The sequence below is a fragment of the Furipterus horrens genome, unplaced genomic scaffold (assembly GCF_987537825.1).
Source record: "Furipterus horrens unplaced genomic scaffold, mFurHor1.1.pri manual_scaffold_6, whole genome shotgun sequence".
In the NCBI taxonomy this organism is placed as follows: Eukaryota; Metazoa; Chordata; class Mammalia; order Chiroptera; family Furipteridae; genus Furipterus; species Furipterus horrens.
The window spans coordinates 151,119,092-152,272,524 of NW_028327176.1; the positions used below are offsets into that span (position 1 = coordinate 151,119,092).

Consider the following 1,153,433-nt stretch of genomic DNA (forward strand, 5'->3'; position numbering starts at 1 on the left):
GAGTAGGAAGGAGGAAGAGGACCCAGAGTCCACATGATCTCCACAGAGACTTGGGACAGGAGATGACTTGGCTGCAGGATTGTTGCTAAAATAGGCTTTGTGTTTTGCTGTCTTTCGTAGCTACACAAACGCTTTCTGGCAAGCAAAAAAACATGTTAGGCTCACATTTTGAATCCCTGCCCTTTTCATGTGATTTTAATTATGGGGAAGTTGTACAAAAGATTGAGTACTGATCTCTGGCTCATCAGCATGGGTGAAAGATCTAAACTTCCTTTGTGCAGGTTTACCTGCAATAAGGCAATATCCTGGTTTGATGTGTCTATGTCTCTAAAACAGAAGAGGAAAAAGGAAGAAAGGACAAACTCTGTGGGTTAGGTTTTCTATAATAAGAGAGATTTTATACAGAAATTTACTATTTTTGTTGAAAAGTAGATACTTATAATTCTGATAATGGCAAACATACACATTGTGTTTACACATCAGGCTCTGTTCCAAGCACCTTACATGTACTGACCCATTTAATCCTCACAACAATCTAATGAAATAATTATACCATTTTGTAGATGAGGAAATTGAGGCACAGGAGGTCAAATAGCATGCCCAGAACATACATTTAGAAAGTTATAGAGTTTGATGAGCCCAGGCAGTCTGACTCCAAGGTCCATGCTGGATCTGCTCCCTTTATGAGCCTTATTTGTTAGTCTGACCTTGAACTTAGGGCAGTGGTGCTCTAACTCATAGGAGCATCAGTATCATCTGAGGCACTTGTTAAAAGTGCCTATTTTTGGCCCTTACACCTATCCACCCAATCTCATCCCCACAGAATTCTGATTCCAGTAGGTCTGTGATGTGGCTGAAGAATCTGTATTTTTTATTTTTATTTATTTTTTTAAAGATTTTATTTATTTATTTTTAGAGAGAGGAGAAGGGAGGGAGAAAGAGCGGGAGAAAAACATCAATGTGTGGTTGCCTTTCATGCACCCCCAACTGGGGACCTGGCCTGCAACCCAGGGATGTGCGCTGATTGGAAATTGATCCAGCGAACCTTTGGTTCTCAGGCCAGTGCTCAATCTACTGAACTACACCAGCCAGGGCAAGGATCTATATTTTTTAACAAACATCCCAAATGATTCCAATATAGGGGATCCCATACCATGCTGAGAGATACTGACTCCTGAGAAGGTCTCTTTTTTCTGAGGAAAAAGCATTTTATTCATCTACTCAAGAAGCATTTATTAAATATGGACTGTGATCTTAGAAGTGTATTAATTCTAAAGTCTGTTTAGGTGGGACTACTTCAATTATTGAGTCCTTGACATGAAATAACATCTACTCTTATTGCAAAGGTTAAACATAATACACATTAATTCATTTTAATAATTCCACAAGCATTTTTTGAACACTTAACATATATCAGTCATTGGGTCAGCTCACTTCTATGGATAAGAAATAATGTTAACAGTGAAAAAGTAAGGGTCAAATATGAGTGATCCTGGGCCTGGCTGTTTAACTCAGTGTTAGAGCGTCATCCTGATATGCCAAGGTTGTGGGCACATACAAGAAACAGCCAATGAATGCATAAATAAGCGAACAATAAATCGATGTTTCTCTCTCTCATCTGTTTATTTCTTCTCTCTCTAAAAAAAATTCAATAAATTAAAAAAAAAAAAAAGAGTGGTTCCAATCAAAACACTTAGGGAGGAGTACACAGTGCAGACAGAAGCCTCTCAATGGAATCAGTTACAATATAACCCTCAAAGCTGTTTGAGCTTAGAATGACTTTTAAATTCTAATTAATTTTTTCCCTCAAATTCCCCTGAGTTAAATTAAACTAGTTTCACATTACTTAATTCATTTATCCATCCATTCATTCAATAACTTTAATGAACCCACAATACTGTACAAAGAAGCCCGAATATTAACTCAAGGCACATGAAATCAAGGTGAGAAAAAAAAAAAATATATATATATATATGCAAACTAACAAACACAAGGCAGAATATGCACAACAGAATTTAAAGTTGCATACAGAAATTCATATAAAAAGTGGACAGGGGCTTGGCAAATGTTAAATACTCAGTAAATGTGAGTTTGATGAATGAATGTAAGATTAGAGTAACTTAGGACAAGGTTCCTGGAGTAACAGAAGTAAAGGGCATGGACTGAGAAGGAGCAAAAGTCAGCCTGATGGAGCAAATGACATCAGCAAAGACCCAGTGGCAAAAAAAAAAAAAAAAAAAAAAAAAGGCAGGATGTAGAGTTTCAACAGATTGGCTTCGTTAGAACAAGAGGGTTAGTTGGTGGGTGAAAAGGAAGAGTGTGAGGTTTGATAAGGTATGACATGCTCTGATACAAGCCAAACTGTCATAACCAATTAAAACATTTGTAACACCCTAAATATAAGTTTTATTCTTAGAACTTTGACTTATTATTAATTATTTATTTATTTTAGAAAAAGAGAAACATCAGTTTGTTGTTCCACTTAGTTATGCATCCATTGGTTGATTCTTGTATGTGTCCTGACCAGGGATCCTGCCCACAACCTTGGCATATCTGGACAATGCTCTAACCAACTGAGCTACCTGGCCAGGGTGACTTCTTCTTTTTTTTTTTTTTTTGTAAATTATTGGTAATAAAATGTTAATTCTACAAGACCTCAAGCTGGTTTAGTAATATTTTGTAAGTAGAATAAAGGGAAATGCCATCAAGATGATAAAGCAAAATATAGTAGTATAGGCAATGTCAGGAATGGAAACAAATTGGGAAATTATCTCATCTAATTTAACCCCTCTTTACCAGATGTGAGGTCCAGGATCCAGGCAAGGTTGGGTGCTAAGGCAGTGGTCCCCAACATTTTTGGCACCAGACACCGGTTTCGTGGAAGACAATTTTTCCACAGCCTGGGGTGGGTGGGGTGGGGGAAGAGATAGTTTCAGGATGATTCAAGTGCATTACATTCAAGCTCACCTCCTGCTGTACAGCCCAGTTCTTAGCAAGCCCAGACCCATACGGGTCTGTAGCCCGGAGGTTGGGAAACCCTGGACTAAGATATGGAGGAAGCCAGGTGAGGCTACTGCCTCACTTACCAACAGTTGATGGAATCTTTTATGTTTACAACTCTACTTGAATTGCATGACTGTAATTGTTTGATGATCAATATAAAAAATGGGGAACATATAAACAAAAATTAGAAAAAGAAAAGATAAAGGCACCACACAAAGAAGATGCAAAATCTAAGGGTGAGACATTTAGGCCTGGATTAGAGGGCATTAGCTGAAGGAAATGAGACAAGAAGTCAAGATACATTCCAGTTGAAAAAGTTATAGTACTTTTTCAGAGTGACTGTCTGCATAAGGAAGCCAACAAGTAATCAAAATAAAACAAAAAACCAAAAAACACAAACTCACAAAAATACAAACTCCAAGTATGAACCTGAGCATCAGACCTGATGGTTAAGTTTGGAAGTTGTTCAGTTGTACAAGGGGAAAGGTGGCAGAATTAAAATACATTTTATCAAAAAGTAATTTCTAAAAAAGTAATTCTTTGAAAGATGAAAAAGTTCTGGCAATTGGTTTCACAACAATGTGAATATACTTAACTACTGAACTGTACACTTTAAAAGAATTAAGATGGTAAATTTTATTTTTCAAAAAATTTAAAGTGTTCATAATTTTTTTCTTAAAGCTATTCTTTTTATTAAGTTAAACCTTTCCTCCATCTACTTTGGAGCTTTATCAGCTTTTTATGTTTTAAGAACACAGATTCATTCAGGTCACCTCAGTTAATGGGAAGTCTATTTTAAGGATGCACGTGACAATAAAAGAGATAAGAATATCATAGGAACCTAAGAATAGCAATATGATCGGGCTTCAAGTGGTAACTAAAATGAACATGGAACTGGACAAATTCCATGCCCACCTAAAGACTGGGTTAACTCGTCACTCTTGGCTGCCACAGAAATGCAGTGCTCCCAGCCATAGGGTGTCACTGTTCTCCTCCGCCTTTACAACTACCAGCCAATGGCTACATTTAGTTACAGTTTCTGCTTAGTCATAATTCCAGTTTACTCACAGTCCCTCTATAACCAGCTTCTAGCTTCTCTCCCCACAATTAACAGGCTGATTCTTGCTGTATATCCCACTTCAAATTCTTGAAAGGAAAAAAAGAAATCAAACTGTCCTAGCTCAATTTTTAACTTCATAGTGTGTCAGAAGCACCTGGAGAGTTTGTTGAAGCACAAATTGTTGGGCCCCATTCCCAGTATTTCTGATTTAGTAGTCTGGGTAGGGCCTGAGAATTGGCATTATAACAAATCCTAGGCAATGCTGGCTACACAGGTCTTGGAATCACATTTGAGAACCACTGGCCTGTTCGATGACTCTTTTATCTGTTTGGACAGAGCAGCTGAGGCTCTACCTCACATCGCCCATAGCATACTTCCGAACTGACTCATATGCTCATAACTGACTTTTTAAAAACTTCTTTCTCTTTTTGGCCTTCTCATTTATGCAGTCACCAAGTCCTATTGCTTTTTCTTTTTTTTAAATTATTTTTTATTTTCTAATAATAGTTGACAAACAATATTATATTAGTTTCAAGTGTACACCCCAGTGATTAGACATTATATAACTTACTAAGTGATCATCCCAATAAATCTTATACCTGACACCATATATAGTTATTAGAATATTATTGACTATATTCCTATGCTGTGCTTTACATCTCCATGACTATTCTGTTATGACCAATTTGTATTTCTTAATCCCTTCACCTTTTTCACCCAATCCCTCAACCCCCAAACCCTGGTCACATCTGGCAACCATCAAAATGTTCTCTGTATCTATGTCGGTTTCTATTCTGCTTGTTTTTAGATTCAATTGTTGATATATATGTATTCATTGCCATTTTATTGTTCATATTTTTTCCTTCTTCCTAAAGAAGAGCCTTTAAACACTTAATTTAATACTAGTTTGGTGATGATGAACTCCTTTATCTTTTTCTTGTCTGGGAAGCTCTTTATCTGCCCTTCAGTTATAAATGAAAGCTTTGCTGGGTAGAATAATCTTGGTTGTAGTTATTTGCTTTTCATCAATTTGAATATTTTATGCCAGTTCCTTCTGGTCTACAAAGTCTCTCTCGAGATACTAGCTGACAGTCTTATGGGAGTCATCTAGGCTCTTAACTGTAATAACTTGGATTTTTCTCTTATCTGCTCCTCTTCTCTCTCTTCTCCTCATGCTACATCATCTAGTTAGAAGCCATTCTAATTACAAATCATAGGAGCACTTCTCTAACTAAAAATGTCATCATGATGTTCCAAGCTGTCATTTACTTTTGAGCTATACCAGCATGTCTCAGATTTTTTCATGAAAAGACCTCTAACTGTAGAGAAAATGTAGACTCTGTGGAGAAAGGTACCCTTAGGGAATGTAGCCTTAAGGAGCTTTTAAATTTTTCTCTAACCATTTTTGAGAAATATCTTGGTAGACTTCTATCAATTTTATTTTTCAAAGTTTTGACTTCCAGTCAAGATCAAGGTGTAGAAAAACACAGCTCACCCCCTTGTACAACCACAGCAAAAATTAAAACTAAATTACAAAACAACTATTACCCAGAATTGTCAAAAAATTGAGCTGTATGGAAGTCCAATAACCAAAAAATTAAAGAAGTCACATTCATTCAGATGGGTAGGAGGGGCAGAGATGTAGAGAAATGGAACAGGTGGTCCCACACCCATATCTGATGGATAAATATTGGGAGGGATATGTCAGGAGTGAGGAATCCCAGCCCCAGACCAGGCCCACCAGACCAGGAGTCCAGTGCCAGGAAGATAGGTTCCCCTAACTTCTGGCTATAAAAACCAGTGGGGGTTGGGGTGGCAGAAGAAACTACTGGATTCTCAGGTGTCTCATCTTAAAAGCTCTGCAAGAGACTCAGGACTTGCATAGACTCACTCCCTATAGGCTCCAGCACCGTGGCAGCAGCTTGGAGGGCACCAGTGGCATACAGAGAAAAACTGAAGTGTTTTGCCTCAGGGTGAGTGCTGGGGAACAGCTTCCTCCCAGCCAAAACTCCAGAAGCCAGGCAGCAGTCATCATCCCCTTTCTGAGACCTCCCCCACACAAAGCCACAGAGTGCTGACACCATATCTAAGACTCCATCAACCTGGTTCACATGGGTTGTCCCACCCAGGCAATTACCCAAGGTTCTACCACATCCAACCTATGGCTGGCGCTTTTCTACATTAGGCCATGCTACTAAGACAGGGAGTCAAAGCAGCTCTACCTAATACATAGAAGCAAACACAGGGGTGCTGCCTAAATGAGAAGATAAAGAAATATGGTCCAAATGAAAGAAAAGAACAAAACTCCAGAAAAAGAGCTAAACAAAATGGAGATACTCAACCTATTGGAAGTAGAGGCAAAACACTGGCTGTTAGGATGCTCAAGGAACTCATTGAGTACTTTAGCAGCATAAAAAAGAGCCAGGAAGAAATAAAGATTACACTAAGTGAAATAAAGAAAAATTTACAGGGAATCAACAGTGGAGTAGATGAAGCCAAGAATCAAATAAATGATTTGGAACATAAGGAAGAAAAAAAATCAATCAGAAGAGCAAAAAGAAAAAAGAATCCCCCCAAAACAAGGATAGGATAAGGAGCCTATCATACAACTTCAAACATACCAACATCTGAATCATAAGGGTAGTGGAAGGAGAAGAGAAAGAGCAAGAAATTGAAAACTTATTTGAAAAACTAATGAAAGAAAACTTCCCTACTTTGGTAAAGGAAATAGACATACAAGTCCAAGAAGCACAGAATCCCAAACAAGATGGATGCAAAGAGGACCACACCAAGATACATCTAATTAAAATGCCAAAGGTTAAAGATAAAGAACCTTAAAAGAAGCAAGCGAGTTCCCATAAGACTGTTAGCTGAATTCTCAAAAGAAACTGCAGGCAAAAAGGGACTGGCAAGAAGTATTCAATGTGAAGAAAAGCAAGGACCTACAACCAAGATTACTCTATCCAGCAAAACTATCATTAGAATTGAAGGGCAAATAAAGTGCTTCCCAGGCAAGGTAAAGCTAAAGGGGTTCATCATCACCAAGCCATTATTCTATGAAGTGCTAAATGGACTTAGTTAAGAAATAGAAGATCAAAACTATGAACATTAAAATGGCAATAAATTCACAACTATCAACAATTGAATCTAAAAAGCAAACTGAGCCAATAAGCAGAACAGAAACAGAATCACAGATATGGAGATCATCTGAATGGTTACCAGGTGAAAGGTGGAAAGGGGCAAATCAGAGAAAAAATGCAGGAATTAAGAAGCACAAATTGGTAGGTACAGAATAGGCTGGGGGATATTAAGAACAGCATAGGAAATGGAGAAGCCAAAGAACTTATATGCATGACCCATGGACATAAACTAAGTAGGGGGACTGCTGGAGGTAATTGAGGGTACTGGGTGGAGGGAGGTAAAGAGGGAAAATTGGGACAACTGTAATGGTATAATCAATAAAATATATATTTTAAAAGTTTTTAAATTGACTTTTAGAGAGAGGAAGAGAAACATGAATTTGTTGTTCCACTATTTATTCATTCATTGGTTGATTCTTGTATGTGTCTTGAATGGGATCAAACCCTCAGCCATGATGTATGAGGAGGACACTCCAACCACCTAGGCTACCTGGCCAGGGCCACAATTGCATAACCTTTAAAATTGATAGGAAAGGCCCTGGTTGGGTAGTTCAATTGGTAGGATCATCATCCCCATATACCAAGGTTGCAAGGTCGAACACAGTCAGGGCACATACAAGAATCAACCAATGAATGCATAAATAAGTGGAACAACAAATCCATGTTTCTCTCTCTTTCTCTCCCTCTCTCAAAGTCAATAAATAAATAAATTTTAAGTTATGCAATTGTTTCTCAGCCCCTTGGCTAAGATCAAGTATAGGTATCTGTTTTTATTAATTTAACATCTGATACATCCTCTACCCGAGGACAACATATTAAATGGATGTTTGGAGCAGGGAGATGGAATAGGAGTTGCTCCGTCCACACGCTGCATTGACCCAGTATTGCACTACCTTCAGGAATGCAGCGCCCCCTAGGGGACAATTTCTTTAAAAAAAAAAAGTTATGCAGACTTTGCCCTCTTCCTGTTTTTGTCTTGACGTTAAAGAGTGCTTTTAGTTACTGGTCAGTGAGCGAAAATGATGCTCTGCGAACATTTTTTCTGTTCATCTGGGCTTCATGTAGGGCAGTGGTTCCCAGCCTTTTTGGCACCAGGGACTGGTTTCGTGAAAGACAATTTTTCCACCACCAGGGCACGCGGGGGGGCTCCATCTGGATTCTCTGCCCTCAGTCTCTCCCCATGCCATTTAATTTTACCACTGCCTATACACACGCTGCAACAGTTTCCAGTGGTACTGTGCTGCTATTGGATTGCTTTCTTTTGGATTCAAAGCCCTCCAAAAATAATCATTTCAATCTTACTTCCAATGCTAATTTACATCTTAACATACTGAAATATTTTCGTTATTATGTTTTCAATTTTGAATTAAATCTGGTTGTTGGCAAATGGTTTATTTCTATAGCCGTCTAGCACAATGGTTCTTAAACTGTGTTTTTCAGACCAGAAGCATGAGCATCACCTGGGACTTGCTAGAAATGGAGATTTTTCTATCCTGTTCTATACTAGACCTGGTGAATCAGAAACTGGGTTTGGGGCTGAGCATTCTGCCTTCCAGGTGATTCTGAGGTAGTTGAAGTTTGAGAGCCACTGGTCTAGCATTTAGCTTTCAGATCTAAAACAGAATAAGATATGGATTAGAAAAAGAAAAGACCTTAATGAGTATAAACTTTATTTAAAGTTAAAATGTTCCTTTTTAAAACAAAATGTTAATATTCACTAAAGGCTCTTTTACTATAATTCTACTAAATATATTTTTCATGAGGTACTTCTTAATTTAGGAAATGTGTTCTAAAGAGCAGATTAAATAATTTTTAATTCATTTGTCTCCTCCTAGTGGCAAGCTTTTAAATATTGAACACAACACCATTTATATTTCTCAGAAATTATATTTCCGAATTTTTTCACAGGATTCCTCTTATTAACCACAATTAAAATCAATTGCCACTCCCCACCAAATTAAATAGATTTTTCTCAATTAGATCCAACCATGGCTACATAAAACTATGTAATTTGTCTCTTACATGGCTTTTTAAAATTGGGCTTGTAAATTTTCCCTCCTTTTGTTACCTATAACTTTTCTTTCTTTCTTTCTTTTACCCATAATGTGTAGCAGTAGAACTTCATTACTTAGCACACTTTGAAAAGAGTTTTCTTCCTCTGTAGGATTGCAACAACATCACTGTTTACGCTTTACTCCTCGCCCCACCACCTCTTTTCTTGCAATGCCCCAGGAGCCACACAAGATCTCCAGGGTACTAGGATAGCCCCTGCCATAGAGTCTCTTTTCAATGAACACTGGGGGCCCTCAGGCTCCCAGACTATATTGACCTAGGGTGTGAACAAATTCCTTTGACTCTTTTAAAACTGAGAAGGTGTGCTTTTTTTTCTGAAAGAATTTATTGATATGACAGGTTACTTTATGGAGATACTAAAGCGCTACATATTTTGCTTTATTCCTTTAAAGCAGGTAGCCAGGACATTTGTGTTCCTATGTCTTGAATGTCTAAAGAATGGAAAGCTTGAAGAGCATGCCTCTTCCTGTCTATTGTTACGAGTCTGAGCTCACTGAAGATATTATGCTAGATATTTGAGAGGGAAAAGAAGAAGGTTGTCTTTGTTTAAAATAGAAGGATAAAAATGGAGATTTCCTTAGGTTGGGGGGGAATGTAAATTGGTGTGCCCTCATGCCCCAGCAGCACCCTGAAGAGGTGCGGGGATCTATGCTCTGCTTAGAAAGACAGGACCTTAAGGTTCTCAAACAAAGCAAAGATCCCATGCTCTGCAGAAACAGAGCTCCTGCCCTTTTAGGATCTGTGCTTTCAACCACAGGAATCTCAGCACTAAACAATGTGGGCTGAAGACTAGAGAGGTCTCTCCAAATACTAGGTATGATTTGGAAGTATTAAGGTTAATAAACTGAAAGATTAAATTTTCATGCCATTCTGATGTGACAAGGGCTCAGTCAAGTTTAATTTCATTTAAGAAAATAAAGAAACATGGTTTTTCTTATACACCCAAGTTTGTGGTTGCAATTCACATACTAGGAAATACAACAAAGAACAAAGCAAAAAGAAATGTAGAATATAGCTGTTACTAGACTGAAGGGGTCCATTTGCCTGTAAGCATCAAAGCTTAATAAGACACAAGCAGGAGTTTGCAGCCAAGAAAGTAAGGATTTATTAAGGATATGGAGCCATGCCAGAAGTCACAGGTAGTTCATGTTCAAAGATCTGACTCTCCAAATGGTTTCCAGGGGATGGATTATATAAAGGAAAAAAATCATTAATCATGGTGACTAACAGAATCAGGGTCATGGTCTCTACTGATTGGTTGGTGCTAGGGTATGGAGTAATTGATCATTGCATTTGGTCCGAACATCAGCCATGGAGTTGTTCGGTCCAATTTCACAAGGATTTGTTCTGTAGGATTGTTCCATTTTCCTGGGTCCAGAGCTAAAACACAAATGAGGCCAAGATGTTATGCTTAGTTCAATGGAAAACCCTGCCTCAAAAGCCAACAGATCCAGGACCTTGTTTCTATGATTATTGGATGCTGACCAGAACCTCATTGTCCCGAGGGCTTAATGATTAAACAAAAGACAGGAGGTGGGTGAGTCAGAGTGCTGGGTGAGTTCAGTTTGAGTCAAATGGGAAACAAAACAAAACAAAATAAAAGGCCAGATTAAAGAAAATAAGGTTCATGCCCTGGCCAGGTAGCTCAGTTGATTAAAGCATCATTCTGATTCACCCAAGTTGTAAGTTAGACCCCAGGTCTGGGCACATACAAGAATTGACCAATGAATGCCTAAATAAGGGAACAACAAATCCATGTTTCTCTCTCTCTTCCTTCCTTCCTCTCTCACTAAAAATCAATAAATGAAAAATAAATAAATAACAATAAGGAAATAAAGCAAATAAGGTTTCCACTTTCTGCATGGTTACACGTTGATAGGCAAGTTCACAGAAAAAGTGACACTGCTCTTAATGTCAGCCCAGTTTTATTAGGTGTGCAGCTCCCTAGTTCTTTGCCTTCCTTTTCAACTCTGTCAAAATTGGATGTTCTATCTCATTCCTCTGACTCCAGCTAGCCTGACCAAGGGTTGGCATCTCTACTCAGTTTTTTAAGGTTCCCCTGCTTTCCCAGAAAAGATAACAGTATAGAGGAATAAGGCAGACAAGCAAGTCTTCTAATTTTCTGTCTCAGTTTTCTAACATGTAAAATGACATTAAACTAATGAGGGCTGATAGTCAACGTGTATGTAGTGGTAAGACCATACCAGCTGTTAAATCATTGACATTGCCCTATAATTCAGTAAAAAGAAACTGCTTCAAGCCTCTAGCTGGCTCTAGACATTATCCAGCTTTCCTATGTCCTTACTCCAGCACGGCAGAGTGCTTGCCCTACTAGTTATTACATATTTTCAATATCACTCTTCATAATGTTAGAAACAAGGACATAGTGACTCCCAACCCAGTGGAAGGTCATTGGTAACAAAGGGCAAATGTAATTAAAGGGTCTTAAGGGCAAATGTAATTAGAGGGTCTCTGGGAGGGGAGCTGACAGCACTGGCATATCTACAAACCACAGAAGGGGCATTTAGATAACCGTGTTAGATTGTAACTCCGGAGTAACCAGTAATGGAGAAATGGGGAGGAAGGAGAGGGGAGGGGGAGCTAATTGCTCTCACTTTAGGGTGGGGAAGCTAATCACGTTAGGGTGGCAATTTCAGGGTGGGGAAGCCAAGACTATAAAACCAGCCATCTTTGCCTACTTGGTGCGCACATTCTCCTGGCTGTGAGGGTGCGCCCGGCTCTGCAGACTCGTGAATAAAGGCCTCGTTTTACTGCTCAAGTCCTGTGTCCCAGTTTTTATTGTGAGCGTTTCTCACAATAATTATGACTTCTAGAGATTGTCATGAGGTTTAAAGAGGGTCCAGTTAAAAGAAGTTAATTACGCTCGATCCTTACCAACTCCTTCTGACCCCCAGACATGGGTCCTTAAGCATTTTTTTTTTTTTAAGTCCAGGACCAAATTAAACTTCTGCTATGCGGCTTCAATGGTATCTGGCTTGAATCCAGCTTTCAAAGATTTTTTTTCTTGATTTTTTACATGGCCAGGTGAAGATCAAAAGACTTTGAGCGGCTGGCCAAGATGGAGGCTTAGACAGACAGGCTGCATCTCCCTCCATAACTAAGAAGGAATGAAACTACCTCAGAACTAGAAACAACCAGAAGTTCCAGAGGATCAAACTGCATGGAGGTCTGGCAAACAAAGATATAAAGAAGAAATGCACATCCAGACAGGTAGGAGGGGCGAAGTTGGGGTAGAGAGGATGCAGTGTGGTGGTGACAGCAGCAGGCCAGCAAAAAGCGCAGTCACACATTTTAAAAAGTCAGGAGGAACACCTGAGGAGCATTCCCAGCTCCTCACCAGACCTTAAAACCCACGGTCCCAGCACCAGGGAAAATCAAGCCTCATTGCTTCTGACTGTGCAGACCAGTGGGGGTTGGGGTGGAGGCAGAAACTGCAGGTCTCCGTGGAGTCCACTTGTTTAGAGGGCCCCCCGAGTCCTAGAACGTCTGCAGACCCACCCACTCTGGGAACGACGTCCAGGACAGCAGCTAGAGGGGCGCCAGTCAAGTGCGGAAGTGGGAAAGGTGCCTGGAAAAGGGGTGAGTGCTGGGCAGGGGGCATTGTTTCCTCTCGGACCCCTCCGCTACACACAGTGCCACAACGTGGTGAAACAGGTTGCCCTATACTGATGAATCCCTAAGGTTCTGCCCCTTATAATGTAACAGGAGTGACAGCTCTACCTCAGACATGGAGGCAAACAAACACAGGAACCTGTTAGAATGAGGAGACAGAGAAGTATGGCCCAAAAGAGGGAACGGATCAAGGTTCCAGTGGGAGAACTAGGCGACGAGGAGATAGCCAACCGCACAGATGCAGAATTCAAAACACTGGTGATAAAGATGCTCACAGGCTTGACAGATATGCTTGAGTATGGCAAATGCATAAGAGAAGAAGTGAAGGCTATGCTAAGTGAAATGAAGGAAAATCCACACAAAACCAATGGTGAAGGAAAGGAAACCAGGGTTCAAATCCATGATTTGGAACATAAGGAATAAAAATACAGTCAACAGTGCAGAATGAGGAAGCAAGAATTTAAAAAAATGAGGAAAGCTTCCCAAATTTTGTGAAGGAGATAGACATACAGGTCCAGGAAGCACAGAGGGTCCTGGGCAAGCTGGACCCAGAGGGGATCACACTGGGATGTATCATGATTGAGATGTTAAAGGTGAAAGATAAAGAGAGAGTCCTGGGGGCAGCAAGAGAGAGGTGGAGAGTTGTCTACAGGGGGTTGCCTATAGGACTATCAGCTCATTTCTCAGAGGACACTTTGCAGGCAAGAAGGGACTGGCAAGCAGTATTCAATGTGAGGAAGAGCAACTTACAACCAAGATTACTCTATTCAGCAAAGCTATCATTTGGAATGGAAGGGCAGATGAAGTGCTTCCCAGACAAGGGGAAGCTTCCCAAGCCATTATTATAGGAAATGTCAAGGGACTTACTTAAGAAAAAGAAGGTCAAAACTATGAATACTAAAATGACAACAAACTCACAACTATCAACAACTGAATCTAAAAATTAAAAACAAAATCCAACTAAGCAAACCAGAACAGGAATAGAATCATAGGTGTGGGGATCATTTGGTTATCAGCTGAGAGGCGGAGAAGGAGAGAAATGGGGAAATGATTCAGGGACTAAGAAGCATAATCGGTTGGTACAAAATAGACAGGGGGATGTTAAGAATAATATAGGAAAGGGTGAAGCCAAAAAACATATATGCACGACCCATGGACATGAACTAAGGGGGGTGGGATTGCTGGAGGGAAGGGGGGTACTGGGCAGAGGGGAGCAAAGGGGGAAAAATTGGAACTACTGTAATAACATAATCAATAAAATATACTTTAAAAAAATAGACAGTAAATAATTTTTATTCTCAATAAATTAGAACACTGAGGTTGAGAAAGTATAGCAGGTTGTCCCAGATAACAATTATTATGCTTCAGATTTAGAATTCAAATCTATAACTTCTAATGGGTTGAGGGCTCTTTCACTTTTTTTTAAAGCTATGAAATCCTGTTCATTTAATGGGGCAGTTGTGTTAAACTGTACAAAGATGTTAACTAAAGTACTGTGTAATATCAATATTATACAATAAATATGTATGCAGTTACTAAATCTTATGACATAGGTCCATATTTATCATAGAAAATATGGAAGAAACTGCCTGATCTTGTATATTGTGAGAAAAGCAAACTGATAAAATAAACAAATGTACAATTTGAACATTCTTATTTTTAAAAAGTGTGTAAATAGAAAGAACCTGAAAAATACATATGAAAAATTTTGTCATAATACTCTCAAATTTTGTATATTACTAATAATATATTAAAGGCATAATAAATGCTTAATATGTGCCCAATACTCGTCTAAATCTATTTCATATGCAGTGTCTCATTTAATCCTCACAATAACCAACTTGTATAAAGCCTTGCTGCTACCAATGCGGCAGAACTGGACAAGTAGTAGACCCAAAGCTCATACTCTTTGGAGCTAGATCATCCTGTCCCATGTACAAAAATCCTTTATCATTAGGACAATCCATGAGGTTACTTTAAGAAAATTCCACCCAGGAGCACATCTTTTGGGAGCTCATTCCAAACCCCCCACACTAGTTAATCTGAAATGTGTTCTTTAAAAAAATTTTTTTTAAAATTATTTTTAGAGAGGGAATGGAGGGAGACAAAGAGGGAGAGAAATACCAATGTGTGGTTGCCTCTTGCACACCTCCAACTGGGGACCTGGCCTGCAACCCAGGCATGTGCCTGACTGGGAATCAAACCAGCGACCCCTTGGCTCACAGACCAGTGCTAAATTCACTGAGCAACACCAGCCAGGGCTGAAATGTGTTCTTAATGTCAATGTAAGAAGTGTCCAAACCTGTAAAAATTTTTATAAGTTTATCTGAGCCAAATTTATGACAATTGCTGCAACACAAAACCCCAATGGATTGAGAAAATGCTCTTGAAAATGGCAGTTTTGCACCTTATTTTATATAGTACAATCGAAAGAGGAGGCTTACAGGGATTACATGAAATCCATTGGTGATAGATTACAGAGGCAGGAGAAAGCGAAGTTCTGGGGTGACCTCTGGGATTGGATAAAAAGTAAAACAATAGACACACTTCTTTTACTCATAGTTAACAGTCAATAATTAACAGTGAGGGGATTTGTGGTCTCCACTCTGGTCGGTGCTTGTGCTTTGAGGTGGGTCCGGAAAAAGGCAAGTCGACCTTCCGAAGGTATGTTATTGTAGATGCAAGAAGACAATAGACAGGCTCAATTAAGGTCAAGATTGACTTGTCATGGAAGATTCTAGCCTAGCACAGGACTGCAGCCATGACCTGCTCTTAGTTAGAAAGTTTTAATTTCAGACCATCCTATGTGATTACTTTAGGTGTCTGAGTTTGTAAGGCCATCACGCCATCGCACAGGCCTCCCCTGAGCGTGTCGTGTCAGGTTTAGCACGTGGCCCCTTTTCATTCACGTTAATTTGGCTCAGGGAAAACTCGAAATGAGGCTTAGTGCTCACATGATATTGTCATGTAAGAGCGTCCATACCTTTGGAGAACTTTTATGAGAGTTTGAGCCACACTGACAACATGTGCCAGGGAGCACGATCTGAAGTGCTCTGGAGAGTAAGTTTCTTTACTGCATCTGATTAAGGAGGGAACTAAGGACATTTACATTCATGTGGGAGAAAGCAATGAAGGGTCTGGATTACGTGCGTGCTATAAGGCGGCTACTGCTAACTTCAAAAGTGCGTTGACGCAGATGCACAGAAACAACGGGGAGGGCTTGCTTTATACCTGGATATAAGCCTTTTACTAAAAAGTTTATGCCTCTGGTGTGATCACCCACCATGACCAGCCCAGTTAGGAATTTATGATCGGATCACCCTGTGGAGTTACTTGCCCCTTTTTCCCTCCACAATGCTAAGGATTTCCTCCCTAGAACAGCTCGGCTAACAGAAGGACAGCTAACACAAGGCCTCTCCACCGGCGCGCACGCTGGTGGTTTCCTTGCTTGCACTGTACTCTATCCCCTCCCCACCACTCCTCTCCTCCCACTTGGGACGGAATCCTAAGGGATCCCGAGGTCGCCACACCTCGGACCTCGTAGACGGCCAGGGACCCAGCTCCTGCTCTCAAGAAAGAAACAACGAGAAAAGAAAAGCAAAGAAAAAAACAAAGGAACAAGGACCAGGCCTGGACCGAACCTCCACGTGGGCACAGGAACGGCCCTCTCGCCCCCTAACAGGAGAAATTTGCGACGCCGGAGCAGCTCGAAGCAGCGCGGCGGGGGCGCTGCCCGCACTCAAGATGGCAGCCGTGGTGGGTGCGGCGGGGCGGGGGCGCTGCCCTTACTCAAGATGGTGGCCGCAGTGGGCGTGGCTGGTCACGCAGTGGCCCAGAGGAGGAGTGGGATCATGGCGGCCGCCGAGGAGCGGAGTTCGGGAGATGAGGACGAGGAGGTAGAGAGGCAGTGAGTGCGACGGCGGAAGCCTGCGCGAGGGGCGGTGGCGGTGAGAGCCGTGCTGGCTATGAGAGGGGGAGGGAGCCCGGATGCTGCAGTCTTACCTGCTTCTAGCGAGCCGGGGGCAGCGAGGGAGCGTCCCTCAGCCCTAATTGCCACAATGTCATCAAAGTGGGGAAGTAGAGAAGTTGCCTTAGGGTAACGTTGCTTGCTTCCTCTCCTTGAAAGCAGGACCTGGTTTTCACAGTGGTGAGATGGTTGCAATGGGGATTCGAGGTTGCTCTTGTTCACTGCCTCTTCCTGCACACCACTCGCGGGCTAGCATGTAACTAACCCCTGTTTCTTCCACCAGGAGCAGTTAGTTCTGGTGGAATTGTCGGGAATTATTGATTCAGACTTTCTCGCAAAATGTGAAAATAAATGCAAGATTTTGGTGAGTCTCTTGGAATTGGAGAATGGTTGTAGATTTTCTTAGGTTTAGAACAAGAAGTGGTGAACTACCTATCTCCAAAGATGGCTGTATTAATTCGCCGTTACAAAGCGGTGAACTCGAAAGACGATCCTAGATGTACAGGCGGACGGATGGGAGAAAATGCCTGACTCTGCTCGAGTGTCTGAATCTATGGCTGCAAAGAATTCAAGATTTGGGGGAGTTGGCATTTTGATATGGAACGATATAATTTTTTTAAAAAGGACACTGTTTTAGGTAGTAAGGTGGGACGCAGGTTAAATTCGCAGAAGGGAGGGAAGGTACCTGCTAAGAGAAGACTTCAAAGAACTCACACTCTGCTGTCTTGAGCTATGTATGGAATTCTAAGTTACCATCTGTTTTATCATTTTGATTTAAAAACTTTGATCTTCTGTTGACACCACTCACCCTGTGCTTAGCTTACCTTGAAGAGCATGTTGGCGGAAATAGACCTGTCTACTTGGGTGTGAATTAAGTAGCTTTCAGGTTGTAGCTGCTGCGATCAGAGCAATTTTAACTTATCTTGTACTAGTCAGGACAAGAAGCTTAGAGGTTCCCCTTGGTAGCAAGGTTACCTCTGGAAGCCTTTTCCTTTCTTTACTTTTTTTAAAAGTTGAGATATAATTGCCATAATGATTGAAGATTTGTACGTATTGTGAAATGATCACCCCAATAAGTCAGAAGTGACATCTGTCACTTCACGTCGTTATCAATTTCACTTTTTTTTTGTGATGAGAACATTTAAGATTTATTCTCTTAGCAAGTTTCAAATATACAATAGAGTGTTAACTGTAGTCACCATGCTGCACATTACATACCCAGAACTTACTTATTTTATAATTGGAAGTGTGTTTCTTTTTATCCATTTTACCCAACCCCCAAGGCTTTTTCTAATGAGGTTTTTTATGATCCTGTATTCTGGTGTAGGGAATTGACACTGAGAGGCCCATTCTGCAGGTGGATGGCTATGTCTTTGCTGGAGAATATGAAGGTAGGAGGACGTCATATAAATGAAGCTCCTTTTTTAAAATGCTTTTCTGAAAAATAACTTGTCAACAAGCTGTCTTTAAATTTTCCCACAGACACTCCTGGGACCTGTGTTATATTTGAAGAAAATGTTGAACATGGTAAGTGCTTGCTATGATAACTTTACTATGAAATATTTCAAACATACTTATGTACAGTGAATATTAAAATTAAACATTTAATGCACCCATTGTCTAGCTGTATCAAATCCTGCCATTTTGCCACATAGTTAAAAAGCATGCCAGATACATTTGAAGCCCATGTATATCCTTCTCCAAATTTATTCTCTTCCTTTGGTCTTCAGACATAATCATTTACTTGAAGTTGGTGTTTTTCTTTCCTATACCTGATTTTATATTACATATGTATGTATGTACAAAAAATTAGGGGAAAAGGGGACAACTGTAATTGAAAAACCAAAATAAAAAAATTAAAAAAAAAATAGTATTTTTGTATATTTTCAAACTAAATTATAGCATATTGTGCATATTATCCTACAATCTTTTTTCAGTTAGGGATATGTTTTGATATTTATACATGCTAATTTATATAACTTTTTCCTGTTTCTTAGTATTCCATTTGTGACTATACTAGAATTTATTCTTCACTTAATGGACATGTTGGTTGCTTCTATTTTTACCAGTAATTATTAATAACTACTAAAACTTAATTAGTGCCATCTATATGTCAGACACTATTCTCAATGCTACATGTTTTAACTCAATCCTCACAAGTCTACACGGTAGACTCCATTGTTACCTTCATTTTACATTGGAAAAAAATGGAAGCACAGAGAGGTAAATAAAATTCCCAAGGTCATACTCAAAAGAGTCAGGATTTGAACGTAGGTGGTCAGCTCTAGAGCCAGTGTTCTTAATTGTGCTTATTAACTCACTACAAAAATGCTTCCATGAATATTTTATGTCTCCCTGTGCATATATGTAAAAATGTTGAAGGTATATATTTAGAAATGGAATTGCTAGGTTGATAACTATGTGTGGGTTCAACAATATGAAATAACTGATTTGGGCTGAGTATTGACAATTTCATGTAGTTTGACTGACTTCGTTGCTTTCTAACATACATCAGTTACCCTCACAGTAGCAGTGTGTGGAAGTTTGCAGTGTGTGGAAGTTTGCAGTGTGTTTCACATCCTTAGCTCAGCACCTCGTCTTCCCTCATGCCTATGCCCGCAGTTTCCTGTAAAGTTGTAATCCCAGGCAGTTGGCTTGCAGCGTGTTTTTTTTTTCTCAGCCTTCTCTCATGATTGACAACGTCCTAACTCCAGTCTCTGGCTTTAAGTAGAAGTCTGACTTTGGTCCTTCATTTTGTGTGGAAGAATTTTAGACCTCATTACCCTGTAAAGCCAGATTTCTGGCTTCACTTTCCTGCCCCAGGGCTGGAGCCTAGCAGGCCCATGGCTTTAATCCCACTCATAGCTTTGTGTGGCTGTTCCCTGGGGTTGTTTGATGTTTTGAGTTCAGTTGTGCCTTCAGTTGTTAATGTGCTTTATCTGTCATTTCTGTGTGCTTGGAACAGGAGGAATGAGTTAAATCTTAAACTTACTCAGTTGTCTAGACAGGAAGTGTTTTAGTCTAACTCCCTAAATTGGAATTATTGAGGCCTAACATGATTATTTTATTGGCATTTATTTTATCATACTGTATTAAATAGTACAATAATTGACTTCATTTTATGTTCTAGTGGATGCAGAAGGTAACAGTAAAACAATGCTAAAATATAAATGCCATACATTGAAGAAACTCAGCATGACAAGAACTCTTCTGACAGAAAAGAAGGAAGGAGAAGAAAACATAGGTTAGTTCACTTAGTTCTCTGAAAATAGGTGACTTAATATTGGCTTTGACAGTGACACGTTACTATCAGGATATTTTTGTCCTTTGTAGTAAAAATTATATGTAATATCTTAAATATATTATTGAGGGTGCTCTATGAAAAGTACCAAACATAGATTTAAAATTCAGTTGAAGTCCTAGCCAGTGCGGCTTGGTTGTGTTGTGGGTTTGGTTCCTGGTCAGGGCACAGGCTGGTAACATATAAGAAACCTCTATGTGCTTTGCATTAGAAATATCTGTGAGGTTTTTGTCCAGAATCTTGACATGATTTCCACCCCCGAGGGAAATTAGCAGTCTCCTCTTTTTTTTTTTTTTTTTTTTTTAATTAAAATTCTTTGTAAGTGGAGAAGATACGATAGTAGCAGTTCTGCGTTCTCAAGGTATATCCTCAGAGGATCTCCTGGAAACTCTTGGCAGCTGCAGCAACCTTCCCCAAGAAATTTACAGCTGGGAGATGCTGGCTTTGTATGTGGGGGAGGGACTCGAGGACCACAGTTGTTATTCCTGACTCTGATTCTTAATTAGCATTCATTGAACCTTCTCTAGTTGCTGATTGTCCCAGATTAGACTTTAGACCAGTGCTGCTTGCACCCATAGCAGGTGCATATTTCTAGAGATGAACAAATAATCACCTGATGGTTTGAAAGCTCATTGCTCACCTGGCCCTGGTGGCACAGTTGGTTGCAGCATCGGCCCATGCACCAAAAGGCCATGGGTTGATTCCTGGTCAGGGCACACGCCTGGGTTGCAGGCCAGGTCCCTGGTTCGGAGCATGTGAGAGACAACTGATCAATGTTTCTCTCATACATAGATGTTGCTCACCCTCCCTCCCTCCCTTCCCCTCTCTCTAAAAATAAATAAAGTCTTTAAAAAGAAAAGAAAAAAAAAGCTTGGAATAGTAACTGAAGTAGATTACTTTTAGTGATTTTGATGATATATAATATATATATATGTATATACACTCTGTAAGCATAACAAGGTCTCCATATAAGATGGAAATTGTGTGATTATTCATCAGTAGTTACAGGCATCATGATTCTTGGTTTATGTTGAGGTTTTACTTTGACATGTATTGATATGATGGAAATTTTTTAAAAATATGTACTTAACTAAAATTTCCTTTTTCATGTTTATTTCTTGGTTTGTCTTCCCACTCTTTAACACACACCCCCACCCCCAATTAGATGGTGTGGAATGGCTGCAAATCAAGGATAATGATTTCTCCTATAGACCCAACATGATGTGTAGCTTTTTACATGAAAATGAAGATGAAGAAGTAGCTTCAGCCCCAGATAAACCTTTGGAGTTGGAAGAGCAAGAGAGTCAAATGAAAGATAATTCAAACATGAATTGTCAACAGGAGAAACCAGCGCACTTGGAAGTAGAGGATTCTGGTCCTCTTACTGATGTTTCTTCTGAAATACAAAGTTCAGTTTTTATGGAGACTCAAGATGCTGCCTTAGAAATCACTCCTAGATGAAATGTTTTTTTGTAATAAATAGTCATGAACTTTTAAATGTTTTTATATAAAATAATTGCCTGTGTAGCTTTCAGTTCACTATTTTATTATGTTTATTGATAATACATATTTTCAATTATTGCTACAACTTAATATACCTGAATCATTAAGGACCACATAAAAATGGAATTTTTAAAAGTATGGTTAAAATGACTATAGGGGAACTTTTCTGATGAGTCCTTTAAATTGGGGGTTTTACTAAGGTAAGTGTATTAAGTTTTCTATTGCAGCCATCACAAATTACCACAAAATTAGATTAAAACAACATAAATATATTTATTTTCTTATAGTTTTGTAGGTCAGCGTTCTGACATGGGTCTGACCTGGGCTAAAATCAAGGTGTTGGCAGGGCTTCATTCTTTTCTGGAGTGGGAGGTAGGGGTGGAGATGATGTTTCCTTGCTCATTCAGTTATTGGCAGAATTCAGTTCCTTGCAATTGAAGGATCAAGGTCCCATTTCCTTAACTGTTAGCTAAGGGCCATTCTCAGCTTCTAGAGGCTACCTACATTCCTTGGCTTATGGTGCCCTCCTCTTCAAAGCCAGCAGGTCAAGTTTCTCTCCTGCTTAACCCTTTGAGTGTCAACGTCACTGTGAGTGACACTGACAAATTTTCCCTAAAGTGCCAGCGTCGCTCCCAGTGACTCTTTTTGATGACTATAAATGTAAATAACAATGGAATATTTTCTATTTTATGTTTTGTTCTCTTTTTGTACCTCAGGTTATATAGTGATATAATTTTTTCCCATGTTGATCCAAATTTGAAATTATGCATGGCACTCAAAGGGTTAAAATCTATTCTGCTTCTATTATCCTATTTCTGACCTACTTTTCTTGCCTTCCACCTTTAATGGTCCATTTGAATACATTGGGTCCATCTGAATGACCTCACTATTTTAAGGTCTATAACCTTAATTGATCTGCAATGCTCCTATTGCCATATAACAACAGAAGCAGGTATAGAACTGAGCAGTAAGGCATGAGAATCTTTGGGGTGGGGGGTGGGGTGGTTGCATTATCCAATCTACCATACCAGAGTAAGTAGTATATATCTAGGGACAGAAAAATAATTCAGAGGTGCTTAAGGATAAAGGTCATGTTTTTGTTATTGCAGTTGTAATTCCATTCCTTTCTCACTTGAGAAAGATTTTTGGAATTCAGCTGTAACAGCTATTCTATTATGATGATGACCTAGGTCTGCACTAATTAACTTGTATTTTTTTACATAAGGTATTCACAAACTTTGATATCTTGTTATAGATCAAACTATGAAATTGCCAATATTTGATTGTTTCTGACTATAAAAAGCAGGCAACTTCATGTGGTTTAACCTGGTTCTAATAAGTTAAAACATATCTCACATTAGTTATATAAGTGTTGGAGATGTAACTGTACATGTGATAAGTTAGAGAACGAATGTTATAGGATGAGAAATTTTTTTCTCCAATAAGTTTTGTAACTTTTTATGAAAAAACAGTCTTCCGCCCTGGCTGGTGTGGCTCAGTGGATTGAGCACAGGCCTGCTAATCAAAGGGTCGCTGATTCCATACCCAGTCCAGGCACATGCTTGGGTTGTGGGCCAGGTCCCCTGTTGGGGGCATTTGAGTGGCAACTGTACATTGATGTTTCTCTCCCTCTCTTTAAAATAAATAAAAAGAAAAAATTTACCTTGATTAAAAACATTTCCAAATTATAAGTGTGTGTATCTTCCCAATTTTTATATGACTTCTTTAGATCCAGCTTTTGTCTAATAAAATGCTTATTTTTCCTACCATATGTATGTGTAGGGGAGTCAGCTAATTACATGACCTGGTATCTTCTTTCTTTTTTCTTTGTAATAGAAACCCAGAATTTACTCAGGTTATCAGTGTGCCTAGCTTTCCTCGTTATATGATGTATATATGGTCATATGACTAAGTTCTGGCCAATGACATGGAATCGGAAGTGTTGAGTGATGGATGATTCTGGGAAGTTTATCCTTAAACTTTAAGGTGTAAAAGAGAGCTCATACTCTCTTCCTGCTGGAACATGGATGTGATTGCTAGAGCTCCAGCAGGTTTCTTGGAGTATAAAGGAACCTTAGAAATAGAAGTCATGAGTTGCAGAGCAAGATAGAAGATTGAGTCCTAATTTTATGATGCTGCCCTGGACTGCTATGAATAGAGTTAATAAAACTCGCCTAGTAAAAAGACCTCAGCTTTACCTTTCAGCACTGTTTTCTCTGGAAACGTATTAGAATATTTTAAAAACATCAGCTGTGATGCCAGACAATATTGCTTATGATTAAAAATGACCATTTACTGGTAAATTATATCTGGACCAAGAAGACTGTGACAAGAACTATAAATAGCCATTGGAAAACATGGGCTTTTAGAAAATTGTTTTTAATTACTGATTTTTAGAGAGAGAGAGGAAGAGAGAGAGGAACATTGATTTTCTGTTCCTTATTTACATATTTATTGGTTGATTCTTTATGTGCTCTGACCAGGGATCAAACCCACAACCTTGGTGTATTGGGATGACACTAACCAACTGAGCTGCCTAGGCAGGGTGGACTTTGGACTTTAAGTGTTGTTTCTTATTACTAAGCTCCCTGGAAGCTACACTCATGGACTATTTCAAGAAATAATGGTTCTTAGGGAGCATGAAGCTACTAAGCCCACCTGGCTTCTGCACCACCCAAATGATCTTGTTCCCTTACATTTGAGTTGCCATTTGGGCAGCTGGACTAGACCCCTGCTGAAACAAGGCTCATGCTATTGTGCCATCTCCTATAAAGTTAAGTGAGTCTACCGTCAGGCTGGGACCTGTGAGTGTGAATGTCACTCCAGACCCGTGACTATTGCTGCTGTTCATTGCAACTGCCCACATCTGGCCTTTACCTGAGAGAAATAACTTGTTTAAGTCACTGTAATAGACACACAATCTTAATTGATACATTATGCATTTCAGCAAACTTGAAATATTTAGAAAAGTATAAAGAAGTTGAGTGGAAGATTCTTGAGATTTGTAATCTTGCAAAAGAAACATCTAGACTATGAGGTAAGTTGTACCTTAAATTGAAGAGGAAAATAAAGTAATAAATTCTGAAGAGAACATGATATGTTTTAGCTCCTTACCTGGTAATAAGATTAAATGTTTGGAATTTAGTAAATCATATTTTTCAACTATGAAATACTTTGTAAAACTAAAACTCCTATACAATTGCTCTCTCTTACTAGGATTACTTATATACTAATCTTGGAACTAGTGTCTATGTAGCATCACATTAAATACTACTCCTGACACTGAATGCAATGGGTGGCTTTTGCTTGCAAATAATTGATATTCTAAGCAAAAGGGCCATATTGTTAAGCTTCCTCAATGGAAATTATTCCTTTGGGCCATTACTAAAATGTTTGGAAATCCACTCGTTTGTTCATTATGTAATATATGGCTGATCATAGCAAATTTATTGACAAATACGGCCAGTTTAGTGAAACTATTGATATATATATGCTTTTCAATTCATTTAGAAGCAGTTAAAAATTTTTAGAATCTACTGTTTTCCTTTTGTTCCAACAGCTTATGTTTTCCTTTTGTTCCAACAAGCTTCTTAAATATTGTCAGGCTTGCAGAGAGTTATCTTCCATAAATGTTTTTATTGATTTTTGGAAATGGATTTTATGACTGTTTTATGACTTCCACCATTATTTTCTTGCAGAATAACAAAATCTGTTTATAAAATTGTCTAGAAGTACACTTTATATTATTAATTCAATGCAGAGTGAATATACATTTTTAATGACAATTTGTATTTTCTCGTACTGTTTTTTCTTTAAAATTTTTTTTCTGGTATGCTCCTCTTCTGGGGAGCACACCCACATCTTTCCCTTCTCCCTGTTCTTCCCTCTCAGGTGTGCATCTGCCCAAAACACACCTTTTTTATAAGTTTCCCTTGATAAACTACTAATTACCCTACTGGAGTGGTCAGCCTTTTTCTTCAACCTTTAACTGCTCTCTGCTTAGGTAGGTAGATTTTCAACCTCGGGGCCTTTCCCTGGGCCTGCATGCTGTAAAAGGCAACCTCTAAAAAATGTTTTAAAAGTTAACCAAATATGCTAAAATAGAAGAGAAAATGGCATCACATAATATGTTCAATTAAACCACAAAAGGCAGAAAAAGCTTGGAAGAGAAAATATGAACAAAGAGCATGGGCAACATATAGCAGGTATTAATTCATTTGGTAGATATTAAGTCAACTCTATAAAAAATCACTTTGAATGTCAGTGGTTTAATTGTACTAATTAAAACACAGAGATTGTCAGACTGAACCAAGAAACAAGACCCAACTCCATGTTGTCTATAAGAAACCCACTTGAAAGACACATGAATTAAAAGTAAATGGGTGGAGAAAGATGTAACATGTAACACTAATCAAAAGAAAGTAGAAGTAGCTATATTAATTTCAGGTAGAGAAGACTTCAGACCAAGGAAAGTTATCAGGGATAAAGAGGGGCATTACATAATGATAAATTATCAATTTACCAAGTAGATATAACAATCCTTAACATGTATGTGCCTAAAAACTGTCAAAATACATAAGCAAAATCTGATAGAATTGCAAGGAGAAATACATGAATGTAACATTATAGTTGGAGACTTTAACATCTCTCTATCAGAAACAGACGGATCCAACAGGCAGAAAATCAGGACATTTTTGAACTCAATAACATCATCAATCAATTGGATATAATGGACAGCTATAAACAACTGTACACAGCAGTAGCAAAATATACATTCTTCGCAAGTTCACATGGAATATTCACCAACACAGCTCACTTTGGGAGCCACAGAACACACCTTAACAAATTTAAAAGAATAGATATCACATAATGTCTGCGGTTAAACAACAATGGAATTAAACTAGAAATTAAGAACAGAAAGAGAGCTAGAAAATCCCTAATTGCTAAAGCGATTAAACAACACATTCCTAAATAACATAGGACAACACATCGTCAAAAAGTAAACCTCAAGAAAAATTTTAAAATATTTTAAACTAAATTAAAATGAAAATACAACTTATCAAACCTGTGGGTTGCTGTGAAAGCGGTGCTTAAAGGGAATTTATAGCACTGAATGCATATGTTAGAAAAGGAGAATGTTCTAAAATCAATCATCCAAGCTTCTACATCAGAAAACTGAAAAAAGTTAATTAAATTAAAAATAAGCAGAAGGAAGACATAATAATAAATTATAAATATCAGAGAAATCAATGAAATTGAAAACAGGAAATCAATACAAAAAATCAACAAAACCAAAAGCTGGTTCTTTGAAAAGATCAGCAAAATCAATAAGCCTAAAGCCAGGCTATCTAAGAAAAAAGAAAGGACACAGATTACTAATATCAGAAAAACGGGACATTACTATAGATCTCATGGACATAAAAGGACAATCAAGAAATACGATAAACAATTCTACGTCCACAAATTTTATAACTAGATGAAATGGACCAATTCATTAAAAGATGCAATTTGCCAAAACTCACCAAAGACAATCTGAATAGGTTTATATCAATTAAAGAAATTGAATCAATAATTAATAACCTTCCAAAACAGAAAGCACCATACCCAGATGACTGCTACTTGGTTGCAAAGAGGGTATTTCCTTTTGGGGAGATAAAATGTTCTGGAAATCTGTAGTGGTAATGGTTGCACAGCCTTGTGAATATACCAAAATACGACTGAATTTTAGCTTTTACAGGAGTAAATTTAAAGGTATGTTAAGTATATAGCAATTAAAACATTGGAACAAAAATCACAACCGGCAGTGTAATTTTATGCACACGTTTTCACACTGCTCTATTTTTAGTGACCTTATGAGTATCTATCAACCTTTTTACCATCCTGGGGGATTCCCAGGAGAATAACACCTGGTCCCTGAACACGTGACTCAGGATATACACACAAGTCTGTATGAGAAGCTGCTAGAGGCGGTGTTCCTTAGAACATTGATTTCCCCGGGCAGAGGCATCGCATAAACCCGTAACCAAGGGAACAGAACGCGATTAGATCCAAAATACCCGCTGGCGCCTCTAGGGGTCCAAGGCGCTCCGGCCCCAGGAAGTGGCGTCACACGTAAGCTTCGGTTCCGCCTGTTCCGAGTCACAGTGTCCTCTCGCGTAATCTCGTGGTGCACGTGTGTTCCCTCAGTTCGTGTTGCGGTAGCGATGGATGCCTTGGATCGGGTTGTGTAAGTTCGCTGACTCCGTTCGGCGGGGAAGTTGGGAGAGGGGCTCCCGTGGAGGAAAGGAGTGATGTAACGTCAGCATCCCCGCTTCTGGTTACCACTCTTCATCCTCGCACCCTCCGCCGGACCGGGTGGAGGCCCGTCATTCCACTAGTCTCGGTCTTTCTGGGTTGGTCCGCCTGCCGGGAGACGGAGACCAGGGAAACCCACCGTGGTGGCCGCCTGCGGCGGGCGGGGCGTGGGGGTGGGGTTGCCCAGAGGTACTGGCTGCTTTTTGTCCCAGCCGTACAGAGATGTGATTTCCGAAGTGTGAGGGAGGTGGGAGAGTGGGGGTTACGAGCCCGGGCCTGGGAGCCTGCCTGACAGATCTAGATGACAGCCCGGCTCGTCCACTTAAGCTTTGTGGCATTGGACCATCTAATTTCCCTAAGTCTCACTTTGTAAATAGCATTCATAATCGTACCTCATAGAACTGTGAGGATTATTGGGAGAATGTATGCAAAGCCTTTGCAACAGCACATGCAAATACTCCTTAGCCTTTTCTTTTCCTCACAACCTTGTCCGCTTCCTTGAGTTATCCTTAAATTGATTCGAAAAATATTCGTTGGTCTTCTAAATAGTCCTGCTGTTGTTTTCTTCCAATTTACCTGGGTTAACATGTAAACAAAATAGTATTCTTTTAGTCATTAATTTAGAGGTTTTTAAAATGCATTTGCTATATATCCCTCTAGATATGGGGACTACGAAGATGAGTAAGACTAGTTTACAATCTAATTGGGAGACGGATAACAAATAAAACATGAAGTGTTACTTGCATTTATTGCTGGTTAGTGAGAAGTGACAGTCTACATTGAATGTAGAGCATATAGCATTTATGTTGCTATGTAGACAAGTGTAAAACACATTCTACCTCTGCTTTCACATCATAAAATCAGAATAATGAGTTTGTTTTCTCTTCATATTTTGCAGGGTGATTGGTCTCGATGAATTTTAAAATCTAGCTCATTGTGAAGATCTGGCTACTTAAAAGCTGTGTAACCTTGGGCAAACTACCCCTCTGGCCTCAGGTGCCTTATCTACAAAAGGAAAATGATAACTGAACTTGTCTCATAGGGTCTTGGTGAAGGTTTAGGCTTGACAGAGAAATCATTCCCCTTTGGTGACTTTCTCAGCAGTCATGTTGGAGTGGGATAGTGTATTCTTCCTGGCAGGCATTGTGATCTTGAACCTGAAGAAAAGACAGGCAATAATGAGCCTTCTTATGTTTAGTAATTGCCCACAGGTTGATCAGCAGTTGGTGTGCAGTTCTTTGTGTTAGGTTACAGAGTATAGTTTGCTTTAAAATTGAAGAAAAAAACAAGGAAGTAAAAATAGCAACAGTATTCACCTGAGTTCTTTTTTCCCTTTAATAAAAAAAGGGTTATAAAGAAGCAGTAATAAAAAAAAAGTTGGGTATATTAAAATGAGAGCCGTTTTTTAAAAAACTCAAAATCTAATAAAATTAACTTACTTAATAGTAATAATTGAATATTTTTTACTAATTATCTCCCTAAAATTGAGATTTTGTTCAGTGGTGAAATTCTAACTGATAAATGTTATGTAATGTGTCTGTTGATTTTTAAGAATTTGCACATTAGTCAAGTTATCATTTTATAATATGAGGAAAATGTTTTAAGTTGTTATAAATTGTGATTTTTCTGAACAGAAAACCCAAAACGAAAAGGGCCAAGAGATTCCTTGAGAAGAGAGAACCGAAACTCAGTGAAAATATTAAAAATGCCATGCTCATTAAAGGTGGAAATGCAAACTCAACAGTGACACAAGTACTTAGAGATGTGGTACGTATATATACTTATTTTTAAAATTGTTTTGAAATCATTTTAGGAAATTTTCAGCGTACAAGTTGGGCTGCTGGAGAAACGTACACATAGATGAGTTATCCTAGCCTTAAGAATGGCTAGCCTTGGAGAAAAGCTCAACTTGGAGGTTATTTGCCTTGCCGAGGCACTGACTCCCGGTTTTCCTTAAAGCAGCTGATTTCAAAATTTGGTTTACTCACATTTAAGGAAGATACCTAATTTGTAAATTGAAACAACTGCATGTTACTGTATATTCCTTTGCCAGCACCAGTTACTGTGCTAGGTGCTGAGGATTAACAGGTAGGTGAAACACAGTCTCTTCCTTCAGTGAGCTTAGGAAGGAAAACAAAAAACTATAGCATTGTGAATTGAATGCTGTGCTGGAGGCATGCACAGGGTGGGATGGGAGGCAGAGCTGGAGCAAGGTCAGGGTTAGGAAGAGTGGTTTCCAAGGCTGAGGAAAAAGCTTGTTCAAAGGAAGTGTGGCCCTGGCTGCTGTGGCTTGGTTGGTTGGGCATCGGCCCAAGAACCCCAGAGATGCAGGTTCGATTCCCAGTCAGAGCCCATGCCTGGGTTGTGGGTCTGGCACCGGTCAGAGTGCATACAAAAGGCAACCATTCAGTGTTTCTCATCAGTGTTCCTCTCCCTCTCTTTCTCCCTTCCTTCCTCCCTCTCTAAAATCAATGAGCATGTCCTCATCTGAGGATTAAGAAAAAAAAATAAGGAAGGTGTGAAGGAGCATGATGCATTTGGAGAACTGAACTGAAAATTATTGGGATGGTGAAAGAAGAGTGGGCTAGATGAAAACTTGAAGACTAGGCAGGAATAAGATAATACGGAGTTTGAGCTTTATTCTGAAAGCTTAGTGGAACCATTGAAAGATTTTAAGTGAGAGATCTGATCCTTTTAATCAGCTTGACTTAAGAGGGTTGAAACAAATGTAGGAAAGTTTTTAAGCCTTTGCTGTCAGCTAGGTAAAGAGCATCTGGAGCCCAGTGGTGATGAAGAAAATGAGAGATGATCAGAGAGAATAGATGTTAAGGGTAGAAGAGTTTGTGCATGAGTAAGAAGTATGACTTACTAGGTTTCTGGCTTGGATGCTTGCTGAGTGATAATGCTAGTTAAAGAATATATCATGTGGAGCAGGTTTTGGGGGAAAGTGATATATCCAGTTCAGGACATGTAATTTAAGTGGTGAAGATAAAAGTTTTACGTACCTGTATAGCCTGGTGTCCAGGCAAGTGTCTGGCATATAGTCGTCGGCAGCCGTCCGTCTCGAGAGACGATGGTGTAGCTTCTTAAGAGTCTATCTGCGCCGCCGAGAATGGTTGTGCAGTCCGACTCGGGAGTCGTCGGCAGCCGTCCGTCTCGAGAGACGATGGTGTAGCTTCTTAAGAGTCTATCTGCACTGCCGAGAATGGCTGTGCAGTCCGACTCGGGAGTGACACGGTATCTGTCTCCTCCCATGTTGAATCGACATCTTGCGATGACGCTGGAATGTCCTCTCCAGTGAAGCTGAAGCTACAGAGCCTGGGCAGGGTAATATGGAGGGTCTGCTGTTGCCCATGCAGCAGACCCCCCCTCTCTTCGCAGCTGAAGGATCCAAGGGAAAGACGGAGTCAATACAGCTTGGCTTCAGGTGCGCCGCAGGAGTTGCCGGTGTTGACTACAACGTCAAACCGCCTTAGGGACTCCGGCTCCGGATTTTCTGTCGGGGTTTACTCCCTTAGCCTTTCCCTTGAAGAGGTATGCCGCAAGGCAGCGGAGGTTTTTTGGAGTCAGAGTTTTCCTTCTCTGATGTACCCTGACTGGAAGATCGAACCAGCGACACTTAGCTCGCAGGCCGACGCTCAATCCACTGAGCTAAACCAGCCAGGGCATATAGTAATAGCTCAGTAAATGCTTAATCAGTAAAAGGCATAGTCTGTAGTTGATGCTTGAGTATAGCAGATAGATTCTTGGAGTTAAATCAGCTGAAGAACTGAATAGATTTTAAAACTTAACTAAATTCCCTGTGGTTTTTAAACACAGTAGTCAATTCAGATATCTAATGTATGTTCATTCTTTGAATGTCATCGTGTTGATGGGATACTGCTCTTGTCCTCTCAATATCCTTTCAACACAATAACCCTACATATTTAAGTAATCTCTGAGAACAGCACAACATTACAGATATGAGCTGACACTCATATTGATGACTCTTGAGTTGTCAAAAATAGGTGGTAATGGCCCTGGACATAGCTCAGTTGGTTAGAGTGATGTCTCCACACCTGAGCGTTGCATCTTAGATCCCTGGTCAGGGCACATACAGTAATCAACCAGTGAGCCCTGGGTGGTGTAGCTTAGGAGATTGAGTGTTGGCCTGCAAACCAAAGGGTTGCTGGTTCAATTCCCGTCAGGGCACATGCCTGGGTTTTGGGCTAGGTCCCCAGTTGGGGGCATTTGAGAGGCAACCACACATTGACGTTTCTCTTCCTCTGTATCTCTCTATCTCCCTCCCTTCCCCTCTCGTTTAAAATAAATAAATAAAATCTTTTTAAAAAGTTAAAAAATAAAAAAACCAGTAAATGAATGAATGGGTGGAACAGGAGATCTATGTTGCTTGCATTTCCTTCCTTCCTTCCTTCCTTCCTTCCTTCCTCTCTCCCTCCTTCCTTCTGCTCTCCCTCCCTCCCTCCCTCCCTCCTTCCCTCCCTCCCTCCTTCCCTCTCTCTCAAATCAATTAAAAAAAAAAATAAAAAGAATAGGTGGTAATGTCCATTCCACTGAGGTAGCGAAACATGTAGTTAAGAATCTTCATAAGTCTTAGTACTTAAAAATATAGATTTTACTGGTGAATTTCTTTTCTCTTTTTTTTTTTTTTTTTTTGTCCTCAAACAAGGATATTTTTTCATTGCTTTGAGAGAGAGAGGAAGGGGTGGGGGAAGGAAACATTGATGCAAGAGAGAAGCATTGGCTGGTTGCCTTCCTACACATCCGAACTGAGGATTGTATGCTCCCGGACTGGAGATCAAACCCAGATATGTATCCTGACCTGGAACGGAACCTGCAACCTTTTAGTCATGGGACAGTTCTCCAACCAACTGAGCCCACCAGCCAGGGCTGGTGAATTTCCTCTGTTCACCAGCACTAATAGTTAATAAATGATTATTTCACCATATTTTTCATTTTTTCTTTCATTTACCCCTTTCTCTAATGTGTGGTAATACCTTAGGTTTTTGTTATTCTCTGTGGTAGAGAAGTACTGACCATATAGGTAATAAGTTGATTATTAGTGTATGGGTGAAAATAAATAGGAAAAAAATGAAAAGAGGGTTGAATAGCAGGAACTTTTTAAAGATTTTATTTATTTATTTTTAGAAAGAGGATAAGGGAGTGAGAAAGAGAGGGAGAGAAACATCAATGTGTGGTTGCCTCATGCATACCCCAGCTAGGGATCTGGACTGTAACCAAGGCATGTGCCCTGACTGGGAATAGAACCAGTGACAGTTTGGTTCGCAGGCCGGTGCTCAATCCACTGAACCACACCAGCCAGGGCAGAGGAAGTTTTTAAAGGGCCATATTTAAACTGGCTGATAATCCATTCTGATTGTCATCATTACGCACTCTCAGTTTTCTTCAGACATTATTTCAGTTCTATCCATTTTTCCTCATAGGATTTATTTTTTCTGTTTTTTCTTTTTTCTATTCTTTCTACTTTCAAATTGTTTGCCTGGAAAGAATGGAATAGGTAAAATTTAAAGAATTGAAGGGAAACATTTAAGTTGGATAGACTATTGAAAGGACATAGAAAATTATAATTAGGACAGTCCAAGCTAAATTGGAATATTAAGCTTATGTTGCAAGTTTTTGTAAGTGATCAAAAGGGAGCCAAGCAGAGGACATCAGAATAGGATTTAGGGACCAGAGTAGTCTTGTATCATAACTGCTGTAATGATTTATTTTTACCTCTGCTTTACTGAATGTGTTTTGTTTTCAAAATTCTAAATTATGTTTTACAGTATGCACTGAAAAAACCATATGGAGTTCTGTATAAAAAGTAAGTAAGGTGTTTTGTTTTTTAATTATATTAATTAATTATAAAAGGAACAATCACAATGAAAGACTTATGAACATATTTTTTAGAAAAACAGTATAGTTTCTTACATACAGCTATTTGTATTTTTAAATTTATTTCTTTCCAGTCTGTTTTCATATGTATTGAGTATTCTTACATAGTTGTAATAGTAGCATATTATTTTGAAATAATTATAGATTTAAGAAAAGTTGCAAAAATAGTGAAGTTCCCATATGTCTTTCAACCAGCTTGTTTTCATGTTTATCTTGCATAATCATAGTGCCATGATCAAAAGTAAGAAATTAACATTGGTATAATAATGTTAATCATAGTGCCATGATCAAAAGTAAGAAATTAACATTGGTATAATAATGTTAAACCAAATTGCAGACTTGATTTAGTTTGGACCACTTTTTCCACTAATTTTCTTTTTCTCCAACAGGATCCCATGTGGCATTTAGTTATCATATCTCCTTAGTTTCCTCCAACTGTGACAGTTCCCCAATCTTTCCTTGTCTTTCATGACCTTGATACTCATCAGTTATTTGTAAAATATCTCTCATTTTGGATTTGCCTTAAGTTTCTGATGAAGATTAAGGTTATGCATTTTTGGCAAGAATACCACTAAAGTAATGTGCTTTTTGTCAGAAAATCATGCCACAGAGTACATGATGATGTCTTATACTGGAAGCATTGACCTTGGTTAAAGTGGTGTCTGCTGGGTTTCTCCACTATAAAGTTACTGTTTTTCTCTTTGTAGTTAGTAAATTAAAGTTTGGAGGAGATACTTTGAGAGTATGCAAAAACTGCAAAAAATCCTTTTTCTCCTTAAACTTTTGCTTATTAATTTTAGCATCCATTTGTAGATGTGGTCTACAACAGTGATTACTATGGTGGTTTTCTATTTTCTCATTCCTTTTATATTTATTAATTGGAATTCTGTAAAGAAAATCTCCTGTTTTTTATTTATATCAATATGGACTTTTGGATATTATATTCTTTTGGGTTAAAATCCAAAGCTATTATTATTTATTTTGTTGTTTAAATTATCCTACATTTGGCCGTCGAGATCTCTTAGGTTGGCTCCTATGCCTTTTGACCGTGCACCCTCTTTGAGGACTTACTTTCTGGGACCCCAAGATACTCCAGGCTTATCTTGTATTTTTCCTTGCCACAACCCTGGAATCAGCCCCTTCTCCATGGAGCTGTGGAGAAACAAAGATCTTTGTGCCCAGTTGCTACTGAAATGTCACTGTCTCCAGATCCTCTCAGCAGGCAGATCTTAAAAATACATATTATAGTCCTGGCTAGTATGGTTCAGGGATTGAATGCTGGCCTGCAAACCGAAAGGTCACTGGTTCGATCCCCTGCCGGGGCACATGCCTGGGTTGCTGGCCAGGTCCTTCGAAAGGCAACCAGTTTCTGTTGCTCACTGATGTTTTTTCCCCTCTCTTTCTCCCTCCTTTCCTCTCTAAAAATAAAAAATAAATAAAAGCTTTTTTAAAAAGTACATATTATATATATTAATCTATGCATACAAGCACATTTCCATTTGAGGCCTTCCCAGTCAGCAGCGGAGTCAAGCAGGGCTGCGTCCTCGCGCCTACGCTGTTCGGAATCTTCTTCTCCAGGCTCCTCCAATACGCCTTTAAGGACTGCAGCGAGGGTGTCTTCATTCACACCAGATCCGATGGCAAGCTCTACAACCTGGCCCGTCTACGAGCCAAGACCAAAGTCAAAGAGGTGCTCATCCGTGAGATGCTCTTCGCCGACGACGCAGCTTTGACATCACACTCCGAAGAGGGACTCCAGCAGCTAGTCACTTGCCTTTCCCACGCATGCAAGGAGTTCGGACTAGCCATCAGCCTGACGAAGATGAATGTTATGGCTCAAGGCACGGGGACTCCCCCATGCATCACCATCGACGGATACACCCTGGAAGTTGTCAACGACTTCACTTACCTCGGGTCCACCATCTCGAGCTCTCTGTCAGTCGACTTGGAGGTCAACCGGAGAATCGCCAGGGCAGCCACAGTTATGGCCAGACTGAACCGGCGAGCGTGGAACAATTCCAGCCTCACTGAGAAAACCAGACTGCGCATCTACCAAGCCTGCGTACTCAGCACTCTCCTCTATGGCAGCGAGACGTGGACCATCTACGCAAGGCACGAAAGGAAACTCAACAGCTTCCACATGAGGTGCCTGCGACGCGTCCTGCATGTCGCCTGGCAGGATAAGGTCCCCAACACCGAGGTGCTGAAGCGAGCCAATAGGAGCAGTTTGCATGCAGTTCTTAGCGAGAGACGCCTCAGGTGGCTCGGCCATGTCAAAAGAATGGATGCAGGCCGTATCCCCAAAGACCTCCTCTACGGCGAGCTAGCAGAAGGCAAGAGGATGACAGGGCGCCCAAAACTGCGGTTCAAAGACATCTGCAAAAAGGACATGACACAATGCTCCATCAATCTCAACACATGGGAAGTTCAAGCAGACGACCGCCTAGCCTGGAGGCTCGCGGTCAGGCAAGGTACGTCACGCGCGGAGGCTGCGCCAACGAGGAGGCGGTCCAGAAAAGATCGAGGCGGAAGCAGCGTCAACAGCAGCAACAACAGCCATCTGCCTTCACCTGTAACAAGTGCGGCAGGGATTGTCACTCCCGAATCGGACTGCACAGCCATTCTCGGCGGTGCAGATAGACTCTCAAGAAGCTACGCCATCGTCTCTCGAGACGGACGGCTGCCGACGACGACGACGATATTTATCTACACAGGGTGGGGCAAAAATAGGTTTACAGTTGTGAGAACATGAAACAGTTTATTCTTGTATTACTATTTATTATTATTTTCTCTACTGACAACTGTAAACCTACTTTGCACCACCCTGTATGAATAAAAACCCTGAGTTCATAATGACACATTCGATTTCAATCCAATACCACAGACTTCATTTCAGCCTTTCTCTTTTTCTTGTTTCTTTTTCTTGTTTGCAACTTCTGACAGTAAGAAACCTGGCTTCCATTATTTATAGTATATTTACTTATTTGTATAATTTTAGTATATACATAGTTTCAGGATTTCTAACCCTATAAGAAACAATGTACGAACAAGACTAACAGTAATTTTTTTTTTTTAACCTTACAGTTTCCAACCAAAATACTGTTTTCCAATGTAACTTAGGTTAGGTGTGTTTTTTTCCTTCTTCAATGTGATTGTTATTTATTTATACTACAGTTAGGGTCCTTTTTTACAGTTTGTATTCTATTTTGAGTTTTCCAGCGCCTCCTGGTGGTGGTTTTAATTTATGTATGTAAAAGTTACCTCTGTGGTGTATAATTTTGTAGGTTTCACCAGATGCATTGAGCTGCGTCTGCAACGACAGTGATGCAGGAGCAGTTCCATTATCCTCAAGATTCCTTCATGCAGTGCTTCTTCAGCTCTCCCCCTTCCTTTCTCGTGGAACCGATGATTTGTTTTCTATCCTTACAGTCTTTCCTTTGTCAGAGTGTCACATAAAAGGAATCATACCACATGTCTATATTCTGGTGTCTCTATTCTTTCATTAGCAAAATGAATTTAAAGTTTGGGTTATTCCATACATGCAATTTTATACCAAGCTTTTTGCATATATATTATAAATGGTAGTCCTTTCAGTATTATTTTTAATGCCAGTATAATGCCTATTAAATGGTTATACTAAAATTTTCTATTCCTTAATTTTGGGGGGGGTATTAGGTTTTTCACTTTTTTGCTCTTAGAAATAATGCTAAAGTGGCCATTTTTATACAAATCAATTATTTTTTGAATTAGTTCCTACATGACATTTCTAGATGTGATTACAGGTTATAGCTTCATGCCCAATATAGCATATTAACATTACTGATTTTTGAAAAGTTTGTTCTTTTGACAGAGTGCAATATAAGTTTCATGGGCCTTTACCTACTTTTATTCTCTTCTATTCTATGCTTTTATTTATTCTTCTTCTTTTTTTTTAGAGTGAAAGGGAGGGAGAAAGAGAGGGAGAGAAACATAGATTGGTTACCTCTCGCATGCCCCCAACTGGGGACCTGGCCTGCAACCCAGGCTTGTGCCCTGACAGGGAACCGAACCCACAACTTTTAATCCAATGAGCCACACCAGCCAGGGCTGTTTTATTTTATTTTTTAATTAAGAAATGAAAATGATACATTGTTTAACTTATCATCCCATGTTTCCAACAGGTCATATTTACTTATTTGTGAATTGCTGTTAGCAATTAATCAAAATACTATTTTTTACTGATTATAAAAGTAATAATGTATCAGATAATTAGGATAATGAGTAAATAATCACGCATAGATGAACACTGTACATTTTGACATAATTTCTCATTTATTTTTATATCTGTACGATTATTTTATTCTTTAAACAAAATTGAGATCTTGTATATATGGTTTTTGCTTGAAATTCATAATTATAACCTGTTTTATAGTTTATGATTAAAAATCATAAATTATACACTGAAAATATAAACACACATTTTTCCAGAACAACCACTATCATTAGTTTCTTTTATGTATCTTACCAGAATTTCCTTATGCATATTTAAGCAAACAAAAGTATATATTCTAAAAAAAAAAAAAGTTTATATTCTTATTTCTCTTTTGCATGAAAGATAGCATGTTCCACATTTCTCTACCTGCTGCTTCTCCGTCTCCTCTACTGCTATTGTGGTCCATCCGCCATTTTTTTTCCTCCTTCATGGATTACTTCTATAGCTCCTTACTGACTCCATTCACTCTTACCTTACTACATTCCATTCTCATATAGAAGACAGCAGTCCTTTAAAAGGAAAATGTGAATTCATGCACATTACTCTTCTGCCTAAAATTCTGTAGTGCTTCCCATTCCTCTTTTAAGGTGTACATTCCCTAATCTTGCCAAAAGAAGGTATTACGTACCTGGCCTGCATCTACATCTTTAACTGCCATTATCCCTGCACTCACTAAGCTCCAGTGACACTTACCTTCTTTCTGTTTCTTGAATAGTGTACGCTTGTTGTCATCTCAGAATCTTTGCTTATTCTAGTCCCTCTTCCTATTCTTAACTTCAAAATTTTTCTTTGGCTAACTCCTCATTTTTCATGTCTCAGCTCAAGTTGTCATTTTCCACTTTTCACACTGACACAATACCCTATTCTCTTTTTGTCACAAGAACTTTTTTTAATTGTTTAATTTTTCCACTAGAATGTAATATCCAAGAAAGCAAGGCTCTTGTTTGACATGGTATCATGGTATCTCTAGTTTTTAGAACAGAGCATGGCACATAATAGGCACTAAATATTTGAATGAGTAACATCTTTCTAGCTTCTTTTTTTATTATCTGAATATAAAATTTACTTATAGGTGAATTACTTACTAAGATTATTAAAACTTGGCTTACCTTTTTAAAATGTTTGTAGGAAAAATATAACAAGACCATTTGAGGATCAGACATCATTGGTAAGTATGAAAATCTTTCTGATTTAAGGCAGCATGTAAGTGATTATTCAGACTGATTTATTTAGTACTACTAATAGATGATATTTTTAAAATTAAAACCATCCTATGTGAGAAATTTTTGATGTAAAATGGAGGGGAAATAAGACTTGTACTGCTAAAATACAACTATATATCTTAGGTTTCACTGATTAGTATGTATTATCCATTGCTTGCAAGTCTGTTGGTAGAATTTTTAAAAATTTAATTGCATTTTAAGTGCATAGTTAATGGATTATCAAAAGGAAGCTTGTTATGAGTGTTCTTATAAAGCAAGTTCGATTTTTAAAAATATGACTTTGGATATTTTTATTTTTTAAATTTTAGTTAAAGTATATTTTATTGATTATACTGTTACAGTTGTCCCAATTTTTCCCCCTTTGTTCCCCTCTGCCTGGTACCTGCCCTTCCCTCCAATAACCCCCCCCCCCTTAGTTCCTTAGTTCATGTCCATGGGTCGCACATGTAAGTTCTTTGGCTTCTCACTTTCCTTTACTATTTTTAACATCCCCCTGTCTATTTTGTACCTACCAGTTATGTGTATTGATCCCTGTACCATTCCCCCCATTCTCCCCCTTACCCTCTCCTAGCTGATAACCGCCCATATGATCTACATTCCTATGATTCTGTTCCTGTTCTTGTGGTTTGCTTAGTTTATTTTTTGTTGATAGGTGTGAGTTTGTTGTCATTTTAATGTTCATAGTTTTGATCTTTTTCTTAAAATAAGTCCCTTTAACATTTCATATAATAAAGACTTGGTGATGATGAAGTCCTTTAGCTTTACCTTGTCTGGGAAGCACTTCATCTGCCCTTCCATTCTAAATGATAGCTTTGCTGGATAGAGTAATCTTGGTTGTAGGTCCTTGCTTTTCATCACTTAGAATACTTCTTGCCAGTCCCTCACTGCCTGCAAAGTTTCTTTTGAGAAATCAGTTGACAGTCTTATGGGAACTCCTTTGTAAGTAACCCTCTGCTTTTCTCTAAGATTCTCTCTTTATCTCTACCTTTGGTGTTTCAATTATGATGTGTCTTGGTGTTGTCTGCTTTGGGTCTAGCTTGTTTGGGACTCTCTGTGCTTTGTGGACCTGTATGTCTATTTCCTTTGCCAATTTGGGAAGTTTTCCTTCATTATTTTTTGGGGGAAAACACTTTGTAAAGTATGTGGTTGTCTAACCGTTATTCTGTACACCTAAAACTAATACTGAATAATGTTGAAGTGTAAACTGTAATTGAAAAATAAAATTTTAAAAAAGAAGAAAAATGGCAAAATAAATATACAGTGTTTACCAGATTACTTTCATTGCAAGCCTTGGGTTTATAACAGTTATTTATTGAAGGAATCATGAAAGTAAAAATACAGGGTCTAACCCAGAATTATCTCTCCCATACATCACTTATCAAGGGCTAGTATTGTTTTGTGGTACCATGATGCTTTTGGTGAGTGACCATTTTGCAGCAGTGCTATTATGTTGTGGAATCTGTAGCATTCTTTTATTTTTTCAATCTAACGTTGATGTAACACTTTTTTTATCCCTTGATATTGTGACATTTCCTCTTCTACCACCTCTGGGAATGGGAGATATTTCATTGGCTGTAATAAATCTCTGACCTCTAAGCACAAAATGGCTATGGAAACAGTGGTCATGTTGCAAATGTGCTTGAATTTTTCTTCCTGATCTCCCTACCTCCATTTGTTAACATTATAGTCTTGGAACTGTGCTTTAGAATAAGAGTTGTCAGCCTGGCCAGTGTGGCTTAGGTGGTTGGAGCATCATCTCATAGGCCGAAAGATTGTGGGTTCGATTCCTTGTCAGGGTACATACCTAGATTGCGCCCCAAGTGTGCGAGAAGCAACTGATCAATGTTTCTCTCTCATATCAATGTTTCTCCCTCCCTACCCCTTCCTAAAAAAATCAACAAGCATGTTCTCAGGTGAGGATTTAAAAAAAAAGGGGCGGGGGTGGTAAAGAGTCTAAAATATACCTCCTGTGGGCCAAATCCTTGTTGAGCTAAGAATGGTTTTTATAATTTTAAAGTTTATTTTTAAGCATATAAAAATCCTAAAATATTCACTATCTGGCATTTTGCAGATAATTTGACAACCCTTGCTCTAGAATTTTAACAGAAAGTGGGCTTTATAGAGAAGAACAATAGGGAAAGGTATTTTATTGGGTGGGCTAAAAAGTTCATATGTTTTTTTTTTTCTGTAAAATAAAAGACATTTTTATTTTTACCAGTAACTGTTGATTTGGTTATTTTGAGTATATCATTCTCAATTAATGTCTCGATTTGATTGCTATCAACTTCAACTTCTGTACCCAACCATGGAGCATCATCCAGCGAGAAATCTTCAGCATGAAACTTCACAAACCACTTTTGACAGATTTGATCAGTCACAGCACCTTCTCCATACACTGCACAAATCTTTTTTTTACATTCATTTCAGTTGCATTTTTACTTTTCTTGAAGTAATAAAGCATAATATGCTGAAAATGTTGCATATTTTCTTCTGTCTTCAGTACTAAAATGACTACACAAAAATTCACCAATTTTGATAAGTTTTAAATGCATGCTGATAAGACAGCTGTCAGGATATAATCTAACAAAATTGTTTCAAATGAAGTTAAAGACAACTAAGCACTACTAAAGTCATCTTATGGAAAAAAAAAAAAACATTTTGGCCAACCCAATATATATGTGAAAGGTAGTTTATGGAAAGCTTGGGGTAATAACATAATGATGTGAAAAGAATATGTTTTAACAAAGCATTTTTGTTGGTTTGGCCATTTAAAAACATTTTTGAATACCTACTGTGTGCCAGAGACAGTATAAGGTACTTTTACATATGACAAATCATGTAGCCCTTGCAGATTAATTAATTCTCAGAAAGGTTGACCAAATTCTATCGTAAGTGACAGCTAGAATTCTTGGACTTTCTGGCTTTCTATCCTCCACATGGGGAGTGAACAGGCAAGTGGGTATTTGTTTGCCCCACTTGCTTCTGCTTAAAACACTGGAATGAGTGAGAACCACACTAGGTGCCAACACGTCAGGGAGTCTTAAAACCAATAAGGAAAAGTTGAGGATTATGATCGTTTTATCTGTTCTTTAATGTTTTGTCATCAATTAAAAAAATATTTATTCTTGGGGGGAAGGGAGGGCAGGAGAGAAGCATTGATTTGTGAGTGATTGGTTGCCCCTTGCACATCCCCAGCTGGGGTTCTGGCTGCAACCCAAGTATGTGCCCTGACCAGGACTCAAACTGTCAACCTTTAGGTGCGCAGGCTGACATTCAATCTGCTGAGCCACACCAGCCAGGGCTGTGTTGTCATTAATTTAAGAACCTTTTCCAACTACACTAAAACACATTGAATCTGGTTCTTGTGCTGAGATTATCTTAGTAAACTGAATCAAACTATGCAAGATGTAGTGAGCATGTATATCACTATAAAAGGAGCTGTCTAGGGTAAGTGTTTCCACTCCTATCAAATCTGTTATGGAAATCAATACTTTGGAGAGCCAAATGGAAGAGATATTTCTTACTGGTAGGAACAGCATAGTTCGACCAGTCAGCCCTTGCTGGGTAAAATGGAACTGGTCACTGCTGGGGTGGCATGGAGATTCTAGGGCAAGATCCTTGTGTGAATGAAGTTTGTAATGAAAAGTAGATATGTGCATTGTAAACTTCTTGGGTCCAATTGTAAAAATCCAGGAGCACCATGTAGATTAATGATAGCAGTAATGTCCCATGAGTAAAAGCATTTGTTCAGCAAATTAAATACTTGGTGTGCTATTTCAAAATAACTGCATAGCTGAAAATATTAATGGTCTCTATTAACCTAGTAGTTTTCACATATTTTTATTTTTGAACTTATATCTTTTCAAAAATTTGAAGTAAAAGGTAGAAATAAAGTCCTTTTCATCTGTTTATTCCCATATAGTTCATTAAGTCTTCATTAACTTACACTGGAAAAAAACTGATACACATACACCCACAACCACATATAGAGTTCAGAGGTACAGTTCTTAAGTTTCTTATATTTATTGATTGAATGGGATTTCTTTGTTTTTTTAGGAATTCTTTTCAAAGAAGTCAGATTGTTCTTTATTTATGTTTGGCTCCCATAATAAGAAGCGGCCAAATAATCTGGTAATAGGTAAGTATCATTTACTTGGTAATATTTTTACTTACAAAGTCACTTCATGACAAATAATTGATGATGTTGAGGATTCTGTTGTGACTAGTAAGGTCTAAACTAGTATTTTTTCCATGTGAGTTTGAATACAAATTTTTGTCTGCTGGTCTTCAGGTAAAGAAAGAATGGGCATGTAAAATATTAACCCTACCTCAAGTTGCAAATTTTTTTCTAATATAAAATATATATGTATATCCTAAATCAGTATTAGAGTTAGAAAAAAACAAAGTACCATTCCTACCTACATAGATTAACTCTTTCCTAATAAATACCTGTTTAATGGATACATTTGAAAAGAGGAAAAAAAAAACCTTGCCTGGATGTTTTGAGACCTGGTCTGCCATGCTCAGTGGCTTAGGCAAGCAAACCCTTTACCCTCTGTGGGCCTTTATTTACTCTTCTGTAGAATAAGGGAGTTTGGCTGAATGATCTCTCAAGTCCTTTCCAGGACCAAGATTGCAACAATCTATCCTAGGTAATGTTGAAAATTTAAAGAGGAGATGTGTTTGAGGGTTATAAGGTGAAAGAAAAGAGGAAGATATCAGGATGTTTTGAACATTGCTGATAAGTGGGAGCATTGCATATAAGCTGTTTGGAAAAAATAAATGCTTAAAAGAAAATGAATTTCTTTCTAGGTCGTATGTATGACTACCATGTGCTGGATATGATTGAATTAGGTATTGAGAAGTTTGTCTCTCTAAATGATATTAAGGTAAGATGCTGATAATAAACATTTTGTAATGTTGCTCTTGGGCAATAGTGACATCTTGTGGTAGAGTGTTGATACAGTTAGTTTTGTACCTTAAATAAGGAAGAACTTTATATTAGTGTGCTCTAAGATAAAAGCACAGTTTCATTTCACCTTTACTTTAAAAAGAATATATTTATAGCAGATAGCACAGGAGGGCCTTCTGGTAGGTAGACTTCAGAGTGTTTACTAACTCTTGTCTAGGCCTGTGGTTTAAATGCTATCCTTTCTCTCTGAGTTATCACAACACCTATTTTATGGAACTCCAGAAATGCTAGAATTTTCAAAGTGAGCCCCATTCTAAACCTAGGAAGCTTGAACTGATCCTACAGTATTTTGGCTACTAGCCACCAATTGTTAGCTCAGTCCTCCCCTTAAGGACTTGCATCTTTGTGTCTCCTTTGTTTGAATGGGATTATGAAATAAAAGTAGTAAATAGCAAGAAATTAAGCTCCTAGGTCCAAATTGGGCTTCTGCTCCCTCAGACCTCTGCTTCTTGATTTAATCTATTCCATCAAATACATTATTTCACTAGACCTCATAGCTATCCTATGAAAGGTGGAAATTATTTTCCCTATTGTATAGATTTAGAGATTGAAGCCCAGAGGAATTCCATTAGTGACTTGGAGTCATACATATAGTAGACAGAAAAGATATTGAAGTTCGTAATGGAAAGTTATGTAATTGTTCCAGTTTATGGGTCTTTTAAGGTCATGGTATAGTTGAAAGAATTATGGCAAATATTATAATAACTCCTTTTCCCAGTGTCTTCTAAAACAAGACATGACTTCCAGGTTTCCTGTGAGTTTGAAAAAAAGGCTCCTATCAGATCCCTACTTAGCTACACCAGCGTCCTCAGGTACAGTGTAGAACAGTAGCCCAAGGTTGGATTCAGAGGCTGAGCACTTGAGTTTGAGGCCTGTCTTGGCCATTTAGATGACATTTGTGATCTGATAAAGTCAGTTGCTTTCCTCAGTTTCAATCAAGTATTAAGTAGGTATAACAACATCAAATGAGATATGAGAAAATGCTTATCAATAAAAATGTATTGGAAGGCATTTTTTAAAGTGTGTAAGCTGCGGTACTTTATTATGGTGGAAGCCATCACTTTACGGTTTCTCTTTGTGGCTGTGCACAAATTCCTGGAGATTAGCAGGGTGTTACCTTTACCACTTCTGCCAGCCTGGTCACCAGTTAGTGGGCTTGAGCAATGCATGCATACCAACACCTCTGTTCTTTCCACTATCACTGCAGCTTGTAAACTGGAACATGAGTTGTTTTTCAGATCTCATTCTTAACAAGAACCATTTAAACTGAATGCTAAATTTTCACTCATGGAGCATATCCATAACTACAAAATTCATTAATTGCTGAGTATATGCTCACATTGGCAATCCTGCATAGACTGTTAGCCCTTCACTTTTTACCCCTTTATTTGGTTACAAGCTTATAATTTTAGTCTGTTTTGGATTGCATGTTTTGTTCTACATTTTCTTCATATTTATTTACTCTTTACTCTGCTCATTTTTAAGACATCTTCACCAGGTATTTCTTTTCTCACTTGCTTTTATTGCCAAGTCTCATCCCTTTGTTAACTCTTAAACAACATTAGATTAGTCTCTACCAGGAACTTGAGTGATTATTCTAGGAACCTGTTTTCTAAGATGGCCAAACTTCTAGGGGTAGTTTTTCTGCATAAGATAAACCTTAATGAGTGAGATGATTAAAATTTGAAGGCTAGTTGATTTTATTTTAGGTAGTATAAAATATATAATAATTCCTATATTTTATTTGAAAAGTTTGTATATAATTTATAAGAATTATTTTTCTTTGTTTAAAAACAGTTCAAAAGGTTAGTTCTAGAACTTCATGATTAAAGTATTTTTAGTATACTATATCATAGTATTTGTATAGTTAAAAAATTTTAATACCTTCAGATATTGGAGTAAAGCTCTTCCGTTGTAGCTTCTAGTTCAGGGTGTGTGATCTGCATGATAAGTACTGTTTCATGTAACTTGTTTAGTTACATTTCTATGATGCATATACTGGGTCATGACTTGAAGTAATGTTTTTTATTATTATGCATTGTGATCAGGATGGTTTAAAAGCCAAAGTTGTAGTTGGTGCTGCTTTACTTTCTCTTACTACTTAAATAACCCCCATAGGCCTAGGGGCAGTAGTAGTAGCGTCAGGTAGAACAGGTGAAGCACAGAGGGAGTCATTGGGTCTGGAAAGTCCACATAGGCCCTTCATCAGAGAGACAGGTCTTAGGCACATCTCCAAATTATAGACAGTTAAGTTTCAGGATTTGGAAGCAAAGAATGCCAACAAAAGTGATTATGGCAAAAAGGGAAGCAACTGGTGACTTCTGGTCCTACTCCAGAGGACTTTTTATAAAAAATTCTTTTTCTTTTTAATTTTTTTTTTTTTAAGATTTTTATTTATTTATTTTAGAGAAGGGGAAGGGAGGGAGAAACAGAGGGAGAAGAACATTGACCTGCAAGGGAAACATCGATCGGTTGCCTCTTGTATGCCCCAACCGAGGACCTGGCCCACAACCCAGGCATGTGCCCTGACTGGGAATCAAACCCGTGACCTTTTTGTTAACAGGCTGGCACTTAATCTACTGAGCCACACCAACCAGGGCCATTTGTTTTTTTTGTTCCCTCCCTCCCTCCCTTCTTTCTTTCCTTCCTTCCTTTTCCTTTTGCTAGATTTGAATAATACTTGATTGGTGTCAGAGCACAGGTACTAGAATCAGTGGGAAGCTCAGACTAACAACCATTTGCCTTCCTCTGTAAATTAATCCTTCAGTTAAAGACTTTTTTTCTATTTGATTTTCATTCCCTTTGATGTTTTTTAAATTTAAATCCTCTTATTACTTATATCACATTCTTCTTGGCATAGGAAACCCAGAACTGGACAAAATACTTTTTCTTGTAAGAGCTTCAACCCTGCTGAACAAGGATTAGCTCATACATCTTATATAAAATTATATTGGTTCCCATGTGGCTGTTTAGTTGGTAGTTTAATGTAGCTTTCATTTAAAAATACTGTTTATGTAATACATTAGGAAAGGCACAGTAGTACAAATAATTCAAAGAAATTACATTTATTTTGACTTTGGCTATTAGAGGGCTATGCTTGTTTGATAGCAAGTTTAGCTTTTAATTCTTTGCATAGAATAATGTTAATAGGTAGCTTATATCATTCTTTGACTACTTATTTGGCAACATGAGGGAGGGAATGAAAATTATTTTCAGTCTAAAAATCTGTGAGTTTAGAAGTCCAAACTGGTTTCAGGTCTAAAATCAATATTCATAGACATAGTTTTAGGACAGTTAGGAAAATCTGAAAATGAGTCATTACATATAAGTATCAACAACTTTAAAATCAGTATATAAACAATTTAGACTTGATAATTATATAATTACTTGTTTTCTTTCATTTCATAGAATAGTAAATGCCCTGAAGGAACAAAACCCATGTTAATATTTGCTGGTAATGATTTTGATGTAACAGAAGACTACAGAAGGCTAAAAAGTCTTCTTATTGGTAAGTGTTTTAATACTTATTATCTACAGGGTATCTCAGGTAGGCCAGTCGAAGACTCATTGTTGGCTCCTTGCCACTTCACTCCAGATATACAGTCTTTTCTTTTTGATCATTTTTCTTTTTTTCCTTTTCATTATTTTCTTATTCCCCACTGGTAGGAGACAGTTAAAAGGATGCTATACTCTATAGATTTTTATTTTTTATTTTTTGGCTATAATACCTTTGGCCTTAACCTATTTATATAGCATTTTACACTTTATAAAATGCTTACACCCATCTCCTGTCATTATGGACATTGTGAAATTAAATTTAGAAACTTGAAAAGTTAAGTTTTCAAGATGGTTATACATCATTCACTTTCCATTCAAAACCTCTACTAGTTTTTCTTAATCTGATATACAAGGCTTTTCACACTATAACTTGCTTTCTTGATCTCCCCTGATTTTCTTCCTTCTTTTTCATTAAAGGTGGTTTATTGAAATTATGTTATGCATATTCCTATTGCTTTTTGTGATTTCATTCTTATCTGGTTTTTTCTATTCTTGCAAATTTTATTTCTTTTCCAGGAAATCCTGAGTGACCTCCCCAGTTCCTTTTATGTCATTATTGGTATCCTAAGTGTCAAGTATATACTAGGTACTTTATATATATTGCTTCATTCCCACAGGAACCTTGTAAGATTGTTTTATAGATGACTTATTCATAGTGAACTATGCTAGTTCCTAATTTATGTTATGACTACATTCTTTCCTATGTGTTGATAAGTCACCTTCTTAAAATCCAAATACAATTGTTGTCATCATCTGGGACTGACATAAATTTTACCAGTTTTAAACCACTTTTTATCCTTCTTTGAAAAGTTGGCGTAATCGTTCTCCATGATTTCTTAAATGTTACTAGTACTCATTATGCAGTTACATCTGCCAGCTCTTTTCTAACTCTGGAAAGAAATTTAGTTAGTATCTATAGATATAGACACTTCTGATACTCAGCAGCATTATCTCAAATTTAATTTATTTCATTTGAGCTTTTCTTGCATCATTCTTACAAGCTTTATAAAGCTAGGCCATATACTTTTTTGGTTGCTCTTCTTTTGGATTTTTATATACTTTGCCCCAGATCATTTCTGAAAAGTTGGTTGGTTATATAAGTAAATTGTATACATGCTCTTTACAGGTCTGAATTGACTAAAAAAGGCTTGTGGACAGATTCATTGCTTTCATTTTGCTTATTGGGATTATTTATGGTCTTATTGCCAGGTTTAACAATTTAGAACTTTTCATTTCTTTATTAATAAATGGCTACTTTTAGAAAACTTGAGTACCACTATAACCTATTTAATCCTTTGTAAAGCGCTTGAGTTTGGTGACATGCCATTTTACAGGTGGGAAAGTGGAGGCTCAGAGAGGCAGGTACTAAGTAGGTGAGCCAGAATCAAAACCCAAAGCCTGAGTTTTTTTGCCTATACTGTCCATCAAGCAGTGGTAAACAATTCCCTTGTAGAGTCTTTGCTACTGGTGCTAACCTGTATTTTTAATGAAAATTTGAAAGTCATACATGAAAGACAATGACCAAAATAAAGAAAAAAAACACGATATTATTTTGTGCTTTCACTGAATTTTAGCAATAACCACATATTGCAAAGATGGGGGGAAAGGTCTGAAAACCATAAAGGAGTCTGGGGAAAGAAGATAGACAGGTAGAGAAATGGAGTGAGATTGTTGGGTACCAAGGGAAATTGAGCTTTTAGTACAAATATGAAGTAGGGCAGCTACAGACTTCTAGTTTGTTTTGTCTTCAAATGAAATAAAGTAGAGCAGAGGGAAAGAGAATTTTATCAAGGGCTTTCTTCCTTCTAGGAAGTTTTGTGTGTGTGCAATTGGCCAGAAAGAAAAGTTAATTCCTTAACTTAAGTATTTTCATGGCAGGTACCCATTTTGTTCGTCCTGAATTTTGCTTCTGCTTTGCTTTCTTAAATATATAGATTGGTGGTTAATCTTAGTGGGTCCTACTTTATGGAAAACCAGTAAATACCTACTTTTAGATTCAATTCATCCTAATTATTTTAACAATAAGCACCTTTATTACATGACTGAGAGAGAGGGAGGAGGATTTATTTGCCTTTCTGGGCCTTGATTCTCCTCAGACAGAACTCCAGCTCTTCGCAGCAGAGCACACAGCCATCTGCACAGCGCATTGGCCTGGTCTGAGCAGTGCATGCAAGAAGCTTGCCCTGCTGGAACTGTTCCTTGAGAAGACTGCTGATTTTGGCATTCTTTTTCTTTTTATCATACTTCTTCTGAATTTTCTTTGATCGTTTTTTGTTTAAGATCTTTCCCTCCTCAGGAGCCAGCTTGTCCCCCTTCTTACAACCTAGCGGGACTTGTACCGCTGTTGGTAAGATGTGCTGTCAGTAAGGATGATGCAGTTCTTTATTGGGGCCTTGGGGTGGACCAGTTTGTTATTAATGCATTGTAGACAACCTCAGTAACCCTTATTTGGCACATGTAACAGAACAAATACTATAGACTGGGAGGCTTAAATAATAGAAATTTTTTCTCACCATTGTGGTGGCGAGAAGTCCAAAATCAAGTTTCCAGTATGAACTGTTGCTGGTTGGCTTCTTGCTATGTGCTCACATAGCTTTTCCTCCATCTGTGTGCAGGGAAAGAAGGGAGGAAAGAGGGAGGGAGTCAGAGGAAAGGTGCCAGCTTTCTGGTATCTCTTCTTCTGGGACATGAATCCTATGGGATCAGGGCCCCACCTTTATGACATAAGTCATTTAACCTAAATTCCTTAAAGACCCCATTCCAAATACAGACACACTAGGGGCTAGAGTTTTAATCTATGAATTTTGGGAAACAAACATTCAGTTTATTATGGTAATATTATTCCCATATGGTGGATGAAGAGCTAGTAAGTGATAGAATCGGGATCTGATTTACTCTCTGATTCCCTGGTCCTTTTCCAGTGTCTTTACTTATGCACATAGTAACATTTCAGATAATATTTTTGCTTAGAATTGATCCATTGAAAAAATGTCCAAGCTGAGGTCTTCCTTCTGACTATAACCAATTTATCTTCTACCTCTTCCACCTCCTTAGTTCTACTTAACTGGGTTTTTATCCTTATTCCTATACTCACCTTCAATTTTACGTAAACCATCATGTCTGCTGATTTTAGGATGAGCCTTTTCAGCAGTCTCTGAGGTTCAATACACTGTCATCTGCTGTCACATCACCCCTTTGATGCTTCAAACTCCTCTTGTACTTTTATTGCCACAATCCTGCGATCAGCTCTTTCTCTTAAGGAGCCCTGTTTTTTGTTTGTTTAAGATTTTATTTATTTTTAGAGAGAGGGGAAGGGGGGAGGGAGAAAGGGAGAGAAACATCAACGTGTGAGAGAAACATCTATTGTTTGCTTCTCACATCCCTTCCCCAACCCCCACCAGCCAAGGACCTGGCCCACAACCCAGGCATGTGCCCTGACTGGAAATCAAACTGGTGACCTTTTGGTTTGTAGGATGACGCCCAACCCACTGAGCCACACCAGTCAGGATGCCCTCGGTTGGTTTGTTTGTTTAAGTGAGAACTTACCTTAGAACTCAGTCTGGGTGCTATAGATTGTTTGTGGGCTAATCATTGTTTCCAGGCTTTTTTAGTGGACAGAACTATGAAATATGTTTGTTAAGATAAAATATATCCTGAGTTCATATTGAAATTTCTAAAGCAAAATTAGGACAAAACTATCTTAACTTGGTTGACCCCACATAAGTAGCTTCTTTCATCCATGACAAAAATTTAGGTTCTCAGTGACTTCAACATAATTATGCGATTACTTTATACTGTACTACACACACAACAGTCTCAGCATAAGATACCAGTATTACCACTGGTTATATGACTGTTGAGTGCAGGTGAAGGTTTTTGGTTTTGTTTGTTTTGCAGTTGTGCTTTTCTATAACATATGCTTTTGGGAAGATAATTACTGTTAAGTTACTGTGTTTTGAGGTCACTTGAAAGCTCTTCTGCATGATTATACTTATACCTGCACTTCAGTACACAGGTTCATTTAATTTTGTTTTCAATTTGTAAAGATTACTTTAAATTTTTTCCTTATTATTTTTAAACAACTTTTGAGGTGTAATTTACAGTCAGGTACACATTTAAATGTTAAAAATTTGATGGATTTTGACATGTATACACATGTGCAAACACCATTGCAGTCAAGATACAGACCCCTTCCTTCACCTCCCAAAATTTCCCTGCGCCCCTTTGCAATCCTTCCTTTTCTCTGTACTAAGCAAACAGTGATATGCTTTCTATCATTATAGATTAGTTTGCATTTTCTAGAATTTTAGGTTAATGTGTGCACTTTTCTTGACCTGGCTTTACCCAATTTTTTTTTTTTTTAGATTCATCTGTGTTGCTATATGTATCAGTAGTCATTTCTTTTTATTGCCAAGCAATATTCCATTTATAGCTATTCCATAATTTATTTCTCCATATGTTAATAGACATTTGGGTTGATTCCAGCTTTTGACTATTATCGATAGACCTGCTATAAACATTTATATACAAATTTTTGTTGGCATATGTTTCATTTCTAGGAATAGAATGGTAGAGTCATTTGACTAGTATATGTTCAGCATTTTAAGAAACTGATTTCCATTGAGATTGTCCAATTGTACATTTCCACGAGCAGTGTGTGAGAGCTCTATTTGGATAAACTTATGTACGAGTTTTTCTTATTAAATGTTATTTGTGTATGTATTTCCATTTATCCTCCTCCTCCTTGGGGTTCAGTCCTCTTAGCAGTAAAATGAAGGGATCCAGACTTGAGTGCTGTTCTCCAGACTTCTCTCATTCGTGCGCTGCCTTCATAGCTTCAGCCAAGTCCATGTAGTTAGTATCCATAGTCTTGTTCACTGGGGATTTTTCTTTGAAATAACTCCCCTTTTAATTATTTTTTTTAATTTTAATTTTTTAAAATTTATTTATTGTATTTTTTTTCTATTACAGTTGTCCCACTTTTTCCCCATTGTACCCCCCCCTGAAATTAACTCCCCTTTTTTAAAGGATTATTTATGTCCCTACCATTATGAAAAATGATATATAATAAAATAAATAACACATAGTAAATTATATCTGCCTGTATATAATTTAAGATAATCTCATGTGCCACTAGTGGTATGATTATCAATCTGTGGAAAAAACAGCCTAATCACTGATCTTGGTTTTTTCTTGCCTTTAACAGTTGAGATTTCTTGTTAGAATTTTCTTGTTTGTTGGCCTCCAGCATAAAACAAAGTCTTCTTTGATTTAATAGTCAATGTTTCAACATCCACTTTTATAGAAATTTGCCATCTTAATCTACCTGTTTTATAGATTAAAATTTTATGTCTTGATACTTAATATCTGTACTAAATATGACTTCTATGCTAAGCATTGGCTTAGATGGAGAACTTCAAAACTGAAAAATTAAAATCGCTTAGTAGCCCTGGCTGGGTAGCTCAGTTTGTTAGAGCATTGTCCCATGCACCAAAAGGTTGCAAGTTCAATCCCTGGTCAGGGCATATTCCTCGGGGTGCATATGGGAGGCAACAGATTGATGTTTCTCTCCCCTCTCCCCCTTCTCCTTCTCTAAAAATCAATAAAATGTATCCTTGGTAAGGATTAAAAAAATAATAATAAAATGGCTTTAGTAAACTAAACAGAGAAATGCAGTCATGAGATTAGCAGAGGGGTGGGATGGAACAGTCAGGCATTTTTCAGGGAATAGTTGTAACAATCTAATATATGTGCTTTTAGATTTTTTCAGAGGCCCCACAGTATCAAATATCCGCCTGGCTGGTTTAGACTATGTCCTGCACTTCACTGCACTGAATGGGAAGATTTACTTTCGAAGCTATAAGTAAGTGCATTTTTTAGCATGTTTTTTATTAATCCCCATGGTCAGTATTTTAGTGTGACTGTTTATAGAGTACAAACTTGGAATTGATGTTGGGCCAAAAGTTTGGAGGGTTTGCAGAACAACAGTGGCACAGCCCTCTGTGCTGATCCTCAAGTGTGTTTCCTGCTGACTTCTGTCTGTAACCCTGCTTTTCCAGGGCCCTGGAGCATCTAACGCTGCACTCCCTCTGAGCTTAGAACACTAATATGGTCTTGACCCCACTTGATGCAGTACTGTATCTCCTTATTTTTCTTGACTAGACTCAGAGCATGAAGCCACAAGACTGAGGCCAGCCAAAGCAAATCTCAAAACCTGAGTGTAAAAAGTGGAGTCTGAAATAAATAAGAAGATTTCAGTGCCTAGAATGATTTTACCCTCTTTCTTCTGCCTAGGCCTATTATGCCTTCTCCCACCACAATATAAATCCTAACAAGCTGATTTTGTTTTTCTTAAATAGCTTAATGACATGCTACAGTTGTGCCTTTTGAGTCGACAGCTCATGCTTTCCTAGAGAGTGCATTGACTCAGACAGTCCGTCTTCCTTTGAACATGGAATTCAGCCTGTTTGCTTGGAGCTGTGGCATGGCAGGGCAGCCTGAAAGCCAGCAGCTCAGTGTGGCAAAAGCGTCTTCTGTGCAGCAGCGTTGTTTGTGCAGCCATCTGTGCACTTCAACATTTCAGTCCTGTTTTTAATTTTGTTGCTTCTTCAAAATGCAGTATGTGGTTGACCAGCTTATGTCCAATGAGCATCCAAATGAAACTAAATAGTCATCTCTTTTGTCAGTAATTTTCATCTTTGTCTCAGCCGTATTGAGTCAGATAATTCAGTTCTTCCTACCATATAATTAATACCCCTACTTGTGTTTTTCTATTTTCCTTTGCTTTAAGTAATAATATAAGGAAATGCAATAAAGTACCCACATGACTACAGTATATAATTAGGGATTTTATAATCAATTTTGACTTGTTGAGCTTGAAAGCCCCTTAAGTCTGTTGTTTGAATTGCCCAACTTGATTTGGGGGCTTTTAAAACTATATTAATAATTATAAAGTTGGTGTCTCCTGTTTAGAGAGCAAGAAATAAAAGATGCATAATCACTGACAAAACTTTTTGCAAGTAGACCCTGAGAATACGAGTGAAATTATTAAAAATACATAATAATAACCTAAAAACTTTCATAGCGTACAATTTCAAAGAAGGTATCAGAACTTGTATTTAGTGAAAAGAAAGATTAATTTGTAAAGAAAGAAAGAAGCACAGAAAATTTAAAAATGGACAGAAAATTAGCAAGTCAGACTTCTGAACAAGTATAAATTAGCAGTGTAACTATACACATCCATGTGTCCATTTACTTTCAGAAAAATATAATTTGTGGACTCACCATTAGGTTAGCATGGCAACTCCTATAATGGAAAAAGAAAGTTTGAATTTTTAAAATCAGAGTCTCTAGTGTAAAATTTGAATTCCAGGGTTTCATATATGCCCTGTAATGCCTATTAGCTATTGATTTTGAAATAGAAAATGAACATTGTGATTGAGAGCTGACTGCTACTGGGAAAATAGTTAACTATGTGAATTAGCGTAGCATCTGGGGGCTGTACCATGCCTGGGAAGGGAAGAAGAGATGTTCCCAGGAATGATCATCAGCATCACCTCTGAGTCTAGTGACCTGTCTCTCTGGGCTGGGGTTCAGCCACAGGATACAGGCAGGCCACTTCTCAGGGCTTCTGTTTTTCATTTGCAAAGTTTAACAATACCATTTAGGCAATTCTGTGGTCCCTCTGAGATTGATCCTTTATAAGAGGGAAAGAGGGTGCAGATAGAGGTGGAAAATGACAAACTTAGAATTGGGTTTTGTTTTTTTTTGTCTTGTTCAGTTGGGTATCAATTATAGCATCTGACTTAGTGCAGCTCCTGGGACTTCTGTGCAGGCTGTATGGGGTCCTGCCCTCTTTCTTTTACCATGCGCCAGCCCGTAAGCATTTGTAAAAGGTGATAGGTAATGTTCACCCACATTATTTGTGAAAGTTAATAAGGCTTGTAAAAGGGTTTTGAGCTTGAATGAAAGGAATTCTGGACATGAAATTATATTAATATAACCTCTGACCTGACCTACTGGTGGAATAAGTCAGTATTACTGACCTCTGTATATCCTTATAATAATTTTTTCCTTATATATGAGTGACAGTCTGTATCCTTGGAGAACTTTATTCACTATAGGTTCAGAACCATTAATGTGAAACAGCCTTGAATTAAACTTCATGTAGCCTTTGCAGTGGCATTGGGTAGGATTTATGGGGAGAAATAAGCAAAACAGGAAATGTTAGCATACCTTTAAAAGCAGACACAACCTACTAGGTAAGGGGTTTAAGTAATAACAGAATCTCAGCAGAAGAGAGGGAACATGCAAGGGGAAAAAATAAGGAAATTACAATTTGAACAAGAGTGGTACTGCCAGTCTTTATCAAGAAATATGCAAATAATATTTAAAAATATATAGAAATTACCAATTAACATGTCTAGTACCTGGAGCCCATTTGAGAGGGAAGGAACTGAATTCTGTTTCCTTGTGTCCCTGTATCTTATACCATATGGTCTTGCAGAATTGATCGTCACTTTTGATTTAGAGCTTATAGAGAAGACAAAACAAATCTTGAGGTTGGGATTTGAGATGGAGATTAGGCATATGATGTAAAAGTTCTGGGCAATAGATATTTGGTAGGAGATAGGAAAGCCTGAAATTGAAATATCTGTAACAGTTCCCCCCTTATCCGCTGGGCATATGTTCTAAGACCCCCCCAGTAAGTGCCTGAAACCAAGGATAGTACTGAACCCTAATCAACTTCTTTAACTTGTCATTTTCATTTTCTTCAGCAGCAGACGCAGCCTTTTCAGTAGTTTTTATATTTTCAGTCCAAACCTATTTTTGAATCTGTGTAACTATCCCTTACTTGCAGTAAATGACTTGGTGTCACTTGTTTCAGGGAGATCCCTTGCTGAAGTCTTCATATGGGCTCAGTGCTTTCTGGTGCAACACTTTGCTGTCGATCAGAACACATTTTCTATTCATATATATCACCCATGAATTTCATGTCTCTTCTGTCTTAACTAAGCACTTACCATGCAGTGTGGCCTTAACTTTAACAGGTTGAGGTAACACAGCAAAACTAGCACAGACTTTTTTTCCTTCTTCATAATTTTATGGGTAGAAGATTTATCCTTACTAAGATCTTAGAAGCCTCAGGATATGATATTTTTCTTCTCTTATTAAATTGAGAACTTCCACCTTTTCACTTAAAGGAAGCACTTTATGGCATATCTGAGCTGTCAGCATCACTACTCTTGCACTTTGGGGCAGTTATTAAGTAAAATAAGGGTAACTTGAACACAAGCACTGCAATAACTTGACAGTTGATCTGATAACCGAGATGGCTGCTCCGTGATGGTCAGAGAGCCTGCACAGCATGGCGACGCTGGGCAAAGGGATGATTCACATCCTGGGCCTGACGGCAGGGCCATGTGAACTTTCTTCATGATACTCAGAATAGTGCACAGTTTAAAACTTCTGAATAGTTTATTTCTGGAATTTCTCATTTAATATTTTTGGACCACTGTTAACCACAGGTAACTGAAACTGGGAAATGAAACCACAGATTAGGGGGCACTACTGTATCTTCTAAAAACGTTGCAGTGTGTACAACGGGATGAAGGTGAAAGAAGTGGATTTAATGAGTTAACAATAGTCTTTTTGTTTTTCTTAGCATGATCACAAGAATAATTTATAAATTCTCTATTAATATATTTCCTTGGAGAAGGAGTGAACAGGTTTTTTAAAGGATTAACAAGTGATGATTTTAGATTCTACACATCATTATTGAAAGTAAAAGAGAAAGGATGATAGGCCTATCACCAGAAACCATGTGCAGGGAACTGAAAACTAGACAAATTTTCTTCTATTTGTATCAATTTGATATCAGTAAACATGCTCCATGGAACATTTAAGATTAGGCCATTTAATCCTGGCTGGGGTGGCTCAGTGGGTTGAGTTTCGGCCTGTGAACCAAAGGGTCGCCGGTTTGATTCCTAGTCAAGCCACATGCTTGGGTTGCAGGCCAGGTCCCCAGTGGGGGGAACGCAAGAGACAACCACACATTGATGTTTCTCCCCCTGTCTTTCTCCCTTCCTTCCTCTCTCTCTAAAGAATAAATAAAATCTTTAAAAAAGCAAAAGAAGATTAGGCCATTTACATAGGATGGCACTCTAACTTAATTCTTTGATAAATAGCAACATACATAGTTACTCAGAAGAAATCTTAATTCTATATACCATTAAAAATTACTTTGTTAGGAGGACACTTCTATAAATAAAAAGGTGTTTTAGAGCAGTTTTGCCACATCTATCTAGTGGTAGTACGGTGATCCTAATCCATTAAGCATGCCGTGAACTGTCCCGGATCGACAAGTCTTCCACTTAGTTGAAGGTGAGCATTTTAAGCAGTAGAAAACATTTTCATTGAAATTTTATATGTAACTTCCCTGATTTCTTAAGTAGCCAACAGGACACATTTTTTTCTTGATGTGTTCATCAAGATACTAATCTTTATATGATTCAGCATTGTAACTGGTTTATTTGGAGGCACCGAAAATGTGGATGCAGATGCAGAAGTATGTGTGATATGACTCTCTGATGATCACTGCCTGTGTATGCTTTGAATTGGTTCTTTGCGAAGCTGCTGTGAGCCAGCCAACTTCAGCTTTTAACAGTATTTTCCTCGCAGTGAGCCTGAGACAGGCGCTCTCTCTCCTGGAACCATGTAAAGAGAGTGGTTGCCTAAGGACCCTCTTTTAGGGCTTTACCCTGTGCTTGCTCCCTTCGAGTTCCATACTAATATTCATTTATCTTTTAATGTTAGTACAGTTTTTTTTTTTTTCTCTTGTTTTCACACTATATATCCTAGGCTGGTGGGGTTTTTTTTCTTCTTTTTTCTTTCTTGTTCAACTGGATATAAATTACTATGTCTGATACAGCATATGTATCACTGTGACTTCCTGCAGCCCGTAAATGCATCTCCTGTGGGCAGACTGTATTGGTTGACCATCTGTGTGTGACGCACTCAAGGCCCAAAGGGCTGCTAATTAGCTTTTGCAAATGCACTTCTTCCCAGTGTTTGCTGCTCTCTTGGATATTCCTTACTGCTCTTTCCTCTTCTTTTTCTTTTCTCATGTCACCTGTTGCCTCTCTCACACTCTGGCTTTTGTGTAAAAAGGCTGACCTTGTATAAACATTGTTATTCAGTCAGTTCTTTTTTTTTTTCCATGTGGAGATCTGGCCACTGTAACAAATTGAGTCAGCTTAGAAAACCTTAAAGTCTTTCAGCTGTTTTTGCGGTATCACTCATAAAAAGAATTTGTTGGTCTTGCTGTCTCCCCACTGTATCCCATATGTTTCCAGATCCAGAGCTATTGGGACATATGGTATCCAGCAAGTTATGGTTAAAGTAAGATTTTAAAGTTCATTATAATCTATAGAAATCAGTAAATGTATGTGCTGTGGAGAAAAGTTGATTCTAAATAGGTCTTAGAGAAATAAGAATCTGTTAATCGTTTAAACATAATGTTTTAACACCCAATTAAAATTATTTTATCTTATGTAAATCTTATGTAAAATGAAGTCAGATCAAAAGAGTCCATTTCTTAGAAGAATTGTGTATCTCACTTGCTGTTTCTCAACAATATTATATACTTTTATTTTTTTATTTTTAAAAATACACAAATCAAAGAATACACTTGGCCTAAATATATGAAGTCGTTAAGATGCTTAGCTTTTCTAAAGATTTTGTCATTTTATGGAACTGTGATTTCTTGGACAAAAATATTTGGTGGGAATAGGATGTTTTATCAAAGTCAGAGCAATATTTCTTTCTTTCCATTTCACGAAGGCTGCTGTTGAAAAAATCTGGCTGCAGAACACCACGGATTGAATTAGAGGACATGGGACCCTCATTGGATCTGGTTCTAAGGAGGACGCATCTGGCGTCAGATGACCTTTATAAGTTATCCATGAAAATGCCAAAAGCCCTCAAGGTACTTGACTTGTAGATTGTATATTCCACTCTTTTTAAAAGGCATACATTTAAAGAATATACCTAAAGAGATAAATATAATAGATAAAATTAGACTCTCAAGAAAAGGAGAAGGAAGCAAGTAAGCCAACCACAACGGATACATAAAAGACTTGCAGAAACCAGGCATCAGCTGTGGCTGAGAACTTTCTTGTTAGCCAGGAATGCCAATTTTCAGGAAAAAGCATCATTGTTCTGGGCATTGTGAAGACTGGGAATTTAGAGCACAGGATGTGTAACTCATACTTCCATAAAATGTGTTTTGACTTTTGAATGGCTTCAAAGCACACGTAGAGATGACATCTTTGGAATGCCAATAAAGACATGATAGTCACAATCCTTTAAGCTAAACACAGGAAATTCTCTCAATGCATGTTAAAGGTTAGTGTAATCTATTGTGCTGCATATCGAAGTGGGGTCTGACAGTTTATTTGGGAATTGTTAGAAATCCTGAATCTCAGGTCCCACCTTAGACCTAGTGGATTAGAATCTGCATTTTAACAAATGATTTGTATGTACATTTGAATTTGAGAAGAAAGGTCAATAGGATTATAGACTATAATATTGAAGGGGAGTCATCACTAATGGAAATTGTTAGTGAGTTAATTGTTGTACATTAGATTTTTATCAGCTTATAATAGTAGACACTATTAAATATATACATATTTTTTTTTTATAGCCAAAGAAGAAGAAAAATATCTCCCATGATACTTTCGGTACAACTTATGGAAGGATTCATATGCAGAAGCAAGACTTGAGCAAACTACAAACCAGGAAAATGAAGGGGTTGAAGAAGCGACCTGCAGAAAGGATAACAGAAGACCAGGAGAAAAAATCAAAGAGAATTAAAAAAAATTGATGGAACTTACCCAGTAACTAGTTTTATTGTAGTCTGTTTACTTAAAGAGAATTATCAATCATCAGTTATTTCAAGTTTCTTACAAGATTGTATTGTATATTTTTATACAGTAATAATTTACATAAACTATAAATTACATATATTATGAACAGTAATGTACTATTATTAGGTTGAAAGTAAGCCTCTTACTAAAGACATTTTTTTCTCCATGATATACCTCTGTGTCTCCACCCACCCTGCAAAATCCCCTATCTCATTGGTTGGGTGAGTGAGGAGGATCTCCAGAACAGCCATTGGTATCTCAGAGAATTTCTGAGTTAAGCTTTAGAGAAAAGGAGGAAGCCGTGAAAAGTAGAAATGGCCTGAAGAAAGTGTGTACACATGCAGCATGACCTACATGGAAAGTTGTCACCATCTCCCAACATACCTATTATCTGGCTTTTATATTTTACCTTTCAGTTATTTTGCCTGAAATTCTACTAGTTAGACATTAATTTGAAATTTTAATATTTGTGTCATAAAACATAGGTCTCTAAGAAAGATATTTACTACCTGATCATTGACATATTACCTAACTATTGATTATTTCAAGAGATTCTGCTACTAATTGGAGTCTTAACCCACTTCTCTGAGAGAAAGGAAGTTTAATAGGGGTAGAGTGAGAAAGGAAAGAATGGGTAGGATTTAAGACACAGGGCACTTCAGGGTGCTAGGCAGCTAAAGGCCATGCAAAGGCCCCGGGTGTTTGCACACTGAGCTTTTAAAGATGTTTTATTGTTTATGCTATTACAGTTGTCCCAGTTTTTCCCCCTTTGCCCAGCTCACTCCCCATTTCCATAGTCCCCACACTGTTGTCCATGTCCATGGGTCCATCATACATGTTCTTTGATCCCTTCACCTTCTTTCAAACAGTCCCCACTTCCCTCCTCCCTCTTACAACTGTCAATCTGTTCCATGATACAATGCCTGTAGTTCTATTTTGCTCATTAGTTTATTTTGTTCATGAAATTTTCTTTTTTTAAAATTTTTTTATTGAATTTATTATGGTGACATTGATTAGTAAAATTATATAGGTTTCAGGTGTACAGTTCTATGATGCATCATCTGTATATTGTATTATGTATTCACCACCCCCAGTCAAGTCTATCACCATTTATTCCCCCTTTACCCTCTTCTGCTCCCTCACTTCTTTCCCTCTTGTAATCACCATACTGTTTTCTGTGTCTGAGTTTTTTAAAATTATTTTGCTCAATCCCTTTATCTTGTCCACTCAGCACCCCCAGTTCCCCTCCCCTCTGACACCTATGAGTCTTTCTGTTTTCTTTGTTAGTTTATTTCGTTCATTAGATTCTGCATATAAGTGAAGTTATATGGTGCTTGTCTTTATAAAGAGACTGGCTTATTTTCCTTAGCATTATATTCTCCAGGTCAATGCTTACTGTCGTAAAAGGTAAGCTTTCTTTTCTTACAGTGAGTAGTATTCCATTGTGCAAATGTACCACTGTTTTTTTGTTTTTTTTTTATCCACTCATCTACTGATGGGCACTTGGGCTGCTTCCAAATCTTGGCTGTTGTAAATAATGCTACAGTGAACATAGGAGTGCATATATTCTTTCGAATTAGTGTTTTGGGTTTCTTTGGATATAGTCCTGGAAGTGGAATCACTAAGTCATAAGGCAGTTCCATTTTTAATTTTTTGAGGTAACTATACTGTTTTCCACAGTGGCTGCAGTGATCTCCATTCCCACCAATAGTATATGAGGGTTCCCTTTTCTCCACATCCTCACCAGCACTTGTTGTTTGTTGATATATTGATGACAGCCATTCTGACAGGTGTAAGGTGATATCTCATTGTGGTTCTAATTTGCATTTTTCTGATTAGTGACATTGAGCATCTTTACATATGTCAGTTGGCCATCTGATGGCCACTTCTTTGGAGAAGTGTCTATTCAGGTCCTTTGCCCATTTTTTCATTGAATTGGGTTTTTTTTTTTGTTTTTTTTGGTGGTGTTTTTATAAGCTTTTTATAAATTTTGGCTGTTACCCCATATCACATGTATCACTGACAAATATGTTCTCCTAAAGTAGGTTGTGCTGATGATTTCCTTTGTTGTACAAACCCTTTTTAGTTTGACGTAGTTCTATTTGTTTATTTTTTCTTTTGTGTCTGTTGCATGAGGAAATATATTAGAAAAAATATTGCTATAAGAAATATCTGAGATTTTACTGCCTGTGTTTTCTTCTAGGATTTTTATGGTTTTCAAGTCCAACATTCAAGTCTTTAATCCATTTTGCATTCATTCTTGTATATGTTGTAAGAAGGTGGTCTAGTTTCATTTTTTGCACATATCTGTCCAATTTTCCCATCCCCATTTATTGACTAGACTGTCTACCCCATCGTATGTTCTTTCCTCCTTCATCAAATACTAATTGGCCATAAAGGCATGGCTTATATCTGGACTGTCTATTCTGTTTCATTAATCTATATGTCTACGTATTTTTTATGCTGTTTCTATTACTCTGGCCTTATAGTATAGTATTTTCAGTTTGTTTCTTCAGTGTCTTATAATTTTCCAAGTACAGGTCTTTTACATCCTTGGTTAAATTTATTCCTAGGTATTTTATTTTAGATGCATTCGTAAACAGGATTGTATTCATAGTTTCCCTTTCTAATGATTTATTATTGGTGTATATAAATGCAATTGATTTTTGGATATTTATTTTATATCCTGCTACTTTACTGATTTCATTTTTCAGTTTGTTTTTTCTTTTAATTGGATCTTTAGGATTCTCTATATACATATTGTATCATCTGGAAATAATGGAGTTGTTTCTTTTTCTTTTTATTCCTTGAATTTCGTTAGTTGTAATCTGTGTATTCAGGATTTTTTATTCTTCCTGATTCAGTTTTGGAAAATTCCATGTTTCTAGGAGTTTATCCATTTTGTCCAGACTATTCAATTTATTCACATATCCTTCTTCATAAGATTTTCTTAAAATCCTTTGAATTTCTTTAGTGTTAGTTGTTACTTCTCTTTCATTTCTGATTTTATTTCTTTGGGTCCTCTCTTTTTCTTGATGAGTTTGGGTAAAGGTTTGTCAATCTTGTTTATGTACTCAAAGAACCAGATCTTGGTTTCATTGACCTTCCATATTGTTTTTGGTTTTTTTTTTTTAGACTCTACTTTATTTCTGCTTTGATCTTTATTATTTCCTTTCTTCTACTCACTTTTGGCTTTTTTATTTTCTAGTTCCCTTACATGTAAAGTTAGATCGTTTATTTGAGATTTTCTTATTTCTTGAGGTAGGCCTGTAATGCTATAAATTTCCCTTGTAAGACTGTTTTCACTGTATCCCATAGATTTTGGATTGTTGTGTTCTCATTTTCTTTAGTTTCAAGGTATCTTTTGATTTCTTCCTTGATCTCGCTGTTAAACCATTCATTGTTTATTTAATAACATGTTATTTAGCTGCCATGTCTTTGTGTGTTCTTTAAGGTTTGTGTGTGTGTGTGATTTTCTAGTTTCATACAGTTAGGTTCAGAGAAGATGCTTGATATGATTTCAGTCTTAAATTTATTGAGACTTGTTTTATGTACTAACATGTAGTCTATCCTAGAAGATGTTCCACGTGCACTTGAAAAGAATATATATTCTGCTGCTTTGGGATATAATTGTCTGAAGATACCAATTAAATCCATTTGATTTAGTGTGTCATTTAAGGCCACCGTTTCCTTGTTAATTTTCTTGCTGGAAAATCTATCCATTGATATCAACGGGGTGTTAAAATCCCCTACTATGACTGTATTACTGTCGCTCTCTTCCTTTATGTCCGTCAAGACTTGCTTTATTTGTATATTTAGCTGCTACTCTGTTGGGTGCATAAATGTTTACAAGGGTTATATCCTCTTGTTGGATTGTTCCCTTTATCATTATGTAGTGACTTTCTTTGTCTCTTACTATAGTCTTTGTTTTAAAGTCTATTTTGTCAGACATAAGTATTTGCTACCCCAGTTTTTTTTCTATTTTAATTTACATGAAATATTTTTTCATACCTTTAATTTTAGTCTATATGTGTCTTTCATTTTGAGGTGGGTCACTTGTAGATAGCATATATATGGGCCGTGTTTTCCTTTTTCTGTTTTTAGAGATTTTTTTATTTTGTAGAGAAAGGGGAGAAGGGAGGGAGAAAGAAAGGGAGAGAAACTGAGGACCTGGGCATGTGCTCTGACTGGGAATTAAACCAATGACCTTTCAATTCACAGTCCAGTGCTTACTCCACTGAGCCACACCAGCTAGGGCCTCCATCAGTTTTAAATGATAGCTTTGCTGGGTAAACTATTGGTTTTATGTCCTTGATTTTCATCACTTTGAATATTTCATACCAGTTCCTTCTGACCTAAAATGTTGCCGTTGAGGAATCAGCTGACAGTCTTACGGGAGCTCCCTTACAGTTAACTAACTTTCTCTTGTTGCTTTTCATTTTTCTTTTTATTGATTCTAGGGAGGGAGAGAAACATCAGTTGGTTGCCTCTTGCACACAACGCAACTGGGGATAGAACCTGCAACCCAGGCATGTGCCCTAAGAATTGAACCTGTGATCTTTTGTTTTGCAGGGCAATGCCCAACCCACTGAGCCACACCAGCCAGGGCTCTTTGTTTCTGACTGGTTCTTTTCATGGTTGCTGTGTCCTTTTTCATGCTTTGTAGTTCTAAGTTCCTTGAACATCCTTATAATCATTTTTTTTAAAGACTGTATCTGATAAATTGCTAGTCTTTGTTTCATTCAACTCCCTTTTTCTGGAGATTTTTTTCTCTTCTTTCATTTCAGGTTTGTTTCTTTGTCTCATCATTTTGGCTCCCTCTTTGTGTTCACTTCTATGTATTAGGTAGATTTGCTATGACTCCCAGTCTTGATAGGGTGACCTAATGTAGTAGGGGTCCTGTGAGACACAGTGGTGCAGCCTCTCTGATCACCTGATCTGGGTACTCTAGGAATGTCCCTTGTGTGGGTTATGTAGGTCCTCCTGTTATAATTGAGTCTTGATTGCCATTTGCCCATTCATGCATGGGATCGATCCTCAGGCTGTCTTGACTGTAAGGCTCAACCGCCAACACAGCATGCAAGCTGCTGTGCAGGTGCTTATCACTCAAAGCAGAATTCGCCTCAGCAGGGTTTGGTGCCTGCAGAGTTCTCTGTGGCCATGCTGCTTGTGAAGCTTATCAGATCTGGTTCTGTTGTCTGAAGCTGACCACTAGGTGTGTGGGTTCTGGGACTTTCTGAGGGATTCTGGTGCAGGCCTATTTGGGGCTATTGGAGATCAACAGCTTGTGGCATCCTCTGTGGAGCCTAGGTGCATGCAAAAGGACCAAGCTGTGCACCAAGGCAGGCTTTACCAGCATCGGGCTTGGGGATGGGTTGGAAAAATTCTCAAAGCACTCCGAGATCCACCTCCGCCTGCAGGTTACTTGTTAGTCTTGGTTACCGAAAGAGCCTTTGGTGGTACTCAAGTTGCACATGGTAGGTTCTCAGTGAGTCACCAGGTAGGTGCAAGTGGTGTTCACCAGACTAATACAGGTTAAGAATCAGTGCCAGTGCTTGGTTGAGGCCACTAAGCAAATGTCCCAGGGTATACCAAGTCTAGCTGCCATACCCTGGATGTTTAAACATCTCTGTGGGAAAACAGGTCTCGGAGTTGTCAGGGTGAGGCCAGCAAAGCGTATCAGGCTCAAACAGACAAAGATTTGGACATGTGAAAGCAGGGCTCTACACCAGTTGAGCATGCGAGGGAAAAGGGGTCCCTCTTTTAGAGCCACAACCCAGCCTTGGTCCCAGACTCTCCAAGGAACCTGTTCTCAGCAGGGAATGGCTGTCTGATGGGGCTAGTGGATATTCTGAGTGGAAGGTGATGGTGAGGCCTAGGGAAAGGCTGGGGGAGGGGACCTTGCTTCAGGGCCACACAACTCTTTCCTAGATTCTGCCTTGATCTCAGGAGGGTGGGGCCACTATGAGCCCAGAGAGTGGGGCTAGCTGATCTCCCTTGAGGGGGAGACACCAATTAGGTTTATAAGAGAGTGAGGGAAATGACCCACTCATCCCAAAGCCATAAGACTCAGTCACTGACACTCCCTGAATCTGCCCAAATATTACACCCCAGCCTAGGCCCATGACTTCTCAACGGGGTACAAGATCCATAGGGTGGGCTTACTGCTTTCCCCATGGCTGATGCCCTATGCAGGGAGTGCACCATCCAAGGAAGATGGCGTCTGCGGTGTGGGAGAATTAGCACAAGGATCCTGGCAGCTGTCCCTTCAGCTCTCTCCAGAGGCACAAACCCCAATCTCCTCACAGGACTCGTTCACTCTGCTCTCCTCTGACAGAGCTCGGGGTGAGTGTCTGCGAATAAGATTTTGTGCATTGGCACTTTAAGAGGGTGCCTGTGTCTCTCGCATACTCCTGTGTCTCCCTGTCGGAAAGAATCTCCACTGATTTTCATAGCTAGATGTTACGTAGGCGCCTGTCCCTGCGCTGGGGAATGCGACTTGGGGTTGAGACCCCACGCCTCTCAGGGGGATCCCCTGTAGCTGAGTTATTCCTCTGGAATCTCAGCCATCAGCCATGGGGGTGGTCACAACCCTTTTCATGTCTCCACCCTTCCTACTAGTCTCGATATAGCTCCTGTAAACCCTTGGTTATAAGACTTCTCTTCAGGTGGTTTTCAGTTGGTTATTTAGGTTGCTTGCTCTATTTTTTTGTTGTAATTCTGTTAGTGTAGCCAGCTAATTTGTTGTTGGCAAAGAGAAAAGAACACAACTAGCTAAGCCTAAGCCTGATTAAATCTGATAGAGTTCCAGACACCCCAGGCAATAGCCACATCCTCTGACAAAGGGACTTAGTCCCTGAGCAGTGGGCTTTCCAGTCTGCCCAGGGAAGAGCCTATTGTTTCCTGCAGATTACCAGGGGAGGAAGAATCACTAAGGGAAAAATTCCTTCACTGGGCACGCACGCAATAGAAGGCAAGATGGCACAGAGAGGTCCTTCTATTGAGGCATGTACAGTACAAGCTAAAATGGCGACATAAAGGGACAAAGAAGTCTAACCCCAGATGATTCAGGAAAGGGATTGGATAGGGTGAGGGCACAGCACAAGACTGCAAAGAGCCAGGAAATAGATCGGTTAGTTTAAAAGAACCTGCTCTTTCCTAAGCGCAAGATAATATAATCAAAGCTTAACCAACACCTGTGGCACGTTCATTCACTCACTCTCGTCCACGCAAGTGCAGTGCTGGGCACAGGCCAAGCACAACTTTGGTGGCGGGTGTACAGATGGGGAAGTAAGATAGAATCCTGTGTGTTTGGGTCCTGGCCCCTCTGGGCTTGATAGGCATGGTGTGTGCCTATGGCTTCAGAGGCTGGATTTCTTCTGCAGCAAGATAGAGCTAAGCCACCTGGTGGTGGATGAGACACTGGGCTCCTGGAGACAGTCCTTCATTTTCACTCCAATAAAACTTGCCCCTATGCCTCAAGCCCTCCTGTGCGTGGGTCTGCAAAATGCTTTTCTCACTACCTGGCACGAACCTATGAGTCTATGGAAGAATCCTATTTCCATAAGCAATAATTCCAGTTTGGTCTTGGGAGGAAGTGAGTATAATATCTATCTATTCCATTGCCATCTTGGATCTCCTGAAAATTTCTTGAAGACTGGCCCTATTCCTAGGAAAATGGGAAGAAGCTTTCTACTTCCTCCTCCTAGTATTATATACTTGTCCCTAATTGCAGAATTTAGGTTCCTTGATTGAGTCCTTGGCAAAGAAGCTCCTTTATTCATGTGCAAGCCAATTATGTTGTAAGACATACATAAACCATACATAAGCCATAATTTGTTACATGAAGTAGAAATGCTTTTGTTTTCAATTCCATGTCTAGGAGCTCTTCTATGCCTAGATGTGCATGAATTTGTATGAGTTTATTGACACTAAAGCAAAGCTAGAGCCTCAATTTTACCTTCTGTATACTTTCCTTTCTCTTGTAAACCCGTTTCTTAGTCTCCCCCCTCCCCTTTCTAGATGGCTAATATTCTCTTCTCCATAAAAATGAAGGAATTGGTATCAATCATTTACCCTTGTTGCTTGGTTATACATTTAACCAAAAACCACAATTTTAGATATGAGGCAGACATTTGCATTTTATGTCTAAATAGGGAGAAAGCACTAAAATCATTCATACCATGCCATTCTGCAAGTAGATAGATCATAGTTGGGGAGAGGGGGAGGCATAAAGGGGCATCAGAAATGATGGATACATAATTCTTCCCCAGTGCCTGACCCCTGAGTGGTCCAGCTAATGCTAATGGAGATAGTGATTCAGGAAGCAAAGCAATGGGTCTCACCAGCCACTTACAGGGAAGTCACTGACCCCTTGACCCCTCTCCACCAGGAATACCTACCCCAACAATTTTCAATCTTTATGTAAAGATAGCCACACTTTCTGTATGTGGGACATTGTCTTAAAGGTGTTTGTTTGTTTTGTTTTGTTTTTTATCCATAACCCTCTTGTCTGAGATTCGTTACTAGAGCCTTCTGTGTGTGTGTGTGTGTGTGTAATTTTAGTATTTGATAGTGTTTAGTAAGTATTTGAATGCATCCTCTTCACTAAGAGCAGTATTATGCAGTGATAATGAAATCTAATTCAAAGACTTTGTTGAGAAGTCTTTGCTGTAGCTGTAGAACCATCTAGAACCCTTGATCCACCTTCTATATCACTTTTTGTGGGACGTGCATTTTGTCGTTTGTTTTTGAACTTTGGAACACAACATATATAAAATTGGAGAATATATGTTTATTTCAATAGAGGTTGGTAAATTGCCTGCCTTAAGTTTTACTTAACTTTGGGTTTTGGTAGAGGAAAGCAGGTTAGGGTTTTTGTTTGTTTGTTTAATATCAAACTACTTGTATTTTTTACAGGATGTTAATACTAATACCAAACTATATATGATTTCATGAAATCTGGTTCCTTTTTATTACATAAATGCTGATTTCTCTTTCTTGGTATTGAACACAATCTAAAGTACAGATGTTATTACCCAAGTCAAGGAAGGAAGGCGGGGAAAGTACTAATACCAAGTCAGTTGTCAGTTGCCTGATTATCTAGTTTCCTCTGAGCTCTTTTTCCTTTCATTTATATTTATAGCCATTTTGCCTCCCTATCTCCCCTCCCTAGAGGAGTGGAGCCCAGAAAAGATTCAAAGAAGTTTTAAAATGTAAAACCCACTGCTAAAATATGACTAAGAAGGGAAGGCTGGTTTGTTTGTTAATAAAATTCCAGCCTCTGGTAAAGATGGAGGCATAGGTAGACACACTTCACCTCCTCCTGCAACCACAGACAGAATTACAAACTAAACCTCAAAACAAATAACACCCAGAACTGTCAGAAAATTGAACTGTATAGAAGTCTGACAACCAAGGATTTAAAGAAGCCATGTTCGTCCAGATGGGTAGGAGGGGCAGAGACGCGGAGATGCGGTGTGGCACAGAGGCGGTGGTGGCAGAACAGGTGGTGCCACATTCATGTGGAGGGATATCTTGGGAGCAGGTGATCCCAGCCCCAGGCTAGACCACACAGCCTACGGTTCCAGTACCAGGAAGATAAATCCCCGTACATTGGGCTGTAAAAACCAGTGGGGCTTGGGGCAGGAGGTGAAACTGCCAGATTTTCAGGAGACTTTGCTTAAAGGGCCCACACGGTTTTAGAACATACGCAAACCCATCCACTCTGGGATTAAGCACCAGGGCAACAACTGGAAGGGTGCCAGTCACATGCGGAGAGTGGGTGAAGTGACTGGAAATGAGGTGAGTGCCAAGCAAATTTCAAGAAGCCAGGGAGTGGTACTGTCCCCTACCCTAGTCCCCCACCCCCACCCTTACACAGAGCCACAAAGTGGTGAAGCGGGTTACCCAGCACTGGTGATTACCTAAGGCTCCACCCAACACAATTTACAGGTGCCTTTTCTACAATAGACCATGCTACTAAGACGGGGTCAAAGTAGCTCTACCTAATACACAGAAACAAACACAGGGAGGCTGCCAAGTTGAGGAGACAAAGAAATATGGCCCAAATGAAAGAACAGAACAAAACCTCAGAAAAGAACTAAATGAAATGGAGATAACCAACCTATTAGATTAAGAGTTCAAAACACTGGTTATCAGGATGCTCAAAGAACTCATTGAGTACGGCAACAACATAAAGAAATGAACGTCACACTAAGTGAAATAATGAAAAACCCACAGGAAACCATCAGTGAAGGGTAAGAAGCCAGGATTCACATCAATGATTTGGAACATAAGGAAGAAATAAGCATTCAACCAGAACAGCAAGAAGAAACAAGAATTCAAAAAATGAGGATAGTATAAGAAGCCTCTGAGACATCTCCAGAAGTGCCAATATCTGAATTGTAGGGATGCTAGGAGGAGAAGAGGAAGAGCAAGAAATTGAAAACTTATTTGAAAAAATAATGAAAGAAAATCCCCCTAATTTGGTGAAGGAAATAGACATACAAGTCCGGAAAGCACAGAAAGTCCCAAACAAGTTGGATCCAAAGAGGACCACATCAATACACATCATAATTAAAATGCCAAAGTTTCAAGATACAGAAAGAATCTTAAAGGCAGCAAGAGAAAGGCAGAGAATTACCTACAAAGGAGTTCCCATAAGACTGTCAGCTGATTTCTCAAAAGAAACTTTGCAGGCAAGAAGGGACTGGCAAGAAGTATTCCAAGTGATGGAAAGCGAGGACCTACAACCTAGATTACTCTTTCCAGCAAAGCTATCATTTAGAATGGAAGAGCAGATAAAGTGCTTTCCAGACAAGGTAATGCTAAAGGAGTTCATCATCACCAAGCCATTACTACAAGAAATGTTAAAGGGACTTATTTAAGAAAAAGAAGAAGGTCAAAACTATGAACACTAAAATGGTAACAAATTCACAACTATCAACAACTGAATCTAAGAAAACAAACTAAGCAAACAACCAGAACAGGAACAGAATCAGATATGGAGATCATTTGGAGGGTTATCAGCTGGGAGGAGGGTAGTATGGAGGAAAGGTGCAGGGACTAAGAAGCATAATTGATTGGTACAAAATAGACAGGGAGAAGTTGAGAATAATATAGGAAAGGGTGAAGCCAAAGAACTTATATGCATGACCCACGGACATGAACTAAGGGGAGGACTGCTGGAAGGAAGCAGGTACTGGGGTGAGGAAGGCAAAGGGGAAAATATTGGAATAACTAACAGCATAATCAATAAGATATATTTTTTAAAAAAGAAAGAAAAAATAAACTTTAGTTATTAGTGTTTTGTCCATTGTAAAATTAAGAAGCTGCAAAAATACAGGGTCTTCATTTATCTTTAACACACTTTTAAAAATTTAATTTTTTTAAATTTTATTTATGTGTTTTTAGAGAGAGGGGAAAGGAGAAAGAGAGGGAGAGAAACATCACTGTGCGGTTGCCTCTCACGCGCCCCCAAATGGGGACCTGGCGTGCAACCTAGTCATGTGGCCTGACTGGGAATTGAACCAGTGACACTTGGTTTGCAGGCCGACGCTCAATCTACTGAGCAACAGCAGCCAGGAGCACACACTTAATAGATCACAGAAATGATGGAAACAATCTATCAATATAACTGCATGAAAGTTAAATATATCTTAGCATATATACATTATAAACTTGTATAGAATGTTATTCATATCCCTTGAAATAAGCTACTGTTAACAATATAAAATGGGATTGCTGGTTTGAGATTTATGTTAGCTGTGAGAAAAAAGTCGCTTGTAAATGTACGTTGTTTTCCTCTCACACCAACAATTTGAGTTGTTCAAATTTAAAAATAGCAAAGATATCACTGTGTTTCCTGTACCACCCAGAGTGGGCCATGTTAGGATTTTTAATTGCTATGGTTGAATTGGAGCCAGTCAGCACTTTTCCCATTTTAAGTCCCTTTGGGAAGATTTTTAAATATGGCATAATGTAAGATAGGCCTGTCTTTGTAGATAGCCATGCATTTTAATTCTGTTCTTGTTCTGCTTCTTCTTTTAAAGAACTTTCTCTTCCCTCCCCCACCCCTTCTCATCCCCCACCCCACCCTCGCCCACACTCTGGGTGTATTCCAAACACAGAGAAAGGTCTGGTGTCCTGTAGAACCCCTGCTACTAAGCAGGGATGGAGCCACTATGAAAGAAGGCAGATAAAGAGGAAATGGCAAAGCTCCTAGTATTTAGTAGTAGGGCTTTTGCCAAGCAAAGGTCGAAGCCCCTGGGTTTTTAAGTGCACTCACTGGATTGAGATTGATTCCTCAAGCTCAAAGCTAGAAGCAGAGTAGCAGATATTGGCTCTGCGCAACATGCTCTGCCACTCAGTTGGAACGCAGGGCTGCAGAGGCACTACCTCAGGACACCAGATCAGGGGAAGGGAAGGGACCTGCAGCCAGAGTTAAGAGTTGAGACTGTGTCCAGGTAACCCCTGGGTCCCTCTCAAACACTGCAAGTGAGCTCAGAAGGAGATGCCTGGAGGGTAGAGCACAAGCTATATAATGGGTGCATTTCAAATGGACTTGGAAAGGTTTATTTTCCAATCCCTTAGCTAGTTCCCCAGAGTCATGTGACAAAAGCAGATGGGAAGATGACATGACTGAGACATTACTTTATTATTATTTTTTAATTAATTTATTTTTTATTTTTGGTTTTTCAATTACAGTTGTCCCCTTTTCTCCCAATTTCTCTCCCCCACCCAACCCACCCCCTCTCCCGCAATCATATCCCTCCCCGTTGTCCATGTCCATGAGTCATTTATACAGGTTCTTTGACTAAACCCTTCCCTTACTTATCCCCCTTCTCTCCCTCCCCCCTCCCCCCTATTGACTGCTATTCTGCTCTTTGTTCTATTTAGTTCCTTTGTTTGTGTTGTTCTTTAGTTTCCTGTATTAGGTGATATCATATGGTATTTTTCTTTCTTTGCCTGGCTTATTTCACTAAGCAAAATTCTTTCTAGTTCCATCCATGTTATTGCAAATGGCAGGAGTTCCTTCTTTCTTTCTGCTACATAGTATTCCATTGTGTAAATGTACCACAGTTTTTTGATCCACTCATCTACAGATGGGCACTTAGGCTGTTTCCAGCACTTAGCTATTGTAAACAGAGCTGCTATGAACATAGGGGTGCATAAGTTCTTTTGAATTGGTGTTTCAAGATTCTTTGGGTATAATCCTAGTAGTGGAGTCGCTGGTTCAAAAGGCAGTTCCATTTTTAATCTTTTGAGGTAATTCCATACTGTTCTCCATAGTGGCTGCACCAGTCTGCACTCCCACCAACAGTGCACTAGGGTTCCCGTTTCTCCACATCCTCGCCAGCACTTGTTGTTTGTTGATTTGTTGATGATGGCCATTCTGACTGGTGTAAAGTGGTATCTCATTGTGGTTTTTATTTGCATCTCCCTGATGGCTAATGATGTTGAGCATTTTTTCATGTGTCTATGGACCTTCTGTATGTCCTCTTCGGAGAAGTGTTTGTTTGAGACATTACTTTAAATGACAATCTGCAACAGCACCTCTGGCTCAGCCTCTCAGCCTCTCAGAGGCTGCTTGGGGTTTATGACACCAAGGGAAAGAGCCAGCGAATTCATTACTGTCCCCATTAGACCCCATTTCCATCCATTGGGCTCATCACTTAAAGCTAGCCCACGTCAAAAATGTGTCTGGGTTTTATCCCCAGCACCTTCCATCATACAGGGAGGCCTTGGAGAAAGATTAGACAGAATCTTGAGAAGTCAGTAAACAAATAAAGCTCAAGCGACATGCAAGCTCCTCAAAAGTGGAATGTGTGGGAAGTAGGGGCAACAGGCAGTGCAGTGGTGGGGGTGAAAGTTGTGGCATTAAAAGAAACTGACATCTTTGATACTCTGAGAACTTAGCTAAGATTTAAAAGGACAAGGACCCAGTTAAAGACGACACAAAACCATGGGCAAGACCAGTTAGTGGTATGGTTCTCTAAGAGGAGTATTATAAATGGTCGTTCCCAGCATTTTTCCAGAAATGCAAAGGAAATATATGAGGCTTGGTTTTGTTTTGTGGTGGTAGTGGTAGTAGTAGTAGACATAGGACAAAGATTTTTTTAAGAGTCCTGATAAGACAGGTGGTGTAACACTAGCTGGCAGAATTCTTATGTGATTTCCATGCTTAGAAAGGGAGCAGAGCCATCATGGTTGAAGCGGGGCTCCAGAGAGAAATCCTATCCTAACCCCAAGGTGGATATCGAAAGCACCTGGCAGATTGAAGTGACTCGAAGCCTCAATCCCAGGTAAGGACAATCAGTTAATCTTGAAGAACTTGTGGGGAAATTGAGTAAGGCAGAGGTAGTTATCTTCTAAATCTGGCCCTGGCAACACTTTGGGAAGAATCCTTAGGCAGGTGGCTTGGGAGGTCTTAGAAGTGGAGGTAGTCGTGGCCAGGAACCAGCTCGAGTTTTCTGTGAGTTAAAGAATGTCAGTTGATTCCCTTCCTTTTTTGAAAGGAGTGCTTGCCTAGTACGTAGAGGAGTAATCATTCAGTCCACATTTTTCAAGCATTATGTGGTAGGCATTGTGCTAGAATAATGCCTTCCATTGTATATGCTTAAAATTTAGAAAACAAGTTTGATTTTTAACTTGATTATTAAGAAATCAAATCATTTTTCTGATTATTGAAGAGGAAGTTGCACAGAAGAAAATACGTCACCTGTAAACACACCACTTAACATTTTTTTGTATTACTTGCCATTTCTTAAAAATACAGGTTTTAAAATAAGAATATCTTGCTGTATTATTTGGAGTTCTACTTTTTAAAAAATGCAAAATTTTTCTTAAGTGAATTTCCATATACAGGGAAGTGCTTAGGTGAGTATATGTGATTCGTTTTTACAGAGTGAGCACACTGTCTACTATCAAGATCAAGAAATAGTCCTAGTGGGCGTGGCTCAGTTGGTTGGGCGTCATCCTACAAACTGAAAGGTTGCCGGTTCAATTTCCAGTCAGGGCACATGCCTGGGTCACGGGATCCATCCCCAGTCGGGGTGCTTGCAGAAGGCAGCCAGGTGATGTTTATCTCTCACATTGATGTTTCTCTCCCTTTCTTTCTCCCTCCTTTCCCCTTATCTAAAATAAAATAAAATAAAATCTAAAAGTTCAAGAAATAGAAATATTGTCAACAGCCTTTTACTCTTTCAGTCATTCGCATATTAGTAGTAGGGTTAATTACTAGGTGTCCTGCTCTTTAAACCCAATGTTATACTATAAGTATTTTTCTGTTAGTTATTTTTTGAAAATACTGTTTTTGATAGCTACACAATATTTAATTACATCCGTTAAGTTTTATTTAGTCATTCTATTATTGGACATTAATGTCATTTTCTTTTGGCATTTTTATAAATACTGTGATCTATAGCTTTACACAGAACTATTTCTAGAAAGCATTTTCACATGCTTATTTAATATTTAAAATATTCTGTAAGAGTTATAGTACAGATGATACTATACAATTTCCAGTTGATGAAACAGAGGCTTCTAGAGATTAAGTAACTTGTCTGTAGTTATACAGCAAAAGAAGTAAAGCTGGGCTTGGAACCCCTGTCTTCTAATTCTTAGTCTAGTAGATTCTCAAGACATCTAAGTTTCCCAAAGTATTCTCATGAATCAAAAGTGCTGTAACTAAAAAAAAGCACTTAGGCCAATTTAAAGCTAATTTGGAGGACTACTGTACCCAAAGGGTTTTGATGAATGATGAATGAATCTGTGACATCTGCAAAGGTAATCTTTATTGGCCAGCCTGAGGATTCTGTCCTTGACCTTTGCCTCCTTAAACAATGTCTTCCTTCACCTGAATAAAGGAAAAGAAGACACTACATTTGTTTATTACACAAAGCAGTAAAAATATTAAGTATCATAAATGTAAAATACCTTGTTATATAAAATACCTTTGTACTCTGGGAAGTTGAGCTGAAACCAAAAGGAGAAATTTAATAAGTTCAGGACCTAAGAAAGAGAATGTGAACCCTGGTGGTGTTGCTCAGTGGGTTAAGCACTGGCCTGAGAACCAGAGGGTCACTAGTTCAATTCCCAGTCAGGGCACATGCCTGGGTTGCAGGCCAGGTCCCTAATTTGGGGTACGTGAGAGGCAACCACACACTGATGTTTCTCTTTCTCTCTTTCTCCCTCCCTTCCCTTTTCTCTAAAAATAAATACATAAAATCTTTGAAAAAAAAGAGAGATAAATAACAAGAATGTGAACATAGGAAGGACAAGGAGGCGTGGTTCTACCATTGGGAAACAAACACAATGTCAGTGATCAGTGTGAACAGACTTCCAGAAAAGTTCACTGACAGAAGGAGAATATTCAGGTTGACCGAAATAGTATACATGAGATTGACAAGAAAGTTTGAAAACAGCAAAAGCTGATATGAACATACAGCAAAAAAAAAAAAAAAAGTGGAGGTAACTGAATTCCAGTGTACTCAGATCTGCTCAAATCACATCTACACAGTATCTGTGCCAGTTCTGGGAACCACCCTTAGAGGAACTTGGGTTAGTTGGAGGGTATTCAGAAGATGGTGATGAAGGTATGAAAGTCTCCAAACCTTGCAATACGAAGCTATGGTGGAGAAAGAAACTTTCCTCTATCTACCATTCTGGTTCTTCTGGCTTAATCAGATCAATATGAGACATATTTACAAGAGAAAATGACCAAGTTTAATAAAATATGTACATATGGGAACCACACACGGCTGAAAGGTTGTGAGGCAGAAAAGAAAGATGGGATAATAATAATATTCTGAGCTAAAGATAAGGTAAGTTGCCTTGGGGCTTCAGAGGGGAGGAAGGTCATTTGCAGGATGATAAGAGCAGATTTAAATTTATATGATAACTTGCCGTGACCAATGTGGCTCAGTTGGTTGAGTGTAGTCTCGCAAAGTGAAAGGTTGCCAGTTTGATTCCCTGTCAGGGTACAAGCCTGGGTTGCAGGTTTGGTCCTAGGTTGCAGCACTAATTAGAGGCAACTGATTGATGTTTCTCTCTCACATCAATGTTTCTGTCCCTCTCTTCCTCCTTTTTCATCTCTCGCTAAAATAATAATAATAATAATAATAAATAAAAATTAAAAAATTTATGTGGTAACTTATGTCTAACTTTTTGAGGAATCTCCAAACTATTTCCTATAGCAGCTGTACTATTTTACATTCCCATCAGCAATATATGAGGGTTCTAATTTCTCCACATTCTTACCAACAATTTTTATTTACCATTTTTATTATAGCCATCATATTGGGTGTGCAATAATACCTCATTGTGGGTTTTTTGGATGCTATTTATAAATAAGAGTGTGTCATAAGCTGTTTTCAGACAAATTTGTTTCTCATTTTGACTTGCATTTCTCTGATAGCCAGTTATATTAAGTATCTTTTAATGTGTTTATTAACTATTTGTATATCTTCCTTGGAAGAATATCTATTCAGATTCCCCCTTTATTTTTTAATCAGGTTGTCTTTTTATTTTTGAGTTGTAAGGGTTTTTTATATACTCTAAACACATTTCTTATTAGCTATATGACTAGCAAATATTTTCTACAATTCTGAGGGCTGTCTTTTCATTTTCTTGATGTGCTTTGAAGCACTAAAATTTCAAATTTTGATGGTGTCCAATTTATCTATTTTTTTGTTGTTGTTGTTGATTGGGCATCTAAAAAAACCCTATTCTAATATTACTATGACTTACTCCTATGTTTTCTTTGAAGATTTTTAGTTTTAGCTCTTACATTTAGGTCTTTGATCTATGTTGAGTTAATTTTTTGTGTATGGTGTGAGATAGTGGGCCTAACTTTGTTATTTTGCATATGGGTATTTGATGTCCCAGCACCACTTGTTGAAAAGACTATATATATATGTATTTTTACAATTGAATGGTCTTACACCCTAGTGAAAAATAAACTCACAGTAAATACGAGGGTTTATTTCTGGACTCTCAGTTATATTCCATTGATCTGTATTTCTGTCTTTATGCCAGTACCACACTGTCTTGGTTACTGTTGAGTCATAGTGAGTTCTGAAATGGAGAAATGAGAGTGTCCAACTTTGTTCTTTTTCAAAATTGTTTTGTCTGTTTTAGGACTCTTGAATTTCCACATCAGTTTTAGGAAAAACTTGCCGGTTGCTGCAAAGACTTCAGCTGTAATTTTCGTAGAGATTGTATTGAACTTATAGATCAATTGGAGAAGTATTTCCATACTAATAATTTTGAGTTTTGCACTCTCTGAACATGAGATGTCTTTCCATTTTTGTAGGTCTTTCTTAATTTCTTTCAATGATATTTTGTAATTTTTAGTTCACAAGTTTTGCACTTTCGTTGTTAGTCCTAAGTATTTTCTTCTTTTTGATGCTGTTATAAGTAGTATTCTTTTATTTCATTTTTGGTTGTAACTCTTGTGTAAAAATACAATTTATATTTGTATACTGCTCTTGTATTCTGCAAACTTGCTGAACTTTTTTATTAGTTCTCTTTTTTTGTTTTTAGTGGATTCTTTGAATTTTCTGTATGTAAGTTCACATTATCAGGTAATAGGATAGTTTTACTTTTTCTTTTACAATCTAGATGCCTTCTATTTCTTATTCTTGCCTAATGGCTCTGGCTAGAATGTCCTGCACAATCTTGAATAGAAATGGGAGAAGGGCCATCCTGATCTTGGTCCTCATCTTAGTAAGGGGTATCCAGTCTTTCACAATTAAGTATAATGTTTACTATGAGGTTGAGGAAATTCCTTTCTATTCCTAGTTAAGTGTTTTTTATCATAGAGGGATCTTGAAGCTTGCCAAATGAATTTTCTTCATCTACTGAGATGATCCTGTGGCGTTTAGCCTTTATTCTATTGGTTGATGTATTACATTAATTGACTTTTGGATGTTAAGCCAATCTTGCATTCCTGAGGTAAATCCTACTTGGTCATGGTGCGTAATCCTTTTTACACTCTAAGACAAACTAATCTCAGCTTCAAAAATCTACTTTATAAATATGAGTTAGAAAGTGAGTATTTTCATTAAAAGATATTTATTAATATTGCAAACAAAATTCAGTATAAGGATCCTTAAAATAGTGGGCATCTTTATTTTTTTATTTTTTAATCCTCATCTGAGGACATAGTTGATGTCGTTAGCTATTAGATGATTCCATTTCCAACAATGTTGTTTGCCCACAATTTTTCAGAAGTACAATTTTTTGTTTGTTATTTTAAGATTTTTAAAATTTACTTTAGAGAGAAGGGAAGGGAGGGAGAGAAACATCAACATGTGAGAGAAACATCTATCAGTTACCTCTCGCAGGCTCTCAAGCAGGGACCTGGCCCACAACCCAGGCATGTGCCCTGACCAGGAATCAAACTGGCAGCCTTTTGGTTTGCAGGCTGATGCTCAATACACTGATCCTCACCAGTCAGGGCTACAGTGGTCTTTAGAAATAAGGACACCTATGGTAATAATATTAGAAAAATGGAAATATTTGGATTTCTTTTAGAGGTAAAGCCCTGAGCTGATTATTTAGGTGATTAGCCAACTCTGTTCATATTAGATTCACTTAATAGAAACATGAAACAATATTTTTGTTTCTCTTTAACACGTTCAGAAGCTCAGAAACCTTTGGGACAGACAGTACAAATACCTTTTGAAGTAGAGTTTATTAATGGAACTTCGGTAACTTATTATATCTTCGTTTTCGATTAATTGGGCTCACTGTTTTTGCATAAACTTAGTTGTTTTGAAATAACATTGCATTTTTCCAGCAGTTGGCAGGCATGGGATTTTCAGACTAGGAGATATTTAGGGCCAGCTGAGGCAGGGCAATCACTTCTCTGAATCTCAGTTTCATGTTAGATGTGGAGATTATAACAGACTCCTTTTGCTGCTGGCTCAGTGCTAGAGACTTGGAGCAGATTCCAATTTCCATTTGTTAGTTCTTTGTTGAGTATTTCAGCCTTTGTGATATGCGGTGGTTGGAATAATCTTCCTGTCTACAAAACATAGAAGAGCTTGAGTTTTATGTTGTTGGATGTTACAAAGAAAATATATAGGGTTTGAATACATTTGGATGTCTTTATTTAACAAACTAGGTGGAGTTTGAAGCAGAGTTAGAAGAAAATACACTACATTTAATGAAATTCTGACCAATTTTAAGTCACAGGATTACTTCCAAACTCTTCCCTCACTGAGATAGCTGTTACTAGAACCACTAACAAGCAAACTGCTTGGAAGATCACCTTTACTCCATGCCAGTGAGGTCAGTAAAAGTCATTGAGTGGCTTAAAGGTAGCAGGAGAGTCACCCCCCCCCCCCCAAATCCCAGAGGCATATTTTAAGTTAGCGGTGATGGTACCTGACTGCTACCTATCTTCCATCCAGAAAGGCCAGGTTTGCTCTTCCTCTTCTCATTCAACATGTAGTTAAAAATAAATTTAACCAACAGAAAATTCCATTCACTCTTTCAGACAACATATGTTCCATTCTCTTTCAGAAATTACTTATTGAAAGTATAGGATGTCCTAGACATAGAGACACAACCATGAACTAGATATGTTCCCACACTCACGGAGCTTGAGGTCTTCTACTGGAAAAGACCAACACCATGGTGACAAAAGTAAACAAAATTATTTCACATCATAACCCTTCATAGGATCTATAAGAGATACACACAAAGGCCTGGGTTAGAGAGCCACTGTCCTATGGAGTGGTCAGGGAGGCATCTCTGAGCAAGCAATATGTGAGCTATGGGACAAGGAGTTGGATATTTCAAAAGCAAAGTGGGAACAGAGCTCTGGAGAGAAGGAATAATGCATGCAAAGGCCTGAAACTGGGCTCACCTATTCTAGTAACTGAAGAAAGCCAGCCTGTCTAGATGGCAGTGAGCAAGAGAGAATGGCATCGGAGGGAGCCCAGGATTAGCAGGGATCCAGATCACGGGGAGGTGTTTTAAGCGACTGAATTAGTTTACCAGGGCTTTAGGAGATGAGGTTTTTCCCCTGACACTGCCAAATAAGGAATTCAGTTCTGTCACTAGGGTTACCTAGAGATAGCGTCAGATTCCACAGGTCAAGGACTCAGCTCTATAAGACTGTTGCCCCCACCTTCAGATGCCAATTGCAAGTCCACATTGTCACCTGTGCTTCTGACCAACCCAGCTACAGCCTAGAGGTTCTAATGACCTCTTCCTTGGGTGTGATTAATTTGCTAGGGTGGCTCACAGAACTCAGAGAAATATTTTACTTACTAGATCACTGGTTTATTATAAAGGATATAAATTAGAAGTACTAGCCAGGCTATTACCAAGTGAAAGGGGGTTCTTTCACATGGTACCCTGGTGTAAAACCCAACAATTAGTGTTGAAGAAAACAAGTCTTCATTTACAATATCCCAACCAGGGGAAGGCTGGGAGCACTCCTGCTCGGGACCCTGTTCTCCCATGGGACCCAGCACTTCCCTTGCTCTCTAAAAGGCTATAAGCCAAAAAACAGGCCCAGAAGTTCCCCATCCCTTATCTGTCAGCTCTGTCCTTCAGGATCTGGGGTATGATGTCATTAGCCTCCATATAATTATCCAGAAAATCATCAGCCTTCATATAATAGTTTAGGAAAGCATGTGCCATGTTGCACTGGATCATGGTGAAGTCCAGGTTTTAACAGAGTCCTTTCTGCCTATGGCGGGTTCCAGAAGTCCAGAAATCAGGCTTTGGAGTCCACTAAAGTTGGCATGATCAAAGCAGCAGCATGCCGGCTTGCTTACTAGCCCAGGCTGCCTGGCCGAATTATCCCTACAAACTGCATAGCTGCTCCTTCCTCCTTTCAGACCACATGGCCTTTCCCCTGCCTCCTTGCAAACTGCATGGCTTTCTCCCTCTTTACAAACTACATGGCATTCTCCTCTCCAAATCACTTGCTTCTCTCTTGCTTAATGGCTGCTGCCTTATTTTTAAATCCCTGACCATGGCTTGTGACACAGTGGGCAGGGCGACCAGTCGAGGCCACCAGTGGAATCTTGTGTAAGTCCCTCCCATCACTTTGATGCCTTGGAAGAACCAAACTATTTGCATAACTAAGACACTAGCTAAGAGATGCAAAGGCATCTCTTAGGAAAAATAGCTGTGCTCCACTGAGTCCCATCCCCCACTCCGTAAACCACAGGCTGTGGGGAATTTGGGGGACCCTTTTCTTTACCCTGTAACAAGATGGAAGAGATGCTTATGGCAGTGTGGGAAGGGCATCAAGCTTCCATGCTCTCTAAGCTCACCACTCTCGCACCAATCTGGAAGCTCTCTGAATCTGTCCCTTTGGGTTTTTATGGAGACTTCATTTCATAGGCATGCTTGATTAAATCATGGGTCATCAGTGAATGAACTCAATCTGCATCCCCTCTCCCCTCCCCAGAAATGAAGCTTATTGGGGAGAGATATCCAACCTTCTAATCACGTGGTTGGCTCCCTTGACAACCAGTCCCCACCCATAGGTTACTTAGGGGCTTTCCAAAAGTCTCCTTAACATAAAAAAAAGACACGTTACTCTGCTCTCGGCACTTTGAAAATCCCAAGGGTTTTAGGAGCTTTGTACCAGGAATGGGATGAAGACAATATCACAGGCTACCATAACAAAATAGCACAGCTTAAATGACAGTTTATTTTTCCACAGTGGAGAAATGGAGGCTGAAAGACCAAGATGGAGATGCAGGTTTGGTTTTTCCTGGGGCCTCTCTCCTCGGCTTGCAGATGGCTTCCTTTTTGCTAACGGGCATTTCCTCTGCGCCCATGCATCTCTGATTCCTCTCTTAGGTCCTAATCTACTTTTCTTATGAGTCAGATTTAAATTAGGGCCCATCCTAAAGGTATCCTTTTAACTTAATTACTTTTTTAAAAAAAGGCCCTATCTCCAAATACAGTTACATTCTGAAGTACTCGGATGTTGAAAAACAAGACAACAGGCTGAAAATGGGCTCCTTTATGCTAAGTCCCAGGTCACCAAACCAACATTTAGTTTCACCTCTCTCAGAAAACGAATCTTAAACCAGTCAATTAGAAATTACTTGATAAGCACCGGTTAGGTAATTTGCCAGATGAACTCCTGCTATCACCTAAAGGAAAGTGACCTTCCAATAACCAACCATCTTTTTTGCCTAGAATAATTTCCTTCTTCCTCCCTTCTGCCTATGAGAAGTCTTTGATTCTGCATAGCATCTCAGAGCTTCTTTCTAACTGCTTGATTGGATACTGCTCAGTTCAAATCAATTTTCGCCTCAGTTTATCTTCTAACAGGGGGTTAGGGCTTCGACAATGAATTGGGTGGACTAGAGATGGGGTACAATTCAGTCCCTAATAGCAACTTTAAGGATTTTAGATTTTCTCTTTGAACAGTAGAAAACCATTGAAGGGGGGTTTTGTTGAAGGAGATGTAGCAGATGCTTCTAGATGTCAATTCTTTACTAAGAAAACTGTTTTTTTGTTCAAGACATTGATGTGTTCAGCCAAAAATGCAAATTGACTGTTCCCCTTGGCACAAGGGGTAGTCATGTGACAATATAACTGGCCAACAAGATATAATTTGGAAGTCTACTGAGTGGGCTTCTAATAGCATCAGGGAAAACTATTATTTAGCTGATTACAATGTATGTCACTTTGCCTTACACTCTTTCTTCTTTTTGCTGTCTGGGAAAAGGATACAATACCTGGCGATACAGCAGCCACCTTGCAACCATGAGGAGGAAGGTTTCATGTCAAGGATATAGAATGGGCAGATAGAAGGAGCTTGGTTTTCAGATGACACCCTTGAGCAGCTATATAAACTCTGAGCAGTCCACCCCCAGATATTTTGTTACATGAAAGTATTAAATCCCTACTTGTTTAAACTACTGAGGTAGGGATTTCTGTTACAGCTAAACACACTCCTGATCAATACAGAGGCCTGGAGCAGAAGAAAGAATACCAATTTGAAAGCCTTTGTCAGAGTCCAGATCAGAGATGACAAGAACCTGTATTAGAATGGCAGCAACTGGACTGGGAGCAAAGACACAAGATACATTAGGGGTACCAAGAATATCCCATCACTTATTCAGGGCCATTGACCCATCTGCATTTGAGATATTGGAGAGACTGAAGGCTGGAGAGGTTTGGGGAGGTTTCCTGGAGTCTGTGGATTTCCACAAGTCATTGAATGAGATATAGAAATTTACCTTAATTCTGGAGCAAAATTCACTCTTCCAGTCTTGTTTTCCCTGTACTTGCTGCCTCCATTTATTAACAAGAGACATTCCTGCCTCCTGGGCCTCTGAGTGTACCTATCCTGTGGGCTGGAAATGTCAGACTTCACATTCTTGGCTCACATGGGCAGACCTGGCAGGCAGGCCACTTACTTCTTGTCACCTTGGCTCAAGGGAGGACCCAGCTGCTCCTGGGAGAGCCACCTAAGAAATTGCTTTTCCAATAAATAAAACAAGGCAGATTTAATTTGGCAAACTGGGACAGGCTCCAAGATACACTAGTAAGTGAGAAAAAGAAAAGTACAGACACTGTGTATAATATGCTACCATTGCGGGGGGAGAAGGAAGAACATTTATTTGCAAATACATATTTGCATATGTGTAGAATATCTCTGGAAGAACACACACCAGACTGGAACTGGTTTTATGTTTGAAGTGAAGGGGGTGCCTGGGAGGTAAGGATGGGAGAAGCTTATCATTCATGTATACCCTTTAAGCATTTGGAATTTTTTTACCAGAACATGTTATAACCTATTGAAATAAATTATGATCAGTAAAAAAGAAACATAGGTTATAATATACTTAAAAAAAACAGATCTTATTTACTCATTTCTAGAGAGAAGGGAAGGGAGGGAGAGGGATGGAGAGAAACATCTATCAGTTGCCTCTCATACGTCCCCAACCAGAGACCTGGCCCACAACTCAGGCATGTGCCCTGAAGGGGAATCAAACCAGCAACCTTTTGGTTTGCAAGCTGGCACTCAACCCTTTGAACCACACCGGCCAGGGCTTATAATATCATTTTAAACGAACCATTATGTGTGTTTATAAAACAAAAGTAATAGTAAGCAAAATCCCAATGTATACAGAAGAAGACTGGACACAAGGTTATTGATGATTTCTGAAACTATAGGTAGTCTCTCCTTTTTAAATTATTTTCAAATTTTATTTTATTTTATCTTTCATTTCATAATGGTGAAAAATAAATCTTACAACAAAGAAAAGAAATTGCTTTTCCTTCCCAGATCGCAGCAGCTGAGTTGTCCAGAAGAGAACTAACCCGTCCACGTGGGGTTGATTCCCCTGTGGCTTGAAGGGTTAGGTTTGGGGTAGAGATGGGACTGAGAGTCAGTGAACAGAGTCAGACAAAGAAAAAAACAGGCATTTCAACTGCCTTCCACCTGAGAGATTTTCTTCACCTTCACCGCAGACGTATGTCCAGTGTGAAAGAGTCATGTGTTCTCGGACAGATATACCTGCTTCTTCAAGCTTTCTCTATTATGTTCCCACCTCTTAGGGCACTGACTCTTCTATGTACTTTCAATTTCAGACTTAACTCCGGTGCTGTCTGGTAGCACCCATTTGGTTCTCCACCCGTGGGTGCATCTCCATAGGTAGGTTTGTCCCTGACACTGCTAACAGTCCCTGCCTCCTGCTCATGGTATTGTAGAGTCAACTGCTTCCTGGGTGTCTTCCGGGAGAGCACCTATGTGCATCGGACAGGTTTGAAATGAAGATGTGAGTCCCTCGCCACACCTGCTGCCTGTTGTACTCTTCATCTGTGTTAAGAGCACTAACCACTAACCCTGCAGTTGCCGAGCCAGGTATCTCCAAGTTCACCTTGATTTTCTCCTCTCCTTTTTTTCTGCCAGTTCTCTTTTCTCCATATCCTAGCCTGTCATTGTCATCCTTAATCTCCCAGCCATTAGCCCAATCTATCATCTTTAAATTAAAATCTCAGCAAGCAGCTCTCTTACTTAAAGATTTCCAGCAGAGCTCCATCACATCATAAAATCCAAATGCCTACTGTGGTAGAAAATGTTCTTCATAGTATATTCCCAGCCTGCATTCCCTGCCATTGCCTACATTACACAAACCTTCCATTCCTTAATGCTCCTTGAACAAAATATGTTCCTTAAAACCCTGTACCTTAGTACATGCTGTTTCTAATAGCTATCTCCTACTCTCATTGCAGAATTATCTGAATTATCACCTCCTCCCTGAAGCCTTCCCAACTTCCCCAGATAATAGCTGCAGTTCCCTCTTTTGTGTGCATGGTACCAGGCCATAATACCCTATCCTTGCCAAAACATCAGAACAGGGAGTGTATATTATTCTTCTATAGTTTCCCAGAGCCTTCCCTACACAATGTCCAGCACACAGCAGGTGCTCAACACACTGAATGAGCTAATGAAAGGTTTGCCTTTCTCCTGTACTCCTACAATGCTATAGTGGCCCTGACATGTGGTCAAATCACTGGGTGACAAAGAGCTGTGGACCAGAAGAGTCTTTAGTAAAGAAAACTTTTCTTTCACCTGTTTCTCTGGTTCTTCCCTCCAGCCCTTTCCTCCTTATCTCTCAATCAGCAGACCTGGGCTATGTGGGTGGTAGTATGCATAATAAAACAACTAAGCCTTTGATTTGATTCTATTCTTAATTTTCATCCTACTCAACTCGATTCTTTCCAAAGGTTTAATAAGTAAGCATGAATTCTCCCTAGGCATCAGGCTGCAAATGGAGCAAGAGGATTCTATTACAGCTAAGAACCATCTGAGCAAACAGAGGAAAGGGGAGTCAAAATTGTGCTGGAAGGAAAAGGGCTTCCAGGCTTCTGGAAGACAGCTGCCCACCCGGATCCTCTGCCTTTGATCTCCAGGGCTCCATTAGAACAAGGTATTATCTTTAACCAGCTCTTTGTTTCTATGCCAGGAATGTAGACCAAGGGGTTATACCATTAAACAAAAAAGAAAAACAACAACAAATTGTTGTCAGAATCAGATGTGATACAACATTAGGAGATGGGTCCTTTCAGATACAACTCAAAAGAGTCAGGAGGCTTTGGCTGGAAACAAATATTAAAGGGTCTTAGGGTCCTGCATTCTTAGCCTGTCAATTGGTCCAAGATGCTAATCTTCAGATGTCTGGTGGTGTAAACAATGGAACAATTTCTTCCTGAGGTCATTCAGATGGTCATCTGAGGATCTGATGTATATCCAGGCATTGACTTGGACTGGAAAGTTCAGAAGTTTAAGTTCTCAGGCTAGTTAATGCAAGAATAGAATCGTTTCTTCATGCCTCAGTCTACTTCATTTTAATCATTTAGCAGCTTGACCATAGTGACTCCATTTTATTTCTTCACTTTATTCCTTGCGACAAGAAGCAGGAATACCTTTGGCTGTGATTTAGAAATGGGAGGAGGCCATCTCAGACTGCAGGTAAGCAGCTTCCCCGGAGCCACAGCCCCTGCTGACCAGAGGAGGCCCAGGCCCAGGACTTCCTGAAGACAGCTGCTACTGCCATATATCCAGAGGGAGGTCAGCACGTGGATGAAGTGGAGACAGGGAAGACACCAAGACTGCTGAATCTCCTCAGACGGTATCCTCTTCTTCTCTGGTAGAATGGTAGTGCCATTACAGAATAAGGAGATTGGGGGTAAGTGGTCTTTCATTTACTGGCTGTGAAACCTCAGAGTCATTTTTGCCCTTTTTGTGCACTTTCCCTTCCCTCACCAGCCTATCATTTAATAAGTTGCCAAGTCAGGTTCAGTCCCCAGTTGGGGTGCACGTGAGAGGCAACCAATCTATGTTTCTCTCGCACACAGATGTTTCTCTCCCTCGCTTTTTCCCTCCCTTCCCCTCTAAAAATACATAAGTACAATTTTTAAAAACAAACAAACAAGAACACATCAGAACCTGCCATTCCACTTCTCTTAGGAGTCTCCACTGGACTTAGAATAAAACCCAACCACCTCCTCTAACGTCAGGCATTCTTCATCTGGCTCCTGTTCCATTTCAAATCTCATCTTAATGCTCCCTCTCTCTGTTCTCTGGGCTGAGGGAGCAGCCCAGAACTTTTTGCTTTAGTAGCTCTGCACATGCTGTTCCCTCTCGTTCTCAGAGCTGAGTTGAAGTGTCATCTCCTCCTCTGACCACCACGCAGGTGGGTCCATTTGTTGTTTGTTTTGGTTGTTAAATGATCTTTAGTTGAAATATTTTCCTTTGTAGTTCTTTTTTTAAACGACTTTATTTATTTATTTTTAGAGAGAGGGTAAGGAAAGGAGAGAGAAACATCGATCAATTGCCTCCTGCATGCTCCCAACTGGGGACGTGGCCCACAACCCAGGCATGTGCCCTCACAGGGAACTAAACAGGTGTTTTGGTTCAGAGTCTGATGCGCAATGCACTGAGCCACACCAGCCAGGGCTCCTTTGTAGTTCTTAACTAGCTGAGCATTCCACTGCATATTACTATATATTTATTTCTTCACCAACACCCATTACTGCGCTAGGTGCTGGGGATTAGTAGATAATGCAGCCTCTCCCTTTAGTGAGCTTAGTGAAGGAGACAGACAAGTAAAAAAAAAAAAGGTAGCATTATGAATCAACTAGCTGTGCATCAGTATTGCAGCCCATGTGCTGGGCAGTCCCCAGGACCTTTTTAATAGTTTCAAAGAGTTCTTTAGCTAAAGATCAGTGACGCTGTTGGGCAAAGTTGACAATCTCATCAAAAGTGGTATTTCCACTATGCTTAATGTTTTTTGCTCCTTTCTGTCTCTTGATGGAACTTTGAGGGCTTTGTTGATCAACGCAGAGACAGAAGGTACTACCTCACTCTGGACGTTTTTGTTCTGAATGGTCAGTTTCACCAAAATCCTCAGACCCTTCCAATCACCAGTTGCTTTGGTGATGTTAATACCAACCTTTTTTGGAATCAAACCCAGCGGCCACTTTTGGGAACCAGGGCAGATGTGGCACTGACTTCCCCACTGGGGTACCTCAGTTATATGACTTTGATTTGTTGGGGTTGAACTTAGGTGGCATGATGCAGGCAGCTAGTGTCAGTAGAACCCAGATTCTGGGGAGAAAGTTGCACCTAGGTCTCCTCTGAGCCAAAAGCTGAAACCTTGTCTGTCTTTTTTTTTTTTTTTTTTTTTTACACCACTATATCCCCAAGAATGCCTGACAAATAAATGTTCAATAAATAGTTGTTGACTGCACAAAAGAACAGGACCATTGCCACTTTAGTGGGAAAGGTGGGCTTATTTATTTATTTATTTTTTTGAATCTTATCTGTCCTTGGGGCTATTTTCAAGGTGATGCTCTGAAAGTTTTAAATTTTTTGGTTGAGGACTTCTGGCCAAGATGGAGACCTAGACAGACATGCTGTGTTGCCCTCCACAACTAAGAAGGAATACGACTACCTCAAAAATAGAGACAACCAGAAGTTCCAGAAAATCAAGCTGCATAGAAGTTCAACAAACAAAGATATAAAGAAGAAATATTCATCCAGACAGGTGCGACAGCTCTACCTACGACATAGAAGCAAACAGTTACAGGGGCCTGTGAAGATGAGGAGACAGAGAAGTATGGCCCAAAAGGGAACGCATCAAGGTTCCAGTGGGAGAACTAAGCAATAAGGAGATAGCCAACCTAACAGATGCAGAGTTTAAAACACTGGTGAGAAAGATGCTCACAGACTTGACACATATGCTGAAGTATGGCAAAGCTAAAGGAGTTCATCATCACCAAACCATTATTATATGAAATGTTAAAGGGACTTATTTAAGAAAAAGAAGATCAAAACTATGAACATTAAAATGACAACAAATTCACAATTATCAACAACTGAATCTAAAAAATAAAAACAAATTCCAACTAAGCAAACCAGAATAGGAACAGAATCATAGGTATGGGGATCATTTGGAGGGTTATCAGCTTGGAGGGGTAGGGGAGAGAAATGGGGAAATGGTTTAGGGATTAAGAAGCATAATTGGTTGGTACAAAATAGACAGGGGGGAAGTCAAAAATAATATAGGAAAAGGTGAAGCCAAAGAACTTGGGGAGCAAACAAAAGAAATTGGGACAACTGTAGCAACATAATCAATAAAATATACTTACTTACACTTTTTTTTGCTAATATGGAAGGTATTTTTAAAAAACAAAAAAATATTTAGTTTGTGAGGCTAGTAGAAAATTTTTTGAAATATTTGTAGCAATTTCTGGACACATTTGTTTCCTGGTTCTGCCTGTTGCTCTCCCCAGAGCACTAAATGCACATCAGCATTAGCTTATGTTTTCCACTGCTGTTTTCTAATTTCTTTTTTAATTTTTACTTTTTTTATTTGAGAGAGAGCAACATCAATTTGTGGCTCCACTTATTTATGCATTCTTTTGTTGATTCTTATATATGCCCTGACTGAGGATCAAACACCCAACCTTAGTGTATTGGGACGACACTCTAACTAACTGAGCTAGCAGGCTAGGGCCATGTTTTCTACATCTCTTGCCATGTTGCCTTCCTGATTTCTAATCTAACAAGGACAACCTAATTTCACAGCTTTTTATTCCAATTAAAATTATTCTACAACAATAGTAAGAAGAGCGACAAAATGTGTTTGATATCACTTGCCAAACTCTTCATAAAGAGTAGGTCAGTTTCAGGAAGGGGCCAGAGCAGGACTGACTCACAGTCTCCCCTCCCCTAGAGATTGCTAGCAGCCAATGGCAAGGGTCCCAGTCAAAAGGAAAAGGCAGTTCATTTAGGACTACTGAGAAGCCAAGGTCTTGCTTCTGAGCATCATTAGGAGGTGCTCTACAGGGTACAAAGAAATAAGTAGATGACTTCCGGCCAAGATGGAGGCCTAGACAGACACGCTGGGTCTCTCTCTACAACTAAGAAGGAATACAGCTATCTCAAAACTAGAGATAATCAGAAGTTCCAAAAAACTGAGCTGCATGGAAGTCCAATAAACAAAGATATAAAGAAGAAATACTCATCCAGACAGGTAGGAGGCGTGGAGCTGGGGTGGAGAGGATGCGGTGTGGTGGCGGCAGCAGCGGCGGCAGTGGCAAGCTGGTGGAAAGTGCAGTTACATATTTTAAAAAGTTGGGAGGGAAACCTGAGGAGCATTCCCAGCTCCTGACCAGACCCTGCAGATCATGGTCCCAGTGCCAGGGAAAATCAAGCCTCTTTCCTTCTGACTGTGCAAACCAGTGGGAGTTGGGGCTGAGTAAAAAACTGTTGGTCTCTCAGCAGAGTCCACTTATTTAAAGGGCCCCCATGATCCTGGAAAGTCCGCAGACCCACCCACTCTGGGAACAACGGCCAGGGCAACAGCTAGAGAAGCGCCAATCCCATATGAAAGCGGGAGAAGTGCCTGGAAAAGGGGCAAGTGCTGAGCAAGCAGCATTGTTCCCTCTCTGACCGCCGGCCCCCCAACACACAGCGCCACAATGTGGTGAAATACGTTTTACTGTACTGATGAATATCTAAGGCTCTGCCCCCTCTAATGTAAGAGGTGTGACAACCCTTGCCCAAATCACAGAGGCAAACACAGAAAGATAAGGAGACAGAAAAGTATGACCTAGAAGCGGGGGCAGATCAAGGTCCCAGTAGCACAACTAAGCAATGAGCAGATAGCAAACCTAAAGGATGAGGAGATAGACAACTTAACAGCACAGTTTAAGGCATTGGTGATTAGGGTGCTCACAACTCTGACAACAAAGATTTAACTGAACAGGGAAAGAATGAAAGCTATCCTGGCTGAAATGAAGGAAAATCCATATGAAACAAGTGGTGAAGGAAAGGAAACCAGGGTTCAAATCAACAAATTGGAACATAATGAAGAAACAAACAGTTAACCAGTACAGAAGGAGGAAATGAAATTTTTTAAAATGAGGAGAGGCTTAGGAACCTCTGGGACAGCTATAAACATGCCAACATCCGAATCATAAGGTCGCCAGAAGGTGAAGAGGGAGAGCAAGAAATTGAAAAATTATTTGAAAAATAATGAAGGAAAACTTCCCTAATTTGGGGAAGGAAATGGACATACGGGTCCAGGAAGCACAGAGAGTCCCAAACAAACTAGACCCAGGGAGGACCACAGCAAGACACATCATCATCAAAATGCCAAAGGTTAAAGATAAAGAGAGAATCTTAAAAGTTGTAAGAGAGAAGAGGAGAATTACTTACAGAGGAGTACCTATAAGACTGTCAGCTGATTTCTGAAAAGGAACTTTGCAGGCAAGAAGGGACCGGCAGGAAATATTCAAAGTGATAAAAAGCAAGGCCCTACAACCAAGACTACTCTGTCCAGTGAAGATGTCATTCAGAAATGAAGGGCAGATAAAGTGCTTTCCAGACAAAGTAAAGCTGAAGGAGTTCATCATCACCAAACCATTATTATATGAAATGTTAAAGGGACTTATTTAAGAAAAAGGATATCGAAACTATGAACATTAGAATGAAAACAGTATCACAACTATCAACAGCAGAAGCTAGGGAATGGAACAAAGGTAAACTAAGCAGACAACTAGAGTGGGAACAGAATCATAGGTATGGGGAGCATGTGGGGGGAGGGCAGCTGGGAGGGGGAAGGAGAAGAGGGAGGAAAATGGAGCAGGAATTAAGAAGCAAGGTAGGAGGGTGGGGAATAGACGGGCATGTTGAGAAGAGCTTTATGTACAACCCATGGACATGGACTAAGGGTGGGGGACTGCTGGAGGGAGGGGCGTTGCTGGCTGGAGGGGAACAAAGGGAAAAGAAATTGGGACAACTGTAACAGCATAATCAATAAAACATACAAAAAGAAAAAAGAAAAGAAAAGAAAGAAGTAGGTACCAGAAATCTTTTCCAAGGGGAAAAAGAGTTAAGGAGAAAAGTGAATGTTTGACAATCCTATGAAAATAAAAAATGGTGTAGGGCTATGAGTTATCTATTCACTCACTTCTTCATTCTCTCCTGCATGTATGCATCTATTCAACAAACATTTGGCGCATTGAGCAAGGCCCAAACTAAGTCCCAGATGACAGACGCAAGAATAAAAGAGTCTTGGTTCTTGACTGTAAATAGTTTACATTACATGGCCAAATGATATGGTATTTGTGAAAGTGGCTTGTGAATGGCAAACAGTACAATGTGTTGGTTATTTTTCCAACAGTTAATACAGTGGCTGGCATGGAGTAGGTGTTAAAAAATGGCTGTTGGATGAATGAATAAGTAGCGGGACCGAAACAACAAGCCAAAATATGTGAGAACTGGAGACAGTCGGGGCCAAAAACTACAAAAGAGATCTGTGTGATTCAGGAAAACATCATACCATGATTGTTTCAGAGGAACTCAGTGTTCTAAACCCTGCTCTTTTTGTAACTATGTGACCTGGGTGACTTAATCTCTTTGGAGTTGAGTAGAGTACCACCATGCTAGGAGACTACCCCACCTTTTGATGTGCTGTGTTTGTGAATTGGGCTCCATCCTGGAATTTGTTAAAGTAGCTGAAGTTAGAATAGTACATTATTGTAGCTTCTCAATTGTAAATCCCTTCAAATCCCATGGAAGAAAACAGATAAAACTATTAACAAACATTTCCTTTTCTGTGTAATGTGTTAATCTCAAACAGGAACACCTGGTTAAATTATAACTTTACGTTGCTGTTTACATGAGCTTGTTGTCTTTCTCCTGTTGATCTTCAGGAAGCCACAGTAAGAATTTAGTGTCTAGCCCTGACTGGTGTGGTTCAGTAGATTGAGCGCCAGCCTGCGAACCAAAGGGTCGCCAATTCGATTCCCAGTCAGGGCACATGCCTTGTTTGCAGACCAGGTCCTCAGTTGGGGCCACATGAGAAGCAACCACGCATTGATGTTTCTCTCCCTCTCTCTCTCCCTCCCATCCCCTCTCTCTAAAAGTAAATAAATAAAATGTTTTTTCAAGAAGAATTTAGTATCTAACCTGGAAATTAATTAGCTTGTCAAATTTTGAGACTTACTAGTTTTAAGAGGTTTACAGTAATTGTGCCAAATTAACCCTAATTTCTTATATCATAAAGTGACCATTAGTAGATGTAAAGATAACAAATAAAAAGCCCTTATCACTCTTCATTTGTGCCAGATCAGGGAAGAACTATGGCCATAAACCACAATATAGAGAAGTTTAACCGTTCCCCAAGTTCCTGAATGAGTTGGAGAGAAGTCAAAACTTAATCCTAGAAACTCTAAAAGCTTTATGACTATAATTATTACTTGAAAGCTATCAAGTGGTGTAGATATACACTACTACTGTAGAACTTGAGTAGTACATCTGCATTTTTCAACAGAGATTACTTTGAGGGTAAGTTCATTATAAGCATTAAGAATCTATTTTCTATTAAAACATTTTTATATATTTCATTATATAATAAATAAATATTCATTATTAAAAAGTTAGGAAATGCAGAAACATGAAAAAAAGAGAAAGAACACTCAAAACCCCATCTTGTAGGGAAAAACCACACATACTTTTTAAAATTAAAAAATGGGATTATATTATTTGTAACAACAACAACAAAATACTCAGAACCTAAGATCAAAATGTCTGTTTTCATATTCTGGTACTAAAAGAAGCAGCACCTAGAAAGTGGTAGAGGTAAAGGCTGACACTTGTCTTATAAGTATAAATACAAAGGAAAGTGAAAAAATATCTTGATATTGAGGCAATTTTCATATGTGCATGGTATTACCTGAGGTTAGAGAACTTGAGTTCCTTATTTCCTCTGCTTAGTTTTCATAAATGTTTATTGAATTGTTTGCTGGCTGGTAATGCTCTAGTGTTCCACTTAATTTAATAAGTATTGTATTCAGTGTTTCTTATGCTCAAGTACCCAGCTCACCAGGAATCAGCCTGGCACAGTGCTTTGAACCTGGTAGACACTCAATGAGGTTTTGTTGAGTAAGTGAATCTATGTACAGTATTTAAACGATAATTTCAAATATTTGAGCGAACAAGCCTAGGATATTGTATTCACATAGAGTGCGTACGTCTTAGCAATCTTCAGACATCCTTTTCTTAAGAGACTTGAATGACATGCATAAAGTGCCGACTGACACCATTATGGTAAGGCTATAAATGGTATGCTTCATAAAGTGCCCCAGAGTTGTCTGACTACTAAGAGAAAAATTTGGTTCATAGCAACAGTGAAGAAACTGCTCACTTTTGGGCAAGTTTATCACATGGAAGAAAGAATAGGCCAAGAGTGCTGCTTTAACAATTCCCCATCAAAAAATGATAGAGTTTATTTCAGAGGCCAAGAAAATTCCAGAAAAGAGGGAATGACCTGCTCAAGGTCATAGAACTAGCTAACGGCAACAATAAGAGGAGAAGCCAGGTCCCCTGAATCCTGATTCGTTGCTTTTCTACCACCATGCTCTGTAACAGCATGTGTCCTACAAATACTGGGTCAGTGGCCTCCATTTTGAATACTTTCACATCATATTTCTAGTGATGAAAAGCAAATGCTTACTATCCTTACTGTAAACAGAATAGCCTCCTAAAGAAGTCTGCGTCCTAATAATCCTCAGAACCTGTGTATAAGTCACCTTCATAATAAAAGGTGATTAAACTGAGCATTCTGAGATAAAAGAATTATCCTGGATTACCTGGATGGGTCCCAAGTAGTCACAAGGGTCCTTATGAGAGGAGTCAGGAGTGTCAGTCAGAAAAATGAGCCAAAGATTGGAGTGATGTAGCCAGCACACAAAGAACGCTGGCAGCCTTGGAAGTTGGAAGAAACACAGAACAGATTTTCCCTTGGAGCCTCCAGAAAGAACCAGCCCTGATTACACCTTGATTTTAGCTCAGTAACTCATTTCAGATTCCTGACCTCCAAAATAGTAAAGGAATCAATCTCTGTGTATAGTTTCTTTCTTTTTTTTTTTTTTTTAATGATTTTACTGTTTTTCGTTTACAGTTGTCCCAATTACCCCCCTCACCCCTGTTGTTCTCCACTGCGCCCCACCCCCACAGTCAATCCCCACCCTATTGTCCAAGTCCATGGGTCTTATATATACGTTCCTTGACTAGACTTTTCCCCTTCTTTCCCCTTTTCTCCCCCTCTCCCCTTCCCTCTGGTCACTGTCAGTCTGTTTATTGTTTCCATGGCAGTGGTTCTATTTTTCCTGTTTGTTATGTTCATTAGGTTCCTGTTATAGGTGAGATCATATGGTATTTGCCTTTCACCGACTGGCTTATTTCACTTAGCATAATACTCTCCAGTCCCATCCATGCTGCCACAAAAGGTAGGAGATACTTCTTTCTTTCTGCTGCATAGTACTCCATTGTGTAAATGTACCACAGTTTTTTGATCCACTCATCTACAGAGGGGCACTTAGGCTGTTTCCAGCACTTAGCTATTGTAAACAGTGCTGCAATGAACATAGGAGTGCATAAGTTCTTTTGAATCGGTGTTTCAGAATTCTTAGGGTATAATCCCAGCAATGGAATTACTGGATCAAAAGGCAGTTCCATTTTTAGTTTTTTGAGGTAATTCCATGTTATTTTCCATAGTGGCTGCACCAGTCTGCATTCCCACCAGCAGTGCACCAGGGTTCCCTTTTCTCCGCATTCTCACTAGCTCTTGTTGTTTGTTGATTTGTTAATGATGGGTTGTTTTAAGTCACTAAATTTGTGGTAATTTGTTACAGCAGTAATAGGAATTAATACAGTCTTTATTTTAAAGTAGTCTAATCTCTTAATTTTATTAGATTATTGAAGATCTGGAGGATGGATTGGTGGTAGAAGAAATCCTTTTTGCTTTGTGTGGGTGGTCAAATATTTTCCATTTTGTATTTCAAAAGCTATGTTTTGTGTTTATCATATTCATCTGTTTTTATCTCTTCTCTTATCAAGGCCCCTGTGTTTGTATATCCCATTCATATTTTTCTACTCCTATTTAAGCAAACTGTTTTATAAAAAGCTTGTAAGCTTGTTTACTTTGAGAATCAAAGTTGAAGCTTCTATTTGTGCCTTTTATCACAGACCTCCCACACATGTCTCATTTTTCTCCCCATTCCAATTCTTTTTTCTGTTTGTCTTTCTTTTTCTCAAGGTCCTCCTTTCCTTCTGCATCTTTTTTTTGTTTCTCTGCTCCATTTAATTCCATTTAAATTGCTTAATCATCCACTGTCTTCTCTTTTTCTTTGTTGTGCTCTCTGACCCTGTCATATTCTTGAGTTTCCATCTGATCTTGCTCAAAATAGTCCAGACCCTTTCCTTACTTCATCCACACTTTTGAGAATTTCTCACCCAGTGGGTGAAAACCAATTAGAGGAGTCAGAGATCCTCAATTTGAAGGGTTGTCAAAGATAATCTAGTCCAACCATCCACCCATTCATGTTTGAATTCATACGTTTTCCCTGATATATTTGACAAATAATTTCCTTCCACAAGTTTCTTAGTTGTTTCCTTTTGTTGTTAAGTCTGTGTGTCAGGTATATGCTCAGCCTTTGCTGGGACATCCCCAGGATGGAGAGCTAATTCATCAGGAAGTGCTAAACTGATTGCTTTAAAATTTCACCCTGGGAGAGGTTGAAACTACAGTTAGGTTTGTTATTAAGTTTTGGTTTGGTGACTTGGCTTAGCAAAAGTGACTCCATTTTGGGTCTTTGGTTTCTTTTTTACCTTATTATTATTATTATTATTATTATTATTATTACAGTTCTTTATTATGTGTATTAGTTTACTAAGGCTGCTATTACAAAATATCACAGACTTGGAGGCTCAAACAACAGCAATTTGTTTTCACATAGTTCTGGAGGCTAGAAATCCAATATCAAGGTGTAAGCAAGTTTGATTTCTTCTGAGGCTTCTCTACTTGGTTTACAGATGGCCACCTTCTCTCTGTGTCCTCACGTGGCATTATTTCCCAGGTGTGTGTGTCTCTCTCTCTTTGTATATCTTCATCACCTCTTATAAGGACACCAGTCAGATTGCATTAGGGGCCACTCTAATGGTCTCCTTCTAACTTAACTACCTTTTTATAGACCCTCTCTCCAAATACCATCTCATTGTAAGGTGCTTGTGATTAAGGCTTTAATGTGTGATTGGGGGGGGGGCAGGGGGAGGACACAATTTAGTCCACAACACTATGGTTCTAATTTTATTTTAAAGTGCACATTTAAATAAAAGACTGAAAGGAAATATAGTAGATTTGTGACTTTGTGAGCAATCTTGAAGATTCATAAAAACTTTGCTGATGTACACATCTGAATCAAATGGATTGCTAAAGACACCCTGTGGCAATAACCACTGGACATCCTCATCTCATCAAGTTTCTTTATATTTCACTCATCAGCTTGGGTGCAGCAATTTTCATTAAGAGTCACATAATATTTTTGGTGATACCATACTATATTCTATAGGGGAAATATGCTATAAAAGTATTTACAAATAATGATGCTCTCCCATAAACACATAAAATATAAAGTACTAAAGGTTAAGAGAGGTTATTTGAGTAATACGATAATGTTATTTTAATTTTGTTTTTAAATCATAGTTGCAATTTGAACATGTATTGCTCTTATAACTGGGAAACAAATTTCTGTTCTTTAAAAAATATTAAAAATTTTCCACCAAAAAATATGGGACCAAAATTGATGTGTTCAATTTCATGGTTTGTGCTCCTTTACATTTAAAAAATATTCTATTTCATTTGGTTTAACAAATATTTGTTGTACACCTACACTGTGCTTGATATTATAGTTCAAAGCATTTTGAGACATCATTTGACCTGTTTGAAAATTCTTACTCTAGTTAAGGAGACTGGAAACCACTCTGCTAATTATGAGAACTGCTTTAAATAAAATATGGAAGCCTAGAGGAAGAATCAATAAAAGCTTCATAGAGTGACTTCCATTTTAGAGTTAAACCTTAAAGATAGAGTAGGATTTCACTATTCGAAAAAGGGGAAAGACATCATTTTAAAAGCAGAGTCTGCAGGGAGGCAGCATGGAGTGTTTATACCTGTTCCTGAAATGAGGAGCAGGCCTTAAGCCTGGAGAATTGTGTTTAGGCAAGGATACGGCAAACAAAGAAATGGTGGAGGCAGAGTTTTTGGCATTGAGACTAGTGAAGAAGTCATCATGAAGGTCCAGGAGAAATGATAAGGAATCATTAAGGAACTAGCAGCTAAATGGAGAGTAGGGGGCCAGTCAGAAGACCATCTGGAGCTACAGTTGGCACCACTGTATTTGGGGGAACTAGCAAAGAGGTATTGTGTTGGGAAAAAAGTTTGTTTGGTGTTTTTCATAAGATGGTTCTAGTAGCACTTAGTTACCTTTACCTTCACTCAAAACAATTTTGTTATATTGTATTGTGACAACTGTCATATCAGCGTGCATTAAAAAAACTTATAAAAACTGGTGAATTTTTGTGTAGCCATTTTAATATTGAAGATGGAAGAAAATATGCAACTTTTTTTGGCATATTATGCTTTATTATTTCAAGAAAGATAAAAACACAACTGAAACGAAAAACACATTTGTGCAGTGTATGGAGAAGGTACTATGACTGACTGAATGTGTTAAAAGTGGTTCATGAAGTTTCATGCCAGAGATTTCTAGCTGCATGATGCTTCATGGTCAGGTAGACAAGTTGAAGTTGATAGTGATCAAGTCAAGACACTAATTGAGAACAATTGAAGTTATACCATGTGGGAGATATCCGACATACTCAAAATATCTAAATCTATAAAGTTATTGGTGAAAATGAAAAATGTGTCTTTTATTTTATGGAAGAAATCATATGGACTTTTTGACCAACCCAATACAATGAGATACCACCCCATATCTGTCAGAATGGCTAGTATCAAAAAGTCAACAAATAACAAGTGATGGTGAGGATATGGAGAAAAGGAATCCCTTTTGCCCCATTGGTGGGATTTTAAATTGGAACATCCACTGTGGAAAACAGTATGGAGAGTCATCAGAAAAATAAAAACAGAACTACCACTACCACATGATCTAGTGGTTTCACTTCTGAGTATTTAACTGAAGAAAATGAAAACACTAACTTGAAAAGATATGTGCACTCCTACTATACTTATTGCAATATTATTTACACTAGCCAAAATATAGAATCAACCTAGGTGTCCAAAAATAGATTAATGGAGCCCTGGCTGGTGTGGTTCAGTGGACTGAGCACTGGCCTGAGAATCTAAGGGTTGCTGGTTCAATTCCCATTCTGGGCACATGCCTGGGTTGTGGGCCAGGCCTCCAGTTGTGGGCGCGCAAGAGGCAACCACACATTGATGTTTCTCTGCCTCTCTTTCTCCTTAGGCCCTTTCTCTCTCTCTAAAAATAAATAAAATAAAATAAAGGCTTTCTCTCTAAAAAAATACAGATGAATGGATAAAGATGTGGCACATTATACAATGGAATATTAGCCATAAAAAATGAAATCTTGCCATTTGTGACAACATGAATGGACCTAGAGGGTATTATGCTAAGTGAAATGTCAGACAGAGAAAGAGAAATACAGTATGGTTTTCTTGTATGTGAAATCCAAAAAAACACGAACCAACAAACAAAACAAAAACAGATTCACAGAAGAAGAACAAACCGATGATTGCCGGAGGGGTGGGGATGGAAGAATGGATATAAAGGTTAAGGGGAATAAGAGGTACAAACTTCCAGTTATGAAATAAATAAGCCACAGAAATGTCGTGTAAGCATGGGGAATACAGTCAATAACATTGTAATAACTTTGCATACTGATGATGGTTACTAAGCTTAGTGTGGTGATCACATCGTGAGGTATATAAATGTAAAATCACTATGTTGTACTCCTGAAACAACTGCAATGTGTGCCCACTTTCTGAAATAAAAAATTTTTGAGAGCTAAACACCAACTTGCCTGAGTCAATAAGAATTCAGCCCAGAATCCCATCTGAGATCCAGGATATTTTTTTCTTGGAGCATAGAAACTTAAAGTAACGTTTTAATTTTATTGTTTAAGGCACTTTATAGTTTTCAAGGTGCTTTTGTTTTGTTATCTCATTTCACATCATGAAATCTTTTCTTTCACTAACTTAGCAATTTGAAAAAAAACAAAGGAAAGCAGTGTAGATGAAACCACAGCCAATCCCTAGCGTAACTGAACTGGAACTTAGTTTTTTTTGCTAAACTTCGCATACATCCTTCACTCAGTCCATAGCCTGGAAGAATACTCTGCCCTGGCGCAACTGAGCCAAACAGATCAAGTTATTATAGTAAGAGAGATGCTGTATCAGATTTTGTTAAGTGGTGCCTTTTGTGAGTTGGGGAAAGAGTAACTGGTAGAAAAGGAAAACTTTCACTTTAAGGAATAGGTAATATAATAGTTGAGGACAAGCACGTGTAAAATCCTAACTTTAAATCTTCCTATTTAAAAAATTTCCTGAACTGATATAGTTGTGATTAAATAAAAGGTGTCTTTATAAAGATCTAAACATCCTTTTGAATTACTTTGATCCCAATAAAACAGTGGTTCTGAGAGGTCATTAGAAAGAAACATGGACATCATCAAAGGTAACGATAATAATCACTGGTCATGTTTCCTGAGAGCTTGCCATGTGCTAAGTGCTTTGTGGATGTTAACTCTTCAATCCTTTAAGTCAGAGCTGCTCCTACATCAGCCTTCTCTGAAAAGTGTCAAACTTTAATCTGAAATTAGGGTACACTATATAATGTTTAGAAATAATATTGACACACAAATAGAAAAAAACTGAGAATGAGTTATATATTTAAAAATAACATTTCATAGCCTATGTACAAATATATGTAGCACATATATTTGCCCTGGCTGGTTTAGCTCAGTGGATTGAGCGTCGGCCTGCGAGCTAAGTGTCGCTGGTTCGATCTTCCAGTCAGGGTACATCAGAGAAGGAAAACTCTGACTCCAAAAAACCTCCGCTGCCTTGCGGCATACCTCTTCAGGGGAAAGGCTAAGGGAGTAAACCCCGACAGAAAATCCGGAGCCGGAGTCCCTAAGGCGGTTTGACGTTGTAGTCAACACCGGCAACTCCTGCGGCGCACCTGAACCCAAGCTGTATCGACTCCGTCTTTCCCTTGGACCCTTCAGCTGCGAAGAGAGGGGGGGTCTGCTGCATGGGCAACAGCAGACCCTCCATATTACCCTGCCCAGGCTCTGTAGCTTCAGCGTCATCACAAGATGTCGATTCAACACCGGAGGAGACAGATACCATGTCACTCCCGAGTCGGACTGCACAGCCATTCTCGGCGGTGCAGATAGACTCTTAAGAAGCTACACCATCGTCTCTCGAGACGGACGGCTGCCGACGATATATAAAAGGAAAGTTTAAAAATACACTATCAATAAAATAACAAAGAAAGAAAAAGATACACTATTGTGTTTAATACATTGATACACACACACACACATACACATTTTTACAAGATGAAATAAACTTTATTTTAAAAACAGTTTTAAATTTGTAGAAAAATTGCAAGGGTAGTACAGAGTTCCCATACCCCGGCATCCAGTTTCTCCAATTATTAACATCTTAATTAGTATGCCAAATTTGTTACAATTAATGAGCCAGTATAATAATGAACTAGCTTCCATATTTTACTCAGATTTCCTTAGTTTTTGTTTAATTGATTGATCTTTAAGAAAGAGAGGGAGGGAGAAAGAGATTGATTGATTGTTCCATTTATTTATGCATTCATCGGTTGCTTCTTGTATGTGCCCTGACTGGAGATAGAACCCACAACCTTGGGGTATCAGGATGATGCTCCAACCAACTGTGCTACCTGGTCAGAGCCCCTGGGTTTTTATATACTGTTCTTATTCTGTTTCAGGATCCCATCCCAACATTATATTTAGTCATCATGTCTCCTGTTCCTCTTGGTTGTGACAGTTTCTCCGACTTTGCTTGTTTTGGATGTTCCTTGATAGTTTTGAGGAGTACTAGTCAATTATTTTGTGGGATGTCCTCAATTGGGATGTCTTATTTTTTTCCCCCATGATTAGACTGGGGTTATGGGTTTTGGGAAGAAAGATCACAGAGATAAAGTGCCATTTTCAGCACATTTTATCAGGGATATATACTTGATTACTGGGCTGAAATGATGTTTGTCAGTTTTGTACTCCCTGCATTTCTCCCTTTTTCATATTTTCTTTTTGAAGGAACTCACTATGCACAGCCCACACTTAAGGAGTGAGGTATTGTACTTCACCTCCTTGAGGTTGGCATATTATTGGGAATTTTCTGCAGGGGAGATCTGACGATTCCCACTCCCTGCCCCCTCCATTTATGTACTTAATCATTTACTTACATCAGTATTGACTCCTGCATATTTATTTTGTGTTTTAATCCATACTTTATTTTGTGTATTTTCTTTGCTCGATAAAATGTGGACAACTTTTGTCCTGACTGGTGTGGCTCAGTGGATTGAGCCCTGGCCAGTGAACCAAAGGGTTGCTGGTTCAATTCTGGTCAGAGTACATGCCTGGGTTGTGGGCCAGGATCCCAGCTGGGGACAGGTGATCCATGTATCGCTCACACAGTGATGTTTCTCTCCCTCTCTTTCTCCCTCCCTTCCCCTCTCTCTAAAAGTAAATAAAAATATTTTTAAAATGTGGACAACTTTCAAAGTCAATAGAGGTAAACGTGGTAACTTTAAGAAGTTATAGATTAATAGTATGCATTTAATCAATTCTCTCCTGATGCACATTTTTGCTTCCCCCTTTTCCTTACTTCCAACAACGATGAAATAACATCCTTGTACATTCACTTTGGGGGGGCATTTGTGTGACTATTCTTAGTTTATTATTTTAACCCCATCCCTAGGGCACATTATACTTGCTTTCCTCAGCTTACACTGTTTTCTCTACCTAGAATGCTCTGCCCCTATCTCTGCCTGCTGAAATTTCCTGTTTGACTCAGGGCTCAACTCAAAAGGCTGCTTGCTGTGGAGCCTTCTCTAGTGTTTCAAATATACTTTAATGGTTGCATTTCACTTCTCTTTTTTGAACATGTATTAAAACACATCATCTGAGCCTCCTATTCTATCCCAGGACTTTTTCCTACCAGTTCTTGAGGGAGCAGAGAGGCAGGAACGTGATCAATCATACTCATCTGTATACTCTACCATCACCGCAGCGGGCACATAAAGTGACTATAGAACATTTTGACTTTGAAATGACGAATCTGAGTAACCGAGAAATTTAGAAATGTGCTCAATATTGCATAGCTAGTTACTCTTTCTTTTCTTACATTGTTCCATGCTTCAGGGAGACAGAGGAGTTGCATATCGGTGTTAGTTTTTAAGTGCAAACAACTGTGCTGTAGTTTAAACGTAATGTTTTCTAGCTGTCTGTCAAAAATGTTTATGTGAAAACTTTGTTATAGTCTGTCTTCCAAAATGAACATCTTCAATTCATAGGAACTTGTATATGAATGCAGGAGAAATGAAGTAATTAAAGAAGGCCTCTGATCCTTCTGACTCCATTTTTAAGTAAGCAGGTGGCATAATGTTTCTTACATGTTATAATTAGTAATTAAAGGTGAATGCCAAAAACCAAAACAAAGAGACAATGTTTGGTTGTGAGGCTGTCAGTGAGCTGAGACTGAAGATCCCATCCTGCCCCCCTGTGGACCCACCGGCTTGCACCTAGGAGACGCGCCCCTTCTGTTAACACTTTGAGACGGAGTGACCTACACTTCTGTGACCCCGCACCTGGATCCGCTGGGGGGTGGTGAGGAGGCGCGCCCCGCCTCCTCTCTCCCGAAGCCCAATCATTTGGATACCCTGAGCACGTCCCGCTGCAGGCCACGCCCCCAGCCGGCGGGGCGGGGGGTGTCTTTAAGAGCCGGTCGCTGGGCCCCGTAGGGGTGCGGGGCTGTGGAGTGGGATCTCGAGTCCCGGACCCTGAGGCTTCTCCGCGCAGCAGCTTTCTCGAGGCAGCCTCCGCGCCTGCGGCTCCCCCAACCCAGGGCTGCACAGCTCTCGCTTCGGCCTCACTAGCCCGCCCTCCGGGCTCTGGGCACCTCCTCCGGGAGCCCGCCGGGAACTCGCACCCCTCGCGCTCCCGCGGCGACCAACGTGGTCGGCTGGGGACATGGTACCCTCCCCCGCGAAGCCCGGCTCCGCGCAGGAGGCAAGCGATACAGGGTCGCTCAGCTCCGCGCCCATGGGGGCTGCTTCGCTGCCCGGCCTGGGACCCTCAGACGGTCTGGAGGCGGCCCCCGAGAATGCAGAGGTAGAGTTGGCGGGGCCGGCGGGCTCCGAGCCCCCTCAGCCTCCCGAGGGCGGCTGGGGCTGGCTGGTGATGCTGGCGGCTATGTGGTGCAACGGGTCGGTGTTTGGCATCCAGAACGCCTGTGGGGTGCTTTTCGTGTCCATGCTGAAAACCTTCGAGTCCAAGGACGATGATCAGATGGTCTTCAAGACAGGTGAGGCACAACGCCCGCACCGGCCAGCCCCGGGGGACAGTCATCCCCCCAACCCCCAAATGCATTCCGCGTGGCAAGTGTGGGTCCGCGCCCGCGTGTGCGCGTCGGAGGGTCCCTGTGTGCCTAGGTTTATGGGGGGTGGGCTCCGTGCTACATACAGAAAGCATAGGAAGCAGCCAGGTTAGGGATTGGGAAGAGTTGAAAGTGAGGGTCTGTATTTCCCGTTTTGTTCTTTGTCATGCTTAACGATTTGCCAAACTAGATAAAAAGGTGAGACTCAACATCTACAGGGCGGGAGGGTCTGTAGAGCATTATTACTTGATCTCTTGACTTGACTAGGCAAAAAACAAGTCCGAGATCCTCTGTATAACTCTTTTACCTACATTATTAACTTTATCCTGCAAGCCGGCGTTGTCAGCCCCATTTAGGTAAGCATACTGAAGCTTGGTGAAATAAGGTGTCTTGGTGAGTAGCAGAATGGAGATAGAACACATATCTTATGACTTAAAGGGCTAAGTGATTTCCATTGCTAAATCAGACTCCCTCCTTGTCACTTGGGGAAGTTTATATGATTAGTAGTCTTTTTTTAACTTTGATTTTAAAATTTCTTTTAGAGTGACTATTCCTTATGTCTTTAGTGTGCATATAATGAATACATAAGACTGCTATAACATATTCTAAGGCAGAGGTAATGTTGAGAGTTTTAAAACTTTATATAAATATCAGTAGTGTTACCTTATATGTATTATTCTGCAATTTTCTTTCTTTTACTGTGTTATGTCTGGGATTTATCCATATAATACCCCAATTTGAGCTGGTAGCTTAAATATTTTTTTAACTCATGGTTTTCCATTGTATGACTATATTATACTTTATGTGTTGTCCCTTTAATAAACATTTAGATATTTTCCAACTTATTATAAACAATGCTGCAATGAATATTCTTGTATGTACACTGTCCCATTGGGCATGTGTTAAATAAGGTACCATATTTACCCTGGAATTTCTGTTCCATAAATAGCTCTTGAAGTTGCTGTGTTATGCAGGTCACAGGGCTAGGTACAAAAGTGTTAAAAATGTAATATCATATACTTACTTTGTATAGAAGGCTACCGTTAAAAAGTTTAGCAGGATATATGTGCACATGTAATAGTAAACAAATACTTTTGTGTCTCTTTTATATGAGTATCAGGTATCTGGGAGGGAAAAGCTCAAGGAGGCTGAATTGACAGTTACCATTTTAAGACTAGTTCCTTCAGTATTTACCATATTCTTGCCCAGGATTACATATTTTTAATGCAGTCAAAACAACAAGACAACAGCCTTTCATATACTACTGCTTTTGCAAACTCAGGTAAGTTAATTCATTGGTATCTGCGATTTTTTGCCCCTTCCTTCCTTCCTTTTGAGATAGTGAGCAACTGCTGGAGGGTTTTGCAGTGTCGAAGCCTCTACCTACCAACTTCCTATTGGCTACAATATCCTGATATTGGTTAGCTGAAGATGAAGGAGGGGATAGGGCCTGCTCTCTTGAACTTTTTGAAACTCCGTATTTTCAGTTTTCATGAATATCTTTCTCCATTTACTCAGTTAATTCCTTGACAACTTTCAGGCAGTCTAAGGATGTGTGTGTGTGTGTCGTAGAAACAGTTACACCAGTCTGCCAGTTAAATACTGAAGATCTTTGTGCTTATCTGCATGACTGCCATATTGGGTTGTGCCCTTGCACAGAGGTGCCCAACTCAGGATAAGTGGAGACAGAAAACCAGCCTGTGCTCTGGGCGCCCTTTATCTCATCTCTATAAAGGGGCCTTATGCATTGGTAATGGTGCTGTGTAACAGCAGCTTGACTGAATGTTGGCCTTTATTTGGATGCTTTGTGACACATGGACAACAGATGCATTTTAAGATAGGAGGAGGAAAATAGATTTAACCTTATCTGTGATAAAAGGGTGACAAGACAGTTATTGGGCCAGTTCATGTTGAGGTGCCTCCTCCCTCCTCCCCAACAGGTGTTTCATAGAGTCTGTCATCTACAAAAGGCACTGAAGTATTTGAGAGTGACTGCTTTGAAGTTTGGCTTTTCCACTAATGCTGAGTCATCTGTGATCAAACGTATGCAAACTTACGTACAACACAAAAAATATCTTAGACCTGTTTTGTTTAAAGCTATTATTTGTTAAAGTTTTGGTTCATGTTATTATCCTATTCATGATTGATAATCCCAGCATTCAAGGACAGTTAGTTGTCTCCATGTTTTCTTTACCTTCTTCATAGTGATTAGTCCAAGGATACACGAGGACGTTGCGGTAAAATGGGAACTCAGGCTTTCAAATGATGGTTCACATTTCTTGAGAGCTTCCTATTTGCCAGCCAGTGCTAAGCACTTCATGTGCATTCCTATTTAAACCTTACTGCAACCCCATGGGATAGGTTTTGATACCTTTCTTTTCAGATGTGGAAACTCAGGTTTGCAGACTTTAAGTAAGCAGTGGGGCCGGGATTCAAACTCAGATTTATCTGATTCCAGAAGCTGGGTTTTTAACAATTGATCATATTGCATTGACTAGATAATATTCTGCTAGTCCAATGTTCTTTATGTTTTTTATTAATTTAAGCACTAACAATTGATTGAGTACTACACCAGGAATTCTGGGATTAGAAAAGAAATCTGAAAGGTCAGGGTCCCTGTCCCCCACCCCCCCACCCCAAAAGAAAAACTTTATTTAAATCCAGTGGGAAAATAAACTATAAAAATAGCCATGTTTGCAAAGCCACAGCCTTGATAAAATGCTGGCCATAGCCACAGCACCGACTTTATCAGCCCCAAATCCCCTCATCTGTGCTGGAGCATCTGGTTCTGCAGAGGTTCAGTTGGGTCAGACTTGGTTTCCTGATTCTTAAGATCTGGTCAGATAACTCAGTCCCAAGCCAACACAGAATGACCCTTCTCATACCAAGAACGGTTCTGTGTTTTGTTTAGTTTTGTGCTCCTGACCCTAATCTATCCCTGAAGTATTCTGGGTTCTGGAATTTGTAAGGTTCTTCTAGTTCTGGCTGCTGAAAAGAAATATGAAGGATTAGGGTCCCTGTTTCTTGATCTAACTTGGCTGTCAACAGACAATTGCCAGTTGTTAATGTCTCGTGGAGACAGATTTTTGAAGTGTGGAGAAACAAGATCCCATGCTCCTTTAATCTGATCCATAGCGGAACTGTGTTCCCAGGAAGAACTGAAGAGCAGCCTTTCTTAGGCTCACTTCTCCTTTTCATGGTCCTCTTTAACTATTAGGTAATTGGTGATCCACCCAAAATTTCTTAGGAAAAGGCCTGAAGAAATTCATTCATGCTAACACATCCTACTGTTACTCATCATTCATTCTGCAAGTATCATTCATTACCAAGTAACTGACACCCTGTGCAGGTCACTGGAGATGGGAACTGAGAGAGACAGCTGTTCCCAGGGAGCTTTAGACCTGCTTTGGGACACAAACTAGTAATAAGACAGATAAAATACTTTTCTGAGGCATTTGCTCTATATCAGGACCCAATCTTATTTTAAAAGGCTGAAATTCTAAGGAAATTCCAGGGAATGGTGGGGGCTGGCAAAGGCATTTAATGGCCTCTTTCTATATGGTAATAAATCTCACTTTGTGAAATTAAGACTTTGGAAAGGGAATCAAACTGAACTACGAGTGAGCCAGTAGAACCAAAGAAAAATGTTGAGGGTGTCACAGCTCCATCGATGGTAATGCCAATGATGTAGTGCTCAGAGATACACCTTGCACATACTGCCACGTCAAGTATGTCTGTAGATGGAGCAAGCTGAGTTGAGTTGTTTCATTTCAGTGAATTTTTTACTTGTTCATATGTGCTTGCTTCTTGCCTGTGTGGTGGGGAAGCAGACACTTTTGGGAAAATTAAAACAGGTACCACAATTAACTGGAATGTTGTTTTCCCTTAGAAATTGCAACTTTGCTTCAACTTTGTTAGATATTAGAAAACTAATTTTTAGTTCCTTCATGGGACTGATAAAAAGTATAGGGTTCTTTCATTTTCCTGATAACAGGGCCCTGAACACTCTCCGGGATTTTTACTAGGGTCTTAATCTGGTTTACCTGCCTGCTTTTTTTTCCTGCAAAAAGAGAAATATTTTAATAGTCTATGGACTTTAAAAACATACCTATTTAAAACAGGTATGTTTTCAGAATCGGTATTTAGGGTAGTTAATGATATCCTTTTGAAGAAATTACGTCTTTATGGTCCAAAGTCTTGGTCAAAAAGACCTCTACTTCTACGTAATTCCCCAAAGGTGTTCTTTAATAGCCTTTCTTTAAATTAGAGGTCTGTGGTTAAATACATTTGGGAAACACAGCACATTATTCTCCTCTCTTGGATATTTCTAGTTAAAAACAAGGCTGGTGTGGCTCAGTGATTGAGCGCTGGTCTGTGAACCAAAAGGTCGTCAGTTTGATTCCCAGTCAGGGCATATGCCTGGGTTGCAGGCCAGGTCCCCAGCCGGGGGTGCATGAGAAGCAACCGAACAGTGATGTTTCTCTCCATCTCTTTCTCCCTCCCTTCCCCTCTCTCTAAAAATATATAAAATATTTTTTAAAAATTAAGTAGTTTTAAAGAGAAGTGGACTATCAAAAAGGTTTCAAAAGGGAAACTTTGGCAACAATCTTTAATGGAACTACTATCCCTGTATGGAGGTAGATTGCTCTTTAAGATGGTTATAATCACAAAGTAGGATTTTCAGTTCCTCTTAGGGATGAATGCATTTGGCACACCTCTCAATATATTCTTACTAGTACCTTTGAAATTTCAAGTCAGTTATTGCTTCCTGAAGGTTAAAAAAAGTTTCCACATTTACAGTTACGCTGATATCTACATATGGCAGCTATGTACTACACCTAAACTTATAGGAGGTTTTGGCTATAGTTCAGGCCTGATCTGCTCTGTCTGGCCTTTATACTAAGGTTTTTTTTTTTTGTAGGGTTAAGGGAGCTGCTTGTAACTAATCATTTCTGCATTTGAGGAAAGAATTTTAGTAATGGTGCTTTCTACAGTTGGATGAATGATCTGGTTCTTGGTTCTATACACCTTTCACTATAAATACCTGACTGCTATTTGCACTGAAAGAGAGGCTGAAAAACTAGGAGAACTCACTTATGGCAACTGTTTTTACTTGAATTTCCTTTATTCTCCCCCATCTTAAAACATCCAACCTTTTATGCCATATAAGTTCATCTCAAATGCCTACTAAAATTAGTCATTAGGCCACAAAAATGGTTCCAGGATTTTGCAATAATATAGAAACGAGTATGGTGTGAGCATTTCATATTCTAATTCTAGAGTGTTTCTGATTTCAGAGCAAGATTGAACAGTGTGAGTAAACTATAGTGAGTTCTAATTAAATACAACTATATGGGTATTCCTGGGATGTTTTTATCCTGGGATTTTTATCAGTAAAATTAACCATCAAAAAAATCAAATCAAGCAAAAATAGAAGTATAACATGATAATTTCTGGGGAGCTTTTGAGGTGTCATTTTATATATTTAGTTTACTTTTTCAATTGTATTTTTTCCCATTACCACCTATCCCCCTTATGCCCTCTTCCACCTTCTGAGCTGTCTTCTAGAATAAATCATACTCTGTGCTCTTGATGTGATATGCTGTCTCTTTTTATATGGGTTCTTGTTGAGCCCATGTTGGATTTCCTTGAGGCTTAGTCCCAGGCCATGTACTGCCATTTTCTCTGCTTTCCTTGGTGTCTCATGTGTCCCATGTCTCTAGCCACAGTCTTAGGTTACTTCCAAATCTCTTCTCTGTGTTCAAAACCCATATCTACTATTTCTGGACAGTTTCATTTGGATGTACAGGTACATCATACTCAACTAAAATGAACACATTTTTAGCTGTTCCATATAATGTTCACCTACCACCAAAACAACAGTCTGCCTGCAAATATACAACAATTCTCAATTGTCTCAGTGTATGACACCTGTGGATGCTTAAGTCAGGAACCTGGAATTCATTTTAATTTCTTATTTCTCTCCTTTCCTTTCTTTATATATTTTATTAAATCAGACCAAGTACTTTTAAAGTGTTTACCTCCATAATACCTCCTAAATCAAACCCTTCTTTTCCTCTAGTGCTGTGTCTTAATTCATTCCTTTATTACTTTTGACTTCATTTATTGTCATAACCCTTTAACTGGTCTACCTGTCCATAGTTATAGTTGTTTACCTGAGTGATTATTCTAAAACACTGGACCAGATAATTTTTCTGTTAAAAAGCCATCAGTTCTAGGACAACGTCAAACTCCACCAAAGGCCTTCAGGCTCTGTCCTTGCCAGACCCTCTAGCCTTGCCTCTCCCCTCTTTCCCTGCTCGTTACACTCCAGCCACGCTGCAGGTCTTGCATTTTCCCAAGTTTGCCCTACTGTCCTTTGCCTCAATGCCTTTATCTGTGTTACTCCCATCTTAAGTGAGTTTTTAGTCCTTGTATGATTCTGTTAAGACTGTTGGCCATTTCACTCCTTTTGTGACAACTCTGTGATATAACAATGATTTTATGCAACTTGAGATGTTTTGTTACATTTTTGATGCACTTGGAATGTTTTGGGGGTAGTATGAATTCAAATGGGTTGTGAATGAAGCTTAAAGTAGAAGATAGAGAATCAAATTTCAGCCTATTCCAATCTAGCATTTTGTGAAAGGAATTTTTAAGATAATACATATTTGTTTAAATGATAATTTGCATAGCCTTTACCATAAAGAAAGAGCTTTTGTGTACATTCATTTTCTTTTTTAGAGTAGCCTCGTATGTCATTACCTCCATTTATAGATAAGAAAGTTATGACTTGGACATTTTAGGGTTGGGCCACATATCATTGTTTATGTACATTAAATTGAATTTAAGAACATCTTTTTAGCTGGGTAAAAAAATGCACTTATGTTAAAGTTGTCTTGAAATGTAGAACTGTGCCTCCCCCCCAAAAACTATTTTTTGCATATTTACCTATGAATTCTCTAGAACCTTATCAGAAATCCTGTGAAGTTGTTTTTGCAATGGAGTTATCACAACCCAAGTAAAGATCTGATCTCATATTCAAATTAAACAAACCTCAACAGAAACAAACTGAACCCCAACCAGTACTGAGCAGTCAGCTCACAACAGCTGTGAGCACACAGGAACTGTGGGTGTTTTTAATGGCAGTGATTCAGAAGGAGCAACTACAGCATTGGAGTGATGGAGGAAAATGGCGCTTTCAAATGCACATGCACCAAAATGTGCATCCACCATCGCTTCTTTGCTAAAGTATCTTCATTAACAGCAAAAGTAACTCCCCACTTTGCCTATACCTACCTAGATCCTAGAACTTAAGAGCTGAGGGAATGACTTACCTTACTCTCAAGTTGGAAGTCTTTTCTTCCTTTCACCAGTTTTTAATTGTGGGGCTACATATGAAATACAGGTTTGAAATAATGCATATGGACCAGTGCAGTGTTTCTAATCTCCTTTGTTTCCTCTTGATAAACATAAAAATCTCATGGCCCCTGAAATGGAGACACACCTCCAAGGGTAGTTTACCTTTTGAGGATCCCTAGTATTCAGGAGATAAAGTCAAGTATTTATCCACCAGCCAAGATTTTCTCACTTAATTTTCGATATACTTTGCAGATAATTAGGATTCATTTTTGTTTTTTAGATACAAAATTATATTGAATGTTTAAAAACTAAATGGGCCTCTCTGGAACTTCTGGTATGCCCCTCTTAGTTAGGGGGGAAAGTGTTGCCTCCTTCCTCCAGGCCCCCCACTTGAGAATCACTGACTAGAGTTTTAGGTTGAGCTCAAGGCATGTTTTTCTGTAATTAGATAGTTAAAACTCAATGAAAGGTCAGTCAGTGGTTAAATTACTGGATAAAAGTCATGGAAAGGTGCATTGCTCTGCAGTTCAGCTATTACCCTTTTTTTTCCCCCTAAAAAGTACCTTGTATCAGCAGTGTTGTGCCGTGTGTTCAGAAAGTCAAAATTTATTTTTGTGACAAACTTAGACTGGATTCGAAAACAAATTCTGAGGTTTTATAAAAATGGAAAACTACTATTCATTAAATGGAGATACTTATTGACTTTTCTGGGTAGATAAGTACTGATGCCAAATTGAATGGGTTTGTCTTGTGACTGTTTCTAGTAATAAAAACCTTTTCATCTTGCTTAATTATCCTTTGTATTAGTTTTGACTTCATGTTCCAATTTCAAATGACAGTATCTGAAAGGATTCCTGCTTGTCGATGGTTGTCTAAACGACAACATTTCACAGAGTTAGTTGATGTTTTAGTGCAAATGGGGGCAGAAAGTTGCCCCTGCTGCCCTATAGTAACGTAGCACCCAACTTTGGCTGCAACACCCCTCATCTTGTAGTTATCTCTGAGTGCCAGGTTTTTGGGTTTCTTACTTTTTGTATACCTGTAGCTTCTAATTTTTCTTTGTTGAATAAGGATTGCTTTTATAATAGTGAAATTTTTAATATTTAAAAATTATTAGAAACATTAACTTTCATGACTATAATAGTAAACTTGCCCTAAGAATAAGCCGTTTTGTAAGAATAAATGATAGATGTGTGAGTTTTAGTTGTAGGTAGATATATGTTTTGTTTCCTACTTAGAGAAAAAGCTTAGTCATGGAATAGGCTGGAACTGGCAAAGGGACCAGATTTTAAAGAAGATCATATTATTTGGCCATATTTTGTTTTTGGATCAAATGGAGATATTTAATATCAGATGGACAATCATTAAAAGATAAATTGTGGACACAGGAGATTTCCGGCCAAGATGGAGGCATAGATTGACATGCTCTGTCTCCCTCCACAACTAAGAAGGAATACAACTACTGCAAAGCCATAAATAACCAAAAGTTCCAGAAAATAAATGGAAGTCCAACGTATGAAGTTATAAAGAAGTGGTGCTCATCTGAACATGTAGGAGGGGCAAAGCCGTGGTAGAGAGGTCAGGTTGTGCTGGTGGCGGTGGCAGCAATGGCAGTGGGATGGCGGTAAGCACAGACACCCGTATTTAAGGGGAGGCGAGAAACAACTGGGGAGCACCCCTGGCTGCAGACCAGACCTGTCAGCTTGCGATTCCAATGCCAGTGAAGGCAGACCCCCATTGCCTTGGACTGTGAGGCCCGGAGGAGGTTGGGACAGAGGAGGAGGCTCCTGGTCTCTCAGCGGAGAGTGAACAGCAAGAATCCATCTTGGACCCCCACCCCCACAGAAAACTTCACAGTGTGGTGAGAAGGGTCGCCCAGTTGTGACAAGTGCACAGGGCTCTGCCCCCTATAATGTAGGAGGTGTGACAGCCCCGCCCAGGAAGCAAAGGTAAACACAAAACTGTCAGGATGGCACAGATCATGATAGAGATCCTGGTGACGCAGCTGACCAGACAGCAAATATCTAATCTAACGAAGCAGCAGATAGGAAATCTTTCTGAGGCACAATTCAGAGCTTTGGTTATACGAATGCTTACAGACCTAACAGCAGATCTTAAACAAGATGGGGAAGGAAAGAAGGCTAGTCCTGCTGAAATGAATGAAAACACATACGAAACTAGTGGTGAGGGAAAGTAAACCAAGGATCAAATCAACAAATTGGAACAGAGGGAAGGAACAAACAGTCAACCAGTGCAGAAAGAGGAAATGAAAAGTGAGGAAAATGAGGAGAGGCTCAGAAACCTATGGGACAGCTATAAGCGGGCCAACATCCGAATCATAGGGTTGCCAGAAGATGAAGAAGAAGAACTAGAAATTGAAAAATTATGGGAAAAAATAATGAAGCAGAACTTCCCTGACTTGGGGAAGGAAGTAGACTTACAGGTCCAGGAAGCACAGAGAGTTCCAAAAAAACTGGACCCAGTGAGAACCACACCAAGACACATTATAATCAAAATGTCAAAAGTTAAGGATAAAGAGAGAATCTTAAAAGCAGCAAGAGAGAAGAAGAGAATTACATACAAATGGGTCCCAATAAGACTATCAGCTGATTTCTCAAAAGAAACTGCAGGCAAGAAGGGACTGGCAAGAAATATTCAAAGTAATAAAAAGCGAAAACCTACAACCACGATTACTCTATCCAGTGAAGCTGTCATTCAGAATAGAAGGGCAGAGAAACTGCTTCCAGGACAAAGTAAAACTGAAGGAGTTCATCAGATCCAAACCACTGTTAATATGAAATATTAAAGGGACTTGTTTAGGAGAAAGAGGATCAAAACTATGAACATTAAAATGAGAACTGTTTCACAACAACCAACAACAGAAACTAGGGAATCGAAACAAAGGCAAACTAAGTAGGCAACGAGAGTTGGAAAAGAATTATAGGTGTGAAGAATCTTATGGAGGGAGGTCAGCAGGGAGGGGGAAGGGGGGAAGAGGGGGAAGGGAGGGAGATGGTATAGGAATTAAGAAGCATAGTAGGAGGGAGTGGAGTAGATAGGAAGATGTTGAGAAGAACTATATGCACAACTAATGGGCATGGAATAAGGGGTGGGGGACAACTGGAGGAGGGTGGTCACTGAGTGGAGGGGAACAAAGGGAAAAGGAATTGGGACAATTTTAACAGCATAATCAATAAAGCATATTTTTTAAAAAAAGATAAATTGTGGTACTAATCACACCTGAGACCCAGTCAGATGCTGCACATTAAATTCTCTTTGATTTTGTGGGGGTGGGGGGTGGGGCGGTGAGGGTAGAGGAGGTAGAGAATAGAGAAGGGTCAGAAGAGATAATAGACTATTATTTGTGTTTGGCTGTATAATTTTATAGAAAACATTAAATCCAGAGTTCATAAAAACTTTCTAATCGAAAATCTCATTTTGGTGGTTCTTTTATGTTTCTGACACACACGCTACTCATATGGGGGCAAAGGCACATATACCATCTTCCCCACATTTTGTTGCTGGCTAGCAGAAAAAAGTTTCAGAGTCTTTGTCTGAATAAAATATGGTTGTTTTAAATGTTCCTTTAAATTAAAAAATTTAAAGTAATGCTATTAAATGGTTTAAATTTTTGATCATTGATTTCAGGGCCACCTGGAAGATTTTTTATAAAACCTGAGGGTTTATAATTTCTTTCAATAAACTTGTATCTGTAAATGATGATCATTTACAGATGACTGACCCATTTTCAGTAATGCTGTGAAATCCTCTATAGAAATCTACTTGACTCTAAATAGGAAGAAATTGTGACAAATTCAGTTTTATTGGTTTGGAATTTGTAAGGATTTGGAGAGGGATTTGGTTTATCTGCATTTATTTGTCTTTTCACACACTCCTGCAGATGTAGTCATTATTAAGAACCTTTCTGAAAGAATACACTCCTTTCAAGTACTTTTTCCAACAAAACTCAGAAATACCAAACTTTAACTCTTTTACTTTAAAATTACAACAGATGCATATATATATGTTGTTACAGATGTATAGATGTCATCAGTACAGAGCCACAGTCCCTTATCTGAAACCATTGGGACTATATATGTTTTGAGGTTCAGATTATTTTTGGATTTTGAAATAGTAATCAGGCATATCTATCTATCTGTATATATATATGTATATATTTTTATACCTATATTTTTAACAGTCCCCAAAGGAGTCTGAGGCAGCACTCTATAATTGAATATATTGATACTTATGCAACAAAATGTATGGGTATTCAGAGTAAGTGGAACAGAGATTATAAGTAGCCTCTTGTGAGTTCTGATCATGTTTTGCTTCCAAGTGAGCGTTGATACCATCTTACAATAAACTTTGGGTTTGGGGTTTCATTTAAGAATTGCAAATAAGGAATCATGGATTTAAATATAATTATTTAATTTGTCTTCTGTTTCTCAGTGAACATTCTTTTTAAGGTACATTTTTCTATATCATATATAGTGTACCTACTTTATGTTTTCCTTAAGTGTGATATTCTACATTACTGGTTGGTTACCGTGGGTTATTCAGCCAGGCCTCCATTTCTGGGTGTGTTAATCGCGAGTAGTGTTAGACTGTGTAAGTAGCATATGTGTATACATCTTTAAACGAATCGTTTTTTTTTTCACCCTTTTGGATTGCTTCCTTCAGGTATACATCCAGAAGTGAGATTACAGGTTCAAAGGGTGTGAAAACTTTGTAACACTTGTTACACATTACCAGCTTGTTCTTCTTTTTTAAAAGATTTTATTTATTTATTTTTAGAGAGAGGGGAAGAGAGGGAGGAAGAGAAGGGGAGAAACTTCAATGTGTGGTTGCCTCTTGGGAGCCAACTCGGGACCTGGCCCACAACCCAGGAATTGAACCGGTGACCTTCTGGTACACAGGCCAGCGCTCAATCCATTGAGCCACACCAGCCAGGGCTGCCAGCTTGTTCTTTAGAGAACTTGAATCAGTTTTCTGTGCCCCATCAATGTGCTGCCTTCCTGAAAACCCTACCAATGTTAGTTTTATTTTATCAATGTGATCAGTGACTGGTATTTTTAAAAATTAGTTTTAAATCAAATTTCATTGCTTTTAGGGCTGTGCATTTTCCCAGTTTTTGAAGTCTTTAAAAGCAAATGCCTTGGCAATGATATATAATATCTGGAAATACAAGAGGACACATACCAGTGAATATATTATAGTAAAACTTTGTTACCACAAGTGAATTCTAGCAAGGCCCAAGATTATCTTAGTCCTTAGATTCTCTCTTTTGACACACCTTGGCAGATGAGGCATGCCATTGTTCCCCTTCCTCTTGGGATTGGGAGTGGAATTAGAAATTAACGTTCTGGAGACTTAGCCATGAGTTCTTTGTCACTCTTCCAGGTGACAGCTCATCCTCCAGAGGCCCAATCTGCAAGAGCATTCCTGTCTCATTCTCTCTCTGTGCTATTAACCTTGCCTCATCCTCCTTGGACCTGGCTAATTCTGTTGAAAATAGCTTTAATTAATCCAGGTGCATGCTCATTTAAAATTATTTCTTTTTGTTTTATTGATTTTTAAAAGATAAATCATTTAATTTACTGAACACAAATTACGTATTACGGCCATTGCAAGAAACAAATGAATTTGACTTATTCCATATTCTTGAGAGGTTATGTGGGAAGACAAAATGCTATGTACATAAACAACTCTAAAGCAATATGCTACCTGTGTTAAATGCAGTGTAAATAAGAGATAAGATTTTAGAGGAAGGCCAAGTGTCTTCTGACTGAGCCGACCAGGGAAGGCTTCGTGGAAGTTGCTTTTGAGTTAGGCTTTAAAGGATTGGTAGACTCTTCTCAGCAGATTTAGCAGAAAAAGGGATTCCATGTGATGGTGTAGGGCCTGGCCAAGGACTAGTAAAGTCCTATAGTGAATGTTTTACTGTGCTTTACTGTGTAGTTTATGTTATCTTGTCTTATCTATTCAACTATCCTATGATACAACTGCTATTAGAATCCTCGTGTTTTAAATGGGCAACTGAGACAAGTAAGTAGCAGGGCTGGATTTGAACTTAAGTCTCTGGCATCAGGAGCCAGGTTCTTTATACTTGACTACACGCTGGGCTTATTAAGTGAATGACAAGGAGCTTGGTTTGGCCAGAGCCCAAAATATGTAGAGGAAAGTTACAGAAGGTACGTCTGGATGAGGATGGTAGAGCTGGGGAATGGAAGGTTTGAATGCTGAGTTAAGCAGTTTGGACATAGTTAACAGACAGGCAATGCGGAGATAATGAGGGTTCCTGAAGTGTGCCTTAAAAAAGATACAAGTGGGTTGCAAAAGGAAAGAAATAAGAGGAGATTTGAGGTGCAGCAGTAGAAGTAGGAAGGAAGGGATGGATGTGAGACGTTTCAAAGGATGGACTGAAGGAATCCTGGCAGGCGATGGTTGGGGACAGTGACAGGGAAACAGGTGATGCCTGTGCCTGGAGACTGCGTCTACATAAATTTTGAACTGGGAGGCCCCACATTTTCACTTTGTACTGTGCCCTGCGGATTGTGTAGACAGTGCTGGGTGGTGCCGTTGATAGGGCCCAGGGCCACGAAGAGGAGGAGCTGACAGGGAAAGGCTGACGCAGATATTAGACATGCGATTGTTCAATGCCAAAAGAACATCAAGGGATGTTGTCAAGCAGATAACTGGAAATGTAAACGTGGAGCCTCAGAGCGAAGCTGAGACCAGAGGTGGAGCTCTGGAGAGACCATATGTCTCTTAAGAAGAACGTGATGTAACAGTAGAAACCAGAAATTCTGTCTTAAGCGGACTTAGGGGCTGTTTCTAGGTAGTTTAGTTAGTTTACAGTGAAATCATCTTATTTAAAAGTAACAAAACTTCATTCTTTTAAGAAGTCTTTCCAGCATTTAGATTTCTCTAATTCAGATTTGCAGCTTTCCAAAGGAGGGACTGTATTTTTACTACCCTTGTCTTTAAGTATTTCTAAAACTTAATCCTAGACTTAGTCATTTTTTCACCTTAATTTAACAGGACCTCTGAGACTATTGGCATTTACAGTGTCTTTCATTCATGATGTAATTGAGCCAGTCTCTAAGTCTTATTTTCAAGATGTTGTAGGCCAAGAGGCTGTAAAAATAGCTTATAATTGTTTTAATTAATTTATGTATTTCTAATTTAAATGAATTGACAGTGGTGGAAAACTCGTTCAACAGGCAGGTGATGCTACCTTGTAGATCAGCCTTCACAGCAATTAGTAACTGAGTCAGCTACTTCATTCAAAATGCATAATGAAAACAGATAACAAGTATAAGCCCACTCTTTTAAAAAAGTGTCTAGAAAAACTATTAGGAAACGAAAACAAAGGAAATTAAGTTTCTTTTTTGACTTGGATGAGGTGGAATATTGTACATGTTAAGAAGCATGGCTTGCTGTCGTACACTCACATTAATCATCTGGGGTTCAGCAGGCGGAGGAGGAGGTGTCTGTCTTCTTGTGGGGCTTGCTTGCCAGGAATGGAATCAGTTCCAGTTCAGATAATAACTAGTTACCTGGTTACACACAGTTGTATTTTGCCTTAATTTCCTGTTACCCAGTGAGCAGTGCGACTTAAGATAATAGAACAGCTAAGTGCTTTAGTTGTGTAAAGCACAGCAGATGTGTCAGACACTGCTGTTACTGAGCAGGCTGCCCTGTGTCTCCATGTGGGCGTGTGTATTGACTCACGTGCTGAACCGTTATCTCTCAGAACTCCGGTCCTGAATTGCTGTCTTTGATAGAAGCCCAGCTAAAGGTGCTGGAAGTGCAGTGACCCGGGAGGAAGAACCAGTAAACACAGGGGGTGGGTGAAAAGGGAACTGGTAGTTGTGCAAGAGGGTGTCTGCCTTATTTTGTAAGCCAAGGCACCCTTGTCCTTCCAGTTAATTGTTTCATCTTTTAATATCATCTAGCTTCATTTACAAGGTCTGTATTAAAACAGATGTCAAGGTTTAAAGCAGTATTTTGACAATGCTGTCTGCTGTTGTGCTGGGTGGGATGCACTGAAGTACTGGTTGCTGACAAGTAAATTGGATATCTAATAATTATGGGGAGAGGAGGAAAAGGGGAATTTAACTAAAATATTTCTTTCCTCAGGGTTTGAGTAACAGAAGCCATATACTCTTAAATCCCATGCCAACACACCAGACAAAAAGAGACTTGCTAATATCAAAGTCGGGAATCACAAAAGAGCTATGCATGTTTTTTTGCTATTCACTCCAAAACACACTGTTTTCCATAGAGTTCATTTGTTACATGTATGTTATCATTAATTTTGTGTATGTGGTAGTTGTTTTTTATAACTTTGATTAGGAAACAAATATTAAGCCACTTAAATTAAAAAGCAGACTATTATCTTTTTTTGGAAAATAATTAGATAAAAGTGATGCGTAATCCAATTAATCTGTCTTTTTCCCCTAATACATCACGATGACTTCTGTTGTCTGGTGGCTGAGAATGGGCTATGGAAAAATGTCAAGGCAATGTTATCCCTATTATTTATGGTCATTTAAGAGGATAAGTTAATCATTGGTCACTAATCTTTGGGTAATTACTCTATTTAGTTGGAAATAATCCTGAGTTGTTTGGAAAGCAAGTCAGTGAGTTAGTAAACCTGTCAAAATTGATCAGCTTTTTAAAGTATAATAGTAAGTAATGGAAACTAGTTGCTTTCCGCTTTATCTCCCCTGTATTGTAGCATGATCATTCTAAAACTCTGGAACCTGTATATGAACAACAGGCAAAATACATTAATACACTGTCTTGTGGTTTTCAGGTAGGCATTCATAGCCTTATCTCAGCTGAGGAGTAACAAAACTGCATTAACAGGTAAAGGCTTGTGACCTGAGTATGTGTTTTGGTTACTAAAATTAGGCAATTTAATAACGTTATAAAATTTGTGTGAATATAGATTGTTTAGGAAATGAGTCTTTTGGTAACACAGTTTCATTTATTTATGCATTAAATAAATATTTTGAAGGAGTCAACATTATTTAAGTCCTATATTTATTAGGTGCTAGGTGTGGAAGTGGTAATAAAGAAAAAAAAATTTCAATCCCAAAGAAATAAAAAAAATGACAAAATCCTTGCTGTGTTTTCCTCATGGGTATAGTATCTCAAAGGCAGACCAATGTTCACCTTTTGGAGTTTGGGTCTTCATTTAGGAGGCTCCCAAAGCTTCTTTTATTTGAGAGCAAGTGAGAGTGCCATGCATTTGGGATCAGAGACATGGAACTTATTTATTACAGAGTATTGACATTTTGATAATAACAGGATTCACATGCTTATGTAGGAAGTACAACAGAATTCTGCTATGTAATGTTTTCAATCAGTTGAGAAGGATTTGTGTCATTACGAGAAACAATACCATAAATGAGATTGAATTAACATAGTACTAAAATATAAATTAGGACATTTAGAAAATATGTAGATTTACAAATCTTAACTAGGACCCATTTTTATTTTAGGACCCGCTTTAAAAGGCTCACTTTAGTTAATTTTTAAAAGTCAATTTTATTGAGGGATAATTACATAGATAAAATTCACCAATTTTAAGTCTACAATTTGATGAGTTCTGACAAATGTATACAGTTCATGTAGCCAACATCACAGCAGCGATACAGCCTTTTTGTCATCCCAATATGTTCCCTTGTGGCTCTTTGCAGTCAGTCTTCTGCTGTACCTCAGCCACTGGCAACCATTGACCTTTTTGTCACTAATTTTGCTTTTTCTAAAATTTTCTGTAAATGAAATAATATAGTATATCTTCTTTTGTGTCTGGCTTTCACTCAGCATGATGCTTTTGCGATCCACCCCAGTTTTTGCATGAATTGGTAGTTTATCCCTTTTTATTGCTGAGTAGTACAGTAGTCCCTCTCTATATTGCGGTTCACTTATCATGGCCTCACTGTATCGCGGGATTTAAAACTATATTATATTTAATTATTTATCATGGATTTTTCGCTATATCGCAGGATCTTGTGGTACTGTATACGTATGTTGTTAAAGTTATGTAGGTTTAAGAGTGTAGAATATGTTTAAGAACATAAGTAGTGTTTATAATAGTGTGGAAAAGGTTAATAAGGAAGTGGGAAAGGTTAATAAGGGACTGGGAACTATTTATAAGTGTGTGGGAAGGTTTTATAAAGCCTTAACATATATATATAAATACTAAAACCCTGGCTGGTTTGGCTCAGTGGATTGAGCGTCGGCCTGCGAGCTAAGTGTCGCTGGTTCGATCTTCCAGTCAGGGCACATCAGAGAAGGAAAACTCTGACTCCAAAAAACCTCCGCTGCCTTGCGGCATACCTCTTCAGGGGAAAGGCTAAGGGAGTAAACCCCGACAGAAAATCCGGAGCCGGAGTCCCTAAGGCGGTTTGACGTTGTAGTCAACACCGGCAACTCCTGCGGCGCACCTGAAGCCAAGCTGTATTGACTCCGTCTTTCCCTTGGACCCTTCAGCTGCGAAGAGAGGGGGGGTCTGCTGCATGGGCAACAGCAGACCCTCCATATCACCCTGCCCAGGCTCTGTAGCTTCAGCTTCACTGGAGAGGACACTCCAGCGTCATCGCAAGATGTCGATTCAACACGGGAGGAGACAGATACTGTGTCACTCCCGAGTCGGACTGCACAGCCATTCTCGGCGGTGCAGATAGACTCTTAAGAAGCTACACCATCGGCTCTCGAGATGGGCGGCTGCCGACGACGACGATAAATACTAAAATAAATGTAAGATTCCTACTTCGCAGATTTTCACCTATCATGGGGTGGGGGAGGAGTCTAGAACATAATACCCGCAATAAGTGAGGGGATACTGTACTCTTTGGCCTTGGTGTCCAAGGTGCAGAACCTGATTATAGTCTGGAGCAGTGAAAGGGTGGTAGAGGTGCCGGTGCAGGCTAAGGAGTGAGGTAGCGCCATCAAGGGGCGTAAAGAGGTGGTAGCTAGAGGAAGACTGGGGTCAAGGGAGGGTAATAATTTAATTTGTTAAAGGTGGGAGTTGTTTCAGGAGAAGGAGACTCTAGAGAGGGAGAAGGTGAAGTTACCAAGTGGCTAATTGATGGAATGAGTTTCAGGAGCAGGTTGCAGATGAGGGAATCCCAAGCACAGCAGGCGGAGGTGGGGTTCTCCAGTGGTGCCACCTGTTGAGGGCCTGGAGGGAAGTGAAAACCAGAGCAAATGGAGGTAGGGTTGGTGAGGATCGGGAGGCAGAGGGGCCTTTGCTTTCTCTTTGTTCGGTGTGTTGTGTGGAGTTGAGGAGCTGGTTTGAAGAGAGTGGCAAAGGTTTGGGAGCTGATTAGTGATAAGGAAAAGGATGATAACAGTTCTAGGAACTCAAACAAGATTGGAAACTATGAATTTGTAGTAAAACCAGTTTTTCAGATTGTGACTACCCCCGCACCCCCAACTGTTCTGCAGCCTGATATGTGAGCAGGGAAGGTGAACTGAAAGCTAGAAGAGAATCAAAGGGAAGTTGTTTTATGCTTTCTTTCCTTTTACAGTTGTTTTTTTCTGACTGCGTCTTCTCTCCACCGTTTAGTACACCATCCGAGACCTGGAAGTACTCATGTGTTTTAAGCCTTTGGTGAAGTTGATGAAACACTTAGCAACCAACTGCAGTTATATGTGTTATTTTACATTGTGTAACATAAACATATATTTAACATAAAATATACCATTTTAACTGTTTTTAAGTGTACATTTCAGTGTCATTAGTACATTCACAATGTTGAGCGTCCATCAGCACTACAATACAATTTTAGTTTGAAGCATGACTTTGTCAGCTCTTTTCCTCTCTTTGTATCACTCCTGATCTATAAATTCCACAAAGTCCTTTACTGAATTCAGTATTTATATTTTTGAAGTTGAGGTATTGATAACAGTATGTACTGAGCTTAACTTTGGCAGGTGCTGTACATAGCAGCATGGCATTAGCTTTCTCACTATTTAGTTGTAATTATTTGTTAGTGTCCCTTTTCCTTACCAGACATGTAAGGTCCATGAGTGCAGGGGCTAACTATGTCTGTCATGTTTATAATTATACCTGTACCGTCCAGTCCAGTGCTTGGCACATAGTAGGCATTCATAAATTTTTTGAACAAATGAAAATCCTTCATTGAAAAAATTTATTTAATAAGTTCTTTCTGTATGCTTAACATGAAGTAGGCAAAACTTGTATTTATACATTAATACAGATTATAGCGCATGCACATTCCAATGTCTAGTTAATTAGTAGAAATCAAAAAAGGGTTTATATTTGCAATTTCATCTTGGAGGGCATTAGAGCAGATTGTGCATTAAACAAATGATTGTACCGAATTGGCAGCAGTAATCCTGAGCTTGAAGACTGCAGGTTAATTAGGATAACTTGACAGAAAGTGAGTTAATCAAATTTGAGAGTTGAAAGAATGTCCCAATAATTTATATTCAAACGTACTTCAAATATATCAGCAGGTAACAGAAACTTTAGTTGCAGAATGCTCCAAACACGAGCACACCAGTGGATTTTATGGTTTACAGTAATGCTTTGGAGAAAGAAAACCAATACAGTGGCTTGGAGCTTTTGGTTCTATTACCCTATATTAAATATAGTACACAAGGTTATAATATTACCTTTGTTAAAGATAAAAAGATATAATTTATTAATAAATTAAATTAGGAATCCTGTTTTTCTTTTACAGTCACATTTATAAGTGAATTCAGTAATACTTTTATTTATTTAAAAATATGCTTTGCCCTGTCTAGTGTGGCTCAGTGGATTGAGTGCTGGCCTGCGAACCAAAAGGTCGTTGGTTTGATTCCCAGTCAGGGCGCATGTTTGGGTTGCAGGCCAGGCCCCCAGCTGGAGGTGCATGAGAGGCAAGCAGTCGTTTCTCTTGCGCATGGAAGTTTCTCTCCCTCTATTTCTCTCTCCCTTCCCCTCTTTCTAAAAATAAATACATAAAATCTTTTAAAAAATGCTTAATATGGGAATTTCTCTGTTGACTGGTATTAGGTAAATAAAACTGTAGCATTTTTCCTAACTGGCTTATGGTTAAATGGAAGTAAAGGGACAAAATACACATATAAGAATTAGTTAGCAAGTAATGCATTCCTATGATAATAATAATCACAGTATGTCCCCTGATTCTGAAAGGTAAGGGCTCTTGATGTGTATTTGTAGAAAAACCTATTGAGGCCCTTTTAAAAAATATAACATCTGCTTCCAGCCAAGTATTTGCAATCATATGGAAAGAGAAAAGAAAATTTCCTTTTTAACTCTCCATAAGCTAAAACTGGAGTTTGGTTTTCAGAACCAGTAATGGAAGTTTCTTCATGTACCATCAGTAAAAGCTAGTACTGAGGGGTTACTATGGTTTGTGTGTGTCTGAGAGCAGACAGACAGGCAGACAATGGACATAGGTCTTTGAAATGGACTTCCTCAACTAAAGAACAGAAAGAGGAATGTCAATGAGTAGGGAGAGAGGAGCGTGGAGAGAGGAGGTGAGGTGGAGGGAGGAGTGGCAGAATCAGAAAAACAAAGACAGAGGCTGCTGACTTGGTTGTATAAATGCCACTTTGTTTCTCCATCACTGCTGCCTGCCCCGCCTGAGGCTGGTGTGCAGTCCAGAGAGAGAGGAGCTAGCTGTGTAAAGGCAGATCTGCGGTCTTAGTGCCTGCTTGGCTGCATGGAGCAGGTTGCATCTCCGCTGGGCTCTGGAGTAGCAATAGCAACAGATTTCCAGGAAACAATGCCTGTCATCATTTTTATTCCTGAGTTATCATGTTTAGTTATTCAAATGTATGCTGTTCTCAGCTACTTACAGTTCTAGCAAGCAGCTTTTGTTTTTCTTCTTTCCTTCCTTTTTTGGTTCTTATTTCCATCTTGCTTGTTCCTCTGTTTTAGTCAAGTGCACACATTTGAACGTACTGGTTATCATTTCCACTAGTAAACACTGGATTTCCTTCTTACCTAAATGACTCCTACTCTTATTGTGTAGTGGTGACTTAAGACATTTAAAGGTGCTGCATACATGTAACAACGTTGGTAAATCTTAAGAACAAGATTGAGTGAAAATAGGAAGTTGTAAGATGACTAATATGATTCCATTTGCGTTGTATTTTAAAACAGTGTAAAACAGTACTAGCACATTTCATAGAATCTAAAACATGGTCTGAGATACACCATTGTTTTAAGTACCCTAAAAAAAGGGGAAAACCTGCAGATTAAATTGTGACGTAATGCTTTTTTATGGGTTGAAGGATGCATCCCAATTTTAGAGATGTTACATGTGAACAAAATATGATCTTAGAATTGAAGACATAAGGTAATATATTTTACTAGAATATACTTGTGTAATAAAAATGTTTTAAAATGCATAGAAATGATACATAGTCAATTCAAGGTGTGGTTTATCTCTATGAGGGGCAAGAGGGGAATAGAGGATAGGGCCATACAAGAGGTTTCCACTCTATATTTTTAAATATTTAAAGCAAATATTTCAGAAGGTTAAGATTAAGCAAAGGTGGTTGGTGACTTCCTACAATTTTTTGTATGCTGTAAATATTTTATAATGAAAAGCTACATATTTAAAAGCTACATTAAAACGCAAGTTGCAAAAACCTATGTAGAGTGGATCACATTTTATTTTCTATTTGATTTTGTGTTCTTTCAGACTTTTTCTTATGGCCATCATACCATAGCAGTGAGTTGTTGTTGTTGTTGGAAGGTGGGGGGCTTTCTATGTGTCCATTTTTGTGTATGAATTAAAAGATGTATCATGTGTTAATAATGATAAAAAGAGGAGAAAGTATTTAATGATCAAAATGAATAGGATTGGCTGGCATTATTTCTTGCTATTAATAGCAAGAAGTAATTAAATAGTAAGAAAATATTTTTATATGTTCTTTGAAGTTATTTGGTGGCTCCGTTATACATTCTTTATGTCATTCATTCATGTATAACTAAGAATCATGCAGTGTCTAGAAAGGAGCCAGGTCTTGAGAAAAAGAATTATTGTACAAGCCGAACAAAAATAAGTACCATCAAGCCTAGAAAGCTGATAGACACTTTTTTTAATTTCTTTTTTTATTATTGATTATGCTGTTACAGTTGTCCTAATTTCTTTTCCCCCTGCTCCCCACTACCTCCAGTTGCTCCCCCCCCGCTTAGTCCATGCCCATTGGTTGTGCATATAGTTCTTCTCAACATCTTCCTGTCTACTCCACTCCCTCCTACTATGCTTCTTAATTCCTGCATCATCTTCCTCCCTTTTCCCCCTTCCCCCTCCCCACTGACCTCCCCCCAATATGTTTCCGGTACCTATAATTCTTTCTCCCCTCTCGTTGCCTACTTAGTTTGCCTTTGTTTCAAATCCCTAGTTTCTGCAGTTGGTTGTTGTGATAGTTTTCATTTTAATGTTCATAGTTTTGATCCTCCTTCTTCTAAACAAGTCCCTTTAACATCTCACATAACAGTGGTTTGGATCTGATGAACTCCTTCAGTTTTACTTTGTCCTGGAAACACCTTCTCTGCCCTTCTATCCTGAATGACAGCTTTGCTGGATAGAGTAATCATGGTTGTAAATTTTTGATTTTCATTACTTTGAATATTTCTTGCCATTCCCTTCTGGCCTGTAAAGTCTCCTTTGAGAAATCTGCTGATAGTCTAATTGGGACCCCTTTCTACATAATTCTTCTCTTCTCTCTTGCTGCTTTTAAGATTCTCTCTTTATCCTTAATTTTTAATATTTTGATGATAATGTGTCTTGGTGTAGTCCTCCCTGGGTCCAGCCTATCCGAAACTCTCTGTGCTTCCTGGACCTGTAAGTTCATTTCCTTCCCCAAGTTAGGGAAGTTCTGCTTCATTATTTTTTCACATAATTTTTCAATTTCTAGTTCTTCTTCTTCACTCTCTGTCAATCCTATAATTCGAATGTTCATTCGCTTATAGCTGTCCCAGAGGTTTCTGAGCCTCTCTTCATATTCCTCACTTTTTGTTTCCTCTTTCTGCACTGGTTGACTGTTCCCTCCCTCTGTTCCGATTTGTTGATTTGATCCCTGGCTTTCCCTTCCTCACCACTTGTCTTGTATGTATTTTTGTTCATTTCAGCAAGACTAGCCTTCATGCCTTCCCTGTCTTGATTCAGCCCTGCTGTTAGGTCTGTAAGCTGTCTTATGACTATAGCTCTGAACTGAGCCTCACAAAGATTTGCTATTTGTTCATCGGTCAAGGCCTTTATTTGTTTTTTTGTTAGCTGTGTGATTGGTATTTCAATCATTAATTCTGCCATTCTGACCATTTTATTTATCTTGCCTTCTTGGGCGGGGTGCTGTCACTCCTCCTTTGCTATATTGGGCGGAGCCCCGCATGCTCGTCACAACCTGGCGACCTTTCTCACCACACTGTGGCGCTTTGCCTGGGGGCAGGGATCCAAGATGGATTCCTGCTGTTACTTTCTGCTGAGGAACCAGACAATGGGGTCTGCCTTCCCCAGTGTTGGAATCATGAGCCAACGGGTCTGGTCTGCAGCCGGGCCCGCTCCCAGGCGCTTCTCTCCTCCCCCCAAATACCGGTGTCTGCTTACCTGGTCCCGCTGTTCGCCGCTGCGGCTGCCGCCTCCAGCACAGTTCGATCTTTCTCAGTCGCGGGCTCGCACTTCCTACCCGTCCGGACGAGCACCACTTGTTTATGACTGCATACGTTGGACTTCCATGTAGCTTTATTTTCAGGAACGTCTTATTATTTTTGGTTTTGTGGTAGTTGTAGTCCTTCTTAGTTGTGAAGGGAGACAGAGCGTGTCAGTCTGTGCCTCCATCGTGGCCGGAAGTCTCTCGTGAGCTCTGATAGACACTTTTAAAGTAGGGTCATGAGGCTATTGAGCTTACAGAGTTTTTTTTTTTTTTTTGCCATTTTACCAAAACCTAAAAAGTGTTTCAGTTTTGCCTTCCTACCACCAGATAAAAGGACCGCAGTAGAATGTTTGCTTATTATGCCCTAAGTAGTAAGGAATCAAGGGGCAGAAAGAGGTGTTTGAGTTATCACACTACCTTAAAGACATTTCACCTTCTATATCCATGAAAAAGGAATATTTTCATATCCCATATTATTTTAGTTTCACACTTAGGTGTTTAATAGTAGTTACTCTTAAATTAAAAAAAAAAAAGTTGGCAAATCTACTTAAAAATGCCAAATATATATAGTTGCACCTTTTGACCTGGAATCAGAGATTGATGACTCATGAGAAAAAAAAGCTATATGCATGGAGATCGTCACTATACCATTACTGTAAGAAAGCAAAACTTTGGAGGCAACTTAAATGCTACCCTCCAATATGATCAAGTAAATAAGGGTCAGATAAATAATGAATACTTTATGGGTTATGTTGCAACTGTAAATGATAACAGTTGCTTTGAAGCAACATGGAAAATGTTTGATGCCAAAAAGAGCAGGGAATACCACATGCCTCTGACTAAAAATGTGCATGAATGTAAATGAAGATGAAGGGAATATGGAAGAAAAAAAGCTGCATTAAGGGGGTTGAATTTTGAGTTAATTTCTCACCTCACCACTTGTAAAACATTTTATACTTATTTTTTGGGAGGAGGTAGGCCTTTTAGAGAAAAACTTGAGTGTCTTTTTAAGAAAATGGCAGATGGTATGATGGGGCAATAATGGGAAACTAAAAGTAAGTGGCCCCTTTGAAGATAAAACAAACATTTTAAGCCAGATTGTTTAGCAATGCACATATTGATTATTTATTTAATTTAGTCTTTTAGAAGAAACTTGGCCTAGTGTAATGGTGTGGAAATCAGAATATTGAAGAGGATTGGTAAAAAAAAAGTGGGAGGATCAAAGCCAATTTGAATGGCTTATTGTTTTTCACTACCAAATAAACCACTTTTTTGGACTATGTCTACTTCAGTCAATATTTGATTATTTGCTTTGAAGCTATTTGTTTGTAATAACGTCATTAACATCTTCAACAGAGCTGAGGTCTGACCCCGAGATGGTAGAATCTTAACTAATTTTATTATTAACAGAAGTGCCCCCTTATCCTCCGTTCATTTTCCATGGTTTTCTGTGGTCAACCACGGTCCAAAAATATAAATGGAAAATTCCAGAAATAAACAATACACGTGTTTTACATCGCACACTGTTCTGAATAGTGGGATGAAATCGTGTGCTGTCTTGCTTTGTCCTGCCAGCACTTTGAATCATCCCTTTCTTGAGTGTGGCCACAAATCCACACTCGATATGCCACCTGCCTGTTAGGAGCCACCCGCCTGTTAGACACTTAGTAGCCATCTTGGTACCACAATACTTGTGTTCAGGTGACCTTTATAGTAGCCTCATGCGGTGTCACAACGACTGTTATTTACCTCGCTTCATCTTGTCACGTAGGCATTGTGTCATCTCACATCATTACAAGAAGGGGGAATACAGTACAATAAGATACTTTGAGAGAGAGACCATGTCACATAACTTTTATACAGTATATTGTTATAATTGTTCTATTTTATTATCACGTGGTGTTGTTAATTCTTTCCTGTGCTCAATGTATAAATTAGACTTTATCATAGGTATGAATGTATAGGAAAAAACATGGTATATATAGGATTCAGAACTATCTGTGATTTCAGAGTTATCCACTGGGGGTCTTGGAGCATATCCCCTGTGGATAAGGGGGAACTACTGTATATAGAAACTGAATCCTTTTTTTTAAAGGTTTTATTTATTTATTTTTGGAGAGAGTGGAAGGGAGAGAGAAAGAGGAGAGAAACATCAATGTATGGTTGCCTCTCACGCTCCCCACATGGGGACCCGGCCCACAACCTAGGCATGTGCCCTGACTGGGAATCAAACCAGTGACCCTTTGGTTCCCAGGCTGGTGCTCAATCTGCTGAGCCACACCAACCAGGGCAAAACTGAATCTTTTGAGGACATGAAGGATCATTTCTTTTCTCTGTATGTCTTTTTGATTTTAACATCACCACTGATTTATGGCTACCAAATAAAGAATCCCATAATTCACAGTGAAATCATCTTGCCCTCATAGATAGAACAGGGCCACCGATGATTGAGAGAATAGAAAAAGATCAATAGACTGAAAGAACTTTAGCCTTTGAGGGCCTTGCCGACTAATTAATCCAGGCCCTTCATTCTATAGGTAAGTACCCTTCACTTTATAGGTAAATAAATAAATTTCAGAGACTCAGCAATGAACCTGTGTCTTAGGCCTCCAAATCTAATGCCCTTTCTGTTGTACTGCAAGGAGAGAAGGAGGGAAGGGAGAGCTGAGTCAAATTATTGATGTTTTAGGGGCTGCTTTTTCAGGAAGGACAGAATGTTGGACTTGATGTCACTATCATCCTAAGTTATAGTTTTTATAAAGACTACCATCCCAAAACAAAAATGGGTAAAAGACATGAACAGACAATTCACCAAAGAAGAATGATAATGAACATGAAAAATACATAAAGTAATTAAAGAAGTTAAATATTAAAATCAATGCATATTGCTACCTGAAGGTAAAAAGGTAAAACATTTACATACAAACTTTGTTGTTCATGCCATTGGCCTAATAGGGCTTCTTATTGACAATCCGCTCTAATTTTAGGAATGTAATTATAATGGGAAAAAATTAATGCAAATGGTACAAGAAAAATACAACCTGCTCAATAAATTTCATGAATGTTGTGGTAGCTTTAAACCTGTTTTTACTCATTCACTCAGCCCTATATGGCACCCACGGGTAAATGATCTCAGGTGCTGTTTGCTGACAAGGAACCACTAAGAAGGGAGCTGTGAAAGGCTCAAGGCTGTTGAGAATAGGCATCAGCACCTAACTTTACTTACCTCTCCTCACCCACACAACCAGAGAAGCAGCTTGAGAACTGACTAAGGAAACAGGGCCTGGGGAAGACAAAGCCACAAATGAGAATAATCCAAACAGAAATGGGACCAAAGGCAAACAGTTACTGGAGGGTGTCATGCTGAAAAAGACAGGGGTTGGACTTTGCTATGACTCTAATGCCAAGTGCGGTTCAGTGAAGCCAAGATTAAGGGGACTGAGTGGGTAATCTGTCCTTGGCAAACATCTTTTGCTTTAACTAGCAATGTTATAATTAATTTTATACATACAAATTATTAACATATGTTGATAAATTTGTAGATACTCTTCCTAAAGGTGAAAATTCTGAGTCAAAGGGTATGTGGTTTTTTCAAATTTTTTAAAACCTTTTTATTTAGAAATAAAGTTGCGAGAGTGAGAATAGTACAGAGAATACCTGTAAATCCTTCCTTTCCTCTTGTTAACATTTTACTCCATTTGTTTTATCTTTTCTGCTTGCTCTCTTGTGTGTTTGTAGGTATACATTTACACACATATATTTGAGAAAAAATTTTTGAATATTTAAAATAAATAAATTGTTGAATATATTCTGGCCCTTTTCCCCTAAATGCATGTGTGTTTCCTGGAAGTAGTACATTCTTTTTTAGAACACAATAAATTATGAACTCCAATAAATTGGACATGGCTACATTTCTCTAATATATTCAATCCATATTCCAGTTTTCTCATTTGATCTAATAATGTCCTTTTTGGTCTGTATTACCAGATTTTCTCCATAGAGTTGGTACCACTTTACATTTCCATGAGAATGCATAATTTACCTTCAACTTCACCAACACAGTTATGCTAACACTTTTTGACAATTCTTTAAAGAAAGAACCATAACTAGCCTTTCTCTCTTATTATAGGTAAGGTGGAAGATGTTCTCTTGTATAAAGAGTTACTTATGTGTACTTTTTGTAAACTGCCTGTTTTATCCTTTGTCTATTTTTCTGCTGGAATGTTAGTTTTTTACAGATGGATTTGTAATGATTACTAATTTATTGTGAAACTCAGCTATTTTTCAGTAATAGGAGTTGCAAATACTTTTCCCAGTGTGTCATTTGCTTCTTGTCCTTGTTTATGGTGTTTATTGTTGTTGTTGCTGTTCGTTTGCATTTGGGACATTTTAAAATCATAATGTACTGGCAGGCAGGATGACTTGTGAATATTTTGTATTATATTTAGATTTTATAATCAAATCCATAAATATTCTTAGGATATCAGTAGAGCACTATAAGAAAGTAAGAAGCAGGTTTTCACCTCTTGGTATAAAGGGATGAGTAAAACAAATAAAATGTAATGAATTTATTTTGGACTTAAATAATTGCTGCTATCCCCTTTGTGCCAGGGCTCTGTAAGAAAAAAACAGCAGAACAGTTATGATGAATATATATAATGTTGTCTGAAATTCAATCATATCCAGGCCCTACCTAGGACTGGGAGTTTTGAAAACTGAATAACACCACAGTAAAACACTGTAATCTTATTGGTTTGGAAACCATGGTATTGGTAGCATTCCTGGTGTTTACTTTTATTATTTTGGATGTCTTTCCTCAATATACAAACTCATAATTTTTGTGATAAAGAAATTTCTTTTAAAGTTGATTAGGTGTTAGGAAGTTAGTTTAAACCATTAAGTAGTGTTAATTGTAGAAATTAACTTAAAATATTTAGAAGTCCAAAAAAAAATATTGTGCTCATGACTGTAAGGCCTGTATCTATTTTCATAAAAGCTGATTTGCACATATCTTCACATTGCTGAATCCCACTGATATTCAGAGAAAAACACTGATGTTCCAACTTCCCTAATTTGGGTTTCATGAAGTATTTTTTTCTGCTTCTTGTTTTTCTGCATGTAATTCTTTCTCAGATTCTTGGAAAAATAATCAAGACATTTCCTCTGGGTCTACTTACAATTATATCGGCATATACCCAGAGTGAAATGTGCTCATCAACATTGTTTTCAAATTTATATAAAAACACAAAAAATGGGCCTCCAAATCAGAGGTTAAGAGTTGATAAATGGCAGTTTTCCTACATGTTACTGTTTTACATATTTAACTTAGTTTATGGAATAATTTAGAGCTAGGTAATTTTGGTAGCCTTTGCATTTTCAAAATATGCTTTTCTATAGTTAACAGTGTCTACACAATATACGTTTTATACCTTAAATTGAAGTAAAGTAAAATGTCATTTAGAATTTGTTATTATGTACACATCTGAAATGACTGAAAAAGAAAAAAAAGAAGTCAGACATAATGATTTGGGATTTGTATTGTATTGGGTTGGCCAAAAAGTCCATATCGTTTTTTTCTGTAAAATAAAAGAACATATTTTTTATTTTGACCAGTAACTGGATTGATTTGGATATTTTGAGTATGTCGGCTGTCTCCCGCGTGGTATAACGTTGATTGTCCTCAGTCAGTGCTCCGATTTGAGTGCTATCAACCTCAACTGGTCTATGTCCAGCAAGAAAACTCCAGCCCGAAACGTGGCAAACCACTTTTAACGCACTCGATCAGTCACAGCACCTTCTTGATACACTGGACAAATCTTTTTTTTACACTTCAGTTGTGTTTTTACCTTTCTTGAAATAATAAAGCACAAGATGCCAAAAACAGTGCTTGTTTTTTTCCATCTTCAATATTAAAATGGCTACACAAAAATTAGCCAATTTTGGTGTCTTTTTTTTTTTTAATGCACACTGATACATCACAACACAATCTAACTAAACAGTTTCAAATGAAGTTAAAGACAGCTAAGCGCTACTAGAACTATATTATGGAAAAGAACAAATGAACTTTTTGGCCAACCCAATACATTACTAGATGTATCAGACAATAAAATTGCCCTTTCAAATTGCTATAAACACTTTGAAACACTCTTAGTTTCTTTAGTTATCTTGCCATGAACTGGCCATAAATAGATCACATAGGCCATTTAAGCACTGGTCTTGATGAGTTTAATTTGTGGTCAGCCAGTAAGTACTATAGATTATTTGACAGCCTTAAAAAAAAAAAAAAAAAAAAAGATATACATTATGTCATAGTATTGATTATTTGTATTTGAACAAGATATTAGGATTATTTCAATCTCTGTAGAGTGGTCAATGTGAGATTTAAATAAATAATTTATTTGATAGTATTTATCTTAGGGTGTCAGGGTAACTTATTCTTCAGAACTTCTGGTATAAAGTGAACTACTCTGAAAGAAAGCTTATTTTGTGGGGAATTATTTTAAAAATTTGTGTATGTGGAACTGAGGCAAGTAAGAATTTTATTTCTCTTATGGAAAAAATACAGTGTTTTGTCATATTTCTGTTTATTATTTGTTCATTTAAAGTGTTTTTGGAGTGTTTATTGCCACGTGATCTTAAAATGTACCATACAACTAGCTTCTTAAAATTCCAGTTTAAATAAGCCACGTGTCAAATAATGTAACCTGTGAAATACAGTGGCACACATACTTCCCATCCCCCATTGGAGAAGGTGAGGCACCCTGGTTCCCCTGTAGGCCTGGATTAGTTTAGTTCCGTGGCAACCAGCATTATCAAGATTTCACTGTATGTGGACAGAGAAGGAAAACTCTGATTCCAAAAAACCTCCGCTGCCTTGCGGCATACCTCTTCAGGGGAAAGGCTAAGGGAGTAAACCCCGACAGAAAATCCGGAGCCGGAGTCCCTAAGGCGGTTTGACGTTGTAGTCAACACCGGCAACTCCTGCGGCGCACCTGAAGCCAAGCTGTATTGACTCCGTCTTTCCCTTGGACCCTTCAGCTGCGAAGAGAGGGGGGGTCTGCTGCATGGGCAACAGCAGACCCTCCATATCACCCTGCCCAGGCTCTGTAGCTTCAGCTTCACTGGAGAGGACACTCCAGCGTCATCGCAAGATGTCGATTCAACACGGGAGGAGACAGATACCGTGTCACTCCCGAGTCGGACTGCACAGCCATTCTCGGCGGTGCAGATAGACTCTTAAGAAGCTACACCATCGTCTCTCGAGACGGACGGCTGCCGACGACTGTATGTGGAGGAACATAATTTTTAGAGAAACTGCATTATTCTTCTATTTCCATTTATAGCAACTTTGTGGAAAGCTACAGACTAACCCCTTTTCTTTTGATTTATTGTTATAGCAGAGAATCAAGGAGGGCCCACTTCTCATGCAGTCATGCAGGGCTCTGTGCTCAGAAGGGTCTCTGCTGTCAGAATCTTGAAATGTTTAATGATTTAATATTTGATCTTGTTGCGTATATAAAGTCTAATGCAGTGGTTCTCAACCTTCCTAATGCCGCGACCCTTTAATACAGTTCCTCATGTTGTGGTGACCCCCAACCATAACTAAAACATAGTGATTAATCACAAAAACAATATGTAATTATATATGTGTTTTCCGATGGTCTTAGACGACCCTGTGAAAGGGTCGTTCGACCCCCAAAGGGGTCGCCAACCCACAGGTTGAGAACCGCTGGTCTAATGGGACAATGGAGCCTGTGCTCAGGGTTTGGGGTCTTGCCTGTGTGCAGTTCTGCCTCTCCCCTTGCCCAGGCCCTGCCTACATCCCTTCACCAGAGGGGGTGCCTGGGTCCTGTTGAGGAGGAGGATGCCCATGTTGCTGACACCCTTCATCTCCTGCTGGGACCTAGGAGGTTTAGAGAGGGTTGGGGTCAGGTGCCTGTGTCTTGGCAATGGTGTGGGGAGTAGTGGTGGAGGCCAGCTTCATTCCAGTCCCGTAGCTTGCTGGCATGTAGGTCAGCCCCTAGCTCACCCCTAATCTGGGTACCTAGTATGTCCAGGTATGGCATTTTAAAGACCCTTGGGCATCCCTTATATACTATGGATTGCTGTGCCTGGCCAATGCGCAGAAGAGATCCCTGGCTCTACTTCCCTATGGTCTTGATCTAGTGGGTAGTTGCAAGGAAAACCTGGCAGCCTCAGGCCTGAGCATATACTTGCAGCAGAACCCCCCACCCAGCCCCACCCACTGCTCCTGTGAGAATCTGCGTTTTTCCCATGAGTATCCTTGTTGGCGACATGCAGGGGGATACCCTTTGTTCCTCCTAGTCTTCTTAAGTCTGGCCTGGATTTGTCTCCTCTGGCTGGCTTGAGGTGCCTCTGGAATGAGCTATGAAATACAAGTTTCATAACCTAGGCGATTTTGCATATGAGTTAAATCTTCTTATATTTGCATTTAAAACTGGCATTGCATTCCGAAGTGTTGAGTTGAGCAGCTTCCCTGTTCTGTTCATTAAACTTTCGGACATTGAAACACAGACTTAGGAGAGATGATTGGAAAGAAATCATAGCGCTGTTCATTTACCTCCCAGCCTACAAAAATGAAAATAAAGAAAATAAAACAAAACAAAACTGGTACTGCATAGCATAATGGTAATAGTAAAGTTCGTACTAATAATTAAACTTTTTTTTTTTTTACTGTGACTGCACAGTGTTAGTGGCCTCTGTGTTGATTATTTCAAATTGAAAAATGAGCTCTCTTTATAGTTGAATCAAACAAGCATGGAGAAATGGGATGTGTAATAAAGCAGACCTGTGAAGCTTTTTGGTCAGAAGAGTAATCCCACTGAATATGATATTTCCACTTTAAATGGTACATTCTGCTACCACACATCTTTACTCTACTGAGCATGTAATACCAGGAGTAATTTCTTCTCCAAGCTGAGTTTTTACCTGCCCCTCTGTTCGTTAGCTTCCTGGTGTCTGGCTTTTTGACCGTGGCTTGCCCTTATTGTTGCTTGTGAGTCCTCCAGCTTTGATAGCTGTGGCCTTTCATTCATTCCCCTCATTGAGCCTCTGTATCTTACTCTTGGGTGTTCTGAACCTGGACCTGACTCTGCCCCTTGGCTTGAGTCTAGTCCATGTCTCAACATTCCCTAGAAACCCACCTCAGCTGCCTGGACAAAGAAGGCAATGATTTGGGTTGTAAAGGTGGAAGCCAATCTACTGACTCTCAGAAAGGAGCACAGATTCTGGCTGGACTCTGGTCATTGATTTTCCAGGTAAGAGAAACTTGAATGCTTGCTGGACTGCCCACCAGTGAGAACTCCTTTCTCCACAGTGGGTTGGCTGGGGAGGAACCCTGGGCTTTTATCTCTTCAAAGTTCCCAGGGTTCAACTGAGATCCTTCAGCTGCAGCTCTTCATGCAGACTTAGCCCTTGGTTTAGGTAAGGGCCCTCATTACCTGATGCTGATCCAGTCCTCTCACTCAGCACAGCGTCTGTTCCCTGCTTCCCCAGAGAGGACTGGTGGGTTCTGTTGTAGGCTGTTGTGCATGGTTGGAACTCACCCTCAGTTGTTGTCACCCATGTCCTGGGAGAGGAGTGCTGGGCATAATCAGTAGGTACTTATTTTATTTAGTACAAGTTCATCATTACTGAGAATCATTCCATCTGGAAAATAAACATTGCCTCACCAGTTCATGGCATAATAGTTTTACACTTGGCTTTCACTCACATGTTGCATATTAACTTTCCTTCTGAAAAGATCCGCGTGCTTTGGGAGTCCGGTGTGATCTGGATCTTATTACTCCCCACGTATGTTTTTATCATCAGGTGGTTCCGTTGTGCTCAAGACCATTCCTCCCACCTTTCATCATCCTATTGGGCTGATTTCTGCCTGGTTCCACAGTAACTTTGTTTTTGTATTTTTATTTCTTCTCCTTACGTACACTCACTTCCCCTATAAAATATCATTCTCTCCTGAGCAACCGATAATCCCAAGGTAAAGGCCCAGGATGTTTTAATGCTTTCAAGGAAGTCTCTTCAGGTTACAACAGCGTAAAAGAATCCTTTCCCTTTCAGCCTCTTGTTGCTCACTGCATCAATTATTTATTTACTTGTGTAATTCATGTCCATGCTCAGGTATGTGTCAGTGTAGTTTTGAGACTGTGGCCCCCTCTGGAGAAAGAGCTGTGTCTGGTACTTGCCTTCTTCCTCAGGGTCTAATTTAGTGAGGACTAAATCGGGGGGTGGGAGGGGAGGAGACCTCCTGGCTGGAGACCTACTGCTCCCTCAGTTACTTGGTTCACTGTGTGAGCCTCAGAGCCAGGGGGTGACAGTAACTTTGTCTGATTCTGTTGTGTTCCAATAGACTAATAACAGTAAAAGTTCCTAAATATTCTGATGTAGGTCTAAGGGTCAAATAGGAGTCTGAGTCAGGGTCCCTTGTCACAGCTGGTTTCCCTGGGGTGCTTCTTCATACTGACTCTGTGACACTCAGGTGAAGGGGTTCTTCCTCACTAAAGGCCCTCCTGAAGGAGGCACGAAGGCAGAGTAGGCTTTGCATTATGTTAGCATCAGGAAGACCCTGGCTTAAGTCACACCCCTCTCCCCTTTTTTCCTTTTAAAACCTCCAGCAAGTCCCAGAGTTAGGGGTCAGTACTAGATCAGGAGAAGCAGGAAAGTGAGGCAGTCAGGGGTGGGAAAGTTTGAGAGGCCACATTAACAGCCAAACAAGGACTTGAGGTCTTAAAGAAAATTGCTCTTAGGATGCTTTTATCCTAACATATAAGGTGGAGGAGTTCTTGGTTAGCGGTGGGCTGGCTTTTTAGATGCTAATGAAGTAAGTAAACTTTGGGTGATGGAATTGGCCACAGTAATGCAAAGGATCCTATGCTGTCAGCTCTTCTTAAATTATAGCCTTTTATCTGCTTATATGAGCCTAATTATTTGGGGTTGGTTGATGGCTGAGAAATAAGCTTTTGTACTTACAGTTTGAAAAAAACTTTAAAACTTTTTTATTTTCCCCAATAGAGTGCTTTTCCTTCATTGAACCCCTAAAACTTTATTCTAGCTTAGGTTATTGAGTAGTAACAATTTTTAGTGTGATCTTTTGTATGATATAAAAATAAATCTCTGAAAACATGAAGTAGAAAATGTTCTTTATAGGCTTTCTATAGGAAAAACAAACAGTTTATAAACTATCAACTGTTTGTTTTTCCTACCTCTGCTATTTCTTCCATTAATAACTGTCAGAGTTCAAGTTCAGTTTATTGCACAGTATCTGGACATTTTCCTCATTGTTAATTAGTAAGACTTTAAATGATAAGTGCTGGTGGCTAAATGGCACAATTAATTAAAGATAGTCATACTTTAACCTTAGTCCTGCTATACTGGGAGGATGAAATAAAATTAGAAAAATATTTTATTAAAATATCTTAAATTTTATTAATAAAATAGTTTAAACCCTGAATTAGTCTTTATTTTTGTTTCTAAATTCCTCAGTTAGATCTAAATAGATTATGAAATCTGTGGAGACTTATTATAATTCAAAGATGTTCCTGCTTCTATAACTAACCACACTAAAGCTCACATTATCAACCTTAACAACAGTGTTATTAAAATTACAGAGAATTTAATCAGTTCATCTCCAGGGCTAATGGGAGTAGTTTGGGGTCAGTTTTTGTAGAAATGGTAGTATGTTTTTTTAAATGATGTGAAAGACATGGAGTGGTTATCACTTACCTCCCGTGAAATTTCTGGAAAGTCATGTTTTCAAAAAAGGACACATTTACACTAAGATGTTAAGTTTGGACTCATTAAAAAACTACGTGACTTGATGAGTTCACCAAAAAACTACTCTCTCCGGGTCTCATCAAAGTACCCTTGGAATCCCTTTGCCTCTGCTAAGTTTTTCAAGATGGTCTGAAGAAGGGAGTGTAACTTTTTGGATAGTTCTGTGGTTAAATAATTTTTTACAACTCTCTTCAATCCTGAATAGCATTAAAAGTTGGTCTTTATATTGCGTATTTGCTGTTAGAATTGCTTTCAATTGCTATATAAAAAATGTGAAGTCTGTTTACTGCTTTAAACTTTCTGGTGTATTTTTACATAAATGACACCCTTAATCCTAACTTCACCAACATATAGGATGATATTATTATCCTTGTCACTGTACAGATGAGGAAGCTGAGGCTCGAATTGACTATATGTAACAGGAGGTACCTGGAGAACCTAGGACGCAAACCTGTATCTTTGGACTTCAAGCTCCACGTTCCTTCTGCTCTATATTGAATACTCTGGTATACTGTTTTACATTATAAATTGTTTGCAAAGACAGGCATGGCACTTACTAACTTGAATCAGTAGTGGCTTGTAGAGGACCGCCCTATGTGGTTTCAGAAATTGTAGCTCGGCTGCAAGCTAGACACCCCCGGGATGCCTGTGAGTCTTGACTGGAAGACTGGGAAGGCTAGAGATGGGCATGACCCAAAAGCCCATTCAGGGGGTTCCCGTGGGAATTGGATTTAAAGAATGCCCAGTCTGTTTTGAAGCTTGCTCTGTTTTTCTCATCTTTTAAATTACCAATAGACCCTCTCTAACATTAAATACCTAGAATGTGTATAAAGCTTTGCACCTGATGTCCACATAGTGCCAGATTGTCTAACAGACTGTTACCCAGAATGTTCACTGTGTTTCTTGCATTGTTAACAGTAGTCACTGATTGTTAACAGTAATCCAAGCATTTGGAATTGATTGATGATTTGTGTATCCTGACTCTGTATCTCCTGGATACCCTCCTCAATAAAAGGAGCTTGGATGGCATGATCAGGCTCTTCTCCACTAGAGAGATCAACCGCCTTTCCTCCTCCCAGACAAAATACAGTGTTTGGCTTACTTATTGTCTCTCATCCGCGATCCTGAGACCACTGCTGGACAGTGAGTTTCCACCAAGCCAAGGACGTTTGGGGCGACCCACCTCAGTGGCCTTATTCAGTCACAGGCACACGCATATGTTATTGTTTATGTGTTTATATGTATGTAATACTTGTCATAAATGTCAGAATTATAATCAATAGTGCCTTCTTTTTAGAGTTAAGAATTGCTTATTATTTTAGTGGGAATTATCTTAAAGCCCTAGTGTAAGAGATTTTTAAGACTATCCAAAACAGTGTTGCAGATTGGGTATATTCTCCATTCCTCTCTCTTTCTCTCTCTTGCTCTCTCTCTCGCTCTTTTCCATATGATGAATGAGGACCCCAACGTGCTGGTGTTTAGCTATAAAGGTGAATCTGACTTTACTGGGAGTGTTTTCTTGGTATTTATAGGTCCTGTTTTTGACACTAACCCTTTGGTTAGCTTGTTCCTATACTTCATTCATACTTAGGCGGTTGCTGCCGAAGGGTAGGTGGGTAAAACATGCATTGATTTATGTTGAAATATACTCATATGTAGGAGTGTGACAGTCACACTACTGCCGACAGCTGTGCCAGTTATGAAGTCTGAGATTAAAGAATTTTGCTTACTACATTTCTTTTTTTAAAAAAGATTTTATTTATTTATTTGTAGAGAGAGGGGAAGGGAGTAAGAAAGAGAGGGAAAGAAACATTGATCGGTTGTGTCTTGTACACCCCCAACCAGGGACCTGGCCTGCCACCCGGGCATGTGCCCTGACTGGGAATTGAACCAGGTTCACAGGCTCAATCCACTGAACCACACCAGCCTGGGCTACTGCATTTCTTTTTGACCTAGTTAGATTCATGTTAGGCAATTTGTGACTACTTAAGATATTGTAGTACACTGGCATAACCCTTTATACTTTTTAGTGTTTTACATATTTGCTCCTCACCATAAACCTGTTAAGACTAGTGAAAAGACATGGTTATTATCATATTACAAATGAAGAAATCTGAGGTGGAGTTGGTATAGCACTGTGGTTAAGAATATGAGTTTTTATATTCTTATATATTCTTTTATGAATAAGACCAGAATCCTGGCTCTTCCATTACTACCATAGTGACCTTACAGCAAGTTAATCTCTCTACACCTTGGCATCCCAGTTTGTAAAATGGGGGACTTTGTGAGGTTGTTGGAGAGTTTAAATGAGATAATGAATAGAAAGTCTTTAGAAAGAGTGGACAATCAACGTAGTAGGCAATCAATAAATACTGGGTAGCATTATCATCTCCACAGGTTATTACTTATTTAACTCAACAAAAGTTGAGAGCCCTGTCTGTGTGCTAATCACTGAGACATGATGGTGAACTAGACAGTTAGGGTCCTTACTCTAATAGAATTTACATTTTAGTGGTAGAAATGGTAAATGAGTTGATAAGAATTTCATGTAAATTCTTTGAAGAAAGTAAATGGGGACAGTGTTTGAAAAAGGCACTCTTAGTTTGGGAAGTCCTGTTGGAGAAAGTGGCATTTGATCTCAGACCCAAGTGGCCATCGCCATAAGGAGGTCTGGCAGAACAGCCCTCCAAGAGGAGGGAAACAAAGAGCAGAGGCTGAGAGGCACTACAAGGGTGGCATGGGATGAGAAGACATTGTCTTGTGTGGAGAGGTGGCAGGGCCGGATTGCGTAGGGTCTGTAGGCCTGAGTAAAGAGATTGGGTTTCTCCCAAGTGTGGGGTTTGGAGCAGGGGAGGGATATGTCTGACTTCGGGCAAGCAGTGGGCCAGGTGCTATGAAGGAAACAAAAGTGTGGGTGAAACATTTTCTTCCTGTAGTTTCTAGTTTCGGTGTCATAAAACGAATGCCTGGCATGTTAGCAGGCAGAGCCCTGAAGCGCTTCTGCTGGCTGTTCCTAATGTGATAATGGAGGCTCTTGGTCACACATTCTCCCTGCAGTCATCTCTGAAGTTATCTATTGAGAAATCTGCTTTTCTGACATCTGAAGGGTGTGGAGGGTGGAGGCGGACTGGGGGAAAGGATAAAAAAGCTGTTTCTGAATGCTGGATACAAACTAGAGATGAGGAAGTAGGGGCATGGAGGAAAAAGGCAAGATCCTGCTGTGCACAGAGTGGTTTGAACTATGGCTCTTTTAGGTGGCATAGGTGAGCCTCCATGGGCTGGGTCATGTCTCTCCTAGGTTGGTGAATTCAGGCTGTGCAATCCCAGATGCTGCCACCTTGGCTTTGTAGTCTGAGACTATTTATTGGCAGATTTCCTCATCTATAGAAGGATAAAAGGGGCAGTGATATCTTTCTGTTTTATTCTCCAGACAGGGTTCCAGTCCTTTCTAAGTCTGTTTCTCGTTTCTCTGAATCATCCCATCAGTTCAATGTTAATCAATTAACATTATAATAATAATTATTATAGTAGCTAACACTTATTGAATGCTTACTGAGAGATAGTTACAAACTCTTTTACCTACGTTATTCTACTAATCCTTAAATCTTCTGTGGTAGGTACAATACTACTGTCCTTCCCATTTTAGTGATGGGGAAAATGAGGCACTGAGAGGTTAATTGATCTGCTTGTGGTCCCAGAGCAGGTCAGTGAAGCCAGGACTCAAACCCATGCTTAACTCTAAACTAAAGACTGTGTTCATATCTTCATACTCTTATTATACAGTTATTTACTGAAACCAAGCTGTATTGACTCCGTCTTTCCCTTGGACCCTTCAGCTGCGAAGAGAGGGGGGGTCTGCTGCATGGGCAACAGCAGACCCTCCATATCACCCTGCCCAGGCTCTGTAGCTTCAGCTTCACTGGAGAGGACACTCCAGCGTCATCGCAAGATGTCGATTCAACACGGGAGGAGACAGATACCGTGTCACTCCCGAGTCGGACTGCACAACCATTCTCGGCGGTGCAGATGGACTCTTAAGAAGCTACACCATCGTCTCTCGAGATTGACGGCTGCCGCCGCCGACGATTTATGGACTGATAGAAGGAGGGTGGTGGTGCTCTTCTGTTGGGGTATGTAGACTAGCTAATCAGGACAATACCAGCTACTTTTAGAAGAAATACAGAATTCATAGCACCATGCTATAAGCCTTTCTGTTCTGAAGCGTTGTACCTGTATACCATTAAGTGAAATGCAGTAAGGGTATTTCTTGAGGAGAGAACAGAGATGTATTGTCCTTTATAGAAAGGGGTTTACCAGTGACAGATTGTGATTATTACCTCTTTGGTGGTTTTCTATTGTAAAACAATATAGTATTATTATTAATAATAGAAGTTTGCAAGTCAAGAAAGACTTTACCCCCAAATTAACTTTTTATTTTTCACATCACTTGCAGTTCTTATGTTTGTGTATAATTTGTACATACTTATAGTATCTGTTAATTTTTCACTTAACAATAAGCGATAACAGGCTTTAGAGTTAAGCTGTAAATCTATCCAGTGAAAAGGAAAAGACTGGAACGTGAAAGGGCTACAAGGCATTCATAATTGATTGGGGTGATGTCTACTAGTCAGCCACGTCAGTTTTGGAGCTGGCCTTGGAAGGAGCAGCTGTGTTTTTGGACCTTGGAAAGACTTCATCTTTCCATGTAGCCTGTCACGCTTCCAAGGTAGTCAGGGGAAGTGGAAAAATACAGTGATTTGAAACTGATGTGAAACTAACAAGCTGCTTGAGTTCAGTGTTGCAGAAGAGGAAAAACATTCCCTATCTGATATGGTACTTTAATTGAGGGTAAAGCTTTAGTGAATAGGCAGTGCATCATTGTTTGTCAGAATTATCAACGGTTTGCTCTTTTCAGTGGCTTTAATCGTTATCTATTGGTTATAAAAGCACTTTTATCAGACTGGAAGAACAAATGCTATTTTAGTGATAAAGATGTTATTCTGTATTTAAGTTGAGTTCAGTTCAAAGTGGTTTTAAGTTTCAGATTTGTGTACCTACAGACTAGCCACTGTCATTATAAGCCCTCCATGATCTACTCTGAACACACCAGCAACACCGGCAAGGTGGAATTGCATATTCAGGATCTTTGCTGATTGCTCTCCCATCCAAATTGCCCTTTTCTCTTGTGCTTCTGAATGTGACAAGAGGTAATTTGAGTGAAAGGCAATGGCGCAAAGTAGAAATCCTGTTAAACCAGTTCGGGGATGGCCTGAGACAATTGACAGAGACACTTGCTTCTTTTCTACTTTATAAAATACTAAAATCCAATGTAATTTTTTTTTGAGGGGGGGCACACAAATGATCTGATTGAGGTCATCTTACACAGCCAATCCCTGGGAACATAATTTAGACAGATTAGAATTCCAAAATCAGGTTTTATATTAAGTAAGTTTAGGCCATTATGCCTTAAATCAAGGATGCCTACGCTGCAGTTTTGAACTGGGATATTTAATTATGAGACACATCATTATATCAGAATATGTAGTTTGCTTTAAAATACTTGCTGGTGTGTGCTCTAAAACTTTCCCCCCTTACTTTTGTCATAACAGAAATGTGAGACAGATGTTGGTCCTGGACGATATATATAGGCCGAGGGGCGGGTGCGGTGGGTGGCTGGGGGATGTGGGGGAGTCAGCACATTGATATTTCCTGGAGAGCATACCTTCCTGTTAGGCTCACATAAAGGCTTTCTTCTTTGCTATGGAAACTTGTTTTTTTTTGTGTGTGTGACAGTCTTCAGTGAACCATTCACTGACATGTGGCCATTTCTTTTGTGTTTACATGTAAATAGTACCCAGAAAGAAGCATCTTTCCCCAAGCCATTGTTTTGGGGCACTCCAGTTGAATAGCTGCTGGGTTGCTCCGGACATCCTGGTGCGTGTGTAGAGCTGCCTTGCTGCCTGGCAAACATTACATCTGCCCTCAGGGAGGCTGCAGCCTTGCCAGGCAGAAAGGCTGCTCACGTTTGCTGCTGCTGTTTGCCAGGGACCTCCGTTTCTGGGAATGCACCTCCTTCCTGCTTCCCTCTCTGGGCCCCAAACTTGGGTTCCATGCCCACCTGCCCATCTCTGCTCTGATGGGATGCACTAGGATGCTAGAGTAGCTTTCTCTCACAAGGATAACCTGTTTTTTTAATAGGCAGCAATGTATAGTAGTTAGTAACAGCATGATTTAAACTGCCTGTGTTTGAGTCCTTGGCTGGATTACTTATTAGCTGTGTAATCTTGGGCAAGTTACTTAATCTCTTTGCTTCCTCAGGTAAAAAGGGGATACTAATAATTCCCTCCTTATTGGGTTGTTATGAGAATTAAATGAGTTAATGTTTATAAAACACTCAGAACTAAATCTGGCATATGGTAAATATTATGTAAGCATAAAGTAAAACAAAGGCTTTTTCTAGTTATAAAATTAATACACTAGCCCTGGCTGGTGTGTCTCAGTGGACTGAGCACCATCCTGGAACCAAAAGGTCGCTGGTTCGATTCCCGATCAGGGCACATGCCTGGGTTGCGGGCCAGGTCCCTAGTTGAGGGTGCGCGAGAGGCAGCTACATGTTGATGTTTCTCTCCTTTTCTCCCTCCCTTCCTCTCTCTCTAAAAATAAATAAGACCTTTTTTTAAAAAAAGGTAATACACTAACATCGTAGAAAACTTAAGATAATTCAGAAAAGTTATATTACTTAGTGATGGCAGGAGTGTTATTTCAGTCAGGGAGGTATGTGATATCAAGAAGCTGAGATTAGAGTCTGGTCTTTGAACCCCTAGTCTGGTTGTCTTATTCATCAAGATGGTTTGCTAGTCTTTCCAGATCCCAGATCTTCCTTCCACTGTTAATAAATCAGTGAATTTGGTATATTTGATGCGGGAATTCAGTGAGCTGGCCTTCAGCTAGCACTCTACCAACTTGCTCTGTGGCCTTTTGGAGAATTACTTAATCTTTTTGAGCCTCAGGTTTCCTACCATTGAAATGGAGTTAGTATTCCCTGACTGGCAGAGTTGCTACAAGGATTAAGTGATATGTATATGGAAAGCCCTTGGCCCTGTGCCTGGTGGCCGGGTGCTGTTTGGATGTTCTTTTCCCTTGGATCCTTCCCAGCTCTTCTAACAGTGCTGGAGTTGATGTACACAGGTCTCCGGTTGCCTCAGGGAAGAAAGATTCTGGAGAGTTGTATGGCTTGACTCAAATCCTCCAAACGCTGGATTCATATATAAACAAAGTGAGCATATTGACTCCATCTCGTCCATATTTTATACCAAGTTTAGTTGAAAGATTTATAGTTCTCATCACAGTTACATATCGTGGCCCTCTGACATGCTTTTTCCTTTTACTGGGAAATGTAACCTATGTACAGAGAGTGCAAAAACATACCTGTATGGTTTGAAGGATAATTATGAACACCTTTATGAAGAAACAGAACATTGCCATCCCATCCTGCTTTTAAAGCACAAATAGAGTTCTACATATCTTACTTCTAACCAATGTTAAAATATGCTCTTATCTTCCCAAATAAACCTTCATAACAACAAATTAGGAAATAAAGTTATGGTTTTTAAAAAAACTGAAAATTAGCAAAGTATTGAAGGTGATTAAAGTATTTTTTTACATTTCTTAGTATTCTTTTGGTAGGCTATGATGTTTGAATGAGTAATAAAGTAAAATGAAGATATATTCTTAAATTACTTTGAAATTCTATAAAATTATTTACTTTATTTCAGGAAAATCACTAATTATTATAATCCAGATATTTTGGTGTATTAGCAACATGATCTAGTCACAGTAATGATTTAAAGATTAAAAAATAATTTCATGGGTAGCTCAGTTGGTTAGAGTGTTGGCCCCATGCACTAAGGTTGCTGATTTGATCCCTGGCCAGGGCACATACAAGAACCAACCAATAAATATATAAATAAGTGGAAAAACAAATCAATCTCTCTCTAAAAAAAAATCAGTAAAAAATAATGTAATTGTATTTGAACCACAATATTTGAATAATTTCAACAAAGATGTAAAATAAAACAAAATATATATTGTAGGTTCCATTTATATAAGTCTAGAAGATACAAGCCAATCTGTAGTGACAGAAGGAACTACAAAGAGGCGAGAGGAAAACTTGGGAGTGATTGAAATCCTCAGTACCTTTATTGTCGCTGTGGTTGCAGAAATGTATATACATGTCAGGTCATCAGATCTTCTCACTCAGTACTTTATGTGCAATTTTAGCTTAATAATTATGTCTGTAAAATTAAAAAAGAAATGAAAATTTTGTTTTTAAGATGTTATTTTTTTCTGAATACTAAAAATTATTAAGATAGAAAAGCAAGTCAAAACAGTTCAATAGGGGAAAGAATAGTTTTTTTAACAAATGGTGTTGGGCCAACTTTATAACCACATACATGAAGAAGAATTAAGTTGCATGCTTATTTTACACCAAGTACAAAAATTAATTCAAAATGAACCAAAGACCTAACTATAAGAGCTAAAACTATAAAACTTTCAGAATAAAACATAGGTATATATCTTAATGACCTTGGATCAGGCAGTGTCTTTTTAGATATCATATCAAATGCATAAGCAACCAAAAAAAAAAAATAGATAAGTAGAGCTTCATCAAAATTAAAAACTTTGTGCTTCAAAGGACACCATCAAGAAAGTGAAAAGAGAACCTACAGAATGGGAGAAGATTTTATGCAAATCAGATATCTTAAATGACTAATATCCAGAATAGATACAGAACAACTCAACAATAAAAGGGCAAGTAACACAATTCTAAAATGGGCAGAGAATTTTAAAAAATATCTTATTTATTTCCAGAGAGCACAGAAGGGAGAGAGAAAGAGAGGGAGAGAAATATCAATGTGTGGTTGCCTCTCACGCACCCTCAACTGGGGATCTGGCTCACAACCTAGGCATGTGCCCTGACTGGGAATTGAACCAGTAACCCTTTAGTTCTCAGGCCAGCACTCAATCCACTGATCCACACCAGCCACGGCTGGGCAGAGGATTTGAATAGACATTTCTTCCCCCCAAAATAAACAGACGGCCAATGATCATCTGAAGAGGTGCTCAACTATCATTAGTTATTAGGGATATGGAAATAGAAACCACTTACTGCCACTAGGGTGGCTATAATATAAAAGGATGAACAATAACAAATGGTGGCAAGGATGTGGAAAAGTTAGAACCTTCATCCATTACTGGAAGAAATTTAAAATGATACAACCACTTTGGAAAACAATCTGGCAGTTCTCAAAATGTACCATATGACAGTGCTTCTACCCAAGAGAATTGAGAAGATATGTGTACAAAACATTTATAGTAGCATTATTCATACTAACTGAAAAGTGAAAACAACCCTAATGTCCACCAATGAATGAATGGATAAACAACTGGTGGTACTCTGATAAAGTAGAATATTACTCAGCCACAAAAAGGAACAAAGTACTCAAGCTACAACTTGGATGGACTTTGAAAACATTATTCCCTGGACACAAAATGAAGGTATATTATATACTTCCATTTATATAAAATGTCCAATGACAGAAAGTAGAATAGTGGTTGCCAGAGGCTTGGGGGAGGAAGGAACGGGAGTGTTTGCTAATGAGTACAGAGTTCCTTTTTGTTCTGTAATTAGATAATGATGATGGTTGCACAACTTTGTGTATATACTAAAAACCACTGACGTGTGTATTTTGAAAGGCCAAATTTTATAGCGTATGGATTATAGCATTAAAATAGTTAGGTGAGAAAATCAAAAGGTAAAATATAGAATATAAATCAAGAATTTTAATTTTTAAATACAAAATATTTGTAGCTGAATTTGATTTATTTTTGAAATTTAATAGTCTTATTAGTTGTATAAAATCAAAACCATTCTAGCATTCAATGTCTATTAATTTCTTGCATAAACAATTAGTGTCATGTTTCACTTACGTTAGATCCACCAACATATGTATGTGCATTTCAGAGTAATGTGAATTGTTTTAATATTGCCAAATGTTTCTCTCCATGTGCAATGGCTGTGACTCTCATGCTAATTGGCAAGTACCACAGAACCATGAATTAGAACAGGAAGAAGAGCAAGAAAATGAATACTCAGCCCTGCTTAGAAGTGAAACTTCATTATGCAACAATCCACTGCAGTCACGCTGTGTTCGTCTGTTTTCTTTTACCTAAGCGCTTCTGCTGCTCCAGTCCTCTGCACACAGGGGCGTGCTCTGTGGTGCCAGTCTTTGAGTTGTGGCAGTGGCACGGCCACAGCTTCATGGCCTCTAGATGAGACCCCCTTTTGTTTTAGGACATACGACAGCAGATGTGTAAATGGGCTTCTCTGAGCCCTGAACAAGAGCAAGTCTCTCCCTGTGTTCAACTCTGAACCTCCACGTGCTCTTGAATAAGATTTGTTATGAGACGGTGTGTCTGTGATCTGCAGGGGTCCCCCTGAGGGTCTCTAAGGGAGCGTTGCTGGTCACGTCACACCCATTCTTTAGGTCTCAGTTGATCACCTGTCTGCTTTTTCACTGTTACCTTTTCAGTAGATGCCTATTGAATTTGATTTTGAGATTAAATAGAATGGCAGGGATAATTTTGATTTGCCTAAGACAAATCTTTTTATTTTCATGCTATGGCAAGAAGATCAAGATTTCTAGAACATAAAAGAACTGAGTAAAAAGTGACAGGTTTTGGTATCATTTCTTTTAAGCTGTTTTTTTTCTCTCAATCATTCATCAACTCAACTTGTCTTAATAAATACACTTTTTAGTGTAAAATCTGATCTAGGTCCAATATCCTCTGTTGGGGAGGAATGTGAGTGAGAGGCCTGGCTTGCCACCCAGCCTGATTATGCAGTTGATGGCTTATCTTGGCCGTATAAATGATCTCTTAATTTTCTGCTATTCAATAGTAAGTAACTCCCTGGCAGAATTAACTTGCAGCTAGGAATGCTGTTTGAGAGCATCTTTGTTTAGTTCGTACTTAGGACAGGGCAAGGAGGCATTTGATTAACAGAGATAGATAGACATCTACCTGGTAGGTTGAAACTTATCTGTGTGGGTTGATGCTTTCTTAGAATATCAGGACTTGTTTGTACAGAACAGTTTTAGGAGGAGGTGTTCCAGTGTGTCTCCAGAGGTTTGCTGTAATCATTCCCAGACGTTGGCTGCTCTTGGTGGGTAGCGTGTAGTGGTTAAAACATGGCCTCCAGACTGCCTGAGTTCCCTTCCTCTACTTGGTGTCCTTGTGGCCTAGGTAAAGTTGTTTAACCACTCTTTGCCTCGGTTTCCTTCTGTGTACAAGGATAATAAGGGTACTTCAGTCAGGGTTGTTTAAGGATTAAACTAGTAATGCATATAAAGCACTTAAACACTGCCTGGCACATGGTAAGCACTTAATAATGTTACTTAGCACAAAACTATAGGAAATGTGTGCAAAGTTCTGAGCTGGGCTACAGAAAGGGTGACAGTTTGAGATTAACTGGAAGTTTTATCTCGGGGTTTTCCTAGACCTATCTAAATTACTTGTTCTCAGTATACCCCTTTGAATGGAATAGATAGCTTTCCTTTGCTTTTGTTGAGAGTGGGGATATTGTAAGCTGTCTGGAATGACCTTTAGCATTCTGACCTCCGTGAGGTATAATATTCCTTTTTACATTTAAAGACAACACATGCTGCTATTGAGTATTAAATAGCAACATAAAGCTTTACGATTTAAAGAATTTTAAAATTATCCATAATCTCACAAAGGACTTTTTTGAAATACTTGTATATTTCCACTTACACTGGGCCTGTTATTTACCTTCCTTGGCAGAACTGATATGCTTGGGAGAGCTGACTCTTCATAGTTGGGTCCCTTCACTAGTTCCCTCTGTGGCAATTACTTTAATCCTGATTTCCCCTTCACATTGCAGATATTCTCATTGTTAAAGGGAGCATAGTTGTCTTTTGTTTTCAAGGACTGGATGCTCTGGCAAGTTAGTCATTGAATTGGGTTTCTAGCTCAGACAAAACTAGCTACAAGCATTAAGACTGTCTTTTTAGTAGCCCCCTCCCCAAATCAGGAGAGGCTGTGTTCTGAGTGGACTTAGGTGACCTGCCTCTATCATTGATCTCTGACCCACAGGTATTTGGATCAGTTTCTCAGGATGTGGGCCAGGCCATTCCACCACCACAACTCTTCCCGTTCCCAATGGCATTGTTCTCAGCTTAGACTGTTTGCTCCTGAGTTGTTTTTATTAAGTTATTTTATCATATTGGTGTTATATGATGTTTTAGGCTTAAAAAAAAACCCTTACCTGAGGATATGTTTATTGCTGAGAGAGAGAGAGAGAGAGAGAGAGAGAGAGAGAGAGAGAGAGAGAGAGAGATCTGAGAGATGCCTTCCGTACGTGCCCTGACCAGGGACCAGATCCACAACCTATGTATATGCCCTGACCAGGAATCAAACCTGTAGCCTTTTGGTGTACAGGCTGATGCACCAACCAACTGAGCCACTGTCCAGGACATTGGTGTCATATGATTTTTAAACAGGGACCTGGGATATGTCCTGATTAATTCTGACAAAGTTGGTATCAATTTTCTTTCTAAAATTAATTTTTATGATTATCCAAGTTCTGTATGTATATAGTATAAAAGTTCAGATTTCTGTAGGACTTATAACAAAAAAGAGCATTCTCCTGCTCCATGCCCCCCTCACCCTGGATGCCCTGCTCCAAAGGCAATACTTTCAACTCTTTTAGCTGCTTCTTCTGGTTATCTTCATATTTCTAAACAAAATGCTTATATGGCTATATTTTGAATTTTAAAAGTTACCTATAGACTTCCTTCAACGGAAGGTGAAGATTTAACTCTTTTATACTGCCCCTTTTCTCTCACTGTAGTGATTAGAATGCGGTCCCCAGACAGCCTGAGTTCCCGTCCTCCACTTGGTGTCCTTGTGGCTCAGGTAAAATTGTTTAACCACACTTTGCCTCAACTTTTGTTTCAGTAACTTCAAACACAGGACAGCACAGTGGCTAAGAGTGAGAGGGCTCTGGGCTCAAATTCCAGCCTCACCACCTATTAGATTTGTGTGATTTTGAGAATTTTTTTTTAATGTTGGTGTCTCAGTTTCCTTAAGAATAACCTACCTCATAAGATTACTGTGGATATTAAATGACTTAATATATATGAAACATCTAGAGTTTCTGACACATAGTGAGTTTTAAATAAATTTCAGCCATCATCATAATCAATATCATTATGATCCATGGCCACCTAATACCTCCCTCTGCATTGAAAGGATGGGGCTGGTATGGCACTTATAGGTGAGCTGGTCTGCTTAAATCTCTCCTGAGGCTCTGTTCTGTAAGCTTATGTCATGGATGATCAGAGAATTTGGACCTCCCAAGGACAGGCCACTACTAAGGGGGAGAGAAGCTCAACGGGGCTGATTGAGCATGCTCAGTTTCTTCTACCAAAGGCACCAAGCAGATAGTCATCTTCCCCAAGTCATTGAGGGGGTGGAGACAGGCATTGAGTTGATTCCACTGGGAAGTCCCTCAATGGGAAACAAGAGGCTGGGGAATGAGGAAGGCTCCCTGTGACAAGTCTCCACTCGCACAGTATTAGGACAGATGTTTTTGTCTTGTGGGTGCATATTTGTGATCTCCACAACCTACCTGCCTACTCACTATGTTGCTTTTTGAAATTGATAACATCCAAACATGCAACTGTGAGGCATGGTCCAGGAAAATTATCAATCTGTGCTAAGTTTATTTGCTCCTTTTTAACCTATTTTGTCCATCATGTGACCTGTAGCAGCGTCCAAAATCAGTAGCTTCTGGCTTGTGTTCCCAAGAACACTAAGTTCAAAATATAGTAATTGAGGAAGTGCCCCACAATATGGAAACTTTTGGAAAATAATTTAACATAAAGCAACTACTTCTTCCCTGAGGTATAATTTTGAAAAAAGAGACTTGTCTTACATTTAGGCATTTTGAGTAAGTTGCTGGTATTTTCAAACAAACTCATCATCCCCTTTCCTCACCTCCCCAGACTCATTCTTTTCCTTTATTCTTAGAATCTGCCTCTGCCCCTCCCTGGCTTTGTCACCGAGCCAGATCTCTAAGAGTCAGCCTTACTGTCAACCCCCTTTATCTTTTCATATCTAATGAATCATAAGTTGTTGATTCCATCACTCTCGTCTCCCTTATCTGTTTCTCTGGATGCCCCCACCCCTTCTGAGTTCAGACCATTGTCATTTGTCAGTTATAGAAGCCTTCCAATTGCCATCTTCCCAATCTCTCCCATGAATAGTCCAGTCTCTGAACTGTTGATGTAATTCCTAGGTTAAAACCCCTGATGACTTCTTAACACGTAAAGGTTAAAGTCTATTTCTTAGAATGACAGACCAGGCTGTGCTGTGATTCTGGCTGCACCTTTAGACAACCTGTAGATGTTAATTTTGTATATGCTTTGCCTTCTGCGTGGAATGTTCCTGCCTCCTCTTTTCCTGATTAAGGCTTGTTCATCCTTCAAGACAGTTTGAGTGTTACCCTGGGGAAAGAGTGTCCAACAGCTCCTTCCCTCCTGCACCTCGGGTGGATGTCCCTCCTGAGCGGTCTCATAATACGCAGTTCACACCGTGGTCAGTTACGACACTGTACAGTGTTCCGTCATTGTCTGTCTGTCTCTCTTGATTATGAGCTTCTTGAGATTAGGTACTTGAGACTCCTATTGCCCAGAGGAGTCTGTGACTTAATATGTATTTATTGCACAAATAAAGCTGTATATCCCCTTCCCTTTTGTATTTGTTTAATTTCCTGGGCTCCATGTGTAAAATGCTATATTTTTTTCCCATTAAATTTGATTTTGTTACTTTCAGTCTTCCCTTTATATGGATTTTGAGTCCTGATTTTGCCAACTACCATACCAACCATTCTTTTTAGTTTTTTGTTTTTTGTCACCCAGTTGAATGGCAGCTCCACGAAGGCAGAGATTTGTGTTTCTTTTGCTCACTGCTATCTCCTCAGCACCTACAACAATAATGGCATATATGTTATATTGTTGAAGGAATGAATAGCATACAAATTGGATGAACAGAACTTATGTTTCCTTTCGGGTCTTGGTTCTAACCTTAGTCACATTTCGTCCAACATTTTTATTAGAGGACTTTTAGAAGAATCATTCATGGTTACATAGGACTTGGTTCTGTGAATCTTGTGGCAGAACAAGGCTGTACTGAGAAATTCAAGGGAAGTCTCAGTGAATCAGTGCTGTTTCATTGGGGGAGAATAAAATACAGAAATGATACCATGCTTGTGCAAGCTAGACCCAAAGAGGACCACACCAAGACACATTGCAATTAAAATGCCAAAGTTTAAAGATAAAGAGAATCTTAAAAGCAGCATGAGAAAAGAAGAGAGTTACCTACAAAGGAGTTCCCATAGACTGTCAGCTGATTCCTCAAAAGAAGCTTTGCAGGCAAGAAGGGACTGGCAAAAGTATTCAAAGTGATGAAAAGCAAGGACCTATGACCAAGATTACTCTATCCAGTAAAGCTATCATTTAGAATTGAAGGACAGATAAAGTGCTTCCCACACAAGGTAACGCTAAAGGAGTTCATCATCACCAAGCCCTTATTATATGAAATGTTAAAGGGATACATTTAAGAAAAAGATAAAAGCTATGAACATTAAAATGACAACAAATTCACAACTATCAACAACTAAATCTAAGAAACAAAAGCAAACAACTAGAACAGAAGCAGAATCATAGGTATGGAGATCATATGGAGGGTTATAGAGGGGAGGGAGAAGAGAAAGAATAGGGGAAAAGGTGAAGAAATTAAGAAGCATAACTGGTAGGTACAAAATAGACAGGGGGAAGTTAAGAATAGTATAGGAAATGGAGAAGGCAAAGAACTTACATTCATGATCCATGTACATGAACTAAGGGTGGGAGGGACTGCTGGAGGGAGGGAGTGTACTGGGCAGAGGGGGGCAAAGGGAAAAAACTGGGACAACTATAACTGCATAATAAATAAAATACACAAACAAATTGGGACAACTATAATAGCATAATCAATAAAATATACTTTAAAAAATTGGCACCAAAAAAATAAAAATATGTTCCTGGACTAAGGGAAGCACATCTCACTATGGACAGAGGAGGCACTTGTTGGGAAAGGCAGAATAGTCTGATGTTACATATCTAACAGCAGTTTCCCCTTCAAGGATTGAATGTCCCCAATTATTCACTTACTTGATACTTTTTGAGTATTCACTATAACATGAAGATAAAAGGGGAAAGAGCATCCAGGGAGGGATGGCTTTTTATTAACATCAAGCATGGTGCTCACAGTGGATGTTTTTTCATGAAGGACTCTTGGGCATGTCTTTTTATTCCTGTTTACATCTGGAATGTTCAGTTTGAATCCCGCTAAAGTTGCACAACCTCGGCAATTGCTTAACATCTCTTTTTCCTCGTATTTGAGATGAAGATAATATACTTCAGAGAGTTGCCTAAAGATCTAAGACAATTCTGTGCAGATCCTTCCCATGGATTAGGAGGCATTCCAGAAAGCTTAGTTTTCTCCTGCATCTGTTCCCACCCCACCCTCATCAGTGATTAACAATCTCCCTGGCAGAGCAAACAGTTTTCTGCAGTTGTTGGATATAGTGTTCTATATATGTCAGTTAGGTTAAGGTGGTTGATAGTGTCATCCAGACTTGTATATTTTATTGATTTTTTTGGTCTTCAGTTTCTATTAATTACTGAGAGAAATGTGCTAAAATATACAGCTGCAGTTATGAATTTGTCTAGTTCTTTTAGTTCTGTCAGTTTTACCTCTTGTGTTGGCTTTTTTATGACATTATTTTTGTTGCTGTTGAAATCTTCCATATAGGTTCAAAATTATTGAGGTATAATTGGCATGTAATAAACTGTATGTGTAAGGTATGCAATTTGATGGGTTTTGTTATATGTATGTAATCTAATAAAACTACTACTACAGGCAAGATAATGAACATACCATTACCCTCAAAAGTTTCTTTGTGCCTCTTGGTAATCTCTTCCTCCAGCTCCCACCTAGTCCCAACCAGCTAAACACTGATATGCTTTCTGCCACTATAAATTAATTTGTATTTTTAAGAGTTTTGTACAAATGGAATCAGTCTTTATATACTCCTTTGTGGTCTGACTTCTTTCACTGAGCATGATTAGTTTGGTTTTCATCCATGTTATTGTATTTATCAATAGTTCACTCCTATTTATTGCTGAGTAGTATTCTGTTATATGAATACAGCACAATTTGTTTATCCAGTCACTTATTTCTGGACATTTGGATTCTTTTCAGCTTAAATTTTTTTTATTTATTTATGTATTTTTAGAGAGAGTAAGTGGGGGAGAAAGAGAGGCAGAGAAAGATCAATGTGTCAGAGAAACATCATTCTGTTGCCTCTCTCATACCCCCAACCAGGGATCTGGCCCACAACTCAGGCATGTGCCCTCACTGGGAATCAAACCTTTGACTTTTTGGTTTGCAGAACGACACCCAGCCCACTGAGCCATACCAGTCAGGGCTCTTTCCAGTGTTTGATTAGTAGATTGTTATAAATGTCTGTATACAACATTTTGTATGGACATATACTCTTGTTTCTACTAGGTAAATACCTAGGAGTGGAATAGCATGTCATGTGGTAAGGTTATGTTAAACATAAAAAAAAATTCCTAAAATGTTTTCTAAACTGGTTGTACAATTTTATATTCCCAGTAGCAGTATATGAAGTTCAGATGCTTTACATACATCCCCACCAACACCTGGTACAATTAGTCTTTTTCATTTTAGCTATTCTAATAGTTGTGTGTGGCTTTTCTTATTTCATTTACATTTCCCTCATGCCTAATGATGATGGTCATCTGTTCATACACATATTTTCTTTCCATTTGTATATCTTTTGTGAAGTGACTTCTGCCTATTTTTAAATTGAGTTGCTTTTATTAATTGAATTTTGAGCATTCTTTATATAATCTGGATACAACTTCTTTATTAGATATATAATTTGTAAATCTTTCCTCAGTTTGTGGCTTGTCTTTTCATTTCTAACAGTGTCTTTCGAAGAGAAGTTGTTAGTTTTAACGTTTAGTTTATCAGTTGTGTTTTTGATGTTGTTTTAGGAAATCTTTGACTAACCCAAGGTCACAGTGATTTTCTCAATGTTTTCTTATAGAAATATCCTAGTTTTCATTTCCATATTTAATTTTTTGATTTCTTTGAGGTAATTTTTTCATATGATTAGATAGGGATCAAATTTCATTGTATTTCTAAAGTGCTGTTATTAAATGTATATAAACTTATCATTGTTATATTTTCCTGGTGCATTGACACTTTTTATCATTATAAAGAACCCCTCTTTGTTTCTAATAATACTTTTTGTCTTGAAGTCTATTTTGCCTGATATTAGTATAATCACTCAAGCCTTCTTAGGGTTTTTATTTACATGGCAAATCTTTTTTCATTTTTGAAATTTTCAACTTGTGTATTTTTATTTAAAGTGCATCTCTTTAAACAGTATAAAATTGATTCTTGAGTTTTTATCAAGTCATACAATCTCTGCCATTGATTGGAGTCATTAGTCTACTTTTTTAATGTAATTATTGATACAGTCATATTTAGATCTAACATTTTGCTCTCTGTCTTTTATTGGTCTCATTTGCCTTCTTTAAAAACATTTTTAAAATTTATTTTTAGAGAAAGGAGAAGGTTGAGAGAAAGAAAGGGAGAGAAAAATTAATGTGAGAGAAACATTTATTGGTTGCCCCTTGCATGTACCCAGCCTGGGGACTGAACCCACAACCCAGGCATGTGTCCCAACTGGAAATCAAACCATTTTGTAAATAAATTTTGAGGAAAAAGTGTGTGTGTGTGTGTGTGTGTGTGTGTGCGCGCGCACGTGTGTGTGTGTGTATATATTTCAGTCCTTCCTTTGGACCCAGGCTGGTATCATTTCCTGTCAGTCTAAAGTACTTTAATATCTTATAGTGGAAATGTCCTAGGGACAAATTCTCTCCACTTTTATTATCTGACAATATCTTTATTCTGCCTCTATTTTTTGAAGGCTAGTTTAGCTGGATATTGAATTCATGATTGATAGATTTTTTTTAACCCTTTCAGCACTTTGAATAGGACAGTTCCATTATCCTCTATTATTTCTTATGAGAGGCCAACTGATAATGGCATTATTGTTCTCCCTGGATATAATGTTATTTTTCTCTGGATGGCTTTCAAAATTTTCTCTTTATCTTTGGTATTCAGAAGTTTAACTATGATGTGGTTAGGACTAACTTGCTTAGTGTTTATACTGCTTGAGGTTCTTTGTGCTTCTTACGTCTGTAAGTTAATATTTTTCACAAAACTTGTGATGGGGATAGATTTTTTTGCTCCATATATCTTTTTCTACTCCTTTTCTTTCTCCATTATTCTATGACTTCAGCTATACTTATGTTGGATTTCTTGACTTTTGTCCCATAGGTCTCTAAAACTGTTCATTTTTATTTACTGTTATGTTTCTCTTTGTTTTGTGGATTGGGTAATTTATGTTTTCAAATTCCCAGCTTTTTTTCTTATCATTTATCTTTATTCTGCTAGTGAGTCTACTGAATATATTTTTCAATTATTTTACTTAGTCTAGAAAAATCTTCTTAAATATTAACCTAACCACTTCCTTAACTGATTTGCATTCTCCTTTGGCCGTACACTGAGGATTTGTTCTTTGTATGGAGTAGGAGACTAAGAGGATCTGGATGGGGAAACTGGAAGGCTACATGGTATTTTTTGAAAAAAGATTTCCCAGCCTAGCTTTATTGGGTGTCTCTCTATATAATACCAAATACACACATATTCAAATAGGGTATACAAGCACATGCTAAAGCCTTTAGTATACATTAAAAATTTTTTATTTTTCAATTACAGTTTACATTCAATATTATTTTGTATTGGTTTCAGGTATACAGCTATTATACATTTTTTGATATCTATCTCCTAAGGCATTAAGCACATTCTGTGTGGTGTCCTGGTTATAACTTTATTTGCATATATGCTACTAGATTGAAAATTATATGAAGTTAGAAAAATTGTAACAGCCTAGGATAGTGCTTAAACATAATTGGTACTTTTAATATGAAAGGAGAAAATGTTATTCCATAATTTAAATACCACCTCTTCCACTGAAAAATATTTATTTCTCCAGCAATTTCAGGATACCTTGTGTAGATGTTTGGTTGAATTACATAGAGGCATTATGTCTAGTTTATATTTTTTAAATAAAAATTTTATCATGCTGGATACAGTAACTATGTACTTGAATTTCTCAATTATTAAGTGAACTTAATAAAAGTACCTCCTTCATCAGCATATATGAATATATTATTATTTCAACAGCTAACAGTATTGATTTTTTGTTAATATAATCACAGCCAGACTTGGAAGAAATGCAAGAGAATAACAGTATTATTTTAAAAAATTATTTTTATTGATTATGCTATTATAGTTCTAATTTTCCTCCTTTGCCACCCTTTGCTCAGCACCCCCCACTCCCTCAGGCAACCCCCACACCATTGTTCATGTCCATGGGTCATGCATATGAGTTCTTTGGCTACTCCATTTCCTTTACTGTACTTTACATCCCCATGGCTATTCTGTAACTACCTATTTGTACTTCTTAATCCCCTCACCTCCTAACCCATTCCCAAACACCCCCTCCCATCTGGCAACCATCAAAATGCTCTCTATATCCACGATTCTGTCTCTGTTCTTGTTTACTTAGTTTGTTTTTTAGATTAAGTTGTTGATAGATATGTATTGTCATTTTATTGTTCATAGTTTTGATATTCTTCTTTTTCTTAAATAAATCCCTTTAACATTTCATATTATGGTTTGGTGATGATGAACTCCTTTAGTTTTTTCTTGCCTGGGAAGCGCTTTATCTGTCCTTTGATTCCAAATGATGTCTTTGCTTGGTAGAACAATCTTGGCTATAGGACACTGCTTTTCATGACTTTGAATATTTTTTGCCAATTCCTTCAAGCCTGCAAAGTTTTTTTTTTGTTTTGTTTTGTTTTGTTTTAGAAATTGGCTGCAGTCTAATGGTGACATTTCTGTAGGTAACTTAACTGTTTTTCTCTTGATGCATTTAAGATTCTCTCCTTATCTTTAACCTTTGATATTTTAATTATGAAGTGTCTTTCCGTGGGCCTCTTTGCATTCATCTTGTTTGGGACCCTGTGCTTCCTGGACTTGCATGTCTATTTCATTCACCAAATTAGGGAAGTTTTCTTTCATTAGTTTTTCAAATAGATTTCTAATTTCTTGCTCTATTTTCTCCTTCTGGCACCCCTGTAATGCACATGATGGAGCGCTTGAAATTGTCCCACAGGCTGTTTACAATGTTCTTGTTTTTTTCAGATTTTTTTTCTTCTTGTTCTGATTTCTTGCTTTTTCCTTCCTTATGTTCCAAATCGATTTGATTCTCGGCTTTATTCATTCTACTGTAGTTTCCCTGTAAGTTGTTCTTTATTTCAATTAGTGTATCCTTCCTTCCTTTCTTTTTTTTAAATGTGTTTTATTGATTATAGTGTTACATTTGTCCCAATTTCCCTTCCCTCTGCTCCCCTCCACCCAGTGGCCCCCCTCCCTCCAGTTGTACCCCCCTTTTAGTCCATGTTCATTGGTTGTGCATATAGTTCTTCTCAACCTCTCTCTGTCTACTCCATTTCCTCCTACTAAGCTTCTTAATTCCTATACCATCTCCCTCCCTCTCCCCTTCCCCCTCCCTGCTGACCTCCCCCCAATATGCTCCCCATACCTATAGTTCTTTTTCCACTCTCGTTGCCTATTTAGTTTGCCTTTGTTTCAATTCCCTAGCTTCTGTTGTTGTTTCTTGTGATACAGTTTTCATTTTAATGTTCATAGTTTTGATGCTCCTTTTTCTAAACCAGTCCCTTTGACATCTCATATAATAGTGGTTTGGATCTAATGAACTCCTTCAGTTTTATTTTGTCCTGGAAACACTTTCTCTGCCCTTCTATTCTGAATGATAATTTTGCTGGATAGAGTATTTGTGGTTGTAGGTTTTGGATTTTCATTACTTTGAATATTTCTTGCCAGTCCCTTCTTGCCTGCAAGTTCTCTCTTGAGAAGTCAGCTGATAGTCTAATTGGGACCCCTTTGTACATGATTCTTTTCTTCTCTCTTGCTGCTTTTAAGATTCTCTCTTTATCTTTAACTTTTGACATTTTGATTATAATGTGTCTTGGAGTGGTTCTCCCTGGGTCCAGTTTTTCTGGAACTCTCTGTACTTCCTGGACCTGTATGTCTATTTCCTTCTCCAAGTTTGGGAAGTTCTGCTTTATTATATTTTACTTAATTTTTCAATTTCTAGTTCATCTTCTTCGCCCTCTGACAAACCAATTATTTTTATGTTGGGTCTTTTATAGCTGTTCCAGAGGTTTCTGATCCTCTCTTCATTTTCCTTGCTTTCTGTTTCCTCCCTCCGCACTGGTTGACTGTTTGTTCCTTCTCTATGTTCTGGTTTGTTGATTTGAACTCTGGATTTTATTTCCTCACCATCTGTCTCGTATGTGGTTTTGTTCCTTTCAGTATGAGTGTTTTTCAATTCTTTCTCATCTTTTTCCAGATCTTTTGTTAATTCTGTAAGCCACCCGATAACAATGGCCCTGAACTGAGCCTCTGACAGGTTTCTTATTTGTTCATCTGTCAGGTTCTTCATCTGTTGCCTGGTGAGCTGTGCCACCGGGATTTCTATAGTTGTCTGCCTCATTTTGACAGATGCATTTTGCTTTCTTGAGCCGGCTATAGGGGGTAGTGCCTGTGTATTTGTCACGACCCAGCGACCGGTACGATCCGCAACCTTTTTCGCCACGCTGTGGCCCTTTGTCGTCACTGCCCAGCGACAGTTGGCAATCCGCAACCTATTTTGCAGCGCTGTGGCGCTTTGTGTAGGGGCAGGGGTCCAAGATGGATTCCTGCAGTAATTCCGCTAGGAGACCGGGATCCATCCTCCTGCCCTCTGGGCCTCACCGTTCGAGGTGATGTGGTGGCTGCTTTTCCCAGCGTTGGGGTCGCGAGCTGCCAGGGTTCGACTGCAGCCGGGATTGCTCTCCCTGCCGCTGTCCCTGGTGCTACCGCAAACAGCACCGCCCGATTCGCTCTTCTTATCTGCCCAAGGAGCGCCGCTGGTTTATAACTTTGTACGTTGGGCTTCCGTGTAGTTTTATTTTCTGGAATATCTAGTTATCTTTTGTTCTGAAGTAGTTGTATTCCTCTCTAGTTGTAGAGGGAGATGGAGCGTGTCCGTCTAAGCCTCCATCTTGGCTGGAAGTCCTTCCTTTCTGACTGTATCTTTTTTATGCTGTTTAGGTCCTCACCGAATTCCTTGAGCATCCTTATAACCAGTGTTTTGAACTCTGCATCTGATAAATTGCTTATCTCCATGTTGTTTAGTTCTTTTTCTGGAGTTTTGATCTGTTCTTTCATTTGGGGCCATGTTTCTTTGTCTCTTCTTCATTTTGGCGGCCTCCCTGTGTTCGTTTCTATGTATTAGGTAAAGCTGCTATGACACTCTGTCTTGGTAGCATTGCCTAATGTAGTAGATGTTCTGTAAGGTTCAGTGGCACAGCCTCCCCTATCACCCAATTAGGGTACTTGAGGTGCACGCTTCGTGTGGGCTGAGTTCATCCTCCTCTGGTAGTCGAGCCTTCATTGCTGTTGGTAGGTCAGTCAATGGGAGGTATTTACCCCATCTAGTCAACTGTAAGGGCTGGATGTGACCACTGACTACCAACCTCTCTTCTCTGTGGAGGACCAGCTGTGCTGGAACAGGGTGGTGGTGCTCTGATGTGGTCTGTAGTTGTCACCTGGGTGTGCAGGCTCTGAGATTTCTTCGGTGGTACAGGCCAGTGTCAGCCCCCACCTGTGTTCTGCCCTGGGACTCCTTGCTCCCGAGTATCCCTCTTGAATTTTTATCTATCATGTGGATGTGTGGGACCAGCCCATTCCATGTCTTTGCCCCTCCTACAAGTCTGGGTGGGTGTGGCTTCTTTAATTCCGTATTTGTCAGAATTCCATTCAACTTGATTTCTGATGGTTTGAGTGATAGTTTTTCTATTTTAGCTGTAATTTTGATGTGGTTGTGCGAGGAGGCAAGCTGTGTTTACCTATGCTGGCATCTTGAAAGAAAGTCTCCAGTCTATTATATTTTTATGGTGTATGTCACAACCCATAAGACCTTGGATTCTTTGGGATGCCAGATTAAAACTTTTTAACAACTAGAAATTTTAATGAGTTTATAATGGCAAGTACTTACTCAAGAACTAATTTCTTCTTGAATTTGATCAGAAGGTAGACCTAAATTCATATATTACTAATTATTGTAGCAGAATACAGTACTGGGATTTAGCAAAGACACTAAGGTACAATAAAGTAAAATTCAAAAGTGAGGTATTTCATGTTCAAGAACCAAGTAGAAGCTCTAAAACCCATAAGAAGGTTTTTTACGGGTTAATGAAGAATATTTTGTATGGGATCCTTCAGAAAGTTATGCTGTGGGTTCTTCCCACCCCATGGGAAAAGTGGGGCTGTGTGCTTTTTTACTTGCTATCTAGTGAGAGGAGCTTCAAAGGGATCACTTAGAGATTTCAAGCATTCTCTTCATTTGGGGAGCACAGAGGATGATGGTCCTAATCCCTGAGAAATGCAACAAGGAGAGAACTAGCTGGCTAACTGCTCTTACAGTAAGAGCTATCCAGGAGGTGGCTGTGTTGGAATTTGCCTACATTCCAATGTTTGTTAGTGTAAAGGAAATATAAGTGTTGCCTAAAGATCAGAGGCAGGCCCCGTGGAGGAGAGGGGCAGCCTGGAACTGTTTGATTCCTTCCCAAATAAACTGCCTAGAAAGGCAATAAGGCTCCAACAGAGAGTCTTGGAGCTAGAGCTAGAGAGAATTCTGAGGCAAGACTGAAGAACCTACACAAGTGCATCTGAGAAAAAAGTCAGCTTCAAACATGATCAGACAGGCCTTTTGGCAGGACCATTTAAGTTGGAATGTCCTTGCCTTCCTTCTTCCAGCATACCTCTCTCCTATGCTTACTTTGGAGAGTGACGGCTGGGGAGGGGGAGAAGTCACAGAAAAGAGGCAAAGCTGATCTTACTCCCTTCCCAGAAAGGGTTGATAAAAAAGATTTGATTACCAAGTGAAGACTGGTTTGTCAACTAAAGTGGCCCTAGGTCTTCCTGTTATTTAACATTGGCCAGAAGAATCATGTGGGCCTGCTGAAGTGGTCATCCAATGGCAGGGGAACAGTTTCCCTGCACATGTTTTAAGAGGATAATTGAGACAAAAATAAAGTTGTCTTTGATTATTTCCAGCAGTTAGTACTTATTCAGTGGACATAAAAATCTGTAAAAATTTTCATATTTGGTATGGCAGATCAAAATAGACAGTAATGCATGAAGAATTGCTTTTATTCTTGAAAGTGCCTTGACTTGTATGAGCATTACATGCAATAAACGTATATGCTTCTGGATTTCTTAATGTGGTCTCCTATTTACTATTGGCATTTTACTTAATTGTATAAATGCCTTTATCCAAAACTAAATGCTACAACATTATTCTTCTAGTCTGCGTAGATTATTTCATAAACGTGATAGGTGGCTAAACTTTTTTGAATTGATTCAATGATTATAAATTGGGGATATTTTTTATAAGATAGTAAACTAAAAAATACTTTTTAAAAATATTTTTTTATTGATTGAATTTAGAGAGAAGAAGGAGGGAAGAGAGAAAGAAAGAAACATTGATTTATTGTTCTACTTTATTTATGCATTCCTTGGTTGATTCTTGTACGTGTCCTGACTGGGGATTAAACCTGCAACCTTGGCATATTAGTTTGATGTTCTAACTAATTGACCTACCCAACCAAGGCCTAAAAAAAATACTTATTCCTTCTTAAACAGATCCATACTGAACAGCTCTGCACGTTTGAGGCGGGGGATATGCTAACTCATCTGGCCAATTGCCTCTCTCTACTGTCCACTTCTGAGTTCCCAGAACCCCAGACTCAAGGCAGATGTTCATTTCTTAACTACTAGATTCAAATGGTTATAATTATCTTTTCTCCCCCGAGTAGTTAAACACTATCCTTCATTGGTCATAATTTCTTCACAGTTTGACTACTTAAGGCATTTTTTAATGAGTTTGTTTTTTCATAGAGAAGTTGCTTAAAACTATAGAAATCAAGGTAGAGGTTAATAGTGTTTGAGGCCTAGAAGAATGTTTGATTTATTTAAGAATAAAAATTTTCAGGAATTAGATTAAACACAGATAATTGGTATGCTGATTACAATTACTGTTGGCCAATCCTTTGAGCTATGATTCCTATTTGTTATTAGTTTATTCCAATTTTCCCCCATTCACCTGTCTGGGTAATACCTTCTCTGCATTAATATTTTCCTAAATATGTGTTACAGTTTGTGGAATAAGTGCAATTACAATTTACCATGTTATAATATACTTTTTGTTTTCTCTTTACAGCATGGGTAGGTTCTCTTTCCATGGGGATGATTTTCTTTTGCTGCCCAATAGTCAGCGTCTTCACAGACATCTTTGGTTGTCGGAAAACAGCGGTTGTGGGTGCTGCTGTTGGATTCATCGGGCTCATGTCCAGTTCTTTTGTAAGGTAAGGACCTGATTTCTTCATGTTGCTTTTCAAGAAATGTTAGATGCCGTAAAGTTTTCCTTTCTGAAACTTTGCTGTTTACAAGGAAAATCCTTCCTTTTGTTGCTTAAACTATAAACAATATGATTTACACATCATTAATCCATAGCAGAAAATCAGAGCTTGAGAAATTGAAAGTTTTTGCTTGCAGCACTTAAGAGTTAGATGTCAGTCAGGATATATGTGTTCCCTGAAACACGAAAAATGTTTCTCCTTTTGTTTTTTTCTATTTCAATAAAAATCCTAAAGGAACTCAACAGTAAGTTGTCTAAAGCAATAACATTAGTTTAAGGTCAGCTTAGTCTGAGGCCCAATGTGTACAGTAAGTTGTATGTTGAAGCAGTTGTTCACAGGCTTTATATGAAGTATTTTTATTAATGAAATCAAAACTTTGCTGTTTATTTCAACCCAGGTAGGGAATTCCTGTGGTTTTTTTTTTTTTCTTTTTTTTAAAGAACACGCTAAAATTTAAAAAGATTATGGCAAAATGAAGTGGTCAGCTGCAGCTTAAAATAAAAAGTATCAATACACTTTCCCTGTGTCTGTCACAAGGTGTAGTACACTGAACAGGAGCTAACTGCAAAGAGCTGATGTGCAGATTGCTGCATGAAGCACTTCTCCCTCTGGCTACAATTCTACTAGGAAATCCCTTTGCATTGTCAGAATAATCCTTAGTTGGAGAAACACTGGTTTAATATCTTGCGCTGGCTGATAGGAGGTGATTAATAAGAAAACCTCTTAAAATGATTTCCATCTTGTATGTACATTAGTGGTTTATCTTAATTTCCTGCCTCTTTGCCTTCCCTAGCTATCTTTGTGTACTAGTTGAAAGGCATTATTGAGGTTATTAAAAAAAAAAAACCCACACATTTCTTGCCTTGAATATTTTTAAATATTCTGGATTTAATCAACAGAATCCTTGGTTTACTAAGTTTACCCACACCCTACCAACACCCCTTTCTCAACTCTAAAATGAGTCTCTCTTTTTTACCTTAGAAATTTTATTTGGATTCTAAGCAATTATTTTTATGTCTTGATAGAAAATATATATTCTATCTTTAAAGTACCTTTAGGGTTTTTTCCTTCTAAAGTTGCCTTTTAAAACAAAAACTAGTTTTGTTTGAAATAAGGTTCTGTTTGGTTAATTCTGTGAGATCATTTACTTTTAGTTCTTTTTTTAGCAGTAATACAACATTGTGCTATTACCGACTCGTCAGATATCTGTTTGGGTCTGGAAACTTCCAGGTACCCGTTGTCAGTACCTGTGGCCCTAGCACTTACTGAATGTATTAACCACCAGGCTATGGTGGAGAGAGGACCAAGGGTGGAAAACCCATGTAATTTATTACCTTGCTTGGTAGACAAAACACGTATATAAACCTGGAACACAGTAGCTGCTGAATATATGTCTATTGAATAAAGAGTGGAGATTCAGTAATGTGTGATGAGAGTGTGATGCAAGGTTAATTTGGGAGTGAATATTGGAAGATGTGCTAGTTGTGGATTTATAGAAGGGGAAGGGCATCTGAAAGGATTGCAAACATGTATTAATTTTTACCAGATTCTAGAGTTCCTTGTGATTACCTCAGCATATTGCTAGACTAGTATTATTGTCCAAAATTTAATTATTAACCAACTTTATCCTAGTTTCTAATAAATAGTTTGCCTTCACTATATTTGATAAGTAGCCTTTTGAATTGGGCATTTCAAAAAAACCCTTCAGTTTTATTTTACTCCTTATCTTAATTTCAAGGAATGTAGAGGTATGATCCTTTATTTTCAGAAAAGATGTGTAATTAAGTTCCTTGGTTAAACTATAAAATTCTTCATCTTTTATTATTATTATTATTATTTTGAGATGTGCATGGCCTTAAAGCTTACAAACTGGGATCACTAATGAACGTGCTTCATTTAGTCTTTCTGCAATCATAATGCGATTTCTTGTTATCTTGCACAACACTGAGAACAGTGCACAACAGGGCGAAGGTTGGTCTGCAGCCCTTAGGCCAGCAAAAAATAAGACACAGCTGCTCTTCTGTGCAAATGTTCCTCACGTAACCTGGGGGAGGGACTATAAAATGCAGCCTTTTCTTTGACTAGATTGCGTAGTGAGTGCCTGGGAAAACTCCATAAAATAATGAGTTTCAGAGTTAAATTATAATTTTTTAAGCTTTTATTGAGACTCCGTTTTTTGTTTGTTAGTTTAATCACTGTCAGTCTGACTGAGGCCCTTCCTGGCCCTGTCCTCCGTGAGTTCTGGAGAGCACGTCAGCTTTTGCCCCGTGCTGCACGGTTCGCCGGAAACCCGTGGAAAGAGGAGGAACAAGATCACCAATGACCTTAGTGGTCATTTTTCATGTGCTTGAGGCATTTGCATTACCCGTTCAGATTAAATTAAAATATTTTTAGTGCTGCATTCTTGGCTTATTAAGTTTTTCACCTGTATTTAGTTAAATTTTATTTGTAGAAAATACACCAATTAACTAAAACTCACTCTAATTGTAAGGTTTTATTCTACCAAGCACAGGATGAAAATAATGAAAGCTGCTTTCCATCTTTTTCATCTTTACACAGTTCCATCGAACCCCTGTACCTTACCTATGGAATCATATTTGCCTGTGGCTGCTCCTTTGCATACCAGCCTTCATTGGTCATTTTGGGACACTATTTCAAGAAGCGCCTTGGACTGGTGAATGGCATTGTCACTGCTGGCAGCAGTGTCTTCACAATTTTGCTGCCTTTCCTTTTAAGGGTTCTGATCGACAATGTGGGCCTCTTTTACACACTGAGGGTCCTCTGCATCTTCATGTTTGTTCTCTTTCTGGCTGGCTTTACTTACCGACCTCTCGCTTCCAGTGTCAGAGATAAAGAGAGTGGAACCAAAGGAGGCAACAGATTCTCCCCCTTTTCCAGGAGAAAGTTCAGTCCTCCAAAAAAAATTTTCAATTTTGCCATCTTCAAGGTGACAGCGTATGCAGTATGGGCAGTTGGAATACCACTTGCACTTTTTGGATACTTTGTGCCTTATGTTCACTTGGTGAGTATGCTTCCTTGGCTTTGCTGGTAACTGATATTATTATTTTGTACAGGAAAACTTAGAAGAGCAAGATAGACAAGGTTGATATCAACCTTAAACATTATGCTGATTGCAGTTCAAGGACTCCTGAAGTTCAAGGTCTTTTAAGACAAGGTCAAAACATCCATCAGATTATCAAACAGAGGAAATGTTTAATGGTGTGCTTCGGTATTTTAAAAATCACCAAACCTAAACAAAAAAGAACACCTTTTAAAAAATGGAATAAATGGCATCAATATGAAAAACCCGATAGGTCATTGTCGTGTCATGTGGCTTACAAATCATACTCAGGGACAAAGATCATACAACACCAATATATTCTTTTTCAATAAAAGGGTGCAGAAATTAGGCAAATATGGCCTTGACGCAAAGAAAGACTACATTCATTTTGGGGATACTTCTGGGAAAATGGGAATTCTATTCTGGGGATTGATTATTTGAGAAATGTTAAGTTCCCAGTGAGGAGAGGGGGAAGGGTTTCATATGAAATTAGGATTTCAAGTGCTCAAGCAACTTATATTGTTTATCTTTACTTAAAAGGCAAATTTAGCCTCTTTATACTGAACCAAGAATAAGCAGTGTCTAAAATATTTGGCCTTGGCAGACTTCACTCAAAAGAGCTTATTATGTTTTTTCCTTTTTTCTTACTGTTGTGACTGAAAATGTAATTATAGTCCAACATAGTTGATAAACAAAAGTGATATTAGGATAAGTTTTTCTCTTGTATGTATATTATGTGTGTGAACCAGGATCTTTTCTAGTTTTTAGTCTACTTTTGGACGTTCGTGCAATTTTTCTCTAGTTAAATGTTTTGTGATGTTTGTAACACAGTTCCAGAACTTCCTGGGCTCAAGGGCCAGCTGCTAAACTATATCATCAACACTGTGGGTCCCTAGGTCCTGTTCAGAAAGGAATTAGGTTACGGAAACACAAGGAGAGATGGCAGGCATGTCCTGGATCCAAGAATAATTTTGATATCTCAGTTCTCCTTATTCTCTTTTTGCCAGAGGTGTTAGGGAGGCATCTGGGATGACCAATAGGGACACAAACAAGAAGGACTAGTTTTTAGTACTCTGAGCCACTTGGCATTTTGCAGAGACCAAGGTACTAGATAAGATACCTAGTATGTAACCCCCGTCACATATGCAGTATGTGGCTGCAACTTGATCTAATACTTTTTAGGAAGGAATATCTAAACCATTGAAAACTATTTTTGGCTGGACTATAGATTCATTGTAGAAGGGTCAGCATTACCAACTACCTCTTCCATAGCTTCTGTAGTTAAGATAACATTTGCTATGTTCTTTTCAAAGATGAGTAGACTTTTCAAAAAATTCTCGAGTCCTACAAGGTGAACACACCCAGAGACATCAGCCTCTCTGCTTTGCTATCAGCAGCAGCAACAACAGCCATCTGCCTTCACCTGTACCAAGTGCGGCAGGGATTGTCACTCCCGAATCGGACTGCACAGCCATTCTCGGCGGTGCAGATAGACTCTCAAGAAGCTACGCCATCGTCTCTCGAGACGGACGGCTGCCGACGACGACGACGACCAAAGTACAAGTAGTAGGTGATTGTCTAGTTACTTCTGGTAATATATTTATAATTTGTAAATTAACATGTATTATTTCATTTGAACTTCACAATAAATCTGTGAAATAGGCAAAATAAGTACTGTTAGCCTACATATTACAGTCTGGAAAACTGATCCTTCATTACCAAAGATGTTAACTGACTTCCCAAGAATCGTGTAACAGCAGAGCTGGGGTTGGTGCCTTCCCACTGTGCTCACCTGGTAGGAAATCTAGTATAGCCTTACTTCACAGGATGTTGGGCCACTTCCCTGGATATCCCACCAGATATGCCCATCTTATTGGCGGGAAATGAGTTTGCCTAAGAACATGTAATAAATACGGTATGGTTTTTTTCTTAAAGTAAATCACATTTCTGAGTGAGTCATGAGTGAGACAATATTGTAGCTACTACCATCATCATGAGGCTATAAATCAGACAGTACACAGAACAGTAAGGTTTCTGGTAACTCTGATAACAAACCAGGCTTTTTCCTGTCTTTCCTCCTTTAGGCATGTTTTCTTACAAAAGGTGTGGGTATTTGGGATTTTTCTCTTTGTCAAACTGTTATGGCACTGAAATCCATGTTGGAGAGGCAACACCAGACAGTTAAATGCAATGTAGGATGTTTAAATCTCGTTTGATGGGTGCACTGAGTTTGTCACTGTTTTGTAATTGAAGGTTTGAATTAAGGACACTTAATCTAGCCAACATGAAACGGTACACCACTTTCTTCCTCAGAGGAGTAAAAGGTGTCTCAAATCTTTCCGAAGACTAGTAGAGGATGTTCAATTCATATTAAACCTTTTATTGGATGTTGAAGGACGTAGACATGTAAGGTATAAAAACCTGTCCTAAGAAACATAAGATATAGTGACTTAATAAAAAACCATTGTAGTTTATAAAGGATTTTTATATATATTATGTTTTTTAATCTTTAAAACAATGCACTAGCGGTGATGTAGCATTCTCATTTCATGAATGAGAAGACTGAGGCACTGAGAGGTTTAAAAACTTGCCCAGGGTCCACAGAGATAGTGACTGATAAGTAGTACTTTCATGCCAGAGGCAGTATTGTATGGTGGGTGAAGGCAAAGGCTGTGAAGTAAGACATATCTGGGTTCGAATCCTGGTTTTGTCTCTTATTAGTTGCACAACCTTGGATAATCTTTCTAAGCATTAGTTTCTTCATCTATGAAATTAGGATAAACCCAGTTTTGCAATGTTGTGTTAAGGATTAGAGAAAACATATGTAAAGCATCTATCTAGTTCTTCTATAAAAATGAGAGCACAATGCGATTGCCAATTGAGTCATTTTGAAGGAGAGGGGACTATTAGAGTCAAAGGAGAAAGATGATATCCATTTGGAAAAGTGGTTAGTTAAAAACTTCACAGTGTTGGAATTGGGCCTTGAGCATGAGGTTTGGTGTTAAAACCAGATCCTTAATCAACTAGGGTTCTAATTTATATATCTAGGTCTTCTTGAAAGATTCAGAATTAAGTGCTCTCGTGGTTATGTTAAAAATTCTAAGACCTATTTATTAGACTATGCATGATTGTTTGAGAGGGAATATGTATGCTTTATGGCAATCTTGCTCTCAAAGCAGGGTTGGAGGTTTTATCATTCAGTAGTTCACTTTTACAAATGATTCAGCCCTGGCTGCTGTGGCTCAGTGGATTGAGTGCCAGCCTGCGAACCAAAAGGTTGTTAGCTGGATTTCCAGTCAGGGCATGTGCCTGGGTTGTGGGCCAGGTCTCCAGTAGGGGGTGTGCAAGAGGCAACTGATTGATTGATGTAGCTGTCGCACATCAATGTTTCTCTCCCTCTCTTTTTCCCTCCCTTCCCCTCTCTCTAAAAATAAATAAATGAAGTCTTAAATCACCCTGGCTGATGTGGCATCAGCACCGGTTTGATTCCCGGTCAGGATACATGCATGGGTTGCTGGTTCGATCCACAGTCAGGGCATGTACAAGAGGCAACAAGTTGATGTTTCTCTCTCATATTGATGTTTCTCTTCCTCCTCTTTCTCCCTCCCTTCCTATCTTTCTAAAATAAAAGATGAAGAATTATACTGCTCCTTGGAAGCTGTCTAAATTATCTCTTTAGGCCTACCCATTTACAGTCTTCATTGTAAGATCAATTTAGGTGAGACCTAACTTTCTAAATAACCATTTCTAGTAGCAACTGCTTCAGTTTTTATGAGATGCCTTTTTTGCCTGAGAGTTTCGTTTTGTTTTCTGGGTTAAGTTTTTATGGCTCCTCCTCATCCAGTTTTTCATTAGCTTCTCTTAGTTTTTTCTTCCTTTCTCTCCATCATTCCTTCTTACTTTCTTGGCTGGCTCCTTCTTTTTCACCCCGACCCCTGGACATTGTTTGCCCCATGAGCTTTTTATTTCACTGGTGGTTTCGTTTTCTCACCATTTTAATCTTTGAAATTCTTTGCTTTGATACCATAATGCTTTTCACACTTTGTATATAGAGGGCATTTTGGTACTCATAGTCATTAAGCACGTAACAAATACAGTGGTACCTTGGTACTCAGCGTTAATTTGTTCTGGAACTCCTGACAAGTACTGAAACCAACGAGTACCAAATGATGAAGCCTTATAAAAGTTCTAGCAAGTCTGACGAGTTCTGAGAAAGCACCGGTGCTGAAACATTTTTTTCTTGACAAAATGTGACGAGTACAGGGTTTGGCAAATTCTGAGGCCAGCCAGTACCAAGGTTTGACTGAAAGCGCAAACTCAATAAACCTCAGGATAATTGAATAACGCTAATCTACCTGTTGATGGAGAAAGGAGTTTTGGAGAAAGGAACTCCAGGTGGCCATCCTCATTAACACAGAAAGCTAGACAACTGGTGTCTGCCCTACTGTGTAGCAACTGAAAATCTCAAAGAGCCTTGGGTGGTGTGTGTAAGAATGGGATGAGCGTGCAGGAGCCACAGACTGACTACAGGTCTGCGTGGCTTTGGTGGAGCACTGATCACAGGGCAGGCCATGCTGACGGAGCTTTTCTCAGTGGTTTCCCAATGCTCCATCCTCAATGTGAGGACGATGGTTTAGTTTCCATCACTTCACATCTCTCCACCACTACTCACCTTTGAAACAGCTATTTGTTACCGGTATTACTCTTTGACTCTATAACATATGATAGTTGGGTAGCTTTAGTTCTTAAGTTTTAAACCCACATAGTTCCCTATCAAATGGAAAATGACTGACTCATGTGTTGAAATCTGCAGTATGGGTGGATTAACCTGTTTTCAAAAAACTTCTTGATGAGATATGCATCAATTTTATGGCAGATAGCAATTCTGACTGTTCTCAAAAGAAACTTTGATCTAACAGAAGGATCTCATCTGCTGAATGCTGTAATTAAGGACATTGTCATGTGCCTACTGACAAGGCAATTAAGTGGACACCAAGACCAGTTGTAATTGGGACCAAACAAGTTGTGTTTTTAAATTAGAAATGAAATTTTGAGACAAACAAGCCAATAAGTTGGGCATGTAGTGCTTCAAGAGATATTTTATAACTTTGATTAATGCCAAATGCTCTCCTGGGTCAATAATGGAATGTAGCTGTTAGGCCTCACTAGGTAAGGTCCCCTCTGTTCGTGTTGTGGTCCAAGCAGGAATACTGCTCCAAGCCAGAGCTCTGGGCAAACAGGAATAGCATACATTTTTTTGTCTCTTTGCGGCTTCTTCAGAGGGAGATTCGGATAACACTTGTCAAGACTCTGTGATGTGTCAAGCATTTTCACAAACTCTCACATAACCATCGCAAGAATGAGTATAATGAATGTAATAAATAACTACATACTTAGATCTAAGGACATGACTCTGCTAAGCTATGCTTGTTCAAGGTCACTCACTGAGTTATCCTCAGAGCTGGAATTTGAACACAGGTCCTGCCTGGACTCGAAGTCTCATGTTCTTTTTTCTGAAAGAGTCTGCTGTTCCTTCATTGGGTCAGAAATGGAATGCTGCCTGTTATCAACTACTCTGGATCTAAACTAGTTTTCTTTGCCTTGCAAGTTTTCCTGTTGTTCTCTCAGGGGCTCTCTGGGAAATGTCCAAGTTAGTTTGCAGTCCAAAAAGTCTTCTTTTAGAATTTGGTTTTCAGAGGTTTGTCAAAAATATGAAAAGGTTTGGACACTTGACTAAATAAATAAGGATCACAGATCATTATGAAACAATTTTTAATTATATATTTTACCAAAGTGACAATGAAAGATTACAAAGACAAGTACAGCCCTAGCCAGGTACATCCTTTGGTTAGAGTGTTGCCCTGATATGCCAAGGTTATGGGTTCAATTCCCAGTCAGGGCACATACAAGAATCAACCAGTGAATGCATAAATAAGTGGAACAACAAATCAGTATTTCTCTCTCCCTTCCCCTCTCATTCTAAAATCAATAAATAAAAATTACAAAAAAAACAAAAACAAAAACAAAGAATAAACAGAAAGTTAGCTCTTAATGTCAAGAAGATTCAGTTTTCTGAAGTAATCAAAGACTTGATCAAGACAATATAAAACAGAAAATTATTTTGATAAAACACAGAACTTTGCTTTCCCAACAGATTACTGAAAAAGAAAAACCTTTAGCAAATGGAAAAAATGAAGTTTTGGTTTTATATAAATACACCATTGATATTAAAGTTAATTTAAAAAAAACCCAATAATAATAATTCAACTTTTAGCCAGCTTAATTACACAAAGTAAAATTCTTGTTCTTTCTTCAATTTTTTGGTGTACATTTAATTTATCCTTTAGTTAAGACAAAATTATTCTCATTTCCCATAACAAAAATGCACGCCCATTTCTCATACATTTTGTAGCTAAAAACATACTCCCTTTCCTTGCAGTCTGAAAGGGGGTTGGCTCTGGGTGAAACTGTCTGCTAACTCAGTTGGCTTCAGGCAGAATTTTTTAACTCGGTGATCTTCAACCAGTATTCCACAAAAATTTCTAAAACTTGCAATACCTGACTGTTTAGTCAGGGACACTGACCTCCCTCTTTTCCCTTAGATTGTTAAATTTAAAAATGACAACAGCCACATAACAATAGCCTTCTGGTATGAATGCCCTGTCTTGAACCATATATACACAGGTCATATAATAGAGTTGCATCTTATTGTTCATGTTGCATTATAAGATTGCATCTGATTGGTTAATTCTTGGTACCAGAAATCCTTTTCTTAAAAAAAATTTATTGATTGATTTTAGAGAGAGAGAAACATTGATTTGTTGTTTTTATGCATTCATTGGTTGATTCTTGGATGTGCCCTGACTGGGAATCAAACCTGCAAACTTGGTGTACTGGGACAGTGCTCTAACCAACTGAGCCATCTGGCGAGGGCCAAAAATCCTTATGTACAAGTATAGGCACCTAATATTTTTTAAAAAATCACTTTGGAGCAAAAAGTGTAGGTAATTACTATTATTTTTGTAAATCAATATTATACCTTTTCTTGTCAGATCAGCAAAAAAAAAAAAATTTTTTTTGGTGTGCTGCAGAATTTTTGTAATTGCTTTATGTGTGCCATGAGGTGAAAAGCGTTGAAAATTGCTGCTTTAATTAGCTCAAATGAATCTGGGTAAAATTGTCTCCCATCTCAAGCTGACCTGCCCTGTGAAGGAAAGCCATTTAGATGTGGAGCTGAATTCAAAGAGAGCAGAGTGAAAAACTGGGAGGGACTTGCCAACATCCCGAGGAAAGTTCCGTAAGGACAGTGAACTCAAAATGGGGTTTGTGGGTGCTGTGCCTGTGTTTCTCATTGTTCCAGAATGCCATCAGATACACCAAGGTTGCAGCTTTGATCTGTGGTCAGGGCACATACAAGGAGCTATCTTTGAATACATGGGTGGATAGAGCAGCAGATTAATACCCCCCCCCCAACTCAATTAAAAATTTTGTTTTTTAAAGTACACTTGGTTCTGAAGCTGTCACCAGATCCGTTAACAAAATTCAACTGAGTAAATTTGGAGATGTAGTTGGCTTTCTTCAGCGATTCAGACATCATGAGGCACCCACCTAGCAAATAGAAGGGCCCTCTAGTGAGCTGTACAAAATGGAATGTATTTATAGGGCAGAAAGAGAGTGGGACTGAGAAGTTAAAAGTGGATTATTTCAGGCAAGGACACCTTCCCTAGGGGATAGCAGAGGGTCTTATCAGGCAGATTACTTCATACTGTTGACCAGGAAATTCCAGACTGATTGGTTTACAATTTCACTTCCAGAACCTCGCTGGTGTGGCTCCATGGATTGAGCTCCAGCCTGAAAGATTCCAGTTCAATTCCTGGTCCAGGCAAATACCTCGGTTGTGGGCCAGGTCCCCAGTTGGGGGCGTGAGAGAAGGAACTGATCCCTGTTTTACGCCCTCCTTTCCCCTCTCTCTAAAAATAAAAAAAATCTTAAAAAATAAAATAAAATTTCACTTTCAGGAGAGGCTGAAACTGCTATTAATTATTTATTAGGTTTTAGTTTGTTGATGTGGCTTAGCAAAAGTGATTCCATTTCGGCCTTTTTTTTTTTTTTTTTAACAGGGTGGTAAGACTACTTGCTCAGGGTTGCAAGGTTGGTATCAGGTGCAGCCCAGGCTTGAGCCTCAGTCTTCTTAAGAGTGTAGCTTTGAAATAAAATAATTAAATGCCTGGAAAAATGTGTAACAGTAATCTAGGAGTGAAAGGGATTGTACAGGTCACTTAAGTGTCCTTTTTTTACACTGGTAAAGGAAATAAGGCACAGAAAGGTAATACAAGTGTCAGAACCAGGTGCAACATCCAAGAATTTCCATGGAAAATAAATGAAAGCTTATCATAGCCTAAAATGTGAATGTGTAATAGTAGAAATCAGAGAAGGAAAACTCTGACTCCAAAAAACCTCCGCTGCCTTGCGGCATACCTCTTCAGGGGAAAGGCTAAGGGAGTAAACCCCGACAGAAAATCCGGAGCCGGAGTCCCTAAGGCGGTTTGACGTTGTAGTCAACACCGGTAACTCCTGCGACGCACCTGAAGCCAAGCTGTATTGACTCCGTCTTTCCCTTGGACCCTTCAGCTGCGAAGAGAGGGGGGGTCTGCTGCATGGGCAACAGCAGACCCTCCATATCACCCTGCCCAGGCTCTGTGGCTTCAGCTTCACTGGAGAGGACACTCCAGCGTCATCGCAAGATGTCGATTCAACACGGGAGGAGACAGATACCGTGTCACTCCCGAGTTGGACTGCACAGCCATTCTCGGCGGTGCAGATAGACTCTTAAGAAGCTACACCATCGTCTCTCGAGACGGACGGCTGCCGACGACGACGAATAGTAGAAATAGAATTATGTTTTTGAGGAACAAAGTTGTTTTCTCACTTAACAGAACCCTAGTTAACTCATAGGGTTCGTTTTCCCATCAGAAGACTGCTTTGCCATTTTGCCACAGTCTGGTTCTTCAAAGGGACTGTGAGTAACTGAACCTGCAGAAGATGAAACTGCAGATAAAGGGGGACTGCTGCACTTTGAAGAATAAAATAATCACATTGCTTTTTCACCAAGGTTTTCTAATTTTTGTTTTCTATTCAAAAAGAGGCTTATACAGTTTCTCTGACACAAGTATATTTGTTATATAGAGTATTGATTTAAGCATCAGAATTTATCCATTGAGATTTGTTGTGTGCTGGTTACATGCACATGCACAATCCCTGCATACATGTCTTGTGATTTTGTTGTTCTTGTTCTTGTTGTGATGCTGCTGCTGAACAGCAGTTGGGGTCTGCTGCCCGCCGCCACCTTTTAGGCAAAATTTCAGAGGCAAAGGTTTGGTGATAAAGCAGTCACTTAAGCCTATAAAGTCATAGCTTTAATCACTTAAACCTATCAATTAAGGCTAAACTCTAACACTTGGGTTCTCCTAGCATTTCCCCTGACTAGTTTCTAGTTATCTTATTGCTACAGTGTTAGTTTACAAACTAAAACACCATAATACACAAAAGCTACACAATTCCGGAAGAATGGCAGGCTTCTGCCTCAGAGCCTGTTCCCTCTAGAACACCCAAAGAATAACCCTGCCACCCTCTGCCAGGCCAGCCCAATCCTAGACTGTGCCCAGAGTTCCTTCCCATGTGAAACACCACCCGTTGGGAAATGCAGGCAGCTGCAGCACCGTCATCCAGGCATCCCCTAGGAGATGAGAGCCAGAGAGAGAGAGCCCTAGATCCCAACCCCCAGCCCATCCGAGAGCCCTTATTTTATTCCAAATCTTCTGGCCCATAATTCCATGTGTTCTGGAGGCGTTCATCTTCTCAGCCAATTCCATTCTAGATGGCTTCCCATTGCCTCTGGCGACCTCCTCCTATGGCCCCTTCCTACTTCCCCCCAGTGATCTGACCAGATCTCTCTCTGTCAGTGTGGTCTGGAAATACTTTGGTCATTCATTTATTCATTCTCATTCCCTTCTCAATGAACTTCCAAAAAGGATATGCAGGTACTTTCTTATTCAACTCTCACCGCAGCCTTTCATGGGGAAAGCAGCACTGATACTGGTTCACCCACTAATAGATAAGAACCTTGAGAGGGTTTTTTTTTGTTTTTTGTTTTTTTTTGCTCACGGTTCCACAGTAAGTGGCAGGGGTGTTATTAGAACAGAATTAGAATGGATCGTTACATTGTGTGACTTTCATTTTTGCATACATGCGGTGTCCTCTAATTACAATTCAGTTGAACAGTTCAGGCATTCATTTGGTAATAGTCTCTGCTCTCACGGAGCTCAATAAATACACAAACACATAAATAAACAAGGCGATGTTCAAATAATGATTTTTAAAGAAAATAAAATGAGATGAAAGGTAATGTTGGGAGGTAACTTCATTTTGGGAAGTCAGGGACAACCTCTTTGAGGACATAACAGCAAATACATTCGTGGGTGAAGAGCAGTATTAGATATTTAGAATATGCAAAAATAAAACAGCTTCCTATTGCCTTTGAAAAGCCTATGACATAAAATGTCTCTAGTTTCTATATTTAAAAAATATATATTTTATAGAGAGGGGAAGAGAGGAAGAGAAACAACAATGTGTGGTTGCCTCCTGCATGCCCCCAGCTGGGGACCTGGCCTGAAACCTAGGCATATGCCCTGTCTGGGAATTGAACCCATGACCCTTTGGTTCACAGGCTGGCACACAATCCACTGAGCCACACCAGCCAAGGCCTCTAGTTTTTATCTTTAAGGGCGTCCAATAGTTGATGAATTTTTTAATCCAGCTTATTTTTATCTGTTGTATTGTACAGGGTAGGCAAAGGTAGGCAGGTTTACAGTTGTGAATATGTGAAACACAGTTTATTCTTGTATTATTTATTAATTATTGTACTATATTCCATATGAACAACAGTAAACCTACTTTTGCCCCACCCTGTATTAAAACATGCCTGTTAAAAATTAAAAATTGCAGAGGATCCAAGCATTGCTTTTTCTTCAGAGACTTTAGTCACTCCTTATATCTTCCAATACTACACTACTGTCCCTCAATTCTCACATGGTTATTACATGAATAATTAGACATCTTTTCTCCTTTGCTTTATCCCCACTTTTAGATTTTTTCAATGGTGTCTATGCTTTTCTCGCTTTTCTAACCTTGCATTTATTTCCCTGCAGATCTCCACATCTGCTGCAATTTGACTGCCCAGGTTAGTGCAAACTCGCCCATTTGTCAGTGGTGTGCCTTGGGCAGTGTTCATCAGCACTCCTACTTGAGATGAATAAGAAACACCTTTACTTCTTGGGCCACTTGTGACAAATTCATGGTGAAGTGAAACAGCTACAGAACACGCTCATTAAAACAAGCTAGTTGATTTTTTTCTTTTGAGTATTTTTTTTTTTTTTCAAATTGTAATATGTTGTATTAGTATAGGAACTTGATAGGACAGGACATACTACATAAGAAATCTAGAAAATTAATCATTTACCAATAATTAGACTAAAACAGAGCTACTGCTTTTAGTAAGGCAGAATAAGTTTGCCCCATGATCCAAATTATATTGAGTGTTTAGCTAAAAATAAGTATTTATAGATAATACAGCAGTTTTCTAGAAATGATGCATGGTTTATTCAGGCAGGCAGATTAACCCTAGAATGTAGGCCCCAACCCACTAAGGGATTTAAAATTTTCTAGGGGAAAGAAATATCTAATTTTAACTTATATTGAAAAGTAGCAGTAGTATATGTTTGTTAGGCCCTTATAATGGATAATGCATTCAATGAAAGTATGGGAAAGGCTGGTGAAAACTGGATTTATCTACAAAACACAGTGGGTAGTTTTACGTTGGAAGTGTCCTGAGACCTCAGGAAATGATACAGAGGAAACAGGTTAAGACAGATGGGATGCTTCACAACGCGCTATCCCCAACACCTAGTGTGAGCTGGGCACTCAGATGTTTTTTTGACTGTTTTCAGGCTGAGCTTATAGATTGGTTGAATTGCTGAAGTATGTGACTTACTAATTTTCCTGCTGATGACTACTTTTCATTCCAATAACACTGTATGTTCTTCAGGTTCTTTCTTTCTTTGACTTTCAATATATTGGGTTGGCCAAAAAGTTTGTTTTATTCCATAAGATGGCTCTAGTAACGCTTAGTTGGCTTTCACTTCATTCAGAACAATTTTGTTAGATTGTATTGTGATAGCTCTCATATCAGCATGCATTTAAAAAATTGGTGAATTGTGTAGCCATTTTAATATTGAAGATGGAAGAAAATATGCATTTTCGGCATAGTGTGCTTTATTATTTCAAGAAAGGTAAAAATGGACTGAAACACAAAAACAGATTTGTGCAGTGTGTGGAGAAGGTGCTGTGACTTATCAAATATGTCAAAAGTGCTTAGTGAAGCTTCATGCTAGAGATTTCTCGCTGGACAATGCTCCATGGGTCAGGTAGACCAGTGGAAGTTGATAGCAATCAAATCAAGACATTAATTGAGAGAAATCAATGTTATATCACAAGGGGGATAGCCAATATTCTCAAAATATCCAAATGAATGAAGTTATTAATGAAAATGAAAAATGTGTCTTTGTTTTTTAATAAAAAACCATATGGACTTTTTGGCCAACCCATTGTAATCTGTCAAAGTGAGAACAGTTTTATCTCTATTTTACAGGGAAAGGAAAGGTGAATTAATTGGTTTAGAGACTTTCTCTGGGCACAAAAGTAATTAGTTGCAAGGTGTGGTTTAAAGCTTAAGTAATAGGAATAAAAATCTCCTTATCTGTCCTCCTTCCCTCCCTTTTCTCATAGGACACTGTTCCCCAGCCACGCAATCCCCGAGCTCCCCATCAGCAAAAGTGTGGTTTTCAGAACTGCCCCATTCATGAGCCCCACTGCAGCCTGCAGCCTGGGCTCTGCTCACATAAAGTTCTGAGCAATGGCCATGTTGTTGGAGTTGAACCTAGGGGTCATCCAAGGACCAGGCATGTGATGCCCCACAATGAGCGCCTTTTTCTTCTCTCCCTTGATGGCCAGAAGTATCCAGTTGGCCACTTTACCCACCCCATTCTTGTTACAGACACATGCCACGAGTAGGGTGATGGTGTGGGGTGTTCCTCCCCAGGGCACAGTTGTCCACCACACTCACTGCATTATCTTCTGAATTGCACTGAGGGTCCTGGTGGCGTTGAAACAGCGCTGGCTGAGTGCTCTGCTTACATGGGGGCAAAGACCTGGCAAAGAAAGCCGTGGAATCCCAGGAGGGCAAATCCGCTCTTGCTGTCCTGGAATGTCCCACTGCCAGCCCTACTGGCCAAGCGCCATATCCCCCCGCACCTCACTTGGCCTCTCTCTCTGTGCCTGCATGCTGGACCCAGCTGGGAGGGCTTTAATCTCAGAGTCAATGTGGAATAATTTAAAGCTATGGGAATAGGTGGCAAGAGGTACATAGTCAGTCCTGCTGAAGTAAAATAACACCTTCTGTCCTTCTATGCCTTGCACTGTCTTCCAGCTGTTTCCAGAAGAATGGGATGCATGAGGGTGACCACACCTAGCAAGTAGGCTAACACATGCCATGACCCTCTGGATACACATGCACATATACGGGATAGGAAGGGCGAGAGAGAGAAACATTGATTTGTTATTATACTTCTTTATATAGTCATTGGTTGATACTTGTATGTGCCCTGACCTGGGATTAAACCGACAATCTTGGGCTATCTGGACAATGCTCTACCCAACAGAACTACCCAGCCAGGGCCAACCATATATTGATTATTGAATTCGTAAAGCATTATTATAGCTACAATACAAAACAAGTGTCTCTGTCCCTACTTAATTGTATCTCTACTTATGTGACCATGTGGTTTTCTTTAATGAGCCCCCCCAAAAAATTGGAATTATCTTCTGGAGGATGGGCCCCTTGTAGTACAGGCTTCCCCTGCTACGTGAGTGTTCTAGGAACCCACCTGTATGAGTGCACCATCTGGTGTTGTCATGAGAGGCTACATTCAGCTTCAGTGAATTTTTTTTGAAGACTTTTTCAACACATTTGCCCATTTTATGATGGAAGACTTTACGGGCACCACTGCACTGAGTGTTCAGCAGTTTTTGACCAAAAATGGCATGACCCCCATTCCCCACCCTCCGACCTCGCCCTGAGCAACTTGTTTTTTGTTTCTCCGGGTGAAAATGTCCTCAAAAGGAAACATTTTGCCATTGTGGAAGAGGTGAAACAAAAAGTGGCAGAAGCACTAAAAGGCATCAAAATCAATGAGTTCAAAACTGTTTTGAGCAGTGGGAAAAAAGTCTTGATAGGTGTATTGCATCAAATGGAGAGTACTTTGAAGGTGACTGAAGTTTAAACATGTAAGAATAAATAAACAGATTTTTATAAATAAATTCCAAGTTTTTTTGCGTCCCCCCTCGTATATGTTTCTGAGTCTGAGCTGCCTCAGGGACTTTTCATAATTCTCTGCCAGGTGTCTCCTTGCTCCTGCTCCTCAGTTCCCAGGGCTGCTCTGAATTCTGGGGTTGAGTTACTCAGTCCTTGTGTCCTCATCCTCTCTCTTTCTTCTGAGGTGTTTTCTCAGCTCTGCAAGCCGGTCATGTATCTAGAGCAGTGTACGAGATCCAGGGCCTGCTTTTCTCCTGAAATAAAATTCCTAGATCATAAAACCTACCTGTACACATAATTTTTAAAAAGGCAACATCCCACCTGTGACATAAAGGATAAGTAAAAAGTAATTTATGAATAAGACAATATGTATTTCAAAAGGTAGTGCTTGGGACACATGCTACAATGTGGATGGACCTTGAAGACATGCTAAGTGAAATAAGCTAGACAGAAACAGTCAAATTCTTCTATGAGTTACCTAAAGTAGTCAAATTAATAGCAATGGAAGGTAGAATGGGGTTTGCCAGGGGTTTGGGGAAGGGTGCAGATGGGGAATTATTGTTTAATAGTCCAGAGGTTTAATTTGGAAAAGGAAAAGGTCCTGGAGATAGATGGTGGTGATGATTGCACAGAAGTTCAATGTACTGAATTGCCACTGAACTGTTCACTTAAAAATGGTTAAGGTGGTAAATTATATTAAAATGAAAAATTAATTTTAAAAAAAGGCAATTCTTGGGCCCTGCCCGGGTAGCTCACTTGGTTAGAGCATTGTCCCAATACACCGAGGTTGTGGGTTCGATCCCTGGTCAGGGCACATATAAGAATCAACCACTGAATGCATAAATAAGTGAAACAACAAATCCGTGTCTCTCACTCTCTCTCTCTCTCCCTCCCTTCCTCCCTCCCCCCCTTCCTCTCTCTCTCTAAAATCAATTTTTAAAATTTTATTTATAAAAAAGATAATTCTTGGGCAGAAATATATTAGGAAGATACCCCCAGGGCGATGGTACTACCCATATTGTGAACCAGTGTGCAGTACATGAGATCAGGAGACTGATGCCCAGGATATGAGAAGTAGTAAGGAGTAGAGCTCATAATTTGATGCCAAATACGTTTTTTTCCCTACAGTGCCTAGGCCTTCCAACTCTCAGTCTACAAAAGTGTTCTCTTCTATTCCAGTTGCCTTATTTCAGACCACTTAGACCTTCCACTTTTTTATTTAGCCTCCTAAAGGGGTGTGGTCCTTTCTTCCTGAATACTTTAAAATCACAAGAGAGAACTGAACATATTCAAAATAATGTTAATCACATCCCTCCACCTCTGGACTCTAAAATAGTCTTATTCTTAAGAAAGAGTAAAAAAAAAAATTGGGGTAGACAATCTCAGAAGTATGTGGACATGACATACTGACCTAAGGCCTAATCCTAACAATTTTTCATCTTCATCCAGATAAAAATTTGAAGTGATACTGGGGAGAGAGTGAGCAATTAGATAACTCTTAGAATAGAAAAGACTCAACACTGTTTGCCTTACAAAGACTAGAGGAGGATAGGAGGCTTTGGTACAGAAGTTCTCTAGCCACCATCACTGGTCTGATGGCATCTTAGTAAGGTGAGGTTAGAAGATAGAATTTTAATGGAAGGATCAATCTTTGTTCACTTTAGAATTAAGGGTAAAATTAAGAAGCTGAATAAGAACTAGTGCTCCAATTTGCCTCTCAAAAATCAGATCAACCTTAAAGTAAATTAATTAAAATTAAAATAAACCACCAGTCTACACATCTTTCATCATTCAAGAAGAGCTAGAACCAATCTGATCATTTATAAAACATCCGGCTTATTGACATTCTTGCCATTGCTATTAAAGAAGTAAAGTTATTGAATTACCCGAAATCCTAGTGATTTAAATAATGCTTTCTGAAATTTTCCCTTCCTATTTTAACATGAAATTTATTTTAAACTTATAGAATTTAGGCTTAATTGAACTAGCCTTTTGTTGGGTGCATTTGTTCATTTTAGACTACTTTTCCAAATTCATGCAATTTATCTTCTGATAAGTGAGTTTATAACCCACACCTGTCTATTATTTGTATGCACATTTAGCCAATGGGTGACTTTATCACCAGGTAAATTCAGTAGTAAGTTTAAGAGAGCATATCCTTTAAAAAAAAAAATGCAAACATGGAAACACGTGGTACTACATAAGAGCATTAATCACATCTGGGAGAGCCTTTGCAACCGCTACCTTTAAAGTGCCCTCATGAAGTATTAATATGTCAGCCGTGCAGGCAGGCTGTAGGCTGTGGCTGAGCTTTCCAGAACCATCTTGGTGACCTGAGTTGAGGCAGTCTAGCTCCTGCGCAGAAAGACATTGTCTGAACAGTTCACATTCTAGGATGTTCATTCAAACTAGCCAGCCAAGAATCAAGGGTGTCAGGGAGTGATGAATCGGGTGTGCCAAGAACGAGACGCCAAGGAACAAACTGTTCAGAGTCACATCTGGATTTAGGCATAACAAATAAAAATTGAAGTAAACTGACAGTTTAAACAGTTTTCATTGTTCAGGAAGGACTGGTACAATTTTTGATGATTTGTGAAGAATATGGCACAGACATTATCAGGGCCACTAAATAATTCCAATTTGCCTAAAAATCGTAGTGATTTATTTTCTATTTTAAGATGAAGTCCACCTTAACTTCAGAAGTTCAGGATTATCTGACCTGGCATCTAAATCCAAATTGGTTTTGATTGATAATTACTCTAGGACATTTTGTTCAAAATCTCAATCTGATCTAAATAATGCTGTGTTAAGGATGGACTATCCTGTTTAACCTAAGAAAAATTGTTTTCTTTTTTTTTTTTTAAGGGAAAAATAGTAAAGGTTTTAAAGAATCTTTAGTTAGAAAATGCTTTCAAAATTGGACCAACCATTAGTCATCTTTCTTCCTTCTAAATTCTTCTTTTCTACCCGTGGTGGCTGTTAAATACTCTTCACTCTGGAAACTTCCCTCTTTTATCTCTGTCCCAACTATAATGTGTCTTAATGGTGCCATGTGTGATTACCAACACCATGGAAACCCATCTTAATGAAAGGGAAAGACTGGCTGTTTAAAACAAACAGAACCAATTACCCATGTGGTCTGGAGCCCTGTTAGGCCAAAGGTCTGCTCTCCTTTTGGGCAACTGCTGAGGAGGCAGTAGGTACCTGTACTATGAGGTTAGTCTTGACAGTCCCTAAAAATGTTGGCAGGCAAAGAAATTTTGTGTTTTCACTTCAAGCATATCTCAGAGCTGTTTATTCTCAAAGCACAGTTGATCAGATTTAATAAGCTAAAATGACATTTTAAGGCTGACCTAATCAGTACCTATCTTAATGGCCATAAAGCTATATTCAATATTATTGATGTAAAGGGCTTAATTTTATGTATCCAAATCTATGGCGTTAGTTTTCTTTTACCTTTAATTACCTCACTGAGCTTGCTGGTGTACTCTGCTCATGGAAGACTTCCTACAGGAATGTCCCGATTGTTTTAATTTATTCCTTTTTCTTAGCAAACAAAGAGATAGAGAAAAAAAAAAACACAGTTGTTTAAAAAAGAAAGAAACAATAAACAAACCCTCATTCCAGTCAGAAGATTTGTTCATCTTACTTTGAAGTCAAAGGGTAGTGTGAAGTTTTGATTTGCAACAAATTCTGAGATTACCCATTAACCAAACTAGCAGGCTTTCTACTCTCTTTCAAATGTACTTCTAATTTTTAAAGGAACCTGGCTCTTTGCTTTGAGTTTATCTTTTAAAAAATATATTTAAGCAGAATGCTCTTTGAGAGTTACGGAATGGCATTTTAAATATTGAATGGATATACAGTAGTCTTAGAAATTAAAACTACGAAGCACGTGAGAGGCAACAGGCTGAAGCTGCTAATCTCTGGAGTAAATAGCAAGAGTAAAAGTGCTTTGAACTCAGTATACCTGTTGGAAAATAGGAAAATGCAGAAATCACTCTGCATTCCAAACTACTGGAAATTGTGTAGCATTATTGGCCTGTGTTTGGATGTACCGTGTAAAGGTAAAAGACACAGGTCCCCTGCCCCAGCCAAGCGTTTATTCTCCTAGAGACCAAATGAGTGCACCTGCCTACCTGTTGTCTACCCTTCTTTTGAGTTTGATAAGTACCTGGAGGGGAAGAGCAGAGGACCAGGGTATTAAAATCACGGATAAGGCAGATGACAGCTGCATGCCTGGAATCTATTTATCGCCCAAAGGGCATAGTAACTGCAAAAAGAGTGGATGATAAATATTGTTGATTTCCCCCCTCAGTTCTGCAAAGGCTGTATGTAGTCCTATTAGTTCCATAGCCTGTGGTGCTCTGCTGGGCCTGTTTTGCCCAGCTTTCTTAGCCTCCCTCAAGTACTGCCTTTGTAAGCACTTGGTGCTTGAGTCATTCAGCTGGTACTTCAAGTCCACTCGTAGAAATAAAGCTATTTTTATTTTTGTTTTAAATTGATTTTTATTGTTTTTCTATTACAGTTGTCCCACTTCTTCCCCCATTGCTCCCCCACCACCCAGCCCACTCCTCCTACAGTCAGTCCCCACCCGTTGTCCATGTCCATGGGTTGTTTATACTAGTTCCTTTACTAAACCCTTCCCCTACTTCCCCTCCCCCCTGGTAACTGTTACTCTGTTCCTTGTTTACATGCCTCTGGTTCAATTTTGTTCATTTGTGTTGTTCATTAGTCTCCTGTATCAGGTGATATCATATAGTACTTTTCTTTTGTCGCCTGACTTATTTCGTTAAGTATAATTCTCACTAGTTGCACTCATGTTATCCCAAATGGCAGGAGTTCCTTCTTTCTTTCTGCTGCATAGTACTCCATTGTGTAAATGTACCACAGTTTTTTTAATCCGCTCATCTACACATGGGCACTTAGGCTGTTTCCAGCACTTGGCTATTGTGAATAGCACTGCTATGAACATAGGGGTTCATAGGTTCTTTTGAGTTGGGGTTTCAGGATTCTTCGGATAGCTATCTTTGTTTTAAGTCTCCTGTTGTTCCCCTTCTCCTTTAAATACTCTTACGCAAAGATATATACAGGCATACATTGCTTTATTGTGATACTTGCTTTATTGTGCTTCATAGTTGCTGCGTTCTTTTACAAATTGAAGGCATGACTCTCCACCAGCAAAGATTTCTACTCACTCACTTTATTGGGATGCTTGCTTTATTATGGTGATCTGAGAACAAATCTGCAATACCTCAAAGTATGCCTGTAATTTAACTTGTATGCACCAAAGTTTTTATGATATATATTTCTTAAGTACATTTTATTGATTATACTGTTACAGTTGGCCCAGTTTTCTCCCTTTGCTCCCTTCCACCCAGTATCCTCCTTCCCTCCAGCAGTCCCATCCCTTTTAGTTCATGTCCATGGGTTGTCTTGCATGTAAGTTTGTTGGTTTCACTCTTTCCTATACCATTCTTAACATCGCTTTGTCTATTTTGTACCAACCAATTATGCTTCTTAATCCCTGCACTATTTCCCCATTTCTGCGCCTTCCCCCTCCCAGCTGATAATTCTCCAAATGATCCTCATACCTATGATTCTGTTCCTATTCTGCTTGTTTGCTTAGTTTTTTTTTATTTATTTGGTTCTATTGTTGATAGTTGTGAGTTTGTTATTTTTTAAAGTATATTTTATTGATTATGTTGTTACAGTAGTTCCCATTTTTTTCCCCTTTGCTCCACTCTGCCCAGTACTCCCCTTCCCTATAGTAATCCCACCCCACTTAGTTCATGTCCATGGGTCGTGCATATAAGTTCTTTGGCTTCACCCTTTCCTATATTATTCTTAACTTCCCCCTGTCTATTTTGTACCAACCGATTATGCTTCTTAATCCCTGCACCATTTCCCTATTACTCCCCCTCCCCCATGCCAGCTGATAACCCTCCAAAATATCCCCATACCTATGATTCTGTTCCTATTCTGGTTTTCTTAGTTGGATTTTGTTTTTATTTTTTAGATTCAGTTGTTGATAGTTGTGAGTTTGTTATCATTTTAGTGTTCATACTTTTGATCTTCTTTTCCTTAAGTAAGTCCCTTTAACATTTCATATAATAATGGCTTGGTGATGATGAACTCCTTTAGCTCTACCTTGTCTGGGAAGCACTTCATAATGGAAGAGCACTTCCATTATAAATGATAGCTTTGCTGGATAGAGTAGTCTTGGTTGTAGGTTCTTTCTTGCTTTTCATCACTTTGAATACTTTTTGCCGGTCCCTTCTTGCTTGCAAAGTTTCTTTTGAGAATCAGCTAGTAGTCTTATAGGAACCCCTCTGTAGGTAACTCTCTTCTTTTCCTCTTGCTGCTTTTAAGATTCTCTCTTTATCTTTAACCTTTGGCATTTTAATTATGATGTGTGTTGGTGTGGTCCCCTTTGGGTCTAGTTTGTTTGGGACTCTCTGTGCTTCCTAGACTTGTATGTCTATTTCCTTCATCAAATTTGGGAAGTTTTCTTTCATTATTTTTTCACATAAGTTTTTAATTTCTTACACTTCCTCTTCTCCTCCTGGCATCCCTGTGATTCAGATGTTGGCATGCTTAAAGTTGCCCTAGAGGTTTCTAAACCCCCTTTTTTTTTCAATTCTTGTTCCTTTATTCTGTGTTGGTTGACTGTTTATTTCTTCCTTATGTTCCAAATCATTGATTTGAACCCCGGTTTCCTTTCCTTCACCATTGGTTTCATGTGAATTATCTTTTGTTTCACGTAGCATAGCCTTCATTTCTTCCCTTCTGCATTTGCTGTACTCAAGCATATCTGTCAAGTCTGCGAGCATCTTTATCACCAGTGCTTTGAACTCTTTGTCTATTAGGTTGGCTATATTTTTCTCTGTTAGGTTGGCTATCTCCTTGTCATTTAGTTCTCCTACTGGAACCTTGATGCATTCCCCTTTTTGGGTCATACTTCTCTGTCTCCTCAACTTAACAGGCTCCCATGTTTGCCTCTGTGTCTTAGTTAGAGCTGTCGCACATGAAACATTGTTAGAGGCAGAGCCTTAGGTATTTATCAATATGGGGCAACCTGTTTCACCATGCTGTGGCACTATATGTGGGGGCGGAGTCTAAGAAGGAACAATGCTGCTTGCTCAGCACTTGCCCCTTTTTCATGTACTTCTCCCGTGTACTGTATGGGACTGGCACCCCTCTAGCTCTTGCCCTGGCCATTGTCCTAGAGTGAGTGGGTCTGTGGATGTTCTAGGACCATTGGGAGCTCTCTAAACAAACACTCTGCTGAAATACTGGCAGTTTTTTCTTCAACACCCATTGGTGTTCACAGTCAGACGTAATGAGGCTTTATTTTCCCCAGCACTGGAACTGTGAACTATGTAGTCTAGTCTGGGGCTGGGATTGCTCTCCAGGTGTCCCTTTTTACTTTTTAAAATATGTGACTATGTTTTCTGCTGGCCAGCCACAGCTGCTGTCGCTGTTGCCACTGCTGCCTCCACACCACGTCCTCTCTTCCCCTCCTACCTGTGGTTGAATATTTCATCTTTATATCTTTGTTGGGCTTCCGTGCAGCTCAATTTTCTGGAACTTGTGGTTGTCTCCAGTTTTGAGGTACAGTATTCCCTCACTTATCGCGGGTATTATGTTCTAGACCCCCCCCCCCATGATAGGTGAAAATCTGCGAAGTAGGAACCTTACATTTATTTTAGTCTTTATATATATATTAAGGCTTTATAAACCCTTCCCACACACTTATAAACCATTCCCAGTCCTTTATTACCCTTTCCCACTTCCTTATTTACCTTTTCCACACTTTTATAAACATTGCTTATGTTCTTAAACATATTCTACACTCTTAAACCTACGTAACTTTAACAACATACATATACAGTACCACAAAATCCCATGATATTGCAAAAAATCCGAGATAAATAATTAAATATAGTATTTTAAAAAATCCCTCAATACATCGTGATAAATGAAACACGATATAGAGAGGGACTACTGTAATTGTATTCCTTCTTAGTTGTGGAGGGAGATGCAGCGTGTCTACCTATGCTTCCATCTTGGCCGGAAGTCTGTCATATTTTTAGTGTAATAAATTACATAAACATTACATATAAGACATTAAGCAAAAGCCACCTATCCAGTGAAAAATGTGAGGGGAAGGACAGTTGAAGCTAATGACTATCATGCCATGACCAAATAACATAATCTTAGAAAATAATACTGTAGGAAATCATTAGACCTTTTTGACCAGTGGCTGTCCTGTAAGTGTGTGCCACCAAGGGCTTCTGTAAATAAAGTGGGGTTTCCCATTTCTTAGGCATTCTTCTATTATGAATTCTTTTGTTGAAGAGAAGCTTGAGTTTCTGATGTACTTTGGTTAGCTTTATTGGAACTGGTTTTAAACTATGGCCAACTATTTAACGTCCTTCATTGTTGACTCTCTGGGAGCCAGAGGAGTCAGCCTGGATTCTTAGTGAAAGAACACTCTCTCATGTCTCCAAATGTATGGCACTGTAGCTCCCCTGTAGGGGAGAAGCCAGGGCTGAGGCTAATTTAGAAATGATGGCTTTCACTTCCTTATGCTGCTGCCCTTCACCCCTCAGAAAGGGATCTGCCTCTGGGCTCTACTGAGGGGAGAGGAACCTCTCCCTTAATTATGTTGACTGATCAGAAACATGTCATCCATAGAGAAAGGCTGTCTTACCGTTGACCTGAAGTGGTGATGGTTAGGAGAAGGGGAAACTATGAACTAGTCTGTATTTTTTTTCCTTGTTTTTTAATTTTAAATTTAATTTTTAAGTTAAATTTATTTGGGTGACATTGCTTAATAAGATTATGAGGGGAGACCCCCCCAAAATGGAATTATCCTCTGGAGGGTAGGCCCCTTGTAGAACAGGCTTCCCCAGCTAGGTGAGTATTCTAGGAACCCATCTGTATCAGTGTACCAGCTGGCGTTGTTGTGAAGGGATGTGTTTGGCCTCAGTGAATTTTTTTGAAGACTCTTTCAAAGCATCTGCTCATTTCATGATGGGCGATTTATGAGCACACCTGCCCACACCATGCTGAGAGTTCAGCAGTTTTTGACAAAAAAATGGTGTGACCCCCATGCCCCATCCTCCCTGTTCACCTGATCTTGCTCTGAGTGACTGTTTTTCTGTTTCCCTGGATAAAAAAGTCCTCAGAGGGAAGTGTTTTGCTGATGTGGAAGAGGTGAAACAAAAACAGCAGATGTACTAAAAAACATCAAAATCAACAAGTTCAAAAGCTGTTTTGAGCAGTTTTTGGAAAAAAATGTCTCTATAGGTATACTGCATCAAATGGAGAGTAGTTTGAAGGTGACTGATGTTTAAACATGTAAGAATAAATACAACTTTTTATAAATAAATTCCAACTATTTAAAAACCTTTTATTAACTTTTATTGGGGTGAAATTGGTTAATAAAATTATATAGGTTTCAAGTGTACATTTCTATGATACAGAATCTGTATATTACATTATGTGCCTACCATCCAAAGTCACATCATTTTCCTTCACCATATTTTTGGTGCCCAACCCTATATTACCCCCTCACTCCTCTTACCTCTGGTAACCACCATACTGTTGTCTGTGTCTATGAGTTTCAGTTTCATATCCTGCATATGAGTGAAACCATATGGTTCTTAGCATTTTCTGACTATTTTGCTTAGCATAATATTCTCAAGGTCCATTCATGTAGTCACAAATGGCAGTATTTCATTTTTCTTCTGACTGAGTAGTATTCCATTGTGCATATGTAGTACATCTTCTTTATCTCATCTATTGAAGGACATTTTGGTTGTTTCCATGTCTTGGCCACCATGAATAATGCTGCAATGAACATAGTTGTGCACATATCTTTTTAATTTAATTTTATTGATTTTTAGTAAGAGGGAGGGAGGGGAGAGAGAGAGACAGACTGACAGACATCGACCTATTGTTCCACTCATTTATGCATTCACTGGTTGACTTACATATGTGCCTTGACTGGGGATCAAACCTACAACCTTGGTATATGGGGACGACACTCCAGTCAACTGAACTACCCAGCGAGGATAGGGGCGCATATAGCTTTGCAAATAAATGTTTTCAAATTTTTGGGGTAGATACCCAGAAGAGATATTTCTGGGTCATATGGTAACTCTATTCTTAATTTTTTGAGGAACCTGCCTATAGTTTTCCATAGTGGCTGTACCAGTTTACAATCCCACCGTCAGTGATGAGGGTCCTTTTTCTCCACCACCTCGCCAACACTTAGTACCTGTCTTAATGACAGCTGTTCTAACACGTGTGAAGTGGTATCTCATTGCAGTTTTGATTTGCATTTCCCTAATAGCTAGTGAAGTTGAACATGTTTTCATATATCTGTTGGTCATCAGTATGTCTTCTAGGGAGAGATATCTGTTCAGGTCCTCTGCCTGTTTTTTAATTGGATTGTTTGTTTGGTGTTGAGTTGTATGAGTTCTATGTATATTTTGGATATTAACCCCTTGTCAGAGCTCTTGTTTGCAAATATCTTCTCCCACTTGGTCTGTTGCCTTTTTGTTTTGTTGTTGGTTTCTTTTGCTGTGCAGAAGTTTTTAGTTTGATGTAGTCCCATTAAGTTTATTTTTGCCTTCCCTTGCCCTTTGGGCCAAATTAATAAAATCTTCTCTAAGACCAAGGTCCATAAATTTAGTATCTGTGTTTTCTTCTATGTAATTTATTGTGTCAGATCTTATATTTAGATCTTTGATCTGTGTTTTGTTTTGTTTTTCCTTCTTTCACCATGGCTGTAGAATGCACAGATATTTGGGATTATGATTTCTTGTTTATCTTTGGATAATAAAACAATAAATAGGGTTTCACACAATGCAGAGATGGCGTCTGTGGTTAGAGAAGTTGCTTGTTGCTTGAATGAAGAGGCAGTGTTCAAGCTGTCAGTCTGTAAGGCTCCAATAATCCTTGCGAGGTATGCAGCCCTGGAGTAAACAGATGTTTGAAAATATGAATAAAAGACTAATTCCTGCCCTAAAAGCACTTACACATTCAGATCAAGTCAGCTTAAAACAATCGCTCTACAAAATGATGTTTTCTTCTATGTAGATAGTGGCCTCTAGTATAAGCTTTGTATTGGTTTAAATAAGTTACGTTATATATGGAAACATCTGTTCAACACCCTCATGTCCCTACCCATGCAGCTGTTTATTAGAAGCATCAGTTTTGTCCAATATTTGTACTTTCTGCTAGACTAAAGGTCAGCACTCATGGGTGAGCCAGGCTGTAAGCAACACACACCAGATATCTAAGTCGTGCTACCTCAGGGGGCAGGGGCCTCTAGGACCTGGAGAACTGGAGTCCTCAGACTCTGTCCTCTAGACTCCCATATTCCCTGACTTAAGGACTAAAGAGACTTTTAGTTTTAGTTTGCAGATTTTGGCTGAGAATGAATACAAGATATTAGAAGGGGAAGCTCTTGCTTTATTTAAACCATAACAACATTCTATGAAAGAATGTCCTTTATATCTGAAGAACTAAGTTTCCCTTTGATCATAATTTGAATTTACCAAATTTACCTTCTTTCGAAAGACTCAAAACATTTTACCTAATTATGTCTTTTAGGAATTATAGAGTAGAGCGGGTGGAAAAATAAGCCACTAATAACAAATAATAGCAGTTTGACAGGCAGGTATTCTTGGTTTCATCAAAGGAATAACTGGAAAATTTAGTCTTTTTTGAATACTAAATGTTTCTTAAAAAGTTATAATAGTTTCTTTGGGTGCTTTTTGGGGTGGATTAATACAGTAGAGAGTCTGGGTTCAAGTTCCAAATAAAGCCAATGCATATACGTAATTATGTCCTACCTGCTTTAGATCAGGTTATTAAATTTCTTCAGAATTGAGATGGAATCCATCTCTTTCTCCTTTTTTTGTTAATCCTCACCTGAGGCTGTTTATTGATTTTAGAGAGAGAGGAAGGGGGAGAGAGAGAGAGAAGTATTGATATGAGAGAGAAACATGGGTTGGTTGCCTTTCATATGCACCCGACTAGGGATCAAATCCACAGCCTAGGTAGGTGCCTGACTGGAAATCAAACCTGCACCCTTTTTGGTGTATGGGACGATGCTCCAACCATCTGAGTCACCCGTCCAGGGCATTTTTCTGCTTTTTCTGGTCTCACTTATGGGAAGTGATAAGGGCCTGGAGGAATAAACCAGTTTGAGGATACCTTTATCGACAGCTGTCATATCTTGGCAGCCACAAGTGGATTTCTTAGACTAGCACTGTTCAATAGAAATATAATGCAAGCCACATGTGGAATTTAAAAAATTTTAGTAGCCATATTTTTTAAAGTAAAAAATAAACAAAATGAAATTAGTATCATAATATATTTTATTTAACTAATATAGCCAAAATACTATCTCCACATGGAACCAATATTTTAAAATTATTAATGAGATATTTTGTGTTTTTTCCACTAAGTTTTCTATATTGCTGTGTGTTTTACACTTAATAGTACGTCTGAATTCCACTAGCCACATTTAAATGTTCAGTAGCCCATGCCATATTGGACAACACAGTGTTAACATGGTGAATGTAAGGAGGCAGCAGAAAATGAGGCTGCAGTAGCAAAGCAGGAAGGTTTTATCCGTCAAACCAAGAGTTTGAGCTTTACCCTGAAGGCTATGGGAGCTGTAAAAGGATCTTAGGCAAAGCAGTGTTGTTTTTAAAATTAAACTTAATCTGGTGGTCTCAGAGAATACAGATTAGAGATTTAGGAGCAGGGGCTCAAGAAAGAAGCATTGTTAGAAGGCTGTTGTAGTGAGTGGTCCAGGTGAGGAGTGGGGAGAACCTGAACATGAACACTGTGGGGAATGAAAGGGAGTATGTCTCACAGAGGTTAGGAGGTAAAATGATCAGAATTTGGCGGTGGCTGTTGGATTTGAACAGGAGGGCATAATCTAGGATGGTTATCAGGTTTCTAACTTAGATAGCTGGGCCAATAGTAGTAGTGTTCACTGATGGGGGTGGGGCAGGTTGTGAAGGGAGATGAGTTCAGCATGGGGCACGTTGACTCTGAGATGCTTTTGTCACAGGCAGGTAGATATGTCCAGTTTGATGTGCAAGAGTTTACTCAAGAGTATGTGTAGAGTTAGAAGCTATAAGGGCTGGGCAGGAACACAATACTTAAGGTGCCCATGAAACCTTTAGGCAGTAACAAGAAGGGGGTGTAAGGCTGAGATAATCAAGGGCAGCTTTATAGAAAAGGTGAGATTTAAGCAGAATCTTAAAGAATGGATAGAATTTAGAAAGTCACAGAGGTAGAAGAGGCAGCAGAAATGTAGAAAGGTGAGCATGTTTCAGACACGTGAATATACCCATGGGCTGGGCCCGATGGGATTAGGGCTGAGATCAAAGCTGGCCTAACGCCATTTGCAGACAAGTTGTGTTTGGCTTGAATGGGTGGGATTGGATCATGCTGTGTTCTTAATTTAAGTCAGGTGCCAACATTTCCACTCAAAAATCCAGATTTCTGACTCCTTTTTAAAATAAAAGGGGGCTGGGCAACACTGGTGGTCGTATGTGGTAATAATCAGCCGAACGGGCTGCTCCCTCACCAACAGCCTGTTTTATTCTTTTATGCTCTTCGCCCTAGTCCTGTAGACATTTGAGTTTCCTGCCTCTGAATCAAGGATGGGTGGGTAATAAAGGTATAAAGATAGATTGGTGACAGATTAAGGAAGGCTTTTAATGCCAAACTACAGTGTGTAAATGTAAGCAGTGGGATTGATGAGATTAAAGCCATGTTTAGGAGGGTTATCTGGATGACTGTGAAAATACACAAGTTAAGAGAAGTGACCAGTTTTGAAAGGGAAAAGACAGATGGTGTTGGCATAAGTGGGTTTAAAAATGCGAAATGTAAGTCCCTTAAGGAGATGTCTCCCAGAAAGACTGCTAGTACCACACGAGAACCATCTGGGCCTTTGAACTTGCTGGGAAATCTGCTTTGCAGGCTTTCAGAATTCAGGCCTGTGTTTGGTGTAGGGGGACAGTGAGTCTGATTGTTTGAAACAGCTGTTTATGTTTGTTATAACATCTCAGTAGTGGCATAGAGATGCTTTTTCTTCTTGTTGTGAGCACTGATAGGTACTCACTAGGAAAATGGAAGTGCTAGGAAAGGTGTGGGAAACTCAGGGGCTGTGGGAGCAAAGCTTACAACGTTAGATGGCGGATGCTGAGCTGCATGTTGTGTCACCCCATATAACACCTGCCTGGTCACACTGCCTTCTTAAACATTGTCAGGCTGTTGTTTATAGTCATTGTTCTAAGTAGACACTAAATTAAAGGAAAGTTCCCTTTTAAATAATTAGGCTAAAATGAATATCTGATCATTATTAACTGTGTCAGGTATTCTTCTAAGTCCTTCATACAGATGTTTAATCATCACAACTACCTTCTTGAAGTACTGTTGCTATCTCCATTTCCCAACAAGGAAACTGAGGACCTAGAAGTTAAGAACTTACCCAGGGTCACAAGGCTAATAAGGAATGGAACCAGGCCTTGAGCCTAAAGCAGTCTCTCTAGAGGCTTTCCTCTTAACCACTGTGTTAAACTGACTCTGTATCTTTATCTGCTCTCACATCCCATAAAATAGGCAAATTCACAGGTAGAGAGCCTTATGCTTTCGCCCCGGAAGCTCCGGTACAACTTAATTCAGGGCTGTCAGTTTAGTGCAGGCCGTCCTGGAAGAGATGACACTCCAGAGCTGATCCTTGAAAAACTGCCTTTCATGGGAGGAGATAGTGTGCTGGATCCCTGGGTGACCTTGACGGAGCAAGGTCATGCGCTGCGTTCAAAGGGCTGTTCTCTTCCTTTCGCTGAATGGGTCCATGTTAACTTACAAAGTGTGTGTTGGTAACCCTGTATTAAACATTTAAAAAGACATCATAAAAATTCTTATTTCTCTTATGTACACTAAATCATGTTAGCTTTTCTTCTTATGTTCTTATGTGTTCTCAAAGAGCACATTTTATAAATACTTGAATTTGGAATGTCACGACAGTCCATAACATTGTAGGCGTTTGTACAGTGCCGCAAATCTTGTCACATTCTCCCACTGTATTTAGTGTGACTTCCTTCTCTTTGGCCCACAGATGAAACATGTGAATGAAAGGTTTCAAGATGAAAACAATAAAGAGGTGCTTCTCATGTGCATTGGCATCACATCGGGAGTTGGACGGCTGCTCTTCGGCCGCATTGCGGACTATGTGCCTGATGTGAAGAAGGTGTATCTACAGGTACTTTCTTTAGGCCTTGTCCCCAGCAAAATTCTGTTGCCTAATGGCTCATTTTATGTATTTATTTGCTTAAATTCCTCTGTAAAAATTAGGAGCCTAACTTCCATAAGCAGTTTCCAAGGGCAAAATCAGTTAAGAGTTTTGGGTTTTCAGCATGAAAAATTGACGAGCCAACAACAATTGTCTTTGTTTTGTTATGGAACTCCACCAAACCAAAATGTTTTTTGCCCACGGCTTTTTTCCTAAGGACAGTGTTTTTGGCATAATCCTTATAGTCATGTGCCTTTTGCAATGTCTTATGAAATTTAGGGGTGTGTGTGTTTGTCTTTTGATCTTCTTTATTGCAGTTTGCCTTCTGGGTATTGTAGAGTACTGTACACACTAAACTAATGCTAATTCTGAGATCAGATGGACCTCATTTGACAAGTATTTTAATTGACTCCATGCCAGACACTGTGTTAAATGCTGCAGATGAAACGTGGTCTGTGCCCTCAATTAGTAGTTAATGGGGAGACAGATAACAGTGTTACAGCACAGTGGAATAATGGGTGTGTGGGGGGTGCCATAGCAACAGAGGCGCCAAGCATCTGAATGACTAGTGAGGGTCTGAGCAGGCCTCCTGAGCTGGCAGAGTGTTGGGCAGTGAGTCGTAGACAGATAAGGAACACAGAGAAGGGTGGTGCAAGCAGAGGAAGCCATATGGGCAAAAAGGAACAGGTGTGACGGAAATTGAACGTTTGAATGGAATAAAGAGAGAATAGTAAGTTGATTGGTTGGTGGTATAGGAGGGAGCCAGGTTGGGAAGGGCCTTTATGAGCACAAAAGAGGATGAACTGTGTCCTGAAATCTACCAGAACCCATTAAAAGATCTTAAGCAAGGGAATGACATGACATGAATTGTATTTTATAAAGTTTAATGCAGTAACTATAAAGGGTGGAATGAAGTGGGAGAAGGGGTAAGAGTTGAGAAAGCCACAAAAGGCAACATATTGAATGGTACCATTTCTATAAAGTGTCCAGAATAGGGAGCTTTATAGAGACAGAAAGTAGATTAGTGGTTTCCAGGGGTTGGGGGAGGAGGGAATGGGGAGTAACTGCTACTGGGTATGGGGTTTCTTTCAGGGGTGATACATTCTAAAATTAGGCAGTATTGATGGTTGTACAGCCTTTTTAATGAACTAAAACCCATTGAATGTCCACTTTAAATGGTTGAATTTTATGGTATATGAATTTATATTTCAATAGGGCTGTTATCAAAAAAAAAAAGAGCAGAGGCAGAGGGACTAGTCAGAGACTATTGAAGTACTCCAGGCAGGAAGAACTAAGGCAAAGATATTGGAATGAAATAGGGAGTAAAATAAGGGTACAGGAAATGAGGGCTCGATGGAGCCACCTAAGCTGGGTCTGAGATTTATGGCTCAGATAACACAGCAGATGGATTTGCTGTTTTATCAAGTTGAATAATTCAGTAAATTGGAGTAAGTTGATGAATTCATTTTTGCCATGTTAAGTTTGTGGTACTTGTGGGAAAGCCAAGTTTAGTCTGGAGCTCCTGAGAGAGTCCTGTGGGACTTCATGGGGTGAATGGGGTGAATCTAGGAGATGGATGTGCAAGGGAGACCCGAAGGGAGTGACCAGATTGGTAGGGAAAAGCAGGGCACAGAGTGTTGCCAGGGGTGGGAGTGGGCAGCCGCGTCTGTAGCTAGTGATAGGGCAGGCATGTTGAAGACTAAAATAAAATATTTTCACTGGATTTAACAACAGAAGGTTCAGTGGATTGGCAGGTGTAAAAGACTGATCATGATCAGTTGAGTAAATGGAAATGTAGACAACTTTGCCCAAGAGGTTGGCTGTGGGAGTCAGGTACAGGAGAGCCAGAAGGGGCCCTTGGGTTGGGGACGAAACATGTCTGCTCACTACAGAGAGGAGAGGCAGTATTTGAGCAGGGCCTTGAAGGAGAGGTAAAATTTGGGCATAGGAAAATGATTGGGAAAGGCACAGATAAAGTAACTTACTATGGACAGATTCGAAAGTTGAACAGTGAAGAAACTTGACAAGAAAAGAATGGATTCATTTGAAATACAGTGTTGGGGGAGAGCTCTATGGATGCTGTGGACCACCAGAAAGACAAACAAGTTGGTCCTGGAACAAATTAAGCCTGAAACATAGCTGGAGGCAAAAGTGACAAAACTGAAGCCATCCCACTTGGGGCACATCATGAGAAGGCAGGGTTCTTTGGAAAAAATAATGCTGGGGCAAATAGAAGGCTTCAGGAGTGGACTTCTTTTCTAAGAATCATGGGTATGAGTCTACAGGACCTGCGCAGGGCTGTTGAGGAGAGGACATTGTGGACATCACTCAATCACAGGGGCACCAGGAGTCAGAGCTGACTCAGTGGCATGTAACGCTCACAAAAGAACTTCTGTTAATTGATTTAAAGTAATAACCACACATTAAGCACGTCCACATGCATTATCTCCTTTACTTCTCAGCCCGGCCCTTTGAGGGACGTACTGTTATTTCCACTGATGGATGTGAACACCGAGGAACAGAGCGGCTACCTCACTGTGGGTGTCTCTGTGTGTATAGGTCCATACAGACAGCCACAGGAAGGAGTCTGGCCACGCAGCTAGAAGGAAGTGCAGGAGAGTTTTGCTTTTTAAAGTATTTATTCTACTCTTTTCTAAAAAAAGATTTTAATTTATTTTTAGAGAGAGGGGAAGGGAGGGAGAAAGAAAGGGAGGGAAACATCAATGTGTGGTTCCTCTCACACACCCCCAGCTGGGCACCTGGCCTGCAACCCAGGTATGTGCCCTGACTGGGAATCGAACCGGCAATCTTTCAGTTGGCAGGCCAGCACTCAATTCACTGAGCCACACCAGCCAGGGCTACTGTACTCTCGATAGGAGAACTCAAGAGTTAAAGATTTTAGCCTTAGTTGATAGGCTTCAATGACTAATACATGTGGAAAGTTATTTCAAGAACTGAAATTCATGACCATGAGACTCCAGGTCAACAAGCAGTTCAACCTTTGTGCCCCAGGAGTCTGCAAGCCATTGTGTTCCAGAGAGGGAGCACCTGTGATGCAGGTAAAACATTGTCGATCAGCAGATAAAGAAGTACTAGGAAAGTTGCTGCCAGACTGAAAGTCTTATCCAGTTAACCTTCTTTTCAAACCTTCTAGCTGATTAATCATTTTTCAAACCCATTATCCACACTTTCTTCTCCTTATAAAAAGGTTGGCTTGAGATGAGATGTTAAGATGGTTTTCGAGGGTACATAACCTGCCGTCTTCTCATAACCTGCTGTCTTCTCAGATCGCTGGCTGTCTGAATAAAGCTCCCATAAACATCTGATCCTTCCCTCTACTTATTTGTTTTGGTAGTGACAGGCAGCATGAATGCCAACCAACCTTTCCAGTTTCACTGTGATCATTCCCTCTTATATTAATACCTAATTGTGGATATTCTTGTCAAGCATCTAGCAGAACATTTGGTCTTGTTCTCAAGGGTCAAGGGAACCCTCTATTGGACATTTGTTGCATTACAAATTCTCAGCTTTTCATTCATTCAAAAAATTCTGGACACAGCCCACGTGGAGACTTCCCGCCCCACAATGAAAAATGGTGCTTCTGCAGGCCCAGCAGCCATGCCAAAGACAGTCGCTCCACCTGTGGGATCCCCAGTCTGACATATTTGTGTTTTGAAGAGCAGAAGCCGTGGGGAAGGCAGCATAAGAACAAGAAAGAACCCAAATTCTTTCATTTTCAAAAAAGCAAAAAAAATAGTTTCTGAGTACTTACTGTGCCCCAACCACCGGCCTAGACCTTGGTGGCAGGATATAAACAAGACAGATATGGTCCCTGAGTTCCTGGAGCAAGACTGGAGGCAGGAGAAAGCTGGGCCTGTTTGGGACTCAAGAAGACAGAATGGCATGCTAAAAGCTTGGAAAGCCAGGAGGGGCCAGATTATGCAGAGCCCACAAAACCAAGCTGAAGAGATTTTACTTTTAAGTGCAGTGGGTCTTTGCTGGAAAACAATGAGGCCTGATTTTACATTTTAAAGTCACTGTGTTGAGCATTGGCCTGCAAGTCAAGTGTCGCTGGTTCGATTCCCTGTCAGGGCACATTACTAGGTTGCACATCAGGTCGCCAGTTAGGGGCGTGAGTGAGAGACAACTACATAGTGATGTTTCTCTCCCTCTCTTTCTCCTTTCCCCTCTCTCTAAAAAAATAAAATTAAACAAATAAATAAATAAATTATTTTTAAAAAATAAGAAATAAATAAAGTCACTGTGGTTGCTCTGTGTGTGGTGGATGGATTACTGGGAGGGAAGCAAGAGTGCAGGACCAGAGGAAGACCAATGAGGAGGTCAGCACCGTGGTCCAGGTGAGAGAGGGCAGAGAGCCACACTACGGAGCTACAGTGCGTAAGTCAGGGTCTATTTTACACATCAGTGTTTGACTCCAACTTTTGAAAAATTTTCCTACTACTCATAGGGCAGTCAGGTCGTTCACCACATTATGGGGCACATTTTAATACGTATTACATGTAATTTACAAAGGAAAATATAGACTTTCTTAATTTGTTCCATGTTTGCTCTGCAGTAGTAACACAGCAGTGAGTTAAAAGTCAGTAATCTCATTTTGGATGAAAGGTTAGATACCTCCTTTTAGGTCCTCTTTAGGACTTATCTGTGAAGGAGAAAGAAGGACTTCAGTGTGTCCTGTGGCTGCTGGGAGCCACTGATGGGTCCATCCTGTGGACACAGTGGCCAAGGGACCGGCCAGCACAAGCCCACCCACATGGGACTTGATCTTTACCTCATCCCCTGCTCTGTCTCTCCTTTGTCCTGGCTTCCTGCCCCAACTTCCTCAATTCGGTGCGGTGTTTGATTCTTGGCTTCTCTGTGACCAGTTCCAGCTCTGCCTATTTGCTCATTTCTCTTTTTCTCTCCTCTCCCTCACAGGCTGGCTGCCTTCTGGCCCAGCCTGGACCCCCTCTTTCCTTCCTCTTGCTGGTGTTTTCTCAGACATACACGCTCCCTGCTTTCGACCGTTATATCCCAACCTGATGGGGCTCTAACAGTTCTCTCCCCTCCCTGTCCCATGAAGCCACTTCTGAGTGGCAGGCAGGCAGAGAACACACTTTACAGCCTCCCACATGGTCTGATTTCTGGTCAAAGTCATGGTGGGTTTGCGAGGCTGCAGAGCAGGAAAGCACAGGCAGTTCACACAGTCCTGCCATTACTTTGTCTGCAGAAGTGTCAGAGGCTCCAGTGAGGGTTCATGGTGACATCTTCTGTAAGGTGCTGGGCCAGAGTGGATGATTGATTAATCCTTGCTTTTTTTATGTTTTAATATTTTATTAAATACTGCAGCAGACCCTGATTTGGAACATGTTTCAAGAACAGAGACCTTGGTTATCCTGAATGGGAAACTTTGTCATAGGAAGCAAAGAGTTTAGGAGTATATTGTGCTCACACTTTTGCTTTGAGTTCTGAATTCAGATGTCCATTAAGGTCCTGGGTCAGGTATTTTCATCCCAACAATTTTAAATCCTGAATGAAAAGATAACTGGTAAACTGCATTATATAGAATAATAATGGTTAAAGAAAATCTTTATGAAGCTTCCCAGAGTATGTACTTGGATGTACTTGATTGGGAAGAAGAAAGGCTATGTTCTGGTATTTTCTCACCATCTTCCTTAACTTCACAGGCCTGTCTTTCTAGTTGCCATTAAATTACTATAGATTTGAGTCTTGAATATGTAACTGTTTCAGAAATATAAGTGTTTCAAAAATTTGGGAGTTATAACTCCGTCATGAAAGAGTTGAAAACTTTGGATTTAGGTCACTTTGTACTGTGTCATATTTCTATGTGGCATGGGCACACTGAAGCGTGGACATCACATCCATGGATGTAGAGCAGACAGACCCAACATGTGTGGACATGTGCAGGAAAGGTCTCGGAGGGTGCAAACCAAACCGAGTGGTTATTCCTGACCAGGAAAGTGGGTATGGGTTGAGGGTAAGACGGGGTTAAAGGAAGACTTCCATCTATCACTGTATACATTTTTCTAAGATTTGAATTTTGTATAAAGAATGTATTCATGAGTTACTTTTGTAGTTTAGAACTTTGTGTTATTTAGAAAAATGAATCACTCTCATATCCATTATCTTGTATAAGCTTTCTCTTCCGTTTGAAGGGAGGATGAACTGATCTGTGTTGCCCAGTTTTGGTTCCATTTTACATTTTCCTGAAGAGACCTTGGGATAAGGATATATGCTTTACTAACATAAGCTATTTCCAAAATATTCAAATACTTAGCAATTCCCCATCCTGCATAAGGACTAAGTCTATGAGGCCCTCTCTTCTCACCTAGGCTGTCGCACTGGGACCAGCTCCTCCCTCAGGCAGGAATGGTGGGTACCCGTGTGCTGTGGAGAAGGATGGACCGACTCCCGTGAAGCACTTTGAAGGGACTTTGGCTTCTTGTGCTTTAGAAGAAGTCAGCCACTTAGCTGTGGCCTGAACACTTCCCTTTAGTTTGTGATGGACGGACAGATCTCTGCTGCCCATTGCTTTCTGCCCTGAGCTCCTAGCTAGAGGCTCTAGAAGTCTGGAAACTTTATATTGCATCAGTTCATAGGAGAAACACTGGAACCTAACTGTGGCCAATTTCGCATTTGCCTCTGCAGATGCCTTCTGCCTATTTAGACACAGTTCATTTTTCCTCTTGAACTGTTCTTAGGTTCCTGAGCAAAAGTTAAACTGATATTTCTCCAAGAATGCTCTCTTTGTGGTAGAAATGGGAATGGCAATAGCAAAATAAATAAGCAAATAAATAAATAAATAAATAAATAAATATTTTTGGTGGGGCGGTTCTTAGATACATAACCGAAATCAGGCAGGGCACTATTCTTCTAGAGCCTGTAATACTATGACACAAGATATATCCTTGGGTAGTTTTACGAAAACAAAAGCAAGAAAGGTATCTCAGCTGTCAGTGCCAGAACCCAGAAGAGAATTGGAGACCTTTGAATCCCTTATTTAAATCTAACCAGAGCTGCTGTGTTTGAAGAAAATAGACCAAAAAAAGAAAAAGAAAGGAAGGAGGAAAGAAAGGAAGAAAGAAAGAAGAAAAACATTGCATATAATACTAAATATAATCATCTTCCAAATTCTGGGGCCCAGAATCTACAGATCAGTATTTGCTCTATGGATCAATATTTATTTTGGGAAGCGATGAGGAAGTACTGAACCTCCTGTTAGAACAGTTTGCTACACCTTGGCCTGTGCTCCTTGTGGCTCAGCTATCCCTGTGTATGAGGAATAGGTTTGTCCTCACCAGCTTGGGCTGTTTACCCGCTAACTGAGCTGCATTTTGGATATTGCCATCTGCCGGGAAAGAGCATCATTTCTCACTACTGTAGCTACAAAGAAGGAAGAAGCAGCTAGTTAGAGAAATGCTCAAGAGTAAATGTGTAAATCTGTGAACTTAGTTCTTAAAGAAAAACCAAGAATGCTTACTTTGAAATAGCAATGAACAATTTTAATTTGACAATTTTTATTAAAATTTAACAAGTTTAAATAACTTATTGTCAAATAATTGAAAAAGAGAATATAAATTAATATAGTTTGAATTGAGAAAAGGAGAACTTGCAGTCACGTAAAGTATTAAGAAGAAATATGCTCAAAATATGTAGTAATACATTTGAAACTCTTACATGAATGATTTCTTACCGAACTGACCAAAGAACTGGAGCGCCACAAGGATTTTTAAAACATGCAACATCTGACATTTTACTCAGGGGCACTGACTTCTTTTCTCTTAGATTATCAAATTAAAAAAAAAAAAGACAACAGTCAGCACAATAATAGCATTTCAGTATGAATCAAAATTATACCTATTTTTTCATCAGATTGGCAAAAGTATATATATTTTTTGGTGTGCTGCAGAATTTTAGTAATTAGTTTATGGGTGTGATGAGATGAAAGAGTTGAAACTGCTTCCCTCATGGAGATACTGAGAAAGTGCTAGGGGAGCTCAGAGGAGATGATTACGGAAGTTGTTACTCATATAAAATCAAGGTGAACTGGGCCGGGAGGCGACAAACCAATAACTACTTAAAAGTCCTAAGCATGTTGCTCAGTAATTGTAAAAGTCACTTTTCCTGAATGTAGAGTTGACATTGTGGTGTCTGTCCTAGGTAGTCTCCTTTCTCTTCATTGGGCTGATGTCCATGATGATTCCCCTGTGTAGTGTCTTTGGGGCCCTCATCGCTGTGTGCCTCATCATGGGCCTCTTCGATGGATGCTTCATTTCAATTATGGCCCCCATTGCCTTTGAGTTAGTTGGTGCCCAAGATGTTTCCCAAGCAATTGGATTTCTGCTCGGATTCATGTCTATACCCATGACTGTGGGCCCACCCATTGCAGGTAAATGTAATTATTCTCCAGTAATTATATTAATTCATAGCATTATTACTACAGGTCCTAAGTTTCACTTGTATGTAAAATATATAACTTATTCATTACTGGTGTTTTGTTTTTGTGTACTACAAAAAGCCAAATACAAAATGTCACGTGTTGCATGATTCCATTTACGTGAAATATCCAGAATAGGTAAGTCTGCAGAGGCAGAGAGTAGATGTGTGGTTGCCAGAGGCTGGAGGGAAGGGGGATTAAGGAGTAATTGCTTCATGGGAATGGAGTTTCTTTCTGGAGTGGTGAAAACATTTTGGAACTAAACAGAATTTACAACGCTGTGAAGGTACTAAATGCCACTAAAATGGTTAATTTTATGTTATGTGAAATTCACCTTTAGAAATATTCTGGATGATAGTATAAAGGTGTCTCATGTCCACTATTAACTTGGGTGCCAATGTGACTTATTATGATAGGAAGATTTGACAAAATTATGATAAAGTTTAAGTGTGTGTACTATCATCTTTGTCTGGCATGTGAAGGGCTCAGTTAAAGTTCAGCTCAATTCATTCTCATGTACAGAACCACACATATCTAGCAACTTTGCCCATTGGGAACCCAGTCATGAATCAAGCAAATGGAGGCACCCCTGCGCAGACCAACTAGAATTCAAGTTCTCGAGGCCACAGTCTCTCTGAAGGAGAACCCACCAGCCTTCCCCTCTCTCCCACTAGTTGCATCATTTTTATATCTTACGAACTTAGCTTTTTAGGGTTTCCAAGTCCACAGCAGATGACAAGCAGCACTTCAGTAGGAACAGTGTTTGCTACTAGAAGTAACTGATAACAGACCAAGAATAACGGAGCTAACAGAAAACTTCCAAAGCATATGGTGGCAGAAAGCCCCTGGCTCACCAGGAGGTTCTGAGGGATCATAGTATTACAGCCAAACAAAATAATTGGTGTTCATAAATATGAAAGGTTCAGTTATATAGGAAATATTCTGAATCAAAAGAGAGGAAAATCACATATATAGGCATATTGTATATTTTAGGTTCCCATCCAGAATGAGTGTACCCTTTTTTAAATGTGTTGGCACTTCACTGGACAAATCCTCGGCTGAGCCAGGTATTTTGTACATGGTGCTCCCTGGACATTTCAGATAACTGAGGTTGTATCGTGAAAGTTTAAAAAGTTTTAAAATACTAGGATAACTAAAATTTGGGATGTGTTAGAGAGAATTAAATATAAGGAGTATGCTGAAGATCAGTTTTCAGAAGCAGAATTCAAGGCTCTATTACAGTGCCACACACATAGATTCTCATATTCTCTTCTCAAGCGCCAATAAACTGTAGTTATTTTCCCAAAGTGTATTTAACAACCTTTTTCTTCCTAACTTAGATTGATAAAATTTTCATGATTTTTAGTTATAATTTTAAATGGTTGTACGTTATTTCATAAACAAACAGACCCAAGGAAGGTTTGAAATGTAGACACTTTGCAGTGTGTATGAGAATTTTCAGCTTAGTGGTCTGACATCTGTGTCCGAAGGCTCTGAGCGACCTCTGGAGGGTTTTGAGAAAGTCCAAGCTTGATTGCAAGTTTTCCATGTAATACCTTGTGATCTATGACAAGATTAAAGATAGGAGATCTTTTCCTTCCTCATATCAGAAAAGGTTCATATTTCAGACACATTTCCTAAAAACTATTTAGTCACCTGAGATGTTTGAACTAGTTCTACTGAGATGAAGTTAGTAGGTGGGGACTAAGCAGGCCCTCAGTGCAACTGATCTGAGACCCCCTAAGAGCCACACTTGTTCTCTCTTGGTGACAGTTTTTTCCCTTCCCAGGGTTACTTCGTGACAAGCTGGGTTCCTACAATGTGTCCTTCTACCTTGCTGGAATCCCTCCTCTTATTGGAGGTGCTGTCCTTTGTTTTGTCCCATGGATCCATAGTAAGAAGCAAAGAGAGATCGTTAGAGCCACTGGAGGAGAAAAGACGGAGAAAATGCTGGAGAACCAGAACTCCCTGCTCTCAAGTTCATCTGGAGTCTTAAAAAAAGAATCTGACTCTGTTATTTAATGTTTTATATACCTCCGCCAGACTGGACTTGCTTTCAGAAGTTTGAGCAAGTTTTCCTTTTCTATGAATTGCAAATTTCTTATTTTTTTAATCACACCCTACTAAGAATAGCACAATAATGGAAACTAGAACGTTCTTACTATGAGAACCATTTTCTGCCACTGAATAGCTATCTGATATTTCCCTGAGGCTGAAGGCAGAGACTATGGTACATGAAAACATGTCTGAAAGTCAAACGGTATGAGAATTGGAACCTATTTTGGTAAAAAGCAACTTGGGAAACTGTGAAAGCTATTTAGCTTCTACAACTATTTAAAAATACCTCAAGCTATACTGAAAAGGTTGCAATTTGGGTTAGGACTGGAAATATTGTTTGCTGTCTCACATGCTGTTTTTAGTTCTGGGATTCTTATTTTAACTTCTCCTATTTGGAAAGTTTTTAAATAAAATTTAGGCCTGGATTCTAGGTAATGTGAGACCTCCCTAAACCTCGAGCCTGAGTGACAGTTGCTTGCCTCCTCATCGGGCTCTGGAATGAAGTTCTCACTTGCTCTGGCGTCAGGGGTCTCCCTGGCGCAGATGCTGACAGTGCCTTCACCATCAGTACGTGAGATGAAAAGGGTCCTGTTCGTGAGGGCAGAGCAATCCAGAAACCAGGTATTTCTTCCATTTACGTGTATTCCCTTTAGGTTTGCAGTGTGTTCTGCTCAAGTAGCCAGAAATGCCTCAAATTTCTGAATTTGTTTAAATTGTAACAATAAAGTAAGATAGAATGAATGGAAGATACTCTGGCAATTTTAACATAGAATTTTTTCCTGACTTCTGAATTTGTTAGCACTAGAACATGATATTTAAACAAAATCTTATTGAGCATGTTGCCAAGTTACAGTTTCAGGCACAATGGGAAAAGAAGTCTGTGTTTTTTAAAGAGGCTGTTTCTGATAGACACACAGTTGCTTAACTTGTTTTATGGAAACAATGGGTCTTGAAAGGTTAAAAGCATTTGTAAGGAGACACAACTCCTACATTTCCAAAACCTTCTGGCAGAAATTTGCATTCATGTGTATTTTTCCTAGTGTATTCCCCATTATGTTCCCAGTACTTTTTTCTATTTGTACACAGATGATTGTAAGAAAGTTATTAGAATTTTAAGGACTAAAATTAAAACCACAGTCATGTTATGACCCATACTCATCTACAAAAAAATAGGAGCACTTCCCCAGTCCTTGGAATTATACTTTATTGCATTTTTGTTTCTTATTTAGGTCTTTAAAAGTTAATATTATGCAAATATATTTAAGTCCTAAATTTAGATATATATTAGATCTTCTGCAAGTATAGCTTTTACACCTGGAAAGAATGTTGTCCTTATCTAAAGCACCTCCAGGACCACCTGTTTCTAAATTCTCTGTAAGGAGAGAAAGTCCATTATCTCCCTGATTTACTTTTCAGCTACTTTTGTTTCTGAAAGGCAAAGTATTAATACTTGCACTCCTTGTCTCTAGTTAAGGATGGACATACCTGGAAAACACATGGATTTGTAGGTGACGGGGAGTAGACAGGGGCACACAGAGGCTGGAGGGAAGTGAGGCTGTTAATTAAACAGCAGAAAACCCAGGAACTTTTCCTTCTAGTATCAACTTTCTTATCTGCAATCTTGAAAGTTCAAAGTGTATAAACACTAAATGTAGGATGATTTTTAACAGGATTTTAAATAACTTTGATTGTGAAGACACTCAGCAACTTACTACTTCCAGTACGTCCACATTTCATATTTAGGGGGCTTAGGTAATTTGTGTTTTCGAAGATTGTTTCACCAAAACAAAACAAAACAAATTACATTTAACCACACTGCCCTTTTATGTTCTTATTTTAAGCTTTTAGAATATGACTTAGAAATGATAATGTGATACCTTATCAGGTTTTTCATTTACTCATGTCCAGTTATAAAAACATCACTGCCTCATTATCAGTGCTTTTGAGATCAGCAAGAACATTTAACTAAGACCAGTCATTAAACCTGCCTAAGACTCCTGACTCACCCACACCCAATTTTAAAGAAAGAGTAATTCTAAAGTAGAATATTTACCCAGTAAAGTCTTTCAAAGTGCTTGTCCTTTCCAAATTTGGCTGATATTAGAGGAAAAAAAGGTAATAATCTGAAACTCAAAATACTTGATCTTGCTGTTAGTTTTTATAATAAAAGGGCAAAGTGACTTACTTAAATATTTATAATAAAACTTAGATCTCAGACTATTACACAAATAATATCACACATATGTAGTTTTAACTCTAATGGAATGAGTTAAACAGGATCTATAACACCGAAAAAGCTCTACTATAATAGACTCTTATGGAGAGTACTGTGCTGTAATAATACAAAGTTAGAAAGAAAAAGTATAAAAGCTAAGATGGTAAATTCTATAAAATGCATATTTAGTAATATGTTGTTTGGTACAAAAAGTTCTTCAAGTCTAAAGTTCTGAAAGTTCTACAAACTAAGAAAATGAAAAATACTAATATCCATAAAGATTTGTGTTTCAGACCAAGAAATAGTCATCTTTCTGTCAAAGTAAATCATTTCTAATTCTGAATAAATGGGCATAAAACTTTTAAAAGTATATTTTATTGATTAGGTTGTTAAAGTAGTCCCAAATTTTTTTCCCTTTGCTCCCCTCTGCCCAGTACCTCCCTTCCATCCAGCAATCCCACCCCCCTTAGTTTATGTCCATGTGTCATGCATTTAAGTTCTTTGGCTTCACCCTTTCTTATATTATTTTTAACTTCCCCCTGTCTATTTTGTACCAACCAATTATGCTTCTTAATCCCTGCACCTTTTCCCCATTTCTCCCCCCCCCCAACCCCAGCTGATAACTCTCCAAATGATCCCCACACCTATGATTCTCTTCCTGTTCTGGTTTGCTTAGTTGGATTTTGTTTTTATTTTTTAGATTTAGTTGTTGATAGTTGTGAGTTGTTGTCATTTTAATGTTGTTAATTTTGATCTTTTTCTTAAGTAAGTCCGTTTAACATTTCATATAATAATGGCTTGATGATGATGAACTCTTCGAGCTTTACCTTGTTTGGGAAACACTTCATCTGCCCTTCCATTCTAAATAATAGCTGTGCTAGGTAGAATAATCTTGGTTGTAGGTCCTTGCTCTTCATCACATTGAATACTTCTTGCCAGTCCCTTCTAGCCTGAAAAGTTTCTTTTGAGAAGTCAGCTGATGGTCTTATAGGCACCCCTTTGTAGGCAACTCCCTTTTTTTCTCTTGCTGCTTTTAAGATTCTCTCTTTATCTTGAACTTTTGGCATTTTAATGATGATATGTTTTAGTGTGGTCCTCTTTGGGTATGGCTTGTTTAGGACTCTCTGTGCTTCCTGGACTTGTATGTCTATTTCCTTTGCCAAATTAGGGAAGTTTTTCTTCATTATTTTTTCACATAAGCATTCGATTTCTTGTTCTTCCTCTTCTCCTTCTGGCGCTCCTATGATTCACATGTTGGCACATTTAAAGTTGTCCCAGAGGTTCCTAAGCCTCTCCTCATTTTTTTCATTTCTTGTTTCCTCATTCTGTATTGGTTGACTATTTTTTTCTTCCTTCTGTTCCAAATCATTGATTTGAACCCGTTTCCTTCCCTCACCGTTGGTTTTGTGTGGATTTTCCTTTGTTTCATTTAGCATAGCCTCCACTTCTTCCCTTCTGCCTTTGCCATACTTAAGCATATCTATCAAGCCTGTGGGCATCTTTATCACCAGTGTTTTGAACTCTACACCTGTTAGGCTGGCTGTCTCCTCATCGCTTAGTTCGCCCACTGGAACCTTGATCTGTTTCCTCTTTTGGGCCATACTTCTCTGTCTCCTCATCTTGACAGGCTCCTGTGTTTGTTTGCCTCGTTGTCTTAGGTAGAGCTGTCACAACTATTACATTTAAGGAGCGGAGCCTTAGGTATTTGTCATTATGGTGACCTGTTTCACCACGTTGTGGCGCTGTATGTCGGGTGGGGTCTGAGAGGGAACAATGCCACTTGCTCAGCACTCGCTCCTTTTCAAGGCACTTCTCCCACTTCTGTATGGGAGTGGTACCTCTCTAGCTCTTGCCCTGGCCATTGTTCCCAGAGTGGGTGGGTCTGCGGACTTTCTAGGAAGGTGGGACCCTTTAAACAAGCGGACTCTGCTGAGAGACCGGCAGTTTTTTCTTCCGCCCCAACCCCCAGTGGTTTGCAGTCAGAAACAGTGAGGCTTTATTTTCCCCGGTGCTTGGACTGTGAGCTGCGGGGTCTGGTCTGGTGCTGGGAGTGCTTCCCAGGTGTCCCTCCTGACTTTTTAAAATGTGTGTCTATGCTTTCCACCGACCTGCCGCTGCCACCACAGCTGCCGCCACCACACTGCGTCTGTTCCACCCCTCCTTCTCGTCTGGATGAGTATTTCTTCTTTATATCTTTGTTTGTTGGACTTCCAAGCAGCTCAGTTTTCTGGAACTTCTAACCAGAAGTTGAGGTAGTTGTATTCCTTCTTAGTTGTGGAAGGAGATGCAGTGTATCTGTCTAGGCCTCCATCTTGGTCGGAAGTCCTAAATTTGTTTATTTGTTTGTTGAATTCAGGCACTTTTTGAGAGGAAAATAACAGAGTCAGTACTCTACTTTCTAGCTTATCATCCTAACTCTGATAGGACTCAGCAAAATCTCACATTCAAAAGGTTCTTGCATTTGGGGTCAACAATAACATAAGGAGGGGAACAATTAGTGTTCCTTTTTACAGAAACGCTGGATCAGGTACACAGGTAACTGATGCCTAGGGATCTTCCAGAAATATTTTGGTTACATTTTATTGAAGTGGATATTGTTGGCATCCATCCATTTCAGTAATAAACCACCCAGGTTATTGATACTTTATTCAAAATTTATAAATCTCTTTATCACAGTTGCAATGCTTAGTCTATAGCCCCACTACAAGACTTGTAATTTTCACTGAAAACTGCATAGTGATTGCCCTAAGCTTCCAATTCTATTCACAAATAGAAACCTCACTTGCATTTCATGATCCATATATTATCTGTTCATTTATGTTTGCAGATGATCACATGGGTTCTGCTCAAAATGGAGAAATGTTTAATGCTATTAGCTTCAACTTCTCCCACTTTTAAAGTAAATGTACACTTAATTGTAAACATATTTTTACTCTTTTCTTATTATCTTTATCCTTGTCATTTTTTCCCCCTTTTCCCCATCCTTCAAAAATCTGCTAAAGATGAGTCTGTTAACATCCTTGCTTAATTCTACTGGCTGCTCAGTTGCACTACTTACTGGTCCCTATGGTTTCAGAGGCTTGTGTAACCTGGAGAATGGCTTGCTCTCAGCTTTCAGCAGAGAGTTCTAATGGTCTACACTGAAATTATTTTAAATTATGTGATTAAAATTTGGGGGTGTATTAAGTTTCATATAATTGGCATCTTTTGTGCTAACACAGACACCTCTATTTAAATGTGTAAGGTAAATGCTTTGAGGGAAAAGACTGTCAAGTTCTCAGCGTAAGTATTTTCGGAAGGCATAATTTTTTACTTTGATTTTCCTATTTCTTTAAAGTTTTGCTAAATCTTAGTCCTGAGAGCACATCATGGAGGTTGCCTTGGGTGTAGTGAGCCTCTTTGATGCATTTCCCAATGACCCTGCCTTAACTCGCTCACATTTGATGAGTTTAGGAGGTACAAGTGGAAAGTATAAGCTCACTTGCTCCTACTTTTAAATATTTAAGCGACTTAAGTAAGTATTTAAAACTTATTTAAACTCCTTAGGAAATTTCTAACACTGAAAACTTGATTGTTGCTGGCATACACATTAAGGAGCAATTTCTCTATTAGGTTATAGATTGTTGCTTTTTTCCAATATGTGAAAAGTAGGAGGAAGAGAACTTTACTTCTTTTACATCTATATTATTTTTTAATTTGAAAGACAAGTGGTGTCTTGGCTAACAGAAAAGCACACCATCCATATAGTTTAGTTAACTTAAAAAAACTCAAACTTTTAAAATTTGTTTCTAAAACAAAAGAACAATTTGCCATTCCTAGTGGTGATGTGGTAATGTGGAATAAGAACACACCATCGAAGGAAGGCTCGCTGCTTCACTGACAGTCATGAATTATGCTCACAGTATATTCACTGATTTTTTTTTTTGTGTGTGGATGATTTGGTATAAGGAAAATAAGACCATCTAGAGTGGAGTTTGAGACTGGTTTGGGGCCCAGGAATCACAAGGCGTACGGCAACCACAGGCAGCTCCTGGGCTCACTGTTATTTCATAGCCACAGCCATGTTTATCATTTTATTTGTTGGCAGAGACTAATGCTTTGTTTTATAAATACACTAGAGAGTGATTGGTTACAATTCTCAAGAATAAAGGGCTAAATGCCCATAGCTAAAGGTGAAACCTGAATCCAGCTTAGAGCCACAATTATGGAACTATCATAAATCTGGACTTTCTCAGTGGCTCCTTCTAAGACAATAAAGGCCCACAGAGCGATTCATTGCCACATCTTTGAATCACTCAGAGAAACCTTGCAATTTGGGACATAGTAGTTTACTTAGCTAGTCCTTTTTTAAATGACCAGTTTTTAAGTAGTGAACATTAATTACCTTGACCTCTATACATTCACAGAAATCCCCCATGGTATTATTTTCTTGACAGATATAAGACTACCTCGTTTATGACAGAAGATTTTAATTTTTTAGTAGTATGTTGGAAAGATATTGGGAATGAAATGAAACCTTTTTAATTACTTGACCATGACACTCACTTGACCATGGCAGTCCACCTACCTCAGCTTCCAGTGTCCAATGAAAAGTTGTGCTCAGTCAGAAGGAGCACTGGTGATTCTGGGATTAAAAGGCAAGGCAGTGCATATAGTGAAGGGGGTCAAAATAGTAAAATATCTTAAGTGCTTTGTTCTGATAAATGGCTATTGAAGGAACAAAAAAGAGGTATTAATTAATGGGGCCTGTGGATAATCTAACAGAGGAGAAAGCTGTGTAAAATAATGACCACTTACTAAAATGCTTTACCAGTGGCTTTTCACTTTACACTGGCAGCTTGGCAATGAGGTCTTGTTCTCTTTGGCCGGAAGATGGATGATCACTGACAATAAATTGTGTGCTTGTGCCTTAACCTTATAACTTACACATTGAACTTCTATAAAAGGCTCCCTTCTCTTAGTGGCAACGATTTTTAGTCTCACTGCAGTTTTTGAAAATGCTGTTGTTGACTGTATCTGTAGTGTAGAAGTGAATCCACAAGTCCCCAGTTCAATTAAAGATGTTTCTAGTCTTTCAATATTAGTTCTGTAAGAAGAGTATGTTGGAGCTGAATGTCATAAGCATGTAAGTGATAGGAACCATCTATATAAAATAACATTAAGAAATCAGATATGTGATACTATTTTGGAACCGCTAATATACAGAGTGGGGCAAAAGAAGGTTTGTTTACAGTTGTTTCTATAGAAAATAACACAATTATGAATAAATAATACAAGAATAAACTCTGTGTTTTGCATACTCACAATTATAAACTTACATTTGCCCCACCCTGTATGACTTTTATTTTTACCAGATAATACTTTCCAGTATCTGTCAGTTATTTAAAGAATGGATTTTAAAAGTATTTTAAATGTGTGTCAACACAAACCTTTTTTTAAACTAATCTCCCCTCAATGCAGTGTTCTATAATATATTCTAATTGCTAGAAAGGAATGGGTAAATGTATCTTTCATTATTCAGCCTGTGTTGGCATATTATTTCAGGGACTGAGGGCTTGTTGTCAAGAACGCTGTACTTTGACCCCAGGCCTTGAACAGACTGTATTTGGTGCCTGTATTTTTCCCTACCAAAAATGATTCAGTCAAGATCGGTGCTAAATTGCAAGCTTTTTTCAAAATTATTTTTTCTTTTAAAGTATATATAACACAATAGGAAATGTGAGATCCAACAGTATTATGTATGTGGCACTTTGTATATACATCTGAGGAAAAAATTCACCTTTAGAGCAATTATTGAGCTCAAAAATCTACTTAGGGGTATGTAATTTTTGTAAGTCTTTAAAGTGTGGAACTTAAAAGAATATGATCAGCAAATGAAAGCTTAATGATGAACATAGCCCCCAACATCCTGGTCAGTGTTTCGAGCACAAAGTTAGCTATTAAAAGTATTTTGTAACTCTGAGGGTGTGTAAAAAAAATGTATATTTTATTATACAGTTATATACTTACAAAATTACTTTATATTGTGCTTAAGTAGATATTTTAAGATATTTTTCAGACTAAAATCAGAGTTCTGGGAGTCATCATTCTTAAAACTTGGATAATGAGGTACATTTTTAAAAGAAATTCACACTGAAAGTATCATTGTTCATCTTTCAGATTTAACCTAGACTGTATCTATAGTGTAGTAGTTAACCCACAAGTTCCCAGTTTAACCTAGAGATTTGCTGGGTCAGTGTCAGCAAATCCCAGACCTCTGAGTCACGCCAGCCCCGTGGTTGTGGCTGTGTGGCTGTGTGACACTCTTCACAGTTCCATGTGGGTTTCTGAGTCCTAATGTACCTGCGAGGAGGATTCACATGAAGTGGGGACCACAGGTTTTTATTTAATCCTGCTGTCTTTTATAGACTTTGCCTTAACTCTATTTTATGAGGATTTGATTATAAAAATAAATTAGAAAGATGGTGCACACTATCCTTTTCCTAATTAGGAAGATCACACATGTACTTAGAACCTACTAGAGTTTACTGGATTCTCTGTTAATTGAGAGTGCCTTTCTACTGTTAACATGAGTGATATGTGGACGGGAGAAGGGGGGCTTGTTAATCAGAACTGACAGAAGAGTGAAATTAAATAGGCCTTTAATGATAACTTCTGATGTAACTGTTAATATATTGTGGTTTGAGACGTGTAAGATTGGACAAGCACAGTGCTTGGTAAATTTGCATTTTGTCAGTTTGTTCTCCTGCCAGTTTGTTTAGTTTAGCCTGAAAATTATAGCTACCACTGACTGAACTCTGCAGTATTATTGAGAGACCTTAGATATTTTAAGTATTTCCTTGTATAATATGACATTCTCATGTTGACTTATTTAAATATTTATCTAAAAGTAATTTTAAAATTATTTTGCATATTTTCAAAGTTACAAAAACATGTTTCATCTTAGACAACAAAACCAAATTATTCCAAGAGCATGCTGTACACCAGTGTAGTTCTGCTTCTCCCTCTTCCTACATGGGATGCCGTTTTTGGCACAATAGTTGTTTAAATGTAGATCACTGTGTGAAATGATTATGTTGGGTTTGATCAGCATGCAGTATTTTAGTATGTGCCTTTTAAAAGTATTTCTTTTTAAAGAGTATAATTTATAATTGATTTTTTATACTGTATAATTTAATATATAACCAAAAACTTTTTAATGAAAAGAGCTTTGTAATCATTTGGAGTTAAGATCATTTTACTGTGGAACAATGTGATATTCTCAGTAAATATAATAAAAATTTTTAGCAAATTTCTATAAGGCCTTGTGATTATATTTATGGAATCCCTGGGGAATAAGGGAAAGAAAAATCACTAAAAGTGAAGGAAACAGTCTGTGTTGAAAAAAGAAGAATAAACTATATGCCTTTATAGCTGTATCTATATATTTCAAGTATGTTTGGGTATTGCTATATCTTTGAAATAGAAGACAGGGAAAGAAATGATCCATAAGCATTGTACTGTCTAAAATCTTTCTTTTTGACACTTTTTTGTAGTTAACATAAATTACTATTTCTTTTACTTATACTGATTATACTTACTAAATTTAGCCAGTACTAGGTGATCCTCCTACTCATTGATAATTTCAGAGGATAATCAAGAACCGGACTGGAATATTTTTTAAAAACCTGTTATGGATTACCCACATTCAGAGGATGTTTATTATTTGATGAGCCCTAACTACTGAGTGAATCATCATTTTATGTTTAACAGCACTAAAGAGATTTTTACATTAAACTCAAGAACAGGGAATTTGTAATACATCATTTAATCCAATAATTACTTACATGCCTGCATATAAGTGCAGACCCCTGGAGGGCTTTTGAGAAAACTGGGAGAGAATGGACATGACAAATTGTTACTGATTCTGAGTAAGATAAAATTGACCCTCCTGAAAAAATCAGTTTTATGGAATAAATTAGAATTCCAATGTATACAGAAAATCTAATTATCATATTATCAAACTTTTATCATTTCAAGTTCTCTTCTCATAGTCTCCTATATCTATAGGAGACTTTAAACTTTAAATATAAGAATTCTTTTTAAAAAATTCTCAACTTGAGACTTCTGGCCAAGATGGAGGCCTAGACTGACACACTCTGTCTTCCTCCACAAATAAGAAGGAAAGCAACTACCTCAAAACCAGAAATAACCAGAAGTTCCAGAAAATAAAGCTACATGGAAGTCCAACATATGAAGTTATAAAGAAGTGGTGCTCATCCAGACAGGTAGGAGGGGTGAAGCCGGTATGGAGAAGTCAAGCTGTGCTGGCGGCCATAGCTGTGGTGACGGCAGTGGGACAGCAGTGAGCACAGACACCCATATTTAAAAAGAGGCGAGAAACACCTGGGGAGCATCCCCGGCTGCAGACCAAACCTGTCAGCTCGTGATTCTAACGCCGGGGAGGTCAGACCCCCATTACCACGGACTGTGAGGGCTGGAGGGGGTGCGGATGGAGGAGGAGGCTCCTGGTCTCAGCAGAGAGTGAACGGCAAGAATCCATCTTGGAACCCTGCCCCCACACAAAGCCCCACAGTGTGGTGAGAAGGGTCTCCTGGTAGTGACGAGTGCACAGGGCTCCGCCCCTGATAGCATAGGAGGTGTGACAGCCCCGCCCAGGAAGCAAAGGTAAGCACAAAACTGTCAGGATGTCACAGATCATGACAGAGATCCCAGTGATGCAGCTGACCAGCCAGCAAGTATCTGATCTAACGAAGTAGCAAATAGGAAATCTTTCTGAGGCACAATTCAGAGCTTTGGTTATAGGAATGCTTACAGACCTGACAGAAGATCTTAAAGAAGACGGGGAAGGAATGAAGGCTAGTACTGCTGAAATGAATGAAACACATATGAAACAAGTGGTGAGGGAAAGAAAACCAGGGATCACATCAGCAAATCGGGATGTAGGGAAGGAACAAACAGTCAATGAGTGCAGAAAGAGGAAACAAAAAGGAAAATGAGGAGAGGCTCAGAAACCTATGGGACGGCTATAAGTGGGCCAACATCCGAATCATAGGGTTGCCAGAAGGTGAAGAAGAACTAGAAATTGAAAAATTATGTGAAAAAGTAATGAAGCAGACCTTCCCTAACTTGTGGAAGGAAATAGACTTACAGGTCCCGGAAGCACAGAGAGTTCCAAAAAAATGACCCAGGGAGAACTACACTAAGACATTATAATCAAAATGTCAAAAATTAAGATAAAGAGAGAGTCTTAAAAGCAGCAAGAGAGAAGAAGAGAATTACGTTCAAAGGGGTCCCAATAAGCCTATCAACTGATTTCTCAAAAGAAACTCTGCAGGTAAGAAGGGACTGGTAAGAAATATTCAAAGGAATGCAAAGCAAAAACCTACAACCACAAATACTCTATCCAGCGAAGCTGTCATTCAGAATAGAAGGGCAGAGGAAGTGCTTCCAGGACAAAGTAAAACTGAAGGAGTTCATCAGATCCAAACCACTGTTATATGAGATGTTAAAGGGACTTGTTTAGGAGAAAGAGGATGAAAACTATGAACATTAAAATGAAAACTGTATCACAACAACCAACAACAGAAGCTAGGGAATTGAAACAAAGGCAAACTAAGTAGGCAATGAGAGTGGAAAACAATTATAGGTATTGGGAACATATTTGGGGGAGGTCAGCTGGGAGAGGGAAAGGGGGAAAGGGAGGGAGATGGTACAGGAATTAAGCATAGCAGGAGGGAGTGGAGTAGACACGAAGATGTTGAGAAGAACTATATGCAGAACCAATGGGCATGGATGAAGTTGGGGGGGACAACTGGAGGGAGGTGGGTCACTGGGTGGAGGGGAACAAACAAAAAAGAAATTGGGACAACTGTAACAGCATAATCAATAAAGCATATTTAAAAAAAAACCCTCAACTTATGAGTCACCAGGGTTAGGAAGCTCACTACCTCACACCCTGGTCTCCGTAGCTGGGCCCCCTGCCCACCATGCTCACCCCATCTAGCTCTGCCATCTTGAACCTGTCCTTGTCACAGTCATTGCGGACGTCCACGGTCACTCCAGCAACTGGCATTTGCTCCAATGTTCAATAGTCATGTGGAGCAATTTCCACTCACCCTTAACGGAGGCACTTGGAACCTTGTCATCCCTGGAAATGGCTTCATCTTTGAAATATTAGATGCCAATCTCTCCCTCTCTTATCACAGCTTCCCATCACTTGATTGCCTCTCCCATTGGGTTTGCTCTTCAGCTTTGAGATCATCTTCCCATTGAGTCCTCCATTCCCCACCAATCCCCATCCTGTCTCAGTCTACCAGATCACTTCAGTTACTTTGTGTCCTAACTTTTAACCCTGGGATCTGCAAAACTCTAATCAGCTCTCTGAATATTCACCTCACTAGTCATCCCGACATCGCCCCCAGCCACACACCAATTAAACACTTCCAGCTTCCTCTACTGTGTCTTCTTTCTCTTGCATTGTCATTTTCCCCTCTCTATATTGGATCATTTCCACCAGCATCTATACATGCTGTTTCAGACATCCCAGCTTGAGGGGAGGGGAGAGGGAGAATTCTTGTAAACCCCCATGCCCCCCTGCAGCTATTGCCTCATTTCCTTCTATTCATTTACAAAAGACAAAAAAAAAAAAAAAAATTCTTGAAGAAATTTCTACTTCCTCTCTCCAATTTTATCTCTCTGCTCAGTCTCTCTGCACTCCACTCCACTGAAACTGCCCTTCTCGAGGTTACCATAACCTCCACAGCACTCATTCCGAGTTATTTTCCCCTCCTCATTTTATGTGGTATGGCGCATCAATCCTGATCTCTGATTCAGGCGTCTAGTACACACACACACCTGATTTCCCCCCAGTCTTTCTAGCTATCCCTCTCAGTCTTTTTGCATGTCCTGCTCATCTCCCAACCCCCAAATATTGAGGGTTCATTACGACCACGTGTTTGAACTCCTTCTCTAGTCTGTCTATACTCACTCTCCAGGTGATCTCATCCTGAGGTCTCCTGGCAAATTACTACCTAGATGTTGATGGAGCACACACTTCTCCCTTAAACTCCAGGCCCCTCCATCTGCCAACCTAACACCTCTCACTGGATGACAAAAAAGAATGTCTCAGTGTAAAAGAGCTACAACCGAGCTCCCGATATTCCCTCCTCAATGTGCCTCTTTTGCAGCTTTCCTCATTTCAGTTAATGGTGACTTCATTTTTCTGGTGGTCCACACCCAAGAGCTTGGGGGTAACATCCTCAACCCCTCTCCTCTCTAGTCTGTCAGCAAACCCTACTGGCTCTACTTCCAAATTATAGCAGAACCTCTCCCAATTTCTCACTCCCCAACTTGCTACCACTCTGCCTCAAGCCATCCCGATCCCTTGTGTCTTCTTGTTCTCTTCCCTTGCGTCCCCGCTATTCTCTACTGAACAGCCAGCATGGTCCCGCGAAAACGTGCCGGTACTCCTACACTCAGAAGCTTCCTCTGGCTCCCTCTCTCAGAAAAAGTCCTTGCCATGACCAGCAAGCTTCACTCTTTTTGGCCTCTGTTATGTCTGACTGTCTCTCCTCCTCTGTCCTCTTGATCCATGCTACCTCCTCCACGTCCATCCTTGCACAGCTACGCTGCTGCTCTTCCCCCCACTCTGCCTTGGATCGCTGTCAAATTCTTTCCAGCCTTACTCAAAAATCTCTTTCTCTGTGAGGCCTTCCCTAACCTTTTAAAATTTAATCCCCCTGACATTTCATATCTCCCTTCCCAACTTAATTTTTTTCTCTTTAGCTAGCAGTTATTCACTAGCATACTAGATATTGATCTTGTTTATTGTCTGACTTCCTTACTAGACTGTAAGTCCCACAAGTGTAGGGTTTCTTGGTCTATTATTTTATCTCCAACATTTAGAAAAGTGCCTTTCATGGAGGAGATGCTTACTAATTATTTGTTGACTAAATGAATGGTTTCCAAACATGTCAGCATTAGCACATGGACCTTCTCCATCTTGGGAGCATTTCTCTAGAGAACTCAGCCAGGGCAGCTGGAGTGAATTGGCAGGATCAGGATCAGGACCCGGAAGAGCTTGGCTGGTATGGCTGCTCCAGGGACAAAAAAGAGGGCCCACATATTAGGGAGACAACTTCCTAAAGTCAGAAGATAGTCTTCGGTGTGGTTTTCAAAGTCCTTCACAATCTGGCCCCCAAATGCCTTTCTGGACTTATTACTACTCTGGAAGACCTTTCCTCGCACAGTGGTCAACTCATTATTTTTGAACCCACTTTGCAAGGTCCCCACCTTTGGGCCTCTTAATGTTTCTTTGTCCAGTCCTGTCTCGAATCTCACATCTCTCTTGAACCCCATCGGAGGGTCTGGTACACACAATGCTTAGTTTTCTCTCTGCCCATCATTAACTCTACCTAAGCTTCTGTTTGCAAATTCCCAAACCTTCTCTGCCTCAACTCTTCAACAAATTTTGAATAATTTAATTTGTTTACCTTGGATTTTATTAAATTCTTCCTTCACTGACCTACTCTCAGTTCTTCCTAGATGTCTACAATGGAACTTGGCAATGACAATTTTTATATCCTAGGTTTGGATATAACAATTTTGTTAAAGAATTATTAAAACACAGCACTGATGATAACGTTTTTTTTTGAAGATTTTATTTATTTATTTTTAGAGAGAGGGGAAGGGAAAGAGAAAGAGAGGAAGAGAAACATCAATGTGAGAGAGAAGTATCAATTGGTTGCCTCTCATACATGCCCTGACTAGGGATTGAACCGGCAACCCAGGCATGAGCCCTGACTGGGAATCACCCAGTGAGCTTTTGCTTTGCAGGACGATGCCCAACCAACTGAGCCACACAAGTCAGGGCACGAAAACCCTTTTTTAATAATTACCTACAACAAAACCTTGAAGGATAATCCCAATCTGGGGAGAAGGATGTAACAATATTAACTGGTATTATACCAGTTTCAAGTTGTTTTTTAATTTTGGGACAGAAGTGAGAGTGAGGAATGGTTTTAAATGGATTAAGTTGTTTGCTGCTCTTCTCAAAGTCAGAATGGCAAGGAACCTCAGAGATCCTCTAATTTACCCTGTGCATTTGGAAATGAGGCTCAGGAAAGTCACATCATTCAAGAATATGCATGTAAGCATCCAGTGTATTCTCCACAAAAGGTTATAGTCGGTCACCTCTGCCTGCCTGAATTTTTGTTTACTTGGCCTCTAAAACTGCACACTCTCCTGATTTTCCCCTTATCTTCATCTCGCTTGCAGGATATTGGCCTTCTTCCCCATCTTTCCTCGTGGGACGCCCTCAGGACTTAGTCCTTGGCTCTCTTCAGTCTATACTTAAAATTTAGGTGATCTCACCCAGTTACACAATATTAAATATCATCTACATACTGACAACTCGCCGTTTATTTCTACTGTTCTGATCCTCCTACTGAGCTGACTCGCTCACCTCCCACCCGATGCCATCATTTAATCATCTAAAATCACAACCTTAACACATTCGACCTAAATCCTTGATTATTTTCCATTTCCCAGGAATATTCATGCTTCTTCCTTTTCCATCTGAATAAATAGGACCACTATTCACCAGTTGTTCAGGTGATGACGAATCTTTCCTTGACCAAACTTCAGTCAGGTTCTTCTGAATCCTCTTCCCAACAAGGCCTTGACTTTTGGATTTCCACGTCCATGCTTGCATTGCCCAGTTTTAGCCAGAACCCTGCTGAGTTGATTCAGCCAAGAGTTTCCTGCCCTACACACCTGATCACCCTTGGTGCCTGATAGGATTCCTATCCTCCATCATCCCTCTGCTGATGTCTGGTTCCCCTTGCCTGCCTTCAGCAAAAAGTCCTGTTAGGCCCTGGCTGATGTGGCTCAGTGGATTAAGCACTGGCCTGCGAACCAAAGGGTCACAGGTTCAGTTCCCAGTCAGGGCGCATGCCTGGGTTGCAGGCCAGGTCGCCCAAGGGGGCATGTGAGATGCAACCACACATTGATGTCTCTCCTCCTCCCTTTCCCTCTTTCTAAAAATAAATAAATAAAGTCTTTAAATTAAAAAAAGAATTCTGTTAGGCCCGTTTAGCCAGAATCCTCTCCCCCTATCCCTAATATTTCCTCTTAATAGTTTCCTATACATTTGACTGTGTCCTCCTCTTGCCCCCCAACCTCACTCCCCGGCTATAAATTCCCACTCTTCCTTGTGGTATTCAAAATTGAGCCCAAGTCTACACCGAGGTTTCTTTTCCCCTATTGCAATAGTTTCAGAGTAAAATCTGTTAGTACAGCTTTAATTACTGTCCAGCTCTGGTTTTTCTTTGACAGAAGTCAAAACCCTCGAAGTCATTTTAAGAATATTCTTTCTCTTATACACCCAGTCCATTAGCAAATACTGTTGTTTTAATCTTCAGTGTCTTTCTCAAATCTGACCACTCTCACCACCTATACGAATCTGATGTAACCCAATAACTCATTAGTTAATAAGATCTCCATTCTCTCTGCTTTCCATCCGGCCCCTCTCTATTTCCGGCATATCCAGAAAGTCCTTAACCTAAGGCTCCACAGTCAGGAGCCCCACTTGCTCTCTGCCCTTGTTTTCTACTAATTTCCATGTCATACATGCTGCTCCAGCCACCCTGGCCTTACTTCATTTCTCCAACACACCAAGCTCGCTCCTGCTGTGGGATCCTCACACCTGCTCTCTTGGGAATGCTCTTCTTGTATGGCTGGTTCCCCACTTCATTTAGGGTTCTGTTCAAATGTCACTCACAGGAGCCTTCCCCAACACTACTTTAACATAAAGTAGCCCCCTTTTATTACTTTACCCATTTTATTCTGCTATACTTTTCTTTAGGGTACTCATACTACCTGACATCGTATCATCTGACAACAAATGCATTTGTTCCCTGTCTATCTTGCCCATGAGGGAAGACATTTTTGTTCATTTTTTCATTGTTAGAACATTGCCTGGCAATATACTAGGTATTTAATAACTAACAACGAAATCAAGGTGGGCTTTTATATGGTTTGCTTAGAAATTAAAAAGAAATACTGTTGCTGGTGTTTGTTCCTAGTTTAGCAACACAATAGCCCTTGTCACTAGGGGATTTCTGCAAACCTGCTGGACATTTTCCAAGCAGGCAGAAGTATCAAGTGTGGTAATAGATGGCAATGATTAAGCAAGAATGGCTAAGAGCCATCTGTAATTTCCAGCTCTTCCTTTGTTTGAGCGCAAAGCAGTATCTAGCTTTGGCTAAGTGACCTCCTCTTTGTAGAATTGGAGGAAGATCACATCGCTTAGAGAGCACAGTGGTCTCTTTCTTATGCAGATGACTCTCAAGTGCTCCTGAAACACTCAGTACTTGAAGAAATGTTAGTCTATTTTTTGTTCTCTGCAGAGCCTACAGTAGCTATGCTCTCACTTTTGGTTTCTTTGTTTTTATTCTCTTGATAAATTGATTTTGGCTAATAGTAGTACATAGAGCAAAACAAAGATTTTATTGATCAGTACAGCATAGGAAACCATTATGATGGTGGATGGAAAGAGTCCTGTAGTCTTCAATGTTACAATGAATCCAGTTAAAGGAAATTCTAAGTTTATGTGTTTTAAAAGAAAATTTAATTTAAAAATCAGTACGTTTTTATTTTTAATAAGAAAAAAATTAATTACATCTAACAGACTGATGTTAGATCTTTTTAATATTCAAAATTTTCAAAGTACATAGCACAAACATAAAGTCATCTTGCTGAAATTAAATCTTTGTGAGAGTTGGTTTTAACAGACTGGGCTTTTAGTGGTGAGGTTACAGAATGTAGGGGCAAGGAAATTGGTGACTCCCAAACCAATAGAAAATAATTAGCAGCAAAGGGCAAATGTAATTAGAGGGTCTATGAGCCAGAGTTAACAATATTAGCATATTTACAAATCAGAAAAGGGGCATTCCGCAGGTCAGCACAAATGCTTCTGAGGACCAAGGATGTCTGAGATCAAAAGGAGGGAGATAGTCATCCCTAAACTCCGGGAAATGGGAAAATGTAGCTAGACAGCCCAGCAAACGAGATAGAGAAATTTCAAAGAAGAGCTGGAGATAGACCTATAACCAGATTACCCTGAGTTAATTTTCACCCTCAGTTAATTTAGTTAATTGTGTTAGATTGTAACTCCAGAGTATCAAGCATGGAAAAACGGAGAAGAAGGAGGGGGAGAGGGGAAGGGGAGGGGCTTTACTTGCATTAGGATAAAAACAGCCAGCTCCATCTTTTCAACTCACGCCTTGATTTGGCTTTTAGGCTGCACCCAGAGCTGCAGATCTGTGAATAAACAACTGCCTCAGTTACTGCTCAAGTCTTGTGTCCCGGTGTTTTATTGTGAGCATTTCTCACACAGAATGATATGGACATACTGATAGAAATAGTTATGACACCTAGTTTTTCCATGATGAGCTTTAAGTACTGATTAGACATCATTTGATAAGTTAAAAAAATGGTTGCTCCTGAGAATAAAGATGAGCTAGGTCGTAACAGTGAAGTATAGTCCCCAAACATAGATCTATCTAACTTCTCACACTTACCCAAAGTAATATTTCAGGTTGAAATATGAAAAATCTGCCTCCTTGTTGCCATTTCACAAATATGCCAGGATGGTAGTGAATTAGTGACTATGATCCAGATATTTTTCTTTTAGATAAATTGTCACGTAGATTGTAAAATGGTTCCGTTTTCAAGGTAATCAATAAAGCTGTTTATTTTCAATTTAAAAAATGGTCCATCAACATTTTTATTTCTGAATAGTCCCGAGGGAAAAAAAAGAAAAAGGCATTCTCTCTATTGCCCTAAAGAGAAGCCTACATAAATTAATGCCATAGTTTAATACCCCACCCCTTTTTAAAGGTGGTGAGTGACCTCTAGAGGGAATTGGAAAAAGTGTCCTGCTGTTTTCAGGAGTGCAGTGGGGAGAATTAGAAAGTACATATTTCCATTTAGAGTTCTTTTTTTTCTTTTCTCCACCTAATCAGGGTGAATGAAAACATTTAATTTTTAAAAACAGATCTAATTGGCTTTATTCAACAATTCATGACATGAACTGGGCAGCATCCCATTTAGTAAATAGAAAGGTGCTCCTAAAACATTTAATTTTAAAATTAGTTTGCTGAACCTTGATTCAGTTAAGTAATATTTATTAAGCATATAATGCAATACTACAGGGGAGAGAGAAGCACTAAAACTCATTGATTCCATCTCATTGAGCATACAACCTACTAGGGAACTGAACATAAGGGCTAACACAACTATAATACAAGCTAGAATGTATGAGGACGTTTAGGAGTAGCGTAACTACATAGGAGTCCAGATTTTTTGTCTAGGGTGTTCAGAATAAGTCTACTACACTCAACAAACATTTACTGAAGATCCACTGTGTGCCGGGTACTATGTTAAAAGATAAATCAGAGGCAGTACTTTCCCTTTGGCACTCTCAGTATGGTATGGAAGATGGGGCATACGTAGGAAATTTCTATATGAAGTAGTAGGTGGGCTCTTAGAATTGTGTGCAAAGGGGGAAAACTAAAACAGTCTCAAGGCTGAGAAGAGGGTCAGAAAAGACTTCCTAGAGGAAGTAACACCTAAGCTGATTCTTAAGACAGGTGGGAGTGGTTCTGGTTTAGCTTTGGCATCATAAGCCTACTCTAGCCCATCTCTCCTACAGATTGCAACTAAAAACTTAAGACAATATGCAAATAGCAACTGCCTGAGGATGCTGAAAGTAAATAAAGGGGTCAACCCTTAGAAAAGAAAGCTGCAAGGAGATAAGTTTCCTGGCTTTTCTTTTTCTTTTAATCCTCACTCAAGAATATTTTGGGGGAGAGAGCGAGAGGGAGACAGAGGGGGAGAGAGCGAGAGGGAGACAGAGAGAGAGAGAGAGAGAGACAGACAGACAAACAGACAGACAGACAGACATCCATCCATTGGTTGCCTCCCATACATGCTCATACCTGGAATCCAACTGGCAACCTAGGCATGTGCCCTGGCTGGGGATCAAACCCACAACCTTTTGGTGCATGGATGGCACTCCAACCAACTGATCCACCTGGCTACGGCTTTATTTTTTATTCTTATGGCTTTGTCCTATGGAGAGGGCGCATTTGGTATCAAGGGTAGCTAAAACTGACAGACACCTCATATTTCTGGTCCAAGGAACTGAGAAAAGAAGCCACTGTGAGCTGGAAAATGTGTGAGGCCTGGGGGACGGAGAGAGGTAGGTAAGGTGATCCCTAATTTCTCTGTGAACCACACAAGTCTTGGGTTCACTCCTGAGTTGCACTTATGTGCAAGGGACCCAAAGGAGCCTAACAAAGGCTTTGACAACTGATCTAAGAGTCAAATCATGGCCCAAGTCCCAGATTAACCCTGAGTGGTATGTGTGCATTTAGGACAGACTCAGAGCAAGCATACAGAGGCTTCGAAAACTGAACTGAGACTGCAACCTATCACCATGAAGGTGATATGAAACTCACAGTGTGAATTTGACCAAGTTGGCTGCCTGCTTAAACAAACATACATTCTCCAGAGGAGGATTATAAGGGGATTCAGCATCTCTACAATGTAAGAGGTCAGGGCCTCTGACTAAATAGTTAGGTGTTGCATGTTAAAAAATTCTGCAGCACACCAGTGTGAAATCACTGGGTTATAACAATCACTTACTGAGGAAGAAAGGGTAAAGATTTTGTCACAGCAGGTAAAAGAGAAAGAAGGGAATTGAGACAGAAGGGACAATATGATCAAAGGTAAGGAAGTAAGAAATAATGTGTGAAGAACTAATAGCAATTTTGATGTTATTGGAATGTAAATGGAATAGGGATAGTAAGATATGAAGCTAGTGGGGTGGATAGTGGCAGATGAAATTGGATTTTACTCTTAAGGAAGAATTGAAGAGTTTTATGTAGCAGATTTTCATTTCAGTTAGATACTTATGGGTAAAAGTTTTAAAAGTAGGCTGTGATAATAGTGTAGAATAGAAGCTTGATTTTAGAAACATCTATAGCAGCGATTTTCAACTGATGTGCCACAAAAAAATTTTAAAACATGCTGTAATACCTGAATATCTAGTCAGGGGCACTGACGTCTTTTCCCTTAAAATTTCAAAAAGCAAAACAAAACAAAGCAAAAAAACAAACAAACAAACAAACAAAAAAAACAGCGAACACCATAGCTTTCCGGTGTGAATGAATCAAAATTATACCTATTTTTTTGTTAGATAGGCAAAAAATACATATTTTGGTATGCTGCAGAATTTTAGTAATTAGTTTACGTATGCCATGAGTGAAAAAGGTTGAAAATCACTGATCTATAGAAATAAAATAGGCAGGACTAGGTGATAAACCGAGCTGAGAGAAAGTAGGGAGCATCAAGGGAGGACCTCAGATTCCTTGTGGCCAGGTAGATGGTGGTACCAGCATGGGTTATCAGAATAGGAGCAGATTTACTGAAAAGAAAGATTAATTCAGTTTGAGGTGATAGATGAAATAAGGTGAAGCTTGAATTCCTACCAAATATTTTTTATTTTATTAGGTCTCAGTGTGCCAGTAGAAGTGTGTAGACCAAGTCTAAAAACTCCATTCTATGGCATACAGAACCCTTCACAACTTGTACCTAACCTACCTTTCCAATACCATTTTCCATTTGGCTTAATATCTATATACCTTTGGTTTCAACCATATCAAACTTCTATATACCTTTGGTTTCAACCATATCAAACTTTTCTCAAAGAGACCTTTATTGTCTCTGAAATCGAAAACAGGTTCTCTTAAACCATAGCATCTGTGTACTTTCTGAGGTGCATGGTGAAGGGAATGAATGACCAAGTGTATGGGGCTGTGGAGACGGATTTCAAGAGAAATAATAATGAGACTCAAGTTTGTGGTCTGGGAGCCTAAATGGATGAGAGAATCAGGTGGAAAAGAATATTTCAGATAGACGGTAAGGAAAAAGATTTACACTTTTTGAGACTGTGGGCTGGTCAAAGAGGAAAAGGAAACAAAGAGCTGGTGTCTGATAAAGAAGGCCTTTTCTTCTCTGCTGGCATACCTTTACTCAGGGATTCTGCAAATCGATGCTCTGCTCCACTTCCCCTAAACAATGGAATTATTTGCAGGCGAGTGTGCTTGAAACTGCAGCTTTGGTTCCAGATTTCTTCCTTGAGCTACTGTTACAGTGTTCTAGTACAGCCATTGACTTACTTCCTGACTTTGGGCAAGATGCTACTTAATTATCTACGACTTAATCCCCCTATCTGTGAAATGAGGATAATATGGAATTTACAGTGTTATGAGTTATACATGAGATAATACACATCCTTTTCTGAAAAGAGTACAGGAAGGAAGCCAAAATAATATCCTCTAAACAGAAAGCCACAGTGAGCAGCCTTCACTTCAAGCTTGATGAAGAATGTGAGTTGAAAGCCATCAAAAAAGAGAAGGCAGTGGTAGCTCTGCCACCCAAGGAGGCAAGCAAGTGCCACAGAGAGGATCTGGCCAAAGCCTTTTGTGTGGACTTACAGAATGGGCTGTCAGAGTTCTCGGTGACACAGCGCAGGCTGGTCCACGGCTGGAACGAGTTTGTCGCTGACAACACTGAACCCGTGTGGAAGAAATATCTTGATCAGTTTAAGAACCCGCTGATCCTGCTGCTTCTGGCCTCTGCTTTGGTGAGCATCCTCACAAACGAGTATGAGGACGCCATCAGTATCGCCGTGGCCGTGCTCATCGTGGTCACTGTCGCCTTCATCCAGGTCACAGACCTCCTGGTAGATGAGTCCAGTTTCACGGGAGAAGCTGAGCCATGCAGTAAGACAGACACCCCACTGACAGGCGAGGGGGACCTCACCACCCTGAGAAACATAGTCTTCATGGGGACCCTGGTTCAGTCTGGGAAGGGGCAGACGCCTAAAACTCCTCTGCAAAAAAGCATGGACACTCTGGGGAAACAACTGACCCTCTTCTCGTTCTGCATAATCGGCGTGATCATACTCACTGGCTGGCTGCAAGGCAAGCACCTTCTCAGCATGTTCACGATTGGGGTCAGCCTGGCTGTGGCCGCCATTCCAGAGGGTCTGCCCATCGTTGTCATGGTTACTCTGGTCCTGGGAGTGCTGCGGATGGCCAAGAAGCAGGTCATTGTGAAGAAGTTACCAATCGTGGAGACTTTAGGTTGCTGCAACGTCATCTGTTCTGATAAGACAGGGACTCTGACCGCCAATGAAATGACTGTCACCCAACTTGTAACGTCTGATGGGCTCCATGCCGAGGTCAGCGGAGTTGGGTACAATGGCCAAGGGACAGTCTGTCTTTTACCGTCAAAGGAAGTCATTAAGAAGTTTTCCAACATCTCGGTGGGGAGATTAGTGGAGGCAGGCTGTGTCGCCAACAACGCTGTCATCAGAAACAACACCGTGATGGGACAGCTCACGGAAGGTGCCTTGATCGCCCTGGCTATGAAGATGGACTTAAGTGATATTAAAGATTCATACGTGAGAAAAAAAGAGGTCCCGTTCAGCTCCGAGCAGAAGTGGATGGCGGTAAAATGCAGCCCCAAGAATGAGATCTTTCTCCTTTTGTCTTTTTCAAGGAGCAGGAAGACATTTACTTCATGAAGGGGGCCTTTGAAGAAGTGATTTGTTACTGTACCATGTACAACAACGGGGGCATCCCCCTGCCACTGACACCCCAACAGAGATCCTTCTGCCAGCAGGAAGAGAAGAAGATGGGGTCACTTGGCCTGCGGGGTCAGTATCTGTGGTCCCAGCCATGAGCTTTAAGTTTTGCACGTAACTGACTTTTCAAGTACATTAATGCAGGGTCCTTAGTAAGATGATTGGTCAGAATGGCAGTCAGGCAGCAACCAATGAAAGTACAGCAAATGTGGAATTTATATATAGGGAACCCCTCCCCACCAATGACACCCATGAATCTAGATGTGGCTTGTGTGTGAGAAGAGGTGGAACCCTACCTCCTGAGTTTTCCAAGACAGGTGAATGGGATGCCCCAGAAATAATGGATTTCCCTGGTCCTCTTGCTCATCGCTTACTGTCTGGAAAACACAGAGTTCCGTGAAATTAAGGCAGTCATTTCCTTCCCTGGCCATTCTCAATTTTCTGCACCAGAGCCAACGTCTTCCCTGATGGGCTGAACATTAAAAACCATGTTTCCTGTCGCATCATTTGTCAGCTTGACTGTTTTCAGAGAAAGTGATTAAACACACTCTGGAACACTTGTATTCCCTCGGGGGGAAATGAGAAGCACTGGACTTGCCGTATTGGTTTCTGTTGCCTCAGTTTCCCCTGAGGGAGCACAGATGATGCATGGGCAGCAGCTTGCTGACAGGTGCGTGCACAGGAGAGGCCATAGCCGCAGCACGGGCACGTGGCACCTGCCTTGGGGAGGTGAAACTGGGGGCTCCTGGGCCGTGGCCCCCCGCCATTGTCAGTAAGGGGACAAAGTAAGGTCAGCTCTCATGTGGCACTCGTCCCCGGAAGCTGGGCCGGGCCTGGCTTCTGTGCCACTGAAACCGAGCCCAGGACAAGACGAGCCAATAGGGTCCTCTCCCCCGTGTTCCCCACCCACACCTTTTTCTGAACCTTTGGTAGTCGCTGCAGAGAAGGAAAACTCTGACTCCAAAAAACCTCCGCTGCCTTGCGGCATACCTCTTCAGGGGAAAGGCTAAGGGAGTAAACCCCAACAGAAAATCCGGAGCCGGAGTCCCTAAGGCGGTTTGACGTTGTAGTCAACACCGGCAACTCCTGCGGCGCACCTGAAGCCAAGCTGTATTGACTCCGTCTTTCCCTTGGACCCTTCAGCTGCGAAGAGAGGGGGGGTCTGCTGCATGGGCAACAGCAGACCCTCCATATCACCCTGCCCAGGCTCTGTAGCTTCAGCTTCACTGGAGAGGACACTCCAGTGTCATCGCAAGATGTCGATTCAACACGGGAGGAGACAGATACCGTGTCACTCCCGAGTCGGACTGCACAGCCATTTTCGGCGGTGCAGATAGACTTTTAAGAAGCTACACCATCGTCTCTCAAGACGGACGGCTGCCGAATACACATCCTTACATGTGAGTTTCAACAAATGTTAAGTGACCGATAAACGACAGATCTTCAAAGAGCGAGGGCAGGAATTTTAGAAAGTTGTTAAAGGACAGATCTTTGGTCTCCCTTTGCGCTCTGGAGGCCCGGGGAGCGGACGCGAAGGTACACCTTGCAGTTCTTGTTCCTATTTCCGTTTAACGGTTCCTCCTGTCCCAGGCTGCAGATCCAGTTCACTCCGCCAAGGGGCGCCAGCCCTCGAGCCTCTATAAGCTCAGCTCCGGAGGAAGCTAAGGCCGGAGAGCGCCGTCAGGTCTCCTAGGCAACCACATCAACTTCTGGTTTGCGGCGGGGACTTGGTTGGCGAGTGGCCGCGTTTCCGCCACGTGATAACGCGCAGTCGCCATGGGTGCCGGAGGGCGGGCGTCCGCCTGCAGTGAGCAGCGCTTTCCAAAGTTCGATTTCGGTACCTAGACGAGGCGCCGCCCCAGGGAGGTGACGCCAGTCCAGACGGCCGGGTCTGGAGGCGCGCGGCCAGGCCTAGGCTCAGAGTTCCGGAGGCCCCGCTGAAAAGCCGGGAAGTAGCAGGACCGGTTCTCCCGAGCCGCCGAGCTGGAGTTGGAACTGGAACGCCATGGGACCGGGTTCCCCGCTGCCGGGAAGCGGCTCCTCCAGGCTGAGGCTCCGGTGGAGAATGAGCCCCAGGCGGTGGCAGTGTCGCGGCGGAGCGGCGGGGGCGGGAGCGTGCTGCGCTGGTTCATCACCGTGATCCTGTGTGCCGCTTTCCTGGGGCTGGTGAGAACCGGGCTGGAACCCTCCAGGGCCGGGGCATGAGCAGGCGTCCTGTGGAGAATGGTCTCGCACCGCCACTTCCAAACTGTGTGACCGTGGGCGCGTTAATCTGCCCTAGCCTCAGTTTTGTAATCTGGAAAATGGGCACAGTTCTGATCTTGGAGGTTTATTGTCAAGTGCAAAATTGATTGTCCAGCTCCAGCAAACCTTTCTACCCGTCCTCCGTGGGCTGGGAGATGCAAGAGGGGTTGCCACGTCTATAGCCGCTGCCCCCTTCCAACCCCCAAACCAAATTACTACACAAAGCTGCTTTTCTGCGATTTTCACTGACTCTTCTCGCCAAATTCAGCCAGTCCCTTATTTTTCCAGATAGGGAAATAGAACCAGAGAGGAAGAGTGACTCCCCGAGGGCACAGCTGGTTAAGTAGTAGAACCAGGAATAATAGCTCTTATTTTGCTCACAATCCTATGTGAAACAAACCTTCAGATCCTTCAGTGTTTTTCTTGAGAGCAAACTGCAAGGCTAGAAGCTCCTTTTGCCAATCCCCTTGGCCTCCTGCGATTCCCTTGTTTCCGAAAGCCTATTCCTCATCACTTGTCTTGAGTATTGGGACTCTCGGGAGTTGTGAGGGTGAATCCTCCGAGGCTAGTCACGTCTTGAGCCATAAGTCATTCTTAGAATGTTTTGATTTGAAAAAAGAAAAATTGCAGACGCTTGATGAGCCCTGACTGAGTGCCAGATCCTGTTGTAAATGCTTTGAAGGTAGGAACTAATTTGATTACAGCTGGGGCTCAGCTTTCCCTCCAGGGTGCTTCCTGGCACCTGTGCCCAGCCTGCCCTTCCTGAGGGACTGCTCTGGATTGTATAGGGGGCGCACCCAAGCGCCTGCAGCAGAGCAGTGCAATTAGAATCAATTACTCTTGACACGGAGACCAATTAGAAACATTTTTTTAAGTGTCCAGCGAATTTCCTCTGAAAGCCAGCTGTAATCCTTAATTCTTGCTAACACTTCATTGTCTTTGAGTAAAATTTTATTTTATTTTTTATTTTTTAAAAGATTTTATATATTTTGAGAAAGAGGAGAAGGGAGGGAAAAAAGGGAGAGGAACATCAATGTGTGGTTGCCTCTCAGGCGCTCCCACTTTTGGGGACCTGGCAGGCAACACAGGCATGTGCCCTGACTGGGAATCGAACCCCACGACCCTTTGGTTCGCAGGCTGGCGCTCAATCCATTGAGCCACACCAGCCAGGGTTTAAAATCTTATTTTTAGAGTCATTGTATATATGTGTACACAGTATTTCCAAAGAAAGCCTTATAGACTGTACCTCTGATGTCCTGGGTTTTTCTTTGAAGAAAAATGTAGATTTAGGGGAGGAGGTGGGTGGAGGTGGAAGAAGGTATAACGGGGATAAATGATAATGCAGAAAATACAATTAAAACCCCCCAAACACACACAAAACCTGGATTTGGAAACATTTAAATTGTTTATCTCCTGCATGTTTTATATGCCGTAATTCAGAGGAACAGCGCCATGTGCTTCCAGAAATACTGCTGTCTGTTTTAATAACATCAAAAAAATGGGATACTATTTTAATGGTTTGATAATTAAAAATTTTAACACCTGAATTCTTGTGTTAGCGATTGGTGCATGTAGTATATTTCAAAATGTACAAAACTATTTCAAAAATTATTTTAATGTTACATTTTACTAAATATTAATACAAAATAGTCATGATACTGTCCAAAAAGGAAACAAGTGTAGCAAAAGCCAAAGGAATTAAAGAAGTTTTTAAAAATTGAGAGTTGTCACAATTAGAAAAATAGTAGGAGCTGGCACACCAGAAACAGGAGTTTAGCTCTAGTAGTTCTAGCATTGTCATTGGGAGTCTTTCTTGACTGTGGAAGTCCCCTGCATTATGTGAAATCCCCTCCCTTTTTAATAGTGAAAAAAGCTACGAAATAGATAGACATTATTTTAATGATTATAAATAAAACCTTTTGTCTTTCAAAATTTTAGGGATTGAGCATAGCTATCCTGGGACCCACATTTCAAGATTTGGCAACAAACGTAAACCGTAATATCAGTAGTCTTTCTGTGATATTTGTGGGCCGTGCCTTTGGCTATTTGAGTGGCTCTGTGATTGGTGGAGTTCTTTTTGACAATATGAATCATTTTCTACTTTTGGGTAAGTAAACACAAATTTTACCTTCTTTATGACTTTCTAGGAATTTACAATTTGCTTTTAAATATAAAAGCTACTAGCTTGCAAAGTGGTTGATACCTTAAGTGGGTAACATTAGGTGTCCACAGTAGAAGTCAGGTTTCCCTGGTGCCTGCTTTTGCTTTGGCAGTTTCAGGGAATCTGTGCTGGGCTGCTCTGGAAATTTAGATTAGTCCTGAGTGTGAGAATGATCCTTGGACTTCCCAACTGTCACTGGAATTGAGACACCACCCCTGGATCACATACTAGTTATCTGAAGAGCGCTGCTTGTCAGAGTCTGGGGCAGATCTGGGGTAGATCTAGGGTCACCTAGATCAAAATGAATTTCTTGAACCTGTGCAAGCTAAGCCCTGAGAATGGACTGAGAAGGAAGGTAGGGGCAGTAAGGGTGTGAACTGACGCAGGCTGAATTTTTGTCCTTGCAGCCTCATGGCAGTGATGACCCCAGACTTCTCTCCTCACCCTGGAGATAGATGGCAAAGCTTTTAACTTACTCTTTTAAAAAAAATAAGTTGACATGTTTAAAGAAAGTTTGGATTATTGTGATAAAATTGCTTTGGCAGTAAGGAGAATAATTTATTATTGTTGATGAATACATAATCCTCTGATTTCCAAAGTGGGTTGAAAGAATATACTTCTTTGATTTCCCTCCCTATTCCCCAAACTAATTTATTTAATCCATTTCTACTACAAAGTACTATAGTACTTACTGCATTTCATTTGTTGTCTTTTTTGCCTCAGATCTAAACTTCTCTTTAGGTCCTTAAATATGAAACATTTAAGTCAGTAATTTTTGAGTTGTCTGTTTTGCAATGAAACTTTGCTTTGTGGTATAATTTATAATTTGATTATTAGTGCTAGAAATATAGATCAGAATGATTTTTATAGTCCATAAAGATGATAAAAGCTTTTAAATGAAATAACCGCTTGTAGAAGCTGAACCTCTGCGATGCTGACTCGACCCATGCCCCTTGCCGGAACTTTGTCTCTCACAGCTGACTTTTCCTTTCTTCTCAGGCGTGTCCATGTTGGCCACCACAGTTGGTCTTTATCTCATTCCGTTCTGTAAGACAACAGTATTACTGGTGGTCATGATGTGCATCTTCGGTGTTTCAATGGGCATTCTCGATACAGGTTAGTGAGCCTTCCAGTGTCGTCTCTGGGAGTAGGGACTTCCTACTAGAAAAAGTGGAGCAGATGATGTTAAACTGTCACTTGCAGACACTGACCTGCTGAGTTGGTTACAGGGTCACCCAGTCAGAATACCCTTCTGGAAACTACTTTTCTTGTCAAGCAGAGTGAGTTTAAAGAATTTTGTTCTATGAGAGATTGATTTACAGTATCCAAATAAGGAATTGTTAGCTATCCCCGTGCCCCCCCCCCCCCCCATGTGAGTAATTACAATGCAGATGAGCGAGTTTTCATTTTGGGATAGAACTTTATCATTGTAGTATGGGAAGAATTATTTGGCTGAGGAATCATAGAAACAGCTCTTTAATTTAAAACGCACTCTGCCTTTTTGAACTAAGAGAAACTGGTGCCAAATATTATGTTTCTTCTCTTCCTTTTCTCTCAAAAGTTTCTGCCCTTCTGCAGGAGATCCTCTTCTCTCTGTATCATGTATTTTGATATGTTTTATTTTACTACTATTTTTCTTGACCCCACCCCCTTCTCAATTCTGGTCCCCTCGCGCAGCTTGATATGTTTTAAAATCTACTAAATGACATACATGACATTTGTTCACCCCTAAAACCTGCTCCCCCTCCTTCCCCGCTCTACTGTTATTTGATAGGTTCGGGAAATATTTTGTACTTTAGGCTTAGTTTGGTTGTAAAATTACAGGGTGGAATTTATCTGCAAATATATTTAAAAAAACAAAAGAGAAAGACTTGATGCTTCTTGCCTTTCACCTTGCCAGGTGGATAGATCATGTAAATGCAGATGCTAGATGGTATCCTTGTGTCCTGTAATGGGCACAGCAGAATCCTGTGGTGTTCAAATTCCTGAACATGTGTTTTACATCTACTATATACATAAATCATTTTCTTCAAGTAGTGGCTACCAGTTGAAAGTACAGAAAGAGTTGGTAATTTGGCCACTATCTGATGATAATATGTATTTAAAATATTTATACATAAATATATGAATATTCCCTTCCCTGCCCTAGCCTGGTATTAGATCTGTATTATAAAAATCCTTGGCCAAATGTGCATAATGTGCGTGGCTCAAGGAGGTAGTGGTTGACTAGCTTGTAGAATTCCATTTGTGAGCTTTTGATGTTATAGTGCTTAGAGTTCTCTGGTGGCGGTGGGTTAGAGTTCCTTAATCATTGGTTTGACTTAGTTGCAACATTTGATAAATTTAAATGTTATAATCCTTGTGCCATGTAAAATAGATTCATAATCTTTCTGGTAGTAATGAACTTACTAAATGGTATGATTAAATAATTTTCCCCATTTTTCATTGGTAGGTGGTAACGTCTTAATCTTGGAACTTTGGGGAGACAAAGCAGCCCCACATATGCAGGCCTTACACTTCAGCTTTGCCTTGGGTGCCTTTTTGGCTCCAATGCTGGCTAAGTTGGCATTGGGCACAGCAGTGTCTGCTGGGAACCACATGGAGGTTGACTCTAACCATTCTTCTTGCAACCAGTCATCCGAAGCCGACTCAGAAGTTCTGTTCGGAGTACCTGACAACATGAGTTTACTGTGGGCTTATGTTACTATCGGTACTTACATTTTTGTAGTTTCTCTCTCTCTTTTTGCTTTGTTTTTAAAGAAAAGCTCACAGCAGGAAAAAGCAAAAGCATCTGCTCAGAGGTCTCGAAGAGCTAAACATCACAACGCCCTTCTTTGTCTCCTTTTTCTGTTTTTCTTTTTTTATGTTGGCGCTGAGGTAACATATGGCTCTTACGTGTTCTCATTTGCTACCACCCACGCCGGCATGACTGAAAGCGAAGCGGCTGGCTTGAACTCCGTCTTCTGGGGGACCTTTGCAGCCTGCAGGGGCCTGGCCATCTTTTTTGCTACATGTTTACAACCTGGAGCAATGATTGTGTTGAGCAACATTGGCAGCCTGGTGTCATCTTTATTTCTGGTACTTTTTAACAAGAGCACCACTTGTCTGTGGATAGCAACGTCAGTGTATGGGGCCTCGATGGCGACCACGTTCCCCAGTGGTGTCTCTTGGATTGAGCAGTACACGACCATCCATGGGAAAGCTGCGGCATTTTTCGTAGTTGGTGCTGCCCTGGGAGAAATGGCGATTCCTGCAGTAATTGGAATTCTTCAAGGAAAGTTTCCTGATTTACCTGTAGTTTTGTACACCTCTTTGGGGGCAGCAGTAGCTACAGCTGTTTTATTTCCTATGATGTATAAATTAGCCACCTCACCTCTCAATCGCCAGCGGAAAGAACATAGGAAAAGTGAGGACCAGAAAGCTTTGCTCTTTAGCTCTGGGCTCAATGACTATGAGGAAGAGAATGAAGAAGATGATGCAGAAAAATGGAATGAAATGGATTTTGAAGTGATTGAAATGAATGATACAATGAGGAGTTCTGTAATAGACACATCTAGAAATATTTTGATGGAGCCCACAGTAGAAGTTTCCAACCAGTTCCACGCAAATGCATTGGTGTTTGAGTTCTCCCCTATTAATACTGGCAAGTCCCCTATGAATCAGCTTGCAAGGATCCAGGACAAAAGGGACTAATACTTAGAGAAGGTGGATTATTTACTGACTTCCTTGAATAATTGCCAGTTCGGGCAGAGCATTAGCAGATTTTCAGCTTGCTTTGGGGATCAAAATGTCTAGGTCAGAGTATAGAAAATGCTAAAAAGTTGTGACATGTTCTGTAATTCCCAGAGTCTTCCATGAAGAACCGATGGTCTTGTACTGCAGGATATTCTGTGGCATGTGGCTGAATAAGTAATATTTTATTGTCTTCCCCTCTCAGAGCATGCAAAGATGATTGATTAGTCAATTGATCTATTGATTGATGAACAAGTCATCAATCTATCAGTATTCTACCAGGGAAGTTGAGAGTCATTTCATAAAAAAGCCTCTTAAAAATGGACAGACTGTTATTAATTATTTTACCCCACCTGTGGTGTTGGACGACAGAATGCTAATGCCTCATTTGATTTCGATTTCCGTGAGAACACAGAACAGGGCCCTGAAGACATGGCTTCAAGCCTTGACTGCTGCTCACCAGCCTTATGGCTTTGCACGCAGTCACCTAACTTACCTCGGCCTCATTTATCTCATCTTTTGATCTGTGATTCTCTAGGTGAACATGAGATAATTTTCAAACTAGGGCGCCATAGGTTTTAAAGTTTGTGTAAGATGCCTGCTAGAAATTAATACAAGTGCCACCCCGTTCTTCCTTCCAAATGAGAAGTGAAGCAAAATTGATAGCTTCAGGAATGTGCTGCTGATTATGAATACATGTCAATTTAAGAAACTCAATTTTCAAAACTTTATTTGAATAATTATCTTAGGAATATGTTTTTTAAGTACTATATTTCATTGATTCTAAGATGCATCTTTTCCCCCCACTTTTTAACACCTCTGAAATCAGGATATGTCTTAAAATCAATGATCATTTAACATTGTGACAAATTTAATTGAATGTTTTTTCAATATACATATATAATGTTGCATTTTACGATCAGTGTCTTAGATTCTGTGGAATACAGTATTTTATTCAATTGTGGAGGTTATTTTTAGCCATTTTAAGAAGAAAAAGTTATTTTTATTTGCTAATTTTCTCTATGTTCAAATGAGATTAGGAAATGCTATGTTCCGACTTCAAAGCTGTTTTAGAGCTACTACGTTAGTAGTAGGGCTGAACGGGGTCTCTTGAGGTCCTTTGCCTACCTCAGTAACAGTCTGGGTCTGAGCCTGGCTGTTCCAGAATTTGCTCCTCACTGAGTCTGGTTGGGAATCCCAATGTAAGCCCTGTAAACCAGGCTTCTAGTTTCATGTACCATTAGGCACAGTTTCTAGTGGTTGGAATACTTGTGGCACCTGTCCAGGGCTCCTCCTCCCTAAGTTTGAAGTACCTAGGAAACCAAAGTAATGATGAGGAAGTGGCTTGGTGGCCTAGGAGTCAGGGATCATACAGGGTGCCTCATAGGGAGGTGGCAAAGCTGGTGTGGGGCTATCCTTTGGAAAATGACTAGCATTATTGACAGATTTTGTTCATGTCTCTGCCAAGTTTTATGCTGAATCACATGTAATTTCTACCTGATTGCAGTATGTCTGCTTTTTCGTAAATACATAAATTTGCCTTTGTTTTTTTATTAAGTGAATTACAGTGCTTTTCTTGACCACTGCCCAATTCACCTTCTATACTTGCCAGTATATTTGTTCATGTTAATGATCTAACAAGTTTGGAGAGAGCTGGTGGGAAATTCGCAGTGGAAAGCCTATGCTTCTTGCTCTTCTGACACTAGTTTTTTCTTAGCTGGAACTTAGAGATTACCTTTGCTCCATTTATTGCTTTTCACTGATTGTTGGAATTTAGGCAGTAGCAGCTATTGGCAGCTGGGAGGCTTGCTAGAACAGGGATTCTACCTGCAGCATCTATATTTAAGGGTAGAAGATGCAGCTTAGGAGAGAAGGACATTAATAAGAACATGGCAGAAAATTTAGAAACCCACACTGGAAAATATACTAGAGTCCCACAAACCCATGTGAATTGCAATGTGAGATTATAGGTATTGTTAAAGTTTGATAATGTATTTCCATATTGGAAGAATAAGACTTAGTACAATTCCAAGAATTAGCATTCATCCTAATAATAAATTCTTAGGTAAGTAGCTGCTGATACACAAGTAACCAATACCCAAGTTTTCTATTACTGTGTAACAAATTACCACAAATTTAGCATCTTAAAATAACAGACATTTTTTATTTCACAGTTTCCTTGGGTCAGGAATTTCGGCCTGACTTCCAGGTCTCACAGGGCTGCAATCAAGCTATTGGAGACAGCCGTGCTCCCCTCTGGAGCTTGGGGTTCCCTTTCAGACCCATGTGGTTGTTGACAGTGTTCAGTTCCTTGCTGTGATAGACTGAAGTCCCTCCCTGGGTTTTGCTGGTTATCAGCTGGCACCAGCGTCAGTTCTTGGGACCTCCCACAGTTCATTGCCATGTGGTTCTCATAGATCCTCTCACAACCTGGCAGCTTATCTCTTCCAAGCTAGCAGGAGACTCTTGCCTACTAATTGTTTACTAAGATCGAGTCTTATATAACAATGTCATGTAAGACTTTGCCATACCCCATCACCTTTGCCATATCCTGTTATCTAGAAGCAAGTCACGGTTCTGTCCACGTCCAAGGGGAGATTCTAGTACAGAGATGTGACTTGGGGTTATTACACAGGTACCTGCAAAATAAAGGTTCAGGAGAGTTAAAAGGTTTGAGCTGGGGCAAAAAACTTCAGCAGTCACTGAAAGTGATTATAGGTAGAGGCCACTGAGTGTACCTGTGTGAGAATGGAAGGCTCCCATAGGCTAGGCCAGCAAACCGATAGGGGAGAATCTTTTATGTGTTTGTGGGGCACTGGATGGGTTAACTTGGAGTTGTGCTTTTTTTCCTTGACATTTTATTTTATGCCCTTTACCACCGTGCTTTTAACCTGTTCAAATGCAGCTTAACATGAGGGAAATAGGTAAATTTCAGTTTAATTGTATTTTCATAGTAAAGTGCAAGAACGTTTTGAGAGCATTTTTCCATTACTCTTATTTTTTAAAGAAAAATCTTCTATAAAAATCAATTTTCATTACAAAAGTCATGCAGGTATAAAAAAAGGTCATGGTAGAAGATTTGGTAAGAACACAAAAATATAAGGGGCAAGTATAAGTAATTCATAACCCTAAACACCTGGAAAAGTTCTTACATTTCTCATCAACTTAATTTCCTAAGTAAAGGGTAAAGGGGTAAAAAAAATTGACAGTATCAGAAGCAACTTGAATTTTGTGTCCAGGGTATATTGACATTATAGTTGGTGGGTTGGTTATTAGTTTGAAGGATTGTAGTTTATTAAAACAAGAAACAAAAAAACAATTGGGAGTGACCAGCATAGCAACACAGTCCTGAAAAATGTGTGAGAACCAGCTTATATGTAAAATGATTCATTCAATAATTAGAATAGTTTTCTCATAACCAGAATTTTGAGTTTACCATAGTAATGTATCACTTAGTTCTGCTACTTAACAGTTATTAGTAAAATAAGGCTTAAAATTCTTAATGGAAACAGTGTTCTTGGCTGCCCTCTACCTGTGTAAAGTACCACTTATTTTATTCATAGTGTTGTGAGCATGTGTATGTTTGCGTATGTGAACCCACAGATATGTGTGTTTGATAGTTTCTGATACTGTGGGGGTGCACTAGGGTTAGAGTAGTAGGAAAGGGATTTTTAAAAGATTAAGATGTGACTCAAATTCTGTGAGAAATATTCCTTTACTGAGATTATTGTAGATTTACGTGAAGTTGTACGTAGTGTTTTTTTCTTTTAAATTTGCTGTTTGCTCAGTCTGAAAGGGTAGAGAGAGAACTAGACTAGTGCTTCTCATACTTTAATGTTCATTAAATTAAAACTGCTTGTTAAGCCCTGGCTGGGTAGCTCAGTTAATTAGAGTGTTGTCCCGATATGCCAGGGTTGCGGGTTCGATCCCCAGTCAGGGCACATAACAAGAATCAGCCAGTGAATGTAATAAGGGGAGCGACAAATTGATGTTTCTCTCCCCCGCCTAAAATCAATAAATTAAAAAACTGCTTGTTAAAATACAGATTCTCATTCAGTAGGACTGAGGTGGAGGCTGAGATTCTACATTTCTAACAAGCTCATAGGTGATGGGGTGCTCCTGGCCCATGGACTCACCACACTTTGGGTAGCAAGTTCCACTTTTTGGGAGTGTGAATTCTTTACTCCTTTTGGGAATTCAGTTTGTTTTGTTTTAGCTTTCCTAAATGTGACCCTAAAGCTTTGGGAGTCCACAGTGCCGCCTCCTCTCACACACGTGCTCCCGGACGTCATTCTCTTCAGTCTTCTCCATTTGCCACATTGGCTGGTGAACACTTACTGCACATGCTGATCGGTTGCTTCCCATTTGGCAGCCTCTGTGGGAGGTGCTGAGCGTACTCTGGTGAAAAGATCAGAAGGTTCCCGTATTCGTGGAACTTAACGCTCTAATGTGCTCCAGATCTATCCAATAGAATACCCCACACCGATGGAAATGTTCTGTATCTGCATTGCCCGGAAGCTGCTGCCATATCTGGTGAATTGAGCCCTTGAAAGATGGCCAGTATGACACAGAAAATGGATTTTTAATTTAAATACAAATTTAAATACCTACATTGACTAGTGGCTCTCATACTGAATAGCAAAGGTCTAGTGGGAGAAACAAGGCATTAAACAAGTGATCACACAAGATGTTTCCAAAAAGGCTTTATTTCCTGATGTACTAGAAATGAACATATATGTAGGGTCAGAAAGGTTGTGATAGATCCCTTGTCAAATGGCATAATGTAAATTATCATGCACTTAAGAAAGGCCTGGTTTTATGGGTTATGATGGTAGATAGTGATCTGAAAGAGAAGATTCTGACCTCCCTTGTGTATAAAGGAAGCAAATTGAGGCTGATGACTGGTTTCAAAATCCTGGCTCTGTTAGCCTGTGAGCTCTTTCCTCAATGCACTTTGGCTGATTGGCATCTGAGCTAGGTTGAACTGGAGCTGGATTTTTATTTATGGATAAACAGTTTTGTATGTAATGATTTAAAAGTTTACAACACAATTTTTCCAGCCAAGGAGAACTGTTCTGTATTTTCCAACATTTTTCTGTGGTTATCTTAATAATGTCTTCTATTTCTGCACTGTTTGTTTTTTAAATTCTTTCACAGGTAATCCCTTAGCTTTTTGCACTGTGGCTATTAATTCTTATATATTTTTATGTCTTTCTTTTGGCTTAAATTTTTAGTTGCAGAGTGCTATTAGTGTCTGACCTCTAAATTTATTGCAGCTTTGCCTTTGATGCATTTGGTTATATTAGTTAGATGGCCTGGAGGAATGTTTTGAATCTGTTCTGAGTTTAGACTTGTTGCATTAATCAGGTGCCTGCTACCCACTTCCAGAGAGTGGCCCCTCTGCACTCTTTCCCCCACTGCTCTGGGTTGGGCGCTGTTATAAGCAAAAGGGAAGCTCCCCTGTCTGCTCTGTACCTAGAGTAGTGTTGGGCTTAGTGGCTATTTACTAGTGGGTGTCTGAATGGGATGCAAATTGTCAGGCCCTGGCAGTGATGGTCTGGTTTATGTTTTGAATTGGAATTGGAAAAAAATCACACCAAATTGCAGAACTTCTTTGAAGAGCTTATTAGACAATGTTAATACTGCACCGTTTGATTTTTCACCAAGGAAAAAAGCTCTGTCTGAGTAGGGTAGCATGAGTGAGATACAAAAGGATTCCCAGTTTGTAAGAGATACTGTTACAGCTCTAATCTCTGTGGACCGGAAAAGATTTCCTGCTCCACACATTTCAGTCATTTAACAGGTACTGAGCACGTACCATGTTTAGTAATCACCCTGGGAATATGACAGAGGACAAGACTGATGAGATCCTGGCCTTCACCCAGCTTATGTTTTACTATTTCAATAAGATTTGCTATGACAACTTTCTGTTAGCTGAAGAGCCAGCAAATCTTATTGTAATAGGTTTTACGCAGTTCCGGAAAAGTCTGTGAAGTTGCGAGCTCTTGTTTCCATGGTCTGTGTTTGTGTCTGTTCATTTCCAGTATTTTTACATGTGATCTTTGGGGTCATTCTTGATGTAGAGTTTTGTAAAAATTACTTAGCCCAATGCAGTTGAGGTTAATATAGTGAAAACCTGCTCAAGAAGTCCGATAGCAGCCTGAGGATTTGTTCAGTACAAAGGTCTGGGTTATGGTTGAGCTGCCTCTTGGGTTACACCTATGGGCTGAGCAGGTTCTCATTTCTCAGCCCTTTTACTTATCACTTGCTGAGAACTTCCTACTCTTAGGAGGAGATTACCCAGTTCTGAGTCCAAGCACTTTTGGGGCCTTCAACGTTGTTGGAAACAGACTCAGAGACAGGAGCATTTAGGAAAGGAGTTTACCTGCAAAGCACAAGAGAAGAACTGGCTTGCCAAATAAAACATAAGTATTTAAAGGAAAAAAAGCAAGAGCCACCAGGGTTTCCAAGTTTGCATTAGTGTGTTTGCGGTGGGAAAGCAGTAACTTTCCCACATGATTATCCTATTTGCAAAGGTTGTGACAAGTCTTCAGACATCACAGCAAACACCAGGGCAAAAATTGCTTTGCTAGGGAGTCCAGGCTTATGGGAAATGTTTGAGGTTTTATTGTTTTTGAGATCAGAACCCATTAAGATGACCCTGTTACTTTTGCTTTATCTCAGGGTGCAAAGTGTCTCTGACTGTGATATGGGAATTGCTTAGTAATACTGAGCAGGGCAAAGTGACATTTTGCTTCTTCACCCTCCAGGAGGAAAAAGGGCCCAAGGGAGAAATGGGATTGGAACACATCTTGTTCCCTGGTCCAGTGATAAGCCTCTGTTCCCGTGTTTTTCGACTGTGGCTGCTGTTAGAACCATCTGGGAATGTTCAAAAACTGATGCCCAGCATTATTACTAAAATAAGAATTTAATTGGTCTGGAGTGGAGCCTGATTATTGATATTTTTAAAAGTATCCCCATGTAACTGTATTCAAGTAATATGCTTTCAAGGTTGAGAATCACTACTTTTATCAATGCAGAGAACTGGAACCTCTGCTAGTGATTTTTAAAGACTAATTTACAGCTTAGTTAAGTCATGCTGCTTTTGTAGATCCTCAAAATTTTGTGCACTTTCTCTGAAGGAAAGCTGGAGAGGAAGAGCTCTCCTATGTTACCTTTACTGCTGCTGGGTCAGTAAAGGAAGTAATTCATACTGTTTGACCTCCTGCCCCAAATGAAACCAAACCTGGACCTCTTGGAGGTTGCCCTTCTAGACAGGTTTTCACTGATCCATTTTGACTTGGGGGCGCCTAATGGGTGATCTTGTAGATTTATGACGTCTGGATTTAAGACAGCTCATTGTTTACATGGCTTTGTACAGTGTAAAAGCTTGCTTGAATAAAATATTGATACAAATAAACACTGATCTTGGTTTAACATAAAACTCGTCACTCTGTTTTTTATGGATGTTTAAAAATTAATTTGGCCCTGGCTGGTGTGGCTCCGTGGATTCAGTGCTGGCCTGTGAACCAGAAGGTCGCTGGTTTGATTCCCCATCGGCACATGCCTGGGTTGCGGGCCAGGTCCCCACTTGGGGGCATGAGAGAGGCAACCAATGGATGTTTCTCTCACATTGATGTTTCTCTCCCCCTTTCTAAAAAAAAAAATTAATTAAAAAAAATTAGTTTGGCATCTCTCCAGAAACTAGTCAAGAATATTTCCAGATTTGACTTTGTGAATGCTCCAAAATGTATGTGATAGTTGTACAGGGTTCCTAAAATGTGAACAGTATTTTATTTTCACTTCACAGATATTTTAGAAAGGACATCTTAATACCTTTGATGGCATCTAACATTTTTGGCCCTTCAGCTTCTCTTATATTTATTATCTCATTTCTAAGCTTCCTGTACTTTAGTGATAATTCCCCAGTTCAGATGATTACAGACATGTGCTTTGGAATGGAAAGGAGGGTTGCAGGGTTGCAGGAACTGTGAGCAGCCAAAAGCTGGCTCTAGCGCCACAGCGCTGTTTTTTTTTTAAAAAATCTTGTTTAAAACACTTATAGTGATACTCTGGTTAAATATTTAGAACTTGGAACAAGATTCAGGTGTACAGCAACCTCTCTACCCCTCCACGCTTTCCTGGAGTTTTGGGAAGATGTTTTTAGAAGTAGAAAAGTTGAAGCTGAGAGAAACTAAAGGACCACACACTCCCCCTAGTTCCATTCCTGTTATCACAAAAGGTAAGAGTTCCTTCTTCATTTCTGTTGCATAGTACTCCATTGTGTAAATGTACCACAGGTTTTTGACCCACTCATCTACAGATGGGCACTTAGTGTTTCCAGCACTTGGCTATTGTAAACAGTGCTGCAATGAACATAGGGGTGCACAGGTTCTTTTGAATTGGTGTTTCAGGATTCTTCGGGTATAATCCTAGTAGTGGAGTCGCTGGTTCAGAAGGCAGTTCCATATTAGTTTTTTGAGGTAATTCCATACTGCTTTCCACAGTGGCTGCACCAGTCTGCATTCCCACCAACAGTGCAGTAGGGTTCCCGTTTCTCCACATCCTCGCCAGCACTTGTTGCTTGTTGATCGTATCACCGAATACAGGAAACTTAATGAACAACACAAACAGATGAGCAAAATTGAACCAGAGGCATGTAAACAAGGAGCAGACTAACAGTGACCAGGGGGGAGGGGAGGAGGGAGAGGAGGAGGGGAAGTAGGGGAAGGGTTTAGTAAAGGAACTCGTATAAGTGACCCACGGACATGGACAACGGGTGGGGATTGGGAGAAGGGGTGGGCTGGGGGGAGGTGGGGAGCAATGGGGGGAAAAGTGGGACAACTGTAATAGAAAAATAAATGAGATAATGAAGATAATAACAAAAATAAAATAAATTATTAAAAAAAAAGAACCACACTCCCCCTTGTCTTATCTGAGCAGTTATAAATAATGCTCCGAGTGACCTCATTGGACTGCCACCATCTGTGCGTGCAGTAACCTGAGTTCATAGCCATGCACTTTACTCTGGGCAGGGATCCTTTTGTACCTTTGCCTTATGCCAGGGACTCCGGGCTTTTCTGGATCTTATATACAAAACTCGAGAAGCCTTGGCATTGGGCCAGATATGATAGGATTTCAAGTTTAACTGACTGTGGTATCCGAGGGTCCCATGTGCTTTCCATGAGGAAGCTGGGACTTGGTTCACCGTTCCACTCCCACTTCATTTCCCACGGGTTTGGTTAGGCATGAGAGCGGACTGAGTGGCCATACTGCCTGCTCTTACGGGTTGCCTCGGCTAGAAGGGTGCTAGAAGGGTGCGTTAAGAGGCTGTGGTTTACCAGGACAGACTTGAGGACTGGCTGGGCCCCTTTGCTGCCTCCTACTGGAAAAGAGGGTGGTTTGGCAGTGGAATTTTTTTTATTTGCTCACTACAGCTGCATTTAATTCTCCCTTGGGGAACTTCAATGGATCCAGTAGGACACGTGGAAAAAACTCCCATGTGGTGTGGTGGTTAAGAGTGGACTGTGGAGTCTCAGCCTAGATTCAAGTTCTGACTGCTGCCTACTACCTTGACCACATTATTTAATTTCTCTGTCCCTCGGTTTCCTTTCATGGTATAGGGTGTGAGACTAAATGAGATAATGTTTGTAAAGCACTTAGCATATTGCCTCATACATCCTGTTAGAGGCTGAGTTGTGTCCCTATGGCCACCAGTTTATACGTTGAAGTACTAACCCCCAGTATCCCAGACCGTGACTATTTGGAGACAGGGCCTTTAAAGAGGCAGTTAAGCTAAAATGAGTCATTAGGGACCCTAATCCAATATGACTGGTGTCCTTATAAAAGGAAATTTGGACACAGATGGGCACAAAGGGGCAACCATGTGAAGATACAGGGAGAAGATGGTCATCTACACACAAGCCAAGGAAAGAAGCTGCAGAGGAAACCAGCTGTCTGATGTCTTGACCTTCAAAGCTTCAGATTGTGGAAAGGATTTCAGTTGTTCAAGTCACTCAGTCTGTTCTTTTTTTTTTTTTTTTTTTTTTTTTATGCCAGCCCCAGCAAACTAATACACTAAGTATGCAATAAATGTTAGCTACTATTGCTTTTATTATTATTCCAAATCCACTTAGCCAAAGAAAAAGTAAAGCTCCCAAAAATGGGGAATTTTAATCAGAAAATAGAGCTCACTAGTTGAGTAAAAGAGACCATCTATTTTGTAGAAGTAATAGGAGTTTTTATAATTGTTGTGGCTGGGAAGGCCAGGTGGGATACCCTAAGTAAGCCAACAAGGTTATGGGTCGCAAGGACACTGACGAGTCAGTAAGAAAATGTGTGGTGGGGACCTCATGCACCTGGCCTGGGAACTCTCTGCCCAGGCACCCTGCCAAGATGGACTCCCTTGGACCCGACGAAGTAGCTAAGATAACAGAAACCCACTAGCAACAAGAATGAGAATCAGCAAGAGTACACAGTTGTTTTTAATGGATAATATATATGTATAGTACATAATAAAGAGTACAAAGGTAAGTTAAAAAAATAAATCTTATTCACCTTAACCCTTACCCCAACTCCCATTAAGGCAACCGCTCTTGTTATTTTTGTGTATCTTCTAGAGAGAATCTGTGTACATACAAAAATGTGTTTATGTGTGTATAAAAGTGAGTATAAATATCTTCTGCTTTATTTTTATTGAGGTAAAATTGACATAACATTGTATTTTATGTGTACAACATAGCAATATGACATGTATGTATTGTGAAATGATCACAGTAGGTTTATAGAATAAGTCTAACTTAACTGTGTGCGTGAGGTGGAGATAGGGTATAGTTACACATGTGCAGTCAAGCTGGCCTGTGGAGACTAACTGCTCCTTTAAGCAATCAGTTCCCACCTGGGATCTTCTGTGCCTAAGCCTTTCTGGAGTTCTTTAACAATGATTAATATTTGCTTTCTCTTTCTTATTTTTGTGTTCATCCAATGGACAACAAGGTGGCAAAAACATCTTTACATCTTCATCTTGAAACCAATATCAACTTACTTTTATGTCTGTCCCAATAGACTGTGACATACTTGAGGACAAAGGATTATCTTGGTATTTCTAGATAAGCAAAAAAAATGCACGGCACATGCTCAGTAAATATTTTTTAAGTGACTAACATTTTTCATTTGTGTAACTATTTTGTTTTCACCCTCATTCCTATTCATAAAGCCCCTATCGGGTAATCAGGGCAGGTGGTACTATCCTCAGTTTTCAAAGACTATAACTATTATTAAACTTAGTATCTATGACTACATTTGTTGGTTTTCCAGAGTTGTATTCCTATCAGTGATCATGCGGAAGCCCAGGGCACACGGTCTCCTTATTTCCAGCCCATTGTTACTTCCTGGAAACCCCCGTCTTTCCCTCCAACAAAAGGCACCTGTGGTGGCATCAGCAGCAAGTGAAGACTCAGAGGCAATAAGATGGTATTTTGATTTAAAAATGCCTTCATCTGTATTCCTGTCATATTACCTTTTCCCCAAATATATATAGACCTGATTTTATAAATCTGAAATTCCTCTACAAAGCATTTTGCTTTGTAAGCCACTCTTGGGACTTGGCTAAAGAGACAAAACAGAGCTTGGGGTGAGGGTGTGGAAATGAGACAGCAGTGGATTCAATACTGTGATTTATGACTTCCTCCTTAGGTCTCAAACACGAGAAATAATCCATGACTACTTTCCTATATAAAGCTAATCATTAAGCAGAACTCCAGTGGCATTAATGGTATCAGACTTCATTCACTTTTGTAAAACCAAAAATGGTTAAAGGCAGTAAGTCCTATCTCATCAGGGGAAAGTACAGTGCACTTAGCCAACTCCCTTACAAGAGCCGGTCCTGCTAAGAGAGGTTGGGACACATCCAGCCTAAAAATAGCTACTTGTGCACTGCCGCCTTCCTCCGCCCTTCCCTCTGTTCATGGCAGGGCCCCGAAATGTTGTTTACAGCCAGGTTAATTTACTTTATAAAATCAAGTATGCAAATATTTTAAGAAATACTATTTTCAAATTGAGAACTCAATTTAAAAGCTTATTTGACAGGCCCCGAAGAAATGTTGCTGCTTCAGCTATTATGAAAATGAAAACAACCCTGGTCGTTGTGGTTAAGTTGGTTGGGTGTCATCCTGCAAGCACAGAGGTTGTGGGTTCAATTCCTGGTCAGGGCACATGCCTGGCTTGTGGGTTTGGTCCCCAGTTGGGGACACGTGCAAGAGGCAACTGATATTTGTTTTTCTCCCTCCCTTCTTGGCTCTCTAGAATCAAAAACAAAGAGAGAAAACAGAATAGATGGAAAGATAAAGGAAGATTCCACAGCTACAGCAGATTTTAGGTCTCACGGCAACATGCCTGATGGCAGCAAATGTGTCTTCTGAGACCAACGAGGATGTGGCCTATGACCAGCCAGGGCAAAACAGCGTCCACACGCCCTTTGGGTGGCTGGCTCCACCCTCATGGCATTACCTCCTCTAAGAATTCTTTGTAACTGCCCACTGTTCACATTTTTATCTGTTTCCCCTGTATATTGGTCTTCTTCACAGACACTGCTAGAGAAGCAATCACATTGAATTGAATATTGCATGGCTGGCACCTGCCTGTCTCCCGCTGTTTATTGGGACCTTTGGGATGGGGAGAGGAGGTCGAGTTGTAAGTAGCTTTTGTTAATAATTCACGTCTGGGGAAAGGCACTGGTGGGAAGTGGGCAGAATGAGAGTTAATGATGTCTTAAACTTAAGAGAATGTTGAATGAAATTATTTCTTCAGCATTATTCAGGAAATGGAGTTTGTGTGTGTTCTGGGTAAAAAGACAAAACTTTATTAATTGTTGATTGAGAAAGGAAAAATAATTATGAAAGTTACTGAAAGTTTCTTATAAGATATACATATATATATATATATATATATATATTTTGGTAAAATAGGTTCAACTTTCAATACGTTCACAGGTGACAGTACTGAAACAGCACATGAATCTCACTAAAAGGCAGTGAGGCTGCAGACTCTGAGGCCAGAGCTATAAGGGAGGCACTTCCCTGCAGAGAGGGAACCAGACATGCTAGCGCCTAGGACTGAGCTTGTTTTGGGCACTCGTGTTGAATAACTATTTGTTAGTTTAGTTGTGCCCAATTATAAAAAAGAATGCTTATTCTGTTGAGAATATTGTGTCCAGTTACTATGACGAGAAAGATGATGTAAGTGGCAGACCTGATAGCACAGAACTTAGAAAAGGGAAAGTAACAGAGAAAACTTCAATGGCCACCCATGCAAAGGGAAGAAAACCCTAATTCCGAGGACTATTCCCAGGCTCCCAAACAAAAAAGATCCCAGAAGTGGGGATTTATGATATTTCTGTTGGACTTAGGAGAAATATGTTCAGAGACATATTTTCTATATCTTTGATTCCATATTAACCATGTACTTTTCAGAAAACTAATACTACCAGTGTTTGGAAGTATTGAATTGAACAATGGGAGATCTATTTTTGGTGTGCTTTCTATATTAAAGTAAGATATTTTTTCTATTGAAAACACTGGCATTTAAGTTTTAAAAATTAATTTTTGTTTTCCCTCTGGAAAATCCTGGCTTCAAAATTACTTATATCTAAATTAAAACGAGCTCAGAAGATATACTAACAGGTAGAATCTTAGACCTCTAAAAAATGAGAGCTAAATTTTTCCTAGACAACTTCTGCTGCCATTTTTTAAAAATCCTAAAGTTTTAGTAAGAAAATTGTAACACCAATTATGATATAACCAGTTAAATTTACCTCATTAAAATTCAGGAAAGGGTAGGGTAGGAAGTAACCAATGTAGGCTTATAAAACAGATGAAGATAATACCATTTATAGCAGGATAAAAGTCACACTACCATATTTCATATTTTATTCAATTTTATTATGGTTTCCATTATTAACTTTTAAAACAAAATGATTTCCAGTTTAAAAAACAATGCACTGACCACATAATTCCTTCTTCATTTTACAGTTATACAAATATTCTAAATACACATTTTGTGTTCAAGGTGATGGCAAATAAGATTAACTGTACAGTACATAAAGAAAGAAAATATTTTAAGCATATTTAGAAGCAATAGAAATGTCTATACAAAACAAGCAAAAATGGAATAAAATTTTTTATTTTTAAAGTATTGCAACAGGCCCACAGGTTTGTAACAAAAATGTCTTTGCACAGTTCCTCACAATGCCCCATTAATAGCTAAAGCAAGACAGCCATTTTAGAAAATGTTTCAAAATGCTACACATGGTACTACTGTTTGCACAGTCTGATCAGAATAACAACTCTACTCTGAGTCAAGCAAAACCTAGAGGAAATATACCAAACAACTTGAAAATCATTTGTATAAAATTCATTGCACATTTTACTCAGTTGTTTGAAAAGTAAAAAAGTGTATTTACAAAATATTTCGCAGTCAAAATTATAAAGGAATGGATATCTCTAAGTAACACGTCTTGATATAGACAGTTCAAGGAAAACACACGAATGGTTTTTTCAAAAGAGGTTTTCAGTGCTCCTTCCACAGGGAAGTCAGTATGATCTACTCAAATGGATTTACAAGATGTTACACATACTGGAGCAAATTCCACACCTGCATGATAAAACAACGTTAAAAGGTGAAAGGATGAGGAATTTGTACATTGTAAGAAGTGAGCTATTTAGAGATCAACAAATACAATTTTTAATTCAGTTAGCATAAAAGTCTTCATAGTCTTCAGATAATAGACAATACAGTGAACATACTTGACTCGATGAAAGATGAAAAAGCACCATGCACAACAGTTTAGTGGTAAACACTGAAAAAAATAGCACCTGGAATTCTGTGATACTGAGGATTTAAAACTGGTCTAGTAATTGCCGGAGATATGGTGCCTTGGATAATTCCCTATTTACTCGGGAGAGTTTGAAAAGTACTGGGCAGTTCAGAGAAACACACGGGATATGTCGATCAAAGCAACCTGTACAGTTCCTGCATATCTGAAAAGTAGAAGAGGAATACATGAAACAGTAGGAAAATCCCTATGTATATATGTAAACAACAAACTTGTATAATCCCTTTCTGACCCACCACAGATTATTGGCAGACATCTGACACATAATATATTACAGCACATTTAGTTTAATTTTCATCTCTTTGAAGCTTAGGCTATTCTATGTCGAGACATTTCTAAAGGATATTATTTCACAAAACGTAAGAGCGCAATATTCCCTAAGGATTCATTTCATTCCTGAGCTCAACTTTCATTTAGAGTAGAATCCTATTATGTTAAGATCCACATAATAAACTACCAATTACCATTCAAAGACTGTCTCTTAAATGAGCTATAAACACTTCTGGTCAAGTTACTCAGATTTCACTTTTAATATGCCAATCAAAAAAAAAATTATCCATCAGAAGAAAAAAGGTCAGTATGAGAAAAATTAAAGGAGGAGAATTTGAAAGTAGCAGTCTAGACCAGCACTTCTCAACCCTAGCTATACACGAGCTTAAAAATACCTAATGCCCGAGCTCCACCCCAGATCAATGAACAGAGTAGAGCATGAAATGAATGGAGAGCCTCAGAATCTTTACTTCTTAGGGCTCCCAGGTGATTCTGATGTTTAAGAAGATCTGATCTGAAGGAAAATAATGAACCATAAGGCAATTAAAAAAAAGAGAAGTCTTATTTCTTACATAATGATCAGGTTTTAATAAGTAGTCTTGAGTCTCACATAGTTAAAAAGTGATTCTAAAAGTTCAGAAACATCAGAAAATTAAAAAGGATAGCAGTGAGGACTCCAGGGGTCAAGAAAATACGGGTCGATTTTTTATTTGAATAGTGTATCCAAGTGATTAAAAAAATACTAAATAACTACTACTCTAGGCTGTTTTTTAAGAGAGAAATCAAATCTGCTCTAGTAAGTTCTCTGATCTATAGAAAAGAGCTCCTGTTTTTAGAGATGTCTCACAGGGCAATATATTTTTATTCTTTGCCCCAATATCTTCCAGTCAACTGAAGGGCACCGTTTTTCTGAGCACACTGGTTATTGTATCTAATGTGATACTGCCACAAATAAACATGCTGTTCCACTAGGAAGCCTTTTGCTAATTAGATCTCTGACAAAGAGACTCAAATCCATTCCCGAGTGCAGAATTGTTGTGTTACAGTTCTATGTACGGCAGCTCTGCTCAGGTGCCAGGACACGCTGCTAAATATTTACACACTCTCTGTCCTTGGCTGACAGATAAGCCCAGATGGAATTACTTGCCTCACTAAATTTAACTCAATGTTTAGTTCACAGATCCTTTACTGGTGATTCAAACACTGAGCATTATAACTCAATTCAGCTTACGTTTAAAACTTTAAAGACCACAACCTGGTGTTTAAACTTACTTTTAGCTCACAAGGAGGCAGACATTTAAAAATATATATCTGCTTTAATCTTTGTTCTTTCTTTTTGCTATCCTTTGGCTTTCTAATTTTTTCAAAAATTTTCAGTCAGATGCTTAATTCATGTATTTTCATCCTTTCATGTAAACTATTAAAAGTGTTTGAGGTGATGGATTTTTCTGAGATCTGCTATAGCTGTCTACGATCTTATATAATAATCATTTGAATTCTTAAAAGCCTAGTCTCCTCAGAGATGGTTTCTCTCCCTGTTCACCTGGGTGACAGCTAAGTGTTCCTACTAAGAGTCTGTGGATTGATTCTGTCTTGGTTCAAAAGCTTCTTTACTCTGAGGACAAGAGGCAGAGTCTGGCCTCCAAATCCTGGTGGTTGGGTTGAGCAGGTGAGCTGCTAGGGTTGACTGAATAAGAGCCTTTACAATGTTAAGTGGATGGGGTGTATGAAGGATCATGGGGTCAACCTCTGCCTCCTGATAGAACTGAGGCCAGGGGACACGGCTGATATTATGAAGTCTAGATTAGAATACCGACGTCCTTACTATCAGCATGGTTCATTTGCCATTAAATCACACAGCCTCTCACACTGTTCTTCTTGATAGCCTGAAAGCTGAAAAATCTAACTTGAAGCATGGTAAGATATAATCATTCTTTTAAGTAAAATACTATTTTGTTTTTAAAAAAAATCCTGATAATTTTTCTTTAGATATTATTTTCCAACTTATTTCAAGAGATTTCTGTTGTTTATGTCTGCTAGAATTCTTGCTTGAAAAATCTCTGCATTTTATGTCTCTACTCCTGCTCGGCCACTTATTCTCAGTGTAACATTGGACAATTTACTTCCCCTTTGTGTCAGTTTACTTATCTGTGAGAGGGCTAGAACAGTCTCTGGCATAAAGACAGACATAATCATGTTAATATTAATTTTCTATCTGGACTCCTAGAATGGCAAACTTCCAAGTTGACTTGCCATTCTCTAGGACAACCGGATTTTTATAAGAATGGTAAGCAGATATGGTAGATAAAAGCAGTTAGTACTTTTCTTTCTTTAAAAAATACTATTATAAAAAATTGGGTTCTAGGGTTTAAAAATTACCGATTTATTTATTTATTTTTAGAGATGGGAAGGGAGGGAGAGGGGGAGAGAAACATTAATGTGTGGTTGCCTCTCGCTCACCGCCAACCAGGGACCTGGCCTGCAACCCAGGCACGTGCCCTGACTGGATCGAGCTGGCAACCCTGTGGCTCACAGGCTGGCACTCAATCCACTGAGCCATACCAGCCAGGGCTGGGTTCTAGGATTTAATAAACACAATACACTAGTCTATAAAAACAAAATAAATGATACAACAAGCCATTTTAAATAGTTCAATTATACTTTAAGATTTTAAGAAGCTTATTAACTTAGAATCCTTATTCTACTTTTCACACGAGTTTTCTATCTCATGCCTGGAGAGTTGACTACACTTCCCTGAATAATCAGATTGCCTGGGATTCTGGGTCTGTTGAACAAGGCTGTACCTTTAAAAGTTGCTCCTGTCTCCATTCCAGCTCTCGAATTTCCTGGTTGAGGATGACTGCGACGTGCTGGGGCTGGCTCCGACACGTACTGCAGATGCCATGCTGAGTCAGGTCATCACACACAGGACAGTGCAAGGTGGTGAAGTATTGTGAAATAGTGCCTTTCCGCCCTTCTGGTTCACTTCGAGAGGAGCTGGTGGCTTTCTGCATCTATAGAAACATCAATTCAGAAATAACTCTGAGCCAGCTTCATAGCAGAGCTGCTATTCTCATGCTAATTACAGGTTTACTAAGGCATTATCTCATTCAAAAAATACTGAGCAGCTACTGTGTCAGGTGTTGTTCTAGACAGCAGGGCTACAGAAATGAACTAAGTCCTTTCTTTCACAGAGATTACATCTTAATTATCATCAGATACACTTTCTTTTTTTGGGAAACAAAACTGGTCTGACACTCAGTTTTTGGGTTGAGGTACATGGATGTATGAGGTGATACAGGGCAGAGGACGATGGGAGGCTTCCAGGCTGTGAAAGGCTGTACAATTTGGGCCATGGAAACCAGGCAAGTAGAAGGTTAAAGAAATGTTAGGCAGTAGGGTGCAAAACTCAAGCAGAAGTAAACCTGGAGCTTTTCAAATGTAACTGGATATATGTCACCTAAGCACTCTTCATTTGAAGTTAATACTGGTTTCAACAACCTGAATCCTGGCACTCATTTTACATTCAAATAACATTATCATATTATTATAAAACTCTTGGCATATTCTCCTGGTGTCTTACAAATCACTCTGCAGAAAAGTTAGTAGGTCAGCTTCTTATAAATGCTAGCAGTTTAACATTCTTGCTGGGGATGAAATGGAAAGTAGTAATAGCTTTCTGGTGTAGAGCCAGGACTCAGCATTATCAATGCTGACCAGCACAGATTCTCTGAGGCACAACTTCAATCTCATTTTACTAGCTTATTCCTTTTCTTTGGGGCCATAAATGCTTACTAAGAAAGTGAAAATAATCTGAGTGTCAACATTTATCAGTTTGCCTGAATTCCACCAGCGTTTCATAATCTGAGATAACAGCAAGTGACTGAGCAGATCTAGTTCTAAACAGGAGATAAAAACTACTCCTTTCCTGGGTATGTAATGTATCCCAGATTATTACAGAATCCGATCTCTCCTTCAGGCTTCTAATGAGTAAACTAAGATTGCCAAGAGTCCACATTGCATATTTTACTTTAGTAAAATGCTATTTTAACATTATTTCTTTGGTCTGGTTTCTTTAGGACTATGTCTAGATACTATAGTCTATACATTTCTTCAATACCCAATTTGAAGGAAATTTTGCTCTTCGTCATTTATTTTTTATTAGCTGGTTTATTCTGAGTTATTTTGTAGTTGAGTGTTTATCAGCGAAATAGTTGTGGGATTTATTTTAATATTCTATAATCTCGCCAATTGGAAAGAAGCGGGGAAGGTTTCTGTAGAAAACTTAAATTTCTTTTAGAAAGCCAGAACAGTATGGTACCTTTGCTGGTTTAGGATAACAGAACATCTGCTTTGCCTCTCATGGCACATAAATAAAATATTTACTTCAACTGGAAATTTTATGTGAATTCTCTCCATAGTCATAGCACAGGTACTATTTAGTAGACTTACCCTTGGTAATTCATGATACCAGCTGAAGACATCAATACCAATAAGTGAGAAGACTCTTGCCAGGGGTGGAAGGATTTGCTTGGTGATATAGTAAGTGGCATTCAGTCTCAGCGTCGGGTCCTGCAGGACTTCTACAGGGCGCCTTATCAGCTGGATGAGTGGTACGCCAGGGGGCCCATAAATGATCACATATGGCACTCGCTCCCCAACTCGAGGCTCAGAGCGCCGGTCATAAGTAAGCATTTTCCTATTTAAACCCAAATAAAAGATGTACTCAAAGACCGTCATGGAAGGCACCTTTCCAGAAAATTAAAGGAAAATTAAACAATTATGAAACCATGATAAATCTACATGGGGTACCTTTGAGTTAAGAGTTACAACTTTTTTGAGAACTATACACTTCACTTAGTTGGCACTACGTGGATATGCTTTAAGAATTTAAAACTTACTCTGTAAATCATTGCCACTTGGAAAACAATATGAGTTGGTAGATATCAACTATCTAAAAATGTTTTCTATCCCCTAAGAACTAAAAATCATCAGTTTAACAGTGAATGATAAGAGGAAATGGTTAGGAAATCTGATTCCAGAATGATACCATGTTAAGTGCCTTAGTAATCAGTATTAAGGACTACCTAGTGATTCTGACATGAGAAACAATGATTCAAGCTCTGTACCAGTCACTGACTTTAGTTACAGAGAGGGGGCCCAGAAGAGGAGCTCCAAGTTCCTTCTTCCTCTTCAGAGAGCACAGGTATGGGGAACATCCATTCACCTTCAGCGAGGCTTTATGTGGGCAGGGGAGGAACAACCATGTGTCTGTGCCGACGGACCCGGCGTCTTTTCATCTACTGCAAACCATTCAGAATCCCAGGGCTACACTTGCGAAGCATCGACAGTTATACATCATTACCTTGTAAGTTCAAGGGCTGGCACACAAGCTCCAGGTTTATAAGAGGAACTTCCTCTGTATTCCTTGGCAAAGATAAAGTCTTGTATGCTGGCCTTCCCTTCCAGAAGCTTCATACACTGTCGCTGAACATACTGTTTAATTAAACTTATATCTCTTGTTTCAAATAGCAGCTTTAGAGAACGCTCAAGTATCTTTAAAAGAAAAAAAGATATGCTTATAAAAGTAAAATACCCCCTAGCATATAATAATTATTGTTATATTTTCCTTTATGTAACTACTGGGTAACTTGATCTACCTAAATAACCTGCTACTTACAATGACTGGATAATTAAATTAGAAATGAGAAAACATTTTGGATACTTTATATAGCTTGCTATTCTTAAAAATAGAACATCATGTAGTCTGAGGAAATTATATTGAAATGACATGCACATGAAACATTTGGTAAATGATGCGCAACATGAAACATTTAAATTTTCTTAAACAAGTAAAAGCACTCCAGGCACAAGAAGCCAGACATGATTTCATGTATGTTTTTTATTTATCTGTTACTAAAAAAAGCCTGATTCAGGTAAACAAAAAGGAGTTTAAATATCACTAAGCAGTGAAATCAAAATTAGTCTTTTGCCTTTTTATATCATCAATAAATACATACCAACTATAACAGAACTTACTGAACTGGAAATATTTCTACTAGGAAATGACTGGCATAGAGTAGATTTATGTAGTGGACTGAATTTAAATTAATTATACCTATAATCTTATTCTTAAACCTTATCTTATTCTGAGTACTGGAACCCATATATATTTACACAAGAAGTTTGCTAGTTTAGCCTAGGTGCAATTCTCCCCTCAGAGAAAGAATGCACTGGATGCTATTTCCTTCAGAAACTAGTATTAAATAACATCTCAAATTCATATAACATCACATGTATGACACAATATAATGACATATTGACATTAATAGATCAATACTCTATTATGTTTTTAATGTCCATAAAACTCAGTGTGTAGAGTACTTTTATTTTTGGTTATAGAAAGAGTCTAGGACTGAGTAAAGAAAAATTAAATATAAAATACTACAGTCAATATAGTACTACTGTTCAGAAATCTTCCTAACTGGTATTTGATAACTCAGGTAAACAAAATTTCAGTTAATCTAGGATGCATTATATTGCTTATGAAATATCCCTGTTGCTAGTTTCTCTTCTTTATCCTCTTTATCCAAAAACTTCCTAGCTTTAGGGTGTTGTTATGTGATAATATGTATTATCATCTCCAGGTGATAGGAAATTCTTATGAAGTTCATGTGCGTGTGTGTGTATGTGTTTTAAGCAATTGTAATAAAAGGTAAGCTATAGGAAGAAGTTGGAAACTAAGGACTAATTCAAGTAAGTTGTTTCATCAGAAATGAGTTCTCAAAAATCGTTTAGTTCCTGCTACAGTTATAGATAGTCATACAGGCTATAGTTCCTCCACCTAGATGTGTGCCTAAAGATTTTCACCGGATTCTTTAGCCACTTATTTCTTAAAGATAAAAACAAGATAGATAAAACTTACCTTAGGAACAGCAGGGCAGGAATCTCTTCTGACTGTTTCTATTCCTTTTGCATCAAATACTGGGTCCTTTTGGTCCAGTGTTTCATACATGTAACCCACATACCTCTTTTTTGTTTGTAAAACACAGGGCAAATATACCTGTGTTGAAATTAACAGAACATCTCAATAACCATTTTCCTTACCTTGAATATCTTTATTTTTATGTCTTTTTCTCTCTTTAACCAAATGTCAATTATAGAAAAATTCTAAATATGGCTTAGGGCCCAACAAATTCATGATATAATACTTGGAGGTGTTATTGAAGACAGTGAGTTGTCTTTAATTTTTTATCACTTACTCCTTTACTTTTGCTCCTACTTCTACTGAAAGACTGAAAGTCATCATCATATCTTTTTAAACAATTAAAAATTATTGAAGTAAAACCTACGCATGAATTTAAAGTGGATTTCTAGTAGACAGTTTACAATATTAAAAAGCTATAGAGAATATACAATGAAAAGCCCTGGTCCCCAATCGCTCCTTTCCCCTCCCTAGAGGCATCCTCTGGTAACGCTTTCTTGTGTGTCCTTCCAGAGGTGTTCTATGCAAATACATGTACCTATACACATAACGGCAGCTTACTATATACATCGTTTTGCATTTGGCTTATTTCATTTAATAAGTTATCTTGGAGAGAGTAGCAGTCCATTATGTGAGAGTATCTCAATGTGTGTAATCTGTTACCTGCTGTGGGTCATTTAGGATGTTCCCAATGCTTTGGAATTACAAAACAACCACCGTGCATGGATTAATCCATAGAAAATGTGTCAAAGTGGAATTCCTAGATCAATGGGTTTGTGCCCTCTCCCTTTTTCAAAGTTACCAAATTGACCTTTTCCTTTGCCCCCAAACTTTATCGATAATCACATTAAATGTAAATGGTCTAAACAAGCCAATAAAAGGCAGAAATGACCAGACTGGATATGATCAAACAGTGAGGCTCAACTGTAAGCCATCTACTAGAAATCCACTTTAAATACAAGGACACAAAAAGGTTATAAATAAAAAATGAAAAAAGATACACATGAAGAAGGGGAAGGGTCTAGTCCAGGAACTCGTATAAATGACCCATGGACATGGACAATGGGGAGGTGATTGACTGTGGGAGAGGGAGTGGGCAGGGTTGTGGGGGAGCACTGGGGAAAAAGTGGGACAGCTGCAATAGAAAAACAGTAACTAAAAAAATGCTAAAAAAAAAAAAAAGATACACATGCTATCACTAAGCAAAACAAAGCTGGAATGGCTATTTAATATCAGAAAAATAGATTTCAAGACAAGGAATATTAATCAAAGATAATAGTATCAATTCACCAAGAAGATACATATTCCTTAATGTATATGCACCTAATAGTAAAACTTCAAAATGTATGAAATAGAAGCTGACAGAAAAAAGAAAAAGGCAAATCCATGATTATATTTGGCGATTTTAACACATTTCTTTAAAAATTGACAGAAAATCAGTAAGAATATAGAAGACTTCAACAACATTATCAATTAAGTGACATTTACAGGACATTCAGAAGACACATGGCTATTCAAGGTTACATGAGAACATTCACTAAGATCAGTAGCTAGACCAAATAACACATTTCAAATTTAAAAGCACTGAGATAATACAGATTATGTATTATGTCTGGTGTTATTTTCTAAGCACACAATGTTCTTCACACTTTGCCACATGGGCTGGGTGTCCACAGTACCGTACACATACTTCTAGAGTAGCGCTCATTATCATTGTTTTCTAATTTTTCTCTCCTCTCTCCCCCCAATTAGAATGCTCACTCTTCATTCACAGCAGATACTATAGCCAAGTCTTCTTTGAATCTCTTCCATCATAATTCTTGCTTTAGAGTGGGTACACGGTAAACACTGGGAGTCATCTTTGACTCTTCCTCTTTTTTAGAAAAAAAAGATTTTATTTTAGAGAACAGGGAAAGGAGGAAGAAGGAGAGGGAGAGAAACAAGTGTGAGAGAAAGAGCAATCAGGTGCCTCTCTCACACCACCAACTGGGGACCTGGTCTGCAACTCAGGCACGTACCCTGACTGGGAATCGTACCGGCAACCTTTCAGTCTGCAGGCTGGCATGCCTTTCTTCCTCTTTTATCCTTTTTATACCAGCTCTCCTGAATCAACCACTTCTAACTCCTACTCATCTTTCTTTCTCAATATCTCTTCAATTGTCCTTTATTTTCATCAGTTCATCTCACTAGTTCAGGCTATGCAAGCTGCAAGAGGCATCCCGTCTTTTTTTTATTTTTTTTTATTTAAGATTTTATTTATTTTTAGAGAGAGGGGAAGGGAGGGAGAAAGAGAGGGAGAGAAACATCAATGTGTGGCTGCCTCTCGTGCACCCCCAACTGGGGACCTGCCTGCAACCCAGGCATGTGCTCTGACTGGGAATTGAACCTGTGACCCTTTGTGTTGCAGGCTGGTGCTCAATCCACTGAGCCACACCAGCCAGGGTAACAGGCATCCTGTCTTGATTCTCCGCTTCCCAATTCCTCTCCTACAGTCACATGAGGCCAATCCTCCCCAAAAAGCTGTGCCTAAGTCATGCTCTTGTTTGATAAACTTTCCTGAATAAAGTTTAAACACTTTACCATGATATTCAAAATTCTCTACAATCCAGTCTTTATTTTTCCAGACATCTCAGCTGCTACTCTGTATTCCCACATTAGGCTTTTCCAACTCCACATCCTTCTACATGCCCTTTTTTTCCTATGAGAATGACTGCAGCCCATAGCTGCCTATAGAAATTCTCACCGTTTTCCGAGACTCAGTACAGTATTACCTCCTACACGGAGTGTCCTCATCCACCCAGGAGGACAAAACACCTTTCCTTTTGTGCTCTTACAGTGCTTAGGGAGTCTGTTCTCATGAGACTTCTGTAAGTTTCAATAAGAGATCATTTATATACATTTCTAATCTTTCCATTTAGATTACTGGCTCTTAGAAGGCAGGACTGTTTCTTAGGCTTCTTTGCAGTCCACACCTGTCCTAGCTCAGTATCTTTTATATAGAAAGAACTAATTACATCTTTGGTACTTAAAGTAAAGTGGAAATAGTTGAAGGTCCTGTGGCAGTCTGCATTTTTCAAAGAAACAGTATCTCCCATCCCATCTGGTCTTTCTACAATGTGACTCTGACATTCTTCCCATTAAACCTACACAGGCAATGATGCTGTGAGACTCTGCAACTAGGTCACAAAAAGCAAAACCGCTTTCGTCTGTTCCTCTTTGGGATGTTCATTCTTACAACTCAGCCATTATGCTGCAAGGAAGAACAAGTAACCCAGGGGAAAGGCCACTGCAGGTGTTCCAGCTGACAGCTGCAGCTGATGTCCCAAGGAGCAGCCAACATCAATCCCCAGATGAGTGGCAACAAGCTTCAGGTGATTTTGGTCCGTAGCTGTCAGCTGGGTCACCTCCAGCCTTGAAGTTTTCCCTTCTGAGGACTGAGACATCATGGAGCTGAGATTATGCCAGCCCTGTTGCCACCTTTGTGAATTCCTGAGCTGCATAATGGTGGTGGTTTTACACCATTACACTTGGGGTGGCCTGTTACAGAGCAACAGTTAGCTGAAGCAACCTTCTCATTTCCTTATGTAAAGATATTACTTAAAACATCTGAGCCCTGGCTGGTGTGGCTCAGTTGGTTAGTGTCATCCCATAAACTGAAAGGTTGTGGGTTCGGTCTATGGCCATACCACCCTGAATGCTCCCAATCTCATCTGAAAGGTTGTGGGTTAGATTCCAAGTCAGGGCACATGCTTGTGTTGTGGGTTTGGTCCCTGGTTGGAGTGCGTGTGAGAGGAGACTGATCAATGTTTCTCTCTCAAATCGATGTTTCCCTCCCTCTCTCCCTCCCTTCCCCTCTCTCTAAAATCAGTAAGCATGTACTCAGATGAGGATTAAAAAAATAGAATTGGAAAAAGGATTTGAGAAAATTATACAAAACTTAAGAAAAATATTTTAAATATAACACTTTAATAAACCTGTATCTGTTATTGATTCGGAAAACATATTGAGTAAGTCAGAAATGTCTGGAAGCTATGTAAATTTTATATGTGATCATTAGTATTATGTTTCTCTTACCTTTTCAAACTTCAGTTTCACTGGTTTTGGATTGGTAGCAGTTACAGCTTCAGCAATTTCCTGACCAATCTTAAAAGACTGCTCCTTAGTAGCTCCTTTCAGTAGCACAAACATACTAGAGGAATTAAAATAGAGTAGGTTAATGAGGATGTCTTTATAAGAAAAAAGTTTCACCAAGAGTAACTTTCTTGGCTAACACTGTCTAATACTAAAGAAACAACCCCCCTCCCCCATTCTTCCCTATTAAGTTGCTTCCTGCCTAGGTTCTCTCGTTTTATTGCACTTTCCTTGTGTGTGCATGGTGTATCTTGTTACAGCTTTTTAAGAAATCTAATATCGCTAGTTTAGTTACACACAGATCAGCTCAATTATCACAGCTGCTGAGAAGGTCCTGGGTCATTCTTAGACATTTACAGATTTGTATGACACAAAGGTCAATCATAAAATAAGACAAAATGTGAATATAAAGAAATGGAAAATTTACTTGTGATGTGGGAGTAATTTCCTTCTAAAAACACCCAACTTAAAAAAAGACACATTTAGTAATATGTTTACTAAAGAACAGTTAGAAAAGACACAAAAAAGCACAAAAGATAAAAGATACTGCAAACCTTTTGTGTTTTGTGTGTATATGTAAGTCTTTTCTCATTTGGGATCACAGATCATACTATATTTGGTAACTTTTTCTATTCATTTAATATATTGCGAACATTTCCCGTGTCACTTAGTTCTTTTACATTATTTTAACAGCTGTAATGTATTTCGATGTATGCATTTACTATCATTTAACCAAACTCTTATCCCTGAAAATTTAGGTCGTTAAAAATTGTTTGCTAATATTTCATATATAATAATGTGGCACACCTCTGTGACTTCAGAATGAAGTCCTATATGTGAATTAAAAAAAAGTTCTTGGTAAATGGTGTACACTAAAAATATTTTTTAGAAGATACTGTCAAACTGAATTCCAGAAAGATATTTCTGAAGTACAATCATACCAGCAATACATGCAGGTCAAGAGGAAAGAATTTCTAATATGGATAAAAAAAATTCTAATACAAAAATATTCAAAGTAACTTATAAAACAAAAGTATTGGGCATTTTTCCTAAAATAATCCAGTTAACTTTAAAATAGCACTTTACATTTCAGTATATACCACAGCCTGAGGACAACAGAAATAATGGCTAATTTATTTTAGAGATATTATAAAATTGATCTTCACTTATTATTTTATTTTTTTGGAATATTTTATTAATTTTTAGAGAGAGGGAAGGGAGGGAGAAGTAGAAGGAGAGAAACAGTGATGTGTGAGAGAAAGATCACACAGCCCCAACCAGGGACCTGGCTGTGACCCGGTGTGTGCCCTGGTCGGGAATCATACTGGTGCCCCTTCAGTTCTCAAGCCGGCACTCAGTCCACTGAGCCACACCAGCCAGGGCATTCACTTAGAATTTGAGTAGAAAGACATTAAATAGTGGAAACAGACAATATCTTGAAACATGATTTTTAAGATTTGTTTCTAGTCTTGGAGCCACATAAACCAATCTCCTATTTCTTAAAGTGTTTTCATATTGGATTTTAGTCTCATTTGGATGGTTTCTTTAGAAAGCTCTCTCTGCCAATACTGGAGCAGTACTTATCTTAGAGTCTGATATGAAAAGCTTAAGAAAAGCATTTATTCAATATTACTTAAGGTCTTTAGAATAAATTATCTCAATCTGAATTAATTTTAACATTCACTAAGGCAGAATAAACAGGTCTTAGTTATTGATAATATTTTCTGTTTAGGCCCATCTGATACTTATTCCACCAATACACCCTTGTTTTAAAAAATACATTATAAAATTTCCTTTTGAAAAATTATTTTTAACAATAGATTTGGGGGCCTAGTAAAAAGTTAACCACCTACATAACTTGACAACTGTCCTTCAAAAATATTTAAATTCAGAGAGCTGCAGCTATATGAGTATGAGGAATTAGTCACATTAAAAGTTGTTTTTTTAAACACTCCTGTTTATACAGCTTTTTACAGATCACTATCTACTCAGCTACCTAGGGAGACACCATGGGAATCTTCCCAGGCTTTAGCTCAGGACACTTACATTTTCTCTCTCTTAGGATCCTATCTGTGAATCAGGACCTGTCCTAACTCTGATGATAAGATCACAAGAACCAGAAAGGACTTAGGTAGGGCTCTGTTTTAGGAAGGATCATTCTTAAGCCATTCTAAACACTGAAATGAATAGCTGAAGAGATGCACAAAGATGGCTACAGAGCAGGAAGTTCATTACCTGTCAGTATCACCATACACAACCCTAGCACCCCACTTCTTGGTATCATTCACCAGTTTAATAGCTCGTTCCAAGGTCTCTCTGGCTTTGTGAACAATACTATCACCAACCTGTTGGTACAAACACGTTGGAAATAATTTTTCAACATAGCTTAGTAAAGTCAATAGACTTTTAATATATAACAAAATTTCAGTTACTAAACATTTCTAAAAATAAAACAAAGGGAAAATAACATTAAAAAAAAACCACATCATCATCGGTGTCACCATGCTTTCTCCAAGTAGTCAAGAAGAAAATGAGATGAAGAATTTAAAAGAAGAAGCCAAGCAGCATGCAGACTTGCCTGTGAGTACATCAGGACGTATACTGGATTGAATTTATACCGGGTACATTAGCTACATTTGATTTCTGGGAGGATAAATCTTGTTTATTCAAGAACTTTTAAAAAAACTGACTTGAGAGAGAGTGAGGAAAAGAGGGAGACACGCTGACTTGTCGCCCCGCCCGTCTGTGCATTCACTGGTGACTCCTGCATGCGCCCTGACTGGGGATCAAATCCACAGCCTTTTGGTGTACAGGACGGTGCTCCAACCAACAAGCTCCTTGGCCAGGGCTCAGGGACTTTTTAATATGCCTTCATAACCAGTCAGTCAGGAAATGACTCTGTATATGCTTGTGTGTGTATGTGTATCTTCCAAAATTTTGTTGCAATGTTGTATTTCTTTCAGTATCATTAAAGTTAATGCTGAACTGAAATCTCAGTGATTGGTTATACACAATTTTTAGATAACAGTAAAACAAGAATGTATAATTATATGATGGAAAATATAAGCATTCAATTTAAATCAAGTAGGCAGGTATATGCCTACCAAAGGCTGGTTCAGTGGTGAGTGGTGAGTTTTAACAACGACTGGCATGAGGTGACACAGTAATCATTGCTGCTTCCTTTATTAAACTCATTAAAGCTAAGAGTTGGGGGAAATTTCCTCTCAGCACAAATGGAGCATTCTTTTTAGAGTTTTAAAAGAAAAATTATGTATTTTTTCTCTCATGTTAAGAAGCAGACAATAGTTATATGATCCTTCCCCTTTTACTGTAAAATTAGAATTACCTGGACTAAATGTAGGATTAAATAGTATTTGAAAAGCTGTTTAGAGTTGCTTTATAAAGGAAATATTAAGTGGGCCAACAAAGGAATAAATTTTTAAAAACTTGCAGCAGAAACTTAAAGGTCTCTGTTGAGACCTTTAGTGCATTAAGAAAAACTTGAGAATGCCAACTATAACCTAATACATTAAAAAACCATGTTATCTAATTGAGATGCAAGTTTTAATAAAATGTTTAATCTTTCATCTGCTGCCACTTTCAAACAAGATATCCTTTAAAGTGTGTGATGGCAAATAGCTGGAAAGGTGAGCCACCTAGTGTCAGAGTCGAGTATGCTTTTGAGATACCTGCACATACTGATCCTACACGCCCCCTCCTGCTGCCTGCGCTGACCCATTTAAGTTACCCCTGGAGGAGTCAGAACTCTGGCAGATACCCCTGAAGACCACACAGTGTGAAGGACTCAGTGGTGGGACAGGGTGGGGGAGGGAAAGAGGGAAAAGAGAAAGAGTGGTAATTAAGTTAAAACTGAATCTGAATCTTTGTGCCATGGTCTCTAATTTGAAAACTATTACTCCATCCAGTACAGGGCTAAGAGATTGTATATAAAAAGAGGAAAATAATTGGTTTCACAATTTAGGCAATGGTTGGGATGCTGAAAAAGTCATAATAAAAAATATTTAAAGTAAAAATTCTCTGAAAAGAAATGAATGTTGGCAAGGATGTAGAGAAAAGGGAACCCATGTGGCTATTCTGGGTCTTCATGTAAACTTTAGAATCGATTTGTCAATGTCCACAAAACAACTTGCTGAGATTTTGACTGGGTTTGCATTTAATCTATAGATCAATTTGGAATGAACTGCCATCTTGAGAATACTGAGTCTTTTTATCCATGAACATGGAATATCTTTCCATTTACTTAGTTCTTTGATTTCTTTCATTAGTTTTATAGTTTTCCTCATATGGATCTTGTACACACTTTGTTAGAGTAAAAGACAGCTACTAACTGGAGAGTAGAATATACAGGGTGCATACACTGGACAAAGGGATGATTCATGTCTCAGGTTGGGGGGGCTGGGACAGAGTGAGACTTTATCACAGTACTCAGAACAGTGTGCAATTTTGTTTATTTTTGGAATTTTCCATTTAATATTTTGAACTATGTTCAATGCTAGATTACCTGAAACTGCAGAAAGTGAAACTGTGGATGGGGGAGGGATACTTATTAACCTAGTATCCTGCAACCCTGCCATAATTGCTTATTAGTTCCAAGAGTTTTTTTGTCAATTCTTTTGGATTTTCTACACAGAGGATTACATCATCTGTGAACAAAGACACTTTCATCTCTCCACCCCTCAATTTATATACCTTGTTTCCTTTACCTGTCTTACTGCATTAGCTAGGACTTCCAGTGTGATGCTGGAAAGCAGCGGTGGGAGGGGACATCCTTGCCTGGTTCCTGATCTTAGTGGGAAAGCTTCAAGTTTCTCATGAAGTGAGATGTTAGCTGTAGGTTTTTGGGTAAATGTTCTTTATCAAGCTGAGGGAGCTCCCCTCTGCTCCTAGTTTACTCAGAGTTTTTTAAATAATGAATGGATATTGGGTTTTGTCAAATGCCTTTTCTACATCTAACTGATTTTTGAATGTTGAACCGGCCTTGCATACCTGAGATAAATCCCACTTCGGTGTGGTGTACAACCTTTGATACGTTGTTGGGTTCAATTTGCAAATATCTGTTGAGGATTTTTGCATATATGTTCGTAAGAGACATTGGTATAAAGTTCTTTTTCTTCTTGTAATGTCTTTGTCTGGTTTTGGTATTAGGGTAATGCTGGGCTCCTAGAATGGGTTGGGAAGTATTCTCTCTGCATGTGTCTTCTGAAAGAGATTGTATAGAGCTGGTGTCATTTCTCCCTGTCTTCTCTGATGGATCTAAGAAGAGTTTTTACTTGTTGTGAGGATAGAGTGGTGGCTTCAAGCTTCTTACATGCTGGATCTGAAACTGGAAGTCCCTTACACAGGATTTTGGAGTTCACTTTGCCTGCTGTGAAACAGGTGGGGACTTTATTCTTCCACCGCTTTCCCTTATTGAACTATTACAACTATGGTAGATCACAATGCCCTGGCCTTCATATGACATAAAAAGACCATTAACAAAACAAGTTTACACTATCCTTTTCTCAGTCACCAGTAAATTATATCACTCTGTTACACTATATTGTGTTCATGTCAAATTAATATCCTACTTTAGTAAATAATAATAAATTGGTCTTATTCTACAGAAAGTATCTTTCATTCGCAACTACCACTATAAGAGAAAGGTTTTGCTTTATGTCTATTGATACAAGAATAAATATAAAATGATTGCTGTTCACTCTGGCAACCTATTACCATCAGATCTCTATCAATACATTAAAAGGAATCATTTAGTGCCAAAGTTGTAAATATTGCTATAAATGTGGCACTGAAATCTCATGCTAATAGTTGGTTATGATATGGTCATCCAGATAATGTAGAAATATGTATCTGCTAATTTCTAAAATTATCGAAGACACAACAGTTCACATAGAGAAAACCTACAAATCTCTAATAATAGTATACAAATATATAAGCCCTGGTTTGAGAAAAACTGATCCTATGTCATGGACATGAAACCCTTTTCTCTGAAGTTTCAAAACAAAACAAACGTTTTAATGAACAGGTTTTCACTTAATGCTACCTAAGTTTCTTTTGAAAAACCTACAGAATTGTACCACTTACCTCAATGCACGGCATTCTCCCAGAAAAATTGGCAGCTGTGTAGCCATATGTGACGTTCGCAATAAGCTTAAGTCCTAGCTGACGTGCATCGAGCATCCGTGACAGGGCCCTGTCTTTCTTGTAAGCCTTCATCGACTGCTTCACCATGAGTCTAGTCTTCAAAATTTCCTCGAGCATCCTTGGCAGCACACCCTTTCTCACTGAAGGCTATCATAAAGGAAAAAAGAATGTTTAAAATTCCTCAAACATGAGGCTTAGATAATTAAGAGGGAAGCACAAAGTATAACAATGGCCAACTGTCATGAACTGAAACATACTAACAGTAGAGTGGCCACAGGATCAATGGCACTCAATACAAAATCACATTTTCTTTCTTTTGCAGAGGACTTTTTCCCTAAAACGTTCCTGTAATGTTTATAAATCTAGTAAAGTACTATTTTGTGAGTTCAAAGACCTCCAGGGAGGAGGATGTCAACTAGTGCATAAGAAGAGACCATACAAGTTCAGAGGGAAATTTTTTTAGAAATTTTGATCCAAACCCCCACTCTTTCAGAAGGACACAAGGGATTTGTATCAGTTATAACAAACCTCAGTTTTTAAAGATCTCATCCTAATGACCCCAGTAATCTGCATGGAACTCCATTTATCTACCTTGGAAGAATGATGAGCTGGGTTGACTCTGCTGACATTCAAACCTGCAGTTCCAGGGATTCTAGGTATTTCAAATCTGATGCTTAGACCACTAAGCCATCCCCTCCGGCCTATATTTATTAGCAATCTGGAAGAGGGGATGAATAGTGAAGTGATAAAATTTGTTGATGCCAAAAAAAAAAATCATTTGTATTAATCAAGACTAGGGAGAATTTATGAAACCTCCAGTAGGAATGAAAACCACAAGACAGTATTAACTTGGAAGATGATTCACAGACACGTGCAAGGTAATAACACATGTTGGACTGAACAATTAAACTCTCAGGTATAGGGTAATCACACTCCCGAATATTTTTTTAAATCTTATTTTCTTTAAGCTTTACACATCGGGTCAAAATGTAGATGCGGGTTTTAAAAATGTGGTTAAAGGGAGGTAATGTAATAAAAGCTGTTAGATATGTGACAATGAAAACATATTCTAACCTCTAATTCATTCTGTGTACCTTTTAAAGAAGTCATATGTTTATGTTAGGACATAATATACACAATAATGTGAAGATGTAATATTTTCCCAAAGGGAATAAATCTGGTAAAAAATTTTCCTCCTATCTAAGTGGCTAATTTTAGGGTACTCTTCAAACACAGCATCTTCTTACCGATGAATAGTGATGATGCTTTTTGCTTAGTACAGCAGAATGAAGCTGAGGCTAGTGAGGTTCATGCTACCATCAACCACCCTACTGTCCCATGATTCTAGTACAGACCCACTGCTAAGGAAACTGAAAAGAAAGAAGAGGCAATATAATATTCTTCTATGTCTCTCCTATTTGTAATTTATGAGGTTTTCCTCAGTCTCTTTCGAGGGGAGATAAGGCAGAGAGAAAAAAGAGACCCTATTATTATTTCAAATATCTTAGAAATACAATCAATAAACAACCGTACCATTCTTTCCAAGATAGTCTTAATTTAAAATAATTTAGAAGAACAATTAGTTGAGTTTACACATTAAAACAATCTAAATCTTTGTAAGTTAACATCACTGTGATCATCAAATAGCTCTTTAAGTCTGCCAGATTCTAAAAGAGGGCAGAGATATACATGTACATTTCTTTCAATACAGTAGTCCCTCTCTATATCGCGGTTCATTTATTGCGGCCTCATTGTATCGCGGGATTTTTAAAAATATTATATTTAATTATCTATCACGGATTTTTTTGCTATATCGCGGGATTTTGCGGTACTGTATACATATGTTGTTAAAGTTATGTAGGTTTAAGAGCGTAGAATAAATGTAAGGTTCCTACTTTGCAGGGGGATGTCTAGAAAGTAATACCCACGATAAGTGAGGGAATACTGTATTTCATTGAAAACTAAAATTAACAAAAGATTTTAAACCTAAATTCATGAAAGAAAGGATGACTTTTAAAAAAATGATTTCTTAGAAGATTCCTGTATCTTTGACTTTTTGAGATAAGATATTCAAGCAAACTTATTTATTTTTCTGTATTATAGGCCAAGAATATCTAAACCATTAGCTCTACAAAAGTTAAGCCGCAGTAGATACCTTTCATTTACAAGAGACTATTACCTTGACAAAAGCTATTCCATTGGGGGATACTGTGATATCATGCCTAATTTGGTAGAGTAAATCTGGAGGCACTCTTAGAGAGGTACAGCCGAATCTGAACTCATCATACCTGTTAAGAAAGAACACATTAAGCAGATACTATCTCAAATCACAGAATAAAGATGCTAAGCAATTTTAGGAGGCTTTCTAATTCCATTAGAAATTCATTTTCAAACATCTAAACATAAATTCATATACTTAGTAATATGTTTATTTGTCTAATTAATCAAACAGCAGTTCTTCAAATATTCACATTAAAAAAAAAGTCCTAATCTGAGGATATGTTTACTGATTTTAGAAAGAGGAAGGGAGAGGGAGAGAGAGAGAGAAACATGATTGGTTGCCTCCTGTATGCACTCTGACCAGGAATCTTAACTCGCAGCCCTTTGGTGTAAGGGATGATGTTCCAATCAACTGAGCCACTTGGCCAGGGTGAAATACTCAATATTTGTTAAAAGAAATATTTCTTAAATGGCACTATCCTAAATTTATGGGTAAAATTTATACTGAAATACCAAATTTCAACTCAACACATGATTACCTTACACTAACTTTCTTAAAGAAAAATTTAAGCCTTAAATAGAAAGATTGTAAATAACTTTCCAAATTTGTTCTTAATAAAAAGAGAGTATTAACTACAGCTAACCGTCATTAAAGTCTCCTTTCATTTAAAGTTACCTTGCATTTGTAAGTTAAACTAGATCTGTGACATCATGAAAGATGCTTAATTTACAGGCAAGAAGAATGTCAAATGCCTTGCAATTGGATGTCTTCCCATTAAGACTGGCTTACAGAACTAGAGAATGGTTTGTGGGTTATATTACATAAATTAACATGTGTTTTCTGTTTTCAAAGGACATAAGCCTAGGATCTCACTACCTGAGTGACTGTCTGTACGTATAGGTCTCACTTAATCCTGTCTGCATTGCTGCCTCCTGAGACTGAACGGTTTGGCTGTACCAAGTGGCTGGGTTGGTGAAGAATGGGATGGTCTGTGGGCTTCACCTTAAAACAGGTTTCTCTTTTCTATTCCAACGGCTTGGACAGAGAAGACCCAGAGGTCTAAGAGGGGGGAAACCTAAAATATTTCCCTCAGCCCAAGCTAAATATAGTGGACAAAAGGGTTCTGGACGGATATGATGTGCTTGGCACACCTTCCTCCAAAGAAGCCCCTCTTTTTTTTCCCTAATTGGGGACACTGAAAAATTAATACCTGCCCTTTGTCATCTAGTGGTTATGGATTGAATGATGCCTTCTAACCTTGTTCCCAAATCTGTTGCTCCCAGAATACAAGGATGCCAGCCTGTTAAACCAAGCATGCTGTTGTCTGGGGACAGCCAGCTGACCTGGAGTCTGCAAGATCCTTCCCCATGTGGGAAGGCCACCCTCCACACCCCCACTCCTCTCCACACCCCCACTCTTATTAGGGATTTCTGGACCCAAGGGTAGGTAGGACGATGACCATGCCCAGCTTGAAGCAGCTAGAAGAGCAGGAGACTGTTGCCCATTGTCCTCTATAAGATTATAAATGGTCTGGGAGATGGGGGAATGTTACTTTTTTTATTCTTATAAAAAAAATCAATTAATGAAGTAACTCTAAAATAATGGTAACATAGGAAAGGGAGAAACCGGAGAGATTGCATACATGACCCATGGACATGGACTGGGGAAGGGGGGGATTGCTAGGGGAGGGGGATGCTGGGCGGGGGGGAGCAAAGGGGAAAAAATGGAACTATTGTGACAATATAATCTATACAAATGTAATTAAAAAAAAGACAAAAAAAAGAAAAGAAGAGTATTACCAATACAATTTCCACAAATGCTTTCTAAGAAAGAGTGAGGATACTCTAGATAAAACTATAACACTTGGTTTAAAAATCATTAAGGAAGACTTTATTTCTTATGAAAAAAATTACTCCTTTGAGTTAAAATGTTATTCTCACTCAGCTTATAAAATTCATTGACATGCATAGCTAAACCATTTAACAATGTAACTTAAAAAAAAAACTGCTAAAAGAAGTCAAGAGAAGTTGATAGGTAGTGTTGTAAGATCATAATTCTCAAGCTGTTCCACTGAAAGGTGATTTATATCTACAAATTAAACATAACTCATTTAAAGAGACCACAGACATACATGGAGAGTACAATAGGTAACTGCGAGGCTGAGGTATCCACAGTCTACTTCGCGTGTGTCATCCATTCGTGATGCTGTATTAGCATATGGTGATCCATGTCCATTAGTAAGGTAACTAAAAATAGCAAATTAGCTGTGCTACATTCCATTCATTCATCTTGCTCATCAGGACAGACAGTCTCAAGTGCAAAGAGACACTCAAAAAAAGTTAGATTTTAGTAAGAAGTACAAAGCACAACATAATTGTAAGTATGCAAAAAACTTACTTTCCCAAGTTCTCCACATGGCCAAGGCAGGTGGAAAAGCAGTAGTTGTATGCAATCACAATAGAAGGATATAGTGACTGGAAATCCAAAACAAGAACAGAGTTGCTATAGAAGCGAGATTCGGGCTCCATAATGAGGGGGACACACTGTGGGGCTCTCATCTGAGACCTCTGCTGTACACTAGGTGTCACGGGGATATAGTTCATTGGTTTAGCAATACGCAGCATCATCGATTCCACACGGTACTGCGGGTAGAGTGGTGAAGGAGAAAGAGAAGAAGAAAACAGTTTATAAATATACTGGTCTTTTTGTGATAATCACCTGGGGTATGTTTTGCTCTTCAGAATTAGGCTGCACGACTTCCTTACAATACAGTTACGTAGTATTGGTTATTCAGTCAGCTTTTAGGTGCCAGAGGGGACATTTGTGAATCCTTTTTGTATCCCTAAAAATTTTATAAAAACCGTGAAAAGGCTTACATCATAAGGCAACACTGAAAAGACATACCATTAGATTTTTTTTTTATATTTAAATACAGCTCTATCACAATAAATAGATTTAGGAGAGACAGCTCTACAGTTTGTCAGCTTATTAAAAAAGTTGGCCTATCTTTGAGAGAGAGAGGGTGAACTGAGAAAATTTGAGAATGAGACTCAGACTTGAGATGGTAAATTTTATCCCAAATCTTCAAAAAGGAGACATGGATTTCAGAATTAAAAGGTACTCAGCTTAATATTCGCAAAACTGAATCAAGCAATTGATTGTTTATAAATAACCTCTACTAAGCAGATGGTTTGGAATATTAGAGAAAAACAGCACTTGCAAGAATCAGCATGGATTCTGTGAAATTTTCTCATGTGGTCTTAAAGTACCCAACTTTTTAAAAATTACACGCCAGCTCAAATAGCTTTTAAAACATGTGAGGTTTATAAGCAATAAAATTAAGTAAACAAACAGGCAATGCCAAATTAGAGCTCTACTTTTGCTATAATTACTGAATTCATAGGTTGGTGGAATGTTATAGACATAGAGTAATTAAAATAAAAGATTTTATGAGGTTAAGAAACCTGAATGATTTATTGTAGTATCCCTGATGCCTAGCACAATGTTTATTCAACACATTAAAGATATTCAAATAAGTATTTGTTAAATGAATGCATGAAATCATTTTCAGCAAAGCATGTGACAAAAATCTCTCATTATATCCTTGGGAATTTAGTTAGATATGAATTAAATGGCTTATAAGGTCTCATTTTTCTTTAACACTTAAAAAATGATAGAATCCACTTATATTGATTTCCGAATCATTCTATTAAAAAAATATTAAAAGTTATCTGTTGGGAGTGGAAATAAGCCAAAATTAGGAATGCAAAACAGAAGAGACACAGACTTTCTTTGCTGCTTCATCAGTTTTAAGGGGACTTTGAAGGCATCTTCAATCACACTGACAATATGCAGGAACATAGTGTCACCCTCAATGGTATAGCTATTTATCTTCTTGATACCATGAAAAACTTAGCAGTGACTAGAAAGTTGGTATGGAGGAAGAAAAAAAGGAAGTGCAACTGTTAAGTGAAATTAAAGCTTTTCCAGAGAGTAACAAGATTTGGGCAACCAGCTACAGTTGGTACCAGACAGAAATTTCAAAATTATAAAATCACCTCAAATATCTCGAAGTATATCACTCACATAGAACTTTCAAGTGTGCAAAACAAACAAAAACCAAAAAAACCAACCAACCAAAAAAACAGATTTCCTACCTGTGAACCCCTTGTCAGTACATGTAAAAACTGAATGCCAAAGAGTCTAGCCATTTCACTGGTTTTTCCAATCAGGTCCACCTGTTCCAGCATTTGGAGATTTCCACGGACACGGCTGATGTAATGATCAACCATTTTCCATCTGTTAAAAGAGAATCCATGCAGTAAACATTGGGGAAAAATCGGGACACTCAGTACTGTTTTCATTCTGCCAAAACATACATATTAATAGTGAGGTTATTTAAAGAATAATGATGTATGTTAAAGTATGTTAAGGACTTAAACATTAGAAACTTTCAGATATTTTAAAGGCACAAAACAGTGAAAATATGTAAAGTTTGAAGTACCGCTTGTGATAAGGATAATTATTTTCAGTATTTTTCTTGGTGTTAACTCCTTTTGTTATAAAAAAATTAACACCCTCTCCTAGATGCCACTGGTAATGATGCAGCAATAATTATACAATTATAACTTACTGTACCTGTAGGTTTAAGAACATGGAAGCTTTGGATTATCATTGTAAATACTACTCTAAAATATTGGGTTGGCCAAATTGTCCATTTAGTTTTTTCCATAAAATGAAAGACACATTTTTCATTTTCACCAATAACTTTATTGATCTGGATATTTTGAGTATGTTGTCTATCTCCTTTGTGCTATAACAACTGTTCTTAATTAATGTCTCAATTTGATCGCTATCAACTTCAACTGGTCTACCTAACCGTGGAGCATCGTCCAGTGAGAATTCTAAGCACGAAATTTCGCAAACCACTTTTGACACATTCAATCAGTCATAGTACCTTCTCCATACACTGCACATATCATTTTTTTCTTGTGTTTCATTTTCATTTTTACCTTTCTTGAAATAACAAAGCATAATATGCCAAAAATGTTGCTTATTTTCTTCCATTTTCTATATTAAAATGGCTGCACAAAAATTCATCAATTTTGATAAGTTTTTTTTTTAAAATGCATGCTGGTATGACAGCTGTCACAATACAATCTAACAAAATTGTTTCAAATAAAGTTAAAGAAAACTAAGTGCTAGTAGAGCCATCTTATGGAAAAAACCAAATGAACTTTTTGGCCAACCCAATAAAAACAAGTACCATATTTTCATGGGAAGAAACAGAGTAATTTAAAGGAGATTTAGAAAAATCAGGAAAATAATATTAATGAGACCATACATTGGGTAAATGTACGTCAAGTTAGGATTTTCTGTGAAAACATAAATAGTTTTTCTTTATTTTTGTACTTTTTTCTTAAATTGATTTTATTTTATTTTTTCATTAGCATTTAGTCCTCTTATACTCCCCTCCCCCAGCAATCATCTGTTCTCCATCCTGAGTGTGTGCCCACTTTACTTGTTAGTTCAGTTTGTTCATTAGGTTCCACATATGAGTGAAATCATATAGTATCTGTCTTTCTCTGACTGGCTTCCTGGAGAACATTAAACTAAGTGAAGTGTTCTTGTTGATTTAAACTTTAAAAAAAATTTTGATTTCTTTACCCTTTTTGGTAAGAAAACAAGCAAACAACAGCCCTTACCAGAGCCACAAAAGGAAACTTTGATTTAATATTATGTTGTTAAAATGTAAAAATGACCCAAAGGTATATTATAAAGAATAAAATTTATTTGTTTAAAGAACATTAAAGTTCAAATATATTGCAACTTTTTAATTATATGGTTTTTGGAACAATATCATTACAAAACTGCTAAATATAAGTTTAAAAATCTGTTCCTGTGACACATGACAAATGCATATAGAAAACCTACAAAATAAGTATGAAATGACAATGTGGAGAAATTATAACCCTGTCATACAATCTGGTGGGAATGTAAAACAGTGCAGTTGTATTGGGAGGCTGGCAATTCCTCAAATTGTTAAATATATAGTTACTACATAATCCACCAATTCCACTCATAGATATATAGCCAAGAGGAATGAAAACATATGCCTACACAAAATCTTGTACACAAATGTTTTTAACAGCATTATTCATAATAGCTCCAAAGTGAGAATAACCCAAATGTCCACCAACTGATGAATGGATGAACAAAATGTGGTATATACCAATACAATGAAATATTATTTGGCAATAAAAGGAAATGAAGTACTGACACATGAACGCATCTGGAAAGTATATGCTAAAAGAAGCCAGTCACAAAAAGGCAACATATATATTACATTTACATGAAATGTCCAGAATAGGCAAATCTATATATAGAGAAAGATTAGTGGTTGCCTAAGGTGGGGGGGGAGGTGGGTGGAGAAGGGAGGATTGCAGGGTGATGGGTAAGAGATGCAGGGTTTCTTTTTAGGGTAATGAAAATATTCTAAAACTTATCGTGGTGATGGTTGCACAACACTGTGAATATACTAAAACCATTACCTGTACACTTTTAATAGGTAAGTTGTATGGCATATCAATTACATCTGAATAAAACTGTTAAAAAGAATTAGGCAAACATAAAAACACCCTAAACTTCATACTCAGTTTTTAAGCAAAATAGACAAACACTGTTCTATAACTCAGGGGTCCCCGGCCCCGTATCGATCAGTGGCCTGTTAGGAGCCGGGCCACATGGCAGGAGGTGGGCTTGAATGATCCTGAAACCACCCCCCACCCCTTGGTCCGTGGAAAAACTGTCTTCCACAAAATCGGTTCATGGTGTCAAAAAGGTTGGGGACGACTTGCATTTTTAACTTACTGTATTGTGATTATTTATACATCTTTTATTGCTTTTGAGTAGACCATTGTATGATTATAGCATAATTTAATGAATTTTAATATGCTTTATTGATTATGCTATTAAAGTTGTTCCAATTTCTTTTCCCTTTGTTCCCCTCCTCCCAGTGACCCACCTCCCTCCAGTTGTCCACCCCCTCAGTCCATGCCCATTGGTTGTGCATATAGTTCTTCTCAACATCTTCCTGTCTACTCCACTCCCTCCCACTATGCTTCTTAATTCCTGTACCATTTCCCTCCCTTTCCCCTTTTCCCCTCCCTGCTGACCTCCCCCCAGTATGTTCCCTGTACCTATAATTCTTTTCCCACTCTCGTTGCCTACTTAGTTTGCCTTTGTTTTGATTCCCTAGCTTCTGTTGTTGGTTGTTGTGATACAGTTTTCATTTTAATGTTTGTAGTTTTGATCCTCTTTCTCCTAAACCAGTCCCTTTGACATCTCATATAACAGTCGTTTGGATCTGATGAACTCCTTCAGTTTTACTTTGTCCTGGAGGCACTTTCTCTGCCCTTCTATCCTGAATGACAGCTTCGCTGGATAGAGTAATCGTGGTTGTAGGTTTTTGCTTTTCATTACTTTGAATATTTCTTGCCAGTCCCTTCTTGCCTGCAGAGTTTCTTTTGAGAAATCAGCTGATAGTCTTATTGGGACCCCTTTGTACATAATTCTCTTTACTCTTGCTGCTTTTAAGATTCTCTCTTTATCCTTAATTTTTGACATTTTGATTATAATGTGTCTTGATGTGGTTCTCCCAGGGTCCAGTTTTTTTTTTTTTTTTTTTGTAACTCTCTGTGCTTCCTGGACATGTAAGTCTATTTCCTTCCCCAAGTTAGGGAAGTTCTGCTTCATTATTTTTTCACATAATTTTTCAATTTCTAGTTCTTCTTCTTCACCTTCTGGCAATCCTATGATTCGGATGTTGGCCTGCTTATAGCTGTCCCATACGTTTCTGAGCCTCTCCTCATTTTCTTCACTTTTCATTTCCTCTTTCTGCAATGGTTGACTGTTTGTTCCTTCCCTATGTTCCAATTTGTTGATGTGATCCCTGGTTTTCTTTCCCTCACCACTAGTTTCGTATGTGTTTTTGTTCATTTCAGCAGGACTAGCCTTCATTCCTTCCCTGTCTTGTTTAAGATCTGCTGTTAGGTCTGTAAGCATTTTTATAACCAAAGCTCTGAATTGAGCCTCAGAAACATTTCCTATCTGCTGCTTCGTTAGATCAGATATTTGCTGTCTCATCAGCTGGGTCACCAGGATCTCTATCATGATCTGTGCCATACTGACAGTTTTTGTTTAACCTTTGCTTCCTGGGTGGGGCTGTCATACCTCCTACACTATAGGGGGCAGAGCCCTGTGCACTCGTCACAACCAGGCGACCTTCTCACCACACTGTGGCATTTTCTCTGGGGGTGGGGGTCCAAGATGGATTCCTGTTGTTCACTCCCAGCTGAGAGACCAGGAGCCTCCTCCTCTGTTCCCAACCCCTCTCTGGGCCTCACAGTCCAAGGCAATTGGGGTCTGCCTTCCCCGGCGCTGGAATCGCAAGTTGATGGGTCTGTTCTGCAGCCAGGAGTGCTCCCCAGGCGCTTCTCACCTCCCCTTAAATATGGAACTTCTGTCTATTTCTGGTTCTGCGGTAGCTGTATTCCTCCTTAATGTGGAGGAAGATGGAGGGTATCAGTCTAGGCCTCCATCTTGGCCGTAAGTCTCCCTCATTTAATGAATTTGTTATTGAATATCTTTTAGTACAGGCCTAACTGAGGGATACTGCAGGTTCAGTTTCAGACTATCACAATAAAGTGAGTTGTAATCTTTTTGTTATAGATGATTAATGTAATCCTTTAATAATACAGATTTGCCAAATGTAAATATGAGATAATGCATTATGTGTGAATTCCATCAGTCCCTTTAAAATAAAACAAAATGGATATAATGGCTCATCCTTTTGGCAGACCACATGGGTGGTCAATGACCTGTCTAAAAGTTTGCTGACCCTTTCTTCTGCTTGACCTAGTCTACTGTTGAACAATCTAGTGAATTTTTCAGTTCAATTATTGTGTTTTTCAGCATCCATTTTGTTTAGGACTTTTAAATATTTTCTATCTTGAGGCAAACAAACATAGGAGCCTGTCAGAATGAGGAGACGGAGAAGTATGGCCAAAAGGGGGGACGGATCAAGGTTTCAGTGGGAGAACTAAGCAATGAGGAGAGAGCCAACCTAACAGATGAGAAGATAGACAACCTAACAGACACAGAATTCAAAACACTGGTGATAAAGATGCTCACAGGCTTGACAGATATGCCTGAGTATGGCAAATGCATAAGAGAAGAAGTGAAGTCTATGCTAAGTGAAACGAAAGAAAATCCACACAAAACCAATGGTGAAGGGAAGGAAACCGGGGTTCAAATCAATGATTTGGAACATAAGGGAGAAAAAAACAGTCAACCAATGCAGAACGAGAAAGCAAGAATTGAAAAAAATGAGGGAAACTTCCCAAATTTTGCAAAGGAGATGGACATACAGGTCTGGGAAGCACGGAGGGTCCCAGGCAAGCTGGACCCAGAGGGGACCACACCAGGATGCATCATGACTGAGATGCCAAAGGTGAAAAATAAAGAGAGAGAGTCCTGGGGGCAGCAAGAGAGAGGCGGAGAGTTGCCTACTGGGGCATGCCTATAGGACTATCAGCTGTTTTCTCAGAGGAGACTTTGCATGCAGGAAGGGACTGGTAAGCAGTATTCAATGCGATGAAAGGCAACCTGCAACCAGGACTACTCTATCCAGCAAGGCTATCATTTGGAATGAAAGGGCAGATGAAGTGCTTTCCAGACAAGGTAAAGCTAAAGGACTTTATCATCACCAAGCCATTATTATATGAAATGTCAAAGGGACTTACTTAAGAAAAAGGAGATCAAAGCTATGAACACTAAAATGACAACAAACTCACAACTATCAACAACTGAATCTAAAAAATAAAAACAAAATACAACTAAGCAAACCAGAATAAGAACAGAATCATAGTTATGGGGATTATTTGGAGGATTATCAGCTGGGAGTGTGGAGGGGGAGAAATGGGATATGGTGCAGGGATTAAGAAGCATAATCGGTTGGTACAAAATAGACAGGAGGAAGTTAAGAATAATATAGGAAAGAGTAAAGCCAAAGAACTTATATGCGCAACCCAAGGACATGAACTAAGAGGGGTGGGATTGCTGGAGGGAAGGGGGCTACCGGACAGAGGGGAGCAAAGGGGAAAAAATTGGAACTACTGTAACAACATAATCAATAAAATATACTTTAAAAAAAGAAAAATAAATATTTTCTATCTCTGTTGAAATTTTCATTTTGTTCCCTTGACCTTGGTGAGAATCTTTATGACAGTTATTTTGAATTTTCTAACAGGTAAATCATATAACTGCTTCATTATGATCAATTTCTGGAGATTTATCTTGCTCCTTTGTTTAAAATATTTTTGCCTGATTCTTCATTTTTCTTGACTGTGTGGGTGTCCTGTATTAGACAAAGCTGGTACTTCTCTAGTCTTCATGAACTAGCCTTGTATAGAAGACCTCCATCAATCAACCCAGACAGTCTGGGGGCCTCTACCAACTCTTTCCCTTCCCAGGGAGAAGCAGGCAGTTGTGGTTTTTGTACGCTCACTCTCTGCTAAGAAGGAAGGGAGTTGTGGTCTGCTAGTCCAAACCACTGTGTTTGCCCCCAGAACAGCTAGATTGTGCCATACCTGTTGGAGCTCCAAGAATGGAAAGGCAGATGCCAGTTTTTTGGGGTAGCCTAGGAGGATGCATGGATCAACTCTTTCTCTACCCAGGGGTAAACTGAGAGCTGGGACTTTTCATCACTTCCTCTGTGCTGAGGAGCAGGGTAGGATCTATGGCATCTACGAGCCTACACCAACATCTACGTTAGGCTCCACCAGCTAGACTGTGTCAGACCTGTCAGAGCTCCCTCGGGAAAGCTGAGGTGCTAGACACAGGACGCAACCCCTCCCTCCCCTGGAGAAGCTAGGAGCCTTTTTCTGTTCATATGACTCTGGCAAGTGGGTGTCCTGAATCTCCCTATCCGCTTTAGTGAGTCTGGTTCTCTGTTTGCCCAGGATGCAGAAGCTTTCAATTACTTTCTGAATTTTTCACAAAGGGAATTTGTCTGTGAGTTGTTGCTGAATCAGTGCATTTGTGGGGAAGGAGATTCCAGAGCTTCCTACTCCACCATCTTGCTGACATCATTCCGTCTTTCCTAAAATATTTTTCAAAAGTACTTAAAAAGTGGTCTGTTTAAATTAAAAAAGTGATTCTTTTTGAAATAATGTTTTCTAGTCTTATCTGACAAACCACGTGGTATAAAAAAAAGGGTAATTGTGGCCTTTTATAATAATAAACATACCATGGCAAAGTTGAATTTTGTTAGCTAATTTGTTGTTGTTATAATAAGCAAATACGAGTTTTGATTTGAGGTAGAGGAAGGAAGTATAATTACAAAGCATAAGCTACTCAAAATAGGCCTGCGTAGGTGCTGAAATGGCTAGACTTATAGCATCTTGAGTGCATGAGGTATTTGGGGTGATAGGCTATCTGGGAAGAGGTTGACAAAAAAGAAGATATAGGAATTCCAAGTACAAACTCACTTATTCTGAACTTTTTCTAAGGATTGGCTCTACACCCAGGAAATTAAGAAGAAAATTTATAATATAATCTTTTTGAGCTACATAAGCTTTTGCTACCATGACAGAGTATTCAATAACTATATCTTGAATAGTAATATTAGGGATTAGGAAAGTCTTTATAGACTGGTTTAAGAATCTAATCATGGGACAACATTTTATTGAAAAATGTGTTTTAAGTCACAAGCAATAAAACTTTGAGAATATAACTCATTCACAATAATCAAGGGCTACCAGGAGACCCAAATCTAAGTGTACAAAAACAAAATAATAATCAGGGCACCTTTGTGCTTTACACACTGATTTAATACAAGCAAATCATTGACTAGCAAGAGTCCCTCTCATTTCTGAGTCGATTTACAAAATGCACACACACACACACGTTTCCTTACAACATTGTAGGGAGCAAATGCAAATTAAGACGTATGACTTACATTCTTGGTAAGAATTCACTCAAGTTTAAAAATATAATTATCTGACCTTCCAAAATGTCTCCAAAAAGGAATGCCTAGTCTCTTCATGTAACAAAGTCCATTTAACATAAATGGTTTAATGTCTAGTCCAAGTCGCTTATGTAATATGTTAGGTTCAGTTCTCTATTTCACTTGGCAATGATAGATTTACTTATCATTTTAGATGATACCTAATTAAAAAGAGCAAAATCTGCATTTATAGCATTCTAGGGCTTATAAACAAACCACTGAATGTTGTTCCAATGTTAAGTTTTACATCAAGTTTCATTTTATTTATATTACATAACTTCTCCCAAGCAGCAAGGAAAAAAATAATAAGAGTTCAGCTTGGGATATAGAAAGCTCCAAAAGAACATCACTCCAGTGTAACAATGATAAAAAGCTGGATTATCTACAAAATTACAAGCTTTTTTGAAGTCATCATAAAGTTGAAGTTACAAGAGAAATCAGGCAAACTAAATTTCACAGAATGACAAAGCCACCTAAGGACAGGCAGGACACATAACCTATCTCCTGTTTGGTAGAGCACAGGCAGGAGAGGCAGCTGCCATAAAAGCAGGTAAGAATGAAAGTTACATTTTTAATAAATCATATAAAGGTCATATATGAGCTAGCATGAGAGTTTAGAATGACTGGGGGCCCAGACACTAGGGGAATCTTTCTCCATGGGTCTCACCAAGTACTTGTGAGAAAGACTGGTGCCAGGCTGGCAGGGCACACAAGAATGAAACCCTGTGACTTCCTGCAACCTTTGTCTCATATGAGGGAAAAGCCTTGAGTTGCTGTGGGAATGGCAGGAAACTCCCATCCTCAGGGTTTATCTCTGGAGAAAGAACAGATGTAACAGGGCAGCAGTAAAAGGTGTACCTCAGGGATGGGCAGGAAATCTCCCCTGTTCCAGCTGTGAGCCTTGTACTAAGTAACAAGCAAAGGCTGTCTACCACTGAGTGAGGGCAGAACACCCTTCCAGAAACACTGCTGGTGAGGAAGGAAAAGCAAAAGCCATGGTCCTCAGTGGGGGAGTCAGGGAACTTGTGTGGGGCCGGGACCCCCCAGTCTCACAAAGCAGAGGTCCATCGCCACTGTGGGAGGAGCAGGCAGGCTGAGAAAGCTTCATCCCAGCCCTGGGAGAACAGGGACTGCCAACACAGACTCTGGAGGAGAACTGAGTACCTCTCTCTGCCTCCACGATAAGCCTTACACAGAGGTAACAGCAGTAGCAGTAAACCATTCAAGGCGGACTTTGAAACAAACAAATAAAAAACTACAAAACACGCACTGCATACACTGTAAAAATGAAGAGAATGACTTGATTTTCACCACACATAATGGAGGCTGGAAGAAAAAGGAATGAAATCCTTAAAATGGTGAAAGAAAAAGAAAACAAAACTCGACTCTAGAATTACACAATGAAAATATTAAAAAATAGGGGTGAGAGAATGTTATTTTCAGAACAATAAAGACTGTGACAATTTGCTGCCATTAGACCTGCACTAGAAGAATTGCCAACGAAAACAATTTAGAAGTTTCTTAAAAATGTGCAACAAGTTCCCCTGTGACCCAGCGATTCCACTCCCAGAGTGTATGTTTACACAAAGGCTTGCATGCAGTTTTATTCATAACAGCCTCCAACTAGAAACAACCCAACAGCCCATCAACAGATGACTGGATACATAAATTGTGGTAACTGAATATTATTTACTAATAGAAACGAAAACTAGTGGATTATGCAATAGCATGGTTCAATCTCAAAAAACATTATGCTGAATTTCTTGAAAGAAGTCAAAAACAAAGGGTGTAGATTATGAATAGCTCTATATAAAGTACTAGAACTGGCAAAATTACCGTATTTTTCTTTCCAAAGACACACTTCTTCCCCTCCCCCCCGCAAAGTAGGGGAAAATGTCTGTGCATCTTATGGAATGAATACTGTGTCACAGACCGTGATGTGTATTACCTGACCTGTCAACGGTGGCGACAGCTGTTAGAAGAGGGAGCGGAGGGCCCGCGCGAACCCCCTGGGGACGCTTAAATGTCCCACTTTACTGCTGAATCTCAGGGTGTCTGGTCAGTATGAAGACAGCAAAGAAAGTGATATCAGTGATTGTGAGCAACTGAGCTTCATAAATTCTGACACTAGCGATGATGAGTTCTTGGGGTTCCCAGAAACTAGAAGAGTACTTGAACCTTAAAGTCTCTCCTCATTTGTTAATGACAGTGATGACGGTTCTTATTCCGCTGTTGACTGCTGTTCACTTTACATGGCTGAAATATTATTGTTATATTTTATTAAATATTTTAGTACACCATTTGGTTCAGAATATTTTTTTTCTTGTTTTCCTCCTCTAAACCTAGGTGCATCTTATGGTCAGGTGCATCTTATAGTGCGAAAAATACGGCAATCTATAGCAATAGAAATTCAATTAGTACTTACGTGGGTAGTTAAGGAATAAGTAGGTGACTGCAAAGCTGTCTAAGGGAATTTTCTGGGTGTTAGAAATATTTTTTATCTTGATTGGGGTAGTGGTTACAGAGTATACACATTGTTCAAGGTCATCACTTTATATAAATTATATTGCAATAATATTGATTTTAAAAACAAGTATTATCTTCTTTTGAGCTATAAAACATTACCTGTATAGATCTGTCTTGTTATCAAACCAATCTGATAAGACTCGAAAGGTAAAGAGGGGAAAACGCTGATGAAGAACATGGAAGCTCACATTTTCAAAAGTGTAGTTAGTTAGAGCCACCTGAAAAACAGAGACTCCGTTATAATAATGCTTGTATTTACATGCAAATTTGGTTCTAAAAGATCCTAAATGTTCCTTCGGACCTTTATAGTATATATCAAAGCTACTTGCAATAATTTGTGTTACAACTGAATTACAATGTAAAACTATGTATATATATAGCCTACTGGACAAAAATGTTTGTAAAAAATTAATATTTAATTGGAAAAAAATTTGACCTGCTAAGATTCAACTTGGCCATATAATACTTACTTAACAGATCCCAGTTCTTACCACTTCCTTTTCTATTCTATGCCAATACAAATAATGACAGACATAAGCATTGTTAAACAAGTTAATTTTTTGTTCTTTCCATATTTACTGTTTGGTCCTTGATCACATGCTGATTTGAGGATGAGTTATTTAGTTAAAGGCAGGCATTCATCCTGCTCCCAAGAATTACATCAATACTAAGACCCAATAAAAGGACATTATGGAATCAATTTCATTCCAAAACAAAAGATTAAAAAGGATATTGCAGAAATGTTTCCCCATCTTCAAATATATAGGGATAAGCTGTGTTAATGAGAAAAGAATATTAAAAAATAATTCAAATTCATAAAGCATACATCTAGTTAGATGGTCTCTCAGAAATACCCATAAGACACAATTTAGACAATGGCAAGAGGCAACTGATTAATGTTTCTCTCTCACATCGATGTTTCTCTCCCTCTCTTTCTCCCTCCCTTCCCCTCTCTCTACAAATAAATAAATAACATCTTTAAAATCTTTACTTTTCCATGCCTACAGTCCAGCAAGCACAAAACAGGGACTGACTGTTAAGCTCATCTCAATGTACTGACCCAAAGTGGTCTTACTGTATCTTCAATTTCTATTAATCTCTAGAACAAGTGTTGGAATGTAGTATACTTCAGAGTGTACAAACACACACACCAACACAGAGCTGTAAACTTTGGAATGAGACTATTCTAGAGTTGCCATTATAAAGCAGGTGCAAATCCATTATCTTGTAAATAACCCCCCTCCCCCCCTGCCAAATCAGTACTGACCTGAAGTACTTCTCTCAACAATAAATAATTCATTTTATTATCAAATCCCATATTTGAATGACTCTTTTACTTGCTAATATTTTCACTTAGTTTTTAAAAATTTCCATTTAGTTTTATAGAAAATGGAGCCAAACATCTGATCTCAGGTAGTTGCATGATTACCTAATTGATACAGAGTATATTTAGACTAAATCTGAACTTCTCCTGCAGTATACATCTTCATTAAAATAAAAAATAAAACTCATACAGTTCTCTCATTAGGGAAAAATTTAAAGTTTGCCATGTAAGTTGACCTATGAGGATTAACTATAGAGGATTTTATGACCTCAAACTAAACAAATAAAATCTTAGAAATGCATCCCCATTATCTGAGGCAGATGATAAACCTATGTTCTGGGTTGATATAATTTCAAATAGAACAATTTCATAAATTAGATTAAGACTATACACATATTATAACCTTATATAACAGTCGCTCTACTTTAGCTTTTCTTGGGTGCCACAGAAGCATTAAAATGCACAGCTATAATCTCAGTTATCATAAAATTAAAGGAAAGAAACAAGAACTCTAAAATTAAGATAATCCATTTTCAGAATGTTCTAATCTTCAGGGAGTGATTTACTCTAGAAGTTGAAATATGAATCTAAAATCAAATTAGGAGTTTGTTACTTGTCTTAGGCAGAAATCTCAGTAAGTTAATGGACTTTATAGATCAAAGGCAGAATTGATATAAAGGAGGAAAGTGTTCAGTGTTTGTCCATTATTTTATTGATAATTATTTTGAAGTCATTAGGGGTTCTTGTGCTCTGATAATATTTTAAGAAGAAAACAACAGAAAATTATCCTCAAGCAGACACATATAGTGTACATTTTCAAATTAGATGAAATATGAGCATCAAACTTTAGGCTCATGGCGCAAAGAGGAAATAAAAAGAAAAATGGGAATAACTGAATTTAATATAAAGGACATATTTTCTTATCTGAAAGAATTATTGTGTGATAATGCCCAAGGAGTAACAGAGGGCATGCTTAGATAGCCAGGATGGTCACAGTGAATAATGAGTACGTAAGAGAAAGTCTACACACGAAAAGTTTCAAAGAGGAGCAGGACAAAATAGAGCTTTCTTTTAAATATAAACATTTTATCTGATATAATCTAAAGTCCAAAATCTGAGAATAGACAAATTTAAAGTAGGTATTGTTTTTACATTTCAGTAAGAGAAATCGGGGAACTTCAAGGATGTTACATAATTTAGGATTCTCTGACCTTACATTTTTGGTGAAAATTGTTTTTCTGAGTAATTGCAAATTAATGAGATAGTTTGTAAAATTCATACTACCAAAAATCCTTATCTGGGCTCCCAAAGTCTCAGCTGGGTGCTATAACCAACTATTTACAAATACTGTCTTTCCAATTTACCGTATTAGGCTGACCCAGTTTTTAAATATCTTTAGTTTACAAAGTTCCTTCCTATATCTAGACTAAATTTTTCTTACTGTAAGAAATAAAGAAATTCACCTGAATGCAACTGGCCTTAAGTTAAGAAGTGATTTAAGTGCAAAAAATGATAAAATTATAACATTCAATACATACATCACATTATTTTATGATAGCCTTAGATTTTCTAACTGCTGTTACCTTAAACACATAAAAAAATTAAAATTCATCAATAACATTGATGAATAGCTGCGTATTTTAGAAGGTAACTCTACTTAAGTATAATAAAAATAATTCACAAAGACACATAGGTTACATAGTAAGCTATACTAATACTCGCTAATAACTAAAATTGTTATATTGAGCTAACCTCTTATTTCCAAACAGAATTTTAGCTAAAGCACCTTACCTCATTTCTCATGATTCGCCAAAGATTTAGTGTAATTCGGCCAACGATATTTATCTCACTCATTGTATCTGATCCATAGTCATCTCTTTCAGCTGCAAATCTGTTCTCAATTTTGTCATCTGTAGAAATGAAAACAGACTGCATCGGGGCTCACAGAAACCAAATTTCCAAGCAAATTATGCCAAAGAAAGTGAGAAGAAAAATTAAAGATGAAGATTAAAGATGAGATGTAATTCACAGTCTATTTTGTTTAGGCTTTTTGTTGACATCAATTAATGATGTTCATATTGAGGATGAAATTCTCTTAACAGTGTATGGAGATGAAGAGTGCCTCTTACAGCAAATAGAGTTCTGAGCCTAGTTTCTTAAGTGATGAGTTTATTAGAATAGAAATTTAAAGGTTTCTCTTACATAACACTGGGCATATACAAATGTTGACTAGAGGCTCTGGAATAATAAATATATTTACCATCTATTGAATAGCTATTATGCTCTCAGAACTTTACTAACATTACTCATTTTATTTTAATACAATCCCTTTATTGTTAGTTTACTTTTTATTTTGTACTGTAGTAAATTGTACTAAGAAACGTTTTATCTTGCTCCAGGTCATGTAGCAACAGAATCAGTATTCTACACCAGGATTACCTGATTCCAAAGACTATGTATGTACACATATCACCCCACTATTCTTTAATTTAAAAAGATAATATTTGATTTCTTTCATTTAACAAACATTTATATAATGTTTACTATGTTCTCATGTTTTAAGTACTTCACAATTGCACTAAGTTCTATTATCATCCCCATTTTACAGATTAACAATTTGAGGTATGGACAGGAGAAGTAACTTGCTTGACATCACATAGCTAGTTAGCAGCATAGCCATGATTAGAAGGCATGCAGTCTTTCCACAGAATCTGTGCTCTTTACTATGCTGCCTCCTGCACCAGGTCCTTTTCTATTGTACCTTGCTGCCTTATAAAGATGGTTTCAGTGTGATTTTAGAAGAATACAAGCTTTCATTCACTCTTCTGATCTGAAGTCATATCTTACCTGTTACAACTAATTAAACTAATTAATGAGTACACCTGAACACTCATGCTTCCTCTCCTAAAACCTATCCCAAATGAAATGTTGAAAAAATTGAGGCATACCACTCAAGGGATACAGAAGCTACAAAAAATTCATGCAATGAAAAACTAAATGTAAAGTATCTCTACCTTTTTATTCCAAGCCTTTGCAAAGCTCAAAAATATTTACTGTCCTTGAATATTTAAGCTTCAACTTTTCCCTTTACAGTTACTAATAGTTAAGATATTTTATTGAAATCATAACCTCTCCCAGAAGGTCTCTTGGTTAGTTTTTACCAATTCTGTATTTGGTCTTTTAGCCTCCTAAAAGTATATTCTAGTTTGTCCTAGTTCAACTTGTGGGCAGCCTTTAAAATGAAGTTCTTAAAAATTCTGTAGTCATATAAAATTTTTAAAAGTGCTTTGTAAACTATAATTTTGATATGACTCTCATTATTGCACCCCTCTTAAATCAGAATCAGGCTTTTGGGGAATAGCCTAAAGCACAGAACCAGACAAATAAAATTACAGTTATATTCTTCATAATCATTATGAAGACTATCTCATAATATAGAAGAATACTTAAGGTGAGTTGCTGGATGAAGGAAGCATAATAAAAAAGGATCTATGTATGATAAAATCATAAAAAAGAAAAACATATATGTATATAAAAAATGACAAAAGGAAAAATTAAGTATATTAACAGTATGTGTAGTAGTGAGATTGGGGTATTTTTTTCTTTGACTTTTCTTGATTTTTAAATTTTTCTATAATGGAGTTATGATAATCTAGAATTTACAAAATTTAGCGTTAAAAATTAGGAACAATAGTACTTTTAAACATCTTGTCTTTATTTACTTTGTAATTCGCTCTTTAGCTGAACTGTAAAACGTTCACAACGCTACGTACCTGGCACCCGAGAGATCATCTGACATAAGTCAACACTTAAGGCAGCAGCCCTTTGTAGGAGGTAACCCCAGGAATGCATCTGAATCTCATAGCCGAGCAGAATATCAGGATCATACCTAAAGAAATAAAAAAAATTAAACAAGAACCATACGTTTAAACTTTTAACCAGAAGAACTGTTCCTTCATGACATGAAGTATAAAAATAAAAATCTATACTCTATAATTTTTCTCAGATGAGGAAGGCATTATACAGCAGTACTTACAGAATTTCTATACAGGAAGGAATGGGGCAATTAGAACTCTTGATTTGAAGCTACTTTTATAAAGCAAGCACAGTTTTTACTCAGACTGTGTATTTATTTGATGACTTGGGAAGGAGGTTGATAGAAACTGGGGTGGGAGGGAGGAATTACCACTAAAGTATATGAGTGAGGGTGTGATTGATAATATAATGCAGGTAGGGGCAGGATGAATGAAATGTAAGGGCATTTGTGGGCAGTGTATTTTGAAAAGATTCCTCCGGGTCATTCTGTTGCCACTTCTCAACCTCTCTAACCTATACTGTCCTTAAACAGTTTTTATGCTGAGAAAGAAAAGTAAAATGTCTTCCACTTCTCACTCAATTTTAGTAATGACTTGGTCCACACATAAAATAAAGCCTCAGTAATGACAGGTTTGTCCTTTAAATTTGAGAGGAAAGTGACTCAGTTTAATGAAAGACTGAACTATTAATAGGGGTGAGATTATTGTGGGAAAGAGAAACATCAGAAACCAGGAGAAAATGTGCTCATTACGGTCATAGAGTTGCACTGGTAAACTGAACTAAAGATCTGCATCCAACTCAGAAGGAGCCTCATTGAGGCTCTTCTTAGGACTTCCATGGACCGACATGAAAAAACATGTGGGGAAGAGAGGAACTGATTACAGTCATAAATTGAGAGCAAATGCTATAGTAACACTATTAAATTAGGAACTCCACATTAGTCTGATTATTGCACTGTTTACAAAAGCAAACAAAACAAAACAAAACCTCACAGGTGAAACATCACAAAAATTTATAAAGTTGGGTTTTACATAACTGCTTATAAAGTCACTCTAAATTGTAGGATGTGCAGATTACATCACTTAACACCTGAAGTATCATCCAATGCCTGCAGTGCAGAATTACACTAATTTATTAATGAAAGTTATATATGGCTGCTTTGCAAGTCTGCAGTGTAACAATGAACCGTGGTTACCAGATATATTTTTAGAACTGGTTTTCTAATATTGTATACTTCCACAGCTACTTTCTTAAAATGGGTGTTGAGTGGCTTTAGTTCTTACTTATAAGAATGTCACAAGAACGTCACATTTTCAATCCTGGAAGATTTAAGTGGCTGATATTAAAAGAGCTAGGCTCAAACTTCTGCCATGGTATTCTTTTTATTTTTCCTATTCCTTAAAGGCCCTATCAAAATATATCCTATAATGTAAATTTTAATATCTGGTGATGTGCTTGTGATCCACTGTTACACCACAGACTTAAAGAATGAAGTCCTCAACTTGTCATGAGGAAAAGATAACTTTTATGATCTATGTACTTTTCTCTAAGCAAATAGGGTTGAAATTTCTAAGAAAACCACTTAATTTAATAAACAACTATTGATCAATTTAATAAAACAGTCAAATGGACCTTTCACCAACCTATAAAAGTAGGAAGTGCCACGTGGTGGTATTATGGAACCAAGAGCAGGACTGGGGCATGAGATGGAGAAGCAAAAGAAAGCGAGGCAACATGCGATAGTGAGGTCAATGCTTAGTCTCCGAAATCAAAGGCTTAAAAAGTAGGTTTAGCCCTGGCTGCTGTGGCTCAGTGGATTGCGCACCAGCCTGCGAACCAAAGGGTCACTGGTTTAATTCCCAGTCAGGGCACATGCCTGGGTTGTGGGCCAGGTCCCCAGTTGGGGGTACGCGAGAGGCAACCACACACTGATATTTCTCTACTTCTCTTTCTCCCTTTCTTCCCCTCTCTCTAAAAATAAATAAATAAAATCTTTTTTTTTTTTTTTAAGTAGGTTTATTCTTTTTTTCAATTGATTTTTTGGGAACAAGAAGGAGGAGATGGGGGAGAGGGAGAGAAACATCGATCTGTTGTTCCACGTGGGCATTCACTGGTTGATTCTTGTATGTGTCCTGACAGGGACTGAACCTGCAGCCGGGGTGTATCAGGACAAAGCTCTAACCAGGTGGGCTACCTGGCCAGGGTGGTAGATCAGTTTTTAATAAGGAAGTTCAGAAAGATCCTATGGTATTCAAGAAAAGGGAAGTCTCCCAACACCCTTCCTGCTCATTAGCCTTTTAACATAATATATACTAACATAACAGGTTGTTGGTTGTTGATAGTAACTTCACCAACTCTGATTTCCAGTTAAGTTCAACTCTTCTGAGAGGAGTCAAAGTGAACTACCTGTATGAAACTATGTAATATTTAAATTTGAGAAAGCAGGGCAGCAGCGTCAAGTGGCTCTAAGGATCATCAGAAGAGATCTGAAGGATTCCTATGCACACAAAGAAGAACTGGTGCAGCTGACCGCTTTAGTAGTGAGAGTAACTTAGAACAGCTATTACCATGTGGCCACAGTTGATGCTGATCTTAAAAGAAGAATTTGAAAGACTATTGGGAGTTCCTATCAGATCCATTTCTAAAGCACAGGCACAACACAAAGAGGACGTCAGATTACTGAGCACTTCTGTTACAACTCTTGTATAGAGTTTTCCTAATTTCATCTGAATTTCTTGGATTCACAAAACATCTTATTGCAATAATTATTATTCTAGTCAGCCACTTGCTCTGTTGGGGCAAATAATACATAACAGAACTAGTTAAGTACACATACTTTTTGATAATGTTTTGAGAAATGTTTTTTCTCAATTAAAAAGTTCTCTTTTAGCCCTGACTTGGGTGGCTCAGTTGGTTAGAGCACCATTCCATACACCACCAAAAGGTTGTGGGTTTGATTCCCGGTCGGGTTGAGTATGGGAGGCAAGGGATGTCTGTTTGTCTGCCTCTCTCCCTCTCTTTCTCTCTAAAAATCAATATATCCTCAGGTGAACATTAAAAAAAAAGTCTGTTTTATAAACTGTTACTGCTCAGAGGTAACCACTGAAAAAAACAGCAAAAAAGTTATCCTATGCTTCTCTTAATGGATTTATTAAATAGATTTTGTTCTTTTAGAAATATTTGTTTCAATATTTTTCAGGTCTGTTATGTATGTTTATTCTTTAACCTGGAGGCTGTTTAGTTTTGAGACCCTTAATGCAGATAAAACATTTGTTTCAAGTTCAAAAATCCCAAGGATTCTATATTTCTTCTGTGGAAACATCTGGTGACAGTAACAAAATCTTGGTAATTTGTTCTTTAATTTTTGTGAATTTTCTTCAGTCTACCAGGTTTTCTGAAAGTCACAGAAAGAGACAAATGATTGTGACAAGAAGATAATGGATTTAGTTTACTTGTTTAATATTACTTTACACTACCCTTTGTGTTTGCCACCTGAAGAGGTAAATATTGATGGAAAAATAAAGATAACAAAATTCTGAGTATGCATCTACATTTTATTCAGTTTTATATTTAGCATCCAGCACTGTATGTTATACAAAGAGTTAACATTTAAGTACTGACCAGGCTAAGAGTTTTCTGTACATTATCTCACTTAATTCTCATGTCTATTACCCATTTCACAGATGAGGAAACTAAAGCTTAGAGAGATACATAACTTGCTGAAGACAAAACTACAGAGCTGGCTGACCCAAAGCCTGTGCTCTTAACAAAACCTGTGTTGAGCAGGTACTCAGCAAAGGGGGTATAAAAATGAAATAAGCTTTTAGGGGGTTGTTTGGACTAATATATATAGAACATTTCAGAATTAAAATATTATATTTAAAGATTTTCTTCTCTTTATAATAATCATGATTTCTTTTAGAGTAAACACCAAAAGTTGGTTTTATTTTGTTTACTGCATTTTTCTTAATGACTAGTATAATTCATGTTATATATTTAAGAAAGTACTACACTTGCAAATGATCAACAAAAATTTCCAAGTTGGCAGATAATCCTGTTGTTGGGAATATACCTAACAAGAAGAGATAAGCATACAAAGCACAGGGACATTATTGGATTTGTGTTGGCATACAAAGTGATATTGACTGAAACTTTTGTATTTTCCGTTTGCTAAGCTGCTTGAAGAAGTAAAAGTGTGGCAGGAAAGCATCTGACATATTGATGACAACCTCTGGAAAATACAAAAGGTAGGACGGACTATGGCAAGACTCAAATAGATAAGAATCCATCTAGCCACCAGTGCATTAAATACTAAGAATAACTTATTTTTCTCCCTAAAGTAGTGGGTAGAAGTGCATCATTTGTGATGCTCTGAGACATTTAATTTTTTTTGAAAATATTTTCTGGTTTTCTAATTTTCAAAATGGTTTATGTTAACCCATTTTGGATTCAATCAGATGTTGAGTGTGTAGAGTATCATCTTGATGCAGAATACGTGCTGTCTCAGTTTTACAGGCTTTACAAGAGTTCAAGGATTAAGTATAATATCACGCTCAAGGATGGCTTTTATCCACACATCAGGATCCAAAGAGTATTTTCTAAACTGAATTAGGCATTTAAAAACCTAAAGCTAGCAATGAGAAGAAATCTTAAGTTCCTAGAAAAGTGAAGTATTTAATAAGAGAGTCCATGGCTATCCAGAGTAATGCTCTTGAGAAAATCCAAAAGATCCACTTAATTATTTTCTTTTTAAATTAAATTTATGAAGATTGCATTCCAAAGCTTTTTGGAAATATTGGTTTGTTTAAAACTCAGAAAACATTTTCTTAGGAAAATAAAAAGTTTATTGAAATGGTGGCCAACCTCAAAGGTAGAAGCCTATTTAATGAATAAGTATAGTTCCCCATCATTTCACCACCACGCGCGTGCGCACACGCACACACACACACACACACACACACAATGATGCTAAAATCCAACTGGGAAAGCTAGAGGCTAAGCTAATATTTCTCTTTCATTGTAGCCTTGATCTTGAGAATAAAATATTCTTTTTCCTATCCCTAACCTGATAGAGGTAGTGGGAAGTGAGGGCAAAACCTTTCCAGGGATAACTATTTTCCAGAGCAACAGGAAGGGATTCTCTTTCCTTTTTCTATTTCATCTATAATATACTAATCAGCAACAGCACGAAAGGATTCTCTCAACAAAAACTGAAAAAAAATCAGAAAATGCAAAATAGTACCTCTTTATTATATCTGCAATTTCTTGAAAAAGTGCCTTCTCATCAGCAGCATAGGTAACGTCTAGTCTTGTAATTCCAGACCTAATAAGTAATGGGGTCTGATATCTGATATCTAAGATTTAAACAAAATGTTTATTATATAAATTATGTAAGTAATACTATTCCTTTTGAGTAAATTATGCTACTGAAATACTTCATATTAAGAAAGCATTCTCCAAAGTAAATACATAATTATCCCAATTTCTTGAAGCCTTTAAGAAAATTCAAAAATTCAAATTCCATATTTTGTTATTTTCCTGAAAAGTCTACATTCACAAAATTCATCTTATAACCTGTCCCTTGAAACAAAAAATTTCTTACTTAATTTCTGTCTTTAGTCTTTCTACAAGAAGAGCTTTGCTTAGTAGAGAATATTTTAATCAGTGGTATGCTGGAAAATATTTACCCTCACCTCTGACAGGGGGCGCCCTAATTTTTAGTGCTTGCCATGATGTAAAGACTTCCCACCACGGCTGATTTCAAATGACCAATGTGACATCAGTTAGGTCAGAATAATTCATGAAAATGTCATGAAAAAATACGTGAAAAAAAAGCCATGAAATATTCATTGGCTCGTGAGCTGGTACAAGCCAGCTCAAGCACACCATTGATTAAATTGCAAGTTCCTATATAGTTTTGTTCTGTGCTAAGACCTCCTTCCCTGGTATACTATATAAAGAACCTCTGAACCTATGTAGGAAGAGAGATAAACATAATTAGAATATATCGTAAAAGTCTCTTATAAACCATTAACTTATACTGTAATAGTAACTTCTTAAAACAAACAGAAATGCTTATTAGCAGCAGACATACATAATCATTTGATTTCAATATCAATTAGTATTTTATAAAATAGCATTTAGAAGTAATTATATATTCTAATTGGAAATTTTATTAAGATATTTATATTGTATTGCTTCTGACAATTATTCAAGTAAGAATAGTAAATATAGGACAAAGCTGTACACAACACTTCCTACCCCCACATCTCAGCAATTTAGAAAGAAATTCCTTACACTTGCTTGGTTTAGATCTCCAGCGCAGAGATTGCCCCATTGAAAGGTTCATTCTAGGGCATGTACCAGGTTTAAAATTAACACAAATGAACACTACCTTGACTGGAGACTGCCTTGTCTTTATCAATCACTATTACACCCGTGAGTTCTGTTTTGTCTGTATCTGGTAGTGGAGTATCAGAGGAGATGCAGTAGAACAGGGCACAGATTGGGTCAAATTCAGGATCTGGTTCTAAGTCTCGTCTAGTTCGAGCATGTAACTCCACACTGATTAGGGTAAGATTTTGTATCTATAAAAAGAAATTAAAATGTTTTAAAACACTTTTAAGACATGCTGAAAAAAGTATGTTTCACTAAGACTCCAAGGAAATATGTATATAAAATTACAAAAAAAATGGCCACAAAAGACACAGCTACAGTTTAATACGCTACAGATTAAAGATTTTACTAAGATTAAATTAATTCGTATTATTGTAGAAAATCTGCTTATACCATAATTTCTCAATGTCAACATATTTAATATCATTTGTTTAAAATATAGGCCATGCATCTCTATTTTCTCAATTCCTGTTTGAATGACTAGTCCACATGGTTGTATTGGGTTGTCCAAAAAGCCTGTTTAGTTTTTTCCATAAAATAAAAGACAGTTTTTCATTTTCACCAATAACTTTATTGATTTGGATATTTTGAGTATGTCAGCTATCTCCTGCATGGTATAACACTGATGTTCTCAATTAATATCTCAATTTGATTGCTATCAACTACAACTGGTCTACCCACTGGGGAGCATCATCCAGTGAGAAATCTGCAGCACGAAACTTCGCAAATCACTTTTGACATGTTCAATCAGTCACAGCACCTTCTCTGTACACTGCACAAATCATTTGTCTGTGCTTCAGTCGTGTTTTTACCTTTTCTGAAGTAATAAAGCATAATTTGCTGAAAATGTTGCATATTTTCTTCCATCTTCAATATTAAAATGGCTACACAAAAATTCACGAACTTTGATAACTTTCTTTTTAAATGCATGCTGATACGAAAGGTGTCACAATACAATCTAACAAAACTGTTTCAAATCAAGTTTAAGACGACTAAGTGCTAGTAGAGCCATCTTATGGAAAAACCAAATGAACTTTTTGGCCAACCCGATATATTCAAACCAGTTTGTAACCTTTTACTTTCTACCTAGTTAACTATAATTTAAACTAGAAAAGGAGACTTTTAAATTTTGAAGCTCCTAACTACTTGAGAGTACTTTAATTTAGACTTTTGTATGTACTAGGCAGACTGTTACAGTTTTCCCTGGAAAAAAAATATCGTAAGACTTGCATAGTATCAAATACACAATCGCCAGAGTTTTGACCATGCACATTTTCTCTTTGACACATAAGGCAAAAAATGTAATATTTTTCTTTTTAAAGTTATTTTCTTATGCTAATAAAAACTTAACTGTAATCTCCTTAGTTCTCTTCCTAACATCAAGACACAGTAAGTAAAAACTCTGGGTAAGAAAAACAAAATATGATTATAGCTAGAACTATAGCCATCATTGTATCAGCAAAGTACATATATCTGGCAATGGAAAATAGTAGACTACTGTTAAAATATTGGTAATAATTCATATCATATATTTAATAAAGGATTTGTATCTATCTTGTATGTCAATGGTAGAAGAAATATAAATGCAAGGCTCTCACTAGTGATGAACAGAATTTGGTAAATCTCTTTGGAGGATAACTTAGAACTACCTATTAAAATAACAAATGGATATATCCTTTGATGCAGCAATTCTACTACAGATATAACCATACATTTAGCCAAATTATATGAACGAAAATGATCACTAAAGGTTATACTATTTCTAATCTTTTATAAACTATAAAAGACTAAAATCTAAATGTCCATAAGTTGGGGACTAGTTTTATAAATTATGCGGGATCCATAAAGACCCCACACAAAGGAATAATCTGTAGCTTTAACATTTTCAAAAGAATGAGGCAAATCTGGATAAGACATTTGGGCTGGACAAGATGGTGGCATAAGTAAACATGACTTACCTCCTTACACAACCACATCAGAATTACAACTAAGCTAAAGACCAGCCATAATTTAGAACCATCAGAAATCAAGCTGAATGAAAATTCTACAACTATGGAATTAAAGAAGAAACCAACTACACAATTAGGGAGAAACCACATTGAGGTGGTAGGAGGGGCAGAGATGCGGAATGGGATGATCCCACATCCACGTGTGGTGGATAAATATCAGGAGGGATATCTGAGGAGCAAGGAGTCCCAGCTCCACACCAGGCCTCCCAGCCCAGGCTTCCAGTGCTAGGAAAAGAAGTGTCCATAACTTCTGGCTGTAAAAACCAGTGGGGAATCGAGGCTGTGGAAGATGCAAACTTCTGAGGTCTCAGGCAGCTCCTCTTAAAAGGGTCTGCACACAAACTTACTCAGACTCACTCCATCTGAGCTCCAGCACGGGGGCAGTAGATTGAAAGGCATCAGACATACAGGAATGAACTTGTTTGGCATCAGGGCGAGATCTGGGAGCAGCTTTCTTCCAGACAGAAGTACAGGCAGTGGCCATTTTTCCTTTTCCCAGCCCTCCCACCAACAGAGCCATAATGCTGGAGGGTGGGCACCATATCAGAGACTCCATCAACCTCACTCACACTGTTTGCCTCACCCTGGTGATCCTATGAGGGCCTGCTCCATCCAACTTTCAGGCCCACCCAAACTGCTTCCAGTGGCTTTTCCATACAAATGGATGGTCTTAGCTCATGCTTCAAATTTTCCTAAATTCTCTCAAACAAACACCTGACCGCAGCAAGCCCATACCCCTTTCTAAGTTGCCCCAGGACCAGCTCTAGCAGCATCCAGCCTTAGTTCATAGCCTGGACTTGCCTAGGTTTCTCCAAGCCCAGGACAAGTAGCAGCCATCTGCAGATCGCTTTGTAGCTTATGCTGTGTTACTACAGAAATAGCACAGTTGGTGGCTGACCTTGGAAGTGCCAATAGCAATCAAGGCTCAACTACAAAAGGAAGGTGTACTGGCACACACAAAGGGCACACCTATAGTAACTAGCTTGGGTAAAAGGGATGGCTGTGCCACTGGACCCTACAGGACACCTACTCCATTTGGCCACTCTACCAAGCCTGGGAGATGGAGCAGCTCTTCCTAATATGTACACAGGAACAAACATAGGAAGGCTGCCCAAATGAGGAGACAAAGAAACATGGCCTAAATGAAAAAATAGAACACAACTCCAGAAAAAGAACTAATTAAAATGGAGATAAGCAATCTATCAGATACAGAGTTCAAAACATTGGTTATAAGGATTCTCAAGGAACTTAGTGAGGACCTCAGCAGCATGAAAAAAAAAAAACCCAGTCAGAAACAAAGGATTACTAATTGAAATAAAGAACAATTTACAGGAAATCAACAGCAGAGTGGATGAAGCCCAGAATCAAATCAATGATTTGGAACATAAGGAAATAATAAACAACCAATCTGGCCAGCAAGAAAAAAAGAACCCCCCAAAATGAAGATATGAAAGGAGACTCTGGGGCAACTTAAGGGTACCAACATTTGCATCATGAGGGTGCCGGAAGGCAAAGAGAGAGAAAGAAATTGGAAATCTATTTGAAAAAAATGCCAGAAAACTTCCATAACTTGGTGAAGGAAATAGATATACAAGACAAGGAAGCACAGAGTCCCAGACAAGATGAATCAAAGAGGTCCACACCAAGATACATCATAATTAAAATGCTAAAGGTTAAAGATAAAGACAGAATCTCAAGAGAAAAGAAGAGTTACCTACCAAGAAGTTCCCATAAAACTGTCAGCTGATTTCTCAAAAGAAACTTTGCAGGCAAGAAGTATTCAAAGTAATGAAAAGTAAGGACCTACAACCAAGATTACTCAACCCAGCAAAGCTACCATTTAGAATCGAAGGACAGATAAAGAGATTCCCAGACAACAACAAGCTAAAGGAGTTAACAACCACCAAACCAGTATTATATAAAATGTTAAAGGGTCTTCTTTAAGAAGTACATCAAAAATATGAACAATGAAATGGCAATAAATACAGCTATCAATAATTGATTCTAAAAAGCAAACAAAGCAAACAAGCAGAACTGAAACAGAATCATAGATATAGAGATCATTTGCAGGATTATTAGTTGGGAGAGGAAAGGGCGAGAATGGGGGAAAAGGTACAGGAATTAAGAAAACAAACTGGGTTAAGATGGCGATGTAGGTGATTACACCTTACCTCTGCACACTATTATAGCAAAAAATACAGCCACAGTACAAAACAAACATCACCCAGAATAGTCAGAAAATCAAGTTGTGTGGAAGTCTGACAACTGAGGATTTAAAGAGATCACATTATCCAAGATGAGTGGGAGTGGTGGAGTGGCAGAGCGGCATGTGGAGGCATGGAGACGTGGAGAGGCATGGAGATGGGGACCGATGGTCCCACACCCATTCGTGGTGGATAAAAAATGGAAGGGGTACCTCGAGAGTGAAGGACCCTAGTCCCAGTCCAGACCACCCAGAGCAGAGTCCCAGTGCCAGGAAGGTAAGTCCCCATAATTTCTGGCTGTAAAACCAGCGAGGGTTGGGGCAGAGGAAAAAAACTGTGTCCTTTTAAAAAGCCTGCAACTGACTTAGGACTCATGCAGATCCACCCCCTCTGGGATTCAGCAACATGGGGAGAATGGGAAAAAAGATGCAGGGAACAAGAAGTACTAATTGTTAGGTACAGAATATACAGGGGGATGTTAATAACAAAGGAAATACAGAAGCCAAAGAACTTATATATGCATGACCCATGGACATGAACTAAGGAGGGGATTGCTGGAGGGTATGGGGGTACCAGGTGGAGGGAGGCAAGGGGGAAAAATACCATAATCAACAAAATATATTAAAAAAAAGAGCCCTGGCTGGTGTGGCTCAGTGGATTGAGCGCTGGCCTGCAAACTGAAAGGTCGCCGGTTCAGTTCCCAGTCAGGGCACATGCCTTGATCTCAGGCCAGGTCCAATCAATGTTTATCTCGCATGTTGATGTTTCTCTCCCTCTCATTCTCCTTCCCTTTCCCTCTCTATAAAAAAATAAATAAAAATAAAATCTTAAAAAAAATATTACTGTTTCTATTTTTAAAAAACCCCAAGATCAGAAAAAAAATCAAACCATTAGGGGGTAGCCCAGAGAAAGACCTTTAAAATGTATACTCTTTAGCATTGTTTGATTTTTTTAAACAGTAAGCTTGTATTAATTTAGTATATACAGAAATGTAAAACAGAAAAACTCTCGTTAAACAAAACCAAATAAAAAGACACCAGTTTAACTAGAAAAAGATGAACATGTCGAAAGCCTATGAAGGAGACTGAAGAAATTTCAGGTCAAAAGAGTGTTATTTATTTATTTACTTACTAGGCCAAATTTCACACACTCAAGTTTTGCCTTTCTATTCCTTGATATAAGATACGTTATGAACTTAGGGAAACTTTTTTTAAGCAAACACATGGAATAGATGCGACTGAGAGAGATCTACTGAGTGTAACTAGGAGAGAGGTGAGGGAGGAGGACAAGGATCACAACCCCTTTCTTCTGCATTGAGTATTTATTTATTTATTTATTTATTTAAATCCTCATCTGAGGATATGCTTATTGATTTTGGAGAGAGAGAGGAAGGAGTGGGGGAGAGAAGAGAAACATCTATGTGAGAGAGAAATAAGTTATGTGCCTTGATGGGGAATCAAACCTGCAACCTTTTGGTATATGGAGTGATGCTCCAACCAACTGAGCCACCTGGCCAGGGCCTGCATTGAGTAGTTATATGCAGGAGAGAGAGATTATCCCAGGGTAATGGAAAACAGAAGAAAAATGCTATGGGCACAAATTCCTAGAAAAGTAACAGAACATAGTGCAGATTTTTTGGGTTCATTCCTAATATGACCACCAGATGGCTGTCTGGAGTGTGCCTTGAGATTAAGAAAGCCTGTGTTGGGAAGAAGCAATGAGCAGCAACCTTCCAGATAAGTGATTTTAACATCAAGAAGGCTCATGATTCTGAAATGGACTTATGTAGAATAAAGTAACAGTAGAAAAAGAAATACATGTTTTTAAAATAATAAAAGAGTTATCAAATTTAACAAGTCTTTTTGCTAAAGTCTATCAAATTTGCTTTAATAAATAAAATATTTTTAACAAAATATTTTAATTTTCCAATTTTGGGTCTGTACTTGATAAAATATGTATTCCTGAGTTTATTAATCGATTTATCTGAGATTCTGGGGATAATACAAGGCTGGGTATAAAGCAGCAACTAAATGAATGCTGGTGAATGAAAAATGTACAAATAAGTGTTTAGGAAGTTAAGACTATATTACAATCTAATTCTAAAAAAAAGAACAATTCTTAGTTCAAATTTAGGGTAAAATGAGGACAGTATTTAAATTTCTTCTTAGTTTATGCTTATCTAATCTTAGAACAGTTTAAGATAGAATTGACTTCAAAACAAAAAATAAAAAACTGAATTCTCTGCTCTCAGGGCAAAGACATAAAAGAGCTTTATAAACCAGCATTATCCAATAAAAATACAATGGAAGTCATATATGTAATTTAAAACTTTCTAAGAGTAACATTTTTAAAAAGTAGAAATAGGTTAAATTAATTTGAAGTATTTTCATTTAATTCAATATACCTAAAATATTACCCCTTTAAACATGTAATCAATATAAATGGCTATGAATGAGATATTTTACATTCTTTTTTCTATTAAGTCCTTGAAATTAGTGTGATTTTACATTTATAGCATAACTCACTGTGGATGCCAAATTTTTTATGTAAATACTTGATCTACATTTAGGTATCATAAAACTTAACAGTTGAAAAGTAGTTTAACATGCCTAAGGTTTTTAAAATTTAAAATTCAGTTCCTAGACATATAAGTCATATGTTCTCAATAGTCACATTGCTAGTGGTTACCATAGTGAAAGCACAGGTATAAACAATACAAAATACTCTAATTTCCACCTATTGCCAGTCAGGTACGTGCTCTTGAGTTGTGTTTTCTCTAATAGAGATAAATTTATAGTGACTCACACATACTTTCCAGTCCATCCTATAACTGATGTACATTTTAAGGACAATCCCTTGGTCTTTGGCATAGGGTTTATGCAGTGAAGGTAACTGCGTTATATAGCAATTATGTGAACAAATGAACTGTAGCAAGTGCTAATCCACTGAGCCAAACAAATAGAAAATAAAAGTAAATATTTGGAATGGGATAGAACATCCTAATATAACAATCAGAATAAGATATTTTTCTAATAGTTAAAAAATCATTTTTTTTAAAGATTTTATTTCTTTTTAGAGAGAGGGGAGGAGAGGGAGAAAGAGAGGGAGAGAAATATCGATGAATGAGAGAAACATTGATCAGTTGCCTCTTGCACACCCCTAACCGGGGACTTGGACTGCAACCCACGCATGTGCCCTGACTGGGAATCAAACCAGTGACCTTTGGGTTTACAGAATGATGCCCAATTCCCTAAGCCATGCCAGTCAGGGCAAAACTATTTTCTAATTTTAGCTTCTATTGACTGAATTTCAGTTATAAGATTCGTGAAAATTGTGAAACAACAAAGCAGTCTCAATAACTGATGTTTGCTTTAGAAATTTCTCTTAGTTTATATAAATATATAAAATAGCAAAAATTACAAGAACAGAACGATTAACAGGCATAGAATTCAATTTATTACTCCCTCAGTAAAAATTTCCATACCTATTCCATAGCATAAAACATAGGAGTTAAACAGTGTATGTGTCCTTACTGTTGCAATTTTACCTCATGTAAAGCTTTTGCTTCCTGTAAGTTTTGTATGCTGACTTTGAAACCGTAAGTATTGTTTAAAGATGGTCCATCAATCTGAGAAGTTTCTTTCTTTGGGGTATTTACTGCTGCAAAATGATTCTATTAAAAAAGAAAAACAACAACACATAGCCAGAGAAAAAATAAATGAGCAATCATATTCTTTCTTTCAATTACTTATTCCTACTTAAATAATGTTGTTTTGTGTTTAATAATACATGATAAACTAATAATATTTCTTTAAGTCCAAAAAGAAACCATAAGTTTTTAATTAACATTCTTTTCATGCTAGTAATTCAAGATACCAGAACTAGATATACGTAGAAATAGCTGATATAATCTGTAAGTAAACCATGTGTTGATCTTTGAATTCACAGTCCTCAAATACTGAAAATAATAGTCTTGTAGAGACTTGACATTTATACCAGATGGACATTTATCTTGACCTTTACTGAAAATATGACAAGCAAGCAAGGTATTTGCAATGAGTTTGGCTAAAGATTAAAAAAGTTTGAAATTTTTGATTTGTATTTTATCCTAATACAACATATGTCTGAAAGATGAATTAAAACATAAATAATCTTTTAAGGGTTTAGAAAGAATCGAATCTTTCTACTTTTAAAAAAAATATTTTTTCTGATTTCCAAATCCATTAACCACTTATGCTCATAACACACTGGTACTTGTTTTTAATATTAATAGCTTGTGATTGAACAATACTGCTTTAAAGAGAAGTTTTTAAAAAGTATCATCTCAAAATAGAAATACTAAAATATATTTTATGTAGTTCATAATATTTATGAGGAGTGGATAATATGGAAGTGATTTGTATCATATATTTCCAAGGATATAGATCTAATGTATACTTTTTTCACATAACATTTGAAGTTTTACCATATTTTTAGTATTTGAGTAAAGGTATTTATGATTTTTCAGTTTCAATAGTAATGTTGTTTTCCTCTGTTATTTAGTAACATAAACTGAAAAAAAAAATCAATAATGTATTTGAGAAAAAAAGTAATAAACCAAGAAAAAGGATATATTTTTGGTGGGATCAAAAATCACTTACTTGAGCTCTGTTGTCATTGGATTGTTCTGATTTTGCCAGTAACCAGTTAATGTATTTGTATCCTCATAATCCACATTTTGGCTATCATATTCACTTTCTCTGTAATATTTGTATTTACATATAAGAATCTTTTAGATCCCAACAACAACAAAAAAAAAACTAAAAAAAAAAAATTAGGCAATATTTTGTTGTCTCAAAGACATGTAAATAAAATGATGCAAAAATATATTAAAATTTTTAAAAAATTGATACACTAAGTTATCAATTATCTAACTGAAATCTAAGAATCAGAATGGATCTTCCACTGATCTTTAAATATGTTTAGCATAGTTACCTTTGCTTGTGTTAAGAATACTCTTCTACGGGCATCAGTTTTACTTCCTTTCTTATGACTCAATTTCTGGGTTTTTGGTTCTGTAGAAAGAATTTCATATTTAATATATATATCAAAATTACATGCTTCCATTAAAAAAAAATTTTTGTTGTTCTGAATTAGTATTATCCTATAAATTTCCTCCAAAGACTTAATAAGTAAAACTAATTCAATTCAATCTTCTGATTCCCACCAAAATAACTTAATATTTTTATATTTTTAGATAAAAACATTTAGATTTTAATTACTGTTTTATTCCTTAAGTCATTATCTTAGGGAATAATTTATTTATTTACTTATTTATCAGGTATTTATAATGATGAGGAAAAGACAGTCTATATCCTCATGGGGTCGAGAGAATGAGACATTCATTAAATACATATAGAAAGATAAAAATTGTAACTAGGGTAAATACAACAAAATGAAATATGGTTGGAAATTTTATATACACAGGAAGGCTTTTTGAGCGGAAATAGAAAGACAAAACAGTATTAAGTAGGAGATTTTTCCCGATTACTGAGCAAAAGACCTAGAAAATGCTAAGGGTAAGTAACAAGACTAGGGTAGAAGACCAGGTGAGAGATGATGACAGCCTGGCCCAAGGTTATGGTGGTAGTGGTAGAGGAAGAGGGGCTTGTGCAATTTAGAAAACTAAGAGGGTACAGGACTTGGTAATGGACTAGAAACTACAGGATGGACAGTGAGGGAATTGGGAAGGTTACAAACAAATTCTACGTTTCTGACTTGTGTAACTCAGTGACAGAGATGGTGATACTATTCATTGAAATGAGGAAAACTGAAACGACAAGAAGGGTATCTATGTGTGGGCATGTGTGTTAGGTGCTTGGCGGTAAACGTATTCAGTGAGATCATGAACTGACTTTCATAAATACCTTGTGGTGCGTTTGTGCATTCAAGTAAAAATGCCAAATAGGCAGCTGGATAGTGTTCTGAGACTTAAGAGAGTTCTGAATAAAAATTTAAGTTTGTGAGAGTTATCTGTGGTAATCTTGTGGGCAGGGATTAGATCATTTAGGGAGAGAATATAAAGTAAAGAAAGCCTAAGGCTAAGCCTTAATACATCCCAGCATTTAGATAATAACTGAGGATGTGAGATAAACTTCAAAGGAAAGCAAGTAGAAAGAGAGGAGCAGGAGAAAAGCCAAGAAGAGAAAAAGAAGGATGGTGTGGTCAATAGGACAATGGCTGCTTAGTGGGCATGTGACAGGAAGACTGAAAAACATCCACAGGCTTTAGCTATGCGAAGGTTATTGAGAATCTTGGCAAGAGCCATACTGGTGAAGTTATGGGAGCAGAATCAAGCTAGGTTGGATCCAGCAGGTTGAGAAATGAGTATGAGGTAAAGAAATGGAACTGTCAAGTTAAAGAAATCTTCTAAAAGATTTGGCTTTCAAGGAAAGGAAAAAGAATAGAAGCTGGCAGGTCTAAGGTCAAGGCAGTTTGGCTTTGTTTCTATTTTAAAGGGCGGGACAGACTTGGGTATGTATTGATGGGAAAATGGGCAATGGGAAAAATCAAGCTGGGAAGAAGGTAAGGTTTCTTGGAGAGCTCCTATGGTTCACTCAGAAGCTAGAATATAGCAAAGCTTCCATGTGATGATGTCTTTCAAAGACATGATAAAATAACAATACTCTCATTAGGTGAGCTAAAATTTCATTTAAAAAGTCCTTACTTTCATTAACATAGTCTAATATTATTTTCATTTTAAATCTTTGAAGAACAATTATGAAGTCTTTGTTATTTATAAACTTACCTGTTGATAAAGGGCTAAGGCCAGTTGCTTCAGGAAGTCTTTCCAGAAGTTTCCTCTGTATGATTGGTGTACTATGAAGGCAAAGTGACTCACATATCCCAGTTTTTGCCCTAACATTAATTGGAGATATCACTAGAGGCTCCCCAGGCTCACTGCAGGGGCTTTTCTGTATACCATCTTTTACGGGCTTTAAGAAGTTCTCAACAGTCAGAGAATATAGTTCCTCTACTGGTGACAAGGGTCTGTCATCTCCAATCAATATTTTGGAGTCTGGGGATGTGGCTGGTTGCCAAGGCGGAATTGCTGGAGAATCAGGGGAGCTATAACTAGCATAATAGTCATCATCATCCTCATCTTTCTCAGGATCATTTGCAGCAACAACAGGTGGCAGCATCTGACTTTCACTTGCAGTTTGACTGCATCCCGTGGTTGGAACTTGTAAAGCAATCTCAGAATAATCAACATCTTCCTTGGTATGTGCTGTAGCAGGGTGTATATGGGGAGTTGTATCCATTTTTGGAGGCACTGCAGGTTTGTCATCTGGGTTAACTGAAGAGCTGAAGTTCTCAGCAGATTTTACAACTCCAGCTGGCTCAGTTTTAGACAGTTTGTTGGAACGTTCATATTCTTCTTTGGCTTGAAGCCATACTTGAACCAGTTGTCGACTTGGGGCACATTTACAAGGCATAATCACAATTTTTTTATCCTCCACCATTTTATGGCTACTACTTGACCCTTTATTGACAAATGCTTGGCCACTGCGAAGGGGTGACCCTGGTCTTGGGTTTTGAGTCATTGCCGAGAATGCTGTTTTCCACAGACGAAGTCCTTCCAAGGAAAAGTCTCCCTCAAACTCAGCTAGATCATTTGGAAGTCGAGTTTCTACCATGAGAAGCCGTCCGCCGATCTCCCTATAAATAACATATTTTAAAACTGTTTTGTCTCAAAGAGAAATTACTAAAATATTTAGCTCCTTATCCTAGAGATTTTTAAAGTCCTCTTTGGAGTCTTAAAAATGCCCATATCTTTCCTCCCTTTCCACATCTCCCTTCATACTCATATTTTATGCCTGTATATTCTATCTTTAGTTTCAATATGCTTTTCCTTACAGGTATATGACTACTAAATTAATTTCTTTGGGAAAATCATTATTAATACCAGGAAAATAAGTCTACGAAGGCTTCACTTTCTCAAGGAGATGGCACAAAGTCATCGGATGCCTTTCCTCTTACTCATTTTAAATATCTTTTCATTGTTACCACATATAAATAAAAACTATGGAAGATACTATATCCCTGGGTTTTATCTATAGCCTCTTTCTACATTCTCTAGTATCTACAGTAGTTTAGCAAAGCCAGTTGGTTCAAACAAATCTTTCTGCCCCACCCACCTGCCCCCCAACAATTCCCTCAAACTTAAAAAAAAATCACTTACAATTGAGGTAAATTACCATAATTCTTTCTCTTTACATGGCAAGGTTTAACACTAACAAAAAAATGTAGGAGTTGGCAGAGCCAATGGAATGCATAAGCTTAAAAACTACTAATGTATGTGTATGTGGGGAATCACTAATTAAAAGGCAGCCCAATTTAGTTTCCAATAGTTATATTAAGCTAAACCTCTCCCTTTCTCTAACAAATTAATTGGTACTATTCCTGCCTCTGCAGCAGCATAAAGGAAGTCTTTGTTTTCTTCCTGTGGGATGTCTTTCACTGATACAAAGATACTTCTTAGTTTTCTTTCAATTACTTCTCTTTGGGCATGGTTTCCTAAAAGTCCTGATCATTCTCTAGACAAAACTCAATGAACTAGATTCATTTTCTCTGGTTCGGCATTAAAGAAGGAGCATCAGGGTTACTATAGTTCTTTTTCCCCTTTATATGGAAAGATTCTGGCCCTTAACTAGTTAACTCTAGGTGCAACCATTCAGCTAGTCTGTGAATTTTCTTAGTAATTCCACAATTATGAATAGTTCTCACAATGATATACTACTTACATAACCAGGATCTAGCACCTTCCCTGTACCCACCTCTCAGCTAAATGAAAAATTAAAAGCAGAATTATTGCTATTAGAGGAACTGAATACACACGCCATGTGACCATACCCAACTTAATATTTTGGTATAGAAATCATAATGGAACAAAAAATTAAAAAGGTGTGGTAAATTCGGCTTTCTTGAATATTGTCTATAGTGTGATAACTGCTATAACTTATGTCAAAATATATATCAAGAGCCTTAAATTTTGCAGTAATCCTACTTTTAGGGCTATAAGAAAAAACTCCAAAATACAAGAAATGCTTTATGATGAAGATACTAATCACATAATTATCTATAGTGGCAAAACAGAGAACATTATATAAATTAATATACATAAGAATATTATACAGCTATTAAAATGATATTTAAAGAAACTCATACATTTAGAAAATGTTTATAATGTTAAGTAAATGAACCTGGATACAACACTGTGACTATAGTAAGATCACATTTCATAAAAGTAAATAAAACTATATAAATTTAAAAACATCTAACAAAACTATTAAAATATTATTAGCAATGGTCATAGGTATAGAAATAGTTGTGATTTTTGTCTTCTTTTATACTTTCTAATTTTTCTATAATGAATACACAGATTTATATAAAAAATTGCTTTTCAAAAATAATGACTATCATCTTTCTATTTCAGCTGCAAAATAAATGTCAAAATTAAACAACAACTATACAGAGTTAATGATGTGCACATGATAAATTAACTAAGAATTAAAAAGATATGTAAGGCTGAGGTAGAAAAAAATACTTCAATTAAAAAATATACCACTACTACTGATGAAGTCAAAGCCCCCCAAATGATGGAAACAAATGTCTAAGGAACAGACATTTACATATTCTGGCAGTGAAATAAAGAGTTCCATTCATGTTAAAACACCACTTGGGGGCATTAAGCAAAATAAACCAAAAAACTGTGTGTGTGTGTGTGTGTGTGTGTGTGTGTGTGTGTGTGTGTGTGTGTGTGCATGTGTGCGTGTGTTTCTGTCCTTCAAGTCCTTAGAGGAGGGAACTTTTACCCTATATTTATGATCACTTTTTTAAATCCTCACCCGAGGATATATTTATTGATTTTAGAGAGAGAAGAAGTGGGGATGGGGGAGAGAAACGAGAAATGAAGATATAAGAGAGAAACATCAATCAGTTGCCTCCCTTACACGCTCTGACCAGGAATTGAACCTGCAACCTTTTGAACCATCCAGCCGGGGTTGTGATCACTTTTTCTCACCCTTTTCTTAAAGGACTCTTGCAGGAATTATTGCTTATCTGCTGGGTAAAGTTTGCCTGGCATTCATTGTGTCTTTTTTCCTAGGGTCAGGGATATGGTGCTGCCAAAGGTCAGTACATACATGCAGTGTGGTCCTTTGCCTCAGTTGGGTCTTTCCACCTCTTTCCACCATTCACACTAAGCAGGGTCTGCCTCAGCAGTTCTAACTAACCTCCGCTGGGGTGGCTGAAAAGGAACTGCCCCTCTCTCTCTGAAACTGGTTAGGTAAATGGGATCAAAGACCCAGGGGGCAGGACAGAATACCATCACTTAAGCCTGAATGAAGTCATGTTCCCCAACTTAGCTCTTATTAGATATGCTCTGTCTTGGTGACACAGACAGTACAGGATACCTTCTTAACTACTAGTTTATAAATAAACCAGTGTTGTGATTCCTGCCCATTTTGCTATTAGTGGTGTATATATCTCTGTTTATTACTTCTCTGAAGACAGAAGAGATAATGGGAGGTTAATTCCATCTTGCACCCTTAGTAACTGTAAAAACTAACAATAGTAACAATATGACTGAAGATGTTGGCACCAAGAAAGTGGTATATATATAATAGAAACAACTTAATTTTCATGTAGAGATATATATCATAAGAGTACTTAAAATATATCTATGCTCGTTTTAAAATACTTTAAAAAATAAAGTTATTCTTAAAAATTATAGGTTTACCATTTTAGAAATAAATAACATTTTAAAAAATGATAGCTATAATGCTTTTCAAATATTATGACCTCCTTCTTAATGTGGCATCATGTCATAAGAGTCTTTGCATCTCTAATCCTTAATGGAGACACAGTGTTAAATAAGAGTAGATCCAAAACCAACACTCACCAATTTAAAGAAATTTCTCTAGGTGCTACATTTCAGCTGTTCTGTGAATTTTCTTATTAAGTCCATGATTATGAATAGTTTTCACAATGATATACTACTTACAAATACAGTACCAGTCTGAAGACTAGCAGTCAGGCACCAAATGTTACACACATTATAATTATTCCAAGGGGAAAATATAATTCTGATTACCTGGGCTTTTCTGGTACATCAGAAGGATTACTGCAAAATGGTTCCTGGTAAATAGTTTCTGAAAGGTCATGATCCAACAAGGTTGCCATAATTTCTTCCCTGCTTGGTGGGGACATAAGTGGTTTCAGAATGTGAGCAGTTCGAGAGATGAAACTGCCATTTTTAGATTGTGAGGGAGAGCTGGTAGACCTTGGTGAACTGTCAGGAGTTGGTGTCAATATATCATTATTTCTTGAAACATACAATTCTAATTCCTCAGAGGCTGCATCCACAAGTTCACCATCAGGGGAGGACAGTATTGTAGTGAAAGAAGTATTGACTGAGTCAGGAGGCTGTCCCATTTCTTTTCTGGTATGACCTTGAATCCAGTCTGAATTGCCAGGCTGTGAAAGGCTAAAAAACACTTCTTTGCTTACTGAACTCCTATTCAATCTGGATTTTTCACTGAGACAGTCCTCTGCCTGCTGGACACAGAAAGAATCCATTATTGAATTGGACCGAGTTGTTAGAGAATGGAAGCTATTTTTCCACTGGTTGTGGCGATGATTCTCATTGCTCTCTATGGGTGATTTCTCAAATAGTTCAGGACTCAGAGTACCAGATCTAATCCATGAGGTTGAGTCTGTGGCATGATGCTTGTCTTCATCACACGTCTGGTTATCATGACTTAAAAACTCAGTTTTCTCTATAGTTTGTCCTGGGAAAAGATCCTGAACTGCATCACTTAGGAACTTCTGAGGCAAATTCTGATCAGCGGGGACAAACTGACTCCCAGAATAAAAGCTACAAAATCCAGTTTGACCAATTGTATTAATATCAAAATTATAATTATGCTCAGGAGACAAGCTATCTTCAAGTGAATAACAACTTTCAAAACCTGGATCTGAGAAAAAGATGGGACTATCATCCGACAGGGAGTTATCCAACTGGCCAGAGTTTTGTAAATTTAGGGAGTCTACTTTAAGAAGTTTGGGGTTTTTTTCTTTAGGTTTTGTACTTCTGGGAGTTCGAGGTTTTCTTGGAGATGTTACTGATCTTGTTCGCTTAACTGTTTTGTTATGCTCAAGGGGAACAGAAATACTTTTGTTTGGTTGATGTTTATTAGATAATGGGTCTTGCAAAATATTTGCATTTTGTGCTTTCTGTTGTCTTTTCTGCAACAATTCTTTTAGAACTGCCAGTCCGGACTGTCCTTCACCAAATCCTGAAGGTGTTGACACATTTTGACTTTTACACTGAGAAAGTGCTTTGGTTTGTGAAATTGCTTCCGACAATGACCTTTGCTTTACTCTTTCAGGTTTAAAATTTGACATACCTAATATAAAGCCTCTTTGTTTCTGTTCCCATGCTATTTGTTTGATTGGGCTTCTCAGAGAAGTCACAAAGCAATTATCAGGCATCTGGCTTTCCTCTGATGCTGCATTTCCTGGAGAACAAGTTTCACTGTGCTTTGACTGTTCTGCCATGCACACAAGCTGTTGCTGACTGTCTTTGCAATGCAAAAAATTAGGGGCATATACCTGGTCTGGCTTTGATTCTAGGGAATTACGATATTCATTTAACTTTCCCATAGATGACAAATAGTTCTTTTGTGTATTTGTATTCTCTTCTGTCTTTGGAGACATTATACCCGAAGATATCTGTGTGTTCTGTGCAACCTGAGACAAATGGTTGGAAAGATCAAATATATTTTTTTGAATCAAAGTTGATTCTTTTAGAGTAAACATAGCACTTTGATTATGAGATCTTTGAACATTAATCTTTGAGATTCCAGGTCCCAAAGAATTACAAACAACTGGTGGATGTGAATCATCTCGAGAAGTGGGAAATGTTTGCAAATCTACAGGTTTCTTGCTTTCTAAGAAAGAAGAAAAGCAGCCAGATAAATTCTGTTGTGCATGAATTCCAGTGGTTTGTGGAGCAGAAAGGGAGTGATCTATAGCAGAGCCCATAACTGACACATCTTTCTGTTTAAAAAGTAGTTGAGAATCTCCAGAACTATGTGAGGTTTCAGACACATTCTGATGTTTCAGCACAAACTTAACTTCAGCACTACACTGAGATTTTAGTTTTTCATCTTTAAGTGTTACGTGTTTTCTTGGTGTACTTTTCTCACTTGTTTTTTGTTTCTGTTTTGCTCTCAGTTTCTTTTTCCCATCATCTACTACTTTGTTTGTCTGATTTCGTTTGTTCCTTTTCTTAGGAACTACAGAAGGATTAACAAGCTTTGTTTTTGATTTCTTCACCTGCGTTCTTGCTCGACTATTTTTTTCTATGTGGGAATTAACAGTCTTGCTATTATGTACATTAGGACCCTTAAAAAGCATTGCTTCTTTATCTGCAGCAGCCATAATTTCTTCAGCTCTTGGATCTGTGGGAGACCAGCAGCGAGGTGGAGAAGAATTTATAGGACTTGTGCTTCTCTCAGAAAGAAAACCTAGTTTAGACATAACATCACTATAATTCAAGTCACAGTCTTCGGTTTCAGCATTATAAGATGGCGAGGGAGGAGAAAGAATAGCATGTGAACGTTTTTTTCGGAAAGATAAAGTTCTTTTAATATTTTCACTATTTGTCCTTTGTTGCTTACCAGTTTTTTTCTTAGCAGATTTATGTTTTGTTTTTCTTCGGTGGCTTTTCTTTGGTGTCAGAGGATAAATGGGATATTTGGTTGCTGGGGAGTCAGGAACTTTTGGCCAAAAATCCTTCAAAGGTGCAAGCTTTTTATATAGTTCCATTTTTTCTTCTGTTAATATTACTTGTTTTTCTTTAGGGTCTATTTTTCCTAGCTTCACAAGCATATTTTTTCTCCCTCTAAATCTATTAATAATAATATACTTTATGATGACAGGGGGCAGCTTTTTAGACATTTTTCTTCGTTTTCGAGATTTGAGAGCTCCATCTAAACTTTCACCAATTTCCATGGGATGAGGTAGGCTACTTTTTGAGTTGTGTGTTACAAAACTTGACTCACTATCTTCAGTCTCATAATTTACCTTGCGTTTAGCTCTAAGTGTGTATTTATTTCCATACAATCCAAAGGACTGCTCAGTTTCTAAGGTTCCATCTCCAAAGTGACAGTCCATAAAACTGTCTGTCCGTGTTTTATTTTCAAAAGCTCCACGGGTGACTTTAGTAAGATCACTGGACAATACATTGTTCTTCTCGGAATTACCATTACAAGGATTATTTTGTATATAATTATCTTTTGTGCATCCAGTCTCACTAGTTTTGGTAGAAGTCTCTTGGTGACCTAGAAGTTTCTTTTTGTTCATTTTTAACCGGGATTGTTTATTACTGGGTTGTAGTTTATATGTGACAGGAGAGAGTTTCTGTGGTCTACTCAGACAATTAGAAAGAACAACACTGGGAAAAAACATATAATGTGCTGCTTGCTGGCTGAGGTTTGGCTTTTCTGTTTTATGTTCTTGAAATTCTTCATACCTAATTTTAAGTTTATTTAGTCCACTTTCATCAGCAATGCTATCAAGAGAATGTACCATAGTTCTATTCTCCCCTGAGCATGATAGCAATTCACAATTTTCAGTTAATGATGAAGGCAATAAACTGTTCAGAGCTGTGCTGTTTCCTTTTTCATTTCCTTCAGACAATTTATTTTTTGAATCACTTAAGTCACAAAAGTTGAAAGAATTTTTTCCCAATGTACTTTCGCTAGTGTGATGGTTCACATGTATAAAAGGAGCATCCTTATCGAATTTTCTAATGTTTGTATACTTTCTACTTGGTACTTGTCTTGTAACAGTTGGAATATCTTCTTCATAATCAAAAATACTACTTTCACAGGAAGATACTGGGAGGATATCTTTCTTACTACTTTCTTTATGAGAGTTTTCTGAATGGACAGTACTGCTTAAAGATCCAGGATATTTCATAGAGTAAGTGCTTTCATTTGTAAAAGAAGCAACTGAATGATCTACACCTTTTTCTGTATTGTTTGGCTGTGAAAGATCTTCAATTAAATCTTCCTTGTTCAAAACATGGGAAGAAAGGGCACTTGTGTGTTTACACTGAAAGGTAATCTTAGCAGAAGATGGGGGTTCTAATGTAGCAGCATCTTTGTGAAAAATGGAAGGTTTTACTGATAGCTTGCTTGTTGCAGTCACAGAAGAGTGGGTTCTAGAATTTTCGTTGTCCAATGGATTGTCTGAAATGAGGGGAAAAAGAATTTATTTCACTTCAACTTTTAACTTCCCATATTATGTTACTACAGTCATAAAAGAAATTATATGAAATTAAGTTTGTATTTTAATATGGTTAGCCCAACAAAAAAATTACTCATTAGGATAACTCTAGCTAAGTAATCAAGAGGTAGTTACATTTAAGTATTAGTCATTATTTTAAACACATATCGCTTTGATTATAAATAGATTATATTAATATTCAGTGCCTTTGGAGGAATACTGTTGAAAAATACTGTTGAAAAATTTTCATAAAGTAATACACTTCTTCCCATTATCACTTCAAATAAGCTGAGCATATTTCTTACAGTTTCTTATGCTACTTAAATAACATGATAAACTGATTAAAATTTATGAAGCTTCAAATCAGCGATTAACACGTTATCTTTTTAAAAATGAGAAAGAATAATTTATCTACATTCTCTCAAAAGAAAAAATTCTGGAAAACAACAAAACATAACAGTATTGTTATAGCTTTGCTTAGCAACACAGAAAGTTTAACTATAGTTTTAAAATGAAAAATATTTTTAGTCCCTAAAGTAGGAAATTCTTACAGGAGACTTGTTTACTTACCACTATTTTCATCTGCAGTTCCATCTAACTGAGGTATAGAAAGATTGGCTAGAAGCAAACTGTTATCACTCCATTCCATTTCTTCTTCTGAAGACGAATCATCTTCTTCAGTTGAGCTTCTGTGGGTATTTCGGCACAGTGATCTAGAGAATATAAGTTTCACTAGTGAGTATGACCATTAGAAAAAAGGCTGTCAGACTCAAATAATTTGCCTAATTTGATCTATAATAGTAAAACAATTAAAAAATCTGAAAATTACAACTTAAAAGAAAAGCTACTTTGCTTAGTATCATATCCTACAAAAAGTTATTGTAAATAGATTTTATAATCCCTTTCATATGAGCTACAACACACCATCATTCCTGTATTCAAAGCTCTACAATACCCTGGCTTACCATATCTATTCATGTTCTTCCTTATACTCTCCATTGCATCATTAAATATACACACATAAGAGCTTGGGTGAGAGAGAACCAGGTAATTTCTAAAAGGGTGGCACCTGACATATTTTAGGAAGTCTTCATAAATACATGATCACTACATTATGAATTGCAAAAGACAAGCAAAAAGGTGAGCAAAGGGGTATTAAGATTAGGGTTGAAAGACTAAACAAACAAACAAACAAAAAAACCACGCATCAAAGAAGGGCTAAGAAGTAGTAAAGGTATTGTTGACTCAATCTAGAAATAGGTATAAAGTAGCATTATTGAGAAATTCAGATGGATTGGTAAGTTCAGATGCATACTCTCTTTAAGATATGAATTTTTTCACTATATTGTAGCTTGATACTTTTCCCTTCTATCTGGATAGGCAAACTTCCTATGCATATGTAATTTGTTCTTTCTATTGTCTCAAAAATTTGAAAATGTCCCTTTACTATTCATGGAACAGTGTCTCAATTAAGACTTTCCCAATCACAGTTTGTCCTAAAATCATTCCTTCAAGAGGTCATCTGGTCCAACTTTCTATCCCATACAAAAACCTTGTTTTTAACAGACCTAATATAACCTTTATATTTGCATTCTCAGTATTAGAGACTTGCTGTCTCACAGGGTAATCTTTTCCATTGTTAATGGCTCCAATGGTTAGTAATTTTCTTCTTATGTAACACAAGTCTTTATTTGCAATTTCCATACATTCTTTCTGCCATATACAGTGGGTCTATGCCACTTTCCACATGAGAGCCTTTCAAGTATTTGAAAGCATTTATCATTTGTCCTATAATTCATTTCTAATTAGACCAAACATCTATTTTTTTCTATTGTTCTTTAAAAGTGAAAGTATTCACAGATCCTTCTAGTTATCTTCCTTTTCCTTCTCTTTACTTTTTCAGTATTCTTAATGTATGGTACATACTCAAGGAAGAATATAAAATCCAGTATACATGTAGAATTAAATGATCCTTTTCTAGACACTATACTTCCATTATTCCATCTCTCTCTCATATATATTTATTAAACATTTAGGTTTGTTTTCCCCAAGGCTAACCTGTGTAAGGTTTTCACAGAATTGGTCCTGTCAAAGAACACATAAGCATTAATTAATCATAGGATAAACTGTGACTATTATTTTATAAAGGCTGACACTACTGGTAACAAGTAATGACCTTATAAGAATTCTATACTGTATATTTAATGTATATATATCTACTTAATACAGGTATAAAAGTATAAACTAAACAAGGTATAATCTAAGAAACTGTAGGAAAAAAATGCTAATACGCTGAAGGTAAATTCAAAGGGACAGTGAGAGAACAATCAAGAAAGAAAAACAAATGGAAATTAGAAAAGGTAAAATGTCACAAAACCAAAAAGAAATGTCAAATAGTCAAAAAACTGCTAAAATATGAAAAAAGTAATCCAATTTATTACAGCAAGACTTAAAATAAACCAAATAAATACTATAATCATCTATTAATAACATCCCAAATCTGTTACAATAATAGATACAGCAGGTAGCCAATAATTAAATTCATCATTTTGGGCACTTACTGTGCCCTTAGTAAAGTAAAATCCATGGCTTTCCCACAGAAATTGTTAAGCCCAGAATGAATTAAAGTTTAATCTAGTCTATATTTGTGAAGCTAAGTGATTGGCTAAACATATGATTCTACATTTTAGTAAGTACATCACGTATTTAGTTTCAAGATATTTTTGAATCTTTATTCTGTCACGTAATGCATTACTGATCTCCAGTATTTCTGACAATCTTAATCCAATGTAGCATGATATTCTGCAGACACCAAGCATTTAAGTGGTTTTTGAGTGAAGGCAAAATCACGTAAATTCTCTGTTAACCCACCTAATTGGTCACTACTGCCATGTTTTCTCTTTATCCACAAGGATGTAATATAAGACTTTGTTAAATGTCTGTCTGAAATTAAGACTCAATACAATTATTACATTCCATATGTTAAAGACAGTAAACTCATGAAAGGTCCTGATATTCTCTGCTTACCATTCTAAATGCCCACAAAATGTTTATTTAATTATCACAATTATCACTCCATTATTGGAGAATAGAGCTGGAAGCAAGGAGACCAGTTAAAAAGTTTGAATCACAATATTCCAGATAAATAGTAATAAAGGCCTAAACTAGGATATCACCTTGGAAAGGAGGGGGATGGAAGGAGAGAACAGAGGCCATGACAGAATGGACTGATAGGGCTTAACGAAAAACAGACATGGGTGTAAAGGAGGGCAAATCAAACACGAAAGTCACAAACTTGCAGAACTTTGTGGGTAAAGTGATGTGTTTCAGAAATAAGGAACAGAAAAACAAGAACAAAAGCATTTTATCGCACTATTATCATTTAGGAGGGCTTATGCTCCAAAAATGGTGAATGTGATTGAGGCATTTTCCAACAGGATATTTCATGAAAAGATTTATATGTTAAAAAAATTGACAAAATTTGTAGAATTACAATGATTAGATTACAATGATTAGGTAATATCAGCATGAGGCATTTTATGACACTTTTGAGGGTAAAATTGGTCAAGAAATCAAAATACTGAATCTGTCTGGACTAGGTAAAATTAGGTCCTCAAAGGTCAAGGAGCTGTCTTTGAGGGATTTATCACTGTGACAGCAAAGGGAACTGAGTATACTTTGAAAATATGAAAGGGAGGGTTCTAATTTACGCCAAGATAACAACAGAAGGCACCAGAAATTTTTATTTTATGTTTTGTATTAGTTAGGTAATGTTGAGAAACTAGAGAATACACACACACACACACACGTATATGTATATATGTCAAATAATAAATGGATTAACCTCTTTCATCTTTCAATAACGGTTTTGAGGAATGAAAATTTTAATCATAGACTTTGGATGTTTTAGTTTCCCTACAGAAGTTTACAGGAGAGATATAACCAGTGTTTCACGCTGAGAGGCTTAATTTTTTCTACTCACAGAGCATACAGTTCAGGCAAAGACTCAAACCAATGAAGTTCACAAGAGACTGATTTAGATAACCACAGTGCCATTTTATTTATTTACCTTAAGAAATAAACAATATCACTGTCTGCCTCTGAGACTTATTTATTTTAAATATTTAATCCCTTCAGTCTAATCAGACCTAGAAGCCATTCCTTGTCAAGTTGTTCTAATCCATTAACAGTTTACCTCTCAGGAGGCATTCTCTTATTCAAATTCTGGGATAAGGAGGCCCCACTTACTACTCACACATATTAATACTGTATATTTAGATGATTTCTAAAAGTTAGGTTTATAGGGAAGGGAAAATTGGAGGAAAGTGGTCAAAGGTACAAACTTCCATTATAAGATAACAAGTACTAGAACTGATGACGATAGCTACCACCGCTGTATGATATAGTGACGTAATGGAAATAATGAAAAAGTTACCTCTTTTTGGCACAATGTTCCTCAATATTGCTGTCCCATCGCTGAGACATAACCAAGCTAAGCTCCATTTCTTCTTTTTCAATCTGTGGTTCATTCTCTTCATCATCACTATTTTGGTGGTTTTTAGTGTTTCCAAAGGAAAGACATGGTGATGGCATACCATTTCTTTTCCCTTGATATCCATCATTTTCCAAACCAGCAAGAAGATGTACCAGAGCCTCATCAGGACTACTGTCCACTATAAAAGAAGTGAAGCATCACCAACAAATAACTTAAGTTTTCTAAATATTTCAACAATCTAGATCAATTAAAAAACAACAAAACAAAAGATCCTTGGACCATCTGCATTAGAATGACTGTGTCCTTATTAGAAAGATTTCCAGACCCCATCCCATAATTACTAAATCAGAATTTATTTTTAAATATTTTAAAATGTTCTTTCGATTACAATTTACATTCAGTATTATATTGTACTAGTTTCAGATGTATATTAAACAGAATTTCTGAGGCAGAACCCAGGAATTTGCATTTTAACAAGCTGCCCAAGCTCTTACTGCTTAATTAAGCTTAAGGAGCACTAAACCAAAACGGTCACAAGTTTTCAAAATAAATATGAAATATAAAATAAATATGTAAATTAATGCTAAGGAAGTGCCTTAAAAACAATACATGTAAACACCTTATCCCTTACTTAAGCTTTATTTAGCTCATAGGATACTCAAATAAAACCTGGAGTTGAAAAACACAAGAAAGCTTTAAAAGTGATTGATAAGATTTCTTAAACACCTTGAGGTCCACAATGAGATACCACTTAATATGCACTAGGGTAGCTAAAATCAAAGACAGATAATAACAAGTGTTGACAAAGATGTGAACAAATTAGAACCTTCATACATTGCTGGTCAGAATGTAGAATAATACAGCTACTTTGGAAAAAATTTTGACAGTTGCTCAAAATGTTAAACATAAGAGCTACCATATAACCCAGCAATTTCACTCCTAGTTATATACCCAAATGAAAACATATGTCCACACAAAAACCTATACATGAATAATCACAGCATTATTGTTCATAATAGGCAAAAAAGAACCACCCAATATCCATAACTGAATAATGAATAAATGAAATATGGCATATCCATATGATAAAATATTATTCATTGATAAAAAGGAATGAAGTACTGATACATTCTACAACATGGATAAACCTTGAAACCATCATACTAAATGAAAGAAACCAGAAACAAAAGGCTGTATGATTCCATTTATATGACTTACCCAAATAGATTAATCAAGATAAAACAGATTAGTGGTTGCCAGGGTCTGAGAGAAGGGAGGAATCGGGAGTGACTACTAATGGATATGGGATTTCTTTTGGGGGTGATGAAAAATGTCCTGAAATTCGATAGTGGTAGTGGTTGCATAACCCCATGAATATGCTAAAAATCACTGACCTGTACAGGTTAGAAAGTGAATTTTATGGTAAGTGAATTATATATAGCAATAAATGCTATTATTAAGAAAAAAATCAGCCCTGGCTGGTGTAGCTCAGTGGGTTGGAGGTTGTCCCACAAACCAAAAGGTTGCCAGTTCAATTCCCAGTCAGGATACATGCCTGGGTTGCGGGCCAGGTTCCTGGTTGGGGATGAGGCAAACCAATTGATGTTTCTCTCATATACTGATGTTTATCTCTCATACTGATGTTTCTCTCACTTTCTTTCCTCTTTCCCTTCCCCTCACTCTAAAAATAAAGAAAATCTTAAAAAAAAAAGATCATGAAGATAAAGGTTTGCTCTAACCTAGTACACAATCTTTTACTCTATAAAATGAGATAACGCATTCCCCATTTTCAGGTTTTCTTTGTAGACATTAAAGAAACTGGTTCTTATCATGCTATCAGATATAAGGTAAAAATGAAGATATTTGCTCCTAAGAGCCATTTGGAAAAAATCCATTTTTAAACCTAGAATTGCAGTGCTTTATTTTTCCTGTCTCATACTTGAAAAAAAATTAATATTAGCAAATAAATTATGGATATTTGACTCTCAGATCTTTGACTAACACTGAGAATGCATTTTTTGCAAATGTAGGCAAGATGAAATTATATCTGCTAATGATACATTATATTTGTATAACGTGATAAAATAAGTTATAACTCTCTCTCCCTCTCTTTCAATTCCTTAACCTTATCCATGTTTCTGTCTTTTAACTGTTAACTTTTTATAACGAGAATGTAATTTAGGAATACACATACCTAAATATATATATTCAAATGGAAAAATAAAACATTTTAGAGTATAAACATCAAATTAATTTTTAATGTAGTCTTTTGATTTCTTTCTGCATAAGCCATTCATTTAACAAACAGTTCCCTACTCCTGATTAAAATGTTCTTGAAATATGACTTATGTATCATAATTTTGGTATTGTACCTAGTTAGTCAATTCATGTTCCATTCAAATGAAAATGTAGATAACAGAGAAAGGACACTGTAGAGAGTTATGATCACATTTGACGCTGTATCTTATTTGATACAATAAAAATGAAAAAATGAAAGCAAGGAAATAAACATAAAATCACTACAACAAGCAAAACAAGAGGCATGAAGTTCAATGACATCTCACTTTTTGCAATAAAATTTTAAAATAAATTTCTGAATAAGATGTCAGTCATTTAGACTAAAATTATTGAAATGAAATCTAGCAAATGGCATTTAAAGAGATGCAAAGATACCCAGAAATAACTATAATTATGTTCTACACTAGTCAAAAATTAATCACTTAAAAGAAATTATATAGGGAAATTTCTGCTACTCACCAAGAAAGAATTATGATACTTTAATTATATACTTAACTTTGTAGAATTTTAATTCAAAATAAGCCATTTTTCCCCTGAAGTACTATGGTTTTCCTCTAACAAAAGTAAAGTTAAAAAAAAAAATAAGGTTATTATTTTCTTTCACAATTGTTTAGAAAAAGCTGTGTAGAAAACAAAAATGAAAATACTTCATTCAATAAAAAATTTCGTTTTTATACTGAGTAAGGATTTATTGAACGTGCAACATTAACCTCTTCAAATTAAAAAAAAATATAACCCTGGGGTGAGATGGGGAAAGGGGAAGGGAATGGGGACATCTGTAATAATGTAAACAATAAAAATAAAATAAAAATAAAAAACCTTCACATATGCACTTTTGTTGATTTAGAATCCTGAAAATTTATGGTAGATTGTTACTTACAGAAAACAGGTGACTCACTCAGTCTTTGGGTCAAAGGCTGAAAAGTCTGGCTATTTTCCATGAGGTTCAAAATTGCTTCTTCATTAATAAGAGCTTCCTCTACTTTGTGTCTAGTGTGACCTTAAGATGACAAAAATATATAAACATTAAAAAAATGGCCTAAATTTATTACTGTTTAGATCTTATGTAAATTAGGAAGCATTACAACAGAAACCCATTTAAAAATTTGAACTGTTAGTAACATATGTTAAACAAAAACATAATAAAACTTAATAAAAGCCACAAGAATATCTAACCAGTCACATGGAATAATTAAAAAACCCTTGAATCTGTGAATTATTAAATACTTAAAATCTCTTTAGCCTTTTCAATCTGACCTAGTTTGTATATATAGTTATATTACTCTGATAAAAATCAGAGTACATTAAAATATTCAAAGGGAAAAGACAAACTATCTTATTTGAATAATAAACTTCTTTATTCTCTCTGGCTTAAAAATTACAAGTCACTTTATATTAATTTGATATTTTCAAGGAAGTTTTCACTTTAAGATCTAAAAACCTCTTTCAACATATGATTTTTATAGAAAGTCTAACAATGTAAAGAGGGATTAAATAATTTTATAAAGTTAAAATTAATCTTATAATCTAGTTAAAGGGAGAGAGAGAAAATAAAAGCACATAGTAGTAGGAGTAAAAATGATTATATAGCAGAAAAATGTCAGGCAGTTATGAGAGAGCTAACTAAGTGCTTTCAACAGTCTTTTAAAAAAAGTTAAAAGCTTCAGGAAGAAATATTTTTAACGTATTCTAGGACATAGCTAGGCTAATAGTGTGTCATCAAAAGAACAAACAGAAAACTGTGAAAAACAGCTCATGCCAAAATAAGACAATTGAGAGGGTCATAAAAAACAAAAGCTGGTTCTCTGAAACTAAGGATATAGACAAGACTGGCAAGAATAATAAAAATAAAATAGAAGGTATAAATGTTGTTAGATATAAAAGGGAAAGTGTCAAACATCAAAGGGATGTTAAATACTATAAATGACTCTACCAAACACATGGAAAAATCAGATTAAAAGGATAAATTTATAGGAAAAATAGGATATAAAACGACTCAAATAAAAATAGTTTGAAGAGACTTATAGCAATTACAAAAACTGAATTAGTAGTTTAAAATCCATTCCCTTTATCTACCACCCCCCCAACACAAAATCTACCCACAAAAAATATATATAAGGTCTGGATTGTTTTAGAGATGAGATCAAATATCAAAAAAAAAAAAAAAAAAAAAACAGATCATATCAACCTAACAAAAATTCTTGAAAACAGAGTTGGAAAAGAGGGAATATTCCATAACTCATTTAATGGGGCAACTACTTAGTAGATCTTAAAAAGTTAAAATTCTAAATAAAATATTAGCAAATTATATATATTAAGCTTAAAAGAACAACACATTCTAACAAAAAGGGCTTATTTCAGGAGCGCAAGAATGGTTTAACACTAAAAATAAAAATTATTTTAAATGCCACATTAACAGAGTAAAAGAAAAAAATGGTTATTTCTATAAATTCAGAACATTTGATAAAATTTAATATTCATTCATGTTTCATAAAAAACAAGTGTTTTAGCCAACAAGAAATTGAGGAGATAATGTTGATTAAGGTTTACCTACTGATATCTCATAGTATATTTTATACTTAATGATGAGGCATAGAAGCATTCCAGTTAAAACCAGGAAAAAAGATTATTACCATGTCCTCCTAATATTATTCTAGAGTTCTTAAGCAGTGCATTAAAAAGTGTTTTTAAAAGTATGAGGATGAAAAAAGAAGTAATAAGATTGTTATTTGCAGATGATGACTCTATATACAGAAAATTCAATGGAAAAGACAAACTATTAGCACTAATAAAAGTTGCTGGATAGAAGACTAACATACAAAGGTCAGTGAAGCTCCTAAATAGTAGCATTTAGAAGATGCAATTTTTGAAAGATAAAACTTACAATTGAAATAATTATAAGACATCTAGAATATATCTAACAGAAGATATAATTTTACAAAAAAATTTCAAAGCTTTATTGAAAAACATAAAAGATCAAATAAAGTGAGAAGTATAGGATGTCCAAAGAAGAAATGATTTGACATATAGAAAGATTAAAAATGTTCCTAAATCAAGCAATGAAATAGAAGCAGTAATCAAAATACTCGCAACAAACAAAAAGTCCTGGACAGGACAGCTTCACAGGTGAAGTATACCAAACCTTCAAAGAAGAATTAACACCTATCCTCAAACTATTCCAAAAAACTCAAAAGGAAAGAAGACTCCCAAGCTCATTTAACAAGACCATTATCCTGATTCCAAAACCAGATGTACCCACTACAAAGGAAAATATTGTAGGCCAATATCACTATTGAACATATATACAAAAATCCTTAACAAAATATTAGCAAATCAAAATCAGCAACACATTAAAAAGATCATACACCATGATCAAATGAGACTTATTCCTGGGATGCAAGGCTGGTACACTATTCACAAATCAATTAATGTAATACACCACATAAACATCAATAGATGCTAGAAAAAGCATTTGACAAAATCTAGTATGCATTTGTGATAAAAACTATCAGCAAAAGTGGGAATAGAGGCCAAATATGACAAACCACAGACAGCTAAAATCATACCCAAAGAAGGAAAACTAAAAGTGTTTTCCTTAAGATCAGAAACAAAATAGGACATCCACTTTCACCACTCTTATTTAAGAGTATTAGAAGTTCTAGCTACAGCAATAAGGCAAGGAGAAGAAATAAAAGGCACCCATATCAGAAAAGTCAAACTGTTATTATTTGCAGATGATATGATACTATATATACAGGACCCTAAAGATTCCACAAAGAAACTAGTATAAATGATAAATTCAGGAAAGTAAGGATATAAAAAAATATTCAGAAATTGGTTGCATTCTTATACACCAATAATTAACTACCAGAAAGGGAAACTAAGAAAACAATCCCATTTACAATAGCATCAAAAAAATAAAATACATAGGCATAAATTTAACCAAGGAGGTAAAAGACATATACTTGGAAAATTGTAAGACACTGAACTAAGAAAATGAAGAAGACACAAATAAATGAAAGCAGATATCATGCTCCTGGACAGGAAGACTTAACATCATTAAAACGTCCTTACTATACTCAAAGCAATCTATAGATTCAATGCGATCCCTATAAAAATACCAATGGCATTTTTCATTGAACTAGAATAGTCCAAAAATTTACATGGTACCTCAAAAGACCTCAAATAGCCACAACAATCTTGAGAAGGAAGAATAAAGTTGGAGGTATCATACTACCTATTACCAAACTAAACTAAAAGGTTATAGTTATCAAAACAGCATAAAAACAGAGATATAGATCAATGGAACAGAAGAGAGCCTGTATAATCAATTAATAGACAGCAAAGGAGGCAAGTACACACAATGGGGTAAAGATAGTCGATTCAATAAATGGTGTTGGGAAATTGGACAGATACATGGGAAAAAAAAGAAATTAGATCACCTTCTTACATCACGTACCAGGATACACTCAAAATGGATTAAATACCTAAACGTAAGACTGACAACCATAAAACCACTAGAAGAAAAAATAGGCAGTAAACTCTGTGACATTTTTCTTAGCAAAATTTTTTTCTGATATATCTCCTCAGGCAAGGGAAACAAAAGGGATTACATCCAACTAAGTAGTTTTTACAAAGCAAAGAAAAAAAAATCAACAAAATAAAATGACAACCTACTGAATTGGAGAACATATGTGCCAATAATACATCCAATAAGGTGTTAATATCCAAAATTTATAAAGAACTCATACAACTTAACACCAAACACACAAACAAAACCCCACAAACAATCCATTTAAAAAATGAGCAGTGGACCTCAATAAATACTTCTCCAAAAAGGATATATAGATGGCCAATTGACATATGAAAAGATGCTCAATATCACTAATCAGAGAAACATAAATTAAAACCGCAATGAGATATCATCTCACATCTGTCAGAATGACTATCATAAATAGATCAACAAACAACAAGTGTTGGTGAGAATGTGGAGAAAAGAAAACTTTCATACACTATAAAACTGCAATTAAGTGCAGTCACTATGAAAACTGGTATGGAGACACACAAGAGACTTCTGGCCAAGGTGGAGGCCTAGACTGACATACTTTGTCTCCCTCTACAACTAAGAAGAAATACAACTACTGCAAAACCAAAAATAACCAGAAGTTCCAGAAATAAGTGGAAGTCCAATGTATGAAGTTATAAAGAAGTGATGCTCGTCCGGACAGGTAGGAGGGGCAAAGCTGGGGCAGAGAGGTCAACCTGTGCTGGCAACGGCAGCAGTGGCAACAGCGGCAGGATGGCAGTAAGCACAGACGTCTGTATTTAAGTGGGGGTGAGAAGCGCCTGGGGAGCACCCCCGGCTGCAGACCAGACCTGTCAGCTCGCGATTCCAATGCTAGGGAAGGCAGACAGCAGACCCCCATTGCCTTAGACTGTGAGGCCCGGAGGAGGTGGTGACGGAGGAGAAGACTCCCAGTCTCTCAGTGGAGAGTGAACGGCAGGAAGTCATCTTGGACCCCACCCCCACAGAAAACGCCAAAGCGTGGTGAGAAGGGTTGCTTGGTTGTGGCGAGTGCATGGGGCTCTGCCCCCTATATCGTAGGAGGTGTGATAGCCCTGCCCAGGAAGCAAAGGTAAACACAAAACTGTCAGGATGGCACAGATCATGATACAGATCCCAATCACGCAGCTGACCAGACAGCAAATATCTAATATAACGAAGCAGCAGATAGGAAATCTTTCTGAGGCACAGTTCAGAGTTTTGTTATAAAAATGCTTACAGACCTAACAGCAGATCTTAAACAAGATAGGGAAGGAATGAATGCTAGTCCTACTGAAATGAACAAAAACACATACGAAACTAGTGGTGAGGGAAAGAAAACCAGGGATAAAATCAACAAATCGGAACATAGGGAAAGAACAATCAATCAACCAGAGCAGAAAGAGGAAACAAAAAGTGAGGAAAATGAGGAGAGGTTCACAAACCTATGGTACAGCTATAAGCGGGCCAACATCCAAATCATAGGGTTGCCAGAAGGTGAAGAAGAACTAGAAATTGAAAAATTATGTGAAAAAATAATGAAGCAGAACTTCCTTAACTTGGGGAAGGAAATAGACTTACATGTCCAGGAAGCACAGAGAGTTCCAAAAAAACTGGACCCAGGGAGAACCACATCAAGATACATTATAATCAAAATGTCAAAAATTAAGGATAAAGAGAGAATCTTAAAAGCAGCAAGGGAGAAGAAGAGAATCACATACAAAGGGGTCCCAATAAGATTATCAGCTGATTTCTCAAAAGAAACGCTGCAGGAAAGAAGGGACTGGCAAGAAATATTCAAAGTATGAAAAGCAAAAACCTACAACCACAATTACTCTATCCAGAGAAGCTGTCATTCAGAATAGAAGGGCAGAGAAAGTGCTTCCAGGACAAAGTAAAACTGAAGGAGTTCATCAGATCCAAACCACTGTTACATGAAATGTTAAAGGGACTTGTTTAGGAGAAAGAGGATCAAAACTATGAACATTAAAATGAAAACTGTATCACAACAACCAACAGCAGAAACTAGGGAACTGAAACAAAGGCAAACTAAGTAGGCAACGAGAGTGGGAAAAGAATTATAGGTATGGGAAACATTATGGGGGGAGGTCAGCAGGGAGGGAGAAGGGGGGGAAGGGAAGGAGATGGTACAGGAATTAAGAAGCATAGTAGGAGGGAGTGGAGTAGACAAGAAGATGTTGAGAAGAAATATATGCAAACCAATGGGCATGGACTAAGGGGGGGGAACAACTGGAGGGAGGTGGGTCACTGGGTGGAGAGGAACAAAAGGAAAAGAAATTGGGACAACTGTAACAGTACAATCAATAAAGCATATTTTTTTAAAAAAACGATATGGAGGTCTGTGAAAAAATTTAGAAGGAAACTGTCTTATGACCCAGCAATTCTACTTCTGAGTATATATTCAAAGAAACCCAAAACACTAATTCAGAAGAATATACATACCCCTATGTTCATTGCAGCATTATTCACAATAGCCAAAATATGGAATTAGTCCAAGTGCCCATCAATAAACAAGTGGAGAACTTCCGGCCAGAATGGAGGTGAAGACAGACACGCTGTGTCTCCCTCCACAACTAAGAAGAAATACAACTATCTCAAAACTAAAAACAACCAGAAGTTCCAGAAAATCAAACTACATGGGAGTCTAGCAAACAAAGATATAAAGAAGAAATACTCATCCAGACAGGTAGGAGGGGAGGAGATGGGGCAGAGAGGACAAGGTATGGTGGCTGCAGCAGCAGCGCGGTGGCGGAAAGTACAGTCACACATTTTAAAAAGTCAGGAGAACACCTGGAGAGCATTCCCAGCTCCTCACTGGACGTTGCAGCTCGCGGTCCCAGCACTAGGGAAAATCAAGCCTCATTGCTTCTGACCGTGCAGACCAGTGGGGGTTAGGGTGGAGGCAGAAACTGCTGGTCTCTCAGCAGTCTGCTTGTTTAAAGGACCCCCACAGTCCTAGAATATCCGCAGACCCACCCACTCTGGGAACGAAGGTCAGGGCAGCAGCTAGAGGGGCACCAGTCCAGTGTGGAAGTGAAAGAGGTGCCTGAAAAAGGGACAAGTGCTGGGAAGGCGGATTGTTCCCTCTCGGACCCCTCCCCCACATACAGCGCCACAATGTGGTGAAACAGGTTGCCCTGTACGGGCGAATCCCTAAGGCTCCACACCTTACAACATAACAAGAGAGACAGCTCTACCTGGGATGCAGAGGCAAACAAACACAGGAGCCTGTCAGAATGAGGAGACAGAGAAGTATGACCAAAAGGGGAAATGGATCAAGGTTCCAGTGGGAGAACTAAGCGACGAGGAGATAGCCAACCTAACAGATGAGGAGATAGACAACCTAACAGACGAAGAATTCAAAACACTGGTGATAAAGATGCTCACGGGCTTGCCAGATATGCTTGAGTATGGCAAATGCATAAGAGAAGAAGTGAAGTCTATGCTAAGTGAAACGAAGGAAAATCCACAGAAAACCAATGGTGAAAGGAAGGATACCGGGGTTCAAATCAATGATTTGGAACATAAGGAAGAAAAAAACAGTCAACCAGTGCAGAATGAGGAAGCAAGAATTGAAAAAAATGAGGAAAACTTCCCAAATTTTGCGAAGGAAATGGACATACGGGTCCGGGAAGCACGGAGGGTTCCAGGCGAGCTGGACCCAGAGAGAACCACACCAGGATGCATCATGACTGAGATGCCAAAGGTGAAAAATAAAGAGAGAGAGTCCTGGGGGCAGCAAGAGAGAGGCGGAGAGTTGCCTACAGGGGGGTGCATATAGAACTATCAGCTGATTTCTCAGAAGACACTCTGCAGGCAGGAAGGGACTGGTAAGAAGTATTCAATGTGATGAAAAGCAACCTACAACCAAGATTACTCTATCCAGCAAAGCTATCATTTAGAATGGAAGGGCAGATGAAGTGCTTCCCAGACAAGATAGAACTAGAAGAGTTCATCATCACCAAGCCATTATTATATGAAATGTCAAAGGGACTTACTTAAGAAAAAGAAGATCAAAACTATGAACACTAAAATGACAACAGACTCACAACTATCAACAACGGAATCTAAAAAATAAAAACAAAATCCAACTAAGCAAACCAGAATAGGAAGAGAATCATAGGTATGGGGATTATTTGGAGGGTTATCAGTTGGGAGAGGGGAGAGGGAGAAATGAGGAAATGGCACATGGACCAAGAAGCATAATCAATTGGTACAAAATAGACAGGGGGATGTTTAGAATAATATAGGAAAGGGTGAAACCAAAGAACTTATATGCATGACCCATGGACATGAACTAAGGGGGGGGGGATTGCTGGAGGGAAGAGGGGTACTGGACAGAGGGGAGCAAAGGGGAAAAAAACTGAAAACTACTGTAACAACATAATCAATAAAACATACTTTAAAAAATAGGCAAGTGGATTAAAAATGTTACTTGGCCATAAAAAAGAATGAAATCTTACAATTTGTGACAGCATGAATGGATACAGAGGGTATTATGCTAAGTAAAATAACTCAGTCACAGAAGACAAATACCATATTATTTCACTTACATGTGGAATCTAAGGAACACAATAAAGGGAGAAACAAAATTGAAATGGAGTCATAGGTAATGAGAACAGACTGATGGTTGTTGCCAGAGAGGATGGGGCACTGGAGGGCTGGGTAAAAAAGTGAAGTGATTAAGAACAGATTGGTAGTTACAAAATAGTCACAGGGATAAAGTATAGCACGGGGAATATAGTCAATATGTGTGGTGCAAGGTGGGTACTTAAAATATTGGGAGAATCACTTTGTAAATTATATGGTTGTCTAACCATTATGCTCTATACATGAAAGTAATATAAAATAATATTGAAAGTGAACTGTAAAAAAAAGTAAGATTTTTAAAAATATTCCTAAATTGGTCTATAAAAATCAATGAATTCTTAATAAAAATCTCAACAGGGTTCTTCCCAGAAATGAAATAATGTGATCCTAAAATTACCATGGGGGAGCTTTTTTTAAAGATCAAGAGTAGACAAGACAATTTTGAAGATAAATAAGTAAAGATCTGGCTTTGATGTATATCAATACTGAAGCAACTGTAATTACAACAGTATAATATCATTAACAAAGGGCAGTGATTTTCAACCTTTTTCATTTAATGGTGCATATAAACTAATTACTAAAATTCTGTGTCACACTAAAAAATACATTTTTTTCCAATATGACAAAAAAATTGGTATAATTTCTTTTTAAAGATTTTATTTATTTTTAGAGAGAGGGGAAGGGAGGGAGAAAGGGAGAGAAACATCACACGCCCTCAACTGGGGACCTGGCCTGCAACTCAGGGATGTGCTGTGACTGGGAATCGAACTGATGACCCTTTGGTTTGCAGGCCAGCACTCAAACCACTGGGCTACACCAGCCAAGGCAGTATAATTATGATTCATTCATACCACATGGCTGTTGTCATTTTATTATTTGACAATCTAAGGGATAAGAGGTCACTGCCCCTGACTAACTAGTCAGGTATTGCATGTTTTAAAAGTTCATTTGTCACACTGGTTGAACATCACTGACATAAGGGAAACATGACTGAAGTGGGAGAATTGAATAGAAAAAAAAATTTAAGACCTAAATGTGAAAAAACAAATTTTAAGCTCCCATAAGCCTTATGGATAAAAACTTTCATTAAATCTAGGTAGGGAAGGACTCATAAATCAGGTACAACAACCAAACCATAAAAAAAAAAAAATTTTTTTTAAAGTTAAATTTGACATTAAAATTGAAGATATGCAAAACATCTAAAAAGAAAAAAGAAATGGAAAAGAAAGCTAAAATTTTTTTTGAAGACTTCTAAAGTACAAGTCTAATGGGGAAAAAATATCTCTACACTATATATAATTGACAGAGGCTTAATATCTAGAAAATATGAGGAACTCCTACAAATGAGTAAGAAAAAGACTAGTATAACCCAATAAAAATTGAGCGAAGAAAAGCAATAAGCAATTTTCAGATAAAGAAACCCAAGTGCTCAAACTTATTAGTAATCAGGAAATACAAATCAAACTAAGGTGATACCATTTCAAAGAATCAAAATGGCAAAAAATTTTATATGACACTTTCCAACATTGTTGAGGATGCAGGGAAATATAAGTTCTAATACATCGTGAAAATATAATCTTAGGTACAATTATTTTATAGAGCAATTTTGTAATACTGGCATTACTACTATTGTGATACTTATAATATTAACATCTCAAAATCTGAAAAATTGAGCAATACAAATAACAGGGCTTATAGGAAAAAAAAGGTTAAGGCAAAGTTTATGCAACTTTGTGACCAGAGCACTAACAAAATCAATAATTGGTAGGGGAGATAATTCAGATCATATAGAAAGGCAGCTCAGTGTGGCTGGAGGCTGTCATAGTAGATATTAAAAGTGCATAGAAAATAATAGTATGGAAATGCTGGGTACATATTGGTTATCGAATGCAGCTGGCAGATGCTAAAACAAAGCAAATGAAGAGCTCTGAGCCAGAAGACGGCCAGTAAGGTGAGCTCAGGAGATGGAGAAACCTGCCATTAGTTAGATGGCACAGGGCTGGGATTCAACTCTTAAGGATGGGGGGAAGATCTGGGTGTAGATGCTCATTTTCTGTTGTTGCTTAATACAGTCAAAAGGCCCTGCTTCCAATGAGCAGTGAAGAAAGCTCTTCCTTTTATGCTGAAGGCTATAATTCTATTCCGGCTACTCTGGCTCCCCTTTCCTAGAAAAAGTACATATGAAACAATGTGACTTCTAAGTGAAACTTTCATTATTCTCTTATTTCCCAATCATATATAAAGTAATTGCATTACAGAAGTCCTATAAGAACACAATAGTACAATACATACACCTTATGACTTGGCAAATTCCACTTTTTCATATATTTTGTGGAGAAACTCTTGCATATAGCCACGAGATGACAAGATGTTATTAACAGTGCTAAAGTGAAAACCATCTAATAGAGAGAAACAAACTTGTTTAGTCTTACAAAGAAGCACTAACCAGCAGCAAAAATGAAAAAGGTGTGTATGAACAAAGGTAGATTTCAAAGTTATTAAAATACTCAACATCATTAGTAATAAGGGAAATGATAATTAAAACCATAATGAGATGCAATTTCACATCCACTAGGATGACTGTGTAAAAAAGACAGATAACAACAAGTGTTAGTGAAGATGTGGGGTCACTGGAACCCTCACATATTGCTCGTGGGAATGTAAAACAGTGCAGTCATTTTGGAAAACAGTTTTGGCAATTCACTAAAAAAAATTAAACACAAATTTACCAAATGACCCAGCAATTCCACTCTTTGGTATCTACTCAAGAAAAATGAAAACATGTACCACACAAAGACTGACATACAAATGTTCCTAGCAGCATAATTCTTAAGAGCCAAAAAGTGAAAAAACTCAAATATCTATCATTTGGTGAATGAATTAATGCGGTATACCCATACAAGGCAATACTATTCAGCAATAAAAATATTTATAGCTACAATATAGTGAACCTGAAAATGTAACGTCAAGTGAAAGAAGCAAGACACAAAAGATCGGGTATTGTATCTCATTTACTTATGTCCATTCATTTACGTATGTCTAGAAAAGGCAAATCTTAGAGATAAGAAAGTAGATTAGTGGTTAATCAGGGCTGGAGGTGGGAACAGCTGTGTCTGCAAATGGACACGGAATTTTCTGAGGGGAAGAAAATGTTCTAAAACCATATTATGAAGATGTTTGCAGAACTGTAAATTCAGTATAAACCACTAAATTATAACTTTAAAATCAGTGCATTTTTGTTATGTAAATTAAACACCAATTAAGTTCTTAAAAATGTTGAATAAAAAAAGCAAGTTGTTTTGTCTATGACCAGTAGGGTACTATTTATGTAAAAATTTAAATCTAAAACAATAGTATAATGTTATGGGCATACATACAGGGTGGGCCAAAAGTAGGTTTACAGTTATTCATATGGAAAATAATAAAATAATTAATAAATATAGTAATAAAAGAATATACTGTTTCTTGTACTCACAACTGTGAACCTACTTTCGTACCATGCTGTGTATAAGGATATATAAAATCATATATGGTAACAGTTTGCACCAACTGCAGAACAGTTCTTACCTCCAGAGATGAAAAAAAAGTAAAGGAATGGGAGAGAGGTTTTTGCTGTATCAATGGTGTTTATTTCTTGGACAGGAGTGGGGAGAAAAACTTAGTAAACCCAACCAAATACTACTATCTCCTTGCTAGATATACAGATGTGTGTTAGGGTATTTTCTGCACACCTGAAAAGAAAACCTCACCTTTGCTCAATTCTGTGTCTTTGTGGACTTCTACCATATTAGCTGGGGTACACTGAAGAATTTCAGGAGACAGAACCTCAGAGTGCAATGTTAACTCAGCAGAGAACTCCTGGGATCCATCGCTGTAGTCTACAGATCCTGATAACGTTCTGCTTAATTAAAACACATCCTTTATAACAAACTAGATAACAAAGCAATAAAATAGTTCTGAGATCTATAATAAATAACCACTTACACAGAGAAATCATTCTGTTTGAGAATTTCTTGAAGTCTCTTCTGAAATTTTTTTTCACTTTCTGTTGCTGGCGCAAACCTGCGATCTTGAAATTGTAAGAGTGCATTAAGAAAAATGTAGATAGCAAATGAATGAAATATTTTCTTTAATCCTAAAATAGCCTTTAAAATAGCAGTTTCCTATACTTCTCTTGACACATGTAACACCACCTAAAAGTAGTTCTATTTATAAAAACAAACAAAAGAGTAGTGGTTGTAATTGAGGCTATATAATTAAGCACTTAGTCGATTAGTTTAAGATTAATTCTGTAATTATAACTTCAATCTAACACAGGAAAACACTGCTCTCTACATATACATGTATCATACACACTGAATCTAGAAATTTTGCCATATAAAATATATTTCTATTTTAAAAGGCATTCAAATTTATCAAAGTATGCATTCAAAATTTATCAAAATATTTTTAGGGTCCAAAACACTATAATAAAAAATTTGAAATTTTGTTATATCCATGGCATTTATTTAAGCCCCCTCAAATTCTTTTTTAAGTAGCAGGGCTTAATATAAATAAAATTAGTGTTTTCTTCACAGCTGTAGAAGATGATCAAAGTGAGTTTGTATGATATAACAAGATAATAATTTAGGGTCTGTATTTCATGGGTACATTTAAAAGCTTAACAAACTAAACACAATGTTTCTAAGTTGGGATTCGTGATCTTCTATGAGTATTCTATAGCTCATTTAGAAATACAGAAGGTAAGAACACACTAGAGAATGAAAAGGGAACAAAAATGTGGGACAGGAAGACAAGGTATGATGAAAACCAAGGACAATGAAGATGACAATTTCTTATGGAAAAAGAAGCAATGAGTGACTTTGGAGGTAAAGAATTACTGGTTCAGGGCAATGAGAGAAGGAAAAATATCTAGAAAATTTAAAAGTAATTTGAAAAAGAAATTTTACAGTCAAGGTAAAAACTCAGTGGCTTAAACTCTCCTATTATAATATCTTGTTTAAAAAAAATATTAAGAGTACTATTTGGTTTATTATACCTTGTGACTCAGGTTGGCTAATTTGAGAAGTTTCATTTCTGTTTCTTCGCCGCTGCTTTTCATCTTCCCATATAGCCTGTAGACCAGGATTTCCACCAATTTGAGCTGTAATCACAATAATGCTTCACTAACACAATGTCAAAAATTACTTGCTTAAAAAAAGAAATCCAAACTTAAAAAAAATACATATTGTCTCAAGAAGAACAATTACCTACTTAGTGTAATAAAGCAGACAAACTATCTCAGCCTACATTTCTTATGCCATCCTGTTTTTAGTTTTCTTCCCAGTGGTTCCCCAAAACTCAACAAATGAATAAGATTCAAACATGTGATGATAGCCAACAGATCTAAGACCTGGTTATCTATCCTAAAAATTATGTCAGATTATATTAATTTTTTAAATAGTGGCTAATTTATTTGTGTTACATTTACTTTAGGTTCATGACTGTGCAAACATACTCATATTAATGAAAATATAAATGAAGAATAACTATTTCATCAGAGGTACAGAGGCAATCTTCATAAGATCTGGTATCTTCTTATATCTCTAGTAATGTTTTCTTCCTTACTCTACTTTGCTCATTAATTTTTTTAAAATAAAAACATATATTAAGAATTACTGTATACATACCTTCAATGTCCAGCCGATTTAAGATGTCAGCAGCTACAGCATCTACTTCTAATTCACACGTACTCTGTGGTTCAACACCTTCCAGTATTAAGGAGCTGTATTAAAAACATAGCAAAAAACCACAATAATTGTGTAGGAGAAAATATTCTAAAAATTTTCCTTATATAATTTTTCATGTTTAGGAAATAAGCAGAAAAGCCAGTGATACATTAATTCACAAGTATTCATGACATAATTGACACTGTATATATACATATAAAGAAATAAAAACAGGAAGAGCAAAATATAAAAAATACTATTATATTGACAACTCAGAGATCCTTTTGCAGTACATTTTTCACATTTAGGTTCACTGTATTTTATACATAAGGCATGTACAACACTGCAGCATGCAGGTCATATCCAGGGCAGAATGGGATAAGAGGACAACTGATACAGATATGTAATCATTTGCCCAGAGGCATCTTTCTCAGCAATCATAGATTATTTAAAAAATAAGGAGAGAATATGCAACAAGAGACGAGGGGAGGTAAATATACTGAAAAGTGGGCAAATGATATTATTCTCCCTGTCCCCAACTACTGCTGAACTGAATGCTGTAAAATTCTCCATAACTACAGATTTGAGAAACAATGTGTTCAACGGTGGGATCATAGCTAGGAAATGTGGTAACACTACAAAGCCGTTAATTTTTATGACAACTACAGAGGGTTATTCCTGCCAGACTCAGAAGTTTCTGGATTTTTTAAAGTCAAACACACACATACACACACAAACAGGGTTAGGGCACCACATAACTGTCCCTGCTTGACAGAATAAACATACAACTTCTAGGGTGAATCCCAGTTTACTCATTCCAAAATTTAGATATCCTACCAATATGGACATCAAATGAAAACGAGAGACCCATGATTTTAATAGAAAGTGAGTGATGGCAGATTTCATTCACATTTGTATTTGAAAAATATTTTAATGTTTTAGGAGAAATATATTAGCAAAACTTCATTTTCCATGGTCTATCACTAAGGAAATCTTGATGAAACATTAGGAATTAATTTGTTAAACCACAGAATTTTTGCAATTCAAATAAATATACATATATACACAGATGCATACATGCAGATACAAATATACATTTTTTTATCATTGATAGAAAAGAAACATATTAGCCAACCTATCACAATATATCCCTTTCACTTTCAGAAAAAATGATTCCTTAATGCAGTTTTCTTCATTCATATAATTTAACAAAATGAATTTTGCCATGAAATAACATACCAGATGAAATAGTTTATGGTGACCAACTTTCTCCTTATACTAAAAAATTCCACAAGTTTTGGAAGAACTATATTGTAAATTTCAAGGGTGAATTTTCAAGCAGTAACACATTTGTGACAAAGAAGGGAAACAATAACATCAAAAAATACAATCTCATAGTAGAAATTTACAATTTCTTGACCTTACTATAAAACTACTTTAGACATTCAGAACAGGAAGGAAGGAAGTAGTTTTCAGAATTAAAATTTTCCAGTACATAGAAAAACTGTGAGTTAAAAATTTGAGTCAGCAAATACATTCATTTTAGCCATGAAAGATAGATAAAAGATAATGACGGTAGACAACTGTAGCTCTCTGAACATTTCTGTTGAGATTTGCTTTTTTAATAAATTTATATATTAAAAACACCAAATACAAGATTAAAATTAAATGATAACCACTGATTTCTGAACACAGTAGGTTATATGTAAATATGTTCTCCTCTTCATAACAATAACTAACCTTGGTATTTCATTTTCTTCCCACCGAAATAAGGTACCAGTAAGAGAATTTCTTGGTAGCCGATCCTTGTAAGATCCAGCTGCATGCAATGAATCACCTGGGAATAGAAAAGTAAAAGGGAATAAGGTTCTAATTTTAACTTGCATATAATTACTCTTTAAGTAAATAATAAACAACCTCTATGACTAGTTCCTAACAATTCATACACCCCTAGGAATGCATATGCACAGTTGAGAGTAATGGTTCTAAACTAAGAAGTATTTACACTATAGGCTTGTAAGAGAGAAATGTCTATAAGACTTTCATACCAGAATAAAAGAATACATTTAAATGTGCTATTCTGATAGGTATGCTTAAAATCTCATTTTATAAATAAAGATGGATTAAATTTTTTGTAGACTTTAATCCAAATTCCTAAGATATTCTGTATGAGCCTCAATTAAAATTCTAGTGGAAATCAGATTCCAGATAAACTTCAAAACATACTTTAATACTAATCCCTGGGGGAAAAAAGAGAGAAAAAGAAAATACACAACGCATTTCAGAAGTAATGGCAGTAAAACAGTGAGTAGAAACCTGGGGCAAATGCAAATACAGTTTGACCAACAGTTGAAAAGGTGACATATTTGCTTAGTGGTCCCAGTTTCAGAAACTGAGTCCTAACTTAAGGTCATGCTTTAAAAGCGGTCTCTAAATTTTAGTAATTTTTCTGTTATCTCATGGGAATTTAAATCTTCAGATAAGAGAAAGCTTGAATCCTGACATTATATAAGATATTAAATTTGCAATCTTCTCCAGCTATATTTGATACTTTGATTTTCTAATTTGGGTAGCCTGATGACAAAATGGTGTAATTAGACTGAGATCAGGTATTATTACCATCTTTGCTATTTCAACAAAACACATACCTTCAAAACATGTAACTAATTCTTCCCTATAATTTATGTATTATTTTAGCATATTTCCCTGAAGAACATGGAAACTCTCTAATATACACATAATTTCTTTTCAACTGTGTATATCAAAAAATGTAATATAAAATGTCTCTGTGATACTCAAAATACTTACTCTATATAAGTACTTCTATATACTTCACCTTAACAATTATAGCAATTAGTAATTTCCATTTCATTTGAAAACGGGTTATATAACTGAATACTGAGACAAAATTACATATGCATATATAATATTAAAATTTCTAAATCTTTTTCACTTTTGAATTTACCTCATTTTCAAAAGTAAAACTACATTACATACTATATTAATTTGTCTTACAAGGTAAAATGTTAAGTGATGCATATATATGTAATATATATTGATTTACCATTAAGTTTACTGTAAGTTTAAGTATAACATGTCTGAAATAACATGACAAAATACAAAAAATGATTCATCTATTCTTTCTATGATTTCAGTATAACCTATTATCTTACACAAAACAAAACAAACAAAACCTGAGGGCTATTTAGTATAATGAATTAAGGTATAAATTTTATTTCATCATACTTGCAATTTCTCTATCGTTAATTTCTCTCAAATAAATTTCATATATTTCTACCTTTAGATTGTAAAAATTTTCCATAGTTAAAAAAAATCCCTTCTAAACATCATTCTAATACTTATCTAGCTTTTATAACTAAAACTAAAATGGCTTACATATATTTGCTAATTCAAAATTTTCTCATGCTTTTCACCTATTGGAAACCAGCTTTTGTCGGGTTTCTTTTAGAGGTACTGAGAATGTTCTAAATTTGATTGTGGTGATGGCTGCATAACTATCAATATCCTAAAACCACTGATTTTTCCATTTTGAATGAGTAAATTGTTGTGGGAATTATACCTCAATAAAGCTGTTACAAAAAAATTTCATTTGAGAGTCTTTTCCTAATAAACTCTATTACCATTTTGTATATTTCACTCTTTATCTACTCAGCATGTATTATACAATATAAATATATATTATTTTATAAATCGTCAATTACATAACCCTTGTTTCAATGCTTTAATTTGAATTGAGAAATTAACCTTACTTTTCCTTCTTGCTTTTCGGAACTTGACAGCAGCCAGATTTATTAAATTCATTCCATACAGATTGTAGTCAATGAAAAGCTGTAGGAGGTAGGGAATATGCGCTTCATGAGGCTGATAAAATTTATTCATTATGGCTCCACTTTGCAAGAGTTCACATATCCTAAATTAGGAAAAAAATTATATCATCAAATTATGTTTGCTAAAATGTTATGTGAAACAATGATTATACTAATAGAGAATAAAACATATTGTCATTCAAATTTTAACTTCAACTTTACTGGAAATTTGTATTTTGGAAGAAATTAAAAGCTTAAATCAAGTTATAGGGTAAGTCACATGCTCTGAAAATGACAAAAACCCTAGATGAAGAGAATTTTTTTTCAATTTTTAAAAATATTTACTGGTTTTAGAGAGAGAAGAAGGTAGATGGAGGGGGAATGATGGGGGGGGTGGGGAGATCTGCACGCACTCTAACTGGGGACTGAATTCACAACCTAGGTATGTGTCCTGACCGTGAATCACATCCCCAACCCTTCGGTGTATGTACTACAGGACGCCACTCCAACCAACTGAGCCACACCAGCCAAGGCAAGAGTATTTTGACTTTTAAAACTAGTTCAATACTAACTATTTGGTTGGCCAAAAAGGCCATATGGTTTTTTCTGTAAAATAAAAGACACATTTTTCATTTTCACCAATAACTACTGATTTGGATATTTTGAGTATGCTGGCTATTTCCCGTGTGGCATAACGCTGACTATTCTCAATTAATATCTCAATTTGATTGCTATCAACTTCTACTGGTCTATCCGACAGTGGAGCATTGTCCAGTGAGAAATCTCGAGCATGAAACTTCATAAACCACTTTTGACATGTTCAATCAGTCACAGCACCTTCTCCACAAACCGCACAAATCTTTTTTTGCATTTCAGTTGTTTTTACCTTTCTTTAAGTAATAAAACATAATGTGCTGAAAATGTTGCTTTATTTTCTTCCATCTACAATATTAAAATGGCTGCACAAAAATTCACCAATTTTGCAAGTTTTTTTAAAAATGCATGCTGATAAGACAGCTGTCACAATACAATCAAACAAAACTGTTTCCAATGAAGTTGAAGACAACTAAGTGCTACTAGAGCCACTGTACAGAAAAAAGCCATATGAACCTTTTGGCCACCCCAATATATTGAGAAAGACAAAATACCAGAAAGATTTTCAAAATAAAATTTTTCTTTTAAAAATTCAGAAAAAATTTTGAAAAGACTATACAAAAATTCTAAAGAAGGAATTATGACTCAATCCGCTACTTGGAGATGCCACCATTTTAACATTTTTCTTCTCTGACTTGTTTTCCTACAAAAAATAGGTAATTATAAATGGATGGTATAAGTGCTGTGCAAGGAAAGTGTATGAAACATCTAAAAGGGACACTAACCAGAGAGGGGTGCAGAGGCAATTCCTGCAAAGCTTTGACGGGATGTCTCTGAATAGGAGTCTAAACAGTAAACTGGAGATACTTTTTGTTTGAAGACAGGGAAGAGTATTTCATGTAAATAAAACTGAACATGCAAAGCGACATGAAAAAACATGGTTCACTTGGGAATAGAAACCACTAAGTGAGGCCTGGTGACAAAACTGTGGTGAGAAGTGTTGGCTAGAGAGGTAATGAGAAGTCAGATCATGCAGAGCCTATTAAGACATTTGAAGAAGTACAGTAGTGCCATTTGCCTGTGAAAAGCAGGAAAGTGAAATAACCAGGTTATCTAGAGAATGCACAACACTAGGGAGTGAGAAGCTACTGTGGAAAAACCAAGATGATGGTAGCTTTAGCAAGAATGATAACAATGTGTTGACTCAGGAGATATACAAAAAATAAATGGCCAGGCCTTGATGGCTAACTAGGAGTGGATAGGTAGAATATATATTATGGAGTTGACTATAATGCCTAGATTTCTTGCTTAAGCAGCTAGTTGGTGGCACTGCATTTATTGAAATAGGAAGAAATGGAAGAAAACAGGCTTTTAGAAAGATTTTTGGGGGCAAGGGGATGAAGATAAACTAAGTTTTAGACATACTGGGGTTTAGGTATAATGGAATAGGTAGATTTCTGTGAAAATATTGAAAATGAATGATAATGAAGATGAGGATAAGAATAATTTATTACACAGCAAAGGCAGCTAACATTTTAAAGCATGATGTATTAGATACTGTATTAGGTGCTTTTAATGCTTAATCTCAAGTAATCCTCATTACAAACCTATGGTACTATCATCCCAATTTTATAAACAGAGAAACTAAGTCTTAGATTAAAAAGGTGGCCAAAATCACAGAAATAAAAAGTAGAAGAGCTAACATTCAAACCAAATTTTTTCTGACTGGTAAGCCCTCACTCTTAACTACAGTGCTATTTATCCAGTAGGTTAAATATCCAGGAGGGAAATTTAGGCTAGATATACATTTGGAAGTCAAACACATAAAGGTTAACAAAAACAAAACCATGGGAGCAGATAAGGCAGTAGAATGAGAGAAAGTATAGAGAGAAAAGATAAAAGCCTAAAACAGAACCCCTAGGAACAACCACAGATGTTAGAAGAGGAACCAACGAAGTGTCATAGATACAACTGATCAGATAGGTATGAGGAAAACAAGAGGAAGTATATATATATAAAACAACAACACTTGGGATTATTTTAAGGCAGTATAAGAACTGACATGAGGTCAAGGGTAAGGACAAAAAGGTGTTAATTTGATTGAGCAACATCAGTGAAAGCAATTTCAGAAGAATGACTAGGGTGGAAGCCATATTGGAAGTAAGCTGAAGAGTCAATAGGAGGTAAGAAATTGGATATACAAAGTATAGATAAATCCTTCAGGGAGAATAGCTATGAGTATGAATGCATGTGTCATTAGTATGAATGTGTAGGGAAAGGAGATGGGGATGACTGATAGATCAAGAAAAGGTAAAAAAGGGTGGATCTTGAGCTTTGGAGGTGAAGTGGGGGAATCTCTTTCACTGTCATAGGTAGCGAAAAGGAGAGAATGGATGTGAACAGAGTTTGAGGATCTTTGATGGGATATTAACAGAGCTTTATTCCAGTGGTTCTAAAACTTTTTGGTCCCAGGAACTCTTTTCACTCTTAAAAATTATTGACAGCACCAAAGAGCTTTTGTTTATGTGATTTATGTCCACTGATATTTACCATATCATAAAACTGAGAAATTTTAAAGAAAGTTATATACTAATTAAAAAATAACAATAAACCCATTATGTTAACATTATTTGTTATTTTCTAAAAAAAAAAAAAAAACCTTACTGAGGAAAGAATAATTGTCTTACATGTTTGCTAATTTGTTTTAATAGATGGATTTTCACATCTGCTTCCTGCTTCTGCTCAACCTATTGTGATATTTTGTCCAGACTTACACAGATGTGTAGTTGGAAAAAGAATAATTAAATAAGCTTTTTAGATAAATGTTGATTTTCTTTGATATAACATAGAAAAGGAGGAGAGTAGTAGTTTCTCAATGGTTAGCAGCAATGTGAAATTTGAAACCATACCAATAACTTTTTACATTATGTTACATTAAAATCTACTGGTCTATCTTACACTTTAAATACTTTTGCCCATGTAGAATTTTCTAACATCACACACTGGTCATTTGGAAAATACAGATCCACTAAGTTAAACAGATCTTCTAAATGTTGATATATTTCATTAAACAACATGAAAAAAATTATTTGTTAGTATTATCTATCAGGAAAATCTTATTAAGTATGGGAAAGAAAGTTCATAGTACTGGACTTCTGGTCAGGATGGTGGTGTGAAGTAAATGTGGTACTCAAAGTACACAACCACATCCAAAACGCAACGAAATTATAGAACAACCATTATTCAGAGTTCAAAATAGTGGTTAAATGATGCTCGAGGAACTTAGTGAGAACTTCAACAGCATGAAAGAAGATACAAAAACAATAAAAAAGATCCAATCAGAAATGAAGGATAGTCTAACCAAAATAAATAATAATTTACAGGGAATCAACGGGAACGCAGATGACACCGAGAATCAAGTAAGTGATTTGGAATATAAGAAAACAAAAAACACCCAATCAGAATAGTAAAAAGAAAAGCAGATTAAAAAAATATGAAGCCAGTGTAAGGGGAGCCTCTGGGACAACCTCAAGCATACCAATAGTCACATCATAGGGGTGCGAGAAGGAGAAGAGAGAGCATGAAATTGAAAACCTATTTGAAAAAATAATGACAGAAAACTTCTCTTACTTGGTGAAGGAAACAGACATACAAGTCCAGGAAGTGCAGAGTCCCAAATAAGATGAACCCAAAGAGGCCCACACCAAAACACATCATAATTAAAATGCAAAATGTTAAATACAAAGAATCTTAAAAGCAGTAAGAGAAAACCAGTTAGTTATCTACAAAGGAGTTCCCATAAGACGGTCAGCTTATTTCTCAACAGAAACTTTGCATGCCAGAGGGACTGGCAAGAAATATTCAAAGTTATGAAAAGCAAGGACCTACAACCAAGATTACTCTACCCAGCAAAGCTGTCATTTAAGATTGAAGGACATACAAAGAAATTCCCAGACAATGAAAAGTTAAAGGAGTTCATCACCACCAAGCCAGAGACAGAACCATGGGTACAGACTGGAGGGGGGTGTGGGGTATGGGTGAAGAGGTGAGGGGATTAAGAAGTACCCTTGTTAGTTACAGAACAGTCATGTGGATGTAAAGTGCAGCACAGAGAATGTAGCCAATAATGTTCTAATAACTGTGTGGTGTCAGATGGGTGTGAGATTTATTGGGATGACGCCTTAGTAAGTTACATAATGTCTAATCATTAGGGTGTACACCTGAAACTAATATAACATTGTATGCCATCTGTAATTGAAAAATAAAAAATAATAATAAAGTTCACAGTACCAATATAGATTTCAAAAATTCTAATGTTTTGTTGGCTTAAAAGCTCAAATTTTATCATTAGCAACAAATACTATGAGTTTTCTTCAAGTGACAGGCTCACTTTGTTCATGTTTGAGGTGTCTGTCAAATAGGCAAATCACTATAACTTTTTAGTTATCATATGTTCTTTAAAGTACAATAAAACTGCTATCCCATTAATAAAAACAGTGGTTAGCCCAGCTTGCAACTGAAAAAAATCATAAAAGTGCTTTTAACTTGAGACATTCATTCATAGCACTTCAGTACACAGATGTGTTTATTCTTACTTTCATTTTGTCACATAACATATTAACATGTATATTCGAGGGTCAAGACTTAATAAAATTAATTATTTTTACCATATCCTCATAAATGCTCTTAAGTAAAACTGGCTTTTATTTTTTTATCTGTGGGTATTTAATAGTGAAAAATACAACAACTAATACAGTAGTTCCCCCTTATCCACAGTTTCGCTTTCCATGGTTTCAGTGACCCAAGGTCAACCATGGCCTGAAAATATTAAATAAAATATTCCAGAAATAAACAACCCTTAAGTTGTAAATTGCATGCTGTTCTCAGTAGCATGATGAGCATGATGAAACCTCCTGTAGTCCTGCTCCATCCTGTCTAGGATGTATATCATCCCTTTGTCCAGCGTATCCATGCTGTACGTGCCACCAGCCTGTTAAGTCACTCAGCAGCTGCCTCGGTTATCAGATTGACTGTTGTGGTGTTGCAGTGCTTATGTTCAAGTCACCCTTATGCTACTTAATAATGGTCCCAAAGCGTAAGAGTAGTGATGCTGGCAATTCAGCTATACCAAAGAGAAGTTGTAAAGCTTATGTAAGAATAGGAAGACACAGCATACTGCATATAGGGTTTGGAACTATCTGTAGTTGCTAGCATCCTCTGGGGGTCTTGGAACATATCTCCTATGAATAAGGGGGAGGGTACAGTAGTTTGATGCTATTATTCTGATCTGGACCAAGGTGCCAGCAGTTTTAGCCACCACCAGTGAACACAATGGAAAGGACAAATCACATCTTAGTATTATTATGAAAGTAATTTTGACTGTGCAGAGCCCTTCAAAAGGTCTCAGAAATCCCTAGTCCACACTAACAATCAATGCTCTAGTCTAATGTGTTCTATTTTCTCTATGAGGAGGAGGCAAGGCTTCAGGATGTATTTAACATTTGAATATAGACGGCAGAGAATGGTAAGGAGAGGCTTAATTAAAGAGAAACAGAAGTAAGGCAGGCAAGGGAAGGGCTCAGGTGAAGTCAAAGACCGTGAATTTACAGTGGCACCAATCTGTTGTGATTTTTTTTGTTGCTGTTGGTATCCTGCAGTAATCACAAACCAGAGTTTTAACAGAGAGGAAGTACCGTAAATAAAAGGGTTAATCTAGAATTAATGGTTTCACCTGGTGGGAAAAGGAAGTGGAAAGATAAAAGAGTAGAATCTAAGATGGAAGGGGAAAAAATCAGTTGCAGGAGGGGCTACAAACTGGGAAAGTAGTGGGGCCAAGGAGTTTGAAGGCTATAAACTGGTCAAATGGGACAGAGTTAAAATGAATAAAAAAAGGAGACAAAGAATCTTCCTGGGGCCATGAATAGGTTCTAGAACTGATAGGTGCACAACTCAGTACATTTCCTAAAAATTGTAAATTGTGTGTGTGTGTGTGTGTGTGTGTGTAACATGTGAATTTTGTGACATGTAAATTATCTCAAAAACTTGCTAAAAAAGACATGGAAAATTGTAGTCAGAAACCAAAATGTTTGCATTTAAAACCTCAAGAGGTAGGACAAGTTCCAGGGCGTGGCCAAGAGAGTAGGTAGTTCAAGGAGAATGGAAGCAATTCGATGAACAAGTAGAGGAATCAAGAGGCCAGTCCCCAGATGATAAGTATAGTGTTCATTCATCCCACAGTTATTCATTAACTACTATGTGCCAGACACTGTTCTAAAAACTGGGGATTCATCAGGAAATATTAGCAGAAATATCTTTGCCCCTGTAGACTTACATTCTAGTATTATACCAATTTTATATGGAAATTTTAAAAAGAGGATATGTACATATATGTACATATATACTTATGGAAAATAAAAGGACGTATACCAAACTCTTCAAAGTGACTGCTTCTAGGGAAGAGTTATGAGTGAGGGAGAGGTCAAAAAGTTGTACTTCAACATTCTACATATTATACTATAGCCAGTATTTACACAGCACTTATAATATGACAAGCACCGTTCTGAGTGATTTATAGATATCAACATATTTGATTATCAGAACAATGTGTACCAACATCAACACTCTTTATAGATGAAAAGAGATCAAACAACTTGCCCAAAGTCACCCAGCTAGTAAGTAGTAGAGCCAGATTTTGAATGCAGGTAATCTGGTCCTGGCTCTTAACCATTGCATTATGTATTAGTCAAATACCATAACAAATGATTCATGTGTAAAGGTATTATAACAAACAACAAACACAAGAGAAAATGTTTTCTTTTATAGAACTCTGTTCTTTTCCTTCATAGTGTCTATCATGATTTTAGGTTAGATATTTAGATTACTTGTTTATTATCTGTCTCCCCTGCTAGGCTGTAAGATCCCTAAGAGCAGAAATCACACAAACTTTGCTCACCAATGTTTGTAGTACATCAAAAAATGTAGGCATTTTATAAGTATTTATTAAAAATAAATGAATGAATCCATCAATCGGGGAATTTAAGATAAGCACTGTGATAAGCTATGTAATTCAAAGTAAATTTATTGAAAATAGTTTAATAAATATTTGATTGCTCTAGTCACAGAAAGAAAAATAGGTTATATTTATACTTCGAGCAGAACTAAAGTTTACAGGTTATTTATAAAAGGCTTATGCAAATTTTATTCATAGTTCCCCCTGAGCACAACTGGGGATAAAAAAATGAGAAAAAAATTGTTGCGGTTTACCCTTGCTATTGTGTATGCAAAAGAGGCTAAGAATCCACAGGATTGTTCCACGGACACCAGACAGTGTGACTAGCGGGTAAATGGTATGAAAAGTATCACTGCCTATTCCTGAAAATTGTTTTGGTACCCTATGTAACAGAAGCTGGTGAGGGTAAGGTTGGAGTCAGATGATAAAGAAAGTTTTCACTGGTTACCCAGGGAAGGAAATAATCACTGTGATTCAGTGTACTCATGGCCTAATTTAGAGTGAACCTCATTTCCTTGGTGGCTGTGCCTCTCTTGGTACTTAAATTCTCTCCAGGGAAACATCCAATTTATAGCTTACCAAAAGGTTACCTTTGGAACCTAGTACCTACTGGCAGAGAGGCTCTTCTGAGCAAACACCACTGAGCACTTCTCCAAGGCTACTTTTACCCTGGGTAGAATGAAAATACTTGTTTTGAACCCTAGAGGATGACAGAAGTCTTCTCTGCATGTGCCATTCCCACTCTCATTAATGCTGGCTCCAGGATGATTGAGAGAATAAGCTATAGGTCTTAAGGAAGACTTAATGAGAGAAGAAAGAAAATCAAATAGAAACAAAACAACAAACCTAGGCTATAAAGTTTTACTAACTACTAATAAGGAGTCAACAGGACTCTGAGATCTCAGAAGCTCTCCCACTCTGGCCTCACTCTCACACATTTCTCATTCCTTGGAAATTGAAGAGCTAGTTTCTCTTGGTATGAACATCTGGTCTGGCCAACAGGGCACTCAGATCATACATGGCAGCCATCATGTCTCCTTATCTATTTCCACAACTCTAAATCTGAGACAGAAAAGAAGCAGGAGCTATAAATCAAGGTCTCTTCACCCTTAAAATATCCTTCCTATGCAAATATAGATGTATTATGTTCTCTTTCTTTAATAATGCTACAAACTACATAAGATTTTCTTCTATATTTCTTTTTATTATTAAAATACTTAAGTGATAGTTAGTCATATTCCTCTTTCATTTAACTTTGTACCTTTTCACCATTGCAGGATTGTAAAGATAGATCTTCATAAAGTGTCTTTCCTTCTCATGATAACCATAAAAAGGCCTGGAATAAAAGAAAAAGTATTATTTTCAGCATTCAGAGATGAAATAATGTAACTTACTGCTCTAATTCAATTCAGCTGATCCAATTCAGTCTTACTTATCTAAATATTACCCCAAACCCTCCCCCTAATATCAAACAAAACCCTGAAGACCTTTGCAATTAAACCTACCACAGGTTAACATGTGAAGTATTAATATCTGGTTGCTTCTTTGTAAAAAGTTTTAAAATACCACATTTAAAAAACTAGAGACAGAAAAGGAGCAGCAAATCATCATGATTCTTTAAGTGGTACTTTTTACTCTGACCATGTATTCTCAAGAAAAACATCTTTCAGGCACCTTCTCCCATTATCCATTTTTTTTTGTAAAATCTAAAAGTTCTTCATCTACAAAGTCCTTTAATGAACAGCATTTATCATTTTCCTTAATCATCTGTTTATTATTAATTTTGCAAGTTCATTAGGCAGAGACAGTTTATTATATGTTTGTGCATAACTATTATATATACACACACACATACACACTAGCTTAAGTATCAAATGAAGTCTGAGAAAACTGTGTAGATAGAAACTTAGGAGACTGAAAAAACCATGGACTTACATAAGGACCCTAATTATGCTGAGGCTGGGTTTTTCTCGGGGCATCAGATAGAATGGGGAAAGGGAGAAACAAAAATCTACAGGATAGGGAAACAAGTCTTCAATACAAGACTAAATAAGTTGGGCTATAATATTATATCAATTCAGGAAGATCTGAAAACTATACCCGTACATCTGATATACAGACCACCCTTTTCAAAGATGAAGTAATTAGAAATGATATGTGAGCAGGTATGAATTTGTAAACTAAAATGTTTTGTATCTGCTTAGAGTTTGTCTATAAATAAGTGGTTGATTAAATATTTAGGTGGATAAAACCAATCACGTCTTCTTTTTTTAATATTACTTTCATTTTATGTTTTTGAGATATAACCCTAATTTTATTTTTTAAGTTATATTTTATTGATTATGCTATTACAGTTTTCCTGATTTTGCTCTCTTTGCGCCGCCCCCCTCCATGCAGCATCCCCCAACCCCTCAGGCAATCCTCACACCATTGTTCATGTCCATGGGTCATTAGTATAAGTTCTTTGGCTTCTCCATTTACTTGACATCCCCATGGCTATTCTGTAACAACTTGTACTTCTTAATCCCCTTACCTCTTCACCTTTTCCCTGCTGACACCCTTCTCCCAACTGGCAACCACCAAAACACTCTCTGTATCCATGATTCTTTCTATTCTTCTTTGCTTAGTTTGCTTTTTTAGATTCAATTGTTGATAAATATGTTTGTTTTTTGCCATTTTATTGTTCATAGTTTTGATATTCTTCTTTTTCTTAAATAAGTCCCTTTAACATTTCATATAATAATGGTTTGGTGATGATGATGTCTTTTAGTTTTTTTTGTCTGGGAAGCTCTTTACCTGCCCTTCAATTCTAAATGAAAGCTTTGCTGGGTATAGAAATCTTGGCTGTAGGACCCTGCTTTGCATAACTTTGAATATTTCTTTCAAATCCCTTCTAAACTGCAAAGTTTCTTTTGAGAAATCAGTTGATAGTCTTATAGGCACCTCTTTGTAAAAAACTCTCTGCTTTTCTCTTGCTGCTTTTAAGATTCTCTTTATCTTTAACCTTTGGAATTTTAATTATGATATGTCTTGGTGTGCTACTCTTTGCGTTCAACTTGTTTGGGACTCTCTGTGCTTCCTGGACTTGTATGTCTATTTCTACACAAAATTAGGGAAGTTTTCTTTCATTATTTTTTCAAACAGATTTTCATTTTCTTGATCTTTCTCTTCTCCTTCTGGCACCCCTATGATGCGAATGTTGGACTTCTTGAAGTTGTCCCAGGGGACACTTATACTATCCTCATTTTTTGGATTAGTTTTTCTTGTTCTGATTTGTTGTTTTTTCCTTCCTTATATTCCAAATCATTGATTTGATTCTTGGCTTCATCCACTCTACTGTTGTTTCCCTGTAAACTGTTCTTTACTTAAATTAGTGTATCCTTCATTTCTGACTGGATCTTTTTTTATGCTGCTGAAGTCCTAAGTTCCTTAAGCATCCTTACAACCAGTGTTTTGAACTCTGCACCTGATAAGATTGCTTATCTCCATTTCGTTTCACTCTTTTTCTGGAGTTTTAACCTGTTCTTTCATTTGGGCCATGTTTCTTTGTCTTCTCATTTTGGCGGCCTCCCTGTGTTTGTTTCTATGTATTAGGTAGAGCTGCTTTGACTCCACATCTTGGTAGTGTGGCATAATGTAATAGGTGTCCTGTAGGGTCTAGTGGGACAGCCGCCCTTATCACCCAAGCTGGGTCCTCAAGGTGAGTCCTTAATGTGGGCTGAGTACACCCTCCTCTTGTAGTTGAGCCTTGGTTGCTGTTGGCAGATCAATGGGATTTACCCAGGCCAGTCAGCTGTAAGGACTGGCTATGACCACTTATCACCAATCTCCACCTTCTGCGCAGGATCAGCTGTGTAGGGGCAGGTTGGTGGTGCTCTAACATGGTCTGTAGCTGTCCACTAGGTGCACTGGCCCTGGGGTTTCCTGGGTGGTGCAGGCCTGGGGACCATCCTGCCTGAGCTATAAAGCAATCAGATATGGCTGCTACATGTGTTGGGCTTGGAGATTTCCAGGTGAAATCAAGCTGTTAATCTAGGCTGGCTGCTGTTAGTGCCGGGCCTGGGGCACACTAAGGCCAGCTGTTGCTTGTTTGATAGGATTTAGGAAGCTGTGAAGCATGAACCAAGACCAGGCAATCATATGAAAAAGCAGCTTGAGTGGGCCCATAAGTTGGGTGGGGTGGAGTCTCTGGGGATCTCCAAGGCGGGTCCAACAGTGTTAACCAGGTTGACAGAGTCTCAGATATGACACCAGCTGGCTGGCTCTGTGGGAGAGGATTCAGAGAAAGGGCAATGGCCTCTGCTTGCCTTGATGCCAGACACTTCAGTCTCTCCTTGTGTACCACTGGTGCCTTTCAAGCTGCTACCCTGGTGCTGGAGCTCAGAGGGAGTGTGTCTGAGTAGGTGAGTCCATGTGTGGGTTCTTTAAGAGGAACTGCTTAAAGTTCCAGCAGTTTCTTCCACCTACTCAATCCCTGCTGTTTTTTATAGTCTGAAGTTGTGGGGACTCATCTTTCTTGCACTGGAACCCTGGGTTGGTTGGCCTGCTGTAGGACTGGGACTCCTTGCTCCCGAGATACCCCTCCCGAATTTTTATCCACCACATGTGGATGAGGGACCAGCCTGTTCTGAGTCTGCCTCCTCCTAACAGTCTGGATGGGTTTGGTTTCTTTAATTCCGTGGTTGTCAAGACTTCCATTCAACTTGATTTCTGACAGTTCTCAGTGACTGTTTTTCTATATTTTAGTTGTAATTTTGATGTGGTTGTGCGAAGAGGTGAGCCACGTCTGCCTACACTGCCACCTTGACTGGGAGTTCTTCACCTTTCATTTTAAAAATAGTGTCCTCTTACGATAAACAATAGATAGAACTTTAGTCTCATTAGGATACCACCTCTATCATGTCTCACAGTGTAGTTAGTGGACATCAAATACAGGAGAAATTTGGCAGTGGATTCATTATTTAAACTATATTTAAACAACTTTTCTTTAAAAAAGCTGTTTAAAGTTTTAGATCAGAGCCATCTGTATGACTCCTATAAAACAATTTCTATTTTTTAAAAATCCAACTACTTACCAAGGTATGAAATGTTCTTTATGTCATAAACCCTTGCCGTTCACTCCAACCTTACGTCACACTAGCCTTCCTTTTTCCTCCAGTCACTCTAAACATTTCCGCTCCTCTAACTTGGTCCACTCTCAAGTAACTTGCCTCTATATTCCCTCTGCCTGGAAAGCTCTGCCCTATATCTTTGCATGATGTGCTTTCAATCTTTACTCAGGTCTCTTCTTAAACTCACCTCCTTCTCTCACCATCACTGCTTATCCCTTACCTTCACCTTTCTTTGACTTTACTTATTAGATAAAACTGTCTAGTTTGCTGCTGTTACCCCATTTTGTTGCCATGAAGGAGTGAAAGACATATTACATAACTTATCTCCCTCATTGGCAAAATTCAACTATTTATTCTTCCTATGATATTTTTCATATATATAAATATATATCTGTCTGGATATATGACTTATCTTTAGCCAGATAAATGGGGGAAAATTAAATCTGAATTGGTGGTCCATATTATCTTTACTTTGTTTTGGTTTTGTTAATAATCTTTAGTTCTTTATATATAGAATCTTATAATTTCAAAAACTGAATATAAGTTAAGAGTATCAGACCTCTACAATCTTTTGTAAATCTAGGAATCTGTTTCCTTATCAATTGCCCCAAAATATAGCCTGAAAACTCCACAAACTGAGTTTTCTGTTTCTTCCAGCCAAGAAAGTCTCTGTATAATTGACCTTGCCATCCTTACTTCCTATTGTTGGCTGTAGTTGATTTTGCCAAAAATCTCAACAGAGACACTCTGTGGGGGGAAAATAGAATGGAGCAGTTTGAGGGCAGATATTTTTATGCTTAAAAATTTATATCCAGTAATTAGAGTTAGCTCTTTAATAAAACAATGCTAAGAAAAATAAGCACAAATAGGGAAAATCTCAGCTAATTAACTTAGAGGAACTTAGAATCTCTTAATAGGATATTTTCTAGAATCATGATAGCTAAGTATCAAAACTGAAGCTGTCCTACTTCAGGCACACCATAAGAAGGCAGGGTTCTCATGAACCTTACTTGATGGTGGGAAAAACATAGAAATTAAGTATATAAACAAAAAATATAAACTAAACTCTATTATAAAGTGCTAAAGGAGACAAAGAATGGCTTGAGATACAACTAAATTAATAATCTATTTAAAGTAAGGAAGTCAGAGAAAACTTCTCTGGAGAGATGAAGAATTTGAAGGATTGGAGAAGGATGGAGAAGTCAAGGAAAGGCAACGCATGTACCAAGGTGGGAAAGAGCTTGGCACATCAGGGAAACTAAAAGACCAATGTTCCTGGATAGAACATAGTGAACAAAGTTACAGAGGTAGCAGGGGCCTGATCACATCGGCTATGGTTAGAAGTTTAAATTTTAGTCTAAGAACAATATGAAGAAACTCAAGGATTTTAAATAATTTATTTATTTTTTTAATAATTTATTTGTTTTATTTATTTATTTATTTTTAGAGAGAAGGGAAAGGAAATAGAGAGGGAGAGAAACATCACTGTGTGGTTGCCTCTCACTCACGCCCCGAACTGGGGACCTGACGTGCACCCTAGTCATGTGCCCTGACTGGGAATCGAACCAGCGACACTTTGCTCGTAGGCCGATGCTCAATCCACTGAGCCACAGCAGCCAGGCCTTGGATTTTAAATAATTTTAAAAGGATCCAAGATACACTGTAAGAAGAATAATTTTGTGGCTCTGGAGTGAGACAAAAAATAGAAGAAGGGAATTCAACTAAAACAATACTGTGGTGGTCCAGAAGACAGGCTAGAAGCATACAGTTTAAGATCTCCACTTGGATTTCATATAGACATATCAAACTCATTATGTTCTAGTATAAGCTCCAAATTTTCCCTGCCAGCCTGCTCTACCTGCAGCTTCCATCCTTTTAGCAGTACAGACTCAAAACTTTTGTAGCCATCCTTGATTCCTCTCAAAACCCTCATCCAATGAAACAAGCAATCTTGTTGACTCAACTCTCAGAACAGATACAGAAGCTGGCCAGTTCTCACTACTGCCCTGCAATAACCCTCGTGCGGACCCTGTATTTTCTCACCCAGACTATGAAACAGTCTTAACGCTCTCCCTGCTTCCATCCTTATTCCTCTATGATCTATTCTTAATAGTTGCTAAAGTAATTCTTTTAAATTTAAGTTAGTCACAGTTGTTCAAAATCATGCAATAGCTCAGAGTAAAAGCCAAAGTCCTTGGAACAGCCCATGGCAATGGTCTTCAAACTTCAGTATGCAACAGAATCATCCCAAAGATTTATTAAAACACAGATTGCTGGGCTGTGCCACCGAAGTTTCTGATTAAGGGACCCAAGAATGTATTTTGACTAAGTTCCCAGATGTGTTAGCGCAAATCTTCTGCATAGTAGATGACAAAATGTACAAGAAATTTATCAGGGGAAACATCTGTGAGAGAAAATGAAGAGGGACCCAGGAGAGGCTAGGACAGCCATCAGGCTTAAGATTCAGGTTGATCCCAACTAAAGGAGGGAGGGATAGAGGGAAGATTGGTGGAAGTGTCTTTTATTGCAGTGTGACTCTAATGAAAGTTCAGAAAGCCTGTTGGAGTCCTCAAGTGTCTCCCAGGAACAGGACTGCCTTAGAATCCTTGCCATGCTTAGTCGTGGGCTGGGAGTATAGTCTATGGAAAGGAACTTGAGCAGCTATGGGACGACAGATGGATTTCAGTGCAGCAGCTGGGGTGGCTATTAAATTATGTTCCCTGTATTTAGACACCTCAGAGGTACATTCTCATGGCTGTCGAAATGGGTAAAGTTAATGTTGGTGATCCTGGAAACCAAAGTATGGAAACCATATTTTGAGAATCATTGGCCAACATGATCTCCATCCCTTCACCTCATTTTGTCCTACGCTCCTTTCCTCCCTCCATTCCAGCCACCTGTATCTATGCTGTTCCTATTCCCTCACACTTAAGTCTTTGCTCAAATGTCTAACTGCTAGACAATGAGACCTCCCCTTTATTAAGACCTCCCCTTCATTACCTTATATTAAATTGCCACCAGGATGCTTCCCCACCCTACACTGCTGATCCTTCTTACTTGCTCTACACCTTTTGTTCTATAGCACTAATTATTGCGTAATAAATAAATACATTCATTTTGTGTTATACCCATTAGTTATTTTCTGTTTCCCATTACTAGAATGTAACCTTCATGGAGGCAGAAATTGTTGTTTTGTTCACCAGTATATTTCAAATGCCTAGAGCACTGCCTGGCACATAGAGGTGTTCAGTTAATACTTGTTGAATGAATTACTTAAATTTCTAGTATTAGAAAGCAGAGGAACAGAAAAGGTTAAAACAAAAATCACTGTTAACCATCTATATTGTATTGCAATAAAAATTTGTTTTAAAAAATTACAGCAAGAAATTTGCCCCATTTCATCAGATTAGAAGTAAAAGAAAAACAAAGAGCATATTTTAATTGGGCATGTTTTCTTTTACTTAGAATGGCAATAGAAATACAGATAAATAAAAAATTAAAAAGATAATATCATATACTTACATTCCTGATACTAATGACACTTTGAACACGTGCTGAGCAGTGGAAGATGGATTGCCTAAAGCCACATTAAGTGCTCTGTCGATACTGAATGCCATCTGAGACAGATAGCTTTCTGGCTGTTGTCCATAACCATCGTATGGCACATAGAGGTAAGGAAAGATGCCATGTAGATGAAGACATGTCTTCTGACCTAAAATGTAACACATTATAAAGTTTAGTCTTGAGATGCTTTAAAAAATTTTAACAGTACAAAGCTCAAAATCACATCATTTAGATGTTCTAATGACAGCAATTATCTAAGGTAAGTGTTGAAAAACACCCACAATTAAAGCCACTTACTTAACCCACAATTAAAGCCAATTACTTAACATATTTTACAACAGAACACTTACAAGCATTTTATAAATGTAAGCATTATAGTATGATTTAAACAGTAGTTTTGGTGAAAAAATGTTTGACTGTTTCACCCTCACAATCTAACTAGTTTTATGTACTTCAGCGAACAGTCCTATAATACCACTTGGCACAGTGTTATGAATCTCTCAAAAATTCACTGAAAGTTGACTAAGTAGATCAATGAATGTATCTTGGCATAAATGTTCTCAGACAAGAAACTTCCCTAAGACAGCTAACCTTCACCTAAGCTCTAGGTGAAAGGAGAAGGTAAAAACTATTTCAGTGTGTGGGATTTTGTTACTGGGGGAAGGGGAAAGTGGGGAAAAAAAAAAACAAAACAACCCAGACAAAAACAAATCAAAAGAAAATCTCTACAGTTCAATGGTCTCTAATAGACTTCTGGATATCTAAATTGCACATTTGATGGAGTGGACACAAGGAGGCACAATGAGAGCAGGAAAAAACAAGCACTCACACTTCCCAGGAAGCCATTGTATCAGGCGAGGTGCAGAAGGGGTAAACGGTGCAAACTTGCCAACAGACAATCTGCCACAGCCATGATAAAGAAAGTAATACGAGTAAGACCCACAAAAGAGGTGCCACAGAAACAGTAATGTATCCATGACAAGGTTAAGTAACAACAACAACGACAAAAAGCAGGTGCACCATTACTCGCAGGAATCTGGCAGAGCTAGGTGTATGGAAGTGGCTCCTGTGCTCTGAGCATTGTCCCTAGTTCCCCTTCCATCCATGCTATTTGTCTAATTTAAACAGAGAGGACAGCAGCAGTGATGGGCTGTCACTCACTATCACTGTACTCTCCTGCCAACACAATCTCGGGCTTCTTGCCCAACCCTTGTCGTACTGTTTCACTGGGCTTTTTCTTTGGTAGGAAAGGAAATAATTGTTTACTATTTCCTAAATATGATTTAGAATGATTTATATAAAATGTATTAAAAAATTCAATGTTTTGTTGATAACTGCGTTTACACTTTTTATAATGAAAACGTCAGTTTGTCTTACTCTGAAGGTAAGTTATAAAAATATTAATAAATCTGGAAGTTATTATATATGATAGAGCAAAATTGGAAAGATAAGTCACATAATAAAATAAGATCAATACCCTTCTGAGTACAGTATTCTTAAACTATCAATTTTCACATTTGGAAGAATTACAAATTGTCTTGCTGTTAGAGCAATTTCAGTTTCTACTTTTAGCAGCAGTTACACTACTTAGTATCAAAGGAATGAAAAAAGACTTTCAATTAAAAGCAAATTATTTGGCTATTTAGTTCCTAAATACAACATGATACTATTTCCTAAATATTACAGCTTTTGAATTCTTCATATAGAAAAAATTCAAGTTGTAGTGATGAGTGAGTCTTAAGAAAATAAAATTAATCAGTTTACTGATGATCTACTTGGATACTTTTTAAACATCTCATGAAAAAGGTTATAACCATTACTCTTCTGGATATAAACCACAATTTGGTTAAAAGCAACTGGCATGCTAAAGCATGAGGCAAGGGAGGTGGAGAGACAGAGAAGTAAGTATTCCTTTTAGTTGACAAATCTAAGATCAGTGATGACAGAATTACTAGTATAATAGCATATTTATAAGAAATACTATAAGTTCCTAAAAATTAATTTTACAGTCCATATATTTTAATGAAAGTTTGGGTAAATTTTATGAGACCAGAAATGTGATTTTTACTAATGATTTCTTTATAGGAAGGGTGTTCACAAAGCTCATATATTTAAAAAAAAATTTATTTTTCACATCTCCTGTGAAGTAGGGCCAGAAAAATTATCTTTCTATTTACAGGCTTTGGAATTACTATCATTTGTGGCATATTACTTAGGAAAAATGCAGAAATAATTTATTTAGCAGGCACTGGACTAAGTCCTTCACATATACTTATTTCTAAAACTTAGAATAACCTTGCAAGTATTACAGAGTTTAACTTCCCCAAAGTAACAGGGCTATTAAGTAACTGAATTAGAATATGAAAACAGATCAATAAAATCTAAAACTAATGCTCTTTCCATTTAACTTGCTAGTTCAATTTTAAAACGTTAATGTTGGCTTCCTTAGTCCTTCATTTCTCAGTTCTTATGTACTACTGTAAACACTTGCTTCCTTATCTGACTCTCCCATTTGACTGCAGATTCTCTGGGAGCTGGTGCTGTGTTTGAAAGATCCTAATATCCATAGGACTCAGCACAAACACACAGTATACATTAAATAAATTTATATTAAGTGTATGAACAAACCCTCAATCATAACAGAATAACTGCTTAAGAAGAAAGAATGACATGAAAGCCTTTGAAGATCTGAAAAAAAATTATAAGAACAGAGGGAGCCTGATACAACTAATGGAACTGCCATCAGGGTTACTGTAAAGAGTATGGATATTGAAGAGTCCCCAGCCTATTGCACTTTCCTACCCTGAATGACCTGAAGTCCCATGCAAATCTGTGGTCACTGCTTCCACACAGATGTACCTTTCTCTGATTCTCTAGTAGCTCACTATCCTCCCTGAAGAACCTCCTCCTGAAGAACCACAGCACAAAAATTCTTGGCATAGCACTAATGACTCTAATAAGAACAGTATCATAGAAAAGAAGATAATGAGGAGTGAGATAAAATAAGAAATTCAGAAAGATAAGGAAAAAACTGTAAAAATAAATGAGTCGATTTCTTTTTAACAACATTGTTTCTTATTTTTGTAAAATTTGTAGTTCTGTAATAGCACTGCTTTATCTTGACAAAGATATAACTTCTATTTATTTCCCTGTATCAGCTCTATCCCTCAAAAATGTGTGGAGCCACATGCCGTACAGTCCCTCAGAGGTAAACTAGTCAGTTAGGATGAGGTTCAGCTGTGAGAAAATACCCTAAAATCGGTGGCTTAGGCATTAAATTAGTGGCTTCTCTAGCATAAAAGAAGTCCACAGGTAGGTAACTGGTACTAGGAACTCAGGTTTAGTGGCCTAGTTAAGTGGAACTTGTGACTTCAGTCCTAAGGTTTTCCTACACTCTGAGTTCCACACACAGTTTTTACAGAATGTTTTTTACAAAGTTAGAGAAAGTTATGCCATTTTGAAACATTACTAGATGATCTGAGATTCTTAAAGGATTTAGGATATTAGCTATTTCTAGATAACATGTAGATATAAAGAAAGAAAATATCACTACTTTCTGAAAGTCCCCTCTTATTGTCAAGTGAAACGGAATTCAGACAATAAATCCAGCAGGAATAAAGATTATCTTTGGGGGAATAAGCCTATGTACATATAGAGGTTTCAAAAAATTTTTTAGGAGTTTGAATTTTCCTCTTTAACTGATATTGCCTAATTCAGAAACTACAATGAAGCTATTTCATTGAAAGTTCCATGGAAACTTGTCACAGCATAATTGCTAGTTTTTAAAGACACCATGGCAAAACTGTGGATTTGGCTACTTTCCAACTGCATGTAAGCAGGGATTCTATAAATAATGCAGGTACCTTTGTAACAGCCAATGCTTGGGTGTCTGAATCTAATCTTTTCCAGAACTTAGAATTACACTAAACATTAAGTCCTCTGTATTCCCAGATTTCTTATGTTATTTTCCCACATTTTCTTCTATATTTTAAGTGCCTGGATTTGGTCTCTTAATTAAATTGTGCACTTAATATCTTATTAGTTAATTCATAGCAAAATTATCTTTATTTTTGTAGATCCATGTTTGATGAACAGGAAGCCTAACACATACCATTATTGTAATTTCAGGGTCTGCAAATTATTTTGTATAAAGTGGCAGATAGCAAATATTTTAGGCTTTGTGGGCCATCTATCTCTGGTACAACTACTTAACTCTGCTGTAGTAGCCTGAAAACAGCCATAGGCATTATTTAAGTGGCTGTGTTCCAATAAAATTTCATTTACAAAAACAGGCAATGGTAGGGGTTTGGTCCATGGATAGTAGTTTGCCAATTCCTGCTGTAACTGACTAGACTTTTCATCATCCAGAATGAAGTTTATTGTCTTCTTTTTTGTTTTTCTTTGTTTTAAAACACGCTGATTATTATCTTAGGAGATTAAATAAGAAATGCTTATTTTGTAATTTGCAAATCCCACTTCCCAAATATAAAAATCAATGTACATAAAATTTTAAATAAAACTCTGTAATTAAAAAAACTTGGTATATGAGCAGGAAAATTTATATTTATAGAATTTTTCAGATTTTCTTCCTAGAATATCTTTTCTAAAAGTTTTATATCACTATCATTAACTCAAACTGCTTCCCTCCAGTCCGTCTTTGCTTCTTTCTAAATTTTCACCCCATAATTCTTTCTCTACTTTTTTTTTTCAGCACTGTAGGAATTAACTAAAGGCATGTGATAATCTAAGTAGTGTTTACTAAAAACGAAACAGTTGACTCTTAGGAAGAACAGCAAGCTGTGTGGTGTTTTAACCTACCTTAATCCATTCCCCCTGCTCCCCAAGCTCCAAAGTAGCCTTGAAAACCAAACCCTTGTAACTACAGTTGCTGTGAAAACCAATAGACAAACAGGCACTGCAGAGGCCAGAATAGTTTTAGAGTTCGCTGAAGCCCTGCTCTCAGAAAATGGTCACTATTTGACCTGCCTGGCACAGCTTGCTGAAAAGCTCCATTCTCAGGGCTTATCTTTATTTGATTAGACTTAGCTCATTCTATGTGCATAGTCCTAGCCACAGCATTTTTGTTGACAACAATTAGCAGCAATTGTTAAACATTACAGTTGTCTAAGGGAATTTTACCAGTTGCAGCTAACAAGAGGCTGGTCAAAAAACTTGAAATAAAAAACAGAGGAATGAAATGTCCATAAGGAGCTTTAAAAAGCTCTAAATTAGTCCTGGGAATTTAGAAGGCTGCATAATACATGTGTGGAACTGTGTGCACGCTCAGGAAGACCTGAGAAGCCCCTAATGGTTCACTTCTGGCTAACCTTGAGGCTCAGCTCCAACACAAGAGGACGGAGCCTCTAAGCAAAAGCTGGAAGGAGACCTAGTGGTTCATGGCATTTAAAGACATCTCTGACCAGTCATAAAATGACCACTAAGCTAGCTGGGCAGAGACTTCAAAGAATTGAGACTACAGAATTAGCCCAGGAAAGTCACTAAAGAAACAGCAACACTAACAACAGAACACAAACAAACCCTGGGACTAAGGAGAAGTATGATTTCCATACTGCCACATTACTTATCAACAATAACAAAAATCTAAAACACAGAAATAGGGAAGTATAATCCATACATAGAAAAAAGTAGTCAATAGAAATTGTCCCTGAAGAAGTCCAGACATTTGTCATACTAGACAAAGACTTTAAACAAGTATTATAAATATTTCAAATAACTAAAGGAAATCATGTCTAAAGAATTTAAGGAAAGTTTGAGACTCATGTCTTCCCTAATACAGAATATAAATGAAGATATAAATTTGATTTAAAATATCAAATAGAAATTTTGGAATTGAAAAGCACAGTACCTACAATGAAAAATTTATTAGAGGGAATTAGCAGCATATTTGAACTCGCAGAAGAAAACCTAAACTTGAGAACAGGTGAGTGAAAATTCTTCAATCTGAGGAACAATAAGAATGAAGAAGAATTAACATGTGGGACTCCATGAAGCATACCAACATATATATAATGTTAGTCTCAGAAGGAGAGGAGAGAGAAAAAGGTGGAAAGAATATTTTTTTAAATAATGGCCCCAAACTTACCAACTTTGATGGGAAATATTAATCTGTACATGTCAGAAGCTGAACAAACTTCAAGTACATAAAACATGAAGAGAACCACAACTAGACACATCATAATCAAACTATCAAAAGACAATGGAAAAGCAGCAAAAGATATCTGTCATGAACACAGTTTCCTCATAAGATAAACAGCTGACTTCTCATTAGAAACCATGGAGGCCAGAAGACAGTGGGATGATATAGAGTGATGAAAGAAAAAGACTGTCAACCAAGTATTCTATATTTAGCAAATTTATCCTTCAAAAACAACAGAGAGCTGTGTGAGATGAGGGGCTAGGGGAGAAATTAAGGTATTTCCAGATAAATAAAATTGAGAGAATTTGTCACTAGCAGACCTGTCCTATAAGATAAACTAAAGGGTATTCAATTTCAAGCTCAAATGAAAGGACAATAGACAGTAACTCAAAATCCACACTAAGCAATAAAGAAGCACCAGAAAAGGTAAATGCATAGGTAAATATAAAAGATAATAGAAGTGTATTTTTAACTCTTTTCTTCTCCTATCTCACTTAAAGGACAGGTGCATAAAATAATAATTTTATGTTAACAGTCTTATAATGTATAAAGGTGTAATTTATACAAATGAGGTTACATTAAAGCAAAGTTTTATATGCTATTAAAATAAAATTGGGATTAATCCTAACTATACTGTTTAAAAGTAATCTACAGAGCAACCACAAAGCAAATAACTAAAAAAAATTACACAAGACAATAACAGAATTAAAATAATATACTAGATGGCTAGAAGGGACCTTAAGGCACAATGGAAAACCAGGAGGACTTGGAAAAGACAGGTATGTACAGGCAAGGCTGAGTGCCAGGTATGTGGCTCAGCTTCTGTGCCCTAAAGGGCAGACTGAAGGTCACCCTAAATATTCCTTGCGTAAGTTCCAGCAAAGTGGAACTAAAGATCATAAGTGATCATTTGCTGCTCTTGTTGTGTTTATGCAAATGAACAGGATAAATTAAAAATGGATTTAATGCAGTCCCTTTAATGACAAGGAGGGTAATCCTAGGGAGAAAAATCGTTTTTCAAGGAAAGTCACAATGATCAGTGGCAGACTATAGAGTAGTGCAGCTAACTGTCTTTAAATAAAGTTTCTTTTCATTTAAAATATGTTTTCACTTGAAAGTTAAACTATGTCTGTGGTATCATCAAAGATGTTTAATTTACAGGCAAGAGGAATGTCAAATGCCTTGCAACTGGATGTCTTCCCAATAAGACAGTCTTACAGATTTAGAGACTTATATGTGGGTTATGTTACAGAAATGAACATGTGTTTTCTGTTTTCAAAGGGCATAAGCCTAGGATCTCATTACCTGAGTGATTGTACGTATAGGCCTCACTTAATCCTGTCTGCAGCGCTGCCTCCTGAGACTCAACGGTTTGGCTGAACTAAGTGGCTGGGTTGGTGAAGTATGGAGTGGTCTGTGGGCTTCACTTTAAAACTGGTTTCTCTTTTCTATGCTAATGACTTGGACAGAAAGGGCCCAGAGGTCTGAGAGGGGGGAAACCTAAAATATTTCCCTCAGTCCAAACTAAGTATAATGGGCAAAGGGTTTTGGACAGGTGAGATGTGCCTGGCACACCTTCCTCCAAAGAAGCCCTTTTTTTCCCTAATGTGAGACATTGAAAAATTAATCCCTCCCTTCTGTTATCTAGTGGTTATGAACTGAATGATGTCTTTTAACCCTGTTCCCAAATCTGTTGCCCCCAGAATACAACAAGGATGCCAGCCTGTTAAACCAAGCACGTCATTGTCCGGGGACAGCCAACTGACCCAGAGCCTGCACGATCCTTCCCCATGTGGGAAGGCCACCCTCCCCTCCATACCCCCACTCTTATTAGGGATTTCTGGACCAAAGGGTAGGTAGGATGATGATCATGTCTAGTTTGAAGCAGCTAGAGGAGCTCGAGACCTTCGCCCACTGTCCTTTATAAGATTATAAAGGGTCTTAAGTCTGAGAGGGAGGAATTGCTATTTTTTGTTAAAATAATTATTTATTTTTAAAAAGAAGAATATATGAAAGGGTGAAGCGGGAGAGCTTGTATGTATGACCCATGGGCATGGACTTGGCGGGGGGATTGCTGAGGGAGGGGGCGTGTTGAGTGGAGGGGAGCAAAGGGGAAAAAATTGGAACTACTGTAACAATATAATCAATAAAATATACTTAAAAAAAGAAAATATCTACTTAGCATAAAAGAAAGCTATAATAGAAAAATGGAGCAACAGAAAAGCATAAAACATAGAGAAAACAAATAGCAAAATGGGTATGAAACTATACAGAACTGAAGGTGGCTGAAGGATACATTATGTCTTGGCTTATAGCTCTCTTCTCAATGGGGACAATCAGTTTTCACATTTTTACATTTACCAGTACAATCTGGGATACTATGCAAATGAGGGGATTTTACAGAAGCATCACAAACCAAAGAAACTCTATTAGAATCCTTTGCCTCAGCCATGTCTCATATGTGCTAAGTACATTTCCTTGAATTAATATACTCTATAACCAGAAGAATCATCACTGAGAAATAAGAGAAAATTGATGTAAAAGAGTATTTTTTGAAGAAAACAAAGAATATGATTAGTATTTAGATGACAAACACTTCATGACATTGTTGAAGAACCAGTTTACCTGCTAATTCAACTATGTGTACCTTCCTTAACCCTCAAAAGTAAATTTAAAACTTGTTTTCTCATTTATGTCCTCACAGCACTTGTATAAATCTATTATGTCATTTATCACATTATGCTTGTTATATATATGTTCATACAGAGTGGAATCACATCATATGTGTATTTTTTAACTGGGTAGAAAGGGACTGACAGGAATGGGAAAGACAGAGGTAGAGAGACAGAGAAAGAGACCAAATGAATGAATATGAGAACACAATTAAATGGTGCCAGTGTGTTAGTCAACAAATTTATGCTCCAGTGACATAAGGTAGGGTATATAAGCCTATTGTTCTTTAGTTTAGTCTCAGTTACTTTGTGCCTCTAACAGTGGAAACATCTCCTCTTGAGAGAGCCCACTAAGTGTGATTCTGCTCTTTAAAAGACATTTTATAGTTTTCATAAAACATGGCCCTAACTGTGGGCCAACTATTTCAACTAGACTCAACTGAGGAAATAGTGATTAGTGTCTATATCTGAGGTAAACTAAGTTGTTGGACTTGTTGAAAGATAGTATGGTGGATTTCATGCAATTTAGGACATAGGGAAAATTCTGCTGATGAGGCTTTAGTCTCATACCTTTACTCCAGAACCTAATCTCCATGTAATATGCAACTTCACTGTCTCTGTCTCCACACCTACAGTATGAGTTCCTTAAACATATGCATCATGCCTTCTTATTCTTCCTACTCTCAATGCCTAGAAGAGAGCCTGGAATAGAGTGGGTGTTTAATACATGTTGGATAAACATGTGTAGTGTGTGTGCAGAGGGAGTGAGGGAGAGAGGGAGTGAGGGGAGGGAGAAGAAGAGAAACAGAGACACACACACACGCACAACTGACTTTGTACCCAGTTGTTGGCATAGAACTCCTAAAACCCTTGGAATTTCCTTTATGATAGGACTATTTTTTTGTTTTTCAAAACAAATCCCTGTTCATCATACCTGAATTTACGCTGATGAGCTGACTATGGGGCCTTTAGACAGCTTCACAATCAGGGGTGGTTGCCAGAGGAATCAACCACATGATTAGAGGGTTGGAGCTTTCAACTCCAATGCCTCCAACCTCACATCCAGGAAGGGGAGGGTCTTAAGATTTAGTTCAGTCATCAATGGCCAATGATATAATCAATAATGTCTTTGTAATGAAATGTCAATAAAAACTCTGGAATAATGAGGTTTTGGGAAACTTCCTAGTTAGTAAACATACTGAGGGTGGTATACCCCAACTCTGCAAGGACAGAAACATCTCAGCTCAGGACCCTTCTGAACCCAGCCCTATGTAGCTCTTCATCTGAAGGCTCATTTGTATCCTTTATAATAAACTGTATAAGTATAGCATTTTCTTGAGTTCAGTGAGTTGTTTTAGCAATTTATCAAACCTGGGGCAGAAAGAGGGGCCATGGGAACACCTAAATTGGCAATCAGTCAAGTGGAAGTGCAAGTAGCCCAGAGACCTCATTTATAACTAGCATCTATAGTGGAGATAGTCTGGATCCCTTACCTTGTGGGGTCTGCACTAACTTCAGGTAGTTAGTGTCACAACTGAATTAAATTGTAGGATACCCATAAATTGATGTCAGAGAATTGAGAATTTATTGTTGAAAAACTGACACCGTGAATGTCTTTTTCATACTGAATAACCCCTAAGAGGGCTTTGAACTGAATCTAGTAGAAAATTTGACAGCTTTTATTTCCTCCTTATAATTTCTTTACAAATGCTAATGAGATATTTATAATAAATAACCCTCCTATCTCCCCCTATTTGCAAGGGGACTAACTGGACTGAATTTTGATTTAAGGACCAACTGTCCATGTTAAACAACAGCTAAAATAAACAGCAAAACATAACATACAAATTCTTTTATGATTAATGTGTCCAGAATTTGATGAAATGATGTGTCCAAAGTTTATATGTAATTTATTTTGTAATTTTTATTATAGAAAAGAATTCAGTAATTACCTTGACTTTCACAGTTCCTGTGAACTTCAGTATGGGTACTGCCTTAAGACCCATACACCATGGTGTATCATCATATTTTTCTAAAAAGCTCAGTCTTAAAAAATTAAACTGCAAACAGTGGTTTCAAAGCCAGGATATATATATCTTTTCAGACTAAATGTCATAAAAATAACCAGTGTTTACTAGCCTTCACTAAAAAACTAAAATTCAGGTTTGTAAAATAAATATTGTTTTAGTTTCAGATATTTTAGCCAGAATTGGTCATATACACTAATCTTTGTGGCATTTCAATTGAAAGGTAAGTAATCCAAGGTCTCAAAGTAAAATTAATAACCAGATTACAGTATGAAAATTCAATGATTTAAAGCAAAAATATTAACAGCTAAATAGAAATAAATAGACTCTCCAAATTTGTATATAAAAGCCTGAATTTTCTTTCAAAGACACAAATAATGTTATAGGTAATTAGATCATACAAATCTAGTAAATTGATCACTATACTTTCTAGTAACTGAACACTAAAAGATCTTAAAATTTTACCTATCCACAAGAAAGTAAAAAGACAACCCACCAAATAAGAGAAACTATTTGGAAATTATACTTGATAACAAACTTGTATGTAGAATAAACAACTCTTACAACTCAATAATAAAAAGACAAAGAGCCCAATTTTAAAAAAGGAAAGGATTGACGAGACATTTCTCCAAGAAGATACACAAATGGCCAATAAGTATGTGAAAAGATGCTCAACATCAGTAGCTATCAGTGAAATGCAACTCAAAACCACAATGAAACACCACTTCACATCCACTAGGTTGGCAATAATCAAAAAGTCATATATAATAATAGTGTGGAGAAAGTGGAAACCTTGTATACTGCTGGTGGGAATGTTCAATGGTGTAGTTGCTTCCTCAAAAAGATAAACATAGTTATCATAGGATTAATCTACTCCTAGATTTATACACAAAATAAATGAAAATACACTTCCACACAAAAACTTGCACGTGAATGTTCACCGGAGCATTATTCATAATAGACAAAATGTGGTATTAAACCAAATGTCCATCCACTGATGAATGGATAAATATAATGTGGAATATCCATACAATGTGGAATATTTATCCAGTCATAAAAAGGAATGAAGTACTGCTACATGTCACAACATGAATGAACCGTGGAAATATGCTAAGTTAAAGAACCCAGACACAAAAGGTCTAATATTGTATGATTCCATTTATGTGAACTGTCCAGAATAAATAAGTTTACAGGGACAAAAAGGTTATTAGTGGTTGTAAGAGCTGGTGGTATTGGATGGAATGGATAATAACTGCTACTGAATATGGCATTTCTTTCTCTTTAGAATGCTTAAAATGTTCTAAAATTGATTGTGGTGATGGTGGCACAACTATGTGAGTACATTAAAAATTATTGAATTGTATATATATATTTTAAATTTATTTATTTAATTTTCAGAGAGAGGAAGGGAAGGACAAACAAAGGGAGAGAAACATCAATGTGTGGTTGTCTCTCTCACGCCCCCAGCTGGGGACTCGGCCCACAATCCAGGCATGTGCCCAGACTTGGAATTGAACCAGCGACCCTTTGGTTTGCGGGCCAGTGCTCAATCCACTGAGCCACACCAGCCAGGGCTGAACTTTAAACACATAAATTGTACAGTGTGTGAACTGTGTATAAGTAAAGCTGTTCTATAATATTTCTAACATATCCATACTCATTGTTTTCTTTGAAAGTCTATAATGAGATGACCTAATTTTGTATATACCAGTAGAATCAATGTATTAAAATGAATGATTGGATTTGTATCATAAAAATAAATTATGAACAAATTGAGAGATATACAAACATTAGCCACTAAAACCACTACTATATGTCTTTATCTATTTAATGATGCACTAAGTATAGTATTTTTAAACCTTGAATCACATTAAGATGTTTTGTCAAGTTACAGAGAGATGTTTCACTTAAAGTAAAGCGATCATTACCGAAAATAAATAAATGAATAAATAAATAAATGATTATGAAAACTGTCAATGAAAAAAGTTTTTTTAGACAATAAAAACTGAATGAAAATAAACTACTACACTGTACAGGGGTGAGCAAAAGTAGGTTTATAGTTGTTAGCATGGAAAAATATATAATACAAGAAGAAATAATAACACAAGAATAAATTTTGTGTCGTGTAATCAACAATTGTAAACCTACTTAATATTTGCTCTACCAAAAGGTAGAGGCAGCACAGGCTCCTTTTCCCCTTCCCTCCTCCCCCAACATATACTACAACTTTTATATATGAATTAAAGGGAAGTATCCTTTCCACTTTTTTTTTTTAAGATTTCATTTATTTATTTTGAGAGAGAGAGGAAGGGAGGGAGAAAGAGGGGAAAGAAACATCAATGTGTGGTTGCCTCTCGTGCGCCTCCAATTGGGGACCTGGCCCGCAACCCAGGCATGTGCCCTGACTGGGAATCGAACCGGTGACCCTTTGGTTCACTGGCTGGCACTCAATCCACTGAACCACACCAGCCAGGGCTTCGTTGGCACTATGTTTAGTCCCTTAAGAGTACCAGACTGATATGGCCAGTAGTTCTACTAAGCATACAATTGGTCACATGGTGTCCTGAATAGGACAGAGTGACAAATCATGAAAATTAGAAGTGTGACAAAGTTTTGGACAGAAACATATTGCCAGGCTTATCAAAAACAATGCAAATCAGAAGTCAGTGGAGCAACATCTTTAAAGTATTAAAAAAAAAACCTGAATTTTTTTTGTGGTTGCTCTAGAGTTCTCAGTATATATATACATCTAATCTACATTCACTGTCAAATAACACTATGCTGCGCTTCACAGGTAGTATAGCACCTTGTAAGTTTTCCAAATCCCTCCCTACTATCCTGTACAACACTGCTATTGTTCATTTCACTTATATATAAGCTATAATCACCCAATACATGGTTTCTGTAATATCAATTAAGAATAAGAAAACAAAAGATTTTATTTTATCTTCGCTTTTTCTTCTCTAGTGCTTTTACTTTCTTTGTGCAGATCTGAGTTTCTGACATATTCATTCTCCTTTCCTTTGAAGAATTCTTTTAACATTTCTTACAAGGCAAGTATTATTTCTTACTGGTGACAGACTCCCTCAATTTTTGTCTGAGAAAGTTTTTTTTTTTTTTTTTCCTTCACTTTTGAAGAATAATTGTTTTTCCTTTTTCTTTTTGTCAGAGATGAGAACTTTTTTTTTTTTTAAATGCCAAAAATACAGGTTTTATTCCTGGCTCTTTACTGATGGTTCCAATATTTGCGCCATAATTTGCTTTAGCATTTCTCTATTACTGAATACTGAGGTTTTATTGAGCTATTTTTCTTTTCTTTTTTTTTAATCCTTTTTTTTATTGTTATTCCATTACAGTTGTCCCAATTTTCCCCCTGCTGCTCTCCACTGCCCTGCCCACTCCCTCTCCCACAGTCAATCCCCACCCTGTTGTCCATGTCCATGGGTCATTCATACTAGCTTCTTGAGTAGGCCCTTCCCCTTCTTTCCCCGCTTCCCTTCTCCCCGTTCCCTTGGGTCACTGTCAGTCTGTTCCTTGTTTCCATGCTTCTGGTTCTAGTTTGCTCGTTTGTTTTGTTCATTAGTTTCCTGTAATAGGGGAGATCGTATGGTATTTGTCTTTCGCCGCCTGGCTTACTTCACTTAGCATAATACTCTCCAGTTCCATCTATGCTGTAGCAAAAGGTAGGAGTTCTGAAGAATAATTTCAATGTATACAGAATCCTAGCTTGGTGATCTTTTGTATCAACACAAAACAGTTCACTCAACTCTCTTCTTGCTTGTGTGGTTTGTGATGTCCAAAGTAACTGTTACCCTTCTTCCTGCTATGCGTAAGGTGTTCTTTACTCTGGCTTCTTTCAAGGTTTTGTCTTTGGTATCCTGTAGTTTGAATATGATATACCTAGGTGTGGGCTGGTACTTATCTTATCTGGTGTCCTCTGAGTTTCCTGGATCAGTAGTGTGGTGTCTGTCATTAATTTTGGAAATTTTCCAGCATTACTTCAAATATTTCTTTTATTCCTTTCTCTCTTCTCCTTCTAATGAGCCCATTAAAGGCATTCATTTCTGTTACAGTGCTTTTAATTTCTAGTACTTCCTTGTAATTCTTTCTTAGAATTTCAATCTATCTGGCTTACGTTACCCATCTGTTCTTGCCCTCAGTCTTTAATCATAGTTATTTTAAACTTCCAGTCTGACAGTTCAAAAATCTCTGCCATATCTGAGCAGGAGTTAGGCTGTATATAATATAGCTATAGGTATCAGGGGCTAAAATTTCTCCTAGTATCCTTATTTTTGTCCCTCCTATTGTCTCTGGGTTTCCATATAGAGTCCTTAAATAGAGGGCAAGCCTTGCAGTTATTTCATCTGTAATCCTTTACTATTATACAGGAGCCTTGTTGATATGGTGGTAAACTGGGGGAGAGAAGGGAAGGTTATATAATCCTATGATTATGCCTGGGGCTTTTAGTGGGCCTGTGTCCCAGGCTGTGGCCTTCACAAATGCCTCTCAACTTCCCCCTCATTGGCTTATATGAGACCACAAGGCTAGAGGAGGCTGTAGTTGGTGTTTCCATTTCTCTAAAGTGGTTAGGCTCTAGTAGTTTCTGTGGTGGGCAGGTGGAGAACAGAATGCTCTGTGCATATTTCAAAATGGCTATTATTTTTCTCCCTCTATTGGAAGGAACCATGAGATTTTTTTCCCTTTAAAATTTACTGTGAGAACCTGGTAAATCTTACAGAGTAAAAACTTATGAAAATGTGAGAGTCCCCCTATCTCTGGGCCCCCGGCAGTTTTTAACTCTCGGGCTAATCCACAGTCAGCTTCAGGGGTTCCTCAGTTACAGTTTAAGCTTTCCAACCAGTTTCTGGCTCCATCAACTTCTGCTCCCAGTAAATTATGATTCTCTAAATTTACCTCTCTCTCCAGTTTTGTGGGCATTGGTTTAATCTGTGACCTCAATTCTCTGATGGATCCGAAAGAGTTGTTGATTTTTAGTTTGTTCCACTTTGATCTTATTGTCACTTTGATCTTATTGTGAGGACAATGGCGATGACTTCCAACTTCTTTCATGTTGGAGTGGAAACAGGACTCCTGTGTCCTTCTGTTATGTTCCCATCATTATTTGAACACTTTCTTATTTTTGGAACCTGTAAGATGTTCCAGGTTCAGCTTGTACTTTCTCTTCCCCAGCTACAGAATTAGCTATCTCTCAAGAAAGTCTTGGATCCTTTTAGTCAAAAATGTTATTTAGAAATCAGGTTCTGGACACAAAGTATGCTTATTGTTACAAGAGTGTCATTTAGAACCTCTGAGCACACAGAGCTAGGAAATTTATATATGTGCACACACATACCCCTATATTTCTATCCATCCATCCATCCTTCTCTATGTATAATAAAAACTATGAGTTCACTCTGATACCTCCAATTCCAACCCAACACCCCAGAGACATTTTAGTTGTCCCTGTTTCCATGTTTCTCTCTTGTCCAGCAGTGAGGAACCCCTGGATTCCATTACCCTAAATACATTTACTCATTTACACAAGCCTAGCAAACATATAAAGCAATTTTAGAATTACTACCACTGAGAAAGACATATCTACTAACTAGAATTTAGTATTTATTTATTGTTCTTTTCTGAAGGGGGGGAAGAGTGATAAAACATCTGTATTGTGACATGTATAAATACTAACTATACTTTGACTTATTTTGACACATATGTGTATCTTTATTACAGAGCATCTCATTTCCATTCCCCCCCCCCAAAATCCTTGTGCCACTTTTCAGTTGATCCCACCTACTCCAAGGCAATCACTGTTCTGATTTTTCACAATACTTTTGCCTAGCACTTCATAAAAATGAAATCACACTATATATATTTTTTGTGCCTGAATTTTTTTGCCCAGCATAGTGATTTTGATGTTTATCCATGATGTCACCTGCACTGTAATTCACTCCTTTTTACTGTTTCATAGTAACTTCTTGTATTGATATATCACAATTTGTTTACCTATTTACATATGAGAGAAGAGATTCAGAGTACCTAAAGTTCCACCATTAACTGAATGAGAAGAATTCCAAGGACCTTAGAACCAGAAGCACTCTAAGCTCTTGGTTCTTGGTGTTCCTTTTCACTGTACCAAAGCACCACTTCAAAAAAGTTAAAAACCCTCCAGGGATATAGTTTTTATCAAATAAAATTAGTGATTTACAAGAAAGTACCTATCTATAATCATAAAAGTTTTTAAAGATTTTATTTATTTTCAGAGAAAGGGGAAGGGAGGGAGAAAGAGAGAGAGAAACATCAATCAGTTGCCTCTCGCTCACCACTAACTAGGGACCCCGCCCACAATCCAGGCATGTGCCCTGACAGGGAATTGAACCTGCAACCTTTTGGCTCTCAGGCCAGCGCTCAATCCACTGAACCACACCAGCCAGGGCTATAATCATAAATTTTTAAAAATCACCACTATGATACTCTCCAATGAATAAATAGCTAAGATAAAACATCCAAAATTAAAAGATCATCGAATCAAATGCAAACATTTAAAAATCTTTAAGAACGTCTATGTAGTTAATAACATTGACATTTCTTCCATTATCCCTACTCCTTCTTAATTCTTGCTTCTGCCAATGCTGATTCCAAATTTACTTGGTGTTTCTCAAATAGTATCACCTAAACATTTATCCTATATTGTTTTAAATAAAAATAATTTATATATTCACCAATTTGTCCTGTTTAATCTTATAAAATGCCAAGAGGAATACCTAATTCTAACATTTCTAGACAATATTCAGTCTTCTGAGTCTCTTCTCAAGTTTGCCAAATCATCCACTTCTAAATCCCCTACAGTGGTATCTCAGTACTCGTTAATTCATTCCAGAACTCATGACAAGTGCCAAAATGGACGAATATTGAACGATGAAGCATTTTCTATTGCGGGGCAGTATTGTGACTCATACAAGTTCTAGCAAGTGTGATGAGTCCCGAGCAAGTGCCAAGTGCTGAAACATTTTTTTTCTCATCAAAACACGACAAGCACAGGGTTTGATGAGTTCTGAAGCTGACGAACACCAAGGCATGATTGTATTTAGAAAATCTGTCTCCTTAAAAAAACATAAAAGACAGTTCTTCAACCATAACCTTTAAACTTGTTAGACTACAACTAACTTAGTTATTGTGCTCTGGGGCTGAGAATTTTTCTGTATTATCAAATACTACTACTTCCCTCCCATGATGAGAGTCTGTGGCAGCACCATTCAAGTGACCTTAAGTCATCACTATAGATGGAAAAGTCAAAAGCAGGTAAACACCAAGTGTGAGACTGCCGTTTAGTTGGACTGTCCAACCTCCTCTTCCACTGTTCTGAACATATATAGTCTGCCTCTTGGCCAAATCTTGATGAATTTCCTAAAGTTGAATTTGATGTCTTCCTCAGAAGCTATGAATGAATCTATGAATATATTATATTTGATGTAAGCCCCACTGTAAGGTTCCCCTCTAATAGGTTTCCAGAACTCTCAGGTATTCCAAAACAATATCCATCTCAGAAAAACGTAGTGAAATATAAAGTGTACTTGCTGAGCACCTGAAGATGCTACATTAATTTGAAATGCTTTCACAATAAATCAGGGGTAGTAGTAGTATAGCCTTTGTGTTATAATCCTAATTCTCCTAACACGAATGAAATATTTAGGGAGCACAGTAAAAGAAAAATTAATTAGAATTGGGGTGTAGCAAAAAAGGCTTCATGGAAGTGATACTTACACTGGACTTGAAAGGATGGGTAGAAATTTAATAGGCACAGATTGGAAAAAGTAGAGCAGGAAAAAATGGAGGGAACAACATGGAAAAGGTCTAGGTGCTAGAAAAAGTTTAGAATATATTCAGAAAAACCCATGTAAGTGGGGCTGAAACACAGGGCTCATGGGAAAGAGAAAAATGAGAAAACAGAAGCCTAGAAATGAAGACTAGAAAGAGTCCAAGGAAGTTCCTAAATACTACACAAGATAATTTTAGGGATTCAGTGATTTTTGTGCCAAAGAGACACACATAATCTAGGTTTTTTACTATCAAATGAGTCTATGTAAAAGTTAAGTTTCACTTTAACAACTGTGCAGCCATAAATCCACCAATCTCCTGTGAGATTTAGAATCAGAATAAATGCTGAGGCTACTTAAATGCTAAACTTTAAGGCAGATCCAGCTACTCAATGGTCAACATGATTAAAGATAAATAGGGTGACCATATAACATGTCATCCAAGTCAGGATGCACTATTAATAACTATGTAAATTAGGATCATTTTAGGCACACTGGGATGGTTACCTTAGTTATAAAAACTCCCCAAATCACAGGAACTCTTTATTTTTTCTTTCTTAGATGCTCTTCAGTGGGAATCTCCTACTGTGGAAAGTAGGTGAATCTAGCATTTGATATTAAGATTAGTGGCTAATACATTTTAAAGAGACAGGAACATATTAAAAATAAATAACATCTATTCTTGCCATAGTAGTAGAGACTTTAAAGGGTGAGTAACTTCATGCAAATCTGTGTAAAACTTCTTGGCCTTAACTAATAACAACCATGAACACAGAGGAACTATATACTGATTACTAACCTCACATGTACTTTTAGACTCAGATGGTACTTCCTGAGCTTTTGTGTTTTTTATATTTGAAAACAAGCACATTATTTTTCATTTTAACATACTGCAGGGGGAAAAAAACCCATGTTTTTATTGCTAAAATTACAAAAAACACTTGATAGTTTGCAAAGGATTGTTATGTGGGTGGTTGCAACACTTGGCCTTTAGGGTCTTGCCAAATACCACACCACATGTGTTCTGAATCATCAGTAAACCCAGATGCCCAGAATTAATTAAGAAACAAAACAATCCTATGGTCTTAATGAATGAAACAAAGAACTTTTTAAAATGTCAGGACTTTAGGAAAGTAACTTAATCTAAATATTAATATTGGTCAAAGCCTAAGACCTGATTAAAGAAGGTACTGACACTGCAAAAAGAACTCAAACTTTTTATATCAATATATATACATTTCATATATGTAAATAATCACCTTATGCCAGGGGTTGGCAAACTTCTTCCGTAAAAGGACAGCATGTACATTTTTAGGCTTTGTGGGCCATAGAGTCAAACTTTATTGCAACTACTCAAATCTTGTTGAAGCATGAAAACAGCCATAATAATATGTAAATAAATGGGAGGGGCTGTGATCCAATAATACTTACATTACAAAAACAGGTGGTAGCACTAGATTTGGCTCTGAGAGCTGTAGTTTGCCAAACCCTTTTCTAGAATATAAGCTCCTTTGTATTGCTAGTGCTTTGGACAATGTTTGGTACATAATATATGCTCTGTAAATGTTTATCAATGAATCATATTATTTAATATTCAAAAAGCAAAATGTCAGAACTACCTGAATATTATCTGAGACGTGAGTTTCCTACTTAGATATTATAGGTTGGTATTTCTTACATAAAAAACTTATTTAAATTAAAAATTATATTATTAATCAGTCATGTTGCTACTGAACTCAGCTCAACCTAGATTAATATTAATTTTCTGGCTCCTTGGTGCCATTCACATAAATAGGTAATCTGATGACATAGTGTAAGGAGTAGAGCTGAAAGGTAGGGTTAATACTCTGGCAAGTGAGAGTCAAAGACAAGTGGAAAGAATCCTGCAGAGGACACTGGTGTGCAGGGAAGAGAATGGAAGAGAAGCAAGACCTGTTTGTACCACGAGATAAATAAAGATCTGAGAGATTTCTCTGCATTATAATAATAAATCTTCTTTTTATTAGGGTTTCTTTGAAAGGGCTTCTGTTCTTTGCAACTAAATGATTCCTGACTAGAAAATGGATTATGAAACATTTTGGAGAGGAGTTAACTTGAGCTGAATCTTTAAAAAAATGAATAGGCAGTTTCTTCTAGATGGAGTAATAGGGAACAGATTTACCCTCCTGCCTGAAACAACTAAAAACAACAACAACAAAAAAAACCCCAGAAATATATGAAACAATGGTTTTCAGACGTTGGACAATGGCTGGTATAGGAGAATACTCCCTAAGAGAAGGGAAACAAAATGAGCATCCCTCCAACAGCTCTCTGTTTAGTTTCCAGAGAGCAGAGGGAGAAGAAACCCAGGTAGAACCCAGGAATCTCCCCAAGCTGAGGAAACTGGGAGGTCAAACCTGCTAGAATTTGCTTAGTAGAGTACCGAGGTGAGGGGGGTGTGTGCAGAGGATAACCTCAGGTCTTTCCTGAGTAATATCAGTACATGCTTTTGAAGAATCTACCCAAAGTAGGAAAAGAACCAATTAGAAGGAACAGAGGGAACAATCCCAGGGGCTCAGACAGTGACAGGAATAATTTATATTTCATTCAGAAAAAGAAAAAATCTCATACTTCAGAGGACATTAGGTAGAACAGTCATATGGTGATTGCTTCAGCAGTAGAGCAAAAATTAGTCCTAAAGTTTGCTCTGGTCCCACCTAACTAAGCATAAAAGTAAGTATTGAAAGTGTCAAACTGTTTTCCAAAAATAAGCACTATAAAAGCATCAAACTATTTCCAGAATAAAACTCAGGAGTATTTCTAGAAACAATGGAAACAGAATGGATTTGAAAGTCCATAATCTACATGTAAATGTTTTTCATCTGTTTAAACTATATACAAAGAAATAATTCTTTTCCTTAATATTTACCCAAGCCCTACAATATGTCAAAGAGTAATTACTGAGAAAAACATATTAAGATTTAAGAACATGTTCTGGCGAAGTGACTTGGTTGGAGCGTTTTGCTGTACACCAAAAGGCTACAGGTTTGATTCCAGGTCAGGACACATACCTAGGTTGCGGGATCTTTCCCCAGCTGGTGGGTGTATGGGAGGCAATTGATGTTTCTCTCACATAGATGTTTTTCTCTCTCTCTCTCTCTTTCTTTCTCTCAAATCAATAAACATGCCCTCAAGGAAGGATTTTTAAAAAAGATAAAAGAACACTATGCATTTTCAACTTTTTGTGAGTGTGTGTACATGGATGTATACATGGATGTGTACAGTCAAAGTTCCAATTGCACTTAACTAATTTAGAATCTTCCTTTATATCAGAGGAACAATAATGTCCTGTTCTGGTTCTGTAATTGCAAAAGTACAACCAGAAAGAGTCATAGATGTCAACAGAGGCTTGACTCTCTGTTCCTGGGAGAACTGAACTCTAAACAAGAAATGGTCCATGATTGGGTATACTTGAATTAAAAAAAAAAAAAAAAATGCTCTATTGATTATGCTGTTACAGTTGTCCCAATTTCTTTTCCCTTTGTTCCCCTCCACCCAGTGACACCCCTTCCTCCAGCAGTCCCCCTCCTCATTCATGCCCATTGGTTGTGCATATAGTTCTTCTCAACACTTCCTATCTACTTCACTTCCTCCTACTATGCTTCTTAATTCCTGTACTGTCTCCCTCCCTTTCCCCCTCCCCCCAAAATGTTCCCCATACCTATAATTCTTTTCCCACTCTTGTTGCCTACTTAGTTTGCCTTTGTTTTGATTCCCTAGCTTCTGTTGTTGATTGTTGTGATAGAGTTTTCATTTTAATGTTCATAGTTTCGATCCTTCTCCTAAACAAGTCCCTTTAACATTTCACATAACAGTGGTTTGGATCTGATGAACTCCTTCAGTTTTACTTTGTCCTGGAAGCACTTTCTCTGCCCTTCTATTCTGAATGACAGCTTTGCTGGATAGAGTAATCGTGGTTGTAGGTTTTTGCTTTTCATTACTTTGAATATTTCTTGCCAGTCCCTTCTTGCCTGCAGAGTTCCTTTTGAGAAATGAGCTGACAGTCTTATAGGGGCCCCTTTGTATGTAATTCTCTTCTTCTCTCTTGCTGCTTTTAAGATTCTCTCTTTATCCTTAATTTTTGACATTTTGATTATAATATGTCTTGATGTGATTCTCCCTGGGTCCAGTTTTTTTGGAACTCTCTGTGCTTCCTGGACTTGTAAGTCTATTTCCTTCCCCCAGTTAGGGAAGTTCTGCTTCATTATTTTTCACATAATTTTTCAATTTCTAGTTCTTCTTCTTCACCTTCTGGCAACCCTATGATTCGGATGTTGGTCCGCTTATAGCTGTCCCATAGGTTTCTGAGCCTCTCCTCATTTTCCTCACTTCTCGTTTCCTCTTTCTGCACTGGTTGACTGTTTGTTCCTTCCCTATGTTCCGATTTGTTGATTTTATCCCTGGTTTTCTTTCCCTCACCACTAGTTTCGTATGTGTTTTTGTTCATTTCAGTAGGACTAGCATTCATTCCTTCCCTATCTTGTTTAAGATCTGCTGTTAGGTCTGTAAGCATTTTTATAACAAAACTCTGAACTGTGCCTCAGAAAGATTTCCTATCTGCTGCTTCGTTATATTAGATATTTGCTGTCTGGTCAGCTGCGTGATTGGGATCTGTATCATGATCTGTGCCATCCTGACAGTTTTGTGTTTACCTTTGCTTCCTGGGCAGGGCTATCACACCTCCTACGATATAGGGGGCAGAGCCCCATGCACTCGCCACAACCAAGCGACCCTTCTCACCACACTGTGGCGCTTTGTGTTTGGGGGCGGAGGTCCAAGATGGATTCTTGCCATTCACTCTTCACTGAGAGACCAGGAGTTTCCTCCTTCGTCCCCATGCTCTCTGGCCCTCACAGTCCGAGGCCATGGGGGTCTGCCTTCCCTGGCATTGGAATCGCAAGCTGATGGATTTGGTCTGCAGCCAGGGGTGCTCCCCAGGCGCTTCTTGCCTCCCCTTAAATACGGGTGTCTGTGCTTACTGCCATCCCACCACCATCACTGCAACTGCTGCCACCAGCACAGCTTGAACTCTCCACCCCAGCTTTGCCCCTCCTACCCATCTGGACGAGCACAACTTCTTTATAACTTCATACCTTGGACTTCCATGTAGCTTTATTTTCTGGAACTTCTAGAGTTATTTCTGGTTTTGTGGTAGTTGTATTCCTTCTTAGTTGTGGAGGGAGACAGAGCGTGTCAGTCTAGGCCTCCATCTTGGCTGGAAGTCCCTGTTTGTTCAGGTTTACTTGAATTTTTAAAGCAAATCTGGGTTTTCTGCCAAAAAAGCAAATGCTTCATGCATTTGGCTCCTTGTCCTTTTATATGACTATTCTCTAGTATCAACTTGGAGATGTCCCCATTTCAAAATCTGCCAGCTACTGAAATATAGGTCAAACAAAACTTTTCCTCTGTGTGAGTAAATATAGTGTATCATGACAAGGAATCTTACTAGGTAAACCTGAGACCACATAAAAGAGCTTATAATAAACCAGTCCTCCCAAACAACTTTTTAAAAGATACTAATACCCATTCTACAACAGTAAGTTTCAGACTTCAAATGTAAGAATTTCTTATGATTAAACTTTTAGATGCTTGGTCAGACCTACCCAAATATTCTTTCTTTTGTAAACATGACATACCTCAATTGATGTAAATGAAATATAATTAGAAGCATATCTTGCTTTCCTTTTGAGATAATATTCCTTTTTACTCATCCATCATGTAATTTAAAAAACAAACTAGCTAAATCTCATTTACCACTTTTGGTAATACAAGGCATCTGCATATATTCAGAATTGTTTCCATACTGATATTTTCAAATTCTAAGTTTGTTTTATTTATACTAATTGATTTATTAATTTTTCATGGTCTTAAATTTTTCATATGTAGAAAAATCTCCCCTTTAAAAAGCATAAACCACTTTCTCAATTAATAGACTATAAAAACAAAATGTCTGACTTCTTATTTGTATTGTACTTCATGTCTATTTAATTCTACATGGTCCTAAGAGAGTAAAATAACATATCTGGGTCTAGCTATTTGATAACAGTAATATTATTTTTACTCTAAATTAAATATTTATGATTATAATAAGCATAATTCAGAATGACTTTCAAGTGATTAACATATAGAAAAAAACACTTTGACATATAAAACTAAAAAACATAGCTTACTTACTGAATAAGTCTTTAGAATTACTACATTATATTCTATCTTTATAACAGCCACAATCCTGGGCTTTATCTCATGGTTCCAAAATAAAATCAACCCATTTTAGTTGCAACAAAAATTATTATGAACTTCTATTTTACTAATAATCTGAAAGGTTTCTATCTGCCAAAATGTATATGCCTCTATATTGAAGCTTTACCTTCTAAAATATCAATACTGAAGTAATAGCAGTAACAACCATTATCATCAAGAAAATCTCCCTAAAAGATAAATCTCATCATATCATGGAAAAAAGAAAAAAGAGAACAAAAAGAAAAATCCCACAACAAATCATACAAGATCTATGAGACAATGTCTTATGGCCTTACATACATGTAGTTGACCTCACAGAAAGAGAAGAGAAAAAACAGGTGAAAAGAAATACATGGAGAAATAATGGCTAAGAATTTTTCACATTCAATAAAAGATACCAAACCAAGGAACCATGACATCCAGAGATCATCAAATGAAAGAAAAGACACATCATATCCAAAGACAGAAAGAAATCTTAGTGACAGCCAAGAAAACAAGCCACCTTAAATACAGATAAAGATAAGAATAACAGCAAAACTATGCAAACCAGATAACAGAATTACATCTTTTAAGTGCTGAAAGAAAAAAAGGCAATCCACAATTCTATACTCAGCAAAAATATTTCATAAAGAAAAAATAAAGTCTTTAAGAAAAATAAATGTGACATAATTCATTACCACCAGACTTGCCATACAATAAATGTTAAAGGAAGTTCTTCAGATAGGTGGAATATGGTATCAGACAAAAAATTTTATCTACACAAAAAAATCAACAACACTAAATATGACAACAAATGAAAGTAAATGTATAACTTTATTTCTTATTGATAATTGCTCTAAGAATAACTGTTGAGAGCAAAAATAACAATATGGGTGTTGATACTACATATAAATGTAGTATGAATGACACAAAAGCACAAGGACTAAGCAGGAAGAATTGAGAATACACAGTTATAATAAACTACTTATAGCTATATGCTATTATATAATGAAAGATTGTGATTAGTTACAAACATATATTACAAAGCCTAGGGTTGCTACTAAAATAATGTCTTTTTTTTTTAAAGGAAGACAGACTGCCATGTGCAACGCCTCATTTGGCTGTGTCTGGAGTCTTGGAAGCACGACTACCCTACATTCTCCTACAAATGGACCTTGAGGGCTTGTTTGAAGGTTCTAGCAGGGGAGTGCAGCCACTCATATACCCTTGACCGAAGACTGGCCCTCTCCTCTAGTTGGGAAGGTCGTCCTCTTCGACTGAGCGCACAGCTTCACATGGATCAGTGAGAGAGGAAGGGGACACCTGCCTAGCCAGCCAGATCAGCCAAAATCAACCCTGGCAATCAATGGGGTGACAAATGTCGCAGCCAGATTGCCCTCACATCCTAAAATAATTTCAAAAAGAGGTATAAATAAGCAAACAGTGGAGAGGAATGGAATAAAAAATACCCAAGTAATCCAAAAGAAATAAGCAAGCAAATAGTGGAGAAATGGAATAATAAAAAATTACCCAAGTAATCAAAAAGAGGATGAAAGAGCAAAGAACAGATAGAATAATAAAAAACAACTAACACAGTGATGGATTTTAGTCTAATCATATCACTAATTGCATTAAATGTAAACAGTCTAAACATACCAATTAAAAGATAGAGATTGTCAGACTAGATAAACAAATAAGCCCAACTATATTATTCTGTCTACAACAAACCCATTTTACATGTAGAAACATAAATGGGTTGAAAGTAAAAGTATGAAAAGATATGTGGGAGAGAATTCTCCATGGGTCTAGAGGCAGCTATCTTTGACCTGACTTCTCAGTACCTGGCCTGCAACCAACTCTCCAGTTCCTCCTTATTAATAGGTAATAAAGTGGAGACCCAGAAATCTCATGTCTATTGACAGCATCTATTAATTTTTTTAGCAAGTTAACTTGTTAGCTTGTAAGAAGGTAAAAATCTTAGACCTTTCACAATTCTTGACATGATATATACCATGTAAACATGAATCAAAAAAAAGCTGGTGTGGCTATATTAATAACACACAAGGAAAACTTCATAACAAGGAATAAAGAGGCCATTTCATCAAGGAGGCATAATAATCCTAAACAGACATGGACCTAACAAAACTTCAAAATACATGAGTCAAAAAAATAACAGAACTATAAGAGAAATAGACAAATCCACAAGTTGGAGACTTCAACACTTCTCTCTCAATATCTGAGAAAACAAGAAGATGATAAACACATAGAAAAATTTAACCTTACCAGTGATAGAAATTGTACAAACTCACAATGAGATACCATTTATACCTACAAGAATTTAAGACTCAAGAAGCCTGACAATTCTTAACACTGATATAAAATATCAGAAGCCCTCATACACTGCTGCTGGGAGTATAGCTTAGTAGAACCACTTTGGAAAATAATTTGGCATTACCAAATAAAGTAGAGATGTTCTTTGTATTAGTAGTAGACAGATGTTCTTTATATTAGTCTTTAATCAATACATATTCTAGATATCCTCATATTATATATTTATAATTTAAAATTCTTATGAAGAGTAATAATACAGACTCATCAAATATTACAAACAAAATTAAAAAACTAAAAAATTAATAAAAATTCATGAAATACAGGTATAGCCCCTCTGGTTAGGCCCAACTGGACACTGAGACTCATGTGACCCAAACAGGCCACACTAGACATTGGCTATACTTAGCAGGGTATAAAACATGAAACATGCCAGCAGGACACTATTAGGTGGTTACTCTTCAGCAGGAGTCCTCACAGCAATTCAGGGGGTATTTCCTTTGGCATCCCCAAGTGGCAGGTCAAGAGTAAGAGAATGCAATCACAAGGACTGCTACGATGAAATTACCAAAAGTCCTAAGGACCTTGACAACCTGGAGACTTTCATGTAGTGCTCTGGTAAAAAACACATACCCCACATTATCCCAGGTTATGCAGGAGTAAGTTCTCTTCTACAAAACAGAGAGACTGTAGACTGCAGTGAGAATGGGGGAAAAACTCTTATTAAACTTCAGTCCGGTAGAGGCACACTGGTTGACTGTTTTCATCTAAGTGGTTTGTGCACAATTATTAGCTTCGTATATCTTGGAGGGCAAGTCTATCAGTTTATGAGTAGAAAATGAAGATGATTAAACGGTCTTCCATACTTCCTACTGGCAGAACACAAGAACTGAATAAACAGCCTCTTGTTCATAAACAGTTAAGCATGGGATCTACACATTTAGCAGCATAGATAAAACACCTTAAAATGCCAAAGAAAATAATCTGTCACAATTTACATTGGAAAATGGAAGAAATGTAGAAAGTATCTGCTGTGTGTTCTCAGTAAGATATGAGAAAAAAGTTCTGTGAAACATCTTTCTTAAGGATGATGGTCAGTTAAAAAGACCAGGAAAGAATAAAAACACAATAGAAATATGCAGACTAAGATATAAATGGAACTCAAATAGGTAAGAAAAAAGAAAAGAATATAAACAACAAAAACAAAACCCAAAAACAATATTGATTTTGAGAAAAAATAGAATCAATATTGCAGAAAAAAAACCTGGATTTTTCTTTCTTATTTTATTTTTCTAGTAATTACTTTTAATGTTGATTCTTGATGACAAATAGTTTGAAAAGCACTGCTTAAAGACATATGAGTTATGAAGCTTTATGTGCCAAATAATATCAAAATATATGTTAAAACAATTAGACATGCAAAGCAAAAATAAAGAACAAAATGAAAGTGAAAAGAATCTCATTCCATGAGAGACTAAAATTTTTAAAAAAGGTATATCGCAGATGCCAATTACAATCTGTCATGTTTTCTTTAGGAAGTCATCCATTATAAGATGCTCCATCAATTTAATATCAGCTTTCCAAGAGGGAAAATTATTGTATTAAATGTACGCATTGTGAAATGTATTACAGCCTCAGAAATGTTAAAAATATTTTTAAAGGATTAATCATGGAAATAATAGTATGTCAACAATTTGATATCAAATAATGGAAAACTTCTTTTTAATTGTCAAAGAAACATTTATAGAGATATTAACGATATAACAAATCCTAAAGAACATCTCAATCATTCTGGAAAATTAAAAACCATGTAAAGTATGGCAAAAACTGGCTATCAATCATTCCCTACTATAAATCACTTAAGGATTCCTGTTTGTTTTTGTTTTGATGCTGCTGGGTAAAAGTATATATGAAGAAATGGCCTGACAACTTTAAAGACTTGAAAAACAAATTAAATGACTCAAAACATTCTAATCTGTCCAGCCTCCCAATTTTCTGATCTCCTTTTATATAGAAGTCAAAGGAAGAACACAAAATATTTCATAATGTCAGACGCTGCACATATCACAGATGCCTCTACCCTCTTGTCCTAGCTCCTTACAATCTTATTTAAAATGTAGGATATTATTTAGGTAGTAGTTAACATTATTGCTTTCTCAAAAACCTCACAGTCTGTTTCTCTTTCTTCTATGGGGCCCACTGGGTAAAGGCTAGCCTAATCTACCCACCCTAATACAGCTACACTGTAAAGGCTGAATGAATAGGTACAGGATTACATATAAATTAGAGCAATATTTGAACTACTACCACTACACTACATGTGTTGTAAAACTCAAAGCAACATTATTAATAATCTACGCTATGTGACGAAGTATTTTCCACCTATGCTACACAGTCTAATCATCTTAAAAAAGCTCCCTAAAGGATGATTCTACTTCTTGGACTGTGTCAAAAGAAATAGTCTCATGATAGAACCAAACCTAGAAGAGAAAAAAGTAAATCAAAGATAGGACCCTTCTGAAACTGTTCATTTTAAGTCACAGAGTTTTAAAAGGCTAAGTCCCTAAATAATATGAGATAAAGTCAGGAACTGTTTCCTCCATTTCCATGTCTAATATTTAAATCTAACTTCAACTAAATGATCTAAAAGCCTCATTTAAGATATAAAAGCTCTTTATAAAATAAAGTTATTTAAATAAAAGATATTTGCCATAAGAATAAAGAAAATGAGGAAAATACTTGCAACTCAATTCAGAGAGCGACCAATTTTTTTAATATATGAAGAGCTCTATGGAATTAATAAGCAAAAGACCAACTGGCAACAGGAAAATGGGTGAAAGACAAGTAGTCCACTGAAAAGGAAATACAATGGGTCTCAGGAGTATGGAAAAACACTCATTCTCATTCATAATAAAAGAAATGCACATTAAAACAACACTGAGATCCATGTTTTTATCTAATCAATTGGCAAAGGTCAAAATATTGGAGAACAATCTTGGTGAAGACATGAAGAATCTCATATTGCTGGTGGGAGTGCAGATCAAAGCAATCTTGTATTGGAGCCTCTATTTGATGAAGTCCTTACAAGACATTTTAAAAATGCTGCACCCAAGAGTTACTGACCCTAGGCTATTAGTCATTTTTTTAAAAAAAAGGTTGTAATTGTCTGCTTTCACAGAATGGTTTATATAATAAAGCAGATTGGTAGGCAAGTTTAAGAAACTTGGATAATGGACACAGCAGTCCTGTTCCACCTGCTGCTCATCTCACGATGATTTATTTACTTACTGGTTGCTCAGTAGATACTTATTGAGTAAATGGGACCAGGAATGATGCTAAGGGATGATGAGAATGAAATAAAACAAGAACAACAAATCAACTAAATTTATCTGAACTGTTGAATAAATTGCTTACAGGGCATGGTCACAATGGCAAATATTTCCTGAAAAATGAGTCAGCCAGCAACAGTGGTATAGTAGATTGTTGCAGTAATAGCCCCCTAATGAGTCACACACTCTTAGGAAACCTCTCCCACACTGACTCTGGGCTTGGCCACGTGATTTGCTTTGGCCCACGGTACAACAAAAAATATATGGGGCTTGCCTTCACTTGCTGCTCCTGTAAACTCTAGTCCTGCCTCCAGACGAAGGAGAACCTTCTGGAGACAGATGGCCCTCCAACGCCCCAGCCAACAGCCAAGCACCAATATCCAGACCTATGAGAAAAAGCCATCCTAGACCAATTAGCTTCCAGCTGACCTCTCAGCTAATTGCAGCCACATAAGCCAGCCCAGCTAGAAGCAGGAACAGAGCTTAACTGAGAGCCCAGAATCATGGGCTAAAAAATGGTGATGGTCTTACCCCACTAAGTTCTGAGGAGGTTTGTTATTGCAAAAACTGATACAAGTTGGTTGGTGGTCAAAAAAAATTTTTGCTTTACCTGTTTGTTTTTCAGATTTCACAATGAAAATATATTCATAACTACTTGTGTAATAAAACTAAACTTAAAAATATATTTTATTTCAGATTGATATTAAAGTCCTACCATCACTTATAAAGACACATAGATAAAATAAAATAACTCATTCCAAACAGGAACATGAATTTGAGAGGAGACATTAATATTGCTAAGAAAAACAAAAATGGGTCAGTACAAAGTACCACAAAAAACGTAGTACGAATATATTCATGGCCATTGTCATGTCTCAATAATGGTTATTATCAAATTATGGAAGTATCAGAATACATACATCCCATATTTTGCTTCTCCACTTCTTCTGTTGAGGCAGGTAACAACCACTTATTGTAATACATGCTCTTTTATTTTAATCCTCACATGCTATGAAATCTATGAAATAAACATACGCTGAATAACTTCAGGCAAAAATTGATTGACCTATGCATGCCTCATTTCGTCAACTGTAAAACGGGGATAATAGTAGCTATTTTAGAGTTGTTGTGAAAATTAAGTCACTTAAAACAGGGCACACAGGAAGGGCTCAGTATATGATTTATCACTGTTAGTAAAATTATGTAAAATTAATGTCTTTTGACTAACCTAACCTGGCTTCTATTTTAAAATCATTAAGCATCTTCAACCAAGGAGTGATCATCAAAATTAATTTGAAAACCTTTCTAATGACTTCATGAAAAAATGAAAAGACAATGTTACTAAGAAACAAAACAAAATAAAACCTGGAAATACATGTAGAAAAATTATAAAGAAAACTGAAGTTCCAGGCACTAATGAATTTACTCAGTCTGTATTCCACAATCCTAAGTAGGTCTAAAAACCAAAGGCTTCAATTTTTGCGTGTGTTACCAATTCATAAAAGGCAAAAGCAGGAAGAGAGCAATAAATTCTATTGGTCACCTTTACTGTGACCTCTGACACACACACTTTCAACATGTTCCACCATCATGTAAAAAAAAGGCATTACTGATGGCTCTTTCACAAGAGATTACACTTAACCTAATCTGTATCACCGGGAAACTATAGTTACTCCTTGATCAATTACTTAACACTGTCCCTTTCCAGGGCGAGATCGGCCTGGATACTTTTGTGTGTGTATGTGTATCTCAACAATCTTTGACAAAAATCAGGCCTGGGTGGGGTACTTATAAAAAATTGTCAATTTTTTAAAGTGTTTTAAACAGGTAATTAATTACATAGCCTGTAGACATGTGAGTCAGTGACCAACTGTAAAAAGCCTTATGCCACAACATGCAGGTGTTTTAGTCTGTCCTAGTATGAGGAATGGATAAATACTACAAAATTCCATTTTTCATTTCAAGTCAAACATTTTTCAAGTGAGGCAAATATTTTTTCTTTTAAAAAATTTTTATCAAATTTTTTTGGGTGACATTGGTGAATAAAATTTTATAAGTTTCAAGTGTACAATTCTAGATGATAATATATCATCTGTATATTGTAGTGTGTGTTCAAGTCAAACATTTTAAAGAGTGCTTACTACACACAGAAGTAATGTGGCCATTCTGGCATTAGAAGGGCAAAGTAACACTTAAGTTACTATATATATCAGACATTTGCGGGTAATTGTATTTAATCATAATACTCCAAAGAGGCAGAAAGCATTAACTCATTTTACAGAGGAAGAAATTAAGGTTTACAGAAGTAAAATAACTTTCTCTGTGTCTCTTAGCAGTAGGCAGCAGTGTGGAGAGTATGGCGGGGGCGGGGGATGCTTGGAGGCACCAGAGGGTAGGTGCCACGTAACTTATTCCTACAGACAAACGCAACACTCTGTATAAGTCCTTTATTACAACGGGAAAGGGGGCTAGAACTATGGGAAACCAAAGAGATAATATTTTAGGGATGGGCAAAGGAGTCATAGAAGGCTTTCAAGAGGTTGACATTTGAGTTGTCACTTTAAAAATGAGTAGGATTTATCAACTTCAATGCCAAGGCTCACCCCCACCCCCCTCACCCCCAATATATTAACCAAAATAAATTACTTACTTGAAAATGAGAAAAACAATTTTGAGAGAAATCTTCCTCAGATATATTACTCCATAGTTTTAAAACAAATAATATGATGACAGTTTAATTTTTAGGTTGCTTTTATGTGGCTTGTCTTGGTTTTTATTCTGAAATGAAATTTAGATTAGTCATTTTCTTGTTCTGAGAAACTAGGAGTATGTCAACATGTTTTAATTTCACATATTTCCACATATCAACATGTATTCTTACTCACAAAGTCTTTCATTTCATCATCTCAAACAAAATCTAATTTAATATATAAATTACTTTGAAGTGTAAATATATATGCAATATAAGAGACTTCTTTTAATTCTTGTAATACTTCCTTGGTAAATGGAAGAAAAATAGAAAACTGTTGTTATAGTGTTATATATTATACGCAAGCATTTTTGAGGTAACACACTTTCTTTTGTTTTTTGAATAGTTTATATAGTGAATGTTCTCTCAACCCAAAGAAAATTTAAAAACTGCCCCGAAGGAAATTGACCTCAAATTCTCAGTATTTCCCACAACTATCATCTAAAAAGAAAATAGAATTGGACAAAAATAAAACCCTAAATTTTCCAATGACAATTATGATATTTTTTCTTAGAATTTACTTTCCTACACATACATTCAATTTCTGCTGCAGAAAACAGTTCCAGTTTACCAGTACTAATTAAGCAACAAAATATTCTTCATTAAAAAAAAATGAAATATTTAAAAATCTACGGAGGTGGAAGAAACACAGAAGATCATCTGGAAAACTTAAAAGGAATGACTCCCCCCTAAACCAAAACAAAATACTATCCTCACACCAAAAGGTTAAACAGACTGTCACAAGAAGATTTTACTTATGATTTATTTTGTCTCAAAAATGCATCCATTTTAATGTTCAGACAGTGAAGTTTTTTTTTAATTGCCTAAGAAACCTACTCCTGCCTTATCTGTGTCTTACCTAGAAACTATAAATTAACACAATTTTACCCAAAGTTTACTGTACCTCAACTCCCATTGTTTCCTCCCGATTAGTATCATTGTGTTGGTGTTCAAATGGCAGCCAGGTACCAAAGTGACAATATGCCACACCATATTCCATATTTTAATGTTTCTAAGTATTTCTTTAAAATATCTAGGGCTAATAGCAACATTCTTTGAAGCCTATTTAATACCAACCAACCTACTTAAACCTAAATCATTTTCTACTCATATTTTAATTGAACAAATTTTAACCCAACCAAAAGTAAAACGAGAAAATTTAACATTAGCACCAGAGGAACTTGAAAAGTCTCCTGATAGGAATGACCTTTTCTTTGGAAAAAAATTATATATACAATTCTAATATCAATTTTTATGTATCTTTCCTAAATTCCTCTTGCTATAATCTAACCTTTATTATTATTACTTTTTAAAGGCAATAGCTAAAATCACCATAACACAAATACTACTACAACCTATTCTATAGGAAGATTTTTTAGCACTATTGGACACCGTAGGCCCTCAAAGATTTTTAAGCTATGTACATGCAGTTCTTTTAATAGTTCCTCTCAAGTTCTACATGTTCATCTTTCAACTATCAATGCCTTCCTCCAATTACCCTTAAGGTTTTGGGGGGCCAGTGTAAGGCACTGAAAGCTGAGAGTTAAGATCCCCAGTTTTCAGACCCAGCCCCACAGGAACCAACTATATAGGACACTGGACAAATCCCTGAGCTTACCTATCTGGATCTCAGTTTGCTTTATATAAAATGAAAGGATTTGACCAGGATAGTGTTTCCCAACCTACTTCACATTGTAAATATTTGTTCAGCACACTGGCCAACAGGAGGGAGTTTGGAGACACCATATAATGCTTGATTTAAAAAAAAATTGTTACATTAATTTTATAATTATAGAAGAAAAAGTTTAAATAAAGTTTGTAATAACATGAATTAATTTCAAATCCAACCTTCTCCACATTAGGAACAATTTTTCAAAATAACAATGATGCTTCATTTTTGCAGAACACACATGAACTATTAGGCAGTCACCTTACAGCAAACTAAACGGCCCATCAGACACACATCCCTAGGAGGATCCAATAAAGGCAAGTACAGAGATTCAGGCCAAGAGCAGGTCCCCTCTGGGGAACACCCCTGCTATCCTGCCCTCTCATCATAAGTGGGCTGCACCTTGCACTAGGTGACATGCTCCTCAGGCACCCAGAACACAAACTCTGACAGTAGCTCCAGGATCCCTTCTCCACAAGTAGCTACACACTCTGTGGCTGGCTGAAGTAAATTCCAAAAGGTAAAGCACCTCCTTTAATGTACTCAAAACATTAAAAGGAGAAGTAACTGTTAGGTGTCCATCATGCTATCTGCTTACAAGAACCCCACAGCCTTCCTTCAGATCCCACTCCACTAGAGCCACCCTCCAGTGAGCCACACAACACCAACTGGAAGCTCTGAATTAGAAGACCTCTAGCAAAACCTAAAATTACACAGTAGTGCAGTAATCATTTGACAAGTGTTTACAACTATGTAGGGTCTTTTATTTTTGTTCTTCCTTATCAACTCCTGCAAGCACAACATAAATTAACTTCGAACAGGTATTACATGCACATGGTAAAAATTATTCAAAAATTACCAAATAGTATACTAAAAAAACTTAGTCTCCCAACTTTGTCCTGGAGGCCACCAGCTCCCCTCACGACTACCAAACTCTCATGTATCCTTCCAGAAATATATAATTTATCTATATAATGTACAGTGATGTTGACATGTAAGTACATGTTATATTTATATTTTAAAACCACACAAATGGCAAGGATACTATACATGGAGTCTTACATCTTCCTTTTTTTCTCTTAATATATCTTAAACATGGCATCATAACAGTACACATAGTGTTGTCTTATTATTTTTAAGAAATACTTCCTAGTATTCCACTGAATAGATATACCATCATTTACTTACTCACTCCCCTACGAATTTATGTTTAGATTGTTCTCGATCTTTTGCAATGACAAGTAATGCTGCCACAACTATTCTTACGTGTTTATTTAACATGTATATAAAATCTTTTAGACGATAAAATTCTTGAATAAAATTACTAGTTCAAAATATATGTGCATTTTTTTATTTTGAAAAGGATTTCCAAATTGCTTTCCACAGAAAAGGAACAGTTCCTATTCCCACCAGCAATGTACGAGAATGACCATTTCCCCTTCCCCTCTCACCCTCTCCAACTTATACTTGTAACCAATCTTTTCTAATTTGATAGGTAGTAAGAGGCATGCTGTAGCTTTTATTTATGTTTTCATTATAAATAAATTGCACATCTTTTCACATGAATTCTCTTTGCTCATTTTTTTACTGGATTACTTTCTAGGAGTTCTTTGTATATTAAGAAGAAATTAGTCCTTTGTGAAAACTGTACAAATAAGATTTACTACTCTGTTTCTCTTTTCACTTTATGATTTTTTTCTCTATACAAAATTTTATTTTTATGTTGTAAAATTCAGCAATATGGCTTTGGTTCTATTTCGTACTTTGAAAGGCCTTTACCGTTCTCAGATCAAATTAAAAAATCATTACCCTACATTTTTTGCATATTTATTTTCATATTTAAGTTTTTTGACTCATCTGGAAGCCACCTTTTTTTCCCAGATAACTAACTAGCTACCTTAACACTATTTATTAAATAAGTCTTATACATTGGGTTCTTATATATATATATTTCTGGTCTCTATCTGTCCCATTGCTGTCATGTGCCAAACCACATTACTTTTCAGAACATTTAAAAAATCAGTTTACATATAATATACAAGTATAATAAAACCAGAAATTACTGGCTTGCTTTAATATAAGAATCATTTTGCAGTTCCTATGCTGAATTTATATAATCAAGTTCAACACTATCATCATGCAATTATGCATGTTAGTTGATACTTATTTTGGTGTTCAGTATGAACCTCAAATCTTTTTTCAGTACTGTATTTATGAACCATATCTAAAAAGCCAGTTTTTCTAATTTTGTACATGGTCAGTTTTTTTACCAAATTATAAAACCAATACATATTCTCTGTAGAAAATCTGAAAAATACAAAACACACCTTCCAGAGATAAACAACCTTTATATATTGGTGTATTTTTTCCTGTATATTTAATGAATGACTATTTTGTAAACTGATTTTTTTACATAATATATTGACAGCATTTCCCCATATTATTTTACATTTTCTAAAGCATGATTTTAATGACAAATTCTAATATATGAATATGCCCAATCTGTGTAACCATTTCCCAATTGTTGGACATTTGGGGTTGTTCTCTGTGATGACTATCATCTGTTGACTTATTTCTGCACCAAATGCTTGTTTCAAGCACTGTAGTAAGCCTTGACTGTATAATGGCGAGCAAAAATGAACACATAACCAGCATTTAGGGAGGTTATTGGGAAAAAAAGACATTAATCTCCAACATATATAAAATTACAACTATAGCAAGTGTTATGAAGGAGAGTTTACGGAGTTTTGAGAGTCTGTGATAGGGAAGGCTTCCCTGAGGAAAGATAAATCAAAGTTTAGGTGAAGGAAAAGGAAAAACGTTCTAGGCAGAGGGAACATCAGGTACAAAGGTCTCATTGTGGGAGGGAGCATGGCAAGAACTAGGGACTGAAATAAGGCCAATATGGCTGGAACACAATGAGCAAGGCAAGAGGAACATGGCTCAAGCCATGACTGGATAGAAGGTAGGGGCCAGACTATGAAAGACCTTGTAAGAAATGTAGATGCCACCACACAAGACATGTAGCTTTGTCCTTATCCTAAATGCAATAAACAGCTATTGAAGCATATCAGGTGGTAGGGTGATATAATCAGGTTTGTATTTTCAAAAGATCCTTCTCATTACAGTGTAGAAAATAGACTAGAAGGGAACAGAATGGATTGGGGTAGGCCAAGATTAGGAGGCTACTGTTGCAAATGCATCCAAAAACACTAGTTTAGACTAGGGTGGTAATGAATAATGAAAAGAAATAGATGGATTCAAAAGATAATCAAACTTTGCCAAAAGATTGACATTCATAGATTAAAATCCCTGAAACTGGAATTACGGGGTAAAAAAAAAAAAAGAACATTTCAAGGATTCTTAAATACATTGCCAAGCTGCCCTGCCAAGAGCAATTTTTGCTTCATTTGTAATTACCTTGTATCTGTTCCTCTATCAGAATTTTAAAATTCCTTTAAAATGACATAATCCATACTTCCTTCATGAAGCCTTCCCTGACTCCCCCTTTTGCCACCTGGACATGTCACTACACTTGTCATTCTTTGAGGCCTGGCTCTTATACACATTTCTACTATACTCCAAACTATGTTTGACTTATGTTTCCGTATCTATCATCTCTACCATACTGTAAACTTCTGGAGAGTAAAAGATGTTAATAACGACGGCACCTAAAAAAAAATAGGTCAATTTTGCACAGTAGGTTCTCATTAAGTGTTTGCTGAATGAATGGAATCACATATTAGCAGATTCTACTCTGTCCATAGATTTAAGAGGGATCCTGCTGAAGCCTCTGATTTACTGATTACTTAAAAATCAAATATAATATAAAAAGCTAATAAATTTTGCTACTCAGAACTTCAAATACATACTAAGTGGCTAATTATTTTGTGGTAAACCACTAAATCTTAGTAATGCTCATGAATCTTTCTAAGAATTGTAGCAAATAGACATCATGTAGTCTTAAACTATTTTAAAATGGTTTAGCAAAGGCTATGAACAAACAAGACTATTCGAGAAATTATTCGTAATCTGAGTTGTTGATAAATGCCATAATTTTCAAATTTTTAGTTATCTCAAACTTATTTAATAATCCACAAATTCACACAAAAAAGTGAGGTTATTAAGCAACTACAAAAATCTATAGAACACTTCTGAATTATCAATTTTTTATGTTGAAACATTTGATTTCATGTTTTACAGTTAGCATCTAGAACATCTAACATTTTCACTAGCTGGAAAGACTTCAGAGATGGGATTGGCAGAGTTCCTTACAGTAATCTTAAAGACAAGCAGCTCCCTCTATAGTCTGTTTGGCCTACTTTATTTAATTAATTGCTTTGTGAACATCTCACTCACATTTTTCTATTTACTCCTATTCTGCATCTCAGCAGGGAAGCTTTCTCAAAGGGTAATTCTGTTGAACCTGGTGCTGAGAAAACTGAGAGAACCATCTAAGCTGAACACGGAGTTACATCAAGCAACTAAGCAAAGTTGGGATGTGGAAACTGGACAACTTCCCAGGTCCACCTGAGTCAGCTCCTCACAAGGAAGCCTGAAAAAACACAGATCTGTGCTTAGTTATTTATAACCTTGCTTCCCTCCATTAAACAAGTTATCAAAATGTTGTTATATTGTTCAATACACTGTTATGTCAAAACGATGTTCAAGACATTTTAAAAATGACCAAAAGACAAACAGAAGAGGTTTTAAAAATAATAATTCTATCGCTCACAAAAAAACTTAACTGATTCTCTCAGGAATCAAAATCCTCAGTCAACAAGGGTTTAATAAATTAGTCATGATATACCATTCAAATTTGAACATGCAACTTTTTTTTATACCTTTTCAAATTTCACAACCTTAAGATATAAAAGCTTTTAAAACTAAGACACTTATTTCTTAAATTACCCAAGATATGCCCTCAAAGGGCAGGACAACCTGAGGTCAACTGGACTGTTTTCTAAAGCAGAAAAATACTTTTCATGCAATAACAGAAAAACTGAACTAGTAAAAATGTATAAACCAATCAGGTCCGAATTTATAATATAAATCTGAAATCACCACTTTTGGGGGCAAAAATTTCTTCTGCTGCCATTTTTCAGGATCTCAATTGTAAAGCAAACTCAGTTTTAAAACATCTTGTCTCCAAACCAAGACAAAGAATCAAGGACTTCCAATATTAATTACTATATATGAAAGACTTAAGTATGGTATTTTATTAACATAGGTTTATCAAGTGTTACAACTTTTCATTAACTTATTTTACTAATTCATGAATCTATAAATATAGTTTGTACTTTCAAACAGTGTCTTAATTAAAAGTTCTAGCATTTAGACTTTTACTAAGCCAGATTGACCTCCCTTTTATATTAATTATTTTCAGGTTTTATTTTACTGGGTAGACTGGAATAGTTTTCTTTGGGGAAAGAATTCAGAAGCAGATAATTGTACAGGTTTGTTTATGTTTACTTAATACTAATTTTACTGGGAGTTTCTGACGTGCTAAAAATGCTGCCTTGATTTCTGAAAGCTGTCAACTCTAAATGCATTCCAATGACTTCAATCTTTTTCACCTGTTGCAAAAACAAAACAAAAAATTTTATGTGTGAAACTGAACTATACTTACAGCAAACTCAATTTGATAATCCTTAACAAGTTGAAGTTCAGGTTTTTCTGTAGCAAGTTTTATATTCTCAATACATGTACAAACAGTCTTACTTTTATATTTTTACATTACATATTTCAAGATAGAATTTTTTAAAAAACAGTTTGGGTTTTTTTTTGGGGGGGGGCGTGTCTATTATAAGATGTCCAGGGGTGAAGAAATAAATGTTTCTTATTGTAAGGTAGTTCACGTGTATATTTTTTAAATATTGAGAAACACAAAAGTACAACATATTATTTATTTTTAAAGAATACTTTTTCATATAATAGAATTATTGCTAGCTCACAGTGAAATACATTTATTTCCACAAACAACACCTTCCTATAAAACTGAGCCTGAAAAATCACTCAGGGATACATATTTAATGACTTGTGTAGAGAAAAAAATATATATGTAGAAAAGTATTCCAATCTTACAAACTGTAATACACAGAAATGCCACAGTATATCTTATGAACATGCCCATTTATAAATTGGAAATCTGGCTGAACAGAGCTATATCAACATCACTATCTTTTTCTCTGCACCTGAAGTAAGAACAAACAGTATATTACACCGAAATTCCAATTAGACACAAAGACAGCACCACTATATTTAAAAGGGCAGACAATCTACAGTGTCACACTGGGAACAAATTGTTAACAGCATTCAAATCCCCCATCTTACAAGGTCCATATCATCAAAATCTTTTTCACTATTTTAAGAAAGAAATACTCTCCCAAATCTCACTACAAGGCTGACATTTTTAACAAAGAGAATTCACATTAAAAGATAACCGGTTGGAGTGCGTGCTTGCCTTTAGGAAAGCAGCGCTGTTATTGTGGTCGTCCACGGAAACGGTAGTAATAAGATGAATGGTGATTAGGGCAAGCAGCAGCAAGTGGGAAACGCTAACATCTCAAGTCCCACGGGACAATACATAGCTAGAAGTAAGATCATCCCTTTCTGGGGGCAGCTCCATTATTTCCTGTAGGCAGTTCAAAGCATGTAGACAAGCAAAACAACTAAAAATACCCCATACATTTGGCCACTATTCTATTTATATTATCATAAGTCCCCAAAAGCTTTTTTGAGAAAGTAGCTTCAGTCACCGTTGTATCCCCACTTCGTTCATCAAAAATAGTTTTTTTGGTTTAAATATACGTGTACTTAACAACACAACTCTACAACCCAGCACAGGGGCATTTGAAATGTTTGTGTCCCTACGAAACGTCCGCTGTTAAGTGGGAGATTTTATGTTGGGCACCGTAAACACGCATTTCCTACTTCCAAGGACGCAAATTTCCCTGAAAGCACTGCACCTGAAGACGCTGCCCGGTCCCCAGACTCCAAGGCTGTAAACTCTCAAGAGTCACGACCTACACACACAGCAAGCTGAACCGCACGGTCACCTCAATGAGAAAGATTATCTGGCCCCAGGCGCCACTCTTCAGCCTGCTGCGTCTCCGGAAGGGGCAGAGGAGAGCGCCGGTAAGAAGTGGCAACGAAGAGCGATTGACAGACAACAAAGCTGACACTTTCCCACTCTTAAAAACCATTTCCAGAAAGGGGCACTTGGGAGACGTGAGAGAATGGGGTGGCGGGTCCGTGGTACCACTAGCCACCGACCTCAGAAGCCGGGACCTGCGAACCCGGTCAGGACGCGGCGCTGCCACCTGGCCAAGCCTCCGGGGCCAGAGCGTTGATCGCGGGCGCTCACTTCCCCAGCAAGCGACCCAAGGGCGCGCATCCAGCTCTCTGATGCCGCACGCAGTGTCAACACTAGGCGCCCACCGCCTCCCCGCCGGCGGGGGCGGAGGGTGCCAAGCAGCGCTCGCACGGACCCACATTTTTGCGCCTCTTGTCACGCACGGAAGGAAAGACGAGGAGGGCGGAGGGGAAACGCGGGAGAGCTCCACCGAGAGGACCGGCGGCATGCGCGCGTGTGCGCGCGGCGGGGAGGGCAGCTCCAGGCGCCTCGCTCCCGCCCGCGCCCCGCGCCCGCTTACCTGCCGGGGTCGCTCCGAAGACTCGCACCACGGGCACCTTCTTGACAGGGGCTTGGGTGAGGGGGGATTGGCAGATATCCAGTCCCTGCAGCGGGCTGGCCATGTAATAGTCGGCAGTCACTATCCTCACTGAAAACATGTTCGCCGCCGCCGCCACCGCCTCCTTTACACTAGTGACCTGGCAGTGGCAGCAGCAGCGGCGGCAGCTCCTTCCGCAACGGCGTCCCCACAGCAGCGGCGGTGCCCCCACCCCTTACACACAGACTCTGTGAGCGGCGGCGGGCGGGGCGGTGTAGGCACTGTTGTCGCTGCCTTCTCAAGAACACCCGGTGAGGGGCAACAGGAGACAAGCCCTCGCGCTTTCGTCGGTGCTGGTGCTGGTGCTGGTGCTGCCGCCACTGCCGCCGCCGCCGGGAATCACACGGGCTCCTCGGTCCCAGACTGCAGCTCTTGTTGCCATGATGATGATGTCACGGACGCAACCACTGGGGGAGGGGAGAAGAAGGTTGTGTGTGTGGCGGAGGGAGGGCTGAGAGTAGTTGGGGGAGGGGACGCGGCGGGAAAGGGAGGGAGCGGGCGGGCTCCCCAGCGGGACACCCTGGCCAAGAAGGTGTTTTCCTCCCCGCCCCCGGGCACGCTGGGAGGGTGGAGGCTGGCGGAAAGCTGGACCCGCGCCAATCGCAGGGGATCGATGACTCGGCCAGTGGGCACGACCACCTGGGTGAGGGGCCTCGGAGGGGGTGGTGGAGTGCCGATGTCATGGATGGGCGCGGAGGGGCTTGCGGGAGGGTGGCGCCAGTGTCAGGGCCGTTTGGGCGGCTAGGCGGGATTGGCCGGAGCTGCGGCACTCGCCCTGCCGACCGCCATTTCACATCCCGCAGAGAAGGCGGGGGCAGCCGCGCAGACGGCTTTTTACAAGGTAAGGAAACCCGCCCGCGGGAGGAGGGAGTGGAGGCGCAGATCTCGTGCCGCCGCGGCCTCGTGGGAGGGGCGAGGGCGCACGAGCGCGGGCTTCGGCCTATAAAAGGGCCGCCCCAGCGCTCCTTCCCGGACGTGCTGCGCACTCTGCCAAGCTTTCTTTTTTCCTGGTGTGCTGCAGTCTCTGCGCCTGGCCTCTTAATGAGATTTATTCACGCTCGGATCTGCTTAGCTTTGCTCGGAGTTGGCAGAGCCAGTGCACAGGAATGCCCTCCACTGTGTTTTTCTCCCGCCCCTTTCCTTCCCTCGCCCCAATACAGCCTTCCTTGGTCTGCTTCCCGGGTGGGCAGGCTGCGTCCAGGTCGCGCGCGCGTACATGTAAGGACTTGTCCGCTGCTAGTGACTGCCCTCCTCTCCCTCCCCCAGAGGATTAGCCTTTCCGAGAAATTTTCTGCCAAAAAAAAAAAAAAGCTGATGAAAGTCACCGAGTTAGTTGAGGACTCCCAGTGTAACTCATTAACAGGTTTTGCTAGGTTTTATTATCTGAACGCAAAAAAGCGAAAGGGGGTGGGGAGGAACCGTTAGACGAAACAACTTTATTCAAAGAGGGGGAAGGAGAGTAGGGGTGCAGTTGTGAAATCGAGAAAAAAAGGGTAGAAGCATGTTGCTGAGTTGGCAATTATATTGGACCCGATAGGTTTTTTGTTTGTTTTTTGTTTTTTTGGTCTAACTTGGTCACTAATATTGGGTGTGACCTTGAACAAATAATTTGGTTTCTTAGGGCCTCAGTTTCCTCATCTGTGAAACGAGAATTTCATTTTAAAAATTCATAGGGGTTTCTTCCCAACTAAAAGATGAAACCACGGTTTCACATTCGAAATACGCCACTGAATTAGGACTTGACTCATTTTCAATCTACCCAAATTAGAGATCATTCCTTCACACTTGTGTTATACAGGTGTCTTTTAATAGTAAGTTACTATTTGAAGTGCTGTGAGAGATCCTTCTTGGAAACCATCATGGTTCTTCATGTAGAAAAATCAAAAGGCTCAAAGGGATAGATCACTGGTAAGAAGCTGTCTGTAAATTCCATAACATAAAATGCTAATAAGAATTTATGCTCCAAGGGATTTGAGACTGATTATGATAGACAGTAAATTAGCCTGCAGTTTTCAACCTCAGAGCATGATTATAAAATAGGTGGCAAGATTTATACCAATATACAGGAAATCGCCTAATAATATGTTTGAGGCAAAAATATCTTAAATTGATTTAACTCTTAGAAGGCTATGGCAGTGATTTAAAAATAGGATTACCATGTTAAAATGCATTTTCTGGCAAAACAAGTATTTTGTACAAGCTGAATGTCAGATGTGCAATACCAGGATTCTTGTAGCATTCTCTGACCCTAGAGTGTTCTTTTAAGTTGAATATTTTGACCCTTACTAAATAACATTTTGGGGGTGGGGCCTAGAAATCTTTATAGTTAGCAATCTCACCCACCACTGTCATCATTCTTAAATAATATAAAAACTGAGAGTCCCTGTACTGTATTGTAATCAAGCACATAATATTTAAATTACACTATTCGTAACTAGAAAAGGGTAAAAGCATCAAATTCACAGGTTGGCTATTTCTAGGAAAGTGTTTCTTTCCTTGTACTTCTTGAATCAACATCATTTACTTTTAGAAAAGGCAGTTGCAACCACAATACCAATCCTTTTAGACCTCCAAGAAAAGAATGTTCACTCTTGGAGGAAAACATTTGCAGCATGAAATTAGGATAGTGTGTTCATTGCATGTATTTGCGTTTAAGGGGATGTTCAACTGAAAATCTGAATACTCTTCTAATCACTATAAAATGATTTATAAATATGTACTCTTGAAGTATGAAGGAATTCTGAAATTTTGAGTCAGAGAATGATATTTTTAAACCATCATTTACTGGCTAAATGAGTTTGATCAGGTAATTTTTTTTTTTCAGTTTGTTTTCTCATTTATGAAATAATTTGTTTAACTACTTAGAACAGTTATGAGGTTCAAATGAGATAATGTACGTGAATGTATCACAATAAACAGTTGACATTCAGAAGTTTAACTCCTCTAAAAACAGAAAAAGTCATTTGAAATCATCTTATCTAATACAGTATGAGAAATGCCAAAATTGAACTCTGTACTTAATATCCTTAAAGCATCTCCTTTTTGGTTATTGTTGACTGGCTTCTATTTGCCAGGTAGTTTGAGATATAGTGGGAAACAAAACAGACATGGTCCCTGCCATTATAGAGGTTATAGTCTAGCATCTTAGAAATGTATTTTAGTAATATCAATTGACATTTTATTATCTCTTCTAGTTTACTACCCAGTGCTCATCACGTCATGCGTGCCTGTGGTAAAAGCCTGCCCAGCCTTCTGCACCAATACTGTTCAATGTCTGTCAGCATCTGCCTGTTAGCAATTTATAACCTAGAACAGGAGGCCATGGCTACCATAATTTTTTGGCAGATTCTACAAGATGGCTTACTCAACACTCATCCAACCCCTTTAACGTACTTTTTTGTACATTAGAAGCTAGAAAAGTAAAAACTACAGCTTCCAGACTCCCTTGCAGCAAGAGTGGTGGCATGAGATGAGTGATGTGCTGGTGAATGTTTAACAAAGACTGTGAGAGGGGAAAGACCCTGATTTATAGCACTGACCCATTTTCATGGTGTGAATACCACTAGATTACCAAAGTCACTTCACTGTATGTGGAGTTAGTTGGAGAAGATGCTAGTGATAGTAAGTTTACTTCAGCATATCACTACATATGACCTATTTTCCAGCAATCAAATGCACCCATTCAAGATGTGGTTGTGAAAGTGAGCAAAGTGATACCTCAGCTGATGTCTCAGGGAGGTGGGATTTTCTGGCAAACACTATGGTGGAGGTGTCTGGTTCTTCTGGGTAGCTGGGGAGGCATTCTGACATCCTTTTTTAGAATTCTAGGTGCTGACTGGCAGGTGGTGCTGGGATGGATTTTCAATAAAATAGACCTGTTATGTTATATGAGCATTCTTTCTAGTTTGTTTTTCCTGGATGTTATTTCTACCTGTGTATTATCCATGGCCTGGTTCTCTAGTCCTCTCGGAGATCCGTGAGCTAAATACTATCCTTTAATTCCTTTCTCTTAAACTAGTTCAGTCATGGCAAGCTACATAATTTGTGGGGTTCAGAGCAAAATTATGTTCAAAAAGCAGGAAAAAAGTGGCATATGTACTAAAACATAAAGCTTTTTCTGTCTTTTTTCATCTCTCCCTCAACTTGTCATGATTTTTCTATTTGCTTTTTTTTAAATTTATTTTCTAACAAGGTTAATTTATTTTATTTTATTTATCTATTTTTAGAGAGAGGGGAAATGAGAAAGAGAGGGAGAGAAACATCAATGTGCGGTTGCCTCTCACACGTCCCCAACTGGAGACCTGGTGTGCAACCTAGTCATGTGCCCTGACTGGGAATCGAACCAGCAACACTTGGTTCGCAGGCCGATGCTCAATTCACTGAGCCACAGCAGCCAGGGCTTCTATTTGCTTTTTAATGTCATTCTAATGTCAATTTTAAATTATTAGAATGAATTTTACCATTCATTTTTATATTGTGCAATGCTATTTATAAATGCAAATATAAGAGCATTTAACTCATTCATGGAATCACCAGGATTACACATATTTCATAGCTTGTGCATGCATATGTTCTGGTCGGCAGCCGTCCGTCTCGAGAGACGATGGTGTAGCTTCTTAAGAGTGTATCTGCACCAACGAGAATGGCTGTGCAGTCCGACTCGGGAGTGACATGGTATCTGTCTCCTCCCGTGTTGAATCGACATCTTGTGATGACGCTGAAGCTACAGAGCCTGGGCAGGGTGATATGGAGGGTCTGCTGTTGCCCATGCAGCAGACCCCCCCTCTCTTCGCAGCTGAAGGGTCCAAGGGAAAGACGGCGTCGATACAGCTTGGGTTCAGGTGCGCCGCAGGAGTTGCCGGTGTTTACATCAGAGAAGGAAAACTCTGACTCCAAAAAACCTCCGCTGCCTTGCGGCATACCTCTTCAGGGGAAAGGCTAAGGGAGTAAACCCCGACAGAAAATCTGGAGCCGGAGTCCCTAAGGCATGCATATGTATTTCATGCTTATCAGAACAGTATAAAAGTTGCACAAAACTAACTCGACTTTATTTCCCTTCTTGATATGCAAACATCCTACCAACCTGAGTAAGGAAGGACTGAAAGGAAAAGGAACTATTGGTTTCCCTACAATTTCCCTTCTTTCTATGTGATTATTTTCAGTGTTAAAGGTAATATAAGGAAGCAACACACACAAGTAAGAAAGGATATGATAGGGTTCTTCGGTCACTTGTATTTCTTAGGATGCCTTCTTTCTATACCTGAAGCCAGTTTTGGTTCAAATGGAAAACATAGCCTCTTGGAGCTGTCAGTACCTCTATTAAATCAGTCATTAATGTAACATGCTTGCCTTGTACTCATTTTGTAACTCCCAGAATTTCTATATATCGTAGGTCCACCAGAATCCTGTGCTTATGAGGCATCATGAAGACTGTATGCAAATGGGGTGACAAGGAGAAAAGGACACATACATTGCCTCCTCTGTTTGTGTGTATAATCCATTGTACTTCATTTGTGAATGGCCCTTGGCTGGTTTGGCTCAGTGGATTGAGCGTCGGCCTGCGAGCTAAGTGTCGCTGGTTCGATCTTCCAGTCAGGGCACATCAGAGAAGGAAAACTCTGACCCCAAAAAACCTCCGCTGCCTTGCGGCATACCTCTTCAGGGGAAAGGCTAAGGGAGTAAACCCCGACAGAAAATCCGGAGCCGGAGTCCCTAAGGCGGTTTGACGTTGTAGTCAACACCGGCAACTCCTGCGGCGCACCTGAAGCCAAGCTGTATTGACTCCGTCTTTCCCTTGGACCCTTCAGCTGCGAAGAGAGGGGGGGTCTGCTGCATGGGCAACAGCAGACCCTCCATATCACCCTGCCCAGGCTCTGTAGCTTCAGCTTCACTGGAGAGGACACTCCAGCGGCATCGCAAGATGTCGATTCAACACGGGAGGAGACAGATACCGTGTCACTCTCGAGTCGGACTGCACAGCCATTCTCGGCGGTGCAGATAGACTCTTGGGAAGCTACACCATCGTCTCTCGAGATGGACGGCTGCCGACGACGACTTCATTTGTGAAACAGATGCTCAAACTTAAAGATATTGAGATTTTCAAAATGGTGGCTAAAGAGCATTAAACCAAGCACTGGGCCCTTTATGAGCACACAGTTGGCATGCCCATGAAGTTGACCCTGAGTTCTGTGTTTTTCAAGGGGCTTCTCCTGATGTTTTGAATGAAACAGTTCATCGTGCAGGATATTTAACGTCCCTAGCCTCTGTGACAGAAATGCCCCCGAAGAGGCGTTACTGCTCTCCACTGAACTAGAGTAGACTCCACTGTTTGCAGCTAGGAACCATAATTGTTACGGATCCAAGAAAGGTCATGTGCAGTTTTTGATAGTGATTCTCAAGCAGAGAAATACATAGTTAAGTTTAAAAGATTTAAAAACTCGCACACCTCGGAGAGTAGAATTACAGTGACCTTTTCCCCCCATTGTCAGAAAATGGTACCACGTACATTGGTGATGAAACAAATATTTGGATGAAAGTTTGACCATGATCAGTGGGTTTTCTGTGTCACATGCATTATAAATGTTAATTGACTCCAGATAGATGGCAATTTCTGGTAGTTAAGAAAAAGAGCAGAGAACCACAGAAAAGCAGTGGGAACCATCTTGCTTTCATTATCTTGATCAATTAGCTGATGGGGAGAAAAAGCCTTAAAGGTAAAACTAAAAAAATTGTCATAAGAAACTATGGTATTTTAATATATTAGATTTTGAGCCTATTTCACTCTCTTTATTTTTTTAAGTTTTAGTCCTTGATTTAAGAATATTAACATCATGCATATTAGAGCTAAAGCAAGATATCCCAAACCATTTGGTTTCCTTTATCCCTATACTAATAGCCATGTAGAGATTAAAAGCTCTAGCGCTGTAGACCTGACCTTACCTTTGCTAATTCTGAAGGTAAATTTTCTCCTCAATAAAATGGAGATAAATAGTATATTATCTTAGGTTCTAAGTCATTTCACCAAAAGTCAGTTCATTAAAAGGTAATTTTACCAAAAAATACTTTGGTCAAATAAATTCAAGATGAATATTCCCTAAAACAAGTATTTGGTAAAATATAACTGATTCTTTAGTAAATTAGTTTTTAGCAAAAGCAACTGTTTTCCATCGCTCTGAGGCATATTATAAGGACTAAATGAAATATTGCAAACTAAAAAGTGCTTAGCAAAATGTTTAATAAATCTTAGCTATAATCCCTGCAACATCCTGACTTCAAGTCTTACCCATTCTCTCTCCTGAATATTCCCATTCCTGTCCACATAATTATTGTCCTTCTGTAGGCTTAACTGCCTTTATGTGGACATTGAATAGTCATTTATTTGGTCTCTAGGCTCATTCCCCTCCAAACTTCTTTAACTCACTACTGAAAGGGTGATCTGTCTACCACATAAGTTTTAAATTATCATCTACAATATAATATTTTATTTCACCTTCCTTTCCATTTATCCTCTAGGGCCACTGGTATACTTGTAATTCCTTAAATATACCATTCTTTTGGAAAAAGCATCAAATCTCTATGCCTTTGCCTTTCTAACTGGAATATCTTCCCCCTTCACATCTCCTGTCAAAAATTCAATTCTTATTAATTTTTTAAGTGTTAACTGAAGTGCCACTTCCCATGTAAAGGTTTCCCTGATTTCGCCAAGCAGATTTAGGTGTTCTTCCTAGACTTCCACTGCTTTTTGTATATGCTTTTGCTGTAACTCTTAGATTATTGTAGTTTGGTAGTTTATTTACCATTCTAATAGACTCTTACGTCCTTTAAGGAAGGACTGTATCTTTTCATATTTTATGTACTACAAGTATAGTGCCTAGAATATAACTTCAACATTAGCTGAATTAAAAAATTAGAAGTTCTACTTACAACCTGCTCTACCGCCTTCCCACCACACATCCATTTTACAGATCAGGAAGTTGAGGCCCAAAGAAATGAAGCTATTTGGTGAGAACCCATAACTTCTCATTTTAGATCTATTACTTTTATTCCTCTACTGTAGAGAATCTTCTGAGTAGCATCTATATACTAGTCAAATTCTGTTGTAGGAAATTGTCGTGTTAGTGTCTTTCCATTCATCTCTAACCTAGGCCATGGGCAGAAGGGCATAGTAATTTGACAAGATTTTCTTCCTTATTCAATTACTTGGCTGCCTTTATTTTTTAGTAAATTCAGTGAAATTCAAGGTTAATTATTCTTTATGTCATTCCTTTCCTTTACCTTCATAGAACTCAGTTTTCTTAACTACTGTGGTTGAATGTCTGATGCATGTAGTTCAGTGGTTCTCATCCAGGGCAATTTTGGCCCGTAGAAAACATTTGGTGAAATATCTGGAGACATTTTTTATTATCACATCTGAGACAATCCTGCTGGTATCTCATGGGTAAGAGTCCAGGGATGTAGCTAAATAGCCCTCATAACAGAAAGAATTACCTGGTCCAAGGGTGTTAGTAGTGCTGAGGTTAAAAACCCTGATGTATTCCAGATTTTTACTCATTCCTTCTTCTGGTGTCTTGCATATATGAAACCATGATGGAAAACAAATTCATTCCCTTCCAGAAGGGATTGGAAGCCCTACGCAATTGCTATTAACTCCACCCACTCTCAAAAGACTTCATGCAGGTCCCCAATTTACTCATAGTACCTGCCTGGTATAAGAAAGGCCCATAAATATGTATTGCCTGAATGGTTAATAAAATATTTTTTGGCTGAAGAATGGGGTTTTCTTTCTTTTTTAAACTAAAGGGAAGTCAAATTAATCATTGTGATGGGAGATGAATTTCTCTCTCTTCTCATCTTTTTAACCAATTAATTTTCTCAGTTACAAGGAGAAGCAAAACTTATTAAAAACAATTCTCAACTCTCCTACTTTCATAAATTATCGGTAATAGTTTTAAGGGAGAGACCAATGAGCCTATAAATTAAAAATGATGTTTGGGGAACAAAAACTGAAAGAAGTTTTCAAAATAGAGTAATATTAGAACTGATGCCTGAGCTCTCCAGGACCCTCATTTAAATTACCTATCCAGAATTGATACCAAAGTGCTTCCAGTGAATTATGGCTAGGAAGGAAGAGACCAAATACACATAGAGTAAGGTCAGATTAAGTTCCCGATTTAATCAATATACAGAAACAAGGTATCTATATAGAGCAGCATATCTCAGGGTAGCTTTCTTTGGCCCCAAAGGCCCCACTGCACTTTTCACAGCTTAAATCACATTCCAGGAAAATTTTCACTAATAATCTGTGTTATTGACAGTGAACTCTTCTGGGTTTTGATCCTCATTTTACATCCTCATTCCAGGGGCTAGGCAAGACTTTTCTCAGTTGTGTAGATACAGATTAAACACTTAAATTTCCTTCCTTTCTCAGTAAAATACATTTTTTCAACCTTAAGGGTTTTAAATGCATAGCATAGGAAATATGGAAAACCATTAAAAATATATGGAACACTCAATCCCACCCAGAGGCAGTCATTACTAGCATTTTAGTCCTTTTTTTCCTTTAAAAAAAAAAAAAAAAACTTCTAGAAATACATAGTGGAAATAACGTCTTTTTAAAAAATATATATATATAAATATATATATATATTATAGCAAAGGTATTTCCCATGAAAATGAAAATTCTTTGCATACATTATTTTTTTTCTTTTTTAGAGAGAGAGGGGGAGAGAGAGAGAAGAAACAATGATTTGTTATTCCACTTATGCATTCCCTGGATGATTCTTGTATGTGCCTTGAGTGGCAATTGAACCCGCAACCTTGGCAAATCAAGATGATGCTTTAATCAACTGAGCTACCTGGCCAGGGCCATATACATTATTTTAATGAATGCAGACTGTGCTGTGCTATGGACATACGATAGTTTACTATTTTCCTCCTGATGGCCAACAACAGATTGTTTCGTATTACACATTATTATAAATATCCCACTGAGCATTTGCTCCATTTTGGATCCTACCCATACCTTTTCAAGAAACTTACTTTATAGTTCGTTATGTGACAACATCAGTTCCTGGTACATGCCATGTTTCTCCTCTCCAAAAAAGAGAGAATTGTACATGATATTCTTTCTGCCTGATTTGCTCTTCATCTCTCTACCTCTTTTTGCCCAGTTAGTTTATGCTTTAGATTTTAGGTCAAAGGTCACTTCTTCAAAGAAGCCTTCCTAAATTCTATATTTGATTATGGCTCTGTGTTCCATACTCTGATTGTACTGTGTTCCTTTTTTTCCATAACACCTACCTCTGATTATAGTAATCCATTTCTTTGTGTATTATTTGATTAATTTGTCTTTCCCGCCTTGGACTAGAATATTCCATTCATCTGGATAAATAGAGATTATAAGGCTGTTTATAATGCATTCTAAGGTCATTTAATGTGATCTCATTCACATTACTGACAAGGTGGGTTAAAACTTGAGATTGAAATACAATTAGTCCAAAAATACACATGTGGCAGGCCTTAAGCTAGGTGCTGGGAATATACAAGTGAAAACAAAATGTGGTTTCAGCCTTCGTGATACTTATAGTCTAGTTCAACAAGCTTTTTCTGTAAAGGAACAGTTAAATATTTTTGGTTTTTCACGACGCATGGTCTCTCTTCACAACAACTCTGCTGATGAAACTCAATCATCAATTCATAAATGAAAGAGTGTGCCTGGGTTCCAATAAAACTTTATTTAAAAAACAGGCAAGGGAGTTTGATTTGACCCATGGGCTCTTATTTACTGACCCCTGGTCTAGTGGACAAGACAGCCATGTAACAGATCATTTGAGATGATAAATACTTCAAAAGAAAAGGACAGAGTGCAATAAGGTCACATGGCAGAGCTATCTAAGCTAGTCTAGGGGGACGAATAAAGCCTTCCTTAAAGAACATGATTTAAGGAAGCAGGGGATCATCAGGATAAAAATGGGGGCAGCAGGCTCAGTGAAGACCTAAGGCATGGAAAGAACAAGAATAGAAAGAAATTCCTTCTTCAGCTTGGCAGTTGATAGGGAGTAGGACATGAAATTGCATAAAGATACAGAATGAAAAGACAGACTCAGAGTGTTGAGATTTTTTCAGTACCTAATACTTCCCTAGAGAAAGGGATGCCAGCAGGAAAGGCTGAGAAGGAACACTCAATGAGGGATAGTGGTATCAGGAAGTTTAAGACCTTACAGATATTCTAGCCTTCTCTCCCACCTGGAAGTGGTAGGATATGTAGGTTGGGAGATATTGTCCTAAAGACTGTGGTAACCTTAGAGAACTGAGAACTGATAGACTTTCTGATGAATAGAGCTGAGGGCCAAGCACAGAGGGAAGGGGCATTGTAGGGTAGAGACTGAAAAGGTAGTGAAGGAATCAGAAATAATAGAGATAGGAACACATTGCTGTTATATAGTATATATGCTGTGTAGTAAGTGATCAATAATTTTTTGATAAATGAATGGAAGGATAACAGTACGAGAATTCAAGAGGGAAAGGGTTTCAATAACAAATCGGTTAATAGTTTTGCTTGCTTAAAAGGGCTGTTGGTCAAAGCTGGTTTCCTTGGTCATCTGGGAAAGGATGCCACTCCTTATGCCATAACACAGAATAAACCTGACCTCTATTTCCTACTTCTAGGAGAAGCTGACATGGTTCTTTTCTTCCCCAAATATTTCAGTGAGTAGGAATAGAGACCTTCCTGTGTCAGTACATGCTCAAAATAACAATATAAAATTAGAATAGGAGCAAGGTTTTTCATAAATTACAGTGATACCAGCTTAACTGTTATCTCTTCTCTCAGTCACCTATATTAAATGTATATTTTGTTACTTAATTCTAAACTTTTTGTATTGTCGTTTTTACTTTTTATTAACTTCTTGTTGATAATCTAAAAACTCGTATGTTAGATACTGTGGGTGATTTTAAAAAATGTAAAATATGGCTCTGGGCTCAAGCATTATGGAATTGACCAATAGGTTATAAGCTCCTTGACATTTAGAATCATATTTGACATTTTCTTTTTTTTCCTTGCACAGTATCACACGTGTGGTTGCTGCTACAGAAATAGTTTTTCCCTGCCCTCTGCACTGCCCCATTTGGTGACCAAATGGTGTCCATCCAGCCACTTCTGTATGACTTGGACAAAACCTGATGCTTTCAGAGGCAGACGATGGCATTCTGAAGGTATCAGTAACAGTAATTTCAGCTTGTTGAAGGTGGAGGTTCTTTGTGTTAAGTTCAGCCTGTCAGTAAATAGCACGCCACCCCGTTCTTGCAAAATTATAAGAAACCTTTGAATGTGTGTATTTTTATACTTAAAACAAGAGAGGGAGAGTATTGGGGAACTGTACCCAGTGGTCTCACCAGATGTTTTTAAATCAGAACTGGGGTAATGAGTTGTAATTTATTTTAAAAAACATTTCTTTTCACAAATTTATGAGAGCAGGAAACTGAGATTGTTCTTGCCTGAATTAGCAGGTAATTTTACTTTAATCAGCAGAGAGAACCTAGCCTTGGGATGAAAATGTGAAGGAAGGGTTCATGCCAAGTCTGAAAAGTGGAGCAAAGATTACTCTTTAAGAATTAAAGTCAACCTTAGTCATTTTTCTTAAGCTATTGCTTATTTCTGCATTAGTATGAACTGTTTTTAGACTAAAAGCTCATAGGTAAGGTGGAAGAGTGCCCTTTCTGGGCTGTCTAGTTGCCTTTAACTAAGCCATATCCAAAGTCTTTTAAGACTAAATTTATTAAAGACTGTGACACATGGCTTAGAGTCTTCTTCTTACCTTAACTCCTGTCCTCATCCCGAGTGAATTCATCACCCAAGTAGACAGCCCACTGAGCACCATTTCCTTGTCATGCTTGTCTCCAATGATCTTCGGCCCTTTGCTTCTAATTGTCACACCCTGGAACTTGTTATACACACAATCTGTTTCACCTCTAACCTTGTAAATGCAGCCTTCACATTCTCTGGCCAGAATTGCATCCTCACTCTCTCATTCCTTTACTCCCAGGACAATGTCCCCAGTTTCCTGAATCTCATTTCCGGTGGGATTCTTCCCCACTCCATCAGCCTCTCACCCTTCTCAGATTTCTCTGACCTGGGACCTCCAATTTACAGAATTCCGTTTCTTCTCCCTATCAGTCTACTCCTGATTTCACTTCCTTTGATCTCCTGCTGCATTCTATTTTAAATTACCACTCTCTTGCCAGGAACCACATCTCCTTTGTCCTGTTGATTTCCTAACACCTGGCAAAACACCAGCCCTAACTGGGTGCCGGTACCCAGATTTCTGAGTGCACCCAGACAGAAAAAGTAACATTGCTGTGCAGATTGGCATTTAATACTGCACATTCAGGGTCACAGATTTCAGCTGGATCACTCTCCATATTGTTGGGAAGGGAAGGTTAGTCTCTACCATCTACATCTCATATGGAACCTCATATTCCATGTGCCAAGGCAGAGTGTTACAAGTTTTTCTTTGTATACTGAAAATTAGTCATAGGTTTAATCATTTCAGTTATCATCACCCTCTCTCTGACTAACTTTGCTTTTGTGCTACTTAATCTGATCCAATAAGGTAAATTTCTAATGTTTTTTAAGTTAATATTTGATCTCTCAAAAAGAACATGTCTCAAACATAATGGAATGAAATGATAATTGAAGGAAAATCACTCCCAGGGATATTTACCCTTTTCAGAGAGGCTTTTGTGAATCTAAGCAGTCTCTAGTTGTAACTCAGGACCAGGAGCCTTCAGCTCAGCTCCCTTCTTTCTTGCCTTTCCCAGCTTCTACCTTCCCTCATTTCTGACTACACAGATTTTCTTTAAAATGTCCTCCCCGCACCCTCTAAAGCAGCAGGGAAAGCAGTGCTATTTAAGTGGGGAACAGGTATGGGTGCTGTTCGGTGGTGCAGCATACTGGCTAAGAGTTTAGGCTCTGCAGCCAATTTCCCTACTTACCTGTTCTGTGACTTTGGGCGAATCACTTTCTGAGCCTCAGTTTTTCCATCCGTAACATACAGATGATAATACTGGTACCTATCTCACAGTGTTGTTGTGAGGATTGAACTACTTATATTAAATGAGTTAATACCTTAGAACTGGTAAGCACTTAGTAACTGTGAAGTATTAGTCATCATTGAGAAACAGCTTGTCTATTTCCTAAAATATATTTACTCATTAACAAAAAGAGAATAATAATGAAAGGTAGGCATTATTAGAAGTCCATTGATTGGATGTAAAAAGTAGACTTTAAGAATTGTGAAAGACCCAGGACATTATTTAGACCATTGGTTCTTGACCAGTGAAATGCATCAGAATCACTTAGGAAGTGTTGTAAAGCTATAGTTACCCAGGCCCTCCTCTCTCACATCTACCAAATCAAAATGTCTGCAGACTATTCCAATGCAGTCGTCCCCACAGGAATCACTGAAATTTTATGTCTTTAGTTTTTATGATGAGGAAATTGAGACTTAGACTAAAGGGCTTACCTAAGATCCCACAGAGTAAGAGGGATCCTGGTCAACTGTTTCTTGCTAAGTATTCTATTTTTCTATATTGCTTGCCAAATATATTAATTTTAAAAGACAATATGGTAGTTTATCTTTCAGTAATATCAGGAAGAATGATAGAGACTTTAAATGAGTATATTATTCAGCATTTAATTTAATTCAAAATAACAAAATTATTTTACAATTCATGCAGAGGACTATTGTACATTTACAATAAGATTTAAAGTGAATTTTGCAGTGCTTTTCATGTGGACATTAGCCTTTGCCACAATGCTTGCTGCTAATTAGTACAAGGCAGCTCTGTGTGTGGCAGAGAGCTGCTCAACCCAACCTCACAGATTGACAGGCAAACAAATGATTTTTAGGGCAAGGTAGCTATAGGAATTAAACCCTTTAGAGCTCTCAATAATAAAATATGTGCTTCTTATATAGTAAGGGTTTTTTATTTTACATTTTTAAGTTTTTTAAAATGTGTAAAATATTCTTGGATTTTTTTTTTGCAATCTATGAATAGTTAATGCAGAAGAATCAGTGGTTATTAGGTACAGTGTTCTTATTATAGCTTTACTGATTGGTAGATTAAAAGTAAAAATTTAGCAAAAAAAGAATTCTGAGGTTTTGTAGTTGGTATTGGGTACCCTGATATTGTATCTCTTAAAGTATTTTTTCTTTATCTACAATATAGAGGGATTTAAAAGTACATTAGAACTTAATTGTGAACTTGTACAAATTTGTGAAACAAACTAAGGTGATAGGGCAGAAGCAAGAAAATGGAGCTCAGAATTAATCTTACCTCTCAAAGCAGGTCTATTTATATTTCATTGTATTTGCTATTACAAGCTTATTCCCACATATGTGTTTCTTTGCTAGAAATGATAAATGGCTGCCAACCCAACTTCTGATTCGTAGGCAACTGCATTTTACTAACAAACCACTCATTGGGACTTGGTAAATGCTATACATACACAAGCCCCTAAAGACCAGCATCCCAGATTCCCATCAGCCTCTTATTACACTACTGTTGCTTCTACTGTGTCTTTGCCTGATTCCGTACCCTTTGCTGTAACTTCCTCTCAGGTTCAACCTTTCAATACTTTTACTTGATGCTTGTTTTTGACTTCCTAGCATTTGATCCTCTGCTCAACCTGATCACCTTTGATTTAGACTCACTTTCCAGTTCCAAGCTGCCAAAATTTATACTCAATTCCAGCAGTTCAGAAATTCCTGGCATAGTCACTGGCTGCTACCTCAAGGGAACCAGCCCCCAAAACTAGCACCACATTATAAACATCCATTTAATCATCTGTTCAACAGATTTTACTCATCACTACTATGTATAAGGCACTAAACTTCTGGGGAATACAGAAGATTAATTCATGACAAATCTCCTAAAAGCTCTTAAAATCTGGTGGGACAAATAATACAAGTAAACAATGATCATTTAAGAGGTATTTGACTCTTATGAGGTATGTATACAAACAAGACATTAACAAAAGCTTCAAATAGAAAGATCCTTAACCAGGGAATTAAGGGGTATGGGGTACAAGGGAAAATGACCAACAAGAACCTGGGATGGTGGGTCATGGATTTAAAAAGATTGTAAACACTGACAGGTATAACTAGACTTTGAATGTAGGATAGGATATACTCCATGGAAGAAAGACATTCCAAAAAGTGGAACCAAACTAACAAAAGCAGCAAAAGTAAGTTATGCTAAAGAAACCTTCTTCATCTAGATTGGTTGATGGTATAAGAAGTGGAAGAAAACCTAGGAAAATTGTTTGGCACTGGGTTGTGGAAGGCTTTGAATGCTGAGGAGTTGAGAGCTGGCAAGCATGTACTGTAGAATCAGGAAGTTTTGAGCAGAACACATCAATTGGCTTGATTTAGCAGTGGCGTACAGGAAAGATTTGGTAGTGAGCAGCTAAGCAGGCAGAGACTGCAGACCAGAAAATCAGTTAAGAGAAAATACAGTCAATACAAGTATATCTTGCTTCATTGCACTATGCTTCATTGTGCTTCACAGATGTTGCGTTTTTTTTGTTTGTTTGTTTACAAATTGAAGGCTGGACCCTCCGCCAGCACAAAGATTAATACATGCTTTATTGGAATACTCACTTCATTGTGGTGGTCTGTACCCAAACCCTCAGGATCTTGGAGGCATGCCTGTCATCTAAGGTAGGGAGGCCTGTGATGGAGCCCTTTTTCATTTCATTACGTGGCTGTTATGAGCTAGGTGATAAAATGAGGACTGGGTCCTTGTTGTTGAGGGACTTCTTAGTCTAGTGAGGTGTTGATCTCTTAAGGGCTTCTAGAGAGGTTTCTATGCAAAGTTTGGGGACCACTCTGACCCCTGCCCAGTTAGTAAGGTCCTCATATAACAATATGAAGTATTCCTGCCTTCTAAAACTACTTTCCAATTTTATGAGTCTGCTAAGGCACAAGTATCCCAACCACTTGTACATAAAAGCGATTTTTTACTTAAAACAAGATAGGACAGGAACACTACACCAGACAAGGCAAAGAAGATGATGTGTTTTAAAGAGATAACTGAAGATGATGTGGAAAAAGAATTGGAGGTTAGATTAGGGGCAAGGAAACCAGTTAAGAGGTTATTTTAATAATCCATCTGCTTGATTACGAGGGCCTGAACGAGGAGCTCTGGCACAACCATGGGTAGGGGACACTCGTTTAGAATTCTGTCTTGAACAGAGTGACTCAGAAACACAAAAAACTCTGTTTCTTCAGCCTTAGAGGTAATACTCCTACTGTCAAGTAGTCTCTTTTTTGGTTCCTTTGTTATTTGGAGCATAGTTCACCAGCTCTCACCTCGATTCTGTGAGCTCCCTCGTAAGTCCTTGTTTTTGCCTTAGTTAGCCCAAATTGGTTCTTAGGGCTTACAATGAAAAAACCTGACTGACCCTGTGTGTGATGTTTGAGTCATCTGTGGATAACCAGGTGGAAACTGGTAGTTGGAAATATAAAACTAGGATAGTGCTTTTTAAAGTGGTGCATCAGCATCACCTGAGAACTCGTTAGAAATGTAAATTCTCAGGCTTCACCCCAGAGTTACTGAATTTGAAACTTGAGAAGTGGGGCCCTTGCAATCTAAATATTAGTCAGCCCTCTGGGTGATTTTAATGCACACTGTAGTCTGAGAACCAACTGAACTAGGGCTTAGAAGGGAGATTGGAGGTGGAGATAAAGATGTGTGAGTCAAATGTATGATAGCTGGTGTTAGGAGAATGAATAAACTCTCAGAAGGAGGGAAGAGAGAAGGTGAGCCCCTTAAGTAGTTGAAACAAAGAAATTGAGATGGATACAGTATAGTTGAGGAGGGGAAATCTCACTGCATCAGGTGATTCTACAGTATCAAGTGCTGTACAGAGGCCAAAGTGATAGGACTGACCATTAGGAGGTCCGGGGTGTCATTTAAGAGATAAGTGGTACAGATAACAAGAACAGGTGGCAGAGAGCAGGGGCCGAAAAACAAGGGAGAACTTCTGTAGCAGTTTGGGAGTGCAAGAAAGAAAGTTGGGGTAGAAAGGCCAAGGAGAAGTTTTTCAGGGGAGATATTTTATTTAGCTTTTGGTGCATAACAAAAACTCTAAAACACAGTGACTTAAAAGAGTAATTATTATTATTGTTCACATGTCTAAAAGTTGACTCATTTCAGCTGGGCTTGCTTGTGCATCTGCAAGCCTACTAGGCTGGACTCTGTTTGACTTACCTGCCTTCTGGGACTGTATGGCTTGTGTGGGCATACCTTTCTCACGGAGATATAAAAACAGTTTTAAAAGTACAAGCAGAAACTAGACTACAGACTGACACATTGGCACTTCTGCCTCATTCTCGTGGCCAGAGCAGGCTATGTGGCCAGGCCCACATTCAAGGGGTAGGAAAATAGAATTCACCTCCTTAGAGGAATGGCAAAAAGCATGGGTTCATGGAGGGGTGAAGAACTGGGATCATTAATAGCATAGTAGGGATGACCTGGTGGTTGAAAGTAAAAGGGAAGGAATATGTAGAGTGAAGGAGAAAATGAAGTAAAGAGAAAGATCAATACCATAGGTCAGAGAATTAACCTTTGAAAAAAGGAAGAGTACTTCTGAAAATGGAAAGAAGAGAATTTGATTGAATTAGATTTAGCAGTTTAAAATATAAGGTGCCCAGTAAATTGGAATTTGGGGTAAACACTGAATAAGTTTTTAGTATTAAGTATGCTTTATACAATATTTGGTCGGCTCTCAGTACATAGTTTGCTATTTTTTATTATTTTAAATGCCATTTGAATATTTCTATAATGCAGTATTTGGGACATACTTATATTAAAATATGATTCCTTTTTTATTTGAAGTACAAATTTAATTGGGCATCCTGTATGTTTTTTGGCAACCCTACTTTGGATGAATTTTAGATAAATCCACAGTAGGATAATTAACAAAGGGCTAGGTGGGGGCATTTGGGGCTTTAATCCTGGAAGAAGTTTGGAACAGCCACTGTGGATGCGGCAACACGTCGACGAATGGAGTGCTGAGCAGTAGTGAAGGCCCACTTCACAACAGGCAGCGTGAATTTCCCTTGGATGAAGTCGGCAGTAATGTTTTACTGCTGGGAAGCAGCAGTAGTAACAGAGATTGCTGGTGCAGGAGGCCATCTTGTTTGATTTTAGCAGGAGAGGCCTGGGGAGGAGTTTGGGGCATAATTGAAATAACTAGGGGTCCAGTTTGTACTGGGAAGCAGGTAAAACCAGAAGGTGAATTGGGAGGCAGAAGGTGAACAATGAATCAGGGAGGTGGAAGTTCACAGAGAAGAAATAGAATTTACAGTATTGGAAAAACAGTTCAGTGTGATTATGGGATTAAAAATCCAATTTTACATTACAAAACTGGAGCTTAATTAAAAGCAAGAGCTCTGGAGACAAGGTACCTGGTTTTAAGAGAAATAAACCAGATGAAGTACCTAGAACAGTAGGTCTGGTACACAGTAAGCCTTCAGATATTTGCTATGTTTTATTATTTTAAATACCATTTACATGTGTCTGTAATTAATAAATGTGAATGCTTTAGAGAATATTATTTTAAAGACAAATGGCCAGCACACATTTTGTTTCCACCTTAGCTGACAAATGCTACATTTGGTAAATACATGCAGTTAGCTACCTGTTGAAGTCGGAGCTACTGCAACAGTTACCATTTAAGGCTGTTTTCTTTACTGTTATTACAAGAATATAATTATCATGCTCAAGTCATATCTATCTACTGCTTTCCCCTAGGTGACCATGCTTTGAGATTTTCACAGTTTGAGTAATTCCTCTGGGCTCTGCCACCCAGCAAGGTAAAGAGGACAAGATTCCTCCTGGGGTTGTGGTTCTGGGAACGTGAGCAGCTTGTTTTCATGAGATCTGCACCCTGACCTGGCCTACTGTTAGGGGCTATTGTGTTGTTTTTAGTCATTTTTTCCATCTTACACAGTTATTTGTATACAAAGATTTTTGAAAAGTGAAAATTTTATGGGGATGTTTTGCTTATACAAAGAAAAATTAAAATGATTTTAAAGTAATTACTTGTGTCATAGTTTTCTCTTTTGAAATAAATGAAAGTATTCATTGATACCGTCTGGAAAGAAAATGAAGACCAAGGAAATGGCTTTTCTGTTAGGGTTTTAAAATAAGGTAAGATGTCTCTTTGAATGGAGCCTTCTAAGGAATTATTACAGTCTCGTGCAGAATCAACTTAAATGCATTCTTTATCTTTAAAAGGAAGCAGAGTAGGATCATTGAGTAAATCACACGTGTTCACAGTCTTGTCTGATGTAATCATATACTACACAAACACATTATTCTCTAGTCAGGGGGGTAAAGGGACATTTGAAGCAGGGTTTGCCCTTGTGGAGACCTTTTTTTGTTTAAATAATAGTGCAGTAAAAGACCACACAGTGGAAGATAACGGAAAATATCTTCCATGCCTTCCTCCACCCTAAAACTTTCACATTCTCCTTTGTTCTCTCAGGACATCTGTTGTAATGATTATTCTGTAAAACACATAGGTACAGAGCAGAAGGCATATCATGTTTCATTTGTTATTTTGTCCACTCTAATTATTGCTCTTTTATGTCATGCCATTGTAAGTTTTAAAAATATTTTTTTATGAAAGATATGAAGGGATATTGTAGAAAATGTATTAGTTGACTGTAGATATCTAAAGAGCAAATGTTTTAACTCTGAATCCAGTAAAATTACATCTTAGGGATTCTAATAAACTTATTAAGCTACATCTTAATGAGATAAATATATGAAAAATATACTTAAAAGAGGAATTTAATTTTCCTTTTTATATTAATTGCCATGGATTTTTAAAAAATGTCACAGGCATTTAGATGTGAGACTTGTGTGGTTTTAAAATAGGTCCATTATTTCAGATGTTTTCAACATTTTGTTAAGTGGTTTGCTGTCTATATTATAGATGCAATTCAAAATTCAAGTTTTTTTACTTCTTATTAGGGATTCTTATATTGCCTCTCAGTTTTGCTTTAGGTCAATCCTTTGGGGATTTTTAAAAATTATGCTTGAAGTTTTTTTATCTTTTTTATTCTGAAAATTTTCGAACATATATAAAAATAGAGCAAATAGTTGTGTTTGAGCTTTAAGTGGTATGTCAGTGCAGGTACTACATTTGTCCATGCAACAGATGTTCAGGAACACAAGAAACACTTGTGGCTTAATGCACACTTGAAAGAATTTGTGTAAATCAAAATTTTAAAAATAACCTTTTCTCAACCTATGATAGATTGTATTTCAAGTGTTTGTTAGTGGTCAGCCAATTTTGGGGCCTATAAAATAATCTTAAAACGGCCATCAGCTTTTCAGGCCAACTCTCGGTAATTTATCTAATTCGCAGTCAAGGGAAACCACACACCATTTTTAACATAATTTCAATGAGAAAATGCCTCCTTTGTGATTAGAATACAGGGGAACCACCACCAGCGATCTTTGTTTCTATGAAGAATGGGGGATAAGAAAGAGTCAAGCTCTCCTGTAATAGAGATTCATGTTCATGGTGGGCCTTACATCTCTCAACAATACTAGCAAGAACTCAGAGAAGGCAGTAGGATGGAATGCACTCTGTATATATCCTTCTGAAGTTATTTACCATTTCTTCTGCTAGTGGAGTTTGGTTTTGTGGTGGTTTTTATTTGTTTTAAAGCAAGGCCGATTTATTTTTTAAAAAGGAGCCTTCCTTTGTAAAACAAATACTTGATGTTGTATCTAAAATTCACATTTTACAGACTTTTTAAAAAGTAGCCTTCTGATTATTTTTTCTTTGAGTAAGTCTTTGACATAGGGGGAAAATTATTTTTATTGGCTGAGATATGCCTAAAACAACAAGAAAAGATTCCTGACTATTAAAACAAAATTGGAATATGAACATAGGTACCAAAATACCAACCAGCTAAAATCAGGTAGTTGGAATAATGTTTATAGTGAACATTATCAGTAGTAGTAACCATTTAGAGAATCTGAGAATGACATATGAAAGCAAGAAGATGAAAATGGAATGCAGTGCCTTTTCGTGCCAACCTATACTCTTCACAATTGACCTTAAATTCCTACTGATCCAACATCCTTCTCTAAATAAGTACTTGGAGCCACAGAACTGTGCTATTCAATCTCTTCTCATTTTGTACACATAATGTAAGGCATGGGAAATAGAGCAAGTGCTTTATGGATAGAGCAACAGGGGCAAGTTTCCGAAAGGGTGGAATAGCTGAAAATGAGGCCAGCTGAGAGTTAGCCACTCTAAATATTAGTGTGCTCTGACCCTGAGAGAGCCACTTAACCTCCCAGGAAAATTAGTAAAATGAATGATTGAAATGAATTGGTCCTGTTCCTTCTAGTTCTAAAAGTCCCGTCCCTGAATAGTCACCCTAGATCCAGGAAAGTCCTAAATGCTAGTGTGGTGTGGTTCTTATTCTGTCGGCTAATACAGGTTCCAGTCTTACATCTCCCTCAGAGACTGTGTATGCTCCCAAAGCCAGCTAGCCTCATTTTCCTGAGGGAGTGATGCCAGTGCCCTGTGTACAAAAAGAACCAGGCATACTGTGTGATGAGTCACCTGAAGGCCCCACAGCGTGGTGTGCCACACCTCACAGCTGACCCATGCCCCATTAGAGAAAGAGGGGCCTATTGCACTTCACAGTTGCGGAAATTTCGCAAGACTGTTAGTGATGGAGATATGGAATTATAAAACTGGATTCTAACCTGCTATTGAGGGGAATGAACCACAGATCCCTTATTTGAACCTGCCTACCACACTAGCTAAGGGAAGGAAACCAAAAAGCCTTCTCTGGGGTTAGATTTACACCCACCTGCAAATCCATGTCCCCTCCCAGCTCTTCTGAGGTCTCAGGTGCATGGCCTGCAGCCTTCACAAGTCTACAGCTAGAAGCCGAGTCACCTCTAACCCAGATGAGGAAAGTCTTTGAGTTTAATATTAAAATACTGCTCCAGAAGAACCCTTCAAGTGTGAAGTCTTTTCCTGCCCTCTGGTCATGCTGAGAGTGCCAGAGGACAAGTTTCTCTGCCAACCTATGTAACTCAGGAAAGAACCTATGAAAAGATAGTAGCTCAGGAAGAACAAATAGTATCCAAGAAAGTGGAGTTGCCAGGTGATTCTACAAAGGAATTTCCAGGCCCACATACCTTTCTTCTGTATCAATAACTTCAATACCTTCAAAGATAGCTACTTAGATCTCTGAATTCCTAACCACTAATGAAGGAGGGTCCAAATTTAGGAAATTCAGGCTCAGACACTCCCAGAAATAGCTTAGGGGCAGTTCTCCAAGTATGTTCCTGGGACCAGCAGTGTCAGCCTCACCTGGGAGCTTGTTAAAAATGCAAATTATTGGTCCCCGCCCCAGACCTACTGAATCAGAAACAGAGTTCAGGAATCCGTGAAGCCCTCCAGGTGGTCTTGATATACACTAAAGTTTGAAAACCCCTGGCCTAGGAATATAAAGGGTGATCCCAGGTTCTCCACCTGAATCTCAAATTAACCTGCATCAGCTGCCTGGGGCTTGATTCTGTCCTCTCACCCCGCCACCCAACTCTAACTAGGTCTGTGGTTACAGTTAGATGACTCTCAAGTAAGAGTACTGCCTAGTTGCTCATTTTTTTCCCTTGAAAACTCGTCGGAAAATGTGGGGCAGATAGCAGATGATCAGTAATGATTGGATTGACATTTTCAAACTCATTGTTTATGAAAAGGAAATTGGAAATAACAAATATCTATTAACAAAGATTTGATTAAAGACAAATTCTATGAGGATTGGGCCCAATCCTACATCATGATATTCTCATTGTTAGTATTCAATATTGGTTAATTAAATGAATAAATGAATATATATTCATATACATTGAAGTCCTGAAATACAATGCAGCTATTTAAAAAAGATGTTTTCTGATAGAATCCAACTCCTACATGGTTACCCCGAAACCTGAAAGCCAATGTTTATAGCAACTTCATATAATTGCCCCAAACTGGAAACCACCCAGACATCATCCTTCACCTGATAAATGGATCAAGCTAGGACTGCATTTGGGGAAGTAGTAAAGGGGAATATTTTTATGTTACTGTTTGAATTATTTAATTATAATTTATTGTGTAATTATGAAATAAACATTTTAGAGACGGGAAGGATAAACACCCAAACTGTCAATATTAGTCATCTCTGGTTGGTAGGATGACAGTGATTTTTATTTCCTTTGTTCTTATTTGTAGTTTCTAGTTTTTCTATGTAAACAAGTTAGGCTTTTGTAACTAGAAAGCAACAAGTTCTTTTTTAAATGGGAGGGAGGGAAAGCCAGGGAGCATATTGCTCACAAAACATGTATACAGATTAGAAATGTAAAAGTTATAAAAATATTCAAAACACAGTTTCGCTGGCAGAATAATTTGGACACTCTAGAATAGTGCTTCTCAAAGTTAATGTCCACACAGTCACCTAGAGTGCTTGTTGAGATGCAGATTCTGACTCCAAGGGTTTGCATTTCCAAAAGGCCCCTGGTCCTCTGAGCACTTCCATTATCAGGCTCTAAAACTGACAAGAAGAGCAGCCGCCAGTTAGCCACAAACGGCTGTTACGCACTTGAAATGCAGTGAGCCCAAATTGAGATGCACACATGTGAAATACACACTGGAGTCTGATGACAACCCAAAAAACAATGTAAAATATCTTTGCAATGGTTTTATATTAATTCCATGTTGAAATGATATTTTTGGACATATGGTGTTCAATAAAATCTATTATTAAAATTAATTTCACCTGGTTCTTTTTACTGTTTTAATGTGGCTACCAGAAAATTTGAAGTTATATTTGTGGTTTGTATTTTTGGCTTGTGTTATATTTTTATTGAATAGCACTGATCTAGAATAACCATTAACAGGATTTTACTTCACTCTGGGTCTTAAATCACCAACATAATGCAGGAAAATGATTGACATTCCATTAATGATCAACTTTGGTATAAATTACATAAACATTCCTAATTCTTACAATCTATAGGTGGCAACTGAGATAAATAGAAATCATAGAATTTTAGATCAGGAAAGGAACATTGAAGTCATCAGGTTCAGACTGCTTGTCTTATGGAATTATTTATCAATTTGACAAAGGTGTATTCAGTACTTAATATCTGTAAGTACTTACCTGATAAGCACACAAGAAAGGTGAGGAGCCTAACCTGGAGAAGCCCGGAAGGATGCAGTGGTCTTGATAACAGCAGCCCCTGAAGTGTGCTGATAGAGGCAGAGGCCAACAGGCTCCACACAAGAGAAGGTTTATTTGGGCTGGCTCCAAGTTTCCCCAGGTTTTACAGCTTCTGTTTAATATTAATGATGCAAATAAGGCTTTAGGATGAACTGTTCATTTAAATAATCAATGTAAGGCATGCTGTCCTTTCTCACACAAAATAGATGCACTAGTACTATCAGAAAGCAAAGACAGTTAGACTCCAGAAACGAAGTTGGAACGTGGGTGCTGGTAGCAGAATGGAATTTGGAGTGCAGCAGTAGCACAGTCAACCTTCAATTATACATGTAAAGGAGGGGCAAGGATTGCTGAGATGACTAAAAGCTATGAATAAAAGAAAAAGCTCATTTTAGCAATTATTTTTTTAAAACATCAGGAATATCTTATACCAGAGGCATTATGACTGAAATTGCTTTTATTTCAGTTACATTTCCTTTCTATGAGGGAATTAAAAGACAAATTTTGAATAAATAATAAAGCATTTCAGTGAATTATGGTTATTCTTGTTAACTTTAAGAGGTAGTATGAGCTGAAAATATAAATAGCCTTTAAACAATTTTTTAGTTAAACTCTTGAGTCCTTCTCATAATGTTTCAACCATTTCTAAAGTAAGTATTAAAGGAATACAGGTTGCCTTGGTCATCGGCAGCCGTCCGTCTCGAGAGACGATGGTGTAGCTTCTTAAGAGTCTATCTGCACCGCCGAGAATGGCTGTGCAGTCCGACTCGGGAGTGACATGGTATCTGTCTCCTCCCGTGTTGAATCGACATCTTGCGATGAAGCTACAGAACCTGGGCAGGGTGATATGGAGGGTCTGCTGTTGCCCATGCAGCAGACACCCCCTCTCTTCGCAGCTGAAGGATCCAAGGGAAAGACGGAGTCAATACAGCTTGGCTTCAGGTGTGCCGCAGTAGTTGCCGGTGTTGACTACAACGTCAAACCGCCTTAGGGACTCCGGCTCCAGATTTTCTGTCGGGGTTTACTCCCTTAGCCTTTCCCCTGAAGAGGTATGCCGCAAGGCAGCGGAGGTTTTTTGGAATCAGAGTTTTCCTTCTCTGATGTGCCCTGACTGGAAGATCGAACCAGCGACACTTAGCTCGCAGGCCGACGCTCAATCCACTGAGCTAAACCAGCCAGGGTTACAGGTTGCCTTGGTATACCTTCTTAATCTGTAGAGAAACAGCTTCAGAGGATAAGCTTCCCTCATTACCTGCACAGACCCAAAGGCCCTGGTGATCATGGGTTGGATCTAATCTGAACATTTGTATCATTCATTTCCAGTCAATATTTTTTAAATTGCCCATCTCGGAAAAAATCAAACCTACCCAAGAACGACTGGATGGATCTTGCCCAAGAGTGAACAACTAGCTATTCAAAACTAAACTTGAAGTAAGCAGAATGAATAGTTCTCCCTAAAAATTGTAACTGCTTTTCTTTGTCTTTAAGAGTAATTGGGCCCTGACTGGTGTGGCTCAGTAGTTTGGACATTATCCCACAAACCAAAAGGTCACTGGTTGGATTCCTGGTCAGGGCACATGACTGGGTTGCAGGCCAGATCTCTGGCTGGGGGCGTACAAGAGGAAACCAACTGGTGTTTCTCTCCCTGTCTTTATCACTCCCTTCTCCTTTCTCTAAAAATAAATAAATAAAAATCTTTTTTTTTTAAGAGTAATTGGAATAGCATTTTTAGAACCTTAAATGTTTGCTAGGAACCAGTGAATTATCTTGGTTAATTTTTACTTCATTCATACTAAAAAGTACAGTATATTGAGTCTTGGTTGGTTTTGAAATTTTCTAATGATTTTTTTTTTAAACATCTCATTCCCAAACATGAGCAGTATTGTTTATAGGAAGTGGCTTAATTTTCTTAAATAATACTCTGCCACTGCCCACCCTCCCTACATACACACAAAAGGAAGACCCTTTATCTCATTGTTTAAAATGTGGCAGTTGTAAAAAACCTGCCCTTTGGATCAGCATGTTGGGAGGTGCAGTAGATTCCTGTCTTGGAATACCTGTCCTGAAAGTCCCCTTATAGGGGGGATTTGGGCTGATGAGATATTTACAAAAGGCTTAGATTCTGGAGTAAATATATGTATATATGTAAATATAGTCTATAAATATTGTAATTTAGGTATTAATTTTTTCTCAAATTCAAAATTTTATGAGAATAAGATGTTTTAGGAGAATCAACACGCCGCTCTGTCTCCTAAAACCACAAGATTGCTTTTCTATTTTCCTGAGTTGCATCAATAGAAAAAATATAAAATGATAATTAGTCTCCTTGTCACCTCATCGGAGTTTTTATAGATTTATAATTTGATGTACAGCACATTTATGACAAAACTTATAGCCTTATTTATTTGAGATTATTTTATTAGATGATTTCTTCTATGAAAAAACAACCACTTATCTTTTCTAAGCTTTCTATGTCAGGTGGTCATTAGAAAGCTTCATGTTCTTTTCTTACAAATTTTGTAATATTACAGCTTCTTAAGCATTTTTCTCTGAATGATATTAATTTCTTTCTTAAAATGTTTTTCTTCTGTAATTTTAGGGCACAGGGAAATACACATAACCACATTTAAATTTGTAATATGCTCTTTTTTGAAAGTATTGTAATAAAGAAGAAATTAAAAACAGAAAACCTCAATCTAACTTCTTCAAAAATACAAGAAAGCTACAGATCTGCCAACATTCCATTCACATTTAATGATATAGGACAGACATTTCTCTCTTTATTTATTCAAATAAAGAAGGAATTGACATTGATAATCACTTGGCTTCAAAATGATGTTTTCTTCATGTATACAGTATTCCCTCACTTATTGCGGGTACTACATTCTAGACCACCCCCCACCCTGCGACAGGTGAAAATCTGCAAAGTAGAAACTTTACATTTATTTTAGTATTTATATATATTTTAAGGCTTTATAAACCCTTCCCACACACTTAGAAACCATTCCCAGTCCCTTATTAACCTTTCCCACTCCCTTAGTAACCTTTTCCACACTTTCATAAACACTGCTTATGTTCTTAAACATATTCTACACTCTTAAACCTATGTAACATTAACAACATACATGTACAGTACCGCAAAATCCCACGATATAGCGAAAAATCCACGATAAATAATTAAATATAATATTTTTAAAAATCCCGCGATACAGTGAGGCTGCAATAAGTGAACCGCGATACGGGGAGGGACTACTGTATATACTCAGGAGCAAAGTGTTTAGAGAACTCTTTTAAAAGTATCTTGGGTTGAGAACTGGCTGGTGTGACTCAGTGGATTGAGCGCCAGCCTGCAAACCAAAGGGTCGCTGGTTCGATTCCCAGTCGTTGGAGGCCAGATCCCCAGTTGGGGGATGCTTGAGAGGCAATCACACATTGATGTCTCTCTCCCTCTCTTTCTCCCTCCCTTCCCCTCTCTCTAAAAATAAATAAAATCTTAAAAATAAATAAATAAGAGATACCTGGTACACCTAAAATCCGCAAGGAAAAGAAAAAGTATCTTTGATTGAAAAGAACCAACCACGACAAATTCAATCTTTTCATCCTCTACTCTCCTCATCTTTTATTTCATACTTTCTTCTCAAGCCACTAATACCTCCTCCTCCTCCATCTTCCTTTTCAGCCCTTGTTTCCTATTTTCCTAAGAAATGGGAATAATTAGAAAAGAACTTCCATAGACCCCACCACCACCACCGTTGGTATCTGTGCCCATATTCCCTGCCCTTCTTCCTGTAACTTTGAATGAAATGCCCCAGCTCTGAAACCCTGTGGCTTGTGCACTAGATCCCACCCTTCCCCCTACTTAAAGATACTGATCCAGCAACTTTCTGCTCTCTCCGGCATCATCATTCCCACCCTCTCTGTGGGATCATTCCCATTCACACAAACCACTACCACTAGAATGGGAGCAACTATCAGCTCTCTCCTGGATGCTTGCAGTAGCCTCCTAACTGGTGTCCTTTTAGCCCCTGCTCCCCTTCAATCTGTACTCATCACAAACAACAGCTGGAATGATTCTGTGAAAATCCAAGGTCTTGTCACTCCTTTGCCAGAATCCTCCAGAGGCTTCACACCTCACTGAGTATAAAAGCGCAAGTCCCCTAATCTATTTTTTTCCATTACTCTTAGCTTCATGTGGTGAAATACTATACATTTTTACTTGTTAACTGCTGTTTATGGTATGTTTACCCCAGCCCCTACCCAAAGTGAGATCCCTGAGTGGTTGGGGTTTTTTTCCCTGTTTACCTCCCTTCTATTTAATGCAACATAGTAAATGCACAATAAACATGTGTTGAGAGAATGAACCTACCTTTATTGAGAACTACATGGAAGTATTGATCATGCTGACTAATCTATTTCATCAATTCTTTTTTGTAGCCCTAATTTAAATACACTTTCAGCTTTACCTGGGTCTCTATAGGCACTCCTCCTCTTATGGAGCAATTATGGGACTCCCTCCTTGTACTTTTAAAGAGAAATATACTGTGAAACAAAAAGTTTGTATCTGAATTTCTTTTGAATTCTTCTTGCAATGGCTTGATATTAAAATTTTTTACAAATTCAGTTTAGATATTCAGATTTTACACTTACTCTTTTTATGGTCCCTATTCAAAGATAATCTATGAATTTCCCTCTAAGCACTGCCTTAACTGCACTATACAAATTTTTGTATGTTGCATTTTCATTATCATTCAGTTCAAGAAATTTTCTTGTAATTTCTTCTTTGACCTATGGACTATTTAAAAATGTTACTTAATTTCCAAATATTTGGGCATTTTGCCAATATTGATTCTAACTTATTGATTCTAACTTAATTCCATTTTGTGGTCAGAAACTATATTTGTATAATTTAAATCCTTCTAAATAAGTTGAGACTTGCTCTGTAGTACAACAAGTGATCTTTCTTGGTGAACGTTCATTGTGCACTTGAAAGGAAATGCATATCTGTGGTTTTCAGAGTATTCTATTTATGTCAGTTAGACTAAGTTGGTTGATAGTCTTGTAAAAGTCATCTTATACTTTTTGCTGATTTTCTGTCTACTTGTTCTATCAATTACTTTATCAAAGAGTAATTGAAATCTATTATTGTTAACTTCTGTGTATCTCCCTCCAGTTGTATTAGTTTTTACTTGTATTTTGAAACTCTATGTTTAAGTGCATACATATTTAGAATTGTTATATATTTTTTGATGATTGACTTTTATTATTATGAAATGTTCCTGTTTATTTCTGGTAATATTCTTTGACGTGAAGTCTATTTTGTCTAATATTTATACAGTCATTTCAATTTCCTTATGATTATAATTATATTGTATATCTCTCTGAAACCTTTTACTTTTAATCTGTCTATCTTTATGTTTAAAATGTATTTTTCATAGACAGTATACAAGTTAGGTCTTGCTTTACTATCTAGTCAAATGATCCCTGCCTTTAATTGGTGTGTTGTGTTTAGTCCACTTACAGATAATATAATTATTGATATGGTTGGATTTAAATCAATATAGTTATTTGTTTTCTATTTATATCATCTATTCTTAGTTCTTCTTTATTCTTTTCCTGCCATCTTTTGGGATATTTGAGTATTTTTAATCATTTTATATTCTCCATTGTTTATTAGCTGTGCTTCTTTGTTTTAGCTTTTTAATGGTTATGCTAGGGTTTAAAACATGCATATGTAACTTATCGCAGTCTACCTTCAAAAAATGTTATACTATTCACCTTACAATAGTATATTTCCATTTCTCCCCTTCAATTTTTTGTTATTGTTTTCAGACATTTTACTTCAACATATATTATACACACAATACTCTGTAATTATTTTTGTTTTAAGCAGTCAATAATCTTTTAAATTTTATTTTATATTTTATCTACATATATACCATTTCCAATATCCATTCCATTGTGTATATTTAATTTTCCCTCTGGTGTTATTTTCTTCATCCTGAAGAATTTTCTTTACAATTTCTTGCAGCCCAGGTCTGCTGGTGACAAATTCTTTCACTTTTCTTTGTCTGAAGGCGTCTTTCTTTTGCTTTCATTTTTGAAGTTTATGCTTTCTAGACAAATAATTCTAAGTTGAAAATTTTTGTTGTTGTTTTATATCAACATTTGTCTTCTGGTTCTCTCTGTTTCTGATGAAAAATCAGCAGTCATTCTTATCTCCATTCCCCTGTATGTAATGTCTTTCTCTTCCCCCTTGGCTGCTTTCAAGATTTTCTCTTTACCATTGGTTTTAAGCAACTTAATTATGATGTTCCTTGGTGTGGTGGTCCTGTGTTTATCCCTCTTGGGGTTTATTGAGTTTCTTAGACCTGTGAGTTTAGGTCTCATCTAATTTGAGAACATTTCAACCTTTCTCTCTTCTCCTGAATTATACTCCTTGATATTTTCCCACTGGTCACTGGATGTCTGTGCATTTTTTATTTCTCCTCTTGTTTCAGGTTGTATAATTTCCATTGCTTATTTTTCAGGTTCAACTATCTTCTATTGTTTCTAATCTGCTGCTGTTAATCCCATCTGATAAAATTTGTTTGTTTGTTTTTTAAATTCAGGTAATGTATTTTTCCACTCTAGAAGTTACATGATTCTTTCTGAAATTATTTTATTGTCTCTATTGAGATACCTTATTTGTTTCCAAATTATTTCATGTGTTCCGTTACACTCTTGAACATATTTTAATAGCTATTTTATTTTATTTTTATTTTTTTTTATAATAGCTATTTTAAAGTCTTTTCTGTCAATTCTACCATGTATACCAATTCTGAGTCTATTTGTACTGATGGATTTTATCCTAGTTATGATTTACATTTTCTTGCCTCTTTACATGACTAATGATTTTGTACTGGTGCTGGAAATTGTGATTATCATGCTGTTGAGTGTCTAGATTTTCTTGTCTTCCTTTCAGGAGTATTTTGTTCCAGCAGGCAGTTAATTACTTGCAAATAAGCTTGATCCTTTCAAGCCTTGTTTTTAAGCCATGTTAAGATTGTCTAGACCTTCAGAAATTTTTAAAAAAGTTTTTCTTTAAAGGGCTTGGTAGTAAGTATTTCAGGCTCTATAGGTCAATGTGGTCTCTTTGGCATATTCTTTTTTTTTTCCCCCACAACCCTTTAAAAATGTAGTAAACAACAAACAACAACATATAACATTCTTTCCTTAAAAGTCACACAAAACTATACTATTGGTTGGATTTGGCCTGTGGGCCAGATTTGCCAGCCCTGTTCTAAAGAATACTCTGGGCTACTTGAGCCATTAACATTTATAGAATGGCTTTTCTGAGGTCTCTGTTAAGTACCTGCTGTCAAGTCAGGGACTCTTCAGTGCCTGAGATTTTACCCCCACTCACAAACCAGCAAGTGAGCCTACAATGGTTGCCGAGATGCAACTCCTAGGTTAGAGACAGAGGACTTGATTACTCACAGCACAGGACACATCATGAGCTCCATGTTCTTACTGGTTTTCTGTGTCCCCCAAACTGCATGAGGACAATCCAAGTGGATGTTACACATAAAATGAGTCTGCATCACAGATGAACCCTAAGCTTAAGAAACCTTCCATCTTACAAGGTAGCCCCTAGTAAATCTGCCCAAACTTCGCCCTGAAAGGAACTGTTCTCTTTATTATCCTGGTCAGGAAATAAATCTTTCTTTGTCCTAGCAGGCGAAAGTAGACCTTTCAAAGACTGTTGGCTATAAAACATCTTTGGGAAGATAGTCTGGGACAAAAGCGATCACAAGACATGTAGAAATGCTGTGGAAGATCATCTCTTAGCAGCCACATGTATAAGAGGTCTCTCCACTGGTTGGAACGCAAGAGTTTCCTCACCCTGTGAAAGTGTTGCTTGAGTCTTGCATCCCCAGTTCTTTCTCTGAGAGTTGTTCTCTGAGTAATTTTTCTTTTCCTGGCTTTTTGGAGTCCTACCTTATGCACGTGCATCTTAGTATTCAAACAAGCACTCAGGATGACCCTGATGCCTATTTCTGGAGCTCTTCTTGTTGGTACTGTATCTCAAATATTAGTCACCTTTCTGAGTCCCAATGTGTCTTAAGCTCAGCGGAACTACTCTGCCCTGCTTGAGTTCTCTATCTCTTTGTGTCATTTCATAGAGAGCTTTAGGCAAAAGCTGGGGCATTTGTGGAACTCATCTCATTTGTTTTCTTTCTCCTGGGGAACATAGTCCACGCTGCCTGTTGTTCAACTTCTGAGGATGACTGCTTTATATACTTTGCCTATTTAAACAGGTTTTTTAAAATAATAGTAGAGCCAGTCTGGTACCAGTTACTACATCTTTGCCCAACTGTCTCTTTTTAGCATTAAAACTTTATATGTTTTAGAATTTTGATTTGCACAGTCACTTTGAGTGGAAAATATATTTGTTGTCATCCTTTCTTACCCTGTGACCAATTTGATAAATATTTCCATCTTTCTTTTATTCCAATCCATACCCCAGTTCAGAACAAGATCTTAAAATGGCTTTAGTGGGTGCCTGCTCCTTAGTGCTACTGGGAATATGGCCAGTCCTGTAACTGAGCCAGCTGATATCTCAGTTCAGTTGCTGTAAGTGATGGTTTTCTTCTGTTCTTTTGCTTTCCTGGGTCCACTGCTTCCCGTAAATTCACAGCTTTACGTGGCATATTGGCACAGTTTTAGTCAGCCTCTTTTTATGAGGCTGGGGAAAGTCGGTTGACCAATCATTGCTGTTTGTCCCGAACTGAGGAGTTTCTGAGGATTTGGGGCTTTCAGTGCTAAAACAGGGAGAGAGTTTCCTGGGAAAATCAGGTCAGTTGGTCTTCCCCAGATCCTGGCTTTGAGATGCTGGCTTTGGTTTCATACTGAGTAGAGTTATTTAGTCCCAGTATACCACAAGATCTGAATTTCCTGGTGCCATTAGCTGCTTCAAGACCCACACCATGATAGGCTTCAGCTTTAAATCAGCTCACCACTTTGCATTTCTGTTGTGTTTCTGGTCCACAAAGATACTTGTCTTCTTTTCTGAACCCAGAAATGATCTTTAGGTTTTCCTTTTTTCTGTTTTATCTGTCATCACTATGTGTCTAGAGCATATAAGATAACTTGAAGCATGAACTCACTGTACCACCTTGACTGAAAATTCTACTGATTCTTTTTAGATTTGATATTGTCTTGGTTTCTGAAATAATGTCCTTTAACAGATTGCTTTATTTAAAAACCATCTCAGCTCTCCCAGTCATTCTGAGAGACCCCCCAATCACAGAAATTCAAGTGAAATTTAGTCACTGTCCATATTGTGGTGCCATTCTCTGAGGGCGTCATAACTCAGTACTTGAGTTAGAATAGGACAAAGGAGAAACAACACCCTAGCTTTGCTCCAGCCTACATCTTTAATGTTTTTGGAGAACATGTGGACTTTTAGACCCTTTGAAATAACTTTGAAGCTCTCCCAAAGACTTACTACCTCTCAAATTGAGCAAAAGGAGCAGGAAAAATCTTTCTACTTCCTAGTTTTATTATTATTACTATTATTATTTTGCCTTAAACTATGCTCTAATCTATATTATTTTAGATGTGAGGATTAAAAAATAATAATTTCCAGTCTTTGTTCCTCCATTCCGTTGATAGTAACCATCCAATTGTCTTGCAGATTTGCATTATGATTTATATGAAGCATCTTAAATATTTCTACTGAATTAAAGAGCTTTTGAACATAAGATTTTTCACATTTCAAAGCCGAGTATCTAAATATCATGTAAACCAAGCTTCTGTTGTAGGACAAACTACTGAAGTAGCAAAAATATTTCCTTGACCAAAGTAGTTTACACTATCTTAGTTCTACTTAAAAAAATATTCCCATCATTCAGCTCTGGCCTTCTGTTTGTAACTGAAGTGGTACAAACATGTATGCGGCCATTCTCATTCAGACATTTAAAAACACTGTTGCATGGTATCATCTTTTTAGAGCCAGTCTGTTTTTAACAAAAATAAAATAAATATGTGACTTACCTGTTTACATGATGGAATTAATTATTTGGGGGGAGGTAATTTAGTAAAAACAAAATGGTTCAAGAAATGATTATCTTACTATTTTGTTTATTTGTTTGTTTTGTTAAAGAAACTAGTTGGAAAAATGCCTGGTCTGTGACTCTTGACTTGAGGTGTGGAAAAGTTACAAAATGAACTGGAGAGCTATCATTTAGTAATTGAGAACACACTTTGTTTATTTAAGTAGGACTAAATACTGCGGAAGCAAGTTTTGTGCTAAAATTAGACACTGAGATAGGTCCAATAGCAGCGCCAGTTATAATCCTTTAGAAAGCATAGTTTGTTGGTTCACGTCAGGACACTGCAATGTGAAAATATAAGTCACTTAGTTGTGCTGTGTTCTTAAGAAGTCATCATACCTCAGCTGTCTCCATTACAGGACAGTGAAGTTACCAAAGCTGAAGTTACTTCTACCTGAAGTATTTTGTTTTACTTAATTTTTCTTTTTCTGCTTTTCTTTCATATATGGGAAGATTCTTTTAAAATTTTATTTAATTTCCTAGTGCTCTGGCTTCATGACCCCTTATGCATAAAATATGTATATGTATGTATGTATGTGTTTATATGTACACATTGTCTCATTTAGTCTTGACACACCCATGATGTACTGGAGCTTATGCAGTCCTTATATATGTCTTTAGGTTTTGCTTGCCTAAAGGTACATGACTAGAAAGTGGCAGAACCAGGACTAGAGCCAATGCCCTTAACCATTCTGATTTCAGCCTCTTAGAGACATCCTACCAGTTTAGTGTTATCTGAAATGCAATGACAAACTATTAGTTTTTCATCATATTTAATTTTTTATTACAAAAATTTAATTTGATGCATGTACTAGTTTGTTAGGGCTGCCATAACAAAATTCCACATGCTGGGTGGCTTAAAGAACAGGAGATTATCTTCTCACAATTCTGGAGGCTGAAGGCCAAGATCAAAATGTCAGCAGTTTTGGTTTCTTCTGAGGCCTCTCTCCTTGGCTTGAAGTTGGCTGCCTTCTCTCTGTAACCTCACATGATTATCCCTTTTTCTATACTGTTTTCTCATTATCTCCTCTTCTTATAAGGACACTAGTCATTTTGGATTAATGGCCTCATTTTAGTTTTATTACCTCTTTAAAAGCCCTGTCTCCAAATATAGTTATATTCTGAGGTCTTGAAGGTTAGGGCTTCAACATATGAATTTGAGGGGACATAATTCAGCCCATAACAATGCATATGTAGTATAAACTTTGTGATGCCAAATAAAAAATTGATGCTTGCTTAGGAGAAAAACAAAAAGTGAAACATGTGTGTCTTAGGTCTTTAACTCTTCGTTGTGGGTACTATTAAATAACTAACCTCTATAGAATGTTCGCTATGTCTTAACACTGTTCAAAACACTTTACTTATCTTGCGTTAATCCATATGAGCTAGGTACTCTTCTTATCCCCATTTGACACTGAGAAGTTAAGTAGTTTGTTCAGAGTCACATAACTGGTAAGTGGTAGGATAGAGTTTGAGTTCACAGTCTGACACCACAGTCTGTAGCCATTCACTGTATTATATTGCCCTCTCAACAAGAAATATCCCATCTGGGACTTCCGGCCAAGATGGAGGCTTAGACGGACACGCTAGGTCTCCCTCTACAACTATAGAGGAATACAACTACTTCAAAACAAAGGATAACTAGAAATTCCAGAAAATAAAACTACACGGAAGTCCAACATATGAAGTTATAAACCAGCGGTACCATTTGGGCAGGTAAGAGTTAAAGAGGGCAGTGCTGTTTGCGGTCGCACCCGGAGCGGCGGGCGGCGAGGAATCCCGGCTGCGCAAGCCCCTGGCGGTGCGCGACTCCGGCGCTGGGGAGAGCGGCCGCCGCATCGCCTTGAACAGTGAGGCCCAGGGGGGCGGGAGGACGGATCCCGGTCTCCTAGCTGAATAACTGTGTGAATCCATCTTGGACCCCCGCCCCCAAAGAAAGCACCACAGGGCTGCGAAATAGGTCGCGGACAGGCAGGCGCCGGTCGCTAATTTGTGACGCGTACACAGGCACTGCCCCCGACAGCCAGCCCAAGAAAACAAAACGCATCTGTCAAAATGAGGCAGACAACTTTAGAAATACCGGTAACACAACTCACCAGGCAGCAGATAGAGAACCTGACAGATGAACAGATAAGAAACCTGTCAGAGGCTCAGTTCTGGGCCATTGTTATCAGGTGGCTTACAGAATTCACAAAAGAGCAGGAAAAAGATATGAAAGAAGCGAAAAACTTTCATAACGAAAGGAACAAAACCACATATGAGACAGAAGGAAAGGAAATAAAATCCAGAGTTCATTTCAACAAACTGGAATATGGAGAAGGAACAAGCAGTCAACCAATGCAGCGAGAGGAAATGGGAAGCAACAATGAAAGGATCAGAAACCTCTGGGACAGCTATAAAAGGCCCAACATAAGAATCATTGGTTTGCCAGAGAATGAGGAAGATGAACTAGAACTTGAAAAATTGAGTGAAAATATAATAAAGGAGAACTTCCCAGACTTGGGGAAGGGAATAGACCTGCAGGTCCAGGAAGCAAGGAGAGTTCCCAAGAGACTGGACCCAGGGAGAACCACTCCAAGACACATTATATTCAAAATGTCAAAAATTAAAGATAAAGAGAGAATCTTAAAAGCAGCAAGAGAGAAGAAAAGAATTATGTACAAAGGGGTCCCAATTAGACTATCAGCTGACTTCTCAAGGGAAACCCTACAGGCAAGAAGAGACTGGCAAGAAATATTCAAAGTAATGAAAATCCAAAACCTACAACCACGAATACTCTATCCAGCGAAATTGTCATTCAGAATAGAAGGACAGAAAAAGTGTTTCCAGGACAAAATAAAACTGAAAGAGTTCATTAGATCCAAACCACTGTTATATGAGATGTTAAAGGGACTGGTTTAAAAAAAAAACAGAAGCTAGGGAGATGAAACAAAGGCAAACTAAATAGGCAACGAGAGTGGAAGAGGAACTGTGGGTACGGGAAGCATATTGGGGGGAGGTCAACAGGGAGGGGGAGTGGGGAAAGGGAGGGAGATGATATAGGAATTGGGGATCAAGGTAGGAGGGAATGGAATAGATGGAGAGAGGTTGGGAGGAACTGTATGCACAACTAATGGACATAATCTAAAAGGGGGGGACAACTGGAGGGAGGGGGGCCACCGGGTGGAGGGGAGCAGAGGGAAGGGAAATTGGCACAAATGTAATAATTTAATCAATAAAACACATTAAATCTGAAAAAAAAAAAAAGAAATATCCCATCTGGACCAAAGAAACAGGAAACAGTAATATCTATTTGAGGCAAAATTATGATTGCCTTCAAAAGTCTGTGTATGTTTGATTAGCAATTACTAGACTGTTATACATGAAAAATAATAAGGCCACTTTCATTCATTTATTTATTGTGGCACAAGTAAAATAGCAGTCATTTAGAAAATGGCAAAGAAAATTCTAAGTAAATTTCTAGTACTCTATGCAATAAAGACTTAATACAAAGTATTTTTCTTCTAAATCTTCAAAAGCAAATAGTGCCCCCAATGAAGTTAAATAGTTGAAGATATAGGCCACACATGCCTCACTTCTGGTTTTTCTCCTAAGCAGGCATCACTTCTGCTTCAGCCCATGTTACTGATGCAGAAAAGAAGCAAGTCCTGTGTCTGCAGTCGGACTCAGGGATAGCAATATGTTCGTTCCATCCACTGAACTAAGTCTGCGGAAGCCAGAACTTGGAGCCAGAGATGACTAGGAAAATAAATTGTAAATCACCCCATCCCTTTCCAGAATCCCCAGACAGTTAGAACGGAATGTAGGGCTCCTACTTCACAAAAGAATGGGAGTTGAGCCAGTATAGGTGAGTCTCAAAGGGCAGTGTTCCTCTGATCGTATCTTGTTTAACCCAAAGTAAAAAACAAAAACAAACAAAAATAAACAAAGAAGGAAGAAAAGAAAAGGATAGATTTGACGTTAGAGAACACTGCTGTGGTGCTCTCTCTTTGCCAGTCATTTTAGTATGTCAGCAGAGCCTCTGCCTTCAAGGTGCTTATCTGGGAGGTGGGAGAATATACAAAGATGACATAATGAGAGTTTACAGAGCACTCACAGTCAAGTTCCAAGTTGAACATAATCAAATATGAAAGTGAAGCTGGAGACCTTTTTGGCTGTTTAGGATTTTAGAAGCCATTGCTGACTGGAGTTATTAAGGCTCGCTTGGTGGAGAAAAGGTTGGTTTTGAGAAGGGCCTAGGAAGATGGGATGGGATTTGCTGGGTGGAGAGATGTGAAGGCATTTTAGAAGACTCAACAGCAGCTGGGGCATAAAGGGAAGTATGAGGGAAGCACGTGAGAACAGTGAAGAGACATCCTCTCTTAACGGGACAGATTTGGGGAGTAATAGGATATACTAGTATTTTAGGGTTAGACAGAGTGGGATGAGATGATGAATATGGCTTCTTGCATGAGGTCAGCATTATTATTCTGTCAGTTGGATTGCTCATTGCAATTACCTCAATTCTCTAAACATGCTCATAAGAACACATCTCAACAATACTAAGTGCTTTGCATTTAGTAGCATTTGTTAAGGCTGTTCAGTGACAACTTACCTCATGAACCGCTGTCCCTTCCAGAAATGTGTCATGCCTAACTGAGCTGGGAGATCATGCAACTGTTAGCCCTAGGCCTCCACAGACTCAGGCTGGGCTGGAGGCCTTGCAGCAAGCTGAAGTGGTTCTACGTGCCTGACTGGGGTCAGAGGGCGCCACTGGCCTCCGAAGGCGTCTATAGCCTGAGCAATGGCTTTGACTTTCTGAATCAGTGGAACAAGCATTCTTTGTCCTCATTTTATAAACCTTCAGAGGAAAGAGGTCTATAGAATTACGGAGACCTCCATGGCATTTTGTGGTAGTAGAAAGATGTTTTGGAATATCACAGAATTTTATTTGACTTCTGACCCTCCTGTGTGACTTCAGGCAAATGACTTAATCTTTATGAGCCTATTTTACTTTTTAATCTGTACAACAGCCCAGTAACTCTGCAGTTCCTGTTAATTCTCTTCCTCATCTTTTGTGACTTCTCTCAGTCCCTGACATTTTTGAAGAACACATTTTTGTGATCATAAATGCTGCTCTTATCAGGAGGTGAAAACTGCTTCAGTTGCCTGTGGATCCTGAAGAACCGTGGGGGTGGATGGAGCTGGCCTGCCCCTGTCCTCTCCCTCTCCTACCGTGTATTGACTTCCTCAGAATAGGATTTCAGGTCAAAGAGAGCCAGCCCTCAGCATACTACAGAGTTCAATACGATCCAGAGTTCTTGCATATCATTTCGGAGTAGAGAAATAAACTACCCTTATTTGTACTGAGTTTAAAACAAAAAATAATGACTTAAAACCTTATGTGCCTTAAAACATATAAAAATTAAGGTCACATGTGACAAAGCATTTTATGGGTTCAAATATAGATGGGCAATCCTATAAACTATCATACGTATTACTAAATTGGTACCGTTTCTAATGTTCAAGGTTCCAGCTACAAGTTTGTCCATAGAAATTGCAATGTGCTCTCGAGTACCCATTGTACTTGCAGCTAAGAAACACATAGGGTTTGCCAGTTAGTATTTTGCCTATATTGGAATCCTAAAAGTAATGATCTCATGTGAACAGGATGAGCTTTATGAAGATTATATTCCAGTTGGTTAGAAATGGAAGGTACTTTTTTTCCCTATTCTCGCTTTGTCTTTCATTTCTAAACACATTTGTGTCTCCTCTGAAGCAGAGGAGACTATTAGAGCAGCTGCAGGAGCAGCTGTAGAGTCTTCTATGTCATCTGTTCCTCTCCTTTGCAGACTTTTTCTCATCCTTTGCTCCCAGTTGTCCTTGTCTTCCTCTGAGAATGGCCCACTGCGCTCTTCTGCCAGTGCCCCACTTGGGTTCTGGCTTTGTTCCTGCAGTAATTTCAGGGGGGTTTGCCTGGTATCCCCTCATTTTTGTCAATTTGGTAGAAAGATGATTAGCAAAAATGTTTTTATCGTATGAAAAACAACTGGCAGGGGAAAAAAATAGTCTATCAGCCAATCTATAGCTCCTCGCTGCTGCACCCACAAGTTCTGCTGGCCGTTTTTGGTGGTGCCCTTTTCAATATGCTACCATATCAGTACATTATAAAGCTAACATTGTACATTTTCGTGAGAGGCCTTATGATTATGACTCTTTGAGGAGAAGCTCTACACAGGACTACCCTGAGAGAAATGATTTATGCATCCCATGCACAGTGAACAGCTATTCCAGAGGCTGCTCCAGTAACTTTGCACACAGTGCTTTAGGGCTGGCTGAGACACTCGCAGCATTCCTCTCTGTGCACAATGAACTGTTAGAGCCAGCAGCAGGGCCTCTTCTTCTCCTTCTCCTCCTCCATCTCCTTCTTCTTCTTTTTTCTTACAATTTATTTTATTTATTGATTTGATTTGAGAGAAAGAGAGATCAATTTGTTGTTCCACTTATTTATGCATTCATTGGTTATTTCTTGTATGTGCTCTGACTGAGGATTGAACCTGCAACCTTGGAGTATTGAAATGATGCTGCACCAGCTGAGCTACCTGACCTGAATTCCTTCTTCTTTTAATGTGTAGTTGAACATAAGCTTCTCTCCAGGGTGGACTGTGGAAGCTAGTACAGGACAAGTTCCTTTGCATAATACGTTAAAGGAATTTCTGTTCCCTGGCTTTTAGGGAAGAGGTAGCTCATTTGGACTCATCCTTATTTTCTTTTTTTTCTCCTTTTTTTAGGTATATTTTATTGATTATTTTGTTAGAGTAGTCCCAATTTTTTCCCCCTTTACTTCCCTCTGCCTAGTACCCCCTTCTCTCCAGCAATCCCACCCCCCTTAGTTCATGTTTATGGGTCGTTCATATAAGTTCTTTGGCTTCACCCTTTCCTATATTATTCTTAACTTCTCCCTGTCTGGTTTGTACCAACCAGTTATGCTCCTTAATCCCTGCACCATTTCCCCATTTCTCCCCCTCCCCCATGCCAGCTGAGAACCCTCCAAATGATCCCCGTATCTATAATTCTGTTCCTATTCTGGTTTGCTTGGCCCTTGGCTGGTTTGGCTCAGTGGATTGAGCGTCGGCCTGCGAGCTAAGTGTCGCTGGTTCGATCTTCCAGCCAGGGCACATCAGAGAAGGAAAACTCTGACTCCAAAAAACCTCCGCTGCCTTGCGGCATACCTCTTCAGGGGAAAGGCTAAGGAAGTAAACCCCGACAGAAAATCCGGAGCCGGAGTCCCTAAGGCGGTTTGACGTTGTAGTCAACACCGGCAACTCCTGCGGCGCACCTGAAGCCAAGCTGTATTGACTCCGTCTTTCCCTTGGACCCTTCAGCTGCGAAGAGGGGGGGGGTCTGCTGCATGGGCAACAGCAGACCCTCCATATCACCCTGCCCAGGCTCTGTAGCTTCAGCTTCACTGGAGAGGACACTCCAGCGTCATCACAAGATGTCGATTCAACACGGGAGGAGACAGATACCGTGTCACTCCCGAGTCGGACTGCACAGCCATTCTTGGCAGTGCAGATAGACTCTTAAGAAGCTACACCATCGTCTCTCGAGACGGACGGCTGCTGCCGATTCTGGTTTGCTTAATTGTATTTTGTTTTTATTTTTTAGATTCAGTTGTTGATAGCTGTGAGTTTGTTGTCATTTTAATGTTCATAGTTTTGATCTTCTTTTTCTTAAATAAGTCCCTTTAACATTTCATATACTAATGGCTTGGTGATGATGAACTCCTTTAACTTTATCTTGTCTGGGAAGCACTTTGTCTGCCCTTCCATTATAAAAGATAGCTTTGCTGGATAGAGTAATCTTGGTTGTTGGTCCTTGCTTTTCATCCCATTGAATACTTCTTGCCAGTCCCTTCTAGCCTGCAAATTTTCTTTTGAGAAATCAGCTCATAGTCTTATAGGCACCCCTTTGTAGGAAACCCTCTGCTTTTATCTTGCTGCTTTTAAGATTCTTTATCTTGAATCTTTGGCATTTTAATGATGATATGTCTTGGTGTGATCCTCCTTGGGTCTAGCTTGTTTGGGACTCTCTGTGCTTCTTGGACTTGTATGTCTATTTCCTTTCCCAAATTTGGGAAGTTTTTCTTCATTATTTTTTCACACAAGCTTTCAATTTCTTCCTCTTCCTCTTCTCCATCTAGCACTCCTATGTTCCAGATGTTGGTGTGTTTAAAGTTGTCCCAGAAGTTCTTAAGCCTCTCCTCATTTTTTTCAATTCTTGTTTCCTCATTCTGTACTGGTTGACTTTTTTTTCTTCCTTATGTTCCAAATCATTGATTTGAACCCCAATTTCCTTCCCTTCACCATTGGTTTTGTGTGGATTTTCCTTTGTTTCATTTAACATAGTCTTCACTTCTTCCCTTATGCGTTTGCCATACGTAAGCATATTTGTCAAGCCTGTGAGCACCTTTATCACCAGTGTTTTGAACCCTATGCCTGTTAGGTTGGCTATCTCCTCATCTTAATTCTCCCACTGTAACCTTGATCAGTTCCCCCATTTGAGCCATACTTCTCTGTCTCCTCATCTTGACAGGCTCCTATGTTTGTTTGCCTCTGTGTCTTAGATAGAGCTGTTGCTCCTGTTACGTTGTAAGGGGCGGAGCCTTAGGTATTCATCAGTACAGGGCAACCTGTTTCACCGCATTGTGGTGCTGTATGTGGGAAGGGGGGTTCTGAGAGGGAACAATGCCAATTGCTCAGCACCAGCACCTCTTCCAGGCATTTCTCCACCTTCTGTATGGGACTGGTGCCTCTCTAGTTGCTGCCCTGGCTATCATTCCCAGAGTGGGTGGGTCTGAAGATGTTCTAGGACCGTGGAGGCCCTTTTAATAAGCAGACTCTACTGAGAGGCCATCAGTTTCTTCCTCTGCCCCAACACCCACTGGTTTTCACAGTCAGAAGTAATGAGGCTTTTTCTTCCCCAGCTCTGGAACCATGAGCTGTGTGGTCTGGCCTGTACTAGGAGCACTCCCCAGGTGTCCCTTCCTATTTTTTAAAATGTGCGACTGCACTTCCCCCCAGCCTGCTGCTGCCACCACCATATTGCATCCTCTCCGCCCCATCCTTACCCCTCCTACCTGTCTGAATGAGTATTTCTTCTTTATATCTTTGTTTGTTGAACTTCCTTGCAGCTCACATTCCTGGAACTTCTGGTTGTCTCTAGTTTTGAGGTAGTTGTATTCCTTCTTAGTTGTGGAGGGAGATGCAGCATGTCTGTCTAGGCCTCCATCTTGGCTGGAAGTGGACTTGTCCTTTTAATGTTCTTTGATTTTGAACACTTTGAAAATGGGCTTGCATTCTTTTCCCCCTTTTGAAAAAGCTATTATGTTGTTTTAAATATATATATATTTTAGACCTTAGGTAATATATTACCCAAATACGAACTTAAAACAGAATATTATTTAATGTATTTTATATCATGTATTTAATTAATATATATTAATATATTTTATAAATTTATAACACATTATATGCACCAAGCATAGAAAGCAGGTAAAAGCAACTTATATGTTTTATTTTACTATGTTGACAACAGAATGGTCTGCCTTAAAAAAACAATATAACTTATCTCCACCACTGTTCTCTGAGAATAATTTGAGGTTAAAATCTACATTGTACCTTCAGAACTGCCAGTAATATCTTCAGTTTTTACTTACTCTACTCTACCTTCTCTTGTGTAGAGTAATGGAACAGCAGCACAGTTTCCACAAAAAATCAAAAGTCAAAGAAAGGAGATGAAGTTTATAAAATTTCTTTTGGGTCTGTAAGAGGATGAATCCTTGCAAACAGCATTTAAGTACATAGACAAAGTATGCCTAAACAAAGGCAGTACACATACACCAGACTAAACACCTGTGCACATACCAAACTACCCTTTTTATCATATAAATGTGGACGTTTCAGTACCTAGTGGTAAATATATTAATGTTTTATGTGGGAAAAAAACCCTCACTAACTTGTCTTCTTAAATGATATTGTGATATATGTACAATAAGTATATCTTTGCTTAGAAAGTAAAAATGTAAAAATAGTGTATTTGCAAATGCTAACTAACTAGAACTGTAAGTAAATACTATGTGAAGAATAGGTAAGAAATTCTGAAGTTCTGAGCTCAAAAGTTTTATTAGGCCTCTATAATCCAAATCTTATCAGAGGTGTGAATCCCCTTTGTAACATCCCAAAGAAGATGTCATTCTGCTCTGGTTTTAAATACTTTTGTTGTAGTGATACTCACTACCTACCAATGCAACCACCCTCACATCCTTCTTAGTTGGGGAAGATACACTTATCTGTACCTAAACATTCATTTGGTTCTTTTTCTTCCCCTTCAGCCCACACAGAATAAATCTAATTCCTTCTTATAACCCTTCAAATATTTGAAGATAATTATGACTTATAACTGTCCCGTAACTAACCAAGACTTGTCACCTAAACCAGTCCGAGCCAGGTTCTTTATCCATCCACACCACTCAGCAGCTAGAAGATCCTCATCCGTCGATCAGTGGTGGTGCTTCTCAGATGATGGACTAGAGATGTGCTTGTGCTGTGTTGGTGAACCACTGCTGAAGGCACTGGAGCCTGAGAGGGGAAATCCTAAGCCCAGACAGCCCCAGAAAGAACTCTGAGTCTTAAATTGGTGGTAGCAAAGGCAAGAACTGTGATGCTTCACCTGTTTCAAAAAAACAAAACAAAGCTATTAACTCATGTCATTGACATTCAACCAAACCTATAATTTTGGAGCTTCAGTTCCACCACCCCCTCTGCCATTGACTAGTTGCATACCCTTGGGCAATCTTCCCACCATTCCCAAGTTCCCTTTGTAATACGGTAGTCCCTCTCTATATGTACTGTATCTCAGTTCACTTATCGTGGTCTCACTGTACCATGGGATTTTAAAAAATATTATGTTTAATTATTTATCACGGATTTTTCACTATATCGCGGGATTTTGCGGTACTGTATGTGTATGTTGTTAAAGTTACGTAGGTTTTAGAGTGTAGAATAAATGTAAGGTTCCTACTTCGCGGGGGGGGTCTAGAACATAATACCCGCAATAAGTGAGGGAGTCCTGTATTCAAAGACACATGCTGTTTTCTGCCTAGAAAAGTCACCTCCTGTGACTCCCACCCCTACCCACCCTAAGACTGGCCTCTGTCTTCCACTGCACCCTATGATCACCCCTGCTGTAGCACTTACTTCATTGGGTTTTAATCTCCTGTTTGATTGTCTCTCTCTACTGTATTGGAAGTTCTTTAAGGCTAGGACTCAGAGCCTTGATCCCCAGTGCTTAGCTAAGTGCCTGGTACATACCAGAACTCAGAAAATGATGGAAAAGAGGAAGAAAGGAAAGAAAAGGCAAACGTAAGAAGATAAAATGAGGGAATTGGAGTATATTATCAGAATAGTCTCTTATAGCTTAAACTCCACAATTCCTTGTTCTTAAATTTCATCTTAAATGCCAACCTCAGACTTTTAGAAATTCAAATTTTCTATTGTAAAAGGATGTGTTTCAAGTGGTTATAATAAATAAGAAAAACTATAAATATATATTCATACATTGAATATAATTTTAGGACCAAGATTTCAAGTTCACTTAATAAACCCAAACTTTATTTTATATTATGAGTAAACCGAGGCACAATGAGATTAAGTTATAGGCCCAAACCCAACTGGTTAGTGGGAAGACCAGATGTCAAACTCTGATCTCTCTTGCCCCTAAACCAGGATAGCTGGTCTCTATTCTTCTCCCTTTTTGAAAGAGTTGCTACAAACTTGGCTACAAATGAAAGTGACAGACATTTTCCCCTTTTATGTGATGGTTATATCAATTCACAACTTTCTGGCTGTAAATTAAACTTTGAGAAACACCTTTCCCTACTCCTACACAAGCTAATGATAATTAGTACTCTTTTCTCCCAGAAATGTCAGAGCATGCCCCAGTGCCACACGAGGTGACTCCTGTAAGTTGTTTGCATCTTGTGAGTTGCAGTCATGTGCATTGCTGTCAGCCAGGCTGGGTACTGAGGCTTCACGTTCTGGTGTGAAGCCATAGGGCAGTGCTGTCATGAGACCAGCTTCTTGGCGAGCAGCCCTGAGGTGCAGCTGTAAGGTGACCTGGGGCAGGCTTGCGGCCAGGCCCGGTGCTTGGTGCCAGAAGCCTGAGCCAAACATTGGAACTGATTCCCAGGGCACCCAGGGCACTGAATTGGTCTCAATTAAAATTTTAGATAAAACAATTTTTTGTTTGCCCCAAAGAACCACTTCAATTAGGAAAACTGAATGTTTCGCCATTATGCCTAGAATACTTTTCAGAGGCCAATCCCATGAGGAGGAGAATTTAAGAACAAATATTTCTCAAATGCAACAGTTTTCATAAACTACGCTGACTGGAGAAGTCTTCTTTTTCTGTCTTTGAATATGCGGTGTAAGTTGTAAAACGACTTCATATGTAAGATGACAGTAGAGTGGAAATGGTAGAAGTCGTGGTCAAGGGAATGGTGTTGACAGAACCAAACTCTGGACCCATGCAGATAAGAATTCAGAACCTAGCTCCACCTCTTACTAGCAGCTGACCTTGGGCAGTGTGCTTAATCAGAGACTGTGTTATAGATTAGAGTTTTCAACCTGGCTGTGGAAGAACCACCTGGATGCTTTTAAAAAGCATCCCTGCTCGGGCCTCAACCCAGACCAACTAAATCAGATTCTTTTGTGGTGGGGCCCAGGCATGAATATTTTTTGAAGGCTCCCTGGTGATTCTTATGTTAAGGACCAGCAGTGAAGTGATTAAAACTTTGGATCTGGAGCCAGACTGCTTGGGCTTAATCTACAAAGGTACCATTTTGTGGTACCTGACCTTGGACAATTTACTTAATCTGTCTGAGCTTCAGTGTTCTTGTATGTAAAATGGGTTAATAAGAGTAAAGTATAGGGTTATCATAGGATTAAATTAAGTAGATCATGTAAAATATAGTGGAGTGCTTACCGCATAGTGAATAGTTAATAGCTGCTATTAACTATTATGTTTAGCTGCTATTATTATGACTATTACTATTATCCATAATTCTTTTAATTCACATTGAGCTTAAGGCTCAATTTTATCCTGTTCACAGTCCTGCAGAGAAGGCTGACAAATCAGAAGCATCTTCCTAATGAACATGAAAATAAGAGGAAAATCCTATAGGGATAACTATTTGTGTGCAATCTCATTCCCAATTCCCCCAGGGCTCTTGCACATCAAGACAGAACCCAGATCCAGCAAAACAGAATGAGCATCTTTCCACAGAAGCTTCTCACTCTTACCTAGCACAGGTCAAACTAAAAAATCTAGGGTTTTTGGTTATAGTCTCAGCTTCTTTATTTAAAGGATATCAAGGGGCCTAGGCAAATTCAGTCCACCGTTCTCTAAGGTAAACGTTCAGATCAAACTCTGTTACGATCCTGGATCACATATGTTATTAGCAATTTGGATGATAAAGGGCTAATAACTCAATACATCTATACTGAATAAGACCATCTTATTCTTACAACTTCACAATTTCTGTTAATGTCAGAGTTGTTTTTTCTTTTTCTTTTTCTTTTTTTTTTTGTCATAGTTATCCAGACACCAAACTTGGGCATGACGTTCCCTAATATTTGTTGAGTACTAATCCTCACAATAGCTCTATGAATGGATACTATTCTATCCATTTTATGTAAGAGGAAATTGAGACTCAACAAGGTTAAGACATAGCTAGAATGTAAGCTCCAGTATTTTTGTCGATTTTACTCTCTGATATAGCCCAAGTGCCTGGAACAATGCCTGGCCCATACTGGTGTTCAGTCAACATTTATTGAATGAATGGATGGTCGTACAACAAACACATGGGATCTAGGATTTGAAACCAGATTTGGCTTAATAACTATACCACATTTGCTCTTTCTTCAGCTTTGACTTTCCTTTTGTTATCCCATAAACTCATCCTTCTAAATCAGTTATGAGTCCTAGCAAGTCCATTATCATAATGTTTCTTGAATTTGGCCCCTTTCTATTTCTGCTGCCATCAACCTAGTCATAATGATTGCTGTTTATTTCCTGTACTATTGCTATCCTATCCCCACATACAGTCTTTGCAGGCCAATTTGTTGCCTACACAACTTTTACCAGGTGACTTTTTTTAAAAAACACATTCAATATTATATCATACATTGAGTGAAAAACTAAGAAACTAAGAAACCCAGGGTTCTGGTCTTGATTCTGTGGCCTTGGACAAGTCATGTATTCCTCTTAGACTTCAGTTTCCCCATTAATAACATCTTTTCCCACTCTAACATTGTCTCTGGTTAGGTGCAGAGGATGTTAACCCTTTCAGTGGAATCCCACCTGGAATCTGGTAGAAAGGGCAATTGTGCGTTCAAGGGGTTTAGAATAAGATAAATGCATTCATTTTTATCAAACAAAGCAGGGCAGTATAAGTGCCATCAAAGAAGTGAAATGAGGAGCTATAACTGTTAGGGGAGGGAAAGATCACATCTGGTTACTAATGAGGGGGGTTCATGGACAGGGTACAGACATTGCTCTTCCTCTGATGTCAGCCCATCCCTGCTGTACATGTCCTCACCTCATTGATGAGAGGAGGAGAAACTGCTGAGATCCCAATAGTTTTAAGCTGTTGCAGAAATCCATCTTGAACACTAATTGTCTAATTCGGAAGTTGTTGGCTCCAGACACACAAATTGGTCTAATGCTTAGGAAACTGCTTACAGGGGCAAAGAGAAGATGAAAGTGGTTGTCAGGGTCCTGATAAATGCTCTATGTCTTACTCTGCTAGTTACTAGTCAGGTGGCCTTGGGCAGGTCACTCTTCGAGGCTTGGTTTCACCTCAGTTCCTAATGTAGGGATTGCATACAGTAATATCAACAATGTAGGATCATCATGAGAAATGAATGAGATGGAGTATGTGAAGCCCTTAGTCAGTGTGATGCCTGGGATACAGTAGGCATTCAGGAAATTTTACTTTTCATCTTGCCTCCTGCCTCTTTAAACTTGTCCATGTGTAGAAATACCATCCTTCTGGTGGTGAAGGGGGGGTGAGAAAGAGGTGGAGAGAGAGAGATATGGATAGATAAAGAAATTGTTCCCCAGTGATTACATATAGTATTCTATATACTCTGCCTTTGCATACATTCACATTTTGGAAATTATGTGCCATGGTTACATAAGAAGCTTTTCCACTTCTTTGTAGCTATTGAAAGGCCAGGGTGGAAAGGGCAAATCTGAAGCTGTTCCTGGTTTAGTCACAGCTGAAGGAGGAAGTAGGGAGGTCCAGCACGCAGCATGACTTCTTCCTGCAGGTGAACTGATGAAGACTTAGAAGAAGCAGCTGCATGATGGCCACGGTGGCTTGATCTTGTCCTTTCACTTTCATTACAGAATTGTTAGGCTTTTAAGGAGTGCTTGTTGCTATATCTATGGTTCACCGTCAACACGACGACCAAGAAAATTTTATGCGGCAAAATATTGTATTTCATTAAACTTTGGAATGAGAAAATATATGTGTAGAATATAATTATTATTTTTTTATTAAGGAAAATCATCCATTTATTCAGCTTCTACATATTTATTGACAGCTACTATTGTGACAAACAGCCTAGGCACTGGAGATACAATAGTGACTAACAACAAAAATCCCTGCTTTCTTGGAGTTTATATTCTGGTGGCAGATGTAGAAAATAAACAAGATAAATTAATGAGATATGTAGTGTATTAGGAAGTAGTTAGGGCTGAGGAGGAAAATAAGGCAAGAAAGGACTCTGTGAAATGTCAGTAGGGATGAGGTATTGAAATGTTAGGTAATAGCCCAGCATAAGGCTCCCTGATAAGGTGTTTTTGAAGTAAAGACCTGAAGAAAGTGACAGCCAGCTATGAGCATGTCTGAGGAGCAAAGGGGACACTAACTGAAGATCCTGAGAGGGGAAGGTACCTGGTGTGTATGAGGAATAACCTGGAGGCCAGTATGCCAAATTGGGAGGGGGAGAAAAAATTCAGAGACATGGGATCAGAGACAAAACAGGGGGCTGTGTGGGGCCTTATAGGACATGGTGGGGACTTTGGTTTTCACTAAGAGTAAGAAGAGAAGCCACGAGGGAGTTGGGGCAGAGGAATGATAAGATATTATATAACTCATTTTTATTGAGTATTTCCTCTGTTAGATTCTATTTTTAAATGCTTTATTTGTAATTCTTACAGAACCTTATGAGCTAGGACTCACTATCTTTCCCATTTACAGCTGAGGAAACTGAGACCCTCCAAAAGTTAAAGTTAGTAGGGACCTGGCCAAAATTTAGACCCAGGTGAACTCTTAATTACCTTGTTGTCCTGACTTCCCAGTTACTTAAGAGAGTGAGACCAAGTTATTTTTTTTCTTGATTTAATTATGCTTATAGTGAAATTACTTCATATCCACTTATAAATACAGAACTTTTTCACTTAAACTGATAAAAATATTCCCAGTATTTTGTCTTTTTTGCTCATTTTGTTCATGAGATTCCACATAAAACTGAAATCATGTGGTATTTGTCTTTCTCCGACTGGTTTATCTCACTTAACATAATACTCTCCACCCAGTATTTTGCTTTATGATTTCATGTTTTTTTTTCCCCCCAAGACCTCAGAATAGCATATTAACAAACATGTTGACATGTTGACATGTCTCTCTTTAATTATACAGACAGGTATTTTTTGTTTTGTTTTGTTTTTTGCTCCTAATGTAGAAGTTGATTGAGAATTTTTTTATTTTATTGCTTACAAACTTACCTTAATGCTACCTAAATCACTGCTATATGATTTGACATCTATAATTTATCATTTTCCTCTGCTATTTGGTGATATGCCCTTTAAAAGCGTTCCACAGCAAGGTGAACACAAGTCAAGCTTGCAAAGTTCTAGAAAAAAGAATCACAGAATCACTGAAGAATAATGGAAGTTGATTTATATAGCATACAATATCAGGGCTGCCCAGTTTAACAATTATAATTATTCCAAGTCATTTTTAGAAGGCATATATATTTCAGCACCTATTTTCAACGTCTTTTAAGGACTAACAATAATAATACCTTATTTATGTAAAGATTCTAAAAGCAAAATCTGTAATTCAGTTCCTCAATTTCATGAAAGCTGATGCTGAAACAATAGACATTTTAAAATGTAGGAAGCGCAGATTCCTTTTACTGTTGTGTGGCTTTAACATGCTACTGCTGTAGCCAAGAACCCTTGGTTTCTGGGGCCAACTGCCTTTTGCATGCCGATTTTCCAGAGAGAGCTTCTCAGGAGTTATTACTTTTTGAGTAGTATCTACTGTGACTTCAGTCCCTGCAGGAATTAGGGATAGCAGAATTTGGGAATGAAAACATTGAGAGAAAGGGAACTGGTATAAATGACCCATGGACATGGACAACGGAGTAGGCACTGACTGCGGGAGAAGGGGTGGGCTGGGTGGGGGGAGGAGCAATGGAGGAAAAAATGGGACAACTGTAATAGAAAAACAATAAAAATAAATAAATTAAAAAAAAGAAACATTGATGGAAAATATCTTTCCCAGTAGAACCATTAAGGTATTCTAATTTTAGGTTTCAGGCAGACCACTTAGCTATATGTTCAGCTACCTGCGAACACATACCTCTCAGGTGCCCGTCATGAAAGGACTACAACCGGGACTTAAAGAAAAATTATAAAAGTTTTCTATCATAATATTTTCTGTAAAGTAAGTGATGTGTGAGAATGTGTGTGTGTGTGCATGCATACCTTGTGCATATACACCCACATTTAAGTGTTCATGGCATTCAGCATAAGGGAGTTGGTCCAGAAGGGTTTCTTTTTATTTTTCATAAACTCTAATTTTTCCTTCCAACCCTTCATAACCAAGAGGGCTAATAGTTCTGGGCTCAGGACCTTAGAAAGCATATCACTAAGTTTTGTGAAACAGGAATAAGAGGCATTTTGGGTAATAAATTTTATGTGGGAGCTATTTTGATGAAAAAGGCTCTAAGTCAATTCAGTTCACTTCTACCATGAGCATCCAGATGTGGTCAGCATTCTGCTAGGCACTGTGCAGGGAGCTGAAGAGACAGAGCACATGACCCTTGACTTGAAATAACCAGATCAAATTTAACAAAGGTCTTTTGAAAGGAAATGGTTGAAAGGGCATGTCTCATGGCCAGAAAAACCACAGCAAAGTATTCCAATTAGAAATAAACTCAAGAGTGCTACACTTTTCTGGAAGGGTCAGGAAGCCAAACTCTTGGCCTTGAGCTGCCTCTCACCTCCACCCTTGCTGACCCTGAGCACAAGTCACTCTGGTCTCTGTGTGAACACAAGAGTTGCTGCCAAGTCTTGCCATTCTGCTACAGAGAAGAGCCAGGGGTTTTCACCAGAGGCTGCCAGCCAGCATCAGAAACAGAGGAGGTTGCTGGGTGCCATGGGGCTCTCTACCGTGCCCCGATGCCAGCTTTCTGTCTGCAAAGGAAAATTCACTACACTCACTAAAGCCAAATCCAACATATTTTAAGGTCTCCAAAAGAAGTTTCATAAGCTGTTTTGCTACTAGAAGATTGAATTCTTGTTTCCCAGATTATAATTTTTATTTTCTTAGATTTTCAGCAGCACTTTTAATCCATGACACTCATGGGTGTACAAGAAAAACAATTCTTCTGTCTTCATAATCAGTTTAAAGCTTATAGCTGTGACATCTTAATACTTTATGTTGTGATTAATTGCCTTATATTGGGTTGGCCAAAAAGTTTGTTCTGTAAGATAGCTCTAATAGCGCTTAGTTGTCTTTAACTTCATTCAAAACAATTTTGTTAGATTGAATTGCAACAACTGTCATATTAATGTGCATTTAAAAAATATATCAAAGTTGGTGAATTTTTGTGTAGCCATTTTAACATTAAAGATGGAAGATAATAAGATAAAAACACAACTGAAATGAAAAAAAAGATTTGTGCAGTGTATGGCGAGGCACTGTGACTGATCGAATGTGTAAAAAGTGGTTCGTGAAGTTTTGTGCTGGAGATTTCTCGCTGGACAATGCTCCATGGTTGGATAGACCAGTAGAATTTGACAGTGATTAAATTGAGACATCCATTGAGAACAGCTGACATACACAAAATACCCAATTCAAAAAGTTATTGGTGAAAATGAAAAAACGTGTCTTATTTTATGGAACCACATGAACTTTTTGGCCAACCCAGTGCTAACGTATGATTAACTTTTTTATGTTCTTTAGATAACTTGTGTGGCTGACCTCTGGTTATTTGGGAAATTGGGGAATTACCAATAAGTTTAAAGAGAAAAAAATAAGCTAAAGGAACAGAAAAAGAGAAGAATTATTTAAAAGGGTAAAAGGAACAGAGATGGTGAAGAGGCAGAAAACCAAACAAAACAACAGAAAACCCAAACCCAGCAATCCCGCTCTCTGATGTAAGTATATTTCCTTTTTAAAAGACAAAACATAAAGACTCCTTGCAAGTGCATTTAATGAATGATTACTTGCACATCTTAAGAATGTTTGCTCCTTAAGAAATTGTATGCAGAAACAACTGCCTTTCCGGTTTGAATGAAGAATAAACTGGAAAGGCAGTTACTTTGGGGGAAAGTAAAAGCCTAGCAACACTGGCACATTGTATGTGGCAATAAAAAATGACCACTCAGAATGAGGTAGACTCCTCTCTTATGTGATCAGCTTGCTATACCCTCAGTGAGTCCATGAGATTTTGCATTTTATAGGCTGAGCTTCCCACCGGCAGCAACTGAAGCAGTTCATTATGCACATCTGTCACGTGACCCACTTCATCAACCAAATGGAACTGAGAGAATAAGTCACCCTAACAAGATCCTTCAGTACACTCTTAAAAACTACTTACAGATGTACTCTTCCTCCAAAAGGGTACAATGAGTTTCCTTGTCCTGTGCCACATGATACAGGAAATGCATTATCTCCATCCAGATTCAGGACTACCAGGAGGAAGCACATGAAAAGAAAGCAGCTCACAAAAGCACGCACAGCTTTCGCAAAAGTCCTGAGAGAGGCTCATCCACCAATTTATGATAACAACAAATAAAATCCCAGGCCTGTGAAGCTCAGTTCATTACAAATGCTAATGTCCACACAGGGAAAGGAAACCGCATCAGTATTCAGCATCCACACAGACCCTGCTAATGCTTTTTATTTATGTTGTCACTGAGTTCCCTCAGCAGTGTGCCAGATCTCTATTTGTATTGTGACTTCAGCTACTTTATGTGCTTTGGTGACTAGCTATGCTATGTACCCACAGGCAATTTGCGCTTTCCCACTGTCTTCTGAGATAAGCAGCCACACTTCTGATCTTGAATCGGGAACCATTTTGTTCACATTCAGATCAGGTACAATGAATGTTTTTGTAGGTGAATCCAGGATTAGATTCACCTGCCATTGTTAAATCTTTCTAATTCGGTTGGTGTGATCAGCTTATCATTCAGCAGCCAACAAATATTCATTGAATAGCTACCATGTGCCAGGCATTGTTTTAGGCACTAGAGATTAACAGTGAGCAGACAGAACTCTACCATCACAGAAATTATATTCTAGATGGAAACAAGGGAGACAGTAAACAAATAAGTATGTAATGTGTCAGTCAGGATAGGCTAGGTTATTTGTAGCAATAAACAACCCAGTGTCTCAGTGGCTTAAGACAACATAATTTAGTTCTCACTGGACACCACATGCTCATTGCAGGCCAGCTGGGGGCTGTGCTCTGTGCAGCTTCACCCTGGGACCCAGACTGTCTGGAGTATAGCTCATCTCCATGGCAGAGGGAGATGACACAGTGGTGAATTGCACACTGGCTCTTAAAGCTTATGCCCGAAGTGAAACAGGACACTTTTACTCACACGTCACAGGACAAAGCAAGTCACACGGCTGCACCAAACTTCAAAAGGTGAGAGAGTGCACTTATACCTTGTATTTGGGAAAGCTGGACACACTTGGTGGGCACAAATGTCCCAGATGATGATGGTTGCTATGAAGAAAAAAGCCCAAGAAAGGAGATGGTGTCTGGGTAGGTAGCTTCTGCTTGACATTGATGGTAACGGGTAGTCTCTCCGGTAAGGTGATATTTGAGAAGAGATTTCAGGTGTGAGAGAGAGGGCCATTGGATGGGGGCAGGGCAACTTCCTGCAGAGGATAGAGCAAGGGAAAACTGCCTGGCGTGTATGAGGAACAGCAAGGAGTTGAGGTGGCTAAAGTGGAGCAAGCAAGGGGAAAGCTGTAGAAAATTAGATCAGAAAGATAACAGAGTTGTGGGACACAGAGGCAATGGCCATTGTAGATTTTTGTGAAAAGACAGTATCTGAGTTAGATTTTCAAAGACTCCTTGTGGGTGCTGTGTGGGAAATATACCAGGGGGCCAAGGGCTGAAGCAGGGGGGTAGTTAAGAGGCTTCTTCAGTAACCCTAAAGAGGTAAGAGCGGGGCAGTGGTCACATTGTGGGTATAGTTTGAGGAGAACCAACAGAATTTGCCAATGTATGCATGGAAGAGAAAGAGAGGATTCGAGGATAACTTCAATGTTTGTTTCTTCTAGTACTATCCCTGGGTACGCCTAAGGACTACTTCATGTGATGTTTGAGAATCTTCAGATTTGGCATTATCGTTATAGCTCGTAACCTGCCTATAAATGAGTACAAAGTTGGACAGCCAAGTGGAGATGTGGATGCTGGGAAGTCAGCTGGATTCATGCACCAGCTAAGGGACTCTCTTAGAGTTTATGATCCAAGTTAATTTATTACACCAGAGAAATGGGCTTCATTATTACAAGCAACATAGGAGCTATGACCGAGTCATCCCAACCTCATCCCACCCCTCTGTTCATTTGCGAACCTCAGATGTCGCTCCCAAGAAATGCAGCTATTACAGCACGAATTCTCTCCTCCACAGATGCAAGGAGAGTGAGGTCACCTCCAATTCTCCTGGAAATTTGTTGGCTAGGAATCTTGATAAATATAATAAAACAACATAATATTGTGTCCCCTCTTTCTGCTCACCCTGTCTTTCTGTAGCATTGCTCTCCCCATCACCACCACCTGGTAAATGGCAGCCAGAGCTCTGTACTACTCCTGGGCCTTCTCTTAGGTCCTCTCCAGATAACAGAGCAGGTTGAATGAAAAGTTTGCCAACTACCATAAGCTAATAAATAAATAAAGTTCAGTGCTGCTTTTAAAAGCTATGTTTTGAAGGCATTTGTACTCAGCAGCATTTCTTCAACAAATCTTCAACTGCTAGTTTGTGCCAGGTACTCTTTAAGTACTGGAGACCCAACCATGAATAGGCTATATAAATAACATATATTGTTGAAAACTGGGAAAGCGTAGAAAAAGTATTGGAGGAGATAAAATTTCCTCTAATTCACCACTGAAACATAACTGCTGCTAGCAGTCTTTTTCTAAGCATATATATTCTTTCTTTCTGATTTTTGAATATAGTTTACACCTTTGGACTTATACTACACATATTTTTTCTTTAAGAATTTTTTCTTATAAAAATAAACCATAGCAGATGGTCAGTAATATTTGTTGAATGAATGAATGAATTACAGAAACATAATAAATTACAGAGAAGCAAAAACTTTTTAATGAAAAATCAGAAATAATATCACTTCTAAGAAATAGTGTGACTATTAATAGTTTGGGTTCAATATGGTTTTGGATTATCAGCATATTTTTATAACATTGCTTTGCAACAAATGGTTTACTTTTTAAATGACAACTTTTTTTTTTTCATAATTCCAAAAGCAATATGCCATGGCGGATATTTTGGAAAATACTGAAAACTACAAAAGGAAAAGCTAAAAGTCATTCATAGTCCCACTGCCCAGAGACTACTGCTATTAACATTTTGGGCATTTTTTTCATTCCTCTGAGCAGTGCAATAGGTTAGTTAAGTACTTGGGCAAGTTACTTAGCCTCTGTGAGCCTCAGATTCCTCATCTGTGAAATGAAACTAGTAATACCCACTTTGTAAGACTGGTGTGAAGTTTAATAAGATAAAGTATACAAACTATGTACTCCAGTGTCTGACACATAGTAAGTGCTCAATATGGAAACATTTACTGTAGTGCAACTTGTACTGTTGGTCATACTTGATACATGATTTTTAAAATCTCTTTTAAAAACTTAACATTATAATATTATATTTTTAATTATGAGACAATCTCAAATTTTGAGAAAAGTTGTAAGTAAAGTACCAAGACCTTTACCCCCCAAACCATTTGAAAGGAAGTTGCCGATCTCATTTGCTCCATCACTCATAAATATCTTAGTGAGGTGTCTTCAGAGACATTCCCTTACAGCCCAAACAGCAAAATTAGGAAGTTATCATTGATATATTGAAGTTTAATCCCCAGATTTCAGTCAAGTTTCTCCATGGCCCAATAATTACTTAACAGCAAAACGATTCCCTTTCAGAGCCAATGCAGTTATTTCTCGTCTCCTGAGTCTCCTTCAATCTGAGTAGTTCTTCTGTCTTTCTTCGACTTTCAGATCCTGACATTTAAAGAATATAAGGCAGTCATTATACAGAATGCCCCTCCATTTGTGTCTCTCTGATGTTTTCTCATGGTTGAGTTATATAACTTAGTGGGAATATCACATGCGATGTTTATCAGGAATATTAGGTGCTCTGTTATTAGGCAGCACACATATTTTGGCTATAACAACCTGTGCTGGACCACCTTTTTATACAGACACTCCCCTCCCCAGAGGTGGGACTCTGAAATCCCATGCCAGTCTGCTTCTCTACAGGGGTACCCTCTTCAGCCCACCTGGATTCCAACACCTCACACTAGGCTATTCTTTTACAAGACTACTCTCCTTACCCTATGTGAGCTCTGAAACCCCGTGCTAGGCTGCCCCCCTCCCCCATCATCAACCCACTTGGGGCTCAATACTCAGCTCTAAGTCACCTTCTCAGTCCGCTTTGGTTCTGACACTGAGCCAAGCGGATGCTCTGCAGGGATGTCGCTTTCATCCACCTTTTTTGGTCCCAACACCATGTAGGCCTTTCTCATGTACCAGCCCTTCTCATTCCACTTTTCCGTGTTCTAATTCTTTAGAGATTTGTATATATCAAGTTTTCCTTAAACTAGACAAGTCTATACATTTATGTATTATTGATGGCCTGTTAGTAATAATGTGTTTCCATTTCAATGATGATCTAAAAAATGTAATAAAATGCAAGCTTATCTGGCTTATCTGGTTGTTCATATTATAACTACATACTTTTAGTGTTAGTGCTTTGTGTTTAAAATTGAGTTGGCACCAAATGATAGTTAATGTGGCAATGTTTAACTTTTAATGTGTCGGTAGTCTTTCTTCTTTTTAGATTTACTTTCGTAGCAACTTTCTAATATGTAACACCGTATTATTAACTATAGTCACTGTGCTAGGCATTACAGCGTCAGTGGTCTTTAGATTGGCATTTCTGGTATCAGAATAACAAAAACATCTTGCTTCCTGTTTGATAATGATCATATTGAATTACCTTACAAGTTATAAAGCTAAAACTGTTTTTTTTCAGTGATATGGTAAAATGTGATTAAGTGTAATCTCTTAATTTATTTAATAAATTACTTTAGATTTTCTAGCATAAAAATAATCACGCTGCTTAAATTGTTATCGATGACTGAGAAAAGAACCAGACAGACCTAGTACAGAAATGATGCATTCATGCAAAGTGAAGGCCAATGAATCATGGTGCCAACATAAATGAAGTTTTATACTTCGCAGTAGTTGAAACAAAGAAAAATGGTGAGAAAATGGAGTCATTACAGGTCTCATGGTAGCATAGGTTGAACTCAAAAGAAACTAGGCAAAGTAGTCACTTTATTTAGGTTATAAGAAGAGGTATTTGTTTTATTCTGTGTTTATATGAAATATACTTTGCAAATATTCTCCACGAAGAACTTTGTGTTAGAAGTTTTTTAAAAATTATTTATCAATATTATATTTTGTAGAGCACCATTTTTAACTCAGTTGGACCAATTAAAATAATCAACTGATGGTTTCAAATGAGTAACCTGATAGGAGGGAAAATTATAATAATGATAATAATTGTGATTCAAATGAATGTCTATCATGCCCCAAATCAAATATCTAAGTCAACAATTGAAACAGAAAATGCATAAAAACATCTTATTATGCTTTTCTAATTAGGTGTATAAATTTTAATTAAACCGAACATTGGCTTTAGTTTCAGAAAATGTTACCACCTTTACACTAAATTGATGTTTTTTGTTTGAATTTACCTGGTGATTTTGTTTTTATTTGATTTGTAATTTTGATTTGTTCTTATAGTTTTCTAAAATGGTAGTAAAAGACACATGACATAAAACTTACCATCATAACCAGTTTTAAGTGTGACATACTTTCACACTGTTGTGCAGCAAATCTCTAAAATGTTTTCATTTTTGTGTTCTTATAGTTTTTAATGAGCTATAAGCATAAAACTCTTGTGTGTAGTTATATGATTTTGTACATATTTAAGGAATAATACAATGAAAATTATTTAAGTCAACGTGAAGGAAGTGTCAAGAGAACCTTTTTCCTTTTGAAAACAAAAAAGGGGTTTGATAAACACTAATGGGTATGGTAACTCCTTTTCAATTTAAATGTTTGCTTAACCAGCCCTCCCACCCCTTCCTCCATGGCTAGGTGGTGCAGAGTGGGCTGTGTGGGGGTTGATAGTGATGGCTCATTTTTTGGAAAAGCAGAGCTAGGGCAGAGCAGAGCAGTTTCTCCAACCTGAATTCAAATTTTCGTTTTTTAATAATAGGTATAATATGAACACAATATGCTTTTCAGATTACTTTTCAAAATACTTTCACATCCATTATCTTATTTTTGAGGCCCCATTATGAATTGTGCAAGTTAGTTTCCTTTCAAGTCAAACATCATTGCTGAGTTTGGTATGTTCCAGCCAGCGCTGCTCAGTCTCACTGTGTAGCAAGTTGTTAGAGGAAAGAAGGCTGTCCCCAGATGCTTCAACTGTTCCATGAGTAGACTATGGCCTCTCCCAGGCCTTAGTAAGAAAAAAACTATGCTGATCAGCTTCTCTGAAAAACTAGATGGAAGTTTTAAGCTTAAAAGTTTACATGCTGACCTCTCCCAAGGCTTCATTTTTAAAATGAAACTTTTTTTTTTTTTGGTTAGGATTTGTTATTTGCCTTTTTGTAAATAAGAAGATATTTAAAGTCCTCATAAATAATTATTAACTATGAGGTAGAAAGCAAGAAGGGAAAGGCAAACAAGGAAGGAACATTTATTGAGTGTTCACTGCATGCCAGGCATGACCCTGGCTTTCTCTCACACATCTTACCTTATCCTGACAACCTCCCTGGGAGATGGTCTGTCCTCCGTTTCATGGCTGAGACTGAGGTAAAATGACATGGCTAAGGCCACACAACTTGTAACTAACTGAGTGAACTGGGATTCAAACTCGGGTTTGTCTGATAACCAGGTTTCATTGCATGCGTGAGTGAGAAACATGTTAGGACACATCACAGACTCCACTTGGTCAGTGTTTCTGCCACAGATTTTGTTTGGGGAAATTGGACAATGTCCATATTCATTCATGGAGCGTGTTTCTTCGCCTGTTGCAGCAAATGATCACATTTCTGCTTTCTCGCTCAATTATTTGTATATTTAGCTGACAGGCTCAGCTTCACACATTCTCCACACCCTACTTAGTGCAGAAACCCACTTGCTCTCTCCCAGCAGATCCCAGCACTGGCCAGGTTTCTGCTTCTGCAGAGGGGAGGCTGCAGGGTAACAAGCACATCCGCACCTGCCCACTCGCAGCAATGCTCTCTGGCCCTTCTGGAGGCATGGAGCTAGGCTGCTGTTTAGAGAGGGCTGTTATGTGCCCTGCAGGCTGCATTATCACTTACTGTTTTAATATGCGTACTCTGCCTGCTTTTTCATACGTCCCCATTTCTTACAGTCTGTCCCCTAATCTCAGATCTCATTTACATGGCGATTTATCGGTACTCTGAATATTATAATCTGAAAGGTGTATGTGGGAGGGAGAGATGAGTAGGTCTTATGTTCATGAGGAAAAATCTCCAGTCATCTGCTTCCTTGAAGATCTGACCTTGAAACTACATAAATGTGAGTTCAGTCCTGAGTCATCTTCAGGGTCAGGGAAAAGGGACCCGCTGGCCCAGTTGCTGGGCATTTACCGTACGCTGCCTGGGGTTGGGTCTCTGTGCACTCTCTGGCCTATCTCCCCAGCTAGAGTTTAAGTAATTGGAGCGCAACAGCATGTATCACTCCTCTTTGTGCCAAGCATAGTACCTGGCACATAGGAGGCATTAATAAGTAGTTGGAGATTGGTTGCTGATCAATAACTGTTGTTTAACTCACTCTGCAACTGTTCTGACAGTACCTTTTGAATGACAGTTTCATTAGGAATGATGGCATGAGGGGGCTGGGACTTTCATGCTCACCCTGTGTGTCAAGGACTTCTTCATGTGTCTTATATTCACAGACTTAGTTTGAATCTTGGATTTTCAAAACCTGAATGTGGAAAGGCCCTGCCCACTCACTTTGCAATGTCCCCACCTTCAGGTGAGCTCACAGCATGGTTTCATGCTTGAACTTCGTGATACTGCTTTTCCTGGCTGCATGGGGTGCATGAAACCCTTTCCTCCAGTGACACCAGAGATTCAGTTAGTTCTCCAGGCAGCTGTTTTCTTTCTTATTAGGATCAAAGTTAAGGTGATGTGCAGAGGGGCATCCAGGGCGTCGTCTGGTAGGCAAGGGCTCTGCAAGAGGGGCTGGGGATGGTGCTGGGCATCTTGTTGGAGGGAAGAAGCACAGACAGAAGCGGGGGGGGGGGGGGTGTTGTGGAACATGAACTGCTGCTCGCCAGGTCTGTCTTGAGCTGGTTGGCCCCTGCTGCACAAGTTCTCTTCAATTCAGTTGTTTGGCTGCAACGTTGTTCAGAATCGTCTGTGTTCGAGGAGCCCATTGTGAATGAGCCTCTTGTTTTGACAACCAATTTGAAGTCAGAGTGGAAGAAGTTTTCCTGTAGACACAAAGGGAGAAAAATGAAAATACACCTATCCTACTTTATCATTATTTTTGACCTTGCAACCATAAAAAGTAAACTTTTCTTTTTCACTTGGGGGGACTGTATAAACTCTCCACATCTTGTGTACATTTCAGACATGAGATTCTACCAACCCAGGACCCAGTTGAGAGGGATTTAAAGCTCAGGGAAACAGCAGTTCTCTGCAAGTTTCTGAGTAACTGAACTTTGTAGACAACAGCAGATGGAAGATAGAATCAGTTAATCTGTGAACTCAAGGAACCCTTTCCCAGATAACACAGGATGCTGAAAACTGGTCAGGCCCCAGCCTCACCTAAAGACACTTCTCCTCTTGGAAGAATGCAGCACCCATGGGAGAGCCCAGCCTCACCATACACCTGGATGAATGAGTGGCGAGGCTTTCTATGGAGGACATCACCTGGAAAGTGCAAAGGCCAAGACAGGTACCTGCAGCCCAGCTGCTGCTCAGTGACGAGGCTGGCAGCCAAGCCCAGTGCCAGCTTTTCAAAAGCAGCCCTTTTGATAACACTGATTACATTTCCATCGCTAGAGCCTTGGGCTGATTGAGCAACAGCCAACCTCTCTGGGTAACAAAGGGGGGGGGGGGAGTAATCCAAACACAGGTTTTATTATAAAAACCAGGGAGTGAGAGAAGTATGTTTATTCTGTAAGATAACACACCTGCTCGGTGCCCGGGAGGCTCATTTCCATCAGTTGCCATGGCAAACTCGTTATACTTCAAGGCCATGTGGCTTTGTTTCCTTTTGAGATCTGGTCCTTGTCCTACCTTTTCTAACAACTCCAACACAATGACATGGAAGCCTGTGACAGCATAATTGATTTCTCCTTCCCTCTATCAGCAGTTCCCATTTGTTCTGTGCAGGACTGAGGCCGCCTCCGCCTTTGAACTCCTAGCTAACCATGAAGGCATGCTTCAGAGAGCAGTCCTCATTAACATTCCCAGTCCCCCTTCCCTGTCAGCCATAAACAAGCCCTGCATCAATGGGCTCTGTCCTTCCAGACTTACAAATGAGTGGCACAGTTCCATGTTTTGCTGCTGATCCAGGTGCCCAGGCGGACAACAGTGTGGCTAAGAAGCACGCAGAAGAAACTAAAAATAGAACAGCAGTTTTGGATGCATACCAGAGCAGCTACTTCATCTCAGCTTGCTTTGCACACTAAGCCTAATGGGATCCATCAGGCATGAGTCCTCTCTCTTCCTCCCTCCCTCCCTCCCTCCCTCCCTTCTTCTCCTTTGTCTCCCCAGCTGCCATCATCACCTTCCTGGTGAAGGGAGCAAAGGGAGGTCAGGCAAGGGATAAGAAATGTATGTCCTTGAGGTTTTAGTTTGCAAGTCCTGGGAGATCTGGGGACTGCAATTATTCCTTCCATAGCCATGTTTCTAGAAAACAGCAGGCAAGCCCAGAACATGGTCCCTTTTGCCCAGGTACTCTTCAGTCCAAGACTTTCTTCATTGTTTAGCCAAGGCTCAAATATCACTTTCTAAACACTGGGATAGGTATGACCGAGATCCCTCTCATACTCTCCTTGAAAGTTAAATAGGGAACTAAACAGCACTGTGTGTTCTTCGTATAACCTGCTTGGCTTGAGACTAAGAATTTGGGAGCAAGTGCACAGTCCTAGATGGACGGGCTGTGGCACACGTAGGTGAACTGGCAGCAGGTGACTGCCCAGGGTCTGTGAAAGCCTCCCACCCAGTGTCCTGCAATTCTATCTGAAAGCTCTTTCCAATAGAAAATGGAACAAATATGCATGAAGTTAGGAACATGCTATCTTGCCTGGGCACAAGGCCTCCCTGAATGCCAGCTGTATTGACTGAGCTAGGCTCCTTTGTGCTGTTGATGTGCCTCTTGATAAAAGGTGCCCTTCCTGCAGCCTCCCCCCACCCAAAGGAGAGATCACGTGACCCATACATTTCTCATTTCTTCATCTGGAAGGTAGTGCAGGTGTTGCAAACAGCTACGCATTATTCCTACAAGTGCCTCTCTGCAGCATCAGAAATGTGAGGGAAAGATGAATGGAACATGTTTCAAAATAAAAACCATTTTCATTGTTTTTATTTTGGAGATTGGCCAGTTAAAATGAAAAGAAATTGATCTGCGCAGTATCAGGTTTTGACTGTAAGCTTCAGGAAGGTATCAAGATTTTGTATAATATCAGTATAAAATAAACATGCCAAGCTATTTCAGGAAAAGCCACACTCCATATAATCACAGCAATAAAGAATTCTCCAAACAATTTCCCACAGAACAAGTTGCAACATGATCGTTTAATCCTCCAGCCACCAGAGGATGGAGGCACGTCTCCCCTCTGGCCTCCTCAGAGCAGGAGGCTCGGTTTACCTCTGGGAGATAGTGGGTCAGGTGTTGAACAAAATCTGTCATCAAAACCCAGAAAGCTTTCTATGTTCACCAAACACATGTCTGTACACTGGAAACCAAGATGTCTAGGTTCTAGCACAACTTAGACAAGCCACGGTTTCTGAGGGCCCCAGTTTTCTCACTCAGAAAACAAAACGGCAGATGTACGGGACTTCTAGGGTCTTTCCCAGACGGATAATTCTATGACAGAAACAAATGATATGAGAATTAAGCTGATTTGGGTGCTTTTGCTTTTTTTTCCTTGCTAGTTCATTCTTTATTTCTTTCATTGAGTTCATTTTCAGAATGTCTATTTGGTTCTTTTTTAAAGTTTCAATCTCTTTGGTAAGTACTCGTTTTGTTCACTGATTCTTATTTGAGTTCATCACATTGCCTCTCTGTGTTTCTTGTATTGTAACTCGCTGAGTTTTTTCCAAGACTGCAGTCTTGAATTCTGTCTTTCAAATCACCTATTTCTATGTCTTCAAACGTTTATTTTCTGAAGATTTTTCATTTTCTTTCTGAGCTGCCTCATTACCTTGGTTATCTGTGGTATTTGATAGATCCCTTCTCTGTCCATCTGTGTATGAGTGACAAGTGTTTTTAGTTCTTGTGCTGCCCCGGCTTTTCAGATCTCTGTGATTTTGGTGCTTTCTTTCTCCTGCCTGGTTTTTGTTTATTTGGCTGGTGGGCTCATAGAAAGCTATTTTCTTGAAAAATAGTGCATAATCCTTCAAGATGAGTTGCACTTCTACTTTGTGATATTCTCCCACAGACTAACCTTCCTTGTCATTTTAGCTGCCCATAGGAGGTGGGTCTCACTCATTCTTGGTTCATTAAGAAGGAACAGAAAGATCCTGTGTTTTGAGAGACTCTTTCTGGACCATTTCCCAGTGATCATAGGACTTCGTAATCCATTTGGCAAAGGTGATGATGACAATGGGGTGTTCGGCGAAGTGGAGGAGATGGTTGATGAAATGGCTCAGGTTAAGAAGAATGCTTGGCAAGACCATGAAACAAGGTCTGGGATGTTCAAAACAGAGATTTATTAAATAGGAAAAAAAAAGAAAAGCCTTATCAACCACAATAATTTTTCTGAGCACTCAGCTGAAAAATAGCTAGTCTGATACTTTGATTGTAGCCATGAACCAAGATGTCTTTGAACAATATGGAAGTTAAATTAAACTAAAGAGGCAGACATTTTGAAACTAGTCACTGAAATTAAAACTTATATTTTAAATATTAAGTTAGTCACTAAATATTAGACAAGAATCTAACCCTGCATTCTGCACACATCCCCCCTACAATCAGGTTAGGTCTGAATAAAGCCTGAGGCTAAGGGATTATTTTTACAGTTAGCCATACCCCACCTCCACCTCCAAAATATCTACAGATGGATGCATGAGGAGCAGGATAATGAATAAATGAATCAAGTGTTAATCTTAGTGTCAGTGCTCTAAAATTGTTGTTAAAATTCCTTTGATGTTTGTAGTCATCAGGTTTCATAGAAACATCAGGGGTCACACTTTCATCACTTGGACAGGTGTCATACGTACTTTTTTTTTTCTCTACCAGCTGCAACACTTTAATGACTATCTGCGGAACACCAGGGACCTTTGCTTGTTATTTACCTGGGGTAGGAATAGTGGCTGAGCACTCAGCACAGGTCTCTGAGGGAGGGAGGGCTAATAACATCACATTTTTAAACCTTTGCAAACTAGAAACATTTCAGAGTACTAATTGCTGATGTCATCCAATTTATAACTGTGTGTAGACTCCTTAAGGATGCCATCTTTCCTGGGCAAAAAAAAGATAATAAAAAGAAAGAAAGAAGATAAAGGTAATTGTCATTGAGTCTTATAAATGAATATTGAAGGTATACTAACTTTTCTTTTTTAAAAAACAGACATTCATCTTACTCTGTAGACATCTAGGTTATAATATAAATAAAACTAGTGTTCTTTGCATTTCATTAGCAAAGTTCCTTATTTATAGCTGAGCAGTATCTGTCTTCCCTATGGAACTATCTCCTAGCACAAGTGTGCCTTAAGAGGTTAGGTAGACAGACAAGAGAAGCAGTAGCTCTCACCTCCGAAGTCTTCATATTGGCTTAGTCATCTTGTGCCATAATTAAAGTCATCTCACCTTGTCCTATATAGTAGAATATACTATATCTTTAAATATATTTAAATATTTGTTTATATTTTTTGCAGACCAGATGAGCAAAATATGTATTTTTTCCTAAAATTATTAATGTGAGGTTATTACTGAAGATATTTTAAAACAAAGGAAGAAAATGTCCCTGTTAAGAAAATGTAATTTCATCCCCTGTGAAAATAATTATGAAAATGAAAACTCAGTCATTCCTAAACAGAGTATTTAGAATTTAGATCCTATACCTTAAACCTTGTAAGGTCATTAGAGATACTTTTTTGTCTATGTCATTTTATAAATGAGTCCCTAGAGTTTCAGAAAGGTGAAAGGACTTGCTTAAGGTCACACAGCTAGTTAGTAAGAGAAACGAGACTAGAAAACAGGTCTCCCAAACCATAATTGTAGCCTGAATTATACATCCCTTGTCACGTCATATAATACACAAATACTTTTATGTATATACCCAGACCCTAAGAATTATGATTCTATTTAGAATCATGGTTATGTGTTATACAAAGTTGTTTTGTTTAGAAGTTCTATTGAAAGAATAAAGTTTTCCAGACTATGTTAAAGGGATTGTTTATCTGGCTTGAATCTTTTAATACAAAGTAATCTGTTACATTTATCTATTATTATATCTAAGAAGCTTTATTGCTGTCCCCTGAAGCAACTGCCCATATTGTTATAAATTAATTAATATATATCTACCTACTATGAGATAAGTAAAACACAGTGTTACAAAAGAGTAAACATTTTATTATATGTACATGAATCTTTTTGGTCTGAGGCCACACGAGTATTTGGCAAACACATATAAGTAGCCTTAAACAATGGAAGAGTGTTTGTGGTCATGTACATGTACTGCAACATCATTTACATGATCTACTTGCTAAGCAGTGAGAGGCCTGGAATAGACAAGTCAGACTGTTAGGAGGAGCAGGCAGTGAGTACAGGAAGCAGGGAATGCAGAGCAGCTGGGGTCTCCACTTCAAAGACAGTCTGTGGAGGTCTCAGGAGGAAAAATACTCTGCAGAACAGGTTTTCTGGGGTTGGAGGGTCCCTCAGGGAGGGACTGAAAACAAACGGCCATAAATGCTGCCAGCCAGCCTTAGATAGAAGCATCCCTGTGAGAACAGGGCCTCAGACGTGGCACGGCCCCAGTGATCTGTGGATGGAGGGTGTCACAAGGGTACCACCTGAAGGGTGGGTAGAGGCCCCCGGGGAGGAGCCACGTACTCTTCCTCTCGGAGCAGTCGCAGCAGGATGTTTTTTTTATTCTTGGGCCAGCTGTAGACGTGAGTGTTCTGCAGCCAGGTGGGCACATGCTCCTGTGGGAGAGAGAACGACAGGAGCAAAGGCCATTAGGGAAAAACCTGGATTCCAGATCCCAGGCTCAGTTCCCGAACATCTAGGGTTTTCTCTTCAGGGGCGTTTCCTACCTAACGCTCCTGGGAGTTGCGCTGCTGGGTTTTGGAAGGGGTTAGCATGTGACAAGCTCTTGCCTTCGGGCGCAAGCTGTGTATCTTGTTATGGAAACCACATGTGCGCAGCGTTTTCTGTCAGTCTCCCAGGCTACCTGCCCTCTGCATTTCAATGTGCTTTTCACCACCCTCACATAAAAGGGGTAGGACTGAGGTCACGGAGAGTGAGCGAAATCCCCTGTGACTTTGTAAGAAGCATGCCAAGGCTGTGGGCTTAATCTAATTCATTATCCTTTCACTCCGGCCACAGGTCTGGCTTGCAGGAGGGGCCCAGTGGACCTCGGATACCAGGCAGAGGCAGACACCATGAGCCAGGGCCTGAGGGTGCCATTCCAGACTGCCCTCATGGAGTGGACATTCTGTTGGGGAAAGACAGACAATGAACAAGGGAAACGTATAGTGTGTTTGATGGTGAGACATGTTGCAGAGAAAAATAAAACCGAGTAAGGGGATAGGCAGTGCTGGGGCGAGCACAAATGGTTTGCAGCTTTAAACAGGGTGTTTACGAAAAGAGTGAAGGGAATAAGCTTTAAAGAGGTCTAGTCCAGGTGAGTAGAAGAGCCAGAGCAAAGGCACCATGGTAGGAGCAAGCCTGGCCTATTTAAGGAGCCATGACGTGGCCAGAGAAGAGGAAGTGAGGGAGCAGGTGAGGGGGTCTGCAGGTAGAAGGGCTATGTCACACAGGGCCCTGCAGGTTGTCCTGAGTCGGTGGTAGTCCTTCGGGGACTGTGCAATGAGCTTAGAAGTGGCCCCTGCTATGTGTCAGGCGTCAGTCATACAGGGTACTGATGACACCCAAATGGAAAAGGCTCAATTACTGCCTTGAACAGTTAACAGTCTCATGAGGGAGTCAAAATATGCAGAAAAAGGGACCATTTCCTAGGCAATGGTACAGTATTCCCTCACTTATCGTGGGTATTACGTTCTAGACCCCTCCACGATAGGTGAAAATCTGCGAAGTAGGAACCTTACATTTACTTTAGTATTTATATATATTTTAAGGCTTTATAAACCCTTCCCACACACTTAGAAACCATTCCCCATCCCTTATTAACCCTTTCCACACTTTTATAAACACTACTTTGTTCTTAAAACATATTTTACACTCTTAAACCTAAGTAACTTTAACAACATACATGTACAGTACTGCAAAATCCTGCGATATAGCGAAAAACCCACAATAAATAATTAAATATAATATAAAAAAAAATCCCTCGATACAGTAAGGCCACGATAAGTGAACTGCGACATAGAGAGGGACTACTGTACACCCAGAGGGCAGACGGTAGGAGCAGTCTGCTCTGGGCACAGGCAACAAAAGTACTGTCTGAAGAAGTTTAAAAACATTAACAAAACCAACAAAAAATTGGTCAGCTTTTTCTGTCACCATGCTCCAATAATTCTAAACAATTACTCCCAGTGAGATTGGGTAACGTAAGGATAAGCAGGAGTTCACCAGACAGGCAGGTCAGGGAAGGGCATTGCAAGCAGAGAGAAAGAAAGCGTGAAGGCGCAGAAACTTGAAAGAAGGTGGCATGCGTGAGGGCATGCTGACACAGTCCAGTGTGACCAGAGTGGAGAGTTATTGGCACATGGGGACAGGGGAGCAGGCTGAGCACGTGGGCACAGCCCTCTTCTACGGGGCCTCATAAGTCATGCTAAGAGCGGTGGACGTGATCTTGTAGTCATTGGGAAACCATTACAAATTTTCTCAGCTGGAGAGAGATCAGAGCTACATTTTGGATGTTCCTCTTTGACAGCAGAGCAGAGGACAGGTCAAAGGGGAGATGGAGAGACCAGGAAGGAGAACGTGCAGGGAGAGCAATGAGAGCCAGCAGGGCAAGGGATGGCCAGGCATACTGCCGTGCAGGCTGTGAACTCTGCCACCCTCGGTTCCCATTCACATACAGTGGACCCTCCCTCATCCAGGGCACAAATGTCATCCTGACATCTGGGAAGCCTCCAGGGGGAAGCTGCACCTGAGCTCAGGGTGCTGCGGTCTGACCCTCAAGGCTTACCCTACCATTGCCTTCCCTTGGCCACGCCTGGTGCATGGCCTCAGATGGTTCTTTGCCCCTATCCCCCAAACCTGCTTGTATGCTCTTCTGGTGCAAAAACCCTCATATGAACCACAACAGTTTACTTTGGAAATTGCGTAGATTTAATTTCTGTATTCTACAGCTTTGAGAGCTGAACTAAGCGCAACAAAATACTTCCGTGGAACAACCAGGAAAAAAAAAATACACATTTTGACTTTTATGTACAAGAGATAAGAAGTATCAGATGAACAGTCTCTTTTTTGCTCATGAGTTAAAACACAAGTAACTTCTTTGTGTGTAATGGCTGTTTGAATAATTAGGACATAGATGATCTATCAGATAATGCTCAATTCAGGCTGCTGAACTGAGTGGTACAACTTGTTGATCTTTCTGGTAACACTGTTATCTCTAAGGAGTGATAAAGAGTTGACAAGGTTTTCCACTTAAAACCCCAGAGAGCAAACAAAGCAAAGCTTGAATTCTAAGGTTTTTTAAAATTTTGTTTGTTTACCTTCTTAGCATTTGGGAAGAGCACAGGGATGAATCTGAAATTCATGCTTCCTTGTTTTATGAATTCAATCTGCATCTGGAACAGACCAAAATCAAGGTTTAATTTCAGGACCAAGGGTGAGGAGTTAATGGTACCCGCAATCATGCAAGCCCACATCGTATTTTTATTCTGACTTTCTCATTTGAATGCCACACCCTTATCCTTTGATGCTCTCCCCATTACACATCAATGCCATTTACTCATTCCCCGATCATTTACTGAAGGCCTATTCAAAGTCACACTCCGTGCTAGACTTTGGGTTTCCAGGATCAGGATACCTTTTAGGGTCTAGAGAGCCAGTTCATACCAGCCCACAAATGTATGTGTGCTACTTCCCAATTCTGTGTTCAGTGACTTCACACTGGTAGCTTGAAAGTGGCCGTGGTGAGAGTATTTATACCATGGAAATGGGCAAATGTTACGCATCAATTTTTGGGGGGGTGGGGGTGGGAGCCGGAGACTAGTTTACTAGAATGCCACTGATACAAGGCCTAGGCTCACAAAGCCAACAGTTTAGCAAGTAGTCAGAAGGGTAAATTACCAACCACAGTGCAGTGTGAAAAGTATAAGGAAATTGCTGTGGAAGCTCCAAATGGGGGCCATCAATTCTACATCAGTGCTTCGAAGGACAGTTATAAGGGAGGTGTCATTTGGATACTGGAAGAAGAATATGGTCAGGCAGGGAAAACGGGGAAGGAGTTCTCAGCAGAGGAAAGACCTGAGCAAATGTCTGGAGGTGTGAAAGGATGTTTGAGGGTTGGGACCAGGTAATGCCTTGGGGCTAGAGCACAGCATGGGCTTGGGAGGCAGCGGAAGATGAGGGAGGTCTGTTGTGAAGAGCTGTCTTCCAAGCTTTAGGTTTCCCACACCAGTTCCAATTTGCTCTGACACCACAGTGGCCAAAAAAGATTTAAGTGCTAAGAATTCTATCAAAACCAGAATTATGCGTTCCTAACTATTTCACCTTCCAATTGATTTTTAATATGGAATGTCTTCATCATGCATGGAATAAAAACAGAAATGAGAAGAACGTGACAGCGGCAATGAAGTCTCCAAAGAAACCTCTCGAGCCCTGGCTGCTATGGCTCAGTGGATTGAGCGTCGGCCTGCAAACCAAGTGTCGCTGGTTCAATTCCCAGTCAGAGCACATGACTAGGTTGCACGTCAGGTCCCCATTTGGGGACGTGTGAGAGGCAACCGCACATTGATGTTTCTCTCCCTCTCTTTCTCCTTTCCCCTCTCTCTAAAAACAAATTTAAAAAATAAAAGAAATTAACCTTGTTAAAAAATACATAATTTTTTTAAAAAAGAAAAGAAACCTCTCATTAACACATGCCCTTATACACTCGCACTTATCTGCATACATACACATTCACACAACACACACAAATTGTCCACACGCTGTTTTCTCAGAAACACCTCTTTTTGAAAATCAGACATCAAAAACATGTTGTTGTTTTTTCATTGTTGAGAGAGAGAGAGAGAGAGAGAGAGAGAGAGAGAGAGAGAGAGAGATGGGTTGCCTCTTGTACATGCCCTAATGGGGGACTGAACCCACAATCTAGGTATGTGCCCTGACTAGGAATTGACCCTGTGACTTTTCATTTGATGGGACGATGCTCCAGCCACACAAGCCAGCCCAAAAGCATCTTTAAAAGTGACCCAAGTATCGTGCAACTAAAAGCGCCAAGTACATCAATACAAATATGTGAAAGGAAGGGCATAGTTTACAAGCTAAAGTGAAGCACTGGATTTAGTGTCTGACTTCCAGGACACTGTATACTGTAAAATTTTGTTTATTCACTAGGCTATTCAATCTGTGGAGGGGCCAGCTGGCAGCAGTGCATGTTTATTTTCTCCCCTATTTCCAGATATTGGCTTTCTATGAAGTCATTGGCTCTATGATGCAGTTCCTCCTAGGCACATCTTCACTCCCTCTGTCCTAGAGTTTGCTGCTGCCTGGAAGGGATCAGGAAGGCAGCCAGGTGGACACAAGGCCCTTCTGTGTCTGGCCTCTTCAACCCCTTCAGTGATGAGGAAGGGCCCAAGACATCGTTGACCCAAGAAACCGAGTTTGGAGACAATCTGGTTTATAGCTGGGCAGTCAGGCAAGCTTTGGGGCAGAGCTATGTCTTACTGCCTGGCATTGCCACACACCAGCAGAGCTTGACACGTTTCCTCGGGAACTGGTAGGGAGCTGGAGCCCTTCCCACACACCAGCTGCCAGCTCCCAGGATTGGCTGGTTCCTAGAGATGCACACAGGACACCGAGTGGTTGCGGGCATGCAGACGTGCAGCAGCAGACAGCCAAGGGATGGCAGCCCCCAGAGACAGCCCTGACTGTTAGGGCAGAAATGATCCTTTTCCAGGACCTGCCCATGCACTGTGGGACTGGGAGAGAATGGAATAGGAGGGAGATGTGTCTCATGGCTCCTTGGCCGTACTCTGTGATCTTACCATCTTGCCTCAGCTTTTACTTCGGGTTGGTTCTGAGCTCAAATAAGTGGTTGGCACTTGGTAGAGAAAGAGACAGAGACCCTGAAGATCCAGAGGGGGAATACCCACCCACCCTGCCTCTTTCCTGTGCTCCTGATCCACAGGACAGACCTGATTTAAGTTAACTTCCCCTGAGGTGAAGCTGCAAGTCCCTTGGATGTCTGGCTGCCTCCTGCCTTGTGCTGCTCCCTTATTCCTTTTTGGACCACTTCTGCTTCCTGCCCCATCCTCTGGCCTAGTCAGTGATCCTTCAGGCCCATTCCAGATGCCTCCCCAACTTGTGGAATGTTAAGGCTGAAACAGAGCTTACAAGTTCTAGTCCAGTGATTTTCACACCTTTTAAAAACTCAGAATCCTTGGTAAACAAACAAGCTTGAGAAAGGCAGATGAGCTCTAGCTGAGGTGCGGTGGGACGCCTGGAGCACACACACCCCCCAGCGCATAGGAGCACCCATTAGGGACTCCATGGGAGAGTTTGAAAGTCACAAGTCTAGTCTGGCATCCTAGTCAAGCATGACTGTCTCTGCAGTATCTCTACAATCACGGGAAGCAGGAAGACTGCTAGCCCATAGAACAGCCAGGTCTAAATTATTTTCAGTCAGTGTTCCATCAGATACTGAGTAAGTCTAACGCCCCATAAATTTCTCTCTCTGGTTTTAGTTTGACCAGGCTCCATAGTTCATGAGCTATGAACAATAATCGTTTCCCTTGATCAAGCATCCAATATGTGCCATACACTTCAAAAACACGTCACTAATCTTCACAACAGCATGGTGTTAGTGACCCATTCTGAATAGAGACATAGAGGCACCAGGGGTTTAAGCAGTGGGCCCACGGTCACACAGCCTACACGCAAGAAAGCTGAATTTGGACCATGTCTCTCTGACACAACAGCACAAGTCGTTTTCACTCAGCTACTCTGCCTCTGTGACAAGACAGGGGGCCGGAAATGACAGGAAATGACAGCAGTGCAGGAGCCCCACTCCTCACAGCCCTGTCTCTTGCCCCTCCTAGGACTTCACACTTGTTGGTAAATAATTAGGCAGCAGAGCTCTGCTTTCCAAAATCTTGGAACTTAGAGATCACAGGTTACTCTCCCCTTGTTACTACTGATAAGAACATTGAGTCTCAGAGGTGTGGTGAATTGCTCAAGGTCCCAAAAGGTAGAGGGAGCAGAACCCACATCCCCCTCTCCTGCCTGGGGCTCTTCACCCATATCTGTCACCTTCACTTGGTCTCTGGGGAAGAACAGGCCTTCCGGAAGGAAGAGCCCGCCCCCAAGGGCCCGCGAGGTGCTGCGGTTCCACCACTCACCATTCGATGAATGTACTTTGTATGTAAGCCGTGCTCGTCCTCGTCCAGCTGCGTCTCAGCGCCTTCCACATCCTGTTTGTATTTGGGGCTGATTGCTACAATTATCATCACTGTCTTCTGTTAATGAGAGGGAGAAAGCATGTTTATGAAAGTGTAGAGTGTGGTCCATTTGGTGAAGGCAGGCTGGCACCTGGCCAGCAGGGCTGTATGCTTTCTCTGGCACGGTGGAGGGTGGAGGGCTGGGCTCCTCTGTGGGTAGTGAAAGGCGCTGGCCCCCACCCGGGCAGCCTCCTGTCTCCCCTTCTCCCCTCTTCCTCCCTCCCTGGCTCCCTTCAAATGCACAAAGCAAATGGCTGAGAGGAGCTCTTTAACTGGATGCGGTTTTGTGCACCATTTTCCACAACCATCACTAATAAACGGCTAATGAAAGCCTGAATCACTAAGTGATTCAGCACCGTGGCATAACGGCTCCGCAACACCAGCGATGAAATTCTACCCCCCCCCCCCCCCCCCCCCCGTGCTCCCTCCCCGCCCTGCAGCAGATCTGAGCGGCCAGTGACTGCACTCCTGAGCTTCCCTGCTGGAGCAGCCAGGAGGACCAGGCCCTTCCGCACAAAGCAAACGTCAGGCTGCAGACAAAAGGAAAAGCCACAAAGCCCCAGCCTGCTGAGGCTCTGTCCCCACTGCTCTCTCTTCCAAAGATGCAGCCAAAGCGCCGACATGGACACGCTGGCAGCAATCAATTTCTATCTTGTTAAAGCACAAAGTGCCCTGGAAAGCTCTTCAGCCCAGTCCTACAAAACACTTGGGGTGGCCTCAGATTAAATTGAATTCTGCCTCTCCCTCCTCACTCCCGCCTTCATTTCCTCCTTTCCTATTCTGGGCAAAAAATTGTTTGCTCTGATTGTTATCAACCACCTGTGCCTGGTTGGACAGTTATTTCCTGCCTGTGCATGTCCAGGAGGGTGACCCCATCCTTCCTTTCCAAGTCTTTGCGGGGCTGCCAACAAGGGAGGCTTTGTTGATACTGTCTCAGCTTTGGACTCGGGGGGTATGCCAGTGCTTCTTTCATAAAATAGCTTCACAAGCTAATTGTCTTTCTCACCAGAAAACAGACTCAGAATTTCAGAATGTACTTACATCTCTAAGGTAGCGTTCCATCCACTTAATGATATCAATGCCTCGGATTCTATCCTCAAAAATGTCAATCTACAAGAAAAAGATGTGGGAGGTGGCTCTTAATGAGAAGCTTTATCTTGATGCAGAGCAAGAGAAAACAAGAGACTATATACATTTAAAACAGGAAAAATTACTAATGCTTTTTGCGGGAAGGAGCATGTAAGTCTAAAAAAAAGTACAATTTTCTTAAAATGTTCCCTATTTCAACATTAGTAGGCATTGGATGTTTAAAATACATAATTAGGATGTATAGATATGCATCAAAATGTATCTTTGCCTACACAATAATTAAGTTTTAAAAACCTAACAGACATGGACCACAAAGTTGGATGTAAGCCAACAATAGAAAAACCTAATTTTATATATATATGGCAAACATGATTCTGGAACATCTTAATGCATACATGGTATGCAAGGATTGAGATACAACTGTGATGCTTTATTTGCATTAATCAGATCATTACTACAGTATTATGTCCAGTTTCAATCTATACATTTATAAAGGATTACATGAAACTTGGAGCAAATCCAGCAAACAGTCACACAATTACTAAGATGGTGGAGGAAAGGTTTGTGATGAAAATGAAGAAGTAGACATTTTGGGCTTTGAAAAGACAGATTAATAATGAAGTCTTTGAAGGAGTGTTGGACGGGGAGAAAAGCCAGTTATTTTGTTTTACAGAAGACCAGATATAAGTCCTTTCCTGGGCTCAGACTTGCCCTGCAGTCAGAGATTAGTGAGTGTGTGTACAAGGGGCTCTTGACTGGAAGGGGATTATATGCTGGGATGGGTGATTCAGGGAGAGTGTCCTGAGGTGGCGTGAGTGGATTCAGCCCCACTGCTCCCAGATCAGTTGTCCTAAATGGCACTTTGCTATTAAGGACTGGTCAAGTCAAGTTCTAGTCATGCAGCAAGCTTCCATGCCATCTATGATCTAGTCTCACCTCTCTTCTCCCCACATGCCCTGCCTACTTTACTCCTCACTTTGGTGTCCTTGCATTGCACCCTAAAAGCACAGTGTAAGCCCCCCATTCTCTGAATCCTCCCCAAACTATCCTACGGTGACCACGAGTGGTACTGGGCAATTAACACATTATTATAACATTCTCTCACTTCCTAATTGTCTCATTTATATCTGCCTTCTCTCTTCAACCTGTGTCCAGGCTTCCTAGAATGAGATCGTGCTTCACGGGCACCAAACTGGCAGATACATACAGTACATAATAAGAGTTCAGAATATGTTTCTTTATTGATGGGACAGCAAATGTGGAATGGCATTCCTTTTGGTTTGGATGATCATTTGTTGCTTTAAAATGTCTGATATCTGACTTCTGACCAAGATGGAGGCCTAGACAGACACACTGGGTCTCCCTCCCCAACTAAGAAGGAATACAACTACTTCAAAACTAAAGAGAACCAGAAGCTCCAGAAAATCGAGTTGCACAGAAGTCCAACAAACAAAGATATAAAGAAATACTCATCCAGACAGGTAGGAGGGGCGGAGCCCAGGCAGAGAGGACGTGGTGTGGTGGCAGCGGCAGGCTGTTGGAAAGCGCAGTCACACATTTTAAAAAGTGGAGAGGGACACCTGGGGAGCGTTCCCAACTCCAGACCAGACTGTGCAGCTCATGGTCTCAGGACCAGGGAAAATCAAGCCTCATTGCTTCTGACTGTGCAAACCAGTGGGGGTTGGGGCGCAGGAAGAAACTGCCAGTCTTTCAGTGGAGTCCGCTTGTTTAAAGGGCCCACATGGTGCTGAATGTCTGCAGGCCCACCCGCTCTGGGAACAAAGGCCTGGGCAACAGCTAGAGGGGCACCAGTCCCATATAGAGGTGGGAGAGGTGCCTGGAAAAGGGATGAGTGCTGAGCAAGCGGCATTGTTCCCTCTCGGACCCCCCCCCCCACAACACCACAATGTGGTGAAACAAGTCACCCTGTACTGACGAATTCCTAAGGCTCCACCCCTTACAGTGTAACAGGAGAGACAGCTCTACCTGGGACACGGAGGCACACAAACATAGGAGCCTGCCAGAATGAGGAGAAAGAGAAGTATGGCCCAAAAGGGGGAATGGGTCAAGGTTCCAGTGGGAGAAGTAAGCGACAGGGAGATAGCCAACCTAATAGATGAGGAGACAGCCAACCTAACAGATGAAGAATTGAAAACACTGGTGATAAAGATGCCCACAGGCTTGACAGATATGCTTGAGTATGGCAAATGCATACGGGAAGAAGTGAAGGCTATGTTAAATGAAATGAAGGAAAATCCACACAAAACCAATGGTGAAGGGAAGGAAACTGGGATTCAAATCAATGATTTCGAATACAGTATAAGGAAGAAAAAAACAGTCAACCAGTACAGAATGAGGAAACAAGAATTGAAAAATATGAGGAGAGGCTTAAGAACCTCTGGGACAACTTTAAACACGCCAACATCTGAAGCATAGGAGTGCCAGAAGAGGAAGAGGAAGAAATTGAAAGCTTATGTGAAAAAAACATGAAGGAAAACTTCCCAAATTTGGTGAAGGAAATAGACATACAAGTCCAGGAAGCACAGAGAGTCCCAAACAAGCTAGACTCAAGGAGGATCACACCAAGACACATCATCATTAAAATGCCAAAAGTTCAAGATAAAGAGAGAATCTTAAAAGCAGCAAGAGAAAAGCAGAGAGTTACGTACAAAGGGGTGCCTATAATACTATCAGCTGATTTCTCAAAAGAAACTTTGCAGGCAAGAAGGGACTAACAAGAAATATTCAATGGGATGAAAAGCAAGGACCTACAACCAAGATTACTCTGTCCAGCAAAGCTACCATTTAGAATGGAAGGGCAGATAAAGTGCTTCCCAGACAAGGTAAAGCTAAAAGAGTTCATCATCACCAAGCCATTAGTATATGAAATGTTAAAGGGACTTATTTAAGAAAAAGAAGATCGAAACTATGAACACTAAAATGACAACAAACTCACAAATATCAACAACTGAATCGAAAAAATAAAAACAAAATCCAACTAAGCAAACCAGAATAGGCACAGAATCATAGGTATGGGGATCATTTGGAGGGTTCTTGGCTGGGGAGGGAAGGGGGCAAAATGGGGAAATGGTGCAGGGATTAAGAAGCATAATTGGTTGGTACAAACCAGACAGGGGGAAGTTAAGAATAATATAGGAAAGGGCGAAGCTAAAGACATATATGCACAATCCATGGACATGAACTAAGGGGGGTGGGATTGCTGGGGGAAGGAGGGTACTGGGAAGAGGGGAGCAAAGGGGGAAAAACTGGAACTAGTGTAACAACATAATCAATAAAATATACTTTTAAAAAGGGCTGATATCCAATGACTACATTAAGTAATCTTGAGAAAGCTTTAATTAACTGTTAATATGTCAGTAATCCATTTCTGTTGTATACGACAGAAGCACCATAATCTTGGGGCTGAGAAGAGACAGACAACTTGGCTCTACCCTTGGTTCTCCTATTGGCTTCTGCACATTCCACTTGCATGACTTTGGAAACATTACTACAATCTTCTAAGTCTTATTATCTTCATTTGTAATATGTGGTTAATAAACATAACTTTCTATGGTGGCTGTGAGGATTAAAGTGAGTTAACATGGAAAAGGCATCTCATAACGCCAGGAGTGATGTAAGTACTCAATAAATGGTTATTATTGTTATTATCCCAGCACCTCAATTATTCCCTGCTGTGAGCTGGACATTCTGGGAGGCACAATGTACCTTTCATTTGTCTCTCCAGATCTCTGCCAAAGTCCACAGCTTCTGTCAGGCCAATTTCTCCACATGGCTACTGTTATGGACCAAATCGTGTCCCCTCACCCCAAAATCATGTTCAAGTCTTAACCCCCCGCCTCCCGTGCCTTATAATGTGAATATGTTTGTAGATAGGGCTTTTAAAGAGGTAATTAAGGTAAGTGAGGTCATATGGGTGGTCTCTGATCCAATAGGATTGATGTCCTTATAGGACAAGATTAGAACACAGAGGACAGACCATGTGAAGCCAAAAGGAGAACATGGCCATCTACAAGCCAAGGAAGAAGCCTCAGAATGAAATCAGTCCTGCTGGAACCTTGATCTTGAACTTGTAGCCTCCAGAACTGTGAGGAAATAAATTTCTGTTGTGTAAGCCTCCCAGTCTGTGGTACCTGATGGCAGCCGTAGCAAACCAATACAGCCACCCTTTCAGGTTGCAGTAACTGCTGTTTCTTGCCTCTTTAGACATAGGGGTGGTAGCAATTCCCTGCTTTTGCTCTTCCTAGGATATTGCACAATTCTTTGTGGATTTCCCAAAACTAATTTAGAGTTTTGAAAAGAGCCCCCTTTTAAAACTCTCCTTAAATTACCTATTAAGTTTTTTCTCCACTAAGGAGATCCTAATATATCTGCCTAGTAACTTAGCTGTCAGGACTGGGCTTTGTGATTCTACCACAGGGCTTCGTAGTGATGAGGGTTAAGAAGCGATTTAAATTCTGCCTATGCAGCCCCCTGATTGTTAAGGTCACAAAGACCTGTCCTCCTCTCCTGGGGCAATCAATATGCCTACTTGGAAATGACCAAAAGTAAAATCTTTTCTGAAATGTTGGCCTTAATGCACTGTAATTTGACTTCATGGTGTGGCTGCCACAGCACTTTCTTATTCCAGAAATGAGAAATTGAAATCTTGGTTTCTATACAGTCTATGAAGTTAGAGTGTATAAATCGCATGCTTTTTTTAAACTTTCGAACAATTCCACTTAAAAATATATAAAGACTAAAGAAAAATTCAAATAAAAACTCCTGCTAAATAATGTCAAATAATCTTTAAAGTGGACATTTATTTACTAAATATTCCCTCTTTATCCTTCAAAGCCCCTGTCCATAGATATTTCCCTTAATTTTTTGCCACTCTCTAGAATTCACTGTCACTAAATACCCAGAGGGAGTCTCTGGGAAGGAAAAGAAAGTGATCTCAGTGTTCGAGGAAAGCCAGTCTTCCAAATAGGCTCCTGTGATACTTTATTTATTCTAAAGAAAAAGTTACATGGCTTTAAGCTGTTGCAAGGTACTGCAGGGGGACTTGAGGAGTGTGTGCTTCCTGAATTTCCTTGAGCCAAGATCACAGTGAACTGGAGGGCTGGTTGTCTGCCTCACCTAGAACTAGACTAGACCAGCCGAGAACCTGGCCATGTAGGAGAAGCATTGCTGCTGCACCCAGATGCAGAACAGCAGCTGCACACGGTGGGGGCCCAGGCTGCAGGGCTTCCACTTCAAACCTCACAGCCCAGTACCCAACAAAAGACCTTGTAAAGTAAGAGGGTAGCCTGGTAAAACCTGCAGCCTCCTGCATGAGGAAGCACAATCAAAGCGGGCATGAAAAAGGGCAAAGGTACAAAGTGCGGCAAGAGGCTGGCATTTCCTTCAGGTCAGGGGTCAGCTACGTTTGGGCTGTTCAGAAATACTCAGGGTCACTCACTCAAAAAGTATGCAGGAAAAACATGCTGGAGATTAAAATGAAAAAAATAATTACCCAAATTCATAAGTATTTAGTTTATAATCACATAAATCAAATAATATAGTTCAGATCATTAACTGCTATTTTTCATTTGTCTCCTTTTGTTTTTCTTTTCCTGTACTCTAATTTGTTCAGTCTTCTCTTTGAATAAAATACTTACTGCGGTTTGGAAGCCATTCACTAGCAAAAAGTTCACAAATTTCACCACCTCCATGGCTGTGTCCATAGAATAAGTGATAAAGACTTTCCCTAAGAGAGAGTTTTCCACACTTATTAGAAACTAGTCAAATAATAAAACTTACATTTTGAACAACACTTGTAAATTTTATGCAATGTCTTTTGTTCTGGAATAACAAAGGGCAGCCTCTGGATGGGGGCTGGGCTAAGGGCACAGGCCTCCTTGGCTGCAGTGTGGACCCCTGTCCTCAGGGCTTGAATTTGCAGGCCCAGAGGAGCAGGGGTCTGTCCGAGGGCATGCAGACCACCCGGGGGCATGCAAGGAAGAGGCCCAGGGGAGAGCGTGGGCAGGCTGAGACAAGCGAGGAGGTCTTCTGAAAAACCACATGGTGCATTAACAAAAAATCCATCACCCAGAACCTGCATGTCCTTAAGATCAGGCCACACCACCTGGTTTCTTAGAGACACTTGGCACTGAGCCTAAGGAATACTTTCCCAGCAGGCCAAGGAGCTGAACTTGCTAAGGGGCCACCCTGCAGTGTCCTCCTTTGATCTCATCTTGCTCTCTGCTGCCTTGAATTCTTGCTTGACAGGAGCAAGCAAGGGAAAAAAGAAAGTAGTGCCCCACCTCTTTCCCCCTCCCCAACCACTCAGTGGTGGGGGAAAGGCCCAGAAGTTGGAGTAGACTCGAGCACAACTCGGCAATGTCAGTAAAACTTCAGCAGCTTAAGGAGAGACATTGCCTCTGGGCGGTCCAGCAACCCGGGCTCCCTCGCTGCTCCCTAGGACGACCTAGAGCAACAGACGGTATTGTGCCTCCACACTTGACCCAGTCAGCATAGGAAGCAGTGTTTTCTCAGGTTTAAGCCTTGGGGAAATTATCTAGCTAGCACGTTAATGTGATAGATGAAAAACTCTGTGTGTTGGTTTTTAGTCTGGAATGAACCCACTAAATCTCAGGCAGCCCCGGGCGCAGAGAGTGGAGTTGGAGAGAAAATGTGAGTCTGTATATATTAATCTACATTTAGGCTCTTGCTTTTTGAAACACGCCTCTCAAATGCAAGTGTGTACAAAGGTCATATTGGCTCATTTAAGGAGCCAGGTATATTGATGGCACTCAATTTCTTTTCTTCTCAACACCGAATATTCAACCAATTCCTATATAAGAATTTTAGGACTCCCTTAATAGATTACGGTCAGATAAATATGATTTATAGACCAACACCAGGACTATATCCTATGCTGGGTAGCATCCATCCTCTAGAAATGCTCAAAATTAAAATGTGTAATATTTTAAGAAGACTAAAAATCTTTTTGAATGAAAAGCAATAATGGATCATTGTAATAGAAATCTTTCAAGTCCTAAATGACTAAAGAGCACAGATCTCAGCAGGAATTAGCAAATGTAAAGGGTTTAATTTTCAAGCTTGGTTCAAGGAAGTGCCCGGATTTGGACAAGACTTCTTAGAATTACCTGAGCGCCTGGAGCAAGCACAGCAGAATGTAACAATGTCACAAGTAGTGGCTTTTTTCTTAAGAATTCTGGAACTTACTCTCCTGACTGACCTTAATATGAGAACATTTTGGTGATATTTCAGGATTTTTGTTTCTAGCTGCAGAATGTGGAAAAAGAATCATCACCTGACACGTAGTCGAATGTTTCTTTAAATAAAAGTCTGTTTGCACTGGGTTGTACAGCAGTAAGGAGAATGTGAGACTGCTTTTTCCCAACAAGATTGCTCATTCCTACAGGAAATGACCTCGTTCTTGATGGTTGCTGCTAATTTATGGTGAGACGCTAGTTCCCTGGCCAATACCACATGGATATCCAATCAGTTTACCAGGGACAAGTCCACTCAAGAGCATCATTTAGAAGAGGGACAAGCACTGGGGTTATTTCTTGTTAGAGTGTGTGTTTAAGAAAATTTGGTGGTAAGCACTTTGTGAGTATTGCTGGTAGTGTCAAAATCACTAAAAACATTCATATAAAATGTTGGTTACCTTTTTAGCAAAAAATTATATTTTACTTTTACTGTATATATGAGAAATATCCAAGACTATAAATGAATAATCATGAAATACTCTCAAAGTATAAGATCAGACAAGAAAAAGAGTAAAAAAAAAAAAAAAAGACACTCTAAACAACTTACGTAATTCTTCTGGCAAATTGCTTATTTTCAGAGTTCCTCTGGCTGGGGGGTTACTAGGGGGTCTAGGGATAGCAGCTGGGGACGGAGCCTGGGGACCCTGTGGTCTCAGCTCTGCAGGACACTCTAAGGACTCATCAGGAGCTCCAGCTCCATTACGTGGTTGGTTATACAGCTGGTCCCTGGAAAGGAAGACATTCGCAATAAAATTTTCATTTTCAACAAAGGCATACCTGGAGGAACAAGAAGCCTTTAAGAACTATGGGAAGATACCAGTGAGCTATCTTTCTCCTCTGCTTCCATTTATTTTCCGAGCCACAGGGACAAAGGTTGTTCCATGCAGTTTCAATCAGTAAGCAATTGGACAGGTTGCCATACATAAGGGCCTGTGCTAGGGGTCCAAAGAAGAAAGCTGGATTTGATTTCTCAACTCAAGGACTGTCTAATTGGGAAGAAAAGTCTCATGCACAGGGCTGAGAAGGTCACCAATAAAATGTAATATATTGTGATACAAGTTTGGCGTTATAGGCATGCAGATCAAAAGGACTTTTACTTCATGAGAAATAACATTCAATTATTGATCAAAAACCAGAAATGGCGATGTAAATTTAAAAGTATTTATGTTGTTAATATAGGGATGAAAATCTGATATTGCAGATCCTTTCAGAAAGTTTCTACCATCTGGTTATATGGCATCTTTATTATTGTATTCCCATGAACATTCTGCTAGAAGTATCAGACACATTCGTGTGAGATTTGGATGCCAGAAGGAAATGGTAGCCATGCTTCCACTACTTCTGTGGTTTCTGTCGGTAAGTGCCGTCAGGAGGTGCTGAGTTCCTTGAAAAGCACCCCAGTATTCTGTGATCAGCTTCACAGTGTCAAGGTCAGGGAGGGTATGGGCGTCTGCTTTGGGCCAGTGTCAGTCTAGCAGGTACAGAAGGGACCCAATAGCTGCAGTACTGGTGGCTACCTGAGTCCGGGTTGTACCGTGGCAGTGTGGCCAAGAAAGCAGAGGTCCACAGTGACTTTCTGCTCCTCTGCCCCTCTGGCCGGAACAAAGGAAGCAGCCTCTTCGGTGTTCTTTTCTGTGCCGTTGCTCTGGGATCCTTCCTGGAAGCCCAGCCTAAAGTTTCCTCCTCCAACTGCCAATAATTTTGTAAGCACCCAGTTTCCAAATGCAATTCCTTCTGCTTAAAATAGTTAAGAGTTGTTTAACTGAATCCTAATGGATAATGGGACTAGTTTTTTTTCCTTAAAACAAAAAACTCTGATTTAAATGTGGCACTATATGAACATTTTGAATTTCTAGGTAGAAGGAACAAGGATGTTTCTATTTGTTTTGTGCTTGAGATTATTTTAAATTAAAAAAGTCTTGATTACCAAATCTGTGTGTATATTGCTTATGTTTTTATATTTTTATCCCAAAAAGTAATCAGAAATTCTGGGATGTATGCAACGGAATTTTAAATAAAATTACACATAATCCAAACTATATTTCTAAAATGTGAATATTTGAGGAAGTTATTTTTATTTTATATTTTTATTAATATAGAGAAAAATTCTATAAGATATGCCTTTATCTAATGGAAATCCACTTCCATATCCTTCTTGCATTGAATCCCTTTATATCCAAAGTTGTTTGCTTGTTATAAAAGACAATTGCTCATTTGATAAAAAAATATTAAGGCCTTGATAATATTAAAAACCTTCAATATAAAAATAGCATCATGAAGATTAATGACAGAGTAAACTTTCTGTTTTAAGGTTCTCTTTCAAATTATCAGGAAGAGGAGAATTAGTTTCATTACCTGAACTTATTTTCCATTAACCTAAAACAGCAATTTTCAACCTTTTTTTTCTCACGGCACACATAAACTAATCACTAAAATTCTGCAGCACACCAAATAATATATTATATTTTTTGCTGATCTGATAAAAAAAAAAAAATAGGTGCAATTTTGATTCATTCACACCCGACAGCTATTGTTGTGTTGGCTGTTGTCATTTTTTTTTATTTGACAGCCTACGGGAAAAGAAGTCAGTGCCCCTGACTAAGTAGTCACGTATTGCAGATTTTAAAAATTCTTGGAGCATACAAGTTGAAAATCGCTGCCCTAAAATGATAAAATAAATCCAAGGAGACCATAGTAGGCAAAATTGATGTTACAAAAGCAATTGCTCTGTGCTTTATTTGCAATTATTTTTTAAATCTAATACTATTTCAAAATAAATGTTTATTTAAAAAAGTACTATTCCTCCCTTATTCAACACAATGTGTTTTATAAAGAAAGATGCTTAAATTTTGTTTGTTTTCTTAGAATTTTAGATATTTCTCCTACAAGAGTCCTTATTTGGTTGTAAAATCACATTTAATTCTAGTATTTAAACTTCATGTAATTTTGTTTTTAAACATAAGGGATCTATCTGGAAAGAAAATCTGAAGGCTTGTGGGCTTTTCAGTAAAGGAGAAAGCAGGCATGAGGGGAGACCCCCAAAACACCAGCATTTTTTTTAAAAATTGTGTATTTATTCTTACACGTTTAAACTTCAGTTACCCTCAAAGTACTCTCCATTTAATGCAATACACCTATCGAAACTTTTTTCCACGGCTCAAAACTCTTTGATTTTGATGCCTTTCAGTGCTTCTGACATTTTTTGTTTCACTTCTTCCACAGAAGCAAAATGTTTCCCTTTGAGGACTTTTTTTTTATCTTGGAGTCAGGGAGTGTCACTCAGGGTGAGAGATCAGGGGAATAGGGTGGGTGGGATATGGGAGTCATGTTGTTTTTGATCAAAAACTGCTGAACACTCAGCACTGTGTGGGCAGGTGCACTTGTAAATCACCCAAATGCATTGAAAGAGTCTTTAAAAAAATTCACCGAAGCTGGATGCAGCCTCTCACAACAATGCAGCTAGCACACTGATATAGATGAGTTCCTAGAACACTCACCTAGTGGGGAAGCCTCTAGTACAAGGAGCCCGCCCTCTAGAAGATAATTCCAGGGTTTGTTTTTTTTGGTCCCCCCCACCCCCGTATACCTTACCATTATATATAGGGTGGGTTGTTTTCTTTCAATAAACTGTTTTAGCTAATTACTAATTTCTGTATTTCTGAAAAAATGGCTTTACTAGGACCACCATATCCCATTCTGTTTTCAAAACAGAATATAGTTTGGTATATAAAAGTTGTGCTGAGTGGAGCAAACATTTCACCTATTCTCTAATTTTGTCATAAATTGGGGACCTCCATTTACATGAGTTTTTCATGTATATTTTAGATACATTAAGTAAGAGAAAAGTAAAACTTGAAGAAGAGTCAAAAGAGAACAGTGACGAGAAAAATGACTGAAGTGTTAAGACGACTGAGGTCAAGAAAAAACAGAAATGTTTCCCTGGAAGCAGTATGGGAAAGACCTGATAATGGCATTCAACATGTGTGAATGCTTTTGTTACAAAAGAAAATCACATGTTATTTTAAATTTCTACTGGGAACTAATTCAATTTAAAATTCCAAAGTAAGAAATGGGTTTAGACAGGAACACAGACCAGCAATATAAAAAAGAACTTCCTAGAGGTGGAAGTCAGTCATAGTAAAACTAAAAATCTACTTCATGGGCTGAAAGGCCTGGAGATCTGAAGGTAAAAGAAGCAAGTGTGACTTAGCATTTTAGGAGCCTTTCTTTCAAGAGAATTCTGATCAGTCATTAGTGGCTTTTTATGTCTGGTAAAGAGATTCTTGTCAACCAGCTTCCATTTCCTCCTGACCTGAAAAGTCTATGTGGGACATTCCAGTGTGCAGCTTGGCCACCAAACTGGGTAGTAAAGCAACAGTTTTGATACACCTCGACTGCACTGGTATCATGCTTTTTCATAACTGTCTGCAGGTGGGCCCCATAATACTTACTGATACCTCGGGAGCCTTGGGGAGGAATAGTCTCTTTGTGTGGGCCTCTCTTCTTGGTCCCAGGGCCTGGGATAATTCAGAATGACCTTCTGCACAGGGTGCGGGCCTCTTTCACTGGCTCCAGGTGGGGGCTGCCCAGGCAGAGCCGGCTGGATCACTTGCTGGTAGGCTGCTCGAGGGTAGTTGTGGCCATCTGTGGGTGAAGACAGCCAAGAGAACAGGGAAGACTGATTCTAGTCCCTTTATGTGAAAGGAGAGGTAAGCTCAGTGAAAAACTTTGTCTTGATACCAACTGAGGATTCCAGATATCAGTTACCAACTCTGTGATGCTTGCCATATATTTCTGTACTATCATTTACTTGAGTTTTTGTTAAATTGAGTCATTGTGGGTTTTTTTCCTAAAATAAAAACATCTGTGAAATCCTGATTTAGGTGTTCTAATTGGAAAGTGCAAACCTCCACACAAGCCCCTATTTTAATAAGATACTTAGGATAATCCAACCATGAATAGCCTCTCCCACACCACCATTCCTCCCATAATTCCCCCAAGTGTGTAGAACCCAGGGCTAGGAGAAATTGCCCCCATGAGAAATACAGAATTACTACTCTTTCCTTTTCTTCCCCCAAGTGGACACACACACACCACTTCTATTATGAAGAAATAAATGAATAAAAACTTGGCTCGTACCTCTGGGAAGCAGCCAACCCTTTGGCAATACCACCCAACTTGTTTGGTCTTCTCTTGCTAACGCCTAAGTGCACTTGAGGCCAGGGAAGTTAGAATAGGGCATGGCTCAGAGCACAGCCAGGCCTGGCAGTGACTTATGTGACTGTGTAACCTAGGAGAAAGTTGGTCCAAGCCAACCGTAGAAGCAGCGGAGTCTCAAGGGAAGAAGGGCAGCTTACCTGTCCAGGTGAGAGAAGATCACTTAAGGTCAGAGGAGGGATGCAGAGGACCCAGTACAGTTGAGAAAGGAAGGCTCTGAGGGAACTGCCCAGGTCCAAAGGGGCTCAAGTGTGGGAAACCTGAGAGGTGGGGATGCGCCTTGGGGGTGTGCCCAGTCTCTGAGGGAACTGGAGAGAGCAAGTGGGTAACACTGCAAAATGAACCATGAGTGCCTCCTATGAGCCAAGCATTGCCACCTCTGTCCACATAAGAAGTTGGATGATCCAGGAGGCATCGCTAGTTAGGGCAAGAAGGACTCATGGTTTCCCAAAAATATATACAGTAGTCCCTCTTCATAATGTGGTTCACTTATTGCGGCCTCACTGTATCGCGGGATTTTTAAAAATACTATATTTAATTATCACAGATTTTTCACTATATCGTGGGATTTTTAAGGTACTGTATTTGTATGTTGTTAAAGTTACGTAGGTTTAAGAGTGTAGAATAAATGTAAGGTTCCTATTTCGTTGGGTGGTCTAGAACGTAATACCCGCGATAAGTGAGGGAATACTGTATAGTGGTCTTTATCCTTTTTCTGATTATAAAAAGTAACAGTCAAGTTTTCCAGCTCTAGGTGAGATACATGCAGGGATGGAAAGTGAAGTAACACTTATAAGCAAGAAAGAGTTTAACACACAAGGTAGGTTGGAGCCAGAACATAGAGGGTGAGAATGTGGCTAAGAATTGTGTTCTTAGTTTGGTAAATAGTCAGGAGGCATTGGCGTTCTCAGGGGAACAGTCAAGGGAATGATGTCCTCAAATACAGAACAGAAGACAAACAACGTGTGTGTTCACTGGTGTGGCTGCCTCGAGGTCTCTCTACTGTCTGAATGCAGGAAACTTGGCGGGGTGACTCTGGAAATGTGCCCAAGCCAGTCACTCAAGCACAGTCAGACTCCCTAGATTCAATCTATTGTCTGCTTTGATCTGTGACACTAGCCAGGTCCTTCCTGTCATGCTTCCTCTGGCAAAAGTGACCATTCCCCCTCAACCCAGGTTGTCCCCTGGCCCTGACTATAACCCTTGCCCTGATATTGCTTAGGACTGGTCATGACATGAGGGCCTTAAGAAAGGGGGAGGCTAAAAAGATCTGCCTGGGTCTATACCAGTGCTCTGGCTGATAAAGGAGACCATGATTTGGAGGGGATCTCTAAGAATTGGGAGACAGAGCCTCCTGTGCACCATGCAGGTTCTGCTTTTACAGCCTTCCTGGGGCAGGCCAGTTATATTCCTAGGGGTCCAGATGGCCAGTTGGAATTTTGGGCCAACAGGGCAGGTCACTACTGCTGCTCCTTTTTCCCAGTTAAAAATGGGCAAAAAGCACCGCTGCCATTAGATCGCCAGGTGGGGCCGGCCCTGCTTTTAGCTAGGCCTTGCATGAGTGGGCCATTTACAAAACCCGCTGCGGGTACAACCCTCCAGATATCCCATTGCACTTAAAATCCATGCTGCACGATCGGCTCCCATTCTTCTCAGTCTCATCTCTTACAACGCTCTCACACGCTCACCAAGCCCCAGCCACCCTGGCCATCTTTCTTCACCTCAAACACCCCCAGTTTGTCTCCACCTCTGGGACCTGGAGTTGTCATCCTCTCTGCTCAGAATATTTTTGCCTTATATTTTCACAGATCAACTTCTTGTCATTCAGGGCTCAGTTCAGTTATCACCCGTTCACCTAGTTGTCCTATCCCACCCCTCTACCTTTTATTTTCTTTGTAGCAATTATGTGTTTAAGTAAGCGTGACTCTCACTTATCAACTTCTTGTCTGCCTTCCCTTCTAGCATCTAAGTTCTGGGAAAGCATGGACTCTGTCTGTTTGTCATCATGCCTCCAAGCACAGTGCTGGCTCTAGGGGATGTTCGACAAATGAATTAATGAAAACTGAAGAGTTACAAAGCCAGCTACACACACACACACACATACACACACAACACACACACAGCCGCCATTTGGGACTGCACAATCTGCTTGTTAGGTCTTGGGTCTTCTAGATTACTCTCATCTGCAGCCCATTTTGTTTTCACTGCCTCCCTCTGAAAGCAGGAAGAAGAAAGAGCAGGCAAAAGAAGAGAAATTTTGCTAGTGGCCTTGAATGTTTTTAATGTTTGAAGCAATTTTTGCTTCCCATATCCATTAATAAGTGGCTAATAATGTTTTATTTGCTTTAAAAGGACTACCAAGCCCTAATCATAGGGTTTATTTCTTTTCCAGAAGGCGGATGTTAGTGCAGTTAATCAAAAGTCTTTGAATCAAGGTCATATGATTTCTAACAGATTATTTCCCACACAACACGTTTTTGTCTCATAGCAACAAATCTTATCATTAAAATCACCAAGGCATGTGGGCTAAGTGTTTGATTAGCTGTAACTTCCATTTCTGAAATGGCCACCTATGGTAAAAACTTAAACCTAAGGTTTATATGAGCAGATGAAATGATCCACCTCATCCACTTTTTAGATTAAGGAACTGAAAATATAGTCCTCTAAGCTATCCTCTGATTGTTTTTAAAAAAGAAATATTGAATAGCAGAGGATATATCAAACATAAGCTTTCCTTTTTATAAGTGGAATTTGGTTTTGCCTGGAATTTAGCTGGTTGTGTAGAAAAGTTGCTAAATAAAAACTATGTTTAGCAGATAGATGAATACGTTTCATTGCTCAAGTTTTGATCATTTCATTTTACTATTTTGATGGAGGCTTCCTAGTTAATGTATGGGTACTACATACATAATAATGGCTAACACTTATTGGGTACTTGCTATATGCCAAGCACTGTTCTAAGTTCTTTATTCCAGATTATAGAGTTCAGTGTTCTGTTTTTCTAAAGAAGCTGAACTTAGAATCAAATCCAACTTCCTTACCACAGCCCTGGCAACCATCATCTTCAGCACATCAAGTCTCTCCCCGCTCACCCTGCACAGCTCTGCTGGCTCACTTTTGGTACCTTAGTAAACTACTGCTCCCTTGACCCTCTCATCCTTTAGGTTTCAACTCAAATGTGTCCTCCTCAAAAAAGCCTCCGCTGGCCACCCTGTCTATTAATGTCTGTTTTAATACCCTGTTATCACTTATACTTGTTTTGTGTGCTTATTTCTTCTTATCTGCTTCTCTAGTACACTGTAGGAAACAAGACCATGTGTTGTAGTTAGTTACCAGTGTACACCCAGTGCCTAGCAGAGTCCTCGGCCAATATTTGTTGAATAAATTAAGAAATGAATGCACAAGTTCTGTTTCCAAATCCCATTGCCCTCCCTCCATTCTGCCCCTCTCCTGTAAGACAATTAAGATGGCCTTTTCAAGGCTTGATATCACAAAAGCTCTACTCATGATCAGGGATCACTCCTCTCCCTGGGATGTAGGGAACAGGGTTTTTTTTGTTCTTCCTTTAACAAATGTTTATTGACTTTCAATGGCTGGATACTAGGTGAACACGGATAAATAGCATACAGTTCCCTTACGTAGCTCAAAATTGAGAGAAAGAGAAAATCTGTGTGTCTGTGGGTGTCTGTTTTGAAACACAAGCCCACACTCATTACAGTGTGAGAAGGGGAGGCGTGCAAGTCGGCAGCCACCTACGTGGTAGATTTAAGAATCGCTGCCCAGAAATAGCTCCCCCACTGACTTGTCCCCAGTGTCTAAAATTCCGTCAAGAGAGCGTATTCTGTGGGATATGAAGAATTGAAGGTGGTGGGTGGTGTGACAGACGAATGATTTGTTAGCATGGTAACTCCTCGATTCTGAGGCAGTGTTAATCACAAACACAACACACATCTTACAGTCATAAATGGGTGCCCAGAACACTATGTTATTTGTCAGTCTTATGATCCTCTTGGCCTGGGTACACACGGTCTTCATGTTACTGGGTTTTTACCACTTGGAATTTGTAAACCAAATCCTAATGAGGTTTTCCATTAGACAAAACATTCAACATTTTTCTTCCTTATTAAGAATGGTATTAAAAGAGTTTATGAGAGGGAAAATAAAACCTGATTTTCAAGTTGTCAGAAAACATCATGATATAATGCAGTTTAGCTAGGAAACAAAATAGCCAACAGAAACCCTTACAGGCACGCTCACAACGACGAGCAGCTGTGGCTCCTGAAGGGCAGCTCCTTTCTTGATCATTGCTTCCACCTGGTTTGTCTTTTCCTTGCTTTTAACTGTGCGTGCATTCTAGCACACAAATCATCACTTTTTGGAGGGGGGGAGTGGGGGACCACATGAACAATAGTAGGTACGTGTCCACAGTTTTATTTTATTCAGTCTCCCTGGGAGAGAAAGCAAGAATTTTACAGTAAAAATAAGGGCTCTTTAGATTTAATCTGTTCTTTTTTCCCAATTTATTTGTATTATGGGTTTCATTTGATTGCACAGCCATGATCTCTGTTCTGGTGACCTTTCCCGGCAGGATTCTCAGGCCACCTTCTGCAAGGGGTGGGGGGAGGAGGAAACATAGGCTTATTTCCACTTGCTTTGAAACTTTTTTTTTTTAACATGGAAGGGGAGACCAGTAACCATTTTTTGCTTTAACTTGCAAAGGCGAAGATATGCTATTTGCATGGTGATCATTATTTATTTATATTTTCATTAACGGATGAGGAAGTAATGCTCTTCTAAAGCTGAGTAGAACTATGTAGCCATGGTTTCCAACTGCACAAGCATCCCTTAGGTGATCAGCTCCTTTGAAGTGGTTTTGTTGGCAATTAAATGCAGTTATAGCCCCGATATGAAGCTAAGCATTGTACACATGCTTTGAATACTTAAAATCTGTACCAGCAAAAGGGAGCTGGAAGTCGAGGAGCACTCTACAGGGCTGTGCCACAGGATTTTAATTTAAATAATAATAATAACTAAGAGCTGCTAGTTATTGAGGGCTTACTATAAGCCAGCAACATTCCTACTATCTTTAATACATCATCTCGTTTAATCCTCATGGTAACCTTCATGGAAGCCTTTGCTACTGGGGCCTCATGAAATATTCTGGGCTTACATTGCTCTGGAGAAAAATCATAAGCACTGGGCTTCCTTGACTAAAAGGAACCAACCCTGACCCTCTTTCCCATGATTAGATGCGCTCGGGAGCCAGGGCCAAAGCATACTTAAGTTGAACAGGGTGAGCTTGCCTGTATACTCTCATTCCCCTTACTTTTATTTTTCTTTCTAACTTTTACTTATATTTTAATTATAAAAGTAATACCTGTTTGCTATAACAAATTTAACAGAAGGATATAAAGTTGGAAGGAAAATTCCCCCAGCTTTTAACTTGCTGTCCCCCTCTCCCATGATCACTGTTAATGGTTGCAGCCAGATTTTAAAATATATAGTGTTTAAACATCTATAGTTAAAAAAAAATAACACATAGGGGATCAATATTGTATGTTTTTCCACTCAAGTCTTTTTTATTTTTTTGTAACATAACTTTTTTTTAAAGTATATTTTATTGATTATGTTGTTATAATAGTTCCAATTATTTTTCCCCTTTGCTCTCCTTCACCCAGTACCCCCCTTTCCCCAGCAATCCCACGCCCCTTAGTTCATGTCCATGGGTCATGCATATAAGTTCCTTGGCTTCACCCTTTCCTATATTATTATTTTTTAATTAATTAGTTAATTAATTTTTATAACAATAAAAAATAACAATCCCTCCCTCTCAGATACTAAGACCCTTTATAATCTTATAAAGGACAATGGGCAAAGGTCTCGTGCTCCTCTAGCTGCTTTAAGCTGGACATGGTCATCGTCCTACCTACCCTTGGGTCCAGAAATCCCTAATAAGAGTGGGGGTGTGGAGGGGAGGGTGGCCTTCCCACATGGGGAAGGATCGTGCAGACTCCAGGTCAGTTGGCTGTCCCCGGACTTTTTTTTTTTTTTTTTTAATGTCAGAATGTGACATAATAGGGACTTATTCGTCCACTGTGTAAGCCAATCACAGATTACTTATCTGTCCCCTTGGTGATAGGAATTTTAGTTTTTATTTTTATTTTATATTTATTTTTATTCTAGTGCAACAATGCTTTAATAAACATCCTTGACAATGTATTTTCATATGCTTGTTCAATGTTTCTATAGCACAGATGCCTGCAAGTGGGACCGAGGGGCCAAAGAGGAAGCACATTTAAGTTTTGCTAAATGGTGAGACTGTTTTCTGGAAGATTGTACCAATTTACACCCCTAGCAAGAGTAGATGGGAGCGTTCATTTCTCCAAAACCCCACTAACACTGGCTGTTGTTCAAAGTCTTTAATGTTTGTAGACCTAAATTAGGAAAAAGGGTTTTAATTTTTGTAATCTCTAAAATTTTTGCACATACAAACTTTTCTTAAATTTAGAAATGTTAAGCTTGACTTCAAATGTTTATTGGCTGTCTGTCTACTTTCTGTGAATTGTTCCCTTTTCCTGTCCAAGTTCTCTCCTCCCTGCCTTCACCACCTCATCACTCCCAGGATCCTAGGTGCCCCCCTTCCTCCCTCCCCTTCAATAGAAGGAAATAATACAGAAAGCAAAGGGCAGGGACCTGATGACAGAAGCCAGGCCATGAGGTCCCGAAGGCTGAAAGTGTTCCCAGGCAGGGGTGTTTGCGTTTTACAAGAGCCTACCCAGAGTGTGCAATGCCTGCCTCCAAAGACTGGATTGCTAAGAGTGCCATTTTAGGCTTCAACAGGAAAGATATTTTCAGATAGGAAGATCTTCCTGGGACCCTCAAATTATAGTGGGTCAATGCTTTCTTTGTCTATCACCATGAGGCTTTCTCCTATTAGCAGATAAAAGCAACTGCTTGGGACTTAGTATCACAAAGCCCTTGACTGTTCACACATCTACTACACCTTAATCTAAGAAATTAATCAGAAATGCAGATAACAACTTATGTACGTCATGTTTGCCACATCACTGCTTATTGGATAAAAAACTGGAAACTATTTAAAATGTCCAACAGTGGAGAATAAAACAATTTGGTAGTTTCATCTGATGAAATACTATGCAGCGTTTTAAAATGATGCTAGAAGTACACTGAATGTCATGGGACACTACTTTGATTTGACAGTACATGTATAAGCAAAGAAAAAAGAAACAGAAGGAAATATGTCAAAAACCCAATAAGGAATTATATCTGGGTGACAGAAATATGAACTGAACTTTTGGGCATATTTCAATTCTGAACATGAACAAATAATAATGTTGTGATCGGAAAAATTATCTTTAAGTCCAAGATAATAAACCTTTTTTAAAAAAGTACTTTATGGTATTTTTCTCACAAAGTATTTCCTTTTAATCTGGTAATCATTGAGAAATAAATGCAACTCTGGCCCTATCAAGGGTTGTTTCTCTCATGTAAAGCAGCTTCGGCCAACGGGCGCATCCTGTGGCTGGGCCCGCAGGGCAGGCGGTGGCGTCTGTGACTCCCCATCAGCTGACTTCCCAGCCTCCGCCACCCTGGGCCTCAGTTTTAGGCCTCAGAGGCTCTTCCTCCTCAAGCCCTGCTGTTTTCGCATCCCCCGGCCTTCCTTTGAAACTCATGCTCCTTCTTACCTGTCCCTTCTATGTTAAATCCCTCTACTTCCTTTCTTTGAAACAAATTATTAATTATTGTATTGCTCCATTCAGTTCAGGGAGATTTATACTAAGTGTACATGTACAATATGTAAATTGTGATTTGTACAGCACTTGTAATTCTATAATTTATTTTAAAGTTAGGTGTCAGGACTTTGGAAAGACTCTTCTTATACCACTTGAATTGCTTTTTGTACAGTGTTTATTTGCTAAGAAAAGTATCATATCTCAGATGCCTGGGTGTGATCTGTAAAGCCCTGTCATTATTTTTCAGTGCCCTCGGTGGAGATTTAACACCAAGGATTATGATGAATCTTTTCTCTCAGTTTAAGGCTTTATCACTTTCAGAGATGCTTAATGTACTGATACCTATTATTCCTTCATTTACTCCTTCAGAAATAATTTATTGAGTCTAGTATATGCTGGTCACTGTGCTAAATGCTGGGGAATTATGAACTGAAACTACATCTTTACAGAGGTGCAAAAACCTGTGTTCTGGGAAGAGAAGTGGACCTACTGGTTATTAGGTGCCCTGACAGGCAGAAAACAAGGACACACAGAGTCTGAAGGAGGGACTGATCTGGGGAAATTTCCAGAGGGAACACTTGAGCTAAGTCTTAAAAGGTATATATATATAGTGATGGTTGCACAACTCTGTAAATATACTATAATTCATTGACCTGTACACTTAAAATGGGCAAAGGGTGAACTTTACAGTATGTGAATTAGATCTTAATAAAGCTGTTGAAGAAAAAGAAGAGGTAAAGAGCTGGGTCAAAGGCACAATAAGGGGAAGAACATCCTGGATGGCAAATGCTTGGGATGTGAAACAGCCAGAAAAGCTAGAGGGCTGCTGTCCCAAGGGGTGGCTGGAATAGAGGGTAGAGGTGGCTGGCTCAAGTCCCCAGAGGGACTTAAGCAACAGAATCACAGGAGCAATCTGATCTTCAGGTAATGGCATGACTTCAGAGTGTCCGGGCTCCTGATTTTTTTGACTGAAGGCCCCTTTCTCTGTCAAATCTCAAATGGGGAGGACACATGCAGAGAAGACAGAACCCAGATGCCCAAGAATGAAAACAACAAACAAGCTTTCTAGAAGTCCTTTGGGTCATCTCCCTGCCTCCAGGCAGATTCCAGTTAAACTAACCTAGACAGAGGAATATTTTCTGTCCTTAAAGGTTTCTAGAAAAGCAGGTTCCAAGTGGGACAGGTCTGGGGTTAGGTTAAATCATTCTTCCAAAGCCCCTTGCAAATCCAACCACACTCTCAAAGCCCAATGGGAAGCAAAATGCCCTCCCTGCTTTCTAACCTGTTTGTGCCGATCTGCTAATGTGAGGCACTGAGGTGAGGCCCTTGCTTACTGAGTTACCAGCCCAGAATGTCCGGAAGGGGTTAGGCTCACTTACATGGCAGCTGGTGATGGGGTCCTCCAGGACAATGGCGATAGTTCCACTGAGCGTGTGGGGAAGGGTTGAGCGGCAGCATCTGTGCACATGCTGGATTCCTTTGAGGTTCAAACAGAGGGTACTCCCTGGACCTGAGAGGTCTGGGGAGGTCCTGGGGGTAACACACAGAAGTGAGGGGCAGAGGCCTTTCCAGCTGCCGGATGCCCAGGACGTCCTGGGGCTGGGAATCGTACCCCGTGTCTATCGTAGGCAGGTCTGGGGCTGCTCGGTTCCGGTGCGGCCCCCGTGGCGAGGCCTCTGGGCTACGGCCTGCGGAGTCTGCTAAGGCGTTAGGTAAACTCTGCTCGGATTGGTCTGAGTCATGGCCAGTGTCCGGAGAAGCTGCTGAGAGCTGAGACCCCAACCATTGATTTCGTTTTTCCAGAAATAAAAACTGATGCTCTGGGGGTAAGGCTCCAGCCACAGATTCCCGCTTAGGCTCGCTGGCGCCAGAGGAGCCCGAGGGCAGCTCTTTGCCTGGGTCTGGATGTCTCCTCCAGAAGCTGTCTTCATCCTCCTGCAGGACTTTAGTGCGCAGGCAGGTGATCTGCTGGGACACAGGCCGCTGGCGATTCGAAAGTTTCAGCCATGGGTGAGCCTGAGAAAAGTCTCCTGAGGAACAGTCAGGAGTTTGGGGTGCAGACAAGCTGTTGGGTGCCATGTTCCTTATATCTGGAGCAAGTGGCTCTGATTCCTCTTCCAGGGAATATTCTGGAATTGTTTTCAGCAACTCACTAGGGTATGGTTCTGATTCATCAACCTCCATGGGAATGCTTCGGTTCATTCTAGCTTCTGGAACAAGAGAAAACATGCCACAGCGCCTTAGCAGACAGATCATATTTTGGAGTCTCTACTTTATGACCTTAAGGGACCTCATTCAAGATATGGTTTAAATTAACAGTAGTGTGTCACCAACGTGCTTGTAGAGCCCCAGTCATTACACAGAGTTGTTTACTTACCCTCCAGGCAAAGGCACCAGGCTTATTCAGATATTTTTATCTGGATGGCAATTCAGAGAATGTGACTGGACAATCGTGGGTCAGACAGCACAAGGGGAAGACAGATGAAAAGCAAAGGCCAAGGATGGAGGAAAGCGGACTGAATGCTGTTGTGGGCTGCTTCGTGTGTGCTTATAGGTGTGCGTGGAGGAAACACTAGAGGTCTTGGAGGATGGAATTGAGCTGGGGGAGAGATGTGAGAGGGAAAGTCCTCACCTTTTAAACATGTACGATTTTGCTGTGTGACTACTGCTCAATCAAAAAAAAAAAAAAAAAATTAAAAAAGAAAGAAAAAAGCCTGCGTTTAAAAGTGCTGAAGAAAGGTCACAGTGACATTGTCCACTGAACGACTATAGGTTGTTTAGAGGACTTAGTTTCCGCAGGCACTATGCCTGCAATGAAGATAGCCATGAGCATCTGGTTTGTGATGTCCTGGCCGAACTAGCAAGCTTTGCTAAAATGGCCTTTAGCCCACAGCCCATTTAGCCCACAGCCCAGGTAATATACTATTCCCTCACTTATCACAGGTATTACGTTCTAGATGCTCCCCCCTGCGATAGGTGAAAATCCGCGAAGTAGGAACCTTACATTTATTTTAATATTTATGTATATTTTAAGGCTTTATAAACCCTTCCCACACACTTATAAACCGTTCCTAGCCCCTTATTAACCTTTCCCACTCCCTTATTAACCTTTTCCACACTCTTATAAACACTACTTATGTTCTTAAACATATTTTACACTCTTAAACCTACGTAACTTTAACAACATACGTACACAGTACCGCAAAACCCCGCAATATAGTGAAAAATCCGCGATAAATAATTAAATATAATATTTTTTAAAATCCTGCGATACAGTGAAGCCACGGTAAGTGAATCGCGATATAGAGAGGGACTACTGTATTGGGTTTATCTGTAGAAACAGAACTCTTAATCAACATAACAAAATGAGAAAGAAAACTGGCCTCCTTTTGTGGATTGAGATGATTCCCCAGGACGCCTAAGCTCAGGGGAAGGAAGATAGCCAGAAGTGACTGGAGGTCTGGGAGTGACTGGAGGTCTGGGAGTGACTGGAGGTCTGCATTCCTGCTCCTGAGCAGGTGTCGTGGGAAGGGAGGAGGGGGTGAAAAAGAAAAAATCCCGGAGGTTTGTTTGATACAGGCCTTGCACTGAGCGTACTTTAAATACCATACGGAGAAAGGGGTATAGTGCCGGCAGGGTGGATTTTTAAATTCATATCGTGGATCCATGTAGAATTTCAACCCCAAACATTTACTGAGGGCTTGCTGTGCCTAAAATCATGATGTACATCAACTATTGTTCTAAGACAAGTTTTGAAAAATAGGAATTCACCTTCTTCAAAGCCCTGTAGCCAAGCCAATGGCAGCACAACAGCCTGCATTTCAAAATGCTCCCCCTCGGAGCAGAGGTGGGGCCAGCCCTTGCCTACCAATTTTATCGTCACTGCCTATACAAAGTTGCCTCAATTTGCCCCTCCACTGCCTACCAAATGAACGTTAACACTTCCGTTACCCGCACTCGGAAACAAACTTACCCATCTGCTGCAAACGCCCTTTGGCCTGCTTTCTGGCACAAGAGAAAACTTGAGTTTCTCCCTCCTGCCTGGCTGGCGCTCCCTCCCTGCCTCAGTCTCCCTCTCTCTCCTTCCCAGGCTGTGGGTGTCCCTTCCCCTCACTCTGCAGACATCACTTAAATTGATTAGGAACCTACCAAAACCACAAATATTTCAGCTATTTGTGATTTTCAAATGCTCACCATCGTTTTCTTTTCTTTCTTACAATTTTGCTACAGCTATGAAATTGGATACACCAGGCAACATGCTCTTCAGCTGGTCAGGAAACAAAAGCAGTTTCTGAAGGGCTGGCTGGATGTTGTGTAATCTCCTGCTAGCATCTGTGGGCCCACAGCTGAAAGGGAGGGCAGAGAGGGCTATCAGGTGAGCCCACTAGCAAGAGGACTAAATTCTGTCAACTGTTTCTCGTGATGCTATCGGCTTTCATCAGCCCCTGTTTACAGTCTCCCTGGGTTTTCAAATGTGAATACCTTAGAAGTGCTTCCCTCAACAACACAAGTTGCAAATTCTACTCTTCTAGCTGAGGAGCCTCCAGGGATTTGGGAGGGAGCTAATAAAAAAGATGACAAGTGCTGTCATCTTACATAACTGGAAATATGAGGCCCATCCTGTGGTAGGAATTCTACAGTTAAAACTGGTCTGAAAGGAACAAAGGGCCCTGGGATGGTAGTGAATAAACCTGGCATGGTAATGAGCAGTTTCTCAGGAAAACTATGGGATCAGTACTCCTTAAAAAAAAAAAAAAAGCACCCTAATGTTTTAAACATGTTGCTATTAAATAGTCAAACAACAAATCATTATTGAACCCTGCTATGTGTCCAACTCAATGCTGTGTGTTCTCCTTAGGCATAAGATGAATCAAAAATTTATTTACAGTAGGTAATATCTACAAGCAATACAAAATTCAAGAGGACAAATAGGTATACAGCAAAAGGTAATCATAATTATTTCTAAAGTCATAGAAAACATTATCCCTACCTTCAAGTTGCTTGTGATCCAGATCAAGAGAAAAAACTAATAGAGGAAATCAAAGGCCCTACCTCAGGGCCTTTGCACTTGCTGGTCCTTCTCAGAACATTCTTCCCTCATATATTGTATGGCTTGCTTTCTTTCTCCTTCAGGTCTTTACTCAACTGTCACTTTCTCAGTGACGTCTCCCTGATTATCCTTTCTAAATTTTTTGCACACCCCTCTCATTCCCTCTCATCTCTGCTTTACTGTCCTCTCTAGCAGTTATCATCATCTGACATATCACGAAATGTAATTATAAATACAAACATCTAATACATTCTTTGTTTGTTTATTGCCACCCTCCTTCCCCCTTGGCATTTAAAGTTCATGAGGGTGTGATTTTTGGCTACTTTATTCACAGCTATGTTCTCAGCACCTGAACTGTACCTGGCACATAGTAGGTGCTCAATAAATAGTTGTTGAATGAATCAGTGATCGATGCCTGTTTCGGAAAAGTGACAAACCCATGTAGCTGGCAGGATCACTGATAGTGAGGATGTCAGGCCCCATGAGAGCGAGCAGGAAGTATCTGGTGGACCAAGTCCTCAGAGTTCTTCAAATTATACCACATGCATACGCTTCCCTCTTCCTTGCTTTCTTCCCCTCCAATATTTATAAGTGTTCAGTCAGTGCCAGGCTCCCAAGGTGGGGCTGGACCCTGTCTAAGAGGTCCCACCCATGCGTAGGGTGGATCACAGCCCTACTTGCAGAAAAAAGGTGATTCTACCACCCAGTGTGATAGGAACATGTAATGGACGGCAAGGCAGCTGGTCTCGTCATGTGTCCTCAGAGCTGGGCCCAGAATATGGTAGGGGGGGAACACATACTTACCACATGGGCCCCTCCCAGCCCTAGACCCTCCTGAGTGTGTCCCAGAGAACAGTTACACAAAAATGCCACATCAGAGGACAATGGCAGATTCATGGGCTGAGTTGGGGTTCCAGCTCTTGGCAGTTTTATTTTTTGGCCTTTAATATCAATATTGTAAAAATACTACACATTAAAAAAAAATCACTCAGTGCCTCACCACTTCTAACCATTTCCGTTTTCCCTGTTTTAATCCAGGTTTCTCCACATGATGACATAGTTGTAACCCTGGCATGGCCTGTGCTTCAGTCCCTAACAAAGGGAACACTGGATTCACGTGGAAAACCCTGTATTCTAGCTGTGACATAGAGGAGAAGGCTCTGACTCCTGAGAGGGACGAAAGACCTACCAGCCAGGCCCCTGCCAGCCCAGTGCCAGCATCGCCCTGGACAGGCTCTGCAGCATGTGCACCCAGCTCCCCACTCCAGGGGCCTGGGAGAAGCAGAGGCCTGTCAGACCTGGAGGTCACGTTTGCCTCCCTGTTGCAAATCCCTGGGGGAAGGTAGAGGCTGGAGGTAGTAGAGGAAACCCAAGGGAGCTTCTGGCTCAGAATCTCTTTCTGTGGCCCTCAATTCAGATGCCCAGGACTCCTGTACATTTTTGTTTGAGTTCCCCTCACTGATAAACAGATTCTTTCATACTTTGCCAAGGGGAGTGTAATCTGTACAATTTGGCAGTAAGTATTTGAAAAGCTTATGCCCTTTGACCTAGTAATTTTCACTTCTGAGAATTCCCTCTGCAGTGATACGTGCATATCACGTGAAATGAAGAGGCCACAAGATAGGCAATGCGGCAATGTTTATAGTAGCAAAGACTAGAAACAAGCCACATGTCCAAAAACGTTCTGATTGTTTAAAAACTGGTCCGGTTGTACAATGGATACTCTGTGTCTTTTAAAAAAGACTGAGGAAGTGCTATGTGAACTCATGCAACTATCTCCAAGATTTATTGGGAAGTTAGGAAATAATCAAGAGCAGGACATTGCTGAGAACGTCACCCTTCGTACAATCTGAGACTATTTGCCCACACCACCTCCTCAGAGTTCCAGATCAGTGGTTGCCTCTGAAAAGGGCAAGAGAGAGACTTGCTTTTCAGAGCATTTTATACCTTTTAATTTTTGTGCCAAGTGGCTGTGTATCTACTTAAAAGGTTTAAGGGAAAAAAAGGAAAAAAAAAGCTCCACTAGTTACTCTGATGTTCACAAAGATTAAGAACCAAGGGGAATGTGGCACTCCTGAGACCACCCAGGAGAGCAAACATGACCCTTAAAATGTAAACGACCAATCAGCAGAGAGTGAGACCATTTCCCTGGGTAGGAATGGGGTGCACACAAGCTAGGAACACAAGCTAGTCCCAAGTACACACAATGAGGCTGGAACAGTGCAAGTCTGGTTCTGACTCACTCTGACCTGACCCGAGAGTCACTCATTTTCCTTTTCTGGGATCTCGCTGCCCTTTGAGCTGTGAGCTGTGGTTCTTGCTCTTGGATTCTGACCCCACCTTTCTTCAAATCCCTCTGTGGGTTTTCTCTGCCGACGTCTGTCTCTTTGGCTTCCTCTCTGCCTCCTTGGGCACAAGATCTTTCTCTTAACTCCTCTACTCGACCCCAGGTAGCCAGGTAAGATCTTATCCTGGTGGCAGCAGATTTGGCAACCCATGTGACCATGCTCCCTCGTGTCCCACTCACAGAATTTCCCATTCTCTCTCTTTCCCTCCCTCCCTCTCCCTTTCTCTCAGTCCAACCCCCTGAACTGCCTCCAGCTCTTTGCTCATGTCTGTTCCCAGCACCCTTTTTCCCTTCAGCACTGCCTGACTCAAATTATTAGTTTCTTGAAACAGAGTCTATTATTCCTCACAACATTACCTTCCTGATCTCAGCGTTTATTAAAAAGCTTCTCTGCCCATCTCGTCCCCACCTCCCTCTGCATGTCCGTGAGGCCACACTCGGCCTGGGTGGGAAACAAATTATGTACATTCACAGTTAACTGTGGCTGCTGTCTCCCAGATGTCCTTGCCCTGAATCAACACAGATTTCTAGGATGTGGGAAAATATGCAATATTTAAATGCACAGGCTCCAGATTCAAACCTTCTCGGTTTAAATGACTTCTCTGCCAGCTGCGTGATTAAATAAGCGACCTTGCGAAAATTACTTAACTTCTCTGGGCCTCATTTTTTTCATCCCTAAAACAGGAAAAATAACAACACTCCCCTGCACGGCGTTTGTGATGGTAAAAGAAGATGTAAATAAAGTGCTGACTGCAGGGCCTGGACCATATTAAGCTCTTAAAAAGTAAAAGGGCTGCTGTGGGAAGAGGGTAGGGGGATGGAGGGCAGGGGAGAGCAACGGGGGAGAAATTGGGGTAACTGTCACAGACCAACAATAAAAAAATAAATTCTAAAAAAATAAAAACAAAAGGCCTATTTTGTTATTATTTTTACAATAAGGGATTTGGCTTTAGAACTCTTTCTAGACTGTGTTCACTGGTTTTATACCTGGATGCTAACAATAGCATATGAACCTAATGTTTGGAGAGCTTATCTTTTCAAACTAATGTGTACTTCTGGCACATCTGACACACATCATCCCATTTGGTCCTTAAAACGAGTCAGGCCATGCGTGGTGTACTTGGTGTCACTTACCCGTCACAAACCATGGGACGCCTTTGGCTTGAGGGCTGTAGTTTATTTACCAAACTCTGATATAGATTATGCAGTTGAGTCAAAATATAAACCTAACAAAATGGATATACATAAGAAACCTTATACTTAGTTAGTAATGATTATTTATGTTTATTGAATATTTACGATGTGCCAAATATTGTTCCAAGTGTTTTGCATGTCTTAACTTATTTCATCCTCACAGCCACCCTATTTGGTAGCTGCTGTCAGTCCCACTTTACAGATGGGGAAACTGAGGCATGAGGAGACTAAGCAAATTTCCCAAGGTCACATGACTAGCAAGTAGCAAAGATAGGATTCAAATGCAAGCAGTTGAGCACCAGTGCCTGTGCACTTAACCATTTTGTTTTGTTTAGAAGCATTAACTTATATAGCAATTTGGTGGGTAGATAGGGGATGGGGGGAGCCGGGTAACCTGTAGAAACTTCTGGAACAAATGTGTTTTAGAACCATTCACCTTGAAGGTGAGGAGGTGTGAAAACAGGCTGCCTGTGTTACATGAAGAATCACCAGGCTAGAAACCTGTGCGTCTTCCCTTCCTGCGGTGACAACAGAGGATATGGATGAGACGGCAGAAGCATCTTGATTGGAGAAAAGCACTTGATTGGATCTCATTAAATTTTAATCATAAACTGAATTCAAAATAAATTGAAAACTAGTTGACAGAACACAAACAAAGGGTGATGATAAATGGTGATGTGTCTAGAGAGGGGATATCTTCCAGGGAATGCCTCTGAGGCAAGGACGGATGGGATTTAATGAAGGTGTTGTGTCCCTGGAAGAAGACAAATAGCAGAGCAAGAAACAGAGGAAGGGCAGCAGTGAGCAGCCTGAGTAATTAATATACAACATCACCAGCTCCAAGCAATCAAGGCTTGCTGCTGTTTGCCAACTGCTTGGATGATTTTTTTTTTAAGCATTTTTTGGGTCAACAATAGGGTTGAAGAGTCCTAAACACACAGCATGAATATTTCAGGTGGACTTTAAAAATAAATAGATAAAATTTACAGCTAGGAAGATCTTCAGATCCAATTTGGATCAGATACTTTCAATTATAGTTACTCAAGGTCTTCTGTGTCTAAGAGTCATAAATTAAAAAAGTCTGTAAACTCATCAATGTTCTTTGTTTACTGCCCAAACGCATGCAGACTTTCACAACATCCGTCTGCTTCATAGAAGTTGGTTTTGAGTGAACTGTTTGGCTCAGGGTCAAATTCCAGTGAAGAAATACTTCCAAGTTTACTTGCAGAATTTCTCAGAGCAGTTCTTCCACTTGGTTTGCCGGAGGACTGGAAGCAGAGGTGAGCCCCAGGGACCAGGGAACATTTATTGGCCCTTGTTCATACCCTGCACAGTACAACTCATGTCAGGTTAAAGGAAGCACAGTGTGACCTGACCTGATTTGAAGAAGGACGCTCTTAAAGTCCTCTGAGCTGTTAAACAGATAGACTAATGGGAATGAACTGTCTACGCCACGTTGGACATTGATAATAAACATTCAGAGAACAACCTCAGAACAGCTCATGGGTTGTTTGTTTGCTTGCTTGCTTCAGGTAACATTTCTCCACACACACATTAAGTGACTAATGCAGTCCAAGGTCCAGAGAAAAGGAGAAGAAGAATGGACAGAAAGAAAGGAGAATGGAAGAGATGAGAAGCAAGGAAAGTGTAGAAACCTTGAAAGGAATTTTTTTCATTGCTTTTAGAGAGAGAGGAAGGAGTAGGAGAGAAAGAAGGATAGAAACATGGAGGCCGAACCTGCAACTTAGGCATGTGCCCTGACTAGGAATTGAACCTGTGACCCTTCAGTTTATGGGATGATGCTCCAACCAACTGAGCCACACTGGCCACGGCTTGAAGAAAAATTTTTAAAATTTGCCCTTTATTAGTATAGGAGATATACTTTAAACTGTGATTTTTATGTATGTGTGGGTATGAGAAGGGGCAGTTGGAAGAAAGGGAAAGAACGAATCCAGGTAAAAGGCGAGTGTTATAGGTTAGCTGGTTTAGTCAGGAAGAGTCTTAGCAGACATCACAAAGGGAGAAGAGAATTCAGGGAGGGCAGAAGACCTGGTGACCTTGGGAGGGGAAGAAGGAAAAACACCGGGGGCCTGAGCACAGGAAAACAATGAGGCAGAGAAGAGCCAAGTTTCCCTCATCACTGAGGGAGCTGCCAAGACCCCAGCCAGCCTAGGTCTGTGGGGTGGAAGGAAGGGGGACACGTGGGCTGGGGGGGCTCGTCAGTCCAAATAGCTTGATTTCAGCTGCCTTATTAGGGAACCAAGGCAAACTGGCACAGATCTTAGGGTCATAAGAGCGATGAAAGCCCACCCCCTCCTCCCCTAGCCAGTTTCTGGTCTCCAGGAAGGTCTGTGCACACATCTGCGTGCATGCGCTTGCACACACACACACACACACACACACAGGCACAGAGTGAGCTGAGCAGTCAGACATGTCCATGTGGCCAAGGAGGAGGTCTGCTGGACAAGAGGCACAAAGAATGTCAGAGGGAGAAAGGACAGCCTGGGTTTCATGAACTAAAAATATCTTGGTGACAATGGGTGGAGAAGAAATGAGAGAGGCCCAGGGGGAGGGTGTCAGTCTGGATTCTAATCCTCAGATGCTTTCACACCAAAGGACTGCAGGACTGTTTTGATAAGGAAATGTGATCAAACATTAGGGGTCATTTCATGGGATCTGAAAAGAATTTGAAGTGTGAGGTGCCTCCTCTGTGTTCTTTTCTGCATCAGTTGCCTTCAATGGATATGTTTGTAAAGACTAATCTAAAATTGCCCACAGCAGAAAAATGATTTGAATTCAGAGTATTCCAGAGATTATGATTTACAATGTGTAAAAAAACATAGATTTCATTTAGACAAACTACCCACATAATCTCCTTCTGAGTGTCTGTTCAAGAATGCCTGCAAATATGACGGCCTTCTCCTCTTCCTTTTACTTTCGGGGCATTTTGAAGCCCCTACCTCCTTAATCCTGAGAGAAGCGAGCCTAAACATTTTCTGTCTTTGCACCCTCCAGAGCGAGTCTCTCCGACATGTTGGTTCCCTGCCCAGACTTCGCTTCTCATCAGCCCACCCCACGCAACGAGCAGAGCAGTCGCGGCGCTGTCTAGCTCATCATGTTCCATCGTGGAATGACTTGGAGCTGCAGCCGCAGATTAAGAATGACTGTGGGTGGTCTTTCTGGATCAAAACTAGGCTGGCAGCCGAACAACACAGTGAGCCTGATTTCAGATAATGGCGCATCATCATTTGAAAATAAAATCAGTAACTCATCACAAGGAAAACATCTTGAAATTCCTGACCTCTCACCCGAGGGGCAGAGGGAGAGCGATCAAAAAACATAATGAGGACTTATACCAGGGCCTCGATATTCCACAGAAACAGTTCAGCAACATCAAAAGCCCTGAGTCAGCCCATCGCAGTCAGCCAGGGCCTGTCTGAACTGTACTGACAGAGAGTAATTGCCCACAAGAAACAATAATGACAAAAACAAAAGTAGTGGTTTGGAATAACGTAAGGATTCTGTGTGTCTGCCATCCAATAATGCGTCCAGGCCTCGTCATCACCCTTACATGTTATCAGGATGTGCCTCCCAGCCCCCTTTAAGCTCCCACGGAAGGCCCCACACACAGCAGTTGGTTTAGCCCAGAAGTGGTTTCCAGCTCCAGCTAAGTCAGTAACCCAGCCTGCTGGAGCCAGACTTGTCTGCCAGGTCTCTGGCCTGCCTTGACTCTGCGCAAGTGCACGGGACAGTTCTTCCTGCGTAACCCAGGCGGGACATGAACTAATTCAAGAAACCCCCGTTTTCTCCTAGTTAGCAAGAGCCAGGAATCACCTAAATTCCAGGCAGCTCTCCCGTGGAGCCATGTGCCCGCTGGCTTTCCCCAGCCTCCCGCCCAGACCACTAGTTTGCCTTTCGCCTTGAGAGCAGATGAGGGCAACAGAAATCAGAGCAGCTCATCTGAAGAGATCCTGGTGCTTGAGAGTATACTGAGGGCCAGGGGCTAGAAAAGGATTAAGGAACAACGTCCATGTCCTCCAGGGACTAACCATCTAGCAGCAGGAGGTAAAATTAATATATTTGAAAAATCAGGAAACAAAACAAGTCTTCTAAGTCCACCCATTACGGCTCCCCTGTGGGACTGCCATTACCCTAGCCTTTTTTCGTTTAGAAAGGAATTTAGACAAAATCATGTTAGTTCACTACCACCCCCTTCACCCCCACACATTTTATTGATGAAGAAATCCAGGCCGAGGGAAACCAAAGTGAATTGCCCAAGTCTCGAGAGCCAGCAGAAGTGGAGTGGGAACTTGAAACCAAGTTTCTTGTCCTCTTTAAAAAAAATATTTGGTGTCCTTTTTTCTCATTTAAACTGTCCCTCCATTCTAAGAGATCGCCTTGAACTTAAAAGATACTTGGAGCTCGATGACCTTTTAAGATAAAGTAATAGCATCCCCCCCCACCCCCGCCCCTCGTTTTTCCTAAAGGCTGTCCAGTGCCAGCAAACGTCTGGGTCGTTGGAGGGGCGGCGGGCTGCGGGAGAGGGGCTGAGGGGGCCGCCCAGAGCCAGCACAGCGCTGAGCTGAATTTCTGGCCCAAGAATGTAGTGTTAATTTTTTCCCTGCATGAAACAGGGATCAAGAAAACTTGGGAGTTCGCCTTCCACCTCTGCTACTGACGAATTCTGGGGCTGGAAGCCAATGACTCAATCTTTGCCAGCCCCGGCTCCGTGTTTGGGGAAGTGGGGCTCGAACGCTTCATCCAAACTTGTGGGGACGCTAAGCACTCGAACAAATGGTTCCCAGGCAGCGCCGAACCATTCCGTCCCGGCGGGGCTGCCTCTTCTCCCCAAAGAGTTAATCTCCACTCGCCAGTCTGACATACTAAACCCTCAACACTTCTCTCGAGGCAGAAACTTAACTGTCACTTTCGCAGCCCGAGTTGGTCTCTACAGGAACAAGTTAAACGTGGAGAGAGCGAGGTGGAGGAAAGAAAGGCCGATTTTAGCAGAAAACAGCGTGTTCGGAAAATGGGTCAGTGGGTAAGAAGTAAGGCTGGCAGGCAGCGAGTCTGAACAACCTACCTTAGAGCCACGGCGGGCAGACCTCGGCCACAGGGTGGTCCCGCTCTGTCCTTCCCCTGTCACTCTACCTTGGGTCTCTTCCGCCGCCCTCCGCCCTCGCCAGGCCCAGGTAAGCGGTAGAACAGGCTCTGAAGCAGGAAGTGGAAGTTGTATGCAAATTTCTACCGGGGCTAGGAAGCCTCAGCTCTAAAATATCCCTGTGGGCAGTGAATCAACAGCTGAGGAGTCACTTTATTTCTTAAAACAGAAACTTCCTTCATTCAGTAGAAAAGGCCACTGACCAATTAGGCTGCATTTTTGTTTTCATCAGCCAGAGAAGTAATTGCTGGGGAATGTCCGCGGGGCACTGGACCTCAGCGCTATGGCAGCACCCCAGCCTGAGAGGTGCCTGGGGAGAGCATTGAACTTGGGTGTTAAAATCGGTTATTCATTAGCAGCTCCAAGGAGGCTGAGAACATAAAGAGTGGGGAGGAGTATAAAGCAAGAGCTTCTTAATATTCTAACTGCTTAAACGTCATCATTTGCTGCCCTTAGCCTGTATCCCCCTGTGAGCAGGCACATGTACATGTACATATACACACATACACAACACACACTTGCACATACAAACACACCCACACTCTGTCCCATTGACCGGCATGAAAAAAATGACTACTTCTAAGAAAACACAGGTCTGGTGGGTAGCTCAGTTGGTTGGAGCGTAGTCCTGATATGCCAAGGTTGTGAATTTGATCCCTGGTCAGAGCACATACCAAAATCAACCAATGAATGCATAAATAAGTGGAACAACAAATCAATGTTTCTCTCTCTCTCTCTAATCAATCAATTAAAAAAAACAAGAAACAAAACACACACACATGCACGCTTGCATGTTTTTCATGACTTCAGGTTTATTTTCCCCTCCCTTCTCTTTGTTTAATCAGTAGCCTACAGAAGTTATTGCTGAAGGAGATGCTGGACACAGGATGCAGGGGCAGCAGAGGGTGGTGGCCAGAGCTCTGCAGTCAGAGGGATCTGGTGTAAGCTCAGTTGTGCCACTGGGCAGCTGGGCACCACGTCTGGGTCCTGGGCAGGCACAGTGTGCTCCTGGTGCTGGCTGTCTCCCTCTCTTGTGCAGGGTACAGACCCCAGAGCATCCTCAGCCAGACTGTCGGGTTCTGCTCAGTTGGGCCATGTGAAGTGGGATGCTCTGCATTCTATAAGCAAAGGAATGCTGCCTATTTTTAAAACAGCATATTCAGGTTGTCTACATTTTGAGATATCCTTTTAATGGAATACTATGCAGCTGTTAAAAATCACAAATATTTATTTTTATATATTTATTTCTATAAACTAGTATGGAAGAGTGAATACTGTTTAATGGAAAACATGATCTCATTTTTGCCAATATACACGAGGCCTGTCCAGAAAGTATCCAGCCACATAATATGAAAAATAGAGACATTTATTGAACAAAATACAAGACACATGAAGCAGTGTACATAGGACAATGATGCCTCAGTCTCCTTTAAAGAAGGCACCTTGGGACCTCACACAGTTCTCCCAGTTGCCATCAGCTGCTCCATTGTATTTTCCTGAATCTCATTGATGGTCTGAAGGTGATGTTAGTTTTGGGAAAAGCCAGAAGTCACAGGGCACCAAATCTGGGCTGTAGGGAGGCTGAGTCACCTGGGTGATTTGATGTTTTGCCAAAAAACCATGCAGGAGACATGATGCATGAGCAGGTGTGTTATCTTGATAAAGCTGTCAATCAGCAGTTGCCCATAGCTGTGGCCTTCTGAATCATCCCAGGTTCCTACAGAAAAATGTTCAAGCTTAACACAAACTTCGATGCAGATTTGTTGCTCTACATGCTGTCATTTTGAATGCAATGGCCACACAGTACACATGCTCACTCAATGGCATCTATTGCCCCCACCGACTAGTACAGTGAAGTCACCATTGTTCACACATGTGCATTCCAGTCCATTCTCCTTGGCTGTCAGGTTACATCAATGTCACGCAAACCGCTCTTGTTATATTAACACATTGTGTACCGGGGAATTTAAATGTCTTTTAGAAATGACGAGAATTCTCGCCACCCGTACGCAATGTGTTAACAATGGTTGGACTTTTTCCAGACAGACCTCATATATTAGTGAACACACATTCATATATATATGTAGATGATTTGTTTGTTCACCAATGGTCCCAGCACCTACCTAGCACACTGCCCAGAACATAGTAGGCAATCCCTATAAATCTATCAAATGGCAAAAGATGACAGAAATTTCTGGAAGAATGCACGCCCTACTGTTAAAAGCGCTGAATGAAAATGCAGGGCTGTTCTTTCTCCCCACAACAAGCATATAGTACTTTATTCATTTAAAAGAATAAAGATTTATTTTTAATAGTAAAAAAAATTATCTTGGCCTTGAACCTTCAGCCTCAAATTATTATTATTATTTCTATTTATTTATTTATAGACTAGGGTAAAATAGCCTTCTCTGTGGAGTGCTTGGTACCAGAATACTCTGAAAAAGCTGTTGGTGTCAGGAGATTAGAACAAGAATGAGAAGAATGGCAGGGGAAGGAAACAAGAGGAAGAGCGAAGGAAAGGGTGGGCTGAAAATATTTTTCATTTCTCTTGATGCTGTTAGATGGATCTGAAAAAGCCTGGAAGATGCTTTTGTCAAGTACTGCCTTGGAATGCAACCCATCAGGAAGAACGAGGGGAATTTTTTCCATTTCTTCCGCCATTTCCCCAGATGTGTGGGCCTAAGGGTCCTGTAGGAACAATACCAACTCCTGAAGTGTTGCTTTTCATTGCTGTCAGCTGGACCTGCCTCCTGCCTCAACGTATGCTAAGCAGAAAGGCAGCACTTGGGGAAAGAATTAATGGTTCCGACCTAGGAGCTTTTGCTGGGTCCCCTCCTGGAAAGCAGCCTGAGGATGTAAGCTGTTTAGAAATGGTGTCTGGACCAGGGACAGTTCTGTTGGAACACGCCCCAGGCAGTTACAGTGAAATATGATTACAGGAGATGTGTCAGGAGTATGGGGAATGAACCTACTCAGGTCCTCAGCAGTCCCCACTGGGAGCTCATTTCCAGGCTCACACATACATCCTTTTAGTTACCATCACAGGAGGACCTATCAAACACTACCTGGAAGTGCATTTAATCCTTCAAATAGTCCTGTGAACTGCATTGACTGTCATTCCCACTTTATCTTTGAGGAAGCGCAGGCTCAGAGACATTGAGTAACTTCTCCAAGGTCACACAGGCAGTCTGGGGAGAAGGATTCCAGAACTGTCTCTCTGTAGAGGTGGATGTTAGTTCTCCTCCCCTGACTGCCCTGTTGTTGGCTGTCCTTCCTACACGCTTGGGTGGAATACAGGTAACTTGCTTTCTTTGTCCAGCTCTTGACAATGTTCAAGAGGGAGGGAAGAAATGGTGTAGGCAACAATGGGGTGGGGCTGAGACTTGCCAGTTACCAGGGTGCTGTGTTTATACCGGGATGGCTGCAGTAATGAATAATAAACAAGTTGAGGAGTCAAGATGTGGGTCAGCCTTCCCTGTCCAGTTAGAAGTCTAGGCGAGGAGGGTTTGTTTGCCAGCTTCTACAGTTTGCTCAGTATTCTAGATCAAGGTCAGTCCTCCCCACCTCTGTAAACAAAACAAAACCATTTGGATTTAAAGCTCAGAAACTTTCCACTCTCCAGCATTTATCTATGAATAGAAAGGGGGGAAAGGGAAAAGCCTTGGGCAAGGCTTGATTTTCCATTTTTAAATGCTATGATAGCAAGTGTTGAAGGGGCAGAGCAGAACTGGGACACATCATAAGGAAGAGAACACTCCCGACCGGCCCGGCCCTAAGAACAGCTTTGTTCTGAGGGTCGCCAGCCCTCAAACAGCTCTGGCTGACTGCCCACAATGTCTCATCGTGGAGTCACTTCTGGGACATAGCTGGGAAGAGAAGAAATGCTGAGACCTTCATGTTCTGCCCTCCCTGGTCAGTCCAGACAGCGCTAGGTGCTGGACATGCAACCTGGGAGATTCTTAACATGTGCTTGTATCCCTTTCAGAAGCAAAAGTGGTGGTGATGCTGCCTGCAGACCAGCTTGCCATGAGACAGGCTAAGGGTCCACTGTGGCTCCTTTTCCATGGTGCTGGAGGGCAATGTCCAGGGCAGAGGGCTGCCAGACCCGTGCAGAAGCAGAGCGCATCACCACCTCCTGCCCGGGGCCTGGGCCTGCCACCACCAGTCCAGGTGCTTCTTCCTTCTCCACGCATTCCCCTTTGGAACTGTTTCCTGCTCTGCCAGCACATTCAGTCAGGACCTAATGAATCTCGCAAAGCAGTTCTGGTAACACAGACCCTCGCAAGGGAAGGGTTAGCTCTCAGTCTTTCCCCTTCCAAGAGGTTCCTTGATGCCAGTACAGAACTACTCACCTCCTTCCCCTCTCAAGGGGATATTGGGAACAGCAGCTTTCATCAAGCTACATAAGGTCCTGCCATGTCATTTTCCTAGGGCCATGGGTGTCTATTCACCTTACATTTGCGTATTTAAAGAGGAGCACTCTATTGTTCTGAGAAAAGCCAAAGATTACCTGCTCCAAGGTGGCTCCCCTCATGGTCACCTGGACCCAAAGTTGTTGGCAGCTCCTCTTGCTAAAAAATGATGACATCCTAGCTCACAGGCTCCCTGTTTCTCCCACCACAATGACAATAGCTAACCTGCAGATAGTGCTTATTAAGTGTCAGCAGGGTTCTAAGAATTTTGTATGCATTTACTCATTTTTTGAGGAAGGTGTTATAAAATTATCTACCATTTATTATCTACTATGTGCCAAGGGATTTTTATTATCTTTATAATCAAGTGGAGAAATTTATTCACCAGAATTCTAGACAAGAGTTATTCAAGAGGAAAGAAGCTGACCCAAACCCAGATTCTGCTTCTTATGGGGGCTGAACACAGGAGGGAAAGTCAGATGAGAGAGGAATGCCTGGAAAGGGACAATGAGAAGGTAGCACGAGCCCAGCAGAGCAGGTGGAGGAGACACAGCAGTGTGGCAGTGAGGGCCTTTGGGAAGCAGTGTGGCACTGAAAAAGCAGGAGCATCCCTGGTCCCTTCAAGAAAATCTATGATAAATCATCTTTTTAAAAATCTTTTTTATTTATTCATTTTTAGAAAGAGGGGAAGAGAGGGAGAGAGAGAAAAAGAGAAACATTGATGTGAGAGAGAAACATCAACCAGTTGCCTCTCATCCAGGGATTGTGCCCTGGCCAGGAAGTGAACTGGAGACCCTTTGCTTTGTGGGACAACGCCCAACCGAGTCACACCAGTCAGGGCAATAAATAATCTTACATTACTCTCCAAGTCTTCTCTGGTTAAATGTACTCAATTGTTTGACTATGGATATGTATATGGGTAGCTTTATTTGGGTTACATTTAAAAATTAGGATGGTTACTACTAAAAAACAGAAAATAGTAAGTGTCGGCAAGGGTATGGAGAGATTGAAACCCCGTGCACATTGGTGGGAACATAAAATGGTGCAGTTACTATAAAAAACAATGTGATGGGTCCTCAAAAAATAAAAAATAGAATTACCATATTACCCAGCAGTTTCACTTCTGGGTAATATTACTCGCCCAAAAGAATTGAAAGCAGGCAGGGTCTGGAAGAGATGTTTATACACTAGGTGCAAGTAGCAGTATTCACAACAGGCATATGGTAGAAGCAACCAAGTGTGGGGTGAATAAATGGTTAAACAAAAGTGGTATATCTACACAGTGGAATATTATTCAGCCTTGAAAAGGAAGAAAGTTCTGAGATGCGCTACAACATGATGTACCCAGAGAACATTATGGTAAGTCATAAAAAGACAAGTTGGTCATAAAAGGACAAATACTGAATAATTCCACTTACAGGACCTACCTAGAATAATCAACTAAAAAAGCAGGGGCATCCCTGAGACAGAAATTAGAATGATGGTTGCCAGGGGCTGGGGAGAGGGTGGAATGGGGAGTTACTGTTTAATGGGTATAGCGTTCCTATTTTGTGAGACAAAAAGAAATCTGGAGATCGATGGTGGGGATGGTTGTACAACATATGAATACACTTATTGCCACTGAACTGTACGCTGAATAATGGTTAAAATGGTAAATTTTATGCTATGTGTATTTCACTACAATTAAAATACAATACAAAATTTCCAAAGCAGCCCTGCACAACAGGTTTTATTAACATCATTTTATAGGTGAGGAAATTAAGGTGCAGGGAAGTTATGTGCTTGCTAGGGCTACGCAGCTAGATTTTAAACCACACACGACTCCCTAAGAAGGCCACGCCTCTCCCCTACACCATGCTGCCAAGTGGCCACTTGAGGGGGTGGCAAGGGGGGCGGTGCGCTTATACTGAGGCCACACAGAGTCATCTCCTTTCTACTCCCTTTTCTCTCTCTAGACTGTTCTTCCTTCAACATCACATTTTCCAGTGTCCTTTGTCTCTCCTCTCTGCCTTTTCGTCACCAAAAGGTGCTCTCAGGAAAAAAACTGATCACTCATTTACACCGAAGTTACATGGTGTGAATTTAAATCAATGTGCTCCCTCTCTGAGGGGTGCTTGCATGCTAAGCCTCATCTCCCTCTATGAAATAAAAGCCTTTGTTCCATATCAAAGGCATTTCAGGCATCAGGGACAGAGCAGGGAGGAGCTGGAGGGTTCTGGTGGCAGGTAGGGCGAGAATAACCCAGGGAAATGCATTAAACAGTGAAAAATTTAGGCACAAAGTTAGAGGGCAGATATATTTTTTAGACAGACTGATCTTTCATGGTGAGGCAAAGATGTGAGGCATTGCAACAAGAGAGACATGGGAACCCCCTCTTTGAGCAAACTTAACTGACTAAATTCCAGGCTCCCAAGTCTTCTTTGCCATGGGACCTGGGTACATGCTAGAAAAGAGCAACTGGAAGGTTGATTTCCTCAGGGTGTCATTTCTCTGACCATTCTCAATGCCTCTTCTCTTCCCGCCATTGTGAAATTCCATTCTAAAGCAGTGGGTACAGGAGCTGGAGAGCTCTGTCCAAAGAATCTGAGTGAGCATCCCTCAGCGTGCATTGTACAGAACCTGAGGCAAGTCGTGTGGACATGAGGGTCCGTCTTCTGGGCCCTCACACCCTGAGGCAGAGCCTTCCTGGGAGGGGGAAAGGCATTAGTCGCCAACAGTACCCACGTGCAGGTCAGGCTTCTGGTCTGAGCCCCGGCACTACCTCCTGCCAGCTGTGTGACCTTAAGGAAGGATCTTAACTTCTTGATACCCTTGGTTTCATAATCTGGGCAATGAGAATAGTAAGATATCTTTGTCATGGGTGATCAAGGCTCCAAATGCACTGGTTCTGGCTGCTGCCTTAGAGGGAAGAAGGCGTCTTCTTCCCTCCAAGGAGATGAAGTGTCTCCTGCAGCACAGAGAGTGGTGACTGAGGACCAGGGCAGATTTTAGCCCTACTTGCCTCCTCAGCCAGGTATCAACTGCAGTGCTGTACACAGCAGCCCTGTGGGACTGTTATGAAGATTAAATGGCCTATGTGCAGTGTCTGGCATTGTGCTCAGTAAATATTAGCCACTGTTATAATATTAAATATTACATATTAAGTAAATGCATAACTCAATTAGTTATCAGCCAATGCTGTAAGGGAAAAACCTGAATAAAATAGTAGATAATACAAATACGCATATGTAGCAATAAGATGTATTTTTATGCTAACAATTAAATAAGGGTGGATTGTACGTCAGAGAATTTACATTTACTACAAACTGGAGAATCCAATCACATGTGAGGATCTAACTGAGGAAAAACCAAAGGTTGACCCACATACCCCTTGAGGGTTTTTGCCTGCTTTGCTCTGAGCTCTGTTCTGGGGACTGACTGACCACTTCACTCTCAGACCACAGGAAATCTCAAGTAGAAGTGGAGTGGTCTCCTCTCTCTAAGTTTGCTGCCTTGATGCTCACACCTTCCTGGCAGAAGAAAAAATTGTGTATTCTTTTAATTTAAAAGATCTTCACTTGCAGCTTTGTCTGGTTGGCAGAATGTGTGTAGAAGTAAAGAAACAGGGATAGCAATGGTATCTATAAGAAAGATGTTCTTAGAATTGCATCTTAAAAACAATAAGGCCAGGAAATTTTACCCCGTGTGTGTGTGTGTGTGTGTGTGTGTGTGTGTGTGTGTGAGAGAGAGAGAGAGAGAGAGAGAGAGAGAGAGAGAGAGAGAGAGAGAGATTGTACTTTGAGACTATTTCTCCCCCGCAAAAGAAAGAAACCTAGAAAACCTGCAACCCTGTTTTTCTATAACTATTCAGCCTTTGCTTCTGAGCTTCCATTTCACTAACAAGTGGGGAAAAGACTGTAGGCTCACAGGTCAGAGTTCGTTCAGTCTCTTTCAGCTCAGTCCCTCTTTGGTCAGTCTTTTGGTATTTCTCCCCTTCTCTTCAAGACAGGGTCTAGATGTGGAGGAAAGCCTGTGGGTCTCCCTGTTAGTGTTGGGCTTTACTGTTCTCTGTGGAAGTAGTCTTGGTCCCACTGGGAACCTTGATTGTATTTGAAGAGGATGACAATGCAGGACAAGCAAGTTCTTTTCTAAATGCTCACCTCGGCTCTCCTGGAAGGGTAAGCCAACTTGTTCTTCACCTTCCCCAGGAAACTCTCTCAAGAATTGGACTGAGCTTGGTGCAGCTCAATGCTGTTTTGTTGTTGATGTTTGTAGCAGAGTGGACCCCGATATCCATTCTCTATTTCTGCACTAGCAATAAACTCCTTAGTTGTGCAAATGGCTACCCAGAATAAAGACTACATTATCCAGTCTTCCCTGCAGGTAGAGATGGCCATGTAGACTAAGCTCTGATCAATGATATATAAGAAGTCCTACCCTTCAAACAAAGAGGTATGACTTCCTCTTTTTCTTTCTGTGTCTCATTGGCTAGACCACAGATGTAGCAGTGGTGTGAGCTGTTGGGGACCAGCAACACCCCAAGCCTGGTGAAAAAACAAGATGAAGAACTATGGGTTCCTGATAACACCAGAACCTATACCCTAGGTATGTAATATTATACAAGACTTCTTTGACTGGTCTTATTGGGGTTTTCCCACTAAAATCGTATCTCAATAAACCCTGCTCTTCAACAACTTTAGGCAGGAGATATATTTTCCTTGAAGATTGTGGGCATTTTCATTATTAGTAATTTTGAGAATGCTCAACCATAGAAAGGACTTGAGGACTGGTAGGCTTTGGACCAAAGTGGGAGAATCAGTAATCCCTCCCTCAGGGCCTCCTGAACGGGGCCAGGACCCTAGATAGAGGGCGTCCAGAGCAAGTAAGCTCGTCTAAGGGAAGAAGTTGCAGGTTGGGGCTCCCTGAAGATGGACTAGTTCTAAGTTGGAGACAGACTAGGAAAGGGGAACCTGATCCTGACTGGTACCTGGAGCTGATAAGGAAGCTGATGCCATGAGACTCTGACAACCCATGAGACCACCTCTCTCTCATACACACGTGCACACATGTGCACACACACATGCTGTGGAAATGTCAGCATTCTGGGGAGCCCTAAGACCCTTTGAGAGAGCTTAATTTTAGACATTGGTGGGGCTCAAGCTGGCAGACTGAATATTTTAAAGGAAGAATTACCTGGCATTTGATTGAGAAAAGGAAGCCTGGTGCCAACAACCCCTGGGAAGGAGGTGCTGCTTGTCTTCAACTTCTTTTCATTAATCAATGCCCTTCATTGGTTCTGGGTGCCCTTTTAGAATTCCAACTTCCCACGAGACTCCTCTCACAGAGGGGCTGCCATCTGGCATACCTCCTCACTGTCTCCCCTCTCCCAGGCCTCCCGGGGGTGACTGCATTCAGGCCTCTTGCCCTTCTTTACTCTTTCTTGCCCCAGATCCGGTCAACTCTCTGCCTTCTGAGGGCACCCTGGCTCCTCTGGCACACTCCTGGGCTGGTGAGGTAGATGCTGAGTGGACGAAGCTTAAGCCACAGGGCTCATAAGTGGGGGGTGGGGGGCGCTGATATTTTAACCCATGCTGTCTAACTCCAGGCTCTGGGCTCTTTGCCCCCAGTCCTCCAGCCTTTAAAGGTCATCCTTTCCCTTCCAAGTAGAATGACTTCAGGTCCAGCAGCCTCTCCAACTTTTCCAAGGATTCCTGGGTGGGCAGTTGAGTTATATTCTCCTGCTTATTTCCACATATATTCTTTTTTTTTTTTTAATATGCTTTATTGTTTATGCTATTACAGTTGTCCCAGTTTCTTTTCCCTTTGTTCCCCTCCACCCAGTGACCCCCTTCCCTCCAGTCGTCCCCCACCCCTTAGTCCATGCCCATTGGTTGTGCATATAGTTCTTCTCAACATCTTTCTGTCTACTCCACTCCCTCCTGCTGTGCTTCTTAATTCCTGTACCATCTCCCTCCCTTTCCCCACTTCCCCCTCCCAGCTGACCTCCCCCTAAAATGTTCCCCATACCTATAATTTTTTTCCCACTCTTGTTGCCTATTTAGTTTGCCTTTGTTTCGATTCCCTAGCTTCTGTTGTTGGTTCTTGTGATGTAGTTTTCATTTTAATGTTCATAGTTTTGATCCTCCTTCTCCTAAACAAGTCCCTTTAACATTTCATATAACAGTGGTTTGGATCCGATGAACTCCTTCAGTTTTACTTTGTCCTGGAAGCACTTTCTCTGCCCTTCTATTCTGAATGACAGCTTCGCTGGATAAAGTAATTGTGGTTGTAGGTTTTTGCTTTTCATTACTTTGAATATTTCTTGCCAGTCCCTTCTTGCCTGCAATTTCTTTTGATAAATCAGTTGATAGTCTTATTGGGACCCCTTTGTACATAATTCTCTTCTCTCTTGCTGCTTTTAAGATTCTCTCTTTATCCTTAATTTTTGACATTTTGATTATAATGTGTCTTGGTGTGGTTCTCACTGGGTCCAGTTTTTTTGGAACTCTTTGTGCTTCCTGGACGTGTAAGTCTATTTCCTTCCCCAAGTTAGGGAAATTCTGCTTCATTATTTTTTCACCTAATTTTTAAATTTCTAGTTATTCTTCTTCACCTTCTGGCAGCCCTATGAATTGGATGTTGGCCTGCTTATAGCTGTTCAATAAGTTTCTGAGCCTCTCCTCATTTTCCTCACTTCTCGTTTCCTCTTTCTGCATTGGTTGACTGTTCCTTCCCTATGTTCCAATTTGTTGATTTGATTCCTGGTTTTCTCTCCCTCACCACTTGTTTCGTATGTGTTTTTGTTCATTTCAGCAGGACTAGCCTTCATTCCTTCCCTGTCTTTTTAAAGATCTGCTGTCAGGTCTGTAAGCATTTTTATAACCAAAGCTCTGAACTGACCTCAGAAAGATTTCCTATCTGCTGCTTCGATAGATTTTGCTGTCTGGTTAGCTGTGCCACTGGGATCTCTATCATGATCGGTGCCATCCTGACCGTTTTGTGTTTACCTTTGCTTCCTGGGCAGGGCTGTCACACCTCCTATGCTATAGGGTACGTAGCTCCCTGCACTCGTCACAACCAGGCAACCTGTCTCACCACGCTGTGGTATTTTCTGCGGGGGTTGGGGGTCCAAGATGGATTCCTGCCGTTCACTCTCTGCTGAGAGACCAGGAGCCTCCTCCTCTGTCCCCACCCCCTCTGGGCCTCACTGTCCAAGGCAATAGAGGTCTGCCTTCCCCAGCTTTGGAATCACAAGCTGACAGGTCTGGTTTGCGGCTGAGGGTGCTCCCCAGGTGCTCCTTGCCTCCCCTTAAATATGGGTGTCTGTGCTTACCACTGTCCTGCCGCCATCACTGCTGCTGCCACAGACAGCACAGCTTGAACTCTCCTCCCCAGCATCACCCACCTACCTGTCCAGATGAGCACCACTTCTTTATAGCTTCATATGTTGGACTTCCATTTATTTTCTGGAACTTCTGGTTGTTTCTGGTTTTGCGGTAGTTGTATTCCTTCTTAGTTGTGGAGGGAGACAGAGTGTGTCAGTCTAGGCCTCCATCTTGGCCAGAAGTCTCCTGTGTTTGTTTGCTTCTGTGTCCCAGGGAGAGCTGTTGCTCCTACTACATTGTAAGGGGCAGAGCCTTAGGGATTCATCAGTAATGGGTGACCTATTCCACCACGTTGTGGTGCTGTATGCGGGGGAGGGGTCTGAGAAGGAACAATGCCGCTTGCCCAGCAGTCTCTCCTTTCCCAGGCACTTCTCCCACTTCTACACTGGACTGGTGCCCCTCTAGCTGCTGCCCTGGCTGTCGTTCCCAGAGCGGGTGGGTCTGTGGATGTTCTGGATCTGTGGGGCCCTTTTAAACAAGCAGACTCTGCTGAGAGACTGACAGTTTCTGCCTCCGTCCCAACTCCCACTGGTCTGCACAGTCAGAAGCAATGAGGCTTGATTTTCCCTAGTGCTGGGACAGTGAGCTGTGCAGTCCAGTGAGGAGCTGGGAATGCTCCCCAGGTGTCCCTCCTGACTTTTTAAAACATGTGACTGCACTTTCTGCTGGCCTGCTGCTGTCACCACCACAGCGTGTCCTCTCTGCCCTGGCTCCACCCCTCCTACCTGTCTGGATGAGTATTTCTTCTTTATATCTTTGTTTGTTGGACTTCCATGCACTTTGATTTTCTGGAACTTCTGGTTGTTTCTAGTTTTGAGGTAGTTGTATTCCTTCTTAGTTGTGGAGGGAAACGAAGCATGTCTGTCTTCGCCTCCCTCTTGGCCGGAAGTCTCTCTTTTTTTTAAAAAAAAGAAAGTCCTATTCATTGATATTTTTTGAGAAAGAGACACACACATTGATTTATTTTTTCACTTATTGATGCACTCATTGGTTGATTCTAGTATGTGCCCTGGCTGAGCATCGAACCTGTTACCTTGGCATATCAGGACGATGCTCTAGCCAACTGAGCCACCTGGCCTGGGCTCCACATATATTCTTAATCTCTCTTAAGTCCTTTTGCCTCTAGCATCTGTCTTTTCTCCCCTTTCATCACCAATGCAAGAGCACAGTCTCACCCCCTTATTCCCCAAGGTGCACCTAAGCTAAACAGGTATGTTAAGGGATTCTTAAGGACTGGGGATATTTGGTAATACCAGAGGGTTACCACACCATAGCAGAGCTCAGCAAAGAGCTGTAAATTCAGAACGGAGCCATGGCTATTCTCCAGGTCCACCCCTACACTTCCAGGGATGGGACAGAGTACAAACAGAGGTCCCAACACTCACCCTCTCTCCCATGGTCTTCCCAACACCAGTCCACCCTGCACACGAGGGACCTCATGTATGAACACTCACCCGTGTTTAAACTCTGCACCACCCCCTTGGGAAGAGGCCTGCTAGGATCAGGGAAGTCCATGGTCCCAAAGAGTGGGGAGACTCGGTGTGCAAATGCCCCATTGGCCCCAAGCAGGGGTACGCTGGTCAGTATGGTTCTTTGTAGCTGAATGGCTTCTTCCTAACTCCCCCTTCATTCCTCTCCCACTGATAGCTTAAAATCAGTTGTGGTGTGATGGGAATGTGTCCGCACTGGAAAGTGGCAAACATCTCAATCTACAAACAAGTTTTTTTTCCCTGGAGAGCTGGTTTATCAGTACACCACTGGCCATGGACCCTCACTCCATCCACAGGGGCACAGCCGAGAAAAGGCCCGTTTGGGGCCCTCAGAGTTTGCTGTATATTAGAATCACCTGAGAGCTCTGGCAGCAGGCTATCAGTATTTTCAAGTTTCCTAGGTAATTCCAATGTACAGCCGAAGTTGCAGCCTGAAGCTCTAAAACATTAAACTTCAGGGTATATAAAAATGGCCTGGGGATCTTTTAAATGACAGAATCTGAGGCCTGGGATTCTGCATTTAATTAAGCTCTTAGGTACTACTGATGCTGCTGTTCTGTGGACCACACTTTAAGTAGTGAGAGTCTAAAGCACTACCCAATGGCGGTCGCATTATTCTGAGGACCCTTAGTTCTGCCTGTCTTGGAGAATTTCTCACTGAAGTTACCTTTCTCCTGACACCCTGACCTTAGCCTTTTTTTTTTTTTTTGGCAGTCTATTCTGATCCCTTTTTGCTATTCTGGGTGTGGGACACTCGTCTCCTGTGATGCCTTGGGAAATTCACCAATTCCTGCCATCTCATCATGTAGCACAGTTCTTCCAGACTGTGCTGGGAGGCTCATTTTCCTTTGTAACCAAACAAGTGTTTTCTTAAACAATCAGATTGTTTTTTTTCCGCTTTCCCCTGCTCCCCAGCCAACACCTCCAGAATTCCGAATCACAACTACTGCAATTTTTTGTTTCAGTGTTTTCCTTTCCTGTTATATCGGTAAAGACTGAGGCTTAGTGGAAAGGGCCCTGCTGCAGATATGAATGGCCTGCACAGAACAAGACGACATGCCAAAGAGGGGCCCTTAGTTGCACAGGCTATTGTCCCCAGGCCCCTGGCCAAGGGAAACACGTGACTTGTCTCAGAACCAAAATGATAGTGAATCTCTCATAGTTTGGTGTGCAAAAGTGGGACTAGAGAATAATGTAACTATACCCGATTCTATAGATAAATCTCTAGACCCGTGACCCCAGCTGAGTATTAGAATCAAACTTCTGATACCCTTGGTAGCCCTACTGAGGCTGACAGCACTTGACATGGTCCTGTCGCAGTGAGGGGTGGGTCTGCCTGAGCACCTTCACGGTCCAGGGCCAGTCCTGGCCCTTTGTGGCTCAGGGCTGGCCTGCCCTGGAACTCCGTGTTTGGGGATATTTTTCACAGTGACAGGAGGTTAGATCTAACCTAAGCTGCCCATGCCTCCCAGCTCCCTGAAACTCAGAATTCTGTTTCATAGGCTGTGCCCTTTGCCAAGACATGACTCTGAGGGGGCGAGCTCAGTTTCTGGCCTGCGGGAACTGCCGCTAAGCAGAGCTTTCCTGCGCTGCACATGATGTGTGGCTTCGGGTGGCTCTGCTCTTCCTGCTCAGAGGCATGGTATTCTCTAGATAAGCTGCAAGCCAGAGTCCTCTGCTGTCTGCAGTCCCTTTTCCTTTAATATCTAACTCAATAGCTGCAGTCTCCCTCATTTTCTGGAGGATTTCTGAAGCACTTCAGAGCCACCATGCACTCTGAATTCCTGATCTCACGGAAGACAGGTGCAGTACATCTCCCTGTATGTGGGAGAATCCTTTCCCCACCTTTCTGTCCCTCCCGTTCTCCCTACTCGCTGGGAGGGCCACTATCACAACTCTCTAGCACTAACAGACTTTAGCTGAAGGTTTAGGGGTAATGGAGGGGAATTCCAACTCTGGGCAGACCAAGAAAGCAATTTAAAATGAACAATGAGGCCCTGGCCAAGTGGCTCAGTAGGTTGGAGTGCATCCCATACACTGAAAGGTTGCAAGTTTGATCCCTGATTGGGGTGCATATGGGAGGCAACAGATTCATGTTTCTCTCTCACATTGATTGATGGTTTTTTTTTTTCTCTCTCTCCCTTCCTCTTTCTCAATTAACATGTTCTTGGATGAGGCTAAAAAATAAAAAATAAAATGAACTATGAGGCATTCTAACGTCATTGGCCGTCTTTGCCTTGGTGAATGGCTTACTAGTCATCTTTCATCTTAGGATCCCTGGGCCTCAGTGGTGCAAAGCTTCTCCTCCCTCTTCCCAGAGATCTCATCTTTCCTCTTTCCAGGGCCCTAGACCCCTGTCTCAGCACCTCCAGGGAAAATACCATTCTTGAAGCTTTATCAGGCAGTCCCATCTAGTTCCGTCTCTCGGGGATAAGTCTCTCCTTCCTGACCACTAATGGATCTCATCTTCCACAGCCCACTGTGTCCCATCAGGGTCATCCCATAAACAGCCACCTGCCACCAAGATCAGGACTGTTTCCTATATGCCAAAAGGGAGCATCAGCTTATCTTTCATAATGATTTTTTTCTTTCTGTTACATCAGAAATTTTAGGAATATTAACAGCAAATTAGAAAACAGTTTGGTTTTTTTTCTTTTTTTTTTTTTTAAGTCAAACATATGACCCAGCAATTCTTTCCTTCTGGGTATGTACCCAGAAGAATTGAAAGCAGGGGCTTGAACAGATATTTATACACCATGCTTATTGCAGATTTATTCATAGCAGTCAGAAGGTGAAAACAAGCCAAATGTTCATCGATAGATGAGTGAATAAACAAAATGTGGTATAGCCATAAAACGGAATATTATTCAGCCTTAAGAAGAAATAAAGTACTGATACATGATAGACCATAAAGGAACTTGGACAGCATTGTGCTAAGTGAAATTTGGCAGACACAAAAGAACAAATATTATATGATTCCACTTATATGAGGTCAAATTTATGGAGACAGAAAGAAGAAGAGAGGTTTTGGGTGCTGGGAGAAGGGAGAATGGGGAGCCACTGTTTCATGGTGGCAGAGTTTCTGTTTGGGATGATGAAAAGATTCTGGAAATTGGTAGAGGTGATCTCTGCACAGCAATATGAATATACATAATGTGAATGAACTGTATATTTGGAAATGGTTAAAATATATATACTTTACCACAATAAAAAAAAACCCCGGGAGTCTTGGCTCTTTCATCTTCTATACCCTCAGGTAAGACCCTTCTCCATACAAGTCCCTGGAGAGCCCTAGAGGGGACAGGTGATGGCTGAGGGCAGGGTGAGCTGGTTACAATTGCACAGCTGTGCCTGCAAAGGAGGGGCTGTTTTTCACATTCTGCTTCTCTTTGGGACTCAGCATCAACGCTTGGCTCTCAGGTAAGCCTTCCTGCTAAAGGTCCCAAATGTTTTGCTGTTTTCAGTTTTCACCTGTCTTTTGATTGGGTTGAATCCAGCTCCTTCCCTGGGATTAATATTCACAACAAGCAGCGAGCGATTAATTTAACCGGTTGAAATTTATTGTGCACTCGCCTTAACTCAAAGCCGGCTTCTGCTGGGTGTTTATTTTTCACCGATGATGCATTGCACACGACAGCCCCTCAGCATCTGAATGTAAAGCACACTGTTGTAGAGAATTCCTGCTTCCCCCTTCCCCTCCCCCGGCCCCCTGAAATCAACAGAGCTGAGTTCCATACTGCAGCTCAGGGAAGGTAATTCTTGATTGCTGGCCTGTGGGAACAGTTGGGAGCCTTAAGGCAGCTTGAGATTTGGATTTCATGCCCAGCGCATCGAGCTGGTGACTCATTTCATTTCAGGGGGCTACAGTCAATAAATTCTGATTCTAACTTACAAGCACATCCCACCCCACCCCCGCGGCCATTGCAGAAACAGCCGGAGAGTCTGAGCGTGTCTCTCAGACCAAGCATGAAATCCTCTCTGCCTGGTCCATTCTCACTCATGGTGGCACGTGTGCCATCAGGCATTGTGTAGCTCATCCAGCCCCGACCCCTCTCCTCCCACCTCACCTCGCTTCCTCTCACAGCCCTGGCCCTCCCTGCAAAGTGACTGTCTAGAGAGGACTCTAACCGCTGGTGCCTAACAAGGCAGAACAAAGGCCCTCATGCTCGCAGACTTCTATTTGGAGTGCATGACAATTTCAGAGCACAAATGGAAAAAGAAAAAAAAAAGATGGTTTGAAATCTATAGCTAGCTTTTATCAAACCAGAACTGGTAGCTCTTGGCTGACAATCATCCAGCATCTAAACCCCACAAGGGACGGCTCCTACTCGCAGCTTCTGGCTGGCTATTAGCTACCAGCCGCCTTCTGACCCTTTTTGCAGGGAAGTAACAGCTGGCAGCTGACAGAGGCGCTGGCAAAGTGGGCAACTTTCACTTCTCTGGAAACGGATGTAAGATTGGCAGGAAACAGGCATTTAAAATATGACGACTATAAGCATTTTCACTTGCCTTTCTTTATTATGCTTTTGGATTCCGGCTCTGATTGCTAAAATGTATTATGTGCTAAGGAGTTCGGAAGACATTTTTTTGTGCAGTAAATGTCCCAGCTCTTCCCCTGATGCTAACACCCACCCAGATAAAGGCTCGATCTGTAGGTGTTGTCTGCTTAGCAACCTTTGAAACAATTGTTAATAAACAAAGATGATAGACTAGTGGCCATAAGCATATAGGAGCTTGAATGTGGTGCTGACTAATTAAAACACAGCTTCAGCTTCTCAGAGCAGGTCAGGCAGGATCATGCGCGGTGCTACCGCAGGTGGGAAAAGTGCAGTTGGGATTAACTAGCGGTAACTTGGATAAAGATCAATTTAGACTAATTTTTCTGTTTGATGCATCACCCAGCCCTCCATTTTCCCGTCAGAAAGGGCAGAGGGGTTGGGTGTTAGCAGGAGGTGCCAGCTGAGGGGTGAGTGGCTGTGAGAGGGGACAACTGTCCTGGGGAGAGGAGGACATGCTGTGACCATCCACACCACAGCCACTAGGTACTAGCCACTTTACCACTTTGGCTCTCTTCACAGGGCAGAGCACTTTGAGGCCATAGTCAATATACTATGTGAAATATTGCTGTTTTCATTCTGATAATAACATTACAATCTGCTATTGTAATGGTTTACTTATATCAAAAGTTTCGTTAAACTGTAGATGTTCAAGTAATGTTTGTCCAAAGAGTAACACATGGATGAGCACAAAAAGCCTGGGTTCTGAATCCAAGTGGCCAAGAGGATAGAGAAATATCTAGAAGGTCAAAAGGACTAGCCTAGATGAAAGAGGGATGTTTCCATTACGGGCTTAAATGACACACATCTATATAGTATTCCTTCACTTATTGCGGGTATTACGTCTAGATGCCCCCATGATAGGTGAAAATTCGCGAAGTAGGAACCTTGCATTTATTTTAGTGTTTACATAGATTTTAAGCCCTGGCTGGTTTGGCTCAGTGGATTGAGCGTCGGCCTGCGAGCTAAGTGTCGCTGGTTCGATCTTCCAGTCAGGGCACATCAGAGAAGGAAAACTCTGACTCCAAAAAACCTCCGCTGCCTTGCGGCATACCTCTTCAGGGGAAAGGCTAAGGGAGTAAACCCCGACAGAAAATCCGGAGCCGGAGTCCCTAAGGCGGTTTGACGTTGTAGTTAACACCGGCAACTCCTGCGGCGCACCTGAAGCCAAGCTGTATTGACTCCGTCTTTCCCTTGGACCCTTCAGCTGCGAAGAGAGGGGGGGTCTGCTGCATGGGCAACAGCAGACCCTCCATATCACCCTGCCCAGGCTCTGTAGCTTTAGCTCCACTGGAGAGGACACTCCAGCGTCATCGCAAGATGTCGATTCAACACGGGAGGAGACAGATACCGTGTCACTCCCGAGTTGGACTGCACAGCCATTCTCGGCGGTGCAGATAGACTCTTAAGAAGCTACACCATCGTCTCTCGAGACGGACGGCTGCCGACGACATAGATTTTAAGGCTTTATAAACCATTCCCACACACTTAGAAACCGTTCCCAGTCCCTTATTAACCTTTTCCCCACTTTTATAAACACTACTTATGTTCTTAAACATATTCTACACTCTTAAACCTACGTAACTTTAACTACATACATGTACAGTACCACAAATCTCGCAATATAGCGAAAAATCCACGGTAATTAAATATATTTTTAAAAATCCTGTGATACAGTGAGGCCGCGATAAGTAAACCGTGATATACAGAGGGACTACTGTATACGCATTTTCAGAGAATTCTCAGAACACTGGGTTCTGTCTCTTATGCTTTTGCCTAAGGAAAAAAATGAGTCAATGTTCAGAGGAAGGTTTATTTTTCAAGACAATGCATGTAGCACATGGGTTTCTCTCTGCTCCCTCCCAAGGACCTATTAAAATGATAAAGAAAGAATAAGGAAGAGGTTTAACCCCATGAAGAGAGTGGAGGAGCGGGAGTTAGTGGATTTGGGAGAAGGGAGGTAAGAGAGAGGACTGTTGATTTTTCTCACTAGATCCTCTGTGCCATTTTTTTTTAATGGTGCAGATATATTACTCTGATTAAAAAAAGGTTGTTTTTTTTTTTAAGTTGGAAGGGATCTTTGTTGTCTTGGTTCTTACTCAAGTTTTTAATCAAGACCACACTTGTACCTCCTAAAGACTCAACTGCCATCCTATTTTTAACAACCCCCAGAGACAGGCAGCACCAGCCTCCTCAGCTGCGCCGTTTCATTGTCTGACAGTGTCCGTGGCTGTGATTCATGTTTCTCTTGCAGCTATAAGGTGATAATGTCCTGTCTGATGTCTGATGTACACCCAGGGAGTAGCCAGGCTCCGTTCAAAGAAATAAAATGTCCAGAACTCTCCTCTCTTTGTCTTATACAGCAACACAGTTTTATGTGTGATTAAGAAATGAAACAACAAAGGAAAGAATGTACTGAACTTATCAAAGTAGGAGAGTTGCTGCTTCACAAAAACCAACCAACCAAACAAACAGACAAAAACCCCCAACTAGTTCTTTCATTGTATTTCTGGTGCTATTAGGCTGACTCTGGGGAACCAGAGATGTGCTATATTGAAATAAAGAGTATGTAACACTTAACACCTACAGTCAGTCCATTGCAAAACTGAAATAGGCAGTTTGTCATTAGGGTTTTCCCATCATCCCTTGCTGGGTCTTTCTTCTTACTGTCCCCTCTCTCAGCTCCAAGGCACGTACTGCTCTCTAGGTGCCAGAAAAAAAACACTACCAACTATTTTATACTAAAGTGTCATTGATTTCTTGTGAATTCTACCCCAAGGACATTTGCATTCCATATCATTCTGGATCCACTCAAGAGAGAGAATCTACACAGTAACTTGGCCAAGGGAAGTATAATATGAAGAATCATTAACAAGAATAGGAGATTAAATAACAGAGAGCTAGTAAGGAGTAAAAGAGAATTCTAGAGAATACAGGAATGGCAGATAAGGAACAACAGCTGCCCTTAAAGCTGAGGTGGAATGCCCAAGGAAGAGCTCTCCCAGCTTCAGCTTCAGACGTGTTGAAGACGGCACAGCTGTGGCCCGTAGGACGGCAGAGGAGGCTCTTGGATGTTGCACTGGTGGGATTTGCTGGACATCTGCTTTCTAGGGTGTCAGGAAAAGCTGATCACAGGAAGACAGTTCACCAGAGGCACTCTGCTAAAAAACCACCTGAGGTGGGGGAAGTGTCAGGGAAGCTGCTAGCCACTGGGTGCTGGTGGCCGCCATGTATTACAGTGGCCAGGTACTGGAGGGGCCACCGAGGCCGCAAGAGCCTGCTAGGCTGTAGGAGTCTACCAAGCAAGCCTAAGAGAACGAGGACAGAAAACCCCTTCCTCCTACAGTGTCTCTTCAGCATCCTCCATTGACAAACCTTAATGTTGTGCCAGGTGCAAAAGGAAAATATTTAAAGGGTATAGATCTATTTTTGAAGAGCAGGTACTGAAGGATAGAGTTGGAGCTAAGAGGCAGTGGGTTGATAACTGGCACACATTTTAAAAGATCCAGGTAGAGTTCCAGAATAGACAGGCTAGAGTAGGTATGTCAGAGCAGGAGGGCTTTCTAACAGTTCAGAAATCACACCATGTAGGTGACATAAATGTATACCCGGTGAGTGGGATTGTTCGGTGTTGCTTCTAGGTAGGACAGGGGTGCTGTCAGGCCTGGAACTCCTCCGTTCCTAGATGCGGCTGCAAGTGGCTACATTCCCACTAATTCCATTTCTTTTTTCAAGCACACGAGGAGACAACACTCCCCAGGCTTCTTGCTTCTAGGTGGAGCATGCAACAAGTTCTGGTCAATGGAATATGAGAAGAAATAATAAATGCTATTTCTAGATCTGGCCCCTAACATGCATGTACCTTTAGGCCATCAGTTCACTATGCCTTCACTGATATCCAGATGAAGGCAGAGGACCCAGGAGAGGGCTCCAAAGAAGCTTTAGCGGGTGGTGGTATCAGAAGAGGGATAGAGCCTGAGTACAGCTCAGAGGAGATGCTCAGGAGAGCTGTTCAACCCACATTAGACTAGAATGGGACTAAATTGTGTTAAACCTCTAAGCCTTCTGGGAGTTGTGTTACTGCAGCTAGTGTTTATTTCTCTGACTGATACACTGGGCAAACTGCAGCTTGGGGACAACCTCAGTCTGAAAGTTAAATAGCAGAGGGATAATACCCATCATCCTTTTTGTTTTAGCTTATCAGAACAAGGAAGCTGGATATCATATTTCCTTTGGTAATGTGTCTCATAAGTGTGGTATTTCAGAGTCCCAGAGTCATTTCCCATAATCCACTGTGCAGGGCAAAACGTGGCAATGAGGGCTCTCTACTGAACAGAACAAAGACTCCCTGAAGATGAACATCAGGGCACATTTTTCTCACTTCTGAGAGTGAGTTGTTGGTACAAACCACAAAGTCGGTTGTTGACATGGAGACCTGCAGTTGACATCAGTGCGCAGAGAACTTGTCCCAGTGCATCGGGCTCAAGGTCTGGACCTCTTCCAGGGGCCTCTTCTCTCCCTGTTCATCAAAGAGCAGAGGCAGATTTGGTCCCCTCTGCAAATATTTAGGAAATTCATTGTCACACACACACACACACACACACACACACACGCACACATACATTTGTTTCCCTTCATCTTTTCCTTTCAGTATGTTGGAACTCTTTTTGGGTGTGTATTGGTTAAAAAGGAAGAATATTGCACAAGTGTTTTCTACCATCTATAACAACAAGTGAGATCCACTTCTGTGGCCTCTCCTGTTATTAGGCTGTCAGGCTTCAAAGCAATGGGAGACACCTTGGTACCCTCAGCCTGAGGGAAGCATCACCTCAGACCTCTGTGCTTCAAAGTCCTCTGGGAACTGACTGCTCAGACTTGCAGGTAGTGTGTTTATGTGATGCCCATGGGGTTAGCACATGTCGGCCAAAGGTCTGCCTCCTGTGATCGGGCACCTTGTGAGTGAATCACTTTTAACAGTAGCTTGGCACTGTGTAAAGTTCATGTAGTATGGCCATGAATTTGAGTCTGGAAAGAGCATGGTTTCCTGGGTGACAGGCAGTGAGGCTGGTCTGCTTTAAGACCCATTCACCCCACTGTTGAATTGCAAATTATATCAGCTGGAGGCCTTTGTGGCATAACAGGCCACAGAATGAGATTCTGCAGAAGGTCCAAGGTCAGACCCTGGTACAGATGCCCATGCCCATGGATTCTGCTGAAGGCAGCACCCTCTAACCCCAAACAGACGCTTTTCTGGAGGTTGTGATGAACTCCAGAGGGACAGCAGTGGATGAAGTGAGGTGGAGTGGGTTGGGGGCCTGACAATGTTATTCCTCCCCATGTGGTTGTGCGGTTCTATTTTAGAATTCTGGTTTAGGATAAATAATCTCCAAACGAACTCACTGAATCAAAACATTTTAGGGTTTTTTTACATTGAAATTCCCAGATTTGCTACAGAATCCACATTTTCGGCTTTGTTTTTTATTTGATAGGGCTGCACATGTTGACAATTTTGAACGTGAGGGACCTGGAGCCTGCAGAGCTGAGAGCTTTTCACATGCCTAAGCCCCAGACCAAATGAGCCCTGACAGGCTGGCTTGTGGCAACTGCTAGGCTGCCGAAGATGTTTCAAATCATTATGCTCAAAAAACAAAAGGAAAAAGGAAAAAAAGTGGATGCAGGGCTTGGAAAGGTGAAAGGGAGGCCAAGGGAGTAGGGCAGATGTTGGAGGAAGGGAGTGACACCCTAAAAAAATGTGAAGTCTGGGTTAGACCCAGAATGTCCCCAACGCCAGCCATAGAGTCAGCTTTGCAGGTTGGGGGATGGGATGTGGCCACAGAGGACGCTCAGTGCCTCTGGGGCTGCGAACTCTCCTCTGGGGAAGACCTGGGATGCTGCTGCTGCTGTGGATCCTTCCATCCCAAAAAGGAGGTGCAGAAAGAGGAGGCCAAGTGCTGCAAGGAGGGACTTCTGACCCAGAACCGCTCCTGTGCAAACTCAGCCCACACTAGAGGAGGTGTCAGGTGCAGAGATTAGGAGAGTGGATTCTGGCCTGAAGCAGTGAGCACTCAGTTCCTGGCTCCCCCCACTTTATTAGGGTTTGAACAAGTCACTTAGCCACCTTGTTTTCTCAACTATGAAATGCAAATAATAGACTTACTATGTGTAAAGTGTTTAGAACAGAACATGGCATATCAGGGATTGATTTAGGAGGAAGTAGTCATTGTGTAAGAACCTGTAGGGGAAGAAAAAGAGATTAAGTCCTTTTCCTCTCCATGCTTGAGACCGCTGATGCTTCATGAACATAGAAAATCTATTGGCAGACACAGGAGGCCCGGCACACACAAAAAAAATCAGTGCAGCATCAATATGTCCCTAGATTCCTCCCTTTTGTTTAGGCAGCATGGGGTGGAAAGACCTCTGGGCAGGCAGTCAAGGGACCTGTGTTTCTACCTCAGCCCTCTCACAGGAATCATAGGTCACCTGCCCAATCTCCCTGGCTTTCACTTATTTATAGATGCTTACAACAATGGAGTGGCCCCTTGCAGTTAATCTAGTCCATATCCATAATGTTGACAAGAGCATTGAAAACTGCTACTATAAGCATTTATTGAAGGCTTCCTGTCTCAGACACTATTCTTAGTGCTTAACATGAATTATCTTCTGATGTGTGATAGTTAATGCTTTTATACCCATTTTATAGATGGGAACACTGAGGAAGGGAAGTTAAAAAACATATTATTTTCTATATAGTAACTCATTATAAATTAACATGCCTGAGGTAGGTCTTATCTCTATAGGTGAGAAAATGAGGCTCTGAGAAGTTAAACACTCCATCTGCCATGCCCCCCAAAAGAGAGCACACTTACATTTAAGTCAGTATAAAGTTCTTTTAATATGAGCAGTCTTTCCCAACTTTTTAAAATTGAGGAAAAATTACATTCAGCAATGTGCACTAGTCTTAAGCGTACAGCTCAGTGGATTTTTCCTTATGCATATGCCAATGTAACCACCAACCTGATCAAGATTTAGAACATTTCCTTCACTCGGGAAGCTTCCTCCGTGTCCTCTCCTAGTTAATATACCCCAACCCCAAGATAATTGCTAGGCTAACTTTCATCACTACTGATTAGTTCTGCTTGTTTTTGAACTTCATAAAAATGGAATCATACAAAATGTACTCTTGCGTCTGGCTTTTTTTACTTGCATTATAATTTTGAGATTTTACCCATATTATGGTGTATATTAATAGCTTGTTCTTTTTTTATTGCTGTGTAGTATATTCCACTGTATGAATTTATTCACAATTCATTGATCCATTCTGTTGATCAACATTTGGACAGTTTCCAGTTTTTAGCTATTATGAATAAAGTTGCCTGCTATGAATATTCATGTACATATCTTTTTGTGGGCATAGGCACTAATTTCTCTTGGATATATACCTAAGAGCAGAATTGCTGGGACATTGGGTAGCAGGCATATGGTAAACTTTACTGCTGGTTTTCCAAAGTGGTGGAATAAATCTGTCCTCCCACTGTTGCCCCACATCCAGCACTGATATTGTCAGTCCTGCTGCTGTCAGCTGTGCAGTGCTCTCCCACTGTAATTTTAATTTTCCTTTTCTTGATGAGTAATGCTGTTGAGTACCTTTTCCTATGCTTAGTGGCCATCTGGATATCCTCTTTTGTAAAGGGCTTGTTCAAGTCTTTTGCCCATTTTTAAAATAGTTCTCTTTTCTTACAGATTTGTAGTTCCTTATATATTCTGGCTATGAGAACTTGGTAAGACGTATGTATTGTAGATACCTTCTCCAAGTCTGTGACTTGCCTATACACTTGCTTAATGGTGTTTTTGATGAACAGAAATTCTTATTTTTAATACGGTTCAGTTTTTATGCTTTAATAGTTGAAATCTTCTGAAGAAATCTCTGCCTACTTTAAGGTCATGAAGATATTCGGTTTTCCTCTAGAGGCTTGTTCCTATTTAGGAATATGATCCACCTTCAAATTAATGATATGGTGTAAGTGTGAAAGTTCATTTTTTTCCCCACATGGATTTGCAGATGACTTGGCACCATTACATTGAAAAGACGACCCTTTTCGTGTCGAATTGCAGTGGTGCCTTTGCTGCAAATCAAGTGATTATACACGTGGATGGGCAAAAATGGGTTAACAGTTGTGAGTAGATAAAATACAGAGTTTATTTGTGTATTATTTTTAAATTAATTATTATATTATATATTTGTATTACAACTATAAACCTACTCTTGCCCACCCCTGTATGTATGCATCTGTTTCTGAAGTCTATTCTGTTCCATTAGTCTATTATTACCCTTGCCCCAATAACTCTCTGTTTCACAGTTTTATAGTAAGTCTTCAAATCTGGTAGTGTAAATTCTGCAACTTCATTATGCCTAGTCAAACTGGTTTTACCTGGTCTAAGTCCTTTGTATTTCCTTACACATTTAGAAGCTTGTTGTCAGTTTCCATAAAAATTTTTGCTGGGATTTTGATTGGGATGATCTTGACTGATGTAGAGAACTGATATCTTAATATTATTAAGTTTTTAATCCATAAAGATGGAATATCTCTCATTGATTATTTAGTTTGAATAACAGTAATTTAAATAAAACTTTAGTATTTTCAAGTGGTTAAGAACAGAGTTACCATATGACCTACCAATTCTACTCCTAAGTATATACCTAAGAGAATTGAAAACATATGTCCACAGAAAAACTTGTAACAGAATGTTCATAGCGGCATTATTCACAATAGGCAAAAAGCAGAAACAACCGAAATGTTTATCAACAAGTGAATGGATAAATAAAATGTGGTATATCCATTCAAGGATATTATTCGGCAATAAAAAAGTACCCATAAATGTTAGAGCATGGATGAAACTTGAAAGCATTATGCTAAGTGAAAGAAGCCAGTCACAAATGACCACATATTGTATGATTTCATTTAAATGAAATGCCCTGAATAGGCTAATCTGTGGAGATAGAAAATAGATTAGTGGTTGATTAGGGCTAACGGGATGAAAAGAGAATGGGGGAGGGGTCGGCGATGGCTAAGGGGTCTGAAGTTTCTTTTGAGGTAATGAAAATGCTATAAAATTTATTGTGGTGATGATTGTACAACTCTGAATATACAAAAAGCCAATTGAATGGTTCACTTAAATTTTTAAGAGGTTTTATTTGTTTATTTTTAGAGAGAAGGGAAGGAAGGGAGGAAGAGAGGGAGAGAAACTTTGATGTACAAGAGATACAGTGATTGGCTGCCTCTCACACACCCCCAGCTGGGGACTAGGCTGGCAACCCAGGCATGCGCCCTGACTGGGAATGGAACTGGCAACCTTTCAGTTTGCAGGCTGGCACCCAATCAACTGAGCCACATCAGCCAGGGCAAATTGTTCACTTTAAATGACTGAATTGTATGGTTATGTGAATTATGTCTCAATTAGCTGTTTAAATTATTTAAAAATTATTTTGTCCATAACCTATTATTATGGGTTTAGAAACACTCTAATACACATTATGTTTTGACGCATTACAGTTACTTTCTGAGGTACCAGGATTTAGGACTTCAACATATGATTTTGGACATGTGTCCATCAAAAGGAAAAATTTCATGTATTTAAAAACATAGATTTCTGGGTCTCATCCAAGGATCAGAAGAGCCCAGGAATCTGCTGTTAACAAAAATGTCAGACTGTCCTCTCAGTTGCCTGCAGCAGCAGCAGCAGCAGCAGCAGCCAGGGTAAGAGCTGATAACCTGACCAGCCGGGCCCAAGACGAACTACAGGATTTCCCCTGCCAGTGGGCAGGTGGAAGACAGCTTCACTGGAGGGATTTCAGTTTGAGGAAAGCCAAATGGGGCACGGAAGCTCTGGAGTCATTCAGCTTCTGGAGAAAGTCCCTGTTAGTTGCTGGCATCCATCCCTCCGTGGTTCCATCCCACCTCTGGGGAAGCACATTTGAGTTTCTGAAGAGTAAGAGCAGGTACTTGAGATAGTACCTGCCTTTATCAAAAGAGGGCATGAACAGTGAGATGGGCATCCCTTACCTGTGGCCAGCCCAGGAACACTTCACATGGAGACATTGTGAAAAGGCGGAGGTGGGGGCAGGGATGAAGTCAATGGGAGTTTTCAATGTATTTTTTTTTTTTAATTATTTTTTTAAGTATAGTCGGTATTCAATCTTATATTGATTATATTAGTTTCAGATGTACATTCAATGTATTTTTTGACTAGTTTCATCTACAAAACCCGGAGCTGACCCTGAAAAATAGTCCCTTGTGCCTGTAAGTCTGCGATCTTCTGGAACTCTCTGCTGGGGGTCCGGTTCATCCAATCCAACAGGGCGGTGCCTCTTTGAAGTGCTGGGGTTGAGGTCTAGGCTGATGCTTGGCCCTGTAGCCCCCTATCAAGTGGGAGAAGAGCTGCAAAGTTGGCATCTCACCCCAGGAGGGCAGGAGTCAGGTGGTCCTGTTCCCCAAAGCCCAGGCCAACTTCGGGGCTGCTCCCAGGAGACTGACCGCAGGGACTCGTTGCAGGGACTTGCTTTCTCAGGGGTTGAGTCCGGCCAGACCCACCTGGCCTGGCCTGGTTGGCTTCTCTAAAATTGAAGTCCCAGGGCTGAGACTGCTCTGTGTTCTACCTGGAGGGGAGCACCTGCAGGTGTGCCCTGAGGTGCTCTGCTCACCAACCCCGCTGGTGTCCCTCCCTGCCAGCAGGGGCAGACTGACATGGGTGCCAGGCTGCCCAGACCACAGTTGGGAGCGGGAGCCTCCCGTATCTGGGCTGCTGGGGCTGAGGCGAGTGGGACTTAAAAGGAACCCAGAGAACTGTCACTCAGCTTTGCTGCCGCACGTTTCCAGTGGGAGGAAGGTGAGAGGACGAAACGGCATTCGTGCTTGATGACAAGTTCCTGGGCCTCCTGCCCAGGCGAGCCTGATTCATCAAGTCTCAGGAGGGGCCCGGAAACTTGCATTTTGAAAGATCCTCTTAGGTCCTGCACAGGCAGGTTTTGGAACTGTGCGGTTTTAGGTTACTCTGATTGGGGTTTGTTCAGAGAGCGTGGGAAGGGTCAGAGGGCACTGTGAGAAAGTGGACGTTGCTACGGCGGTTGGGAGCCTCCCTTCCTCCTTCTGCTCAGGGGCAAGGGCTTGGCTTACCCCATGACCTATTAGAACCCAAAACCCAGCCCCCTTTTCCAGGGGCAGCCTGGGGCAGTCAGACCCCCAGTGGCTCAAGCTGGGAGAACAGCGGGCGAGAGCGGCCCAGGGGGAGCCTCCAGGCCCGCAGCTGAAGTCAAGATTCTGAAGGGGAAATTCTCAAGCGTTTGCAAAATGCAGCTATTGTTTCAAGCACCATTGACATGAACAGCTGCTTTCAATTCTCGACATGAGTTCACAGGAGCTTGAACCTCAGTGGACATGTGTCCACACGCAATACAGCCACACCCTTTCCTGATACACTTGAAGCTGGGTGTGCCTGTAATGCCAACTGAGCGCCCGGCTCTGCAGGTTCCACATCAACCAGGGAATCTTCTTCCACGTCTGCCTTCCAGGCTTATTAGCCAGTTCCAGCCATGGGCACGGGTGCTTGAGCAATCCTCATACTTCCAGTAAAGGGGCGACAGACTTTTCACCAGGCTAAAAGTTTCAGCAGGGTTTATATTACAGCACCAAATCCAGTGTTATGGTTCCAATCAAGTCAGGAAATAAAATGTCCACCGTTTAGTTGGGTCTCTAAGACTGAGTACTCCTGGCCAAAAAAAATGCCCTTTGATCTTCATCCTTTTCATCTAAATGCATTTCCATTTGAACAAACAATGTCTCATATTGGCAAAATACTCCTTTTAAAGAAACTGAGATCATATTTTAGGATTCTAACAATTGGATTAAAGTCAGTTAATATCTGGGTGTCTAATGTGTGCCAAGTTCCTACCCTCAGTGAGCACAGAGGCAAGGAAGAAAACTTGGGGAGAAGCATGCAGTGAACACTGTGGAGAGACCAGAAGCCGGGCGCAGCCGTTTTTGGGAGGGAGCCACCACATAATTGAGGGATCAGGGAGGGTTTCATGGGAAGGAGATGTTTGAGCTGGGCCTCAAAGAATGGACAGGCTGGTAAGAGGAGGAAAGAGGGCAAAAGAACACTCCCAGCCAGGGGAGGAGACTGGAGCCGCGCTCGCTGGAGGAGCTGTCGACAATTCATGTCAGGACCTGGGATGGGAGTGATGGTAGAGGTGAGGCTGGCCAAACAGGGGAGCTCAACGTCAGAGGCCTAAAACAACCTTGCGTTAGTTAAGTGATGAGACGGTGTACTGCAAGGGTTTGAGGAATCTCGTGGAAATGCTTCTTAGGAGGTCGAGATGGGCCACGAGAGCGTGGGCAGCGGTGGTTTTTAGCTTTCTCTCCCATGGCCCATGACCTCCAGCCATGTTTCCCTCTGCAGACCGTGTCCTCTGCTTCCCCACTGAGCCCACTCGGCCTGGCTCAACCTAACCTGTAGGCCAAGCATCCATCACTGTAGCCTCTTGATTCTTGCTCCAACTCGAGGGAGACAATTCCATTTAGCTAGTGGCCAGTCAATGAATTGGTTCCTCCCGGCCAGGCATCTGCCCCTGGCTGTTCTGCTGGGGAGAAGGCCACATGGTACACACATGGCCTTTAATAGGTACAGTGTGGGGGAAATTTAACTAAAGGGGTGTGGGCTGGGCAGGCCTTCCAATCATGTCTTCTTCCATGAAGAAGTGGGAGCCATCCTGTTTATGGAGGAGGAGAACAACACCATCAAAGCTGTGATTTTAGGTTACTTTCCGCCGTGTGAAAGACAGACTGGAAGTAAAGGGAAGTAGCCCACACAGACTAAATGACTGCCATAGACCAAGCACTACACTAATGCTGTGTGCATCTTACTTTAGTTTTTGGAAGAGCCCATTTTACTTACGAGGGGACTGAGGCAAAGAGGCTTAGAGATGTGAAGTAACTTGTCCAAAGTCATACAGTGATAGAATTGTGGATTGAACCTAAACCGGTCCAGACTTGCAACTCATGCTTTCCCACCACATCAGGCAGGAAGTCAGGCAAGACAGCCTCTCATGGATGTCTGTAGGTGCATCCCATGCCACCAGGCCACACCGGATCTGTTACCTCCTGCTTCTTTGCTAACCCTCCTCCTGGTCTTTCTCTCTGCTAGTGCTGTCACCATCTGCTGGTCACCCAAGCCCACCTAGCATGGTTTGGGCTATCACTGCCCAGCCAGCTGGCCAAATCTTGGGGTGATTAAACAGCACTTTACTCTTATAAGTACTGCTGCCTGGGGGTCTCTGTCTCGTTCAGAAATTGCCCCTCAGCCATTTGTGATCATGGCTGCAAGATTTTGACTTTGAAATTGCCAACTGTTATGAAGAGGCAAGACTGATCTACCTTGGCTCTGATGTTACACAGGCTTCCTGGAGAGCTCAGGGATTTCCAGTGACAGGGAAGTCACACACAGCTGGGCCAGGCTGTGCTACACAATTCTAGGGGCGCCAATCACATCACCTCTTGGCACATTTATTACGATAGTTTTCTGGCAGATAGTATCAAAGTGTCTTGAGGTAGGGTAGCTCTTTCTAATTTGCAAAAAGGCAATTTATAGCTGATGGCGGGAGGCACAGGGACAAAACTCATGTCTAATAAATCTTAGGCCAGTGGGCAGGGGTTGGTGGGGGAGAAAGAAGGAGTGGGGAGGAGTGTTAGGACTGGGGAAGGCTCCTTGGCCCAGTCCAAATGGACACCCAAGATATAAGAAGTGCTGAGATTTGGGGGTTCAAGGTTCAGGCTCTGGGGGCCAGCAGGGGTTATAGAGGAGGAAAGATTAGGCCACCAAGGAGAAGCAGACAGAATCAGCCACAGATTTGCCCTGAAGGATCAAAACCTAAGGGCTGGCACTAATAAGTAAATAATGGCCCCTTGTGGGGAGATAGGAAGAGACTGAGTAAATATCCAAATAAAAATGCTGTGGTTCTAGTGGGTGTGGGGAGCAGGGGAGGAGGATGGGAGAAGAGGAGGAAAATGAACCATGATTGACAGGTGAGGGCATGGTTGAAGTGAAGGGTCTCTGGTTCCCTATGGGACCCCACCCCACCTCTGACCACTCTGGTTCTGAAAGCTTACATTAGTCATGAACAAATATCATAATTCATAGCAATAACTCAGGTGGATTGCATGATGTTTTTTTATTTCAGATATCATAGACTGCAAAATTTTTACAGTTGAAACAATGTTCCCATTTTGGATTTGATTTTAAAACAGAATCTCAGGCGAACACAGTATCTCCCAAGGTCTCCTCTGGCTGCATGCACATTGCTTTTGTTCTCTGCTTGCTGGTTTAAGTATACAGCTTTGCTACATTTCCATTTTCCCTACAATTCAAAATCAAGTACTTATTTGAATTAGAGCAGAAAAATACTGAATAGAATGAAGCATTGCTTTTCTCCTGTCAAATATGGTGAGGTCACAGTTAGTGATAGCAATGACAATGATTAATGCCTCGCACTTTTCACTTAGAGACCCTCAGAAACCTATGAGCAAATATTTTCCGACATTTGCAGGTGAGCAGAGGGGGTGAAGCGGCTCACACAGGCCTGTCTGATTACAGTCTGATTCCTGTTCCCCTTCTCAATTATCTCACCAATTATGCGTTGGTGAACAGTCCTGGAGCTGTTCATATTTTAAATCAAAGTAAAGTCCACTGAAGTAGGAAAATTATGCATTTTACATAAATGATGTGGGCAAATTATTATTCACTTTTTAACAGGGTTTTTCCATCACCTTGCCGTGCACAATGTAATATGGTTAATTTACCAGAAAGCATTGTTATTCATTCCCTAATTCTCCAGGCAACTGCGGCCACTTGCTCACCGCTTCCTTGCTGCTCTCTGGGAACTGATAGACCTTCAGGCTCCAGTTAGGCTGGTTTGGGTTCCCAAGCCATCTCTAGAGGCTCTGCCTCCCTCCTGGTATCTTCCAGGGCTCTCCCCTTGGGAGGAGTCTAAAAAATGAAAGAATTCACATGCCTGGATTTAGTTTATAAGTGCCTTTAAATGGATCCTTTTGTAAACACTCACCAAAGAAAAAAAAAGATAAAATCTCTTGTCATTTAGTAATATTTCCCCACAGTATTACATGTACGCTTTTCATTAAAAACACTATCTGATTATACCCATTTTATTCTCTCTTGCTTCCAGTTAACTACTCACTAATTATTACATAGCAAGCACTTGATAATTAACTAAAGAAAAAAAGAAAATCAAAACTGAACAACCAGAATGCCTTCCAACTGCTAGTAGATACCTTCTTTCATGAGTGTATCTATGGCAGTATGATGGAAGCAAAATAGCCTAGTGAATGGAAGGGAAGAATGACAAGAGATTCATAAATGAGAGAAAACCCCCCAGTAATCATTATTAACAGAGGTAGAGAGGAATTATTACCAGTCTTTTTCTCAGCAATTCTTTTATTCTCATACTCTATAAATATATTTCAAACTACATTCCAGCTGGGACATTGGAGCCAACAAGCTGTCTAAAACATTACATTTTGTCCTTTTATGGTATTATCTACCCTCTAGTTAGCAGCCCATTAATCAGATACAGTGTGTGTTTGTGAAAGAGAGAGAGACAGACAGAGAGAGAGAGAGAGAGAGAGAGAGACAGAGAGAGAGAGAGAAAGAGAGAGAGAGAGAAAGAGAGAGAGAGAGAAAGAGAGAGAGAGATTGATTGATTTACAGAGTTTTCATGATGTGGTTCTGGCTTTTCTTCATTTAGATGCATTTGCCGAGCACTTTCTATATTTAAATTATGAGCTTGCTCCTACTGGGGGTTGGTAGCAGAAGGAAATACATCCAAAGGCCAAAAAACACTGGGCCTACCGTTAAGCATTACACAATCTACTTGACCTTTAAGACTGAGTTCAGGCATCACCTCCTCCAGGAAGCCTCCCCTGCAATCCCCATTTTGAGATGAAGGGCATTCTTTTGCTACCACCTGTGCTTCTACCTAGTAGATAGCTTATTGCAATGATCTCTTAGGGGTTTCCACCATCACTGGACTGGGAATATGAATTGCCTCTTTGATTTTCTAGTGTACAGAGTCTAGCCCATAGTAAGTATTCAACAAATGTTTAAAGACTTGAATGAATGTCCTTACACATATCAACAGTCATATCCACCGTCATCCCATTGCGTTGAACAGCCTTGGCTAGACTCCTCTCACCCCAGCTCTGGTTTCTTCCACCCCGCCTTCTCCTGTTTGCTGCCACCTGGGGCAAGCAGGCTGACCTGAGCAGACCTGCATGTCCTGGCGACTCTGGACAGTTTCCTCTTCCCATCATCAATGGCCCCTGTCTTCTGTCACATTCTCAATTGGGGGCCATTCTTTGCTGGCTGAAAAAAGGGAATCAGATAAGAGGATCCATATTAATGGGAGTTAATGTTACCTGTCCCAACTACAGTTATTTTCATGTTAGCAGCAATATTTCCTGGACACATCTTCACCCTGTGCTTCCTGAGCAGAGCACAGGCACTCCCTGGTCATGCAGAGGTGTGCAGAGACACTATGTGCCCTAGGCTGTTAACAATACACACCCTGCAGGTCTGGGAAAATAAATTTATATGAAGACAAAGGGGGATAGCTTAGGAGCAGAATATCAAGTTTTCATAAAATTACAAAGTTAAGGCAAGACCTTGAAGGCCCCAGGTCCCAGAGGGTACACGTGTATTCCCGTTGGTGTTGGATGAGTTCAGGGGAAGGGTCTGGGAAACACTAATGGTGCTCACTTTGGGCTACAGGCTGGGTCTTCCAATCATGTATTGAAGAATGGTGCCTGCATGTTCAGAACAGGCAGGGCTAGTGCTGCAGGCGGTTTGCAGCAAATCCAGGTGGGCACAGCAGGTGCTTAGGTGAGTGTGCCATTCCAGGTCAGCCGTTCACGCTGCCAGACGGCATCCTCCATCTAGCCATCCAGCCAGTGTCTACCATTGGCTCATCACTGCCCGAAGTGCAGGTAGAGTAAGTGAACAAGTCAGGCAGTTTGTTCTCAAGTGGCTCACGATCTCGCAGGGAAAATGCATGAAAAGGAAAGTTGTATTGTTAAACAGATTATTAGAAGAGTAGTAAGTGTTCTGGAAAAAAGCATAGTGCTCTGGATGCTGGGGGAGCAGTTGTCTGTCCCTGATCACATTCTCCTTAGAAGAGTCCCTGCCACAGTGGAGTTACCATTTATTTTTATTGCTGGTCCTCAAAATTAATCTTCAGAATAAAGGTGTATCCTTCTCCTCACCCAAGGGATTCCGAATATTTTGCATGTTTGGAAAGAATGAGATACAATTCAGGAATTTATTATGAAAAATTTCTGTGATGTAGGTATATAGAAATTATGAAACTTCATTTGATATTTCAAAGATATCAGATACTAATATTTTCTTCTCTGTAGTTGTAATCTATTTTTGAGCATTAAATAAGATAAACCATAATATTGGTACCTGCTTTACTAAATCTAAACTCCACAATATCATAATTGCTTTAGAATAAAAATTTGAGGTTCCTTCCCCCCCAGAAAAAAACTATTATATTTCATCCCTCCTTCCCTTCCCTCCCTCTCTCCCTTCCTACCTTTTAGCAAATATTTTGGAAAGCCTAATTGAACTCCAACAGTATAATATATAATGTAGTGGTAAGACAACAAAAGTCATCTAAACCCAGTAAAATACCTTTCAGGAACAGACTGACCAAACATCATTTCATCCAATACAAGGTCAGGAAATGGCCCTTCTGTTCAGCAAGGTTCTCTCTGAGCCATGGCAACAGAACAGATGTCATCCTTCACACAGTGGCCTTCAGCGTCAGTCTCCTCTCTGCACGCTGCCGGAAATCTTACCTTCTTTCAAGACTCACGAACGAACCCTTCCCATTAATAGAATATACATTCTTAAGGTCCTTCAGGTAATTTCAGATAAAATTCTGTAGCTCCAGTGCGACTAGAAAAATTCTCTGGTGCCAAGATGTAGCTACAGGAGGAGTCCTGTCTTTCTCCAGGCGGGTAAGCACACTCTGGCGCTTGTCAGGAACCCTTCAGTAGTGTGGTTGTATTTGAGGGGTTACGAATAGAACTTTAACTTCTCTCGTGGAACCGCCCGGCGCTCCATACACTTTCCTTCGCCACGACCAGCGCGGAGGAAACGCGCGCTTCGCCAGGGTCTGCACCCGACGCCCCCGCACAGGGAGGCCCGCCGCTGCCCGGCTCTCTGGCCCTGTGGGCCCGCAGGGTGCTCCGGGGGAGCGGGGGAGCGGGGAGCCGCGGTGCGCATGGCTGAACGGGAACCGTTTTGCCGCGTTTACAACGGCTGAACTTTGTCAAGGTGCTTCTCCGGTGGGTTTATTTGATTTTAAGAAAGTAAAAAGAAATAGTTTACTAGAAAGTCTCCCTATACAGCACAGCAGTGCCGGACACCCGCCCTTCTAGGGGAACAGAGCGAGTACTTATGCCAGGTTACCAAAGACAGAACCTATTTCACCATCACTTACCCCAAGGTATCTTTTAAGATACATTCCTTTTCTTTCTTAACAAGAGAACTTTCTGGTCAGGGAACTCAACTTCCTCAACTTGTGCGGGTGGGAGAGGCTTCTTGGGAGGTGTTGGGACCCCGGGGAGGGAATGTCTCATTGCCTGGACTGGTCTACCTTAGGGCTAGCTCTTGACAGCACATTAGTGTCTTGGAAGAAAACACCCGGAATGCTCCGTACTTAAGCTACTCTTACCTTTACTCAGCAGCCCTACTCTGTATTTCAGAACAGCTCCAGCACGCTGCACTATGAGAGTGCCTTCGAGTTCATGCAAGTCCTTAGTGTGCCTCATAGGACAGAAACCACAATGAACTCAATTGATGAATTGAAGGCTATATTTTGTTTTGAAGAGATTATTTTTTCTTAAGGAATCTGTTTAGAACAGGTTGTTATGACTTTTTCAGGTTTCTTTTGAATGACCAAGTCAAAAAAGTGAAAATCCTCTAGAGAATATTTGCAAATTATCCAAACTAGTGGGATGTGAAGATGAAACACAAAATTGTCTTTACAAATATCTAGACTGTGTTAATAAATTGCCCAATCATACTAATTGTATTAATACCAAAAAACAAAACCATAGAGACTTGAGTAACTGGAAAAATCCTGTTTCACTTCAGAAAAAAATGTTGGAAACCTTTTTTAAAGTACAGAGGTTATTTCAGCAAGAAAACTGTCCTCCTTGCATGATTCCACATGACATCGGTGATCTTAGAATCACAGGATCTTACATCTGTAGGAGTCTACAGCAAATCTCATCCAGCTCCCTTATTTCTACAGACAAAGCCCGACAGCGAGAGGTGCCAGGTGGCTGTTCAAGGGCATGCAGCTGAGTGCAAAGCCAGGACTGGACAGTCAGCCCGGTCTACCCACTGACCCTGCTAGCACACCAGGCTGTTTCTCTGCTTGGCAACTGCATTACAGAGGTGGAGGGACACTGGGAAAGATATATACGGACTCCAGGACAAGAAAGATGCTCCTGTAATGTCTCATTCTCCTTGTAATTGTCTCTTTCTCCTACAAGTGGGACATAGAAAATTCCAGTTAGAGTAAATGTCTGATAAATTAAAATGTTAAGGTATGCCTTGTCACACTTGAACATTCCTCTGAGTTAGCTAGACAATAGCCTAGCCTTTCCCAGGAAGAAAAGAAAACACGCTCCAGGTGTCTCAAATGTTTCTGTCATTTGGAAATGGTTGCACAATGGTTCAATTCCCCAGGTGACTCCTTACCACCTGGTGTGGAATAGATATGTCACTATCAGAGTACCTTCCATGTTTAAACAAATGAACAAAAAAATTCAAATGTAAAATGTTCTCTTTTTAATTACTAAATTAAGAAAGTTAAACAATTTAAAAATGTAAACTCACAAATAAATCATAACAAAAAAGTAATTAAGACTTCAGAGTTGCTACTCAGTATTAAAAACTCAGTAGAAATAGGCTTTTTGATTTTGTTGTTAAACATGTAGTTCAAGGTTGGTACAAACAGCAACTAAAAATGTAATACTTTTTTTTGTGTGTGCATCCCCATGAAATGTCAAGTAGTGCATAGTTATTCCACTGGAGAATTCTTGGACATATAGAAAGTCATTTCATTAGCAGTACAGGACATTTAAAACACTTATTTTACAATGGGAAATGTACAACCCCAACCTTCCTCCCCATTAGTTTTAGTTGCATGAGAAAGTTTAGCAGGTTGCCATGACTACAATGCTATGGATTTTAGACCATTTAAATGTGGTTACAAGATTTATTAAATAAAAAAAGTTGGAAACATTTCGGCATTCATATTTTTATACAAGAACTTTGTGTGGTATCCATCTTCCAGTTCCCCTGGTAGTACTGGCTGTTTGCTGGCTTAAATATGCTCACTTTTGAGTTTCGATAACAAATCACAGTAGCTCGAAGCACATACTGGAAACAAAACTTGTGAATTCAGTTCAGGTGCTGCTGAAAAGTCAGAGTAAGCCATCTATAGGTACAGTCATGAACCAAAAAAGTGCAGTCCAAATTAAAAACAATCATGCTTTTCAAAAAGCCAAAAATGAGGCCACTGGTTTTTCAGAATAACACCAGTGCTTTTATGCTGATTTTGCAGTAAAATCCTCACTCTGCGTCCTGAAGCTTTGTGGTCCAGGTTGGCCATGGTCTTCACGTTAGCACCCACATGGTGTATGTACAGGGATGTATATATTATATGTATTCATATTTATAAAAAAGAAAAAAACAAACACCTGTCCTGATTGGTTTTTGTTAAAACATGAAAAAAAATTTTATTGTTTTAGACAAAGAGGCCACTTTTGGAAAATAATACTTTTTTTTTTTAGTTGAATCAGGTGAAGACAGAGTTAAAATCACATAGGATTTGCATTTTTAAAAAAGGAAAGCACTGGGATTGTTGGCACTGGAGTAACTATTTACACTGAACAGAGGTTTGGCCTTTTACATAACATCGATACAATGCATTTTTCAAAGTCTGAGAAATAACAAGGTTCTGTCTCGTATGCTTCACAGAGGAGGTTCGGATTTGGGGACAAGTGAGGGCCATGGAAGTTCGTCAGCTTCAGAGTCACATGCAATCTGATCCTGGACTGTTCTTGCTGCCCCAAGCAGCTGGCTACAGAATTGAAAGCTAATGGGGAGGGGGCGGAGGCCTCTAGGTCAAGGCCTCTCTTTGCTGACCCGTGTCTTACAGGTTTTCACCAGGCTGATACTGGGGTTCTGTGGCTGTGAAGTAGTCTTCCAGGAAGCCCTGTAAGTACTCGAAAGTGGGCCGTTCTTCCGGGTCCTTTTTCCAGCAGTGGATCATGAGCTCATGCAGAGAGATGGGGCAGTCCTGCGGACAGGGCATCCTGTAGCCGCGCTCCACCTGCTCCAGCACCTCCCGGTTGTTCATGCCTGCAAAGACAGGGGTGGTGAGGGTGGGCTGCAACTCCCCTTTCTTCTATTTTGATCCTGCACATTAAACCATGTTGAGGGACCCAGGGTGGAACCCTGCCTTTAACAGGACACCACACCACTCAGAAAGAAAAAAGGAACACACTACTGATACACACAAAAACCCAGATGATGAATCTCAAAAGCGTTATAAGTGAAAGAAGCCAGACACAAAAGGTAGCATACCGTATGATTTCATTTATATGAAATTTTAGAGAAGGCAGTACTACAGTGATAGAAAGCAGATCAGTGGTTGCCAGGGGAGAAGGGGAGGGGAATGCCTGCAGAGGGGCTGCAGGGAGAGCTGAGGGGCAATGGGAATGTTCTCTATCAGGGGTCAGCAAACTAGTCCTGCAAAGGCCAGATAGTAAATATTTTAGTCTTTGTGGGCTGCATGTAATCTCTGTCGCATATTCTTTTTTTTCTACCCCTTTAAAAACATACAACACAAAAATGGGTGGAGCTGGATTTGGTCCACGAGCAGTAGTCTGTCCTATATCCTGTATGTGGTCATGTGACTTCTTATGTTTGTTAAAACTTATTGTATTCTTAAAATTGTTGAATTCTATTGTATGTAAATTATACTTCAATCAAGAGGACAAAGATATATGAATGAAGCAGACAAAAAAAAATCCATGGAATGAAAAACACACTGTTCCTTTTTTATAGCATCTACAAGCTCCATTTATGAACTTCACACATTAGCTTTCCTCCCGCCTGGGCAAGCTCTCGGTGCCCTGCTGTCCAAGATCTGCCAACAGGCCAGCGTCTGGCCCAGTGACCCTGAGGCTTGGTGACTCTGACGGGGAGACAGGGCGTCTCCAGGGCCTGTGTTTACCAATGACCTCAAACAGGCCATCTATCATCTGAGACCTCTGTTACCCTCTGAGGGAGCTGCCTCATATTAAAACGTCAGGCTGTGTGGCACTAACAGGAGGCTTTCTGAGACTGCTTACTCTTTGGAGAATGCAGCCTCCGCACATGGGGGCCTTCTTGACAGAACAGGAAATACACCTGGGGGGAGGCGAATGTCCTGACCCTGTTCTCAGTCACCGCCAGGCACTATTCTCTAGTTTTCCTTCCCTTTTGTGTCATATCACGTTCTGCCATCGCCTACCAAGTCCTTGTATGCTTTGGCTGCTCCTTGGCCCTGAGCCTGTTATCTGGAATCCTCCTCAACTTCTGACCTCCTTAGTTTACAAAAGCAAGAACCTAATTTTAAGCCATATAGAAACCTAGATTTCTTTCCTTGTCTCTCAGGGGTATAACCAGCAGGACACAGTGTACGCATGTAGCAGCTCACTTTAATTTTGGAGGCAGTGGTGACCCTCAGCTGGAACACTGTAAGCCTATTCAGAGGAGCTGGGCCCAGAGCACGACCCTATCTCCCTGGGTAGGGGACACCCAGACTTTGGGATCTGTTGCCAATTCTCTTTGTTTTGTTGTTACTTTTGGAGCTGGGTTTATCTTGGCTCCTGTGGCTGTCAACCACAAGCCTGTCAGTCACATGCTTGTGCAAATCCTTTTAGGATGCTTTCCTATTCTCTGCCACTCTAATTTCTTGAGGTGATTATAAAGCCTGTGTTGAACCTGGCCTTCCCTCTCATTTCGGGATGATTCTTGTCTTAGTGAGAGGTTCAGTGAATGAGTCTGCCCCCACATCATGCATGGCTTTACAGGTGCCTTCTTGAGTTGGGTGTTTGGTCAGCTCTGCAGCTAATGAGCTTAATTAGTTCAAACCTCTGAAAACTCATTTTGAAAACTCAGGATGGGGCAGGAGCTGGGAACAAGGGGAGGAACCTGGCACTGCCAGGAGAACGTCCTGTAGTGCTCCAGACTAACGGGGTAAGAGACGGGGCCAGCACTTCCTTATCCACAGTCCACAAATCCAACAAGCTCTGGAAACCAAAAGTTCTGGTTTCTAACTCACTTGGCAGCAAAACTGATCTGAACTGACCTCATTGAGACATAAAGCCTGACCCAGTGTGAGGCCATTCATTTACTGTTTCTATTTATTCCCACATATTGCTGCAAAAGCAAGAATGTGTTTGAATACAGAGTGCTGCTCCAGACTCTTCTAGGGTGTTATGTAATGTAATGTCTACCCACTGTATGGACTTAAAAAAAAAAAAAGTCTCATTCTGGAAGCACACCCAGTCCCAAGGGTTTTGGCTGGGAGGTGCTGGTAAGACTGACAGCAGCCAGCACACTCCCGCCAGCCCAGAAAGGTTAGGAAGAGAGCATGGTCACACACAGGACTGGCATTCTCCAGAGTGTTTCCTTGGTTTCATAATAACTCAAGAGGCCACATGGCCTGAACCTGCAGAAATCCCCCTTGTTTCTGCCCTTGCCAGGAGCCGGCAAGAACTGGAGGAAAGACAACAGAAGGTTTGAACCTTAGGTCTGTCAGGCCCTTCTGGAGGTAGTACTTCCCCGGCACCTTCTAATGCTTTATTCTGGCATAGAGACTGTCCAAAACGGCCCCACAGAGTTTACTCAATCATTCTATTGCTCTGTGGAGCTTATGTCAGTAACGTTTCATTTCATCAGAAAAAAACTACTCAAATGGAAAGATTTCATGTATTTTTTAAGAACTCTAAACTCAATCTCTAACACAGAAAGTTTAATTGACCAGCTGGGTCAAGCCTATTTTCCCAGTGCTCTCTGCCTAAGCCTAGGACATAGCAGACAGAGCCAGCTGGCCCTCAAACTATAGCATCTCCTGAGGCGGCCTGCTTCCTGGGCAGTTGTAGCCAGGGGACAGAGCTGTAACTTGGCAGGATGCTGGCAGCCCCACTCTGTCAGCTCACGGACTCGCTCCTTCCCGCACTTCACCTCCTCTCCTTTCTCTTCTCGTGCTTTCTCGGCACAGGCCTCTCAAAGCACGGCGATCACATGTAATGAATTCCATGCACGGGGGCCAAATAGAAACATACTAACGACAGCTTTGCCAGGAAAGTGGGGTATAAGACAATGTAGTTGGCTGATAATGACAATCTGAATGGGACTAGCTCGTTTCCAACCATCCATAAGCCAGAACCCACACAGGCTGACCTGAGAGCCTGGCACCTTTACAATAGACCTTTGTAACAATAGCTGCACAGTCAAGAGATGCCCGCTTAGCAAGGCACAGGCTAGGTTTTGCTTCACAAATAGCCAATTTAAATGGAATGTGTTCATATTTAAAAAACAGTATGAGAATACAGCTATAAGAACTTTGAAAAATCATATTTATTTCAAGAATATTTTTTAGTCAAAATGGATTTTACTCTGTATACTACTATAAAGATAAACCTATTTCATTTTTTTTTCATTTTAGACAGTTTCCTATTTTTGTTACAAAAAAGAAAGTTATTTCCCCTCTTTTTTAAAAAAAATCCTTATCTGAGGATGTATTTTTTCATTGAGTTTTAGAGAGGAAGGGAGAGAGAGAAACATTGATGCAAGATAGAAACATTGATCGGTTGCCTCCCATACATGCCCAGACCGGGGATCATATGTGTCTGGACCAGGGATCACACCTACAACTTAGACATGGGCCCCAACCAGGAATCAGTCCCGCAACCTAGACATGAGCGCTGACTGGGAATTGAATCTGCAACCTTTCAGTTATGGGATGACACTCTAACCAACTGAGCCACATTGGCCAGGGCCATTTCCCTCTTTTAGCCACTTTTCCCAAGACATTGGTTTTGCCTATACCTGGGAGGTAAAGGGCAGAGATTGGGAAGGAAATATATAAGAGCTTGTGTGCCAGGGCAGTCAGAAGAGTCTTGAGAGACACAGGAATACTAGAAGAATATTTTTATCGTACTGTTCTAAGTGAAGAAGTGAGCAGTGAGGGAGGAGGGTGCTTGGGAATGTTTTTTTCCCCTCGTTTTCAGTGGGAAGAATGCCAGAGGATAAATAGGAAAGACAAAAACTTTTAAACATGGGGTACAGGCCCCAACTGGTGTGGCGCAGTTAGTTGGGCATCCTCCCACAAAGCAAAAGGTTGTCAGTTCGATTCCTGGTCAGGGCACATGCCTGGGTTGTGGGTTCAGTCCTGGTCACGGTGTATATGGGAGGCAGTGGATCAATGTTTCTCTCTCATGTCAATTTTTCTCTTCCTCGCCTTCTCCCTCCCTCCCCCTCTCTCTAAAAATAAATACATAAAATCTTAGAAAGAAACCACGGTGTATGGGCATGTTTTGGGGAAGCACAGTCACCAATGGTCGGGGCCTCAGGTTTCCTAGTGGGAGCTGCAACAGAGACCATTTCTCAACAGGAGGGTGTTTTCCGCCAGCTCCTCTGTCTGAGCACAGGAAGTGCCACATTCACAGTGTGTCCTGGTGTGTCCCGGGTTCCCACCCTCCACATCAGAGAAGGGGCGAGGGCTTGGCCGCCAGTAAGCACAGACGCCCTGCCCATTCTACTTCAACGCCATCCTCCTCTGCCCCCACCGCAAGGTGTGGGCCTCCTGCTCCCACACTGCAGTCGTCAGGAAAGTGGCCGTTTCCATGGGTCACTCTCACAGGGCACAGCACAGTGGTAGTCAGTTCACAGAAAACCTGTGTCGCCTGCTGTGCCAGGGATTGCTTTCCAACTCCTCTTCCCTAGATCCCCCATGGCGGCTGCCTGTCACCATGGATTTTAGAATTTCAAACATGACCTGATGGCATCATTTCCAGTAGGCCTGCCCAGAAACACTGCTGCTGAGGTTCTCCAGCCAAGTGGACTGTACTCACTTCCTGCCATTATGATTCTATTATCCTTTCTTAAATCATTTTGCTGGCTTCCTCCTGGTTTCCCAATTCAGGTCAAGTTTCCAACTCTCACTTTCCAACCCTGACTACGTCTGGTTGCCAACAGTGTCTATTGTCATGGGTGTGTGTTTTCTTTTTCTTCTCCCCTTTTGGTTTTTCCCCCTCTTTTAAACTTTCCTATTCCTCTTCTTTGAGCTACATGTTAACTCAGTAGAGCCTCCCCTCTTTTTCTTTTAATTCTTTACGGAAGAAAACACCCTCATTTTCATGGACACAGCCACTGCATTACTTCTGACTGCATCTCTCACTGTGTCTCTCAGTAGGTGACATGACATCCCTGGCCTCAGTTTCTCCATCTGTCAACAAAATACCTCAACATTTATAGTGCTTTCAACTATTTGGAAAAAAATGTCTCATATGAAAGATGAGAGTTTTGTATTATAGCTCTGCATTTATGCAGTTTCCTAATATGGACCTTGAGAGGGGCCATCTCTGTCCAGTCAGGGATTTTTAACTGTTACCTATTCAAAGTTGCCTCTGGATTCAACTATGGGTTGCAAGAGTCAGGTTATCAGACACCCAGATTACTTTTGAAAACTGAGCTCTCCATTCAGAGGAAGTGGTACTCCATTGTGCACAGGCCTTCAGCATGAGCCCTGTAGAAGGCCCTTCTGTCCACTGTCTGTTGAGTGGTGCCACGCTAGTGCCAGCAGGAAGGAAGTAGGACTAAGGCGAGGGAGCTTGCTCAGCACGCATGCCTGCTATCAGGTCATCATACGCTCTGGCTGTCCTACTGGGTAACAGGCAGGACACTTCAAGTTAGGTTTTGGTATAGGACCAAAATACCCATTCTGAGCAGACAGATGCTGTTCAGAAAGTGCAGATGAAAATAAAGCAGTGACCTTGAGAAGGCACAATAATGACAAGCTTTGTTTTTCTTCCCCTGTCTTATCAGAAAACCTCAGTTCAACTATTTTTATTAAATCCATTGTATTAATAAGTACAGAAATGCTGGCTACTCAGGTACACAGTACACAAGGGTTGTCTAGGGTAGATAATGCAGTATCATAAAGAACTCCTTTGTCCCAGAAGAGGAGACGTGAAAAGGAACATGAGGTGCCCACAAGGAATGCCATGGAAACACACAGTGGAGAGTCAGGAGCAGAGTGCAGGACAGAGCACAGGACTCAGCAGTGGGGGTCCTTTCCTGGCTGCCGTCCTCCTCACGTGCATTCTGTTCTGTCCTCTTTCCTCCTCTCATCAGCCACACTGGCCAAGAGAAACCTTGTTGGGGGAGGTGACAACATGACTCCTGGGCATTCCAGGCATGATTTCTACTCTGAGGGATCGCAGTGAGCTAAAAGGAAAAGCCTGGAGGGCAGTGGTTGGGAGCAGTGAAGGCAATGGAGAAAACCCTCTTGGCTAAGATCTGAGGTACCATCCTGCTTTCCAATCTCACTGCCGCTGAGTCCTAACCTCCTCCTACCTCAAGAAAAAGCTGCTCCTATAGGCATACTGGGCACAGCAGGAGCAAGGGTGTGGGTGACAAGGATGGGCTGCTGGGCACAGAGGGGCATACGTCTACAGTTCAGGGCTCTAAAGTATCTGAGTAGGGCAGAGGGAGGGCAAGGGTAGGATGACTAATTCTTTAAGGAAGGTACTACGGTTTCGCTAATTTCCCTTACCTCTTCAAGTCATTATGAACTGCCTAAAGGCATTCAAGAAAGTCAGGCAGCTGTCACTTGCTAAAAGATTTGAAACAGCTTCAAATGCATGATAAATGTGATGTATTTAAGAGAATGTTCAAGCTTTGCCAGTTCCTGCCAAACTCACAAAGCAGCTGTTCAGTTGGGAGCCAGGGCACACAATGGCTGGGACATTCTGCCTAGAATGGTGCTGGAACAGAGCATTTGAACCCACTACAGGGTCAACTGCCCCAACAACTTTGAGGATAGAGACTATCTCATGCCTGGGAAAATACATACTGTATTTGTATGTGGAGATGATGGAACAGAATTAAAATAGGTTGAATTAGACAATCTTGTTTCAAAAACGTCATAGGCTTAATCCTTTTGCTCCCTCGCCCCATCCCTCCATTCCTCCATCCCTCCATCTATCTAACCATCCATCCATCCATCCACCCAGTTATACATACTTGGTGAGTTTACTATGGGGCAGACACTGTGCTGGGCATTGGAACCGCATGAAAGGAGCTCCTTTCCCCTCAAATTGTTCAGAGGTACTGGGAAATACAGATACACAGAGGCTTCAGCAGAGTGTACAGGGTATCATGGAAGCAAGCAGAAGGGACAACCCATTCAGTCTGGACATGGAGAAGGCTCCACAAAGGAGGTGATGTTTGTGTTGGGCTTGGAAGGGTTCTGAGGCAGACAGTAAAGCTGAGAAGAGAGACCGGCATATGCAAGAGAGATCTCTTGGTGTGAAGGGTGGAGGTGTAGCAAGAGAAAATCATAAGCCAGACTATGTCACTCTCCTACTGAAAGCCACTCAGTGACTACCATACCACTAGGAGTAGAAGCAGAAGTCCTAACAATGACCCAGAAAGCTCTATCTGATCTGAAGGTAAAGGGAAGCCATGGACATTTTTAACTAGGAGCGTAGGATAGCTGGGTCTAGGATAATAACTGGTGGCAACAATGAAAGAATGGTGGTGGGGGTGGAGGAGGTGGGGGAGACTGAAAGCAGGAAGTCCCATGAAGACGTCACTGCATGAGCGGATGACAGCTTGACGAGGCAGTGGCAGTGGAGGCAAAGAGGAAAAGGAAGATTTTTAGGTGAAATGACAGGTTAAAATGCATAATGCTGACTTTATGTACCAACAGCACAAAAGTGCTTTTTTTTTGGTATATTTCATCTGTCATGTACCACAATCCATCAGTACAAAATCAACTCTAATCTTGGTGCAAAGAATGGCTCTAAACCTTGGCTTACAGAAAAGCAAGCTGGACTGCTCTGCTGGGAATGCAATCAGGCCAGGCTGCTACAGGGAATTTGTAGAACGGAGCTGTTTTTGTCACACATCTCGAAAGCAACCTTCTTGTCTGCTGGGGTGATGTGATTCCTGCCTGTTCATCTCAGTGTCACGTTTCAGTGTTTCTTCTTTGGCTTTAAGGCTCTCATTCAATTTGAACTTGTCCTTCTCCCCTTCCTTCTAATCCGTTCCTTTTACAAAACCTGCTGACTAACCAAGCACCCCAATGTTTTATTGTCCCCTTTTCCCTTTTGCCCTTCATTTGCTCACACCTCACATATTCCATTCTAACTTCCTTCTCTGACTCTTACTTTTGGATCTTCTTTCCTGCTTGGCAAAAATGCCTGGAAAGCTTTATAAAACCCATTTATAAGTCACCGCCTCCTCCCTCGACCTCTATCCTCACCTAACAGTCAAAGTACCTTTTCTCTGTGTGAAGGCAACACAAGGCCATTCTCAGGGATGAAAGAACTCAGAAAAATGTACCATCACACACTGTTCTTGAAGGAAAAAAAAAACAACAACAAAAAACACTAGCCAACTGCGAAGTTACTACGTGGAGATGTTGAAATGAAGTCCTGGTGGACAGGGGCTGGGAGTCTGGCCGGCAACACTCACGGGCAGGAGGACTCCGTGTGGCAGGGAGGCACCCGCCAGCAGCACACACTGGCCAACATGGCCACGTCAATAGCGGCAAGAAGGCGGAGAAGACTGGCCTTCCTTCCACGGTGACATCTGGATGAAGCTTAATGAAATTGTCTGTTCCTTAAGAATCGTTATCCTTCATTAAGGTAATAATCCTGTAATTGGAATCGTTCTGTAAAAGCCTCTCCCTGAAGAAGAGCTAACTGTGAGGTTCAGAAGTCCAATTAAATATGATTATAGCTATGTTAAAAAACAAAAACAAGAAGCACCCATGGCGAGGAACAGGCCCGGCAACAATTTTCTGTGGGGAGGAATAGCTTATGTCACTCTGCCATCGACACAGCTCCCTGGCCACCACTGCCAACCAGCCAGGCCCTGGGTCTCCCCATGGCAGTACACAGGCGCCTGGGGACAGCTCCGGCCAGCCTTCCCAGCTGCACCTCCAGGCTTCAGCTCACCGCCTTCTTCTCAGACTCATTATCCTGCAGCTCCTGAGCTGGCACCGTCCTCCCAGGCCTTGGCGCCTTCCCACGTGCCCAACCTTGTCTGGGACCCTTTTCCTTCTTCTTTGACTTGAGGAGGCAACCCCACTTGCCCTCTATTCCGTGAAGCCTCCCAGGCACAGCCCCCTCTCTCTGCCACCCTCACTGAATTAGGGCGGCTATCACAGCACCCTGCACATCAGCACTGTATGTGACTGTGCACAATCAAGTGGACTTGGTTCTCATTTCAAACTCCTCTGCCATCCTCACAGTACCTGTTGTATGGAGATACCTGAATCAGGTGCCCCTGACTCCATTATCAGAATTAAGATTCAGGGCCCACGGTGGGTAAATTCAGGTGATCCATCCCTTGAGGATGATTTCCTCTAATAACAAACAAGTAACAAAAAAGGCTGATTTTTTCCTGGATTTGATGTATATTTTATCTGTCTGACTATAAGCTCCATGAGTGCAGGGACCACATTTATTTATTGGCTTACTGCTTTACCTGCGGCACCTAAACGCGGCTCAGCTCCAGAAAGGTTTGAATCAGTGTTTGCTGAGAATATGAATGTCTTATTTGCACTTATTTCCTAGTAGAGCAAAATGCTGGGCACAATTTACACGTACTGTCGCTGTGCTGAATTAACGAATCCTAGTCTAAGCAGTAAAGCAAAGCCATTTTCTTTATGCTAAAAGCAAACTTGATCAAGAGCCTCTCCCTCAGAAGAACACACCTGCCTTCCGTCTCTGAGGCACCTGCCCCCCCCACCCCCCCCACCCCCGTCTCTGAGGCACCTGCCCCCACCCCTTTGTCTTGGCTGCTGTGTGCCACCCTGAGAAACAAAAGGCAGCTTGTATCACTGGAAGGAAAGGCTTCACAGAAATGCAAAACCAAATGAACCTTTTCCTCCCAATTGAATGTAACACACTGAGTGATTATAAACCTGGGAGGCTCAGGGAGAAATTAGTGCAAAATTCAGACAATACAAAAAGAGGGGCCTTCACATCTGCAAAATCCCAAGACCTGCACATTTCCCCCTTGAGAAGCGACTCCAAAGCGCCCATGCTGTGCTCCAGGCCCCTCCAGGGCAGCCCTTTCTTCCCAGCTGGTTGGCAACTCCCACTTGAGCGTGCCGGAGGGAGCAGCGGTCGCTGCCGCATCAATAAAGCTGACTTCCACCCTCATCTCTAAACACCCAGTGCTGGCGCCTCAGAGGCAGGGAATTTGTCAATTTTGACTCTGTGCCAACCTGGCTCTCCTAGGAGTCTCAAAGCTACACCAACCCAGAAAGAGAACCTTTCCTTCTCTGCATTTTCTGAAGATGACCAGAAATGATCATAAATGAACAAAGGGATTACAAATTAATCTGCATGCACTGGCTCCTCTGACTGCAAAGATACCATTACAAATCCAGGATTTGCACGAGACCTCAATTCCTCGTTAATCTCCACTATCATTTCTATCGCTGCCTTTTCTTTTTTTTTTTAAAGCTCCTTTCTTAGGCAGAGAATGTGGGGGAGCTGTGTTCTTTCTTCTCTCAGCAGTAACTGAAAAATATGTCCTTAACATTTCAGAAAGCAGATCGTCCCTGCACTATAACCACTAAAGCGTGGAGGTGAAATGGCACGAGTGTCCTTTATGTCACCATCTGTCTAAATTAATGAATTTAAGCACGAATAACCTAAACCTGTGGTTTCTTTGAGAACCATGAATCTGATCCTCAGAAAAATTCTAGGGCCTTAGAATCTCCAACTTCTTTACATTACACTTGCTTTTTTTGTACATAGTGTATTTTGACTGTTCAGAATTGGGCAGTGAGTGGCCTCTGGCCATCTGGAGCGGGGCCTGCAGAGAGAACAGGTCCTGGCATCTTCCTGCAGCTTCATTCCATGGGTCAGTGGTACAGAGTAATCAAAAAGCAGTAGGGGCTTTTCTCCTTCTCTTTCCCAGAAGAGTCTGCAAACTCTATTCAGGCAGACGTGCTGCCTGACATTTCTGCTCTGGGAGCCAGACACACAGTCCTACTGAGAGAGGAGATTCCTTGAACTGAGGTGGACCGAAGCACTTATACCAGCTGCTAATAACATTAATCCTGGCACACAATTCATGTGGCTCTTTGTGTACATACTACAGTGGTTCTCTGTTCTGCGTTTCTCTAGCCAAATACCTCCTTACGTTCTTCAAACTCATGCTGAGCAGAAAGCTGAGAGGCACATGGGGTGAGGTTTCCTCCCACTGTATGAGAGAACATCCAATCAGAGGCCCATTTCTGCTGGGTCCTGTGCTTACCTGGGTAGGGCACTCTTCCTTTGGTGACCAGCTCTGTGAGTAAGATTCCAAAAGACCACACATCAGACTTGATTGTGAACCTCCCGTAGAGGGCTGCTTCGGGGGCTGTCCACTTAATGGGAAACTTTGCACCTGCGGAAAGAACACCTGGTTACTCGTGAAACAGAGAGCATCACACTGAGTATGGGGTTGGGGAGGAAAAGCACTTGGAAACCACTTTCATGGGAGCAGGTTCACAGCGAGGATGGGAAGGAGGTGACATGAGGAATGAACTAGGACTGAGAAGCTGTCGGGTCTAGTCCTGGCTCTGTGACCTTGAGCAAGCAGTTGAATTTTAATTTTCCCATCAAAGAGTTATATTATACTTCAAAGCATCTTTAAACTCTGGTTTCTGGAACTTAAATCTATGGCTACATTGAATGCCATAGATTTCATCTGAAGGTGAATCTAACTTGTGAATTAGGAAACTAATATATATATTAGTTTTGGAACAATGTTATATTTTAATAAATACACACAAGCATTAAATCATAACACTGCTCTCATGAATCCTTTGGTATATAAGACCATAGTTTGTTCTTAGGAGGTGCATAAAAACCAAATCAAACTACCAGCTTCTCCCAGGGTGGAGACAATTCACTGAAGCCCAGGTGTCCTGGCTTTGTTTCCCTAGGCCTCTCTCACCTATAGCAGAGAAATGATTTTGCCTCTGGCTATTTCCCTCCCTCCACTCTCTTTCTTCCCTCTACCCATTCCCCCTGGTTAGCAGCCATCTTTAACCCTGGGATAGTTTTTTCTTCTGTACTGTGTGATCCCTTTCTTACCTACCTACCTTTCTCATGCCAGCCAGAGAGGCTACTACAGAATGTTTGTTTTTTCAAAAAGCAGTCTTGCCTCCATGACTGTCTTATGAGTCTCTGATTTCCCAAGACCAAGGAGCAAATTTCATGCCTAAGTCTGTAGAATCTTTTCTTCTAAATTTCTCCAATTGTGAAAAGAATTCTCTCTTTAATCCAAAAGGAAGGGTGGGGTCCACCCTACTCTTTACGAGGCTAGATGTGTGAGCAGGGAATTAACATGGATTCAGTAGCCTGTGCTCTCACACAATCGGCTCAGCAATTAGAAAGCAGAGCCACAGATTGCATTGAACAAACTAAAAGGAAAACACAAGGAACTTCTATTACTAATGTAAACACAATTATAGGTTTAAAGCATGATAACTTAGGAGCTCATAAGAAAATCATACAAAGGTTAACAAAAATCAGAAGTTTTCCTACTATCTCCTATAAAAAGTCACAATGAGCAAAATGGCAAATGATTAACATCTTTAAATTAGTATGGTTTTAATAACCAGAGGAATGATAAATTACAGCAATTAGATGCTTGTTTTAAATACAGTACATGATAACATCTTTAGCAAATCTAGCTGGAATTTTCTGGCAATATAATTTTCCTTTCCATCTCTTCTATGTTAATGTGAAATGAAATAAAAAAAGAATCCTACTATTTCATTATGTGGCATCTCCCATTAACACTGGAGCAGAGAAGTTATTCTGTAGTTTGCATTTCCTTTCATGCTTTGAGTTATTTGTAATTAGCTGTTTCTCAAGCATAATTATTTATCTCTGTCCTTAAGGGCTGCACAATTCCACACAAGGCCTGGTATTCTTTGAACAGTCATTTGGTTTTAAAAGTTTCTATCACGGTATTCTTCTCACACTTTCTATCCTTGAGCATTCTGTTCACGCAGCTTTGGACTCTGAGCCGCTGAGATTAATGTGATAGATTTTCTTCAGTGTCAAGAGCAGACTTTGCCCTGGACCAAACCTCAGCTGGAGTTCTCTCTCATTTCAGAGAATTAAAGGTATATTACATTTATTCCTATTTAAACCATCTCTTGTGCCAAATGGCTTAGAAATCTATGTCCATCTTTGAAGTAAATAGAACATCTTCTCTACTGTGCAGACACAAATCCTGTAAATAAAATGACAAGTGAAGGAGCCTTTCTTCCCTTCTTGAAATCACTAACATTGATGAAGGTGTGTGTGTTGCTGAAAATAAACTACTTAAAATTTTATAAAGGCATTTTGGATTTTCTGAGAGATTAAAAAAAACACAACCCAGATTTCAATATATCAGCCAGTTGTGCTAGTCTGCTTTATTTCCTCATTATAACATCTACAACAAGAATTATAATATATACAATTTGAAAAAATAAGTTAAAACAAAGGCTGTAATGACTGTAATAGGAAACCATTTGTAGATAGGTGTTTTGATTTAACAGCAAGAGCTCACTTAAATTTATCTTGTACTAGTTTTCTTTCTGCCTAATGTATTTATACCTAATACATTTTGGAGGGGGAAAAATGAGGAATGTCTTTGTCCAATTTCTCCTACTTCTTTTTCAGCCTTAAAATAGTGAGTACTGTCGACAAAAGGAGGTTCTCTAAAGATAGCTCATATTTTCCTTTTCAAGGAAGATAAAGATTAATAAATTAAAGCAGCTATAAGCTGTTCATCATAATGAAGGTTTTAACAAAATAAGGAATCTATGCCCATTCTTCTATTCATCTCATTACCTCAGCTTCCCCTCATCCTGTTTTCCCACCTCCTGAGGGTACAGATGCAGTTCCAAATGTGGGACAGAGCACCTGGAGTTTTGGGCAGGGGCCTTTGTAAATGGCCACGCAGGCTGCACACTGCAAACCCTGGTCTATGAGAAGGACTTCCCTAAGGGAGTCCAGTGTCTCACCTATGCCATCCAGAAGGTGGCCCTGCTGGGAGCTGTGAGGAGCTCCCTCCTTCAGTGAAGTTAGGAAAGCTCAGATACCTGTAAGGAAGGCTCCTGGGTGCAAACATTCATTGCCTTTCCCTTGAAAGTAAAGTTCCGTCCCCTCAGATTTTTTCACAGACATTGTGGCGGGCAAAAAGTCAGGATCAAAGTTGTCTTCTAAGCAGTATGGATTTGTTGAAAAAAGGAGACAACGTCAGGAGACCTACACCACAGTGAACTTGGTATTGGTATGTAATCAGCTGACTCTTCTCGAAATTCTGTTTGGGAGCAGGGTTCAGATGCCAATGCAATTTCCTCTCTTCACTGTACTGGAGGAAACGTAGCGAACTAAGCAGGTGTGATGAACTAAAAAAATAAAGGAATTACCATCACTCCAGTTTTTTTTCTTACTGAATTACTTTAACAGTTCAGGATTCTTTTAAGCCAATAGACAAAGGCCATGCATCATATGCATGATGTATATGTGGTATTTATGTGTGGACTTGAGAGCATCCTTCCCATGGACTGTCTGCCAGGCAGAGTTCACCACCTCCCAAGGTAAACTCATTGCTGAAAGCTTGACTTGGTGTTCTCACTGGGGCCCATGTCCTGGAACCACCAGAAATGTAGGCTGCCTTTGCACTTTAGTCATTTACTTCCCTGGAATTGCATTGAGGACTTGTTAGCCTTACTCTGAATCATTTCCTGTGATGAGAAAACATACCAGCATTTTAAATAATAATCTCTGATACACACCTCAATGTTGTTTCTCAAAATTCTTACTCACTGTCTTGGCTTCAATGGCTCTCTTAATTCCAATGACACTTGTACTTCTATCACCAGATCGGACCTCCCTTCCAAGTTCCTGACTTCCTCAATATCTCCACTGGGAGGTCTCAAAGGGCCTCTCAAATACAACCTCCGAAATTTATCTTACCCACAATTCTGCTTCTCTTTGAGGGTCTGCTGCCTTGTAAACTGCCTGGTTGGTGATGGCAGCGTGCCGCGCCGCCTCCTGATCTGGGCGCTCTGTCAATTTGCTCTTCGCGGTGCGCTCAAGTAGCAGCACAGAGCCACCTGGAGAAGCACTGAGTCGTCTTGGGCCTCGGCTGCTTTATCATTCCCCACACACTGAGGCCAACTCACTGCCCTCACTCCTGTCCTCACTCGTTCACAATCACCTGCCTGGACTTCCTGCAGCAGCCTTCCAACTGGGCCCGCCAGCATAGTCTGGTCCCTCCTCTCTACTTCTCCAGACTCTTCTTGTGATCCTGGGGCTTACGCTCTGCTCTGTCACCCCACCGGCAACCTCTCCACTGACCTCTGACTGTTCTTACCTGCTGCAGGGCCATGGGACAGGCTGTTCCCTCTGTCTAAAGTTCTCACCCCGCTCCCGTTCCACGGTTATGCCTGTTCCTCCTTTGTTCCGGTGTGTTACCGGCGCAGGGAACCTTTGCCTGAGCACCAAGGCTGAGGTAGGCGCCCTCGCTTTGCGCTGCCGGCGTCCAGTTCTTTGTAGCTATTACCATTCAAGGGCAAAGGCTGCATTACAAGTATCTCCCACGTCTGAAACTTTGCAATGATGCCACTCTGCTTTTACAAAAGACCTACATTAGTACCTGCTTCGGCTAACCGAAAGAGGATTTTCACTTTTACAAAAAAAGGCAAAGAGCAAAAATAGCGTTGCTGTTTGTTTCATCGTGAGCATTCCGGAGGCAGCACCCAGAGCAGCGAGCGCGGCCCGCCACGCCCCTGCGTTGGGTCTGTGAGTACCTGTGCTGGATCTCGATTTACTCTGCACGTACGCAGGCCCCTTGTATCTTGCTAAGTGGCCCCAGGCCTGGCACTAGCAGCAGTTGGCCTTGGTTCACAGCCTGGCCTCACTAGGGCACTTCCAAGCTCAGCACAAACGGCAGCCAGACAGATTGCTTTATAGCTTATGCCACGTGGCCCTAGACAGCACACAGGTGGGCACCAGAGCCCTGCTGAAGTAAGTCCTGCTCTGTGGAGTGGGCCCCTGCATCGCTGATCCTCCTCAGAGGGCAGAGGCTGGTGGTCAGTGGTCACAGCCAGTCCTTGCAGCTGACTGGCCTGGGTAAATCCCTCTAGCAATCAAGGCTCAACTACAAGAGGAGGGTGTACTCAGCCCACACTAAAGGCACACCTTGAGGACCCAGCTTGGGTGATAGGGGAGATTGTTCACTGGACCCTACAGGACACCTACTACATTAGGCCACATTACCAAGACACGGAGTCAAAGCAGCTCTACCTAATACACAGAAACAAACACAGGGATGCTGCCAAAATAAGGAGACAAAGGAACATGGCCCAAATGAAAGAACAGATCAAAACTCCAGAAAAAGAACTAAACAGAATGGAGATAAACAATCTTACAGATGCAGAGTTCAAAACACTGGTTATAAGGATGCTCAAGGAACATAGTCAGGACCTCAACAGCATAAAAAGATCCAGTCAGAAATGAAGGTTACACTAATTGAAACACAGAACAATTTACAGGGAATCAACAGTAGAGTGGATGAAGCTGAGAAGTAAATCAATGATTTGGAACATAAGGAAGCAAAAAACAACCAACCAGAACAGCAAGAAGAAAAAAAGAATCCAAAAAAAAACCCTGAAGATAGTATAAGGAGCTCTGGGATAACTTCAAGTGTTCCAACATTCACATCATACGGTGCCAGAAGGAAAAGAGAAGAAGCAAGAAATTGGAAACCTATTTGAAAAAATAATGAAAGAAAACTTCCCTAATTTAGTGAAGGAAATAGACATACAAGTCCAGGAAGCACAGAGAGTCCCAAATAAGATGGACAAAAAGAGGACCACACCAAGACACATCATTATTAAAATTCCAAAGGTTAAAGATAAAGAGAGAATCTTAAAAGCAGTGAGACAAAAGCAGTTAGTTACCTACAGGTGAGTTCCCATAAGACTGTCAGCTGATTTCTCAAAAGAAACTTCGCAGGCTAGAAAGGATTGGCAAGGAATATTCAAAGTAATGAAAAGCAGGGACCTACAGCCAAGATTAATCTATCCAGCAAAGCTATCACTCAGAATCAAAGGGCAGAGGAAGAGTTTCCCAGACAAGAAAAAGCTAAAGGAGTTCATCATTACCAAATCATTATTATATGAAATGTTAAAGGGACTTATTTAAGGAAAAAAGATCAAAACAAACAAGCAGAACAGAAACATAATTACGGATATGGAGAACAGGCTGATGGCAGCCAGATGGGAGGGGGGTTGGGAGGACAGGTGAAAAGGTGAAGGGATTAAAAAGCGCAGAATAGACAGGGGGATGTAAAGTACAGTATAGGAAATGGAGAAGCCAAAGAACTTATATGCATGACCCATGGACAGGAACAAGGTGTGGGGATTGCCTGAAGTGGGGGATACTGGGTTGAGAGGGGCAAAGGAGGGAAATATTGGGACAACTATAATAGCATAATCAATAAAATATAATTTAAAAAACCATTAAAAAAGAACTTTGGATCCCACCCTAAGTGTGATGGGAAGCCGCTGAAGCTTGTGAGCAGAGTGAGATGACATCCCCCCTCATTCTTTCTCCTTGTTTTTGATACATGGAAAATAACATATTATTACCTTGAGAATGATTTGTGATGAGACAGAATGTGAAAAGCATTTTGACTTTTCAAAACTCTCGAAAAGCATCATGACATTTCAAGGCCCATGGGTGTCTGTTAGCAATTAGCAACTGGGTAGATTATGCTTCGATCGTTACTTCTGTCATCATGTTTATTTAAGTCATGATGGCTCTAGGCATATTTGTGCTATTTTTGCCCACTTTTCACATTTGAATAATTCTAATAATCTCAGGGACAAAGTAGTAAAACTTAGCATGCTCTAACACTTTGTAAAACTCAAGTGTTTCTATGAGAAATGTTCTTCCCCGATGTGCTTCCTTTCTTTCCAAACATTTCTTTGTTCTGATGAGGCTCTTCTTCATTCTCCCACTCTAATTACAAGTGTCCGAGGGGCCTCAGTGTTGCAAACTCTTCTCTCCCTGCTGTTCCCTTGGGGAAGAGACCTTCTCTCCCAAGTGTCTCTCATGACTAGCCCTGCCCGTCATGTCTCTGTGTGAATGGGGCTGGATACACCACACAGATTTAGTCTCCCACCTGAAGGCTTCCTTTTTGATTTGCCACTGTCTAAGGGACAAAATCTCAAATGTGTCAACTATGAATCTAAATTGAGTTTTCATCAAATCATCTTACTACATATTAAGACATTTTATTATAAAGGAGATTCTTGAAACTAGGTAAAAATTTACTAAATGACTCACTTATACAGTTTATTCTTGCTTTAATACTTTAGGATGCAAACAGAGTCCCTTTTCACTATCTCTCTTCTGGGGGTCAGATAACTATTCTGCCAGGCTTCAAGGTGAAAAACCTGAAAGTAGGCTGGCACTTCTCCCTTCCCTTAAACATCTGCTCTAATCCAGCACCAAGGTCTATTGTTTCCCTTTGACATGGCTCTCAAACTTGCCCTGTCTTATTTAAGCTCTCTGCCAAAACTGGCTTGGGTCCTCACCTGTCTGTTAAATCCTCCTTCCACTGTGCCCTGCTCATTGTCCATCCAACTACAGTTGATGGCACAGGTCCACCTATACGTGGATTTTTATAACCGATCCATAGTTCAAACCTGAGTACCTCAAGGGTCAACTTCACAGTTGGGAATTCATGTTTTTGGAGGGTTGACTATAATTATATATGGATTTTTGATGGTGTAGGAGGTTAGCGCCCCTAACCCCCACATTGTTCAGGGTCAGTTGTAATCGCTTTAAACCTCTGCTTCATAATGCCCCTACTCCAAGCATGTAGTGGGCTCCCTGCTACATTTAATCAAAATCCCCCACCTGGTTTTCATGAACCCATATATCTATTCAACTTTGGTTCTTGCTACCCCAAACACAGTTATTCTAGTCTAGTTTGCTTTCTCATAACCTGTACCTGCACTTGGCATTATCATTCTTGCTTCTTATACATTAGCTTGTTCTAAATGACATCTCTCCTTCCGCCTGCTTAGCTAAAGCCTATTCAGCTCACGTCTCACTTCCTTCATGAAGTCATCTGTGATTACTCCAGCCCTCACTGGTCTGCAATGCACTTGGGGCCATCTCTATAAGCAATAATTTAATGCTTGACAATAGTTTGCTTCCACAATAGCTAAACATACACTGAGTGCTCATTGTCAGGCACCATGCTAAGTGCTTTACAAATAGGAAGTTGATATCAATAATAGTCCTGTTCTGTAGAAGAGGAAACTGAACGCGGAGAGGTAAAACGATATGCCAAAGGACAGGTAAAAACGGTGGAATGGGGATTTGAACCAAAGGAGTCTGGCTCCAGAGCCCAAGCACTCAAACATGATACATTATGCTGCCATTCCTATGTCTCCAACATGTCTTTGTACTAGTTCTACATGTGTTATTTTTTCATCTTTAAATAGAATGGAAGTCCTCTGAGGTTGGAGGCCATGTTTTACACTTCGGTTCTTCCACACTACTTTGCCTGAGGCTGGTTAAACAGCAACTGCTCAATAAATACTTTTACTGGCTAGAGGGTCAATCCAGTGATGTATCTAACACTCTAATGACCAAAGATATTCTCCTCCTTTACATCGATTTAATCCAACTACACAAAGAAAAGAGTGACACTGCAGCAGTGTGACAAGCTAATAATCACCCTCTAGGACAGTCTGACTGAACGCTCCTGTTCTTTAAGTGAAAACAGGATGACCAGGACAGATTGTCCCAACCCCAGGCGCTCCATTCCAGTTAATGAAGGTCCTCTATCCCTCGTGGCCATGCAATCTAATCTGTTTTCTTCTGCCTCAAACAGAAACGGTTCTTACTTTATTGGTGACTTACTGTGTTTTATTCATCTTTATATGTTAAGATGCTGGCAGAGGCATTTCAAAAGCAAAAAGGAAGATGGCAGAGACCTCTGCTCCCAAGTCCAGCTCTTTCACTCTGTGTGTGTAAACTGACCAGGAAGCAGGGCTCCCTAGCGAATGCTCTTCAGTGCCCATGCGAAGAGGCCCACCTGTGGGCTGAGCTGAGCTTGAAGGGTCATTTGTGGTAGGTCTGGGATAGTCATTTAGGAAAGGAGCTTCGGAGTCAGATCTGGGCTTGTACACTGAATTTTCTGGGTGACCATTTAAAACCTCCCTCAGTTTCAGTCTCTTTATTTGTAAATTAGGGATGATGATAACCTTGTAAGGTTGTGGAGAGAATTATAAATAAATGTGAGGTTCTCAGCACAGCACCTTGTAATAGCTAAATAAATGCCAGATATTATTTTCCTTGGGTAGTAGTGTAAAGGCACTGAGTAGCACGCGTTAGGTTAGCCAAAGCTTTCCAAACTTCAAGAGAGGGAAGAAGCTGAAGAAACCTAATACACTCATCAATCAATCACTGAGAACTTACTGAGTGTCCAGTGAGTCCTCAGCACAGTGGGAGGCACTCCTGAGAGAGCCTAGCATATAGGTCACCTTCTACCCTAGGACTTCCCAGGCAGCAGGGGAGACGAAGCTCACAGCCCAATCCACCAGGGAGCCAACTGTGATGCTGGCTTTAGGAAGAACAGGGCTCAGGAGAGAGGGAAAGAGGAACAGCACAGGGAAGGGGGGCCCTGGGTAGAGGTGACCACACGGCAATGCTGCAGTGTGGCCCACAGCTGTCCCTAGGTGAGGCTCAGGGCAGGGGCCAGCACCAGTCTCGGTGGGGTCCAGCTCAATGACAGGCTCTTGCTGGAGAGCTGGACTGTCAAGGCTTATTTTTTTGTCCCGGTGAGCAGGCCAATTTCATAGCCCTGTCTCAGAAAATATTCCCTCTGGCTAAAAAACTGGGCCAAAGTGGAGAAGGCAAAACCAGTGCAGAATAACAGAACCCAATCATTCTTACAGAGAATACAAGTGGTGCCTCGGCAGCATTTTCAAGGAGGAAAGGCGTCAGTGTCAATAACAAACCCTGGTTTTCTGAACCAAAGATCCACCAGAGCCCTCTTTAATTATGAAGCCACAAACTCTGCAAATTATTCTATTCAATATTAATACTGTGGAGCACTTCAGCTTTCAAGTTACCCTGGGGAATAAAGGAAAAGAAATCACAAACTATGCTAGTAACAGGAAGCTGATTACATGGGGAAGTGGGGGTGACAAGGCAGGGCTAGGCCAGGATATCCTGTGAAAGAGGTAAAATCAAAGCTGACCTGACCTGGAACTTTGTGGTTATTCAAACAAAACAATGATTTCAAACCCAGTAAAACCTGGCAAAGGAAAACTCAGAATTTTTACACTAGGCCAAACGAATGACTTTCACATTTTCCAAACACGTCTGGAATAATACAACTGTGTGTTTTCCAGTTATTCCTGGTGACATATTCTGCTGAAACGTCTACTTTAAGTTCATAATGTTTTAGTATCATGCTTTAAAAATAAAAATAAATGACAAGTAAATGGCACAATGGAGTGAGATGACATTCCATCTGAAATGCATGAGGGTGAGCAGGGTGTTCAAAAGAAAAGAGACAGGGAGCAGGGAGGAGGGCTGTCTCACTGGGGACGCGGGCAGAGGAGGGGCAGGCTTGGCTGAGGAAGACAAGCATCGAGGACCAGAGGCAGGGCCTGAACGCAGTGCAAAGACAAAGCTGACTACCTAGGCACAGGCCCAGACTGGCGTAGCTGAATTCGCAGAAGAAATGTTCAGGCTGAGAGGGGTGAGCAAAGTCCCAACGGGAGCCCCAGGTTGAGGACCAGACAGGAAAGGGATGGATGGAAGGTCCATTCATGGGGGCAGAGGGGAGCAAACCCAGCCACCAGGCAGAATGGGGGATGAGACTGAAGTCAAGGCACCTGTCCTGGCATCTTGTTCAAGTTGGAAAGGATGGGCAGGAAGATGGACTATGGAAGGGTGGGATAGCCTTACATGAGAGAAAACAGAAAGGCTGTGATGTTCCTTCTGTGATGGAGCCAGGAGAGGGCAGGAGGCTCTCGGCTGCTTGCCTGTCCCCATCACCTTCCTCTCATTGGTGACCAATGACAACCCAGGATAACTCTGACAATCCAAAAATAAAAAACAAAATTAATAAGCATCTCCTGAAATCATGGGTATTTGGTCCCTTTACTTTCAGAAAGAAAAGCTAAGAAACACCAAGGGGACTGTCCCTGAAGGCAGACTGTGTTGGGGGCTTGTTTAAGTGGTTGCCTTGGGTGGAATTCAGGAGGAACCTTGCTTGCTATTCTAGAACCAAAGCTGTGATAAATTCCAATTACCCTTCTATCTTTCCAAGGGCCAAAAGGAAAGCAATATTAGGATGAAAATTCTGATTCACAGCCCTAGAGGATAAACACTAACTGTGGACTTTTATCCAGGACAACAGGCAAGAAGCTGTACGCAGAGCCCCATATGGTGTTGTTCAGGATGGTGAGAACTCAGACTAAGTAGTAAATGGAGGTTTGGGATATAGCCCAAAACAGAAATTATTCCAAGAATCCAGCCACCCTGGAAGGGGCCAAGGGTCTGGGTCAATCTGACATCACGCCATGAAGTATGCTAGGCAGCGAGGACAAGCACTGGGGTTTGGGGTGCTGCTTGGGAACAGCTGGTGACCATATTGAGGGTTTGGTCGGGATTAGGAAGAAACGGAAGGAAAAGAAGATATACACATAACAACAGCCACTTTGGGGTTGCTTTTTCAAACTGCCCCCCACCATGCCTGTGCCCTTGGGTGCACCAGTGTGATGCTGCTGTGCACCCGCCTTTGGCTGAAAGAAGCAGAGGCTTCAGAACGTGGGGCAGCTTTCACATGCGCTGCCTGTCCCTGATTACCCAAATAATACAAGGGCAGGGGTTCCTTTTTTAGCAAAGCAAGACAAGGAAGTCAAGTGACACTTGATGTTTGATGGCAGTCTGCAGTTCCTATTTACACACTTTACAATCACAGAGTGGTGACCATCTGCTTCCTTATGGGTGATTACTAAGGAACATGGGATGCAGAGACCAATGACTTGGTCTTGACCATTCAGAAACCACCACCAATCACTCTGCCCAAGACAGTACAAAGGAGAAGATACCTGTGTGGAATACAAGGCGTAATAAAGAGGAAAGGTATTCAGACAAGAGGCTCTCAGGGACAGGGCCTTACAGCAGACCCATCTGTGTCCTCTGGGCAGTCAGGGTGCTGCCTGCCCCACTACGGGAGTGGAAGAAATGAGCCCAGCCCTCCCCCACAACAGTTTTAATCTAAAAGAGACGGGTAGGCTAGGGTGAGCTAAGTCCCTTTATTTTCATTTTACTCCTTGGCTTTCCATATGTCCTTTCTCTGAGGGAAATGGGTGGTCTGTACTGTCCCAACCCCCTCCCTGCAGTCTGACCCCTATTGCTGAGGTTAACCTGGCCTCACAGCTGGGCTGTGGCTCAGCAGATACCCAAAGCGTCCCTCTCTTGGAAATGTGGGACTGTAAAAGGCAGAATACAAATGAAGGCGCTTTTCTCCCTAGCGACAGAAGTGCACCAAATCCAGGATCTGGGAGGATTGATGAGAACCAGGCTCGGTTCAGGCTGCAGCCTGTCTGCTCAGCAGGAATGATGGCTCCAACCCGGCCACCAGCAGGGCCTTCTGCAGGAGCCTCCAGCTCTCACCAGACAGCCCCTGGGGACCCATGTGTGGTCAGTTCAAACAAATGAGTTTCCTGCTCCGGACTTAAAACAATGGCTGCATTGCAAAGGGTTTGCTTTTTGTTAAAGGACGGTTTACTTCTCCAGCATGGGAAGAATTAGATTAAATTCAATAATTAAAAGTGCCCTCCCCCAGTCACTGTTCAGGTCACAGCACATTGTGGGAATTGCAATGCTGTTGCTGACAGAGAACAAGAAACGCATGTGCGGACAGGGGCAGAGGGAGGGCATCTCATGGCGAGATCAGCCTTGATCTGCCACCGGATTACAGGGGCCTCAGAAGAGGCTGATTAATAATTCTGCAGGAGCCCTTGAGCTGGAAAGCTGGTGTTCTGAGTCTGATAATCCCCAGTCCTAGTAATACAAAGGAAGGACAGGAATTGAATTCACAGCTCTGAATTGTGAAATTCGACATATGAATGAAATAGGGATCCACTTCTTCCTGACTGTTTGTCAACCTAGCTGCCTGGTTGTGTTAAATGGCTACTGTGCTTTTTGAATCCAAAATCTGATTATATTTAATTAGTACAGGCATCTGGGATTTCTAATACACAAAGAGTTATTAAAGTAACAAATCTTTCTAAAATATGTTCTCTATGAAAGAATGTGTTAATTTATGCAGTAACAATTTTTTAACATGAAATAATTAACATGAAAACTGCAACAATTATGAATTTTTTGCAGTCTAATTTATACATGAATTTTCCTCCAGATAATAATCTATTCAACTTAAATCCTCAATACTGAGAGCATTTGAACAGAGGCATTTTTCTTTTCCTACTTAATACACAAACCTAAACTTACAGCAGGTCTTATACAAAGTTCTGGATGCCCATTTTTCCCCACATTTCAAAGATCCAGAGATTAAATTGCCTTAACATTTGTTTCCTCAACAATGTTCTTGTCATTAACTTAGACCTTAAAATGAACCCCCAACAAACCCAAAGCACAGAGCAACTCTATGTTCCCGTCTTTGTGATGATTCAAATCAGGAGAGGACAGGGTTAAATAGGCAGGTCCTCTAAGTGAAAGACCCCAAAGGGAGAGTCAGGAAAAACCAGGGAGGTGTATGCATTTGTGTAAGTGTGTGTAAGAGAGAAAGCAAGAGAGTGAGAGGCTGTTATCACTTCATTGATCAATAGTAGTGATATTACTATTACTACTATTACTAACTACAACTATGTAACTATCAGCTCAGCATTTGCTTCGTGTACATTCCCGGGAAGCCGTGCACCAATTCTGTGATGTAGATAACTGTTATTATCCCTGTTTTCAGAGGAAGAAATAAAGGCTGAGAGAGGTTAAGTAACTTGTCCATAGTCTCAAAGCTTATTAGCAGTGAGACTAGGATTCATAACCCAGATAATTTGACTTCAAGGGTCATGCTCTTAACCAATCCAGGCCCTGCCATCTTTGGGAGGGGGAGGGTGCGTGCTTGCGCGGGTGCGCACGAAGAAGGAAAGAGTTCTGGCTATCCAAAAAGACATAAAGCTTAGTGCTGCCAGGAGGAAGGGGAAGGAGTGAATAATACCAGCAGCTTCTGCCAACCGTCTTCTCTAATCCTCACCACCACCTGAAAGGCTACCAACACCAGCCCCATGTCACAGATGAGAAAGTTGAGGCTCAGTGGGGCTACTGCTTATGCAAAATCCATGACTGGAAATGGCAGAGTCAAGATTTGAACACAGGCTTATCTAGCTCCCATGCTCCTGTGCTTCCCTCACCCCAAGGACAATCTTGGGCGTGTAGTGACTGTGTACACAGGAAACACCAGTGTAGCAGACAATCATTCTGGATGCTCCTGCAGTCACAACAGTATCTGACTCTCAGAGAGAGCTGTGCATGCTGTTCACAGAGCAGGAGAACATGCCTGAGGAGTATGGAGAGCTGACAATGATTTTGACTATTTCCCCTGCTGCAAACAGGTATTTATTAAATACCAATTATGTGCTCTGTGCTGATCTTCAGGCCAAATCACCTCTATACAGAAATAGTAAAACTGGGTCTACAGATACTTGGGAGAATTGCTATAACAGGGCTTACTTACGTGTGTGTGTGTGTGTGTGTGTGTGAGAGAGAGAGAGAGAGAGAGAGAGAGAGAGAGAGAATGCACAGCCATCAGTGACACTGCTGAGAATGCCCAGTAGATACTCAGCTTTGATAAGATTATAAACAGCAGAGGCAGTGTTGAGGCAGGGACAATTCTCAGCAGAGAGGGTAACAATGAGGAAAAAGGAGAGGATGGTGAGCATGCTGGGTGCAGGGTGAGGAGCCCTTGGGCCACGGAGGTACTACAAAGTGCTGAGTGCACAGATAAACAGAGTTGGCTGAAAAGTAATAATATACTATTTTTTAAAAAGACTGATACTTCTTTATTGATCACCAATAGTCTTTAAAAAAAATTCTAGTTAAGAAAATAAAGATCCTTTTCAAGGAAAATATACACCAAACACACAAAAAATTCAGGTTACAAGAATGGTTTTTATGTTTCACAACCCTCAAAGAACTTTTATAGGTAGCCCATTTACTTCTCACATTAATTATGTAAGGTAATTATTTTTAATCTCCATTTTACAGATGCTAGAAATGAGGCTCAAAAAAGTTAAGTGATTTGTCTGGGGACAGCACACACTGTAAGTGACAGTGCTAACTTCCAACTGCAGGTTCCTCAGTCTCACCAGCTTAGAGGGCCTAGAGCACAGTACCTGATTATTCTCCCTTCAAAGATACACCCACAAAATCTGCTGGGCAGCAGCTGCAAATGCTGGACTTCCTGATGACCTAACAATTCCACTCCCGCGAATGTGCCCAACAAATAGGAGAACATATATCTACCACCATGGCAGCTTAATTCCTAACAGCCCCAAATTAGAAATGCCAGTAGGATGGAGGAACTGCTACATTAGTACAGTGGAATACCACTCAGCAACGTAAAAGAGAGAACTACCGTTAATGTGCAGCAACATGGATTAATCTCATAGACATAATGATGGATAAGAAGCCAGACACAAAAGATTCATTTATATGAAGTTCAATAACAGGCAAAGTGAATCTACGGTGACAGAGGTGAAACCAGTGGTTACCTCCGGGGGTGGTTACTGGCTGGAAGGTGGATGAGGAGGCCCTCTAGGGTGCTGGCCGCTCTCTGTGTATTTATCTGCGGTGATTTCAGGGACATATACAGAGGTAAAAATTCACTGAGTTGTACACTTCAGATTTATTCATTTTTGTGTTTCTGTATTATGGTTCCAAACAAATGGAAGTGTGCACAAAAGCAAGTCATTCTTATACATAAGCCAGGTCTAACGCAACTTGTTAGGTTTAAATTGGAGTTTGTCAGCAATGTGCTTCCTGAAAGCTTATGAAGAGAAAAACCAGTCTGTCAAGGGTTCTCCCGCTGCATCCTGTCTGTCGGATGGCTGGAGGGGCTGTGAGTCTTGGGAAGTGCAGCTGGGTGACAGCTGCCCGTGCTGGTGGTCTCAGGAGACAGGTGCGGTGTGGGTGTGTGAGGAAAGCAGGACAGACAGATGATCCCTGTGGCGTCCGCGGCACAGGCAGGGCTGGGGTCAGCTGTGAGAGACTCTGGGATGAAGGTGCAGGGCTGGGGTGGGGAGGTGGTTGTGATCAGCCCTCAGAGGAGGGTGGGAGGCCAGGGTCAGCCAGGGCGCAGTGGTGTGGTGGGCAGGGCTGGAAGGCGAGGACCCGTGGCAGTAGGCACCCCAGCTGACCTCTCTGGGCTTCAACGCCTTGCTTGGATGCACTGCCACTGCCGCCTTGAGCTCAACAGATCCCAAACCAAACTCGCCCTCTTTTCTCTGAAAGTAGGACCTTTCCAACTCGCTCATTTCTATTGTTGGCATCTCTGTTCTCATGATTACTTGCATTTGATTATTTGGGAAGTATCTTTGATTCCTCTCTCCCTTTCCTGAATAGTGTTTGAGCCTTTCCATTGTGTCTACAATCCATTCTTGCAATTGTTTATTATCCAAAAACTTAGTCCTATATGGGACATAACAAAAGTATTTTTTTATTTACCACCTGCTATGCACTGGACACTACACTAAATACTTTAAATGTATTTTTTGCTTAATATTTGCAAAAATGAAAACACAAACCAGGTAAGATATATTTCCACAAATAAGCAAACTGAGATGTGGCTAAGTTAAACAACTTGTCTGAGGCCCCAGATGACAGAGCTGGGTTTCAAATCCGGTGCTGCCCAACTTCAGCGATGCACTCGCACGTCTTCTGCTTGCTCGCTGCCCCAGCGCGGTCTTGTGCTTCCTCATATCAGTAGCTCCTAGCAAAGTCCCTTTCACGGGCAAGGCCCTCAAATAATTAATGTTGGCATTACGCAGAGACCATGACTGGTCAGAATTTAGCAAAGACTTTATGACTAAAGAAGATCCATCTGCTGTCACTGAGGGAAACGTACTGGTCATACAGAACAAGCAGCGCCAAACAATGTCCGGTTGCCTCTAGAACACCATCGCCAGAGGATCACCCTCAGAGACTGGGCCTAGTCTTGACCTTCTTCCTGACATGGGGCTGCTGTGTGCTGTCCAGTGGGGTGGGGGTAGTCGGAGGAAAGGAGCACAGGAAGGGCTGTTTACCACAGTTCCATATTCCAATTCTGCTTGTGCCCTGGGAAATGCCATCTCTCATCTGTCCAGGGAGGTGACAGACATTTCAATGTGCCCTTAGATGGGAGGGCCACAACTGTGCTGAAAAACAACTGTCACTCACAGTCCTAAATACCTGTGTTCAGCATGTGCTTCTGAACACTGCCCACGCTACCATAATCAAGATGCTGCCTGGCTGTGGCCTGTGGGGATCATAAAACCTGACTTGCAAATATTACCAGGCACATGGACCAGCTGTGTGGAGGAGCTGCTTAATCCCCAGCAGAAATTTCAGTGTGCAGCACGCATGCCATCTGCAGAGCACACCAGCAGAAACATGCCAGGTCCTTCCTGCCTGGTAAAGCAGCCAGGGCAGGGCAGACCCTTGGGAGGAATTTTATAAACAACTGAGTTGTCCCAGAGCTGGAAAATGAAGGTCTTTCCAACTCCCTCACACAGGCACAGTGTAGGAGGCACCCCTTAAAAACTTTTCCATAGACTAAAGGGGAGAATGGACTTATGACTAATCTCATAATTTTCTGTTCTTTTAATTACTGTCTGGAGGAGAAGCAGTCAATATAGCTTAAGAGGGCAGAGGTAATAGGGCCGGCCATATCCAGATTCAAATCCTGCCTCTGCCCTTTCACTAGCTGTGTGACTTTGTATGAGTTACTTAACACCTCTGAGTCTATTTCTGTTGTTTCCTCCTCACTCCTTACATGTTCCAGCTCAGGCCTGGCACCCTGCAGGTATTCCATAAATGTCCCTGCTCCGTCCTCTCCCTCTGTTGTAGGGCAGCATTTCTTTTGTTTTTCTTGCAAATCCTGGGGTCCCCAGCCTTTGCCCAACCACCCTCCCCCACCCAGTTCAATTCTCCAGTTCATTTACTTCTCACTTATCTCTTTCCAGTGTTTGGCAGATCTGAAAATATTTTGAAAGGGAAGACAGAAGAAAAAAATAATTTTAAGAAGGAAGGGTGGGATATTCTTTTTGGAAACGAAGTGAAGGAAACACAGTACAAAGGGTTTGAGGCTGATCCTTTGAGAGGCATCAGGAGAGCATCTGGGAAAGTGATGGCGGGGGTGAGGAAGCCACCAGAAAGGCAATCAGAACAGCTCAGCGAAGAAGGCAGGACCTGATGGCCAGGGCCAAGGGTGGTCATCCGGCCCTGCTCCACAGCAGCAGTGTGGCGAGAGACACCAGTGAGGGGCTCCTCACAAGCCTTCCCCTGGGTCGCTAAGCACCAGGGCCACAGCCAGAGAGACCTTACTCCATGAATGAAATAGCCAGACCCTGTCAAGAGCACCCCTACCAGGGCTTTGGGCCCTTAACCTTCTCATTTATTGATGGTTCAAGGCTGTTAAACACAAATTCTATAGAGTCCCAAGTCCAGGAGAAGGGGAGAAACAAGTCCTGAAGCAGTCCCTCCAGCACCAGGAAGGATGAAAGAATGCTTACAGGACCAAATGCCAAGATCGACTCTATTCTCACCCCTTCTTAAATCAAGTATTCATGCCTCACACCCTGCACCCACTCCGCTCTGCTCTGCTCCCCTTCCAGGTCTAGGAGCTGAGATCTGACAGGTTTGCCTCAGGGTAAGCGCTTTCATTTAGGGCCAGGTTTCAGACCCAGCGGCACATCACACCTTCTCAGCTCACCTGACTCAAAATCATGTCCACAGCTTTCTCTGGACTGCCAGTGGCAACCAAAGCTGCCCGTGTGCCTTTGATTAGAGATACGCATGCCATCTGGCCCCGCGCTGGTGTGTGTGTAATATGTGGGCATGCTTGCTGTGCGGGCATTTGGCTCCAGGACAAGAACTGCCACGTGTTGGGGGAAATTCAAATAGCCAAGCTGTCGGACAGACCCGTAATTCTGCATTTGGACAGTATCTGTACGAGCCAGGATTTTAGTTTAACATTTTGCCTCATCACTTGAGACTGCTGACAATGATGAAAGCAGGGAAGAACTGGCATGACATGAAAGAATTTAGAAAGAAATAAGAATAAGAATTCCAGAGGTGGGCTTTATGAAATCCAGTAGAAAGCATCGCCCTGTAATATATTCCAGTCCCTGCTCTGCCTTGCTCACAATAACCAGGCTTTGGTTGAAAACAGCAACAGTGAAGTCCTTCCTTCAGACACAAGCATTATATTGTATGTGAGGAGCCTACATTTAATTGTCAGCAGCACATTAGCTCCATACTTTCACCTGTTGACCATGCGGGAAGATCCAGGAGGACAGAAGATAACGCTGGCATTCCTTCCCTGGTGTCTGGTGCTCTAAATGCACCTGAAAGCTGCCCCACTGGAGTGGCTGCTGGTTGGGATCTATTTTTTTTTTCTAGAGGCTAATTCTACAAATCTTTGGAGGGGGTGGGATGAAGTAGATGATGAAAGGAGGTGATTATCAGGTGACTATGTTATCTTCTACTCTCCCTATAAGTCCCCTTTTACTGCTCTCCCTGCTCTGGACCCATCTGAACACATCAATGGACTCCCGTGACGTCTGGCTTCTAGTTCGGTTTGGCAGGAGAACTGGAGGAGGGCCGAAGAGGGAGCATGGGTATGACTCCTCCAGGACCACCCCTGCTGCCACTCTCTGATGAAAGGTGGCCTCTCAGCACAGCTGCATCCTTAGTTCTGGTGCCTGCTACCCCCTAGCCCTGTTGCCTTCAGACCTTGGGTCCATTGCTGTCCCTAGCTCTGGGATACCCATCATGCTCTGATGGTTTCCCTAAACCCTGCCCATGCCTTTACAATAACTCCTTTATTAAATTATCCAGTGAGCATGCCTTCTGTTTTTTGCTGAGATTCTGAGGGAGTGATGAGCTATTACTTGACTGATCTGCTGGCCTTCCACAACCCTCATTCTCCAAAAGCAAAGCATCCCAGGCCCGGACACATGAGGAGGGCTGCATGAACCAGGACCACGCCAGCGAACACTCACGCATCCGAAAGGAATATCTCATCCATCTACTGAAACCCACTACACTCTCCCACCAGCTGAGCTGTCAGATTCCAGCCAGATCAAGAAGAAAAAAACCCGTATGAAGGATGACATTTCTAATATTTTCTGAAGGAAGGGAAGGAAAGGAGGAAGGGTTGTGCAGTCAATAATTGTTTTCAAGGATGTGATCACGAACCACTGTCATTCCAGCGCCTACCTTGTCTGGCTGTGTACTCATTGTCTTCGATCAATCTGGCCAATCCAAAGTCGGCAATCTTGCATATTAGTCCATTCCCCACTAGAATGTTTGCTGATCGCAGATCTCTGTGGATATAATTCATGCGTTCAATGTAAGCCATTCCTGCAGCAACCTGTGGAAATCAAGGGAAGAGAACACGTTACACCTTGGCTCGATGTATTACATGTCATTGTATCTAAGGCAGGAAGGGATCAAGGCACCACGAGGCCTACCTGTGCTGCCATGTCCACAAGATTAGGTAATTTCAGAGCTCTTCCTTCTCCATCTTTTAAGAAATCAAGTAAACTTCCTATGAACAAAACATAGAACCATTTCAATTTACTTTCAAAGATAAAAATTTTCCAACAAAGGGCTATATTTGCTTTTCTTATTAGAAGTAATGAGGTAACTGAATTAAATAATGACATCAATGCAAAAGAAGTGTTTATTATACCAAAAACCCAGAAAAAACCATGTAGTGAAAGGCAGCCAAAACTTTTAAAAATAAATAATGGTGATGTCATTTTCAAGGACAACAAAAACTTGATAAAATGGGAAGAAATAGGACTCAATTCCCTTTTGTCATAAAGAACATGTGAAGAGCACACCACTTCAGTCTCATTCTCCAGTCAGCCCTGCACAAAGGAGCGAGGTGGCCAGGTACCGCCCAGCCTCCTGGTTCCTGAACTGTGGCCCTGGCACCAGCAGGAACAGCATCCCTCAGGAACCCTGACAGAAACGCAAACTCTCTGGTCCCATCCCAGATCTACTGCATCAGAAACTCGGGAGGTTAGGCCCAGAAACCTGTATTGTAAGAAGCTCTGTAGGTGGTTCTGACCCATGGTAAAGTTTGAGAATCACTGGCCTAGCTTATTTATAGATTTTAAATCAAGAAGAGACCGGAAAGAAACGAAAAGAAAAGAGTATCTGGGAAATAGAGGGCGGGGAAAGCAGCTCAAGGCCAGGCAGGCCTGACTGGCCCCTGGATCAACACAGCTGGGGCTTCGGAGCCTCCTTGATAACATGGCCTGAGGAGCTCAGAATTGACACCAGGGCTCAAACCGTCCCGTGCAGAGGCTGGAGGCTCATGATGGTCAAGGTGATTTTCTTCATGCTTTAATCACAGTTATTTACCAAATAACCCTGGATACAAAGGACAATCTTTTAGGAAAAAATTCCAAATATATTTTTAAAGTACACGGAAAGGAAAAATTACACTGTTATCCTCTGATGTACAGTGCATTGCCTTTTAAGGACATTTCTTGTTTGGTTCATCTATTTTTCCAAAGCAAAGTGATCTTTGGCCTTATCCCCAACAATATTGCTTTGATTAGAAGACAGAGAGAGACAGAGCCACACACACAGAGAGAGAAAATGAGAATAAAATGTGCTCTTTAAAAGCTTGTCTTTCTTCATTTGATGTTTAAAAAGAGCTGAAAAATAAATAAGATGTTAAAAAGATGGAGACTAAACTTAGTCCAGCAACCAGTGTTTGATATTAATTGTTCAGCCCTGCAAAAAGGAAATTTAACACAAGCTATGGCATTCAAAATAATAGCAAACATAGCCTTCAGTATCACTGATAATAAAAATGAATGTTTTCATTATGGAGAGGAGCTGGAACTCTTCACATGCAGCATGAAAACGGTACTGGGTATCACAAGGACTTGGGGGGCAAACTTGAGGTCACAGTCTGTTTTAAAATGTTTTCATTAATGAGCACATAATATGTGCTTCCTGACGGGAATGCTTGGCTCATGCAGAAACCAGGAAAAGAAGCTAGCAGGCAACTCCGTTCCTCCCCCCGAAACAACCCCTATAGGTCACTGTGAGATGAAACCCGGAGAGGCCTCGCCCAACCTTTGTTCATATACTCGGTGACAATGTAGATGGGTTCCTCAGACACCACTGCATACAGCTGGACCAGCTTGTCATGCTTCAACTTCTTCATGATCTGTGCTTCTTCAAGGAATGATTCAGGGGACATTGTGCCTGGCTTAAGTGTCTTTATGGCTACTTTTGTGTTTCCATTCCAGGTACCTGCAGATATCCCACAAAAGTAAGTCAAACCAAAGGTCCTCTTTTTAATCAATAGCTATTTGCATTAAGTTAGATTTTAAGTTAAAAACTTAATATAGTTTTCGCTGAACAAAGACAATCAAAGGTAAGGACTCTATCAAGTATTTCAACAGGAAAAATGTTTACATATGGCTATAGTATGGTTTATAATTTAACTTCTTCATTTTGATATACTACCCTGTTTCCCCGAAAATAAGACAGTATCTTATATTAATTTTGGCTCCTAAAGATGCACTAGGTCTTATTTTCAGGGAATGTCTTATTTTTCCATGAACAAGAATTCACATTTATTGTTGAACAAAAACATTTATTAATATACTCTAGTCATGTCATCACAAACATCAGCATAACCAGCCAAACTCTGAATTCTATCAAGAATTTGGGGGGAGCTGTAGCAATGACTGCCGCTAGGTCTTATTTTCAGGGGAGGCCTTATATTTCTAAGCTTAAAAAAAATTGCACTAGGTCTTATTTTCAGGGGATGTCTTATTTTCGGGGAAACACAGTATATCACTTTCTTTTTCTGGTTCAGCCATGTAATTAGAAATTTGTACCAAAAGCTCCGGATACTTCTTTACAAAAATGAAAGTCCAGGGGTTAGAACGAGCCTGGCCATGCAATATCCATCCATTAGGCAGTAGAGAGAGCATGGAAGAATTGAGATTAAGTTCCATTTTATGGGGTATGCCATTTAAAAAATATGGCGACATGCTGAGGATGTCTGGAAATTACCTCTAGACTTTCAATTGTCTGCAACGGATGAGCTATCTCAATACTTGACTGAGTCCTTGAAGAGTTGATCTATAAGTAAGACTGTAATTATGTTGTTAACCACTGGCAAGAGCTCACAGTCTACTTGCCCATACTTCAACCAGGTGAGGGAAATTCCTCAGGATTACTGATGGTCAGCCACAACAAGAGCAATGCCTTTTATCAGCTAGACTAGAAAAATTAGACAACAGCTAAGAGGGAACAGAAATATTTAAATTTAACATGTTAAAATAATCTAAGGTCCAGAGGCAGGCCTAGTTTATGATCATCAGTTACCTCATCTATAAAATATTGAAATGAAACTGGATTATCTTTTGTCTCTTTCAGCTCCCAAATTAAAAAAATAAAAGTAGGTTGTATGTGTATTCATTCCATTATTAGTCCTATGACTTTGAATTAAAACTATTTATAAGGGAAACAAAAAAATCTGCTAAATTAGATTATGTTATTTTCTATTTGGAAAAGGCTCGACTAAGTTAAGATTAATTTTATTTAATATGATTGATTTTATAATTAAAATTCTATAAATTAATCTTTTGTTAACCTGTTACAAATAAAAATAATGGTTCATATCATTACAATATGTAACCAATAAAAATAGGAATTATGAAAGAACAGGTGGCTTAAAGAATTAATCAAATCTTATAAAATATCTGACCACTAACCTTAAAGAAAATTTGACAACTTGTAAGTGATCTTTGCTATTTGAGTGTTGTTAGCACCCTAAAATTTTAAATAGAGATCTTTTTCTCTAATAACAACCTAGTTACTTACACTGGCATTCTACCCTGATCCTACTATACCAAAAATTATGTTTTATGTTCAGTGGGAAATAAAATCTTAATATGTGTAATGATTTAAAGTTGGTAATTAAAAACTTTGCAAATAAAGTTTTGTATAGTGTCCAATTATTCCTGATTGTATTAGTGACTGGATTAAAATCCTTAAGACCCATAATATTGATTAAAAATTGGGCAGAAGGGGAAGAGGAAGGTCATGTAAACATATTTTATAATACTTGGAGTTAAAGTCCAGAGAGAGATGGACATAACAATGTGGACCCTGAAAAACAATAATAATAATACTTATTAAAATAGCTTATACATGTATATATATGTGTATGACTGAGTATCTATCTATGTATGTATCTATCCATCTATTTTTATATTTCTCTATCTCTCTCTCTATCTGTAACTTTGTATCTATGTAGTATCTACTCATTGCCAGGCTCTGTTCCAAGTGCTTTAACTGTTAAATCTTATAGTGCAGACTACACTTAAATACCTAAAGTTACACATAACAATAGGTACTTATCTATATTATTTTTAATTGATTCTAAGAAATGAAGACGGAGGATTCCATAAGTACTAACACTGTCTTACTGACAGATGTTTTTGGGTGGGACCTAAGTCTGTGGATTGTCTTTAAGCAAAGCTGCAACTGCCCCAAAGGGAGTTAAAAAAACAGTGGGAAAAGCCTAGCACAGATGGCCTTATCAATGACAGGACAACAAAATTAAGAGAATTGTGTGTGTCTACTGAGCACTGTGTGCAAGACTCTAAACATACTGTCTTTGTAGTCCTCAAAACAGTCCTATGAAGTATCATTACAGTTTTACAAATGAGGAAATTGAGGCTCAAAGAGGTTAAATAAGCCCTTTGCCCATGGTTAATCAGCTAATAATGATTGAGCAAAACCGCCTAGGCCTGTTGAGCAAAAAAGCTCATGGTTTCCTCCTACAGTAACTAGGCTATAGTATCTTACCTTCCCATGTCTTAGGAAGAAGAAACACCAGGTTCCTTTGGTACTGGTTTCCTGTTCTGTGCATATACCTTAGTTAACCACATAAAGTAGGATAGGAGAGTACAGGAAGGTACTGTCATATTCTGAAAATCTGGATGGCCTGGACTAGCTATCCAGGTTACGTGTCTTGGCCCCAAAGGCTGTTAATGTGCTTTGTTCAAAACCATCCTTTTAATTGGCTTTGAGATACAGCCAAAACAAAATGTGCCCTCTGCCTTACCAAGCCACACTTCAGCGAAACACCCCTGACCCAGCTTCTTCTCCAGAGACAACGAATCACGTGCAACTTCCCAAGCATCTTTAGCCAATCCAGAAGTTTGTGGGGTACAACTTGATGCAATCACAGTTAAGTTAAAACATAAACCATCAGCTTTCTCTATAGGAAAGAGGATTAATAAAGAAAACACAGTCCTTATAATCCATAATTATGCATGCACTAGGGAAGATGGAAGGTGACTTGCCTTTTAGGGCGGTACTACATTCCTTGAACAAGCATTTGCAGTTGGAAATGAAGAGCAAGGCATTTGGTGCAGGCCAGAACACTCCTTGTGCCATTTACTGGTTTATGAATTGAGACACATATAATAGCATCATTTGAGCCAGTTGCCAATCTTGACCACTTAAATCTTTTTTTCTAGAACTTCTAGAATTCCAGAATCAGAATCCTTATTCCTCACTATGAATAATTCAGATGTTCCTTCTGGTCACACAGTCTTTATTTTCACCTTCCATCTTTGATGTTTGGGACTTCCCAAACGAGGAAGCTAGTGATAAGAGTAATTGAGTCTTAGCATACCCATCCATACTTCCCCAAACTGCCCATTTCCCAGTCTCTTGATCAACTGCAGGGATTCTCGAGGGATTTCCCAGACATCTTTGGTTTTGACAGACAGATCGGTAAGCCTTGGCATCCCTTTGTGACAGGGAACTACTAGGCGGCAGCAGAGACCTGCGGCTCTCTCTGATGGAGCAGGGGACAGCGGCAAGAGAGGGAGAGAAAAGCAGAACACATGAAACAACAACACTTACAGGTGCACAAACCTAGCCAGCACACAGCATTACTCCAACAGTACTACAGTGGCAGAGAACTACACACATCTTGGCAGATTAGACGCCATACATTGAAATATGTTTATCAAAGGTAGAATCGAGGACATGTGAAATTTGAGCTATCCCATAACCCCAGGTATAATATAGTCTATTCATATAAACAGATATACTGTTTTGGTTTCTATACTCACTAGGTAAAAAATACATTTTCAGCCCAATATGCTACTAACATGTCTTCTGAAACCCTGAAAATACTTTCACTGATTTCCAAAGGTATATTTGGAATACAGAATGTCAATAGGATTGTCCTTTCTCTGCCTCTAATATCAAGAGTTTGGGAACTATATTTAAAATTGCAACTTCAGAACAGGATCCTTCTATAGAACATTAGATTGTTACAAACTAGTAAAAATGAAGATCATAGCTGGCAGGGGGGAAAAAGAGACCACATTTCTCTAGCGATTTCTCTGGCATTTTAACCAACTATTCAACTAGCCAGGTACCCTTGCTTCATTTGTATTTCCCATTAAAAAATGTTTATAACAATCTCCAGTGTATAATTTAGGAGGTTTGAAAGCAGAAAGAACAGAAACTAAAATCTGTAGAAACTCAAGGATGTAAAAGAACTCTATTTCCCCCCCAAAGAGAAAGGAAAGTAGATATCACTGTGAAATGATCTGGAGGATTCTCTCTCTCTCTCTCCTGCCCCACTGCCCTCTCTAAAGAATATGCCTTCTAGATCCAGCAGTGGTAAGGGGAAACTGCCTAAATGCCAAGTTAATCATCAGTCAGTTGAGAAAAGGTGAAAAAGGACAAGGAATCAGGGCAGTGACAAAAGCTGCAGAAAGCCTGGCTGGGAGGTGGACGGAGCCCCACCCCACCCCACTGGAGGTCCCTTGGACCCAGGGAAATCAAACGTAGTATCGTTGCCTTTTCTCTAAGAACTAGCTGTAAGTTACTTTTTTATTCCTTTATTTTTGATAGAATTAGGCCCTGAGATGTTGAGGCAGGAAATTATTTATGTGCCAATATGTCAAAGGCACTTTATTGTGTGAGAGAAAGAGGGAGGGAAGAGGAAAAGCCAATATAAAAACAAATCTAACGAGATGAATTTTTTTTTGAGATTAAAAATATGTCTGTTACTCTTTATATCCTTTCTCTCCTTCCAGCTTTATGATGTTATTAAGGTGCTCTTTCCAACACAATATTTTCAAATGATCCAAACCCTGGGGATTCTGCTGATGTTTGGCTATAATGTAATATATTTTGGCATTTGAAAAACCCTTACAACATTCAGGCATTTTGAGTATATCATTTAAGCCCAGGAAGAGATTCTGCTCCATTTCTCCCAAGTATTTCATCAGAATCCACATAAATTAAAGTTCTCCAATGCCCTAATTAATAAATACTCCAAGTGTTGCTAATTCTTTCACTTGTTCATTAGTGCCAAGGATCAACAGACAGGTATTTTTATTGCCATTTTCAAAAGACTTTTTTTGGTTGCTAAAATATTACACACACATACTTGTATTTTTAATGCATGTGCATACAGCAAGAATTGAGGCCAAGTCATGTACTATTTTGGGGTACTGCCACTGTCCGGAAGAATGATATAAAATTACATATAGGTCACACAAACAACTACTGGGTTAAAGGTCTAGAACTATACCTGTACATGTATATCTATATCCAACTGTGTTTATGTATTATATAGTGCTAATCTAGGAAAGAAAGCAACAATTTAAGACTTGCACATAAGACCATATTCTTTAATAAAATGTACAAATCGTATACCTAAACATCTAAGTATATATTGTTAGGAACAACAGACTAACGGTGACATCTGGGTGTTAAGACAGAGACTGACTGATCTGCTGTTTAAAAAAGTTTAACACAGTAGCTGTCACAGAGCTGTGAGTCACGTAAGTCTAAGTCTAGCTAGGAAACAGAAGTATTGGTGGGGAAGGAGGGCATGATAAATGGATTGAGAAATTCATCTAGTCACAAGAATGAAATGCATGTGCAGTCATTCCTGCGAGAGTGCTGAGTATAAGGTGATTGTAGAAACACAGCATCCCTGTAGGCGGCCCCATGTAAGTTCCCTCCCAGGCACTGCTCCTTCTCCCTCTCATGGTTTCTGAATTACATTCTGTAGAGGAAAAGGAGAGATAACTTTTAAAGTTAAACCTATTGCTTTCCATCTGGGAAACCACAATGTTATGGAATCTTTGATGGAACTTATAATATTGGTAGGACCTATTTACCCACCTTAATGGCTAGCAAAGAAAACTGCAGTTGACCCTTGAACAACATGGATGTTAGGGGACCTGACTGCCATGCTGTCGAAAATCCATGTATAACTTTTGACTCCCTAAAAGCTTAACTAACCACTAACAGTCTACTGTTGACTAGAAGCCTTATTGAACACATATAGTTAACTAATGCATATTTTTTGTTATATATATTATATACTATAATCTTATAATAAAGTAAGCTAGAGAAAATAAAATGTTATTAAGGAAATCCTAAGGAAGAGAAAACTCATTTACAGTACTATATGTATTTATTGAAAAAAATCCACATAGAAGTGGACCTATGCAGTTCAAACCATGTTAGTCAAGGGTCAGTTGTATTTTACTAGTGACTTTGTGTATATATATATGTTGTACCTCTCTTCTCTCTGCCTTTCCCCTTTGCCTGCTCTGTGCCAACCCAGTCCCTCCAGTGTCCAAATGGTTAGTCGCCAGTTAGAATTAAGGTTACCTGAGTAATGTTGTACAAGCTGCTGAAGTGTTTCAAACTGGGCCCGGGTGGTAATATAGTATCCACCATTGTCAAGTTTGCGAATTTTATAATGTTTGACATGGTCTCCTTTCATATCATCCCAATCACGAATAGAAAGTGAATAGGCACCTGGTAAATATGCAAAGTATTAGCAGCACCAATCATTTGAGTACTCATTTGTTATTTAGGTCTCATTTACTTGACTATTCTGATTAATCATTATCAAGAGGAGACACACACACACACATATGCACACACATGCACACACACACTTCCACTCAGTAACATTGGAAGAAAACACCTCTCCCCTGAAAATGTCAGATGATATTAGCAATAAAATAATTGTACCCTTGAGAATAAAGGCTTCTTGAATTTTTTCCTATAACCCTCCCTTTCCTCACCTTCCCTGATACCCCTGGGAAGACGAAGAGAAGCACAGATATTCCAGGCTGCGCCTGCTTCCCCAGTCTCTACTACCCATGGAGCACCAAGGAGGCAGAGAGCATGTACCAAGGGAACGTAGGGATTGTTCCTCTAGAAGTGAGCTTCCAATTTTTGCTTCACAATACTTTTCACAGGGGCAGATAACTAGTGTCTGGTAGGTCAAGCTAGAAGACCACTGCTCTTTTCCTTGGCACGGCTCCTCCTGTGGGCTCTAATGAGATGTTAAATAATGAAAAGGCCAACAGATGGAGGAAGAGCAGTCCTCAGTAATAAAAAAAACGAAAGAAATGCAAAAACAACCTGTGTGTTTGAGGCCTGAGGAACTGAATTTCAGAATTTCATAATTCTAAACGACTTGCGAAAATTCTGTGATCTTGTGTGCCTGAAGGAGTGAAGCTGCCCCAGCCCCTGTTACAAGAGGAAGGTCTTGATTTTGAGCCTCTGTAGTCTTTTTAGAGCCGGCTGTAGTTCTAGAGCCTGGAGGAAAAGCTGAAAATAGGACTCCCTCAGAAGGCAGGGACATAAACCTTTCATCTCCTCTGACTAATCCATGGATTTGAATGACAAGTGAACTTCTTCAGCTTGTTATCTTACCTTTGGTGGTTTCACTCTCACGAATAAGAAAGGTACCTCTTGGGTTTCCAAAGGACAAAAGCTGGCGCTCAGCATCTTTTCGGCCAAGTTTTCCAAAGTACCACCTATAAATGAGATGAAGAAAAGGAAACATTTCATAACAATCATTTACAAAAATGGAATCATGCAAGCTCTTTTGCCCACGGATCTTCCTAATCTCCAACTGCATCCTTAGACTTTCCCTGTCTATTAATATTTTTTTCCTAGCCTCATCCAGTTCCCTTTCAATCTATTCCTAACTCCACCCTTAATCCATCTCTTTCACTCTTTAAAACAAATTAGATTTGAATTGTAGGTTATTTTCCTGCCCTCCAGGAATGACAAGAACTGGTTTGTGTTAAAACTGTGACCTGCCTGCACAAAGAGAAATCCAAGACCTTGTGTAATGGTAACCACAGGAAACCCTCCACACACACATCTACAACACCATGGATTTCTGAGCGCAATTACAATTCCTGGGAAATAACCAAACATAGTCTTGGTGTAGATAAAGGTCATTAATCAGGCATTTAAAAGCAAAGTCAGTCAGAATGGATAAAGAACAAAGACACAATATTTTCAGTTATTTCCTACCTATAGGAACTCTGATAAAATGGTCAACACTACCCCTAATTGGTGATAAGTGCTGCCCTTGGATGTTGGCTGTATTGTCCTCCTGTCCAGCAGGTGTGAGGATGCTGATGAGTAGAAGGGGCTTGCCAAGCATCTGGACTGGGATCTGCTGCACGTGTACTCTGGCACAGCTGCAGAGCCAGGTGACTGTGCAGTCAATGAGCACGTCCTTGAAAACGACTCCGTGTCATAGACATGTTCATATTCTTTCTGTGATGACACTCCCGTGCTACTTTAGGAGGAATCACATCAAGTCACCTCACAACCTTTGTCATTTGTCTTTTATCTTCCCCTGTACTCTCTAGCTCTACTCATGGCGTGGCAATAGTTAATGCTTCAGCGCTAGGTGCTGAACAAGCAGCGGGTGCTCCAAGAACCCAAGGGAGAATTCGGAAGCATTCCATTGGAATCCACATAAAGGAACAATTTTTAGAATATTTAACTGAGAAGGATCCAGTTTCTAAAATGAAATTTCAGTTCATTATATTTGAACATAGCTATTATATGTTCACTGTCAAATTCTCCTGTGAATGAAAGAGCTTCACTGAAGATAAGAAAAGACACACTGCATGTTAGCTCCTCAGTGACTTTTAAAGGCACCAGACTGTGCGACAATTCTAACCTGGCACTAGATGGTATAAAAAGAATTGTACCAATTATTTGTGAGAAATGACTTTGTGGGTTTGTATCAATTAAAATGCAGCACAAACATGAACATGGTGAAAAGAGAACTGTTAGAACAATGGATTGTACTGAAACAATAGCATTTTAAAATAATGATAATTAATTGCATACGTAATACCACAGGCATTATTTTTAAATGCTATTTTACTCTTTAAAAACAAAATATTAAAAAAATTGACCATTATACAACTTAAATATATAGTAGGTAGGTTCTCAGTTAAATTTAAAAGATGTTCCATTTTGGTGGTACCTTTTATGCTGAAAGAGCAGAAAGACGTCTGCTGATCTGCCCTAAAATAAAAATTCAATACAAATTCCTTTTTTCACTGATGATGAAACACACGCACTAGGAGAAAAAAGGAGCTCAGAACCACTGAGTATTTGAGAGTGGGAAACAAAACAGGTTTCCTTAGAGGAAATACAAAAGAATTAAAGACAAGAGAGTGATCCAGTTGGGGATTTGGCCAAAGTGTGGAGTCTAATCCTCCCTGAAGCTTAAACAAATCCAGCACAAAATTAAATATCAGAGACAAAGGCTGGGCTGACTTTTCTCTTAAGGCAGGCTGGCCTCCACTGAGCAGGGGAGGCAGGTCCCCAAGGTGTCAGGGAGAAGGCTGAATTCTTTCCTTTGGGAGATTAAGACCCAGCTCCCTTCCCCTCAGTTCAGAAATTCGGGTCGCCACACAGGCCACCAAGAGTTCTCCATGTTGGAAGTGCCCACAAATCCCCACACGTCAGGAGAAAGAACAATGGCCAGTCCTTCTAGAATGCTCCCAGCCTATGGGCCACTTCCAAAACTGTTAGCAGTGAAGTCTTTGGGCTAATTAACTATTAGTCAATATTTACTATTAAAGAAACCAACAGAGACCTCAACTCAAAGGAAAGGACCACTTGAAATGCATCATCACAGGATTTGTCAAGTATCAAGATACAACCTACATGAAACAGTTCTACCTGGGGCATGGAAGGTACGTCTTTTTAGTGCTTCTGATTAGACTGATAAGAAAAAAAATCTCAATTTGATCTTTAACAATTATTTGCCAACTCCCTCCCTCCCTTCCCTCTCTCTTCTCCTCCCACTCTTTCTCCTGAATTTCCCTTTTTCTCTTTTTTTCAGTGGACTGTAGGGTTGGCAATAATATATGCTCTCGCTAGGTTTTCATCACATTTTTATGGTTACTTTTTACCTATGGCAAGTATATTGAGTTTTCATTTAGGTTATTGATACAGTTTTCTTTTAAAAACAGATGTGTTTAAAAAAGTGAGCAGGCTTAGATGCTAAAATCCTCAACAAATTTGGCAAACCAGATCCAGCAACACATCAGAAAGATAATATACCGCAGTCAAGTGGGATTCATCCCAGGGATGCAAGGATGGTTTAATATTTGCAAATCAATAAATGTAATACACCACATAAACAAAATGAAAGACTAAAACCACATGATCATATCAATAGATGCAGAAAAAGCATTTGATAAAGTACAACACCCATTTATGATGAAAACACTCAGCAAAATAAGAATAGAGGGAGCATACCTCAACATAATAAAGGCCATATAGGAGAAACCTGAGGCCAACATCATACTCAATGGGCAAAAAACTGAAAGCATTCCCCTTGAGGTCAGGAACAAGACAAAGATGTGCACTCTCCCCACTCCTATTCAACATAGTCTTGGAAGTTCTAGCCACAGTAATCAGATAAGAAAGAGAAATAAAAGGCATCCAAACTGGAAAAGAGGAAGTAAAACTGTCATTATTTGCAGATGACATGATAGTGTACATAGAAAACCCTATAGACGCCACGAAAAAAACCACTTGACCTAATAAGTGAATTTGGCAAAATAGCAGGGTACAAAAGACCTGTACTCAGAAAAGTACATAACACTGAAGAAAGAAATTAAGGAAGATACAAATAAATGAAAGCATATACCATGTTCATGGATGGGAAGAATCAACATCATTAAAATGTCCATACTACCCAAAGTAATTTATAGATTCAATGCAATCCCTATTAAAATACCAATGACATATTTCATAGACCTAGAACAAATACTTCAAAAATTCATATGGAACCAAAATGACTCCGAATAGCCACAGTAATCTTGAGGAAGAAGAACACAGTAGGAGGAATCACAATACTTGATACCAAACTATACTGCAAGGTCACGGTAATCAAAACAGTCTGGTACTGGTGTAATAACAGACATATAGATCAATGGAAGAGAATAGAGTGCCCAGAAATAAACCCAGGTCTATATGGTCAACTAATATTTGAGAAAGGGGGAAGGAACATAAAATGGAGTGAAAAGAGCCTTTTCACAAATGGTGTTGGGCGAACTGGACAGGGATGTGCAAAAAAATGAAACTAGACCACAAACTTACACCATACACCAGAATAAACTCAAGATGGATCAAAGACTTAAATGTAAGCTGTGGCACCATAAAAGTCCTAGAGGAAAACATAGGCAGGAAAATTTGAGATATCCCACGTAGCAACATTTTCACTGATATATCTCCTAAGGCAAGGGAAATAAAGAATAAACAAATGGGACTACATCAAACTAAAGAGTTTCTGCTCAACAAAAGAAAACATCAACAAGATGAAAAGGGAACCAACCATATGGGAAAACATATTTGCCAATGATACCTCAGATAAGGGATTGATCTCCAAAATATATAAAGAACTTATATGACTCAACACTAAGACAGACAACCCAATTAAAAAATGGGCAAAGGACCTGAACAAACACTTCTCCAAAGAGGACATACAGAAGGTTCATAGACATTATGAAAGAATGCTCAACATCACCAGCCACCAGAGAGATGCAAATGATGCAAATAAAAACCACAATGAGATACCACCTCACACCTGTCAGAATGGCCATCATCAACAAATCAACAAACAACAAGTGCTGGAGAGGATGTGCAGAAACGGGAACCCTAGTGCACTGCTGGTGGGAATGCAGACTGGTGCAGCCACTATGGAAAACAGTATGGAATTTCCTCAAAAAAAACTAAAAATGGAACTGCCTTTTGAACCAGCAATTCCATTGCTAGGATTATATCCGATGAATCCTGAAACACCAATTCAAAAGAACCTATGCACCCCTACGTTCATAGCAGCGCTGTTTACAATAGCCAAGTGCTGGAAACAACCTAAGTGCCCCTCTGTAGATGAGTGGATCAAAAAACTGTGGTACATTTACACAATGGAGTACTACGTAGGAGAAAGAAGGAACTTCTACCATTTGCAACAACACGGATGGAACTAGAGAGAATTATGCTGAGCGAAATGAGCCAGGCAATGAAAGAAAAATACCATATGCTATCACCTATTACAGGAGACTAATGAACAACAGAAACAAACAAGCAAAATTGAACCAGAGAATACAACAAGGATGCCAGCCTGTTACACCAAGCATGCTGTGGTCTGAGGACAGCCAGCTGACCTGGAGTCTCCAAGTTCCTTCCCCATGTGGCAAGGCCACCCTCCACACCACACCCCCACTCTTATTAGGGATTTCTGAACCCAAGGGTAGGTAGGATGATGACCATGTCCAGCTTGAAGCAGCTAGACAAGCATGAGACCTTCGACTATTGTCCTTTATAAGATTATAAAGGATCTTAAGTCTGAGAGGGGGGAATTGTTATTTTTTATTGTTATAAAAAAAATAATTTTTTTTTTTTTTAGAAAAAGAATATAGGAAAGGGTGAAGCCAAAGAACTTATATGCATGACCTATGGACATGAACTTAAGGGGGGTGGGATTGCTGGGGGAAGGAGGGTACTGGGCAGCGAGGAGCAAAGGGGGAAAAAATGGAACTATTGTAACAACATAATCAATAAAATATACTTAAAAAAAAGTGAGCAGGCTTAAAGAAAAACAGTTAACAATAGTAGCAGTATGATATAGGTATTGCAAACTACAATGGCATAAGGCCTGGGAAACATGGCATTACCAGTTTCTTAATCCTTAATCACTCTAGTGAAATTCTTCTTCCTTCTGCACAATGTTAATGGCATTCTATTGTGCCAAATAACTTTTAAAAGCAGGTATTTAAGTGAAAACAACAAAATAAAACATACTCTTCTGCCTGGATAGAGTCAACCGGAGCCACGTAATTGCTGGGAATGTAACCTGTCTCTCCAGTTGTCAAGGAGCGGGCTTCCCACCAATCTCCTTCCCTGCAGAGAAAAAAAACAGAAAAAGAAGTGACCATTCCAACATTCTGCAGTTACATTCTCAATGCTGTAAGCTGCATGACTACCCCCTAGCCATTCCACCTCCTGGTTTCTCCGTATTCCAGCATGGCCCTCTGTGAGGGTCGAAGGGTCCACAGTGAGCTGAATCTAGCACTGTTTCATCTCTGGCCTTATTTGTGAGTTAAGAATGTAGACTCCTGGCCAGGAGAAGGCTTTCTGAGCAGGGGGTACACTTTGCTTGGTAAGTATCTCCAACTTGAACAAAGGGGAAGGGAACCCAGCCCCATGCTATTTAAGAAAAAACAGTAACAACAACAACAACAAAAATAATGTTAATTACGTGAGGTGAAGGATGTGTTAATTATTAACTAACCCTGTTACGGTAAACATTTCACAATATATACATGCTAATCCATTACATTGTACATCTTAAACTTACATAATATTAAGTCAATTATATCTCAATAAAGTTGGATAAAAATAAAGCACACACTAATAGTGCTAATTTAACCAACAGTTTCTGTTTCATCCCCCACCCCGAGGCAACCAGCATCCTTTGGCACTGCTGGAGAGATGCAAGCTGTTGGCTTTAGTACCATCCATTAAAAGATTCATTAGAAAAAGAAAAAGAAAAAGAAAAAGAAAAAGAAAAGCATTATAGCTGCAGATCATCTGAGAGAGGAAACCTGTTAGGAAGCCCAGAAGGGATGAAGCATATTCTGAATACTAGCCTTGGCTCTGAAGAAAATGGGTATAGACTAATGATACAATTGGGTAAGCCTTGCTCAGATGTGTTCAACCTGAGGTTATTTCACTGTCTATTTATAGCAACGACCAGAGGCTTGTCGGGGGAGAGGAGGATGGATGTAGCTGTGTGTGTACAAGTGTAGAGGGAGGACCAGCACTCGTAAGATTCTTAGTCACATCACTCCTACATATGTGACAGCCTGGTCTCAATCTGTGGAGCTTCAGAGCTGTGGGCTGAAGGACACGAAATGGGGTGATTATACCGCCACTCTTGGCTTCAAACAGATGAGTAAATTGAATGGGTAGAGTTCATGTGCTCAGACTCACACAGCCGTGTGTGGCAGAGAGCAGGGATGCAGAGTGTGCCTCTCTCCCTGTCAACCATGGTTAGCAGATACACGTGGGGCCGTGGCTCCGCACCAGCACTGTGTCCACAGAACCCTCCCCCAGCCTGTGGTCGGGAGTGGGAGGGGCAGGGAAGGAGGCGAGAGCCATTGAGTAAACTGAGAGGCCAAAGCTGAAACACCAACCCCACCCCGGAGGCCCGGTGCCTTCTCTCCTTCCTTTTTGTCCTTGGAGTCAGCAAGAGAAACCCCAGGCCTTTCTTAAGATCACTTTTTGGCTGGGCTCTGTGTTAAAGCCCTCAGTGAGGGAAGAAAATGTATTGGCTTTTGGCCCTGGTCAAGATCTTCACCAGACTCATTTAATTAGGCAGAGAATAACCAGCCTCCACATTAAACACAAGCTTTACGCAAGAGTCCCATTATCTAAAGATTGACTCTGAGCAAGGTACGGGATGAACAACAACTCCAGGTAGGACTTCTTAAAGCCACAGCACCCGAAGTGTCATAGGTGCAGTTGTGGGAAGTGTTTGCTGGCACAAGTAGCGCAGAATAACCCATAGGAAAACAGGGTGCTCGCAGATGTTTTAAAAAACATTCTTATAATTAGTTTGTTAAATTTTCCCTTTTTCACCCCATCAAACTAATTTAAACAGAAAAAAATCAGATCACTCAAAAGGAGAAACTAATTATTCTCATACCCGGAAACTCCTTTAATAACCTTAAATTTAGTTCATGTTCAAGTTTTTACTATAAAATAATTTATACATACAAATAATAGATGAGGGGGAACCCCCCCACCAATGGAATTATCTGCTGGAGGGCAGGCCCCGTGTAGTACAGGCTTCCCCCGCCAGGTGAGTGTTCTAGGAACCCACCTGTGTCAGTGTATCAGCTGGTGTTGTGAGAGGCTGCACTGAACTCCAGCGAATTTTTTTTTAAGACTTTCAGTGCATTTGCCCACTTCATGATGGGTGATTTACAAATACAACTGCCTACAATAAGCTGAGTATTCAACAGTTTGGGCCCAAAAATGGCATTACCCCTGTGCCCCACCCTTTCTATTCACCTGATGTTGCCCCCCTCACCCAAGCAACATTTTTTTGTTTCCCTGGATGAACACAGTCCTCAAAAGGAAACATTTTGCTGATGTGGAAGAGGTGAAACAAAAAACAACAGACATACTAACAGGCGTCAACATCAACAAGTTCAAAAACTGTTCTAAGCAGTGGAAAAACGTCTGAATGGGTGTATTATCTCAAATGGAGAGTACTTTAAAGGTGACTTAAGTTTAAACATGTCAGAACAAATATAATTTCTAATAAATAAATTCCAGTTTTTTTGCCCCCCCCCATACATATGAACACCTGTGACCCATCACCCAACTTAAGAGCTACCTCAGCATCAACTGTGTGGACTCTATCCTGTACTTCTCCCCTATAGTATCCCTCTGCCTTTCAGGTTCAAATCATGAAATTAAAACTGTCAACACTGTAACAGTTTGTGCTGGTTTCATTTCTATGTCCTTCAAAAGAAGCACATGCAGCTATAAGGATATCATCTTAGAATATATGTGGAAGTTACTTTTTTTTTTTTTAAACATTGCATGTGTTTAAAGAAATAGTTTTGGGGACATTATCTTTAATATGGTGACAATGTTTAGTACTCTGAAATTCCACTAGATGGAGACATTTCATCATGAAAAACAATACCTATCATCTCCCTGCATTCCCTCTTACCCCACACCCACCTGGAAAATGCCCCAAAATGGTGAGGAAAAAATTAAGTGCTTGCAGCACAGGCTTATTTTTTAATGCAAGATAACTTTCATCATGTTAGTTCTAATTTATTTAAATGAAGAAAAATAAAGTATAGTATCAATTTGGGAGTACAGGTAATGTCAGCTGAGGCAGGAAGCCAATATGTTTTACTGCAGGTTGGGACAAGCCCAGGCTTATTCAGGTTATCTGGGATTAATCAAGTACTTTCTATTTCAAATCCAGCATTAACTCTCTCATTTTGGTCTGGGTACCTAAAGAGTTTAGCACAAATTAGAACCCAAGTCTCAGCTCATTTTAAAGTCAGGAATTCATGATTTTTTCTTAAGTGACTCCATTAATCTCATAAGGGTTTTCAGTTATTCATGAGAAAGATAAAAACCTTTTCTTTTTTTCTGGGCCATCTAGGGTCACTTTCTTCATCAAAGGAGATATGAGGCGACAAGGACACAATGTATGAGGTAGGAAACTTCATATGTTGTGCTCAGAGAGGCTGGTGCAGACTTAAAACACCTATGAGAAAAGTCTTTAGAGCAAATGAAAGTTATCTTTTAAAAATATATTAGAACTCTAATTCACCTACAAATTAATAATATATGCTTTACAAATCATTCACCTTGATTTAGGAAAACAGGATCTCTGCTATAACTACCTTTTATTTCTTTATTTGAGTTATTGTGAGTAATTAGCATTGTTAAAGGTACATGTATTTAAAACTGTTCCCACAGTTCAGGTATTTCATTAATTTAAGAGTTGGTGAGATTTTCTTTAACTGTCATCTTGGTTTGATTCAAATATATGATTTAAGCCTTGGCTCTGAATAGCTTTTATCTTTTCATAACAGCTTCCCCTGTCCTTCTAATTTAAAGACTTATTAAAAGAGCCTCGTTGCAATCCCCCAAACTGCTCATAGGGCTTGTGGTCCCAGGAGCTGGGAGCCCTGAAGGACCAGGAAGTGGCATTTGCAAACAAAAGTCAGCTGTGGAGGTTTTATTATAAATGTTGGATTCTTTCTAAATCTGACACTACCTGTCTTACTTACTTTCAGAGAGTGTAAACGTTTAGATGGGGCTCCAAATCAGGATTTCCTCTGAAAAGAACTTGAAAGGAGTCACTACTCTGGGAAATGACCACTATTTCACTCTGTTTTTTATATTTTGAAGAGTTACTGTATTTCTAGGTAGTATATCACTCCTCATGAAATGGGAAAATAGAAAATGAAACAGATGAATATAAATATTTTGCAAAATGGGCCCAAGTTTAATAATGTCCAAATATACTACACGGAAGAATTACAACAGGTCAGTGAAGGACTGCCACCCAGGCTGGGCCGCAGTGCCACTGGCTCTGGGCACAACTGCACATGCACATCCTGTCACATGGTTCACGCTGCACTTTACAACATAAAAGCCAGCCCCCTGGCTTCCCATTTCTGTCTCCTGTCAGGGAAAGGAGTGGGAGGACACACACTGGGAGGTGTAGCAGCTGCCCCAGAGAGATAGAGCCTCATCCCTCCCTCTTTCAGCTGAGAAGAGCCGGGGGGGGGGGGGTACACACGGGACATACGCCATCTGGTTCTGTATGACTGCTTTGTTTTTCCTTCATATTTTGTCTTTCCTGTTATTATCCTTGATTTCAGGATATTGTATTTGTTAAAAAAAAAACAAAACAAAAAACCTTATTTTTTCCCCAAAACCTTGATAAAGGGCATTTACATGGCATATAGGATGAGGAATTCCTCTGGCAAAGAAGAAAGAATATTAAAGAGGGAAAAAATCCTTTGCAATATTTTCTTTTAAGAGAACAGGGTCAGAGGCTCAAAGCCTTCCATAAACATTAAAGGTCATGCATGTAAATAATAAAATATAGATTGAGATAGATCAGATCTTCTTTGAATGTTTCTCTGAAATTTCAATTGGATGCCATTATAGATTCTATCCATATTAACAAAGGAAGAAGTCATCCCTTTGACTTTGGCAAGGGCTGGCTTTGCAAGTGCCCTACAACCGGGTGCAGAGATCCACTTGCAGCGTGGAGAAAACCCACAAAATGGCTGGGTAGGGTACTTCCTACCACTCCTTAGTTCTTAACTTTCAGAAGCTGGTTAAAAGTTTTAACCACCCTTGGCATTGAGAGACTATTACATGACATGGGGAGGGAAAATGCAGTATATTTCAGATTTCAAAGTCAGTAGACTCTGACAAGAAGCATTCATCAGAGAATCAAACTAACAATAAGGTATCGAAAATTAGAAGAGATCAAAGTCAAATTCTCTCCTCCCCTAGCTCCCAGCCAACCTTTCATCTTCATGTAATGTGAACGGTTCAGTTCCCCCCTGATGGGAGTCTGTCGGCCTTTCCAAGACCAAACCTGACACTGTATTTAGGATGCACCGCCACGTCACCCTTGGCTCTGCCACTTGCTGGCTTCTCTGTGCACCTGAGCAGCTCCCAAACCTGAGCCTCTGGCTTCTCATGTGTCACACGAAGACTATGAGACACACTTCAGACAGTTGCTATGAAGAATAAATGAGACATTTGCAACTTAGCACATGGCTGACACATAAGGAGCCTTTAATAAATGGCAGTTTACTATTTTTAAGAAAATTCATGGGGCTTTTTGCCTCTGTGGGATGTGGAGACAGAACCTCAGTTCCCCCTACTTCCCATGAGGACCTCTGTGTGCTGCACCTCTAAGCAGGCCGTGATGGAAAAGGGGGACCTGTGCAGCAGCTTTGTGCAACAGCTTGGGGATGTGCTACCAGAGGAAATTCAGGAGCCTGCGCTGTGAGACGCACAGTGGACTTAGGAATCAGCTGTGCAGCAGAATGTCAGCATTAATGGGCAAGCATGGCAAGAAGCTTCAGATCACTGTTTTATGGATTCTGGTATCAAAGTACTTGAAGACCAGTTAGATGAAATTATAGTTGATTTAGCCAAAAAATCATAAGCTGTATCCTGGAAAGATCCTTGAATATATCATAAAAATCATAAAAGCAAAACAATAAATTCTGGAGCAGTACCACCCTGTTGTATATCCACTGGACCTAAAATATGACCCTGATCCAGCCTCTCATGTGGAAAATTTGAAATGCAGAAGAGAAACAAGAGCTAAGGAGATCAGGAAAGCCATGAAGGCAAATAATCAGGGAGGAAGATTCCTGGCAATGCGTAGAGAATTTACCGAAGCAGGTGGCTGGGAGAGAGCATGGTGTACTGGAGGACCACAAGGTAGGTCTCTACCTATGGGTCTTGTCTAGGAGAGACTTGCTACAGGTGGACCTGAAGAGACAGGCAGGTCAACTCATGAGAGCTTTACACTTAGAAGTGCTGATGAGGAGCTAGAACTTCCACAAAGGAGGGGAAAGGAAGGAGATGCCCACTGACTCCACTTTCATCCTACGGCAACTGAAGACATGTCTACACAACAACTTGTACGTGAATGTTTGTAGCAGCAACCCAAATGTCTGTCAGCTGAGGAATGAATAAATGAAATGGGATATATCCAATTAAGGAAATTCCTGTGGCTACAAGAGGAGGCTGGGGGCGGGTAATGTTCTTCTTGATTTTCTTGGGTGCTGGTTGCAAAGGCATGTTCAGTCCATGAACATTTAGTAAACTGTACACTTTAAAAAGATTGTGGTCCATTATGCATAACATAAAACTTATTTTAACCATTTTCAAGTGTACAGTTAAGTGGCATGAAGCACATTTCACTGTGGTGTAACTGCCACAGTGCACGCTTTTGATCTGTGCATTTTTCTGCATGCATGTAAATAAAAAGTAAGAATATAAAAAACACACAAAAACAAAAGAACAAAAAAACCCACCTACCTACACCCCTCCTAATGATGACAATAATAATAATTAGAAACCTCCAGAACTGCTGCCACCTACTAGCTCCTGACCACAGGTTGGTTACTGCACAGACATGTTTTCTGGTGTTCAGAAGAGTTACTGTGCTCTCATGGGAGGAATTCTGTTCTGGCTGCTGGAAGGTGGCACAGTCTCAGCGTTTAGTTCTGAGATGGTTGCAGTCCAGGGAAGTGGTGGGCTTTCCAAAGAGGCAGTTTTCAGGGTCTGAGGGAGTCCATGTTACAATAACCACACTTCCCTCCTGGGACTTGCTGGTGTGAGCAGGGCCGCTTAGCTCCCTCCCTCATGCATGCTCTTTGGAAAGGCGAAGGGCCAGGCGGTCACATCCTTCTGCCATCATGAAATCCAGGATGCTCAGGAAGCAGAGGACAAAGCAACGAGACCTGGAGGCACAGGAGAATTTCCGAGGTGGGCCCTCAGCTCCCAACTGGCACTCTTTCTCCACCACTGGGGGGCGCTCACGAGAAAAACATGGAAAGAAGGCTCGCACATGTAGGACGCTGCCATTTTCTTTAGTGCCTGGATTTTTCTGGAGGGCCTTAACCGAACAGAAGCAATATTTTTAAATGATAGGGAAACCTGACCTATATTTACTCTACCTAATGGAGGTATTAAATGTAGCATTCGAAGGGTGAGTGATTCTCATCCTTGAAATTTCTCCATTGCCTGCGTGTTGTTCCTACTGGCCACATACAAAATGCATGCACCGTAGTCACTCATGAGTGGGCGAAATCACTTCTCCTTCCATCTTACAAAGATTTCAGTCACTTGCAAGTTTTCGTTATGGGGTAACGCCTCCACAAGCTTCACCAAATTGGAATGTTTAGCAGTTTTGAAAACAGAAGGAACTTGTTGCTAGCCTTAAGCAAGGGCTTCACTAGAGCAACATCTGAAATGTGAAGAAAATTGCCAGGCAAAGAGAAGATAATGTGGATAGCCAGTCCTTGTGCCAATAATCTGAAAACAGACTTGCAGAGAGTGACGGTGGTGCTTTTACAACCTTTAAACCAAAACCAAAACCACAGACTCGGCTACTATGGTACCCTCCAAAAAACTCCTTGTCACAAAATACTGCACGGGATCACCGACTCTTCGATTCTTGGGTTAAATTGGTGTGAATTAATGAGTCGAACAACGGTTCTCTCAGCATTTCAGATATCTGAAAAGGCACAGACTGGCAACAAGAATTTTTTTCCCAATCTGAAAGGCATGAATGCTTCCCTCTCCCTCTCCAAACTTACGAGCTGTTCAATATTTGAAATTTCTCTCCTTTGTGAAAACTCAGGTCATCTTCTGTCCGTGCTTCATAATCATAAAGGGCCACAAACAGGGTCACTCCTGACAAAATGAATCAAAAGGAGAAAGATATCACACAAAAAGAAATTAATTCCAAGAAATTAAATCTTCGCTAAAACCTCATTCTCAAAATCTAAAGCTAATCAGCATAGATAACATGATGCAGCCTGGTAATTGATATATGAAACCAGAGTCACAGGGCTGGATTTATGCCTTCGTCTTTGTTTAATTTGACTAGAATCTGGAGTTGAAGGACTTTTCTCTGTACACTTTTGCATGAATCCTTGGGAAGAGACCGATGTTAATATGTCCACAATGAAGGGGCAGCAGCAGTGCGATGGCTCAGATTTGCAGAGCTCTGCAGCAGCCACAGACTACCCTGTATCTGGCACTCAGGAGCCCATGATAGGTTCTGGGTAAAATGCATCACTCTTTCCCCTGGCATAGCAGTAATGTAGAATGTAGCAGGAAACTTCCGCAGCCTAGGGGCTCAGGAGGGCCTCTTGGTAAATGTTCATGCAGTTAGAGGATGCCTTGCCCTTCGCATCTGCAGTGCTTTTGCAACTCCCTCGCACTCACTCTCTTTCTACCTTGAAGTCACCTATTCGCACACTGACTAGTAGTTCTCGCTTTTCCTCTTACCCACCCTATCTCTTCTCATCTGGGTGGCTCCCCACACAGGCCCTTCCTGCTTTGCAGATGTTTGCTACTAACAGCAAAAAATGTCCAGTGTCCCATTTGGCCTAGAAGTCCCTCCAGATAGTAGGCAGAATTCTGAGACAGCCGCAATGATTCCCACCTCCTGGTATTCATGCCCTTGTGCAATTCCCCTCCCTGAGTGTGGGTGACCCTAGTCACTTGCTTCTAACCAACAGAACATGGCAAAGGTGATGGGATGTCCCTTAAGTGATTAGGCTTCAAATGATTGTGACTTCTGCCTTCCTCGCAGACTCAAATACTTTCATGAAGCAAACTGCCATGTTGGAGAGGCCCACAAGACAAAGAACTGTGGGTGACCTTTGGCCAACAGCCAGCGAGGAACTTAATCCTGCCAACGCCATGAGCTTGGCAGCAGATCTGTCTCAGCTGGATGGTGAGATGACTATACCCAGCCAACACACCTTGGCTGTAGCCTGTGAGAGATTCTGTGTAAGTAGTTCCAAAGGAACAGATGTGCCCCTGGGACTATCCAAGAACCAGAGAGAGAGGAGGGGGGCTTGTCTTTCTATCCTATCCCAAGTGGGACTTCTCTTAGGAGAGCTGGCATTCGGAAGGTCTGACCCTGCAAAGCAGGGCTCATTTGGCAACTGTCCTCCTTTCTTTGGATTTCTTTAAAAGGTTAGAAAAGAGACTGGCTAAAAACAAATAAGTAGGAACCTGTAAAGTCATACCTATTCTTTATCTCATTTAACACTCTATTAACAGATTCCTTTCACTACATAATTTAAAAACAAACCCAAGCTGCATTGTATGGAAGATAAGGCACATGAGGACGGACACTTCTGCTCTCTCCCTCCACCAGCCAGCAAATTCCCACCAGGTGTTTTTATCTTCTAGAGAGGGAAGGGACACATAGTCACAGTTCCTGGCCTTAAAGCACTGAAAGCAGTGGTGGGGAGAAAGACATACTTATAATAAAGCCAAATAACACAAGGCAAAAAGATCTGCCATTGTTAGGGGTACTGTGTTTTATTTTTCAAATTTACAAGGGACCAGATGGCCTCTCATACTAAGATTGTCCCTGACTACCGTATAGACCCACATGTTCAAGGCAAGTAGTTTATGACCCTCCCTAGTGACTTTATGAGTGACACCTGAAGACACAGGGACTGACATCCAGCATTGATGAATGAATGAACAAGGTCAATAACTGTGTCAGCAGAATTCCGTGTCTGCCTGGCAAAGCACTTATTAGGTACAGGGAGTGTGTACTGGGTGCAATGTTGGCTCTTTTTTTCTCCTGCATCCTCAAGAGACATCCCTAGACAGCCTGACAGCCTCTTTCCTTCCTCCCTCCATTCTAGGTGCCTTCCAGGAAGGCAGGAAGGATAAGTAAGTGTACATAGCATTCATTCACCCATTCAAGGCTGGCTTTAAAGGGAAAGCTAGATTCACCAGAACCCAAGGACATAATGCCCAAAGCTCTGGGTCAGGTACCCTGGATTTAAGTACACTGCCCTGGTGTGTGCAGTGGGAAGAAAACCCCTGGTAATGCCTTCGTAGCCCCAATCCCAGGTACAAAGGCACAACGTGTCCTTGTATATGACATCAGCTCCCAGATGAGCTGAGAGCACAATGGCTGATGTATTATTTCCTTAGACTTTTGTAATGAAAACAACAATTTTGGAACAAATAATGCCAAATATCTAGTTAGTATGATTCACATACTGGGAGAAGATTTGGAAGACTCAGGATACATGAGATAACTTGCAAATGTTTCGGAAAACATTATGTCTGAGAATGTATGCCAGATATTTTACCAAGTATTAGCTAAGTCAGCAAACGCACATGGCAGTAAAACATAGCCCATGGTGGGAAAGAGAAGGAAACTTAAAATAAAAAAAAAGTTCCCTTCAGGATACATAAAATTCCATTTTAAAATTCAAAAGATACATGAAAATACTTGAGGGCTGATAAACTCAGTCATATGGAAGATAACGGGAAGGTCAGAGAGAAATCAAAGATGATGAATGGCCAAAAAATAATCCTGCCAAATGACCTCACTAGGCTGGGCAGTGACAGGCTGGCTGAGGATTAGGCAGAGGAGGGAGAAGGGGCTACCCCCTAGCTTTTCTTCAGGGAACAGTAGTGCATTAATGTCTGGAGAACTCAAAATATACACTCTCAGATCCAGTCCCGGGCTTCTGATTCGAAAGCTCCACAATGAGGCTCAGGCACCTGCATTTGGAAAAGCTGCCCTCGTTATTCTGAGCCCGCCAGCTGGTGTTGAGGGCCCCGCCTATAGCGCGTCAGGGCAGTCATAGCCCATGACCCACACGGAACGCTCACAGAGCAGCAATGTGGGGGGTCCCTGCACCACTGTCACTAGCATTTTGATGTGCACATGAAGCTCTGGCTTTTTCTTTCTTTTTACAGCCCTTACCTGGTAGAAGATATTATAGGTGGAAACTGATGAAAAGCTTTAAATATTAAGTCCTTAGTCAAAATGAGCTGGAGCACAAAGGGCAGCTGCTTTCTCCCTACCTTGGCCCCCTGCCAGCGCTGGGGCTTACCTGTTCCTCCTCTCGTACGCAAAGTCCCAGTATGAGACGAAGAGTTCACACCCCCAAAGACGGTGAGTCCTTGGCCTCCGGCTGCGTGGAAGTTGTTGTAGTTCGGTATAGAGGTCACGCCGAAGCTGGGATAGTGCTGAGGAGTGGGGTCTGTGCCATAGCGGTACCCGGAGCTCTGGTTCAGGCTGCCATCCCTCTCCTCTGTCAGTTTTGTTGCTTCTTTATCCTTACATTGCACACAGCCCATTATCTAAATTCCTGCCGAAAACATAAAGGAGGCATGTAAGCTTGGCTGCTCCTTAGTCGCCGGTTGCTTGACTATTTCAGAGGGCTCATTCTTGTGGCTTGCTCTTGGATATTTCAGGCCTGAGAGGGGTGTGAGGAAAAGCAGGGGCTAGCATTGATGGTTAGAAGCAAGCTCAGTGCCCTTAACTTGACAATCATATTTGTTCCCCATATGTGCTGAGCAATGGAACCAACACAGAACTGATGTTCATCACATAGCAATTTTTCTCCAATGAGGTCTGCACACCTTAAAATTCTGTGATATCACAAACCTACCTGAAGAAAACCCAGTTATACTCATTATGTTTTCCTTATCTCAAAAAATAATCTATGTTCTAGAGAACGAGACTATACAATATTAGAATAAAAACCTCCATCATGGCAAAGGAAATTTAAAGAAGAGGGTAGAGGTGTGTTGGAAAAGCAAGAATACAGCCTTTAAGTGACTCACTGTACTTTTTCTTTCACTCATGGTTACCCATTCTTCAGGGATCATTTGGTAAAATTTAAGCAGTAAGATAATGATCAGGCCCCTAGCCAGGTAGCTCAATTGGTTACAGTGCTGAGGGTTCGATCCCCAGTCAGGGCACACATAAGAATCAACCAATGAATGCACCAATAAGTGGAATAACAACAAAAAATTGATGTCTCCCTCTTTCCCTTTCTCTCTCTAAAATTAATAAATAAAAATTTTTAAAAAGATAAGTATCAAAATGAAGAAATAGTTGCTGGATGAAAAATTAAGCTGGCAGAAACTAAGAGGTCGAAGTGTATTTGCAGGATGTCATGACAGAATACTGTAACAAAATCAATGAAAGTTGCTACTCAACTCTTTACATTTCCATTTGCTTTTGACATCTTTCATCGAAAAAAATCATTCCCATGTTCTAGAGATAGTGGTGGATTTAAAAACACTCAAGTCTTCGTCAGCCCACCCTCCTCCAAACCGATTTCTCCTGAGCTCCTTATTTCAGTAAATGGTGCCGCCTATAACCCAGCTGCTCAAGTCAGAATCCTGAGAAGTGTCCTTATTTGTTTTTATCTTGTTTACTTCTCACTCTTCCTGTCTCACACTCTACTATCCAAATATGCTGAACTTCTCGGTTCCTCAGTGGTTCCATTTTTGTCTCTCCCCTTCAGGCCTTGAATACTCTTTCCCTCTCCTCTTTGATATGCAACATATCCTTCATGTCCTGGTTGAGATGCTGTTTCCTCTGCAAAGCCTTCTCTGATTCTCCACCCTCCCCCCTGGCTGGGGTGGTGCTCTTCTTCAGGGCTCCCATGGCGTCATGCTTTCCCTCATATTGACTCCTATTACATCATATTAAAAAAACATGCTTGTCTACTTGTTTCAGTGCCCAACCATGAGTTCCAGGAAAGTAGGGCTTGTCCATTTTTGTCATAGCTATATTGTCAGTGCCTGGCACATAGTAGGTGCTCAATAAAGAGCAATCAAATGAGAGAAGATTCTCTAACCCACTATGTTTCTCTTTGACACTTTCTTTCTCTTTGCATCAAGACCAACCTTTCTTCCAGTGACTTTAATCAACATTTTGCCCTGTACTTTTGAATCTGTTGGTGTGTATGAGAAATGAAGATGATTCAGAAATACAAGGTAAGTTGGTTAAATGATCCCTTTACGGACTGCAATACCCTTGTTGGACTGACAGTGGGGGGGGGGGTAGAACATGCAATAGATATCCCTACCAAAACCCTGAAAAAATGGCCCATTTGGGACCAAAGAACCAAATAAGAAACACATGACATCATGTGTAATTATATGTCGTCGGCAGCCGTCCGTCTCGAGAGACGATGGTGTAGCTTCTTAAGTGTCTATCTGCACCGCCGAGAATGGCTGTGCAGTCCGACTCGGGAGTGACACGGCATCTGTCTCCTCCCGTGTTGAATTGACATCTTGCGATGACGCTGGAGTGTCCTCTCCAGTGGAGCTGAAGCTACAGAGCCTGGGCAGGGTGATATGGAGGGTCTGCTGTTGCCCATGCAGCAGACCCCCCCTCTCTTCGCAGCTGAAGGGTCCAAGGGAAAGACGGAGTCGATACAGCTTGGCTTCAGGTGCGCCGCAGGAGTTGCCGGTGTTGACTACAACGTCAAACCGCCTTAGGGACTCCGGCTCCGGATTTTCTGTCGGGGTTTACTCCCTTAGCCTTTCCCCAGAAGAGGTATGCCGCAAGGCAGCGGAGGTTTTTTGGAGTCAGAGTTTTCCTTCTCTGTGTATGTTTCTATATCTTGCTAAGTTCACACAAATTCTCAAGTGCTTACTCGGCACTCCACTTCCACAAGGACTGGCTTCACATGTGATCCTCATCTCAGTACAGTTTAGGTAAAGATTTGGTGTAATTATATGTACTCACTGGGGAAAGCACAGCTTGTACAGGATGGGAATGAACTTAAGGTGGTGAAGGAGAATGAAGAACCTAGTTTTCATATAGTATCTTGCAACCCAAAGTGGGGAGTGCCACATCAGGCTGGAGACTCTAGGAGGGCACTGTTCTGAGCTGGATTTTCTGCTGGACAGGGTCATGGAAGCAGTATCAGACTGTTCTAAAGTCCTCTCACATTACATGGTTCAATAAATACTTATTGAATTGAATGTCAGTTCCTGAGAATAGAAATATTTGGAAAAGAGCCGCCTACTGCTTGAGCTGAGATCACCAAATCTGGAACACATTTACTTGTAAATCATTTGAGATTAATTTACAGTATACTGTGTCCAACATGTTCTCTAACTTACGGTAAATGAATACAATTTTAACAAGTTTCCAATAGGAAATGCAAACTATTTCCAAAGCATGATTTACTGAAGAAATTTCATCATTTGTTGCTGGTGTTGCTTCCTAAGACTGAAAAATGTCTTGCTTACTTTATATTAACTCTTCATGGTGGAAATTTACTCCAAGCTTCTACAAAGAACAGACAGAAGACACTTTTTGTCTGCGGTGCCTTTTTCAAGGATTTCACCGATGTGCTGTATTTAGGGGATGTGAGACCTGAATCATAGAATAACATCGTTTACACCAGTGGGTCTCAGTCAGGATTGATTTTGCTCCCCTCACCAAGGGATATATTAGGAAATGTCTGGAGACATTTTTAGTTGTCTCAACTTAGGGAAGAGAGGTACTACTGGGATCTAGCGGGTAGAGGCAAGGTTGCTGCTAAACATTCCATAATGAACAGGACAGCCTCCAACAACAAAGGACTATTGGGCTTTAAACGTTAACAGTGTCAAGGTCGAGAAACCTTGATTTATGGAGAGGACAGAATTTATATCAAAACTTTGAAACAGCATAACAGCTGTTTCCTGTGTGTGTGTGTGTATAATCAGATATATGATTAGCATGCAATCTAGACTGCCTTCCTCAGGAAAACAGGCATGCTAGGTAAAAGGGGGCAATTTAAAAAACTGACATGAAATGCTCTGATTTTTCTCTAGAAGCTTATCCCTGTTATAGAGAACTCTTTACTATAAATTACTCTTTCAAATCCAACAAAACAAAACAAACCCTACATAGAACCCCGTGGAAAATAGAATCCTACATCTAACCAAACTAAGAAAAAAACAATCTTTCAAAACCTACTAGAAAAAGTATTACCATTGTAATAAATGAATAACAGCTTACATATAATTCTATGAAATAATGGAGAAAAATAAGTAGTAAGCTGCTTGAAGACAGGGATTGTTTTTTGTTTCATTATTATATCCCTAGTGACCAAAACAGTGCCTGGCACAAAATAGGAGCTCAATCAGTATTTGTTAAATGTTTAAATGCAAAAAACCAAAAAGAGAATTGGAGAAAACAATTCTCTTTTATAAAGGGACAGCTCTGTTACCACTTCATGCATTTGGAATTTTGAGTAAGGAATGTTTCTGCACAGATCTTGCTTATTCTTTTCCCTTCCTTGACAAACATGAAGAAACCAAAATAAATCAGTAAATGTAGGCTCAAGCCATTAAAAGTTAATCACAATGAAAATATTTGTATAAGAACTTGTGGTCTTCTTCCTCCCACTTGGGGTGGTCTGACTAACCATTTCCTGACGTAAGAGTCAGAAGATGCTATATGAGTTGTACTCAAAGTGACTTTGGGCTCCTTGCCACAAGGCAAACTTCGCAGCATTTGAGTTAAAATAAAAACATTCTTTATTATGTGAAGTTTTGTGGTGGGGCTTTTATGGACAATGCTGTAATGCTGTAGGTCCACCATGAACTCACTAATAAACTTGCTCAAGATCTGTGGGGCACTGGGAAACTCTGAATAATGCCATTTTGAAAGTGGGGCCCTGGAGTTACTCTGATCAGTAAATCATACACCATGAACTCATGACGTCTTTCTCTGCACAGTGCTATGCCTAGAAAAACTGATGTGTAAGCACCTTGACCAATAGGATCCTGGGCCTGTGGTCAAGGTGTCTGTGTTACAGCTATGAAGCTCCCTATTTGCCAATCCTGCAAACTGAGGGCCTCTGTTTCTCTAATGCATGTAAAACCTGATTTACTTACTATTTCTTTAGTTCGATGGATCTTCTCATATGTGCCAACAGCATTATGCAACTCCAGGAAGAATTGTCAAGAGACTCCAAGGACTGCCACATCCTGCTCCTGTGAGCATGGCAGATGTCACCAGTTGATTGGAGCACTTTCTGGTGCTATGCCCCATGCAGCCCCATCTTCACACAGCCCTCAAGTGATGAACTAAAGCTGACATAAAGGATCGACTCTCTGCTGCTCTGGGCCTAGGCTGCTGATCCACAGTGAGTGTGGTTGAATGTACATTTCCTCCACTGATGCTAGAGACCATGGTCTGGTCTGCCAGAGGGCCATTAATCACATATATGCTCATGTTTTCTCATCTGCCAATCACTACAGCACTGCCTGTATGCTCCGGTTATAATGTTGCAGGACTTCTGAGAAGATTCCAGGTGTGTGTGAGAGCTAGGTACCCAAAATGGAAAAAGGCCACTGGCAGTCTCCTGCAAAAGCAAATTCCTTTCTCTTGAGACACATAAACTTGCAGGCAAGAGGGGATGGCAGGAGGAGGAAAGGTGAAACTGACAACAAATAACTTTATTTTCAGCAGTGTAAGCACTTTTGTGTGAGAAACCAGCCTAGGTGCGAGTGGAGAAGTGACAGCCCTTAGGCAAAAGTCACCATTCTTGCTCCTGACAGTCCAGACTTTGGAGAGTGACGGGAAAGCCACATTGGTGTGTACTCTGATGTGGCATGTTTCCTGGTGCTATCATTCTCTATTCCTTTAGCTGGTCTCCAGCTAATCTGGGCAGGTATCAAAAAAAAAAAAAAAGTAAAAGGACAAAGAAGGAAACATAGAAACCAAACACAAGTCACTGAGGTGGGGACAACTGGAAAAGAATTCAAAGCTGAACTGTAGATCTACTACACAGTTCCATACAGTTCTCTGGAAGGAAAGCAAAAACTGGCAGCTTAACAAGCAAACACCCCTGTCAACAGTAACTGCATGAGGCAAGAAGATAATAAGATGTGGCAGAAACACATTAGAAATGACTTCCGGATAGAAGCTTCATAGCAGGCGGTCTCTTAATCCTTGCAAAACTGGAAACACCCACAAGAATCAACCTCAGGTGTTGTGCTACATTTCTCAATGGAGAAAAGGGAGCCCTTGAAGCTTAGGGAAGGCTAGCTTGAGTTTCCCCCATGTAACTACAGGAAGCAGGACATTTGTGACAGGCGAGTGCCACATTGGTAGCCATGATAGCTGGGCGACAGAACCTGCCACCCAAATTTCCTAGCACTTCTAATACTTTATGATGATTTTTGGTCCTCTTTGTAGAACACTAGGTCCTGACACTCCAGAGGAACACAGGCAATGCTGTCTTCTGGGGACAGTCAGGACAGAGCCCCAACATGACTGGGGAGGCTAGAAAATAGCAGGGCTCTGCAGTCTCACTAAGTGTTCAGGACGACACTAGGACGGGGGCGTTATTCCCCCACTTTACAATGGAGGAAGAGAGAGGTTTGGGAATTCGTCCACAGCTAAGCCAGGGGTGGAAATGGGATTTGGTGTGAGACAGACTGATTTCATGGTCTGCACATGAAGCCTCTATTACAGACTGGGGTTGCCTCCAGCCCCGTGGAACCCAGGCGAGGCCATGGAAGGGTGTGGGTGCAAGGGCAGGAGGAGTGCAGGGAGAGACCGAGGGGGAAGGTGCCCTTGTTCTGCAGAACCCAGTTCATGTGCGTGACTGATGAATGTCCTGATTTTGGGTACTGGGCTTCACTCTCCCACATTTACACCCTACTCCCTGAGACTGGCTCTGTAGGGGTCCTGGGGCCATGCCAGTGGTGAGCCACCAGCTTCCTTGATGTAGTTTGGCATCTTAATGAACATTTGAGCTGATAACGCCAAAGCAGCCCTTGGTTTCCGGATATTTCCTTGACATGGTGGAATATTATTTATTTGATGAGGAGTCAGCACTGGTCTTCTTGGTATAAAAGTGAGCCTTCCTTCTGCACTTAAAATGTGATTTGCTTTACAGGCAAAACTTTTTCCAACATATTTACTGCGTACACTAAGCTCTACATGTAATGCCGCCTCCAAGCACAAAATAACAGATTTCTACCCTTGATGGAGTCCTGTGAGGGTGAGGCCCCCACCAAACACAAGTGACAAAAGAGTACATCTCTGTGGTGAGAAGACAGATGTAAAAGCAGAAATATATACAATGCTGGCACTGGCCACATGCAACAATGGGAGAACAGAGACTGTTTTAAAAATCAAATCAAAGCTTTGCTTCAGAAATAATAAGAGATGGAGCTGGGCGCACTTGATCATTTATGCACGACTGCAAAGGCCCTCTTGGAGAGGGAGGAGGATGGATTTTGTTCTATACCACACAGCAAGGGAACTAAACTAATATGAACCACTTGTAAAATGTGACATTACTTTAAGTAAAAGCCACATTTCCGGCACCTAGAATATTATTTGCGCCCCCCTCCAGCTTGTCATGCTCAAAGGACCCCTAAACTGAGAAGCAGCTCACGCCACCGTAGCATGCTCTCCTTTCCCTTCTGTATCACCTTCCATTCCTCAAGGCCCAGAGATTCCAAAGCACTTAATGTAAAAGAAATGGAAGCATTAGACTCCAACGGTGAGATTTAAACATCACAGTCAACTAAGTGCTGGAACCATTTCCAACCCAAATGGCTAAATGAGGGTTTAATACCAAACCGTGGAAAGGCTCCAAAAGGAGGGAAGAACATTTTCTTCTTGCATTCACTTCACTTCGAGTGAAATGATGGTAAAAATAGGGATATGTTTTAACTGTCTATGCCAAAGGTTCAGAAAGAGTTAGAGCACAGATTGTAAAGTTTTTCAGGCCTTCCCCCACCCCTTTTTGGATCACACAGAAGTTCCCCTGTGGTTAGGATTTTAAAATTTTATCTTACTTTGTTATTGAGATATAATTCACACAGCATAAGTGTACACTCTCTTAAAGTGTGCAGGTCAGTGGTTTTAAACATACTTACAAAGGAGAACATTACACTATGTAATTTCAGAACATTTTCATTACACCCAAAAGAACCATGTATTCATCAAGCAGTTATTCCCTATTCGCTTCTCACCCCAGCCCCCGACAACCAGTAATCTACTTTCTGTATATGGATTTGCCTGTTCTAGACATTTCATATAAATGAAATCATACAATATGTGGCTTCTGGCAACTGGCTTCTTTTACTTGGCATAATGTTTTCGCGGTTCATTCATTTCGTAGTATGAATTATACTTCTTTCCTTTTTATGGCTGAAAAGTATTCCATTGTATGGACATACCACTTGTTTACCATTCAGCAGTTGATGGACATTAGTGTTGTTTCCACTTTTTGGCTGTTATGAATAGTGCTGCTATGAACATTCATGTGTGTTTGTGTGGACATATGCTTTCAATTTGGTTTAATATTTTAATGTATTAGGAATTTGTATAGAAAAGAAAAACTTTAAGGTTGGGTAAATGGGAAATCATGTGAATTGGCAATTCAAAGATAGGAAAAACAACTTGTGAAACATATAGAAAAATATTACCTTCAGTAGTAATCAAAGACACACATTTTCAATTAGTGAGATACTTTCACCTCTAAATTAACAAAATTTAAAAAAGAAGTCTGTCCAATAGTGATGAAGTTTCCTTTAAATTCACATTCTCATACACTGATGATACAAGATGGGGAATAAGTGTATAACTTCCCGTAAACCAATTTGGCAATATTATTTTTTTAAAAAAAACTTTAAAATGGGCCTGTTCTTTGTCTGAATCTGTGCTAAAGAGATCCTTAAAAAAAAAAAAAGACATATGAAGAGGTTCTATGAAGTGTTATTTATAATTTGGATTGTAATTAGAAAACTTGCTAATTGTTTAACAAGAAGGCAAAGGAAAGTACAATGTAAGGCATGCTCATAATGTAAAATTAAACAGAAATTAAAACTTATGTTTATAGAAAATTGTTAGTGATATGGAAAAATGCTCATGTTATAGTAAGAAGGATCACATAATTGGGACTATATAATTAGGAAATTGTTTGGAAAGAAAGATACCGAGATGCTTGCTGGTAGTGTGTAGGCGATAACACTATGTGTGACTGTTCTTTGTTCTCTTGCTTTCTTTATTTCTCAGATTTTTCTATACTGAGAATGTTCCATTTTCATAATGAGAATAGAGCATCATTTTTAATAAGAAAGGTCCCTTTAATTTTAATTCTATCAATTACTGATTTAATCTGTACGTAAACTGATAACAACCATACATTGATAAAGTGTGCTTTAGAAACTTAAAAATTAAGAGAGGGAGTGATTGATTTTAAAACCTATTAAGAGGCAACCTCTCCTTCTGAAAGGTGTGAAAGGCGACAGTAAAAAAGCAGAGAGACTTCTGAGTGTGTTTTTATAACATCTGTGCTGGGTACTGGGCAGTGAGGGAGCAGTGCTGGGAGTAGGAGGTGGTTGATGCACACAGATGAACAACCATAGACAGCTAATTAAGGGCATAGATTAAGCAAAGCCAGAATATACAATCAATTCCCAAGATCATGTTCGTAGCAAGTGGCAGAATCTGAGATTATAGAACCAGAAGTGGGGTGGCTGGATTAGTGGGTTTTTGAGAACCTTTGGGCCCCAAACTCCTAGGTACCTGGGAAAACCCAGTAAACTCAGAATGATAGTACTCATTCATGTCGCCTGTGGACCCCAACCAAGAAGCTCTGGTTTCTGAGGTATCTGTAGGATGTCTTGGTGGGGCAGGGCCTGAAGACCACACACTGGTATGGCTCTAAGAAGGTGAAGAGGATGAAGCAAAGCACTGTTCTTCTTGTGATGCCTGGTGGTGATGGAGACAAGAATTGCTTAGGGCACCAGGCAGAAAAATTCTGTATTTTCCTCTCACTTTTCCTCTTTTGTTTCCTTTACCTTTTCTTGTTGGGATAGTCAGCCTGGCATTTTGATGTTTTGACTTTTGACTTTGACTAGAATTCCCCATTCCCTAGAATTTGGGGCAATCCAAGCAGGGCACAGAATAATACCAACGCTGGTTTATGCTACCTGAAATTTTTCAGAAACAAAAGACTCAACAGTTTCTTTCTAATGTTGCTATTGAGTCAAGCATCCTTCTAGCCTCCTTGGCCCTGTTCTATAAAAACAACTAGAGGAAAACAGAAACAAAAACAAAAATATGGGCTTTTATTCATGAACTAGCAAAGAGAATCAGGAAACTCAGTGTCACATCTGGGCCACAGTGGCAGAGACTGGCTTTCTGGGCTGAACTGGCCAAGGGCCCAAGGGTCAGGGTGTCGCCTGGCGGAGCCACAAGAAAACACATTAGCACAAAGCGGCTGTTTGAGTAGGAGTCATCAACGCCTCCTCCCCGAAAGCCAAGGAGGTTCACTCTATAGTGCTGAACAAAACCCTTCTCTGACAATCTTTCCAGTCTCCATAGAGTTTCCTCGCAAGATGATTCTGTAAATGTGGCCTCATCCTTTCAAAAAACAGTGAATTCTTTTTCCCTTTAATTCACTAGTTCCAGTCAAGAAGATCCATTCCTTTAAAGAAACAGAATGGACTTCAAGCAAGGAAATTTTATTTTCTTCTTTCTGCTCTTGAGTTCATGCATGTGTTGTGACCTCCATGTCTCCCCTTTCCACTGATTACTTATCTGGTTATGCAGTCAGAGCCCATCAAAATCTACTGCCCTGTGAATTTGGCTGTGAGGCCATTTGCATTCTGCTTTTGGAACTGAGGATGGCGTCTTTTATTTGACGAATGACTTGAAGCCCAATCCCTGCTTCTCTGGATCTTTATGTTGGCACTTTCTCAAGCTGCAAGGAATCAGCAACACCAGGAGCCATGACTTTTGCACCCCTTGCAGTGGTTTAGAATTTCAAAGCTTTTCTTGGCAGCTGTTTTGGTGTGAATGCTGATAAAGTAGGCTGTCAGAAAACATACCCTTCTCTAATTCCATGGCCTCTACTGGGACAAGGAACAACAGTGACAGTGATGATGGGATAAGGGGAGCAGAGAGGCAGACTGACTCTGGACAGCTTCCTAATACCACCTTCCTTGCCTAAAGGAAATGAGGACCATCTCTGCCTTCCCTTGAGTTTACTTTATCCATCACTTCTTGGTCTTTTGGCTAAGATCAGGTGGAGCTTACTTTCCTTACCCCTGGTGAGGACAGGCTGGTTGACCGTGTGGTAGTTGCTTGTGAGGCTTTTACAAGAGATCTACACTCAAGACTGCAAGCTGAGTGCCAGCATAGAGACAAGGAAATTAAAGGAGGGAATAATAAGTAAGAGGAAGAAGACATGGAACCCACTGAAGACAGTGATGCTTTCCCCAGCAGCATATGAAAACAGTATTTGAGATGACAAATTGTGGCCATTTTACATAGGAGGAACATGAGCTACATGGCCTAGACCACTTGTTGATGACCTATTTGGCACCTGATAGAAATCCAGTCAGGTTTCTGTTGACAAATCCAAAAGAGAAAACTAATTTATATACCAATATACATTGTAAACACTTTATACAATTTATAGTAATGCAATTCAATAGTGACTTTTCCTTGGTATATCAATAAGGCAGAGTATGATTTTTTTTTTTTTTTTAGAGTATTGTCTTGCAGAGTAACTGAACTCGAGGTTATCTCCTTAAAGATGACAGGATAGAAGTTTATCTTCCCCGTTCCTGAGAGTCTGTAGGATTCCTGTCCTGGGCATAAAGAAACATAGCCTTGCAGTCTGGAGGCCCAAGTCCACATCATTGAAAATAAGTGAGTAGTGAAGGCAGGTGAAAGGTATGGCACACTGCTCACTGTCTCACCAAATCCACTCCCCTTTTCCCACAGTAACAGAGTTTTAACAAAGCCTATCTATTGCTGTACAGCTGAACATTCCATTTTTTAGACTCTCTTGCAGCTAGGTGTGGCCATGTCACTTAATTTGCTAACTGATTGTAAGTGGGTATGATATATTCATCTGCTGAGTCCTTCAAAAGGGAGGAGGTTACAATCCATTCTTCTTCCCACTTTTTTGTAGACTGAAAAGTGGATGTGGTGCTGGTGAACTGGCTTCAACTAGACAGAGGATGGCAACCTAACAGGCAATGGCAGAGCTGCGGGACAAAAGGAGCCTGGGCCCTGGATGGCCTTGTGAAGCACAGCTGCTTTTTCACCTGATAGCTCTGATCTCAGACCTTAACATGAGAGAGGCATGAACATCTATTTCATGTGAGCCACTATTTTGGGGTAGGGAAGTGATGTGGGATCTTTTGATTATACTAGGTAGCCTGTACCCCAACATAGGAAGGAAGTAAACCTAACACTTGGCCATTAGTTTGTTTTTTTTCCCCCTGTGTCTGACCTCTTTGATACTGACAGTAACCTTGGATTAAGGCAGGTTAGTAGGATAAAAACAATAACAAATTGTAACAATAGCTACCACTTATTAAAAACTTATTTTCTGCTTGGCACTTCACATATGTTATTTCATTTAATCCTCAGAACAACCTTAAAAGGTTATTTCATAGTTAAGAAACCTTGGACTCACAGAATTTAAGTAACTTTCCCAGAGCTACTCAGTCACTAGGACCTGGATCCAAGCCCATGTCTAATGCAATCACATCTTTTGACTATCCCATGTTCCCTTTTGAGAAGCATGCTCTGTTCCCACCCATCTTCTTTGCTCTTTTTGCAAAAGCCTCATCACAATGTAGCTCCAGTTCTCTCTGGCTCTTCCCTAGGCTTGCTATGTACAATAGATCCCCTCCTGAACTTCTGGAAATGAGGAAGTTAAAACAAAAACAATAATAAAAACAAAGAACCTCCCCCCTCAACAAAAGAAACAAATCACTAGTTTTCAACTGTTTTATTTCCCTTGTGTTCTTGTTTCTCTGCACATATCCTTTATTTATATTCAGCCTTTATTCAGGAAACCTATTTTGATCCTCTGTATGTGACAGGCACTGTGCAAAGGGCTGTGGATATAAAGTCAAGTAAACAAGGTCCCTCCCCTTGACCTTATAAATATTTAGGAGGGAGACATACAAGTTAATCAGTGGACTTGGGTTCGGAAGGGAGTGCAGACGAAGCCCAAATTCATCCAGGTGAGCAACTGTGAAGGTGACTGAACACTGGCCCAGGCAAGGAGGGTGTGAGACAGCACCTTTGAGGGCACAGAGGTGTGGTATAGCGTGGCTCCATGCGGCTTATTTGATTTATTCCTATATTTACAGAACACTGAAACACATGCCAGGCATATTGCGAGGCTTTGGGCTTGGAGAGTGGAGACAGCTTCTGCTCCAAAGAAACTTATTGCTTAATGGAATGGATATGTGCAGCTGGGAAGGTAGTTGGAAACAAAGCCAGATCATAAACAAGTATGTGTCGTTCCATTGAGCATTCACTATGGTGCCTGATGCTTTGCTATGTGCAATCAACAAACAGTCTTCTTCGACCCATCAACAGCCTTGTGAACTAGGTATTACTATCACCTTACTATCATCATCGGTACTATTTTATGCACTATTTTATGGATAGGGGATATAAGTGTGGGGAGGTCAAGTTACCTGCTTAAGGCTCATGGCTGGGCTGGCTGGATAAACCAGATCTGGCTGAATCTAAGACATATACACTCTTAACCATGTGCTCACAGGCTAAAGGATTTGTACATTACCCAGATGGCAATTATTCAGTATTAAGTGGGGGAGTGAAACTGGGTCTTGACAGGCACATATTGAAACAAGAAAGAGAAAGGAGAAGCATGGGGGAGCAAGACAGGGAAGCAAAGAATGGGAAGAGACTGCACACCGGTGGACAGAGAGGCATTTGAGTAAGATGTGACTTACGCAGTTGGACAAACAATTCTATCCATTCTAGCCTTGTGTCTATGCATAATTCATACCTCATAAATCATGCCCAACCAAAGCAAAGCTGTAGCTTTTGTTGTCGGGGAGCATAAAGATCTGAAACCATACTGCTGCAGAGGTGGCTTACTACAAAACTATATGATTACAGTTTCTGAGAGTCCTGTCACAAAAAGAAGCCCAACATCTTTTGGGGCTGGTAGGAGTGGCAAATAAAGACTTGTGTGCTACTGTGTAGCTATCTGCCTAAACATGACAAGAACAGACAGCAACAGAGATAAATATTGCAATGCAGGACACCTGAAGAAAGACACTGCACACTATAAAGGGCATGTAACAGCTAATATCTGACAATGAACTGATGTCCTCTGATGTCCACAGAGGAGCTTGAAGAAGGGGCACGAGTTAGAGGGGCAGCAAGTATAAGGTAAACAGAAGCCTACCACCCTCTCCCTCCAACTGTGGGGCAGTTACTCCATCAAGTCAAGCAGGGCTGCCTTTATCATGGTGCAGAAGTAGCAGTTATACCTATTTTGCACAAAGTACGTAGTATTAACAAATTCTTTGGGCTAAAGTCAGAATATGGTTTATATTTTAGCCACAGCAGCTCTGCTCACATCTACAGGCTCACCATCATCAGAGGCTAGAAACTACTGCTCATCCACCAGCAAGAGTCATCAATCAGCAGACCTGAGCAGCAGCAATCTGCCCCAGCACTAAGCAGAACTGGCCTGTCCCCAGCGTTTCTGCTGAGCTCCAGGTAACAACGACCCAAATGTGCCTTCACACTGCCCCAGTTCTGGGTGAATACAACCCAAGCTGACTCAATGAGTAACAATGACACACACTTGGAATGAGCCCAGGCAACAGCTTTGCCATAATTCTTTTTGACAAAGGCTGACCCAACATGCTGATGACCAGCCCAGGTGAAAAAAAATGGTCCTTTGTATAACCAGCCTACAAGCCTTAGTCTCCACCAGGTTTCATTTTTCATCTGGACACACATTCCCTGAATGCACACCTCTCTAAACACCTTCTCCATTTCTTAGCCATTTTGCTTCCCTCTTAATATTTGCATTTTCTATGCAGGTTCCACTGCCAAAATTAAACTGTTGCTAAAAATTAGTGAATCTGTGTATCGCTTATAGAACAAATGGATTATTTATACCAATTCTTGCCTTTCCAAACCTACTAAGCTGTTTACTAGCCTTGGTTTTATTAACCATACCTCCGCTGTTTTAACACACTTGCTGCTTAATTTTATCTCCATTTCTCTCAAACATTTGACCCTTCTTCAACTTAAAATATGGCTTAAATACATTTCTCCTTTTTACTTTTGGTCCTGTTTCCCCATTGTTAAACAAACAGATTTTATCACTTTTGGGGGGTACCAGAGCATTTGATTTTCTCATTTTGGCCAGGTGGAAGACAAGACAGACGAAACAAAAACTACCCCACACCTTCCCTGTATTTCTATATTGTCACTCCAACATAGAGAAGCGATGCTATCGACAGAATTTTCAAACTGCTAATACCAAGTATGGTAAGTCCTCACTTAACATCGTCAATAAGTTCTTAGAACTGTGGAGAAACTAGAACAAAACACATTTTACAATACGCTAATTAATATAAACAAGAGTTAAGTTCCTATGGCATCTCATCAATGATATAACAAAAGGATGTTATTCAAAGACCTGCTATACTGGAGAGAATGTGGAACAAAATTCACATATACTGCTGGTGGGATGTAAATTGGGACAACTGATTTGCATTATTAATGAAGATGAAGAGGCATCAATCCTCTGAGCAGCAATTCCACTCCTTGGCACATACCCTAAGGAAACATGCCTACATGAACTAGTGGATGTGCGCACCCTGCGGGTCCGGGGACAGCTCACTCAACTGCAAGAGTCTGGGGTTGAAGGCTTACAATATCTATTCATATTGTCTTTGGAGCTGGGATCCCCCTAGTCCTGTGGCTGCTGCCAGGGGAAGGCTCGCTGAGGAGGAGTGCTGGGGAAATGCACATGGTTGTGTGACTATTCTTGGGGCTCCGACTCCCGGACAAGGGCAGCTAGTCTGAGGTTCTGGGAAAACTCACTGCTGTTTCCTGCTCTTCTTTTTCTGTCACCCCTGGCTGCTAGAGCGAGGTCTGGCTTGTGTGTTCCTTACTCAAACCCCACCTCATCTTGGAGTCAGCAACATCATCATCCTTTTCATCTTCAACACAAAGCTCACCCTGCCAGGGTGCTGCTCTGGATGTGGTGCTCCCTGCCAAGAACAGGAAACAGCTAGACGAGGCTGAAAGGTGAGCTCTGGTAGGGGCTCAGTCCTTTAACACACAGGCAGTGTGCCTCCTCTCTGCAAGCCTTCACATGGGCATCTGTGTTTGCGAGTCTGGGTGTGCAGAGCCCAGCACAAGCACAATACCTGGCACAACCTGGCCTTTTGTAAATATTTTCAAATGACAATGAACAGGAAGTGAGAAAATGAACCAACCTCCTTTAACGAAGTGAAGGGGACTCTCTGCCCTCTGCCTTCCTTCTGCTCTGTCTGCTCTTGTTTAGGGAGGTTGTGTAAGGGTGGCTCTGTGTCACCCTCACTTCCATTCATTTTTCCTCTTGATGTCAAGAATGGCTTCTGCTGTCCCTCCCTCCCCCATCTCTAGGTGAACAAATGGGGAAAGTGCAGGGATTGGCTAGAAGGCCTCCCTCCACTTGTCCACTCTAATAATCTTCTTATTTTGAAACTTAAACATCTCCAGGGAAAAGCACCAATTATCATGCAGCTACTGTTCTTTTAGGTTTAAAAATATCTTCACAGTGTCAAAAGCTCAACCGATTCCACTGGGCACCTGAAATCTGACCTGTTATTCAGTACCAGTAATGTACTGAGGATGGAAGCAATTTGTTTATTTTAAATTATGACATATGTGTGGGAGACAACGATGTTATGTTGGAAGGAAATCAAGATGATGATATGATGTAAATACAAATGGAGTTCAGACTGGGTTTCAGGAAGGCCACAGAGCCAATTTCAGTCAGTATACCACTTGGGGCTGCTGTGGTCCCCACTGGAGCTGCCTGCTGTCTGCCCAACCGACTGTCTCAAGAAGAATCTCAGACAGGCAGTTCATTACTTGGGCATGTGGGGAGAGACAGGAGTGATTTTTTTCTTTAATGGTTTCAATTTCACTCTTTCAATTCTGAGATGGGTTTCCTTTCATTCTCTGTTCTTCTTATCCTCTCTCATTGACTCGGTGTCAGAAGGCAGAAAGCCATGATCCAGGGTTAACATTTTGTGTATGTGACTAAACGTCTTCTGGTTTCTTTCTTGTAAAATGCAGATTATGACAATTTTTATAAGGACAGCCATGATCTACTATCAATCACTAATAAGAAATTATGGATACCTGATCATCTTTGAGCTAAAAAAGGGATATACCCATTTCATATGATTCAGATTAGTAGACAACATCTAGATCATTATCTGGTCACATAGTAGGTGCTCAATAAACCATAGATTTATAACAGGCGTGTGTGTGTGAGGACAGGAAGCATGCTGGAGCCCAGGGTTCTCTTGGGGTCATGACTGGCTTTCTATCCCAGGCACAAATGATATCCATTGACTTCCTGGCTGCCCAGGAGACAGCCAGTCTGCCATCACTGGCGTCCAGTCATATGCCAAACTAATCACCTTGGATTAAGGATAACATTAAATGAGTTTAACTGAGTAGGCAGTAAAATGAATTATTCAGATAAAAATTAAGAGAAAATAAAAAAGAAAATGAAGAGGAGAGAAAGCTGAATTTCTGCCTAATCTTTATTTGGTTTCAACTCCAGAAAGAATCCACTGCCCAGGATATTCAAAAGGAACTGCAACAGTCATACGATATGCATGTCCTTTAAGGTATTAATTGAAAGGTGGGGGTGGAGGGTTGTTTATCTTTTAGAGAGAAAAGGAGTGTTAGTATAACCCTTGGGTTAAAAAATTGAGTCTGAATCATACCATCAAAGAGTCAGTTCTAGGGGTTACTGAGGCACTCCAATCAGGCAGCATTTTTGCATGTAATAAGCTCATTTTCACCTAACTGGTCATGTTCAAGCACAGACTATTTAGAAGCCCTACTCTGACGACGGATAACAGCCCTGGCATTTTCAACAGAGTCCTCTTGGCCTGGTATCATATGAGATCAGAAAGCTCAAAGGGAATAGAAACAGCCACAGTCTAACCCCTTATGGGTCACTCGTGTGGCTCCACGAGGCATTGTCAGCCTCTCCCATGACATTGTTCCCCAGAGGGCCCAAGTCACCTGAGTGCAGGGCGTACCATGGACACCCTAGGACCTTCAGAGACCAGAGGGGCTGCTGGATTAGACACCAGATCCCAGGGGGAGGCACCATCTCAAAGTCACCTAAGCAAGGTGACCTGGGCCTTCTCCTTTTCCTATGCTAAGAGCAGAGCCCTCTGCCAACAAGATACATTCACCCTTTGACCAGAACTGGATGATCTGGAGAGATGTGGCTTTGAAACATTTTGGGTTAAGTTTTTGGACTTGTGGCTTTTTCTGATGGTAATCATTCTTGCTAACCAACTACTTACTGAACTCTATGATCAGCACTCATTTGTTTGCTGCAAATAGGCTCACTGGATCCAATACAGAAAAGAAAATGACAGAGAAAAAGGACAGTTTGCGTGGTAGTGTCCAGAGAACCTCTGGAGTGTCGATGGTGGCCCTGGCTCTGTAGTGTGATGGGCTGTCCAGCCCAGGAACCACCTGAGGCTGACACCGGCCATGGGTGGAGGACTGTGGCTGAGGTCAACAGTGCCATGGACACACAGCCATGTGGCTGAGAGGTGGGAGGGTAGGAGCTGCTACAGCTTATGGAGATTCCTTCTTTGTCTTCAGGGATTTGCTGAAGGAGCCTAAAATGCTCCTGACATCTGGGTTAGAGACAAAGTGCTGGGAGTGGTGATGCAGAGAAGGAACCCAAAGTACAGAACTGAAAACTCATTTGGTCACTTGAAGAGTTTTCTCTTTTGGATTCTGGTCAATTTCTCTTTTCTGTTAAACAAACAAAAAGCTGTAGCTTTTATTTTTTTGTCCTCCAGCATTAAAGAGTCTAAGCAGAATGGAGAAAATAACTGGCTGCTATGGAACTGCAAGATTAGGCTGGTTTGTCACCCAGCGGGTACCTGTCACTCCCACAGAGGCGCCATGTAGACCTAGTTACAACCCCAGGCTAACCAGCAGCACCAGGAAGCACATCATACATGACTGCAGCTGTTCAGGAGGTCAGGGAAAAGTATGGTGCTTAAGACAGCTGCACCCCACACACCTGTAAGTGCTCAACATGGATCTAAGACCCATTACTGTTACATATCTGGGTTTTCTAATTACTTGAGAATGAAGATGATAAGGGAAACATGCAATGTTAATATGTAAGTAACAACTGAGTTAACAATGTAATAATTCTGTACATGATTAAGGATAAGTAAAAATAAGACTCAAATCCAGAGGCAAACCATTACTTACCTTATGTTTTTCCTATATAGAAGTGCTAGGGCCAGGCCTAGGGGGAAGTGAGTGAGATACGCACCCTAGGAGCAAAATATAATGAGATGCCAGAAAGCTCAATAGTCAGGATAAAAAAGAATGCAAAAGATAGTATTTACCTTGATCACTGAATTCTTGGGGGCGCCTTTAAATTAAGTACTTAAGGAGAGTGCCTCAGGTGCCTCCCTCTGCTCCCAGGCTGGTGAAAGTCTGTCAACTAAAGGTATTAAATGACTGGAGGATGCCCAGTTATAGAACTACAAATGAAATCGACTAGCAGACTCAAGAAACAGTCTTCAAATGTATTCTACTCTTGGCCAAGGATTTCCACTTCTAGGGATTATCCTAAGGAAACAACAAGGATGTGCACAAAGATTTATAACACTCATTTCAGTGTTATTCATGATAATAAAAAGCTGGAAATAATCTAGGTCCTTATGCACTGGGAATTAACAAAATATGGTAGCATACCAGATTCCTATGCAGATTAAAAATGATAATGTGGCAGAATATTAATAATCTTGAAAGATGCTCATGATAAAGTCAAGGGAAATATGCAAGTTATGAAACACTAGGTGGAAATACGATCCAATTTTTCCTGCTTTCATTTCTGCCCCCTATACCCGTTCTCCACGTGGCAATCAAGAGTGACCTTTTTAAACAAGTTATTCCTAGTCTTAAAGTGCTTTCCTACTGTATTTAGAAAAGTTAAAACTATACAGCCACCCTCGCTCAGGCCTCTGCCTATCTGTCCCTCTGGCCTCATCTTCTGCGGCTGTCCCTTTCATGCCTCTTCCTCAGCCACCTGGCTGCCTGGAGGGCCTCTGCACAAGCTTTTCCCTTTGCCTGCATACCCCGGATTCAGGTCTCCGCTCAGATGTCGCCTTCCCAGAAAGGTTGTTCCTGTCATCAGCTCTCAGTTGGCCACTGCCCTGTCACTCTATCATACTGCCCTTTTATTTCCTTCATAGCACTTAACACTCTCAGAAATGAGCTTATTTTCTTTTTTATCATCTACCTCCTCCCACGAGAATGAAAGCTCCATGGGGGCAGGGGCTTTTCATGAGTGTTCACTGTGCACCCACAGTGTCCAGGACTCTGCCTGGCACAGAGCAGATCCTTGGTAGATAGACGCTGAATGACTATATGGAGACGTGTATATACCTATACACAGATTAATGTACACATGTGCCTTCATGTAAAAATAAACAGAAATGAAATAGCACAGTACAAAGGAATATCTCCAGACACTGAGATTATGGATGGTTCTAAGTCTCTTCATTTTGTTTGTTTTCCTTCTCTGCAATAAGGTACTTACTTCTGAAATAATGAAAACAAAGTTGTTCTTCCTTTTTCTACTCTTTAAAGTATGGTCACTAAGGAAAAGCTGCCACAACTGTCAGAACTGGAAAAGATCTTAGCGGATGTTTGGTTTAACCCCACCTCTCCTTTTAGAGAGGCCAAGGCCCAGCATGGAGAAGTGACTGCTGGTTTATACAGAAGAACATGGTAAAAGCTACCCAGTGTTTCTTTCACTGTACCAGTGGTTCTCAAGCTTTACACGTGAGAGTCATGTGGAAGCTTATTCACATGACACACCGGCTGTTGAGTCTCACCTCCAGAGTTTCTGAGTCAGGGGGGCTGGGATGGGGTCTGAGAACCTGCATTTCTGACAGGTTCCCAGATGACTCTGATGTTGCTGGTCTGGGACCACACTATAGAAACCACTAGATGATGCCATGTTGCCTCTCATGGCTCCCTTAGAAAGGTTTTGTTCTTTCTGCAGGAATGGTAGTGATGACAACAACACCTTCAACCAAAGAATTCACAGAAAACCCTACCTTTTAGGCCCCCTCGCAGAAGTCTGTCCAGAAGGGACAGGGTTAAACAATTTTGAGAGCCTATTCTAGCACAGGCATTGTGCTAGGTGACCTACATTTTATTTAATCATTTTACTGTATAAAAACCTAAACTCAGAGAAGGGAATTTGTCTAAGAGCAAACAGCTAGGAAGTGATGGAATCATATTTCAAATCCATGTCTATTTGACTATAAAGTCCATGCTCATTCTTTAATCTTCAGAACAAAAAACTATGGCATTTAGAGGGTCAAATCAACATCTCCACCATAGAAACACCCCCAAGGAATAGTAATATGATGCTATGTTCCCAATGATATTGAAGGTGTATACACCAATATTAACATCCAACCTTTTCTCTGGGTCTGAAGACAGAGTTTATTCATTCACATGATATTCAGCAAGTTCCAAACCCAGAAAGAACCCCAGGGTAAAGATGATTTGAATCAGCACTTGGCTTACTACAAGTCATCTGTGAAATAAGTGGGAGAGGGAGAATTTTCAATCTCAACCTCTGATAGAGAGAAGAATTCAGACATGCTCTATGGAGAAAGAACCTAACAGATTTAGTAGCTGAACAGAACAGTCCCACTATTTGAGGAACTAAATTTCAATTCAAAGACCAAAAGCTAAATATAAATATAGGAATGCATCATTTACCACTTAGGGCAAAAACAACCTCGAAACTACTTATTGCTCCCTTTCTATTTAATTGAGGAGGAAATTAAAAGGGGATAAGGAAGTCTTGATGACAAGGTCACCACACCTACAAACATCCACACAATTAATAAATTACAATTTGTTCTATGTTGTGGTCACATGTGATCTAAGTTTGGGAAAGCTCTGTATATACTGTGATTGAAAACAGGTTTGATGACATTTTTTAACATCATAGTTTTGCCCAGAATTCCAAATTAAGAACAAGATTAAAAATAAGTGGGCTATTTCAGGAGCAACAACAAAAAAATCTAGTTTTCTTTACCTGTCTCTCAATATTTCTTATTTCACATCAGGGTTCCCTCCCCCATGTTTTATTCCAGACCTCTGAAGCAGCTGCTAAATAGGTTTTACATGAAAATAAAAGGAAATACTTCCTGTGTTATTCTGGCTATAGACTAGAACCAAGACAGCACACATGATCAGTCCCTTCCTGTGTCCTCTCCAAGGGCCCTTGGTGTCTCTTCTTTCAGAAGCTCATAGCCTTATTGTGACAAATGAAATGTCTGTACATTTTGGCTAGCAAAACTGACCAGTGGAGACCTCAAAAGGAAGAAAAGTGGTAAAGAGGGAACAGGGCAGAATGAATATAATAAAAGGACGAGAGGATCCCAGAGATGGGTCCCTGAAATGGGTACACCAGGCATTGTGCTAGATGACTTACAGTTTATTTAATCATTTTAGTGTATAAAACCTAAACTCAGAGAAATGAATGTGCCCAAAATTTGACGTCAAAGGTAACCCTGCTCTAAAACACAATTATGAATACATTCAAGGTTTGAAATGATGGTGGTCTTCTTTGTGCAGCACATAGGTAAGGTAAACCAAATTTACAGCCCCTCTTTTGTTAATGTCTGAAAAGATCTGGCTCTTTTCCTCCCAATAGAAATACATGGGATTTTACTTATTATAGGAAAAAAAAAAAAAAAAAAAAAAAAGGTCTGAAAGATTTTGTGGAATGAATCCTGGGTCTTGAAACCAATGAGCTGTCTCTGTAGTCAGCTTCTGAGTTAGGCATCTAATGCAGGACATGAAATTGGACCATGCAGTATTAAATATAAGCAAGTTCTCTTTTTGTTCCCAATGCTTGCCCTTTATGAGGGTTGGAGAATAGCCACTTGCCTTCCCCAGAGAAATGATGCAGCCACAGCTGCAAATGCAGGTTCAGCAGCCGTTATCCGTTACATATTTGCTTTTAAATATTCCACTGGCCTAGCAGAAATAGCTGTCTCATCTCTCTCTCTCTCTCTCTCTCTCTCTCTCTCTCTCTCTCACTCACTCACACGCACGCACGCACACACACACACACACACACACGCAATACACAGCAACAAAGCTTTGTATCTGCATTAGTGCCCCACACCTGTGTCCTGGAAAGGATTTAAGAAAAGATATTACCTAATTTCTATCTAAATGGACAGTTAGTTATTCCATAAGGTTTCAAATATATTCGGCAGTGCGCAGTGCTCTTGATTCTCCCAGATTTTGCAGGGGCCTTCAGCCTGGGTAGTTTATGCAGAAGACAAAAGAGTAGCTGTTTGGCAGATACTACTCTTCGGGCCTTTAGAGAGGGCACTCAGCTGGAAAGATTTGTTTTCCTTGGAGATCGGAAGTGCTTTCCCAGCAATTATTTGATCTTTCCTGGGAACTCGTACTTTTGAACAATCTCCCAGACTGGCGTGAGCACATAGACTTCTATTCTGGCCTCAGCATTATCACTAACCAGACGTGTTACTTTGGGCAAATCATCTGGCCTTTACTTCACCTCAGTTTTCTCATTTGCCTGCTGGGATAATTATCCCTTCCCTGCTTTATTTATAGGATTTTTGTGAAGATAAAACAAAATGGTATATGCGAAGGTATTTAGGAAATGTAGAAAGCTAATATTTTGTTAGATGGTATTTGTATTATATTTTCTACTTTTCTCCTGCCCTGATTTACATTATTCATGCTCTTCTGGTTTTCTTTCTCAGAACTGGGTAGGAATTCTTTCATGCAGAGAAGGAGAGGCAGAAAGTGCAACCGAAGAAGAGAGCATTGTTAGCTTCTTGTTACCACTTGGACAAAGAAAGCAAAGAGAACAGGTCCAGAACACTGTAACATTGTCCCTGAAAGTCTGCTTTTGCTACTGCCACAGCACATTCTGGTTCTTATTTGTATCCTCTTCAGAAGTCCCACAAAGAAGGCTACTTCAGTGTGGAATGAACAAACGAATGAATCCATCCTCCATTTATGGAGCAATATTATGTATCCAGCAGTGTGAACAGAACAAAAGATGCAAAATGTCATCCCCATAGCTGAAGAGTGTCCAGCCAATAGCAGAAGGCAGTCATGAAAAGGCTTTGTTCTGCTTCACTGTGGCAAGTGTGTTCTCCTGAATAAATACACATGCGGTTCTGAGGAGCTCAGGCGTGTGTGGGTCACTTCTACCCTGAGGAAGCTGGGACAGATTCTCAGAGGAGGAGCACCTGATCGGGGGCTGCGGGAAGGACTTGTGAAGGAGTACGGTGGGCTAAGTGCTCCCCAGACTGAGGAACAGCTCTTATGAGGGCATAGATTCAGGAGGGAGCATTCTAGGACGCAGCCTGGTTTGGTGTGACAAATGTCAAGTGCGTAGGTAGACAACCAGAAAGTTAGGCGGGTACCTAAATGTGAAAGGGGGAGTGGGCCATCAAGGCTTCTGGGTAAGAGCTACACAATAGATATGTCTTTTAGAAGATTACTGAACAGCAGGGAGGATGGACTGCAGGGAGAGGGGGAGGGGGTAACAAGTTTAGAATTTAAAGTTAACATCTACATTTCACAACACAGAACACTTTACAAAAAGTCCCAGTTCTTTTTGTAATCTTTGCAAATTCCAAATTAACACAACCAACCATTAATTAGGGAGTGGCTATATGCCTTCCAAAAAATATTCTTCAAGTAATAATACATTTCCATTGTACAACTTACAAAACACTGATTTCCCATCCAATCTATGACAAGCTTTGTGAAAAGGAAGGCACTACTCTATGCCTCTGAAGTGTGGCTGACCATGTGTCTACTGTGGCACCAGGAAGGGTTCAAAAGAAACAGGGAACTGCTGTCCCACTGTGTACCCGGACAAAAAGGGCCGGTATCCAGCTCAGGAAAAAAAAAAAAAAAAAAAAAAAAGATTTTTAAGAATTTGGGGAGGTTTTGCAAGTATTATGAAATTTTCAGTCCTCTCCCTCTTTCTTCATAGTTTCATTTTCTTTTTTTTATAAGTTTAGGTATAATTCACATGCAGTTCAATGTGTAGATGCCAAGTGTACAGTTCAACAAGTCCTAACAAATGTACATACCCATGTAAACTAAGATAGAGAACATTTTCATGTTCACCCTAGGAAGACCCAGCAATGCCCCTTTGCAGTCAATCCCATCCAAGGCAACCACAGTTGTGATTTTTACCACCGTAGATTAGTTTTGCCTGGTCCAGGACCTCATATAAACGTAATCATATTCTTTGAGTCTACTTATTTTTGACATTTATCCATGATAATGTACATGTCAGTAGTTCATTATCGCTGAGTAGTATAGTAGTTTTTATGACTTTACTCATTATAGTAGTGTTATTGCTGAGCGATATTCCATGGCATAAATATGCCAGTATTTGGGTATGTTTTTAATGGCTCTCTCTTTTCCTAAAGTATGCAGCTGCCTACCCAAGGCAAAGAAAAAAGGGGGCATGGTGTGCAAGGTCAGGTGAAGTGGCCGACTGTTCCCTATGCTGTTACGCAGTGACTTTCTAAGTGGGCTTCATCTTCAGAACCTTCTAACAAACAGTAATGAGAGCTAAAACTTCAGGCAAATCAGGAAAACCAAGAGATAGACCATTCCTTGTATTATCTTAGTACTTATGTCTGGATCATAAAAGCAGATGAAAAATAGTTCCCAAAAGAGAGATGCCAACTTACAGAGAATTCGGATATTCAGGCTGAATGGTTAGACAAATAATCTAGATGATCACAATATTCTTTAAGAAATTAAAATGTGTCCACAGAGGCCTGCACATAGCCAAGGATTCTATATTCTTTTCCCACCTAAGTGTCAATATTTTACTCTTTCAAGGAGCACTTTAGTAAGTAGACTGAGGAAGTTCAGCAGAGAAAGAAAGTGATTCAAGAGAATTTTAAGAATTTACCAGTCTTCAGTAAGAGAGCTGTACTTATGTCATGAGTGCCAAGTCACTACTCGGCATGATTTTAGTTGTGTTCAGTCAAAACATGATACTTGGAAGCTTCAAGGGGAGCCCATGGACTCCAGCTACAAGGGTTTATTGGGTAGCAGAGGCAAAAGCAGAAGTCAAGGGAAGAAGGGAGTTATCTTGCAAGTCTTATATTAAAAATTTTTTCCCTTTCTCCATGGAACTGTTTAAAGAAGCAACCCAAATGACACCCAAAACATTATTCTGCCTTCTCTTGTACAGTTAGTTACCACATTCCACTATGGAAATCATACATGAACGTCCTCCAATGACTTGAAACACACTATTTGGGTCAGCTCTGCATGCTGCCATTGTTTTACTCTGCCTTTGAAACGAGCTAGTCATTTTGGATCCAACATTCCTGTTATCACTGGAAGTGAGGCTGGTTCACACAGTCATGCTGAAGACATACTGCAAACAAAAAGCTCTCAGCTCTGGGTGGAGCCTGGTTTGGTTCCAAGAATCATGTGGATAATGTCCTAAAAAAAAAAGAAAGCTGGCAGGCTTTCTTTCCATTTTTCAGAACAGATACACCTACTTGTTCTCTATTTTGTCCATCCCATTTTTCTGAAGCAATTGCAAAGTAAATAATAACAATAGCTATCATTTTTGTTGTGCACTATGTGTCAGATACTATGCTTTATACTTCATTCTCTCAAGTTTCTGGGGGTAGAAACTTCAATGATGAGAAAAAGTCTCAGCTTCTACACTATTCATTACTATTCCATGTGTTGCCTTTGCCTAGATGGTGGGGGGTGGGGGATGGGAGCTGTGAAAGATGATGCATGAACAGAAAGCAAAATGATCCTCTTCTTTGATCTCTCTCCTTACATATTTTAACATTAAATTTTATAATTAGATCAAAGTGAGAGATGAACTGTTGAAAGCTACAACTGAAGTTTAACAATTATATCTTAGAAGACTGTTAAGTATACTGACTTGGGATACAGGTTTTGGAATGCATATTCATTCCAATAACTAAGTTACAGTTCAAGATATCTCATAAATAAAAGCCATTTAGAGCATTATCCACAGGAAACAGCTGCAGCTGCTAAGGGACTTTTGACATTAAGGAAATACGGAACTTTGTGGAATTCGAGGAAGGCAGAAGTAACATAACATAGAGCAACGCTATCTTAGCAAGAGTTGGGCATGTTTTCAATAGATACACTCATTTGATAGCAGTTTATGCTTGCTTACCTCTCTCTGGGTTTTCAGGAAACAAGCATGACCTACCAAGAGCAAAAATTAAAAGAAATGTGAACTAGACATAGAGACATTTACAATTCAAGAGTTAGGGGCATGTGGTTTGTTGAAAAGCTTTTGCCTCTTCAGTTGCATAGACCTCGCTGTCCAATACGGTATGTAGGCACTAACTGCATGCAGCCGGTCCAACCTGAGATGTGATGCAAGTGTAAAATATATGCATATAACCAGATTTCAAAGACGCAGAATGAAGAAAAGAATGTAAAATATCTGATTAATAATTTAAAAAATATTGACTGCATGTTGAAATGATAATGTTTTGGATACACTGCCTTAAAATATATTATTACATCTGTTTCTTTTTTTTAAATTATTTATTTATTTGTTTATTTATTAATTTTTGTTTTTAGAGAGAGGGGAAAGGAGAAAGAGAGAGAAACATCACTGTGTGGTTGCCTCTCACTCGCGCCCCCAACTGGGGACTTGACGTGCAACCTAGTCATGTGCCCTGACTGGGAATCGAACCAGCGATACTTGGTTTGCAGGCCGATGTTCAATCCACTGAGACACAGCAGCCAGGGCTACATCTGTTTCTTTATTTTTTAATATAGCTACTAGTAACCTGTATTACTGAGTGAATGTTAAAAAACAAAACAAAGCAAAAGCCTGTGTTGCCTGCAACTGTGGTTTGTATGATATGTCTCTGGACACCACTCAATAATCGGAAAGACTGACCCAGGTCAAAGACTTGGGGTATTTGATCAGAAGTGCTAAACTATCTGGTGACGTATGTTCCCTGAGAGGTGAATAAAACGATCTAATAGAAAGCAAACATGCCTACAGCTATCCTGCCCTGACCCATTGGGGACCCTGGGTAGGCCACTCACTCTTCCTGAGCCCAGCCTCTATGACTGATACAGTTCATTATCAATATTTCTTCTAGTGTTAACATTTGAGTCCGTGGTAAATTCCTAAGGGCTGGTAACTCATGGGTGAAGGTGAAAATAAAACACCCTGTATTTTCTCAACATTTGCAGCCCCAAATGTTGTCTGCTATCTCTTACGTTATACACTTTTGATTAAAGCTTTCTGGACAAATAGCTGAAATTTAATGGCAGTAATAATTATGTTTATATACAGACTGGACTACCCTGACGGAAGGATGATTCCATTTGCTCTGTGTAACCAAATAAGTCGGTTTTATTATGATAAAATTAAACTTTTAACATGAAAAAACTTTAGGAGTTACTGAAAAACCCAACAAATACTTAATAAAAGGAGAACCCAAAATGTTCTAAAATATCCTGGAGGGTGGGGTGGGTGGCAGAAGAACCAGTTATTCTTTCAGTTCAGGTTCTACCCTGTTTCTATGTGCTTTCAAAACATCTAGTTATCTGCTGGAAGTTATTCCGTAACTCTGAGGCAAATTATATTATACACTTTTTATATGATTTTAAAGTTTTTCCTTAAAGGGTAAAATGTCAATAGCTCAATTATAACTAATAGGGTAAAGCTTCAGTACAACACAAGATAAAGAGCATTCATGACCCCATAAATGTCTTACATAAATGTATGCTCAAAATCTATGGGTGGAAACAAATTTGGAATTAAGAAGGTGTAGGCGTAACGCCTATCCTGTAGGATGGTAATCTTGCTTATGATAAGGCCTCCAGAAATACTGCATGATCTCCTCTGGAAAGAATTCGTATTTTACATCCCCATTTCTGTAGAACTTCCCTGTTACACCCAATTTAAATCTGACATCTTTACCTTCTGACAGTATAGTGACAGTGTGTGCAATTGTTGCTAATGCACTCTCTCGTTTTGAAGCAGTCCTTGCTTTTATTCACATGGCTCTGGATTCCTTCAGTTGTGACTTTCTGTAACACGACCCTATCATTAATACTGATAAGATTGCCTATACTAGAGGTAACCCAAGAAATATTTGGTGAGAAAAGAAATGCTAGACATGCAGGCTTTTCCCTTCTCTTGCTTTCTTCTTCTCTCCTTTCTTTTATAGTCAGTCTATCCACATCATGCCAATATAATTCATGCCATTTTAAAAAAACTAACATTGAAGGAAAGTTGGAAATCCTGCCAAAACATATGACTTGTGCTTCAGCCATTCCATATTTTGGGGCAAGTTTTTTACAAAGTAAAAAAAAGGTTCCAACATCACAGAACAATGAAAGGATAGACTGGCCTCCTTCGCTTTTGAAATTGGTGGTATAGGAGTTGGTCAACTCATGAATGAGAGCAAGTCTCTGCAGGTCTATTGTGCAAGATAACAATTGGACTTGAGAAAGGAAAAAGTGACCCTGCATTCCGTTCCCCTTTTCACTATTTACAGAACCACACTTGAAGAAACACTCAAGAGAAACTGATGAAAAAGAATAGCTTCTAGATGGCTTTTCCTAAGCATTTTATACTTTTATTCCTTTGTTCTTCTCTTGTTCAACCTCATTCCCAGTTATTGCACTGTTGGGGGGGGGGGCACAGGGACAGGACGCCTGGGAAACATAACACATATTAGCCCATCTGTTTTCTCTGTGAATTCTTTTTAGCATCTTTGCATGGCAACAGGAAGGATGTGGGCTCCTTTCAGATTCGAATATGATAAATCAAACCTATCTCAGGTTGACAACATCATGCTTCTGTTAAACTGTAGTCTGAGAAAGCCAGAACCTAATCTCTAGGTGGAGTAACCACTTCATCCTGGGGCTTAATCTTTGTTTTTAACATCAGATCCCTAGTTCATCCTTTATTCAAAATAAGTAGAGCCAAAAAACAAACAATTGGGATTTTTAGATTTGAAGACCAATGTTTCCAAAGTAGGTATTTTAAACTGTGTGGGACAAATGTTCCCAAGTGGCAGTGTCTCCTTTCAAATGATATCTGGAGCTTGAAGACTGTGATTGGAAAAATCCATCACACCCCTTTCCCAAATTTATATTCCTAAGCATGCAAAACTAAGGGCTATTACATTTTTAACATAGCAACTATCAAATATGAGACTTCTGTTCTAATTTTTAAAACTGGATGTTTATTACTAATACTTATATATAAAGATCAAAGCAAAACCATGGAATAGAATATGGTACAGTGCTTGACAAATACCTTATTATTGAATTTTGAAACTGACTCTATTATTAATTTTATTAGTCAAAACTTCATGATCTCGGAAAGTTATTTATCCTCTCTTGAGTTTCAATGCCAGCCAGCCAGACAGCCGTCTATCTGTCTAACTGTTTAGCAGGTGCTTCGCCCTTGGTGAGCTAATAAGGCCAATAAGCTATTGTCCTAGCACCAAACAGCTTTTGATAAAACAAGTACACAAATGATTCTACATCAAGAAAACTGTCACTTGGAAGTTACACAGTGCTCACAGAAGCTTATTGAGGAAGAAATAACTTCCAATGGAGGGATCAGTTAAGCTTCACTGAGGAAAAGCATTTAGTTTATCTCTTGAGAGAGGAGAAGACTTATAAATCTAGAAATGTGTTAGAATATTCCTGTGCTCAGGAACATTCAGGACAAAGATGGGCATCAGGAAGGCCTAGGAGACGCTCAGGGAAGAGTGGCGTAGGACTGGGGGAACGGGGAGGTGGCTGCTTTGAGCAGATTGCCAGCCGAGAGATTTGGAGTGTGGCGGGGAGTCCCTGAAGAGTCCTGAGCAGAAGTGACTTGGTCTGGCATTGACAGCTCTAGGCAGGATGGCTCAGCCAAAGGAGCACCTGAAAGAAGGACAATCATTAGGAAGCAGTCTAAGCCAGTGTTAATGAATCTTGATTTAGGGAGGTGATGGTAAGGGTCAGGTAGACAAGGCTGTTGACTGGTGGACTGTCGGGACTGGGGGATGTAGTTTGTCTCCAACATTCTAGCTGACATAGTCTAGTATTTTCCAGTTTAGCATAAGTGAGGGAAATTGTTAAATTGATTGGCCACAAAACAGGTGTAAAAATAACTTTGGGTGAAATTCCGTCCTATTTCTGTACTTGTAATCTCAATATTAATTGGTCTTATGGATAAATTAATCTCATGGAAAAGTGTCAAGGAGTGCTAGATGAGGGAGAAGCCTAAATCTGGGTAATCCTACTACAATGTTTCAGGATTTGTTCTGACCTGCCATATAGGATGCTTTCAGAGGAGGAGAGTTAGCCCACTTCTTATTGTGACGGGGATTAGAGATGTGGTTCTTCATGAATTTCAGCAAGTCATCACCCCAAAAGCCCTCTCATAATCCTTGGGAATAAGACAGGAAAATGTGGGCTGGATACTGAGGCAATGAAATGAATAATAATATTTAAATGGGGCTGATCAGTGAGTGCAAGTCCACCTAGAAGGTGATCTCTAGGGACAAAAAAAGGGCTCTGAGCTCGTAGAGAAAGATAAGGAAAAAATACTTGATAAAATGTTCAAATGCAACAAATTTTTGGAGGGATATGAAATGTTGTAGGGGACAATTTTAAGACACAAAAATGTGATGATAGGCTATGTCATAGGCCAGAACTGAGATGATAAATTAGTGAAGGGAAATGTGAGGAACTGAACAGAACACTTGCATAAGAGCAGGATGGGGACATGTGGTTTAGCAGCAGCCCGTGTGAAACAGATCTGGGGGTGTTCACTGAAAGGCATTTCAGTTTGAGGCAATTGTTTGACCTGGCAGCTTAAAAGCCGGTGTGACCTAATGTGGTTTTTACTGAGATACATAGCGTTAGGCCTGTCCTTACTTAAGTTGGGACTCCAGAATCACTTAGAGGTGTGAGTGCTTTTGATATAAATGCATTGGGTAAAGATGCTTTACAAATCCAGCTTGGCTTAACCAAGGAGAGAGGCTTTGCTCCTTATCGTGGAGGTCTTCCCTAAGTTAGGCTGAGTTCAGGAGGTTAACAGATCACAGTTAAGAAGGTGCCAAAGCAGAGGCTGCATTTATCCATTCTTGGCAAGTCTGAACTTTGAACGTTTAAATTCCAGTGATAATAAAATTTTAGGCACCAAGAGACAGAGACCAATTCAAAGGGCTGTCCCCTCTATTCCTTACGAAATAACAATGCTAAGCAATATTAAGATATTACCTGCATTGTCTGTCTGAATAGACACTCTGGGTCCCAAGCAGGGGTTTGCTTTCTTGATGGTTGGAGAGGATTATGAGGATAAAGGGTGAAGTGCCTATGCCATACAGCCAATTCCCCGCAAGCACAATACTACCATTCTTCAGTGTATAAACTGTGGACTCCGGAACTTTCAAAACTAACACTTCATGTCAGCAAATAAAGGGCAAGTTTTTCCCTGTTCTCTATTAGAAATATAGAAAGCAAACCATCATAATTTCTAAGCAAATTTGGATTTTATAAAATACAGAAAGTTGTTGCTATGCGTTGTTCTTCCTCGTGCAACGTTTCACTGATTTTCAAGAAAGGATAACATGGGTCTTGGTGCATGTGATTAAGAATAGTAGGCAAGAGTTATGGTCTCTCATTCTTAATTGCTTCCCTTGAGAGAGAAATCATTATATGATAGAGTCAGTGGATTTAGTCTCAATATAGGATATTTTCCTGAGGTGCTTCCTTAATAATTATCCAATAAAACATTCCTTAAAACATTTACATACATACACACATACCTGTGTGTATATAATTTGTGTAACTTGAAAATCTCTATATAACCTAGAACTTGTTCAGAAAACATTAATCAGGATGTTAAGAAGACCTGGAATTATGTGGGGGAACTGAAATTGTTTTGCACAGAGAAGATGATCAGCAGTCTTTAAAAAAAAACTGATAGGTATTATAAGGAAAGAACATTTTCTTTTTCTTTTAAAGATTTTATTTATTTTTTTTAGAGAGAGGGGAAGGGAGGGAGAAAGAAAGGGAGAGAAACATCAATGTGCAAGAGAAGCATCAATGGGTTGTCTCTTGCACACCGCTAACTGGGAACCTGGCCTATAACCCAGGCATGTGCTCTGACCAGGGATCAAACCAGCAACCTTTTAGTTCACAGGACGGCACTTAAGTAATTGAGTCACATCAGCCAGGGCTGGAAGAATATCTTCTTGTGACTCATTGTAATAATAAGAACTTCCCAAAGATGGTAGAGACTATCTTGACACCAGAGATGTTCTGGCAAAATTTAGATAAACAGATATCAGTTGGACTAGATGAACTTTAAGACTCCTTCCAGCACAGTAGCTCTAAGATTTTACGATACTCTTCTTTTCCCCATGTTGAAGCTAGCAAGGTAATCTGAGGCTATATGCCTTGGGGTCAGGGCTTCTGAGAAATTGGATTCCTGGTTGCTTAGAAGCCAAAAGAAGGAATCAACATTCTGTCAGTGAAAAGTTCTTTAACAGTCTTTCTGGGACGTAGATAACCAGGTATAAAGCAAATCATCAGAATTATAAGGACAAAGGACACACTCAGTGAGTGGATTGATAAGTTTATAAAGGATTTGTTTTTTGTTTAAAAAAAAATTTTTTTTTTAAGAGATAGGGGAAGGGAGGGAGAAAGAGAGGAAGAGAAACATCAATGTGTGGTTGCTTCTTGTGCGGCCCCAATTGGGGACCTGGCCTGAACTCAGGCATATGCTCTGACTGGGAATCGAACATAAACAATTTAAATAACACAATCAAGAGGTTTAATCTAATGGGTATATTTAGGACTCTGTCTCCCTAGTCCCTATTAGAAAGTATGCATTTAAAAAAAAACTCACGCACTGTTTTGAAAAGCTGACCACATATTATGCTATGAACCAAGTCTCAATAAATTTTATGATACTGGTATCACATAAGCAACATTCTCTGCAATGATAGATTTTTTAAAGTTAGACTCCAAAGCAAATGGTTACTAAAAAACTCATTTGGGAATTTAAAATCACACTTCTAATAACTAATGATTCAAAGAAGAATTATGATAATTAAAACATTCTTAGAACTGGATGACAATAAAAATATTCCATATTAGAACTTCTCAGATGCTGCTTAAGTTGTACTTAGAGAAAAATACTTAAGCCTTATCCTAGACAGGAAAAAAAAAAGTATCCAACTGAATAAGTGAGAAAGTGAACGAAAGTAAATCCAACGAAATTAGAAGAAAAAAGTAATAAAGAGGAGTAATTCATAAAATCAGGAAACAAACATTCATTGGAGAAGATTAACAAAGGAAAAGCTGTTTATTGCAAAAGATTAATAAAATAGACAGTTCTCCAAAACTGATCAAGTAAAACAGAGAAGTTAGTCATAGTAACATTAGGAATGAAAGAGAGAACATAACTACATTTTTAGCAGAGATTTTAAAATAAGAGCATACTATGAACAACTGTATGCCATGTTTGAAAATCTTGGTGAATTAAAGAACTCACAGAAAAATGCCACTTACTACTGAAACAAGAGACAGAAACCTGAATATTCTTATAACCATTAAAGAAATTGATTAATCTAACTACTCATTCCTCCATTAAAGAAAACAAAACCAATAAACATTTGGATCAGATGGTCTTGGAGGAAAAAAAAGACAAGTTTCATAGATAAAAAGTGGGGAAGCACTAATATAACCTTCGTACCAAAATCAGACAAGGAGAGTAGGAAGAAAATTATAGGCCAATTTCTGATATAAACGCAAACATAAAAATCCTAAAAAGAAAACCAGCAAATTGAATCCAATAGTTCATAAAACATATTTTGGCTAATTTGGATTTTTACAGATAATGCAAAGAATGGTTTAACTTTAGAAAACTGATAGTAGTAATTATCTCATTCTCAGATTAAAAGAAAAAGAACCCCATTATCTTATTAATAGGCCAGAAAAGCATTAAGTAAAATTCAACACTTACTTGTAATTTAAAAAATAGGAACTCATATCAAACTAGGATCAGGAGACTTTTTTAACCTAATGAAAAGTATTGACTAAAACCCAATAGTAGGCAGGCATCACACTCAGTGGTGAAATGTTAGTAGCCTTCTCTTTAATTCAGGAACAAGCTAAGAAGGTATGCTCTTTCTACCTCTTTTTAGCTCTGTACTGCAGGTCCTAGCAGAGTGGTAGGACAAGAAAAATAAATACATAAAAGATTAAAAAGGAAGAACTAAAACATAATTATTTATACATATGATTGGTTATACAGAAAACTAAGAGCGATACAGATAAATTGTATATGAAAAATTGTGTTCCTATGCCCCAGCCACAGTTAGACAAAGTAACTTAAAAAAACAGAACACTGTACTTATTTTTCTTGACCTTCATCTCTCCCTCTTCAACATGTCTCACCCATAAGCACGGATAAAAATTAATTAGGTAATACGATTAACCTAATGGTATTACAAAACTCTGACAGGCGGGGGCATGATTTCATGAACATTTAGAGGATTCCTCTTTAAGTTTTATGGTTCTCACAGAAAAATTCCATTGGAAAAAAACCCACTGAGATATTGTAGATGGGGTTACCTTGAACTGTGGTGAATCAACCATGTTACTGGTAACAAAACACAGGCAGGAAGTTCCAGGCCTCTGCAAATCAAACTCTGCCTCACAGGAAAAATAAGGTTGACACCTTCTCTTCTACTCGGCTTTTAGTAAAGTCAGCAGGAACCAGCCCTCCCAATGTCATCCCACATCACGAATGAGGCAATGTCCCCACATTGACAAAAGGTAGGTAGAGAGGTAGAAAATTTCCTGAAAATTTGCTTTTTCATCTACATGAACATAATATTGAAGGTTACTTAATTTTTTCGTTATTGAAATTTCACAACAATCAAGCTCAGGATAACATTTTTTAAAAAAAGATAAATGTAAATTGTTATTTACAATTTTAAAATTTATTTATTATTTTTTAAATTTCATTTTAAAATTGTTGTTCTATTTCAGTTGTCTCCCATCTTCCTCCTGTTGCTCTCCCCTGACCTGCCCACCCCCACCCCACTCCCACAGTCAATCCCCACCCTGTTGTCCCTGTCCATGGGTCATTTACATTAGTTCTTTGACTATACTCTTCCCCTTCTTCCCCGCTTCTCCCATTCCTCTCTCCCTCTGGTCACTGTCAGTCTGTTAAGCTCGGGATAACATTAAAATTCCACAGACTACCAGATCCGACTGAGACCTTTAATTTCTTATTCTATATTCACATATATCTACCAGCGTGGGGCTTGGACTTGCTGTTTTTAACAGTCTTAGGGAAGCATATTATGGCACATACAATTCTTTTCAATTCAGGGTTGATTATCATTTTTGAGGAAATGACAATAAAAAGAAGATAAAACTTCATGAAGAATGTTCTATATTCATTTGGATCTGACTGGGCAATTCACTCAATAAAAGCAAGATTATCTGAATACACTATATTAAGATGTTTGAAAAAATGTTTAAAACCTAATTCATTTGAAACAACAAAAAAGAGCAAAAATAGGAGAATGGTCTTCTATTTGATTGATTAAGTAAATTACAGTAAATTCCAATAGTGAAATAGGACATAGGGCTAAGATCATATTGCAATACAAATATATTGACACTGAAAAATATTTATGGTATACTGACAGCCAAGTTAAAAAAATAAGATATAACACACTGAATACAATTTAAAATCATTTTAAAATCTCCCAAATTCACATTGGGAAAGGACTTTGAGCAAAATACTAATGTGTGATAATCTCTGACTAAAGAAATAATAGGTGACTTTTGTTTTGTCCTTTGTATTTTTCTGTATTTCCTAAGTACTCTGCATTAGGGGTGTGTGTTGATGCAGATGTTATTTTAAAGAATTCATCATGATGAAAATATCTTGTGTTCAAATAGTATAAATTTCTGGAGCTCTCCAGAACACTAACAAAGTAAATAGTTTCATAGTAGCCAAAACAATCAATAAAAACTGTCCTACTGACAGTCATATGAGAGGCTCTTCTTTTCTTACTCCTGTTTGACCACTGAAGTGCTAATATGTGGCTTGGAGTATTATCAGTGTTCCCAGGAGACACTAGAAGTGCTCAGTGCCCAACCCAAGGAGACATTACTTCCCTTAGCTTATTCTTGCACCATCAGCAAAGGGACAGTGCAGAGCCCCCAGCACAGCGTCTGAGGTAGCAGGAAATTAACGAGAATTCTGTGCATGAACAAAAAATTCTATTTACCATCTTTATAAAGTCACTTCCCTGCTCAGCAACCTTCTTCAGCTCTCCAGCTTGGTTTCCAAGCCTTCCACACCAGGGCCCACAGACCTCTTCCAGCAGTTTCCCACTGCCCCAACACTATCTCCACCCAGGCTGGAATGTACCCTCACACACTTCCCACATCTCACTCATGTGCCACGCCCCAAGCCAGTCTTACCCACCTGAAGCTTCCTCTCAGCTTCGTAGGCTCACATCAGTCTCCCTGTCTTTCGATTCCTTGGCTTTCCCCTGTCATTGATCATGTGAGGGTGAGGCTTCATGTTGTGTCAGTGTTTCCTGTGCAGGGCAGGTCTCGTAAGGGTCAAGCCAAGTTCTGTATCTCTTTGGTTCTCCTTATTGCCTTATCCTAGCTCCCAGTACGGGACTTTAATGTAGTAGGTTCTCAAATCCAGGAGATAGACTTTTAAGGTGGGGTGACTCTGTTGGTACTTTTTCCAACAGTTTTATGAGCAATTTATCCCTTTCAGACTGTCTGTCTGCCCCCTTCCTTCCCACTCTCTGCTCATCCCATCCTTAAGAGAGCGAATATTTTCCATGCTCATTCTTCTCAGCCTATATCGATATGGTTTCCTTGAATATCTTCAGCTCTCATTTAGCTGCACTAACGAATGGCAAATCACGAACACAGACAACCCACAAGGGTGCCTGTTCCTCTCGCCTTCTGGCTCCCAGGCACCCTGACACTCTGAGGGTGCTGCACCCTCTGTGCCTGTTCCCATTAAAGACTTTGTACCTTTCAATTTCTTCCTAATTCTTCTTGCTTTTCAGGACTTTGGGACTTCACATTATCCATTTTTACTCACCCACTCATTCAGCACCTAGTTACTGAGTGCCTTCTGTTTGATCAGCACTGTTACTTAAACTCACAGTTGGAGGTCTTGTGTCCCCAACTAGACTGGAAGTTCCCTGATGGCAAAGGCTGTCTGCTACAATTATTTAAATATCACCAGAGGATCTAGTAGTGTACTCATAAAGTGCTTGGAAAATAAGAACCTGATTGACCGAAACAAGAAAGAAAAAAGGAACAAAGCAGAAGGCTGCAGTTTTCATTCGTGGTTTGACTAGAGATGATATAAAGACAAGGAAAAACTCAAGACTCTAGGAAAGCGAGTAGAGCCTTTATTTCTTTTTCCTGAGCCCCTGCCCAGACCAAACAAGACAGTGAGGTATGTAAAAGCACTCTTCACATTGCAGAATATTTTACAAATATGAGTGCCATCATCATCATCATGACACACACAGCCATACCTCGGTGAAAGCTTTTATTCCAAATAATAATCAACCAAGTCGCCCCATTTTGCACACTCCTGCAACCAGCAGCAAAATACTCCCCAAAAAGAAAAGCTGACATCCTGACAAGACCCAAATGGAAAATAAAATGAGCAAGAACAGCCACACACTGAAAAGGAGCAAACTCGCCCTGCTTGAAGAAAGAAAGACTAATTGCCTCCACACTCCTCTGCTCACTTCCATCTGCTTGCATTAAGGAAGCCCAACTACTGGGCTCCTGGCAGCTGCAGAGAAGAAAGGAAATGCTTCCCAAGTGTGCTGCAGCAGGCAAGGACCGAAGGTCCACAAAAGGCAAGGACAGAAGGTCCACAAACAAAGCTAAACTAAAAATCAAACAACAGATTTAATGTTTGTTATGCAAAACTGAGCAAACAATCTCTCCTGGTTTTGAGACCACATGAAATAACAACGGAAATCATTCTCAGGGAAGGCAGCAGCAGCAGGCGTGGGCAGTAATGCTACAGTGGTCTGCTTGTGGGCTGCGAAGCAGCTAGGAGCCTCCCCCAGGCAGGGCGGCGCACGGGGCCCAGGCTGCAATTAGGTTTCCTGTAGGGAACTGACTGGGAGCACATGCACCCACACTCCTTAGTGTGGTGTAACTCGGCCTTCCTTTGGGCCCGCCCCTGGCTAAATTCCCAAGAGGCAATCTTCGTTTTTAGAAATGCCAACCTTTTGATTCTGGTCGTATTTTGATCATTTCTCCTGGGCCCTCCCTACCTTAACCTCACCACTCCCACAGTCTCCAGTCTGGTCCTATCCTCACCCTTTTCGGGCTGCCCTATTCTTAATCTTAAGACCTTCCGGAGGAAGCACCCTAAGGAGCAATCAGATAGTATAAATTAAAAAAAAAAAAGAAAAGATCACAGCTTCTTGGATAACAGGCAGTCCACTTTTAGATGATGAAACTGTGGTGTACAGATGCCAAGAGACAAATGTGTTCACACCCCCAGCTACAGGCAGGAATATGAGCCCAAATTCCACACCTACAATGTATCACACATACGACAGAAAAGGGAACCCAGAGCTTAGTGGCACTTGCTATAGGCCTAGGATTATGCTGGGTGACTTCACATACTTTATCTGAAATCAAACCTTATAATAATTGTATGAACTGGCCTCACAGAAATTAAGAAACTTCCCCAAGTGTCACAGCCAGTAATGGTGAAGTTGGGGTTCAAGTCCAAAGCCTGCTCTTGTAGCCTGTACTGCCTAGACACTTCAGGATGAAGGAAGTAATTAACTCAAGAGACAGGTACCTCTCGAGGGCTTTAAATTCTGCTCAGGGTATAGGGAAAGGAGAACAGCAAAATAGTATGAACACCAGTGAGTCACATGGGCCCCAAGATTCAATAGGAGTTCTGGAAATCAGTAGGAATAACTGTTACTGGAAACTTTCTGGTGTGGGGATCCTGGAAGATTCTGGAGAGATAAGCTTTCTTCTGCCTAAGCAGCTCCCTCCTCCACAGAAAGCTAGAGCTAGAAAGGCAGGGCTTTTCCCTGGGCCAGGAGCACTTGGCCTCAAGCACTTAAGGGCAGGTTGGATAACACCAAGGGCAGCCAAACTTGGGCTGCAGAGACATACAGGCCTCTCTGCAGGAGTGGGAGAGTGGGGCCTGTGGGTCGCCCAGCCAGGGTCTCCTTGTACCATCAACAACAGAATGCCCTGAGGAATCCCCTGGACAGGGTATCTTTGCCTCCAGCCAGCACCCGAACACAGCAGGCTGCTCAGCTGTTCCTGGCTAGGCCAGTTCCACATCAAAGCAGGGTCTGCATTACATAATGGAGTTGTGTGGGTGGCTCTATGTTTATGATGTAGTGTTTAAAAGAAGGGGAAGGGATTAGTCAAGGAACATGTATGAATGACCCATGGACACAGACAACGATGTGGGGATTGACTGTAGGAGCAGGGGGTGGGCTGGTTGGAGAAGGGCAAAGGGGGAAAAATTGGAACAACTATAATAGAATAAACAAGAATAATAAAACAATTGATTATACCCTTCCACACCCAGAAATGGCTTCAACACCTAGGCTACATGTATGTACAATGTCTGTTGGGTCAATGATGGAATCTCTCCTAAGTGGCTGGAACTGGAAAAGAGAACTGTCCAGTATTACGTCCAGTTCTGGTCTTGCATGAACAGCAACAGCGAGGAGGCGTCCTGAGCTGTCCACGGTTGAGGGGCCACCCTGGGAGAGGCTCTGCTTTTGCAACTGGTTTTCTGAGTTCTCTAAGACTTCACCGATTAATGTTGATTGGGTACATCATGTAATTTCTATCCCTGGCTTGCTACTAAGATTAAAATTCAACCAAGTCTCAAATCTGTCTCTTTGGAGCAGATACCAATGGAATAGGTATCTGAAAACAGCTTGTATGTTTTGTCCACTGCTTGATGGTTAACATAAAGTTTGCTTCTCCTAGGATTGCCCCCACCTCCAACATTCTACGGTGAAAAATTTAAACAAAAATCTTTAATAATTTTACACTGAACATCCATATATTACCACTTAACTTTTAATGTTAACATTATACCATATTTGCTTTATCACATAGCTATCCATCTATCCATACTGTAAAAAGTTTTAACTACACATTTTTTTATGGTACTTATTTTTCTAAAGTGCAGCTTAGGGGGAAAAGCATGCTTTTAAAACAACTCTGGGTGTGAATCCCTGCTTGAGTGCTTATGAGCTGGGAGATTTTAAGGCAGGTATGTCATTTCTTGGAGCTTTAGTTTCTAAAGTCATACAATGTAGGCAACACGCACAGGGGTGCTTTGAAGATTAAATGCAGCAAGGCAGGGGGAGGAACCTGGAAGGGCAGGTAACCAATTTTTAGTTCACAGCTATGCTCTCTTTCTCATCTATGATACAAATTTGAATTAGTCAAAAAATAATCCAGATACAGATGAAATGAGAATGGCAGAATGTTGGTAATTGTTGGAGCTAGGGGAGGAATACATGGGGGTCTATTATGCTATACTGTTCATTTTCTATAAATTTGAAATTCCATAATAAAACAACAAAATGTTAAAATATATGAATTGGTCACTGGCTTTTTCAAGAGAAGAAAAAAAGGGATCCAACATTTAAAAACTGTAACAAGGAACCTCTGAGAAAGTGAGAAATGATGACACTGGGGTCAACAGTGCAAGGTTGGGGAGGCCCCAGGTCCTCCCACTCTCATGGGTGAGGTGGGGAGGAGGACGAACAGGACTTGCGTGGCTTGTAAACGTTCCCCAGGTGGCAGGTTCACTACCAGGCGAGAACTTTTGTACTGGCAGAAAAGTGAGAAACCATACTTTCCATCATATTAATTATGAGAAATATTGTGGACAATGAGTAACATGCTGGGGTGAAGCATTATAGTTATTATTTATTGACTAAAAACTTTAGCTTTAAGAAAAGTAAGAATCAATCATGAGAGACCCAAGTTAATTAGGTCTGACCTGGGTCCAACTCAGCTTCTCTGTGCCTCAGGTTGTTAACCTGTAAAATGGGAGGGCAGGATTAAATTCCTGCATGGTAGGGTTGAAGCAGAGGTCTTTGCCTGCAGTCCTTCTCCATCACTCCAAATCTAAGAATAATCCTGTTAAGAACAATTAGAATTAACCTAATAGGTCTTTATCCTCAGCCAGCACTGTGCCAACTGAGGCACGTCCTGGGAAGTACTACCATTCATCTGTGTCAGTTCTGCTTCCATTCCTCTCATGGGAACAAGCCTGCAGATTCTCCCGTGACTCATTAACACAGTTAAATACACACAAAGAACAAGAAGTGCAAGGTGGTTTAAACAGACAGACTTTATCCCCTTTTTATGGAATCAGAGAACAATTTAAAAAAAAATCCTACAGATGATATTCAGAGGGTAAAGTATTCACTTTCTTTCAAAGCTATAGATGAGCTATCTGCTGTTGTGCTATTAAACTTCTAATTAATAAATACCAGGTTTTATAATAAAATGTCAGTTAAGTACTACTTCCATGAAACCTAACTTTCCCTCTCTTCAAAAATCAAAAACCCGTCAAATCAAATCTCAAGAATATTAATTCGTTTAAAAGAGAAAGTTAAAAACAGACAAGCAATGTATTCCATTTCTAAACAAAGCCTTGGCTGACTCAAAGTGGCCTTCGCCAGCAGCAATGTGGGTACTGAAAAGTGATGATTCGACTGATGAGTGTCAGAATAGTGTGTGTTAGCTGCCAGCATTAAAAAGCTGGAATTGTTAATATGCTGATCAAGATTTCTGATAGTGCTGGGCCCATACCGTTTGAGACCCAGTAGCACCTGCCCCTTTTAGGTGTGTGTGGCTTGTGTTTTTCCAGCTGCAGCCCCCGCCATTTGACCTTCCTTGTTCATGGACCTACCCAGTCATGTAGGCATTTGTCTAAGGTCTAAGAACTGTAGGGTGGGAGACACAACCAGGGTTGGGGATCAGGCAGAACGTGGAAGAGGAGGAAAACCCTGGCTCTCTAAGCCTGACAGATCTGGATTGATCTTAGCTCTACCATAGGAGCTGTGTGACCTCGAACAAGTATTTTGCTCACTAGTCTGAGCTGTTGTGTGGGAAGAAAGTGAAAAAATTTCTATAGGTAAGGATCCTGTGTGGTATCTGGTGTGTAGTTAAGTGCTCTGCTAAAGTTACTCCTTCTTATCGCAAAGGCAAGAAAGAAAAATGTTTGCATAATCTATTATCACAACAAAATTTAGCTGATCACTGGGAATGTAGCTAAAAAAATTACTGTTGTAAAAAGGCCTTGATCATGCACTATAAATAACTGAGGAAGAGAAGCAAAAGGTAAAAAATACCAGACACTATTTCAATGTAATAATGATCAAGACACAGGAGTCATGTCATTTTTAGTCAAAAACTGCTAAACACTCGGCATGGTGTGGGCAGGTGCACTTGTAAATGACCATCAGGAAATGGGCAAACACCCATTGAAAGTCTTCAGAAAAATTCACTGATGCTGAACATAGCCTCTCACAACAACGCCAGCTGGTTCATTGATACAGATGGATTCCTAGAACACTCACTGAGTGGGGAAGGCTGTACTACAAGGGCCTTCCCTCCAGAAGATAATTCTGGTTTTTTTTGGGGGGGGTACACCCTTGTAGAAGGTGAGATAAGTTAACAGCATCCACTTCCTGATGTGATATAATATCAAGCATGCAATGCCACCTATGAAGCATTCTTGTCAAAAGATGTTAACCTGCATCTAACAATTTCGGCAGCCGTCCGTCTCGGGAGACGATGGTGTAGCTTCTTAAGAGTCTATCTGCACCGCCGAGAATGGTTGTGCAGTCCGACTCGGGAGTGACACGGTATCTGTCTCCTCCCGTGTTGAATCGACATCTTGCAATGACGCTGGAGTGTCCTCTCCAGTGAAGCTGAAGCTACAGAGCCTGGGCAGGAGACCCCCCCTCTCTTCGCAGCTGAAGGGTCCAAGGGAAAGACGGAGTCAATACAGCTTGGCTTCAGGTGCGCCGCAGGAGTTGCCGGTGTTGACTACAACGTCAAACCGCCTTAGGGACTCCGGCTCCGGATTTTCTGTCGGGGTTTACTCCCTTAGCCTTTCCCCTGAAGAGGTATGCCGCAAGGCAGCGGAGGTTTTTTGGAGTCAGAGTTTTCCTTCAATAAGCTTCTGGATATAACAATTTTCAGGAAGTGAGGGGCAAGTTAACATCATGAAGAAACAGGCAGTCCCAGAGTGCTAGACATCTATGCCAAAACTAGCTGGAAACAATGAAGAAAGTCTGGATATGGACTTGATAGTAGATTATATTATGAAATAATTGTTAAATTTCTTAGGTACGGTAATAGTATTGTTATATAATAAAATGTCCTTATTCTTAGGAGATACGTGATAAAATATTTAGTTAAAATGTCAAGATGTTTGCAACTTTCAAGTGGTGTAGCAAAAATTTATACAATGTGCAATATGTATTATATATATGTAATTAGAAGAGGAAATTAAGAAAAACAAATGTGGCAAATTTAGAACAGTTGGTGAATCTAGGTGATGGACATATAGGTGTTGGATTTATCATTCTCCCAACTAGCAAAATAAAAAATTGGGAAAGAAACTGGAAGAGAAAGAAGAAGAAAAAAGGGAAAGAAAAAAAAATGGCCAGATCAAATAATACTACATTCCCCTTTTTCATAATCACCTCAACATTTATATTTATATTCAGGTCAGCTTCACTATGTGCCTTTCATCCAATAAGTTTTTATTTTTACCACTTTAAAAAATTTCATGTGTGCTCATTCAAACTGATGTAGCCACTGTTTTGGCTTCTTTGCTGCCTGACATCAAAATCAAACTTTAAACAAAGCTCCAAGAGCAGGCGATAGAAATCGACCAGGTAGGTATGAAGCCAAAGATATCATATCAACACCTCCTGAAACTGACACCTAATTCACTATCTGGATGGTTTTAAGCCGGTAAGACTGGATCAAAGGCTGTGGGTGGGCATTCCCTTGGGCTTCGATCTTTTCCAAAGATGGTACTCTCTCTCCACCTGCATGAGGTGCTGACAGAGGAATGACAGGTATAGGGTGCTGGTCAGCGAGCCACTGAGGTTTTAAAGCTCTTTCCACCTGCAGTGTGCTGAGTCCGAGTTCTGGGGCAGACAGCAGCATGGCATATCCTGCACAACAGCCATTCCGAGTTCAGCTGTAATGCCTGAGAGCATAATGAATTCTGTGATGCCTTTAACATGGAGAGGGCCAGAAAGGGCCTGAATTCAGAGAGCGCAGGTACAAATGTGGCCCTCCTGCACATTAGGCTCTACTGCGTATCAGCTGCACAACCTCAGAGCAGTGTCTCCCAGTGGGGGCACAATGGTCACTGTGCCCTGTGTTGGGGACAACTCTCCACTGGGCAGGACTGACCCAGCACTGCAACACTAATCATCCTTACCCCACTTCCTATTTCACTACATGCCAACCTGCCTCCAGTCTTTGAGAGGAGAACAAACACCCACACTCTCAAACACCCCCTGCCTCAGACACAGGCTGAATTCTCTGAGCCTCAGATTTTATCTGGAAATAATACCTGTTTCACCACCCAAGAAGTAGTTTGGGAGGAGCGAATATGCCACATCTCCTTATAAACTTAAACTAGCTATACAAGTGATATTATAATACACAGTCACACAGGCAGCCTGCCAGCCAGAGGCAGGACTATGGGGTGGTCCAACCACCTGGGTCCCAGGTGGGATCGATTCCAGTGTTAGCTGTCCAGTCATGTACTAGCATACTCGACAGCTACTTATTCTGAAAACATTTCCCCTCCGTAACTGGGAAATTTTGCTTTATAAGTGTTGCTGCAGATAAAAACCACACCACAGTGTGAATTTTAGAGTGAAAGCTGATGGGTACATAAGTGGGCTATTGCAGCTTGCAAGTAGGATGGCAGTCTCAAAGTAGCTTCCAAGAATCTGGTTTAGGATGTCACCTTGAATGGGCAAAGAATTACTTCAGGGAGCAAGAGAACCAGGTAACAGAATACTTTCTCATGCACACCAGAGCAGGGAGAAGCATGCACAGGTCTGACTTACAAAATGACAAACTGATCTGCAATTTTACATCTTCAGCAATGCTTGTAGAAAGGAATCTTAGAGGCTGGGCAGGGCTGTTGCCTACAACCCCATATGGAACTGTAAGCCTTGAACAAAGCTGAGAATGAAAGCTGGAGCAGTGAGTGGCACAAATTAGTGTGCGTAAGAGCCTTAAGCATGAAGACACTCACCCACAACAGGGATTCAACTTCTGTCTTGTCTAGAGAAGGCCCAGGGACCTGCACTTTTAAACAAGCTCTCTGGGTGATTCAGATGCAGAGGGGCTGCAGATTGCCTCTGGGAGAACACAAACACCTCTCCAGAGATTCTCAACTTTCCCTCGTGGAGCATCCTGGCTCTCATTTTGTTGCCTTCATGAATTCATGTAAAAGTGCTTCTGTGCCCTTGGGTCTGGTTGGGCTTTCGGGCTATAAAATTGCTTGTCCTTATTCTTTATGTGTGTTTCTCTCCAGTCCCTGCCCACCCTACCCGACCCCCATATTGTGTAATCGAGAAGCTAATTGTTTTGCTGATCTAATTTCTCCTTTACCATTCACTTTTAAATGAGGACTAGGATGTGCTGACTGGGCAGAAAGTCTGACCCTCTTTAAGGCCAAGGCCTCAGGAATTAACAGGGAAATGAGGGAGGCCACCAGAGGCAGAGTGGGGAAAGGGTGTAAGTCTTGAAAAAGGAAAGTGAAAGCAGACGCCCACTTTAGGTTATCAGCCTTTCTGAAAGAGCAAGGAAATGACCCACAGGAATTACCCAGGGGCTGGAAATGGGGTTCAGCAAACAAACAGCTGTAAATGTATAGTTTTTCTACAGATACATTAAAATATTTAACACCAACATGGTATTTTTATAGTCTCGCTTGACTCTGCTTACTATTCAGCTTGGGTATATTCTCCAAATTCTATTCATCTTAAAAACAGCAGACTGATCATGTTTAAGTCCCTAAATCTCTGGGCTTGGCCATCTGAAATGAGATCTTTTATCCTTCTCCAGCTCTCCAGAATGCATTTTCATAGCATTCTCGCAAGAAGAAAGATTATCAGAAAAAGAAACATGAAGGGGAGTAAAGTTGAAAAAATATCACACCAAAGCTTCTGGTAAGAAAACATTTAGGTCCGCAAGCACACACCACACCCTTTCTGGGAAGCTACTACTGTTCTTGAAGCTGGGTTAGTGGATTCCAAAATATACCTCACAAACAGCACAGTTATCCTCCCAAAATAGTCCCTATAATTAAAGTCTTTTCAAGTGGATTGTCCTATATCACAACTTGACGTATGTTGCTTTCATCTCCCTGCTGAAGCCATACTGGGCTACAAAGCCTCTAAATGACTTGTGGTATCACTAGGAAATTGATGCAAATACACAGCTCTGTGTACCAAAATACTCAATCTTAATCATCTGTAATAAGATCTCTCTCCTCCCTAAGCACATTTTTATCACACTAGACTCTCTACCCTTGATTCAGAAGGAAGTACTAGCCCAGATTGAAATGCCGTTTTTATCTCAGAGGTCATCTAAAGACAAACACATCTGAAGAAGAGGGGGTTAAAATTTAAAATATAAGACAATCTCTTTTGTGTGAATGCCGGAATCATGTTGTACGAGTCTCGCTTTTAGCTTTTGTTGCCAGCTGTCAGTATAAGCCTTCAGACATCCATCTGTCTGAATTTCATTTAGATCATTTTTTGCTTACATAGTTAATGTAAGAGGTAGCTTCTTAGGAGCCCTTTTAGACCTATAATTCTTTGAACAAACTTTTTAATGTTTTCTAGTTAGCTATATACATATAACTAAATGTCAAAATATTTAAAATTTTAAACCTTTAAAATAATGAGTAATTTAGACATTAAATTTTTTTTTTTTACTTCTATATTAGATTTCTCAGCCTCGGAATTATCGTTTTGGGTTGGATCGCTCTGTGTGTTCAGCGCTGTTCTGCACATTGTAGGATATTTAGCAGCATCCCTGGCCCCTACCCACCAGAAGCCGGTGGCACACACCGTTTCTCCCCAAGTGGTGACAATCAAAAATGTCTCCTGACATTCCCATATGTCTTCTGGGAGAACAAAGTTGACCTGGATTGAGAACCACTACTTTCTCTATATTTATGTACTTATGCATGTCCCCAAGCATGGGCAGGAAAAATATATATCTAGATTTTTCAAGGCATCCACAAGTTTAGTTTTAAGAATTTCAAACTTCCTATGACTCATAATGAAGAATCAGGATCTGTGATACACTACTATTCAAGAGATTTATAAACAGCACTGCTGCTGTCTCAAAATAAGGGGGTGTGACCTCACTTCGGTCAAGACATTTAAAAGGATGAATCTGCAACCCGATCTCCTGGATTGCTATCCTCCCTACTTTTGGGAGCTCCATTCTTAGAAGACTACTCTTAAGAAATCCTTCACAATCCATTACCAGGCACTCAGAACTGATTATGAAGGAAGAAAATTATGGTTAGTGTCCATTAATATCATCCATAAAATCAATGGCCCACTGTACTCCTCCAGGGCCAGACCGCCTCAGGGGCAGCATTTTTAAAGCTGGGCCCACCCAGTGTGAAAAGGGACATGAAAAACAGATGCTTCCTCAATGAGAGTTGCAGGGTACGGAGAGGTAGGAAAATAACACCAGAACACAAAGAGTCAATGAATAGGAGATGGTAGGTTCAGCCCAGAGAAGAAAGGGTGAATGAGGAAGGAGATCATCTTTAAATATCTGGTGAGCTGCTGTGTCGGAAAGTGAGTAACTTGTCTCTATTTGCTTAGAAAGTGACTATGAGCAGTAGGCAAGTAGGCAGTTCAATAAATATTTATCTCAGGTCTTCCAGGTGCTAGGCACTGTCCAGGTACTGCAATGACAGGAAGGAAGAAGACTCAGTCTCTGTCCTATGGAGTTCATTACTGTAGTTCCATATAAGGACTGGATTGCTTCTCCTCCCACCCATCTCCCTCCCTATTTCTTTTGAACAATTTGAGCCAAATGCCCAGGTATTTGTCTAAATGCCTTTTTTGTTTCATTAAAAAAATTAAAGTTTAATTAACAAACAGCAAAATTCACCCTTTCTATAAGTTTCACAAACACATACAGTTGTATAAATACCACCACAACCAAGATCTGGAACAATTTCCTCATCCCCTAAAATTTTCCTGTGCCCCCGATTATTTTCTTAATTGGAGCAAGTGCCTTGGGGCAATAGCAGGCTCCTCTCTGAGAGAATGTGAATTTCCCTCTACAGAGATACTGTAGAAGAGACTTGTTTAGCTAGTGGAAGACTGGGCCAGACAAACTTGAGATCAGGCCCATCCCTCTGATTTCATGAAACTAGAGGGCTGTCACATGGACACCTGATCTTATAAACACTGGTATCTACAGTGATTTGGTTCATTTTCCCCAACCACAGGTAAAGGCTCTACCCCAAAGCCAAATTATTTTGGTCAAAGCTCAAAAAGTATAAAATAAAATAAAAATAAGTCCAATCTCTGTGAAAGCTACATAATAAATAATAAACGTGGACAAAAAGAAAAAAGAAAAAAATCAAAAGCCAGGTTTGGAAATGAAAACCTGAATTTGGTAATTGAGGTACAAAGCAAGAGTAGCATCTACTCACAACCCTTCTTTCTCTTCTCGTTTTGTTTAAAATAACATGAACTCTAAAACTAAACAAAGTTCAAACAATGTGACTGCAATTGGCTCTAAAGGTGGCAGGAAGGGAAGTTAAATTAGCCATATTTGCTTAAGAATGGGTTAACAGGGTTAGAGAAGACAAGCTGTTGAGTTCCTACAGCTTGTTATGGAGCGGGCAATGGAGGAGGGACTGTGGTGACCAACTCTGATGTCCCCTATGACAGCAAATGGGGCACAACCAACCCATCCCCAGCAGCCCCTCTGCTGGGAGATATGAACACCTTTTGGTGGCTTAACCACAGTGGCAAATGTCCAGTTTCCAAACAAGCCTGTTCTGTTATCAAGAATAACTGCTTTATTGAGCATCTACTATGCCCCAACATTACCTAGTTCACTTTATTCTCACAATCACCTTATGAGGTAGGTAACATTATAAGTCTCATTTTATAGATGAAGAAACTGAGGTTCTGAGATTATGCAACAACCAGTTAAGTGTAGAACTTGAATTTTAATCCAGCTCTCCCAAACCCAAAGACTATCCTTTTTACTATTGCTAGCAAGATCTTCTGGGTGGTTGTTGAACTGAATGATCTTGGTCTCTTAGGCCACTGTTGTGCTGTTTTGTAGGCTGGCTCCCAGGAATGCTGCGTTCTTAAGTCCCTTTAATTTCCCATTCCCCAAGCAGCTAATTGCTTGTTTCTCTCTCATTTCAACCCAGAGGCCATAAGGATCTCTCTGCTTTAGGCTTCCCATTTTATTTCACTCTTTTGGTCTGCAAGTTTATTACTCATGTTCTATGGCTGATTTAGAACATAAACTCAACTGTCAAGGGTATTCTTTACCCTACATCCAGCAGCTTTTCTCAGTCCAGACTTCTTAAGTGTTAGAAAACTCCATATTGCTTAATAACATCAGCAATAACAGGAAAAAAAAGTCCTACTGTCAGAAAAGTCCAATTGAATGTCATATTTAATTATGAAATTGCATTTTGTCTAAGTTTAGTGCAGATTTAAAGATGCACAGAACAAGACAAAGGTTTCCCTTTGTGAGCACCACTTTACAAAAAAGTATTAGAAAACAGTGCAGTGTCACTTACCAAAATTTCCCCCAACTACACAAACTTTATATACACCACATGTCTTCTAATACAGCTGCTGGAGTGGTCCTGAAAAACAATACCACAACAAAAGGATAGATGTATCATTAAAGAAGTAATTTTATATATATATATATATATATATATATATAGTGTTTCCCTTCTGGATACCACACGTCTTCCCTGTTTTGGGCACCTGTCAATGTACCAAACTTTTACTGCCAGATTTCTTTTTGTTCTTTACAGGAAGATGACACCAATTTACAAATTAACTCAACACTCACTAATACCAAATAAAAAAAAAATCTGGGGAACAAAATAAGCCAGCAACTATTCTTATACTTTATTTGAATTTTTAACCCTTTACAATAATTGAAGACAAGAGAACAATGCAAAAATATCTGAAGTTGAACTCATAATATTTTCTCCCCAAACCAATTCCTCTTTTCTATTTCTTTCAATAATGCACTCCCTTCTCATCTGCTGGCTGTGAAACTCTGATTGTTCTTTTCTAGACTTCATTTTATTGTCTGAAAAATATGAATCATCATAGTGACATCACAGGGTTGTTATGAGGATTAAAGGATCTAAACTTAATGACATGAAATGACATAGAAAGGCTTAAAAGAGCATCTGGCACAAAGTAAGCACTCAGTGAATGCGAAGAGCGATTTTTACTCTCCTAGTCACTCAGATCTGAAACCTACCATGGCCTTCCTCACATTCACTGTAAACCACGGCCCAAGCCTGCCTTTCCAGTCCTGCAGGTGTGCTGAAACTCACGGCCTTCTTCTCTCCATTCCCACCATTACTCTCTCTTTGGCTGGCAAAAGTCCTGGCAGAGACTGGTCTCTGGCTTCCTGTTTCTTCCCTTCCAATCCCACTCTTCTGGCTCTGCAAAGCAGCCTTTCTAAACACAATTTAAAGCCTCAGTGGAAACACTTTCCACTGCTTCCTATTACAGTAATGTAATATGAAACTACCCATAATTTCTATTGGCAATGAACAGCTAATACTATTTCCATAACAGAAGGAAATGTTAGATTTCAGTGAAGAGTTAATGAAAATAAAGAGAGAATTTTTTCCCTATCCAAGTTCACAAACCCCCTGAATTCCATTCATGGACCCCAGGTCATGTCCCTACTTTTAGACCTAGTTTAATGTTCATCTTCTTGAGCTCATTCTATCTTGATTTTCCTAATTTGGGATTACCTTACTCTTCTTTATTATTATTTAAAAATTTTTTATATTAGTTGATATGGATACTTTAAATGTACTATTTCCTACTTTTCAAGTTGTATGTCTTTAAGTTGTAAGAGCAGGTCCTATTGTTTCCCATTTTTTAAATTCCTCCCATGGCTAATAATGCCTTGCCTTCTAGCAGGCACAGTATGAAGGCATTTGGTCAGCACTGTTTGACTTACTCAGTAAATAACAGTGCATTCTTGCTTATCCTACACAAGCTCAGCTAATATTAATATTACCATACATCTCTTTGACAGCCTAGGAGTTCCTAAATATGTATAACGGGCACCTAAACATCCTATATTTAGAGTATAAAGTACTGAAATTAGGCAACAAAATGCTCTCTTCCTCTACTTTTTTCTCTTTAGAGAGTAATTGCTTAGTCAATGCTGTTGACTGACAGATTTCCAGGGAACAGATAATGGAACAGATAATTCTTCAATCATTCTACCAACACAAGGGGTGCCTGTCTGACATAAGCCTGTCTGAGAATCTCTCAACCTTCAGGGCCTTTGCATAGACAAAGAATAGCTGGTGCTTTGCTAAGCACAGGTACCTTTATGCTCCCTTATGACTCATGTAGGCAAGGCCAGTTGAGAGTTACATGGCTTCCTGTTGGTCTCACATATACGGGCCAGTGGTTCCGGGGCAGGTGGTTCTGGTAGACAGAGCAGGAAATTCCATCTCCTCTCCCGAGCAATGTGGTCTTTGCACAAGAGATCAGAGATGGCAACCCCACCAAAGTGACCATCTCAGGAGGGTCTACTAAATACCCAGCTGTGTAGTTCACTCTGAACTCCACTGAGTCTGTAATGGATCAGCCTCATGATGGACATCAGTCCTTCAGTCTTATCAGTCTTTTTCCTGAATAGCTTGCAGCTCAGGATTCCTGTGTATCTTTGCCAAGAAAAACAAAAATATAACAGACTAGTTCTTCCTTTTCAAATGAAGAGAGCACAATGATATTCTCCACTGAAACCATTCATAAGGGCATTGTGACCATTTGTTTTGGCAGAAGTTCACCATTGGCAACATTTTTCAAGCCCTACATAATGTCAAGTGACTCTTATGAGAAGTGGGGTGTATTCTCCCATCCTAGTAACCAAGACTGATGAGATATTCACTCAGAGGACAAAGACTAGACTTGGCACTCTTTTTATTCTTAAGAACATTTAAATCTATTGCATTTAAATTTCCTCTTTTTAAGACACACTCGTCGTCGTCGGCAGCCGTCCGTCTCGAGAGACGATGGTGTAGCTTCTTAAGAGTCTATCTGCACCGCCGAGAATGGCTGTGCAGTCCGACTCGGGAGTGACACGGTATCTGTCTCCTCCCGTGTTGAATCGACATCTTGCGATGTCGCTGGAGTGTCCTCTCCAGTGAAGCTGAAGCTAGATATATGATATTAAATAAAAATCGATGAATGATAATAAAGAGGCAGCATGACTTTTATCTTCTGTTTCAGGAATTATGATATATACATCCTCATAAATAAATAATAAGATGTTTATAAGTGTTCCTACACAACGACATATTGCACTGCATGTACTTTTTGCTTCTAAAACATATCATAGACTATTGTGTGTGGCTTTCGGTTTAAAGGGAATATTCTCATTACACACTGGGAACAAGATATTTCTAATACAATTTCCACCTGCATGGGGCCATTCCCTCTTCCTTCTTACAAACAGATGCCCTATATTCCTTTAATCACAGTGTTTCATGGGCCAGTGACAGCAGCCCCAGCTGGAGGGTGGGGACCTGAGTAGTCTAAGGTTTTACAGTGTGCCAATAGGCAACATCGGCAACACCTGGGAGCTTTTGGGAAGCCTCAGCTCTGAGGCTCCACCGCAAGCCTATTGAATCATAATCTCTTATAACATCCCCAGGTGGTCTGTGTGCACCCTGAAGTTTGAGATGCACTGATCTAAGGGAAACCCCTTTCCAGCGATTGGTTCAAGAATCAGCATATGACCCAATTTAGGAAAATGAGATGTGAAGGTTTTGTGGGGAGCTTCTCCTCATTCTTCTGGGAGGAATTCCTTCCTGAAAGTTGTGTGGGATGACACCTAGAATTTCCATAGCTATCTTGCTCTCACCTTAAGAGGCCCAGAGAGGAGGGCAATGACAGAAAGAACACAGGGAAGCAGAGTGGGGATGACTGCATTAGGTCAACCCTGAAGTCTGTGGAATCATGGCATTGCCAATAAATTTCTTATTATTCAGGCCTCTTGGAGTTGGGTCTTTAATGATCTGCAGCTAGAAGACATCCCTAAATAAAGCATTATAAAAGGAACAGAATGCCCAGGCACCAGGCTCAACCACATGCTGGAGTCCAGACAAGTCAATGCATCAAGAGACCAGAGAGACAGTTCAGAAACTAGTTTTGTTGGGGGAAGTGACCCAGTAGTGTTTCCAGTTCTGACAACCATTTTGTGCTTTGCCCACTTCCAAAAGCTTTCTAAATTAGCCAGTTTAAATTATCAGCCAGAGGAAGTTCTGAACACTTTCCAAATTATTTTAACTAAAGGGATCGACAGTTGTCTTACCCCGAAGTCACATTGCTGTCATTTCCTGCAAAGACAATGGAAGACTAATTGCTTAGCCTCAGACACTAATAGGGAAGACAACCTGTGACATGTAAATACTGAAGGGTAAATAACAAAAAGCTTGAGGCTCTCTGAATCTGCTCCTGGATCCACCCCAAAAACTTGGGGAATAGGAAAAAAAAGAGAGAGGGAGAGTCAGCTGGTGTGGGAAAAGGTTTGAGGGGCTAACAGCTTAGGCAGCCACCCATACCATTTTTACACATGACTGGTATTTATTAAAGACCTTTTTAAGAAAATCAAATAGACCTGCTATAATATAAAACTATATTCGGCTTTTGGTATAATTTTGCCTCATATACAGGAGTGATGTAGTCAAGGAAAACTGGGTGTCTAAATGGAGATTACCTCTTTGGTGTGTCATACCTTCTTAGCTATAAAAGGATATTTTGGGGATGGGTTTGTTGTGTGGGCTTGTTGAAGAACGTGCTATCATGGAGTGAATATTAGTTGGTTTGTCACAGAATATTCCTTAAGTTCTTTCACCTCAGGTCTCTTTTTTCCCCCAAACCTTTTTTCTTTTTCTTCCCTAGTACCTCATACACTTTTACAGCTCTGACTATCATCCCTTGTCATGAGTTTCAAACTATACCCCTAGATATATCACCGATGTCCCCTGTTCCTCTGCTGCCCCTAGACAGAAAGTACCGTGAAGGCAGAGATTTTGTTTTGGTCACTGCTATATTCTCAATGCTTAGCACAGTGGCTGGCGCTGAGTAGTAGAGGTTTGTTGAATGAATAGGTGAAAGGTCTCACTCAGATTCTTAAGATGTTTCACACAGAATCTCCTGTCATCACCACCTAACTGGCCTGATTTTGTTCTCTCCTTTACCCACTCTGTTGACACAAATAAAAGCTCTGGACTACACCACTAATCATGTCAGTTCTAGAATGTCTCAGCTGAGAATGACTTACCAGCCCAGCCCTGCATTTTCCAGGTGAGGAACTAATCCCACCAAGGCCAAAAGACTTCCCTAAGGTCTTATGTTTAGTGGGTGGCAGAGATAGGATTATTACTCAGGCTGCTGCCTCAGTGGCTTTTGCTAACATGACACTGACTATTTCAAAACCTTCCTTGCTCTTTTTCATCAAAACTTAGTACAGGGCTAGGTATGTAGGAGATTCCCAATAATATCTGTTGATTGACTAACTGAATAAATGAATGGCTCTCGTTGGCATATACCAAAGGGTTTTAGTTTTTTAAAAAAAGTGAAACACTCTTTCAAAGAAAGATAGTACCCCAGTATACAAAATGGAGAACAGAGAAGTTGCTCTGGACCTCCACCCCTGCAGTGCCTTTGAGTCACCTTCTAGGAACATCAAGGCTGGTGAGACTGCTAGAAAAACCAATGACTTACACAAAGTCAGACTCTTCAGCTTTGCACTCAGAGACACCCACCATCATTCCTAATTCATCTCAGCCGTATCTTCCATTTCTTCTTTCTTCCTCACAACCAGCCTTACCATAGCTCCTGGTGTTCCCAGCACCTGTCCCTCCCCCAGGCCTTCACCTGCCCTGTTTGTTCCCTCATGTGCCCTTATCTCCACCTGCAAGAATGGAGAACCAAGCTGGTCCTCACACCTTCCCTAAAGTTTTTGCCCAAGTTCCTCCATTGGAGTTAATCTCACTCTATACCTTTACAATAGATCTTGCAACACCACCTGCTTCAAGTGAAAGAGACAGCTCCTTGAAGGCAGGAAACTACATTAATCTTGAAACCATTGGCACCTTGCACAGAGGAGGCACTTCTAGTCATTTTGCTGCATTCAACCAAATTCTGTTAAGTTTTGTAATGGGGACTCCAAGTTTTCCCCTAGCCTGTGCAGACTGAAGATAAAGCCAGTACACTTGCAGGCCCACTTGCTAGGGAACAGCTGTGTGAGAATTTGTTGAGACTTATTTTCAAAAGCAGAGAATGTGGGGGCAGGGGCGGGGTCGGGGGCGGGGAGAACGACATCCCGTCTCCTCCATAGCTTTCCTGTGGCTATGGCTGTTCTGTGTAATGTGAGGTACAAGCTGGGTAGCTTGTGGAAAAAATAACAATAGATTTAAAATACAGTTCTCACTCTTTTTATGCTACAATGTTCTCTGCAGAGCCAAAGTAAATTGTCTGAAAAATTAAAATGTTCCAAGTGGTGGGATAATACGTTCAACAAGCAAGCACATAAACAAAGCCCAATTGCAAGGAAGGAGGATGGGAACCAGAAAACACAGGTTTCCCTAGGAAAACCAAGCCTACTGTGTAACTGACTGTGACCTTTCCTCCTCATGGCGGAGAGTGCGGGAGGCTCTGAGGAGGCATCACTGACCCATCCCCTTCCCCTGCCTGCAGGGACCCTAATCCTTCTGGCTTCATTCCAACAAGTTGGGGAGACTCAAGCAGGTTTGTGGTTGCTGTTTCCTTTATTATTTGCTAGAGGTGGAGTAATGAGCAGAAGAAAAGGGGAGAAAGACAGATGGACAGAAAGAGATGAGCATAGAAAGCCCTCAGCCAGCAGAAGGAATTACTGACCATGGAATACGGACGTAGGAAGGTCATACTGAAAAAAGCTAGCTGCTCCTGCCTCATCAGCTATTGCCAGGATGAGAGAGAATAGAGGCTCATCAAAGAGTAAGGCACCACCAAACCAGCAGATGAGCTTACCTCACCTGCCCAAGAGGCTGGCTCTGAAGACAGGCTAGAGACATACACATTTCGGGCTCACTGGCACAAGTAGCTGGGCTTAGTCACACAAAGCAGTGACTGGAGGGCTTGGGTGAGCTTTTTAAGGCTCTCCTTGCTCTGCATAATATCCATCAACCCCAAAGAGAAGTAATGATATGATTTTTAATAATGATGATGATGATGATGATGTTTGAACTTTTAGGCTGAAGATGCCCAGTTTATTTGTGGAAGAAATAAATGAAGTAAATGCCATTAGAATTAGTTGACTGTCATGAGGAAAAAGAAAAGATTTTGCTTCTATAGATGAGAATGAAGTACATATTTATAATCATGTTTTTCTTTTCTTTCTGGCAGTGAGTTGCTGTCAAGTGATCATGTCACTTATGTAGCAGGTAAAATAAATCAGAAACTCTGCTTTTGTAGTATACTTGAATTATTTCTGACTTGCACTTGTAAATGAAGCTATTTCTAGGGATCTGCAATCCAGAGTCTAACTAGAAATGCTACTTTGTTATGATGCAGGTGCAGCTGCTGGATAAATTACCATTCTTAAGACCCTCCAAATAGACATTCTGCAATGGCTCCTGGGAAGGCCTGTGAAATGCACACAGCATCACAATGCTGCCAAGATCAAGGTTAATAATGATATGTGCATTATTTTGGGCCTGAATGGAAAGTTAAAGAATATGTAGTCTGGTATTTTTTTAACTTTTTTTTTTGGAAAAGAACCTGTGTATGCACATTCACACACACACACACACACAGACACACACATATACATGTGTGCATGCATTTCAAAGGTGTATGCTAAATTCCAATACATTACATGACAACTGTTCTAAGAACACTGAAAATTCCAGATCTAGTCCCCTCCTCCACCCAATAACTGCACCTCATCCTTTACATCTCTTCCAGCCTGTGTGCGTGTTCTCCATGTGGCAATGTGGGTGACCTAACACTTCTACCTTTTTTCCTACCAAGGACATATTTTACTCACCTCTGAGGACCCCACATTTCAAACCACTTCACCTCTCATAAAAACTGCATTTTTGAAGTGATAACTGATTTATTTGCACAGCTCTTATTTGGAGTTAATGAAACCTCGACTTAAATCTTAGCCTTTCTAAGCTTGGTAAACTTGAGACAATTCTTTAATAATGTGAAGTAGTAAACTCAGTACAAGCTTTTCTTCTCTTCCTCTGCCTTTTATTTCAACAAGACAAATTTTCATAAAAGAAATACCAAATATATAGGAGTAAGTCCAACAAAAGATGTGTAAGACCTTTATACTAAAAACTACAAAACATTATTGAGCGAAATTAAAGACCTAAATAATAGAGGGCTATACCATGTACATGGACTGGAAGTCTTAATATTTTAAAGATGGCAGTTCTTTCCAAAAACTGCATCTTCAATGCAATTTCAATCATAAAAACAACAACAGTTTTTCCCCCTTTTGGGAAATCAACAAGCAGATTCTAAAACGTATATGGAAATGCAAAGTGCCAAAAGTCAAAATAATCTTGAAGAATAAGAACAAAACTGGAAGACTTATTCTAGGCAAATATCAAGATTCATTATAAAATGATAGTCCTTAAGACAGTGTACTTGTGCCATGATAGACAAATAGGCCAACAGAGCAAAAGGTCCAAAATTTGACCTACGGATAGTCACATAATTTGTGACAGATGGCATTGAAGTTCACTGGGTAATTGTTGGTTGAATTGTGTCCCCCAAAAACGTATATAGAAGCCTTAACACCCAAGTACCTCAGAATGCAACTTTATTTGGAAATAGGGTCATTGCAGATGTACTTAGTTAAAATGAGGTTATAGTGGATTAAGGGTGGGCCCTAAGACCAAGATGACACCTCCTTATAATAAGAAGCAAATCTAGACACAGAGAGAAATGAGGGGAAAAAGGCCATGTGACAATGGAGGCACAGATCAGGGCAATGCAGCTGCAAGCCCAGGAACACCAAGGATTGCCAGCTACCACCAGAAGCTGAAAGAGGCAAGGAAGGATTCTTCCCTAGAGCCTTTAGAGGGAGCATGGCCCTCCCCACATCTTGATTTTGGACTTTAAGCCTTCAGGACTGTGATGAAATAAATTTCTTTTGTTTTAAGCCACCTGGTTTTAGGTACTTTGTTACAGCAACCCTAAAAAAATTATTCTTAATCTCTATCTTCATCATGCAAAAAATCAGTTCCACCTAAATGTGAAAAGTAAAATAATAATACTTTTAGAAGAAAACATAAGGAATAGCTTCATACCTTGCAAAAATAAAGATTTTTAAAAAACTGAACACAAGAAATGTTAACCATGAAGGAAATTAAGGATATCTTTATCAAATGACATCAACAGTATCAAAAGGTAGGCCACATAGTGCAGAAAATAATTGCAATACACATATCCAGAAAAATCTCCTACAAATTCTTAATGTAAAGACAATCCAGTAAAGAAATGGGCAAATACTTGATAAGAGATTTCTCAAAAAAGGAAATCCAAATGGCCAATAAATATAGAAAAAGACGCTCTAGCTTAGTTATAAAAAGTAAGTTAAAATCACAATGCATTGTCAATACACACCTACCAGATTAGCTAAAATGACAGAGACAAAACCCACAAGTGTTGGTGAGGATATGGGGCAACTGGAAGTCTCATACAGTGCTGGTGAGAGTGTAAATTAATAAAGACCCAGGATTTCACCATCGAGGAATCTATCCTATGGAAATGTTACACATGTTCACCCACTGACATGTACAAGAATGGCCCTACACATAATATCTATAAGAGACCAAACTGGAAACAACTCAAAAGTCTATGTATAATAGAATGGTTATACAAATTTTGGTCTAGTTATACAACATATTACGCAGAAATAAAAACGAGCAAATTGAAGCTCATAAGAACATGGACTGATTTCCCAAATATAATGTAAAGAGAGACAAGAGTACATATACATACTTAAGATTTTATTTATATAAATAAAACCAACCTGTATTAGAAATCATTCTACCTTTGGTGGGAGTGGGGCTGGTTAGGGACTGGACAAGGGTCTGAGGGGTGTCTGGTGTTTGGGTGATGATCTTTTTCCATCTGGCTGCTGGTTACAGGGGAGTACTCACTTTGTAAAAATTCATTATCAGTGCATTTAACAATGTGTTCTTTTCTGTATGACTGTTATACTTCAATTAAAAAAAAAAATCTCAATGGTTAATGCAGTGTAACCAGAGACAAAACAATGCTCTTATAAGAACTGAAAGCAAGAGAGCACAGCAATTTAATCTAAGCAAGATAATTCAAAAATTTGCTTTGCTAAAAGCTTAAAAGTGCCATTTCATTTAATTGTGTTTTTTATTCACTTAAGATGACTGTCATGCCAAAGCTATTTTATTATGAAATGTTAGGACAGCATAAAGCAAACAGTTCCGAAATAAAATAACACAAATCATTTTAATTTTATCTTACTGGCTTTTTTTAAAGTGAAAATGTGGATACTGAAGTCCAATTTTTTGTGTGTCAATTAAAAGTTTCATAGGGCATGCAGCATCCCGAGACAGAAAAGCCCCAGGGATAAAGGTGTTTTCTTTTTGCAGTACACAGTAGGCACTCAGGATTTCCCTTCCAGTCACCACATAAGATCAGCTCATTCCTAGAAGCAATCAACAGTTCAACTTGCCTCTACAGCCTTGCTGTGGAAAAATGTATAGTTTCCACCTGGAAGTCTGAAACACAGAAAGTAACTCCCAGGACACCATGCCTACCTTTGTGGATTTCTGTCCCCTTCAGATCCCCACTGTGGCATACATATGGTCATGAGGTGGAGTTCTGACCTAGCTCAGGGCCCAGCATTATCACAGTGGTAGAGAGAGAAGTCTGTCCCCAGTCCTGAGGCAGCTGGACCTCTGCCTTTATGCAAGGCCCTCTCCCACTTGTGGTCAGAGTCTGTGCAGAGGCAAGTGAGCCCATCATCATTAGACACAACCGCTCCACCTATCATTGAAATTAATCCCTTGGAGTGAAGACACTATATGACCAGACTCTGGCTGTCTCAGATAGCTGTGTTCTCTCGGACCCTCTGGCAGGAAGATTGACCTGGGACCTTACACAGCATCCTGGATGGCAGGCAGCCCCTGAAGGAAGTGAGAGAGGGCCAATCCCACCGTGCCCTACTTCTGAGTTGGTTAAGGAACTGTGTGTAAGGGGACTATGGAGGATGTGGGTTTCCCATGAAGGAATCCTCACTCACCTTCACCCTGAGAGCAAAGCATGGGGGCCATGCTCTGGAGACGAGCTGCTCTTTCTTTGGCCACTCCATTTCTCTGAATATTAAGTTGCCAAAGTAGATCCTTTAGATTCAAACTCTATTGTTTTTGTGCAGACTTTCTGATGCTAATTCTACTCCTAACTTCACCATCTGACAATGATTTTGTGGGCCATTTAAGACGAAAGTTCTCTCTGGTAAGAAAATAATATTTGATTTATAAATAAATTTTTATTATTAGTGGCCACAGAGATTTTCTACCTGAAAATACAGATAAATCACAAGAGTCAAACATGATAATCATCCAGGCCAATTCTTTGAGAGCCTTTTCTCTACCTGGCCAGGACAGGGATTGGCAAGCCACGGCCCCTGGCTCAGAGCTGGCCCACTACCTGTCTTTGCACAGCTCATACACCAAGAATGGTTTTTACATTTTGAAATGGTTGAAAAAAGAATCAAAAGAATATTTCATGACATGTGCAAACTATAAGAAATTCAAATTTCAATGCCTGGAAATGAAGTTATACTGTATTGGAATATAGTCATACATTTAGTTTACATATTACCTCTGGCTGCTTTCATGATACAACAGAGATGCCTCAGGAGAGATCTATGGCCTGCAAAGACATATAAAATGGCCTCACTATCTGGCCATTTAGAGAAAAAGTTTGCTGACCCTGGAATTCAGATAATTGCTATGTGTTTGTACAAGGTTATCCACTCTGATTTTCTTACTCTGCCTTACCTGTTTAAACGTCTGAGACTGCCTCTATATACAATGAATCAAAGGCAAGTCCTAAGGCTGATGCCAATTGACACTGACCTGGTAAACCAACACAACCTACAAGAGCAGTGCCTTTCAATGTATGACCCAGTAATTAATTTAGTGGGTTGCAAAGTTCAACCTTAGTTGGTTGTACCCAGCATTTCCTATAATGAAGTAAAAGAGAAAAATATCGAGGGGATTGTTGTGGACTGAATTGTCCCCTTCTCACCATTTATATGTTGAAGTCCTAACCCACAGTCTTCAGAATGTGACTATATTTGAAGGTAGGGCCGTAAAGATGCAATTAAGGTAAAATGAAGTCCTAGGGTGGACCCTGATCCAATATGACTTCGGTCATAAGAAGAGGAGAATAGGACATGTGCAGGGGAGAGACCATGTGAGAACAAAGGGAAAAGACACCATCTACAAGCCAAGGAGAATGGCCCCAGAAGAAATCAATCCTGCTGACACCTTGATCCTGGACTGCTAGCCTCCAGAATTGTGAGAGAATAAATTTCTGTTGTTTAAGACACTCAATCTGCAGTACTAATACAGGTATCATACGTAGTATTATTTGGTAAAAAAAAATTTTTTTTAATTACAAATGTGTATGATATGGTTGTGATGTAAAAATGTATTAAATTCTGTGTTACATCAAAACAAATTGAAGAACACTGCACTGGAGAGATAGACATACACATTTGGTTATACAATTACAGAGGGGTATTCAAAAATTAAACCAAGACAAAAGAGCACTAGTTAAATATAGATACTATATATACAATATTTTATTTAGTTCTCATAGTAACTCTATGCATGGATAATGTTACATATATTGAACTGATAAAGAAACCAAAGTGCTGAGAAGTAACTTACTCAAATGACAGAACCAGGTCTGACTCCAAAGCCTGTATATTATTCCTCATCATTACTATCCCTGAGAATAGGCTGTAGTTAATAATATGAAGGGATCAAAGGAAAGGGAAAAACATTTATAAATAACAATAGCTAACATTACTGACTACCACTATGTGCCAGGGACTTGCAAGTCAGATGTAATGCCAAGAGTCAGAGAATCCTTGGGAAGTCCCAGTGGAGGAGCACAGGTATTAGTGAATGGTATCAAGGATGTGAGCGAAGAACTAACTGTACATGTAACTGGAAGAATTTTAGCTAAATCAAATGAGAGACAGTACAACAACAGTTTAAAAAATCAAAATCAGTGCTTGGTCATGAGAGTTCAAAAAAAAAAAAAAAAAGGCTCAGTGAAAGGAAACCAGGGCATGGAGTGTTAAGAATTTTAATATATTGTGGCAAAAGTGTTTCTAAGGTTTCTTTGCCTTTACTTTTATTTAAAAGTTTTCATGTATAGAAATTTAGTATTTTTACCTAGTCAAGTCTATTAATTCTTTCATTAAGAAATAACCAAGGAAGGGAGCAAATATCTGATACCAGAATGTTTACTATGTGTTATTTATGATATCAAACAATGAGAACATTTGACTGCATAGTAATAGCATGGTGAGTGATTAAATTAATTATGCCTATTCATACAACAGAAAACTCCAGAGTCACTATTTAATTCATTAAAAATGGTCACAATTTAATATTAAATATAAGAAGAGGGATCAAAACCATACATACAAATATATGATTTGCATCCACTACACAAAAGAGGGAAAATAAATACATCTTAACATTGCTATCTCAATATGGTGTGATTAAGAGATATTATTTTTTCTTCTTTATAGCTCACCAAATATTCTACAATGAATGCATGTTTAAATCAAAGAGTAGTATACATATAGTATATTTCTACTGTGCATCTTTGACTTGCCAGAGGCCTTTGACCACACTAGCGTGAGGGACAAATTCTGATGTTATTAAAATATATATTCTAAAATCACCAGCGACGAGATTTCAAAATAGATGTGGTGGCTAGGGCAGTCACCAGGATGAGATGATGAACTATAATGAGTTCTCTGGCTTTTGACAACACATTTACTGAGTGCCTGTGGTGCTCCAAGCACTCCACTAGGTATTAAAGAACCAAACTGGGTCTCCAGGAACAAATGACCCATTGGCCGACACTGGGCCTATGCACCTTGACTGTAGCAAGATCTAGCAGCCCCACCTTCAATGCTCTACCCTCATCTGGGCTCTGATCCTGCCTGGATCTGTGGCCCAGAGAAAGGCTGGCCTCACCTTTCCAGCTCCAGCTGCCTCATTTGTAAGACAAGGATAATCCTGACCCAGTTTGCAGCGCTGTGGTGGAGTAAGTGAAAAGCGTTCTGGGCCTGTTTTAATCTCTTCAGTGCCAGATGGATTCTACCTGTTAATAACCAGTGTTGCTTCCTTCCTTAGGAAATTGCATATTCTTTAAGAAAAAGTAAAGGGGTGGAGATGAGATTCGGTGATTAAAGGGATATTCTGTACTTTTCTTCCTCAGAATATCCAATTAACAATTACAGAAATGAATACCTGTTTCCAAACCTCAGGCAAGAGCAGAGGGAACTCAAAAGTTCTCACAAGGTTAGGTAATATTCCAAGGACAAAACTGGGTGAAATCCTGCCAGTCTTTAGGGAAATAATTCAATTATAATCAGTACTTCAAAAATCTAATAAAATTAACTTTTCTCACCTCTCTCTTTTAGGAAAAGTGATTTTTAAAAAGCAACATTTAAAAACAAACAAGTGTTAAGCTAAGTGTTATGAAATTTCACATTTCTAAGAATTATGTTCCAATCAGATATAAATATAAAAATCTCTCTTCTCTGCCAAACTGAACTCATTTTCCAAACACCAGGGACATCTGTATAAATCAGTGCCCTCAATTATAGATAGAAGAGGAGGTAGAGAAGGAGCTGGAAGAAGTGAGGGGAAGAACATACAGATCTAAACATTGAACACATTTGGAGAGAAGTCCCCCTTTACCGGCTACAAAGTTGAATAAACAAGCACTTTAGAAATACACACACTGAGAGAGAAGGTGCAGCTCTAACTCCTAGTGTTCGCATTTTACATGAAAGGTCAGGGTATTTTCCAGTTGTTGCTACAACATCTTCAGATTCTTTGTGGTCCTTCTACTATAGTAAGGATTAGTAAATGGAATATTCTGACAGCTTTACCATGATATGGACTAAATTCCTCCTACCCCTCAAAAATCTTCATTTCAGTGGTTACCTGTCAATAACCACACAGGTAGGGCACAAATGGCTCAGGTGAAGCAAACACTTCTATTTACTTTTCTCTGTCTTGTGGGTGTCAAGAAGTATAATCCCCTTCCCATTGCTCCCACACCTGCTGCGTCCCAAATGCTTCAGCCCCCAATGGGCATGTGCGAGAATGGTAGCTGCAGGTGAAATGTCCACCACCAACACTTGCAATTTCCAACCTGAGGTTTTGGGGGGAAGGGGGGGTCCTTGGTCAATACTGTACACATGGCAACCGTGGTTTACTCCGAAGGACATGAGTGTACTATGATATATTCAGTAATTGCTCTACTTTTTAAAAAGGAGTTGTAAAAATTATATTAAAAATGCTTGTTGTTGCTCTGTGGGTATAAGCCACTCTGTAAAGAAGGATCAAAATGGGCCTTCTGTTAGGAGTTCTTGCTGGTTCTTTGATTCTTAATAACTTTATTATTAATGTTAATAGGAGTTATGCACATATCAATGAGAATAAATTCCTTGGGTTTAGTGGCGTTTCAATTAATGATTTGTAAGCAACATAAAATACTTTCTAATTTTGTTCCAAGTAATGACACACTACCCAGAGGAGCTGAAAATTAGGCATAGGTCTTACCTCTGGGTGGGAGAGGCTGGGGGATGGGGGAAAGGAGGCTCTCTAGCTGGCTGGAGGCCTGCCCGGGGCTCTGCAGGAGAGGTCCTCCGCACAGTGCGTGGGAGTGTAGCAGGAGGGACAGACACAGCTCAGTGAGGGGATAATGAATGTGATGAAGGGAGGAAAGGAAAACTCACAAAAGTGAGCCTGATGCGGAAGGAATTTACCATAATCTAAAATGGAAATGACTGACTGCAACCGTGCTTCTTAAATCTGACATAGAACGGCTCCATAAGTTAATACTATTCATTGACTTCCAAAAATATCCACCAAGATAAAATGGGAATTTAAGTTCCAAGAATGATGCAGCAGAATTCATAATGAATAGGTTATTCTGCAATGACACAAAGCTTTGCTTCTGCTTTTTGGAAACCCAGCTTCAGATTTAACCCTCTCTTGCCCAGGCCTGCAGGTCACTCTTTCCTAAACTTCTCATAGGAAACCCAATGCCAGATGATTGATACCCTCTGAGGATGGGGATTTGCCATGGGGGCTACAGCAAAGATGAGTATAAATGGCAAATGCCAAACTTCCATGATTTGGTAAAAAAACAGATGAAAATTTAATCTAAAAATTTCTCCAGTGTTTTCTGTTGTATACTTAATTACCTTATCCTTCCTTACATTTTATTCTAATGCTTTGCAGATAGTGTGAAGAAGAGCTCTGCTAACAAATAACAAGACCCCACAACTTAAAAGACTAGGTACACAGTGACGGCTGTAGGGAGTGGAAGAGAAGAGATTGTTTCCTGTTACCCAGGAGGAAAGTTTAATGTTTTTCTTGCCATGGAGGTCCTCATCATCACCTGTTAAGAAAAAAATCCTTGTTGACTATTGAAGTGTAACTCAAGATATGAGAGTCCAGCTTTATATTCGAGAGATTTTAACACCGTCTGCATCACAATGCTGTAGGTGGCCAAGCTACCCTCTAACCTTTGGTGGCACCTTAACTGTTTGTCTCAGTGGTTACCTCCCACTTGGCAGATTTCAGATCACTTTGGGTTTAAAGGACATTGCATTTAGACATTCCAACGTAAATTGTTTCCTTCCTAACCAAGGCAGGGCTTCATATACTGTGTGCATTTTATTTAGGATTGTGTGGCTTTTCAAGGGAGTTCCCCATTTTTGTGAAACACCTACCTAGTCACCCTGAAGCAGAATACATGGAAACTCTTACGACATGTAGTTTAACTGAACAAATATTTAGAGGGAGAGAAATTTGTTGGTTAGGGAAATGAATACCAAAACTCAACAGAACTTCCATACCAGCCATGAATGAACAGAAAACGGGCCTCTCCAGCAGTCCAGATTATACTAGAAAACTATGAGCCAATTACAAGAACGGCAAGTGCATTCAAGACTGTGACAAGTGAAAATGGTGCCTGGGTCGTGCACTGTTTTTGGATTACAGTACTCCTCTCCTCACTCCCGCTGGTGTTGGAGATACAGGAGTGTTCTACTGGAAGCCTGTATGTGAGCACAGCCTCTGGGGAAAAGGCTTTGCCCCCGATCTCATCTCCCCACAATGACTGGCATGAGCCTGTTGGACACCAGGATGTAATAGGAGACTGAACAGGGTGGAAGATACTAGTTAGGGGCTCATGAAGAGAACAGAAAAGTATCAGACACCATCTCAGCCTTCAAGAAGTTCACAGCCAACTTGGCAGATAAGCTATATACACATGGCAAGTTAACAACACAATACTTAACCACTAAGTACCAAGATGGATGTAGAGTATGTCTTGAAAAAATTGGGTGAAATGCCGAGATTTCCCAACCATACATGTTTTTCTTGGCTAGGAAACTAAAATTTGGGACTAGAAGATGACCAGAAACCAGCTGAAGTTTCTCTGAGAAAAATGGAAACTAAGCAGCCTGTTTACCCATTTTTCTTTTGCTTCAAAACAGCAGCTTCCCACGGACCTTCGAGGCTACTTGGAGTTCCAAGGGCATGCTGCTGCTTCATCCTCTGAGCACTGTTTTGGGCTAAATGATAGTTTTTCAGATTTTCTAAATCAGGTACCTTCCAGTCGTACACATTTATTTGGCTGTTTTAAGGGGATAAGTTCAATCACGTCAAATATTTGGGCTTTATTAAAAAATTATTTCCCCAAATAATGCTGCTTTTATGGCTTGACTCTGGAAGTGAGGTTTCACCCTACAGATCATTTTTTAAAGTGGACGGATAACATTAATAAAGGAACAAGAGGTTTTTCTATTCTCCAGCTACTCTGAATTGAGGACCACAAGTTACAAAGCTGATCATATCCCAGCCAGTTTCATTCATCATATATCCTCAGCTCTTTAGTTTCACATTTTTCAATCTGCAGAGAGTCAAGTATAATTGTTAATATCAGGGAAGGATGCAACCCACTTCATAACGTCTTCAGCCAGTGACTCCTGGGGGGTGGGGGTTAGAGTCTACCCAGGTTATATAAGAGGGTAATATAAGAACCTGAATAACAACTGTCTTTGCCTATGGCTTTGGCTGGCTGATGTTTAACATAATTCATGAGATAACACAGAAACAACGTGCTGAGGACAATTTCATTTCTTTAGCAAACAGTGCAAATGAAGAAGCAGCTGAAGAGCATGTGGAATTTTAGTCTTCACAAAAAAGCCACAATGTTAATGTGGCATATTTTGCTTTCCAAGAAAACATCACAAATATCCATCATGTCAGAAATGGTGCAAATCCCATGAATAGAGAAGGAAACTGTTCTTCTTTCCCATAAGTGACCTCCCCTCTAAAGAGTTTTCCCATGCGCTAATTTACTGAATGGATAAGACAGTGTGGACACAACACTAGTTTCACTGATGTATTCTTATCCTTAAACCCACAGTTTACATCAAAAACTGCTAAAATAAATCAAATAAACTTAAAAAGAACATTTCATTCCCACATGCCTAAAAGCCAGGAAGAAGCATCCTGGAAAAATAGAAAGGCCATGCTTAAGGATTCAGAAAAAATAAGGCAAGGTTAGGCTTTGGGGAACATCCACACTTCCTGTTACCATAAAACTCAGTCCCTGGAGGAATCGCCGGAACTGGTGTCCTTCATTTCAGAAGGGACCCTCCCTCCTTCAGTCTACTCGGAGCAGTCCTTTCTTCCTAGCTGTGCATGAGAACTCTGGGTGCTCATTAGCAGACTACCGTTGACTGTCCCCTACCATGTATTTCTGTCCTAGATAGAAATGGCATACTACATTGCAAAACCACTGATAAATATTTTTAAGACAGGAAGAAGCACAACTTGAGGTTTTTCTTTCTTTCTACTGAGTAGCCAGATTTGGGGGATGTACGTAACTGCCTCAAATAGTATGTAATGCAATGAATGGCAAAACCTGGGTTTTTTTGGCTCCTGGCCTCTGTTAAGTGGGATATAAAACACAGCTCAGCATCTTGGTAAAAAAAAAAGGGGGGGGGGCTACCTAGGTGGTTCTTACACCAACAGAAAAGAAAATGAGGACAGTGAGTGACTCATAATCAGAATGTGGTCCTTCCCACAAGGTTAGCCTAAGTGGATACTCTGTATAGTGTTGTGTGGAAACTTGGAGGCTTGAATAAGAATCTGCTGTGTCAGCACCATGTAGAGGAAAGAACTGACGACTTAAGAAACCTGATTCTCTACAGGCCTCACTGATTTTTTTTTTCCCCTGTGACTTGAGTAGTCACTTTACCTCATTAGCCCTCAGTTTCCTCATAAAGTAAAGAAGGCACACCAGGTGAACGCTAGGTTCCCTCCAGGCCTCTGTGCTAACCCCACTTGGGGTTCACTTCCTTGAGGCTCTACCAGCATGCTTCCCTCCTCTGAGCTCTCCAAATCTTTAGGAAAGACCAGTGTGGAGCCCTCCTCCAATTTCACCTCCTTCTAGGGCCCTTTCCACCACCCACAGTAAATATCAGATGGCTCAAAGTGGGTGTGTTTACAGCCACTGTTTGATCCTGCAGTGCATTCCCATGGATGGTCCTAAAGAATACCAAGTCTTTGGGCTTTTTCACCAACTAAGAGGCAGAAAATCACACCCTTATTAGCCTCGGCTTTCCCAACACTAGAGTGAGGCAAACAATTATCTTCCTCCAGAATTGCTGATGTTGGGAGCTCAGCCATTCTGAAAGCTGCCAGATAAAATTCAGGATGTCCACATATATTTTAATTTTGAATAAACAATTTGGGATGTACTTATATTAAAAATTACTCATTGTTAATCTGAAATTCAAATTATACTGAGTATCCTGTATGTCTTTTTAATTTGCTAAAACTGGCATGTGATAGATGCTGCTGTTGATGGTGGTAGACACCAGGCTGTCACACCAAAACTGCCTTAGGCAAAATAAAACCACTACTCACATGACTTTTGGGCCATAGGAGCAAGAATCCATGTGGTTCAAGTTTTTTTCTCCTTAAATCTCTCTCCCTTCCTACGACTGCCCCCTTTCTAGTCCTTCCTTTGGCTTCATATCACCAAATATCCTGCCTCAGTCCCCTCCCAAAGGTGCACAGATCATCTACTGACCACCTCTCCAATCACAGTCCCATTCCCACTGGCTAACCAATTTGATGGAATTAATTCATATACACATGTCACTGTTCCTTTCATGAGTCATCAACCTCCTTTGAAGCAATTGCTTTTTTTTTAAAGGTCATTTATGAAGTGTGTCTGGAAAAAGTTCAGCCTTTGTTAATATATTGAGAATAGTTTGCACGACATTGATGTAACCAGGCAGCCAAGGAGAGTGGACTGGAATGCGCATGCGTGAACACTGACGACTTCACTGTATTAGTCAGTGGGGGCAGTAGATACCACTGAGTGAGCAGGTGTACTGTGTGGCTATCACATTCAAAATGACTGAGCAAGTGGAGTAACAAATCTGCATCAAATTTTGTGTTAAGCTTGAACATTCCTCTGAGGGAACTATTGGGATGATTCAGAAGGCCGCAGCTATGGGCAACTGCTGATTGGCAGCTTCATCACGACAGTGCACCCACTCATGCATCACAGCTCATGCAGAGTTTTCTGATGAAACATCAAATCACCCAGCTGACTCAGCCCCTCTACAGCCCAGATTTGGCACCCTGTAACTTCTGGCTTGTCCCAAAACTAAAATCACCTTTGAAAGGGAAGAGATTTCAGACCGTTGATTAGATTCAGGAAAATATGATGGGGCAGCTGATGGCAAGTAGGAAAACTGTATGAGCTCCCAAAATGTCTACTTTGAAGGGGACTGAGGTGTCACTGTCCCATGTACAATGTTTCTTGTATCTTCTTCAATAAGTGTCTCTATTTTTCATATTACATGGCTGGATACCTTCTGGATAGACCTCGTTATATGCTCAAATTAAAATGATCAAATTGTAGGCCATCAAAAAATTCAAGTGAAAAAACAGTAGGCTGTGTGGAAGAAAAGCATTGTTGGAGTGGGGTGGGGGTTGGATAGGACTGACAGTACCTAGGAACTGGCTCTCATGACAGTTTCTCTGAAGTGTTTCTGCCTTTTTCATTTTCTTCTGAGCCCACAACAGCTCCCATGGTAGCAGAAGACCTGCTGATAAGGGGCAAGCAGAAGGGGGAAGTAGAATGGGGTAGAGTAGGAGGTGGGTGTCTATTTGTGAACTGTCACTGCACTCTGCACCAGTGCAGTACCTAGGGTTCCCTAGTGCCAGCATCTTAATTTAGACTGGAAAACACAAAGCCTGACTGAATTTTCTCTTTTTTGACCACCCTGTGTTCAGAGATGAAGCACAACTGCATAAGCTTGTACCTCCTTAATCCTGAATGTTGGGCAAAATAACTCCAGGGACCATTAAGAACCACCTCTCTTTTTACAGGTCAGATCAATCTAGATGGTTCTGGAAGCTAAGTGAGAGGAGGAGAGGGGGTGGTTTGAGATGACACACTTCAATCAGAATTACTTAGGCACTTCTAAATGGGTCAGCTGGATTTCTCCTCAGGCCCAGCTCTGCCCTCCTGGGAAGGGCATCTGTTCCTAGATTATTCTATCCAAAATGACCATTTACTTTAACGTCCACAGCCCGTCATCTAAAAGCATTTCACCAAAGCATTAAAAGGAAAAGGCTTAAAATGAATAAAATGGCAAAATATTCACTATCCTTCTCAAGCAATTAGCCCTCATCAGACTGAGCCTTACTCAACCTTTTGGAAAGACAAAGCTGCCACATATTCTGGCTCACTGTTCAAGGTGAGATGAATTACTACTAATCTGGGATTGAGAAATTCTGTTTTATAATTTTGCAACACCCATTGCAGGGTAGCTGGAGGCACCAGGGGTCTACCCTACTGGCTCAGCAGAATACACCTTCCAATTATCTTTATATTTTGTGACTCTGCCATGAGATTAGAGATGTAATTTTTAAAAGATAATAATAGAGTTCTGGTGGGAATTGGCAGGGGGTGGGGAGGGAGTGGGGGCAGGGCAGGAGTTGGGACAGGGACTAACAACCTCTGAGAATCACATGTCTCAAGAGCTTTACATTTTTATTTTTTCTTCTTAACTACCTAACTAGGAGAAGTGGGCCTCTTGGTCCAAGCATGATTTGAACTTGTGTCCTTTGACAACCACTGTCTACCACACCGTTTCATTCAGGGTTTTGAGCATCGATTTCACTTTCCCCTTGGGAGACTGGAATGCTGTAGCTTTTGCAGAGTGCGGTCACTGACAGGGATGGACTAAACATTTCATGGGTTTATAACAAGTGCTCTGCTGAAGACATTTATTTTAACAGAGGACTTATTTATAACTTTTTATTTTTGGCAGGAAAAGTGTCCAGTATTTAGATAATTAAGTTTCATATCTTGAGTTACACTTAGATATTCAACAATTTTTTTCTTAACAGGTGATGATGAGGAACTCCATGGCAAGACAGACATTAAACTTTCCTCCTGGGTAATAGGGAACAATCTTTTCTCTTCCAAATCTTGACATGAGTCAGGAGGAGTCTGGTCATTCCTGCTAATGCATGAGTTAACAAGGATTTGAAAGAGCAGTTATTCCCCTATCTCATATTAGTTTTATTTTTTCTCATTACATTGTAATTTTTAGGAAAATTCTTATGTACAACCATTAGGTGCTTCTCTCGCTCATTCGCTCACTCATCCCCCAGGTAATAATAAATCATGGCACAAAAGGAGGGGTCTAGTGTCCTCTAACCAATGATCTGTTCAGAGGCCATCTGGGTGTGGGGTAGTATAAATTATCATATTCTGTGTTTAATGACCTACAAAAGGTCAGCTCTTGCAAGGGCCTTAGAACTGTCCTTGGCATCCCTAAGTCAGTAGGTAGAAGGGTAGGGACCTGGAACCTACATTTTCACAACTTCCCAGGTAATCCTGAAGCACCCCCAAGTCTGGGAACCAGACTGGTACAGAGCACACTGCTATTAAAGCTGAAGTCAGAAGTCAGTCCCCCTGGAACCAGTCAGCTTTGTTGTGTTGCAAAGAAACCTGCCTATGCACCCTTTATCAGTCAAGGTACCAGTAGGAAACAGGGCACACCCTCCAATTATGATACTTTGAAGGGAATTTAATAAAGGGGCTATTTACAAAGAGGCGGGCAGGACACAAAAAAGCCGTAAGGCTTAGTGCAGTCCCCTGTGCTACTAATGAGGGGGAATTGGGTAGGGGAAGGTTCTTCATACCCCAAGGCCTGACCGAGGAAGGTAAGGAATACACACCTGAATCTGCGACAGAAGTGCTGGTGGGAGCACTGCCCGACAGGAGCTGTGACCATCACTAAGGGCCACTGCCAGTCTGAGAGACCCTGCAAGGCATTTGTATCCTGACCTCACTCTATCTCCCTCCAATCTGTAGGCACTCGTCTTGTTGAGCCCAGCCAGAAACCAGAGGCAAAGGAGCCCATAGAGGCAGTGCACGGAAGTCAATTTTCTGGGGTCATAGTAAAGCAAAGAAGGGTGAAGTGTGTTTGGAGCCACAGGAATGAAGCGAAGATGCCTGGTACAGTATTTCTAAAGAAACCATACCAGGGAGTGGCAAACCTTCACCATCACCACAGACAGCACCCTTCCATGCTAAAGTGCCTGCCATGCCCACTCATGAAAGCACCTGCTGGTACAGGTAACTACAGAAAGGACACAACTTTATCCAAGGAAGTACACTTCAAAAATAAATTCACAAATGTACTTATCAAACATTTACTGAACACCGATTCCATGGAAGTTGCAATATTTTACCTCAGCCTGTAGTAAAGCTGTCTTTTATGTTAAACTCAATAGGGCTACTGCTGAGAGAAGTCATCAGATTTAGTGAAGACCCCATCACTATTTTTTTTTTCAAAAAGAAGTCAAAATAAATATACTACAGAAAAGAAAACTATCTCATATTTTTAAAGTGGGAAAAACATTTAGCTCTAATTTCATGCATTCATAGCCTTACAGCAGAAGTGACCCATTTTTATTTTCTTTTACTATGTCCCATTTTCCAGTTAGGTTTTACCTCCATATTAGCAGACGATGAAATGCACGATGTGCTGTCAGGTGGCCTGAAACAAATGGGTTGAGGGACACACTTAATGCAACTTTCAACTTCCACCAACAGTGTTAGTTCCACTAAGTTTAAGAAGTTACCAGGGAGCATTATGTTTCATTGCCATTCTCTATTCTATGGTCACCTTCAGTGGGTGCCTAGTAACTGACTTTTAAGTCTGCCGTCTTCCTCTGAGTGTACCTGTCTCCCTGGTGTCGGTGAAAGCAGCAGCCTCCTGGGCTCTCTGGGCTGGCCACGAGGGTGCACATGCAGTGTGCTGGTGTGTGCCTACACGGGTGCCCCAGGTGATTTCAGAGGCACACTTAGGATTACAAAATGATCACCTCACTTCTTTTCCTGTACTTTTCAAGCCTTCCCAAACACCAAAGTCTCAGCTGGGTGTTGCATGTGTGTAAAAGCCCCCTGTGCTTGGTCGGAGGTTCGTCCGCCGTAGGCCCAGGGTTCGTCACAGGCAAGGGCATCTATGAGAATGGGGTGACACCGTCCTTTTTAATTACATATCTTAATGATTATCATGTATTTATATCAAATAATACTAGTTTACTACTCGAGGAGGTCACATAAAGTTTCTTTTAAAAACAAATTTGGTTTGGAACAAAAATTAATTTAAGGGAAATAGCATATACAAACAATATAGATGGTATACAGATATGGTGAAAATCATACAGGTGGTATACAAATGATTAAAGTTTGGAAAACACTGATCTAATGTTAAGTATACCTCATGAGTCAGAGAAACATAGGTTTTAGTTCTAACTTACTTCAAATAGGCAATAATGACTCATTTTATTGCCTTGTAAATAAACAGTTTTTCATTGAAGGTAGTAGCTCTTCTGGTCAGAGAGTGGCAGCCCAAAGAGTATAACAATAATTTAGCAAAATTGCTTTGCAATCTAAATCCTCTTATTTGTAGAATAACAGACATGTTTGTGATAAATTATTCAAAATTAAAGTCTATAGATTTACATACAACATAGTACTGAAGAATAAAAATATGGAAGAGCATAAATAATGAAGTGAGAGGAAGATAAGCTAAATGCTGCTCTCCTCAGTCACTGCAATATGAAGAGAAAACCTTCGCATAAGACCTTCACTGAGAGTATTCCATCCAGAGCCATCAGGTGGAATAAATTACAAAAGCAATCTGTCATGGTACATGAATCCTTTTGATTGTTAGTATTGTAAAAATACTGCATATTCTGTGGTACTGATCAGGGAAAACATTGTCAATAGTCACCTCCTTCATGAACTGTAAATCTCTTAAGACATCTTAGCTCAGCTCTGTTTCATCTCAAGTCACCCAAAACCCCAAATTCTAACCTCTTGAAAAATTTACATTCATGTTCATGTTCCATTCAAGTCAAGGCCTCAGGAAACATGAAATCAACCAATGTACGGGGCCTTTTTCTTCTTACAAAAATAAGAGTAAGGAAGCCGAGTGCTTGGGTGCACCTGCAACCACTTCCATTAAGACCTTCATGCCCCTGCTCCCTATGTCCCCACCCCTAAACCCACCTTGTGGGCAGAGCCAGAAACTAATGCTGCCTAGCCCATTCCAGAAAGACATGTTTGAAGCAAAATGTTCTGTGCTTCTGTGCCCTTATTTACACTTGTGCTTTGCTAAATACCCCGGATCAGCAGACCTCTTTCTGGGGCTGGGCCCTTTTCCTATGCACTGTCTGTTGTTTACTTGTTTTAAAAATATTTCTACACTGTTATCTATTGTTCTCTATTCACTATATAATTGCATGACATATTGGAAAGCAACTGCTCCCCAATGAATAAAATGTGTGTTTATCAAAGAATAATCCAAGTTTGTACGGCACAGGGAGCAGACCTTGCCCAGCACCAGCTGATGTATGTTGCAAACATCCAGTCCTCAGCATTCTGCCCCTTGATAGATGCGCAGGCAGTCAGTATTTGCTAATTATCAGTTTTAGCCACATGAAGTAGAGGAATATTATTTTATACTGTATAATTTCATTTGTAAATTTTTTGACTTGGTTGCTAGAATTACAGGAAGTAAACAAGATTTTAATTTTACTGAAGTCCTAAAGTTTAGATTCAAAAGGAATTGTTTTAAACATGCCATAACAGATTGTAGCAAATTTTAGGGTTGGGGGGGATCATATAACATAGGGTTTGGACCTATAAATGTAAGTATAACAAATGTTAGATGATATGGGTCAAGATGCTTCTGTGTTCCCTATTCTAACAGACTCCAGTTTCACAAAGAGACTTATTTGTGGAGAAAGGACAAAATAGATGTTTATGCTTATGATCTTTAAAATGCTATCTATATCATACATGTTTTGGGGTGTCTGCCCATCTTTGTTCCCTTCTCTTGAAAGCTGTCCTGCCAACAGCTCAGCAGCAAGGCATGTGACCAGAACTGGTCCAGCAGCACATGACTGGACAGGCGTGAACAACTGACCCAAAGGAGGACCACCCCTACGTGCTGGCTAGGAACCTACAAATTGTATAGTTTGACTTAAAAAGAAACTTTAAACCAATTAGATAAATTCTACCAGGAATTTGAAATTTAAGAATGAGGAGGCTATTACCAGTTAGCTGTGGGTCACTAAGCTGACAGATTATTCTAGTTTTTTGTTTTTTAATATAGGGGAGTGATAAGCAGAAATAGCTGAAATAAGTATGTGCAAAATCTTTTGCCTCGCAAAAAACATTTTGAGTGGAAAACATTTCTGAATGACTGCTCTTTAAATATATTAATAACTATTCACCTAGGGAGACCATTTGAGAAATAAGAAAAGCATGTACATAATTCCTTGGTGAGTGGTGCAGAAAGCAGAGGCTGGTATTTGGTTTGTGTGATGCACAAAGTCTTGCGACCTGACAGCTGCCGGCTCTCCAGGCCTCCCAGGTGATAGGGAAGCTGTAGTCTTCAAACTGGATCACAAAGGAATAAACATATGTGCCAGTTCCCAGGGATCACATCCTTAGACCTTCTGTACCCCAAGCCCCAGCCTGAGGTGCGAAAAGTGCTCAAACACGTTTGTGGATTGTATGGGACTAAACTTGGCCTAAGGGTAGCCTTGGGTGGAAGCTGGACAGGTTGAGAGTTGAACTGGTTTTAGTGAAAAGCCAAGAGCAGCTGCTGTCGCTACGGCATCTAAGTGAACAGAGGGAACTCTGAAGACCAGGCAGTGACTGACTGCACAGGAGGGGAGGTGCCAGGGCCTCCAAGAGGAGGCAGGACAGATGGTGATGCTTCAGAGAGGCAAAGAGAAATGTCCACAGCAGAACCCCGAGACTCTTTCGCCTAAATGGATGTGTTAATGGTTCCCATGGAGCGGGTATAAGAGGGTTTAGCACATATGCCGCTGTCTACTGTACCGGCTGTAAATAAACCATGTGCTTGTCTGCATCATCTGCTTAGTGTGCACTTTGTGGAACCATGAAAAGGAAAAACCATTTGGGGCCAAATGGCTAGAAATACTTTATAGTTTTCTACTTAGGAACCAAATATGCTTACACAGCTAAATTACTACATTTCTTTAAAGTGGGTAATTAATTTTTTAAAATTGATTTAAGAGAGGTGGGTGAGCACAGGGGACAGGGGAGAGGGAGAGAGAGGTGGAGGGAGAAAGAGAGAGAGAGAGAGAGAGACTTGATGTTCCATTCATTCATGATTTCCCATATGTGCTCTGACTAGGGATCGAACCTGCAACCTTGGTGTATCCAGATGATGCTCCAACTAACCAAGCCACCCAGCCAAGGCAATTAAATTTAAAGTGCTGTTTTTACAGGGGGTAGTGCTGATCAGTCAGGGCCACACAGCTTTCCAAAGGTCAAAGAGCAGGTCACATGCACGGAATGAGGCTGGAGACAAGTCTCCTACCACTGAAGTTAATCAATCTTGAGTTTGTCACACTTAAGCAGTCTCAACCACAAATTCTTCATCTATAAATGAGAAGTGTGCCAGTCATCTTCCTCCGAGTAGTATTTTGAGAATTAACTCAAGTCTACAACATGAAGCTGTTTAAATAAAAGATATTATGAACATACGAAATGTTTTTATAGAAACAGTCATGCCCTCTATAAAGTATTGAGTATACATTATATATGATTGCTGCCCTCATATACACATTGAGATTGCACATTGCTCTTCTTTTTAATTTCTCAAAATTACATAAATAATGTAACTAATTCATTCATGAAACAACTATTTACTGAGCATATAGGATGTTTTAATCCCGGAATAATTTCTTACAAGTACAATTATGTTCTAAAAGCACAGACTTATACTTTTGCAAGCAATTTAATGTTGAAAACACAAATTCTGTTTTTTTTTTTTTAATTACTTGTGTTTTCAACATTAAACAGTTCACAAAATTAAAACTTCTAGATTTGTGATTATCTAAAATTTAGTGATTTAAGAGTTCAAAGAGCCTCCTCACCAACCTGGATGAACTCTTCCCAAGGCCTAACAGCAGCAATTTTACATAGATATTATACACACCCTCAGAGACCCAACACCTTAAAAGAAAACTCCCTAAAACAACATGATCAAATCACCCCGGTTTGTGAAATGCACTGTATTAGTCAAGTCTCATTTACAAACTATATTTCATCTTGACAGAATCCCCAGAGATAATGTAGGTCAAATCATGATAAAATGAATTCCCAGGATTGCTCAAATACTTTTCATGACGCTGATTTTTGACTATCAGAGTTTGCTTGGAAGAAAGAATAGGTAGTGAGTGCAGTGGTTAGAGCTAGCGTCCTGGACTCAGACAAACCCCTACACCATAATGTAACAGCAGTGGTCTTAGATCAGCTACTTTACCTCTCTAGGAGATAATACTACCTATCTCACAGGATTTCCAGAAGTGTCAGTTGAAGCAGTAAAGATCTTAGTAGAGGCCTCAGTGAATGCTAGCTATTTCAGAGATCTTTGTTGGGTGGTAATGGAATTTGCATGGAAGCCAGAGTGTCTTCAAAGAGATGTTACTGAAACTAGGAAGTTAGTTGAAGGTGGGAAGGGAGACCCTGATCCTTCCAAGTTCCCACAGCAACTCTGCCAAGCTTGCCAGGCGAAAAGCACAGAGGTGCCAAGACACTTGAGGGAGATGGATAGTCCTTCCTATCTGAGCTGAAGGAGAGCGTGCAGGCTGCCCTGGAAGCAGCACTAGCAAACCTTAACTTCTTTCACATCATATCCCAACATGAGAGTACCTCACTGCCATCCTGATTTATGTTAACTGTAAAGAGAAAGCATACTTTTGGCTCTGGAGGCATTTAAAAACTAAGGGGGAAATAAGCCACTTCAACAATGTTTTTCAAGCCTATTCTTATTGAAAACTTAAAAAACTGGTCAAAATGTTGGGGAGAAAAACAAATCCTGTTGGGTAAGGTTTCAAAAATGAATTTGGTTTTATGAATTAAATTTGAAGACAAAAGTGGGGAAGAGCATGACGCAGTCACATTCCATTGATGAGATCCCAGACTCGAAGGAAAAACAAAACGAAGTAAAAACCTGCGATGAAAAGATATATTCACTGCAAGCTTTTGGAATTCTTAGGAGAAGAACAAAAATATAACTAAAGCTGTGAACTTAATACAGATACATTTTGATCTTCCTTTTGAACTAAAGGTTGAAAATAATTAAGAACTTGAAATGAAAAAAGTTCATGCAAAAATCTATCTGTACATAGCATATAAAAACTTTATGCAAAATTGAATATACATAGTACATAAATATGTATACTATGTGAAGAAGTAAATTAAGAAAAGATAAACCCAAATCATGAATTTCACCCAGTGACAAAAATATATTCAAGGATTAATGCTAAACAAAGTAAATATCTAAAAAATATCTGCTTGGCTTGACCCTTCAAAATAACTCCATACTTGTTCAATAACAACAACAACAAAAAACAACAACACAAAAAACAAAAATAAAAACAAAAAATGCAATGAAACAGATAATTTTTCAACTAAAATGAATGCACAAGCAAATCCTAGGGGGCAGAAATACAAGCCAGTATTTGACTGAACATAAAAGCATGAGTGCACAGAATATCTGAGTTCCCTACTTTAAAAAAATATATGAAATGTAATTCCTGGACAATCTCCACAAGCACAGTGGGTAAATTGTTGAATGCATAGTTTTGTATGTGTATATGTGTGCGTGTGTGAACTTTAAAAAGATCTACCATGAATATTCTTTGAAGGGTTGGCCTGACATTAAAAAAAAAAAAATTAATAAACAAGTTTAATTTTGCCACTATTCAGTAATCCAACGATGTCATGAATTCTAGTTCAGCTGCATGGCCTGAGACATAGAAGGTTGGGAAAGATTCAGTCCACATTCAATCAGTGCAAGATCACCTTGCTAGTCTCCTGGGAGTTCTACTTGTCCAAAATGTCTTTCAGTTAAAACTAATCTTCATTCTAATAAGAATTTATTATAAATAAGCCTTAACACTAACAAAATTCTTCATTGAACCAGTATAAAAAATAAATCTGGGTGACTACTCCCTGTCATTGTTGAGTAATTAAGTTCACCCATTTGCTGAAATTCAAAATGTTCTACAGTTTTAGTACAGTATAATGTGTATCATCTAGTGGAAAAATATACTAAAATAAAATACCCCCAAACCAGAGACACTACTTGTCTCTTAGTGATGGAATTTCAGCAAAGAAATCATAACCTTTATTGAGTATTTCTAATTTTCCTGAAACTTAACTACAGTAATTAATTTCACATTTATTGAGCACATATTAAGTACCAGACAGTATGCAGGATGCTTTTTTTTTCTCACAGAATTCTCACTGCTCCATGAGGTGGGCAGTATTATTACCCCTGCACATGTGGAAGTGGAAAGGAGGCAACTCACACTCAAGGGGTAGGGACTTGAACTCAGACATGTCTGTTTCATAATCATTTGTTACAACTAAATTTCACTTGTGGCCAGAAAAAAAAAGAACCCACCCTATAAATGAATTTAAATGTTATTGTACATAGTCAGGTGAAAAGCTAAACAAAGACAATATACTTCTAGACATTTATGTTTAAGGTTTTTATTAGGCAGTCCTTACATACCTCCATGATTTTTTAAAAAATATTTTCTAAAGTATGATATTTATTTGAAAATAAAAGGAAATAAATCAAATCTTATATGATGCTAAAACCAATGCACAAGATTTAAATCACTAATAACATTTATACAACATCCTCTCGGTTACCTATAATAGATAACGTCTCATTTATTCTAACCTAACCCCGAAGAAGAACGTGTTAAAAAAAAAAAGAAAAAGCTTTTCCTCTTAAAGGGATAAAATGAGGTCTTAAAGAGAATGGTGGTACTCCACAGATCATATGGAAGTCATGATTTCTTAGTGGTTAATATTCCCATTGCAAGTATAGTACTGATCAAAGAAAACTAAGTTAAAACTGTGGAGCATCATTTTTCCCTTATCACTTGGACAAAGATAATAACCAATGAAAAGTATTGCCAAGAGTATTAAAAAACTGGCCCCACTATAAACTTTTACTAGAGAATGGTAAGGCAATAAATATGGATCAAACTTCAAAATGTGCAAACCTATTGGCCAGCCAATTTGGTCCCAAAATTGGGACCTATTCTAAGGAGAAAATTAAGTATGTAAAGATGTATGTTGCACTGTCAGTTGTTCAATGCAGTATTACTTATAAGGTAGAAAAACCAGTGGTAACCTAAATATCCACTGATAGGTAAGTTTGCTGCTGGATCCCGACAGGTTAGCATAGTGTCTACTACATGTAGGACTAAAATAAATATGTGGTGAATAAATGGCTCAATAAGTAAAATAACAGGTATAGGTATATAACTGAATCTTATGCAGGCATTAACATTTCTGATGTAAAGCTATATTCAACAACATAGAAAAGAGCCCACAGCATTTAAGTGAGCAAAAGAGATCATAGAACAGGCTATATAGTATAATCCTAATTGCATAAAATTGTGTGCATGTCTACCTGTGTATATATGTGTCTCTACCTGTGTATATATGTGTGTAGATGTTTGGAAGAACAGTATAGGTAGGATTTTGAAATTTTCCACTTTTTATTTTTTTGTATTACTTGGATTTAAAAGAAAAACAATTACTACATAGTTTCTATTTGGTTGAGGAAAATCTATTTTTAAAATTTTTATCCCAACCACCCAATCTATGGAGGAGAATAATATTTATGACAATTTCTTTACCCTTGATTTTTCAAAAACTCTTGTGCCAGAAGTTCTTTTTTTCTGCTATTTACTCCTATAACATGTCTAAAACAGACTGGACACAAGGCACATCTGTATTAAAACACTTGCAATCAATGCCCTGGTACCCATTACACTGAAGAGAGAGCCTCAGTACACTATATTTCACTATTCTGATGTTCTCCATCCAGGACCCTTCTGAACCTAGCCTTGTTAACTTTCTGGCCGACCCTCATAGGCCAAGGATACTCTCCTGGGCTGTGTGCATCCAAGTGCATTCACCATCAACAGACTCCATCTGTTAGCTCCACACACACAGAGACTTCAACTTATTTGGCAAAGAAACATTGCTTTTCTTGAATGCTGAACTGAGTTTAAAAGTGGATGGCTTATATTTATAACAAATGGTTTCTGGTAATTTTTCTTTCAATTCAGTGGAAAATATAAGCATCCTTGATAAACAAACAATAAGTGTCTCTCTTTGGATTCAAGCAAGCGCGGCATGATTCCTCCACTGGGGCACTGTCTGGTTACAACAGTGCTGGGCTGTGATTCTGGCCAGCCTCTGCAAGCAGGAGTCAGGGCCAACAAACGTTACATCTATGCACATGTGCCCTGAAGAATCAGCCAACTGTGAGAATGACAGAGAGAACACACATACCAGCTGATGACTGACAAGCTACGTCCTCTGGATGCTCTTTATCTGAATTAAAGAAATTTGCTGAAATTTACCTCATGCCATGCCAATGCATGGGTTCACCAGCTCAAAAATAAGCTACATATTTTGGTCTTGCAGTGTTTTCCCCAAAATAATCATGCAAAGAGTGAGAGCAAGATGGAGGGCTGAGAGAAGAGACAGACCACTGGAAAAAAAACTTACATCTGCTGCTTCTCTCCCTTGCAATTCTTGGGGCAATCGCAATCCAGGGTGGGTGCTGAGGACAGCAACATCATACACCCAACACACAAAGCATTCTAAGTGTCTCAGGCATGAGGGCGGGTGGCTTGATCTGATCAAGCTGGGTATGAATGACCTTAATGTTACCAGTCTTCAAAAAGGAGGGCGCTATTAAACAAGGGTGGGCAAAAGTAGATTTACACTTGTAATACAAATATATAATACAATGGTTAATAAATAATACAAGAACAGACTCTGTTATAAACTTACTTCTGCGCACCCCTGTGTATGAGCTTGGAGTTGTGCTTTCAGTGGTGGTGACAGTTTGTAATCACATTCGTTGGATGCCCGTACCACTCACTTACAAGATGCATGGCCAGCCTAGGGGCCTGTGCTGTTCAATGACCATGGGCCTCCTGAAAAAGGAGCCCAGGCCGTGGCCCATCTCAGGAGCGCGGCTTCATTATGGTACTGAGTACTTGATCGTTCGCCTGGCTGCTGCCACTGCTGACTAGTTTTCTCTGATGTTACTGTCATGTGCCTCGTCTGCCCAGAGCTGTCTGCATCTGAGCCACAGCTATTTCCTGAGGGATATAAAACTCAACAAACTCAAATAAACAATACAAAACATGATCTCATGCTGTCATGCTGCCATTTCTCTAAATTGTAGCATCCTGGCAACTCCGTGATTTACAAATATCATTTGATACTCATTTTTTCCCTTCCAGTTACTTATTTCCCTTGCTTTTACCTTTAGTCAGTCCATCAGCTCCTTCTCTTTCCTAACTCTGCCCCTCTCAGATCGCCCCACAACTCCCTACCAGACCCCTGGCTCTCAAATTCACTAAGCTACAAAACTGTTCTTGTAAAGTTCACCAACAACTGAACTTCCCTTGCTCTCAAGAGTTTAACACTTGTCAGTGTTCTCCCTGCCAGTCTTGGCTATGTTTCATCATCTTCTCCTGCCCAAATTTCCCCTCTCTATTTGCTCATTTTAGTCAGAGGCACAGATATCCTCCCAGGCTCACTCAGAATGAGTCTTGTCTCATGTCTCCTCTCTCAGCCCTCAGTCCAGGCAGGCCGCTACCTTCAACCCTGGAGACTCGGTGTTCACAAAGGCTCTGTAATTCAGGAAGATTTAATACAGATAAAATTAAATATCCTCAACAGGAGGCAGTAAACTATAGTATGATATACAAATATATCAGTATGGGTACAATCATTTTATTTAATTTCTGCTCCCTGTCAAAGTCCTTCAAACTCTTATTTAAATCCTCTGTAATCTGGACTCACTTTCAGTCTCTGACTAGATCTTAGATTATTGTTTTATGACAGCCACCTGAAATTAAATATTCTTTCCTCTTTACACTTCTCTTTAAAAATACAGCACTTGAACCACCTTCCCCAAGACCTTGACCCAGATTAAACAGAGTTTTAGCTACTCTGGTAATCCCTTGGGCAGAATTTTAATTAGTTGAACAGACACCTGTACACTGCAGATTTTCCTACTTCTTTATTTTCTAATTTGTGTTTATTTACTCATTTCTCAAACTATGCAAGTAGGGTTCATGTCATGATATGGACTGTTAGTGACCAACTGATTTCAGCTCATTACTGATGATAGATTAGTCTTACCTTCTCCATCTTTTTATATACAAATACATTTAAAAAAATATTTTTTACACACACTCACCCTTGGTGTCTCCTCCGGAGGGTCTGGTGATGAGAGAATTATTAAGAATTTTTTTAAAGTCTCATTTCAACTCAGGAGCATGGAACTTATCCAGCCCTGACAAAAACAGATTAAGAATAACTTCCAAACACCAAGTGTTATTTTCTTCATCCCACAAACCCAGGAACATTACACGACCATGACACAAGCTTGGATGATATCCCACAGTGATCAGATGATAGATGTTATCATTGGTTTCTCTTTAAATCAGGCCTACAAACAGCAGCACGTTCTGTATGGGAACCCTCAGCAATAGAGCTCAAATTGTATCTGACAAGGCTCACTTCATAAACCTCATCTATTTTCCTACTGAAGAGATGTTGTATTAATTCAATTCTGTTTATACAACCATTATGCATTTATATTTTCTTTAAAGATAAATGATACTTTCATGAAGAATGAATTGCATACTAAATACTATCTGCCTTGGAAAGATGCCAAAACACACATTCATTTAAAACACATAAAACAAAACAACCAGCCATCAATATTTCTCCCAACCAAAACAAGCAGTGTAAAGAATTCTTCTGCATAGTAGGGCAATCTTATTGAAGAAAGCAAAATTAATATTACCATTAGGAAATGACCTGAGAAATAGATTAGCTGTACCTTACAGTAAACTAATACCACATTTACTATACAGTTCAGGATATTTTAGCTTGGATTTAAATTATGATATAGATTAATGTATAATATCAATTAGAATGATATAATTGAATGGGCAAAATACCAACATTCATTCAGTCACTCACTAAATATGTACCGATGGGTGCTTTGTCAGACAGGGGAATATAGAAAGTACTGTCCCTACCAGTTTATAGAGTCTTAGAAAAAACAGACACACAATCATAAAAACAACAATTTGTTAAGTACTGTAATTATTCAATATGCTATGCCAGGAAACACCAACATTTAAGAAGCTGTTGGTCATAAAGAGACAAGGTAAAGATCTACTTATACTGACCAGGATCATCTCCAAGCTAAAGAATAGTATCTATAAAATGATCCTATTTATGTTAAACAACAACAAACAGACTAAATTACATGGAAAAGGGTCAGGAAAAGAAACCCATCTAGAGGTTAACCATGGTTAGTTCCCCCTGAAAAGGGGAGTAGAAAGGACAATGGTAAAATACATAAATACATAAATAAAGAGCATTTTTTTACTTTACATACCTCTGTTATTGTCTTAATTTTAAAAATAATCTGTATGTTCATGTAGTACTTCAATAAAGAAGAAATAATAGTAATTGAAGCAGACAGTGTAGGGGCAGCCAGCCAAGCAGACTGAGAAATGAGCTAGAAGAAGGAAATCCAGAAGAGGGTGGAGTCATGGAAGCCAGGGGAGGGCAGTGTTGCAAGGGAGGGCTAGTCAATCAAGTCATCAGACCTTGTAACGGAGATGGAGGAGGATGAGGACGCAGGAAAGGGCATGTTACAAAGCAGGAAGACTCTAATTTGGCAATGGCTGTTTCAGTGGAACAGCACTGGCGGGATTAAGATTGCAGCAGGGTGAGTGTTGGGTTCAGATTAAATGCTATGAACCAGAAATGTACATGAGCAAAGTGAGCTGGGAGCAAACAAAATTATGTCGCTGTCTCTGTTTTTTCATGTTCCTAGTACAGGAGAACACTGGTCCAATTTGCAAATATCAGTAGTAAAAATGTGATCATGAATAATAACCAACACTTGTGGCCACAGACTGTGGGTGTGGGCCCCCATGGAGAACTGGACAGAGGGCCTGGGAGCCACTGACAGGGGATGGACGCTTTTCAACTACAGACCCAGCAATGGCTATCAAGAGGCAATTGGCCCAATGTTGCCAGATTATCCTATTTTTAAAGAAAAGCCATAAATCTGGATTTTTAAAAAAATGTATGATATCCTGATATTTATTTATTTATTCATTCCTCACTTAAGGATTTCTTTTTTCATTGCTTTTAGAGAGAGAGGAAGGAAGAGAGAGACAGAGAGAGAGAGAAAGAGAAACATCGATGTGAGAAACATCAATTGGTTGCCTTTTCACACACGTTAAACCAGAGATGAAACCCGCAACCTGGGTGTGTGCCCTGACCAGGAATTAAACCCACAACCTTTTGGTGTATAGGATGACGGTCCAACCAACTGAGCCACATTGGCCAGGGCAATCCTGGCTTTAAATGCTGGACGGAATTGTTAAAAAACACTGAGGTAGGGAAAATATGTCTATGGACCACCTCTAGTATTGTGACTCTTTACAAGTTTGGCATTGAGGAGAAAATGTCAAGTAAGAATTTGATTCTTTTCCTCCTTTTTTAAAAAGAATGAGAACTTCTCACATGTTGCTAGGCTAAGAGCAAAGGAATAATGGATAAAGACCATCCTCTCTTATTTTTAAATTTAAAAAAATTACATTTTACATTCAATATTATTTTATATTAGTTTTCAGGTGTACAGCATACTATTTAGACAATCATACACTTTACAAAGTGTTCCCCCTGATATTTCCAGTGCCCACTTGGCACCACAGATAATTATTACAATATTATTGACTATATTTCCTATGCTATATTTTACAGCCTCATGATTATTTTGTAACTACCAATCTGTATTTCTCAATCCTTGAATCTTTTTCACCCAGCCACCCAACGTTCTTCCCTTTGACAACCCTCAGTCTGTTCTCTGTATCTATGAGTCTGTTTCTGTTTTGTTTGTTCATTTATATTATTCTTTAGATTCCACATATAAGTGAAATCACATGGTCTTTCTCTGACTGGCTTATTTCACTTAGCATAATACCCTCTAGAAGAATGGCTATCATCAATAATCTAACAAACAACAAGTGCTGGCGAGGATGTGGAGAATGGGGAACCCTTGTGCACTGTTGGTGAGAATGCAGATTGGTGTATCCACTATGGAAAACAGTATGGAAGTTCCTCAAAAAATTAAAAATGAAACTGCCTTATGACTCAGTGATTTAATTTCTGGGTGTCTATCTGAAGCTGAAAACACTAATTCAAAAGAATGTATGCACTTTTGCGTTCACTGCAGTGTTACTTATTACAATAGCCAAGATATGGAAGCAGCCCCAGTGCCCATCAACAGACAAGTGAATAAAAAAGCTATGGTACATACATACAACAGAATGAATATTACTCAACCATAAAAAAATTAACTTACACAAAAAAGAATTAAATCTTTCTTAGTTTTTAAATATCCAATGTTTGAATTACAAATGGCTTGCTTTTCTTTTCTTTAAGAGTTGATGCACTCACGTACTCTGCTGCTAAACATTTAATCAAAACTCTTTTATCATGCTGACCTAACAACTCAGCTAACTGTTATAAGGGTTAAAATATGTGTGTGGGTGGGAAGCACAAATTAAATGGTAATTTTAAAAAGGGAAACAGGAGGAAGGACCAGAAATTCTCACAGAAAATATATAAACACTTAAGTTAACTTTCAGTTTATCAAATTTCCTCCAGAAAGAATGCCCCATTTGCAGCTGACTTATATTATAACAACACACACAATAATTTCATTAGAAGGCTATTTTTAATCAGTTCATGATATCACTATGTCTCAGGAACTGAAAGCCAGAAGTTCATAAAGTCATCAACTATGGTACAGAACATTCTGAAGTCAAATATCATTTTTAACTGGGAAAATAGTTGAAAGAGCGGAGCATCTCCACAAAGGAAAGGTATCAACACTTGATACTCTTATGTGAGTGCATGGTCTTTAAAAAGATCCTTATTGCAAACTTTTAAAAATTGAAAAACATCTATTACAAGGCGTGAAGAATCTATTTGGTAATGACTCATTTGTGATAACATCTTCGGGCAGGTCATTGCCATAGAATCTACTATAAGTTCATTCATTTTCCACCGGTCCTCAGAGTTTATTAAGGGGCAATTTAGATGATGATATATAATAGTGTTTCTACTTTTAAATGATTTCCCTCCTGACCCAACTAATACAATTTCAGGCATGTGAAAAGTGCACTCATGTGAAAGCCTTCTACACATCAGGCTTAACTTTCTATTGAAATTTGGGGAAAAGCTTCGACCCCGTCATAGACTAGAACAGACCCCTCTATAGCATCTTGCTCACACTGGGAGACGTTCTCGCCTGATTCGGTTCCCTGTGCTGTTGTTTATCTATAAGAACTTTTCTCTGTCTTGTGTCTCGTGTCTTCAGCTCAGATGTAGTTCTGCTCCAGCTTATTTTTCCCTGTCCGTTCTCTGCCTCATCTCTTTTGCCTCACTTGCTCTCATTCTTACTCTGGGTTTCTCTTTGTATTTGCTTGGGCTTAGTTTAATCGCTGGTCTCTCATCCCTTCCCCTTTCCCTCCCTGACCTAAACATTAGGTGGCCACAAATGCATTCTTATTATAGCCTTACTTCTAAGGTTCTTATTTGTATCAAGTTCACAAATTCACACACCGAACAAATGTGTTTGTCATAAAGTATCTGTATTTTATTATTGTGACAAAGGAACTGCTTAAAGTTTCCTGTATGTTTGAAAGCTCCTCCCAGCTTCCACATTTGTGCATTGCAGGCATTTCCTCGCATTACCAGGCCCAACATTAGCACCCTGGTTCATTGAAAAACCTGCTAAAAGACTGAAAGACTCAGGAAGCTACTGCCTCTGATGTGTGGCAAGAGTGGTCCACAGAAACTTGCTGGGATCTCTCTGAGCAGAGACCCAGACTGTCCTTTGTGCTTTCAAACAAGACAAAGATTCCACTCCACAAGTCTTTGGAGAACATCCTCTTTTCCATTTAGCTACCGAGTTTTCAAGATCTTTGCTGAAAACAGACTTAACAGCCTCAAACAAACCCAGAGTTAGTTTACTTATAATTGCGCTTCCCACCCAAACAAATTTGGCAACTGAAATAACATGGAGCTTCTGGGACGTATAATACTTAGAGAGTGCATCACATAGAAGAAAGAGCACAGTTTTTATAAGTAGATAGGCCCAGGCTCAAATCCTAGCATTCTTTCTACGTAGCACGATACCAGGCAAGTTACTTGACTTCTCTGACTTCAGTTTTTTCACCAATAAAATGAAGATACCAATACCTACCACACAGGATTTCTGTGAAGATTAAATTATATGAGGTAATATAGAAGAATGACTAGCACAGTACAGCAGTAAACAGTGGTGTGAGGGAGCAGAAATCAAGAACACATGCTCCTAGGCTCTGTTTCCCAGCTGCTGACGCGGATTCTGGCTTTGCCTTTCCTGATCCTTCCCTTTGCCCATCTTCCTGGGAAAGTCTTGATCCTGGTCTGTCTGGTGGGTATTTGATGATGCAGAATCAGGAGGAAAGGTGGAAGAGCACGTGGGTAACACTTAGGAAACATCTGCAAGATTGCAAATGAGGAAAGCTGGCGGGGGAAAGAGGGATTTGCAGTGCTGCTGTGGAGTCTTTCCTTCCACTGTTGTATTAAGAAATACAAGTAAAGAATTTGCTATTTGGAAATTACTGTCACGAGACAGTATTTGTTTGACTCCAACATCATTCTGAAACTGGACTGTGTGGGTCTGGATGCATATGGGTTAGAGTGATTATTACATCAATTTTATTATTATACACACTTGGGAGTGGAAGTGGTCATTGTGAAAGGAATGCAGGGAGGCACAGGGAGGTGGGTGACTGATGGTCAGAGGACAGGGGGCCAGATCCCACTACCCATCCCTGATCGTCAGCATTTCTGTGTTTCACTTCTCTCCTTGTAAAATGGCAGGATGGGAGGGCTATATTATTATGGCATACCTGTCGGCCTTTTAAAAGCTGGCTGGGAAGTATGCCAGCAGCTGGGTCCATCCAGCTCTAGCTTGTACTGCTCCTTAAGTGCACACACATATCCACGTGTGTGTTTATGTATGAATGCTCACATATGCACAAATTCTGGAGCTACCTCTGCACAAACCACCAAATCATTTAAAAAGAAAGCCTTCAAAAGGATCATCTGATTACTCCCTCCACATTCAAACAAGACTATCCCTGAATCTAAGAAGATAAATACAATTTTCTAAAAATCTCCACAGGAGATGCCTCTTATGTAAAGCCTCCCGATAATTATGTGGCTGATATTCTAACAACTCTCATGATGGAAAAGTTCCTCTTTGCTACATTTTAAAAAGTGCACTCCTGCCTATACTTCCAATTCTTCTTACCACACAGTGTTTTTTGCACAGAACATATTACTTTCTAACACATATTGCTGTTGTCTCTTCTCCTTTTTCCCCAACTAGATTAAGCTGCTTTGTCCACAAATTTATCCCAAGTACCTACCATAGCGCTTGACTCACACTAGACACTCAATAAACATTTACACAATAATTTGAAGCTGAATTTTTTTTAGTTTAATCTTTGATGAAATCACAAATCGGTAAGAGCTGGAAAGAACCTTAGAAAGGGACCTTCAGAGATGAGGAAACTGAGGCCCCTTGAGGGAAAGTGGCTGGCCTGGGGTTATACAGTCTCCCAAGTTCTTGTTAGTGTTCTTTCCACTTCATCTCAGAGCCTCCATACAGAACTGAGATCCTGGGGAAATAGTTTAGGTGGGAGGTGGCCAATCTGAAACCCATTAAAACAAGAGAATAAGAATAAGCTATAGCATTTATTTACAGAAGAGTAAAGCCTCATATAATAATAATAGTTTGTGCATCAGCAGATGCTTTCATCTAAGGGATCTCAGAGAGCTTGTGAAAGTCTCATCCCACAATGTGAGGTATCATTATCTGCTCTCGGTCAAGGAAGCTAAGAAACTGGGTGTTCTATGGCCTATTGCAGGCTGGGTCAAAGCTCTTTGGGACAACATATCCACGCCATAGTTTTACATTCCTCCATGTCCTCATCCTTACCAATATCAGAAACAGCGTGATAAAGCTACAACTGCTATAGTGACCTCCTTAGTTTGTTCTGTTAGGCACTCCTGGAATCACTCGGGCCTATGCCAATTTTTAAGCCAATGTACAGAGAAATGACACTAAGCATTCAAAGTATTCAGTGATGTAGTGCCTCCTCCCAGGTTACTAATGGCTGGGACTCCCTGAACTGGTCCTAGAGAAAGGCAGACTGCCAGGACATCTGATGTTACACAGCAGCTTTGGGGGGTAAGGAATTTTTTCTTTCCTCAGTTTACTGTCATTGCCCCACATACCCTTTCTATATGTGGAAGGTTAATTAACTCTGTTGGAATTTTTACCTACCCACACAATTATAGTGTTTACAATTACCCCTCAATTACTTAGGAACCACATTAAGGGTGAATTAGATTGAGTCAACACAAGCCCTGTGGAGGGCCCCATTTAGATTTTGACCAGTTGGCATTCTTTCCTCTTTCGTGAGATGAAAGAAACAGTGATTTCTGAATTCTAATAATTCTCACCATAAGCTTTCCCCAGTCCCCTTATTGTATAGACGCAGGAGGGCTCACTCTTCTTTACACTTTTATCAAACAAACATGACAATCTAACCAAAGCAGACAATAACATCAGTTCCACAGCAGCCTCTTCACCAGTACCAAGGTAACAGCATCAATCTCAAGTTACTCTTGTTACTATTTGCTGTGTACCCTGGGTGCTTCCGCAGTATTGGGGACAATATTGCCAACATTGCACTTGGGCTAGGAGCTTTGTGACTGAACTGCTAGCCAGCATCCTAAGGCTTGCCTGCCCCTTGGAACAAATGGAAATCCCTACTGAACTAAGGATTTCCCAAAGTATTTTCTGAGCAGCCCATGTGTGCAATACTCAAAGGTACAATATGAAAAAGGAATTCTGTGACCAAATAAGGTTATGAAACTTGGGTACAAAAATACATTAAACAATAGTGGTTCCTCCTAGTATTAAAACTAAAATTACCAAATGATCTAGCAATTCCACTTCTGGGCATATATCCAAAAGAAGTGAAATTGGGTTGAAGAGATATTTGCACACCCATGTTTGTAGCAACATTATCCCAATGGCCAGAAGTTGGAAGTAACTCAACCGTGAACTTGGGTTGAATGGATAAACAAATGTGGTTTATTCATATAATGAAATATTTTCAGCCTTTAAAAAGGAGAAAAATTTCAAGACATGCTACTACTACACAAATGAGTCTTGAGAACATTATGCTAAGAGAAATGAGCCAGTCATAAAAAAGACAAATATTGTTTGATTGCATTTATATGAGGTACCTACAATAGTCACAATCATGAGACAGAAACTAGAATGGTGGTTGCCAGGAGCTGGGAAACAGGAGAACGGGGAGTTGTTTAAGAGGTACAGAGTTTAACTTTTGCAAGTGAAAGAGTCCTGAAGATTGTTTGAACAACGATGTGAATATACTTAGCACTACTGAACTGTAAACCTAAAAATGGTTAAGGTGATAAATTTTAGGTTAAGTTACTTGACACAAAATTAAGAAAATACATTCAACAGTCTTCTCAGTAGGACTTCTCAGAGCCTTTAAATGTTAATGTGCACTGGGAATTCCTAAGAGGGCGATATAGCAAGCAGCTTTCCCAGACGATCTTGCCACACAATCCACCTTTCAAAGAACATCTCATGGGACCAGTGTGCTTCAGAACATGCTTTAGAATGAGCTACCTAAACTGAAAATTGTCAGAAAATAGAAAAGCCTGTTTTTTACATTTACGTTAAGGAAGGCAAGATTCCAGTGCCTAAAGCCAAATTTTCAAAACTTTTAGCTCACTCTCATCCTCTGATAGAAGAGAACTGAATTCTCTCCTCACCATATCACTTATAAATTGCATGGTCTTGAACAAGCCATTATTTCTTCTTCTCTGATTTATGAGAATAATACCTGCTCAACCTATCTGACTGGTTTGTGGTGAAATCTAATGCTAAAACATATGTGAAAGGACCTGAAAAGTACCAAGTACTACGCAAAAAGCTAGATAATTATTAAGTACTTAGGCTTATTAAGGTGCAGCAGACAACCTAAGGCAGTGGTAAGAGCCCCAGATATCTACTGGACACCAAACAGGCACTAATGAGTATAGGGATGGAAGAGAAGGGAAAAAGAAGAACCATAGATTGCACTTGTAGTGTAGCAAAACAAGAGGTTGGGAGACTGGGAGTCAAAATGTAAGTTCAAGAGTTGATCTGATTGCTGTCTGATCTTGCACAAGTCATTTAACCTCCCTGACTCTCAGTTTGCTCAGCTGTCAAATGAGGTAGTTGGAGGAGGTCACCTCAGAGGTCACCTCCAGCTGACTCTATGTATGAGTGCTTGAAATAGACATGCTGCAGTACTTTGCACAACTCCTTCATCATACACTTCAGGGCCTGCCCTGTGCCTCGCTCTGTGCTGAGACACAGAGTGAGCTGATCACTGTGCTCCCTGGGAGTAAATACAGAGTCACTGGCCTCCAGACCAGCATCAGAAGATATAACTGTGCACATGGGGGATGCCAGGGACTTATTTCTTCCATATTATTCTCCTAGTCCTTCACTCCATACTTTTAAAAAAGATGCTTCCAAAGTATCTCTTGAACTACTATTTAACTGAGCCAGGGAGATGGTGGACAAAAGTTGCTAAGTAAATGTAAGTATAGACTTCAACAGAAGTAAGGCTGCCCAGTCCTGGGGACCCATCTTCCTGCAGGTTCAGTGACTTTACGAAGAGAAAATGTAAGAGGCCCAGGCACTGCTAGTCAGCAGACTAACAATCTGTCCTAGACACCCTAGTGGAGGGGCAGAGTGTCAATGGTGCAAAAGATGGGAAGAAGTGGAAAGGGACATTCAAGGAACCTGAGGAAAGAAACGGTCTCTGGGGGAAATGAGAATAGGAGAGCCAGTCCCTATATGAAGCATCAGGCAACTTAGAATTTGCTGTATGCAATGACAGAGGACCACTGAAGGTGGCCAAGGAGGTAAGGGACTAGGTAAAAGTGTGCCCTTGTGAATCAAACCACATACAAGAAGATGAGAGCCCTAGATGGGTGGCAGGATGGTGCTGGGGGAAGGGATTACAGGGGAGAGGAAGTTGGGACAGTTTAAATAAAGGTCAAATGTTTAAAGCCTGCACCATGGACATGTTGATAAGCAGAAGGCATGAAAGAGGTAACTCTTGATAGAACATGTGATAAAAAGTTATCAATCTATTACATGCATGGAATAAGACAGCATGTGTGTTTTTAGCTTCTGAGGAGACAGGGCAGAGGGAGAAGTTGATGACAACTTATAATAGCTAAGAAAATAATGAGAGGAGCTAGAAATCACTGGTGGTAGAAAAGGGATCTCAGTTTCTGTGACTTTCACTTTTTTATAATTATTTTTTTTTACATTACCTTTTAGTCCCCTCCCCACTAGCAATCACCACCCTGTTGTCCATGTCCATGAGTCCTTTTTCCTTTTTGCTCAATCCCTCCATCGCCTCACCCACCCCTGCCACTAGTTGTCATCTTGTTCTCTATGAGTCTATCTCCATTTTCCTTGTTAGTTCGGTTTGTTCATTAGATTCCACATATGAGTGAAATCATATGGTATTTACTATTTCTCTGACAGGCTTATTTCACTTAGCATAATGTTCTCCAGGCCCATCCATACATACTGTGGCAAAGGGTAAAATTTTTTTCTTTTTTACAGCTGAGTAGTATTTCATTGCATAAATTTCCCATAGTTGTTTTATCCACTCATCTATTAATGGACACCTGGACTACTGTGACAGCTTGGTGAATGTAAATAACACTGCAATGAACATAGGGGGGCTTATATTCTTTTGAGTTAGTGCTTTGGGTTCCTTTGGATGTACTGCCAGAAGTGGCATCGCTGGGTCAAAAGGCAGATCCATTTTTAACTTTTTGAGAAATCTCCATACTGCTTTCCATAATGCCTGCACCAGTCTGCATTCCCACCAACAGTGCCAAAGAGTTCTCCTTTGTCCACATTCTCAACAGCACTTATTGTTTGTTGATTTATTGATGATGGCTATTCTGACAGGTGTGAGATGGTATCTCATTGTGGTTTTAATTTGCATTTCCTGATGCTTAGTGACATTGAACATCTTTTCATGTGTCTATTGGCCATCTGTATGTCTTCTTTGGAAAACTGTCTATTCGTGTCCTTTGCCCATTTTTTAATTGGGTTTATATTTTTGGTGTTGAGTCTTGTAAGTATTTTGTCAATTTTGGATATTAACCCTTTATCAGATGTATCGGTGAATATATTCACCCATTCTGTGGGGTGTCTTTTTATTTTGTTGGTGACTTCCTTTGCTGTGCAGACTTTTTAGTTTGCTGTAGTCCCATTTGTTTATTTTTTTCTTTTGTTTCCCTTTCCCAGGGAGATACATCCAATAAAAAATTGCTGTGGGCAATGTCTGAGATTTTGCTGCCTATGTTTTCTTCTAGGATTTTTGTGGTTTGGGGTCTAACATTTAAGCTTTGATCCATTTTGAATTTATTCTTGTGTGGTGTACGCAGGTGGTCTAGTTTCATTTTTCTGCACGTATTTGTCCAATTTTCCAAACACTATTTACTGAATAAACGATCTTTAGCCCATTTTACACACTTGCTTCCTCTGTTGAGGTGCAGGTTTATTTCTGAGCTCTCTGTCCTTTCCCATTGCTCTATATGTCTGTTTTTATGCCAGTACTATGCTGTTTTGATTACTATGGCCTTAGAGTAGTTTGAGATTAGGTAGCCTGATTCCTCCAACTTTGTTCTTCTTTCTCAGGATTGCGTTGCTATGTGGGGCCTTTTGTGGTTCCATATAACTTTTTGAAATATTTGCTCTAGGTCTATGAAATATGTCATTGGAATCTTGATAGGAATTTCACTGAATCTATAGATTGCTTTGGGTAGTATGGACGTTTTAATGATGTTAATTCTTCCTATCCGTGAACATGGTATGTGCTTCTACCTATTTGTATCTTCTTCAATTTCTTTCTTCAGTGTCTTATAGTTTTCCAAGTACAGGTCTTTTAGATCATTGGTTACGTTTATTCCTAGGTATTTTATTCTTTTTGAAGCAATAGTGAATGGAATTGTTTTCTTGATTTCCCTTTCTGTTAGTTCATTCTTGGCGTATAAAAATGCAACTGATTTCTGGATATTAATTTTGTATTTTGCTACTTTGCTGAATTCATTTATCACTTCTAGTAGTTTCTTGGTGGAATCTTTGGAGCTATGTACAGAATCACGTTATCTGTGAATAAAGACAGTTTTACTAGTTCCTTTCCAATTTGGATGCCTTTTATTTCTTCTTTTGTCCAATTGCTATGTCTAGGACTTTCAGTACTATGTTGAATAAGAGGTGGGGGTAAAAGCAGATATTCCTGTCTTATTCCCGATCTTAAAAGGAATGCTTGTTGCTTTTGCCCATTGGGAATGATGCTGGCAGTGGGTTTGTCATATATGGCCTTTACTGTATTTAGATATGATCCTTCTGTTCTCACTTTGCTGAGAGTTTTTATCATAAATGGGTGCTGGATTTTCTCAAATGCTTTTTCTGTATCTGTTGATATAATCATGTGGTTTTTAGCCTTCATTTTGTTTATGTGGTGAATCACATTTACTGATTTGCAACGCTGTACCAACCTTGCATTCCCAGACTAAATCCCACTTGATCATGGTGTATGATCTTTTTGATGCATTGCTGTATTTGGTTTGGTAATATTTTGTTGAGCATTTTAGCATCTATGTTCATCAGAGATACTGGCCTATAATTTTCTTTCTTTGTAGAGTCTTCATCTGGTTTTGGAATTAGGATAATACAGGCCTCATAAAATGAGTTGGGAATCTCCCCTTCTCTTGAATTTTATGAAATAGTTTGAAAAGTAGAGGTGTTAGTTCTCCTCTGAATGCTTGGTAAAATTCCCCTGTGAAGCCATCTAGTCCAGGGACTTTTTTTTTTTTTTTTTTTTTTTTTTGATTACTGCATCAATTTAATCAGGTGTAATCTGTCTATTTAGATTCTCTAATTCTTCCTAATTTAATTTTGAAAGATTGTATGTTTCTAGGAATTTATCCATTTCATCCAGGTTGTCTGTTTGTTGACATATAGTATTCATAATATTTTCTTACAATCCTTTGTATTTCTTTGGTGTCAATTGTGATTTATCCTCTTTCATTTCTGATTTTATTTATTTGAGTCCTTTCTCTTTTTTTCTTGATGAGTCTGGTTAAAGGTTTGTCAATCTTGTTTATCTTTTCAAAGAACCAGCTCTTGGATTCATCGATCTGTTGTATTGGTTTTTTAATTCTATTTCATTTATTTCTACTCTGATCTTTATTATTTCCTTTCTTCCATTTCCTTTGGGTTTTGTTCATTGTTCTTTTTCAAGTTCCTTTAAGTGTGAAGTTAGATTGTTTATTTGAGCTTTTTCTTGTTTTTGAGATAGGTCTGTAATGCTACGAATTTCCCTCTTAGGATTGCTTTCCCAGTGTCCAACACATTTTGGATTGTTGTGTCCTCATTTTCATTTGTTTCAAGGTATCTTTTTACTTCTTCCCTGATCTTGTTGTTGACCCATTCATTGTTTAATAATATGTTATTTAGCTTTCATGTCTTTGTGTCTCTAGTCCACTCTGCCCTCCCTCCGCCGAAGTACAGGGTAAGTGGCTGCAAACGAAAATTTTTGTGTTGGCCCTTTAAGAGGTTCTCTGATTCTCCAGCCATTTCTCCCTCACAAACAGAAATCCAGCTGCTTTTCACAGTTAGACTTTATGTGGGGTTTTTTCCAGCTCTGGTGCTGTAGGCTGGGGAGACCAGCTTGGGGTTTAGACCCCACACTTCTCGGGGGAACCTCCTGGGTTCTGAAATATCCCTCTGGATATTCAGCTGCTGCCAGTGGGAGCCCAGCCAGCTCTCTCATGTCTCCGCACTCCCTACAAGTCATGTTGTGGGGAAGTGGTTTCTTCTGTCTGTCCGTAGTTATAAGTTTCTCTCCAACTAGTATTCAGTTCTTCTGTCACTTTTAGACTGAACTGGTAATGAATATATTAAATAAAAATGCCCAATGGAAAAAAGGTATACATAAATAAAAATAATTTTTAGACATGGGCAAGAAAGAGACTAGGAATGGGGTGGGGGAGAAGCACGAAGGGGGTGGTTGTATAAATTCCATTTATATCAAGGATTCACATCTTTGGGTCCAGGAAGAAGCATATGGGGTTCCAGAGACCTTCTGAAATAGCATACTATATCTGTTTGTGAGGACATGTCTATACACTTTTTTTTCTGCATGAAGGATTCCTAGCCTTCCTCTGGGCCTCAAAATGGCCCCAAAAGAGTGCCTTAGTTGGTATTAAGATCCTCAGCATTTGATGGAAAATTTCTATCTTCTTGAGAAATCTTCTATGTTAGAGCACATTAAGAATAAGGTGTTAAAATTGTATTTTTTAGAAAATTTAGGAACCATGAAACTATTCTCCTTTCATCTTGTCAAAAGTGAGATATGTTATTTATACTCCAAAGGCTACTGACATTGGCCAATATACTTAACACAAACATTTTAAATTTAAAAAGTTAAAAGCATATTTAGAACTTTGCAAATACAGGTAGGTTCCTTGCAAAATGCTTACTGCTTCAATACATGAATACCTGAATCTGTTAATATTCAAGGCTAGATTCAAAGACCTTCCAAAAACAGGAGCTACTTTTAATAGTCATGACATTTTTCCCCCAAAAGGATGTTATCAAGTAGACTGTGCAGTAATGACTATAAATACATGACGTGCCTATATTACTATAAATAAATATTGCACATTCTCCCAACCCATTTAATTACTGTTCACCTAAAGCAGTGCAATTAAGAAACTGACTGTTGAGTTCTGCAAATGGGAAAAGCTCTCCTGTCTCTCTTATGCGGTTTTACAATCCTAACAATAGACTTAATGAAGCCTTTTAAAAGAAGGACAATTACATTAAAATGACCAGGGCATGTAAAAATTCATTACATAGATCCTCCTGCTGTCTGATGTGGTTATGCTTCATCACAACCTAAATAGAAGTAGGAACAAGAATTTTAAAAAATCACAACTCTCTGAGTGAACATTTTATTCCTGAGACTTAGTCTGGCCCCATAAATCAGTTAGGACTTCACCCTACATCCAAAGTAGGAAGAAGATATACTTCGTAACAGATATATTACAAAATGGTCCTAGGAGTGTTGTTGGCTTGTTCAATATAAATTGACACTACAATCCATGTCTCAATCACGCTAAACAACAATTACACAAGTTGATATAGCATTTCCCCTTGAGTAATGATAAGGGCTACAAAAATAGAGTCCACTCTGGGAAACTCTCTGGGACAGTTAGCACCCATTAACTCTCTACTGTCCCCAGAGATAGCACCAATTGATTGGCTTTTGTTAAATTTATTCCTGTTTTACCTTTTCCTATTAATATTACATATAAATTATTTCTTTAGCTTAATTTTCCACCTATTAACAACCTGTTTCACTGGCAAAAAAGTTCTTGCCTCTGCATTCCAATTTGACTCATGCCATTTTTGGCCCTTATAGGGCCGTGAAAATTGGGCCATGAGGAACTGTGACCGTCAGTAGAAAGTTCCTGATCCCACCATGCCCTCTGCAGAAGACCAGGGGACTGATTCAGAACATTGCACTTTTAAGGGAATATCATTTATAGTTGACGTTCTATGGTTTAATTACTTATGCTTCTCAAGATATTGATACTTAAAAAAAAAAAAAAAAAGGAAGAAGAAAGAATGAAATACCAAAGGGAATTACTGAATTTTTGGACTTTTGATCTAAAAGAACTCTTAGAGATTAAACCTCTTATAAAAAAAGTGAGGATCAATATGTCCAATGACTTCAGTAATACCAGTTAGAGGCAGAAGCATCTGCTATTCTGGACAAGACCTGGATTCTAGCCTTGAGTAGGTCAGGAAGGCACTCCTGCCTTAGATCATAAGTCTAAGAGTCTAGGGGAGACCTCAGATAATCTGAGTCCAGTCCAAGTAGATAGAATAACTTGGGTCCATGTGAATATGGGCATCTTTTATTGAACCTTTGCTAAAAGTGTTCCCTAAATGCAGGGCAAGATTACATTTCTAGTGCCTGGCTAATCTGTAGCTGGCTGTTACTTCACAAAATGTATTTTCCTTTCCCTACCCCAAGTGAACTTACCCTGAAATAAGTTAGGATATCATAGAGTATCTCTGTCCCTGTTTACACCAACTGCTAAACATGATGATCTCATACCACCACAAAGTCTTAAAGCTCAATTTAACATCTTTGAGCTCACACACAGCCCCTGGGGATCCTGGCAGAACTCTTACATACTATAGTTGACCTTTGAACAGCATAGGTTTGAACTACACTTATACACAAACTTTTTCAATAAATACTGTAAATGTATTTTTTCTTTATGATTTTCTTAATATTTTCTTTTCTCTAGCTTACTTTATTGTAAGAATATAGTATATAATACATACGAAAAATGTGTTACTCGACTGTTTATGTTACCCGTAAGACTTCCAGTCAAGAGAAGGCTATCAGTAGTTAAGTGTTTGGAGAATCAAAAGTTACTGGCAGATTTTTGACTGCAGGGGCAGAGCAGGGGCAGTCAGTGCACCTAACCCTTCACTGTTCAAGGGTAAACTAAATTTGTACCTGTCTTTTAGAAAGACTTGGCGAAGCCAAGAAAATCACTTGTTTAGAAAGCACATAACATGTTCTCTCTCTCCTCATTAGCCAAGGGATGTTAACAAGGGGTGTTCTCAAATTAGCAAGCATATTTCTGTCAATCAAATACATATGTTTGAACAGCTGAAATTCCAGGACTTTTAGGAAGTCCAGTTCTTCAAATTTCCTTTCTTGTCACATAAGGCCAAGCAGTCTTACTCATCAAACACTTCTCTAAAATAACCATCAGTTGTCACTGCTAAAACAGAAGTTCCAAGAGGTCAAAAGTGTTTACTGAGATTAGGGAGAGGCCCCAACTGGACAAAATAGAAATGTGATATTAAAAGAGCATCACTGATGGCTGTTGGGTATGTGGCTGGGTAAAGCTTGTTTCACCAGAAAAGGGGAAGCTGCGGAGGGTGGGAACCACCATACTACCTACTTGCATGGAAAGCAGGAGGGGACTTAAGAATATTACCTCATTTGACTTGGCAATAGCCCTATGGGGGTAGATATACCTTCTTTAGTTCCCCAGGAAGCCAGTTAAGTAGACTCCCCAAGGTCAATCAGATGGTTATGGTAGAGTAGCAATTTGAATCTAGATTAATCTCTCTTAAGTCCATCCTTTTAATTAATTTTATTATAAAAGTAATATGACTACATTAAAAACATTGAGATGAAAATCCTATAATCTCATAACTCGTAAATACAACTGTTAGCATTTTGGTGTAATTTTTGTAGGTTTTTCCCACACATGCATTTTGCTTTCAAAATTAAGATCATATTCCATAAACATTCTGATATCCTGCTTTTTTCTACTTAACAACCTAAATAAACATTTGTCCAACTTACTTAACAACTTTTAGAATCATCATTTTAACTAATATATAACATTCCATTGAGTAGACATGTAGTAGTCATGCCACAGTTTACATAATGAGATTCCAATTCTGGAACACTGAGTTTTTAAAAAATATTTTGGCAAAGCACAAGTGTTATTTCCAGTATACATACTGCCTTTCCAAATATGTAATGTCACCACTGAAAGTTTCAAATAGACAATACCAATGGACAGATGCTGAAAAACTATGATTAAAATATTTTGAAAATGCCACCACTACTGAGCTCTGTGACCTGGAATCAGGTAAATATGATGAATGCTATTAATGAAGGGTGACCCCAAAATAAAAATTTTTTAAAAGCTGCACTTCTGACATTCCAGAGAACACATGCTTTTAATGGTTTAATACTCTACTTTTACTTTCATAGGAATGCCAACCAAAGAAGTTATCCTCATTAAAATCTAGATTTGGAAGAATGAAAATTCACTGAAAAGAAAACAAATCTTAACAGCTTTACATATCAGAGTGGTCAGGACTCACAAATGAAGCCAAAATTCTCCCTTGGGACTGTGTCGTATTTCATAGTTAATTTGCTATTCTAAATGCCACAGACCCATTTTTCTCAGGTCAAGTGAATGAGCAATTTGCAGAGCAAGCTCTAGCTCTAAGTTCTCATCAAATAACCCTATAAGTAAAAGAAAAAGCAATGACAAACCCTGTATAAGCTTACTGAATTTATGAAACACAAAGCATAGCTGTCAGAAAAATCTGTTTGGAGGAAAGTAATCTCTGAACTATGAGTGTGCCTCTGGGTATATATCTGTTTTGGAAACTTAATTAGAATCCATGCCACAATCAGTTTGATATGGAAACAGCACACTTAAATGCTTGGCAACATCTATCTGCTCCCTAGATAAATAATAAGTTTTAGTTATTATTATATGTATTATAATATTATATATAGTAATAACTAAAGATTATTGCTGATTGGATAAAATGAGTACAAATGAAGAGAACTGGGTATTCATTCCTACTGAGATGGAATCTGCTCCCTAATGACAGTATGACTACAGTTCACACAAGATAACTTTCACCTTTCCCACAATGCAATAGCTACACTTTTCTTCTCATAGCTCTCTACCACACTTCAGTAGGGAGTTGTTGAGACCCTGATGATATCCTCTTCCTCTCCAATATTTAGCTAATCCTGCATTTCATCTTTCCTTTGGACTTCCCCTTATCTTAAAATTTAATCTGTTTACTCATGGGAATGTCAAATGGAATGTTTAAATATATCACTTTGGAAAACTATTTAGTATCATTCTGTCAAGTTGAAGATGCACATACTCTAAGACTCTTATGCACCTATCCTGGAGAAACTCAGCAGCATGATGCATATGCAAGAATGTTCAGAGCAGCAGTGTTTAAATAGCACAAAATTGGAAATGACCCAAACCTCCATCAAGAGGAGACTGGATAAATATATTGTGGTATATTCATGCAATACAAGACCATAGAGCAGTGAAGATAAATGAAATTCATGCACCATGCATGTCACTTCATACATCAGTGGAGATGAATCTTTTTGAAAAATGTTGATTGAAAAAAGCAAATGGTACAAGAATACCATTTATATATAGCCCCAAGGTGAACAGAACTTAATAACAGATTGCGTAGGGAAACATACTTACACAGAAAATCCAGGAAATGACGAACACAAAATTCAGAAAAGTGGTTCCTTTTGAGGGAGGGGGGTATGGCCAGGGAGGAACATATAGGGGCTTCCAGGATACTAGTGATATTCTAGTTCTTAAGCTGCAGAATGGGTGTGGACAGGGGTTATATTTTTCCCTGTGTGTGTGTGTGTGTGTATAGGTAAATATACATATATATCTATTAATATATACATATATGTGTGTTTCTGACACACATACTGCTTTGTATGCATATATATTCTTCTGAGTACATTATCATCATCATAATTTTTCATGTTACCCTGAGCCCTGGGTCCACCTCAGCACTTCCTAGCCAGCACTCTGACCCCCTGCGGAGAGCTCAGCTTGGACTCTTGTTTTAGACTGAGTACTTGCTCCGTCTGACTCCCTGATCCAGTCAAACATGATGACCATGGAAAACTCAACATGACGTCCTTTGTTCTCTACATGGACTCACCTGGAGCATTTATCCAGACCTCCACTGATGAGATGTCCAACTGTGTGTGATGTCTTTCAGAAGGTGGTGCCAACTGCATTGCAAGAGGGCCTGAAATGTCACTCAGAATGTAACAGCTGTTTGCTAAATCATACCACGGAGCTATAGGCAGCAATGCTGGCCTGGATCTCCCACAATGACCCAACTGCAGGGTCTCCAAGTTTACCAAGTCTGCTCCATTGAATCACTGCTATCCAGCCTGACTTTCACAAACCGCCCCTTCCTCATTCCTTTAAAATAAATCTCAGGTGGCCCTGGCCAGTGTGGCTCAGTTGTTTGGAGCGTTGTCCTGTAACCTAAAGGTTACGGGTTTGATTCCTGGTCAGGGCACATATCGAGGTTGCAGGTGCGATTCCCAGTCCTGGCATATACAGGAAGCAACCAATGAATGTTTCTCCTTTACATTGATGTTTCTCTCTCTAAAAAAAGCAATAAGAAATATTGAGTGAGGATAAAATAATAATAAGAATAATAAGAATAATAATAATAATCATCATCATCATCATCTCAGGCCCCCAGGCCCCCAATCTTGGCATAGTTCTTCACCATTCTTTTTCCTTTTTTAAAAATAAGCTCTGAAATTACTATTCTGTTCTAACCTCAGTTAGACTCCCTCAGGCCCTGACTTTGGTACCATAGCCTTAATTTAGACAAAATAGGAGTTCTTATAGATTTATTATATTATATACTCAAAAATTAAAACTGATAAAGACATTATTTCAAAAGCAAATGAATTTGGCAAATAAGTTTTAGTTTAATTTTATTTATTTACTTCTGTTTTTCTCCTACAACTAACCAGTTGTGGAAAAAAATAATAGATTTTAACTACTGTCCTGGAGATGTGAGTCTAGGTAATTAGATTTTCTTTAAGAAATGTTTCTTGGCTGAACTAAATGGCTGAGTTGGTGAAGAATGGGGTGGTCTGTGGGCTTCACTTTAAAACTGAATTCTCTTTTCTATCCTAATGGCTTGGACAGAAAGGGCCCAGAGGTCTGAGAGGGGGGAAACATAAACTATTTCCCTCAGCCCAAACTAAATAAAATGGGCAAAAGGGTTTTGGACAGGAGAGATGTGCCTAGCACACCTTCCTCCAAAGAAGCCCTTTTTTTTCTTTTTTTTTTTTTTTTTCTCCTAATGTGGAACATTGAAAAATTAATCCCTGCCTTTTGCCACCTAGTAGTTATGGATTGAATGATGCTTTTTAACCCTTTTTGCCAAATCTGTTGCCCCCAGAACACAACAAGGATGCCAGCCTGCTAAACCAAGCACGCCGTTGTCCGGAGACAGCCAACTGACCTGGAGTCTGCATGATCCTTCCCCATGTGGGAAGGCCACCCTCCCCTCCACACCCCCACTCTTATTAGGGATTTCTGGACCCAAGGGTAGGTAGGACGACGACCATGTCCAGCTTGAAGCAGCTAGAGGAGCTTGAGACCTTCGCCCATTGTCCTTTACAAGATTACAAAGGGTCTTAATATCTGAGAGGGAGGGATAGTTATTTTTTACGAACCATGGGTATGGACTTGGGGGGGGATGCTGGGGGAGGGAGATACTGGGTGGAGGGGAGTAAAGGGGAAAAAATTGGAACTACTGTAACAGCATAATCAATAAAATATATTTAAAAAAAAAAAAAAGAAATATTATTTAGAAATGCTTATACTGAAAAGAGTTACATCTGCTGATGGGAAACAGAAATACAGATTGTTGCACTATCAAAAAAAAAAAAAAAAAAAGAAATGTTTCATACTATCTGTACTGCAACCTGGAAACAGAAGAGCACATCTACATTTTCACTTTAATGGGCCTATTTTCATTTGAGTATAGAAAGCATACCAAAGAATGCATGCGAAAAAAATCACAAGAATAGTAAGGGAAGTTTATGCAAAGAGGTGACAGGATACTATGGGGCAACTTCACACTCAGCCCCAGGAGGAGCACGGTGCTATGTTACAGTGAGGGGGCCAGCCTAAGTGAATGTCGTCAACCTAGAAGTCTAAATTCAGCAATAAATGAGAGGACTGAAAGACAAGTTTGAAATACAGGACAAGTGAAGATGATGCCAAAGCGAGAGGTGACAAGAACCTGACTCAGGGATTTAGTTGTGGGAAAAGAGTAAAAGTAAAAAGGAGGGCCTTTGGGGAAAAGCAAGTTGGTCCATTCCTTCAATTTGGGTGAAGAGCTCTTGATGGTCAGGGGATCAGTTGTTATAGTGATACAAGAGAAAATGAAAAAAACCTGTCAATCTCTCGACCATCTCAAATTTAAATCAAGATACAGCAATGGATATTCATGGGTTAAAGCTTCAGGTAAAATGATGGCTGCCTAAAATTTACATATAAACAGGCCTATGGCATGCACTGATGGGCTCTATGCCTCTCAAAAGAAAATAAAAAAACAATTTCCAACAAAAAACAAGTGCTTTGAATCGTGCTCCTTGGGATTTACTCAAAGAGTTGAAAACATGTCCACACAAAAATGTGCACGTGGATGTTTTTAGAGACTTTGTTCATAACTGCCAAAATTTGGAAGCAATCAAGTTTTGATGAATAGAGGTAAATGGATAAATAAACTATGGGACATCCAGACAATGGAATATTATTCATCACTAAAAAGAAATGGGCTATCAAGCAACAAAAAGACATGGAGGAATCTTAAATGCATATAACCAAGTGAAAGAAGCCAATTTGAAAAGGCTACATACTATATGATTCTAAATACATTCTGGAAAAGGCAAAACTATAGAAACAGTAAAAAGATCATTGGTTGCCAGAGATTAGGATGAGGAAAGAATGAATGGAGCACAGAGGACTTTTAGGGTAGTGAAAATACTCTGTATGATACTATAATGGTATATACATGTCGTTATATATATATTCAAACCCATAGACTTTGGGTGAGAAAGAGGTGTCAATGTGGGTTCATCAGTTGTAATAAATGTAACACTGATGCTAAAGGTTGCTAGTGGGGGAGAGGCTGTGGATGTGTGGGGGTGGGGGGTATACGGGAAATCTTAGTATCTTCTCAATTTTGCTGTGAACCTAAAACTGCTTTAAAACTTAAGGCCTATTATAAAAAAGATTTGAAAACAACAACAAAAAAGTGCTTTCTCTTGCCTTGACAAATCTTGGTCTATTGGTTCTGAAATGATAACTTCTGAAGCTTTTTACTTCAAAGTACATTTTATCATATGTCATTGTTGTTTCTCTTGTTGTATTGACTACCTAGAAAACACAAAAGCCTGAATACATTTTCCTCTCGGCCACTGTAAAAATTGAATAATGAAAAAGTTATTTGATTGGCTAGTAGCCAATATTTATTAACACAAATACAAGAAAATATAGTAAATACTATGGCAACTGTCAAAGTTTTTTGTTCTACCTGTTTGTGGGTTATATATGAAAAAAAGCTCTGCTGACATTTTGCCAATGAAGCCTCCCCCACACCTGAAACTTCACCATGGATCACTGTGACAATTCTAAACTTCATAAATAGGTTTTATAAGTTATTTCATTTTCAATATCTAAGAGGTATTCAACCTTTTTCCCATTATCATATTTACTTTTTTCTTTTAAGAGAGGAAGTGTGCGGGGAGAGACAGCAAGAGAAAGACACATCTGTGTCAGAGAGAAACACTGATCAATTGCCTCTACTACACACCCTGACCAGGGACCAAACCTGTAACCTAGGCATGTGCCCCGACCAGGAATTGAGCTGAGATCTTTCAGAGCATGGGACTGCTCCGACCACTTAGCTACACCAGCCAAGGCTAAAATTTACTTTTTTTGCAATAAGCGGCACCGTGATGCATGAATCAAAAAACCCCCTTTTTCTCCCTCATTTGATAACAGGATAGTAGGCAAAGTGGCGGTTACTTTGTTTTTTAAATTACTGTTTCCGCCATCCCCAGTCTGGGAGGACTATTTTTCAGAATATTGTTCTAAAGATGGACAAAGATCTCCCCCAAACACAAAGTTTGTGTTTGTTTGTTAAAAATAATATTGTGGAAAGGAACCTTCCCCTCCCTATCCTCCTACCCTAAGTATGAATCTACTATATCTCACACTTGAAAGTTATCCAATCATTGGCCAATACTGACCAGAGAAAGGGGAAACAACAAGTAGAAGTTGGTAAATTATCATTATGTCCTCTCTTCATCAGCACTTATTCATCTACCTCCTATTTGGGATTCTCTCATAGGGGTTTCACAGCACCCTGTACCCCCTTTCACATACTCCCCACAATTGCAAGTTTACAATTGATGACTATCTGCTTCCCCAACAGCCAATGTCACACAGCTCTTTGGCGGCACAGTTAGGACTTACTGAAGCCCCTGAGGTGCACTTACTCTTTCTACTGCATCAAACTGCCTCCTAATTGACCTTGAAACCATCTCACTTTTTCTTGGTAGTTTTGTTTGGAAGGACTATGCAAATGAATAAATTATTGTCTTATCCCTTCTGTTAACGTAAATGATCCACACAGTATGTCACTTCCTTTCCTTCACTTTACACTCTGACAATATTCAGTAGTGACTTTCACAACTTAATGAACTTCCCCCTCCTTTTCTGAGACGCAGTTCATATTCACCCCACAGCTGGAATCATACAGTATGTAGCCTTTTCAGTGCCCTTCATGGACCACACATAAGCCACAAAGGAGGATCAGTCTTTAGTAGAGGTGAACCCATAAAACAAAGATCATGACTCCGTATTTGAATATGAAGTTCTAGTTCCTCCTTAGAAATCACGCAAGGCTAATACCCCATGTGCTATATAGGAAGTGGGGTTCAGGATCAAGACCTATTGACATCAATAAGAACACACGGAAACCTTTGCTCTGGGGCTCCAGCTCAAGGTATTTTGACAGGACTATCAGAGTGAGACATTGTGGACACAGAATGCTTGGATGCCAGCAAAGCATCTGATACACTCAAAGCATGACTGATCAAGACAGGGAATCATGGGGCAAGGGACAATTCAGTTTGGTGAACTCAGAGTTGACTGAATGATCACACCCAAGGGCACCAAGATCACAGAGGAGCAACATCGACCTGGAGGGAGGTCCTTGCAGAGTATGACCGTCTGTCCTTGGCTAATGTTTTCATCAGGATGTGCTTATGGAAATCAGAAATAATTCACAGCTGAAAGGGGACAGTTAATTAACTGGAAGAAAGAATAGAAATTGTAAAAGATTTCAACAGGCTGGAATGACTGCCAGAGCTGACTAAAACAACGAGAGAACCACCCGCCCCCCTCAACTTAATAGAGATAAAATCTTGCTTTTAATTGTAAAACAATCATATATATATATATATATATATATATATATATATATATATATATATATTCATCTTCTTTATACCTTCCAATGTGCCCAGCCCAGACAATTCACCCATGTTCACAAGCTATGCCAGTGACTCTGGCCCCAGGCTCTGAGTGGGTGAGGCTCCAGGCCCAGTGACCCACTGACACTCAGACTCATACTAATGTTACGGCTCTGACTTCAGACCTGGGGCTTTTACTCTTTGGGCCCAAGCTCCTTTCTTGAGCCCCACCCCCATTTCAGCAGTTAACTCCTGTAGCTTGTTTTTCTGGACTCAGCTCTTTTCATCGGCTTCCTGGCTGGAGGCTTGCTCCTGCACACCAGTACTCTGCTCATCTGGCCCCTTGAGCTGCTCACCAGATGCTGCTGCTGCTAAACACCTGTCCTTCTAGACTGCCACCTATGGAAGAACTTCCCCAGTGCTATGCCTTACCCAATCGTCCTAACCGCCTCCTGTTTGCTGCCTGCTGCTGATACTACCCCCATGAGCATGCCCAGTCCATGTTTCTGCCTGTTCTCCAGATCCCTGTCTGGACTCTATTCTGGATCCCAAGCTGCTGCCATCCTGTTACTGACTGAAACTGGCTCTTCTTTGTGGCAGGGGCAAGGGGGAACTATTTAAAGTAATTCATATTTTAAAGTCTTAAGGACTTTTATTGAACACAAGTTCAATGCAAGCTGAAGATGCAGTGGAGTGGCTAAGTGAGAGATGTAATCTTGGTCTGCATTAGTACAGCATATAATGATGCAGAAAATATGTGCATCTCCGAAGACCAAGTAGTCTTAGGTGTAGCAGCCTTACGCTAGCCTGGATAAGCCATATCTGAAAACATGTTCATGTATGACAGCCATGTTTTTATTTTTTATCCCCACCTGAGGACATGCTTATTGATTTTAGAGAGAAGGGAGAGAAACATCGATGTGAGAAAGAAACATCAATCATTTACTTCTTGTATGCGCCCTGACTGGGGTTCACACCTGCAACCCAGGTATGTTCCCTGACCTGGAATCAAATTTATAATCTTTTAGTTTATGGGATGACGCTCCAATCAACTGAGCCACACCAGCCAGGGCAAGAGCCATGTTTTTAAAGAGGCAATGACATAAAAGAAACACACCTAGGAGGCAGTAACCAGAATGACATGTAAGAACTGGCTGTTGCCCTAGAAAAGCAGGATTTGCAGGGATGGGGTTTCAGGTGCTGAAGAGCTCTCACATGAAAGAGGACCCAGAGGCTTACATTATGAAAGACAAGTTGGGGGTCTGCAGGAACACAGCAGAAGGGGTAGGCTGAAGTGGTAAATTCTGGTCCCATCTTTGCTCCTGAGTCTGGTGACCCTGCATTTCCAACCTCAGTTTCCCCCTAAGACTGAGAAGATCTAATTTCAAAGGCCCCTCCCCACTCTCAGAGCCCAGAACTCTTCATCCTTATGTTAATCCTAATTGGGGAAAGAATAGGCATGGCCTTGCCTGTTCTGAGGCCTAGGAGACAAAGTCAGGTCTTCGGTCTTCCAAGTGGCCTCTTGCAGGAAAATCAATTCACTAAAGTAATGTGTGAAACAACTGGTTGCAAGCTTTATGTTTCAAAAATAAAAAATATAGAAATTCCTAAAGAAAAGTTGTAGAGGCAAAAAATATCCACCTCCTCCCTCCAGATATTCATTCCCTAATCTCTGCAATCTGAGACTATCACTTTATATGGCATGTTATGAGATGATAAAGTTAAGGGTTTTAAGAGGAGGAGTTTATCCTGGATTACCTTGTGGGCTGTAAAAGCCATCACAGGTAGCCTGAGAGGAAAGCACAGGGAGATGTGATAGAGACAAAGAGGTGAAGGCCATATGAAGGCAGAGATTGGAGTGAGTGGCCACAAAACAAGGAACACCTGTAGCCACTAGAAGCTGGAAGAGGCAAGTAATAGATTTTCTCCCAAAGTCACTGGAGGGAATTCAGTCCTACTGACATCTTGATATTGAACTCTGGCCTCTAAAACCATAAGACAATAAAATCTGTTGTTTTAAGCCGCCAAGTTTATGTCATTTGTTATGGCAGCACAACAAATTAATCCAGAAGGTTTTTTGCATAAATAAAATTTTGATGTGGGCCAAAAGTGGGCAGTTAACTAACCTTCTTCAAGGAAAAAGCTTGACTTTTAATGTATAACTTATTTTATACCAGTATCAGAAAAGTGTAGTTCTGCTTTTAAAAGTGTTTAGGGGCAGGGACAAAAGCATCTTTAAGCCAATCTTCATATACATTTTACTAATAATTTCTCCTTTACATACAACTTAAGCAGACAATAAGTCTATGCAAGGAAGACAACCAAACGATCCCAACCTCTACCCAGTAGGCCTGGCTGCAGTGAAACAAATTATGCAACACCTCACAGCTACAGGAGAAAGCCCACAGAGTCGTGGAAACCAGTCCTGATTCTCTATTGTAACGTGGGCAGCCTTTCTCCCCAAGCTCTCCTGGCAGCATCCTGCTCTCAATTTGTAGAATGATGAATGCTACTGAGATGAAGAATACAAAAAATGATTCCTGAGCCTAGGGACCAGCTGTGGAAAGACAGTGAGTGTCCCACAGGCTTCCCTGGACTCCAACTGCTGCCAAATGCCACCCTGGACGTCATTCTAACACTGTCACCTAGGGGACAACCTGGTGGAAACCAGGTCAGTTTTAAAGAGATTGTTCCTGTTTTAAGTTTTCTAATTTCTCCTCGATAAAAACATCCTTACTATTTTTAAAAACACAAAGAAGTAAGAAAGTCTTTTCAAATTCAGTGAAGAGAAAATGAAAAAATGCATATAAAATTACCAGTTAAATACATGACGCTGATGATGACTATTTGTCCTCTGCTCTACTGAGCTTCAGAACAAGCGAACATCCATGGTGGAGTGGAAAGAGAAGGGTGTGCCAAGTCCCAGACCTAATTTTGAATCTTGTTGCTTCCTAGATGTAAGTTTTTGGACAAATCATTTCACTTCTGTTGAGCTTTACTTTCCTCACTTGTGAAATAGGGCAACTGAATAAGATAACATGTGGACTAGAGCAGTGGTGAGCCCACAGGTGTTCGTTAATGTTTGAGAAACAAATGAATTAACCGTTCTGCATCCCAGACTAGACAAGTCACCCCAATTTTTCAACTCTTCCCTTGAATTACAATGTAAATACTGTTATCTGTAGCTGTTCCAATAGTTATAAATATCCTGCTGAGTTTATAATGTCTAAGAAGAGATATCATTTATTATCTTGGAAATTTGAATTGGCAGAAGGCATGTTTTTTCTTCTTAGACAGCAGCACTTAGTTTTATACTCTAGAGATTTATGTAAAAGAAAGTTGGTCAGTTATTATGGGTGATGCATAACAACTATTTCTGGTCCAGGACTAAAAATGTTTGCTCTTCAGTCTAAAACAGAATTCTAAGCAAGTTGCTCCTTCTGAAACACCAACACCCTCCCCCTCCCCCACCAACCCAAAGCCATCCCCTTTCCTAATCCCCAGCCACCAAGGAAGCAGGCTGTCTGAAGCCTGGCCTTCACTCAGTGCTTACTCAGTGATCCCCAGAAGAATGGGTCTATCTGTGTGTGGGCAGGGGAATGGAGAATGGAAGCTAACTTGGACTCCTACGCACTCTGGGGATAAACTTAGTGTTCCACAGGCCCTGGGGCTGGCAGTCCTATGCGTGTACATCAGAGAGGGCCTAAGGGCCCTCTGCTCATGGGAGTTGCCCTCTCCAGTCCCCACAAGCACCTGGTAAGCCTTACCCACCCCCCATTCAGGAAACAGGTGGCAGGGAGTTCAGCTTATCCTGCTCTTCACTTCCTCCTCTTTCTCTCCTACCTCCTTACAGCAACCAGCACACACAGTGAGATGGTGCCACACACCCCTCTGATGCATTCCCACCTAGACACAGCCCCATGTCTTCCCAGCAACCAGCACTCTCAAGCCTTTGGACACAGGTAAACACTGCTGACCTTCCGATCCCTGGAAATCTTCCCTCTAAAGAAAAATCTTGTATGAATTAATTTTTCCACTTCTTAACCAGCTGTGTAGGAATCACATACCCTGGCTTTTAAAAGTTGGTTCCAGACGCAGTCTCAGATTGAACCCTGAACTGTTTAAGACCAGATTTTGTCTTTACAAGACAGTAGTTCCACAATAAGAATCCAAGATGTTTTCAACATGTCTCTTGGGACTTATGAAAACAAAAGAAACACTGAAAAATGGAGCAACTTCTAAATACATTCTACATTTACAGACTAACACATTTCAAGGAATTCACTGAAAAAGGAAACAACTCTCAACATGAGGTGACTTTTCTATTTGTTTTGCTTTTTAAATAACAGTTTTTTGGGGGGAGGCCTCTGTGTCCACCAAATAGACAATAGTACCTATGGCCCTATTTGTGGGCTGAAGGTAACTATCTAAATCCTGCAAAGAACAGGAATAGCAACACAGGAATTCTTGATCGCACTAAAACTACAGAAATGAAAGGGGCCTCTCTCAAGGCAGGCACCAAAATACTTTTAATCATGCTAGACAAAGGCCATGCGGAATACATGAAAACTAAACCTCTCTCCTCAGCCCTTTGAGAGTAGTTATAACCAAAGTAAATGTTATTTTAATCAAATCCATTTAAATTATGATTTAAAAATTACTAAATAAGATGACTCAATTTAATCAGTTTTACTTAGAAGATGCATTTTTGTTCCTCTGACATAACCTGGTAACATATTCTTTAAAATTCGGGTGAGTATGAGTTTCACTTTTAGAAGGTACACTTTATATATTTAAACCTGATTTGATAAAATACTATTCTCAGAATTATCCCTCATAATTCTAGAAGTTTATGCAAAAAAAAAAAGTTTTAATATTTCCCTTGTGCTCTTATTAGCCCTCCATCTTTTATCTTCAGATTCTCTTTGCTTGTCCAAATTCCTTCATTTTTAAGAATTATCTATTCATTTGTCTGCTTGAAACTTTGTATTTTTGGAGAGAAAGTCAAGGAATGTTTGTCTTACCTCCACTTAATGCTATTAACAAGACTGGTTTCCACAGATAAAACCCACAGATGGAGGAGGAAAACATGATTTCTGGTGCATACAATATTTTTTACTTTGCCACCGACCAAAGTGGCTTTTATCAGCTCTCATTACCCCTTAATTTGGTCATGTGCTGTTCATTCATGCCCGAAGTCAACTAGGAGGGCATACTAGAAGTCAGGCACTAGGCTTAGCACATATAAGGATTCAGACCTAGCAAAGCTTATATTTCAATAGAGAACACAGATAGTACACAGTCACTGTACAAATAACTGTACAACAATGACAGCTTTGAAGAAGTGCAAGGTGTGTCGCAGGGCAACTCCAGCCAAACTGGGAGGGAGACTGTCAGGAAGACCTCTCTAAAAAGTAACATTGCTTTTTTGTTACTCATAAAACTTTTTTTGAAAGGTTACACCAACATATTGTGTCAAATATTATATCAATTTCAAGGTAAGGTGATATATGGGAAAGAGAAAGTTCTAAACCCAGAGAGGAATGATTAGAATCCTTGCTGTTACTATGGTGCTTCGAGCAACTCATGGTAAGGGACATGGTTGTAACTCAGTATGTAGTGGAAGTCTAATAAACTACAGAGAGTAATTAATAATTACAGAATTTATTATTTATTTTTGAGCTTTGGCATGCCAAAATAAAGCTGATTTTCCATTCATAGTTCTGTCTTTACAAAAATATTCAACTGAAAGGGAAAACTCAAAATTCACTTAAAAAAAAACATACTATGACTTCTGTGACTTTTTTCACTTGGATTGGCCAACTGCTATCATTTAGTGGTACAATGGCAGATAACATACACATAAAAAGAATGCTGATACATTTGTGCTCCACAGTTCTATCAGTATTAGAAAAAGATGACAGAATTTGAGCTTTTGAATTAGAGCTTTTAAAACAGTGAACTCCCATAGGGCAATTAAGTGTTTCTGACCACTCAGCTGAGAGGATGCAGATAGGGCCCTTCAGAAGCAGCACAAATTCACAGCCCAAGAAGCATTTTACACCCCATTTTTAGCTTCTCTTATTCTGAAGTCTCTCAAAACTTACAAATACCCACCCCACATGACAGGGCTGGTCACACTGTTCGTTCCTTCATCAGACACCACTGGACCTCCGAGTACAACACACAAGGCTCTGCCCTGAAGGAGCTCCCAACGTGTGCTGGGCTTGTTAAGCATTGTTCAGATGGGTGGCTAATAGCCCTTTTATCCTTTTTGGTACAAAGTCCAAATCAGAAAGCCAAAAACACATGTGTGGTTTGTGTTTTTAAATTTAAAAAATGAAGAATTTTACTTGGTCCTAAAAAAGAGACTGCTTTACTCACGAGAAAAATGAGGCCCAGAGAGGAGAAAAGATTTGCCTAAGGTCTCAGAGGCACTGGACAGCAGAGCTGAAGCTAGAATTTAATTCATTCCACTCAGGGCTTCCCACCTGCTTAAATGAGCATTCCCGCGTGCCAGGCATTGGGTTGTACTGGGAATACGAGTTAATGGAGCTGCCCCCCCATAACCGGGCCTCCGCCTCTCAGGGTTACAGGATTCACCTCAGCCTGAGCTACACAAGACAGGGCACACCCTGCAACCTGGAGCAAGCATCAGGCATTTCCTGGACTGATGCGCCATAGGTCCCAGCTGTTCTGTGCTACACTACCCCGAAGTGGCTCCTGGCACCCAAAGGCTACAGCCTGCTATGAGGCGATAAACCCATTGCCTAATCCCACAGTGGTCTCCGGGTGATTTCTCAGAGCAAGGCTGCCCTGATTTTTTTTTTTTTATTTTTACATTTCACTTTATAAAATCCTTTATTTAAGACTTCTACTAATTTAAATCCCCTCAGAAGCCTGGGTAAGAAGTACCTTCCTCTGAACTTCCCAGAAACTAGAGTAGATTAATTAAAGAAGAATGAGGAAAGTGGTTTTTACAAGCTTTATGCAACCTATTAAAGGACCTAAATGCTGCTCTTGGACTTCACTGCTTTTCACCCACTTCAGTTCTCCTGAAGTATGAGCAGGCCTGTGACATATAAATAGGCCACAATTGTGGGAAGAGCTGGGGCCATTAGGATGTTGGGAAACCTTTGTAAATAACCACAGGTTGATGAGGAAATCAGTTCCTCCACGATCAGTTGAACTTTCTGTTGTGTGTTCTCAAAGATTAGAATGTCAACTACCTCAAATACCAAGGAGATCCAGCCTCCTATGAGTCTGACCTGGCCCAGAGGGGCCACAGTACTTACTTTTCCTCCCCCAGAGGAAATGCCTTTGCCAACCCTGGCTTCCATAGCCATAAGCTAAGCACCAGGGATTCGTGTTAAAAAAGCTCCCGTCTGCCTGGCTCTGATTAGATCCTTTTTATTTTCCTGAGTCCTTGGTTTTTATGAGCTACATGACTGAAGTAGATCACAGATCATTCTGCAGGAGCTAAGGGGTTGCATGGGTCAAAGGTCAGGGGATGCTCATAACTGTTCTAGAAGGATGTTTCAGATAGTACACTTCCTCAACTGAAAGATACAATGTCTGTATATGGAATGGTGCTGCTAGTTAAGGGAGAAGAACCTCTCTTACACCCAAATTCAGAATGAGGAATAACCCCAAGTCGTTCTCAGATGATGAAGTGGCAGCCCCTCAGTGGCCAGGGAATCAAGGTATGTAATTCAGAACTGCTCACAAATCACACCCATGGCAATGGAACTGGGCAGTGGAGCCAGGGGCAGAAAAAGATCCCAGGGGTGTCTAGTGAGAATTAAGTGCAGCCTTTCATGGGAACCCAAGGCAACTAGAAGATGAGAGAGAAGTACAAGCAGAGAAGACTTGGCAAACGTTTGAGTGTATACATGGTTCTTCCACACATCCCCTGCATCACGAAGTTTTTCTGGATAGCCCAGTCTTCAGTCTGAGCTTTGGGAGCACCTCCTGCATAGCTCTATCACATTATATAATAAGTACCGGTGTACTCATCTGTCACATTTATTCTTGTCTCAAGAGGGCCCAGCATGGTGTCTAACACCAATGGGCACCCAAAATGTTAAGTGAATGAAAGAATGACCTGTTACACAGTGACTGCAACTCAAAGGTGCAACGAGGGCAGAGGTAAGCAGTAGCCATCTGAGGCTGGAGAGAAACAACAGTGAATGGACTAAAGAGGACTTCCCTTAACCAGTTTGAAGCCGGAGGAGTGGTAGCCACCCCTCACCAGTCCCGGGAGGCTCATCCAGCACAGGAAAGCTGTTACACTTTATTTCTGGAGTGGGGAGACATATCTTATAGCTAAAATATACAGTGGTACTTCAGTACTCATCGTTAATTCATTCTGGAACTCGTGATTAGTGCTGAAACCAATGAGTACCAAATAATGAAGCATTTTCTCTTGTGAGCAGCTTTGTAACTCATACAAGTTCTACCAAGTGCGAGTGCCGAAACATTTTTTCCCATCAAAATGCAACAAGTACAGGGTTTGATGAGTTCTGAAACCGAGGAGTACCAAGATATGACTGTAGGTCCTCATACTTATCAAAATTAAGTATCATAATTCAACTTTGAGAAAAGAGAAAACAGCAGGATCACCTAAGAGAGCTAAGACTTTCTTTCATATATCAGCTCCATCTCCAATTCTACCTGTGTCTTAGACACTTATGGACTCAGAGTCACAATCCCAAGTTCAAAGTGGACCAAGTCCTGGGTTCTAACAGGAAATTCTTTTTAATTTATAAGGCATGTGCTCTCAGTGTGAAACTTGTCAACTTACTTTTTCCACGTCTAGATCAGCATCCTGCTTCTTCAAACGACTGTAGAAGAAAAAAAGAGAACTAAGCACTCTGTAAACCACCCACAAAACACCACCATAAAATTTCCATTTGCTACAGACAATCAATTTGCCCACAAATTTTTTTCTTGTTCACACAATTGTTGCAAAGTCACAGTTGCCACAAACACCCACCTAAAACTGCAAAGACCTGGCCCTGTACCACCAAAAGAAGCTAGAATAAGATTTAAACTTTCAGGAACAAGGAAAGATAAGAACAGAAAATAGGGGCGCGCACACACACACACCCCCTTCTTCAGAGTATCTACAAGTCACTCACAGATGGAACACACTAAAAGTGAGTCTTTGAGTTTTCTAAGGTTTTGTTCAACTTAACATCTGGACTTCAATTTCCCCCTAGCCCCAGCACATATCTATTCTACTTCCTATCTGATTGTGCATGGGCTTCACTAAGCAAACAACCTTTTTGAAAGGACCCCCATTTCTCATCAGCTGGGATTCTCCTCTCTGGGAGCCTTGCCAACTTGCCAGCCTGTACCCACTGGTCCACAGGACTATAGCCTCAGAATTACCTTAGAACCTTGTGCCAAGGCCCTGGCAACGCTGAGTGCTAATTCCAATGGCACCCATGCCCACTTCACATTAATCTTTAAAGTGCTAGCAGGGTGATGGCAGATTTCCAGTTTGCTCATACACTGTCTACAACCTGCAATATTATAGCACCTCATCTATTATTTGTAATTTTAGCTGTTTGAACACAACTTCAGTTTTAATAAGGCATCTAATGAGAACAATAAAAATGGTTGAATGGAATTATGTTGACAATACTATGTTTAGGCAGAAAGTAAAAGGTTTGAGGAAGCTGAAAAAAAAAGCAGAAGAAATTTTTCCTGTTTTAGTAAAAGACTCAAACTTTGTTCAATATGAATCTCCGCATCTTTCTTCCTGGTCCATGGTTGAAAACACCATCATAAATGACTGTGCCCATCAAAACCACCCCCCACCCCTCACAGGCACAAAAGAGAATTTTTGTGATGTTTCGAAGGATGCATATTTAACAGTAACATCTTTGTTTTGCTTAATCAAAGATGACTCAGAATAAAGGGAAGAAAAAATGACCGTGGGGAAGAGTTAGAAACTCATATATTGTCTTTTACAGATAAGCATTCAAATCATTAACTCACTGCTGACATGCAAGAGAACCAGCATGGAGGCTGGAGCGAGAGCATGTGCTAACGAGCGAGCCACGACAGCCAGTACCTTAGCAACCTGCGTCACTCCATCTCTTTCTTGCTTCTGACACATGCTGTCCTGTCCTAACCAGGGAGATGCCACCAGGCAATATATACCTTTTCTTCTGGCAAACCCACTGGGATCTAGATGTTGCCAACCTGTAAAAAACGGGAATTCTCTCTGTCCAGAAATTTTAAACAGCCTCCCTATAACTAGAAAAGAGTAATACAGTACTATGAGAACTCTCACCAAAGGGAACATACATACAAAGAAAGTCTGACTTCCATTCTTGTATACTGTCTCAGAGGTTTAGGAAGATTGTCATTTGGATTTGTAGAATAGAACTTTCTATTTGCAGGGTGAAAGATCTCTTCATCTGCCACACAGCAAGGGTAACTGGAGAATCACTACCCTGTCCCAAAGTATTGGGGAAACAACCTCTCTCACACACGCAGCACGACTGCAACCACACAGGAAGCTCAATTCAATAACAGGCTGTAGGAGAATGAGCCTTCTCCACGGCACTTCAGCAACCGTAACAAAAGGAAAACTGAAAAACTGTTCGCAGCTGCTGGCTCACTATTGCACAAGGAATCTTATCCATATATGTATATAAAGCATCATCTGATTTCTGTTTCTGGCTTACTAAGCAGATGGAGCTAATTAACAAAGACAATACATACATGCATCTTCCTACTCCCATAAACTAGCAGGATGCCACAGCTTTAACTTCAAAGACTCCCAGCAAGCACATGAGACCTTAGATATTTTTAGCTATCAGCTCCATTGTTTCAAAGAGGACAGCAATGAATGAAAAAGAAATGCCTAAAAGTGAAATTCACATGGCAACCCCATCTCGAATGAAGAGTAGCATTTGTTTTTAAAACCATGTATATATTTCCTAAATAAAAGCTGTGTTTCTGAAAAGTTGGGAATACATACATTTTGGTCATGAAATGTTTCAAGTGAAAAACAGGTTCGGTTTATTTAAAGGACTCCTACGTTTTCTTTAAAAATCATTTTTAAAAAATTGACTAATTATTTTCCTACTTTATCTTGATTTGAAATCTAGATGTTTAGACTATTCAAGTTTTAAATTTCCAAGGCTTAGGGCAAGATAGGTCCCCTCCATTTCTGTGTGTGTGTGTAGATTATGGGTATGCACATGTAGTTATATATACGTTTTAAATAGTTGACTATGTATTCAACTGTGGGTTTGTGGGCAGTTGGGCATATTCCATGCTTTTACTTTTTCCTGCTGAAGTAGTGTTGATGTCTTCTGTGAGAAACATGACTGAAATGACCCAGATTCCATAGGTTAAAAGCTAATCCATAGGCCCTGGCTGCTGTGGCTCAGTGGATTGAGCGTCGGCCTCCGAGCCAAGTGTCGCTGGTTTGATTCCCAGTCAGGGCACATGACTAGGTTGCATGTCAGGTCCCCAGTTGGGGGTGCAAGTGAGAGGCAACCACACAGTGATGTTTCTCCCCCTCTCTTTCTCCTTTCCCCTCTCTCTAAAAATAAAATAAAATAAAATAAACAAATAAATAAATAATTAAAAAAAAAAAAAAGCTGATCCATAAATGCTGCAAATTTGTAATTCACTGAAGGAACAGAAGCTCAAGAATGAGGTCCTGACCAAAAAGAACTACAGTGTTCCCCCTTACTGATGGTTTCACTTATCTTTAGTCCTAAAATATTAGATGGAAAATTACAGAAAAAAAACAGTACCTAAATTTTATATTGCACACTGTTCTGAGTAGCATACGAAATCTGGCTCTTTCTAGTCTGGTATGTGAATCATCCCTTTGTCCAGTGTATCCATGCTCTATACATTCCCCGCCTGTTAGTCACTTAGTAGCCATCTGGGTTATCAGATCCACAGTGAGTGTGTTCAAGCAACCCTAATTTTACTTAGTAATGACCCCAAAGCTCAAGAGTAGTTTTTAGATATGCTAAATGCATATATGGGAAGAAACACAGTATTTACAGGGTTTAGTTTTAGGCATCCATTTGGGGTCTTAGAATGTATCCCCTTAAGATAAAGGGGGTGTACTGAATTTCCAACTATTTTGATCAGATCAAATCCTCCATCTTTGGGAGACTACAGAAAGGTTTTCATTTTTAGAGAAAAATCTAAAAATAAAACTGAGAAGCCCTCAACTTTGAGCCAGCTTCCACCACTTCCGTATTTCCAAACGCTTAGGGGACATCTCCTATAGTCCCCTACCACAGGCACCTTACACCTGGACTGGGCAGACAGAAGGATAACAAGACACAGCCAAAGGGGCATCGGCCACACGTTCAGAGAATGTCAAGAGGCTTGGCAATGCCACAGGGTAGAGAGGTGGGTAAGAGGATGGTGGTAGGCTGGTGGAGATGGCGTGTCAGCTAAGAGGTCAGCCAGTTAGGGGAACACCTCTGCCTCCTCTGATCACTATGTTTTCAATCTGCCTCTATCCCAGGAAGGGAGAGAAAAACAGATGCAGCCCTCAGCATATTCCTGGGCTTAGCATTATCATTCCAATCTCACTGACCCCAGTGGGTCAGTATAATTTTCTCCTAATTTGTCTTCAGGGCCCAAGACAAAAATCCCCTTTCACTCTTGTTTCCTTTGGTCCCACTTCTATGCAGAACTAGACCTCCTTTCCTCTCTGTTCTAACAGCACTTACTACCTGTTTTGACAGCACTTACTACCTGTTTCAGTCTCCCCTGCTCAAATGCTAGCCTGTCTGTGGGCAGGACACACTGAGCACGGTGCCTGCAGCACAAGGGGGTGCAGTGCCATCTTTGCTGAGGGTGATGAGGAGCCGTGACAGAGTAACTAATGAAGAAATAACTGACAGAAAGGAATGGCATGAAACTGCACTAAATCGAATCCACCCCACTCACTCCCGCAAGTAGCAGTAGGGGAGTGTGTTGGGGAGAAACAGTGTACCCACATAACACACACAGCATATCCATAACCAGAAGATGACCTTTTCTTTCAATTTAGTCCTGTGCCTTTAACTATAAATCAACAACAAAAATCCAATCTGGAGATTTTTAATATTCCCAGTATTTCCTGTTTTATTTCAAAAATGTGACTGAGAAACTGAGATTCCATACATTAGTCATAATCATGTCTCATATACGATGAAGAAGACTGAAGGGGATCACAACAAATCCAAGATTTATAAATCATGGTTTGAATTTTGATTATTTTAAGAAAAGGAAGATTGAGAGAGAAATGAGGTGTACTTTTTTCTTGCTATAGAATCTTCTCTATTTCCTATTCAACCCTTTTTACAACTTGCAAAAGATTTAAAATATTCATTGACCTGCCAAAAAAACATCTGTACATTACTAGACACGTCTTCACATATTCACATCTGAATGGCTTCTTTCTGCTCCAATGATCATAGCTCTATTCAATTGAAACTAAAGTGAGAACCTCAGAACTATACATGGTGTGATGTCAGTGGCGACTGAGGATAAAATAGTCATTTGATAGCAACTTCTATATCAAGTATGTCAAGAAGGGCAGTGTGTCGTCAGTTATTCTTAACTTAGGACCAAAGGCACAACAAAAAAGACCAGGCAGGACCAGACTCTGCCACAACTCCAAAGAAAGCTGAGACATACGGAGTGTACACAGAAGGTCCTCAATGTTCTCTGGCGAAAGGGTGGCCCCTGGCTCCCTGCCTGAAGCCCAGGAACAGGCCCACTCTCACAGTGGCCTCCCAGATGCCTCCACAGCTGCAAAGACATGAAGTGCAGTGTTTGGGACCATCCATGCTTAGGGTCAACTCAATCTTTTGTGTGCCCAACAGCTGGGGCAAACCCTGGAGACAGGACCCAGCTCAGACAAGACCCTTTGTCATGGGATATTTCTCATTGCCCTGTTTCCCCCAGGAAAAATGTATTTTCCTCTAGCCATTCATTGTGGCCCTAGACTAGCTCATCCTGTGTCCACCTGCACACACAATTTTCTAACAGGATTCAAGATGGCAGCACCTGAAACCTCTTCTCCTATCTTACCCACCCCAGTAAAGGTGCAGTGAGTGATAAGTGCACATGCAAAATGGGGCAGAGCCCAGGGCAGTGACAAAGTTGGTAACAAGTCAATGCCACCCAAGGGAATATTCAGCACATTGACATCGTGCTGAAGGAATTTAAAAGAAAGGGTCTGGACTGGGAGGGGATGGCTGGGGAACAACCTCAAGTCTTCCACACTGGGAATACATCACTGGGCTTGGTCAATGTTGTATATACTTTGTCCTACTGCCTTGTTCTTACTTCTTTCATATAAATATTCATTTACTTCACTGAAAAAGTAATAAATGCTCGTTGAAAAATCTGAACTCCCTAGTATGATGCTGGCGCTTTTCCCTTCTGGTCAGTTTTTAAATTTTTTTTAACTTTATTTTTTACTGTTGACACTAATACAGATGTCCTCATTCTCCCCCACTTTGCCCACCTCCACCCCACCCCTGCCCCCGATGCACATATAAGTGGTAACACTCTCCTGTAGCGCCTCCATCTTGCATGTCACAACTGACAGCACATACGACTGACTTCTGATAGAAGCAAAGCAAACAAGAAGGGGAGGCATCCCAGATATAACAATGTACCCAGTACAGTTAACCACAGGGTCTGTTTCAATTAGTCAAGTGCAAAATGTAGGTTCTACCACCTAGGGGTGCGTCTCACCACTGACCTATAAATTCTCACTACTGACCTACAAATTCTGTTTTAGAACACATAATACTGGTCCACAGCCAGGGAGGAAGCAGTTGGCTTGGAAACCAAGGTCCATTCCTAGCTCTCCTATTTATCTGCTCTCTGTGAATGGGTGGAGGGACAGGGGAGGGACAGGGTACAGCAAGAGTCACATATTAAAAAACCCACAGGGCCAGGCCAGCAGGTAGAACAAATGAATAAAGCAGGTACAAAGGAACTGGGGGAGCTGAAGAGCGCTCCCTGTTCCAAGAGGACATCTGCAATGCTGCTTGGGCAGGCTGTTGTCAGGAGAGAATGCAGGCTTAGTTCTGCCAGAACTTCCTTTTTTTTCAAGAGAAGCTAGAAATCTCAGTTTTTATACAAAACTGTGCAATTTTAGAGTGCTAGTTAAAATTTTTTAAATGCACCATGTGGCCCATCCAAACATAAATGAGGGCATTATCCACTCCATAGACTGGTTTGCTATATCTTTATAAGTCATAAGATCTAGTCTGTGGTTTCTCTTTTTTTTAAATAGGAAGTTGACTGCTATCTGCCCTTCACTCAGAGATTATTTAAGAGGACAGAAGGGGTTTCTATTATCATATAACAAAATAACCCAAGTACATTCAGATGCAGAAAGCAGGGTAACGTGATCTACCACACCCCCTTTTTAACCAGGGTTTACATACATGCTCATACATGGGCTTGACGTTTGGTAGAATTCTTTGAAATGTATACTTAGTCACATTAGCTTCTAAATAAACAAAAGAGGAAAATTGTAATAGCCTTAGAGGATTAGGGTGTGACCAACTGGATCAAGTTGTGGGGCAAAAGCGTGCCTGGAATGGCTTTAATTTTTAAACAAATGCAGTGTAGAGGCAAGTAGCATAGACAGTAACTCCGAAGAAGCACTGCTACAGAAGGCAGCAGAGAAGTGGGGTGGTCGCCAGAGGAGAAAAGCAATGAAGGTGAAGATAATGTATTTCAAAAACTGATAAAATTACAAATGTTAAAGCAAACAAACAAACAAATCTGAGCACCAACTGAAGAAATTATGTCAGCGAAATACTAGACAGTATTGGGTGCAGTAAAAATTTTATTAGTAAGAGCTAAGAAGCCAAGATCTAGTAATACAGGTTTTTCCTAAACAAGAAGTCAGCAAAAAAGAAAAAAAAATCTTTACTACAACACACATTGTCCCATATTTTATACCGTGCCATTTCTGTATTTGTCCTTTTTAGCCTACTTCTAGCAGTCTCTCTTTGCTAAAATACATTAGTTGCCATGGAAACAATGTCATAGTGTGTGAAACCATTTACTGTCCTTGGAAAAGAATTCATGGTGAAATTGAACAGTGGCATGTTTTAAAAAGAGATCCAACAGAAAGCAGTTGTGTAAGAACACACGAGCATCTTAAAATCATGGCTTCAAAGTAAGTATTCCTCTACCATCAACATTCTATGTCCCGGTTTCCCCCAAACCAATCATTGAAGCATTTTCGTTCTCATGTACACCAAGCGTACCGAAAAAAAAGTGTCTGACCTGTTATTGAAAACAATAGACTCCTTATAATTCACACTTACTTACGGTTAGGGAGGGGCTGGGAGACTAGAGAAACAATGGTTTGTAGGCATCACAACACCTCTGCTATTGGGGAGGATTTAGTCCTCTGATACATTCTGCTGTCCAACTTTGTTAATAGAGATAGAAATACTACTTAGAACATAGAGGTTTTGACTTGAATTTCCTTACTGTCATAGATTAGCAAGACACTAAATATATTTCCTCATTCCTTTGAGAAAATATATTTATCAGCTCTCATGTGCAATATTGGCAAAGAAAACAGACTGGCAAGGTATGTGTTCCCTAGAAGCTCAAAATCTAGTGGGGCCAGGTGGATGAGGGTGGGAGCATGAAAAGCTGGACTTCACGTAATAGGAAGACAGTGAGGGGTTTTACTCAGCAATGTGATCTCACATAGATTATTAAAAGCTCAATCAGCTGTTGTGGAAGTGGGACTGGAAATCAACAATAATGGAAGGCAGAGCCTTCATGCTAGCAGAATAGTCCAGACAAAAAAGGATGGTGCAAAGCAGACGCAGAAATGTGATCTATAATTAGGGTGACCTTACACCTTGGCTTGTTTGTAAAAATGCTGGAGTATACCTATTGTTCCAGCAGCCAGTTGGGTTAAGCATTTATCTAGATTTTTAAAAACTGAGTGTAGTTATTCATAGTTGCATTAAAATGTACCAAGATTGTGCACATACCCTTCCAGCTTCTGCCACAGTCTTGCCCACCAGGGGGTGAGATGACTGCATGGTAAAGAGAATTTTCACCTTAACATGTGATTAAGTCTGAAAGGTGATCAATGACAATCCATCTTTTTTCCTGTCCTGTCGAATCTTGGCTTAAGTAAACAACCACCTTTCAAGAACAACTTGTGGGATGCTCACCTATAAAACTAAAAGCACTTGGACAGGAGCAGCTAAGGGCAGCCAACTCCTCCCAGTCTCAATTCTACCAGACTCTGGATGCTATTGGCCAGTTGTACTAGGACCCATGCTGCAGCTCGAGATGTACAAAACTCCAGGCAGAGGGATCAACAGAAATCATAGAAAGTTACAGATGAAGTGTACATGAAATATTTTTGGGAAACATGCCTTCTCAAGAATGGTGTGACTGCTCTCATTACAGTGTTTTTGTCATTTATTAATAGTTATGCTACTTTACTTTGCAGTATCCCTTTTAGCAGCAATGAACTAAAAAATGCAAATTTAATAAAAAATTGAGTACCAAATCTCTGTTTTTCAAGAAAGGTGATGATGAACATCAACTAACAAAATATTTATTGATATTTATCATCCACCATGAAAGCAATAGTGATACCATTGAAGACATACACCATAAGTCACAAATCTGCTCAAAAAGCAGCAGCAACTACTTCTAATGTTAATAGTCACTGTAAAGGGACTGTGCTCGAGGATGACAATTCAACACATGCAGCAATGGGAGATTCGCTAACACAGTATTCTAGGAAACATGGCTTTTCTTTTAGATCAAATGGCAGCTTTTCTGTTGATTCTGCTTAATTGTGAGTTCAGGTATTTTGTGCATATATAAAAAGTGAAGTGATAGTTTTAATGTATTGGTTTTATTAGCAGAAGAAAAAAGTCACAAACAGTTAAGTGAGTCCAGCTTTATGCTAGTATTAACAAGTATTTTAAACAGAAAGATTAATCAATTCCAATAATAATTTGATTTCTTAAAAATTTCCTGAGATCAAAACAAAGCTTGTGGAGGTTCATTCTGTCACTGATAAAACATGTCATGTTATTGTGAATGCTACTATAAATTGTGAAAAGTTTAATATAAGAAATGAAATTATTTGTTTTTGCAGTATAACACAAATACAAGTTTCGTGATGCTAAAAGCAACTGTCTTTACAAAATTAAGATACCTATGGTGAAGAAATTACTTAGAATTGGGTATGGCATATGCATAATTCATAACTGCATTCCAGTAAGTGGCTATGTCCTACCAAATGCCAAAGAAACTATATGCGTAGATGAAGAAATTGACAAATAATTAGAAAAAGTGATCTACAAAATTTTTGTAACGGTGTTTTCTAAATACAAATAAATGCTTCAGCATGGTAGTACATGCCTTCTATTTTGCTGCCTGTCATCATAAACCAGATTTTAGAAATGTTTGAGAAATGATTCTCTAAATCAATGTAGGTTTGCTATAATGGCATGATAGATAAATTCTGTAAAGTTTGGGTGCATTCTGTTCTAAAACAGTTAGACATCTTTGATCAAAGCAGTGACATATCAGCTTCAAAAGCCTTTAGCCAATTGCAGTTATTGAAAACAAAGCAAAGAAGGAACTGAACACACTAAATTATGAGAACTCAAGTAGTAATCAAGATTTAATTCTGAAATTGTATTGTTTTGGAGTACCTCAAGCTGTAGTGATCTTTTAATGGTGCTCCTAGTTTTAACTGAATACATTTATATTCTGTACCAGAATGGAGTGAAATTATAAAGATCTATGATTTTGCATCATCTAAATGTGATAAAACATTTGAAAGGACCACGAGAAACTTATTTTCATAAGTTTTGTCTTTTAAAAATACTGAAGGTAAGAATCCTGACTGGGGGGTAAAAGACCTGTGACAGTATTTGGGATAAAAGACAAATTTCAATATTTTTTAAAAAGTCTGAGAGAAGCCTCCATTTATAGCAGAATTTGCTCTCTGCTTAAGTGTATCTGTAGAAAGAGCTATTTTCTCAGTTAAAAATATCATGATATGCACATAAATGCCAATTGAACATAGTAACAATTTCAAATATTAACTATAAAATACAACTTTGAAGGAGATTATAGGCAACTCCACAAAAAATTAAAAACAATTCATTCTTCGTAAATAAAAAGCAGTGACATGATGAGTATTAGAGACATGGATAAAAAGCTGAGTAAGATGAGTGAATATATACCAAGAATAATTAGTCTTATGTTCTTTTTAATGTTTAGATAATCTTTACAAAAAGTTTTGTTTTGCTCTAATGTATATAGATGTGCTTTCAATTTTTAGAAATTTTATTTTTGAGATTCTGAATAAAATTATTTCAAAAGCCCCCCCAAATATTATAAACTGATCTGTCCATTATTATAAATAATTTTTAAAGATTCTATAATTTTAATTACTTTAGTGATTCTGTTAAGTAAATTTATGGTCCCCCATCTCAAGCTCTCTTGGCTCCCATTGACAGATAGGGGAAAATATAAAATATATTTAGTTTTGAGAAAATGTGTTCAAAAATATCACAGTAATTTTCTAATAGGAAAATACGTGAGCGATATCCCAACAGGCAATGTCCCACCTCACTCCACCCTGCCAAATGCATGCTTTTTAAAGCAAGACTAAAGATTTCTCTGCCAAAATTACTAGGTACTTTAAGAAACAACAGGTTTGAAAACATCTTCTTAAATGCAGTATCACCCTTGTACAAATATCAAAGAGAAATGAAATGTAATTAAAAAGAGCTAACTGGTTTTTTCCACTCTCTCTCATTTGAGTGTTCTAGTAACTACTTATGAATTATACTTGGAAATGAATCCTTTCATAAACTCATGCTTTATTTAGTCCATGAGGATGGAACAGAAATGAAGAGCTTCTCCCCTCATAGCCAGAGACTACAATTTCTAGTATTCACCTTTAAAATGTGGAACTTTTAAAATGTGGAAGGATCACACCCAGTGAAAATTCTCTTCTTGCCTCCAGCATCACAAGATGTTCATTAGAGAAAGGTCTAAAATTCTAATACTTCCCTCTGACCCGAGGCTCCATGGCAACTGAGGTCCTTCCTTCCAAGGCTCTCGGAAGAACTGCCTCTTACTGAACAATGGAAAGCCCAATTCTCCACTATACTTTGGAATATCTGGTGGGCAACTCTGTTCCTTGAGAGGACAGATCATTCCACTTCTTCTCCAAGATGAACCTAGCATAGGAATGTTAACCCACGATTTATTCCAAGGTAAAAGCATACGATAAGAATACAAGTAAATCAAGTTGCTGCCAGCAGAAGCAGCAGCATATTAAAACACAGCTCAAATGCAGTGTGGCAGCTTTGAAATTTACACTTACTACTCAGCTGTATACAAAAGATGTTACTTCATTTCTCTATAGTTGAATTCAACTTAATCATAACCACTGCATTTCTACTCATGATAGAAAAAACAATCTCACTATTTCCAAATAACTTAATCTCTTTAGATTTAAATTTTACTTGTTTCAGGACAATTAGTCAAATTAAATGCATCTCAAACTGCCTCTTCATGGCTGTGGTTCTTTCCTTTTCTCTCCTTCCTCCCAGAAGTAGATGATAAGACTACCACAGGATGGGGAGAGCCTGGTCCAAGTGCTGCCTCCAGGCTCTCAACAGCCTCCTTGGGGTGTCCCACTTCTTTGTCTTTGAATGTTGGCCTGGTTCTGCTGCTCTGACTGCTAGATACTCGCAGTCATGACCCCAGCCTGCCTTCAGCAGTGAGACCCGGCACAGTCCATTCTGTACCCTCTTCATTCTGACCCAAGGCCTCTCCCACCCAGCTCCCTTAGCACCTCCACATCTGCCTGAGGGAGCTGTAGGACTATCAGGGTTTTTCCTATGCCACAGACAGGTACTGGAGAACTGTGAGGGCATCATCTCAGAGTTTCTGCCTAAACATGCACCACAGCAGGGCGCATCACAAGATGCTTCCCTTCCAGACTTCCAAACAGGACACAGGGTTCAAGTGCTGTCTGCATGCAGATTATCCTCCATCCTCCTGGAGTCGGGGATCCCAGGGACCCACTCATTTCTTATCTCTAGTCTCATTCCAATCTCTACATGTGCCATTCTCCAACCCAGGAAGGTATTTCCTCCTTCCTGCAGTCTCCCCCATGTATGGCTTAATGTACAATATATGCCAGGCCTTCTGAGATATGGCTCCTTGAAATCCACAAATCATTTTTTTCCTAACAAAGTCTGCCTCTTAAAGGAAGGCCTGGGCTAACTCTGTTCTCTGAAACATGCTTCAAATGCCTATTTTGAAAGTTGAAAGCTGAACAATGTCTTCTTTGTCCTAGACTATAGTCCGTCTTCCCCTTGAAGTAATGGAATCCTTAGCCTCAATGAGGGAGACTCCTGGGGCAACAAGAATTAGGAGGAAGGGAAAGAAAATTGAATACCAGTTCAAAATATTATCCCCACTAAATCAGTTGGTCATAATGCAAGGTCTCAGAGGTCCCAGAACACTCATCCAGGATTTTTAAAAGTGCAACATACAAACAGATCATTCTTCTAGAACTGGGGTCCCCAACCCCTGGGCTGCAGACTGGTACCAGCCCATGGTCTGTTAGGAACCAGGCCACACAGCAGGAGGTAAGCAGCGGAGGAGCAAGTGAAGCTTCTCTTAAATTACTGCCTGAGCTCAGACTCCAAAGGGGCCTATGCCTTTTAGTTTCTTGAATTCTTTGTATCTAATATCCTGAACCTCTTTAGTTAAGTGGAGATCCATTCAACAGGAAGCCACTCTTGTTTAGTAACATTTTGGAATTCTCCATTTCCCTGGGCTTCCTCTTCTTAACGCATTCTCACCTTTGTCTCTCCTCCTCCACACTTGCTGTGTTCACTCATCACATGTCTAAAACCTCAGAGCCTTTCTTACCTGAGCCATCTTCCCAAGTCCAGCATGCTCCCCTCTTCAGCCTGATCCTACTTTCAGCTGATTCAATTGATATTTTCTCTAGCTTCTTAGACCAGCCTCCTCACTTGACTATTTAATCCAACTCTCAACTCTCGGTCAAGGTCATATTTTCCATCACAAAGTGATAAATACTATCAGGCAAAGTCAAAAAACTGGGCTAAAGGAAACCACCAAAAATACCTACAGATTCCACTGGGGCCTCACAATTTCTCCATAATACCTTTTATTCATTTATTAACATATCATCTTATATTTTTGTGGCTTTCTGGACTTTTAAGATTTTCCAAGCCCCGAATCTCATCTCCACATCTTCCACCCTCAAATGATGGCACAAGCCTCCAATTTTACGAAAAGCTTCAAACTTCAAACTTTAAACTTCAGACTTCTTTCTTTTCACATACAAATTCCACTGCATCTTCATCTATCTTAGAGTGAAAGTTAAAAATCACACATGTGAAGTCCTGTGCCTGTCCTTTAGGCATTCATACCTATGAATACCTTTCTCATCTGTTCTTTCTCCCTCTGAGTAACTGGTAATTTTTATCCCTTTGAGGGCTATTATGGGTTGAATGGTGCTCCCTGAAAAAAATATGTCCATCTGGAACCTGTGATTGTGACCTTATTTGGAAAAAGGGTCTTTACAATGTAATAAGAACCTCGAGATGAGATCAAGTTGGATTAGTGTGGGTCCTAAATCAAGTGAGGAGAAGGCATGTAAAAACACCGGAGGAGAGTGCCGTGTGAAGACGGAGACAGAAACTGTAGCAACGGGTCTCTAGCCCAGGGAAGCCCAGGATTGCGGGCAGCCACCAGAAGCTAGGGACGAGGCATGGAACAGGCTACCTCAGAGCCTCTGGAAGGAATAAACCCTGCTAACACCTTAATTTCATGACTTCTGGCCTCGCTGCAAGAGGTTTTAGGCTTTTTTGTTATTTTAAGCCACCCAGTTTGAGAAGATTTGTTATGGCAGCCACAGAAAACTAATACAAGGGCTCTTTCTACACCTACCATCATCTTGCCTCTGCCGACTCTTTGTTGATCCCCTTCTGTCCATTATCCCCTCTCTCTCCAGCTTCACCAACATCACTCTCTTTGGTGGATCATTTCCATATGTTCGAGTTCATTGAGGAGACACAGAGAATACAGCTAAGTGTTCTGCTGGGAGAAACAGAGCATGGCTCTTGCCACAGGGGCAGACTGGGTCTCAGGTGCACAGCAGTGCTGTGGCAGGGATAGAGGCCAGGATGCCCCCTCCACCCTCCAAAAACAGAAACTCAGTCACAGTGAGGAATGTGAGATCAGGGAAGGCAGTGGGGATTGCCTTGGTCCTCCCAGATCAGGGACTCAACACTTTCCCACACCGGACTCTTCCCATATGGCATGGTGGGGCTGAGGTACAATCAGTTTTCCAAGTGCCAATCCTCCTTATTTTCCACTTAGCTATAAACTAACCAGAACTTCCCAGAATTACTGGAGCCCACAGAGGCAATTGGTTCTGCTCCCCGTACCACAGATAGATTCTTTCCAGGCCCACCTCACTGGTGTTCACTAGCGATTCTTGGCCCCTTAGAGAACTACCTACAACTCTGGGAAGTCTGAAATCAAGAATCAATTAAATAATTACTATAAGACAGTGAGCATAATATGGGTAACTATGCTTTTATGAAAAGAATGAAGTATGACACATTATCTGTTTTGACCCTAACCTGCAGACAGGACTAGGATTTGGGATCACTGCATTTTAACCCAAGGACGTGGAATATAATGTGGAACCTAAAACATTATATGCAACCTAAGTCGGGATTCTAAACCATGACTCTGAGGATCTATCAATGCAGAGGACCTAATATATTATCTATGAGAAGAAAATTTATTCAAGATGCATCTCATTTAGAAGTACTGAAAACACCTGGGAGAACTCCCAACTCGCACAGTTCAGTGAGGAGTTACACACTGAACACAAAGCAAAGTGAATGAGGTGTGCTTTCAGTCTTCTAGGAGCTTGCTACTGAAAATAAACAATATTGACACTAACATGTACAAAAGTGACTGAACATGAACACACTGGATAAAGTGGTGACATTATATGCCAGCCAAGGGTGAAGTGAGTGATCTCCCACCGACAAAGGTAATGGTTGTGGCAATGGGGAGGAGGGCGGGAAAAGGACTGAAATACCAGATAATGAATGGTTAAGGAAGGAAAAAAGTTCACTACCACTTTCCTAAGACCATGATGGCATTGCAAATGTGAAGTGCATGGTGAAGCACAGGTACCCCACTTCCCCGTCTTGGTTGCAGTAGTTGGTCTACTTCTACATAGAATGTGTTCCTCTTGGTCTTCCATCCTTCAGAAACATTAACTGTGGCATCTAGGTGAGGGCTGGGCTAGGGAAGCCATTAATGAGGAACAACACAGAGCTCTTCACAGGTAGCTGAGAAGACTCTTAATGAGAGGCTGACAAACATCGCCTGTTGTGCTGCCCTGTCTTTTATTACAGATATTATTTCAGTAGTCCCTCCCCCGCAACCATGGAAAATATGTTATACGGTTTATTTTCAATCATTCTTTTGAAGGATATACAAACAGAGGCTGTGGTATGTATTGGAATATAGTGTAAAATCATTATTTTGTAGGACCTTACATATATGATGGAATGCTCCCCTGCCCTGCTAAGGAGATTCTTCAAATGGTGCTATTCCCAAGTGAATTAATACATGGAGAGGAAGGCACTCCCACAGCCAAAGCTGGGTTTCATATGGCTGAGAGATGCAGTTAAATTCTACTTTGAGAGGTCCAGAAATGGGCAGGTACATAACAGGTGAGCAGCTGCCTTCACTAGCTCCCCCAGAATACACTGGTGGTCCACTCTGCTAGTCTTCCCTCTCCCATCATTCACTACTGTATTCTCCCAGTTTCCTCCAGATTTTGAAATATTCTTCATTTACCCTGGTCTTGGATGTTATTGTGCACTGGTGACTTCCTATTGTTTTTATTAAAATCTTGATGAAAGCCTAATGGCAGAAGGCAAAGAAGTAACTATTTCTTCAACTACCTTAAAGTTTTAACAAAAAAACTCAATGTTATAAACAGCAACAAAAAACAATCTTTAAATGCATACCATTTTCAAAATACAATGATGGTCCTAAAACAGTCTAGGAAAATCACCAAATCTAAATTATGCAGGATCTGGTGCTATCAGAAACCACAGAGGCTCAATATTCAAGAAGATGCCAGCCTAACTTCACAGATGGCCAGAAACCAACCATACATTCCAGTGCCCTACCCCAGGGCCTGTCTGAGTAAACATTTGCTGATTACCTACACTATGAAACATATCCTGCTACATGCAATAGGGAAACAAAAAGAAAAAAAAAGGAAGAAGGGAGCAACAATATTTTTGCACACATGAGGCCAACAGTCTCTTGAGAAAACAGGACCCATAAATATATATTTCTAACAGATGTGGATTCAAGTCTAAGCTAAATTAGTAACTGGGCCCTGGCTGGTGTAGCTCAGTTGGTTGTAGCATCGCCCTGTAGACAGGTTTGATTCCCCGTCAGGGCACAAGCCCCGGTGCAGACTCAATCCCCTGGCAGGGTGCTTATGAGAAGGCAACCAATTGATGTCTCTCTGTCTCTGTCTGTCTGTCTCTCTCTCTCCCCCCCTTTGTCTCTCTCTCTCCCCACTTCTTCTCTCTCTAAAAGCAATGAAAAATTGTCCTTGAGTGAGGATAAAAATAATAGTAATAATAATAATTTAAAAAAACTAAATCAGTAACTTATAACCTTGGGCAAGTCACAAAAATTTTCTATACATTGGATTCCTCATATCAGGAATTAACTAACAACATAAAGAATCATTTATTAGGAGGTAACTGAGAGACATAAATGTTCAATGCAAAAGAATGAAGGGAATCTTCCCAGAGTTGGAATTCCAACTGGGCCTTGAAAAATGGATAGAATTCTGAGGGAAAGGAGGGTTAGGGGATTCCAGAAGGAAAAACAAACAAACAAAGGCTGAAACACATATTCCATATTAATGGTACTCAGATCGACATCTGGCAAATCAAGTGTTAATGCAGTGGTGAGTAAGGTGAGCCAACTATGACTAAGAATGTGGAGACAGTGGAAGGCATTGAATGCCAGGCTAAGAACTTGGCTCTTTCTCCTATTCATTGGGTTGTTAATAAAGGACAAAGCAAAAGAACCAATTTCTATATCAGCAGTACATCCATTTGGACATGGATCAACACTTCCTCACTCAATCTAGAAACTATAGAAGAAATAGTTGTGTTTTTTTATTTTATTTGGGTTTTGTTTTTGTTTTTGTTTTGTTTTGCAACTGGAATTGTTATTTGCAAATCATGGGGGGGGGGGGCGGGTGGCCTGAAGGACATAACATATCAGGAGAATATAAATCAGGCAAAAGTATGTGCAAAGGACAGTCACAGAATTGACATTTTCATATAGGGGACAATGATAAAAGGTATTGAATGACAGAATGCTAGAGTTCATAACTCACAGATTTGGTAACTCAGCTCCCATATCTGAAAACAGTGAGGTGCTCTGTTTGTATTTCAAAGTTAAACAATAAACTACATAACAAAAAGGTGAAACCCTCCAAATTCTGAGAGCAAACAAGAGAAACCACTAACAGAAATCAGCACTTTTTAAATAGCTTGGTGTGCATGTGCCTACCTATAGGCAACACATCATACAATTTGTGGAATGAAGTTAAAATTAAAATCAAATTTCACAAGTGACAATATTTGAAATTGTTACTGCTTTTGAATAGATAATACAATGTGTGGAAATATAGTACCAACTTGTTGGTATTTATTTGCTTTTTCAATAGACTTTAAATTGGGCAGGATTTCACAGAAATACAGATTCGGTAACTTTTTCTGGGGATCAGAGAAGAAAGGATTGAGAAAAGTGCTCTGGGCTTTGTTGTGGGAAAGGCGATCTGGCTCATTTTTAATTTTCCATTAAAACCCTATTTTTCAGTATAAAGCAGATGGAATCCTTATACAACTCCATGAAAAGCCTACTATTTTGGGGTACCTTGAAGATAGAAGCTTTGAAGAAAATGCAAGTGTTTGAATTCATCAGATAAAATCCCACCAGCACATTCAAAAGAAGCAGGTACTTATAAATCTTAAAAATACAAGGTTAGGGGTCTTTCTATGATGGGTTTCTGATTCCCCCAGCCTCCTCTGGGCTGCTGCTCCCTAGGGCTCAAACTGATTGATGATTTTCTACCACTTCGTGGCCTGCTCCAATTACTGTGGCTTAGACTCACTCTGTTTGCTTCATTCCTCATCTCTCAGAAGCCATTCTCATGTACAGAAAAGATTTCAGTGTTCAGTCCTCCTACCCCATACTCACTACATGAGAACAGGGCTTGGGAATATGCATTCTGTAAGATCCTTATAGGATATTCATGCAACCAACCATGGCCCTAAAGCTCTTTCCTTATCATGAGCTAAGACCTGGTTCAGTATAGTCTGTTAGTCATTCTGCCAGGGTGGATGGAAGAACAAAGGCTGATGTTTACTATGTGTGGACTGTGAGGTACTGGGCTAGACAGTTTATAATCTCATTTGAGAGACAGAACAAATTTAGTGTTAAGAGCATAGACTCTGGAGCCAGACTGACTGCCTGCATTTAGATCCTAGCTCTGCTGCTTACTAGCTCTGTGACCCTGAGTAAATCACTAAATCTCCATGCCTCAGTTTCCCCACCTGTTAAATGGGAATAATAACAACAGTATCTCATGAAATAGTGTTGGGAAACCTAACCATGAAAAAGATACAAACCTGACTTACAAACAGCCCACAAGTCAGTAAAAAAAAAAAAACAATATCTGATCACTTTCCCACCCAGCTGACTTTACTTTGCTTTATAAGTCAGTCTGTGATGAAGGTGATAATGAGACAGTAACCAAGTGCCATGGGGACCCAAAACAAGACCAAAGGGGTACTCCCCAGAAGGTAAATCTTGAATGGAGCTATCAGAAGGTGTGAGGTTTCCACAGGGTGGCTTTGTACCATCAACACTTAACACAGAAGTAACTGCAAAGCAAAGGAAAGGAGGCCTGAAAACAGGCAGGGAGAGCCCTGATTGGTTCAGTTGGTTGGGTGTCATCCCACAAAGCAAAAGGTCACTGGTTCAATTCCTGGTCAGGGCACATGCCCGAGTTGCGGGTTCCAGGCATATATAAGAAGCAACTGATGTTTCTCACATCAATGTTGCTCTCCCTCTCTTTCTCCTTTCCTTTCCCTCTTTATAAAATAAATAAGTAAAATCTTTCTTAAAAGAAATGAAAAGAAAAGGAAAGGAAAGGAAAGAAAGGAAAAGAAAAGAAAAGAAGGGAAAAGAAAAGTATAAAGGAAATAGATGGGGATTGAGGAACCACAGTTTTGGAGCAAAAGCAGGCATGAGTTTAGGAGCCAGACAGACCTGGCTTCTCTAGTAATTAGCTGTGTGACAATGGGCAAGTTACTTTTCTGAGCCTTAGTCTTCCCTTCTGACTAATGGGAATAATAATACCTGCCTCACAGAGTTGTTATGACTAAGTAAATTACTGTATATAAAGCGCTTAACAAGGTTTCTGGGGTCTAATAAAAATGGTAGGCATTATTGTTTTTATGGTGTATTTAGAGAGGCATGAGCAGCTGTGGTATGCCATGGATTTTTTACACTATCACAGATAGAGGAATACAAGGCCAGAAATAAGTAGCCCTCAGGAAAAGCCTTTGGAATTGAAATAACTAATGGGTTAAGACTTCCCCATACTGTATTTTTTCTCCCCCAAACTTACAGGTAATAGATACTCAATATACATCTGCCCAAGCCAACCAGGTGTTGCTTGAGGTCACGGTTCCACAAGGATGATCTCTGCTTCCTTAGAACACCCAGCAAGAGGACCCAAGTCGGCATCACGAGTGAGGCACAATACAGGTCATTCTGGAAGCAGGCTGAGATGAATGAAAAAATGTTCTCATCCAAATATTACAGCAACTCAGAGCCTTATAAACATTGTTAAAGTTTCATGAGTCAGTAAGCATGATCTTTTCTTCCCATGTTTTTATTAGACCATAAATCCAGTTCAATTTATATCCTTCTAGGATTACTGTGTTCTAATCAAGTCCAGAGTGCCACTTATTCCTAAATTATCTGTACTGTATGTCACCTAAGTCCATTTGGATATACTGTTCAGGCTAGTTATGTATTTTAGTAGCTAAAAATTATATTTGTTCAACTAGAAACATTAAAAAATTATATTCCTCTAAGTAACCCAAATCACCTCTTTTTCCTAGGAATCAAGTGTATGAAAGTTATAACTTGTGGGGGTTTTCCTACTAGGTAGTTTATTCCACCTTCAGAAAGTCATGATGACATTCTGAAATCCAACTCAAGGGATCTACATTGTAAATAGGTTAAAATTCTGGTTATCTGACTAAAACAAAGAAACCCTTTTAGAGGGCTAACTTCAAAGTGCTTTTGTTTTTCTATTCTCAAGAATAAGAAATGTTCTGCACTTCTTAATAAGACTTGTTAATAATGCTGTTTTCAATAATACTATCTAAACTAATTTTCTACCTTTTACCAATAATTCTTGATTCAGAATTGGCAATCACCCAAACCTCTTCCTAAAATACTCAGTTTCCTTTTATGCACACAATACATTTTCATCCTCCCTTCCCTAAAGGGTATATATGTCGTGTGTGTGTGTTTTGTGTATCTATGTGTCTGTGTATACACACACACACTCACACACACTTTAATAACAGCAGCAAACACACACCTTTTCCTGTTTGTGGAGTACTATTCTGAGTGCCTGACACTTATTAACTCATTGACTCCTACAGCAAAACTTGAGGTAGAAACTATTATCCCCATTTTAAACGTGAGGAAAGGGAGGCACAGAGGTCAGGTAACTTGGTCCAGCTCACACAGCTGGGAAGGGTTGAGCCAGGACCATACCCCAAGGCTGAAAGGCTTGAAATCTGGCTCTCAGTGGTAACTTTGCCACCTTGGTCAAGTCACTTAGCTCTCTGGGGCTCTCTGGACATGTTGGACTACATGATCTCTAAAGTCCCGTAGGGCTGTATGCTCTGCAGGTTTTGATTCCTATTTCTACCTTGGTCTGGGGAAGAGAGAGTTTTAGGATTCTACCCCCTATTCCCCTGATGCTGCTCTGCCTGGATTCAGAGATCTTTGGTGCTAAATCCAATTGTACTTTTCATTCTTAATCTTGCTTAATCTCTAGGGCATAACCTTCTCCCCCTAGGGATCAGGGACATGTCCCTCCCCAGGGCCTGCTCCTCTCCCACTCAGGCTCTCTCTCAGCCCTGTCTGTTCTATCTGCTCTCCCTGAGTGATGCTGCCCACATCCATGGCTTAAAGTGTTTTGTAATTTGCTACTAATAGATTTATATTTGAGTTATACTCCTCACTCCCTGATAGTGCAAAGTGTCCATGATAAAGTCTTCACTTTACACACACTAGCTTTGCTTACTGAATTGCTGATCTCAGTGTCTCCACCTAACTCCCAAGGACCCCTCTTCTGCCCACCCCCATATCTATCTCGTCATCTCTTATTCCGTCTCTTTTGTTCCATCCAAACTTTCATCTATTGCTTATCTGAATTTCCAAAACTACCTTCCCTGCATCTTGACAGCCCCTGGTCAATAGCCAATTGTGGCTTAATGATCTTCATAAATTAAAATCAGATCAAAGCAGTGTCTCCACTTAAAACTCTTGAATACATTCCTGACAAAACACAAAATATTCTCAGTTTTTCCTCCAGACCTATCTTCTCCCTCTGTTCATTTCCCTCACCCTGTACTCCTTTCAGTTCCCCAAAAGGCCCATGCATTGGGGCAACGGCCATCCCACAACAGTCAACTAGCGACTCCTACTCTTCAGACTCCCACTCTTCATCTCAAAGACACCCCCTCCTCATGCAGCCTTCTCTGCCTGGCCACCCCACTTTCTCAACTCTTTGTGGAGGTCATGCTTCCTCCTGTACGCTCCAATGCTCATGTGAGAGTCTCTAGTCATAGCATTTATCATAGTGGTCAGAGACTTCCTCCTGCAGGTTAGTTCTCTGGGGCAGAATCACATCTCTTTGCCCTTGAATCATCTAGTTCAATTTCTGACACATGGTAGATACAATGAATCAATGCTGCTGAATGCATAAATATGTAGGACAATCCATAATCTCATAGAGATCTATCTGTGGATCACTAGAAGAACCCAGCTTAAAATAACGAATCACACTGAGTATAAGTATTTCCATAATCAACATGTTGTATGTTCCCATTTTAAAATTTTATTTATTTTCTATTTTCTAACTGAGCAATAGACAAGGGTCAGTATGAGTGGAATGGAGGTAGGAATGAGCATTTTACTTTTTACCTAAACACACAGTCTTATTTCCTGACAACTAGAGTATCAATTTCAAGGCATTTATGCCACACACACCCTGATGGCATGTAACACATTTAATTAATATCATCATTATCCATATATAGTATTTTGCATATCGCATAGTGGCTAAGAGCAAGCAAGAGCTCTGAAACCAAATTGGGCTTGAATCCTGACTTTACCACTTACTAGCACATGATCTTGAGTTAGTTACTTAACTTCCCTTACTTCAACTTCCCATCTCTAAAATGGGGATTACAAATGAAACCACTTCATGTCATTATTGTTAGGATTAGAGTTTAAACAATGCTTGAAAGATAGCAAATGCTCAATAAAAGTTAGCTATTATTAATCATTTTTATCTCTAGTAGATGGTGCTCAAGTGCAAGGACAGCAGATGTATTCATTTATAGGACCTATCTCCCAGTGCCTTGCACACAATAACATCCTGGGCTCATGTTTTCAGAACAGATGAATATAATGAACTGTTTATAGCAAAAATATGTACATTATTAAGTATGATTACTAGAACAGACAGAATTGCTCCAACAATTTGGAGGCCTGTGGAGAACAGGAACTAAGTAGAAATTGACAGTTCACTCTGTCCACTTAATGTCCTTGGAATACACAAGCTCACAGTCACAAAGGCAGGGCAGCTGTGCGATGGAGGGGATTCGGGATTCAGGAGAGACAGAAGAGATGGGCTGACTGAGGCTCCCTTCCTATTAGCATGACCTGGGGCAAGGCAGTCTCTAACAGAATCTACTTTATTTCCTCTTCCAATTAACAGAAGGTAGGACTGTGATTTCTAAGGAACCCCCTAGCCACTTTAGGAGTCTCTAAAATCAACAGATAAAAACCTAGGACAAGAAAGGTGCTACTGGAATTTAAAAATTAAAAAAAACACTTCAAAGGAAACACAGGAGTTATCACATCACTGTATTACAAGGGATTCCTGAGAGGGAATGGCCACCTGAACTGACAAAAAGTAAGATGTTTGGCAAGTTGTTTAAAATAAAGATTCAAACTTGTAAAATCAGAGGAACAAAAACAATGATGGAAACAGGCTCTATGTTTCTATTTAATTTAATTCTCATCAGCCTAGAAACTCCTTGAGGACAATGAATGACTGTGCCTTGTTGAGTGGCAGCATAGGGCAAAGCTGTTGGCCAAACATACATTTCTTCTTGATCTTTCATCTGCTCATATGGCTAACCTGTATTTCCCAGGCTCTCTTGCAGTTAAAGCCCTCCTGTAAAGGATGTAAGTAGAAGTGATGGGAGTCATTTCCAAACCAATGTATTTAAAAAGCAAGTGCACCCCCTCCACTTCCTCTTTTGTCCTTCTGCCAGCTGAAAGCAGGTTACAATGGAGCACTATGAGATAGATGCTAGAGCGTGGGGCTCAGAATCACTATGTGGCGAAAAGCCACCCACTGACCATAAATACCCATTTTGAACTATTACACAGGGAATAACAGATGTCTGTTGCTTTTGAGCCACTGTATTTTTGCAGGTCTACTAACATTAGCCTAATTAATCCAGATGCCTACCACGTACCAAAGACCTAACTCACATTTGCTGAGGCAAGATAAATAAGACCAGGTTCTTTCTCTCAATGCTGATGAACTAATGATTGAAACAGACACATGCCAAACATAATGCCTGCTGCTGAAGTTTGAAAACAAAATTGGAAGCATGGTGTGTTTGGAGGGGAAAGGATGGAGAAAGCTTTACAGAGGAGGTGACTTTTAAGCTGGGCCCTGAAGGTTACATGGCATCAAAGAAAATCAGATGGGTTTGGAGATTCCAGACCCAAAAGAAAGCACATAGTAAAGGCACAGAAAGCCAAGTGTACATTTGTTCACATTCAACCTTATCATTAAGTCTTTCTAACTTGGTCAACACAGTGCAAATTTACTGTGCACTGACTTTCCTTCCTGGGTCGGGCATCAAACAACCCTTTGTTTTTTCAGTAGACTCATTAACCCTTTTGCTTTTTTAATATAAAAAGTTCCATGCTGAATGTCCTTAGAAAGTGCAGAAATATATGTTTAATAACTCTTAACAATTCTTTTCTAATAAAATTCTTGAAAAACAAATGAGATAGTTCTATTACTTATAATAGTCAAAGACCCGTGCTCTTAGGAATCATCTGTTTCAACCTACGTTTTGACATTATCGATTAAGCATGTAATAGTCACTGGCTTACAAAGCGGAACATTAAGCCTCCAGATTTACATTAACATTTCTTCTTTAAGAGGAACATCAAGCAAATGGTTTAGAGTTCATCAAAAGATTTTCAACATCCTTTGCTTATAGCTAAGTGCCTCCAAAACCTGAGATAGTTAACAAACCACTTCCTCCAAAAATCTGTGAGTCCCTTCCTCACAGTGCCCATGGGGCAGGGACTCAGGAGAAAGAGAGCATAAAGGGTGGAAAGTACTGTAGTCACTTGGGTGGTGAGAGGAAGGATGTGGGCCTCTGAAGGCAACCCTGAAGTAGGGAAGAGACAGTCTCCAGTGGTCTTCCAGATACCAATTTAATGCTGTTATCAATGTCCTAGAAACTTGTTTCAGCCTAAGGACAAGGCAAAATTACTGGGCAGGCAAGATTTCATTTCAGAAGACTTAAGCACTGTGTAGACTTGAGAGAAGGAGCAAGTCAGGCTGCTCCCCTTGTATCAAACACCAATTTAATTCTCTGATTCGGAAACAACATTTTCTGCCTCCACATCCATGTATCCCATCTCTGCTCGTAGGACCTATGCCCCCAAAGAGAGGGGGTTAAAACAGTTGGGGATGGGTGGGGGTACCTTGAAAGTAAAGCAACTCTTAAGATGGCTGAAATCATTGCCCCTTAAATCTAAGAAATACTGCAGCTGCCAGTCAATACTACCGGTCCATGAATACAGCAAAATCCTAGCACCTGCCACCCTGCATCTGGAGCCATTTATTCTTTGATAAATGTGGCAGGAAAGACTCTCAGAGAGAAGATCAACTGCTTTATCTGAGAGAAAGGGAAGCCCAGCGAAGAGAAACAAGAAGCACTGCGCCCATCCTTGGGTACTTTGTGAGTCTCCTCTCTGGGAACTGAAAGAGCTCTTTGTGTCACACACACACACACACACACACACACACACACACACACACACACACACGGAGAGCCTGTGTGATTTATTGGGGGAGGAGGGGCGAGAAGGATGATTTTATTATCCCTCTTCTCACTGAGTCCCAGCAAATCTCCGTCTGGGCCCAATCTAGGTGGCCTCTTTCTGGCCCAGTCCCCTCGCCTGCGGCCGCAGAGATAAGAGAGGGGAGGCGACCAGACAAAAACAGTCATCGATCTAGGGAAGTAGAGAGGAAATCCAGCGAGCAGGGACGGGAGGCGAAAGGAGCCTGGGGGAGAAAGGGTGGGGAGTAGAGGAAGAAGAATGAAGGCTCCTGCACAGGGGACAGGGAAAGGGGGGGATAGCACAGGAAGAGTGAAGGGGAGGATGGGGGAAGTGCAAGGGAGGTGCCAGAAATAGGCAGGAGGATGTGATGGGAAAGGTGACGGCCGGAGGTGGAGGAGTGGGGCAGGGGTGGGGTGGGGTGGGGAGGGAAACAGCAAGGGGCATCAATTATTAAGTGATTACATCATCCCTGACATTAAAACAACACACACAGCCCGGGTCCCCGCGGGGGGCCCCGAAAGGAGGGCGGAGGCGGAGTCTGGGCCAGCCTCTCCTCTAAGCCAGTTCCTATTCTCACCCCGCACCCGCTATGGGCGAGAAAATGGGTCCTATCCCTGTGCTACCTCTGGGCCGCACCTCGCAGGGGTGCCTCCGATTCCGCAGCCCAAAGACTCCGAGCCGGGCCAACTCTCCGGCAGCCCAGCAGGGCACCCAGGAGGCGGCGGCGGCCCAGAGACTGCAGCGCGGGGCCCCACCGCGGACGCAGCGCTGCGCGGGGGCGCCGGCGGCCCGGGTCTCTGCAGCATCCCCACAGCCTCCTGCCGCGCATCCCCGGCCGCTTACCTGTGCGGCGCTCAGGCTCCGGAACCCATTCACATGGTCCTCTCCCCGCCCTCCTCCAGCGCAGCCCAGGCAGCTCCAGGGGCTCCGGCGGGCTCGGGAGCTGGTGGGCCTCCCAAGAGCGCCGAGGGGGCGGCGCCGGGTATCCCCGGCCCGGCGGCCGGATCCCTTTCCGGTGCAGGCGGCAGCCGCCGGGCGCTGAGGTGCAGGCGGTGGCTTTGTGTGCGCCCGGGGAGCCCTCGGTGAGCGGGGAGAAGCGCCGCGAGCTCGGACTGCGGAGGACGCGCGGATCCTAGGGCAGACTCGCCTCTGTTCCCGCGGTCGGCGGGCCGGCGGGTCTCCGCGGCCTTCGGCTCACGACGACCCCTCCTCCTTTCCCGCGGCAGCCCCCTCCCCTCTCGCTCCGCTCTTGACAGATGGCGCAACTGCAACTACGCTCCGCCGCTCCCGCGGCTGCTCGCAGCTACTCCCGCTGATGCTCCTGCCCCTCAAGCCCCAGCCCTGAGTGAGGAGGGGGCGGGACACATCCTGAGAGTGGCGGTCCGCGCTACCCTATCAACGGGTCCCTAGGGAGCTTCGCGCAGCGACCATTGGTGTTAGGTGGGGGGCGGGACTGAATTGGGTGGGGCCACCGAGTGGGTTGAGCGTTACTGTGGCAGCCGGCATCCTGGCGTGTTGAGTGTGTTGAGAAGGGGATGCGAGGTTGGAGGAGTTGTGTGTGTTTTTAAGGATTGTGTGGATTTCTGAGGTAGTGAGTTAGGGCGGGGGAAGGAGGGGAAAGAGTGAATTGCAGATTCTGCTTTGCGGAAGGTTGCGGCTGTCCCTGCAGAAACACATCTGCTATTCCCCCAAACTATGGGAACCTGCCTTGAGAGAAAAGGCTATTTTACCTTTCTGGTGTCTTTTTATTTGAAGGTGGAAGTATAAATTGAGGAAATATTAGGGAGATGAAAGCGTTTTCTCTGATCAAACTGAAAAGTGCAAAACAAGGTAGAATCTCATCACAGAACCCTGGAAAAGCTAAGAGAACCTTGGAAATGCACAATTAATATTATTGTTAATAATGAGGAGGGGGAAATTAAGATTAATTTACTGGTCTCCTATTTTTGTAGGCAGGCTCATATATTTATTTTCAAGCAAAAACCTGGAGGAATTATTACTGAAATGGGAGAGGGCAGAGAGGGCAGGCAGTGATCAAGGAATATGCAATCACGGAGTAGAGATTTGTTTGTATAGTTTTTTTCCAAATCATGTTTAATTGTAGCCATTGGTTGTCTTTGGCTTCACATGACATTCAGCCTTCTTATTTTTTTTCCCTTCACTGAATCTGATCTTTGGCTCAGATTTTCCTTGATGGAATAATAGCCGGTTAAACATACAGTTGGGAGTGCATCAGTCTTTATTTCCTATCCAGCTTTTCCATGGCAGGATGTAACTTCATAAAAAGAAACACTTTGGCTTCCTGATTTTCTTCATAGTAATTCCTGTTTACTGAAAGTTCTGCTCTAAGGCATGCTCAGATTCATGCTCCTTAACGATTTTGGCAAGAACCCTACCCTTCCCCCCAGCTCAGCAAACCTAATGTTCTGAGAAATTAAGTGAATTGGCTTCTGCTTCTATGCTCAAAATCTATAACTTTACCTTCCTGCCCACTATTTTTTTAACTGTAGTTTAAAAATGTCAATCACTCTTGTTGAATTTTTTTCTTTTTTGTACACAGTACTTTTTTTAAAAAGGTTGCTAATATATGCTAAATAATCCCCTTTTAGGGGAAGGGTGAGGAAACTGAGAGCAAGAGAAGTTAGTAGCTAAACTCAAGGTGCTAATATAGGGTTGTTACTGTGTTTTGTTTTCCCCTTAAACAAAATAATAAACGAAGCTATGTTTAAATGATGTGTCTGGTAATTCAGTCCATAGTTCCAAGAAATGGAACAAAAATTGGGACTAGAAGATTTCCACAGAAGAGAATTATCTCCAGAGAAGGAATTCTTCTTCCTCAGTACCAGCCTGCCATGGTTGTACAGGTTTATTTGAATGCAGTTGTCCAGAGCAATGGTTCTCAAACCTTAGAGAATATCAGAATTACCAGAAGGGACTTGTTAAAACACAGCTTCGTGGGTACCACCCCCAGAGTGTCTCATTCAGTAGGTTTGGAATGGGGCCCAAGAATGTGCACTTGTAACAGTTCCCAGGTGTTGGTGATGCCGCTGGTCTGTTTGCCAAACCTTGAGAGCCACTGGTCTAGAACTGGGCTGTCCAATGTGGTAGCCACTAGTCACATGTGGCATATATTTGAATATTTGAAGTGTGACTAGCCTATATTGAGCTGTGCGGTAAATGTATCAGACATGGGATTTCAGAGATTTTGCATGGAAAGAAAACATCTCATTTTTGTATTTGTTACATGCTAAGAAGATAATAGTCTGAATGTATTGCGCTAAATAAAATATATTATTAAAGTTAATTCACCTATTTCTTTTAATTTTTTAAATGAAGCTGCTAAAGAATTTAAACTAGCAATATGTGGCTCATATTGGTCTTGGGTTGTTTTGGATTCCAGCTCTACAGTGCAACTGTTGAGAACAACTCGAGGAGGCAAATCATGTGTTCTCGTAGATAAAATGGGGAGATAGTAAAATGGATTCACAGTACTTTTGTAAAGACTAACTGGACATGGAAGCAGTTTCTGCATACCTTGCTCTTTTTTTAAAGATAAACTGTCACGTATTCTCAGAAAAGCAGCTTCAAAATATATACCTCCTTGGAATTCCATGTGAAAATCAATTTTTCTTACATTAAATCTGGAGTAGGTGGGGTGAGGCATCTCACTGTTAAGGTTTCTTCAAGAGGAGTCACTTTTTAGCTTCTCTAACTTTAATAGCTTCTTAATCTAATTAGTGGACAAAAAAGAAGAGACAATGCAATTACAATGACAGATTAACCTGCTCTCATCGAGTCTTCATCCTGTTTCTGTAATTCTTTCCTTGCCCACACCCATTTATCTGTTGCCCTTTTTAAATGTAGCTTTAAATGGATTGAATCTCCTCAGGAGGATTTGCTAATGGTCTGAATGAGTATGTAGAGTACTGTGAATGATTTGGACTCTCTTCCCCTTTTGATCTACTGTGCATGTTACCACAGAGACCTCGATTAAAGATCCATGACACCATCTCTGGCCTACCTGAGATAAGTCATATTGTCCTCTACACGCTCCGATTTTGTTTTGTTTTCTTATGGACAGCTTATAGTATACAAATTAGAATGTAGACAATGTTCTAGAATTTCTTTTTGATTTGACTGGTACTGGTTATTTTTATTTTTCTATACCTTTCACCTTAAATTTTCTTGTTTCTCTCTGGGCTTACTTCATTTTGTTTTAACTGACTATTTTGTTTTCTTGCTTTTAAAGTAGCATATCCCTCATTTTTAATTTCGTTAGTTAAAATAATTTCTTGCCTTATTATAACATTTTAGTTTTAATCTTCTGTTAAACGTCAACTCAGTAGCAATACATATGGTAAAGGTAAGAATTCTTAATGTAGAGTCCTTACAAATCAGTGAGAAAATAAAGATGAATGCTCCCCCTGAAAAACATGTGCGAAAAAATTGCATCCCAAAATGGCCAGTAAATATGAGAAGAGATTCAACTTCCCTTGTAACCAAAGCAATGCAGAGATATAGTTTATTAACTATGTTGTAACCAAAGCAATGCAGAGATATAGTTTATTAACTACGTTGTTGGCCAAAGACATAAAAGTAGGTAGGGAAATGGATACCTACATCTTACTAGAAGGAGTGTTCATTGGCGTAACACTTTTGGAGGATGATTTAATAACACTAACGAAGTCTTTGACCCAGCAATTTTACTTCTTTGAAAGAATGAAACAAGTTTGCAAAGATGTACCTATATATTAATAATGAAAACACTATTTATAATTGTGAAAAATTGGAAAGAGTTCATTAATAAGGGATTTGGAGTATAAATTATGCTATATCTATAGAATACTATTTAGCCATAAAAATGATGATGATGCTATTTATTTATTTATATGAAAAGATTTTCACAATAAATTGTTAACAGAAAAAAGTGAACAGATTGGTATGTGCATGTGTATGTGTGTATATGTACATGTATGTTTATACATTATATGGATGTGCAAAAGTAGGTTTACAGTTGTTCATATGAAAATAATACAATAATTAATAAATAATATTACAAGAATAAACTGTTTCACATACAACTATAAACCTATTTTTGCCCACTCCTGTATGTTCCATTGTTTTAAAACTTATCTATATATATAAATTCATAGAAAAGTATGCAAATACATACACAAAAATTTTAAGTGATTTTCTCCAAATTATCAGATTATGGGTCATCTTTTAAAAATATCTTTTTCTCAATTTTCTGAACATTTTATACTGGGCACCTAATAGAAGAAACACTAAAACTGTTTTTTAAACTTTCTCCTTTCTTTGCTACTGAATTTTTCTTTTTCTCTTTCTCCTCTAATTCTCTGCTGGTTTTCCTCTCATTCGAAGGAGACTTGTCACAGGGGTGGTATCCAGGAGAGGCTTCCTGCCCACTCCGAGGGTAGGAGGCCTCTGCTCCCATCTGCCAACAGCCACCCTCCTAGCTTCTGGTGGATGTCCTGGAATTTGTAAGAATGGCTCAAAATACTTCACTCACAGGGCAGGGAACTGCTAGGAAACTGGTCCCCGGATTAACATCTCTGTACTTGGCACACCTGGTTTATTGAGAAACTCTTACTTCTGACATCTTACCAAGTCCTTTATAGAAAAAGTTTCATATTTTAAAATCTATCATGTTCAGAACATAGCCAATAAATTTAGAGTATACTGGGTCTATAGTTTGCCTTGAGCCAAGAGGAGATGATCATGAAAAATCTCAGGTCAGAAGGGAAGGACCCTTTATACACACAACCCCAGCCTAAGCTTGGGAGGGGGTAGAGTAGGTGGTGTTAAAACTGTCTTTGGAAGAGGCCCAACAGAGCTTCTGAAGCTGGGATTCTGGTACTGCTATCATACCAGCTTTCTCTAATTATATTTTGTCCAAACTGGATAGTTGCTTCTCCTGGCAGGGCCACAGTGGAGACTTTTTTGTGTATGGCTCTCCAGCTTCCTTTCCTTTTAAAAAGGTGAAGACAGAACTGAATAGACATAATAGAGTTGTTATGAACACAGTTTTAGAGCCCAGGTCCCCTGAACCACTGCTGGTGCTCTCAACATGTCAGCGTCAATATTGGGCAAGCTGGACCTGCCAGGAAGGACTGGTCAGACATACAGAAGAAGAAGCCTGTATCCCAAACAGACCTCAGTGAAAGTAGGAATGGTGGTGGCGATTGACGATGGTCTTCTTTGATTATTTGCCTGACTCCCCAAGGGAGGCTTGGGTTATTACTTGGTATGGTTCAAATGTCAGGAAATGAGACTTAAGTCAATCTTGAGTGTATACATAGAAATACTTATTTCATGTAGTAGTTATCTTCCAACAGATCTCCTACAGGATTCTAACAAAGGAAGCTTTCTTGTCATAAGATGGCCTGTCCCTTTCCTTTACATCCTAACAAGCTGTACCTCCCACTCTGGCCCTTTCTTGACTACCCACTCTTACCTATATCCTGGCTCCACTCTATGCAGCAATGGTGCTTGAGACTCATCCTGTGTGGCTGAGACACAGGAAAGCCCCACATTTGTGCAGACAGTTTGATCAGAAGCCTTTAGATTCCCCTGTTTGGAGGCATAGGTTGGCTAAGTCTGATCTTATTTGAGTGAGGTGAGATTGACTTGCCTCCCCTGGAGAGACACTCAAGAACCACGCAATGAGGCCAACAGGTGGTGTGTGTGTGTGTATGTGTGTGTGTGTGTGTGTGAGAGAGAGAGAGAGAGAGAGAGAGAGAGAGAGAGAGAGAGAGAAGAGAGAGAGAAGAGAGAGAGAAGAGTGAGAGAGAGAAGAGAGAGAGAGAGAGAGAGAGGGAGGGAGAGAGGGAGAGGGGGAGAGGGAGAGAGAGATCTGGTGTAGTTCCTAGAGTGTGCCCTTGATGATTCAGGTATTATTCTGGTCATAGTCTGTTGTAGTCCTAAAGGAAAAAAAAGGTAATGTGTCAGCTTTCTAATTATTTTAGTGATCTACATCTCTATGAGACTTGGATTTTATAACATTTATCTTACCACTTTCAAGATTTCAAATATCCTATCTGTCAGGTTGTCAAGGGAAATAATAAACAGAAGAAAGAGAAAATTATTATATCAGTCGAAGTTTTTGAGAAACTGTCTAATTTAAGCAGGAAAGAAATTTCTTAGAAGGACATTGGGTGGCTCAGAGAATCAATGGTAAAACTTGAGAACCACGCTCAGAAAATAAACAAGACTCAAGAATCACTAGCCAGAGATATATCAGAAGAGTTTTAGGATGTTCTGTTGGAGATCTCACACTGCCAGGGACTTCTGCCACTGCTGGTGGTAAATTCTAAGCTATCTCTTCATCCTCCTCTAATTTGTTGTATCTGTCAGCAGGGGTTGGGGGACAGGAGGCAGAGGAGGGGGAGGGTTATTTGCTTTTCTTCAGCTTCTGCACAACATGGTGTGGCCTTGTCCTCAACCAACTCACGTAACAAGACTCTTACCGAAGTAGGAGGGTAGATGGGATGCTAGGCCAGATTTTTTAAAATGACAAATGCCCTCTGCAATTATTCACCTATAACTCTGTGAACCTCAGTGTTCCATGACTAAGTGTCACTACTCACTTAACAGGAATTTCTTCCTTTCCAGTAATGGTTCTGTTTCCTGGCAAGTAGATCACAAGCTAGGTCCCACAGTTATATTCCCCCAGCAAGGTACACAATAGCTGCTTGAACATAAGGTCTCATATAAATGATCTTTTAACTTCTGTTTATTCTGCATTTCCCATGGGAGAGTTGATTGTATATGAGAATGAAGGATGTTTGATGTTCTTATAGGGATCTAAAGCTCCTGAGAAATCAGGAGATTGATGGAATTTTAACCCTTGTTCCTTCCTATCTTGAGAACCAGCATAAAAGTTTCTGTCAGGCTTGACCTCTTCTTGTTTGTTATCATCCTCCATGTAGATTATCATGGCTTCCCAGCTGTCAGTGATTGCTACTTTTGGAATAGCTCCTAATACCCAGGGGTGGGTGTCTGGAGGCCATGTCTATGTAGAAGGACCCTCTAACATCCCAACTTAACCATAACGGAATGATCAGGGATAGACACTTTTTCCAGAATGAGCCAAGTATTGTTTACTGGGAATTTGAAATTTTGATCAGAGATATATACAGACCTGAGTGTATTAGGAAAAACCAACTGCTATAACAAAGAACCCCAAAATATCTGTGGCTTTACATAAGAGATTTATTTCTCTCTCAAGTCACAGTCCAATTGGTTTTTTGTTGGGCAACTTTTTACAAAATGATTGAGGGACACAGACTCCTTTCACTCAGAATTTTGCTGTATTATTTTCATACCACTTGGGAAGGAGGGAGGGAGAGAAAGCGAGACAGTGGGGATGAAGAAAGATAAAATTGTATGGAAGGTTTTAAGGGTTAGACATAAAACTGAAATATATCATTTCTACTCACATTCTATTGTCCAGAAATAGTCATATGGCCACACTTACATGTAAAGGAGCTGGGAAATGTGTTCTAGCGGTGACTATCTAGCCAGTGTACTATAGTGGGAGATAGTAAAACTGAGCAGCGCTCTGAGGAGACTATCTATAAAGTCCTGCTGTTGAGCCTCCTTCAGTATTTTGGTTTCTTTTCTTCTAACTTGGTTTAGTCGACTCCCCCTTCGACTCACCGAGATATCTCAGTATCTGTCCAATATGTATCTCCTTATGTTCAAAGTAGCCAGATATGTTTACACGTGTATAAAATATGTATAAGCACAACACTTTCAGCAGTTTTGTACTCACAAATGATTGAAGTGTCTTAAACATCCATCAGTAGACCACTAGTTAAAAAAATGAATGTGCTTGCAATTGATCATGCATTCATATAAACTACACTTTTTGCACCTGGTAGAAAGTGTTTATTTCTCCCTGGTCTTTTACTTCAGCATAGCTGAACCAAAACCTGCCTTCACTAACATGGGTAAAATAAGAAGTTGGAGAAGAATAAGGAGGACTGGGAGATTTTCAAAATATATCTATCTATGAGAAATAAAACTTGAAAATATCTGAGGAATAAAAATCTGCAACTAGGTTTCTCAAGCATGAAGTTTTGCCCTTCAAACCCTAACAACAGATATAGATTCTAACTTAACATTGATGTCATCTGACACATACCCTGGCATACCAATCTCTTGCCCTCCTAGTGTCTGGTTCGATAAAGACTGCTGGCTTGTAAAACAAACAAAACAAAATGCAGGCCAAGTTAGTAAAGCAACACTCAAAATGAAATTTAGAGAAGGATAGCTGATATTACTTGCAAATTTTAAAATTATCTCAAATTTTTGTAATTTTGTATTTATGTGATAATGCCAGATTTGTCAGAACCAATAATAACAAAAACAGTAATGTGAATTAAAATTTGATAAGTGTGGGTATAGAAACTCAGATCTCTGTTACAATTAGAGGTTTAATTTTTTTAGCTTATAAATCAAAGTCAACTGCCCCAAACTTTGAAGGCCTCAGAGTAATCCAAAGAAGAAATGCTTCTTCATATAACTCATAGAGTAGAAAGTCCAATGAAATTAATTCAGTCAGAGAAGATCTCAAATAAACTTAAATAATTAATGAGGTTATAAAAATTGTACTCATTTTAACTCAAGAGAAACAAGTTTACTAAGAATAGTTTATCGGAGAATCAGAAAATATTTTATACTGGGGTAAAACTGAAATTTATTCCATCCTGCATTCAATTTAATATTTATTTTATTTTATTGCCTTTGGATAAGCTATATGTATTCCCCAAGCATTCTTTCACATACATGCTCTCTCTCAATAGAAAGAGGAACATTCCATTTCTATTGAAATATAAAATTAGACAAGGATATTCCTTTCACCACTAATACTTAACATTGTTCTGAAAATTCTAGTAACTGCAATAAAACAAGGTGATGAAACCATATGTATAAGTAATGAATAGGAGAGAAAATTTCTTTTATTGATGTGATTGTCTACCTAGGCACACCAAGAAAATAAACTGAAACACTGTTAAAACTAATAAATAAGTTCATTAAGGAAGCCAGTTGCCAAAGATCATGAGGTTAAGTTCTAAAAGTAGTGAGTGAGGTGAAAGTTGTGCATAGCCAAAGTCATTCTTAAAAATTCTCCAAATTGTTCATGAAATACTATGTACATGGGGGTTGTGTATGCAAGTCTATACACTGTATCCATATATACATATAATATATACAGTAATTTGCAACACATTGGAGTATATGTGTAAAATAATTTAACAGTACTATTTTTTCTGACAAAAACTTGTATTTGAATGTGCCAGTATATGAACACATATCTCTACTGTAGACAAAATATCAATAACTTTCCTATATACATGGGTAGAAATTATAATTTTTAAAAGTCCCATTTATAATAGCAACCAAAAATAAGTAGGGTCTATGTCTTGGTTTGGGTTCCCCTGAAGCTGACCCTGAAACAGGAATAGACAGACAAATAAGGGGAACATTCTAAAGATTGCAGAACACACCCAAATATTTATAGGCATTTAATATATATTGAATACTACATGTAACATTTCAAGTCAGCCATAAATAGAAGTAATAATTATAAATATTATTGGGACAACTTAACACATCATATCTTACAACAGAACAGATTCCACATGGACTTAAGATTAAAATATAAATAATTTAGAATATTAAAGTACCAGTTAGAAGAAAATGAAGGGGAAAATTAATTGATAAGTCCATAATAGAATGGGTAAGTCCAGTCCAAGCTTGACACCTGAGGTAGAATCTCAGGTACAAAATAGTAGACTCATGTACATAAAAATGAAAAACATCTGTTGACCAGAACCCCACCCCCAAACACAGAGCAAAACACTAAAGAGAAAACATTAATAATTAATATAGTTAATGTATAGAAAGTGCTTGAAGTTTTTGAAAATCAACAAAAAATATTAAAACACTAAAAATTAACCTAGACAAAGTATTCATCCATCTGTAGTCAATAGACATTCCTTATTTATTTATCCTCACCTGAGGACATTTTTTTTCATTGCTTATTAGAGAGAGAGAGGGAGGGGGAGAGAGTAACATTGATGTGAGAGAGAAACATTGACTGGCTGCCTTCTTGCACACACTTGACTGGAGATAGAACACACAACGTTTTAGTCTACAAGACAACGATGCTCCAACCAACTAAACCACACCCGTCAGGCCTACAGGTATTTCTTGAGAGCCTGTTATTTAGGAGACACTGGGCTACGAAGAGAACAGATGATATGTATTGGAAGTACTGTGATAGAGTGATCAGGAAAGGGTTCTCTGAGAAGTGGTTTATAAACCAAGACCTTTAGAATGAGAAGGAACCTTTTAAGTGAAGAAAAGTGGGAGAAAGTGGGAAGAGCAATCCAGTAGGAGGGAACAGCATGTACAGAGGCCTTGGAATGGCAAAACATTTAGTGAAGTCAATAAACTGACAGGAGGCCACTGTGGTAAGAAAGAAAGCAGAGAAAGTGGTCAGGAAGGAAGCGAAAGAGGTAGACAAGGAGGGAGTCCTGCAGAGCCTTCTACATCATGATAACTAGTTTGGAATTTACTAGAAAAATTATGGGACTCCAATGAAGGGCTTTAAGCAGAACATAGCATGATCACATTTTCTATTTAAGAAATACGCCCTGTGGCTGCTTTGTGGACAACAGACTGGAGGAATGTAAGAGACTAAATGGTGACCAGCTGGGAAGTTTTGTGGTTGCGTAGGCTGGGCTAGGTGATGTTAACATGGATTGAGGCTTATAAAGGAGTTAGAGAGGAGTTAAGATATATTTTGGAGGGAGGAACAATAGGACTTGCTTATAAGTGGGGAAAAAAAAGAGAGCAATGAAAAATGACTGTCAGGTTTCTGACCGAAGTAGCTTTGAAAATGGTGGTGACATTTTCTATTACGGGGAAGACTGGAGGAAAAGTGGGAGAATCAGTATTTCTTTAATAACAGGTGAAATTGGAGATCCCTGTGATAGCTCCAAGTAGAAATGTTACTATTCTGAGTCTGGAGCTGGCGAGTGGGGGAGTTTGGGTTGGCAATATGGATGTGGTAATAAGTATATGTGGTCATTCTAGGGGAAGTGAATGAGATCCCCTAGAGGGAAGGCCCAGGTCAGAAGAGAGAGGTAGAGGAGGAGACTGAGATGGAAGAGACAGAGAGACAGAAAGATGTGGTATCTCAGAAGGCAAGGGAGGAAGTGTCAAATATCACCAAAAGATTTAGAGAATTGAGATCAGAAAAATGATCTCAGAATTTGGTGAAACAAAGGTCATCGGTAATGGGTGGGGAGTGGGCTGAGAGGTCAGTGAACAGCGAGGCCCTGCAGAAGCACTGGAACAGGCAACTCTCAAGGACAAAATTACAAATGTTCATAAACAAACTGAAAAGCATTTTACCTGAGTAGCAAGCCATGAAGAGAAATTAAAACAGAAAAGGCAAATCTTTTTTTAAATGATCAAATTGGCAAAATACTAGACACAATATTTTCTAAGTTTAGTGTGTGTGTATGGGAGGGCAATGTACTCTTCCATACACTATAAAGGGAATTGTAAATTTATATAGCATTTCTGGAAACTTAGCTTTGTATTAACAATTTTGACTCAACAATTTCATTCCTAAGAATATATTGAAAGGAAATAACCAGAAATGTATGCAAAAATTTGGCTCTAAATATTTTTGTCACCATGTAAGGCATGTAAAATTGTGAAATATTGGAAACAATGAAAACGTTTAACAATAAAAAATTGCTTAAATTGTAATAAATCTTTACAATTGCAGCCTCTAATATCTTTGGAGCCACTAAAAATCATGTTGTTAAAGATTGTGAAATAGCATGAAGAGATAATAGTATATGTTACAAACATTATATAATAATACACCAATTTATTCAGTGCTTAGTATGTACAAGGAGCATACTTAGTGCTTTACAGAAATTAACTCATTTAAACCTCATTAAAAAAAAACTTTGAAGTAGTTATTCTTCTTCTCATTTTATAGGTAAGGAAACCAAGGCTGAAATTGGTTAAAGAAACTTGCCCAAAGTTGTGCAGCTGGTAAGTGATGGAACCAGCACCCTGCTGCTGTTTCACTAATATCCCATTGTTACTAATAATAAATATGAATGCGGATAATAAATTCATACAAAAATGTTTCCATCAGTTACTTCATATGGTGGGACTATGAGTGATCTTTTTTACTGTTTGTATTTTATTTTTGCTTGTCTATATTTTATATGCTTGCTACAAAAATGTATATTGCTTTAGTGATTTAAAGAAAAAATACTTTCAGAGAATGAGCAAAGGACATTAATATCATGAATTGTGAAATGCCTTAATAGACAAATGGAACTGTGACCTAATATCTGCCAGGGAAAAAAAGTGACTTTAATCATAATTAATCATAATTCCACATCCTCTTTTGGTCAAAGTCTTCTTCCTTCTCACTGATGTAGTTAATAATCCTGTCAATGGCCTGTTCATTCAGTTATCTAGTGTGGATTATGCAGTTTATTTATCTTAACTGTGTTCCAAGAAAGACCATCAAAGGCAGACATTTTGTGTGTGCATGTTTTCCTGAGAGTCCTTTTTAAGACACAAGTGAGTTTGATTACTCCTGTTTTCAAAGTTCTCCCAAAACAAAATTGTTAAAGACACACTTTATGTCACATAACTTCAGTGCCTCAATTACCTGTTTGTGCATGTATCAGGATAAATGCAAAGTTATTTCCTTGGGATCATCTTGACCTTCCCTGTGAGAAGTTTCAGTTCATCTCTGAAGATGGCAGTGAGATAGGATAATTTACATGGTTTTCTTTATATCATAGATTAAGTCTTGTTTCTTGAAATGTAAAACAACAAACATCCCCAAAGCGTTCGTATATTAAGCCTCAATCAGTGGGCAATAGTGTTAGAATGAATTTACACTGTATTTCTCTTGGTAGTGAACGGCTGCTGATGCAAAAAATTGGCCTGAGTGTGAGTCCTGGCTCTGCCACTCAGTAGTGTGAACTTGGGAAGGTTACTCAGCCTCTCTCAATTGCAGCTTTCTCATTTATAAAATGGGGTTAAGAGCATTCACTTTAAAGAATTATTGGGAAGACTAAATGAGGTACTGTAGAGTAAACCCTTAGCATAGGGCCAAGAAAGGCTTCATAATATGTTAGGTAGGACCTCAAAAAACGTGTTTTTAATTATTTCAGAAATGTAGACTGTTTGTTTATCTTGAAAAGCACAGTGATTTTTATTTGGTTCTTATGTCTCATTTTATAAATAAGGAAACCAAGGACTTGTGAGGTCATTCATTTTATTCTATTTTTTTAAACAAGGTCATTTATTTTTGCACAAGGTCATATGGTGGCTTGGTTTTAGAGCCAAGATTATAATTACTTTAGAAATTAGGAATGCTTTCAGCTGCAAATAGAAAACTTGGTGAAATGTGGCTAAAGCAAATAGATTTATTGTTCTCATTTCAAGAAATCTAGAAATAGGCAGTTGCTGGCATTGGTTCATCTTCTCAAGGAGGCCATTGAGGTAAGAAACTTAGCACCTTTCTATCCTTCTTTTCAACCATCCACAATATCTTGGCTTTTTATCTGAAAACTCACTCCATAGCCATTAGCTTCAAAGCATTCAAAGGTCAGGAATGATGGAATGTGGTGAGGGGATTAGCCTAGGGACAGCCAGGCAGAAAGAAACTTTCTTATGGAGGGATTCCCCCCAAATGGAATTATCTTCTGGAGGGTTGGCCTCTTGTAGTACAGGCTTCCCCTGCTAGGAGAGTGTTCTAGGGACCCATCTGTAACAGTGTACCAGCTGGTGGTGTTGTGAAAGGCTGCTTTCGGCTTCAGTGAATTTTTTTTTTTTTTCTTTGAAGACTTTCAACGCATTTCCCCACTTCGCGATAGATGACTTACTAGCGCACATGCCCACACTGTGCCGAGTGTTCAGCAGTTTTTGATCAAAAATGCCATGATGTCCCCACCCCGTGTGCCACCCTCCCTATTCACCTGATCTCTCCTTCGAAACTCTTTTTTTGTTTCCCCAGATGGAAAAACTCCTCAAAGGGAAACATTTTGCCCATGTGGAAGAAGTGAATCAAAAAACAGCAGAAGCACTAAAAGGCATCAAAATTGATGAGCCAAAAACTGTTTTGAGCAGGGGAAAAACATCTCCAAACGCATATTGCATTAAGTGGAGAGTACTTTGAAGGTGACTGCAGTTTAAGCATGTAAGAATAAATTTTTCATAAATAAATTCTGGGTTTTTTGGGAGGGTCACCCTTTGTACCCTTCTAGTTTTTTACCAGGAGCAGAATCCCCCGGCAAACTTTTCCTTACATATCATTGAAAAAAAATGGGATCACATGTTCATCTCTCCCAAGACCATAGGCCAGTACTATGTTTCTTGATATCAAAGGCTTTCTGGCCAATATCTGAACAAAATGGGGGATCAGTTGGGTAAGCCTCTACAGAGTCTGCCAGAGTCCCCATCTATGATACCTGAGCCACTGCACCTTTTTTTCCCCTCTCCCATGATGCCTCTCTGCTTTGATACCTCTCTGTCCCCCAGTACAACTATTCCACAGCGTTTCTGATAGGGACCCTGCAGACAAGATTGCTGAGCCTCTATTCTAGACAAATCTATTTACCAATTAATTAAAAAAATACTGTTGTGTCTTTTTTTGCCGTCTGAGTTCCAAACACAAAAAAAGCAAGTAAACCCTGAACGTTTGGTGAATGTTTTTGGCTTGCAGCCAAACTATTAAAATTTCAATATAACTTGAAGTTTATTAAAACTTATACATTGGTCACACACATCCTTAAAATGAATCTGTCTTTGCAACCTTTAAAGAAAAAGCAAATAAATCCAGATTATATGTTGAAAGCCCTCATATGCTCCCAGAGCCAACACTAAAATACAGAAAAAATATATACTTATTTTTTGAGACATCATTGTGCTGATTTCTCTTATAGTTCAATTTTTAGTTCTTTCTTTGCTATGAATACATTCCTCATGAGTTCATAAGACAAAGAGTAATTATCAAGGACAGCTGTAGATTTCAATGTTCCTGGGAAAGTGTAGTCAGACCTATAGGAAATATTTGGTTTAAAAAAAAAAAATTGCTGGTAAACTCTTACTTTGCACAAGATTTGGCTATCTGAAAATTCCAGAGTACATGAAGTTATTTCAGAAATAAGATGATACAAATCATTTTAAGAAATACTATGTCATATTTACTCCCCCTAACAAAGTAACAAGGTTTGATCTCACAGTTCCTGGTAGAGCCTTGTTAACAAGAATCCATACATGAACTTAATTATTAATTCACTTGGAATTTTCTTCTCCTTATCATCTGCCTTACAATGCCCAATATTGTAATTTTTTCCATAGTCATGATCTTGGAGTTCTGCCCACCTTTTCTGGTAAATCTTTTAAGACTCAGGATTGCTCTTTTACTCTTTTGAAATCTATTAAGAGGGTTTCCTCTTCGGTAACCCCGTGCTGTAGGTTCTTTTTTTTTTCTCTTTGTGTTCCCATAGCTGTTTCCACTGTGTCTTTCAAGTAGCACAATGCAATGATGAGGAGAGGGAAACTGGCTGAGAATTTTGAAGATTGGAAAATTGGGTCGATGCCAAAAAGTATGAACCAACCGGCCCCCTGCCCCCATCGTTCCCCCCCCCCACACACACACACCTCTTTGCTCATCTGCTTGCTCAGGTTGCTGAAGACTAGAAAGTCTGAGGCCAAAAATAATATGAGGGTTATTTTTGTCAACATAAGCAAACAAATGCACAAGTTTGCATATTTTAAACAGTATTAAAACTATTGAATATGATGAAAGGGAGCATTCTCAGATAGCAGATCCATGAAAAATATGTGTGAAAACAGCAAACCATTCCAAGAATTTTTAAAGAAGTATGATTTTTAATGGAAACTCCAACTCTTCCTTATTTATGTCCTATTTCATGTATGGTTCTTGCCATCTGAGTTCTATCCTCCCCTTTCTTTGAAAAAAGAGAATTTTGGTTTTCTATTTAACCTGAATCTCATTAAAGCTAAGCCAGCAGCAGGATGGTCTCCCCTTATGAGGAAGAGAGGCTCTCTCTGGGAAAGGACAGAGGGAGTTTCTAGAGAGCAGCCCCAGAGGAAATCAGAGACAGACCTCAGGGTGGGCTTAACTCTTCAAAGCTGCTCTTCTCTTTGTAGGAGACAAAGGAGGATCGGAGAGCTAATGTTTCCTTCAGCACTTCTAAAACCCACTCAGGACTTTATCACTAACAAACCAAGACTACAATGTATAGTTGGTATGTACATTTCAGTTAATTCATTTGGAAAGGGAAAAACAGGCTGACTTACTTGCAGATTTAGAAACAGAAGCCCAGGACTGCGGCGACATAGGGTCCAGGTGGTCATCACTAACATCGTCTTCCTCTCAAATGAAATGTAATTGTATTCTTGCTCCCAGTAACTACTGTCAATGGTTACTGTGGGGAGTGGCATAAGGCACCAAAGGACTGGAGAACTTTTGCATAATACAGCCTGTCTGTTGGAACTTGTTATAAAACCCATATGTTATTTTTATTTTAAAAAATTGTGATTCAACTTTTAAGTTATGCAGATTTTTAAAATGAGCTACTTTACTACATAACATAAAGATAAGGAGCGGTAAAGAGAAGGAATTAAGAAAATTCTTTTTCTGGAGTCCTCCCCTCACCCAAGAGTGAATACCAGACATGTCCATTCAGGTAGAAAGATGGACAATAGTAAGGTGGAGACTTAGAAGAAGGGGGATTTGAGCTTTAACACAGTGCTGCAAACATGGATGCACTGTATTGGGTTTCTTCTTTCTTTTTTTGTTCTGAGCTTTCTTCATTTGCTTTTGATTAGTGGTATAGCTATTTTACAGTCGACAGGAACTTGAGCCTTGCTTTCCAGAATCCTATCACTTCACTGGGTTCCCGAAGCTTTCCTCCCACAGGACTGCATGCATGATTGCAATAGGATTTCTTTTTTCCATTTCAGTTTCTGCATGTAAATTAAAAACTAAAATACATGTGAGTCGGGATGCAGAAGGCTGGATGGAAATAGATGCATCTTCTTCCACTTGGCACTCAGAATACAAATCTTGGCTTAGCACTGAGGAGGGAGAGAGGACAAAAGGGAGGGATGGAGGGATAGTCGATGGAATGAATGGGCATAGTCTCATTTTATAATTAAAAATAGGAAATTTTAATAGACATGTGGATATTTCTCATACATAATACAGCAATACTATAAGTAGTTCTTGATTTCTACAACGAAAGTACTTCTTAAAAGAAATGTAAATATATTTCTTTTGCATATCATGTAACAATTCATGGGCCCACAGGAGGCTTCCCAATTAGAAGACTCTAATTAATAATATTTTTGTCAACTTCATTTTACTGGTTATCTCTTCTCTCATATATCTCAGAATTTTTTTTCTATTAATTTTTCCTTCTCATTAAATAGGCTTATTTATGATATTTCATCTTAAAACAAAGATGAACCCTTCTCCCTCCTCCCCTTCATAGCTTACAATCTAGTGATGGTGACTTTTTTTACATATGTGCTAATGACTACTAGGACGAGAAGTCCAGCCCAGATCTTTCTTTTGAGTGTGAGACCCATAGAACCAATACTTGCTAGATGTTTCTACTTGCATGACTCAGTCACCTGAAACTAAACATGTTAAAAACAGAATTGTTCCTCTTTCCATCCTTACCTAATGCTCTCCTTCTTGGAGGCTGGTGACTATCTGCTCAATCACCAAGAGAAACATGGGAGAAAATTTTTTGGCTCCTTCTTTTCCTTCAGTCTGTGCCTCCAATTATGGCTCAAATCTGTCTTCAATGTTCTCTATTCCCAATTTGTTCACTTATACATAAAATTTTATAACTTTTTGTTTCCTAACTGTTCTTCCTGCCTCTAAACCTGTCATCTTATTTCTTTTTTATGTTTCCCAAATATTTCTGAAATGAGTATATAATCTGCCACTTATCCATTTAAAAACCTTTGTTTCCTGTTGCCTCCTGGCATGTCATGCTAAGCAACATACTAGGTACACAGAGCAGATTATGCTGTGTCCTTCACAAACTCCCATACCAGCCATACTGTAGTGTGCATTTGTTAATGTGTCCCCAGAACACTTTGGCTGCTCGCAGGCGTTTGTGACCTTGCATAAAATCCTTCTCATCTTAGAATGTTCTCCTGCCTCTCAACTGTTTAATTCTCATTTTTTTCTTGAAGATTTAGCTCAATGTTATATTGGCCAGGAAGCCTTCGCTAAACCATTAGTCTGGGTAAGGTGCCTTGCTGTGAGGTTGCCTCTCATATAGGACTCACCACATACATTGCATTCCTGTATAGTATAGATATTTAGTATTTGTTTATTTGTTTGTTTACTATTCTAACCTGTCGGCCTGTGAGCTAAGTGTCGCTGGTTCGATCTTCCAGTCAGGGCACATCAGAGAAGGAAAACTCTGACTCCACAAAACCTCCGCTGCCTTGCGGCATACCTCTTCAGGGGAAAGGCTAAGGGAGTAAACCCCGACAGAAAATCCGGAGCCGGAGTCCCTAAGGCGGTTTGACGTTGTAGTCAACACCGGCAACTCCTGTGGCGCACCTGAAGCCAAGCTGTATTGACTCCATCTTTCCCTTGGATCCTTCAGCTGCGAAGAGAGGGGGGGTCTGCTGCATGGGCAACAGCAGACCCTCCATATCACCCTGCCCAGGCTCTGTAGCTTCAGCTTCACTGGAGAGGACACTCCAGCGTCATCGCAAGATGTCGATTCAACACGGGAGGAGACAGATACCGTGTCACTCCCAAGTCGGACTGCACAACCATTCTCGGCGGTGCAGATAGACTCTTAAGAAGCTACACCATCGTCTCTCGAGACGGACGGCTGCCGACGAGGATTCTAACCTGAAGACATTTTTCACTGCCTTTTAGAGAGAAAGAAGAAGGGTGAGGGAGGGAGAGAAAGAGAGAGAGAGAGAGGGAGGAACATCAATTAGTTGCCTTTTTGTACCCACCTAGACCAGGGATTCAACCCAAAAGTTGAATATGTGCTCTGACCAGGAATCGAACCTGTGGCTTTTTGGTCTATGGGACAGTGCTCTACCAACTGAGCCATACTGGCCAAGGCTCAATAAGTATTAATTGAATTAATTAATTAGTTATGGTGAATATAATCTTCTAATATATCTTGGAATCATAGAGTTACAATGCCCAAAAGGATCTTATTGAATATCTAGTTTATAAAGGAAAAAACTAAAACTAGTATGTAGATCTCATGATCTTTTCTCCTTTTCATTACTTCTGAAATTTGTATTTTTATATTTCTCATTTGATTAAAGTTAGATATCTTTGTTATGAAGTTTTGACTAGAAGGTGACCAAAGTTATCTAAAGGTATTAATTTAGTGACTGTTGGAGGAGGTGCAATAGTATCCTTCCTATTCTTCTAGGCTCAGGTCATTAATACATATTTATAAATGCACAAGATGTCCTGCCAGTAGTTAGCATGACACTTTTCTTTGGTGACATTACCTTTTAAAACTATTCTTCCTTAAAAGAAAGCAGATAATAAGCATTTCCCAGATAGAATTTTCCTTTTCCTTTTTCTTTATAATATTTTTCTTCTAATCATCATCATCATCGTCAACATCCAGAGAAGTGAACCAATGAGCAAAGCCGTTGCTAACACATTGGAGACCAGCCAAAAACCTACAGTATCAGTTAAAAGACCTATATTTAAGAAGCAACAAAAATAATTTAACATGCATAACTTAGAAGAATGGCAGGAAAACAAGGATATGATGATTTATAAATAACTGAGAGCCACTAAAAAAAGAGGAATAATATATTACATGTGGTCAAGGAGATAAAGACAAGAGAAGAATGAAGTAAGAAAAAAATACAATGTATAAAAATTATGTTGGTATAAAATACATAGCTATTGAATGCTTACTGAATGCCAGGCACTATTCTAAGAGTGTTACAAAGTATTAACCCATTAAATTCTTGTAACCCAGTGAGGAAGTTATTTTATTATCTCCCAGGAGAATATTGAGACCTAGAAAGGTTTAGAAACTTGCTGAACATCTCACAGATTTTTCAACCAATCAGTCCATTTACTATTTACTATAAAATAATAATTAGCATTTGTAAAATGTTTACACTTCTAAAAAGAATGTCTATGCTTGATTGCATTAATCCTCATGACAGTTCTGTCATTATTCCTATTTTTTGATAAGGAAAGGGAGCCTTAGAGAGGTTAGGATTTTTCCATATTTGCTTTTTCATTAAATGATACAAGTGGGTTTTAAACCAGGTTGGCTCCTTCCACTACCGCAGCAAAACTTTAAAAAGATAAATCAAAACTAGGAATGGATAGCACCCAAAAAGACAAGCTGGGACCCCTATCAGTTTATCTTTTTTCACAGACATGTATTTAACAGGTTTATTGAGATATCATTTATATACCATAACATTTTCCCATTTAAACTACACACTTCAATGGTTTTTAGTCTACACACAGTTGTATAAGCATCACCACAATATAATTTTGGAACACTTTCAGGACCCTGCCAAAGAAACCCCATATCCATTAGCTATTATTTCATATTCTTTCCCATCCTCAATACCTGGCAAATACTAATCTACATTCTGTCCCTATGGATTTGCATTTCATGTAAATGGAATCATTGCCTATGTAACCTTTTATGTCTGGCATCTTTCCACTTACCATGTTTTTGACATGCATTTATCTTGTAGCAACACTTCTTTCCTTTTTATGGCTGAATAATAGTCCATTGCATGGCTGTACCAAATTTTATTTATCCATCCATTAGCTGATGGGTTGTTTCCACTTTTGGACAACTATGAATAAGATACTAATGAATATTCATGCCAAATTTTTTGTGTGAAAGTCATGCATTTTAGAATAAATAACTAGTTTCCTCTAGATGACTGAACCCACAAAGTGCTCTGCAAGATAGACAAACAAGTTGTATGGTCAGATAAATTTTGTTAATGTTTCAAAATATATACTTCTCTGTGCTTTTAGAGTCACATCACACACAAGAGCAACAAGAAAACTACTCTAAGAAAACCTACTTAATTTTTATGCCTAGTATCCCTCCAACTTCTATAATCTGGTACATTCTTTCACAGGACACTATTAACATGCTGAGGAACAGGTGCACTTTGGGACACATTTTGAGAAGTGCTGCCCCAAACATTATCAATAGGGCCTTTCAGGAAGTGAAGCAGAAACTTGGGGTTCATTGTAGGATGTTCTCTTTCCTAAATCTGATCTAACATCCTTGCATATGACATACGTAGTATAGTAGTAGACTAATATTATGGCGCCATTTCTACTTTGAATTGGGGAAAATAGATTTAAAATTTCTCTCAAAATATGGCTTCTTTAAAGTAAAAATTGTCAGTAGGTTTCTCTGGTTGTACTGTCACCTGACTTAGTACAGCTCCTTGTCAGTCAATGACCAGTGAAACCAGGAATGAAGATTCCTTGACCATCATCTCTGTGATTTTTCTAGTACCCTACAGGGGGTTTGGCCTACCGTGGGCACCCAAACTGCTGGTGAATGAGTGGGTGTCCATGAGAGAATGTGCTGGGAGCCCCCAAAGCACTAAGTGAATTGCCAAAGGTAACACAGCTACTAGTTGTAGCTCCAAGACAGGATCCAGCTCCTCTGACTTAATGTACAATGTTGGATTAGAAACTTATTTTATTTAATTTGAATTTAAAATGAAACTTTACAAATGTTTTTACACTTAAAAAAAAAAAAAAAAGCAAGCTGGGCTTGAACAAGGCTAACAGAAATTGTGCCAAGAAATCAGGTTCTGAGTTTTTCCTTCCTTGGAATGGTGGGATCGCGGAGAGGAAGTAAGTGCTGGTCCCAGCTGGAGGCTGAAGCTGCCAGGGCATACATGCGCAATGAGCAGTTAGGAGGAATACTAAGACCAAGCAATGAGAGCGAACTGCAAACATCATGTGGGGTGTTGTGCTGCCGTGTATTTTCAGCCAGGTTTTGGAGTGGCAAAACTATCATTAAAAAATATGTCTAAATACAGTCTGTGCTAAGCAAGCTTTGAGAAGAGGAACAGCCTGCTTTTCCTTCATGATTTTCCTGAGTCACTTAGCCTTTGCTACAGTACATGAATCTGCGGCCACGGAGAAAAATATCATTGATGCATTCTAAGCACTTACATTCAGAATAAATTAGGCACCCAAAGAGTAAAATGTCTGCTTAAATTATTCACTGATATGCATAAGACTATTCTAAAAAATTACTTACTATCAAATTTTATAGGAAGATGCAGTCAACTTGGAAACAATGTAAACTCAGGAATCCCTTTTGTCTCTCAAGAAGATTTATTTTGATACCCTTCACCATATATACATGGAGAATTTCAAGTCAGATGATTTTGTGAAGCACTATTTGAGTCATTTTGCTCATTTTCACTAGAAGTTACAAAGGTGCCAAACAGTTCTGGCCCTTCCTTGGGCCCTCTTGACCTAATTTCCTGAATTGGGATGTAATCCCCTAGTTTGTTTTCTCTTTACTGCCATGTTAGCACAGTGTACTTCCCCCTGATATTTAATTGATGCTAACACACTGTACTTTCATAACATTTCATTTGGATAATAATAATGTAGTTATTCTCCCTAACACTAGCACGTTGCTGACCTCAGTGTTTATATAAAACACCTACTTAATATAACTGAATGCCTAAAATAGAAGTTCCTTTTCTGGGGATGGGACTCAAGTGTGAAAAGTGATCTTTCTATTATTTGTTTTCAGAAGCTGCCAGCATGGAGCTAAGTCCCCAGGGAAACCCTTCCTGACCACCTCATCTCATATAGCACCACCTCAAGTTGCTCTTTCTTACGTCATTCCATCTTCTCCTTTGTGTGTATCACAGTTGGTCATTATCATGCTTATTTATTTGCTTTTATTGGTTCGTTTGTGTTTTGCTGGTCTCCATACTAGAAAAGAAGCACCACCTCCGCTCCAGATGACTGATGTGTCCCAGAGTTGAAGTTTAAAAACTGAGGGCTTCATGACCCTCTGCTGGGGATCATGGGAAGGAGTACAAAGAAAGGGGAGGTACTTGAATCAATATTTTCTCTTCAGTCTACTGAATGGCTCAGGCCTGAGACAGGCACTGCCTCAGGGACCCATAGGTACCTATATGGGCTGCAAAATGCCTCCCACAATCGCTTGCTTTTTTTACTTTGTCATTCACCCGGTTTCCCACCTTGCTGCCCGGAATCCGAGTCCTCCCATTTCTCAGCAGAGAGCTTCTAATAGGAAATATACCTTCCTGACTTGGGCCCCGGCAGACAACTGATTCCCACTTGAGCAGAAACATATGCATCATTATGCCTTCTAATAAATATTTCTTTTTAACCCTTTTACGGTCATTTGAGCGACATGAAGAAAAAAGAAAAGGAACAGAATGGAAACAAAATAATCTGTCATAAAAATGATAGAAACAAATTTAGGATTCAGAAGATAAGAGGAACTGATGCAAACTTACAATGCCAGTTTCTGATTACAGTTAGATTGCAATCATATAAATGGACGTATGACTCAAGGGGAGTAAAAACATAAATAAGTAAACATGGATGATGTTGAGCTTAAATAAAGATAGTCAAATTCAAGTGATGCAATGATATCACTGTATCTCCAGCAAACTGGAAACTACTTAATGTGATAGAAATTTAGATATGCCAGGGCTGCTGACAAAATAGTTTCACTGAATGGTGTAGATATCTTGAAAATTAGAAAACTTTCTGGAGAAAATATGGTTCACATAGGAGCCATCAAATTGGTCATAGTCCTTACCCTGATAATCCTGTGTTCAAAAATATATTCTAAATAAATACTTGAAAGAAATAAATGCTTATCTGCACTAAGATGTTTAGAGCTAGTCTATGTACAGTGACAAAAAAAATGGCACAAAACAAATCAGAAATAATGGAAATTGTATATTGAGTCTATACTTTGGCATCAAAACGGTAGATTTTTGGACTCTACGGACATGTGAGGAAGTTATTTTAAATAACATGAAGTGAAAAATATAACGTAGCATTACACAGTAATTATAATTCTGTCCATGCATCTTAAAAAGTATAATTAGGTAAAAATGAAGCTTGTAAATATTAGATATTTATGGAGAGGAGATGCTTTAGTATATACAATTGTCTTGATCTTCAACTGTAATGTTGGCTAAATATATTCTAGCTTAAAATTCTAGTAAACAGATCTTGAAATAAATTCCATATGTAGGAGAGTAGCAATTTCCCCACTTTCTGTGGTCAGTGATTGAGAGTTCTGGTGTGCACCTCTCTTCAGGGACAATGTGTGGGAGACAGAGCACTCTGGTCAATTTATTGCCCCACTCCTGTAGGCAGTGAGGCACTGGCAGAACAGGAAGCTGTGCCCTGATAACTTTTCTCCATTTCTTCTTTAGTAACAGAACTCCAAATTTTTAATTGAGTAGAGTCACATGCAGTAAAGGCTATGTCTTCAAGCCTCCTTTGCATTTATGTGCAATTAAAGGGAGGGAGTAGGTTTTTTCCTTTTTCTACTTCCAGCTCTCTGGAAAGCAGATGTGATGGCTGGAGTTTCACCAGCTGTACTGTTTGATCATGAGGTGGATGCTAAATGAGGAGATTGGTGGTGTAACAACTTAAAAGGCTGTTTCCTGAAATTCCAAGAATATCACTTCAGTTCTAGCTTGTGAACTTCAAAATTTTACCTGTGGAAATAAAATCTGTTTGTCCAAATTACTGTTGATTGGGATTCTTTTATTTCCAGTCAGACTGAATCTGAAATAACAGTTGCTTTGTCAGTTTACTTTGTGTCTGTGCACTTTGTTTCTTAATTTTAAAAGGAGTGAATTGGACTAGATCATTTGACAATAAAACGTTTTCATCTTTTGCTATTATAGTTAGCACTGTTATGGGTAAATTTCTAACCCAATATTTGTAATTGTATATTTCTAATAATAAAGGTTCTAGGGTTAAGAGGCAGGAAATGTATTGTTATACTGACCTCAAGAAATTTGTCCCAAATTATCCCTCTGCCAATTCTCCCTCACCGAGGTATAAAAGTCTTACCTTCCCTGGTATTATAATTTTTAAAAGTTAGTGCTATTTTATCAATGTAACTTACATTACTTTGATTATTTTTTATTTAATCTTTATTGTAATTTTTTCATTACTATTCAGTCCTCTTAGCCTCCTCTCCCCAGCAATCACCACTGTGACAACATGGATAGTCCTTGAGGGCATTAAGCTAAGTGAAAGAAGCCAGACACAATAAGACAAATATGATCTTAAATGTATGTAGAATCTAAAATAAGTCACTCTCATAGAACCAGAGAGTAGAATGGTGATTGCCAGTGTCTGTGGAGTAAGGGAAATGGGAAGGTGTTGATCAAAAGGCACAGACCTTCAGTTATAAGATGAATAAATACTGGGTATCTAACGTACAGCATGGTGACTATTGTCAATACTATTGCATTGTACACTTAAAATTCAGTTTTTGTACCAGTTCCATAATTTTGGACTTAGTGGCATTTCTTTTGTATAATTTTTTTTTAACCAAATAATCTTCTTTACATAGAATTATCTTTTTTAACTGAAATAATTTAAATTTAAATGAAAGTTTATATAATTTTCATAAATGAAAACTAGTATTATTTGCCACAGATAGCGCATTACTGTAAAAACAAGTTAATGAAAACAAAAGAATGTTGTTAAAACATATAAGTTAACAATGAATTAAAAGTAATAATCAATTTATTTATAAAAATGTATGTTAAATAGTTTCTTCAGTGAAAATAATGAGGCCATTGATGGTTAACTGTTAACTTGACACTACCAAATGTAAGACTAAATGAGTTTCTACATCAATGAAAACATTTAAAAAAGTTATTTAAAAGCAAATAAGTATGAAGGATTTACCATATACCAGGCATAGATGTAAGAGCTCTAATGCATATGGAATCATCACAAGGACATCATGAGGTATCTAGTAGCATTTTCCATGTTTTACAGATGAAAAAACTGAGGCTTAAGGAGATTAAGCAATTTGTCAGAGGTCAAACTAGTCAGTGACAGCAAGGCTTTGAACCCAGGCTTGTCCATCTCTAAGGCTTGGCACTTGCTGCTGCTAACTAGCACCAAGAAATCCAAATCAGGAGTGTATTTCGTTGAAAAGGACAAAGATAAATGACCTACCTTCTCTAATTATAATTATGTTCATTGGTTCAGACTTTTTCCACTAACAGATTGTCAATTTTGAAGGTGGTAGCTTGACATACTGCTGACAGAATACAATGAATTAGAATCGAAGTCATTAATGAACAGCCTGTTTTAACTGTGCTGCTGAGCAATCATGACCATGGATCAACCTCCTGGATCCTGTGCCCTAGCCTACCTTAAACATGTTCAGAACACTTCCATAAGCTTATAGTTGGGTAAAATCATCTAACACAAAGCCTATTTTATAAATGCCCAGCATCACAAGAGAGCACCGTACCACATATCATTAGTCCAGGAAAAGATCAATATGCAAAATTCAAGCCTGGCTCCACTGGCCGTCCTCCTCTCTGGGGGCTGGTGCCATGGCTGGGCTAAGCTCCCTCTGACCACTGAGGGAAGGCCGGAGTGCACAGAGGCTGGCCCAACCCCTTGCAAACCAAGAATTCTTGGTCCCATTTTCTGCTGTGGAGAGGGTCCAGGTGCTGAGCAGAAGCTGGCCTTGAATGTAGAGGAGGCAGTATCATTTTTGTCACGTTCTTCTCCTGTAGTCATTCTTGTCTCCCCTCCCATGCTTAAGTTCCAATGGGCAGAAAACTTTGTCAGAAAAATTCCATGGACTGGTCAACCAGACAGGGCTCAGAGCCTATCTTTCCTTCAGTGCCCCTGCAGGGCTCAGGCTGCTGTCCTATGTGTCCTTTTTCTGGACAATTGAGCCACTCCCTCTGCCCCTGACTTTCACAGTAGAGTTACCTTTAGTCATTTCTGGGAATCCCCTCCCTCTGCTCCCCAGGAGGGAAGCTATTCTTAGTGAGCCCAAGATGATTTTTCTGGTATTTCTTGAAACAGTAGGAAAACCAGATAAATTTGATCTCCGTGGGCACACCATTAAACATTGAAAAAAGAAAAAAAACCCAGCCACACAAATAAACAAACCAACACTTATACACAACTCAGAGCGATTAATCATGACATAGAGGAGAAGGCCTGGAATTTCGGAGTCAGGGATATTGCTGCTTACTGACTGAGTGATCTGGGCTAGACAAGTAACTGAACCTCTCTGGGCCCCAGTCTTCTCTTCTACTAAGTGGTGTGAGTAGGGAAGTGGATAATACCTACCTCACAGCTTGGCTGGTAGAATAAATGGAATTATGGAAGCACAGGATTCCTTTGTAAAGGGTACAGCTCTCTCCAGAAAAAATTGACTTATGATTTATAAAAATAAATTAATCAAAACAGGTGAACATTTCTGCATTATTGACAGCTGGATGCAGTCCCAGAATTCAACCTATATCATGAAAGGGAGGGAATAGGCAGCCCCCAGAGAGAATCTGAAACTGTGTAAAATGACCCCTTCCTCAGATTTAAGCCATAAATTGTAATTTACTATGAACCTGCTGGGTGGTGTCAGCAGAGCAGAGGAAACCCTCTCTTCCCCTTTTCAAGTCTTGTCTCTTATCATGGACCCCTACCTGCATCACTCTGTTCTTTTGTCAGTGGTTACTCCTGCCCCCAGAGTCCAGTGGCTCCATCTGGAGTCTCCTGGATGACCCAGGCCCAGGGCTGTCAGATGCCAGGAGGATGCAGAAGAGTCCTGAACAATGATGTCTCCTCAGAGAGTTGAACCTGCAAGATAATCAGCCTCTCACCAGCCTGGATGAACAATCCTGTAAATTCCTTCCTTAGGCTCTGACGTCAGAACGACTTCCTGACCAAGGTGAACGGGTGGCAGGAGAACAAGGTCATCCTGTGGCATAAACATTTAGTACATGACTGCAGTGAGTGAAGTGGCCTGTGTCACTTAGGGGAGGAGCAGCCAGTTCGGGGGTGTTTAAGGATTAGATTCAGAAAGGGTCACTTCAAAGTTAGTCATTAAGGTCAGACTTGCAAATAAGTGTAGAAATATCCATCACTAAACAAATGGAAACCTCTAAAATCTTTTTACTCTCTGGGTCAGTGACCTCTGAGCCATATCTGATCACTCATTCATTCATTCATTCAGTTTTTAGAAGTGCTTATCAGCACCAGGTTCCTGTCCAGGACTGCATGTTGTGGCTCAGCTTGTAAATACCTGTGAGCTCAGCCAAATGCTGGGTTCCTGTGGCTGCTGGTCACCAACTTATTTAGAAGCCTCATTAAAAGCACCATTTTCAAAGCTTTCCTGCTTTGAGATAATCAACTGTCTATCATCTGATGAGAATCAAAACCTGCTTCATTTTGTGTTGATAAGAACCAACAACTGTTAAGTACTTGTTTTATTGTACAAGTGTTTTAATCTTGCGCTTCCACTCTGAGAGTCCCTTAGATGCTATCATTTGGAAACATGAATCTAAAAATATCAAATTATAAAGAAATTATAGCACAGTAAGTATTTTAATCAAGGTGACATATAAAAAATTGTTTGGGTATTCTTTTTTAAAACTTTCTTTAATTTTCCTTCTTATTTTTCACGTTCTTGGAATAAGATGAGCTTTGCTGTGCATGTTGCTTAACAATCGAGAAGCGTGCGAAGAGTGGTATCTTATAGCCAAACAACCTTTAACTTATTTATTTAAAGCTCCTTGTGATGGACTAGTACTTACTTGAAATAACTTTCAGCAATGTTTCCTTGTGGAACTTACTTCCTTAACAATAATATAATCACAGAAATCCTTAAAGATGCCTCTACAGCTCACCTTGGTTAGCTCTGACTGTCACCGCAAGAAATGCATTGTGGGAGGGCTTGGGCATCTTCCCAGTGGGACTGACCCCAACCCACCCTCCTTTCCCTTAACTCACAGTTATGTTTCTTTCCCGATTAGTTTATCCTCTCTAAGCATTAATAAAACAGATTTATATATTCAGCAAAGATGATTAATATTCTTGGAGGGCATCAAGTCACTATAATTTCCAAGGTTGCAAAAAACACTTTATTTTTAGTTTATTAGGTAAACACAGAGCAGTGAAATTATCTGCCATCAATGACATCAGATATTGGAGATCCATTATCACAGTATAATTTGAAAGTAACAGTTAGGATCTAATGAAATCATAGTGGAATTTTCAAGAGACATCCTTACTGAAACTTGAAGATTATTTTGAAACTGCCTAGTTAGCGTATTCTTTTAAATATTCCTACATACTGCTTATAAATTATAACTAGCATGGATGTTCTCTCATACCATAGTAATGTCAATGGCTTTTGTAAATACACATTTGCTTCATAATTACTCCATGTAACTGAATGCCAGCCACGTACATGGTCACCTGTAATCACTACAGCTCTGCCAAAGACTTAATTACAAAGCAAAAGGTGGGATTCTTTCAAGTAGCTCTGTTATCCTTCACAAGGTACATTGCATTATGGGATATTTAAAATTTCAAGTTCATCTCAATTATTGTTTGCTTCTTTGTATGTTTATTCACCCTCCCTCCTCCTCCCCTTTCTCCTCCTTTTCCTCTCTCTCTCTCTCTCCCTCTCCCTCTCTCTCTCTTCCTAATATCTATATGCCATGCATTGTTCTGGGTTCTAAGAACAGGCAGAAGTGTCAGAAAACAGCTTACCCAAAGTTTTCAATTCAAATCCAATTAACCAACATCCTCAGTTTGGAACAACTCAAGATGGAGGAGGGGTAGGTGGCAATCAATCTTGTGAATAAGTTTATTGCTCAAAAAACTTCTATGCAGCACCATCAACCAGCAACTTCATGTAACTGTGTGTGATCACTATTATAAATTTATTTTAAAAGGACAAAGAAAGCTCTGGCCAATGTGGCTCAGTTGGTTGGAGCATTGTCCCATAAACTGATAGGTCACAGTTTCAATTCCTGGCCAGGGCACATACCCAGGTTGTGGGCTCGATCCCCAGTCAGGGTGCATATGATAAGGCGACCAATCCATGTTTCTTTCTCACACTGATGTTTCTCTCCCTCTTTCTCTTTACCTTCCCCTCTCTCTAAAATCAATAAGCATGTCCTAGGATGAGGATTTAAAAAAAAAAAAAAATAAAGGAAAACACTTCTGGCTTCTTTTATCTGAGGGTATGTTATGAAATGCTGTGCAAATTATGAAACACTACAGGAATGTATAAAGTTTTTTAAAAAAGGTATTAGTTATTTATTTTTAGAGAGAGGGGAAGAGAAGAAGAAAGAGAGGGAGAGAAATATCAATACATGGTTGCCTCTCGCATGCCCCCAACTGGAGAACTGACCCACAACCCAGGCGTGTGCCCTTACTGGGAATTGAACCGGTGACCCTTTGGTTCACAGGTTAGCACTCAATTTACTGAACCACACCAGCCATGGTAAGAAATGTATAAATTTTTTGTTGTTATTCATCAACATTGAGACGTTCCTATTTTTACTGTTTCTTCTGATTCTTGATTGATTTTTTTCAAAGACTAATACAGGGGCCAAGGTGTTGGAAAATAACATATAGATGAAAATAAATTCTTCCGGGACAGAACCTGGACATGGTGAGAACTGAACTTTTCCCTTTTCTTCCTTCCTTGGACAGTTATAGTCTCATCCCCATTTGCTTTCCTCAAAGATGTTATTTAAGGGAAACTGTATCCACTTGACTCAAACCATCCATATGAAATAAACACTGACAATTCTATACTATTTTGTTTCAATAAGACAAAAATAAACACAAATTATATCCATTTAACTTTTATTTTAAATCATCTGCTGAGATTCTAGTCTTCTAGAAACATAATTGTATATCAGGTAACAATCCAAGTTAAGAAGATTATAGGTATAATGTATAGCAGGGCATTAAGATGAATGGGATACATTTTTCTATAATTTTAAATGAAAATGTAATCTTGAGAAACAACTAAATGACTTTTGGCAAATTTAAACCTTGGCTAAACCAATTGGAGTTGATAGGTGATACATGTGTATAATAATCTAGCTTTCCAGGTTGAAGGGATGTTATATATTGGGCTTTGACTATTGAACATTAATCTCCTTCAGTTATCTATCTATCTGTTTAGATGCTCTAGTGATCTACCTATCTAGCTTATTTTCTGGCTTTCTAAGATTGGTTGGTGTGTCTGTATCCGTTAGGATATAGGTTTGGCTGCAAGCAATGGAAACCTAAAATAACAGTGGCTTAAATAAAGATAGGAGTTCATTTTTCTTTCATATAAAAGTCCAAGATGATTAAAGACCCTATTCTACTAAGTCATCAGTGGCCCCTGCTCCTGCTGAGTAGCCCAAGATGCCTTCCCTCCATGCCTGTATTCTAGCCAGAATGAAGGAGAAAGGTGAAGTGTCTACTATATCCCTTCAAGGGCACAACCTGGAAACTGCATATCCCATCAGCTATAACTAGATCACGTGGTCTACAGGTGACCCAGCTGCAAAATACCTAAAAATTATTCTCTTTTGGTCAGCTATGTGCTTTGCTAAATAATCAAGGTTCTACTACTAGACAAGGGGAAAACCAATGTTAGGGAGTGACTAGTATTTTTGACTAAATATTGTATTAAACATTTAGTCCTCTGTCCATCCTTAAGATCAATGCTATACCCCAGTGGTACTTAAAATGTGGTCCCTTGCCCTGTCTGGTGTGGCTCAGTGAATTGAGGGCTGGTCTGTGAACCCAGTCAGGGCACATGCCTGGGTTGCAGGCCAGGTCTCAGTTGGGGGTGGGAGAGAGGCAACCATGCATTGATGTTTCTCTCCTTCTCTTTCTCCCTCCTTTCCCCTCTTTCTAAAAATAAATAAATAAGATCTTAAAAAAAAAAAATAGTGGTCCCCTGACCAGTAGCATCAGCATCACCTGGGAATTTGATAAAAATCCAAATTCTTGCACCCCACCATCCCCAAGGTTCTGAATCAGTTTCTGATTCAGAACCTTGGGGTGGAGCCTAGCACTCTGGATTTTACCAAGCCCTCCAGGCACCTGCTCAAGTTTGAGAACCACTGGTCCAGGGTATTCTTTTCCCAAGGGCCATATGGGAAGCTGGGCATTAGACGAGAACACGAGTCAAGAAGGAGAGGTGCAGAGATAGTCAGCTTCTGATCTTTTTCTGCCTCAGTCCTTATGAAGTCCTTATGAAGTCACCCCTTGAAAATCCATCTTCCTGAGGTTCTGCTCAGTGACCCACAGCAAAGGCTGTGCCTTATGGTAGGAAGATCATGGAATTACCGGAAAACGGAAAATGGACCTTTCCCAGCAGCATACTTCACCTTTTTCATGACCCGTTTTTATCCTATGTAAAGTAAGTTGTGGGTAGAGAAGGAGAGCAAATGACCTGGATGCTATCCTCCAACCTTGCCACGTCATGGTTCCATGCACTGCTCTACGGGCACACTAGGATCACGGTTTTATCCTGTCACCTGAGATGGTGCAGTCTGGGGTTCAAAAACAAGGGACTCAGTCAGAGTCAGGTAGGTTTGGATTTGAACCAAGGCATCCCCACTTGCTCATATAATGGTCCTGTATGTGTTGCTTTACTTCTCTGGGTCTTAATTTCTTTGCCTGTAGAGTGAGGAAAATAAAGTTAACCTACTAAACTGTTTTGGGACTTAAATGAGATGTGTTTCTGCATGTAAAACACGGAGCAAAACATCTGGCATGAAGTAAATGCTAAATAAATGGCAGCCATTGCCTTGCTGTGGATTTTGTACTTAACCAGGGCACATCAATTGAAAAATCGTTTCTTCCCAAGTAGCTCTCCTTATGTGGGAGATCTTTGTCATATAAATATTTTCTCTTTTGTACAATATTACACACTTCAGAAAATAAAGACCAAATTGAAACATAAATTTCAGGGACTGTAATGCCTTCCTCACATTACAGCCCCATTAGTAAGGCTACCTTACCCATGGGACATCTACAAACCTCTCATAGATAAGGTCTCCCTTGAGCCTCCTATAAAGGAGAAAAGCAGCTTTATTCTTGTTTTACAGGTGAGGAAACAAAAGCTCAGGATGATTAGATGCTGAAACAAGGTCACCCAGTAAGTCATTGGGGAGCCTAGATTCAAGTACTCATGTCTGAGTTAGATACCTCCACAAAAACTGGGGGTTAGCTATATAGTACAAATATCTGTTCTTTTCTATTTCTCTCAATAGCCTATAAACTCCATGCATTTCGCAGTCCTCATATTATCTTTGGGTTCCCAGCACATAATGTGGCCCATGGCATGGAGTAGATGCTAAACGAATGTTTGTGGAATAACAAAATGAATGAAAGAAACAAAGTTGTTGGACTCCTACACTCAGGCTCCTTGTACTCCATGGAGAACTAACTCCTCTTTTGCAACTGTTTGGAATCATGGTACAAACCTTATAGATAAAAGGAAAGGCTTCCTCTGCTGCCCCTGGAAACATGGCTTGGCCTGCCCAGCGTCCTCACCACCAACCCATCACTTGCCAGCATGGAGTGGTAGAGGTGGTTGGCAAGTATCTAATTCTTCAGTTCCTTCCTCCTCTTCCCTTTCCCTGGGATTCACCAGCCCCAGCCTTTTATCCTCATGGTCCTAGGGTCCCAGAGTTATTTTTGTAGGTGTTCTGCAGAGCAGATGTCCTTTGGGTGGGCATCCAACTTCTCTTACTATAATGTTTTTTACCCAAACAGCCAATTATGTTGCTGATGTCCCTGGACTCCATAGTTGTGGGAGGGAAAAGATGTATCAATGTAATGGGAGAAATGTGATGCTCAGACATCACACACTCACTGCCCCTCCACCCCCCTTGTACTCTCTCAGGTTCCTCCTCCCCACTATCAACATTGGCATCTGTCAGCTGGTGGCCAGACACTTGAACAGACTTTGCCAATTAGAGAAGTCACACCTCTTGGATGGCAGGCACAGTATTGGGAGCCATATGGTTTTCAGGCAAAGGATTTGCCAGAGAGGAACAAGGGAGTACCCCTGAGGGCAACTTCTGTCACGGAAAACATCTCTCAGGTAAAGATGCAAGATGAGCTGTCTTCTTACGCAGGTTTAATTTGAAGCTCTTGTTGCTCTACTTCTAATCATCTTGTTGCATTCAGGGGACATTACACTGAGTGTGTCTTGGCAGCATTAAAACCCGTCTGTTGTTTTGTTCTTTATTATTACCTCTCCCTCTCTTCTTCAGTGTACTCTAAGTTTTACTATTTCATACTGGGTAAATTTAACAATATTTATTATTTAAAAATAATAGCTTCTTACAGTTGTGATGAGTTTCGCAAAGCCCTCTCACCTGCCCAGGGTAATTCTGAATGAATTAGGAAGAGTAGATAGTGTTGCATTCATTTTAGAGATAAAGACACCAAGTTTCAGGAGAATTAAGTAATTGGTCTGCCACCAGATGGAGAAGGAAGAAAGCTGGATTGAGAATCTGGATTTTATTTGTGGTAGTCCATAGGCTGGCTCTATGTCCTGGATCACTCACCCTTTTGGCATCAACCTTCTCATCTTCAGTTCAAGGGAAAAAAATAGGTCACTTAGTTCATAAGTGACCTAAATGAGAGTAAACCTCATATGGCCATGCCCTGCCACAGAAACTGATTCTTAAGTGAGTTTATTCCACCCCCCCTTAATTTTAATGATGGAAAATTTTCAAAAACACACAGAAAAAGAGAGAATAGTATAACAAAGCTTCATGGCCCAGAAACTGGCTTCAATATCAATCAACATTTCTCCCCATCTAGTTTCCTCTAGCCTTTTTAAAAAGAATCTGCAGTATTTTGTACAACAGGGGAAATATAATCAATAATATTGTAATAACTACATAAGGTGCCAGCTGAATACTGGACATATCAGGGAAACACTTTGATATATAATTGTCTTTTATGCTGTAGACCTGAAACCAATACAAAACAATACTGAATGTAAACTATAATAGAAAGAGATCAATGAATCCAGGAGCTGGTTCTTTGAAAAAATAAACAACAACAACAACAAAAAAAAACCAAGACTGACAAACTTTTAACCAGACTTATCAAGGAAAAAAAGAGAGAGGACCCAAATAAATAAAATCAGAAATGAAAGAGAGGAAATAACAACTGACACCAAGGGAATGCAAAGGATTGTAAGAAAATATTATGAACAACTATAGGCCAACAAATTGGACAACCTGGATGAAATGGATAAATTCCTAGAAACATACAATTTTCCAAACCTAAATCAGGAAGAATCAGAGAATCTGAATAGTAAGATTACACCTAGTGAAACTGAAGCAGTAATAAAAAAAAAAAAAACAACTCCCAACAAACAAAAGCTTTGGATTGCACAGTTTCACAGGTAAATTTTATCAAATATTTGGAGAAGAGCTAACACTTTTCCTTCTAAACTATTTCATAAAATTCGAGAGGAGGGAAGATTCCTAAGCTCACTTTATGAGGCCAGCATTATCCTAATTCCAAAACCAGATAAAAACATTACAGAGAAAGAAAAGTATGAACACACACATTAAAATTCTCAACAAAATTCTAGCAAACCGAATACATCAAAAAGATTATACATCATGATCAAGTGGGATTTATTCTGGGAATACAAGGTTGATACAACATTTGCAAATCAATAAATGTGATTCACAACATAAACAAAATGAAGGAGAAAAAGCAGAAAAGGCATTTGATAAAATCTAGCACCCATTTATGATAAAAACTCTCAGCAAAGTGGGAATAAAAAGAACATACCTAACATAGTAAAAGCCATGTATGACGAACCCACTGCCAGCCTCATACTCAATAGACAAAAACTATAAGTGTTCCACTAAAATCAGGAACAAGACAGGGGTGCCCATTTTCACCTCTCTTACTCAACATAGTACTGGAAGTCCTAGACATAGCAATCAGACACAAAGAAGAAATAACAGGCATCCAAATTGGAAAGAAAGAAGTAAAATTATATTTATGTGCAGATGACATGATACTATACATAGAAAACCCTAAAGATTCCACCAAGAAACTACTAGAACTGATAAGTGAATTCAGCAAAGTAGCAAAATACAAAATTAATATCCAGAAATTAGTTGCATTTTTATATGCCAATAATGAACTATCAGAAAGAGAAATTAAGAAAACAATCCCATTCACAATTGCTTCAAAAAGAATAACATACCTAGGAATAAACCTAACCAAGAATGTAAAAGATCTGTACTTGAAAAATTATAAGACACTGAAGAAAGAACTAGAAGGAGGTACAAATAAGTGGAAGCACATACCATGCTCATGGATAAGAAGACTTAATCTCATTAAAATGTCCATGCTCCCCAAAGCAACCTATAGATTCAATGCATTTCTTATCCAGACTCCAATGACATATTTCACAGAACTAGAAAAAAATATTTCAAAAATTTGTATGGAACCTCAAAAGGCCCCACATAGCAACATTGATCCTGAGAAAGAAGAATAAAGTTGGAAGAATCACGCTACCTAATATGAAACTATACTCTAAAGCCATAGTAATCAAAACAGCATGGTACTGGGATAAAATCAGACACATAGATCGATGGAACAAAATAGAGAGCTCAGAAATAAACCCACATCTTCATAGTAAATTAATATTTGACAGAGAAAGCAAGCACATTCAATGGGCTAAAGATAGTTTATTCAGTAAATGGTATTGGGAAAATTGGACTGATATGTGCAGAAAAATGAAACTAGACCACCTTCTTACACCACACAAAAGAATAAATTTGAAATGGATCAAAACCCAAAGCCATAAAAATCATAGAAGAAAACATAGGCAGTGAAATCTCAGATATTGCTCATAGCAATATTTTATCTGATATATCTCCTCAGGCAAGGGAAACAAACAAACAAAATAACCAAAAGGGACCACATCAAACAGCAAAGGAAACCATCAACAAAATAAAGACAAACCATGAAATAGGAGAACATATTCACTGATACCTGTGATAAGGGATTAATATCGAAAATTTGTAAGGAACTTATAAAACTCAACACCAAAAAATAAATAAAATTAAATTAAATTAAAAAATCGACCTGAGTAGATACTTCTCCAAAGAGGACACACAGATAGCTAATAGACATATGAGAAGATGCTCAATGTCACTAATCATAAGGGAAATGCAAATTCAAATCACCATGAGGTATCACCTTATACCAGTCAGAATGGCCATCATCGATAAATAAACAAGAGCTGGCGAGGTTGTGAAGAAAGGGGAACCCTTTTGTGCTGTTAGTGGGAATGCAGACTGAGACTGGTGCAGTCACTGTGGAAAGCAGTATGGTGATACCTCAAAAAATTAAAAATGGATCTATCTTTTGACCCAGCAATCCCATTTCTGGGAATATATCTGAAGGAACTCAAAAACACTAATTTGAAAAAACTTATGTTTATTGCAGCATTATTTACAGTCACCAAGATATGGAAGCAGCCCAGGTTTCCATCAGTAGATGAGTGGATAAAACAACCATGGGACATGTACACAGTGGAGTACTACTCGCTGTAAAGAAAAAAAAATTTTACCCTTTGCGACAACTTGGATGGACCTGGAGAACATTAGGCTAAGTGAAATAAGCCAGTCAGAGAATATTATTTCCCTCATATATGGAATCTAAAGAACAAACTGAATTAACAAGCAAAATAGAGACAGACTCATAGATAGAGAACAAGATGACAGCTGGGGGTGTCGGTTAGGGGGTGGAGGGATTGAGCAAGAAGGAAAAAGGACTCATGGACATGGACAACAGGTGGTGGTTGTGCAGGGATGAGGGTATAAGGGGGATAAATGGTAATGGAACTAAATATAACAAAAAAGAAAAAATTTTAAAAAACTCTAGTAGTTTAAAAGTAAAGCCCAGTTATCTTATTATTTCACCATGACAAATCTTAGTATGCATCTCTAAATGATAAGGATTTTTCAAAAAACCACCATGCCATTATCTCACCTAACAGAATTCACCACCACTCCTTAATAGTATAAATTCCCCTATCGCATTCAAATTCACTGATTGCCTCAACTATGTCTTCTTTTAGTTCATTCATTCGAATCAGGATGCAAACAAGGTCCACACATTGTATTTGGTTGTTAAGTCTGTATCATCTCACACTTAGCTCTGGTTTTTCTTCCCATGCTATTGATTTGTGGGAGAAAACAAGTCATTTGTCTTGGAGAATGTCCCATATTCTGGATTTAGCTAATTGCTTCATGCTGTGTCATTTTTACTTGTACCTCTGTCCTCTGTATGTCCTGTCTATTGGTAGGTAGAGCTACAGGCTTAATCAGATCCATGCTCAATCTTTTAACTTACAGCTGGTGCTAGGTAAATTCTACCGCACATTTTGAGGCACATAAGTTCCGATTGGCCATTTTTTTCTGTGATTCTAAGACTAGGATTGACTAGAGGGTTCAGGTATTATCAAAAATACCCTCCATTATAATAAAGCCATTTTTTATTTACATTTTTCTGTAGCCTACATATTAATGGAGCAAAATGTATCTGCCTTTATCCTAATCTCTTTTATCTTTTTCAGTCTTTTCCTATTTCCCATGGCAGATACTCATTTACTTCTTCTACCGCTAAAGCATTGAAGAAAAATGAAAAGCAGTAGTTTTAAAGAAAATCAAAAACAACAAAAATCCCTCAAATGTCTGTCCAGACATCTGATTTGGTGAAAGGACAGTCTGCTGCTCATTTTAATAGTTATTGATACAAATGAATTTCACATTGTTGTTTTGTAAGCCTCTTGTGGAAATTCTTAAACATCATTGAGAATTTATATTTAGGTAAATTATGTAAATGAAGGACCTGGAAAAATGTTAAATAGCACTCTCAGAAATGCAGCTAGGAGATTTAAAAAAAAAATCAGTTAAGGGTTTTTAAAAGGTCCTTTTGTTCAGCAGGTCTGCTTCTGCTTTTGTTTCCTCTCCACACCAGTACAGCACACTCCTGGCGGGGTGCGTGAGCAATGTGGAGGAGCGCTGCAGCAGGGGTGGCAGAGGCAAGCTGGCCTCGCCTGCAGTGGACTCACAGCACAAATGGCACAAAATGGCGTCTGAGTGGCACTTATCACTTGTGCATTGTGGTTTTATTAATTAAGATCAGGGACGTTGATAAACATCACATGCTATCATAAAGAAAGCAGCAGGAACCTGTCAGAGCTATTTCTAGTTTTCTTTAATTACTGTGGGTCTAACCTGTATTCCCGTATGTTCACACCCCTATAGAAAGGCAACACACTTTTTAAAGAAATTCTATTACAAAAATATGTGGTTGAAATTGACTTCCAAAATACACTATCTTTTATACTGCGCTGCCAGACTGGTTTCCTACCTGTCCTTTACTTCCCTGTTTCTTCTTTGGTTTTAAGCCCTAGCTCTGCCCCTACGACTAACTAGTGCGGGACTTGGTGTGAGGCACAAAAACTGTTGGAGCCTCACTTTCCTCTTCCTTATGAAGGCATTAAAAATGCCTACCTAGGAATCCATTGTAAGGTCTAAAAAGGTGGAGTGCTGTCTTTGAAGGTCTGGTAAACTGGGTAGTACTATACATTCGAATGGTGCTGCTTTTGCCTCTTAGTCTTTCCAAACTTTGGAATTTAAAACCCTTTAGTGGCTCTCCCTTGCTCTTGATGTACCACAGATTCTTTAAAGGGTTTCCAAGGTCTGCAGGATCCAGCCTCTTTCCTCTTTAAACTTATCTCTCCACACTCTGGACTCTCTCAGTCCAAATCTCCAGACTTCCTGAAATTTGTTTCGAACACTTGAATGTGCTAGGTTTGCTTGTCTTCCTGCCTTTTCACATGCTGTTTCCTTGGCTTAGATCAGTGTCCCTCACCTCCTCCTCTTTACATAGCTAACACAACCCCAAAGGTCATGCTTCTATATAGATAAAGCTTGGTCTAGGAAGGCTTTCCTAATCTGCAAAGATTATCGGGTACTATCAGAGAGCACTTATCACCTGCATTGTAATAGATGAAAATTATTGGCAAAATATTTCTTAACATTTGTAAAAATTTAAATCCCCTTTCAGATTTACTTGGTAACTTGCTTAAACCCAACAGGAATTACCTTTGTCTTTTCCATTTTATTTAGGCACCTGTGCCAACCACCAGAGGTTTAAGTTAGAGGGTTTCTAGGTTCTATTCTTTGCTCTCCCATTGAAATATTTATTTTATTAGACACATATAGTATCTCATATATTAAGTAATATTCTACCTTTATTAACTTTACTGGGTATTTACTAAATACCTTAATTCTCTAACAGTCCTCTAAGAAGACCCTATTTCTCATTTTATTGATGAGAAACTAAGCTGCAGAAAAGTTAAGTAATCTATTAAGGTCACTTGAAGTGAGGGACAGAATAAGGTGGCCTGGCTCCAACGCCCACTGCTTAACCTCCTCACCATGTCACCTTTTCCATCTGTGCAGGTCAAAAAGTCAAAGTGTGTAATTCTACAAGCAACTTGGAATTCGTGGGCAACATGAACGTCTCACTGGTTTTAATGGGGGAAACAACCTTTCTCTCTCTTTACATTGGTCGGTCTTGTCCTTTTTAATTACTATAGGTACCAGTTCCTAGTAAACACTCAGTATTGCTGAATGAACCGTGCTTTGTACTGGACGGCAGCAGGCCCATCAGAGCCATTGGGCTTAACCTGGATGCAAGCTCCCTGATTTAAGCATCAATCCCTTTACTCAGCCCTGCCTGTTGCTGGGCCCGCCAGCGGCCAGCACGTCTTACACTTCTCAGTAGTAATTACTACATTGCATCTGTTGAGCAGCTGGTGGAGGTCACTTTCAATCGTGATAATGATGATCTCCCCTTCCTCTTTCATCTCCTTGATCCTCAATTATTTCGGTTTAAAATAGCATTAACATTTAAAAGGGAAATATGACCTTCTGTGTCTCTCTGTGCTTGCTGGCTGCTACAGCCGTAGGAGGACTGACTCCCCTGAGATGTACACCCAAGTTAACATTCCCAGAGCTCAGTCCACAGACACTTTTGTTATTTAACATAGACTCTTCTGTTCACCAGTCAAGGGGTCCCTATCAGGCAAGTTTAACACTAACTATACCTCAGGTGGTGGAAAATAGTGCCTCTTGGTAGATGATAGGAGGAAATTCCCCCTAATTCTTAATACAAGCCTAGTTCAGATGGATGACTTTTCTTTGTTCACTTAGTGCCGGCCCTGGGAGATGCCTTAGAGATGACCTAAATCAGGCCTTCTGTGAAGGGTAAAGAAACTGATATCAAAAGAGTACAGAAGACTTGGTGAAGGAACACAAGTGGGCAGCATAACCAGAAGTGTCGCATATCTTCTGTTTACCCTCCAGATTCACTGTCCACCCTCCTCCACCCTGCTCTCAGCCTGGGAAGCTGGCCCACCTCATCTATATCAACAGACACCCTCTCTCCTTGGCTTAGGCGCTGAGAGGCCTGACAGGGAATCGGAGGAGGCAGAGAGAGAGAGGTGAGGTTTTTATTTCCTTCTCTCTCCTACAAGTTTGCCTTGAAGTGCCTGTGTCCCTCCACTGAAGGCACAGCTCCTCACAAGGTGGCCTGCAATATCCTCAGGTTATGCTCTCTGCCTGTGAACTCTGCTTCCTCACATCCTCATATTCAACATGTAATTTTCACCTCCTCCCAAGAGTTTCTTTGCACTATGTGTATCGACCTATTTTTGTTTTTGTTTCAGTACTTTCATGCACACTTCCAATTCCTCAAACATAACTGTCACTTCTATTTCTTAAGCTACATTTCTCACTTGCAAATGCTCCCCTGTTTATCCTCTGACTCTAAACTCCTTGAGAACAAGCGAGACCCCAATATTGTGGGGACTGGAACTGTGTCCATTTTGTTCCAGGTGACTGGCACAGCCTCGGCACACAGTATGAGTTTATATGAGAGAATCAGCCTTTGATTCCCTGCACCAAAGCTTGACACACAGTAGGACCACAAAATATGTCTATTAAATAAAAGAATTATTCTCTCAATGCCTTTAGCTCTTAATAAATGGAGAGATGTTTAGATACCATCGAAAGCTCTGCAGATTTTGAGGAAATTACATCTCTACAGCTTCCTCAACTCTACAGAATGATAATATCCAATCCTGTGTTTTCCTCTTATGAATGGTAAAAGAATTTAAACGTAATACTTGATGCAAATGGAATGCCTACAGGCTCTTGGAAGAGAAAGAATTTATTTTTTTCAGAAAATATAGGATCTAGTAAGAATGCTGTATTGGCAAAGGGAAATGCTGCTTTGTTAAGTTGCGTATTTTACATTAAAGTGACACAATGTAAGTTTAGGACTCAGTCTAATCTAGTGTCTGGCATAGAGAAAGCACTGAGAAAATGCTTGCTATTGTCTTTAATGGTTATTTTGCAAAATTCTACTCTAACACTGGGTAATAAGTTCCAGAATCTCTTTGTCATTACATTGTTGAAAGAGAGTATTATGGGCCTATTCGTAGTGTTCTCTGCTCACTGTATCATTGTAATATTAATAAATAATCACATAAAAATAATTTATGCGCTTAAGTAGGTACATGGGTGGGCGTGGGACTCTGGGGATGAGATTTGTTATAGAAGATGCAACAAGGGAATATACAAGAAAACAGGTTGTGAAATAGCCCAGTCAGGGAACTTGGCAAGGTTGCCTGGCTGTTGCAGCAATGCTGCCTACCGTGGGAGAGCCACAGTGCCCAGAGCAAGAAGCAGGCAGAAAGGTGAAGTCAATGAGTGTTCACTATAGTGGGAGTGCAGGTATGGTACCTCTATATATTTTTAATTTTTCTGTAATAGACAAAATGTGAACACATAAGCTATGCTCATGCTTCTCCTAGGCTTTGGCTAAATTTGGCGGGCTTGTCTGCATGCTGCGCTGCACCTGGGTCTCCTTTCTCATCATTTCCCTCATGTCCCTCCTCAAGAAGGATTCCTCTTGTGATCTCTGCCCCATCTCCCAACCATCTTCCCCTCTCTCAGAGCAGCTGCTGGCCCCTCTTCTATCAGAGCCTGTCCCCTGGTCACAGCTGAATGATGAGGGTAGACACACCTGACCCAAATTGGCTTCTCTCCTGAGGACTTGCAGTGTGACACAGATAGATAGGGACCAAGTAACTGGAGCTGAGTCCCAGCGTGGCAGGCAGGATTTCTAATCCCTTTCTCCCAAACTGTAATACATGAGATGATAAGACATTTATGTCTTTTGGTTGTTATGTTACGTGGCAGGGTTGACCTTAAGATAGGGAGATTATCTGGGGAAGCCTCAGCTAATCAGCTGGTCTCTTAAAAGCAGCAGAAGCTAGAGAGATTTGAAACAGGAGAGAGGGCAATGTGACAACCCATTGTTGACTTGAATCCAGAAGGGGCTAGATGTGCAGAAAACACAGTGACTTCTCAGAGCTGACAGCCAGATAGGAGGCGGGGAACTCACTCCTATCATCACAGGTTGTTGGATTCAGCCAACAACCTGGATGAACTTAGAAATGGACTCTCCCCCGGGGTTTCCAAGAGCCCAGCACGGTTCATACCTTGATTTCAGCCTTGAAAGGTCCTGAACAGAGAGCCCAGTTCAGTCATGCCAGACTTCTGACAGGCAAAACTGTGAGCCACGAAATCTATGTTTCTTTAAGCCCCTGCACTTGTGGTAGTTTGTAAATGGCACTATGATGTAAATCTGATACCGGAAATGTGGCTCTGTGAAGACTGATGAGAAATTAAATGAATTTTGGGAAGTCTCAGAACCATAAGTGGATTAAGGTTGTTGAAAAAAAAATCTTTTTTTGTCGAGTGTTTCTAATTGCATTTTAAAACATTATTTAGATGTGATAACAATATCGATTTTGATTAGATATGTCCACCCACACAAAGCCAAACCACATTGTTCATTAATAGGTATACTTTGCAATAGGCCCGTTCATTTGGTTCAGGCACACACTCTGAAGGTCTCTGGTAGCCTGAAGATTTGTTTACGCTGGATGAAAAGCTAGGTGAAGTGGGGGCTTGGTCTGCTGCTTCAGGCAGTGGTGAGGCCAGAGGTTCCTTGAGAGTCCTCCCCACCCCCACCCAGCTCCAGCTGTCTGCCCACAGTGGAGCCCACACCCCCGCAGGGACCATGCCAACCTGGCGTCTGGCCAGGCAGAGTGAAGGAGCAGAATGACAGAGACATCCAGGTGCAGACAGCTGGCTTGGCAGAGGAGAAGGGGCTGATTGACACAGAGGAAGAGGAGGGGCAGGCCCTGGGCACTCTGCAGAGCCTGGGAATCTGCCCGTTCCTGGACTCCCAGTCTGCAGTGAGGTGTCACCCTCATCCTTGAGGGCCAGTCAGGCGGGAGGAAGACACAGCCAGCCAGCTTCCTTTTCACTCTGCTGCCGGAGGGTGGGGCTGGGAGTGAAATAGAAGCAGTAGGGAGGACAAGCTGAGGGAAGATGTATCCTCTTAAAATTTACCCAGTGGAGAAAGTCCCTCTTGGCTCTGTTTGCTTGGAGAGGAGAGCGAGACTGTGGTCCACAAGATTTCTTTACAGCTCTTCCTTTAAATGCTACCAAGTATCATAATCTTTTTTTTTTTCTTTTCTAAAATATTCTTGGTGCAGAAAGCATGGCTGCATTGGTTACAGACAATGAAATATAGTCCTTTCTGGGTGGAGTCAGTGGGAAAAGGAAGAGGATAAGGTCAAGGGCAGGGAGGAGCGACTGTGTTAAGCTGTGCGTAAGCAGGAACAAAGTGTAACTGGGCCTTGGACATTCTTCAGAAAGAGCAATTCTTAAAAGAAACAGTACCCTTAGATTTTTGGAGGGGTCGCCTTTCGGCACAAGGACAGAAAACCTGGGTTGCTTAAAGAAAGTTGACTTGGGGCTCTGCTACCCACCAGTTAGGCTCAGCCTGGGAACCTGGGGACAGCCCAGCTGATGTCAAACTGCCAGCCACGCCTCACGCATAATTAGGTGGATTTGGATAGAAACCCGTAAACTGATCCTACTTGTCTGCCTTCTTACACTTGGGTTTTGATTTTTCTTTTCCTTCTAACCAGTTTCATTAGGGCTTGGTGTATTCATTTATAGTATTTCTTCACAATGGGAAAGAAGTAATAAATTGGCTGGGCTCCTAGCTGAAAGTCAATCTTGGTATTCCATTGATAGGAAAACCTCTTATCTCCCCTACTCATTTCCCAAGAGAGCCTATAGATTAGGCTTTTTGCCATTTTTCAAATCTTTCCCCAAGCTGAAAGTAACTAGATAACCATCGTGTAAGAGAAAGGATACATTCTCTGATGGATAGATCAGGGGAATAAAATATTTGAGAGTTTTTTTTTTTTTTTTCTTCTGTTAATTTATTTAATAGTGTTTCAACAATTGGCTCTTGTAACATCAGTTCTTCTGGCTGTAAAATGAACAGCTTGATTCTAATAATTTTCTTCATAGTTCCAGAGGAGATTCAATAAATGTTCATGAACCATAGAAACTAGTTTTTACTACCTCCCTTCCTTCAACTCCCATATCCACATACACATTTCCAGTAATATTTGATGGAGCCTGAATATACTCATTCTGGCTTTAGCCCTAGCGTGCTTCGCTTCTTAAGGAAGAAAATTTATTATTCACAGCTGATTTGAGTCGTCTCTTGCTCTACGGTGCCTTTGATCTTTCAGCGGCCCTTCACTCTGCTGATCACAGCCTTCCCTCCACCATTGGATAGGTTCAGTGTGTCTTCTGACACCTAGTTCAACTCGGATTTCTCAGTGCGCTCTCAGATGTTATCTCTGGGGATGTGTTCCCCTGACCCACTGAGTCAACCCTTTCGTCAGACCCAGGGCTCTGCCAGGGAGCTCGGCTCCTCTTGCCTGCTCCAGCTCTTACTCACTTAATTGAGAACAATGACAGCATGTATTTAAGGAGGAGAGATCTCTTATGATCTCAAAAAATGGTGATTATAAAATCTGTATATTGTTGCATAGTATTATGGAAAGCTTTTTCAGTTGTGAGGGAAAGTAGTTTTGAGATTGCTTTATTGATGGGGAGGTAGAAAAGTCAGGGATGGATTACTTCTTCTCTTTCTTGCTGAAGGAGGGGGCTAAGGCAGGGAAGTGTGAGCACTTACATCCACTGCTACACACGGAGGGGTTCCCACTTCTCCCTGCCTCCTTCCTCTGCCTGAAATGTACACCAGTCAGTGTGTGCTACCCTGTTCATGTGTGGGGAACCAATGAGAGTGTGGCATCACCACCCCCAGGGCAGTGGACAGATGGTGGAGAAGTGGGGAGGGTGGGATATCACCCCAGCACCCACATCATGCCTGAGCCATTGTAGGAACTCAATATGTATTTATTGAATTAATTTGACTTAGAACCAGCAAACCTGTCCTGATTTACTTACTGAGCCCAAGATCCCTAATCTGTGAAAGGTTTTTTCTTGCCCTAGTCACCACATGGAGTCATTATGAGGATAAATGTGAAAGTTCCTGAGTCATAAATTGTACCACACATTGAAGCCGGTTCTCTCAAATATGGCTCTTGTTGGGAAGACAGTGGACATCATAATTAAAGAGAGCTTGTAATCGCCCCCCACAACTGCCTAAGCACATGGGTATAAATCTTGCCTCCATTTCCCTACACATTCCTGAGGTTGTCTCACAACTGGTTTCCCTGCCAAAGGTGGTACTCCAGCTAATGGAGTGGGATGAGAGTCAAATGCAAATCACAAATGCAAAAGCATTTGTCTCTCTGCTTCGCCTTTTCTCATGGTCAGCTCCTGTCATATTTGCTTTTACTCTAGACATATGTTTGGAGGGCTGTAACATCTTCTATTGAATTAAATGTGTTCTTATTTGGACACTTTCTTATGAAACTTAATTAATAAATTAATATATGTAATCTGACCAAAAGAGTGCCTGGCACATAGCATGTGCTAAATGAGAGTTAGCATCTACTATTATTGATTGCTCACCTGCTTAAATGTCTCCTCCTCAGAAAGGCTTTCTCTGAAGATTATGGCCCACTACTCTCTGTCCTGTGCTTTCTTTTACTTTTCTTAATAGCACTTATCATTATTATATATATATTGTTCTTTTTTATCTGATTCCTCCATTAAAATGTAAGCTCTTTGAGTGCAGAGTTTGGATCTGTTTTGGTCACCTTGATATTTCTAATGCCGGATACATAGTAGACCCTTAATAAACATTTATCACCTGGACAACCATGTAGAACTTAGTTTTTTGAATTGATCAGTGTTGTTTCTGGAGCAAGCTTGTGAGAACCAATTTTGTGCATTTCTTCCCAATGCTACTTTTGGTGATGTCACATTGGTTGCCTGTAAGCAGCCTCATGGGAGTGTTTACACCACAGAAATTGGCAAATAGTATAAATCAACAGCCACGACCCCTTCCGTTCAGTCAGTCGTTAAACATATACCAGTGCACGGCTGTTTGTAAAGATCCAAATAAACCACAAGTCAGTTACACAGTTCAAAGGGCTGGTTAGTGGATTAAAGATGGCCAGAAATGCTTTGTCACTAGTCCTCACTAAATGGGGGAATCTATTCCCCACTCCCTAGAATTTTGGCTGGCCCTGTGACTGTTTGACCACTAGAAGTGACCCTTTGCTATTTTCAGAACTACCTTTTAAAAGGACTAGAAACTTCTGTTTCCTTCTTCTTGTATCTCACCCTGCTGTGAAGAAATCCAAGAAGCTTCAGGGAGAAACCACATAAAGGAAAATAAAGGTCACCAGATGATAATCTCAATTTGCCAGGCCTGTGAGCGAAGCCATGCTGGAGGTAAATCCTCCAGCCCCAGGCAGCTCTGCAGCAGATGCTTGTGGATCAGAGATGAGCCATTTGCATCATGAGCTGCCCAAGCTGCCAAACAGGGAGCAAATAAATCAGAGAGTGAGGAGCAGAGGGTTGTGTTGGTGATTTGAGGAAAGGAGAATATATGAAAGAATTGTCTTAGAAAGTGAGAAAGTCAATTTCCTTGAGACATTTTTTAGACTTGTATCATTAATTTGAATGAGCTAAACAGCCACTTGAAAGTTTTTTGCGTAAATCTAAAGAAAGACCAGTTTGCAAAATGGTGTGTTCTTCTCAGCTACATACAGCAGGAAGTGAAGTGCTTAACTGGGAGTGGAGCTTCATTAGACAATAAGATGAGGTAAGTGAGTAACTAAGGAGTTACGGATATAAATATAGTTATAAATAGAGATATAGATGTGTGTGTGTGTGTGTGTGTGCGTGCGTGCGTGTAAGACTGTGTACCATAGGATTAGGATGTGCTCAAGAATAAGAGCAAAGGTAAATATATGGAATTGAGCAGAAGTGCGGGCCAGGGAGAGAGTATAAAGATGATGGGACCAATAAAATGGAATTGGGATCCTAGAATTGTTGGAGGGAGGATACTGGAGTAAGTGACTTGGAATGACATGATGTGGTAGCCAGAGAATGGAGGCTTGAAACTGAGATATCAGAGGAGTTACTGTTGGTGATGATGAGGACTAGGGGTATAACCATGCTAGTGGGCAGCCATGATGGGCTAGAGAAAGAGGTCTTTGGAAGCGAGGAGATCAAGAAACTGCAAAGCCAGGGTGATGGTAGATTGTTTTCATTGAGATTGGAGTTTTCATTAGTGACAATAGAAGTATCGATATAAGGGCAAAGGGTTGAGCCAGATGGAAAAAATGAGTAAGTGAAGGGAAGCGACCTGGGAGTCAGTGGTAAGAACACCAAAGAGGGGTCATGGGCACTATTGTCTGATGACCTGTTCTTCAGAAAAGAGCTGAGGTTTTAAATAAAAGGAGATAGCAGATGTGGTCTGGAAGCAACTTTGGAAGACCAGCTTGAAGCTCTGTGTGAGAGGGTGAGAAGAAAATCGGTCTCCATTCACAAGAGCTACATGGGAGTTTGGTGCTCATTCCTGTTAAACCCAATGCTCCCCTTTTATAGCAAATCTTTTGTAACTTCCCAGCTGTAATACAATGCAAAGATAAAAAAGTAACTTCCATTATGATGATTTCATTTTGACATGTGAAAATGTTTGGCCAAGACTACTCTAAAAGGCCTAATGAAGTTGTTTGCTATTTGGACCCAGTATGTGACCACTGTGAATACGACAGTGACACAGGCGGACTGTGGGATGTGTGTTGCCTTCTCAGATGCGATTTCCCCAAATGCTGTACAACTCTTAGAAAGTACATAAAACAAAGCGCAATGTTCCCCTCATTTACACGAAAGTTTTAGTTCTGGAAAAGTCAGTGTATTTTAAAACAGTGAGAAATACACTTTGGGTTTGTATATAGACTAGAGTTAAATTCTAGCTTCAGATCATTATAAATAGCTTCCTAAATCCTGTGACTGTCTGTCAGGATACAGAGCAATTGTTCATTGTGAGGGACTGTTAGGCTCATTGCAGCAAATCTCGTTGCCCTGGCAGAAGCAACAGCCAATCATTTTGATGACTAACATTTCAAATTTCCAAAATGCCTCCTAAGCACTGAGTTAGATAAGGTAAGGCTCACAAATCAGGCTGGAGATACAGGGGTTTTGCTGATGACACCTCATGGATTCCAGAGGGCAGACTGCAAGGCTGTGGGGGTTGGGAAGGTGGAAGGCTCAGTGAGATGAGGGGACGTTTGGTGCTCTAGGGGCAAGAGCCCTGGTGGCAAGAAGCTGGGTTCCTCATGGTGATAGACAGGAACAGAGATGTGAGACCTGACAGGAGCTACTCCCAGTGATCTCTCAAGGGAAGCTGGGAAATCAGGTCAAATTACAGCTCCCTTCTTGGATGACCCTGGGGGCAGTGTGCTGTGGAGAGGCAAGGCTGTGCTGAGCCTGGGCATGGCCCCCTCAAGAGACCATTTTTTATTTCCATGTTTCCTCACAGCCTTCATAGTTGTCAGCTTAATGACTGCATAATGTTCTGTGGTGCTGGTATATCATGAATTATGACACCATTATCTTGATGTTGGAAATTTAGGTTGTTTCCAATTTTTTGCTATTCAGAATTTGTTGGAGAGATCATTTTCAAGTGTATATCTTTTGGCTTCAGTTTCAATACCTCCTGAAGCTAAACCTCTGGTAGTCCATGGGTCTAAACACCTTTATGATTTTTTTCATTACGGCCATTAGCTATCCAGAGAGTTTTTAAAAACCAATTTACAATACCATCAGAATCTGTGAACATATTGGTTTCACTGCAATCTCATCAAAATTAAGTGTCATTTAAGCTTTTTCCCCTTACACAGTGGATAGAAAATGCAACCTCAAGATTGCATATAATTTAGGGTATTTTTTAATTATCAGCAAAAAGGATTTTTCCATGTTTGTCTCCTAGTATTTCTCTCTGTGACTTGTTCATGACCTTTGTACATCTCCCTTGGAAGTTCTCAATGTTTTGTTCTAAATTTAAATGAGCTCTTTATAGAGTGCAGGCGCGTTCACACGTTGTCTTCATTACTCGTAAAAGATTATACCTCCCGTACTCCACCGCTGCCCTATCCCCACCAATCTGTTTTCCTTGGATACTTTGCTTTTGATGAAAAGCTAGGCAGTATTCAATTTATTATTAATAAGTTGTGTTCCTAAAGCAGAGTTTCTCAGCGTTGGCTGCACATTGGAATCACCAGGAGAGCTTTAAAATCTAGTGATGCCTGGGTTTCACTTCTGATTTAATTGGCCTGGGCATTGGGGATTTTAAAAGCTCTCCAGGTAATTCTAATATGCTGCCAAGGTTGAGCTCCATGATACTAAAATTTGTAAATTGGTTGTTGGGTTAAAATGAAGTAGAAGGAGCTGGTGGGTGGATTAGGGGTGAGAATGGGCCTGTGGGGGTAGTGGTGGAACAAGATACTGTTGAAGGTGGGAGGTGGGGGTGGGAGCCCAGGCTTCCACTGGTATAAATAAGTATGGGCATATTTCTTGGTGCTAGTCAATGCCTGCTTTTTTTCTCACTTTATCCAGAACCAGTACTGCCTGCTTCTTCTGATTTCCTAACACTGTCTCTTCTAACCAAGTTCTTTCCTCAAAGACCCATGGTGGGACAGAGTGTACCCAATCTTGGCTTTTCAGAAAGAGAATTAGAGAGTAAAAGTCTCTCTCTGAGGACTTTCCATTGTCCTCTCCAATCCTTTTTTTTTTTTTTTTTTTAATTTATTTACATTTTGGATCTAGGAAGGCAACATGTGTTCTGAACATCCCAGTCCTCGCTAACTTTGGATAACAGTGAGATTTCACTAACTTTGAAGCCCACCTTTTGCTACTTTATTGATCCCACTGATTGAAAAGACCTCGGTCTGCCAGCTGAAGCTTCCTCCAGTTATTTTTAGAAATCACCAGGATGTGTCTCCTATGTGCTTATATACACAATCACATTCTTTTACTTTAGCATTTTCATTGATATCAACCCTTGAAACCCATTTGAGGATAAAACTACCTCTGTCAGGAGGAAAGCTCCTAGCACATAGGATCATCCATAGAAGCATCCTTATTTTAGAACAAAGCCTACTTTGGCTGTACTGGGCATTTCATCACAGACTCCAACGTGAGAGCTCTGGGATGAGCCACAGAAAGAGCTTCTAGAGAGGGAGACAATGAAATGGGACCAGGCTAGGTACTTGGTCCACAAAGAAAATGCTGGGTGATGGGGCCTCCTGGTTTCCATTGTATTCCCCCAAATTGTGCCCTGGGTTTGGAGGGATCAGTGGCAATTATACCACGTCACCAGAAGATGGAGGAGAGGAAAAGTGGTGGAGATGGAAAGCTATTATCACCATTGGCTACCTGCAAGGATCTTAGACTGCCTGAGGAGAGAAAGTTCCTTGAGAGCAGAGATTCTGTCTTATTCACAGTGTGTCTCCAATGTCTAGTGTGGTCTCCAGGTAGGTGTGCAGTAAATAATTGTTGAATAATCCATTGAGTTGGAGGATTTTGCAAGTCCTACTGCACTGCTTACATGTTGGATTTTCTTGCCAGTTGAAATACCGCTCAGCGCTTCTTTCAAGGTTTTAAAAATGATTGAATTTTGCTCCAAAGCTGTGTCAGGGGAAGTGAAAGCACAGTTCAATCACCTAAACGTTAAACCGATCATTTACTACTTGAATCAATCAGTAACATTCTGTTTGCCACTCTGTGGAAGAGGAATAATACTGCCCATTTTCACAACACTGTGTAAAACATAAAAATTGTTTGGAAATAAAAACCAGAGTTAACTGAAGCACACTTTATTATCCTGAATTAACAAAACAATATTTGCTCTCTCTCTCTCACCTTTTGAGTGAGACAAGTAACAAATACACACTAGATGTATTTGTGCATTAAATGTATTTAATTTTTTACAACCTGGAATATACTCTAGAGTAAATATAAATTTTAGATACCTTTGGTAATTTTTAATAACAAATATTATAACAATCTAAATCATTAAGCAGTATTTTGCACATTTAACTAATTATATTTGCATAGTAAAGATATTGATAATAAAAATAAAACACATGACAATTTTTTCCTCAACTATTATTATCCCCAAATGTAACTACCCAGAATACTTTATTCTCTGCTTATTCTAGGAAGTTTAGATTTTATTGTAAAAAATAAATGCATATAAACCATCGATGCCTAATGTCTTATCTTCTAGAATTTGCCAGAGTACGCACCTATTATTGAGATTATTGGATGTATTTTAAATAAGAAGTTTTATAATTGATAGTAAAAAACTTGGGATATTATGGACTGAAAGTTTTTAAGCAAAGTATTTTTTTGATTTTTAAAAATAGAATGATCATATAGGATCTGAGAATTTACTGCAGTTACTGTAGATTTTGGGTTCTATTTCTTAGAGTATAGTGGGTTAGGTATTGGCATGCTCTTATTAAAAGCAATTAGAATATATTGATAATATGTATATTAAGATATTTTCAACGGTTAAAACAATTATGAAAAATTATCAGGCAAATCCTAGTGAAAGCAAACATTTGATAAATCGTTTGTTTTAATGGTCCAACTGAGGGAACAGAAAATAAAGCCTAGGGCCTGGACAAGGTAGAGATCTAATAGGAGACCCCCTCATAAAACTGAGGTTAGACTCAGGGTAAGAGCTAGATCCTCAGAGCAAGGGTCAACCAGAAATAAACATAATCATTCCTACCCACCCCTACCTTCAGTTGACTGTAAGGAAATTAGCTTTGGTTCTGAATAGAGCTAGTGGTGGAGAAACTGACCCTAACAAATCTTAGCCACTGCCCTTGTGGATCTTTATTAAAGAACAAATTTTATATCATTTCAATAGTTAAAAAACTTCAATCTTAAATTTAGATTAAAGTGGTCTGGGACTAGCAGAGACCTCACGCAACTTGGGTAGAAGCAACAGCAAATTCTGTCTGGATGAAAGCATCTCCATAATAGGCTATAAAAATATTCCCAAAAAAGTTTCCATGCAAAATGAGTAGTTCACAGTAAAAAAATAACTAAGCACACAAGGAAATTGGAACCATGAAGTAAACCCAATAGGAAAACAGATGAGAGGAAAAGGCCTACTAAGGCTTCATATAATGGATTATTATTCAAGTATTATAAAACCATCATGCTTACTATATTAAAAGAAATAAAAGACAAGCTTGAAAATATCTACATAGAATAAGAAATTTTAAAGAATACATAATTTTTAAAAAAGACCACGTAGAACTTCAAGAAAAAAACATAATTGAAATTAAAGCTCATCATATTGGTTAAAGATAATAGATAAACCGAGAATTAGTAAACAGAAAGAGAGGTCAAAAGAAATTACCCAGGATTTTAAAAAAGTATTTACAGCATCAGATAGTGTTCTAGGTCTGGTATGGAAAGGATAAATGATAGCTGTAGACTTTTCTGCATTAGAAATTAAACGTGGCACTTGTGTGTATAGTATCTCCATGAATATGTGTAATTCTGGTGAATTTGCAGTGCTAGATAAAACATTTTTAACTTCATTTGAGATTAGATAACAGTTTGGTTTTGAACTTTTACCACTTGTCTTCCAAGACACTACATGTCTGGATTTTACTCAGTCTTTAAGTCTTACTTCTTAAGTTTTGCAGTCACATCTTAACTTTCTTCCACCTGGTCTACACTGAATTATAGCTACATATACTATGTATAATACCTGTTTCTTACTAGACTGAGGTCAGAGATTCCATTGGTACACTCTTGGACCTAAGAGGTGCTCCCAGACATATGTCACTTCAAAGAAAGAAAAACAGAAAGAGAGAGAGGGTGGAGAAAGAGAGAGAGGGTGGAGAAAGAGAGAGAGGGTGGAGAAAGAGAGAGAAAGGAAACTTTCTAACTAAATATAGAGTCACTATAAATGAATTTCTTTCACGAGCATGTACATAAAAGAGGATAAGGAGAATATAAAATAAATTCAGGGTTATACATTTTACAAAGAAATGAAAGGAACATAGTTTAAACGAAGTTGCAGATGCTGCAGTTTGGGAGGGGATGCATACACCAAGGAAAGTCAGTTAGATTCCAAAAGATATAAATTTAAAAGCTGAGTAGGAAAAAACAAAATCATTTTTTACTTTGGAGAAACACAAAATTATGCACCTGCAAAGAACTGAAAGCATGAAAAAAATGACATTAATGGTGAAAAATTATAACACTGAAATGTTTTCTATAAACAGTGAAGATTACCATTTTCTTGAACAGAGTAACAGTTGATCCAGTGGAGAATAATCTGACTTTTAGATAGAAGCTCAGTGCAGTCAGATAATTTATTTTTGCTTGCTGAAGAAGCAGGTTAGTCTCAGTGGAGTTTGATTTCAGGCAGGGTAGAAAATGTGAATGTTTACAGTTCATTAACAACTATCACTCAGCATACCAGCTACAAAAAATCTCTACATAAGGGCCTTTTTCACATTTCTTAAAATATATTTAGTATATATTTAAGATATAGTTTAAGTATACTAAATATATTTTAAGATACTATATTAGTATCTTAAATTAAGTAAATATATTAGTATAAAACAAAAAATGCTAATAATAACTACCATCTAGCTGAGCATTTACTATATGCCAAGTACTGAGCTAGTCACTTTGCAGATATTATTCCCTGAATATTCACAACCATCACCAATAAAAGGGCAAATAAGCATCATGAGTCCTGATGTGATGTAATAGGAAGGGCACGATACTCCTTATGTATTAAATTAAACCACAAGAAATTGCTGATTTTGACTGGTTTTTAGTTTATAAAAACGGCAATTTGATATGATTCAACCTTAAAGTATTTCTGCTGTTTAACATGCATTTAATCATGAATAAGCAATAAATTCAAACTGAGGGCCTTTTGCAAAACAACTGGCCTGGATTCTTAAAACAATGTCAATATCACAAAAGATTAAAAAAAAAGCAAAGTTGAGGGACACTTTTAGAGCAGAGGAGTCTAAAGAGACATGACAACCTAATACAATGATTGCTCTTTGTTAAGATCTTGGATGGGGCTGGTCAGCAAGTCCTGCAGAGGTTAATGATACTGCAAGTTCTTAGAGAGAGCCTGCCCTCTGCCTGGTACTTTATATTTATTTATGTATTAAATTAATTTATTTTTGGTTAATAACATTATAGAAAAATTCAATCATAAAGAATATTATTGCAATAAATGGAGAAAGTTGACTACAGACTATTTTAAAAATAGCATTATATATCAGCAGTGAAATTTTATGAGTATGATAATTGTACTGTAGTTACAAAAGAAGGTGATATATAGTGAAGTATTTAGAATGAAGGGCTATAATGTCTGCAAATAACTCCCTAACTGTTCAAGGGTTCTGTGAAAAATGAGTGTGTAATGTGTATATATATATATATCACACACACGGCACAGATGTGGCAAAATATTAACAATTGACCAATTTAAGTGAATGGTAAATGGATACTCATTGTACTTTTCTTGAGACCTTCCTGTGAATTTGACATTTTTCAGAATAAAACATTGGAAGGGAGAAAAAAGAATTGTCATTATTTTCTTTCTGGGTGTGAATGCTGGGCTTCTGGGTGCTTTCCTGAATGGAATCTTTTGATTCTGTGATGACTCTGTAGTGACTGGGATCATTTTAAAAAGACCCAGGTGAAATATTATAGATTGTCACCTACTCACAGGAAAACTGTGAATTTTCACTTTCTTGCTGATGGTACACAAGGTGCCCAGCATTGTGCATTTGTGACTAGCCTTGCTTTACATAGTACAGATGTCCATTGGCTCCCGAGAGTCCATAAATCCATCTTCATCTGCGCATTAGTGCAACGCTCCCTCAGGGATTTAGAGATTAAAAAAATATATTGTTTTACTTGGATAGTAGAACTATTGGGAAGTTAAGATTCTGCACAACAATTGCATCACTGGAGATAAGGGACAAAATCTCATTACTAAAAATAAAAACAAATAGTGGGATCTCCAGTTTTCCAAATGTAAGAGTCAAGTTATGATTGGAGTGTTGAGGGCTTTGGGCAGGTACTGTTCCTCATTGAACTTTGGCCACTCCCTGCTCAGTGTCCAGGACCCTGAGAGCCTCATCCTTTCCTGAGCACCTCGGTGCTGAGCTCTAGTTTGCCACTTTTCATGCCAGGATTCCTGCCAAGATTATCTTTGTTTTTCCCTGGCGCTCAGTTAGGTTTTCCATTCTCTGCAAGCGCCTCTTCTTGTCTGCTCCAGAGAGCCCACTCTTTTCCCTCTGTCTTGTCAGCTTTCCCTTTTTCCTTTTGGCTTCCCTGCTTGCTCTTCCTGCCAGCAAGTCTGTATTATTTCCCTCTATTCCTGATGTCATTTTCAGTGTAATTACATTTCTCTGGGAGATGGAAATAGATGGATGAAGGGGAAACTCATCCTTCATAACACACACACGCATGCAGGCACACACAAGGTGATGGTAAGGCAAGGGATTGTTAGTAGAAGAAGATCTCTCTCTGCTGGAGTTTTGATTTCTCTGAAAGATTGCAATGGTCTGTTTTTAAAGCACCATCTTAGCCTTCAACTATTGGCCGTAGTGTATAGCAAACAGATCTGGGTTAAAAACCAGTCTCTTCACTCACAGTGTAAACCTGGGCCTTTTACTTCACCTCTCTGTATGTCTTCATTTTCTTTTGTTGTTTAATCTGAGAAATGAGTATTATGATAGTAACTTCCTCAAAGGGTTTCAATAAATATTAAATGAGATAATACATTTAAAGTATCTGGCAGAACAAACTCTCAAATGCAGAAAACAGAATGGTGGTTACCAGAGAGAAGGAGTAAAAATAGGGCAAAATGGGTAAAGAGGGTTAAATATAGGGTAGCAAATGGAAATTAGATTTTTGATGGTCAGCATGTAATAGAGAATACAGATAATGAATTATAATGTTGTAACCTGAAATTTACATAATGTTATTAACCAATGCTACCTCGATTAAAAATTAATTAACTTCATCAGTCAATAAAAATAAAGTACCTGGTGGAGGGCCCCAAGAGGGTAGGCTCTCTTTAAGAGCTCACTGTTGGAGAAACAAGATGGCGGAGGAGTAAGTGGAAGCTACACTAACCTCCTCCCAGAACTAGTCTGGATTTACAACTTAATTGTGGAGAAATCATCTGGAATAACCAACCGAACACTAGCTGGAGAGAAGTCTTATAACCACGGAGAGACAGAAAAGGCCGCTACATCACAACGTGACCAGTAGGGAGTGCGGTGACACGAAAGGGCTGGCTGGGCTCCCACGGGTGGCAGCTGAAGGGACTGAGAAACAGCTCAGCAGCCGGGGATTCCCCCTGAGAAGGGCAGGGTCTAAACCCCCAGCTGAAATTCCCAGCCTACAGCAACAGAGTGGAAAGTAAAATAGTATTCAGCTGAGAAAAGCGAAAAGCCACAGGGTTTCTTGCTAGTTGGAGAGAAACAGCTGGAGCAAAAGAGCTCTTAAGCAGATAACATATGAAAATATTTTGCTCCCACTTACCCTGGGCTCAAGCAGAGGGAAGGCAGAGAGGACTGGAGATGCTTGGGGAGAGTTTGGTGTGGTGGCTTTGAGGGGAGAACTGGGGAGGCGGCCAGCTGGGTCCCAGTGCTGACTCATCCCCACTGCAGGCAGACCATTCCCGGCCAAGTGGCGTCAGCCTGAGGGGAAGCAAAGGCCCTGCCTACAGGAATTAAGCTGCCACACCCACGGTCCTTAAGCCTGACGGCTAATCACAGATTGAACAGATTAACAACCAAAGAAGCCAGACAAAGGCAGTAGATCCCTGGAAGTCTCCAACAGGCTGCCTAGGCCCAGACTGATACAGGATCTGATGCCACCAGGGGCAGATCGAGGAAGTGTAGATCATTCTAAGAAGCACCAACAAACAATAGGAGTCACAAAAATGGGGAGACAGAGAAATAACCCCCCATCGAAAGGAAAGGTAGAATCCCCAGAAAGAGTGCTAAATGAAATAGAGCGGAGCCAACTATCAGATATGGAATTGAAAGCATAGATTATGGAGAAGCTCAATGAGCTCAGTAAAAACTACAAAGAACTCCAGAAAAACTACAAGGAACTTACTGAGAATTACACCAGCATGAAAAAGGACATGGAAGCTATCAATAAGAGCCAGGAGGAAATGAAGAATACGATCTCTGAATTGAAGAACACAATAGAAGGAATTAAAAGCAGGCTAGAGGAAGCAGAAGATCGGATCAGTGAGCTGGAGGACAACAACTTAGACCAAAACTTCCAGACAGTGCAACAAAATGAAAAAGACTGAACAAGACTGAAGATGTTCTAAGACAGCTGCAGGACAACATGAAACATAATAATATCCATATCATAGGAACTCCAGAAGGAGAAGAAGAAGAGCAAGGGATAGAAAACCTCTTTGAAAAACTAATGACAGAAAACTTCCCTAACATGAGGAGAGAAAGAGTCACACAAGTCCAGGAAGCACAGAGGGTCCCAATGAAGATGAATCCCAACGGGTCCACTTCAAGACACATCATAATTAAAATGGCAACATTCAAAGACAAAGAGAGAATCCTAAAAGCAGCAAGAGAGAAACAACTAATAACATACAAGGGAGCTCCAATAAGGCTATCATCAGATTTCTCAGCAGAAACACTACAGGCCAGAAGGGAATGGCAAAAAATATTCCAAGCAATGAAAAACAAAGGCCTACAACCAAGAATACCCAGCAAGTCTCTCATTCAAAATGGAAGTTGAAATAAGGAGTTTCCAAGACAAAAGAAGGCTAAAAGAATACATCTCCACCAAACCAGCATTGCAAGAGATGCTTAAGGGTCTATTTTAAGAAGATGAAGAAACAGAGAGAGACAGAGAGAAACACGAGTACAAAGGGGGAAAATGACAATGAATAAGTACTGAAAGAAAGAAGGAAATTCTACCATTTGCAACAACATGGTTGGAACTAAAGAGAATTATGCTTAGTGAAATAAGCCAGGCAACGAAAGAAAAATACCTTATGCTATCACCTATTACCGGAAACTAATGAACAACATAAACAAATGAGCAAAATTGAACCAGAGCTATGTAAACAGGAATAAACTAACAGTAACAAAGGGGGAGATGGGAGGGAGAGAAGGGGGTAAGAAGGGGAAGGGTCTAGTCAAAGAACATGTATAAATGACCCATGGACATGGACAACTGGGTGGGGACTGAATGTGGGAGAAGGGGGGGCAGGGTGACAGGGAATCAAGAGGGGGAAAAAGTGGGACAACTGTAATGGAAAAACAACAAAAAAAATTTTTTAATGGGGGAAAAAATGAAAATACAAAGAATAGAAATGCAAGTTCAGTGAATACTAGAAGGACAAGGATTTTCCTTCACACTGTATATTTTTCTCCCTATTTGATCCATCCAGAGTTTGGCATTCTAAAGAAGTAAGTAATGACATAAGTTTCTTTGCATAAAACTAATAAGACCAGTTGTTAATAGAGATTTTTTTTTGACCAAGACATTGACTGGAATGTCATGCCTAAAGGAGACATGCTTGGGCTTTGGATGTTACCAAAAAGCCCTGAGGAACTGGGATTGACTTTCAAAGGTAATAAAAGTCCACGAGATAAAAGGCCTGGTACTTGGATGGATGCGCAGTCCACGGCAATCTTTCCAGGGAAGGAATGAAGGTTGTTTTCCTGAAAGATGGCTAGATGGAACCTTAAGGCACAATGGAAAACCAGAAGGGCTTGGAAAAGACAGGTGTTTACAGGCAAAGCTGAATGCCAGGTATGTGGTTCTGCTTCTGTGCCTTGAAGGGCAACTGAAGGTCACCCTAAATGTTCCTTGCATAAGTTCCAGCAAAGGAGAACTAAAGATCAGAAGTGATCATTTGCTGCTCTTTTTGTGTTTATGCAAATGAACAGGATAAATTAAAACTGGACTTTATGAAGTCCCTTTAATGACAAGGAGGGTAATCTTAGGGAGAAAAATCGCGATTCAAGGAAAATCACAATGCTCAGTGGTAGACTATAAAGTAGTGCAGCTAACTGTCTTTAAAGTTTCTTTTCATTTAAAATTGTTTTCATTTGAAAGTTAAACTATGTTTGTGGCATTATCGAAGATGTTTAACTTACAGGCAAGAAGAATGTCAAATGCCTTGCAACTGGATGTCTTTCCGATAAGACAGTCCTACAGATTTAGACACTTGTATGTGGGTTATGTTACATAAATTAACATGTGTTTTCTGTTTTCAAAGGGCATAAGCCTATGATCTCATTACCTAAGTGATTGTCTGTACGTATAGGCCTCACTTAATCCTCTCTGCATCACTGCCTCCTGAGACTCAATGGTTTGGCTGAACTAAGTGGCTGGGTTGGTGAAGAATGGGGTGGTATGTGGGCTTCACTTTAAAACTGGTTTCTCTTTTCTGTCCTAAAGGCTTGGACAGAAAGAGCCCAGAGGCCTGAGGGGGGAGGAAACCTAAACTATTTCCCTCAGCCCAAACTAAGTATAATGGGCAAAAGGGTCTTGGACAGGTGAGATGTACCTGGCACACCTTCTTTTTCCCTAATGTGGGACAGTGAAAAATTAATACCTGTCTCTTGTCATCTAGTGGTTATGGATTGGATGATGTCCTTTAACCCTGTTGCCAAATCTGCTGCCTCCAGAATACAACAAGGATGCCAGCCTGTTAAATCAAGCATGCTGTTCTCCAGGGACAGCCAACCAACCTGGAGTCTGCACGATCCTTCCCCATGTGGGAAGGCCACCCTCCCCTCCACACCCCCACTCTTATTAGGGATTTCTGGACCCAGGGGTAGGTAGGACGATGACCATGTCCAGCTTGAAGCAACTAGAGGAGCTCGAGACCTTTGCCCATTGTCCTTTATAAGATTGTAAAGGGTCTTAAGTCTGAGAGGGAGGGATTGTTATTTTTTTTATTGTTAAAATAATTAATTAATTATTTAAAAAAAAGAAGAAGAAGAATATATGAAGGGTGAGGCAGAAGAGCTTGTATGTACGACCCATGGGCATGGACTTGGGTGGGCGATTGTTGGGGGAGAGGGGTGCTGGGCGGAGGGTAGCAAAGGGAAAAAAGTGGAACTATTGTAACAATACAATAAATAAAATATACTAAATAAATAAATAAATAAATAAATAAATAAACAAATAAAAGAGCTCACTGTTATCAGTAGCCTCTGCAGGCCTGTGCTGACCAACCCAATGAGATTCTTCCTCATCAAGATGTCTGTGGCTGCCTTCTTTCCCTCCCACCATTCTCTCTCTCTTCCTCCTTTCATATCTTCTTTATCTTCCCTTTCTCACCATTCTTGTTTACTTTTGCCCCTTTTCACTCCCCCACAAACACTTGAAAAATATAGCCAACATAAAAAGTTAAAAGTAATAGTTGAAAAGAAAAAAACTGAAGGGAAATGCAGAGATAGAGATATTGTAAAGCCAGTTTTAAGAGGAGATGCATAAGTACATGCTGTGGTTAGGCATGAACGGGCCTACCACTTTACGGAACTTCACAGGAGCCACAGGAAATATGGAGACAAATAATTAAGAGGAGCAAGGTCTGTGAGATTACGGAAATACATAAAAAATTGTGGTTCTTTTCCTGAGCACTTTTGTGGATTCCCATAAAAGGAATGCTGAATGCTATAAATAAATGATGTTTATCATTTTAACATGCCTACTTTTAAAATAGATATGATAATAAACTTCAGGAACTGTTTTTTATGATGCATTATAATAAAGTCTGATGATATACAGCTGAAGTTCCATCCAGTAAAAGCACTTCTACAAGGAGCTGAAATAGTGTGCTCTATGTATGCAATCCTCCAAGGCCCAGCATGCTGCAAGGATACATTTTAGAATATAGAGAAATAAATAGACTCATGTTCTTCAGGAAATCCTCTATAGATATTATTTCTGGCAACCCGGCTTTTGAAAAGCATGTGAAAGAGTTCAAGGCAAGTTCCTGAGTATGGATACCCTCTGTTTTTGTTGAAGAACAGAGAGATGTGATTGGATAATCACTCAAGGAGAGAATAAGACCAAAACCTTTTTTAAATGAATATTTACAGCCAAACAAACATACCTGCCTGACCAGAACTATCCCATTTCTGGAAGAGCTGAGAGATTATCTATAGGCAGGGTCAAAACAGTCCTCAATTCTGACACTGGATAGTTGTTTGTGGTACATTATCAAATGACAAGAAAAGTTGTGTAGTAATTTGGGAAAATGAACCAAAGTGTTGGTAGAAGAAATCTCTGGGGAGTGGAATTTTGGATGATGTTCCTCTTTTTTGTGAATTATTCTACAATGAGCAAATGTTTCTTTGGTTGTTAAAAAAAAATAAGGCAATGAAATTTATTTTCAGAGAAAAAGAGCTACCCTGAGCTTCTTTGACACATGGTTGAATAGGTAAATGCAGCCACAAAGTTGCATAGCACTGGTTCTCAGCCCCTGTTGCATTTTAGAATCCCTTAGGGTCTTTAAAAAGCTACTGATGCTCTGCTCCCACCCCAGCTCAATTAAATTAGGATCTTTGTGGGTAGGACCCAGGCAGTTATATTTAAAAAATCTCCTAGGTAGTTATAATGTGCAGCTGAGAGGAGTGCCACCACGCCACACCATAGACACACCTGGGATAATTTAATACTGACAAAGTTTCAAGCAGGCATACTCATTTCAGTGGCCTATATGGTCCTCCATGATCTGGTCCCTGCTTTCTTCTCCAACGTCAGCTCATTCCACAGTCTTATTTATTCAGCTCCCAGAACAGTGCCTGGCACATAGTAGGTTCTGAATTTAGAGACAAGTAGGATTGAATTAATCCATGGATATGATTTGATGACTGTGGCCACAGGAAAAATAAACATCCATGTTTAAGCAACATAGTTTTCTATAAATTATTTACCAGTTGTATTCTAACTGATTGGTTTTGATGACCTATTAGACCCCTTTGGCTATGACTGAAAATAGAAAGGGTTATAATTTTGATTTCGAGTAGCTTATCTTAATCATTTTTTTGTAATTATTGGGTATGAGGGCCATTTATTTTTTAGGTCAATTTTTAAATGCATGACAAAATATATGTTCTGTGAGAATAAAATCTGTCTTTCTTAGCACTCTATCTCCTTGACCTAGGACAGTGCCTGGCTCATTGTAGACAACCAATAAATATTGTTGAATGTATAATCAAGAAGTGAATAGTAATAAAACATAAGATTAATTTAGAGGAAAGTATTTATCTTTTTATTTCCCATATAAAAAATAGGTTAGAGTGTTTGAGGGGCAGGGAAGCTATGCAAATATTCACACAAAGAAGTATCAGATTAGACAGTGGTTGAACAAAGAAGTAACTAAAAAGTTTGAAGTCCTGAGATGTGGTTTGGGAATCCACCTTTGGTCTGTGAAAGGAGTGAATGAAACACAGCTGGTAGCAGTTTGGTCCCCACACAGCAGCTGGAGAGATCTTTTAAAAATGGAAGTCAGATCATAATTCTACTCTATTCAAAATGCTCCAATGACTTTACCTCACACTATATACAAAAATTAACTCAAAATAGATCAAGACCTAAATGTAAGAGCTAAAATTACAAAACACTTAGAAGAAAACATTGGGGAAAAGCTTTATGCCATTGAATTTGGCAATGATATGGTGACTATGATACCAAAATCACATGGAACAAAAGGAAAAATAGATAAATTGGACCTCATCAAAATTAAAGCTTTTGGGCATCAAAATATACTATCAAGATAGTGAAAAGTCAACTTGAGTGGGAGAAAGTATTTTCAAATCATATATCTCATAGGGTATTTATATCCAGAATATATAAAGAACTCTTACAACTTAACAACAAAAAACCAGACAACTCAATTAAAAAAACAGGCAAAAGGACTTCAATAGACATTTCTTCAAAGAAGTTAGACAAATGCAAATAAGCACAGGAAAAGATGTTCAACATCACTCATCATTAGGGGAATGAAACCAACACCACAGTGAGATATTACTTTGCACACATTAATATGGCTGTTATTAAAAAACACACATTTTCGGGGAATGTGAAACTAGGGAGAACCCAGCTGGGTTGAAGACATCAGGTCTCATTGACCTCCCAGCCCTTTGACTCTCCCCTGAAGGCGTTCAATAAAATAATTTGATCACCCTACCAAAGACCCCAGAAAATAACAAGTGTTGGCTAAGATGTGGAGAAATTGAAATAGTTGTGCATTGCTGATGGGAATGTAAAATGGTGGAGCCACTATGGAAAACAATATGGTGATTTTTCAAAAAATTAAACAGAATTTCCATATGATCCAGCAATTCCATTTGGGGGATTTACCCAGAAGTATTGAAAACAGAGACTCAAAGACATATTTGTTCAGCCACAGTCATAACAACATTATTTGCAATAGCCAAAAGGTGGAAGCAACCCAAGTGCCCACTGACAGATGAATGGATAAACAAAATGTGATGTATACAAACAATGGCATATTATTGATCCTTAAGAAGGAAGGAAACTGACACATGCTACAATATGGGTGAACTCTGAGAACATAAGGCAGTCAAAAAAGGACAAATATTGTACGATTCCACCAATATGGAGTACCAGAGTAACCAAATCGTAATGGCAGAAAGCAGAACAATGGTTGCTGGGGCTAGGAGAGTAATTACGAGAGATTGGAGAATTACTGTTCAATGGGTACAGAGTTTCAGTTTGTGATGATAAAACAGTTCCAGAGATGGATAGTGGTGATGGTTGAACAACAGTGTGAAGGCACTTCATGACACTGAATCCAACAATTAAAACTGATAAATTTTACGTATATTTTACAATAGAAAAACCTTTACCATCATGCTTGGAATAGGTGCTATTGTTTTATTACTGTTCTCATTTGATAGAAGAGGAACTTGAGGCTCAGAGTGGTTAATTGATTTGTCCAAGGTTGCCCAGCTAGTGAGTAGCAAACAAAACAAAACAACAAAAAACAAACTCTCCACTCACTCCCCATTTCAAAATAAAGGCCAGAAATCCTTAGCATGACTAGAAATCACCCTTAGTAACCTGGCTTGTGTGCTGCCTGGTCATACCTTTCGATGTCTTCTATTATACTTTCCCTGTGGTTTGCTTTGCCCCAATCACACATGCCAGGGCACTCCTGTCCCAGAACATTTGTACTTGCTAGTCCCTTTGCTAGGAATGCTCTTCCCCTGCCCCATTTTACCCTGGCTCCTTTCTTTGCTGCTTTCAGGTTTTTGCTCAACTGTCACCTCAACAAGGCTTCCAGAACCACCCTATTAAGTTTCAGACCCTTCCTCCACTACACACATATCTGGCACTCTCCATTGCTCTTCCGCTTCATTTTGCTCTATATCATTTATCTCCACCTTACACAATTTATCTATGTATATTATATCTACTTTTTACTGTTTGACTTGCTCCACTAGAGTGTAATAACCATGAAATACAGAGAGTTTTGTGTAATTATTTTTTCTGCTTTATTCCCAGGACCTTGAATAGTGCCTGACATGTAATGGGTTCCAATTTAATATTTGTTGAATGACTGAATAAATTAAAGGTGAAAATATTATATATTTATACCCTGCTAAATTATGACACCTCACTCTGGTTACCTTTGTATTTTCAGTTATTCATTCACATGTATATCAACTCCCATCTCTGTTAACTTATCGACATGAGGAATCTTGTATGTTTTTGTCTCCCCAAAGTGTTTATATGATTCAAAACATTTAACAAAAATTGCACATGTGTGCATGTTAATTGAGTACTTGGGGAAATTGAGACTCGGATGCTAAAGAGAACTGGCAGGTTCCTTACCGTGTCCCCATTAACACGTGCCATCAAAAAGTTTCCCAGATAAACTGATATTCTGCTCTTGGGACAAAATAAGAATATTCATTACCTGTAAGTGTAGTCCTACTTTTGTGGTTTCTCTTCAGCTTTGAAAAGGGAAGTTAATCGAGTGAGAAGTTTGGTTACAAACAACTCTAAATTTCTGCATCTCAAGGCTCAGAACAAGCACAGATCAGAGGAGACACAGCGGCATTTGTAGGGAGCTCAGTCTCAGTTACTGCTTATCTGGGCAATTTCCAGATTCCTCTTCACTTCAGAAATCCTCAGTGGTGCTACAGGAAAAGTCTTGGCATGTTTCCCTACCAGTGATTGATTCCAACACCAAGAAAAAGAAGATACTCGGCAGTGAAGGGCGGGGTCTGGCGAAGATGTGCTTTCTCTGCCCAGGCATTTTCCGAATATGGCTGGGTGGGGTTTTTTCCTGTTCTTTTTAAACACTTGCCCAGCACACTGCATAACAAGTCATTTGTGCCAGTAGAAGATAGTTTTGTTTCAAGGCCACAGACTTAAAATATGAATTACCTGCTAAAAATTGGCTCTAGAATAAATATATATATTTTCTTTCCCTACTCATTCCCAAAGTCACACACACAAACACACACACACACACACACACACACACACACGTACACAGTTATAAATATTGGATTTTCCAAAATTTCTCACTTGCTTAAGAAGAAAAACACGAAGTCATATAAGGAAAAGTGACTCAGCCCTATAGGTTTAGTATTATTGCCAAAGAACAGATTTTTCAGGAAGAAAAATCACGTTTCCCAAACTATCACTAAAGTATTAAAAGGAATCTGGTCCAGTGCCTGACTCAAGATCTCCATGAGGCTGCAGTCTATGAGGGTCGGGACTAGTGGCTGGGCAAGGCCCAGAATGCTTTTCTTCCTCTCGGGGCACAACATTTTTTGACGGTTACTAACAATTTTCATTTCCACGTGACAGACAGAATTCATATCGTCAAAAGAACTCAACCTGAACCATATAAAAGCAATGGTGTGATTTTTTTACTTGAAAGCACATTCTATTTGGGACAACCTGAGCAGAACTGAGAGTTTAGAGGGCTGTGGTAAAAGTAACCACCCATATATTTTAGAAGCAATGCATCCTTCTCTAAAGGACGTCTTGAGTTTGTGGTAAGAGAATCATCTGGGCTCTGTGAAGGCCAGTCTGGACAAGGACTCAGACATGCATTTCAATGACTTTCTTTGGGTCTTGGTTTCTTACCTGTAAAATCAGATGTCAATACTTAGTAAGCTGAACTGCTGAAAGAATTCACATTTTTGAAATGCTGTATGCTGTTTTCTTTAGCCCCAGCAACAACTGTGCTCAGTGACTTTCTGCTGGACTTTGAAGAATGTTGGTATGATAATCGTAGGAAAGAACCTCTGCCTCTGGAAACCACATGTTACAGCACATTTGTGGGGCTTCACTCTGATTCCAAATCTAGAAGGACTACTATGTAACTCAAGGAGACATTTAAAACAGTTCCACCTCTTCACTGATCACATCTGAGGTGAGAATTATGAACCCCTAAATGAATAAAGGCAATGCTTTGTGGAAGCTGGTCTTGAGGTTTGTAAAGTGTGGACTTGTATAACTCCATTTCTCTTAGCAGTGGTAAGCCTGTTAAGTGGAAGTGGAGGGAGAGAGACCATAATTTTAGTTTTGAAGATGTTACACTTTTCATTGTGTTTACAGAGAGGTTTGTTTGTTCTTGGGAGCACCACAGGACAATCTGGTTACGTTATCAAAGGAATAACATTAATAGGGTCATCCTCTGGACTCTCCAAACCATTGTCTGTGTGTTCTAGGGAAGGAATCTCAGCTTATTCACAAGTGGCACTATCTTTCCACAGGATATTCATTGTTTTGAAAATAGGAGAAAACCTCAACAGCTCTGAAGCATATAATTATGCTTTCTTATTACCAACAGGAATGTTCTCTAGAGAGCTGTTGTGATGATATACTTGCAAGTGACTTGGCTGAGGGAGGGTGGCTGCGGAGGAGAGTGGGAGCCAGGGAGCAGAGCTGCTTGCTTTCTTGCTTTCTATTGTACTTATACTGTCTTTGTGGTCTAACAGCTCTCACAGATCTGTGGCTTTTCCTCAAATAAACTAGGCAGATTTTTGCTTGTGGGTCCCCAGGCTCCCTCCAGTTATCAGTGTAATAGCTGATTGGATTTCAGAGTATTAGAGCAGATTCCACTACCACTGAATCATACACAAACTCAAGGCCAGATGATGACATCAGAAACATATGTGTGAGTCTGAAGGCAGAACGTGGCCTAGGAAACTGAGAGCAGATCTCCAGGGGTGTGGGTGGGGAAGATGAGGCTTTCATTGGCATAGAAAGAACCCCAAGAAGTGAGCCTCCTTATCTTTCGCCTCCAGGCAGAAAGTCACTTAAAAACCTCCCTCACATGTTTGATGTGCTGTTCTCAAATAGTTTTAGGAAAGCTCTTTTAGAAGGTTAGGTCTTAAGTACTTTACTAACAAGGCAAAGCTTTGCGTGTGAGGGATAAACTCTGCATGCTCTAACTCATAATTATTGTGATTTTACAAACCTGGAATTTCCCAGCCAGGCTTTATTTTCATTCAGAGCAGCATCAGTGAGACATTTCTTCATTAATAATGTTTGCCCACCCAAATGTCTGCCCATATTTAAAAAAAGGTCTATTTCCAGTTATGTGTTTTATATAGATACATCACTATATGGGGGGGGGGGTGTTAATTCCTCCATATGTTTTTTTATCAAGTCACGGGACAAGTTCCAAATCCCTTTATAAGGTGACATTATATTTGAGCTTTATGCAGAGCCTGTGGTTTCCATAGTAACAAAATCACTTCACGGTATAAGAAACACGTGGAGATTATAAGGGCAAAAAGGAAATCTGAATGGAACAAAAGGCAGGAGCTAACGTCAGAATTTATTGAGACACTGGAAAATTTTTCTTATTGTTTTATTTATTTCAAAAGACTGGTTAAATCCTTTTGATGCTTATAGGTGTAAACTGTGTCCATGTTCTCATAATCTATCAAGATCTGAGATCATCTTACTCCAAGCTATAATTTCAGAGATGTCTACATTCCCCATTGAGGGTGTGTGTATTTATAGGTGGTTTAGTGGACATCTTCCTGGTTTCTCACCTGGACCCCTCTGTGACCAGAGCTCATGTTCCCCAAGCTCCCAGGCTGATGGGCAGCTCAGCCGGCAATTTGGGTCCCTTACCTCATCGGTTGCAGGCTCTTTTGTTAGAGGATTGGGCTGTTGGGTCTTTCACTTAACTTCCATGGTTGGAGAAACTTGTGTGCTTCACTCTGTTTCCCCTACTATTGTGATTAGATGAATACAACATAATCCTAGCACGTTGGCTTCAAAGTGATGAGGAATAAGGCAGGATTAGCTGGGAATTTTAAGTTGGCATCTATGTTTGTGATGCATCATCCAGCAAATCTCAGCTTTCCTGGGTGATGAATTCCTCCTTTTAGTTGTGTTAGAAATTGGAACCAAAGGGAAGCCCTTTCCCCAAATCTCTCAGAGATAGGAGTTGGGACCATAGTTCCAGGGCCAGAACTAATCTCCCCAGAGACTGATAGGTAAAGTGGATTATGACCCCTTCCTTCAGTTCTTACCTAACAACCTGGCTGTTCTTGAGGTCTTTCTACAGAGATGGCTCTTCCTGTGAGGGCAGGTCAGCAAAGGCCGTGGGGAAGCCTCCTTTGTGACACTGCAGCCTGTGAGGTGGGTGTGCCCACAATACATCAAAGGCATTAGAATCCATCTCTGCAAAGCAGTTCTGGTAGTTAAGATCTCTGTCATCTTTCTTTGAGAAGGATTTTTGTCCCATGACAACATAATAGCCCTACCAAATAGGATCTGTATGAGGGCATGGATGGAAATATCCATGATGGTTAGGGACATAAAACTGCCTTCAGTGAGTCACCTCTGTCCCTTCTGTCTGGAGTAATCTTCTCGTATGCACTGAAGTCTCTCCCTCTGCCTCCTCTAGGACCTGGCTCTCTCCATAATTGCTTTTGTCTGTATCTTCAATTTCTTTTCTCTGGCTTTTCCCTTTTATCACAAATATGTAAAGATCACCCCAAATCTTAAAAAACAAAATATACAAGCAATTAAAACCTTGTTGTCAGTCCTTTCTTTTCAACCTCTTGTCGTTGAGCTCTTGCCCCATCCTTCAGCTGAAGTTCCTGCTAAGGTTACAGTCACCTCCCAACTGCCATACTCCTGTCTTCTGTCCTCCTAGTTGTACCCTCTTCAGCGTCCAAGGCTTTTGAACACCCACTCCTTTAAAATAAGTTCTCCTACACTGGTTTCTACACCATTACTCTCTCTTGAATTTCCTCTATATCTCTTATCTGCTCCCAATTCTTTGACATTTTCTTTAAATTTCTCCTTCTCTGCTCACCCTTAGACGTCACTGTTTTCCAGGTAATATCCTGTCCTCAGTACTCATCTCTTTCTCACTCTGCATATTTTCTCATGGGAAAGATTCTCCCAATGAGATTGACATGTTTGGAGGTGAAATGTGATTAAATATTGGCAATTTTACATGGTTCAATCCATAATAATTCCCATATCTCTATCTCCAGTCCTGGTCTTTCTTCTAAGCTTAGACAAATATTTCCAGTGACCAACCAGATATTTTCAACTGGACTATCTTCAGTTGCCTCAAAATTAATACATCTCAAGTGGGACCCTTTTATCCCTAACCTCTCTACCTAAAATATTCTCAATCTTGGTTCACGGTGTCATCACCTCCTCAATTTCCCAGACTAGAAAATTTGGAGTCATTCTTGAACTCTTCTTCTTTTTTCATGGCCATAGCTAATCACTTACAGGGCCATAGAATTTCACCTCATAAATGTCCCCACTGTACTACCTTCGATCAGGCCATCATTCTTGTTGACCTGCAAGATTACAATGGCCCCATCTATGGAGTCTCTGCTTCTACTTGCACTGAATTTCAGCTCACCCTTTGGAATGTCACAAGAAATGTCTTTCTAAAAAGCAAATCTGACCCTGTGACTCCAAGACTCATCATAGTCCAGTTCCAACCTAGCTATTGCTCAGTTCCTGTCACTGACCTTGAACCCTTCACTATAGTCATTCTGATGGAATGGATTGCTGTTTTCTGAAACACCAGACTCTTTTACAATCTTGTGCTTTCTTTTGTCTGAAATGTTTTCTATGTTCTCTAAGAAACCCCTCAGCCTCTGAGAGTCAGCTCAAAAGCCGTCTCTTATATCAAGCCTTCACCAACTCTCCCAGCCAAGCTATTCTGCTCTGATTTTCATAGGCTTTGCCTGTATTTCTGTTCTAGCACATTAAGGGTCATCTGGAAGTTTAACTTATTCATTTATATATTGACCTTCTCTAATGGATTAGAAATTCAGTTCATGTCATGTCTCTCTTATGACCCACACAAGGTACTTACTAAAAAATTACTGAGTAATTGAATAAGATGATTGAACGAGGCTTGGGCCAAGGCACAAATTCTAGGCTGAGATGAATTAAGGAGTTTTTAGGTCTAGGGTTGTGCATTGTACATAAACTCTATATTGCTGCTCTGGAAATTTATCTACTCTGCTTTTCCTTATTGCAAAATGGGAAGATAAATATTCATTAAGTCTATAGCATTTGATTAATAAAATTCTAAATATGAGTTGGATCTCCAAAGCAAAGTTATAATAAAAATGTCCACATTGCCATGAAATGATATGTTTCATTTTCAGTGGAATTGCACCATGTGAGAAATGTACAATGTTATGGCAGTATTATTTCTATATTCAGAGGTATTCATTTCTTTTTTTGTTGAAGTGATTTTAGTAAGGCCCCTCCTGAGACTTCAGAGGAAAATTGTAGGTGAGAGAAGATACAAATAATTCAAGCTTTCATTTAATTTTCCTTGACAAACGTGAGGGACTCCCTCTTGACACAGAGTCCCAGTCTAATCCTAATGGCCAGAAAGAATGGGAGACCAAAGTTGTTAGATCACTGGTCCTCAGGATGTCAGCTATTAGTGACCCTCACCAAAACCCCAGCATAGAACAGTGAAAGAAGAAAAACCATATTCAAGTCAGTAACTCAGTCAAATAGTATAAAGAATTATCTTCTCTTAGACATGGTGGGCTGCTGTTAATATAGTGGACATGCCCCTATACCGCTTAGCCACTGTCTAACACACTGACTACCATTCCTTGCCTTGAGGTAGTAGCAAATTATTTGCATTTCCTTGCATATAATGTGCTCTTTTTTACCTCTTTGCTTGTGTTTGTTCTGTTCTCTCTGCCTAGAATGCCACTTCAGATTCCCCTAACGTTTAAATTAAAAAATTCCTTATCGGGAGAAATTCAGCCATCACTTCTCCAAACCTATCTGTGCCCCTTTCCTTTTCCTTCCAGGTGGGTTAGATGTTGTTCTGTAGTGCCACCATGTACAGTTGTGCAGGATTTTCACTGCACAATGTCACCCAGCTGAGGAAATAAAGTCCTGAATTCCAGCCCGAGTTCCACTGCCTAGCTTGTGCCTTTGGGGCTAGGATTATTTCCTAATTCACATAAAGGCAGACTCATAATGCCCTGCGCATATTCCCCATACTGCCATGACCACAGTGTACTGAATATCTGTTTATCTATTTCCCGTACTAAGCCCCTGCGGCAGGGGCAGCTCCTTGTACCTGGTACAGTATTTGGCACTGAGTAAATGGTTGTTGAAAAAAAGTTAGATTCTAACAATTATTGAGAAATGTATGCTGTTCTAGGAATTTTAGATGCTTAAGCCATTTGTTTATCACGACAATCTTGATGACAAAGTACGATTTTAGCCACTTTCCGGAAGATTGAACTAAAGCACCAAGTGATAAAGAAAGTTGTGTAAGTCACAGAGCTGGTACGTGAGGAGCCAGGATTTGCTCCTGGGCACTTGGGCTTCATAGTCTGTTCATTAGTCACTGCATCACACTGTCTCTTGATGACTGAACTTGTCAGGACTCTACTTCCATATGTTTCTCTTTCTTCAAGAGAAAAAAACACCCTCATATGCCACATCTGGGAACCCCACTTCCAATCAAGACACTTCCCGAGGAAAACATAGGCAAGAAAATATCAGATATCTCACGTAACAATCTCTTCACGGATACATCTCCTAAAGCAAGAGAAATAAAGGAAAAAATAAATAAATGGGATTACATCAAACTGAAGAGTTTCTGCTCAGCAAAAGAAAACATCAGCAAGATGAAAAGGAAACCAACCATATGGGAAAACATATTTGCCAATGACATCACAGACAGGGGACTGATTTCCAAAATATATAAAGAGCTGATAGGACTCAACATCAAGAAAACAAACAACCCAATTAAAAAATGGGCAAAGGACCTGAACAAACACTTCTCCGAAGAGGACATACAGAAGGTCCATAGACACATGAAAAAATGCTCAACATCATTAGCCATCAGGGAGATGCAAATAAAAACCACAATGAGATACCACCTTACACCAGTCAGAATGGCCATCATCAACAAATCAACAAGCAACAAGTGCTGGCGAGAATGTGGAGAAACGGGAACCCTACTGCACTGTTGGTGGGAATGCAGACTGGTGCAGCCACTATGGAGAACAGTATGGAATTACCTCAAAAGATTAAAAATGGAACTGCCTTTTGAACCAGCGACTCCACTACTAGGATTATACCCGAAGAATTTTGAAACACCAATTCAAAAGAACCTATGCACCCCTATGTTCATTGCAGCACTGTTTACAATAGCTAAGTGCTGGAAACAACCTAAGTGCCCATCTGTAGATGAGTGGATCAAAAAACTGTGGTACATTTACACAATGGAATACTATGTAGCAGAAAGAAAGAAGGAACTCCTGCCATTTGCAACAACATGGATGGAACTAGAGAGAATTATGCTTAGTGAAATAAGCCAGGCAAAGAAAGAAAAATACCATATGATATCACCTAATACAGGAAACTAAAGAACAACACAAACAAAGGAACTAAATAGAACAAAGAGCAGAATAGCAGTCAATAGGGGGGAGGGGAGAGGGAGAGAAGGGGGATAAGTAAGGGAAGGGTTTCGTCAAAGAACCTGTATAAATGACTCATGGACATGGACAACGGGGAGGGATATGATTGCGGGAGAGGGGGTGGGTTGGGTGGGGGAGAGAAATTAGGGGAAAAGGGGACAACTGTAATTGAAAAACCAAAAAAAAAAAAAAAAAGACACTTCCTTGGGTATTCATGTTATCTGCCATGCCCCGAAAGCTGGTTTCTATGGAGCTGGTTCCTGGCTTCCTTTTCTAGAGAGTGCCAGAGTGCTTTTATACTCAGAAGTTGAGCTGGGGGGCCAGGTCTTCTAGGCAAGGGTGTGTGGTTTGGGGTTTGCAGGAGGACACAATGCATGTATTGTGTAGAGAAGAAAGAAAAGGGAGGGGGCTGATGGCAAGCAGGTGAAAGGAGGAAAAGGATAAAGGTCAATGCATTCATTTAGTCACTTAGAAAAGTGAAATATAAAAGGATCATCTTGGGGAGGGTTGAAGACAATTTACTAGATAAGGCTAGAGGAGAACAGTCACATTGGTGGGGTACCTTCCTTCAATGAAGTTAGAGTGTGAGAAGTTTTTCTAGAGTTAGGGAGGGACACAGCTCCCAGTTCTGCTCAGAGCAAGGACTGCCAGCAGGAGAGGCTGTGTTGGGGTGGAGTTTCCAGAAGGATGATACAGAAGTGAGATAATGATGTACAAATTGGGGTTCTAGGGAGGCATAGACTAAGTGTTCTCCGAGAATGGCAAGAGGCACCTGGAAGGTTCAGGGAACGACATGGGGCTTTGTGGTGGAACATTCATGAGAGAAAACTCCCAGAGCAGGCCTAGATTCTTGAACATGTCTGACCTCAGACATGCTCTCAGATGTGTTCAACCATTTCTCTCTCCTGTTTGTTGCCTCTCCTGAGCAGGGGCGTCCTTGGTAGCTGAGGAATGAGAATGAGACCTTGGAGGAGGCGTCTGGCTGGCTCTGGGTGGAAGTGAGCACCTCAGGAAGAACTGCCTGGTGGTGCGAGTGAGGCCAGGCCAGTGGCACAGACAGTTGGTAGTCAGGAACTGGGACTGTCCCTCTCACACTGACTCAGCCTGTGGCCTGTGGCTCACAGCCTGTGGGTGACTCGGTTTCTCAAACCTTGACACAGGGATAATGATACTCACTACATGGTAAGGGGGTACTAATTAAAGTTTGCAAACCGCGTGGCAAAGCAGGGATGAAAGGGGTTAAAAACAAAGCGTGGCGGTGATGCATGGTAGGTGGTGTCCCGTGCAGGGAAACGTGCCATCTGTGTTGTGATCAGAATTGAAGTAGACAGAATTTTCCTTGGAACACAGGCTCTGTGGAGAACAGGTCTCCTTTTAAAATGTGTATTACTAACGGCAAGAGGAAAAGGTGGATTTGCATGAGGGATGTATAGTTTTGTAACCAGTGAAAAGAGCTGATTCTCAGATGTCATGTATTTCAAGTTTTCCTTCAGAGACTTCTGCTCCTTTACCATTCAAACCCCGCAGAGATCCTGCTGACAGAAAATACAGCTCAGGTGAGCGCAGCTGAGCAGTGGGTAAGGGATAAGGCTTCCCCGGGGAGGGAAACCCGGCACCTTTCCACTCGCCACACAGCCTTCTTCAGAGGCTGGAGAATGAGAACTCGCTTCCTCCAGTTCTCAGAGGCTTGCTGCCAGCACCGCCTCCTCCATTCCTGACCCCATTTCACTGCCCTAGAGCACCTCGGGACGAGAAGCCACAGCAATGTGCTGTGACAGCGCTGTGATTGCACAGTGCGCTCTCCGCTTTTGTCTCACCTGTGCTGGCTGAGATCCTGGAACAGCTTCTGAATTGGTCAAAGTGATGTCATAAGTAAGGCTGCTTTTCTGGAAATGAGAAGCAAAGTCTCTTGGAGAAACTGGACTGGCCTGCAGTTCACAGAGGAATGCTGCAAACATCATATCGCTGTGTGTGGAGAACTCAGCTGTGGCATGCATAATGGCTATGCTGGCCCCTGTGCCATGCCGTCTAAAGAGAATAAATAATTAAGAAAAAAATGCCAGAACTGTGAAGTCCTGAAAAGCATTAGCTTCTCCCAGGTTTGTCAGGTTAGGCAACACCTGGGTCATTAGGTCAGGGCATTCACATCTTTATTCAAGGGCTGTGTTGATTTACTGAGCCCTTTCTGTGTTCTGGGTGCTGGAATACAGCAGTACACAAACCGGACAAAATGTTCTATTTTTGTGGGTCTTGTTGGATATCAATCTGGTGGAGAGATGTCCAAAGTGAAGGAAAATGTTTATAGCACCCCTGCCTGAATGATTAATTCTGATTTTGGTTGCCCTGCCTCTATATGGGATTGAGACCTTGGTCCAATCCTAACCCCACTGCAACCTTTTCTATAAATTAGCAAGGATGAAACATCTAAAATCAGGGGGATGAAGGTTGTTGTTTTTAATTTAGAAGCAGGGGTAGAGAATAGTCAGAATATTTAACAACTGGTATCGCACAGGTGCTGACCCACTGCAATGGATGCCCGTGGTCCTTGCTGGGCCAGCACGAACCCTTTAGTTTCTGGGTCACGCCAAGGTCCAGAGATCTCAGTGGTGGGGCTGAGGTACCTGAGATGGTGGGGAACTTCAGAGTGGGGCTGCTTGAGGCACTGGCTATTTATCAAACGGTATGAAGTGTTTCAATACTTTAATTGCAAGGTAGCTATATTAGACAGCACCAGATGAATATTAGTCCTTCTCTGGGAAGAATCTAGAAAAAGTACCTGCGCATCTAAGATTTTGATCAATACTCATTGCTAAAATATTCAGTAGCCAACAGAGGACCTAAGGTTAATTTAAAAATTTAAATCTGAATTAGAACTCACAACTACCAAGTCTCTACAGCCTTGTAAGATGATTTTGAAAGGAGGGTGGACTTCTCATAAGAAATAGCCAGGTGGATCAGAGCAGTCAGGGGCACCCAGCCCTTGTGAAAATAAAGTCTTTACTGAAAAGAATGCAACAACCCCCAGGTATGCTTTGATGTTGTGATGTTTCTTCTGGATCTGCTCTTGCCTGCTCAGTACTTGGTTTACACAGGAGTTGGCCAAAGAGGAAGTCATACCCCTTTGGCAGGTAGACTAGAAATACTGTTGGCAAAGAACCTCTGGCAAGCAATCTGAGTTGTGGTTGCCAGTGTTCTAGCATATTACTGGTCCTTCAGGTTCCTAACTTGTCATCATGGCCGGCAACACCCCCTGGCTTTTATTGAAGGCCTAATTGGAAAGCGTGTGATGCCTGAAGGGCTTTGCTCATTCACAACCTTGAAAGTAGTGGAAGAAAGAAATTGAACCAAGGTAAGCTGTGTTTCCTGTGCATTCTTTCCTTCCTCACAGGTGGAAGCTGGCAAAAAAAAAAAAAAAAAAAGAATTCCTCTCCCTATGGGTTGCACAATAACTCCAGATGGCTGGACTGGAGAGTTACCCACCCACTTAAAAAGCAACATAGCCTAATGTCATCAAATTTGCTAACAACTTGCCTGCATGGTAAAAAAGGGATGTCAATCACTCATACTCCTTTCTAAGGGAAATGTCCTTGTTAGATGAACATTTTTGTACCACATCACGCATGATGACCAGAGTACCCCAGGGAAGCTAAACACAGACCTGTCAGAAGACTGTAACATGGCGCACAAATAGACAGCTGGACCCATCTGGTTTTGCCTCTTGGGAATGTGACCCAGGAACTACTGAGAGTCTGGGAAGGGAACAAGTGGGTGCTGTGACTGACAATCACTGGGTGGAGTAAGAGAATGGCTGCTTGGGGCACTTATGGCTATGCAGGTCAGTTGGTGGGGGAGGTTCCAGGGAAGAAAACAGGTAACATTGTGGTGTAACTGCTTCATTGCTTCATTCAGCCATTATTAATGAGCATCTGCTATGCATCAGGCACTCATGTGGTATTGAGGAGACAGCAATGAACAAAGCAGACACAAATCCCTGCCCTCATGGAGTAGCATTCTGGTCGGGGAGACATAAAATAACCGAGAAAAATAAGAAATATATGTTAGGTTGTGATGAGTGTTGTGAAGGTTTAGAAATAATGCAGGAAAGAAAATGGAAGGAAACAGAAGAAAGAAGATCAGTAAAATTTGGATATATGATCAGTGATAGATCAAAGGGAGTTCATTACATTATTTCTGAGTATGTTTAAAGATTTTCATAACAACAACAACAACAAAACCATTAAAATAATGCAGGTAAGTAGGTTAGGAAGTGTTGAGGTGGGGTGGGCTTACAAGTATAAACAGGGATAGGCCTCACTGAGAAGATGACATTTGTCAAAAGACCTAAAAGAAGTGAGAAGCAGATAAACTTACCTGGAGATGAACATTCCAGGCAGAGGGAACAGCAAGTGCAAAATCCCTGTGACAGGAGCATCCCTAGAGTGATAAAGGACCACAGAATGGGTAGCATGGCCCGCAGAGTGACTGAAGAGGGAGGTACTATGAAGGGGATGGGGGAAGAAATCATATGGGGTCTGTGGGTCATGGTAAAGATTTCATCTTTTATTCTGACTGACATGGGGAGGCACTGGAGCATTCTGAGCAGAGGAGTGACATGATCTGACATGAGTTTTAGCAGATCTTGGAACTTTTGGAGTAAAGATCCATTAATTTTTACCTCTGGAGTCTACTGAGTGCCTTGAAGCCAGGACCACCCCTCAGGGCTTCTGAGACTGAGCTGTATTATAGCTCCTGTTGTAGGATGTCCTTGGATTGTCATTTCTTTTTTATTCCCCACAATGAATCTCCTTTATTTGACCTAGCTTCAGTGGGACCCTATTTCCTAAATTGAAACAAACTGCAGGGAGAGTCATTTTTTTTTTACCAGGTGGCTGCGGCTCTTGGAGAGCAGGCAACGTGTGCAGCAGGAGAACCTGGGCTGTTTTTAACCTCAGCTGAGGAAGTGAGAGAACAATACCACAGCTGAGGGGGTGAGGGGACAATACCACAGCTCAGAAGGTGAGAAGTCTATTCAAGGCAATACTCTCCTCTGATTTCATAAGTTTCAGGTGGTCTAAATTTCTATTGCACATATCTTTTTTTTTTGCATTTTTGTTTCATTTTCCATTTGATTAGCGTGACTTGGGGTCATATCTTTTTTTAAAAATTGTTTTTAATATTATTTTGTATTGGTTTCAGGATGGTATTTTTTAAAATTTGGAAACCTTAAAGCAAAAAGTACACTTGAACCAAGAACAAATTTAGATCTATTTATTTATGTTCCTCAAGAACTGAAAATATGAACCACTACCCTAAAGTTACAAGGTATCACTGAGTATAGGTGGCTATTATAAAAAGAGCTTTTAATTATTATTCTCTGCTGCATTTGATGGTTAAATTAGGTGCCTTCCTTTAGGATCTTATTTAGTTGGCATTTATCATGTCAGTGAGGTTGAATAACTACTATCTAAAAATATCCCCTAGTGCTGTGTCTATCGGGCCTCCGGGCTCGCCAGTTCCCAAGCCAATTTCTCTTCTCACTCCATCTAAATCTCAAAAAGCCAACCCTTCCATTGCTTTCATGTGGTTCTAGTCCACAAATAACTCTACCAAAGCCAGGACTCACACATGTAAATGTGCTGAAGGTGCTCGGGTAACTTCCCCAAATAAGAATGTCACCAAACCAGTTTGCTATAGGGCTCTCACCCTCTTACTGATGAATGAACAAGTATGAGCTGGATAGCTTCCTCTAATAACATTATTTGCCTGTGGAATCCTTTTGTACTCAGGATGGATGATACAAGTGTTACATTCTTTTTCTATTGGAAAAATTTTATTAAGAAAGGAAAGTAGGAAAAAAATTTTTAAAAATCCACTGAACTCATTTTACCTTGTAATGTAAAGCAATGTCCCAGCTTTGAGGCTAATTAGCATGTATGTAGTATTTGTATAAAGTGGTCTACATTTCTCTCATATTTACAATTCATAATCATTTAATATCTATATACTGCCCTTCCCTGTGAAATTGGCCAACTTTATCAATCTTATTTCACAGAAAATGGTGGGCAGCCGGAGAAGGTGGTCAGATGCCTTACTGCTGATCACATAGTTGCAGGGATGGAGTCAGGATTAGAATGCATGCTGCACAGATTTGGCACACTGGTTAGCAGTGTTCTTGGGCTGGAGCCCACTCCAAAGCAGGCTAACTAAGCCCTGGTAGAGTGTTGTCCCAGGCAACTGAGCATGGAGTTTGTGCCTCGACCACATTAAATCCTTTCCTATAACATGATAGGAGCATGGGGAGAAGAGAACACTTGCCTATCCTTGGGGACATGTTCTATGTTCTTTTCTTTGACTCAGCTTGAACACTTACACTTAGGAAGGCAAAATTACAAGACAGTCCCTGAAAGTGGAGTCTCCTTTGTTACAAAGCATTAGTTCTTCCAGGCCACGAGAGTATTGAGGAGGACGCTTGGAAAGGTTATTCTCTTGAGTCTGCAGCAACCTCAGCTCAGTGAAGCATGACCTGGAGGCAGTGACACAAATGTGACTTTGTCTTTATCTTTCTTTCTATCCAAAGAACATAAATCAGAATGATTTCAGTATGTTACTATGAGCAGAGAGACAATGAGAACTATGAATCTATTCACAGGTGCCCAAACTTTTCCCAAGAAGCAAACTGGTTTTCCAAAGATGATCAGCTAATGACACCTTCTATAAATATCTGCTTCTTTATTAATATGTCAAAGCCAAGTCAATTTTTCCTGGTTTTTCATCAAGGTCACCCCAAGCTTGAACCTTGTGTTCTTTACTTGGGTGTGGTTTTCACCCTAAAACAATGACAGACATCATTTTCATCTGACACTCTATGGGAGTATTATTATTAGTTTACTTCCTGTGTTAGCTGCTGTAACAAGTAGACCAAACACTTTTTCATGGTTAACATAGTAGGATTTTATTTCTCCCTCAGTTTCTGCATGGCAGCTGGCTTTCCCCCATTTGATGATCCTGAGACCCAGGCTTCTGTTGAATTGCCTGGTACCCTCTGGGCCTTATCGTTATCTGCATCAAGCTGGCAGAAGGGTGAAGAGAACACGAAGAAGGTACAACCACTTCTTAAAAGCTTTGCCCTAGAAGGACAGATGTCAGTTCTGCCTACATCCCCCAGTGAGAATAAGCCACAGGGCCACAGTTAGGGGCGAGCATAGCTGGGAAATGTGGTCCTTGGCTGGGCAGTCAACTTTCAATGATAACTTGGCACTATAATAGGGTGAGTAAAAATGTTGGTGAACATCTAACCATCTCTGCCCCATTTTCTTTAGTAATGAAATTAATTAGTGTGCATTATTTTCTGTTTTAAACCGGGTGTCATTTTAGAACTTGTTCCAATTTCTTCTTACACAAAATCTTGAAGTGTCCATGAGAATGGTGGAGCAGGGTTTGATGCTGCACCACTGCCAGCCTCAGCCCTGCCAGGGCATGTCTGAAAGGTGGGAAGGAATTCTGTTTTCATGAAATCTGGATGAGCTTCCAGGAGAAACAGTGTGTGGCTGAGCTGGGCATGAACATAGAAATCCTTTACCTTGTCAGAGTGACCTGGATGAGAAAGGCACTGCCACAGAGGCAATGGGCTGAACTGTCTAGGTCTGCAGATTCTGCACAGAAAGAGACTGGACTAGCAGGAGATAATTAACAATAGCATTACCACCACTACAGAGTCTTACTGCTATGGAGAATCAAGTATCTTTACACAGCTTACTGTTTTCACATGACTTTATTATTCTGTCTTCATCACATAGAAAACACCTGTTCATGTTGATAAAGTTGTACTTAACTTTATTGATCATTGTAGGAATTTTCTGAGGGACCTATCAATTTTTAATAAAAAAGCATTAAATGACAGTTTAAACCCTAAGACTCTTTGGACCTCTTAAAAAAAAAAAAAGGTTTGATTTATTTATATTTAGAGAGAGGGGAAGGGAGGGAGAAAGAGAGGGAGAGAAACATTGATATGTTAGAGAAACATCAATAGGTGGCCTCTCATTCCAACTGGGGACCGGGCCTGCAACCTAGGCATGTGCCCTGACCAGGAATTGAATGGGAGACCTTTCCCTTTGCGGGATGATGCCCAACCAACTAAGCCATGCTAACCAGGGCTCCTTGACTCTCTTGCCTCAAAATCCTTGCCACGTTTTGCCCATCAATCCAAAATTCTAATATCAGGAACTTTTCTTCGTCCACCCCACATTGAATGCCTGCCTTAAGCCAGACTTCAAAATCTCACTAAATATATCTCCTTAGCCCTCCCCTCTTTGAGATGGTGCTCTCCTTTACTGCTGTAAACAATAAACTTAGCTTTCACTTATCAACAAGTTGTTTAGTTGATATTTTGCATAGATACCATTCTACAATATCTCCTGGTATGGAGGATTTGCACCAACTTTTGAAGGGAGGAAGCTATAATAAAATAAAGATTTTATTTAATGAAAAAGTGCTCCCATTGGCAGCTCCAAGCCATTGGTGAGGCCCATCTCATATTTTGGAACCAAAGGCCTTTTTAACAATGGTGGGAGAAAGACCCCACCTGTACACTGTGATTCAGAGAAAAACTGTGGTTCAGAGAAACACAACAAAATAACTAGAGTTGTTGCAGGGTAGCAGGGAGGCAGATGTCTCTGCAGGGGAAATCTTGAGGGTAGGGAGTGGCAGAAAGTAGGAGAAAAATTGATGGTGCTCATGAACACACACAAGAGCCTTCGAAGACCTTGGACTGGCAGCAACCTTGGCTTCAAAGATAAGACTGCAGTCTTAGCCCACATCCTAGTTATTTTTCTCTACACTGTGCTCCTCAAGTCTGGGGATGCCTGATTATGAAGGGAAGATTGGCATCTGGGAGACTGGTCATAACAGAAGGGTTCCTCTGTGATCTGTCCACAGATATCAGGGAAGTGAGTAATACTGAGCAGAAGAATGCTTGTGAGCTTCCCTGAAAAAGAAGAGAGAGAGAAAGAGTAAATGCCTGTGGGCTCTGGGCTATAGGGGAAGAATAAAAAAGAAGTAAAGTGAAGAATATGTGGTGTCCAAAGTAGGAAGGAGTTGAGATCACAGAAGAGCAGTCTACGAAAAAAGAAGCCACTTTCTTAATGAACTGAGACCTTATCAGCCCTGAAGATCTTTCCCACAATAGGATTGTGGACCAACATGTAATTATAGGCTGGGTTAGGGATGGAAGAAATAAAATATGGAGGACTTATAATCTCAGCAGGGTAAAGAATTGTTTTAAATGCCTCTGTAAACCTTTGCTTTCCTTGAGAATATTACCAGGACATCAACCATTCACACTATAAACTAAACTAAAGTGGATCAACTTACTTTCCTCCTGTTATTTACATGGGAAGGAAGAAAATTTAAGTTTGTATGAAGTTAGGAGAGTGTGAGGGGTATAGTGTTTTGCGGGAAAGAGAAGGAAAGGTTGTTTAGAACTTGACACACTTCAGAAGAAATCAGGACTGGAAGGATGTCATAAAGAGAGCAAGAAGCCAGAGGAAGTAGTTTGACATTTAACATGGGTATGTGTGGGATGTTCACAGGTGAGAAGGGGACCAAACAGTCCTCCTTATAAATTTATTTCCTAGACCAGAAATCCTTTATCTTTGGGCTAGTATTGGCTGGAGAGTTTAATCTGTATAATTGAAAGATTTATTAGTAGTGACTTGTTTGCCTGAAAAATGAGTATTTTATTTTAAAGATAGTTAGGAAAAGAATAAAACAGAGAAATCTCCAAGTTCTGGGCTTTATGCATAAGAACAACAGCTGCTTTTTCTGTGAGTGGAACAGATTATCTGGGGAATAGAGCTTCTTCACTCTCAAACTCAACTGTTAAGAAACCTACATTGAAATTGAGACGTTGGGTTTATATCCTTAGAGAACTCTGGTGATGTTCAGCTGAACATTTGGTTAAATGTTTTGAAACCCAGTGAGAAATGTAAACTCCTTTTTCTCTTAGTTTCTCTGCTGTAAAACAGAGAAAAATAGAAACAAGCGTCAAAGAGTTATTTCACTTGGAGAAGAACCCAGGGAGAATCAAGTAATTCATCAAGTGGAGCAGATGTGGTAGGGCAAGAAAAGACTGGCTGGAGGAAATCCATCTGAAGAGTTTGATCCTTGTTGATAGTGGGCCTGAAAGACATCCTGGGATTCCTACACTCTCTGAAAGTGACCCATCATCACTGACATCATCAGCCTCATCACAGTAAATATTTATGTATTTAATAAATAGGTATAGAATATAGAATGTTTGCATTAAAATAACATTTATATGCCCTGGCTGGATGGCTAAGTTGCTTGGAATGTCATCCTGTACACCAAAAGATTGCAGGTATGATTCCCAGTCAGGGCATATATCTAGGTTCCAGGTTCGATCCCTGGTTAGAGTGTGCATGGGAAGCACCAATCAATGTTTCTCTCGCACATCAGTGTTTCCCTTCTTCTCTCTCTAAAATCAACAAACATATCCTCAGGTGAAGATTAAAAAATTTTATTGAACTTAGCTTTAATATAGAGAAGTATGAAGAAGTAAACCAAAAACAGCCAGGCTATAATCTTACTTTTGATAAAATAGATCAATGAAGCTATCCATGGTCACAAAATACAAATTACAGAGAGGCATAATCCATGATTTATTTATTTAGTTTCTGATTCATGAAGACAGGCTATTTGTCTCCCCTCCCTCTTTTTTTTAATATTAAATTTTTTGTAGCTATAAATATTGTATGAACATCGTGAACTTTCACTCAGATACCCATGGGTTAAATTCCTGCCATTAAGGTGGCTGAGTTAAACGGACATGCCTAAAAATGATGGTAGGTCATAGTTATCTTTATTGAACAGCTCCTTTGGGCTGAGAAAAATTTTATGTATTACTTTTAATTCTCACAACAACCTTGCAAGATTATTAACATTATCAGTGAAATACTAGGGTGGCTGAACTGAAACCCACCCAAGTAACAGACCTTGAGTTCCAGAGCTGGAATTCAGCCCCAAGTCTTTCTGACTTGGAACTGACACAGTCATCTAAAGGTTACAAATAACATTTAAGAGGAGATCATCAGATTGAAAAGGCCTTGGCCATCTGCTAGTCCAAATCTCAATTTTGGACGTGGTAGGGAGACCTTGAGAATCTCAGTATCTTGCCAAAGGCCATGGAGGTAGATTGGGACCTATGGCCTGTCTTACAGAACAGTGACCTTTCAAGTACACTACTTGATTTTTATGTTCAGGACTACAGAAACCCTTCTTCCAAAGGAAAGTTTCAATAAAACGTAAATATAAACTCAGAGCTGCTGTGCTTGAATCAAGGGAGGAGGCTAAAAGCCTGCTTCTCCCTAGTTCTTCACATTTCCTCTCTCTCCCTCTTTCCCTCCCCCTTTCCTTCTCCTTCTCTGCCTCTGCACCTCTGTAAAGCATAGTTTGAAAACAAGCAATGTATACCATAGCTGCTTTCTGTGTATGTTGCTAATTAATCATCCTGTTCAAACAGGCAAACCCAAAAGCTCTAACCTCTTCCTCCAAATGGCCAGGAGGGCCTTGGGGGTCACCTTTCCTGCTGCGGGTTTCCTTGGCCTCATTGTCCTACCAAGGGAACGCCTTGGTGATGGGCTGGTTAGTGCTTACATGCAATTACAGATAATATACCTAGGATCCTGGGGTTATAAAAGCCCACTATTATTGGAACAAGAAGAAAAGGAGGACAGTAGAAGGAAGAAGAAATAAAACATTTGTAAAATGTGAAATTTACTTCTCCTGCCAGGGGTAGTGTTGGTGGAGTACAGCTGCTAAACTTGACGAGCACAGTAAGTGTTCGTGGGCCGGATGCACGAGAAGATGGGTAAGAACATCAGGAACCATACATCTATAAAGGAAGCCAAACAGGAAATTTGATGTGAGTCACTGAAGGCAGACTGTGCAGAGAAGAGCCATGGGCTTAGTCAGAGATGAAGTGTGTGTTGTGTGCATAAGGGGCGGTGGATAGGAGAAATCATATTAGCCAAATCTGAGATACAGATGCAGAGCATCTGGGTTTATGGAAAAACTGATATTAATGGATTCTGCTGCCAGAGGCAGACAGTTCAGGCGAGTGGAAAATGAACTTCAGCTTCAGGCACTATGAGAAGAGGCCACATTGATTCACCAGTGACGTCAGGTGTTCTGTTTCTGAGCTTCTCTATAAAAACCTTCAGCAGGCCATGTTGTCTCAGCTCATGCTCTGTCCATTACCCACCTATTTCTGTGTCACCTGCCACTGTGGGGGATGGGGTTGCACTTAGCATTTTTGTACTCGCTGGCAGGCCCATATAATTGGAGTTGGACAAAGATAAGCAGGGTTCCGTTCAGTCAGACCATCATCTGAAGTGAGCGAGGCTGCCTGCACTCTCAGGCCCTTTCGTGGGGGTTCCAAGAGTTGTCTCTCTAGGAGAGAGGGTCCCATAGTCCCATGTCCTCTCTCTAATCGGTCTCTTCCATGTACATAGGAGGTAAGAGGGAAAGATGGGAGCTGGTCATTAAGAAGGGTGGCGCTGACAGAGCTGGAGCAGCTGGAACACTGAGGAGAGGCTGGGCACCGCCTTGTGCTCACACCAGCTCCCCCTCAGAACTGACCACTTTGGTAGGCCCACTGATACAAGCTTGTGAGGCCCATAAGAGGATGCCAATGTGGTTTTGAAGATATTCAAGTCCTATCCTGTGAGGAAATCAACAAAATGCTGCAGTTCTAAATGTTAGAGAGAACGCGTGCTAGAAAGAAGCCTGGACTTGGACTCTGGAGCTGTGGCTTCAAGAGCTTCTCTTGCCACTGGTTCTTAGAATGGCTATTAGGAAAACAAAACAAAATAGAACAAAAACAAAACAAGTGTTAGTGAAGATGCAAAGAAATTGGAATTCTTGCACATTGCTGGTGGGAATGTAAACTGGTTCAGACCTGTGGAAAACAGTTTGGTAGTTCCCCAAACAGTTAAACAGAGTTGCCATATTGATCTAGAAATTCCACTCCTAGGTACATACTCCCCAAAATTAAAATCAGGGATTCAAAACAGATAGTTGTACAGCAATGATCATAGGAACATTATTCACAACAGCCAAAAGGACAATCCAATTGTCCAGTGACAGATGAGTGCATATGCATACTGTCGTATACACAGACAATGGAATATTACTCAGTCTTAAAAAGTTTTGACACATGCCACAGTATTAAAGACATTATGCTAGGTGAAATAAGCCAGACACAAAAGGATAAACAAATATTGTATGATTCCATTTATAAACAGTACCTAGAATAGGCAAATTCATAGAGACATTTAACATGATCAAAACGGGAAATTTTATATTATGTATATTTTAGCACAATTTTTTAAAGTGTAGAGCCAGACTCCTCACCAACAGCACACACATCATGCATGTCCCTCCTGCCCTAGCACCATTCATTAGTGGTTTCCTTCTTCCTCTCCAGCTCAGCAACAGCCCCTCCGCTGGTGACAGGAGTACCACTTTCAGCTTGGCTGCAGGTGAGCCAGTCTCCTCACAAAAGCCATCTCATGACTACTTCTCTGACCTTGCTCTGTTGCTTCTCAGCCCTGCATGCTCCCAGCCTCTGCTCACTGCCTGAATGCAGAAGGGTCTAAGCCCCCAACTCCTTTCCAAGAGACCTTTGCCATCTGTGGCAGGGCTTTGGGCTCTGTCCTTTAGGAGTTTCCCTAAGGCTTGGAGTCCTAGCCATGATCTTAGTGCTGAATTATACATTGTCTTGCACCAGCATCTGCACATGTAATGACCGTGTGCCACCATCCAGTTTCTACTTTGGATCTAGAGTAAAGGACAGAAGTGGAAATGCAGAAAACGATAAATAAGTGGTTCGTGACTTGCCTTGAAACAATAATGTCACTGACTTTTCTGTCAACTCCGGCCTCTACATAGCCTTTGGAAGTGGTCTGTGTTGAAAGAATTTTGATTTCCAAAGTTAGGATTAAAGAAGGAACAGATGGACATAATTAGGAAAATTAGCAAAGAAATAATAAAGTCTGCCAGGCCAAGCTCTGGTTCATTAATAATGGCTTTGCTTGGAAAACTGCTCTTAAAGTAGCATCTCTAGAAATCTCAGCATTGAGAGAGGCTGTAATTGCTTACAGTTTTATCAGATCTGTTGTCTTGTCATTTTATTTCTTAGCTGTTTTATATTCTGGGCACAGAACCAGCTGGTAAGGATACCAACCCCGGGGTGTCAGTGGTAGTGGCTAGCTGCAAGTACTATCTGTGTTCAAATCTGGGCGTTCATTCAAGTCCTTTTTATTGTACCTTCCTCAGATCAACTGATGAGTCACCTGGGAAGAGGCGATAGGTTGGGTAGCTGGGCCAGGGAAGGCATAGCAATAGGGCAAATGTTTAAATGCCACATGTTATGCAGTATTTTTAAAAAAATTGTAGTTAATCTGAAGCACCATTGATAATTTGCTTTTCCCCCCTTTTACACATCTATTTGTATAATGAGGGACAACGTGGCTGCAGGCCAGTGCATCCTGACCGTACGTGGCCTGAGTGTGAGCAAGCTGATTTTCTGTACGCTAAAGCCTGCAGGTTGTGCCCTCTAAGGTGGAGAGAGGCTTCCGGCCTCCCCCCTCTCTGCGCCCCCCGCCCCTCTCGGGAGGTTAAGGACTGATTGTAATAAACAGTGACCTCTAGCGTATGCTTCAGTATTTACACTTGGCTAAGAGTACAGAATGAAAACAGCAGAGATGGGAGTTCTTATTAAATTTCCCAACAAACAAAGGCGAGATAGACATCTCTTCGTTGTTTTCCACGGTAGAGACATTCAGGACAGAAGCCTGAAGATTTCGCTTAATTTGCACAGTACACCGCTATCAGTGCTGGAGATGCTATTCACAACGTTGCTTCCCCCTCCCCCCCACTCCAGCCTATTTCCTCCAAAAACCTCACTGGGATTTGTTTGCTAAAGATTTCTCAGTTGTCCAGGGCTCAAACCCAGAGCGTTCACCGAGGATAGCATCAACTTCTCTGGCTGTGGGGTGTGAGTGAGCCAGGAGAGAGGATTTAGGATAAGAGGGTGGGAGCGGGCGGACAGGGAGTGCCCCTGCAAGCTGGGGGAAAGGTCAGGGCCCAGGTTGACCCTCCCTCAGTGACAGTGACTTTCAGAGAGTGGCCAGCTAGCTTTTCATTTCTGCTTGAGGCTGTCGGCTTTTAAAAGATTTCCTTCCTTTGACCTGGTATTTCCACGGGAGGGAAAGGGTTCTCCCCCTGCCTCTGTTCCAGCCTGTCCGATGCCCTCCCCGCTCTTCTGAAGCCTGGTTCTGAGTCTCAAGAGTGCTGTTTAGGCCAAGTTCGTTCACAGGCGGATGGGGTTCATTCCTTCTGAAGAACAGGGCCAGCAGATGACCTCCAAGCCAGGAGCAGATTCTTTGGTGAAAGGCTAAAATTACAGTTCCTGGCCCATGACTTTGCTGTTTTGTGATGGGAATAGGGGTTTGGGGTTGGAAAGAGAATACATTTTCCTGTAACTTCAGTCCATTGGAGGTGGGTAGACTCACAGGACACATTTGCTTTAATGACTAGATTTATCCTGCTGCTGCCTGTTAATGAAGCTTCAGAGTAGAACTGCTGCATCTTTTTGCTGTTGTTTTCTACGCGATGAGCACATCATTGTGCTTGGGCTCTCCCAGTCTCATCAGTGCTCCCTCGTTCCTGTTATTAGATCAAGGACCTAAGCAGAAGCCATCCTTTCAGCTGACAAAGCTATAGACTCACATCACACATAGCTATGCGTTTCCCTAACATCACATTTATGCGCCAGGAGTGGGAGTGACTGGTGGTGATGAGCACACAAATGTGGTGACAAGAAGGTGAAGGGAATGGCTGGAATGACATGACTAGATAGAGCCAGGGAGGTCTGTGGTCTGTATGGGATAGATTCAGCAAGTTCTCCCAGATAGCGTCGCTGGGCAGCTGAGCATGTGGCACAGCTTGGAAAGAGGTTTGAGACAAGGGGGCGGGACAAGTTCCGTGGGCCAAGGTGGGACACAGTGAAGAGACTAAGATAGGCGGGGCATCCTGGCTTGCATACAAAGGCTCAACACCTGGGCTCTCTCTTTGGTGATGTAGAAAGCTGTTAGAATCCTAGCCCAAGAAGGATAAGAAAAGTAAAATAAAAATAATACGGATAGAGGAAGATATCATATTTCTGGCTGAGGTGGTGAGGGTCAGTAGAGGAGGGTCATAGATTTAGAGGAAACAGTCCAAGAAGGAAGAAGGTTCTAAAGGGAAATGACAGGTGTGCTCTCAGGCTGTGACAGCAGAAAGTGAGAGACAGGTGGGAGAGGCCAAATATCAAGAAAGAAAAGGAGCAGCAGGTTTTGCTAATGAACTGGATGCATAAAGACAACACAAACCGAAGATTTCTCAGTTCTCTGTCATGGATTTGGCCAGATGGTGGCATTGACAACCCGGGCGCCCAGGAAAGGCCAGGTTTTTCTGGAGGTAGATGGTAAACCAGGTAAGGATTGCACCGTGGAAGCAGGGTCCCTGCTGAGGAAAGACCGGGCTCACTTCTGATTCTCGCTGTCCCCACTACACCTCCGCCTCCGCCCGCCATGGTTTCCGTTCTTCCGCCACGCACTTTCGCCCAGAATGCCAGGGGCTGTTTCAGGCGTTCTCTCCCTCCTCAAATCACCAGACTGCCTCTCCTTGTTTATTTTGTGCTCTCACCACTTACTTCCCTAAGCAGGTTAAGGCATCCAGAAGGAAGCTACCGTGCCCTCCCTGTCTGGGTATTTCCGGACACTTCCCCAGATGTTTTTACATGGCTTGCTTCTTCGCTTCTTTACTTCATCCAGCATTCTGCTCTAGTGTCACCTCCATGGTGAGGCCTTTCCTAGCCATCCTATCTAAAACAACACTCCTGTCTTTGTCTGTCCCCTCACCCCCCTTTATCTTTTCTTTATAGCCCCCCATTGCCACCTGATATATATGTATCTGTGCTTTCTCTTCTTCCCTACTAGGCTGTAATTTTTCAAGGACTCTGTCACATTTAATACTGAATTTCCAGCACATCCAATCGTATTAAGCACATAGTAGATGTTCAGTGAACATTCGTTCATGCACTGAACGAATGTCGCTATATTTAACATTGTTGGCATCTCCTTCCTTCTGGATGTGCTGTTTTCTTTACAGTCTTGGTTCTTGTCTCTTATTCTTTGACTGCATGTCTTTGTTTTCTGTTCTCTTTTTCCAGGCTCATGTTCTTTTCACAGCTGGGTGCTATTTTATTTTCTGCTCTGTTGCTGCAGGCTGGGAAGCCCAGCTGGGGGTTTAGACCCCACCCTTCTCAGGGGGAACCCCTGGCTGCTGAGATGTTTCTCCATTCCTTCAGCTGCCACCCGTGGGAGCCCAGCCAGCCCCTCACGTCTCTACACTTCCTACCAGTCACGTTGTGATGAAGTGGCCTTTTCTGTCTGTCCGTGGTTATAAGGCTTCTCTCCAGCTAGCGTTCAGTTAGTTATTCCAGATGATATCTCCACAATAAAGCTGAAATTCCAGATTGGTACTGGGAGGAGGTTAGTGTAGCTTCCACTTACTCCTCTGCCATCTTGGATCTCTCTCATGGCTCATGTTTTTAACCTGTACTTTTCTCTTTCTCCATTTTACTTCTTGGGGATCGTATATATTCTCAGACCCTTATCTCTCACCTACATTTATGAGGTAGAAGGAAGGATCCAGAGAAGGAGCATAAATACAGGAAGGTGGAGAGGAGAGTGTCAGAAAAAACAAGGATGGCACTTTCAGGAAAGAGTTGCTGACAGTGTAACATGCTACTAAGGCATGGGACTGGGCGAAGGTTGAGAAAAAGCTGTTGGTTTATGATCTCATGCCCCTCTTCATTTTACTCTCACTTGTACTTGCCTAGTGGAGGCCCTCACTTCATACCCCTTGGATCCTCCTCTTCTAACTTCTCCCTGCCTCTGTAGTCCACCAATAAGACAATCTTTCCACAACACCACTTTCATGGTATCCTCTCTCTGTTCTATACAGAAGCAGAGTGATGTAGTGGGAACCAAGTTAGACCGAAGGGTCAAGAAGCCTAGTTCTCTGGTGCTGCCACCAACTACCATGGGTGATTTGGTGAGGTAGTTAAATTGAAGTTAACTTAATGGTTCTCTTTCTCTCTAAATCCTAAGATCTCTTTTTACCACATCAAGGGCTAAACAATCCTCAGAGGGTTTATGAGGGCATCTCCAAAACCTGTTATGGTCTGCCTCTCCAACCTTGCTTTCCAAGTTCTCTAAAGGCTCCCTGCTCTAGTCACACTGGTCTCCTCCTGGTCTACTAACCAGGCCACACTGCCTCTGCGCCTTCGTCTATTAGGCTTTTCATGCCTGGGTGCCTTCTCATCTCTCCTGTGCCTGTGAAAATCTTCAAATCTCCCTCAGGTCAGCTCAACACTCACGTTTTCCATAAAATGTTCCCCTACTCCTCCAGTCCTCCCTGATCTTTCTTTCTGCTGAGCTCCTGGGCATCTACATGGTACAGCTAAATTATATTTTTATTATTTGTAATGATCTGCTGTTATTTCAGGCACAGTTGGTCTTGTTTCCTTGAAAACTCTTCGGGGAAAACAGACTACATTTTATGTGTCCTTTGTATTTTTCTTTTTTTTTTTTTCACTGTGTGGTTGCCTCTCACTCACGCCCCCAACTGGGGACCTGACGTGCAACCTAGTAATGTGCCCTGACTGGGAATCGAACCAGTGACACTTGGCTCGCATGCCGATGCTCAATCCACTGAGCCACAGCAGCCAGGGCTTCCTTTGTATTTTTCACAGTATATTGCTCAACATGTCAATGAACACCTAGTGTGTTCTTTATGTGCATCTGTCAGTCAGGTTTCTTTCAGGAAATGGGATGCATGTACACACACACACACATGCACACACACACCCTGATTTTTTAAAAATTATATTTTATTGATTATGCTATTACAGTTGTCATGATTTTTCCCCCTTTGCTCCCTCCACTCAGCACCCCCACACCCTCAGGCAATTCCTTCACCTTGTTCATGTTCATAGGTCATGCATATAGGTTTTTTGGCTACTCCATTTCCTATACTGTACTTTACATCCCCGTGGCTATTCTGTAGCTACCTACTTGTACTTCCTAATCCCTTTACTTCTTCACCCATTCCCCCACACTCTTCTCCCATCTGGCAGCCATCAAAATGCTCTTTGTATACATGAGTCTCTCTCTGTTCTTCTTGTTTGCTTAGTTTTGTTTTTTAGATTCAGTTGTTGATAGATATGTATTTTTGCCATTTTATTGTTCATAGTTTTTATCTTAAGGACTGGATAATGTGGTCTTGGGATTTTGGAAAGTCCTAAATCTGTAGGGCAGGCAGGAGGTTGGAAATTCAGGCAGAAGTTGATGTTACCGGCCAGAGGCAGAATTTCTTCTTCAAGCAACCTCAGTTTTTGCTCTTACGACCTTCAACTGATTAGATGAAGCCCACGCCTATTATTGTGGCTCATTTCTTCTATTCAAAGTCAACTATTGAAGATGTTAACATCATCTTCCAATGCCTACCTGGAAACACTTAGATTAGTGTTTGGTTAAGTAACTAGATACTATAGTCTACCCAGACTGACATAAAACTGACCATCACAGACCACTTACTGATGGAATCATTTTGAAGAGTAATTCATAGTACAAGATTCAACAAAGTAGAGTCTTCAGAATAAGAATGAAGAAGGATCACTGAGAGACTTTGATGGGAAGCAGTGAATCTCCAGTGTATGCAAAGAGTGGAAACCATGTGGTTCTCCTAGGAGAGCTGGTTAACAAGAAGTTTATGAGTCTGCAGAAACTTCCAGATTCCGGGTATTTGAAGGTTAAAAGAGAGCAGATCACCCTTAGAAGGTACTGCATATCTCTATGCAAAGAAAGGAGTAGGGTGAGATTGGGGGAGAGATGGGTATTTAGAGAGATAGAGAAAGAGTAGAGAGAGAGAGAATAAGGGAAAGGAGAAAGAGGAAAAAGGGTGGGGTTGGGGGGAGAGATCCCAAGTCCTTGTTTGTTGTATGTGGTTAAATGGAACTAAGATGAATTGAAGTGGCTTCAAAAATTAGGAAGAGATTTTGCTTTCTTCTCAGGCAATAGAGAGAAACTAATGATAGGCTCTGGGAATACAAGAATGAAATCAACAGGAACCTAAGAAAGGCAAAGCAGATGCCTCTACTGAGGAGAGTTCTTGATAGATATTCAGATGACAAAAGGCAAATTTTTATCTGGAAATTGGTTTGTTTCAAATAACCTAGTGTAGATAAAACCTTGAGAGAGTAAAAACAAAAACAAAAAATAAACAAATAGGAAAGCCAAACAAAACCACTTACAGCAGGGATTCAGATATTTTCTGGAAAACAATTAGTATTAGCATTGCTGAAACATTCCTGAGATAGATGAGCTTTGCCATTAGCCTTCTGTGAATTCAAGCAAAGAGGCATCATTATACAAATTATAGGCCTGGAGAAGGGGCTTCTGTGTGGGGATGAACTTGTAAAAAGAACACTTAAACCAAAGGCAATTTCGCCTATCTGTAATTTGCTCTATTCTCCTTTCTATCATTGAGGATACTTATGCTTGAGCAAATTTCTCACTCTCAATCTGATTCCTCCTTTTTCTTAATCCAGCCATGAAGTCATAAAATCCCCTGTTTGGAACAATATGATTTGTTGCCATGGAAACAATTACGGTATCATAAATTTATCTTGCCCCATGAGATCAAAGAGAAAAAGCATTAATACCAATATTTTGCAGTTCGGTAGTGCTATTCATCCAGCAGCCACTGACTGGTAAATATCACCCATGTGCAGACGGGGAAACTGAAACAGCAAGTGCTCGTGCCTTGGTCTAAAGCTCTTGAACTTTAGACTGCTGCAAGAATGTCCAAGTATTTGTAATTCCACCCAGAGCAGCAGCTAAGGAGCCAAACTCTTGCTCTCCATTACTCTCTTTTTGGATGAAGAGGGAGAGTGGGCTCCTGTCCCAGCATCTGTACTTCACCAACTGTTCCTAATTATAAGAGTATGTGATGGAACCTTGTTTGATAAAATAAACAAAAAGCCCTTGGCAATTATTACAGTGGTGAAAGCATTTATATACATAATAGAAAAGAGGTCCTGGACTGTGCATTAAAACTTAAGCTCTCATAACCAGCTCCATCCCTGTCTTAACACCCTGTCCTTCTGCCCCATCTAGATGCTCATTCTCTTGGTTCTCAGCCATCAGTGAATTAACCTAGAACTGAATGGTGCTTAAACTCCAGGGCTCTTCACATGTACAGACCCCTTCAAAAGCTCTAGGGGGAGACCCTAGCAATGTGTTCATTTGGATGGACTTTTTTAAAAATCTGCACTTTCACTTTTTCTTGTGTTGGGTGGTGTGGAGCAACCTTTGAGGATCCTGATAAGGGAAAGTGTGTTAGGGATGCATTTGGATTAAGTGGTTTACAGTCATCTCTGTTCATAGTTAAATTATTGCTAGCTATTTCTAAGTAGCAGTGCCTTCCAGAAATACTTTTTTGCCCACTTTTCTCACCCCCGTGCACCATGAGCAGTAGGAATGTGTTTCAGGTACCCATTACTGGAATCAGGCATTTTTGGCCTTTTTTTATTTTCATGGAGGGATGTGCAAGATGCTATAATTTATCCTTTATTTTGGAGGTGATGCTCTGGCATCCCTCAAATCACTGGACACCTAAAATTTTTACTGATGTGGTGGGTTCCTGATTCTTCATAGGGTATATCTCCCACCCTCCAGAGTATATTGGCTTAGCTAGGCCTGCAAGGTGCTAGCTATTTCCTGCTAATCTGATACAATTAACATAATGTAATCAGTATGATGGACCAGTGTGATATTCTGTGGGATGTCTAACTAGTCTCTTTTTGGGGGGGGGGACTATATTATGATAATATATGACAGAAGGTGAGAGAAGTGATACAGTCCTCAGACCAGAGTATAAATATACCGTTATCTATTTCTGGTCCTCTTTTTTGATAGGGATAGAAAATAATGCATTCTCCAGATCAGTGGCAACATTCCATGTATCCAAGGCCATGTGCATCTGCTCTAACAAAGATGCCACATCTGGTAGAGCAGCTGCATTTGGTCTTGGTTGAGCAGCAGTCATGTACTATCACCCTTTAGGATCTCTCTGGTTTTTGCAGGGGTTAGAATAAAATGGAGGTAAGGCTCATCAACCCTGCACTAGGGTTTTTAATCTGTCATTCTCTCAGGAAACTATATTGCTTTTGATTTATTATTTTGAACTGGTTTGAGAGGAGTGCAGTTTCAGAAGTTTCCACCTGGATTTCCCCACAGTCCAAGGAATTAATGTGAGTGTATGTGCCTTTGATGGCACAGCTGGGGGCTGTGGAAGTGGCCATCAATGTGTCCATGGATTCAGTGGACCCAGGGTGAGCCAGACCTGGGCCAGGCTACCTCCATTTATTACCTGGAATCCAAATGTCCTCACTCTAACAGGAGGACCATGTTGCTGCTTTGGGTCTCCAGTTATCAATGTCAAGCCAGACCTTGTGATTAACAGACCTCAAAATGTTTGGGTATTTCCCTTTCCTAGGTATACCCACCACAAATGCCACACATGTCTTTGGGGAAGAACTGGAGGAATCATTGCTCATACAGTTGTCACGAAATTGTAGGGTCCTTCTCAGACACCCGACCTCACATTCCATTGTTAGGTTCCAAGTTCACAAAATTTGCTCTTATCTGGAAACTGGGCAAGAGATCATGGCTTTTTATGTGGTGACAATCCTCAGCCTCCTGATTATTCATCCTTTATTTCTTTTGATTTCATATTGAGTGATATCCTTGCTGGGTATCATTTTGTCTTGGGAATGTTAACCCATAACAGAGAAGAGTGGGATGCTTCCGTGATTTCAGAGTATCACAAATCTTTTCTGAAATACACTCATTTCTTTTCTGTGTTTGTTCATAGGATTATTTTTGGGACAAAGCTAGGTCACATTGGGTCTAGGTGTTTTCCTGAGGATCGCTCAGAACTGGGCTTTCTGACTAGGCTCTCCGGACAGTCCAACTCTTCTGTGTGTTCCTGTGCCCACCACCACCAAAAACCAAATAAACCCTTCCTTCATCCTTTTATCCCTGAGAATAGTAATATTGATATTGATGCAGGCCAGTGACATAATATAGCCCTCGTGCTGGGGGTGGAATTTCTGGTGTGAAAGGTAAAAAGTTCAAACAGTACTCTGACTTCCACATAGTTGTTTATTTACTCTCCCCTTTTCTCTTTGACCCACTTGTCACCTGGTATCATCTCCTGCCCTGCAAAGGCCAAGCAGAATCAGGTTGGGAGCCTTGGGCAGGATGCAAAACCCCAGAGCCTGGGCTTTAGGGAGACATGTACTCTTTTCCTTTCTACTCTTTTCCTCAGCCCTTCTCACCATTGTAGGGCCAAGGTCACTGTGTTGTGGAGAAAAGGGTCCCTGAGGCTGGCCAGCCTGCCTTTGGCAGTGGCTGCTTAGTCTGCCTAATCTCAGGAATGTCAAGTGGTCAACCACAGCTGTGGAGTTCCACAGGAAGCCATAGGCCTAATTGAAAAAGTCACAGACTGGCTTTCCAGGGGCACCCACAGTTTACATGAAATTCCAGATCTCTACTTTCTCCTGAGAAATAAAATGTTCTATCTGTGTTGGACTCACATTGTCACGGCACACACTGGCAGAAGGCAAGTCATGGCTCCTCCTACAGATGGTGTCATGGGCTAAATTGTGTTTCCCCTCACCCCAAAATTCATAAGTTGAAGTCCTTACCATCAGTACCTCAGAATATAGCTGTTTTTGGAGATAAGGTCCTTTAATTAAGTTAAAATGTAGTCGTGGGGTGGGTACTAACCCAATATAAGTAGGCTCCTTCTAGGAAGAGATTAGGATGTGGGCAGACATAAAAGAAAGACTATGTTGAGGACATAACATAATGACAGCTATCTACACAGCAAAGAGAGAGGTGTCAGGAGAAACCGAAAGTGTCAACTCCCTGATCTTGGACTTCTAGCCTCCAGAAGGATAAGAAAATAAATTTCTATTGGTTAAGACACCCAGCCTGGGTTATTTTGTTATGGTAGCTCCAGAAAGTGACTAGGGGTCACTTTGGCCATTTCCATCACCTGTCTAATCCCTGGAGAAATTGTTTGTGACCCATAGGAACAGAGAGAGGGCTTCTTCCTCATTGAGGTGAAGAGAACTCCATCCACTTTCCTCACAGTCTTCTTATAGAGTGGCAGGTTGAGCTGTTCTGAATCTTTACATTTCATCCCAAATAACCCTTCATTTATATTCAAAGTGATCTTGGAGAGCATGGTCAAAATGTATCCTTCCTGGACTTAGGGGTTCAGAGACTTCTAACCAGGTCTGGGGTTTAGGAATCTGAGCTGGCATGGAGGAAAGTAAGGGTGACTCTCAGGTGCTAGAGCGTGGAATTAGGGAGATCAGAATAGCACTGAGGCAAAATCTGAAATGAGGGCTAGGCAGAGACTCCACATGAAGCATTAATGTGAAGAGGCAAGGAAGTGTGCTCCAAAACTAGGTATCAGGCAATGAGACAGAAGTAGAGATCTAGGATGGAACAGATATACCTGTTGTGAGGGAGGAGGGCGGGGTCTGAAGAGCTGGCCTGAGCTGGAGGAAAGACATCAGTCTTTTGTAGAGTGCCTACGGCTTTGTCCATGGGAGGGATGGGAGCTGCTGAATGTCCAGAAGAGAGAAATATTGCCCTGCATTCTATAAAAAAACCCTCTTCTTTGCTTCTTAGTAGAAATAACATTTCCAGCCTATATTTGGGAGACTTAGGCCAATTTAAGTGTACAAAGTTCACAGAGGACAGATATCCTTACTCACTCAAGTATCCTAAGACCTCACTGGTCCACACACACACAGGAATAATAGGAAACTGGCATCAGTGGAACTAGCATACACCCCCTCCATATTGCTTTTTTCTAGAATGCAATAGTTTTATTTTTATATATTTTACATGAAAAGGTACGGAAATTCCTCCTTCTGAGGTTTTTGCAGGGGTAGTTTTGTTAATGCTAGTGGAGGAAAAGCAGGGCTTTTGAGCAATATGTTGTATAAAAGCCAGTGTTTCACCAAGGCAGAGCAAACCAGGTCAATGCTTGTCCTTGTCACCCATTTTATAGATTTATCAGTGCTCATAAAGCAATGCCAGCCCCATGCCTTGGTTATTTTAACTGTCTGCTGTGTATGGAGAGGATAAGTCAATTTTGTCCTCTCTGCAATATAACTTCGTACACTTAAAGGCTCCTGGCTCCCCTTAATCTCTTCCTTACAAAGCAAACATAGGCCATCTCATTTGTATGTCCTCATAAGACATATTTTTCAAAAATTCTATTATTCTCATTTTCCTCTGAAACTTCTTTGATTATTCTACATTGATTTTGAAATTTGGAACTTGAAGAATATATTGTACTTAATATCCCCACTGCATTCATCCTTAGTGAAAGCCAAATCAAGAGTAATAAACACATGCTTATTTGACCTTGGAGTAAAGTCCCTGTATCCAAGCCAGACACGCCACGCTCTGTTGCTGCAGCAGGCCCGCTGCAGCCTTCCAACCATGGATCCCTCATGCTCAGCCAAACCAGCAGTCCCAGGTCTCCGCTTGCTCCGTGTCTGTTCATACGGGAACCACTTTGTTTTTCTTTATTGAGTTTTATTGATCTGAACTCAACCTCTGACCCTGACAATGTGCATGTTTTATCACTCTCTCACACAACAGGCCATCGTTTCCAGTGCCCTGATGCTTCATAAAAAAATGTTGAGGTCTGACAAGAATCACATCTTCCAGAATTCATAAAATAGAATTCCAAAGTACAAGATAAATGTACCAACCATCTTCTAATCAATGCGTTAGACATGTTTATTTTATGAAATAAAGCATGTACTTCACTAAATAAATATTAAAATGTGTTCTAAAAATAAAAAATAAAAAGTAAACAAGAGCACATCTGTTAGGTACATATTAATTTGCCTAAAATGTTTCTCCCCTTCTTGGGCACAACTCCCATTCAGAGTACTAAATAAAGGTTTATTCTGTAACTGAGCATAATGGATTGACTGCTTCTATTAGACAACCCCTGCTCTGTTCTCTCCCCTATAGCCATACCACCACCATGTTTGCCTCCAATCTAATGCACGGGGAATTTTATTTTGTAACTGGGAGCAAGACAAAAAGATGAGGGAGATGGAGAGATAGTACAACATCTACACCCACCCAGCCCAAGGAGCAGGTGGGCACTGAGGTTGGGACATGGGGGCTGCAGGTTAGGAGCTGATCGAACCATGCAGACTGTGGACTTAAGCTCAGGTTACAAAGCATGGCCCAGAGGTAGGGGGGAGGGCCATTCTCCCAGCCACCATTTGTTCTGAAGCTCTGAAGACTGGACACATTGAACCATTATAAAATAACATCCTTCACTTGGGGCTTTAGGTTCTTGTGGTGTGTGGCCATTTGAAGTGAATGGGAAAGGCTGATTATTGCTAATGTTGCTCCCCTCCAGAGAATTCCTAATAAACATAGGAAATGGAGGTGTGACAACTAGCTTGGAGATTAAGTGGACAGTATCTGAGATAAAAATTGAAGACTCCTAGCTAAAGTGGTCTGATTCTCAGGGGGGATATAACTTTAAGTAACAAGGGCCCCAGGGTTTGACCAGCCTGTAAATTTGGAGGTTGAGCTGTGGAAAACTGATATGATGTAATGATGTCTTTTTGGTTTTTGTGTGCATTTTATTTGGAGGGGGAGGCACTATATAAATTTCTTTATTTGGATACTCTTTGGATGAGCTCTTGTCTTTCCTCTGGTTTCCTCATTAATAAGCTGGCTAAAACATTTCTGCCTGCTCAGAAAAAACTTGGAGAACTTTGCTTTTGCGTATATTGAATAGTGATAAGTGTTGTGGGGAGGGAGGAGTTTACAATTTTAAAGAGTGTGTCCAGAGAAGGCTTCATGGAAAAGGTGTCATTTGAACAAAACCCTGCAGGAGGTGAGGGATCTAGCCTGCAGGTATCTGGGGGAAGAATCTTCCAAGAAAGGAAAAGGGAGGTGAAGAGGTCCTGTACCTGGCATTTTCTAAGTACAGCAAGAAGTTCATGGACATGCAGGGAGGCCTGGAAGGCTGGCAGAGTGAGAGAGGAGGGGTAGGAGTAGATGAGATCAGACAGATGAGGGGTGGACTGTATCATGGGGCAGGTAGCAGAGGGTCTTATAGGCCATTATAAGATTTCAGCTTTTACTGGGGAAGATGGAGAGAGCTTTCAAGGTGAGGAATGACACGATATGACTTGTATTTTTTTTACATTTTATTTATTGATTTGAAAGGGGTAGAGAGAGAAATGTCCATTTGTTGTTCCACTTAGTTGTGCACTCATTGGTTGCTTCTTGTATGTGCTCTGACCAAAGATTGAATGCACAACCTTGGTGTAGTGGGACAGCACTCTACTGAGCTACCCAGCCAGGGTGATCTGACTTGTATTTTTAAAGGCTCACTCCATGGTCTATAGCAGGGGCTATAGCAGTGTGAGGGTGAAAGCAAGGAGACCAATCAGGAGACACAATAATCCATCTGAGGGCTGATGGTATCCACCCAAAGGGTGAGAATGAGCTAGAGTCTATATATATTTTGGAGGTAAAGTCAAAAGATTAGGTGGATTGGCTACAGTATAAGGAGTCCAGGATAGCCTGACTTGAGGCTGTGTCTGCAGAGAGAAAGGGGAAGATGGCTCATCCTCTGAGCATGGCTTCTGGACCATCCACATGAGGCTAGAAGCCATTTGTGCCAGCTCTTCCCCACAGACTGGAGTTTTGCCCCTACTCTGTGGGAATTTTCCTGAACTCTGAGAGAGAAGATGGCAAGTTTCTCATGGTTCAAGTTAGTCATGGTTTCTTCTTCTTTATGGACAGTCATCTCTCCTGCTTGGGCAATTTATAAAAACACCTTTCACATTCACCTATTTCCAGCATTGAATATTCTTCTAATGTCATGGTTTGAATTTGATTATCATTTTTGTTTTAATTTGCATTTTCCATATTGTATTATGTGGTACATGGGGTGTGTTCTACAATGTGTATGTTATCTTTTGAGGTGCTTTCCTGGGCATCCTTCTCAGAATTGTTTCCCCCAGTTTCAGGTGATGGCCTTATCTGCTGTGTAATTCTCTATAGACATCCTGTGTAATCCTTAACAAAGAAATAATTACTCCCTAATTTTGTCAGTTCATAAACCTGCATTTTCTTTTCTTTTCTTTTTTCTTTGTTTTGTAGGGACTAGTGTGTCTAGAAAAGAGAGAGCGAGGGGAAGTATAATGCAAGATAAGGTTGCAAAAGGATGCGGGGACCAGACCAAGTTAGATCTTCAGGCCATTAATAGAGCACTGGCTTTATCCTATGAGCCATGGGAAGCCATTGGAGGATTTTATTTATTTATTTATTTATTTAATATGCTTTATTGATTATACTGTTACAGTTGTCCCAATTTCTTTTCCCTTTGTGCCCCTCCACCCAGTGACTCCCCTCCCTCCAGTTGTTCCCCCACCTTAGTCCATGCCCATTGGTTGTGCATATAGTTCTTCTCAACATCTTCCTGTCTACTCCACTCCCTTCTACTATGCTTCTTAATTCCTGCACCATCTCCCTCCCTTTACCCCCTTCCCTCTCCCCACTCATCTCCCCCCCAATGTTCCCCATACCAATAATTCTTTTCCCACTCTCGTTGCCTACTTAGTTTGCCTTTGTTTCAGTTTCCTAGCTTCTGTTGTTGGTTGTTGTGATACAGTTTTCATTTTAATGTTCATAGTTTTTATCCTCCTTCTCCTAAACAAGTCCCTTTAACATCTCATATAACAGTGGTTTGGATCTAATGAACTCCTTCAGTTTTACTTTGTCCTGGAAGCACTTTCTCTGCCCTTCTATTCTGAATGACAGCTTCACTAGATAGAGTAATTGTGGTTGTAGGTCTTTGCTTTTTATTACTCTGAATGTTTCTTGCCACTCCCTTCTTGCCTGCAGTTTCTTTTGAGAAATCAGCTGATAGTCTTATTGGGACCCCTTTGTATGTAATTCTCTTCTTCTCTCTTGCTGCTTTTAAGATTCTCTCTTTATCCTTAATTTTTGACATTTTGATTATAATGTGTCTTGGTGTGGTTCTCCCTGGGTCCGGTTTTTTTGGACCTCTCTGTGCTCCTTGGACCTGTAAGTCTATTTTCTTCCCCAAGTTAAGGAAGTTGTGCTTCATTATTTTTTCACCTAATTTTTTAATTTCTAGTGCTTCTTCTTCACCTTCTGGCAACCCTATGATTTGGATATTGGCCCGCTTGTAGCTGTCCCAGAGGTTTCTGAGCCTCTCCTCATTTTCCTCACTTTTCATTTCCTCTTTCTGCACTGGTTGACTATTCCTTCTCCATGTTCTGATTTGTTGATTTGATCCCTGGTTTTCTTTCTCTCACCACTAGTTTCATATGTGTTTTCATTCATTTCAGCAGGACTAGCCTTCATTCCTTCCCTGTCTTGTTTAAGATCTGCTGTGAGTTCTGTAAGCATTCGTATAACCAAAGCTCTGAGATGTGCCTCAGAAAGATTTCCTATCTGCTGAGCTGTTAGATTAGATATTTGCTATCTGGTCAACTGCATCATGGGGATCTCTATCGATAATGATCTGTGCCATCCTGACAGTTTTATGTTTACCTTTGCTTCCTGGGTGGGGCTGTCACACTTCCTATGCTATAGGTGGTGGAGTGGCCCTTCGCACCACATTGTGGCATTTTGTGTGGGGGTGGGTGTCCAAGATGGATTCCTGCTGTTCACTCTGCTGAGAGACCGGGAGTCTCCTCCTCCGTCCCCATGCCTCCAGCCCTCACAGTCCAAGGCAATGGGGGTCTGCCTTCCCTGGCATTGGAATTGTGAACTGATGGGTTTGGTCTGCAGCCGGGGATGCTCCCCAGGTGTTTCTCACCTCTTTTTAAATACAGGTGTCTGTGCTTACCACTGCCTGCCACCATTGCTGCAGCTGCCACCACCAGCACAGCTTGAATTCTCTACCCTGGCTTCACCCCTCCTACCTGTCTGGACAAGCACCATTTATTTATAACTTCATATGTTGGACTTCCATGTAGCTTTATTTTCTGGAACTTCTGGTTATTTCTGTTTTTGTGGTAGTTGTATTTCTTCTTAGTTGTGGAGGGAGATGGAACATGTCAATCTAGGCCTCCATCTTGGCCGGAAGTAAACCTGCATTTTCTTATGTAGGTTTTGCCTGTCAGTGGGATAAAACTTCTTACTAATAACCACCACAACATTGCCTTCACATTAGTAATTATATATATATATACACATCAGAGAAGGAAAACTCTTGACTCCAAAAAACCTCCGCTGCCTTGCGGCATACCTCTTCAGGGGAAAGGCTAAGGGAGTAAACCCCGACAGAAAATCCGGAGCCGGAGTCCCTAAGGCGGTTTGACGTTGTAGTCAACACCGGCAACTCCTGCGGCGCACCTGAAGCCAAGCTGTATTGACTCCGTCTTTCCCTTGGACCCTTCAGCTGCGAAGAGAGGGGGGGTCTGCTGCATGGGCAACAGCAGACCCTCCATATCACCCTGCCCAGGCTCTGTAGCTTCAGCTTCACTGGAGAGGACACTCCAGCGTCATCGCAAGATGTCGATTCAACACGGGAGGAGACAGATACCGTGTCACTCCGGAGTCGGACTGCACAGCCATTCTCGGCGGTGCAGATAGACTCTTAAGAAGCTACACCATCGTCTCTCCAGGTGGACGGCTGCCGACGACAACATACGTTTATTACACACATTTCTGCACATTTACTTGTTTATGCTGTCAAGATTTAAGATAGGGGTATCACAGATAATTCTTAGGGGTCCCAAACCCTCTCAGTATTTTATAAATTGTTTATGGAATGTATTGGGGTGACATTGGTTAATAAAATTATATAGATTTCAGGTGTACAATTCTAATACATCATCTGTATATTGTATTGTGTGTTTACCACTCAAGTTAAGTCTTCTTCCATCACCATTTATCCTCCTTTACCCTCTTCTACCTTCCCACAAGCTCCTTCTACTCTGGCAATCACCATACTGTTGTCTATGTCTACGAGTTTTTTTTCTTTTCTTTTTTTGCTTAATCCCTTCACCTTTTTCACCCAGCCTCCAAAAACACCTCCCCTCTGACAGCTGTCAGTCTGTTTCCTGAACATATGAATCTGCTTCTGTATTTCTTGTTAGTTTAGTTTGTTCATTAGATTTCACATGTAAGTCAAATTATATGGTACTTGTCTTTCTCTGACAGCTTCTTTCTGTTAGCATAATGCTCTCCAGGTCCATCCATATTGTTGCAAAGGGTAAGATTTCCTTCTTGTTCATAGCCAAATAGTATTCCATAGTGTAAATGTATCAGAGCTTTTTTACCCACTCATCTACTAATGGATGGTTGGGCTGCTACCAAATCTTCGCTATCGTAAATAATACTGCAGTGAACTATAGGGGTGCATATATTTCCTTGAATTAGTTTTTCAGGTTTCTTCAGAGAAATTTCCAGAAGTGGAATCACTAGGTCATAAGGCAATTCCATTTTAAATTTTTTGAGATAACTCAATACTGCTTTCTACAGTGGCTGTACCAATCTGCATTCCCACCAACAGTGAGCGAGTCCAAACCCTCTCAGTTTTAATAAAAGTTTACACTCAAGTCCTTTTGAGTACTTCATTATCACAGGGGAGGCAAGACTCATACCAGAGAAATGAGGAGTTGCCTAACCAGTCTCTGTGATTGTTCAGGCGTAAGGTGATAAACTCCTCATCTCCTTTCTTCTTAAGTTCAAACTCAGGTTTATTTGTACTACACAGTGATGCCTCCTAAGCTATTTGAGTGGGAAGCATTATTTACCTTGCTAAGTGCTTAACTGAAGTGACAGAAATCCAGCTGAAACTGATGTTAGCACCAAAGTGAATCCATTGGCTCTTGTAACAGGTGTCAAGGGCAGCCAAGCTTCGGGAATGGCTGAGCTCAGGCACTCACATTACATGATTAGGAATCTGTAGCTCTCCATTTCTTGGCCTGATTTCCTCTATGTTCTCTGACAAGTTCTCCTGACCTCATGAGTCCCCAGCAGCTCCAAGCTTACATCCCATTGGCTGGAAACTTCAGTTAAATGAGAGCCAAGTCCAGCAACTGGGTCTCACTGGGATGACTTGGTTTGTATTCCCAACCCTGCTCCCAACACAGCAGACAGGGGAACACGATATCCTTTGGCTCCATGGAATGGGAGTGAGATAAGGAATCGTTTTCTGATAGAAAATTACCAGACCACCTCACCAGCAGGTGCCCTGTCCTAGATTTCAGTTTCCTTTCTGCTGCCTTGAGCTCTATCCTTAATGGACACACATCTCATGTTGGGGCCTGAGTTACCAGTGCCCACTGAATTCTCAACTTAGGACAGAAAGTGCCTTTTTGAAAGTGAAACAATGAGGTCGTTTCTTAAGGAACTTTAAAAAGAATACTTCCTCCTCCACTCTTTGCTTGAATTTAATTTTTTATATTTCCATCAGAAATAATTTCTAGTGTTCTTTCATCTGCAAATAAGTGCTGGTGTTGTCTTTGTCGGCATGTATTATTTATCATTCAGTTCAGGACCCGTTTCTGTAGATCAGCCTGTGGGTATATGCGCCTGAATTTAAATGAGAATTTATCTGTGTGGTCAAAGAAGTCCTTTAGAAACCAGCTCCCAGACAGATGCCAGGGAAGGCAGCAGCTTGGCCGAGTGCTGGGCAGAGAGCAGGAAGCCGTGGAGCAGTTGAGTTTACAAGGGGCATGGAGCCCCTGTCAGCTCTAGGATCAACAGGCAAGTGGATCTAGGAGCCTCGAGAGCATTTCACAGGTCTAATGCAGCCTGAATGAAGAGTTTCTAGGTTATATGCAACAGTCATACAGAGTAGATGGTTAGTTTGCATCTCAGAGCTGATGAGAACTCACTGCCTACTCTCCTGCTTTATAACTTATCATTTCCCTCACAAGGGGCAACTACCAAAAAAAGAAAAAAAGAATGAAAGAAAGCTGAAACACAGTTTGTTCATTCCCCTAAACTCTTAAGCAGTTACAGGTTTTCAGAGTTTGTTCGTAGAAATTATAGGTGCTATTTGCAAAAAAAAGATTTCTTACCCACATCTAGCCAGCAGCTGAAAATAATAGTTCTCCCCTGACTGAAGAGCTTGCATCTCCATGGCAACAGGTAACCACTCAGATATGTCAGTCACAGACACTTTGGAGACCTTTTGCTCACTCTGTGGACCCTGGGCTCGGTTTTGTTCATTTGGGAAATGTCAACAGGGTCAGCAGCTCAGGCCCTCGGAGCTGCAGGCTAAATGTAGAGCAGATCAGATTTTATCTTGATAAATTCCTGAGTGCAGATCTCCTCCTCTGATGCACTTTTAGAGAAATTTTATTAAAAAGATTAGATGCTTTTTAAAGGAATTGCAAGTTGGGAAAATTTTTAGAGTTATAAAAAAGGTATTTTTAGGCAAATTTCCACAAAGGGTTTTTCCTTCTTTTCCCTCTTCCTTTCCTTCCCCAAGTATATTAAATGAGTGATTTAAATACGAGGCACAGCAGCAGCCAAACTAGAAAGACGAGACTCAAATGCAAATAAAATACAACACGTGTCATATATACTAAATGCTGCTGCCCTGTGGCCCACATGGTGATTCACACAGGTCACTGTGGCCTAATAAACTTGAAGGAATGTCAAACAACGATAATTCCGCTTGTGAATCTCATTCAAGAAAACATTTCCACATCAAACAAAGCCTTCGAGTATTGGGTGTTGTATATGTTATTAGACAAGCTGTCCCTGTAAACTCTGCCAGAGCCTGTGCTGCATGTGAATTACGACTCCCGGAATATGACTCCCTTCCCTTCTCCCCTTTTGTTTTCTTTTTTCTCCTGTCCCTCCCCTCTTTCATTGGCACTTTTTATAGGGTATCTCTTCAGTCCCTAACTTCTTGGTGACTTTATAGTCATTCCTGATGGGGCATATCCTCCCCTTAAATTCCACAGCATTGTAGAAATGTAGAACTTAACTTGCGGATTTCAAAACCATTCCCTCCCAGCTGGGTACGAAGTTTATATTCTCCTAATGAAAGTCCTCTCTTATTTATGTTATTATTTATTTTATTTTACCTTTGCTTGTGCAGGATAACATTTATTTTACAACTTTGCCTAGATCTGGTCGGAGTTTCCCCATTAGTGTTCCAGAAACCAGCATCTATTGCCCTCATATGCCAAATCTCAGCTTCACATGCACCAGTTATTCTTTGGGAGTATTTAGTACTGGCATTGTGTTTAATTTCACCTTGCTAAAATAACCATCATAATTTTAAAAAATCCTTCTGGGCATATAGCCTGTGGAAAAATTGAAGCTGCCTTTTGTTTCTTTCCTCTTTAACTGCATATTCTATCTGAGTTGATAACCAATCCTCAGCCTCCTCCCATAAACCCAGTGGACCACTCTGTCCAGACAGGTTTGTCTCTGTATTTACGTGGTGTTTTTTATATAAGGAGAAAGCCCCTGCCCTTCACCTTCTATGCCATTTATGGCTCTGTTTTGATTCACAAAGGAAGCATCTCATCTTTTTTCTAATGGAGAATTTTAAAGGATGTCAGCTACTGCCAAAGCATTTTCAGATGCAGGGCAATGAGGCAGACTGGTGTCTGGGCACCAGACATTTCCCCAAGGCCCTGGCTCTATCCTTCTTGGTGAACTGCAGGCACCTCACCTCCATAGGAGAGGTGTCATGCTTCTGCATCCGTCTGTAATTCCCATAAGAATGGCATGAAGCTGTGTAACTTCACCAGGCCTTGTTTTTCCCCACTGTCAAATGAGTCTAACGGACGTCCCCACTTCACAACACTCTTGTGAGGATTAAATAATAACACACACAAAGCATCTGGTGCAGCGCTTGTCACACAGGAGGCATTCAATAAATGACTGCAAGAATTAGCCCTCCAGCCTTGTTGGAGCCTTGTCTTGTGTCCTCTGAAGTGTCACAGTTATAAAAAGGCAAGTATACCACACCGGTATCTTCTAGAAACTCATGAGAGAACTTCATAATTTTCTTGAACTAATTCCTTGGAAGCTGGTGCTAATTTACTTATGCCTTTTCATTAGCATTAAAGTAATGTCTCACACTTTCTCAAACCTGGAATTAAAATCAGAGGCTGCATTCACTGCCCTCAGTTATATGAGGCATAAATAAACTTCTCTGAGAGAACTGGAAACTTGCCTAGTTCACAGGTAATTAGCTCTGTATCTCCAGAGTGTGTGCATAATGATGCACTGCTCCCATCAACTTTGAAACCTTCGTTTAAAGACCTTTGCATTCTTGGGAAGGAGCCACATAGCAGCATATCTTGAAGGGTCAAGGCACCTCTGCCTGTGCTTGGGGCTTTGGGCAGAGTGTGGTTCACCTGACCACAATGATCAAGGGTTTGAACTTCAGGGACAAGCCTTCTGTGGTGAGTTTTCAGTACCAAGGAAGCCTTCACAATAGTAAGAAGGGCTCACAAGACAGACCTTGGGTGAACCAATCAAGTAAAGCCTTTGGCATCCATCCTGTCTTTTATTGGATCTAGAATTCCAGTTAGAGGAGTTCCAATGGGCTTTCTCTCTGCTGTTCTGGAAATCAGGGCAGCTAAAGGATTCTTTTCAGTAGTGCCTCCCCAGACAAAGCACCTCGGAAAATTTTCAGTGAGTGCTGTCTCCAGGTTCTTTCTTCATTCTCTCCTGAGACTTCGCCCATCAGAGTTTTGTCCTCATTCAAACTGCTCTTGTTGAGTTGGAGTGAACTCTGCATTGCTAAACCCAATTCTCCAAAATCTCCTTTTACTGGACATTTCAGTGCATTTGACAAAGTCAATAACTGCTGTTTCAGAAACATTCCCTGTGTCTCAGAAGGCCCCTAGTTTTCCTCTGACCTCTTCAGCTAGCCCTTCTTGGTTTCCTTGCTAATTTCTCCCATTATCCCAGTCCTCTGAATACTGGAGTGTCCCATGTTTTGGACATCTTTTTTCTACGTGCATCCCCTGGGTGGTCTAGTTTCATGAGAGTAAATACCACCTGTATGCTGATGAGTCATTGATCTATACTTCCAGCTTGTTCCTCTTCCCTGAAACCCAGAATTATAGGGAATTGCTTATGCAACATCTTCTCTCAGATATCTGTGGCAGATTGAATAATGGCGGTCCAGAGCACATCCACATTCTAGCCCCTACCACCTATATATGATAGCTTTAAATGGCAAAGGGGGCTTTGCAGATGTAATTATGTTAAGGATCTTGAGATGGAGAGAAGATTTGGGTTATCTGGTTGGGCCCTCAGTGCAATCACATGTAACCTTACAAGAGAGAGGAACAGGGAGATTTGACACTCAGAAGAGGAGAAGACAAGGTGACCTCAGAGGCAGAAATTGAAGTGATGCAGTCACAAGGCAAGGAATGCCAGCAGCCACCAGGAACTGAAAGCCCTGTAGGGGATGTGACCCTTCTGATAACTTGATCTCAGCCCAATGAAACTGATTTGGACTTCTGGCATCTAGAATCACAAGAAAACACATTTTTGTTGTTTTTAGCCATCAAGTCTGTGGTAATTTGTTATGGCAGCCATAGTAAACTAATACCATATCCAACAGGCATCTCAAACCACACATCTGAGCACCCATAACTCCTCCCTTTATTTCATATTTCACCTCCCATTTGGTGAATCCTGCTTGCTCTACCTTTAAAATATATCCAGACTCATCATCATTGCCACCAACATCTTGGCCAAGCCATTGTCACCTCTTGTTTGAATCATTACAAAAGCCTCTAAGTTGTCACCTTGCATTCCCCCTTGCCCCTATGTGTGTGTGTGTGGTGGTGGTGGTGGTGGTGGGGGCAGGTGGTGGAGGCCCAAGATCAAAAATCATGTAAGAAAAGCAGTGGTGAAGAAGCAACTTTTAATGTTGATGAACACCAAGTCAATTCATGAAAAGTCTTGAATTTATTTTGAGGTTATAAAAGAAACAGTACTGTGGATACATGTGTACAGCGTTTAGATTGCTTTCCTATTACTGAGCAATAAAGAGAATTGAAAAGGATGAAGTGAGGTAATATCACAATTAACTAAGTCCCCAGGACCTCAGAATGTGACTTCATTTGGAAACATGGCTGTTGGCAGGTGTTGCTTTTCTGCGCCCCTTCAATTGTGCTTTTATGTGTAAAGCCTCTTCTACTTTCACCCCTACCCAACCTGCATGATGGTTGGAGTCAAAGGTCAAGCTGGAAAGCAAGTCACTGGTCAGTTAACAGTTACACAGGTAGTGTCAGGAGTTTTGGTTCTGTTCTAGGCAGGATCCATGTTTATCTCAACCCCAAACACTGGAAATCACTCCATCACGCTCTTCCCTTCTACCATTTTACCAAAAGGGCACAGTGGCACAGACCATTGGTGCATCCAGGGGACATACCCCGGAGAGTTCTCACAGCAGAGAGAGGATGTGAGAGAAGCCGGTCCTCAAGTGACAGGGATGACCCAGTTGGCCATCAGTGTCATGCAGAGTGTGCAGGAGGCAAGAAGCCCGGTGAGAGGCCCAAACAGGTGCCAACCCACAGTAGGGGCAGCCAAGACAGCGCAACACTAGGAGAGAAAACTGGGCACATCAGAATGCAAACAAGCTGGCAGCAAACTGGTTTTCACTAGTTCCTGAATGATAAAGAGGTGGAATTGTGTCTCATACTCCAATGCATACCATCACATGAACTTGCATGTTTAGAGATTTCTAAGTGAGTTGTATGGCAACATGCATGCAGTTCTCATTCCAATGTATTGGTCCAGTCTTTTCCCAGCAAATACTTTGGGTATGTCCTTGATTAAAGTCCTCAATTAAAGAACCCTCCAAGATGTCACTTTAGACGCTTGCTGGATGGAGTTGTCTCTACCTAATAATTCAAATCTATTCAGTGGCCAGAGCAGGAAAATTGAGAAAGCCACACTCCTTCCAGAATAGAGCTTAAACAAGACTTACTTCGGCCTGAGTGTATTACATGTTATACCCTTATTACACAGCATAGACTACGTTTGAATTTTTAATTCCTATAGCACCAAGCATTAACTAAATACATAAAATCAATGTATTAAAGTATATTGAATTCAACTACATATTCTGACATTATCGGTAAACCCTACATATTTTTTGGCAGGGACTTTCAGGCACCCTATTCCACCTAGGTCCATAGGGCTACCAAGACCTATGAATTTTGACTACCTAACCACATCTTATTGTGCTTTGATACTTCCAGCCATGTGCTTGCAAAAGCAGTTGACTATACTAAAGTCTAAAGTGATATAATATTAGTAGCAGATCTATTGCTATTATTGTTGGTTAAGCAGTGGTGAGCTGAGATTAGCCTTCCTGAATGTAGAAGAGGCCAGATTCCAAAAGCAGCTCTCATAGAAAGAGTCTCATATTCCAGTTGGAGTTACACCAGATCTCTCATCTTAAGAGGCAAGATATTAGATACACAGAGTAAATATCCCTAGTTAAAGAACACAGCTATAGCTCTGGTGGGGTAGCTCAACTGGATTGAGCGTTGTCCCAATATGCCAAGGTTGTAGGTTCCATCCCCTGTCACAGCACATACAAGTATAAACAAATAAAAGTATGAATAAGTGGAACAACAAATCTCTCGCTCTCTCTCAAATTAATTTTATAAAAATTAAAGGATGCAGCTATAAGTCAAGGTGTACATTTTAGTTCTTCATTTTGAAAGGGTCAGAGGACCACCACCTTCCTACTAGGACCTTTTAGCATCAGGTATCTGGGCTGGGAGTTCCCAAGTGGTAGGGTGATTACTGTCCTCCAGAAGGCAAAATCAGGAGAGTTGAGCTTTAGCGTGCCTTTGTTTCTCCTCCCTCTTCTTCCCTATTCCCTCCTCCATTTCACCTAGTGCTCAGAACTTATTTTAAGAAAGTGTGCCTTGTGAGGTCAATAATGTCCGAGAAACCTAACCAGGTACTGAAATCGATAAAACTTGGATAGAGTAATGGGTTTTTGATATGAAGTCAATGTACTCATACGTATCTAGAAGTCTCTACTGGTAACTCCTTCCTTTATATTGGCCAGATGAAGTGCAAACAAACTGATGCTGTGCTAAATGATGATTTAGTCACAAAGAAAGCACCAAAGCATGGAGTCCTCATGGAAAGAGCAATATTCTTACTGTTTGAGCCTCATATTGTGGGAAAAGGAAGGACTGTTGAAGAAATGCCTTGCTCTTCTTAACTGCTCTGAGATTAAGAGCAGTTCAGACAAATTTAAGGGAAAGAAGTTTAAGGGAACTATGGTAAGAATCATGCTACACGTTGTGTGTGGGAGGCCAACTCACCACAGCCCTCTTGGACGACTCCCCTTGCTGGTACTCATTGCAGACAACTTGTTCGTCAAGACGATGACATTGGCCCAGGTAGATTTTCTCTTGTTATTATCTCCAAATTATTAAGGCTGGGTAGTTGCCCTAGGACTGGTCTAAGGGTCAGATAAATGTGCCATGGCTTGTGTGCAGAAGGAAAGCAGGAGTGATATGAGAGAACTCTGAGATACCCACAGTTGTATTCCAGAGGAATTCAGATGAGATTGCCTCCGCTGAAGGTTGTTTGGAAGCATCCTCTGTGATTAGTATACTTCTCATCTGAAAGACTTGACAGTTCAAGATTCAGAAACTATCTCGTTTACCTCTTACTATACAGATTTCTACACATTCTACATCTTCGACACTGTTGAGATGAGTGTGATATATTAGAAAGGACATTAGGATTAGGAGAGCACACGGAATCACGGCATTTAAGACTCACTGTCAGTCTGGACTGTTCTTTAGAGAAGTGGCCAGTTCAGCAGGAATGCAGCAGGTATATTGTTGAATCTGCTTCCCAAGCTCCATGTTCTCTGAGGCTGCTGTCCCTGAGACCATTCTTGGGAGGAGGGGAGAATTTGGCAATCACAGTGGCTTCTTTCCTCTTCCTCTTCTATTCAGCAATTAGTGGGGTGTGTCTACTATCTACCAAACATTGTTCTCTTTCAGCTTTCCTCCTCTGTTTCCAAGTGATCACAGAGATTCAGGGAGTCAAAAGTCAGTGTCCCCAGGAGAAAGGTTACACCTCATGGTCCATAATCTCAAAACAGTTTTACAGAGATCTGAATATCATACTTGTGTTTTGACCCAATTTGACACCCAGGACCCATTGGTTTAGAGAGGATGGCTGTGTCCTTGGTCTGGGATAACATGCTCATTTAAAATCATTCATGCAACCCTGACTGCTGTGGCTCACTTGGTTGAGTGTTATTCCCAGAAGTGAAAGATCACCAGTTCAATTCCTGGTCAGGGCACGTGCCTAGGTTTTGAGTTTTGTACCTGATCGGGGTGCGTGAGAGAGGCACCTGATCGATGTTTCTCTGTCACATTGATGTTTCTCTCCCTGTCTTTCTCCCCCCTCCTCTCTCTAAAAATACATAAAAATAAAATGTTTAAAATCATGCATGCAGGCAGGCATAGAACAGATGTGGACTTCTACTGTACCACCAGATTTTAATTAAATCTTTTGACCTATCTTCCTCTCTCTTTAGGCTTTTTGTGATATAGCCCCACCCCACCTATCTGATCCTACCTCCCATCCAGATAGAAACCCTTTTACTATCTACACACATTGTTCTGCAGCAAATCAGCACGCAGTGTTTGTTGTCCGCCAAGTCTATATCTGTGATACTTACTGTTGATCCTAATCACACCACACCTTACCATGAGAGCACCAAACCTTCAATAAGTATTTGGCTCATTGATTCCTCTGTGAAGTCACAGTATTTAGGCGTTCACCAGATCATCCATTAGGAGTATCTTGAGCTGCCTGGTGCAGCAGAAAAGGGAAATTTTGAGAAACAGGAATCTAGGGCAGTTTCTGCTTTGAATTTGGGACCGAAGCTAATTTAAAAGGCTGCCAGAAATCTGGAACCACTTTGTTGGCTGGAAGTTGTTGCTGAAAGAGCGAAGAAGAGTGTTTCCTTTTTCTTGAAGCCAGCTTATAACATCCTGGAAACAGTCTCTGCGCTCGGTGCTCAAATGCCTTCCTATCGCCCCACGTCCTTTTGCCGGGCTGTCATCTCCCCCACACTAAAGTCAACCTCATTACTTTCCTTTAAGTCTTGCCCATTCTCCCATCCCCATAATTAGGCCAGCATCTTTAATCTTCTCCTTTCTTCTGGCTCCTGTAATTCATTATCATCCTGTCCTCCTTCTCTAGAGACGACCTGAAATCTCACCAAGATCAAAATTGCCCTCCTCCGAAGTACTCATTCAGTGACCCTCTCCATGCAGTGCTGGCAAGGCACGGAGCAAGATCCATGTCCCTTGGGTGTGTCAGCCTTCTAGAAACACCAGCAGCAATGGGATGGTCAGGACTTTCTGTCAATTAGTAAAAAACTGCTATTTTTCTCTTTACCATTTTTTTGCATTATTATTAATTTTGTCTGTAAATGAGAATAAGATGACTTACCTCATAGAGCTGTTTAGAGGAATAAATGAGGTAATTTATCTAAAAGTGCTTTGACAACTTCAAAGTCCCATGTACATGCTTGTTATTATTTCCATCACCTAGCTTAATGCCTGGTACCTTGACTTCTTGGTAATTGTTTGTTGAAAGGTTCAGTGAATGAATGAGTGAAATAAAAAACAAATACAGCATAGGAAATATTGTCAATAAAATTGCACTAGAAATATTAGGGGGAATACTTTGTAAAGTATATGATTGTCTAACTACTATGCTGTACACCTGAAACAATACAAAATAATAATAGAAGCTGTAATTTAAAAAATTTTAAATTAAAAAATATAATTGAAAAAGTAAGTTGCCTCTAATGGAAAAAAAATAGTCTCTACACTTTGTTTAGCATCAGGTTGGGAAGAAGCTACACACACTCATGAAATACCATGAGAACAATGTATAACAGCACCTGAATACTCAAGATGACCTTTTTGGGTAACAGCAATTATCTGTAACATTGCTGAAAACCAGTGTCCTCAGATCAGCCAAAAAAAAAAAAAAAAAAAGTCCCTAACCACATGCACCAAAGTGCATGCACTTTATTCACTGAATTCTTCAAATATAATCTATTTATTCTTATGATTTTGTTCATTCTTCTAACAAACATGCCTCTCTGGGGACCCAAACTCACAGCAACATTTCAGAGTAAATGAAAGGTGGAATTTATCGTGGGCCCTAGAGCTATCCCTGTGATACTGGACAGTGTCATAACTGATGTTTTTACCATTTGTGATCTGGTAAAGTCTACAGTACATTTAGTATCTTCTGAAATCATTTAAGTTAAATAATACATTTTAGAAATGTTAAAAGAAAAGAAGTTGTGTGTTTAAAATTTTAACACCAGTGGTCAAAAAAATGCAGAATACGTGTAGCACGACTGTTACCAGAGGCTAAAGGGTACTGTCTAGGTTTGATGCATAGTGCTGAGAAGACCGTCGGCAGCCGTCCGTCTCGAGAGACGATGGTGTAGCTTCTTAAGAGTCTATCTGCACCGCCGAGAATGGCTGTGCAGTCCGACTCGGGAGTGACACGGTATCTGTCTCCTCCCGTGTTGAATCGACATCTTGCGATGTCGCTGGAGTGTCCTCTCCAGTGAAGCTGAAGCTACAGAGCCTGGGCAGGGTGATATGGAGGGTCTGCTGTTGCCCATGCAGCAGACCCCCCCTCTCTTCGCAGCTGAAGGGTCCAAGGGAAAGACGGAGTCAATACAGCTTGGCTTCAGGTGCGCCGCAGGAGTTGCCAGTGTTGACTGCAACGTCAAACCGCCTTAGGGACTCTGGCTCCGGATTTTCTGTCGGGGTTTACTCCCTTAGCCTTTCCCCTGAAGAGGTATGCCGCAAGGCAGCGGAGGTTTTTTGGAATCAGAGTTTTCCTTCTCTGGCTGAGAAGACCAGACAGAAGATATTCACAGTGGCCACCTCCTCCTAGAGGAGAGGATTTGGGCAATGAACACTGGTTGTGGTAACAGGTCCCTTACTCAGTGCTCGGTAATATTCTAAGTGCTTTATCTGTATTCATGCATTAAATCCTCACAGCAACTCTATGAGGTGGCCTTGCTAGTATCACCCGTTTACAGATGAGGGAACTGAGACAGAGAGAGGTTAAGTAAATTGGCCAAGGTCACACAACAGTCAAGGGAGGTGAGTCTGGCTCCAGAATCTATGCTACTCATTATTGTGCTAATTGCTTCCCTAGCTTTTAAAAGAGGAGAATAAAATTAATTGATAAGGTGAAGAGCAATAGGAGTGATGCATTGAAAAATGATAATAAAGAAAAAATGAATTTTTAAAATGGTACTTTAAAATATTGTGAGATCAGGAAAAAGGCTGCCATTTATTTTTCTTTGTTAAAAATCCCTGAAAAAAGGTGTGGTTTAAGGAATTGTTTGAAAGACACATTTGAACAGTCTATCATTCAAAAACAGGGCACATCCACCCTGGGTGGTATGGCTCAGGGGATTGAGTGCTGGCCTGTGAACTAAAATGTCACCAGTTCAATTCCCAGTCAGGGCACATGCCTGGGTTTTGGGCCAGGTCCCTGGTTGGGAGCATGGGAGAGGCTACCAACTGATGTTTCTCTTGCATATTGAAGCTTCTTTCCCTCTCTCCCTCCCTTCCCCTCTCCCTGAAAATAAATAAATAACATCTTTTAAATAAAAATAAAAAAGGTCACATCCTATATTGTGAGTGTGACTATGAAGTCATAAACCTCTTCAGGTGTGTGTGCATGCGTGTGTGTGTGTCTGTGTGTGTGTGAAAGAGAGGGGGAGAGAGAAAGAGAGGGGGAGAGAGAAAGAGAAAGAGAGAGAGAGTAAGATTGTGATGTAAAATATTTTTCTTACTGAGAGCTGCAGTCAAGACACTTTGCAAACCCTTACCCTGTAGAGTTTGGTGCTCGACCAGGGCAAAGTTGTCTGGAGAGTGGGGCAGCAATCAGGGCCAGATTTGCTGTCTTATTGCCCCTCAGTCTCTTGTGATCTAATAGCTCCCATCAGTTGCCTGCTTATATTTCCAAAGGGAGAGACCATACCTGACTGACTTGCTTGGGGAGCATCCAGAAAGTGGTTATGTTCACATGGGGCTCTTATTGGAGCCTGTTCCCTTAGGTGGATGATAAAGTGTATGAAAGACCACTTGGGCAATAAACTAATGTGGATCTACTATGTGGAGGGCCCTGTGTTAGGCTACTGGGGTTCTGGTAATTTTGATTTAATGAGTATATGTCTGATGCAAATTTTAAAACCAGCAGAGAGAAAATTTTGTTTTGAAATGGGAGAAAGGAAACAAAGTCCTTCCCTGTATATCTCCATAGCTGGACAGCTTCAGCCTAAGGGTTGGCTTTAACTCTGTTTTCATTTCCAGTGGGTATGCTTTGAGTTGGCATACAAATTCAATGTGTGAATGGTGTGGGAGTTGAGAAAGTTGCATTGCTCTTTCTTTTCTTAAAATTAACAGTGGAATCCTTATGAGAGCAGTGTAGGCTCTGGAATGTGCCATACACAGCTCCTTAATAGCATAATTAGGGAGTTCTCCATAATAAAATTGTCCTCATTCTTGCTAAAATTGGTACCCCCTCTTCTGTGGCCTCCTCTGAGAGGCAGCTGACTGACAGTTGCTCTGTAGGTTTCTTCAAGTCCTAGAAGTTTGCTATCAACGTAGTATCCACACCTTGGCCATTAGGGCTTCTTGGGTGAGGATTACAGATGTGTCTCCCTGCTCTGTAGTCCAGTTGCCTTTAGCTTCCTGGCTTTTCTGAATTCACCATGGATACTTCAGTGATTTATATAATATGTGCACACACTCCCAGGCATGGTTAGTTCCCAGTGGCTCACTGCTACCTTGATAGGGAAGAGCCTTTTACACAAATGTAATCATCATGGGAGTTGTTTGTTAGAAATGTAGAATCTCAGGCCCCATTGTCAGTTTTGCTGGAACAGAATCTGCATTTTAACAAGACCATTCAGGTGATGTGGAGAGTAGGACCAATAAAATGGCATTGGTCTTATCAAAATAGTGTAAAGTATATAAAAAAATAGTGGAGTCACTCGTGTCAACCAAGATGGCTCCCAATCAGCCATGACAGTTTGGTTCAAGAGGGAAACTACCTAAGTCACGCTAGACACATCTGGCAAGGAGATGCACCCAAGGTATCTGCACATGTGATCAGAACAGTCAGGTCTGCAGAGTGGGGCCACCCACAGATAGGTTCCTGGGGAAATTCCACACTTGCCATCAGAGGTGTCAAGCAGAATAGCCATGTACCACCCATAGGCTCCTGGAAAAATTTCACACTTGGCATCAAGGGTGCCAAGACACTTATCAAAACACTCAGAAGGGTGGAGTACACCACTTTCAAGGTATAACTGAGGCAGGTTCCAGACCACTGCTGAGACAGCTGAGCTCTACAAACCAGAGCACTGCTCCCTGCCATGCTGATCTCCATTGGCATCGGCCGCTGGAGGCTCTGCCCTGCTGGACTGAGGACTTCGTCTGCTCTGCTGCCCACCTGGCTCCAGAGAACCTTCCTTCCTTCCTTCCTTGCAAGACGGTGACAACTCCCTTGCTCGCTGTGCTATTTCCCAGACCTGCAGACTGAGACTCTGGGACTCAGGTTTGTGATCCCCCATTGATTTATTGATTTGTGTGTGTGTGTTATAATTCTCTTAGAATGTTAGAATGTGAGTAGGATATAAATGTATGCTGATGTTCTACTTCGAGGGAACCTGCATTCAGTAAAAGTTGAGTGAATACCATAGTTACTGTGTGTGAATCTTGTCTATTTCTTGGTGCCAGACTGCTCAGCAGGTAGCTAGCTGAGCAGTTGCCTGGCAGACTTATAAGAAAGACTATATCAGAAACATATGCTCGTGATAGGTGATTCATGTGCACATTAAAGTTTGAGAAGCACCGGAGTGGATGTGTGAGAAGAACAGCTCATAAGGCAGTCTAAATTTCTGTACAGAGTCTTAGCCTACTGACCAACTAACCAGCCAACCAATACCTACATTTCTATGGAACATCTGCCATGTTTACCATGAAAACAAATATGCATGATTACCTGTGGGAGAATCAGAGTAATATAAAAGTGCAATCCTTGGGTTTTCCAAGTAAAAGCTTCTTTCATCATGGTTGCAGGATCAAAGACAAAAACTTGGCCCAGGAAGGCAGTAAAGTGGGAGGCATCTGATAATTCTGTGGTCCTGGCCAATGCAGGGGTTGGAATCAGCTTTGGCTCCTGCCATTACTAATTGTGACTACATGATATTGGGTGGTCAGTGCTGACAGTAGAGGAAGAACTGATTTTGATGATGGTAGGCACTGTGTCCTATTGTGGCTTAAAACGTTTCAAGAAATCCATCAACTAGAAGTTTGTAGTTATGGAATGGTTATAAAACCATCCCTCAGGAATATGCCAATTATAATTAAAGTGTTTAAGTACTCAAAGCCATGTCTGACCCTTCATTTCCCTACTATCCCAATGTCTACCATACCTCCAAGATTATTCAATCTTCTAGAAAAGCTTTTCCATTCACTTCTTCCCCCTCACTTCCTATGCCATCCCTGTAGTCCAGGCTATTATAGCTTCTGGTTATAAATAGCTGTTAGATGACTTTTTGTTTCCAAAATATTTCCCCAAGCACATCTTGAAGATTTCTTTAGCTGCACAGAGTTTCCTGAGATGATGTTTATCAGGCCATTTCCCTACTCCATAACCATGATGCTATTCCACCTCAACTTCTCCCCTTGGACTTGAAAGCTTCTGTGGCCTGGCCTCATGTCACCTGGACAAATTTACCATTTATGTCCCAAATACGAATCAAGCTTTCTCCCCCAATATCATTTCTCTGAAAAAAGAAAAGTCACTTTATATTTAAGTCTTTACAGAGTTTGGTGCCTTTTGTAAAGAATATCTGAAATACGACTATTTTCTCAACTACTTAGATTAGAAACAAAAATCATTGCTTAGAGAGCACATATTAGACTACTGCTGGTTCAGGATGCTTATTAAGATTACCTGTTAGAATTATTTTAGAAACATGTAAGCAAAGAAATTTAACATGGTTTAGTAATTATTTCCGGGAGTATGACCTCACTTCTAAGATTTTTAAAGTGATTTTTAAAAGAGTACTTAGAAAAATACAGTAAGAGTATGTAACTACAAAAAAAAGAAGAAAAAAAAGAAAAAGATTTAAATAATCTGACCTAACCTAATGGGATGGAACTGGTAAATTGGCAGCTTGGATAAAACATTTAGTAACAACTTTGCACATGGATTTAAGTCACGTGGTATGTTCAGTGCCTAAGATGATTATAAAATGGTGTGCTTCATAAAATTGTGATGGATGACTCAAAATACAGCTGTAAGTGATGATGATGATGATGCATATAAAGATATGTAAGAAGTATTTAAAACACTGGGTTATAAGAAGTGAGAATGGAGAAAAGCAGTGCTTGTATGTTGTATGAGATATGATTCTGAAAAGTCACATGCATTAGACACCGGGATGTGCTGCCCAGATCTCTAAGGACGAACCTGCTGTCTAATGTCAGTGTCAGTCTTGCGGGAGCCCCATCCAGTGATCGTTGGAGGTGCAGATACAAAGGCCTGGCCACTTTGGCTTCACTTGGGATCATGCTGGGAGGCTACATTCGTTCCCAGCTCTCTGCAGGGTTGGCAGAAGATTTGTCAGGCCTGTATCACAATTTAACATCTTTCTCTGCCCAGTCTGGTTTCTTCCCCTTTCCTTTCACAAATGTTGATCTCTAGTAATTATTTTGCACCCTGAACTCCCTTCCAACATCTGCTTCCAGAGACAGTAAGGATGCTGCATTAATAAATGTTGCAAAAAGACATTCACCAGTTCATCTACATTCTTACACATGTTTACATTCAGGCCGGTTATGGAAAAAATGATTAAAAAAAACCATCTCATTGGGAAAATTGGATATTACCTTATGAGCAAGAGTTTGTATTTGTATACACTCAGTATTCCCATGACTCTTGTATCCAGGGGGGTCCTCTCACCATCTTTCACACCCCACGCCCTACTTCCTTTCACATCCCACCCCAGTCTTTCCTGCTTTTAGGTTCTCCTTCATGCTGTTCTTTTTTTTCCCCTGCTCTCTTGCATATCTATCTAAATCTTACTCATTCGGCAAGCTCTTTAAGGAAGGTACCACTAAGGTAGTTACCCATAAAACACTAGTCAATGGAGGGAAACACAGGCATGATAGCATCAGTGTTGAAAATATTAGGAAACCTATCCAGTAATGTTTAAAATTTAAATTATATCCTGCAGCAGTACATTTTAAAGCCTGTTTACTGGATTTTTTTTTTTTAAGCTTTTATGGTCAACTTTATGTGGAAAATATTGCCTGCCATATCTTCTTATTGGGGATGAGCACACTGGCCTATTAAATATTAAAAGATCTGAGGAGTCCTAAAGTAAATAAATCTGGTTGACTTTATTTAGCCCACACTACTTTAATAAAAATATATTTATTTTCCTTCTAAAATAGCATCATTTAGCATCCCTGTGGACTTTGTGTTGTGCAGAACAGATTTTGGGAGCCATGCCCGGGCAGACAGCAAGGTCTACATCCACTCTGAGAGCACACGTAGGCCTAGATGCCAGAGAGGTGAGCTCTCCATGGCAGATGAGCTGATGGCTGCTATTTCCAAACTCAGGTGGGGAACCTGGCCCCACAGACAGGGGGAATATAGCACCAGTCCAAGCACAGGAGGCCAGGAAAAGGAGCAGTGAGAGGTCGAGCTGGCGATTAATACCAATGACTCAGTGAAGGCTTGCTTTGGGCAGCCAGTCTCATCTCTGGCCACACATTAGAATCACCTGGGGGAGCTTTAAAACATCCTGACGCCTGGGTCTTACCCCTGGAAATGCTGATGTCATTAGTCTGAGGTGGGTCTTTGGCACTGGAATATTTAAATCTCCCCAAATGATTCTAATTGTAGCCAAAGTTGAGAGCCACTGCTTCAGGGACATGGGAGTGGGAATATTTAAATGGATTTTTTTTCTTCTGTACTGTAGGTTTCCTTGGCTGAGTGTATCTCCTGTACCAGAAATTATTAGCCACTGTTACATACATAACTGTCTGTGTTGCTCCCCTTGCACCTGAGCCTCCTACTTCCAGTGGGTCTGAGGACCACCAGCACTGACAGCACCCCAGAGATGGTTAAAAATGCAGAATTTCAGGCCCTACCCAGATCCTGAATCATAATCCCTGTGGAATTTGTATTTGTTTGAGAAGCCCTGATCTGGATAGAGTTGTGCTGTGCAAAGCAACTCCGCTCCATTTAAAACCTGTGATCTGGCATGTCTACCTGTGTGGCTGTGTCTCAATTCATTTAATGACAAAGGCACATCCCTTCCCATCAGCTGTCACCCTGACCTCCTATACCTTAGTACTGCTACCTGGAGGATAATTGCCTATCTCCTGAAGGAGCCTCCAGCCTCAAATTAAATATTTCAGAGACCAGTTAGTCAATATTTTAAGTGAAGCGAACTCAAATTGGTGAAAATATGTCTAGCTGCATTTCCCTGGTGTAGTCAAAGCAGAAAAAACAGAAATGTATTCTTATTTATATAGATGACAAATGGTGTCAGACATGGTTTTTTTCCTTTTTCCTTTTGGATTAAATTAAGAATGGGGGAAAATCAGAAATTAGGCTCTAAGAGATTAGTCAGATTACCCAAATGAACCTGAGCCAGATATAGAATAGTCTGCTTACCCAGGTGTTCCTGGAGATCTAAGCAGGATGAACAAAGAGAGGAGTTAAGTAGAACTCCTTAAATGCCAGAGGTAAACTCTTCATTGTAAAGGTTTGTGTTAACTCCACCATCATACGTGATCACAACTTGCCCTCAATGACTGTCTTACAGCTTGAGTCTAAGTCTCCCGCTGGGTGTGCGTATTACCTTACCAGAGAATTTAATTGTGAATTTTCCTCACAATGAAAAACAAACAGACCGAAACAGTTTCATACTTTTGTAATGAGTGCATGTCCTGGATCACCAGCCCTGCTTGCTCTCTCCATTACTGAGCTCACGGAAGATCTGTTATTTGGGCGGGGGCGGGGAGCAGGGTGCGGGGAGACACAAGAGGTGGACTCCTCATTCCACTCTGGAAGACTGCTTATGCACTGACTCATTAATTAGCTCCCTTATTTATTTGTTCAACAAACACTTATTATCTACTGTTTTCTAGGGACTGTCCTAGGCACTGGGTACACATGCCCTTGTCCACCTAAAACTCAGAGAAGAAGCCACAGTGAATAAACTGTCAAACTAAAAGTTTCCAGGAAGAACTTTATGGTAGAAGGCAAAAATATAATATAATATTTCATCAATAGAAAGTACTAGTTTATTACTTTGAATGATAGGATCATTATAAGATGTTCTGGCATGTCCATTTTACATAGAAGGTGAAAATTTGACTTGTGTATAAATTCAGTCATTCTGAAGAAAGCTTACTTTCCTCTCTCCAGAGTACATCATCAGCCCCAAATCTGATACTGGTAACTTTGGGAGCGATGCAGCATGTCTTGTACCTGCATGGTCTTTCTGGACTCTTCCATCACAGGCTGTGCCATGGTATAATAATCTTGCCAAATGTGGTCAAGTAGCAGTCCAAGCGCCATAGAATGATTGTGCAAGAATTGATAGAAACGTGTCTGCCTTGGGGACTGGGGCAGCAATGTTAGTTGATTGTAATGTAGCAAGAGCCCAAGGAGCAAGCTGTGTTTGCTTTTGGTTGCTGAATTACTCAACGGGGTGAAAGGGAAAAGCAAGTTTCTTGTTACATCCCAAAGACCTACCTCCTAGCTAGCTTATGCAGAGAAGGAACTCATTGGAAACATACTTAGTAGCTCACAGAGTTGATAGGAAGTTTGCCAAACTAAGCTTGAGAAATGGGGTGCTGCGCACAGGGGAGCCAGTAAAGGTCGTGTTGCAGGAGCCATCTGATCAATACTGGTGCTGCCCGTTTTAGAGCCGTACTCTGGACATCAACACCATTGTCATGATAACATGTTGGTGGTCTCCTTCCATAGGAGCACTCATTTAGCCCAGCCCAGGTCATATATTGACATGGTATCTGCCAAGGAGAGAAATGTCATTTGGCCACCTTCAGCTCCTGTAGTAGGAGGTAGGCCCTGTCTCCCACCAAGAGGCATATTATGGAAGGTTTATTCCCAAATCAGAAGAGGGTGTGAGTGCTGAGCAGCCCAAAACATGGCAAATTTTCACTAAAGATAGTAACTTTAAGGTTGTCTCCATGTGAGTTCCCCTAATCCATGCCCCTTCCCTGTGGTAAGAGATTGTGGAAGGTTAGGTACTCCTGGCCTCCTAAATAGGAAAGAGGACAAGTTAGATTTCCGGACAAAATGGTGAACAAGTGAAAACTCTGCTGGATATGGTTATGAGAAACCCAATCCAAATTAGCTTAAGGGAAACAGAAATATTATTTTAAGAATATGAGGGAGGAGTGTGTGTCATGGAGCCCAAGGGCTGATAATTGCTAAGACTTTGGCAATGACACAAATCCAGTAACTTGAATGCTGCTGGAATTCTGCCCCTAATATTATTAAAATTAATAGTAATATCTTTGGGGCACTTATTACATTCTCGCATTTTAGTCCATGAAATCTGAACTAAAATCACTCCCAATTCACAGAGGAGGAGGTCCGGAGAAGCTGGGTATGTGACCAACATCACACAACTAACTAGTAAGAGAACAGGCATAATCCCAGAGCGCTCTCCTATCTCAGGGCAGACCACCATCCTTAGGTCCACAGTTCCATGGACCTTGAGTTTTCACATCTGCTGATCATCAGCCCAGAGTTCGATCACATCTTTCTATGTCCTGAGTCCAGTCTCTGAAGGAAACGACTGTGATTGGCCAGCCATTGCCACTAGGTTAGGTTGCCAGGAGTAAGGTCACCCCGAGTGACTCTGCCATAACCAAGTAAGTGAGATTTGTGAGGGCTGGGGGCTTCTGGGGAAGGCCAACCATTTCCAGAAAATAAGGGTTGCTCACAGTCCAACAATTGTTAACTACAAATTTCAACATTGCCTCCTGTATGACTTTTCATTTTTGTCTTACTTCCAGCAATTTAGAAATAAATTCAATTTTTAAAGGCAATGACTAACTCATCCATGTGTCTGGGAAAATCTATTTCTCTGCTCTCTTTTACAGAACTGCTTCCTTCATTTATTTTATTTTTTTAATTGGTAAAATTTTTTCAATTTTCTTGTTTCATGTTGTGTTTGATTGTTTGGTAAGCCATCTTAGAGCCTTTATGGAAGGAAGTGAGGTATAAATCATAAGTTAATAGAGAAAATGACTACAGAGGTATGCTGTCCAACATGCTAGCCCTCAGCCACCCATGACTATTTAAATATAAGTTAATTAAAATGGAAAAAATTAAATTCATGTCTTACTTGCACTAGCCATATTTTAAGTGCCCAACAGCAAGTATAATATAGCTCTATATTATGGAATATTTCCATCATTGCAGAACATTCTACTGGACAATGTTGCTGCAGAGGCTCCCAACAATGGCGTGGACTGTCTTCTGAAATCATGAGCTCCCTAAGGCAAGTAGCTTGCTGACCCTGGAATGTCCTCAGACTCCCAGGAGCTATGAGTTCCAGTTATCTTTCTCAGCGCTATGCTTCCTGCTGATTACTTTTTGACTTGCTTCCATATTTGTTTTCTCAAAGCCAACATTTACATCAGAAAAACTCAAGATACTTCTTTTCTATAGTAAAAATGGTGTACAATTGTTTTTTCTTTTTCTCTTTTGGTCTGGAGGGACATTTGCTGCTGATACTGAAAGTTTAATGCATATGCTTGATTGCTAACATTTAGATGCAGAAATGCTGCAACAGCCCAAAAGCGGAAACCCCATGTTCTCCATAGTGGGGACCTTTCTATCCTTCCTCTTTTTATAACTGTCCAGAAAAGACAGATATTCTTGATCAAAGCTGCTTTGAATATCTAACATTATCTTGTCCCCATTAGAACAAAACTTATTTCCATGCAGTGCCAATCCCAAACTGTTTCTACCACTCCTTGGGCTCTGAGGGTGTTGGTGAGCCTGTCTGAAAGGGTTTACAGCCGTCACTGTGCACAGTCAATTGCCCCTTAGAGTGGGAGAGGAAGGAGGCATGTCTTTGGAGGCAGCTAGGTGATGGGGGAGAGATTACCCCTACAACTAACTGGTCATAAATCTTGTATTGGTGGGGGCTTCCTATCATTCCTTCTGTTGCTGTGTGCTGGAGAGATGGCAGGATATCCCTAGAGGTGACCCTAACCAGAGATATTGGACCCCACATGCAGGACCTTCCAACTCACCAATGATTCCCATGCTCCAAGAGTGGTATAGAAAGAGCACAGGCTCCAACCTAAAGGAACCGTGGGATCTGGGACAATGTAGCCTGTGGGCTGTGGACACCTGGAACCGACACAAACCAGAATGGAGCAGGTACACAATAATGATTGATTCAGTTCCCCAAAAGCTTGGTGGAAGAAAGACTTGGAGTCACATTTATCAATAACTTTACTTAAGTAGTTCTACAATATATATATTTCTTGTACACCTGAGTTTTAAAACTAAAATTCTTGTTTGCTGTGATTGGATATAATAAGTTTGGGCATAAAATCTGAGGGCCTGGTGAGGACAGTGTCTGTGTGACTGGCACAAGGCACAGATGACATGCCAACAGCCAGCAGCCAGGACTGAAAAGTTGTCTTCTACACTCTGAAATTTTGACCTGAGATTCACTTTGGGGAATCCTTTGTGGATGGGCCTCATCAACTGACCATCCCACTGGGCATGAGAGTTTTGTTCTGCCAGGTCAAAGTTAGAATGGCATTGGATGTAGCAACTGATTCCATTACATTGCCTGTGGATTTGGTTAAGTGGTAGGCTAGTATATATCTTTATTGTTTTTTTTTTTTTGAAAATGATAATCACTTTTCTGAATTCAAGTAAAAGCTCTCTTAACTGACCTCTATGTAACTGGCTAGATTATCTCTTCTTCTTTTTTTAAAACATACTGATTGTAATAGACAAAATGTTTGTATACCTTTAAAATTTATTTGATGTAATCCTAACCCCCAAAATGATGGTATTAGGGAGCCTAGGGAGCTCTCTTGTTCTCTTTCAATACGTGACAAGGACAGAGAGAAGACTGGCTTTGAATCAGGAGTGGCCGTCACCGGAACTTGACCGTGACCCTGATCTCAGACTTCCCAGTCTCCAGAACTGTGAGAAATAAACTCCTGCTGTGTATAAGCCATGCAGTCCATGGCATTCTCTCATGGCAGCCCTAGCTAACACACTGATGCCTACAGCCCATGAGGGCTGGTGGCAGCTGTGACAGGAGGCTGCTGTTTAGTTGGCCCACAGTGTGCTGTTTGCTTCTTTCCTAACTATTCATTTCACTCGATTGTATTTTGATAATTACACAATTTCACCAAAAAGTATTAAAACCAGTAATACATGAGTACATAAAGAAAGAAGGGTATGTTATCAATGAAAATTAGGTGTAATGCTTGGGAAACTCAATGAAAGGAAGTCACTTTAAAAAGTATTGTTGAATTATATTTGATTGTTCTCAATCAGTACAGCATCTAGAAGGATTCTTGAGCGAAGAAGCTTTCCACTGTCTTTACAGTTTCATTTCAAAATCGAAGGAAACCCAATGAAACAGCATAGAGGATGTGTGGTTTGCAAAGAAAGGGAACAATACAGCACTCTAATTAAAAAATCCATATTCAAAGGAAAGATACTGGTCCAATAAAAAGATTTGTGAGTGAATATACATTTTAAGTTCCCTGTTACAATAACATGCTGTATTATCTGGATCTTTTGTCTGATTCCCTTTCCGTCTGAATGCATTATCGCCCTCTACTGGCCACGAGGGAGGGATGCCATCCATGGATCACGTGGAAGCCCCACCCACAGTTTAGTTTCAGAGCATCTCTTTATTGTGGTAGAATGTGCAGCTTTCCAGTTGCAATGCAGGCTGAAAATGTAGCCATGGTTAAATCAATATAATGAAATTATTTCACATCCAAAGTATTTTCATTTATTTTTGTAAAAATGTTTTATGATTGGGTGATGAATATCCTCACCCCACACCCACACGATTTTACTGCCTTTTAATTACACTCGGTAATATTTTAAAATTGATGTTGATTTGAAACGCAGGGGCCGTCAAAAGTACAGCTGCAATTCTGTGGTGCCGTTATTCATAATGACAATGTGAAATAAAAATGATTCTGACCATTGAAAGGTCTGATTTTTCTATGAATGAAAGAAACAATATGTGTAACAGAGAGCTCTCTCCTCACACATCAGAAGGTTTTGCTGAGGAGGAAAAGCCTCTTGAAGGGACGTTCCCGCTTTTGCAGGAGACTTGGCTAGATGGTGGCAGACTCCTCCCACCTCTGCAGCAGCATCACAATTAATAATACAGGGCTCTGCGGCAGAACCACAGCTCCCTTCTTGCCGTAGTGCCGGCACCCGGGAGCCGGAAGGCTAGTGCGTTAGTCCATTGCGCCATCTAGAGTCTGTCAGTGTTAATTGTAGGTTGGATCTAGAAAGTCAGAAACTGCATCTCGATTGTGCATGAGTTAACACTTAGCCTCCAAAAGCAGATCTAATGTTAAAAGGCAAAGAAAAGGTAAGTGAAACGTTTATTCGTTTTCCTGTAAAATGAATAATTTTTAATATATATTATATTTTATTGTTTAATTACAGTTGTCCCAATTTTTCCCCAGTTTTTCTCCCCTGCACCGCCTATCCCACCCCCCACAGTCAATCTCCACCCTGTGGTCCATGTCCATGGGTCCTTTATACTTGTTCCTTGACTAGACCCTTCCCCATCTTTCCCCTATTATCCCCCTCCTCCCTCTGCTCTGGTAGCTGTCAGTTTGTTCTTTATTTCCATGTCTCTGGTTCTATTTTGCTTGTTTGTTTGTTTTGTTCATTAAATTCTCTTATAGGTGAGATCATATGGTATTTATCTTTTGCTGTCTGGCTTATTTCCATCCATGCAAAAGGTAGGAGTGCCTTCTTTCTTTCTGCTGTGTAGTACTCCACTGTGTAAATGTACCACAGTTTTTTTATCCACTCATTTACTGATGGGCACTTAGGCTGTTTCCAGCACTTCGCTATTGTGAATAATGCTGCTATGAACATATGTTTCAGGATTCTTTTTTAAAAAATATTTGTTTTTAGAGAGGGGGAAGGGAGGGAGACAGGGAGGGAGAGAAACATCAATATGTGGTTGCCTCTTGTGCACCCCTAACTGGGGACCTGGCCTGCAATCCCGGCATGTGCCCTGACTGGGAATCGCAGCAGCAACTATGTGGTTCGCAGGCTGGTGTTCAATTCACTGAGCCACACCAGCCAGGGCTTGTTTTAGGCTCTTAGGGTATAATCCCGACAGTGAGATCACTGGATCAGTTTTTTGAGGAAATTTCATAGTGTTTTCCACAGGGGCTACAATAGTCTGCATTCCCACCAACAGTGCACTAGGGTTCCCTTTTCTCCACATCCTCACCAGCACTTGTTGCTTGTTGATTTGTTAATGATGGCCATTCTGACAGGTGTGAGGTGATATCTCATTGTGGTTTTTATTTGCATCTCTCTGATCATTAGTGATGTTGAGCATCTTTTCATATGCCTACGAGCCCTCTATATGTCCTCTTTGGAGAAGTGTCTGTTCAGGTTCTTTGCCCATTTTTAAATTGGATTGTTTGTCTTCCTGGTGTTGAGTGTAAAATGAATAAATTTAAGGCTAGAATCTCCAAGTGCCGATTATGAAGAGTAAATAAAGATTATCAAGCACCTGCCAGTCATTTTGTGGGCACCAAGGCTACACTGACAGGACAGGTGTCATCAGTCTCCACTTTTGTGTAACTCAGTCCAGGAGGGAAAATCCAGACAAACATATACCCAGTTAAAATTTTTTGTATATTTATGCCTGCTATATATCGATACTAAAAAAATTTAGCTGGGCATTTATAATAGCCATTATCATTATTTTTATTAGCTAAACCAGGCAATCCTCCATGAAAACACGTGATTACAGTATAGGTTTTACTAGGCCCAGTGGTGGTATCCAAAGGGCTTGAGGAACTTTGCTGGGTGCTGGTTAGGAAGGTTTCTCAGCAGACGGTTCACAGAACCACTGAGCAGTGGGCAGGGTTCCGCTGGTAGAATAGCGTCAGCCAAGGCAAGAGGCCAGGGGACTCAGCATGGCAATGGTGCGCTGCTGGAGCGCTGCTGTGAAGAAGGGAGAGGCCCAAAGGGAGGTCGCTGCATGACACAGGGCCTTCCCGTGCACCCAGGCTCTGGATTTTATTTCATATGCAACTGGGAGTGAAAGAAAGGTTCTGAATAGGAGAGTGACATGGTCAGATTAGTGTTTAAGAGTCAAGGATGGATTGGAGAGGTTAAGAAGCTTGGAGGTGGGGAGACCTGGAGGAGACCGTCCAAGGTCAGCGAGCTCGTAAGTAGCAGAGCTTGGGTGTGAACTGGGTTCTTTTGTCTCCCAGTCCAGCATGCTTGTCACCCTGCCAAGGGGCCTGTCCATCTGATTGGATTATGGTTCACTCATATAGTCATTTCTAAGATCAGAAATGACACAGCACACTATGCATAGTTTTTCTTGCCTGAAAGATGAGCTCCACACAAATTTGGAAATATAGACTGTCCAAAGTCAGCGAGCTCATAAGTAGCAGAGCTTGAACGTGAACTGAGTTCTCTTGGCTCCAAGTCCAGTGTGTTTGTCACCCTGCCAAGGGGCCTGTCCATCTGATTGGATTATGATTCACACATATAGTCATTTCTAAGATCAGGAATGACACGCCACAGTATACAAACTTTTCCTTGCCTGAAAGGTGAGCTCCACCCAAATTTGGAAATATGGAAAATGCCTTGTTCTCTTCTCTCCCTTCCTGCTTCTCATGTGGCTGTTCTCAATGCCTGCATCTGATTAAGTCAGCTCTCTTTCCCACACAGGGCTCCCCCTGCAAACCAAACTAACAGGGCCAACTGACAGAGTGAATTAGACCCCTCTGAGGTATTTGGCCTTGTTTTTCTTGGGCCACAGCCTGACTTTTTGATGCCCTGGGAATGAGGGCACCTGTTTCTTTTCAAGGAGACTCTGTTGCGAGGCCCACGCAGATGGCAGGGCCAGGCTTTTGTGGTTTTCAGGGGCTGCTCGTTCTTGGACCTGGTTCACGAAAAGCTGGATGGGAGGACCAAGCAGAGCCTGGCAACTCTTCCAGCCCCTACTCTGAAGTGGGAGCGTTGGCAGAGCCTTAGCGCACAGCGCCGCCCTGCCAAGAACTCACAGGTGCTGATTAACTGGGCTCGTGTAGGTTCTTGGACAAAGAAGAGAGGATACACCTATGTTCTCATGCCTATATCATGAAATTCATGTTGAGTTCTTGAGGCTGGAGTTTTGTTTAAAAAAAATTGGAGATGCATTTAACAGAAGATGTATGTATAGGAAAAAGGTAACTGAGAAGTACAATAATTAATAGAAAATGGACACAAAAAGATGCAGTAGATAAATAAATGTATGCAAAATTATAGACATGCTTAGCTTTGGAAGTTATAGGGTGATTTTAAAGGAGTCATCTCTGAGTTATCAGAGATCTATTGCAGATCCCCCAGTAGCCAACAGAAAGCCAGAGTTGATGAGACAGAGGCCCCCAGCACTGGTTTTGGAGCTGAGGCCTGTGAAAAGGGAGGGTGTACACTCAAGGAGAATGGTGATTTTGTGAAACTTATGGTATTTTGTAGCAAGTAGGACTGTGATTCCACAAATCCAAGAGTGTAGGAAATATCCATTTCTTCTAATTAAAATAAACATTTTAATTAATTAATTAATTTTAATTAAAGTTAAAATAAAATGAAACCTGGCTCTGAACCACCCTCCCCCATCTCCATCTATAGATAAATTTATTCTAAGCTATCATTGGTGCATTACGGCCCTCCCCCCTCCATACCACCACCAGCACCATCAGAGGCTGGTGTTGGCCAGGAGGCCTTACTGGTGCCTAGGAAAGGACCAGGCCTCTCTGGCCTTCCCTTTCTGTGCTTTCTGCCCACACCCTGATGGCCGACATGTGCACAGGCACTAAAATCTTTGCATGCACACAGGGTTCCTTGGGCACTTGCCACTGCAGAACCCTGGCACTTGGGCAAGTCTCCTGGGAGCACTGTGTTGATGCTGGGTCCCTCTGGGCTTTGCCACTGCCATGCGGGCAGCCTGAGTGTCCAGTGCTCACTCATCCATGGCTTCACTCACTTCCTCTGCCTCTTGGCTACCTCAAATTCCCTCCCTCTCTCCTCTCTCAGCATCACCTACCTCTTCATTGTGACCAAGTTCCCCAAAAGCACAAGAGAAAGTATGCCAGCAGTTTTCTTTCTGCTTGGAGGATGGATGGAGGGAAATGTACAAGGCCTCACTAACTTCTTAAAATTGCAGAAGAGAGCAGGAGGAAGCAAAACATTGAGAATACAATTCAAATTAGTAAAATAAATCATCCTGCTACAGATTGTGATGTAAATGATAGGTCATGCAGAGAGGCAGCAGAGCAGGGGGATTAAGTGCTTGGAATGTTGGTTCTACAATACTGCTTGCTATCCATGTGGCCTTGCCTCAGTCCCCTCATTAATAAAACAAAGATGGTAATAACAGTACCTGTCTGGCGGTGTTTCTGTGAGGTTCCAATGAGTCAATACATACACAGTACACAACACAATGATGGGCCACCTTGAGCACTCATTAATTGGTAGCAGCTATTATTATTGGGTTGGCCAAAAAGTTCATTCTGTTTTCTTTTCTTTTTTTCCATATGATGGCTCTAGTAGCGCTTAGTTGACCTTTACCTCATTCGAAATAATTTTGTTAGATTATATTGTGACAGCCATCATATCAGCATGCATTTAAAAAATATCAAAACTGGTGAGTTTTTGTGAGGCCATTTTGAAGATGGAAGAAAATAAGTGACATTTCCAACATATTATGCTTTATTACTTCAAGAAAGGTGAAAACACAACTGAAATGCAAAATAAGATTTGTGCGGTGTTTGGAGAAGGTGCTGTGACCGAACATGTCAAAAATGGTTTGCAAAGTTTCATGCTGGAGATGTCTCACTGGATGATGCTCCATGGGCTGGATAGACCAGTTGAAGTTGATAGTGAGACATTAATTGAAAACAATCAATGTTATACCACACAGGAGATAGCCCACAAACTCAAAATATCCAAATCCATAAAGTTATTCATGAAAATGAAAAATGTGTCTTATTTTATGGGAAATACCACACAAACTTTTTGGCCAACCTGATACTATAGCTGTAGAGGCACTGATGCAAATTCCGACCCTCCCTCATAGGACACCCCCAGTGGATTATGACACCAACAATGTGTGTCTTTTTCCAGGGCTAACAATAGCTCCGTCACCACAACTAATAAGAGAGGAAAAGAAGAAAGAGAGGACAGGAAAGGAAAACTCATCCTGGGCTAAGTGCATTGACAGAGGTGTGGCTTCTGATCTCTGCCTACTTTGAACAGTCAATCCAACCAGGAGAAGGGAATGTTCTAGCTGTGATGATGTTCCTTATAGAGTGATGCTAGAACTCTTATGGGAAGGGCACTGGGATGTGCTCTTTGCGGATGGAGCTCGTCACCATCATAGGTGTGCATTTTGCCAGTGGAAAGAGTGTTGGATCTCTCAACTCTCACAGATGCCCTCTGTGCCCTTAGTATAAATTAAGCTCCTACCTGTCATTCTTTCTTCCAGTTTTTTGTTCTTTAGTATTGGCCTTTGTTCAATTTAATTGTGGCTACTTGGTGTCTTTATTCGTTTAGTGTCTTCTCGCCCAGTAGATTACATAGCTCTAGAGGGCAGGGTTCAAGTGTGTCTTATTGACCAAGCACAATCACTTAACTTCAAGTTTTTAATCTGTTAGGCAAGGATGGCAACACTGCTTTTGTCTACCTCACTGAACTGTGAAATTAAAGAAAAGATAATACCTATGAAACTTCCTTATAAACCATAAAACATGGTGTAAATATTAGTTATGCTCTGTACCATGTCTCCTTGAGAATGTGCATCACAAGATGAATACCTGTGAAATGAGTTCCTAGCCAGATTAGCATTCTGTTAAGCGAGGTAACAGAGGAAAGTGCTTAGAGCAGGATGTACACCATGAGTGTTCTTATTGTCTAAAGTGGAAGGTGGCAGTCCCATCCTCTGAAAATATTATATTCACTTAGTCCATCCATGGTAGGCTTGGAATAGTTTAATAAGAACACGGCTGCAGCTGGAGGTGTCTAAAGGTGTGTGACAGCAAGTAATTCAGAGCCCATCAATTCTGTGCACTGGGGGAGGCTTTACAAGTTAGTTCTCAACTAAGATGTTCCTTTCCTACCACAAGGCATGGATGGTGCATGTGACACCTTCCTCTGCCTGTGGCAGAGATAATGCAGAGTGAGGGAAGCTGTTTCCCACCACCTGTATTTCACAGGGAACAAACAGGAGGAGCATGAATCTCCTGTGTGCAAACGCTGCACAGATGTGTGCAGCAGCACATTGGCGCAGTGAGAGCAGGGACTGGAGGACTGTAGTTGATGGATACACTAGTCCTGGGCTGAGATGCCTCTACTTTGGATGGACCAGCGAAGAAATGAGAAATGATCCATCCTTGTGGACAAATGTGGTACCCGAATCAGAGGCTGGGAACCTAAAGATCAAGTGGAGTTAAATTAGAAAGAAGTTGATCAGATTGGACCAAAACAGACACATTTTGCCTCACTAGGCCTTTCTTGGGCTTTGTCCTATTTACTAGGAAGGCAGGATGAGGAGGTGACACCATAAAACTACGCTGGGTATTCCTTGTTGTTTGGTATGTATAATTATGGTGTAATCAACCACTTAGTAAGCTGCCTAGAGTTTGTTTGCATGTTCTGTGGAGTCCCTGGTTCTCCAAGGACCCCAGGTTCCCTGTTGCTGGCAGAAAGCCCTGCTTTTCCCTAGACCCTGAGCACAGGCCTGAGTGAGCTTTACTCACCGTCTTTGTACAGCTGTGACTGCCTTGGACAGAAACAAGGGTGAGCAGTGAGTCCAGGACAGGTCAGGTAACAGGAAAAGGTAGGGCAGGTAACACGTGAAAGGGAATAGAAATAAGGCCTGGGGGGGTGGGGCAGGAAGGTAGACCAAAAACTTGTCCCACTAGAAGACAAAGCCTCTTCACAGATGTGTATCAAGATACATCAACAAAGACCAAGGCCGACTAAGTGGGAGAAGCGAAGGTCACATGCAACCAGACATGGAAGGAGATGGGGTGGCCACACATGCCAGAGATGTGAGAATTGTGAGGAGAAGGGGTACAAATCTGTGATAAGGTTTTTTAAATCTTAAGTTTGTTAAATGGATGGTTGCCATGAGCACAATTGTTTTATTTTAGCCTCCCCAAAGTGGGGTTAACTTTACTCTGGCCTGTCATGGGACTGTGGCCACAGAAGGGGGTTTCTCTCAGGCCAAGGACTGTAGGCACTCCCACCCTTGCCCCCCATTGTGTACCTGTTGCACCTACATTTTTCCCAATCACAGTCCACCTGGTGTGAGAAATGCTCTCTGGTAAAGGTTAGTTCCAGGGCACTGTCAGGGTGTCTGAGGGAGAATTGGAAGCTGGAGGAGCCAAGGAAGGCCTCTGGCAACCTGGAGCTGATGTGAAAGGAGAAGCGGAGTCACTGTGGGTGGAGTGCTGTGGGCAGAGACCAGGCCAGCACCCTGTGCTTGAGAGCGAGGCGGGGAAATACAGCTGCATGGGGTGGGCCTGGGGCAGAGCACAGCCTGACCCCAGAGGTGGCAGGCAAGGAACGTGGATGCATCTAACCTCACCATCTGCCCAGCGGCAGACTCTGATCTTTAGAAACAGGTAGCATCTGTGCTCAAAAACAAGTCAGCGCTTGATCTACACTTCTTCGTCCCCTGGGGATGTTGCTCACACCCTTGTGACACCCTCCATGATAGGTAAATATGAAGAGTCTGTGAAAGTAAACAGGGTATTAAAGCAGCCTGTGAAAGCCAAAGCTGAGCCTGAGAGTATGATCACAAACTCAGTAGCCTGGGAGGTGGAGGCATGCTGAGTTCTTCTGCTGAGGAGACAGAGGGGAGCTTTGTGTGCCGGCCCAGAGGGCGCCCGGCCTCCTATCTCTGGTTGTGCTGCGTGGTCTTGGGAACATGCCGGGGCTCCTCCTTGCCACCTTTCTCCTTGCTGCTTTGTCACAGGTAAGTTGTCTCTCCTCACTCCTTCCCTTTAAGAGACCTCAGCAGTTCTTGTTTTATTCAGGTCAAAAATAGGAAAGAAGAAGATGGGGGACGAGGAGGGGGTAAATTCCTTGTGGAACTACTTCATGAAATAGGGAGCCATTTTCCTCTCCAAATAAAGTTCTGCTTCAGTTTATGAGCTTCAGGAAAGAAGTGGAAAACATTTTTCCCTTTCAGGTAATGGCACTTAATCCAACTTTTGATATGTTTGAACAGCTCCAAAACTTTAGTAATGTATATATTTTTACTGGAGTATAACACACAGCATAGTTGGGAGGCAATAACCCTGCCTGGTGCAGTGGAGTGAACGGGGCTTCTTCATCTGGGCTCCAGGCTGGGGCTGAACTTTCCATAGTCGTGAACAAAACGTGCAAAGAGCCGCTGGAAAAAATGATTTTGGCCCCTTTCTTCAGTTAAGCCTGTTCTTGTTGGAAAGGAGCACTTTGGAACAAACATTTAGATTTTGAAAACATTCTATGACTTTCTTTTCTCAACCCATGTGTTTCTTACTTTTCATAGAAGGGAATCAGTTCATGGAGACTTTGAAATATTTCAGCAACAGACCCAAGGGAATTTTAATTTAATATGATTGATTCATTGCCTTAGTGTTTTTAATAAGGATATTAAAACAAGGTGAATTACTTGTGGCTTTATTTACATGGTGAAGGTTATTGCTTGCATAGAAGACAAAGCTTTTGAAAGCTGGTGATTTAGCAAACATAGACGTATCTGATTAACACTTGATTGGGATGGTAAGTGGTAGATGTATGTTAGAAAACAAGGGGTTGCAAATTGTTATACAGCAGTCCCTCTCTATCGCGGTTCACTTATCGTGGCCTCACTGTATCGCAGGATTTTAAAAAATATTATATTTAATTATTTATCGCGGATTTTTTGCGATATCGTGGGATTTTGCAGTACTGTATACGTATGTTGTTAAAGTTACGTAGGTTTAAGAGTGTAGAATAAATGTAAGGTTCCTACTTTGCAGGGGTTGGGGGGTCTAGAATGTAATACCCGCAATAAGTGAGGGAATACTGTATTATGTAGGGAGAGATTTAAGATCTTAAAAGCATCATAACAAGAATCCCACTGATACAGTTTATTCAGTGGTTCTGCTGTGCAGAGGGGCACACTCCCCCAGAAGAAGGTGGGGCTGCCTCTCTGTGTCCCACCTTTTTTGAGAAAAGCCCCACCATTACCGTGGGTCGAGAGCTACAACACACAGACCTGTACCAAAAATGAAAAACTAAAACAAAGGTAAAAACATGTTACAGATAGAGCCACAGGAAGTATTATTTTGCTTTATTTTAACATTATAATTTTTTGAAACCTCTGATAATCTTCTTTCACTTAGTAATATGCATATTTTTAATGGCTTAATAGCTCATTTCTTTTTAGCACCGAATAACATTTCATTGTCTGGATGTACCACAGTTTATTCTACTAAAGGTCACCTCTCTTCTTTTGATGAGAAGTCAGATTTCATTCTTATCATTGTTCTCCTATATATAATGCTCTCCTTTTCTCAGGCTGCTTTGAAGATTTTCTCTTTATCCTTGATTTTCACCAGTGTTACCTTATGACCGCAGAGATTATATGGAAATGCTTCAATGCTGGAAAGATAAACAGGTGTCCCCAGGTGGGAAGTTTTAGGAGTGGGCATTTCATTAGAAGAAGCAATATGAAGAAAACCATGCAGGAGAAAACCAGCCTGGTGAGTCTAGTAAACTGCAAGGCATAGGAGGAAAGTGCATTGAAAGCTAAGGCTAGACAGAAAGGCATGAACCAACATGGGCAAGAGCTTTTGATATCATTCTCAGAAGTTTGGACTGCATACTGTAGACAGTGGGGAAAACTGATGGGCTTTAGGGAGAGGAATAGTAAAATCAGATGTTTTTAAAAGAGCTCCCTCTAGCAGCAATGTGGCAGATTTGTTTGAAAAGTCATTCTTGAGGGAGGAAGATCAGTTAGGAACTTATTGTAATAGTAAGTAGTACCAGTAAAAATGGTGGAAGACTGACATATCTAGGGATATAAGGACTGTAAGCAGGATTAGTAATTGCATGGGTGTGGGAGGTGAGGAAGAGGAAGATGATTTGGATGACTTCTAGCTTTCTAACTCTAAACTTGGGAGAAGATGTCTGGGGCTAGGAGAGGGGATCATGAGTTTCAGGCACGAGTTTTCCCTGTAGGGCGTTATGGTGGAGACATCCAATAGGCAGTCAGCTTTATTGGTCCAGACTTCAGTGGAGAAGTTATGGATGGAAATTTAGTTTTGAAGCTTGCATAGGGTGGGAATCGAAGGCAAGGGTGTAGATAATGAAATTGGAAAAGTTGATGTTTGTGTTGCCTGACACTACCAGAACCAGTAAGCAGAGACAAGGTTGGAATCTTAATGAGTGTTTTATTCAGATGCTGGTGATTTAAGATGGCAGGTTTCTATCCTTAGAAAACATCTTAACATCTCATCTCAAGTCGACCATTTTATAAGGGGAAGCAAGGGTAGATAAGGGGTTTGAAAAAAGGTTAATTGGATAAGAGCTGCAGTCCAGTACAATTTTCCTAGTACTTCTTTATCTGTGTCATTGGCTCTTCCCTCCCTGGAACACAATGGTTCAGATACCATCCCCCTGGGGCAAAATGATCAAATGTTGACCTTCTGGAGTTACATGGCCCATACATTCCAGTTCCTGAAATAATAGCTTTCCACATGCATTAATCAGTCAAGCATATCAACTATGACTGAAGCTGAAATCTTTAACTCTTTAGTTCCTCTATCAATAAGATTGCCAAGAGACAGTGTGCAGAGTGAGAAAAGCAATATATTAAGGTCATGAAACACCAATAAGTCTAAATCTAAGTCAATTTCAGGGTAACAGGAGCCTGCAAAGGAGATTACGAATGTACGTTGAGAGATAGAGGTAGAACTGGAAGGGCCTGGTGTCATGAAGGCCGAGAACAGGGAAAAGAAAATACAGTGGAGAAGGGAGTAGAAATAATGAGGCTAGAAATAGTGAGTGCCTACTTCTTTTGCATAGGCTCAGCCATGGTTACCAGGGACGTGTTGCCAGGTTCAGTGGCCTCTCAGCTAGGCTCATGTTCCTTGAGTCTTTAGGTCCTCCCCTTGCTCACCTTTCTAAGGCATTTGAGTCTTTAATTCTCTCCTCTTGGATAAGGACAGAAACATCTTTGAGGGAACCATTATTGTGTTTATCACATGGGGATAATAACTACTCCATACTGTTGCTGTGGAGGTTAAATAATAATACATCTAAGGTAGTTGGCACATAGGCAGTACTGTGTTCTTCCATTCAACAAATATTTATTACAGACAACAAGACAGACATTAGGCAAAAAGCTTGCCCCAAGGAGCTCAAATTCTTGATGTGCAGCTCAGAAAATAAACAAGGAAAATATATAGGTAATGAAGTAGGTAGTAAAAAGGTCCCTGGGGAAAGGGCTGGGGAATGGTACTATTTTATGAAGGGTGGTCAAGAAAAGCCTCACGGATACATTTGAACACAGACCTAAGGAAAGTGACTGAGCCACGAAGATACCTGGGGGAAGAACATAGTTGGAGAATTTTAATAACAAGGAGGCCAGTGTGGCGAGAGTGAAGCAAGCAAGGGGGTGAGTGGTAGTGGGCAAAGTAAGATAGGGAGTGAGGACAAGAGGTTGCAGGGCTTTGGAGGGTAGTTAGGTTTTTATATTGAAATGGGAAGCCATGAGCAAGGAGTGATGTGAATTGAGGTATGATGGACATGTAAAAAAATGTACATATTTAATATATACAATTTGATGATTTCAGGGATAAGTATATACTTGTGAAACCATCACCACCATCAAGGCCATAAATATAGACATCCCCTCCCAAAGTCTCCTCCTGTCCCCTTTACTATTAATTTTTTGTGTGTGGTAAGAACATGTAATGTAAGCTCTCTCTTAGCAACGTTTAAGTATACAATACAGTATCATTAGCTACAAGCACCATGCTGTGTAGATCTCCAGAACTTACTTATCTTGCTTAAGTAAAACTTTCTACCTTCTGAGCATCACCTTCCCATGTCCTCCACTCCCCAGCTGCTGGCAACCAATATTCTACTCTCCTGCTTCTGAGTCTGACTATTTTAGATTCCACATATAGGTGAGATTATGCAGTATTTGTCTTTCTGTGGTGCCTTATTTTACTTTAGATAATGTCCTTCAGGTCCATCCATGATGTTGCAAATGTCAGGATTGCCTTCCTTTTTAAAAAAGAAGGAAAACTACGTTGTATGTATCTACAATATTTTCTTTATTTGTTCATACATGAATAAACATTTAGTTTGTTTTCATGTCTTGGTTATTGTAAATAATGCTGCAATGAATGAACATGGGAATACAGAGTATAAGGGGGGACCCAAATAAACCTGGAATTATCTTCTGGAGAGTGAGCCCCTTGTAGTACAGGCTTCCCCCACTAGGTGAGTGTTCTAGGGACCCATCTGTGTCAGTGTGCCAGCTGGCGTTGTTGTAAGAAGCTGCGTTTGGCTTCAGTGAATTTTTTTTTTTTGACACTTAATGTGTTTGCCCATTTCTTAAAGGGTGCTTTATGTGTGTACCTGCTCACACCGCACTGTGTTCAGCAGTGTTTGAGCAAAAATGGCATGACCCTCATGCCTCACCCTCTCTATTCACCCTCTCTATTCACCCAAACAATTTTTCCCCCCTCTGGGTGAAAAAAGTCCGCAGAGAGAAACATTTTGCTGATGTGAAAGAGATGAAACAAAAAAACAGCAGAAGTACTAAAAGGCATCAATATCGAGGAGTTCAAAAACTGTTTTGAGCAGTGGGGAAAACATCTCAATAGGTGTATTGCATCAAATGGAGAGTACTTTGAAATTGACTAAAGTTTAAACATGTAAAAAGAAACAATTTAAAAAAAGATATTTATTTATTTATATATATTTATTTATTTATAGAAAGAGGGAAAGGAGGGAGAAAGAGAGGGAAACATCAATGTTAGTGGTTGCCTCTCAAGCACCCCCAGCTGTGGACCTGGCCTGCAACCCAGGCATGTGCCCTGACTGGGAATTGAACTGGCGACCCTTTGGTTCGAAGGCCAGCACTCAATCCACTGAGCCACACCAGCCAGGGCAAATACACAATATAAAATGTATTTTATAAATACATATTTTTTTGCCCACCCCGCCCCCCTTGTACAATTATCCCTTGGAGGTCCTGATTTCAATTCCTTTGAAAAAATACCCAGAGTGAAAGTGCTGGATCACATGTAATTTTATCTTTTGTTTTTTTCAGGAACTCCATATTGTTTTCCATAATGGCTGTACCAATTTACATTCCCACCAACAGTGTGCTAGGGTTTTCTTTTCTCCACATACTGACCAACACCATTTTTGTTTAGTAATAGTCATCCCAACAGGTGTGAGGTGATATCTCAGTGTGGTTTTGGTTTGCATTTCCTTGGTGATTAGTGATGTTGAGCACTTTTTCTTGTATTGATGATCATTTGTATGTCTTCTTTGTAGAAATGTCTATTTGGGTCCTTTGTCCATTTTTTAACTGTTTTTTAAAAATTATTATTATTATTTTGTTATTGAGTTGTATGAGTTCCTGAAAGATTTTGGGTATTAACCCCTTATTAGATATATAGTGTGCATACATTTTCCTCCCACTATGTAGGTTGCCTCTTCATTTGTTGATTACTTCCTTTGCTTTGTAGAGCTTTTCAGTTTGATGAAATCCCACTTATTTTTGCCTTTAAAAAAAAATAAAAGAATGATTCTTCTGGGTGAAGAATATAGAGGGCAAAAAGGGAAGCAAGGAGAACCTTTAGGAGACTATTACAATCATTTAAGTGAAAAATAATGGTGAAAAAATAAAAAATAAAAAAATAATTGAAAAACCAAAAAAAAAAAAAAAAATTAAGAGTGGCTATATTTTGGAGATGTAACCAACAGGATATACTGATGGGATTGAAAATAAAATGTGAGAGAAGAGCCAAGAATGACCAGACTCCAAGGTATTTTGGAAAAATGAAACTGGCATTTGCTCAAATAAGGATGTGTATGAAAGAGTAGATTGGAAGGGAAAATTGGGAGCTTGTTTTTGGTTATATTCAATTTGCTATACTTATCAAGTATCTAAGTGGGGATCTGTTAACTAGGCAGTTTGAGTCTGAGTTCAAAAGACACGTCTGGGTGGAAAATATGAGATATCGCGAGGGAAGATATTTTAGAGATTTTAACCATGGGGGCTGCTGTGTTTAGAAATAAAGAGGGTGAGAAGAAACCAGCAAAGGAGACTGAGAAGGAGCAACCAGTGAGAAGGGAGGAGTGAGAAAGTGATGTGTTCGGAGCTGAGGGAAGAAAAATTTAAGGGGAGAGTGACTGTGTCAAATACAGATATGTATTATTGTTATAATTCACTACACTGTATTCTACCAGTTTGAGGGAGATCTTCTATTTCTGTAAAACCTGGGAAATTAGTTTGAGGAATCATTTCTAACATTGCATTTATTATCAAATGAAGTTCCGTTGCAGAGCACAGGGCACTGGGCGATTAGACATGACACCGGAAGGAAGGCCTGGAGAAGTAGCAGAAGTGCATCATCGTAAACAATTTTGTCACTGGCCCTGTAAATGCTCTCAGAAGCCCCGTTGCCCTCCTGGAGTGAGCTTGGTGAGGGATGGCTGTGGATGCTGCAAAATCTGTGCCAAGCAACCAGGGGACATCTGCAATGAAGCTGAGCTCTGCGACCCACACAAAGGGCTGTATTGTGACTACTCAGCAGACAGGCCTAGGTATGAGACCGGAGTGTGTGCATGTAAGTGTCTTCTTCTGGACCTGCTGGAAAACATTGAGTCTAGACAGTATATTTTTTTCCTGCAACCATTCATTTGGAATAATCAGCTTAGTCTGGCTAACTATAAGACGGCTTTAATTTTCACGCACCAACGGGACTGGCTTTGTCATATTAGACACCATGTGAAATTAACAGATGTTTACACATGTTCAGAAACCTGTTATTTTAATTGCATTGAAGTGATCTTGCAGTTCTTCTCACAAAATTGCTTTTAATGATTAAAATGCGAGAAATTATGTAGAGTCTAATTTCTAAAAGTGCCACAAAATGACAGCTTTTGTTGTTAATATTGTCAAAAGCAATCTGAATTCAACCTTTTTTGTAACTGAAAAGTAATCTTGCTTAAAATATAAGGATTTATATTTAGTATTCAGACATATTACTTTAATCTTAGCCTTCCCCACTAACCATCAAGTTACTGTACTTTTTACTGAAGCAGATTTGTAAAACAGAAAGTAGGGACACCCCAAAGCACACCCTGAACCTCAGCTTTATGGGTCTTACTTAGCTCTGGAGTCTGGTTGAGACCATTTAAATTTACAACATCCTGATAATAATTCAGGATGCTGATTTAGAACTAAAAAATAAATTTCTAAGGGAAAAGAAACAGTTATGTTAGCTGGGCAGTTTAATCATTGTAGAAAAATCCAGGGGGAAGGTAAAGTACTCCCAGAAGTCTGGTTGTGAGCATGTAAAGAAAGCACATTTCCGGGTTTAAAGTCTGGGCTCTATCTGCTGCGTGACCTTGATCATGTTATGTTGTTTAACCTGTCTGTGCCTTAGTTACACCATATGTACTTCCTATTTGATAGAGTTTCTAGGAGGATTAAATGAAAAAAATGACATAAAACCCAAGACACCTAGCACAATATCTGGTATGCAGTAGACTCTCAAAAATATTAGTTGTTATTCATTGAAATTCGACAGGAAAACATCACCTATCAGACTCTGGTATTCAAGACACCTTTTTCTTCCAAACAGTGCTGGATGCGTTATTTCATTAACCTAACTAATACTTAGTGATCCACAGCTGAGGATACAATGGAGGTGGAGCGGGTGGGGGATGTGAGAGAGATACAGGCCCTGCTCTCACACAGTCAAAGTTTATTGTTTCAGACAGATCTTTTCTCAAATAATTTCACATACTGTGATGAGTATTTTAACACAATACAGCTATGAGGTTGGGGGTGTGGGTGATTATAACTGGGTTCTCAAACTAGAGCTCTGGGGAAAATCACGGCCCTCACCTGATTTCATACATAACGTTTTATTGGAACACAGCCAACCCATTCAGTTACATATAGTCTATGGCTGCTTTACAATGGCAAATTTAGTAGTGGTGACAGAGGCTGAGTGGTCTGTAAAGACTAAGATATTTACTATTTGGTCCTTTACAGAACATTTGCTGATCACTGATATAGGTAAATGGTTTTAAACTTTTTGGTCTGAGAACTCCTTTAGTCTTAGAAATTAATAAGGACCCGAACAGCTTTGTTTGAGTTATCGCTATTGGTATTTAATAGATTTAAAATTTAGAAAGATTTGCTAATTCACATAAAAATAACAAAAACATTGCAAATTAATAGCAATGATACATAATTAATGAAGAAAATTTATTTTCTAAAATGAAAATTTAGTGAGAAGAGTGGGATTATTTTACATTTTTACAAATTTAATGCCTAGCTTAACAGAACATAGCTAGATTCCCACATCTGCTTCTGCTTTCAATCTATTGCTTGATGATGTTTTGGTTGAACTACATGAAAGGGTATCAAGCTTCACACAGATATATTATTGGAAAAGGAAGGAATATTTTAATAGACTTTTCAGATAATTGCAAATATTCTTTTTTTTCTATATTATATTAAAACTTGAAAAGTGGTAGTTTCTTAAAATTAGCTACATTATGGAACCTAAAACCACATCAATGTCAAACTCTGTGGTCTATCCAAGACCTACTTGGAATGGGTCTTTAACGCATGCATAATTTTGTATCATACATTGGTTATTTGGAAAATATGAGTTTGGAACAATGAGTTATGTAGAAGTTCTGAATGGTATACGTAATAATATAATATTTAAAAAAATCATATTAACTAACATAATCCTAATTTTATCAGAAAAGTCTGTTTATTGAGTAGCTATAAAATTCTCATTAGTAGATACAAATTTTCCAAAATTCAAATTTTTGCTTGAAAGCTTGAATTCTGTCATTGGCAATAAATACTGTTGGTTGCTTTCCTTGAAGTTGCTGCCTCACTTTGTTGATTTTCAGGAAAATGTCTGTCAAATACCCAAGTCTGAATAAAAAAGTGGTTAGTCTGGCTCACAACTCAAAGAACAGCATAGATGCTTTTCCTCAAGGTACTATTGTACTCTGGTACAATGTCTACACAGATGCTGTATGTATACTTTCCATTTGTTACAAAGAATATTTAAAAGACATGCATTTGATGGTTAAGATTTAATAAAATTTTAATTTTTCCTGTGTCATCAAGGACATTGTTAAGTATAGCTAGCTTTTTTTATTTTTTGTTGTTAAAGTACATTTATGTACAAGTGCACAGCAAAGAAAAATACGTGATTAACCCGTACAGTTTGATTCATGTTTAGGTGCCAACAGCACTTTTAGCCACCATTTCATTTGTACCATTAGTGCAAATACCAGTACAGTGAAAAAAGTCAATCACATCTTATTACTCTGAAAAAGAGTTCTGACCTTGCAGATTCTCTGAAAGGACCTCAGTCACTACCAAGGGGTCAGTTGGCCACCCTTTGAAAACTGCCCAGGTCAAGAATGCCCCTCAGAGGAAGAGAAAGTTTCCTCTAATTCTCTTAACAAAAAATCAGTTACCATGCAGTACTGTAGTTACACAAATCATAATTTTTTTCAGCTATTCACGTGTCTTACCTTCCTAATAATATATCTGAGGCTATTGATGGACATCTGGGGAAATCTCAGTCTTACCAGGCAGCAGCACATCTCTGATTTATGATCTTTATCTCACTGCTATGCTCATCATGGCTTTTTATTAACTTTACTCCAGAACAGGGCCTGTACTAGGGTCTTAATTCTGGAAGTGACAATGTGAGGCTGATAGCCTACAATGTAATGATAATGTCTCATTTTCACCTTTTATAGATGTTCTGTGAAGAAGATTGCAGATGGGGTCTAAGAAATTGAGAACTATATTTTGTAAAGGAGATAGCTGTTTCCTCAACGGCTTATAGTGGGAGGTCTAGACTATCAGTTACGCTTTTTTGGTGATTTTTCTTTTTTCTTTTTTCAGACCTTGTGGCTGTGGGATGCGAGTTCAACAGGAAACGTTATCATAATGGGCAAGTGTTTCAGCCCCATCCCCTGTTTAACTGCCTCTGTGTGAGTGGGGCCATTGGATGCACACCTTTGTTCATACCAAAGCTGACTGACAGTTACTGCTCTGGGGCTAAAGGTGGAAAGAAGTCTGATCAGTCAAACTGTGGCCTGGGTCCAATACAACAGCAGCTTTCAACAACCTACAAAACAATGCCAGGTGCTCATAAGTAGAACTGTTTTTCAAGTATGACTTATTGTGGTTTTACTTCATGATCCTTTTATGTACCATAGGTCCTCAGTAAGTACTTACTGATTGGTGGTTGGTGTAAGATTTAGTTTGAGTGTGCCATCTTACTCAGTCTCTGCTTTAGGCAGATATATTCTAAGTATCTGAAAAGAAAACTTTGTAATGTTTTAGTTTTTTTCAGTAAAATATTCCAATTTTTATTTTTTAATTCTATTTTATTGATTATGCTATTACAATTCTCCCAATTTTCCCACTTTGCCCCTCTCCACCCAGAACCCCCCAACTCTCAGGCAATCCCCAAACCATTGTTCATGTCCATGGGTCATGCGCAGGTTCTTTGGCTACTCCATATCCTATACTGTACTTTTTACATCCCCATGGCTATTCTGTAACTATCTTTTTGTATTTTTTAATCCCTTCACCTCTTCACCCACTCCCCCATACCCCGCTCTAATATGACAACCATCAAAATGCTCTGTATCTATGGTTCTTTCTCTGTTCTTCTTGTTTGCTTTGTTGGTTTTTTTTAGATTCAATTGTTGATAGGTATGTATTTATTGCCATTTTATTGTTCATAGTTTTGATCTCCTTTTTCTCAAATAAGTCCCTTCAACATTTCATATAGTAATGGTTTGGAGATGATGAACTCCTTTAGGTTGTTCTTGTCTGGGAAGCCCTTTATCTGCCCTTTGATTCTAAATGATAGCTTTGTTGGGTAGAGCAATCTTGGCTGTAGGTCCCTGCTTTTCATGACTTTGAATATTTCTTGCTAATCCCTTCTAGCCTGCAAAGTTTCTTTTGAGAAATCAGCTGACAGTCTTATGGAACTCCCCTGTAGGTAACTAACTGTTTTTCTCTTGCTGCTTTTAAGATTCTCTCTTTATCTTTCACCTTCGGCATTTTAATGATGATGTATCTTGGAGTGGGCCTCTTTGCATCCATCTTGTTTGGGACTCTCTGTGCTTCCTGGACTTGAATGTCTGTTTCCTTCACCAAATTAGGGAACTTTTCTTTCATTACTTTTTCAAATAGATTTCCAATTTCTGGCTCTTTCTCTTTTTGACATCCCTATGATGTGAATGTTGGACTGCTTGAAGTTGTCCCAGAGGTTGCTTATACTACCCTCATCTTTTTTGGACTCTTTTTCTTGTTGTTGTTCTGATTGATTGTTTTTTGCTTCCTTAGGTCCCAAATCATTGATTTCTCAGCTTCATCCACTCTGCTGTTATTTTCCTGTAAATGGTTCTTTGTTTCAATTAGTGTTTCCTTCATTCCTGACTGGATCTTTTTTTATGCTGTTGAGGTCCTCCCTAAGTTCCTTGAGCATCCTTATAACCAGTGTTTTGAACTCTGCATCTGATAGATTGCTTAACTCCATTTTGTTTAGTTTTTTGTCTGGAGTTTTGATCTGTTCTTTCATTTGGACCATGTTTCTTTTTCTCCTCAGTTTGGCAGCCTCCCTACGTTTGTTTCTATGTATTAGGTAGAGCTGCTATCACTCCCTGTATTGGTAGCATAGCCTAATGTAGTAGGTGTCAGGTAGGGTTCAATGTCACAGCCTCACCTATCACTCAAGCTGGGTACCCAAGGTGCACCCTCCAGGTGGGCTAAGTACACCCTCTTCTTGTAGTTGAGCTTTGATTACTGTTGGCAGGTCAATGGGAGGGACTAAAAGGACTGGCTGTGACCACTGACCACGAACCTCCACCCTCCATGGAGGATCAGCCATGCAGGGGCAGTGTGGTGGTGCTTCAACATAGTCTGTAGCTGTCCACTGGGTGCGCAGGCCCTGGGGTTTCCCAGATGGTTCAGGCCAAGGTCAGCCCTAATCTGTGTTTTGTCTGGGGCCACCCTGAGCAATAAAGCAATCTGAGATGGCTGCTACTTGTGCTAGGCTTGGAGATTCCTAGGCAAAGCCAAGGGGCCACTGGGCAAGATATATGGGGGCTGGGGGCTTATGAGGCCAGCTGTTGCTTGTTTGGGAGGATTTAGGAAGTTGTGAAGCATGAGCCAAGACCAGCTATTCATATGGAAAAGCCACTGTTAACGGTTTGGGTGTACCTGTAAGTTGGGTGGGGCGGAGTCTCAAGGGATTTCCAGGGCAGGGCAGACAGTGTTAGCCAGGTTGATGGAGTCTTAGATATGTCACTCACCTGTTGGCTCTGTGGCTCTATTGGGGGAGGCTTCAGAAAAGGGACAATGGCCTTTGCCGGCTTTTCTGTTTCGGAGAAAGCTGTCCCCAAGCTCTTGCCTTGATGCCAGACACTTCAGTTTCTCCTTGTATGCCACTGGTACCTTTCAAGCTACTACCCTGTTGCTGGAGCTAAGACTGAGTGAGTTTGAGTAAGCCTGTGTGTGGGTTCTTTTCTTTTTTTTAAGGATTTTATTCATTTATTTTTAGAAAGAGGGATAGGGAGGGAGAAAGAGAGGGAGAGAAAGATCAATGTGTGGTTGCCTCTCATGCACCCCCAGCTGGGGACCTGGCCAATAACCCAGGCATGTGCCCTGACTGGGAATTGAACCGGCAACCCTTTGGTTCAGAGGATGGTAGTCAAGTCATTGAGCCACATGAGCCAGGGCATGTTCTTTAAAAGGAACTGATTGGAACTCCAGAAATTTCTTCCACTGCCTCAATCCCTGCTGGTTTTTGAAGCTGGAAGTTATGGGGACTTATTTTATCCAGGCACTGGAATCCTGGGCTGGGTGGTCCGGTGTGGGGCTGGGACTCCTCACTCCTAAGATATCCCTCCCTAATTTTTATCTACCACAAGTGAATGTTGGACTAGCTTGTTCCCCTCCTACCAGTCTGGATGAATGTGGTTTCTTTAATTCCATAGTGTTCAGACTTTCATTCAACTTGATTTTTGATGCTTCTGAGTGACGGTTGTTCTATATTTTAGCTGTAATTGTGATTTGGTTGTGTGAAGAGGTGAGCCGTGTCTACTTGTGTAGCCATCTTGACCAGAAGTCCTAAAATATTATAGTTTTTGGTGAGCAGGAACTGATTGGAACTCCAGAAATTTCTTCCACTGCCTAGCTCTACTAGGTCAGGAAAACTCTTACTTTGCTTAGTCCCACTCAACTGCTTTTTAGGGAAATTGGCCAAATGTTGTACATATACACCCTGGAGTAACTTTCATTTGTGTTGTTATTTTATGGGCAAGAAGTGTGAACCATCCAGTTCTAAAAAGTTTCAAAGGCAATTTTTCCATATGACAAAAGATGAAATGAAGGCTATTGATTAAAAATATTTGAGAACATGTTTTGAATTTATAAATATTATTTCTATAAATAAAAAACTGCTGTTATAAAACTATCCTTTAATGACCATCTTCTTTCTCTCTGAATAAACATATACAAAGGCATTCTTAAGTAGATTACCCAGGTGTGTATGTAGTGGGGAACATGGAATGAGAGTCTTTATTTTTCATTTTGAATGCCTGGCCATTTTAGTATCAGTACAGTCATAAACATTGTCTTCTGGTCTGCTGTGAGTTAGCGTCTTACGTCAGTGCCAAGGTATTTTGGGGACAGGAGTTTCAAAAATGCCAGCATATGAAGCACAGATGAGGAAGGACTTAAAAAGTGCAAAACTGATGCCTGGTTATTATTCACATCTGTGTTTTCATCCAGAAATCAATGCCTTTTTTTTTTTTTTTTTTTTTAATTTAGAGCTTAGTGAATGAAAGATGCCTAGGAAATACAGAATATTTATGCTAAAAACTCCTAAGAGCATTTGTATTATGTAGATAATAAAAGCAACTCTAAGCAGAGAAATGAGTTTTAGAAATCTAAAACCCTATGCAAAGAACATCCTCAGATTTCAATTATGCCAGTTAATTTGAAAAAAAACAATTAATGGGTAGTAGTGAATCTGCATTTAGCATACATAGCTATTCAGCTAACAGCATGGCACTACTCATGCTCTAGCACTTCTGAAAGTACAAGCCAATTTATTCTTTTTTTCAGAGTATACAAGAACAGTTGTTTTTCTGCATTGGATCTGAGTGACTAAATATATGTTCTTAGAACCTCCTTGGTGAGAGAGATAACCTTAGAGCAGCAGTTTGCCACAAGGAAAGGCCTTCGGGTAGAGTTCAAGCGGGTCTGATTTGTAGAGTGGGAGCGGTTTCAGAGGATTTACTTGGAACCTGGTTGGAGGTGTCAAGTGGTCATTCTTAGTGGTTAGTGCTTTGACACAAAAAAGTAAATAAAGCAAAACAAACAAACAAAAAGAAACAAGAAAATCTCTGATAATTGAGAGTTGGGCCTACTAGATAGGTTTCTAAGGAAGTGAATGTTCGGTTTAGTATGTCTCCTCTGCTTAAGTGTGAAACTATATTTATGGGCCCAAACAGGAGTTAGGCTTTTAAAATTAAGCACAGTGACAAATAACACACTTTAAGATATATTTGTGACAGTAATTTATTTATGTAGTTAATTCTAGATGGTTTATGGTTAGAATCTAGCTTTTGCTTGGTGTGAAGCATGCAACGACATGATGTCCCATGCCTTTCTCACTGCTCACCAAATACTAAACTTTTACTTTAAAAATCTCTTCTAGTTTTCTTGCTTTTTAATGAATATTAAGCAAATTCCTGAACTGCAACTCTTGGCTTAACCTTAAGTGGAGTTATTGGTGATACAATAATTGAACTTACCTTTATATATTGCAGATGCACACCAGGCTTTTTATCTGCTTCCTGCATTGAGGTCTTTAAACTGTTGTCTGCCTTCCAGGTACCTTCATGTTTCTGCTGCTTCTCCCTCAGTTCTATGTGCAGTTGCAAGATCCTATTGTAAAAACACCAAAAACGGTATCCATGATCATTTTATTTAAATATAGCACATACTTTGAAGTGACTGATATTTCCTATCATGAAGGCAAGTTTTAAATTGAAATTTTGATGTAATGTAGCCAAAATTTTGCAGTGTTTAATGACAAACTTATCACAGCCTTATTCCCAAAGCATTCATTTTAGGAAATGCTTTGAGAAAATAAACCAATCTAGAGTTTACTTAAAATCAATCAAAGTCCAGATTAATTCATGAGTAGAACAAGAAGCTCCCAATGGATTTACAAGATGGAAGAGTATTATGCCCTCTTTATATTTTCTTGATATTCTCATCATTCACCCCATTCCTCTCCTTTGTTTCTCCTAAAGAGCAGACAGTGGAGGGGGCTCCATCTGTCTACCCACACACCTACCCATCCATAAATCCATCAATCCATTCATTCTCCAAGTATTCCTATAAGTGATTTACAATGGCTAGCCAATGGAGAGAATACCATAAGCCTGATATCACAGGGAATGTTAAGCTGAATGAATAAAATAGATTACATGTTTGCCATGGCTTAGCATATATATGAGTATTTAGATTAAGTGTAATGTATTTCATAAAAGGCCAGATTAAAACAAGTGGAGGAAAAATAACTAGTTTCACTGATAGTTTAATTCTTAAATATAACTTTTGTATTTTAGATTTTAACATATCATGGAATTTCACATTAAAACCACATAATTCTGATATCTCAAATTCCCTAATCCTACTAATGTCCATTGTAAATATTAAGCATGAGGCAAGAACCAGAGAAGAGGCAGATATCAATCAAAACCTAAGATTTAGTACTCAGAGGATGGGCTAAGCAGAAAGAACCAAATGGATGTCTCTGTTCAGTTTTTCAAAAATAAAAAGTTTATTCCTAAGAAACTGGACAGTAACATTTGACTGAAAACTAATTTGGGGCATGGGAGAATGATGAATTAGATCATAAGCTTATTTTATTCTGAGTTACATTATATAAAAATAAAGGTACAGATCTATTAGTTATTAGCTTAAAGTGATTTAAAAATTATCTATCTACATGAGTACATATATATGAATATACATATATTTTCCTGCTTTATTTTAGCTTATAGGAATCTCCCACTTATTTGGAAAAGAAAATGTCTTGTGCAAGCAACAAAGTGGACCCCTTGCTCCAGAACATGTGGGATGGGAATTTCTAATAGAGTAACCAATGAAAATAACAACTGTCAGATGAGAAAAGAGAGAAGACTGTGTTATATTCAGCCTTGTGACAGTAATATATTAAAGACAGTAAAGGTAAAGTTTAATGAAATTCAACTTAATTATAATGCAATATTAAGAGACTCCTGAAAAGTGTGTACGTGTGCGTGTGTTTTTGAGGGATGGATGGTGTTTGGTTTTCATAAAAATAAAATCACCATATTATAACTCTTAAAGTTGAACTATCTCAAAGGAAAGCAGATAGTACCCTGACTGCACTTCAAGGGGAAAATTTTACCAAGCAGAGATGTGACATTAACCTGTTAGATATTTTAACAGCTTAATAGTGTGGATCACAATGAGCCTGAATTGCTACAGTGCCCCATCATGTATGTTGTTTTTTCAGAGTAGATCTTTCTGAGAGTCTTTTTTTTTTTCTATATTAATTTTATGTAGTGAAATCAAAGCAGTGGATAAAAGATTTTGGTTGTTACATAATTATAAAAACAATCATTATAGACATGAGAGAAGTTCTGATCTTACATATCACCAACTTGGGGAGGGAACCATACCATTTCCAAAATGCTCTGTGCTTGGTAAACTGGCCATAAGACCATGATAAAACACTCTTAAGACTTTAGTATAACAAGAATTGGTCCTATTTCTAAAATTATACAAGATGACTGTCTCAAGTATTTTTAGAAATGCTACAGAATCTCTCTCATCCCCAAGTAGGTTATTCCCTATTAGAAGTTAACTCAATTTTAAAGGGATTAAGGTATTTATTCGCCTATTCATCCACTCAGAAGTGTCCGAGGTATGTAAGGGAATTTGCAAATTTGTAGGTAAACACATGGCTCTTGATATTAAGGATAACAGAGAAATTTTCATTTATTATGGAACTGGGTAAAAGGTAGCAAAAATTATTGGGAAGTGGATCCTATAACATGATGGACAGAATAATAGGGAGGAGAGGCAGACCTCCAGCGAGGGGGGATTTTAAAGGTAGAAAAGAAAGTGCTGAAAGTTACTGAACAGCAACTGTTAATGTCGCGGAAATAATTTATATCTGTGTTTGTTATAAAATGTTCTACTTAGTAGTATCACTATTAAAATCAAATTTAAAAAATGCCTTATTCATGTTATATGTCATTTTAGATCCCCAAAGGAAAAACGTGCCAACCTACTTTCCAACTCTTCAAAGCTGAAAAATTAGTCTTTTCTGGATGTTCAAGCACTCAGAGTTATAACCCTATTTTCTGTGGAACATGTCTGGATAAGAGATGCTGTGTTCCTAATAAGTCTAAAATGATTACCATTCAATTTGACTGCCCAAATGAAGGGTCATTTAAATGGAAGATGCTGTGGATCACATCTTGTGTATGTCAAAGAAACTGCAGAGATCCAGGAGATATATTTTCTGAGCTCAAGATTCTACAGTTAGGCACATGGGGGAAGACTCAAGGTTAGTCAATCATGTCATTACATCATAAAGTTAGAATGGTTTTTAAAAAATGATGAAACTATGTTATTGGCTTAAAAATAGTATAAATGCCTAACTATTGTCAGATGACTATGTTTAAGGCATTGGGAGCTTTTAAAAAGCTTCTCCTTAGAAATATATATAACATTTGAAAAAAATAATTGAACTTTTACTTTAACATGTATTTTATATAATACAGATACTTTGTTCCACCGACATTTTCCATATATAATAGAAAAACTACATGTTATAAAAAAAATATTTTATTCTATAAAATAATCTGGAATACTTTGAAGATATATAAAAAGTATATTACAAATTTAATACTTTATCTGTACTTTGACAATGTAGCCTAGGTTCTATTCAGATGATAATCATTATATGGTGAGCAAGATTTTAGATTCTTAAATAGGAATAAGGTTAAACTGTATATATATTTATAATTTCCATTGCCCTACCCTGAATATCAGTTTATTAAGATTTCTTTGGGAAGGAGAAAATGGAATTTCTTTGGCTACTGTTGACAATTATAATTTAAAGTTTTTATACCAATTATTATAAAAAATGAAATCTCCAAGATAAAGATCAAGAACAGTACCCTTATTTTGAAAATAAAAGGAACTTAGAAAACATAACACTAAAGAAAGCACAACACAAATTATTTCGGCTTGGAAATAATTTGTTCTTAAAAATTACTTCCTGAAATAATAAATCCACATATGGATTTGAAATATAAATTGTGATTAAAGATAAATACATGTTTAAGACTAATAATGGAGATTATAGTAACTGGAACACTTTCAGTAGATTATGATAGCCATTTATTGTAAAGTTTGGAAGAAGATATCAAGCTTTGTAATGTTTGTTTGCATAAATGGTGACAGGCAAAACAATGATAACAAGCAGCATTGTTAAAAATTATGGACATTTATTATTAAAAAATAAGCTCGTTTAATAAAAAAGCATTATACTTAAAAATAATTTAATACAAATACGTGTTAAAAATGTAAACTGTGATTCTTTTGAGTGCAATACAAACAATGTTATCCAAAGAAGAAACAAAACCTTAGTAGTTGTAATAAAACCTATCCCTGAAGTTAGTAGATATTACACAGAAATATTGATATGTTGTGGTCTTCAAACCCCTGTACTTATTTTTAAAGTATCAGAAGAACTTAAACAGAATATGAAAACATAAATTATAAATAAATGTAAAAATATATATGTACGAGATTTTTATTGAAGACATGATTTTTATTGTACAAATGCCTAAATATGAGATTATAAATAAAGTAAAATGCTGAAGAACTCTATTCTCTCAATTTTAGAAAAAGGGTATTTTCTGAAGACAGTATTTGAAGTTAAGGTACTAGGACTTTACTAATTTCACACACTGGTATTATCAAAAAGTGGTGATGAAATGAATCCACTCTTTCAGAGGAAAATACCTCCTAATGTGAGAAACACAAACTCGGCTTTCTGAATCACAAAGATTGTGAAACAGAAAGGTAAGATGACAAAAAAAGCAATATGAAATTAAGTAAAAGTGAAAGCATCTGGGTTTACGTTCTACACAGCTACACTGAGTCGCGGTAAGTCTTCCACAGGCATGTTCTTGGTGGCGTCCAGCTGGTCATATTCCTGTATGAGCGCCGAGAGAGATGACACAGCTTCTGAGAAACAGCTCTCCTCCATCCCTTCAACTTGCAGATAGTGATGAAGATGAGCCTATAAATTAAAAAAAAAAAAACAACTGAATTATGTTGACTATTTTTAATATATACAACTACCCTATAACGTAAACATTCTTTATTAAAGTGATAGTTCATTCAGATTTACAAGAGAAATGAGAACTAAAATCCTATTAACTCATGAGATTTCCCATTTAGATAGTCTGAGTAAGCCTCTCCTCTTCAGTTATAATCAGTACAATGAATATAGCAAACAGGAGCATGCTGATCTGTAATAGCACTGTTCTTGGGAATATACTGTGAATAGACAAAATAAACACATATAGTGGAATACATCTTAAATAGCCAAAAAAAAAAAAAAAAAAACACATATAAAATTACCTTTTTCTTGTAGAGCCTCATGAATCTCTCTCTCAGTGCCATGAAGGTAGGCTTCACACATGTGTTATTTGCTAAAGCTAACAATGAGTGGTAATGGCCCACTGGAGGTACTGAACACAGGCTGGTCTTCCAGCCTTCTTGATTCCAGGAGACAAACTGTAGAGAAGGTTTTAATCTGAGATACGAAAATTTAAGGTAAAAATTAAGGTACTGAAAATGTCTGCCATATTGCGGCAGCCCACATTAATTAAACTAGGATGCTACTAATGACACCATTAGTTTATAATGTAAGTTATCTCTATTTTGCTATTAGCAGTACTGTGGTACAGTCTGAAAGTTAAGTAAGGGGCATTTAGTAAGAGGACATTAGATTAGTTGTGATGGTTATTCAAAAAGCTAGAAACATATTCCTTAACATTGGAAATCTGAGGATGAAAAGAAATGAAGGCATTATAATTTACTTTGTAGTTCAAAAGAGCAGTTTTCCTAAAATAGACTATCAGTAAATAGTAAAACATAAACTTGGAAGCAGTGTAGTGGTAGTAATGGTGGTAATAAACATAATAATAATAGTTAAATGTTCTGAACACTTTCAGGAAATAAAACAGCTCATATATGACTTAGTACTTAAAAATAACAACTTTGTACTATTATTATTCTTATTTTATATTTTAACAAAATAAGGCTGAGAGGCTATGTAGCTTGCCCAAAGTCACATTCTACATTAGTGGCAATGCTAGAATTCGAGGAGAGACCATTCTAACTACTATGCTACACTGTCACAAGTAGTACACATAACTTATTATCTTTAAAAAAGTACAAAATCGCCTTGGCTGGCATGGCTCAGTTGCTTGGGCATCATCCTGCAAAGCGAAAGGTCACAGGTTCTATTCCCAGTCAGGACACATGCCTAGGTCGCAGGCCTGGTCCCCAGTTGGGGCGCATGAGAGAGGCAACTGACTGATGTTTCTTTCCCTCTCTTTCTCCCTCCCTTCTCCTCTCTCTAATAAATAAAATCTTTAAAAATACACATATAAAATCAAACCTTTCAATATTTCTGCGAAGATCTGAAATCTGGACATTTCCTCTAACCATGAGGGCACAGGCGAGGTAGAGATTATGTTTGGGGTCGGCCTGAATTAGCTGGTGATCTTTACTAAAGGCATCTGAAAACATTTGGTCCAACCTAGAACAACGAGAGGCACTGTTTATACAAGATATTACATCTTTCTTCTCCGTAAACCATAAACTGGAAAGATAGTAATTTATGCTATAATTTTTATGAATATGAAAAGAGAGGAAATCATAATATCCTTTTTCTTGGAATAAAAAGCTTCTGCAATATATTGGTGATTTCAAGTAGCTACAAAATGTTAACTGTATCATTAGTGAGCTCTATGAAGTACTGATTTTGGTACTTGCGTCATTATTAATTGTTTCAGTATGCTTATCTACTTCTTAGTATCAGAACTATCAAAACTAATTAAAAGCCTATAATATTAAGAGAAGATTACTTTATCACTGTAAAATACATCATAAATTAGTTAGGAGTAATCAAGAGGAAACTATCAAAGGACAATGTTGGGCTCTCTTATAAAAGATGAAACCTTAGTAGTGTTCCTGAAAAGAAAGACTTTTAAGTGAATGAAGTCTTTTAACTTCATTCTTTAATCCTTGAGTTAAGGAGGAGAAGATAAGAGTGACTGACAAAGTTCATATGTAACAATACACAGCCTTACAGGTCCTTAATATGGCCCCGTTTAATTCAATACAAATATGACTAGGTCCTTAGGTAACTCTAGTGAGAGCCCTGTGTGCTAAATTTGCACCAAATCTGAGAAGAGTTACAGAAATCACACTATGCTACCTATTTATTCTACAGATATTTACTAAATGTCTACTATGTGCCAGGCAGAATTCTAAGTACAGAGACCCAGCGGTGAACACAGAGAGAAAATTTCCTACTTCAATGGAGCCTACTTCTATACTGATTATCCTACAGCAAGAAGGACAGAGAACTCCCTTAGGAGATGGTGAGCTCCAGAGGATTCATGAATCCTCTGCTAATGTATTAAAAATTTTGGTGTGTATGTTTTCTGGCATTTTCAATGACTAAAGGAAACCCAGAAAAGGTTAAACAAGTGGTCAAACTCATTCTTGATTTATCTTTTATCACAAAATATAAAAAACTATTAAGCAAGTATTTATGATTATTGGGATACTTACTGTTATTTACATTAGAAATATAATATTTCAAAAAAAACATACACAGTCATGTGCTTATTGTTTTCATTTGCTAAAAGTGAACTAGGTACAGAACTAACATTACTGAATACACCCAAGAGGTGTATGAGGTAGGTACTCCAACTTTCTCATTTTTACAGATGAGAGAAACTAAAAAGCAGTGGCAAACTTGCTATTAGCAAGTGAGAGAATTAGGATTCAGACTTAAGTATGTCGAACTTCAAAGCCCTTAAATCTTTTATCTTCATTAATTCAAAAGCTTAAATATTTAATTATTAGACTTAATTTCAAATAGTTTAATACTGACATTTTAAAAGCAATGACTTCTAAATAAAGAAGCATTCATATAATGGAAATATGACTATCATAAGCTATATTTTATATACTACTCACAAAGAAAATGATACGAATAGTTATTATAAACTTTTCTCTTAAAATTTTTTTTTAAAGGTAACAAGTTCTCAAGTAATTGGAATAAAGTTACTATAGCTTACCTTCGAGGAGGAATGTTAACATCTGCCAGTGTATACAGAGGTGTTAGGCTTGACACAAGATAATGCAGCTGAGGAAAAGGAACTAAATTCATGCTGATTTCATTAAGGTCCATATTAAGGGATCCCTCAAACCTCGCAGAGCTAAAAAATTAACATTAAAGCATGAGAAAAAATTTAATTGTAAATTATACACTTAAAATGTAGCTTGATTTATTCAGCAGGCATTTTCTTAAATACTTTCATACCCTATTCTTCAGTAGAGAACATCTTTTTTTTCCCCTGTATTAGTGAAATTTAGTATCATAAACATGATGTATAAAGATAATTAAAGTACGTATAACACAACATCTATAGCAACTCTTATTTCTGGCTTATCTGAAGTATAACCAACACACTATCACAGCTGCTCATTACATATACAAAAATGTCTTACTAAAAAGACATTAGATTGAGTTAAATACATACAGGTCAATAATTATTTGTTTATTCTGTAATCTTTACTAAATTCCTCAGGTGTCTGCTTAATAAGCTCTATAATTTCGAAGATAATAATGCCAAAGTAATCTTTTAGATCAAAGTCAAGGAAATATTGTGCATCAGCTAATGAGGAGGTATAGATTACCTGGTTTTAAAGATTAAGACATTCCACAGCAGAAAAATATTTGTCTAACCAAGTGTTTCCCAAGTGTATCTTAACCACAAAACTTTTTATTATATTAATACCTATTAACATTCCACGGACTATACCTGAGGAAATGCTCCTTTGGAGTTATAGAAATTCAAATCCTGGTCTATCACTCTTAAGATTTGAAACCATGAGACAAAATAAAAACAAAAGAAGCTCTGACAACTTAGAATAACTAAAAAAGAAAAATGCTATTACAAACATCAAATGCACAGTGAAGTTTTTAAACTGTCCTTACCAATACCATCATTAGGGTTACCTTGTTAGGTTGAGGAGCAAATTTGCCACAATGTTGTTCATTGCATCAAAGGGCTTTTCCTGACGCTTTTTAAAAGTCCCAGCACTTGAAGTAACTAGACTCTTTGGCTTTACAGTTGTACCCAACTTTCCAGAATTCACCATGACGTCAATTTTGCTAATGATGTCAAATAAAGACTTTTAAAAGAAAAATATTGGGAGAGAAGCAATTAAGAGTAGATATAGATGCCATTCTACCAGGAAGGAAAGAGAAAGAAAAGCAATTTAAACTTATTTTTTCTCTTAGATGGGAATGCTGAAAAGTAAAGAATGTTTCATATAAACACATAAGCATTACACAGGAATCATTGTACATGCAATTATGTCCATAAATTACAATGTCATTTCTTACTTGGTTGTCAATGGGCAACACACAGTCTGCATGCTCACTGAGTTCCTTCATTGCCAAGATGCTATTATAAGGTGAAGTTATGACATCATCCTCACCAGAAGGATAAATTGAAGTTACAAATCTGTATACTTCTGGAAATTCATCCTCAAGCACCTTTAACAGAAATGTGCCAAGTCCAGATCCTGTTCCTGAGGGTTAAATTTAAAAAGAAAACAGCATAAATGGTTCATAATATAATTGTGAGGAACTTGGAATTTTATTTTTTTGTAGAAACATATATTAAGAACTTTTAATTTTCAAGTTATTCCTGTGATTATATATGAACTCATCTAATTTCAGATAAGGAATGAAAACAACATGGGTAGTGAGGCTTAAAGTTCTGATTTCAATCTCTGGTTCTTACCGTAAACTTTCTGTATTTTACTCTTTTTCACATTTAAATTATGTCTACATAATGCCAAGAGAACTGACGGAAGGATAAAAAATTCAACTAAAACAGCAATCGCCTAAACTTGATATTAGGCAACTTAAAAAAATGAAAACTATCCTAACATTTTGCTCTGTCTGGAAAAAGTCTAGCCATTGTTAATATAATGAGAACGGTTTGCACAGTGTTGATGTAACCTGGCAGCCAAGGAGAGTGGACTGGAATGTGTGTATGTGAACAGTAACTTCACTGTACTAGCCACTGGGGGCAGTAGATGCCATTGACTGAGCATGTGCAATGTGTGGCTATCGCTTTCAAAATGACTGAGCAGGTAATAAATCTATATCAAATTTTGTGTTAAGCTTGAATATTCCTCCGCAGAAACTATTTGGGTGATTCAGAAGGCCACAGCTATTAGCAACTATTGACTGGCAGCTTCATCACAACACGCTTGCTTGTGCATCATGTCTTGTGCAAAGTGTTTTGGTGGAATGTCAAATCACCCAGGTGACTCAGCCCCCTACAGCCCCGATTTGGTGCCCGGCGACTTCTGGCTTTTCCCAAAACTAAAATTACTTTTGAAAGGGAAGAGATTTCAGATCTTTGATGAGATTCAGGAAAATACAACGGGATAGCTGATGGCAATTGGGAGAACTGTGTGAGGTCCTAAGATGCCTACTTTGAACGGGCTGTGGTGTCACTATCCTATGTACAATGTTTCTTGTATCTTCTTCAATAAATGTCGCTATCTTTTTATATTACATGGCTGGATACTTTCTGGACAGACCTCAATAACCTTACTGACGAAGAACACTATCATGACATAAGCAACTTAAACACTAAGTTAAAATTGTTTAAAATTAAGCATTACTACCTTGAATTTACAATATTTTCAAGTAAGAAACTATTTTAAAAAACATTTATTTAAAAGCAGAAACTCTAGGAATCCCATTCAGATAACTTTCTGACACATAGTTACATTTACATAAATTCAGAAGTTTTTAAGAACTTTAAAGAGATAAAACTGAAATCTTCTAAGGTGATATTTTCAAAGTAGGGGTTGTGAACCAAGAGTGGTTTATGAAACAAATTTATTAGGTTAGACTATTTTGTTTTCTTAAATAAAATAGTAGAAATATCAATGTGTTGTATGTAGTGTGGGTAAATAATGTTTTCTGATTCCTCTGTTTGAGTTTGTGTATATGTTTGGTTATGATGTAAAATATATTTCTTGCTGTTCTAATTAAAAAGAAGTTTAAAAGCAAATGTTCTAACCCATGTAGATAAATAGTAAAGGTCTATGATGTTAAAAATACTAGATGAAAGTGAGGGTGATGTTTTTGGTTAATCTTTAATGAGATGGAATTTCTAAGCATTATACAAAACCAAAGCCATTCTAGAAAAGACAATTTTGATTCCATGAAAAATGAGCAAAATTTCTACACATATATAAAAAAAAAACCCATAAACTAATAAAAAGGCAAATTAAGAAAAAGTCTTCAACACATGACGAAGGACTAAATTTCTGTAATAAAGGGGTCTCACAAATCAACAACCAAAAAAATAAGATGCATTAAAAAAATGGGCTAAACATATAAATATCTAAAGATAAACCAAATGGAAAATCGATGTGAAGATGCTCAACCTATCTTCTAATTAAAGGAATGCAATTTAAAAATATAATTTTGAACACATTAGATTTATGTCTCACAATACTCGGTGATGGTGATAGTGTGGGGAAATAAACTTTTATAAATTGTTGCTAATAATATGGGTTGGTGCAATAATGTAAGAAGATATTTAGTAATCAATCAAAATTTAAAATGTACATATTCTTTGGTCTCACTTTCCTTTCTAGGAATATTGGCGACAGCTATAGTGGCACAAATGAACAGAGATGTATGTACCCAATGTTCACTGGGGATTGTTTGTGATAACTAAACACCATAAACAAATTAACATACATCAATGAGGACTGACTTTAACCATTATTACCTATTTACGCAATTGAATTCTGTGAGCTGATAATGAAAGACATTTGGGAAAAATATGAAGTGAAAAAATTACAAAATAATATATATTGCATAATCTTGTTTATGTAAAAACACAGCATACACACACTTTTAGTAAGCATAGGAAATATCTGGAAGGATGACACTGGCAACTTAATTACTTGTGAGGAGAGACACTAGGGATTGAATGTGGGAAAGGAGACCTTCTTTTAAATTATTTTTGTCATTTCCAGTGGACTATGAATTATAATCTTCTGAGATTTTGAGTAATAGATTAAAAAGGCACCATAATGAACTATAAAACAAACTGTTTTTTAAAAAAACTTACTTAAATTTGCATGTTAATTATACCAGTACAAAGGAAATTTGTTTCTTAATGATTATGATGATCTTTTATAGGCATGGTTACATAGCAATTGTGACTTTAATTTTAAAATGCTATTACAGTAAATAATAGATATGGGTAAAAGGTCAACTGTAAATAACCTGCTGAATATAAAATCTTAATCTCAGCATGAAGAAAAAAACATGGTAAATTTTTCTTTTAACATCACCTAATTCTATTATGAAATTAGCAGATTATGATCTGTTTCTATTTTATGGAACAGGGAAGCAAAATATTTCACTTGCAAGATACAGGATCCCCTGGGAAAGAGGGCAATGTAGATCATTTATTGTAGATCAAGGTGATTAATTACCATGTGATGGATGATTTAAAGTTGACTAAATTGATTTCTTTTACTTATTCCTCTTACTGAACACAACAAAGTTTTGAAGGTAGTTATAGAAAGGATTCTGATATTCTTTTGCAAGCACACTTGTGAACATGCCAGAAATACTTAGCTCTAGTTAGGATAAAGAACTGTACTAGCAAAATCTTAGGAGAAATTCAGCATTCCCAAAAAGCTCATATATACTGAAATGTAGCTGGGAATTTATAAAATAAAGATAGAAAAAAAAATCTCAGATGCCATTCTATTGACTTCTTCTATTGACTCTTAAAAGGATTTTTTAAAATGATACTAGTGACACACTTTGATATTTAAGATAAAAGGCTCTTATGTACATATATTCATAAAGACACACACTCTTAATAGTTCTATCTTTATCAAGCTTAGGACAGAAAACAAGACTTATGTTTGCAAATAAATTCCCAATTGCACTTTCACGTTGTTACAGGCAAATGAATGATTAAGTTTACCTCCTCCCATGGAATGTATTACAAAAAAACACTGCAAACAATCACAGTGCTCTGCCGACTTCCTGAGTTTCTCTAAAATCTGTTCTTGATAAAGACTGCCAAACACTTTATGCCCCACAGCCCTGAAAAAAAAGAATATAGACTTAAAAAATTCCTTGCATGTATTTCAAGATTTTATTTCTGATTCCTGTTTCATATCAATAAATCATATGATATCTCAAAGACATTAGGTAGAGAATTTAGCAAATATATATGTATAATCCCCAGATGTCTTGATAAGATAGATCATTATCAATGGATATTAAACTATGGTTTTCTAAATTTCTCTTATTTTTTTCTTAAGCTATAATTACAACAAAACAAAATTTTAGTTACAGTTTTTCTTTTCCATTTAAAGTAAACTCCAATTGCAGTGAATTTTGTATATTAAAAAGCAGATTGTGGTCAACTAAAAAGACTCTAAACTATTTTTGTTTAAAATGAGAAAAACTGGTCAGATCATATTATTACTAACTGAAATGGCATACAGTAGAAAACTGATGTTTATGAAGATCTGCAAGCCTTTTACCTGCCCAAATTTGCAAGTATCACTATGATGAAGTAAAAAATAAGCATGATTTTCTCACAACCTGCAGTCAGGTGTAACTCAAAAGTTACAGAATAAGTTATTCAACAATGAGAGAAAAGCCAGTTGGGTGGTCAGGTGAACTCAGTTATTTAGTGACTGGTTCTCCCCAAATGACTCTCCCAGAACACAAGACTCAAATTCATGCGTTAGTAAAATTATACATCACTACACATTATGAACCTGAGGAACTGACTGCAAATAGTTATTATAAACTAATAAATATTAGATTTACAAATAGCGAGGAGCTACTTGTAAAGTTTTTAAAAAGTCTCAATGTAAAATTGTAAACGATCATTGTTGGAGCCTTTTTCCCATTAAGGAGGCATGACTTGTAATTTAAGGGCTGAACAGAGCCTCAGGCTGAGCTTGAGTGCTGGGACGCTGGTCTGGCTTGCATCTCTATATCAATTCTATTAAATCTGACCAACTGGAAAACTCGATAGAGTCAAGTAATATAGGTAAGTGAACAGTTTATAAAACTACTTAAAACTTCTGTCACTATTTAGTATTATGCTTGCAAGAATCAACTGACAATGAGTTTAGCAAATCAACTTTTCATGATTCATTTTTTCCTTAAAAAAATGGGAAAGAACTAGGATATAGGTAGCTTCCAAGAATTAGGAACCGCTGTCATTCGTCCAGGAAAAGATGAAGGCTGAAAAGGCCTAGAGTTAGGTACGGCAAGTTGCATTTTGACTTCATCTCAGCAGAACCTACTAGAATGAAGGGAATATTGCTCATTTTTTCAGATGACATTTCCATTTTAATGTTCAGCATATTCTCACCAGTTATTCCCTGAGCCAGAAATATCAGTGATGAGCTGCTTGCTATCAAATACATCTCCCAAAGGTCCCTGCAGAATTTCATTTACTACCCCTTCCTCCATGTCAATCAAGACAGCCTGAGGAATAGAAATAAAATTGAATTAGTATATTTTTCTTTAGTCACCCAGTAAATGAAAATAACTTATGAGCTAAAAGCTGCCTTGTTCTTTTTATAATTTAAGCTCAATCAAATCTTTACTAGAATCTATGTGCACTGATATAAAAATTAAAAAATAATTTCACTCTGCTCAAAAGGTGGAATCCAATAAAAGATGGATTCTAAACTTTCACCCGACTCCAAGTAACCAAATGGGGAAAAAAAGGAACTGAGTAATCCCCTCAACTGATTTTCTAACTATTCTTTTATTCATGTGCCTATGTGACTAAATTTCTTGAGGACAAGGTCTCAGAAATCTATAAGGTAACCTTAAGCAGAGAAAATTCTCAATGTAGGGTGCATTAATGCATTTGTCCACTAGGAGCAGCCATGCTGCTGGAATCACAAAAACTATCCAATTTAAGTCAGTAAATGCGCAAAGCCAAGACACTAGATAGATGTCAAAAATGACTACATGGTCCCTCCCCTAAGTAACTCACAATCTAATTCATTACTACAAACTTTACCGACAGGAGAAGATCTCTATTACTAAGAGGAACACCAGAATATAAAACATAGAATTAACTGTGGAAAGAATCAAGAATATTAGAAGGAAATACAGCAAAATGTAAGCAAGGATAGCTTGGTAGAGGGATTATATACCTCATACCCCCACTATCTTGTGCTTTACTTCCCATATTTTCTACAGCGAGGGAAAGGAGTGAAAGTTAAACAGTTCAGTAAATACAGCAAAGCTGAAAAAAATTCTGAAATAATATTTTTGATTTATGGGTTTTTTTAGCTCTCGTGATCATTAATGTTAAGCACTTACCACATACACCACTATTCTAAGTACTAATATGTACTATCCCATTTAATCCTCACAACTCTAGGTACTACAATTATTCCTCTTTTACACAATGAAGAAACTGAGGCCTAGCAAAGTTAAATAACTTGGCTATGACCACCCAGCTAGTTGAGATTCAAACCTGGCTGGCCTGGCTGTAGAATACCGACTCTTAACCACTGAACTACATGCTCTACCACCTTACTGAAGGGAGACAGTCATGTTTCTAGAGTACTGACTCCAATGGAGTTACAGTTGTGAATTCAATTATTTATGTAGCTAATTATGCCATTGTAAGCTAACAATTAAAATAGTATTCAACATGGTATTAGTGTATTATAGCAGTATATTAGACTCTAAAATTGTTTACAAATGTGCTCCTTTACATACAGCAATAAATATATGTATACTCTACATAAACAAGACTATATAGGGTTATTTACTGGTAATTTTAGGGATTTTTAAGAATATGCAATTTTTACCATATACTGGCCTTGTTCTAAAATAGATTTGTTGAAATCATTTGTGGAAGATTAAACTTTTGTTGTCTGAAGAAAAACCATTTAGTTACTGTCTCTGATATGGTGAATGAGATTAAACATATTTAAGCCATACCCTCCATATTACCTTACAATTTGGCAAAAGAAGCAGCAAACAGAAAACAGACATTCAAGCACCTCCTAAAGTCAGTTTTGAAGGCATTATCACTGTCATAGTCACTTAGCATTAAAACCCTGACATAGTACGTGACTTTTCTAATCTTTCCTTGGAAATTAATTACAATTAGGAGAAATTACTTTGGGTTCCTCACTTAGCCATCCAAGGTCTGGTGTCACAACTGTTCCAAGATTTGATGTTTATTATTTTTCTTCCAGAGCCACCTGGTGATAGCCTTCTGGCGTTTGAGCCTTTCCTTAATCGTAATATAGGATTTACAAAATCCTGAGTATTTGCCTGCTAACTTCTGATACTAGATACAATGGAGGGACCAAACCACTGAGTTCTCTTATGAAGCCTAGGCTCTTCAGTGATTGTAGCCATATAATACCAATACTCCTAAGGAGAAATGGAAGAGCACCTTCTAGGACAAACCAAAGTCTACAGAAACACACTGAGTTATTCTTTTCCAATAGTGTTTCTTCCACCTTGCCTACTGTCATGGAGGTAGGAAGGAGCTCAAACTGGGAGTGGTCTAGGAAATGTCAACATTTCTTTTTCTGTATAAGATTTCGATTGGGATGTTAGCACTGTCTATGGCATGAAGTATACCAGGTGTTAATCATTTATCCTAACAGCCTACAAGCACATAGAATCTGCCCTAAATTTGTTTTCCAGGGATATCAAAGATCACAGATACAAAATGGTTCCCAGTTTCCACAACACTGTTGCTTTCCATTCTTTCATCCAGTCCTCCAGGTCTGATCTTTATTGTCTCAATCACTTCCATAGCATCTAAACTGCCTTCCTTTTATGTTAAAGTCCAAGGTTACTAATCAAGAATTGGAAAAAGCAGTGTGTTATAGACAAAGAAGTGTTGTTGAAATGAAATTAGGACTAATGTGGTCTACTGACTCAAAATATTTTTGTTCAGGAGGTCTTACATGGTTATGGTATTTATTCACTATTATATGGCTAAATCCATGCTTTGTAAAAGGAGAAAATAAATCTTCCATTATCTTCAAATGAGTAATTAACTTGCATTGGTATGTATTTCAGGCTTAAGAGTTAAAGATCTCATCATTTATCTAGACATATATTTCTCCTGAAAGATTTAGGAAAAAATGGTAAATATGTAGTGTTTTTACTTTAAGCATAAAATGTTTCCCTTACAGTTTCGGACAGACACAAATGTCTGCTTAATTACATTTATATTAGATGTGGCTTAGTAAATACTTTTTTTTAATTTAAGAAGTTAAATTTAAATTTTATTGTCATGATAGTTACGTAAGTATAGTTATTTTAAAAACACATGTGATATAAGATTTCAAGTATATATATATATATATATATATATCTTACTCGTGCTTTTAAAGAACAAATTTTCCCCTTGGAAATACTGCCACAGTCACCAACCATTCTGAAAGATAAAAAATAAAAAGAATCATAAGATCTTCCATGGCTATTAGTGCTATCAGGTAATAAAGTTAACTTCCATGTGTATAATAAAGTTCCTTATAGGCCAGGTGAGAGAGACATGAAAGATAACAAAGGGGTCACCATTCCAAACTGTCTCCCTTGCTTACCTCCCACTAGGCTAAAAAAATGAGGTACTTATTTCCCTGGCTTTCTTTGTAGTTAGTGCTGCCCACTGCCCTGGCTGGTTTGGCTCAGTGGATTGAGCGTCGGCCTGCGAGCTAAGTGTCGCTGGTTCGATCTTCCAGTCAGGGCACATCAGAGAAGGAAAACTCTGATTCCAAAAAACCTCCGCTGCCTTGCGGCATACCTCTTCAGGGGAAAGGCTAAGGGAGTAAACCCCGACAGAAAATCCGGAGCCGGAGTCCCTAAGGCGGTTTGACGTTGTAGTCAACACCGGCAACTCCTGCGGCGCACCTGAACCCAAGCTGTATTGACTCCGTCTTTCCCTTGGACCCTTCAGCTGCGAAGAGAGGGGGGGTCTGCTGCATGGGCAACAGCAGACCCTCCATATCACCCTGCCCAGGCTCTGTAGCTTCAGCTTCACTGGAGAGGACACTCCAGCGTCATCGCAAGATGTTGATTCAACACGGGAGGAGACAGATACCGTGTCACTCCCGAGTCAGACTGCACAACCATTCTCGGCGGTGCAGATAGACTCTTAAGAAGCTACACCATCATCTCTCGAGACGGACGGCTGCCGACGACGAGTGCTGCCCATGTAATTCAGTTCTGGCTAATAAGGTGAGAGAGGTATTTTGGGAAGCTTTTCTAATAAAAAGGAGATTCAGTTGGTGCCAATTCTTCCATTTCCCTACCTTGAACGTGAATATGAATGTGATTCCTAGATTGCAGGCTGCCATTTCAGTTATAAGGTAACATGAAGACAAAAAGTCAACACACTAAGAATAATGTAACAATAAGACAGTATCTTGGTCTTTAAGGCACTTCTTCAAACCTAGACATCCGATTTCCTGATTTATTTGTACCTGATAACTGGATACCTTTATCACTTCAACCACCATTAGTGAGGTTTCCTGTTTAGCTAAACATGTATCCATACCTGTACCCAATTGTTTATGTACTACCTGCATTCACCCTATAATGGCAGTGGAGTAGATGTGACACAGACCTATTGTTCTGCAAAACCTAAAATATCTACCGTCTGGTCCTTTGCAAGAAAGGCTTACAAATCCTTGGTATATGTAATTTCCTACCATGCTGTAAAAAAGGTATGATCGTTGCCTCAAATAGAGAAGTGTACACAAAGAAGTCATTTTGTTTGCAAAAGACTTTTTCTGTACTAACTTATGAACAGATGCTACCTGTATTGATAGTACATGGAAAGAACAAGATGCCAAGTCCCTTCTCCCCAAACTTGATATTGGGGAAATAAGAATGTTCTCATACTTAATATCCAGTTTTAATCTAATTTATTAAAAATTCCAGTTCTAATTTGAATTAGTTGGTTGTGTATTTGAGGCAGTTATCTCCTGAGGAATGCTAATTAGTCCTCACGTGGTGAATTTCAGAGTCTGACCGGTAGGCTTGCAAACTCAGAAACCTGTTGACACCTTGAGTATGGGGATCCAGTGCTGTCTAGTACAGGCAGATACACCCAACTAAAAGCAGAAAGTCAATTAGTTAATTATATAGACTATAAATTATAAAACAGAGTAGATAACAGTATAATTATGTGAAGTCACCTTATTAAGAGGCAATAGCTCCCAGGGTGAGTCTCGACTAGGTAATACTCAATGAAAGGATTGGCCATCAAGAATAGATGGGATGGGAGTAGTAATTTAGTGAAAAGCACCTAAAAGGAAGTATTACAAAGGAAAATTTGAGTCTCTTAATAGTGTTTAGGGGACAGAATGTTCTAATTCAAAAACAAGAGGGAATCTAGTTTATATGACAAATATCTCAATAAAAGGAAGAAAAATGACACCAGCTATTAGGTTAATACACTGAAACTCTCTTGGTCTGATTACATGGTCACCAAGCAACCTTCTATTACTTAGCTTTTCAGATTTCCTATAGGTGCTTATGAAGGAAAACGAGTATCTATTCTTCTTGAGTTATAGTTTCGACGTTAACTAACCTGTTGTCCTGCTCTGAAGAATGAAATGAGAATATTAATGAGATGATGAGAAATAAGCTTTTAGTGAGAAAAACGAACAAAAAAGCCAAACAACTTTACAGTTATCAACTTTTTATTGTCCTTTGAAGAATTCTCGTCTAATCTGTTGACCTGAAAAGTAGCATTACCCTATACCAGAGATTTTTAACCTTTTTCATCTCATGGCTCTTAAACTAATTACTAAAATTCTGCGACACACCAAAAATATATTTTTTACTGATCGGGCAAAATACAGGTATAATTTTGATTCATTCACACCAGATGGCTACTGTTGTATTGGCTGTTGTCATTTTTTTCACTTGACAATTTAAGGGAAAAGAAGGTCCCTCACTAAATAGTCAGGTACTGCATGCTTTAAAAATTCTTGCAGCCCACCAGGTGAAAATCACTGCAGTATGTGATAGACTTTAACCCCAACTCACCTGGTATCCACATTTCTGAAGAAGCTGCTTATTGCCTCATCATAAATTCCTTTCTAAAAAGCAAGAAAATATTTACAGCATTTAAGTTTTGCCTCTTTCCCAAATGAAGTCCTTTCCATTTAATAATGCCACAACTCTGTAATGGCTGGTATGTGGCTATGGTAAGAAAAAGCAAATTACATAAAATGCTTAGACTGATTCTTCCAATCCAGAGAAGAGTAAATGCCCTGAGATCTATGACTTAAGATCAAGGAAGGGTGTTCAAGTCCTCACAGGACGCCAGAATCAAATGAGAGCCTTCTCTGAATTCTTGGTGATCCTTTTAAAAGCCGATTGGTTAAATCAAGGAATACCACAAGTTACCTGTTTTACAATCAAGGAGTACCACACAGGTTAACTATTTTACAAAGCACTGTAGTTTCACATATACTATCTCATTGGTCTTCACAAGAATCTTGATAAAGATGAGACCCTGAGAATTAGGGGAAACTTAAGAACAAAGGTCTCTGGCCATTTTAATTTATTATGTGCCTAACGCCAATATATGTTTAAAAACCAGTTTGTTCTTTACTGGTAAGATCCCATACAACGAATATCGGTCAGATAAAAGCTCAATAGAATAAATGCTGCTCTGAAAGGCGAGGGGGACCTCCGGAGGCGAGGCCGGTACCTGGTTGACCGCGGCGTGCTCCCTCAGCGCCAAGTCCCAAAAGCAGCAGCCGATCTGGTTTCCGCACTGGCCGACTGCGATCAGGGAGAGGAAGGAAAGGGACAGACATTAGGCGGCTAACAAGGCCCCCGGGCTCAGCGCCGACTGGGTCCTCACCCTCCTGGCGCAGCTTACCCTGTACGATCACCGACTGGGTCATACTGCGGAACGCTCAGCCCAGGGCCCTGGGAGCCCGCGCCGGCCTTCGTATTCCCCGGCCCGCCCACGGCACTTCCCCAGGAGGCGGGGCAGCCGTAAGTCACTCTGCTGCCGCAAGTCGCTGCAGTCGCTACGCTCTTCTCTAGGTTCTGACTTCCTCGAAGGCCTTTAAGTGCGCCTGCGTCTCGTTGTTACCATAGCGACGGGGCCTCGGACCGCAAATGCTTGCTGCCTTGTCAACAACATCTTTCAGCATCTGCTGCACCGGAGGCCAGGGTAACTGGTGGGGTAACTAGGCTTTGGAGTAGGAATTTAAACATGTGCCTTAAAACTGTTAGGGGGCCCTTCTTAGAGGTTTAGGCTTCGTTTACAGTCTCAACACCCCGGGGCGGTGGCTCAAATTCCGTTCATTCAGGTTCCTCGGGACGCTGCGTTAGTGTCTACCCAAGTCCTTTGTTCAAATAGAAAACGAAAATTGTCGACGAGCACAAAGAAACCTGAAATCAATAGGTGTGGCGAGGTACAACCGACACGAGGTGGTGATGCGCTTTGACAAAACGGCGCCGTAGAGACCCCATCAGTGCTTTTCGAAGCTGTAGGCTTCCAACATTAACTTACAGGCTCTGTGGAGGATTCAAAAGAAATTAAGACAAAGGTTCCCAGCTCCAAGAAACTTGCAATCTAATTGAAGATACACACGAAATGTTCAAGTAATTGTGACTTGAAATACTGTGTGGTGCTGACTCAAGTGCAGCAGGATTCAGTGGATGAGAATGTAAATAAGTAAATAGAAGAATGTTCAAAGAGATGAAATTAAAACTAAGCATTTGATTCATGTACAGTGCTTAGATGGGAGAAAGGAGAAAAAGATCAAAATAAGGCATTCCTTAAAATCGCCAACTCCTTAAAATGGTCAAACATTGAATACTGTAAATCCTTATTGATAAATGTAGGCCAGATTTCAGTTAAGAACTCAAGCACTTTAAAAATAAAATTAACATTTTCCATAGATATTCTGAGGAGCTACAAAATTCTAGGAAGCCTTCCCCATTAAAAAAAAAAAGTTAAAATATATGTGCAGTTAATGTGTGGCAATAGGAACACCCTATCTTTCCACCAGGGCAAATAATAGTTGTTACCACATTTTTCTGATAGCTGATTTGTTTGAAGTTGCAATGGTGGTTCATGGTGTTGAGGCTTTTCCACATTTATATTTGGATGTTTTCCACCTTAGTATGTGTATCTTTTGTGATTAACAGGCAACTTTTAATCAAGTTTTTGCAATTGCTGGATTTTCCTCTTAACTACTTATTAGTGAGAGTGGAGTTAGTGGAGTCAGTGGTGGACATGTAGTCTGGCACCTGCAACACTTCACTTTAGGTCTTGATGTTGAAACCCCAAAGTCTGGGGCTTCCACAGTCTGCAAAGTTTGGTTCAATGGGTAGACAGTGATGTTTGTAGGTGTGAGTCGGTGAACTATGGTCCATCTTCTCTGGTATTCTGGCCTCTGCAGAACTCTACTGCTCATGCAGTGGTTCTCTCCCAGTCATTCCCCAGAGGTCTAACATGGGAATGAAGTTAAATTAAGAAAGTCCTGACAAGTCTCATTAATAACTTTTTCTGGAGAGAATAAGACTGAGAGGCAATTCTGCTTAAGAATCAGAGTAGAACCTTACATTCCAGTGCTTCAGGACCTCAGTACAAGCAGAAAAAGCTTTTAGATAGAGTTTATATTTTCTAGGAGTCCACACTGAAGTCATAAATCTGAGCATATCCTGGAGTTGAACTCATTCCTAATTAAATGAAGTGAGACCTCATTTAAGATATTCAACATACTCTCAGATGGGCAAGCAAAACCCAGGTCATCCTGGAAAGCTACACATAGCTTAAGGGAATTCTTGCTAATATAAGACTTCCTCTGATAAAAACACAATGAAAAGGAAAATAGGACTTATCTGTCACACTCTAACTGTAAGTGGAAAAACAGGTTTCAGGTAAGTGGAAAAGAAGTCAAGGAGAATTAACCCGCACAATAGCGAAGTATAGTAGATTGAATTATTGTTCTAAATTCTTTATCCATCCCTTCTGCACATGACTGCAGAACCTCCTGGTATATTAGAGTAGGTAGAGTACACACCTTTGCCTCATTGACTCTGGGTTTAATTATATGGCTCTCTTTGGTCAATGGAATGACGCCAGGTATGAAACTAGAAGGAGTTTTATTTTTTAATTTTCTTTCTTTTTGAAACTAGAAGGGGTTTTAGATGTGCTTTTGTCTCTTGGACTTCGCTATTTTTCTTAAGAAAACATGCCTCAGCTGTTTGCTCTTTCCAAAATAATGAAGACGTGGATCATATGTAAGTCTGAATCTCAGTTGAGATGCAGAGTCCTGATTGTCACTGGCAAACCCAGCTGAAGCAAGTGGAGAACAGCTGAATAGGAGACTATTCACAGTCTCATGAGCATGAAAAATGTTTTTGGTGAAGCCAAAAAAGTTTTTGGAGTATGGGAGCAATAGCTGACTGACAAACAAACAACCCCCCCAAAACCAGGTTGAGCAGAATTTCATGTTAAATATGAGCAAAGGGAAAAAATAAGAATTATGTAGACTACTACTCTAGAAGGAAGGAAGGAAAGAAGGAAGGAAGGGAGGAAGGCAGGAAAATAGCATTCAAAAGATGGATGAAGTACATGACCTAGATAAAAACTACCTAGAGGGGGAAAAAATTATTCATATATTCTTTGTGCTTTAGAGGAACTTAATAAGAATATGAATTCAATATTAAAGGGACATAAAGATGCTAGCAATGTATTGAGAAGTAAGCTCTGTGAGGGCTGAATCTTGCCTGTTTTGTTCACTACAGTATCCTTATTACCTAGAAGATTGCCTGGTATACTATAGGTAGTTAATAAATATTTGATAAGTAAATGAACTAAAATGGAGATAAAAGAGCAAAGGAAATAAACTGAAGGCCAGACACCTTAAAGGACTAGTAAATAATTAGAAGCATGAAGAAGACTAGAGAGCATAAATTTAAATTACTGATGTAGAGGAAAGCCTTGAGAAAATAAATCAAAGAGAATAGTGAAGCAAAACTCAACTACATTATTTCTAGACTCTCAGTCTGTTTCGTTGATCTATATGTCTATTTTATTTTCATGCTGTTCATTGTGAATGTAGACAAACACAATTGATTTTTGTATGTTGATATTGTATCCCAAAACCTCACTAAACTCTTTTATTACTTCTCATAGTCTTTAGAAGATTCTCTAGGATTTTTTATATAAAAGATTGTATCATCTGTGAATATAGTCTTTTTTCCCAACTTAAATAGTTTTTATTTCTCTTTCTTACCAATTGCCTTGATTAGCCTTTCCTGTATAATGTTGAAGTAAAAGCAATCACCCTGGTCTTATTCATTATTTTAGAGGGAATTATCCAGTGTTTCAGCAATAAGTATGATATTAGCTGTGGGTTTTTATAGATGTTCTTTATCAAGTTGAGAAACTTCCCTTCTATTTCTAGTCTGTTTAGTTTTTATCATTAAAAGGTTTTGAATTGTATTGAATGCTTTATCTTTGTCTATTGAAATAATCATATGATTTTTATTTTCAGTCTATTGATATATCACATTAATTATTAGGTATTACTACAGCATAGGAAATATAGTTAATATTATTGTAATATGTATGGTACTGAAAATACTGGGGGGAACACTTTGTAAAATATATAATTATCTAACCACTATGCTGCACACCTGAAATTATTACAAAATAATATTGACAGTAAACTATAATTGAAAAATAAAAAAAATTAGATGTTAAACAAAAAAGGCCACTTTGACTATAAGGACTAAATAGGTTAGAATTTTAAAACTTGGAAAAGATAAATACATTATGCTAACACTAATAAATAAAGAGTTGCTATGTAAATTTCAGACAAAACATTTTAGAGCAAAGAATATTACTAAGAATAAAGAAGGATATTTTATAATAATAAAGGTTTCAATTCATCAAGAAGGCATACATATTTATGGACCTAATGACAGAGCTTCAAAATATATAAAGCAAAAACTAGCAGAATAGAAGGGAGTAACAGATACATTTATAATTATAACTGGAGATTTAATTATTTCAATATTCATAAATAAGTATACAATAAAACAGTGAGAATGCAGAAGATTTGAACAACTCTATGAAACAACTAATTACATGTATAGAACATTTCACCCAACAACAGCAGAATGCACATTCTCTTCAAGTGTACATGGAATATTTACTAGGAGAGAATGTATTCTGGCCAAAAAAATGGGTCAATAAACTTAAAATAATTAAAACCACACAAAATGTTCTTGAACAAAAATGGAATGTAAGAAGTTGATAACAGAGAAATAGATAGAATATTCCTAATTATTTGAAAACAAAATAATGTAGTTCTAAATAATTCATAGGCTGAAGAAGGAACTGAAAGGGAATTTTTAAAGGAAGGAAATGACAATATAAAATTTCAAAATTTGTGCGATGAAGGTAAAGTAGTGCTTTGATGAAAATTTATAAAATCAAATGCTTATGTTAAGAAGTTAGATCTCAAATCAATGACCTAAGCTTCAATTTTTAAGACATTAGAAAAAGAAAAAAACAAATCAAGGCCAAATTAAACAGAAAAAAGATACTAAGGATTGGAATGGAAATCAAATAAATAGAAAACAGAAAATTAATAGAGAAAAATCAGTGAAACCTAAATGTGTTTCCTGAGAGATTAAAATTCTTTTGTGGGCTTCCTGGATCATAAGATAAAGTCTAAAATATTTAACTTGGATTTATGTTCCAGCATGATTTAGCTTCAACTTATTTTTCTGACCTGATCTCTTTATTAATTTTCTCTGTCGTTAGTTCAGATCTTCTGTTGTCTTCTCTACTGGCAGACCACTTTTGCACATGTTGTTTTCTCTTTTTGTCCCCTCCTCAGCTATCTCAGTGTCTTTTCTTCCCACTCCTTTCCATCTAGTTGATGCCTCCTTGTCCGTTAGATTTAGGGTAGGTCGAGGACTTACCCTTCCCTAACCTGTAAACTCTACTAGGATGGACAATGTGTTTGCTATGTCAGTATTTTATTTGCAGCACTAAACACATGGCTGGTGGATTCTCAGCAATTACTTGTTGTATGAATGAATTCTAATAATGGATCTATTTTCTTAGGAGATGACTAGTTCAAATGCCACTCATTTTTTGCATGTTATAAATCATCCTGAGGACTGAAAGATTATTATTCTTGAGCTTAAGAGAATTAAGGAGAATATTTAGAGATTTAACTACCTTTCCCCCCCATCATTTACATTTCACTTATTCATTCATTCATTCATTCTCTGTGAAGATCTGCTGGAGAGTCAAGTTCATTTTGTTTTCTTATAAATTATTTTTTTGTGCTGGAAAGTTTTATGATTAATATTACTGTTTGTTTTGTTTCATAATATCACCCATACTAAAAAAAGAAACTTGGTACAACTTGTGCCATATAAACTAGTATAAATAAAGGTAATAAGAGGAATTAAAGAATATTCCACATGCAGATATTTACTTTGTAGTTTAAAGATATATTGATCCCTAAAAAGTGGAATCATGCCTAGGCATTCTGATTCCAAGAACTATGCAAAAAGAGAATAAGCTGATTTAATTTTCATATCCCAGACATTGGCTTTATTACATGTCAGATATTTTTATTCCTCAAAACAATTGTACATAAAGGAATTAATACTATATAACAAACTTTTTAGTGAGTTACTCAAAGTCTCATAGTTAACATAGTCATAAAAATTCAAACTTAATTCTGATGCCAAAATCCATTATTTTCCCACTACCATGCCCTCTAAAAAATGTAAACTATTAAAAAATTTGCCATCCTAAGGATCAACTATTTAGGTCCTAATGATAGATACATTAGCTAACAATGGCCAGCAATTATTTCAATATGTCTGACTGTGATACAGTTAGTTAAATGGTTACTGTAAGCTGAAATTGTGATCATTTACTCACTGATAACACTCTAGTAAGAAAAAGAAGGTAGAGGTAAGATTTTTGTCTAACATCAACTTAATTATGTAAAATGCCAATTTCCTCTAACATAAATCATATGAAAATAGAGCAGTGGGAACTTAACATAAAATGTAGGTATTAAAACAGATTTTTGTTAAATGTAAATATGCTCACTAGCATTCAATAGTTAAGTCATTAGCTATGAAAACTGAAAAAAAAGGGTTAATTAGAGAGTAAAGTTCTGTCTTAAGGGTTAAACTTAAGTATTACATTCAATAAGATCACTGTTAAAACAGAAATTGGGAGAGGGAAGGAAGTCCAGAAGATAATTTTCAGCTTGTTGCTGGAGCTATGAATGGAGACATTTTATTCTTTAGCAGGTAGAAAACTATGTGAAAGAATCTCTGATGTCATAATTTGTGGGTGTTACTGGGACAGTTGATCATCATTCCTTTGGCAAATATACTATGAATGGGGAACTTCAGGGACAGTACAAGATGTATTCTTCCTCTCTCAACTGTCATTATTGCAATCATTTGGGAATTTCAAGGCTCCTTTGAGGAAACAGAAAAGAAGAGGTAGTCCAGGTACTAGAGAGCTGTAAAGAATCATACACAGTAAGAGCTATAGAAAAATTTGTAAAGGTGTAGTTTGAGGCGATTGAAGTGGGATGAGGGTAGACGTAGATTGGATTTATAATTTGTTTTATGAGTTAAAAGAAAGTCTAGAAGATAGGAAATGGGATGTAAAGTGAGAAGAAGCTCATGAGATTTATGCAGATTGATTAGAATATAGGTCTAAAATAGGTATAGATAAGTTCATTCACAGATTAAAATATTGTATATTGTTAGAAAATAGACAAGGCAGTGACAATTAGAAAAAAGCTTCAAACTTTGAAGACAATTTTCAGCTACGTTTCAGGTAGTGGCTGGAACTGTGAATTGTGACATTTTATTATTTAGCAGGTAGGAAACTATGTAAAAGAATCTTCTGATGTCATAATTTCTGGGTGTCACTGGAACATTGGATCATCATTCCTTTGGCAATTCAGACTTCTATGGAAGGTCAGTAGAAGAATTGATTTATTCACCTCTACAGGAATCAGACTCAGCCTATTTTGGTAAGTCTATGTATCTTTGACCAAGTTAGCTAAAACTTAATATCTACATAAGAAACCATTACTAACTAGTCATTGAGTATAGCATTTTGCTGATTATTGACACACAGTCTATAAAAGCCGTTATATAATAATCAAAATTTTAAACTTTATTGTTTTAGCTTTATTATCACCACAATACACATTTACTTATTAGGCATAGAATATATGTACTGAACTGGGCACAAGGAACAGTTGTAAGACATTTTTCATTTTTCCTGTCTTTTGTTGAAGATATGCAAATTTATGTAAAATAGAGCTGTTCATTACCCTCTATGTGCCAAGCAGTGTTCTAGGTATTAAGAAGTCAGCCAGTGGTGATGAAGACAGACATGGAATGGTTTGTTCTGGTTCTCAACAGAAGGTGACCCTCCACCTTCCTTCTCTGCTAGATGATATTTGTCAATGCCTGGAAACATTTCTGAACGTCACAAGCTTTGGAGAGGGGTACTATTGGCATGTAGTGGGTAGAGGCCTTGGATGCTGCAAAACATCCTGCAATGCCCAGGACAGTCTCCTCCCTCCCCAACAAAAAGGATCCCACCCCAAAGTCAATAGTGTCACAGTTGAGAAATCCTGAATTAAAATGATGATAACTGTTACAAAACAGAAATAAAGAATGCTCTTATTATTTATATAATGGGAGGAGGTTACGGAAGACTCCTCTGAGAAAGTGAAATATGAATTCAGACTTAATGAATGTTTTGGCTCTAACCAGTAAAGAGTGGGAGCACTGGAGTGGGCAAGAGTTCCAATCAGAGGCAACAGTGGGCAGTAAAGAGATTATTTTATATAGCTCTGTATGTGTGTATGTATTTTTCATATAGATTACATTATATATGTATATATATTTAATAATGCTCAGTGGCATCTGCTGAATAATAATAGTTAACATTTATTGAGCACTAACTATGTGTTAGGTTCTACACTTTACATATATTATCTTATTTAATCCTCACTATTACCCTGAAAGTAGATACTATTATTATTCCCAATTTATCCTTGGTAAGCATACTTGGTTAAGTACCTTCTAAGATCACACAGTCAATTCAACTCTGCCAAGACACTTTCTTATCTAAGACACTGTAAATATAAAGAGGCAGTGGGGAATGAATGATAACCAGGAACATAAGGGTTAGCTGAAGATACCATGGTGATGTGAAACTCAGCTGTACTTCAAAGGAAGATGGGCTTAGATAGGCAGAGAAACAGTAGGAGGTCAGAGTAAGGGCTCCAGCTTGTTAATTGCAATGACCATAAAGGCAAAGAGAATTTGTTTTCACACAGCAACCATGGACTTCAATTATTTTGGCCATAGGACACAATTTACTTTTATCGACTAGTGGCTGTTCTGTATTTGTGGCAAGACTTAACATTGTATGTAAGGAAGAATTGTATAGTATATAGTATTTATACACTTTTACAGATATTTTAATGTCATTTTCCGAATGTTGGGATATGCCTGTAACAAAATAACAATATTAACATTAAAAATTCCAAACAACTCACCCCCACCCCCATCCATTATTATAGCTTTCTAATCTAGGTTTTCAGTGAATTATGCCTTTTCGGGTTGGGACCCAGCCACGGATGTTTCCAGTGGAAGGAGGGGATTCTACAATTGGGCTGGGACCTGGGCTGAGCTCCAGTGCTGCCTGTAATGGGAAAGAGATATCACCAACCAGGTAAAGTCTTATTTTAACAGCGGAGGAAATGTGTAATGGCTGTCATTGATAAGAACTTTAGCTGATGTTCAATATTAGCAAGAAAAAAGCCCAGGAACATTGCTGTTATTAAATTGGTATTCACAGGGTTTCTTGTACACAGAGTGTGTATTTTATATCTCTGTAAGTCTTTTTAAGTCTTAATGAAGGACAATTCTTTTTTTAAATAAATGCTTGTTTTTTTTGTTGATAGTTTCATGTTTAGATAACTTTCAATTAAACAAGCAAACCTTTAGTGCTGTCATGTGGAGAGAGCACTATTCTTGGCATACAGTCACTTTGACTTTGGCAGAGAATGATGTAGAGTATGAAGATTGTATAAAACAAAAACATTTTTGCAAAATTGAAGAAAACTATAATAGAATTTGTTCCACTTTTCTGATGTTTACCATAGTAAAACATCAAATACTACATTGTTAGGTTTCTCATGGCTTGAGAATTTTTAGAACACACATTTAAGCTTAATAAGATAGGTGCTTTAAAAGTCAGAGTTATTCAAGGATGGAATAAGCTACTTTGGGAAATACTGAGCACTTGTCTTTAGAAATGTTTAATATTGGGTAATTATTTTGTGGGAGTGCTGGAAAGGAAGTTCAAGCACTAGATGTATCTTTGGACTAGATGTCATTTAAGGGCTCTTTTAAACCTGAAATTCCATTAACATTTGAACACTGTATGGAATAGTATGTTCAGTTTTTTATTTTCCACAAATATTCTCGTTTTTAAATAGATTCAACTGAAATGATTTTAAGGTGCATATATGTATGAATTGCCTTAGTATTATCATTGATATTTACAAATATGCACCCCCCTCGTTTTTTAAATATTTTTTGGCCATTTAGCAATCATGGTGTACCTTTCAAAATAAACACTTGAAGGGTTATCTGTGTATTCATGAATTTCCTGTGATTAAAAGTGTGGCAACAACTACAACTTCCTTGCAACGTAAGACTAAAATGTCTGCTCATCAATGCCACTGTGTTATAATTACTTTGTGACATTCAAAGATGTCAAAATTATTTATAACAGTTGAACGTTTACTCAAATTTAGGTGCTCTGAAAAAAATTTCCTTTTTAGTATCTTAACTACATGTCATTTGCTCTTTTATTTAGGCAACTCCGAAGATGCCATGGGAGTCATTGCCTGACAGTAACTGATGTTCCCATCACTGTCTATGCAGCAATGCGAAAGTTACCTGCACAAAGCAGCAAGGAAATGCATCCTAAATAGCATCATTAAGTCTTTTGTAGAGGTTGGCCTAGGTCAAGGGTAATGGGTCTGTATCATCTTATGATCTAGTAAACAAATAAAAGCAGTGGCACCTTTGGATGATGACAACAGTTGAAATGTTTATTTTTAGTAGAAAAATAGAGAAATATAGTCTGTAAAACATGTGTAGTAATAAGCCATCAGTTATTTTTGATAGATAAGACAGAATAATATTTCACTATTAAAAAGTACCTTAGAGATCCTCTTGCTCACAGTGCCTCATTAATAATAATTCAGGATGCTTATTCCACCTTGATTAGCAATCAGAAAGGGCCCATTCTAAATGCTTAATGTGTTTTAGGCCTATTTCCTTTGTTTATATTTGAGTTGCTATTTATCTGAATCTTTTTAATACCCTAAGCCAGTTTCTGGAAATAATTATATGGAATGTGAAATGGAGCTTAGTGGATTGTGCATTTTGGAAGAATAGCCAAGACCAAAGAAAGTTCTTGGTCCACGGTTAATCTACAAAGCATATGAAGTGCTTGTTTATGGGAGCTCAGGTTATTGGTTAAGTTTATTATAATAAGGTAAAGGCTATGGTTATTATAATAAGGTAAAGGCTATGGTTATATCTCCCCCTTTTTCTTTTTCAGGAAAAATGATGGCCCATCATCACACTTTACCTCAAATCCCAGCCAGTCATCTTGAAATTATCTACCATTGGTATTAAGAAACTTCACATGGATCTTTGTTTGATTAGACTTAGGATAAGCTTTGAGGTCTAGGCCAGCTCTACCTGTTTTTCTTTTTCTTCTTGCAATAGTCCCAAGAGACTAAGCCTGATTTCTTTTCCTCTTGATGTTTGCCACTATTCATCCCATGAAGTTGTCTTCTACAAAGACTGACTTTAGCATCAGGTATAGTTCCTCTAGTTTCTTGTCTATCTTGCAGCTCCTGAAGTTATACATATAAACCTTTTACAATGAAAAGTTTATTGGTTTATAATTATATGGATGTAGATGCATGTGTACTGCATGAGATGAAAAAGAAAACTGCCAAGGATTTATAAATGGAGAAATTCTAAGAGTTTTATATATCACATATATAACAATAAAATATGTAATAATATATATCATGTATAAACTAGAAAGATTCATACAGTGCTGGAAGGTGTTTGAGTTCCAATCAGCCAGAGTAGAAAGACCTTGGTAGACGTGTGGGGCCTTGAGTAGAGAGACTTCAGAAAAGCCCTGCCTTAGTAGGAGGTCTAAAACAGCATTAGACTAAAAGCTAATTGTACACCAACTTTAACAAAGCTTAAAAATTAAATTTGAGGGAATCAAGGTGATCCCAAAGTAACTTAATTATCTGCCAAATAAAAGTTTAATTCTCTTTAAAGGAGGAGAACCAAATCCAGAAAAGAAATTGCCCAAGGCTGGGGAAAGAATAACAGGATAGGGGAAAGGAGTGATGAAAAATTCTCAGAGCTCATAAAAGGCCGGGAATAATTTATGTTTCAACCATAGTGGAACGGTCTTTTAATACATAAGCATTAATGAGCATACTCAGCAAGGTATTATTTCAGTGGGGATGACTGTGGTGTTGGTGGATGGGAATAACTAGACTGAAGGCAGCTGTGGACCTGTGCTAACAAACCTTAAGAGCAAAACTTGAAAGGATCAAACTGTTTTCAAGTAACTGGACTGCATCCAAGGAGGGAAAACAACTCAAAATGTGAAGAAATACAATAAAATCCTGCACCAAAGATGTAAAATTCACAATGATCAGCATCCAATAAAAAATTACCACATATGGAAAAAAGAAAGAATATACAATCTAAAGTCAAGAAAATCAGTCAACAGAAACAGACTCAGAATGACAGATGATAGAATTAACAGAAAAGCTACCACAGCTAATACAGTAGTGGATAAAAGCACAATTATGATGAGGAGAGAAATGGAAGGTGGAAAATACAATATCTGGAATAAAAATGTAAACTGAATGGGATTAAAGATAGATCATAGAGAAAAAAATATTAATAAACTTGAAGACATAGTTATACAAATTATCCAAAATAAAGTACAACAAAAAAGGGCTTAAAAAAGGCATAAATATTGTACTTCAATATAAAGCAGTCTAACATATACAGGATGAGGGCAAAAGTAGGTTTACCGTTGTGGGTATGTGAAACAGTTTATTCTTATATTATTATTTATCAATTGTATTGTTTTCCACAGAACAACTATAAACCTACTTTTGCCTGTATGTAAGTGGCTTCTCAGAGGAGAAGGGGGAAGATAAAAAAATATTTGAAGAGATAATAGTCAAATTGTTTCCTATTTGATGAAAACTATAAACTCATAGATCCAGGTAGCTTAATCAACCTTAAGGAGAAGAAACATGTAGAAAAACCAAACAAAAATCATACAATTAAATTGTCTGAAAAACAGTGATTAAAAAAAAAATCTTGAAACCTGACAGAAAAATGACCTTCAGAGGAACAAGACTAAAAAATGAGCGCACACTTTTCATCAGAAAACATGCAAGTAAAAGGGCAATGAACAATATCTTTAAAACCATCAAATATTGTGAAGACAAGACTCTTCAGTCAAAAAATGCTGAGTAGCTACATTAATAATAGACAAGAAAGTTTTAAAGCAAGGAATACTACCAAGGATAGAGACATTTCATAATGATAAAGGGGTCATAACATTCTTAAATGTTTATACAGAGCTTCAAAGTACATAAAGAAACCAATGAAATTGAAAATAGAAATAACTCCATATTTACAACTGGAGATCTCGACAACTTTCACCAATTGGTAGAAGAATGATAGTACAACAAAATAATGTACGTTCTATTCAAGCACACATGGAAAATTTACCAAGAGTAGATCCTATGTAGGGGACAAAACAAGTCTCAGTGAACTGAAAAGCAGGAAAAGTATGCAGAGTATGCAAAGTATGTTCCATAACAAATTAGAAATTAGAAGAATATCTGGGAGTCTCCAAATATTGGAATATCAAATGATGCACTTCCAAATAACCCCTGAATAAAAGAGGAAATGGCAAAGAGATTAGAGAATATTTCAAACTGAGTGAAAATACAAACACATGTCAAATGCAAGGAGTGCAGTTTAGTAGGGATTAGAAAGCATTAAATTTGTTTCTTATTCGAAAACATCTCAAGTCAATGATGAAAGCTTTTACCTTAAGAAAGCAGGAATGATGAACAAACTAAACCCAAAATAAGCAGAAAGAGAGAAATAAGGCCAGAAATCAATGAAATAAAAGACAGATAAATAGAAAATCAATGATGCCAAAAGCCAAAGATCAATAACATTTACAAACCTCTAGATGGAATTCTCAGGAAAAAAAGACACAAATTACTGATATCAAGAATGAGACTGGGGGCATCGCTAGAGATCATGACATTATAAAAGATTTTTTGAAACATGGATGAATTTTTTAGTTTTCTAAAGCTTCTGACTTGAACAAATGGTTTCCCACATTCCATATATTCCTAGATATGATCTTTCTATAAAGGACAATTATAAACAGGTCTTAGGGCAACCCTGCGGCATCATTGTTTTATAATATTTCTCCTGGTTGACAACAGCTCATTAATCAGCTGTCTTACGACATAATCATTTGAAAACAGTCTGTTGAGGTGGCTGATTTAGCTCACTGTAAACTCACTATGTCTGGGACCCAAAACTAAGCAGACACCATGACTACGCTTCAGAAGTTTCTCAAGGTAATCAACCATTGCTTCTGACTGGTACTGAAATGCTACATTCCTCTTATGTATGTGCCTCCCTATCCCATGCTTTGGCAGATCATATCAGGCTTTCATTTCTCAATCTCAGCTAGCCTCTGCTCACCCCATCCTGCCCCCTAGCAGTATCATCTGGGAATGGTGTCCTCTGATGTGAAATTTATAAATGAAGTGGCTTTATCCCTGATAGCCAACCTTCTTCCCTACTTTTTGATACTTCTCAGAGCTTAAATGTTACCAGAGACATGAGGGAGTGCTTCTGTATTGCTGAGAGTGTGTGCCATTTTTTTCCCCTCACCTTCCCATACCCTCAGGCAAGTCAGAGATTTCTGAAGCTCAGGGGAATCTACCTGGAGAATTCAATATTCATTTTTCTTTTCCTCAGATTCCCAGGCACTTTCCAAGTGATTGCCTAGGGAGGTGAGGTGAAGGGGTAATGTCCGTGATATAGTCTTTCCTGTTAAGTCAGCCAGGCAACTGCTTGGCTAGCTGCCTACTGAACAACTTGGCACCAAGGAATAGACAAGACTCACACACAGTAACTATGCTATTCACTCAGCTTTTACTGAATGTAGGTTCACTCAAAGTAGAACATCAACATGCATTAATACCCCACTCACACTCTAACAATCTAAGAGAATTATAATACACACACACACACACACACACACACACACACACACATCCATGGGGGATAATGAACCCAAGTCCCAGAGTCTCAGTCTGCAGGTCTGGGAGACAGCATGGTGGACAAGGGAGTTGTCAGTGTCTTGCAAGGAAGAATCTCCAGTCACATGGGCAGCAGGGCAGACAAAGTCCTCAGTCCAGCCAGGAAGAGCCTCTGGTGGCCTATGCCAAGGGAGATCAGCGTGACACGGAACAGCATTCTGCTGTGTGGAGCTCGGTTGTCTTAGCAGTGGTCTGAAGCCTGCCTTAGTTATACCTTGAAAGTGATGTACTCCACCCTACTGAGTCTTTTTGATAAATGCCTTGTCACGATGCCAAGTGTGGAATTTGCCAAGGAGCCTATGGGTGATAGGTACATGGCTGTTCTGCTTGACACCCCTGGTAGCAAGTGCGGAATTTCCCCAGGAACCTATCTGTGGGTGGTCCAGCTCTGCAGACATGACTGTTCTGATCACATTTGCAGATACCTTGGGTGTGTCTCTGTGCCAGATGTGTCTAGCGTGACTTAGGTAGTTTCCCTCTTGAACGAAAATGTCATGCCTGACTAGCAGCCATCTTGGCTGACATGAGTGTCTCCACTTTGTTTTATATACTTTATGCTATCTTGATTGGACCATTGCCATTTTATTGGTCCTGCTTGCCACAGAAACTTCTGTGAAAACTCTGCTTTCTTGAAATTTACTCAACAAATATTTATTAAGTATATATCTTCATGTCAGGCACTGTTCTAGGCTCTTATAACACATCTATGTATGACACAGACAAAAATTTGTGGAGCTTAGATTCTGGAAAGTTTCTCCTTCTGTTGCCTTTCTAGTCTCTAGACTCCGTGTGTGTGTGTGTGTGTGTGTGTGTGTGTGTGTGTCTATGTGTGTGAGATATGTGTTGGAGCATGCAGTGTTACACCGATGGTTGTGCTGACATGACTTCTCTGAGTCAGTCCTAATGGAGAAGGGATTAGCTCCACTCTTCAATTTGGTGAACTTAAAATGTTAGTGTATTTATTGTTTTATGGTCCCAGCTATAGGGTGTAGTCACCAATATATGGAAACAGGAAAGAGTACTTGACACCCTATACAACCATATGGGAGCTCAGAGAACAAATATATCCCAATATCTTCTTCAATATGTTTTCCTCCCACCCCTACAACCTTAGGGCTGACAACTAAGGTGGTTGTACTAGATAAAGGGAAGGTTGATATATTCTCCTAGGTCTACAGAGTGGAAAATGCTTTTTTAAAAGTGTGTGCCTATACATGCATGTAGTAAGCACTTAAAACCGTACTTTCAGAGAGTTTCATTTTGGCTTTAGCTTTTACTGCTAAGCGCTTGTTTCTTTTCATGTTTCCCAATTCAAAATTCCAGGAGAAAATATTCAATTGTTGGAATTCATCTTTTCATATCACCAGATAATGGAGTGTTGCTTCACTGGGAATGTATGGGATGGTCTCCTCATCCAATCATCTGTGGCCATGAGAGGAGGAGGTGGGATGCTGGCCCAAATAGGGCTGCTCTTTCATACTGGGGCTATGGGGGGTGGGGGTGGGGCACTTCCATTTTGAAGAAACTGAACTGGCAGGGACCATGAAGACAACTGGTCAAAATTACTAGGAGCACCCAACCTGTATTTCTCTGTATGAAATTCCCATATCCTATGCTTAACTGAAAGAAAAAAAAAATTCTAGTTTTTTTCTCACTAGACAGAAGCTGGAGAAGTCAGAGATCCCATCTAAGAACTAGACCAAGCTCTTACAAACGGTAAATTCAAAGTTTCAGAAGGTCATTGTATGGGTTGTAAGCGGTAATTGGGCCAGCAGATTCTCATTTGCCAAGCAGAAGAATATGAAATACTAACTCTGCAAATTCCTTCATAAATTTTGGAGAAGGTAGAAGAATTTTTGTGGTTTTAGTCTGCGTATGTGTGAGTTCGTGTGCATGCCTGCTGAAGCTGCTGGGGGTCCAGACAGGGTCTGCAGCTTGATTAGATTAGTTTACTTTGTGCTGCTGCTGAGAATGAGGGATCATGGCCTTCTAGAATGCCTCAGGAAACTCTTGGGAAAGAAAATGGTAGATGGTTTCAGAGCCACATCTTACTGCTTAGGTCTTAACAAGTGAATATTGTGAGGATTTAGTGTACTTTAAGCAGGGATTCCATCTAGACTCTTGGATTCAGAATTTTTAGCCCAAAAGTCTTATATGGCTCTCAGAAGGTTTTGTTTGGTCAGCCTGGCACTTTTCTGTTGTGGTTACTGTTGCTTTAATTTAGTTAACAACTGAAAAATCAGGCCATTTCAACCTCCAACTCTCCCCTACCGCCCAACTCCACCATTTCACATTTCCAGGTTCTTTTGGGTATTCTGGCCCTTCAAGACTTGTGTTCTTTCATGGTGACAGTGGTGCTGAGCACCTGCTGTGCTTCTAGACAGCCATGGCCAGTACCCTATTGATTTGCTCCATCAGACCCCACCAGCTTTGCTGCTTCATGGCACTTGGATGGCTGCATAGACATCTGAGTTCATGATCCCAGCTTTGAAGACTAGCTGAGAATTGGCCTGAAGGCAGATAGTACCCTGGAGGCAGAAAGCAAAGGGATAATCATGCTGCCCCTCATTCAAATTCTGGCTCTTCAGTCTAGATGAATGACAACTGACAAGTTACTTCACTATTCTAAGTCTCAGATTTCTCATCTGCAAATGCCACCTTAGAGAATTAGTGTGATAATCACATGAAATTAACTTTAGCTTATCATGAAGACTGGCACTTAGAAAGTCCTCTGTGAATTAATATTTGCTATTCTTATTTATATCTTCAACATTATTATTAATTTACCTGAGACAGAAGGGTAGCAAGGGAATTTAATTGTATACATATAACATTTTCAAGGTAAGAGATTATTTTATTCCCTTAGTAATTCCTCAAAATATTTCATCCCCTCCTCTTGCCCCAAAGTCATTTTTTTCCATATCATTAATCCTGCTGATATGAGGGCCTATTTACTCTCATTTTGTTTTCAAGTTTGATCATCTTTTCATATATAATAATTTTATTTGTGTCTGCATTTTAATATTCCACCAGTTATTCAAGCCTATTTTTCTTTTTCTAGTCTTTATTAATATATATATCTAAAAAGATTATAAAATATTAGAAATAAGACTGGTTGTGTTACAGATATGTGGGGAAATTTTTAGTAAAAGTACTTATACTTTTAAATCGAATTTATTATTTTGTCTTACTCTCTCTGCTGTAATGTCTTCCAGGATTTCTGTAGGCGCTTCCCCTTATGTACAGTTTTATTTTTATTTTTATTTTAAAGAAATAAGGAAAACAGTAGTATAATTCCTTTTTCCTTATCTAGAAAAATTAAATTATACTTTAATTTTCTAATGATGTTAGAAATTTACTTTATTAAAGCTTGATAACTGCTATAAACCTAAAATCTTCTTATACTGATGGACCAAACAAAAGTGCTAAAAGCAAATATATTCTAATTTTAGATTTTATGTAAATTAGAAAAAATCTTTCTAGGATAAAGAAAAGTATACCAAAAATATTTTGGTATAGATTGAAAGTTATCTTAGAAAGAAAGATGAATAAGAGTCTCTAGCCCCACTTTAAAAACGTGTGCCAGTGTTTATTTAGAATCCCTTCTATTTTATTAGAAACAGGAGAACAGTAATGTCACCAGCAGGAAGTAATACAAGTAAGTTTAACACTCCTTCGATTTTCATACATTGCAGACAGTTTGGGTCCAAGGTAAGAATCCAAATGAGAAATAATAAACATCCAGTCACTGATGATTCATTTAAGTCCCGCTCCACTAGCTGAAAGCTTCCACGGAGGAGGAGTTGTTGTTCCTCCTGGCTGGCTTTGTGTTTCCTTCAGTGCTCTAAAGAACTTTGTACTTGGGCAGCTTTGCTCTGCTGTGTCAGGCTGCTGGACAGGAGTTGATGCTCACAGCACCGCTAACCAGGGCTGCTTTACTGAAGCTCACCGGGCGCCCATCAATCACAAAGTGACGGATACAGCCTGTGAAGGGTCTGCCTGGGGCCAGGTGCGGGGTCAGTAGAGATTCTGAAGAAAGAAATCAAAGACTGCAGTTGAGGCCTTCCAAGCCCAGATATTACTTCATGGTAAAAATATACATAGTAATTGCTCACTTCAAGATCATTTACATGTCAAAAATGGAATATATTATTTACTCATTTTCTTAGGAAAATAATTTGCTTTTCAACATGTGGGAATTACAAAGTTTTGCCATGTTTTCCATGATCAAATTTTTAAGTATGTTTTAGCTGTCTTCCAAGGCTGGAATTTGCCACTTACATGTAAAGCGTCAGGAATGAATTTTCATGATCTACCTATGCTTGTTGGAGTTCACATGAGGCTCGCTTATTTTGTGTGTTTTGCAGAGAAGGGGGAAGATCTTAGCTTCCATGCTATTTTTGGACTTGGTTAATGTTTCTATTTAATTCATATCATTATTGTTCACCCTTAAACCTCCACATTTTTGCCAAGCTCATAAAATATAATGAGAAAATAATGAATTCAAATAAACCAAATTTTAATATTCCTGAGCTCAGGGTTTAAGAACTATAAATAGGATAATGATAACTAGCCTAGTCTCTGTGTGAGTAAAGGTGCCCTGCAGTATACCAGGAGAACTTTCTTCCCTATCTTAATTAGAGATCTGGAAGAAGCCTTATGCTTATTAATTGTACGGTCACAATTAAGTGTGCTGGGATGATAGAAGCAATATAATTTAAAGAAATTTAGAGAGCTTAGAAAGATCATGAAATTAAAATCCATTTAGTCAAAGCTTATTATTATGTACAAATAGCTATGGAGCAGTAGCAGATCAAAGATGCAAAACACTTAGAAATCAGGAAGTCAGGAAGGAACATAAAACAGCACAGCAAATTCAACATCAAGCAGCTGTAATAAGTGCTCTAAGCAATGTAGACTAAGAATATGGAAATAGCATCTCATAATTACAATGATAATTATAAAGTTTTAGATTTGGAAGAGGCCTGAAAGATCAATTCTCTTTTTCTCTAGATTGGTATGATGATACATATTCTTTAAGCCTGCTCAGTGTACATCATCAGAATAAAAATAAGTGAACAGGAAAGACTGATGAGGGCAGAAACATCTATTTCTTCTGCCTATTTTGGAGACTAGTTTTAGAACATGGAGCTTGATTCTGCCCAAGGTTACCACCTTTTAGTTTATGGGGACATCATCTAGAGGAAACAGATCATACAGAAATTATGTTGTGCATATTTTACCACATGATTTACTGTAGGTGTCAGAACATGGAGGCAGCTGGACTGCCCACCTGAACTTTTGATGTATGCAAATGAACCATTTGTAAATTAACCTGGTCCTAGCCCCTCCCATAGGAAATAAAAATGGACTTTGCTTGTTCTCAGAAGAAATGTTGATGGACCTAGTTCAATATGTTGACTGGCCTGGTGGGGGAAAAGCAGGGAGATGTAAATAACCTGTTGAATGTGTTGATGGGTAAACTCACTCTAACCGAAATCTGTGTTTGGCAAAGTGTGGAGACAGCGCCTGCAGAGCCTCAGAGAGGTCATTCTTGCAGGCTCATGAGGGTGACTAGGACTCTCCATTCCCCCTTCTCTCTTCTCCCTTCCCCCTGCACCTAGGGGCTGAGAGGTGGACCAGTAGTCACCTTTCCCCTGCTTCCCTATCTCCTGCAGGCCTGGAAGTTTCCTCTTTCCTCCACCCCACTTCCCCTTTTTTTCCTCAATAAACTTGTTGTCTAATCCTAGAGTAGTCTCTGGGTGAATTCTCAGAGCAAGGCTATCTGACAGTAGGTGACGACAATAAAGTGTTCCAGGACCTTAATGTGATTGATTAATAAAATTGACACATGATTTTGAGAGTGGACATTCCTCAGATTGAAAGCTTGGCTACATACAGAAAAATGCAGGATTTTCAGTAGAGGAACGAAGGGTCAGATCTCTCTCTCTCTGTGGACTATGTTAACTTAAAATTTTTTTTACTTCTAATTTTGATTTTTAAATTATCATACAGTAAGATTGAATTATTTTGGTGTGTAGCTCATTGAATTTTAATACATTAACTTTATTAATAGAAATAATGTTACCAAGATTCCATGTGGTATAAGAGAACTGGTTGGGATTCCAAGAGAATCCAGTTCATATAGGGGTTTTATTTATGCCTAATTTACTTTAGTTATTCTGTTTCATGCTCCAGTTTCTGATGTGATTTTGGTGAAATTAATCTTGAACACTTAAAATAATGCAATTAGTAACATTCAGCTTAAATTATAATTGCTTTTGTTCTAAGTTTGCTGGCATGATTCCTAGAGGGATTAAAGGCTGTGGGCTGGTGGTTAGTCCCCTCTGGCCTGCTGGTTCCTGTGTGCTGGCTCATTAGCTGAAGTTTGCTATTCATCGTATGTCTCAGGGAGACTGAATGTGGCTTCAGGTGCATCTTGCCTACCCAGTCTATGGAGCTTAGCAACTATTGTAGTAAGAGATGATGGCAGTACAGTATGGTATGCTGGGATCAGAGTTTAAAACCTAACAAAAATCAGATCAGAGACAAATATTTATTTGCATGATATAGTACAAAGCAAAAAACAAATGTAACTTCCGTGAGGGAAGGCTATGCTTGTTTTGTTCACCTTCTGGAACCTAGCACAGTGCTTAACAGAGCTCTTGTTGTGTGTTGAATGAAGTCATGTTCCCTGGCAGCAAGGAGTGTACTATTTATTTAGTTTCAACAACATTCTGTTATAAGTGCTGTAACTGTGGTATGCATAGCACATTCTAGGGAGAGATGGGGCATGTGTGTGCAAGTAGAAGTCTGAGCTGAGTCCTAAAGGTCAATAAGGAGTTACTTTTGGGGAGGAATTGGAGAACTTGTTTCTTGAAAGGTATTAGGGGAGGGAAAAAGAGACATTTTCCAGAAACTGAGGCCCTGCGCACTTGTGCAAAGGCCTGGAGCAAAGAGTGTCACTGAACATTCGGGGAGCTGCAAGTCCCAGAGGGAAGACTCCCAAAGGCAGGGGCAAGGAGGGGCCAGATGATTAAGGACTTTGCATATTATGCACAGCTTGATCCTGTAGGCCCTTAGGAAATTTGAAATATTTTAAACTATATTGTGATTTCTAGAAAGAAAAGGTGAGGAAGTGTAAGAAATGATGTGACACATTTTCTACATGGTACCTGTATGAATGCAGCGGTGGCCTTTGCTAAGATTCCCTTTCAGAATGGAAACCAAAAGGTGGAGAGGATTCAGGAATGGAGATGGGAAGGGATTGGGAAAATAAAGGAAAGGAAGGGTTGTTTTCTGGGTGTGCCAAATATTTCTTTCATCAGTGAGTTACTGTCATTGTCAATACTGGTGTTTAAAAAATTTATATTTCACAAAACAGAGGAGAGTTTAGTTATTACTATATTGGGAGTACCCAAAGTCATGTATAATTTTATCTGTGGTTTCTCACCCTCTTGCTTAACGCATTGCCTTTACATGGGTCAGTCTAAAGTAATCTAGTTAGGAGGCAAGGAAAAATCTTGTTTTTCCTTAAATTCCCCACCAAATTCCAGATGTAAAAGCATGGTTATCCTCTTCTTATATCTTTCTCTTCAGCTATATATAGCATTCAATTTTTCCAAATTAGTAAAATGTGTGAAAACAAACTCATTCACTAAAGGGTCATGGTCTCTGCTTCTGAAGTTTAACACGATTGTGGGGCATCCCTAAGTGTCCTCCTCTCACCATCCTGGATTATACACCATTCTTGGCAGATGACTGCAGCCATGTTGCTAATGATGATTACAGAATCGCAGCTGGAACCTCTCTTAGGAAATGTCACTACATAAGAACAACTGTTTGTGAAATTCAGCCTAATTCTGGAAAGGGAGAACTGTGTATTTTCTTCCTTCTTATTAAGTAAGGGGAGCAATTATTGGCAAACTTTTAGTCCTCCAAGGTTCTCAGACCCAAGAGCAGTATTAAAAAATGAGTTTTCTTTGTGTTTGAGATAAAATAGAGTGTGTTTCACTGTGTGTATTTGAGTTGGCTATGTAGAGGGAAATGAAAAAAATAGGCAAATCTGGCAGAGGGAGAGTAATATTTACTGATTAAATTGCTGGGGTCTAGTTCTCAGGTGTTATTTTGTTGTGAGGAGTCACAATTGTCAGTATAATTTTTCTTATGAAAGGACATTTTATATAAAATCTTTAGAGTTATTAGGTAAATTATGATAACATATGGCTCAAGTCTTAATACTGTAACAACAATGATAAGAACTTATTATTTTTTGGATTTGGAACTTGTCCTTTTTAAACAACTCTTACCTGGAACGCCTCCAACAAACACAGGCTCCCTGTGATCAACTGGTTTTGGATTCAAGGGTCCAACCACATGGTTCACTTCAGAGTCTACATCCAACTGAACCACGTTTGAATCTCTAATAACTAGAATACAGGGCAAAGACTGGTCATAGGTGGCACTGGAATGATTCATTCTCACATGAAAGGGACTAATTTATCACAGCAATAACGTTCATTCAGAATAAATCCTACACTTACTTTTATATAATTGAAAACATCAATGTCTAGCCAAGTAATCATTTTGACATTTCCTTTGAAAGGGAGGATATTTAAGATACTCTTTTCATATAAATATTTAAGAATATTTAAGATACTGCTATGTTTTTGTCCCATAAATTATGTATTATTTAAATAACTCCCCAACACTATTTTGGCAGGATTCATATTTTTCCAATATATGTGGATTCAATATGCACATTTTACTACAGTAACATTTGATTCTCTTCTTGGCTAATTCCAGACTCTCACTTATCATCTATTTCATCATGTAAGTTACAGTCTTAGTTCTGCTAAACTTCATCCCACAGGTGGGTGTGTAGACTTGCTTTATCAAGAAAACCCAGACACACAGTTCTTACCTGTAATTCTGTGCCATCTGCCATCACAAAGACTCTGTTTGGGTGTTACTGAAGTGGAAAAGTCTCTAATGCCATTGTTGACTTTCACAATGACCTGCAACAGACCGGGTACATTATATATCTTAATTTAATTTCTCTTCATCATGACAAAACTAAATTTCTTAAATAATTCACAGAGAAGCAATACTTTAATAAACATCCATACATGCTTTGCAATTTGAACACAAGGGGTCACTCTGCAGTAGGGTGTAGAAATAGTTTAAACTGAATGCTCTGAGGGGAGAGAACAAAATGATGATAGGGGAGTTGGGGAAGAGATATAATTAGATAACAGAATTAATTTCTTTAATTTTTAAAGATGTTATACAAAGCAGTTATGGTAATGGTGAGGAGCAGGGACTATGGAGTCAGAATGCCTGGGTTCATATCCCAGCACTCCTAGTTTGTGCTGTTTTTTTCATCTGTAAAACAAGGATGATGATGATAATAATACCTGCCTCATAGAGCTATTGGGGGGATTAAATAAGTTAATCCATATGGAGCATTTAGAATAGTACCACACACATAGCAAGCACCATGTAAGGATTCATTTTATTTTTATATAGTTTAATCGGATGTATCAGAACTCAAATAAAAACCAGTTATATACATCAAGTTAGGGACACCAATAAACATATAATATGTTGCTTTTTCTTATATTTGAATAATCTCACGAATGTTCTATAGTAATATTTTAGAATGAAAGTGGTGTTTAATGATAGCATTTTTAATTTCTAGCTTTAAAGATAATATACATATTATCTAGTACACATAGATTATATAATAGATAAGTGTTTTAGTGTTTGTTGCTTTTGATGGTTGGGTATGCTTGCTGCTTCCATTCATAAAAAAAGTCTAACTTTTGTTAAAACCCTTTAATTATGTGGTTTTAGTTGATGATCTTTTGTTTAAATATATGCAACATTTTCACTGCACTTTGTTCTAAACAAATCAATTCCCAACATATAAATTTGATTGAATTTTATAGTATAGCTTCCATGTTTATTTTTTTCTCCCAGTTAGGAAAAATTAATGAAATCATTCTATAAAATGAATCTACTTTAGACCTAGAACCCAAGGTCATAGGAGAGAGACTATTAAAACAATTTTTAACACACTACCTGCCCATTTTTCATGTGAACGTTTAGGTACTCCCCATTGACACTGTGACCGTGAACAAGGGTTCCAGAACTGCTTCTGGGACGGACTTCGAATGAAATCTCAAACTTCAATCCAATGTTGAAAGACTCATCTGTGGAAAGAAATACTAGTAGGTCTCAAGAACAGCAACACAATTTTTGTAACTATGGTGTGATTTTTATAATAACATTTTTTTGTATCTGTTTTGAAAGTTTGACACATTTTTCAGTAGATAAGCAGAAAGTGGCATTTTCCATGTCAAATAACTGTGGAAAGCTCTGTGGAGCACTGAGATACCAGCACATCACTTTTGTGGGGACAGCATGCTGAGAATATGCTATGGCTGTGGGAGCACACGGGAAGAGGAAAAGATTCCAACTAGCAGAACCATTTAAAACTTCCCAAGTGAGAAAGCAGGAAAGGGTACAACAGATGAGGAGGCTGGAATGTGTGGAGAGCACCACGGAGGCCAGTGTGGCTGGACTGTCCCTGTAAAGGGAGGAGGCGGCATGTGGGTGTGGAGGGGCTCAGTGCGCAAGTACGGAACCTAGACTTTATTTTGAATTCATTGAACAGTAAAGCTGACTTAATCAGATCGGTATTATAAACAATTCTTAAACAAGTAAAAGATAACCGATGTCAGTGCTGCAGAGCATTTTATAAGATAGAGAAAGTGACATCAGCAAAAGCAGTTAGGAACTTCTTTTGCAACGATGAAAGAAAACGAATTCTTCTTAAGCATAGCTGCTCACTCCAAGAGACTCATTGCAAACTGCGGCATCGTAATAATGTTCACTTTACGTGTCTTCTTATAAATCACTTTTTAATTTTTCCTGCTATTAATAGTTAATGTTTATGGAGAACATAAATTGTGCAGGTTGCTATGCATTTTAAGTTGCCCATGTCCCTGGGTTCTTATCACTGAAATTTAATGAAGGGCTGAGAAATGTGAGTGTAGGTGTTTTAGTAGGGAAAAAGGAAAAGAAAGTAAAGTCAGGAGCTAGACAAGAGTGAAAACATTTCCTCTGGTTATTCTGTTGGACATGGTAGTGGTTTAAGAAGGTACACTTGGCTGCTCTGGGATGTCTTTATTGAAGGGAGGTACGAAGCCCCAAAGTGTCTGGAGAGGAGGAAATATGTGGAACATTTTATACCTTTTTTTCTATCCTCTTTCCCAACACCCACCTTGAGGCTCACACCTAATGGTTGTGCTAAAGAATGTTTGTTGCAATGTTTTGGATCGTGATTGTGTATAGTCTGTTAAGATTTTATTTATTTTAGAACTGTTATGTTCCATTACCTGGCAGAGGGACTGTCATACCGAAAGCACACAGTAAAAACTGTTGAATGAATGAGAGAGTAATAGTCAAGGTGAATACAAATGCAGAAATAAAATTTTTGCAGGTTAGTGCTGTCTGCTGGTGTTGACAGGAAGGAAGTGGAACTTCCTTCAGCAGGGACAATGGTCAAGCGTGCTATGAGGGAGCAGAGAAAGACCTAGAGAACAAGGTGGCCGGGAGCTGATATGAATCAGGCTACGAAACGGCACAACAAATTCTAGAGCCCAGATGGTCTACATCCAGAGGTTTGGCAGCTGTGGAGAAGCTCTGTTGGGAAAAACAAACAGGGATGGGCAGGGGTGTCTGGCTGGGAGGGAGAAAGTGGTCCTGGTGGAAAGGAGCTGTTTTCAGAGCTGAGTGAGTTTGGCATTCTGAAGTTTTAACTCTGGGCCCCAATATCCCTGTAAGCCACCTCTAGGAAAGAAGTATTTCATGATTCATGCTTTTAACATTAGTCATTGTTACCTAGAACTGCATATCCTCCTTCAGTTGAAAAGTATGTTCCTGCTTCCATTGGGCCTTCAAAACAAGGAGTCACGCTAAATGTCTGAGCCGCAGAGGTGATGGAGGCCCCGTTGAGCTGGAGGTTGCTGAGACAGCCGCTGAAACTGTAGACTGAGTTTGTCTGAGAGAAGGAGACATTTCTTAAAATCCATTTTCTCAACACTCACAGATGCACCACAGGGAATCAAAATGAAGGGATTTGAGTCTTGCAAGAAATCAAGCAATTGCTCATTTATCTTAGCTATCTGAATGATCAATAGTTTTCAGGTAGTCACTTTTTAACTAGTTCTTTGAAGCTGGAATTTTGTATTTGATTAATGTCAGCCTTGCAGTAGTTAAGCTATGAAAAAATTTACATGTGTTATGACCAAATAAATTGCAGCTGTGGTTTTCAAACTGAATATTAGAAGTATCCTAGTTTTTATTTTTCCTTCAAGAATGATAGCTATGCCCAAGATCATCTAACGCTGATGAGGGCTAGTGAAGTTCATACCTTAAATCTGTACTGTGGTTAAATAAACAGAAAGCTTGCATTTCTGGCTTCATTAGCTGTTTTCGTGGTTGAACATTTATCATAACACAGGACATGAAACTTGGGTCATTTAGATAACTGATTTCACACTGCTTTTGAAATCTTTTAATTTGGTTGTTATAAAATTAGGGCTAGTTACCTAAAATCTAATTAAACACAAAGCCCACCTCACCTTTTTTGCTTTATCCACATTTATTAATGGTCTTAGAAATGTCTAACTGTGTTAAAGTCAAAACTATATTTATGTAAGAAAAATTTATCTTTTAATACATAACTTTTGTTGCTAAACAGTTCTTTAAAAGTATAATATTTTAAACTTTTTAATTATAAAAATAACATGTTTCTTTCTATACCCTCACTTCTCCCCAGTGGTAACCATATTTCTTTGCACATTGCAAATTGTGTGTAAGAAACAAAAATAAGATCATAGTTTACATAATTGCCTGAAAGGTTTTTTTTCACTCAATAATGCATAATGAAATGGCTTTTCTTTTTTTTTTTTTTTTTTTTAACACTGTAAGTATGGGTACTTGCTGAATCAATGTGCATCTTCTTGAGACATAAATTTTCATGACGAGTTATATCTCTGAAACTTTTTTCATCTGACCTCTATCTTAGAATGGAAAGATCACTCCTAACTTTGTAATGCCACAGGATGGAAAGACATCCCATAGAATAACACTCACTTTGATATTCCACCTCCAGCTGAACTGGTTTCACTCTGGCCAGGTTCCTAATGATAAACGTGGTTGTACCTGGTCACAACCTGGCTTACCTGGACATTTTTCACAGCTCTGCCAGGAGCCACACCTCCCAAATAAATAGGTCCTTTGATTTCCCAGGAAGCTCTAGTAGGAGGAAGACTTTCTTCTAGAACCCGAAGACCATCAATGATCAATCGACCACTGCTCTTTTCTCGAATAAATATCACCTGGACAGAGAGAAGGAAAAGAGCATATCTCAAGTATACTCCAGGATTAGGGGAGAGGCTGTGCTGCCTCTTCTCCCTACTTTCTATTGCAATACTGTGGAAAGTCTGTAGCAGATCTTTAGAAAAAGCAGTCCTTCTCTGAAGGTCAGAAGTTTGTCTCTTTCTTCAAAGCTTGATTAAAAGTTAAAGGCTTAATTTCTAAATACAGCTTATATTTAACAAAGCTCTTCCCAGCTGGCCAGCCCACATACTACCACCTACATTTGTTGTAATTTATTTTAAGGCAGCTTATATTGCTTAGTCTTCCATACACGCTGACTTACTTCAATACTTACGAAATTCTCCCTGTTATATCCTGTCTTCCTAACAGGTATACTTCTCACTTTGTATTTTTCCCAGCTTAGTCCATAAGACATTCACCAGTTGTTGTTGAATATTTGGAACATTATAGGCAATAGGAAAAAATCAAGTGAAAAATCCTTAGAAACCAAACTTCAGCTTATGTTGGCCATTGATTCTTTGATCAAAAAAATTGCATTGAAATAAAAAAGTTGATGCCAAAAGTATTACATTCTGTCTGTATCTCTCTTAAAATAGTGCGCTTTAGGATTTCTATAAGAAATTAGTAAAAGTTTTTGAAACTGAACTCTGCGCATATAGAAACAATTTTTAAGTAGATATTTCTAGAGAAACCCATAGTGGGGCATTAGTGACAGTCCCTTTGCCAGTGGTGGGTATTTGCAGGTAATAATATTCTCTGCTTCCAACTTACATCATGCCACAATCCATCATTATATTTCTCTTGGCTTCTAATCTTCAGTTTCTTGTGGCCAACATTAAACATGAAAACCAAGCGGCCATGGGTTAAGAAGAGAGTCATGAAGTCATTTTCTTCTTGATCTGAGACATAGAAAATCATCCCATGGGAAGATCGTGTTTTCAGACGAATGGAAAACTGAGATCTGGTAAATGAAAAGAAAAAGGTTACCACCTGTAAAATGAGACTGAGGGTGATCCTTAACTTCCCAAAGCAGCATTGCGAATCTACCTACTCTAAAGCAAAATTACTTCTCATGATCCCTTAACATTATTAATGAATATTGGGTAAGCATTGCTAGTTCAAAAATGTAATTCCTTCTCCACTTTTTATATATTAGGGATACATTCCATATTTAAGGAAGTGTTTCAGTTAAGGATCATATCATGTCTTGCTTTAAAAATATGGCTGCAATTAGTTTAGCAAAGATCTATATGTTAAGGAAACTTGTTCATGTGGACAAAATACTATCAGTAATTAATATGTATATGGAAATTTGCCTAGAAACAATATGATTTGTATATTATCTAAATTAAAGATTCATTTTTTCCCAGTAAAAATTAATTGATGGATGTCACATGTTAAACACAACCACCAAAATGTGTAGAAATTAAAACTTTCTAGATATTTAGTTCCAGGTCATAGATAAGATACATTTATTAGACTAACTTCTAAATTCTTCTTGAAGAATACAAAATACTGATTTTGCCTATTAGGTAAATAGCAAATTAGAAGGCATTATGTAGGAGTTTCCCATTGAATGCACTGCCTGTATAAGTATTTGAAAGATCTCTATATAAGACCTATATAAAAATATTTGGGTGCCAACACTTTAAAAGAAATTTTAATAATACTAAGTAACCTAGAGATTTGTGAAATACCAGGAAGAGATGAGGGGCTTCAGAGATAGCTTGAGGGCCAATAGAGATAAAAGCATATTTGTATTTTCAGTGTCTTATTAACCTTTCAACAGTTCAGAATCATTCCCATTTATAATCTGAAAGCAAGTTATATGGAAGAGGAAAGGTGATATCAAGGTTAGATGAGTCCTGGAAATTTGCCCCATCTTCCTTTCTTATATACTCTCTCTCTGTCTCTCTCTTTTTTTTTTTTTTGATAAGACACAGCAAACTCTTAGGAGAAATGCTACTTTATGCACCTTACTTTTGGGAAGAAAGTCACAGAGAATATAATTTATTGAAAAATATAAATTGTATACTAGTAAGTATTTATTTTTATGGTAAAAGAACATGATTAAGGCGGCAAAGAGAGGAACTAACATGGGAAAAAGATGACATATGGTAAATAAAGATGAAGCCCAGTCATGGTATTAAGTAAGGTTCTGGAAAAACAGTGTGTTACTTTACTTTTCACCAAAATCCCCTCTTAAGTGTTCAAACTCTTGGCGGCTGTTGGCTGTTCCTCCATACTGATAGGCATGCTCTATTGCTCTAGGGCTGTTGGGAAGGTGGCAGTGAGAGTCTCTCGGAGCATTCCTCTCTAGGAATTTCAGGCCAACAGGATCCCATGAAGGTGCATCTTTATTTTTCTCTCCCTATAAGAACAGGAAATATGGTAAACAATATTAAGGGATAAAAGTGGCATACTAGTAGCAAAAAGTCATTTGTTATTTTCCTAACAACAACAATAATAAGATAATTACTATTTGTGCACTTCCAATTAATGAAATGCTATTTATGCTTACCACCATAAGCAAATGACAATAACAGCAACCAGCAACAACATAATGTTAACAAATCCAAAATTCTAGTCTATGATAGTAAAGCAGAGTTAAACTGAAGCTATAGGGATAATGCTCTATCATTTAAATTGAGTGCACATCTTAACCAATGGTGAAAAAATAATTGGCAATAAAATAGCACTAAAGAATCAGTCAATAAAATCCACATTCTATAGGAAACAATATCACTTGTAACACACACATTGTTTATTTACACATGCTGTGTAAAAAGTTAAAATACTTAAAAACATCTTCAAATATTTAAGAATGCTTTTGGTGGTAAGATATAGAGCAAACTTTTAGGTGAAGGATATGCAATGCTTTAAATCAATTATCTTGTACTCTTAAAAATTGCACTGCTGACTTTAAAATTTAGAGTTATGAAACTATAGGCTACTATTTAATAGTTATTTAGTCTTACTTTCTGAAGCAAAAGTAAATGCAAATAAATCTGATCATTCAGGCATTTATTCATTTATTCAAACAAATGTTTATTGATTACCTAATAGGTAGAAGTGAAGGAGAAAGAAATCAATATTTCTGTAAGCTTCCATGGGCAGTGTGTGGTGGGGAATAGAAAGGTGAGTGAGAAATGGTTCCTGTATTTTAAGAAACTAAAAATCTAAAGGCATAGGTATATAAATAGCAAATTCGAAGACAAGTTGATGCGAGATAGAAAGAACCTTAGATGATTTGCTAGAGAATGGTGTTTTGTTTTTTAAGTGATGAGGAGTCACAAATGTTTTAAAAGCACAGAGTGGTCAGATTTGACCCACTTAGGAAGAAAGCTTGTAACATAGGAAATGTAGAAAGGAAGGAAAATGTTTGGTAGTAGGGAGAACTAGAGCATGCAGCAAGAGCCAGGATGAGTGAGATACAGGATTACACAGGGAAAAATATCCTGGTTCCAGGTTATTAAGTGAACACACATGTTTAGTTTCCACCTCTCCCTAATTACCATTGAAATGTCAGAACTATACACAAAAAAGTAAATCCATCATAGTCCTAGAAAATCTAGGGGGGTTTCTACTAGAAAAACAAAGTAGTATAGAAATTTCCAGCAGATATAATACAATTTGAAACAGATTGACAATAAAACTCTTAATCTTATATGGGCAAAGGACAAGACCTTTCCCCAGAAATCAGCCTTTCAGGCAAAAGCCAGAATTACTCTCAGAATCCAACTGCGGGCGGCGGGTGCCAGTGCTCTCCGCTAAGAACAGCAGCTCCTAGTCTGGTTTTGGCAGTGGAGACTCTCACAGGGGTGGTTGGATTAGAGAAAGTGAGGCGGTGCTCAGAGACCCATCCTAAGGAAAAGCCCACCTGTTCCACCATCCCCGCTCCCCCTCCTCACATGTAATCAGGACTCGGAACCTGATCCGCTGCTTCGGAAGCCAGGTTTCTCTCCTGGATGGAGGAAATGCACACAATTGTCAACGTCTTTTGACCCAGGCCCTCACCTATTAAATGATGGCCTTAGCTTCCAGCCGTGAGCAGGCAGAATAGGATGGAGTGGGGCTTCAGGGCGACTTTTCCTCTAACATAGCTTGGGAAATTTTCTCAAACTCCATACTTTATTCCAACCTTAGTGAAGCAAAATGCCTTATAATGGGAACTATGATCATCTTTGGCTCACTGAAGGGCACAGAACACGCTTTGCATGGGGCCTGGAGGGTGGAGGTGAGAGGGTGGGGGGGGGTGTTGGAGGCTTTCTCTGATTCTGGCTATTCCTCATTCATTCCATTCCTACAGAGATGCTCTGGCTCTTTCTCAGTCAGTCCATGCACTTAACTATGGGAAGAGCAACACTGCATTTAGACTACAGGGGCTCAGCAAATCATGGGGTTATTAGACCATGACCATAATCTCAATTTATCTGCCCTGCCTTTCTCTGCTTCAATGTGGGAATACATGGACTAGGTTCTTTTCCTTGCCTTCTATAAAACTTAATAAACACTGAAATCTTTGTGTATGGCAACCAAGTACTATAAATCCTTTGTGAATATATGCTCTGAATATTAATGATAATAAAAAAGAGAGGTTATAATTTAATCACTTCACTATCATATAATACAGAGACAGTTTATTATCCTAAAATGGCTATGTGTGGGGATTCTCACTGAACCACATTAGACTCTGTCCTTACCCACGTAATTTATTTCTCTGAGGATCTATTAGTTGCAATCCAACTGGGGTACTAATTTCAATTTAGCAAGATTCTTTTGTTTCAGGTAACAGCCAAACTATTTAAGTTCCTCAAGAAAAAGAGGGCAATATATTATAAGGGTATGTGAGTATCTTAAGAACACAATCTAAGAGAAGATAGTATAGTGGGGTCCTACCAAAGGCAAGAATCAGGAATTGAAAAGCTAGGAAGACTCAAGGCACTCCTTTTCTGGGTGTTTCTGGTATCTCAGCTTTGTTTTTGCTCTGAGTGTCTGTTATTCTTTATGTGTGAGACAGCTTTCTGCCTTTTTTTCTTTCTCTTTCAACCACTTTTCTTTCTCTGTGTGTGATTAACACAGAGATCTTAGGTGTACATGTTTTCTATTCAATGACCAGCTTAGACTAGTCTCTCTGGGTTCTGAGTCTCCAAAAGAGAACATGATGGCCCAGTTTAATTGAGATGATCTACCCTGGTCCAATCATCTACATCAATGCAGATGAGGTCACATATCTAAAATACTGGGACTCCCTGGTAAGTAAGGAATGATTTCTCAGAGAACGGAGTAGTTGGCCAGATACCCCAGAATGATGCCTATTACAATGTGTAGAATATTTATTATCACATTGAACACCAAATGTGAAAATAATTTCCCAATTAAATTTGAAAACATAAAAATTACAAAAAGATTTTAGCCTGGAACATAGGTGGCAAGACAGATGTTTTTATATACTAATGAGAAAATATAAAATCACTTTTACTTTCTTGGAAAGTAATTTGCTTTGGCCCAGTAATTCTGACTCAAAGAACACATCTTAGAAATTTATTCAGCAATATGATTAAAGATTAATGTATTATGATCTTCATCCATAAAAGAGAAAAAACTGGAAACAACTGAAAGTCTATTAGTGGTTAAATGTATTATAATAAATGTATAAAATGAAATATTAAAGGTTATTGTGAAAATAAATGATTATAAGCCCAGCCCAAACCTGGCTCAGTTGGTTGGGCATCATTCACAAAGCGAAAGGTCAACGGTTTGATTCCAGATCAGGGCACATGCTTGGGTCATGGGCTTCGTTCCTGGTCAAGGCATGTAGGAGAGGCAACCAATCAATGTTTCTCTCTCACATGAATGTTTCTCTTCCTCCCTTCCCCTCTCTCTAGAAATAAACAAACTCTAAAAATTATTATAAGCTGCCCTGGATGGTGTGGCTCAGTGGATTGAGTGTCAGCCTGCAAACCAAAGGCTATCAGGTTTGAGTCCTAGTCAGGGCACACGCATGGGTTGCAGGCCAGGTTCCCAGTTGGGGGCACATGAGAGGCAACCACACATTGATGTTTCTCTCCCTCCCTTCCCCTCTCTAAAAAGAAATAATTAAAATCTTTAACAAAGTTATTAAAAGCCCAAATTTCTGTCATTCAGGCTTGATAAAAAATTTAAAAAAGGGTCTAGTCAAGGAAAAAGTATAAAGGACCCATGGACATGGACCACAGGATGGTGACTGACTGTGGGAGCAGGGGGTGGGTGGGGAAGGGGAGAGCAGTGGGGGAAAGTTGGGACAACTGTAACTGAACAACAATAATATAAAATATATTAAAGAAAGAATAAAAATCTTAAACCAGATGTCACAAGGTTTTCTTGGTAGTTATTTAAGAAGCTATTGATACAAGGGTAAATATAGGAGAAGATTAGCAAACACTAAATAATATAATACTATTATATTATTTTAATTACTAAATAATATAAGTGAAATCTATACTGATTCTGTATCTTATTACAAAGTTGAGTTTCTAAGAGGTTCTTATAATATTGAAAAATTTGTGTTAATGGTCTCAAGAGCTGTTGATTGTAACCTTGAGGCTATGAATGTTTAGGAAACTACACTTGATGGACAGCCTCATACAGAAAACTATATTCACTTAAAGGGATAAACTCTGTTTGCTTTATTAGGTTAATTTTCCTCATCAGCCTCTGATATTAACCTGCTATCTATGATTCATTGATCAGTGCTCAGCTAAAAAATTCTCAGAATAAACATTTTGGCATCAAAATATAAAGGTGACAATAAGATCTCATTATAATTTAATAGTCTCCTCTGAAAAATCTTTCAAAGTGTCCTTTAGTAAAATCCTTCATAAAAGTCAATGAAATAATTTGTCTGCTTGAATCACTTTATAAAATCTTCCATGTGAAATTAAGGAGAGGTCCTGAAAAACTTGTAAGATTTTATCATACATGAACAAAATTATTAACATTGATAAAGAAATCATGTGTGAAAAAGAGAAGTTTTACAGGGATTCTACAAAGTGTTCTACATAATCTGAAATACATGGTCAGCAAAAATCCAAGATATAATGGTCAGTGAAAAACCAACAGAAGAAAGAAGCTGATGAGCATACTCCCTCTCCTCTGCTGATAGTTCCAAAGCCAGGCTTGGGAAGAAACCAGTTCTTCCTCTAAAAATATGCTCAACCTCACTAGCATTCAAGAACATGCAAATTAAAACTTATATTTGTCCATTAAAATGACAAAATTGTAAAAATTTGACCATATCCAATGTTAGCAATAGTGAGGGACAGTAGGTTCTTTCATATACTATTTGTGATAATGTAATTCCCTTAATCTGAGCAATTCTGATTTTAGGAATTGACCTCCAGAAACATGAGACTTTATAGACATATAATAGCTCATGTTTTTTGAATGTTTACTCTACGCCAGGCAGTGTTAAGAGCATTTCAAGCATTAACTCATTAATCCTTATCACAACTCTATGATAAAGACAGCTAACATTTATTAAACACCTATTATGTGCATTGCTTTAGGCTCTTAGGATACATCAATGAATAAAACAAAGTAGCTTGTATTCTGGCAGAGGAGACAGACAATAAATAATAAATATAATAAAGTACATGATCAATTAGAATGTAACAAGTACCACAGAAAAAAGAACTACTAGAAAAAGACAAAGGAAATCAGTAGTACTATTAGTGTAGGTAGCTAGATATTAATAAAGGAAAAGGCAAAGGTAATCAGACAGTATGAAGCCTAATAATCTGGGAAGCTGAATTCAATATTGGGCTTGCTTCACGAGGAAGCTGCAGTTTCTCACACTACCCAGGGAACCACCAGTCCATTCCCCAAAGATTACTAGAGGGAGGGATAAAACAATAGAGGAGAAATTCCCCATCTGGGTATATGCCCAGTAGAAGCCAAGATGGCACAGGAGGAGATAGTTCCACTTTGAGGCACAAGCAGTAGCAGTTAAGATGATGACCATAAAGTCTGTCTGTCTGGCCTGGGAAAAGGATCATATTGGATAAGGAACACAGAACCCTAGAAGATCTAGGATATGAATTGGTTAGGGGGAGGATCCAATGCAAGCCCACGAGAGCTTGTGATGTTGATTGGTTAAAGAAGTGCCTGACCCTTCCCAAACCCAGGATAATATAATCCCAGCTTAACAAAGAAGCTCTCTCTCTCTCTCTCACTCAGTAACATGTGCTCGCTCTGTTCACTAGCGCACTTTCTCTCCATTGCAGCCATGTGGCCCTAGCAGCCACCCGGGGCCCACAGAAGACTACACCGGCCTGGGCACACAGCCAGCTAGAGCACAACCAGAACACACACTAAGTTAGCCAGATGTTGACAAAGACTGGATTGGATTGAACCAATGGCATAGAACTTTTGGACCTTGGCCTTTGTACTGGACTCGATGACGACAAGGCTAGACTGTTTCTATGGTGGGACAGATGGAGATGAGACACTGGAGCTGAACCCAGGGCAGTCCTTTGTGTTTGTTTCAGCTGCTTTGATAAACCTTACTGCTACATCACAACCTCCCATACATGGGGCCCTGGAATTCTTTCCTCGTGACTCTGTGAAAGGACTTCATTGTCACTGGTGACAGTACTGTGGAAGGCAGGAGGAAGTCTGGGGTAAAAGTAAGCCTCATTAAGATGACAATTGAAACCCTGGCTGGTGTGGCTCAGTGGATTGAGTGTTGCCCTGTGAACCAAGTGTTGCTGGTTCGATTCCCAGTCAGGGCACATGACTAGGTTGCATGTCAGGTCCCCAGTTGGGGGCGCAAGTGAGAGGCAACCACACAGTGATGTTTCCCTCCCTCTCCTTCTCCTTTCCCCTCTCTCTAAAAATAAATAAACAAACAAATAAATTATTTTTAAAAAAAGATGACAATTGAGCAATCCTAGGAGGAGGAGGAAAAGGAGTTGTCTGTGCAGATATCTGGGGAAAGAGTGGTCTAGGCAGAAGGAAAGCTCAAGTAAAGACCTTAAGGCTGGAGTGTGCACGGTCCATTCTAAGAACAGCCAAAAGATCAGTGTGCGGAGAAGAGCATGTGAGGGAATGAAGCCTGGATAATATAAGGCCTTTTATGACATCGTAGGAAGTTGGAATTTTATTCTGACTGAAGTTGAGATCCATTTTGAGCAGAGGAGTGATATAATATGATGTATTTATAAGGATCTGGCTGTTGTGTTAAGAAGAGACTGTTGGGGAACAAGATAGAAGCAGGGAGGTCTATTAATAGGCTATTGCAGTAATTAATATGGGAGGTGATAGTGGCTTAGACCAGTGGGGAGAACATTGGCCCCTGAGGACATTGTTAAAATTGCATAGGAAGGGGTGGGTGGGAAAGGTTAGGCTAAAAGAATGAGAAAGAATGGTAGAGAATATAATTTAAAGAACTTAAGATATTGGACTTCTGGTCAAGATGGAGGTATAGGTAAATGGGGCTCACCACCTTGCACAACCACAGTAAAAAGTACAACTAAACTACAAAACAACTATCACCCAGAATTGTCAGAAAATCGAGCTTTATGGAAGTCCAACAACCAAGGAATTAAAGAAGCCACATTCATCCAGAGAGGTAGGAAGGGTGGAGATGCAGAGATGCAGAATGGGCAGCCCCACACCCACATGTGGTGGATAAAAATTGGGAGGAATACCTTGGGAGTGAGGGATCCCAGCCCCAGACCAGACCACTCAGCCTAGGGTTCCAGTGCCAGGAAGATAAGTCCCCATAACTCCTGGCTGTAAAAACAAGTGGGGGATTGGGTGGCAAAAGAAACTGTGGGATTTTCAGGTGTCTCCTCTTATAGGGCCGGCAATGGACTTAGGACTTACGCAAACTCACTCCCTCTGGGCTCCAGTGCCTGGGCAGCAGCTGGAAGGGCACCAGTGGAATACAGGGAAAAACTGAAGTGTCTGGCATCAGGGTGAGTGCCCGGGGACAGCTTCCTCTTGGATAAAACTCAAGGGTCCAGGTAGCGGCTATTATTCTTTGTCTGAGCCCTTCCCCCCAGAGAGCCACAGAGTGGTGACACCATATCTGAGACTCCGTCAACCTGGTTCACATGAGTTGCCCTGCTCAGGCAAAATTAACCTAAGGCTCTGCCACATCCAACTTATGGGTGTGCTTTTCTACAATAGGCCACGCTACTAAGACAAGGCGTCGAAGGAGCTCTTCTTAATATCTAGAAACAAACACAGGGAGGCTGCCAAAATGAGGAGACAAACAAATATGGCCCAAATGATAGAACAGAACAAAACCCCAGAAAAAGAACTAAACAAAATGGAGATAAGCTAGCTATCAGATGCAGAGTTCAAAACACTGGTTATTAGGATGCTCAAGGAACTCACTGGGCACTTCTACAGCATAAAAAAGACTCAGGTAGAAATGAAATTTACACTAAGGGAAATAAAGAAAAATTTACGGGGGATCAACAGTGGAGTGGATGAAGCTGATAATCAGATCAATGATTTGGAACATAAGGAAGAAAAACACATTTAATCAGAACAGCAAGAAGAAAACAAAATCCAAAAAATGAGGATAGGGTAAGGAGCCTCTGGGACGAGTTCAAATGTACCAACATTTGAATCACAGGGGTGCTGGAAGGAGACAAGAAAGAGCAAGAAATTGAAAATGTATTTGAAAAAATAATAAAAGAAAACTTCCCTAATTTGGTGAAGGATATAGACAAATAAATCCAGGAAGCACTGAATTTCAGACAAGATGGACACAAAGAAGACCACACCAAGACACATCATAAAATGCTAAAGGTTAAAGATAAAGAGAGAATCTTAAAAGCATCAAGAGAAAAGCAGATAATTACCTACAAAGGAGTTCCCATAAGACTATCAGCTGATTTCTTGTAAGGAACTTTGCAGGCAAGAAGGGACTGGCAAGAAGTATTCAAAGTGATGAAAAGCAAGCACCTACAACCTAGATTACTCTATCCAGCAAAGCTATCCATCTAGAATCAAAGGGCAGAGAAAGTGTTTCCCAGACAAAATAAAGCCAAAGAAGTTCAACAGAAACAGAAACATAGATATGGAGATCATTGGGAGGGTTATCAGTTGGGAGGGGAAAGGGGGAGCATGGGGGAAAAGGTTCAAGGATTAAAAAGTACAAATTGGTAGATAAAGAACAGACAGGGAGATGTTAAGAACAGTACGGGAAATAGAGTAGCCAAAAAAATGTATATGCATGACTCATAGTCATGAACTAAAGGGGAGATTGCTGGAGGGAATAGGGGGTACTGGGTATAGGGGATCAAAGGGGGAAAATTGGGAAAACTGTAATAGCATAATCAATAAAATATATTTTAAAATAACTCAATGTTTTGATAATGGGACAGCTCTAGTGATGACAGATCAATTGTACATGTGAGTGGTTGAAGTGGAGGTCAAAGAAAGGGGGAAACAAGGGTAAAACTAGAAGCTTTAATAATTTCCATGATTATGAGAAAAGCCTGAGATTATTACACAAAAGCAAATGATATTAGAGAATAATAGTACTAATAATATGATATATAAAAATTGTTAAGTATGGAGAAATTTTAATCATGCTATTGAAAAGCAGCTGGAAGCTTGAGTAAAAGCTGATTCAAACTGCTTCTTTAGGAATAAGAATTGATGGAATGAAACTGGTAAATGAAATATCTGCTAGTACAAGAATCTTTTCTTTCATAGGTACATTTGCAAACTAGGGTAAATTCTACAAAGCATCAGTGTCTAAAGTTGTGTGCATGGAACATATAAGGGCAATTGGGAACTGGGCACAGTATTATCTTTTACCTTTTTATTCTGACTTGTTTTAGATTTTGAGGAATTTTTTCCTTTTTTGTGAAGGAGCAACAATGGTGAAGATTCGATGGGACATTCATAAAGAGAAATGTGGACTTTTTCAGAATACCGCTGGAAATCTTCGACCTCTACATCTCTGTCCAACCTATGTTTGTAAGAATGGGGTAAAGAAGCCTTAAAAAGATTGTTCAGAATACTTGATGAAAACTATAGAAGTCAGAGAACTTTACAATTAGATTTTTTCTTGTCTGTGTGTGTGATGGGTCTTTATCCATCAACCACTGTCTTAACCGCAGTCCTTTAAATGATCATTTAACCAATGTACTAATCACCACATTCTGACAGATGAACATCATTTCCCTCTCCACACTCTGGAAGATTGGGCTGCCTCTGTATTACTTAATTGATACTAAATTCCTCCCTTGCTTTTTCTTGTACTCAGGGACTCCTCATTGTCTTTGTTAAGGACCTGGATTAATGACTTTGTTTAAAGTCATGCATTAAATTAAGAACACTTTCCTAAGCCTCTAACAAGGGTTTGCATATGTTGCTCTGTACTATATCATTAATAAGAAGTACAGAAATAATCGCATCTAATATTTATAGCTTGTTGTATGCCAGATGTTTTATGTACATTATCTCATTTAATCATCATAACAAGTGTACCTGGCAGACACTATTATTACCTGCATCTTGCAGGTGAAGAAACAAAGGCTTATTTTACCAAGGTCATACAGAAATTAAAGGGCAAGAAAATCTAATTACAAACCCAAGAATGTCAGCTGCTTAAGCACATGCAAGCTTCTAATTACTACCCTAATGCCTCTGATATGGTTCATAGCTCTGTTTTAATGATGTAAATATTTTCATTATTGACTTGATCTTCTTTATCAATCATGCAGATTAATAAAAAATAAAAATATTATACCTGGTAAAGTAGGCATTACTTATACAGCCGGTGAAATTAGCGTGCTGGGGACTGATGGGTGAGCCACCGAAGTAAAACTTCTTTTCACCTGCTTGTGTGTGTTCTGGTTTCCCTTTGGTGGGGTTCTTACTCCCGAGTCTGCTTTTGTCTACTACCAGTTCATATCTACAAAGGAAAACACTTCTTTACACACCACACAAATAACATTCTACCTTGAGTTCAAGGTTTCAGGTTTCTCATGGAACTGAAATAGGACATCTAATGAATAAAAAAAAACCAATTTTCTAGACTCTTTATGAGGCCTAGGATAAAACGATTGGATATTTCCATACACAGTAAAGGCCTTCCAAACCATGATTGGCTCTAAACCCATATAAGTAAGAAGTTAAGATGACTAGTCATCAGCATTATTTTTTTTTCTTTTCTTTTTGATAGATAAAAAAAGAAACAGAACATACCTCACAGTGATCATTTAAACACATTTGTGAGAGAGCATTTTCACTGTAAAGCGCATTCAATGGTTGTGATTCTGACTGGAAATGGAGTCCAGCAAAGGCCTATTGATATTTTCCTTTGATGGGAGGGCTCCATGGAATTGGACATAGAATGGGAGCAGTCTACAACAGAGGTTCATGTCTTATCCCAGAAAGTTTTCTTATTATGGAAACAAAAGTCAGTATTACAGATTTTAAAGATGAAATTAGAGATTTTAAAATGTGGCCATAAATGTAGCATTCTCCATTGCCAAACTAAAAACTAAATGAAACCAGTATTTGCCGAGATCTTTCTACGTGCAAAACACTGCCCTCCACTGAGTAGGTATGATGTTCAGGCACTTTCCTTGAGGAGATTGTAGCCTATAGTTTTACTGGGGGAAAAAAACCTTTAATTTCCTGTTAAGTGATTTTTATAGTGACTTATTTAGCATGTCTTGAAAATTAAGAGCATTTTTTAAAAAAAGGAGGTAAGGAGCTCCTTCTAATATATTTTTAAAAATATATAGAAGAGTAATAGGATAGCCTATTATTTATTCATAGTGACTATTTGACAGAGTCTTGCTATGCATATAACATCATCTGGTGGAAAGAATCTCTAGCGAGACGCTCTACCTTGTGGGTGAGACAGAGGTAACTATGAAGTGGGGCAGCCCGTCGTTGTACTGCTTGTCTGCCGACTGCACCTGGGTTCCCTTCACATTCATGACCACAGTGCCGTTATCCAACACAACGGAGAATATGTCTGACTGAAAGGCAAGCAAGGTTTTTAAGTAGGGATCCATGTATGCAAAAGATAAACATGTTTTCAACATTTACTTAATGCTATAGCTTTAAAGGAACACCCAGTGTGAAGGAAGTTTGCTTATAAAATACTTTCTATGAATAACAACAAAAACAGAATACTTAATTGCTTACTGTTGATGTTGTTTGTAAAATTAGACATGTTTCGATGGAAAAAGAAGTCTCCTAGATTTAGAACTGAAATTTCTGGTGATTTTGTCCTGTTGAGAGTTGTCCTGACATCAGCCACTTTCCTAACTCAGAAATCTCTACTCTATCATGTCTCACTTTTAATTCCTTTTGACAAGGAAATATTTGAACCTCCTTGGGGATGTAGCTAGGTGACCAGGCAAAAGTTAATTTGCTAGTTAGGGCTTTGAAATGTTTCACTTTTCATCTCTAAAGGCAGAAGAGAAATAATTTAAAAAGCAAGTTATCATCTCTTTTTCTGAATTTTCTTATTGTTTGTTTTAAAATATTGGCAACATGATAATCTTTCTTCTCCACTATGGGCACCAAACTCCACAGGTAGCCCAGTACATAACTACTTTGGGGGGGGGGTGTACTAAAAGTGTTATTTAATTAAGCATGGTAACCTGAGGTAGGTTAGGTGACAGAGGTCCTACAAAGAGCTTTGGGTAAATTCTACTGATTTAAATTCAATTCAATATAAATGCAATAGATACAAAGTTATAAGTATGAAAAGTGAAAGCTGCTGTTGTAAATTATATTATGACCTAATCCATCAGTGTATCTACTGGTGATGACCTTTTCAGAGGTAAGTCAGTTGCATTTTAAGATCACTAAATCTCTGAAGATTTTATTTTATTCTTGAAATGATATATCTTTAAGTTGAGCTCAAGTGTTCTGCAGCAAATGCAAGCAGAGAGAAGTACATTCTTTTAACTAATTTAAAAATTAAATCACACATATGTTTGTTCTTAACATAAAGTAGTTAATATTTTTTGTGCCATGGGCTCCTTTGGCAGTTTGGTGATACATATGGACCCCTTCATAAAATAATGCTTTAATATGCACAAAGGCAATGCATAGGAACACAAGGAAACCAATTATGTTGAAATACAGTTTCAAAATATTAAAACAATAAATCTGTGATACAGTAATATATGTACTTTATTAAGGCATTAAATAATAAAATCTAGTATCAGATCTAATAACTACTATAATTTAGAAGTGGCTATGAGCAAAAATAATATTTTGAGATATCTATGATAACTTAAATGTGAAATGAAAAAGTTATAGGTACTGCCAATATTATTGTGATTTGTTGCCAATGTTCACAATTGAAGAAAATGTTAAATTTTAGTTAGAGCAATTAAGTATGTAATTTTACCCCACCCAAGTCTACAGACCTCCTAAATTCTTTTCATGAACCCCTGAGGAGTGGGTCTATGAATCCCAGGTTAAGAACACCTGATATACAATATATATAATATTTTATAAAGTGTCTGTAATGAGGCATTCTGTCTGTGTACATGTGAGTCAAATGAAGCTGAATCAAAAATCACTGTTCATGTGCTTAAAATATTTTTAATAAACAAACAAAAAAAATCACAAAGAAGTTTCCTTAGGGAAAAGCAAATACTTACCCCTGAAGCATAATAGAATAGTAACCCATTTGGTTGTAATGTCTGGAAATTAAATCCTCCTTCAAAGCCATCAAAGAAAGATATTTTCTGAGTTGAAGCAATAAAACTCTGTCCATTGAAGTATGCTCTGCGAGATATCTGTGTGCCAAAAGAGTGAATTTAGTGTTTGTGATAATTATCAAGTGCTTAAAATGCAAATTTCTGACATATCAAAGGTCTTGTCTGCTAGTTTCTGTATTGATAGTCTTTTGTTAAATTTCTGGTTTATAATGGAATTCAAGCATGTAAACCTTTTTTCTGTGTTTCTCTAACAGATGGGGTTTCAACTTCTTTACTTCCTCTGTCTATCCTGAGTGAGTAAGGATGCTCACACAGCCTCTCTGGGCTTTGCAAACCCCACCCATGGAAAACGGAGGCAACTGGACCAGTCACTGGGAAACCCCACAAGTCTTCCTGGCTTAATGGTTCTTTCTGCTGGTGGCAGAAAGGAGCCCGAAGTGTACCGAGAATTACAAAGAAGTTGAAAAGAGCTTTACAGCTTTTGAGAGGGATAAGTTTTGTGTCTCTTTATTATTTATTATTATTAAAAAGATTTTGATTGGTACTTACAAGAGAGTCTTCTGGGCATCCATAGCCAACTCCCAGGGTTTCTGTCTGCTCTAATAAATTAAAATCTTTCTTTTGGAACTGGAAACCCTTCATGCATCCTCTGAAGTTTATATCTAGAAGAAGGTGTGCCCTTAGAGTCCTGAAAAAAATTAATCTTTACTGATATAGCTGTTATGATAATGTTACCCTACGTATATGTAGACTATGCAATTTAATTTTATTTATAATCAATTAAAACTGGCTAATTTAAAAGGCAAAAATGGTCAGATCTTGGCAATTTCACATGGTGTAAGTTGTCAAAGTAAACTAAGAAACATTAATTTCTTATGTCACAACTGGTAAGTGAGGATATCAACACAGTCTTCAGTCTTCTACTAATCCACTGGGGTCATAAACTTATCTTCTTGGCTTAATTCACCACACACTGTAATCAGCTAAGGCTAGTGTGAATGCTGGGCCTTGGGGTTACTAGGAAAGTAAGAAATCCTTTAAGATAAGGGATGGCATTTTTCTCAGTACTGCAATTCTAGTACCTATTATCATGCCTAGGAGTGCCCAAGAACATGTCATTGGATATTGAATGAAGTTAGTTTTTATCAAATTACAATGTCTTCAGTGTATTTTAGATGAACACTAGCCAAACTAAGGGGTAACACGTTCCTATATTGTGCACCGACAAGATCATACTGGGAGGACTGTACTGATGGACAGATTGGAGTGCACATAATGGTAACCATGGTGGGTAAAGGTCTAATGTGGCATAGTTGAAGGACTGAAGAGACTATTTAGTTTGAAGAGGAAGCTTGGTGAGCCTTTTAAACATATGAAGCATTGTGACATAGAAGGGGAATGGCACTAGTTGTGATTCCATATAAGGAAAAGCTTTATAAAAATTGAAGTCATTAAATTAATATATTTATTTTCATCCAGAGGTAGTCATAGATACACCACTACATTTTCCAAAGAGAGGTGTGAGGACTAATGGAGATGGGGATTCTGTACTGGACAAGAGGGTGAACTCTATCAGCATTTCTCACCCCCAGTTGTACAGTAGAATTAGTGATTGGGGAAGGTTTTTTTAAAAAAATATTATATATTTTTAAAAAAGCATTTCAGAATTTTTGGAGAGTGGTCATGGACATTGGTGTTTATAAAAGCCCTCTAGGTTATTCTAAAGAGAACCTGGGTTGAGAACCACTGGACTGGAATGTCTTAAAGATGTCTCTCAGTCTTAAAGGTTTCTGAAGCTACAAATTGATTATAATGAGAGACAGTGAATTTTTGAATATATTAGAATAACATTTCACCATACATAATTCACAACCCCTTGGATAAGCTTAAAATCAATACCCTCAGATGTTATTTGAGAATTCAAATATGTTTAAAATAAGACTAAAACAAAAGTAAAGGGACGAATTAAAGAAACCTATAGATTGTATCTAGAAGATACTAATTTAAGGGGGTCACGAGGACTGGCTGCAGAGGGCCCAAAGGTGCATAAATGTGTGTGTGTGCCTGTGCACATGTGTAGAAGTAGCAAGTGGGGGAGATTAAACCTTTTACTAGATCTATCTTGGCTGTTAAATAGTCAGTACATTGTTAGGAACAAACAGTCACTTAACAAAAAAACTTACCTGGATTGTAAGATTTCTGGGGGAGCCCCTCCAATGTATATGTCTGTAAAAGGTATTTTCATCTTTTCATTGTCCATGCTCTTGACGTGCCGTCTGTCAACTACCAAAATCATTTTCTTATCATTGTGGTAAATGATTGAGATCTGGGAGAAATAACACATAGTAACTCTTGATCACTATTTAACAATCAACTTTTTGAAGACTACTGTATATTTTAATTATTCTGGTTAAAACAGTTGGACTCCCATGTTCTTATGTTTGTTTGTTTACAACATGGAGAATAGATTTTCCTTTCTCACTCACAGACATGGAGAAGTTCACTTTCCTATAGAAGGACTTCCATATGGATAAGGAGCTGGCTCAGGAAAAATTTGTCATGAGACCAATTGATTTCTTTGGCTCCTTTGAGAGGATTTGGGAAAGAACTATAAACAAGTACCTTCTGGACCCTAGGCTGCATGTTACCAGGTGTTATTATTATTATTTTTTTTGTGACACAGTGAGGAGCCTTAACAAATCTGTGAAAATGCAAGTCAGATAAATAGTTAAAATAATCTTTTATTGTAAACCATCCTCATGAAGGCTATAGACTTACTGAGAAGAGAAATGTAGCCTCTTATTTCTCTCCACATTTTGGTTCAACTTCAAAGATATTATGTCTTTTAAACATTTTATTAAGTTGTATATTTAAAGTCATTATTAATAAAAATAGATGAAGTATATTACCAGTATACTGCACATCTGTTTCAAGACTAAAGAGTATTCTTTGTGGGCTGTCTTTATAAGGAAACTGTGTTAGTATTTTCCAGGTTTTTGATAAATGGTTTAAAAGGAGATTTTCTACTTACTTGTATCTACTCTTTTCATATTTAGTGGGGCTCAGAGGATAAGTAAAAAAAAAAGTCTATATAGCTATTCTTTGGCATTTTCAGCAAATGTATAGAAGGATTCTATAGGAGTGTCACTGTAATCAAGATATTGAGCATAACAGGAGCCTTTTGGTTAATAAAACAACTAAAATGAATATTTCAGTGACTTTTTTAGAAAGGTCAATTTGACAAAAACACACATTTTTTTTTAAAGCAAACGTTATCCTGGAGTTAAGTAGATGAGATCCCTTCAGTTAGTCTTTAGATATGAAGGCGTTCAGTTTAATTACTTTTCCACCTATCTCAGTTGAACACATGATTAGATCAATAGATCCAAGTTCAAACAGAATACCCAAATTGCAATGATTTGTACCTCATGGTATTTTGCATCATTTATTTGAGCTTTCTTCAAAGTGTCTTCAAGATGCACAGGGCCATTGCTAAATCCAAAGTCATAGAACACATGCAGGTAACCACTGCGCATTTCCAGGCTGAAAAACCTACTCTGTGGAGAAAAGGAAGTTAAAAGATGTGAGTGTCTGCAGATGTAGCTGAATTTGAGAAAGAATACTATATTCTTTATTACTGAAATTGTTTGAAGGCTAAAGATATCTCATGAAGTTCCTAAAATTACAACTAAATTACAACTACATCCACATCAGCGGTTATGTTTCATGTTACTACACCAAAATGTTAATAGTTATATAAATTTAAAACAACCATCTTCCATTGTTTTTTATTTACTTTATGAATTAATGAAATTATATGTTTACTTTATTGACCTTTTAAATTTTATTTTTTTTAATTTTTTTAATTTATTGAATTTATCGGCATGACATTGATTAATAAAATTATATAGGTTTTAGGTATATAATTCTATAATATGTCCTAGGGTGTTCACCACCCAAGTCAAGTCTCCTTTGCTTTTAAAAAATTTGAAAACAGATTATTATAGGCCATATGTATTCAACTTCCTTTCCTTCAGGCAACTTTTGAAAGTTATAACAAGTTAATAGATGTGATCGCATTTTATTTTAAGAGGAACATTGGTGATATTTAAAACAAATTCCAAGGCGTCCCAAAAAGAACCTTAAAAAGTTATCAGCAAATATGGATATAAATAGACCATTTCTGTGTTATTCTGAAGAACTGAATTTATGTAAATAAATGTGAAATTATTGTACACTTGTACCACACGATGTTCGAGAACCAGAGAAATTCTGTAATACTCAAGTAATGTACTAGTTAGGCTTGCTTGTTTCAGCAGATAATTCATAGATACAAGAATTCAATTGATCTGAAAAATAAGGTATTATGTAAAGTCTCTATTTTACAGAAATTGATCTTCTGAGTGGAGTTTGTATACTCCTAAGAATGTGGAAAGCAATCCATTGGGGAATAGAAAGAAAATCTTTCAACTTCTATTTATACTCATTTAAAAACTCTAAAATAGAAAGAAAAATGAACTTTTCATATTTAATACATAGATTGACCCTGGACCTTCATTTTGTCCTATGGATTCACACCTTATATGAGGCTTTGAGAGTGAAGTTCCACACTTGAAGGCCGGCAGTGGCCCCTCACCCATTTCTTTGCTCTTAGCTTTGCATTTTATCTCAGCGTGCTTGTTACATGGAGTTATAGGGGAGATGACTTGAAGAATAGAACATTTACAACGATTTTCTATTGAGACACCTTGAGTGACAATATTTTGAGACACATAGATGTTTGCAGATTACATGGTGCAAATTATTAAAAATGCTGTTGTTCAAAGAGAGCTACACATTCTTCTTTATAAAATGAGTTATTCTAAATTTATGCACCTTTATTTGTGATGACAAATGTCTTTCAGTCGTACGAAACCTGCTAGTTATTTTTAAAAAATACCTGATCTATAATTTCAATATAGGTGTATTTTAACAATGAATGAGAAAATAAATTGTTTTTTGAAGAAAGTTGTATACTGGAGAGTTGCTTTTTAAAATAAAAGCTTAATTTTGAAATAAATTGGACTTAGGCCAAGACTTTTAAATCATTTTATCACAAAGAGTTTAATGAGATTTTCAAAAACACTTAAATATATTTAATTACATTGTTCGAACACTACTATTAACAATAATTTTGCATCATTAACAAATAAAAATAAGTTTATTTAATTTCATCTTTATTTTAAAATAACAGTTATTTTTATTCAGTATTATCTTTATATAGATTGTCTTTTATTCCTAGTTTTGGATATTATTTATTTAATAAAATGCAGTGCTGGGAAATGCATTTCAGGTCTGTTTTTACTTATCGCTGACATCTACTCCCTGAAGAAAATAATTCAGTTTTGATTTCTAAACTAAAACCTCAGTTGGATGGCCTGACACAACCTTGGAAGGTTTCTAGAAATATGCAGAGCAGAAAGTAAATGAAATAAAGGAGAAGATCTAGGACTTTTTATTTGTACTCACTCCATTGACCATCAGGAGTATAAGTCCATTGTCAGCTGGTGTTCGAACTTCTATGTCAAAACGAGTCACCTGACCGTATTTCCCTCTCCTGGTGATATCTCTCACCACGGCATAACTAAAGCCATCAAAGAAGTAGCTGGCAGCCCGACTCTGAGTGAAGGCTAGTTTATCTCTGAAATAAAAATGCAAGGATCATATAAATATTGCAATGTTATGCTTTCCAAGCGAGGCATTTTTAACCCATCTCATGACATCTTTCTTGGACCTTCCAGCATTTAAATGAAGTCATGATGTCTGACTGCTGACATCAAGAAGTGTTTACAGGTAAGTTAAATGAATTGTTTTTAATGGATTTCTTCTTTACCCTATGTGCTAAGACAACAGAAGTCTCTAGTGAAACCCCAGTCTGTGGAATCCTAAATCAATGATACAAACAAGTCATTTAACACTTTTTATCACTGTACATATTCATTTATGGTAGAGAAAATCTGAAAAGTGCTTTCAGGCATGACTATTATGCAGCTTCAAAACCAGTTTCCCCAAAGAAAATATTGAGAACCTGGATATGGACCCACACTTGTCTCACCTGCACTTACATGGCTCTCAAAGTTTTTAGTACTCAACACTTTCTTACCTGGCACAGGGCACTGATTTGGAGGGATCCATATTGTAGATTTGCTTAAAGTTGTACAAGCTCATCACATCATTATTTAAAGTGGCCAATTCCAGGCAGCCAGTGAAGCCAGGCAGGTTTAAGCTGGCAGGAAGCTGTGCAACAGACAAAGCAATGTCAAATGTCCCATGATCACATTTCACCAGGATGATGTATAACAGGCAATTAAACAAATAGTAGGTCTAGGAGATCTACCCATTGGCACAGATATCTTTCTAGCCCTGAGTTTGTGTCTACTCTGTGCCAAACCATTTGGATAAATCATGATTTTTCAGCTCTACATATCTTAGCAGAGAGGGTGGGATTTACTGAACATACACTATGTGCCAGTCACTCACTGGGCAGTGAATTCATGACCAAAAGCAATCCTTATACGAGCTTTGTGAAGTAGTTATTTCTGTTCTCATATAAAAAGAAAGTAATTCTCAGGCTCAATAATGTGTCTATAATTAGTTACTGAACATATACTATGTGCCAGTCACTCACTGGGCAGTGAATTCATGACCAAAAGCAATCCTTATACGAGCTTTGTGAAGCAGTTATTTCTGTTCTCATATAAAGAGAAAGTAATTCTCAGGCTCAATAATGTGTCTATAATTAGTTAATAATAGTCCTGGAATTGACCCTGGCTGGTTTGGCTCGGTGGATTGAGCGTCGGACTGCGAGCTAAGTGTCGCTGGTTCGATCTTCCAGTCAGGGCACATCAGAGAAGGAAAACTCTGACTCCAAAAAACCTCCGCTGCCTTGCGGCATACCTCTTCAGGGGAAAGGCTAAGGGAGTAAACCCCGACAGAAAATCCGGAGCCGGAGTCCCTAAGGCGGTTTGACGTTGTAGTCAACACCGGCAACTCTTGCGGCGCACCTGAAGCCAAGCTGTACTGACTCTGTCTTTCCCCTTGGATCCTTCAGCTGTGAAGAGAGGGGGGGTCTGCTGCATGGGCAACAGCTGGCCCTCCATATCACCCTGCCCAGGCTTTGTAGCTTCACTGGAGAGGACACTCCAGTCCTGGAATTGAATCCTAGATAGACTCCTTATCTTCTTGGGTCTTTCTTTTATTTGCTTTTCACCAGGTCATACATTCCCTCCTAGATCCCACCCCCTTCTTCATATTTTATTTTATGCTTATATTAGTTGAGATAACTAAGTTTTTGAAACTGTCATCTGTGAACCTGAAGACTAGATGTAAACCCATAAGGTACAGATACTCCTGCAATAGATGGGAGTAGTATTAATTACATATGGATGTATCAGAATGAAATGAATTGATAGTCAAGTGTTAGCTATAGCTTGAATGCATCTGAGACTATGAAAATGTGGTAGCAGAGACCAGGTTTATATATCAGATTTGTAGATCTTGGTTCAGCATTCTACTACCCTCTGAGCTAAATTCTTTCTTAAAATGTCAAGGTTGCCATCCCATCCCCAAGTCATTGTAGGTCTTACAGATTTTTGAAAACAAATATTGTAAATTTGCAGTAAGCCAACATATAGCTGAAGAGCTTACCTTGAAGTTCGAGGGCACGCCACCAACATAAAACACAGTATCCTCAGGGTCCAGATCCAACAAGGAGTCATCCCCCGCAAATTCCCCCTTCTTAATAAACTTCTCCTCTGCAGTGCTACTGAGACTTGGGACTGTTAAAAACACCTTTCCATGTTTTCCTACCCTGTTGAGATAAAGAATTTACACTCTTTATTAGCCTGATAATTTATAGAAAATACACATTTTAATGTCACAATGTTAATGTTCCCTTGTCACAGAACTGGTGATTTGATTTTGTCACACTCATAAGCTTTTGTAGAATGTCAACAGTCAATGGGAAGGGTAAAAAAGACATTCTGTCTCTGAATTAACTCATGGATTGACCTGATAAGATGATCTAATAATTAGATTGGTATCTAAAGATGATGACTATTTTTTCTAACCTTTTGTTTTTCATTAAGATATTGGGGAAGGAGTAATGGAATAATGGAAGAAGGAGGAGGAAAAATAGAGGAAAGAAAATGCAAAATGCTACTTACAACATCCACAAGACTACTGTAAATGGAGTGTGTGTGTGTGTGTGTGTGTGTGTGATATGAAGTGTGCACACAAGCCCTGTGTGATGAATTAACTTTACCTTTCAATCTTGACAATGCTGAAGTAAGCAGGCCATGAACTGACAGGCTTGGAGTCCAGGGGAATCTCTACATCCTTAGTTCCCAAATTATAAACATACACCAGGTTATCATTTTTGATTGCAAGACCCATGTATTCTTTTTTGGCCTGAAATGTCAAGAAGTTGCTTAAATAAAATCCAAATGAATAAATATCGTCTTTTGTTTTCATTTATATAAAGGACAATAAGCAATTGCAATGCTTGGCTATATCAAGGTATGTTTGGATGAATTATTAGCAAAGTTCCTGTTAGACTAGGTAGTGCTTTTTTCTTTCCTGCTTCCCTGTGGCTGTCCCCCTGGACTTGTCCAAGTGCATCTGGACAGGGAGGCAAGCAACTGGAAGCTTGTGGACATTTGACAGCTTCCAGGAGTGTGCTAACCTTGCTTAGTTAACCAGGGGCATATGCAGCCTGCCAATATCTATTGCTACGCAACTTCAAACAGGGTTCAGCATCAAACATAACAGGCTTCTGCATACTGAAGGTCTTTGAAATGCTGCATTCAGACACCTCAAAGTTAGCAGTGTGAGGCTGATCTGAAGCAAGCCTTGAAATGTTCCACACAGAAGGAATTAATTGACTTTAAATCACTACTTAGTCTTGGCACTAAAATGATCTATACTTTTTGAGTTACCAGAATGGGAATTTTGTTGTTGGCATAGGTAGCTTTGTTGTAAGGCAAGGGAAAAGCACCTATTTTTCCTTTTAATACTATTCCCTCTTTTTGAGAAGTACAAATTGGTAGTTACAAAATAGTCACAGGATGTAAAATAAAGCATAGGGAATATAGTCAGTAATACTGTGCTAACTATGCATGGTACCAGGTGGGTACTGAAAATATCAGGGAGAACACTTTGTAAAGTATATGATTGTCTAACCACTATGCTGTACACCTGAAACCAATACAAAAATTATATTGAATGTAAACTTTAATTGAAAAATAAAAATAAAAACTATAAATGAAATCTCATGATCTCACATTTTTACTTCCAAGATATAGGATGAACTGGTCTGCAGTCCCAGCCAGTTCTGGCTGCTTCACAACAGGAGGTTTCAGGTACAGGCTCAGGGATGTGAAGGTCTTTAAGTCATCCATATTGGCTTTAGGGTGCACTTCAACTGCAGACTGGCCATCAAACATCATGGAGACCTGGATCTGAAGTTAGGAAATTATTCCATTAAAAGTATGTTGCAGAAATGGGCACAGTGCTTTCCTGTGGTTCTCAGTGGGCTTCCCTCATTCCTGATGGTGTCTCTGAGCTCTCTTCTCCTCCATGTCTTTGTTTACTTGTGTCTTCAGCTCATTGGAGAAAGAACTTAAGGTGGATTGTAATATAATATTTTAAATTTAAAAGCGGTGACAAAGTAAGTTTAAGAATGAATATAAATATGAATTCCACAATGAACTACATACTGGGTCAGGGTGAACTAAGTCACTTGAAGGGACACTGAATTATACAATTCACAGGGTCTATAAGATTAACAACAATGAATTGGTCAGGAGAAGTATAACTAATCTTGGGTACTCATACAGATAGAATTTTTTCCACAGGGTCTTCAAAATAAGAGCAGGGGGCAAGTCTGGACAGTTAGGAGGGGTCTAGATACAGCTCTAGAGTCTGAGACAGGGTCCTGAAACCTGGCTCTGACACTTACTAGTTATATAATCACAAACAAATCACTTAGCCAGAAGTTTCCTCATCTGTAAAATGAGGACAATGAATTTGTTGTGAGAACAAAATAAGATGATAAGCATAAAATGTTTTCCAGGACCTGGCTCTATCATTATAATAATTCTAAAGATGAGTTTATCAATATATATTTTTAAATGATTCTCAGAAAAGCATCACAACAAAGCAAAATTCAGTAAAAGCATTCCTAAGAGTCCCAATGATATGTTAAATGAGTCTGATTCAAAGTGATTTTGAGAGTATTCAGAAGTGGATAGACTGTGTATATCTATGCCACTTATGCAAATATTTCTGAATGATTGGATGTATCCACATCAGTTAATTAATATGGATATGGTTAATACTGATAATGAGTGAACTCAAGATTATATTCCCAGGTGCCTAAAGTGCAGCTGTCCTGTGTTGTCAATTGAGTAAACATTTATACATCTTAATAAATAATTAAGCAGTGTGTGGAATATTAATGTAAAAATTGAGAGTCAAAGAAGGTGTATTATCTTCACAGAAAGCATCTCATTTTAAGCAGCTTAGTGAGTTCCAAAGTCATTGCCAAGATTCTCTTTCGAAAATAATTTTAGGTGTTTAAGGCCCCCAAATCCTACTCCATATGAATAAAATTATGAGAAAGCACTCACAGAGAACTTAGCTTTGGAAATGCCATTTTTTGACAATAAATCTTTTTTGAAATGTTTTCCAAGGTACCTAAAAAAGGTAATTTGTGGTGTGGAATCAATTACCATATATCATTTAAAAGGCAGGTATATTTACCAATCTTTATCTCCCTCATTACAAAATAGTTGACTTTCAACTCTTATTTCTGTCAGTAATTTGGGCGAATAGTCTGTTCAGGCCAAAACCTCAAGTGAGAAAACAAAATCATATAATTTTGTTGTAAAGAATGCTGTTGGCCTATAAATCAATAAACAAATTACAAAGAAGGCCAACAACAGGTCCTGTTTTGCCACACTGCAGATGTTAATTATTGTGTCAGGATATGTTCCTACCAATGCTGGTGCTAGTTATGGTGTTGCTGTGTTGCTTCTGTATAAGCATCTTAGAGTAGTGTCTTTACTGAGATTATTCAGTTTAGCTAGTATGTGATTCCTCAGTTAAGCCTGTGGAGGAGACAGTAAAAGCTTCACATCCTCTGTATTGTACTACAAAATTCTTTGAAGGGGTAGAGGGGCCAGATTATTCCATATAGCAATTGCACTAAAACAACTGTTAAAATAATGAATAGTGAATAACAATAACAACAACAATAATAATAATAGAGTTTTTTTTTTTTTTATTGTGGTTGGCTTTATTTGATTTCTTTTCCTCTTTGAACTTTGTTGACTAGGTTAAGTCATGGTCCTGAATCTTGGTTACACATTAGAGTCACTGGGAGCTTTAAGAAAATACAGGTGCTGAACCCTTTCTCTTGAGAGCCTGATATATTGCTGTGAGCTTGGGACTAGGAAAGGGTTTAGTTTTCAAAGCTCTTCATATGATTCTGATGAACAGAGGGAGCTGAGAACTAGAGAGATACAATAGACAGGTTCCAGGCTCTGGAAGCTGCTCTTCATGTTCCCATTGTCACCGAGTGCCTGAGGATGACTCTTTTCAGGGGTTACCTTGCTGGCGACACTTCTTGTCTGCGCAATGAGCTCTCGGATTCTCCGGATGCTGGCAGAAACGTTGCTTGCAGGCCGCTTCTGCTCAACTGTACGAAGCTGATCCAGGAGCTGAGGGACAACCTCTGTCAGATTTCTTACTGCAGTTAATAAAAATTAATCACTTGAGTAAATATTTCATTATTAACTAGATTTCAGGAATCAAGAGAAGAGACAAACACGTTACTTCTGGTGGAACTATAAGAAATTATTTTTAATTCTGCAAAATTAATAAATATCACAAAATAAGAATAAATTTATATCTATTACATATTGATTTGTAAATGTATGCAGAACAAGCTGGCTTATAAAATACATATCTAAAAAGCAGGATCCACAACAAATATGCAGATATTCTTTTCACTACACAGCACAGGTTCTGTTTGCATTTCCAATATAACTGATATGACAGTTTAAAAAATGCTGGGAAAAAGGAGGGGAAAGGTTGTTTCCCGGGATGCTCATTTACATCTCACATTGCTGCTGCAAGGGTCCTGGCAGAGGCAGAGGCAGAGGACGGAGACAAGGGAGCACCCAGAACAGTGGCAGTTGTGCAAAGGTGAGGGTCAGCAGTCATGGTCTATGCGCCCATCAAGGGTGATGGTACAAGCAGGTCATACCGACTTTTTAGGTTACACTTTGTTTTTGTTTTTGATGTATAATGTACACATAGAAAAGAGCATAAGTCATAAGGATACAGCTTGACGAGAGAAACTCCAAACACAGAGAATGGCATAACTTTGTCCAACGTCTCGTGAACTGGAGCAGTGGTTCTAGATGTATGGGCCTCAGACCAATGGTGTCAATTTCACCAGGGAACATGCTAGAAATGCAAACTGGCCCCACCCCAAACCTGCTGAATCAGGGACTCTGGGAGTGGGGCACAGATGATTCTCATGCATTCTAGTGTTTGAGAAGCAGTGACTCAAAATAAATAACTTGTGGGTATTCTCCTACGTAAGGGCAGGGTCATTCATGGTCATTGAGTGTTAGCGGCTGGACAAGAGAAAACCTCTTACTGAAACCAAACTAAACTCAGATTGAGGAGACTTTGTCAGTAAGGACCAAGGCAATACCTCTTTTCTGTATTTAGGAAACAAGATGCTTCTCCAGCACAAAGAATAGAATTAAGTAAAATAATAGCAACTATCAGTTTATTGTATTGATTAATACAGAGGTAAATATTTGCTGTTTGGATCACTGACCACAATAGCCATTTTATAATATAATAGTATTTAAAAGTTAGGGGTAATAAATTATATTTAAAGTATTACATTAAATTTTGATTATGGAAATGTATATGAAGAGGTTTCTCAGCCCTTAATTCTCTCAGAGAAGGGAAGCCACCTTAAAAGAGACTCTTCATAAAGTATTATGGTATGCTCTTTCATTTCTTTTGTTTTGAACCACAAAATGCTATTTGAGGAAAATACAGTAATTTGAAACATTTTCAATTAGTGTTAGTTCTGAATGCTTATTAAAACCACAAATAGGGCTGAAAAAGGAGGGGAGAAAATTAACACAGATTTAGTAAATATTCTTGAGGCAATATCTTTATAAATGTTGAATGTCATGTAGGCAACTTTTTTAAAGATCAAGTTTTAAAAGCAATTAAGTCAGTGGTTACATGAAAGCACCCATGACTATATACTTAAAAGGTGGACATTAAAAAGCTAACTTCCTATTATGGGAATGGATAGTTGTCACTTCGGATCAAATTTCTCGTGACATATATGGATTAATAAAGTTGTTTCTTAATTAAGATGGAAGTAAAAGTAATACGGTCTGCAAAACCATGGATGAACTATGTTGCATATCTAAATCAAATATTGTATGCCAATCATAATTTAAAAAATAAAATAAAAATAAAAATACACAAAAAATGAACCCATGTTTGAGAACAGAAAGTTCTAGTCATGATAAAGACATTGATATTCTAGACATTAAAAATATGAGACTGGAAAAAAAATTTCCCAAGTAACATGTGATTTAAACATTTATGTGTAACTAAATATATTAGGTAGACATCAAAATATTTCATTTTCACTGCTACAAGTTGTGTTCAAGTTGGCCAACAAACTGTCCTTGTTGATGAGAAACTTCAGTTATGCTTGGCCATATTCAGTACTTGTTGTTTATAAGCTGCTTTTTTGGACAAGCATAAATATTTAATAAATATTTTTCCTAAAAGCAAGATTATGAAGATTATTTACCCTAACATGTGACTTACCTTCCTGAAAGGATCAGACTCACATCAATAAAAACAAGTGCTACCATATTTCACAAAGAATTATGACTTTTAACCAATCTATTCAGTGCTTACGTGAAATATATATATTTCATGTGTACACACACACACATATTAATAGATGAACTGAACAAAAGCTTATCTCTTGCCCTGGTCAGAGTGGTTCAGTTGGCTGGGCATAGTCCCACAAACCAAAAGATCACAGGTCCGATTCCTGGTCAGGGCACATGCCTACGTTGCGGCTTTGGTCCCTGGTTGGGGCATGTGTGAGAGGAGAGTGGTCAATGTTTCTTCCTCACATCAATGTTTCTCTCCCTCTCTCTCTCCCTCTCTCTCTGCCCCTTAAACAAACAAACGAGCCTCTTAAAAAAAATTTTTTTTTTAAGCTAGCATCTACAGTATTCCATTCTGAAATCCAAATGAAGAAAATTGCTTCTTATCAAAATATATGTAGAGTTCAAAGGTCAATTCCTCAACTGGATGCAATTTGAGAAATTTCTAAGTGATACCTGCATCTCTGGCAGAGTCCACTGCAGTGTTGTAAGCAGCAGAGTCAAAACTTTGAAGATTCTGTGACCAGTTGGTTAGATTGTGCACCATCGGGGCGGTAGCTTGCTCGACTTCCATTATGGTCCTGTTTGCTTCCGCGGTGATCAGCTTGAACTGATCCAGGCGCTGCTGAGTGTCACCTTCACACAGAGCATAAAGACATTCACTTTGCAGAGAAGGGACATTGTTTTGGAACATTAATATCCATTTAATAAATGGGTGAAACAGATCTTAAATTTTGCACTTTTAAGCCAAACTAAGATCTTGAAATACATGTTAATTATGGTGTAAGTTCAGTGCACAAGAATATTATAGGCAGTATTAGTAAGTGAGCTTGAAAGGCTCATTAAAATCATGCAATTTACCTAAAACATCTTCCAATTAGAGGTAAGTTAAAAAAAAGTAATTAGCATTTCTTTAGGTTAGAGACCTGGTGAGAAAGCCACAGAAAATGCATATGATAATTAACTCATAAAATGTTTGTGTCTGAAATTTATTGTAAATGACATTTTCTTCTAAGTGGAACAATTTTTTGCCACAAAAAATTATGCTCTTGTACTGAGAAAATTGGCAAAGAAAGGTATTTTTGAATGAGAAAAGCAAGTTTTAAAAGAGCATATATAGTGAAATTCAACTTTTATTGAAAATCTATATATTTAAAATTAAAATATGTTTACAACAAAAATTCTTTTCTAGGTAATGAAAAAATAAAATATTTTCCTTCTCTTGTTCTTTTTTCTTATCTATATTTTCTAATTTTTCTATAGTGCTCATGCATTATTTCTGTAATAAAAACAATTAAAAATCAGTCAGGTGAGGTTATGGTTGCAATATTTTTAAGTGGGGAAACAGTTACATGCTCTGAACTCTGATGGAAGTAGTGTTGATGCCTGGGTCTGCTTCTTTTTCAGACTGTGCCTTTTGGAGCAAGTTCCCTAACTTTGACAAGCACCAAGGTTCACATCAGCCTAAATGTAATGGTGATACTTCCCCACATGAGATAATGTATATAAAACTCAGCTCAGTGCCTAGCATGTGGTAGCTCTGATGGTGCTAATGACAGGGATTCTCAATGGGTGACACCCTCCTGGCCAGGCCTTTGGTGTACCTGGATTTACTTTGTGTAGTAAAGCATGCGCATCCAGCGGTAGTGTTTTAACATTACTATTCTGGGGAAGGCACATCTGCTTCCCATCATGTCTTTCTGAAATACCACTGTAATCTCAGATTAGGCAAGATGAGTGCTTTTGTCTCTCTATTTGGCTCACTGGTCTCCTTGTTTGTGCTATAAGAATGATGTGGCATGTAACAGAGGGCAGCTGTTTACAACTGAGGCCAGAGAAACCCAATAACCATATAGGGCATATTTATTAATAAAGAAGAATGTTCACAACAAAGTAGGTTACCAAACAGTATGATTCTATAAAAAAACACATACACATGCATACAAAAAATTGGAGGAAAATTCAAATTTAATGGTCACCTCTACATGTTGTGGTTACAACTTTAATAATTAATTTCCAGAATTTAGTGTGTGTGTGTGTGTGTGTGTGTGTGTGTGTGTGTGTGATGAATGTAGTTTCTTTTGTCATCAGAAAACAATATTTATTTATAAAAAGATCGATAGGCCAGGAATCACCTACTTCTTCCTCAAAACTGTATCTTAATACTAGTGAACAAACAGATGAGGCTTAAGTTCTGTCCGTGATCCTTACCTCTTTTTGTGGCTTGTAGTTTCTTAATGGCACCATTTAATTTGTGGTTAAGGGCACTCTTCCTTGCTAGGGCTCCACCCACACGCCTGCTGGTATCAGCTACTGCCTCATCATTGCCTGTGGAGAAGAAGCCGAAAAAAGTACCAGTGGGGCCAGGATGCCAGGGACAAGAAAACCCATTTCAACAAGAAATATTCTGATTTGTACCATGGAGTCATCTGCAATGTTCTGAATATGACTTGAGCATAGAACACCAATTCTGGAGGGTGGCATTTCAATTAAGAGGTACAGGAGTGCAGGAAGCCAATAAGCTGCTCGAGAGTAATTTCAGATGCCACAAAGTGACTCATAAAAGGTGTAGAGATACTGGCTAATTTCGTCAATTGAAAAATATAGCTCTGTTGTGACTAATAATACCTAGCAACACAATTGATAAAGAGCTGAAAAGATCTATGTATATTTATGGTGATGACTGGTTATGTAAGAATAGTTATTTTATTCTGAATTATTTTGATAAAATTTTCATTGATACACAACATACATCTTGAAAAGGGCACACATTATAAATGCACACTTTGATAAATTTTTACAAACCAAACACAAAATAGAACCAATATCCAGGTCAAGAAAATAGATATTATTAGCACCCTGGGACTTCTGTGATTACCCAAAGATGATTCATATTAAGAATTCTATATCCGTTGGTTAGTTGTGTTTGTTTTAAAATTTTATTAAAAAGAAATAATACAGTACTATAATTTTAAATATTTATTGTATCTGTTTTAATTTCTGTAGAATTTTAAGTCTTCATACCTGATAGTTTAAGTCTTCCTCTTTGTTTTTATTCTTCAAGATTGGGCTGGCTATTCTTGCCCTTCCCCTCCATTTTCACAGAAATTCTACAATTATTCTGCATATAGAGCTGGTACTTTAATTGGCATTATATTGAATTTATAGATGAATTTTTCAGAATTGTCATTTTTACAAATTTGAGTCTTCCTTTTAATTAATACAGTTTTAATTCTTCTTCTTTGAGTCTAAATTCTTATTTTGGTCTCCATTTATTTAGAACTTTAAAAATTTCTTTCAGTAGTGTATTAAATTTTTCTGTATAGAGATCTTAGCATCTTTCATTAGATTTATTGATAGTTATTTTATGCTATTACAAACAATGTTATTTTAAAAAGTTAATTTTTAATTGGTATATATAGAACTGAACTGGACTTTTACACATTGAATTGGTAATGTGGGGCTTCCTTATCTTGCTTTTATTCTTCACGGGAAAGCTTTCAATATTTTAGTATTAATTTGTTGAATATTATTTTTATAATTCTTTATTAAATTAGGAAAGCTAAGCCTATATATATTTTGCTATGAGTTTTTTTTTTTGAAAGATGAATGGGTATTGAGTTTTGTTAAATCATTTTCCTACATGTAGTGAGATGATTATATATACATTTTCTTACATATTTTGTAAGATCAATGAATTACTATTGATGTTTTACGTGTTAAACTATCCTTAAGATCTGGAATAAACAAAACTTGATCATGTATTATCATTTTTATGTATGCTAGATTTGATTTGCTAATATCTTGACAAGGATTTTTGTATCTCTTTATGAGAGAATTTGGCTTATAATTTTCCTTTTGTTTATAATATCTTTGTCTGATTTTGGTATCCAAGTTTTATTCACTTCATAGAGCAAGTTAGAAAACATTTCCTCTTCTTCTATTTTCTGGAGGAATTTATACATGAGTGGTGTTATTTATTCTTAGAATGTTTAGAAGATTCATTGATGAAGCTATCAGAGCCTTGGGATTTCTTTGTGGGAAGTGTTTAATTACTGATTAAATTTATTATCCATTATGTATGTACATACAATCTATCAGGTTTTCTATTTGTTCTTGTATCTGTTTTGATAGTCTTTTTCTTACAAAATTATTCATAAAAGTGTGCTTGCAATATAGTCCTTAAACTGTGTTATCTTGGACCAAATCCAAACAAGTTAGGATGGAATAAAACTTGTCATCTGAACTGAAGAATCAGCTTCTCAAAAATGTTAGGTTCATGCTTTGTTTACTTTATAAAGCATCAAGGAATTTATGCTTCTTGATAAACAGAAAATTTTTTCACTGCCCATTATATTCTTTCTTTCCAATGGGCTTATAAACAAATATATGCTCTCCAATGGTGTCCTTACTCTTTTCCATTGTATAGTCTGGTATGCCTGGTGTTTTGTTCAGTTATCTTTTTGCCCCACATGTGTATAAGGGGTATACAATGGGTGGTGCTTAGTAGGTTCTGTCACCAAGTACAATGGAACCAAAGTACCAGCACTTCTTTCTTATTTCCTCTGGGTAGTGCCCGAGAATTTCCCAGAATTCAAGGAGGGTCTTAAACATATTTTGTAGTTGCATTACACTCCTTTCCTCTCTTTTTACACTCTCTCCCTCTTTTAGCTTCACTTTTTGAATATTATGGTACAAAAATCTTTTTAGCTCTTCTTTTTTGGGTCCTGTGACTGCAAAAAACACTGGCTGATATATTGAGAAAGAGTATATTTAACTCTGTATTTGGACCTTTTGATAAAAATAGGAGAATGAAAATCTATTTTGGACTTGGTGTTTATAAGAAGAAATGTTTCTCAAATAGTGTGTCTTATTTGGAACTCATGGCTTACATAAACATTTTTTTTAAATTTCACAAATGTATTCAATAGACTATTCCTTTAAATAGCTGCTTCCTGAGTTTATTATAGACTGCTATTTTCTGTAGACAATGAAGAAAAGAAAACTTGGAAAGTAAAGATGATTGATCATTGAAAGTCATTTGCCTATAAATTAACAGTAATCTGAAATTACAGTGTAACTCAGTAGAAAAATATGGTTCAGTTTGAAAATTTAAATTTACACCACAAATATGTATTGTTTAAAGGGAGGCAAGTTCTTAATCATACAGTTTTAACTGCCCTTCAGTGTTCCTTTTACAAATAAATAAATGAAGGGATTTAACCAAATAAGATCATGAAATATGTGACCAAATTTATAATATATTCAAGGAGACCAATGAAGGGAGATTTAGCTGTATGTGAACTTTGAAGAGATAATCCCAAAGTTGAAAAATTGCTTTCATGAGGTTCAATAATGACAATGTTGAGAAAATGCCTTGCAAAGTCCAAAGGAGAATAAATTATTTAAGTCATTGAATCATGAAGATCTGCATATTATGGTCTTCATATCACATGAAATAAAAGCAATACAAAGATATAGCAACATTAGTTTTAAAATATTTTACTACTAATCAAATTCTTTACTGCTACTACACTGGACTTATATAATTAATTAGCATTCTGAAACTTAATAGCATTTTTATTGCCTTTCTTTTACCCAGAAACATAAAATAATAGTTGCTGTATAGTAATTAAATAGTTAAACATTCTGCATATGAAAAACAAGTCCATTTATTTTCTATGTATTTCTTTGTACAAAAAAACAAAAACAAAGCACAGTTAGAATTGAGATTAATTGCTTTGATAAAATTGCATGAAGTTTTCAGTTTCAAACTTGGCCTTTGTTTTTAGGTGGTAGTTAGAAGTTAGCTAGATAATGAATTCCCAATCTCATTAGTCAATGCTCAAATATCCTTAGAAATGAGTTCATTACCTCAGAGATGAATAATGTTCAGTGAAATTCTTAATCAATTCAATTGTTTTTATAGTAACTTGCATGATTCAAAATTGACTAAAATTATTCACTTTTTTCTCCCTCTCCTCTCACTCTTGGAGGTACCTGCTTTAGCAAATGCAAACACCAGCCTTTGAAAGTGCTTCTTTCTCTCTACGGTCATTAGGCTTGTCCTAATTACAGTAAACTTAAAAAACACAAAGCACAAGAAAGTGCAAATAAGCAGACAGTTTTGTGGTACCCTACCCTCCCAACTCTCACAGTGATGACCCCAATGGGTCATTGTGGGCAAAATTTTAAGGAATCTTCTGAACTGTCCAAGAGAGGGTGAATTATATGTAAAATAGTTTTAGTGGTAAGTGTATTTATGGCATTACCTCTGTAAAAATTCTTATTTATGCTGTTTCTATTAATTAGTCTATTTGATTAGCAAGACTATCTACCACATGGCCCTGGTTGGGTGGCTCAGTTGGTTGGAGTGTCATCTTGTGCACCAAAGGGTTGCAGGTTCGATCTATGGCTGGGGGGGCATATGGGAGGCAACTGATCAATGTTTCCCTTTCACATCAATGTTTCTCTCTCTCTCTCCCTTCCTCTCTCTCAAAATCAGTAAATATATATCCTTGGGTGAAGATTTAAAACCAAGAATATTTACCACATATTTTACTATGTGAAAGGATTTTGAAAAACCCCACAATTAATTTAAAAAGATCTAATCTTTGCTTTGTTACACCCTGACTCTGAGCAGGAACTACTCATGTATTATTTAGTTGAAATATCATTTATTCTTTACCCTAGAATTTTGAAATCTGTCTGCATGCAGGGATATTGTATGAAAGGGGGAAGCTGCTATACACCAGAAGGAAGCTGGGAAAGTGAAGATACTTACTGGAATCAGCCTTAGTTTGCAGTTGTCTGGCTTGATTAAGGAGGTTCTCGCTTTCATCTTTATGGTAAATGATTTGGGTATCAATCCCACTCACAGCCTACAAAGGAATTGAGTGGAGAAAGTAAGAATGATCACAGAAGAGCTATTTGTGATTTTAGGATTTAAATGATGCAATTTATTTGTTAAACACCAAGCAAAATTCATAGAGCTTCATTTTCGTTCAAAATCAAGGTCAAAGGCGAACATGAGACAATAATGTCCTTGGCATTTTCAAGATAAATGTTTTTTGAGGAAAACTCAGTGAACCATAAATAGTGCCTGGCTGGGGCTCCACCAAAGTGCTTGTTATGTAGAAGCCATCAATAAACAAGTTTTGAGTTGAAAAATATCAAAAGGTGAAAGGGATTAAGGAGCACAAGTTGCCAATTATGAAAATAGTCATGGAGATGTAAAGAGAATGTAGGATATAGTCAATAATACTGTAATAACCATGTATGGTGCCAGGTTGGTATTAGACTTACAGGGTTGATTGTTTTGTAAGGTATATAAATGTCTAACCACTATGTGGTACACCAAAACTAATATAATATTGTATGTCAACTGTAATTGGGACATAAATTGAAAAAAAAATCTGAATATATACATAAAGCATATTCTCTATTACTAGGAACTAGTCCTAAATATGTTTTATTCAGACATTTGGCTTAAAAAAATTGTCCAAGAAAGTGGCAGTTGTTGTCTGGAGTAGGGCACATCCTGAAGAACTTGCACTATAGAAACATTCATAACATAAATAAAATGGTCTTTTCTTAGTTCTGCTTTTTCTGCCATTTGTGTTACATTGGAAGCTCAACAGATGACATTAGAAAACAGAAAAGTCATACCTGGGAAAATGCAACACATAAATAAACTTTAAAATAAGGAAACACTCACATCATAAATTTGGTCAGTGATGTTCAAAGCCAATTCTGCTGTATCGTTGGCTTCACTAACATAATTGGCAATATTTTCATAGACATTTGAAGCATCCAAAGCTTTCTGAACCAGCCCGTTCATATCTGAACTGTGTAAATTCCTGTTAATGAACAAATGTCATTATTTTTCCATTTTATCTCCTTGGGAAACAGGGCCATTTTTAGGGCTTGATTGGACACTGCCAGGACCCCAGGTACTTCCCAGTCACCTGGTTTGACAAGGTTTTCCTGAGCTCCTTTCCTAGGCGCACATCTCCTTGGCATTCCTCTGCCTTTGGTGATTCCAAAACCACTCTATTTTTGCTTCATGGCAACTGCCTGCCTGACAGTAGCCACAACAAAAGGAAATGATGATTTAAAAACAGCCCTCTACACCTCTTCAAGTGAGAGTTTACGTGGTGGTGGTCATGCAGAGGAATGAACCTATAATCATCCCTATCTACTACTTACCCAGATCAGCATTGATATTTTCTTCCCCATAGAAGAGACCAAGGCTCTCAGAGAGGGTGCACAACCTCAGCACAGTGTTAGGTATTAGCTGGTTTCACTATTTATTCAACCTTATTTTCCTCTTTTCTTATATGGCCCTATTTTCCTTATATAACAGATCATATTTTTCCTTGGAATAGCATGCATGGAGTACATATGTGCTCTTAACACATCCATGACCTAGACATTGTTATTCCCTTTTCATAGAAACAAGTAGGCTCTGAGAGAGGCTCTGTTGCTACACAGTGATAAGGTTGGTCTCACGCCTGAGGCCCAGCTGCCTCCTTGAGCACACAGCTCCATTCATACCCTCCCCCACCTCTGCCCTATATACCATGCTCTTTGCCTTTGCCCCTTTCTGATCTCTGTAAAGTTCATCTAACATTTATTGAGTACCCATCATGCACGGGGCACTCATATAGGTACTGATAACAGTATATGCCTCAGAGGATTGGTGTGAGGTACAACAGGGATAAAATATGTGAAATGATTAGTATCATGCCTGGCATTTGGTAAACATCAGGATTTATTTTTATAGCTAAGGCGTTTCCCAAATCATAATTTTAAATTAGTCAATAATTCGTTTTATTGTCAAATGCTTCCTTTTCCTCTCCTCTGTATGTCCTTGGCTACTTCCTTCTCTTTTGTCCAGGCCATCATTATTCTGGCTCCTCTGTCACAGGGTTGACTTACCCATGAGGCAGAGTAGGGGCACAGAAAAATGTTTTCATCTTAACTTTAGTCAGAAGAAAAAATGAGAATAATGATTATATTTGTTTTAATATTAATGCAGTCATGACATATAATTTTTAACTTTTTATGAAGGAAGGGGCCCACAGAAGCAAAAGTACTTTGGGCCCGTGAAAGTCACAAGGCAGCCCTTCTCTGTAGAGGTAATTCTGATCTTGCTGCTTCTTCCTCCCCACAACCCCTTGTTCTTAGAAATGGCTTAGAAAGTAAAACCTGAAAAAGTTTTAAAAGAAAGGGATAAAAGGGACAAAATGCTATGAGTATTTATTAATATTTTAAAATTTTGCTACCTAGAGTGGTAAAAAGATGTATCAAAGAGCTGGAAACAAAGCCTTTGTTGCTTGTTTTTATAACTAGGCACAAAGCAGGTACTACATCAATATACAAAATAAAATGTGCTTTTGAAATGGAAGCTTCTTGACGAATTATGTTTATCTAATTTTGAGGCACACTATGCAAATCATCAGGTATGCAAAATTCACATTTTGAAGGAAACATGTCTGTTAATTTGAATGATTCCCTGCATATATTTAGTCAGAAATATCCTGAACGCGAAAGAGACTTCAGGGTGATTGATGTTCTAGATCATGTTTCATGTAAAGCACATGGTAATTTAGAATCATGCTAGAACACTGCTTGATGCAGAGTGTCATTTAGAGGTGTGTGTTGGGATCCCAATTAGTAGGATGGTTATTACGATGACAAAAGAATGTTGAAGACTGTCACAGGATGGATATCAAAAATAATATTCTACCAGTATAGCATATTATTCAAAGCAGTATTTTATCCAAGTTCCATTTTACTGGTTTGATCAAAAGCACATTTCCTGGGAGCATGGCATGACACAGAGCTGGATATAACACCAGCTCTCACACTAAGACTTTAGGTGACTCCCTTTCACTCTCTCTCTCTCTCTCTTTCTCTCTCTCAATTCGGAAAGATACTTGAAATTTTTGATAATCAGGAATAAAAAGGTGATTAAATTTTGAACAGAAGCTAATATTGATTATTATTTTGTTCATGACCTTTACTGATTCATGTCTCTAATTGCCAGATTTGCAGTCTTTTCTCTATAATTATCTCATTATTTTTCTGTTATTTCAGGGTCATGAATTTAATTCCAATCTTTCAGCACATTTCAATTAACATTAATTGAGTGCCCATAGCATGACTCTGTTCTTAATGGTATGAGGAAAATTGTCCATTGATTTTTCTCTTAACAGGTGTCAAGATCAAATAGATCCTGTTGAGAACTGTGGAGTGTTGAGAGTATTTACAGGAAGTCAGTTGTATTTCCAACTTCCAATCAGCTTTAGTTAAGACACTTAAATGTGGAAAGCTAATACTGTCTATAAAATAAATAGGTGATGGTGATAGACTTAAACCTTGCAAAGGGATCTGGTTTATCTGATATTTTTTCCACAGTTATGCTCCTAAGTGAAATGCATTAGGTCATCCTATTAATAATTGTGAAACAGAACCCCCTCACCCCAAACACAGGTCTGTGATCTGACAGAATTTTTAAATTGAAAAATTGCCTTTCTAACGCAATTATAATAAAAAGTGATCAGTTCTCAGACTGACCATCAATAAACAAATAAACAAACAAACCCAATCTTCAAACCAATCTGCTAACACTATATCCCAGTAACTCTGGAATATGGAACTGAATAAAAGTAAGTTAACCAGCCCAAGTAGATAACTGCATTTCTAAAACCAGGACATTACCTGCTCAGTTCATCAGCCTCTTGTTGAAGGTTGCGTGCATGGTCAACAGCCTCTTGGACTAAATCATGACTGAGATTACTTAGGTTGAATAGCTTTCCCTGTAGTTCATTTCTGGCCCCATCTATTTCAGCATAAATGCCTGATGCATTCTAAAGAAAATATTTTTTAAAATAAATTTAATTTAAAAAAACTTAAAATATTTTTCCCAGCGAGCATCAAAAGATAATCTCTATTCTTCCTCATTATAAAGTTCAGTAAATTTCAGGCCAGGTCAACATAAGCCTACAATAGTATAAGTAGATATCAATATTCATCTATTTCTCTTGCATCTTCAACTCCTGTCCTACAGATTGCTTCCCTAGCATTCAGACAGGCTCTGCCACCTCTGATCTGAAAACTAAACTAAACTAAACTGAACAAAGCTAGCTTCTGCTATGCTGCTTTCTCTAGGTTGGTTTCTATTTCTTTGGCCAGGAAGGAGACCTTAAAAGCTGATGTCCTCAGCATTTGACGCAGCCCTTTTCTTTCTGAGAAATCTAACTCTTCTCTCTGAGCCCAGTCTTTTAGTCTTCGAATTCATCTCCTGCCATTCTGCAGGAATGCTGATCTTTCTCTTAAACAAATCTGGTTATGTTATTTCTGTTCTCAAAATCACCATTGTTTTGCAAGTACAAATCTAATTCCTTAGCATATCTTCATCAACTGACCCCCTCTTCTCATACCAATTTTGTTTCTCACCACTCTTTACCACACTACATTGGCCCCTGTGTCCTTGCGCACACTGTTTTTCCTGCCTGGGGAATATTGTCCCCTTCTTTTCTGTCTCCTCCATCTGGAAAAGTTCTATTCACCTTTCCACATTCATCTCAAATATAACTTTCCTTATGAAGGCATCCCTAACTTCTCCAGGGTGAGTTCAGTGTGGTCACATAGTTTTTAATCCACGTACTTCATTATTGTGATTCTTTCACTTGAATATTGCACTCACCGGAATACACAATCCTGGCAGACAGAAACAATGTTTAATTTATTTTTGCATTTGCAGAATATAATACACTTCCTGGCACAGAAAGTTTGTTTATTTATTTATTTATTTTATTTTGACGTTTGTTCAGATTTTTCTTTGTTTTCTTTTTTTTCTGTTGTTCTATTACAGTTGTCCCATTCCCCCCTCACCATTACTCTCCCTTGTCTCACCCACCTACCCCTTTGCCCACCTCTTTCTGCTTGGTTGGTTATCTGGGGAACAATACTTTAAAAATATTTTTAATTGTATGAACAGAAAAAGTGTCATGTACATTCCACCTTTACTCATTACTTCATTCAAAAAGTGTTTATTGTGTGTCTCCTATGTGCCAGGTACTCTTTCAGGAGATTGAATATCTATCTGTGAATACAGTCACTGTTCTTAGAAATTTACAATCTGTTGAAAAGATACAGATAATAAAAAAGTGACAAAATAAGTGAGCAAGTTAGTTTCAGGGAGTAAACATCTGTTGAATAAAATACAACAGGGGAAATTGATTGTAGGGTGTTTAAAAGTGAGAGAGGCCCACTTAGATTGAATGAATGGTCACAAGAATACTAATGATTTAAAAAATTTGGGACAACAGGTAAAAAGGTCCTGAAGTAGGAAAAAAAAAATATGGTGTGTTAGAAAAACAGAGAGGAGCTGGAGTGTAGTAGGTGAGGGAGACAGAGGGTCATGAGGTCAGAAGGGTGGGCCAGAGTCAGGTCACTTAGGGTCTCATCGGCTGTGGTAAAATGAGCTTATTTCTTACATTAAGTGTCACTGGAGGTTTTATGTAGAAGGAATAATGTGATCTGATTATGCTTTTAAAGGATTGTTCTGTTACTGCAGAGGATGAGTCTTGAGGGGCAGGAGTGGAGGCACATGGATCAGAAGGAGTCAGATCACACTGGAGATGAGGAGACTCTGACTAAGAAGTGGCAGCAGGGAAGAGGCTAAGCATTTTTTTCCTGGCAATAGGGCCAACAGGTCTTGCTGAAATGGGAGTGAGAACAAAGGAGAAATCAAGAATGACTCCAGAATTTTGATTTAAGCTATTGAGTTGTGCCATCTACTGAGGTGGGGAGACTAGGGAAAAGGAGCAGATTTTATTCAGAGTATGGCTATTATATATTTAAAGGGTAGATGAAATTGTGGTTTTGCTATAAACCATGCAGAGTTCTTACTTGAAAATGTCAGATAAGCATCTGGATATAAGAGTTTGGAATTTAATGAAGGTATTAGAGTTAGAGATATAAATTGTGGAATAATGCATATAGTTATTTTATAAAGTCACAGGATTCAATGAGATTAACTAGGGAGAGAGGATGACTAGACAGAAGGGCTTAGGATTGGGCAGTGAGTCATTCCTTATCCAGAGCATGGATCAACCTGGCCCAATAGCAAGTATAGCCTGAATTCTGTTTTTATATAGTTCCTGGCCAAGAATAGTTTTTACATTTTTAAAAAGTTGTAAAAAAGTAACAACAAGCAAAGATCAAGAAAATAATAACAGAGAGCAGTTGTATGTGGCCTGCAGAGCCTGAAATATTTAACACAGAGAGGATATGCAGCAGTGAAGCCAGCAAAGGAGGCTGGGAACAAGTGGCTGATGAGGTGGGAGGGAGCCAGGTGAGTGGGATATTGGAGGACCCAGGACAGGATCTTTAAATAAGGAGGAAATGTTAACAGTGCAAAGCTGAGAATGCTGAGGAGAAAGATGCAACCGTGGCTTTGCCTATGTTGAGGTTGCTGGTGACTTGGACAAGCACAGCCTCAGTGGAGGAGCATGGACTCCTGTTTGGAGTGAGCTGAGCACAGTAGACAGTGTGGGGCCAGGGGGTGGAAGCAGCAACTATAAATGACTTGAGATATTTTGCTATGAAGTTGAGAATAATAACGAGGTAGACATTAAAGAGGATGTAAGCCAGGGTTTTTTTTTTTTTTTAATTTTTAAAACATAAGGAATATTAGAGCATGTCTCTATGTTGGCAGTAATGATCCAGTGAAGGGTAAGAATTGGGTGAAACAAATGAGAAAGGGCATGCTTTCGGGAGCCATACTCTGCTACGCTGTTTTCAAGGTGAGGAAGGATAAGATTTAGAAAATAGGTGGAAGGATGAGACTGTGATGGGAGAAGGGGCACTTTGTTATTTGTTAGAGGAAGAAAGGAAAGTAGATATCTGGATACAGATGCAGGTGAGATGGTAGATTTGGGGAGGAACTATGAGGGGGAGTTCTCTTTTTCCTTAAGTTTTTAGTGAAGCATGAAGCAAATTCACCAGCCAGACTGGTAGAACAGGAGGTGAGTTTCTCATCAGTTATGTTGGCTGCACTGGTGTGGCCATGATGCTGGGAATACTTGGGTTTATTGGGGATTGGGGTTAGAATTCTCAGGTGAGTACAGTAGGGGCATGGTATGGAAGTTAAGGGTGTTTGCAGATAATGATTATATTGATAATTTTAGCTGCTCAGAGTGAAGAGGATCAGTGAAATGGAGGACATCTCCATGTGGCCAGAGAATGGTTGGAGTGGACGTTCTGAAGTGAGTGAGATAAGAGATGGTGCTATGGGAAGAAGGTGCTGGAAACTGGGATTTGGGAAGAGGTGCTGTTATTGATGACAAGACCTGGGTATGGCCATAACTGGCAGAACAGGTGGGTTGGAAGAAAAGCTCATTGGACAGGACTTCAAGGAGCTGGAGGTCTGAGAGCTGGTGGGCTCATCCATCTGGATTTTTATCTCTTTAAGGATAGTAATGGGAATAGGGAAAGAGAGGAAGACAAGGAGCTTGGTGCTGAAGTAATAAGATGGAGATCAGATAACTTCTTCACAATCCTTACCCAAGTACATGTTTACTGATTTTAGAGAGAGGGGATGGGAGGGAGAGAGAGAGGGAGAGAAACATTGATGTGAGGGGAAAACATCAGTTGGTTGCTTCTTGTATGCACCCTGACCAGGGACTGAACCTGCAACCTAGGCATAGGCACTCAAACCCATGACCTTTCAGTTTATGGGATGAAGCTCCATCCAACTTAACTGCACTGGCCAGAGCTGATAAGATAATTTTAAAATGATATCCTTTCAAAGGCAATAAAAATAAGCTAAGAGTAATTTGGTGATGACTTGGTTCACTGTATTTTATTAGAAAATTTCTACTTTAAAAAGCATGACCTTTACTGATTTTGACTGCCAGCTTTATTACATACACAACTTATGACTAAAGAGTTAATAGGATGGACCTGGAGCTGTACTTCCAACAGAACTCTCTGTGATGATATTTTTGCTGTCTAATATAGTAGTCACTAGACGCATATGGCACTTCTGAGCACTTGAATGATGGCTAATGTAATTGAGGAATTAAAGTTTTAATTTAATTTAATTTTAGATTATTTAACTTTAAATATAAGTAGCCATATATGTCCAGTGGCCACCATCCAATGAAAGAAACAGAAAAATCCAGTCACCTCAGCTTATTTTTATAATGTCAGCTAACTTGATAGATTTAAATTGGATTCAATTATTCTGTGATACTGAGCTGCTGTTCTAATCTGCTATCAATACAAACCCAAAGAGGTCACATGCATCCTTACCTTTATTATATCATCAAGTTCTGCAAGGGTCAGACGAGGGATCAGCAGAGAGCCTGAAGATGTCCTCAAGGAGGTGTTTACCCCATCCACGTGTTCCCTCACTTTGTCATGTTGTTTCTGTAGGAAGAAAGAGCAAAGAAGAGAGGAAGAGAAGGTGACTTAAGAGACAGATCAGACAGAGTGGTCAATGTCAACTCGATGTCTTTGCATTCAGACAGACTTGGGTTTCAACCTCAGCCACACCACCCACTTATTGCTGTGTGACTTTGGGGGAATTCTACCTTCCGAAGCTCATTTTTCTCATTTATGATATGGAGATAACAAAAGAAAGCACCTTAGGAGCTTTGAAACATGTGGTTGTGATTATTACTTAAAATGTCTTCATCTCAGATTTAACACTTCACTCTTTTGTCCATAAATGTGAAGATGAACTATGACTAAGGACTGAATGTAGGCTCTGTATTTGCAATAACAGAAAAATGAATTAATTCAAAAAGGATCTATCATGTGCTAACTTGGGACACAAATAGTTCATTTGGATACGAATAAAGCATAGACAAAAAAATCTTAATGTCCCTTATAAAATTTAAAGTGGCTTTATTATCAAAGCACAAAATTGTGATCTTGCTTTCTCCCACTCTGAACTCATGTTAAATTCTCAGAATTTTTGAGAAGGGAAATTGCCCAAATTGCTAATATATTTCTTGATGAGTGCTTTAACATCCACCTTCACTCTTTGGCAGGGATGTTGTGATTCTGAAGAAATATTATGGAGCTTCAAATGAGCTCAGAGTTTGAGAGTGACATAGAATGAAACTTTAAGAGGGAAAAGTAAAAGACTCATTTTACAATCTGAGTAAAAAATGACTTGAAGTTACTTTAGAAACAATAATTTAAGTTGGGGTTGAAATATATAAACTATGGTATAATCTAGAATATCCGAAAAATGATTACAGAAGCTCAGATACAGCAGGATATACATTAAAACTTTCTAAGTTCATCTTAATGTTTTTCTTACTTCCTGAGGTCTTTCCTGATTTAATGGAAAGGAAGATGGAATCCATCTTCTCCAAATGTGTTGCTACAGGGGAAGATGAAGGTCTAGGGACAGAAAGAATCCCATTTGAACTTCCTCTTAATGCCAGAACATTAAAAAAATCAATTTCCTCTCAATATCCATCAAGCTTAATACAGTGTGACTATCTGGGGTTAATTCTTCTTATCTCCACAAGGAGAAGTAGTTCTACAGCTCTGTACAAAAGCAGTATTTTAAAGTATATAAGGGAAGGAGGAGAAAAATGGCTGATATTACTTAGCTCTCAGAACAGTTTTCTTTTTACAGCATCTGGAATGTGACCCCATCTGGGTGCCCTTGCATTTGTGTTGCCTTAAGGGAACAACTGTTAACACTCTGAGATCATAGCTAAACTTCAAAGCCACATGCTCACAGCACTGCATGATAGTTGATTTGTAGTAGCCGGAAAATGATAAGCTTTAAGTTAGATGGTTTCCCCAATAACATTAGACAGAATGGATGAAATTAACTTTGAAACAAGTAGACGTTCCCACAGAAAGATGGTCAACTTGAACAAAAGAAAGTTTTAGAAACAGATAATGATGAAAATGACACAACATTATTCTGCATGCTTCATTATCCATTTCATATCTATTAAAAAAAAATCCCAATTCTTGAAAAAAATGATAGAAACAGTCCTGGGAAGGTAAAGTTTAGGGTTATGAGAATCTCTAAACAGTGCTTTGTAAAGCATATTTAACCTACTCTTGAAATATAGGATATTATATTCATCTGATAAAAGATTTTTTATCATTCTGCTACCCTTTGGCATTGGGAGTAGGAAAGTGAAATAAATATACAATTGTTAGTTGTGTAGCTTCTTTTGTCACACATCAAAATTATTATTTTTTGTTTTATATAATGACTGGAATTTGGGGGTTATTATAATCGATGAAGTTAAAACACTTGAGTGAGGGAGACAGATCCATAAGAGATGGTCACTATGCAGAAGGAGATGAGCACAAGGCATACTGTGGGATTGCTGGATTGGAACTCCTGCTAATCCTGGAGGAGGTGATACCTGGGGTTATCCAGGAAAAGGAGAAAATAAGTCTGCTTGTTGGGCATATGGGATTATTGGTAGAGTGATATCGCCTGAACTGAACACGCGAAGTAGGGAAATGTCAAGATGAGGCTGGCAAGGGCCCATCAGAGAGGCTTCCGTATGCCGCGTGAAACAGCATAGAATATCCTGTAGGACAGTGTCTTTCAAATTTTTTAAATCATGGCCCACAGTAAAAAAGAAATGTATTTTAAAATATGTTGCAATCCAGTAATCATGCCTAACTAAAATAGAAATGTGATGGAACCATACATACCTTACTATAAAGTTATGTACTTGGATATTTTTTATTTTACTTCATTTTTTTTTCCCTTAAAATATGCTGGCTACAAGCATCCCAAACTTATTTTATGATTCACTCATCAGCGATTTTCAATCAATGTGCTGTGAGAATTTAAAAAGAAAACATGTAATACCTGACTGTTTAGTCAGGGGCACTGAAGTTTTTCCCCTTAGACTGTCAAATAAAAAAAATGACAACAGCCAATACAACAATAGCTGTTCGGTGTGAATGAATCAAAATTATATCTAGGTGTGCTGCAGAAATTTAATAATTAGTTTGTGTGTGTCATGAGATGCAAAAGGCTGAAAATTATTGTAGAAAACTGTTCATAAGCTGTAGTGTTAAAACACTGTATAGGTTGTGAGGAAAAAAGGAAGAATTTTAGTAAGAGCAGAAGGAAAACAACAGTCAGTGATCTAGGTGAGCCACTCTGGCAGGAGGGGAGGATGGGTTGGGAGGGAGCAAAAATGGAGGAGAGAGAAGAGGAGGCTATTTTGGTTGAGAAATGAAGGCCCACACTAGAGAAATAGAAAATAGAAAAGAGAGCTAAAAATAATCTGAAGTTAAAATTGACAGGATCCCGAGACTGACTAGATGTGGGAGGTGGGAAAGAAGGGAAATTCAACAATAAGGATGAGTCCCAGTAACTCTCTTGAAATCTACTTGAAGAAATTATTATTTTGTGTTGCACTTATAATTTTGTTGCATAAGATAATGGTGCATTTGCTTAACAAAAAATGCTATCCTGACCATCATTATTTTAAAAAATATTGGTTAGGAGATTGCTGCTATTAGAAAATGATGGTGATAAATGTAATTTACTTCTATTTAGGACATTTTACAAGGATGTACGGAGAGGTAGTGGTGACCAGATATCAGGGTAGAGGGCCTAATTTAAGTCGATTTTGCCAACCATAAAAATAAACATAAATGAATTAGTGAATTTTCTTGTAGTTCTTTCCTATTTTTTCATTCTAATATTTATAAGTATGTCAACATATGCACATGACTTTCTATCAGATGATTCTTCTCGAGGAGGTGTGAGTGAATGCATTGCTTGGAGCACACATATGACCACAGCAGTTCTTAGCCTTGGATTTGTGCGCATGCACAAATCCTGGCCCCATGGGGATAACTGTCTTTCCAAGATATGGAGACATCTGGAATTTTCCTCACTTCTTTGTATTTACATGACCTTGGCTTGAATTAAACTCCCTATATCTGCAGCTGCCGATCAGCCAGGCTGTGAGATTTACTTATCATGCCTTTCTGAAAACTACACATATCCTTACAGGAACGTGGTTCTGGGTTGCTTTGGTGTTTGAGTGCTCTCAGTATTAAAAAAAAAAAAGGTCAGGCATAAGAATAGTGTAACACTCACTTGCACGAGCAACACATTCATACACAAGGACCCAAGCACTAAGAATGATTGCATTCTTATCACTGCAAAATCTAAACAATTTTAATGGTTTAAACGTTCACATTTACGTTAACAAGTTACAGTGGCAAAAATGTACAAATATTTAAAAAATATGTATATGTAAATGTGCCAGTATTTAAAAAATTGTATACCAACTGTGTCCTTTTGGCATAGTTTTATGTTGTTTGTGCCTGAAATCCATTGAGAGTTCGAGCGTCCACTGTACCTCGTGGTCCCGCTGCCTGGCTGCTGTGGCTCTGTTCATGTCTTCTGCATCCCTGATATGGTCAAGGGCCTGATCGAGTGATTCCTGGAGGTCTGACAACTTAGCATTGTAGTCGTCCAGCTGCTCCAGGACCACAGGAAACAGAGACCGGGTATCATTGTAGAGCTGCTGCCAACTCTCAGCCTGGCTTAACCCTGGGGAGAAAAATGACATGGAAACTCAGTCTGGGCTTCTCCTGTATCCTCCCCTTCCATCCAGCATTTAGCAGAGATGCAAACTTGTCAGGCTATGTCCTCTTTAGCAGTAGAGATTGACAGTGTTGTTCACAAAATAAGTCCATGTTTTGTATTTGAAGTAAAAAACAAAACAAAACTATTTTGTAGGGTTTGAGAGCCCCTGGAGGGTAGTCAGCCAAAGGTTAGTTTTCCTATTGAGATTATGTTTTATCTGGACACCATGTCATTATACTACGTTGATTATTGCCCAGATTATTTCTAATTTTACCATATAAAGGGGATTTAGGTATATTATACTGTTACTACTAAAATAACCAAAATTACCTTGTCTGTTAACTGACAACTGATGTTTACAACCATTCATTTTATGTATCCTCTTCAGGTAACTGTTTTTAGTTAGCTCCTTTAGGTTAAACCTAAATCATGATTTTGGATGGAAAGAAGATTAAATGGCAGTGATATATTCTTAAACTTTGTATATGTCTTAGTTCTCTCACCAAAGTTACATGCATTGTCTAGGTGCCTTATTTGTTTTTTTCCTCCAGGGAATATCAGTCTGTCTTTCTCGTGTTTTGTATTTTCTTTCATCACTATGACCAGAACACAAGTTCATGGCTGAGTAAAGACAGGTTGAAAGTGTTGTTATTAGGTGGAAGGTGACTAAGTGGGAGATGGGTTTGCTCTCATTTCCCCAGTGCAATCTTGCTAAATTCCAAAAAGGGCAAGGAGCATGGAAGCCTCTGGCTGTGAACTGGAGCTTCAGCCTTCCTGACTGCTGGTTTCAGCCCTACTCAGAATGGGACCTGGGATTCTATGCCGGTTTTACTATGACTTTGTTTGTTTGCTATCGCAATATGCCTTTATGTCAAGAACATTGCTCTTCTATAGTGTTCACATTAATTGTTAGCAGAAATTGACAGTGACATTTGTAGGAAAATGGTCTAGTGTAGGTGTTCCTAATCCTTTCTGTGCATCAGGGCCCTTTGTAATCTAGTAAAATCCATAGACCCCTTTTATATCAGGTTTTTAAAAATGCATTAAATAAAATACATAGATTTAAAAAAGGAGACCAATATATTAAAAAATAACTTGGTAATACAATAATATATGTGCTTCTTTATTAATGCATAAAATAATGAGATTTAAAGGTGGGATTAATACACTCTAATATTGAATTATTGATGAATTTAATGTTTTGAGATAAAAGCAACAGCTGAAATACAATATGCAAACCTGTGACTTCTTTTGTTCATTTGTAGATTAAAATGGACACGAATGCTTTGCAACTGTTCCCATCGAAAGTGGAGTCTATTTCCTCAGCCCTTGAATCTGAGTTGATCATGACCAATAGAATGGATATGGCATTGTTGGGTTCCAATAGGGCCTCAAGAGACCTCACATTTTCCATTCTTGCTCTCTTAGAATGCAGCCACCTAGCTTCCTTGTGGATAAGTCATGGAGGGAGAGGCCCAGCCACCTCAGCTAAGGCCCTAGACATGTGAGTGAGCTCAGTCATGCCACATGGAGCGTAGATGAGCTGTCTAGGTTGAGTCTAGCCCAAACTCCCAACCTATGAAATCATGAGCAAATAAATGGTTATTATTTTAAATGAATATATTTGAGTGGCTTGTTAGACAGTAATTGATCAATTGATCACTGATATAGGGATCAACTCATAAGTTTGCTAATACTATTGTGATATGATGTCTACATGAATCATTAAAGGAAATGTTAAATTCTCATTGAGTCTAAAACTCATTAATAACTCATTCATAGACTTCAGAACATGAACGTTGCTGAACTTGAAGATTTACTGCCTTCTCAACATAATTTTCTTTATTGTAGTTCAGGGAATTGGTTCCCATTAGCCTTCCTTCCCCTGTGTTATACATTTTTACCAACTGTTAAGTCCTGATTTCTTCTCCTCAGGAGTAAAAGTTTGATAGATTCCTTGTGGAACCTCAGCTGGTTCTCAGAAGCTTAATGTTGGGCCTGGATCTGAAAAGTGTGGTCATATAGTCAAGTTGTGCTGAATGATTCCCTGAGGCCAAGGATACGTTCAAAGCAGCTCTGAATATTGGGAATTGGTTGTTTTGAGCAAATGTTGCCGTCTCAGTGTCTTTTCTGAAACCCACAAAGAGAGCACACATATGCCAGACTCTAGGAGTTGAATGCACCTACAATCATAGGCTTCGTCTGCCTCCTCATTCACGATCTCCCTTTGAGTGGCAAATGGTTGACGGCTTCTAATCTCCTCCAGCATCTTCTGGGCCAACACCAGCTTTTCAGAGATTTCCTCAGGGCTAAACTCCTGCTCCTCCCCATAATAGAGCATCTTGTTGTTGATCTCTGAAAGGAAGGACAGGATGAGAGAAGGCAGCCGGGAAAGTTGACTAGGTATTTTTACATTGAAAACATGGGTGAGTGAGGGCAAAGGGCAGAGCTGGTCCTAAAATGGAAAAAGAGACTCATTGAAAGACAGCATACTGATGATCACACTGCAAATACTGATGCCAGCATCTGAGTTCAACATTTATTCCAGGGAGAAGTAAAACCTAAAAAAGTCACTCCTCTGCTTTCTATTTAGTGTCTTTAGAATGGGAATGGGATTAACACAAAGCCTCCCCTGATTTTAGCTGTGCCTGGTTTCTACAGTGATTCAAAAACATTGGAGAAAATGTTCTGAGGTATCTCTTGTCATGAAGAATGCATTAGAGATATTAATTATACTTTAGCCAAGGATTTATCAAGGTTTTAAGCCAAAATGAGAGTATACTATAGTTGTTCAAGTGGGTCTTTTGTTTTACAGACTAGATATAATATAAAGGTTTGTGAACTTTTTCTCATATGCTTTTTTCTTTTAAATCGCTATTTGCCTTCTGTAGTATGACTGTTTGTCAAGATTGTGCCATTTTGACTCTGGATCATTTTTACTCCATGCCCAAAAGTAAGACAGAGAATTTTTAGAACTGGAAGGACTCCTGAGGTTCAGAGGGATTGGATGCGCTGTCTAAATACTAGCAGAGCTGAGTAGTTCTCTGACTCCTAGTTTGTATTACATGTGACCAGATGAAACTTATGTAATTGCCACCTTGTCCTCCCAGGAAGCATTTTATCTCCTTGGCATAAATGAAATTGTGTGTCTGTGACTTATTATGATCTATGTGGTTGGCCAGACAAACACTGCTTTCACATAAATCATACCAAAAAGGGGTTGCATTTTATATGGCTAATAGCTTGAAGGTCACCAGTAGTTATTTTAGAGATGGTCAGGAATAGAAATGACACACTATAGGTGTGCAACATTCCTGAACTGCAAAAGAAGGGAGAGAAATGGGGAAAAAAGGTTTTAATGCTAGAAATATTACTGAGAACATTATAGGGACACCAAGATATGCTAAAAACATTATGAAGGCATTAAACATTCACTTTTCAAGAAAGTGTAAAACACTAATTCCTGAAATAAAATAAACATAGATTGTTTTTTCCCCTTAGAACTAGCACTTGCAAGGCTAACTTTTTTGGTTTTGATAAAAATGTTATATTTACAAATTTGATCTGTTTCATTTTAACTATTTCTGTTAGAAATTAGAAAAAGGAAATGTAGACAACAGTATTTTTGTCTTTGGTCTTTGGAGACTGTTCATATATTATTATAAAAAGGTAAAAACTGATGAAAATTATTGTTTCCCATTTATATTATTTCTTTTTTTTCATTTTTCTTATGCTTAAAACAGTGAATTTCAACCAGTGTGCTGCAAGAATTTTTAAAATATGCAATACCTGACTATTTAGTCAGGGACATTGACCTTTTTCCCCTTAGAGTGTCAAATAAAAAGATGACAACAATCAACACAACAATAGTCATTTGGTGTGAATGAATAAAAATTATACCCATTTTGGGGGGTGTCAGATTGGCAAAAAATACATATTTTTGGAGTACCGCAGAATTTTAATAATTAGTTTATGTGTTCCATGAGATAAAAATTTAAAAAATCATTGGCTTAAAGGGTAAAACAGAGGGCTTAGAAGCTTTCCTAATAAAATAGTTCAGAATAAAAATTTGAGTTACGAAAGCAAAGGTGAATTATTTTCTCTGAATGGCTTACTAGGATGCCGGCTTTATTTGCTGCCTCGAGGGACATTTATTTCTTAATTAGATGAGGTCAGCTAATTTAGGTTCAGTCTTCCTTTTAGAACAAATCAATACTAACTCTAAGATGTTATAGGAAAAGAATATTTTCTTGGTAGATGCAAAAGCATGCAATAATGACGATCGAGTGGAAATGTTTCAACTGTATGCCATTTGTTTTTATTCTGCATTATAGGCACCAAAAGAAATATAGCAGATGATTAATTTTGGCTTGATATATGCATTTTCTTTGAACATGACCCCTATACCTCAGCATGAAACTATGGCTCTCCCACTGTGGGTCCCTTTACTGCCGTTGTGCCCTGAGATGTACTTGGTATTGTCACCTAGATCTTAATATATAGGATAATAAAAACTAGAAAAAGACACACATACTGTTTCCTAGAAGACTGTAACCCAAGGAATTTCTCTTTGTCTTAGAACAAACAAAATTGCCTGTTTTCTATTGGTAAAGGAAACCTGGTTTTCAATGCGCTAGTAAGATAATCTTTAAAATGCAGCCTGTACTTACTAGAGGTTAGAGTACAAATAAGTGAACCTTCAAGAGTGAAAGTAAAATTTACCACAAAGCTTTAGGGCAAAGAAATATCACCCCCCCCCGCCAACTACTGTCTTTTCTTTTATTCTAGATTGGGGATGAGAGCATGTTGCCTGCCTTGTTCTTGGAAAAGAGCATCAGAGACAACTCAGGACTATTTGGGTTAGTATAGTTTACTGACTCTCTAAAGGCAGTGTTTTGCTGCAAGTAATCAAGAAAAACATGAATCCTATTCAACTATTGCATTTTAGAGACACCATGGCATACAATTTTCTCTGCCAAAAAGATATTTTGGCATCTCATTTCTGTAAAAGGCTTGGAACATGAATGATTCTGTACTTTATTCTTGAAAATTTATAGATTGTAAGCAAGGGTGTATAATCCCAGATAAACAAAATTGAAATGCAGACCTCATATAAGTTCAAACTTATAACACTCTAACAACAGTTCTTGGCACAATCGTAAGTACTAACAGTAGATATTATTATTTTTATTGTTGTTAATAACAGGAATGATTCCTTGACATTAAACTGAACCAGAAAAAGATATGTTTACCTTGGATTTTATCCCTCATGTCGCGGGCTTGCTCTACAAGCTGAGTTGCATGGTTAATGGTATCCATACTTTCCTTCTGAACCAGTTGGCTCTTTCTTGAGGCTTGACTTTCCTATAAATAATCCATGTAAACACCAGATTAAATTTACAAGAAGGGAACATTGTATATGTGTACGCGGGGGTGGGTGAGCATGATGTATTTTATAAACACAAATTTCCCTGATGTAAGCAAGTTCTGTAACATAAGATGGTCTGAGAAACCATGCATAAGGGCTGATGTGATGACCAGCTTTAGGGTTATAGAATGCTATAAAATCAGATGCCATTCCTATGCCGTCAGTCACAGTTCAATCCAAACCAACCAGCTTCCATAGGTAATTTACCCTTTGAATTTTTACTGCATCTCAGAATGCCAGACTAGGAAATTGTCCGTGTGTGCTGACCAGTTTGACATTCTGCTGACAAAAGAGCTTAAGCTTCAGAGGGAAAATTGTTGAGAAAGTAGGCAGATCTTGAAATGCTCCGTGCACCTTGTGGCTCCTGGGTGGTCCAGCCACTGGTGCAACTGAATTCCCACAGACATTCAAAGGGTCATGCTCATTGGGCCAAATGCTGTCTTCAGTGCTGCACTCCAGATGCCCATCAACAGTTGATGGCACTTGTGCACAAAAAACTGTTCAAACAGATTTGGCTCAGAATGAATGGAGCTCTTCTCTGAGGAGCTGACTCCATTCTCTCAATTTGGGAGCTCCTGTTTCAGAGTTTCTACATAATATTTGTTAAACTCAACTCAAATGTGGCTTCTGAAGCAAGAATGTGTGGGGGTGCCTGTGTATGTATGTATTTCTCTGTGTGTATAAGGACAGAGGTGACCTAAGAAACAGTTCAAGGCCAGGACACTGGTCCGCATGAAAGGCACGGGGGACGCATACTTCCCTTTGGCATTAGATGGTTGACTCATGGGTTATATTTAAGAGGAGGATACTTCTTCAGTCTGGCACTTGGTAGGTGCCCACTTGCTTCATCTGATGCTTCTTCTTCTTCTTCTTTTTTTGTCTCAGCTTTTTCACAAAGGGCTATGGTACCTGCATGGACTGCAGAGTAATCTGCCACACAGAGCACTGGTAGACACATTGCACAGTTTATCCAGGACAGGGAAATAACTATTTCAGACTTCTCTCCTTTCATGCAGAGTTTTAGCCAGAAAATTATGCCATGACTTTGCCTGGGATGTTTTTAGACTTTCCAGGCATAACCCATGCAAGTGGCCCTTAGCCAGGGAAGAGAATGCAGAAATCATATCATAGCAAACATAAGCCCTAGAGGCTTCTTTATCGGGCAAGTCTGAAACCCCCTCCACTTAAAGCTCCCTGTGCAGCAATAATGCAGCCATGAGCCCCTTCCCTACACAGTGGGCTTTCTGAATGGACACTATTCTGAGTCAATGTGTTCCTTCATCCATCTTCCTCTTGACTTGTTCTAATGCTTTCCAGTGACTTAAATTTTGTGGTCATTTTAAAATTAGATGATAGAGAAAGTAAGATGAATATTATCCTTGATGTCACCCCAGCCCGCTTTTAAAAAATATAAACACAATCACTTAGAACATTAAAAACATTACAAAATTGATTTTTGATCTAGTTTAAATTGAGATACATTTGCAGAGCACACCATTATATTTTTGACTTTGGCTTCATCCTTCACGGGAAGATGCTATTGTTATTAATGTGTTCATTTAACTTATGGAAACTTCGAATTAAAGCAATGAAAGACAGCTGAAGGATGTCATATCTCTAAGAAAACTGCTTCCTGCTGACAAACACCAGAGGGCATTTATTTATATTTAACAAAAGACTAGGTGGCAAAGAGGAGCATCTGTTACTTTAAATTGCAAAATTACTGGTTTAATATATAGTAATGCCTTATGTAAATGTTACATTTTTTCTGTAACTTTGCTTATGTAAGGAAACTAATGATATGGGCACATGGTAAAACAGGTGCCCCTTGATTTAAGAAAAGCTGAAATTAAAAAATTATTTCATAACCATAAATCAATTAATGGTTTACACTGCAAACAGAGTAATCATTTACTCACCTGAACAGTGAATTCTCCTTGTACATATTTGATATAAAAAAACACAAGAAGTTTTTGTCATAAACTGCATAAAGTATAATCTACCTAGAATACTAATAATTTTTAAAGATTTTATTTTTATTTTGTGTTTAGAGAGAGGGGAAAGGAGCAACAAAGACAGGGAGAGAGAAACATCACTGTGCAAGAGATATATTGATTGGTTGCCTCTCACATGTCCGCACCTGGGGACCCAGCTGGCAACCCAGGCATGTGCTCTGACTGGGAATTGAACAGTGACCTTTCAGTTCACAGGCCAGCACTCAATCCACTGAGCCACACCAGCCAGGGCTAGAATACTAATTTAAAAAAAAATCAGGCAGATTAAGTGAGGATGATACTCAAATCAATCTAGAGTGATCCTATACTTTATTGTTTAAATGGGGATACTTTTGAGAAAGGGGAAACTTTTAATAATCTCTCTCTGAGACGAGCATAAACATGAGCAGTCTTGAACAAAACAACAGTAGGAATATTGGTGTGCCATTTCAGAATCTGACCCTGGCTGGTTTGGCTCAGTGGATTGAGCGTCGGCCTGCGAGCTAAGTGTCGCTGGTTCGATCTTCCAGTCAGGGCACATCAGAGAAGGAAAACTTTGACTCCAAAAAACCTCCGCTGCCTTGCGGCATACCTCTTCAGGGGAAAGGCTAAGGGAGTAAACCCCGACAGAAAATCCGGAGCCGGAGTCCCTAAGGCGGTTTGACGTTGTAGTCAACACCGGCAACTCCTGCGGCGCACCTGAAGCCAAGCTGTATTGACTCCGTCTTTCCCTTGGACCCTTCAGCTGCGAAGAGAGGGGGGGTCTGCTGCATGGGCAACAGCAGACCCTCCATATCACCCTGCCCAGGCTCTGTAGCTTCAGCTTTACTGGAGAGGACACTCCAGCGTCATCGCAAGATGTCGATTCAACACGGGAGGAGACAGATACCGTGTCACTCCCGAGTCGGACTGCACAGCCATTCTTGGCGGTGCAGATAGACTCTTAAGAAGCTACACCATCGTCTCTCGAGACGGACGGCTGCCGACGATTTCAGAATCTGTATCTACTTCCGTGGATTTTCCTACCTGCTAAACATTAGGACTTTCAAATACGTTTCCAGCCTCAATCTCTTCCCTGAGCAACAATCTCAAATCTCTGACATCATCCACAGATACCTCATCCTTAAAATGTCCAAGGTAATCCATTCTGTATTTTTAGTCTTAGTCATCCATTTCTCCAAGCCAGAGCACTTCCTCCTTGTTTATCCTCCTATCCAACTGGTCACCAAATTGTTTTTATTCCACTTGCCATTCTGTCCCTCTTCCTGTTCACCACTCCCACAGTCTCAGTTGATCCCTGTTCACTGTAGTTCTTTTCAAATGAAGACAAGGTAGCAATCAACCACTCTTGTTTAGACTACTGTGGCAATCTCTTAATCTCTGTCCCTATCTTCAGAGTCTTTACTAGCTAGTCTAGCATCTTTACCAAGGAGGAAAAATGTTTCTGAAATTCCAAATCTGATCGGCTCATTGTTCTAAGTAAATGCTTCAGTGTCTTCCAAAGTCCAGAAGATGAAACTCATGTGTTCCTATCATGGTGGGCAAGGTTTTTCATGATCTGGCCCCTGAGAAATTTTTAAATCACTATCTCCTGCCCCTTGCCTTACAATTAATCTTCCAGAAGGCCAAGGCCAAGAATACTAAGTGTTGCTTTACATCTCTCTGCTTTGTGGTAATTTTTCCTTGCTTGGAAGTACTTGATAAACTCCTAGTCATTCTTGAATGCACAAGTCAATGCTCATCTTCTCTGAGAAGTCTTCCCTAAAGTACCTCTGCTGAACTAGTTAGTTATTTCTTCCTCAGAGTTATCTTTTTCAGCTGTATCATACCTTGATTATTGAATACTATTATAATTTTTTTTTACATGTCCATTTTTCATACTAGACTGTGAGTTAAGAGCAGGGGTTTTATTATATTAATTTTCAGTATCTCCAGCACTTAGCACAGTAACTATTATATACCAGGTATTAAGTAATTCTTTTGAAATTGAAACATAATTTTATTTTTTGTCCTGCCCTTTTCTCCGAATCAGAAATGAGGCTCAGATGCTTTTGATATGTGGAGGTAACCTACTTTCCTTCCATTTCTAAATCTCTCTCTTTTTTTGCCTCATGAGAGGACATTTTTTAATTGCTTTGACAGAGAGAGAGAGAGAGAGAGAGAGAGAGATGAGAAAGAAACATCTATTAGTTTTCTTATTGTACAAGCCCTGACCAGGGACTGAACCCAAAACCTGGGTACCCTTTGGTCTACAGGACGGCACTCCAACCAGCTGAGCCACATGGGTCAGGGCCTAAAGATCTTTTTCACCAAATGCATGGGCATCCCTTAGGGGTTTCCCAGAAGTAGGGAGTAGAAAAGGGCTATAGAATCTCCCAGAAAGGGGCTAGAGGACTTGGATATGGATATTGGGACAAAATCAATAACTTCAGGTTAATGTAAGTTGTAATATTTGGGTTACATGAGATTTATGTGACAGGTAATTTGCATACAGAGGTATTTTCAAGTTCAAGAGGCAACATTAGTGTGATTTTTATCATTGTGGGAACCTACAGTGAACTATTTCACTCTATTTAAAGCCAAACATTAGTTACTTTCTTGATAGAAAGCTTTCTAAGACAAACCTTTTCTAAGTCCTTAGAATCTATTATGGACTCCTCTAGACTAAGGGCTTGAAGATGCTTGAGAAGTCCTATGACAAACTCTAGGCATTTATTTTGAAATGTTTCAGCAGGTTCCTGTACCATCAGAATTGTTTTAGTCAGAAGAACATATTTTCAGTAAAAATCTAAGGAGACAGTTGGGTGACTGTTCCAGTAGCTTTCTCGCCAGCCTCCTCCATGGTGGTGTATTGTTGTTGTCCAGGAGCCTTTTCTACTGGGATGTCCTTTGAAGCTTGCATTATTTCTCCCTGCCTTTAACTTATATCAGAAAATCTACACAACAAAGTGATCTGTTACGCTGAGTCTGAGCTGTGGGAGTAACTAATCTTGGTGACAACATTGCCTCAAGAATTGAGACCCTTTTGGCAAGTTCCAACCCTGATACCAAAATGAAACCATGATGTGCTTTTTTCTTTTTTCTTTTTTTCTTGGTAACTCCTTTGAAATTTAACACATTGTTGACCGGTCATGAAAATAATCATGTTTTCAAGCCTAAATGTTGCTGACCAATAACAAGTTAACTCATGTTTACATTTGCATTAGCTTATACAATTCTTAAAAGTGAGAGAAGTATAGGATTTTGTAAAAGTTTTCTTAATCATGTTCAATCATATTTACTTTATTATAAAAATTATTTTTCTAGATATTCCAGGTTTTATCACAATTTTAGTATTGCAAAACTTTCAAATATGGTGCATTGTGATGGTGAAGAATTTTTCAATGAATTATATGCAGACACTTGTTCTGATGGTCTGAGTGACTTTGAATTATGTAGCAGTGACATGGAAGATGACAGTCTGTTGGAAGATAGTTATGAATCTGATAATAGACCACCAAAATGACAAAAAAGAAATGTGATAGAATCTGATAGTGAAAGTGATTTTGAAGATATTACAACAACTTGTATAAATATTTCTGGTGTAACTGTTGAACTTAGTGATCCACGGAATATCAGTGAAGTGACAGATTTACTTTTTGATAATAATTTTTAAAAATTTAAATGCTTCTCAAACCAATTTATACCACTGTCAAATGGAAAAACTTTATAAAACATCTGCTATAATTTTACCATGGATGGACGTTACTACTAGTAATACGAAGAAGTTTCATGGTTTATTGGTATTGATGGGACAAACAAAAAAAATCACATTGGAGAGATTATTGGTCAATAGACCCTTTGCTTGAAGCATCCGTATTTCATAAAACCATGACCAGAATGAGGTTCAAGAAATCCTTACTTTTTTTCATCTTAGTGATAATTCATAAGCTATATCTAATAAAGACAGACTTTACAAAATTAGGCCTCTTTTAGATTACTTTATTCCAGAATTTCAGTCTTTGTATAGACCTAAACAGGAGTTATCCCTAGATGAAGCAATGATACCATATAGAGGGCATATCAGCTTCAGAACATATAATCCAGCAAAGATAACAAAATATGAAATTTAGTGAGAATGCTTCGTGAAAGTGAGACTGGCTACATTTGCAATTTTGAAATCTATTCAGGTGAAGGCAAAAAGCTACAAGAAGCTATATTCTCCATCTTAGAGCTGTATCTTTATTCTTGGCATCATGTTTACCAGGATAATTACTATAACAGCATGTCTACTGGTGAAATATTATTGGAAAAGAAAACACTGGTTGTGTGCCATTGCATGTAGGTGAATGATATACCAAAAAAAGTTATTAAAAGTTATATAGAAGATATGTGCAAAGTTTCATTTCAATACATTATGGATAAATAAAGTATATTTATGTTTATTTAGACTGTTTCATTTTTATATTTAATTACGAAAAAATAGCTGGTGATATGGGATAGCTTTTCTATAAAATTGCCGGTCAACATTAAGAGATCTCACTGCCTTTCAAATGCTGATAGTGGAATTAATACATGGCATTGTAGGTGAAGCAAGGACAATTTTCATATGCATTTCAAAGTAGTTGAATCTTCCGAGGGTCCAATTAGAGTAATTAACATTTTTAGAAGTTCAATCTCTTAGAAGTTTAAGGGCTCCAAGGTCAAAAGAGATTTTCAGAGTTAATTTTTGTAGAAAATGAGAATTGTTTTTGAAAACACTAACAGTATGTCCAACACCAATATAGAAAAGCAGAAATTCCAGAGTACTCTGGGCAGCACTGGTGGAGCAGAGCAAGAATTAAAAAAATGTGTTAAACATTTTAATATGTTAAATATGGTGCCTCATGGCTTAATTGTATTTTTTTTATTACTACAGAGGATGGATATTTTTCCATTAGGCCCTTGGGGAGTGTATGTAATAGTCTCTCACATTGACTCTCCTCAAGTTTTAATGCTTTTCTTGTTAATTTCTGAGAGCTTTATTGTACTAGCCATATTTCCCTCAATATTTTTATTAGTCTCATTGACTTTTTCATTTATTTACTTGTTTTACTGGGCATTTGAACTTTTATCTTGTCAAATATATTATATCTTTTTATTGTAATTTCTCATGCTGTATTTACATGTATTGTTATTCCCTTTCAATTTTTAATGAATATTTAGTTCTGTTTTCCTCTGAATTTGAGATTTAAACTCAAGTCTTTAATCTGTCTGGAATTTTATTTTAGGCTATGGTGAGGTGAGAGTCGAAAGTGGTTTTATTTTTTTCCTGTCCAAGTGCATAATTCCTCTTCTTTCCTTTTATTATTTAATGCATCCTTTAGCAAACATTTGAATTTTATATGCTATATAGTAAAGCTTATTTCTGGATGCTCTATAGCTCTTAGTCGTAAAATATTAAGGCAAACAGCTGAACAACTATCTGAATTGAAACATATCAACCATATTAACCAGAAACAAATATTTTTTAAAAAGTTCCCCATAAAACCCAGTTTTTTAAGGAAACCAGTCAAAGTGGGAAGAAACAGTAGAGTCCAAGTATACCCTTGATTTATTTTAAGATACTTGAGTCACTGCATATTTTCTGAGTTGTGCTAAGCCTCAGTTGTTTGTGACCAGCTAGGCTCACACCAGCTAAATCCTTTCTCTGAAGGCAGTGCCAGAAACTGAATACATACCCTTTCAGCTAATTCATCCAGGTCAGACATAAGGCTTTTCATTGTATTCTCAGCATTGTTGATTTGTATCTTTCTTAGGACATACTGGTTTTCTCTTTCTGACAATTTTGTCTGTAGAAAAAATGTTTTGAAAATAATCAGTTGATGTGCACACCAGGTTTGTAAAAATAAACACAAAACTCTTCCAGTACTAGAGGGCTCAGAGTAGAATGTGAACCTCTGTTCCTAAAAATAGTGGGGTCTGCAGGCTGTTGCAGATTGCTCTGAATGTTGGGGGCCTGCTTCAGGGTTCTCAGGACCTGAGGGGCTAACATTTTCTAAGCTCTGCTTATTAGGCAGAGATCCAGGTCTAGGCTGTGCTGGCCATGGGGAAAGGGCATCTTTTTCCAATTTACACAAATGCTCAATATAGCCTGGTGGTGGCCTTGGCTTTAAGATGTCAGTTTTGGAAGGCCTTGGAAGAAATGATCAATCCACCTAGACCAATGTAAATGGAGTTTAGAAACTTACTTTCTTCTTTCTCATCCCCTCTCCCTCCACTTCCTCCTCCTCCTTCTTTTTTTTGTATAAGGAGAGCGATTCTCTTTATTTTGGACCATTTGCCTCTTTCTTTTTCATTTTTGAGGAGTTTGATTCAAATGTGGCTTTACTCAGATTACTTTGGGGTAAACCCATCAATCTTGGCACTGACTTCCTGCCAGCCATAGCTGTGCCTGTCTTGAAGGTATGCTGTTGCGGGAAGAGGATTGAAGTGGCATCAAGAGGTCTGTGTCTGGGTGAGTCCTCTGAGACTAGTGTCTTCATGTGTCCAGACAGATGAGTTTGGACAAGAACAATTTCTAAGTTTGGAATAGGATGCTCACTAAGATTTCATCCAGCTCTACAATTTTGTGATTTTTGTTTTGTTCTGCACTTTGTATATTGGCCCATTGCTGTGCATGCCACTTGCACCTCCAAAATGTAGAGTAATGAGCATTTACCATGCTAAGTACTGTTCTAATTGCTCTACACATATCAACTCACTGAATTCTCTCAATTCATGAGATGGTTCAATAATTTTCCTCATTCTGGATGAGAAAACTGAAGAATAAAGAGGTTAAATAGCTTACCCAAGGTTACATAACTAGTTAGTGTCAGAACTGTTATTTAAAGGTAAACAATCTAAATTTAAAATTTATGCTCTTAACTATTATCCTAAATTGACTAACAAAGTAAAAAAAAAGGTGTGTTGGTATTAATTCTGTTGTCCTCTGTTTTTTTTTTTTTTTTTTAAATATATGTTGGTTGTGAAAGAAGCCCATGATTTAGAGGGAGAAAATAAAACCACTTCTTAAAGCTTAGATACACATGCAGAGTTATCTGTTGCCTGCCATTAACTTGTTTATTAGAGATTAACCACTAGACCTACGAAGAGAAACAGAGCGTGTGAGTATGTTGAGTGCTTGAGTGTGTGTGTAAGTGTGGGAAAATGAGGAAAAATATAGCAGTGAGAAGGAAAGGTAAGGGTAGGGGATAGAGATAGAGGTAGAAAGAACAATTGAGATAGAGATAGAGAAACAGAGACAGAGAAGTGTCTAGAGAAATTCCTCAGACATTGCAAATTGAGGCTAAGGTAATGACCAGACTGGTAATTATCTAAATGACCAATGTACAGCTTCACCAAGGAAAGGAGTGTTTCCCATCCCTCAATCATTTTGTACATAGATACTAGTTTTTTAGTCCTTTCATTTTCTGTAGTAACCTCTTTTATAGATGGCAGCTTTTATTTGGGCTAAAGCTCATGTTTACAATTAACTTTTCATAATTTCCTAGGTCTAATGATCTGTCATACAGCCATGGGACTCAGATACCAAAAGGGACTAGAGTTACTAGGAGTGACTCTGGAAAACCAGAATGAAAACACTCAGAAGGTACAACATTTCTGCGTACTTTGAGGAGGTAGATGGTGGAGTTCATTTCATTCACATGTCTATGGGCAGCGGCGCCAGAGGACACACTCAACAGACCGGACTTGCTTTCCTCGAAGGAGAGTGCCGCTAACCGCAGGTCGTCAGTCAGATCCCAGGTGCACTTATCACAGCCTGCAGGTAGAAGGGGCATGTCATTGCTTCACAATCAAGTCAGCTGGGAAGCATGGTGCGTTAAGTAGATCCCTCTCTGCACTTCCTTAGTTAATACTATTTTCATGTTTATTTCTTGAGGTGCTGTTCTGGGTCACAGAAGCAGTCCTTATACTCAAAGTGGAGAAGAGCCCAAGATGAGCCAAACTGTACATCAAGCACTAGCCCCACTTAAAACATAACAAAAAGCAATCAACACATGCAACAGGGGAAGTAGGTTAACATGAATACTGAGTGCTGAACTGAGACAGAAAGAAAGCACGAAAGGGCAAGCCATCTGAGACAGGCAGGAGAGAAGCCTTGTCCACTTTTCTTTAGTGGTGGACAGCTCTCTGGGATGATTCTCTTCATGTCAGGCTTTGGGCTTTTGCCTGGTGCCTGCTGGTGAAGATGGCTATTTGCTAGGCACTCCTCCTTTCCTATCACCTTTCCTCCTCGTTATTCAGGTGCTAGCACCACTTCTTGGCTTCACCCCAGGGGTGACTCAGCACCTCCCCATGGCCTGACCTCTTGTCTGGTGAGGTCATTGTGATTTCTCACTGCTCCCCACAGAGTTCTTCTAACCACTGTCTTTACCCACCAGGGACCCAGTCCCTCCTGGAGCACATTCACAAAGATACCCTTTGAAACTTTCCTGTTCTCAATCTCTTTCCCCCAGACTTGCTGTTTTCTGAAGAACCGATAAATGGAGACTAAAGTGTTAATAGTTGTTAATATGTTAATTTGTTACATGAAGTTTAACATGGTCTTACTCATATCCACTCTCAGAGGAACATCAGGCTGGAGGGGAATCTGCATAGGGCCAGGCAGGCATCTCGATGTCCTTAAAGTGACATTGCTTAGAGGACCACCTGAGTTATCAGTGTGTAAACTTGGCCCTGCTTGTGCCTAACATTCTGTGCCATCTTCTAAAAATGTGATTCATTTGTAATAATCTCTTGTGTCCAGAAGGACTCAGAGGTTGGGATATTTTTTTGGGGAGAGGATACATAATGTTAAAATAGTCTTTAAACCATCCTAGTTAAAGGTAAATATTAGTTACTTTCTTGATAGAAGGCTTTCTAAGGCAAAGTTTTCCTTAAATCCTTCTAAGAATCAGTAATGGACTATTCTAGACTAAAGGCTTGAAGGATGCTTAAAAAGTCATTAAGACCAGTTCTGGGCATTTGTTTTGAAATATTTCAGCAGATCCTTGCACCATCAAGACTGCTCATGATTTAATTTATAGGAGTGAAGGACAAATCCAGGAAATAATCCTTTTCATAAGTCCTGAATATTTATTTCTGGCACCACTTCAGGTTTGGAGTGATTTGGGAAAATCTCTTGGCATCTCATTTTCTCAGAGTTGTAAAGCATTGTCTGTATATCATATTATCAGTGACCTAAAGAGAAAAAGGAGCTAAAATAAACTCAGGCATTGGGATTGTGTTTCTAAATTTGCCTTTACCCACTAGGCAAGATGCTAAACTTAAAGACTTGAGAAAACAAGTTTTGTAAAATAGAGGTGTTTAAATGCAAATCACTTATTTGCTAATTGGAATCAAGTAGACAACTCAATATTTTTTGTTTAGGGTCCATTTGGTTGAGGCACAGGCAGGGTTAAAGCCGGGGTGGAACTCAGGCAGTTTCTAGAGAGAGGGTATTGCATTGCTCTCCTTAATCCTACACCTGTAGCACATTAGAGAAAGTGGGGTTAGTCAATCATGTACTGTTATTTTTACTTATGGTTGGGCAGTCCATGCCTGTAGGGGGTTCAAAACCTTCTTCCAAGCATTCTCCGGTTACACTGTCACATGGGCCTCCCCCACAACTGCACACTGTGGGAAACAAAAACAAGAGATTAGGGATTCATTTCCTAATGCTTAAAATATGGCAATATTCTTATGGTTTCTAGAAATATTGGCTGTCAGACAGAATTACTCAATGGGGATTAATTATTCCATAATATAGAGATTGTGCCCCTCACCCAAATAAAGCGCAGCCCTGTGAGATTTTAAAAGATGACCCTGGGGCAAAAGCAATTTAAATTTTCTAGGATTCTCCTCCCAATTTTGGGGGGATTCTGATAGGACTATAAACTGCTTCAGTCCAGAAAGAGCTGGGTAAATTTCACAAGGTACATGATAATCATGGAGCCCATTATTCAACTGGAATCTGAAAGCCAGCCTTTCATGGCAGACTGAATCTCCAGTTTAATCCAACTGCAGAGCTGATCATTGCCAGGTGTGAGGGAGGAGCAGCCCAGTGAGGCGAGAGTGAGGAGGCCCAAGAGCGAATCTTGACTTCCACAGTGCTTGACCCTTGGCCAGGCTGAGTCCAAACCTCCTCCGATTAATAGCTATCAATGGGATGACTATGAATAATAACATGGAAAGAACTAGGAACATATTTACATAAATTTAGAAGACCTGAGAACCAGTTTTTCATCTATTGATGTTTTTCAAAAAGCCTTTTGGGGAAAAAGACAAAAATAAAACCCCCATCTCATCAGACTGTTCATTTCAACTGAGTTTCAGAGTAGAAATTAATTTGTGATATTTAAAAAGGAATTCCTAAGCTATCCATGTTCAAATAAGCTGAAATAGAATTTTGAATTTTCCCTACCTTTTAATTGTCCTTACAGAAAAGTTGTAAAAAATTAGCTTAAGGGGAAATGCATTTATTATATTTCAGCTGTTTAATGGTCCACAAAATGTAGATTTATTAAACAGTCCAGCAAGATCATGCTTTATTGCTTCTAACATTACCTTCTTTTCTAAGTGTGATCTGTCTCTATGTAGTTTAAGCATAAGTTTAGTAAATGTTTTGAGAATCAGGACATCAATGCCTAAGGTTTTGATTTTGCCAGCACTCTGTCTGATGCCTGCTTTTCTTCTGTAGTCTGGCTGGACACAGAGCTCCTCTCTTCCCTGCATCATTCCTGGTATTATGCCTCTGTGCACTGTGCATGTAGACACATTTACTTTATTGCAATGTTTGCAGATCACATATGTTTCCTTCTTGGTACTAAACTTCTCATGTCTTAACATCTTTTTAAGTGGGACTCTGTTTTAGTGAGGGGATTTCCAATAAGAGCACGCCACAAGAGTACAATACCTCTTCCTCACCTTTCTTCCCCTCAAAGTCACAAAAGAGTAAGAAATAGTCTCAGCCTTCCTTTGTTTCTTAGAGGAAGGCAATTTAACTTTACCGCTGAAGAGCTTCACTCTATGTGGCAAATAGATTAGGAAAATTATGAATAAAATGTGTACATTTCAGTCTAACTAAAGTCAACTCCTATACTCTACCTGAGATATTTGCTCTGGCAATTTGAGGAAACTGAAGGATGATCAAGCTCTACCTTGGACTTACTTACCCGCACAGTTCTTGGCTACCCTGGCATCCCCATAGTAGCCAGGGGCACAGCGTTCACACTTGAATCCAGTGGTGTTACGTAAGCAATTCCTACACTGGCCAGTGACCTCATCACAGTCTTCAAAAATCAGGTTGGGGTCTGAATTCCCACTGCAGTCACATTTCTTACAGCTGCTTCCAATAAGCAAGGGGTTTCCATAGTAACCAGGAGCACATCTGAAGGGGAATCACATATTAAATATTTAGCAGCCATAGTTTTTCTTCCTTTTTATCTTCTTTCCCACCTAGAAAAATAGCACAGTTAATATTTGTGGTTTGCTTTCCCAGAATTTATTCACATCGCCCATCTTCCTAGTATGATTAGGCTTTGTTTTTAAGGAATCCCCTGCCTCTCCCCCAACTCAGTTACAGCCCACTCAGTTTGGCCAGCCCTCCAGACTCGGGAGTCTCTGGATGCAACTAGTGTGTGAGTGTTTTTGGTCATCCCCACAACTGGAGTGCATGGCTGGCATATGATGAGTGGTGCCAGATATGCTAAATGTACTGCAATAAGATGCATCACTAGTGCACAGCTAATTATCCTGGTCAAAATATTAATGATGCCTTTGTTGAGAAACACTGGTATAAATCACCCTTCACCTTGCTGTAGTGAATTGATCAAATAACCTAAACCTAAAATGGATTGGCTCAAGGGTGATTCAACTGGACTTATATAGCTCAGGGCTCTTGTTTCAGGGTCATGGGAAGGCATTCTTTCCATCTGCAGGTGAATGAGGAGCCAGTTAGTGCTCTTAGCTCTGAGAGTCACATTTCGACTGAGGGAAGGCTATGTGGAGACAAAGCAGAGGGCAGAGCAGAGAGTACCACAGATAAACAGTTGGAGCCTAGGCAGTCACTCTTCTGAACACTTTAGATCTCTGAGCCTACAGAGGCAGCCACCTAACTGCGCTTGTTACGGAGGCTCAGCTGGTGCCTGTGGCCATGCTGGCTGGGCCCTTAATGAGACAGCCTAGCCCTGTTGGAGAGTGGTCACTGAAATCCATCCCACTTTTGCTGGCCTTGTCAAACTGTGCACTCTGGGTGGGACTGCTTCTGCTCAGAGGAAGAAATACCTTTCTCAATTTTTTCCCAAGGTGCTCTGCAGCTCAGCAGAGGCCCTGCTGTGAGGGGTGGGACTGCAGACCCCATCTAAGGGCCAGCTGCTACTTGACTCCTGTCAACTGTTGCCAAATTGTAGCTTTGAGGGAAGGAAGGACCTGTGTTGGTTGCCATATCTTTCTCTTTTTAAAGAAAGAAGTTGAAATTTGGATTTTATGTGAAATCTCAACTTTTAAAGGTTGGCTCAAACTTTGTAAGAATACTATATAAGCCAAACTATACATGTTTTCTGGTTGTCGGTGGCCTCCTTTCTGCTGTGAACCTTAAACTAGTGTTGAAGACTGGGTAACTGGAGCTGAAAGTTCATTGGGTGTGGCTGGAAAGTATATGTAGTCATTTCATCATGGGGCTGAAGTTCAGACACAGGAGTTATTTCTGCCACGAGAGAGAACAAGAAAGAGCCAGTGAAGGTTTTTGAGTGCAATGAAGGTAAGGAAGCCAGTGTTGGCTTCAGTGTGCGAGATGGACTGCAGGCTGGAACGGGGAGACTGGGTGGGCTGTGCAGGGCCTGAGCTAGGGCATTGAGCTTGGAATGGAAAGAAGGGAGAACTTTCCAAGGAGATCAGTAACACCTGGCCAGTAATAACAAGACACTACATTTTTAAAAACTCCCTTTTAAAGTAATAAAATCATAATTAAAAACATTTAAAAAATAGAGAAATAGAAAAAAGCACACCTGTAATCCCAAGACCTGAATAAAATCACTGTTCAGCATTTTGCATATGATCTTCCAGCCTTTATTCCTATGTCTCAGTTTTTTTTTTGGTGAAGTTGTAATGACTGTGTATGTTCAATCTTCACACCCTTGCCTTGCCTTGCCTTATTATCTCATAGCTTCACTTCGTTAAATTTACTTAATTACCACAGACGTACTAGGAGGTAGGCCACACAGGCCTGGCATTCTGAGCTTTAGAGATTACTTTGGTATTCCCAGCTCACATAGCTAGGAAGTCACAGTGCAAGACCCAGACCTTCTGACCCTCATGTTCTTTCCTTCACTCCACCCTGGATCACACTGTTGCTGCTATAAATGAATGAGTGAATTCATCCAACAGAGGGACAATTCATGTCTATTTTATGCAAGGCACAGAGAGACAGGAAGAGGGAAAACCACACAGCCCATACACTGAAAGAACAGGAAACGAATTAAGCATAATTATACATAATATCATGGGCTCTAGAAATCAAGGTCTATGATAAAGATAAGACTGAATTTAAGTGCTGCACAACCTACAAAGAAACATCCCCAAGAGAAAATGTTTAATGAGTTTTGTACTCATACTCCTTCATGTGTTTGCACCTCTAATTTACTGGCCCTCTGGTCCCCAAGCCAGCATAAATCATTCCTCTACGTACCATGTGGCTGGATTGAATTTCTAGCTGCAGCTCACCAGAGATTATTAGACTCTTGGGCTCTTTGAAATGGGACTCAGATCTGTCACCTTATTATGCAGGTGGGAATCCTGAGGCCCCAGGAGCAAAGGGACTTGCTCAAGCTCACAGAAGTGAGATGACAGTTACTTTCTTTTCTCTGTTTAATTCCACTGTATTTGATGTCCATAGATTGAACCCTGTTCTTCCACAAGAGAAAAACCAAATTCTCTATTCTGTAAGTCAGGATCTCAATCACAGTGGAAAACTACTTTAAGTTATTTAGAGTTTCAAGAACATTTTTTTGGTGGTAGGTTCAGAGGCAACTCTGAAGTCATAGTCCAAACTTCAACCCTGCAGATTTCATAGGCCTACATACTAGGTTTATGACTCATAGCCTCCTAGAATCCCCTATTTTTATAGATAAGGAAACAAGAGCATAAATAAGCTAAACAATTTGTTCATTGCTACAGGACTCAAACCTATTATGGGCTCCAAATTTAGTGCTCTTTCTACTCTACAAGCCTGGCATTAATATAAATTAAGAAATTAATCAATTAATGATTATAAAAGTTGAATAATCAGATGATATCAATGCACCCTATTCCTGTCCTCAAAGAGGAAACAAGAAAGGATATAAAAGGATAAGTAGTTGGATTTAGGGTCAGTATTAGAGCTCTGGTACCCAGCAGCTTGGCCCCATTTCTTTTCTTCCATAATCATATTTCTAGCTTTATTAGTGACTTGATTCAGTCAGGGGAAAGAGAGCTGATAAATTTACAGTCTAAATGAAAGAATTATGGCAATGTGAATATTGTCATTTCTATTAGTGATTATATTGTTTGGGCAAAATGGAAAACAAGGGGATGTTTTTTGGAAATCAGACTAAATTTTTACCAATAATTGTTGTTTTGGGCGTTTTTGGAGCTCTTTTTCTCTCTTCTGCCTCTTCTCTGAGGGCAATACAGGTGTCAATGAATGCCTTTATTGAGGATGCCAAAACTCACAGGTGGCACAGAAATTTTTCTCTGTAGTTGTCACTGAGATTTAATTAAGTGATAAAAAGAAAAGTGCCTGTTGCATAGTAGGTGCCATATAAATGCTCTCTACTTCTCTATGAAAGACAGGGAAGTAAGACTAGAAAAATGTAAGTAAACCATCAAGGTCACAAAGCGGGAATCCAGATGTGGAGCAACTCAGAGAGAGTAGGGAAACGTAAGAATAATTCTTTACAGATAACAAGACTGATAGCTTAAGTTAGAAAAACTTAGCACCTGTAGAAAGAATCAAAATAAATCCCTGAGTCATATAAGCCTCAAAAAGTATCATCTTTCTCTTCCTCCTCTACTCCTTTACTCTTCTTTTCTATCATCAAGGCCACCATCAAAGTCATAACGGTTTCATCATAATCTCTTATGATACTATGATTAGCTTTTCTTATTAGGGTTGTAATGTCCCCTGGGATTTGCTTTAATTTGCCCCATTCTTCTCTTCTGATTCTTAGACAACAAGGCCCACATGATAAATCCTCATATGGTCTTAGCATGCCTCTCATTCTACTGCACAATTGAATGGATAAAGGTATACTATTAAAGCTGCCATAAGAGACAATGAGGAATACTGAGGCATTGACATCATGTATGTTTATTAACTGAAAACTTTGGATTAAATATTGAGGGTCCTGAGTTTTGGTTTCAGGTTTATCACCGACCAACTGTATGACCTGAGATTAAGCCCCCCTGTGGCTCTGAACCTCAGGGCCATCATCTTTGAAATGTACTATTTAGGAGCACAGGAAAGATGACGTTAAGCTGAAAACTGAAAAACTCCTATCTATAAGGTTGTGCATTTTATAATTATTTGTATAAGAAGATAAATTCTACTTGGAACCTCTGTTCAGCTAGAGGGCAGTAACTTAGCTCACCTTTTTCCATCTCCTGGCATGAGGTGGGACGTGAGGGGTCAAATGGGGGAAGAAATGACTGACTTTTCACTACATGGTCCCTTGTAATATGACATGGTAGGGGACTGTCTGAGTTCAGCATGCATATCCTGCTATGTGCTATGTGATGACTTTGCTTTGATGTCATGCCTTACGGCCTCCAGTTGTCTGTAATGTGTCATTGACACATCTTTGGCTGTTATTTTCTCCTTGGCTCTTTATTATAAAATGGTACAGAAACTCCAGAATATGTTCAATTAACTTTTTAAATCAAGGTTATCATTGAAATTCAACACAAAATTAATATTCACTGAGAACCCATAAAACATCACAAATGTTTTGAAGGATACCAGGGCCCTTGAGCTGCAGTTTGAGAAACACTGTTTTTTATTATGTGGGTGTGGCATTGAAGGTTGACGTGCAGCAGTAGTTCACAGTGCAGTGAGAAGAGTGGTGAGAGAATCCAATTTGCAGTCAAAATATGGGTCTGCAGGATTCACCTCTAGGGGTCCTTTTACAGTGGGGCACAAAGGGGTTTTGAAGAAGGCTCAGGAATCTAAAGGTTTTCAGGAGATACTTAAACACAGATTTGAAGACCAACCCTTGGTTAAATAAGCTCTAAGGACAGAAACACTCAGTTCTTGGTTTGGACTAAGTTTTACTGTTGTTTGAAATAGATACCCATACAAATCAGTTGCATATTTTGAAAAGATCTTGTGGACAAGTCCAAGTTCACAAATACATTGAGAGCATAGATTAGATGAAGTTTAACTGGGACAATTTCATAACTTGGCTGTTAAACTCAAAATAGAAACCCCCTCTCTGTTCCAGGGTCAAACACAAATCAAAAGCAGTTGAGACCATTTTGTTTAATAATCCAGCCCCTCCATGGGAAAGAAATCACTCTTTCCACTACACTCTTGGAGAGTCTTTGCTTGTTTTATTTTTATTTAGCACTTCCTTTTTTTCCTGCCTTTGTAATGGATGGTTTTCAGATTTGTCTCCTCCTTTAGTCTTAACTTTCATTGAGAATAATAATCATGTCTCAGAAGTTTCTGCATCCCTACCCACTCCAACAATCTGCTATGTGGTCATTTCCATTTTTAGGAAGAATCCTGCAGTTTGTAAAGCCAATTTTTGATGTAAAAGACCCCACTACACTCTCCTTAGAAGTATTGGGTGTGAGCGAGGGTGGACAGAGAAAGAGAGGAGAACAGAAAGTTGCTTGAATTGATCCTGCCTCAGTGCAGGTGAAAGGCCTTAGAATGGACACTTACTTCTAGCACGTTTGCAGGTGTAGCCCCCTGTGGAAGGACATCTAGTAACATTAACAAATCACCTGCATATCAGAGAATGATCTAATTCATTAACTGTCAATGTTTAAAATAGGACGACATTTGGGAAAAACCATATGGGGACAGGAAGAGCCCAGATTTTTAAGCTAAACTATACAAATCCTGGTCCCCTGACATAGCAGAAATGTGACTTTAGACAATTCCCATAATCTCCTTTACCCCCTGTTTTCTCATCTAACAAATGACCAAATATACCCTCCTCTTAGGATCGTTATGAGCCTGAGAGATGAGGAAAATAAAGCAATGGGGACACAAGAGACAATCAGTAAAAGGTACTATTTACTTCAAAGCCATAACTTCTAGCTATGGAAACTGAGATTCAGGGAAATGAGCCAACATGTCCCAGACACACACGATGCCAGTGGCAGGAACTGGACAATGACCACAATGACTCATACCATCATCAGTTAGTTTTTATCGAGCCTTTATTAAGTACCAGGCACCTTACTAGGAACTTGACAATATCACCTCATAAGAGTTTCATAAGGTGGGTATTTTCACTTTCTCCATTCTGGAGATGCAGAAACAACTTAAAGGCAAAAGTAAGATGCCCAGGAGTATCACAAAGGGCTAGAGTTCAGAAACCAACTCAGCCAGGCTCTACTTCCACTTCCCGAACTGGTGCTGTCTCCTCTAGCCTATCAATCAATCCAGGTCCATCATAAGCACCAAATCCCACCCCACCTTACTGGGTAACGGTAACAGCAGCCTCTGACATGGGCTGGGGGATTTATCATCTATAATCGCACCTCTCAGGTGGGCATGCTGTCCTGTGCCAGGTCCCCCACTGTCTCAGACAGATCCTTTATCTGCACCGCTGTGTGATTTTACAGAACTGAGCTTTTGGGGCTAAGATTACTTCACGTGTGGAAGGCCTTGCATGAGGTTAGCAGGGATCTACTTAAGGCCATTAATTCCCCTCACAGGAGCCATTGAACACTCATTATCTGGCAATACAGCTCAATCCTTATCAGACTCAATTGAGTTTAACCTTAGATGTTGGAGAGAAGAAGCTCCATCCCTGGCTGATTAACAATCCTCTCAGACTCTCACTGAGCCAGGAAATGAGTAAATCAAGTACCTCACATTACTGGGTCTCCAAGGACGGAAATACAGAACGAGTGTGTCACAAACAATCAACCAAAGGTAATCTGATTGCCTCTAAAGGATAAAACTCATATGGGTCCTCAGTTTTTACTTTTCCTTCCCCTTTATAGAAAAAAAAAAAAAAAAAAAAAGGGAAAGTCCCACAACCATTTAGGGAAAGAATTATCCACATTTTGCATAGTTAATAATCATTACCTCCAAGTATAGAGATTTTTTTCTGTACCATAGACATTGTGGCAGAACTAATTTTTGAGAGATGGAGGGTGGTTTTATTTTATTTTATTTTAAAGTAATTTAAAGTTTACATTTTGAGCCTGAGGCTGAGTAAGTCACATTCAAGGTGGTCAGGAGTGTGTTGTATGCAGAGAACACACTGCAAATGTTGGACTAGAAGTTTGACTGGTCCCTCATAGCTCTTCCCTCCTTGCCTTTATGGCACCATGTATCATTTTGCTGCCTAAACACAATGATGAGGCCAGTGTTAATGGTATTACCATTAAAAATTAGAAGACCTCTCTGTGAGACATTTTTGAGTGAAAGACATTTTACCATAGAAAACTGTGAGCAGCTGACAGGCGGGGAGAATGGGAAATACATTCAGTGGTAAGCCTCAGCTCCTTAGTCACCAAGGTCTTTCTTGATTGAGCAGAGCCCAGAGCAACCCAGAAAAAAAGAGTTAGGTTAAATACTAAACAGGTAATCAGAAAATATAAAGTCTCATGAAATTCATTTTTCAAGGGAGGAAATGGTGTAAAGAATGGGTTAAATAATAGATTTATGCTTTTCTTCAATGTATTTCAGTGGATTGTTCTGACAGAGGATTTATTTTCAATTTTATTTCAGTGCATTTCAATGTATTTTCAATGTATTGCTCTAACAGAGGATTGGATTCACTTTTTATTTACCGGGGAAACCTCACCCTCTATGAATTATACTACTGATTCTCAGTGATGGAGAGAGAGGGAAGTGTTACCAAAACCATCCAGAAAATCTTTTTTAAATACACATACTCATTTCTTCTTTCCACAGCCATTTATCCTAATTTGGGCCTGGCCTGGATTCCTAGCGAGCATGTTGTTATATCTGTATCTATGGCAGGGGACTAGGAAAGCTCCCCTCTGGGTTTTTGAAGTGCTGTCCCTTACCTACTCCTTCCGTTGGAGCATATGCTTCAGGACCTACTGAAGGGAAGCAAGGCAGAGTTGGTAAGTACAAGAAACAGAAAGCTTCCTTTGACCCATATAGAATATAGTATATTTTATTAGCTTACCTTTCGCAGTTAGGCCCAGCATAGTTTTCTTTACAAATACACCGAACAGCTCCATTTTTCCTATAGCAGGATTCTGCAAAACTAGAATTGTAAGGGAATATTAGAAGTCACTTCCATAAATCATTGAATATACCTTCTTCAAATGGGTGTGGTCTTTTGCTTTATTTAAGTAAATCTCCTGCCTTCTAGGAAAGTTTAGACCAGAAGGCTCAGCCAGAAAATGCCACTCCATTTGTGAAACCACTTTCCAGGGTCACCTTACTTATTTTTCTATAGAGGCATCGCATTATTTTTCCTTGAAGCAGTGAGAATTTCAGAAAACCATATATATTCCAACGACAAATAAAACAATCAAATTTTGTCTACAATTTTAGATTTATATGGAAATTTCCTCTTATTCCCATTATTTTTTGTGTATAAATTTAAAAGTCCTCCCTTTTTATCTTCTTCAAATCTCTTCAACTCTTCAAGGATATGAACCAGTTCTAAACTATACTCTATAATCTTCACATAACTTTAATTTCTTTTATGTGTACCTTGAAGATTGGAAATAAAGAATGGAGGGACTGGCTTAGTTGATCAAAGTCACAAATCAAGTACTCAAGCAATAGAACTCACATTAAAAGGATTCTAGTCTATGGAACCCCTCTTTTAATTCTTAATCTTCATTTTTTTTTGTAGATAATAAAAATTAGGACAGAAAAGTAATAAAAATATTAGTTCAGCAGAATAACCATCTTAAATATTAAGGTGGAGGAAATAAAATATTACTCTCCACATCTTTAGAAAATTCTACAGTGACACATGAATCCACCCATATGAGGTGGGTGTGAAAAGTTTTCAAGACTTTTAAATTAGTTTTGGCCTAGGTACTGTGCAATTGATGGAGTATGATCTGCTGTTCTCACATTTCCATAGGTATCAGCAATTTTATCCTAATGGGCTTTTGAAGGAAAGCAGATGGATGTGTTTGCTTTGTTTGAAGATATTTATACAAGTCAGAAAACAATATGTGCTTCTCAGTGAAAGGTAATACCCACAAATTTATTTTCCCTAACAGTCTGATTAAAAACATTCCCATGAAATTACATTCTTTTGGTCTTTACTCTTCATTTTGCTTAGTCTTATTCCTGAGCCTACTTAAAGAAACACTGTCAGTTAAGAGTCCAGAACATGAACAAACCCTCACACACATTTCTTTGAAGATGTCTCACCTAGCAGCCTGCCTACTGCTTGAAGGACTGAAACATCTGCCAGTGTCTGGAGGTGTCTGCCTTGAGCTAATGTCCTGCTGTTTCAAACAAATGACATTTTCCATAATTGGAGCTATTACCATAGCTACTAGCAGACATGGAGGATGTCTGGTCAACCCCAAAATAAATAAATGAATTCTGTGCAAATGGTCCCTGGGAATAGCTGCGTGACCATTGGTCTCAGCCACTGAGGGTTCCTTTTTGTTTTTCATCAGTATTCATTGTTTGCATTTTTCTCAGAGTAAAGTCTGTCTTGGCTAGGGAAATGAAAACACTGCACCTTCCTCAGCCGCAATAACAACCATGGCGCCCTTTCTAAGAGGAAGGGAGCCTTTTGCTCTTGGAAAACCCTCAGGGAACTTAAAGAAAAATAGATTCAGCACTGTTTGTTTGCTAAACTCCCTCAGACATTATTTCTTTATTTTCCAATGTGGCTATTGTAACTAGAAATCCAAATCCTGGGTTTGTAAGCTCAAATAGCAGATCTTTGAAAGTATAATTTAGACTCCATACTTGGTGCCTTTCTGAGCTTAAATAAAAGTTCTGGCAGTTTCACTTTTATAGAAAGTGGAAATATGAGTTTTAAAAAAGCTGCAAGAGGCAATGGTATATTCTATTTTTGATCATATATTTGATTTGCATTTGAGATCAATTAACTAAGTCAATAAAAAACAAGGCCAGATCAAAGGCTAGAACTTCATAGGATCCAGGCAAATTTGTCCTGCTCTATGGTCACAGACTACCTTCCCATCCCCATTTCTGTAGCCAGTTTTTCCCCACAAGGGATTCGTGAAGTAGAACTGTTGCCACTACAAACAAACAACAACAACAACAAAAACCACAAGCAGGTCCCTCACACACTTCCCAATTCCTCCACAGCCCCACATACGCTCGTGTAGGTGGTGTATTTTTGTTTTTGTGTTAATTTTCAGCAGGTTTTTCAGCCTTAAATCTGTCCTATGGAGACTTCAGTTTTCATGTCTGTGAGTAAGTTCCTAACTGCAGAGCACCTTCCCCAAGACCTTTGATCATTCTTTGACCTGGGATCCACTTACACACACAGAGAGAAAGAACATGGGTGGAAAAGGTGATCTTTGATGCCTATGCAAACTGTTTCCTCTTTCAAGGCAAGAAGGTTATTACCCAATTGGCAAGTTTTTGCTTCAATTATTTAAATGAGTTAACAGCCTTCATTATAGCTTCTTGATCAACTGAAATACTGGATAATCTGGCTCGAAAGGGACAAGGTCACTTGCTTTAGGAGCATCATTATGCTGCTGCATTTTGACCTATCTTAATAAAGGCAGGACTCTTAGATTGGTTTATTTACTGCCATCACCAGTGACTGGTACATGACTGGCACATAAGTGCTCCATAAATATTTGTTGATTGCATGTAGACAAAACTTCTCAGTCCATAGAAATGAGGTTCCAAAAGTGTCTTATCTCAAGACATTAATAACAGAAAATTTAGATAAGAAAATCTTGTCATAGAAATGGGATAAAAAGTGCTAAAGTCAAGCAATACAATTAGCATTTGGGATTGCCTTTATAATTCATCTGTTAGTTTCTAAAGAAACTTCAGCTTTACGCTTATACACCTGTTTTGAATAGTTAATGCTATATAGCATCTTTGTTTTCATGGGCAAATGAGTAAAACCTGTTATTAGGAAGTTGGAGGTAAATATATTTAACAAAATAACTGTATCACGTAAGAGAGCAGCATGCTAAACATGTCATTAAGTATGGTTAAGACTAATGTTTGAGAGCAGAATATCAATGAACAATAAAATAATATACCTAGATGAGGCAAAGGGAGCTCATAAATTGGACACACTTGAGTGGAAATAACAGAACATCTAATACTGGAGTTTTCTACTCTCACTCAGAACCATCAATTTTGCACACATTGTTAATACCGCCAGACATGAAAAATCACAAAGCATGGGCTGAAGCAGGTAAATGACTTTTAAAGAGAGATGGGGCTGTAAAACATCTGACTTCTTCACTGACTGTCAGAGCCATCAGAGGGTTTGAACAAACCACAAGCTATTAGGTAAAATGTTAGTTGATATTGGTATTCAATTAAAGACAAAAAATTAGGGGGATATTTGGTTGCCATCTTCTTTTTTCTCTTTTTAAGAAAGCGTGCGTGTGTGTGTGTGTTAGTTATTCAGGTCATTTTTTTGTTTATCTTACATGCATTGTTTAATTTAATCTTTACAACAGCTATCAAGTAAATATTACATCCATACTCTTAGAATCTTCCAGTCAGGGCACATCAGAGAAGGAAAACTCTGACTCCAAAAAACCTCCGCTGCCTTGCGGCATACCTCTTCAGGGGAAAGGCTAAGGGAGTAAACCCCGACAGAAAATCCGGAGCCGGAGTCCCTAAGGCGGTTTGATGTTGTAGTCAACACCGGCAACTCCTGCGGCGCACCTGAAGCCAAGCTGTATCGACTCCGTCTTTCCCTTGGATCCTTCAGCTGCGAAGAGAGGGGGGGTCTGCTGCATGGGCAACAGCAGACCCTCCATATCACCCTGCCCAGGCTCTGTAGCTTCAGCTTCACTGGAGAGGACACTCCAGCGTCATCGCAAGATGTCGATTCAACACGGGAGGAGACAGATACCGTGTCACTCCTGAGTCGGATTGTACAGCCATTCTTGGCGGTGCAGATAGACTCTTAAGAAGCTATACCATCGTCTCTCGAGACGGAACATGGGAGGAGACAGATACCGTGTCACTCCCGAGTCGGACTGCACAGCCATTCTCGGCGGTGCAGATAGACTCTTAAGAAGCTACACCATCGTCTCTCGAGACGGACGGCTGCCGACGACATGTAAGACACCAACCTAAATGGTCCATACATATTATCTTAATCCAAATCTATGGATTAAGATAAAATCAATGAATGGAATGAAGATCTGAATTTAGTCTTCCTTATCCCAAATCTCATGGAAAGTGAGACCTTGTCTGAGATCATATAATCATATAGTTATTATGTGCCAGAGCACAGATATTAACCTAGTTTCATTACTCTGTCTACTTGAACATATATATATGTCATTTATGACCTGGGTTCCTAGCACAGAATTCCAAAAATCTTTGGAATTTCAAGATGGTCTTTTGTCATTCATAATGAGTTCCCTTCAACCAAACCAGAGTTTATGATAATGAAGTGACTCTTGATGGCTCCTTTATAGATTCTGGATGGAGGCTGGTCTGTCAGAGGAACCAACCACACAACTAGTGGGTTGGAACTTTCAACCACATCCCTCTCCAACCTCAGGGAAGGGGAGAGGGACTGAAGATTGAGTTTAATCATCAATCATTTAATCAATCATGACTATGTCATGGAACTTCAATAAAGCTCTTCAAGCAAGGTTTGGAGAGCTTCTGGGCTGGTGAACACACTGACATGCTGAAAAGGTGGTGCCCCTGGAGAGTAAGCACACAGAAGCTCTGGTCCTTCCCATCTCCTCATCCATATTGCACCCTATGCATCTTTTCCATTGGGCCATTCCTAAGTTATATCCTTTATAGTAAAACTCACTTTCCAGAGTTCTATGAGTTGTTCTAGATAATTACCAAACATAAGAGGGGTTGAGGGATCCCTAAATTTGTAGTTAGCTAGAAAAAATGTAAAAATCCTGGGGACCTCATTTTGGCTGGCTTCTGAAGGGGGACTGAGCCCTTAAATTCTGTATTCTGCACTAACTCTGGGTAGTTAGTGCCAGAATTGAATTGATTGTAGGATACTGAGTTGGTATCAGAGAGCTGAAAAACTGGTTGATATTTGGATAACTAAACACCACTACACCATTTAAATTCTATATTCAGTCATTTTTAAGCCAATACAATGACTAATTATGACTTGACTACTGGATTTATACATATTAGGTACCTGGAAAAAATCCATTATTTCCCTTAAGATGTATGTCTATTCTATTTAATTTCTCACTCAGGTCAAAACATAACCAGAGGTGAAAATTAGTTTTCTTGGAGATCTTCTATGAGGTGATTAGCCAAAAGCATGCATTCTGTTTATCTATGTTATAATTCTTATGGAAAAGCCTATTTTGGCTGCAATACATAGGAAAATGTCTGCTCTGTCAAAGTCAGAAGAAACAGTATCACTGGAATTATTATATTATAATGCATCTGTTGGCATTAACAGTTGTGATCTCTCTAGGTCAAAGGATAGTCAAGAAAAGAAGAGATTAACCCTGCTTATATTTCATTAACTTTATTATGCATCTTAATATTTTAGAAATGGCATTATCATCTATATTGCAAGTGCCTAAGTTTCCCTGAAAGTGTATTTTAGCTAGAGACCTTTCCCATTTCTTTTCCAGTCTCATCTCAACATGCAATACATAGTTTTAACTATGGAAAAAACCTTAGAACTCTGGATAGGGACAAAATGTGAGGGGGATAAGCAGTAGAAAAGATTACCTTCCTTTAGGACTTACTTGGCCAGGTGTGGTAGGGGACAGGGGCATGACTGGCAGAGCCGGGGGGGTCCCCTGATGGAATCTCCAATATAACCATCTAGACATTTCTCACAATGCTCTCCTGTTGTGTTCCGCTGACAGTTCTACAAGATAAAATATAGGAAAATGGGTAAGTTCACAACAGAAATTTTATAGACTGTAAGTCTGGGCACCAAGTGATACTTCTAGTGAAGAGGATGTCAGGCTTGACAGAAGAGATGGTGTGCATCGGTATGGGTCATCACAAAGGAGCCATGTTGCCCCAGTCAGTGCTACAAAGTGCGCACGATGATGCATGACTTCATCCCAGACTTCCGTGTGTGTACTAGCAGTCTGGGACTTTCTTTAGAGTTCATGAGCCAAGAGAATTACTCACTGGTTACTTATTTCAATTCAGAATGATAATCAAAATGATCAAACTCTGGATGTTGTAAAAGTATTAGCTTACTGACTTGCAATGAATATCAAATGAAAAAATAAAATCTCCCTGGTGCTTACCCATGAGGGTGGGAACAATTTAAGGATTATGGACTTGGAAGAACAAAATGTGTCATACTGAAGCATAAATGGAGTAGAAGGTAGATGAATAATATTCTGCTAATCCATTGGTATCTTGGATAATGACATATAAGAAATAGTAAGTTTATTTGTTGTGGGGTTAATTAAAAAAAAAAATCCACAAAACAGGCTGATTCTTCTGCCTAGATGCCTGTTCATTATTCAAGATCTTTACCTGGTCTTAAAATTTCCAGAAATTCCTCCCTGATGCTCCCCACCTGTCACTATCTACATTGTACTGTTATCATCTGCTCCCACCTTGTGTCTTTAACCACTGTACTGTCACCAACTTGAATGGCATAAGTTCTCGTAGTTCTTCATCCAGCTGATGGATTGATTTCTGATTAGTATTCCATAAGAGGCAGTTATGCTAGTTCACTGATAGTTTTCTCTAACTAGACTGGCCTGGATTGCACAAGGCAATGCCATTAGTATTGTGATATTTTCATCTTTACATTCAGCAGATTCGTTAAAGATTGTATAGAATATTCAGTGAAAAATTATACTGTTAGAATCACAATGCCAGTGAAGAGACACCCTCCTGTTTGAGCAATTCCCTTAATAAGACCTATGCACAGAGCTTCAAAAGCAATACTTTTTCCAAACAGTGCTCTGTGGGGGAAGCCTGGGGAAGGCAAGATGAAACACTATTAGGCTGAATTCTGAGCTCTTTTGTCTTTATGTTTTATGTTGAGGTTCAAAATAAAATAGAAGTGAGGACTTGTCATAAGCATTTTACAGAGATTAATTCTCACAATAATTCTAAAGAAAGTTACATTTTCCCACCATTTTGCATATGAAGAGATGGAGGCATAAAAATGTTAAGTACATTGCCCAATGTCATGCAGATGGTAGGTGGCAAATGTGACATTCAACTCAGGCAATCTGGCTCCAGAGGTGAGGCTGTTCATTCCCACATTATACATCTTTTCTAGTGTGTTAGAGAAAAGGATCCTTTTCAAAAGAGTCACAAAATGACTGCATGAGAAGGTGTCACACTATTATATGAACAGCTTGAACTTTAGATGAAGTATAACACACTAATCAAAAAAGAGGAGTCCTACTGTGGGCAAGAAGTTATCCTGGTTGAAAACCCTTTGCACATTTAATTGGTCATCTTTGGCTCCTGAGTAGAATTATGTTAAAATGGAATTTAGGGGAGAGTTCAGATTGCCTGACAGATCAATAAAAAACTCTGAAAAATAAAATATGATGTGCAAACAACAGAATGTTAACATAGTTCCCTCACAGTTCTTAATACTGTGTCTTGTGCTAAGTCAGTTGTCAGTAAATGTTTGTTGGGGGAAAAAAATGAAAGAAAAAGTGGCAAAGAGTAAATTAGCCAATTAGTGTCTGGAGCAAATAAAAGAAATTGACATGCACCCAAAGCCAATTAAAAACTAGTGGCAATCTCTCATCCCAGGGAAAACCAATGAGCCTTGCCCAACTACCAGGAATCTAAGCCATAAGCAATCCAGCAGGGCTACTTGTAGACTGGGGTCAAATTTGTCTGAGTCATTCTTGGACAGATGAAGTCCATCTGTGCAGGCCATTTTTTTCTTGTGCCTGAAATGCCTATTAAGCTGCAAAAATGAGCTAATTCCAACTTCTGTCCCTTATGGCTTAACAGATGCTTTGGATTTCTTGTCAGGGCTCGAATTCTGCCATGGCAGCCATGGGGAGCAATTATCCTCAAGGGAAAGCTACCAAATCTCTTCAAGCTCTAAATGCTCAGAGTGCAAACACTGACTTTCCTCATCTGCCTCCTTTAAAAGGGTTTGTAATGAAATCCCCTAAAAGGCATTGATGTGCAGTCTGGGAGATGGATAGAGAAAGTGCTGGAAGTGAGGACTAGCTAGCTCTTCAATTTTCTAGCTGGTCAAATTTGAACAAGTCACTTGACCTTTCTTAGGTCTCTAATCTCTATCTGTAAAATGAGGATCTAGACTAGATGACCTATAACATTTCCTCTAGCTCTGAACATTTTAAACTCTGTTATTGCAAATACTCCTTTACCTTCAAAGCTCTGCCTTTAAAAAAACAGAAAACAAAATGATACTAAGCAGTAAGTATGTTGTTGGAAAAGAAGAGTTATTTTTAAATAAAACTGACCTCACGTAAACATGAAAAAGGTATTCTAGTCTTTGGCCAGTGGGTAAGAAAGCTACTATCTAAACGATCAATTGCATATTAGTATTCGGGATGACATTTGAATGATCGCTCTGTCTCCTTCACATGGAAAGTGATGTTTCTTAATGACTTGGTCACCATTCCAGCATAATGTAGGAAGAAGGCCTAAAGGATCAGGTTAGCTTTGATGCTTTGTGCAAAACTTCAGTCCATGTAGATCTGTGGTTCTCAAGGTATGTATGCCCAGGGAGGTGAAGACTATTTTTATAATAATACTAAGATTTTATTTTCTTCTGCACTCTAGTTTTCTCGTGTATGTAAGGTGGAGTTTTCCTGAAGCTACAACACAGGAGATATAATCACAGGTTGATGCAGAAGCAGGCATGAGATCCAGCTGCTTTCTGTTAAGCCAGACAGTAAATACATTTTCAATTTGTAAAATATGTTTATTTTTATAAAAACACTAACATGCAACGGATTTATTATTATTATTTTCAAATAAATTAATAGGAAAATAATATTAAAAATTTTTTGTTTTAAATTTCAAATGCAGAAAATATAGGTAGATGTAATTCGCATCAACAAAAGCCATTTGGCAACCTGAATAAATCTTACAAGTGTAAAGGGTTCATGAGTCCAAAATGTTTGAGAAATGTTGCTCTGTCTAGATTAGCGCTTCTTAAACTCGAGTGTGCACATGAATGCCCTCGGCATCTTGTGAAAATGCATGTTCTGATTCAGGATGTCTGAGCTATGGCCTCAGTGTCTGCATTTCTAACAAGCTTCCAAGTACTGTCAATGCTTCTGGCCTAGATTGTATTTTGAGAAGCAAGTGCCTGGCTAGAATCCCCTAGCAGAGGTAACATTGTTTGCTAGTTCTTCGGTATTGAACCTGAGCCTGAGTCTCTAGCATAACACACAGTACCTTTTCCTGAAATAGTGATCCAAATGTCCCATAAATTATAAAATTAAAGGCTTTTGCACTTTAGTTATTTTATCAACCAATCCATTCATTCACTTAACAAATCTGGATTAAACTGATGGATATTCTGACAGATAATGAGCTGTGACTGTAACTAAAACGAAGAAAAGCTGGTTCCTTCCTTTCATCAGCTCACAAACCTGTGAAGGAAACAGAGATAACAAAGAATAATATAGTGTTTGTGCTCTGATTGAGGTACGCATTACGTACATTCTTGCTGTGGGACAAAGAGGAGGGAAAGGTTCTAGCTTTTCCTGAGAAAGTTAGAAAAGCTTAATAAAGGCGGTGACATTTGAATTAGGCCTTGGAGGTTGAGCAAGAACTCCCAGGCGGAGAAGAGGGCAGCACAAGTTTCGACACAGATTGTGAGAGTACAGGGTGAGTTGAGGTGGTAGTGAGACGCTCGGTGGGGCTGAAGAATTTTAGAAAGGTGGGTACCTTGATTATATTGTGTTTCTGAGAGGTGTCTCCATTGCTGGTGAGGAAGACACATCAGGGGAAGGAGAGTCTGGAGCAGGCATTCCTACCACCAGCCATCTATCTGCCTCCTAATCTCTTCATCCTTTTGGAAGCTTTCTTAGGGAGTCTATCATACCCACTAGAGTTGCCTGGCTTCTGGGACCCTGCCTATCAGACTCAGCCCAACGTGTTCCAGTTCCGATGAGATGCAAGGTGGTCTTTTGGAAAGACACCCAATGCAAGTTGGATTTCATTAGTTAAGCCACTTTTGACTTAGCCACCTTTCTGCATTTGAAAAGTTAGCACTCCTCTTGTGGAAAATTCTCTAAGCTTTTTCAATGTGTCCAAAATGGTAACATAGCTTTGCTACAAATTTTATTGTCAAATGGCTTAGTTCCTTAAAATCAGTCTGTAAAATATAAGGTCAAATTGAAATTGGACATTAGAATGGAAGAAGAATTAGAAACATTTGAGGCAGACGCATTGTAAGACTTTAAAATAAAAGCAAAAGAAAATGAAATAAAAGAAGGCTTTTTATTTTTAGTAAGATGGAAGAGTTGAGTTCAGCCAGGTGAACTGCAACAACTGATTGAAATTCTGGTGCCCACAATGAGCTGCAAGGAGTGTTCATGTGGAGCCATTGCTTCTTCTCTGGCTCCCCGAGAACTGAGAATGAGCTGGGGCTACAAAGCAGGAGCTGAGAAATGGGCTCTGCTCAACCAGATGGCTGGAATAAGAACACAAAAGGAAACGGGTATCATAGACGATATATTTGTCAACTAAATGGCAACATATTATTTCTAACCCTGGCTGCTGTGGCTCAGTTGGTTGGTCATCGCCTTGAAAAGTGAAAGGTCACTGGTTCAATTGCCATTGTCACTCAGGGCACATGCCTGGGTTGCAGGCCAGGTCCCGGTAGGGCTGTGTGCAGGAGGCAACCGATTGATATTTGTCTCTTACATTGATGTTTCTCTCCCTCTCTTACTCCCCACCTTCTGCTTCTCTAGAATGTATAAAAGAAAAATAATTTAAAAAACTATATTTTTCTATATTAGCAAGCCTCCTCTGCTCCATCACTTCTGCTTAAACACAAATTACATTTTTAGTCTTTCTAAAGTAAATTTATAAGAATATCTTTTAGCTCTGGGCAATGAAATTTTTCTCTTTGAATTTCATGTACAGTGTATATCTGTATGATTGTTTTGTGTGTGTGTGTGTGTGTGTGTGTGAGTGTGTGTTTTACATGGAGCACATATTATTTTAACTAGGAAGAAAAAGTATTTGCCTCTAGGTAGGGTGGGGTGGAGGAACCACCGTCAGGATGAATAGGATGGTTATTCCTTTTCTGTCTCCCTTTTTCAAATGTTCTGTCTTGGAACAAATTGCAGGAAGATTGGCAACTTCCGTGAGTGTGCACAAAAGTGTTTACACCCTAGACCATCCTCAAATTTTATTAGAACCTCACATGCCCCAGATGTTTTGATGGAATTACGTGATGACTGTCCCCTTCAGAAGGTCATGTTGAGTCATAGAAAAACCATGATAGCTGCTATTTTGATAATATCATTGTCAGTAAGAGTGGCTTTATCATAGCTCTCCATAGGGATTGGCAGCAGGAACTTATTTCCTTTTAATTTATTTGTCTTCCATCTTATTGACTGCCTGACAATGGACTTGCCAGTCCCTATTGACTTATATTTTAATAAACCAGATAACAAAGAGCCTTTAATTAGTAAAACTATCAGAGCTAGCTGTACATTATTAGTTCAAGTGCATTCATGGAATTTTCTTTTCAAATGTCACTGGGATTAAAATAACAGGAAACCGGAGATGGAAGCATTAGAAAGGGGTAGATTTTGGCAGCTGCATGTGCCTACACTGCTACAGAGGACATCCTGGATGTAATGGTTATTTAAGGGGATGGGGGAAGGGGAAAACAGAAGCCCCACGACTATACAAATACCACAAAGAGAGCAACAGATAGTGTTTGCCCCTTAATTCTCTCTGTCCCTAGAAAAATGGCAACGGCTAGGTTTAAAATAAATGAAAACATTTTAATTTGCATCTTAATGTACATCATGAGTAAAATAACACCATGTACACACCTTGGAGACCACTTATAATCAAAGTTATCTGCTTAACAGAGCAATTATGTTAATTTCAAGGTAAGTAGGTATATTTAATTAATTATTCTTATATTTTATGCAAAAACACTCTTGCAGTTTTGGAAAGCCTCTTTTGCCTCATAGGAACTTGAAGAGCCTAATTTTCCTGCAATGTAGCATAGCTCATGAGGAAAAATATGATCTCAGGGCACAAGTCTTTAAAAATGCCTCCTATGACTTCTACAGAAGCTATTTCTGGTAAAAAATTTCAATTTCCATTTTAAATAAGGTATTAGTCCATTTAGTGAAAATGAGAAATATGTAGCAAGTAGTTTTTTGCTAGAAGGCTTCTAAGTCTCCTTCATAAGTCTCTTGATCACAGAATTACAAAGACCACAAGGCCAAAACTTTCATTTTTATTAGCAATTTGGTTCAAACCTAACTTTTTAAAAATTTTGATCTATAGACCTGACTACCTTATAAGTTGTAAAATAGCCTATGAAACAACTGTTTTATTCTCCCAGTTTATGTGGAATGAAGCCAAACATATGGCAAACTATAGTGTTACAGAGGAATTTGGACGGGTGATTTCCTCCTATGTGTGTTATTTTCAACCTCTCATTGGCCGACGGCAGGAAGCCAGCTGCACAGGGCGGTGAGGCAGTTGCCTAGGAGCACAGTGCACATGCAGACACACGTCTTGGTGGCCACTTATAATCATAAGCAGTTTATATGAGGTGTTTTACAGGACAAGGTAAAAGGTAGAAAAAAAAAAGAGCTTGATTAGCAGTTTGTTCCTAGGTAGTGCCAATGTCCAGGAAGAATATCCTATTCCCACCCAACGTGCAGAGGGCCAATGAAATATGTGAGAAGCGAGGAGCCTGGACTTACCACACAGAATCCGGAGCCGTCCACGCACTCGTTCGAATTCCCGTTACAGTCACAAGGCAGACATTCTCCTGAGTGGGCGAGAAAGAATCCAACGCCGCATGTCTGCAACAGACACAATAAAAGCATTTTCAGTAGTGAAAAGATCAATTTTGGTCAATATTTTCTGAGAGGAATAAGAGGAGATGAATATGAAGCTATCCAATCCTTTCTTTACACAACATACTAAGATACATATATATATATACACACAAACGTGTGTGTGTGTGTATACATTAACATTCCATGATAATGTATATTCAGTTTTCTTTGTTACATATTTTTCCTCTCTTCTTCCACTCTGCAGGGAAATAGGAATAACTTCAACAGTATCCCATCATGGTAAGGAAGAATACGAAGACTTCAGGTAACAGTAAAAGAGAAGAAATGTTAGTGCTTTCTTCCAAAATAAAACCAAAAAGGAAACAAAACCATGACTATTAAGGTGAGGAATTGCATCGTGTTCCCTATAAAAATTTGTGGTTTTGAAATTATTGGCTATGGTATAACAACTTAGACCTGTGTCTTTTATAAGCCTGTGCTCTTAAAAATTTTTATCTTTTCAGATCCTAAAATTGTAAAGGGTGGATCCTGTGTGGGTGCTGTTTATATATTTCATTTCTTCTCAGAGCTCCATGAGGAACACCCATGTAAAGTAGCACACTATCTTCCTTCATCCTGGTGCTGACATAATTAGACCCAGAGGTGCGGAGCGGGTTGTGACAATGTTAAACTATCTTCCAGTGCATCACTAGACCAGCAAAACAATGAACTGCCCTCCCCGAACGTCACTTGTGCTCCAGCTGAGAAACTTCATGAGGTTGTTCCTGGTTTATGCAATCGGTGTATAGATATGTATTTTATGTTTCTTTGGAATGCCTTGATAATATAAGGCAGAAATGGCCTTATAGGGTTGGAAGCCTCTTCTCTGCCAACCAGACAGATTTACATCTAAAGAATTCCAGACAGATAAGAATCTGGGTTGTTTCCTCAAACTTACAAAGTAGGAGATTTCACATCACTTCCCACCCCTCAGTTGACCCCTAGTAATTTGTACTGTTTTGGCTACCAGGAAATTTTTCGTTATATCTGGCTGAAGGCCCTCTGACTGCTATGCAAACCCATTTCCTCTAATTTTTTCTCTGGAAAAAACAAAACAAGAACTCACTAGACACCATTCACAGTATAAACACACCACCAGTTTTGATCCTAAAATTAAAATCTAATATATTCCATTTGGAGAAGTTTAAAAGAATATAATGACATTAGCATGTAAAGAAAAAACAAAGAAATGCCATTTTACTAAGTGAAAGACAATAAGGCAGAGTGAGAAAAAATTTATAATTTATAATGGAGAGTTTGTGAAGGATAATAAACCTTTTCCTTAGTTTCCACTAGAGAACAAAAGAGAGGGAAAGGTGCTAAAATTGCAGCTGGAAGCATTTAATTTATATCCTCTAATTTCACGTTTTTGAGTTTTATTTCAAAATATAAAAACAGATTTTCATTGTTATGCAGTATATATACATACATACATATCTTTTCTCTGAATATATATATATACAATTGACTTTTGTTTCAAAATACTGGTTTTCATTATTTTGCAATATATGTATACATACTTTTTTTTCTGAATATATATGTATTTTTCTTTAACTATTTTATTTAAAAATAAATCCTGGTCATAAGATATAAAATTAATTTGATTATATTAACCATGTTTCTTCTTGCAGTATGACATTAGGATAGTTTTAACTATAAAATAAATGAATAAAAGTAGTAAGGAGTTTTGTATTACCCATCTCAGTAGGTGCCAAAGAGTGGTTTTTGAGCTCCCTAACTTTCCAGATTACAGACATCTGGGGAGCCTCTGGTTCAGTAATTCTGATGTTAGAGCCAAAGAATCTGTATTTTTTAATACAATAATTATCATATCAAAATTTAAAATTTTAATTACTTCTTCTCCCCCTGCTTTATTGAGATGTAATTGACATAAAATTCTGTAAATTTAAGGTGTACAATGTGTTAATTTGATACATGTATATATTGCAAAATTATTACCATCACAGCATTGGCTAGCATCTCTATCATGTCACATAAGCTCCATTTCTTTTTGTTTTGAGAACATTTAAAATTTACTCTGTTAGCAACTGTTAAGTAGTTAATACAGTATTATTCACTTTAATCATAGTGCTGTACATTAGATACCCAGAACTTGTTAATCTTATAACTGAAAGCTTGTACACTTTGATCAACCTCTCTCCATTCCCTTCACCCCCCAGCTTCTGTAAGCACAGTTCTGGTCTCTGGACTATGAGTTCCAATGAGTGGGACCGAGACTGGAGGTGTATGTGCAGGAGAAAAGCACCCTGGTGGTGGCAGGGAGTCTGGTAGTGATGCTTGGGATCGGTCCATGAGATCTACTGTACCATCAACTATAGTGAGGACCATCAACTCCTCTGCTGCAAGGAATCAAGTTTCAGTAAAGTTGTTTTAAATTGATATTACTTCCAGTCTGTGAGGCATTCCTGCAGCTCTTTCTTCTGAAGAAGACAAAGAAAAGTAAACCTTGCCCTGAATAGATGCATCATTTTGAATATGACAGTGGCAAATCTCTTACATCCCTGAGGACGTAAGAGTCTGGCTAAAGCAAGACTCTGTTTTTTTTTTTAAATAAAAATTAAATTGTCACAACATTTGAAAAAGATAAATAAAAAATAAACTCCCAAATTGGTAAATTTTGTATTTTGAAATACCCTTAGTTTACAGAAAATTAAAAAGGACCTTTTTGTTTGTTTTTTATAGGCCCTAGGGGACATTCTGGAAGAATGTGGGATGCTTTTGGCTTGTCAGGAGGGCATGCGGGGCATGGTGCAATGTATGAGACTCCCGCACAGTAAAGAATTAGCCTTCATCCTGCAATATTTGGGACTGTCTGACAGAATATTTCTGTAGCTTACAAGCCTGTTTCTCTGAACCCACAATCCAACTTCATTTTTCATATTAAACACAAAAGGTTTTGGCAAGCTTTCGAGATGCAGTGCATTTTCCAAGTACAAACTAGCATGTAAATCAAAGGAAAATTGTTTGGTTTTGCATTTTTTCTCAATATGTACGTGCTAGATAGAGCATGGCTTTAAAAGACAGAGCCCAGCAAATCACTGGAATCCAATAGCTACAAATGTATGCAGAGGCAGGTGTGTTGAATCAGTGACTCCAATACCACCAGTGCTTTCAGTGTGAGAGATGTAAGTTTTCCAACATGTAAACTACTTTGATGAAGCTCTGAATAATACAAAAGGTCTGTATTTTTTAAGATTTTATTTATTTTTGGAGAGAGGGAAAGGGAGGGAGAAAGAGAGGAAGAGAAACATTGATGTGAGAAACATCAATCAGTTGCCTCTTGTAATACCATGACCCAAGACTGAACCCACCCAGGCATGTGTCCAGACCAGGAATCAAACCAATAACCTTTCGCTTTGCAGGACAATGCCCAACCAACTGAGCCATACTGGTCAGGGCCAAAGGATCTGTATTTTTAAAAGACCCTCCAAGATTCCAATGTGTGACCTGATTTGGAAGAACCAATTCAAGCCTCACTCACAGAGCCTTGTTCATGTTAATTGCTCAATGAATGCTTGTGATTTGAATGGTTTGGGTCAGGACAGGAAATCAGAGGCATATGTGCTGTTGGAAACCAATGGTTTATACTGTTTATTCACCCACTGCTCACTGCCTGTGCTGGATTTGGTCTCCAATCTTTCTCAACACAGTCCAGGCAGCCACCGTGTGGACTGGACTGTGTACAAGATGAAATCTTTATGTTATGCCAAGTTTAGGAGGAGACTTCACTCTGAGAATCTGTCATTATCCACTTATCCACTCCCCAGGCTAAGCCTCTGTCCTTGTGTGAAGGATGACATGGCTGTATTACATAGGAAGAAAAGGTGGGGGGGGGCAAGAATAAAGTTGCGTGAAGCACAAAACCCATTCCAAGAGGGTGAGGCAGAGGGGGGAAACCTGGTCAGCTCCTTTCCTTCTGGGTTTTGTATGTCTGACAGCATTATATTTTCTAACTCATCTATCCAGTTAAATCACCATTTTTAACTGAATAAGGCACCACATAGACTAATGGAATCACTAGTCAAGGGGAGCTTCTAATACCATTTCTAGAACCCATCATACACTTGGATACCTTGGACCTTGTGAGGGAAGAAGAACCTTTTCTCTACACACCTAGGTTCTTCTGGCTGGTCTGATAATCAAATTGACATGAGACAGATTAACAAGAGAAAACAACCAAATTTAGTTGCATTCATACATATAGGAACCCCACATACACAAATGAGTTAGAGAGCCCACGTGCATGAGAGGTTCAGAGACAGAGAGAGAACAATGGAATAATAATGATATTCTCAGCTAAGGAATGAGGTAAGAAATTCAGGGCTTAAAAGGAAAGGAAGGTCATGCCCAGGACAAAAAGAAGAGCAGATGTTCAGGAATTAGAAGTTTGCCCTGCCTTACACATATGTCATAAAAGGTTCTTTCTGCTGATAACTCTTATTAGAGGCAAGGTTCTTAATTTAAATTCTTTAAAGAAGAGGTAAAATTTTGTCATGAGCTTGCAGTATCTTGATTGCCGTCAGCTCAAAAGAATTTATATGCCAAAGTGTCCCATTTCGGGAAGGCCTGTCCTGAATCCCCATAACCTTGTGCTATGGAACTTTAGAGTATTCCTTGGAGTGGTATATTGTTAAGTAGTTCGAGAACGTTTGAGTATTCTCAAGGAAGAACTGTTTAAGTTTGTTTCTTTTATGTAGAAATGTGATTATTTTTCCCCCTAGAAAGTTCTTTAATTTTTACTGAATCTCTTCTTGAAATTCTATAGGAACTAGTAAAATTGACCTTTGTTATTTAAAACATAGATGTTTTCAAAAATAAAAGCAGAGACCTTTTTAGTTTTGCTCCTGGTTAACAATGTCTTCACTAAGTAATTCTAAGACCTGTATTTTTAGAGGCCCACAAGAGCTGACTAGTTTTCCCACAAAAACAAAAGTGTCTGCTTTGTTTTGGAATAGTCTCCAGAATTTACTAAACAATGATGGGATATATATATATATATATATATATATATATATATATATATATATATATATATATGTAAGCAAGAGAAAAAGTCTTACAATCTATTGTTAGATGTCACAGTCCAAAGAAGGCTAAAATGGATTAAAAATATAAAATGTTACCTTTATAAACCCCATAAAAAATCTTGCAAAATAGATGCATGCTTAAAAATATATAGTTATTAATCTATGAAAACCACAGAATAGAAATATTTATTTTTTAAACTGTTTTAGAGAAATTGTTATTTTGACCGATTATAAAAGGTCATTTTATAGACATTTTACAGTTCTCCGTTATTAAGCCACTTTGTTGTTACAGCTTGCCTTCTGCTCTAACACTAAAATGGGAAGAATCAATAACATTTACTTCTGCTTTTGAAGAATAAGAGTGAAAATTGCCATTTGATTACTTGGTTATGATTAATATGATGTCTGGCTTGGAGTAAAAATCAATGTGTATGTACTTGACTAATTTTATATTTATAGAAATTGGAACTAGATGGAACTTCAGGAGTAAATTAGTGTGGTATACTCATGTGTTACTTATATTTAAGGAACTGGGAATGACAATACATATGTTGATATCCCTGCAGTGGGCATTATTTCCAGATGTCCATCATGCAATCATATTATTAATTATTTCATAAGATACAATTATATTGAAGTAAGATTGTTATTTTAACAAAGAGAATAACATTTATATAGTTGGTTGATCACTTTTGTCCTCATTTGAAGAAGTCCCCTTGGGAACATCTGACCTAAACCAATAATACTGTCATTGTACTGAACATTTTTGTATTTTTTTTTTCAGATTTTAAAATTTTTATTGTACTTTTCCCATTGCTATTCAAATCCCCATACCCTCTTCTACTTCTGCCTACTCCTGTCCCCACTGCACTCACCATACTGTTGTTCATATCTATGACTTCTCTCTCTCACTCCTTTTTCCTTTCTGCTTGATCCCTCTTAAATTATGCTCTTTTGAAGTATAGTACAGTACGCACCCTTTAGGTGTAGCAAACTCTAAAAGGCAGTTGAGGTAGATAAAGTGAGTACCGAACTATGTAATACGAGTTTAGATGAAAAAAGTTCACAAAAATCTCATTGTGTTTTCCAAACATTGTTACAGAGGAGCTATTGAACTGGCCACAAGCCATTACTTTTGCATAGACACTAAATTTCTGTGAGTTTCAGGATTTCTATTAAAAAGTCTGATTACTAAATAACTTAAATGCCCTAACAGCGTTCTCTAGAAATCTAAGGTCCCCAATCACTTATTAAAACAAACTAGCGAATAACTGACAATGGCAAAACTTAACCAGATTTAGAAGGAGTCTGAAGTTGTCCTCTGAGGCTGTGAGACACATTTTGAGATCTCTGAGTAGGTACTTATATCCCAGAGAATCAGACTCTGATCTCCAGCTTCAACAGACAACAACGAATTAAAATGAAATTCCTTTGCAGAGAGCACACACTACAGTCCTGGCACCTATTTTAATAGGATTTGACCTAGATATTTGCATTGTGTTTTCAGCCAAGGATCTACAAATATTTTATAAATACTGACTCATTTTGTTTTCTGAATTAGACTTCTAGAATTTTTATTCATCAACATTTGCTTTAATTTACTTAGGCTCAATGAGGAAAGCATTTAAAACAAAAACTCTCTGAATTCATTCAACTGTGTCTGAGTTATTGCTACTTTCCAAATTAGTATTTTTTAAATTTAATAACATGTATTCAATTAACTTTCATTTTCAAGCTTAGATTTTTGTTTGTATATGATTAATTTGCTTTCCCTTGTTCTTAGGGAACAATGACTTTAGCTCTAGTGTCAGTGAATTCCATTTATTGTTTTATTAAATGGGTCAGCTTAAAATTTAGTCACCTTAATATTAAATATTATGTTCAGTTAGGAGCTAAAGATTTGTGCCTTTACTCAGAGTCAATGGGTCCTTCATAATGTTGACTTCCATCTGCTTAAAGTTTGGCAGACTTAAGAATTAAGTAGTATTTGGGAATCTTCCAGTAGGGACGAATAGTTCAATTTAATCTCAAAAATATCAATTGAGCCTTTGCTGGAGAAGAGTGACTTCCGAGAACATATGCATTTATTACACGGGGAGGCATCTCACAGACCATTTTTTCTGTGTTTATAAAAATAAAAGATAAAGTGAGATGGAAAGCAGTCCTGAGTTAAGCTATTGACAACTCTGCTTTTATATTTTTTTCAAGTAAGACTTAACAAGCTTTGATTGTTCATATACAAAGCTGTTCTCAAAGTGCCAAAATAAGTTAAATGTATTATGCAACATGCTCTAGTTAGCAAAAAGTTGGCTTCTTGATTGATTTTACTTGAATATTGAGAACATTTCCCATGTAGCCTCCCCTGGGTCTCTTTAATCTCTTGTTTGCGCAACTGAAATTCCGCACATTTCAATAGGTGAAGTCAGATTTTTTGACAGTGATTTCACTATAGTTTGGTTAGGAAAGTGGTTTCAAATATTTCTCAGAGGTTTATCCAGTTCAAGGGTATTTCTTCTTAGGATGGGCATAGTGAAGCTTGGGTGTCAGTGAAACTGTGGTGCCAGTTCTTGGAGCTTCTTTGTGCTAATTGCTTTGGATTTGCGTCTGCCATGCCTTGGGCCAGCTTGCAAAAGCGTTCCAGCTCTCAATTTAATCACCAAATGAAATAAAGAATAATTCAGGTCCTGAGGAATTCTGAAGAGTACAGAGCTGTCCTGACAGTTAATCCAGGTCCCTTAGTTTTGAAAAGCGGAGAGATGTTTATCATTGCATTTATGTTCTATTTATGTGGACATTCTTCAGCACTTTCTATGGGCCTTGTGCATATTCTCTCGAGCATGAAAACCAGTACTCCACCCAAAGATCTCAAGTAACTGTTCTCAAACCCTGCACTTGGTCAAATGTTTATTTGAACTATAGATACCAACAGACTCAGCCTGTGCTGCCGTACTTACCACACTGGCTAATAAATGGCTGTCTTTAGTTGTATGACTGGAAGGATCAAACAAGAAAGTTGAGAGCTGGAAAGCCATAAAGACTTTCCTCATGAAATGCTGAATTTGGGTTGATTACGTTCATGAATTTTGATGAAAAATTAAAAAATGTTCCTCTTGAAAAGTTACTTAAAACACTTAAATTGCTCATTTATAGTAATGATTGCCACTTTTATAACATAATGGAGCTTTAATGGTGCCTTATTTTCATGGGGAAAAACAAAAATCTCCCAGTAACATGTGGCTTTCTGCTCCGGATCCTCCACACACTGGCTCACGTAACTGGCTTGTTCTTTTCACTCCTCGCCTTCCAAGCTATGGTTACACAACATAACCTCTGCCAGATATATTTTTTTTATATCTGAAAAGTGACTCAGTTTAATTTAACTTACTATTGCAAATGCCCTGAACACATTTCCAAGAAAGGAAGAGTTGTGGCTTCAGAGCTCCAGGCATTTAGAGGATTTTGATATGACTCCTTAACTACTTAGAGTAGGAATTAATGTTGTGAGATGACAGACATCTCTTTCATTCTCCTCTGAGTTTTGATAAATAATAACAGCTAATATTTACTGACAGACACCAGACACTGAGTTAAGTGCTTTTTATAAACATTCTCATTTGATCACGACCATTTAATAGCCCATATTCTTGTAAATATCTGCTTAAATTACCTTTCCTTTTTAAAAGAAGGTGGGAGGTTTAATTGTATGTCCATTGACAATGGCTTCTCTTGAGTGTGGCAGGGAAGGCAGCGGTGCTCTCTTGGGCAGGTTCTCTGGCTGGGCTCTTCCATTAGTTTCCATGAGAAGATGCACCTGCTTCTGTCCTGTGGAACCCACATGTACCTCACCCTGGATCACTTGAGATGCAAAGCAGAACGTGAGTGTCAGGATGAATCTGTCTCCTTATGCTCTCTCTCAGGGTTTGTGCATCACTGAAGAGATGTTATTGTGCATTAGTAGAAAAGGAGAGATGTATCACAAACCTCTACTGCACCCACTGATTCTCAGGAGATAATCTTGCTTCTTCTTTTAATGAGAAAATAAAGGCCAGTGTATGTAAAATCTCACACTATCTCTTTTCTTCTCAAAATTCACCTTGACTCATCCTAACGTCCTCTGTCCATCTCAGAGAAGGTACTGCTCCTCAGTTTAGGAAAGATTTACCCTCCCTCTGAGCTCAGGGACCAATGTAAACTCTGTTCCATCACCTAGACTCCCTTCCTCACATTCCATCTATCTCTTTGCATTCACAAGAGTGAGAGGAGGCAGAGGACAATTATATGCTGGATCCTGTGTTGGATGAGTCTTGACTTTGTTCCCTGGGCTCAGATTCTAAGAACACCTTTCCTCAGCTCTGCGTGCCCTTTGTTTTCCTCTTTTCTTGCCCAGCCAAGCCTCTTGAGTGAGAACTCGGCCACACTGGCTGTGCTTGCTTCATGCCAATCGGCACCTGTATCCATGGTCTGGCTTCTGCCTCCATTGTGCCACAGAAACTGCCCTGGCAAACTGTTGGCTGATGTCTTTGTGGATTGGCTTTTCTAATATTACTCATTATCATTCCAGTACTTAACATTATCGAAAGTCCTTCCGTAAGATTGTCGTTTCTCTTGTTTTAGCACAAGTCTCATTTTGGTTTTTTTCTCCTGTTTATCTTTCTCAGTATTTGGGTGAGGGATTGTGGGAGGAGGCAGGGAGGATTGTTCCTCTTCCTCTGTTGTCCCTTTTGGTGTTTTCCAAGACCTCCTTGTCCCTTTTTTCTCCCTATGCATTTTGGGTACACACTTCATGATGTTGATCTCACCCACAGTTTTATCCTCCATCTATACTCTGGGGACTCCCAAATCTCTCCACGTATCCCTCATCTTGCTTCTTTATGCCACACTCTTGTCCAGTGTTTGTTAGTTAGACAAGTTTGTCTCCAGTTCTATAGGCACATGGAATTGAATGTGTCCCACACTGACCTTACTATGTCTTCTTCCCAATCTCTTTTCTCCTTATGTTATATCCCAGTTAGTGATAAAGATTATAGGACATAAAAGGAAAAAGTAATAGATTAATACTTTTAAATTACATTAATGTATTTTTGAAAAATACTTCCAAAAGCGCAAATCCTGCAAGGATCAGAGAATAGTTTGCACACAGAATGACAAAGTTTAAGTACTCACAATACAGTGCTATCATTGTGTATTTCAAATTTATGGTTTCCAAATGGTAGAGTTTTAAGTCAGAAATAACCTTACATAGTTCTGAGCTGTTATAAATTTACTCTCTAAATGAATACCTCTGTCTGTGTTGGGGTGGGCTGTAGGACTAGAAGTTCATTGAAGTAACTTTTGCCTAGAATACAATGTTTATTAAAGGTTAAGTAATCAGAAGTGCTCATTTGAAACTTACATACTTGTTATATTAATAAAACTCAACCGTAACCACAGCAACTGTGTGATTTTTCAGGGAGGAGAATTTTGTCACTGACATTGTGTAGTATTGCCGGCATGGAGTGATAATAAAAAGCAGACTGAGATTTATTAAGTTTTGTTATTGTTTTTAAATTCTTTACACAAAATGCGTTCCTCATTCCCTCTACCTAGGTTAGACTGTGGTCATCCTTTGTAAACCTCATAGAGTTTACACTTTACCTCGGAGATATTTGCCAAGATAATTCTTCCTCCTTGCTCCTAATACACAGTCGAATTCAGGGATTAATGGTGTTTCGCTTCTGGTTTATTATAATTGCCTCCACTCTACTCTCTGGGTCACTAGACTTTCTTTCTTCCTGTCTAATCTTTCTTATAAAAATTTTTTTTAAAAAAACCTTATTATACTACTTTTCTGCTTCAAACTTCCCATTGACTTTCTATTCATTGACTACATAAGTACATAAAATTTCTTTGCATGACATACAAGGCTCCTCTTTTATAATTCAACCCGACCTATCTCTTTAGGATCAACCTCTACTGCCTCTGCTCTAATTAGTCCACCTACCCTCTCCCCACCCCCACCCAAATATGTCATTACCTTGCCCACCCTGACTTTGCACACACTTTCATAGAGGTTTAGGTGTCATTCTCCCCTCCAACACCTATAAATCCTTTCCTTAATCTCAGACTCATTTGCATGTCCTCTGTGCTCACATGGTACTTTGCACATACCTCATTAGAGCACATGGAACATGCTATTACAATGTTTAATTTACAATCCTGACTCTTTGAAATCACTGTGATCAACTTGAGAATAGGGATAATGTCTTACTCATCTTTGTATCTTTATCACCTATCATAGTGATTAGCAAATAGCAAGTAGATGCTGAAAATTCATTGACAAAATGGATTTGAATCTATAAAGAGTGATCCAAGTGAGGGCAAATCGCGTAAAAAAGTTGGAGAGCAATTTGGCAGATCTCACAAATGAAGATCTTCAATTATGAATGAGTCTTTTAAATATAATATTGAGGGGAAAATGCCAGCTGCAGAACAGAAACAATACAATATTTACATTGCATTCAAAAACGTGCAAACTAGTACTGTGTAATACATTGTGTAGGGATACACATATATAAAGAAAAGTATAAAGAAATGAATGGGAATCTGAGATATCAAGCCATTTGAGGGTAAAAGAAGGGAATGAGATTGAAGAAGGGTATATAGGCTTCAATTACGTTGGCAATATTTTATTTCTTAAGTTACATGAAAGAAGGAAAGAGAGAAATAAAGGAAGAGAACAGAAGAGGAAAACAAAGGATCCCACTTAGGTTGGCTGGATATTAGATTTCCAAGTCTAGACCTGGTGAGGTCTTTAAAATACCATGCTTAGGAAGTGACTAATGTGGTCTTGACAATAGATTCAGATGTCGTGTATGATTTCCCCAGCTTCCTTGTTATTCACTTTATGTATCATTATTACTGCACACAGTTAAAAAAATAAGCATGAGCACATTCCTTTCTTAATTTGTTCTTCCTTTGTTTTTCATCTTAACAGCTAGTAGCGACCTCATCCCCTGGGGAAGTCTTTCACATGTCTGTATCTGTTTCAATGAAAGCATGTATCAGGCTACCTGTGCAACCTGGAGAACATCTGCGCTACTTATATATTCTAGTTGGGACTTACTAATTTAAGGCAAAGGTAGAATAGTGCACAATACTCCCATTGTCCAATGCCTGAGAAACTGAAATGTTAAAATCCAAGTAAGAGGTTTCCAGGCTAGATTTCTGTTCTAAGAGGGGAGCTGGGGTCCAAACTCAGAAAGCCCTGTCTCCTCAGGGTTCAAGACAAGTAATAATGGGAGGCCCAACCACCCCTTGTTAACATTGGCAGAACATGGCAGAGTGACTCACAAGTTCTGGTTAAAGGTTGCCTTCTCCAGCCAGTCAGCAGCTGCAATGGGGGAATAGGGAAATATTATGCAATGATTCTAACCAAATGAAGCTGAATTGTGGAATTTAAGATTTTGTTCTTATGGTTTGCTAAATATTTCTGGTATAATATTTTCTCCATTATTCCCTTACATGAAAGTAAAATAGTTTGTGAATTGAAACAGCTGGTTGCAGCAGATGCTTTTGGAAAGCATTTCCCCACCAGAAAGGAAATGGGAAAAGCCATGGATTTCGAAAGAGGAGTTGTCATTGACAGAGTCAGTCAGTCAGGGGGGCCAACGGGAAGGAGAATTCACTTTAGAGGGCTCAAATGAAGAGAATGAGGAAAGAGAACAAATGGATGGCTTGCAGAAGTGTGGGCAGATTAAAGCAGCAAGGAATGGAGAGGCAAAGGGGACAAAGGCCTATCACCCTTGGGGCCCAGGGAGCAAAGAAAGCTTGTTACACTAACCCAGGGAGAGGCCAAACATGTGGAGAAGAGGCTGCCATGAGAGCTACAGTCTTGGGGAGGTTATAGATTTTGCCCAAGAGGCAGAGCTGAGGTGGAGAGGCAACAGGGCAGACTCCTCTCTCTCCTCCTCCTTTCTGACTTAGTAAAGGAGCCTGAGTGGGGCAGTACACAGGGGTCAGCCTCTGGAGACAGAGCAAGGAAGGTAGGCAGAGCTCGAACCTCGTGGGAATGGACTGGGGTAGGTGCAGAATGACCAGGAGTACCCTTATTCCCAGGGGTATGTACTCAAGTAATGGTAGGAAATAATGGACCTGCCAGCTCTTTCTCTGGGGACCATCAGATGGTCTGTTAGATGTGCGAAATGACATCTGACCGACTTTCTTTCTCAGACAGTCCTTGGCTAAGGCCTCCTTCAAATAATCAAGTTACTTTTTCCACATCTTTGGAGGCTCATTATAAAATGTTAATTTACCAGTTAGGATGGTTTTAAACCTTGAAACAGAAGCACAGTCCATTTTTGTTAGAAAATTATTAAAGGCAATACCAAACATTCCTGGGGCCACGTGGATTGAACTAGAACTAGGTCTAAAGTTTAGGATTATTTTACATCCTGCTTCTTTATTGTCACACCTTTCTCGTGGCCTGACTCCTTGCTGTCTTTGTTGGTGGAGAGCAGTGACTCTCCTTTGTGGTTTTTGCCTCCTTACAAAGTCGTTTTCTTCTGCCTTCCTCAGGCACAAACTTCTGAAAATAGGCAAAACCATAACCATACCATTTTCTCCTCTAGCATCTTAAACTGAACTTTACATTTCATATAAATTTAATCAAATCTTGGGAGAGAACTATTCTTTGCTGAAGCAAAAGGATCTTTTTAGCTGTAATTATTCCAAACATTAATTTGGTGGTGACAACAGAGTTTTAAGTGATTTCATTAGGGGCCATAGTCAGCACAAAGCATGAATATATATGCCTCTTATAAGACGTATTTTTGGAATAGCTTGTAAGGGACTGAAAAGAGCTAACAAATTGAATTCTATCCATCTGGAGATTAAAATTGCAGGATATAAAGATGGATTGTACTTCACATATTTGAACTCTTCTATCATAATTTATAACATTAAAAAAAAAGTTGCATATATCCCCTGTTCAGTTGACAGAGTAACCAAAAGTGGGATCCCTTTTAAATCAGTTTGATAAGTTTCTAAATATAATGTGATAAATTCATTGTTAAATCAAGGAAATTAAGAGCATTTCATAAGCAGGAGGAAAATTGCCTTTCAAATGTATTCTTTTTCTTAGTCTTCTAATAATTTACAAATCCTCTCCTCTACGTCTCTGTTTTAGTAACACATACCTATAAGTAATTTTTTAAAGAATTTGTGACCGACTTCCGGCCAAGATGGAGGCTTAGACGGACACGCTAGGTCTCCCTCTACAACTATAGTGGAATACAACTACTTTAAAACAAAGGATAACTAGAAATTCCAGAAAATAAAGCTACACGGAAGCCCAACATATGAAGTTATAAACCAGCGGTGCCATTTGGGCAGGTAAGAGTTAAAGAAGGCAAAGCTGTTTGCGGAGCGGCGGGGAGGGGCGGCGAAAAATCCTGGAGGCAACCAAGCCCCTGGCGTGCGGGACTCCAATCAAGCCCCTGGCTTGCGCGACTCCGGGCGCTGGGGAGCAGCCGCAGCATCGCCTTGAACAGTGAGGCCCAGGGAGGCGGGAGGACGGATCCCGGTCTCCTAGCTGAATAACTGTGTGAATCCATCTTGGACCCCCGCCCCCACAGAAAGCACCACAGGGCGGCGAAATAGGTCGCGGACAGACAGGCACCGTCGGTCGCTGATTTGTGACGCGTACGCAGGCACTGCCCCCTGCCCCCGACAGCCGGCCCAGGAAAACAAAACGCATCTGTCAAAATGAGGCAGGCAACTATAGAGATCCCGGTAACACAGCTCACCAGGCAGCAGATAGAGAACCTGACAGATGAACAGATAAGAAACCTGTCAGAGGCTCAGTTCTGGGCCATTGTTATCAGGTGGCTTACAGAATTCACAAAAGAGCAGGAAAAAGATATGAAAGAAGCGAAAAACTTTCATAACGAAAGGAACAAAACCACATACGAGACAGATGGTGAGGAATTCAGAGTCCATTTCAACAAACTGGAATATGGAGAAGGAACAAGCAGTCAACCAATGCAGCGAGAGGAAATGGCAAGCAACAATGAGAGGATCAGAAACCTCTGGGACAGCTATAAAAGGCCCAACATAAGAATCATTGGTTTGCCAGAGAATGAGGAAGATGAACTAGAACTTGAAAAATTGAGTGAAAATATAATAAAGGAGAACTTCCCAGACTTGGGGAAGGGAATAGACTTGCAGATCCAGGAAGCAAGGAGAGTTCCCAAGAGACTGGACCCAGGGAGAACCACTCCAAGACACATTATAATCAAAATGTCAAAAATTAAAGATAAAGAGAGAATCTTAAAAGCAGCAAGAGAGAAGAAAAGAATTATGTACAAAGGGGTCCCAATTAGACTATCAGCTGACTTCTCAAGGGAAACCCTACAGACAAGAAGGGACTGGCAAGAAATATTCAAAGTAATGAAAATCCAAAACCTACAACCACGAATACTCTATCCAGCGAAATTGTCATTCAGAATAGAAGGACAGAGAAAGTGTTTCCAGGACAAAATAAAACTGAAAGAGTTCATTAGATCCAAACCACTGTTATATGAGAAGTTAAAGGGACTGGTTTAAAAACAGAAGCTAGGGAGATGAAACAAAGGCAAACGAAACAGGCAACGAGAGTGGAAAAGGAACTGTGGGTAAGGGAAACATAGTGGGGGGAGGCCAACAGGGAGGGGGAGTGGGGAGAGGGAGGGAGATGATATAGGAATTGGGGATCATGGTAGGAGGGAATGGAATAGACGGAGAGAGGTTGGGAGGAACTGTAAGCACAACTAATGGACATAATCTAAAAGGGGGGGACAACTGGAGGGAGGGGGCCACCGGGTGGAGGGGAGCAGAGGGAAGGGAAAGGGGCACAAATGTAATATTTTAATCAATAAAACACATTAAATCTGAAAAAAAAAAAAAAAAAAAAGAATTTGTACCCCAAGTTGTCAGAATATAATAAAAGTCTATACTTAGGCATTTTAAGGAAACCACACATGTGTGTTTATGCTCCAGTCCCCATTTGTCAACTATTCATTTGGCCAGTCAATAAATATTTGTTGAATGAATGAATCAACTTCTCCAAATATGCTTGCATTTAGGGTACTCCCAGCTTCTAGACCTCACTGATTTATCTCCCATGTACATCGATGGGATGCACTACAATCTATTCCTTATAGCAGCCATAATTTCCCAGGATTACATCCTTTAGAGACATTTGGAGCAGGGGAAAACATGAGATCATTTAGGTACCAGTTCCAGCTCTTCCACTGGGTGACCTTGCCCAGGTTATTTAACTCTAGGTCTCAGTTTCCCTTCTGAAAAAATAGCAGTTACCACTATATTATCTCCTAGAGTGGTTGTGAGGACCAACTAATGTTGTGCAATTACAGTCCAATAGAAGGGCCTGGAAGGGCTTCAGTAGGTATTAGTTTTTCCCCTTCTTTTTGGATGTGTCTGTGCCAGGGTCATCTGTTTTAACTGGTAGCTCATCAGTGAGCTGTAACTCTTTCTTTCTTTATGGCACACAGCTTCACAATGACCCCTGAGGCTACTGGCTTACTGCCTTTCTTCCTCAGAAGACTTAACTCTGAGAGAAGAAATGAAACTTGTCTTAGTTGTCACTATATCCTCAGTGCCTTGCATAGCAGGTGCTTAGTGAATATGTATGGAATGTATCTTGGCATCACAGGATCACAGCATTCCAGAGCTGGCCAGGATCTTAGTGGTTACCTTATCTAACCCCTCGTTTCAAATTTGGGAACATTGAGACCTAGAGAAGTAAGGGACTTACCAAAAGTCACTTACATAGAGCAGGTTAATGCCACTCTTAGTGCTCCTTCCACTAAACGACACCTTTTGATGATGATGAAGAAGAAAATGATGTTGAGAACTGTCAAGGTTATGCTGTAGCTCACACCCCTTCTGGGGCTGCAGACAAGCACACTGTGTACCTTTGCCTTTCACAGGCACATCAGCTCTGCTCACGGTTATCAGATTTATCAAGAAACATTAAAGTTATTCCATTACTACCAACCCCCCCCTTTTTTTTTACAAATGAGTGCCATCATGATTATCAAAAGGTCTTAATACCACTCCTCAGACACAGAGGTAAGGAAATGGTAGTTGGGTGGGGTGAAGAAGTGGAAGAAGATTGCCCTGGCTGGATGGTTCAGGTGATTGGAGCATTGCCCTGTACATTGAAAGGTTGTGCGTTGGATTACCAGTCAGGACACATACTTAAGTTGCAGGTTCATCCCCTTGTCTTGAGTGTGCAGAAGACAACCAGTCAAGGTTTCTCTCTCACATTGATGTTTCTCTCCTTCTATCTCTCTCTCCCTTCCTCTTTCTCTAAAATCAATAAATATATCCTTGGGTGAGGGTTAAAAAAAACTGGGGGTGGGTGAAGAGAGAGAAAACACTTTTGAGCCTTGCTCAGGTTTGCTCTACATGTGTGGCTCAGTCAAGACAGGAAACATCACCCTTCAGTAATTACTTGGTTTGGCATATGGCAATTTTTCTTAATTTAAATGTAATAATTTATAGCTGATGTTTCAATTTTTAACAGTTTCTATGTAGGGCAGATACAATGGACTGCAAAGCAAGTAACGTCGATTGCTCATTAGAGAAGGCCACCCTTATTAAAGCTGGTTGTATGATATCCAGCTGTGTTCCTGACACCTCCTTTGTTCCACTGAGGGATCTGACAATGAGTCTTGGGAAAGGATGTCCCTTTGTGTAATATACACCAGCAAGTGTGCAGGTGTTTCCCCTTATGAATCAGAAGCAGATGTCTGGTTAGGCAGAATGTATGACAGCTTGACATATATCTGGTCCCACCTACCAGGAAAACTATGACCCCTAATTGCACTAATAAAATGCCATCACTACAATTTTGATCGAGCCATGAAACTAACTCCTTCATCCTTCAGCACTGAGGGAGGCTAGATCTTTCAGAGGGTTGGTGACGGGTTCAAAACAGGATTCTATGTTGATCTTCCACACTGTCAGGAATGTATTTTGTGAGACAAATGACAATGAGACTTTACTCCAAGTGTTCTTATTTGTAAAACATGAGCAGTAGAATTCATTAAACAAATATATTACCTCTTTACTAAGTGTTAAACACCTAAAAGCCTCAGAAGAATGACTCTTCAGACCAAGATCAACATATTTGAGTGGTAGTCTGTCCAGGGACTCTTTTGACAGGGCCATTTTCAAATCACTCATTAGCAAATACGTCAAACACCAACTGCTTACAGAAAGCGAAGCAAATGAGTTACCATCCTGAACATTTAGCTCTTTAATTTGGGTAACTAATTAAATAAAAAAGCTGCTCTAACAAGCAGTAAATCTATACTAACAAAAGTTTAACTACAATATTATGAACTGTTCATAAGCTACTTCAATTCTTTTTAGAATATGAATGATATTCAAAATTGGCACAGAATTTCCATTCTTTTCTTGTTATTTGAAATTATTTCTTGCAATTTTTCTCCTGAACTGCCCTCTGCTAAGATTCCACTTTGTGATTCTGGTAAAATACCATTTAATTCACATCTTTATTTCATTCAGTTTTACATTTATGAATGTCGTAAATAATCTGCAAATTTCTTTTTAGTAAAAATTCTGGAGAATAGTTTCAGAATCACTTTACAATCTGATATTATCTGTTTGTAGCTTTAAAATCGTCTCCCTCCCCCCCACATAACAGTTGTGGTCCAGATAGGTATTGTGTTACAGTGTTCACAAAAGCGAAGCTAAAGTACACACACTAAAGAGAAAAGGAAAGGACTGCAAAAGGAGAGGGCAATGCCTGGAGTGCTACAAATCTATTCTAGGCACTGCTACTTTAATGACAACAAAATAATACACATTTATGAAAGGAAATGGATGGGAAAAGCTGAGCATGTTTGATTTAAAGTAATTCTGTTATCTGTCATTTGAGGGGGGTGGGAAATGTGCTGATTTTAAAACAATACTCTAGTTACAGATGTTTCCAGACCCCTTCCCTGATCCAAGGAAACAAAATACCATTCAGCAACAAGCCCAGATTTAGAGATGGAGCTTGTTCCAATATAAACATTTCTTAGCTAGATCTTCTCCATGAAAGTGCACAGTCAATTTTTCCATATACAGTGGGAAAGACAACACTTTTAGCTTAAAAGGCGTTCTTGCTTGTGGCACAGAGCTCCTGGACTGAATAACTTAGGAACACCATTGAGGTCAAGCCGAAAGCCGATTTGTTCATCAGAATTATATGACAAAATAATGTCTGAATGTATATGTGCTATAAACAGAATACTCAGCACTAGTTTGGCTTTCAGTATTTGGTATGGTCATACATTCATTCTATCATTGTTTCATGTACCACTGTTTACCTAGGGCTCGGTTTAGGGTGTGGCACAAAGCAGGCATTTAACAAGTAACTGAGGAATGCATAAATTATTTTTTTGGAGCACCAATGATACTGAAGGCACTTGGCCAGGCAATCTGAGGAATCAGAAGATGAATTATGGGTACTGTGGGGCTCCAGGAGCTTATAGGGCATTTAAGGTGCGTATGTGATATGAGGTAGGAAGTGCTAAGGATCATAATATAAGAGAGGCACAGAGAAATGCTGAGAGAGTAAGAAGGATACTAGGTTACTTTTAAGATGGGGGTGGCTGGGTGAAGGATGATTCTTTGGAAGAAGTGGCATTTGAACAGGATTTTCTGGAAGGAGGAAATCTGAAGCTGAAAGGCTGGAAAGCATAGGGTAGATTTAATGGTTTAAATTACATTCTTCTCTCCTGATAATTTCCTTCAATAAAGGCACCAGATGGACCTATTTTTTTTCCTACATGCTGGCATATTCTTTGGAAGGATTAGCTTAATATCAGTAATTAAACTTGTTTGACGCCTTCAGCAACCTTCTGACTTAACAGTATGCTCATGAAGAGATACCACTGCACTCTTTCTATGCTTTTGAGATAATGTTGAAGACGTGCCCTAATCCACGAAATAAAAGTTAGGTATGCCTAGAAGCCACATTAGTTCTCTGTGGTCACCAAGATTTATGAGTGACTGTCATATGGCTTAAAAGTTAGGAATTTGTAAATCAACAATAATTTTCAAGTTACAATTTATTCATAGGTACAATATCATTCAACTATAAAAAGAGAATATTTTTATTTTATCCTTTTCTTTATTCTGCTATTTAATTTATGTTGTCCAAAGTGAGATGAGCAAAAGAATGGTAGTGGAAATACTTCATTTTGTGGCTCTCTGAGTAGCTAAAAAATTGAGTTAATTGACTTAGCACTTACCAGGAATTAAAGCAAGAACCTGGTGCTTGGGTTTCAATAATCTATTGTCAATAGCCCAGTTCCTGAACAGCTGAAACAGAGCAAAAAAACTGTCCTCATTTAAAGCTTCAGGTACTATTTCAGTTTTTTTCCTTTTTTTTTTTTTTTTGAAATTTATAAATTTGTAAAATTTACTCATTTATTTATTTGAGAGGGGGGAAGGGAGGGAGAAAGAGTGGGAGAGTAACACTGATGTGATAGAGAAAGATTAATTGGTTGCCTTTCAAAGAGACCCTGACCAGGGACCGAACCCACATCCCAGGCATGTGCCTTAACTGGGAATCAAGCCAGCAACCTTTCAGTTTGCAGGATGATGCTCAACCAACTGAGCCACACCAGCCAAGAAACAATTTGTAAATTTTTAGATGATTTTAACTAAGCTCATAGGAAATCCATACTGACTCATGACTTCAAGGAGAAAGCACATTTTCTAGATAAACATGAGCTTATGTTCGCAGATTAGAAGAAAAGAGATTGTAATCAAAGGAAAATCAAAACAGTTTAAATAATCTGAGATGAAGATACAATGTCTTAAAACTAAGAAAAGGATCCAACACTTGTTAGTTTTCAAAATAACCGAACGGAAGAGCAGATAAAAAATATTCTACAGAAAAAAACCAACAAAATGCTTATTACCACTCAACATTTTGATATATTGCAGGTCTAAAAACACAGGTCAAAGGAAAAATGCATTTCATCTGCCAAAATAATCACAGATACTCTTTGAGAGTAGAAAGAGCCCAGCCCTTTAATAAAACCCAGAGATTTTAAGCACCTTACAAAGAGTATTCTCTTTCCCTCATAGAGATTATTACTCTGACCTTGCAAAGATACTTATATCACCTTATGTACAAGATCACTTTCACCTTACTGAGGATCCTCCTCACATCAGAGACTAGCGGTGAGGACAAGGGATAACAGTGCCTCCATTTGGAATACGAGTCATTGAGTGGGCAGCAGGTTGGAGCTGTCCTGCCTTCCAAAGACCTTCCTCTTTTGCTCACCATATAGGGGCTGCCTTAACCCTCTGAAATCCTTCTTATTTCTTATCCTTATTAGACTCAGGACACATCTATAAGCAGATATTATTCACGGGGCAGTCCCTGGATTTTATGAACTATATGAGTAGTTTTGCTGGGAATTGGCAGATTTTTTTTTAGAAACAGGTGTTGTATATTTTCTTGCTGTTAGAAGAGCTGGTGGACTTGGCTTTGAAATCAGCAGTGGAAAAGCTCTACAAATAAAATGGAGATGCTGAAACTCAGAATTGTTATCAAGCTGGTTGGGAAGGTTTCAGTGGGATACGACTGCCAGAGTAGACCACTTCGGTGCTATCACACATTTCATATTCTTCATTAATTTCTCATGTTTCAATTTCTTTGCTACATGATAGGAGAGTTTCTTGAAGTCATATGGAAACATAAAAGATGACTGTGTGTAGGGGGTATATGACATGAGGTGACTGGGGAATTTTTGAAATCAGTTATTCATACTGTTTTAAAACAAAAACATCATTGTTCATTTTTGAAGTGTTTTTTTTTCCTTCCTTTTAAGATCCAGGATGTGCTGTTTATTTTTACATGACCAAGAGAAAACTCTAGCCAGAAATTCTAAAGTCTTACTGCACTTGAAAGCATCCTTTCTGTCCAAGCATGTGTGCTGAAAGCGTAATTTAAGGGGTCAACAGCCATATGAGGCCAAAGCAAAAATACTTAAAATAAGAGAAAACGTATGAATGATGTGGTTATAAGTTAAATTCCAGATCGGGATAAACATAATGACCAAAAGGCCAAGGGAACTCCTAATAGTTTAGTAGTTAAGTTACTTAGGATCCAGGCACAGATGGTGCCATATGATATAACAAGAAGGTAAACATGGATAATACTATTGTCTGGTCCAATTTGGTCCATGTCCCAACACAGAGATCACCAGGTGTTTCTCACCCCTATTATTTGTTCTGCATCCATGCTATGATGTGGAAAGGCAGGAGGACTGATCTGGTTTGTAAGATGATTGTGAGGAATGAAGGCAGAAATATGTAGAAATATATTTTATAATCCTTGGGAGCTTTATAAGTATTAATGTTATTTTTCAACTGTTAGTAGTTAATGCAAATTCCAATACCTGGGAGTTGTGAGTAACATTTGTCCAATATCAATAGCTTTTTAAATGTTAAATACTTCAGGCTATGGGTTGAGATGTAAAGAAAGCTTTCCTAATCCATCAAAAGATCAGTTCTCCCTTGGTGTTCTGCATATATGTCATAAAGCAAAATAAAACAAGCTGCAGCTTGCCTTCATGACACTGTGAAACACTTCAGGTGTTAATTTTTTTATTCAAATGGAAAATGAAGATATAACACAGTTTTTAATATTTATTTTCTCCCTTTTAATAGACATAGCATTTATAATGGGAACATTTTGACTTTTGAAGGTAAAGGACCACAGGTATAATACTGTGTTGTTGGAGGGGAAAAAGATTAGGACAAATCTTTTATTAGCTCAGGGTGCAGATAAGACACTGTGGTTTAGGTTTTAGGATATGATGATGTTCATGGTTTAGAAAAATAAGAACTAAGAAAATATTTGACCACTCCCTAAGAGGATCAAAAGATACCAGTTGTCTGGCCTACTCACTACCACCCTATCCTTTTTCCAGAATTCCTTTGTTGTTTTGCTCAGCCCTCCCAGGTAATAACCGAGACAAAAATAGAATTTCCTAATTTCCTAAGAAAGACTAAAAATACCCTCAGACAGGGAACAGGAAGCATAAAAATATCTCTCAGGAGAGCAGCAATTGTTTAGAGATTGCTAGCTCATATCTGCAGCCACAACAGAGGAGCTCAGAGCATCGGCAGCTCTGAGTCTATCAGCACTGTGTGCTGGCCCTGAGGCCGTGTGTGTACTATGGGAAATGGCCTTGGAGGCACTGATTTGGACAAGATTTTGAGTAATATTTTGGAGGCCTGTCATGATTTAGAATACCAACTTGAGAGCACCAAGCATAATGGTTCTCAAACATTTTAGAACAGAGAAATCTTCCCCACGGTCCTCCACCTCAGCGAAACCTTATGTGGAGTTCATCTATAAACACAATTTTAAAAGATTCTTTGGTTGAAAGAAGCAGAGTCCCAACTTCCTAGTTCTTGGCCTTCCTCACCCCAAGTTATACCTGAGGCATTTCCATGAAATCTTAGCTTGAAAGCCAGAGATTTAGTAGAGCTTATGTTAAAATTTCTCTGAAGATATTTTTTTCCCCATGATGTAATATATTTCTACAAACACCTTTGTTCTCCAAATATATGGCATGTCATTTTGATAGAATCTCTGCCATGATTCCAGGATCTTTTTTGTTTTTTGTTTTTTCCTTTCCAGAGTACAGCATAGGTTACCCTGATGCAAAGCGCTCTTCTGCTTACTCTCAACCATCCATCAGCCTGTTTCCAGATTAATGGTGGTGAAACACAATTCTCATTGAGTTTCTTTTCTGCTCTGAAATCTTCAATGGCTCCCCATTGTCCAGCCCCACTGAGACTATACACCTTTCTAGAAGAAATCTTGTGTCTTTTGTCTTTATTAATCCAGTCTGCTCAGCTTATATTTTCCTCAGTCTAAAGATTCAACTAAGATACCTCTCCACAAGTCACCTGTGAACTTCCCACTTTCTAAACCCTCTAAAAGTTTTTATAACATATCAATTTAGTTGTATTACACTGTCAATGCACTTCTTTTTTAGTCTCTTTGATCATGTTTACTCACCTTTGTAGAATACATGGAATTTCCTTTAAAAAAGGTAGTGGGTACCTTTTTAAAATAAGAGAATATATTAATGCTGATTAATCAAGTGTTCCTGGACACTTAAGGAATATGAAGTGATAATATAGAGCCCAATGTACTATTTTTCATATTTTAAAATATCTAATGAGAATTAATTGTGACACACTCTTTGAAAATGTACAACTAAATTGAAATGTTAAATTTTGGGCTTGTTTTTGCTTTTTGATCAAAGTTAATACAGAATGATAACACCAATTATCTTATTTTACCAGAAGATTGCTTTTGCAATTATAAATTACTTTGTCTCATTTTTAAAAATGAGTTTTTGATTAACACACTTTACTTGGTAGGCATGGACTCAATTTTGCACCTCCCTCTACCTCCCGTTCTTATGTTGAAGGTCTAATACCCAGTGGATTTGGAGATAGGGCCTATAAGGAGAGAATAAAGGTTAAGTGAGGTCGTAAGGGTAAGACCTTATTCTGATAGAACTGGTATCTTTATAGCAGAGGAAGAGACACCAGAGATCTCTTCCCCTTTCTGTACATGCACAGAAGAAAGGCCATGTGAGGCCTCAGAGAGAAGATAGCTGTCCACAGGTCACGAGGAGAACAATCCCCAGAAACCCACCCTGAAGGCTCTTTGGTCTCAGACTTCTAGCCTCCAGAACTGTGAGAATATACATTTGTTATTTAAACCTCCTCGTCTATGGTACTTTATTATGGCAGCCCTAGCAAACTAATACATTAGGCAAAGTATATCAAAACATAAGGCTAGAGGGATAGAAGAAATAGTAGAGATTCTTGAGCATGAAAATTTGGGGGAACCACTACTGTAATACATTTCCCCCGCCAAGTTAACATTGGCCTTCACTGCTACCTACCACAGCTAGTCCAGGAGGGTTGACTACCTGGGTCTGATTCACATAGAATCGTGGTTGCCTTGCATGGTGCCTCTAGGCACTCATCTCTTAATCATTATGCAATGGATCAATAACTCATTTATTTCAGACATATTGTTTTATGTAGTGCTTAAAAATGTCTCAGGAGTTACAGCCTGTGTTTCTTTTAGGTCTGATAAATCCTTTCTGTTGCTAAACTCTGCCCCCCCTTCCCTTTTAAAAATAATATCATTTATAGAAAAAAACCTTCAAAAATAAATTGTTTCTAAACTTTCATTCATTTTTCCTATTATTGATATATTCTGTCTAATCATGTCCCCTGCTTTTACTACCTCTCAAGTTCTTTTCTTATCCTTCTCTCAAGTTCTTTTAAGTAGTAGGCCCCTAAAGAAAACTCAGGATTCCACTGAAATAACTAATGCTTAGCATTAATTTAAATGTTCTTTCTCGACTCCTTAACTACTAAGATCACTGGCATTCCTGGATGATACCGAGGACTCTTGTTAGCTGAGATAGTCTAAGACACTCTGAGATTTAGAAACTTAGATGTTAGAGGGTCATTACAGGACAAAGCTTAAGAGCATGAAGCCAGATTTCCTAAACTGTGACCTTGGGTAAGTTGCTCAACTTATATATGACTCAGTTTCCTCATCTGTAAAATGTTGATAATAGCAGTTCCTTCCTCATTATGGTGTGATAAATAAGTGAATTAATAACACTCAGAGTGCTTAGAACAAAGCCTTGGGCACAGCAAGTGCTAATAAAGGACTTAGGAATTCAAGTGAAAAGGGTCTTTGAAATCAGCCACCTAGCTGTTCTGAATGGGTCCAAGGATAGTTGCTGTTCTTTAAGGCTGTTATAAAATAGCGAGGGGCCCTCTCAGGGCTCAGGCTGTCTCAAGGAGACCTGGCATCTGCCAGGAGAATGGCAAGGCCTCCTCTGACGCCGGGGGAGGCACAGACCTTGACTTCAGAGCACTTTCCTCTAGAACAGTACCAGTTTGAAGACTAGCCTGGACAATTTTCATTGTAAGAAACTAGCTGTTCTATATCTTCTAACATTATCTTTCTAGTCTAGGATCACAGACGACACTCCTCACTCCCTGAAGACACATGAACCTGAATTAGAAAGCTTCCTTTGTTAACAAGAAAAATATTACAATCCCACTATTTCCTGAAGAGTCTGAGCGACACCCTATTTTCAAGCAGAGTACACAAATAAATTCTTCCCCTGCCTTCCCTCCCCTCTCTTCAAGGACATATAGTCTTTAGAGGTTGTATTTTAGGCTAGGGGTGCTGGGAAGTAGGTAGGAGTAGGAACTCTCCCCTATCATTTCATGTTTTCCTTAAAACCCCTTCTGGGTACCTACTGTGTGCAGGCTAGTAAGAGATATAACCTTTGCAGGTTCCTCAGCTATATTGAAGCAGCAGTTTGTTTTGAAGCTTTTTTTTCTTTTTTTAAATTCTAAGGTGTAACTTTTCTGGCCGGACGCTAGTAACCTAGTACCTGGGTGGGCCCGTGAGTCCCTCACTAGCCTCACACAGCCTTGATTTGGTTTCATATTTTAGGCCTTCCTATAATTACATATATCAAAACAGCTTCCCTTTCCTGCATTCTCCGTTTCCAGTAAGTCTGTTAAAATTCAAGCCCAGCTGCATTTTAGAGGCTAACACTTCTCATACTTCAGTGTGCATATGAACAAGCTGGGGATGTGGTGGAAATGCAGACTCTGATCTGGGAGTGGGAGCTGCAAGTCTGCCTCTCTAGCATGTGCCCTGTGGTGCTGATGCTGCTGTCCTTGGGCCGCACTTTGAGCCACGAAGACTTAGACTCCTCTCCCCTATAACCCACTGCAATCAGGATATTCACACAACAGGGCAGGTTCTTTCACTTGCTGACAATTCTGACACCTGGAAAACTCCTTGAAAATATTTGCTTCCAAATGTAGCTTTCTCTCTAGTCTAGAGCATGAAGACTCAGTTGACAGCTGTATTGTGTATGCTATAATGCAGTGATTTTGGTGGATGTAGATAATGAGTCAATAACCTGTCACCAGCTTTCCCTTCCTTCTGCACTGCATGAATACTGTTAGCCACTTAATTGTCATGGAACACATGATATGAGTCTCCTCTCAGTAGTTCTCCAATGTCCCTTACCTCTTCCATTGTTATTCTTCCTGTTTCTCTTTGTGGCACTTCATGTTCAGAGACATCCTGAATGGTGTGGATAGGGCAGGTGACAGCACCTATGAACCCTGGTGTGAGGGACTATTGACATTCATTGGACACACTTAGGTGTCTGCAGCTAATGCCATCTGGGAAGCCTCTTGGTGCGTCACCTTAGAAAGGTTCATGTGTATGGCTGGACCAGTGTTTTGGCCTGCAAACCATCCTCAGTCCTGCACCTGGGGTTGCAAAGAAGCAGGAAAAAGGGTTCCATTTAAATAACCCCACCCTTTCGCCCCTCCACATCAGCCTGTGTTTCCTTCAGGCTCTGGGCTCCTAAATCTTCAGGTTCTAACCAAAACAGCAGCTCTGTGACTCTGGGTGATTCTGTTCCTTAAGCCAGTTTGCTTTTACCTTGTATAAATTTTGATCTATTTATTAGACAATTATAGAGCTTTGTTGCTAGGAGGAAAATTTGTTTTGTTTTCATTTTAATCTGTAGAAATTGAGGTCCTGGGAGGTGAAGGGACTTGCCAAGGTTTCTTTAACTGATGAGGATGATCTGGTAGCAGCATGGCCAAGAACCAGATTAGTTGGTTCCAGACTCACAGTGCAGAGCTTGTTCCACTTCACTCCATTCTGTGAGCTCCTACCAAAAAATCAACTTGGGGTAAGCGGAAAAACTAAAGTGAATAATAGTATATTAGACGTAAACCATTTTTCTCTTAAAAAATATATGTATTATATTTTCACTTTATTATTTCCAGTTCTCAAGCTCAGGATGATTAAGTTCATGGAGACCATGTGAAAGAACATAAGGCTGGAGGTCAAAAGACATTGTTCCTGGCACTGCTGCTAATGAGCTCTGCGTCCTTGAGTGAAGGACCTCAACCCCCTCCTGAGACTCAGTTTCCTCCCCTACAAAATGAGGGGGTTGAATCTCTAAACTGCAAGGTACAATAGAGTTATACATCCAATAATAACCACCCACTGGCTCTGCATTCAAACAGGTCCCCTTTACGCCGAAGTGGGTGCTGCAGCAGAGGTTTCAGGGGTTGTCTCATGAATAGGATTTCAGGGTTTCCATTGGCATTGATCATGACAGACAACAACTCCAAGGGAGCAAAACAGAAGGAGGAAATTAATCATGCACCACAGGGAAACACTGCTCCATCTCTGGGCATTCAGACTCTGTTCAATCTTCAAATAACAGGCATTTAGCACCTCACCTGTGGCCTGAGGAGTGACAGAATCACAGATGACAGAACCACTTTGATGCTCCCAGGACTTATGGCATATCAGCAGGCAGGAAGGTCACACTTAGGGTGCTCTTAGCTTGTCAAACTGTATTACTGTTGGTCAAGGGGAATCATACACATTGTGGCTGTGAAGCCTGAAAGGCAGTGTGGAATAATTCTGCTTTGGGAGAAGAAGCCAGCCACAGTTTTAAGTGTAAGACTCTGAATATGTGCTCCGGCTCTTGTTGTGATTCTACATAGTTTTACAGTCCTAGCATCCCAGCGTATGAGGCTCACTAGACACTTCTTTTGCCTTCAGCTGGTGTTTATATTATGCACTCCTTTGGGCTGACATTTGGCTTTACAGAGCTGCTTGATTTGGTACGCCACGCTGCAGTTCACTTTGTAAATGGACAACAGTATTGCATGGAACAGTCACGTTTGAGGTGAGTTTTAGTAAGAACATCTTTGATCTCTGGATGCCCCGATTTCTGTTGAAGTAGTTATGCCACTCCATCTAATGGAGGGCATAATTTCAAAATAAATATTAGTACAGAAAATCTGCACTCTGCTCAGGGGCCCTTTTAACTGGTATTCAGCACAGATTCCTGGTCTAGGCTGCAAGAGACGTGGGCTAATGCAGCTGTTATTGTTATGGGATTTCTCCAACTCATCAGTTCTCATGCAATCATAAATGGAGATACTTGACTTGATTTAGGTAAACACTGGCTTATACAGTGTATTGCACAAACTAAGAAAGTCCTGGACATGAAAAAGGGGTCATATTGCATATTACTCAAACTACATCTAACCACTCCTCTCTCCTTCTGTTTTTTAAACAGAATTTGTTTCTTTACGTACTTTGTTCTTTATGCAGGGGGTTTGGGTTTGTATATGAACACTTTCCCAGTATTACTTAGTCTTGGAATGCTGTTTTTCCCAAGTTTCTCATGATAAAAAGACTCCGATTCAGAGCCTAAATGCTGGCAGCTGAATTTCATTAAGACTTTGATGGGAAACTTAAGTTGGAATTACAAACATCTGTGGTTAAACTTCCCTTTAGTAAACCATTTCCCAGAATTTAACTTTACCACACTAGGAGCAAAAAGAGAAACAGTTGGGAAAAAAAAAAATGCTGCTCTTTTGCAAATGCTGGAGTAAGTATTTAAATATTCTTCTATGTGGTCATTATATCATGATGAACTAGCAGATTTACTTGTTTCAGAAAACAAATAAGCAATTGTTTGCAAATGCCAAGTTTTGGAATTCAAAGCATGTATTGGCAGTATAATTTTAATGGTTTCTAATTGATCAAATATATGAAAAGTGTGTCTGGCAATAATTACATTTATATAATTACTTTGAACAAGGAAAAATCCTAAAGGAGAGGAGTATTTTTGGCATTATATACTTTAAGAAACTGGGACAAGTCAGATTTGAGAACTTAATTGTGAAAGAAAAAAAAGTTATAGTTCTTATCATTTCAAATATAGTTTTTGTTTGTTTGTTTGTTTTTAAGATTTTTGAGGATCTGGAAAAATTCATTTCTCTTAACTGCTCAGATCACCCTATTGCTTGGAAAGGCTATGTTCAAAGAACAATTAGAGATACAATGATTATAAAAACTGAACTATGGTCTCTTTTCCAATGTTGGATAATCCACAAATTTGTAAGCAAAAAATTGAAAGTAATCAATTTACAGAGTAAATAAAAATAGAGTGACAGTACAAATCTTAACTTGCAGACTAATAAAAACAGAGTAGAAGAAAGCTAGGTGAGGTGAGAGGAACAGAAGGGAGAAAGAACTGAAAGCAAACTTTGAGTTAGGCAGCTTATATACATATTATTTCACTTAAATTTCACAATAATCTTACAAGACAAATACATTCCTGTTCATTTTGCAATCAAACAAATGGAGCCTCTGAAAGATGAACAAATTTGCCCAAAGTCAAACAGCTAGAAAGCAGTGGAGCTGGGTTCACAGTACGTTTGTCTGGCTAGATGCCCACAGTGTGCCTTTGATGAAAGGTGAGTTTCAAATGTTTTAATTCAAAGACCACAAATAAACAGCCCTTGGGCTGAATTGGGCCATCAAATGTACTTCCCACAGAGCATTTTTAAAATATTGAGTCAACAGTTTCACTTAAGAATCCAGATTCTGTCTTCCCCTGAAAAAAAAAAAAAAAAAAAGGAATACCTGGCAACACAAAGAGATGACTACCCCTCTGGAAGAGGCATCCTTTCCTCCCCTGTTGTGTTGGCTTCATCACCCACAGGATGTGTTTCTTTCACTGCCCAGTTATTTTTTGTTTGGCCTCTATGAGAATCTGAGTTTTTTAACTTTCTCTGTCCCGTATGATCAGCAACTCCACTTCTGAGTGTATACCCAAAAGGATGGAAAGCCGTGACTCAAACTTCTGTGTGCACACTTTTGTTCAGAGCAGCACTACTTGGAGTAGCCAAAAGGTAGAAACAAATCAGACATCTATTGACAGGTAAAGACAATTAAATATTAAATTTAGACACATGCTAAAACATGGATGAGCCTTGAAGACACTATATTAGGTGAAATAAAGTGAGCACAGGACAAATGTTGGCACAAAAGGACAAATATTGTAGGTTTCACTTATATGAGGTACCTAGAGTAGTCAAATTCATAGAGATAAAAAGTGGAATAGGAGTTTCCAGGGCCTGGGGGAAAGAGATAATAAAAAATTATTGTTTAATAGGTACTCCATTTCAGTTTGGAAGGATGAAAAAAGTTTTGAAGATGGATGGTGGCAATGATTGCATAATGATGTGAATGTACCCAATGTCACTTAAAATGATTAAAATGCTAAATTTTATGTTCTGTATACTTATGACAACAACAACAAAATAACTTCTTTTGGTTAAATCAAAGAACTCTGGAACTATAACAAAAGCTATTCCTTATTTTCCAGGAATTTTATAATAAATTCTGTAAGATAGACCATGCATGTATTGCTATAGGTGGCTTTGTTTTTAAGTCTGCACCTATTAATCTAAATCAGGAGCTTCTAATGTAGACTGTAGCATCATGCTGGGAAACATACTAGAACATGCTTATAAAAGGAAAACAAGATATGAAAAAATTCTATAGTTAAAAGAAAAAAAAGAAATCTATCAGGGAGACCCAGTGATGGGCTGGGAAAAGAGAATGGAATTTAGAGACCCCATAACAATAATAACTGCATTAACATAAGTCTCCTGCAGACTAGACCAGTAATCCATGCTAAAGACCATCTCAGTCAAATTGCTCATCTGTGAAATGGGTATAATTTTTGCTATGAGTATTAAATAAGATAATGCATGTAGGTTCATGAGACATAGTAGAAGTCTATAAGTGTTATTTCCTTTTCTATTTGAATAGTAGTTTAAAAAGTAGTTAATAAACAGGGCAGGAAGGGAAGTTATCTCAATTCTTTGGTAATCCTAAGATTTTATGCTACTTACACTATTCATCCAGCAAGAACGATGTAAATGTTCTTTGACTGGCATTTTATATATCTTCCTTTTAAGAAACTTCTAAAACTCTGACTAAAATTATGCCTGAAGAGCATTCTATTTGCCTACCTTTTCCTAGCTACTCCTGTATAGTTGAAATTACTTTCATAAACTCTTTTCCTGCTGTGTTACTTACCAGGTAGGGTGCCAGAGCAAATGTTCTGTGCCTCAGTTTCCATGTTTGCAAAATGAGAAAATAACTTTATCAGTTCCACTAAGTTGTCATGAGGGTCAAAGGAAATAGCTCATGGAAAGTTCTTAGACCAGGGTCTGGCACATGGTAAATACTCAATGAGTGTTACCTAGAAGCCATGGTATTATTATGACCACTACCACAACTATATTCTGGTTCTTCTAAAATAATGTTTTCGGGAATCTTCTCTGGGGTCTGGTGAGTAGATGATCGTACCCTGCTGGTGTAGCTCAGAAGTAGTACTTTTTCCCCTTTACGATCATGGCCCTGAGGTTGTAGCCACTCTCACAGAGTGTTGGCTCATTCTGCTTTATATAGTGGCCATGTATATATTTTTCTTTCTTAGAATGCTTACCCCTTGAGGGTAGGGAAGTAACTTTGCCTTCTTTCTGTCCCTCCTGGCACCTGCTTTATCGCTCTGTATGTGGAAAGGGTCAAAACCTGCTCATTGGATGGCTATTAAGTGAATAAAATAATGACTGCTCGCAGAGGTTCAAATTACCTAATTGCTCTGTTCAATAACAGTATAAAATGATGGCCCAGGCCAGTGACTGGAGATTTTAGTATGATTCTACATGGTCTTTTTCAAAGTAGGAGACCAAGATAAGGAAAAGAAAAGCAGATAGTGAATGAGATCTAAACTGATTTTCAATATACATTCTTCAAGCCTTTAGTGGCCGGCAGCCTATGTGCTGGAGCATGAGACTCACATATCAACAGTGGAGAGAGTCCAGAAGAAGAGTCCCTCAGAACTAGTCTAGTTCATAGTGCTTCTTTTTTAGTAGGTACGCTTGTTCAGTGTGGGGTACATCCGCACATTTGGCTCCCGGGGCAAGAGTTTTTCTTGTATGGAAGCCAACAACAACTGCAACATCCATTAGGTTACCAGGAGATAAATTCCAGTTTTTCCCTCTCCGGGAAGTTTGCTCATATATACCATCAATTTCATCCCTTCTTTTCTCAATTATCTACCAAAGACAGTAACAGCCCCATGGTCTCCCCACTGCCTGCCTCCCACCTTGCCCTTCCAGCAGTCCCCACACTCCCCTTCTGCATCTCTGTGTGGCTTCTTTACAGCCATGCAGTGTTCTTGACCTTGTTCCTAACTCCTGCTCTTTTTGAAACCCTAGAATGTCATTCCTTTTGAGGACATTCTGATACCCTCTCCCTGGGGACTGTTCCCATGTCCATCCCTCCATTTCTTTTGCACATCCATATGGTCAAGAAGACTTTTGCCTAGTTTTACTTGCTGTAGTGATGATGACATAATGAAGTCTTTCTTTCTTGAGTCTGAAATATTAGAATACTGAATATACTTTTGAAACTGCCTAGTTTCTCCTTTGCCCACCTCCACCTACTAAGAATCACTGTTCTCACCATAAACTCAGCAAATAATAGACTCAGTGAATTGCTTGTCCCAATGGCCACAGAGTTACCTGTGGGTACTCTTCTTTTCAAATTCTTTGCATCCTGGGGGTGCAGGGGCGTGTTTTGAAAGAAAAGGAGGGGTCTTTCTCCCTGGACAGCCAGTGCTCTCCAACCTTTCATTCAATGCATATTTCCAGCATTTGTTCCCCTAACTGTCACTGTGCAACACAGTGGGCTGAAGTCCGTGTCACATGCTGAGGACCTGGGAGTGGAGAGGACACAAGCCCTGCTGTTGAGGAGCTTAGGAGCCTCGGGAAGGCCCTCAGCCAGGTGCCTCCCACCGTTGCATGTTTGTGTTAGTACTCTTCTTCCTTCCCAATTCAAATAAAGTGAGTGTAGTTTTAGAATATCCTTCCAGTCACATCTCCAACCTCTCACAGATAACGTATTACATGTGTCTGTGTTCCCTTTCTCTGTAGATGTAAACACAATCTCCTGAACCAGTTCAGTAGGGTGGTTGTACCATGTTGTTAAATCTCTGGAATACATTTGGTTTAAGGTCTCCATTCTGGCTGTAAAGAGCAGGAGAAACCCAATGGCTGGGAACCTGTGGGATGGCAGGCTAACTGGAGGCATTATGTGAAACTATGCAGTGGGGACATAATTGCCCCAATCCTACCCATTCCACATCATATACTTTGACCCTCCTGGAATGATTAATAGTTTCTTTCTGTTTCCCTAAACCAAAGGCCTCAACTGATATTCTGAATCTGTAAGACTCTGACAGTATTACAAATTTAACACACTATAGGGCGTTCTTCCTGACTGAAAGAATATAGGCTGAGATAGAGCAATATTAAGTAAAACAGCACTGTAAAAAAGTTCTCAGAAATATTCCCAGATAAGTTTTTTTTATCCAATCATCCATGTATTTTATAATAATAATAACAACACTTAGTATGTGTAAAGCATTTATACTACGTCAGGCACAGTGTTAAGCATTCTATATATTTTATCTAATTCATGACATAACTGTATGAAATGTGAAGTAGACCTCAATAACTCCTCAGTTTTTTTATCTGCCACTTGTGCATCTATAATTTTTCCAACATAAGGAGCAGATAAGTTGAAATTTGAACTTGGGATTGTTAGACTACAAAGTCTGTAACTGAATACTCTGGTGTGCCACCTTCCTATTATTTCGCTGAAGAGATGAGTATATAAGATATTGTTCAGGGTCTTAACAAATTCAAGGTTCCCTAATAATTATTTTGTTATGTTTTGTTAGAAGAAAGTTATAAAAAGTTATGTATGCCCGTCTCTTTAGAATTAGCAGACAAAAATACAGGATGCTCAGATAAATTTGAATTTCAGATATGCCATGAATAATTTTTTTAGTCTTAACATGTCCCATGCAATATTTGAGACATAACCAAAAATCTATTTGTTGTTTATCTGAAATTCAAATTTAATTGAGCAGCTTGTATTTTTTCCTGGCAACTTCCTACCCTTAAGTCAAGTATTGCATTCAGGGACTTTTTATGCTCAAAGCTACAGGTAGAGACAACGCCTCCCAGGGTGAATTCCAAGGCTGAAGAGAAGTGATGTTTCCCCAGGACCTCCCAGGAGCCTCTGGCTGGGCCCCATGTTTGAGTGCTAAGGTGACCAGAAGCCCTTCCCCCTTTCTCATGGAGGCTGCATTTTTTACTACAGTGGGAAGTTGTTATGTTCTGGACCTAACCATATCTCCTCTTCTTTGGGCATGGGTAGAATTCACTCTTGGAGGATCATCTTCATGTACCTTATTTTATCAGTAATAATTAATAACTACATTTATACTAATAATTAGTAGATTTAATAGCAATAATCCAGACTCCCATGGTGTTAGAAATGGTATCAATCCACATAACAGCTTTGGTTCTGTAGTTGCTGTAACCATAGCTATAGGGTGTGTGTGTGTGTGTGTGTGTGTGTGTTGTTAGGTCAATTGCTCCTTCCTTTCCCATGAACTTAGGTGACTTCATTTTCTTCCTACTGAGCATCTCCCACACCCTGGACATGCTGTTGTCTGTTCCATCTGAGGGACTCTTAAATCACTTACTCTGGGTTCATCCCTTTTTTACCCAATTTCCACACTCTGCGTATGCTTTCAACATAAGAGCTGTTGTAAGGTATTGCAATAAACAGCAACTCTGAACAAACATATCATCAATAGCATAGCTTCTGGATAGGGCTCGATTTGCCTTGTAAGTCTTGTTTCTGGAACATAATGGCTCAGGTCTATTTAAGGTATCTGCTCTGCAGTGTCCTAGCAGCTTCTTTAGTTCCCGTCACCCACAGGCACCCTTTCACTCTTCCCCACTGCAGAGGATCTTTTGTTTAGTTTGTGACAAAAGGAGTGGTCCTGCCTTACTGTTCCCACTATCCTAACATCACAGAGGAGCAGGAAGCCAGTGACAGGGCACAGCATTAAGTTTCGTGGTGTGACAAAAATGACTTCAGAAGCATCCAAGCGGCAGAAACTTGTAGAGGTGCCACTGCAGTCCCAGGTGACAGTCTAGCAGACTGACTCAGAGTAGGCAGGACATGTGCCCTTTCTGCCAGTTTGTATGGTGACATGTTCCAAAGCCTCAGCTCTCAACTCATAATGTCTATATCCAATTTACAAAGTAAAACTCTTTATTTCAAGTTTCTGAACTGACCTGATTCAGGTGAAACTCAAGGCAGATGCCAGAGGCAAGAAGAGGGGGGAGAAAGAGGGACAAGAGTGTGGCACACACAGCCCGCAGGTGCCCCAGAGGGGTGACAATGGCAGGAACACCGTACCTCTGCAGTCGGTGGCAGCCTTCCGGGAGCCACACGGGGCTCGCTGGTCTCAGGCGGGTCTTGTCTGCCAACCGCTGAGCTCCCTTCAATGTCAAAAGGAAAAGCGATGTCGTCCCTGTGCGCCGCGCGGGCGCAGGCAGCGCCCCAGAGGAGCCACAGAGGCAGGACTAAGCACCAGGCTGAGCTCAAAGCCATCTGTCCGCTGACATCCAGCAGGGCTCTCAGGGGCTCCGCAACTGTTTGTCCTCGATGGGACACTCCCTAGTGCGAAGGTGCCTCGCTTGCTTACTTTACTTCCTCTGCGTTTGCAGTATCCAGATGTGGGAGCTCAAGGCAGCCCAAGGACAAACTTAAAAAAAAAAAAAAAAAGCAATAAAGAGAGAGTGAGAGAGTAAGCAGAGCAAGCGTCAGTCTCTCTCTCTCTCTCTCTCTCTCTCTCTCCCCTCCCTCTCTTTCTCCTCCCTCCCTCTCTCTCTTTCTCCCTCCCTTCTCCCTCCCTCCTTCTCTCCCCTCTCGTTCCCCACGGTTTGCCTCTCTCTCTTCCCAGAGGTTCTGGCTGAAGAACATACAGATGAAGCTCAAAGCTGAGCATCAAAAGGCAGACTGAACTGGGCGAGCCCCGCCGGTGCCCGCCACCTCCTGTCCTGGCGGCGGGTCTGGGCTGAGGGCTGTGCAGTCCTGGCTTCCTTCCCACGCCCATTCTCACCACTCCCTTTTTACCTTTTACTCCCAGGCCCTCCCCCTCCAACCCGGCCTTTCACACACTCGGAGGTCGGGCTTTCCCCAGGGCCTTCCCTCCCCTCTCAGTTTGGAGCCCCTCCAAGGAACCCAGATGAATATTCAGCTTTTTGTGATTGCTTCCTCACATCTCTTATTTATTTAGCCAAGATGCTGGAGATGTCTCTATTTAAATAGATCTGTTATGGACAGCACCCCAACCTCCACCCCCATGCCTAGTTTGCAAGAAAGTAGGTGGAAAAGGGATCCCAGGGGGCAGGAGCCAGAGGTTGATGATTTCAGATGGCCAAGGGGAAGGACACTCACTTTTCTGGATAAGGGTTCTCATTTTTGAGTGATGGGCTCTTGTACTCTTTGGGCTAGTATCTTCTGGCTACCCCTCTTTCTCCTGACAGTCATCACCCAGAGGGTTTGGGAGCAGAATATCTGTCACTGCTGCACTGGAAAATGACTTCATTACTCAAATACATGAACTTTTATTTACAAAGAACATCTTGTTTTCATCGTAAAGAGGTGCTTTGTAAGGGGCCCAGAACAAGGCTTGCTTGTATGAGCCTGTCAAATATACAGCCCACAGCCCCGACCTCTTCCTCTTGGCCCGTGTGATCTCATGCCTACTACATCTGTCTGAGTCCTATAACTTTTCCAAGACTTTGGGGAGAAACTGGGTAACAATTATGCTAGGGTACCCCTGTGGATGGGTCAGTGGCCACTACAGCTGATAGGTATCTCAGCTTACATTAACTTTATAATGGAGCTTTAAACATTCCCACAAGACCCAAACATGACAAGAAGGATTAGATGAGATGACCATATAATGATGCCCAAGGAAGTTTCCAGGTGTTTAAAATCACCCACAATTATGCAATAAAGCATTTTAACAAAACCTAATCATTAGCTCTATTTCATAGGACAACAGTCATTTTATCTAAGGATAAAGGAAACAACCATTTATTTTATACCAACTACATGTCAGATACTTTTCATATGTTATTTGCAAAGTAGCTGACAAAATTCCTGCAAAATAGGACTACTATTTCCTTTCACAGAAGAAGAAAGGGAAGTTCTGAGAGACAAGGACATTTGTCTAAGGTCGCATAGCTGGGAAAAAGCTAACCTGAGGTTTAAACTCTGGCCTCACTGATTCTAAACTATCTTTCACACCTTTACTTCTTGAAACTCAAGAAAGGAAGGCCATAAATTCAAATGGAGGAGAGATGGAACTCCCATTTTTGACCACCTCCTATGTGACCCCAAATTTGCATAAATTATCTCATTTAATTTCATCTTCACTATTTCCCATGAGATTGGTATTGTTCATACATTTGGTAAGTGGTATTAGTACTACTAGAACCCAGGTAAATCATTGTAAATGATAAAATGGTGTCATACAAAAGTGCCAAAGCTGGAACAACCCCAAAGTTTCCATATATCCCAAAATATTGGTAATGTTTTTATTTTAAGATATAAAAATAGTATTACAATGAAGCAGTAAGTCAAGTTATCATTTTCTTTCATATAAACTGGTTAAATTTCTAAATTAAGCCAAAGAACTTAAAAATATATGCTTAGTTTGATTTTAAGAAATGTCCAAACCTGTAGAGAATTTTTATGAGTTCATTTGAGCTGAACTGATGACAATTTCTGGAAAGCAAAAATCTGAATGGATTGAGAAAATGCTCTGAAGAATGTCAGTTTTGCCGCTTATTTTGTACATTAGAATCAAAGGAGAGTTAGAGAGTGTTACGTGAAATCTATTGGTGGTTGGTTAAGGGAGCCAGAGAAAGCAAGGTGGGGAAATCTCTGGAATTGAATAATAGAACAGAGAAACACATACTTCTTTTTTACATTAGTGGGTACAGGATAGTTAATAACGAGCATTTACATCACATAGAGATGGCATTCCAGCATAAGATAAAATAAGGGGTTCTGTGGTCTCTGTTCTGATACCTTGGGTAGGTGTCCCTTGAGGGGTCTGGAACAGAGTACTCTGACATTTCAAAGGTATGTTATCTTCAGTGTAAGAAGACAACAGTCAGGCTCATCTAGTTAAGACTGATATTTGTCAAGGAAGCTACAGGCCTAAAGTGTGATTACCAGCTTTCTGTTAGGAATTTTTATTTCGGACCATCCTTTGTGGTTACTTTTAGTTTCTGAGTTTGTAAGGCTGCTATGTAGGCTTTCCTTGAGCTTGTCAGGTTCAGTGTGTCACCCCATTTTCATTCACAGTTGGTTCTTTGAGAAACTTGTTGGGAGATAAATGGCCCAGACTCTGAAGAGGAAAAATGGTTTTCAATTATCCTGTCCCACTCTCCCTTTAAAAGAACTTTAAGCTGAAATGATGATGATGATAATGATGATGATTGTATACATTATATTTTGACTTCAGATATAGACCTTTTTAGTACACAGAAACTCTCCCCATTTTTGTTTTCTGAAGGATTATATCCTGTTCTTTGTTCACTGTCAATCATACATTTTTTTATTTGACCCAGGGCCACCTCTCCTTGTTCAGCAGGTGGTGCACTTGGGTTATATGAGAGGCTTGGGCAATGTGTATAGCAGGATATTTGTCCAAGACCTATGGACTTTTATTTTTGATTAAATACATGCTTCTAACTTTTCCTCCTCATCTTCTTTCTGCAGACACTATCTTATTTTTGAGGCAAAACAACATAATATACAGGAGCATGGATTTTGTATGAAATAATAGATCTTAGATCTTACAGAAGTTCTGGAACCTTGACACTTAACTTAGTTTCTCTGAGTGTCACTGTTCTTAGCTGTAAAATGGGGATAATGATACCTTTTTTCATTGAGCTAATTATGAACAGTAAATGAAATAATATAAATAAAGTATTAACACAAGTTGGCAAATAGTCCTTGATATATGCTCTTCAAATATGCTCTATTTTAAAGTCTTAAAAAAGAACAGAATGACTATTTTTAAAGAAAAAAAAATAGCCATGTTTATTTATCCTGTGACTTGGGTAACCTCCCACTTACTGAGAATAGTCACTTGTATTTCTGGCTGCTACGTGGGCCTTCCCAGCATTAACCATGAATGAGGCAGTCACGGATCATAGAGTAATAGGGCAGGCAGGCAAGGAGAGAGCATGACTAACTATGTTACAGCAAAGGGCCATCTCCAGCCCATCAAAGGCCTGAATGTGGGAGGATTTTATTCTTGTTAAAACTACAACTGGGAGTGTCTCCAGTGTGGTTGCTTTCTTATCATGACCTTCCCTCTCTTTCCTGAGATTGGGGCCAGGCAGTCACCGAGTACTTTCATGTCCATTATCTCCTTTGGGACTCCCACCTACCCCAGGACCGAAGGCATCTGCGCCATCATCCCCAATACACAGAAGACAACACTGATGTTCAGAGAGTCTTAAGAGGTTAAATGGCAAGAACAGTAAGCCAGTTCATGCAAAACTGGGACCCCACATCTTCTGACTCCCAGACCAATGCTTTTTCTGCTAGACCAAACTATTTTTAGTTTTAGCAGCAGCAGATCTGGTAGTTAGAAGACTTTATCAAAAGAAGGTTATGGAATTCCCTTCTGAGTCTCCTGGTGCAGTTATCAGCAGATGAATATCAAGTCTGCCCATTCCCTTCAGCACTTGGTGGCTGGGCCTGTCCACAGCATACAGGAATCTGGTGAGGGTGTTGTTAAAGCATTCCGTGTGCCCTTCTTAAATAGAAAATCACGTCAGATGCTATTTTGGATGTTTAGGTGCTAATCTTGGACATAATTAGAGAATTGTTGAGGGGTTGTTGTGTATTAGTGACAACAGTGTTGTGATGAGATTGGTCAGAGAAGCCAGCAGGATCAATCCCCTGCCATGAGGTCCCTAGGTGAAAGTCAAGTGGCAGGAAGGTGAAGTGGGAGACAGTGTCCCCATTTCTGCTCACACTCCTCTTCTCTCAGGCTAAGCTTCTTCTCTGTGGACTCTGGCGGGAGTTCAGGCTATCTGAGTGGAAGCAACTGCAAGGGTGCCTAGAAGTTGTTCTTCTGCCCATTAGTTTCCCAGGCTTTTGTTCAGGATGTGAATAGTATGTAGCTATCTGTACTTCCTCTCCTGATTGTGACACTTGTCACAGCCTCATTTGGCTTTTAGCATGTGCTTCCTGTATTCCATCCATCCATCCATCCATCCATCCATCCATCATCCATCCATTCATCCATTTATTCAGCTCTTATCAAACACAGCATGGCATGTTACATACTAAGGGTAAAATGATTAAAACCATGATCCCAACTCTCAAGGAGTTAAGAGTCTGGTAGGACAGACCATAAATACACCCTGTAAAAAATGCAAAGTGATTAAAAGGAGTTCAAAAGGAAAGTCCAGGCATACTGCTAATAAATGTACAGAACAAGCCCTTTACCTAGACTCAGTTAGGGGGAGTCAGGAAAAGTTTCAGACTATCTGATAGGAGGAGGGAAGGATGGTGTTCCTGGAGGGAACTGCTAATGCAGAGGAACAAAGGCATCAGAGACGAGGTGCCACAGGAGGGGTGAGGAAGCCATGTGGTTCCCAAATGCTCACTGACCCCCCCCCCCCCTTCACAGTGCACAGCCAATGCCTTTAGGGCCGGGTGATGGAAGCTGGGTGAGAAGAAAGGGCTTCCCAGCCTCCTACTGTTCCCTCAGCACTGCCCTGAAGTCCAGGCCCCCCGTGCAACAGAGGGATCCTCCCAAAATGCAAATCTGAATACTGGGGAGCTAGTCACAGTCACATTTACATCCTGAACAAAAGGCTGAGAAAACTAATGGAGGGAAGAACAATTATTTTAAATAAAAAGTAATCTTAAGTTTTATTGTGGTAAGAACACGTAACACGAGATACAGCTTCTTCATTGGTTTTGAAGTGTACAATATGGCACAATTATTTATTACAGGCACAATGTGTACAGCAAAGAACAACTTTTAGGTGGTCCCAATCTGCACCTAGCACCCTTACTGTTGCTCCTCCCCAACAGAGTCCTTCACAGGGGAGGAGCTGGGCCTGAGAGGAGAGGCCTGTGAGCAGAAAGAGATGTCCTCTCTGGTTTCACCTTCCTGCCACTTGATTGTCAGTAAGAGACCTCCTGGCAGGGGATCACTCCTGCTTGCTTCTCTGACAATCTCATCATAAACTTGTCATTTTCTTTTTAAGAGAAGAAAGTTAAGCTCAGGAACGACATGATTATATTTGTATTTAAAGCATTTAGAATGTACCAGATATTTTAATTATAGTATAATCAGAAATTTTGGATATCAAAAAGGAGGGAAATAATGGTCACCAGGAGCCGTACCATTCTGGGGCAATGGCTTCCAACACTGAGAATGTGTGAGTGTAAACATCTTCAGACTTCTGTTACATTAGTATATGAGTGTGTTTTATCTATTTTTATATATTTCTATATTATATAGTCCATTTCATGTATTTAATCTATTATTTTCTTAGAAAAATGAATCAAATGTACATAATACTTTAAACTTTTCCTCCAGGTCAATATTAATGTGAATAGCTCTGAGCATTCAGAATTGAATTTTGAGAGGTCCATCTGGTGTGGATGGGGTCTGGACTGGAGGGTAGTGTTGAGAGACCAGTAGGAAGCTCAGCAGCCCTTTTTTCTCACACTAGCTCTGTAAGCTCCAAGGTCAGGGACCATAGCTGTGGTGAGGGGGAGGCAGCGCTCAAAGAGTGGGAGTAATAATTGCAGTTAGGGCTTCCTAATCGAAGTGGTTCAGCCTAATGGAGAAAGGGGTGAAACAGATGAAAGAGAATAGTCCTAACCAAAATTATTGATGACCTCAGCTGTGGCCATCCCTTTGGTCTGCTAGAATAATTACTTCATCAAGCTGAAGGGAAATGATTGATGCTTAGTAGTACCGTAACCAACAGAGAAGAGCTCAGTGATGAGATCACTATAAAACAGGGGCTCCTGAAATTTGACAACAAAATGATCCAATTAAGAATTGGGCAACATTCAAAAAAGGATGGTTTAGAAACTACCTTTAGAAATAGTACCGCAAAGGGAAGAGACTATTCCTTGAGAGAAGGACTAAGAGAAAAATTGCTTTTGCCACGATGAGTGTGTAGGCAGAATGGAGGGGTAAGACATTCTAATCTGCTTTGTGTAGGAAGTGGCAGAAACTAATCTGTAAGATTCTAACTCAAAAGCTCTGTAGCCTAGTTCTTCAGCCCTTGCACTGTCTGTCCTCTTGCAAATACATGCTGGACGTGCTCACTTTAGGAGATCAACTGATTTTAGAAAAAAAAATTACATGTAGGGAGAGTGTAACAATAATAATATCTCAAATTTGTACAGGGCTTTACAGTTTGGAGTTGAAGCACCTATAGTTATTGCTCCTCTAACAAATGAGAAACTGACCTTGTTCTAAAAGTTAAAATGTATAGATTCAGACCTTTAAAAGAGTCTTAACATATCCCTTAGGTGGTCTGCAGCCCCTGAATATTTAACACTCCAAATAAGATTCATTATTCATCACCCATTTCTAATATCTACTTTGCAAATCAGCATTGTTCTAGACTTTGAAGAAACAGCAAAGAAAAAAATCAGACAAAAATTTCTGCCTCCATGGTTTACATTCTAATTGAGGCAAGGGTAGGAAAGAGAGAGAGAATAAATAATCAAGCAAGAGAAATACACAGTATGTCAAATGGCAAGTGCCATGGAGAAAAATAAAGTAGGGTAAGAGAGACAGAGAATGGAGCCTGCAGAGGGCGGATGGTGCTTGCCTTGTGGAAAAAGAGTCTAGAATGAACTGATGGAGGAAAAGAGTAGTTGGAGATAAAGTTAGGGAAGTAGGGAGCTGGGTGGTTAAATTATGTAGGACCGCTGAGATCATTATAAAGATGTTGGCATGTGTACTGAGTGAGATGGGAAATAAGCGGGGGGGTTCTGTGCAGAGGAGTGCCATGATCTGACTTGTCTGCTGTGTGAAGAATAGACTTTAGGGAAAGAGATGAGGCAGGAAGGAGGGAGACCATTTAGAGGTTATTGCAATAATATAGGTATGAGATATGATGGCTTGGTCCAGGATATTAGCATTAGATGTGAGAAGCCAACAAATTCTGGATTTATTTTGAATGTAGAACCAATGAGATTTGCTGGATATGGTGAATGAGATAAAAAAGTACTTAGGGCTGATGTCCATGTTTTTGGCCTGAGCAAACTTGAATGATGTATTTGCCATTACTAGAATGGGAAGGACTGTGGGAAGAGCAGGTTGGGGGACTGGAGACAATGAAGAGTTTAGTTTTGAACAAGATTTTCTTCTTTGAGGTTCCCCTTAAATCAGATTCTTACATTGTATTTCTTACTTTTTTAAAAAGACTTGTTTTGAAAAATCATAGATCTATACTACATCGTCGTCGTCGGCAGCCGTCCATCTCGAGAGACGATGGTGTAGCTTCTTAAGTGTCTATCTGCACCGCCGAGAATGGCTGTGCAGTCCGACTCGGGAGTGACACGGTATCTGTCTCCTCCCGTGTTGAATCGACATCTTGCGATGACGCTGGAGTGTCCTCTCCAGTGGAGCTGAAGCTACAGAGCCTGGGCAGGGTGATATGGAGGGTCTGCTGTTGCCCATGCAGCAGACCCCCCCTCTCTTCGCAGCTGAAGGGTCCAAGGGAAAGACGGAGTCGATACAGCTTGGGTTCAGGTGCGCCGCAGGAGTTGCTGGTGTTGACTACAACGTCAAACCGCATTAGGGACTCCGGCTCCGGATTTTCTGTCGGGGTTTACTCCCTTAGCCTTTCCCCAGAAGAGGTATGCCGCAAGGCAGCGGAGGTTTTTTGGAGTCAGAGTTTTCCTTCTCTGATCTATACTACATAAAGCATAACATATGAACTGTGCAAGGTACTGTGGATAATACTCTGGGTAATACTATGGGATAACCTTATAATCTAGCAAGGAAGATTTATAATGTGTAGGTAATAGAAATGCCTACAGTTCAACTTGGTGCTCAAGATAGGCATGGGGGCAGGAAAAGAACCTTTTGAGCTCAATGAGAAAAGAAGCTATTGCATTAGATTGGAGCTGGATCTCCACACATATAGAAATTAGGTATGGAAAGACAGGTGGGGAGTTCTGGGGGAGGGAATTTCAGGCAAATGGGCCAGCATAGATATAGGCATATGAGTGGGAAAACATGCATATTCAGGCAAGGCAAGGGCAGACTGACTGAAGCATTGCACAAAGTTCATTCAGGTGAATAATGGGAGAGAGCATAGAATAGGTAGGTTTGGTCCTGATTACTTTATAGCTTACTATTAGAAGAGAGAGAGAGAATCACAGGGGAGTTAAGAAGAATTAATTGGATAACCATGTGGAGGGTGTGCCGGAGTGGAGACTGGAACTTGGGGGACCAGCTAGAGATGGTTATAACAGTTTAGGCTCAGGTGACAAGCATAGAATAATGCTTATAGACTGTCACCATGTCCCCCAAATACAGATTCCTATTCCTGGGGCAGTTCAGATGCAACACAGACATCTCAATTTGAAAAACCAATATTTACTTAAAGCTAAAACAAATTTTAGCTTGAATAGGGTCATCCCCTCCTCTTGGAGGGGAAGGATAGGTCTGGAAAGGAAATAATGTTTGATCCTTGTATTTCTCAGTCAACACATACTGTCACAAGTTTACCAAACCCCAACACGGGCTCCTCTGCCAGTGGCAGGTGTTTGCCTGACAGTAAGTCCCATGAGATAACTTCTATCTCTCACTCACTTTCTCACTTAGTAAAGTTAATTAATTACTGGCCCTGGGTCTACTTTGATGATTTTGACTACTTCTAAATAGCCCCCTAGTGGTTTTCTCCCTTCTTCTGTTTCTCTGCCTTGCTTTCTTTTCTTCTTTATTGTGCCTTCATTTGTTTTCTCAAAAGTCCCACATTGACTTCAACTACATTTATCTCAAGCTAAGTGCATAACATATTTTCTTTAATAAAAAGATATGTTTCTACTAAACCAGTTCCTAAGGCCTCTTCTCTTTTTAATAATTAAATAGGATTATGTGTATATATACATATTTAAAAACAAACAATTGTGATATTTGGGGTTTCAGTCTATGCAGGTTCTTACTAATAAATTAACCCATAAACATAAGTTCTCACCTTTAAATACAGTCAGATTTCTTTATGGGAATTTCTAGACAATTCTCACTCTAACATCACTGGGACCCAGAATTACTAATAAAAACTAGTGGACTTGAAAAGCACTCTTGGAAACTACTCTTACTTTCCACGGAGCATGCACAGTACCTGTGTTAGGATCTCATTGTTGCAATTGTTATTACTAGTAATTTTCATATTATTGCTGTTGTTCTGTGACTGATAAGTCCTAGAGAAAACTAGAAGACAGAGAGAGAAGTTAATGATTATAAAGTTAATAGAATTCTCTGTTACCTATAGCACAATCCAGTAAGTATTTTTTACTTTTCTGTCAGTCATTTCAATATTCAGAGATATAACTTAATTGCAGATGTGTTATTATCAATATAGTATTTAAGAGCTGTTGTTTCTCATGGAGGCTGCTACCCAGGCTATGACGTGGTTATGGTCTCATTATCAACCTAAGAAAATGTTGAGCACTTGATTACAGGTCCTATCTTAAACCTTAGCACCCTCCAGATAAGTCATGGCTCCAACTACTCTGTCCTTAGTTACTTGGCTCTTTCAGTCCAAAGTGATTTTAGTATGAATCATGTTCTTACTTGACTCAGTTTTCTATTTCAATTTCCATTTGTAGACGCGGACCTAGTAAAACTTCCTAGGAATTAGTACCTAGAAATGAGTCTAGGGGATTAGGCCTATTCTCAGGCACTCAAATTCAGACTCTATAGTTACTAAAGGTTTTTAGCATTTGACATTGGTTTTCACTTTCCATCATTTTGAATATGCAGATGCTGTCACCTACACTGTCTCAAATAATTCTCCTGACAGCTCTATGGGGTGAGCATCATGTTCTAAGTTGAAGCTAAGAGAGACAGAAACATTAGTAAGTAGCAGAACAAGACCCAAGGGCTGACCTTTGAATTCTCAGCCTGATGCGATCTCTTCCCATTACACCTGGTTTGTGGAGTCATCAGTCTGCGACATTTTTACTTGTACAACCCAAATTAAGACATGGTTGAGCGGCAAGGATATAATGAGAGTAGCATTCAAAATTGCTTTCTATCAGATTTTGAGAAATAATTCACTTATTATTCTTAAATTAATATTTATTAGAAAACAAAAATACTAATGACAAAATTGATATGGGATAGGTGGAAAGAAGGAGCATATTTAAAAGGAGACATTTAATTCATTAAATGACTGAATAAAAATGAGGCCTTCTTTATCTCTCTCTTTATTAACTAGGATACCTGAGCACAGATAATTTTAGCACTAAACTTGCTGTAGTTCAGGCTTGTATTCTAAGAGAAGAGATCTCAATATTATTATATACCAAAGATCTTGAAATAAACATTTCTTCCAGCTGGCCACTAGAGATGGGCCCTCTGACGTTACTGTGCTTAATACAGCTGGACACCTTTGGGAAATGTCTAGGGTGACGCTTAAACTGGCCTTATGATGAGTGATGACCGTCAACTCCATGGAGGGCCTGGGAAAGAGCTCAAGGTAGAGAATAGGACACCTGGTATACTTAACCCAAGGCTGCCCCTTGCTAGTCACAACCTAGAGCTAGTCTCTTAAGTTCTCTGGCCTCCATGATATCCTTTCGTAAAATGAAAAGCGAGACAAGATGAGCCTAGGGTCCCATCAGCTTCAAGACTCTCATGTTCTAGGAAAGAAAGGATCCCCAGTCACTCTGACTGTTCTGGCCACGGCCAGGAATAGATGGATGGTTTAGAAAGCAGCACTGAGAGGGCTATTCCTTGGCCTTCCCTGCTGGAACAATTAAGTCCAGGGTCTGGAATTTGTGCCTGAAGCAATATTTTAGGTGCCTTAGGAAAACTTGTGACTTTGTCATGTAACAAATGAAATGCAATCAAGGGAAAAGAAATTGAGTTATTATTTTGAACTCTGCCAAATACAGAACCATAACCCAGAAAAAAAAAAAAATGCCGCTGGAGACCACAAAAGGAAAAGAATTTGGAAAGATGTCTCCTGTCCTCAATTCACCCTCCTATTATACAGCCCCTCACTGGCCCTTTATACAGCAATAGGCCATCAAATCATGTAGTGCTGGAGATGGCAAAAGACCAGGCAAACATCACAGAACACTGAAATAGGAAATTGTGACTCTACTGGCAGAAAAGGGTAGTCACTTCTGGCCCTTATGTCACATGAAGGGCCATTCAAAAAAAAAATTTATTGCGTTATAATGTTCAAAAAGTTGAATTCTATTCACTTCTTCTAGCCCCTATTTTTTCTTAGCTGTGAGTCATTTTATCCTTGCTCTTTGTGAAGATGCTAAATATATAAATACAGTTGGTAAAAAAATAAAAGGGGAAACTATGACAAAATGTATGTGAAGTTTATAATCCCAAGGCCAAGTGTAGAAACAAGCCTGACTAAACTGAATAGAACAAGGAGCATTTGCTTATGTGCAAGATGCTGAGGAACATGGGGAATTAGTATTATGAAATTTAGTTTGTTGGATTCCTTATTTACTCACAGATTTTACTTAGTCTATTACATAAAGTAGAAATCAATCTTTATGAAAAATGTCCTTATTTAACTCAATAAAGCAGCCATGAATCTAAGACCATTGGGTAGCTTTGAGTAGTGCATATGGCCAAAGCAGGACACAGGCAAACTCAACCCTACTGATCTTCGTGTGATGCAGACATGTGAATAAACTATGAAAGAAAAAGAAAATTTTAAATAAAAAAGAAAAGGCCAGGAACATTAAAACACAAAGCAATCACAGAGAGATCAGAAGAACATTGTGCCTTCCATCTCCCTAGTCCCAACCCTTTTAATAACTTAAACAGTTGCCTCTGCTCCTTTTTTTGGATAATACCACATGCTGTGGTCCACCTCCCATCCTGGCTGGACCTTATGGTAGGGCATAAGTCTGGAAGAACTCATTCTGAGCAGGGCAGAAGGCACAATACCAGCAGGGTGTCCAACAGGCTGGTCAAGTGATTGAGCCTCTATTCCAGAAACTGACAGGGTGTTTAGCCACTGCTGCTGATGAAGGGCTGAGACTGCAGCTAAGCCTGCTCAAAGTAGCAGGTCAGGATTCATCCCGATGATTCTGGGAACCAGCAGACATTTTGATTCACTGATGTGATTTTACGCTTTATTAAGCAGGTGGGTACTGCCTTTACCAGCAACACCTCCATCCACTTTCTTAATCATAACATTAGCATAGTTATGATTCTTTGAATGAAAGTGGAGGAACTATCACCATCTCCCCATTAGCTTGCCTATTTGACACCTGTTTCTCCTTTCCTCTGCTCCAGCTCACAGCATGCTTGGCATTGACATGGAATGCCATAGTTTAGTGGAGACGCTATACCACAAGTCCTTCCTTTTGACCTTCCCAGGTTCCTCAGAAATTCCTGGCAATCCATTTATTCAACTGTTTTGAAACCTCTTTGCATATTTTTAGAAGATGTTGTACTGGACTGAACCATCACTCACAAACTATGTGTTCTTTGGCAAAGGCTTTTTGTAAAGCGAGTGGCTGAACTGAATGGTCTCCAAGGTCTCCCTGACTTTAAAACTGAGTCTGTGTTCTGAACCTTCTCCACCTTTCTCAGATATCAGTTCATCATCTCTGCTCTCAGTCTCATGGATGACGCTGGCTCTGACTTTACTGAGACACACAATTGGGTTCCCTAGTTTTTCTTCTTTTATATAACTTGCCTGATCCTTGCCAAGGATAACTCATTGCGCTATACTCATCTTCCCTTTTCTCCAGTGATTTTATATCTTTCATTGACATTAAAATTAGCAAGAAATGAATGCTTATAAAAATTGAAGAATACAGAAGTAATTACAATAAAAGAAGATGTACTTCTCTTCCTCTATTTCCTGTTCAATCTTACTCCCAAAGACAATGCTTTAATTTGCTGAGTATTCTTTCATAATTTTTTCTAAGCATATACAAACATATGCATATATAATAAACAAATATATAAATACATAAAACAAATGTGAATTTTTTTTATGTTATACATATTATCTTGCAACATGTTTTTAAAACTTAACATTCCATTCAATAACTATTTATTGTGCACCTACTATGGGTCAAGTTCTGTGGTAGGGCATGGGCACACAATGGTAAGAAGACAGGCACGGTTCTCACCACACTGTCATAATGCCTTCTGAAAAGGCCACTAAGTCACCTCAAATCACTACATTCAATGAGCTTATCTTCTTCTGGTTTATATAGGAACATACAAAATATAGAAAGAAAATGAGCTGACAGAGGGAAAGAGGTGGGTCAGATGGTAAACTTTTATAATAAAAACTCTGGTCATTAAACAATTAAAGTAATCCTAATGTCCTCTTTATGATGACAGAGATATATGCAAATATTAAAATATCTCCATCTAAAAAGGATTAACAGACAAACACAAACAAAACTGATATTTAAAGTAGTAAGTTCACAGCTGTTCCTAAATTTGCACTCCCCAGAAGGTTGGTTTGATGAGCCTAGAGGTTGACTCCATGTTCCCTATTGCACATTGGAAGCCCATCAACATATATTGTGAGTACACCCGGGACCCTGATATCTAGGCCATTTCAGTGTGTTCTGCATGTGCTTCTCTATGAAGCATGCTGGGATAAAGAATGACATGAGCAAGAGTGAGTTTATAGTACATGCTTTGCTATACCCCCCCCCACCCCCCACCCCCCCCGAGGAGTAACTGTGCTTTTCTCATTGGGGATCAAATCAAATCCAAGTTTTTTTGAAGTGTCTTATTTTCTGAATATGTTTCTGGATTAGTTTTCAGAATCAGTACATTATGCAATGATCTAAGGAACAGATATTTTGCACAGACTGAGGCAGAGACGATTAGTAGTCTTTTTACCTCTCTCTAAAGTTTATGAGAGGTAAGTTATGGGAACCAGAGCAGAACTCTAGACCTCTGGAGGGAAATGTTCTTACTAAAATAAAGAGGGAAAGGATGACAGGACAAAGAGAATTGTGACTTCTTGGTCCAGTCTCTCCCCACTCAGTGCTGCCCCATCCCTCAGGGAGGCTGCAACAGCAAGGCCCGGCCACTTCCAGAGATATCCATGGCTCAGCTGCTGCTTTGCTTGCACAGCACGTTGGACGTACACAGTTTGGGATGAAAGTCATATCTTTTCCCTCTCCACCCAGATGAAATCATTTCCTTTGACCATCCTGCAGCTTAGTTCTTATGGAAGAGAGGAATTAGGGCTGTAAAAGAGAAAGGGAGAGAAGGCCAAAAAAGTACAGCCAGCTTATAAACATGCCAGGAGTTCATATGTGAGCTTGAAAGAAAGCTCACACTTGCAGAAAGACAATGGGGCTTAAAAGCCTGAACTGGCCACATCAATGAGTACACTTTTCCTGTCTTTGCTGAGCCAGACCCTGGAAGGGTACCATGCCATTCCCTGAAAGGAATCCTATTAATTAGCTATATTTTGCTTTTTCTTTTCAGAGATTATTAAGGCTTCAGAATATCAAAATCTTGTTAGAAGTTAACAGGCAATTTTCAAAATCATACTAAATCATTGGTGGAGAAAATACTCCCTAATTCTTATAAACTTGCAAAAAATGGAAAATGGCAAGCTTTGCCTTTTTTCCATAGCATACACAATCTGAAAAATAGCATGAAGACTGCATCCAAACACTCTGCCCTAAAAATGGCATAGCAATCTAAAGAATGAATACATGCCCTAACATATGTTGTCAGCTGTCGTAATAAAAGGATGCTCCCATAATATAATGTTATTTCTTCAAGTCACATTCAATATTTTTGGCTGCCAAAGGACAATGTGGGGGTGGAAGGGTGGGGAAGAGAACAAGACACTTTTAGGGCAGAGGTTGAATACTCAAGGACTGCTGGGAGTGAGAGAAGAGGGGAAGAAAGAAAGAAAAAGATAGTTTGAAATTTGCTGCTCCTCTGTCTTATTCAATTTTCAAGATGGGTGGGGAAGAGACAAAATGTAGGAGTTTGGGGAAGACCAATTGCCTCAGTGCTGGCAGTGATTTGAAGATACTTTAATTTATTTTTATATTTTATTTAGTTATATATTAACCAAAGAGCCAAAGTTGGGTGAACATGGACTAATAGCAGGAGAGGAAGACCCTGCTACCCTCAGGCTGTCCTCTGGGAAGTACCAGCTTTTCTGCTATTCCAAGGGCTGGCCTCTCAGAGTTACCTTTAGAAAAGGGCAGTCAAGAATGGAATGAATATTGGCTTAAGATGTTTAATAAGGACATGGCAGAATCTCTAGTGTTGTATTCAAGCTCTGACTTCTCCCAACACACACCCATACACACAACACACAGACACCCTTTTCTAGTTCAATTCTTGTTAAGAGAATTTTGTGTTCCATTTTGTTACATACTGTGGCAAAGATGAGTAGCTTGAGAAGCTGGCCTGTGAGACCTTTTGAATGTCCCCTTCCATTAGAGTTCTGATTCTTCAAAGGATTTGCAAATTGCTGACAGGGAAAAAAAGATAATTGGTTGAGAATATAAATTCTTAACCATGCTTACTGCATGTTCAAGGATTAATATTCCTCCCAACTTATCTTCATCCATGTCAACATGGTTTAGATTGTAAATTTGTTGAGAGCAGCAGCAGTGACCAGATGACCTAGATTTTCTGAAATAGTCCTGATTTCTGATGCCCTGCTCTGTGGTCTCTTGAAATACCCTCAAATTTATCACAAGACCTGTCCCATTGCTATACTGTCTATGTGGTTTCATGTCCAGAAATGTTCTTAATTAAAATTTTGTCATATGAATGGAAAGGGGCCACATACTAAACCTGACAAACTCAGGAGAGGCCTGCGTTGTGAGCCTTACAAATTCAGAGACCCAAAGTACCCACATAGAATGGTCTGAAATTAAAATTCCCTAACTGCGCTGGCTGGTGTGGCTCAGTGTATTTGATGGGGGACTCAAGTGTAGGAAAAATTTTAGTTTTAGGTAATAGCTAATAAACTTAGTAATCGATGTATGTAAAAAGCTATTGTTTCAGGAACTGAAGGTATGACCCACCTGGACTCCAGGAGACCATAAGCAGTTCCACCTCTGTGCCTCAAGAGGACTGCAAGCAATTCAAGATGGTATCTGAGCCTTTGTGCTCCAGGGTGAGCACTGCCCAGGACACAGATGAAAGAATGCGAAAACTTTTATCTGATTAACTTTTCCCCCAAATTTCAAACCCCTTACCTACAGTTTTCTTCTTATACAAAGGGTCAGTTTAAAATGGAATCTAAGACAGTCTCTTAGGGTACAAACTGTCTTCTCAAATCACAGACCATCTGAATAAACTGCCCATAAAGATTCAATCTCTGTCTCTGCTTATGGGGTCAGGCAGTACAAACCCCGGCTTTTCCAGTCTCAGACCGAGTGCCCCTGGTTCCTGGTCAGGGCACACGCCTGGGTTGCTGGCCAGGTCCCCAGTTGGGGGCTTGTGGAAAGGCGGCTGGTTGATGCTTCTCTCTCCCATGAATGTTTCTCTCCCTTTCTTTTACCCTCTCTAAAAATAAATAAATAAAATCATTAAAAAAACAAAACAAAAAAAAAACAAACACAAAAAACCTTCCTGACTAAAAGTGATCCATGGTGGCTAGCGATGTCCTAGGCCAGTGTCTTTCTTAAGAAAGGTCAGTCTTTACCCTAAGTGAGCCTGTCTGTCTTTGCAGCTATGAGAACATAGGTTTGGAAGGTCAGTGTAAATTCCTTTTTCTAGACCCTTCAGGATATAATCACTGCACCAGAGAAGAGAGCACAAAACCTCTCACTGTTATTGTTACTGTGTTCATTGTTAACTATCCTGTACCTACCAATATGAAGGAAGTATTTGTCTCTTCATTTCACTTTTTATCCAATCTCAGAGATGCACCCCCAACCGCCCGATGCTTTCTCCTGCCTCCCTAAACTATCACCGATGAGTTTCATGTATTCCTCCTTGTGCTTCCTCCTTTACTGTGATGTATAAAATAAGGTGCAAAACTGCAATTCTCTGGCTCAAATAAACTCATAAGAATTCTTGCAGGTTTCAACATCCTGCATGTCCACAGTGGTGATGATAGAGGCAAGTCCTAATTTGTAGCTAGTCAGTGGTGACATCCAAGTCAGGGTCTCCTGCTGTGGACCTGCTCCCATAAGTGGACCCCGTGATTTTATTGTTCTCAAAGAGCCAGGGGAAGGAGAAAAGTTCCTTTGTAGCATCTGGAATAATTTTTTTTAAATTGTGAGTTTGGACAGTTTTGCTTGATAAAGTGATACCCCAGTGTTTGCAGTGACTATACACAAATGTCTTATTTTCAGGAAATGATCTGTAGCTCATAAATTTTGCCAAAACATGAATAAAATTAAAATATCCCTAAGTGAACTTAAACTCATTTTGGAGCAATGAAGCTGCCCAGTGAGATAAGACTTGCCTTAAAAAAAGTTATGCTTTGAAAATGAAATTTTATTTTATTTTCCTCTTTAGTTTTCTTGATAAATTTTTCAGTAGTTGATTTGAAGAAATTGTTTCCTTTTGGTTCCCATAAAGTACTGTGGTAATTTTAGCAATTTAAAGTGATTCAATTTGGATGTTATGTTTTAATCCCAAGGGCATCTTTGCTGAGTCCCTGAGTCAGGCAGCAAAATGACATCTGCTGTGGATGCTCAGCAGCACAGCTGAGGAGTATTTGAAAAGTGAAGTGTTAGTGTCACTTAGGGAGCAGAGTTATTTCCTCCATCAGATTGAATACTTGGATTAAGAGAGAGTACTTAGTTCCCATCAAAGTTAGGGTCTGAAATAAGTGCCTAAAGCAAATCTCTTGACCCTGAAGTTAAGGCCAACAACCCCTGGGCAGGGTCAGAAGCTTTTTAAAAAATGCTGCTAATAGACTTGAATGAAGTGAGGACTAGTTCCAAATTGAAGCTTCAGAAGAGCTTCAAGCTGCAATTAGCATTTCCTGTTTGCTTAACCCTTTGAGTGCCATGCGTAATTTGAAATTTGAATCAACCTAAGAAAAAATTATATAAGTATATAACTTGAGGTACAAAAAAAGAGAACAAAACCACAAATACAAATTATTCCATTGTTATTTACATTTATAGCCATCGAAAAAAGAGTAGCTGGGAGCGACGCTGGCACTTTTGGGAAAATTTGTTGGCGTTGCTCACAGCGACATTGGCACTCAGAGGGTTAAGAAAAGTGACTTAACCCAATCACAGCCATTGGTTCTTAACTATTGGTATTACTTTATTAGAGAAAGTAAGATAATTACAGCACTTGAACGTTCATCATTAATCTTTATTCCTTTCCCTTTCTGTACCAGTCGCACCAAAAGTCTTAAAAATTTTCTGAACCAGACGTCACTTTATTGTTAGTCTTGAAGCATGCTCTTTTAGAAAATTACTATTTCTTTCCTAGGCTTCTCTTTGCCTGACTAATTCCAACTTATCCTTCAAATATCAAGCTACATCTACAGACTCTGTACCTGTGTGCCACTTCTGTGAGCTCCCTGAACCCCTTTCCTTATTCACCCACTTGTCACATCTTTGCTTGTCTGCCAGGACCTTTCACCATTGCACCATAAGCTATTCTGTCCAGCGTCTGGTACATATGAGGTACTCAATATTTGGTGGAGGAGTGAAGAGTAGAGAAATAAATGAATAAGTAAATCACTTTGTAATTTGTGGAAATACAGTGTCTTTCAAATACGGTGTATTAGGATCATTTGAACTACTTGATAAAAATGCACATCTCAGGTTCTAACTGCAGAAAATTTGCATAAAACATAGTGACACATACAACAAGCTACAAATAATTTGTTACTGCCAGAGCTAAAATGGGAGACAGAAAATGGCTATTGGTGAGGCTTGAGGAAGAGGCAGGGAGTAAGATCTAGAGGAGTCTGACGATGAGATTGGGTTTTGTCTGCCGTACATGTTATATGATGAAGCCAGCAAAGGGCTTTCGGTGTGATTAGATTTCTGATGTAATTAGATTCCACATTTGTTCTCAACATTGGCTGTGTATTAGAATTATCTGGGTAATTTTAACAAATAAGTAATGATGCTTGGATCTACCCTGAAAGATTTGGATTTAATTGGTCTAAGCTATAGTCTGGGCTTTCAGATGATTAAAAAAATTTTAACGTGATTCTATCTATGTAAAGTCAGTACTGAGAGCTACCAAAACACAAGAGAAAACTTGTCTGTGTAATTTGGTGATTAATTCTTTTGCAACATCTCTAATTGTAGTTCTGTATTGAGGAAGAGCAAATTGAAAACCACAGAGAGATATCACTACACACCTACCATAATGACTAAAATTAAAAAATAGTAGTAAACCTTAATACTGAAGAGCACACAGAGCAACGGGCTCTTTCCTAAATAGGTGGTAAATATAGGAATGTATGGCAGTTTCTCATAAACCATGCGACCACCGTACAACCCAATATTTGTACCCCTGGGCATTTAAACCAGAAAAATAGAAACTTAAACTGACAAAAAAGCTTATACATGAATGTTCATAACAGCTTTACTTGTACTAGCCCCGAGCTGGAAACAAACCAAATGTCCTTTAGTGAGTAAATGGTTACACAGACACTGATATGTGTATAGCATGGAATATTACGCAACAGTAAAAGAGAACAAATGGTTGATACGTGCAAAAATTTGGATGGATCTCATGGACATTAGGCTTAGTGAAAAAAGCCTATCTAGAAACATTACATACTCTCTGATTCTACTTATATAATATTATTAAAATTAAAAAGCAATAGAAATGGAGAAGAGATTACTGGTTGCCAGAGGACAGGAATGGGGTGGGTGTGATTTCAAAGAGATAGCCTGAAGTATTTTCTTTGTGATGATGAAATAGTTCTGTAACCTGATTTTTGTGGTGGTTACACAAATCTATACATGGGATTAACTTGTATAGAACTACATGCACACACAAGCACACACACATACATGAATGAGTGGCTGATCAAAAGTGCTGAAAACTGAATATGATATTGTACCACAATCATATAAGTTGGCGCCATGGAAGGTAGGTAAAGGGTTCATGAAATTCCATGTACTATTTTTGTGACTTCCTGTGTGTCTACTATTATTTCAAAATTAGTTGTATTATTTAAAATTTTATGCATTTATATTTTAATTCCTTAGCTAGGTTAGATATTTAAGTATAGTGACAGTGTCTCATAATTGTCCTAATTCAATTCAATGCACTTAAACACAATTCATTCCAATAAATATCTGAGGGCCTATTAGCCATAAAATTAATGAGGTTTAATCTTCTCACCTTAATATTATATTGTTCATCTAGCCTAGCACAGTAATATGTACACGGTGATATCTCCAAAAATGCTATAATTTGATTAGCTTTATAAATTTTATAAAATGGTGATGTATGACAGGTCCCTTATTTATATAAGTGCTACATCTTACTTTACCCCTGGCTGGTTTGGCTCAGTGGATTGAGCGTCGGCCTGCGAGCTAAGTGTCGCTGGTTCGATCTTCCAGTCAGGGCACATCAGAGAAGGAAAACTCTGACTCCAAAAAATCTCCGCTGCCTTGCGGCATACCTCTTCAGGGGAAAGGCTAAGGGAGTAAACCCTGACAGAAAATCCGGAGCCGGAGTCCCTAAGGCGGTTCGACGTTGTAGTCAACACCGGCAACTCCTGCGGCGCACCTGAAGCCAAGCTGTATTGACTCCGTCTTTCCCTTGGACCCTTCAGCTGCGAAGAGAGGGGGGGTCTGCTGCATGGGCAACAGCAGACCCTCCATATCACCCTGCCCAGGCTCTGTAGCTTCAGCTTCACTGGAGAGGACACTCCAGCGTCATCACAAGATGTCGATTCAACACAGGAGGAGACAGATACCGTGTCACTCCCGAGTCGGACTGCACAGCCATTCTCGGCGGTGCAGATAGACTCTTAAGAAGCTACACCATCGTCTCTCGAGACGGACGGCTGCCGACGACGACGACATCTTACTTTGTTTTCTTTCTCTGAAAAGATGAAACACATATGTAAGGAGAATACATTTTCCAAATTAATTTCTGTTATTTAAATTTTGAAGCCACAAGGACTGATGAAAATATTTATATGCTCCATAAATTTATTTCAGGTTCCAAGTTGTATGTTTTAAATATATTATTTTGCATCAAAAGATATATATTTCTATTTTTACCTTGAAATCAGACAAAATAGCTTAGACTACCAAATGACATTCTTGGTCTTTTTTCTTTTAAAAAAATCATCAAGCTTAAATTTGTGGGGAGGAGGACAATTTTTTTAATGATTTCTACTTGATTAACATTCCTGGATCGCAATTACAAGCTACATATCATTTCGGTAAATGAGAAATTATTGTTTTCATGTCCTGATTGGTTTTATTACATGAGAAGTTTAATTTGGAGGCTTCTCCAGCTTATTGGGGTAATGATGAACAGCTGCAGTAGATTATACTCTCCTGCATCCCCACATCATTTTGACCTAACAGCACCCAAACATTAAACTGCTGATCCTGGTTGCAATTGTTTCTGGGTGAGCATCACAGGAAGTCAGAGGGGAATAAAAGCCTGAGAGGAAATGTTCAAATTAGCAGTGGTTGACTCCCCTCCCCTATAACCACCAAAGCTGTAGGGTTTGACTACTGGAGTTCAACACACTATATGAGGTCTGTCTGGAGAAAGTCCAGCCATTGTTAATATAATGAGAATGGTTATTGATGTAACCTGGTAGTTAAGGAGAGTGAACTGGAGAGTGCATGCATGAACAACAATGACTTCACTATACTAATCAGTGGGGGTGGTAGACACAGCTGAGTGAGCATGTGTACTGTGTGGCTGTCACATTTGAAATGACTGAGCAAGTAGAGCAATGAACTGCATGAAATTTTGTTCAAAGCTTGAACATTCCTCCATGAAAACTATTCAGATGATTTAGAAGGCTGCAGGTATGGGCAACTGGTGACTGGCACCTTCATCAAAACAGTGCATCTATTCATGCATCACATATAGTACAGAGATTTTTGGCAAAATGTCAAATCACCCAGGTGACTCAGCCCCTTCTACAGCCCAGATTTGGCACCCAGCAACTTCTGGATTTGCTAAAAACTAAAATCACCTCCAAAAGGGAAGAGATTTCAGACCGTTGGTGAGATTCAAGAAAACATGACAGGGCAGCTGATGGCGATTGGGAGACCTGTGTGAGGTCCCAAGGTGCCTACTTGAAGGGAACTGAGGCGTCATTGTCCTATGTATAATGTTTCTTGTATCTTGCATCTTTTTCAATAAATGTCTATATTTTTCATATTAAATGGCTGGATACCTTCTGGACAGACCCTGTATGTTGCACCCATGTCAAGAACGTGCTTTCCTAATACAAAGGAACTAAGTGGTAGATTTTTGTTTCTCCAACATAAGAATAACATTGCTGATTTCAGTAGCAAAGAAAAAGAATGCCTTTGACTGCTTTGAAGAGCTTATAGAGACCTTTACTTGCCTTACAATATCTTTAATAATAACAGCTAATATGTTTGAACACTTATTATGGGCCAAGCATTGTACTAAGTGTTTCATGTGTATCATCTCAGTTAATCCACTCCATAGCCTAGGATCGAATTATGTGTATGCTAGAAATAATGCTTAGGGCATTTGTGAAGTTTGCCTAGGATCACAAAGCCAAAAGGTGTTCAAGCCTGGCCTCTATTGAATCAGGATCCATCCTTCCTCAGAGACTGACCTTCATCCTAATAGGTAGGTTAATAGAGAATGCTCTATAGGCAACTCATTGAGACAAGATTGTCTGATAGAGTAGTTATTAGGGCAGCCGATATTTTCCCAGTTTAGTTACCAGTTGGCCAGGTCACCAAGTGGAAACCAGTACTCTCTTCTGGTTATCTACATGCATACTTGAGATGACCTGCTTTCTACTGTGTGGCATTGTGATGCTGCAGTGTTTGTTAGGGAAATAAAGCTTTCAGGTAAAAGCAACTTTCTTAGTAATAAAGGAAAAGTTTGTTAGCAATGTTTTAGATGAGAATGGATGCGTGCGTTTGGCCCCTCTTACTGGCTTCTCCTTATCCAGGGCTCCTCTTCCCCAAACCCATCTTTTTGACCTCTTATGCACAGTTTGGTTTTGGTAGAAGAGACCAAAGCCCATGATCTTCATCTAGGGCACTAAGGGGCTTAGTAAACAGTTTTTCACCCCACTGTCTCTTTTTTAAAATGGCCCCTTTTACCTCTCTTATCTTTTCAGTGAGTAAGTGGAGAAATAGGTTAAGAGGGCAGGAATCTGACAGACCTGGGTTCAAATCCCAGTAGAGGCAGTTTCTGACTCTTAGATCCATATTTTGGTCAAGTCAATTTTCCTGAGCCTCAGTTTCCTCATCTGTGAAATGTGAGTAACAATGACACAACTTTTTTTGGTTGCTGTGAGAATTAAATGAGATAATTCACATAAAGCCCTGTTCCTGTTAAGTGGAAGTGCTCAAATGTTAGTCATAAATAATTGTCGAGAACAACACTTCAACCCCACTCATTCTAATTCGTTATACTTGTTTTCTCCATAATTTGGAATTCCTTTTTTCTTTACTAATCTCTGAGCTTCCTTAAGCTCAACATACTATTTGGCATCCATGAAGACCATGTGTGTGTAGTTCTATGCAATTTCAAAACTCACGTTGCTTTGTATTCTAGTTGCCAAGCACTGTAATAACCATGACTTTCTTAACTTTTCTTTCTCTGATACATTGTTTAGTGCCTATGTAAATCTAAGCAGCTCTGTTTAGTTATGTATAAATATTTGCTTAAATGCTTCTGTTATATTTTTGACATGATCCTATATGCAACAAGTTGCTCTATTAAATTATAAACTCCTTAGGTACAAGCACCACACTTTCTTCTGCAACTGGTCAATGTCTTTCCAGGAACAGATTTCAAGAAGACTGAAACTTCAACATATACTGTTGCTTCAATAAGATGTTAATGATAAGTTTTCAAACATTATGTTCTTATCAAGGGCATTATTTCTTAAAGAAATGTCAGCAATAGCTGGCATTCTATACAAATGACAACTTGAGGCCTTTAGCTGGTGACTTTTCACATTTAAAAAATTAAAAGAACAAGTCTACAATTTGAGAAAAAAAGTCAATAATAAAGAAAAAAGAATAAAAGGGTTTAGTCTTTGTTACTTTCAAGGAAACATTAAACCATATTTTCTTTTATTGATGAAGTAATTGATATATTGGATTAAGAAAATGTCAAGTCATGCATGATAGCCATGATAATGATAGCTGTGTTTTAGAGCATTTAGTAGGTATAGGTATCTTGCTAGGAGCTTGGTTTGTCTTGTCTCGTTTAGTCTTCTCCCCACTCCCATGAGCAGGTGCCATGTTTTTCCTTATTTCATATACAAGGAAACTAAGATTAAGAGAGGTTTACCCATCCTGGCTGGTGTGGCTCACTTGGTTGGAGCATCGTCCCATAACCAAGAGGTTGTGGGTTTGATTCCTGGTCCGCACACACACGTAGGTTGCAGGTTTGATCCCTGGTCTGGGTGCATATGAGAGGCAACCAAATGATGCTTCTCTCTTCATCGATGTTTCTCTCTCTTCCTTCCTCTCTCTCTAAAAAGCAATAAAAATATGTTCTTGGGTGAGGATTAAAAAAAAAAAAGTTTTACTCATTGTCCAGGATGAAGCTAAAAAAATAATGGAGCCAGGCCATGTTAATCATGAACTAAACTGCCTTCCTCAAAAGAGAAGTTTTACAGATAAGCTATAAAAGACAACTTCAACGTTCTTCTCTTTTTCCTTTCACAAGACCATCCCCTTCCTGACACAGCACCATCCCCCACCCCACTAAGGAAAGGGCATTCTATCAGTATGTTCATGATTAAGCTTGCTTAGTGTACATAACTAATGACAACTGCCAAGGTTATGGATAGTTTGCAAGGAAAACAGAGAACAAATAAATGTGGAAAAGTCTCACCCTGATCATTTGCCTGCATTTGCTCCTGCTCTCAAAGGGCCTGGCTCTCCCTTCACTGCTGGCTGGTGACATCCTCAAGGGAGTCTTGTCCTGTCAGAGGGAAGCCATTAGGGAACATGCCTCATTGCCTTTCAAGAGGAAAGACAGGAAATACCTTTTGCTTTCTTTCTCTTTTACCCTTATCTTCTCCCTTCTCTTTCCTCAGCTCTATTCTTTTGGAATAAGTAACAGCTAACTTCACCCAGGCGCTTGGTAACTTGAGCCCTCCCAGAAAACTGTCTGAGAATGCTGCCTCTAACACACACACCACATGCAGCTGCTTGGCGCCCGGCTCTCTGGCAGCCTCTCAACTCCCCGCCTGCTCCTCCTGGTTCTCAGGACCCGGCCATTCCAGAGCTAGACCCTGGGCCTGCACATAAAGCATGCCTGAATAATAAAAACATCGAGTTGGTCTCTTCCAACTTCAAGCGTTCTGTGAGTCTCTCTGACTGGAGCTGTAGGGGATCCAAGAACCTCTCAGGAGAGTCAGGACTATGCTGTGGATGATTTATTGAATAATTCTTACATTTGTTCTGTTTCACACTGAGAGTACTGAGAGAGTTTCCAAGTCATAGCAACATGCTATATTTTATAATGTTATGATGGAGGGCAGCAGGGGAGATATAAGGATGCTAACGATGCTTAAACTTCAGGATTCTCCAATGTCTGGCTTCTAACAGGGGCTACGCTGCATTGCTAATTCATAACTGTGTTCCATTTCTTTAAAAAGGCCTCCCAAATTGTATAATCTTCAGGTCACTTAAAATCTAGATCTATCCCTTGTTGAACACTAGTTCTACATTGTGTTTGATTTAAGGAATTCAAAACCTTGAAGGTTAAATATGAAAAAGTGCAAATAATATGAGCAACTAACATTTTTTGAGACTTTACATGCATTAGACACTGTTTTAAGCATTTTTCTTATATTAACTCCTTCAATCCTTATAACAACCCTAGGCAGTAAGGTCCATTATTAGCCCATTTTTAGAATGGGAATATTGATGTTACATGCATCCCAGGAACCCATCTAGTAAGTGACAAAGATTGTATTTGAGCCCAGGCACTCTGAATCTGAAGCCTGTGCGGTTACCCACTGTACTATGCTGGTGTGAACTGCAAGTTTCTATTTTATTTCTGTTTTTTAAAAAAAATATGTTTTATTGATTATGCTGTTACAATTGTCCCAATTTCTTTTCCCTTTTCTCTCCTCCACCCAGTGACACTCCTCCCTCCAGTTGTCCCCTCCCTTAGTCCATGCCCATTGATTGTGCACATAGTTCTTCTCAACATCTTCCTGTCTACTCCACTCCCACCTACTGTGCTTCTTTTTCTTTAAAAACAATTTTATTTATTTATTTATTTATTTAATTTTAGAGAGAGGGGAAAGGAGAAAGAGAGGGAGAGAAACATCCCTGTGTGGTTGCCTCTCAAGAGCCCCCAATTGGGGACCTGACGTGCAGCCTAGTCATGTACCCTGATTGGGAATCAAACCAGCGGCACTTGGTTCGCAGGCTGATGCTCAATCCACTGAGCCACAGCAGCCAGGGCTCTACTATGCTTCTTAATTCCCGCATCACCTCCCTCCCTTTCCCCCCTTCCCCCTCCCCGCTGACCTCCCCCAAATATGTTCCCCATATCTACAATTCTTTTTCCACTCTTGTTGCCTACTTAGTTTGCCTTTGTTTCAATTCCCTAGCTTCTGTTGTTGGTTGTTGTGATACAGTTTTCATTTTAATGTTCATAGTTTTGATCCTCCTCCTTCTAAACAAGTCCCTTTAACATCTCATATAAGAGTGGTTTGGATCTAATGAACTCTTTCAGTTTTACTTTGTCCTGGAAGCACTTTTTCTACCCTTCTTTTCTGAATGACAGCTTCTCTGGATAGAGTAATCGTGGCTGTAGGTTTTTGACTTTTGTTACTTTGAATATTTCTTGCCAGTCTCTTCTTGCCTGCAGAGTCTCCTTTGAGAAATCAGCTGATAGTCTAAATGGGATCCCTTTGTACATAATTCTCTTCTTCTCTCTTGCTGCTTTTAAGATTCGCTCTTTATCTTTAATTTTTGACATTTTGATTATAATGTGTCTTGGTGTGGTTCTCCCTGAGTCCAGTTTTTCTGGAACTCTCTGTGCTTCCTGGACCTGTAAGTCTATTTCCTTCCCCAAGTTAGGGAAGTCCTGCTTCATTATTTTTTCCCATAATTTTTTAATTTCTAGTTCTTCTTCTTCACCTTCTGGCAACCCTATAATTTGGATATTCGCTGTCTTATAGTTGTCTCAGAGGTTTCTGAGCTTCTCATTTTCCTCACTTTTTGTTTCCTCTTTCTGCACTGGTTGACTATTTGTTCCTTCCCTATGTTCCGATTTGTTGAATTGATCCCTGGTTTTCCTACCCTCACCTCTTGTTTTGAATGTGTTTTTGTTCATTTCAGGAGGACTAGCCTTCATTCCTTCCCCACCTTGATTAAGTCCCGCTATTATTTCTGTAAGCCGTCTTATAACTATAGCTCTGAACTGAGCCTCAGAAAGATTGTCTATACGTTCGTCTGTTAACTCATGTATTTGCTGTCTGGTCAGCTGCGTGATTGGTATCTCTATCATTATCCCTGCCATCCTGCCAGTTTTGTTTACCTTTTCTTCTTGAGTGGGTCTGTCACACCTCCTACTCTATAGGGGGTGGAGCCCTGTGAACTCATCGCTACTGGGCGACCCTTCTCACCACACTGTGGTGCTTTGTGTGGGGGTGGGGGTACAAGATGGATTCTTGCCGTTCACTCTCTGCTGAGAGACTGGGAGCCTCCTCCTCCATCCCCATGCCCTCTGGGCCTCACAATCTAAGGCAATGGGGGTCTGCCTTCTTGGGCGTTGAAATTGTGAGCTGACAGCTCTGGTCTGCAGCTGGGGGTGCTCCCCTGGTGCTTCTCGCCTCCCCTTAAATACGGGTGTCTGTGCTTATTGCAGTCCCACTGCTTGTCGCTGCAAATGCCACTGCCAGCACAGCTTGACCTCTCTGCCCCAGCTTCACCCCTCCTACCCATCCAGACAAGCACCACTTGTTTATAACTTCATATGTTGGGCTTCCATGTAGCTTTATTTTCTGGAACTTCTGGTTATTTCTGGTTTTGCGGTAATTATAGTCCTTCTTAGTTGTGGAGGGAGATGGAGTGTGTCAGTTTAGGCCTCCATTTTGGCTGGAAGTTTATTATTTCTGGTTCTTTTGATGTCTTTGTTCTTTATCTTCAGTAAGTTGATGAATTTATTTTTGCCTTCATCTCTTCATCAAAAGATTTTATCTCTCTGCTTTCTAGAGATGAAAATGGACTTACACATGTTTAATAGAGGAGACTGTAATCAAAGAATGCACAGAATGTACTCCCACAGAAATCCAGAGAAGGCAAGTGATTTACCACTTGGCAACAGAACTTGGGCTGGGACTCAAGACTCTGTTTCTCACTCCTCACTGTTAAAGCTCATCTACAGAACATACTTATGTTGTAGTAGGTATAGAGTATAGTATAGTACAATATGTATGCCTAGTATAGTAGTACACTAAGTACAGAGTATAGAATAGAATCTCCATATGCATTGAAAGTTGTATTTAAATCAGTGTTTTTATTTTAATTTTAAAGATCTTTTTATTTTAGTTGTAAGTAAATGTATCTTTGTTCACATCAAAAGAAATTCCAGGTGGTAATCCAAAAAGAAATAATTAACTTCTGTGGCTAATATTAGTATTATTCTTAAAGAGCCATTTAAAAACAAACCACCAAGTTCAGTGTTATTTATATTTTCAATACATTCTTTTATGAAATGTAACATAAATAAATAAGTTGAAGGTTTTTTTTAGACAAATCTAAAACACTTACTCCCAGGTGAAGAACGAAATGTAGATTTTTCTTTCGCAGTTTAGATGTTTCTCACAGTATTACAATGGTTAACTGGATTTCCATCCATACTCAAGGTTCTTACATATCTGAAACCTATAGGAAACGCATGTATTATTGTTCTTCAACTACTTGGGCTTTATAGATTGACTGAGTTAAAAAACGATACCATAGGTAAAACTCACATGTAGTATAATTATAAGTTTCTTCAGGTAATCCCAGAGTTTTTAACTGTTGCTCCAATTATATATGAAAGCAGCTCCCCCAAACACCATTTTAAAGAAATTACTTTCTCTATTTCTTCTTGCATTCTCCTTATGTAAATTGTGATGGTTCATAATATATTCTATTAGCTCTGCCCTCACCTAACCCACACTAAGAACTTTCATTTTCTTCACATTTCATGATTATTCCTCAATAGGCCCCTGGGTTATAAAGGTAACTTCAAGGGCAAGAGACCCAACTGGCCCAGTCAGATTTCTATGAGACTTCTTACCCCCAACCCTTCAGGTCTTCAGTCTTGCCATCCTAATAAGAAGAGAGAGAAAGAAAACAATACCTCTCACCTACCATAACTTCCCCTTAAGATACCACACTATGTTTCTGCTTTGTTTCCCCCTTCATATTCTTAGAAGATGAGTTGATGCATTACTTCAACATCCTTGCCTTTTCCGGTCCTTAGACCCCTCCTCATCCTTTGTGACTATGATACTGACAGACACAGTTGACCACTCCATTCTCTGAACTCTCTACACTTTTTACTTTCTATACACCCCTCACATTCAGTTCTCTTCTTAGCTCTTGGATCACTTTTTCCTCTCATTTGTCTCCTTTGCTGATTCTTTTCCCCCTGCTTAAATATTAAATGTTAGCAATATTTAGAACTGGTTTGGCTCAGTGAATTGAGCGTCAGCCTGCGAGCTAAGTGTCACTGGTTCGATCTTCCAGTCAGGGCACATCAGAGAAGGAAAACTCTGACTCCAAAAAACCTCTGCTGCCTTGCGGCATACCTCTTCAGGGGAAAGGCTAAGGGAGTAAACCCCGACAGAAAATCCGGAGCCGGAGTCCCTAAGGCAGTTTGACGTTGTAGTCAACACCGGCAACTCCTGCGGCGCACCTGAAGCCAAGCTGTATTGACTCCGTCTTTCCCTTGGACCCTTCAGCTGCGAAGAGAGGGGGGGTCTGCTGCATGGGCAACAGCAGACCCTCCATATCACCCTGCCCAGGCTCTGTAGCTTCAGCTTCACTGGAGAGGACACTCCAGCGTCATCGCAAGATGTCGATTCAACACGGGAGGAGACAGATACCGTGTCACTCCCAAGTTGGACTGCACAGCCATTCTCGGCGGTGCAGATAGACTCTTAAGAAGCTACACCATCGTCTCTCGAGACCGACGGCTGCCGCCGCCGACGACGACGACGATTAGTTGTTCTTTTCTCCAGCTTTACAAATCACCCTGAATCATTTCACCCAATCTCCTGGGGTGAACTACAACATTTTAATTTTTTTGTACAAGTTCTGCCTTCTTCTTGATTCTCTCATCTGAGTACTGGACACAAACTTCTTGATCTACTCCAACTGGAAGACCTGAAGCGCCTCAAACTCAACATGTCCAAAAGTAAGACTACTGCCTTTTTTGTAAAAACCTATCTTCGGCTTTGTGTTTTATATGGATGTTAGTAAATGTCATCATGGTTGATGAATACATTCCACCTTAAAATGTCAGAGCTCTTCAACTCCTTCCTCTACCTCACTTCAATACTCAATCATTCACCTAAATCCTGACAATTCTATCTCAAAATACCTTTCAAATCCATCTACTCTTTTCTGTTGTTACTCTCAGTATGCTATGTATCATCTCTCAGCCTAGATAATTCTACCTGCATAACCAGTGTTTCTGATTTCAATAGCTCTCTTCTTTCCACCTTCACTGTACTGTCTCCATGCCACTAGAGTGGTCTTTTTAAATATGTATCTTATCAGGAGATGACTCTGTATATAAACCAAGAGTGGGTATATGTTATTGCTGAGTCATAGTATTGTGAGGAGTTGTATTTCCTTCCTTTTTACTTGCTCTTATTTTCTGCGTGGAGCACATGTTACTTGTGTAACAAGACAAAAAAAAATTACTTAAAAACAAACAGATGGGATTCAAAAGAATAGACCTAAGAAACTTTGGAAAATAATGGTTTTACTAGGTTCCATAAAGCTAAAAACAGCAAAACTATATATAAACCCTGCACTTTAGTTGGTAAATTTACTTCTTATAGAATTATGGATTAGTAATGGAAACTATAAGTGCAAAAGGACTAAATAAATATGTAAATACTTGTAGATGATGGAATACATGTTTCTCACTGTGAGAGATAGCAGTTACAAATTGAGGATGTGAGGAATGCTAGAATAAAACCTGTGGTGCAGGATTGGAGTGGAAACATCAGTACAAAAACATGTTTAGTTTAATATTTGACCAAATAGATACAAAAATAATTATAAACATGTGTGTATACATGGGTTAGTACACATATTTATATTTTCTAGCTCTGTCCTTTGAAAAGGCCTATAAGCAGTAAAACCCAAGTAGCAACAAGCGTACCCATCACCTTGACTTTGGTTTCCATGCATCATTTTCCAACACAAGGAGAAATGTGTGATTCTACTCTTGGGTGAGGAAAAATCCTAGAGCATTTGTAGTGTCAGAAAAAATAAAATGCTTTTTAAAAAAAGACACAGCATGTCAAAAGAGCACAGGAGCCAACCTGAAGGAGCTTGAAATGACTCAAGGTAGAACATTTGAGCAATAAGAAAAAGAATTGGATTGTAATTCCAAAGACTATTAAATAAAAATCCCTGGTTTCATGCTAATATAAAGAACTGATTGAATAAACAGACAAATAAACAAACATAAACAAAGAAGAGGATGCATATTTTTCTTAGAGAAGAATTCCTTATAATAGATGTAGATACTACATCCCTCTCCAGGAAATCAGCTTAATTGTCTTTGCCTTCAGTGTAGGCTAGGTTTAGTGATTCTTTTCTAACAAATTGTCATTAAAAGAGAAGAGAGATTATCCTTGCATAGGGGAGAAATCTAGTTGACAGCAGCACTTTAACCATATGATCAAGGTTGATATCACCAGTTATGCATGATTTTGACATTATGTCACTTATATAAGGCAATAAGTGTGGTATGTCACCTCTGGGGTATTCTTTCCCAAAATCATGAGAAAACATCAGACAAACTGAAATTGAGGGATGTTCTGCAAAATATCTCACAAGTACTCTTTAAAAGTGTCAAAATCATAAAAAATGAGAAAGACTAAGAATCTCTGACAGATTAGAGGAGACAAAGGAAACATAATGACTAAACTAAATGCGGTCCCTGGACTGGATCCTGGAACAGAAAAAGAACATCAGTGGAAAAACTGGTGAAATCCGAATGAAGTCTGTAGTTTGATAAATGGCAATATATCAATGTCAATTTCCTAGTTTTGACAAGTGTTCCATGGGTATGTAAAATGTTAAGATTAGGGGAAGCTGGGTGCAAGGTACGTAGGAACTATTATTTTAACAACTTTTCTATAAATCAAATATTATTCCAAAATAAAAACTAAAAATGAAGAAAGCATAGCTTCCCACTGTCTATGCAGTGCTTATCAAGTTGTCTTGGAAAACTCATTTGCAAGTTTTTCAGATTACATTCCTGGGCCCCACCTAGGAGATTTTGATGCAGTGAGTCAGAGAAGCATAGGAGGTTCTCCCATTCTTAAGTGTTGCAAAATCACTTGTCTATAGAACAAATAGATTCTGCTTATGACATTTCCCCTATGGAGACTTTTAAGTTTTTATAATAAACAAATTTTCAGGGACCATAGCCAGAATTGCCTTTTATAATTCTGATTAAAAATATACTAGTGAATAAGACATAAATGATTCTGAATATAAGGAATAGAATTGTTAGGCTGAGTAGCTTTTCACACAAAGAATTGCATAAAACCTGTGTATTTTATTTATAAATACAATATTATAAGTTTTCCACTTGATAACCAGGAGCCCCAAAACTTATTAAATATTTATAGAAGAGGGAATTATTTCCTTATCTTCATTTTGCATTCCCTTTGCTTTGAAGTGAAAATTTACGCATGATACATTTCCAGCAAGATTTTCATATGGTCACCTTGTACTTGCAAGCTTCTTGTGAAATGCAAACACTCTAAAGTTATTTCAATAAACAGAAGGAAAAAAACACTTCAAACCCAAACCAAGTTGATCACATATGGCAGAAAGTTTAAAAACAAAAAGGTACTGGTAAAAAAAGATAATGATAAAAGATTGAAATTAGAGAGACCATGTAAATTAAATCTTAATACAGCCAAGAAAGAAGAAACCATACATATTAACTCACAATAGGACAACAAAAGCAGACATTAACAAGTATAGAATAGTTTTAAAATACATATATGCATTTAGAAGTTTAAAAACACTCTTTCAAACAAGGATTTAACCAGGTTATCTTGGTTTAACAAGGATATCAAACCCAATTACAAACTAGGCAAAATTAATGACAAGAAAAACACTGCATATTGAAACCTATGTGACATAGTCAATATGCTAACCGGAAGCAGTAAATTGAATTCCAAATCCCTCAGGATCTCTTGTGTTAAAGTTATGACATTGATTGGAAAGCAGTGGACCCTGAAAACTGGGATAGAAACATGCAGGTGGATCTAATGTAGCTGAAGAAATTGAACATCTAAATTCTGCTTACTTCGCAGCTTTTCCTCTCTGACTCAGGAAGCTAGTCTTGGCCTGGGTAACCTGCCGTGTCTCCCTTGAGGCAGTGTCCTGCAGGGGGATGCTGAGGATTGTAGTGCTTTATACAGAGGACTAACAGAGCTTATATTTCGAATGAATTACTCTATCTGTTGGATTGCAAAGACACTAGCCAGCAATAGTGGAGGCTATTTAGGAGGCTATCACAGTAATTAAGAAGAGAGAGGACAGTGACTGGATCCATCTGGGAGCAATGGGGTTGATGAGAAGTGGTCAGAGTATTAATATATCCTGAAAGTAAAGCCAGCACAATCTGCTGACTGGTTGTGTGGGTCAGGTTGCGGAAAGAAAAGTGCCAAGGATGATTTTAATGTTTTTGGTTTTAACAAATGGAAGAATAAAGTTGCCTCTACCCCTAAATGAGATAGAGAAGGTTGCAGGTGGAGCAGGCATTGGGAGAAGGTCGAGTTTAATTTTGAATCTACATATTAACTTTGAGAAGTTAGACATCCTAGCAAAGATTTGGAGGAGGCAATTGGCTATATGAGCCTCAAAAAGTTTGCATTGAATGTCTATATTTGGAGGTCACTTAATGAGATCACTAAAGGAGTGAGGGTAGATGGAGAAGGAAAGAGGTCGAGGACAGAGCTTGGGACTCTCCTACTCTAAGTCTTCAGGGAAAAGTGGAAGAACCAATCAGGGAAATTGGGAAGGAGTGACCAGTGAGGGAGAAGGACAACTGGAAGTGTGTCATCCTGGAAACCACATAAAGAGGAATGTGAGTGATCAACCTTGTTACATGGTGGGCTGAGAGTAGGACTGACCATTGGATTTAATACCTTGGAAATTACTGATGACTTTAAGAATAGTGTCAGTGGAAGGGTGAGGACAAAAGCTTGACTGAGTGGATTCAAGACACAATGAAGAGAAGAGGCAGAGACAGAGTGCAAATTTGTAGCAAAAAAGAAAAATTAAAAAAAAGAAAAAGGTACTGGTAAAAAAAGATATTGATAAAAGATTGAAACCAGAGAGATTATGTAAATTAAATCTTAATATAATCAAGAATTGGTAGGAAAAGTGGGATCAAAACAAGCAATGTTATTCCTTTTAAGATAGGACAAATAATAGCATGTTTGAATCCTGATAGAAATCCAAAGGTCCATGAAAAATTAATGGAAATAGAGAACAGAACTGGTGGACTGACATCCTTGGATAGGATCTAGCACACGGAGGGAGGGGCTGGCAGGAGAACGGAAACTTCATCTATGGGGGAGGTGGGTAGTAGATATTTTGGTAGAAGCCTGTGGATATATTCTAATTGCTTCTATTTTCTCAGTGAAGTGAGAATTAAGGTCAGCAGCTGAAAACAAGAATAGTCCATGAAGATATAAATATATCAATGAAACTCATTACTTTTGAGCTCCTTCTGTTTAGCAGTGGACTCAATGAAGGCAGGGGTTTAATTTGAGAAGTGCCACATAATAAGGTGTACAAAGCACACCTGCCATGTGCAGCTCCCGTCCAGCTGTTTGATGTATGACTCAAAACAACGTTCTTCCAGAACTCTGCATACGTGGAGAGCAATCTGAGGGCTTCGATCCCTTGGCGAATGTTCTAAAAGGAGGGTAACCCATGGCAACTGCACAAACTACTCCCAAATAACTCACCAGAGAATTTAGGAGTGAAAATAGTATAGACAGATTCATTTTGACTTCAGAGGTCCAGATCCACCCAATGTTTCAGCGACTTTTTTCTTCTGCATCCTGTGAGTTTCCTGAAGCAAATATTCATGTTTAGTCTGATGTTTCTCCCCATTTAGCTGTCAGGTGTGTTTAGGTGGGCAAAGCCACTCAGTTCTCACTGCCTCAAAAGCTGGTTTTTTTTTTTGTTTTTTGTTTTTTTTCTGGTGTCTCCTGAGATGTCTCATGGCAGTACGCCTTCAGGCAGGGCAGCACTTTTAAACAGAGAAACACATTAGGAAATTGACTTTCCATTTCATCATTCATTCGTCTAATTAGAATTCTGAAATTTATGAGCAACCTCATTTATTTTGAGAAGAGACTATTAAGAAATAGTAAGAAAAAAAAAGAAAATGATAGCACTGTATTTTAATCTGTCTTGGATAGTTAACCTACAGAGGAAAACTATTTTGTTCACACACTATAAGTGTTTGTGTCTGTGTGTGTGTTCACATGTGAATCTGTGTATAAAAATCTGGGTAGACTTTATGACTTTTGGCCCATTCTTGTGTAATAGACAATTCTACATTTTCTCAAGTCACAATCATGGAGTCTCAACGCTCTTAACAGACTGGTCAGACATATTAATCAATCTCCATTCAAAGTTAAGTTCCTTCTCATGCCCCTCTCCTACAAATGGAGACCTGTTCTCTCCCTGATTCCCCTTCTTCCCCAGCTGGCTGAGCCCTCCTGGGTAAAAGGGAGCGGGCAGAGCAAGTGGAGGCAGCACTGGGTGCTAGAGCCCTGGCTTCTAGAGCCAATTATTAAAGAGCAGTAAAATAATCAGCTGGTTGTTAAACGGCTGGTCACTTGAGATCAGTTATGGAAGGTGTATCTACGTCACAGAGATTGGCAAATGCTATATAAATCGGCTCTCTCACCTCTGGATAGCTGTTTTATTAACATCCCCCCTGGGTGAGAGAATGGCCTTTGGTGGCTTTAAGATCACGATACTTGTCAGACAGTTCACCTCTTCTGCCCTGACCTGGACACTCCCACTCTCAGGTACCTCTGAGGTGACAGGTAGTGCATGTTGTCCTGTGGCAGGACACTCAGAATCTTTAATAAGCTTCTGGATTTAGACAATTACCCCACAGCCCTCCTGTTGTTGAGGGGCCCATTGCTCTCTGGACAGGATCCTTTCTGATATCACCTTGGAGCAGCCTTCCTATTATACTAGCTTTCTATTGATGCATAAAAAATTACCAGGCTCTATAGTGGCTCCAAACAACATACATTTACTACCTCAGTTTCCATGGTCGGAAATAAGGTCCTCTGCTCAGATTCTCACAAAGCTGGGATCAATGTGTCAGATGGGCTATGTTCCCTTCTGGAGCTCAAGGTCCTCTTTCAGGCTCACATGATTGTTGGCAGAATTCAGTTCTGAGTGGTTGTAGATTTAAGGTCCCTGTTTTCTGGATGGCCATCAGCCAGGGACCATTCTCAGCTCCTAGAAGCCACTTGCAGCCCTTTGCTGTGTGACCCTATCACAGGTCCTTTGACTGCATGGCAGTTGCTCTTTCAAAGACAGAAGGAGAATCTCTTTGCCATTTGCAAAAAGGGAGTCATATAATGTCATAGAATGACAGGAGTGACTGTCCCATCATCTTTGCCCAATTAAGGTAGTAACATCCCATTTCTTTGCTACACAATACAACACAATCAAGTCAGTGACATCCAATCACACTCACCATATTCTATCAGCTAGAAGCAAGTCACAGGCTCTGCCCACATTCTATGAGAGGGGATTGTACAGGATTGTGATTCACTGAAGGTCACCTTAGGTTGTATCTACCACACTGCCATAGGTTCTAAACCTGATCCCTGAGTTTTAAAGACTTTTGACCTGTTGTTAGAGAGAAGCACAATTTCTTCCCAACTTAAACTCAGCTTTCTCTGTGTCTTGCTCTCAAAGCAGCCTGCCTACTCCTCTTTCCTTCAGGATTTCCTGGACAGAAGTTAGAGATATTTTCTGTGTTCCACTGCAGAGACTGTGTGTGGATCCCTCTGATGATCACTTTGAAGCCCATTGTCTTATGACTTGAAGCAAAGGAAGTTGATACTGACATTTCACCTCTGCCCTTTGGGTAGAAAAATAACTGGTTGTCATAGTGTAAATTTCTCCAAAGAATTCTCCTCAAATCTTCTTTCTCTTCCTATTATGACTTCTTTGTATAAATTTAATTTTGTTGATGGGCTCAAGAGTCTGGTAGAAACTTCAACTTCCATAATAGGAAACCAATAAATTGCTATGTAAAATGCATAAACTAATAATAGCAGTATGTATATATTACTTTAAAATGTATATAAATACTGGAAGAATAGTTATAAAAATGAGAAGTGAGTGACATTGGAGAACAGGAATGGGTATGGGTAAGGGTGAGGCAGTTACTAATATTTTTCTTTATAATTTCTGTAGCACTAATTTTTTTAAGAACACTTACCTGTATGATTTGGATTTTAAATGAAATAAAGGCAAAGTCACTACTTTCATTTGGTCTTTGTCTTTTCATATGTTATTGGAGGACTGAACATAGGAATTTTTATTATTTAATTTACTCATCTGCTAAATGAACACAACAATGCTTTAAAAATTAAGAAATAATAACTCTTGGTTAAATGTTTTGAGACCCTCTCAAAAAATATTCTTAAAAATGTTAGTTGTGATAAGCCAATGTGATATCATCAAATATTGTATTGTTGAAGCAAGTACTCTTTGTCTAAGTTTTTTATATCCCAAAATTTTGGTCCATTTGAGATGATTTGGTCTTAGCTGGAAACATATTTGCTGAACACAAATAATGTTGATACCTTGTATTTAATATGGCTTAGAACTGAATTGTTGATTGCATGTTTGACACTTCTGGAAGTCAATGCTCACTTTTAGTGAAATATGTTATGTCTAAAATGTTCACTAATCTTCCTCATTATACTAATATTTCATATTAATATCTTAGCTTTGTTAATATCTAGACATATTGAACATATAAACTGTGCAAGATAGAAAATCAAAACAAAAGCTGAGTGCTAAAAGCAGCATTCATAGCTGGGAGCCACTGGTGAGTGTAGCATGAAGCAAACTGTGTCAGTGGTCATGAAGATTAGGCCGAAGTCACAGCAGGGATAGTTCCTGTAATCAGCAGCCAGGATAGTCAATGATCAGGCTTGAGAGGCCTGGTGCACAAGGAACACTCTTTTGAACTGTACTTTTCAACACTTGGAAAGTAAATTAGAAAGCAGAGGCAACTCTTTCTATTAGTTAATGAGTTATCTATTGTAAACTGACTCAGGCCATTTTGGAAATGCACAACTCTGAAGTTATTTTTGGTAGAGAATAGGAGATCCCAATAGTGTGATACAGGTGAAGTGTAGCTACTCTCTCTGCTTTTAAAGACTTAGGAGGTCATACCTCTCTGTCTTTAGGTGAATCGACTACATGTTACATGAAGGTGTAGTTGAGGCAGACACAATGATTTCCTTGAGGCAGGATTCTGTTACCCTGAGAGTTGACATCAGGCAAATAGAAGTCTTCTGACCTTTCAGCTGGATATAGGACAGGGGTCACAGGCCAGAGGTCATGTTAGATTCTTATTTTAGGGTAGGAATTTTCTTGAAATGACTTCATTTTAACTATTCCATATATCTAGAGTGTCATTAATTTAATCACGGAAAACCCATATCTAATAGTCTTTATGCTAATTTCCTAAGCCTCTGGTATGAATGAAGTGAAAGAAACCTGAAGATTTGTGCTGGCCTCTGGGGTGTGGGCCTCCTACTAACTACTAACTAACTAGCTTGCTAACCATCCCTGGGGTGGGCATTTCTGTTTAGGACAATAGACTAGATTGAAGGTTTTATTTAAATTAACACATGTTCTTTATGCTGAATTATTTTAAAGAAAAACACAGACACCATAACAATGCCCATTAGTTGGATTATATAAGGTTTCATTTTTCTCCTAGATGTCAGTGCCCCTGGAGCAGGCAAGCACACATTTGAAAACAAAACACTCAAGGAAATAATATTGCATTAATCTCTCACACTGGAGCTTGATGTTTCAGCTGTGGACCAAGGGGGAACATAAATTTTGTTGTTCCACCTCCTTCTTATCCAATCTCTGAAATAAACTTGGCAAATGGACTGCAGGATCCTGGTCATCACTGAGCTTCCCCCAAACCACTGGAAGCTCTTTGTCTTTTCTCTGTGATATTAGCAGAAAGTTGATGTCTTGTACGTGGCATTAGTTCAAACATAATGCCATCTCTCAAGTAAGAGGCGTGTCCTTTATTTTATGACTGTATTCCCAGGTTAGCTCTAAAGAAAGAAATTTGTATTTCTCTCTTCTTTCTCCACTGCCTATCTTCCTCCCCCTTCTATTTCCTGCATTAAAAAAAAAAAAAAAAAAAAAAACCTCTTCTAATAGCATACTTGATTGCTTGGTCCTTTGTATTAAACAGGACTAACCTACTTCTACAAAGGAAGTTAAAATTTTGTTAGTCTAGGTCATAAGAAATATCTTCTAGCAATAAGAAATATCTTCTAGCAATAGCAACTTCTTTTGTTTCTGCTATATGTTTAAAATGTCATAAATGTACAAGTTATCTCTTGGACAAAAATGTATCTTGGTAGCACCAGCCCCCTGCTGAGCCCTTTCTTGGTGCCCTTGTCTCCTTTTATCAGGTGTCATAGATCATTAGGGCCTGCAGGTGGGCCCGTAAACACTCAGGTTGACTTTGGACATTTATTCTTACCTTCATCCATTAAGTATTTACTGATCACCACTTGTCAAGGGGAAGAGGATGCAGATAAAAATGAAGGAAATGCATCATTTAACCACAGTGAGATATTTAATTATGACTTTTTAATAGTAATGCTTGAATATTTTTCTGGAGCTTCCTCCCTTACAAAACTGAGTATCTGTAGAATGGCATGTTGATTCTACTTCAAAAAACCATGTATTAAGCTATAAACCTAGGGGCTAAATTAACCTCAGCTTCCCTCCCTCCCTTCCTTTCTTTCTCCTTTCCTTTAAAAAATATCTAGACTAGACTGAATTAAGTGAAGCAAATAAGAATTTCCCAGCTGGTGCCAGCTCGAAATGAATTATGTCAAGAAAGGGATAGCAGACTTTCTATCTAGAAAGCACTAAAGATTGGACCTGCTCAGCATGGACCAGTGCAAAAACAGGGATGGATAAAGCATTGAGAAATTGGCCAAACCACTATATCTCTCCAGTATGCCTGTAGAAAATACTTCTGGCTCACAGTGACGTTATAGTGAGTAAAACAACAACAAACAAACAAACAAACAAACAAACAAAAAACAACCCTGCACAGAGCTGCACAGAGCTCCAAAGAACAGGTGCTCAGTAAATACTTGCTTGCTGAAGTAATGTTTGACTTCTATTGCCTCTAAAGCACCTTCATCTGACCCAGTGGTATTTATGGACCAAATTCTGAACACCACCACACACTGGCTTTCTCAGAGTAGTGTCTCTAATACAGGAAAACCTTATAATCCCAAGTCAAATGAAAACTTGCATAAATATTCAGTAATTTGAAGGCTTAAATATGTAAATGTTCAGTGTCCTTACCTCTAAACATGTCTGCAAATGATCTCGGTTTGTTCTTTGGAGATGAACCAAATGTTTTCGCTAGTGGTGAAACATCCTCTCTCCTTTTGCTTACTTAGACCTGGCCTAACTTAAAAATAAATGTTTAGTTAAGATAATCTCTAGCTTGACCTTTCTGAAGGCACAGGAAGCTGCCTTTAGTAGAGTTCTCTATGGTGACAGGTTGGAATGTCTTGATGTGGGCAGAAGAGTGCTCCGGAGGAAAGTTCTTTCTCACTTACTAGCTGCTCAAAGTGTTAATGCCATTTAACATTGCTCTAGTGTTCAACAAGTCAGCATCTGTGTCGGTGTGGTAGGCAGTTAGACAGACATGAGCAGAGCAAGGATGATGATCCAGGTACAGAAGGCCACCAGGGCAGAAACCCCCAGGTGCCTCGCAATGGGAAAACCTGGGAAAACAAGGACTTCACCCCCAGGGTAATCTTTTCTCCCCTAGCATGTCACTGGTTATGCTGTTTAGACTTTCACCTGACCTTTCGTCCTCTGGCATGTCACTAGTCAAGCAGGTTGGATGCCCTTAGGGGAAGAATAAACAAGGGGGCCGGGAAATAGCCCTTAAGTGTTAAGTCCCCAGGATAATGAGGTTCTGAGCCACATCAAATACATCTAGGCATCAGTTGTGTTTCACCCCTAGGCCTAGAAAAGCAGCAAAACCAGGCAAAAGATGCCACGGCTGACCTCAGGACCAGCTGCATTGACTAATGACCCCCTGCCTTGGTGCCAACCAATCAGTGGTGATTGACCTTGAAAAAAACACACCTGGAAAGCTGATAAATATTTTATTTGAGATTCTCCCCTGGAAACTTGCCTAAAATTCATAACCTTAAAAGCCCTTAGGATGAAGAACCCAGCACAGCTCTCTCTTTGCATAACGCCTGTACTTTTTTCCACTCCCTTCCCTCAGTCGTGTTTTTCTTGTCCCTCTCTTTCTCCTAAGTTTGAAGGCCTTTCTTTTGCCTCTGTAACTTGTTTCCTGAGCCCATTTCTTCTATAGCTCACTTCTACCTCTGTGACTTTCTAAATAAACTTTCTCTCATAGTTTGAGTCTTGGCTCTGAATTTTTTCTTAGCCAGAATTCAAGTACTGAGGTTGCTGAACCAAGGTCTGGTGTGACTCCACTGGTCTGACACCTGGTGCTGTTTTGCCATTAACAGAGGTAATAGATACAATGGATAATGGGGAACGGATTTTACTTTTTGTCTTAAACCAACACAACACATTGATATGCTTGTAAATTATGAGTGAGTTATGGCTAATCATATCAGCTTGTAGTAGTCATTGGGAAAATTGATGGCTGTGCTTATGTGGCTATTTCTTCCTCTCATTCTCCTGCAGGCAGCTAGTTCAAAGCTTTCAAGTTATAAATAGGTAATCTGATTTAACAAGAACCAGTGGAAAGAGTGTAGTGTTGGTGTTTAAACCCATCTTGTATTTGATATTGGGCAAACATCTTCCCTGCTCTGAAATTTCTTAATTTTTGTAAGCCAACATCAGGGCTGGGTGAAATTTTCTGTAGTGTCCCAGAATCATTAGTAAGTTCCAAATCTGAGAGCGTACCCCAAATTCTAAGCACTAAGAAATGAATCTACTGGGATCTGCTATCTCCAGCAGACTTGGCAAGACCACTTCACTATTCTTCACCCCCTGCTGATATCAGAAAACTGAGAAGATAACTTCTGGCCGAGATGGAGGCATAGACAGATATGCTGAATCTCCCTCCACAACTAAGAAGGAATACAATCACCTCAAAACTAGAGACAACCAGAAGTTCCAGAAAATCAAGCTGCATGGAAGTCCAACAAACAAAGATATAAAGAAGAAATACTCATCTAGACAGGTAGGAGAGACGGAGCCAGGGCAGAGAGTATGCGGTGTGGAGGTGGCTGCAGTGGCAGGCCGGTGGAAAATGAAGTCACAAGTTTTCACAAGTGGGGAGGAACACCTGGGGAGCGTTCCCAGCTCCTGACCAGACCGAGCAGCTCCCGGTGTGGGCGCCAGGGAAAATTAAGCCTCGTTGCTTCTGACTGTGCAAACCAGTGGGGATTGGGGCAGAGGAAGAAACTGCCAGTCTCTCAGCAGAGTGCACTTGTTTAAAGGGTCCTCATGGTCCTGGTCCTAGAACACCTGCTGAACCACCCACTCTGGGAACAATAGCCAGGGCAATAACTAGAGAGGTGTTAGTCCCTTACAAAGTGGGATAAGTAAGTGCCTGCAAAAGGGGCAAGTGCTGAGCAAGTGACATTGTTCCCTCTCAGACCCCTCCCCCATGTACAGCACCACATCGTAGTGAAACAGGTCACCCTCTACTGACGAGAAAACCTAAGGCTCCGCCCCTTACAATGTAACAGGAGTGACAGCTCTAAGACACAGAGGCAAACAAACACAGGAGCCTGTCAAGATGAGGAGACAGAGAAGTATGGCCCCAAAGGGGGAATGGACCAAGGTTCCAGTGGGAGAACTAAGTGATGAAGAGATAGCCAACCTAACAGATGCAGAGTTCAAAACACTGGTGATAAAGATGCTCACAGGCTTTGACAGATATGCTTAAGTATGGCAAACATAAGGAAGAAGTGAAGGCTATATTAAATAAAACGGAGGAAAATCCACACAAAACCAATGGTGAAGGGAAGGAACCTAGGGTTCAAATCAATGATTTGGAACATAAGGAGGAAAACAACAGTCAACCAGCACAGAATGAGGAAACAAGAATTGAAGAAAATGAGGAGAGGCTTAGGAACCTCTGGGACAACTTTAAACATGTCAACATCTGAATCATAGGAGTGCCAGAAGGGGAAGAGGAAGACCATGAAATTGAAAGTTTATGTGAAAAAGTAATGAAGAAAAATTTCCCATTTTGGCAAAGGAAATAGACATACGAGTCCAGGAAGCACAGAGTCCCAAACAAGCTAGACCCAAAAAGGAGCACACCAAGACACATAATAATTAAAATGCCAAAGGTTCAAGATAAAGAGAGAATCTTAAAAGTAGCAAGAGAGAAGCAGAGAGTTACCTACAAAAGGGTGCCTATAAGACTATCAAATGATTTCTCAAAAGAAACTTTGCAGGCAAGAAGGGACTGGCAAGAAGTATTCAAGGTGATGTAAAGCAAGGAATTACAACAAAGATTACTCTATCCAGCAAAGCTATCATTTGGAATGAAAGGTCAGATGAAGTGCTTCCCAGCAAGGTAAAGCTTAAGGAACTCATCATGACCAAATTATTAAGTAACTCAAAGGGAGTTACTTAAGAAAAAGAAGATCAAAACTATGAATATTAAAATGACAACAAACTCACAACTATTAACAACTGAACCTAAAAAATAAGAACAAAATCCAACTAAGCAAACCAGAATAGGAACAGAATCATAGGTATGGGGATCATTTAGAGGGTTATCAGCTGGGAGGAGGAAGGGGGAGAAATGGGGAAATGGTGCAGGGATTAAGAAGCATAATTGGTAAATACAAACTAGACAAGGGGAAGTTAAGAATAATATAGGAAAGGGTGAAGCCAAAGAACAGCCAAAGAACATATATGCACAACCCATGGACATGAACTAAGGGGGGTGGGATTGCTGGAGGGAAGGGGGGTACTGGGCAGAGAGGAGCAAAGGGGAGAAATTGTGATAATGTAACAACATAATCAATAAAATATACTTAGAAAAAAACTGAGAAGAGAAGACTTTTGGGGGAGTGAAGTGCTTATTTCTGCTCATAATTGTGTGTGTATGTTCACAAATGTGCATGTACATGCACTTGCATGTTGTGGAAGGGACTATGGGGTGGAGAGGTCACTAGGTTTCTCGTCCTCCACATTGACATACACCCTTTTTCAAATCTCGCATGTGTGTGTTGCAGGCCTAGGAACTGGCTGAGAAAGTTAGAGTTTCACTGAGGAATCCCTCAGTGAAAGACAAAAGACTGTGATGCAACAATGCCATCTGGGATCAGCCAGGGCTGAGACCCATTTGTAAGGAACTGCCAGTGTCTTGAGTAGTGACTTAGAGGAAGCATGTTGGTGAGGAGGAAGCATGTTGGAGCCACAATCAAGCAGGGGTGGTAATGAAGGGGAGATATGCAACCTCACTCTGTCCTGCCCTAACTCTAGATGACATATTACAGGGAAGAGGAGGAAGGGGCAAGGCATCTGCTAAAGACCATACCCCTGGCTGGGAAAAGGGGGAAGAATGTGATGAATTAGATATAACATTACGTCTCAATCAGATAAAGTGACTAAAAACCATGAAATAGGGCTAATAAGTTGTTGGTGGGGGAGGGTGTCTCATTCTTGCATAGTTGGGTATAGTTTTTGAATGAAAATAAAATGATTTCATATTCATAGCCTAATAAGTCCAGCTTCCTCAATATCCTCCTGTTACCTTCTACTCCATTGTTCTTCTTGCTATCTGGTGCCCCTGGCTAAATATTCTCTCTCTCATAACCCAGTATTATTCAGAACATATTAAATATTTGATTCTATCTCTTCCATATCTCAGTTATACAAACCTTTGGGGTTTGAGTCAAATCCTACCTCTTCCCAGAAGTCTCTCTTAACAACATGAGATCCACTTCCTACCCCACCTTTTTTCCAATTGCCCTCCACCATTTGGCATTTTCTGGACTCGATCCTTGCTTTTCATTCCAAATGACAACACCTTAGTTCAAGATATCATCAAATCTTATCTCTGAAGTTGCCACACACTGCCTAAGGGCAACTGGCTGAGTGCCTGATGCATCTGGCAAGCCTTGCACTCTGAGACAGAACAGCAGGAGCTCAGAGGAATATGTTTTTCTAAATTGCACAAGACTGTTAGCTCACCAGGTGTTCAACTATGAGGTCATGAATACTCATAGGGAGTATCATTTTTTTTTAAGTTGCAAAAAGGTAATCCTGCACTTTTTACCATTTCTCTCCCCACCCTAGTTTCTGCTGATTCAAATTACCATGTTCATGGTTAAGAGGTCAATTTTTTTTTAATTCAAGAAAATCTTTTTTGTACATAAAAGTCACCATCAAAGGCATCACTGGCATCGTATTTATCGGATATTGTTGTCAAAGGGCTGAGAAGAGACTCAGCCTGGGTGTACAATGAAATAAAAAGCTTCCTAGCATCTTGAGTCTCAGACTTTAATGTGTATATAAATCACTAGGGAATCTCATTAAAATGCACATTCTGATTCAGAAGGTCTGGGTGGAATGTGAGATTCTCATTTCTAACAAATTCTCAGGTGATGCTGACAATGCTAGTCCAAGGACCATACTTTAAGTAGCAAGCAAATCTTATTTAGTCCTTGCAAAGGTCCCTACGAGGTGGGTGTTATTTTTAATCCTACTGATGAATGAGGAAATTAATGATCAAACTGATTAAATAATTGATTCAAGGTTGCATGTCTCGTAAGTAGAGGAACAGGGACTCACATTCAGGTTACCTGATTCAAGACCTCTTTTTAACCATTACAGTGTATTCCTTCTAGAAGGGTTAAACGGAAGAGAATGAACTCAAGGAAGGAATTCCATTCAGAAAGTAATGCATGCAGATTTGGTGATGGATTGGCTGGGATACTCTCAGTCAAGTTGGTGAGGAGGTCACTTGTTAGTATAAATGGAGCCTGAGGGAGTGGGAATGAAAGGCTCATGAAGGGTTTGAAGGGTTTGGAGCAACTGTGGCGGGCCATGTACTAAGGCATCAGCAAGAGGAATAATGGTCTGCTGAAGGGAGGGCCCAAGCCAGTTGGGTAGATTCTAATGGGGCTCCCAAACTCCACATTAAAATAACCTATGCATCTTGTACAATTTTCAGTGCTGAGGGAATACCCTGAACCAATTAAGTCACAATCTCTAAGGCTGGACATAAATGTCAAATTTTTTAAAGCTATCCAGATGATTCCAAAGTACAGATAATTCTGGAAACCACTACTGTAGACTGTTTGCTTCTAACACTGAAGTAACGAAGTCTGAAAAGATTTGTAAAGAGTCTAAAAAGCATTAAATAATGGTTTTGGGGTTTGGAATAGTTCAGGGTTTGGTAAAGGTTTTCTGTATAGAGCTAGGTAGTAAATAAAATATTTTAGATCATGCAGGACAACAGACAAAACTGAGGATATCATATAGTACTCACATGACAAGAAAGAAGACAAATGTGTATAAAATTTTTATTAATAAAATGTAAAATTTTATAAATAGTAAACTTTGAATTTCATATTATTTCTTTGTTGCAAAATATTATATATTTTAATTTTTTTCAACCATTTAAAATGTGGAAATTAATCTTAGCTTTCAGGCCATACAAAAATAGGCAGTAAGCTGGTTTTGGCCCCTGAGTTGAAGGGATAAAATTTGCTGATTACTTGTATAATTAATGGCATACCTTTTGGAAGCCAATGGAGCCATCAAATGTATTCATTTAAATAAAAATACATCGGTATATAAGAGAATGCCCTACTTGACTAGCAGTAAAACTGTCCTTTGAAAAATCATTGTACTATCTAAGGATAAGGTTCAAATCAAACAACATTCTGAGGAAAAGTCTACTTTTACCCATATTTTTCACAATAAAATGAAAATACCTGGCTAAAAATAATAATAAACTACATAGTCTACTACTATGAATAGTGTGCTTTGTAAATAATTCAAAATACTTGAATTTAAAAAGTCACAAAAAATATAAATAGGATTTTTCTTTAATTTTAACACATCTTGGTGTTTAACCAGATGCTGTTTTTTTTTTTTTCCAGGCCCTAATTTGTTCAAGTCCTGGTTGCAGAGTGCAGCTCTCTTGCTTTTCTATTTTGTGTGTTTGAATACAGAGATTATAGGTTAAAATATTGCAGTTTTATGGAAATGCTGTCTGTGTCGTCAGGTTAATAGTCTGAAATACATTAGAAAGGTCATAGAAATCACTATACTCTCTTAGGCACTTTATAACTAGATCATCATCCTGAATTATCGTAGTAATAACTTCAAATAAAGTTTCTCATTAGCAAAAAGCACAAAAAATTTAAAGCAAGAATGAAGCCTTAGGACCTGATGGTCTAAATATTGGGTTTGTAATTTACTTACAAATGCATACTTTTCTTTTTTTTCTTTCTGTGTATGAAAGTGTTCAATTGCTAGCAGAAATTACCGGAAAGTAAAAAGCTTCTCTGATTGGAGTTTGCCCACCTTGAGAAGTTGCCAGGCGTTGAAGGGCGCCCTCTGCTGTTAGTTATATTTATTACAGTAAAATTTGATTTATATTGCACCCTTCCTTGAACCTATTCAGGTTTTTAATGCTTCTGTTGTGATTGTACATTTCACAAAACAAAGAAAACATAAATTATACGATGCCAGCTGGTATGGTTAATAATCTGTCAAATCTGCCCTTTTTGAACTAAACCATAGCATGGGAACATCTGGCAGTTTCCAATTTCCATGTTAGAGTGGGGTTTTGACCTCTATTTCACTTTCAAATGGGTCTCTTTGGCAGAATAACTCTGCTTTTTCGATTAACTTCACTGCTGACACCCTTTACAGTGCATATGGGGCTTTCAACCTAATGCTTTGGGAGGTAATTGTGCAGTTGTCAGAGGAAACTACACTCACCCCGGTTCCTTTAATCGCCTTTGTTATTTTTTCCTATTCATTAACTGTGAATGCTTTTAGATTCTTACTTCTTAGGCCTTTAATTAAAAAAAAAAGAAATCTACATTTGCTGCATCTGAGGGCTCGTCAATTCTTACAATCCTAGTTACCACGTGTGTGCTCTTAAGCTGTGTCATCTCCTGGGCCCTGGAGGGGGAGCCCAGAACAAGCGTTTTGCTGGGCACTTGCTACATGAGCGCAGTGGTATGTATGCGAGTATGCATATAATATAATTTATATCTAACATATGAAAAAACATATGACATATAAAGTATATATCATATATAATATATAAAAGTAGATATAAAATGTATGTCTTTGCCACTTCTTATCCACTGGTATCAGCACTCAATTCTGGGGAAGCAGTTTCTCAGCCTCTGTGATTCTGAATTTATTCCTGTGCTTTATCTCCTCACAACCACTATACAGACCTCATCGCTTCACATCTGGATGGTGGTTTTAGCATTTTAACTCTTCTTTCTCACCTCGGGTTTCTTTCTTTTCCTTCATTCTGCTCTGCATGATTTTATCATGCAACTCTTCTTAAAAAGCACTTCTTTAATTATTCCCCTCCCCTTTGAAAATACCTGCAATCCTTCTCCATCACTTAAACATTCCGTTTCAGATGTTTCACCCTGATATTCTAAGCCCTTCAAATTCTCGCTTTATCTCTGTAGCCTAACATCCTGCTCCTAACAAGGCTATTCCTGCAGGCCAGCTTCCTCATTACCTCCCTTGCTTCCCTACACCAGGCCTTGCATTCCCACCTTAATTCTTTCTCATTATGTGCCTGTCTGAAATGTTTTCTTTCTCTCTACTTGCCGAAATACAACTCTCATTTGAAATACTAATATTTCCATAAAATCTTGTGTAATGTTCAGCCAACATTGATATGACCTTTTCTCAGCTACTTGTTCAGTATCTATTATTAGTTTCATGCATTATAGTATTTTATTGTATTTAATTTGATGCTAGTGTGTATTCTCTTAGGAGCTCTTAGTTGTTTCTTTAATAAATCTGTGTCACTCATAAGACTATACATTTCTGGAGATAAGAATATAGTCTGGTATTTCACACTGAGGTACCTACCAAACTGATCTTAGTCAATTACTTAAGTACTCTGAAATTCATTTTCTTCTTCTGTAAAATGCAGGTAACATTACCTCTCTACCTACTCATTTTGACACTTAAGCTAAAGTGAAATGGCGGGGATAAATGGTTCAAAGCTCTCAAACTCATTTGTTACCACTAACGATGATGTGTAACTTCTTTTTTCCTGAGTTATCATCTAATATAGGGTCAAGGACCTTTTTTCTGAGAATAGAACTAATCACCAAAGACAATCACAGCCACCATGAGAAAAGGTCACTGTCTCCCTGAAGACATATCAGATCTGCCAAAGTAAAAGATTGAGGTCAGTATCCTCAACTCAGCTCTTTATTCTCCTATCCATAAACTTAGATAGTGTCTATTCCATTCATATAAAGGCTCTTAAAATATTAGTCTGTGTTTACTGTTTGTACTGTAGCTATCTGAAATCAAAGCTCACAAGTACACAGAAATTGTTCTCTAAATGTGATCAAAGACATTCTAATTGTTTGATCAAACAGCTACTCTTCAGTCCTCATCCTTCTAGACCTCTCTGGAGCATTAGATGTTATTAGGCAGATCTGTGAAATAAGGTTTGATGAAAGAGAGAGATGCTTCAATGAAAGAGATTGTAATGGAAAAGACAGATTTGACTACATTATAATGGAGGACGTCTCTACATCAATAATTTCATAAGTGACAAAAAGAAGGCAAACAAAAACTTTGAAAATATTTGCTGTGTATTTGATAATCATGTTATTTTTTCTCATATTAAAGCCTAAAATAATATGAAAAAGAATAAAAGGCATAATAAGAAAGTGGACAAATGTCACCAACATACAAATCACAGAAAAGAAAATACAAATATTACATATATTAATATACATAATATAATGTTTAACTTTAGTAAAAATCAGCCAGTTAGCAGTTTTAGATTCAGTCTTTTCCCTTTTGAAATGTTTTAGAAGTATATTGAACTTCTTTTGAGCAGGTTCCATTAAGAACTCTTATTAACCTGTTGAGTTCCTCATGTTGCGTCCTAAATGGTGGGCCATCCTCCCCATGCTTGAAGGAGTCAGCTGGGCACAAACTTTTCTTTTTCAAGGAACATAATTGGGCATGTGCACCCTAACACCAATCCCAAAGATAGCATTAGCTTTCAAAGACATGTTTTCATCAAATTATATCATTAATGAAGTATAAATACCATCCCTCATCCAATAAAGAATAGAATTGAGGAAAAGTGGACAAATCATGTCAGGTCTTGTTGAGGGAATGAGTGATAGGTTCTTTAGGAAGGCAAAGAAGATGCAGAATTCAATTCCATTTACTACTGTTTTGTGTCAGTATTGTAGGTTTGTATCTCTGATTCAGGTTATAGATCTTTCCAGGGACGGGTTAGCTACCAGCAATGAAGTCATGTTGCCAAGAACTTTATTACTGCTTTGAACCATCTTTTATCTTCTATATATTATGTGATTCCATTTATGTGAAAGTCCAGAATATACAAATCCATAAAGATGGAAAGTAGGTTGGTGATTGCCTATGACTGAGGGGGCTGGGCAAAAATGGAGAGTGACAGCTAATGGGTACGGGGTTTATCTTGGGGGTGATGAAAATGTTCTAAAACTGATTGTTGTAATAGTTGCACAACTTTGTGAATATACTAAACACTATTGTTTACTTCAAATGGGTGAAATGTATGGCATGCATGTGAATCATATCTCAATAAAGATATTATTTAAAAAGTACTATACAATGTAAGTCATGATGACAGTTTGTTCTAATATTTTTATTTGTTCTTTATCACAACCATCATGTTTCACCAATGTCTCTCAGCTTCTAGCTCTAAGCTGAAGACAAAAGTACACTATAAATTTCTTGTGAATTCTTTATATCAAAAGATTTTTTTGGGTAAATTTTTTATAAGGAAATCTCATCAACTTAGTTTGTGTCAAAATGTGTAGGAAAACCCTATGGACATTAATGTCTGTGACTGGACCATAGACTAGCACCTGCCTGTGGAGTCCTCTAGGTTGGCTTCTCACCTGATGAGCCACACTTACTGTCATCTGATGGGTTTGTTCAATCAGTAGTACATGCCGTAAAGGTGAACACTTCCCAATCCTCAATTTCTCTAAAATAATTTACCATGGTTCCAGGAAGAAGTCTGCTTTATGTCTAGTATTTTACCCTTAGAATCTATTTTGTTTGTGGGCTCATAACTTAGCAAAAGGTCATTATCCTAAGAACAATCTGGACCATAGCAGTTTGCTCACCAGGCTGTCATATTTTTATGTATCTTCTTTCAGTACATTGCAAAGTTTGTAAGGACAAGGAGTTGTGTTTTATTTAATTTTGTATCTTGTGGGCTTCGTTTACAGTCAGGGCTCAGCAAGTGTTTTATTGAATGGTGAATCAATAAAATGAATGCAGAAAACAAGATGAGCAGGAATATTGACATTTACCTGATACATGGGACACAAAGACAGCCATTCTGCTTTAAGTGAATATTACTCAGGGCCTTGACAGGCTGAAACGATGAGGTTTTAGTATTCACAGGTTACCTTTCAGGGCTAGTGAGAAGTCGAAATTTGTAATCAATTTGAATTTCATGGGCTCTGACAAAGGCAGGATTGCAGAAGCGAATCTCTTGGAGAGAGTGAGCTTAAGTGGACACCTGTCCATGGCACTGAAAGTTGCTGTGCTGGCATCTCCTTAGCCTCTCACTGAGGAAACCATTACTTGTAATTAATTATATTACAGATTTTGGAGATTTTAGAAGGTTTCCGGAAGTATCCCTTGAGCAATGCCAATGATCTACACTACCAAAAGTGATTTAAAAATCACTATAAGGTAACTATAAAATTAGGATTGTGATAGGATTAGGTAGATTAGACTAGCTAGATAAATTAGTCTGAGAGAGTGAGCAGGCCCCGTCCACCTTAGCAACCTACGGTGTGTGTTGTGGCCTCTTTAGAAGTCCTCCCCCCCCCACCTCTCACCTCCTTTATTTGGGTTTGTTCAGATGGATCACATGCCCCGAGGCCATAGTCCATTGTGCCAACTCCAATCCTTCTCCACCACCTGAAAGGGTGTGGGTAAAACTTGGTCCAAAAAGAGGACTGGAAAGGGCGACATTCCAAGAGTGCACGCATCCAGCAGCAAAAGGGCCATGTAATGGGGTCCAGGGTGGATTGTAAATCACCACAGTTCACAGTCTTCTGACCCTGCCTCTCTCCAGTTTTTTTCACACCTCAAACGTGTAAGGATTCCTTTCTCTTTAGTTTTCCTCCTCAAGAAAGAATAAAACTTTACATTTCTTCCTCATTATCTGACTCTCTATTTACAATGAGAGCAGTGCCCCTTTTCTACATATCCAGAGTGGACCCTGATAGGCCGATGTCTTCAAAGATTTCCTTTCTAAGTGTACACACTTGCTTATGGGGGAAACTGGGTGTTTTCTCTTCTCTCCTCTCCTCTCCTCTCTTCTCCTCTCCTGTCCCTTCTCCTCCCCCACTCCCTTTTCTTTTTCTTTCTTTTTTTGGCTAACTTATCCTGAGTCAGCTTGTACACTATGTGCTGACCTAGTAACTTCATTACTTTTTGACATATTGAGGGATTTGAGGTTCTTCAACACTTATAAACACCTAAGTTTTACTGGGATATGCACTAGGCAGCCTGGCTCTTTTATAATTCCTTTCTCATTTAAAGCTTTTTCTCCTTGGACAGGGAAGCTAAAGGAACTAGCTGGAAATCAGGACACATTGGATGGAAGAGAAGCAGGGAGTTCAAACATCTGTCCATCTTCTTCAATGATCTGTGCGAAGATGCCTCAGTTCAATCCACTGAAGTGCCCATTAGCTGATCGAGCACTTCAGCTGAGTGTTGTAAAGAGCTGTCTAAGGACTGGGAATACTAATAGGAGTGAGATTAACTTTTTTGCTCTTAAATCTCTCATGATATATTGAGGAAGGCAGACAAAATTCCACAATGGTGCCAGGTGCTGTAATAGAGGCAAGCTGGGAGCACTACAAGGGAATGAACTGTGCTGGGAGTGGAGGCAAAGAGGAGAGGCAGGGAAGTGCAGGGAGCTCCCACCATCATTGGTAATTAAAAGGCAAATAAAACACCTTTAACTTAAACCTTTGCCTTTGGAGATGTTGCACTTGATGATGCCTTTGAGTCTCAAACAGAAAGAATATATTTCAGACATGAAGTTTTCCCTGCTGATTCAGAGGAAGCCAGCTATGAGCCCTTGGAGCTTTTGATCTGGGAAGTAATCCCTGTTTGTTTTCTCTGTAATCACAGAGAGTTTAAGCAAAGTCTTTTCATAACAACAGCAATCGTAATCGCTGTTCTTTTACATATTTCCTGCATTTCATATTCTCTTTTAGTTGCTTTGTCTATAATATTTTATAAAAACCTTGTAAAATATTATTATTCTACTTATTCTTCCAAAAAAATAGAGATATAGAGAGGTTAACTTAATAATTTAGTCACTCAGACAGTAAATTTTGGAAAAAGGTTGTTAGTCTGATATTCTGCCTCTTTATAAATCCCTGCTTTCAGTTATTTTAAACCTGCAAATTACAGTTTCTTTGTCTAAGTTATCAGTGCCTGCAAACACTTCATGAGTGATGTCTCTAGGTGGTTTCTAAAATGTTGTAAAATGCTTACTTTTAAAGGTTTTCAGATTAAGAGTCATTAAGCAACTCTAAAGAAAGGAAACATCACCACTAAACAAGTAGTTGAGTGCTAACTTGAGGGATAGGAGGATATAAGAGCAGGATTAGATTCTTATCGTCACTCTTACTACAAAATGCTTTACCCCCTTGGACTGCAGTTTCTTTCTCTGGAAGTGGAAAGGGATCCCTTAAATAATCTCAAACCTCTCTTCCACCTCGAAGATTCTTTTGTTTCAGATAAGGAAATGTGATGAGAACCAAGAGAGGACCTTGTTACATTAGAATGATGGTCAAAACTGGACACATTCCTGATTGGGACAATTGGGAGCATAAATTCTTTCCGAGGATCACGCTACAGATATTGTTTTGAATTCTGAGTCATATCCATCCATTTTCTTTGTGGGATGTGCAGAGGGTAGTGCACATTTCTTGGTTTCTGATGTTTTGCTGTAAGGATCTGATTTAAAAGTTCATTTCCTTACACACCAGGTACAGTGTTTGTAGGTCAAGCTTTCAAACTGTGAAATACTTGAACTCTCCAGGAAATATTCTAGGCATATGATTTAAGTTCTGGCTGAGTAGGTCTTGAATGGAGGCATTAGAAAATATTGGACAAGGAGAAAGAACCTCACCAACAACTGGTACAAGAATCTCATTCTATTTCCAGCCTGAATGGCATAATTGAGAATCTTAATGATTTTTGCCAATTGTCTTACTTCTTGATTACTACATTTTTTCACTGCTTCTGCACAAAACTGAGTCCTGAATCGATCTGCCCCCTCTGCTCCCTGACGCAGAACAGTAAACACACTGGATGAAAAGCCATGCCACCTGGCAGATCAGGGACACTGTCAACAATTGGTCTCCAGTCTTAGCTGGGTCCTCTCAAGTTTCTGTCAATACTTTCACTTGTTCAGAGTTATTACCTTCTTGAGCTCACCCAAAGATTTCCCACCCACTTACTAGGATTCTCCAGACCCCCTCTTAGTGCCCTCTTTCTCTGTCTCAGTAAATGACCTTGCTGACCCTACACCAAGGACACTAAAGTCCCAGGTAAGCCCTTCACCAGCCATTAGCTAGGTACCTACATGCTCCCCTCTGACCACACCCACACTGGTTTCCATGATCCGACTTCCTGTCTCAGGATAGCTTGCATCTTTCTCAAGTTCCAATTCTCTAGGCCACTGACCTAAGTCACAACCTCTAAGCCACTTGGAATTCTCAGGCATCTCATTCTTACAGTCATAGTCCCAATTCTTCCATCTCTCCAACCTCTTCCTTCCCGTAAGTTCCTAAATAAATAAGTGAACTGGCTTTGAGGTTGTTGCTCTCTTCAGCCACCATCAAGTCTCTCTCCTGTTTTTGAGAATTTAAAATTTTCGGAAGAGTAATCTAGACCCCCCAACTCCACTTTCTTATCTTACAAAGGTATCTGGCTTTTGTTTCCACCATTCTTTTATTGCTCTTACTAAAGTCACCAAAACTGCTCTCATGACCAAGAGGCAATTGAGCATTTTAGTCCTCATCTATCTGGGTCTGTGTGTTCCACTTGGTAAAGTTGACTATTTTCCCTTACTTATATATTCTATGTATTACTTTGGTTTCTCTAACACTATGTCCTGGTTCTCTCAATCCCAACCTGATTGTGCTTCTCTTCCTCATGGGCTACCCTCCCTCTACCATCACTTAAAAGTTTGTTGCAGGCAGGATTATTAAGTGGTAATTAAGAGTGAGGATTTTTGAGTTTGATTGTCTCTTACTATTTGTGCTTCCATAGATTCTTAACCTTTCTATGCCCCAGTTCCCTAGTCTTTTAAGTGAGATTAATACTGTTTCACATTGTTATGAGAATTAAATCAGATAATATATGTAAAGTGTTTAGTATGGATTTTTCATTCAAAGAAGAAATTTAATTATTACAAGCTAATTTAATTACATAAAGAGGCATTCCAAAATAAAATATTAGGTTTCCAGTTTGCAATAGCAGCTCACTGATATCTCATTTCCAATTGTAAATGTCCTAGGAATTGTTTATGCTCCTTGATCTCACAATGTTTGACTTACAATTTTTTGACTTCATGATTGTGCAAAAGTGATATACATTCATTAGAAACCATACTTCAAATTTTGAACTCTGATCTTTTCCTGCACTAGCGAAATGCAGTGTGATACTCTCTTGTTGTTCTGGATGGTGGCAGCCCAGCCACAGCTCCTATCTAGCCAGCTGATCATGAGGGTAAACAATGGATAGTGTACAGTGTACTGTGTTGCCAGTGATTTTTGCACACTGTGTTTTGTGTTTTAGCGTCCCATAGTGTTTATAAAAAGCCCATCTGTATCTACTGCTTCTGGCGAGAAGGGGAAAGCAATGACTCTTGAGGTGAAACTTAAGATAATTGCCCCAACTGCAGGCTAGTGTACGAGTTCTGAGCACATTTTAAGGTAGCTGAGGCTAAGCTATCATCTTCAGTAGGTTAGATGTATTAAATGCCTTCTTGACTTATGATATTTTCAACTCAGCATGGGTTTATTAGGACAGAACTCTATCATAAGTCGAGAAGCATCTGTATTTGAAAAATGAAAGAAGGTACTTTGCTGAATTTGTCATGACAGAGCCAATTCAACTTTTTAGTTATAGAGGAACATTCAGCAAGGTTTTAGAGCATCTAAGATTGTTTTAAAATAACTGGATATCTAGTTTTGATGACTAAGAGATTTTTTAACGTTGTTAAAACTAAAAAGAAGATTTGAAATTGCACCAATAGCTCAAAAACACTTAAATTTTTAGAATCACTCACAATTTTTTTGTTTAACTTGTTCTTATAATTAGCCATTTTAGATTAAAAAATAGGTAAGTTCAAACTGTATTTCTCATATGTTAATACAATTACTAGAGATTTATTTGGCTTCTATATATAATATAATATATTAATATATGATATATAATATAATAATATATACTTTAATTTAGGTTGATTTCAAACTTATGTGTGGAGCTCATAATAAATTAGAGCAAATCCCACTTATAAAATTCAGATACATGAGTAAAATCTTATAATTGTGATTTGATATCTTTTTAATTTTTATTTGGTTATGCTAGAAAGTTAAAAGCCTATGTCAATGTTTCAGATTCCTAATGAACATTTTTTTCCCCTGAAGTCCCAACTTAACTATTTTTAATCAGAGGTTTACAGACTCTTCTAAAGGTTTATTAATCTTTTAGAATGTTAAGATATTGTTTAGTGAATTTTTTATTCAGTAAATTGTGAGCATTTTGGTTCTCTAAATTCTTTGTTCTGAATATTGGGTCAATTGGACTAGGCAAACAGTCCATGTTTCAGGGCTGTGTACATTTTTAGGCTTGCTAGCTGACCAGTTGACTTGATTTGCCCAGACCATCCTGGTTTGAGCCGTGAAAAATCCCTGGTCCTGAGAAATTACTTAGGCCCAGGGAACCAGGACAATTGGCCACCTGAGGCTTGGCCAAATCCTGACCATGTGGCGTGATCAAAATTTTCTTCTTGTTTCAAATGAAGAAAACAAAACAAAACAAAAAACAAAAACCCACCAACCATGAGCTTTCAACCTATGTACTCTTAATCAGAAATAGTTCCAGATGTTAATTTCACATTTAAGGTTTATTTATGTGCTTTATTTCATGTTTCTTTTTCTTACAACCTGATGCTGAATGTTAAAAGTAAACATTTTAAGATCAGAATGGATCAGATTGGGTCTACGTTTTGAGCATCAGATGTCAGAATAGATTCTGTTTGTATTAAGAGCACTTTCCTCTATGCCACTCACTCAGGTCTTAGAAATAGGACTGACGATTAAAAACGGAGAGCATCTTTGTATCTGGTGATATAGAACCATAGGAATATGGGAGTCGATCCAACTCTGGCTTTTTATGGTAAAATTATTCACATTTTAGTTTATTTCACTTGCAGATTACTGACCCACTGACAAGTGCATCTTTTGCTTCTCCTGTAGGAGGCGACTTGACAGCAGCGTCACTTTCTGGGACATCCCACCTCAAGGAGACAAAAGGAAAACTGGCAACGAGTGGCAGGGCCACTTAGTGACTTCCCTTAACCATCTCTGTTTCATGGTGCAATTTAAGGGTGCATGAATGGTTCACTCTGGGCGCCAGGCCAACTAACTGGCCCTGCGGAAAATCATTCTCACACCCACGCTTGACGCACACACACCCTGCGGCCCCCCAAATGAAATCCTTATACTCAAGGAAGCAGCAGGTTCTTTCATTGCTGTCTCTGGGCTACGGGAATCAAAGAGCAAAATGGATCTTTTCCTCTGAGAACTGGCACGGAGCAGAAGGAAGGAAACGACTACTCCAATTCAAACATGTATTAATCTCTGGAGAAGTGGGGGTTGGGGAGGGCAGAATTGGCTGAGGATTCAGTGGGAGAGTCATAAATTTTGTCTCTTATCCCAGCCACGAAGATTCTTCCTTTACAGTGCCGCCTGCTCCTATTTCTCTTTTAAACAAGTTTGGATACTGAACAATCACTTTCTAAATTCTCAAGTTCAAAATCTCTCAGTAAAGGAAGAAAGGGAGTTTTTGAGTAAATCTGGATGAATCATTTAAAAACATGCTCAGAAATTTCAAGATTCGCACACATCTCATGAATATACTGTTCTAACCTAATCTCAGGAGTCTGGTACTAAAAAACAAATCAACAATTCTTTACCTCTTCTCTTTGATACTTTAAATATTCAAAAAGATCAACTCATATTTTTTATTTCATTTTAAGGATTGTCTGTCATTAAAAGATACAGTGATCCGTAAACACTGTTGTGGTCTACTTTTAAAAATAATGACCCCGTTTGACCTGAAACTAATCATGAGGACACACAGTCCAGAAGGGGGAACATTCTACAAGTCAACTGGCATAGACTTATCAAAATGTCAATGTCCTGGAAAACTTTTTTTAAAAGGTGGTAGTGGTTATGGGCTGTTCTAGAATAAAAGGGTTTTAAGAGATATGACAAGCAAATAGAATGCAGACCCTTACACCTTGATTCTTGATTGTGATGGTGATATTGTGAATGAATATGAAAAAGAATTTTTTTCTTAAGAGCCACATGATAAAGTATTTAGAGGCAAAATGTCTTGATGTCTTTAACTTATTTGTTTTAATCAGCAAAGACAAAGGGAAAGAGAGAGAGAGAGAAAGAGAAAGAAAGAATAGAAGGTAAAGAAAGTTTAAACAAACAAACACGTCCTAGCCTAAATATTGAGATGCTCACATTGGAAAAATTCCCTGTCACTTGTGGTTCAAAGCCAGGCAAGTCCACAAGTTTTCCATTTGGCTTCAGAGTATAAATCTGGCTATTTGAACATGTTCTAAAGATCTGCCTGTAGTCTGGTTTCCATTCAAATTTTAGCTAACAGGAAGAAGAGCTTTACTGTTTGAAAAGTTATGTCAGAGCAGAAGAATTTCTTACAGATCTCCCTTACAGAAGTATTCCAAATTCGTTTCTCTCAATTAATTTTTCAATCAATTCCTACACTCATTTCATCTAATTTTTAATTTAATTTGCAAATAAGATGGCATTTGCATTTTCTTGAGTAACTTTGTCCTTTCAATTACCTCTCATTTCCATTTCTAGAATCTCAATTATATTATGATACGTGCCACAGTAATTGCATTGTAGAAAGTCATGAACCATGATAGTAGGGAAGTGATTCATTAAAAAATTCCCTCACTATTCACAGTAAGGTCTCAATTCATAAATCTGAAAGAAAAATTCCACAACTCTCTGAGGTAGCGAGAATCTTTGTGTTTTAATAGGTCACATAGCAGCCTAGGGTACCAGGCCTGTTCGCATGTAGCAGTTTCTGAATATGGTTTTAAATCAAGCCTTTGGGACTTCTTACTTTAGAAATATCAAAAAATAGTTGGATATATATTCACTTAAAAAAAAAAGAAAGAATCTTCAGTCACAAATTTGACCATTCTACTCTTTTGTTGGGTCATCAGTTTTGAGTATCTGACAGTCGGTACATGGGTCCACAAAAACTGATGTCAGCAGCTTTCTGGCAAGAGAGATAACATTAAAGTTTTGCCCCAATTCTTTGATACCTTTGAAAGACCCTCCTTTCTGTCCATCACTCAGTCTTTTGCCACTTGTACTTGAAAAATCAAGAACCTTTTCTCAAAATGCATCTCTAATTCAACTCATTTCAGTTGGAACTTCAATAACTCATTGCTGGGCACTGTGCTATACATGTAGTAGGGTACGGATGGAGGAGTAAAGTGTGCCTCTTGGTTTCGAAGGAGACTGTGAGCCAGCAGGGAGCAGAAAACACACATACACACTATTCTTATGTTACAAAGAATATGGTGTATTGCATATGGGAGTTATAAACAAAGGGTTGTGCTCGGTTTCTTACTCATTATTTGAGCAAAATTAAAGGCTCCTTCCTTTAATTTTCAAGTGTTCCTTTTTTTCCCCCACATCAAGAGTAATGCAACAACTACACAGTAAAATTATGGTTAGTGGGGTTACCAGCTTAAAGTGTGAGTTTCTTGAGTCAATTCTATGACATTATATTCAATGTCTTCAGCATCTATCAAAATTTGTGATATACAGTAGAGCCTCAAAAATTATTGTTACATAAAAAGAATGGATGGATGACTAGATGATCAGTGGTTATCAAGAAGG

At 39.4% G+C, this 1,153,433-nt stretch overlaps 11 protein-coding genes, 1 long non-coding RNA gene, 2 other non-coding genes and 2 pseudogenes across 29 annotated transcripts; 11 read left to right on the top strand and 5 right to left on the bottom strand.

The window, feature by feature from the left end:
• The first annotated feature begins 7,927 nt into the window (after positions 1 to 7,927).
• LOC150007613 (U2 spliceosomal RNA) lies at positions 7,928 to 8,120 on the top strand. Its single transcript, XR_016512090.1, has one exon. It is a non-coding gene; the product is annotated as a U2 spliceosomal RNA (small nuclear RNA).
• A 7,813-nt stretch (positions 8,121 to 15,933) lies between these two features.
• Positions 15,934 to 22,669, top strand: GTF3C6 (general transcription factor IIIC subunit 6). Its single transcript, XM_090280824.1, has 7 exons — positions 15,934 to 15,969; positions 16,420 to 16,665; positions 17,160 to 17,240; positions 18,204 to 18,267; positions 18,359 to 18,403; positions 20,007 to 20,120; positions 21,343 to 22,669. Exons 1-7 carry the CDS (start codon positions 15,934 to 15,936, stop codon positions 21,636 to 21,638), a joined length of 882 nt encoding a protein of 293 aa, XP_090136950.1. The 3' UTR covers positions 21,639 to 22,669.
• Positions 22,670 to 27,804: 5,135 nt separating this feature from the next.
• On the top strand, positions 27,805 to 60,769 carry RPF2 (ribosome production factor 2 homolog). Of its 3 annotated transcripts, XM_090280585.1 has the most exons (11): positions 27,837 to 27,906; positions 28,873 to 28,970; positions 29,609 to 29,741; positions 33,764 to 33,801; positions 39,253 to 39,292; positions 43,404 to 43,485; positions 44,160 to 44,236; positions 47,728 to 47,827; positions 53,638 to 53,740; positions 59,719 to 59,863; positions 60,581 to 60,769. In XM_090280585.1, the coding sequence occupies exons 3-11, from the start codon at positions 29,685 to 29,687 to the stop codon at positions 60,758 to 60,760; spliced, it is 822 nt and encodes a 273-aa protein (XP_090136711.1). In that variant the 5' UTR covers positions 27,837 to 27,906; positions 28,873 to 28,970; positions 29,609 to 29,684; the 3' UTR covers positions 60,761 to 60,769. The 3 variants fall into 3 exon arrangements, with proteins under 3 accessions (XP_090136710.1, XP_090136711.1, XP_090136712.1); XM_090280584.1 differs by lacking the exon at positions 28,873 to 28,970 and having other exon boundaries at positions 27,805 to 27,906; XM_090280586.1 differs by lacking the exons at positions 27,837 to 27,906; positions 28,873 to 28,970; positions 33,764 to 33,801 and having other exon boundaries at positions 29,722 to 29,741.
• A 44,930-nt stretch (positions 60,770 to 105,699) lies between these two features.
• On the top strand, positions 105,700 to 215,088 carry SLC16A10 (solute carrier family 16 member 10). The gene is given in 7 exon segments (XM_090280587.1): positions 105,700 to 106,261; positions 168,789 to 168,933; positions 171,547 to 172,009; positions 201,637 to 201,780; positions 209,992 to 210,220; positions 212,058 to 212,281; positions 212,283 to 215,088. Coding segments are annotated over 7 exon segments (1,593 nt in total). The 5' UTR covers positions 105,700 to 105,927; the 3' UTR covers positions 212,337 to 215,088.
• Positions 138,824 to 138,951, top strand: LOC150007617 (small nucleolar RNA SNORA36 family). The gene has a single exon (XR_016512133.1). It is a non-coding gene; the product is annotated as a small nucleolar RNA SNORA36 family (small nucleolar RNA).
• Positions 215,089 to 233,325: 18,237 nt separating the features above from the next.
• Positions 233,326 to 236,357, top strand: LOC150007618 (calcium-transporting ATPase type 2C member 2 pseudogene; annotated as a pseudogene).
• A 550-nt stretch (positions 236,358 to 236,907) lies between these two features.
• SLC60A2 (solute carrier family 60 member 2) lies at positions 236,908 to 245,003 on the top strand. The gene is given in 7 exon segments (XM_090280825.1): positions 236,908 to 237,044; positions 237,850 to 237,943; positions 238,216 to 238,425; positions 240,442 to 240,610; positions 241,664 to 241,780; positions 243,117 to 244,336; positions 244,338 to 245,003. Coding segments are annotated over 7 exon segments (1,974 nt in total). The 3' UTR covers positions 244,365 to 245,003.
• Positions 245,004 to 258,311: 13,308 nt separating this feature from the next.
• On the bottom strand, positions 258,312 to 409,617 carry REV3L (REV3 like, DNA directed polymerase zeta catalytic subunit). Of its 2 annotated transcripts, XM_090279762.1 has the most exons (32): positions 409,158 to 409,617; positions 366,452 to 366,641; positions 359,080 to 359,154; positions 350,159 to 350,319; positions 348,129 to 348,225; positions 346,350 to 346,444; positions 345,719 to 345,823; positions 344,665 to 344,749; positions 344,430 to 344,578; positions 332,407 to 332,526; positions 329,169 to 329,406; positions 325,304 to 325,446; positions 320,532 to 324,696; positions 316,185 to 317,095; positions 314,372 to 314,451; positions 312,945 to 313,070; positions 305,183 to 305,375; positions 304,031 to 304,142; positions 298,746 to 298,861; positions 296,764 to 296,882; positions 293,748 to 293,866; positions 283,213 to 283,354; positions 281,453 to 281,697; positions 279,014 to 279,122; positions 276,775 to 276,981; positions 272,908 to 273,017; positions 270,616 to 270,730; positions 266,482 to 266,619; positions 264,922 to 265,112; positions 264,009 to 264,255; positions 262,361 to 262,570; positions 258,312 to 259,431 (listed from the first exon to the last, which is right to left on the bottom strand). In XM_090279762.1, the coding sequence occupies exons 1-32, from the start codon at positions 409,294 to 409,296 to the stop codon at positions 259,291 to 259,293; spliced, it is 9,393 nt and encodes a 3,130-aa protein (XP_090135888.1). In that variant the 5' UTR covers positions 409,297 to 409,617; the 3' UTR covers positions 258,312 to 259,290. The 2 variants fall into 2 exon arrangements, with proteins under 2 accessions (XP_090135888.1, XP_090135887.1); XM_090279761.1 differs by lacking the exon at positions 409,158 to 409,617 and having other exon boundaries at positions 366,452 to 366,609.
• Positions 409,618 to 409,887: 270 nt separating this feature from the next.
• On the top strand, positions 409,888 to 518,473 carry LOC150007621 (uncharacterized). Of its 6 annotated transcripts, XR_016511642.1 has the most exons (8): positions 409,888 to 410,076; positions 421,301 to 421,448; positions 425,844 to 425,956; positions 429,054 to 429,115; positions 463,943 to 464,136; positions 465,431 to 465,632; positions 510,879 to 511,023; positions 512,737 to 514,688. It is a non-coding gene; the product is annotated as an uncharacterized LOC150007621 (long non-coding RNA). The 6 variants fall into 6 exon arrangements; XR_016511643.1 differs by lacking the exon at positions 429,054 to 429,115; XR_016511644.1 differs by lacking the exon at positions 421,301 to 421,448.
• Positions 477,896 to 520,465, bottom strand: TRAF3IP2 (TRAF3 interacting protein 2). 2 transcript variants are annotated; one of them, XM_090279764.1, is made up of 9 exons: positions 520,323 to 520,465; positions 508,028 to 508,858; positions 498,135 to 498,321; positions 494,225 to 494,403; positions 492,058 to 492,146; positions 486,353 to 486,421; positions 485,213 to 485,329; positions 481,364 to 481,438; positions 477,896 to 478,660 (listed from the first exon to the last, which is right to left on the bottom strand). In XM_090279764.1, the coding sequence occupies exons 2-9, from the start codon at positions 508,848 to 508,850 to the stop codon at positions 478,514 to 478,516; spliced, it is 1,686 nt and encodes a 561-aa protein (XP_090135890.1). In that variant the 5' UTR covers positions 508,851 to 508,858; positions 520,323 to 520,465; the 3' UTR covers positions 477,896 to 478,513. The 2 variants fall into 2 exon arrangements, with proteins under 2 accessions (XP_090135890.1, XP_090135889.1); XM_090279763.1 differs by having other exon boundaries at positions 498,129 to 498,321; positions 520,323 to 520,464.
• Positions 520,466 to 558,125: 37,660 nt separating this feature from the next.
• On the bottom strand, positions 558,126 to 764,226 carry FYN (FYN proto-oncogene, Src family tyrosine kinase). Of its 5 annotated transcripts, none has more exons than XM_090279770.1 (14): positions 763,740 to 764,226; positions 737,083 to 737,122; positions 668,550 to 668,618; positions 617,553 to 617,810; positions 614,265 to 614,361; positions 606,166 to 606,264; positions 600,745 to 600,848; positions 599,686 to 599,835; positions 596,093 to 596,248; positions 593,080 to 593,259; positions 591,453 to 591,529; positions 591,199 to 591,352; positions 570,923 to 571,054; positions 558,126 to 559,726 (listed from the first exon to the last, which is right to left on the bottom strand). In XM_090279770.1, exons 4-14 carry the CDS (start codon positions 617,797 to 617,799, stop codon positions 559,518 to 559,520), a joined length of 1,605 nt encoding a protein of 534 aa, XP_090135896.1. In that variant the 5' UTR covers positions 617,800 to 617,810; positions 668,550 to 668,618; positions 737,083 to 737,122; positions 763,740 to 764,226; the 3' UTR covers positions 558,126 to 559,517. The 5 variants fall into 5 exon arrangements, with proteins under 5 accessions (XP_090135896.1, XP_090135891.1, XP_090135892.1 ...); XM_090279765.1 differs by lacking the exon at positions 596,093 to 596,248 and adding an exon at positions 596,669 to 596,833; XM_090279766.1 differs by lacking the exons at positions 596,093 to 596,248; positions 737,083 to 737,122 and adding an exon at positions 596,669 to 596,833.
• Positions 611,758 to 612,407, top strand: LOC150007624 (kinetochore-associated protein NSL1 homolog pseudogene; annotated as a pseudogene).
• A 137,826-nt stretch (positions 764,227 to 902,052) lies between the features above and the next one.
• Positions 902,053 to 920,209, top strand: CCN6 (cellular communication network factor 6). Its single transcript, XM_090280588.1, has 5 exons — positions 902,053 to 902,164; positions 908,738 to 909,032; positions 912,362 to 912,604; positions 918,549 to 918,742; positions 919,805 to 920,209. The coding sequence occupies exons 1-5, from the start codon at positions 902,117 to 902,119 to the stop codon at positions 920,114 to 920,116; spliced, it is 1,092 nt and encodes a 363-aa protein (XP_090136714.1). The 5' UTR covers positions 902,053 to 902,116; the 3' UTR covers positions 920,117 to 920,209.
• An 828-nt stretch (positions 920,210 to 921,037) lies between these two features.
• TUBE1 (tubulin epsilon 1) lies at positions 921,038 to 937,927 on the bottom strand. Of its 2 annotated transcripts, XM_090280589.1 has the most exons (12): positions 937,849 to 937,927; positions 937,675 to 937,748; positions 937,005 to 937,057; positions 934,329 to 934,386; positions 931,327 to 931,442; positions 929,914 to 930,035; positions 926,274 to 926,461; positions 925,884 to 926,059; positions 924,940 to 925,080; positions 923,247 to 923,387; positions 922,202 to 922,376; positions 921,038 to 921,857 (listed from the first exon to the last, which is right to left on the bottom strand). In XM_090280589.1, exons 1-12 carry the CDS (start codon positions 937,871 to 937,873, stop codon positions 921,699 to 921,701), a joined length of 1,428 nt encoding a protein of 475 aa, XP_090136715.1. In that variant the 5' UTR covers positions 937,874 to 937,927; the 3' UTR covers positions 921,038 to 921,698. The 2 variants fall into 2 exon arrangements, with proteins under 2 accessions (XP_090136715.1, XP_090136716.1); XM_090280590.1 differs by lacking the exons at positions 937,005 to 937,057; positions 937,675 to 937,748; positions 937,849 to 937,927 and adding an exon at positions 936,149 to 936,244.
• A 6,914-nt stretch (positions 937,928 to 944,841) lies between these two features.
• On the top strand, positions 944,842 to 948,124 carry FAM229B (family with sequence similarity 229 member B). Of its 2 annotated transcripts, none has more exons than XM_090280591.1 (3): positions 944,842 to 945,025; positions 946,595 to 946,746; positions 947,899 to 948,124. In XM_090280591.1, exons 2-3 carry the CDS (start codon positions 946,622 to 946,624, stop codon positions 948,014 to 948,016), a joined length of 243 nt encoding a protein of 80 aa, XP_090136717.1. In that variant the 5' UTR covers positions 944,842 to 945,025; positions 946,595 to 946,621; the 3' UTR covers positions 948,017 to 948,124. The 2 variants fall into 2 exon arrangements, with proteins under 2 accessions (XP_090136717.1, XP_090136718.1); XM_090280592.1 differs by having other exon boundaries at positions 944,842 to 944,969.
• A 7,948-nt stretch (positions 948,125 to 956,072) lies between these two features.
• On the bottom strand, positions 956,073 to 1,091,650 carry LAMA4 (laminin subunit alpha 4). Its single transcript, XM_090279771.1, has 38 exons — positions 1,091,422 to 1,091,650; positions 1,054,900 to 1,055,001; positions 1,047,754 to 1,047,878; positions 1,042,029 to 1,042,109; positions 1,033,827 to 1,034,041; positions 1,032,193 to 1,032,288; positions 1,030,281 to 1,030,432; positions 1,028,352 to 1,028,462; positions 1,020,483 to 1,020,594; positions 1,017,418 to 1,017,585; positions 1,015,001 to 1,015,194; positions 1,010,934 to 1,011,050; positions 1,006,332 to 1,006,480; positions 1,003,324 to 1,003,465; positions 1,002,391 to 1,002,487; positions 997,818 to 997,934; positions 996,063 to 996,242; positions 993,267 to 993,406; positions 990,939 to 991,115; positions 989,921 to 990,066; positions 989,305 to 989,467; positions 987,761 to 987,894; positions 987,127 to 987,298; positions 985,044 to 985,175; positions 983,802 to 983,944; positions 982,168 to 982,306; positions 981,559 to 981,696; positions 979,781 to 979,914; positions 978,672 to 978,836; positions 977,735 to 977,888; positions 968,098 to 968,285; positions 966,686 to 966,875; positions 965,758 to 965,913; positions 964,412 to 964,571; positions 962,588 to 962,718; positions 961,428 to 961,521; positions 960,814 to 960,933; positions 956,073 to 956,533 (listed from the first exon to the last, which is right to left on the bottom strand). The coding sequence occupies exons 1-38, from the start codon at positions 1,091,614 to 1,091,616 to the stop codon at positions 956,388 to 956,390; spliced, it is 5,475 nt and encodes a 1,824-aa protein (XP_090135897.1). The 5' UTR covers positions 1,091,617 to 1,091,650; the 3' UTR covers positions 956,073 to 956,387.
• Positions 1,091,651 to 1,153,433: the final 61,783 nt, after the last annotated feature.

What these genes read in the sequence shown, in the direction of transcription:
- GTF3C6 (XM_090280824.1), top strand. Translation starts at nt 15,934, where the DNA reads ATGTGCCAGGGAGCACGATCTGAAGTGCTCTGGAGA. An exon ending in CACTCAAGATGGCAGCCGTG is followed by an intron (nt 16,666 to 17,159) that starts GTGGGTGCGGCG and finishes TTCTTCCACCAG; the next exon opens with GAGCAGTTAGTTCTGGTGGA. An exon ending in CTTTGCTGGAGAATATGAAG is followed by an intron (nt 18,268 to 18,358) that starts GTAGGAGGACGT and finishes ATTTTCCCACAG; the next exon opens with ACACTCCTGGGACCTGTGTT.
- RPF2 (XM_090280584.1), top strand. Translation starts at nt 27,884, where the DNA reads ATGGATGCCTTGGATCGGGTTGT. An exon ending in TATGGAGTTCTGTATAAAAA is followed by an intron (nt 33,802 to 39,252) that starts GTAAGTAAGGTG and finishes AAATGTTTGTAG; the next exon opens with GAAAAATATAACAAGACCAT. An exon ending in GCCAAATAATCTGGTAATAG is followed by an intron (nt 43,486 to 44,159) that starts GTAAGTATCATT and finishes ATTTCTTTCTAG; the next exon opens with GTCGTATGTATGACTACCAT.
- REV3L (XM_090279762.1), bottom strand. Translation starts at nt 409,296, where the DNA reads ATGTTTTCAGTGAGGATAGTGACTGCCGACTATTACATGGCCAGCCCG. An exon ending in TAGCCAACCTGAGTCACAAG is followed by an intron (nt 344,750 to 345,718) that starts GTATAATAAACC and finishes TACAATTTCAAG; the next exon opens with ATCGCAGGTTTGCGCCAGCA. An exon ending in GACAGGAGCAACTTTTAAAG is followed by an intron (nt 259,432 to 262,360) that starts GTACAGCCTTGT and finishes TCTACTTTTCAG; the next exon opens with ATATGCAGGAACTGTACAGG.
- TRAF3IP2 (XM_090279763.1), bottom strand. Translation starts at nt 508,850, where the DNA reads ATGAACCGAAGCATTCCCATGGAGGTTGATGAATCAGAACCATACCCT. An exon ending in ACCCCATCACCAGCTGCCAT is followed by an intron (nt 498,322 to 508,027) that starts GTAAGTGAGCCT and finishes CTTCACCCACAG; the next exon opens with ATGGCCACAACTACCCTCGA. An exon ending in CAATTTGCCAGAAGAATTAC is followed by an intron (nt 492,147 to 494,224) that starts GTAAGTTGTTTA and finishes ACTCTCTCTTAG; the next exon opens with GGAAAGTCTTTATCACTTAT.
- FYN (XM_090279766.1), bottom strand. Translation starts at nt 617,799, where the DNA reads ATGGGCTGTGTGCAATGTAAGGATAAAGAAGCAACAAAACTGACAGAG. An exon ending in TTGTGGACATGGCAGCACAG is followed by an intron (nt 591,353 to 591,452) that starts GTAGGCCTCGTG and finishes TGATTTCCACAG; the next exon opens with GTTGCTGCAGGAATGGCTTA. An exon ending in TGAGTACACAGCCAGACAAG is followed by an intron (nt 571,055 to 591,198) that starts GTAGGCGCTGGA and finishes TTCTTTCCGCAG; the next exon opens with GTGCAAAGTTTCCCATTAAG.
- CCN6 (XM_090280588.1), top strand. Translation starts at nt 902,117, where the DNA reads ATGCCGGGGCTCCTCCTTGCCACCTTTCTCCTTGCTGCTTTGTCACAG. An exon ending in AACCTACAAAACAATGCCAG is followed by an intron (nt 912,605 to 918,548) that starts GTGCTCATAAGT and finishes GCTTTATTTTAG; the next exon opens with CTTATAGGAATCTCCCACTT. An exon ending in ATATATTAAAGACAGTAAAG is followed by an intron (nt 918,743 to 919,804) that starts GTAAAGTTTAAT and finishes ATGTCATTTTAG; the next exon opens with ATCCCCAAAGGAAAAACGTG.
- TUBE1 (XM_090280589.1), bottom strand. Translation starts at nt 937,873, where the DNA reads ATGACCCAGTCGGTGATCGTACAGG. An exon ending in CCAGTCGGTGATCGTACAGG is followed by an intron (nt 937,749 to 937,848) that starts GTAAGCTGCGCC and finishes CCCTGATCGCAG; the next exon opens with TCGGCCAGTGCGGAAACCAG. An exon ending in TTGCTCCTCAACCTAACAAG is followed by an intron (nt 925,081 to 925,883) that starts GTAACCCTAATG and finishes TTAATTTTTTAG; the next exon opens with CTCTGCGAGGTTTGAGGGAT.
- FAM229B (XM_090280591.1), top strand. Translation starts at nt 946,622, where the DNA reads ATGCCTTTTCGGGTTGGGACCCAGCCACGGATGTTTCCAGTGGAAGGA. An exon ending in AAAGAGATATCACCAACCAG is followed by an intron (nt 946,747 to 947,898) that starts GTAAAGTCTTAT and finishes TCTTTTATTTAG; the next exon opens with GCAACTCCGAAGATGCCATG.
- LAMA4 (XM_090279771.1), bottom strand. Translation starts at nt 1,091,616, where the DNA reads ATGGCTTTGAGCTCAGCCTGGTGCTTAGTCCTGCCTCTGTGGCTCCTC. An exon ending in GGTAGCCAAGAACTGTGCGG is followed by an intron (nt 1,032,289 to 1,033,826) that starts GTAAGTAAGTCC and finishes TGTTTCCCACAG; the next exon opens with TGTGCAGTTGTGGGGGAGGC. An exon ending in CAAGAAGTGTCGCCAGCAAG is followed by an intron (nt 991,116 to 993,266) that starts GTAACCCCTGAA and finishes TCCTAACTTCAG; the next exon opens with ATCCAGGTCTCCATGATGTT.